The following is a 944,490-nucleotide window of genomic DNA, read 5'->3' as shown; positions in this document are numbered from 1 at the left end:
TTTGCATATTTGCATGTTGTTTTACGGAGAGCTAAATCCTCCCCCCTCTCCCCCTCCCTCCCTCAAAGTAAAATACAGCAAGTGCAATTGTATTTTGGTGTTTTCTTTTTATCTAATATATATTATATATAACAACAATTATATAACAACAAGTAACAAGTATATGTGTACAAGTATATATGTCAGAGATGATTTTTTTAAACAAATAGATCAATTTTCCATAACGGTAAAATGTGTAATTTGTAATAGTGATGGCTCCCTCTACCAAAATAACATTGCACTTGATTTTTTTACCACCAGAGGCAATTTATCGACAGACAATCATACAAGAATTTTTTATGTGTATGACAAGTGTTTCTCTCTTTCAATTCAAAATTTATAAATAAAATAAAATTATAAATTTATAATATATTTTATGTTATACTTTTATGAATACTAATATTTAAGAAAATGGTATTTCCTTGAAAATTTATATAAAATAAAATTATGTAAAATAGAATAATTATTTCAAAATAGTGGTTTTCAGTCTCTTTCAAAAAGAAAAAAAAAGCAAAGCGAAAAAGGTGGTAAAAAAATTGAAAAATATATTTTATTGCATTATTTATTTTATAATAAATAATATATAAACGATATAATAAACATATAGAGAATTTAATATTACTTGTCGACGTGTATGAAATAGCATTTGCGGAATTTTAAAGAGAGTAAATTTACATAATAAACATATTCTCATAATCTTGTGCAAGGAACTGGAAAAACTACAAGGAAAATGATTTGTAACATTCGCATCAGTATAAACTTATACATAACAAGCGCACAAAAATAATATAACGCGTTATACGTACAATTTCTGAAAATCTAAAGTTAAAAACCACTTCTTTACTATACTTGGCGAAATGATTGATAGTCTAGTGTACATAACTTGGTATTTGCAGACAATATATCACTCGCGTTCGCGAAACATACACAGTATAGAATATTTCGTAGATAGTGCAGTTGGCGAGCGAGTAACTCGGGACTGAGATCAGTCATACGTCAGGGAAATGAGGCAAAAAGAGTCGGACAAAAAGGCTTCCAGTATCTGGATATATGATAATGGATATAATCCTTCGATATCTTATCTTTTATGAGTGTTATTCGTTTATGAGCGCTTTTGGATACCGTTCAATTCTCCTCTCGTCCTTTCTTCCACGTCCGCGGCGGCGGCAGCCGAACCCTCCTCGTGGGTGGCATGAACGGGCCCCTTCCCTTATTGGCTCGGTTTTACTACTTTCCCATTTTTCATTAGCACAATCAAACCGGCCGTACGCGGAGAAACAATGGCTTCTTGCCGGTCTTCGACGTGGGCGTTCCTTCGCGGGGAAAAAAGCGTATAGATTATCGACCGATAGAGATGGGCTTGGCCGTTGTGTTTGCCTTCTCGTTCGCTTTTCTCGGACGCGAATTGAAAGAGAAAGAGAGAAAGAGAGAGCGAGTGAGATAAAACAATTTGTAACTTGTCTGTCTTTCTCTCTTTCTCCCTCTCTCTCTCTCTTTCTCTCGGAATGTAGTGAGCGCGAATCGCTTCTGTTGACTGCGAATCCGTAATTGTTTCCTGCTCGGAGGAGGCCAGGTGGAATGACTAACGACCAATTTCCTTCGGCAGGCGAGTCATTCCCCGGTATGATCGATCCGATTATCGCTCGGCGTGTTCGTCCTCGCAATTTCGAGCCGCGTACATCACGGTTCCCTCGGGTCTTCGCAAATCGCTCGTCGTGGCTCGACGACGATTCTCTCATACATTCTTGAAAAAAATGTCCGCGCATAATCGCAGGATTTTATGGAGCTTTTACAAGATTAATCAAGATTTCATATTTCGAACATTTTTTTAACAAGGATTAAAATGGAGCAATGTAACGTATTACGTGGTTTAACTTGCCGAGTGATATCATATTGAGCTCGGGCTATTTTAACACGATATATGAAAGATGAGATGAAAAAGCTATATTATTAAATATCTATCTCTTACTTTACAGAGTCATAAAAATATATCAGATATATTTCTCTCAAATTAAATCTATGTAATACATATGACATATAAGAAAGATTTAAATTATCTTTTAAAAAGTTTTCTACAGGAAATGTCACGAATATCGGGAATATCTAAAACGATATTATATAAATAAATTATATTAAAATACGTTCGTTAATATAGACTTCATACATCGAAAATGTCCAACGATGACGTTTTCTAACAACGTATCTAGGATAACGTGGGAGGCAATCGGGGCGGCTTTAATTATCTCGCGGGCTCCTAACGTGCAATTAATTCCGAATGCGGTTTAGTTTAGCGAACGAAGAGCAAACAATGTATTATCTCCTAGGCCGTCTAAACGTAGATGGTTACCGCGGAATCGAGGAGGGAAGGATGGTTAGGAGGCAATGGGGATAGATTAGGCCACTTTACGCAAATAGCATGGATCCTGCAGATAGCGTATACTTCCCGCACGTACCCTTCTCTTCCACCTCTGCCTCCCCCTTCCCCCGTCCCGTTTACTCGTCTTTCCTCTCGTACCCTTCGAGTTCTCCATCCTATCGCCTCCTCCAACGCGAGGTTAATGCTCTGTGAATTTGTGATTGTCTTTAATGTAAGCTCGCGATTTCAGCGAAAGCATACTTGGCTGTTTTAAAATCGACGATTCGATTTCACGATTTATTCTTAAAGCGCGTAATTCGCGGCATTTACGCGGCGTACGTAAATAGCTCATTATTTATCTTGGTTTCAATCAACAACGTAATTGAAATTTAATCAGACTTCGAGGGAAATAACGCCTCGGTTTTTCTCGCAAATGAATTACTGATAAAAAAAGCATCGAGTGTTGCGCGGAGATTCATGTTTGCGCTTCAAATGCGAAAATAACGAGTTTTTATTTAACCGCAACTTGACCGCTTGTCACGATCATCAAAGTTTATTCGTACGATAGAGAGAATGGAGATCTCTTCGCAAGGTTTTTGTATACGTGGTGAAAATTCGATATGCGAAAATGAGTTGTTTTTTTTTTTCAAATGGAGACACGAACAGAAGAATGCAACCGCGGTGGAAGGAAGCTAGATGTAATTAATTCTGTCAATGTAGTACAAATCAATAGCATATGCATGTATATTGGATACATACTATTGATGTACATGTATTTGTATATTATATGCTGTTATGTATCATATGCAAGCGATACCTATATTATATGTATATATACAATAATAATAATATTGAATATCGAGATTGAAGGTGGCAATTAATATTTAAAAATATATAAATATTAAAATATCTTTTCCTGTGTATAATAATAATCAAAAATTAATATAATCAATATCAATAATTTGAAAAAGTTTGTATATAAAATTTGTTTATAATTAACAAAAGTAAATATCGCTGAAAAATTATAGATATATTTAATTACTTTATAATTATAGACATTTATAATTACAAATAAATTTTTTATGGAAGCTTAAAATTTAAGGTTTTTTAAATAATTATTTTAATAATTCTGAAATGGATATGTATATTATAAAGATGACGTTATTAAACATTACAATTTATAAAGATTTTACGAAATTTTATTTCTATATATAAACTTCCATACAAAATTCATTATTATACAAAATATTGAAATCTTTGAATAACGAATGCAACTTTCTTAGTTTCCATTCTTCAAGCTCATGTTTTATGTAAGCTTATGCCATTATATTTAATCGTTTTGCCTTATTAAATTAAAAGAATATATTCAATATAAATTCTATAGATAAATTGAAAATTTTCAGAATAAGAAAAATTCAATAAATGTGACAAAGAATTGCAGATACAGCGTAATTTGGCAAATATATCTCTGTCTGTGTATATGCATGCGAAATATTAGACTCAAAATACAAAATTGCTAAAAAAATAGGCAAAAATGCATTGATAGATTCAAAAAAAGAATAGAAAGAAGAGAAACATGTCCACTAAACTTACTAAAGAGAGAGAGAGAGAGAGGGAGGGAGAGACTAAGGGAAAAAGAGGGAGAGAGAGAGAGAGACAAAAAGGATGAAAGGAGACGAGAAGAGTAGTTCGCGCGAAGCGAATGACTGTGATTCGTCCAATTATCGGTTGGCACCAAAAGTGCTGGGTCTGGCTCGCCTGCCAAATGGGAAATAGCCGGCGAACTGCAGAGGCAAGCTATAGCCATGGACCTACGGGCTCTGCGCGCAAACTGTGTAGATCCTCTTCCCTCCTCTCTCCCGCCCTCCCCCCGTCCCTTCATCTCTCTCCGATCCTACCTTCGTTATAATATGAACTTCCATGGTACGGAAGCTACCGGACGATGTAAACGGCAATCGCCGAAAGATAATTTCACCCCGTAGGATTCGACGATTTTCTGTCGGGATGACTTGGTGAAAGCTCGTGCGTTCGCAAACGGAAACCCGAAGGAATTGTAAAAATCCAATTGGAATTAGGACGTCGCGCAGCGAGCGCTATCGGTTTCTCAAATTGCGTTTGAATATTCGTGTAACGCGACGGAATAGCGGTTACTAAAAAAAAAAAATCGAGAAGCCATATCGATAATCGATATACGAAGCTAATCAATTTTGGCTGACTCGATATTACCAGTATTATTCATATATTCCAGTACTATTCGGAGCAACGTGAATAGATGATATAGCACATAGCTGGCGTGTCATTCGTAAAAAAAAATCACGCTTCATGAACTGTAGCGATACCAAAATAGAATGGTTAATGTTTTATGTGGATGAGCACTCCCGGTAAAAATTGATCTGACAGTTTTGCCGAGTGAGGGAAGGTAATCGAGGTTTTAATTTCGGACTTAATTATTCATAAGTTAAACCACATACAACCGACGTTTTTCACCTATTTGAAATACATAATTCGGGAAAGCGACGCTTTAAATTTTAAATATTGTCAAGCTGAAACCGCCCGTTTTACCATTTTAATTCTGTATTCATAATATAACGTCATATAACGTGTGTCGTATCGACCTCGTCGCATTAATATTCAACGGGTATCGTAGAAAATACCGCTATGGGTAGAGCGGCGGTTATCGATATAGTGTATTTGCAAAATCGCGAAGCGTCAAATTCTACCGGTCAATCCCTTCGTTCCTTCTTTCGTTTCACGCTCGGCTCACTCTTATCACAATGCGATAATGATTAAGTCTCCCACTTATATCCCTTTACTGGATATTTAAGGCCCATCCGCCACAGATATTATTTATTAGAGGGATGTGGTCATTCTATGGCGTTGTACTCGTCGTGCCGTTTCTTATGGAAGGCCAGCGAGCGTCTGTCAGAGGTCTTCCGTGGCAATCGGCATTGTATCCATCGAATGAGATGTCAACATCGTTCGCATATCACTGTTAAAGAGCGGCAGGTGTGAGGTCTGGATAGCTCAGTGATCTAGAGCAGTTGCCCGGAAAACGAAAGATTCGGATTCGATTCTCGATCCAGCGACTTGCACCTCACATATTTTTCCAGTTCACGAATATTGTTTTATAGCAATTATTCGTTGAGCTGAAAAGTATGTGAATGTTCTCTTCACAGAATGTGCGTCGATGCCGTTGCCACGGATGGATTCTGTTGTTCGTTGACCGAAAGGGCGTATAAACATGTCTGATCTTCTCCCAATGGATTAAACAATAATTTAAGATCGTTGAGAGTGAATTTGATAGCAACATTATTGTTGTCTTCACTTAGCACATTATTAATGCAAATAAACTTGTAAATATGGACAAATATGGAATTTTTTCTGAGCGGCAAATCCTATCCTGCACTTGTGTTGAGGATTTCAATGAATGTCGTATAAAAATAAATGATTCGCACCAACTAAATTCCACTCCACTAGCTGTAAGTGAGAGCAATAATATCCTTGGGCCGAAATTTTGGCTATTAAAAGCATCTATTATATTTTGACGACCTTAATGACGATATTTCCTGTAATTCTAGTAAATATAGCACCTTTTATCGAAGACAGATGTTATAATGTCCAGCAGAGCAATCCATTGCGAAACGATAACAAGTTTATTCTCATTTTTTTGTAAAATTTCTTTAACCGAATTAAGCAAAGTCCTCATTTTAGAACTAAAACGATCCTTTCGAAATACTGATTTTTCAGCAGTAAATAGATTTTCAGTTATTCTCCTATCAATATTTACATCTTCTTTTTCTTCTTTCTTATCGATAATGATTAAGAGATATTAGACAACGCACTCCGAGACTGGTAAATGACGTCATTAACGAGGGCTAAAGTGCTGACGCGTCGAGACTAACCCCAACCTTTGACCCACAATTTACCCCCGTGTCCAGTTCTCTCCACCCTTCGAGATCGATGCGTCGATTTCCGATGTCCCGTACTGCCGTCGTAAAGTTGGATAGAATCTTGCCGAGCATTCTGGGCGGGGTGCGGGGGTCAAAGGGACCTCGATCGCATAATATATCTCCATCTCCTCGGGATAAGTACCCGTTTTATCAACCTCACATATCTCACTCTTCATATCCTATACAAAAACAGTTAATATATCGGGGATGGCAGGACTGCCGTTGTGCCTGACGTTAACGAAAGCGAGAAAGAAGGATAGAAAGAGAGATCGAGAAGGAGAAAATAGAAAAAATTGTATCGAGCGGAAAGTATTTACGAGCTTATGCTAATATTGAGATATCTGGCGTAGCAATATCGGCGATATATTTCAAGCGTAAATCACTCTTCGACGTCGCTCTTCTTTATGCTAATCCATCAATTTAACGCGAGATAAATATATCACAGTTTCATCTTTGAAACATTCTAGATTATTACGATTCGCTCGTCGTATAACACCCGCGTTTTTGTTTTTTTTTTATATCGATTCGTGACTTATTTTGGAACCCAGCGTTACGAATATCTAAGTGAGTGCGACATCACTATTGCATATTCAGAATTGCAGAAATGGAACTATGAGATTAAATGAAATTAAGAATTAAGACACAGATTTGAAGAAGACTCGACATAGTGACTTACAAACGCATACAGCTGCGTTTTCCGTAATAAGCGTATTCATAAGTAAAATCCCTCATAAATAAATCTCTTTGTGTATGTGTGTGTATAATTACGTATTCCGTTACACACGTGAGCGCAACAGGATGAGTTCGTTAGAATTTCATATGCTTCGAAAGATTTCCCGGGATTATGCGCGAATTCGATGTTCGCGAGAGGCGGAGATGTGTTGGTGCCGCCGGATCTCGGCGCCGGGAGCGCGCGGAGGGAAATTACTCTCTGAATTATAAATACCGACAAGGTGGATTAAGGGAAACGGATTATACGGTTGCTACGTAGTCGCGCGATTCTTCACCTTGCGTGATCTTTCATTTCGTTGTCGCGTGGCTGAGCACGATTGTGCTGGATTATCGTCGCGAATGAACGATCCGCGAATATTTTCCGACTCGTTCGCAGATCCAAGTCGTACATAGTTGACACTTTTTTTTTGTACATATACGAAATAGATCTTTGATCGGATGCACACTTTCAAAGGATCATCGCGGAAGAATCTCTTCTCTAGAAAGGCGAGACAAGAAGAATCTTTCGCGCAGAGAGGGAGGGGCTCCTGTATAATTTAACGGGTCCGATATGATCCGCGCGCAGCGCGAAACGTTCGCCGGTCTTGTACAGATACTGGAAATGGTAATTGGTGAGGTAGGTATGCAGATACGCGCCACATGTATTCTGGATAGCGACGGGGGGAAAGGGGAACGGGGGCGGCGCACTAATATACTCACACGTGTTAGCGATCGTGTCCCCAGGATTTGATTGTCCGTGTTGCCTGGAGAATTATCGAGCCCGCTGGATTCCGTTGTGGCATTTGCAAGCGGAAGTGCGCGCGCTACGATTCAGAAACATTGTCGGGCTAGCAGGATGTGCCATGTGTGATTGCTTCCCACAGCTGCCAAGTTACATACGCGTTAACTATAAAAGGAGAGTGTACACACAATTAATATGATGGGCGGTTGCAGTGACGCTATGATTGCAGGGTTGTTATTCGTTATATCTTGCGTCGTTATTTGCGAACAGAAACGGTATTGCGGCAATATTGTGATGATAAAATATTTTGGAATAATTCGAATTGTGATATTTATGTTTGCGCGTTTAATTTTACGGTATAATTTCAAGATAAAAATTCCTCTATACCATGTTTAATTTTTAAAAAATTTACTAATTAATCACTGTAATTTATATTTTATTATACATTTACATATTAATTTACATTTAATTATTAAGTTGCACAAACGTTTAATAAAAGTATAATTATCATTTTAAATTATGCTAGCAAAAAATAGTCGCACGGGATATATTTTTCAAAGTTAGATTTTTTTGATATTTTGATATTCTTATTTCAAATTTGATACATATTGTAGAAGCTAGATAACAAATAAAATGAAATATACATGCATAATTTATTACGTTACTATAATACACATTTAACCGTATAAATATGAAATCAAAAGATAAAGAAGGAGTTTGTTTGCGTAAAACTCGTACATCTGCGAGCAACGTAAATTCATAGCAATTTTCTTAACTGATCAGACAAGCAGTTAGTGAAACGTCGTCGATCATAGCGGCGCCGTTTCTGGCATTAAAGTCCGCTAGCCATATTAGGAGTCGTATTCGGTTTTATAAATGGCGTTCGCGATCGTCCCACGCGACCTGTTTCGCTAGTAAAAATACTTTTAAGGAAATGAAATTGATATAAAAGACGGATTGTAATGGGAGGCACCATAAAACACCCATCCCTCGCTTATATGCGCGATGCAACACGCGCCTCTCGGTGGCCAGAATTGCCGGGCGGGATATCGCTTGTTGCCGTGTCGGACGTGTTCACGATATCACTCTCATAAATGTACATGCATGGAACTTTGTACCCACGAGCAGATTGCGATCTAATACGAAACTTTTCTCGTTAATCTTAAAGGGTAAGTTAATTTTCCGCCTATAAAGCTCGTGCGCGTTTCGTTGATGAGAGAGCACGTTGATATTTATTTACATTGAAACATATTTAGAGGAGAAATTTATAAAATTTTAGAAAATTATTCGAACATGTTCATGTGAGTTTTTTTCTTAGAATTTACTTGAGAAGAATATATTTCGATAATTTAAAACATTTCTTCTCGGATACCCAATTTTTATTCTATTCATTATTCAATAAAAATTATACGCAATAATTGTTATCATATGAGCAATAAACTTTATTATCTTTTGCAAGAAATCCTACACAGATGTCGAAAAGGTTGAAAGATTTTACAAAGGTTCCGATGCGAAAGTACGCAGGACCGATAACGGGGTTGGGAAAGGGAGTCGATTGAAAATATCCTAGACTGTCTTTACGCTTCACTCTTATAGCATCGCCCAAAACGAAGAAATAGACGCATATGGCATCCGTTCGTTGCACATGGCCAGTGGTTGTGTTCGAAGGTATGTGAGTGTCGATCACGTATTTATGAGCTTTCTCTACGCCGTCTGACTTTAAATTAAGTTTTGTACCTCGAGACGCGCTCCGAGTTAATTCTATGACGCATGAATACTTCAACGGTGTGTCCTCATTGGGCGGCTGGCAGAGGTTTAGTCGCAGGGTTCTTTCTCGCCGGCTATGACCGTGGGTAGAATAACGGAAAGGGGAGAGCTCAATTCACCTTTGAATGAGGGCGCGGTATTTTTACGGAATTCGCGATGCATTCTGCACGAACGAAATTAATATCCCTTACCCCAACCGCCTTAAATCAAGAAGATCCTTCAAAATTGATAGAAAACCATAAATATTTCCCTCCGTAAAGATTCTTATGATATATGATTCCATTAAAAAATTCAATTTTTCATTCATAGATTTGGAAATTTTAAATGATATTTGATGTATAGAGAGCCGCGTATAAAGATAGCGCGATATTCATGTTGTCACGAATGTACACATACGACACATGCGAGAGACGAACAAGTTTTAATTAATATAATGACCGGTTTAACTTTATCGCTTGACTGTATCTATCACGCGAATAGATTTTCTCGTCGATTTACTGCACGTGGCATGCGTTCAATTACAGTGATATCGATACTGTCATAATGCCGCTGTATTTGCAATAACATGGCATATAATTTCGGTTTCCGAAATCATCGAATATACAGCACATTCAGCGTTGAATATACAATAGATTCCTTGCGGATGCGATTCTACACGAAGGGAAAGTGAGCTATTGCGATGCTAGCAAGCATGTAATTATTTCGACCAAGTACTTGGAATAATTAATGTAATTTCTACTGTTACTGCGAGCGGATACTTAATGGAATTATAATCATCAATTAATCATTACCATACTAATGCTGCGATCAATAACTACCGGTGGCCGTTCTCGCGTCCGTCGCGCGGTTTCGTTCACGCAAAATTAATCTCCGAAGAGAGCCATCGTTGGAATCGGCGTGATAATACACGCGTTGCCATAAATTGTCAGTGGTTATATAAATCATCGGTTAATGAAAACTCATGGTAAATAATTTCGCGGTCATATCGATTATTAATCCGCGGGAGCAAACGCAGCGCGCGTTCGAAATCGGCCGACGTTGATTTCAATCGCTTCTACAAACACAATCGGGGCTTCGTGTGCCGATCATCGCGCAATCGCGTGGATTTCCTCGTCGACTCTTTTCGAGAACGGAATTATCTTTGCGAGGAACACACGGAATTGAGTGAGTGAATTCGCCGGACAAGGCAATGGCCCCGAGGAGAGCGCGAGATCCGTGCGAGGGTGGCGGATTCTACGAATGATGTATTGAAAGTAACTGCGGCCAATAAAAATCAAGCGCTTTCTCTGGTTCGCGTGATTTGTGGTCGATAAATCAAAGCGACCGCGCTTCTTACGCGTGCCGGAAACGCGCGGAAGCGCACATTCAGGGTGCGCTTCGGGATTCTTATTCTTGACTCGGGCGCAAAGCGTGCGCGAAACTCGCTATTCGCAATATATCGCAATATACAGCTCGTAACACCTCTTTAACTCCCTTTAATTTCATCTCTTTAACTCAAATGTCTGAAATATTCATGTAACATTATATTATTATTCATTTGTACATCTTATTAAACATTTGTATAGTTTCCTCACTATTATAATTATATATTTATGAAATATTAGATTACTATTTTATCAAGGCATGAGTATTTTAGCATCGACTAGAGCTAATTAAATTGATTAATTCAGATATATATTCGTAATACCAAAAAATCAGAAAATTATTCAAATGTGATACACGAATAGGAAGAGCTTCGTTCATCGCTTCTGGCGGAGTATGCGGGGGTGCCCGAGGATCGCGTTCGCGAACTTCGCAATCGAGGTGTCTCGACGACGTCGTCGCGCGGGTCCGTCTGGCAGCGCGCGGCGCGATGAATCATTTGATTACCGGAAAACTTATGATTTCTACTCTCAGCGGAAGGCAATTTACAAGATTGGTGGCCCGGCGCTATAATGCGATAGCGTCGCTACCGCTTCGGGGAAAACGGCGGCTGGGTATATGGCCGAACCTCGTGGACGGGAAAAGAGTGCGGGGGAGAAAAAGAGAGGAAGCTCTCGGGCGCGTGAGAAGGGGTTGAGAGGGACTCGGGGGAGGAGGTGGAGCGACCGGAGGGTGCCTTCCGCGCTCGCTGTTTGTGTTTTTAATTTTCCCGGGCCGTTTTGTATGCAGATATCTAGCGTAATTTATCCCGGGGAGGCGAGGGACAACCGGGAACGGCGTGTGACGGAGGAGTGTACGTGTGGCGAGTAGCTAGTCACGGCCGCCTGTGTCGACGAGGTTTTCACCACTGCAAAGTTGAAAACTTGATGGAATCTTCCATCGCCGCGTCGCCGCGATACAGGAGTAAAGCGTTTTCAGCAGCTCGTCGCGTCCGAATGATCGATGCGGGAAATTTGTATCACGAGTAACAGATAATCCTCCCTTGTTCGAGACTTTTAATCAGTATTTTGTTATCTTCGTAATAACGAAAATAAAAATATACTTGTTTTTGTAAGATAATTACACAATATTTAATGAAAGAAACGATACATCTTATTAAAAATTTAGTCGTTCTTTTCATCTCTAGCAAAGTGTAGCTGAATGTATTAATCTTCTTTGTAATTTTTCAGTAATTTTTTAAACAACAAATTATTTAATTTTGTAGGGTAATTATACTGCTCGCGGTAATAGAATAGTTCTGCTGTCGTCGAGCTTTTTAAAAATTTTTACAAAACGGCGTTAAAGACCTCGAGATAAATATTTATTTAAAATGTCACTTAATTCATCGTCAGTGGAATCTAATCCTTTATTCGAGATTTTTTAATTAATATTTTTATTATTTTCTAACAAGTGTAAAAATATGCTTGTTTTTGTAATAATTATTTCACAAAGGAAAAACATATTTAATAAGAAAAACGATACATCTTATCAAAAATTGAATTAATTTTTTTCTAGCAAAGTGTATTGGATATATTTTAATCTTCTTTACAATTTTTCAATATTTTCTAAACAATAAATTATTTAATTTTGTAGGACAATTATACTGCTCATGATAGAATCGATAATAGAATCTGCTGTCGAGTCTTTTAAAAAATTATTTACAAAATGACGTTAAATCTTCGATATCTACATTATTTAAAATAACATGTTACTTGACTTAATGAAACTTTATCAAGAATGTAAAATATTTTCTCGTCGCAGTGTTTTTTTTTGTGTTTTTGCTGAAAGAAGAATTAGCACAAAATGAACCGATAGATTTGTATACGTCATGTCAGTTAGCAGCTAGAAAATCAGCATCAGAAATAATAAAATAAATCAGTAAAAATCAGACAGGAATTTCAAATAAATTTGTTAATAATCGTCTGATTGAAAGTAATATTAAAACAAGTGACTATTTTTTTGTTTTAAATCAATACTTGTTATTTTTTTTTTCTCTTCATCTCTCCCGACGATAATCATATTTATATCGTTTTGACAATCGACAAACGGATTAAGATCCCATCAAAAGTCATTCCAACTGAGTCACTCCAAAGTCGACGAAATAGCGAAGACGTTTCGTCGATAAAGCTCTCATAAGTCGCTATATAAAGAAACGTTTGTGTGTAGCTCGTGATTTTGGTCACAAATCAACAGCAACGGAGCTGGCGGAATCGATATCCGGTACACAGTTTTGCCGTGCGATACTATAATTCCTTTGTAGAGAGAGAGAGGTTGCGATCGTATTTCTAAGAGGGCAAACTCCTAATACCCACCTACAGACGGAACGAGGACGAGGACGAGCGAGGCGGCTCGGAGTGCTTTTTCTCCAGATTGGCGAAGACACCAGCACGCACCGCTATTGGCCGAAGGCGCTCTCTAGAGCAAGAACTTAATTATCTGCGAAACAATAGCCGGCGAATTATGATTATTACCCTCCGGGATGGTCTTGCGAGCGAACGAGCGGTGCCAGCAACGGGATCGGGCTGGCGCGCTCTATATCCGCGGTGATAAAAGTTGCGAGAGCGTAAATAGAATCTCTCGTTTTTCCGAGGTCCCTTCGTGAGTGGAATCGCTGAGCTGCCGCCGATGAGCCTCTCTCGTCTCTCTCGTCGATTCTTTCCTATCCCGATGCAAGATAAACTACAAAGATATCCCGTTTTAAGCCCAATCTATATTCACTCTCGTTGCTAAAAACGCATTTCCATCTTGGCGGATTTTAAATTATCTTTTACGCTGTCGGGTAAATATATGAAATTTTTAATATCTCGTCGGAACTCGCGAAATTAACATCAGAATTAGCCTAAAAAATCCTAAAGACGAAGAGGAATTGCTGCGAAAAAAATATGTTAAAACATTTCTTGAATATTGATTCTCTTGTATATAGAAAAGCAATGTCAAGATACTTACAGTCAACAAACAATTCGTATCGCGCGATCGAGCGCTGTTTGCCAATCGTGAGGACGACCTCGTCACGATAATAGCGACGAGACGATAATCGATATCGAATCCGGGATCTATCAGCCAACCCAGCTGGATCCAATCCGGAATCAGGGAGCGCCGTATACTCCGTATACTCCGTATGCTCCGTGCGACCTTATCTTAATCGGACGCTGCAGCAACTTTTAACGAGTTCGTCGTAACATCCGCGCGGGATAAGAAGAGACGCGAGACTTGTTTACGAAACCGCGCGGCGTCAGATCCGCGCCGTCGATACGCCATCGTCGATGCAAATGAAATTCTGCGAAATTGCTTCCGAAGAGATTTATCCGATTAAGAGCTTCGCGTCGTGCGTGTGACACGGCACCGGGAACGGCATTCCCGGCTTGATCGCCGACCCGTGATGACGCTGCCTAAGAAATATGATAATGGCAATGACAAGACGGATGGTCCATCGCGATTCCCGCGTTGGTCGTTCCCGCTGATTGGTCTCGCGATCGCTCGAAGCGAATCTTCCGGACGGATCCTCGCGGTTTTTCCTCGTGGCATATCAACGGACCGGCTCGTATTTCATCCCGTTGCTTTGCCTCTGTTTTTCTATCTGTTGACTACGCGGCGCTCCCTCCACCGAGAGTCGAGAAGCGATAATTCTCGGGAGAACTTAGAACTCTCGCGGAAAAAGAACCCTTTCTCGTCGAGAGAGCGAATTGATGAACGGAGGCGATCGACGGACTCTCTCAAATTCCGCTGCGTTTGCGCAAATAGGATTATTTTTGTTTGCGGCGAGGAGTCTGATAGTCGCGTGATCGATGGAATCCCGCGGGATCTTTGCGGAGCACGCCGAGTTTTTAAACGTCGCATCATGAACGAACGTCAAGTCGCGCGAAAAATACATTGTTACACATATCGGCAAAACTTTTGCGCGACTCACATTATTATCTTAAGTTCCTACGAGGCGGGGGGTGGACGGTACATCATCAATTTTATCCGTTAGACAACTTTTCTGACAAGTTGCTGAAGCAAATATCTCATCGTTTATGTTCATCATTCTTCCCGTGTTGTTTAGGCTCATCATTTTTTTTGTTCTCGATAAGAAACTAGCTAAATGTGATCACATAGTACATCTTTACGAGCGTAAAACACGATCCGATGAAAGTAATATATATTTTTCAACTGAAACGTGATATTTCGAAGATATGATATCTTCGTAAATTATGCATAAATTAGATCTCCTATTTTATCCGCTAATATTATTTCTACGAGTACTTTGACAATTGCACGTTTTCATGCACTTAACAGAATCTCGTGCTTTATCGACGTGTGTGCATATCGTATTATTAAAAATTTATCGTCTAGTAGTTTTAACGAGATTGGTCTATCATTGACTAATTGACTCTGGTGGTCTCGAGAGCAGAGAGAACGATAATCGATAATCTAGGCTAAGTTACGGTTAAGCTATCGATGTCGTGAACTCTAAATCAGTCTTATTTCACGATATTCACCTGGAAGTTTCGATCCTGCAGTATATATGAAGAGCTACGCGGTTTGTAGAGATGCTACCTCCTCCCATGTAGCTTCTAAAGTTTCGTACACCACAGGAGGCTGCGAATCGCTGACCCGACGACGTCGTCGCGGGATTTCAATTAATCCCTTGTCCCTTCTTCCCCGCGGAAAGCAATCGTGCTATTCCTTTGGCCTCATTGATCCATCCTTAACCTCCCATTCATTCGCCCCTTTCGCTCCACCCAGTCCCGAGTTACAACTCGGTTATTCGAATCCCTCGCGCGATCTTAATTTGAGCCTTTGAGCCGCCGCCGACCGGCCGGCATCTAATTCAGAAAATTCGACGCGCAAAATTCGCTCAAACGCAACGTAATCATCGTATACGCCTCGATCGAGCGACGCGCAATAAACGCTGTTTTTCCGTAAACCGTTTAAAAGAAGATTTACCCTGCGAAGAGCCATCGTGGGGTTCCCATCGGGAAAGCTTGTAAACGCGCCGCCGTCATCCTCTGACCCTTCCCTCCCCTCTCTCTTACACCAGGTCAAATAATGCACAAGTAAATGGATTATATGTATAAAGGGGAAGGTTTTTTTTATATCGGTCGTTCGACGGTATCAACGGCGTTATTCTCGTGCGATGCACTCCCCCTACCGCTCGTGGATTTTCCCTCTTTCTCTCGCTCTCTTTTCCGCAAAAATACGTCTTCATTTACGCGGCCGTAACTTTTTAATGGTCGCTCGGCGAGTGGTTGTGCGTTATTCGGCCCGGGTTTTAACGGGCTGTACAGGCGCTGCGTTGCGATACCGCGAATGTGCATTTGCGTAACGCATACCGAGTACGAGTACGATATTACTGGCAAATCGAGACTGATAGATGATGCGGCCGGGAATACTTCAAGAGGGATTATCAGCCGATGACATAAGTGCCGTTCGACGATCGGATCGGACAATTATGTTCCTCGTCGATAATGGATATCGTGTAAAGCGGATGTTTCTACTTAGGCGAGTTAGTACGTTCTACAGGATATCTCAATAGTATATTTTTTTCGAAGCATTACACTTAGAAAAATACACACAATTTGAAATATTACGAATTTCTTTATTATTATATATATTCTTAATTTCTAAACCTTAAAAGAATGAGCGAACTCAGAGAGTCTTTTTCCGGTTAATTTTAAGTAAATTTTACTTAATTTGATTCACAGCGTAATAACATGTATAATCTTTATATTTATAGTTTAATTACGTTCTCTATTTAATTCATACCCCTAATAAGCTGTTATTCAAAGGAATGTAAGAAAATTTAGACAGTTATACTTCTTTAAAAGTAGAAACATACTTTTATGCAGCTGTGGTAAATTTAGCACGACAGCTAGATTATACATTCTGTTTTTTCGCAACAAATCGTCGTAAACTTTTTTAACATTAATGAGCGCGATATATCGCGAAAAGCTGAGCGTCGCGCTGCTGGAAAAACGAAATATAGGTACATAAAGACTCGAAATAATTAACATCGCCGTCGAGAGAGAAAAAGCGACAGAGAGCTCGGGTATCGCAAATTGAAATTTGCGTGCGATTGAATTCGCTCGCTCGCGCGCGCGCGCGCGCACATCCAGATCGGATTTTTCATCAATTCGCGACACGTATGTATATCCAACGACCGGTTCTACGATCGATGCCTATTAATACCCGACACTGGTCCGACCTCCTGGTTGCTAGAACGACGTCGAGCATGTTTGGCATCGATTATTGATTTTATCATGCGGCGGTAATGACAAGCGCCGGACAGGCGCGACGCCTTGTTGCGAATGGCCCTGGTAGGTACGCAAACGACCGCGAATGTTCGACGATCCGCGTATAACGGGCACATAATGCGCGCGCCCATTCGACGCGCTCGTCGCATCCATCTTCGACCCGGATTTAGAGGAGCGCGATCCCTCGCCGATAGCTCCGCGTCGTCCTCCGCGATATAAATGACGATTGCGCGTGACCGTCGAATTATGATCGTTTGCGCGTCGAGCGACGCGAATATACGCGCGATAAAACAACGCTCCTCCCACCTATTCCAAGACTGACACGAGCTACGCGGAAGTTAATTAATCGCTCGACGAGAAATTTCCCGACCGACGACGATCCTTTCACGCGAATCATCTAACAACGACGTGAATGTCGCGAGTAGTAGAGAGAGAAAGAGAGAGAGAGAAAGAGAGAGAAAGATAGGCGGGAATAAATAACACGATCGGGACGGGGAGGAGCACGTCATTATATTCATTAGAGCTCGTCCAAGCAGATAAAAGTTACCGGATATAATGGTGCTCCGCGTTATTAATGATCCCCGGTAATCTCTCCGCCTCTTTCCTATCCTTTTCTCTTCCCTCGGCCGCGTAGGTACCTAACGCCCACGACTGAACTTCCTCTCGTACATTCGCAGCCCCGAATTTGTTTGAAACCCCATCCTGCGCCAGCATTAAGGTCCGCTCGATTCATTCGGGCTATTATCCTTAACTACATTCCAGCGGCCACACGAGCCACCGTTTCCCGGGATTGTTTCAACTCTGATATTTCCCAGATATCTCTTCGCAGGACCGAAAAAAAAATAGAATTTACCTCTACATTTATTACATGAGATATGAGCTTATCTATCGCTCTAACTGTTTTAAGATAGATTTTGGCAACAATATATTGCAACTTTAACATTTATTTTTGTATTTTATGACAGTATTATAAAATATAATATTTATAGACATTTAGAGAAAAATTATTCAAGAAAACAAAAAATATCTCATAAATCAAATTTATTTATTAAAACGATTAAAATAATATTATTGCAGATTCCCTTAACATATGCTTTTTGACATATATTATTCGCTACCTTAAAAACATAATTTATAAAAGAAAGACTATCAAATTTTTTTTTCTTTGTCTATATCGTCTTCATGTCACGTTGGTGTCGTTTAATAATTCGTTTCATTTGATATTACTTGGATGACGGCAGGAGAAAGGTAATTTCATTGAATCATAAGTCGTGATAAGATAACACGATGCTAATTAAGAAACATAGCAACGAGCCGCGTATTCTCGATCGTCCCCATTCCGCATCTGCCTCACGTTTCGTATTGCTTCTAGAGAGTTTTGAATATCTTCGTTATTCAGACACTTCGTTCCGGTCCCATCCGGCGACAGCAGTCGAAGACGAATGATTTTCGCCCCTTATATTCCAGGGACGATCGCGCCGTCCGTCGCGTGCACGTCATTAGCATAATCACGCATCTTTGTAAAGTTGGCGAGAATCTCCCAGGTAACGATCGACAGCTGTAGATAAATGGCCCTTCCCGAGATCTCCGTTCGTTCGTTCGTTCGTTTCGAACAGCCTATATATGCCGCTAGCGGCGCCATTGTACCGACGAATGGGCGTCGTAAAGAGTTTAAATGCCGCGTCGAGAAGAGAAACTTTCCCTTAAGACCCTTACGGAATCGTTAACCGCGCGTATTTTAGAGCAGTTGTAAAGACGCGGCGATGGAGAAATGGTTGGCAGAATTGGAATTAACCTTCATTAAGATCGGCGCTTCATCGAACTCATCACCCATAACTTGCCACTTCGGTCCTCAACGTCGACGCTTTAATCTTCCATTCTTCTAATTAACAATGACATTATTGCAGATGGAGATAGTTGTAATATTTTATTTTATTTTTTATTTTGTTGAATGTTGTACTCGAGTAGCAGTCTCCATTATTCATTTGCTGTGGAAAGAATTTTTAGGATATATGGAAGGAAGAAGAGAAACAGTGTATATAAATTTCGCAATGAAATGAAGAGAGAAGAATATTTTTTTAGCATTTTCTCTCACATATTAAATATATTATACATAGAGATAATAATTACAGATTTATAAAATTACTGACTTTAACCGACTAATGGAAAATAAGATATGAAATAAAAAATATAATATATGAAAAGTAAAGTTGTAAAATATGTATAACAAAAAGCTTACGAACTCTTGGTGTAAAAACGCTCGAATAGAATCGAGGACAACTATCGTTTCCAATACTTGGCGCGAACTATGGCGTTGAAATCCGTTTAGAGTTAGAAAACTTCGTCCGCTTTCTCGCTTCGCGATGTCGCCCGGAAGTGCTGGCGCGTTTGGCCGGCAAAAGAACAGAGGCTTTCCGGGAAAACGAATATTTATCCGAATGGATGGACGCGAGCTAGGATCGTAACTACGGAGAGCTGTCCTCCGTAGATAACTCCGAGACTAGGCACCCAGCAGTAGTCGCGAGTACAGACACATTCGTATTACTTAGCTCGGCGATAAACTCACCCCCGAGACCTGTAAACCCCTAACTCCCACCCGATGGCCCAACCTGCATTTTCGCCAGCATTAAACTGCCTGATTTGTCGACTCGAGTACAGACTTCCGGAGTTGGCCCCTATTATCCTCTCGGTCCATCGAGACTCGGGAAGGTGAATCTACACGTACATATACACGTAATGTGATAAATGAGCGATCCTCTTCGATATATAATTCAAACTAAGATAATTTATCTCTTGAACTGTTTAATAAACAAACATTTTTATTTCATCAATTTATCAATCATGGTGAGAAGAATTTCAACTCTCATTCATGAAATATAAAATCGAATATGTCGCGCGGATCGATAATGGAATAAATATTCAAACCCAACGCTCTATCGACTCTTTCATGTTAAAATGATTATGAATCGGCGGATTTAAATTGCGCGTGAAGTGTAGACATTGGAATTATTCACGACACATTCAGCGCGAGCGTATTCGGTTCATTAGCGGTCCTTCGTGAAATGTTGAATGGTCATTACATTGAATAGGTCCCGCGTGTTCGTTTCGTGACTTAATTGGACCAACGGTGAGATCCGCGGACCCTCTTCCGCGGTGTTTCCGAGATCGTTTCCGCGCGCGCGGTCGTTATATTCTCGCGCCATCCCTTTCCTTTTTTTAATAACGAAACCTACGAATGCCCATGACAAAAAACGCGCGCATCGGCGCTGAAAGCGTGCTTCTGAACGTAGGGTCGATGGTCGCTGGACGTTGCAGCGAATTACGAGCCGGTATTTTATCAATTTACGAGAAAAATCCGATTTGCGTCACGCGTGACGTGATGCTGTGCGTCGATAGAGAGAAAGGGAAGGAAAGAGAGAGAGAGAAAGAGAGAGAGAGAGAGAGAGAAAAAGAGAGAGTAGGCGGTGGAGTATGCGGCTAACGAGTGCTCGATTGTAAATAACTGCTGCAGATTGCCAGCCATCGCCGGAATGTTAACCGATCAATGCTGCGTATCTTCCGCGAAAGTGTACACACATATGGGAGATTGTCAAATGCAGGCAAAGGTGAAGAATTCGAAAAAAAAAAACTCATTATTGAGTAAAATTATCGAATAGATCTACTTCTCTTATTATATTTTTCTTGGATTTATTATTTCGATAAAACAACACACATGTATAAAACATATATTTCATATTGATCGAATCCTAATTTAGGCGTCCTTAATGCCCCATTGGACAGCGAATCGCTGCGGTAAACTCACCTTAATTAATAACTACTGTTTGATAGTTGCTGTTTTCCTCTATGTGCTATATTATAATATAAACATGAAATGCTGAACATTAAACGGAGTTATTATGGTAAAGTAGTATCTAATTAATTAATAGAAGAAATTGATCTACGAGGTATGTACTTTATCATAATCTCTTTTAATCTAAAATTACATAAAGTGTAATTTTATTATCTATATATTAATTGAATTTTTGACTTTTATTTATATTACAAATTATCAATTTTAAGAGTTTTAAAACACGTATATAATAAAATATTATTCATTTTTTACTAGAAGAAAGCGCGCCATTCACATATTATTATTATAGTTCCTTTTACATGTAACATATAATCTTAGAAAAAATATATATATACATATATATAATTAAATATATATATATATATATATATATATATAATTATATATGGAATTTAGATATACGTTATATAATAATGCGATTCTAACGGCTCCTTTGATGTTATTAAATTGGTTATTGATATTCTCTCTCTCTCTCTCTCTCTCCTCTATATACATAATTTTATCTGTGATGATATGGTCTATAGGCAAGAAGTATTTGATGTTTTTTGTATCGTACTACGTGTTACTGTTTACGTACCGTGACATGGTGTCATTCGCGCGGCGAGGCTCGAGCGGTTAGGTAGTGGTGTAAGACGCTCCATGTTGCGTCGTATTAGCTCGCAAACAATGATCGTAATAGGTACGAGATAATAAGAACATACTTATTCTCTGCAATTATTACAATTCGATGTTCGATCTTTGCAATTTACAGCGCGCTATTGCTCGCGTCTCATCGTTTGTTATCATTCATGCGGTGAAAGTCGAATTAGTAGGCAACGTAGTCTCGCTTAGTGTATCGTCGTCATTATTTTTCAAAACGTGAAGAAAGAACAATATATTAGTCTCGCTCGATTTATAGATTTGAAATATATTGTACGTTGTTATTTATGATATAGATTTAAAAAACTATTCTAAATTGCGAACATATTTTTGGTTAGTAATAATCTTTTGCCGCGGCAAGAACGCGAAATTATCTGCGCAATTTTCGAGTGCCGCGCGAATGACAGTCTCATATTCTTTTTCCAACGATATAATAAAGTGCGGGAGTGTCGTATAAAGTGTCGCGCGTATTCTGCTAATTATTGCATAACGTAATTTTGATCGTAACAGTGATCGTGAGTGTTGTGAAGAAGCAGCAGTGAACACGAGAGGAGGAGGAGGCCTGGATAGTCATGAGGCGAAACAACTGTAGGGTAAGCAACTTTTAATTTATACATATTTAATATTTTATTTATTATGTGTAAAATTGATTGATTTTTTCTCTGCGATCTATTTTATATCTATGAATATAATATGCATAAACTCTTAATTTAAAAAATTAATGCAAGAGATATTTTTATTCCTATATTTTTTATCTCTAAATATTTGCGTATCATAACTGTTGAAAAATAAAAAGATAAATAAAAAATTTTATTTTAATATATTTTTTAACATAAAACATTTTGACATGAACATTGCCATTTTTGTTTAAAAGAAATCATATTCGCAATATAATTTTATAAATCTGCTATTAAAAGACTAATCAATGATTATCTGTACATATATATATAGAAAAGAAGCACGAACGTTAAATATATCTCGATAAAATCATGCAAGTACATGTAAAATAATGCTTTTAAATAAAAAATTTTACTGTTTATTTTTTATCCATACAACATCATAATTATATATAATTATTAATAATTAATTATACAATAATTACGTTACGGCATACATAAATAATACAGTAAATAAAATATATATAATTTGTCACATATTTAATATTAAATATAATATAACATCATATATGTACAATATAATCTATCTTCTCTCTCTCTTTCTCTCTATCATTAATATTATATATTAATCGCACATCATCCACCGATATCGCTGCCATACATACATCGTCGTATGCGATCTGGATGGCCAGATATCAGTTTTAGATATTGGCTCGATCTTAATAAGAATCGAGGTCACAGGAAAAATATAGTAGATACTGCTGCTATGGACGGACTATGAGATGCTTCATGGCCGCGTAATGTACGAGACGTCCGTTAGGTGAACGCATACACGCACGCAGGATTCCGAGCGATATACGTCGGTTCATTACAGGAACGGTGCGCGCGACGCTAATGTGACATCAATTATGCGCCAATAACATAACAATACATAACACGTCGCATTGCTTGCATAACAATGCACCGTGACCTCCCCTTTCCCTTTCCCGTCTCACCCGCCCGCGGCCTCGGTGCCCTACGATTGGTACCCGTATATCCTTCTATTGTGCATCGTGTACGGCCGATTGCCGCGCGTAATACGCCGTGTAATTCTGTCGTCGCGTTATTACATTAACGTCGGGTCGCCGCGGCGAGTTTTCGACTACGACGGTCCGATCCCGCTCGCTAAATTATACAACGCGCCCGATCGGCAAGGTCGTGCATTATTCCACGTTAAATGCGCCGCTTTTGCACGACCGTTCGAAATAGGCAATTCATCGTTGCATTCGAGGGAACATGAGAGCGAAATTATAGTGCACGAATCACTAAGAAAGATAACGTAATTTTTGTGCCACAGGATAAATTGACAGGCAGACAAACTAGGTATTATTCATACGTGAATAGACGACGAAGTCTGTCTAGGTTATTGTCTTACTAACCTTTTTCGAAAATAGTTATTTTCAGTGCCCTTTTTTAGAAGCGAAAAAAAGCAAACTTCGAGACTGATTGAAAGCTACCATTAAAATGCAATTGTCGATTGCGGCGCGATGCAAGTGTCCCCGATCAATAGGAAATTGTTTTTCCGTGTCTGCTATCGGCCGATCAGTGCGCAGATGATTAAATTAAAATGGTTAATCCGCGATAACGACAATAAAGTGGATGGGTAGCGAGGCATAACATGCACGATTGCGCGATTTTGCGTCATTAATACTATATTTGTTGCTATCGTAGCAAGTAGCATGTTCGTTGAGGAAAACATCGTAATTATTCAGTCTCTCCGAAATTTGCACGAAATTGTCGATATAAATCAGTGTAATATATGTATATCATATTATATGTATATTATATTTATCGCCGATTCTTCGTTATTTGAAATTGTCTATTATATTAATTTTTATACCTTAACAGATATTAAAACATTGATAATATATATTTTTTTTATATTATATTGATAATATATATTTTTTTGTAATACATTGAAAATATATATTTTTTAAAAATATTTTTTTATTTGTTTGGATTATTCTTTTGTTAATAATAAATATGTTACTGTATAAATTTGTGCATGAATTTTTATGGAATATAAAAACAGTATTTTGTTTTAATTCGCTGTAATATTTTTATTGTTATTTTTCATTTTTATTTTATTATTATTTTTCAGATTTCAAAGCTTGGAGACTTATTCGCCGGATGCATAGAGATATAAGGTAAGAAAAGAACTATTTTTCATGTATAAGATATAGGTTTTTTGATCTATTTATCCAGTTTACATCGCATTAATAGCCAATTTATCACATTTTGCACTAAGATTGACAAATTTTCCAATCGTCTTTACAATAAATCGTTGCTTGTTGAGAGTTATCGGGGAATTGTTGTCGGGATCGTTAGTTTAGTTTCCCGCGGATGTGATGCGTCTATGATCCGGTAATGTGCTTGTCGTTGCTGTACGCACGCAGGATCATTCATTATGTAGAGTCTGTCAAATGGCCCCGACCGCGAAGCTGCTAAAAGGACCCCCGGCATAAACGAGGCGCAGGGCGTACTCGTTCCTGTCGAGTTTGCGTTACGTTCGCGTTTGCGGTGGCTCGGCGTTGCGGTCGCGATTCGGTGCCCATTCAGCAGTTCGGTTTCGGTTTGCTTTGGAAATGACCCAAGCACTCCAAATGAAATCTCTCGAACCGGAAAGGCAAACCGTCGCGTCGCTCCCGGATCGGGTCGCGAGCGGCAACGGGCCGCGTATTTTTTCGTGCCGCTCCGATTACGGGATGAAACTAAAATCGAGTATTCTTGCACGGAATTGCGTTCGCAAAATCGCGGCGGAAATTGTTATCGTCGTCGCGCACAAATGGACATCCGTGTCGCACGTTAAGCGTGACGAGAGTTCGGACGAAAACATCTCGCGACGATCGACGGGAAACAAATCTGGCATCGGATCGTTCGCATTTTGTTTGTGATGTGTGTGTGAACCGTTTGTAATCGAGAGATTTGTTGGATCAAATTGAAGCTTAGAATGCAAATATTAATCAATTATATTTTGATATAATGGATGCGAACTTATTTTCATTTTTAATCATTTTTTAGATATTAATATTTTTCTAAGATAAAAAATTATTTCTTCTGAAATACTCGAGGATTGTTCTATTTTTTACACAATTTTTAATATACTTTTGACATGAATATATATATCTGTTCTACATGTCTCGATCAATCTCGGTTTATACCGCGTGTGAGACGAGCGTGTTGCGCGAACGGAAAAGAGCGTCCACTCGAGTAGACCGCAGCTTTCACATAGATGAAGAAATACAGAAGTCGAGCGTATCGAGGAATCGGTGTAGCGTTTAGCTCATGTACACACGAGTGCATAAACGAGCAAGCTCTACAGCGAGCGAAGAATCAAAGTAGATGGCAGGAAAAGAGTGAGCGGATACAGAACCGGCATAGGAAACCATAGGTGTGCAGGGATAGGGGTAAGCGGGGCGAGCGGAGTTGTACTAGAGCGAGGGTTGTTATTGCAGATTGCGAGTGCGGGGGAGGACCGAGTTGCAGCACCGCTCGGAACCGTATCACGGACAGGCCCGCTCTCTTTTCGGCCTTGATGTAGGTCTCTCAATAACGAAAATCTATACGGTTTCATTTGTCTGCCGGGCACGACTTTATTTGCGAATCGTCGAGGAGTCCGGCAAACCGGGGCGCGCAACCCGGGGCGGCGAATTGCGGGCGAGATCGGTAATCGGGACGGACAAAAGTCCGAAAATAAAATTTCGTGCCGCGATAAAAAATTTCCGACTAACCTTGCCGACGTCCGTCGCGCGAGGTCGAAATACCTAGAGTTTTACGATGCGATCCAATCAATAGGATAAAACGGCGCGTATAAATTTTTATTGGTAGAAACTCTCTGTATATTTTCAGCCCCCGTCTACGCATAACGCAGTGCATGAAATATTTTTGTTGCAATAAATTGTTATATACGCCGCAGAGTATATTTCGACAACTGTTATAGAAACACGATAACATTCGTATTAAATACGTGTTCAAATATAAAGTAGAATTTATGTGGAAAAATATGGCTCTTGCCTGAAAAAAAAAAAAAACGATATAAAACATTGTGTGGAATAAAATATTTTTTTGAATGAAATATTTCATAATTCTCGCGTAGTCATAATACTTTTCGCCTGTTTTTCCGGGCATATGCTATAAAATTATTGAATTATTGAATGACTATTTCTCGATGATTTTTTAATGTCCGATAGTCCTTTTTTCGGCGAGAGCGCGTGATCGGGTTAAACGCGCAATCGTGCTACAATCGAATCGTTAGCCCGGCCGTTAATGAACACCAACTGACGTCGCTCGTATTTTATTTAATAGCCGAAATGGCAGGCGCTGCAGGCAGTCGAATTGTGTTTTGTAACAAACAACAATGGGCGAGGCAGAGTTCGAAACGACGCATCGGACGGTAGACTCGTAATGTAGGCTTGGATTATTGGATCCTGTATGTGCACAGTCGCTGTCACGGTATAATATAAAACGCGCCCGCGTCTCTGTAATTAATTGTAAATAATTAACGGGTTACTGTTCGCGGTGACATAATAAATGTCATGATTTTAAAGTGAAACGCGCGCGCGCGAATGCGGTTCGCTCTTTCAAGAAGATTATCCGAATGCTGCTGAAAATATTGTACGTATAAATTGTCAAAGTTCAATACGGCGAATTTTGTCCGAATTTAGTCTACGATATTTCATACGAACGCCGAACAAAATGGGAAGATATTGCGTCGAACGGCATTGGATGTTTAACGGTGATTCTAATTCGGTCCCCCGCGGGAGAGGACAGATATATCGGAGCAAAGAAGCGAAGGGTGTATCGAAGAGTCGGGTAAATCGATAAATTTCGATTCACGTGCCGATACCGCAGTTTCTAAGTATACGGAGCGCACGTGCCGGTATATCGCGTAACGTCGATACGTATATACATACGTACGTAGAGCGTACACACCAAAAACGAGCGTAATCGTGTACATACGCACACGTTAGTTCCCTTTACTGCACTCTATTCGTTTCTATTCGGTGTTTACGGCCGAAAGCATTAACGGAGAAAGAGCGAGAGCGTATAAGCGAGAGAAGGAGAAAGAGATAGAGAGAGAGAAGAGAATCGCATTATTGCAACTTGCCCGACCGAGCCCCGCCGCTACCCCAGCTGCCGCTGCTGTACCAGGGTGTAACAGACCCCTCCGAGCCTGGTTCCAGCCGAACCAATAAGGTCATTTTTCTCTTGTATAATCCAGCCAACCGGCAAACCGGGAATCCCGTTTGCGCCGAGTTAACGCAGAGTTAATAGCCGGCCCATAATGTATCGAAGCCCAGGAATATTAAGGGATTATGGCGGCGCGCACGGTCGCCCCGACAAGTCAGCGAGGCCGAGGGACTTTTCGGCTCGCGTTTCGTCCTACTTTCCGCGTTTTTGCATCGCCGACTTGAAATACTCTCGGGGAAAAACGATAATGGGAAAGCGCCGACGGAAGTGGACGGTCTTGATTACTAATTATAGTATAGCAACTGGAATTGACGATAACGATAGCTTATTTCCACGTGCAAATGAAACGTGCTTTTAGGAGCATTAAAGTCGTGTAAGGATGACAATAGCTTGTTAGAACGTTAATTCTCTTTTATCTGATATATATTTGAGAGCGAAATATTTTAATAATATTGTAGTTATATAATCATTAATTTAAATTTAAAATTATTATTTTATTTTGCAAAAAAGGAATGATACTAAATAAATTCTTAAAATCAAGAGCTATAAAACTCGCTTTATAATTTCGCCAATCGCGATGAATACGTGTTGCGAAATTATTATAAACAAAGTGCGTTTTTATTACACAAGGAGATATATCGTAATAACATTACGTGAAGATCGTCGGTAACGTTTAGAGCACCGGCTATACGGAGGCGGTCTAATCCAGAAGAGAGAAGTGACCCGCTGGGCACTTGCGGTCTGGTAATGTTGTTTTAAGCACGGCACTTACCACAGCGACAAATAATCATTAGGCAGAGTTCAACGGCTCGCTGGAGGCTCGGGGAGCGATGCGGGGAAGGTGGAAGCTCGCGGCCAGTAAATATCTTTCCTACCATTTTCGTCGCCGCTTACAGGTCTCTCATCACCCATACGCGGTTAGCCTATCCGTATCCCTAAGCTAGATTATCCCCATAGAGATCGTTGAAATATATTTCATCTGTGCATTTCAGTTCGGCTATCAAATATATCGGTCAGTCTGTCACAGCTGATAAGTATCACGTACATTCTACGGGTGCTGTATTATTAACCGCAAGGGAGATCGGTATATTGCGCTCTCTATAAAATTATTTCGGAATTCTACTTGGGATACTTACCCGAATCGTTTATTTTGAAAGTAGCATAAGTCAAATTTTGGAAACGATGCGTGTGAGGAAGATATTGGCGACGTACCAATTTTAGATGAACTTCCAAAATTCTTTTTAGCTATTTTTAAAAGCTCATTCTCTCTCATAGCAATCTCTCCGAAAGATAAATGTAATTTTCTCTCTCATTTAATTATCTACAATGAAATTTCACCACTTATTTTTGCATCTATTCTCGCATGCATAATAAAATATCAAATTATCTTCTTTTAAATTAGCACGTTTTTAGAAAACGAAGGCAAATTCAATTAAACGTGACTTTTTGATGGCAGATATTGGAATACGAAAGTTTTCATTGTCAATCACGACCGTGTTCGAAAGCAAACGACCGGATTTGACGGGAACGAAGCGCCGCGTTTGACGACGATGGCCGGAATAAATAATTACGTTTAATCTTCCGGAAGCGCCGTTTTCCCGTTTATAATTCAACGGCTACACGCCCGGAGAATCGCGTCAGCGATTTAGTATCATACGTGTTAACGCCGGCCACCCCACCCCCCCCCGCACCGCCGGTACCGTTCGCTGCTGCATCAGGAGCGAGAGCGGACGTCGGAGAGGAAAAGAGAGAGAGTGAGACAAAGAGAGAAGGAGAAGGAGAGAGAGAGAGAGAGCGGGTTGATGCACGAGGAGCGCGAGTTTTATAAACTGGAATGAATGTGCGCGGGCTCGAATGCAAACTGCGGGCTTGGGCGAGGTCGCGGGGTCAAGGGTTGGAGGTTTATCTTCCCGCAGTTGCGAAGCGATACACCCGCCATTGAAGTTGCAGCGGCATGCGGGCTGGCGGATGGGGTGCATGTGTGTTGCAGCGGGGTGCAACACTCGCGGGGGTGTTACAAGTCGGGATTCGGAGCAGATTACGTCACTCACCACGCGATACGGACTGCCGCGCGCCGCAATAGTTGCATCCGTATGGCGCGATTCTACGGCGGGTTCTACCGGCGCCAAACTCCCCTCGCGCGATATTAATAAACCTAACGGCGCGTACTCCTTTCTCTCGAGGGCTCGGGAAATTTAGGCCGACTCGACGGATCGTGCGGTAATTTCGGTAGCGGGATGCGAGCTCCGCGAGAAACTTATATCCGGAGAACATGGTTTTGAAGCGGGTGGAATCCATTCTTGCGTTCTCTCGTTAATTTGATATTCAGGCGATAATCGTATCGATATGCTTAAAATGGGACGCGGACTTTGATAATGCGAAATCGGGACGCGGGAATGAAAAACTCGGCGTAATTAGAATCACGCGCCTACACTCCTTGCGCACTCGGGAGAAAATTGGCATTTCTTTCCTTTTATTATCCATGCTATTTGGAATTAATGTACGCTACGGGGCGCAATTTACAATTTGCATATTACATGGAATATTATGTGACCGCTGCGACTTTTCAAGGCGCGGCGAGCACGCCTGTGCCTGCAATTATCGAAATAATATGCGGTTCAACAATTTCGTGATCTATACAATGCGCGATATCGCGTTACGCCCTACGCTCGATATAATTACATTGAATTTAATTAAATATACACAGCGCGTGTTTCTTCGTTAGAATAGTGCGCATGCACATCGCACGTTGCGCGATAATAACGATAGCGTAAACGAATATAGAGCCCGTATCGTTAAAATCTATTTACATGGAAACATTTTCAAATGGTATCACAAGAGAATTTCTCGTATATACGATTCGCGATAGTCTTTATCGAATTGTGTTATATTATATAATATAATATCATTTATACGAATATTGCGAGCAAAATAATTTATTGATAAGGTTTTTATTGTCTCGTAATATTTTTTAACATTTTTTACATTCTACATTGTATGAATAAAATATAAAATACAAATAAAATATATAAAATATAAATTTGTTTTAATAAAGAATATAGGATAACATGATTTTAAAATAAAATGGAATATCGCGATGATAAGTCGAGAAAACGTTCGATGTGCGCTCATGTTCTTACCGCTATATCGGTTATTATCGATTTCGTGGCACGTCGATTATCGATGCGCTTTATATTAACACCTCGTAAAGCGTGCGCGGGGCTTAAGAGACGCAACGATCGTCGCTAAACTTCGCAAGGAAATTAAACCGATAGTCGGACGCGGACGCCGGGGCTCATTTGCATCAATTACTGACCCCCGAAGTTTCTTCTACGGCGAATTAGCCGCCGGGGAACGCGTCGAATGCGAGATAAAAGGAAGAAGAGGAGGCGGCGGGACCTATTAAAATAAAGGAGAAAAACAAGTTTCGAGATAGTTGCGTTACGAGCGACGGGGGACGCATAACGATCCGTGCTCGGCGGTCGGCTGAGTTACGTCGCCCGCCGGGAAGTTATGCTCTCTGCTTATCTTCCGAATTCCGCGCTTGTCCTGCAGGACGTATCCCTTGGTGCTCTCAGCCTGGCGCGGATGCGACAAGCGGACTTGGCGAAGCGTCGGCCCTGATAACCCTCAATAGTATCGTGAATTTCGACCGTGGACGATAAAACTGTCTCTTTTTTTCTTCTTTTTTTTAACAATAGTGTTGCAATTTCATTAAAAATATATCAATTAAATAGAATATATTTGTTAAGTCTTATCTGTTGGCAAATATATACAATAGATATAGTTTAATTATTAAAGTCAAACGTTGAAATTTTATTTTAACTCGCTGTTAATCGCACAATTGGTATACTTTATTACCTCAGATTTAAACATAATTCTTTTATATGGTCACACATATATTTGCATATTATTTATGCGTTTTGTCTCGCTCTCTCATTAAATCTGACGTTATTCCGAGAAATGATATGCTTTTACTATTTACTTTTTACTGATAAAAAACGAAATTATGTACAAAAATGAATGCACGATGCGACAAAAAATTAATACGACCGACTGCGATTGTGCTATCGGTCGATTGACAAGAATCATAGCGGATGTCAGATTTCGAGGATTCGAATCAGCGACGATTCACGGTATCATCCCACGCGTCGACGTTTAACGCCGAGTTCATTGATACGATCGACGCGCGCGGGCGAGCGATTAATGAAAGCGGCTGGTACCTATAGTCTGTATAGGTCGAAACGCGTTTGGTGTACGATGGAAATGTGAATCGGTGGAAACGGAAATCGTGAAGAGTGAGTCGCGCGCTTTAGGGGTGCACGAGGGATGCGACGCACTACTATAACATGTCGTGCGAGGACAGGGTGGCAGGGGGAGAGAGGGAAAGAGAAAGAGAGAGAAGAAGAGGAAAAAAAAAACGCGAAACGAGCGGCTGAATTCCGCGCTGCAGCCTCGTCGTCGGTGACCGTAGCCGCGCGGATATTGTTGGACATTCCTCGGGCCGTGCGAATGCGGTCATCTGAATGCCGGGCGCGTAAACCACGCCGAATGGCCCCGCGAGTCTGGGTCGTGCGGAAAGGGTAGGGACCGCGGGGGTGCAGGGCGACGAGCAGGGCGGTTAGGCGCGGGATACGGAGGAACGAACAAGAAGAGAGAGACGGAGAGAGAATGAGAAGATGTGTGCATGTGTGTGCGAGAAAGAGAGAGGGATGGATCGTATTGTGGAAAATCTACCCACTGCTGCCGCAGCTATGCCGCCAAATCGCGTTCGCGCTATTTTAATTAATCGCCGCCGTCCGGGACGCTGATTCGCGCGAACGAGCGAGCGAATAGCGGTTGAATGTTTTTCGACGGGAGCGACGGAGTAGAGGACATCCATCGCGGAAACATTCTCAATGTGTCGGGTAAATTAGTGGAATTTAACTCATTCTTGAACGAATTCCTTTTTTAAAGCAATTAAACAGTCACAGGATGGCTATATTTTTGGAATTTTTTCAAAAAAGAACAATTTTTTTTATTAAATTGAGAAAAAATGTGATATAATACAAAAAATCTGAATAAAATATAATTAAAATACATTGTTTCGCACGTCATCGCGTACTTTATAAAATAATTGTAATTATTAAAAGCCCTAAACATTCGAAGTGAACATTCGTGATATGTCTCCTCTTTTCGTAAAAAACATGGCGCGCAGCAATCGAATCTTTTATGGGCTCATATAAAAGATCTGGATGCGCGATAACTATTTTGGGCTCGGCTGCCGCCTACCTATAATCCAGGCGTTATCCTACAGCGGAGGCACGCCATGTAGACGGATATCGCCAGGACACACGGGACGCTACGTAACGAGACACGTCCGACATTTAACGGATCCAAGATATCCCCGTCGAATGCTTCAATCAGGGTCGACGATGGCGGCGGCTCGGTGACGAGGAGAGCGGGTTGAGGGCTTTATACGTCATTCAGCGGATATACACCGGGGTGTACCGGGTGCCTGCAGCCGCCGGTAGGTTTAATCAAACACAAGCGCAGCCGGTGCGGTGCGCGATGCGGAAGGGTGCGGGTGATCGCACGAGCCGCTATTGAAACTAGCGCCGTCGCCGCCGCCGCCGTAGTCATCATTGTCGGGATTATTTCATTAGCGGCAATTGAAAAATAGCGGGGAAGAAGCGTAAAAAAGCTGCGGTTGCCGTATTATAAAGAGGATTCGTCCAAACGAGTTTCCGTTTCCCCTAAGCTTGCTTGTTCTCGCAATCTTACGCGAATATAACGCTGCGAGAGTGGAACGTCACGCAATGTGACGTTACAGCGATTAATCCTCTGTTCGAATTGATATCAAATATCATTCGAATTGAATTCGAATTAAATTTTTATCATAGATTCCGTAATTTTGTTTTTTAAATAATTAATAATAGATTTTATTTCGTGATATATTTTACATACATATTAAATATTAATATTTAGCTAGTAATATATGAATACACAATCTATTCTTAAGTAAAGTTATTTTTCTTTCAAAGTGCAACATATACTAATTTCTGTGTATTATTGTATTTTAATTACATTTAAATAAGGAATCTTTTTTAAATTCTTGCTCGCTTTTATCGTATATTAAGAAATTAATTGAAAATCTGTGCATGTGTGCGGGAAATCCGTTTTTTTTTTAAATCGATAAATTCTTTACCATTTAACGTTTAGTAAATATTGCACGATTGTGCAATACGTGCAACACAAAAAACCCAAATGGATTTACTAATGTACCAATTTTGATTGCAAGAACCAATTAAATTCCGAACGTGCTTAGTTTCAACAACATGTAATCTGGTCTAGATATATTTTAAAAAAGCACAACACTCACTTTTATTAACCACCATTTTAGCGAACTGCGACAAAATATATGTGTGGTATCGACAATATAAAATTGTTTTGAACGGTTATTTTAGCTTGTATAGATCTGAAAAAAATGGTCCGTTTTCTCGCTTTTTGGCCTTTATATCTATTTTTCAGTCAGAGAGATATAAATAAAACAAATAAATATATAAATTATCGATATCACGTGCAAAATTATTCATAAGCCGCGATCGTTATCGATTCGATTATCAGCAGTTATTATCTCACGCTGATCGGGAGAGTCATAAATTCTTGCCGTAAATATCTCCAGCATGATTTCTCGTCCCTTCACTAGAGTGGGTGTATCAGCTCGATTTCTACGGTATTGGCGATGGGTCTCCAGCTTAATTACGAACCCATGGTTTATGGCACGGAACAGGCGGGTCAACGTTCTTGATGTGTTACGATGCTTCGATAAACGCTTCGACGCTTCAAGTAAGCGCGTTACATGCGAGCCTGATTAATACATGGATTCGTATAATTCTGCCTCTCTTTCTTTCAATTTTTGTAGCAGAATCGTTAAATTCATCGTGCGGAGAGATTTATATAGAAATTTATTTCGTCGTTTTATAAATGTATTTTTGCATTTAGATTATTTCAAATATTTATTATTTGTGAAAGATTTTATCCAAAAATAAGATTCAAATCAATTTTAAGATTGATGTAAATATTTTTATAAAACAAAAATATGAAATTAGCATATTTTCATTCTACAGCTTGTTCATTCTTTTCAATGTTTAATCATTTAATTTTTTTTAAATATATAAAAAACTTTAACTTTTTAAGAATACGACAAGATTTTGTTGAAAATCTAGAAATAAAGTGCGAAATTTTATACAAATCTTTATAGCGGCATTTTTTTTATTTCTGGATTATGCGAAATTTAATGTAGCTTGCAAAGTTTAAGGATTATCGGTATAGTCATAGTTTGAATAATCAAAACGATATGACAGGTCGAAAGATACAGATTTTCGCGGATATGCTTGACGTTTTATCGTGACATAACCACGTGGGCGTGTATGATATCAAGCAGGCGTCTGACACCGTTCGTGATTACTGTCGTAAAAATTTATATGCGTTGCCCATCGGACATCGGCAACGGGTGTACGATACTCGCGTAATAAAGTGAAAACGACCGTCCGAGATTCGCGAAGGAAAATAAATCGGCGGCGGACGAGAGGGCTTCGGAGACGATCGTTCTTTCGTACTTCTCAGTCACCCGTTGAGCCCGCTCGGGGGTAGCGTATATCGCGAAAGTCTTCTGGAAACGATCCCGCAAGTCGTAAACAACCCCAGAGCTCGTCTGGCCTTCCAGATATATGACGTAATATTTTTGTGCGTGACAGATCCCGCGGGCATTTCTACGGTCATCGATCGGGTCTATACGCATCACTCTTGCACGCAACGATTCCTTCGTGTCTCCTCCGAATTCGACCAGAAACGAAGAAAAGATGTTATGTAAAGAACATTATTCAAAATTGATCCAAGAGATATGCTTCAAAGTATATAATTATAGAGAAAAAATTATTTTGCAGATAGATTCTTATGCAATATCTAGGAATGATGATGATTGTTTTTAAAAAAAGTTTCTTTTTATTCTTTTGTTTCTTTCTACTCTTATTGACATTACTATTGAGTCTGTCATGTCAACAATATATGTGAGCTACAAATTAGATAGACAGATTTAATTATATTTTCATCTCGAGAGAAATAGTTAGCACCAAAAAAACACACACTAATCTGAAGAATGTCTGGCCATTGAAGAGTAAACAGGAAACGGCTGCCGTCATGGTATATGTCGGTAACAAGATATTGACACTGGCCGATAATGGTTGTTGGGCTAGCTGACGGGCGCAACTTGGCCGAAAAGCCGAGCGGCGACTTGAGAAAATGGGGTTGAAATTGGTGAGAGAGGCCTCGGCTACCCGTCGGTAGCTCCTTCGAGATACTTTTCCGCTCCAGAAATCGTTCTCATCGATCGGCTCTCGATATCGCAACGTCGATTAACTGGCGACACATTCCCACAAGATTTGAAGATCCAATTGTGTATGTTGCTGCAAACAAAAAAATCGATTGCCTAATCTCAACAAATAGCCATGCAGAACTCAAATACGAATTTGCGAACATTTTACGATAGCTTATATTCGTATAATTTTGGGATTAATAAATTAAAAATTGCACGCAAAATATAAAAATTTATTTTATGAAAATTAAAAATCTCAAATTATTGTACTTTGTAGGCTTTTTAAACATTTTTACGAAAAATAAATGTGACGTGATAAAAATTACGTGTTAAAATTCTCAATTTAAGCTAACTTTAAATTTGAAGAAGATAACAAGATTTACTTCTAATTGATTTTCACGCGCGAATGAAGCTATTTATATTACACATAACGTTGTAAAGTAAGATCGACAATAAAGTCGAAGTCGAAGATAATATAATTGGAAGCTTAACGCGCGAGACAAACGGAGCTTGTTCGATATACGACACTCATATTCGAGAGAAACGTGCTGCACTTCAAGGAACATGATCTTTTCTGGAAATATCGAATAATCCAGGACACATCTGCCGGTTGAGGTGATATCCGTCTTTGTCTCCGCAATGGTTGCTGTGTGATTTATACGCTAGGATATTGGCTCCAAAATGGCGTTACATCTACAGTGATGGATTGGTACGTCTTCTGGTACAATCGTTGCGCGAAATCACGATTTTCAAGTTGTTTCGCTTATTTTTAATATAGCGGGAATTATTTAAAAAACTAGGTCACTTATATACTCTTTATCGACGAACAGCTTTTTAACGAATACATTCGCATATCAGAAAAATTTTTCAAACAATTTCCAAGATGATGAAAGTAGCTCGCAGGATTTACAGTGCTGTCGTGTGATAAAACCAGAATAGCTTGACTCCTTCTCCACTAAGTTCTTGTCGAACGACTAGATAGATTGTCGTCGTGTCCCACTCGAACGAGAACAATATTGATGTGCGATGAGTTCAAGAGGTCCGGAGCAGGCACCGTGGAGCAACTTGCTTGCCGCCGGCAGGACAAGTGTCCTCTCGTTTTTTGAGTGGTGATAAATGTGACCGGGATCGGTGCCGGTGTTAAGATCGATTTCATCAACGGGTTTCCGCCAGTTACATCTTAATGGAAATGTCAGACGGTGAGATCTCAAAACCTGTACGACTGCATCTTCATAGTGTTGCGTTGTCTCGGAAGAGAGGTGGTAAAGCTGATAAATCTATCGTATGTACCATCGTACTAATCGCTCCGTATTATTCATCGCATGAGTTATCGCGATCAAGAAGTTACATTTATCAAGGTGCGCGGTCTTATTGTTATTCCACAGCGTTGTCTCGCGGCTTGTGCAGCTTACACAAATATACGGTGTTACATAGTTGGAGTTTCATACATGTTTCATCTTTAATACATAACTATGCCCCGGGAGAGTGTGGCGCATGCCTCGTCGAGTAGGCCCCGCGCAAAAATAATGCCGTTATGCACCATGCAGCAGCCAGTAACAACGGGTGCACTTTGTGCACGTGGCTGCCAGCGGCGGCGCGAGATATGTCCGGGGTGCACGCTTTTCGTGAGAGCGCCGCATTTGCAAGACGAAACGGTTTCATTTCCTGGAATCCATTTTAGCGCCTCGCCTTCTGACAGGGTATTAGTAGTACATAGCTAACTCAGAACGAGCCGATTATACTCGCGTAAGCACCGGTGTCTCGTTTGTCGTCTTCATACTAGCTGCTATTTTCTCCGCTGGTGATAACCGGTAATGCATCGCGTTGCAATTTCCAATGCATTAATCCTTGATCGACTTGCGCTGCTATGCAGCAATATTCCGCAGTAGCACGGCAATAGTTAGATATAGCTTCAAGTTTCGCTCTTGCTATCAATTATATATTCCTGCTCGCTAACGATTTTTTCAAGATTTTCCACATTTTCGTTAGACATTTTTTTTTGCAAATGATTCTCCTGTTTTAAATAGCGTCTCAACAGTTTCAATAAATATGACTTAAATTAATCCTCAACAGTTTCAATAAATATGATTTAAATTAATCCTGGTTAAAAAGATCTGCCAATTTTTATATGACAAAAACAAAGTTGATATCTCATGTATTTTAATTTTCATATTGTCACACTTATTTTTGAAACGCACAAGAAACTATTTGGCGAGAAGAATCCGAATTTTATCTCAAATCACAATTTGTTTAAAATAGATCGCCAAACCAAAAGTAAATTTATTCTCATTAACACAATGTTTTCTTCACATTATAACGCGAATAACTTTGTAATTATTTCATGCAATATGTCATGAAACAGTTCGTAATAATTTGACAAAGTGAGATCTTTGATAATCTACATGGAATCTGCTGACAATGTACAATGTTTAATTCAAACTCTAAAATTAACATAAATTTGTTTCCCGAAATATACGCCGGATTAACGCCTCGTCGGTTTTTTCCATCGTCAATTTTTCCCTACTGGCGGAAAGATGTGTAATTTTTTTCCCGCAAGCAAAACGTTCGCGGTCGCGGCACCGCCCTGACGCCACGGGACACGCGGCGAGTCCTCATATTTTATGCAGTTCACCGCGAAAGCGACTGGCGCGCGGCTATAAACTGTAATGTATTAGCAGGAAAATGCAAATTGAGCGCAAAACCACGGTTCGAAACAATGCTTTTAGTCGTGGAGGGGGGGATGTCGGTCGGAGAGCCGGCCCATGCACGCGTACGCGATACTGACTACTTCGTAAATTAACATTAACCTATTATAAATAAACGCTAATTCAAATTAATGCTAATGCTGGATCCGCGTTAAAACCGATAGAATTCGATGCGGGCCATTGGTTATTCGTTACAGATCTCTCGCTAAAGTTCACCATACTAGACTCAAGTACCTCCTCTTCCCGATTTCCGATTGTCAAATATTGGAGGCTAGAAAAAGAACCGTTTATTTTGCTACAAATATTTTATTATGAGTGCTTGCTAGTTGGAAAGTTTTGAATAATTTAATCTCTAAAATTGGCAAATAAATGATAAAATTTTATTTATTCTTTAAACTTTCAAATTTTATACGTTATTAAATTAATTTATATTTAATATATATAAAATATTTTTTGATATAAAATTTAAATAATTTTGTTGAATATGCAATAATTGAAAGAAAATCTGTAAAATGAAAATTTTATCAAGAAGATATTAGCTTTAAATTGATAGAATCTGTAGGTAAGGAGACACGTACACATGTTTAGATTATATACTTAAATACATATTAATATATGCATCAAATATAAGGGTAGTATGCGTTCTAAATCTTTTAAATACTTCAATCATTTCAAATTTGAAACTCCCCCCCCCCTCTCTCTCTCTTCCTCCGTATTTCTAATACAAGCGTGTCGTTTTTACATGACAGTTCACTGCAATTACATGCAAGTGATGGGAGTCCACATGAAATTGACGAGAAGGAATTGCGCGCATACGAGACGCGCGGTGGTAAACGGGGGATGAGAGCATGTGATATCGAATTTCGATACTAAGACGATTCGGGTGTCGTCATCGCCGGCAACGTTTTCGTATCTGACACGTTGCCTTGGTTCATTATACGGCGACGCTAACGGCAGGGTGAGAAATGAGGAAAAAGGGAAGGAGAGGGAGAAGAGGGAGAAAGCTGCAAAAGGATATATACGTGAAAGGAGATGAAGATGAGACCGAAGATGAGAAAGAGGGACAAGGATGGCAAAGAAGAGGAGAGGAAGAGAGAGAAAGAGAAAGAGAGAGAGAGAGAGAAAGAGAGAGAGATCGAAGACACAAGATACGTTATCTGAATTCAAAGCAAACGCTATAACAATGTTTCGCTTTTGCTACTGCACAACACAAGGTATCGAGACATACGAACATGCATGCTGTTAGATAGCTGATGATATCAATTTACTGTGATATTAAGAATATCGCTTTAAAAAAAGAATAAGAGAGAACGCGCAACATGTGGCCGTTTTGAATCTAATATTATTTTCGATAATTTTCTCTCTCATTAGATTACACAATTTTATAATGTTTCTTCTGTTTCAATATTTATTACAAAATTTATTTAATAAAATTATATATAGATATGTGATGCTATTGGCGATTGCGACTTTCACAAAAGCCTTGCGTAGCTTGCAAGCTCTTTATGCACGCGGTTAGAGTCGGAAACAAGAAAAAATATAGCGAGATGCGAGAAAAATATAGTTTTCGCTGTAAGTGCATATATTTCCAAATGTCGAAGTGTCTACTCAAGTAAAGATCCCTCGTCGAGTTTTGTCATATTTTCTCCTTTTCCCATTCCCCTCCCTCCATCTACCCGACTCGCGTCCGCATCTTCTGGCGTTAATCCAGTTTCCACTCGTCGTAGCAAACGCAGCCTCGCACCGACACTGTACGCGAACAAGTTTGTCGGTGAAACGGCGCACTATTAAATCCTAACTGCGTTCACGAGAGCGTGCGGGGCGGCAATGCGCAGTGAATGCACACATTGAATAAATTAGAGAGCTGGATAAACACGCGAGGATCAGCATCAACGTCCCGCCCGTTGGAGAATGGTGCACACCACCACCCCGTCTCCTGGCCTCTCCGCAGTAGCCTTCTCGTTTAGTCATCTGCAGCGGCGTGCCGTTTTCGTCATTGTTGCCGGATGAAAGAGGCTAACGCGCGTTTCTCGTCTGCGCTTCCACTCCATCCTCGAATTCAGAAGCGCGTCGTAAACGCGCGCAGAATTGTTCATCCGCGTTCATCCGGACGTTTCTATCTCGCGGAACTCGTCCCGCGTCATTCCGCGCCATTTTTGAGAAAGTAACGGTATTACCCGGTTTACACGGTTCACTCGACGCGTATACACGGTGCATTTAGGCTACAAACACAATGCGCAGCCCCGGAGGGAGTTGGTTGTACATGTATAAACACGACGTGCGCGAAGTACATAGCGCGAGATTTACAATGCATGTGAATCAGGCATTTTGATTAACGACGAAAACAGCGATGCGTCAGTCGGGCGTGCGGGATAATTTCTCAAAGCGATTATCCGCCCGCAGGTCGCGACGCTGTGTCTGATGAGACTGTACCTTACGGCGGTCCATAGTATTTAGACCGTGGCCTAACCCGCTACAGGTCCTGGCACGGAGAGACCGGAGGGACGAGAGGGACGGGGGAGGACGGCGGCGCAATGTAATTAATAGGGAGCACAATGGCTGTCTTGCGGAGACCGGGACGGATGGGGGTGGTTTCGGATGGTGGGCGTCTGTACCGAGGCCGCCAAGTAACGCGCTGGTCGTAATGCGTCCTGACGGATGCCGGTCCTGAGATAGGCGATGTCTCCTTGCGTGGTGGTGACTTCTGGGTCACGATAGAGATTCTTCTCTCCTGCACGTGCTGCGCGACTGTAAAGTCTCGTACACATTAGGGTCTCGATAAAACTACGGGATTGCAATTTTTCATCGGCTTCTTCTCTATCCTCTTCGTCCCGCCACTTCTCTCGCGATCGCGATACGACTTTATCTTCGAGAATTTCTTTTTTCGACAGGAAATGCGGACTTTCTTTCTAGGAAGACCGCACATGCTGAGATCGATAGATCGCTCAAGAATTCGCTAAATTATTTTTCTCGCAATGATTACTCTATAATATTGTTTATGATGAGTTTCAGATTTGAAAAAAAATTACGCGAAAATTAAAAGAAAATTCTAATGTTATTTACATATTTATGTATAGCTATGTAAAATTTATAGAGATCGCAAAGATTTGTATTTATAAATACATGCTCCGATGTAAAGGACTTGCATGTTTCACATTCGTGTCAAATCTTTACATGTCGCATTAGGTTATCGCGTTGCCATGCACTAAACACATAACTCGTGCACGCGACTCGCATCTTTGCTTCTTCGAGACGCGCTTACGGATTCAGGCATCGCGCTTGTTGGCTTATCGGCGCGCCGTGTTTCGGTTCTCAGTACTTATCGCGGTCACCGGTTCTGCGAGCGTTATCTCAACGTGCGGAATTAACCAGGCGGTGCCGATGTAAACCGTTCGTGGCGAAACAGCCACGGATGGCTCGGCTGACGGCCTCCTAATGGTAATTCTAAGCACGGGCCGACCTTCCCGCACGGCAGTTCCTCAAAGTCTCGGGTAGCTATGCCCCCCCGTACCAAGACGAATGTGCGCGATGCGCGCACGAACCCGGTGGTTGTTGCATCCCTCCGCGTCCTCCCCGAAGACTGGCCGCGCCGCGCCAGTGCCAGACGTGAGGGTTGCTGCGGTCTATAACGGCTAAACATGCACGGCTGAGCACGGATAAATGATTCAGAGTTTTGGAAATATGGAAAGTGGAGTGCCTATCTTCTCTTAGGCAGGAACGCGGGGGCAGAGGGTGGAATACAGTGGTTGGAGGCAGGCGCCTGCTTATCGGGGAGTAGGCGTGCGATTGCCAAGAGTGCTCTCTTCCAGGATACGATCCTCGAATACGTTGTGTACACCTCGCCCGACAGTGGTGGTCATTCTCGTGATTTGTCAAGGATCCGCGATACTCGCGCGGCCTCTTTTTTTCTCGTCCAGCTCGAAATCGATCGATGTGCCGCACACGTGAAATATACCACGCTTTACGCGATTCTATAGATATCGCGCGATTCACGGCCGGTCGGATTTATTCTCCCGAATTTGTAATACCGGATCGACATTCGGGTACTGAGTACGGAACTGGAATTGTATGGCCCGCGATGTATCTCGCCATCGTCGCCGAATATAACGAAATTTCGCGACGGACCAACGATTTTGACTAATGGGCAGGAAATTGCCGGGTACTCTTCATAAATCAGACAGTCTAGACTTCGATTATGCGGTTGAAACGTCGAGTGCGAGTCGCTTATTGATCGTGCTCTCGATCACCGAAGTTGTTATCGTGCTATAAACAGCCGGCATAATCGAGACGCGTCGATATGTTCAATCTGCGATTGAAAACACAGCTGCATGCATACGAGACCTAAATATTATTGACGTAAAATATCACTGGAAAATCATTACTGACAAATTATCATATATTATAAGCAGACATATAAGTTATAGATATATTTAAAACTAATAATAATATTATATATATTTAAATTTAATTTGGTTCCGTAAAATATTTATTTCAGTCTGTCACTCTCTAAAGAAGCAAGAATAATTAATAGAAAAAATCACGACGAGCCATTTTCCTTATTACGTTAATTTTGTTTTTCTCTCGGGAGAATAAATTTTCTTTCAATTTATATCATCGTTGCCTGGCTGGCCTGGTTATGACCGACCCAGTTTACTGCCGGAGTATGATATTCCGGCGTTGAGCGCCTTCGGCTCAGTCTGATCCGAAGCTTACCAAACTTACTCATATCACGCTCTCCACATCCAGCCCATATAAACGTATAAACTTATGTATGGGCTTGCACCTATATCGAGTGAGCATTTACCGAATTGTAAGTGTAAAAGTGGGCGTGGAAGCGATCGGAAATTAGGGAACGTGTGGTAAGAGTTTTGAGTGTCGGAATTCCAAAATGTCCGACAACTCGTCGGGCCTTGGAAAGAATTTGAAACTCGCCCGAGCTTTATACGTACATGTCATGCTACGCGTGCATGTGTGGGCGTGCGCGCGCGCGCGTGTATACACACACGTATGAGTCCATATGTATGTAACGTAGGGTAGCGCATAGTGGAAAATCTGTATTCGATATGAGCCGAGAACTGGCGCTTTTATGTATTTTATATATATTATATATTTTATACATCGCGAGTAGAAATATGAAATCTCGAATTATTTAAAAAAAATGGAAATATGATATTTATGCATAGATACAATATCATATATAAGTATTTTTTATTTAATCGATTTTTTTTATATTTCTATACTAGACATGTATCGTTGCTTTTCTCTTTTAATATATGTAGATATTATATATTATAATTGCAGGCCTTCTGTAAGATTAATTTTTTTACAATTTTTTATAAAACAATTGGGCTCTTTTAAAAAGAAATTGTAATTTCATTTGTAAGCTAACACTTTATTAAAAGCTTAGCTATTTGAAATGATTGAATTTATAAAGAGTGACATATATATATATAATAATACAAAAGTATTTACATTTATAACGTTTACATTTACAACGATAGATTGTTAAATATGGCTCGAAAAAGACGTGATAACGTCTGTAGAATAAACGTCCCTATGATTTATTATTCATAATACAATGCATAATTCAGTATACATCCGAAAAACATCGTCGACCCTAGTAGTTAGCCTATGTAGGAGGCGGTCAACAACGTCACGTTTCCATTATGGAAATATCCGGTCTAATCCAATTTCGTTTTTGGTAAACAGTGTCCGATATTTAGTCAATTTTAGTCAAACGTTGTACTCTATATATAATATAACCGCAGTATAAGTAACAAAATTCTGACAGTATTCGTGAAAGCACTTTTATTTCTAATTTGTGTTATTGATACGGAAAATCAATTTATAACCCCGTCAATAGTAGTTACAGAGTATGATACGGTATTTTGCACAATTATCACGTTACGTTAATTTTACTATATACTCTCTAATTAATAGGTTATTGCAAATTTAATCAATCATTGTATTATAAACTAGGCGGCTTCCCAACCGTCTCGTTTATTTTATATATATATATATATATATATATATATATATATATATATATAAGAATGGTTTTCATTACGTACGGCCAAAAACAATGGAAATGCGCGGGTACGCATTTTAATTATAGAAAATTTATATTAATGATTCGTATACCATAATTGGTATATTTCATAATTCGCTGACGGTGCGGTCGGGTGCGGTTTGACCTGATGTGAGAGAACCGCGAATCTCCCTCTTTCTCTCTCCGAAAATCAAAACCGCTCTGCTCGCTCCGCTCGCTGAGTGGTTGCCCTTTTTTCGGCAAAATAACGTTAATTGATTGGTAATCGCTCGCGCATGGGTCGCTACGTCATCGAGAATGCATAAATATTTGTTGTTGGAATAGGGTGGGCAGGAGCGCCGTTAAATGCCGCCGTCATATTGTGGCTGTATGGTTATTAAAGCGTCCGCGAATGCCGCGCGAGTTCGTGGCAGCTTTATTCGAATAATTTTCAAGTGGCCCGCTATATATATATGCATTGGCGGACTCGACCAGTTGCGGCGGAAATTTCAATCCGGATGCGTAAGAGCGGGACGCGTTAAAATGTCGTCGGGCATTTGTAAAAATTGCCGACCGTGTTACGTTATTTTAATTCCTGCCATACGCGAGCGCAATCTGCGTGATGTACGAATAAATTGCGAACGCGCAGTATGAAGTTTTTATTTAATTCAATTTTATGCAGAAAAATACGCGTAATATCACAAATGTATTTTATTCGTGCGCGCGCGCGAATCATGATTTTTCCATATATATATATATATATATATATTTTTTTTTTTCGACAAAACTCTCGTGGCGGAAAAAATCACGCAAAATCACGCGGCCGTAACATCAAATCGGTTTTGGTTCGGTACAAAATGGGGTCTCGGATTTTATAGGCATTCTTGCAACAAAATTGAAAGCATTATTACGCGCGATACACGTGTACGTATCTCCGTGCGAGAGAACGAAACGTTGCATTTGAATTGTCGCGCTGGGGTTGGCTCTGTCAGATTGTTTTTCGAATCGAGTGCCAAGACCTGTAGTCGTTCGTCCAGATCGAGGGCTTCTTTTACCTCCATATTTTTTTCTCAATATTGATTTACCACCGGTAATTCCGTTAAGAGGCCACGAGTCGCCGATTTACGACTCGTCGAATGTTCTAATTCACTTTTCCATCCCCGCCGCGGTATATTCGATCTCTCGCGCGGTGCGTGTTTCGACGATATACATCGCTGTTGTTCGCGAGCGTAGCTGCTGAAGATACACTCATCGTTCTGTGGCGCGCGATCGTTTCCGTCTTTCCACGTCCTGTGTGTACGTACAATGTACGTGTACGTCTGAATGTGGGGGATGGCGAAAGGAGAGCGCCCTGTAATTGATTGACTCTAATCCCAAACTCTCGTGCGCATCGGCAGTTCCGATGTAATGCGACTTTACGACTTTCGCGATACGCCGTCGTTGAACCGGCTTCCAGGTGTTCTTAGAAGCGGAACGTGGCTGATCGCGGAGGGAAGTAAACGCGACGGCGATGAAGGGGACGTATCACGCCGTATTTTAATTAATTATTAAACTTGAAGGAACCGCTCATTCGAGGATCCGGGGTTACTTATTCAAACTTGAACACGTCCGTCGTGTTTATTCCGTTTATTCGACGCATTGAAACGACTCGCGCGGCGTAAACTACCGGCTTTAATAGAAGATGGGATCGACTTGCAAATATCGCAAGTGGCGACAACGTTAACGAGATGAAGATGAGACGACCTTCGCGAAGTGCGGTCAAACTATTTGCGCATGTCTTGACGGCGGTAAAGTTACATTTAAGGAGAGATATAAACGGCCGAATATTACGTTTCACTTTGTAAGTGTGCGCGCACTGCTCGGGGTCAAGTTATATTATAATGATAACGAGAGAGGGGTACCATGATGTACGCGGAAGACTCGGCGGAAGCAGTTTCAGGTCAGATCCTCCTAGAATCTAGAGGAGCCGCGCAAAACATTAAGTTGCACGGTACGTTGAAGATTTCCTACTTAGAGAATTTCTCTCTCTTGGGAATGCGATGTAGCAAATAATCTTGACTAATTCCGTGCTAATTGGTTATTTCTGTCTCGATAAACCAAGCTTCGATTGGAACGATTTGTTGCATGCAGAATCAAAGATGCTTTAAATTTTTCATTTGTGACTTCGGTACATTAAGTATGTATTCTTTTTTCAACATCGGAAAATGCAAACAATAAATCTTTTCCTTTTTGGAAAAAGATTACAGAGGAGATATAACTTTAAAATAAGTATTATAATTATGAAATTAACGAAGATGAATTTTGCATATATTTTTGCGATTATCCCGCATTCAAGAGAATTAATCTCGACACTTTGGATAAATACGGAAGCCAAGAAGAAAGCGACGAAGCGACAAATAATTTTCGGAACATCGCTGGCGGGTAGCATTTGCTGCGTCTGTTTGCTAATGCGCGGCGCTAATCCGGCAAATCCCGTGGCACCCTCGCGCATTAAAGTCGGCCTTAGATGAGCTCCGAGTTGGCGGAGGGGGAGAAAACGAACGCGTGTTTATGCGAGAGCATGATAGTCTCGATGGGAAAGAGATAGAGAGCAAGAAAGAGACGTGGAAAGAAAGAAAAAAGGTGGTGGATGGGACGCGACCAAAGAGCGAAAAGGGTGTTAGACGGAGAAACGATACGGTGCTTGAAGTGGTTGTGCGGTAATACTACTTGGCGATGAGGCTAATATGCATTCGCTCGACCCGACCAAAGTTCACTTAGATCGCATTGCATTGCATTACGCGGTATTACAATGGTACTCCATCTCCTAACGGAACGACTGGAAAAGGAGAAGAAAAAGGAGAGGAAAATGAGAAAAATTGAAATAGAACCTCTGATTATTTAGCACGTCCCTTATTGCCCTTCTACTACATTGTCGGTCATCATATCCTCTGACCTTTACGTTCTCCCGATGCGACCAACCTCGCCCCGTTCCACGAGAAAGGCAAAGGGGTAACGCATGCTTAATAATTTACGTGGCACAAGTGGCCTGGAACTCTCTCTCTCTCTCTCTTTCTCTCTCTCTCTCTCTCTCTCTCTCTCTCTCTCTTTCCCGTGAGTTATGTCATACTTGCCTATGCATTCTCGCACGCGTGGACACTAGACCGTATCTCGATGTACACATATATACACACCCAACACACACACACACACACACACACACACACACACACACACACACACACACACACCTACGAATTGGCGTATTCGGCTGGCCGATACTGGCCGGTGACGTCGTATTCTCATGTGTATATACGTGTGTATGTATGTATGCGTACAAGTTGGAGAGAACTGCCAAGGTAACAACATCCTACGTGCGTGAGTTATTGCACATAGGCTTTCTAGGGCATGCGCGCCTGATATCGCAGGGTTATATTTTTTGGGTGTCTTTCCCGGCGGTAGCTTCTCCACCACCGTCGGGGCACGTCGGGGTTGGTTGGCTGGTATATAAACTGGATATACCATATAATACCGTGACGATGAGAGTAGGCCCGGCGGAGTGTGCCCGGTATAAATCATGCGTGACTTAACTCGCTTTCGGCGTATATCGGGCGGTAAAAAAAAAAAGAACCACGGCTAAGTCCGTAATTCCACTGCTACCGAAAATGTTGCAGACCCTGACGACCCGAGAACGTCAGATATACATACTCCCAATAGGAAGAGAAAGCCGTGATTAATTCCCCGGTGAGAGTACTTTTCTCTGAAAAACGGTTGCGTTCCATCTCCCAGTTCTGGAAACTGTTAGTTCTCTTTCGCGTTGCCCGATTCGGTTGTGTATATCAGTTGTGTGTATCGGTTTGCGTAGAACCAATAAAACGTTCTTTTATCCATACGGTGTCTAGCAATTTCAAGCAGTTCTTTTTATCACTCATTGATTCTTATATCGAGCAATTAATAATTGTTTCTTTACAAAAATGTGACACTGTCGATTTAGAAATCGTTGGAGATTTTAAAATTAAACTGAAGAAAAAAGAAAAATATTATTCATTTATAATTTCGACTTTATTTTAACAAAATTTTAATTTTGAAGAATAGATGTAGAGAATTTAAAACTATGAAATAGAATAGTAATGTAATTCAATTTCTGTTAAAAATTTTTATCGAATTTATTGAAGAAATTGTTAAATATAAAAATTTGTGGTGAGACACCCTATGTAGAAATGCCGATAATACCGCTCGCACTTTTTGTCCTAATCGTAACATTATCTACGGACCATAGCGCACTTTTTGCAGATCACATTTCGCATCTCCGCCGTTCGGTGAGAAATTCGTACACTTTCGGGCAATTTCCTCGCTACTATAAATCAACGTCGTCGAGTTTATCGCGTGTACGTTGAGCGTTGTCGATGTCGAACATTCTTCGCACCTTTCTCGCCATGGTTTCATTATAGCGAAAAATATAAATCAATAAGATTTACAGGCGGAGTCGTTGCATGTTGTATTGAGCGACACGTCATTGATCCCCCAATATTTCGAGATTGACGTTACAGCAAGCTTGTCCCGATGTCAGCGGAATCCCGAAAAGCTTTCCAAACTACGTCAAATTTTTAATGAAAATATAGTGAAAGTTGCGCAGTAGAATTACGTCGCATATTATGAATGTATTGCGTCGATTAAATATTCAAAAATTGAAATGTCGCGAATATAAAAAAGCGATATAAAAAAGCACGCTCATAGGAAAATTGAATTAGCGCATAATTCTATCTATAAAGACTCTTTGAATATTTCTCTATCATTTTTGTATATAAAAACTTAATCTTTTTGAAAGCACATTTATAATAAAAGCTACGTCGAATAATTCCAAATAAAATTTACAACAAATTTATTGTAGTATCTTTACAACAAAATTGCATAAGTTTTTATATGAATTATAAAATCTTTGATATACTTATCGCGTCGTGTGCAGCACGAATCTGTCATTTTCAATACTTGAATTCTACCCTAAGAGGATGAATATTCGCGAGATATTTGTTTCGTTTCGATTCATCCTCGCAACGGCATTTCAACTTGAATGTGCGAGCGAGGTAGCTTTTAAACAGAAACAAAGAGCTACTTCACCGGTCGGTTGAAGCGAGCTTGCGAGCGTAATACTTGGCCAAACCATTGTGCCGATCGCGTTTTTTCCTCCGGGAGATGGGGAACGATGTTTTCTTTCCGCCCCCGAGGAGCTGCATTAACTTCGCTCACCCTCGTTTTCTCCTTAGAGAAGAACAGGGATCGATAAGCGTGAAGCCTGGCACATATGTTCTAACTAAATTTGGAGATACGTGCGCCCGATGTTGCTTCTCATGCGTATACATACAGGTACCGAGTTCCTGGCAACAATGGCAGCGCCCGGTCGTCGCGCAAACCGTGATGTTTAAATGCAGGTATTTTGCATCGCGGATATTCGCATTTATAGATATCAGCTTGGTCGGGCTGGTAGTTGTCGTTTCAACGAGGCTGAATATTGTAACATAGGAAATGAAACGAAAAAGCTTGTCGCATGTGCAACATTCAGAGAGAAAGAAAGAGAGAGAGAGAGAGAAAAACAGAGAGGAGGAGGAAGGGAAAAAGAGAGAGAAAGATATCCAGATAAATAGACCGTCGCGTAACGTCAGCCGAATGTTTTCGAAAGCGCCGATTTTATTGTATACGACGAATATAGAGTCGCGGATCTCGTTTCCGCGTGTAAGGCACTTGCGTGCAGAAATGGAGAGTCACCCACACACACGCGATTCACCATTAAAGAGGCGTGCACATTTGCACGCACTCGTTCAAGTATGCGACGTGCTTACCAGAGAGAGGGTCGACATAGTACGATGCGATTGAGTATCGCACGAGGCGATGACTCAGCTCGCCAACCCCTGCAAGACAGGGGACCATTATACCAGGTACCCTTTTCAGCGCTGCTAAAGCAGCGCCCATAAAAGCGGCGTAACGCCGATTGCTGTGATATATTTTTATCGAACGCGAGGAGAAATAAAAGATTAGGTCATGCAAACGCGATTAACTTTCGTATTTAATTGATCAGCGTACGCGCTGCTACGAGTTAATATATCACCGTATTTTTCTTCCCTTTCATTAATCTGATTTACGATATAATCGTATTAAAAAGCTGGCATATGACCGTTTCATGAAATTATATTATTATGCAGTTGACATTTTTGTAAAAGTGCCTGATTTAAAAGTTTCATGCTTTTTTTTTCAAAAAAGACATTCTATATTTTAGATTGCATAATTTTAATCTCTCTTGCTGACTTTTAAATTATACCGTACAATTGTTATCTTTTTACAGATATCTTTCGTTCCTAATACTCGTGCTCGATAATCGCCGCCTTGGCATGATTCGAAGATCCGTACTGCCAGAATCCAATTTCGATGCGAATCCGGGTGAATGGGGTATCAGAGATTAAGGGCGGTCCGTGAAAATGGATGGTGCACATGCTACGAGGGATGGTGGATAGGCTAATAAGAGGGAGCAAAGACGCCCTCGCTTCGCCCGGCGAGGTCTCGCAGGGGGAAATGCGCCCCCTCGTGCATCGAGATGGGGTGACGTCGTCGCAGGGGCGGCTCGCAGGACAAGAGGGGTAAGGTATATATATTTGTATGTATTTGTGTATGTATGTAATTTCCCCGTGGACGGTGGCGTCAGAGTGTGCGGTGCCGATCGGGCCGAGGGTCGTTCAACCATCAGTGTTGTCTCGTGTCTCGTGCAGCGTGTCGTAGTTCTGTTGTTCTCTCGTGATCGTGAACGTGCTGTACTTGTGATCGTTTTAGTTTAGGATATCGTCTTAGGTAAAACGACCGATCGGTGAACGGTCACGCGGCGGAAGTAGTCTGCGCATCTGTCATCCGGACAGAGATATTCCGCGTGATAAACTGGGTCTTGGAAACTAGAGCAGCTACGTATCCGAAATTAAGAATTAAAGGGGAAGTACTCGAGTCGATTTCGGGCTGCTACGTGCGTGGGAGTCTCTACAAGTCATCGCTCTTGGATACTAAAGTTTACTTGAGATAAAATCACTGTGTTTTCGGCTGATGACGCTCAAATTTGTGGTTCGAGGATAGCAAAAATACTTTACCGTTTTAGATTTAAATAGAGATGTTTGTGTCGTGAAAGTGTAGTATTGTAATCGGCGTGTTTGTGATTACGATAGTATCTTTGTTATTAGATATATTTTTAAACACTTTTGACGTTTAAACAATCAAATATCTTGAATAGAAAAAACATTTCGTTATCATCGTAAGCGATATATTTAACGATATCTAGTGATCTTGATACCGTTTTCATCGGATGATTTCTTGCGCAGCTTTGTGCAACTGGTGCTCGTGCACATGCGCATACGTGAAATTATCTATCCATAAACTCCGATCAGCTGTGAGCAGACGCGTAGATGTCAACGTGCATGAAGGGTATACTTTATATCGCTTCATGGAATAATATTAATAAAACAATTATAGTAAAATAAATGATCGTAAACTTACTTGAGCGATAAATTTATAACAGTGATATCGCTTATTCGATTGTATCGGCTTTTCATTCTACGTGGATATAATATTACGAAATAATCATATATACTGTCACAATTTTGACGAGTTTATCTTTTATTGACTTTTAATTGTGTTCCGCGTTGCAAAATTCATTAATCGTTGTGTGTGTGCGCGTTATTACATTGTACTTTCTTCCATCTACTTTTTCCGCCGTTCCCTATTCTTCTCTCTTTCTTGTTAAATACTTTCTTGTTCGCTCGTCGCATTATTCGCTTTTTATCCTCTTTGTACGGTCGTCCTATCTCGCTTCTTCGTTGTCTTGCTGTTCTTCACTAACGCGCCTCGCTCCATTTTCTGTTCCTACGAAGATTACGCTATCGTGTATTTTTTATCGAGCTTCTGATTAAAACCAGACCATTCTTACCAACCACCCGTTAACTGTTCAGCGTGACCGCCGTTTTCGACGAATTACACTTCCGTTTCACGACAATCTTCTTCCTAGAAGAGTTAACAAGTACCTCCGTGAGGACGATCTTTCCCTTTTTTACTTCCTTCATATGTCAAGTACTCACTGACTCCATCCCAGTCGTGCTTTATGTGCATGGCGATAAGTAATCAGCGAGTTGCATCGTTCGCTCGAGGCCACGTGGTGACCGGTGGCCATCTTTAAAGGTGAAAGGAAAAAAGTGACAAGGGTGGTGTGCGTTGAAAGGCAAATTTCGGTGAAGAAAGTGACCGTGAAACTTAGCTCCGTGAAACCTCAGCTTATTTGAGCTAAGAAATGCTGATACCCGTCTCGACGTCGCCATCATCCAGCAACGGTGAAGGCGCTATCAAGCTCTTTGTCGGACAGATACCGCGTCATCTCGAAGAGGACGCCCTTCGTCCAATGTTTGAGGAATTTGGCAAGATTTACGAATTCACCGTTCTCAAGGATAAGTACACGGGACTACACAAGGGTAAGACGGAAAATATGAAACATTCTAGAATTCTAGAAATTCGTTAAAAAACCCAGTTGGAAAAGAGATTACGCTTCTTTTGAGAATTTATAAAGCGTCCGTCTTGGAATACTGAAGCTACGCGATAAAAATTAAAAGTGACCTTTTCAGAGAAATATCAGAAATATAAAATTCCACGTTGGCAGCGTATTAAAATTTTTTTAATCCGCTTCTCGTACAAACGTTAGAGAGGAAAACTATTACATAACGTCCGCGTTTCTGCGAAATGTCATTTAGCGGTGGCACGACGTCGCGCGCCGACGTTACGAAATTATTTTTACGAAATACCGCAGTCGCCGGCCACTAAATCCAAGCGGCCGGGCGCTCATTAATTTTTCAGCCGCGCAAGGACACGTAGAACTCGTTGCGTCGAGTGAAGCGTAATTCCGGCGGTAACGATGAAGCGAGAGCACGCGCGCGCACGCGTACGAGCACACCCTCGGCGGCTTTCGAAGCGCGACCGGGAGATTAATCAGGATTTATTCTTTTATCCCCCGCGACGTAGTATATGGCGTCCGGGGGACCGCGGTCAGGGTCGCGCGGAGAAGAGAGAGAGAGAGAGGGGGGGGAAGGATGAAGGGATGTGCAGTGAAATGAGGGAAGAGAAGTCAGGGAAGGGATCGTGTGGGTGCGAGAGCGTGCTAAGCCACGGCGAAACAATAAATTTCGCGGGCATTCACGTCGATCGCCGAGAGGATGAGCCGACGTCGACGATCGACGGCCTTTGTTGGCCGACCGTAAGCCAACTCCTCTCCTTCCACCTACCCGGTGCAACACCCTACTGCGCGCCGTTTCCTCTCCCCGTATCCTCTTCTGCCGTCCCCATCCTCCGGCGTGATGCACCAGCCAGACGTCGACGAACCTGATACAATGAGACAGCGCTCGTGGACGCGTTTCGGGCTGCTTCCGCGGCGGAAACTTGCCCCGGAAACGGGGACTTTAACACCGACGTGCCCGATTACCAGTCACAGCCTCTCTTCGACGACGGGCTATCCAACGCCATCATTCGATCCTCGGTGCTCGAATTACGACAGGAACGCGTTACGCGATACCTTGATGCTAGAGGTAGAGAGGTACGACGAGGGGAGGTGATAGGCGAGACGAGGGAGAATGATACGCGAAAAAGAGCAGAAGCCAGAGAGAAAAGCTTTGCCGTCGTCGCGCGGTGCTAAGGGTATGGTTGGGATTTTCGAGGGGTATTTGGAAAAATGAGACAACGCTCCGAGACCGGTTGGATCGTCTTCATGAATTGTGCATCAGTCGGAAAGAGCCGAGCGCCATGCGATACCGCGCGGAAATTCGGTCTCGGCGGTCGCTTCGTTATTCCGGAGCCGATTTTGTAATGGAGAAGTCATGTTATTCGATACTTATCAATAATGGAGGACGCGCGCGATATGGTGGCGAAAATTTCAAACGCGCTAGTTGTCCACGTAGCCGTATAAAGCTTAGCTTGGCTGCGAAAGAGATAGAGAGGAAGAGAGAGAGGGAAAGATAGAAAGCGCGCGGCTGTCGCAGAAAATCCGCGCGGTTAGAAATTCGCCGGCTCTGAAAATAACGGACTTTACCGGGCTCTACGAAGCGCCGACGTTACCCTTCGGCGGTCTCCGTTTATTTAATTTGCAGGAAAAATGGCCGCAATCCGCTCGCCTGACCGTAGCCGGGTATGACGTCGGAGACGGGGGAAGGGCGAAACGTAGGTATTTTACAATAAATATCCGGCCGATAAGCTGCACACAATCCCGGTGCACCATAGGGGGAAGGGTGAAACGCATTTTTATTTTTGTAAGCACGCGGAATTTATGGTTGACGAATGGTCGTTCGAGTTTTTGCCTGGAAATAGCTCGTTAATCTTTCGAATTATCCTCCCTTCCAACTTTGCCGAGTTGCGCGGCTCACAGCGTCCACAACTCAACGATTTTCCATTGTTACAACCGCGAAAATACGTAGGAAAATTCTATATTCTAAACAATATGTATATATATATATATATATATTTTTTTTTTTTTCATAAACTTTCATCAAGCTATTATGCATACTTTTGTTATGTGAATCTAGTTATTTGTATGGTGCTTATATATATATATATATCTGAAAGCAGAGAGACTTTAAGACAGAAACTCTTAAAACAGACAGAAGTTGGATAATTAAGTCTGAGGATTATTATTTTAATTTTGTAATTATAACTTATAAATATTAAAACAATTTATAATTATGTATTGATTTGAAAACATAATAGCTTCGTCATCAAAACGTTTACTTTAATATTTCAATAACACTAATTAATTGTCAGGTTTATACATACTATATATATATATATATATATATATATATATATATATATATATAAGCATATGTATTTTAGAAATTTCGAATACTTTTCTCTCAATTATGCTCTCTTGCTACTTTCCCCTTTTGAGAGAGTTTTTCAAAGCATATCGTTGAACTATTATATCGATCTGACTCGATGAAACAAACGGCGGACGAGGGGAATGATTTTATCAACGTCGAATCGAATGCATTCGCTCGCATTGACGCATGTCCACTAAATCAAGTAATTCCGTGTCTACATACATCATGCACGTCGGACTTAAATCTGTACCGATAGGAATCAACTGCGGTGCAGTCTCAGTAATTTTGGAAATATACCGTTGAAACGTTACAACACGCTTATCGAGATATGTATCATAAAACCCATGAGGTTATTTGTATCATGAGAGATCAGCTGTTAAGCTAATCATACATTCACCCCGAATTAAATTATGAATCGAACGGATAATCTATTAGCGCATAGGTAGGAAACTTCTATATATAAAACTTCTATATTTGCAATACTATTTTTTTATTCACAAATATATTTGACATATATTGAAATACTTTAAATATAAATATGTGAAGTATTTTTATCTCTTTATTCATGTTCTCTAAATTGAAGTTTGATTTCTAACGTACGAATCAAACAGCGTATTTTACGATATTTTCAATAAATGCGATTATCTCGGCGAATTGCAGAAATGGTAGAGCATTATTATATGATACGTAGTTTTTCCTTAACAGCCATCCGAAAGCGGAAAGTTTCTTTTTGTTTCCACTTTTCACGGGACTGTGCTACATCACGAAGATGGGAGAGGACGCGAAGGGAAGACGCGGAGAGAGATGGGCCCGAGTTAGGGAAAGGTAATGCTCGACGGTGACGAGGCTGCAACCGACACGGCAGTCTCGTAGTTTCGAAACAGCTCTCCAATTTTAATGAGACCCGTCTATTTCCCCGCGATTCTGTCTCCGTGTTACGGCTTACCTTTGTGTAATTATATTTTGATTCCCCTAGCTGTGTGTGTGTGTGTGCGCGCGCGCGCGCATCCTGTCTCTTCCCTCGGTTCGCTTCATTCTCTTCCTCTCTTACCGTCCGCGCCTCATCCGGTTGCGGATTCCAACTCCTGCCTCCTAGTTATCAATTTATATGCGTTCTCTCCCCTCTTTCCTGTTGTTTCTCTCGGTGCCATCTCGAATGTACGCGAGCATCAATAAGGAAGTGTTATTTTCATTTAACAGTATCGAGCCATTGTCGAAGACATAGTGACCTACCCCTCGTCTATAGTTACCCTCGTGTGCCTCGTTTTTCTCGCGGCACGTTCGTCTCCGGATTGAATTACGACTCGGATTAAATAAAAAACCGCTCGCGCTCCACCTCCTCGTGGAGGCGGGAATTTAGTTTTGCATCTTCTTTATTCCGATGCTCGCTCCATTGGCATCCGTACTTAATTACTGGGTAGTTACGATACTTCGGTGACTTCTCTCGTCGGTATAAGAGAGGCGTTCCTGCCCCATCTCTGTTCTCTCTTGTCCCACTGCCAGCGTTGCTGTAAGTACTAATGAACGGGCTGAATTATAACTTTGAAGGCGAGTAAGGAAATAATTCAGTTGTTTCGCCACAATCACGGATATTCTAGTAAATTCGATTTATTTCCGATTTCTTAATCGAATTGCGTGTATTTCGTTGGAGAAATCATGACGCTAGATTTTGCCTACAAGACTGGCGATTTCCTCATGATCTATTGAAGCTTTTAAAGAGAAAAGCTGTAACTTTGATCTTGGCTTCAATAATGAAGATCTCGGCGTTACTGGCAATTTCGACGACGGCTGAACAAAACGGTCGCATTTTCTTTCAATTGCGAGCATTTGCCCGTTCACGGAAGAGGATTTAAAGAAGGCACGTTCGATTTGCCGACATACACAAACACACACACACACACACAGAGAAGTGTGTGTACAGTATATATTGATTCGAGTGATAACTACGAGTTTAACTCTCGCGAATGGTTTGCTCGTTTCAGCATATTTAACAGTAGAGAAGTACCAGGAAGGGCTCAGCTGCCGGGGTGGTTGGCACATGGGGACCATGGCACACGCCATTACAATGGCAACCAACCCCACCAGCGACCTTTCCGCAATCTCCCTTCCCTCTTTCTCTCTTTCTCTTTTTCTCTCTCTTTCTCTCTTCCTCATTCTCTTGGCGCGAGGGTTGTCCGTCCATCCGTCCGTCCGTCCGTCCGTCCGTCCGTCCGTCAGTCCGCCTCCCCCGTCGCGTGCACGGACGTATGTTATCCTACTTTTTTGCCGCAGGCTCTCTACATCCGTCTCTCTTTCCGTCCCGTCCGACGGATCGATCGAGAGTGCATGCATCGCACTCTCGCTCATTGGGAATTGACGGGATCATACAACGATGTTAGCGTCCATGATGAAATGTTACACTCGTTTGTCGCGTGTAAATCTGTCAACGTGATATTCTTTGCGTGATCAAACGATCTTTATCGCTATAGGAACTAATGCGCGACATTGCGTGTAGTATAAGCACTAGAGTAGAACAAAATAGAATTTTATTATGATCTACGTCATATGTTTTCAAATAAGAATTTAACGTAGAATGATTAAAATCTTGAAAGTCACTCAAATTTTTGCATGATAATTTTCGCGCGTATATATTCTTATAATAATCTTTATTCTGTGTTTTTTCCGCATTAAATATTATCGAGAAGAACGAAAAATCTAGTGCCCTACCGTTTTATCATCATCTCGCTCTCTTATCTGTATATATCAAGGATTTCACCCCGCGTGGGCGCGCGGGATGAAGAATGCGAAATCCATTGAGAATATAATACGCGAATAGGTTGTTCCGGCGTAAACATCAGGCGAGAGACGGGAGAGACGAGGAGAAAGAGCGAGAAAGCCGAGTGTGCGATAGTAGAATAGGTTACGGGCGAACACTCGCGTAAGAAGGATTTGCACGATAGAAGGGGAAAGACGCTGGGGAAATAAGGTAATACCTGCGGCTTTGTCTCGATCGGGAGCAAGGAGAGTCGCTGTAAAGGAAAATACGAAAAGGGATAAGTAGTGCTGCCTTCTCTCTCTCGCTCGCTCTTCTCCTTCTTTTTTCAACCCCTCTTTCCCTCTTTCTCTCTTTCTTTCTCTCTCTCTCTCTCTCTCTCTCCTTCTCTGGTCTTCCGTTATTACATCGAAAGGAGAGCAGACGGCTATTGCGCTGGTATCAAACTAAAATTACACTCTCGCACGGCACGGGGTGGAGGGGGAGGAAAGGGAAGAAGTTCAGAGCGCTCGTCGAAGCCGCCCGCCGGAAAATTCCGGACCGTCGAACGCGAAGAATGGGAATTCCCATCGAGGCAGCAACGGGAGGTAGGATCTCGAGATGGGAGGCATAACCTGCCGCTGCATTTCTCGCCGTTCGTTGTTCCGCGGAACAACGCGAAATCCTCGCAACGTGATTGCGGGCGGTATCGTCAGGATTCATTCGCCGGGGAACAGGAATTTTTCGGGTTTTATCATTGTTTCGTGTGTATGCGTGTGGAAACTAACACTATCGCGCTATATTAAAAGTCAGTAAATATGGAGAACATTTCTCTATGTGTGTGTGATAGTAATAATACTAATTGATATTTATCTTTTGTTTCCAAATCTCTTTAAACATTGAGGATAAAAAGAGATAAAAATCATTGAAAGATGTAGATGGTAGCTACATCAGCATTGCATAAAATTTGCATACGTAAACTATGACAATGTGTATATATTCAAAAATAATAGAAACGGTATATGGTGATTTTTCAAAAGTTAAAATTCATCTTTTTCTATCAAAAGTTCAACAACTTGTGAGCGTTGTTGTACATACTGCTGCAAATACAATGAAATATACAATTACAAGTTACATAAAATGTTCCGTAATTTAAAATGTTAAAAAATGAAACTTTTTCGCAATTTTTTTATATGTTATGTGAACTAGCGTTGTATGCAAATTAAAATGCTAAATTAAAGTACTGAACTTTTCTGTGTGTGTACCACACGTTTCTTTTAAACACCGAATAATGTTTACTGTATTTAAAAAATTACAATGTTATCGTATTTTTTTTTTTTTTTGCAAAACTAACAAATATTCTTCTCCCGCTGCATGAGCAACAGCTATACCTGCACGAGACTAGACCCTTTAAACGCGGTAACCATTATCTACTGAAATTATTTTGTACGATGCACGCGAGCGGCCGAATTTTCATGCGCAAGTTAAATATTAGCGTCGTCGTTTTAGGTTCGCACACACGAGAGTGATTTATAGCTCAGGACATGAGATAATTGAGACTGTAGAAGGAACGTCAGTGTGCCTTCGCTCGTGGCGAGGCTCCTCTTTTACCTCCTCATCGTCATCTATATTCACTATCCAGTTTAGAGCGTGCTTTTCCCCCCTTCTCCCCCTCCCCTCGTAGTCTAATGTCTTAATCTTTCGTGTGTGAAGAATTGGGCCGGGCCAAATGAAATTTGCATAGTCGTTACCAGCCCGCCTTTACCGAAGGATAGTTCCTTAGATCCGCCCCAAGCTCTTTTGGCTCTCTCGGAAAAGAAGACTGGTACCATGATCCGTTTGATTGCTTAGGATAACATTCGTCTCGTCGCTGATCCGAATCTTCAATGAGGGGAATTTAAAGAGCACATTTTCGTGTATGTCATAAAAGGATACACGTATATAGATATATACGTAAGAATATATATATAATTATACATAATAAATATAATTATAATATATTTTTATCCTAGATATATTTCAATCTTCGATAAATCGTGCTCTTAAAGAGCTTCTACTTTTTAATTTTTTCTTCCTTCTTTATATTTCAAAACTGTAATAAATATTTGTCATTCAATCGAATTGATCGAATTTAAGTTGCGACGAAAATACGTGTCGCTTTACAACAATGGGCGTCGTACTCTACGATTTTCCAAGTAAATAAATTATGCATGTGGCGAGCGCGCCAAACGTTTCTGGCTTTCCAAGTTATATATCCAATACGATAACGCGGATAAAGGATGTCAGGGGTGTCTTCGATCGATCTTTAATAAGCGTTTCGTTTCGCGGATAACGGATTCAAGATATATCTATACGAGGGGAGGCGCGGGGGGTTTCGCATGGTAAAGGAGGATGTAGGAATAACGTAGAACGCGTTGCCTAGGTCGGGAGGTTTAGAAGCTACTACGGAGCCGATAAGGGTTTGCCAGGCATGCCCGTTAACGACTATGTAAATTGACGGGTCTATTTATTCTAACCGTCGGTATCGAAAGCGCGCTAAATGAAGAAATCAGAGGCCGGTAGTACGAACCGTCGCTTCAAGATACGCTCGATCAATTACGTCGATATATTAAATTAAAGTACAATTATTTCTCAATAAGCGTTTGTTTCTCTGCAATTGAAGGAAATCGGATCTTCCGATTTTTGTATATGTTTTGTCTTCCTTCTGTACATTATCTCGTCGCTACATTCCCCGTTTCATCGTTGATCTCGATATCTCACGTTGAACCGAATCGCAAATATAAATTTAGTGCCGACAAAATAGCTTTTTCGATAGGTACTCGATAAGAGAAGAGGAGAGAAGAGAGAGAGAAAGAGAAAGAGAGAATGAGAGAGAAAGAGAGAGAGAGACAGTGTGGGCTATCATAACGTCCTGTCCAACCATTTTATTGCAATGCTAAAGTAGGTATTGATCCGAATCCAGGAGAATCACGAACTAAGGTGCTCGACGACCATCGATCCGTCGTAGGGGGGGAGGACGAGATGAAGGGAGGAAGAGGTGGAGGGTAATCATTTTCCGTGTCCTCCTGCTCCTCCTCCTCTTCCGTCGGTTATCCGAATTGGGTTCGAGGGGGTCTCGTCGGAAAGTTGGGGACTAGGAGAGGACACAAACACCTCCGTTCGGGCAACGAAGAAGAGAAGGGTACAGTAAGGCCTCGGTTGTGAGAAGAGGCGAAGGAGATTGAAGGAGGAAGAAGATAGGGAAAGAGAGACAACATTCCCTCGTCTCTTATATTCTCTCTCTCTCTCTCTTTCTCTCTCTTTTCTGTCTCTTCCTCCCGCTCTTGAACGAGAGGATGCATGAGAGACTGCTCCAGACCGTGGAGAGGAGAGAGGGTGCTGCCTTAGGGTTCATTATTCAGGGCTATTGATTTCCATCCAACTCCTACCATCAGCCCACCCAACGCCACCGGCGACCGTGAGCGAGGGAGAAAGAGGGATTGAGCGATGGAGATAGAACGAGAACGAGATTGACGGGTGGCTGTTCTCTCTCGCGAGCTTCCTATCTCTCCTTCTTTCTTTTCTTTAGACCCTCAACATTTCTGCTTCCAGCATGCTGCATCAATCTACATACTGACTGACATCTGTTTAAACCGAGCTGCTCGACCATGACTAAGCCGCGTCTTATAATACCGATCGTTATTTACGACGTTCGAATTTAATCCGTTTATATTGACATATATATATATTACCTTATAGTATAGTCATAAATCGCTTATCGAAAATGTTTAAAAACACATAGCGAGAATTCAACTTTATACCATAAATATAGATGTCAAAAGAGATACGTATCCCGACGTTCGAAAATAGATTTGTCTTTCCCTCTTTTTCTCTTTCCCTTTCGAAACTGTCTACTTTTGCAAATTCTCGGAGTAGCGTTATCCTTGCCGGTCCTTCATCTAGGATTCGGATTTCTCCGTCGGTTCCTATGGAGTTGACGGAGTTAGGAAGAAACTTCGAAACTTTCCACCCATAACGGCGGTCCGATAGGGCTTCCAAGCTTTCTCTTCGGAATTTCGTGCCTTGGGTTTCCTGTTTGTGGAGGATCAGCTTGAGGATCATGGATAATGCCGCAAGACCAACGGCCAATCGGTTTTATCCCTTTGTTTTCAAATCAGTATGGATAAAATATTGCATCGTCTGATTAACCAAGTTCGTGCTTTATCGTTCCAATGTGATATATGTTATTAAATCTTTTCATTACGTATTTCATTCGTAATATATATGCGGTCATATTAACATCACGACATAACAACACGACATGGAATACATTTGCAATGACTAATTGTTAATTACTAATTGTTAAAGCGGGCATATCAAAAATTATTGTGCAATATATTATACAAATGTATTACACAATTGTGTGCAAATTAATTCAGTATTAATATATAAACTATTTTAATAATTTTATCAAATTGTGATTGGACATATAATTTTTATTATATTATTGAATTTCAAACGTTTTCTTTTTCTATCTATGAATTTTATTTATTCATCATTCAACATATCTTTTTTTCTTTCTCTTATTTTTTGTTTAATTAAAAATATTTTAATAATGTATTAATATATTAATAATAATATAATAAAGATTTGATAGCAAGTTCTTATATAATGGCTCGATGTCTGAGCACATCTCATTTCTATTACTTATGCGCATCAGATATAATTATAAATTCATATAGATTGAAGCACATTTGTGATATTATTATATATTGCATATTTTCTTGCATTTCTCAATTGTGTATTATTTTTTTTATGTTATTTAGTAAACCTTGTTACTTTACAAATAATATAACGTTTATATTATTGCTATGTAATTCTTCACAAGAGAGAATTTTTTTATTAAATAATTCTAGCTTATAGTAAATAATGCATACAAATTTATTAATATATAATTTTTCCCATCGTATCTGTTAGGTAGATTAGCTCTGCAGATCGCTAAACGTATCTGATTCTCATGTTTAGATCAGGTAAGTTTGAGAGTTGTAACGTGTACATGCGTTACAATCAATTACTCGTCACGGGTTCCCGTTTTTCCGTCTCGAAATCGATCCAGTATGCGGAAGCAGCACGGGTTTGCTCTCTTTGACTGTGCCCAACGTGACGTAACGTAAAACCCCATTAGGTGTTAGCTCCTCCGTCGACGGTTAAACCGTTACTCGACTGCCGTTCGTAGGTGGAACGAGTCGAGCCGGTGTGGTATTGGTGGGTGGAATATATATAGGCAAAATTGGTAGAGGGAGAAGGAGAGAGAGGAGAGGAGAGAGAGAACACACCGGCGCGCAGGGTTGTACTGGCACTGTGGGTGCCTATAGGGATTGCAGCGCCGCGGGCGCCGGCGCGAAACGGTCGCTCGCAAGACCACCTCCGCGTGGTGGGCTCGTGACGTCAGCTATTCTCAGTGTGCGGAGAGCGACCGCAGTGTACACCATCTCCACGTTTTGGCAAAGGAGACGGCATCGAGTGCACGAGTTAAATCGCCGTTCGCACGACGCACGACGAACGATCAGCTGGATCACGCAGCGCGTCGTGCCCCCTTCTTCTCTTTCCCCTTTACTCCCTTCGCCCTGTCGTCGCTCACCCCGTTCGTCGCTCCGTAATCCCGGACGGATTACAAACGGATTTTTGTCAGTGGGGAAAGGACGCGTCGTTGTCGCCGTCATTCAGCTTTCGCGAGTTCTCCTTCCCGCGTCCGCTCGTCGCTCCGCTACGCTTCCGAAGTGACGCTGTTTCCTCTCCTTGATGTGTACGACGACGACGACGAGGCGGAGGACGGTCGGTAGTCACGCGGTCGACGCTCTCGCCGGCGGTATCAGCGTTTCGGAGTCGAGTAACACCTAGCACGAGGAGCGTTCACTGCGGGGACGCCGCGGGTGACGAGATTCTCGGAACGACGATCCTCCCCCCCGCGTATCGATGGTGATGTTGCTAACGTTATCGCTCGCGTTGGTGTCGAAACGTAACGAGTACTGATCAGGCGCGACGTTGTTCAATTTCGGATTCAGAACGTGAAGCGAGAGCCAGTGTCGTTTCTTCGGGCGGTTTCTTAGGACATCGAGGTTGCCTTTCCATTGTAGTGTCACGCGAATCAATTCGACGCTTTTCGCCAGTCGGTCCAAGCGATCCTCCGAAGTGCGACTTCATCCGAAGACACGTGGAGTCGAATCGGATCGCTCTTAGCTCACGTGGTCGTCGGATGCGTACCGGCGGCGCTCGTGGTTGCGCCACCCTCGCGCATTTAGACTCGTCGTGGGTGATTACGCGGCAATAGGAGGATTCTCCTCGCGCTCATAAGTAGTACGCGGTATTTATGCTGCCCCCGGGCACGCTCGACGTAATCCGTGCGAACGTCAACTGTACTCGGTGAGTGTTTGTTTGTGAGGACTGGCATCGTTTGTGTCGGACGACCACGAATTCCTGTGAATGAGTCGTTCATGTCGCGAATAGAAGGTGAGGGATGACGAATCTCCATCGCGACTCCGTTGAAGGGGACGACGAGGACTCGTGAAGACGACGACGATTCGCGAGCACGATTGTGACTACGAGACCGAGACACGGCGGCTCACTCGTGGCTTGCGATTCTTCGTAGAACTCCAGGGATCCGCAAGCACGCGGAATCAAGCAGGCAGCGTGGAGCGCTCGGCGATTGTGTGGCCGCGCGCCGCGGATCTTTATCTCTATCAACCAGGTATCGAACATTATTGAGAAAAAGTATTTTTTGCACTTTGATTGATGATTTATTATATCTGCGATATGCGCGCGAAACATATCGTTACTTCGCGCGCGTATCTTTTTTTCATTTCCAAAGTTTATAAAATATTTGAAGCGTTTCTCTTTCAAATTTGAGAGCATTATTCCTGAATTGGGACGAAATTACATTGCGTGTCACTATTTGATAATGAGTTTATTACGTGAATAATATATACTTCGAGTGTTGTGGCAAACTTTTTCTAAATTATTTCGTATATATTTATTACTTTTTCTAAATTATTTCGTATATATTTATTACATTACTTATTTTGTATCGGAAGAATTAATTTTAAATCGCGAATTATTGGATTGAAAACGAGACAATTGAATATTATTTTTTTCTCGAGGACAGCTACTTTGCATCGCTCGTTGTATATCTATTTATGAAGGGCGCGCGAGAGATGGAAATGAAAAGGTATAAGTTATTGCGTAGATACTTGACACGATTTATGCTCCGCGGGCTATCCTCGTTTTAATATCCGCCGACTTGCACGAATTTTACATTTTCTACCTCCACAATTTTACATGACGGCGCGAGCCTCGAAAAAAGATGGCGAAGAACTTCTCGCGGTATGTCGGCCCATTCTTCAGTGACTGCAGCTGCGAGCTTTCGCCGCTTCGCGGGTGCATTCTTGCACCGCCGTGAGAGCATATTCCAAGTATGCTCAATAAGATTCATATCCGGTGACAAAGGGTGTGCTATTTTTCCGTAACATTGCATGCTTTGAGCGTTTTTAAGCGAAACGCCTATTTTTTACCAGTCGGGATATTGTTTATAGCGCTAAAGAAATTTATCGCTAATGGTCTAATATCACAAACAAGTATATACGATACTCGCGCAGAAATGCTCCGTTAATAAAAGTATAAGATTTTGGATATTGGAATTCTGATGGCTCACTTACTAATGACATATCAATGGTGAAGTATTCACGCTGCATAACTCTTTAGCCATCAAATTCGTGCTTTGAAAGAAGAGTAGCTGGCGAGCGAACTGGGAAAAGTTTAAAGGTTACGGTTCTATCAGACTGAACGGCGTGGTAAACTATCATCTTCGGCTTTGAAATGTTATTGGCTGGTTGAGGGATTTTTCAATGAGTTATACGCGCGCTGAAAATTGCAGGATCCAAGGAAGGAAACCGTGATAAAAGTCGATTAAACTTCCACGTTTTTTGTCGCGTCGTGGCACTCCGCGCCCAGTGCCACTTGAGTTTTGGTTTTGGCAGGGTCTGAAGAGTGTTTCCCTATATTTGCAATCGAGACAGGTTATAGCCTGACCCGAATCTTAAGCCAGACCACGGTCACGGGATGCCTCGGCGAACAGGCACGTAGTAACCTACACGCCAGGCTGTGCCAGGAGCGTCTTCCTTCCTTCCTCCTTTTTCCTCCCCGTGTTCGCTATATTTCCCTTCTTTCCCGTGGCCCTCGTCTGAAACTTTGCCTTCGGCCGGTTTGCGCTTCGTTCTATGCTTTCGCAAGGATCCACTCGATATAAAAGTAGTCGAATCTAGGTATTGTATGAGGAAAGTTTCAAACAAGTATGAAATAAATATATCAAGCATAAAAATTCTTCGTTCGCTGAAAAATTGTCTCTCTATTAAAATTTGCTCTCTTTTCCGCCACTCCCATAAAGTATTTCCTCGAAGGAGAAAAAAAAACACTTGATTTAAATGAAACGAAACATTGGATCGAGTTTATACTAACTTTTTCTTCGTTAATTCTGCGAAATAGAAGGAAAACAAGTACAATGTTACAATATTTATTTACGAAATATCAGATACTTTATACAGATAAAAAAATATCATTTAATTTACGTTATCTTTCTGTTTACGTTATTCCCTCGATCAAAGTGGTTAAACGATTTTTTTAACGTATAACGTATCTCGCTGCAATACTTGATGTGGTTTTTGATATTCCGGACGCATTTCGGACGCGATGTTGGTAAAGAGTCGCACTTGTTGGCGTCTAGGGACACAGGGACATTGGACGTGGAACATCGAAGAGCCGGTGGAGAGAAGGTAGTGGTAGTGGAGGGCGAGGATCGCACTCGGAGGGACACTGGAAAGCGAAGCGAGTGCGCGGTGGTCAGCCCGGAGGGTCTCTTGGGAGATTTCTGGACCGCAGTCCTAAATCAGGTTTCATTCCCCCGGCGAGTCTCTGGCACCTCAAACCCTTCTCCTCCCTTTCTCTCTCTCTGTCTCTCTTTCTCTCTCAATTTCATCGAACCTGCCTGCGATATACCGAACAAAGCAAACGAGCGACTCGCTCTACAACTCTTTTTTTTACGCTCGGCAATTTTCTTCTACGTATCGTATAGCGTCGAGGGTGAAAGACGGAAAATAATCTGAACTGAGAAAATACTTAAACGCCACCCGAGATGTGCGATTCGACGACTAGATGATTTTATTGCCTCCACGCAATTTTTTTTAGTGGATTGAGAAGAATATTATTCTCACGAACTACACGTCTTCTGTCGTGATGTTATTTCGCGTGTGAATATGTAAAGTCGAGGGAGACTAATCATCGCTGTAACGGGGAGGATGATCGTTCGACCGGGAGATTTGCACGAGGCATATGCATTATCGCAAACGATATCGCAATGGTCCAGGCGCGGGTTATGCACACCGACGCAGTCACACATATAGACAATTCGTAGACACGTGCGCATAAGATAGCGAGCACACGGATCTCGGATACACAGCACGAACGAAGGGAGATAATTTCTTGTGCAAATAACTTTTTCGGTTATATCGATGACTTTGCGGGAGATAGAGATAATCCTCTTTCCGTGTAAATAATATATATCAATTTTTTAATAACCATTAATTTCACGGAATTGTACTTTCTGCATATTATCCAGCTACAATCAAATGATGACGAATTAATTAAATTTTCTTTTGCACGTGAATATCTCGCCGAAAGACAGAGATAGCAATTACCGAAACTCGCCTAACAACGTCGACGTGTGTCAAACTGTTTCGCGTACGCTCTCACAAAGTGCCGGCATATATATTCGCGAGCACGAGCAGGAATCGGGGACCGCCTTTGTATTATTACGGCCGGAACATTACAGAAAGAGATACTCTCGCGCGCTTTCTACGCGCTCCGTTGCTCTGTATGCAACGCGACGGCGGCGACGACCTATGCCGTTACGCCCATAAACATAGATCAAGCTCAACAATGGCCCGCCGGTAAACGTATTGACATTTTATACTTCCCACCAACGCTGACTGGTTGCCTCTGCGCGGTGTGTTACTCAAACTGCGATACCGGGACAAACTGCAGGATATGCTGTCCTCGCCGCGATTCTACGCACGACGAGATGCTAATGGACGAGAGCGATACGGCGGATAGATTTATGAATGGCTGGCGATCGAAGACGCGTCCGAAATGCCGTTAATTTACGGATCCGCGATCACGGAAGTCGGGATAGGAGATGAATTGAAACTGCAACTTCGAAGTAAGATAACTCAACGCATTACTCCTCCTCGGTTTCTCTCCATTCGATCTTTACATGATAATAACAGATTAAATTTGTCAGGAAATATTTAGAGATGTGAAAATGTACAAATCTTGTGGAACACACTTTTCGTGTGTTGCATCTTTGATATAAATAATAATTTGTATATTTAATAATATATATAATGTATGATTAAACGCGCGTGCTCGATTCACTTGCATATAGGCGTGAAAACTTGTGTAATCAATTGGATATGCCAGGCTATTATCTTGCGTAAATGACGTTAAATCAGATTGATGGGCGATAATCTCCGTGCCTCTCGGCACCAGGGAAGATACCTCGCTGAACGGTTGTTAACCTGATTCTAAACCATATGGCTGATATTGGGTTAATATGGTGAAAGTTCTCGGAGAGAACTTCTCATAGAAGTATGTTACGGGAACAGCTACGTCTGAGCGTATAACGCCGCGTTCTACTTAGGAAGAGCGATATTAAAGTAGATAAGGACAGTGTACAGTCGTACATGACGCGCGTTTCAATGCATCATCTCATTTTTATCATTTTTCTTGTAAACTATTTTTTTATTTATACTATGTTGCTTTCGTAGAACTTTTATCATCGCATACACACACACACACACACACACACACACATATATACATACACGCGTGCGTGTGTTTTGAAATATTTTTTTTAACGATATCTCTTTCTCTCTTTCTTATTTTCTCAGAGATTTGACGTTCTTAAAATAATTGAAATATCATTGTCATCTTTCCTATGGATTAAGTTCGCATACAGAAATGCATATTCATTGTATGAATATCATCTTCTTACGTAACTCGAGATTATCACGCAAATGTTACTTGAATGCCAATATGTCGCAAATGTTAGCGCAAGATTGCGCCATTATAAACTCTTTGAACACGGAAGGAGAGGTAAGAGAAGGGTTAAATATTTATCGTAGTCACGCGCGCCGCATTATTCACGCTAGACTTACGGGCATGGTGTTATTTCTTTGGTAAGCTTAATTTAGAAGTAACAAGATTAACGAATGATTATTTGATCACATTAATCGTGTTATTCACGTGTGTGTTACCTAGTTTTATTTTTTCGCTATATTATGTAGCGTGTTTTTTTTAATGAAAGGGATATTTATTTTTATGCAAAACTTTGAGATATCGCGCTCGTTTGCGGCAGCATTATGAAAAACAAGCAGAGATGGAAAGGCGTTCGAACGAAGGGTGCGAGTCTCTTATCCAGACGCAGACACGAGCGCAAGAGCTCTTACACATCAAAAGCAGTTTATACGATTACATGCATGACGCTTTGAATGCGCCTTAATCAAATAAGCCGTACTATTCTCACCTGCAAGAGAAAATGACGGGGAACACTGAAGATGCTGGTAAATCGACCCGCTTTCAAACGTACCGGCTGAAAAATTTTCTCTCACTCGATCCGACGTGATGCATGTATAACGCGACAGATTACATTGTTCTTTAACGTTAGAGAAAGTACGAAAAATTGCATCTTCCAAAGTATTTGCATTCTATCGTCATTTCCTAAGAAGTGAAAATTTTACATGCCAGTACATTTAGTTTCTCTATAAATATTCAAGGGCGTGTAAAGAAATATTTGTCGCGAAAATATTGCAAATATTTTGATTTATAGTATTTTTTTCTGATATTTTCCTTATCCAAAAATTGTTATAAGCTTGCAATTTTGATATCGAATGGAAATGTTTACGATGCTTATTTCAACGTGATGATAATTGATTACATCGATTAGATGAAAGACTGCGTGAAGACAAGTCAATGTCTTGCATTTTTGCGATAACACATCGCGTGTTATAGCGGAACCGACCGTAAAACTGTGACAACGGCAGGTGACGGAGGAAAGTTTTCTTCACGCCGTGTGGCCCTTCAGCTGTTCACGTCGGATCCGTTTACGCCGGTCGGGGAAAATGTTTTCGAATACCACAAGTTAGAATAGGCTGCCGTCGACGGTGGAAACGGTGCCAAAATCTCAAGAGAAACGCGCCCGTGTTTTCCTCTTTCCCCCTTTCTCCTTGCCTTTGGTTCCACGTATCCACCCTTTCTGGCCGTCTCTCTTTGCCCCCTCCGCTCGGCACGCCTCGCTTTGTTATGTTAATTGTTTCAAACTCGGGGCATCATCGCTACGTTTATTTTCCATTCTCGTCGCCTTCCTTCCTCTCTTCCTTCAGCGCCGCACATACTCGCCGACCTCCGCCAACACAAAGCCTCGTTTTCGTCCTGGTCTATTGAGCCACCCCCTTTGTCGAGCAACATTCTCCATTCGGATATCACTTCTCTCTGATGGTCGTTTAATATCATATTTTATTCCCCGGAGAAATACCGTCCTTTATTACATTTCAACCGCGAGATATATTATAGATTTCACGCATATCGGTTTTACGTAAAATCGTGCGGTTGTGCGAAATAAGATGCGTGAACCCGAAATCTGTTCACGTGTGGTTGCGATGTAGATATCTTATGTACAAGGGAGAAGAAGATCGTATATAACACAATCGTATATAATACATTCCAATCTGATGCATCTCTTTGTTCGACTGTACGCGAACGTGTCTCTCTTTTTCTCGTATTTTTCATTCGTTTCCAGTCACGAGGTCGCTAACTATGATACACCATATATTTTAATACTCACGTTGTGGAATGCGGACAGGAGAATAGTTATTACAGTTTTAATTAAACGAAAATCATATCATTCCATACATACTTGATGGTAGTCTGGTTGCCGTGGGACACGCTGATGCATTCAACGTAGCTGCATAGCGTGGCGCGCAACATCCCCGATGGTTTTCTGTTTCAAATATTGTATGCCGACTATCCTCTGGGAGTGTTCCGCTGCCAACTTTTGTAGCGCCTCGGCTCGAGGTTCGTTGGTAGCATTTTTGTTCTCTGCTTGCATCGAGAATAGTCAATCTAAATGGACACGTACGAAAAGAGCGTTAATTTTATAATAATTATTATTTAATAAATATGAGAATATTGTACATCATTATTCATTGTATCGTATACTAAATAACTAGACTCCAGTTAGAATTTTTATATCATAAAGTTTTATATATATATATATATATATATATATATATATATGTATGGAAAACTTCCCACACACAAATGTTAGAGGAATTTTATATATGTAGGATTCTAAGATATTTTATATACGTAAAATATGTCAGTAAATATAGGTCTTTCATCTTTGAATAGGCATACCTCGATATTATTATGTATAGAAAGGCCCTGGCCGAGGTATGTGGAGTACGAGAGGTATTTACGTTGCGCTACCGTAAATTTAAACGACATCAAAATGAGATTAGAAATACACGAGACCGTTTTCATTTATGCATACCGTTTTTTTCCTTTCGCATGGCTACCGCTTGATTATTTCTTTCTCGATCAGTCGCTGTTTTAAAATGGTATGTGATAAGAGCAAATCATTTTGAAATATTACAATTTGATCGTAGTAACGATATTAAACGAGCTTTAATATTTAAAACTCAGGTATTTAATTTTCTGACATATATTATTGAGATATGAAACTTGGTAAAGTTTAAATAAGGTTTATTTATATGTGAACTTGTTAGATCTAATAGTATTGCAAGCAGACGAAAACAAGATCCGCTTTGCGTTTTCATGTTGTAGTTGCACTTAACTGCTGACCGTTGTTTAGCAAAATACACCAAGCTCAGGTGTGCTCGTTTCTGTTGCTCGTCTCGTTAATTCGAATTCTGGCTTCTTGGACGGAACTGTGTCGTAATTTGAAAGCTTCGTAACAGAGCTTTGCTAAGGTGTAGTGTTCGGTCAGTCGGCATTCCTAGCCTTCTCTCGCAAGGTCATGCTCCGTCTCTCTTTGGCTTCTCTTCCTTCCGCATTCGCTTCCTTCCCTTCCCGTCTCGCTTTCGTTGTAGAAGGGAGATGGACAGAGCAAGTAACTCCTTTGGTCTTTCCCGTAAGGGGTGACCGCAGGATCTCGGCGGGCTATCGACTTGGCTTGGGCTCCGCCTGTATGGGAGAAGGGTAAAGGAAGGCTAGGGGTTTGGCTAGTAGTTTGATGTTGTGTAACGGACGGCCTGGCTAACACCAAAGATGTCAGCACAGCATAATATTATCCTAGATGCCTCGCAGTTCGGAATTTACTCCGAGATACATAAGCCCGTGGTTAGCTAATACCGGCGGTGCCTCGACCTTTACATCCTAGAAGTTGCACGCCCGTATTTATCCCCCCCCTTTCCCCATCCTTCCTAGATGCTCGGCCATCCCTCGCATAATCGATCTCGACGTTAGCAGAGCGAAAACAGCTCGGTGAGACTTTCGTGACCGGTCACGACGTTACGTGTCATATGAGATTTACTGCGTAGAATGTAATATCGATCCTCGCAAACTCGAATGCGGAATTGCCGTTTCGTCGCGGAAGATGTAATGATTGTCCCGTAGATAGATGAGTAGATTAGTAGAGGTGTTAGGATAAAACTGCGAATTATTGGAAAGCGAGAATGCGGGTTTGTTTCGAAGCGACGTGTCGGGCGCAAGGGTGCACAGGACGTATTATCTCACCCGCAGTTCAATAGAATGGACCGAAACAAAGGGGTCCACCAAGCAAAATAATGCCAGCGTTCAGAGGACCAGGAACTAACTGAGAAAAGGGATCTTGGTGCTATTGTGTACGAGCGCGTAAATGTAGATGATGACGCGCGTGTTAGTAAAACGCGTGATTTCGTATGAGAGTGGAAAATGAGGAGGAATACGTGAGGGTAGTACCTACGAAGAGTGGAAATAATGGAGGAAATAAAATAAAGCTTAGAATCGGGATAGGAGGCAATCGGAAGAGGGAAGAAAGACAGAGCGCGAAGGTTGAAACGCAATACTTTTAATCAAGATAAAACGAGAAGCAGAAAAGAGATCAGAAATTAAACGGAAAGAGGCAAAGGCTAGAGCCAGGGAAGGAAAAGCGGGACTTGGCTCCCTCCTTTGAGGTTTTTCTCTTATCGCGAAACTAGACATTATCTTAAGGGGAAAGAGGCGAATAATGGCGCGTTGACTTCTCGTAATTTACCGAATCGCGGATACAACGAGGAGCATGATCCTATCGTCTATCGTACAACACGTGTCGATCGCACGAATTGAATCGTTACTCTCAAACATTACTTACGAATCAAGGTGTGTGGCTGCAAGTGGCGAACACGGTTTACGTGCCGTGGCGCTTTGCTTTCAATTCCACTTTCAAACTTTTCCGCCCACCACACGCCGCTCTCAAACAAATGGTACCGAACTGCCTATTTGTTTCTCGGCACACGACATTCGTGCGGCACGTTTTAATGCGGCAAGATATTCTCGGGCACGCACGCATTCGATTTCATTATCATTGTCAACGCGTATTTACGATATATAAATATATCGCGCACTATTATCGAGTTGTAAATAATGAAGCTTGCGAGCAATGTTTTCGCGTTGCAAATATAATTTTAATTTGTACATTACACTCTTCGTTATTCTTGAAAAGTAAATAATTATGAGAAAAGATTATTTATAAATTTAATTCTTTGTGATGAATTTTGCGCGAAATAAAAATGTAATTTCAATATGATTTAAGTGAAAAGAATGATGATGAGCAGGTATAAAGAAACGGGTAAGCACGAGAAAACGGGATAAAGAACACGTATGGGAGTGTAAAGCCGGACGACGACCCCAGTCAACCCATAAGCTCTTCTCCTCTGTCCCCTCCTAACTCACGTCACTGACATAACCACCCTTGGCTCCGATCAATCTGGCGTCCGCTCTGCCATCGTCGCCTTTGGTTCTCGCTATGTGCTATTCTATGTAGAATCGAAGCAAGTACCCATCGTATATCAATGTGTCTCGAATCTACTACGATGATCAACTGTCAAAATCGGTAATCTGCAAGCGTCGTCTGTCTACGAAATCGATGACGAATAGTTAGGGTCGGTCAAAGATATTGCCAAGGACGTTCATAAACTATCGAGATATACAGATAGATTGTTGCGAGACTGGTGACATCGGTTTAATCACCTTTGGCACTTCATCATTGTAGATAACAAATCAAATCTGTATGTGTATGTGTGTGTGCACGAATAATTAATATAATTTTTTAGTTTAATAATATACATGTTACAATGAAACATGACGTGTTCGAAATTTGAAAGTCTGCACGTCGCTTCTTGAATTTTATTAATCTTCAAATTTAATGAATTTCGAATTTATTTTACGACGAAAATCCTCATAATTTTTTTAACAGTACTTCTCATTTACACACACAGACATAAATTACTTATCAGAAGAATGAATCTATAATCAAAAGCGAATATCGTACATTTTCCACTAGGATTCTCTATCGTCCGCAATTCTTCGAAATCGTTCGTAATGTCTTCGAAGTGCGATCATTCGTTCTCTCTTGGGGAGGGCTTCAGATACTCTATAAAAATTCGTCCGGTCCCGTGAGCTCCGCCACGCGCTGCTCGCTAGCACGATAGCGCGATTTCATACGCGTTTGAAGTTGGTGTGAGGCCAGACCGACATTGGGGAAAGGTTGGCTGGCCAGCCAGCCCGACCTGCCGCAGTTGGCCGTCCGTGAACGGCAGTTCGCTTTTTGGCCAGCACGGCCGGACAGAAACGTTGTTTAGCTTGATTGAACTTTCGCGGTGTCGGGGGGTCGGACTCTCAAAGCAACGCGGCGCAATGCTGTCTGTACTGCCACCTATCTACCTGCATAAACCTCTGACTTCTCTTCCATCATTCACTATGCATCCGTTTTCCTTAGTCTTTTTGTCCCACGCGCATTGTCGAAACTCCTATAGCACCAACTGCGCAATTCTCTTGAAGCGTCCTTGCAGCATTGATTACATCAGTGTTTCCCAACCTTTTTTATGCCGTAAATTTTTCTTTTTGAACGTATTGAAGAATAGTAATATTATATGCAACTTGTTTTCTAAAGTTATATTTTATCAAAAATTATTTTTCTTATACTAATATTTTGTCTTCTCTTTAATTGTTTTCTAAAACAAAATATACTTCTTGTCGTCTGATACAATACATATATGTATACAAGCATATATGTAAACAGATGGCCTACATCCTGATAGAATTATATCATTTTTTTTACACAAAGTATACACATTTTGATTATATTTATTAAACAGAATATTAAAAAAATAGGGTATTTTTTATTAGAATTATTGCGGTATTTTATTTGCGTATTCTTGGATTTAATAAAATTTTGTTATAAAATGAACTTTTTAATCTTTGTTAAATTAGTATTTCTATGACGAGAAATTAAATTTGTATATTTGGCTTAATTAAATATTCATTTATTGTTAATTTGTTGTACAAATCTTGAATTGCTGCACTAATTAGTAGGAAATTGTGATATGATGAGAGTATTAATTTAACATTATGCTCCCATTTCGAAAAATAAATATAGCGAATATATAGTGAATTTAAACAAAATATAAATATACTGGAATTATTTTCAGAAATTTCTGTAAATAAATTAAAGAATATTAAATTTTTATAGATTCATCACAATATGGAATATTATAACGTAACAATGACTTGATATATAATATTGTTGAATTAATTACCGTAGAAATTTTTTAGCATAGAAATTTATGTTGAAATGAATTGAAAAAGTAATTCAAAACGTTGCAATGTCCGTATCGTTAATTTAATGCAATGCAATTAATTGTTTTTTCTTTCAATTTTATTATTAAAATGTTTCCCAACTGTTTATTTGCTCCTAAGAAGCACTTAATGCCGCAATTATAGTTCTTTGCTTAATTTAAAAAGTTTTAAGCTCTTATCTCAAAGATTAATATTAAGTAAAAATTCTAAATACTTTTACTACTTAATATAAATGAACATCCCAAATACCTTTATTATTTAATATTTTGAGAACTTTCTTTTTATATTCCTTCATTTTACAAACTTTAGGATATTCTTTTCAATTTAGAGGGATAAATGAAGCAGAAAATTAATATATATATACATAATAAATTAACACTTAATCATGTCATATATTTGAATTTAACGTTTTGTTGCGAGGATGCTAAATCAACGAATGTCATTTCTTACTTTTGTCTTTTTTTTTTCAATGGAATCTGAAATTGCATCTTCCTAAAATAAAGTCTGGAATTGCAAAAAACTCCTCCGTGAGCACGTAGCATCTACACCACGGCCAGACTTCTCGATCCCTCATACGTGAAGCGCATAACGCGCGATAAGTTCGGGATGAAGTTCACTGAAAGCATCAGAGAGATAGATTCTTCGAAAGGTTGGATATTACTTCCACACTTCACGCATACGAAGTAATCCCTACGCGTGGATGCGGCATATTGAGCGAGCATCGTCTCTCTCTCGTCTCGTTCACACAGAGATCTCATGAAGGAGCTCGCCTCGGTTTGCCAAGAGCGAGGCTATGGTAATCTTTGTCGTTAATACTATTTATCCGGGACCACGCGACCGGCTTGGCCGCGTCCGTCTCTTGGCGGGTGTGCGTAAACGCAAACGGCACAGAGACGTGGCTCGCCGAGATCAACGGCATTCATATTGAACGGGGCGCAGGTTCTGAATATTCATGCCACTGGGTAGGGTGAAACGTCGTCGGCGTTAGGCTGCAAGGTGGAGACGACGGAGGGGTTACAGGCGGACTTAGTCTCCGCCGAATAGAGGACTAAAACGCGCCTTAATGCTTCGGTGAGCAAAACATGTCGCGCGGTTGCTACCCATACGATGCAAAGGATTCGCGTTCTACAACGTCGTATACAGGATGAATGATATAGCGATACGATAATCTTTGGCATTTCCCCGTCCGTCTTAGCCGAGAAGAGAGCGGGATATCGTTTGTATTAATTAATAATTGTTACTTCTGACACTTGTTGGGCATTTTCTCAAGTTCTTGAAAAGGTGATGTACACGCTTTGCGTTTGTTCGAATATTTTTGCGAGAATTTCGATATTAGATATATTATTAATTTTTATAAATAATATTTATTTACTAAAATGTGCTATATTATTTATTTATTTAAAATACGCTATGCTATTTATCTATCTAAAATATGGCATTTTATCCTTTTATGACATTCGACCTTATGCAGACAAGGATGATTAGCTGCTCAAATTTTATTACTCGATCCGAAAGAACGACTGCTGCTAAATATACCTCCCTTTGCGTGCCGTATACGTCATCTTGCACATACAACGTAGTACAGAGGGGCCGAAATTATCTATTGATTTTGAATGGGTGGCCACTATGGCGGATTAGGCTGACCAGCAGGTTGCGGTGATTGAGGCTGTGTCTGGCCTTCTGCCCCGGCCATCCGCCAGCTTTATCATGCGCTCCCGCCATTGGCGCGGAACACGTGTAATCAGCCGCCGATCAGCCAAACATGAGGGCCAAACCGGCCGCATATTATTTTGCGGCCGATCGCGGCTTACGAGTAGACGCGAAAAATTTATTGCCCCCGGGTAGGAAGAATCCGCTGGAAGAGAACAGCGGGCGCGATCAAATATCTCGCAAAACTTCAAGTTTTCCCGGGGTCGAGTTAGATTAAGTTGGAAACATATGGATACTCTATATGGAACTTTGTTACACACGCGAGCACTTTAATCAGGAACTTTATCGAGCGAAACGTGTCTCTCTCTCCGCGAAATTGATCGTGCCAAAAATCTAGTCTGATCGTCGCGATTTGTAAAATATTAATCAATGCAGAAGGAATAGAATACCAAGTAGAAAAATCTATTCATTGCTCCAGCACGATAACGAATGAAATGTGTGAAATTTTAAAATTGAATCGCGCGCAGACGATTTATCGAAAAATAACGTTGTAAATTTATTGAAAAATATATATCGATCTTGTCAATTGTGAAAAAGTGAAATGTCGCGAAACCGTCAAATCGTGAAAACGCGATCGGAAACAATCACAGAATCACAGCGCGCAAAACCGCACGTGAGATAAACGTTTTTGCACCGTGCCAGAGAACTGTTCGCTGATTTATTGGGCAAATTAAAGAACTTTCCAGTCGGCATTCCTAACCCTTCTCGTCCTCGTTCTACAAAGTGGCTCTAATTAAAAGACTATAAAGAGTCAGCCGCCACGTAATAGTGGCGGAAGCTCACGTACGACAGACATGGGGTGGTTGAGCGAGGGAAGGGGGAGAGACAGAGAACGGGGTTTCGAGCGAAGTAGAGGATCTAAAAATGCACGAACGTTCCTTTCATGTCTGACCGTTAGTATAACCGGGCTCGGATGAAGGGTTGTTTAAAGGTAAAGCGGGTGGCGTTGATTCCCGACTCGCGAGTATGATGTAGCGAGGGGCATGGAAAGAACATGGGAACGGGGAGAACAGAGGCGGGAGGAAAATGCTGTGCACACGTTAACTGGCCTCTCCAATTATTTTTACATCGGTTTGCGAGTTACAACTGTATAACGGGATTCTATTGTTAATTTTTGCGGCGTGCGACCGTCACGAGTGTCGAGCAATAGCGGCACGCGAGACATGCCAGCAACTCGAAATGTTTCCTTCCTTTCTAAATATCCCCCTTTCCTCGTAATGTTATTCGCTGCCATACATATAGTTTCAAGATAATTGTATCTTTCGCAACGTAACACGAGCCCTTCACAAGCTTACGAACATAACGGCGTATATCCTTCACGCAGGAAACATGTTAGCGAAGGAAAAGTTTCATGATTTCTAATTCAGTTATTGAAGAATATGGAAAAGTGCTACATCTTGTTGTACGTCAGCGCGAAAACAGATGAAGGCTATCCTTTAAAATATTCATGTATTAATGTAATTTTAAAATTTAGAAAGAATGTTTAAGATAATTTGATCGTAACATACAATATTCGAGATGCACCTAAGAAAAATATTAAATTTATAAATTGTAACTTTATTTACTTAGGAAATCATTATAATAGTCATCTTCATAAAAAAATGATCAGTCTTCCTTGTATTATAATTTTCATGTCTTAAAAAATGAATTGATTTTTTTCGTAGTATAAAATTATTTTATAATGCAAAATGCTATAATCAATTTATTTTAAATATCGCAATTTTTTGACAATGTTAAATATATATTTTACATCAATGCACGAGACTTAATTGATAGTGATCCAAAACTTTTAAACGTGTTTTTAAATTTGTATTAGTTGTAAAATGAAAGAAATCTCTTTTTGAAGAAAACATCAAGATTTTAGTACCTTTATGTTTGCAAAAATTCTTCTTCAGCTTTAAGAATACAAGTATATATCTTTCATGCAAATTCGCATCTAAATATTTTATATTTAGCTTTCAACAAATTTTGTCTTTTAATATTTTTTTTATAAATGACGTATCAAGATATTTGACAATGAAAGATTAATAAGTAGCAAAAAAAGGCAATCGATTACATTTTCACTTCGAGGAAAGATAATTTTAAATTTATCAAAGAATATCCTAGACATGAAAATCTTAGCCCATATAATTCAATTATATATTAATCAATTATAATATATCTAACGTAGATGATGTTGCATGATGACACACAGCGGCGTGATCGAAAATGTCGTTGCACCTTTCTTAGAGGACGTTACGGCGCTTTTAAGGGCAGCGATCCGATGCCTTCCTCTTTAATGAAACGAGCGACAGGCTGCGCGCAGAAGAGGGGGAGGAAGATGTTCTCTCGGTCGCCCATGTCCCGTGGGGTAGGTTGATGCTGCGTATACCTACTATCTCCTTTCGGGAGCGCCAGGGGAGATAGAACGAGACGGAACAGCCACGACGAGAGAGACGGAGACGAGAGCGGAACGAGGCGTGTTGGTTCGAATAAGAGACAGATCTATAGCGAGAGAGCCTCGCCAGGGATGAGGGAGGAAAGCAAGCAAGCAAGCAAGCAAGCACGGGCAAGGAAGCAAGGCAGGCAGGCAGGCAAGGAAGGCAGGCTTGCGAAACGTTACCTATAGCAGTAGGCCGTGGCTGTATTGATCAAGACGAGGCGGGACGGCGGAGCCTCCCTACGCCTCTATTTCCGTTGTTGGCCCTGTTTCTTGCCTCTCCTCGCGCCTAAGAGGAAGGGAGGGAGGGTGGGTTTCGTTCCTTCGATCCCCTGTTCTACTCTGCCCTTCTTTTCTTTGGTACTGACCGCAACCTCCGTGCTTTCAGTGCTGAAGGCGAAACGCCGCCATTACCAACACTGATAGTAGTTGTAGTAGTTGTCTCACGATCAACGTCAACGGTCTTTTAAAATCTATACGTTCTCGGATGCCCATTCAGACTGTGCCTGTGCGGAAGATGGTGCAGCGCCTGGCTCTCTGTTTTTCTCGCCATCGATTTTTCTCGGTTTCATGTATTCATGCCGTGAATAATTTACGCGGATAATTTTGTACCGATTTCTCTCCCCGAGTCGCACCTCTCGTTTGATTGCTTAGGTCCTTGAGTCAAGTTTGATGTTTCCGCATCATTGCGCCGTTTCAGAAGCCTATTATTTATAGATGACCTGTTCAGATAAAGAAGCTTCGGTTCAATGCATCTTCACCGGGCTGGAGTTTTTCAATTTGTCGCATGAAAGAAAAGAGAACAAAATTGATTTTACGAATGATATTTGTAGTATGCCGTATTTTGCAATTTCTTCAAGCAATATCGGTCAATTGTATCAACATGTGACGTATATACATCTAAATAATAAGAAACAATTGCGTATGAAGAAACGCATATAAAGTGAACGAATTCGTGGCCGAGGATTATTTTACGCTCAGTATTCTGTATCGTCATATTTCATTTTTTTCGAGATTTCACAATCGCGTAGGATTCGACTGCGTTTTATTTCTATCGCTTTCATTTAATAAATCTAGCAGAGATGCTGCTTCTAGTAATATTCTACGTGTTTTGCCTCACAATTATAATTCGTGAACATTTTCTCAAAGTAATACATATATTCTGTGTAACGCGAAGATATTGTTCGTAGTCGCTTATACGAACTATGATTAAAATACACGCATTTCTCGCGTTTAGCTAATTCTAGTTACAGTTTAACCGGCTCTGCGGACGGGTACGTATATAGTTTTAACCGGACTCTTCCGTTGGAAATACCAGAAAATTTTATCTCGCTCGATGTCGTGGCAGGTATAAACGGTGAGAGGAGCAAAAGGAAAAAAAAATGCACGGACATCCCGTCCGTGTACCGTCCGGGTGCGAACGAACAAGTTTACGTTTCAGCCGTTGCAGATCGAGTAAATGTAGGGAAAGATGAGGGATTGCGGTTTTCGGGTTGGACCGAACCAGGGGAGGGAGGCAAGAGGGCGAGGAGGAAAGGGGGGGAAACGAGGGAGAACAGGAGGATTTGCATCGCGGGGACGGGGATTCGCGTTCGAGGGAGGCGAGGGAGGAAAAAATTTCGCGCCCACCGCGTGTCCGCCCGTGGGTGCGCGCGCGGTTCCGTATATTTATGCGATACATTACGTATTCGGGTAAATGACACGTGACTTGATTTACCGGCACCGACAACGGCGGAATAAAACGCGCGAGAGCGGATGGCTCCGCGCGATTCCTGAGTAATGCACCCTTCCACCACCTCCCCCGTTCACCCTGTCGCGCGACGTCGACGCACGCACGCACACACGCATGCGCCCGCGTTACGCTATCTGCATTTTAATCGTCTGGTTCCGTTACTAATTAATCATGCCGCGCGACGCCGGTGCGTTCGCGGTGTATTTTTCATCGCGATTTATTTACTCACGAAACACAAATTATGTCGCCTTATGATCTTGCGACCGCTTGCGATTCTCTCTCTCTCGCTTCCTCTCGCCTTGAGGCGCATTGTTTGATTTTTTGCGGAGTTCTTCCAAAAAAAATTCATGCCGGACAGCATGCGCTCCAACCGTATTGATAACTGTTAATTCCTTTATATTTCATAATTCCGTTGCACGTTCACACATCTCTATACGTACGTTCACACGCGCATACACATATATTCGCATGCATTATTTTGCACCGACGATTTTCGTTGGAATAAATGTGCATTTATCGTGATGTATTATGGGCACCTTTTCATTACGAGCAAAATCGTGATGATTACAGGAGATAATTATGACCGACTGAATAAAAATTGCTGTGAAATATTACACATTACACGATAGCACGGACAAAGTACGGCTCTTTTTTAGTTTCACTGAATAACGTGGCAACTGGAGAACATTGTACCTGCATGACCGCAACGTTGATGGGTTACTCTATCAGCTGTCCTGTGTTTTGCGGGAAATGTAATCTGTAATAGAGATAATAATGGCAATTTAGCAGAATGCAATGTTAGTTGCCTATATCACGGAAATTAATGAGTAACAATCGTGATTTTAAACGGTAATTAGATAGGCAAATTGAAACGTAGCGTATACGCTATGTGAAGCATAAATTTTGTATTTTCGTATGCGCGGAAGCGAAACGTTTTACATGCTAGACACAATACGCAATTAATCTACCGCACGACAGTAAAACAATGCATTTAAGGGCTAGAAGATATTTCATCGCCCTTTGTTTCTAGGATTTAGCTGTCTCTTTAACCACACAATTCCGAATATAGTTCAAAAGTGTGGCGCGGTGTCGCGAGATTCTAGTGGCTCACTTTGAATAGCGAACACGGCGCAATGTAACAAACCAGCTTAGAGAATGACGGTGTTTAAACGTCGAAAGTTTCGGCCGGAACACGCACCCAGTTTAATTCCCTCTTGCCTTTCAGACCCTTAAACTCGCGAACCGACCGGCTACGTCTAATTGATGTAGTTTTTATCGACTTACGCACGCCTTAAGCCGTGGCGTTATTCATTCAACGCTTTTCGCCAGTCGGGGGGGGGGGGAGGGAGGAGGGTTGAAAGAAACCGCATCGTTTACCGGCTCCCACGGCGTGCACTTTCGTATCCCCTGTTTTATTCTCGCCTTCTTTGAATGCTTTCTCCTTAACAGAATCAATACGCTAAAGTGACTCGACTAGCGCAAAGAGAAAAATAGCTTCAATTGTTATAGCTTTTTAAATCTCTCACATGCATATGTCATAAGTTTTTATAAATTTGAATTAAAAGAAATATGTATCACATAATGCAAAAATATGCTGTTTATATTTATCATATATGTTATAAATGTGCTGAAGAAAGGATTGAAATATTACATATATATATATAGCGTAAATTTCTGAAGCCTAAACTTGGATTAAATAAATTTTGTTATTGAAAGAATTTTCACAAATTTATCTTGCAAATCAAGACATAATTGTCCAATCATATTAAGCCAGCTACAAATCGAAAAGTTGACAATATTGTTCATGCAGCATATAGAACGAACGTACTTGACGTAGTGAGGTAAGATGAAAGCGGTCGCCAGAGATCTGTTGGACCAAAGCAGAGGCCAGAGATAGCGAGATAGAAGGAACTCCTTAGGAAGAGTAGTCCGCTCCCCCGCGATTCAGACAAATGCACTCCAGTTGTTTTCCTCGTTTCGTTCCGTTTGGTCTTTATCAAATCTTCTCTCCCGTAGTTGGGTCGGGGTTTTCCGCAGTCTAGGAGAAGCGGCCGATAAGGTCCCACCCTCGCCCCCTCCCCCCTCCCCCCTCCCCCCGGTAGTAGCTCCTCACTTGCGCGCGGATCGTACTTGACGAAAAAAGGACGAGAAGACGAGGCGGGAGTCGGGGGAAGCCACGATAAATACTTTCCACCACGTCGCAAAACAGAACGGGAGGGAAGATGGGGGGCAAAGATGACGGCAGTTCGCGAGAATGGAGAGTGAGAGGAAAAAGAGAAAGACAGAGAGATAGAGATTCTTCGCATCTTCGCTCACAGAATCGAAAGTTTCCACTCTGAAGAAAACTCGAGTAGTTTCACCGATCGAGAGGCACTCCACTTGTGTCTTCTCTCTCTCTCTCTCTCTGTCTCTTTCTCTTTTTCTCTATCTCTAGCGACAGAGGGATGCTCTCGTCAGTTAAAATCGAGCTTTTTTTTCAACGCGGTGGAATATTTGATTATATACATCTTGTTTTACTACTGCTGTTTTAATACTATTTTGACGCGTACACTGAGGATGAAATATCGCCGATAGTGCATATAGCATGTCCTTCGATTATTTATGACATAAAATATTGACGCTTCACTATTTTTGATTTGTAAGCAATTCTAAATTAAAAATACGAGTGTTTATTATAGAAAAAGATGTTCTAATATTAATGTTGATTAATAATAATAGGCAATTAAATTGTGTGTGTATTTTCTTGCTTATATAATCCATCTTAATTATAACTTTAATTCCTAGGAATCGGTTTCAACTTTTATATCCACTTTAAACATGAATTATACATACATGCTGCAATGCTTCATACATTAAGGCCACATTAAGGAACGAAAGGGAAGGTTTGTTGATTTACGGATTTTTCGCGACGTGCACATTATTTCATAGCTACACCCTTGCACGAGGGAAACTAGCTACGGCTACGGAGTAAAATGCAGACTGTGGGAAAGGAAAGTAAGAAGAGGAAAGAACCGGGAGAGTAGTTCCTATAGCAGACTGGCGCGAGGATGGAGCTGTCCCAACGGAGGGGGTGTGGAATATCGTCTCGGTCCTAGTCCTCTCTCGCTGCCGCGAGCGCAGCTGCCGTACTTTTAATATTGTTCTACCAGACTTAAAATATGAGACTGCGCCACAACTCCGGCCTCGTTGCAGGCTTCGAGGTCCGTTTCCGTCCTCCGGTCCAATCCTCCTTATGAAGCGGGAGAGACGCCGGTAATCTACTTGCGTAATAGCTTCGAAAAATCTCTCTCCCCTCCATTTTAATTCGCAACTCCGAGAAATACAGCACAGCAATAATCACTAATTACCGGGGAACTTTCTCCGAAAGTCTCCTTATTAAAGAGCGAGCTCCATTTATCTCGAGGAAAACTAACTCGAACGTCGACGCGAATACGGCGCGCGCCTTCTCCTCCTTTTTTGTTACAACGTTACGTCGGACTGATGATAACAGCTATACCTCGTGTTGTTTGTAGCTGTCGCGAATCGGCGCAAAGTATCGCTCTCGATATTGGACGCAAGTGCTGACCGCTGCTCTGCGACCGGATTCGCGAAACTCCCGAGTGTCAACGCTCAAGAGTTTGCTTTCACGTCAATACATATATCAAGGATATTTTTGCAACCGGCCACAATTCTCGGCGTTGGGTCGGGCATTTTTTCCCTGATAAAAAATAGAGAAGCGGGAAAAAAGCGAGCCAGTAGGACGTATTTGTGGCACGCCGAGTGCGCCCGGGCATGAAGTACAACCTGTTTGTTTCGATACGTCCGAACTACCGTTTGTCTTAATTGTTTACCAAATTTGCTTTAGACCGTGGCACCGCTCTGTCACTCGCTTCGATTCCGTTACTCGCTCGTTTCCATGTGTATCGAATGCTTGGCCGTGCCGTCCCGTGCACGCCCGGCTCGCGGATTTGTTTGTTCCGCAAAGTTCCGGCGCATTATACATCAGAGGTGTCTGCCACGGTCGTGCGATTCTGCCGCTGCGAAACTCTTCGTCCGCAACTTTGTAGACGCGATTCCGCGGGTTATATACGCGTGTATATATATGCCGCATCTGCACTTTTCGGCGATCCCTCGCCGAAACGACTATCCGACAAGATGCATCGCCTTTCTTTCCGACCGCTACCGCGCGGATAGTTTCCGTTCTATATTTTATCGGTATTTTGAAATTCTAGAAGCCGTGGCGTTTTCTTTCCGAAATTCGACTCGCATTTCGACTCAACTCGCATTTTGAAATTTTAATGCGCGCCCGACAAGACACACTGCTTGTCCACGTGATTCGTGTAGACGTCCTTGTCTTCATTCCACCTCGAATCGCGTTTTTCGCAGATAATGGAAGCGCAGCTCGATATATCTAGTTTGTTATATTTTCGTATGTTATAGTAGTTTCGATATTTACTCTTCGTATCATACAAAATTTTATTGCGATGTTTAACCCCTGAGGTTTCACTGGAATACATCCTAGGAAACATAACATTGATTTTGCGGTTGTAATATTGCTGAAATCCATACATGCAGTGGGCGACCTGAAATGTACACAGGGAGCTAGCAGAAGGAATTAATACACGATATACGAAATAGGCTATACAAACTTCAGATTGACTGGACATAAAATGTAGTCTGTTGAAATTCCAAAGTTGTAATTCTGAATGATATATGCTCTGAGATTCATTCGTGTGTATATAGAGAGAGATCTTAATATAATAAAATATTACATACCTTTCTCTCTAAATATACAGGTACAATTGGCATATATAGTTACAAAGCAAATAATATAATCAAATTTTGAAGAAATTATTAATTATTTATTGCAGAGTTTTTTAATGTTTTGTAAAATTTGATTTTTATAAATATACACATAATTTAACACAATTAAAGTGTTAAACGACAGAATATATTCAGTCGAATATTCTGTCGTGTAACATTTGAATTCTTTAACGCAGAAAACGTTCGCAACACACACACTTCACACGTTACAATATATACTTCAAACACTCTTGTTAGGAATAAGTGTATATCGTCATCGAATATTAACGCCATATCGAAGGCTCTCGACACGGATGCAACGAAGATCGATGTCGCAGGTTGCTACGCAAACAGGGCCGGCGTTTTGCCTCTGCTACACGACAAGAGGACCGAAAATCCCCCAATAAAACGCGTTCGCGAAATATTCTGTGTCGCGACACAAACGAAATGCAAATGGCTAGGCTATGCGTCGCACAGACGTTTGGCAACACTGTTTGGGTTTCGTTCGAGGGGTGGTTCTGGCAGTTGGTAGGCGAACGTAGGGGGTGTACACAAGACAGATAGAGCCAGGGATGTGGGAATACGAGAGGGAGGGCGAGAGAGAAAGACGAGCCGAGAGAGCAGGACGGATGGAGCGAATGAATAAGGGGATGAGGAAAGAGGGAACGAGCGAAAGAGAGACGAAGGGTGAGTCGGGGAGAAGGGAGACGGACGGAGCGAGATGAGAGACAGGCTACGTTGGGTCGTTGTACCACGTCCCGTCCGTCAACACCTCGCCGCCCTCGGCCGGGCGAAACTATAAAATACACGTGACATCACCTACACTGCTAGCGCTTTTTGGTACAGCGGGCGCGTTATATTCGAGCCGACGACTACTCCCGTCAATGTTCTTCGTCGGACTTTGCATTCGATTCGGCGTTCCCCTCAAATCCGCCATATTCTATAATTGAACGATGATCCATTCACCATGATACATTCACCTCCGCGCGATAACGCTATCCGGCTTATTGCCGGATAACGGATTTACGATGAGTTCCAGATGATTATCTTCCGCCCGGCGCAGTCGGAATTGCCGTCGCTTCGCATTCGCACGTTAATTGAAACGATCTCGGCCCCATTTCCCCGGCTCTGCGTTCAAGCAATTTCCACGGACGCGTTATTTCAGCAAGTAGGACGGAAGTCGCGACGACCTCCAGCTCAAGGAAGTTTCGCCGGCCGACGTCGCCAATTTCGGAGAGTAATTATAAGTTAGACGAGAAGCGAAGAGAGTGGATTCGAAAAAGGAAATTGGTCAAGCGTTCATTGGTCACTTTGTAGTTACTTTAACATCTCGTGATGTTTTTCGCGCGCGCGTTTCACACGTATTTGTGATTTCGCGTCGCGACGCTCGCGTGGTCTTAATTCTGTACGGTCATGGCAGTGGAAGAGTCGACGCACTACAGAGACACGTTCGGAGACCTATAAAATGAGGAGTGCATGCTTTACGACCCATGTAAATCCTGTCTCCATATATTTGTTGTTTAATTTAGATGTTTTCTGCTTCGCGCGCCAGTATATTCTCCATATGACCCATAGTATTTCTCTCGTGCAAACTCGTTGAATGCACATTACTCAAATTAATTTATCCCCCTACGCTATACTTATAGTGTACGGAGAAATTTTAAAATAATTTCAAAATAATTTTTTTCTAATTATTTTGGATTAACAATAATATATTAATTATTTTTTTGTTAAATCTTGAATTACTCGATGTGCTAATCGATTGAAAAATTATAAGCGAGATATCATATAAAGCATGTGATTTTTCTCCGAAACTAAAGCAACCGATATTAAACTGCTGCCAAATGGAAGGAAGTCAGAATTGCGGAAAATGAACGAGTGATAATATATCGATCGGATGTAACGGCACGGTATTGGACATTTGTGATTTCCGCGGAGACCGGTAGACCGGTAGTCTATCGTTGTTGACAAACGAAGGAAGGCTAGGTCGAGACGTCGAATAGGATTTAGACGATCTGAGGATGGAATGGTATAGAGGGTGGGTTTCCCACCGAGGAAATAACGTCGGCAGCCCGCGCCGAATGGCAAACGCTACATAGGAGAGAGCGTGGTAGCACAATCAGGCTTGATGCCAAACAGTTCTAGCCACTCCCAACCGGTTCCACCCGTGGGATTGGTTGGCAATTACAAGATGTGCGATAATCCGCAGACTTGGCAGCGGGCGCCACTTGCGTTAACCCACCAAGATTAACACTTACCTACACGTAACTCTTGGCTCCCGCTTGGCTGCCGCTTGCTTCTGCCTCTCGCTTCTTCGTCACCAGCCACCGTGCTACTTCGCCTCTTATGGATATTAATAACGTATCTTCCTGTACCGCTAAGAGCATTATACCGCCTGTAGGACGAGCAAGAACCAAGTTCTTCAGGCCACAAAGAAACGCTTGTCTACTCTAATTTTCTACGCATCCGGAGCGGCAGCGGAAAACCGGAACAAATTATAAAAGTTTCTGCAACGTCATAGAATGAAGTAATCGCAAATTTTGTCCCATCGGTGTATCATGTTTTTAGAGCATAATATCAATAGGAAAATTATATTCCTGTGATATTTAGCATAGATGCGAAATTGATCGAGTTATTGCAGCTTACATATTTTAATGTGACGTTTAAAATATCGGATCGATTTCGGCCGTTATCAGATTCCATAGCGGAGTTGCAGGCTCCCGTGAAGGTGCTCTGCGTAACTCAACCAGAGGAGAACTACCGGGGGATTAAACTTGCTCTGGCAAAAGTCCCTGAATCTTGCGGACTATGTCGGTCGACCCTCAGCCGCAGAACTTAGATTTATGCCGCGAAACCCTTGGAATTACCGAATCGAGGATTTATTTCTCTTTTTTGCTCCCGCGTTCGCTTTCCTCGTGTTCGCATATCTAGCATATAGGCAAAACGCATCTAATCCCTCGGAGGCAGAAACCTCAGGAAGCGGCACGTAGTGGCTAATACCTCTTTTCCTCTTTTTCTTTAAATTACCGGTAACGCGATGGTAATAATTCTTAACTAAAGTCAAATTCGCGTCGGCTATTGTTGTCTCTCTTGATATACCAAGCCGGAATACAAGAGGTAGCATGCGATTCTACTATTATGTCAGCGTGGAACCAATGAGAGTCATAATCGTTACCGCCATTTCCTGTGGTGTATCGACGATATAGTTAAGAACTTTTAAAGTCTAGAGTCCGATGCAGTTGCTATTTCACGAGACAGATAACTGATTTCTAATTGTGGATTCTCAGTTTCATTTAGCTATCGATTTTCCACATTTCGACCAATGGGAAGGTACTGCGTTATATCGTTATATCGCATTTGGTGACGTTACATTAGTCTCGTAATAGACAGACCGTGGTTAAATGTCTACTCGACCGGAAGTCAGATAGCAGATTGTCACGTATAGCGCTATAAGTCATGATTAATTTCCATTCAAGAAGCGCAAGAAGTTAAATATTTGCATTAACTATATGACTCTGTTGCTTTCTCTTCGAAGAATATCAAATTAAAGAATAATCTAATAATATGTGTTTGCGCACGTGGGTGTATGTGTGCAATAATACGCAATTATTTATTAAGTCTATCTTAGGTGATTTACAATTGGCTGAAGAATTCTATTTATAATATTATTTCCATTGCGTATCCTAATATTAGATGTATATTCTGACATGTATATTTACATGCATTATATGTGTATATTTTAAATCTTTTTAAGTCCTATATTACACGTAAAATTATATAAATAGACTTCTATACACATGAATTATCGTATAGATTTAAAGCCAGAACTTTATATTTTTTCTTTAAATTCTCCCAATCTGTTTATGATTTTTTCCAAAATTTGCTAATTGAACAGTTAGTAATTAATTTATGATTAGTTTGTTCACAAGAAATGCGAGATGAAAATATATTTCAATAAATTCATAATTCATCTTAATGATTTTAATTTGCCTCGTGAAATGTTATTACACTTGGCTGTGATCTAATTATGAATACCTCTCTTTTGTTATTTTTTGAAGCATTAATCTTGGACTTCTAAATTTTATAAATAAATGGATATGAGAATTTAAAAAAAAACAGACAGGAAGAAGACTGATATTTTTTACATTTGCTTCACACATCAGGTGCAATGTTTTACGAACCGTGAAACTGCAGAAAGCGTTTATGCAGATGGTCGCGTCAAACACCTCAAAGATTAGCATGCACGTGAACCATTCGTCGAAGCACGGTTAACAAGGTATACCCGCGACGCGACAACCTCGTATACGGAATTAAATGGTACACTTTAATGGTGCCACGGCGACGCCTGGAAGGCGTTCAGATTCCACTGGTTGGAGGCGCAAAATATCCACGCTCTTTCGCTAAATACTTAGCATTCTCCTCTTTGAATCGCGGAATCGACGTAGAGCAAAGAGGATCGTAGAGAAAACGCGCAGAATCTACGTTGTAGGGAACGTGTCGCGAACCTCCGCAGTCTCTCTACCGTTTTCCCTCTTAATTTATGCACATGCACACCTAATTAAAACGAGGGCAGGAATAGTGTCGCGCACCTGTGTTATCGTAACGACTCGCCGCCAGTTTTCCGTCGTTTTACTAGATCGTGAGTTTGCTCACGGATCTTCGACTATCTTCTGTTATCCTTTTACTCCTTCTCTCTCTTATCTTCGTGTCGCGATAGTTGGAGGACTCCGATGGGAATCTACCGGGCAAATTAAGGACCATCGCGAACGAACGAAGCACGAGATGTTGATTCGCGCCGAAGGATTTTAGCCAAACGTCTCTGCGGATTTGTACTGCACTTTTCTTTTCTTGAAGATACGACTTGTGAAATATTTATTAGCTTACTATTTAAAATCTCATGATTTTTAATTAAATAGTTTTTATCATGTCTTTATTATATAATCTATAATATCTTTTTTGTTATATGTATACTTGAATATATGCTGTTCTAATTAATTAATTCTAAAAAATTGTTTTTCTAAAGTTGAAATTGATATAAGCAATAATAACATTAGATAAAATAATTTTATTAGATTTTTCCTGTGTATTATTGTTAGAGAATAATATTGTGGCTAACTATGTTGATTATTGAGATGTTTGGAACCGATGAACAATTCAACTCTCTGAATTAATCACATATGTATTTCTGTAATAGGATTTGTCGTGTATTGTATCCATATTTCGATAATATGTATCAATTCCGCTGTACGAATAGTTTATATGGCATACAATAATATACATATGTTTGGTATTTCCGTGTTTTGATTACTAATAATGCACAATATAGAAAAAAATAATACTAAATATATTCAAATTATTAGATTACAGCCGATATTCAGTTATTGTTTACGTTTAATGCGCGAATGAACTTCTCGTTTTTTTGAAACCGTTTTTTTTATTTCCTATTTTTTCATGATCTGATGCATAAAATTGAGCTGCATACATATTCTTTCGTTGTGTGGACCAATCGCGAGGATCGCATTCCCGCGGCATCAAAAAAATTATCATTATTCGTGTAGTCACGTCAGAGGGCATCTATTATTATGGAAATGAATTGCCGCCGTGAAAGAAGGAAGAAAGCCCGTCACCCTAACTTCTATCAACAAGGTGGGAAGTCTAACACCGTCGTCGACTAAAAGATAGAGCACGCGCGATGCACTAACGAGATACAGTCATTAGACGTATTTATTTTACGAGCGTAGCGGGGCTTCGGGAGGGTCCTGATGGGCAAAAATTCAATAGACCTCCACGCGATAGAACACGGTTCGCTGGCACTGTTAAACGGTCCTCCACTCACGTAATGCCTCGCCACTTATAACGGGCGAAAGACGAAGGAGCGAAAGAAGGAGATTGGACAGCCAGATATTATATAAGTTTTATAACCGGGCTCGCGCGAACATCCCTTCTATGAACACCCTTCTATCTTGGTATTGTCGGAGGGTGTTGTTGTTTTCGATTTACCGCGAGGCATCCATTATCATTGATAACTGCTTCCGATTTATTTCAAACAGTGGAGAGAGATTTAGAAAATATCATTACATTATATATTATATGAAATAATATTTTTGTAATTACAGATGATTCTGTCCAAATAGAAATACATCTTGTTTGTGGAAATATTATATATATAATTATATTTTAACATTTGAATTTTTTCAACAATATTTTTTATCATTATTAAATTAATCGTATTGAATTTTCAATTTTAAATATCAGGAGAGAATATAAAAGAGATTGCATGAAATGAGGACGAAATAAAGTAGACAAAATACCATTACACATGATCGCACATAAATGTTGTACTTTAATATATCGAGAAACTTTGATATTAGTGGGAACGTTTTGCTGATTGTGTAACTATAAGCGAAATAATATCGTCAACCTCTCGCTCCGCAAACTTTTCGCAAAACGTATTGCTTGAGCGATATATACAATATATATCGTTTCACTTTCCTTTTTCTGTTCGATTTTCCTCGCGTTCCACTTTCGCAGCGGGTGAGCGTGCACGTAACCACAAGCCGGTAATTTGCGAAAGTACGGACGTTTGCTCAGGCGGAGGGACGACTCGCGGAATATAAGAGCGCGGGACTTGTTGCTGGTTTCAAGCGGCAGCCCGGAGTCCCGCAATATACCGGAGGAATTCGATGGTTTATTGGCTTTCCTTGGACGTGGTAGAACAACGGGCGGAAGAAGAGGAAAGAGAAACGGCATCGCGAGCGGAAGAACGACGAAGGAGAAAGAGAAATGAGAAAAAGAGGAAGGACAAATCAAGCAGCGAGAGAGGGAAAGAGAGGAAGAGGAAAGAGAGAGGAGGGAGAGAGAGAGAAGAGCAAAGCAAGAAAATACGAAGGAGCGAGATGAGAAAATACGAAGGAGCGTGGTGACTATAGACCACAGCGTCGGCTTGTTTATGGGAGTGCCGATGCGCACCATCTGCTCAAAAAGACTTGTTGTTCTAAATGTGTACATTTCGCGTGTGCCCCCGGTGTGCATAGACCAATTGGCACGACAAAATCGTCTACCGTAGCTCATTCTATGCTTCTACATTTTAGTAGAGCGCAGGTCATCGCTCTTTCATTTTTCGATAAACGCTAGTCGAGGGGAAACCTTGTCTCGCAACGACGATTAACTTGTCGTCGCGGATATTCCGGGACTATAAATTTTGTTATCACGCACCTATTGCGCGATGAAGATTCGCGTGTTGCGTGTATGATCGTTTGATGAAAAATGATGTTTATTATATCCAAGAATCCAGATTGCGCGATGTAAGCATATTTACGACGGCACTGACGGGTCGGACGTGACATAATTGATATCTCAGAAGCCTTAAATTAAGCGCATTAACTTGATGAGCGACAAAATCTCGCTACTCCGACTCTTTCCTTCGGTATCTCTGGTTCCTCCGCGCGAGGATAGCTGGATCTCGGTCATCGCTGTCATTGTCGTTGTGGTGGTTTCAAGCGCGCGTCATGGTATGAGGAAGTCCATTCGCGTGGGTGAGAGCGGCGGTTGACGACAACCGCTACCGTGCCACCGTAGCACGCTTCTCGGCGTTTACTCTCCGGGGAAACAAAGAAGGCTCGAAACAGCAGACCGGGCCAGAAAGGAGTTTCCAGCGAGTGCCTCATCGCACAATGGCACAGTTAGGGTTACAAGCTTCTTGACGACTTGCCAAGTCGCGTCGTTGACGACGGCGTAGCCTGGACCCTCGCTCCTTTGTCGCCGTCGCCAGCTAGACGTTGCACGACGGTGACGATTGCTCCTGCGAGCGATGCGACGCGGGGCGACGCTGGGCGGTGTCGACGTCGGGGCGTCGTCGTCGCCTTGGATGGCACAAAGCATCTACCGTTGCCTTGCCTCGCCTCGCCTTGCTTCTGCCTGCTTGCCGAGCCAAATCGACCGACGACCGCACGTCGGCGTTTGATCCGTTGGCCGGAATTGAAACGGAGCCAATGAATCTGCCGCGAGCGGGATTGCGATCCGGGAGAAATCAAACTCGGGGGATATATATCGCCTCGTCCGAGGCGTTTATACCTTTTTTTGTCCCTCCGGGGGAAAAGTTTGCTGAGAGCGATGAAAGGGATATATACCTCGTTTGCGCGATGAGGCGGATTTAAGTACCTCTATCTTTCAAGAATGCCATTGATGACTTTTTTCGGTCAGCACTCGTAATTCGCGATCTTGCTCGCATCATATAGTTTTACCCGCTTAATCATATAGTTTTTGTTTGACGGAGTAATCAAAAGAGAAAGAACGAGAAAGACTAGTTCTGTGTAGTAATCCTGGAAACTTTATTATCTTTCGAGATTACTAAGACCATTTTACTGGAGATCTACTTGGATACTAGGAACTACAATATGATGCATTTGACCTTATCGAATTTCCTTAACATACACGTTTCCCTAAAGTGACTCTATTTTTATATTCATCACAATGCTATATGAATCTCTTTCTCACCAACTTTAATCATACAATAACTGATCTCTCTTTACGACGGAAGTATCTTATTCAGAGAGTCGCGTTATCGATGTGCAAAGTCGGCCACCGCATGACTTGAGATTCCGCGACGATATTTCAACCGTGAATTATCGAAATTGCACTTTAAGTCGAATCTGATTCCATGGTAAGCTGAAGCCCAGGCGATTCCGGGAAACGTGTCCGCTTACTTTGTTGAGCTCTCGCGCCGCCGCAAAAAGAGAATCCGAGCGGTTTATACCCTCGCACACACACATATGTTCGCGAAAAAGAGGCTCGGGGAGAACACACAACAGTTGCACAGTTATATTCGTTGTTGCCGCGCGAACATATACGTACACACGTCTACGTGAAGGTACCTTGCGGACAGATGCCGGAATGGAAGTCGAGCTTTGGGAAAGCCGTGCACGTAGCCACGAGGGATAGAGGCGGCCGTAGCCGTAGGTTGGCTTGGCAATGATCGCCACCCGGTGACTGTGCCAACCATTAACGGACACGTGTCTCTATCTGGTCCTTGCGCTAGAATTGCGAGATTTATCGCCCGAAACGACACCGCCGAAGGCTCGAGTGTATTTTTATCACACGTTATCGATCCGCTCGCGTATTAGTTTCTCGTCGATAGACATATATACGACGAAAGTTAATTATCGCCAAACTTGCATACCTGGAACGTTAAGATGTTTTGACTAACGATAAGACACGCTTACAATATGTTCTATGTTTTTCTAAAAAATTGACTTTTTCTTGAACTCTCGAGTTGCAAACGGGTTGAAATTATTCTTAAATCATTAAGCGAAGCTCTTTGAAACTTGAAGTATAACATCTATGTGTTCTCCGGCTCAACTCTGGTACAAGATCCACTGGAGCAGCAGATGATTTTGACAATAAAACTGTCTTATATGCAAAATTTTTCGATATATAGAGATGAAATTTAAAAAAATGCTTTTTCAGATTTTTAAAAAAATTTAGATTTATTGAAAATCGCGAGAGAATCTGTCACTTTACGAAGCGAATGTTTGGCGCCAGATTTGTAATGACAGATACTCGTTTAAATGGCCCAAGTTATTAGCAGCGTGAATTGCCAAGTCTCCGTCAATCACGTATGTTTTTTTTTTTTTTTTTTTCGAATCGCAATCAATATCATCGCTAATATCAGTTTCAAAGAACACAATCGTATCGGCAAACTTATTGTTATCGCGATAACGGTGTTGCCGCAGCGTGGCTCTCGGCTACGCTGGCGGTTTAATGTTATGCGTTCGCAAATAACGGCGCGATTCATTTTAGCAACAGAACCCCGCAGTGGTTTGTCAATGGCTCGATAGCGGCGTCGGCGCTCGGCTGTTCCGGTCATTAAAACTTGATCCATCGAACTATTTGTCCGTCCGTACACGCTGCAATCCCGAAAGTCTCGTTTTTCACGATATCGCCTCCCCGACGTGGTTCTCGTTCACATTTTTTATGCGGCCGCCTATACATCATCGTAACGGTGAAAGCGAAGCGCGACAGATAATTCACGTGAACCCGGACAGCGCTCGTAAAGCTGATAAAAGTGGCAGGATGACTTATTTTAATTGAAACATTCGTAATCATTTCGTGATTGATTTGCGTACGAGATCGACATATGGACCAATATTCGAAACGTTATATGCCGTGATAATATTGATGCAAAGATCTTCTTGTCTTGAGTAGTAGGCTTGATACTGATTTTTAGATTAGGAAGCGTAGAAATTATATCGATTTTTGTATCAATTTAATAATCATGTCTACATTTGGAGAGAGTGGTTAAAATATCTGTTTATAAATAAACTGCACCGCTTGAAAGCTACACCAATATCGGCTAGATAATTAAATAACTTTACGAGATACGGTAGATATTAGTTGAATTAAAATGTATCTCGAAATTGTATTTATCGCTTTTGAGTTCAAGTTTTCGCCATTCTGTCGTCACGGTCTCTCTATGCGGCTTTTCGTCAGCGATACGAGTCGAACATGCTCGATACTATTGTAGCTTTTATTGTCATGCAAAAGTCCGAGCTTATGCTCGATGTGGAGCAATTCGGCAGTCGGTTGGACACAATAGACCTGGACAATCGGCCCGGTACAAAATATGCAAATTCGGCCGACGTCGGGGCCGGTCCGACAAAAACAATAAACGCGAACGATTGCATGTGTTCATACATCGATGGATTCATAAAAATATCCATGCAAACATGGGCGCGGGATAGAGGGACGAGAGAGCGGAGATCGGGCCAAAGAGGAAAGAGAAAATGCCGTGCGGTGTGAGTGGAAGTATTATTTAGTCGCTGTGAAACTGTCCGTCCGTTACATTTTTTACGGATTGACCGCTAATGAATTTATGAGAGATGCTTTTCTTCTACATATATGTACACTGAATAGAACAAATGATAGAGATGCTTTTGTATCGATCTATATATTTTACATGTCAGAACTAAAAAGAATTTTGCAATTTCGTATCTTAATAAACGAACATTCAAATAATGTTCATTTCAAAAGAATGAGTAATTGAACAACATTAATGGACTCTCTTTTACATCTGACCTTTTCAACTCTTGAAAAGTATAATATAAACTTGTTTTCTATTACATTGCTTATAGTTTAATATTTTTTCAGACTCTTCAAATTTTTTTATGTTGCCGAATGATATTTTATTCAAGTTCTTTTTTTTAGAACTACTCGATTCTTGTATTAATGATACGGTTTAATCATTCGTTTTTCTGTGAATTTTAACATGTCGGTATTTTCCTAAATTTTTCTTCCAATCTACTAGAGATTCCATTTGCGGATGAAATAAATTGGTAAAAATCTTCATCCCAACTAATCAATTTACATTGCAATTTAAGAATTTAATGATTAATTAAACACACGGAGATAGATTGACAAATTTAAATCGCAAGATCTTCCCTAATTGACGGTCATCTCAATTCTAGCTTTAATTAAAGTTAATAAATTAAGAGGTATGTTCTGAAATTGAAATGTTGCGAGAAAGAGAGATAATGTTTGATCGAATTTATGCCGAAGAGAAATTTCAATTCTAAATTCTTCACAAAGAATTTAACGCTTCTGATATTACATATATTACATATACTATATATATTTGTGTATCGAGTGAGCGAGATATGCCTCGATAAATCTTGTTAGAAGTATCTGACCATTTGTTCCACCAAGTGCGCCGAACCTATCTCCATCTTATCTACGTCGAAAATCACCATAGCTACAAATCGCGTGACGAGCGAAAAACGTTCGACGAGAACACCCGAGCAAATTCCGAAGATGCAACCTTTCTCGTAGCGACGGGTGAGAATAAAAATGGCGCAGATTGGGAAGCGAATAGAAAGAAGCGAATCGTTGCCGAGTCCCACAGGCCGATTTGACGGGTTCGTTCCCTTGATGCTTCTCGCTCGTCCGCGCCGCCACCCTTTTCCTCTCTTTCTCTTTCCCCATCCTTTCGCCGTTTCGACCATTTGCTATCGTCGCTTGTAAATATGAGCGGTCCTTCATTCGGACAGAGAGCAATAGCCCTAACAACGTCTTCCTGCCACTGCGCCCAGACGTCCGTTCAGCGTGACGGCGGTTTTCCTCCGTTAGGGAAGGTACCGCCATTCCTTTCCTTAAGATGGTAGACTGCGGGAAGAGAGAAGCGGCTGGAGGACGAGAGAAGAAAGGGACGAGACGAGAGAGCCGCGAGGGAGGAAAGTCCCCCGACAATCAACGTCTATGGCGCCGCGCCATCGTTCTTCGCATTTTACGTGGTGCCGTAAAAGATGCTTGTTACGAGCAGCGAACGGACAAAATGACGGATCGTAATAACGTTCTCGTTCAGCCGACGGCGACATTGTAGACCGATATCGCCAAGGTCCGAGACGACGACAGTCATAAACGATCGGGATAACCGAATATGACAAACGAATTTTTGCGAGTCCCCCATCTTGACTCTAGATTATTGTGATCTAAATAAATCACATACGCATATATATAACATATAAGATATATCCTAGATATTCATTTATCAAGTAATATTAATGCACAATAATATTGTGATCTAAATAAATCACATAGGCGTATATATAACATATAAGATATATCCTAGATATTCAAGTAATATTAATCTACAATAATTAATAATGTATGACATATGTTTAGATAGAACTTAAATATATCATCTTTGTCTATAAACTTCAACTAAACTCGTGCGATTAAATTCTTATAATTTTCGCCGTTTAGATACTTTTGACACGCTACAAACATGATTTATTTTCTATCTGTCTTTGCAGTCAGACAAATTGCAGCGTAATAAAGTTTTATGGCACACCTCGGCTGCGTGCATATAGCGGATTCCTTCCACGTTTATATATACGTATACGCGTCTATATAAAAGATACGCGCGTCCGCTGCTTGTGTGCTCGTATAAATTGCCGAGCTCACTTAGCCGGCCAAATTTATTCCAATCCCGTAATCCGCGCCTATTCATATAGATGCAAATCGGAGAAACGTGTGCCAAATTCGTACGCATCCTTCTGGAAATGAGATATCTCGTGGGGGGGAAGGATAGCCTACCGTAGTTCACCGTGCAAGCTATATGCCGAGAATGAATTAATCCTTGCCGGGGAGGGCGGAGAAAGAGGGCCGGCGCGACCTGAGTAGGAACCGGTGTAATACAAACGCATTGTCATGGTCCCACCGGAAGCTAACATTCGGGCTTTCGAACGTATAGCATACCACGCGAGCATTAGGATATGCGACGCACGGGCTCGTTCTGACTATCGTGAATTATTAAATGCCCGAATTAAATGCCCGCGCTAGTCATTAAACTGGCATAAGTCACACTTGCGTTCTAGCGACCGCCGATGAAATATTAAGCCGGAGTTCTACAGCGACGAATATATCACGGGCGACTCTATTATATCCGCGACCGTTTATTCGACCTTCCACATGCTATTTTACACTGTGCAAACGTGTACTGTACTCATGCAATTGTAAAAGCCCAATGAGACTCAATGATCGAAACAATTCATTTAGTTCTCCGGTGTAAAGTAGAGTTATTGTTCTGTTATACTTTATTTGTTGTTTTATATTATGTGCTATAAATACATTATGATGTTATGTGTCATGTGATATTTGTTATATATATACACATTAGTATAGCGTGAGATATTTTCATCATACGTACTGGATTATTTGACGCTACAAATTTCTCAAACGCAATTATCATAAAAAAATCAAAATTATTTTCCTCATTATCTATTTTCAATTGTTTATAAAATTATTATCCTGTCGCGAGCTGCGGAAAACAAAATATTTTATTTTAGTCTCGAAATTAGTCTGACATTTGCATCTGACATCAACGTTGGAAAGACCAACGAGTTGCCTGTAAGGCACATTTCCATCGACACGCGGTAGGCGCAACCCAAGATGTCTGGGGAAATGAAGCTATGCGGGTCGGACCCGTTTCATCTTCCTGCAAATAATTTAATCCCAGCTAAGTACATATTTATGTCTGCACATAGGTAACGCGTAGAGTAGGGTAGGTAGCAGAGGTAGATATATAGGCGAAATACCTGGCTTAAGACTATGTGCTCACCGCTCTATATAGCGGAACGTCGCGTCACACGGCCCGGTGTCATTAAAATTAATAAACGCAATTTGAAAGAGCTTAATTGAAGAGTCTCGACTCAGCGTAGAGCTGTAACAGTTCGAAAATTTTCTTTTGTCGAAAAAATGCTTTCTTATTCAGGAATCATCGAAGATTTTTTCCCCATCTTTTTCATCTCGTTTCTCTTCCCGGTTATTCTATGGCTTCTTTCTTCTTCATCTATAGCGATATACCCAGCAAAGCAGTTGAAATTGGACGTGCATCCAAGACGCTTCTGAATATCTCTGAGAAGCTTTCTCGGAGATTTTCCGGCGCAGTATTTAATTTGGTCGTTGTAAGAAGAAGCAGCGGAGAGAAAGAAAGAGAGAGAGAGAGAGAGAGAGAGGGCGAGGATGAAGGGCAGAAAAAAGGGCGGAAAGGTGAAGAGGAAGGAAAATGGAGGAGATACGAGAGCGGAAAGTGGCAGAAATGGAGAGTAAGATAAAAGTAAAAATAGGAGAGAGAAATCTTACTTGCGATGAAAATGCTTCGGCAAGATAGCCCTTACGGAGACTTAATAACTTTGTAGGTAGACTATATTTTTTTTACGTTTCTTCTCTACTCGTGACTTTCAAAACCCAGATTTAAAGTAAGCGTCGCAGTGCCGTCTGAGAATCGCGTTTTGAATAAAAATTGCCTTCAATGGAGCATTTCACGTTAATACTCCGCTCTGTGAAACGTATTTATAATGAAGAAAACGGAACGAAGGAAGCGAGTAGAAATGCTGCGGAAGGCGAAGGCTAGCGTGGTCTATTAATAATTGCAATAGGGTCAATTAGATGGAACTGCTGTTGAAAGTACCGCCAAGTACTGAATCGAGATTTCAATTCATGGAGAATGCTAATAACCAACTATTAATTGGACGGCCGTATTTTACGTTACTCTTTAATTTTATTCGATTCATTTCTATTGTAATCTGTTTCTATTGATAAATACAATTACAGAAAGGAAACGATCTACAAAATGGCGTTATCACTCGTAGCACTCTTAATAATTCCTTTAACATGATTCAGTGGAATCGTCGATTTGGTTATTGATTGACCGAACTGACCAAGTCTATTTCTATCCAGTATAGGTCAAAAGCGTTTCTCAAAGGCCGACAATCTTTGATCGAGTTCCGCCTTTGATCGGAACAGAGGTTTACCGACGAGAACGATTTCACAGGTCACATGACACTGCGCTGTATAGGTCTGATAGGGAAAACCGTATCAATAGTTACGGTAAAGTTGGGTAAAGTCATGACTTGACTGAAAAATTAAATTGAATTAAAGTAAATAAAGATAAAAAAATTTATATAATAAAAAAATATTTCTCTTCATACAATTATATTTATAATTACGTGAGAGCAATATGTGTACCTATTTGACTTTGGCACAAAAATTACAGTTGGCTTTCTTTAGCAAAAAAGTTTATTCACTGCAAAATGCAGTTTCTTTGCAGCATATTTCTTCAGCACTGCAAGCAATTGTCGTGAAGGTCGATGACGCAGAATACCATGTGAGTGGGTTCTAGTTTCGTTTCACGCGACTACTTCACTTATGCTCGTTGGCTTTATGGACTGAGACTTCGTGGTTGCGGTAAAGCGAGGGTCTTCTTTCTCTTCCTTCTCCCTCGTCTTTGTAAGAGAACTTCAAACCGTTCCAACATTACGAGGCTAACTTTTGCAAAGTGCACGAGGAGAGAATAGAATTAACTCGACGTCTGATAATAGCGCGGTTGCTAATCGCCGGGAAGGCGAACCGGCAAAGACGAAATAGGAACGGATGAATATTCATTCGTATTCAGCGACGCGGAAGTCTGAGCGTGTGGTCTCGTAATATATGCATTCGCGACGTACGTTCCTCGCTTCGAGCAACGATACGATGTAGAATGCCGGTAGGTCCTCCGGCGAAATTGGACGGACGATCGCCTTCTTGGATCAGCAACACCGTCGCTCGCAATCGTCGGCTCAACGAATGCAAACGTAGGATATACATGCAGCGGGGGGTAACTTGCTGTTATCGATATTCAAAAAGCCCGTTTTCGACGCAGGGTGTCCGGTGTGTCGGCGATAAAGGCCGATACTCCGTGGACGAGGCATCAGCCTTCGTTGAGCCGGCGCCACCTAGCTGCGGTTATTTGCATATTTCAATTTCCTCTGCGCAACACCGAGGGGGTGCCGTCGACGTGCGGCTGAAATACATGGACGTGGGTACCCGCACACTACCTTTCTATCTCGCGTCGAGCACGTGTGCGTGCTCCATTGTCTGTGTGCGCGGCAACGGTGTATGTGTCGCGAGGATCCAATGGAGAAAATTCCGTTGTCATGGACAACCATTACCACTCCGGGATATCGCGAATATAAGTACGTACACTTGGAAGCGGAACTCTTTTAAGAATGTATTGCACTTTTACTTTGTACAGAGCTACAACACGGCCGCCCACACACCTTGGAGATGGTGTGTATGTGCGTGAGAAGAGAATATGTACCATCAGTTGGAAACGCTTCTCGTTCCATCGCGGCTATATTACCTGCGTTCCTATTATAAAAGTCATTTCGCAGGACACTCTTCCCTATCCATTGTACTGGCGCATTTCAATTCTCGCCCAAGATGCAAATTCCACCTTCGTAGCCTCCGACAAGCCGCGATCACGACTTCCGCATATAACGAAAGGGTGATATGTGGGTGCGGTCCTTGGGTGAGTCGCCAGCGGATGTTTCGTTTCAATTCATTAGGAGAACCGTAAAATCGTCGTTTCCGGACTGGTTAGAGCAATTTGTTTGGTGCGATACGCGCTCCTTCTTCGGCTCTACGGTCGGAAAACTTTTGTTCTCGTTCTCTATGTCACTTGGGATCTTTTACTTCCCAATTTTCGACAAGCAGTGTCGAGATGATTCAAAGGTTAAAAGAGTTCGTTCTTTAGACATCATCCAATTTAACTTTTCACTATGTTTGTCGCGATTTTAAGCTTGCAAAAGTACAATTTACTTTAAAACAATCTTATATTCTTCAAATTTTAACTTGAAATTTTTTGCTGCATATTATCAACAAGTATTGTTAATTGTTATTAAACTCCACATCATATATTTCCTATCATATAATAATGAATAAGAAGATATAAAATTTCAGTGATCGATATCAACAATAAGTTTGACGTTGTTAGCTTAAAAAAAGCACGTGACACAGAGCGATTATATTCTTCAAGTTTACTCGAATGAACGAAGTGGGTTCGCAGAATCCAACTATCTTCGAATGGTATGGACCGATATATAGGCATTGTGGAGCGTCCGACAGAGTGAAAGAATGAGAGATGAAAACGGTGACTGTCGGAGAGTGAAAGAGAGAGATCTCGTTGTATCGATCGGCGTCATAAAATCCATTTTATGACTTGGACCTTGTCCAGTGACTGGTGTATTAGCCGTCGCATTGCCTCGCAAATAAAACGCTCTTCTACTCTTGAACCCCCTTTAACCATCTCGCCTGGCCCTCGTCGACGTCGGACGATGCCATCAACTCTCGTTTGTATCTCCCTCCCTTTTTCTTTCTCTTTATCTGCATGTCTCTTTTATCTTCTTCTTTCGCGATACACGTCGGTTTATAGACAAAATCTCACGAGTTAGACAGTTTCTTTCATGGTCTCATATCTATCGTAGCTTCACCAGCCTTTTCACGGTCCAGTCATGAGAGAAAAGAATCATTTGATTAAACCTGCGTCCTCTATACGTTTGTCTGACGACGGCGTTTGTTCCCATTCGAATCAGTATAAAACAGTCTGTAACCCAGTTCATCGGATTTGCATGAATGTCATATATTTCTCAGGACGAATAAACTTTGTTAGATCACAGCGAATCCCCTCAACAGTGATCTTTCCATGTGTGATACATGAAACTTTTTTTCTCGCATAAAAAATTATTTCGCTACTACATGTGTATCCGATTCACATACATGTTACGCAAATATTAATAATAATTGCGCTTGCAATAATTAGTATCACTGATAAAAATTTCATATCGTTACATGAAAATTTAACTTTGTAATATTCATGTAGCGTAAATTAAATGTAAAAGGGTAATGCAATATTATGCGATACATATTTAGTTTTCCACGTTATCAAATTTTATATCAAAAAATATTTTACCGCGCTTTATATTTATATCGATTTGGCTTTAATAATTAATTTAACTTAATTTGCATATCATACACGCTTATCGATACTTAATGTTTGGAGACTATGCTGTTTTACACATGGTACATTGTGTTGCAACCTGCATTAATGTAATAACACGAGAAATGACGTGACAATGATCATTTTGTCAAATTGATCTTGCACATCAGCAGGGACCAAACCTCGCGATCGAACATAATTAATTTTGATTGATTTAATTACACATGTGCCCGTAGAGTTAAGCATCTACGGAATATGCTAATTGCATCGCGATGCAATTGTCGTACTTTTGTTACATTTTACGCTTTGTAAAAATGTAACAATACAAAAGGAACAAATCTTTCTTTACTAATTTGCGGATTAGCTTATCTGTATCGTCGTACATTTGCACGGCTCGTACATTTGTATGCATAAAGTTGTATACGACGAAACTTCGTCGTTGCACGCAAGTGACTATGCGCATACCCGATGACAAGCTGTTTCATTATCTTGAATCAGCGAATTGTTCCTACATCACCGATGCGGCGAACGTATAGCTGCTTCATCTGCAATTTGCACGAGGCAATGCCACTCGACGCTTCGCTGTCAAGCTAATCGTAAGCCTTATCATAATTGCAGATGCGGGACCCGCCAGACGCGATGCATAACTGCATCGAGGGCGAGATATGTAGAAGTTGCGGCATAATCGCGTTAATTACTCTATATAGCGAGAATGGAATTTATTTTGAGAAAAGAAAATTTGTCACGACACCGATGCATTCTCCCAATTTTCACGCTTTTGCAATATTTTCGACATATATCTCCTTTATCTCTTCATATATTTCCTTGTTTTACGCTTTTTATATTTTATATTCTAGCGATGTAAAGTTCGGGCGAGAGAGTTTACTGATTGCTCCTGTCTCGAATAAGTTTGCGCCATGACATTATAAATTTCAAAGCAGCGGAGCGATACGATAAGGAGAGCAACGATATATGAGCGCATATATTTTTAGATTTGCTATCTTGTTCGTTGCAACCATGAGCTATGATGATTTATAAGGCGATTTTCACGGGCGATATCTATTATATTTTTTGATTTGGTTAGAATAATAGAATATCAAAGTTGTGCTTATGAGCGCAACTAATGGATCTCTTGTAGCTCATCAAGATTGATTATGTATTCGTCACGACATCATCTACCAACCGTGAAAGATACATGAGATTCTTTTGCCTTTATTTCTCGGCTCTCGTAGAGATGTTCTGGATGATGTAGCTACTAGAAATTTGCACAGCGAATTATTAATTAATATCATTTCCATAGATTTTAACACGCTTTATCTCTTGCAGTGATATTGAAACGCATCAATATTTGAAATTTCAGAACTATAAATATACTCGAATCAAATTATTTATTCGATATAGTCGCATCATTTCGACGCATCGTGCAAATTTAATACAGTAGAAAAAGACGGTACACATGTTGTACACGATAAAATTCTCTTATATTCATCCACGTATATTTCTAAAAGTTTTTATGGGTCATATATAAGACCTGTGCAAGTTTTAACTATGCTACGTCACCAACTATGTTAAATATGCTATGTTACATAAAGTTACAAGGAGGGAAGCTAAATATTAATTTTTTTTATGAAAATAATTACACAACATCTATATTCATTTTGATCAAAACTGAAGTAGAGCACGACAAAATGTGAAGAACATTGAATTCTTTTTCGTATGTACCTATAAAAATCAATATTCCAATAAAAATGTAGATATGTTGCAGGCTTTTTGTAAAATCAGCCTTTCTACGAAAAGGCTCTGTTATAAAGCGCCAAATCTTTGTAAATCGGCTCTTTTACAAAAAGCCTAGGCTTGAGAACTTACAAAGAGAGAGCCTGTGACAGAGATATAAAAGTAAATATTTCAAAAACTGCGAAAAGCTGTAGTTAGACATAAAAGCTCGATTATCCGAGAGTTCTTTGTATTCACAGTAAGATAGAATCCGGGCTGTTCCAATTCAAACTTACGCATCTCAAAAGCGCGATTCGCATAACTAAATGTAAAATCCGTCAAACTTATTCTACTATTTACCGCCTTCTGAACAACTACTTTTTTTTAATTGGAGCATCTTATTTTTCGCGCCGCTCGTTGATTGAATTTAACCGAAAAAAAGACAGAAGAGATTCACGCGAGAAAACGATTGTCCCCGTTCTTGTCGCGCATCGCTGGGAGCTAATTCATCCCCGTGGTAACCCGCGGGGCGTGCGATTTGCCGCCGCGGCGAAGTTTTCTATTCCCGCCGGCTGCGGCCAACAGGAGAGCCGTGTCCCAATGCAATTAAGATAAGCTCGCCCGCGCGATGTTTATAAATATTTTCGGGCATTTTCGAAATATAGCCGGCGGGTTACGAGCGCCGTGGTTCCCGTATCTGAACGTCGGGTATCCGCAGCGTGACCAGCCGCAGGGGCTACAATCCCTCGCGAACTTTCACGTAGAACGACGGTGGCGCGTTCCATTCTCGGCCTTCATCTCGGTCTCTCTCTTTCTCTCTCTCTCTCTCTCTCTCTTTCTGTCCGGGTCGAGCTTTTTACGTGAATTTATCTGCGGGTTAGGTTGGGAAACGCTCTACGTGCGAATGAGACGTACTGCGGTGCCAGAGATAATCGTGCGATCTCTGGACGCGCGTGCGACGTGCCGCATGAAAAATTACAAGTGCGCGTCTGTTACCTCCTCGTTTTCTCATCTGCACGACGTGACTCTTCGCAGAGCGAAACCGCCGCCGCATGCCGCTTCTCGTCATGAAACCACATTATCGAAAGCCTCGCGCGAGATTAAAACGTTCCGGACATTGCGTTGTAAAATAGTAGCCGGAACTTTACAAGTTCGTAGACGCGAGATATTCGTACAAGCAGCGATTATTGTGCAACTTTGAGGATACCCTAATCACTTATCTGTTAATATCGTTAAAGTAATTAAATTATCGGTAAGAATTAAGTGTGCACATTAGATATTAAATTAATTTGCAGGTGCCATATTAAATACGCCGTCATATAATGTAAGAGGGAAATAATTGTGAAAAATTTGCGTGTAAATGAAATCTGCGATTACGAGTATGCGAATATATTTTCCGCGGCTGATCCTGCAAGTTTAATGAATTCTGTAAGTGACAGAGTTACGCTGATAGAGTCGTGTCATAAATACCCGCACAATCCTGGCCCTCACGGTCTGTCCGCGGCTCTTGCGCCGCGCGTGCTTGCTTACATCCATCTCGGCGTGTTGAGATAGTCAAATGATGATCAGATAGGACCGAGAGGCCCTTTGAATAAATCCTCAGACCGATAGGAAGGCGGTCCCAAGGGGTTTGCTCGACAGTGCGATAGCCGATAATGGTCTGGTTCAGGCACCGTCCAATTCTCGGGTTAATTACCATCGTTTTAACCTAGCGCGATATCGACGCCATTTCTTAAACCGAATGTAGTCTCGTACATAATTGATTCTACGAGGACAGATACTTTATTTACCCTTCGATATTTTTACTTTACGCTTCGAGTGGAATGCGAAGTTTTAATTGATGCCTCGTATCGGATATCAATTATTATCCTTAACATGTCTCCTCGCTCTCTCTTTCCTCCTACATTTTCAAACGCAAAATACATATTTAATAAGTCGCAGATGCGATTGCAACAACGACCTTCGCCAAAGTTACAATTGACGCGATAAGAAGTTCTTTGTATAAATTATAAGCTTGGGCACAATTTTACGGTTGCGGAAAAGCAGCATATGAACTTTTGAAGTACGCGACTAATACAGGGCTATTTATATCAGGCCGCGAGATAACGGGCTGATTCTAACGTTGCGCGAGGCTTGCGTGAGCGCGACGTTCGAGGGTGTGGGTGGGTTGTTTCCGTTGCTACATCGATATTACTATCTGACGGAGATGATAGCGTAGTGGACTCGCATAACGTGTTTTGCGAGGCGCGATTAAACGACGTGTGTTTTACGGACGACGGTGTATCGTGCGGAAAAATCGTATTGCGTCGCGGCTGATGGATGAATCTCTCTCCTGCGGGGAGAAATTATTCTTCCGTTGTTGACGAAATCTCTCGCAAGTGGCCGGAATTTCGGTCGACGGTTGACGGTTAGCACGACGACGAGACGAGAGCGGGACAAGTGTCGCGGAACCGCGCGCTACCGAAACGTCACGTTTATTTTCACGCAAACGACACGCGGGCACGCGGCTTCGAGGAAACCTGGTCGATTCGCAACTGCGTAAGATTCGTATATGCGAGTATTTCCGGCGTTTGAGCGCGTTCCTCGCGAGTGAAACAACCGCCCCGGTCCTCGTCGCGCGTCATAAAGCTCGCGGCGTAAAAGTTTCGCGAACGCGTGTATATATGCCGGCAATTACGCAGCGAGAACTTTGCATCGCGTTCTAGCTAATTACGCTAACATATCGACTCGCGTCACGTAACGTAATCGCGGTGCGCCGCGAGTACGGCGAGAGATCGCGTATCCATGATCGACCTTAGCCTCGGCGCGCTCTGCGCCAGTTGATGCGGAAGAGCGGCGTAAAACTTTTATTTCGACGGATCTCAACTTCCTGTACTGTGGAAAAAGCTTTTCGTTTTACTCGCGCGACCGCCGATAAGCCGCCCGCCCGCAAGTACGTCGGCTAATATTCCTCTTAAGCGATTACCTCGCCCGAATTCGCGTGCCTCGCCTCGCCTCGCGTCCGACTCTCGATGCCTTTATGATAAAGGAGTACGTAAGAGAGCACGAGGATGTGCTATATACACACACATACAGATATATGTATACACATATGAGCTGTACATCGTAGTAGCGAACCTTCGTAATTAATCTTCGCGAGATAAGGTTCTGTTTTTCTTCGTTACAGGCTGCGCGTTCCTCACCTACTACAGCCGTGACAGCGCAATCAGCGCCCAGAACGCTCTGCATGAGAAGCGGACCTTGCCAGGGGTGAGTGTTTACAACGTTTATCTATTGCACAAGTTTACTTACCTACTTTTCAGCCAATTGTACTCTACTAATGCCACCTCATTCCGTGTCGTGCTCACTTCACTCCCAAGAAATCTTATCTTAGTCTCGCTTAATAAGCGTTCTCACGTTAGTCCGCCATGCTGCATACACGTGTGGCTTGGACGTAATACTGAGCTCTGCAAAGGGACGATATATTTTTCTTAATCGCCAAGTTTTATCTTGGCTATAGCGTATACGTGACATTTCGAATATATCGTAATCGAAGATACGCGCGTTTGGCATCATCGAATACCTTAATTAGCTGTTGGGATCGATGCTGTGCGCGCGTTCGTTTTGCGATGCCGTTGGAGAGGCTCCAAGCTTGCGGGCGAGATTGCAAAACATCGATTTATTCGGTCTCGATTTTTCTGTATACCTCATGGAGCGACCATCGACTCGGGCGACAGACGCTATAATTTTTAATCGAGAAGTAAAAAGCGCCGGACACGAGCGACAGTAACGGATACTTATCGCCGTTGGGTGCCGTATGCCGTCGTATCTCCGACTAATTTCGGCGATTCGCCGTCCGCGATCCGGGATATTAAAATGGCCCGACGTGACGAGTTAATCTCTTAACGCCGAAAGCCCCTTTAGGAGGGAAAGAGACGCGATATAAAGGGAAGGAGCGCGATCGTTTCATGGAGGTGGCACTGACGCGGCGAGTCCGCGATGTATCATCAGACTTTCCGTGCGGAATCCTCTGCGAAATGCCAGGGCCGGATGTACGCGCATTCTTACGCCTCTTTCCCCTTCGGTGAAATTTTGCATTTCTTTTCTTCGCGTATTTACACTCGCCTTGCAACATAATCGCGAAAGTCGCTTCACGAAGATCACGAAGAAGAGGAGCGAGAGGAATAATTCCGCTCGTCGTAATCGAACTGCACGGATGGCGGATTCCTCCATATTTATGACGAGTAATGTCGTAAATAATGCTGGACGTACTCCCCCATTATTCCCCGCCGTTCGAGTCGCTAACTCGGCACAGCTTACCGTCTCGCGCGATGTTAGAGAGTTATGATATCTTCTTCGGACATCCAGGAGATTTTCGCCGGACATTTATCGCGTTCGTAATACGTGATACTCTCTCTCGGCCCCGATATATTAACACACGCTATTCTCTTTCCCAAGAACGCAGGAATTTCGTAGTTTGTCTTAAAAATATCCTTCGCGATATACGATACACGTACTTTCCAGATCTCCTCGCGTGTTGAAAATCTTTTGAGAGGATAACGGCGGGTTGCGCCGAAACTCTCGAAATTTTTCATCGATTGTGGCCCCGAGCTGCGGCATCGCCGGCACTGTGAATGCTGCTTAACTGCCAGAGCGGTGCCAACATGCCCCTTCCCATTATCTGTGTTACCCCTTAGAAGTCCGTAGCGAGTACTGGCGTTATGTTTCGTTAATCTATCCCCGAAACAACGCTGCTACGATCTTGGCACGGCTGCCAGCGGAAATCGTTTTAAATGTTATGCCGAGGGATGCGTTGCCGGGGGTGCAGGCTGAGTTATGACTTTATGAAGAGGCAGACGCACATACGCGCGCAAACGCCGACATTCTTTTTTTTTTATTTTTTTCGCGTGCACGCGGTTTCCGCGTGTTGGCCGCTTGCGAGATATATCTGAAAAAAATCTGCACGTCCGATTCCCGTGATAAATGCGTCGCGGCAAAACCGCTTCGTCCGAAATTGCGCGGTTTAGTTCACAATCCGACGACAGAAATATATATCGTTCTTGTTGTACGCTAACTTAAAATTCTGATCGAATTTTACAATTTCGTATCACAGTATACGCTTGTCTATTGTCCGTCGATTGAAATGATGATGTGTAACATCATCGAAAAGGAGACCTTTTACAAATTTTGACAGATTTCAATTGATTTTCTTTTCGATATAAAAAAGAAATTGTGCGAATTTGCATACATGTACATTTACTTGACAAAATAAAATAAAAAACTTGGGAGTCGTTTAAAAAATAATGCAGATTTTATGATATTTAGCTGCGTAGCGCGTACGTAAACAGCTGCCTGTAATTCTGTTTGTCGGGCTATCGGCAAGTATTCATCCCTCTATCGTATATACACCTGATAAGATAGAATAATATTTAAACAGATGTTCTCTCTCATTCAAGACTCTACAGTTTTCACCTCGAGAGACAAGATAGAATCCCTCAGTTATCGCTATTTCAAATTCATCGCAAGCTTAATCAGGTGCAGGTCTTAACGTAAAGTTGCATAAAGTTATGCAACGCGCTGAGCTATGTATGCATAGGTATGCGTCCGATTAATTATCATTAAAACATTTCGGCCGAGAATGCGACGATTATGCAAATCTTAATCTGGCGCTTACATTCACCGAGGAGGCGGTTTTACAAGCCGTTCCACGAGCACGTCCGGAGCTTTCCTCGAGACAGCGATTTCATTCATTGGGATGTCTCTAAGTCGGACTTCCCGTAAACGCGCCTAAACGTCAGCTTTAATTATGCGTGTGTGCTATGTATATACGTGTGTGCGTGTGTATACGCGCATTTAGGGAGACCCTAGGTTTACCGATCGGTCCTACCCTGAATCGTAATATCCGAATACACCTGAGGCCATAACTCGGTCGAGCAACGGACCCTTCATAAACACGGATCCCAAAGCCGAGAGCGGTGCTGCTGCGCAAGCAATAACAATGCCGTTGGCCAGCACCGTCTATACTTAGCTCGCGCTCACTGCGGAAGCGATCATTGCACGTGCGCAGGCGTGCCTGTTCACGTGCACGCGAGAAACGACGACAGAAAGTATTCGGGCAGCCCCGCTTCCGGTCGTTTCCGTAATACTTTACGCGCGGCTTGACGTGGCGTGTCAAACTTGTTGCTATACATACGTCCGATGATTCAGATCCCTTCCTTGAACGCTATATTTAATAGGCGCATACACAACGCACGCACATTTTATTTTATTTCAACTTTACGACAGCTCAGCGTCGATACTTTTTAATAAAATATATGGAACGTTGTTGGATATAAAATAAGTATTAAATTACTCGCGGTATGATTGGAATTAAATATTGAAGGGTGGCCAAAATTGTCTCTCGCCGAGAGAGGGAGATGATCGATGTGCCGCAAAACATTGGATAATTTTAAATGGATTTTGCAATAATCTATCTCTGAATTTATATATCCATTTCTTATCTCGTATATATTTTTTTCCCTCGACCTCATTTGTGTACCGCGCTAAATCCGCAGTAATCTTCGAATCTTTTCGCTGCGATTAAAGCCTTCCAGATTTAATTCTTGTTTATTTGCTTTAGCTCGTAAGCCACGCTTGAATCTTCAGCCGTCGTGTTGGTCTAGGCATTCTCAACATTAACAGATCGCCAGATGTTCGCTGGCGAACGACAAGAAAATTCGTATCCAAGTTGATGCTCGTAGAAAGGAATTCAATCCGCTCGTGAATGTTAATCTCAAAAATGTGACGATATTCGCGAGAATAGAAACGACAAACTGTTTGCGAAAGAAAATTGAAATGCGAATAAATTGATACATATATCACAAGATTCGTGTCAAATGAAAATGTAATTTCGAGAATCGCTTCGAGTCGTGGTGCATATACGAATAATAATATTTCGTCTTGCATGTAAACGTTTGGCAACGATCCCCTATGAGAATTGAAAAAATGCATTAAAGCTCAGGCACGCTCGTGTACTTCTCCGACTGCTCGAGGCGTTCGTTTCCCGTGTCGAAATCATGAAAACGAGAGAGAGAGAGAGAGTTTAAGTAGAGAGGACGTCGAGGTGACGCGCGATAAGGAACGCTGAAATTCAGACGGACGAATTGCGGACGTGACAAATTGGCGGGCCGATTTACGACGGTGTAATTGGCGGTGTCGCGCCATGGGGTTTGCAAACCGAAGGAAAGAAACGTGGGCGCGAGGAGGGACCGGGGGTGAAAGAGCGGAGTCGGCGCGAATTTGCATAAGGCGGGCGATACTCGCGCGTGCACAAAGCCCCGACGCGGGGAAAAAGTAGGAAAATGGGCGGTGGGTGCGCTCGTGAACGCGAAGGCCCAAAGAAAAGAAGAACGGAGCTGTCCGAAGCCGAGCATTGTTTGCATTTCCTCGTATAACGAAGTTTTTGCAACTACAACGCGCACCTGCGCCGCTTTTGTATTGAATGACGTTTCGACGATTTCAGTCACTCCGAGCGTCCACTATGCATAATTCACTGCCTGCGAGTGGTACGGCAATAAAAATGGCCGTTTTTCGCGGTCTCATCGTTATCTTGCTTTTTGTCCGGCTGAAGATTATACACTGTTGCGATAATTTTCACGTCTCGTACGCGTACTTTTTATAAGCCGCGTATCTTTCTTGTTTTTAATAATAATTTCGTCTTTCCGGTAAAAGGAGCTTTACATCTCGCTGATAAAATATTAAAAGTAGTCGTTATGTGGTGCCTTTTATATACAATGCAAAGTGTCGTAAGAGCGTTATATAATTATCATACGACGATCGTGTAGCAAGATGACGTCTGAAGCAAGGTCTCCGTCGCCTACCATCAAACAATTACGAGGATCTGGCTGCGCATCGAGGCGACGAGGGTCGTTTTCGCGAGGAAAAGATATCAAGAGGAGAGAAGACGAGTAAAGAAAATAGACGAAGACGGAGGACGCCGAGGAGGGATAGAATAGAAATGGTAGGGGATTGGAAGCCGAGGGGGGAGTCACTCTCGCGAGGAGAGAAGCAAGCCGAGTGGCGACGCCTCAGTGACCGAGCTTACTCTCCCTTGTGCTTTCGTTCGCAAGCGTAGCCTGCCGGAGAGAGATTCTCGTTTTCCCTCGTATTATACACGCAAACATTCACATTTGCAACGTGCATGAACACACACGTACATATATATGCCCGCGTTTCCCTCCGTCTACTTTCTCTGTCCATGTATCGCGCACACAGAGCCGTCCGTTTTCCACCCTCGTGGCCGCCTCGTGGACCTTCCCTTTCGACCTCCACGATACAGCCCTGGGAGCAGTTACACGCGCCCTTCAATTCTTTCTCCTCATTCTTTCGTTCCCTCGCTCTCGCGTTAGATTGTTACATATCCAACGTGTCAGGAAACTCTACTACGTGACGGACGGCTATCTCTCTATTTGCCACGAGGGAAAGCGTTTGAGTGATTCTGTGCGCATTTGACAGACTTTGTGATTCGATATCGATTTATTGAATCAGCGTGATAATTTTGATAAATTTTAAACATACCACGTGTGCATTTTTGTTGATCTGAAACGAGAAACATTGAGAATATTTTAAACAATTTTAAATGAGTATATAATTGCGCGCATATTTTCTACGCATCTAGTTTTATATCTTATATTTTATACGTCTGATATTTTTTACAAGTGTAATTTTACAGATTTTATTCGGAGCGAAACTATACGATGGTGCAGTGATCTTGTGCGATAGCGTTAAGATTGTGATTGCATTAGAAGAGAAAATTTTGTGAGAATTACATACACAGTTTGTAGTAACCGTTTTCTATCCGTCGAGTTTTATCTCTATGTGTGTAATCTGGAATTAGTGCCGCATCATTTGCTATTCAGTTTATACATCGCAACAACATGGTCGACTTCATCGCCTATCCGGAGATCTCCTACTTGTACGATGAATTTATGATGGTACGATAAAACCTTTTTTTCTCGAGTTTATAGATATAAAGAGAAACCAGGGTATATAATTATGTCGTAAAATAACACGTGCTGCATTTAATTATATATATATATATCAGAAATGTTATTATTATTATTATTATTATTAATGATCGAGGAATTACATCAGCCGCTAATTATTCACGTCCCCCTTGTGTAACAGCTGCAAGTCGTTGCCTTCTATGGCTCATTCGGCAACTATTAATCGTACAAGAGCGCGCCAAGTTATTTTAGCTCAAATATATATGAAACTATCAAGCTAATATATTACTAACTATACTAAATAGAGCCGCATGAAGTATTTAGAAATATAGATAGTTCTTCTAATTTTAATCAAGGTAGAAAAGTTTTATTTAAAATCACATATTTTGAATATTTATATCGACTCATATATTGTATGTGGATTAAATTTATTTAACTTTTAATCTACTAAATTAGCAATACGAAAATTAATACATGGTACAAATTAAATAAAGATAGACAACTAAAAGATATTTTATAAATTATTATATAGAGTTTATTATTAATTATTAATTAAAATTAGAGTTTATTATTAATAAACTCTAGTTATATTACCTGCAATTAGTTTTTTGAAATTAATATTTGACAAATTTACATTAAATACACATATTAATTTTTTCTTTTTATTTTATTTCTTATTTGACATCATCAATAGTCGTCGATAAATATAAATTAATAATATACTTTTTTTGCTTTGATTTTTCATCTTTTTTCAAGCTATTCCACTTAAAAAGATTCAACGTAAAATCGATCTGATCGAAAAGATGTATCTCGAGAGAACTAGTCATGCGATAGGAATATCGATGCGGTTTGCAAAGTTTGCGTAAAATCAACGTCTGCCTGTGGAGCGTGCAGACGAGTCTTTTGTTGTTCTTTATTCCCAGTGGGACAGCATTTCGCAATGACTTTGCCAGGTAATTAATCGCTCGTACGACAGCGGCATAAAAGATTCACCTACATCTCCAGAGGAAAGTTACGACGTTCTCCTATCCCGTGCCGCGATAGCGAGCGTGGAACGTGTCGAGGTAGGTAGGTAGGTAGATAGGTGCGGGTAGAAGGGTGAACCCTCACCACGAAGTGGAACTACTTTACGGGAATATCACTTTGATCCGACGCTTAATGAACGATGGACCGAGCTCGGTAAGAGTACCCAGACTGAATTTAATTAGGGCTCTTAACTTGCCTGCTCGAGAGCATGACGGAATCCCGTGCAGGTTCCCGTGCGTGTGACAGAGACGATCGACTGTGTCGCGACGAGAGCGGGGGAGGGGGGAGGTGCGGGGTGGAGAATCGGTAAAAGCTCGGATGGAACGGTGCGTACGCGCGTACGCTCGGGAAGAGAAGGCTTTTTGCTTTGAGAACGACGGCGGAGCAGATCCGTCACGCTGATGACGACGCTCGACGATTCGAGTCGAACCGATTGTCATGCAAATCACGGAACGGAGCGGCCCGTTATTGACTCGCGGCGACCGGCCTCGTCGCTCGCGATTTGCGCTCGCATCCGGAGAACGGGTAGGAGGAGGAGGAGGAGAAGGATAGGGGTAGGAGAAAAGGGAAAACGGAAAACCTTCGCCGCTTTTCCGTCGGAGCAACGAGCGAGCGTAGCGGGTAATTACACTGGGCTGAGCTAGTAATTAGAAGGAGGGAAAGACTATTATGCTACGAACGCGGAGGAAAATTGAAATAGATCGACGCGACGGCAAAGAACCAAGACAGATTTCGATCGAATCGTCCGTGTGATTTTACGAAGCTTTGATTTTATTTACGTAATAAAATAATCCTTCTCGTTGATGGATACCTCCCTCTCTCTCTCTCTCTCTCTTTCGCGACTCTTTTTAATTTTATGAAGAAACAAAGCCAGGTTCAAAGCAAAGTGCGGTGTTTTTAGCCAAGAATTCTCACGCTAATGGGATTTCTATTTTTTATGTTGAAGCAATTATGCGAGCACATGGGAGAATGTTTCGCGCATATCAAATTAATTAGTTCGTTTATTTTAAATGGATGCACATTAGTGCAAATAAACGTGCTACGTTTAGTCTCATGAGCACGAAATGTTCTTTGCTTTTTTCTCTTTTTCCACATATTAAAGATAAAAGAATCCAAACACAAAAATTCTCGCGAAATTAGGTATATCACGAGGCTAACACTCTTTATTTTGTTACATGATTATACAGAGACGTGTACTTATCTTTTTAGCCATTCTTTCTTCCGTTTCTATCGTCGCGATTTCTAATATTGCCGGCGATATCCTCGATGGAGTTTCGAGAGACAGACGCGGAGGAGCGCGAAACGGAAATTGAATGCGTCCCTCCGGCGGAAAAATAATGTCCCACTTTTAGAAGTTTGATCAGACGGAGAGCTCGTTTCATCGCGGGATCGCGAGCGATGCTCGGCCGCGTCGTCGACGGTAGTTCATTTACCGCGGATCGACCATCCCTTGGCGAACGATGTGGCCGTGCGCGATGCAGCGCACATGTACTTGCGTGCGCGCGAGCGTCGGCTCGATCTCCCGTGGAAATTGAGAAAACTTTATTTGCCCCGTCGCGGTCGTGGAAAACATCGAGAAACGTCGGGAGATAGGAATTGCGCGAGCAAACCCCTTACCGTTTGCCGGGGCGAACAAGGACGCGCCCCTCGTGGCCAGTCCCGGTGCCGAACTTATTTCCACGTCGCGATATCAAGTGCCGCCCGAAGGATAGTAAACCGTTCCGCGAAAAGTAAGGAAAAGTCCGACGAAGAGAGCAAGGGGAAATAAAAAGAACGCAAAACCGTGAGTTTCTCGTTACACCTTTATAAGGATTAACTGGAATATGGGATGCTGGATTAAATAAAATTAAATTGAATAGGGGAAAATAGCTATCCTGCGGCTTCTTGCAACGAGAAAAGAAATTGTGTACAATTATTTTTTCATTATTTTAACCGCATTATAATTTATTTTTATCGAAAATTCCCGCGAAATATTGCAATATTGCGGCTGTTCTTTTTTTTCGCGGAACTGCGCGAAGGGAAAAACTTGTATGGTAGGCAGTGTATGTACAGTGTGTTGAATATGGATGTATAGACAGCTACGAAATTCGCGCTGCGAATGCCTAAAAATAGTCGAAGATCGTGCAAACACTCGAGGCACCATTAGCTACCGTTACTATTTCCAGACAGCTGCTCTTTAAACAGCAGAAGTATTGGAAGAAATATCGGCGGGATTTATCAGCCGGTCTAACTTTCTTTGCTCACCGGCGTTACCATATTTCCGACCGATTTCCCCGTCTCTCCATCCATATACCGTCCATTTACTTAAATCATTTCGCGATTGCTTCGTCGGCACGTGTCTAATATAAATATTTACGCCGGCCCAGCCAGGCATGCTGACATCACGTTCATTTTAGGTTTTCCGACAAAGATCGACTCATCCGTTCTCAATTTCTGTCGGCTTACTTGGCTAAAATTACCCTAAGAGAATAAACGTCATCGTATAGATAAAGGTACAATCGCGAACTTACGAATGTATTGTTTGAAATCTTCACGTTGGAAATTCTCTCCGTCTCCTGCTTTCTGTAGATAACAGTGACGTTGGTGCAGCTCTTGATCTCATTTAAAGTACTTCACCTATCTGCCGCGCAGCGCATAGCAACTGTCAGTCGGAACGAGGTCAATATAGCCTTGTAATCGTAACGAGCAGACGAGTCGATATCGAACCAACTTTTTCCGTTATGTAATTTACACGCGGGCTTATCGGATTTTGCATCGGATTTTTCTCGCGCTCGCTCGCGCGCATATAAAAAGCTGCGAGCGGGCGCAGGGGAGGCAGAGTTTGGGCACAAGTGCTGGAAAAATATTCTAGGGCTTTTCCAGCGGGTTTTATCAGCGATAGGTCGGTCCGTTTCTACGTGCGAGGACATGAAAAGAGTGTCTTTTCTCCGCGCGCGCGGTGCGTTCGCAGGTATTGTCAGCGGTATCTCGACTGGACAGCGGGTAGGCTTTGTGTTTCTGCCCCAGTTTCCGCGCAGACCGACAGCACACACAGGTTCGGTAGGTACATTATAGCGAGGGGGAGGCGCAGGGCCGACCCGTAAAACATTTACGCGTTTTCAGCGTGCGTACGTGCTCTCGTACGCGTGTCGTGTTAGGCACGTGTGAGAGGGCATGTCCGCACCTTGAGTTAAAAATACTCGTGTACACATATCGTGCAACGTCGCGTTAACACGCGGTTGTATACGACTGATTTCCCGTCGACGCGGGGCCGCCGCAAACGCTCGCGCGGCGGTTTTGCGCTTTTACGAGATTTTCGGCATCCGCCTCGCGCGCGAGCGCCTCCGCCTCTGCTTCCGCCTCGATCGATCGCCCTGCGCCTATGTTAAACGTTGCGCAAAATATTCTTCTCACAGCTTGAGTTCGGCCATGATACGCTGCGAGACGGAAGAATCATTTAATACCACTGTTGATATGTGTGCGAAATGAAGAAGGGTTTTTTCGGCTTTGGAAAATTGATAAGATTCAATTCAAAAGTCGGAATTTGTAAATGTTTAATGATGAAAGTTTAATCATCAACTGTTATCAGGAAAGAAAAATGTTTCTAATGAATAAAGCGAATGAAATTTTAAATACACAAAAAAATATCCAAGAGAGATTAAGGAAAATATTAAATCGCTGAACTTTTAAACATTTCATAGAAATTAAAAGTAGTTAAAAATATATTTAATTATTTAAAAATAAAATTGTATATAATCTGTAATATAGTTAAGATTTAAATGAGATAAAATTACTTTGATAACACATTGTTATATACGGGTAATTCATGACTAAAACTACTCACTTTTAACGTCTTTTCCCGGTATAATTTCTAGAAATTCGTTCATTTATATCTAACCGATGCAGAAAGCGCTGTCGGTCCAGTCGTTTTGGACACCGAAACTCTAGGGACAGGGAGAGAGAGGGAGAGAGAAAAAGAGAGAGTTCTCTTCAGTCGCATTCAGCCAACATTAACGTCATGCTCAGCAAAGGAGACGGAAGTCAAATGTGAGAAAGAGAGGAAAGATGTGAAAGGGAAAGAAGAAGGAAAGCCCTTTCTATCTCTGGTAGGAAGGCTGAAGTTTGTAACTTCATTCGGATGAAAGGGTCGCGGGGGGCATAATTCTGGTAGAGAGGCTATGACGAGCCAACCAAGTTGGCCACCTTCATGAGACGCCCTCAAAGACTCTTCCGCTAATTTGATGATCCTCCAAAGACCTGGACTGCAATCTGCCGCTCGGCTCGTGCTTCTCTAGACATGGGCCTCGACCGATCTCGCTACGTAGCTTTGGCCGGAGGGAATCGTTTCCGAGGACCTAAGTATCGAGCCTCTTCACCTTTCTCGCTTGTGCACCCTAGCTCCTGTTCTTTATTGCTTGCAGTTAAAAGGGCAACATTGTCCTGACCTATGCATGCCATGATATCACGAGAAATTTGGTAAATTTATATTTCCTCTTGACAAAGATTTGTGAGAAGAAAGATGATCTGTAAAACTTAAGAAAAGAATTAAGAAATGGAAAATAAATTAAATAATTTAGAAATTAAGTATTGCTAAAAAATATGACATTTGAATCACAGATAAATTGCTAATAAATTATTAGTTACAAACAATCGAGAAATAATTATATCAAAACTTTTCGCTATTAAAATTGGCAGAACATCAACTTTCTGCAAATAGTTGAATTCTTTTCTTATTCAACGAAATTATATTGTGCGAAACATTTTGTGGTAATGTACGCTACAAGCTATCTGCACTTTCCAAAGATCCTCTTGTGCAACTCGTATATGGTCTTACACGTATTGAATGTCTCGTGCGAGCTGCTTAATTCCGTGGGCAATTCGTTCGGGTCTCGTACCACGGGGATTACGGGAGATCTGATGAGTTTCCCGAGTAGGGTTTCGACGCGACTCGCCGTAGAAGAGCTGGGAGAACCTTGCAGATCCCAGAGAAGAAAGGGAGGAGTAGCGAGGGCGAAGTAGGCGGCACAGAGGACTGGAAGAGAAGCTGGGTCAGCGTCACCGGAGTGTATAATTGGCTTGATTGTCGGGTTCTAATCTGGTTCTGCTCCTGTCCCCCTTCTTCCTCCCTTGTCGGGGTGGGACGTGTCCAGCCTGCAGCTGCTGGTGGCGCAGAAGGGTCCAGGAAATACGAGCAATGTGGCCCGCTTTTCTGGTCCGTTTCCTTATTTGTAATACGTCCTCTTCTTCGGGTTAACACCGGGTTAATCTACAACATGCCACGCCACCGTCCACTCTACTAATGGATCAAGGAAAGGTCTCTGCGAGGCCACATCTCTCGCACAAAGGAAGCTTGCAGTGGGTCATTATACATGAAAAAATTAGGCAACTAACTAAAAATCCTGGTAACTATCTCAAAGAACGTTATAGCGCTAATGAATTATGACAAGTCATAAAACTGGTTTACCGCATCGCTCGCAATTAGGAGAGACGGAGCATAAACAAAATTTTTCACGATAATGCTGAAAGCAACGTCGCGCGATCCAATTTTATAATTTTATAATTTTTGAGATTCTATCGTGATGGACATTTATGGCTACTTTGTATAAGTATCAAGAATAATGAATACTTATTGAAAAATTTAAAACGTTTCACATGTATCGCTGGGAAATATATTTTTGCTGTATTAAAAATACAAGTTGCAATTATGATCAATATTTTATTTGGAAAATTCGTATATTGTCGTCTAAAGCTTAAAATAGTAATTGATTTTTATTTAAAATATATTATTGTTTAAATATATGATTATCTTTATTTGTTTGTAAATAAATCCCGTTTTTAAGTAGAAATACTGCTGTTGATAAATATTAAATTTTTATCTCAGTCTGACTAGTAACGTTCTTATTTCACTTAAATATATGAGAGAGAGAATTAATTATAAATACTAACTATATATAGAACACAATTCTATTGTTTATGTAAGTTTACAGTATTTGTTTCTATTTCGATTGTACTTAGAATCAACAATCTTAATATTTTTTCTTAATATATGTTTCCGCGATTCCCCAGCATCGTGTAATGTTAAGTTTGCTTTGCGCGAACTTAGATAGTTCTCGCGGATAAGCCTCGGGGAATCAGTTACTACATAAAGCAGAGATTGAAATTGAGGATAATGAAGCAGCATCGATAGCTAAGATAAATAGTGACTAAGATATACCCCGTGGCGTGTTCCTTCTCGCGAGGTGGTTACGCGATAATGAGGAAAGTGGCCAAGAGGTGGTAGAGTTTAAAGCCACGGCTCTGGCGCCGCAGAAGAGGAGATATTTTCGGAGACGGCCGGAAATTGCCTGTCCAATTGAATCGCAAACAATATGAAAATTTGTTCGAGAGTTTTGATTATACAAAGGAAGCTACGCGGAGATGTTGGCGAGAGGATGGGAAGACAAAGAGGATGCGGACACATTTCATGATGGCGGAGCGAGACGGAGAATCTTAGAGGCGCGCAGGGAAACAATGGGCGACTATCAGACTTGCAAAACGGATCGTATTTTTACTTTCAAATTAAATTATTTTCTCCGTTTCTTGTACGATTAATGCTCTTCAAGAGCCAAGCGCTTTTAATCGTCGAGCTCTTTCATTGATATTAGGCCATCAGTCATTACGTTCATCGACGACAAATTATCCTGCTTCCAATGTTCATTTAGTTTACTTCAAGTTTTGTGTTAAACTTTAAAAATTAATTTTTATTACATAATATTAATAAATATATATCATAGGAAATGTTACACGCTAGGTGATTTATTAAAGATAAAATTGATATATCGAAATGAAAGTGATAATAAATGATTGATTAATAAAGTTTGATATCATGAAATATTCACGCGATATTATAGAGATGATCGATAAATTATTTATTACGCATCTAACGGATTATTTATACCATGACATGGATTATTTATGTTGAACAGAACTATATAATTATCGTTGAAATACTATTATATTAATATGTTACTGTAAAATAAAAATGAATGGATATTGCAGTATTTATTCGCATTATAAATATCGCTGTATATAAAAGAATGATACTTTTCATAAAAATTTAAGTTGCAAGCAAGATTGCTTATTATAGAAATAATTGCTAAGTATATCTACGATCTTAGCTTTTCACGCTCTTAAAGAAGATAAATATCTACGTCGAAAGAAGACATACTCTCAGATAAAATCTTACAATTGCAATTTCGTAAATTCTCTTATTTCGCGAGGCGAGATCGGGTGTTGCGTGTAATTCCATTTTGAAGTCGAAAGGTGACGTAATCGCGCGAGTCCGATCGAAATGGCATAAAATCGATGGCACGTTCGAAAGGCGAGAATGACGTGCGAAGATACCGCGCGATACGTACCAGCGCGCGTGGCACAATTCACAGACGCGTATGTATGACGACCGCGTTATTATGGCGTATTGAGAATACGCGGTACATGAAATGTAAAAGGGCTTTCGGAGCATGGCAGGCAGAGTCTGCTGCGCGCCATTGGAAACTGGGTCGCGTATATTTCGAGAATTGTCCCTTATCTCTCTCTTTCTCTCTCTTTCTCTCTCTCTCTCTCTCTCCCTCTCTTTCTCTTTCTCATGACGCGTAACCACGAATTCGTTTCTCTATGAATTTCAATCGAGTCAATCGCGTCGCATCGACGCCCATTGACGCTACTGTTACATACGTACATCGTCGCCGAGTTGACTTTAAATTCCCCCGTCGTCGTCCTCGCGACGATCGACGGCAACGGCTCCTTTGTGAAGCAGATCAGCAAGGAAATGAGAAACGTCGAGAAGAAAGAGAATAGCCGCATTGTTTTTTAAAGAGCCATTGATTTTTAAAGGGGCGACGCGCGAGAGCGCCACGGTAATGCGACGCTTACGAGCAAGTAAGTGCTGGTATTAATATTGAAACTCAAAACGCGCTATCGCACGAGATCCCGCTAAAAGGAAAGCTTTGTACATCAACATACGGTTTTTCCTTTATGTACGCCACCGTCAATATTGCACGCGCTAAACATGAGTTGGTTTTATTTCACTCATAATCTATATATTTCTATATATTCTATATATTATTTAAATAAAACCGTATTCAGACTTTGGATTCTGTCAATAGTAAAATGATTGTTATTCAGTTATCTCTAAAAAACATTCCTGATTTATTATTATTTAAATTAATATTCCCTGCGAGGAAATAAATTTATTTCTTTTAATCTGACACTTTACGTTTCTCTTCTTTTGCTTTCTCCTAATCGTAAATCTGCATTTATTCTATTTTACGTTTAGGAAATGTATAAAAAAGAAGCATTCGAAAAGAGAGAAATTCTATTAATTCGTTTGGAATTATGCGTATAAATGAATCGGAGAGATCGCTCTCGCAACGCGCGATTTTCGAAACGAAATTTTGACAAGCGCGCGAGACTTTTTATCGCATCGAGCCATGTGTGTCGCGATAAAGTGGCGTACATATTAAAAAATCAAAACACCGAGGCACGTTGGAACGACTGTCAAGATGCAAAAAAGCGATACACAAGAGGACCATGGGTTCATCCGGATGCGCGACGCGAATCGATGGCGACAACTTTGCACCCCCGCGTTCGACCATTCGAGTTCCCTCATCCACATGCGAGTTTGCATGCGTGTTCGTGTGGATGCACCCGCTTATACGGACGCCGCTCACGCGTGCTAAACGCGTGCATCGCGCGCATCGCGTGTGAACGTGCGCGTAAACATCCCCGCGAAAAGCCAGCGCGCGAGTCGAGTGCGGCAGGGAGGTGGAGGGAGAAAGATAGAGCGAAACATTTGGAAAGAGACAGAGCTTGAGAGGGAGTGAAATTGAGAGGAGCGGAAGGGTGAAACGAGAGAGAAAGAGGGAGACGACGGAAAAGGGGTAAGGGGTAGAGAAAGGGAAAGAGGCAACATAATGCGCGCGGTATACCACGGCACTTCCGAATTGCTCCTGCAAAATCTCCCCGCGTATTTGCATTCCCCCGCGGCGAGCACAGACAGAAATTAATTGCGTACTTGCGCAGACGACAATGAAACGTCGTTGCGCGGGCGCAGTCCTGTCGGCTATGCCGGAAATCAAAGACGCGCTCGGACAATCGCTTTCGGAAGCGTCGCCGCCAAAATTTCATTTTGCCCAATTCGATTAAACCGTCGAATATATGCGCAACGCCGGGAGCGGGATATGGCCGTTATAAGCCCATGCTTATAACAAAGAGACGAGTTAGGAACGGTTGCATCAGCAACGTCGCGCTTTGCACCCTAACTTTGGTTAAGTAAATTTCCTTTCTCTAACTATATCATAGGTAAAACTATAATTTAGGAAGGAAGAGGAAATATCCTTAAGCCAGGCTCGCTTAATCTAGACTGCTCGTGTAACCGGGGGCTTAGTGCTATAGTTCTACCAATGGTTTCTACTATTACTTCTATAATCTCATCGTCCAAATAGTATAGCGATAGTCCAACGGTAACGAGTAAATAATCCAATCCAACTTACAGATCCAACTTACGGAATTTTACAGAATTTAGCGAACCTTTTTCTCTTCTCTTTTTTTCTCTTATTCATATTTTCGTATTTTACATCTTCATTATTTTCAGTGTTTTATGTTGCATACGAAACATGGAAAGAAACTTTTATCGTATCAGAAATGAAAGAGGATTCATTATGCCACCTTCATTACTTTCGTTCTCATAACGAATGCTGAGTTTCAGCATTTTAATTCCATCATTTGCATTGATAATTAAGAAAATTAATGAAATAAATTTGCCATGTGTAATGAGTTTTGATCGTTAGCCATCCTTTTGCCGCGGACGCTAAAAATTATTGCGAGTGTTGTATTTGCAATAAGATGCCTAACGCGTAATAAGATGACTCGCCGCTACGAAGTGCTGCAGCAAGTCGTTAATATCGTGAATAAGCGTTATCTCGCGCGACACAATGTGACAAATCGTGCCCGGTTTTGCCGTTGTAGTGGCGTCGAATCACAACGACATAATGCGAAGTAGTTCTCGCGTACTGAACGCGCGGCCTCAGCATATTCCGCTTCAACTCCTGACGAAGTTCTCGCTCTTGGGTAATTACTTGTCCTTGCGGAGGAGTTACACACCAGCCGTCAGATGTACAAGCGGCGCTACAATGATTGTTCAATCGGTTTAATCGTGGTCGTACAGTTGCGACCACGTGAATGATTCAAATAAATATGTAAACACATATTATCCTATATTTTCCTCTTTAATTGAAAGACACTATATTCGTGAATTTTTTTTGTAAATGACGAATTTTTAAAATACATTTTAGTATTTATTATGAATAGAATGCTTCTCTCACGATATATTTTAAAGAAAAATATGGAAGCCAACGATTTCGCGAGATAATATTATATATCGCTTGAATTTTCCATGTCGAATCTTTGATTTTAACGCGATATACCAACGACAAATTTCTTACTTGCATTTTATTGCCCCGTCCTCTTCAACGCCGGAATGCCAGACGAGCCAGAGGGTATCCCCTTCGGCGACTTGTTTCGCGTAATTAAATCCAGGCAACCCGACGAGATGTCGGAGCTTGATAAATGAAGTGTTTCGCCAGGATAGGGTAGATCTTCTCTTCGTCAGAGTCGTGGCTGTGGCGAGCGGAGAGGTTGACGAGGCAAGGGGTCATGTGAATATTGCAGGACCTCGCACCTCTCGCCCGTCGTCGGACTCGTCGTCACATTATTCAGCATACATAGTTCTTGCTCCAGAATGCTTTGCGAAACAGGATCCTGGCAAGCATTTCTCCTTTATTGCGATAAAGACTGTCAAGCGGGGAAGCTTGAGATTTAATCCGTCATTATTAATTGGAATCATGATTTTTTCAGGAGAATTCAGAGAATATAAAATAGGGATAAAAATATATCAAATTACTGTGCATCAATTTGTTAAATTTTATCTTGCGATTTTTTTACATTACACGAATTTTTTTTGTTTATTATTTCGTTGAATTGCGAATTGATCCGTCGATATTATGCATATTACAACGCATCCACCACGTGTACGCGTCTCCAGCTAGTTCACGAAGACAAATTTCAGCAGTAAACACGTCTGGATCACTGCCAGCCGTACTTTTTTTTTGGGCAGCTTTATCGCACTTTAGCTTATTCAGCCAACCTCAATTTTCAGAACAGGATTAATGATTCTCTTTATCCGTTATTTCCGCCATAAATAACAATGACGGCGTTAAAACAATGCAGGCGCGTTCTGAAATTATGGTAATTTTTTGCAGCACGTAATTTACACGCCAAAAGGTTAATTAAGTAATATCTCATTAGCGCGAACGCCGTAATGTTTTTCTCACGCAAATAATTCCGGCGGACATTGCAACCCCCATCGCCCGCTCCTCGATCGATATCTCTCCGATCGGTATATTCAGACGCTCGGATACGTAATTCAAAGACCCGCCATATCTCTCGCACGCGGACATATTTCAGTGTCGGTCTTCAACCGTGCGGCCTATAATCCCGAAGGATTTGTCGTACACATGTTTCCGCGCAAACTGTCCTCGAAATGTTCGATATCCCTCGTTCGCTTTCTCCCCGCTACCCCCTCCCCCTTCCTCACCGCTTCTCTCCATCCCTATGTATCCATGATGGTCGGAAGATCAATGTCGCATGTTTGGTTGCAAATGTCGGATGATTTCTGGTTGCACCTGAGGCCGTCCGTGAAGTTTCGCGCTTGTCACGTTGCACCGCGTGTGATGCACAGACCGCCCACACCTGATACAAAATTTCGCCATTTATATATGATCGATATTCGCCTGATAGCCGTGGACAGATTACGCGTTCCGCGATTCGGCCACCGACCCGGTTCGTTCTCCCCCTCCTTCTCTCTTTCTCTCCCTCTTCCTCTCTCTCTCTCTCTTCTACTTCTTTTTTTTTGTACTAAACTCACCGTTATATCGGAAATATCGATCTCGTCTCTTCCGCGGGTGTGTTGGGGCTGCGGGCCTACACGTACGTTGTCGCGTCGCGAATCCAGACGTCACCACATCGCTCTCATCCCACGCCACCTATCCTACCCCGTCCCCCTTCTTTCAGCCAGTCCTCAGGGTTTTTGCGCGTCACCACGAAACGTAATATTTCCACTGGCCGAGTCCTGCCCCGGCTACCAATCTTCACAGAAGCAATAATAGCGCACCGTTCGTCCGACTGTCCATTCGGATCGTCCCCCTCGCTCCGTTATTCCTCACCGTTCATCGACCGTACATCGGTCCATCTCCCCCCTTCGCCTTCGGTCGCCGTGGCCGGGGTCGGTGACGGAGACGAGGAGCCAGGAGGCGAAGGAGGAAGAAGGGCAGGAGCTCCGTCGTTCTCTATTTATCTCCTCCTTTACCCCTCTCGCCTTGTGTTTAGCATCGATATTTGCCTTGACAAAACGGAGTCGCTTTTGCATACCAACGCGAGTGGCAGCAACGCTCGGTGTTTGAACTATAGTAATTTGAGGCAGGCTAATGAAAGTGCTGCGCAAACAGCGTCGCGACGCCTCTCTCCGACGTCAAAAGCCAAAACCTCCGACCATCGGTGGATGTTTCCCGCGCGTGACCCTTTCTATCGTCTCCCTCTTTCGTCCCTCTCTCAGATCGAAACTTTTTTTCGCGGTTCGCTTTAAATGCTTGACCCTTGCGATGAGAAATATCGCATCGTGCGCAGAAAATGTATCGAGCGAGCAATTTATAAATTTTGCTGCGCAGTAGCTCCAAGGCATAGTAACTGCTGCATCTATATGTAACACAAAATTAAGCGTAGGCGATGCATTAAATATACACACATATATGAATCATTTCGGCTTTTCATTATAATACGTATGAGCTAGTCGAGGTATTAATACATTGTTGCCATTATTCGCGGTAGAATGCTTACGTAATGCATAAAACACCATGCCTGATCGGCCATTATGCATTATGTTTCAGTATTATATATAAAATATTTATTTTTTTCTACAAAACACGAATTATTCCTCAGTGATATATATACTGCGATATAAATTCTAATTTTAAACGAGGTAAAGTGTATAATGTAAATTATACGCTAATTAAATGCATTATTAAAAAGACAATATCGCGTGGTGTAATAAACAAAGTGATAAATATGAGTCAGATTTACTAGTAAATAAGGAGTGCATCTATCATTTTCAGAATAGTCTATTGTACAACTCTTGATTGTACATCATTGCGGATATATTTTTTCATTAGCTATTAAAAAAATAATTTCTATTAATTTATATTAAGACGTAATTAGCTTTTTCAACATTTTTGTTTTCGCTCAAAAGAAGATGTGACGAAGCAATTGTTTTAACAGAACATTTCACACACATACACATGAAGATTCGCGAGATATTTCGCGAATTCTATAAGAAATCTTTAGACGGGGTATTGTTTATTGGATGTTCGATTTCGAGACAAGCCGCCGAGAGAACACGCCGTATAAAATAAAGCTGCGCATCTCTCTTCAAGATTTAACCATTGTACACACGATTTGCCTCCTCGGCGTTATGCGAAGCCAGATAATCCGCGGATAGCGTGCTAATGCAAGTTTTGGCATCAACGCAAACACTTCTTCTTCATTTTTGTCGACGCTTCGCGACTTACTTCGCTGGCATATAGCGGATTACGGTGGCATCCGGGTGGGGTGTTTAATCTCGAGGAATATTTTGCGCGCATCCTCCCTCGCTAGCTTTCGTCCGCGTCCTTACTTCGTAACTGTAACCTAATAAGAACGCCGGCAAAGCTCCGCTTTAACTCGTTCGGATCCAAGTCGTTGCGACCGAGTCCGACGCAGCTACAGTTTCCCAGTTGCCGAATGGTAATTTCCTAACCTAATGCTGCTCGCAGTCGCTCAGCTGCGCCGCGTTTCTTTTAAATGAACCGGTAGCGAGGCGAGAGCGAATTTATATCGTTCTCGTCTCCCCTATCTACGTAGATTAAATTGCCGCGTTCTAACGCGCGGCTGTGAAACGATCGTAGCTTCCGAGGCGTTGCGCAGATGCTTATATCGAGATACGTTTGACTTTCGACTCGAAGGTGACCCGGACCGAAGTTTACGGCACTCGAGGGGGCCGAAAATATCTTCGCCTCCGGATAACTCGATAGGGTCTCGTGGTCAAACGCGTGCGTCGGCGCCATGTGGCTTCTGGTTTGCAGAGCGGATATAATGCCGCGATATGAGGCCGGCTTTCACGCTATCTTTTCGTACTCTTGAGTACCAAGACTCCGACTTTGCAGCCGCTTCGTGGATTCCGCCACGATATTTTTGCTACCGCGGTAACTTTTCGCGATCTTAATTTTCAACTTTGACCTCTCGCGTCGTTAGATGAGAAGAAAGTTTCGTAAAAATTTGGAAAACCATCGTGAACACGAAAATCTGATATCTGTGCGGCAACGTAGAATTAATAGTTGTCGATGAGAATCAGCGATGCGTTTTCAACTTTCTTGTTTTTAACAGCGACCCTAGCGTGCGTCACGAGACATGGAAAAACCCTTCATTACATACCAACAATGTAATTATAACACTTTAGTCGTTAAATATCTGTAAGTATCGCACGTTAAGGGTTCGCAACGATAATTATCAATATGTTATTATATGAAAAAAGTGCGAGCGAGTGAAAGTTTCGGATAATTGATCGAGGACGTGATTAGCAATTTTTCTTTCCCTCTCTCTGTTTTAGCTCTATACTCATTGATGTAATTTACGGTCGCGGTGGATATTCCATATTAATTTGTGACAAGCTTTTAAGTCGTTTAAACTTTACGATCTCGCCATAAAGATTAGTTGATAATTATATAGACGGACGAAATAAACCGCTATCGCGCGTTATCTTTCGAAATACTCTTTTTGTGGAGGCCCTGATATCTAGCATCTTGAAAACGGCACCGTGATGGGCGGGCTATCGCGATTTGATTCACCTCGATATATGCCACTAATTAGTTTTTGTTCAAGTTTCGTCGTTTTATCGGTGCTTACGAGTTAAATTACATTTCGATCGTCGTGTTTGATACGTAATTGCTTGCTATTTTACATCTTTACAAGAAAAATAATAAATCAGACAAAAACTATGCTATTGCGAATACTAGTATAAAAAATTTTATTTTTATTTTACCCTCTTAAAGCACTATAATTCTCGTTATACGAGAACGTAAAACGATTCTTAATTTGCACCGTAATGTAATAAACAATACAAGAGGAAATTCTTGCGATCAAAGTGTTGATTCATCATTACTCGTCTCGCGAAACGTAAGCCTCAATGAATTCATGAGCAGCGAATACCAAACATCATTATCGAAATTGGTGGAGATTCTGAAAGTTATGTACGACATTCGTCGAATTCCCGAGCGTTGCGTAAAAGGCGATTCGCCGTGCAGAACGATCGCGGATTAATACATTTGCCGCGGCGGCTGAAATTCGGTCGATTATCAGGAATAACCGGCCGAACCATCGCGTTTCGAGCTCCAGAAATATCAGGAATGCTTTAGCCCGCTCCGCCCGCGCTTCTATCTCATTCCAATCTACCACTTCCATTAGCCGGAAATGTAATGTAGCCATGTACAACTCCGCACGCAGATGTTTCAAAGCGCGTTATATGCCCATATACATAGTACATGCCCGCGTACTCACGATAATTGTGCGTAAAATTTTTTATATCATATCTACAGATATAGATACGCGAACGTAACAATGTCATCGGGTTTACTTTATTCCGCTCGTTTTCGATATACGCGTCAGATATTCCTCTCCGACCTGTCATACTTGAGAAAGCTTTCAACTCCTCGGTATCGAAAAACTAAGGGCCGTGAGCGAAAGTGGCGAGGAAAGCTGATTGTCATTGCGCGATCGTAAACTCCGCTTCAGTCCTGGAACGAAGTAATAAAACTTGCGAGCGAGCAGTTTCGCAGAATGGTCTGAATGACCATGAAACGTGGCGAGAAAGTTACCACATAATTCAAAGAGAGAAGTACGATGCGCTCGAAGATCGTAATTGCTGTTAATTTGCCGCATCGGGAGAAGATGTTTCTGTTTCGCATTAATTCTTTCCGTTAGAGAGCGTCCCTTTCATTTCATCTAATCGTCTAATAATCGAATGATTAATTATTTTCGCGAATGACGCGTCTACATTCATGCTTGATAGAGAAAAATGCGGCATTCGCGAAAGATCGATGAGATTGAATTGCTAAAAATACGATTATGTAGGACTGTGTAACGCGTCTTCCTTCTTACAAATTGATTTCTTCCATCCCGGGTAGCCGTTACAAGTGCATTTTCGCATATATCTGCATACGTAAATTACTTATGCGTGATGTAAGTTCGTAGAATCGTTGTAGTATGGATCGCTTTTACGTTTTATCAGATCGCTGCTGAGTTAATGGAGTTTCCATGATCTTCCGAAAAGCAATGAAAGACGAAGGACTGACGTTGCTGACACGGGTTACGCTTCTTTATCGCCTCTTTATTCGTTTTGACCCAGGGCAAGTGCCTCCAGCGACGTAAGGTTAGACAGGTTCTTGAAAATGATGGATGTCTCCCTTTCTCCTTCTCTCGTTTTGCAGCTCGCAACCGCTCGTCTGTAAGAGAGACCCTCCCCCACTTGGCTATAGCTAGCGCGAATTGATAGTTATTGATAGCACGCTAACCCGACCCTGGTGGGAGTTTGATCGATGTCATGCGCAGTAGCGCGTTCTAATTATGGTCAGGACGCCTGCAATTACGGTGATCATCCTAGACCCTTCGTCCCTCTCCGACGATTATCTGCTAAGTGATGCCGTCGCCAGAGGTTAGGCTTCTCTATTGACAAGGGAATAGAATTGTCTCGCGCGTCATGACTGAGATTCATTCCCGTCTATCTCGAGGTACACGTCATTTGCAATTAACGCGTGTTGTCCTCAGAAGGAACTAATATTAAGATTGATTCGGAAAGTCGTGAGCGACGAGCGCTTTTATCTCGCGCGAGAAGCAGACAGTCCGATGATGGTCGGACAAAGATGACGTCTGCGGGGACGGAACAGTTGCGTAAAGCGACTGACAATTTAGAAATTAATTCGGTATTGATCGACAGGAACGACAGCGAAGACCGGATTAAGCGGAGAGAAGAAGAGAAACGTGGAAACGCGGACGGAAGAAGAATGGCAGTCGCTGCCAGTCGAGATGGGAATAGGACCCGGTAGTGTGTTTGCCGGCCAAATTACATCTGCATAATAGCTACGCGGTGGGTTATCGATCCGTGAGCAGCGTCTCTTCGTCACATCAGCGTCGTGCATCTCGTGCACGCCCGCATGCAACAGAGGCACAGGCACATGCACAAGAATTAAATTTCATCTCGCGGTAGCGCGCCAAAATGGTTTTCGTAGATTAGAGGAACTCGGCTCTCTTCGCTCGGTCGTGCGCGGCGCGGAATCCGCCGACGTAACAATAGATTGGTAAACAGATTTACGTGAACGTAACTGTTAAGTTCTATCGGCACAAAATTGCTAGTCTCGTAACAAAATTGACCGTTGCCGCGCGGAATAAAGGTTTGTCCGTATGTTTTTTCTCTCTCTCTCTCTCTCTCTCTCTCTCTCTTTCTCTTGCTCTCCGCTTCACTCTTTTTTCCATTGCCGTAAACGCGGCAATTTTTTCTGCATATTAGTGTCAGCTTTGTATCGCGGCCAGATACGAGGATTTAAAGCGCGACCGTTGCCGGCGCAAATTAAATCTCGTGCCGCGCGCGCTACGATGTCCCAAAATGATTATCGTCCGCCGGAAGAACATTGCGACATCAAAGGCCGACGAGAGGCCGATTTCTCGTTCGGACCATCCAAAATCACCGCGGAAAATGATGACGGGGCGCGATGGGCGCGCGCTAATCTAATTATATGATCCACCCCCCCTCTCCCGCCTCTCCGTCTCTCTTGTTCGTGACGCTAATAAAGGACGACCTGCTTGCCGATCGTCCATCATGCCGCGATTGTTGTATTCATCGGTGATTAGGCGTGACTCGTCAGCGAAACAACCGTACGGCTAACGACCCGTGCTCGGGCGTCACGTTGGCCCGTCGTCACGCATGCACCTGTATGCATATTACGCGACTATATGCGTATTATGCGGTTCGCCTCAATTTTCCGAGCACCGCGACGTGTATCGCGCGGAACACCGAGCCGGGATGATGGTCCGGTATAATTGTTTCAGTGTAGATATTCGTCCCGCGATTCGAATGTTCACCACGTTCACCGCGGACGACTTGGGACGAACGTTTATGAATCATTTCGCGTACAACCCTGGTGAACGATAGATGCGTTTATGAGTCGCATCACGTATGCCGGATGCCGTCGCGGAACGATTAGGGAGCTTATTTTTGCATTCGCTGGATATTAGCGACGTAATCTCAGAAATTGCTCCTGCGACTCGAAATAAGTGGACGCAATCTTTGTTGCGAATGCGATTCCGGCCTTCTCTCGTTCCTCCCTCCTCCATTTCCTTCGAATTGTTAACGGTAATGATTGTGTACCGTCGAGCGATAATGCAATGCCGTCGCAAAAGTTGGCGTGCACGTAGGATAAAAGTCGCGATTCGCCGAATACGCAGTCGGCAAAAATTCCTATCCTTTGCATAACATGACAAACGGTAAACAAAGCGTAAAACACGCTTCTCCGAGCTGGCAAGAATATACTCTATTTGTCACTGTCCAAGCAGGGAAACTCCACGATCATTCTTCACCGGTTGTCGACGCGAGAGACGAGAGGTGAGAGGTGAGGAGGAGAGATGAGGAGGAGGATGGTGGATGGGTATTGGAAGCCTTCGGTGAGGAGGATCGCGAAATGCGCACCTATAACTGTCGGATAAGACGTTCCGTACAACTCGTCCGACTCGTGATAAACAACTGTTCGTAATTACGCATACACGCGCTCGGTATCCAGCGGCCAGACACGCACGGCAAGGGGGGTGTATCGTTGAATAATACATGCTGCATTAAAGTCGCATTACCTACACGTATGCGCGTGATCGGTACTTACTTGCATGACCCGTGGAATTTTATATTCCAGCGCGTCTTACACGACGTCTAAAGTATCGTCTCATATAACGACGTCTCTCGCTGATTTATCGACTATGGTTTTCTATTGCGCGTAGTAACGTGAAACGTCGTGTTCAAATGTCATGTGATTATTTTTCTACCGCGACCTTAGCAATTCTCACGGGTTCCTTCGTGTAACCGTACGATGAGAGACATTGTGCATCCGGTGCATCGAAACGTTGCATTTGAATCGTCGGATCTCTTTTATCAGTGTTCCCTCATTTGAAATGGTGCTGCGAGACATGACGATGTGTAAGTCGCAGACAAAGGAAACGCTATAATGGGCGAGTTAAGGTGAAGCTCAGCTAACTGGCAACAGGCCTTGATAAAATCTCCATAATGACTGCATTCGGAGTGGAATTACCGTCGCTCCTGTTTCCCCCAGACCGAGAAGTTCGGGCAGCGGAAAGGGAGGGATGTTGATGGGAAGGAGGTGGCGTCTGCTATTACGTAATTATACCGAATTCAGCTTTATACAAAGCGAGTAACGTTGATGCTTTCTTAAGAAAGAACAGGAAGCATGTGCGTTAGACAAGCATCATTTTTAATATTATCTCTCTTTCACAAATTTAATGCATTTTATTTTTAATCGAGTTACATACTATATGCATACTATTAAAATTGTTGTATTAAATAATAATTAATATATTAAGAAGAAAGAGAAAGAGACAAAAGGAAATTAAGTAATCAATGTAAAATTCACCCTTTTGTTGTGTTTGATAATTACGAGATGCCTATCACAGAAACTTTTCAATGTCTCTTGCTCCATCAACCCACGTAGGACGTGTTGTAGTCGGAAAAGCAATCGCGGAGTAATTCGCGATGGATGCGATTAATTTTGCCGAACAATAATAGGCGAGAGCTCGTGTTGCTATCTCGACTGGCGCAGACGATGGCCATTCATGCTAATCCTCGAGCGAAGCGAAGCCGGCAGAGTACTTCGCATGCGAAAGTCCCCGTCCGCCATCTACCTATCTTCCTATCCCCCTACTGTACCTTCACCCACCTCTACCTTTGACTCCTCCACATCAGCCGTTGGAGTCCAATGATGCCAGACTATCGATCCTTACTTTTGGAGGAGGGTAGAGGCTTGAACTCGTATTAGAGCTGTCGAGCATCAAGAGGACGTGTCACTCGTACGATGTTCTCCAAATCTATTGGTGCAAACGAACGACTATTTAGAACGATTTTTGAAAAATTCATAAAGTGAATTTTTACTTTTCTTTATTATGATCATAACGTTCATCATATTTTTTATCGGTTAATAAAATAATTTTTTAAAGTGCCGTAATAAATTCGTTTCGATTATTTATTCTATTATATTTAAAAATATAAATTATTCTGTTAATTATAATTATTCTGTTAATTAATATATGTGCATATACACTAAAATTTATTACTTACATTTCTCGTAAGATTTATTTTAATTAATTCCCATAATTATATTAAAAATATATTTTCTTAAATTTCTTTGAAATTTCTATGTAATTTATATGCCCATTATAATATTTTTCATATAATAGTTAAATAATTTCATGCTCTAAATAATTTAAAATTGTGTGAATATTTTAATGGCTTAAGTTAATCAAATTATCAAATTATAGAGAATTAATTTTTGTTTTAATACATCGAGAAACATAATAATTCTTATATTTAATTAGTTTCAAGAGCAGTATAATTTCACGAGTTAAATTTGATTAATTTTAAAGCTATATATTTTGTTGTTGTGGTATATCTCTTACAAAATTTTAGAATTTTTTTAACCTCCGTTTTCGCACGTCTTAGCATCCGAGAAACGCTCGAATGCTCGTGATCGTTCACACGTTATGAATATCCTCGTCGGACCAATCGCGCGTGCGTTTCCTTCCACGTGCTTTCATGTTTGCCCGCTTCCGTTTCGAAATCTAGCCCATTTTTTACAGGTCGCAGCAAGTCTTCGCTTGTCGAATTTGTAGGATGCAAATAATTTATTAAAAGTAGAAAATTAATAATAAATAAATAAGAAAACATTATCTTTAATAATGCAAGTGACATTTTCATGAACCATCACAGACATTCCTTTGATTATCTCGCGATTAAACTTGAAAATGTGTTGCGAAATATTACGTAGGAGGAAGCGTGGGTTACTCTGTTGGGTATTTTGCGAATGCCTGAATGCGGAAAGGGCAAAGGATAACGTACGAAGTAAGAAGAAGACAGCTGGATGAAAATCAGAATCTGAAGCAGAGAGAGGGTATCGGGGTAGGTTCTTGGCACGGCCTCCCTTTTCGGGGTAAGGGTAAGGGAACAGCCGCCATCCATTACGGGCGGCTCATGACACCTCGAGAGATATATCGACTCACCGCATCCTCGAATTGAATCGAATGCCGCCGGCAAAAACACCAATGAGCAAAATAGAACATTGTGATCGATGCTTCGCCCGCCGAAATTTATCGATGAATGAGTTACAGTGGCGGGGCTTGTATACTGCAGCAGCATTCTCGGCGATTCCGCGCCGATCCATTTTCCCTGCTGGCTACAAAAGTACCGACGATTCACCGACGTTACAGTAAATAGCTGTTTGAGACTGCAGATCGGATTCTCCGCGAATCCGGGGGTGGAATGCGAGCCACGACGGGTAACGTTGAGATCTTTTCCGAGACGTTCGTTTCTCGACGATCTCGTTTCTCGGATACCACTCATTGTAGAGTTTTCCAGACACGTCGCTCGTTGCTCAACGAGAATGAAAAAGGATGTCGCCGAGGAGCGGTTTTTATCGTATGACTCGACGAATCAACGTACAAATCGATGCCGTCGAAATTCTTCCAACGGACGTGGAGGCTTTCGTTTGATACGAAGACTCTATAAGGGTGCGTGTATCTCGTTTCGACTGTTTCGCAACGCGTTTCTCTCCTTTGTGAAAACTTGCGCGCGTCTCGCTCAAGGCGCCGGCTGTCTTGCGGGATGTTTCCGGAAAGCTGGCTGTGTCTTCGTTCCCCCGGTGGTAGATCCGCCGACGTAATATTCGGGATTAGCCGGAAATAACGTACAAACAGAAGTTTCACTTTCAAACAGCGGGGCGTACTCGAGCCAGTCGCGCGATGCGGCGCGGAGCTGTTGTCGGAAAGCCGTATTAGCAGCCTTGCGCGAGTGTAAACATCGCATAAATCCGCCGTGCGCCTACCAACCGCCGTACTGTGCCCCGTCGGGGGAGTAACTGTAAATACCCTTGTACGACTTGGTAGATTACCGCGATGCTATTAACGAAAGAGAGTACCAGGATAATACTTCCGCGCGTTGCTTTATTGCACGCGTAGAGACGCGTACATCTTTCCGTGAAGTGATATATTCTCTCATGCGGACCGTATAATTTCTCCGCAGCTAACCATAAGTACGTATTCGTTATCAGCCTGGCGAAACACCGGATGGCGCGACATCTCATAGCTATCGGAATAATTTATCTGAAATTTTGCTGCGGCGATGCGATAATTTGATCGCGCGAGCAAAATTTCCCAACGGTAAGATACGGCGAGAGGACGATGTACGACCAATAACTCGAATTTCTCCTGATGTACGAGAGACGCCCCGAATAACAATCGACCGCTCTACTATATCCGCGTAATTGAAAATTAAACTGTCTTATCGTCCATCGTCCACTGCCTGTATCCTTTCGTTCATATTCTCTGTAACGCGACTGCCTTTCCGGCCTGCCAAATAACCATTTCCAGAGAGTGAATAGTTAATTTCCTAAAGTTTCAGCACGGCCACCCTGAATGCCGCATTGATTGGTACTCCAATCAGTTAGGGGTGAGCGTCGGCGGATGGGGTAAAGGTCGTTCAGAATAGTCTAGGAGCGAAGGGGAGGGGGGAGACGATAGGGGCGGCAGTATAGGTAAGCAGCGGGGTAGCGGAGGTAGCGAAGGGAATGAAGGATGCAGTCCGCTGCGGCGTCGAACCTTCCGGGGCAACGAGGGATAGGAATGGGGATAGGGACGGAGCAGGGCGAAATTGAGTCTCCTAGAGGTGATTATCATTCGAAGTGGATCAGCCAAAGGTAGTGGCCTCATCCCCTTTGGCTCGGCTCTCGCCTTTTTTCCTACAACGATCGTCTGGCAAGATTGCCTTTATAAAATCCATTTTTAATGGAGTAGCCATAATCGCTATACGACGATGTTGCGATGAAATTGTGCTATAGATGCATTTTACGTCGGGGCGAGAGAGATAACGTATAATACTGCTATACAAAACTGAAAAGTTTCGGCGCGGTTGGCGCCGCTCAAAAGAAGAATGTCCTTATTAAATTCTATTCCTTCTTCGCGTCGTTTATCGTAGAAATTATTGTAATAATTTTCTTCAACTACTTGACGATTAACGTATATTATATACGTGATCGCATGTGCGATATATTTGTAATAAATCGTCCAGTTGTGACATCCAATTTTCGAAGAAACGAGACGAAATCAAGGCGGACGCTTTTTCGCGCGAAAAAAGATGACCTTCATTTGTTGTCCGCTCGCTAAATCTCCTCCGAGACGCCTGAGAAAAAAGCTTCAATGCGGTCCTAAAAGCGCCCGTTCCAATGGAGTAACGTCGACCACGACATTTCTCCGGGTATCTTGACCGATGATCATCGTGACGATTTGGTACCGAGTCTGTTCGAGGACATTTTCGTGGAAAGGGGAGAAGAACGGACAAACGGACGACACGGGAGGGCTCGAAAGAAGCGACGGTTCGTCGAGGTGGCTACCGGAAGAAATGGCTTGAAGAGAAAGATCCATCCGAGGCTTCCCAAGAATGTTAGAGCGATAAACTCCTGTCGGAGCCCGGCGGTATCTCTTGCCGGCAGTACCTGCTGCAGGGATGCGCAGGGCATCGCGCCAAACCAGTTTTAAATGCGCTCTTAAATTTCACCAACTTGCGACGAGCCGTAAACCATCTCGGCGGCTCTACCCGGGTTAGGCTCTTGCTGCTCTTGTCGTATTTGGCTGGGCAAAGTACCCACCAGAATTCCTCCTCCGCGATGGGATCTGCCGGCGGATCCGCCATTCCGTCCTGCGGATTACGCGTATCATCCTAATCCAGATATCCAGATTTGATCTCTTTCCATCTCGCTTCGCTGTCTCTCCGTTAACTCTTTCTCGTCCCCTTTCTTGCTCCATTATTTCTATATAGATTTGTCTTTATAGTTATTTTTTTCTCCCTAGGCTATCTTGTAAAATGTCTTGGCTCGATGAGATCGATGAACGCATTACAAGGATTCCACGTTCGCGTGTTTAGAAACGTGATGCGATTACCGATTCTCGACTGACTTGACGTTACGGTCGCGACGTTAAAATAAAATATTTATGGCGAATCGTTTCGCACGAGGATAAAGAAGGCGATAAACGATGCGACGACTTACGTCATGGAGGCCATTCAATCGCGCGGATTAACTCGTCTCGTCGGCTTCGTCGATGATATGAGGGGAGAAAACGAGAGGAGGGAATAGATTTAACAAGGAGGACAATCCCGATTTATCGCGGCCGTGAAGACCGCCGGTTATGAAGCGACGTAATGAAATCCTCCTCGTGTGTAGATATATATAGGCGTATCATATACGTAGCCAGTCGCGTATGAGAATGCGGTGTACATCTTAATGCCGCAGGCCCATAACAATAACCACCATGAAACGGGCGAGTAGCCTCGGCGGCAATAACACCGTCTGGGTTCTCCGTGCAACACTAGGCAGCAACGTACGCCGGGGCTCTCCTGGATATCTCGAAGCAATTACCGACTAAGAGACTGGGGCCTCGTTAAGGTAATAGTGTCCATTATCTCCGGACATAAGGGAAGAAGTAAACCAGACCCCCCCGAGCCCACCGAGTCCAAGTAATCAACGGCATCTTCCGCGAATCGGTGTGTTTGTGCTGCAGCTGTAATTTCTTCATTATCGAGCCACAAATGTCTCGTGATCATGTGTATATCTTATTATATTTAATAGTAATCTAGTCTGATTAAACTCTCGATTCGTGATATTATTATTAAGTGAAGAAATGTAAATTTTCTCAGTCAATTTCTCAAAATCCTTAAATATCATAATGTCGTAATCACATCGTTACTGACGATTTTATTCGAGGACTTTTCTGAACCGTGACATCCTCATCGTCTGTAGCTTAGGTTCAAATCGTTCACGCATCATCATAATCGCGATTGAACGGAATTCAATGAGGTGGATCAGACTCTAGATTCCGTTAATGGTACGAGCTCCGGTGCCGTTTAGCTTCGGGCGATAGTAATGGGCTTGCATCGTGCTGCGGTTGGAATCAGAGGCGCCATCGAGCACAGATCCTCTCGTCGTCGTGGTCGTCGTCGTCATCCTCGTCGCCGTCGCATTTTACGGTGCAATCAAGCAACTAATGTCGAATAGATTACGCGCGGCATCTGCAAGTAGAGCAGACTGAGAGGCGATAACTAGAGAGGAAAGCGAATCATGATTCGACGAGGGTTATCCCGCGCGTCATCGATTGCCAACGATTATCTTTTATGCGAGGAAGTCTTGATCATATGCCTGCTTGAGAAGGCAAAGGAATCTGGATAGAATAATGGCGCGATCGTTTCATCTTCTCTGGGTAATTCAAATCCCCAAAGCATCGGGTAATTAAATAAGAACCGCGTTACCAGCCACAAGAAGCTGTTAACCACAAATGAAAATCGAATTGTTGCTTCGCGAAGAACGGCACCTATATTCCTTTCAGTAAATAATTTGCAATACAATTATTCTAAATTCTCTCAAAGAAGTTTTATACATTTAATTATAAATAAGAAACCTTGAATTATTTTTTAATAATAATTTCTATTAAAATATTACTTCTTCATAATAATTTCTATTAAAATTTATACATATAATTTTATATTATATGTATATAAACTAGTTAATTTTATTTTTGCGAAAAGAGGAAAAATTCTTAAATTCGTCTATAGCGCTTGTCTAATTTCATTACGTTAAAGCAAGGTTTCTCAGAGAATCATGATTGAAAGATCAAAGCGTGTTACCTTTTGATAACGTGGCATAATATTCTCCTTCTGCATGTTCCGCCGTGCGGAAACAAAAATCGTCCATGACGTCGAAATAGTCTTTAGGGAATCAGATGGCTGAGAAAATTTAGATACGAAGAAGCCGTCGAGGTCACAGCATTCCTCGTTATCGTTAGTTCTACGCTCGTCATGGGAGCATTTCCGTTAGATACGAAAGATGGGAAAGATAGGAAAGGGAGAGACAAGAAACTACAATATGCATTCTTTTGTAGCATTGCATTAGGGGAACCGGAAGTGCTCCGTGAAATCTCTTGGAGCGCGAGCTCGTTATGAAAAAGCTGAGAGCAGATGTCGCCTAATAGAGATATACATGCCCGCGCATGCACACGATGAGCAAGCACGAATCGCTGGAAGAAGTTTGTCGACAACTTGCATTCGATGCACTTGTTAGCGACTGTTCGTGATAGGAGCTGCACGAGGAAAAGATCGGGCCGCGTCTCGAGGGTATGAGAGGAGACAACGCCGGGGAAGAAAAAGAGCAACGAGCGGGGAAGCGAGAACGTGGCACATTTTTCCAAAAGAAATGAACGAGGAGCGAGAAAGAGGACGAAAGAGAAAGAGAGAGAGGGAGAGAGAGAGAGAAAACGTAGGAAGAGAGAATGTGCTTAAGGAGAGGAGAGAATCCGTGTGGGAGGGGGAGAGGGAGAATTTAACGCTTTCTCTTTTTCCTCCGACTTGGTCGGAGAGAGAGACGAAATGCGCCGGATGAAAGACAGAGAGGGAAGAGGAGAGCGAAAAGGAGAGAACGGAAGATGCGAACGAGCGAGCGGGCGAGCACACGAGCAAGGGGTGGCTGTTGCTGTTGCGGCCGCGGCATTACCTCCGCACCATTAACTCGCAAAACTTTCCGCTTGAATCTTGTTCTCGACTCGGCTCGTCTCCTTTCTACCCACCCTAACCGAACCGCCTTCCTTGCACGACCAAAAAGATCCGCGAATCCGTTCCCCTTTCCCACGTTCTCCTATCCACCCATACTTTACAAGTGCTACCAGACCGCTGTCGGACCGCCGCCGAACCGCCGGGCACTCGGTACCGTGTGTATCTGACTCCATTTCGAAGTTATCAACATAAATAGTGGCACTGTAAACGACCGTGGTCGAGCGTGCAGGCGTGGGGATGCTTTATGCTCGCCGCCATTAACGCCACGATACAACCACGCACGTCGATGTTCCCTTTTCTCTCTTCCTCTCCTCCTGTTCCTCTCCTTCTCTCTCTCTCTCTCTCTCTCTCGTTTCCTCTCGTCTTATAGCGATGTTACGCACGCCAACGCGAGTCAGAACCGGCGGACCAGAGACCACGATGCACGCAGCTGGCCGAACTTTTCCAAGTTTTCGAGTGGCGCTTCCTTCGAGACAGGAAGAAATAACGTTTGCCAAAGTACTTTCTACGACGGCTGTGGAAGTCGATTCGCGCTCTAATTTATCGTGTCGCGGATGCACCGCCGCTGGGACCTTTAATAATCGTTAATCAGAACAGACTAACATATTCGTGCTAATATCGTGTCGAAAAGTACTGCTAATCGTTATTTGTTACATACTTGAAGATACAATAAAAAAACATTTTATTGATCTAGTTCTTTTTTAATATCTTTGACTAATTTGCTATGTTTTATTAAATCTGAAAAAATTCTTGTTATAATAATATCATATTATAATAAATATTATATAATTAATATTTTTATTTAAAAGTTTCCATTATTTTATTTGCTTTCATTATTGATTAATTATTGACTAAACTACTCTTAATTATATATGTAGAAAATCAACATTTTGTTTCGATATCCTTTTCAAAACACTGAATAATTGTGCGAATTTTTAAATATCATCATCAGTGCAAAGCCCACCTAGATATATGGCGGAAATAATCAAAGTGGTAGAAGCTAATCCAGCTGTGCGATCGATACGTGCCACTTTCACGGCCAGACAGTCGGCTGGCTCGAAGATCGTCGTCGTGCCTCGAATAATCCAGGATTCTTGGTATTGCCTTGGTTTTCCTTGGGATATGAATCCTGAGCCGTTATTCCTTTGTTCGTCTCTTTTTCTCGTGTATTCGCCTTCTTTTTTTGCTTCCTTCCGCATCTTCCTATCCTCTTTTTCGCCAAATCTCATGTTTGTTCTCTGTTTAGCCTCCTTGCCTCCGCCGATTCGTTCCATTCTTCACCGACGGTGGAAGATAATCCTTTTCCGTAAGATTGTCAGCCAGCTAGAGATTAATCAACCATATGGAGCGTGATTACATTAGTTGGGTCTTATCAGATTTCCTGTAATGGAATTATCGCGATGTCTTTTCGGAGACTTACTCATCGCAGCGACCCTAGAAGTGTTTCATCGCCCAGTTTCGAGCGCGCGTTGTTGTATTCGTCGCACAACTTCTGCCGTATCCGTCGTATGAAAAGGACGGTTTTGCGTTTCGCGATATTACTTCGTCGTCGCGAAAGTGGTATTGCATATTCCGTTTTACGGCGCATAACGGACTCCTCGTACGTCGCATGACGGCCTTGCATTGTGCATTGCACGATCTACCTCTTCCACGCTTTCGTCTTCCAACGAGGGAGATTGATCTACGCCGAAAATGGCACCATTGCATCGCGGTACACTTGATGGAAGGAGCGGAGCGCGACCCCGAGTTTAGGAAAGAAGTTCTTTCTTCGCATCAAGGCAAAACGATGGCGGAACCGCAGAATTGAAAAATAAGTTTACGCCGGACCGTATACGTGTCCTTTCGCCTTTAGGAGTCATCAAGCTTTATTGTGCCTCGTAGTGTCATAAAGTCGGACCCTTGTGTACTTTTGCCTAGCGGAAGGATAAACATTCGGAAGGGAAATTGTATCGCGCGCGATTTCTTTTCTCCATTCCATCGAAACTTGGATACAATGTCTATTCGATCTCGGACAGAATGACGGACGATACGAGCGGAAAGATGAATCCAATCACACCAAGCTCACCGTTTTTATGTTACAATCGAGAAAACAATTCGCTGGGAAGATAACTTTGAAACAAATCTCATTTTCTTTGAATGCAAATTCTATTTAAAAAGATGTAAAGAAGGGAATACTTTCTAAAAAACAATAAAAAAATGCTATACAGTCTGAGTTTTCTCTCTATGAAAAAGCAAGGAGCTTAAGAAAAGCAAAATAAAAGAATAGCAATTTTTGCATTGCTAATTAACGTTAATGAAAATAAACATAGGGGGGTAAACAGCTTTCTCGGTAAATATATACCTACCTAGATTGATGCGCGTCGCTCAGGGAGAACTCTTACGTACTTTGCCGACGATAGCTCGCGCGACGACGAGTAACATGCATGCGAAACGTAGCTATATGTTTGTACTTTGAGTCTGTTGGTCGCTAATACCTCGGGGGATCGCAAACAGGTATCCGGCTTGTCTCGTGTAAGGACGACACAAGGTGTACCGTGTAGTTCCCGGGGCATGACCGTGCGAACTGCGAGGGCACAACGGGAACCGCAACGCGAGCCACGAAGACGAACCTCACTTCACAGGCTGTTCCCCGACTGTTATGCTTTCTCTAATTAATTTACGGATCCACGATGTTGCATCTCTCTCTCTCTCTCTTCGCGTTTGACCGTTCCATCCCTCTCGCGCCCATTTGCTCCCTCGATAATTCAACTTCTCTGTGCGCTCGACGCGCGATGTCGTTTCGTTTTCCGTTGCGCTGCTTCACGCCGCGTCGCAAAACGAAACGGCCGGCCAATTAACAATGCGAACACGACACCGTGGCACCGGTGCGGCGTTCCTCCTCCTCCTCCTTCTCCTCCTCTTCATCTCCCTAAGCCGAATTCGTCCAACGGGGATCTGTTTCGCGTATATTTAAATTCCATTATTTATAATACATGAGCGGCGCGCGAGGAAGAGGGTCGCCCGGCCTCGGCACTTTTTTTTCACCCGCTCTCCCCCCGCCATCCCCCCCCCTCTTCCTCTCACGAGTCCCGAATTAAACAGCCGCGTCGCGGATCTCTGCAGGCGCTGTTTTTTGCCCGGGCTTTCCACTACCAACCCATTACCCCTGGCCCCCGTGCCAACCGAAAATGGCAGGCGGTCGTCGCGGTGTTTTGCCAGGCGAGGCTCCGCGAGACTCACCGTGAAAGTTCCCCGTTTTTCTGCCAGCGGCGTCGACGATTTTCAAGCCAGTCGTACGCGAGCGGAATGCGCGAGCGCTAAAAGGGAGATCGAGAGATTTTTCGTCGAGAGAACACGCAATTACGAGGACGGAACGTCTCTTAGCATAAACGAGAATGAAAAAGTAAGGACGACTCTACATTTCGCGTTTCACAGTTTCACGATTCTTAGGAGGAGAACGTGACGCGCGTCGTTTCCCGTGTTTTACTCTCCGACACCCCGACTGTGAGTAAAACTCGGGATTTACGAGATTTCGCGTAAGAATCGCATAAAGAGAGTCTCCACGCTGTCGTAACTAGAACTCGCCGCTTATCTTCGCTCAGAATATTATCAGTCACCGCTCGTGGAATTGTCGCGAGCGATCGTCCGGATAGCGTACTTATATAACGCTGGACGCAATTACGCAAACATGTAGGGCGAACCCCACGCCCGTAAAGAACGTATCTTTAGTTTTATGCTCGCAATCATAATCATCTCGCAAGAATTATCGCGCGTCGAATAAGTTGAACGCGATATAATGATATAGCGGCGGCTACGACGCAATAGCGTGTGCATGAAAACGAGGATGTATGGAAATAAGGTGACTTTAGCGATGGTATCCGATGCGCCGCGCAAAACTGACCGTCATTACGAGGCCGATTATCGTTGAATTTTTCAAGAGCCTCGAACCGTGCATTATCGAACATCTCTTTTCTCCGAGAACCGTTGAAATGACAATACAGCGATCCGAATAATGAGAAACCGATAATATCACGGTGTATGTCGTGCCATGCCAAGAGATCGTACTAAATTTCTCACGGGGTTACCGTTGCCTGTCCTGTTCGCTATGGCAGTCCTTTATCGCAAGCTCGTCATTTTCGAAGCATCTCGTCGCCCGCCGATATAACTATTCGCCTTTCTTTTTATCGCTTTTATTTTCGACTAGCGTATCTTACGAGCATCACCTGTGTCCTTATGTAAGTATGAGCGAAAGATATAGGCACGGCACTTTCGAAACATCTGTCGCATCTGTTATTTTCCATTTTGGAAAATGATGCGCGAGTGATTTTATTGAAATCAGATCGCCCCGTGATTTCTGCTCGCGATTAACATAATTGATTTATAATAATAGGATAGGAGATTAACATATATATCACTGTAGGTATAATTATCTCGTAATGACATGTTTTAGATCACTCCTTGCGATCGCAAATTATTGTTATCAATACTTAATTATTAAATATTGCAACTAATAATCATGATTAATTCTTTTATGCAATAATGAGAAAATATTTACCTATTTATTTCGCAGAGAATTATGTTTTAATATAAGCCTTTACTTAGAAATACTACAGAAATGCTGCTGACTTCAATTTGAAGTATTTCAGTTACTAAAGAACATTAACTATGAAAGTAGTAAAATCTGAGAATATCGCAACATCGAATGAAGTGACCTCTCCCAAGACGCTTGGGACTCGCTTGAATTCCAGTATGGAGAAGTCCGCCGGGAAATGAGCCTCGACCCGCCCCCACTACTTCCAATTAAAAGTTACGCTGCTGTTGAATCAGAGTTAATGAAGGAAATAGAGAAATTACAGAACGGCCGACCCTGTCCCCCATCCTGGCCCTTCGCCCATCGTATCACGTTTCCGTTCATTGATTTCTTTTTTCTTTCTTCTTTTCGTATACTCTCTCTATACTTTCTCCCTATTTCTTTCGCTTCATCGCGGACGTTCTTTCCCTTTTCGATAAAAAAAATAAAAAACGATAAAGAAAAACAGCTAGAAAGCGTCCGCGCTGCGTCAACACCACACATAACAATCTTCGAAAAATGTCTGCTATCAAATAAACAATGTAGTTTCGCTTTCTATCGAATTCTTTTTTTTTTTCGCAATTAAAGTCCCTCTGTTATCCCGCGAAGAAAAAAAAAACTTTTAATGCCGACTGTACCTTCGCGACTGTCTAACTTCCAGCGCACCAGCTTCACAGGATTTAATAGACCGACGATAAAGCTATTAGTCTTTATTAATTTCTAATTAGAGCGTAAAAGTTTAACGCGCTGAAAGTGCTCTTAAACTTTTCTCTCAACTGTACGTGCTGTCAGTGGTTTAGTATATGGCAGGTCATTCTTTCAAGATTACGCTCATAGCCACGTTAAACGTTAATACATGGAGAAGGATTCTCTAGATTCGCGTATCGGGACAGTGCATTGACGAATTGATGTAGTATTTTCAAAGTAGGGTTTCCTTTCGCGAGAATACGAAAGATAAAAGCGTTGATGGGACTAATCTCAAATATTAGTTCGACTTTTCTGATATTTCTTCGCGGCGCGCACAGACTTTTATTCTCCATCCACGACGGGCTTGACTTCGACCGCTTCCACTTTCAAGGAATACGATTCTTTCCTTCTTTAGATCGTCGAAAGCCTTGGCGATTCTCTATTTATTTAATACAGCTGTGCTATCTGCTAGGATTCGTCCAACCTTATACTCCGTTCTCCGACGAACTTAGGAGATACGGCGGCAGACAACGCCCAAGGGTACGACTAACATCCACACAGAAAGGAAGTCTTTTGTCGTTGCTGCTTTCTTATTTACCCCAGTCCAATTGTACCGGTAGCCGTGCATCAAATAACGCCGCGGATATATCAAGACACTTTGACCTGCCTTTTGACCGACGTCAAAAAACCAAATCTCGTCGTGTCTCGGGTTAAATTTTCACGCTACGTCGGCGCCTGCCGCTTTGTGTTGAGCCGAATCGTTGTTTGACTAGCTCGCAGATACGTATGAATATACAGTAACAGTGAGAGATACCTGCGCGAGCGATGTCTCCCTCGTGGCCGGAGCGGAAGAATTTTCCTGACGATGCTTGTAGACGGCAGACCGTTCGCAGCTCTTGCACGAGATGTGCTGTGATTTTTTGCTTTCCTCCGCAATGCACATCCGTGGGTTGTACTGCGGATAAACTCAAAATACAAAAACGCTACAAATGAGATTTTATTAAATCTATTATACTTCGTGTACACTATCTGCAGAGAGAAAAGCGCATCTGTGTCTTACAGTTTTTATCCTTCCATATAACAATAAAATTTTTTCCTTTATATTCCATTAAATTTCTTTTACGCAATATGATGTAATAAAACATTTATTCTTCCATTTCTCGGAAAAATATCTTTTTGATTTTTTTAATGCCTTTTCATTGTGTGTCTATGATGTATATTTATTATATATAGATATAGTAAATAAATTAATTTCGTTTCTTTAGTTTAATGTATTTGACATAATTAAAAAGATTAATAATGAATGGTATATAGCACATATATGTACGGCAATAATTTTTTTTTTCTAAAAAAAGAGAGAAAGAGAGAGAATGAAAAGATAAATGTATAAAAGATTAAAATTTTACAAATCATGCCAATCTATTTTTTTACAGATTGCACTAAATCCGATTAATATGTTCAATCCGCTTATGTAAGAGCGAGTAATTATTAGAGCTCGCGATTAAATCGATACATCGTTATATAAAATTTTTCGATCTATCTCACGGAAGAATCGAGGCCGTATATAAACCGAACGAATTTCGCGTTTAAAAGATGGAATTTGTAGTGAAGAACTCTCGATACGAGTAATCCAGATGGGAGAGAAGATTGAGGCTCTTCCGCGCGATACGAGCGAGGGCGTTTGTCAGAGAAAGAAAGAAATGGCAACGCGAGGGATACGAAGAGTAAAAGAGGTGAAGGATATTGGTAAACACCGTACACTCTCCTTCGTCTTTCCTTCCCCTTTCGCCGTCTATGCGAAGGATTATTCTATAATCCAAATACTATAAATACCAGACCAGTTCCACGCCATGCTGCAACTCATCCCCCTGGATAAGAGTCTTAAATAAATAGAGCGCGAATGTTGCTCCACGTTGTTTGCTCTGCGCGAAACGGGGGTCTTATCTACGGGATTTTAATACGCTACATGTGTGTAGACACGTGGGAGGAAAAGTATAACGCGAAAGCTTTTGGAATTAATTGTTGCTTTAAGGGAACGAAATTGAGAACGTTAAGTAGAACGAGTAAATGGAACAAAGTACCGCGAGTATAATCGAGAAATCAAGGGAATTTAGAAAATAGTTTTTGGTACGCGGATCTCGTCCCTTCTCTCTCTCTTTCCATAAACCTCGCGTATCGCGGCCAATTTCGATACTGACGAAGACGGTGGTACATCTTCACGTAACTCGATATCAGCCGTCGAATTCGCTTTTCGTTCCGTCCATTATCCGATACCGTTTCGTCGCTGAAGCCGAGTCACATACAAGTGTTTCTTTTCACTGCTTCACGGTAGTATGAGTTTTTCCACCGACGTATATTTCAATTGCGCTTGCCATTTTTTTCATTAATATTATTTTAGCTTACATAAATGTGCATCCGTGAAATATTTTCCGATACGTTTGATTGTTAAAAAGAAACTATTTAAATTCGCGAAACGTTTATAGAAAAAAAAACAATGTGTAAACTTTAATTCATGCCATCTTATTTTTAACTTGTTTCATATTTAAGGAAAAATTTTACTCTTCTTTCTTTATTGCGAGGAGCTCTCTATGTGTTATAATATATGCATACGAGGATACGGTAATTTGGTCTACTTTTACGCTGACATTTTCTACTCTCCCACCTGAGACGCGCGAGTAGCAATTTTATGTCATACGGATACTAAGTAATGTTTATGGGTCAGCGCGCGTGCTGCTGCTATAAACGTATACAACCGTTCCTCCTGACGCGTAGGTTGCCTCGGCCGAAAAAAAAAAAAAACATTCCAGTGGCAGTAAATATCCGTAAAGTATGGTCTCATATTTTGAAAGGCGGAAGAAGCCACCACTCCGGCGCGCTCTCTCGCCCTCTCTCGCCCTCTCTTCCTCGCCCTTGTCTGTTCACCCCTTCTCGCCCTTTTTCCATCCTCGAGAAGCCAGCAACACCCCGGCGTAGAAGCGCAATGCGCTGAGAAAGTAGCCTTTGGCTCTGAACTGGATAATGTAGGTGCCGCCTGTACCCCGCTTGTAATATACTCACAAACCCCAGTCGCTTGTTCGCGGTCTCTACAAAGGCACATCGTATTATTTAAAGCTCTTACCTCCATTCTTTGTCCACGGCATTTCCTATTCCCCGGCGCTGCTCTCCGAGCTTATCGCTAATAATGTATGGCGCCGGCAAACAATGGCCATCAGCGCGCCGCGCTCAGGATCGAATCGGTCACACGGTGCTAGGTGTTCTTGTCCGTGCCAAAAACCTTGCTTCCCCTTTGCGTCCCTCTCCTCTTTCTCTTTCCCCTAACGCTGCGACGACCAAGACTTTGAAACCTCTTGCAACGTACATAGAAGCCGGCAGGAATTGCGATAAATTGCGACATTGGCCGCGCGTGTTGCACCGAGATATCTCGTTCTTGCAAACGTCTATGGATATTTGCGATGCAGCTACGGTCGCCACGATGGGTACGTAGATAGGTAGGTATTGCGCGTTCGATTTTGCCGATCATCCCTGTGTATCAAATAGACTCAGTCCGGGTCACCAACACTGGAGCGAGGCATCCCTGCCAGTATCTGCAAGCGGGCTGTAATTCGCCCAAGCTGCTGAGTACTCTCGATAATTCTGGAACGTGCGATGCATCGAATCTGTATGCGCGCACTAACAGGCATCTCTCTATGCAACTAGATAAACCTAGTTACAAGCTCGGAATCTGCGGCATGCACAAATGCAAGCTGCATTCGACGTGTTGTATTGAATTGGAGTGGCTTTGGCATATGTGATTTTCTTGTAAGATTGTATCGGGGCGAGAGAAAAATCGAAGAAGATCGCTAATAATTTAGATCGATTGCTGACAAACCTCGCGGTTTACAATGTCGCGTATAAGAATATATATTATTTCTGCGCAAACGATTCTTGTACAATATATATCTGCTTGAGCAATTGCGTCCGTCGCGTGTCTGCAATTCCGTTCCCATCGAGCGAAAAGTTCGCCGTAGATATGAAACCTCGTCTGGTTTACCTTGTGCCTGGCTTTGTAAACTGTGGATAGCGCGTGTGTACACATATCATTGAGTGTGACTCGAAATCGAAGCAGCTCCCCTGGACCGCGGACGTGACGTAGCGACGTGACGAATATTTTCCGGACACTTCCGTCCGTTTGTCCGTCTCGTTATTTATTTATTATTAACGCTTATCTCGACAGATTATCCTCAGCTGCGACGCATGTAATTTATCGCCCAATCAATTTTTTTCGACTGGAGATAGTGCGCGCGACCTCGCTGATTGTACGATGCGCGTATGCGATGTTCCTGATAAAAAGCGGAATACCTTCGAAACCCGTTCGCTTTTATTGAGACAGACTGCGTTGCCGCATGCGAGTTTTGAATTTTCGGACGCGCGCTTCCGGACGGGAAAAAAAGACCCCGACGTTCGTTGACGTAACACACGAATGAATTCCAGCGAGCACCAAAAATTCGTGCTCTTGAAGCCGCGCGCGGCCGCCCCGAAAAATAATGGAAACATTTATACGCGCGGAGGAGGGGCAGAGAGAAATGCGCTACAATAATATTTTCTAACTGTAAAAATATACGCGCAAAACTCGCCCTGCGCTACGTGAACAAATATATATTTTTTAGCGCGAGGCATAAAGAGCATCGCGCTGTTGCATCATAATTTTATGGTCGGTTAACGTATATGTATTGTTTCGTCTAATGTTTATTTCGCGACGAGCATACGGATCGGTAAGCTTTTATTTCGTTTGGATTAATGAATAACTATCCGCGTGCTTTAATAAATTCCTCTCGTATATTTAGATTTCGCTTGATTGCGCGACGCTTTTGTGCCATCGTCACATTGTATTATTGGCGATTATATTGCCCGCGCCGACTATCACACAGCAAACGTGAATACGGCGGCATTTGATGCGATTGATACGTGCGAACGATAACTTTTGGCAATAAAATTGTGGCGGCGGTAGGGAACAATCGCGATTCTATTTCCACGTATATTCCATTCTCTTCCGTTTGCCACAGATTCTTATCCTACGTAACACCTGCATATTTTCTCAAACGTGCGTATTTTGCACGCACATAAAAACGTACGCTCGTGTATAAGTGGATGAGAAAGAGCGGTCGAGCATGAACATAACAATTTTTACCAACATTATCGAGGTTAAATATTTGTTTTGTTTATTTCAGCTTTTTTCCATCGCGCCCGAAGTAGTAAAAAAGGAAAATTTCATGTTCGTGGCGTCTCATAAAAAGTTTGACCGTTAGGTACCACGTGACTTTTATGGTCAACCCTCGTGAAACATCGAATCGCCTTATTTTACGAGTCACAGATATCGTATCGTTCACGAAAGCAGCGAGCAGCTCCCCGCGGAGCTTAATATTCATCTTACTTGATGTAGCACTAAAGTAGAATTGTTAGAGCCACTTCGATCTCCGTATTTCGTCCAAACGGACAGCGTATGAGTGATATATGCATTAATACGGCAAATAAATTTTGCATTAGATAATATTGCTCTCTCGGAAAGTATTTTCACATTCGTGTATTCTGTCATTCCGTCGCTCTTCCATCTTAATCAGACGTAATGAATATTCACGCGTCATAGCGCGCGCAGAGTGTGACATATGAAACATAAATATTCTATATTCCATATTGATCATGAAACGAGAGCCTCGAGCAAGACATCTGAGATTTGTGCGAAACTCAGTCATCTCAGGCGTGACGCGAAGAGATTGCGAAGGCGGTAAAACCAAATTCGCCGAAGCCGATGGGATTTCACGGACTTTCTGCCGACGCTATGATAACCGTGTTGGTTACCTTCTGCACCATCTAACGGTACATCCCGGACTCGAGGAACGGCGGGCAGGCGGAGAAAATCCAATTGGCAAATTCCTGAGCGTCACTGGACCGCGAAATGGGGTGGCGGGTGCGGCCGTTGCTACTTCCATCTCTCGGGGTAGCGATTGTGATGATGGTGGTAGTGGTAGCGCGAGATGCGAGAAGGGCTTATAAATTGCATACGATAGCGTTAACCTCCACTATCCACCGCGCCCACGTGTCCAGCCAAGATTGCGCTTCGACCCCTCCAATTGATTTATCTAATATCGTGGTTCGCCCCGTTGAGGAAAGAGGAGAAAATGAGAGAAGCGTCCGGATAGATCGGGGAAGATTTTCTCGACCCTCGCGAATCAATGGGGGAGGATACGCGGTTGCGTGTATACTCGATAAAATAATACGCGTAGGGTACACATTGGATAAGGACATGGATATTAAAAGAGATCGATGCTTATTTCTTATATTACGGCTCGTATATCACCTCGATCTTCTCACGATATACGATACTTTAATGATATCGCGAAAGATAATGAGATCGGAGCTATACTACATCGCCCGCATATCTTTAAATGATACTCGACCGCCCGCGTAGTCTGCGGAAAAACACAAATTTTCACTCGCTTCTACCACGTCGCGTTTTATTTGCAACACGGTAACGGTTCCGGAGCCATTGTATCTTGCCGCGAGATGAAATTTGGCACGCGCTACGAATCCCCCACCTCGGATCAGCTAGGTGTCGACGGATCTGTGTGTTGGTTCCAAAGGAAATATCAAGTGGCAGCAAGATGGCGAAGAGAGAAACAGCCTCGCCGTGGATCGGGCTGGAGAGCTCGTCCGCGCCGGGTCCATCTGGAACGGGCTTAAGAGTAACCTGCCGGACAGATTGGAGTTTCTTGGCCCCTTACCAAGGAAGAAAAACGGAGAGTGGCAGCGGGAGCGTAGCAGTTGCCGCCGCCACTGTCAGCGATGGTGCGGGATGTGCTGGCGTAGAAGATGGCGTGGATAGGAAGAAAGCGTACGAGGCGAAGGAAAAGGAAGGAAGAAAAGACGAGGAAAAGGAGGAGTCGTCTCAGGCGTGTGAGGAAACCGGTAGCACATGGCCCAGTGCCTACGTGCACACCGGTATCGCTTGGCCTTTGCGGCGAACTGGGATCGGCGTATTTACCTACATTGAATCTCTGCCAACCTACAATTACCGGTTACCCATCCTTCCTCGAATCCGTGCCCGGCTCGCTCGGCGATGCCTCTATGCCAGATTCACAAGGTTCGCGTGATGCTAGGTGGATCTGCATAAAGTGTTCATTCGCCGTGGAGCGAGCGCGTGGATTGATGAGAACAATGATGGAACAATCCGTCGATTTCCACCGCTGTTTGCTCGTGAAAATCGATATGCGGCAGCCAATTTTTCAAGGAGAGCGAAATGTAGAAGAGTTGACGAGAGATAGACCCGGATGAAAAAGTGCGCGCGACCGAAAACGCGAACCACTCGATGTAAATTATCGCCAAGAGATAACCGGCAGGGAGTATTAAAACTTTTAATCTCGAAAAGTACGACGAGAAATATCAGTTACTTCGCGTGAAGAAGTGTCCGAGCGTCTCGCTCTCGCTCCCGTGAAAATCTGGCTCGAGGAAGACCGCGCAAATTCCTTCGTCGACGTATCTATCAATACGAACTTTTACGGTCGGAAGAGAGCCGCGCGAGAAATCGGGTCTGCACCGCCGGTGAACGCATTACCTACGCATCATCGATTTCTCCGCACGAACGGGGCGGCGGAATTTCGATGCCTCGTTTTCGGTTTTATCGACGACCCGGTTATTCGACGTGCGAGCGGTCGTGCTTAACAATTCATAAAGTCGTCGTCGCTCGATAGCTGTGCCCGTATCATCCAGCTCCATCTCGTAATGCTAACGCGTTGACCTCGGTCAACCTCCGCTCCACCGGACTCTGCCATCCGGTGATGGCCGCAGTGATGGCGGTGATGGTGGTGGTGACTGCGGTCGCGACGACGTCGTCGCTTGGAGATTGAAACAAATATTTTACGAAGGCTCCGGAGTTACGGCGATAATAATTAAAAGGTGGTCCTAGCGCGCTGTCCTTCCGACCGGTGCTCGTCGACTGTAAAGTCGGGCGCCAGATATTACCGTCCTACCGACGACGACGGCAGTCTCGAGAGGCTTTGATGTCGCGGCCTTCCCTTCGAGTCTAAGCTTCAATTATAGAACGACGACTTCGGAAAAGTTTCAAGTCAGAGCGCGGCCGAGTGAGCTACGACTTAAATAAATATGCTTGAGATTCTGTAACATCCGACAACACAAATGTTTGTAGAAATTTATTATACATCTGGATGATAATTTAATTAACAGATTCCAGCTCGTATTTGTTTGTAATAAGAAAAGATTAAAATGTGTGTGGGCACGAAGGAAAATTGAATACGTTGTACTTTACGTTTGATATATGCATAAGAAAATTTGACGATGAATATAAAGAAATAAAGCATGCGCTAGCGTGTGTTGAGTCTCCTTCTTTGCATCGTATTTTGCATCTAAATTCGTGCGGAATTGGGTTATCCCCTTGAAAATTGATAGAGCTTCACAAACTCATCATGTAGCTAGAAGGATCTGATCTAAATTATAACGAAAATCCGCCGACGGCGGTAGAAGCTTTACTAAGCCGACCATCTACTGTTGACCTGATTCAAAATTTTTTAGTTTTGTTACCACACTTTATGATATTTCAGAAATACAGAGATTTCTTTTAATATTTTATATATGTATACAACTAAAATATGAGACAAAAGTAATAAGATAGTAATTTATAATTGATTGATGTTTAGTTTTTTAACTATTTTAAATTTATTACTATATGTATAAATTAAAGATAAAAGCAACAATTATTAAAATATTATTATCGTACAGCTATCTTGGCGAATAATATATATTTAGTGCATTTAATATATATAATATATATAATATACACATATAAAATATATAATCAATTCTTAATATTATCGCACTTCTTTCCTGTAACTGTAGAGAAAAATAACTCTGCAACTTATACTCACGAGGTAAAATGCTTCAATCACTTCGATGGTGACTATAACATGCGATTGAACGCGTAGCGAGGCGATTCATCGTGCATTTTCCATCGCGCCTTAAACCTTACAGCACGACCTTAAAGTCTCGCTCAAACGACCTCGCAGGCTTACCCAGGACGTATCGTGCTGGTTCCAGTTATCGAGGATCATTTTCAGCCCCCGAGGGGATCAGGCGAGAGCGGGGCTTAAAGCGAAACGAATCGCCGTCGATACACCCCCATACGTGCACGAGAAGCGGAATCCTTTTTGCCCGCGATACATCGGGGATACGATCGCGGCCGGTGGAGTTTCGAAATTGCCGCAGAGACGGATTATTTCCCTTTGTTCCGCGTACGTTTTCGCGCGATAGCGTCGTTATCTCGCGCCGCGGAATAATCAGAGGGTAATACGTACGTGTATTAGCCGCAAATAGCTTCCCTCTCTCTCTCTCTTTTTGCGCGCATTTATCGCGCCGCGCTGTTTCGCCACTAATTCTTTTAGCCGTTCCATTCGCGCTCGTCTGGATATATATTACATCTTCGTTTATTCCCATAAAATGGATTATTTCCTTTACAGACTAAATTCAGCGGGATATACGAAGGGATAAATCTTTCGCGAATTAAAGCAGCAGTCAGAAAACTCGCGCTCGTAGCTTTGTAGGTGCATTTCTCGGGAAACGTTTTATTCAAATCCGCGTCTTTTAGTGTAACAGCTTTATTCGATTTTAAACTGCTTTCGATTGCGAGCTCTTTTTCTTCAGCCATCATATTTCGATGACAATTCTGATAATTCCAATCTTGCGGACATCAATCGAATAATTGATTCGAAAATATGGCGCAATGTTTATGGATTACATAACATAACGTGCATGTACATCACATCGAGGAAATAGACGAAAATGCGCGGGACCAAATATGAAAGAGAGAAATATCTTTTCATTCGGTGCGAATAAATTTGACAGCCTTCTCGCGTCCCTTAGCAGCAGGCATGGTACGGTTTATGTGTGTACGTGCACGTGCACATTGCATGTATTTCGTCGAAAGCCCCGTTTTCAGTCTGGAATACGTTAGTCGCGGAACAGATTGTCGTACTGTCGTGTAGTTGCGCCGCCGACGTACGGAATTGTTCGTATTTGTCAGGAACCGACGACACGGTAGTTGCAGGGGAACTCGTTTCGAATTGAAGCCAGCTTTGCCTTAAAGAACACGAATGGAGCCGCGATTCGTGCGGAATTTTAAATCGTCGGACCACGAGGCAGTGACGAAAAATAGGCAACGCGTAAAAAAAAAAAGAAGAGAGAGAGTTTCTCTCAATATTTTTTTTTACATAAATACGATTATCGATGCAAATAATAATTTTATCCACGTGGCATTTGATACGTCACTTTATTTCTAGCGAAGACGTGTGTTGCACCACGTACGTGCTTGTAGAATCTACTCGTAAAATATCCCGGCGAAGAGAAGTATATACAGAAGTCATTTCCCCGGGGAATCCTGTTTATGATCACTCTCGAGTTATATATGTCGTATAAAGCGTGCCACATACTTTTTCAGCGACACGGTGCGCTATGAGACAGCCAAGACATATGAGGTAGACCTAGGTTGCTCGCGCAATCTATTCAGCTTATAATCGCGCCAAAACGGTCGTACAATTCACCCCTGTGAAAGAAGCGGATAAAATTATATATGCAGGTCTCGGGTTGAAATCTATCTGCGTTTATTAAGTCGTCACCAGTTGCGCGCAAGCTGCGATGAACCCGGTGTGTTCTGAAAATCCGTCACTTTTACGACCGCTGGTGTCTTTTATCGATAAGTAGCTCATATACGAGCATACGTGCCTCCCTTCCGTGCACTATACTTTACCCCGTGGTAATATGAGGATGGGTCCCGGTCGAGCGTTACGCAAAGAGAGAGGAGTCGTTCGTATCCTCGTATCTCTCTGTATGTAGGAGACGTGGATCGCGCTTGTGATTATTTAAACGGTTACGGGCCTTTCGGGCGATATAATTTCTTCAATATTTCAGCTCCCATTGGAGCGGGGCGCCGGCCGCTAAAAGACCACCCCCACCCGCGAAGGTTGGCAGACTTCCACGTCGTCACCGCAAAACTCCTTCATCCGGGAACGGCGCGGCACCAGTGATTTCGAGGAAACCGCGCCATTTCGCATGCATAATACATTCTAATAGCCCCCGGTATCCCTCCCGTCCGGCGTCGAATCAGCCACCGCGACCAAGAAAAGAAGCAACGTAGAACGCGATCATTTCGCTCCCTTGTTCTCTTCCTGCGCGAACGACTTGTCCGCCGTCGAAACCGCTCCAGCCAAACGTCATCATCGAAATGTCCTTGGTCGCCGACTACGTCCTCGATGTTCGCAAAACACTGCTGACGATATACCTCGGATTTCTTCGAACTAGTTCCACGTTGATGCCCGCCTTAATCTATATTGTGCTGACGTCTGCCGAGAGATCGTTCGATCCTCGTGTCGCTGTATTATTCCTTTCAATGCAGAGGAAATCCCGCTCTTTGTGCTCTCTACTGATTACTTTTACTCAACACATTTTCTTATACCGATAAAAATATATAAGTAATATTTTCGCAAATATTTTTTTCGCATACCGCGACCTCCTGGTTTCTTAATCATTTATTTTCTTTTTATTTTTATCATTTTTCTCGCGATAAACTGAACAAGCCGTAAATAGTGGACGGTTTGTCGCTGTCGCGTCTCGAGCTCTGTCGTACTTCAGCCCAAGATCCTTTACACGAGATAGGGCTCTGTGCACATCATTGAGGATTTCCTCCTCAGACGCGCTTTTCGCATAGCCGTGGTTGACACCGGCGTAACGCAAAGAAGAAAAATGTCACGCTTACGATTTGCCGCAAACTACTCTTCCCTAACTTTTGCTCGAGAGAATTTTCATAATTGTTAACTTAAATCTTAAAAATAATGCTTAACGTACCATTAGTAAAACAATTTACATCATAATAATTTTGCATAGTAAATAAAAGAAGACCTTCTTCAACAAAGTCAAATTTCATATCTGATTTTAAGTCTTCGAGACATCCTCGCTGTCGTAGAAGTCTTAGGTTAGTTTACGACCAACTTCTTGGAAGGATCGATCCACTAGTAGCGACAGCGAGAAAATCCCTTCCTTAAACTTTTAATTGCAAAAAGACGGCGCGCAAGAGAACGAATCATTCGTAGGGTCGAGAGAAGCGGCATAACAAGGAAAATCATACTAAAGTTTCTTTCTTCGAGTAGTCAGCTTTAAGCCCTGCTCTTATTATTTGAAATTAAAATCTGCGCAGAGCGCCGGCATAGCCGACCCTTGAAATTCGGTCGGTGCACTGATGAGGAGGTTGGATGAAAGAGGTTACTTGGTCTTCTGGAGCCTTGGTGCTTTTTATTGTAAAAAAAATACAGCTCGAGGAAACCTTCCTGGAACAGCCCTTTTGTGGCACTCGACACCTACTAGAGAAAGAGAGAAAGAGAACAGGAGAGAGAGAGAGAGAGAGTGAAATTCTCTCTTGCCCTCTCTCTCTCTCTTTCTCTTTTTTTGCGATTGTTGCCTCCTGACAAGAGCGAGGGAAAACGTTAGTGTGAGAAAACGTCAATGACGTGGTATTGCACAGGCTTAGGCGGAGGGAAACTTTTTAATTGAACAGTAGGATGCCACGCGCGCTCACGCGCGCGTCTTCCGCAATGTTGAAGCATACCAGCTGGAAAATCAATTGGATATCGGAGATTACGACGTGAGAGCTTTGCTGATTCGACCTCGAGAGACGGAGGAAGAGAGCGAGAAAGAAAGGAAACAGGGGAGAGAGAAAGAAGGAAAGAGAGAGAGAGAGCAGCTTCTCGAGAGCCTTTCAGTTACCTGAAGGCTTCGGTCATTGATCTGCACGTAAGGTACATGGCTGATACCCACTTTATTGACACTACAAACTTCTCCACCTCGGTAGAGAGAACGATGGCCGAATGTCTATATCTTGGACACGCTTCTTTCTCGCACGAACGATGATCGATATTTCCTCGCCTCGACAAACTGCTCGCCGAAATCTGGCGCGAAAAATAATATCAGAAGAAATAATTTTCCTCTCGAGCGAAAAAAGCGGATATCCAGGAATGTCTAAAAAAATAAAACTATTTCAATTAGATTATCTTCGGCTATGATTGAGTACACTGATACATCAAGATCCAGCAAGATTTTAGATCCTTTCTGTTAGAAGAATAATCCGACTTGAATACTCAACTTGATTTAAGGATATTTTATCGTAGATATGTCTTCGATACGTTATCCGTACGCGTCAGTGTCAGGTTATAAGGTGTCTAAAAACATTGCGCATCGTAGTGCTCGGTGGAAGCGACTCAACACGTGCGTCGTCCTCACGAAAGTCCCCGAGGAGACTCGAAAGGATGCGACAACCATCGAGAAACGAAAGAAGCCGAAGGCGAGGACGAGACGGTGGCGGTCGTAGCGCGACTAAGGGCGGAGGGTGCTCCCGCGGGAATCCTCTAAATTTAATATAGAGTCAATTGGAGAGAACCTAATAAAATTGCTACCGCCCGAAGCTACGAGGCGGTCGGGTTTTCGTCCCCGACGGCGTCCCAAACGGCTGAGAAATCGCCGGAGATGCAGCGTTAAACATCGTCGCTGTAAATCGATCGAAAAACACATCATCGGGGGGAAAAAGTTGGATTTTTTTCTGTAAAAAAACCGGCAAGAAACTTTCCGGCGCACGATCGTCGCTTCGAATTTTCTATAAGGGATGAAATTTGCGCCAAAGCATCATGTATAAATATGAAATCGTGATCTAAAAATTGAAGAAATTTATGGATCTCTTACTTAATCGATTCTCATATCGAAGAAATTTCATTTCAGATACTTGTCAGTTGGAAATTTCTCCTCAATTTTTCATTTTACATTTAACTCGTTAGACATACAACATTTGCGAGTCGCATTGAATGTGCATTCGTTTCAAAATAATGTCGCGTCGCGGCGCCCGCCTATCATTAACCCTCATTAATTATTCGATGATACAAGCGCGTTAAATAAATTCGATTCATCTGCGTAACGCGACATGTATTATGCCGAGGTAATATAAACGGTTGTACAAATTGTATTTTCGGAATTCTCTCTCTCTCTCCTTCTCTTTCTTTCCCCAATGGGCAACAGCCACGATTATTATCACTGCCAACGACAGCAGAGCAGAGCAGAGCGGAGCAGAGCGTCGGATTAAAAAGCACATTACATCGCGTTCTCGAATAGACGCATCGCTTGATTTTGTATATACTCGCGACATTCTCGCATAATTATTTCCGTGTAATCATCGTAATGTCGTGCATGACTACATGCAATTATTGCACCGCACGCGGACGCGATGTTAACAAATTTCAATTAGCGTACCCGTCACGACCCACTCGGGAACAATAACATTATGCATTTTAAAAGCTCGGCTATTATTTCGAAAGGGGATTGGACTGCGTCTTGCTCAAAAATCTCGCGCGTTAGCGCCCGCTCATTTACATTCCGTCCATGGCGGATAATGAAACCGGGAGAAAAACCGACGGCGGTTTAACGGGAATCAGCCAGCGAATAATGAAACTGCTTAGTATTCTTAGCGCCAGAGGGGTGGAGATGAAATAATTAAAACGAAACGGAAGATCGAAAGTTATGGAGCCGGGCAAAGGGTGCTTTCTCTTTAAGCGAACTTTACGTCATCCTGTACAGCATGACCCGGAGACCTCCTCTCTCCTCTCTCTCTCTCTCTCTCTCTCTCTCTCTCTCTCTCTCTCTCTCTCTCTCTCTCTCTCTCTCTCTCTCTCTCTCTCTCTTAAAACTTTTTCCAATTACAGATTAAAGTGAAGCTTCCTCCAAAATATGCAAAATATATTTTTTCATATTTTTTTTCTCGCAAAAAGTATATTTGATGTACATGTACAGAATATTTTTAATATCATCTATCTTTTTAGACACTGGTAGAGTCGAAAGTTCGCTGCACCCATTTTTATGAGAGTTATTTTTTTAAATGAAAGCAGTCACCGCCAGAGTTCCATTGAAAATACAAAAGCTTCAGGATAGCCAAATTATTCAAAATTTACAAATAAATACGGTCCATGCAACGCATGAACCACTTTTATTCGTAGAATATTTATATTACGATGGGATTCGCGAGAGAGCGCTTTCACACTGCCTGCAGCTCGTCCAAATGGACGAAAATATTTGCTCGAGATAGCATGGTCTCCCCCAATGATGGCTACGTATTTTATTATATACATACGCATAACGGCTTCTTTTCCCCTAGACCGACACGCGCGCGCAGTTTTCCTCGGCGGATTATTTATTCGGCAGATTTCCGCGCGGCTCGCGTTTCCGGCGAAACCGGAAACCGCCTACGGTAATGCACCCGAGCCGACAAGGCCGCGCGCGCGCGCGCGGGGGCGGGGAAGGGGGAGCTCGTACGAATGAAATAGAGCAAAAAAGGACTGAATAAAACACGAAATAGCAGTTAGCGAAGAAAAATACGTTGCACGGCGTTGGTACGTTGAGTTATTCTCTCTGTCGCGAGTTCAAAGCCTGCCAGAATGCCCGGCAGAACCCTTTGTGTTCGGCATCGAGAGAGTTTTTCCGCAGCGCTCGCGTCCCATATACTTCTACCTTTTTTCACGATCGAGGATTCCTCACTGTCGCGGATAACAAAGTTGGAACCGGGAACACCCGTGGTAGTTACTACTCGTAGCGCGCGCCGCGTTTGTACCGTACGGTATCGCGAAAAGTGCTTTGTGTTCGATACGTATCCAAGTATTATAACGTCTCTCTGGCAAAATACGGATTCCGGCTCCCTCTTTATAGAAGGCAGCTATGGTCATTGAGCAATTCAATTTATTTGCAAATAAAACATCGAGGATATGTATATATATATTCCTCCTATATAAAGGTGAAAATATTTCCTCTTTGTCTATCGATGTGTTTTCGTCGAAAATTTATACAACTAAATTGCAAAGCTTCTATAAAACTTGAATATATTCTTGTCATATACACAAGAATTATTATATTATATAATAATTATTATGTATATTAAAAATGATAATCTAGGATTGCAAACGATGAGTGAGGAGGAGTTTATAACGGAGTTTATAACGGAATTATAACGCGTCGCCTCGTTTTAATATGCGTGCTAATCTCTCGTGTCTTCTTCAGGGATTTTCAACAATGACGAAGATAGCACGCACATGTTCTATCTGGACGCCGGTCTAGCGCATTATGACGCACTGATCGATCAGAGTGCGTGTAGAATAGCCTGCGTGTTTCTCGGTTCGTTCGTTCACGGGGGCGCTTGCATTCTCGACGCATTGCGTGCCCGGCCATACTAATCCGCGCCGTTCCAGCCCCTTCCTCGACGATAAGCAGACCGACGCCTGCATTTCGCATAGAGCGACTTTGTCTATAACTAAAAGTGCCCCGATGTGTCTTATCGTTACGAGACATTACATCATTCCAGATTTCGCGCTATCGAGATTGGTCGCAATTAGTTTCTCATTCTAAACAACAGTAGAGAGTGTATTTTAATTTATCCAGCACGAATTGTGCTCGAAAGTTTCAAGAGATTTTTAATAACCAAATAAGAGACGACGTTATCACGATATCACATATTGCGTGTACTTTGTACTGCGATTAAATGAAATCGATATTTAGTAAACAGAGATGATAAATTCAATTAATTGATGGATCAGCGTATCGTTTAGCGAAAACTGATTTAATAACCGTAAACTCATTAGCGCGAGGAAAAAACGTGACCGTAATGAAAGCAACGCGGATCGGCCCGCACGTAAGTGATCGCGGAATGAATTTAGAACGCATTAGACACGCTATAAATCTGCGCGTTTGTATCTGTATACATTATAGGCACGTATACTTGGTAATCATATGCATGAGGGCCTCTGTGCGCGTGCATGCGGCATAGTCGTTCCGTTTCTAAAGCAACGAGCAACTTTTTCCCAATTATTATTACTCTACGCGATAAGAAGACCTCCATCGACTTGGCTATTAGACTATTATCGTTCCAGATTACGCAGTATTGCGCAGATTATGACTCTAGCTATACGTTGTCTGCGTCCCGTAGGCTTATACAAAAGTATCGCTTATACAGGGTAGTGCGACGATAATCGTTCCGACGAAACGGATAAGGTTCTCAAGAATAGCTTCTTATATTTATGCGCATTTTCCTTTCGGTTCGGGTCAATTAGTTTTTTGAACGAGAACAGAGGGATCTCGCGATTTAATATCGTCCGTAGCGATATTTTCGCTTTTAACGCGAATACACGGTGGTGCAGTAAAATATAAACTGTTCCGCTTTTGTCCGCGACTCGAAACGTGAATTAATGTTCTTTCCATTAGTTTGATCCATTATGCCACACGAGACTGTATGGAGTACACGTTTCTCTCCTTTTTTGGATGAACGCGTCGATATATGGGCGATATAGCCGCGTAAATACACCTCACAAAGAGCTTCAAACCGCATCGCGCGCCGAAAGCGACAAAGGCATTAAAAGAGCCATAAATTCAAATTAGCGGCCGGTTTTACTCAATTTTCGCGAGGACCTGTTACATAACTTTTTGTTAACGGGCCGCGCGCACACCCCGCGCCGCGTCCCCGTCGCCATCCACCCGATGTGTGCAGCGCGCTAACACAACCCCCTCTAGATGCATCGGACCACCCCCCCCCCGGTTTAATTATACATTATAGGCGTCGGCTATACTCTGTTGCCGGCACAAATGCGCGAATAAATATTCATAAATATTCGCGAGCCCGTATCGGGAAAGCATTTCGCTTTCTGCCCGCGCCGTAGGATTATCAAGTTTACGTTAATATTCTGCCTTCTAATCCGAAAATTCAGCGGTTTAGAATTATCCGCGTACGCGATTATCGTGTAGACATAGTATTTTCGGTATCGCAATATCGTCGTGAGCTATGTGATTTACTTATCGAGAGCTAATTGACAAATGGATAACCGGTTTGAGGGTTTAGCGTCACGATATACAATTTAACACCCGAGGGGCATATCGAATCGATTATTGAGGTTTAACCGCAACGAGATTCCTACTTAATACGGTCAAAAATGTTCACAAATTAGAAATGATCGTATCAAGAGCCTCAATACTTTTTCTAATCATATCGATGAAGGTAGGGGCCAATTTTTTATGGATGCAATGTGGCATTTTCGCTGATAAAAATTCACGAACGGACGGAATTCAAGCTACCGGGGGAATCCGCAGCGACGCCGGCGATTAAAGATATCACCGATTCATATCGCCGTTTGAATATGAAAGCAGAGGTTACGGTATTTCTAATTTACGACGTTGCCTTTGCAATGGTAATGCCCGTGTAAATCGCGGGAACACGTACCGGTATCGCGTACCAATTCATCCGGATTGTTTGGGAGCAGGATATAGCTTAAATTCAGGGTTTATGGTTTCTCGTACGTAAATGATCATCCCGAGGACTCCTAGCTCGCTGCTTTCCTTCGTCCTGCACGTACGCGGACTGGCTCTCCGCGAAAACCAAAGGGCGTCATACATTTTTGAATGCACTTACCTGAGTGCTCTTAAGTACCGCGCCAGGTATGCGCGCTGGTTTTATGCCGTATGAAATATGCCAGAGCTAAAATGACATTTCCAATATTCCCGGAGCAATGAAAGCACGCAGCGCCGCGAAAATTTAAACTCAAGAATACCGTCTTTCCCGTAAGAATGTAAAACCGCTTCCTTTTATGAAATATTAAATTATTTTAAACACAATTATTATATACAATTATTAGAGAACTGGAACTAATTTAAATATCGCCCCGGAAATGAAGAATTCAAGATTGAACGTGGATAAATCTTTTTATGACGCGTGTATAGAATTTAATCATTTCTAATATAATTTAAAATATCTTTGAAATATTAATTTCGGACTCGTAAAATAGACCGGCGGAATAAAATTCTTCGCTCGTTTCTCTGCAGTCAAATACAGATTTGAAAGTTAAAGATACATTTAAACATAGAAAACGAGGAATAATTAATGAATCGTACGCAAATCCAGCAGACTTATTCAAAATAATTGCAAAATCTAATTTAGACTTCATGATGATTAATAATAAACGCTTCTTCATTGCTCTTTTCCTCTTTTCGATTAATTATATTTATTCCATTTTGTTTATTCTGTGCAATTGTTACATCGTAGCCGATATTTTGAGGATTTTAGTGCATTTTATAGAAACTCGAGAGATTTATAAACTTTTTTTAAATTTAAAAATTATTTGTACAATTCCTGAGAGATATAACATTTCTTAAATTTACCTATAGAAAAATATTTTTAAATCGCTTGGAGTATAAATAATTCTGTTAGTATACTATATTTGACACATGACAAATTTTCTTCTCGTATCTTCATCCTTTCGAAAGTCTCGAGCGAAAAGTAAGCTATGCAAAACAGAACTTTTAGTATGCGACTCAGCCACAAGCAATATTTCTCACACACACAGTATAGCTTTCAAGTCGTATCTTGTCGCGCGAGTTGATGTTATTGAGGAATAATTTGCAGTTCCGCGTTACACGTCCGTAATTTACCGGCCGTGATGATTGTTACGTAGGCGGTACGTGCTGTTCCGGTATTGTTTACCGTCCGAATTGACGTGTGTGGCACGCAGTTACACCTGTGTGCTGCCGTCAGTTCATAGTAACAGTCTCGTGAACCAGACGACCACGTCGCGTTGTATTGCGTGCTCGCGTGCATTTCATGCACGTATTACTATCGACGCACAACGCGCGAGAAAGGACACAATAAGTATAATTATAATAAAGCCACCAGCCACTACAGAATACAGGGCGACCGCAAAATGCACCTCGTACGAGGTCGCACCGGGAACGAGCCGCACGCACGAGGATACTACGCGTAGCACGCGCGTCGCGTTATAGTAATCAAAGGGCGTGGCAGGAAACTATGTATATCTGAGATTACCATCCATTGTCGATATTACGGTATTGCGTTGGAGATGGTCAGTACAGATTTGTGCATAAATGTGTTGCGAACAGGATACTTATTAACTGCAATACAAGATATTGTTATCGTGATGCAATAGATGAAATAATCTTTGAGAGGAAATGCATCATTGCGAGTAAACAAATTGAGAGAGATATGCAAGATATTTTAATTGCAAATTATTTTATGGTCTATGAATATCGGTGTATCAGTATGGAAATGAATATGAAATAATTTCCTAAGTGCGGAATGCACTTAGGAAAGTTGTACATTTATAAACGATTGCGACTGATGTCATACTTTTAGATTTATTAGGCGAGTTATAAATCTACTATCTCCCACAGAAGCGTTGGTATCCATCATGGCTAGTCAGGCCAAAGAAAACGTCGTTACATTGTAATAAATCCTTGTAAAATAAAAGTGTTCTTTGAACGAGTCATCAATCTTAGTAACGTCAACCTTTAAACAGGCAAACAAATCAAAAGGGCGATATATAGAACTACTTTTATTACTATTCTTATAATATTTTAAAAAAGAATTTGTTAGATATCATGAAGAATAAGTTTTCACATAGAATGCAATGCTTCTCTTTCTCTCTCTCTCTTGAACATTTTCTTTTCTTTCTATATGGAATGCAGAATTCTCATTAAGACCAACCAGTTGCGATGTAAAAAAATTCAGTGCGTTGCTAATAAAATTTGAAAGTGATTTGATAATCAATATTATTAGTTTCTAGTTTAACTTACACGTGAGAGAATAATTTTGTAAAATATATCTAATAACAGAAAAAATAAATAAATATCGAATATATATTTTTTTTAAATAAAATTATATAGTTATAATAATTATAAAATTTTATACAATTACGAATAATTTTATATACATTTAAAAATATAATTTTAATTTTATTGTACTTCTTTTAGTAAAAATTAATTAATAAAAATTTAATTTAATTTAATAAAAATTACTTTTTTTAATAATTGTCTATATAGAAATTATATAGACAATTATTTAAAAAATGGAGATAGAGGCAACCAGCACAAGTACTTTTTGTTCCATGATTCTAAATATATTTTAGAAAGGCTTTATTTGTGATTTTCATGTTATTGACAATAACAATCATTGTAATAAATATTATTTAGTGATATTTCTCATCTGAATGACTTTTTACATTAAATGAAAAGTTCGAAGATTTCTCTCGAGAATCAGCGAGACTCGTTTTCTCTATTGCAGTCGTATTACTAGGTCCCCAGCGCAATATTCCGTTTTGTAACATTCTCGGTCTCTTTCGCTCTTCATTTCCGCCACACCCCGACCTGATTTCCATTTTGTTTTGCTTAATCTTCGACATTATCCTGACATTACTGCAGAAAATAAAGCTTCCTTGCTCTTTCGGTCTCGGGCTTTTGATTAAAAGTTTGCCAATATTACACCATGACGTAACTCGAAACTAAATTTACCTACGTGTCGTAAAAGACGAATAGACGGCGCAGTTGACACCGTCATGGCACATCGTTTAGATGTAGAACTAGCACGACTTACATTTCATTTCGTTTAAGTTTTGTCTATTTCGAATAATACAATTACGTTTTTCAGATTTTATTTTTTTTTTTGGACGGAATAAACTTGTGAAATTTTTAATGAAATTTTATATTAATATATTTTATTTTGTATATATAATTGACTAGAATTCAATTTAAATTTAAAATAATATTACCGTAAAGATATTTGCAAATATATGTGTATATATCTATATATTTTATGAAATATACTCATGCGATTCTTTATCTTTTTTGTTTCAGGTAAGCACGTAAATATCTTGCACGGATCATCTTGTTAGTACCGTTTCGATCCTTACCGCTATAAATTCATGCGAATCAATCATGACTTACATCTATGATCACTATCGCGAATTGTAACAGGCACACTTACAATGCACACGTGACGACATACAATATGTCTTATTTTTTAAACTCGATAGAATAAATTTTTTAAAGTATAATATATATATACACATTGTCTCGAAATAATAGTGCACTAAAATTAATACCACACAAAAAGGAACGAAACAGCACCTAACGACGATTTCAGTATGAAGGGAGAACGCAGCCCTTATCCGTTGGGTTTCACGCGACAACCCAGCCAATCCACCGGCTGCGCCGCCGTTCGTAAAGGTGGGTGCACACGACTATGACAAAGTAAAGTATATTAAGCTCATCGGCATGCAGAGTTCGCTCGGGCTGGCTTAATACGCGAACCGGGGAGCCTGGGTACATCCCCCCTCTCTCTTTCTCTCTCCCTACATCCACCCTTCGTGCCACCTATCTACCTACCTACCTACCTACCTACCTAGCTAGCTAGCAACTCACCAGTCCGCTCACCCACCGATGCCACCGACCTACGGTTCCCTGAAGTATCTGCCGCGGTGTCTGCGGGGTGCGTGCCTCTCGCGCTATTCAGCTTCTCCACCTTCGTCTCCGTTCTCGACCCTCGGAGCCCTTCGGACAGCCCGCCGGCTGCCGTTTCCCTCTCACCGACTCTTCTTCCCTCGTCCTTTTCTCCTCTCGGGGTCTCGCACCCCGAAGCAACCTTCTTTCCGAACCACCGTCCCCCCTCACGGGCCGCACACTTACGGCGAACTACGACGTGCCGCGGGAATACAATAATTCCCATGGGGAGGGAAGGGGAGGGAGCGGCCGTATCTTTTTCCCCGTAACACAACGCCGCGAAAAAGCGACCGTGTCACGCCGTGAATATTAACGAGCCCTGCGGGGGTGCATTGCGGCGATGTATAGAGGGGCGCAGGGTCCACTCGGTTCCACGGTGGAGACTGCAAAGTTTCGATAGAGAAGCGAGGCAGACTACAGCGAATTATTTTTGCGCATTTCTTGTCCGCGGCTGTGTTTCTATTCTAAAATTGATTCATTTCCTGCCCTAATAATAAATTTATTGACGGATAAGAGGAAAATATGAGATAATAAAGTTCTGTTAATGTAATCTTATCTCGTCTTTCATTAGCGTCTTTTGAATGCCTCATTTTTAAGCAGTAAAGATTATAAACGCGATTATAATTTTTTATTAACGCAATCTTATTCCATCTTATTCCATTTGAAACTGGAAAGTTTCGACGGAGAACCGAAACAGATTACAGCGGATTATTTTTGCACATTTCTTATTTGTGGCTATGTGTTTTTATTCTAAAATTGATTTATCCTGTTATAATAATAAATCCATCTACTGATGAATAAGATGAAAATATGTCATAATAAGGCTCTTTATTAATGTAATTTTATTTCATCTTTCGTCAGCGTGTTTCAAGTGCCTCATTTTTGAGGAGTGAAAACACGCAATTATATAATAATCCATTAACGCAATCTCCATTTTAGTCCTTTAGTATTTCCATTTTAGTTTCTTCCTCATTTTTAGTCATAAAGACGCGATTCAGAGCAAACAAATTTCTTGAATAGAAATCCGAGTAAAATTTCGATTTAATAAATCCAGAATTCGATGGCCCAGAAGAACCGGCGAATCGCTCATCGTGCTTGTCGAATCGTTTTTACAGTTTTAATGAGTTGTCCATAGATGCGAATAAAAGACCTCTCGAAACGATTATAAGAAGGTCGAGAGATAATGTTGATCTTGGCAAGGAAGAGATTCAAGGTCAAGGAGTAGACGAGGATAGGGCGTCGAGTGCGACCGAATGGACATGTAGACGCGAATGCTGCTGCACCGTACCGCAAAACATGAAAAATGCGCGTACAATAGCGTCAAGCGTGTCCTATTAATAGGACGCGGACCAAAGTTTTCCTTCTGGATCTTGGCAAGGATCACGAAGACGCGGAATCGCGGCATCGCCGCCGCGCCTATGTGATGTGTTGCCCGTCTATCGGTGAGGTATGTCGGAAGAAAGTTTCGGCTCGCTCTCTTTTCCTCCCTCACGGCTACAGCCGCGGAAGTTTTAAGAGAAATGCGAAAGTTGGATAGAGAATGGATAGGGTCGAGTTATCTATCGATAGCACGAGATATCTCTATCACTCCTTTCCTCCTAACCCTCGCCGACGTTGTCCCCATGGCTGTGTCTCTCTCTCTCTCTCTCTCTCTCTCTCTCTCTGCTCGACGAATCGTGATTGCATAACGACGTGTTCCAGAAGCTGGTTTCACATTCGCGCAACGCGATATGTCTCGCTTTGCATAATGATTTTCATAGGCATAGTATCGCGCGACGGTGAAATAAAAGAGGTGCTCTCGTGCGCGGTTGAATATCGCACTATAGCGATTACGAGACGCGTTATTTTTTAGCGGAAATGCGAAACCCTCATAAAGGCGTAGTGCTTCCATCTTTTTTCTCCCTCTCTCATTCTTGCACGGTTTTGCCGCATTTCCCGAGAGAGCACGGCCTCGATTGCTTTCCTCTTTCCCCGCATCCGTTTTCCCGCACGTCACATCGTTCTTCCCGTCGTAGAAGCTCGACGACGACGAGTTCCTCTTCATAATGTCCTGGACGTCCTCGAGCGCGTAGGCGCCTCCGGCCCGGACGACATTTTCCCTTCACGGCTGCTGTCCGAAATTAATTGCCACTCCATTTTTATCGTCGTCTATTTATCCCGCCAGTTGTCGCCTCGTCCCTTGTCCCTCGACAACCGTCTCATTAATCAAGCCTTCTTCGTTGCCGCGGTGTGACGGTCTTCTGCCTCCCCTTCTTCCTTCGTCGAAAGGATTCGCAGACGAGGCGGAGCGCCTGCAGTGAGCTTGATTGATTATCGTCGCAGAATCGATTGATCCTGCAACGAGTTTGATGAACATTACGAGAAATTTCGTTGAAACGGGAAGAGTCGCAAATATTTCAATCATGTTATTCGAATATGTTAAATTTTATATCCAGTTATCGAAATCACATTACTCACGGGCTAAGCGTGGCCCGAACTGAATTAATCGTGGTCCGAATAAATAATATAGCTCGTTTTAATACATTGTTACAAATTTATGTGCCGCAATGTCGACAATGCGTCCGCAAAATTAACTTCTTGTTAATATCCCCGCGCGTATTTGTAATGCGAATCAAATATTGAATAAATGTTAACGTGTTAATTATCACAATTATCGCGTTTTGCGTTCCTTTCTCCCGCGCAACGCGCATAAAACGCGTGCATTTGTGGAAAATATCTTCTTCCCCCGGTGGTCATCGCGGGAGCGAAGCGCCGTGATTTTACGCACGGGAAATAAAAAGGAAAATTGCAGGGAGACCGAGAACGCGAGTCCTCTCTACGCACGTCCCGGGAGTCGCGCGTATCGTTGCCATTTTCACGACACCATTAAAACTGTAACCTCGTCGCGTCCAGTTCTGGCCGAGCTCCTCTCATAACGCGTTATGATTCCGTCGCCGAGGGCTGACGATGGTTTCCTGGGGTCGCGATGTCTTTGTCCCTGATATTCGCTCCTCGCCCTTGCGCTAGCTTGGCGAGGAAAAACCGATGGTATACAGAGTGATACCGGTGGTAGTGGGTGCCTGTCCAGCGCCGAGGCAGCATAATCACGCGTACGTTTTCCATTACTCCACGTCCGTTTCTTGCCGTGGTCGTGCGACGCGAACTTCGCTTTATGTCGCGTGCATTAATTATAACGTCGCGTTACACGCTCGTGTGGCACGCGCGAAGGAAATTGGCTTTCCAGCGTGCACCGTAAAAAGGAATTATGCCCCCGCTACGTCCGTTAAAAACGTCACCGACGATTACAATGCAACAATATTTTAAACGCACGCGACTATGTGTTAAACGACGTCGCGCGTTATCAAAGGCCTCTTGACGCACTTTTCATAATAAAATTTTCGATAATAAAAATATTTGATATTTGATTTGCATTTCTCGGTTGGGAAATCCGCGCATCGGGAGAATTTCGATGAAAGCGACTAACCAACAAAGGCCGTGACGTTGTCGTTTCCATTTTCTCGCATCCGTATGCTTGAAGCAGGTAGGAGAAAACTGAGACGGAGACTAGTAAGATGGATCCTCGAGACAAAGGACGAAATGGATATGGACAAAGGACGTAATAGGAGAAAACTGTGGTAGAGGACGCCGCGGAAATGCTGCCGCGCGCCATCCTGAGACGCGACTTTGTTGGATTTATGGATTATAAAGAGAAGCAGGACGGCGGAGGTCTGCTTGTGACAACACGACAATGAGAGGACGGGAAAGAAGTGAGCGATAAAGCTGTCGTGGAAATGCATAATTTATACACCAGCCTCGTCCTGCCCCCCTTTCTTCCCGCCGCCGATCCTTCGCCTCACAATAAATAATGCGGTACTTCTCGGAGGGACAGGCTCGCTGGAAAAAGAGTGACAAAAAGATCCCGTGTGTTTGCTGAATGTTGGACGCGCGCGCGAGTACGCTAATTAATTATGATGTGAGGGGAATCTGAGAATCATATTTGCTACGTTAAATAATCGATTCCTGGATGCAAATTACGCCACCGCAGCGCCTTTGCTGCATCTTGTCTCTCATATTATATGGTACGGGTTACATATTATAACATGTGTGTTGCGCAAAACTGACGGCAGTATTACATTTTAAATATGTATAGGCTGCGTATCGTGGGATTAATCTTCTTCATATGACCATGGATGATGTATCACCTATTTGCAGATTACAAGTGCCAAAACTATATGTGTAGTATAAAAATATAAATTACACACATAATGTCAAAATTATGTAGCATTTTATTATATATTCGCGGAGAATTCATTCTTTCCAATTTCTTTAAAGTAAATCAGATAAATGAATATTATTCAGATAAATTAGATCGAGATTGATCTTTAATGTGTATTTTTTTCGAAAGATTGTGAAAATTCCTACGTGTGTATTTTTACAGGCTCGTAAAACCGCGTCAATTCCAGTAAAATGTAAAAAGGATGACGCGACTACCGAAACGTCGATACAAAGCGGCATACATCGTCTCATCGATGTATTCACGGGAAATCCGTAAATCTCGTTCCTCTTACGTTCCCTTTCATGCCGTTTTAGAAAACTCCTTTATCAGGAGGACTGTAAGGTTGCAATTCCTTTCGCTTCCCAGTGGCGTTGTAAAGGATTGCCACTGGCGCGCAAAAGTTAACGAAAGAGAGCGAGCAAGAACGGAAAAGCGTAGGAGGGAGGGGGCCCGGGAAGGAGGACAAGACTCCCCTTTACGACGTACAGAACCCCGAAGAAGTTCCGCGGCCTCTTCCCTCGGGGGGAAACTGAAATTAGGTTTGCAAAGAGGTAAACATCAGTGGGGCTGTACGTTTGCATAAACGGAAGGCGTTGCTCGCATGGGGGGCATGGTGACAAATGCTTGTTGCCGCCGCCGCCGTCGCCGTCGTCGTCGTCGTCGTCGACGTCGTCGTTGTCGTCGTCGCCATCGTCGTCGTTGTCTTCGTCTTCCTCTTCTTACTCGTTCTTCTACTTATCCCTCTTCTTGGTCGTTGGGCGGTACTTCGCGTCGACCATGCTGCAACTTTTGCGAGACGGAGTTTGTTTTTGCACCATTAGGGCCACTTTGTTCGACTGTAGTATAGAGCGACCCACACCCCTCTGCAAATATTTCCGCTCCGACCGTGGACATGAAGAGGAGAACCATCAGCAACGATGGTAGCAGAACGTATGATGCGAATATTATACACACGAGAACGTGTGTCGCTAACTAAGATATAAATCTTGATCTGGAAAAACAGTTGTTAAATTCAGAGTTTGTATCATTTCTTACCTAAAATCTTTGTTCGGAACAGTATCTTTACGACGTTGCGGCAAAAAAGTTACGGTAAGCGAGCGCGCGCTACCTTTGGACATTCGAGGCTAGAAATTAAGAGGACACGTCGACAGCGATGCAAGAAACGCCGGAGGTGAGATTAAAAGTAGGTCTGGCCGTTAGAAAGTTTCTCCCCCGTTGATAAAGTTCCATGGTCAAGCAAGAAAGATAAGATCGAGCAAACAAATAATTAGGTCTCACGAATTAGAGAATAAGAGATCGAGAATGAAGAAGCGCCAGCGTAGAAGATGATGTGTAAAATACATGATATACATATTGTAGAGATAGCCAAGCAAGAAAGATAAGATCGAGCAAACAAATAATTGGGTCCCACGAATTAGAGAGTAAGAGATCGAAGAAGCACGAGTATAGATGGTGTGTAAAATACATGACATACATGTTGAGGAGAAGATGCGATGGATCAAAAGGAAGCGAACGAAAATGATGCCGCAAGGACCACAATGAAAAGGGGGCGGAGCGAAAGAGAAAACGAGAACGGACGTTGATAGAAAGGCATCGCGATGTTCGCTTGCTGTTCGAGAGCTGTTTCGAAGTACACACGCATACGCTCCGGTAACCAAGACGAGAGACCGCGAGTGCGGTAAATGCGCGCGGTAAGCTGCTGCTGTCATTAAAATGTTCCGCAAGATCGACTATGGCTTGGGTCGGCGTGGGCGATGGTAATGCCGTGCTCTTTCTCGCTTCCTCCATTTCTCCGTCTTTATTTTCCTTTCCCTCTGCGTTCTTCGTCCCCTCTTTCCCTCGTCACCCTCCGCGTTTTTCCTCGTTTCTCATTCCTCGTGCGTCCTACCTTCTCGTCATGATCGCGCAAGGAGACGTTGAGAATAAACCGACGGTGGGATGGGATGCGCTTGATGGACACTGCATTGTGCTCCGTAATGATGCGTTCTCCAGCCGGCATAAATCGTATGCGTCGACGACGATATAACGCTCGACATGTTATTGAAATGTGCATTAGAAGGAGAAAATTGAATGCGCTTATGTTGTTCAATTTATCTAAATAACCTTGAAAATAAAATTGTAAAATTGGCGGAATTAGTCCATTGCAAATAATTTTCTACAAAGCTAAATATATTAAATATTTCTTGGGAGGAATAAAGATGAATATTGAAATATATATAGAAATTTTTAGAATTTCCTTTTTTATAAATATCCTTTTTTATTTATTTCATTAAACTGATTTTTTCAAAATGGAGAATATCACAATTTAAAATCTCATATATTTTATTAATCTCTATATTTATACTCGGAATTATTTAGAATGTCCCACTTTATTCCTCGAAATAAACTCTCGCGCATAAAACCTTGGTAGATCATACATATCAAAGCTATATTTGCTAACCGCAAATAAATATTGTGAGTTTTTCTGTTTAACTACGCTCGGACAGATTCTCCTGCTTTAATAGATAATTTGCAATTTTGTCGACAACATCATCCAATATTAATCTCTAAATTACAATAATATTACGGTCATATGCGGAATGATGGACGGAATACATGCGGAAGGCATTTGTTCGTGACTGAATTATTGCCAAGGATGTCGCCCATCGTTCAACAAATATTTTTAGATGCGGCAACGCAGAGGGATACGTGCGGAAACTCGAAACATTTATTTTACAGAATGATTAATGTCTCGGCTCGGGAAACGGGACAGTTGACGCAGTGCGGGGGTGCACTCAGAGACTGCGCTGTTTTACCGTAATTAGGGCCATATTCCTTCAGGCTTTTTGCGAGATCGTTCAGATATAGCTAGTGTCTTGACACGAGCTCTTTATTTCCTTCGAAAACGCACACCTCGAATTATCAGCGCCGACAGTTTCACATCTCCTACTGAACATTTTTCACCAGGTGATTCCATCGTGATAAACGCGCTTATAATTGATTTCGATCTTTGACATTTCGCGATCCTTCATTAAGATTCTGATTTTCACAGCAACGCAATAAAATGTCGGAGCGCGTGATTTCTCTTTACGCTGCAATTCGTCTTTGAATTTAATATTCAGGTGAAATCGTTCACGGCTGGGCAAAGCCACACAGCTGTCTGTATATCCGTACAAACGCCGTGCCATGTTTCACGGCCGAACAGACACCGATATGTTTCTCATTCGAGCGCGAGAGCGCACGCGATGGCATCGCCAGCGAAATGAAGAGATGTCCCGTTAATGTATTCGAATAGCGCGAGGGAAAGAGAGGAGGCAAGGAGAGGGGGGGGGGGAGAGAGAGAGACTGTTGGAAGCCGGGATTTCGACGAGGATAGGACAGGCGCTGAAACACGCGGGTACCGTTCCCCGTGTGTTCGCACAGAAGATTTCAGCACGGACCGCAATATTACCATAAAGCCGCCACCGCGGTTATGCATAAGCATAATTTTTCCGGCGGCCGTTGCGCACGGCTTACGAGCGCCGTGGCGGTCGCCGCGACTCTAATTAGTCATGCGGCTAAACATTGCATAAATTCGCAATAAAGCTACCGCGGAACCACGGGCCGTTTCATCCGGGCCGTCCAAATTATCCGGGATTTCCTTCACGCGCGTTAATGTTCGTTCATCGGGATTGCCGGTAAATGTCGCGAGTTAACACGCGAAGGCGCCTCGGGCGCGCAGTTTCTCCAAAGAAACTCTCGTCTCGCATTCCTTGGCTTATTTCGCATTCACTCTCTGAATTTTTACCGGAAGCGATGAAAAGACAAGTCGCAAGAGTGTCTTTAATATTTCCATTGTTGTAAGAAATTGAATCGCGCGCGGAGATGTCAAGAAAAGCAGGCTGCAACAAGAGAGACGGAGTAATTATAATGGTTAAAAGTTTCAGATCGACGGATTCAAGTGGTTTCGATAAGCGATAAGTCGTACGTCACGTGAGCGTTCGTGCGCGAAAGGAACAATATTTAGACGCGATATTTAAACGATACAATCAGCTTTCCTATAAAGCACTCATTAAAGCTTCGTCCGTCAATGTTTAACTTTTTCTTCAAGTTCATTAGGTCGTCCATTTTTCTTCCGGTTCTTTCTTCCATAGCGTTTTTTGTTCCTCGACCTTATTTTTTTGTATTTATACGACATTTTATGCTTTCGCCTTACTCGCTATGCTTCGTCCACGATCAAGAGAAATATGAGAATAGAGATATGAAAATAAAGGAACAGAAAAGCGGGAAGGGGGTCGAATGTCCAGGACAGCGCTCTTCCAGCACGACAGCTGAGTGTCCTCGGGTTCTCTCGTGTTCTTTGCCATTTCTCGGATCTTCTATCGGGCACTATAGATCTTCGCTAATGGTTACTTTTCGGGACGTCCCTCCTACGATCAATGTGATCTTTGGCCGCAAGAATTCGATCCACTTTAACGACGACGTTGATTAAGTAAACGTAGGTTTTACGCGGATATTTTGTAGGTATATAATCACGACGAAAATATAGAAAGATATATTTTCTTTTTATAAATAAAAAGATTGAAAGCTGTTCGTTGAGAGAAAAAAAAAAGAAATAGCGAAATAGGTTTTAAAAGCGTTCGTTGCCTCTGCAATCGCTTCCTGCTCGGCGCAGAGAATTATTCGGAAACGATAATTGCTCCATTGTATCTCGAAAAGACGATAGCAGCAAACATCGATCGATCGTGATCTAGACAATCACTCAGCATCAGATAGCGAAGCATCAGCATCAGATAGATTCTATCGCGCTTCTAACTGAAGCGTAATCTCCCTCCTCGTCGAACGCTCGTTCATCGTCACAGTTGGTTCGTGCATAGGCCAAGGGAGACGGGATAGAGCTTCTCGTTGCCGCACTGAGGGGATTAAACGGCATTGTCCATGAAACGCCTAGCAGACAAAAGGAAATCGTGTTGAGTCCCTCGGTTCACCGATCAGACGTCGTCGTGTTTCGTTCTTGCTGTCTTTTTACAGATATAGTCTAAAAATCAAATTTTAAATTTTTTAGAAATTACTTTTAGTTACGATTTTTCTTGAAAAAAAATCAGATTATACAATATCCTTGAATAAATTGAATAATTGTCAGAGAATAATTGATATTAATTGGAGAATCAAAGTTATATTATTATTTATTATTTAAATTCATAAAAAAATTTTTTAATCGTCAATATTAAATAATTCCGGTTAATCGGTTTAAGTGACTCCGTACAGTAATACGAGTACGACGTGATTATATTTTATACACGAATTCAGCGCAATCTCGCAGGGTACACCTAAAATCCATTTTGCATAATTAAGCCAAGAATGAGGGTCTTATTATTCCCACACGTACTTATAAAACGGAATAATTCAATATCAAAGTTGCGTCGTCTAAGCGACGATTTCTTCCACGTTTCGCAAGATCTTGACTGAAGACAAGATAAAAATCAGTTAATATTTATTAACGTCCCTTGATAATTTATAGCGCATCTTATGATTCATACCCGTTAATCACGCCGCTTTTCTACGATAGACTGAGAGATTTATTTAATGGCTATTTTTGTATGTAATTGCGATGCAAAAAAGGAGTAAATGAGATTTCGCAATGGATCGATATGTTAATGAACGTAGATTAGAGCCATAAGTTGTTCGAAATTGTGTCGCTAGATATGCGGATAAACGTGCCAAGGTTGGAATGTGTCTCTCTTTAACGGCGTACGTATACAACGTTTCATTGACGATGTACATATTGCCGCCCGTATTGTATTGTTCATACGTACATACATTCCGTGATACCGGAATTCCAATTGACGTTTGATACGCGATCGGCGAACATGCGCGCCACTGTAAAATGAAGTTCGACGCAGCCTCCCTTATCGGTCGCTCTGACGTATCTCCATCCTTCTCTTTCGCCCCCTTTCCTCCTCTTTCCCTTCTGAAACTTTCAATTATTCCAGGCCGAGATTTAATATCGCGCGATAATGTCGCCGCACGGACGAACGTTTACACGTGTGCACGGTAACGATAGCTGCTCTTCTCGAGGGCACATACTTGGGAGCGGGTTATTAAATTTTCACAGGAACGAGAGCAGCCTTAAATATCGATTTCGGCCCCAGTCCCTCTTTCCTCTTCCTCTCTCTCTCCCTCGCTCTTCCTTTTTCTCCGCTTCAAGTTCCCACCCGTCTTCCTCCCGCCCGCTCGTTTAAAGTCTCTCCACAACGCTGTCTCGCCATCGAATAGCCGCCCATCGACCGAACGCAGCATGATTAAACGGAAGACTTGCGAGTACCTTTCTCCCTTCCTCTCCTCTTTCTCTCTCTCTCTCTCCCTCTCTCCCCGCGAGATAGATATCTCACATTTTTTGAAATTCCATCGGTGACTATAAAATTAGTTGGTACGGAAAAGAAAGGAAAGGCTGACGGGCCAGCAGAGACATTAATCTCTTGAGGACTTCGACAGTTGCTCCCGGTTGAAAGAAGGAAAGTCCTCGATCTTCCCTGATACTCGGGCTATTTGTTATCGCCCTGGCACGATCTTTTTCGTTCATTACGGCACGTAGCAGCTACCGATCGAATTCCGAAATTCGGAATGACTACGTCGTTCATCATGTTTCTGTCTCCATGAAGATTAATTCACTTCATTATCGCGTTTGAGATATAATTTATGCGAGAAATTTTTCACGCTACGTGAAACGCGCGCGATAAGAGTAATGCCGCTTATCAAGCTATGTGTATTATATCCCCATGAAAACGTTCCCTTTAATTTGCAAATAATTTCGTAGTTTATTTACTTGTTAATTAAGCGACCGTTGTGCAATTTTGCGTCTTACTCTGGGAATATTTTGCGCCAGACAAACAGCCGGCTTGCGAGCCAAGTGCTTCTTTTTAATTTCGTTGTTTCGTCCCTTTTCACCCGGCTGCGACGACTAGCCGTATCTACTTTTCGCAGCCGCATTGCAGCCCGGCAGAACGCCGGCAAAGTATAATAGCAGAGTCACAGTATGAAAGAAGACAAGTACGCGAGCGTAGAGCGGCAGAGATGTAAGCGCAAAGTAAAGTCGGCTTTTCCTCCTCCCTTTAACGCGAGGGCGTCACAAAGAAACGGGGCCCATACCGGTCCGAGGTCGCTGGAGGGCTAAGTAGATTACGTTAATAAATCCCTATAGCAGCGCACGTCCATTTTCTGCTGGATCCAAAACTGACGCATTCGGAGCGACCATTACGGGCGCCGTGTCTTCCCCGAGGTCGTACGTGCCTTCGACTTTCTTCCTGTCTCGCTTGACACGAAAACGCTTTATGCTCGCCACAATGCGCAAATTTCTGGTTTCTCCTATCTTTCTGGCGAGATCATATATGTATTATGTACGTGATTTTTTATAAATTGATTTGTCACGGATTTGCACGATAGCGTAAGCAGGTTTATGATTTTGCTTTGAAAAATTTATGGCGAAATAATAAACATTATCTTCTTTTTAATATTTATTCGATAGTGTTATTTTATTTAGCCCCACAAAAAGTTAATAAAAGTATCATGCAAATTATTACCGAGATGTTATTTTTAATTATACGTTCATTCTCTCTTTCATTCTTTATATTATAAATATACGAAATTTCTTTTATCTTTTAAATTATCTTTTATATTATTAAATAATTAACAATTATATCCGTTAATAGTAATCATATGTGTATGGTTTAACTTTTTGGTAAATTATTTTTCCAGAATGGATAATACTGCATAATATGGTTTTTGCTTCTCATAATAGGTTAGTTAGGTATTACATAATTATTACATAGTATTCTCGTATGAAAATCTGCTTAGTGCAAAAACATCATGCAGGATTAACCAACTGCCCAAAGCGGGAGCAAGGTCGTTGCATAAATTTACAGAGGCACTCGTGAACGGAGTTTCTCCGTTGCTTTTCCTAAAGCCTTGAGAGTTATTACATGCATTCTCTCTTATGAAACAGGCATCTGAGGTTTAGTTATTAACGCGTACAACTCTTTTCACACCCACTACTTACTATTACATAATTATCTACGTAATTATTTACGAGAAAGTCGAATTTTTAATTACCTATTTTCTAGAGAATTTCTTTTTATCAGGTAAATCGAAAACGGGCACCTCTTTACTATTCCATCTTGTTGTTTGCATTCGGCGATTAAAAATTATTTATGAAACGTTGAAATGTGACATGTTACAAAATAATCATTCGAATAATAATCTTTTTATAACGTCACAAATCACGCATACACGGCGTTGAGCGCAGAAAGAGATTGGATGCACATCGAGAGTGCTTATCGCGTCGGTGCACATCATTCCGCTCGTTATATTCTCGATATGAGCTCGGCTGCTGGCATTTCAATGGTTACATTATTGTCGACTGCCGAGCATCAAAATATACATTGATTCCGTACGTGTCACACAATGGACATCGTGTTCCCGTTAGTCCGCGCTGCTCACAGCCGTCTCTCTACCATTGCCGCGCAATCGACTAACTGTCAATCGATCGAGTTGGATTAAGATAATTTCGTTATCGGGCAGCAGACCAGCCTAGGTGTCCGTCAGACAACGAGACCGGGTTTCCGATGAATCCGGCTGAAGTAAAAATTTTATTCGACGAAGATAAAATTGTAGCGGCGAATATACGGAAAATTATCACGTCCAATTTATTTAAATACTTAAAAACAATCGACAATTAATTTTTCTTTAGCAATCTATTTTTATTCTTTTTCCAAATTCGCGTATTCATTAACGGATCGATGTAATTTGTTTGAAATTTCTATAGAACGGTAAAGGTACGAATAGCTTTCCACGTGTTTCCCATACATTAGAGGAACTTAAATTCCGCTCTTATGCCGCATGGAGGCTCTCATTGTTCCCAGTCGAAGTGCTCCGGCATTATGAATTCCCGATCTCGAGGACGTCCAAAGTTTTATGGCACCTGGCAATAAAGAACGTTAGCATAATCGCGTCGTCGCTAAATTCAGAAATCACGGTCTGGCGAATATTCGGTTTTATCGGTAGCCAAATCAGCACGCGAATAAGAGAGGCCACGACGACGGTTAAAGACGGGCTCGAAGGGAAAGGGGAAGAAAGAGAGAATCGGTCGAAGTCGTCGAACGTTTGCCAGTGCTGCGTCAACGATGCGGAAAGCCCGAAGTGAAATTTGGGTCAGCATCAAGGAAAACGATCGTCAATATTTTTTCTCCGCGCGCAGCGCATCGCTCCGCTCGGATCACTCCTCTGATCCCCTGTTTTCGCCAAGTTGAACGTCGTCTTCCTTATCGAGCCCCGCCGTATGTCCTCGTTAGGGAAGGCAAAGTCGTTTGCCACAGCGAGCGACATAAACCCTCCTCGAGAAGGTCGGAATCGACTACGGCGAAAGTTCCCATCCTTCCGTCTTCCTATCTCCTTTTTTTTTCTAACTCATCTCGCTTCAGTTTTGTACGCAATAAGAAGAGCGCGCAAAACGAAAAATGACATTCTACAAAATGACTTTGGGAAGAATGCATTTGCTACGCGGACTATTGAGCCGACTACTCGGCCTGAAAGCGCGATATCCGCTTTACGCGCTCTCCTTCATCTCCTTCCATCATATTCACTCGCCTCTAGGTGTACATATTTTGCTTCGTGACACTTTCGTTTCCTTCTCGGTTAGTGTCGAAAGAAGTACCACGACTACTTGCCCGCGCTATACACACGTATGGGGCTCACGTATTACGTAAACCGCCTTTCCTGTTTTTCCCAGCGAACGATGATAAATATTCGTTGCCTTTAAACTAGCCCGTCAGCTTTATAATCAAACCTGCCGTTTCGGCTTTCACGCTCGGAAGGCGCGCATATCGTGACACCTAATCGTAATATATCGATCACGCGGTTTAGCCTTTCGTAAAAACGTCAATATCGGCGGCCAGTGTATTGAAGCGGAATTATTGGCATGCGAATATTCCGCGGGCCCTCGCTTATCATTGCGGTATATTCCCGTGAATATCGAAATTCTTTATGCTGCGGGTTTTTACAGCGTCACATATCAGTCGTTCGGATATTTCCCGTTCACTGAATAAACGTTTCGTTCGTATTATGTAAGATTTGTGATACAAAAATAGCTTTAAAAACATAATCTATTAATCGGAATTTTATAATCGCGCCTCATTTTTCGTAGATATTTTTGTATCTAAATAAAAATTAAATATTTTTACAGATATGTATAATGTAACGGTTTCGTATATAATGTCATGTTTTTTTTTATCTTAAAACCGTTAGTTTAAATTGTATTTTACTCGCACACACATGTGTATCCTCATATATTTTGAATCATTTTTTACATGAAAAGGTGCAAGATTCTCGGGTGCACGTGCCGGTCGAGCTTTAATAAAGAGCGATGCGCGACAACCGAAATACATTATTAAGCGGCTCACGATGTGTACAGGGTGCGTCACAGTGAATTTCGTCGTATTAAATGGGACTTTTTTGCCGGCACGTTTGGCAAGCCGAGGCCAACCCTCTGTGTAATAACCGGGGGGGTGCTGTGGCCAAGTCCCACGAGGGCGGTGAATAAGGGCCGCACCGTGGACTGACTTCGTAGTAGTTAGATCGCGCAAACTTTTCGTACCCTACTCGCGTAATTTTCGAAGTTACGTCGTCGGGCTGCCCGCGTAATTTCCACAGTGTATATTATAAGCCGTTCGTGACCCGACCCGCAATGTTTTTTAATTTTTCTTCCTCATACTTGAGGAAGACGAGACTGGCGCTTGCTCGAAATTACGTCATTCTCCTCTAAGCCGTAAACAAAGTTAATGAAGTAATATATTCACCGGATGAAAGCAGAATTGTACCATCTATTTGCGCATCGGGTGACAATGAGAAAATGAAAATCATATATAAAAATACGCTGTACGCTCGCGTCATCAAAATATTTCACAGAGATATAAAAATATCATATGCATTTTCGTCGCGCGCTGATTTATTTCCAAGGATTGAAATATTGCGCGAATCAGAGGTGCGATTCAAGAAATCCAAGCGCGGACGAGATCTTTCACGCCGATCCTTTCTTTCACGTCATTCACTTGCTTCTGTCTGTTTTTTCCCACCGGGAGAGTTCAGCTCGCGCAGCATGCGTCGGAAACGTATCTCGGTTTTCTCGCGTCGCCCTGCTGCACACGGGACCGGAGTCGTAGTTGCGGAGTGCCCCTTTATTTTCATTTTCGTTGCTTCCCCCGTGGCGCTGTTTCTCCCTATATTTATCTAATAGCACCACGGACTACGAGTCGCTCTTCCATTTCCCTACCATCCACCCTTTTGCCGCACTTGCATACAGTCGGCCGCGCGCACTTTGCACCTCCATTATACGGGCAGTTTCCCTCCCCGCTCTGGCGTATCCTCGAAATAATTAAGAGTTCATTAAGCCAAGATTGATTGCTCTGTTTAGAGTCAGCCTGCGCCGCGGCTCAAATTCTCCTCGCTTCTTCTCTTCCTCCTCCTCCTCCTCCTCTTCTCTCTCTTTCTTCTTTCTTTTTCTCTGACAGTTGTATAACGCACGCGAATCCAATGAATAGAAAATCATTGTTTATCAGCTGTAAAGTATTTCTCGCTACTTCTTGCTGGTTCTTATCGTTTGTGTTTCTTTGCGATAATAGTTAATAATTATACATAAATTTTCCAGGAAAAAAAGTTTATATCTACTTATATATAATTGTGTAGATAAATAATTATACCTAATTATATATAATTATGTATCATGAGATATATTTATTATCATTACTTACATACAATTATATCAAAAATATTTATAACTCCATATCGAATTATACAAAAAATCAAGTATAATATTCGGAAAAAATCTAATATAAATTTTTGCATAATTCGATATAAAGTGATAAATATCTTGATATAATAATATGTAAATGGTAATATAAATAAATCTTATTATATATAATTAACTATAAACTTTTTTCCGAGTTCGAATTAATTTTACCGAGGTGAGCAAATATTTGTCAAGATCCTTTACTTGCGCCGCGTTTTGTCACGCATACGATGCCTATTATAATACATTTCAATAAGTTTTACAAATAAATATTCGATGTAAAATTCTCTCAAGAAATAATGATGATCATTTTTCGACAAGAGATGGCCTCGAACATTGCCGTGTCGCCTTGTTATTTATTCGGAAGGGTGATATGTAATGTCGTAAAAACTTAATGGAAAAGAATTTTGAAGATGAAGCAAGGGCCATCGCAGTCAAGTTAGACCCTCTCGTCCATTTCTGCTTTACGGTAAGGAGGTTTGGGACGTCTCGGGGACGCCCTTAACAATACAAATGCTTGTCGTATTCTCAACAGGATCCGCGCAAACGACGTCGCTTGGCATTATGAAAATACCGGTCCCGGCGAAGTGAAGGGGCTCGCTGTTGTCGTTTCGGAGACGCGAATTATATTGGAAATAGTTTCAAGCTGAATCAGGTTTTAAATAACGACTGAGCACTTTATTGCAACTTTCAAAGCAATAGCAAACTTTACTCTGTGATACTTATATATATGTACAATATTTACACAACATAACATATATATACATTGTTGGCTTCTTGTAAAATCTCAATCTTTTTGTTAAGGATTTATTTAAAAGATTTAAATTTTTTTCAAAAAGTGCTGTATTTCTAAAGGATAACGTTTTAAAAAGTTTGGACTTGTAAACAAATTGAATTTATAAAGAATTTTAAATATATAACATGTATGAAAGATTTGAAATATTTAATGCATCTTTCTTGTTAAATTTCTATATCTTTTTTTCTTTTATAATTTAATCCTCTTTCAATACATATATATGCACAAAGAACAAGATATTTAATTAATATTTAAAAGCAGTAAATTATTACTTTGAATGAAATAGATATATCTTCACAAGTTCATGCGCAAGGAAAAAGTTCGAATCGATGTAAGCCGAATTTAATCGGCGAATCGCTAATCTAAGTTACTCGACGCACATCTTCTTACAAGTCACGCGCGCGAATGACTGATTTAAGTATCCAGGCTCTCCTGGGTGGATTTGACAATAAGATCGAAGGAGAGGTTCGAAAGAAGAATAGTTACCTCCGAAGACCGATTCCCATTACGGTTATTACTCGTCGTCCGGAGTAACAAGAACCCGGTAGATTGCCTCAAATCACCGACTGCGATCCGCCTAGCAATCAAGCCACCCCGTTTTTCTCCATCCTGCCCGCGATTCTAGCCTCTGACTATAAGTTACCTTCGGAACTCATTATCGATCGTCGCCCCGTATAACGAACTTTAAATCGATGATTGCACTAACGAGATGTCCAGGTGAGAACTCGCGCCTGCCTAATTCGCGAAACTTACAATTACATTACATCTAGTTTCACAGCTGGAAAGATTTCCCGGATAGAAGTATTTTCTTTTCCGTGCATAATTGTTTAAACTTTGAAATATCTTTGAAGGAATTCTATGAATATATTTTTCCCTTCTCGCGTTGCAATTTGCACAGATTACACTGCATGACGTAACGAAACAAGCATAATAAGAATAATTGAATTGTTGCACACACGTGAAGACGTAAAAAATATCGTGTGAATTCTCGTGATTTTATTTATCGTGACAAACGCAACAATTTCTCTTTACGAAATAAATATCACCGTTATTTTGCCATTTAATTCGCGACAAAACATGTCGATGCAAAGTATTATTTCATGCTGACTCTTTATCGAGATCGTATAAACTGCAAATTAAAAGCCGAGTAAGTAATTTCGAGCAAAGCGCCTCCACGACCAAGCGCTCGCTTTCCTCCTCATCTATACTCTTACAGTTTTCCTTTTTTTGAACTGTGCTTGAAAGCACGAAAAGCGAGCGGCGTATCGTATTTACACAGCCAGCAGCGACTGTGCTGACAGCCAGACGGCCGAGGGAAAGAGCAGCGGCCATTGTGTTCCAGTGGGTCACATATGAAACACTAGTGCCGGTGGGACGAGAACAAACAGCTGTATGCCAACTTACTCGATTAAGGACGATTGAAACGAATCCCTTTTACCTATGGCAGCACTATTTTATTGTAACTCGGCTTTATGTTTCGCGCAGACGTTGCAAATCGACATATCGTTTACGGAGGTTTATGAAGAGAAACGTACCTCGGTTCTACCGAATATATGTATATGTATAAATTGTACTATATAATAAAAAAAATATTCTACCGAGACCTGGTTCGTATTACGTCGGGAAAGTGGAACGATGGTGAAATTAAATCCTATGACGAAGGAAATCGTACGAACGTTGTGGCGATTGAATATCGCGGGACCAGCGGAGGTGACACGTTCCCGAGAGCGAAACATGCCGTGATTGATGGAGTATACGAAATTGGAGCGACTTGATTGCCCATGCAGATCAAAGCGCATCTGCATGTGACGCGTGACGTATATCCAGCTGTAACGTGATCCAGCTCGATAGATTCGGTCTCGGTCCGCGAGTCACGGTAAGTAGAAACAAGGCGGCGCGTGCGATTCGTGTCGCGCACGCGAATTTACGGTATCGCCCCGGCTGTCGATCGCGAGCGCCCCGATCGTGATCCAACGGCGATATATCTTCCGGAGCATGGATTCAATTCGAGCGAATATCACGACGGTCGATGCTCCTGTACAATGCGCACGCTAGACGTACGAGGATGCGACGCGAAGAAAGAACAGACGCGAGACGGCGGAGGAAAGCTTGGAAAAATACGCGGGACCATGGGTTACGGTGATAAATCACCCTCGATCTTACTCGGGAGATCTTTTCAGGTTCTTGTTAGCGAAACGTCGGTCTTCGGGGTATTCCCGGCGAGCGGACGGACGGGGAAAACTGCCTGGGGTTAAGGTCTGGCATAGGTTCCATCGGGCCGACGATAAGATGCAGTTCTTCACACGCAACAAAACACTACAAGATTCAGGTGACGTTATGGGTAATCCTACTTGACTAACATGAGCTAACCGTCTGGCGGTCGGAAGAAAAATTGCGGCTAGGAGTCCTCGCCGTAGGATTTCCGTTTTCTCTGGAAAAAGTAAATTGCGGCCCATGCAGCCTAGCACTCACGATAATTAAAGTGCCGTATTAGGAGCGTCCATCTAGGGATGGGAGGGAGGGGAAAAGCAAACGAAGAATGGGCCAAGCTAAACGGCTCTAATCCCTTTCCCCGATTGTCCTAACAACTTCGGCTCTATTTATTCTCATGAGTTTACTTAAGCCACGATCGAACGAAAATGCGGCGGTTTGGAAAGCAGAGGGGGCAATCGGGTTTAGAGATTCAGCGACCGTATAATACCGATCAGAGGGTAATCGGTCCTGCGAGAAAAAAAAGGGGAAAAAAATGGCCCTCCATCTATCTGCGAGTTCACGGTCCGATAAGTAGCCAATGAAATAAATTATTCGGCGGATACTCGAAGTCGCGCGACAAGAACGACGAAGCACGCCGCGCGATCGCCGATACGCGAAATATATTGTAATTTGCACGCGCGTAATTCTCCCCCTCCCTTCCTCACCCGACTATCGGAGACAGTTAATTGTAATCTTTGGCACATAAACGCCCGGCTCCGTGCCGCGATTCATAATTACTCGGCTTTTACATCGCGCTGGAATTCATATCGCCTGACCTACGTGCCGAGGAAAACTTGCCTTATCGTCCCTCCTCGTATATCGACATCTATATTTTATTCCGGCCCGGTTATTCAAAGTTCTACATTTAACTCGGCGCGCTACGAAACTGCGAGTCTCGCGCGGGTCTCGGACGAGTAACGATTTTCAATAGAGAGGGCTGCAAATACCCTTATATGTGTCGCCGTTGTGGACAGCAGAACTCGATGAATGTGCAGAAAACGCGGTATTGTCGAACGCTCAACGGCCTCGGCCGTTCTCCCTCATCGCGTTCTCCATCGACGATGCTAAATAGAATGGTCTTAGGCGAAACGAAGGCCTGGACGGTCAAGCAACCAGCGAACTTGGAGAGCGGACCAGAAACTTTTCCTACGGAAGCTAAATGGAGGAAGTTATTATTTGGCAGGAATGTCTCGCTTCTCGCGTATATATCGTGTTGTGCTCGGGATAACGAAAGCGTCGACTTGCGTTTCGACGACGCAACAACAGCGTCGACGGCTCGCCCATCTGTGGCATTCTAATGCGCCGTCTTTCGGAACTCGATTCACTGAATTGTGTTATTCAAATTCGCAGTCCTCGACGCTGTTCCCCCGAATGTCTCGCGAAAACGCGCGTCGGAGAAAAGGAGAGATCCGCTAAATTACAACCGATCTCGATGGTTGGCGAGAGCGAGCAGACTCGACGACTGCTCGCATTTTTATCGTTATCGACGATCGCATTAAGGCAACGGAAGATTCGAAGGGCGCCGTAGGAGGAATTAACGCCGGTAGATCGTACGACGAAACTGATGCGCGCGGAATATAATGACATCTTGCAAATTGAGGCGCAGATGTGCGAGAACGAGAGAGATTTAAGGCCTTCGAATTGGCAGAGAGAAAGAGAGAGAGAGAGAAAGAGAGCAATGTGTCATTTGTGCGAAAGTAATGCGTGCGTCCCGGTAAGGCACATGTGCCGGAGAAAGCGAACCGCGAATACGTATGTGGACACCGCGAACGTTTCATTTTCTCGGGATTAAGTAACCGCCACGGCCGTTACATGCATGCGCTCGCCGCTATTAACGATTTAATTAGCGTAAGTTTTCATCTCTAGGATTACGAAGGAGGTGGTGGTGCGCGGATGATACGACTAGGGGAGGTGGAGGAGGGAAGGAAGAGCAAATGGTCAGTGGCGAGAATGGAGGAGGGGTGGGAAGGAAGGAAAGCGCGTACTCGTTTTTCAACAGAGTAGCCGGCTTATTATTGCGTTTTCGCAGGATTACACACCGGACTCGCGGCAATTTGCCGGTCGCGTGTAACGTAACGAGTCGAGAAGTGTGTCATTAATTAAGCAGCGCGCTGTTCGAGAATTCTGAAAGAAACTTTGGGCCGCGGGCTGCAATAGCGTGAAATATAGCGTTGAAGATGGACAAACAGAAAATGTCGTAATTTAATCCCGGCCAAAGTTTTTCTCGGATGGAATATTTGCGCGCCGGAACGTTGCCTCTCGTTTCTACTCGGGAACTGTAATTGGCGTTAATCTCCTTCCCACGTCGGAGTAATGAGCCAGGTTGTTTATACGTGTACTCTTTCGCTCGAACTTTGTTGCACTTTTCTCCAACGAACGTTTATGGGAGCTGTTCAATCGGCAGTTTCCGCGACTCCGGCATCGGGGTGCAGTGCTTCTCATTCCGCTAAGTCATCGCCTTGTTTTGATTTAAGTAGAACTGCTTCCAGTAAGAATGTCACGTCTGGCAGATCCAAATAGACGTGTTCGCGACACCAAACTCGAGTGGATTGGCCGACAGCTAGAGAGACAAGGACAAGGGTAGAAGCGAGAGAAAAAGGGGGGCAAGGGAGGGGGAGACGAGGGGGACCTCGCGCGTTCCGTGTGCTCTCTTCTCAAACTATTTATTCCGGCACAAATCGCATTACCAACTTGAACTGCAAAATTGACTTCGTCCAACTTTTACGGCGCCTCCGCCCTTACGCCCCTTCGACGCCACCCGCACGGTCAGAACTTCGACTTGTACGAGGGTTTACCAAACTCAGTTTAAGAAGAAGAAGAACTGTTTCAGCTATAGAGGGAGAGAGACGTATCTTGCGAGGGACTTTCTCTCCCCCTTCGTCGATATAAAATCGCGCGACGCGAGCTTCCGGCAGAATGGCAGTTTGAAAGTTCGGGCCGTCAGGAATAAGGAACGCTATCGTAATCGTACCTCATCGTATGTTATACTTCTCTCATCAATTCAGGCTTAACCCACGAACCTAAATCTTTACATCGGCTCCTTCGCCCCCGACATTAATTCCTCTTTGCCTACAAATCGTTCTTTTTACCCGCGTCCTAAATATTCGTTCCGCACGAAATTCATTAACGAGTTTCTCACGCGCGATACATTTTTCCTCAAATTCTACTACGTTCAGTGTACAACCTTAATGACGTCCATGCCCCCATTCCTCGGGTAGAGAGCTAGAGCGCTACCAGCGATGAAAAACACTCGTTACGTTGTTTATGAGCCCGCGCTGTTCAATCCACCGTCTATCTGCCGTAGTCGATCTAATTAACCAGATAGATTTGCTCGACTGCAGCGCAAATAACGCGCGTGTCTCTCTCATTTCTCCCCCCGTCTTCTTCTCTTCTCTCTCAAGCAACCTCATTCGATTTTAAGCGCACGAATTTCACGAATAGTCGCGCCTCGAGCGACGCTCGTCCAATTGGAAATCCGGCAGATGTATTTTGCGGTGACGGCACCGCAATTCGTCGGTATCATCGTCGCGGGAACGCGCACAGCTGTGATTAATCAAAACGATAAACTATTCCTTATTAATAAGCCCTAAAGCGGTTCGCGCCCAAAGAGAGTGGGGCTATAACTCTCGACGGAACGGATACCTTCTGGGCTTCGCATTAAAATTGAAATTAGCCACCCATTTGTCTTCCCGTTTGGCTTAATCGTGACTAGCCAGGTGATTTATGGTTTTCACTTCTGCCGGGCAAAGTGTAGTTTCCCTTGCCGGATACGGTGCAACGCGTAATGCAATTCAAACCCGGAAAAAAAGTTTTGGCGGCGAGCGCGATGAAAAGCATGCCGCTTATAGCCATATTGCGTGATCGCGTCATAACAGCTGTTGGAAAATAGTTTTGTTCAACTCGCGCGGAACTCCTTATTACGTTCTAAACGCGCGCGACCGTCTTGTGATATAATGTCATCGCGCGGGGTATCGCCTCGTACCATGATACATCGGCAACCGTTTTATATTTCCACGCCCTCCGTAAACAGTCTACTGCGTTTTAATTGGCATTAACTGCCGTAAACTTAACGGCGCTCGGTCTGCTGCGTATTGATGATGCGAAATTGCAGTTAGCACCCATGCTTTTCTACGGTCGTCATGAATATGCAAGGAGGAGTTCCGAGGTAGCATAACATTGATCGATCGATAATAACCTCCAACAATGACTAATACATCGCGTGTATCGTATATAAATATTCAAGTAGATCGGGATACACATTGAATTCAGTGAATGATTATGTTATGGTAAAATGTAATGCTGCACAAATGCAACGAATGCACAATGCATAATGTGATTAAGAGCGCTGATGCGTCAATTACGAATCTGCGAAGTAAATAACATTTATATATACGAGATGCGAAAGTTTCGCTGTATTGTCTCTCGAAGCACATATAAACTTCGGATATGAAATTTACGGAAAATCTCGTTATATAGATACGCCCGTAATAGCTTTCGCAACGCGTTCGAGGAAATGCAACAAAGGTTCCTGGTTCTATATCAGGTAAACGTGCACTGTTTGCGAATACTTGCTCTAGTTTCCGATCACGTGGCAGTTAATGTGTGCGCTCAACCACATTCCGTATTTCATATTGATGTGCAGAACTTGATACTGATTTGCGTAACAAATCAGTATACAGCAGGTCGTTTAAGTAGATGCGTAACGTATGTATAATAAATTTCATCGTAGTTGTAAATAATATGAATAATCTCAATGCTATTAATATCTTACATCGGAAGTATCAAGGCTAATAGGTGTGTTTACATCTTTTTCATCTTGCTTTTTCATCTTATATCCTTGCGATATAAATTTCCACATTTCTTTTCAAGTAAATCTAATATCGCTGCCATGAGTTATCGAAATATACCTTTTAAATCATATATTTTTAAAGATAAATTTTGTAATACATTTTCATTTTCATCATATATCTATATATATATATATATATATATATATATATATATATATATTTAGGCTCTTATCGCTCGTTTCATAATTATCATGTTGTTAAATACATAGAGCCGTCTTTATCAATTTATATATATATATATATATATATATATGTGTGTGTGTGTGTGTGTGTGTGTGTCTGTGTGTGTAATATTGCATCAGACATACGAAAAAAAATTTAGAGTGTAACTCTTTATATTCCTAAAAACATAAAATTGAAACATTTTCAAATCTTTCAGATATCATATATTTCTATTAATTTTATAAGTTTGTTTCGTATCTCGCATGCATGTGTAAGGAAAGATTCATTTCTTGTAAGAATGCTACATTATTTATGTGATTACGCAAAGAATCAAAGTCTCAAGATTCTTCTTGTCACTTCCTAGTTATTTAACGAAACATGTTACATGGTGTACCGACTGGTATATATTCAGTTCAAGGTAAACTGCACCGCCCGTCACCATAAGTAGCGAAATCGTGACGTGGCAAGGGAGGGGAGGAGAACCGTGCGAACAAGGGGTGGGGGTCTATTATTGTCTATCATTCTCGAACAAGACGATCTACTCTAGAGAATAAGTATGTGTGTTCCACTGTGTAATGTAGTGGTCCCCCGATCGCGCGAATGCAACTGAGGCCTCGAAAGATATGTGAACGGCTAAAAACACGTCGCGAATTAACGGTCAGTCGATCAGTGTCGCGGCCCAGGTCGACAAGCTTTCGGAATCATGGAATTGATTTGGGCACTCGTTCTGTTTCTCGTGCATCCGTCCCAGCCGTCGCACCTCGAAGTGGTTTACCAATGGAAATATCTGGATTGGGTTTGGCCAAATATACTTCTGTCAGGGAAAAACTACACGCTGGGCAATGCCTTCACGCAAGATGTGGATATCGACAGGCAAGGTCGCGTGTTCGTGACGAGTCCGCAATGGTTGGATGGTGTACCAATTAGTTTATCTTTGGTGACTAAGGCGCACGGGCCCGGCGGTCGTTTGCTCGTACCGTATCCCAATTGGACCTGGCACACGCCGTTTAATTGTGAAAGCATTATATCTGTCTACAGAGTGGCGGTAATCTTGCAGCCGATATTTGGCTGGATTTAATCGTAGTAAAAAATGTCTAAATACGAAATGCTTAAATATTCAAAATTTTGTTCATTCGAGATTTTTTTCGCTCTGTAAATTAGGTGTTAAGTTTTATAACAATAAAATTGATGAGACATTGTACATAATCTTTAGATCGACGAATGCAATCGCTTATGGGTGGTCGACACCGGCAGAGTAATGAGTAAAGCAATTTGCCCTACGAAAATATTGATCTTCGATCTTGCCACGGATCAGCTAATCCATAAATACGTGGTGCCGGATGATCAAGTACTGCACGGGAAAGCGGCATTAGTTACGCCAATCGTCGATGTCGGAAAAACGTGTCTCGATACTTATCTCTATGTGGCGGACGTGGATCAAAATGGACTAGTGATTTATGACTTATATTGCGACTATTCCTGGCGAGTAAACAACACGCGTGGTAACGCTTTCGGCCCGGATGAGGATGCTATGAATATTACGATCGCGGGCGAATGGTTTGATTTGACCGACGGTACGCTCGGTATGTCATTGTCACCGTTGGGATATTTTAATCACAGGTATTAATGCTCATTACCATCATTCCGGATAAGACAATTCGTCAATGTTTGATTCGAGGCTTTATCTCCGATCGAAATTTCAATCAATCTGTCGTCGTTTCGGAGATGTACAAGTTTAAATTGTAAATCTATAAATTGTATCTTGTAAAATCCGAAAATCTGCTCTTTGCTTAGCATAACAAGATGTGGAAATCAATTTGACTATTTTTTAGATTAATATAATAATTTTTATTAATTTCTCGTTTGTCAGCGAAAAGAATTTAAAAATTTCCCTTAAAATATCAATCAGGACTTTTTTAATACAGGTATGCTAATTTATAGAATGTCAAGAAAATGCTGTTTGTCACGAATGTTTGTTACTTTCAGATATTTATATTTTAACTCGCTCGCTAGTTACTATCAGAAATACACGGACACGTTTTCATTGACGCGGAGCGAGTTCAGGGAGCCGGTGGTATTTCAATCAAATTACAAGCGCGCGAGCCAAGCGGGCGTGCAGGCAACTTCTCGAAGAGGCGTAATATTTTTCCAATTGGTCCAATTAACTGCCATTGCCTGTTGGGACATCGGGAAACCATTTACTCCGAAGAACGTCGTGATAATAGCACAAGACGAGGAGACTCTGCAGTACGTGAGCGGCATTAAGGTGATCACGAATAGGGCTGGCGAGGAAGAATTGTGGTTCAATACCAACAGGCTTCAGAAGACGATAAACATGAGTCTCAAGCCGACGGAGACAAACTTTCGAATAATTAGAGGCACGGTCGATGATATTATTCGGGGTACAAATTGCGAGCCGTTAGAAGATTACGGCCTTAGAACGCAAATACCAGATCAGACCATTTTTTGGCATCAAATATAACTTGCAATAAGACTATATATCTTTCATTATTTATCCTTTGAAACATTCCTATAGATTTTATCTTCGTATTTACGTATTTATTTGTAACATGTTACACGACGAGAAGCAAAACCGTCGAACGTTGGTGAGACTTGAAAATTTACAAGAAAAACGTCACGTTTATACAGAATTTTTCTGCCGCTCTTCCTTCCATCACGTTTCGCGTCCAGAGACGGATTTGCAGCTAAAAGCGACGGATCGTTTGCGTATCCGCGCACGGTCGAATAGAAGGACGGAGTGGCAGTCGGTCCTGCGACTGACAGCCGGAGCGTGTAGCAATTTAGTTAACCGTTTCATTGCTGCCTTTTGAGATGTAACGATGAGGTCTGTCGGTGACACGAACGCCGCCGCGAATTCCGAATGTTTCGACAGGGTGGCTTGACGCCGTGAGTAAGGGTGGAAGGGTGAGTGTCGTGTTTCGTAGCGGGGGAGGCAGGGAGGAGCGACGAGTTTCTTGCCAGGGCCAAGTTTTACCGAGCTTTTACCGGTGCGCCGCCGATTTCGTCCGGAATAAATGCGCATTCACGGGGAATTGTTCGCGTTACCCCCCCGAGATACCCAATAGGGCGCGCGCAATTCCGGGAAATTCGTGTCACCTACTTCTCTTTCCACGGCGCGATTCGGCGTGTGACTAATGGCGGCATATTCATGGCGCAGCCTCGTCCCTTTTCCGGCGCCCCCGCGACACCATCCGCGATCCTCCCTCTTACGAAGCTCTGGCAGTTAACCTCAGACAACCCCTTCGTCGCGATAATATACGGCTGCCCTTAAATTTTCCTTCCCCTCCGGCGTGCTTGCTTGGCCTATCTCACCACGTGGAGCAAGAGAGCACACGTTCTTCTTTCCGGAATAACTTGGCTAACCCCTGCGATTATTATTGCGAGGTCGAGTCGATTTTTATAGCGATCACGTTGGCACATTTATAATGAGGATATCGTGAGACATATAAAATAAACGTGAGATATTGCGTCTTTAAGCTCCATCCATGCGAAAGCGCACGTGTTCTCTTTGCGACTCGAACGTATCGATCTGTGTTTATTTCTCTGTACCATGTATGAATATCAATCGATTATGCTAAAATAACGTAGCGCATGGGACTCTAGGAGGTGCGCTCTTACAGTAAAGCACATTTTTCGCGAAGCAACGTGGAGCATTTTCTCACGGTCAAAGTCGTTATAACTTAAAGATAGGATGCAGAATTATTTAAAGTAGTTACACATTTCATCGCGAGCGTGTTCGCGGCATAAGAAGGAAATGTCTCGAATCGTTTTTACGAGGGTAGTTTTAAAACGACTTTACGAGAACGAAATAACGGCTCGAAATTTCGAAATAAATTTGCATCACTGTTTTACTGCTTTCGATATACATAACTACTAGCATTTGGCACTGATATTCGCGTGTATACGAGCCTGAGTGACCCAGACAGTGCTTTACGCTCGCCGCCAATGATGTAACATTTCGGAATGCGCCTGTTTTTTTAAGGAAAGGCACGTGTGCTCTGCTTTGGGCGTGCGTTCTCTTTTTATTAATATGAAATTAATACTTGCGAAGTAATTACGCAATATATACCTGATCGATTTTCAAGGAAAAATGATGCAATCTGTATCTTGGTTTTTAAATATCGCATATTATTATATTATTATTATGATAATGCGTTTCTAATATGTAATATGTTCGACATATGTAACGTTGATCGTCGACTTTTAATTATTTTCAAAATTAGACATTCTTTCGAATAATTAATTTATATAAGTATAAGTATTTATATAAGTGTGTGACGAAAAAGTTTAAGTAATTGCGTTATTTCGCCGAGTGCCGATGGTTCGGTGAACGAGCTCTACGCGACATTCGCGAAGCGATGCGTAACGAATGTACGAAACATAAACGAGTGCGTGACGCAACGCGATGTTGGTCTGCAATTCGGCGGAATCATCGCATACTCGGTCGGCCAATGGAACGCTGGGCGAGAATTTCGGGCATCTACCGCGTCTTTATTAAGGCCGGCTCATCTATAATTCACAGGAGCGGCTGACAGTGCCGGACTCACTGGCCGCATAAACACACCGGCGTCTCGCACAGAGGGGAACGCACCGCACCGTGTGTGCCACGCATTGCGGTTGTCAGCCCTAGTCAACGTGTAATTTACTAGCGCATCCCTGCCCTCCTCCCTCGTGCCACGACGCAGATGCAGTCGCCGGTTTCGGTGCAGCGGCTGGACGCGGTGTCGCGGCAGCAGCCAACAGCAGCAGCAGCAACGGCAACAACAACAACAACAAGGTCGGCAACAGTGACCGTCGTTACCGTTCCCGCTGCTATTGCTGCTACTGCGACTAGTTACGATGCAAGTGGATAACGCTGGCGCACCGGCGAGAACCGGCCGCTGACCACTTGGAGCCCAACGACCGCAGGGCGGCTATAAACCAGCGAAGTACACCCTACGTCTACCGAAACGGCCGGAACTTTCGAGCTGTCGCGTCGAGATGATCGTCGGGATTATCTACCGCTCTCGTGCGTAGGCGTTTCTCGCGGAATATCGGGAAACTCTCCGCCTTGTGAATCTTCTCCATCGCTCTCTCGCGCGCCTTTCTAATTTATTTGTATTTCGTATTAAATTCTTCTTATTTTACGTATCGCTGATCATACGCAGTCATTAATATTATATTTTTTTTATGTCTCGTATCTATCACGCTAATACTTTTGGAATTCTTCACGTTTTAACAAGATTTCAAGTGCTATTTTTACTTTAATTATCTCTTATGTCATACAAACATTCTAACAATTTAATAAATATATACATTTCATTTCTTTTTTTTCGATACATTCCGTGCAGCTCTGCTAGCTATGCTATGAAGAAAACCTGTTCTGAGATAAAGCATCATTTAGCTATTTGTCCTGGAGTATACTATTACGCGTATGAGCTATGCTCATTCACTTTCTCTTTCGGAATCTCGTAAGTAGCTCATTTCCTCTTGCCTCACGCACCGTTCGTGTAACACGCTCGGTCGAAATGACATTTGCTCCGAGAACCAGTCTCTTACGTTCGTAACCGTTCGTTATCGTTAGTTCCGCCTGGCGTAGCGCGTTCGCAACGTAAACACACGTATGTAGGCGCGACGTCGTGGGGAGAAAGAGGCTAGAGAGCGCCGAGAGTTTCATGCGAAGGTGCGGCTTTACCTTCTGCCATTCGTTACCTTTGCCACAAATGCACGTGCGTGGCTGTGCGACGTTTACGAGTGCAAATAACGGAACTGGCACGTTCCGTTCTGTTTTTTTCTTCGAGCATTGGCACATCGCGATACGATGTCACGCCTCATTAAATATTACTACGAGAACTAATCATCGTTATCTTTCCATATGATCCGGTCTTTCAGTTCAAGGACGCTTACGTGGATCTTATGTGGAAGTTACTTTCACGACTGGACGCGCTTCTGCTTCGGTCGGAGAGAAGAAAATAGAGTTCGCGTGCAATTAAAATAATTTTCGCCATTTACAAGCGAAAGTGCAACGGACTAGTCAAAGTTCGGAAGAGTTAATTTGTAAAACGGCCCATTCAGTTAAATTACCTCGGATCTTTGTTGTAAAACTTCCTCCCTCTTGAAAATTGCCGGATCATCAAGCGCGTATCACTTGTACATTCACCACCAAAGCGCCGTAATCTCGGCACGATACGGTTTTAGGGCCCCCTTTCCCGACCCCAAGGATTCATGCCCGCGAGTATGAATGCATAAACTAATCCCTACCGTGCTGCTCGCCAATTTTCGTACGTCGATGTATCGTGAGAGGATGGTTGTAGATCGCGGCGGATAATGAATAGCTCGGCTGGAAATATACCGGGTCAGATGCAGGTACCAATGGAAGACAGCCCGATAGCTGCAGCGAGCGCAGCACAGAGCAGGGGAGGAGGTATGGGTGCAATCAGCGCGATGATAACCAGTATTATCGCGTCAACCCATCCCATGCCGTCGATCTCCGCGTCGTAATTCCCGGGGGTTCTATTTGTGACGAGAACAAGCGGCTAGTATGACGGCAATCCAGGGGATGATGTATTCCGTGTTATTTATTTCTAGCGATACCGAAAGCCTAACGATTGGCCGGGATGACAACATAAAAATCAGTTCGGAAAATTCTGGAATGTTTGCGCTTTCAATCAAGCACACGTCCCTCTCGCGTCAATGTTTATTCGCATTTATTTTTCAACCGAATCATTCTCGACGCAGCGTTCTTTTCTAGGAGAAGGTGTCTTAATTTGCAAGTAATTTCCAAGTCAAATCTGCGTCAGTTCTCTCTCTTGCGATTACACCGTGATTACATTCTTACATTTTGCTCTTACGCGCAAGTAAGCTACGTTTGGTTATTTGCTCTTTACTCGCTCGCGTGCATGGAAGATAGAAGCTTCTAGAACTCGCGAGTGAGTTTTCATCGAGAGGAAAACTAAGGAAGACACGACTAACAGCTGGATGGAACTTTCTTCACTGCGTGGCATACAAAGTAAACTTGCTAACGCTGTCCCTCACTCACTAACCCGCTTTTCTCTCGGCGTCTCTATTTCCCTTTCCCCCGCGTCGCGCAATATTTCCGTCCATTTGCATCCACACATACGCCTCACTATGTGCGCGAATTCGTGTTTGCGTTCCTCTATTGCCATCCTATTTATTTCCATACGAATTTTAGAAAACGGGAACAATGATTTTAATAATACCGACGAATACGTGCCACTGTAAAAAGAAATCTTCTCGATTATATGAAATTCAATTTTACCAAAAGAATTGATTTAATATATTAAAAGCCTAGATGTATACGTGTGTAATAAATATTATTCACATTAAATGTATGTGTATTAAATATATATTCTTGTTTTTATTACGATTTTTATTTTTATTCTGTTTTCTTCTCAACGAATACGTTTTATCGTTCGGTGGATTATTATCAGTCAGCTCATGCTGAAGCACGTTGCAACAATATTTAACTTTCATATCACGATAAACAAAGATTTTTATCTTTTGCTTAAATAGTTGGAGATAATCATGATGTTTCACCATCAGCATACTCGAATCTACCTCGCTATTGGATGGTGGAATTTCTCTTGGAATTAAATAAACCTTACGTATCCTTCTTACCGTGATGAGACACGTGCTACGGTTCTCACGAATGAGAGTCTCTTACGTTTCACAGTTTACTCAACATCATTCCTCTCTGTTTTTCGCTTGATTGAATATCGCGAATAATTATTCCTTAATTTACATCAGAAAACGCACTAGTTCCTTAACATGTTCGTATTCAAATTGCATTGCGCAAAGATTGTTAACTTTACTTTACGTCAAGCGACCACTTCTTCCAGCGAGTAAACTGAAAAAGAAACTCTATAGTTGTTTCCTAACAAGAGCCGGATCAAGGATCGGTGTTTTTATCAGTTGCGTGTAAGCGCTACGTATGAAAACTTCCATCCGCTCACGCCCTGTTTCCTGCTACGAAGATGATGGCTAGATGGACGAAAGGGAGCGCGATGGAGGACGCGGAGCGAGGTGGAAGCCGGAGAGGAAGTTGTTGGACCATGTCGACTGCTTCCCAAGCCAGTCGAAGTGGACCTATCGACTCGAAACGAGTGTGCTCGACGTTAAAATCCCGGTCGCTGCTCCCGTTTCTAAGCCTCCCCTCTACTCACCGTCACATCACTCTTTCTCTCTTTCTCTTATTCCGTCAACTTTCTGCCTTTCCTTCGTATGTACAGACGCGCGCGCGCGCTCGTGCTCGTCCGCTCCCTCGTGTTAGTGTAAACGATGCAATGGGGGTAGACACGGTCCAGCAAATCCGAAATCCCCTTTTCCTCGATATAAAGCTTCGTTCCCTTTTTTCGGTTTTGACCCTCCACACGGCGAGACTTCGCGCCGCTTGCTACTCTGTGTGAGCAAAGTATTGGAACCACTGATAAAACCGAGTTGTAACAAACGGAATCGACACTGTCAGGTCAGACTCTCACACGTAAAAACGCGCATCAAGTGTAGAATTTAATTTCAAACTAGTTCTAACTTTAACGTTTGACATCTCGATAATTTTACATGTCTTACAAGAATTGAATTTAATTTTTTCTCGATTTCGATAGTCGAATTTTAAGTCTGATTTTAATGGAGCTTACGTGACTTGTCTCTTCACGAATTTAAATTAGATTTTCTTAAGCACAATCGATACCTTTATATTTCATTAAAATCTGATAATATTCTGTATAAAAGAGAGACTATAAATATATTTATTATAAGATGAAATAATATTTTCTTTCCGATAATTTCGGAAATCATCGCAAATATTTGCTGGGATATGAAATGTCGCGACTGTATCGTATTAATTATCTACAGATATATCATCGTGAGACACATCGCTAATGAATGAGTTATATTTAGACAGCGCTGACAATGAGGAGATAGGGAGGTCATTTCTTCGCAGGGGAGTGACAATATTATTCTGTTTCAGGGTGTGACGGGCGACCGGCTGGCCGGGGGCGCCGCACACCTCCTCCATCTCTTCTTCTTCTTGCCACGACCACAACACACAATGTAACAACAACTACTACTACTACTACCACTACTACTACTACTACTACTACCACTACTAGTGTCGTCTGCGCGAACCACGTTCTCAATGTACTCGATGTGGTACGTCATCATATCCCTACTCGGTGTCTCTCAAGATGTGTCATTAAGTTTTAACGTATCTCACTCTTTTACGTTCTCGTGTCTCACAATTAGTATTTATCTTCTTGATGTTTTGATGGGAGACTCCTGCGAGAGGCCAAGACCTGCCTTCGCCATTAAACGAACGTGGACCCGAGAGTGCTCTGTCTATTGGCAATCGCGTTGAATTTGGTGGAACGTGTTCGAAATGTACGTTTGCGTTATTCAGCAAATTACGCGATTCAAAATTATCCCTTTTAGCGTTGTCTTGACGACGCGCCGTGGCAGAAGCATTCATCGTGCGCACGTACGTATTCACACGTCATTCAACATTGTATACGTTTTGTATATATATATATATATATATATATATATATATTCTACATATACATATATATATATATTTATTTACGTATATATACATATCTATATATATATATATATATATATATATATATATATATATATATGTATATGTACATATTGGTGGATCTTCACTATTCGCTGAATTCCGTTACAATGTGACTTGTGGTTGGTTAAGTTTCGTTGGTTTATCGATGTTCGATGTTGACTGCTATTGTTGGTTGTTAGGTGTTTAGTGGTCATTCTGTGTTGGTGCCACCCCCTACCGACTATTCCTTACTCTCTGTGCTGATGACGAGCACCCTACCCGCACCCTACATTTCCGCAACATGAATTCCTAAACTTGATGTTAGAAGTTACAATATCAAGCTTGCCTGCTGCCATCTTCTCTACAGACGCGAGTGGCCTTCGAATTTATTGATAGATAGGGGATGGTAAGATTTTCAATAAATATCTATTTTCTCAATAAAAGCATGCTGTTAGTAATTATAAGATGGAAAAATATATCATAAATTTGCATGATACAATATAATGCAGTAAAATTTTCAATTTGTGTTAATATCGTTTACGAGATGATGCGTTAAAAGAGAAAGTTTTAAATAAAATATCTTCTCCAAAATCGAGACAAAAGTGGATAAATGTTTCTTTATCATGAAATTTAAACTGATTTAGGAAACAGAGATGTATATCATATCAAACAAGATCTTCAGATATGGAGGAGAAAATCCTTTTAAAAAATCATTTCTTGTCTAACGATGCAAAGCTTAGGAATGATTGGCGTTTGATAAAAAAATAGTACATAATATTATATATTACTTCTCGCGCATGCACATTTCTTCATCTCATCAAACATTTTCTAAATATTGAAGGCCTTGAGCACCGCAGCGACGTTTTATTTTATTCTTTACACGCCAATGCATTTCAATAACAAGTTAGCCTATCTTCTTTAGCCTAGTCATCTGTTAAATAGTAATTTTAGTGCCAGGAATATTTCACGAAATAAACAAATCATCAGCAAGCATGCTGGTGTAACAAGAAAATACATGTAAATGAGTCGATAATTGTATTCGTGTATAAATATCGCACTCTAAATATATTTTACATCTGCAGTGAAATAATTAAGCTGAGAACTCGCTGCACGTTTGGCTCATTTTTTTAATGAGCTTGGAAAACTGTAACAAACACTGTCCGATGGCGGATTTGTGGTTGAAACGTTTGAATTCTTAACAAAGATGTACCGAAAAGCGGGACGTAGCAAAGAGAGACATACTTTTTAAAACAATTACACGAGTAGACAGCATGAAATTGGATGCTTTAACGTGAATGCTAGTCGACATCTCTACGTGACACGTGATGCAATCTTTATAGTAATACCAAAGGTAATATACTAATGATTACAATTATAAATAAAAAGATAACGCGAGATATAAAACCTAAAGTTTCTAAAAATGTTTTGAACACAAGTTGAAAATAAAAAAAATGAGATAAACGATAAAATGCGATATGCGACAAAAATATTTATTGCGTTTCCTCCCCATTTTCTTCGAATTATGCGATCGATCGTAGCAAATTACGTTCCAAACTTCCAATTTCCCTCGGAACTGGCCGCTGGCACTTTATTCTATTTGATAGCGATGGCGAGAGCCGTGGTGAGCAAATGGCTCCTGACAACGACGTATGTGAGAAAGAGACGCAGCTAGCCCGGAAGCATTTATTTGCCGGCGGGAGTTCTTCGTAGTTTTACAATGTGGTCGCGCGACGTTTCCGCAAAGGCAGCTCGATTCCAGACGCGCCCCGATAATATTAAAAAGTAATTGGATTGCGAGCCGAATGATAGTTGTTGCCGATTTGGTCGCGCACCTGTATGACCGAAGGGACAGTGAAATCGGTATCAGAGGGAAAAGGGAGAGGAAGGGAGGGGGAGGAGGGGAAGGGAAACGCGGAAAGGAGGGAGCAGGGATACACGAGCATTCGTAGATCGGAATAATGGACAGTCGTTAAATTTAATTGGCACATAATTATCGGGAATTCAGGCACCAAGCAGATCGCCGCACGCCACCAATCGTCGCAATTCCACTGCTCGGGCTTTAATATCGAGGAAATTCGCAAAGAGGGGGAGAGGAGACACACACACACACACATACACATCCCATTTCGGCGTGGTAGAACAGGCTCGGCGTTTGCGGTTTGTGCCGGCCTAACGAGTCTGGGAATCGACCTGCCCTTCATCCAGGATCGCGCTCTCCAACGGCCGTTTCCTTCCCTTTTATCTCTCTGGTCGCATCAAAACGCTTGCCGCTGCTTTTATTTCTCTCAAAACGTACCAACGCGTCCGCGCGATCCTCTTCGACTTTGAACATTCCCACGACTAGATTGAATCCTCGCAGAATGCAATTTGTCTTGGACGCCTTTCGAGCTGCCACTGCAAGCTCGCCGCTGATGAGAGGCACTTGAATAAAACAATAAAACGTACATGTAAGTGAAATAGCGGTGATGGAAGGACATGCTGCGCACGCGAAATGAACGAAAGAACGAGTCAAGCTAGATAAAAGTCACAAGTTATTCTCAATAACGTGAACAATCGCTTCGAGGAATCATCATCGCGATTTTACTTTGTACGCGTTGGTGGAACCAGGGGAGAGCACTGAACGAGCCGTAATTAAAGGCCGTAAATATACGAGAGATCGCTCGGGCAAATTAATTTACAAATCAATTAGGGGAGTCGCGTTTAGATATCGGTCGATGACATAGAGAGCCGAGAGGCATGTAGTACGCTCGCGCAACACAGAGAGACCGTGCCATGCTGTGGCTCGTAAGAGAGGTAGGATTATACGTTAGCTCGATATACCAATAAATAAGCCCGCCCGATATCATCTTTCATTTCGATAATTATTATTCGACGCAGCGTTAATTAATTAAGGGCTGAGGTCGGCAGGGAGGGAGCCTGCCAGCATCCCCTCCTTCCTCGCTCGTCGGCGTCGCTTCATCCTGCGCGTTTGAAACGGAGGCAGGTAGACGAGCCGCCTCGCACGTGGGGCACAGCCACGATCGCGCCAGGTGATAACTCCTCGAGCTCTCTGGCTAATTACCGGATGAAAGAGCTATCTGGCGACTGTCGTCAAAGCACCGGCGAGAGCACCGGTAAATGCATCCCTCCCGCGTCATTGTGATACTTTACCGCGTTCGCACGGGTTTCGCTCACAGTCGGCCTCCGCCTGCCGCCCTCGTCGCTATATTTCGGGATATCTAATTTTCATTTGGCGTTTTCATCCCCGGCGCCGAGCCCGGCGGTATATATGAATACCGCAAGCAGAGCGAGCGGGCTGCCCGTAGCAAATATTCAACGCGGCAAACGAAATGCTATTCTCCGCCGCCGCTCCGTGTTTAAACGTTAATTACTGTTTCCTTTTCATTTGGCTCGTTAAAAAATGTCGGGGAATTTCGCTCAATCTCATTAAAGAGTTAAGAATTCAAATGACAATAAAGTTAGCTATTTTCGTTTCGAATATTTCTACAGAATTTGACAGACGTGGCTCGTTTAAACGTTAAGCTTGGTTGTTTCGCGAAATTTTACACACGCATTCGAATGCAATTTAAAATGTTTATGTGGAATATTGGAGTAGAAAGATTCGATTTTGTTTCCGACGTGGGATGTACATATGTATTTTCGTGGCGCGTCGGAGCAATTTCCAAAAGTGATGAAATACGTAGAGCGGTACCAATGAGATGAAACATTTGAACGATTCTGAGAAACGGTTCTCTTTGACGTAAATTGTCTGAGACGCTCGGATGAAGCATGCGTGAGTCAAATACCAGGATCACGTAAACCGTGCTATTCGGACGAAAGCCAAGAGAACGAGAGAGATGGAGATAGGAAGAGAGGTCTTGTAATTTATTAATTTAATACTCGACTTTTTGGGTCAGAATCGTATCTGGATGAAAGGCTGCGTTGGCGGTGTTCCCGAGCGATAGGAAAAAAAATATCCCCTTCTTTTTCCTTTTGCCGTTTTGTCATCCCTTCACGCATATCTACACGTAGTGTAGACGCTCGGTGTTCCGTTCAGTGGTGAAAACGACTCGTCGCAAACAAATAAATAAAGACGGCATCCACGGTTAAACGTCTGACGCAGGAGCGCTGCTGAATATTTGATTGTTCTGCAGAGCGTTATGTTGACCGAGTGCCTGGTCATGGGGTCGCTCAGTCGCAGAGGGAACCGCGTTTTCCCCTTAACCCAGTACCAGAAAAGTCCGACGGTGGAGAAAAAGACAGAGAGTTTTATTGCTGTATTGTGGCTGTAGACGTCTTGCGAAGAAGAATTCCGTTTCTCGAGATGTGAACGGAATCCGGCTCTTCTTCCCCTCGTACGAGCGAATATTTCATATTGGAATAAGACGCTCCCACACATACATGCACATAGACATGTACACACATATATGCACACACCTCGTTATTACATTTCGCGCGCTGCGATCTCTTAAATTTCAAGAATCCTGACTCCCACGTCGCATCGCGAATAATTGCGCGTCGTCTCGCTTGATTTCTCGAAATAATGCCGCACATTCGCACGAGAGTGCCTCAAAACGAACGGGACGTTGAGTGGTTGCGCGGTATTGAATCCAGCGATGCAAATAGGCTCGATAACGCGCGTGTCGTTGCAGCGCGCGCGACAGAAATTCAATAGTCGATAGATACCCACGATGGAAAATATCTCCGGTAAGGGCTAGACTTCTAGGTGTGGGATATTGAGTGTATACGAGAAAGAAGAGAGATGAACGCTAAAATAAGAGAGAGGGAGGATATCCTACGTCGAAGGGAGATAAGAGATGCAGAGGAGAACGGCATGTACAACCATGAAGAACGCCCTACGCTACTATTGAATTTAGCCGCACCGTGCCACGGATCCTCTCGTATACTCGTCGGGATTTGATTTACGCATAAAATATTCACCTTGCCCGAGATTTCGTTAGAGCTTCGAAGTTTGGAACTCGGGAACGCGCCGCCACCAGCTGCTGCTCCCGTCGTCGCGCAAACAGCGGTATGCAGCGGCTAGAGGAGGACAGGACGATGTCGGAAACAAGTTCGAAGAGAGAGGCTACAATCCAAGTGTACGTAAGAGAGGGCCTGCGAAAGACAAAGCAACGAAGCGGTAGATAGATATGATACCGGACTGTTGCGGACGAGCCACGGCGGCAAGAGCCCCGGCAGAATCCCTGGGCAGGATACCTGCCAGGAAAACTTTGCAGGATCGAACGAAGAAAAAAAAACTGCTAGGGCCGAGGAAGAGAAGAGCCAAAGAGATTCTGCAGCCAGCGCTTCTCTTGGCTTCCTGCCGCCTCCTCTTACCTTTTCCTTTCTTCTTGCCGCCATCCTCCTCTGTTTTCGTTCTATCACGCTCTCTAGTCTGTTGTGAAATCTAATAAATCGAAAAGTGGAGGGAACGGAAGTTTCACCGGGCGATATTCGGAGGAGACGCGCGAGTCGAAGATAGTGGACCATGAGTCTAGGGCGCTTCTGATAACGAGTTTCACGATGTCGTCGTCGCGAAGAGTCTCTCCCTCTTCCCGCGAACGATCGTCTACGTGCAAACAAATCGACGTGTCTGTCGAGGGCGTTAGGGTATTGGCACGCACAAGTGTGCGTTCCTTCTCTGTTATCCCTCTCAATCTCCTTTCCTCTGGTCCTTGCCTGTATCTTTCGTCTGTATTCTCGCACGCAGACGTTCGCGCTCGAGCTCTTCTCCATCTTCTCGGTGTCCTCGTGTCTCCATTGTGCCGTATCTCCACTTTCACCAGCATTAAGCCCTCCGAGAAATACATTCGGCCGCCTGGCGTGCGATTTCGCTCTGCGGAGTTTCACGATGGAACAACGAGGGGGACGGCTTCTCGGTGATGCTCGGGCAACGACGCGATAGGAAGGGATGCTGTGTATGCCGAGATACTTAGCGCAAGCCGTTACTACTTCGTCGGTACAGTCGATGCACCAAGTCCAACAGGGACTGCAATTCTATGAAAAGCCGTTTCGCGGAGCGCAAAATAATCGGGTAAAAAAAAAGAATGCTCGAGGGTATCGCGGGGAAAAACACCGCGCGAAGCACGCACACAGATTTGCCGAGGACGCGCAGTTTTAATCGCGAAGCGGTACGTTTATGGCAACGGCGCACAAAAATTTCGGGCCGTGTATCATCGTTATAAAAAATGTTGTTCATCGATCCGATTGTTTTACACGTTCGCCGGAGAATCGTGGAAAATGACTGTGTTTTGGCGCATTCGACGTTTACACGCGCGCGCTGGCAAGATAATTGTAAAATATTTCGTTTCAACCGGCCCCGTTATTTTCCCATGGCAAAATTCAATTTTACGTCGTATTATTTCGCTTTATCCGAAAGCTATTGCTCGTTTTTCATATAAAATTCGTATAAAAATATTTTTCACCCGCGGGGCGCTGTTATTTTCATACCGCGTTAACCCGTGGCATCGAACGTATCACGCCTATTGTACGTTATTATTGTTCATTTTTCATTCAAGTTGAAATTCTTGATGGGTCTGCCCTCGCAGTTCGATGCCGCTCGATGACGCTCGTCGACCCGTCGCAAATTTCGTTTTCAGGATCGGCACGCGAAGAGCACGAGGCTCACGAGATACGAGAATCTACAGAGAATCTACAGAGGGAATACGCAATAAAGGATGCCCGAGAAAAATTTAGGAATACTCCGCTCTCGCGGGCCGTTACCTCACGTTAAGCGCCGTGTGCAGACTTCCGGGGCGCTCGTCGATGCGTCTACGAATCTCTTCTTCGCCCCGCGAGCGAGTTTCGCCGGAAGTCTCGAGGATTTATCCGGCCCGCTACGTCTTCCGTCCGAGAACTTATCTACCGCGCGGATGGCGAGAGCGACAAAAGTCCGCGAACCGGGTGTAATATCGATACGATGGCAGGGATCGTTAGCTTGCTCTATTGGTTTCGAAGGACTCACCACTCGAGGCTCTTCTCTATTCCATTTATTCCGCATACATAATATATCGTTTCGCGAACAAGCCCATGTGGTAGCCCATCTCGTTTCCCCCCTAGACCGAGATGGCTATCGGGTAGGTATTCTTATTTTTTCGCTCGATTTAACGGACCGCGAATGGGAAAGCTCTCCCCTCTTTTCGGCGGCCGTGGACTTTTTCCGCTTAAACGCTTTTTCGCGATCATCAATCTCCGCCCGTAACGAAGGATGGAAGAACAATTCTGGTAAGAAGCCGTCCGACGCTTTCTTAATGAAGAACTTTCTTAATAGGAAAACGCTGCCTCGTACATGCGCGATATATTTCGTAAATTATGTAGACATTAAGCTATTGAAAAATTTCGTCATGTTAAAATATATATAATTCGTTAAAATGCATGTAATTTCAAGATTGCAACGATTAATTGTCTTCGATAAGAGATTTATCTATATAAATCATGATTCATTCGTACAAGTTTTGTTTATCACGAACTATTAATTTCATTGAGAGCAGCTGCGATTTTTCTTGTTGTCTTAACTTCCAACTTACTATGAGCGAGCCGTATACCAAGAAATTTATAGGTATATAAATTCAGACTCTTTTCATGGGGAAGTTAGCAGGCACCTCTTGACCGGAAAGACTAGAGCGGAAATGCCGACATTTTTTTCCGGCAACAGCGAGTGTTTTGACAGACGTAATACATGTTACGAAAAAGAGTACGAAAAAGAAAATAAGGGAAATAAAAGAGAAAGAAAAAGAAACAAAAAATGTATTGAATTCTCGAAACACAGTCCCCCTAACGTACTATAATCCGTAATAAATTAAAGTAATAGTTAAATATTACAACCAGAATAAATGTTGAATCTTTTTTTAGACAGACATTTTTTAGACAGACTTTTAAAATAATAATAAAATAATAAATTCACAACGTATTGGGTAAAAGTAGACTATAAATAAAATAGATATCAATTACGTATTAAAATTAATTATTTGCAGCTTGTATATATTTCTATTATTTTAAAGACTTGAAAAGAACATACATTTCTCTTCCTCTCCAAAAACTAGAGAAAGATGGCTTAATTTGAATGAAAACCACGACGGCAAAAACAATGACCGCGCTTTCGAGCGAGTTTCACGTAGAGTATACGTTCCGATAATGCACGCGATGAAATGTAATTCCTGTCGCGGTGATGCTTCGGTTTCGCGGGGATGAAAATCACATTTGGCTTGTTCGTCGTGCGCTCCGTATCGGCGATCGAGGCCACATCGGGTCGCGAAATTTAGGCGGATCGTCGCGAATGGCCAACGCCGTGCCACGCGGATACGGCGCGTAATTACTTTATACGTTTATGGCGGCAACCCTTTCGTCGGAGCCCTTTTGTACGGTGCGCCGCGCTGTGTGATTTATCGCGGTAAACCTACCTACCAACGCCATCGTGCCGTTCGCTCTATCCGCGGCGAGAATTTCCAAAGCTCACGAGGCTCTCGTCCTATAAGCGCTGGATCGTTTACTACGCCCGAATTTGTAACTAATTCAGGCGCTTCCGCTCCTGACGTATATTACCCTTGCCGAGGCGTCCCGACGGACAAGTAAAGCACACTCGTCTTTGCATTCATTAATATACATGCTCCATTCTCGCTTGCTATTTACATATATGAGATTAAATACAAGAAACATTCGTGTAGCGGCCAAAAATGTTAGAGGGACGGTGTCGGACTTCTCGTATCGCGTTGGAATTCGTATCGAATTTACAAAATGAATATTTAGATAGTCTCTAATGAATTCAAGTACAAAAATATGACTTATTACATCATATATTCATATATAAGAGTAATACTACATCGAATAGTAGATTGAATAGTAGATGATATGAAACGGTCATTAATGTATCAATAATTGAGAGGAAAAGAGCTCAGAAATTTCGCTGAAAGTAGACCATATGATAATTGATAGTCTCTATTAATATTCGATATTTGCTCTCGAATATATCGCGATCTTCAAATGAGAGGATCGCGCGATCTCTGATGCTAGAATCGTGTTAATATTTGACGGGCATAATTCGGCTTTACGAGCGGTGTAAATGCGTCGCACGTGCATGCATCGAGAATTATCGGAAATACTAGTAACGCTAACATCGATGGCATTGGCGATTTCGCGAGAGAAGGGGCAAGGGAGGAGGGAGGAAGGGGGAAGAGAGGATTTGCGCGCAGCATCATTTCGGTCATTGTTAGCACCGTTTCGATCGCGTTGATCGTCACAAAATATGGAGGTGCGCGATGCGAACTGATATATCTCAATTGCGCATAATGCTGAGCCAAAATTTGGATTCCCCACTATCGGTTACGTGTAACAGCGACAGTGAATTATCCGGCTTACGTTTTTGGCAAATGAAAAGAATTATGCATGATACTTTGCGCGCACCGTCCTCCGAAAAAAAGAAACGTCACGCGATAATTATCAACCCTACCAGATTTACGTCGAGGTAATTTGAATATCAGGGAGAGTACAACGTAACGTACTATTCATATATTCGGCATTTTTTTTTATTTTCCGAAACTGGGACTTCAGAGGACACCTTAACACGAAACACCTCGCGTTAATGGTGGAAGATGAATATATCTGCATTAGAAAATACGGCATGGCATATTTTTACCATTTTTGCAGTGATTACAAAATATGCGGTTTCTGAATATACGAGAATATATTGGTCGTCTCTTTAATAATAATACATATTTTTTTTAATATGCTGTTTTTCATTAATTTCTCCTTTATGTACACTCGTTCTTCGTAAATTTCACGAAAAAGGAACATTTATAGATTATGCATTATCTATCATTTATCATGCTATTTCAAGAAAAGTCTGTTGAGCACATTTGAGTACTTTTTTACGACGAACTAGCTCTACGGGTTTGCTGATTTGATTTTGAGAACAGTGCCAGAGAGATTATAGCCAACTTCCTTTAATGGATGTCCTTTGAAGTAGGTGGAAATCGTACGAAAAGAAAGGGAAAAGGTTTCTTTTGCTATCGTAATGGGCGGAGAACTTCGAGTTAGAACGACGTCGGGGCTGCTTTAGAAACGAAAAGACACACAGACCGAAAGATTCCACTCTAGAACCTTTGGATGTCCTTTCTCTGTAAGATCCTGAAAAGTTGCGGGAATAGACCTATGCTATTTCTAAATGAAAGTAGATTTTCAATTTTATCTTTCTATCGATTCTATTTGAATCGTTCGTATATCCTCAACGAATGAAGATCAAAAGCTTTGTAAAGATCGTAACCTTTGCTTTCTAAATAATTAAATCTAAACAAGTATTATACGTATACAATTTCCAGCTATCTGCAGTTTAAAATTGTTACCTTTGTTTGAGAAATATATAATGTATGAAATACAAAATGTATGATATAAAATATTATGAATGCCCCGTTTTTAATATATTAATAATAATTATTGAAAAGTATACGATTATAAAAGAGCGAGTCTTTCCAATTTTCATCTTTGTTACTCTGAGATCAATATGAAATTCTTTGTCTTCTGCTAAATATCTCGTTTCGAAGACGCTGAATATCTCCGTTGCTAGATAATTCTGTTTCCCAAGGGAAACCCTCTATAGCATTAGGCTGCCGGTCATACCTTGGCTCGAGGCGCGGAATGGGTTGCGTGGAGATGAGATCTCGGTAGCAGAGAGAAGGAGAGAGAGAGAGAAAGAGAGAGAAAGAAACAGAGAGAGAGAGAGAGAGAGAAACACAAGGATGAAGATAGAAGAGATAAAAGGAGAGAGAGAGAGAGAGGGAAAGAGAGGAAGAGACAGAAGGCAGCGAGAGGAAATTTCGGGGAGATGCGGAGAAGTGGATGGCTACAGACCGGCCATGTAAAGCGGAATGAATCTCGCAGCCGCACGTGGCTTGGCCGCGATCCACGCTATCCCGACCATCGTTCGCGTTCTGCAAGCTTTTTATGTCGGGAATTTAAATTAGATACAACCACTCTCCATCCGCAGCCACTGAAACTCGCGCCGCGCCTACCGAATCACCCCATGGAGGTATTCCTTTATTTTACGGCACTTTATTCGACGGCTTCCACGTATCTCGTCTTCGTATTTAAAGAAAGAATCTGGAAATTTGTGCCGCGAGCGATACAAAAATAGTATTGGTGATTCAACGAGATTTCTCTTCTATAAATACTATAATATAAGTTCTATAATTCTGAAAATTTTCTCCACGTGTGTCATTGCGAGAAAAACAATAACTAATGCTTTGTTTGTCGCGCAAAAATGTTCTGAATGTAATACTTATTATACGTTATTATACGTGTATATCTCTTCTACGTAATGTATCCACTTTCTGTTACTGGCATGAATATCCGCATTGCTGGTATATATCCTATTAGCATAGAAGTGACAACAACGGCTGGATCGATATCCCTGTCAATGGCATAGAATATATGCGAACTACTGGACACTTGCGTATAATACACAGCGAGCAAAGATTTAAAGCGGACGTAATAAAGTAGTTGCACTGTTTGTACACGACAGATTTATTATTCGTATACTGTTGCGAGCTCAACAGTTAGTGCGCTAGATGATGGGACACGTATGTAATTTCGTTGTTCGAAAGAATGCTCCAACGCATTGTAACGACTTGATTTTCTCGATGATAAAATTAAATCATTTCGCTGCGCATCTATGTTGAAATTTCAACTGACGTGATATTACGTGTACAGTCGATTTAGTAGGAATATCAGAAAACTGAGAAGCCGAAGCGAGAGACGAGCAAGTAGGCGCAGTCGACCGTAGTCAGCCGCGAATTTGCACAGTAGCGGACGCCTCTCTCGGTCGGTTCGCTCGGGTTGTCCGTTAGATGACCGTTCAAGTTCCGCACGGTCGATACCGGTCGAATTCAACACGGTGCAAGGTATCGAAGACACCCTGCCTGGGGGTATAGGTTAGACGGAGCCGTGCCAAAATGTGATTGCGGCAACATTGCGTCACCAAGCTCTGGTCCCGAGTATCTTTGGAGGCTCGTCGTCGTTGGAGAGGACCAAGTAGGATTCTCCTCCTTTCGAAAGCGTCGTTAGGGGCCCCTGGCACAAAGCCAATCACATCGACTAGCTACTGTGTATGTTCCATCTATAGCGCAGTGTGCGCGATACCTTTCTCTGCACACTCTCCATAGCATTCGGTCTGATCCAGCCTGGTCTGGCCGGCACGGAAAAGGAGGAGGAATAGGTATTCTCGTTTCTTGTTTGCACCTATCGCGCCCGACTACCCACGCATCCTCCTCCACTCCAACGAACATCAAATGTATCGGGATATAACCGGGATATTATCCAGAATCTGTTCAAATTAATAATAATGTCAAATATATATATATATATATTTTTTTTTTCTGGTTAGAAAAAAAGAGGCAATCTTATTTTTTTCTAAATGTCAAGTTTCTTTCGCAAATGAATTTGATGAATAAATAAATCAAACATATGATGCGACACTAATTGCGTAATAAATTCAACATTCATATATACAAAGTTATTCAATTCTACTTAATGTATTATAAATGATGTACTAGAAATTATTCTACTCTACACGGAGAAAATTTTACAAATTACATGTAAAATAGATTTTCTTTGACAATATTTATTGTAAAGATAGAATATATAACGACATTAAAATTAGTATAAAAATTATAAAAATTATGCATTTCTTTATATATAAAATATTCGAATAATTACGCAAAGTTGCTTTATACAATATAATATTATCGAAAATATTATATGATTTCTCTATGTTCCACGATTACAAAAATTGCATTGTAATTCTTACTATAATATTTTCTTCGTGTATCTATGATATTTGAACATTCCCTCGTGAAGTAAATGTGTCGCAATTTGCGACGTTTGCCACCTGCGATTCAGTTTCGTCGGAGGAAGAGAGGGAAAAGGGAGAAGAGAGAGCAACGGAAGCGCCGAACTCGAACTGTGACGAGTAAAGGGCGAGGGATGGAGTTAGTTAGCATGCTAATTCCGTCGAGGAAACACTTAAATGCATTACACAAGCTGGTAATTACCGACATAATGAACCGTCGCTAATCAACGAAAGAAACGCGTTTTGCAATTAAGGCGTTGCAATCTTGGCTAAACAGAATATTCGAGTGGAAATATGTCAACACGTTTGACAGATCGCGGTAACTTCGCGTTTGATATAACGGGTTCTCGTTCACGTCCTTAACGTCTGCCGGTGAGAAGAGAATTATATCAAAAAGCGATTTCGATCATTGACATTCAATGGACGGACGAGCGCGTGAGATCCGGCGCGCGCGGCCGGAAAAAAGTTTAACGTATTAATTACGGAAAGTTCTACCAGCTTTTCCTGCCTCACAGACCGCATTTTCTCTTCTTTTTCTCCACTATCTCCTTCGTCTTTTTTTCGCCGACGAAGCGTATTGCATTACTTAATGCCGATGCCGGCACGGGCTGCCAGCTTTTAACGAGGTGAAACGTTTGACGCCTCGTAAAAGAAGCGAGCCACCCAGCTTTTTTTCAATTTCCTCGAGAAGCCTCGTGACATTCACGATGGTAAATTGTACCGAACGAGAGAGAAAGAGAGAAGTAGGGAAGATATGCCTCAATAAGTTTAAAAGCTACAAGTTAGATGTTAAACCACAAGTGCGACGAAATGTTGTCACCAACTTGCTTGTATCATTAGCAAATGTTATGTTGCATCAATTTTCGTAAACTTCTATTCCTAATTGCAAGATATGTCTAATTTTTTAGCGGTCTTTACATTTATCTACGCTATTTGATAAAGTTATTTCTTTATCGCTTTGAGCGAATATATATTTTATCAAAATAGGAAATTTTTATAACAAATACACTTAAAAAATATATTTTTTATTCCTGTTTTTTGTTTGTTTTTAAACTCTTTTGAACTCTGTATTCTTCTGTATTTCGAGATTCAGGATCATGTTTAATTAATCGTGTCTGAAAAGTATTGTAGTATCGCGTTAAGTAGAGTGTGTCAATGATTGAGCCGCCAGTCAGTGATCATGACTTTAGTACGATCCGCAGCGTGTTGTGGGGCGAAAGTGCAGGAAATGACGGCAACGGGAGACGTGACTGGCTTACGAGGGGTGGCATTATGCCTAGACGAGCTCGGATCAGCGGTACGGCGCCAATCCCTAACCAATCCCGTCCTACGAAGCACGTATATCGTTATACTCATGCTGTATGCAGCCGAGTCTATCTTCTTTAGACTTATATGCGCACCATTATATTCAAAGCCAGTGAAACTTCTCGCCGTCCTTCGAGGAAAGAAAATCCTTTGGCGCCTTATATAATATAATACGAGAGAGGGAAAAAAATAGTAATTATTTTTTGCTCGAAACATTTCGATTTTCATGCAATTTTCAAATTCCTAAACGATCGCATTTTTCTCAATAAAATTAAATGAAAATGTATACAATTTATATGAAAAATATGGTATGCGTTACATACATGCATTTTTAGTCAACACCTTCGAAAATAATATAAAGTGATTCTGGCAAAGGTGCTAATACGAACCTCCTATGTACATCGTGGTAATCACGTAACTCGTGAGATAAGTTACGTATCTTTCCTGTATAACGGTGCCGCTTGTAATTTGTCGTGAAACGGACATGAGTGCACGGCTAACCTTCGGTATGTGTAAAGACGTCGTTTACATGCAAACAGCGTACGCCCGGTAACTGGCCCCGTAAAGAAGCGACGCAAGATACGCCGTCCAATGGTAATTTCGATCTCGCAGATAGGAAGTTACAGCGCGCAGACTGTAATTACTCCCGCACTGCTCCTCTTACTTTGGCATCGTGTGTGTACGTGCAGGCGGCCGGGTCTTTAACGTACACATCGCGATTTCGCTGATGGTACGCGTACTCGCTAACCGATTCGCACTAGTCGATACAATGATACAAATGATATGAGTGAGATTAAAGAAAAAGTTTCCAATTTTCACTCGATATGAAATACATGAGCGTATCAAAATCTCTCTCGGTATTTAATTCAAATTTTAGCGAGCATAAATTTTAACGCGAAGAGATTGCGATGCAACATTTAGTCGAATGAATGTAGACAGTGATTAGATGTTAAATTAGTAAGTTAACGTGATTTCAAGTACGTTCGCGCGCGCACGTATATAATAATCAGTTTTGCTCCTGCTTGAACTTAAGCCCTCCCGGTTGAAGTCATACTTAACGTTAAGTAATGAATATGCAGGTATAATGCCAAAGCGGATGGAAAGGGCGCGGCCACCATTGAGTTAACGAAACACGGCATAACGGTGTAAAACATAATTATCAGCAAGACGTACGGGGTTGCATTATTCATGGACCGGTTAGCTCGCTTTTAGAACGCCACCGCGTACTGACAAAATTACAGGCTTACGACTCTATTCTGATAAAATAATATGGGGGATGTAGGCCAATAATTAGATTTCCTCGAAATCACTGTTTTTGTATTTAACAGCTTCAAAACTACTTTGTTAGGCGCACAGTTTTGCATGTACTTCATATTTCATTATAATAGAAAATTCTAGTAGCAATATTTCACCGTGCGCCATAAACTATGCGCCAACGATCAATTTACTGAAATCTGATTACGTACAGATTGATGCGCATCGAATAAAAAATTTCGCGATAAAGGGAGGAAGAAGGATATAGAGCGGATGGAAACACAGCTACTTGAACAGCTATGTTTTAGTCAAGATAATTTAGATAGATCGGCACTTTGGAATGTCTACCGCGTTGCACTCCTCATCACGAATGCCTTACATCCGTCGAGCGAAATACATAATTCCGAAACGCAACCTCCCAATTATAATCGAGAAGCTAATTTCCACGGTAACAAGCGAATACAAAGATGGATTCACAGTCCAATATCTTGCGTGCTACGAATCACAAGTAGGATGAACCCTATGTAGCCTGGGAGAACGCAGTGCGGTACGCCGATTCGTGTGTTTTAGAAGATTAGTTGCCGAAGGGAGAAGCGGGAGAAAGAGAGGGAGGGAGGGAGGAAGACGGAAAGGGAGAAAGGGGTGAGAGGCCTAGAGTTGTTCTTGCTGCTAGAGATAATGGGGCCGGGCTGTCAGTCTGTTGGATAACATAATACTTGGACCTGTTTACACTACCTCCGTTCTCGCGTGGCCCCACCCCGTTCTATCTTCTCTTAATTAATATTACAAACGTACGATAGAGAAGGAGAAGACGTATATAACGGAATAAAGAAGGAATCAGTCAAACGAGAAACGAGAACAAGGCTGAACGAGAGAGGAGAGAGAGAGAGGAGAGGAGAGGAGAGGAGAGAGAAGGGGGTGCGAGAGAGAAGGCCCCGAGCATCCTAACCACCTAATGGAGCCTGCGCCATTGAGTTCATACTATTGGTTACATACCGCACTATGTACCTGCGGCACTTTGAAAAGGGTTGGCCTCCTACATTGCGGCATAACGTATGCGCATACTCCATAAAATGTGTCGTATATACTCTCGTTGCGTACACATTGAAAGCTATTAGCGGCGATGATGGCAAAATAATTGTAACGTAACAATGCGGTTTGCATTAATGAATCAAATTAATTTGATTGAGTCTTATGGAGATTGGCATCGAGGTCTGCGCTCGTATTGTATATCATTTGTTGCAGTGAATATAGTTGAAACATGATGTCGAATTGTATACCAATTAATTATTTATTATTTACGCACTAGAATTGCACGATATAATTATTAATTGGTACGGTCAAGTTTAATTAATATGTAATTTTCAACTACGATAGGATGCCCTAAAGTACCTTGCAAATTGCATTATAAACTTAAAAATAAAAAGTATTGCGATAAGTTTATTATTACTTACGGCAATTACTTATTTCTACCTCACTTGCTTGACGTTGTAATCTTTGTAAGATTCAGCGCGCACAAGTCTTCTTGTTTTCGTGCTAAGAGAAGCCTTTTAAAGGAAGATTCCTTAAAGGACGAAGTTGACATCGTTTCATTATGAGCCGTCGTCTGGAATCTCCGATGCGCCTGCCGCCTTCCAGCTCTTACTAGATATCACTTAATCGTCTAACTCTATTGTTCCCTTAACCGCGAACGAGTTCCATTACAGTAGACACATCGTAATCGCTCACGAGGTGCGTCGCGTTCGTAGCACAGATGAGCTGTTAACCGCAGTGCCGGGCCATTGTTCGGTAATGAAGACAGATGACAGGATGTCAGCATGACGCCGAATGAGCCTTATCCCGCGACAAGAAACCGTCATCAGTTTATTAGACGTCGTTCGCGATAAACCTTCATTCTTTGTTTGGCCGTCGTGACGAGCGATCCGCGACATGGCGGATTAATGAACCGGTGTCGCCCTTATAGGGATGGTCACGAAGGCGCCTGATTGCCTGCAAGTCCATTGCACGAAGCAGGTCTTTGTCCTTTGCAAGCTTGCGCGTTATACTCAGATTTGATCTCTCGTTGTTGGAATAAAGAAATTTATCGGAGATGTGATTTGATTTTGTTCTCAACTACATTAATTTATTTTACAAATCGTGTGTGCTAAAAATGCTATGTAAACGTAACTTGCAAAAATCATATACTCTAAATTAATTTCGTAATATTTATTCCATCTCAACGATTGCATTCAAAATTGCCTAGTCTGTTGCACGAGTATTTTTTGTACGAGAATTTTCCTACATTTCAAATAGTTTAGAAATCTATTTGTAAATGTAGTGCATATTTGAAGTCATTTATTTTCAGCCAACATTTCTCTTTAATGCAAGTACAATACTTTAGTGTTAATAACTGTAAATCCGATTTTATGGAAAAAGAAGATTTGCGCACCGAAAAGAAAGAATTGAAAAAAAATATTGGAACTGAATAAAAATAAAATCAGTAGAAAGAAGTGTATATCGATTCCCGATCGTCGATTAAATCTTTAGTAAAAGGGAGCTTAAAAATAGATGTGTAGCGCGCGATAAGGAAAGAAATAAAAATATACAGTGCGAAGATAAGGAAAGATTGTAGATATACGTACAATTTGATCAGAGAGAGGGAAAGAGAGCAGCTGTATAATCTGTCACGTTAATGCGACAGAAAAATTTTCCGTGAAATACATATACCTAGCTACGTACTTCACCTGAAAAGGGTACCATTCGCTCGGCAGTAATGGCCTAGGATTTTGAATGTCGCCAGCACGATAAGGAACGGAAAGGAAGCCATTATCGTGCTACGTGATCTTTGGCGTACGAGCGGAGCGTGCTCCTTAACCGTCGCGCACACCGGGTTCTTATATTTCCGAAATATGCCGTGGACGTGGTCCGGTAAATCCCGGCCCGGGAAAAGTCATGAGAAATTGGCTCCGTCTAAGGTTATTAACGGTATATTCACGGAGAGAGGAAAAAGAGCAGCTTTCTCTTCCGGAGAGAGCTCGTTAAGATTTGTGAATATTGTGTGCGATCGAGATGAGCGACCAATTCGTCCGTGTTATCTCTTATCGGACGACCGATTCGTTCTTCGCATTATTAATTATTATTATCATTGTATCTCTGTAAGAAAGGGAGGAAATCGTTTGTGCATTTTATTATACGTTTGCCCGTGATAAATTTTCCATTTTCAGATAGCCTCGTAGAGGAAGACGGTGATAAAGCTATCTCGTATTCGAGCCGTCCATTATCGCGCCAGCACATTATCGCGCTTTATATTTTCGAGATACAAAGACCGAATGTCCCGTAACGCGGTATCAGAAAGTCGCGCGGGAGAGAAATTATTGGTCTCACGGCCGGACGTTATCGTAATGGCGGAAGCGGACCACCGCTCGTCTAATTATTCCGAGATCTTTTCTATGCCCCCTCCCCTCCCTTCCCTGCCGACGTTAGTTCGCGGGACGCGGGAGACTTGGAAAAGGTAAGTGGGGGTGGTTCCATTCGGCGGAGGTGTCGGCGGAACGCGCGGGGAAACCGGGTACCCGGGGGGGGAGGGGGGGCAAGGGGGCCTCTTTCATACCGAAACGGAGTTGCCCGTTCGCAGCCATTCAACGAACTTGGGCAGTTGACTCTTTATGCGCAAAGTTTCCCGGCATTTCGATTTTATGTTAATTTCAATTCACTACGCCGAACTTGCGAGGGAAAAGAGTGTGTTCATCGATGAGTCGCACGCATACAGCCGCGGGCTTCGGCCAAGTTTATCCACGACCACCGAATAGGAATCAACGAAATATCGCCTTTTCCTCTCCCTCCCTCGCTCCTTCTTCCCACCCTTGCTCCTTCCGCCCAATAGTCCGGATTGTAATTCCCTTTAAACGATTCCCCGCGAGCGTGACTCTCGATTCAATTCTGCCGTGCAGGTGAGCGAACGAGAGAGTATCCTTTAACCCAGATATGCAAGAGTTTCCAATATCCTGTTTGACTTATTTCGTATGCCCGACCGCATTTTTCATCGTTCGCGAAACAATTATCGTAACAGTAATCGATAGAGATGTGTCATCAAAGTTAAAACAGTCCCATATTTCGTGCTATTAGAATTTATCGCATATGCCTGTATCGTTAACTGTTTTAAAAACTACCAATTTTTATGTGCGATGTCGAATCGGTCGATAATTTTTATCGAATGACAACGATTTCATTTCACCGAGGAAAATGAATATCGCGCGAGGTATAAAAAAGATAACGTGGCTAATAAAATAAAGATTTCTCCGTAATGATTAATGGTTGAACAGCATATATATATATATATATTAGATGTATTATTAGATATCCGATTATCGAATAAAGAGACCTGATATATCTTTAAATATAAATACATTTTACGTTTTTAAGCTTAAATATTACGCGATGCTAATCAACGCGAATGACTGCTATATTAAATTAAAAGAACAATCATAAAAACAAACTTGAAAACGCCGTGGTAAATGTGACAGGCTCGCGTGCCGCGCTGAGAAATTAATGAAGCGCCTGCCGTCATTAAAACTCACGGAGAAACGAGTACAAGGCAGAGAGAGTCGGGCGGTTTTAAGTCGGACGTTCGTTCGACTGACGCGTCGCGCGTTCTCTTTCGTCTCTTCGAAAGGGGAACAACGACGAGAAACGAAAGAGAGGAGAATCGGAGGTGGTCGGCCAGGACTGCAAGTCATCGCGGGGTTATTATTTGCTCGTCTTTCGGAAGGCGAGTAGTCGGAGAGAAACCCGAAAGAGACGGGATGAGAGAAAGAGAGAGTGAGGGGGAGAGGGGGAGGAGGGGGTGTATGCAAACAGCTGTGCGTGGCGGGCTTCTCACACCATTCATCCATCCATCCATCCATCCCTCGTAAAACCGAGCGACGCGAGAGAGATCGTTCCAAGGGGTTTGACGGCAGTTGGTGGCAAAGGGGGTGGAGATTGCAGGACGCGCGGGGCACAGCGCAGGGACGGAGAGCGTAGTCGCGGTGCGACAGTGCGACCCTGAACTTGCCGCGAGTCGGTCGATACCCAGGTTCACTGTCCTACCCTCCTGCCCCATCCACCTCCGCCACCTCTATTTCCTCCCCCCCTCCCCCTCCCTCCCTCTTCCTTTCCTCGTCTCTCTTCTGATCCGAGCCGAAGGGGGGCACCATAAAACCCCAAGACGCTTTCCGCGAGGATCCCGTTACACGAGCCCTGGGCTCTTAGCTCGGCGTTAACGAAAAGCGCGACCGAGCGTAAAGAGACACGGCCGCTTCGAGAGTCGCTCTTCGTCGTCGTCGTGTGGCGTAGGTCTAACCCTCGGATCGATACCTTGATATCCTGCCACCCTGTCTCTGTACTTGTCCCTCGACGGTCTCTTGAATATTTTTCTTTCTCTGCCGCGCGCTCATCTTCGCCGGTTTTCACCCCAATTTCACGGGAACGAGATCCACGTTCTTCGCTTACGGCTCTCCCTTTGCCGCGACTTTTTCTCGATTCCGCGACAACCTCGTCAATTCTCTTTCTCTTTTTCTCTCTCTCTCTTCTCCATCTAATCGGTACATATGTCGGTAAATATGTAAACGCGACCATTTTTGTTTCATTAATTTAATTGCAGTGGCATTCATTAAGGAATTATGTGCGCCGGTAACGAGCCGTGCGGCCCGCTCTCGAGAACGCGAGACACGAATGCGAAACTGAGCGCTTTGAGAGGAAAAGAGTGAGGTTTTAATTAAAGGACCCGTAATCGTCGGACAAACTACTAGCGCGGAGAGACAAAGTTTAGTACATGGCGAAGTTCGCGTATCGTGGATGTCGAACAGACTGTCTCGTCGCGTCGGCAGCTACGAAAATTTAATTAATTAAGGAACGCGGCATTCGCGAGCAAGGACTTGTGTCACGTCGTGAGTTTATACCGCGCTTCTCCCGACGCTCTGTATAGCGGCTTTAAACCAGCCGCGCAAAACTGGGTTACCCAAATATTAAACAACGCGATGTGTCGATAAGATTCAACCTCGTGGGCAAATTTATTTTCCGTTTATATAAAGCGAGCGTGCTTCTCACAACTATTCACGCGATTACCACGTTGAAAGACTGATTTTCTCCGCCTCTCGAGCCACTCCAAGTCACGTTGCCGCCGTTATCGTCGTCGTCAACGAGATCCGGTCGATGCCGTTGTCGTCGTCGTCGTCGTCGTCGTCGTCCCTTTGAACCGGGTAAGAACGAAGGGTCAGACGGCTGAATGGCTACGTCATGTGCCCACAACGGAGGCTTGTCGCCTGCCGTAATGCGCCATCCATTGCTTTCCGTAATAGCACCCCGAGGAATTAACGATCACACGTTGCTGAGCTTCTCAGCGTTTGTCCACTACATGTTCGATAACTTCAAACTTAGAGTCGGTTACTGGGCCCCGTGCATATTGTTTAATATTTTTCGATAACAAATCTGTTCCCGCCTCATTTATACTTTTAGTTTTATTTATCGAAGATTTGAATTTTTATGTCTATTACGAAATAAATCATGGAAAAGATTATTGTAATCGAGACGATTATTGTAAAGTAAATTATGCGCAGATGTCTTGAAGAGCTGAAGAAATAAATGAGATGTATGATGCGGCTACAAGAATACGTGTTCCGTTTGCAAAACGCTCATAGTCCCAATTCGAAGTCTATTTCACGGGACGTGAATTATTTCCGAAGTATGCCAAGCCGCAGGCGACATATTTGACGCGAAGTAATATAAAACCATATTCTTCTTTCAAAGTTAAAATATGTAATTTATGCGGTTTCGATGTATGGCCGGTAAAAATAGTTAGAACGTTCCGTGGCCTATTTTGAGAGAGAGAAGAGGAGAGGAGTCGCGCGGCAAACTTTTAGATCCGTTGGTACTCTAGAATCGATGCGATGTTGAGCTTGGACAGGATTTAATAGGTAACTGGGACAAAGTGTTGAAATTAGTGCCCTCGACGCTAAAGCAAACGCTAATTAAAAATTATTCACATTTAATTAAAACATTTTCTCGGATCTTTAATGCTTTCTTGTAACATGCACAGAAACGATTTCATTTCATTTCGCTGAATTAAAACATCATGATCTACTTTACACATACTGATATTACGAAATATTAATTTAAATATATATTAAATCAGTGACCTGATTAGACTGTCTACTTCAATCTTTAAGGAGCTGTCAAGGACAAGGCAAAGTAAAGCTGATAATATCAGCTCCCGAGCGAGATTTTCGAGAGGTGACATCTCGTTTTGCGCTCCGCCATCGCATATTCTGAGGGAAAAATCGCGGGGAATGAATCCAGCACACGAATAGTACGTCTCTGAGTAATTGGACCCGCTTGCATCCCTCTGGGATTCACTTTTTAATCGTGTCAGTCGGCTCTCTTTTCCCTCTTTTTTACCTTCGTTAAATTTTGCCGCTCGCCATGAATATATACTGCAAATAAAAAATTTCAACGATGTAAACGGTGCGCTGCGATAAATGAGAGTATGTATACCAAAGACCTCCGCCTACGAAATATTCTAGTTCATCTTAGGTACTTCTCCGAAAGCTCGGTGAAATCTCGAAAATCAAAAATTTACCTATAAAACTTGCAATACCGAGATTTGACGTCTTTCTGCATGAAGAAGGAGGCATGCATAATACGACCGACCGTAATTGAATGGCAATAATAATCGAACTTAACACACAGAAAGTTTTATATATTCCTCTTTAGCCCTTATACATCGAGCTCTCGTACATTACGCTCTCAAAGTTTTCGATACTATTCATCCCTCTCGCGAGAAGAATGAATATTTTACCGTTTAAGATCGCATTAACGTCACCCATCCATTACGATACCTTTGTAAGCGAAGAAGTATGTATAAAATGTACGCACGCGCGCATATATATACGTACGTATGTATGTATGTATGTGTGTGTGTGTGTATATGTATATAGTTTCGGAGTTCTCTCCATCCTGATTCTTCGTACCAAGATTCTACGTGATGATACACTTTTTTCTCCTTCGCGGCGCACCAACTACTTCCATCGTTTCTATCCGACGCTGTCGGGGCGATAATAAATCTACCGCAAAAGTAATGTGAGACCCGTGTTGCGCTCACCTATATATCGCGTATACCCCATTCAGACGTGTTGCCCTTACAGCGCTTCTGGGGTGGTAATGGCCCCCGCGAGTATGTACACCCACATATCAAGCCCACGTTCGCACATAGAGCCGCGAATTCGCCGAACCTGTAGCCGCTCCTCGCTGATCCGCACGAGGGTCGGCCTCCTAGAGCGAACACTACAGAGTTGATCACTTTTTCTTCGTCTCGGTCAGCGTAAAAGTAAAGGAAAAGCCTTTTCTTCCTTCCCTCTTCTTATTCATAACGAGCCGCATCTTTGACGAAACGCGGATTAGCCATTTCCCACGCACTCATAGTTGGTATTGCAGAGCTAAGGTGACATATAACGATGACTAATAGCCGTTTCCCTCTACCAGCGAGGGCTCATCAACCATGACTGGTGCCAAGTTGAGTGCCAACCGTATAAATGGATGTTGCGCATCGTGTACACGTGTCTGGCGAGACAAGATCGCCACAGCTGGCTACACGGCCACGGTAATTCACGAGCCGACGATGAAACGTATAGCGGTATCGCCAAGTCCGTAATATTCATATCAAATCGTATGAAATATTTGTTCTCGAATCTATTATAACATGAAGTAATATAGTTATTCGCGATTTAGAAATAATTGCTAAAAGATTCATGTAAGAAAATTAATTTATTGCAATCCTGTTTATTAATTTTACAGGGTGTGTAAAATTTGAATAAAGATTGATATAAATAATAATCGAGCAATATATATGATAGCTATAAAATTACCAAAAACAACACAGAATATAATATAGAAATCTAGACATCTCGTACACACAACAACGAAAGAATGGCCGAGAATTAAACGAATTCAATGCGGATGAGCTCTAATGAAAAATGTTCCGGGAACGCTCGGCGTGCCTCACACCCCTATGGATATTAATCGCGAGACGGTGCTTCAATTATACTTCCAATCGCCCCTTTCCCGCGGACGACGATTTCGCGACGATCAGCCCGTGAAATTATTGCACCCCGGCTATATCTATATTCCCCGTTCTTCTCCCGGTATTTGCCGGAACGAGCGGCGGAGAAAAGGCAGAAGGCCGAGAGTGAAAAAATAAAAAAAAAATTGCTACTGGCGCAGGCGGAATATTGTCATTCGTTGAATCCTCTTTTTTTCTCTCTCTCTCTTTCTCTTTAGGCTCTGTAAAACTGGATAAAAATTAACCGATAAAATTAATCCTCAACAACGTAATTTTTGTCGCATGCACTCGAGTAATGTTATAGTGCATAAGTTATAGCATAAAACGGCATTTATTTTCAGACGAGACGCGCGCACCACAATATCCTGCCATTATGTCAAACTATGAATTTCGCATATTTAGCGACATGAATATAAACTTCCTTCGTTTGCCTAAATTGTCGTTTATACACACGATTTATCTCTTTTTAATTTATTTATTTTCAACGTACGTGATAATTTACGATCAACTTTAAGAGATAAATATTATCTCGCGTTCACACGCGTTCGCGTGTATCAAAATTTGAGAGGCCGGATTTAATCCCGGAGATTCCGACGATATACCAAGAGTATATCTCGCGCGCATAAACGTTTCATCGGGTGCACCTGCAAAGTTTTTTGTCCGCATGACATTCTCGTACACCGCGTTCTCCGACGAGCACGACGACACGCCGTGTGACAGCGGGCCGTTTTAAAATGCGGACGAGATAAATCGCGACGGACATTCGAGGCACATACCGCGCGCCCGGTGATTCGCCCGTGGAACTGCCATTCCCTCCCCCGCCGTTTCTCCCCGCGTTTTGCTTGCACCCCTTGCGCTATTGTAATTGTACATACGGTCATGTATATACGCGGGTATACATGTATCCGCGCGCCCGATATATTGCGCGAGCCGGCCGACGTATCAGAAATAATTACATGCAAATTATATGAATAAACATTGGGAATTTTCAGCGAGTTTTCTCCTCCCTCTGGCGATGTACCTACGCTTTTCCGCCGCTCCACCGTATTACCGGCGCGGTGCAATTGAAGGTATACCGGGTAGAAAACCGGCACCCACAGAATACGCGACCGGCACAAAGTGCTCGGAACGGTGTGCGTGCATGGGTGCGTGCGTGGGTGCGTGCGTGGGTGCGTGCGTGCCATATCGGTATACGCGTGCGCTTATAATATCGAAAACTGGGGGGTGCAACGTAAACAATTTATACCAGCGAAGTGCAGCGTTGCGCAAAGCTGTACGCATGTACATATATATGCACATATATATATATATATATATATAATATATATATATATATATATATATATATATATATATACATGCGTCAGTGTCATTTTAATTTGCACACTTGGAATATTTTACCATCGTATTTGCATCCGTATTACAACCGGTGCAATGTAATCTCGTCGATATTTTGCACTGCGTCGCGGAAGCGCGTTCCCTCTCTCTCTTTCTCTCTCTTTATCCGCTTTCCATTTTAATTATTTTCATCCGAAAGTAGATACCGGATTCTTAGGAGAAAGGGTTGGTAACGGCAAATCCGACTTGCGGCTGGCTTCTGGGTCGAAAAGTGGGAAGATGTGGATTTTCCGCGAATATTTGCGTTGTTTATTTCTCGGCTCTGCTTACCGTGAAACGCCGGCGAATAATGGACGCGTGGCATGTGCACGAATTTAACGTTCGGAACAATACGAGAAGCTCGCCGCAATATTTGCGTACTTTATAACAGTTCTGCGACGGGAAAAGCTAGGTAAATACTGATTTCGGCTCTCGAACAAACTTTAGGAAGTCGGAAGCGAGTCATTTGCGGAGACGGAATTTCACAAGAGTTTACGGTAAATTTTTTCTTCTCCGATGAAGTAAGCAACATAGCAATTTATGCAGGAACTTTTGCCCCGCAAGGTTGGAAACCGACTCGTATAAGTTACTTCGGAAAGGCCACGATTAGCAAAGCGTGTAATTAGCGTCCTATTTCTGATGTAAGCAGTATTCCGTGAGAATATCCTCGCTCATACATTCCAGACCATTACAACCAAGAACGCATCAGTTTACATTACACCCAGTAATTTATTCACGCCGGCGCGAGTTGATGAGATCGTTATTCAAAATATCTCAGTCCGTTACCTGCTATTCCTGAAATTTATTCGAGAACACACGATAACGGCGATCTTATTGCAACCTCTAGGCGTTTCACAGCACCCTAATAATTCAGAAGGACTCCCGTCCGCCCCTCCGCAATGCAGTGCGATTCCTCGAATCAATTCGCCTGTACCTGACCCATACACTTTCGACTCAATGGCATTTGCATAATACGAGAGAAAAATATCACGCTGCGAATAACGCGCTCGGTATATGGCCTATTTGCTATCGACGACGATCAAAATAATAAAGCGGGAAATGTTTGCACGAGAGTTTGGGTTTTTGTAGTCTATCCTTGCTCTTCTTATCGTTTCACTCCGATATTCAGACAGAGTGTCTTACGTCGTCTTACACCCACGCATCACGTGCTAGTATCTCCTCTCGGCAGTGTGCGTATATTAATTACATACATACGAATCTCGGCTGAGGGTAACGCGGGGCGAATTAAGCTCGTCGAATAGGAGAATTCGTTAATGCCTCTCGCGTGAGGAAGATCGATTGGATTTACCTTGGTGCCACGCTAACGCAATCTCTTCGCCTCGCCCGCCTCTACCTTTCCGCAGCCCCGCACGCTTTGTTCCCTCTACTCTTGCTCTGGAAACTTCCTCGCACGAATTAACCCGCAGACCGGCTTGCACGCGTGCAGCGAAAACCAGAAGCACATCTTGTCGTAACGAGGCGGAGCGGTTAGGTATAATGCTTGTAACTAGGCTCTCTCGCCCTCTGGCGTGTTTGCGGTGTGACGTCATAAAGTTACGTTCTACGTGAGTCTAGGCTTACCGCTGCGTGTACGCGACCGGGGTGCGGGCTACAACTGCTGCTACTGCTTTCATCAGGGGTGGGTAACGATAAGTCGTAGCAATTGTCCCTTGGATCCCGCGCGTACACCGCCTGACGAGTGACACTAATTACTTTCGCATGCGGTTGTACTTTACCCGATTCACTTCGATTGACACCTATAATGTAACCGTGAATTTCGATTACGATCAAAATATCTATATCTTATTCGAATTTATTACATACAATCTCGAATTTCTCTTTCTTTTAAGAGTTGCAAGAAAAGAAGATGGATAGTTATCGGTTTATTTTGGTGCAGCGCAATTTTGCAATACACGTATTGCATGAAAAATGTCAAATTGAATTCGAGAATGCTCCATGAATCCATTTAATTTCAACTTTTTACCTCGAGTCAGCACGAGAGCAACGCAAATGGATGCAAAGCGCATCGTAGCAAAAACCAAATTAGATTCGACCAGTACGCTGTTCTTAGTAAGAGAGATAGTTGTTTGAGGACAAATAATACTGACTTGTAGCGTGATTTGTGTATATATTATTTCTCTTGTCAAAAAATCAATGAAGATTAAAATGAATTATTATTAATACTCCCACAAGAACCAATAATATTTTTTACCTTTCTTTCCTGTGATCATAAAATACATGATATATTTCGCATATTTTGTATATTATTTTATTTTGATACTCCAAATTTTGATACTCCAAATTTTTAGATAATACAAAACCTATTAAAAAACCAGGCTGTTAAAAATTCTTATTTTACATCTCATAAAGAGTATTTGCTGCATTAAAATAATTATTATTTATAACTTATTCATTGACAGAATTTTATAAAAAATAATAGTCTTTCAGTTATACTCATCGGCCGACAAAGAAAATGATATCAGTATCGAATGCCAGCAAAGTTTGCCAGAATGAGACAGCTGCTTTTCGACTATAAACAACAATCATGAGCGTCTTGACAAACATAATATGGCTTTAATCGCGATATAGAACCCCGCGGGCTTATTTATTGCACGTTCTTTGCCAGCTAGTTTTCCGCCACTTCACAATCTCTACGCAGGCCTTACGTATAGAACTTACGCAATCATTTTTAATATTGCGTAAAGCAAAATAATTGTTAATAATTTTCATTTAATTATTTCGAGACTATGATTAAAAAGACACGATCGTAACATTGTTGAATTTAATCTAAATTTAAAATACCTCTCGTGCAACTATATTTCTTTTATCATTTTCCGATTGCCTCGAAGAAAGTTTTCTACCAATTCCGCTTAATATTCATTGCCACGTGCCCGAGAGTTAAATGATCTGAAAAAAATCGAACAGAGAATTTTTTGAGCAATTTAAACGGGCTATTAATTATACATCGAGCCTACAACTTGGCTCTGCAAATATATCGTCGATTTCGATTTAGCAATTTCGCATTATGTCTAATATTCTTGGAACTGAAAACCTCGAACTTTCTACCTCATAGATCTCGCGGGTAGACTGCATCGACTGTTATAGGAGAAGGGAAAATGAGAAGAAAAGAGAAGGTCACCGTAATCCTTCGACTAGTATAGTCTGGTAGGGCGGATGGCTCCGAGCCCATTGGCGAAGAGCTCGGCATACCACGTGACGTTCCCGCTCTCCTGCCGTTTGTCATTACGGCTGGCCACATTTTATTTATAATAATTGGTTAGAAACAGTTACGCGGTTCTGGCTTAAGGTGGGGAGCGGGCTTGAATTTATGAAGTCAGCGGCGGGGCGGAGGATCTGGACCGAGCCAGGAGATTCTGGGGTGTCTTGGTCTTTTGGAGGCAGTCCAGATGCGGCTACGCTCCCCGACCAACCCCCTCGAATAAGGGTTTGGCTATCTTACCACGAAGAGACAGATCGCGTTGCCTGCCGCCGCGCATAGCCGGAATGATAAACGAGCGCGATGTTGCTGTATAATCATGGCTCCGGGATACCAGTCGGGGACATTCTCCACGTCCGACCTCGTGACATGAAGAGAGGAAGGGTGGTGAGCCACAAATGACGACGAGTTCCTGATTGTCTTAAGTTTAGCTCCGCGTCTGCATCTTGTTGACCAGAAACTTTTACATGTATTCTAAACCGCATGTATGATATATGTTACACGTAAAATTTTGTTGAATCGCCCAAATATTTATCTTGTAAACAAACGCGTCTGATAAAGCTTTGAATGTAACACAAACACAGTCGGCAACGTATGATATATGATGTAGAATAAAATTATCTCGATAGCTTTGACAGCTTACTAGACGGCAAGAGCAGTTACATCGAAGAGCCACCATGATTTCGATTTTCCCGACGAAGTTATTCCTCTCTTCTTCCCTTCCGGCGCACGCATTACCAATGTAAATCCTGGGTTCTCTTCCCTCCCTCTCTCCCTCCTCTCTTTCTCCAACTTTTTGTCGTGCGAATCCTCGCAAATCGGTTTGAATACGTACGGTGTGCAAAGTGCAGAAGCCAAGCCAAGTCTAGACACCTCAGCCGCGGCCATGGCTTTCTGATTCCCCGGCTTTCTCCCCCGTACGCGGCTCCCCATTTTCTCAGCTATCGCTCGTCTTGGTGTAGGGCGAGAACATTCACATAATTTCTCGCGACTTGATGCCAGACCGTTCCTCACCAAGCTCGCCGACGAATTGTAGGCACCCTACGCTACCACCACCACTTTTACTGCACCATCACCATCATCCGCACTACCGACGGCAACGGCCAAGTCTCCGACGTTATTGCTGATCCCGGAGATTTATGGCAGACCTCCTGCACACATGGCGCTTTAATTATGTGTGCTAAAATGAATTGCCGAATATTTTATGCGACAGGAAACTGCCCCCTAGTCTCACCGCCCCCTATGGTCTCTTTACACGTCGAATTTATTGCGCGGTTTATTTATTAAACGAGTAGCGACTCACATTCGCGCGTTATGGATATTTGCGAGGATGAAGAAATTTGTTAAGATGAATTATTTATGATTGCTCCTTTGTATCCTGCGCAATATTATTCCGCAGATGGCTTCCGCAGATAGAGATTTACGAATGACCTTTTGCCATATTCCATGTCGATTCGGCAAGTGTCTCGTATTCGCGGTGGTGCTCGCGTAACAATATTCTCGAGACGAAGAACAATATCTCGGCACGAAGAAATCTCTTCTTTCGTTCTTTGTACGCGTGCGACATAAAACTCGTCATAATTCCAGCCGGGTCTACATCAACGTGATTGAACGCAGGATCCACGATTTCGACGTTTCATCTGACCCGTTTGCAGGTGAGAGGATTGGTTGCGTTCTTCTTAATTCGCAAAAGTCCCGCTATTTAACCCACTTATGCGCGTATATGCGAATCTTCTGGGAATCATGCAGAGTTGAAAAATTACCCAAGGTTCGAGCGCTCGTCGAGCCAAAATTCTCACATCGATTAGTTTTTGCTACAGCGCATCTTACAATGGATGGATTTCCGGAGATTACTAAAACGCATTAAATGTACATGGAATCGCTCCCGCGCAGAGACGCGTCTCAGGAGCCATTAATATTTGGCAGACGAATATATCTCGTTAAAATCATTTATATTCATATAGACGCACACGCCCACGCAGATATCCGAACGGGCATCTCTAATTGGAAAGTTTGAGCAAATCTACCGTATGTGCCTTTTAATACGGGTCCTCATATGGCATATCTTTCGGGACGCATCGGCACCTGGACGCGTCCGTATACCCGGCTATCCGGGGTGTCATCTCTCCGTTTCTCCCGCCACGCGACGACACTAATTGGATGATTCAATACCGCGGAAACGTGATCGGAAACGAGATCGGCCGGCCGTCACGATTCGTTACATGCAATTTTTCTACGCGAGTACCTCGCACCGATAACGAGGGGAAGAACATCGCGGCTACATTCAACGAACGGCGCGATATTTTCGTTGGCTGATAACGTAAAATTATGTATACCCGAAGTGCCTTAGGGTCCTTCTTTTTTAAAGCCTCGGCGGGCTATGTACGACCGACGTTCTCTCGCGGCACGTGAAATAATTATTTCCATGAATAGATACGGATACGCATTCATCCTAATTAGTGATATAAAAAAATTCTTCATCGCGTTTTGTGAGGTTTTTCATTCCGGTCGACGCCTTTCAAGAGAAAGACTCGGCGATAGTGAACGAGAGAAAAAATATGGAATTTACTGGCGCTAATTTGTTACTCGTGAATTCCTACGTGGCCTAATTAGGTTGTCGCGCAAGAGAAATTTGCTCAAATGACTAATTAATATTTATGTGGAACGCTTTATTTAATCTATATTTAATGAAACCTGGCACACATATATATATATATATATATATATATATATATATATATATTTAAGAACAAAACGAAAAATAGAAAAAGAACGACACGCGAAAGGAGGCAACTGCAGGGGTATTAATATACCTTGCTGTCGCCACTACGGCCATGAATATGTAAACCCGCTTTGCGACGATGGGGAGACGCTTCGTACACGGTGCCTAATGTCGTTTCATAGCAAGGTTTGACCTCGAGATAAGCGGCTTATAAGTATCGTTTGAAAATTCTTGCTCGCCTAGAACGATCCGTGTTTTTCACTGCGCTTTGTTTGCGTGGCACGATGATTAATGCTTCGGATTTATGGTTAACGGCTATTGCCGACACCTGTAATATATCTATTTACGCAAATTGCATAAGTCATATATTATCCTTGACGCGATAAAATGTATATTATTAGAGGGTAACGCTGCGTCGATTTCTGTCACGTTATATATTTTCATAAAATATATATACCTTTATGATATGATAAATATAAATATTTCTTGCTAATTTAGAGGAACGCGATTAGTTGTAATAATGTACTCATTAAATCAATATAAATTCAGTTAATTATCAATTGTCATCTAACCAAGCATATTTTTTTCTGTTTCAGGTAAGTCGTCCTGTCAGAAATTGCATTGTGCATGGAAAAGGTAAAAATAGCGACTGGCAATATTCTTACGTATAAAGAAGATACTGATCGCGTTGCAGATATAGATGGCTTCTAGCCAATTCGCAGAGCTGGTATTCTTAAAAGAGTGTCCTTGAGCGATTGACTCTTCTTATATGATATTCAAACGTATTATATTTATTTTCTCTTTCCTCTATATCACAGTGATAGATGCCTCAATTTTATTCTTACCAAAGACTTTGCGTTTTGCTTACACAACCCGTATGGCCCCGTGGTCCTTTGAAACAACTGCATTCGGGGACACGAAGCTCGAGGATACGCGCGCGGTATTCTCTTGAAATATATATTACTAGAAGAACCATATTTCTCTATGTTTTAGAGACTTTTACGTTCAAAACAAACTCAGAAACTACCCGCCAACAAAGCAATAACATTGCCTCAATACTAGTTTTTTTCTTCTTTTAATCATTACGTGGACAAACGACATTTTTAGAACGCTTATGCTTCCTCTTCTAAACTAATATCCAAAATTTAAACTTAATTTCCTCAACGGATATTCTATTTTGCGTTTATAAAGTTGGTGGTAATAATAGCAAGTATGATTGTGACACATTTATTCACCTGTATGAATTGGAGAAAAAGGAGCAAGCGCGTTCAAGTGCATCTGTATAGACTATACGGTATACGAACCGGAAAGAGAAGACGGCAATATCGACGACGGGGACGGAAAAAGGAACGAAATACACATATTACACTCTATGCGAGTGTGTACATGCAAAACGTAAACCTCGCGTTTTATCTCGGCGAAGGTGCGCTCCGGTGTTCTGCGATCGTTAATTTCGCTCGAGGAGAAATACCGAGGTCGTTTCTGCAAAAACCGCGGGCGATCCGGCTTCGGTCGAGCGCCCGTGGAACTTTCTGGCGGAAGGGCAGGAAGGGAAAGGGAGTGATTGGGCCAACGTGGAGAAGCTAGAACGAAAATGCGAGAGGGAAAGAGAGAGAGAGAGAGAGGGAGAGAAAAGGCGAGAGAATGTAGGGAGAAGGAAGAGGGCCTCCCGATGGCTCTGCTAACTTATTTTACACTGAACTCGCCTCTCCATTCGATTCGTTGGGTTACCATCGCCACAAAAGTAACTTCTTTTCTTGACATGGACGTGGAAAGGATATTCATGTGCATCTAATCTCTCGTAAAAAAGAGATATTTTGGTCACACAAGACTTTTAATAATGTATCAATCTCTCTGTAATTAGCACTTTATGTGCTAATTAAATGTAAAATAAAACATAACACATTTTTTCTAATATTTAAAATTATTAATATTATAATTTATTTAAATTAGAAAGACGTGGAATAATAATGGAGCAAGTGCACAGTGTCACGCTTCAAGTAGTTGGCAAAATTCACATATCCATTTAAGTATGCACGTTCAATGTACGCGATATTCATGTTTGATTTCATTTCGCATATCTTGAAGCACCTTTCTCTTCTATCTCTTTCTGCCCTGTCCCCTCGAGCTACTAAACTTTCGTGATAGAAGAAAGACTTCAACTGTGTCTCGTACTCAGTACTTGCATAAAGCTTATACGAGGTGTCTCAGAACTATGATTTTGATGACAAATTTCTTTTACAAACTTGCTATCATGTTTCATGATAAGAATTGTTGAGAAATGCCATTATTTTCTTTAACTTTCTAACGTTCAACATAATGTATCTTGACAGATAAACTTTAAATCAAAACTCTGAGCAAGTGAATTTATTTGAATTTTAATAAGAGAGAATAATAAAGTTTATACTCTTTTTGGTTATCTCTGAGAAATTTATTTTGAAAAAGAGAGAGAGAGAGAGGAAGAAAAACTTTTTATCTTCAGTTTATAACTCAAAAATTATTGGCATATTTATATTTCAATTAAGAGAAAATGGCTCAAAATTTTGAATGAGAAAATCTGCATTAAATTGAAAATCAGGTAATCTTAAATATGTATATATTTGGAATAATATCTATTTAAAATTAACTGTGAAGTTAGATGAAGAGACTGCAACTTTCACAATGTCAATATATCTGGTGTTAGAATTTGGAAGCCATTGCATTTGGTAGAAACTGATAGAGGTGTGTTTACGTGGATAAAGGCAAACTATCAGTTTGCTCATTTAGTTCATCGCTCGAGCTTTAAATTCGCACGTACATCTGTTTCTAAAAAGCGTATCCCGCGACGAGCGCGATGTGCCGCGGTAACGGTAAACGAAGAAACTCCGACAGAACAGCCGGGGCAGCCACGAAATGTTTCCATTCCGAATCGGGAAACAATTTTAATTTACCAACCACTCGCCGCACCGTTCTCTTCCACTCTCCTTTTCTCTCTTTCTCTCTCTTTCTCTTTCTCTCGTTAACTTTTTCCACGCTCATCCTCTTTCGTTTGGTGCGGATGCTTCCCGTTCCCTTGCTCCCCTCTTCCCTCTTCTCCTTCCGTCCTACCCTCCGCCTGTTCATCCCCGCTTGCTCGCGGGTACAGAGAGGCTGGATAGCCATTCGTTGTAACGGCTTTGTTTCATTTAACAGACCGACCGTCGACCGTTTTCCCCTCAGGCCTTGCGAACCGTTTGCACTGGCAGCTCGTTTAAAGCCAGGCTTTATTACTGATTACTGGAAAAATTGATGTCCACCGGCTAATGAACCCAATCTACCGGCGATCCCGTGTACGCGATACCGTTTCTATTCCAGCGAACGGGCAATAATTCGCTCGGTCTGTATGCAAATCGAATATGTCAGCGAGTATGAACGGTTTGGAAAAAGCTTGTAACAGAATTCAGCCGCGATATATCTGGCTGCCCTTTTTTCTTCTTTTTTTTTTTTTAAATTTCACCGCCAGTCTTTGTGCTCGGTCGAAACCAAGTTTTTGTTCGGTGTTTAATCCTCTCGTGCCGTTGCTTCTGCGAGTTCGTTGCGAAACAACGCTATAAAGAGTCGATGCAATTATTAGAACGTTACTGGCACTGAGGGCCTTCAACCGCATGTGAACTTCGCTTTACGTGTACGTAAAAGAATTACTTTGGTAGGCGAGCGGTATCGTAAACAGGCTTCGTTAATGTACGAGACTTAAAGCTCGGCGACAGGCTCGCCACCAAACAACGGCAGTAATGAGAAACTTTTAATTAAAACCTTGGTTGAATACGAGGCAATCGCAAAGCGGAACAATGGGAGAAGAAATACGTTGTTAATGGGAATCTCTTTTTTTATACGATACCGGCTTTGTCTTTGGCAGCATATAGACGCGAAGAGTATCCCGACGATTAAAATTATTTTTGCAACGCAACGCTCGCTAAAGATATAAATTCTCTCATTATCTTTGTTCGCTATTCTATAGCAGTTGAAATAAAACTTCGGCATTACGCGTAAAAAGTGTTACCTTGCTCTTTGTTGGAAGTTTCGATATAGGACAAAGTAAAATTGTAGTAAACAAGGGCAAACAGAGGTTTGGCGTGCGTAATTAATTATAAGAGTTTGTGACGGACGAGTAGGCAGACCAAGAGAATAGTATCGAAACACTCTCCGAGAGTCCCATCGGTTTTGTTGTTCAACGGCCAAAACCACGGGAATAGTTCGAAACCGCATTACATGTTGCAGCGTGTGCATTTCGTTCGGGTGAAAGAGGGCTGTTGTACGTGTCGGCGAGATTGATGAGAAACAAGGTCCTGTAAACGCTAATGAAAAGACACAGCCCATGCAATCCAATTAGCTCTCATAAATGCTTGCTTTTAATTTTTTTCCCCCCCCCGTAAAATGATAAACACGCTACGAATCGAGAATCGCAACCATGATAAATCACAATGATAAATTTATTAAATTCCGCAATGATAAATCTTTGTTATTTTATACGCGAAATAAATTGCTCTCCTTGATCGAATACATTTTTTTCCAAGTTACAAACTTAACTAAATATTTTATTAATAATCCCGTTGTTTCATAATATAATTAATAACCGTAAAAGGAATAAAGGATTTGATAAAAATTATATGTCAATGTTAGATATTTGGTTTAAGTTAATAGATGTCCGTTCATGCCCGTAGTAGAAACATCAAATAGCCGAGTCTTTGCAATATCTATAAAAAAATTGCTACAACTATCTCTTTTATATTTGATTTTATATTAAATTCAGCCATGAAAGGTAGTACGTTTGTACCGAATCGATGAGGGATGAAAGGCGGCGAAATGATCGGACGATCCAGCAGCATCCGAAAGCGCGCGAGGACAGGCACGAATTTACACGAATATAAACTGTTCCCTAATGCATCCTATATTGATTTGATTCAAACTCTCTCCGCGATATCTCTGTATCTCTTTCCCATTGGTTCGCTCATCGAATCGCTCCGGCGACTCGATTCACGGAAGCAGAAAAATCGACGAAGCGAAGATACACGCGCAAATATAACGAATGGAGTTAACCGGGGCAATTCGCGCTCCCGTGCGTGCGTGGAGCGTCGAAAATAATGAAGTCCAGCTTGTATCACCATAGCCGATAATGTGAATATTTCATTGAGCGAAACTCGCGGCGTTGCGATGCGGCGCGATGCGGCGCCGGCGATCTGCAACGCCACGTCGGAAATTGTATCCGGCTTCGTTGAAACGAGAAAGAACGAATTTACCGTAATAAACTCCCGCCAAGCCCGCGCGATTGAATTTCGGTCACGGAACGCCGGAACTTCCGCGCGCGCGGCTAAAATTATTGATGACGTTTCGCGCGGCCGTTTAATGAAGTCTCGCACGCGCGCGGTTTCGCGCGCGAAAAGAAACGGAAAGTAATTCATCAGAATTGAACACGCGAGCCGCGAGATGATACGTATCGTGTAACGTTCCTGTTGATTCTCGTGCTTTCTTATCCCGTCTATTTCCAGTAATGGCCCGATTACGGATGTTACGCTCGAGATTCGCAGTTTCATCGGGTGATCCATAGTAGAACGCGAAAGCTATTTGCTTGTAAGATTATTCGAATCTATACTATTCCTTATGTACAGATCTGCTCGATATCGCGCGGCAAGACCGTCGTATTTTGAGAGGCAAATTCTCGACCTACTCGGAAATGCCGAGCATTCGCCAGAGGACACAAATCAGGGTTGTCTAATAAGGTCGTCGTGGCGCGTAAAGCTTGAGCGATGGAGCTCCTCCGGCAAGACGGAACACTGTAGAATATAAGGATTCGGCCTATCACTCTACTTTTTATCGTGTAAAAAGGATGGTGTAAAGCTGTGCCTCGTAGCATTGGCGTAGATCGTACCTAAGTTTACACTGATGATGCGAATAATATCCCAATAATGCGAATATTTGTTTTTACAACTCGTAAAATATTATCCCCCTTTTTAATCTAATATAATGTATTAAATGTATATCATAAAATAAACAGTTACTGCATTTGCAAATATTAAATATTAAATTACAAATCTGCATTCGTCGGTTCGAAGAGGAAATTTGTTTCAATTGTTCAATTGTTTTAGCGTACGTTATGTCATGTAAAAATTTATATCTCATTGCAAAAATGCCGGATAAACACGGTCAAAGCAAAAATATAACGAAATCAATAATATTTAATAAATCGTTAAAGTTGCGTATGCATTGACCGAGTTAAAATATTTCGATGACTCAGCTCCAAATAAACCAGATCGTAAACTGTGGCGGATTTTTCGTCCGGGTTTCGTCGATCCCTCGCCTTATGCTCCACTGCGTCTGGAGCGATATCGAAAGGTAAGGGCGGATACGGAGCTTGCAGAAGTCAATCCACTTATTGGAATGCCTCGCGTCTCGTTCTCGCACCGTACACACGGCATTCGAGCCTGCTCCGGTTCGATTTGTATTGTTGTCGAGCGCCGTTACGACTACGATGAAACGCCTCGATCGGCGACCGTGCATTAAAGCGCCTTGGCGCGTTAACACCGTAAGCCTGCCTGCACCCAATAACGGTTTATTCTGTCGCATTCCGCGCGCGGCCGTGAAATAAAGTCGGCCGAGGCGTAATCAACTGATTGCGCCCGTGCTAAACTAATCTAAACGTACAAGCAGATCCTATCTTCAATCACGTTACCTGACACGTAACGTAATTTCGTGTCAACAAAGGGCCAATATTGCTATAATAGCGCGTGATTCTAAGCGTAAGTGTTTCCTATCCCGCGATAGCGTGCGAAGAAAATAGAAAATCCATCGATCCATCGATCTTCTTTCCGAACGTTTCTCGCACGTGTACAAATTATTTTATATTTTGCTAGTGGGAAAATAAAATCATGTTAATCGACTACTTGACTAGGTTTTCATTCTCTTAGGAGCGTGAAAATTGAGGAAAATTTAAAATTTCTTAACGCGCCCATATGCGTGCATGTAATGATAATTTAACGCGCGACGGTAATTTTCATAGTCGTAACTGTGTAATAACCGCTGTAAAAAAATTACGACTAACTGGATTAAAGCATCAACGGCAGCGCCGACTCCGGAGCGATCCTCACTGGCGGCGCGGCGCGAGATTAATGCACATGGCCCCGCCGCCGCTTCGTGCTAATCATCGTAAAGTACACACGTCTAGGAAAAGCCGGCTACCAAGGTGCTCTGGCGGCTCTCTTAGATTTCACTTTGTAAGAATTACGAGCTTAATATAGTCTCTCTCTCTCTCTCTCTTCGGCGAGAGAGCACGATGCCGCGCTGCTCGATCCATACCGAATTAAAAAATGGACGCACGAGCTCTTGAAGCGAGAGAGTGACGATAAAAAGTAATGAAAGTAGTAAAAGCTAGAGCAGCCGAAGGAGGGTTGACTTCGTGTAGGTGGCACGGCGCTGAATGCCAGTCGCCAGGAGAAACGGAAAGGATGGGACCCGGGCTGAGAACTCTTTTGAGAGACAGCAAGCCTGGGGCTTGACCAAAAAGATCCAGCATCCTCTTTCTTTTTCCTTCTTTCTCTCTCTCTTTCTCTCTTCTCCTCTATCTTTCCGTTTCCACCACGTTCTATCAACACAAAGACGCCGTAGTCGGTTCTATCTTACCGGTCGTTCCATTTCTGTGGACAACGTAATAACCACTTTCCGACGGCCGAAGGAATTATCCGGAATGACAATTGGACCGCGCGTTACAAACGACGTAGAGAGTTTGCGTTTCTTTCCGAGGGCCAGGTCGTGGAAATACGACGGCCGAATAGAATAAAGTATTTCACGGGCGAAGAATACGCGGCGACGATACGTTTGTCGAATGCAGAAATAAATCCGCTTACCGTTTGATTTGCAGAGTAGCGAAAGTCCATCCCTCTTTCGCCGCTCCTACGTTTATCCCTTTGATCGTGATAAATTTCATTTCGCGTTCTCTCGTTCGGCGACGATATCATCGTAGCTCGAGCCGAAGAAATATGTGTGAGGAATTACGAAAGAGCGCTCGCGCCTCTAATCCTGGTCCGCGGGATCCGATGAGCGACTCTTCGCATGTCATATCAAGCAGTACAACTGAATTATGAAACGTCAATCACGAGCTGGCTGAAACCGAACGGCTGGAAAGAGAAGCGAAGGGATTGAAGAGGGAAGGAGCGAGTCAATCGATACCTAGCCCAGACGGGTGGGGAATAGACAGCCAAGTATTATCGCGGCCAAAAGTTAGGATGTGTATCGACGTTTCCATCTCGTTACAACTCCTTCCTACTTTTGGAAAAAATTGAAAAAGAAGTGGATACAAGAACCAGGGTGTGCGCTCGCTTTTTTCAAATCTTATAAATCTAACGATCTAAGTTAACGACACCCGAGATGATTTGAAGTTTTATCAAATATTGCATTCTCCTGGTGTATAAATTTACCGGAAAAAAAATATATAATCTATGCGTTGAAAATCATACGTGCTTCAGACAGGTGATTTATTAAAAAAAAAAAAAAAAGTAGATACCTTTCATTCGAAACTTTCGTGAAACGTACTGAAAATATTTCTCGAGTGCATATGATTTTCGCGAAATATAGAACGCGTTATAAACGCGCGTAAATTTTTTGACAGATTCGGAGCACAGGGTGCTTTTCGACGATTCTCCGAATATGATTTTTCGCCGTGCTTCAACTGCCAACCGTGTAGTTTTGTAGACGAATAAATGTGCCGCGGTTCACATTGCATTTGTTCCGAAGCTAACAGATACGACGATAGGAAACACGCTACGCAATAAATTACGCTCTGCTCGAGCGTGTGATGTGTAGCGACATTCTTTGTTGGAATGGTAAAAAAATTAACGGGCGGCAGTGCAGTGCGGTAACAAAGTCAGGTGATGTAGCGTTGATTGCGCGCGACCGTGGCGATAAGCTCGCGGCCGCGAGCTCATTGATAATTCCACGCCGTTATACGTAAGTTAGAGGCACCGTCGCTCGTGACCGGAAGTGAAACCGTACAGGGATAGGTGAAATCGGATGGGAGGAGCGAGGGGTTAAGGGTAGGTGGGAAAAGGGTCGTCGGGTTGGCCGTGTTTGGGGCGCGCGAGAGAAAGGAGAGGACTGGCGAAAAAAAAAGGGAGAAAATAACAAAGCGCCGGTTGGTGCATATATTCTCGGTAAAAACTGCCGCGGCAGAAAGCGGATGCGGGGAAACCGGCATGGGGAAGAGTAGGACGATGGTAATCTTCCGGCTGATATTTTATGTGTGTCCTGCGAGAGAGCGAAGTTCCCTACCTCCACCCTCCACTTATCCTCCTCTATCCTATCCCTCTCCGCTTTCGTTCCTCTACGCATCCCCCTATCTCCCTTTATTTGCCTCCACGGGTTCTTCTGGCTTGGGTCCATTGATTACCGCGAAAATCAAGGGAGAAGAAGCAAACGGCAGTTTTTCGCGTGTTCCCTCCTTCCAAAGTGTCATATATAAATAAACTGTCGCAAACAAAAAGTCCTTTCTCGCCGTGCAATTTGACAGATATGAAAAAAATGTCGATAGAAGAAGAGCGCAACACGCTTAACTCGAAGCAATCGTTAGCGTCCAGTTTACGTTGAAACGCTAGAAACGAAATGAATGCTTCCCGAGAAGAACAAGGACGATCGTAACGTTGAGATTCCGCTTGAAATTAGTTATCGCTTTTCATGTTACTCGAGATTGCTACAAATAGCTCGACAATTCCAACGAGAATACTTTTCTCCGAACAACGACGCACACGTACCGGGGGCGCAAAGATATATCGCAGAAATTCGATAATTGTCGGGGAACACGTGGGTCGGGCTCGCGTGTTCGGGCCAACAGCGAAGTTCGCGGCTAATGAATTTACGACGAGGAGCACTCTCGTGGACCACACGGAGGGAATCAATAATGCGGTTAAATATTTCATGGATTTCGCGGAATGCGGCTGCTGGTGTACGGTCACGTCGCACCCATCTGTCGCGATCGGGCCAACTTCAATCGTTAATGGGAACAAACGGGCTCGCCGGGCCATGCGAATGACGTAGCCGTGTTTATGCGAAACCGTGTTGACGGCGCGCAATGTTCGCGCATATACGCAATATTTACAAATTCCTGCCGAAAATCGAACACCGCGATTCGCGAGAGTCGTGTCAAGCCGAGCCTGATGTATGCGCAGATGCTGCAACGTGTAGCTCCAGTACGCGCCGATGTGCTGTGCGATTAGCACACTCGGTTGCTTCAACGGGGCATCGCTCAAATTTCATGGAATTTCGATGCAACGCCGAGCGGTTTAATTAACGTTCTCCCGTATCGACAAAAATGTCAATCGAAATTCTCCGAGATAGATTCGATACGTATCCGTTTCGCACCGTGGACGATAATTACGACGATAAATATTTTAAAAAGGCAACTCTGGTTTTTTACATGCATGTTTCTTACGACCGATTAAATTTTCTTTTCAATCGAACAGCTTTCAATTTCGATCGATCGCTGGCCCAACGGTATTTTACGGTTAATCACGATATTATCAGGAAGTTGCGCACTGATTTCATCAACTCTTTGTTAGGCGATATAATTTCACGAGATCGATATATGGGTTAAATATTCTTTTTTTTTATCCAACATCCAGTGGTGCTTAGGTAGAGAGCACAATGGCGAACGTCGGTGGACTTATCAAGGAGCAACGTGAGTAACGGAGGCGTTTAACGACTGAGGCTAGTTGCATATTCATGCTCAACCTTTCTATCTTCGCGCTGCGCAACCTCCGCCGATAACATCGCGGCTTTTACGCTGGATGGCTGTCTTGCTTTTTTGTCGTTAAAAGCACTTAGCCTGCCCTTCGGTCGCAATTGCGTCTCTTCCGGGCGCTTTTTCGTTCCGTCGGTCGAAACAGCTTGACTCCCATCACGGCATTAAACTCCTTACTTAACTAGCGTATCTTGCAAAGCTCGGCCGCAAACAAAGCTCGGCGGAGCCACAAGTTCTTGGAAGATGACGGTTTAACCGTTGGCTTATGTAAGTCGCTCCACGTTCGTCCTACGTTCAATCATAGGATACAATTTGGATTATGAAGAAAATGGTATAAAAAGGGCGCTCCTCGAAAAGAAAAATAACATGCGGCATCGCACGCGTTTCTCTCGCGGACTACAATCCTCGGACTCGATAACGGTCAATGCAAAGTTTGCAATTTGGCATCGGCGCCCAGAGCGTATTAGCCGTGCGGAGTCGAGAGGCCGGCCGCAATTATTTAGGAGCTTTATCGTAACGCTCTTCTCTCTTTTTTTCCCCCCCACTCGAGACGAGACTAAAAAAGAAAGAAACACGCCGACTGAAACATGGGCCAGATAGGCGGGCACGTCGCGTGCCGACGTACACTGCAGGCTCACCCCTGCTTGTCTGCCCGCTATCCTCACGAAACTCCAAAGATTAACGACGAGAGGTGGCGCAAGACATAATCTATCCGCGCGTAAAAAGCTAATAAAACCTTTTTGCATTCGCCGGCGATATAAATTTACCGGTTCCGCTGTTCTCCGCGCTCGCGATAATGCTCACCCTTATTGTTACCTCCAAGCACGCACAGTTTGTATCGGTATCGCACGACGCGTCGCCGAGACAGAAAGGGAGAAAGAGATTTTAATAATCTGGCGGCAATATTTTGTTCTTGTTCCCCGGCAAGCTCGAAGCTTACGTTCTTCAACGTGCATTGAATCGCACGCTGTTATTCTTACGGTATCGCGTCTGTTGCGCGAGATAAAACGAGTGTTTCAGGAAATGTGATTATTTTAAACGGCCACGCGTATCAATTATTCGATTGTGTTAATTGTATTAAAGGGACACGGAATCTTTCCTTAATACCGCGCGGACTCAGCCCGGTCGTAATAACGGTTAGCTATTAATACGTGCGAGTCTTACAACGCGTACTTGCAACTTTTACGCAAGCTCCCTTACGTGAAAGTTCGGCCTAATGCCACATTTAAAGGGAGCGGGCGTTTTCTGACGCATAACCGCCGACCCCTCTAGGTAGGATCATTATCGCGAGCATAACGGGCTCATTTATATTAGTGCGGCACGTCCGACTGCGGATCAGGGAACGTCGCGACATTGGTGCAACGATAATTGTCGCGACGTGACGGCGCTGTTTCGTTTTATTGCCAGGCTCGGTAACGGTTTATTGAGGATTTACGTGGGGCAATATATCTCGGCGCTGATCCCGCTGTTCGTTCGTGTTTCTTTGCTCCCGCAGGTTTTTTGGCCAAAAGACATTTATTAAGGGTTATCGCGGCGTCACCGTAAAACGGGAACGCGTATTGACAATCGGACAAAGTTCAGAAGTAATCTCCAATAATCCCTTTCAGCGTCCTTTTTGCCGCGGTCGCCTCTTCACCGGAGAAATCGGTCGGAGCGCTAAAATCGTCTATCGGGTTTACGATCGACGGGTTTTCGTGCGGGCGCCCGTCATTGCGCTTCCCTCCCAGCATCGACAGGGAATTAACAGATCGCTTATCTTAAACGTTCCCGTCTTCGCGGTTGCGTCTACCTAATACAGACTCGTATGCTTCTCTCTTACGCTTTTCCCTCCTTTAACCGTACGTGGATGCGTGCGGTTAGGCAGTTAAAGACACTAGCGTAGTGCGGTGGCTTAACGAGACGACAGAGTTCTCGAAAGTGGCATTCCGCAACGTTGCACGTGTCTTCGCGAGGGTCGGATGAGATAAATTGTCTGCGAAAATTTCGCATCCTCTTGACACGTGCAAATAATTTGATGGCACAAATTTCACCCGACACCCATTTTACACAAGCACCATTATTGCTATTCACGTCGCTCGCTGATATAATATGGATGCGCGGCAAATTTCACGAAAATCTACGTATCGTCGCTATCGCGTGTGCACGCACGCGAACGGATCGCGTTAGGAAGGTGTTTCAAGTGCCAACACGAAGCCGGGTTTCTCTCGTCCTCGCATGCGTACGTCTCAAGTTGTATGCGCGTGTATACACATATGTATATGTAACCTGCAGTCGCTTGAAATATTGCTCGTCGTTCCCTACAAGATGTACGACGCGTTATTGTTGAAAGCATCGAAGCGAAAATTTCAGTGTCTGGATATATCTCCGTGTTCGGCCCTACGGATACACCCTCGTCCCTCTTCATTCCGGAATACCGTGACATTCTCGAAACCCCCATCCAACCCGGAAGGTGGGTATAAATGTAAATAGAATGCCTGTACATAGTTTCGCGAAAGGCGGCTTTGCGATGGCGTATCAAAGGCACTCTGCTCTTCGCTTTGGTTTATACGCAATCTTCGCTGTTGAAGAATTTCCCCTTCCTAATGCACCGATTCCACTTATTTTCCTCTCTTCCTCCAAATATTGGAATGTACGTGAAAGAAAAAGCAAAGGATTAATTCTCGAATCTAACGAATCGAAATGTTACACGCGATAATGATTTTTCGGTGATTAACGCAATTTCGTAGGAACGGATCTGCCTGCTTTTATATTTATCAATTTTCCTCTATTTTCCTATCGTTTTTTTTTTCGCGCTGCATATGTGCCCTCGCAATTTGAAATGTTATCTCGCGACGAGCTAAATGTGATAACGTACGTATCGAAAAAAATACTGATTGTGTGCGATAAATCTCATACGTCACTATGAGTGATATTCGAAAAATATCCGATTTCCCAGCTTTATTTATACGATTTAACGAAGCGCGCAGTTAATCGCGATATTTAAAGAAGCCGTTGCCGGGCGTTATCAACGTGCAACGCATCGTTGGAGTACGCGACAGCCCGATGCGCATCACGGCACGAAATATCGGTCAACTCCCGTACCGGAAGTTGGGAAAACTCGATGGAAACGCAATTTCGAGTCTGCCGTGTATAATTACGCGCAGTCGTCGGCACTTCCGCGTTCCGGCTCTCCGGCATTTCGTTCGTTATCGCACGCGTTAGAGCATTCGCCCGTGTTACATTTTAAACTGCATTTCGATGCACCGTCAGGGGAGCGACAGCTACGGGGATGATGGATTTAGTCGGATTGCAACGCGATTCGACGTACTTATTTCTCCAGAGCCCGGTATCCTATAACGCTGGCTAAATCCATTTTGGTATTAGATTTCTTCGTATGCCTTTCATCGTGCCATTGATGGATTAAAGAAGAAGAGGAAGATGAAGGAGCGAGAAGGAGGAGAAGCGGTGAAAGAAGACAGCTTGGAACGTAGCCACGTTGCGACAAGACGCGGACTTAATACTTCGAGGATGGTGTCGTTCCGTCGTACCGGCGCTACCCTACCAGTTAGACTAAACCCGTTGGCTCGAAAAACTTACTTTAACGTCGTAAACCTCATAGGTACTATAGTTGATTAAAGTGATCTCGGAAAATGGATCTTAGTAAACTAATCTCGTTAAATAGAAGCGTTTAACACGCCGTGAGAACGCTAATGCTAGAATAATTATATAAATAACGCTAAAAACTTTAGAAAATTATAAGAATTAAATGACGCTGTAGAGGTTCGTACCGATTGTCAAGATTTGACGCAGCAACGATGCGTAGCGCAGACACACGTTGAAACACTTCCCCGCGCGAACAAGAATTCTTCTATGAATGGGTACCGAATACGAAACGAACGAGATGGTTAAAGCAAGTGCACTCCACGACCAGGCTAAGTGTTCGCTGAAAGAGGTACGAGACGACGAGCGGAAAGTAGGAGTGAGTGTCCGACCCCGGGAGTAGACGCGAAGTTATGACTCTGCGAAACGCCGAGCCGGAACGAAAATTGTGATGAGTGTAGTGTGAAATATTTACACGCGGAGGACAATCCATCACCACCACCTACCTTCACCCTCGACGCGTTTGCCATCGCCAGCCGACGCCGCCGCCACCTCCTCCTTGCGTCTCGGTTCCGCGACTGTGGAAACCTAGTCCAACCTTCCCACTTCACGCCTCCGCAACCTTCACACCTCGTAGAGTAAAGAGAAGTGCTCTTCATTTCTTGGCCTCCTCGTTCATCCCGATGCTTCCTCCCCCTCCTTTCTTCCGTTTCCACGACACAACGGCTCCCTGGCCTTAACAGTGCCCCATCTTCCGCACTGATAACGGTGAACGGCGTCACTACGAGATAATGAATGTCCTTGCTTTTGCTCATCTTCGCGAAACAAGGTCTTGGATGCCAAAGAGACTCTCGGGGCAACCTCAATCGGCTAATTGAAAGCTGCTGCTAAATTGCGCCAAATTGTACCGTGTGCCCTCTGAAAATACGAATAGAAATACTGTTTATTACACATCAAGAAATCTAATCTCAATATCATTATAAATTATTTCCATTTTTATTCGTCAAATATACTGGGACTATAATAATTAGACCAAAGCATTACGTTGTAATACTTTATCGATAAATCCTCGTTTAATCGATACAATGTTATACCGCGAATACCTCGTCATATAAAATGCGCTCGGCAGAATCATTTTTCATCATTGCGCGGATGCCGATGGTGGTACTTAAAATTCCATCGGAAATTGATGATCGCGAAAATGGCGAAGAGCGCTGCAGGGATAACGCACAAATATCATCGTTTATGAGTAACAATATTAATTTTTACGGCCGCTTGAATGGCGAACCGCAAAGTTGCCGGACGCTCTGTTAGCCGGTGTCGAACACGAGGATGGCGCGATCGTTACGATTATGTCTTGCAATTACGATTGTGCGACCAGCGTTTCGATAGAATAATTCGAATTTATATGTAAATTGAATTTAATGGCCGGTGCACAATACAGATAACTCGACGGTAGAGCACTGAGCGGCCGTGCACCGCCTCCTACCCATGATTAACGACGCTGCATGGTAGTAATTTGACATTAGTGTCCGTGATGAAGGATCGAATTCGCGTTTACCATTGTTGCAGTCGATTCCGCGTATCAACTGCTGTATCCATCTATTTGCGTATGACGGCGCGCCATGATTTACATCAATTAGCATTTCAAAAATCAAATAGTACGTGCTGCATGGACGGCATATATAATTCGCGTTACAATAAAGTGAAGAGTATGAGATTATTATTGCTGATCTTCGATTAAAAGTACTCTTTAATTGTGAAAATTTTCAATATATTTTAATTAAAGAATATTATTTCTCTTCGGTTAGAAACGTGCGATATAAAATATATGCTTCTTCTTCGCGATACGCATTTCAATAAACTTGTAATAAAGAGAAGAAAATCTGTTTAATCGAGAAATGCATTGAAAATTCTCATGCACTTAAAGAAATCGAGCAACGTTTTGTAACATTCATCTAATGCATACAGTGTCGAGTTGATAGTAACGATTCGGCCGTTATTCAACGATACATAAGGTTTCCAGTGCAAACAGTCAGACTGCATGTGGTGTGGGAAGGTCTGGTTAATTACTCACCCCCATCCAGTCAGGCAGGGCAGGCAGGCTTCAGTGTGTTCCACCCACTGTTACCCCCAAGCCTTTCCCGTCCGAGCCCTGATGGATCACCCAGCCAGCCCGCCACCCACAGAATGGCCAACAATGGGTTTTTGTTTCTTTTTATTGGGAGTAGGCGGATAGGAAGCCGGTCAGAACACAGTATTTGTCGCTATATAGCTCGTCCCCCCTCACCCAACTGCCCTCACGATTCGATTCGTCCCCTTGTTCTCCGACCATCAAGTTCTTTAACCCGCTGGACCGAAATAGTGGTACACCCGTAGAGAAAGAGAACGATGAACGCCGGGGAAGAGAAGAGAGAGGCAGGCGATAATGGCTTTCACGGAGCTTTACACGAGTTGGGTGCTAGCAGCGCAAACTCGTAACACGCTGATGTGAAACTGTCCTGCCAGGATTTGTATAAGTTTTAAGGCTTCAAAAATATCAATGGAACAATCATTGAGTTGCATTTAAAATTCACACTATTTGTTAATTAATTCTTACATTCTTAAACCCGTTAGCGTAAATATTTTCTTCATAATTATTTAATATACATGCACACACACACACACACACATATATATATATATATATATATATATATATATATATGTAAGATAATTTAAAATAATTTATTATGTAAATGTACATATGATTTTGGAATATCACTTTGTGTGCTGATCTAATTATCTTATTTTACAATTATTACTTTGAAATTTTTAGAAATGTGTGCAGACACAAAACAGAGAAAAAAATTAAAATTTTTGTTTTACATATCATAAAATATTTTTTACGATATATGTAACTTTGTTTTATATATCGTAAAATATTTTTTACGATATATATAATTAAAACTTTTGTTTTATATATATTTATATCGTAAAATATTTTTTACGATATATGACAGATCGTATCGCAATCGTATTCCATAAATGAATACTTGATATTTCAATTGGTACAGAAGAATGATTAAAGCGGCTATTTTGAATTTGAATCGTACGGTTTAAAGTTATGCGGATGACGTCTCTCATTATACCGTAATACGAAAGAGCACGGGGACCAGGAGAATTTCTGAAACTGTTCCCGCAGGAAATCGATATGCTAATGCCGCGCCTTAAGTAATGAGAACCTCCGTAAGGTGGGCCGCCCTTCCAAAAGTGGACGAGCGGTCGCGGAAGGAGGAACGAATGGGTAGAGATCCGACGGAAGACCCGACCAAGGGTGATTAATCTTGGACACGGAGAGCTTAGGTGTTGGAGTTTGGGATACTGTAGTACAGAGTGGAGGTCGTGGTCACCGGCGATTCACCTCGACATTTCCTCGCGCAAAATCTCGGAAACTTTTCACATAGTTTGCGGCAACTCGTCTCTCGATAATCAACAAATAATTGCGTATGCAAATAGTTGTTTATACTAAAATATATAACGAGGAAAGTAACACAATGATATAAAAGATTTGTCGCATATAATTTATTTTCAAATTCCGCGAGACTCGCTTTCTAAATCTGTTTAGTAAATGACTTCGATTTAGAGGAGTTGTAATAGTCGAAACGATTCAACCGATTAACTAAACTCTAAACTTATCGTCCGAGTCCTAATTGAATTTGTCCTCTTGGACCACGTCGCCATGTTGCGGTAATGTTGGCAGTTGTCGACGCCAGCCTCTAAGGTATGCCGAGGGCTTCGCTTATTATAATGGCTACGAAATTTGCATAATGGATACATATGCACGCTCAGAGAGGTCTTCTCGACCTTACCGCTCGCACTCTCGCTCTCTCTCGTAAGAGGGACGGAGAGTTGGCTCCGCCGACTCCGCGAAACATCTTAGTTGTTAGTTGTTGCTCGCTGTACGTGTCCCATGCAAAGTTATGCCCCATTGTGCAAGCTCGCTAAGATCCAGACTCCTATGTTGGAGTACGCGGCAGCGAGGCTGTAACTCTTGCAAAAGAGTACTGATTAACTTATGAAAGTCACGAATGGACCCCGCCCCCTGCCACGAAAAGGCCCTGGATGGGCGCGTTTCGTTCGCTGTTCTTTACAGGCTCCTTACACACACCGTCACGAGCTCGCATCATATTCTTTAGCTGGACGTTTTTGCATCACTTTGCATGTTCAAGGATGCTAAGTTTCCTGTCGTATCTAGTATGCCTCATGCCGCAAAAAAAAAGTATTGCATCGCTCGACGCACGTGACGTATAAAGTCGCTGTATGTGTGTTTTCTATTATAGTTGTTTTTACCATGCTAAACTCTTGTTCCTTTTTTTGCGCGCTATATAACAATTTTCGATTTAAATGCAGTTACGTAAAAGAATACATTATTTGCAAATAGCCTGCGCTAAAAATATGAAAAGGATTATATAAAGATTGCATAACTTTCAATATAATATTTTTCTTATATAATTTCTCATCGTGAATAATATTCCAAATATAACTTTAACTATAACAACGTTGCTATGCGTTAGATGTATTTTTACAAAGCGTTGATAAATCTTTTCGTGTGGGATAGAATCAAAATTGCCTCAGGAAAATTTGAGAAGTACATAAAATATAAGTAATCTTATACGATTGACCTATTTAAGAGACGTCAGATACGACAATTTTGTCTTGAGACGGTGCTATCGATCCTCGAGAACATCCCTCATGGCAAGGCAAGACATCCTTGCATGTATCACCGCGACTCAGACAAAGCTTCGCAATTAACTCTCCGAGCCCCATGCGCCCGCGGCGGTTAAGACGAACTATCGGATGAGGGGCAGCGAGGAGACGGCTCTTGTATCAAATCGCACATTCTCCGTGAGTAATCGCTGTTATTCCTAGACAATTTGCCCCCTCCCCTTGCTACTTTCTCCCTCGTCGACTGTACGTGACACGTTCGCTCGAAGGGTTCTCCGCGAAATTGCCGCTAATTCGTTTGTCTTACTGCGAAAAGTGCTTCGCGCCGACGAACCGTCGTCAGCTGCGCGCACGTTTGGTCGCATAATATTGCCGCGAAACTTCCGTTTTCGAAAGATATTATGGAGCAGACTCTCGTTCGAGCATTATTTGCAGATAATCTTGTAAATATTAGTACACATAACATTCACGATGAAGCATAATATATCGCGCGGTATATTTAAATTTAATATTTTTATTGCATTTCCCTATTAGTTACATAAACTGTGGAATACACAAATGTAATTATGTGCGCGAAAGAAATTATATTTGACTTGAACGAGAACAGTCGTTCCCGATTGCCCTTGTCAGACCGCTGTCATTCTCGCCCACGTGCCTAGCATATATGTGCAAAATTGCAATACTCGTGGATAAATAGCAAGCAGATATGTGAAAAGGGAAAGGTACTGAAAGACCAAGGAAGAAGTGAAACAGAGAGGAAGGCAGGAGGGAGAAGGGGGTCGGAGAACGGGACCGTTATATCAGCGACTCCTAAAGCCGGCAGGCTCTCTGCGCCGTCGGTGCTTTCTGACGCAACATAATGTGACGACTATTGTGCTGAAGTTAGCGGCGGTGGGTTATTCAGTGGCGGCATTTCCATGCAAAGCTTCCCCGGATGAAGCCCAGACAGAGAAGAGTAGCCGCGGGTGCCGCAAACCTTTCTGTATCCTGATCGCCCCCTAACTGCACTTCGCCGTTGGCCCTCCCTACTGTCCTCTCTATGCTCGAGATCCTTCTTCCTTCTTCCACCTGCTCTATATCGTACCCTTTCTCCCATTAACCCTAGCATCGTCCTCCTTTCCTCGTCCTCCCTCTAACGCTCTACGCGCCACGATCTACATTCTACCTCATTGTGCTCCGAGCTTATCCAGGGCCACCCGCGCGATTCTCACATCCTAACGAAAGGCCGTGAAACATTCTCTGCGCCGCATCCCGGACGCGCTCCGCGTCTTACCCCTTCTTTTAACTCACTGTTCGCTCTGATGAAAAGCGCTCAGTTTAGACATCTCGTTGTCTGTCTTTGTTAAAAAAAGTACGAATTTTATTAGCGCTAATTTTTATCTTTGAAGTAGAAATAAATGTGTCATCTATATATAATAACAATACAGTAATAATAATAATAATATAGTAATAATTCACTATATAATAATATAGTATAACATATAATAATATAGTAATAATTCATTCATATAATAATATAGTAATAATTCACTTAATAATTTGCATAAGATTTTACAAGAAAAATAAAAAATAATTACATATAAAGAAGATTTAATAACAGATACTCACAGATATTCACCTTTTTATAAAAAGTTTAAGCTTTTTTTTTAAAAAACCTTATAGGAATTCTGCAATACACGTATATTAAATTTTTCGCGTTTATTAAATTGATTTTATTTCACGCTGATCGATTAAATATGCGAAATTGATCCTCACTTGTGAGAAACGACGCAAGAAAAAGATGACAAGAAAGAATATTTGGAACGCGGGAAATGATTAAACTAAATGCGCGGAAATGTTAATGGGGTGAGCGGCGTGTAATTGAACGCGAGACATGGGAATACCCAGCCATAGCCGCAGCTTTATTTCTTACTCAATGGGCGACGTAGACAGCAATTCCCAGAGAAATACGTTCCACTTTCGCGAAGTCAAGGCCGTTAATGCAAACCACCAAACTGCTAGAACGCTCCTTTCCTGCAGCTTAATCACTTAAGTTCCGCCTTTATCAGCCATGTTTCGACGAACTCCGCGCGAGGTAGTGAAACTTAGATCTCCATATCGGTAAACTGTAGCCCCGCGAATGCATCTTCTCACTGAAAGATATATGTATTTATCCACAGCCGAGAGTGGAGAACAATGAATAAACGTTCTGACCGTCTTTACAACATCACTGCGTTATCAGCGCAACAGATAATGCTATACAGAAACAGATGTCACGAGTAAAACGGAGTTAGTCGGTTTGTTTCTCTTGCGGCTATGAAATCAAATCGCATCGTCACTTATTAATGATAGAGAATAAATTATTACGATAACCTGTGCCTGTAATAAATACATGTGTGTCACTCCTATGTCTGCGAGAGCATTATACATTACAATTATATAATCCATAATGTTCTAATTATACTTTATACGTATTATATAAAATACATCGACTAAATAACAAATAAACATCCGTTGTGCGCATTACAATCGTACTTATGCAACATTTTGTTAATAATCAAACTGGATGATAAGAGAATCATAAAATTTTCGATATCGAGGCACAATGCTCCGAGACTTTGACGAATTTACTATGCCTCGCAAGAAATATTACTTCGCATGATTCTCACTCGGAAATGGCGTTGAATCCTCTGATGCCCGTTGGCACACACATACGTACACGCGAACAATCGTGCATGGGCCGATAAATAATAAAAGCTCGGAGACTTCGGGAAAACGATTTTTCACGTATCTTCGCCCGTATTCGGCGAGTGGGAGAAAGTCGAATAGGGGATTTTCCTTGGGGATACTCCAATATCCTGGAAGAGGAGTACGTATATCCGTACACTGGCGCGCGCGCGCGCCCCTTTCAACCCTCGAATTTTATTAACGTATCGGCGGCAGCTACGGACGTAGCGCAGTGGTGAAACGGACGGGGAAGCGGGCGAGGGAGGAAGAGTGGCGGATTTAGGGGCCTTCGCGCGTCGGAGGGGTACGTGCGGGGGTGCGAGTTGGGAGCGCCTCGCGCCGCATAATGTATAACATCATCTTTTACGATATCTCTTTCCGGGGCGCACCGGGGTATAGGTAATGCACGGTATTGTATTTTGCGATTGCATTTTCAGAGACGTCCGCCTGCGCTTTGAATATAAAGTGGCGGCGGCGCCTGTTTCACGTATAGCAACGCGCACTGTCGCCGCCGGCCCTATCAAATAGGTACAGTACTACTAGCAGCTGCGCCAGTCCGTACGGTAACCGCCCGTTATTATCGCGCTCGGAGTCAGTAGATACTTCTCGGGAGTGCTGCGATCAGAAGGCGCACTTTTGCGACGGCACTTTTGGTGGCAAAATGGAGAACGTCCCGCCTATTTTTGTACATCGATTTTCCATCGCAAAACGATCGTGCTTTCTCGTAATAAGCCGCGTGAAAAGTTATGCGAATATGTAGACTACGATGGATTTTTTTTTCATTTGTTCCAAAATATGACACTAATTGACGAAATGAAATTTAATAATCTTATTTTGTATTTTATACGCTACGTGATAGATTTCGTCGAAATTTGAGCGTTTGAAATTAATTCCACGCGATACGAGTGGAAGCAGAGCTTGTGAGAAATATGACTGCACAATATGCGGTTACAAAGGGAAGAGTACTCGTGAAAGGTTTTCGATTCGCCGATTGATAGCGTACGTCTCTCTGCGGTTATACCGCAAATCCTCTCGTTTCAAGGAACAAGGAGGTAGAGGTAGCCATGGTTCTACTCGCGCAAAAATGGGAATGGTAATAGTTGAAAACGCCGAGGGGTGAGACGGTGCTTAAGAGATAGGGGTAGGAGGCATTTCCGTGATAAATTAATCGTCGATTTCCGACGATTACAATTTGGTATGCTTCCAAATCGCTCGCGCCCTTCTTGCGGGCGGTGAATTTTAGCCGTGTGCATTTTTCATCCGGCGCGTTGCGGCTCTCAAAAAGAGGATATCCATCTTCCCTAGAGGCTGCCGGCCCTCCGCCGTATCCCAACCGTATAACCCAGCTCCGCAACCGTCTTTCTCTACCTTTCTTTCCATCGTCCTCCCCGCGCTTTGCCGCGCGCCCGGCTGCCGAGACTGGCTCGCTTCCAAAAATATTATAAAATTCCCAATTACGTGGCATAGATTGGCGAGGTAAATTGCCTGTGGAGTGCGGCGCGGCGGCGAGACGGCGGTCACTCCCCCTCGTTCTGTACCCCGACATCGCCGCTTACCCTCCTCCTCCTCCTCCTCCTCCACCGTTGCTGTCCGATGCCGGCGACCGAATCGAACTGGATCCTCCGCTCCTCTCCAATCGGTAATCCATTACCGTGACGCGATTGGGTAATTGCAGGTGAGGGGCCTATCTAGAGACGTGTCCTCCGACCGCCGCCTTCGCCCGTTCGGTCCTCTGGCCACCTTCACCCCGTGAACCGGGGTCCCGACCCTTCCCGCCCGGTCGATACTCCCTCTAATTAAACACTGGGGGCACAATGACAAACCTACCTTGTAGCTCGGTTCCGTCGCCGGCGACGGCCGCTATAGCGTTGGTCCGTGGCACGGCGACCCACGCCAGCCCAGGAATCCAGTAATTCGGTTAATCTAAGGTTGGTTGTTGCGAAACGCGACTTCGAATAAATCACTCGTCCCTTGACTGCTGCTAGTCCTTCCAGAACCTCCTTCTCGGTTCGTAGGAGGTGGAATAAACCGACCGAGAACAGTGCAATGTCCTTCCGCTCGCAACACGCTGCCGAGATAAACTTATCTTCATTGTACGTGGACACTTTGATAGTATAACAGATTACTCCTCCAACGCGTTTAAGTTTTATCCAACTTCTCCTATCGTTTTGCCGCATAAATATTATGTTATCGTTCCCTTAATTAAGTTGTACTTTGCGGAGGGTTGGCTTTTAACGTTCCACCATCGTTACGGCGATATTCGCCAACGATTGACACAGCGTTCTGGATAATTTCGTGACTGGGTACGTCATTATAGTGATAAGAGGCAATTTACATTTCTATATTCTCCCTCTTGACGCGATCCATTCGCGGTCACGCCATTTCGTAAACCGCGGCACTGAAATTCTGCCTGATCGTTACTCAGAGCCGATCTGACAGGTATAAAGCGAGAAGCAGAGCGAACAACCTCATCGGTGGTCTAACGTACTCGTAGCCTGTCGCCATTAATGGATAGAGCTTACGTCCGTGATATGCAGTCGTGCAATTAAGTGTCATCCATTTTCCATTCGTGCGTGTTAATCCGTTATGTTAGAATATATCTGTACTTTTTTCGATTCTATCTTCTTTTAGCTCCTATTACTCTGGACGTAGAAAAATTATCGCTGATTCCAGATTATGGTATCGCTTTTTTTTCGAAAACTATTCTAGAATATTTGTCACCAACAGAAGCTCTGACACTACTGAGGTATACCTTTTTTACGGAGGCAAAACTCATAAAAAATCTATATCTGTCATGTTAAATATAATATTGTTTTAGAGCCTGGTTATCAATAAATAGAACGCGTAAAAAAAGAATAACTATATTTTAACGATCGAGCCAACCTCGTCTTTTATTTTATACGAAAACGGCGACTCTATAAAAAAATCAAGCTCATAAAAATTATATTTACGGCGCGTCAACAATTCTTTATCATGTATCTACTCGATCCGTACATTATTTTTTTAAATTATTGAAATTTTATTTATTTCCTTTTTTATCTCATCATCACTGGCAGAATCTCTTTCTCGACCTAACTTAATATTAATGTTTCACTTGTAGAGGTTTAACGAAGCAATCCAGTCCGTATAAATTCAATCTAGTCATCTGTAATATTCCGAGATTTTATCGTAAGCGATAGAGGCTGACTCTATAAGCGATTATACTACTTATTGACGATTTCTAGTTCTCAGTAGACATCACATAAAAAAATATTATTATATAATCATACATCGATGAAATAATTTTTTTAGTACGATTTGTACGTAAAATACGTATCTTGGTCGATCGCAGTTCAATGTTCAAGAAGAATTTAACCTACTCGGGGAAAAAAATAGCATTGGCCAAGACCGAAGGATACTTCGCCTTGGAAGTCAGCGTGCACCTGGTGCGGACCCGCGATATATCCGGCAAAACATAACCTTCAAAGTTCCCGCTGGGCTTTGCCGTGCTCCTGAAGTTGGGCCGTTCGGAGACTCGTAAACACATAGGACGCACCTGGGACCCGATGTCTTTACCGATAATGCGACGCCTATACACGCGGTACTATAACTCACAATTCTAAATATTTAACGCGGCTGCCGGCTCGCCCTTCGGACTCTTTTCCCTTCCGACTACGCGAGTGCGTTCGTTTGCACGTATGTATTCCTTTCCCCCAAGTCAACAGCGGGGTGCATTGAATTATGGACAGACTGATCTTCCGGCGGGTGGGTAGTAAACGCAGTTTTAAATTTCGTCGAGTTTTGTACGCGGGAAAACACATACAATTTAATTAAGGTTACTGAAAAGGTGAATTATGATTTGGTGCATGTAATATAATTAATAAGTAAAATATAATTAATTACATTTGTCTTTTCTAATTATAATTTAAATATGCAAAAGCTTATACTGGAAATAATACTGTTTTATAATGTAAAGTGGATTTAAATTAATAGTCTAATATCACTTAACATTAATAGTTAACTATGACCATTTCTAGAACAGGCATTATAATAAAATTGATTTTCTCTAATAAATACAAAATTAAAAGCTGTTCTTACTTCTTAGTATCTTGAGCATTTTACCTTTTCCAAAAAAAAACTATCAATAAAAAAATGATAAAATATATCAATTTGCTCATTTTCTTCAAAGTGATTTTCACGCTTGCCATAAAAGCTCGCGTTGAATTTCATCAAATCCTCAATGTCGCGTGTCCGGATCTCTGCTCTGCTGTGCGAGAGGCTCGAGGGATTGGACGAACGTCTCTGGAACACATCGCGCTCTCGAGCTAATCGTTATTTTGCGTGGACAGTACGGGTGATCGATGTGAGGTACGGGTCGAGAAGGGTGCGCGACGCGCGGCGGGTGGAATAAGGGCGGCGCTCGACGCGCGAGGGGGGTAAAATCAATGATGGCCTCTTGAAAATTTCACCAGTCAAAACGGCAGAAATAGTCGTCGCTCTGCCCTCGCGCGCCGGTTTAAAGGAGCAATACTGCCGCCGCCGCCACCACCGCATCCCAACCTTCGAGAAGAGCGGGCGTGCTCGAAAATTTATAAATTTCTATAATATATTGACGCGCGGCAGCCTCCTGTAGAGTTCCGGCCAATTTCTGCATATGTGTCTACCCCCATGCCACACGTACACACACGCTCACACGCGCGTGTCGCGCACACGTATGTGTAGGAGCGTGCTACATTCATACAATGTACGGAGTAACAGATAGATTTCAAATATGCAGAGATTGTTCTTCGAAATGGAGTGCAGCTGCGACCCTCGGGGTGTCGCGAATCCGGATAAAAAATGGATGAATAGCGAACGTGGAGAAAGAGCGAGGGATGTATCGGTTTTCGCGCAGCAACATGTGTTAATGTATTCCGTGACGCATCGAGCTCAGGCGCAATGTGGAACAATGTTTTCTCTTCGTAGAATTATGAAGAGATCTGTACGTGTAGTCCATCTATTTTGACATCCGCAATTTCGTCGGATATATTTGATTTCCTCTCTGCCTATTGTATATTTATAGAATCTATTTTTAATGCATACAGTCTTTGAATAATACTTTTAAAAGCTTTCAATCTATTTCATTTTTTAATATTTTTTTAATAAAAATATTATTTAATAACAAAAATATTTCAAAGAGTGAATTACATGCGAATGAAATTGTAGACTACATTCACAGTTATTTTTGAATAGGTTTTGCTTAAACTAAATTTAATTTCACATTTAATTATCAAGATGTTTAATGTTGGAAACTAGAGAACTGCAATAAATAATAAATTTTCACCAAACATAATTCTTTTAAGAATTTCTTTTTATTAAAATACTTCTTTTTATAAAAAAAAAATTTTAAATACTTTTTCCTCAGTAACAATAAAATAAATTATTAATTTCTAATTTCCATCTGGCTCATATTTTATAATAATAATAACGCTAAGTTTTCTCTTTTCTTTTTTAAATAAAAATTGAACCAAGATAGATGAACTTGTATCTTTGTCGTGAGCCGTTTGGAAGATCCGATATAGAGATGTTCATACATCCGGGCCTCGAAACTTTGGCATCGTATATAGCAATCGCAAAGTGGAAAACTTCAAGTCGCATTAGGCGAGTCACCGAGGAGCTTGAGAAAGATAGTGATCGATTTCGTCTTACATCGGAGACTGTCGAGCGTCTCGCGCCGAATTTCAATGTAAGGGAACTCTATAAAACTCGCAAGAAAAGTCGAGTTGTTTGCCTGAAAGCATCTCTAATGACATCCGATAAATCAAAGGCGCCTACAACCTATGTAAACTACGTAGCCTTACAAGATCCTAGCTTATCGCGTGATATATTTTTACAGTTACATTTACCGGAGCGAAACGCACTGTGGAGTCTCGGGTTGCGTGGAATCACAGAAGCATGGACGGTTACCGTCATTCGTTCTTCAACGAAAATTATCGGACCATAGTGAATGTAATCCGTGTAACTATCCCCCAGAGAATGAGAATGAAATCTGCACTTATCGGGGTTCGCTTTGACTGCTCCTGGCAAGATGGAGCAGGATAACGGCTCGGCTGAACCAACGCTAACCGCCATTGGCGTTCCTACACATTTCTGCCCGTCTGTCTATATACGAGCATATATATCGCGTATGTCTATGTATGCGTGTCTGTGTATGTGTGCCTCTGTCGCGAGGGTGAAAGACTGCGAGAAGGGTCAAGCAATGACGATCGCCAGGGGTGCTCCCGTCGCACTTTTCCGATTCATTTTCTCCGCCGATATCTCCCGTCTCCGTTCGTGCTCGTAAACGTGAACGGCCCTTAGGCGTCGGTGTGTCTGTCGTTACCGCGAGCATAACGGGGGACGGGCGGTAACGAGACGAGGAGAGAAAAGGAAAAAGTAGAACGAACGTTATCGCGATCCGGCGATCGACATTTTATGACTGAATCCTAACGCATGTCCAATATGACGAATAATATGGCTCGATGAGTGCTAAAACATTGCGAGTATTATTTGTCTCGTGTTTCAAGATTTATTGAGTCTTTTTTGAAAAGTGTCATGTAAATGGCATAATATGCTAATTAGAGTTTTAATATACATCTATATTTAATATGTCTTTGTCTTAATACGATGTTATGACACTTTAATAAATTTTTGTTAAGAAGCATTTGGATATATTATAATGATATGAAAATTTGTGCAAGAATTAATTCAATAATCTATTAAATTCAATCTATTTAAAAAAATCTCATTCATGATCAAGAATTTTTTCCTGCAAAAAACTCATTATCTTTGCGATTAATGCAGTTTCGCAGACGCTTTAATAGATTCTATTTTATTGTACGAATGATATTTTTATAATTTTGTTCTTTTGCAAGTATTAAAAGTTAGTTTATATATAAACCTGAGGCCTCTTTCAATTTTATTTCTCAATTTTCGCTCAATTACGCTCAAAATTTTTATTCGGTTTTTTTAATGTATTGACACATTTATCGCTCACTAATACGTGAAATTTTTTTCTTTAAAAAAGGGACAGTAAAATTCTTTCTTTCTTTTTCTCTCTCTTTGTTTTTATCCCTTAGAGAAGGGGAAGCGACACGCTGAGAGTAGATATACTATCCAATAGCATTGTTCGCACTTGCTTCAGCTTTCCAGCTCTTTATTTCTTATTTATACTCACGCTCACAGATTGTAACTGCGCAATTACAATGAAAGCGCACTTGTGATAGTGCACTCCGATCGATTCGAGCAGCCGTACAACATTGTGCAACGTACACACCTGTAACTCCTGATACACGTATAGAGAAGTTATAAAAATAACTCTTACAAAACATCGTTATACCGGATAGCCTCGAAATGTAAAATGGGTCGTGGGAAAGGAATCGTGGTCCCTCGCGACTAGCAACGTCGCATCGGCTTTTACTCTCTCGCGTCGTCGCAAAAAAGTGAGGTACATTCCTAATGAGATCCTCTACCGAAAAAGCAGGTCGATTGAATTATTCATTAAAAAGCCTCGCTCGTGTAAATGGGATATAATGGCGGCACGGCTTCCCGATTTAATCGCACCAAGTCGCACAGCGTACGCCAATTCTATCGCACCCTCATAATGTGCTTTCTGGAGTACCTTTTTTCTCCCGCTTTTTTGCCACGTATTGGCCGACATGTATTGTTCTTCCGGAGCTATAATTCTACTTGCTCGACGAAAAACCCTGCATCACGTTGTTATGCGAATCAGCGTGTTGGCTCGCAAAACGATTATACGATCAACCATAAAGATTCCACTCGATGGCAACGTTCCGTACACACGTATGTAACCGCAAATATACGTGTAACATACATTGTTATAAAGTAACGACGAATCCGTATGTGTATCTCGATTCTGCAGACGGAATAAATATTTTACGGCTCGACGTAAAGGTAAACCGTGTTAGTGCCGGAAAAATCGCGTTAGCAATGTGTCGACTGGAAGTTGCAAATTATATTGCATTCTCGTATACATGTATGTGTGTGTGTGCCAGATATTTGATTTTTTCTTTTTATTAAATATTGACGTGAGAGACATTGACAGTTTTAAAACTAATGTGACAAGGTGACATCCGTATATCCGTATTTAATGAGAATGATTCACACAGTATAGTATAAATAGCTTAATGCATGCGTTCTGCTCTAGATCTAGCTAATGATTTCAATGCGGCATCGCAGACGAGTATAGACAGCTTTCGTAATATTCTTGGTACACGTACGCTTACGTATTCTAGTAGTCCCGTCTGTATAGGTGTATCATCTACGTAATATTAGAAACAGCGTCTCTACCCCTTTCCCCAACTTTCCGCGCATTATTCGCCATTTTCATACATCGTCGATCATAAAGACCCATGGTTATTGCAACAGGCTTCGAATGCTCGGCCGTGCGACGGGTTGTAAAACGTTTGAAATGATTCGTAACGGTCATAGGAACGCGGCGGTGTGACCAGAATCCGGTGGAAAGTAATCTCCACGATCGATCGGGGGAAAATCAGAGGCACGTGTCGCCCTCTGTAAGCGACGATGGGTAAATGGGGGCAAGAAGGGGTGCTCAGCTGTGGGGAAGACGTGATGCATGGCCTTGAACCGCGACCGGATATCCTGCGCAGCGTCATCGTCCGTCGACAAAGACGTTGACCTCGAGATATATCTTTTTCAGAACAGTATGCCAAGAGAGGCGCGTTGCATACTCGGTATTCGCAATAATCATTTATCTCGTTTAAATTTTAATTAATACATTTTCCCATTATCTATTTAATCCTTTTTTCAAGATTATTTGTATATATATTCCCCAATGTATATTAAATATCAAATATCATGTGTCAGAAAAAACTCATTAAAAGAAAATATAATTAAAACAGACAGCAAAAATGCACACGTATAAAGTTCCATTTGTTGAAAGGGAGAAAGTTACATTAGCATTGTAAAATTATCTTTTTTTTAATAATAAACTAAATAATATAAATAATATATAGTTATTATTATTTTATTAAATTTACAAAACAAGGCAATTTCAAATGTATATACTATAAAAGAGCATTGTAATAATCTTGTGAATATATGATTCGATTAATTTTTAATAATATTTATAAAACACTGACCTGATTATATTGACATTTTTCATTGAAAAAAAATCATATGCTTATAATTAAGAAAATTATTACTCAAATTATTACTCCAAAAAAAAATTATTATTCAGAAAATAATTACTCATTCAGAGTTATACCAATGTGATATACATTTTTGTTAATTGCATTTGTTCTGCATGGAAATTATATTGAATTCTGAAAAAGCAAGCTACAATTATACGTTTAGTAAGCTCTGAGTTGATGAGCACTGAGCAATAAAAGGTTCCGAGCTTTTCTCAGGGGTGGCGCCACGCGATGCAAACTTCAAAGCTCTCGCTGCAAGCACGATTTCAGCATCAGAGATGCTGCCGTCTACCGGATGTCGGAGTGCGGCTCTCTCCGAATAAGCGCCGGTTAACAATGACCAATATTTCCGGCCACGTCACGAGCGTTACCTTCAGTCGAGTGAATCATATTTCTACACTTGGGGTGCGAAATAATAAAGTTCATCGATACGAATAAATGATTAGTTCATCAATTTTTATCGAGATAATGATGAAACAACATCTGTTATATATGTGATATTTTGATTAATATCATCAATAAAGAAAAATATTATTATAACTGTAAATTACGTTTGTAATTGCGAAATATACGTTTTGATACCTATTATAGCGCTGTATATATAAACAATTACAATTTATACAAATTATCCGATGTATTGATTTTGAGCTGGCATTTAAACGTAACATCTCTCTAATCCTGTCGCTTTTCGACAATGTGTCGCTTTTTAACCGTTCATCGATGGACGAAATATAGCCTTTACAACGTGGGTGGTGAGATTTATTCGCATTTATTCTCCCGTCCGATCGCCTTGATCTTACGCTTCAAAAGACCCCGCTTTGCTCGAGCGGCGAGCGCTTTGCAATTATAAAAAGGTCCGCCCTTCTTTCGTCCCCTTGCCCCTTCTGTCCCACCCTTTCCCCACTTAGTACTTTCGTTTTTTTCCTCCCTTCCTTCCCTTTTTGTCTCTCGTTCTCTGTCTTTCCTTCGCGACGACAAGCATAGAGCGAGCAATTGCTCGAGGATGGAAAACCGTTCGGTGTACGGCGGCGGAAGCGACGGAAGGGACGGTAGGGAATTAAAGGGAGAAAGGGTTGCTGAACTTCTAGCCCCTTTCCTTCTTCGTTATCTGTTTGGGCCGGACGCGCAGGCTTTTTAATTACGCGGCTAACTAATGAGCGAAATTCCTTACTTTCGAATCGCGAGGATGCAAGATGGTATCTGTGCGATTAATTCGGCATACCGAGGATGCAACTGTTCCAAAAGAGGAGCAGGGAGTAATTTGTCTTTTCGCTTCTCCCTTGCTCTTACAATAAAAGGTGGCGACATGAAATATTGGGGACGTTGGGGCGTTTTGGCAGTGGTCTGTTTATTTCTTAAATTATGTGCGTGTACAAATATTATTTCAGAAATATTTTATGTAACTTTAATGATTTCCTTAAAAATTTTTACCTATTCAGTAAACATGAAAAATTTAATGATAAAGAAATAATTATAGCATTCAATCACATTTAGAAAAACACGTCATGTTTCGTGCGACCGAAACAAATAATCTTCTTTTATCGCTTTGTCTTTGTCCGCCCTTCAACAAACCCTCCTCTGAGCATCTAACTGCCGCGTCTCTGAGTAATTGCGATTTAACTGGATGCAGGTAGGGAAAGGATGACCGCAGAACCGAGGACCGCATTAAGTGCAGGAAAGAGTGAAATCGCAATTAATTACGTTCAACCCTTCTCGTTGTCGCCAGTATCCGCCAAAAGGTTGGTCAGAAATGTGCGGAACAGCAGAGAAGTGGCAAGCTGGAAAGTCCAATAGCTTAAATGTTCTTATAAGCTCATCGAATCTTTTGCAAAAGCTGCACGAAGCAAGCTCTTTCCCTTATGTTTTTATTTATTATTTTAGAAAGTCGTAAAAAGTCACGTTCGGAGTACTTTACAACTTCTGAAGATTTTGTGCTAATATTTGATAACAAAATTAAAATAACCAATAAATATAGAGCATATTTGAACGATTTCAGTTGGAGAAATGATATTTATATAAGTATAAAACCAATTAAATTAAAAATTTTCTTTAAGATGATACTTATTTTAGCTATATAATTTAGATAATATTTATCTTGACGAGACATTTTCATCAATTTCTTCTATAAGAAATTCATACGAGAGATAGGTACATTTATGTGTTTGAAAGCCGATAGTAACCATCTCCGTTTGCTCATGATTAATCAGCGCGTGTGAAGTCGTTTTGCCGACAGTGATTGGGTGGTTTACTTTGAAGAACCTTGCCGCAGTTGTCGACGATGAATACGGCGGGTAGCAATTAAAGGGTTAAAAGGTCCGCAAGGACGCCTGCACTGCGCAATATAGCTTGTAGGCGCGGTTCTCTCGCAGGGCCTTCAAAGCATAGAGCGAGGCCAACTTCAATTCCATCGCAATCCGCTTACGGCCCCACGTAGAGCTGGTTTCATTCGTACTACAGAAGTAAAAGGGGATGAAGTACTGCTGCATGGAAAAGCCCTGGAGGATCGTACAATTGGTAGGCCCGCTGGCAGTTCGATCGTGCTCGATGAAGATCCTTCTCCCTTTATCGACCGTTGGACGCGATATTATTCTGTCCATAAGCATGGATTCCGTTTCACTCGCATAGTATTCAAGTAACTCCCTATATACGTTTTAATACCTGTCGTGTTACCTCGACAGACCGGTTACTATACTGCATTAGTTAAAAGTTTCTTGGGTTAAATTCGTTGGAGCGAGCTTTCATCAAGAGTATATTATTTTTCAACAACACGTAAACTCATTTTCGTGACGAGGAATTACTTTGAAATTCAAGTAAAATTTAGGTGCACACGACCCATATAACAGAAAACGCTTTCCAAGTAATCCCGTGTGCCTGTAGCAAGTCACGTATACCCTTATCAACGGCCGTGTGTACCGAAATTTATTAAGCCACCTACGCAAGATCAATTCCAGCAAAGTTGACGCAAATACAAGTTATAAATTATTATTAATAATAAAAATACCAATTTTTTTGGACTACACATATAAACAAGTCCGGAAATTCATTATGCAAAAATATTAATGTCTCTATTTAGAATTATATTTATAAATATATTATGTGAATTAATTGAACAGAATATTGCAAATTACATTGAAAATTAATGAGAATATACGAAAGAATGTGTGCGATGGTTAATTGATTGGTTAAAATATTGCAATTGTTGTCTGTAAATAAACTTAAAATTTATATATAATAATAAGAGTAATTAATGCTAAATCACATCGCCGGGCTTTGCGTTGTATAGAGTAACAAGAACGTTGTGATCCTTAAATAAACACGGCCTGTGTGATGTTATGCACAAGCACATGCAAAAATGATAATATTTGTTACTATATAAGATCCTTTATTTCCCACGAACAGTATTTGAATTAGCTTAAATTTTTAAGCTTTTTTTTAAATTTTTTTATTTAATTAATGTTCAATTAAAAAAAGACAAAAATAAAGAACAGTAAAAAATAAATTCGTTATTCATTCTTTTAAATATAAATTAAATAAATTTTTTTAAATATAATTTTTCTATTTCACAATTTTATTTGAAACATTAACAGAAGATAAGAAACTTGTTGCGGTATCTTTAATCTTTTATCTTATACATGTTATATATAATCTGCTCTGCTAACTTGCAGAAGAAGTTCTTTCTTATTTCGTAAACAACGCGTGTAAAAATATCTCGAGAACTGCGTTTAGGGTCAATCGATTTTTAAAGAGATGCGTTGCAAGATAGTTTTTAAGTATTGAGTGCGGTGCATATATTATAGAATATATGGATGATCGATATACATATTGATGTGTTATCGTTTCTAACGATCATTTCGGTCTCTTCTGTAATCTCGTAGGGTTTCCTGACCATTCCGCGTCCTCCCTTAACCATCCCTTTTTCACCTTCTTCCATCTTCCATCATCCCTCATCGTTCCGTCAATCTCTCTCTCTCTCTCATCTTCTCTCCGTCTCTTTCTCTTCCACCCCATCGTTCCCGCGCTCTCGCGCTCTCTTCATCCCTCACGCTCTCTACCTCCATCCATCTCTTTCCGTTTCTCTACACAGCTTTGAGCGCCACCCCAACGTTTCCATAGCGATAGGTAAATGGAATCCGTAGTGAAGCCGTTGCCATGGGGATTCGCTCCACAGCCTCACCTCGGCTCACCTTACCTCACCTCACCTTGTCGTCGTACTTTAGCCTCTCATCCCGCTTGCTCCTTCGACCTGATCAAAACGCGGCTGAAGGCTAGTAGGCATCTCAGTACCGGGCATGAGCAACGACATACTGCCGTCTTCGTCTTCCGTTTCTTCTTCCAGACAGTTGGACGCCTTTCTAACGATGCAACATACTCATCCGGAAGAAATAACGGTGGAACTTTATTCTGCTGCCGCGACGAACGTTGTTTCTTCCATTGTAAGAAAGGGGGATATAAACAACGCGATGTAAACGCATCGCGCTTCTTTTCGTTGCTACCGCACGTCGAACCTATTATGGTGCTGCCTCATGAAAGAGACATGAACCGATCGTCCGTGGCAGCCCGAATAGAGCGTCGTGTCACGTGTGTTGACACGAGTACATTCGAGCGCGCCGTAGACTCGCGATGTATAACGATTTATGGGATATATTCGAAACGGAAAAATCGTGGAAAAATTTGTTATATAATTTAAAAGTATATGTATATGCGTACAACCGTATATTTTGTAAAATAACAATGTGTCCATGCAAAAGCTGACATGTAATAATTTATTTAAATGATATTTAAAATGAGCTTTAAAATTATATTATATAATGGAGTTTAATTTATAAATTTTAATTGTATTCTGCTTCAAATTATTAAAGTTTGCTGTTAATAATCTAATCTAAAATTATGCTCGTTTGTTGTCAAAGATGACTTATCGATTTAAGAAAAATAAAATTATTAACTTATATTTTCATGTAGAAAAAATTCAACGCTGTTACTTGAACGCATTTGCTTCTAAGGCGTTACGCGGATTTTGCCATTAGCAACGGAACTAATGAGCAGAGATGTACTCTAAGACATGATAACGTTGGCAATTTTTTTCTTAAACCGTAATTACGCCTGTTCTTAATGAGAAAGCTTGCTGGCCCGGAAGTAACAATGAGGGAGAATCTGTTTCTGTACCAGATGTTTATACAAGAAGGTGAAAATCAGGTTCCTACACTCATACCGGCGACGTATTCGTATAGTGCCTAGTTGGGTACGTTGCTGGTACATCATGTCGAAGTTAGACTGCGGGAATTAGTTGTGCGCGGCTCCCTAACGACATGACGTATACCGCAGCCAATTAGGAGTTTGAGTCGATAAATTACGCGTTTCTCGAGATACGATTATACGCCGGTGACAGCGTTAATTGCCAATTCCAGGTCGCGAATCTGTCGCTGTTGTATATTGCGTTAGGAAAGCAACCTAACTGGAATCTTCCAGCGAAACAACGCGATGATCATTTACCGCTTCACGAAAACAAGATGTACGAGAAGCGAATCATTATACTAAATCGTTAAGAAAACTTACTTTAAACCAAATAAGAAGCAAAAGAAGGCTAGAAACCAAAGACGCAGGTAATGGTGCGTGATAGTAATAATATATTATGATAGAAACTTTGTAAAGTTATTTATCTTATTAGAAGCGTAAAATATATATTTAAAATGTACTGTCGACGACGTTTCGACCTTGCTCTGGATCCTTTTCAAAGTCAAGTAGGAAAAACATAATATTATTTAAATATAACTTAATTGGATAATAAAAGAAAGGAGTTTACATTTTAAACATACATTTTTGCGCTTCTTATTGTATGTAAAATAAATAACTTTACAAAGTTTCTATCATAATATATTATTACTATCGCGCACCATTACCTGCGCTTTTGGTTTCTAGCCTCTTTTTGTTTTTTATTTGATTTATATTATTTGAACCATTTTTACGTTTTTATTTTTACTTTTATTTTTACTTTTTACTTTAAACCGTATATGTTATTTATTCTAAACATTATGCATCGCTGAGATATGATTTCATAACGTCTTATTCGATTTTCATCTTACGTGAAATCAATTGGCATGGCTGATGTAAATACGGTTCCATCATATCAGAATGGAAGAAAATTCCATCGACGACACACTTGCACGTAATTTTCGCGAAAGATACGTTGCAAGTACACGGCACTCTGTATAATTTGCAGGCAGTATTCGCTTCAGTGGCGTGCGCGCTCTGTGGTACCCTCAGCAACTTTACTCATTAGCAATAATTTGATTTGGAACTCCATTAACCATTAAACGCTGCCTGAACGACGAAGTGGATACGCGCGCAATTTCATCGTCATTCGCTTGAATAGGTTAAACTTCTTTAATGGACGAAGCTCCTTCTATCATTCATGCACCAATGAGGCCGTTGAGATCGTTTTCTTGGTGTTAACAAAAAGTCCGCAGAACTGGATTTCCCGAGATAATTAACATATTATATGTAATTAATATCTAATAATAGTTGTCGCACGACTTGAAAAGTTATTAATGTCTAATGATTTAATTGGTCAAATATACTGGTAAGCATATTGTTACTTGCGAAGAATAAATAGCACACATATATTTAAAGTAACAAGCTAAATCGGAAATATATTGTATTATTATTATTATATATTATTATATGCTGTATACGTTCTTGAATGTTCAAAGACGATTAAAACTTTACTACATGTATGTCTAATCCCTTGAATTCATTGTGTACTTTATATAAGCAGCTTAGGTTTATTAGCTTAGGTTTATCGTAGAACAATACAATTAATAATCTCTTCGCTTTTTTTTAGAAAATCTATATGAGAGATTGACGCAATTATTGTACACACAATAGTGCGTACTGCGTATTGAAACGAAATACAACAATTTCACTGTACCACGTGCGCGTGGAACGCATCGATATCGTATAGGTAAATGCAATACCGACTCCTTCGTACAGTTCCGATTTCGTGATCGTATCTTGAATTGGGTCAGGCATGCGTGGAAATGGATTATCTATTCGAGCAGAAAATATTTGTCATACAAGCAGCATGTGCGAGGATAGAGAAATTCGCTGCCTAAGCTATCTTTCTTACGCATTTTCTTATTACGTGTTTAATTTAACTTTACGAAAAATGTCTTGCTTGATTCTTTCCACATATTCTTTTATTATTTTTAATCGATACAAATATATATTTTTAATTGTACATTGCATAACAATCGTGAAATATTCTGTTTAGGATTTTCCTAACATTTATATCGTACAGATATTGTAATATTACGATAGAGTAATAATTTTTGACGATTTATGACATCCAAGCGGTAAAATCTAATCGTTGTGTTAATTAATGGGAATGAATTAATTTAAGTCAGTTACATTTTGGTTCGACACAATATGATTGTGCAGTTAAAATGGAACGTTTGACCTGCTCATTAAGACAACTTCTGGGCCGTGAAGTGCCTGAGCAAAGCGCGGAACTTTGATCGTCTTGAAGTAGGGAAGGAAAGAAAGAGAGACAGAGAGAGAGAGAGAGAGAGAGAAAGAGAGAGAGAGCGCGCTCGTAACCACAGCAGCCGAGGACCGAGACGATTACACGGGCTAATCAAAACGATAATGAGATGTCGAGCCATGATTAACATCTCACCTTTACGTCTACCATCTTCTTCCAATACTTAATAAAAGTATCGCGCTCTTTCTTTCTTTAAACGACTTTTATTCTTCCTTGCTACTAACTTTCATCGAGCTCGTGATAATTACTCTCAAAGAAATTTTTTTGCAACAAAATTGTTATATTATATTTCTAGATAGAGAGTAAAGAAAGAGATATGACACATTTATGGATATATTTACGTAATAAGCAATAAGTGATCTTATATTGTATAACTAATTAGTATTATTATGTAAAATTGTCATATTTTTTCTCGTGTATTCTCTGTGTACTATTTTTAATTTTTAATTTTTTTGTTTCAGGTGAGCATTTTTACTACAAGTTTGCGCAAACTTATAATTGCGATTCGATAAACACGCATGCTAATCAAGTTAATGTTATAGTCTTTTGTAAGTATTAATTAAAATCAATTATTAATTAAAAGTTGATAATTTGGGGAACCTTGATGTCAAAGTAATAAACAAATTATTAATTCTGTCTACATAGCATGGAAATATGAATGAGGCATTAACAGAATATGCACAAGCATGTATATATAAGTTATAAAACTAATATATGTAATACTCCAGAAGTTATCTACTACGGTTCATGAATTTTAACGCAAAATCATCTCTATATGAGCATCATTTACATCGTATAACTGATAGACCTTTTAGACATTACATGTTAGGAACACTCTTTATTTAATGAATTTTTATCTTAACAAATTAAAAACACTGAACTCTTCAAATAACGATGATAAAATAATAATTATAACCTAAAAAATTAAAATATTATATAATACATAATACAAAATTTCAAGAGTTTTATTGTTAAATTTTACTTCTATTTTATTTAATTTTATTTTTATATAAACAAAATTAAATTTTTTTATTATAAAGAAATATTATAAAATATTCGAAAATGAAAGAAGTTCTCCTTTCATATATTTTCAAAAACACACATATTATCAATTTACATATTATCAATAATAAAAGATAGAATTATCTATATAATTTTATATTAATTGTATATGTGGTACTGTATAATATTACATATAAAAGATTTTTTTACAATTATTAATTTTTTTAACAAAATTATGCCTTTATTAAATGCGTAATTAATAAGAGTGCTTTAACAATGAGATCCAATCGATATGTATTATAGCAATTCCTTGATACGTAATTCTTTTAATCTTGCACATGAGGATAACTATGCGTGAATTTGCATAAAGCGCATTAAAGCGTTTCTACAGATGGCTCAGCAATAATCACGACGTAATCCTCATAGTTCTATATACACTGCTCACTAGTAATCGATTGATTTCCCTGTGATCGGCTTAAATACTACTCTATGTTAATCGCTCAAGCGAGATGCTGTTGCACGACGAATTGTTACATAAGATCGACATGTTTATCTCCCGTATGTACGTTGCTTTTGTAATTAGGATGTTAATTTACTGCATCTTCATAAGTAATGTAGATATATGCATAAGTATATCTGTGTTTTAACTTTTATCATTAATCCTTTTAGTAGTCATTATATATCATTTCTTATAAATTTCATATTCTTCATGTCCCATACATTAAATTAGATGAATGAGCACCGCAACTATGTACTTTACAATGTGTAGAATTTTTCTACAAACTTCAAGTTATATATGTGATGTATTATGTACGTGTGAACATGTTCGCAATTATAAATTAGCTTTATATTTAGGAAATCATATACATCCGTAAGTATTTTTGATATGAATTCTATAAGTCAATTTAAAAATTAAAAAAGAGAACGTGCTGTGTACATATAATAAAATCTCTAATTCTGTATTTTCAAATATTGCCGTTTTTATTAAAATACTTGGATCGATTTGTGTTGGCGTGTTATTCTATTTTAAATGGCACGTTCTAAAAAGAATCTGCGATATATGCGCATCGCATATGAACGATAAAATTGTACATGTGACATGAGTTGTAGCTCCATTTAAAATGACAAACATTCTGTGTCAAGCAATATGTAAAATACGCCACAATTAAATAGATTTTTATACGAATCGTGTGAAATTGCAGTCCGTAATTCAAGTAGTGTCATAATCTAAGCTTACGCAATCAGAGTTACTATCAGAAGCTATTTATGTGAGATATTGTATTATATGTCCGCGCGCGCGTATCGTTATATCCGCTTGTCGTTGACGACATTTTCTTTTTGACGTGACAGCGAACCGGAAAACTGGTTTTACAATCTCGAAGGGCGACTCAGACGAGATGGGAACCCTTGAATTATCCATTTTGAAATTGTCTGTACGTCAGCCTAGAGGACGTATCGATTACACGGTGTCCGAATTATCTTGAGGGACAAGGATACGGGGGTTGCGCGGGATTTGGATTGGGGTAGACATACCCCACGGCTAGCGTGTCACCACTTTAATTACATCCATCCTGCGCAGCGCCCTCCCTCCCCCCTTCGTTCCCTCGTACCCTGTGGCTCTCGTCAAACCGTTACCGAGCTATTTTCCATGTAACGCAACCTCTCTGAAACGTTCACGTTCCGGTATTTACGTACGCTTATACACTCTACTCTCATATATTTCCTGAAGGGTCAACATTTATTAAAAAAAAAAAAAGAAATGCTTCTCAATATTATCCCCATAGCTTACATTCACCTTTGCGAGCAAGTTTTTAATTGAAGGTTTGTGAACGGAGTAATAAAAAAGCGGCTTTTCAACGAAAAGTTATGAGATATTCGAGAAATCCGTATTTTCATATATCACTGACATATATATTACATTATGGAAAGTAATATGAGATTTTAGAGAAATAATGTGTGTTATACAGTTATATTTTACTTTTAAAATTTTTTGCTATTTTCTCAATCAACGAGTTCAATCTCATCGCAGAATATATAGGCTGCTATTCCATAATCTATAAAAATATACTACCTACGCATATATATGTATATATGAAAGAATGATATTTTTTTGAAAACTGAAACGCTTCTTTCAGAAAAATCAAATATTATATTTTTTAAATAAAAATTAAATTCCGAATTATTTAATTTTTCAACGAAGATTATCGCTCAAACTTATTTAAATTTTGGAACATTTACTCTCCATTTCTGTATAAAATTTCCATTAACGATATATAGTCTTTTTATATTATAAAATACATCTACAATGTAGAAGTTTACGTATCGATTAAGGATAAACCATAATTTTTGTGTGTATTGAATAAAAATAGTTTATCATCTCTATTGCTTATGGCATACATCCTCTTCACCATACTCTTCGCCATCCCCCGTATTATATCCCTTTCGTCACGCTCACGAATAATTCAAGCATTTCGTTACATCCGTGCATGATTGGCCGATTTCGATATTAAATGCGAGCGAGCAAATACTCGTTCCGCAGCCCACTCGACATTCCCATCTCTCTATCGGTCTCCCTTCTTTCTTTTTGCTCATATTGCTCCATCCCGGCCGGACTCGGCTGTTTCATGCTACTCGGCTCTTTCATTCGCGCACCGCTTTCATTTCGCGTATTAATTGGAAACAACTCCAAAATGATACCGGACGCGATGCTTTATGCGCGTAAATATTCCGACTGGAATTTAATATCGACCGTGGTCTTTCCCTGTAAAGTGTAAAAATACTATGATTATCCGCTCGCTCTACAGGATATAGATCCACATCGAATAGGCGCGTAAATACATTTATGCTCGATTCCGATTCAAATTTTTGCTTGTAATTTTTCTAAATTTCAATATATCCTCGAAACTTAATAAATTTTTAATTTCTTTAAACATTGTTTCATCTTTGTGTGTGTGTATGTATAGTAAAACTGTTGTCTATTCAATAATATGAATTATATGATTTTAATTGAATGCATAATATGGATAATATTTTGGCAACATAAAATGATTATAATTAATAAAATAGCTAGCTAATTAAATTTACAATATAGCCATTAAAATTAATATAATTTTTTTCTGACATACAACATAATAATTTATTGATAAGTTCATAAGCTATTAACTTAATCGCAAAGCATATAATTTATATATTTGGAGCAGATTGCTAGTTTGTTAGAGAAATAAACGCATTCCATTCAAACGTAAGACAGACGACAGACGACCGATACGTTAGGTATGCCTTCGAACTTAGTTTCGAATTCGGTACCGGATCGAAGCGGGCATCGAACTGCGGTCTCTCTTCGACGCATCTTCCCTTTGGAGTTGCGAGGCAAGTTAAACACGAAACTACGTTGTTAGAGAAACTTTCCTTGCTAGTTAGCCGCTGCCTTTCTCGGGCTTCTCGCAACCCTTTTGCGTGGCATAATTGAGTGTCACCTAGACATAACAAATGGACCCAACGAGGAGGAGACGGAAAGATGTGTAGGGAAAGATGGGGAACACGACGGTTTCAGTCTTCACTGTCGGAAGCTCGCCCTATGGCACTACCGTCGCATGGGTCAAGTTACTTGTGACTCGCTTCTGATTAATGGATGTACTTGTTTAACATGCTAGAGTCGGGTCGCGTTTGTCCACCAAATGTCCGTGTTAATGTCCACATTCAAACGTTAACCACTGCCATTGGGATACGTTGCCCGTCAAAGTTTAAAATATTTTAAAGGATTATTTTAATTAAACTCAATGAAAACTAGCATGTAACATTATTAGATTTTTTAATCATTTAGATTTTTGTTTTAGTAATCTTTTCCGTGATTATTTTGTCGAAAATTTACTTAAAAATTCAAACCGAACTATTAGATTTTAATCTTATTTGATTTTCTCTTTATTATCATAATAAATAAAATGTGGAAACTCTCTCTGCTTTAAGAGAACGGTGCTGAAAATTGATTACTTAATGTGATTCATTACTAAGACACAATTTTGTAATGATATCTATAGAACAAAAAATGTAGTTTTATTATGTGTAAAATTCGCCATGCGTGGAAAGTTTGCCGTCTAAAATGAGCTCTAAGATTCAGGTCGGCACAATCTTCGCCTGCCTACTTAAATAAACTTCTCAACACTCCGTGAGGCATTCGCGCATGAAAATGTTAATAAGGCAAGTTTTAACGAGGCTCGGAGCGTCTCTGTCTGGCCAGCCAGAATTTTGCGCTTTTGCTTTTCCCATTCATTTTTTTCAGATTTTGGTTAGGTACAATGTGATGTAAGCAATTTTTTTTGTCATAAAAATATTTTGTAAATTTGTATCTAATTTATAATTAAAAATATCTCTGTCGTTAAAATATATTCGTAATTTATCCATCTTTCGCAACGTTTATAATACTAAATAATAATTAGACACAAGAATTGATCGATGATGGAATAAATTTACACGCACACACACATCAGAATTTAATTAATTCCATTACATTATTAACGTTAATGCCACAATTATCATCGAAGTACGTGTAATGATTAGTATTATTCTATAGTTGTTCGTGACTATTATATTTCCCAAACTGAAATCAGCGGATCGGATAGAACAAATCGTTCGCTACTACGAAAGCAGCACAAGCCAATCCTTTTGCCGTTAAAAATTCTTAGATTTCCGAACAGTTGTGTCATGCTCCACCACTTTTATTGGCCCTTCGAGCTAAAGGATGGATATTGCATTATCCGCTCAAACAAACCCCGGACGGCTTCAGTCGGCTAGCTTAAAGGTGAACCGACTCCGGGTTCAGTCAAAGTCGATAATAGTCGCCGCTGAGGTGTGAGCGGTGTGCCGGGTTAGGAAGGTGGAAAAGGTTGAGGACGGAAGGAGGATCTCAGAGGGTGTGATAAAGTCGTTATACAGGCGACACCTGCCCCCCTGCACTCTTCCCTCCCCCTTTGCCCATCCACCTCCCCCTCTCTCCTCCGCAGCTACCATCGCCAGCTCACTCCTCACTCCTCAACCTCTCCTTTAGTCCCTCTTCATCCTCCCTATTACGGGCACAATGTTAAAGGGACTCCCGACGAGATTGAATTTGCTAACGGAAAACGCGAGTGAGTGAAACGTATTTGCTTTTTATCCCTCACTCCATTGAGAAGTCCTGCACCTCCCTCACTCCTCGTCCCTTCCCGCTAACTCTCCCGTTCCCGAAGATCCCCTCACCGATCGACCACCTTCATCTTCCGGCGTCCTCTTTCTCCCTTCCCCTCCCCTTCTGCCCCCCATCGTTCGACCGATGTGACTACCCTTCCGTACCAGGACTCCGGATCAGCTCTCTCTACCACTTTCTTCTTCGCACGTCTCGGCACATTTGTCCAACGTTAAGGAAGTGACTCACCGTCGAAATCCCACGGAGCTGATGTGTCTTGGCACGTTCTGGAAACTGATGTGATGTGAGATTTTTCTGAAGTATTTTCTTCGACGAGGCGATGCCTTTTCCTCTGATCCCCCGACAGACATTAAATTATTAGCTGCTTTATGAGGATTTTAAATGTCGCGACCTTATTTTTGCCATTTCCCTCGTGATAATAAAATTATTGACAATGATAATATTGCACATTTTTTTATATTTTTCTTTAATTATATTAAATATTCTGAAAATCTATAATTTATTTCAATTATCATAAAAATATATATATATATATATATATATATATATAAATATATATATATTATATATTACATATAGTTTTCAACACGCATGTCATTTTTATCATGTCATTGTCATCTGTATCAAGTATTAAAAACATGCTAACGAAATCCATGACTTGTGCTGCATTCATTAGACTTGGTATAACTTATGGCAAAATGTATGTCATATAAAGTGCGACCTTGAGATTCTGCCCGAGCCTCTCTTTCTCTTATTCCTTTACATATTTCCGAAACGTGCTTCTACAACGCGTTATAGAGATTTTCTACAGCGTATTATAACCGCAGCGTATTATAACCGCAAATTTAATTACTTTGTACAGTATATTTAGAGACGTTGAGTAAAATTAATTTATCGTAATTGCATGTTAGCACTACTTGCGAATGATAGCTTGAGATAACTAACGTTGACTCTTGTACTATACAGTTGAACAATAGAAACTTCATTTTACAGAGTGAACGAGATAGAATGATGATTAAAACGTATTTACGTCCTTAGATATTTTGAAAGCTTTTCGCATTATTTTCTTGAGAATAAAATAAAATCATTAATGTAAATTTAATGCTATTTGCATTATTGCATCAATAACAAGAATTTCTAGAATGTTTAGGAATTCTTTCGCTTAAATTAGATGAGAATTTTTAAATGCAAATTCCATTAACATAAACTTGCATTTGATTGGATGTCGTGGTTGCAACGATCGACATAAAAATGACGACATTGAATGCACTTTCGTTCTGTTCCTCCCGCAAGAAGAAGAAGCCAACTCTTCGTCCTTAAGCTGTAGAGAGGGGGGAGGAAGAGAGAGAGAGGAAGCGCGGGAAACCTTTGAAAGCGCAACATGCGAAATCCTGATAGCCCCCTGAGCACAGGATACATATACATATACATATACAGGAAAGGATGGTTAGGGCGGGTGGTAGGCTGCGCGCGCTGGGACCGCATGCGGCAGTCCCTCACTCTCTTCGCGTTCTGATGCGTCAAGTGCATCTCGCTCTCCCTCGACCCTCCGCACCGTTCGTCCAATCCATCCTTTCCCCGCGATGCCTTCCACCACTTCCTTCACCTGGACTCTACCCACCCCTGCTTCCATCCCCTGGTCCTCCCTCTTTCAACCCTTCGCCTATCAGGCGTCGCCAACAGGTCAATAGCGCAAGTAGGTCACGTCTGTAGCCGCCGACGCCGCTGCCGCCACCGACGACGACGACGACGACGACGACGACGACGACGACGACGACGACGACGACAAGGACGACGACGGCGACGACGACGACGATGATGACGACGACGACGACGATAACGGCGACGACGACAACGAATGCACTTTCGCGCTCGGTGCTACTTATCTTTTAGGGGCAAACAAAGGGGAGAGTATGAATGCGCGATCCAAACACGTGCCTCGATCGAATTGAGAGGCCGATCTCTATTCAATCGACACGTGGCTACAATATCTAATTACATGTTATACATTATTTGTTCGAATAATATCGATTATTCGAATAAAATACATGGCGTTGTAATGAACCAATCATTTCTTCTCGTAAATGTGAATTCATGATAACAAACGGATTTCGCCAATTGTATACACGCTCCGCTTTGCAGCGACCCGTGACGAAACGCGACTAATTGGCACGAGGGGAACAAAGCTCGCGCTCCGAAGGGAAAATAGCGATGGAGGAACAAAAGAGAGCGCGGACCAAGGAAACGGTTTCGTCAACCGGACCGAAGTTTTTCGCGAGTAGTGCCCCGTCGTCTCTTTTACCCCGTGGCACGTAGCAAGTCGAAATCGCGTCTGCTCCAACACGGCCACGCTCCGCCCCAGACATGCACTCATTGGCGATGGCCTGCGTCGGCCTAGTACCGCGGCCTATACCAGAACCAGGGTTGGAAAATGCGGGGGTCGTGGGTCGTGCCGGAGTGCGGATTTCTGGCACGATGCCGCGTCGCCGCGCTCGTACAGGCAACAGTTATTCGCCGCTACGTGCTGCGTTACCCTGCTACCGGCTGCGGCTAGGGGTGGAACTAGAAATTCGCGATTCTCTCCTTATCTCTATGTTAGACTTGTTACAAGGGTGAAAGGAAGCGAACGCTTCGATCGCTCGATCATTGAACTTGCCGCAATGCCCATGATACAATTGGACTCGACGTTGCGACTCGAATGACGGACCAAAAGGATGCATGAATATCGCAGTTGATAATTGAAATTTATTTTACTACTCGATTCGTCCTTGTCTATGTTTGAGAAATTTTTTCTTAGTTTTATAAGTTAGTTTATCAACTATTCGTAATAATTTTTTTTAAATACCCCGAGCATGCGAAATTAATGAAATCGCAATAGATCATTTTGTATATTTGCAATTGACGTGCAAATTGATTGATATGAAACAAAAGGGGGAAAATCTATTTATAATTCTGTTCTGTGTCACAAAGACATTAGATAATATTTAACATTAATATGTCATTATCAACGCGCTTTTAAATATGTATGTGATTGCACAATATATTTGTATTATTAATATTTTTAATATATTTGTATTATTAATATATTTTTAAAATAAATTTAAATTACGCGTAAAAATTTGCATTCATTAAGCTTTCATAAAAGCGATTTATTGTCCATTTATCTTCTTAAGCAATTTAAAAACAAAAAAAAATAATATCTTGCTTATAATGCAGAAACGCGTGAGGAATTTTCATGCTTTCGTTATGGATAGTAATATCTTCTTTCGCTGTTTCCAGCGCACGTTTATCGCGTTCGAAACAGTGCCATATTGGAAGAAGAAAATGCCCTGTCTTCGTTCTCATGTAAATCTTTGTTTGCTCGCAGAAGAAGGTATAAAAGGAACCTATTCTATGGTGGGGGTCTCGTCCCTGAAACCTTCTCGTCTGTCTGTAAATTTTACGGCATTCGCTTCCTCTTGAATATTCGTAAAGTTTTCTCCCGCGGACTTACAGATACTTAAATCTTTATTTGTTCCCAAGGGAAAACGGTCTTTCTGCAACATTATCAACAGGGTGGAAATCTATCTCACTGTGTTTTAACGTGACATTAATATTCTAACACATTGTATCATAATTTACGCTTTAGCGTGCAACATGTTGCAGATTGTAATAGAGATGATGTATTAATAATAAGAATCATGTAGATTTGTGCATATATTTATTTATACTTTCGCGATGCAAGATAGAAAAGAAAAATCTAAGTTATTATTTTATTTTTATTTTACGTTGCAAAATCGCTCTCTTTGCTATTATTTCGATAATTTTTCATGTATCGCGCGGAGAAAAGCAATCACGAACAGCAGCCCTGCTATAGCTCTGTGGATGACACGTTGAAACAAAAACGCGTCGGATCTCGAACCAACTCGGGATTACAATGGCGGATACGGTGAAAGAAGCTGAAAGTGTGTTAATTAAAGGCGTCGAGCGCGAAAAGTCCTAGCGCGTTTTTTGGCTCCACGTCACGAACTGTAACTCGGTTCTCGTCACGTTACCCAGGGTTACGCCGCGACGCGGCCGGGCCTCCCCGGCGCACATACACACCCCCGCGTCACATCCATGCGCGATGCACATAATGACAGTGGGTGCGAGTACATATATCGGAGTGAGCGTGTCACGTACGCGGTTCTAGTACATATGTACGTATGTAGCCGCGTATTTACCAGATGCACTGCTCTCGGTCGTACTGCCAGGCAGAATTCCGCTCGGCCCTATTACCTTCGATTTGTCAGCTGGCTGCAGACGATAACGCATTTCCCTGGTTCGTCCTATCTCTCACCCTTTCCCTAGCTGGCTTTATACCACCCGCACGGTCTCCGTTCGTCTCTTTCTCCCGCGTCGCGCCGCGCACCACCTTCTCCTCCCCCTCCTACCTCTTCATTTGCACGGTCACCCTTTCTCTCCCCGATGTCGCTCTCTTTCTCTTTCTCTATCGCATTTACTCTTCTCTTTCTGCGTATGGCCATGTGCGCACTATGCAGCGGAGTAATGGTTTCGTTATTGAATTACCATCAACTGCAAATTTCATTTTATTTTGGGAAAGTGCTGATACACACGCGCGCACGCACGCCACAACCGTGCGCGCCAAGACGAAATGAAATTTGTCAGGCTGTTTGTTGCGCGTGATCGTTCTGTCCGATGTGTAGAAAAATTTTTTTTTCGTTTTCGGGAATTAAAAATCGCGATTGGCGAGAAATAGTTGTTACGCGAAAAATGATGGCGTTGCGATGCATTTTCGAGATTTTATTGCATTCGTCGTGTTTTAAAGGCGTTGTTGGAAACACAGACTTACTAGGCCATTAGCGGAACCTTTAGCGACCGAGTTCACCGTTGACCTTACGCATTACTATTCCATTTTTGCGATTGTCCCGGTTACCCTTGATTAAATTCACGACCACTCGAGAGGCACGGAGTGCGATGCTTTCCAAAGAAAGGATTGGCAGCCACTGAAGCGTTCGTCATGCGACGATCTCGACAAATATAAGAAGCTTTCTCAAAACATTTGATTTGAATAATAAATCCTTATCAGAGGTAGAGGAAGAACCGCGCGCGATCCAATTACCGCAGGGCGATGAATACCTATTTCAGGATAGTCTCTCTCCATCGTTTCCTTTACTTCCCTACTTTCATCTTCTCATCGTTATTATTCTCTTTGCTTTCGCCATCCGACCGCTATCAGCATTTCCTCCCTCTTTCTTCGTTTCTCTGTTCGTACCCAGGCGGCTGTTTCCACAATTTTCCCTCGGGCAATATGTGTCATTTACATTACGCGCTGTATACAAGTGGAGAAATGGCATTCCGTGCGCCTGCACTCAGCGTGCATCAAGCGTCTCTTTCCATAGGCCTTATTTTACCTCCTCTTCTTTAGCGTTTTAGCTGAGTGGAGTATTAAGAACAGAAAGATATTGCGGATCGCGATTTGTACTGGAGAAGCTAGAGATTATATACAATGCACGTTGTGAAAATATATTTACCCACACGCGGACAGTTGCAATTAATTAACAAGTAATAAATGTGAATAGAGAAAACGAAACGATTTTTGAACGATTTTTGAGAATTTTCAGGCTATCGATGCGAAGATTCTTCTCCATTTGTCTTCGAAACATGCATCGTCTCTCCCGGCGCGGCGGAATAATTTGCGTAAAAGCGGGTCATGATTGCGATGCCATATCGTCGGCGGAACATTTCGTGCTCCACGACAAAGTTCTCACGAGACTCGCCGTATACAGCAGCGTCAAGCCTTTCGAGTAGCGTCGTGGTATAAGAGGACTTTACGCGAAGACGCTACTGGAGGGATGGTCCCGAAGTTATCGAAGGGGATGCATTCACGTCTCGTAGAGTCATAGAATGTAATGAATTACTCTTTGCCAAACAATGCCGGTAGGAGCTACCGGAGCAAATAGGATAAACTGATTTACCGCTCATGTAGACGTCGCTATATTGGCGAAGGACCGAGATAGGAAGGATAGAGCGACAAAAAGTATCGCGAAAGAAAAGAGGAAAAATGAGAGACGCAAGCTCTATACATCAGTAATCACACGTAGCTGCATATCATACATATATAGATATATATGTATGTATAAGATACATACATAAGATATATACATATGTACGTATAGTTTATTAAAGTTTGGTTACCTCTTTCGAATCACTCGTCCTTTATCTATTTTCTACATTAGAGAAGACTCGAGTTATGTGACTGTCGAAAGTCGAAACTACTTTCGCGAAAGAGTTCGAGCTCGCCATGCGAGAGCGTCAGTTTCTTTTCTTGGAAGTATGCCCGCTAGCTTTTTTGGACTTTGCAAATCTGCGCGTAAACCGATGGAATCGTTACTCCAAGAGATCTCGAGCGAAGTGATAAAGTGCAGAACGTTCCGTTCTGACGTAGAGACCTTAATGAGAAAATTTTCCGCTAAATTTTCTATTTCTACTAGAGCGAAAAGATCCAGATCGATATACGCAATCGTACGGTTTATAGAGACAAGCATGCTATCTCGATAAAAAGACATTACAGGACAGAGATATATATATGCGCTTCCACATCCTCAGAATCTCTCATGAATCGATTTGCAGCGTTATGACGAGTTCCCGAAAGCGGAGCTTTGTTCATAGAGTGCGTTAGACATCGTTGAAGTACACAACGTGAAAGCTGGGAAAGAGGGTGCAAACCAGGAAGTAAAGGATCGAAGACGGAAAGGAGGAAGAAAGAGAAAGGAGAAAGGGAGACAAAAGAAAGAAGAGCGAAACGGGAGTTCGTAATAAACCTCTCGCGCTAGTTCCCGAAGCGAAGAAGAGTATAATCGAGCAAACTGTCTTATTTTTCCCTTTCGTCTATCTTGAACCTTTTCCGCGTTCAAAGGGCTTTCTGTTACGTGCACGTCGGTACGCGTATTCAACTTTCTTCGGCTATTTATTAACGATTGGATAGCGTCAAAAAGCAACTTAATATTAGTGAAACGAGCGCATTTTACCTCAAGGCAATTCAATGATGAATTTAATTTTTCACGATTAAAGATACGTTCCTCTCTTGTCGTTTTGCGCGCAATTTTATTCGATGAAAACTAAATTTCGCAAAATCACGATTGAAGCAAAATTAATACTTAGATTTACAAGTAAATCAATATTAATACGATAACCTTAATCAATCGAAAGTTATCTGTTTTCGTTCGCACTGTGCAACCTTGACCATTTATTGCGATGTCGAGCGCTATTAAACGGTCGTATCGCCCCCGGAACAGTCTAACACGAATAGTCCGGTGCCGAAGATAAAATCAATATTACGTCGGTCATGAAATACGAGCGTCATGTGATACAGTGAACCCCTTACATGATCTCTATGGTCATATCACCATATCACTACAATGTATTCCTCTAGATGTGCACAATGTTATTGGCCCCTTCAATGTAGCTGCAATATTATCCACGAAATTCCATCGCTTTCAAACTTCTCCTTTGTACCGAATATCGATCTTTAGCTACGATTTTGATAGGAGCCAGGTGTGAAAATCAAAGTGTAATACGCCATACGTAATGTAAAATGCATTAAGATGTTGCGTTATCAGGGCGTCACGGTAGAAATATCGCACCGGCATTAATAATGAATACAGTAAGTTTAAGTGAACAGCGAGCCTTAGCTGGTATGCTAGCTCGTTGAGAGATAATAACACGGATTCAGTAGCGAGGAATATGATGGGAAGACCATTAAATAAAAGCAAGCTAGTGCGGAACGCTGCAAACAAAACGTGAGGAAGAAACTGAGAGAGAGAGAGAAAGAGAAAGAGAGAGAGAAATAGTCTTCCTGACATAAATAACTAGAAACAACAGAGACTGTAATTAAGAGGAATATTTCGCGAGAAGCAAACGGAAACTTGTTAGTGACGCTATAATTATCAATATTCACACGTACTAATCGTAACGACGTACAAATTTCTTACCACTCAAGTTCGCAGCGCTCTCGAAATAAAAATTTCAAATTTGTTTAATATTAAGCAAGTATAGAAATATATATATATATATATATATATATATATATATATATGTGTGTGTATATATATGTAACACATTAAAATAATGATAAAAATGTAATATGTATTTTAAAAAATTGAATATGTGTGTGTTAATATATATATATATCTTTTCTATTATTTCTTTTATATTTGATATTTTCTATAAATCTATAGAATATATACACATATATATATATATATATATATATATATAATTCATTGTCTTTATATAACTTTATATTTGCAGCACAAGTACAAGTATTTTTTTATAAAAGGCAAAGAAAATGATTATGAAATTTTAAAAGTTCTTTTTAAACGCGCATAAATTTCGAGTTAAAGGGAATCCCTTTTAATTCTGACATGATAAAATTTTCTTTTCTATTGTGAAAAATTTTAAGTGTCATAGAATTTACATTTTGGTAAACGCGCAGGAACGGGCGATAAGAATTTTTAATTATTGTATACGCACACAGTAGCGAAAATGTTAGACTAGATAGAGTTTTACTTGGACTTGTCGGCAAATTATTGTTTTTTATCATGAGAAAAAAGTAATATCAAAAAGTATCCCCTAATACTTTTATTCTGACAAAAAACGTGCCAGCGAACGTTAAGAATTTATAATCGTACACGTGCCCACATAAGCAAGCATTTTTAATACTTTTATATGCTTGACGTAAATAAACTTTTTGTCTTTTGGTTAAAAAAATATTTAATTATTTAATTATAATAACAATGTAATATTTAACCCATTTATTCTTAATATTCTTTTTTTTGAAATATTAAAATTTTTAATACAAATTTAATTCAGGTTTTTAGTACAAATATACATGAAATTTATTTATGTTATTTCTGCTTAATGCAGATAAATAATATTGATTATTTTTAATAAATATTTATTTTACTAAAACTGTTTTACTACCTCTATTATACAAATATTTTTTCAATAGAGCAAACTAGAATAAAACTTCTAATTGATACTTTGATTAATACTTTGAAATATTACATTTCCAAAAAATAATTATACATATATTAAATTTTAAGTTTTGAATATATGATACAATGTTAATAAACACATTTTATTGTATTTATTGTATTACTATTACTTTATCCAAGTTATTTTCAATATGATAAACATATATATTTTATTTTTGTTATAAATCATATATTTTATTTTTTAAATTGTATATCTGCTTATGTGGGCTTCTTATGTGTGTACTTTTATAATAAATCAAAAATTAATATAAATAATTAATCCTGAAACTCAGATTTAATTTACAGATTTAATTTACATTTAGGATTAATTATTTATATCGATATATTCTATTTATCTCAGAACAATAGATTTATGAGATAATATATTTATTTATAATATTCTTATTCATAATTTGAAAATTTCATAAATCCATTATTACGAAATTATATAAAAATAAAAAGAAATACTTTCACTCACCGATCTGATGTGCAGCAGCGGAGCTCTATTATGTAACATTAATCTGTAAAATATAAACATATCCAAATTATAAAGCAATTATTTTTTCGAAAAATAATTATCGAGCGAATTAAATTTTGTATTTCTCTAAATAGATATTTCAAATAATCTTAACTCTAAAACAATGTTGTAATATATTTTATATATATCAAGTATTTAAATATATATACGTCCGCATATACATATGTATGTATATACATAATATTAAATATTTTAAGTATTTCAAAATAAAGTTTAGAAAAATTAATGTACATATCCTACTATGCAATAGTGCAAAATTAATTATTACTGTAGGAATAGACGAGTAATTAATCTCAAAAGTAACAAAAGTAAATTAAATTAAATTAAAACAAAAATAAATTTAATCATAAATTGTGTTCATCTCACCGTTGTTTCACCATCGCCCGATGTCTCTTACGCTTCCTCCTCTTCTCTTTGTTGATTCTCTCTCTCTTCAGACACGTTACACTCTCACTAACGCGTAGAGACGTGATTAATTACGATCGCGCACATTAATGGCAAAATTAGCACTCGATATTTTTAAGTATTTATCACAATCATATTTCGCGAAATATATATTACGATGTAACACAGAATGGCAGATATCACTACCCGCTCGTTCGAATCCCGCTGAATGACTGACACGATCATCGAATATAAATAATAATACGTCACACGCCGAGGAATTCGGAGCTGGTTTACGTTCGTCGTTCCCGATGAGACTCGAATATAAATAATGGCGCGTCATACGTCATCGAGTGAGCACAGTAAAGTTACTCCGTTTTAATATCTCATTATTTTTCTAAATCGCAACAAGAATTAGATACATTCTCACTTGACAGAAAAGCAGAATGATTTCACTTCATTCATAGTTATATTCATTTTGACAGTTTTCGCGCGCGAAGTAACGCAGTTAATTACGTTTGTGCGTACTGATCGATAAAACGGTGTTCGCGATACTTTACATTTTTAACATTAATCACACAGGCGACGCGCAATTAAGTACAATAATAGTTGTAATTGGAAAAAAATATCCGTTCAGTAGCTCCCAGTTCTCGTCGCAATTGTATTTAGGTTAATAATGAGGTACAAAACGGAGCGACTCACTCTACCACTTACCCCACCACCTACTCACTCGAGTCTCAGCGCGCGAATGACAACAAGGAGACGAAGCGTAACGGCGTAAAATGTAAACGAACCCGAATTCCTCGACGTACGCGCTATTATTTACATTCAGTCGTCATATTGCCATTCGAGTGAATGGATAGTAGTATGTATCGCTTCGTGTTATATCGTACTTTGTATTTCGTGAAATATTCGCAATAAATATTCAAAAGTATCAAATGTTATCTTTCTGTGTGATTAATGTGAGCGATCATAATTAACCGCGTTTTCGCGCGTGAATATCAGTGTAAGTGCCAGTATAAATCGAAGAAAAATATCAAAGAATGGAGGAAGAAATTTGGGAAGACATCGAGCAATAGCAAAGCAACCTTGAGGTGAGCACAATTTATAATTTAATTTACTTTTGTCGTTTTTGAGATTAATTGCGCGTATCTCCGCGGTAGTGATCGATTTTACACTATCGTGTAATGGAATTGCACTTAAAATATTGTGAATCTTATTTTGAAATATTTAAAATGTTTAATAATAATTAATATATCGCAATATAAATGTATATAAAATGTTTCAATACTGTTTAAAGTTTATAATTATTTAAATTATTTATGAATATTATATATGAAAATTAAAGCTTCATTTATTGTACTTTATAGAAAAATATATTTAAACAAATTTCCTTCGGCATTTATTTTTTTTTATCAAGTATCGATTTAGAGAAATATTTAATTTAATTAGGCATAATAATTATTTTGAAATAATAATTATTTTGGGCACTGCTTTATAATTTGGATATATTTGTATTTTACAGGTCAACGTTAAATGCTACAACTGCCGCTGCCCATCATATCGGTAAGTGAAATGTTTGATTTTATATAATTTTGTGATAATAGGTTCGCAAAAATTTAAATTAAGAATAATAAAAATATTACGTATGAATGTAATATTACATAAATACATTATTCTGAAATGAATGGAATAGGACAGATAATTATAAATATTTAACTCTGAAATACATGTTAATGTTCATTGACTTATATAGTTCGTTACATATATGAGATATGTGCTTAAATATATGCAGGATTTTCTGGAGAGAAAACATGAAAATATAATATTGAACTGCTAATAAGAGTATGATGATACTGTTTCAATAATTTAATATATTGTAATTAATTAAACTTTCAAATTTATTATTTAGAAAAATATTAAAGAGTAAAATAAAGGAGAAAGAAATAAAATAAAATTATATATATATATATATATATATATATATATATAAATTAAAATATTGACATTTTAATATATAGAGCTTTTATCTAAATTTCTTAATAATATTCATATCTCCATTTTTAGATATTGCATGTACACACCCCCCCCCCACACACACACACACATTAAAGGTTTTAATTATGTTAAAAATAATTTTATAACTTAAGTTTATAGTGTAAAACTTTTTAATTTAATTTAATGAAAATTAATGTTTAATTAATTTAATGAAAATTAATGTTTAATTAATTTTTCTTAATGTATTTTCTCTGAGATTTAATCAGCATAGTTGAGAGAAGAATACATTTAAAAATTATTAAATGTTAATATTTTCAATGAAACAATTAGACCTTTTCTAAAGACAGATACAATTTATACCTCAAGTGTAAAATATCAACAATTTTTGCTCGTATATACATATGTAAGTATAAATTTTTAGCAATCTTTCGTTTTGTGTTAGAAATGCAAGTAATAGAGCATTCTTTAAGAGTTTTAATAATAGAGAAAAAATAACTTACTACTCAGAACACGGAATGTCTCCATTTAGTCTGTATTTCTCGCTCGTGTATGTGTATACAGGGAAAATTAAAAATTCTGCAGATCTACCGGGTATTAGCGAATTTTAAATTTCCGCTTCGAGGACGTTTTAAAATTCAACAATATTTTCATAGTAGTTCTCATAATTAGCAATAATATTAGCCACTTGAAGAGCTGAATTCAAAATTACATTGCACATTTACGTGACGATTGATATATAATGCATTGAGAGAACACGGTAACCAATTGCAAGTTTTATATATATATATATATATATATATATATATATATATATATAATTACATTTATCGTATATTGACGTTGTATAGCATGACAATTCACTTAAACTGTTTACAACATTTGAGTCCCCCGGAAATGATATACATATATGCATGCAAATATTCGGCGTGTCCGTGTCGAGCGATCTGCACCAAACTCAGTTTACAAACTACCGCACGACGCCTTTCTGTATGAATTTTCGGACGTGTATTACTTTCGTATCAATCTGTTCTTACGCTCCCGCAAGTGGAGCGTGTTGAGTTTTATGTTTTACGTGAACGGAATGTTGCGCGCGACGGCGCGCGTTCAACAACGGCGTCCGGAATAAAGAGAAAATTTGTAAAATAATACGCATTGCGAACAGTATTGCGCGAGCGAGCTCGAGGATTGAATGAGAAGCCCGCCAAGGGAAACGACGTCAAACAACGAAAACATAAAGAAGGAGGAAAGCAATCCGCATGACTGAAGCCGTAACCATGGCGATACCATGCCTGCAAGGAAATATTGAATCCTTCTCTATTACCTCCTTGCAAAATAGTTTGCGGCGAATGCTTCTAGATGCGTCCTGTCGCGGCTTGTTGCTTCACATACACATCACATGTCGTAGAATATCCGCGCCCGTTTTTCCGGGAAGATCTTGCGAATTTGCTCTTGCTCCGAATGCACCGGTAAGTTGTACAAATCCTGCAGGGCAATATATGGAAATGGCATAATGGCTCAGATTTCACCATATGTGTACGCGATTCAGATTTCCAACCTTTCAGAAGCTTAAATTATTTTTTTCAATTGATATTGGTTATTCATTTAATGTATATATGTATATATTTTTTTTTATTTCAATCCTTTTATTTAATTTTTTTAACGGGAGGAATACTTTATAATACCTTGAATTATGATATATCTCGATATATTAATCTAGACAGAAGTAAGGCCCTTTTTGTCGATGGAAATAGCAGCAATAAAAAATAAATTTCGAGATGAATAAATTTCGATATACAATGGAGCAGTTTAAGCGAATGTTGAAAGCAATGCGTTAAACTCGACTGCTAAATTCCGTTTTACTGAAAACAAAATTGCGTCCGTTTTTCCTACAAATTGCCGATTATAACGATCAAGTATTATTTTTCACGAATGATGGGCTTGGATGTTAAGATCCGCCTCGAAAGCTGCAATAATAAAGTACAGTGTGAGAATTTCAACGCTGATGGTAAAAGCATCGTTGAAAGTCTGTACGCTGAAATGACCGAGCGTTCGCTCTTCCTCTTGTGGACAGTCATAATATTATCTGACACAGCACTGCCTCATTTCCATTTGCATGTTTCATTATCCAGCTCGATGACCCGCAGGCACAAAACCATCCAGTCAGAAAAGTAAAAAGAATCCGCTTTCCCGAGTAATCAAGAGTATCAGAACGCGAGAACCGACAGGAATGTTTTCCTCGTTAATGAGTTTGTTAGACCAATCAACGTGCTTACGTTTATTCGATTCCAACTTTTCAGGCGTATACACAATTTTTGACGAAATCAAAGGAGGCACGTAGCAAAATATCCAATCCCGAACTCGAAACTTGCGCACGTCGCGTGATTTGCACGTCGAAACGCAAATTTCCACACTCGTTAGAGTCGTATGAAAAGTATGACAGGACGTGAAATTTTGGCAACATTTCAGGGCAGCTTGTCTAAAACGATGCATATGAGAACAATGCGTATCGTGGCTTTGACGTGGCGCATAGCCACGGGCGGATATGTAACGTTATGTAATATGCAACAGTTATGTAACGAAACAATTAACAGTCATTTTCCCATTCGTGGATTGCGTTCTACATTCCATAGCGATTATGCCTGCGAATGAACCATAGCCTTTGTAGCCTTATATTTTCTGATATATTTTTTGTTAATCATCGAAATATATATTTGATAAAATGCTTTTTGCACGCAACATCCGGCCTTTTCGAAAACACTCGCTCGTTTACAAAGACGTTATCGGAATTGTCTCGCCCGGTGCGTTCCGTCAACGGTGCATCGATCTAAATTGATAGATTCTATCCTTAAAAATCTCAGAGGTGCTCAGAGACGCGAAAAAGGACGAATGAAAGAGCGGAAACGGATAGAGAGGATTGCGCAACTCTCAATCAGAGGCAGTACCATCTTTTAAATCTGAGGGTTTACCCTGGGAGTAGTTATTGGCTAATCTGCTTCTAACAATGCAACGAGAGCAACAGAAAAAGAGACAGGAGATGATGGGAGACAGTGAACGCGCAAACCCCGCCGTTGAGCACGTCGGAACGACCGTGGGCGGTCGGTTGGATAGCATTATAACCCTCAGGCTATATCCTAAAAGTTATCTGAAAATTTCATTTACGACGAGAGAGTTAATAAATGTAAATATTAGCCGTAGAAGCAGTTTGACGGGAACTACCACTACCGGTGCTGCCGGCTCTAAAACCAACCGAGAGCTGTTCCGCAGCTCCGCGCGGAGAGGTTACACTTTGAGTTCATTAAAGTGCATATCGATCCGCGAACGGCGGCTTGATAAAAAGTGAAAAATCTAATCCCTGCCATTTCAGAACTCTATCATCCTCCGGGATGGAGTCGCCGGCACGGTTAGTCAACGACAGCTAGTCGAACACTTGGGAGCGGAAACATTCTGTAATGACGTGACAAGACGTCGTAAATGATAGAAGTGACATAAATTCATTTTGCGATTTAATTTCATCGTTTCTCGAATTGGGAGGTATGCATTTTCGTGAATAATTCTTCTTTCATATCGATAATCTAAGTATTTTCCACTATGTTGAAATAACAAAGAAAGAACGCAGTTGAGTATAAATTAAATGTAAATACGACGGAAAATGGAGAGCAAATACCGTGCCGCTGTTCCGAAACAACAATGCGGCTTAGAGGATGGGACCTAGGTTGAAAAGGAGAGCAGACGGTGGCGTAAGAGGCCGGAGGGGGTGTGCCGGGCGGGTTGAGTACCTGTCGAGAAATACCCAATAGATAAAATCGATAACGGTAGCTTTCAGCAGGCGTTCTATGAGAGTCCAGAAATTTTAGTCGACCTAGAGCGTACTTTCGTTACTCGGCAAAGTATCGAAGAATTTCCATATTAAATATCGGATGCTGAACAAACATTAATTGAAAGATACCCGGTCGCTTCCGATGGAGATTCGACAAACGCGAGCCCCCGTCTTGCGAAGTATGTAAAACGGTCGATGCAAATATGCGATGCACGTTTTTAAATATATAGCGTTTATGCTTTGCGTAAAAATACTGTCTAAATATTATATACGACGTCTCGCATTCACTGCCAACTACCAGCTTCACAGCAGACCTATTTACGAATTTTTCACGAGTTTATTATTCTTTCCATTTCCTCGCAACAGAATGGACAAATGTGAACCATAACGCGACGCAGCGACGCAACGAATATTTTGCGATGGAATTTTGTCTCGGATATTTTACTATTGAAAGTAAAAAATTAAGAAACTCGATGCGCATCGATAAAATTGACGCAAATGTATGCAGTGTAGTCTGGCAGATTTTTATTTTACATGCGACTTTTCTTTAATGAGAAAATATTTCTCCTCAAAAGAGCGCGGTTTCCATTTTCCGCAGATCAATCGTATACCCCGATTGCTTCGACAACTTATACGACTGTATTTCCCATCGCCGCATCTCGTTTCGCGAACAGTCTTTTTCGCTTCATCTGTTTCACATATACCTTCGATCCGTACACCAATTCCGAGGCTCATCGCCAGCAGTGCACCGGAATTGCCTTTCTTAAACTCTAAACGATTAGACCGACGCGTCAATCCGTGAAATCACCCTCGGTCGTGGATCGCACCCTTCGCAAGATCGCGAGGGCTGTTTGAGAGCTTAGGTAAGGTTGAATTCTGGCATTTCGCATTAGCCTTAGGGAGAACAGCGGATGATATCGCCGAGAAAGGAAGAAAAAAGAGAGAGAGTATCCCGGAGTGAAAATGACCCGTCATTCACAGCTTACGAAAAACTCAATCTCTCTTTGAGGTGCGATCGAATCAAACAAGCGGGTGCTCAAATCTGGTAATGATCGACACTCCTCTCTCCTGGTATTTATATCTATCCATATAAGTCCGTAATGTCGGAAATGCGATCGGTGACATATGATCTACGCTCATGAATGCGAACTGAAATTTCACGTAATTACGATTTTCAAGCGCGACATATCGAGATAGTTGACGCGATAACATGCGAATGCGAATCGGAGGCGTTCGTAAATGATGGATCATTCTTTCCGAAATCTCGTTCTCTCTCACCGGTTGCTGGTTACATGCACGTCCATCCATCATGTCTTCTGTAATGGATATGCATCTTCGTGCGGATAATGAATAACATGTCGAGCGTATGAGTTTTCTCGTCGTGGATGACAAAACAATATTTTGTCATCGGTCAAAGATTATTAATTATGGGGGGATTATTTAATAATAGTTTTAGTTTGTGTGATTAATTTTAAACATTAGCGCTCGCGTACACGGGACAAAGTGAAAAAGTGTTACTCGGAAAATGTTTCATATATCGAAATAGCGTTTGTTAAAGTGCCACATCTTTTTTCGGTAGTTGCACGGCAGGATGGCGCAAGGGTTAATGGCGGCTATCCGGCCGCAAACCTGCGCGATAAACCCTTGCTCGCAATTCTCGCTCAAAGTCGTTACGTCGGCCATACATCATGCGGAACGAGTTTACTTCATGCCGTAATGTCTACGCTGAAATGATTTTATGGCACGATTTATTTTCGGCTAAAACGCACGTTCTCGAAAAATTCAGACTCCATGCAGCGGAGTCAGTCTCTTTTTTCCGTGCAAACGGAGTCGGGCTTAACATTTTACATTTACGAATAAATTTAGCAGCTTAAAATAAAAAAGAAAATTGAATATACCGTGATGCATATATGATGTTCGCGCGTCAACAGATCTGAATTAAAGATGACGTGTTTTAGCGCGATTTCAGATGTACGAAAATACACAAATATTTCCTCGATGTTTGTCATAAAATATTCAATAATTCGATAAATATTCAGTATCGGTATATTGACAATAAACATTGATCGTCTGAAAATATCTTTGGAAGCATTACAACATGGAACGCAGAGATGAATTTAATGTGAAATTTCGTACACGAGGCTTTCCGTTTAGTCGTATACTTTTAAGCCGTAAAGTTTCATGGCGGCCTGCCCGGACTCTCTGCCGGAGGGAGGTAAGAAAGTGTCGTGAGCACTTGGAACGATAGCGTACGAGGCTCTTCGTCGTCGATTCACTCGAAGGTCGAGATTTTAAAGGTCGAAACGACTCGGGATCGCTCGTTCGAGGATCCTTATCTTCGATACGATGAAACGATTCCGGGCGACTGGACAGGCGATCAAGGATCTTGAAGGGGGGACGAGAAAAGGGCGGGAGGGGAGAGGTATCGTAAGAATTCGTGTAGACACGGAGAGTCGGTGAAATTGTACGCCAATGTGTCCCGGCGTTACGATAATGGCGGCAAATACTTTCGCTCACGGACCATTAGTCAAAAATGTTCGGCTTCGTTGTCGCAAGTAGTGAAAAGTAGCGCGGGGCCGCCGGTGTATCCGAACAATGGCGTAGTAACCGTTCCATTCCGAGCGGCTGCAATCACTAGGAATTTGCCTCTGTTCTTTGAAACAACATTCTCCGGATACGCGCGCAATGATCCGTGTTTGCACTTTTTTATCCGTCTACGATTGCATGTGTAGATTCATTCATACAACAATATTTTTGTAACGCGATGACTTTATTTTTTAATATTATTGTTCTTCACGAGAGTCCCCCGATATATATCTCGCATATATTATTCAAATTAATATATAAGTCGGCAAGCAAAGTTTTATTTTATTTTTTATAAGCATACACATATTTAATACCTGAATGGATACAAATTTAGTGTTTTTTTATCCTTGTGTGGAAACACGTGTATTTTTACGCGACGACAACGCTCGATAATGTACGATTACGAGAGAACTACGAATAATGGATGCAGGATCAAGTGCCGGCGAACCTTATGAACTCTCAAAGCGGTACATGGCACGGGGAACGAATGTTTGCAGCCTCCTATACATATGTAGCCGTCCGCAAAAGTTTCCTCGTTTGCCCGGCACTTTGCCGGTGCACACGTACTAATCCGTTACTCGTAATTAGAGTCGGATTGCCAATGGTTTAATCCCTCAATGTCAGTACCCGCTTTGGTAGGAGAAAGAGGGCAGGAAGAGAGAGAGATAGATAGATAGATAGACAGAGAGAGAGATAAAGAGAGAAAGGAAGGAAGATAGCGAACGGAAGTGAGACTAGAAGGGAGAGAGATGACAAGAGGGTGAGATGTGAAGGAGGTTACCGAGGGAGGTAGACCAAAAGGTATACGCGCAGTATGAAGGGAAACTGCCATTGCAACCTCCTTCGTTCCCCGGCCGACACTTTGAGTAATAAGATTAGGAGGCGTCTCTCAGTCCGAGCAGGCGAGATAACGTCATTGCGAACCAAATGGACTGAGATATAGATAAGGGATAATTAGGGGAAAAGAGACAGATGGCGTGGGAGTTGGATGAAGAGAAAATGAGAAGAAGGGTGAACAGGGAAGGGAGAAAGAGAGAGAGAGAGAGAGGGAGAGAGAAAGAAGGAGGAGATAGGCAATGGCCAAATCGAAGTAGTACAAGGATGACGTTGGACATTTATTACTACAGATTCTACAATGAGAGTTTCCTTCGTCCTGCCCACCGCGAAAGTTGGTGAACACTTTGCGCAATCATAGTCAATCTATCGTCGTATTCATGTAACATATATTCAAAATTCCATTTGTCTCAGACAAAATTAATGCAAATATCGCGTCTTCGAACATACTAATTTGAAATCGGAAGTAACTCGTCCTTACTTCCGATACTTTTTTAATTCACATTGCAAGTTACTTAATATCTAAACTTCATTGAAAATCTGACGCAGCATGTTTTAAATACTTAGTCAAAATACATCTTACAACAGACGAGTACTAATAACATTATCTGTATCTATTATCTTGTAAAAGTTAACATAAAGTAATAATGTAATCAGGCACACATAACTTTATAAAGTAGTTTGCAAAACTTTTGATTTAGTTTAGAACTTTTAGGACATGACGCTATACGATGGTATTATAAAATCGATGTACAATCGACGGTATAGTTTGAGCGTCGCATCGGCCTCATCAACGGGCGTCGGCACGCATAGGATATCGCGTCATTAAATCGCATTTGCATATCACTGATCCGGTGAATAGAGGCCCTATCATGGCTCACCGGAGCCAATTAAAATTGACAGCGCTGGCAGCCGGAACTTTCTTCTTTTTTCCCGCATAGTGCGCGTGTTATCGGCGTGCTCCAGCGACCGGGCTTAAATCGGCATCGAAAGTGCGTGGCAAGCCACTCCTCGATATATCGGAGTTTGAGTGGATTGCGCAAAAAAAGGCGTTTCGCCGCAGCTAAAACCCACGGACGATCTACCGCAAACACGGCCGCGTCAGAAACGGAATATAAAGAAAAAGCAAATAATCATGCGTGATGCTGCATATCAACGTGACCACCCCGACGCGTAGCTTTCTTTCGCTTATGTGAAGTCACGCATGACTGACCACGTGTTTCATCTCGTCCGCCATCCGTTTCATCTCGTCCGCCCTTTTCCCCTCGATTAACCGGCGGCGAACGCTTCTGTGCGAACAGAATGACGACGAACGGATCGCGGACGCGCATTAACGTCAATTAATTTCTCCCCGGCGCGAGAAAGCGCGATGAAAGCGTGTCGACTTTCTGGAACGAACGGCTTGCGATCAGTTTTAATACTACTCATTTAAAACTACCCGTTCCGCGCTATCTTTCCACGTCTACGTTCCCGCGTTTCCCGCTGCCTCTTCCTCGGTGCAGTTTGTTCCGTTTCCCTTCCTCCCCCGCGTGTTACTCATGGCTCACTACCTCCAGACAAACATAACGAGGCGCATACCAAACTTCTCTCTCTTGCCTCCTCGCCTCTTTCCCTGCCGTGTCTTTCCTTCGCCAGCAAGGGGGAAGATACATATAAAGTGCAATATCCATATCGAGATATTCCCAATATCGTCGTGAGTATATCGAGTGTAGTACGATGTAGGGTGCCTGTTTGGACGTTGCATGATACGCAAGTTGTGTCGATGTGGTACGAGAACGCGTTATATACCGCCGCGAATATATTCCAAGTTCTGGCTCGTGGGGGAAGCATAGTTTGACAAAAGCAGGAATAAAAGAACGACCCTAAGACTCCGCTAAGCGCGTATTGACTGGATATTGGCATGTGCAAGTAGCTATCTATTCATTCTCTCTCTCTCTCTCTCTCTCTCTCTCTCTCTCTCTCTCTCTCTCTCTCTCTCTCTCTCTCTCCCCCTTTCCTTTTTTTTCTCTCGTGCTATAACGATTTAAATCGACGAAATTATAACGGTTGAATCTGAGAACGAAAGTCGAGTAGTCGAATTAAAGGAATTCTTTAAATGCTCCACACGCTTTTATGTAAAACTGCCGCTGAATCTTAGCGGAACGCGCGAATGACTCTCCTTTTACTTCACTTCGACCCATCGATTAAAGGATAGTCACTGTCGGAGGAACGGCATACTCTTTCGGAGTAACGGATCATTAGCATCTCCTCATTTAATTTAGATTAGCGGGCCAGGGAAGGGTTATAAAAGCCGACGACGATGAGATCCGACCAAACTTCCGCCGGACCCGCTCATCCATGGGGCCGCGGAAAAGAAAACTTGGTTCGCCTAGCACTTTGTTTCGCCAGCGCGCATAATATCATGTAGATGCGCCGTGTCGTTTCACCGCGAAATGGAAATTCGCCCATTTCACGGCGAAAAGTGTTTCGATAGAAATTCACTGGCGTGTGTCGTGTTGGCGGGCGTAACCAGAACCGCGCCAGGACGTCGCGACGCTGTATTAGAATCGCTTCCATGTGTAGCGATAGCGCGCGCCACACGAATCGAATAGAACCGCACGAGATAAGCAAACGTGTCCTCCTATGTACGGAACTGTGGCATCTCTCCCCCCCCCTTCTTCTTTGGAAATGGATCTCCCCGTGGTTTGAAGGATAGTTCGATTTAAAATCAAAGTAGAGAGAGAGAGAGAGAGAGAGAGAGACTCTTCTTTGCAAAGTTGCTTGTCCGGAAAAATCGAGAACGACCGTGTGTGATAACCGTTAATCTCGCATGTATCTCTGTAGTATACACAACATGTGTGTCTGTACATGCGCGCAAAAATCTCGCCGTTGATACACACGGGAGTCAATCACGGGAGAAATTTAATTACGCCGCATTTGACGAAAAGTAGATACGCGCTGTACCTGCCGAATGTTGCGTTACAGCCGACCGGTTCGAGCGGCCGATCAATACGTTTGCGCTTTCCGAAAATCGCCCGTTAAAAGGGTCCGGGAAAAACGGCAGTGACGATTAATTAATACTGAATGTGTCCGGCATCGCAGTATCGAATGTGATTATCATAATGCACCTTAATTCGATGAGCGCCCGGTCCCGAAACGCGCGGGTCGCGCGTAATTGCACAAACATGGAATATCAAAGCCGGTTTACACGGCACATGCGTGCTATGCGTCGCGCATACACGCATCTGTCTCTCTCACATTCGTCTATATACGCGCGCATAAACGGATCAGCGTTCATATATATACACATGTATGTATCGACGTGACGGATGATGTATGTGCGTGTCCGCGATCCGCCGATTGAGGTATTTTCCGCGTATCTCCGAAAAAAACGACCGACGTCCAACCGCAAAACCAGTCGTGGACGCGACCGTCCTCCCATTCTCTTCGTCCGATTGATCGGCATGATCTGTGCCGCGTCATATTTCCGCTTCTTCCAATCTCTTTTTTTTTTTGTCGACTCCCGCCGCGCCGTGTAATTGACAAAGGTATTCGTGTAATTCTGCGAATCAATGAATGCACCGCGCTCCATTACCCTCTTTAATTGTATGTCGCGATTTTCTTCGGCAGACGCTTCTACCCCAGTCTTTTTCGTCCGCAATTAGGATTTATCCTACATTAACGTCGAATTATTCGTATCGGAATCTCACGCAGTTTCGACTCGAAATAAGGTGTAATTTGCAGCAAAAAATGGCGCATTATAATATATAATATAATCAGCCGGGCGAAATTAATATTTTATTGTGCCAAAAATGATGGAAATGACTCGTAACTAGAAACATTTCTCTATATAAAAAATTTGCGCAAAATATGTAAGAAATAATAACAGGCAAATCTGTAAAGTATAAGATAGTGCTACTATCAATAAATTATGTTAAATGTTCCTTTCAATTTTTCTTCTCGTTTGAAACTTTTCATTTTGACGTGCTAAAGAAATGTCAATTGGCTTTTTATCAAAACAAATCCAAAGAAAAAGTGTGAACACTGTATATATAAAACTTATTCGAAATCTTAATCTAGTGAACAAGATCCGTCAACATACAAGATGTAGACGAGAAGATAGAAGTTGATGCCGGGACTGGTGTGTCGTAGCAAGCGGGGCGTGAGATAGAGCCTGGAAATTCGAAATTCTAGCTGGGGACATTCGCGAGGAGAGAAGTTTGCGAAGGAGTTGTTTACGCGGAGCTCCCCTCGTCGGTAACCTTTCGTGGCGTAGAGGCTGGCAAAGCTTCGCCTCGGGGTGCTGTAAAATACCGGTTAAACGTTGTCGCTGCGTTAAAATTCTAAGTTCCGAATTTGCGTACTCGGTGGTTTTCGCGGAAAAACGCAGCATCTCTCTATTTCGTTTGAAAATTTAATATATTCCGCAACAACCCTTCCCTTTCCCCGCTTAGGAAATATGCATTATGATCGTCATCGTTTTCGCTTAATGTTGTACGGTCATGATGTTTGCTCCACTCGATATTCCGCGGTATTTCAGGAAGCGTTCCGGATGCTACTTAATTTTATCATTCGCGTTTATAGTAGACGCAGAAACGGCCTTTAATTATACCCGACCCTCCGGAAAATTAAGAATTCGACGCAATAAATAACCTTTTAATCAGTGGATTCCTCACTATCCACCCTCACCGAAGGGAGAGCGGCGGCTATGGCGCAAATTAGCGACGAGTTTGTAGATGTACGTGCGTATTGTATGTGTGTGTAAGACTGTGTGTGCGTGCGCGCTATCTTTTCGCTATTATCTTAACCCCTTTTCTCTCTCGAATTTATCGCTCCCAGCAATTAATTGAGGGTCGATCTGTGCACGCTATTACCGGTCCAATAGTAGTCGTCAAAAATAACGCGAGCGAATATAAATGATTATAGCGACACAAAAAAATATGACGTTATTCCGATAAAATTCAATATCTCTCTCCGGCGTCGCGTATATTTTAATTTATCTTATCATTACAAAATGTATTGAATAATTTAGTTTGTATCTCGCGAGCTTCTAACATATCTTGAACGTAGATGCTACGTCTTTGTAGCTTGAAGGACAAAGGAAAGGGTTGCCCCTTACACAATAAACGGGGTTCTTTGGAATTGTATTCCCCCCTCATAGTCGTCGTGCATTGTCTCACATCCTTTGCTAAAGAGGCGGGATTGTGTCAGCTCCAGCAGTCTCTACTCTTCCGCACGTCCCTTTGTCCTTCGCTCGTCCTCTTATGCCGCTTTGTACGGATCTGCCATGTGCCTCATAATTTTATCCTCGCGTGTCTTCTTCATTCTCAATTACGAGTACTTCGTTGTCTTTTGTCGATAACTGCGAACTGCGAATATAGCTAGCCACTTTTATTGCGTTTGACGCTGCGGAAACATTTCCGCAGCAATTATATAACTACGACACATTCATATATTTGTAATACATGTTCGAGATAAAATTAATTTAATTGCTTTCTAAATATTCGCAGAAATTAATTTACGATAATTTGATTATTTCATGTTCAGGTTTGTTAGTGATGTTAAAAATTTAATCATACGTTTTATATTTTATGTTAACGATATTAATTATAATATTATATTTATTCAACTAATGGTATCGATCTTGAACGAGTCGAACCTTGATGCTCTAAAAGTGTCTTCGTATAAACGTGTAGATATGTAAATACGGCTAACGCTAAACGAGCATATTCGAGAAAAAAAAACGAATTTTTTTTTCGTTTCCGTCGTTTCGTCCCATCTATGTTTTTCTGGTTTTCGCACAAAGCCAGCATGTTCCATTACGATTCCGATAAATTAATTTACAGCCGCGCGCCGCGCACCTTGCCACCGGTATTGGGTCGTCGTCGTCGACGACGAAAAAGGAGACGACGTCTTATACGTGCCATTTATACTCTTTACGGACAGCTTCAGTCTGCGAGGGGGTTGTAAGATGCATCCCCTCCTTCCATCTCGTCCACCCTTTACCTCAACTTCTACCCCTACTTACCTCACCCATTCTTCCGTGATGCGAGGGGAATTTTAAATCCAGTCCTCCAGCATTGATGAATCCGCTTTACCCGGAAATTGTTCCCATACGTCTCTCCGCGGGCAAGTTTCTCCTACTCCTACGAAATCCACACAAGCAGCAATTCCGTCGTCGAGCCACGAACGACGACGACTGTGCGTTCTGGATCAATCAAATTATTCACCAAAAAATTCCCCACCACGCTCCATCTCACGGGACAAGATATTTTTCGTACTTGAATAGATCGCTCGTCGTTTCGCGGTCGAAGTATTTCTTTCCGAAGGAATTATTGCACGGGCGGATGAAGGTGAAAAACTGGAATTTTCCGGACGATGGTAGCCAGCTGTGTTCATCGTGGCTGCATTTTTCAGAGCTACGTCCAGGTTTCCAGGATAGTCCAAAAGCTTACATTTTGCGACACATGTATGTACGTACTGCGTCGTAAACAACGTAATATAACCGAATCCAAAATGCAAAAAAATATCTTTATTCAGTCGAGGAAGGGTGTTTTGCGAGCAAGAGTTTCCCAATTCTCTTGGCACGGAATGCGAAGAGAAGTACGTCCGCGACGATCACCTGGTTGAGAACGCATCAAACGTGAATAATGTCAGCTGGTCTCGTACGCTTGGTGGAAATGCAACCGGGCTCGAGCGCGGACATTCACAATGGAGGATTATGCCATTGAAGTATTATAATGACGTCGTGCGGTCGCATAATACGTAACATGCGAAGAGGAATTACGCGACGTGGAATGAATAGAGTATAATCGGCGTGCGGGGGAAGGCAAAGGTTAATGGTATTATGCAAATCGTATTACCCGAGACATTGTGAATATTTCACAAAGTAACGGAATACAACAACGAATGTGAATTTTTCCACGGAGTTTAATGGATTCAATGATACTCGTGCATGCATTGTTGTACGACAAAAAAGACCACGACTTTACAATATCCGCGGAGTAAATTGCATTCGGTCGGACGTGATATTAATCTCTCGCGTGCACGTCACCTTAGCGAGTGAAATATAACTTTACACGTCATTGGACAAAAATACGGCAATAATTTAACATCGCGAAGGTATAAAAAAGTTATATCACCTGTCGCCAATGTTTTGATTTATGCACCGTGTACCTCATCATGGTTACGTCGTAGTAATAAATTATTTCCGCATCAAGACGTTATTTATATACTACGATGTTAATCATAACATAGTTGAGGTAATGTAACATTGACGAGGATGAATTGTATTATTTTGCACTATTCTTTACACAGTGTCTAAAGTATCCAGTTTATTTAACACGATGGAATCGGTCGTATGGAGTTTCGCTGATAACTGGAGGTTACCAGGTAGCGCGAGGACACATACCACATGTGTGTGTGTGTGTGTGTCCTGCAACGGCCGTGAGTGAGTGGACTATGTACGGGGCGGACAAAGTTGGCAATTCTTCGGCAAGTTCCAGAGGAAGTCTCCAACAAGCCCTACCTGCTTTCGGAGCAGGCTCCGTCCCCTACCCTTACCCTTCGTACACTGTCTGTTCGTGCTTCGCGTTTTCGCACTGGCCGCGACCACATCAAAGCGACCGTTGGACGAGCTTTGAGCACGATACGCCCGTGCCCTGCCTAGCTTTGTGACACCGCAGCCAATATAGTCGGGCGCCCGTTATTACCGAGCTACCATTCAATATCCTTAATTAAATTCGGAAGCTTATTCACTGCGGTTAATTACGGTTTTGTTCGAGCGCAGACCTGCACGTCGGGCGTCGTTAAACAAGACCTTCCTACTACTGGGACACAAAGCAAAAAGCCCTCGGGAATCAGGTCTAGTTGCCGTTCGAAGACCGTCGGTTATTTGTAATCGAAGCTTTCGTGCCGCGACAGAATGCCAGCCTCGGTCGGTGGTGGCTAACGCGGAAGCGCACTCAATTACGTTCGCCGATAGCTCGTAAGGCATAAAGCGAAGGAAGTTATGGCACTAATTGTAAGCACGGAGTCTGATTAATAGCGCGAGCAATAACGCGGAGAGCGGATTGTTCAGAAATATACGTCTGCGCGTTAATTTCAGCGCACTTTACTCGATCGCGCGTCGAAATCAACTTTTCTAAATAAATTTCTAATGGAAAGCTTTGAGCTTCAAATTTAACAATATTCGTGCAAATTTTCATCTTACTAGCACACATATCTCTTTTGGAAAAATATTTAATAATTTTCCAATAATGAGAAAAATGCAACATTGCGCAAATCATCAAACGTACGAACGTACGAAATTACTTATTGGTTTTAATATTTTGATTTAATATTATAATTCGACGTGGCAGATTGATAACATACACGACAGTCTCCGACAAGGGATACAATAAACAAGTGTTTTAAACTCTATTTACATGCATAGGAATAAAGTGTAGAGAGATGTATAAATAGAAAAGGAAAAGGAGAGAGAAAAATGCATTCTTAAGACGGAATCAAGTTTGGAGTTTTCAAAGACGACCTACGTCGCCATCGTCGCAAACACGGACTATTCTCGAGAAGAGGATTTTCCAGGTGACTTTGTGTGTGACTTGAATGTATACGTGTGCCAGTATTATGACGTGGCCAGATTGCGTACAGAAACTCACAATAATAAGTATAACTTCTCAAGGATGAAGCATGTACACCTACCGGAGCATCACTATAACTGGATTACTTATATAAGATCCTTATATAAGCGACTTAACGTCGCCTATCGCGTGGAGTTATAGAAAGATTATGTCGTCATGTACATATTGAAGAATCGCTTCATGTCGCAGCACGATCGATAATGTCGATGAAAGATTGCTTTCAATCCGTCATATCATCGCAGCCTTGTTCCTCTTCATTCCCATCTCTTCAGAAAATTCCAATTATCTTTATTGTAGGAGTGACAGGAAAGTCCCAGGCTACGTCACATTCTCCTGCAGGATTACCCCGGATGCTTGCTCCTCTCGCTTTGTCTCCGACTCTCGGATCCAACTTCCGTTCTTGAGCTCTTGGCAGGAATATGGAAGGAGGGAAGACAGGAAAGGAAAGGCGAGGCGAGGAGGGAGGAGAGTGTTCGCTGGAGATTCGAAGGTGGAAATGAACTGCCGGCATCAACAACCTTAGTAATGACGCGGCTCCCCTGTCTGAGTCTATCTTCGCTGCGCCGCTCATTCCCGAGCGTCATTCCCAGACAATGGTCGCACTTGAAGCCGCCAGCTCGACGACAAAATGATAGTTTGGACAGCTTGCTAAATGAGATGCTCCATTTCCCGATCCTCCTCAACTTTCCGAAAATCGAAGCGCTCTATTTTTCGTTCACGGCGGGGTGTAACACGCGGTGCTTCGGAACGAATAGACTTTTATCATCAGGTTCAAATTCTCTCGCCGCTCCTTTTTCTCTTCTACGAAAATGCAATCCTCTTGCCTTCGAGCGGAGCATGTATATCGGAGCTATTTATTAACGATTTGTCTCCTCTTTTAGCCGAAGAGGTACTTGGAAAAATTATCTGCTTTTATATATAGCCGACTTTTCACGAGTGTTGAATATTATCTCCGTGTTTGAAATGCGCCGTTTTCGCCGAGCGGATAACGCGTCGTGCTCTTGTGCTAATGGTTCGTGCGCCCAGCGGAAAGTCCAGTTCGCAATCTCTATACTACGCAATCCAGTACCGTCTGATCCAGGCGGGCCGGCTAAACACCTACGAGGACTCGTTATGGTCTCGTACCAAGTTGGCAATTATTCCGTCCCAAGGGGATCCGCGGTATTTCTCGTACCGGATTCGACAAATGCACGGTCTCGCGCAACGAATAAACGGAGGATTATAGTTAATGACGATCCACGGTATTGTACGCCAATGATGAAGGGCCGCGTAAGCGGCTTTCAGGCTCGCGTTCGCGTATGGCGCTATGGCAACGGCTCTCGTTTACTGGCGTGCCTCCTTGACCCCATGGGATAGATCTCAAATATCACCTAATATTAAAACCCACTGCTGCCAGCTCGTAATATTATTTACGTTTTATCAGGAATAAAATGATACGTTGTTAGAAACGAATAACTAATTGTTTGCGATGGATGAATATTAATTAAAAATGGATACAACCGACCGTATGTAATTAATTTTATTCTCTCTGAGTGAGTGTACGATTTTCAAAGTGGCGTATTTACGTCTTGTTTTATTAATGCTCAATTATTTTAATGAAAGCAATATCTTCTTATATGCCAGATAATCTTTTCACATTAGCTTTGATAACAATTGATAATATTGAAAAATTGTTCGCTCAAGGTAAACAATTTGTTGATTAAACGCAGAAGAATACATACCAAACGTATGTAGAATAGATGCCGAAAAATAACGCAAAAGATCTGGTCGATTCGAAAGATCTAATGTAGCAACGGACGTAAAAACGGGGCTGCTTCGAATAGCGGGCATTTACTTAGGCAAATGCCTACTGTCCGGATTAAGTATTTGTTTTAAAAGCTAGAGGGAGTGTTGGAGAGAAGGATGGTGAGAAGCGTGGGTGAATCGTAAGGGTGGCGACCGGGAGGATAGCGGCGGAAAACAATGGGAGGCGAAGAGGGCCGTAAAATCTCTTCCCTCGGCACACGGCGAAAAACCGGAAAATTTAGTGAAATTTACTCCTCACGCGCGCATCAAACGGAAACATTGGATTTCCGGGGGATGCCGGTATACCGTTGCGATATAACACAAATCGTGGTTTACTGCCCACCACTTTATTCGATAATGCAAGAACGATGCGCATCAAATCTGCTATATATGTACAGCGTATTGTTCACATAAGTGCTATTCACATATATTGGGGGGAGCTATGAAATATATCTAATAATAATCGCAGAATCATTGGGCTCTGTTCAATATATTTTCCTATGATTAATATCATGTGCCGATGCACATCGCGAAATTCTCACAAAACAGAGATAGATGTATAATGTAATTGGAAAATTACATCGAGTCTAATGAAACAGATCAATGTAGGGGTAAAAACGTGAAAGTAATACGACCAAAGTTATCTCTCGAACCGAATCGAATTTTGAGAATATTCTCGCCCGAAGCTTTTTTCGTCGTCTCACGGCGAATTGTTACAACTACGTGCAAGAGAGGCACGGGATTGCAAGACAAAGCGCGTTTGTAGCCCGCCGTAATCAAACTAACGTTACTACGCCGGCCGCTTGCAAAATGACCGCCCCGGCTTTCAACGAGATTAAGAATAGTTCGAGTGCCGGGCGTTTCTGAGGCGAGGCCCTCGCCGCCCATTTTCGCATGCGGTGCGTTGCACGCAAGTTATGACTTTACGTTTTATCGACTGTCAAAAACCCGCGGTATAAAGCGGAGACATCCAAGGGACGTCATGAATTGGAATCGAAAAATATCCGTAGAGCTACTCCATTCGCGAATTCATCGTCCGCGTCACGGCGTTATATGATGAGAGTAAAGAAAGAAGATATAGGGATCATTCGATAAAATAGGAACGCGGACGAATCAAAAAGCAGCGTGCGGTTTATGAAAAAAACACGAGGCGGGAATCATATGCCGGTTCTTTATGTGCCCGTTTTTTTTATTTCTTCCTCGGAAAGTAAGCAAAGTTGCGTTATTTACTTATGTGCACTGTTCGTATGATTCGCATAATTTATCCAATCCAAGGAGATGCATTGCGGTCTGATTAAGAATCGGCCGATCACGATATATTTAGGCGAACGAAATCGAATTCGATATATCGAAAGACGACACGTTTAAATTGTTCGTGGAAACTTGTGTGTGCGGGAAAGTTGAGTTTAATCAGTATCCCGGAATGTTCGCGCTTCCCTGAATCGAGCGATAGGGTCATCTCTCCTTTCGCGGCTCTTTTGTAGAGTGATCGACTGCAGAGTCGAAGAAAGCGGAGGACAAGCTCCTGCCGAGTTTCGAAACATCGTCGATTCGCCGAGCCGTACTCGGGTATCACATTGCCAATGAAAATCGTTGTTGCACGAATTCCTTCGTTGCTGGAGTCGATAGTGAAGTCGATAGATTGGAAATCGGAATCGCTGTGTTATGTGATTCGCAAAGGTGTTACTTTCTGCATCATTTTTTTTTATGGCTACTGTTCCGTGAAACTAAAACGCGTACAAAAAGATTATCTTCACTAAAGCGTGGGTTGATTTGTTCTTTCGCGCTTTCTTTATATCTGTAGCACTTTTCTTGAAAATTAGACGCGCAAGCATTTCTCACGGTGGAATTCAATTCTTGTTGCATAATAAATTAAATATAAAAGTAATTTGTAGTAATTGAGAATTTTTCATAAGCATTAATTTCTTAATTATCTACAATCACAGAGCGTTTTATGCCAAGTTTCATCCATGTCGGAAGTTGCACCTATCGACTCCTCGAACATAACTCAGGAGTAGCTTTTATCGCTGAAAGATGCGAGCATACCGAGCGAAGGAATTTGTAAGCACTTTATGAGGCTTCGATGCTCCCTCACTCGCTATTCTCCTCTCTTTCCCCTCGCCCCCTCTTTTGCCCTTAATCTAAAAGCGCTGACAAACCGCGAAACTTTCCCCACCGTGAACAAACACACGAATAAATCGACGCGAGACGATCTCGGATTCTCGGTTTATATTCAAAGTTTTACGGAGGATACCTATCGTCGTCCGACTTCTTTGCTTCTTTTTTTATTTCTAATGCCGCGAGCGACTTTGAACATGTATACGATCGTACTCGCCGTTGCAAGATCGTTACGATTTATAACGACATTCGCTGACCGGAAATCTGTGTCTCCACCTGTGTCATGAGAATCGATGATGGATGAAAAATTAACAGTAATTTACAGAAAAATTGAAGAACTGTCGAATTTAATAGTAATAAAAACAATCTTTTATCAGACGTGAGTCACGAATTCATTTCCTACTGATGATTATCAAGCAACTCGGATTCGATTATCAGAGCAATCAAAATCGAGGCCACATTTTTGTGTAAAAAGTTACCACTCGCAAATTGAACTCGAATTTCTCTCTCTCATGTCAGAGGAAAATTCAAAGTTGCAGTAACCATCGTCGCGCATTGCTCAGACACCGGCAATGAAAGGGCCGGCCTCACTTTCGACCTTTTGCATGTCGTTGTGCGTCGTACGATTCGTACGTACACGTTGAAGGGGCCACGTCGCCGTGGGAATTGCCTCGGTAATTAAATTATCAACGGTCGTGGCCTGTGGTCGGAAATAATTCGGCGCGGCAGCTTTCTGCTGCAATTCGCATATAGTTTCCGCGGATGTCGAGGCCGGTGCCGCGTTTGCCGAAACCTCTCCGGGTGTTCCATCTCCACCTCGTAACGAGAGCGACGACGGGAGAGAGAGAGAGAGAAACAGGGAGAGACAGAGAGAGACGAGAGGAAGGGAGAGAGGCGGCGCGCGATGCGGTCTAACCCTCCGCGCCTGGTTAGGACATATAATAATACGGTCAATTTTGGATCGAGTTTAACCGGACGATTCCTCATATTCTCCGCTCCCCCATCTCTATCCGCGACCTCATCGACAACGCTTCGACCTCCACTCGACCTTTCCCCTCCCCCGCTATGCGCTCCACAGTCGTAATGCTGCATCTACAGGACCGGTTACCAGTTTTGCGAGCCTCGCTTAACCGCCAACAATTTGAGGCTCTGAATAATTCCTGGCGCTCCAATCTAACTACGAACAAATTAGACCGAATTATCCGAGATTTGGTACGTGCTTTCAAACCGTTCTGCCGCCCTCGCATCCCTCATATCGCCCCGCTAACATCAGCGCTAATCCGCCCTCGCGCCACCTGCCTTCAAATTTCTACCTGCGGTATCGTTTCCAAAGCGTATCGCGGCCTCTCTACGCGCGGGCGTATTACGCATATTCGACAAACAGCCTAAACGATGTTAATTTAATCATACGTGCGCGACTTTGACTCGAGTCAGATCCGCTAGCTCGTATTACGCTCGCGAAATACTCCAAAGCAATGTCATCCGCTCGAACTGATTTAACAGTCTCGGGGAGAAATTTGTCTTTGTCACAAAGTTCCTTATCTCAGATTCTAGGAACGCATTTATATCGTGCACTTAATAAGGGAAAATTGTCGGAAAGTATCGTGCTTGCTACAAGCAAGAACAATTCGACAAATTTAATGAACGGAAAAATTAATTATTTCTTTATATCGGCGTGTTATATTCGAGTTACAAGATAATACATCACAAAAATACATCGCGTTTTTTTAAAATAAACTTTTGAAATGTGCGTTAATTTAATTTTACAAGTGGAAAAAGGCGCATGAAACAAACCAGCATATTCTCAGCCTAAAGGCTAAGAATCTCTGTGTGTTGTAAATCTCATCGAGTTGTATTAATATTTCTCCTTACGAAGGTCGAATTGTTGCCGTAAAGTTTGTAGCTCCTGATTTTGGGAATGTAATTTTACTCTTACCAGGAGAGACTATCTCGAAACTTAGCCATCGCCGTTTCGCCCTCGTCTTTCTATTCGCACGCTGTTTCGGCCGGCCGTCGTGAAGCTGATGTCGTGGGTGGATGGTAGAGGCGGGTCGGCCGAGGGTATGGGCAAGTCGTCGGTGATGAATGCCGGTAAACTTCGCACGAAAAGTCGTTTATAAAGCAGTGCTACGCCACGCCACGGATGCTCGCACTTCATAACTTCCGCCTCATACCCCGGGCGCAACGCCCCGACTAACTTAGTAAAGACTTTCTTGAGATTCGGGTGGCGAGATCCATACACGAGCGCGATTCTTGGGAGACTTCTTCTAGGAACGCCCAATTTTTCGATCCAGCACGGACTTAATTTTCAATGGCGTCCCGCTTTCTCATTTCCGACACTGTTTCCCCTTCGCGTCCGCGAGTTTAATACGAATTTTAAACGCGAAATCACTTTTCACTTTTATTTCCGTAAAATTAGCAGCTGATCGAGTAAATTGGAATGGTAAAACGCGCTCAAGATATATCATGCAATATTATTTCAAATATGTGACGTATATTAAAAAAAAAAAAAACCGTTCTCTCTTTCTGAAAAATAAACCGCCTCGACAGCAGATTCTGAACGATCGACGTAACTCGCTTGTAAAATTCTGCATCAAGTTTCCTAAAGTCGGGAATCTTTCGGATCTGTAGGTGTATCGGGAGTATTGGTTAAAAGATGGCTGGAGCCTTGCATACAGCTACACGCGTCCCATCCATCGTTCCGTGAAATTTAACCAGACACGAAATACGTTCCCTCCACGTCGGCGTCCGTCCTCTCTGCATCGGCGCGTTCCTCGAAGACGCACGGCCCTGTAGAGCGCGCCTCTTCGTATTTCTTCCTATCCTCTCTTCTCCCGCCCATCGGGTATAAGTTTCAACGGAGGTCGAGGTCGGCAATACATCATCCCCTTGAGGAGACATAGATTCACGGTGTATGCATAATATTTGCCGAGCCGGCGGGAAAATTAGAAGTAGCGTAAGCCGCTTTTCTTATCAGCTCCGTACTTTACGAGTGGAGATTCCGGGGATGAAATGTTTGAAGGAGCAGTACAGTAGAATCGACCACCACCGCCAGTTTTCTTCAAATCGCCGGCCGTAAGCCGATGCTGCAAGGATATCTTACATTTTCACAACTAACATTTGGATAATTAATCGAGATTAATTTTCGACGTATAGAATGAGACAAACCACAATATTATATCATGCGACAAGGTAATTGTAATCGAACGTGTTTTGTGCCCTGCTACTATAAATTTAGTCATACGTAGAGAGAAAGACCACACAGGGGAGAAATAGATAGATAGAGAAAGAGGGAATATACCATAAATATACATTTCAGAGTAATAAATTATTCTCTTCGCAAACGTGATCGCGACTTAAGACCGGAGTTGGGTATAATTTCAATATTTCCGGCAATAGCGCAGTTATAGAGACCACGGCGGCATTATATGGTATTAACGTCCGAGCGAAGTACGCGGCTACGAATTGAATAATCGAATAACAATAAATTTGCATTTGCGTTGTTGTGGCCGGCGCTGACGCCGCAATGGATGTAGGCAGTTGCCATCGTACGCAGATATCCGACGAGCGGCCGGGACCCCGCCCTTCGGCCACATCATTTCATAATCAGGGCGCAGACCGGCTCCACGCGGCTCTATTTTCCGGCTACAGCCGACTGACGGGCATAATCTGTGTCTGTGGGCGTATTTTGCAAATTCAATCGCACACGTTTCCAACTGTTTATAATATATAAACCGATATAATCTGTCGACTATAAAGCACCGATATACGATTTGTATGGAACATGGCGTTTGTAAATTGTGCGCGAGCCATTTGTACGTTTATCGAATGGAGTGCAGTTACTAATGGTTGCGATAGTTTGATCGGAGAGTGCGGTTTACGGACCGGTTAGGGATTATTTTGCTTAAATTTGCGAGAGCGGACGGGTTTGCGCGCGGCAGCTATATTTCGCAGTCTGAAGGGAAAATTTAGGAAAGGACGTTTGTGAAGAATTGACATCTAATTTCCGTAAATCTTGGAAATCCTTCTTAAGAAAAGAGCAGATAGTTGTGCGTTGATTGAAAAGGAAGATATAGCGGGCTATACAATTTATTCGATAATCAATATCTGTCCTTCGTCGCAACTGACAGTCTACCGGCTTCCGTGAATTAAAACATCGCATATATCCATAAATGTACGTTCTATCTTTCTCGTGGAGAAAAAATGACGAGGAAAAGTAGATAAGTTGTAAGACGTCTCGTATAATATCACGTACAAAGTAAATGACGTTGTATGCGAGCGCAACGCGCACGGTGCGAACACTCTCGCGGCTTAATTACGCCCGCGTTGGTCGGTAAGCGACCTGTGGACAATAAATACCAAGTGGCAGCCGCGTCCCGCGCGCAGTAAATTCAAGCAAGGGGAGAGACCGCCACCCCCCGCTGCCGCCGCCGCCTCGCTGTCGCGTCGTCTTCGCGCACGATACAGCCCCCGTAACACACAATATCATTTTCCCGGCACAGAGTCGGCGACCCTCATTTCTCTCGCGGGCTAGCAGTCCAATTTCACACCGTTGTAAATACGCTTCTCTTATTTTTGACATCGTCTTCAATTCTTCTTACTTTGTCGCCCCGCCGAGCGAATTTCTGCCGCCGCGCTGCCTCGCTCGCGGTCTCGAGCCGGAGCGAGAGCGCGGGTGGATGGCTTCATTTATAATCATTTCCCGGGGCTGTATCTCTCCCTCTTCTTGCGCGCCCGCTTCCTCCGTACCGCTCTCCCGCCCCGTTTTCCGCCCATCCTGATCGTTGGAGGTTTTCTTGGGTGTCCACCCAAGGATCTTATCACCAGCCGTCTTCTTCGGCGTTCATTAGACGCCAATGATATCCTTCCTCGACGATAACGAAAACAACCACTTAATTGCTATATCGGAATATGCGATACGCCCTACTTTAACAAGTACCACCGATGCCCTCGATGATACCAAATATGAAAACTGACTTTTCAGCTACAATTTCTCAACATTATTTTAGCTTATTTCGTCGTCGGTTTATAGATATTTTATCTATTTTTCGGATTTATTGACGTTGATTAAATTATGCACAATATTGGAAAACCGTTTTAATCTAACATATCCGCGGTGACCGTAAAGTGAAAGTCAGTATATAACTAGGAGATATATAAAAGATATATAAAAGATATATAAATCACAATCTAATTTTAATTCTTTCACGAGAATCGCGAGGAAAAAGAATATGCTTCATGAAGTCAAAAATATCGAAAATATTGTGTTCGATTAACACGCTCTAAAAATGTTAAGAATACCGTCTTTCAGCAATGTTAGTAAAGAAGCATCAATCACACGGTTATCGATTCTTTAAGATCGCATGAAGTAATTTCTTAAATAGTACTTTTTCAATGGTTATTATCGCTTTCGTGCAATTTCAGTTGATGCATTCGTACAATAAATCGCAGATCGCAATTCGCTCACAATTTCTACGAGACATGACATTAATCCAATGAGAAACTATGAAAAATAAAAAAGTGGAAGAGGAAGAATCTCGTCCTGCCAATTGAATGTGGAACTGTTCATTGAAATCGTTGCCCGAGGCGAGCGGGTTAATCACTGCCCCGTGACAAGCGAAACGTAATATCGCGAATCAAATTCATAAGAAAGTAGGTCACCTTCCATCATGACAGATCTTCCTTCGTACCCTTTTCACTTTAGATCTTTCTCGTCGGTCCAATCGCCCTTCTTTTGTTCGTTTTTCGTCTTCTTCTTATGCGCGACAAGAAGCGAAATATTTTCTCGGATCGAGTCTTGGAATTTTTTTATAGACGAGGATGATTTTTTATAGAGGAATATATAAATGAACCTATGAAATTCCTCGTAAACCACAAGGCATTAATATTTTTGTCTATAAAAATTAAAAAACGATAGTTTTTTTCAAAATATATCTATTCCCCATTTTCTGTTGTCTGGAGATGAAAATAACTTATTTATAATGCGCACTTATATCGTATAATAAATATAAAATACTATAATTTTATTATATAATAAAAGATATAGAGAACTTTATATATATATTATCTTATTGATGTTATATGTACAAATTAACTGTACGAGTATTAATGAAGCATAATTAGATTCAGCCAGAGAGATGGATTAAAAATAATTGATAAATCATCTGTATAAATAGTTTGATATTATATGATGAATCTGCTTATAATCAATATGATATTAGTTAATATAATTATCTTCGGATGATATATTAATTTTGTTTTAGCGTTCTGATGTCCACTAATTCAATTAAAATAGCTTCCATTCATTGATACGTGACTTAAAGATATGTCACTTTAAACTCAGTAAGCCGTCTCTGAAATTTTAGTAGATCGATGTCGTGAGAAGCCCGGCACTCACTTGGTGTGTCAGAGCACGACACCGTAGCTCCTATTATATACCGTTGGGCGAACACGAGGCGTTGGGGCTTTGCCTAAAGGCGTGATTGGTAATTGATTTTCAGGCTTCAGCACCGTGCTCACTCGTCTCCTGTGTCCGCCCGCAGCTTTCTCCGCCTTTCTCTTATCTACCATCAGAATCCCATGTGACTTAGCGACAAAGCATACACTTCCGAAATGCATGTAGAAATAATAAACGCATACGTATATATTATATATAAATATCTTTTGATGAAACAAATTAAAACAATCTTTAAAAAAACTTCAAAAAATTCGCTTAAGAGAACAATTATATCATAAAATTAGATAATAATATATTTACAAGATGCATGTGTATTAAATTAGCAAGCTATTGATTTATTAATTTATACACAATGTTCAAAAGGAGTTAATCATTATATTAAGATGACAAAATACACGTTAAATGGCATTCACCTCACTCGATGGTGTGGCTATAACAGCCGATAATGCTGCGGTATCTACGGATGGCATTCATATGCCAAGAGCAAGCGTAGCTCTACTGGCGCTTGGTAACACTGCGGTATGCAGTTGATTATGGAGGCTATATGAAGGAGCTCGACGTGGCCTAGCATCTTGAGTACCCCATCCATACTCGGGACAGTACCAACCCTTAGCCTCGAAACCGTGCACGGCATTATATACAAGCACGGTATAGTTAATCCACATGGACGTTCTCAAGGGATGTCGAAGATTCATCTCAAGATGCTCAATATTGCCCAGCCGATCCTACGTCAAGAGATTCGAGCATTCCTCGTTGTACTTCGCGCTATCTTCACTTCAATCATTTCTGTTTATTATCGATTTATCAGCATGCAACTTCTTTTTTCATGTTATATATATATATATATATATATATATATATATATATATATAACGATATATATATATATACCGTATCGTATATATTTGGTAGAAATATTTGTCTAATAGTTTCTAAAATCAAAGTGAAGAAACATTTTCGCGTGCGTAATAAAATAAAAACATTTACTTAGAAATATCATGAGAACGTTACTACAATATTCCAAATTGTACAAATCTCGCTATTGTTACCGTAGCAACGGTACCAGAGCTTCATGCAGCTTCACAAAAGATTTTTCACATTGTATCTGGCACGTCAGTGAGAAACACGATATTTCTGCGTCTCTCGAACAGCTCGCTATCCTTTCTGCTTTTGCATCGTTCGAAGTTTACACAGCCATCTAAACTGATCCGCCTGTGGTCCCAGTGGATCGCCCAGCTAATTCGAAAGTAAGGCGAGGATCAACGGGGTCTCGGGTTGGAGGACGGAAATCTACGCAAGAGTACGACTGATACGAGATTTATCGGATAAATCGGATTTAAGTGCGACGCTATATCCGCTCGCAGACAGATTCTACGAAATCGCTAGCCACAACGCGCGTAACAAGCCGACATGAAAGACGACTATCGTTGTGGAAGTGATCTCTTCGCGCTTCAGAAGGCTTAAAATGAAACGTCAATGCAACTAGACTAATTACGTTAATTGGCATAATACCTTCAATGAGTATTTCCAGATAGCAAAGTGGTGGCGGTCCAACACTGTCGGAATATAACAGAAGCCAGAAATGGAAAAATAATCATGCAATCTTTGTGCTTACTTGCGTAGGAGGAGGTAAAGGAAAGTTTAGAGAGAAACGGGGTTAAGCTGCTTGAAGCGTTTGAATAACACTGGCTTGTTGACGTGCCTCTGATATATTTGCGCACAAAATACGGTACCAACTGACGTATTATAGCCCTTTGGCTAGCACACGTGTGCGCGATTAATCTCGTATCTCTCTGTTTCCAGTTAGACAATCTTACTTTAAACATATTATACATTGCAAGATGATTTCTTCATTTCATTAGACTATGCAAAATATCATAAATATATATATTACATATTCAAATAATACGAATAAAAGTAACACAATGTTTTTTCTTAAATTAATTTGCGATAAAAATTATATAAATGAACGACATCATTAGCGAGATAATCATAATAGCTCTAAAATATTATTTGTACAATAGTGTAGATAGAAATTGCTTTTCCAATTCTATATTTCGTAAGAAGAGAAAAAAATATAATTTCAAAACACATTAAATCGAGAAACATTTGGCAGACGCGGACTCATAAAAATCATATTATTCACTGTCAGAAATATTTTTTTTGCATTTTCCTTTTAATTTTATTAACGTCGAAACTTTGCGAATATCGATGAAAACTCTATAGCTCTAAGTTTGCAATCGACATTACTCAAAGAACTAAAATCATAGATTCCTGACTAACTTCAGGAAGAATTTTATATCGCTTCACATACATACATACTCACATGTTTCACCGAAATGGCGCGCACTAAAAAGAAGAATTTCGATCATTTATCTCGGACATGTACACAGCGACTATTTATTATCCTCACTGTTATTCGATACGCAATGTATTTCTTGCGTACGTGTTTGCTAGAGTCATAACATGTCCAGGCTATGGGGAAAATAGTCATTTGGCATCCCCTCCGTGTTGAAACGAGGGCGCGGAGGGACGACGTGAAAATTTCTTTCGCCCGTGCAAAATAGTGTGCGAAAAAGAGAGAACCGAACTGAAAGATTCGCGTCACACGCTACCATTACCCGTGCGAACCGTGCCGTAGATCGTCGAAGTTTCAAGTTTTAAAATGTGGGCCAGATAAGAGTTGCCTGCAGGGCCCACACCTCCCGATTCGAACTCATGGAAAGTCGCGTATCCACTCCGTACATCGATCCTATCCTCCGCCTTCGCTTTTCTCTCTCTTCTTCTCTTTCCTTCTATCTCCTACGTCTTGTCCTAAAAACTTGTTTCCATTGCGCCTCTCTTTTTCTCCTCGAGACTTTATTCCCCCATGTAAAAACAAATTTGAGATTTATATATATATTGATCATCCTCTTTTACGTGATAAAAGTTGTGTATTTATCAATATTAAATTAGTGGCACGCAAGATTTGTGGTAATATATGAATAATATTTATTAATTACACGTATTTCTTAAAAAAATATTATTTAAATTTAAAAGCCGTTCATTAATTGTGTTAGATATTAAGTATTTCGTGCACGTTAAGCCATCGAGTTTGCAATGCTTTAATTATGCTCTGTATCCTGTAATCCATGCTTAATATCGGACGTCGGAGCGGAGAAGTTTAATAATCATGAAATCTCGTTCAACACCGTGACTGTGTTTTCCTGCTTACCCAGGTATTAAGGCGTAACGTCTTCTGGAAGTAATATTACAGACTGAAAACTTCACGACAGCCTGAAAATTACTTCACGGGAATGTGACTCGAAGGTTACAGCAAATAAAATTGCGTCCTGAGTGAGATGTAATCATTTGCCGACGAATGACGGAAATGAACAAAATCGATATGCGTTATTTAAAACATGGTGAGAGAAAAAGAGAGGGTAACATGAAAATAGGAAGCAAAGAGATCGAAACATCCATGACAATCGTATGTTATCAACAATGTATCTATTTAAAACATTTTTTATGCCGATCGAATCTCGTCTCTCAGATGAAGACGAAAAGATATCCTCGAGAGAATCCTAAGTAGAGATCTAGAATCGCCTTTTGTTTTCTTGCATACACGAGGATCAATCAAATATAATTTTTTGGTAGAGATTTAAATAAGGAACACAAAAGGATAAATAAGGAACACAAAAAACAAAAAGAATTAAAACAAAGAAGACTATCTACTTACTAAAAAAATAGACTTAAGTGTGGAAAACATTTTCATACTTAAAAACTAAACAAAAGGTAATTATAAAAATCGTAGTGTTGCAATTTTCAGAGACGAAAATCCAAATTAAAAAAATAAAACAAGAATCGCATATATTCACGTAACATTATCCCGTTTTCGTAGTTCATATTGGCACGCTTCTTGCCCGCAGATATAGTTGTAAGAACTTGGTATCTAATGTGTATCGCCACTGGTGAAGCTCTCGCCGCAAGCTCCCATAACCGCGGAGAATTTCTCTCTCTCTCTCTCTCTCTCTCTCTCTTTCTCTTTCCTGCTCTCATTCTCCTCTTTCGTTTTCCTCTATCTCTCCTCCTCTTCCGCTCTCCGGCTCCTTTCCGCGCTTTATGGCAATGTTATACCCAGAATCTATAGATCGGCGGGAATATACTCCGGATAATCCTAATTGTTGAGAAACTTTTCAAATACCTCTCGATGTGTGCTTTAGGTTTAAGTACCGCAGGGCTTTCAAACTGGGGCGGAGTTATCCAAGCCTGAGCAAGTACATTGAGAACAAGTCTCACGTTATTAAATCGTGTAAGTTTCGCCAGAGCCTTTACCCGATGCCGACTTCTTATCACGATTTTTCCGGCGCAACGCTGCGGTAAATTTAGACTTTTGTCGATTTTTTGCCGCCACATAGGTATTACCGTAATTAATATGCATTTAACTTTTTTATCACGTTAATTGCGATTTGAATTTACAAATACAGAGCTACGATCGAATGAGAAAAGGAATAAGGACCTTTCACTGCAGACAGCGAGTCGTATAATGAAAGCTTATAATTTATTGACCGTAAAATCTTAACTCATTTATCTCATCTACCTAACATTTTATTAATAGCTGCACTTTACGCTTGCCATTTTAATCATCGTCAAGACAACGATTTCTCCGAATTATATGACCGCTACATGAGTAAAATCTCCCGTCTAAGCATAAAAGATTTCAAAGTTCTTTAGTATCGCGATCCTGATGAGGATAATATTGATAATCGTTTCATTTTGATGATATTACATCTTGTTTTTTACATCAGACAATCAGAGCACATGGTATTTACCTCTAAATATACGCACGGATTCTTTTCTTTTGCTCGGAAACATTCTCACCCCTCGCTTAACAGGTACCTTTGTAAGGGTTCCGATACCCTTCATTTTTCACTACACAAAAGCCTACATGTTACTGCTGATAACCCTTCGGGATGCAACGAACAAGGTAAACAGAAGAACACGCGAGGGCTGGAAAGGACAATGACGAACTGCTGAATAAGTAGCGTGGTTTAAACTCTTCGGTTTCGCTCGCGCGAAACCTTTGATCTCGTTTGTGCACTTTTGAACGCCGTTACGCCCCTTCGCAAACGCTTCATTTCGGCCTGCTTTCTGCGATCCGCCCACGATTGAGACCCATAACTCGCACAATTTCAGCATGTGCTCTCATGAATTTTCATAAAAATTAATTTATCTTGCATCGAAGATGGATAGGAAATCATTTCGATAAACGGAAGATAAGCTCAAGTTGGGTAAATTTTTATTTCGTAACAACAAAAAATTAAATTCTCTGTTTCTCTGTCGTTTTTATTATTGATCATTGATGATTCTTCAATCAAACGTCAGAAAGCTATCTTTTAATGGCCTAACTCTAATGGCCAGGGGTTCATGGCGCGTCTCTCCAGCACGTACATAAATATCGGTGACTGCTCCATTTGCCAAAACGGCACCATCTCTGACTGCGCGGACTCTCAAAAATGCGGGTTGACACGCGACTGTGGAATACCAAGAGAAATACCAGGGAGGCTTAAGCCGAAATAGTCGCGAGCCGCATCACGGATCGCTACGTGCAATAATGCTTTACCCGGAATGTTGACGGCACACGCATAAGCTCGACTAAACGATATAAACTCGGTAGTAAACCTCAAGTGGACCGAAGAGAAACGGAAAGATGCGAGAATAAAAGCGTCGAGTAATTGAAAACGAAGAGGAAGACGGGGAGATGAGAACTGAGACAGCAGAGGGATTGGCGAAAACGGCAGGAAGGAAGGGCTGCGAGAAGAGAACGAGGAGAATGAGGCAGAAGGAAGAAATCGGCATAAGAGCGCAGTAAAATCTATCGAATCAGTTTAACGAGTGTACGAGGGTTATAAATCAGTTGGCGTTGTTGTTTTTTTCGTCGAGCCGGTTGGCGGGCGAGGTGGCACGAGGGTGACAAAGGAGGACAGGGAGGACACAAGGGTGGTATCAGAAGAGCAAGAGGCCATCCGGTAAATCGCAAGGGCGGGCGAGAGGACAGAGGGAGAGAAAGAGAGAGAAGGAAAACGGTTCGCGGCGAGTGACGCAACACAATAAAAGCCGTTGTTGGTGGCGGACGGCAGGGCAGATGCATTTTACGACCCGTAGTGCACCGACCGTGCAATCCACCGTCGGATCTCTCCCTGGTCACCCTCGATCTCCCTCCCCCTCCTCCCCTTCTCCCTTCGTGGACTCACGCCTGGCTACGTGCAGTTGGACGCGCGCCGGGCGCCCGGCGCGTCCGGCGAATTGATTTCAGTTATTTCCCGATCATGTAACTTGTCGAGGCTTTTACATGGACAATTGATTATTATTGCTATTCCGATATCCGGCGCGCGATTCGGCCGGTTTCATCGCGGAGGACCGTAGACTATTCCCCGTCCGATGCTCCTCTTCGCCGCGGACGGGATTTCCGGCATCGCGCCTCTTCCAATTCGGGATCGCCCGCTTCAGATTCGTTCAGACCGCGCGCGGTTAGACAGCTGTTGCTGCGTCATCCCTCGTGCATCTCGCGTCGTATGACATGGTCGGAAATAAATTCCTACAAATTGGCTTGGATAGATAAAGAAGTTTCAACATGGCCGTTTTTCCTTTGTCCGACCGATTCGTCAAATCGGTTTTCGTTCCCGGTTCCACCGCACCTTCGGATTACCGGCGAAATCCCCTTTTCGCGTTGGATTTCTCGGCCATTTGAAGTTTGAAATACCGTATCCGAAATGCTCAGCGACCAATGCTGACGAGCAGGCTTTGACGATGAATATAATGTCACGAGCGTACAAAAGATAGAGGTAGACGGACAGAAATCAGAATCATGATCTCGATTACCGTATGCCTTTCCGAACAGTCGATCGTATTATCGATAAGTAATTTAATTAGCAAAATTGTCGATGATTCAATATCGTATTTATACGTCATCAAAGTTCCGCTTTTTGTCGCTAGAAATGGAGGAAACAATGAGAAAAAACAAGATACGACGGGAATATAGGAACAATGATTTGAGAAAGAAGGAGAGGAAACGTTTTTACTGAATAGCATAAATTTATGGATGAACAATTTTATTTCGTTTCAAAGAAACCACGTGCTCTTGCCTGCCTCGTATACACACGTTCGCCTATATACCGATGCATTTCCACACTTCCATACATTCTGGCGCATCTGCGCCACGAACGACGTGCAAAAGTCACGTGTGCAGGCAGCGTGAATTTATCGACGCACCATAGATATCATGCCGGACGCGGTCCGGGCGTCGTCCGCACGCTCTCTCTTTCCGCTCCATTTCTTCATCAATCCATTCAGTTCCATATCGTTATTCGGTAAAAATATCGATTGGGTTTGTCAAGGATCTTATGAATATTGATACGAATGAATACTGATAAGCATCAAGACGTAGAATATTATGGAAACCAAATATTAGCGAGTAAAAAATTAATAGAATTGGTTAAAGCTATCGCGTACTTTTCATGATATTCAATAACTATTTTTTAAACAAAAGTTTATGTTTTATACTTATTAATTGTCAGATTTATTATTTGTTATGTGTGTATGTGTTATTAAATTTTTCTACATGTAAAAAAAATTATCATACACACACACATACGATGGAACAAACTTTTCATAAAGTTGATTTTGTCACAAAAAAAATTAATTTTTTTCGTAAAAGGCCAAATCTTTCTGAGTCAATTTCTCCTAAAAAGCTTTAGAAACTTTTTACAAAAAGACTAAATTTGCAAAGATACGTTTCACGTCATACGTACAGTGAAAACTATTCATCTACTCCAGTCTGATGCACAAAACGTAATATATTATAATGTGTCACTCGATATAATGGATAGCCCTTTTACTTGCTCATATGCAGATTTCAATGAATAATTAGAATAATTTAAACCATATTTGCAACATGCTTCTCAAATAAAAAAATATATAATCTTTCATAAATTTATGTAAAATATACATGGATAAATTTACATTTTTTAAACAGATGGTATAACGACCAAATAATAAAATAACGCTTTAAATATAAACAGGCGAGATATCAACAAAACACGTCAAAACTATACGCGCAATATGATAGTACCCTTATCACAGTTCTCTTGACGTATCGCAAAATTGCAGAAATCCGCAGACACATATTTTTGCGGAAAGTACAGATAACTAAGCGAAGGAAAGTAGTTGGACAATTTGCAGCACAATCGCTACGGATGTTAAGTTATCCCGATGATCCACGACCGAAAGAAAGATTTACGATATTTCGCACTTTCTGTTGAATACGAAACATCGCAATACCTTTCGGCGGCGGAACGTGAGGGTGTTTGAAAGTACGGTAACTCGTTCCACGAAAGAAGTGAGGAATCCACCTAACGGAGGATACGGGATCGTGTATTTTCTTACCCGACACGTGCGTTCTATCGTGCCCATAGGTCAGAAGACGGTTCGCATTACTCCGGATGATTTATATTATTCGGATGCGACTCGTCGTCGGATATCACGCAATTTCGTCAAACAAAATGGTGAGACATTCTTACTTTACGTCTCTCTCGCTCTCCCCTTCCTTCTCCCCTTTTCTCGTTCTTTTTCGAGGAATGCCACCCCTCGTTATTTTCGCTAGCAGAATCGCAATTTCATCGAGCTAAAACCGGCGCGCAAAACGGTTGCGGTGTTCCAACGTAGGAAGGTTCTGACATTTTGATTATTCGATTTACAACCCTTGCTGGAAATTCAGCGCGCGGCCATGACATAAAAGTAACGTCGGGCGTATGGGGGCACGCGAGGGGTGGTATACGCGAGCGCCAGCAGCTGTAACAGTGGAGAAAAATCAATTTCGGGAAAGCTCGACAGTCCGTTATAGAACTGGTTGACCGTCGCCGTTTTTTTCCAACTTGCGGCGAACGGTGAATAACTTGCCCTGGAATTCAGTTTTGTTACAGTTCCATGCTTTATCGTTAATGTCGTTAAGTCGAAAATGCGTTTTCGCCCCCGCGGAATAAAGATACAAATTTGCCGGACGGTGGCGCATTTACATTCGTAGGGAAATTCGGCGAGTCCACCACTTTGAGATTAGTCACGTATCCCGAGATACGTGTACTCGAAGAGAAAGAAATCCGCATACTATCTTTCGGAACGACGATGCTGTGTAAGTGAAAACTTGGATGCCTGTGGACGTCCGTGTGTCTCGTAAGACACACCTGCGTTCGGTGCAAGTAGGTAACGCGTGTGTAAAAGAAGGTAATACGTATGTAAATGACAAGGGCTACGACGCCTTCGTGAGAGACCTGAATCGTGTAAGTTGCGGAATAGTCGAAGTGTCTCGAATTTTACCTTTCTCGCCGATATTACTGTAAATGCGTGGAAATGTTACATGCGTGCAGCAGATACTCCCTTCTTTGCGTACGCAATGATGTAAACTGCATTGCGCGCACATTGCCATGTTTATTTCTTTATTATACAAACGTGCTGCTCCGTACCTTTCATAAAACAGCTACGTACGGATTATACGTACTAGTCTTTAAATTTTAAAAACGAAATAAAAAGATTATAGTATGCTATTTACGTTATAAAGCATTTCCTCACAAAATTCTTTATCTCGCCCTTAATCGCGCTGCGGCGACTCCTGCGAACACAAGCAACGTGGGAAATTCTCGACATTGTTGCAGCGTGGGTTAAATTATATTAAAAGGCGCGGCGGAAATATCCTTAGTAGATTGCTAATGTAAATTTCAACCTAAATTCTCGCTTGAATTTCATCGCCGGTTTCGTCGACATCATAATGGCGGTTGAAAAATTTTCAACCGTACCCTGTTTCTCTCAAAACTTTCAAGTTGCGGTAACACACGCGCACGGAAAATCACAGACACAAGAGCTCGAATAAACGAATGCACCACACTTGACTCTGTTGCTTTCTACGTTACACTATTTCTGAAATATATATCGGATTGCAAAGGATATATCTGGTATATTTGGCCGGTATGAAAAAAGCTTGGTATCTATCTTTATACTTAAAAATTTACATGCTCCTTTTCATTATTTTATCTTTTGCGTTCTTCATTATTTTCAATTTCTACATTGTTACATATCGTAAATCTATCTACGCGCGTGCAATTTCGGGACAATTGCCTCTACTCTGGGTATCTTCAAACTGTTAATTTCACACGGTGAAATCCTGACGAATGTCAGACCGATCGACTACACCATTACGTGACCAACAGAGGGACGGCCAAAGTGCAGGATGCCGATAGGACAGGGAAAATGCAGGACACCGTGCATCCGGGTAGACCCGTTCATTGGCTTTATTGGTAGTAAAGTCTATACCGAGGAACGACCGTGGAAAGTACCGGCCACCTGGAGCACATCTGGAAACGTAGTTAAACCCCACGTCAAACGCAGACACGTCCGATATTACGCACTACGCACTACTTTCATCTTTTTTCACCCGAAGAAAAAAGTAGAATACTCTTGTAACCGCAAATTTTTTATTTAAATTATTTTTTCATTGCAATTGATGTGTATATCTGTATTCTTTTATAATTTTCAAATCTGTTTTGATTTTAACAATCATCACTTATTATTTGTAGATTGATGAACAAAAATTAATTTGTTACATTTCATGTGTATGTTTTAGATTGTCTTTTTCAAAATATATTTCCTTCTATTATTACACACACACACACATATACATATATATATATATATATATATATATATATATATATATATATAGATAATTGAAGAAATTATAATATAAAAATTAAATATATCTTAAAAAAATAAATTAATGTATCTGATGTGACGATTGAGGAATCTGACGGACAGAAGTAAACCGTCACCAGTTATAAAAACAGAGACAACTCTGTCTCTGATTGAAAGTAACCGGAGGGATAGGAACTCGTTAAAGCGCTTGCATAACGAATGCTTCGAAGAAAGATTGCGACTCGGTAATTAATTCCGAAACTTGATCGAAGATGAGCATAGCTTCGTTTTCCATTATAAAATTCGGTATATAGTATCTCCGGAAATATTAACCAATGTATTTTCAAGACAATTCGATCATGGCAGGCGCTATTACTACTTCTTATTGCGAGCAATATACCAAAAATAGTTTCGATAAATACAACAATAATAATAACGAATAATAACGATGACGCGATTTTGCTTCTAAATGTACGTGTATTGAATAAACCATAAAATTGTAACGAATAACGAGATTCTTTTCCGAATCTATTCGGATAAATTATATAATTTCTTTATTGTAAGTTGCGGGTTGTAAAACCTATATAAATCTGTACCGTTTGTAAATTTTTAAACACTTTCAACAGGATTTATTGATCGTTTGTATTCCCATTCTCTTAGCGAGCAATATTTTCCCAGCGCAGTCATAATGTTTGCAGTGTCGATCGTTGTTTTGAAGTCGGTGGCGTGCACTATCGCGATTCTAAATACAATATTGGACTCCATAAAATAGGTGTAAACTTGTTTGGTCGTTCGTTCGACCAGCCGTTGTTTGAAAGATGTGGCTACACGGGCCCAGACCATGAGGATAAGGTGGTCGCACGGGGCGAAACGAGGAGTGAGTCCACAACCGGATCCTCGAACCGCTGACAGGGGTGAGATTGACCCGTACAGCTTTGCAACACACGAGCTTTATAGGTTGTAAAGTTGTAAATCCTCGCTCAAGCGCCACGTAAAAGGTTCTATCGGATACTGTCGTCATTAGAACAAAACAGTCGAATGTTACTAGAACTCCAAGCGCCCAATCGTATAATTGACGAATTACTCGAAATGAATTGCAAGATAAAGGGAAACTCTATTGGTACAGATAACAAAGAATCTCGAAATCTTTTGTGACACAGAAATCGATATCGAGTGAAAATACACTTACAAAATTACATCAATTACATAAAGAGATCGTTTGTAAAAGAAAGAAAGAAAGGTTTATATTAAGAAAAATTTATATTAAAAATATGATCGCTTAGTTTAATTTTAAAAGCATTGACGCATAAATTCGCTTTAAAATATAATTGTTAATATCGCTTTTATATTTTTCCTACGCGATACGTAACAATAACAATAAAATTCATAAAGAAGTAACAAATAGTAACGTAATAAATATAGCCTAGAAAGAAATAATAAATTCTTAATTCAACATTCTGAATCGTATGACGCAACCAAACTGCAGAATGAAACAAAACTTTAGTTAAACAAATTTTTGATTGATTTACTTGTTTGATTGAATCTTTTTCATTTGTTTGATGAAACAAGTAAAAAAATTTATACATATTGGAAACGTTACGTCCATCGCTATATCCAGCGGCATGAGTGGGACATCCGAGTAATACGTGTTCTATATATAAACAAGAGCGATGGAGGGTAGTAGAAGCCAACCGTGGGTGGATCCCAAGGCTCTTTTCTTATTTTTTTTTTTTTACTATACCTTGGATGGTGAAAATAAAGCTGCCTAGCGCTAGAAGCCAGCGCGAATAAAGGGGAAGGGGCGAAAGGGATGCAGAGAAAACGGAAACGGGACAGGAGGTAGAGACGGGGAAGGAGAGGGGAACGAGAAAGCCGCGGAGAGGCATCGATAAATCAATGGAATATGGTAATGCCGCAATTTCAATAATTTAAATATGTATGAAGGAAAATGGAACAATCTGGAAGGCAGGGATCTGCCGGAGTGTGGTACACTGAATCGCGCCTAATGAGACGCCTCCGGTCCCATGAGAGGGGGTGATTCCGTCTCCTCATCGCGCGTTAGCCCTCCCCCCATCTTTATTTCCAGCTTGTGCGTCTCGCCGAAATAGACAGCATGTCGGAGGAAAGCCGGCGGAGATATCCCGCGCGCGTTCCGGTAAATAAAATAAATTTCTACCGAATATACGACTTGCCGCGAAATGTCGCGGAAAGAGCGTGTCGTGTAGCGCCTCGTTACTTTACGCTATGCTGTCGTCGCGACAGACGGCGACGACCTCGCATCTCTCGACGCAGGCTGCACGAATGCAATGTCTGTGGAAAATGTCTTTCCGGAGGGATATCTTAGTCTCGAATTGGTTTTACCGCCGATGGCGCAGAGACTAGGACAGGAAACGAGAGTCGAAAGAGCAAAGCGCACGTTCGAAGAGGCGCGATCATAAAGAGAAAAAAAGAGCTTATATACGAAAGTTTCAATTCAGATCTACGAAAAGCGTTTCACGAGGGCGCGAATCCTCTGTCAAAACTAAGTACGCGTCTCTGATACTCCTCGGATTTTCATCTCTCTTTCTCTCTCTTCCTCTCTATCTCTCGTACGTTCCGCCTATATACCGCGAACGATGCAATTGGTATCTGTTTGAAAACGATATTGCGAAAATGTATGATCGCGTTATTTTTGACATTTTCGAAGAACGTGTTTTCTCTTTAAAGAGAAACTACTCTTATGCTTCTCGTAATATTTGACACGCAGCAGAGTAAAGCTTATTTCCGATCGCAATAGGAAAACTTTATTCGTATGAAATATATAGTATGAATGAACGATGATAACATGTTTATGCATAAAAATTAAAAAATTGAAAAATAATATTTTTACGCTCTCTGAAATAAGATAATTGCTGGCAACATTCGAAGATAATTGCTTGCGGATACACAGGTGTAGATCCCAAATCAAAATACTACCACCAAAGCATTCTGATCGATTCAATCAGAATGAGTGGTCGTCATCGATGGTGACCGCGAGAAACGGATTTGATTTCCGAAATGGTACAATAGCTTTACAATCAGGTTGCGGTTCTCTAGCCTCGACGTGCGCGTCCACGAAAGCCCTTCGTTTCGTACCGAAGCACACATTGCCTCGTATGGCATCCATAAAAATGATACGTGCGTGAAACGAGTGGATATCGAATTTTATGAAAATTAAAACCGCGGTCGGGATTAAATCGGAGCTCGCGAAAGTGTAAACCTTGAAAAGGAAACTGCGTTGAATGCGATTGTAGCGAAGTAGTTAAAAATAACGGCAGCTGTGTTGCGTAACAGCACTCCATTACGAAGATGTTGATTGTTACAGCGACCCTTTTATTATTTCCGCGAACAAATCTCCATTCTTTGATTCTGGTATTATTGATGAAAATTTATCGAATCGACGTTCCGTAATTATACGATTATTATATGTTGTCCAAATCAGTTTAGTTTTTGATACATACGTATTTATTTTACATTCACATATACAGGCAAGACGGAATTTTTGTATTTTTTTCACACAATTTTAGAGACACCTTTCGAATACTTTCTCGAGAAGTTTTAATCACGGAGAGTACACGGCAAAGAAAAAAATGGGCGGAGAAAATAAATAGCGAACAAGAAAGAAACGAGATATATATAATTCTTGCGTATGCGTGCGTGTATCATACCTGGCATATATGTACGAGATGCAATTGACTCGCAATCGACTCGACCAGTTGCGCGGTCGCGCACGCTTTGTTCCTTCATATAATTATTTACAGGTCACGTATTTAAAAGGACGCTTCGCGTGAGTGTACCGTGTCGTTGAATCGAGGGCGAGACGTACACGAGATACGCCTCTGTCCCGGGTTTCATGAGTTTCCGCCGTGGTTGCGGCTTCGCCTTTAATTGCGAACGTGATTCGTTGCAGCCGGTGAGGTACCAGTTAGCTTTGTTCAAAATGAGAACATTCGAAAGCACTTTTATATCGGAAGATCAGCCATTTTGATGATTAAAGTTTTTTTTAGCTATCATGAATTTTATTTCCTTTTTCATTGAAGTACGGATGTTAATCGAATGATAATCGAAAATGATAATTAAATGTATACAATATCCTAAATCAAATTTATTATTATTAAAAATCCAAGTAAAAATCTAACGCAATTGAAAAATTATAATTGCGCGAGTCGATCGCTTTTTTATTGGTAAAATAAAATCAATATACAAAGTGTAAAATTAATATGCGATGCATATAAATACGAGACAAAAATATACACACATTTTTCTTTCAATTAAGTATTATTTATTGTCGTAGATGACAAACCAAGTTAGCGTAGCGGTATATTAGGACTTCTAAAAGTCGAAGAAAGATATTAACAAATCAAAGATACTTTGCGAGTGAGAAAGATAGTTGTAAGAAAAGGTGAAGCGATTTCTCGATGTACAAACGGGGATCTGGCTTAAATTAACATTCCCAGCAGGATTCTTCCGCGTTCTACGATCTCGCCGACGAATGCGTCATTCTTTTCGACTATCCGAAACTAATTTGAGGGGAAGGGGTTAAGTAATTTAAACGTAGCGTAGAGCAATTAGAAGGGCGCCTCTCCGTGCTGGCGGGTAGTCGGGGGTGATTTAGGGATACGATCTCGAGCGAAGAATAAGAGAGAGAATTAACTATATATAGCGTGCATACCAGGTGTAAGGAAGGAGAAAAGGTGGATGTCGTGAAGCAGGAAAAGAGAGAGTAACAGCGGCTAAGAGGGAGAAACGGAGGAATGGAGGGGAGCCTAGGCACAGGTAACTTCTGGCAAGTTGGCCCGCACCCGCCGAGCAACGAAGGAGAAGAGGGCGCGATGGGTCTGAAATATACGCGAGAGGATGCGGAATTTATGTGTAGCCACACCTGGTTAGTGCTTACATGCGAAATAGTCTCATAAATTTCCATACGCGAGCCGCCAGGGTTTAAATCCTGCTCGTGCCGAAAGCACGAGCTCACAGGAATATTGGTTAACGTATCGGCGCCGAATCCGACTTTCGTCATGTTCGTCGAGATCGATGACGTGTTTAAGGTCGCTTGCAAAAACGAGTCTTGTCGTTAACTCACAAGTAAACGAATTTTTCATTAACAAGCAGGGCAAAAAAGCAGCTTTGCCAAAGATTACTATTTTCTCGATACATTTGAGAAAATTATGTTAATTATGAAGCGAAGAATTTCTTGCGCGGCTCCTTTAATCGATCGATTGGGATTTCCCGCGTGGCAAGTTCCGTGAGTAGTTTTAGCGATGCGCATAAGTAAACATAATTTGGTATAAACTAGTTGGCTTTGGCAGAAGTTTCACGCGAACTGAATGACGTAACTCTCTCTGTACATGGCCACAGGTGCGCTTAACTGCGTAACATTCTGCATGTTTAATTTTTTCTTGCTTTCTTCGTGCGCGCGTGCACAAGCTGCAACTCGGCGGTCTAGTGAACGTGATCTGATCCGCCACGTGACAACCGTATTTACCTTTTATTCGTCACGTAGAATAAACATAGAATTAAAAAAATCGCAAGGACATCCGAAAATATGCAAATTTTCTATTGCGCATTTCATTAAAGCTCCCTTAATTCCTTCAATATTTGTATCTGGCACACTTATGTTTATTGCATAAAACAACATTCATTAATCAATCTACATATATTATATATCGCGAAATGTAAATTAATTTATTATTATATAAAAAAAGATTTATTATTATTGCTATTATTATTATCTTCAATTACGGAAAATCGTGTAGGAGATTTATAAAAGTAAATAAAAAAATAAATCTTTTTAACGAAAGTATTTTTACAGACTTAAAACTATTAGAACAACTTTAAAGATTTATTTAGAGAAACGATTTATATATCCACTTTTCAGACAAGAGAATCAAGAATCTTTTTATGAGTTTTCTCTAATTTAATAGCTCAACTGTAGTTTATTACACGATTAAGCTGAAAGAGATCCATTATCATTGTAAAAAAGACTCGATGAAAACAGTCAGACGCAATGAAACATGCAGCGAGATCCGAGTCCGACGTGAGATCTGTCGATCGCTGTCACGTTACGAGGACGCGTCGACAACAGAAGGACGAAGGACGAAGAAGAGTTGGAGAAGATAGCGTGATTGTGCGGTCAGCAGCAGCGATCAATGCTCTGCATATATGGAACACACGCGCCAAATCCGATAACATCGCGCCCTTTCAATCGACTTCTCATCCGCGAAGACATCCCCTGATTTCAGGAGAAAAAAAATACTAATTTAACAAATCAAATTTAACAAATAAAAAAGTGTCAATTTAAACAATACAGTTACATTGACATTCTACAGACAGTCATTCGCTGATACATGTATATCAATCGCTACGGCGCGGTTGTGCGACAACGTTTCGAATATATCGTAACGTAGTTTTTGTAGGCGTAAGTCAAGATGTAACGAGTCAAAATCCGCACCTAAAACTTTTTGCCGTCGTCCATTCATACGTCAAACACCGAAATTACGTTACTGCTGAGAACAGCCGGACTCGCATATCTATATATGTAGAACCGCAAAACAGTGAAACGACCGACTGGTGCGGCGCGACGGTGTGAGCGGACTCTCAAGCAACGACTCGTTCCACGCGGCAGGGAGGGATCCGCTTTATTGGAGAGTGTTGCTATCGACAGCTTTGCGCCGTTAGGTTGGTAGGTAGGTTGGTAGGTATACTCTTTCCCCCGGTCCTCGCTCCGCTGCATTTTCTCTGTTATCGTTGTCGGAGCTCCGAGCGAAGCCGTCCGGACAATGGCGGATCCCCGTGGCGGACGGCGAGAGAAAGTAAAAATTAACGAGAATTCAAGCTCGGCCGGAGCCATTGAAAAATTGCCCGGTGCCGCGCGCGGGTGTGAGGTAGGGTTTGAGACTTGTTGGCGGGAGTATTTTTTTTCCGCCGACCCTCTACCCACATATCCACCCACGTCCTCCATCTCTCGATCTGCGTCCCCGCGCTCTTATCCGCTTCGCGACCGAGGCACATTTCGCGGCGCGTCGTGCAAACTCCACCGTAAAACACGTAGCCTTTTCTCGCATCTCCGTGCACTTTTTCTCCTGTCTTGACGCTGGCAGCATTGCGATCTTGCTCCATTGCCGAAATTGTAAACACGACTTGGAGATCTCTGCGGAGCAAGAGCGATAATATTCATTTATCTTTAACATAAAGACAAATTTTGTCGCGGTAAAACCCTCGTGGGATTTGAAAATCGACACGACAAGGCGCGCCTTTGAATTTTCGAGGGAAAATGCAGGATGAAAGCGAGTGTAAACGGCGATCGAGGCGCGTTGCAGTTGGCCGCTCGGCTCAAAATTGATTAATGGTTCGCTTCGAAAGGAATGCGCGCGCGTATCATTCGTCATCGATGTTATAGCATGTAGAGTATTCCTGAGATAAGAATCCGATCGAGTGAACTAATGGAACAAAACTGGGAGTTATTGCTAGAGACTAGAGGAAAAACTGCGTTAGAATGATTGATGAAGTGGACGAAGTTAAAATGGAAGTAACTGTCAGAACCTTGAATTCCGCAAAGTTAAAGTGGAAGTTATCGCGGATGATTTTGTTTCGCGTTCACGCTCAGCGCGGAAACTTAAGTGAAATACTTTCCGGAATCTTTCTTGCGAGACCGAGGCCAACAAATTCCCATTAGAAACGTGGTCCGGAGTATCATTATTTTACTGCCGCTTCTCTCTATCGATCGTCGTTATTAGATTTCGCCGCTACTTCCTACCCTTTCTCCACGCACTCACGAAAGATGGTTTCATATTCAACGAAATCCTAGTCAAGAGCATTTATTTCCGATTCGACGAGAATCGAGAAACCGATTCCGGCCGATCGACGGACTGTAAAATATCTCCGGCAAAAAGGCATCAGCGTCTTAAACATTTATCGAACCGAATCTCGCCCGCCGCAGTTCCCCGGCGATATTTCGGGAGATCGCGAGAAAGCGAGGGAATGCAGAACCGCGCCGCATCCGCTCGAGTGCAGAGGAGAGCTCGCCGGTTGATCTTGCATACAATATCTCCTGCCGTTTACTCTTCTTATTATGCCGGCCGATCGATCGTGCCGGCGCGAGTACCCGGGCTCCGAGGAGGGTAAGACGACTCGGCTATACGAGGGTAACGGGTAAGGCGAACGCGCGAGAGAGGGCAAAGAAGGCGTGGGAACGGAGGGGTCGGGAGGGGAAGGCGGTTTGTAGCTCGAAGGGTAAGCCTGTCCGTAGGACTAACGGCACGTCCTCCCGGGGGAATCCGGCGTATCTGCTCCGCGGCACGGGCAAACACGTCGAGGATGAAGGAAGTCTGGCTTCCATTTCGCGCAAGGCGCGCCGCAGCGAAGCGAGGTAAATATTGATACAGATCGAACATCTAATCGCTCCGTCCCGCCCGTTTACCGACATAGCATCCATATACGCAGGACGCGAGCGCGCATACACACGCGCGCACACACATATACATGTGATGCGCGCGAGTGATTCTGCGTGAGCTACTCGTGAAGCGAGGTCATGATTGATGGAACCGAGGAACGGGAACGAGAGATGCGCGTTGCGACAATGCGTTCGTCACGCATTGTCACTCGCGCGATCCCTAAGGACGCGATTGCGTTGAATCTAAGGATAGACGGAGAGAACGCCATGGACAGGATTCGCTCCGTCTTTTGTTATGGCGCGCGGTCGCCGATCAACGAATACAGTTGGCAAATTCGTCCGACAGGAAATTAAAGTCCGATTGTGCAAACTATTAGAGAGAGGGGGGAGAGGGAAGAAAGAGTTTGTAATTATTTGATCAACTTGAAATATACTAAACCGAGTCTCACCTGTATGAATAATTAGATTTTAACTCTTATATATACATATTTTGCATTCCTGAAAAAGGGAGCAAACCAAGAATATGTTGCCGAAAATCAGAAATCATGTCAAAATTCCTGAGATATTAAAATTGTTGTTAAAAGTACACATAGTTATTTCGATATTTGCTTATTTACACAATATTTATTTGCATTTTGCTATTATTATTCCACTGTGAAAGCGGATACCAATGACGTCCATTTATATTCATAATTGGCAAACTCGACAAATATTCGAGGTTGTATTAAAAATATATTTAAAGATTGATTATTAATTTCAATCAACGCGATCGATTTCTGATAACAAATTACATCTAACATAAAATTTCCGTTTATTATTGTTTAATCAATTCCGACAAATGTAATTGCTATGCTTATCGCGTTTAACGATTGAAATTCTGTCATCATGCGATTATCGCGCGTGGGTAAAAGTTTAATCACCGAGCAAGAAAATACTCGACGATGCGTTCACGGTAGGTAGGTTGGTGTAACAATGGACCGCCTTGTCTGCCCGGCGTTCCACTTTTTCCATTCGCCGTATCCTTCTGCTCCGCGAATCTCATAATGCACGCATGATTGGGCAACTTTGTCAGCGAGATTCCACGCGGCGAGCCGGTGGTCGCGCCGTTCGTACGAGCATTGCCCGAAATACTTCACTTCAGGGACTCGGGGGAAATCATGTATGAAGTTCCTCTGTTTCCATTCCCTTTCCACCCGGCCCCTTTCTATCTCTACCTCTCACTCCTCATCCGATTTCTCTTCGCCGGAAATTTCGTTTCATGACATACAATTCGGCCGACCGATGAAAAGGCTGAATAGAATAGGAAGAGCGAACGGAGCGAACAACAATCGAATGAAAACGAACCACAGATGTCAGATAACTGGTAGATCCCTCCTAGAATTTGCTCTTCCTTTCACTTAGCTTGGCGCATCCCTCTTTTAAAGGTTTCATTAATCGTTAATCGATAAAATTTCCCGACGTACATTCGATTAATAATACCGGTGTTAGCATGCAATACGCAGGAATTTCGAAAATTATGCATGACGGAAACTAGCAACGCACAAGAATTTTATTATTTGAGTTTTGTAAGCTGCGGATATTACGTTGATTTTCTTTTTTTCTAACGTTATATTACTGGTAACAAGTCCATTAGCAAAGCTGTTAATGGATGCGCTTTCCAATCTCCGGATAACCGGGACTAAATGCATTTCGTTCGCATTTTTGTTTCTTTGCAAACGTAAAATAAATTCGCGACAACAATGTTTCGAGGAAAAACGACTTGTGCATTTTTAATTTCCTTACAATGTTTAAGAGAGATTTTTACGAAAGTGAGAAGAAAAAAATGTGAAACAAAATACAATTAAAATACAAAATTGGCAAATATACGAAAATAATAAAATAATAAATAATAAAGTCAATATTTTCTTTAAGAATGGAATGTGATGCATGCCAAGTTACATTATCAAAGAAATGTCACATGTTCTGTGTAAGCATTGCGATATAAAGGGACAGGAGTGGAAATATTGAAAGAGATATGCAGCAGTGGAGAGACACGAACCAAGGAAACAACCGGCGATAAATTGTGATTTGCCATCTCACTAGATGCAGCATATTTATAGGCGATCAAAGTAAAAGTTTGCTGTCGAGATATGCACACTTTATAGTCGTCGTCGACGATGCCGCTGTGATATTTACTCCTTTCGAAGATCTTGATGTTCCAGCGCCACAATGAACTCGATACCCACACTTGTCAACAATGATCGGAGCCTCGAAATATCCATTTAGAGTCCATCTTTCATTATTATCGCTAATTCTGCTGCCACCAAGGCACTCACTGATACTATCCATGTCATCATTGATAATTATCCTTAAAATTTTTGTCGATTAAATATTGCTCAACCGTAAGTTTTCAGATAGAATAAGCGTGCGGCTCCTTACACATGAATTTCTGATAAACTCTCCATTTGAAAATCATTTCTGCTTCGGAGTGACACTTGGCGTGAAATCGAAAGTCTGTTTGTATCACGGTTAAGAATTTATCGAGGGGATTACACACACGCGTAATGCGAAGCTGTCGTAAACCATGTGGCTCCAAAACGTGCGGCAAACGTGCGATTTCGGCGAGGTACGCAAGAATGTATCGATCTGACTTGACATACCAGTAGTCGGCCGCGAGACCTCTAAGGACGACACCGTCCTGGCATTTCGCACCTTCTAGAACGTCTTGAAATTCTCTCAAGGCAATTTTGCATCAATTAATTTCATGTTTGACTACATGCATAGCGTGTCACTATAGAGAATTGTTGTTGTAAAAAAGATTACGTAGAACAAATATAGAATATTTTTAGAAAACAAATTTATTGTAAGAAGTAAAAATTTTCACACAATTTTCCATACATTTTTTTTAATATCAATTATGTTCTACAATTTTATGACATCTCAATAAAATGCTGCATAAAATTAAAAATCATTATAATTCTCAAATTTTTTTTTAATTCTACAACTTTTTTTGTAAGCAATGTTTACGCAGAATAAGAATCTGGAATGAGAAATGAATAGCTTTTGTTGAGCTCCGGCAAAGCCGTGGTGTCAAGAGGGGGAAAATTCTCCGGCGCGAGTATTTGCGAATGCAAGTGAAAGGAACATTACGGTGCGTGATTGCCATTTTATTAGACAAAGGACGAGAACTGAACGTAGACTTACTCCTATTAACGTCTCTTTATCACCAGGCATTACATCGGAGGGAAATGAAAAGCCACGCGAACCCTCAAGTGTTCTCTCTCCCTCTCTCTCTTTCTCTTTCTCTCTCTCTTCCTCTCTCTCTCTTTCTCTCTCTCTCTCTCTCTCTCTCTCTTTCCCTCTCTCTTTCTCTCTTTCTGGCAGAGCCTTTTCGTAGACAATCTAAATTGTCATTGCAGATCTTACGACGGCTAGGAACGATTACTTCCCGTCGCACAGTTTGGTAATTGTCGAAAGTGTTCAACTGTTTGTGTAAGCAGATGAATATTTAATAGACTTTTAATGTGAAAGTGAGTAAATACAATAAAATTTTAATGCCGTTTTATTAAAAATAAGTTATTCATAATCTTCATTAACATTGATTGAATAATCACAGCTCGTGTTGAATAAAATTTATTTTGTGCGTAACAATATTTTGTTTCTCTTATTATGCGTTTTGCTCTTACAATGTACAAGTAATGCATTGAAATAAGTATTATATTTAAGTATTTACCAATGGCATTAATATAATATGAGTTGCATTAAAAATTGTTTATTGACACGTGGAACATAAAAACAACACATCAAACAATACACATTATATAATACATATTATATAATTTTATTATATATTAATTGTTGAGAAATTAGAAGAAATCACAATTTTCAAATTCGCACACAAATAATTAGTTAAACAATAATTAATTATAATTTAAGCTATCACAATTTACATATATTCTGCAAAGTCATTATTAATGTGTTATGTTCGCCTCCGACTGTTATTTGTGGATATAAATAAATGAAAAATGCTTTTTTATAATATAAATAATAATTAAAAAATCTATATATTGTTCAAAATATATAACTCCCAGCCTTGTAATGTTATTAAGCTAATATGATATTGATCATGTTATTATTGTGTCAACATAGTCGATTTTTTAATGACCTAAAATTACATACATAACCGACCTCCCTTCCTCAGGAAAATTACAGATATATTATTCAATTATACAATTTTCTTTGTACTTCTTCCCTTATCCATATATACCCACTAAAATATTAATTTTCCTCCCCTAGATAAGTATGTTTCACTAGTAAATAATCCGGGATATTCATATTTCAGTTTACCTAGCAATTTCACAAATTATACGCTCTTGTAATGGCGCGGAAGGATATTTGGAATTTAGTAATGAGTCGCGTACAAAGTACAATTTGTTTTAAATATCTTAGCGCGTGTCTTCTGTTTCATTCATTCATTCAATATTCACTAAAGGTCCTTTAGACCGAGCTTCCGTCCGAGCTTTCCATCTCCGTCTCGATTTGTCCCCAATCCCACGGTATCACGACGTCCATCAGTGATATCAGCGACGGACAAGAAGCAATGGTCTTGCAATGGGTGAGCAATTTAAATATCTCGTCGGGAAAAAAGATTATTATTCGAGGTGAAGTTGACAGCTACATCATATTCCAATATCGAACCGAAGGGGGTCGAGATGCGACGTCGTACTTACGAAGTACTTCGTCGCACCGTATATTCATTCCTCTCTCCATGATGTAGGCTAATATTGATGGCTCTAAGTGAAATACATTAAAGTTTTTGAATTTCATTAGAAGTCCCCCCCCCCGCGCGTAGAGGGCCATACTTTGACGTCGGATGACATTTATGGAGAATCACGCGTCACCGCGAAATCGAATAACAGTACGGGTAGCGCCTCGTCAGATGTGTCAGATGATTATGTTTTCTGTTCATCTGACGCTAATGCGATACATACATGGATCCAATTTGAAGATGTAAATAAATGTAAACAAAGAGTAAGCAACAGATTGCAAACGTACACGTAGGTATATCATTTGTTTTCAAGCGTTCGTTATGAAAAATTTTTGAAATTTATTTCCGCGGATGCGAATACAATCACTTAGAACCATAATTCTTGCATATCTCAATTATCTTTATAGCTCTGTCGCGGATTAAAAATCATAATCAACGCGCACGCGTGTGAAATTGTAACGGTGGCTTCTACGATATCTTGGAGGTGTATTACAAATAGCCACGCAGTGCAGTCACGTACGTCACGCGTCTGGCAAGTAATTTAAAACTTGATAGTGTTATCGTTCGCACCTTACCAGACGATGTTTGACTAGGGAGGGGAGGCTTACGGTTAAGTCTCGGTATGTAATAACACGCATGCACGTTGCCAGCCAAAGTTTGTAACGAGCACGACGTACGTAAAGCTCATATTCCTTTGGCCGTACTTGTTTGCCGCCGTCTGCACCCACCTTTCTCTTCCACTTTCTTCTTTCTCAGCTAGCATACCGTATTGCGAATCGACCTCCACCGACACTTTCGCGTCTCCCATCTCCCATCCTACTCTATTCCTCTCTATTCCTGCGATTGAGGGAGCGGGAGAGGGTGAATACTGCGAGAAAACTTTGGTGGCGTGTTCAACTTGACGCAATATCTGTGCGGGCTCGTATAACGTAAACAACGTGTCAGTACCCACTGCGACACATATATGGGGGTTTCTCCTTAAACTACGTCGCTACATATTCGTGCGAAATATATTTTAAGGAAAGAATGTCAAACTACGCGGCATGATCCGTGAGAAAATTTTTTATAAAAAATTTTTAATAACTTATTTCTCTCTTTCTCTTCCCAATGCTTAAGGCTCATTTGAAAGAGATTGTTTATTTAATACTCGTTATAATGTCAGTTTCTTAGAGAATTTGATTTGAAATATTATAAATACCAAGTTTATAAATATACAAAGTTTGTATATGATTCATGATTTAGTGCAGTATTGTTCATAGTACATTTATTATATGAAAATTGATAGATCTATACAATAAAAAGATTAATAAATAAATTTATTTTTAAAATGCTTTCCATCATAAAATAAAAAAAATGACTAAACTTGACTAAAGCAATTGATTGTCAACTGATTTGAAGATTTGAATAAACGCGAAGGGATAGGGATGCTAGTTTAATGCTGTAGTGGCAGCAAGAGATAGCAAGAGAAATAAGAAGGCTGAAGGGGAACGGGGCTAGAGCGGAAAAGGAGAAAAAGAACGTGTCGCATCTGACAGGTCATTTTCCAGAGCAGAGCACCCTCTCGTCGCGTGCGACTTTGGCGCCCCTCTTCATACCTGCCTGCCTTCATCCCTCTTCGTGCCTGCTTTAAGGATCATGCGGCTATCCTAAACTTCCATCTGCCGATTCTCCGCGCAATCCTCGATATCTCGTTTGCCGAGTTCGAATTCGCAATGACGCGCCTATACAGCCGTACCAATATCTAATTTGATCTCACTCGCGGGACGCCATCCATGCGCATGCGAATGAGTGAACGAGGAGGGAAGGGAAAGAGATAGGGAGCAGATTGTCGAAGTTGTCGATACGTAATTCGTTATGCAATGCACGGTAAAATTTCAATGTTTCACTTTAGGCAAAATCATTGCCAAAAGTCATTGCCAAAAGATTTCTCGAATTTTTACAAGTTTCTCATATGATTTGGCGACTATAATTAATTACAAAATTTATAATTGAGTTAGTTTTCTTAATATTATTAAAATGATGTACAATTTCAAAAAGAAAATTTTACACTGGTGCAATGAATATGATCAAAATATGATCTAGGGACAACGATGAAAGCATTCATTTATTATATTCATTTCACGACGAATAATTTATTTATTTCCGATGATTTGATATTGCATTGTAATGGTCATATGACAGATAATTCGTTGCAAATCACAAATTAAGTAATACAGAATGGAATTTAATTTGATTTTCAATACTTGTTAACATATATGCATGCATGCATACACATATATATATATATATATATATATATATATATATATATACTTAATATATTATAAAATTATTAATATGCATATGAATGCTCACGTCTTAATGAAATATTTTAATATACGTACTAATTTGATTTAAATTAATTTTCTTATGTAAATCATTTTTTTTACTGCAAAGCGTCGATTGATTTATATAAACAATATTTTATTGCGTTTTATTATTCGTAAAAAATGTTTGGGTTTCCACCTGACCTGTAAACCGGGAAAGAATCTAAAATGTGACGTTGATGATATTGAAGAATGAACGAGATTCATCAAACTATATCAGCGGATGATGAAGGTTCGCTCCATTGATTTCCGCTTGACTGCTCATTGATATTCACGCTAATCACGCGACGTTATCGATGCTGATATATTTGCTTTAAGGTTCCGCTTTTTTATTTGGCAAGAAAGTTGCGGAAGATAACTTTGTGAAATATGCGCCCATTAATCATGCATAAGTACTGTAATTTATCGCGTTGGTAATGTAACAAAATATTGTATTTAATTTGTATAATATATCATGTAAGTACGCCGTAAATGAAACATCCATTACGAAGGAAATGCATTTAGCGTAATAGTGATGTTTCAAATTCCATTTGATTTGTATAAACGTCACGGGGGATTAATCAAAGTGTGTAATAGTACAGAGACCGCTTGTAATATGCAGCTTTAAATATGTCGTGTTGGAAAATTGAAAGCGAATATGATGTATTTTCATGTCGTATATATTATCTATTTTTTAACCCTTCGAGTGTGCATCTCCCTAGAGTTTTGCAAAGTGCACACGGGAATACTCAAAGTGATCTTAAGCAATCTTTAGACGGACATAAAGCAAGATTATGCATTTTTTTTTAACAATATACATTTTTAAACAGAAAAGTCCAAATTTTATAATTAAGTACTTACAGTTCAAGAAAAGATTAAAAATGTATTTAAAAAAAATTCGTAAAGTTAAAGTATGAAAAAGTGCGTTATTTTGTAATTATATTTAAAAATTTTTTAATATTCGATATTGAGCCGTGAGCAGTTAGATTTTTTTTATTGATGGTATATAATTTTTAAAAAAATGGGAAAAATAAATGAAAAAAAAATATAATTCAAATTGGTGAGAGTTAAAAACAGCAATATTCAAACTAAATTTAAAGAAAAGATCGATCTACATTAAGGTTGCAACAGATTCGCACAGAATTTCTAGTTTTGAAATATTAAAAAAAAATTTTGGAGTCATAATAACTTGTTGCAAGATTATTATTGTAATGCTTATAACGAATATAAATAAAAAAAATGATTTAAAAAATTCAAAAAAATGTCATGTACAAAGATGTGTATGTTGCTTATGTAATGTCAACAAAATATATTATTTCTATAAGACAATAAGATATGAGTGTTTATGCGCGTGTATACGCGTATTGTACATAGATTTGATCCAGTAATACAGAAAAATGCAAATAGAAATTTATTGATTCGAGCGATATGTACATTTCATAATTTCTTTCTTATCAGCATATCTACCGAATTCGTTTAAATTTAACGACGATTACGCACCAGTGCTTTTTCTACAAAATGGACTTGCGAGATACGTTTCGCGGTACACCGGGTCCCCGTTTCGCTCGAAAAAGCCACAATAGGTGCGTTCAATCGCTTAAGTGCAGGTCGTGGTTTGTCCGCTTGCCTGCAAGTGAAAGGGTGGTATTCAAGTTTTCTTACTACAGCGTATATGTATACGTAGGTACTGGACGTTACATAACTAATGAATTGTACATCAGTGCTTATGTAACTCGCAGGCGTGCAACCAAAGCAAAGAGAGAAAGAGAGAGAGAGAGAGAGAAAATAAAGAGAATGAGAAAACGAGAGAGCAAGAGGAGCAAATACGAATAAGAAAAGAGAGAGGCAAAGAGACTGAAAGCGGAGGGTGAAGCCAGACGAATGCGCTGCATGAATAACATGCATTTATGCAGTGCCGACGCAATATGTAAGGAGTCCTTCTCTCCTTATCCGCGAAGGACCAAGAAAACGCGGTGGTACCTCCATATTTTAGGGGACCCGACAAAGTGCTCGATCCACGCCCCACTTCCTTTCCTCGTAGCCCATGCATTTATGCAATGACGTAATAATTTCGCGCCTACGCCCATGCGACATCACGCTCAATTTCTCGCATTCTCCTCAATCTCCGGTGAACAACGCTTACATTTATCGTTTATTCTCAAATTTTACTTCACGTATCAACGAAGACGTAAAGAAAAGGGATTAATTTATGGGGAAAATAATATTGTGCGAATTATATCTCTTATGATCATTGTATTGAAAAGGTAAATTTAAGCTCGTTATAAAAGACTGTATTTTTACAAAAGTACAAAATATACTGCAGGAAACTGTTTTCGAAAGCCAATTATCTCAGGCAGATATACGGCGGCTATAAACGTAAACGATTATGGACGTGCTTACTGAGACGCGACCAAGTTTCTCCACACCGAGATTCCCGGCTATCACTCCTCCGTGTACCATACTCAACTGCTTAAGTTATGTGTGGCGGTTCCTGCGGTTTCTCTCTGGCCGCTCGCTGGAGTTTACACTAGCAAAGGCGTTCCCCTAAAGGTATCAAGGTGCGATAGCGCGTGCCATGAAACGCTGCCCTTCCGATTGTTCAGCGGACTGATACGGTTATACGAACGTGTCTGCGTATGTACGTGTCTGTAAATTATATTTTCCATCGATCGCGCCGACGGGAATTTACGTTTCATCATATTTTAATTCCCGCATATTCGTTTCAGCGAACTTTAATAAATATCGCACACATTTATAATTAACGCTATCTCCGGACGAAACGTTAACGAATTTTACGTAGCCCGGGGCGCACGAAAATTATAACGATATTTCATTGTACGAAGTGGCCGGTTACATAACGCGGATCCGCGATTTGCTGCCGATTAAATGCCATTTGCCGGGAAAAATGGCATGGGAGAAAAATAGAAGAGAAGCTTCTAGATCGGTAATTTTGCCATCTTAACCACTTTGGGAGCTTTGGTTTCGGGAAGGAGCAAGATTGCGTCGACGCAGAAATCACGCGCAAATCGGAAGAATTTCGCGTTTATCCGATGATAAGCTAATTTTAAAACTTGCCACGCTTTCTATTTCGAAAAATCGGCTACCTGAGTTTGTGGCAAGTACTTCGGAAGAGATGATGAAGCCTTCATTTATCTCTCGATCGACAAACGACGATACGCTAATTCTTTTACTTCATTCCGTTGCTTTATAAACTAGGAAATATATTGCGATATAAAGGAAAAAAAGGAAGCGTATCCTCGCACAACTGCGGAATTGGCTATTAAGAACAATTAAATTTTCGTTGAAAATGCCTTTTAACCCGTTCCGACAAACAAGATTTTATTGACTTTTAATCGTTACAGCGTAAAGATAATTGGCAATATTTTGCGTTAACGTCGGTATTTCGACCGTACCTATCAATATTGCTTTAATCATCGGCGCATTTGTAAAACGAATATGAATAACCCGATCGACGTTAATTATATCTAGTACATCGCTGAAAAGAATAGTTTAAAAAAAATGATTACATTGAAACCAGCTCGCGATGGCCTAACAGATTTGAATTACATTCCGTTTCGCTTCTTTCAGAGATACATTTTATAAACGAATGATGCGAGAAAAAGAGAGAAAGCGAGAGAGAGAGAGCGAATCGGCAGTACTTTATTGAAAATATTCATTTTGAACCCCATAGTCCTATAAGCCAATTAACGGACAAATAATGGAATACGGATAAAATTTCGGCGATTACGAGTATACGTTAAAGTTAAAAATTCTCAGTTTTGCGCGAATACTATGTTTAATTGAGGCTACGTTCGAAATATCTCTGTTATGCGTGCAGCTTTTACTTTGTCGATACAGAGTGTATTATGCCAAATTCATATGGCACAATATACATATACACAGTCAAAGCAATGTAAATGTCCCTGTAAAATATTTACACGTATTTGCGCTGAGTTGCATTGTATATTTAATTTTCTCCTTACTCCTCGCGTTTATTAAAATTGATAATTCCAAATCCTCGCGCAAATATTTATCAAACTTTATATACATCGATGTATTCAATATTAACTCTGCATTAATATCGAAATTCGAGATTTTCATCTAACTAACTGTTAACCGGCAAGCTATAGCGCATAGGTATATTACACGGCTCGTCTTTTTTCAAATAATAATCGCCTGGTAGACCTTTTCGAACGTTGAGAATCTAAATTCTTTGGTCTCCCGCTGGAAATTCCATAGATACAGCAAGCACGGCATAGTGCGTCAAGGCGCGTGATCCTCTTAACTGTAGTTATCGCGTAATCTACGTTCCCAAGTCGCTCTCAATCAGCGCTACGCAGCCTATAATTCAATATATCGAACCCTTATCTGGACGGCCTAAACTCCATCCACCTGCGTGCTCTCTCGCCTTCGTCTCGTATCTTAACCCCCTCCCTCCCTTTGGCCACTCCACACGACATCCAGAGTGTTCCACTAGAATCTCGAGGGAAAAAGAAGGAAACGAGTACCCGGACCTGGTTTTGTCTTTCCACGATTTCATTTTAACGGGACGAAGGTTGGAGCATCGTCGTGAACATCGCGGAAGGGGATGAACGGAGTTACCTTCCATCGGCGCTGCGCCTCTTAGCCCGTAATTGAATAACGTGTCTCGAGGTACGACCGGGATCTGGATATCGCAATATAGCGAGATACGACCTTGGTCCACATCTCAGCGACTTCAATCTTTTCTTCCTAAGGTTTTTTTTTCCTAACAGTGAGACGCTTCCGCTCTCGTTCGATAGGAGATGAAATATTACCCGGCGAATCAGTCTGTACGTCTTTGGCTAGAAAGCTTAATTGATAATTTTTCGTGTCTCCCTCTTCTGTCTCTTCCTTCCTCAAGTAAATCCATCCGATCGTTCGCTCATGTACGCATTCGCGCTGCGCTTTGGAAAGATGACATCCACGCGCGCGGGAAACAAGATGATATACGCGAGTCGAACGTTTAAAATATTCACGATGTTAGTCGGGACATTCTTACTTGTCGCGATAAATAATGCGATGTGATAAAGCGAGTTAGATTAATACCTCCTGCCGAGGTAGCCGAAAAACAAGGGCAGATCGGTGCATCGCAAGTTTTATTCCAGAGAGCGTTCTCCTCCCCACAAAGTAAAGTAATGTCGGCGTGTCTATGCATCTCATAAGCATCCATGCGCGATACACGTGGATGCTTTACGAGCGGAAAAGAAAGTAGACTTAATATATTGACACCATTACCGATATTATTACCAGCGAAAATTGGAAGCGATGTTATCGTTCTTTAATGTCGTACACATCTCGCACACATCTCATTCTCAATTTTGCAAGAACTAATTTATATTGACGATGCTTCCAATATATGTGTAATTAAATCCTGATAACATTTTCTAATAATATTAATATATAATATTAATAATAATATTAATATATACTTATATAATATTAATATATACTTATTAATATTAATATTATTAATAATTTATTAATAATCATATTATTAATATTATTAACAATAATTACTATATATTTAGCGAGCAACTATTTTAAATCAGAATGCATAAAATCGATATGCACGAAGTGTGATAAAATGTAAAATTACCAAGCGTGATATTCTGTCGTCGGATGATCGGATGGTATGACATTTTCTCAAGTATACTTTCTGTAGTTAAGAACAAGTGATCCGTAAAAGCATTTTGGGTAACGCGTAAGCCTGGAAACTTTGCACCGTTTCCAATATGACGTAAAAGGTCTTTCAGAGCATCGTAGCGTCATCACGCCTTTGGCACTTGAGCCGTATAGTAAATTTCAAGTGTCATCGAGGCGATGGCTTGAAGTAAATTCATCGTTTAACTATCCGGTTAGAAATCGTGGAAACTGAAAACACATGCTCGTACATAAGGCGTTCGTAAAAGGAAAAAAAATGTAATACTGTATATCGATTGCAATTAATTTGAAAGAAACTTTAGATGGTAGTACCATGCAATTCAAACTGGGTCAATTTGAATAATAAATTATCAGATCGATCGAAAAAATATGTATTACAACTTTACAACGGTAGAATCGTGCTGTTTTATATTTATACAAATATATAATATAGATCGACATGGCAATCAAAAGCGTTCTAGTAGAAAATAGAACGAATCATACACGAATATTTTCAACGACTCTTATATAAATACGTTTACACACACACACATACATACATAAATTGGATTTCAGATACTTATTCGTGTATCCCGAAATCTTGCTTTTGTACGTAGGGGATCCTACATCCCTAAGAGTAAACTTCTAACTGAACTCGCGAGAAGATCTATATATCCAGAATAGTTGGAGCGGTGGATCGGAGTACGCTGTAAAACCTCTGCCAGATTCAGAAAGATCACGCACGGCGGGGAACGAAGGATAAAAGAAAGCAGGGCCTTAGTTTCGAAAAAGGAACGAAAATAGTGTAAGAGGAGAACGGGCGGAGACACGGGTGGAGGATACTGCAGGCGGTACAGATATTCGTAGGTGTGCGGAGAAACAATCTGGGATATAGTCGGCGCGATACGGAACGTGGCGACGAGTGAGGAACGGCGAGGGGCGAGAGACCGGGTATAGGAATCGGAAACGGGTAAAGAAAGGGGGCGACGGAAAGTATAGTCTAGAAACTTTATCCACTTTGCATGCTGATGGTCACAGATTCGGGAAGACAAAATGGCGCGCGGTAGCAAAGGGTAGAGCGAAAAAGAAGGCGAAACAGGAAAAGAGTGAGGGGGGAAGCGGGGGACCGAGGAGACGAGAGAAAAAGAAGAAGAAAGCGACTGGTGGGCGCGTGGGATCGCGATTCACACAAAATCGATTCCCTTTGTGCCCCTTACCGCCCCGGCACCACCGCGTCACCGCGCGCCACCGACCGCCTCTCTGTATGCCTCCTCTCCAAACTTTGTAGCCAATTTACGAGCGACCAAGTCAGCGCCCTTCGATTTTACGCTAATCCGATGCCAATGTCGTGCCATAGACGAGGCGAACCTCTCCCTTATACCGAGTAGGATACCGAAGGGGATTTCATTTTCCGCGGTCCGTGCCATTCCTTCCTCGGCAAGCAGGTCTGTTTCAAGGTAACTACTTTCCTTCTCTCTTTACCTCCGTACTCGCACTCTCTCTCGTTCCTGTATTTCTTTACACCCTCCCCTTCTTTCGTCCATCCTGCTTGTAGTCCGTTTCTCTCTCTCTCTCCCTCATCCCCTCCCCCTCTCTCTCTCTTTTTCCCCATCCTTTCTTCACCCTACCTCGAGCTTGTCTCTCGTAACTCAGCTCTGACGAGCATCCGCGGTCGTTCGAAGAGGTAATGGGGTTTACCGGGAAGAACCGGCGGTACGTTTCATCCAGTGCGGCCGATCGAGTTACAGAATTAAGTTCAGCCGTACCGGAATAACGACCAGGCCTCTCGTTCCCTCTTCTCTCCGTCGCTTGGCCTGCTCTTCCACTTTCCGCCCAGTTTCGTGGCAGACAGGAAAACGATTCGAAACCACGATAGCGATTTAAAGAAAAATACTCTTGTTCCAGACTCGTTTGCGTGAGCCGCAAAACGCGCGATAAGATTCTACGACCACGCTTGGCAACGAGTGAAAAGTCACCGAGAAACTGGGGCTTCGATCCAAGGGCTAATGTCCCGATAGATTACGAAACGATCGGTACTCCAAGTTCAAGCACGGTATACCGATAAAACGGCGGATCGTTATATCCGGATCGTTCCCGCGCTTCCTGATAAAGTTTCCCTGATAGGAATAAATTTTAATCATTCGTCGGATTCATTGCGCCATCATCGATACGAGGGAACGATTCTCCGCGAATGTCTTATCCGATCGCCCGCTTGTGCTCATAACTGTCCCTTAAACTTGTAAAATTCTTCAATTTTTATACCGCGATTATCACGACGCGCGTGACAATCGATCGCTGATTTATGGCTGCAAGCGAGCGATCGCTCGCAACCTCGCGAGTTTACAACGCCAACAGCTGCACAAAAGCATCTCGTACCATCTCGCGAGACGATCAGCCGCGAATGTCTCAAGTACCAATAACGCAAACATCCTGTCTACCTAAAAATTGAAATTCGAGACGATCGTATAACCGATGGCTTCTCGATGCACATACGTATTTCCAATCGTGCTATATTCGGTAACGAGCTGGATGAAGAAAGGCAAAGACGGAAGGAAAAAGATAGAGATGAAAAACTGGAAGGAACTAGCGGGCAAACGGTTCTTGTTAAAGAGACGAGCTGAAAAGTGTAGAAGCCAAACGCTCGTAAAGAAGATCGAACGAATCGTAAACACGTCCGTTAGAAGGAACAGCGTCATCGTGGCGCAGACAGGTTGAAAATCTCGGAGATATCGGTTATCTCTGCACAAGGCGGAACGGAAATCGGCCTGCCGGTGCTCGATTTCGAAAACCGGCTCGGCGCGATCCGGAAAAATTGAAATTCCTAGGGAGAGAAAAATGCGGGAATATCCGACCGGGCGTGCGAGTCAGCTGTCATTCCCGTGATTGCACGTCCGTCAGTCATCAGGAACGGAATGCGCCATTTTCGCAACGCCCGTTCGACATCTCACGGACACGACGGAAGGGTTCATTAATTTTCGACGATGACGCTACAGTTCTTTCCGCGCCGGCGGGGCTGACACTCGATATCGGAGTATTCGACACGCTATGTATTTGGGAGTCATACTTGCCACGCCGAATTTCGCGTTCGCGAAAAGAATCATTTTCACAAAAACAATGTCATTATGATCGTCATGCTAATAGGGGCTAATAGGTTTTAAAACGGATGACACATCGTCACATTCTTTCCCGCGCGCTCAACTAATGTCATCTTGTGTTATGTCACCGGTAGAAATAGGTATTACTTCCACAAACACGTAAACTCTGACAAAGCGAAGATGGATCGCGTGTATCGCGCGAACGCGTTTTATGCGGATCATAAAATGCATATTCGATGCTGTCTTCGAGTCTGTAAAACTTTGCACCGTGTGAAAACCGAAAGCGATTCAGCTAGGCGAATATTCGCGTCGATTTTCGTCTGGTATTTCGGTATCCGCGATCGGCCTGTATCCGAGAACGAGAGAGATAAAGAGGAAGAGAGAGAGAGGGAGAAAGACAGAAGAGACAGAGTACATCGGAGAGAAGCGATTGTGGCGGTCGTCGCGCCGCACAGTTGTAACCGTGTCGCGCACGAACGAGTCCGGTAGGTTCTAAATGGCGAGGCGGATATATCTGCGTATCGGAGGGGACTACCCCTTTATTGCTTCGCGTATGGAGTCGTAAACAATGCGTCCATATGAAACAATGTTACGGCGTTACCACGAAACTGCGCGAGAATCGCTCGGGTATTTCCCAGCAGCGCGTTTCCATCCTTAAACAACCGCGACACCCGCACCCGGTTCTCTCACCTGTCGAGGAGGCTGTCTACACCCACATGGCATACGTTAGTTTCAGTTACAAAAAACAATGCACGGTGACACGAGGGAAACTGTGAGAAAGGTCGGCTTTCCATCATTCCTTTTTTTTTTTTTACTCCCACGCTCGGGGTTTGCCAAAGTGCACGCTCGCGAGAACGCGAAAATAATTCCGCACCTATGGAAAATACGAGCGTTGAAGCGCGTGAAATGTTTTTAGCTAGACACGCCGGGTGTACGGAACTTAGATTTAAAATTGCTCTCGTTTAATTCTCCGCGTGAAATAATAAATATCAACGAAACGGCACAAACGCCGCGTGACAATTCAATCTTCGTGTCGATCGCGCCAAATATCGCGCATTCGAAAAAAATATTGCCGATAGAAATTACTCCCGGTTGCTTTAGAGAGGTAAAAACAATTCTCATTATATTGTATTGGCCACGTAACACGACGCTTTTCTGCGAATCGCGATCACCGATGAGATGGATTATTTAGTAGTCCTGGAATATAGCTTCCTTCTTTCCGGTACAGTGCACTCTGATCCGTTTCAGACAAACCAGCGCCGGACAATTTGCCTCGATATAATGGTTCTTGCTTACCTGCTCGCATCCGCGTGCTGGATACTCCAAATCGTATCAACTTAATTCATATTCACAGAACGAACTTGAGAGTGGAAAGTCGGGAATCGAGGGAGAGATGGAAACACGGGAAGAGAGAGCGCGGAAGGGTCGAGATGGCTGGATTGTGGCGCGGAGGGAGGGACGAAGGGCGAACGAACATTTGCCCGAGCGCGAGCTGGATTTTAGCCCCGCTTCCGTCTCATTACTCGCTACACTCTGATTGAATTACCTACAATCAACATCAAACATTTTTAAACTCAATTTCATGTACGCGCGCAATCGTGTATTTTCCCGCTTTTTCTGCGTTATGAAACCGCTTTGAGAAGTACGAGGGCTCTATTCCGCGAGGAGCCCGCGAGACGGGTCTGTTTTCGTATTACGCGCAGATGTACACGAGCGAGCACGTCGGCAATCGTTACATCGTAATTGCTTTCTCTGTCTTTCCTTCTCTTTTTCTCTCTCTTTCTCTACAAGAGATATTAGAACAGATATTTTTGCAAACAGACTTTAAAATTAAATTGATATTTCGAACTTAATCGTTTCAATTTAATTTTTATAAACAGGCATTTTTATAAAGAGTCGTTTTATATAAAAAAAATTTTATCGCAATATTCTCAAGACAATTTGACTTCATTCCTTACCCTCCTTACCCGCTTCTTCGAGCGCGTCGATCGAATCGTTGAAAAAGTCCATTGATATAATAAAGATTATAATAAAGAGAAGTCGTGTGTAGTCAGTCTCGCTTTATGTGCGACTAACGCGCAGCCGCATCTTAGAGCTCTTAATTTAATAGACATTTTTACTGCGAGCTTGCTCGAATAATGTTACAATTATGCAACCAATTAGGGTTCCTTTGTAACGTAATTTGTGGACGCGCGAGCCCGACAAGGTATGTCCCCCGCCTATCGTCCCTTAGAGAGAAGGAGGTCACGTGGCATAAACATAATTAGGTCGAGGGTAAGAGAGGCAGGGGGCTCGAGGGGTGGTGGAGGGCGGACTGGAAGCATACCGAGGAATACTCATCTCTGTTGCCATGGGATCCTATTAACGCAGGAAATACTCACTCGACCGAGCAGCGCGAGTGGGAAGTATTCTAATACTTTCGAGATATAATTTCGCCAGCATAAAATGCGAGGAGGATCAAAAGCGATTTCAAAAGAAGCAATTAAATGTTTAATTTATATATGCAACGCAACTGGGGTAAACAGTAATATTTATATTATATTATATTATATTATATTTATATATTTATTTCTCTTTTTCTTTCCTTGCTTACGATTCAAATTATTTATATTTCTCAATTAATCCTGTTCGATATATTTGCAGTAATATAATGATTGATATGCAAGATCATTATATTTAATCGCATTTCATTTACGTATGTAACTACTTTTTCCTAACAATAATCTCGTTAAATCTCATTAAAAATTACAAGAATATAATGTTGATGATATAATCGAGTGTTATCTTTTTAATCGTATTTCCTACTCTACGTATTCATATCTGACATATTAAGAGATGATTCCTAGTTTAATACGAGCACGATTGTTGTAAAGTTATGGAAAATCCCTCATTCGCTTGTATCTCTGGAAGCGTTGATTTCGAATACGCGTGCGGATTCTGTCACAAAGACTGGGTTTCGGAATTAAATTATTGCATGTACGCGGCTTGTTCATTGGAATCCATAATGGCGGAATTGAATCGCTTTCCCGAGAGCGCGATTGATTCGCCGAAACGAAGCACTAATCAAAATTAATTCCCATTATTTCGTTAATGACACCGTGCGTCGCGCTGCTCGTCACGCCTGCAAGCTCGATTTGGCGCGAATTGAAGATAATTAAGAACCTATTTATCTCAAGGGTAAAATTTCAATCTCGAAGAAGAAGAAGAAACCTATTCTGTAACCTTTCTGTTTCTTTGCCGACATAAATTGCTCCGTTTTTCCATTTGCGGAAAGAATTTATTTCGACGAAGAGAATATCGCAATTAACTAGATATCCTCGATATCGTAATGTACTTAAGCACTTTTTTCATTTCGATGACGACATTTGCTGAATAATAAAATAATTTATATGTAAAGCATTTTCTTTTCGTTAATAAAAAGTCATTAGAAACGTAATTTGCTTTGATTTTAAAGCTACTTATTTTCATTGATAATTAACATGTAATTTTGGCGTCGCGGTTATGAAGGATGATAAGTCCATTAATAAGGTATGTCTCCGCACTCTCGTGGATGAAGAGAAGCGTACGTTATCGACATACAGAAATGGTCCGTCGTGTATGCGAATGCATCCAAAGCAATTCATCCACCGTACATGGAAATCTCATTAGTCCCAGATACATATAACGCCACGGTATGCCTAATGGTTGAGTTTGGATCAAGCCATAGGACAGACGCTTTACTCGGAACTTGATCGTGTCGATGTTCATAATGCGTGAGCCGTGATGCGCGCGTTGCGAACGCATAATAACCGTCGTGCCGTACAAAATTGCCGCAATCAATACGCGATCCAGCGATAACTAGCGCGACTGATCATGTAGCTTGTTTCGATTTGATATCTCCAGATCCGGCGCAAAATTGATCCCGAACGAAATTATTCAGTTTTAATCAGCCGCTGATTCCTTTCGGAGAGCTAAAATTAGAGACGGATTTGAATACGCCCTCTCATCGCAGAGATCAAAGTGTTCGCGGAATTTCCTTTATGACCACCGACAGAGAGTCGCATTATCAATAAAGGATGCATATAATAAAATCTTGATTCGTCACGCCCTACCTACCCCCTTTCTTTCAATGATAAGTACTAGCATTGACGGAAAGCACAGTGAAACACGACACACGGAGGCGTGCGTTACGCAACGACGAGGCAAGTAGCGAGCAAGCGGGCGAGTGAACAGGTGAGAGACAGAGCGAGAGAGAGAGAGAGAGAGAGAGAGAGAGGCAGAGACTTCATTATAACCTCATCTTTTCCCAGGGAGTGCATTCGAATTGAAAAACGCGCAGGCTTGTTTTGAGGCATGGTTACCGTGACAACGCACGTATATACACTAACACGCGTATACCGCTCACTTTCCCTCCTCGCGTTTTACCCCTCGTGCCGTCTCTCTCGCTTTTCCTCCCTTTGCGATCCTCTCTCTGTCCCGTTTCCCCCGTCCTCCTCGTTCTCACCCCCGCAGCCTGTATACGCCGTCGGCGTATATCGGACGTAGGCGAAGAGCGCCACTCGCACGGGGAGAGGGAGAACGGGGGTGGGTGGTTGCTCGGCGCACGGGTAGTAGGGGTGAGTGGAGAGAGCGCGGGGTGAAACGCAACGGCGGCAGCGAAACGCGGAGCATCGGCGAAGCAGTCACTATGACAACGGTGACAGGCGAGGTGTTAGTGCGCATCCGTGACCACGCCTACGTCACGACGCCGTGACGTCAGAGCGTCGACGGCAGCGGCGCCAGCCGCCGACGAGGAACGTAGCGCGCGATTCTCGCCGGTACTAGCGAAGGAGAGAGAGGACGGCTGCCGCCTGTTGCTACTTCGCTACACGTCGGGTGAGCACCCTCTCCCCCTTCCCTCCTCGAGCCACTTGGATCCCGCCGTCTCCGTTTCGAGCGCGTCTCGCGGATATAGTCGCGCTCTCTCTCTTGCAACCCCACGCGGTATCCAGCCCCGCGAGCCCCTTCCCGCCCCTCGTTCGCCAGCCTCGTCTCTCTCGCGCCACCGTCCTCTCGCCCTTCCGTTCTCTCGGCGGCGGTGGCGGCGGTCGTACGAAACCCCCGTTCACCATCGCCGCCGCTACCCTACCACCGGGTTCCAGCAACCCCCCTAGAACCCCTCGCTCTCCGTCGAGCGCACCCTCCCGCGCGCGTTACCAGCCAGCAGCGATCCCCACGGCCGAGAGCCGAGACCGACCGAGAGTCGTCGGCTCTCCGCCAGTCAGCCATCCGACTCGCCGCCACGTTACGCCACGCCGCGCGCTGCGTGTGTTTCTCTGCACCGCGTTTTAAGAGCCTGCGAGCGAGAGAAGCCTTATCGCGCGCCCCTCGTACCGTAAATCATCGGCGAGGCGCAATCTCGCGCGGCTTCGAGCGCGCGCGACCCCCTCAGGGTGCCGCCTGTTTAATTGTACACCTCTCTCCGTCGCGGTGACGGACAATACCGTGCGAGAGCCTGCGTAGACAGAGACAGAGAAAGATCGACGACGTGCGGAAAGGGGGGGTGTGACGAAGGTCCGGAAAGAAGGGCCGGCAAATCGCGCTCGACCCTTTGCAGCGCGCGTTATCCGCATCCCGAGAGAGAGATCCCAAACAAGACCCAAGTTCGGGTAGCGGAGGGTGGAATAAGATACGCGCTATACGCGTGTGCGTACGGCACGCGCGCAGGTGCGCGGGCGGCTCATCGGTGACACTTAGGGAAGCAGCCTAACGTTCGCCGCCACCGACACACGTCGCCAGACACCGGCACACGTGTGTCTGTCCGCACAGCGGGGGTGCGACGCGGGACGTTCCGGCGACGCAGCAGCAACACGCTCTAGGCAGCTGGTTCGCAGCATCGCAACGCTCTATTCGGAGAACGGTCTATGGATCATAGGTCAGATCAAAGTATCATATTATCGAATTATGAGATCGCGCACGCCGTCAGGGATTTCACGAGAGGGGTTGCGGGTGATTAGGATGGTGGAGAGAAAGAGTAAGCGTGAGTGTGTGTGTGTGTGTGTAAGAGAGAGAGAGAGAGAGAGAGAGAGTGAAAGAGGGACACGCGACGATCGAATGCGCAGCACACGCACACAGGGCGCGATACGGCCGTGGTCGATTCGAGTCGACAAGTCGGCGAGCGGCGCGTGCTGGTAACCTGTTGCCGCCGCCGTGAACGAGACTCTCGAAGCCGGTAATCGCGCGAGCTTAAGGATATATTATAGCCCAGCTGTCTAACGAAATTGCATCCCCGGTAACGTTAACGAACAAGCGGGGTGCGTTGTAAAGGGATGCACTCGCGAGGACGCAGCGTTTCGACGTTTCGAGGTGCGCCCGGAATTTCGGAGTAAATAGCGAAACGGGAATGCGTCGTTAGGTTAATTGACTCTGCCCGTCAATGGGGACACGTGGGGATCTGCACCAAGCATGGATCAATTCGAGAACACGATAGTCGTGGTAATAGAGAGAGAGAGAGACGGGATGGAGTTGACGTTTGCCTTCTCGAATTTCTTTCCGCCTCGCTTTATAAAGTTTCCTACGAACAAGATGTTTATCGAAAAACTTCTATATTTTAAACTTTTTGTTTATTCATTAGAACATCGATGAAAGTAAGCACTTGTTCTAGTTATTTGCAAAGGATGACATTTCTTCAATTATAAATTTTTAATATACACTCTGCATATAATGCTTGTATAAATCTATAACACGATCTTGCAATATTTATAAGTTGGACATTAATGTCCAGTGTACATTATACATACGCTCATACACACACACACACACACACACACACACATTTACATATGCGCACAGTAATATTCAGGATGATACAAATCGCATCAGGAACAAGCTGATTTATCCATAATAAATCCAACTAATCATTGTGTCATTGCTTAAGATAAAATCAGTTATTAAACCTACTTAAGAAAGCCGATCATTAAACGAGGTCATGAAGAACAAAACGATAGATAGATTACGCGAATATCTAGGTCATTTATCGCAATTCTTGTGCAAATGGAAAATTTACCGTCGCCTTCCAGAATACATTTGCATAGTGTAAAATCCGTTTGTTTAATATCTGTTTTGAATATATTAATAACGAATTTCATGGGGAGACGAGAGAATCTCTCTCGTGCATATTCACGTATCCATTAAATTCTTTGAATACGAGTACCATAGTTTCTGGTGTAAAATTATGTCCTTTCGTTGACAAATTAATGTACGTTGAACATAGTGTTTGAGAAAGTATCATAGTGATGTATTTATAAATTTAATATTTCATTCAACAATAAAAAAAGCATTTTAATTAGGACTTCATTAATTATTTTTTCTTCACATTAAAGAGATTCTCTAAGATATTAAATAAAAAATAAATTCTTATGGAAAGAAACATTAATTTATTTTCAATACAATTTCAAAACTTTGACGGTTGCATAATCATAATTACATCATCATGATTACATTAATGATTATATAATTATCTATAAATATAAAAAATATAGGTTAAAATACCTATTACATATTTACTAGTTAATAAATTGATTTTAAAATTGAACATTTTTACATCTTAAATTCTGTAATAAATGAAAGCAGAAATTTTGATTATTTTCATCACGTATACGAAAAGAATTTTTACATACAAAATTCGATGTAAAATTGGATATTCTCAATGGCAAGTTTGCGCTTGATTTATAATAATGTCAACGACAAATTTATTTTTAAATAAAATTATGTTATTTTAAAAATATATCTGATTCCGGATAATCGCGCTTATCCTTTTCGTGCTCAAACAATCAATATAATGATGCGTATACTCACAGTAAGCATATAGTCAGTGAGCTTCACGTATAGAGGAATTAGATTTCAAAGAGAACTCTTCCCGTATTCGCTATATGCATACATTTTTTGATCGAAAGGTATATTTATTACCAAAGTAAATGCCGCGCTACGCCATTTCCAACAAATAAATTTTTTTCACGCAGATATCACGCACAAAGTAACAAAGAAAGACGACACCATCGGTCCGTGAAACTTTACTCACAGAGATACTGTAATCCACATGTATGGAATATACATACGCGTTTGTCGCGCTATATAAAAGCTCGCTGAACCTTTTTGCAATATTATACAACCTTTAACATTAATCCTGTTATAACAGAACTCGTAAAAAAATTATTTCTTCCTCTCGCGTGAGAGAAGTTCCTTTTTGATTGTAATTATATATCACGAGAGATGTAATGAATTGAATTTTCTTTCTGGCAATACCGCGCGTTGCGATCAGATCCAGTTCCTAGTGAAGACATTTGTCGATAACGTTCCGGTAAATTTATTAAATGCGGTTTAACCCAAGGAGAAAGGGCCTTCGTATAAGTTTTCAGCGAGCGTGTGACATTAGCTTCGAGGGCGGACCGAAGAATGTGGAATGAGGTTGGAAAGTGGGGTACGTGAAGAAGGAACGACGCGCCGCGCGCGATATACGATATATATCTTTGGACGAGGCTACGTGACCGGAATCCCGAGGAGGTTAAAGTTGGATTTGTAACGTATTTTTCGCCGACGTGGAAATACCTATCGACTTGGCGCGTCGCGTGCAACGGCGTCCCGTAATTTCCGTCTTGCGTCCTCCCTCGATTGACGCGGGGGAAGGAAAGATTTACGCTGAAAGAACCTTGGCGGCGGGACGTATACACGTACGCTTTTACGCACGTTAAGGGAGGTTTTGTCGCGCAAAACGCTTTTTAAAATGTATGCGCAAAAATTGCATAATTTTTCCTTGGACTGTTATTTTACACTTCTCCAAGGTATCCTCGACGAGGCGCGCAAACTTGACGCGAGTCCCGTACTGACGTACAAGAGGCTCGTTCCAATTTATATTCTTGCCGAAATTATGTGTCGCATCCACGCAGTGTGCGCGCGCGCACCGATACAGCATCCTTCAAAGTATCGGTGAATTTTCAATTTCCTCGGTTTCCTCGGTCGCCGTCAACTCTTTTTTGATCGCGCATATAAAACTCCCCCGTCCGGTGGAGTTTCAGCTCTCCCGACGCGTTTGTCCCACCGCGGCGTTATACCTTCGAAAGTTTATCCAGCGGTGCATTCTCCCAGCGGTGTTGCATTTGTCGAGATGCAACGCGATTCCGAGCAAGATAAATGAAACTCGCTGTCGTTGTTTCTTTAGTATGGCAGAGAAAGAGGATGAGGAGCATAAAATGCACGCTGAAATATGTTACGCTGACACATACGCGCATACACGTGAAGAACCTTTGCATAAATTGTTTAAAATAAACATTATTTCGATAATCGGAAATTATTTAATTTAACGTTTCGCTGGCCGCGCTCTTTAATAAAAACCGTCCGTTATAATATCTTCATCTATAGATTGGCAATATCTAAAGTAGTTTGGAATTAATATTCAACATTATTATTCTTATAATTGCATATAAATAAATTAATTAAAATTATGCGTAATAATGTATAAAGTACGACTGATGGAGATGAAGATATTGAAAAATTTGAAGAAGCAGCGATAATTTCGAGATGCTAGCTTATGCAAAGAGTATCCTAGTCAAATATAATGCATTACGCGAATGCGTTATGACAGAGAATACAGGAAGCGTGTACGATGGGGCGCCGGAGAGAATGGAATAGACGCTATAGATACTAGAACCAGGCTGAATTATACTCCGTTATGGTTGTGCCTTTATAGGTACTGCTTACCAGAGAGCTCGCAACACTGCGCTCCCCGATACTCAATATATCCGACACGCATATAACATGCACCCTCTAATCGGATAGAGCTTTAATCGAAAGAAGATCTACACTTTGTAGTACATACGCTCCTGATATATACCGATGCGACATATTTTTTTAGAACGCGGTATATTTGCGGGAGGTTGTAAATGCACCAAGTTTCCGACGAGAAACGTTTTACACTTAAAATAGGATTGATTCAGTTTATGCGCTTAGAATCGCAAGTCCGCCTCATCGTCCGCGAATCATATCCGTTACTCCTCCTACTCGCGTTATACGAGATTCTTTTTATTATCAAACTCGCTTCGATACCGCGTCGCTCATAAACATCGCAGAGGAAGATACTGGGCGAGCGTGTTTACGCCTTTATTGCTAATATCGTTGCTCACGCTCGATTGTTTCCCGCGATCTTATCAGTTTGCGAAAGTCTTATCGAAAAAAAGAGAGAGAAAAAAGAGAATCTTCATATATATCGCATTAATATCTCCTAGTTCCTCTTTACAGCCTACGCTCCTTCCGCTCAAAGGTGACTCGAAGATATGAATCTTCATCATTTCAGTGCTCGTCAAAACTTATAAAGTTTTCCGTCATGAAGATGCGAAAGACTAAACCAATCTCATTATTTTGTTACACATATTCCTCCAGATTCTAGACAGTTTTGCAAGAGATAAAATGCGCGAAATAAATATAAAAAGAGTTGAACACAATTATATAAATTATAAGTTTAATGATAAATTTATCTGATATGTTTGGTCAGATTGTTTTCCATTTCTATAATGATCAAGTATAACAAGTGCTGACAATAGCATTGCTTAGTGCATTCTTTTTTAGCTTTTTATTATAACATAAATGAATGCCATTGAATAAACTAACATGTTTCTTTTTATGTTGCAGGTAAGTGTTACACTCATGCATCTCCAACTGTTCAACCTCCGATATGTAAGTTATCAAAGTTATTTGTAGTCACCATCTTTCATTCTGTAACAAGAGGTAATAATCAGGCGACGCGACGGGCAAAGGGGGAGGGCAAATGCAATTCACTTTGTAATAAAAATGGAAATTAACACGAACTACGTGGACGGAAAACAAGGCTAACCTCCTCCGCCAGTAGCTCAGAGGGTAACGCGAAAGCTTGAATAAACAAACTCACCCCCATTACGCTGGTTGCCACCCTCTTTGCCGTCTCCATCAGTCTCAAGGCACGGGCCAAAGGACGTTGTTATGATTGCTAATGGAAAACTATCCAATTCAAAGAACAAAGTGAAGTAACGAGTTACTTTACCACCGCACGAATACACCGACTGGGCTGCGAAACTTTTGGGCGGGGCGGATGGGGAGAAAATAGCACGGTTTGTTAACATTAGCAATGAGAACGGCAAAAGATCGTGAACGAATGAAAGCGGCTTTATTTGCCGCGTATAAATGCATCCTTATCACAATATTGGAAAGGGTGAAATTCTTATGCAACGAATATTGCGAACAAATAGAAAATCAAAAAATTTTCCTGCGCTTATTGCTGTAACCATCTTTCGCTAGTTGAAATAATAATTTAGTGCGATTCGCGTTCTTATAATATTATTTATATTTGTATCCCGTGTAATTTTAAGACCAAGCAATTTCTCTTGCCAACGAATCACTGTGAATGTACGCAATATATTCGTAATATAGTCTGTTCACGAAATTTTCTTCGATAAACGAATTTGACAAATTGCACAAAATGAGCTTATTTATTCAAAAGTTAGACGTTCTCAAATAAACGTGGCGAGACATTTTCGGCGAAAATTAACTGTGATGTTTCTACATCTTATAAATCTGTCTCTCGCGCTCAAGCCAGGACCAGAAAATTACGATTCGTATATACATCGTGATGCATATAAATCTAGAACAGAACGTTCCCAGCATTCGAGATCGCAATGCGCGCCCCGCTGTGCCAAGTACCGTTTGATCTCTCTGAATTTCTCTGGCTCCGGCGAAATTATCCGACAATTAGCAAGACCTTGCTCGTATTCGAATACCTACATCCGCCCACTCCGCCTCCGGCCCCTCGCGGGAGGCCGCGGACTTTTTAAGCTTAAGAGTCCCGGCAAGATTTAAATTTCAAAATTTCAATCTGGCTTGCAAATCTGTCCGCCTCCTTCCGCCCGCGCGAGCGAACGACCGCGCTTCCGCCTTCTCCTAGATGCAGCCAGATTGCGCGAGTCCGACATCAAAAGTCTTTTACGTCGCGCGTGCTCTTTTTTCCTCCCCTTTCTCTCTTGCTCCCCCCGATCTTTCTCTCGGCCCTTTTCTCCCCCCCGACCACGCTCATCTGCTACTCTTGGCGCTCTTGCGTAAAGTCGTCGAATTGAAAATTTCATCGTTGAATGGAAACACGCGTGCACCGCTGGCAAACATCCTCTATCGCTTTTATTGCACGAAAAATGAGGATTAATAGTGATTTTTATCGCGAAACTGTTAAAGATCTTAAAAAAAAAAAAAACAATTTTATGTTAAAATACAAAAATGGAGTAATGTACGTCATACATATATTATAGTCGCTTGATTTATCAACATTTATTTTTAGTATTATTAATGAAGTACTTTGAGTGAAAATCAATTTCAATTTGTAAAATTGACATGTGAAGAATTATTGTGTATATATATAATTGTGATCAATCCTACATTGAGCACAAAGATACAATTATTTTTGAAAAATGTAATGCATCTCAAGAAGAAAAATTAATCACGTCCACGTACATTTGCTTTGTATATTCATAGATATGTGAAGTAAGTTTCACTACACAAATGAAAACATCGATACGATCGCCGTGCCGCATGCCGAGAGATAATTTTGGCTTTCCTCATAAAAATCACGCCCGGTGTGACTTCGTCAGCATAATTACTTTACGGGATATTAAGGTACAGTGAGACACTCGCGTACCTGAAGCGCCAGAAGCGGAGCTTGTCAACCGACGAAGGGCAACGTCGCGTCTCGGGGCGGTGACGCGCGGTCAGGGGCGACGCGATGGCGAGCGCGCCGGCGAAACTTTTAATTTTTCCTCGAAAAACTTTAGCTGCTCGTTACGTCGTCCCGAGTGCATCCCGCGACTGGCGACAAGGCGGGGGCGAAATTAAAATTCATGCGGCGACGCGCCTTTTCTCGGCCGTGGGTCTCGCGGGATGTACGAGGCGTCCTGCGGGGCGAAACGCGCGCGATGAAGGACATCGTCGTACGTCGTCGCGCGAGTACCAGCGGAAAAGAAAGTGGAACGGCTAAGGAAATTCGCGACGAAGCGTGGGGAATTTAGCCAAATTTGCAAATCAGATTCGCCCCCTCGTAGGGCGTGCGTGCGGGCGCTCTTTCGCGTCAATTATCGTATTACCGAATCATCTTTGCTTCACGCACGATTACATTATGCATGGTTACGTCGCGACTTAAATTATGTGGATCGTTAGTTTCAATGTCTTTCGAAAAGAGCGACTTATTTCTTTTTATTATTGAAGTAAATATTTCATCCGTATATTTAATATAGATAGAATTATTCGGCGAATAATTCAGTCAAGATAATTACACGAGTTCTCGCGAAGTTCGGTAAATTTTTCGACGCGCCGCGCGCGGAATAGCGCGTCGCTCCGCGTGATTCCAATAAACGGGCTGAAATTCGCGTTACGATCGCCGGTAATCGGAGTTTCGATTTTGCAGCCCAGTGGGCGCCGTCAGATATTAATACCACTCGAGCCCTTTGTTCCGGCCGATTTTATAGCGAGCGTGCTTGCGCGCTATTCGAAACGGGTCGTTCATATAATTTTTCAGAATGCCAGTCCAGCCCAGCACTCCGTGACAATCGCGCGATCGACACGCGAGCTGACGGGTCCTGATAAAACTTCATTCACAGGCCAACACCGAATTATGATCCGCGAATCAGCGCACCGATTTAAAACGCCCACGCCAACCGCGCCGCGAAGTTTCGCTCCCCGAGGAAATTACATCTTACAAGCTCCGTGGTACGTGCAAGTTACAACGTTTCAATACGGCTCGCATGCCCAAACTTTCGCGTCTCGCGCGCATTCCAGCTTTCACCGGGATAGTTCCTTGTATCGCGATATATCCGGCTCCATGGCGAAATCTCGTGACAATTACGTTAATGGAGCTTCCACGACAAACTCCGCGAATGATTACCACGGCAGGAGAAACGAGATTGTTCGCGCTCGAAGACAGGAGCGGGAAATTGCTGCGCCGTGTTTTCCGCTTTAAATTAAAATCGCTCGTGAACTCGCTCGCGAATGGGACAAATCATCGTCGATTGCGAGATCGCGATTTTATATCCCTTTACCGGTACTGTCCTCTTTCGTATCCTGACACATCTTTCGTCTTCCTTATCCCGCATCATCTCGCGGAAGTTTCCGAAACTGGTGCGTCTGCTTCGGAAAGTTTTAACGAGATCGATTTTACGCCGGGACGAACGACGAAGGTACCAGCGAACGAAGGGATTGTCCTGGGAATGCTGGACGACGTTTTGTTGACAGTGAGCCACGTATTGTTCCTCGAGTCCTCTCTCTCTCCCCCTCTCTATTCTTTTGCCGAATGTGAAGTACTCGAAGCTGCTGCTACGCTTCTTGAAACTTCAATGCTAGGCCGCATTGTAGTTTGGCGAGTATTCCATTTTCGATTTTCTTACGCAACTTCAACTTTCTCGGTATTTATTATTATTTTATCGTATTGAGAGCGTATTCGAAGCGCAATGTTCGATTAAATTCAGCCAGAGCGATGCGAGTAAGGAGCGCTTATTGTATTTCCTCTACAATCTTCCTTCTACCGAAAAACAAAATTTTATTTCTGATATAAATATCGATGTAACGTTCCATGAATAAATGCATAAGTTTCGCATGCGTAAGATTTTTACAAATAACATAAAAATTCGATATGCCACGACACGTAGACGTCCACAGGTTCTGATATAAATTCAAGCAAATTTCATCGCGAATGATACATGTACTCGAAATTATACAATTTTTTTCGCGAATCTTAGCCAAAATTTCCTAATAATTTGCAATTTTCGATTAATACTGCGATTCAAAATTACTACAATTATGTAAATATCGGTGGCGGTCTATATTCCATATCACAGCGTTTCATGCTCGTTTATTTCGTAATATGAGTCGGCGAATAGCACATCGTCACTAACGTAATGAGGGCATGACGGCAGAATATGCAGGTCCATATCGGCTGCATATTAATATCGTATACATGAAAATTATAGATTCCGCATATCTCTCTGCAATCATTCGAAAGTAACGCATAGCTAATTCTTCGCTTTTGTGAAAACTAACAACCTGCTAAATCTAGCACGCATTTGTATTATGACACCCTAGCAACAGTAGTAAATTCATTGTTTGATAACAGAAATGCAATATATGTACAATGGCCCGGTAATATTTACTGCATAGAGAGCTGAATGCGGAATACGTTACATATTATTGATCCACGGTTCCAAGCACGCTTCAAAAATTTTAATTTTAATGTTTTAATGTTTTTTTAATCAACGTGGAGCCAATCCGTTCGTTACCTGAAGTGCCAAAAATACTAAAACGGAGCGTGTTCCTCGTAATAATTACAGGATGTATAAAACAAATTATTTTATGTAATACAATGCATTTTCATGAAAATATTAATCCTGGCATGCTAAAATGCACACTTCCCTTTATACATTTTCCTCTATCATTAATGCGAGTGTAACACTCGGACATCAAGTTTCGCAAAAACGCGGAAAGTAATCTGGCTTAAGTTTCCATTTGTAGCGACATAAAATTCGCGGCATAAAATTAGCTATGCTAAAGAGGTTTACCAGATGGATTATTTGTGTGAAATAAATTTCGCGCATACGGAGTTTGGCGCGCATAGAATCAGCACTTTCGTTAGCCGCGAAGGATGGCTTTTGAAAGGACTGTTCAAGGTATTAAGGCTCACGCACGAAATTGAAAACGTACGCTTCGCGGAGGCGGCCGGGAATGGTGGGAAGGGGACGAAGCGAGAGGGTTGGGAGGCCAACGTGCAAACGGACGGCCAAACCAATTCCACACCCCAACTCAGCGTCAGTCACTGTTTCCAATCCCATTAGCGACATGGTGATTCGTGAATGGGCGCGAAAATGCGAGGCTTTTAATCAACGAGACTCATTATCATCAAGCGTTACGCGATTTTCACCGCGTCGCCCTTGCAAGTTAATGAATAGAATCGATCTGAATGATACTCGCGTACGGCAGTTTGCGTCGTAAGATTAGCAGCGAACCCGCGAGCAATCTGCATTTCTCATATACGAGGAACCGGCGAAAACGGACGTTACTAATGTGTGTCTATTAATCGAGGCGGGGCAGTTAGAAGCTTTTATGTAAGAACTTTCCAGGTGCCGTTTAATTTAATGGCACTTGGAGACTTTGCGCATAAAGCTTTTCATTTATAACACCTTGCACAACGCGCCGAGTCTTAGATATGGTTTTAACACCAAGTTGCATACCATCTGATGGTTCGAACATGTTACTCGCCTATCTTGCGCGCGTCCACCGGAGATTATCCGCGATCTACTTGATAATGGCGCGGATGCTTCTTCCGCAAGGTAAACGATTCGGAATCTGCATTCTGTTTACTCATCCCACGGCGACCCTCGATTCGCTTTTATACCTCTCCGAAGAAACCTTCATACCCGCAATTGCCCGAACGATTCGCATTACTCCCACGGGTATCGTGGTCGGCAAAATACGTCGTTTTGCGGACACTGCATTCCCATCTGGGCTTTTCGATACGCGCCACGAGCACGAATTCGTCCAGACAGCGAAAAAACATTTGGTCCGTTTCGAGAGGGAGAGGGCACGAAGGAGGAGACTAGACGATAATAAAAGAAAGCGAGCAGATGGCGGACGTTGGCGCCGCGCTAAAGTGACGTTATTGTGATACAAATTGAGATATAGAGTGCCAGAGGTGGTTCGGGAGGCGGTGACGAAGAAGGTTGAAGGATCAGCCGAAGCTGTTAGTCTTGATTATCGCGGACAGTCGTCTCGGAACCCTCGCGATGTCGACGCGAATCCGGGGAGAGAAGACGCATGGTGTCCTTCCCAACGTGTAGTCACAGTGTCCTCCGTGCTCATTGGGGGGCTATTAATTTGTACAAATGCCATCCTTTATTAGACACAAGCTCATTAGCTCCGAGGAATGATATGTAACACACCATTACTATATGCGTGCTCGGCATTTTAAAGCAATCTAACCGCATGTAGATATTTAATTTTTTTAAATATATAATTGTTTTCTCTTCTCATTCATATATACACATATGCTCATTTATAAAAGAAGAATATAACATTATGGAATGATTAATTTTTCACTTTTCTATTTAAAAAAAAAAAAATTATCGATTACACTTAATGTCTTTAAACATTAGCGTGCAAATGATACATATGCACATTGGATAAGGTAAATATTATTTACAAAATGAAGGAATAATAGAAGGATTAGCGTTCTCTTTTAATTTCGTTTATTATCATCGACGAAAGCAGGTGCACGCAAAGCTCAGACGACTAAGCTGATTTATATATATATATATATATATATATATATATATATATATATATGTGTGTGTGTGTGTGTACATACGTGTATGTATATATGTATATATTGCGATCAAAGTGGGCGCGTTTTATCGAGATGCTTGAATCCGAATATACCGTAAAGCTTCAGGGCTACTCGGCAGTTTAGCGACGCCGACATAGTACCATCCTCATCACTCTCCGCGACCATCTTGCCTGGCACTTCGGCAAGAGCTTTATTGAAGTCCAGTCAATCTCTGTCGCCCGTAGTTTCCGATCTGAAGCGCACCGTCCGGCCTTTGAACCGGTACACCGATAGAGGAAGCGAGGGTGGACGATCGGCTTTATATATAAACTTGAGAGACAAATGGCGCGAGGTCGTACTATGGCGGTAAAGGCGCAAGTGCTAGGACCAGGTGTAGCGCCGAGTATATACTGTCGGTGAATGGGCCGTCGGTAATTAAAATGTCTCCCTTAGGAAGCTACAGGCTGTAGTGGCTACAGCTGACATTTTCTTCTGGTATATTTATCTATTTATCAGTGTGACATACCGGTCGTTGCGAAGCATAATCGGTCATTGATGTGTAAGAGGCAGTTTAATTACTGGGACGTTATAATTTTGCATTATTAATAAGAGTGGATCGCATTGTAAATATCGCGGAATTTAACGAACGTTACTGTCATTTTTTCAACAATCCAAAACGTTAAATGTCAAAATTTAAAATTCTTTTATTTTATCGAGTGCAATATATACTTTAATATTTCAAATTTTATATATATTTTTTTATTAAATTTTTTACTTTTAAATTCGATATATTTCTGTTTAAAAAATAAATAAATAATATCAAATATTAATAAATAATAATGTTTTTTGTTATTTGCGTTCGATCAATTTGCCGCACATATCTGAGAAATAGATATTTTTTGCACAACAGGAATATACAATCTGTGCATCTTCCAGCCCGAAATCTTCGGCAAATCTTTGACACTTTCAGCCTCGTCTTGTTCCGATGGGCGGTAATGCTCGCTTACTCCTCTCTGGCACTTTTTCGCCCTCGTTCCACTGCTTTCTTTCTCGTTAGTAGTTTCTTCAGATGGAGAAAGCCGCGGGCCATGCGATTCCGAACGACATCGGTGCGCGCAACGCTACCTAAAAGTGCCAAAAACTTTCGGCGAAGAGAAGTTTCTCTAAAAGTCACACGGATCGCGTATTATCTCCCTTTCCTTTTTTTGCCTTTTTATTTTTTTCTTTCAGTTTGCTAACACATAGTGCCGATGACACGCGAGATTGGGCGGAGTAATTTCGGTCGAGTGGTTCAACGTACGGCGGCGGGGCTTCCGTCCTTAAAACTGCGAAAGATAAGTTGCGAGCTGACAGTATATTTTCGCGTGCTCGCGAAAGAATTTTGTCGACCTTTGTCACTCCTGGCAGTAACGTAGAAGGCCAGCGAGGAAAAGAGGACGGATCTTTAGTCTCCGGGGATTATGGACCTTCGTCGATAGTCCTGGACCGAGTTGGATGACGGGGGAGAAGACCGGGATCAAAAGCAGAGTGTATCCTCGACGGAAGAACTCGGGGGAAATCGATCGGTCGAGTTTCGAGTAGTTAATTAAACTTGAAGTTATTAAATCCGCAAGAAGTGTATGATCGGTGATGATTATGCCTCCTCTGGATGTACACATACGTCCATCACGAAATTATTTTCTATTTACTATACCACTACCAACTACACACGCCGCATATACAATTACTTTTATCAAATATTGACGAATGCAACGTAAATAGTAAACATATAATTACGAGTTGGATCAATCGTAAAGCAGGGTGCGGTAATCGAGAGATATGTATATGTATATGAAAGAAAGAGAGAGATAGAGGAAGAAAGAAGAGGGAGAGAGAGAGAGAGACAGAGAAATATAGTATTTAATAATGAATATTACCGGCAGATAATTATATATGGAATATTAGCTTCCAAGGCTAATGCTTTTTATGTAAATCTCTCATTATGTAAATCTCCTTTTTCATCTACCGTCGAACAACGTCTCTGCATCAGAGGACTGTAAAAAAAGAAGGGAAAAAAACATAAGCTGGCGAGACGATTTTATTTGCAGCCAAGGTTGCGGCGCTTTATGCACGAGGCCCTATCGCGAAAGATTCATCGAGACAATCCGCGCACCTGCGTACCTTGGAGCTCCTCTTTCAGACTCGCGTTTGACGTAGGAGGATTTACGATCTTGCGCCCCGGGCCAGATTAGGCAGGCGCTACGCGCAACGGTGGATTTTCCAGGTGCGATTCGACGTGGGAGTTTTTAAAGAAGACGCTTTTAAAACGTCCCCTCCCCGTGTTTCTCTCTGCCGTGCCTCGTACTGCTCGCCTTTCCCGTTCGCAGCGAGCAGTAAAGCCTTGTCGGTGTGTTCGACGCAAAGGAGTGCTACCAAACGCGACAGCAAAAGTTATAGTTTTATCTGGTTCAACGGTGAGCACGCCATGGAAAAAGGTGGTGACGGCAAAGGAAGGAGAAGTATAAAAACGAAAGGGCCATGAAGTTTGCGGGATGTAGGAGCTGGGAAGAGAGAGAGAGAGAGAGAGAGAGAGAGGAGAGAGAAAGAGGAAGGTATTTTTGCCCTTTATGATTGTAGGGAATCTCTCGCGTATTTTACATCGCCTCGTAAACTTCTCTCTTTGCACTGCTCGCGGTCCTTAATAATAGATTTCCACGTATACCGCCACAAAGATACGAACGACCACGGACGGGGCGCGATGGGAAGAGGGGAGGAGACGTGACGCGCGAGGGTTGTTCTTCCTACGCGCGGGATGCGCTTATATCGATGGTTGCGCTTCAGCTGCCGTAACTTCAGTGGCGATTGCTGTCGAGACTGCGCTTCTTCGCAAACGGCAGTAACATCGAAAATTTATTTAACACCTGCCGTATAACGCAACACTGGCTGTATATCGAACGAGAGCCGGGAGTGACGGCGCCTGTTATAGCGCGGTATCGATGATGCAACCGCGACAGAGTGAAAGAAAAGCGGAACGAGAGAGACCTTTTCCCGAAGCTTACGACGATATAACGCTAACATGGCGCTGTACATCCGTAAAACACGCGATCGTAAACGCGCGCAAAGAGCTTCCCTTGTCTGCTTCACGTATGCACGCGCGAACGCGCGTACTCGCGAGCGCACACTAGGTCGGATAAACCGCTGAGTCAAGCTGTTTGACTTGCACATTTCTAGCGTCGCTCTCGCCACCCATCTACGGACGCCGCCGGGGGATATAAACGGGCGCCTAGAGCTGCCTTGAAATTGGACTGCGGAAAATGAATGCGCGCGTGCTCTCTTTCTTGCTCGCTCTTCCTTTCTGTCTTTTTTTTCTCTCTTTTTTTTGCTCCTATTCGCTTATCTTATCTTTCCCTCATAGCTTTCTAAAGTCGACTTGACATTAGCCTTTGACAGCGAGCCGTCTCTCGTCATGTTTGAGACTTTTTGTATATTATCCAACCATAAGACCATGAAAACTGACCGATACAATGACATACCGGAGCGAGGGCAGTAAAGGCTGTAAAGACTGTAACAATATTGACTACTACGAATTTGCATCAATATCAAATATAATATCGAATTACACGGGAATATGTTTTGAATTTTAGGGGGATAGTCCCATTATTTCGATTTAATGTGCGATGATTAGGATTGTTAGAAGAATACATGAGCATTATATTAATTTATAATTAGTATATTATAATAATATATATTAAATAATATATTATTAATATATATTCTGACCATATACTCTTAGTCACAAAACAATAAATTTCCATAATCAAATTGAATATATATTATATATATATATATATATATATATATATATATATATATCGTTTTATTTAATCGTTTTACATCAATATATATTATAAATATCGTTTTATTCTTAGAGACAAATATATTCAATATGACAAAGCTCCTTCATGCATAACTGCTGTTCAAAGTTACAGTTTTGTAAACGACATTTCTGTTGCACTTTACGTGGATAAATACGTAGAAAGAGACATTTATTCGCGATCGATAGCACTCTAGTGACATAAAACAATGCAGCGCGATGCTATCGATAAAATCCCTTTATTTCGTCGAGCGATGCGAAAATTCCGGAACAATGCGCGCCGAAAATCTCGAGCACGGTCACGAAAATCTCCTTCCGAAGTGGACGGAATGGACCGTTGAGAACGACGGCGTGGCGCTGGACGGTAGGAAAGTAATGGGACAGGGAAGTGCCATTGTACGCGCATAAATACAATTCCGGGATTAAAAAAGTAGAGCGAGTCTCTCCCCGTCTCTCCCCTTTCCTCCCCCGAGGACGGGGCGCGATCTCTCTTTCCAGTGACGCGCCCGTGGTGCAACCGCAACGCTCGTAAAGAAGATCCGACCGGCGTGCTACTGTTGCGGATGCTGAGCCGCCGAAGCGTAAAGAGAAACCACTGCCACTGTTAGTCGCCCCGGATTCGCCTACGCCGGGTAAACCCTTCCGTTACATCCGTTGCTGCTTTTTTTCGACCGCCCTTGCGTTTTGCATTTATTTTCCGTTTTTCCCCCTCTCCTTCCCCCCCGCGTGTACTCTCGCGAACTTGGCCGACATCACCTGTAGTGTCGACCTCGAGCAGCTTTGCGCTATTGCAGGACAACGCGGAGTAGATTAGAGCAAAGAAATTAAATTTTGAAGATGGAGGTAAATTGAAATCAATAAAAAATATTCATGTTGTTTGCTATGTTTTATCTGAATGTGGTGAAAAATAACCGCGTCAATTATTTTAACACCTCATAATTTCAAATATCGAAACGCTAATAATAATAATAATATAAATTCAAAATCTGTTCGCGTATAATACAATTTAATTGATTAATGTTTTTATTAGAAAATGCTCAAAATATCTACTGCGCTATTAGTGGCGATATTCAACAGATGACGCAGAAAAAAATTACAACGATTTATATGAAAGAGATATTCTAAATCTGTCCGTGTCACTAATGTCGATGATTAATTATTATCCATCAACATTCTATCAAAGGCCATCTTGCAATATTTTTTATTCGCCGCGATGTCATACGTAATATCATATAAAGCCGAGGCTTGTAAATAGCTAGAGCCGTAAAAGTATCGACTTGGCTCGAAGTAATAAAATCGAGCATAGTTACAATACCTGTTCACGGCGACCACGATTTTTACGGTCGGCGAGCGATCGATAGCTCGGCTCAACTCGGCTCGGTAGATGGATTAGTAAATGACGTTAGGCAATAATGGTAATGGAAGGCAACGTTTAACGGTAGGCTATCGGTGGACGAACCGGAAGTTATCCGACTCATCGCTCGCGGAATAGGCGGAAAAGGGAGTAAGAGAAAGAGAAAAAGAGCGAAAGAGTAAAAGAGAAGAGGGATAGAAGTTATAGATATATATGGTAATTGCGTCTCATGCTGGATCAATCATAGAGCTTCGGAATAGATTGGCAAGAGAATGTCTGCGTGTGCGGACGATCACGACCGATCGATCAGAATCGCCGAGTCGAAGGAGACAAAGCGTGTTGCTAGTGTTAAAGTGTCGGACGTCTGGTAATACCAATTCACTGTCGGTTTTAGGTACTTTCCAGTGTGCGACGTGGCAGATATTGAAAGAGGAAGCACGTAGTATCCCGCGAAATTGGACAGTATTGACAAGTATCCTGAAGGGATAGCAAGTGTACTACACGTATACTTTTACAGTTTACTGAGGAAACTTGCTTCTTACTACATGTATATAAAGCGTTTGTCTTTGAAATCGAGCATTTATATCATATATAATTACCTTATAAAAATCTAATGTTCCATAAAATTAAATTTATATTTAAAAAAAGAAACGAAATAAACAACTTGTGTGGGTTTTTATAATAAATACTGTAACATTTTTTTCTAAGACAAATATTTATTTCAAGATTAGTAAAAGAACAATTATTTTAGAAATTATAAACATATCGATTAAAGCTTTGATCGTACGATTTCATTTACTCGATTCTTTTTCTTTCTTCGTTCTTTTTCAATGCTTTATAATGTGAAAATAACACATTTTTATAATAATACCGAAAATACATTCAAGCATTCATGCATTCGTAATCACGAACCATAATCTCTATTCTTATCGGCAGCATCAATCTGACAATATTGATTCGAGTATGCAGTCGGGCCTTCCGGCTGCCCATTTCGACCTATTGGCAACTGCTCCGGAGCACATTATGTTCTCGATTTATTGAACAGGCTTGCGAATCGGTGAGAGAAAGACAGAATAAGGGAAAGAGAAGAAAGAAAGCTAGATGCAATGTTAGCGCAAGACGGAAAAGGTCGTCGCTTGCGAAGAAAAGAAAGAAAAGGGGAAGACAGTGGACGAACGGTGGCTATCGTATTCTCGGAGAACGAGAACTCGAGCGGCTACAAACACTCTCGTGCGTTTCTCCTCTTGGGGAAAAGCTCCTGGCTACGACTCATTCCCGTGGTCCGTAAAGAGGCTAAGGGAGCACCGGGGCTACGCGGGGACGAGCGCGAGTTAGGAACGTATAAAATGAAGACCAGGTCTGAAATGATAAAACTGAGGATATTTCTAGCTTACGCCGGTATAAAAGGAGAGGTCTTCGCGAGATGGAATGTCCCCGTCTGGCAGAGAGGTTAGATCGAGTCTCTTTCATATATGGACAATATCACCGAAATATGGTCAGTTTTAAGAACCATCGTGCTCGTCCAGAGATTCTTCTCCGTCGTCGTAATGCTTTCTACACTGCGCTCCTATATACAATCTCTTTCTCTTTCCCTCTCTGTCTCTCTCTCTCTCTCTCTCTTTTTCTCTCGCCTTTCCATCGCTTGGGACACCCATCGACGGCTCTTTTGCACGCCCGTTGAACTTTCCGAATTTTATTCCTCGCTAGGGGACGAAGAGAGCGGCAGACCGGGGAGAGCCACTCGCCTTTAATAAAGTTACATGCATTCGTTCCACCTCTATGAATACGTAAACGGCCGGGCGCTTATACTCCGATAGAAATATCCTCTTTAAAAGCGATTCCTTTCAGGATCGCATTTGCAGCGCGCACGGACGCCAAGTGGAAACGCGACGTGGGCATGCCTTAAATCCTGGGATGTGTCCCCGGAAACTACGGAAAGGAGATGGAGAATTATGAATAAGACGCGACGTTTTTATCTTGAAACGAGGTACGATAAAAGTAACCAGTAGATGCGGATACATCGTGTAGGAATTGCCTCCGTCCGAGTACAAGAAAGCGGCATATCTTTTGATTCAGTCGCGACGATTCGTATCGTTTCCTGTCATCCGAGCAGAATCGCGATTGGAGGAAAATCGATTTCGTGATTCTTGATTGGGATCACGGAATCCCTTCATTTCCATAGATGAAGAATGAAAAATTAAGATTATCCGATACATACTGTCCCGCGCTATTGTCAGAAAGCGAATTGCAATTTTGGATCTTTAAAAAAGACGCGCAGTCAGATCTCGTTGTCGCGTTGCTAACATTCGTCTCGCGCATTAATACAATTGAGATTACTCAGTGAGAGAAAAAGAGAGAGAAAGAGAGAGAAAGAGAGGAAAGGAGGAAGCAGAGGATCGTCTTTCGAGCTCTCTGGCACTGTTAATTTAAATTGACTATCGTTCTTGAAATAATGACGGTGTCTTTGTCGCCTTTGCGCCGAGCTTCCTCTCCCTTGTCCTCGCCCTTCCAGCTCGTTGGTGCTTATTTTCGTCCCTCTCGCTTGTCCATCCTGATTCTCGCGTTCTTCCGCTTTGAACGAACGAAGAACGTGAAATTGTACTCCGTCTCCAAATTAACAATTACATTGTTTTAAAAAGCTGCTTGCCGACTTAAGGGCTCTTCCTTCTGCAGTCGTTTCGTCGAATAGCGAAAGCGGGTGGCCAAAGACAGAAGCGAAAGCGACGCTAACATCGCGACGCTCGGGGAAAGGGACATCCCGTTAAAAAACTCTTTCAATTATTTGCCGCACTAACGCACCCAGCGAACTTTTAGTTTTTAATCTGGTAGCCACGACGTGGCTACTGGGAAAATGAAAAAGAGGAAGGCTAGATGGGGTTGCGTGTCCCTGCTCGAGCCTCTGCGAAGCGAACGATGTCCGGGGGTCAAAGAAAATTCCTGGACCTTAAATTGCTTTCGAGACTTTGTACTCTCTTCTCTCTTCTTTCTCTTTCTCTCTGGCCAGCGATGAAAATGCTGATATATGCATCAAAATCTATTCGCGTATCTTCTAAGCTCTACCAAACTTTCATACGCTACTTTATATTGTTATTTCGCGTCATCTTAATTATCCGTTTCTTAATAAAAATATCATTTGTGGAAATGTATGAAGGAATCGGTCGAAGCACACCCTCGCACGAATGAATCGTTTCTCGCCGGGCAATCTCCGCAAAGCGATTTGCGCACGCAACTATTGGTAGACATTATCGTTTAGAGTCCCTTCGCGATTTCGCGCAAATCAAATGGCGGCTCTGGCGCGGGCGTTCGGCTTTTTCTTTGATGCCCTTTCGAGCCTTCGCCATGCTGGAGAGAAGGCAGTCGAGTGAGAGCCTGCAGCCATCCCTTGGCAGGGGTTACCGAGGCGATCGGCGACGTAAGGGGGCGTTCAGAGCGAAGCTATGCGATGCCTCGACGCCTCGTACCTTCGGCCCACACAAAGGTCTCTCTCTCTCTCGCGTTATTGGCAGACCGCTTTACCGCGTCACCCTTCGCCGTCTTCCTCTCTACTTACATACACTCCGACACCGTTCTGGACGTGTTACGTCGAATATTCCATCGTATCGCCGGATCGCAAGATTTTCTTTCGCCCTCCTCTGGTAGACGAAGGAAAGATCCGTCACGTTGCTCGTGAAAGCCGATATCTTCTGTGTAACCTCTGCAAAGTCGGGGCTATTCCGACGTAGCTAGAATTTTGATGGCACACGGAAAAATCAATCGCGCTGTGACTTGGAATTTTGGAAAAATATTACCTCGAAGGGAGAGGTCTGGTAAATATATATTCGTTCGTGGGGTAAGTTCGTTATCTCTTTCTCTCTCTCTGGATTTCTCTCTTCAGATGTATAATATTTTTGAATATATTTGGGATACGCCCTCTCTCCTCCCTCGAAGATACGGTGCGTTCCTATTGATTTCCACTAGATACTAGAGCATAGCTAACCTGGCGTTTCAGCGAGTTCTCTTCTGTTAAAATAATACTCGCCAAGCGGACTGCGAAAAATATCTTCAAAATAGCGCGCGGTACGAACGAAATCCCTTTATTTACCCATGAACGCGAAAATCAACACGTGAGTAAAGTCGGAAACGCACTCGCTCGCACCAAAATACGTATGCGGGCAAAAACGTTTGGCCAGCTTGCCGCAGAATCCTGCCGTATATATGCTCGTGTAAAGCACTGCAATTTGCGCGATTACGTTTTCGGTTTTCCTGTCGCGGGTCATACGAGTTTCTGTCTACATCCGGTATGATGGAATATTACCGAGTGAAACGGCTGAAACTCCGTCACATAAATCAGCTGGACCCAAGGTGATTTATTTATTTGTTAAAAGGAATAGGACTCTGTCGACGGTTCATATGAAGCGAGCTCGCACATATTGCATACGTAAACCTGTGTGAAATTGCTTTAGGAAGAATGCGCATTACAATATACATATACCTCACGGATACAAAATAAAATATTGAAAAAGAACGCGAGCACACACAGTTGTTTCATCATTATCGATAATGTGAAATATGTGAGCTATTTTTGTGCACCGTTGTAATAAATATAATATAAACGATCGTTAAATATATAATAAATATAGTAAACAATTTTTTATAGTAAACAATTTTGTTTGGTTATATATAGAGAAAGAAGCTTAATTAACTTAGGTGTTTTTAACTTCATCGTAAAAGAGATTAACTCAATTTTTACGTAATTGAAAGTATCAGTGCTTTAAACAAGTTTACATTACTTTAAAGAGACTATGTGTGCAGGTATTCATTTATTTAAACGACAAAGCGTTGAAATGTATCAATTATTTGCTTATTGTACAAGGTTTTGTATGTTCGCATGGATGCACGTGTATATTTTCTAAAGTCCGAAGGCTTTTGTACTTGGATAGGTTTAAAAGGAATAGAAGGTCGGTCGTAAAAAAAGCCAGTGCGCCGAAAGAATTAGCTAATTGACGAAACCTCTCAGAAAGAAAGGAGCCGCGAGAGGAAAGCTTTTTCAAGGAAGACAAAGAAGTAGAAAACCAAACTTTCAGTTCTATTGTCCGCTTCGAACAATTTGATCCGTTCTACTATAGGTTGACTTTGTGAAACCTAAGGCAGAGCTTCACAATTACTTACTCGAATTCCACGTGCATCGTAGATATTTGAGATATTTAAAACTTTCTTGCCGCTCTCGTTTAATAAATACCTTACATAACTGTTGTAGCAATCAAATTATCTATTTGGCAACACGTATTTCGAGTTCGTCCATTGTTCGCTCTTTGAGCAATTTTGCGCACTTCACCCTTGACTTTTACAAACGATTACAGTCGCTATATTCCACATTCTCTAGCCTTCATAATCGCAAGCAATTAAGTGTTCTCGACGTGACTAATGTGCCAAGTAAGGCGCTGCCTATCTACATAGTAAATGCTTGCGTCAGATTTTCGATGCTACGTATAAGATTCGCGAAATGAAATTGTGAAAGCTAATGCGTCTGTCTGAATAATATTGCCAGACTCTTATGTCTTGAGATTCTCAGTTCGCGTCTAAATTATTGTCGAAAACTTTTCAAATCTTTTAAATCCTTTAAACGCGAGCAGAGATTGCAGATATTATTTTTAATTTCACGATTACGTAGAAACAGATAGAATTACGACAACTGCGTGTGCAAAAGTGCCAAAAGAACAATTAAAAAGAGAATAATAAAATATATACTCTCTATATATATTTATAAAAAAAATATTTTATTATTTAGATATCAAATATCGCGTTCTCTTCTGTTAAAATGCTCTTGATTTTCAAGAACAATCTTTCTTGCTGGAAATTTTTTAAAATTTCTATCTCGTTATAATAGAATATTGCAAACAATTTATGTGCATTGTATAATTGTATTTTGTTAATATAATACAATATAAAATCACTTGAGCGCTATTGACAACTTATCATTATCGAAACACATCTACAGCCATCAAGCAGGATTTCCTTGTCAATTATTATTATCGTTATTCCGTATGCCAGCGATGCGACGTGGGCGTCGTTGTCGATTCACTGTTACGTCGTTGGATCAAATCCGTCATAACTCCCACATAACGAGATACTTATCGTTAGGGATGCCCTCAAATTGCCACTCATTATTCTGCCGTTATCGCGCTTAGTTGCGACATATAAATGACTTACATCTATATGTAGAATTACATAAAAAAAAAAAACATTTTAAATAATACATTCTCTAATAATATCGCCATAATGTGTAGACTCTTTAAAATTTATTATGATATTATTTCAATTAAATGAAATATAAACATTCATTCATAGGAAATCATTTGAAATTGTGAAAAAATAACACGATATTTTGTCACAATTTATTTCTTATTTTCAATTCCGAATAACTTTAAAAAATTAATGTGAAGACTCGACTAAAATTTCATCGAGAATGTAGATCGATTCTATTTTTTTTAAATTATAATGTTAAAATGTAGATCAAAAATACTGAATGTTACGTATTCAATGCACAAATATATACTTCTTGCAAACGTAATTCTTGATGTATGGTCACTGTGACCGGGATATGGACTGCCGCAGTTTGTGCAAGAGACACGCCTCTGAATGGCGTATAATTAAGTCACAACATCGACGCGGTCCCCTATGGCCCTTGGGAAAGGACGGGCAAGAACAAACATGGCTAAATGAACGCCGCAGTTTCTCTCGTTACGCCCGCTCGGCCTACAAACTTGCCGGCATCTTCCATCTTCGGCATCATTACCAAGGACTTTGTGAACACCCCCCCGACTTTGTCTATTTCTGAAAATGTATCGAGAATGCGCGAATCTATCGATGGTCTCCCGCGTAACCATAATTTTGCTTCGCTACGCGCTCGTCGGAATCTCAATGCCGGTATATGAGTGTCGGGGACGAAATCACTCGAACTTTGGAAATGTACATCTCCTTGCAATTTCGTACCCATTTTATAAGCTTCTTTTCGATAATCGAGACAAGATTGACGCTTGAAAAATTTGCACAATTAAAAATCCGTATCCATAACTTAACTGTCAAAAATAAAAAGTTGCATAATAAAAATGTTTTCTTGTAATTTTCAAATGCAAACACGTGACTTAAAATCCTTTTTGTATCATTCTTTTCAAGCGTTTAATAAAAACTATGTTTGCAGCGCAGATGTACCAATTATTTTAGTCAAGCAATTTACAGCAATGAAGCGGCAACAACAGCCACGCAAACGAGAGCGCGAAATAAGATGAAACGACACGGTGTGGCGATGCATATGTCACGACGCATTTAGTTGCATGCAGCGACAAATCTTGATTGCGCCTTTTCACCAGTGCGGGCTGGACGTGTAGTAATAAGAACCGAACACGACTACGAATTACACACTTGTACGTGAGAGTGAGTTTCACTCTATATGTGTCCATTTCGTTGATTTTCAAAGGGTCAATATAGTTTCCGCGCACGGAATATCGTAATTAAGAGCCGTTGGAAACAGTTCGTCGTCGATGGTAACCTGCTGACTTTTTTACACGAAGCGGAGAGAAATATTGGCTCCATCGCTACCATTGTTTGCGTCACACTTGGCGCGATTTCAATTGGATTAGCTGCAACGTGAAACGCTTGTGTACAGGCTACGTGTTTGCGAAAGCTTTCAGCACGATAACACCTAAATTTTTATTTCTTTATTAGTTTAAGTGGTATAAAACAAACAAGCCGAATATTTTATCGGAAACTATCTATCGGCGATGATACATGTTTTTCTTTTTTTTTTTTCTGATGACTACGCGAGATAATAAAAACGAATCGTCGGAGAATGGACCGTTCAATGATTGCGAATAATACTTCGTGCAAACTCTTCAGTTCGGCAAATTTCGCGAAGAAAGAGACGTCTCTGGAGAAAAAGATGCGAGGCAGATCGATGAATGACTTTTCATTAAGGCTCGATTCATTCCTCATTTTTTTTTCCTTTCTCCTACTCTAGATGGTCACAGATAAATTACTGAATCTTTGGCACTTCTTTCTCGCCCTCGAGTTCTTTTCACGGACAATTTAGCTGCGAGACGCCCTTCGCTCCCGCTGTCGCGGAAACATGCCATCTCTCTCTTTCTCTCTCGTTTTCTCTCTCTTTTCCTTTTCTGTCCGATACAAACTTTTAAATAAGACGCTTCTGGGCGAATTGACTTCCTTCCTACGACGATGTTGCTTTGAGGTACTCGGTGCTTCTGGACGCCCTTTCTCGTCCCATCCCATTCCTTCCTCTTCTTTATTCCGGTCTGTTCTTCAAGGAGACGTCGGCTATCGAATACATGTCATCAACATTTGTCATTGTAGTATCAATTTCCGCCTGCGATTCCAATTACTCGGACTTTTCACCAATATAAAACTCAGTCTTGCGTTTGCGCGGACCCTGATAAAAACTCGAAACGAAATTGAAACGAAATGAATACAACGATTTTATGAAGGAAAGAGTGCTCTCTTTATAATGTGGCTGTTCTTGCGAAATATTTTCAAAAATTTATAATAATATATTTATGTTTATCGCGTCGGCCATTTTCCACGTATCATTATTTACGCTCGCAAACAATTTTATAATTTTAACCGCGGTGTGTATTGTTTCCAGCTTCCGAACTCTGTACATATTTGAATATCATTTCGTACAATTTAATTCTCTTTTTCTGCGATAATTTCTTTCCAAATTGCACATATTTATTATTTTTTTCCATTATCATTTCTTTTACTAATTGCAGAAATATATTCGCAAAAAAATGCACTATACTATTATCTTTCTCCGAGTAACCGATATCTTTAAATATTAATTACAACAAAATTAATTATATAATTAATTTACATAGAGTGCTACGTTTCTGATGCAAGTAGTTACGATTCACGAGATATTGTGACAACAGAAATAAAGCAATAGTAGTCAGAATTTCTAGAGATAACATTAGTAAAAGTTAAAGTCGACTCACAGAGAATGTGACTTGAAAATTACTTGTCTTCCGCTAATTACAGTAGAGTGCTCTCTGCCATCTTTGTGGTTTTAAAGCATGTGCAAACTTTACTCAAAGTACGAGAAGAGCGCATACAATGTATGCAGCATTTGTCGAACTTACTCGTTGAATGTGTACGCATGAAATTTCCATATAAATGACATATAACATATTTTACGTCAGGAATATACATATCGCGCTTTGCTTCCTTCGAACAACATTAAATGAAAATAATTGGTATTTTTTTCGCTATACATGGGAAGCTCGAAATAGTTCAGAAGTACAGAAATGCACATGGATAGATCGATCTCGCTATTTATCCGACAGTTTCGGAATTCGAGTCGAGCCTATGGGACGGCTGAAATGGGATCGCTTTCAAGGCACGGTAGGGGAACACGAAAGTTTGGACGATTTCATGAATCACAAATGAGGGACGAAATGGCATTAAACTCGCGGACTTTCGCACGCACCAGGGAGCGGAGGTACGTAAGGTGGCGCGTCGCACGTCGACAACGTAAAAAGGGATAGGCGTCGCGATATCATCTCACGTAAAAGCACCCCGTTATAGCGTTATCAGCATTTACGGCAGCTGTTTGTCGCTAAATGTGCATTGAAACGAATGTGCCATTACCTTCACGCTAATTCAGCCTTATGTTCTTTGTTCTAGGTAAGTTTGGTAATCGTACTACGGGGAGTACTTTTGGAATCCTTTAGTCTGCTTAGCGTCATGGGGTGAGTTTTTATACGATGTATCGCCAACTCCTTTATACTCACATCCATGGAAATTTCTCTTCATAGTAAACACGCGAAAGCGGTAGATAAGACTACTCGCTCAAAACTTAATTTCGAAGAAACTTTTGGAATATAGATAGTATTGAAATTTGAGTTTCGTCTTGTATCACTTTGCATAAAATCGTGAAACTAGGATGTTATTCCACAATTTCAGTAACTAGGTCAAAATTCAATATAGAGATCATAAAGATGAATTTCTAGAATTCTCAGTCTCAGCGAAGGAGGAACTTTCTTACGAGGAACGTTGTATTTACATATTATATCATTGTATGTAAATCCTTGAGAAGACTAATTATAGTGAGTTTTGTGTCTCATTCAAGTAACCGAAATAACATCGAAAAATAATATCGTAAAATTTTCATGTTCCTTCTTTATACGAATGGCACGAGAATACCTTCCAGATACGTTAAAGAGGCGGTGAAACAACTTTATATGGCTGTTAAAGATCTAAAATAGATAAAAGTATATCCTGTGGTATATCTATAAGAGCCTACGCATGCGAATGTAGGCAACTATTTTCTTTTATGTTCCACATATAAAGATATGCTAGAGTATATGTACATAAACGTACATTAAGAAATTTCACAATTTGTAAAATCTATTAATGCACCGCTTGCTTTTACTATATTTTGCATTGACAATTTCCTTGCTGTATATATATTTTTAAATATAGTAGTTTACAAAAATTATACTGTATAAATTACTTCAATTTTACTTAATGACTCCAACATTTTCGCAGGAATAAATTCTCTATTTTTCTATTCTGAAATTAAATGCTCGAGGCCTATCAAAACAAACGGAAAACAGCAAGGGGATATTTTTATTGGCAGCAAAGCGTCATGTTCGTCCTCCGACGAATAATTTACACGAGAGCCTAAACAAATACTTATCGATACCTAGTATTTTCGTATCGTAGACGATCAAGCGTCCAGCTTTTTAGCTTGGTTTACGTATACCTAGAACTCGCGCGACTTCCGCTCTTCACCGTCACTCGCTTTCCGCGTCTTTATCTTTAGACGCATGTGACCGGCAATCGATGACCGCAGTCGATTGTTCGATGCTTCAACTTTGCTCGATAGCACAATGGATCCATTTAGCCTACGGTTGGCAGTCTACTCGAAATCGTCGTCCTTCCGCGCCCCCGAACCGCAGAAATGTTTGCATTTACCAGAGCTAGGGTTGTGTATGTTCCCGGTGAAAGCTTTTGGGGTTGGTCGAAGTGTCAACTCGGAATGCGTCCATCTATCGTTCGATATACTGCACACGACCATCAGGACGAGGACGAAAACCGGGACACTTTATCTTTGTACATTCAGGAACGGCGGGAAATATCGCGAAAAAAAAGAAAGGAAGAAAAATCGGTCCAACAGAAGGAAAACTCGATCTCTTATGGAGTCTCTCGCGAGCCAATCTTAAAACATAAAACTCGGATCAGATTTCTGAAACACTTAGCTTAGTCGTTTATGTCGTCTTAAAATAATAACCGCCATCAAACCGCTACAATCGTTCAAAATTTATACGACATCTTTTATTACTATATGCACAAATACTTTACGATGCTACGGCGCATATAAATAAAAATAATTATATTGGTTATAAATTTGCCGATAAGAATTAAGCAGTCATAAACATTATTCATAAACTGTAGAAGAAAGAGAATTTATTTATCGCAATTTTTCAATTTTATTACCAGACGCCAGACAGTTTTATATATATATATATATATATATATATATATATATATATATATATATAAAGCATATATATATAAAAGTTATACAGCACTCTTTCGGGACAGCAATAATTAGAATGTATTTTATCCTTTCCAAATCCCGATGTATCCTAGAGGTAGTTAACGCGTCCCGTAAATGCTGTTATTATGTTATCTCAATCCGGCAGGAGAGCGGTATCCATATGCAGGGAACGCGAATCCCTGGTATCGGACGAGTTCAGCTCAAACGGCGAGAAATTCGCGCATTATTTTTCCCGCTCTCATTTTTGTCACGATTTTAACAACCTTCGTTACGGCGGGGGAATTAGTATAATCTGTTGGCCGTCCTAATTAACGCTTAAAGCGCGGCGCCTTTTTTCCTTGCCTTACGGTTTTTCTCTCTTTCCGTCGTTAATTCTTTCACGGGAGACCGTTAATTTTTATCAACCCCTTTCCCGCACCCTGCCTCTGTGGAATTTATACTTTCCACTTTATTCCTAGCGGAGATGTACACGGGTAATAATAACCTGACGGGAATATTTTTTTCGTATAGTTGTGCGATATTGTGCCTTATCGATATAAGTTCGTTAATCGTACATTAATATATTTTTTAATACAAATTTTTCTTCTGTTTTTGTTATCATAGGACTTTTTAATTAATACGTGTTAAATATTAAAGTCTGTATAGCAACAGGTTCTGTCACGCTGTCGTATATTGGAATTGACGCGTGACTTCTTTCGCAAAACTTTCGGGAATATCCACGGTCCGTTCTGTTAACATGATCTCTCTCTCTCTCTCTCTCTCTTCCAATAGGGGAGTCTTATCCCATATACAGCGCAAGACCCAGGGTAGCAAACTGAGAACCGCCGAGATCAATTTGCACGGCGTTGCGCGTGACAGCGCTGCCAGCGAGCCAATTCGCACGGGTACAGTAATTAAACTGCGGTTTAGCGTGACCGGAGCACCTGGCGTTACCAAATTGCAAGTTATGCCGCGTGTCATTCAACGGTGCGAGCACCTGTCAGCACACCCAAGCCGCGCTCGAAACTTTCCAATTCTCTTGAATTTTTTTTTTTTTTCTATTTTTTCCTCAAGTAGCTATATAATTAACAAACGGTGTCATTATGCCATTAACGAAATAGGGAAAAATAAACCTTGTAGAGAAAAATTAACTTTTCAAAACGTGCAGCTGTTCGTCGATTCACTTAACTATAGCGGCGTAAATTAATTATAGTTATCAGATAACTATTGAAACGCGATCGCGAATAAACACGTGTTATTATCGATTTGTTATGGCATCTCTATGAAGAAAACTCAGTTCTGTTCACCGCGTTAAAATATAATCTTTATCGAATAAATTTGTAATTTGTTGGCCGTCGCCGATTAAGAAAAAAACTCTTTAATCTCTTTGTTTCATTTTCCGAATATTCCATTAGATTTCTCTCTCTCTCTCTCTCTCTTATTCTTCGTACCCATCGCCAATTCTATTTTTTTTTGTCTCCACCCTCCGTCATGCCTGGAGGCTTCGGCAGCGCCTTCACGCGTCACTCCGTGGCACGAGGATTTGCGGTTGCCACGACAATTGATTTACACGCAGACACGCGCGCGCTTTACACCGATACACGCGCACCTCCGACACACACACCCAGCCGTGTGTGTGTACGGTAGTATACACAGCAACGTGGCGATGTATCCCAGCATCTCCGGTCCCGGGAATCACCCTCTCCGTCGATCGTATACAATCCGTAATTGTTGTTCCACCCCGTTGCTTTAGCCGAAGATTACAACGCGATCTTTCAGGGAATTGGGATTCCCGGCGGTCGCCGCCGCCACCGCCGTCGCATCCAATGAGAATCGAATCGGACTGTCGTTGTCGCGCCGGAATCCGATTGGACGACAGGAGAGACGAGGAATAATAGATGTGACCAACGCAATGCAATTTGGTAAGCGGCGATTTCGATTCCGAGGAAACTCGGAAAACTGTAATACCTGAAATCCGGCCGTGCCGGATAAACGGTAGTGGTTTCCATAGCGCCCATGTTTCTTCGTGATCCTTTCGAAACGTGAAAACGCGAGAACGCGTCACCGAGAAAATTCGGTAAAGATGAGAGCGCAATCTTTGGTAACGTGTAACATAGACGTATGTCTGTTTGAGATGGATGAGAGATGACAGGATGTTTCACATAATATCGAAGGAAATCGTATCGCGTTACACACACATTTTGACACGAAAGCGCCGAGTAGGAAGACTCACGCGCGTCAAAATACGAAACTTACATAGTCGAGCCGATGGCATTACTATCATTATACTTTGCCACATCTACGTCGAGTATCTATTTCTGGCTGTAATCGATTAATCGAACGAGAGAGACTTAAGTACGGGTCTGGCCGCACCTGGTGCTCGTCCATCACTGGCGGCGGCGCAATGTTCATTTATGTATACACACAATGTAGCCGGCCTCTCGTGAGGAGAAAACTTTCCTTCTTTCAGCGCGCGGGTACCGCGTTCGTTAATAATCGATTATGAAAGATGACGGTTCCTCGTATCGACTCGACGGTGCGCGCACGCTCGCAAACTTATTGTTTTAAAGAAACTTTAAATTTATCGCAAACTCCTCGCCGCGGGCGCGGCCGCGTTGGAAATAATCCCTCATTCATCATCCAAGGCGTAAGGCGTAAGGCACGCGCGCGTCTCGGATGAAGGGGAAAAGGGACGAGACGGGTCAGACAAGGTTGTACGCGCGAAAGGCGCGAGGCCGCAGCTAGGAGCTGAAACTAGGAGCTTCCTTCCGCACAAACACTAAGCCGTGATTAGTTGTTGCGGGAACGAAAGGGTAATCTGTTGTTCCGGGATTTTTATTACTTTGCGCCGAGCTCGGCCACGCTTTTGGTAAATACTGCGCGTTACTTTCTACGTGATAACCAACAACCGTGCCCAAAGTTGCCGTTAACGGATGTTTCCTGCGGGGAAGATAGATACGCGCCCGGCGCGTATTACGGTTCCGAAACTATGCAGCTCGTATAGAGCGCGTTACTCTGATAATAACGTTTTAGCAAAAGGCAAAGAAAGAGAGAGAGAGAGAGAGAAAGAGAGAGGGGCTCATCAACGCGCTTCGCGCCGCGATATCCTGCTGAATTTCTAACGTTTCGACCTCGTCGCCTTCCGACTTACGGGATAACGAAATGGGAAAAGCCGCTTCCTTCGATACGTTTGCCTTGAAATACCGTCTGTTAGCAGTCTCACGTTTTGCGCGTCCGGGAAGTAAATCACGGTAAGTGGGTGAGAAGGATCCTAACAAAGGACTCGGAGCAAGGAGGAGGCATCGGAGGTTATCGTCGCTATATCACGCTTGGGTCGCCCGTGAGATACCTAAGCTGCCCTGGTACGGGAAGTTTATTGCAGGGTGAGCCAATTATAGTCAGCGCGTATCGAGTATTTTCAAGCAAATACATATATATTTCGAGGTCTCGGCGATAGAGTCAATATATGACATCGCGTACATCATTTATTCAGCAGCGAAGAAAGACAAGAGCGGAGTACATTGATTTAGCTCCTATGGCAGCTATGAAAGCTGAATAGATGTTGACACGATTCATGGACTTTATACGCGGTGATTAAATTTATTTAGCATTCAATTATTAAATCTCGTTAAGAGAGGGAATCTCAAATATTTTTAAGCGTTATAATTTTATGAGATAATTTCATCTCTCGCGAATCCTTATACTCACTCTTCCTCGAAGGAAGTTTGTTTCGAAACCTGTCTACTTTTGGGAATTCATCTCTGAACAATTTCGAGCACCCCTAAGGTTTATGCAGCCCCTAACGGCGAAACTCACCCTGAACTCATCCCTCGTACTCGGCAAACGCCACAAGAAGCAGCAATAAACGTCAGGCCTCCGCGGTAATTAAAACTAAAGATCCGTAGCGAAAACGAAAAACAACAGCTGCCGAGAGTGTCGGCGGGACAACGTAAGAAAGAATAACGAAACGATAGACGGTAAGCTGCTGGGAGACGATTGCAAGCGAAATCGGAATTTAGTTCTTTAAGATTGGATTAAGAACGGAAGGTTACGTAATTGAAAGAAATCTATTTGTGGAGCTTTAACGGTTTTGCGTTAACAAATTTATGGCTTAATATCGAGGAACACGTAGAAATCTATTGGAAAACTGGAAATTGTACATAAAAAAAAAAGAGGAGAGAGAAATATTTAACAATACGAGGACATATTATCCGATATATATATATAATTCATATAAGCTATCTATAAGCTTCATACAAGTTAGCTATCGTAACGCGTCTGTAACGTTTTTCTCGTCTCTTGTTTCGCAATCCCGCAAATATGTCGTCGGTGGAAAGTTAGTCTCTCTCACGATCTTTGTTTTAATAAAGGCGCACGAAATGAAAGTGAGTATAAAACTTGGAGAGTTCAGAACTTCGCTCGTTCCCTTTCACAGCGATTTGGTACAAAGAAACGTTAAATTTCTTTTTTTAGCTTCGCTTCAAACCGGTCGCTTTTGCGGATTTTAATGGGCTTCTGGCTTCGGTATCCGTTTTCCTAACGCAGCAATGACGGGAACGGAGGGAGGGGAAGGGGGAGGACCGGGGGGGGGGGAGCAAGAGGAAACCGGGTGAAGGAGAAAAGGGGGAGAAACGGCACGGGATGGAGGCTACGTTAACAACACAAGAGAACCGTGGATCCCTTTGCATTTATATGGAGTAACCTTATGGGGCCGAACAGTCAACTTGGGTCTGCCGTAGCTAAAAGGAAACTTAAGAAACATAAAGTAACTTCGCCTTTCCGCTCTTTCCTTTCTTCCGCGTGTTTCTCTCGTCTGTCAGCGGCTTCTCGTGCTTACCTACCTACGCGGCAACCATTTGCACAAAGCTTTCCGGATTGCATTATGGCACGAGAGGTTGCTTAGTACCGTACGACAACTTTAAAGATGTGCAATTACTCCGTTTCTACCATCGTGTATTACGCAAACATTACTTTCACGCCTAATTCTTTTTAATGATTAATCCTTTAATAAATTTAAAATTGATTTTTTCTTAATTAAAATATTTTTAATATTTTAATTGAAAGACTTATAATTCGAAAGTACAATAAAGAAAGTAAAAGAATATTTAATCCTAAGCATATTATATTTGATTTTTTCGATAAAATTTATCGACAAATGTCATTAAAAAGAAATTTGTAGGAGAATTTTGAGACGCTCCAAATATGAAAGATTATATATCTAATAATCATAAAACAGCTCCAAACGCATTATCCTCGTCATTGTATTCGAACGAAAGAATGTCGTAGTCATGGTAGCAACTTTGTCGAGTTTTGCAGTAGAGAATTCTTGCCGCAGCTTGTAGCCGAAGAGATCGGAAAGTTACGCTGGAAACACTGATGAACATTTAAGTGGAAACTAAAACCATCGAGAGACACGAGACGAGAGGTAGATAGAAAGCGTGCGCGAGGGAAGGGGACGTCGAAGGAGAGTAGGAAACGCCGGTCTCTGGATACAAAATCAAGCCTCGCGCAGAAACATGTGATTCGCCGCCGCTAATCTGCATGCCGAGAGTCGAGAACGTCACGCCATTGAATATTTAAGACGGCCGAAGCGAGAGAGCGCGCTGCGCAGCAGTTTCTGTCGCCGCGAGAGCGTGATGCGTCCTTCACCGCTCCCCGACGAGGGGAGGTTACCCCCGGTACTCGTCCCGGTATCCGGCATAACCCCGTTCTTCGCCTTCGCGAGTAAGAGGCAAGCAAGCCTCGAGACTTCCTGGTTTTCATATGCAAATGTAACCTAACGTAGCGAGACCGTTTGCAACGTCGATGGGATACGCGCGCGCGCAATTGCATCCGCGTGCGATAGTGCACAGATTCCTATCTACGTATGCGCGCACACACGAGCTTTGCACGTCAAGTACCTCGCACCGGGTGGTATTCTGCGACATTACCAGTAAGAGAGAACTCTACCGGCGAGAGAATCGTCAATGACGAAGACTAGTATATATCTCTTATCCCGAAAACTTGAAGATGCAGAAGAGAGGACACAAGAGAGGAGGATTGATCTTTCTCTCGCTCTTATTTTTTTCACGAGGAGGAGATACGCTGTCCTAAATTTTCTCTCCTTCTTCCTCGTGGCGAATGTATTTTTAAGTGGCTTGGTAGGTGGATAGCGGCCTACGCTTTTGCAGGCTCTAATTAATTTCTGATCGTGGGTAGGCACAAAAGATTCTCCGGACTGAAATACCATCGTGAACTTCATTGCTCTTTAATTATTGCCATCTGGAAAAAGAAGCTTAAAAGTTAAAAGAGAACACGAGGGTTCTATAAAGCGAATAGATAACATTCTCTCTGTACGTGTGCCCCATATACCGATTGTTCTTATTCAGACGTTCGATGATGAAAAGCAAAGCTCGTTAAAACGTGAAACGCGAAAAACGCGGCCAAGCGAAGTAAAACCGATACAGATACGGTAGATGGTGCCTATATTAGTCGGGCGCTTGTTGTGACGATATCGATTCTTTCACAATAACGCTGCGTCGTTAATCGGCCGAAATGTCGAGGATTAAAGAACGCGAAAACTGCACAAAGACAAATCACGAGGACAGACATCGCTGCGGCGAAACTGAAAGGACCGGAGAATCGATCGTAACTTTGACGATCTCGCAGTCAATTTCAACACCGATGAAATACCTATTTCCGGAACGGGAAGGAGGAAGGTAAGGGCAAACCGGTACGCGGGGCGTTGTTTTCCGTCGATAAATTCGACGATGGAATCGAACGAGACGATCGTCGTCGTCGTCATCTGCTCTCGATTCGAGGGCTCGCGGCGTGACGATCGCTATCGTAACTCGAACACGATCGTAAAAGCGCTTACGCGACGTTCCGCCCGGATTGAGTGCAGCGTGCTGATGCGGAAGAAGAAGGAAACGAGGGAAATATCGGCTCGAAGAATCTCCCGAGTTCCGTCAGATTTTCGTTAGTTAACCGTATCGCTAGCGCGTTCATAATCGATTCTCGTAATGCTTTGCAGCATCGTCTATGAACGTCGCCGTCTTTAACGGGTGCTCTCGAAATATCGATGCCAAGATGGATGATGCATGAACGCGTCTATTGACGCCACGAAGATCTTCGTTCTGACCGAGGCAAAAGTTCTAAACTGGTCCCCGCACGCCGCTGTATGTTACATACCATGATTAAAAACCGCGTTTCATGAAAGCTGCCGCGTGTACGTTTTATCGGGGAAAATAACGGATGGTCAAACGATCAGGGATTACAGCTGGGAACCGCGGATGGATTGACGCGATACCATGCGCGCGGCGCGATTCGAGCGTGGAATTATACGCGTATCCGAATCTTCTCGTCGTTGCAAAAGCGCGTGCATATATCACGGCTCGTTTTGCATCTATATGCGTATGGCCCCGTTTTCCAGATGTAAAGTTGTTGTGCAACTTTGCCAACTATTCACGGTGATGTTCCTTCCAAATGAAATACGACGTAAATGCTAAAAACTATGTACAACTAGTTCTAAATACAGTATAATTATGTGTACATAGATAATTATGTGTATAATAGATTCTTAGCATTATGTAATTCGCATATACATTGAAATGACGATTTGAAAAAAATTTTTCATCGGGAAAAACAAATTATATAAATGAAAAAGCAGTGCCTCGAATTTAAATATAATTAATCGAAATTAATCGCAGCTATTAAATATTAAAGTATTAAAATTCAAGCGTACAATGCGTTCAATAATATAAATCTATCAAAAAGCATCGATAATTGACATTCTTAAAGACAGAGCGGAAGATTCAAAATCAGAAGGTGAGTCTAAAATCTATAAAGAGAGACGGAAGATTCTAATCTGCGCGTGAAATACCTAAAGGAGAATTTGCTACGGACCAGGAAGATGCCACGGAAAGGAGCATCCTCTGGCGCGAGGATGTTTTACGGAAATTTATTAAATATTTCTAGCGTATTTCATTTAATTATCTCATTCGCGAAACTCACATTCCTCGAAGGACATTCAAGCGACAACCAAGATATTAACGTCTAAAAATGATAAAATAAGTATATATATATTATACATTGTTGTTCCGTTATATATTATACACAGATTCCAAATAATTTACAATATTACGGGCCATTTATATTATTCATTATACACAATTATTTAGAATTAATTTTGTATGTTTTTGCATCAACGTAACGAGATGCGAACATAACAGATTTACATGAAATTATTATAGATATTAATACGGATTGAATTATCATCATCAAAAGCATAAATTAACAAAACGGTGAAATGTCAGAACTGTTAGTTCGATAATAAGTCAAAAGTGTGCGCTACTAATTTGTCAACGATTCGAAAAACGACGAAGGACGTATTGTTTGATTAAAATCGAGATTCTCGGGTCAGTAGATCAGCAATATGAAGGTGGGTCGTTGGGTCGGTATGCCGACGACCTCGCAACGCGCTCCAGGGAACTCTCGCATGTTACCCTAACACACAAGGTCTTCTGCAACGTGTAAAATTAAACCTCTCCTTGAAGCCGGAGCCGGATTTATACGATGGCTAAATATGAGCCGACACCGTCGCCATTCTCGGGCACCGTCACCCTCTTTTCCGTAAGGGCAGCAATGTCGGGTGAGCACCGCTACTTTCGTATGGCGTGCGCGCGAAGGGGATAATTTGTGAACGACGTGAAATTGCCAAGAAATAGGAGACGAGAGACTACTACGGCACACAATCTCCGTCCCCTCGTCCTCTGCATTTGCCTCGGTCGCGATGCCGGAGGTGCGGCGGAAGGAAAGTATTCGGAAAAGCGTTCGCTCGTAGATGCTGTTTGAATGCGCGAACAACATACGGGGAAAAATGAGAACGAGGTATGGAAAGAGAAAAGGATGGGAAAAGGAAATTGAGATAGAGGATACATGACTCGGTAGTAAAGATGCGAGAAGGAGACGGGGATGTACGAAACGCGAGGATGACACGCACGTCACGTCAATGCCGTTTCCTGCCGATTTACATATGATACGTTCCGATTTGTGCCTCGCGCACAAGACGTGTTCGTTACTTCTAGGATACCACGCTCTGAAATGAGTTCCAGGACGATGCGCGAGGCTAGATTCGCCAAGCTAATCCAATTCGCTCCGTCCAATGCGTAATGATATAAGTCGAGGCCGAGAGGCGCAACGATGCGAGGCATGAGACGAGATGCTTATGAATAATTCAGCTCGGGAAGCCCGCATACAACTATCGCCGCAAATAGCGGTGTACTATTTGCCGCCCAATTAGCTTCGGAACATCCTGATCATTGCTTTTCGACTATTCGAGATATTTGTACGCTAATCACGGACGGACACGTCTATATGAGCATTCGCGAAAGGCATACAATCCCGGATACCAAAACTCTGGACTCTCTGATTTATCATCCAATATTTGAGTGGGGAGCTTTTCAATCAAGGCTCGGAGTTTACACAACAGCCCGCGGCTCTGTTCGACTTGATTCAATGGCGTAGCTGAAGCGGCGTGTAGACGGAAGCAGAGACAAACAACCCCCTAACTATCTTTGTCCCTTCTTCCTTTTTCTTCGCTTATTTCGCCCGCGGAACGCACCTTCAATCCGTTCTTCTCTACTGTCCCGAGCTTACGGTTGCTTTTCATCGTTAAGTTGAGTCTTGGAAAAAAAACAAAGCATAATCATTATCTTTTGTCACATGAAATGTGGCACAAAGCTCGGCGGAAAACTTCTTCGTAAAAAGAGAATTCCTCAAAGGAGAATGGAATTCGTGTGATAAATATTTCATGTCGTTCGTCGGAAACCGGTAGGAAAGGGGGGAACGATAAAAATTGTATATCGCGTTCCGGATTTTCTTGAAACTTTCGATATTACCTTCGGCCTTGTTCTCGTTAATGGAACTCGCGGTTTCTAATTCCGAAAATGTACCCGCGGCGCGTTCGTAACGAAATTTCACCAAGAAAATGTAACATGTTGCACGTGTTTAAGAGATGCCGACGATAACTCGTGGCGACGACACTCGGACACTCGGCTGCTTACACCTGCGAAAGGTTGACGCGCAGTGTATCTCATCGCGCATAGGAGAATAAGGAATATGGATGCCAAAATATATGGCGCCGCATGACAGCGTCGCAAAAAATAAGGGGGAATATGATAGTTGTGTAGCCTGCTATTTCAGGCACGAGTTGGGGGCGCAGCGGGGGCTGACGACAACGACGACGACGACGACAACAACGACGAAGAAACAGGCGTGCTCGGGGATGATGGGACAGTCGCAGCCAGAACGATGTCGCGCCGTTGTTCTCCGACGAAACAAAGACAGACAAGACGAGGAGTAAAAGGGACGTAGACAATCGGGATGGGATGGGGGAGGGATGTAAGGGGGAGGGGGATGAAGCGGGCGACAACAAGGGGCTCTCTCGTTTCTGCGTGTGATATATCCGCTGCTATTCTGCAGGATCAGGTCCTTGCGCGCATGTATTCGTAATACGTGCTCTGCAACTACGTCGAATGTCTAAGGATGTATACACGTACGCGCAAATTTCACAAACGAGGTACATGGAATTACGAGACTGTTTGCGCGATAGCTTTCGCCGCGTTCTGCGGATTTATTTTATTTAATCACTATCTAACGATTCTTAGATTAGAGAGAGAGAGAAAGGGAGCGAGAGAGAAAAAGTAAAGCGGTACTCTCGTGATGACTAAATCGAAGGTATTAACGAAGGACAAAGATTTAATCCGCTCGACGTGCCAAAATCGCATAATGTAATTAATAATTGCAACGGATTTACAAATATAAATTTCGAGATAAAAATTTATATACAAATATTATATACAAATGTTTTCCGAAAGAATCGAAAATCGTAGCATTTCTCTAAAAGGAAAGAAAAAAATATAAAAATCTAAGTTTATAGAATATCAAGATTATTTATTAACAAACCGAGAGACATATTTTCGATAGCTCTCGATGGTGATTCGAACTTTGAACTTTTATCAACGAAAATAATCTGTTTGTCTGTTATACGAGCTCGCAGCCCCGTTTTATCGGCTGTACGCTTTCCATTATAATTCTCATTCTGGGATCGAAAAATTTCATTTTACTCCCGTAAATAATGTTTCAGTAATATCGGCGCTCTAGCGTCGACGTCGGACTTGCATTATTATCAATCACAGTGGCAGCACCGAGGGCTGGGGCACAGGTCGCGCATACATATATACACCCACTCACACGTCGTCCGCGCTCTTCTATCGCCGTTCGTCGGCGCGTGAATAAGTAATCAGAGCCTGATGAAAAGTGTCGTCGCCGCGGGAATTTATGGGCATCGGGTGTGCGACCCGGAAGTGTCAACTTTCTAGCGTCACACCGCGGAGGTAGTCAGCGTGGTGTATGATCAAACGCGAAATTTCCGGTAGCGTCCACCGTGAAAAACGTGACTTGACGTGACCGATGACGTTTAACAATGGATTATAAAAACTCCATTAGTCATCTATATGCGCGACAAAAATTCACGACGCTTCTTCTTTTACGACGGTGCTCCACGAATAAACGTCAAGCATTCGTGGAATAGACTGTAATTAAAAAGAAAGGCAGTTATTAAGGGAAGGTGAACGGCGAATGTGAAACGCGCTGCCGACATTATTACGGTATTTGTCCCTGCGGAGAAAGACGCTGCAATCTCCTGTTGCTGCATCTCGTCCGTAACCATTTTGAGATCCTGTCTCACCAAGAAATTAAGAAGCGCCATTAAGGTGCTCGCTGAAACGGACGTTACCTTGCGACGTTACGGAGGCGTGCGTAGGATACCCATCGGTGCCGTAGATTCTTGGCTAAAAAGTACAAAGGTTGACATAGAAATACTCTTAGCCGTGGTAGCTTCAAAGGGAACGAGAGTGACTGGAAGCGGCATCTCGGAGAAAAAAAAATGGAGAAAGAGAGAGAGAATGAATGACTGACTGAGCGAGAGGGAAAAAGAAAGGGGCTAAGATAAAGGGGGGGTTCTTTTAATAACGGTACGAACCGGCGTTACTGGGCCTCGCGAAGCTGGTACTTTCTTAAGGCGGCTGGTAAAGTGCCCTTGGTACAGTGCTGCCGGCAATATCTTCCGATTACGGTTAAGTAAAGACCCAACCTTAACTTTCCACCTAACCGGGGGTATTCGCATTTTCCTCTCGCCCAGAGTCTAGACTCTGCTAAATCCGATAAGACAACCGTGCGCTACAGTCAAAATTGCAATCAAGCAATGACTTTAAATGAGGCCGTGAGGATTGATGCGAGAAGCAATCAACCATGAAAATATAAACAATGAATGAATAATGCTTAAAGTCAGTTAGTAAAGTTGATTAATCCGATAGCTACGTGGCACTCCGATGAATCGCTACGATTCCGTTGGAAATTATTAAAGAAACTCTCAATTATTTAAGCGACGCGAAATCCTAGATTCGCATTTATTTGTCTGAATTAACGCGTTTAATTTACATTGGCTTGAAGTGGTTTAAAGGGGAAAAGATCAATAACGGAGAAACGGAATATATTGAACGGAACATCGCGATAGCATTTCCATGAATCGAATTTCTTTCCATTCGAGATGCTGCCGGGACGTGCAGCATCCGAAAGGAGTAGCGGTAATTTATTCTAATTGGATGAAGTACAGCCATTAATAAGCAATCCACGATGCTATCCCCGAAGGCTGCTCTGGTTGGCGAGAAAACAAGCTATTTTCTTCGTATTCTTTCCAGCACGTAGTTTTTTTTCTCCTTCTTTTTTTTCGCGCACTTTTCTTTCTCGCTCCTTCATCCTCGGTTTTCGCGCTAAGTGAACGGCGGAAAGAAGAAGAGAGGGAGAAACGGGCGCTGGGTAGCGGATCTTAATGGCGCTTATTACTCTCGTCGGAGGCTTTCTGATATATTTCCTCTATTTTTCGTCCGCGGGGAAATCAGGTGCATAATAGTGTATAATTAGTTATATAGTCCCTCTGTAACTTAGCTGGTGTATTATGCACGATCAAAGTGACAGAGTGGCGCATAGTCTGCAAGTGAATACAGCCATACCTCATTAGTCGCGTACGCAGAAAATTGGGATGATATGTCTGGAATTTCCGAGGACAGAGAGCGGCATCTATTAAAGTTTCGGCGTCCCATTAAATTGTATTCCATCGACGCGATGTAATGCAGCGATGGTTCAATATACATTAAACGTTTGAAGCTACATTTCATCATATTCGATTTGTCGGAATGTAGTTGCGCTGAATTTGTCGATGGCGCACATGATGATGAAATACCGTACATCAAAGGAATAAATAACACTGAATGGTTGAAGTGGCGAAACGAATGGTATCGTCCAATAATGTGTATATTTCGCAGAGTTATTTATTTTTTTCGTCCGCTTTTTTACATATCGAAACTCGCGGTCTAAACCAAGTCATGATTTTTATTTATCGTCATTGTTGTCGCGAATAAAATGCGGCTGCAGTTTGTTATTTTGCTCTCGCTCCGCAGAGTATAGGTGTGCTATCGCGACGGCGAAAGAAAAAAAAAAAAGGAGGAAGATATATAGGAGGATTTCGAGACGCGGGTCTCAAGAAGGAGCGAAAATCTGTACGAGGACAAGGGATAATCGCGACTAGACGTTGGAGACCGGGCTGACGCGCGGGATTGGACACGTAATATCATCGTTTTCGGTTATCTGCCGTGAGAGAGAAGATAGAGGCGGTCGTGCGGAGACGACTCAATGGAGGAAAGGGGCATCTTATCGAGAGAGGCTTGCCGGGAGAAACGTGTGGACTGAAGGGGTTCGAAGTTGGTGGGCGAGCAGATTTGCGGGAGCCGAGTTCCCCAAGGGAGTCCCTCAATTGCCTCGTCCCGCAATTATACGTTTGAACGGAGTCACTATCTCCGTTAATGTGCCGGACTCCGAACCTCGTAACCCAAGCAAGCCAACTAGCTGAAGGTATCGCGAGGCGAGAGTCCAATACCGTCACCACTCGCGTTGGCGCCATCGCGAAATATTGTCCGTTACACCCTGACCCGGGGACCAAATGCGTATTTAGTTATGTAACCCCTTTGATCCGGTGCGCTATCTCGATTACTAACGGGTGTACACGCCGCAATTTTCAAGCATTTATCGAGTATCTTGTATGCCGTGTCGTCTGAAAATACGCCGTGGGAAAACACAGCGTTATAATGCCGCATAAACGGAAACGCTTCTTTCGTACAAACCTGTAATATCTCAGATCTAAATGGTAGTTAATAATAACGCTCGCTGTATTATTTCCGATGCGGGAGGCACGCGACGGTACGCTCAATAAATCTCCCGAGCTAAACGGTAGGATGAGAAAATATGAGAATTATAACCGCGTTAAATGATGTTCGATACTAGTTCTTTTTCAGAGATAAAAAATATATCGCGCTATATAATTTAGTTATGCAATCTCTTTAATTTTATATTTTTTTCCATTGGAGTTTTAGCTATGTTTATCTTTACTTTTGAAATTTTAAATATGTTTATCTCAAAGTGTCGCATCTCTAATAAATTTGAAATCTATTTTATTTATTTTCCACAAAAATATCATCGGATAAAAGAAGAAGAGAGATAACAACAAAATGTATTTTTGTATAAATTATTCAAAGATATACAATGTACTCCATGTTGTATGCGATCTTTTTAATTTATCATGTAAAACGTCAAACAAAACACATGTACATACAGAATGAAATTTCTTTTTCCCTCTGTGATTTATAAAAAATTATATTTTACTATAAAACATCTCAAGATTTGAAATCATCTTAATTTATATTGCATTATAAAGTAATTGATTCAGTTGTGTTAATATCAGAAGTCCTGGGGAATGCAATGCTTCCACCAACTTCGGCGCCTATCTCGCAAGTTGGAGCAGAAGTTATACTCAATTTCGCGATGGTTTTCAACGTTATAACGAGCTCTCGTTATATAATAACGAGCAGCTTTCTCGGGCTTCGTTTGTTGGTGCAAGCACTAATACCAGGCATATATATTCATTCACATCGCTACATGGTTATAGCAGGTTAGTAATGGGACTTGCTAGAACATGACGTTTTGCTGATTATTTTGTTTACGACGCAACGAAACGCGTATACATCGTGTATATTACTGTACATAACAGTTGTCAATATTAAATACTTTTCAATATTAAATACGAATATCTACAAGTCTCAATATCCCCAAATGATTTTCTTTGTACAATTCTAGAAATTTAATTTCAAATAGACAATAAAAAAATGGGCATATCGCAGAGTACATTATTTTATATAATTTAAATAATTTATTTTCATGAATATTTTTATACATTAAGTATTAATGTTTCATATTATATTGCTCGCATAATTTGTTTCAAAATATTACTTATTTTCTTTTGCGATACAAGTACAATTAAAATAAAATTCATGATTTAATGAACTAGTGCTGAAACTGTAACAAAATAATTACAATCATCATAACATACATTTAAAATAATAATAATTTTATTCAGAGCCACGTTAGATTATTATTAGATTGAAGATAAAGCTAGCAGAAACGAGTTCAATAATAATGAATACGGCATTATATGATTGAAGGAATATTTATTAATTCATGGAAACACGGTATAGATGCTTGCTGCTCCTCTGCATAATATCAGCTCATGTACGTATCGTAATTCAATTACACCGAAAACCAACTGTTATTTATTTTCAGAGATCGAAACAATATTTTGAAAGGAGAATTAGACATAAAAGTTGCTATTCGATTGCAAATTAAGAAATTCGGTTGAAACGGTTACATAATGCGAATAAAGAGATGCTCGTCAACGTCACCGCCGTGTCCTTTATTTCTCTCCGGTTACGTGAGAAAAGAATGACGGACAGACGGAGAAACAGTGAGACGCAAGTTTAATTATAGAACTGGCACTAAAAACTGCAGGCCAGCAAAAAAGGTGTGTTACCGCACGTGCCCACGATTCGTTCTGACAAACGTGTGAGAGAAGAAAAGAGAGAGAGAGAGAGAGAGAGAGAGAAAAGGGGAGGGAAAAAATGGAACTGGGAGAGAAAGGAAACGCGCGCGCGGGGAAAAGGGACTCTTTTTTAAAGCACTTGCATCTCTGACAGAAGGTACAATTCTACGTAAAGGTTTCGCCGTTTTCATCCCCGGCGCAGGCGTTGCCAAGTGTCAATGCCCCTAATGGCGTTCAGGAAAGCTTTCAATGCTTTTAATTATTTCCATCTTTTTTTTCTTCGGCTCGACTTCAAAGAGTACTCGATCGACCGCCCTCCCCGTGCTCTGGCCCCGCGGTTCTCTTCCTCTCACCGATCCGCCGGTCCATCGACGGCTCGATCCTTCGACTTCGAGTCGAGTCCAGAGATCCGGTCGACCATTTAAAAAGTAAAAAGAGAGGATAGTCCGCGCCCGGCGTTGACGATAATTGGCTGTCGGAATAGCTGCAGCTGATAACTTAATTATGAAATTCCTATCTCATTTCATCGCGAGCGTCTCTCGTGCCTCCGTAAATTCCACGTTGGCGAATGCCGACTGTCGGTTCCCGTATTGGATTGAATCGACGTTGGCCGACGTTGCCTTGAAACAAAACGATTTATAAGTTTCTATGACTGTTATGAAAATGACTGATGAAAACGTAAGGGAATTATATAAAAGAGGCAGTCGAAACGTTAGCTATTCTCTGAATAATGTTACAGCTGTGTATAAGTGTCAAAATTCCGTCATACGTCCACCAGAGTATGATTAACTAGGTCAAATCAGAAGGTTCGTAGGTTCTATGCCATAAGCTAAAATATTTTATTCAAGAAGTTCGCCATCCACTTGCAAATTAGCCTCCTTTAGAACAATGTACGTGCTTATAAGTAACTGTGATAAGCTATCATTATGCAAAACCACTGGCAATTTCTTGTCTGTCCGCACTAGGCGACTGTTTCTGCGTTCTATGAACGAGGAATAAACCGGTATGCTCGTTCGATGAACGAGCGGGCCAATCGTTTCCAAATGTTCCCTCATTGCCGACCATTCCTCGGGCAAGTTTCGCGAAGAAGGTATGTCGACGGGCAAATCCCAGAAGAATCGGCATGAAAGGCAACGCCGACAACCGGCATCGAGAGCCGAGAACGGTGCGCGCGGGCAACCGCTAAACTTAGTTAAAAACTTTGCAGTCAGCTCGGAATTTCAAGCTCGCCTTCTCGGGCACAGCTCGCGCAAGCGAGGCGGAGGTAGAAAGACACGTCGAAATCTAAGGAAGCGAGGCGGCACGATCTTTTTCTTTGGCCTCTTTGGCGAAGAGAGAGCTCGCCCGTTCTACGTGCCGTCGAGAAACTATTTCCGAATTTTCAAGCGATTCCAAAGTCAGTGGCGTGCCGATGCCAGTTCGACGAGATTCTAAGGAGACCCGCAGAATCGGCAGTTACCTTTAGCAGCGTCTCAACCGCAGACGGTGGATGATCGACTGCTACCACTTTGCTGCTCGTCTGGATACTACGTAAAGCGCGTGCCTCGCATAAAGAACGCACGACGACGCGCGTTTGTCGTAAATTATGCAGATAATAAAATTCGCGATACAACGCATAACCGAGTTATTGTTTGAGAATCGCACCGAATATCGTCGCGCTAATAATGTCACGAGACGAACGCCATTTGTTCCAAGTCGCTGTACCGCAATATGCAGTCTCGCGTTTACCGTGGTTTCATTGATAATAAGTTGATTTTTTGTCTTGGATTACGACGCGCTGGATCTCGATGAAACGTACGCGAGAAACGAGGAGAGCGACGACGAATGCTTACAAAACAGAATACGATGTCATAAACGTCCCGTCGTATTTTTATTACGACGAAATGAGAGAAGTGGGGGGGATACGATAACGCGAGATAATACGAGAAAAACAAGAGGAGGTGGTCCCTCCCTCGAAAGGTCTCTAGCGCGAAATCGCGGTTCGTACTTTCGAAAAGGCACCGCTCCTCCTTGACATTATCGTACAGTTGCCATTAATCTCGATCATAAACGATCCGCGATTTCCGCGCCGATGCAACTGCGCCGTAACCGTGCTTTAACGTCGCGAACCGCGCTCTAATCCTCGGGCATAAAACTTGTCGACCGTCGAGCGTCAACGTACCGTTCGCGATTATGTCGCGGTCGTTAGTAAGTCATTTCGCGTCACGGGGATGTCGTCTCCCGAGCGGATTTGAGAAACGACAAAAATGTTTTCGTTGGCTCGGGCAAAAGTCGAGACAGGGGAGAAATAAAAGCGGGGGTGGAAGAGAGAGGGACGAGAAAGAGGAGGAAAAAAAAAGCCGAGCTCGATACACGAACGAGAGCCCGCACACACTCGGCACCGTCGGGGCACCGTAAACGACAGCGATAATAACAGTCGCAGCTTTATCGTCACGTTCCATTAATGGAGGCTGAATCGGAAATATCATCGCCGCGCCGTCGAATCGTTCCACGACGCTCGCAAAATCCGGGACGTGCCCTACGAGCGTTTGAGAGACTCCCGCGTCGGGAAAAATATATGGCATCTTCGATCCTCGGGGCGTTTACAAACAGCCCCTTAAAAATCCTCCTCCCGATTCGTCTCCCTCAGATTCTCCGCCCCTCTATAAAACTCTCGCATACTTTTACTCAATTACGAAGCTGAGGCAACGGCGGAAATTAAATCGCGAAAAGGTCACCGATACGACTCCCCGCTACGTTAATTGTTTCAGTCATAAAGACCATATAACGCACGGACCTATTGTTAGCGCGAAGCGCTTGTAATATACATACCTACGTACGACCGCGTATTAGTATCGTAAAGCTGCTTTTCGATTCCCTTACGGTCATCAAATTCCGTCGCGCAATATCTTTCCGAGCAAACGAATGCATTTCTCCCGATGTAATTAGATCAGATTCCACGGCGCGCGCACCATTCGTCCGAAATTACAACTGACAGTAAGTACGGTATTCCCGGACTTCCTCCGGCCGGGTATTAGAAGATTCGAAAACCAAAGTCGACCGACAGATACCGCCGGGTCTTACCGCGGTACAGCGGATAGCATGGCAGCCGATTGTCTCACTTCCTCCCCGGTAGCCGTGTACCTCCGGTAATATCGCATTATGCCCTCGCGACTAATGGAGATGCTAATTCCGTCTCCGCGCCGGCGGCTTCCTTGAAAGCGGCAAGAAGGTTGATGGTGCGAGAATGGCGTGGCGAGGGGAGAGGCGGGGACGGCGGTGTGGTTCTTCCATCTCCGAGTCACCTCAATCTCCCGCAATCGTGCGGAATATCATGAATGCCGGAGTGTATCTCGATGAATGGCTGCAGTCGGAAGGATGATATTGCCGGTGGGAAGAGGAGGGGGTAAGGGGGGAGGGTGGCAGGAGGAGGGGAAGAATGGGCCATTCAGCAGATTGATTGATTTACTTCCTCGCCACCCTATCGTCGTCATGGCGCGAAACGAAAATGTTACGTTGTATCGTCTCGAATCTTAGCGACTCACTTCCGAAATAAGTGAGCGATCGATTTCTTACGAATGGGGGAAAAATACAAAGATATAGGGAGGATAATTGTCTCTCGATAAGAAAGCATCAAAGGAACTCGCGTGTGTCGCGGCTTCTAAATATTTTATCTTGCTACAGCACGCTCGGCACGTTTCGCAAAATGATTGTGTTTACGTTGACTAAAAAATTGAATTTTTCCCAAAAATATAGGCGAATCGTGTTATTTACAGATCGTGTGACATATTGCGTCGTTGCGCGCACAGCACGTTATTGAACGGCTTCGTTATACCGATCGAAAGTCTGCCGACTAAATTTGATGTGGACTATGCAATCAAATTCAACGTGTAACAAACACGCCTTTTTCCATTAACCTTTTATACAAAGGTTCAAACGTGTCGGCGGCAAAGCTGTGCCCGCTCGGCATGATCATAATCTTTTGACGCTACGTATTTAACAGCGCGCGACAGAGTCAAGTTTTTCTCTGAAAATTGTTACGAAAAAATAACGAAATGTTAGGAAAATAAAATTCCACGCAAACGACACAACTTGCTCGATTAATTTTTTATCTTTAAAAAATTATCACATATCCGCCAAGCTTCTTTCATTTTGCTGTGATTAGCTTGTTCAAGTTTAACAACGCGAGATTAAGCCGTGAGCAAGATTGCGTGGCGTTTGTCCATGTAATATTCAACAAGGTTGAATCTAAGCAAGCATCGCGTGCATTCGCAACACCAACGACCTTAAATGTCCCCCACAATTTTACCTTCCCCCCCCCTCTTCCGCCCCGCTTTTCTCTGTCCACTGCTTCTCGATTGCCGTTTGCCATCCCGCTTTCTCGTCCCCAGCCACCGGTTAAGCCATAACCTTTTCCGCCTGCAGCTCTCCTTCCGCGTGCCCTTCTTCTTCCTGTCTTTATTCCTTCAATCTCGCATTATCCCACAAATAGCTCGCTTATTCGACCATCCCGAAAGTCCAGTTGTCCTCGCTCTTCAGCCAGACGCATTGCGATCGATACTCGTCTTCGTTATCCCTTTTTCTCGCATTCCTTTCGAATCTGCCATCTTTTTACCCCCGCGAATCGACGTATATGTAACTTGAAATTTTTTCTTATACGCTGACTACCTCGCTTGTTTTCGCAGTATATAAAATTCAATCAATCTTTCCTAAATGGTTGAATCTCTCGCGAGGATGATAGCGCGATAAATCAATCATGAAATGCGCTTATTAATTTTCGCATCGCGAGTGATGCTTTTAGCCAATTGAGAACGATCGATAAACACTGACAGTGAGTTTGGGGATTCTTTTCTTCTCGTCTACTTCTTTTCCGTCCTACTGCCTCGAGTCTTCTAGAAAGCATCGAGGATTCAGTGCCTCGCAGTGCCTGTGGCGACGGCACCTTAAATTAATGATCTTGAAAGCCTAAAGCGTCGGTAGACACTCCAGAACAGGAGAATGCACTCAAGGGGTGACCGCTAGCTTCTAAGTCTCTTAGACCACGGGTAGCTCTCGCTAGCCCCGCATAAACCTCCGGCTCCGTCCAAATGTTAGTAAACTAAATATCTTATTAACCCCTTAAGCTGCCACGAGTTAAACCTTGTGTTACGCTTCATAACTTTTCGCGGTGCTTTAACGCCCTTATGGGACTAATTCGATCCACTCCTCTGTGTATATAAGTTAAATGATGGAAAGATGGGTATAACGCGATTAAATGAAAATCGATTTACGGTTGAGCGCGCTTGACTCGAATTCATTTCAGTTAACGTTCATCGACATTTATCCTCATCTCATAAGGGGTAAAAACTTGTGAAATCATCTTCGAATAATTTTATCATAGTTAAGGATTCAGATATGTCAAAAGAAAGAAAAGAAACGGAAATCCGAACATTTTCACGATCTTCTCGTTCTCGTTTGCTTGTGAGCTCAAATTTTCACAATTACTCGAGCGGGAACATTCGAGGCAAGTTGGACCGAAACTTTCGGCCCGCTGCCGCGAAACGACGTGGAATGTACATTAAGCAGCAGTACTTAAAACATAACCGACTATTTCATTAGCGCCTTGTCTCTGTACCGACGCCTTCTCATTCGAGTGAGCACTTAAAACGCGCTCTTTTCTCTCGTCCTCTCTGCTCGACCTTTTCCCTTTTGCCGCTCGGACTTTCGCGTTCTCTTGGCCTCTTCTCCTTGCCATTCCGACTTTCCTTCCGAGTCAGCTCGACAACTCCACCATTCCGCGCATACGTAAACGGCATTGCACTCTAGTTAACTTCACTAAGTACCGGTTTTTCTCTCATCGCCCACGTCAATTCTCAGAAAGAGTTTCCACGCGTGCCTTTTCCTTACATTTTCGCAAATTTTTAATATTTGCTCTACTTTGCGAATGTAAAAATATTTTCTTTTGCTCTCAAGACGCTGTTATCGTACACGAGAATCTACTTAGATAATATGATTTAAAATTTCTAATAAAACATTGATTTTATATACTTATAAAAAAGATGGGATAAACTATCGAATGATAAACGATTGAGTACCATGATTATATAAACCTTTTAAATTAATGATCAATATTCTCTGATATTCAAATGATTCAATCTGATATTCTTACTATAATTAATATCTCGTGTACAGTTTTTAACAAACGATACTTTTCGCAAAATATTACCGGAGAAAGACTAGTGAATCTTAAAATTAATTAACGCGAGTTACTACACGTGGAATCAATCTGAAAAAATCAACACGTTTTCATTAATGTTGTTAAACATAGAAATAAATATTTCTAACCATCTGGCTTCCAGTTTCGCATATATTCAGCACGTTCATTACAAATGTACAGACGTCGTTAATTTGTAATACACGCGTCGAGGGAGGTAAAAACGCGAGCGTCGCTAAAGGACTGCAAAAGTTGTACATTAAACGCGAATAGTGACTGGGTAGGTAGAGTCTTCTCCGCGAGCGGCACAACGCGGACACAATCGATACTTTTTCATTATGACTACCCGAGGCAATTACTCCGCGTCATGGTAAAAGTGAGGTACCTAAATGTAATTAGTTGTCGTCGGCAGGGTGCTTACCTAGATGGTCCGCGCCATTGTATACGTGGTGCAATTACAATTTAATTTTGTTTCCCAGGCCCGTTATAAACGAGTGTGCTTCATGGCCAGCTTCCTGTGTCGAAACGAAACTCGGGCTAACTTTCATCGCGAACCGTTCTAACTAGATGCTTCGCGTTCGTGCCCGGCGCTCGCCCTCTTTCGTCGGTTCCCTTTGATTCACACGCTAATTAATTATATTTCAATAAAGCCCTATGCAATTTTCACATTGCAATATTGCGCTGCCGTTCGCGGTAACGTATCTCACATTACGACATATCTGCCCGCTTCGTTATTTTCAGATTCGTATAACGAATAAAAGGGATACGTAACCTTTCGACGCCCACGCGATACCCGCGCAGACGGTACGCGGTTGAAAAAAGGAGGAGAAAAAGAGGAAAAAACAGGAAAGAATTTAACGAACCGATTAATCCCCGATAGCTCGCGCTCGAGAGTGCAACGACAAAGCGACATTAACGTTTATCGTTATTACCGGCACGGCCGTAAGTCACGGCGAAAGACCGCGGGCACTCTTTTATTGCGAGAAACGAGCGCGGTTTAAAGGTGATACGGAGAAAATGGGCCGGCACGACAGAAGCAGAATAAGAGCGGGGGATGCTGGAGAGGATGGAGAATAAAGTGCGACGAAGGGTGAGAGGGGTGGACGCTGCGCGGAAGGGGTGCAACAGCGCGAGCCGGTAAGATCCAAAGTCTTGAAAAGCCGCGCTAAAATTCTTCTCCGAGAAAAATTGTTTTCCGATATTGGATTCGCATTGGCCGCGCGTGCGACGCGCTTTGCGGCAGTGCATCTGAAATGAGTCGGAGAGAAAACGTGACGCTAAATGTGACGAGGTGAAATGACAGCGGCAACGATGCGAACGGAAATTGTCGCATCGGCCCCGCCCGCCTTTTTTTTTTACACGACAAAAATTGCCTACGATCCCGTTGCACATTGTAATTACTTCCGATACGATTGCACGCGTGATTACTAGGTATAGGCACAGTTTGGAGCACAATTTGCCGCTAGCAATTTAGCGCGTGGCTGGTTTGTTTATCGGCTCTCTGATAACACATTTCGTCGTTACCGAAGTCGCACAATTTCCAATGATTTTCCCGTATCGGGCTACAGTACTAGTTGTCGAGGGACGAACTCGCGTCGAATAAAAATTCATTCTTTCGAATGAAATATTATTTCCTCCCATATGTTCCGTTCCGCTCTATTTTGCCGGCGCATATTAATAAAGTAAACGCGCAAGGGAGACGCGACTCTTACCACTAAAACTAAGAACACGTTGAACTTTTCGAGTGATATTTACACGGGCCACCGGGATGAAGCCAGCTATGAATATTCAGGGCAAACTGCTGCTAAACTAGGCAATGAATGAGTCGGTTAGTCTCGAGCCAAGCTCTCACCGTCGAGCGAGAGAGCAACGAACGGAGGAAACGGGAGAAAGATGAGAGAAAGCTCTAAGCGTGCCATTTGAAATATCCTGCAATGACTATAATACGCTCGAATCTTGTACTCTCGGAAAATTGAAGAGGGATATTCCTTAACCGGATAATTTATAATTATATTCTTGAAATAATTCATGAATTTCAATCTATATATTTTGCTTTTACCTAACTTATATCTTTCTAGAGATATGATACATTGTTGCATTCGTTTATTCTCGCTGTTTAATAATAAAATTTTATGGCGACAATATTTATCGTACTTGTGATTTGTAGACAAAATCTGAATTTATTATTATTCTATATTTTATTAGAACATTGCATAAATTTACACAGATTTATTACAAATAATTTTGCACAGATAATTAACAATTGCAGTTGAACGGAAATGATAATTCTTACAACATATTTTGACTTTTATATCATAGTGATCGCACATAAACAATAAATAAATATCGGCTATACGCTCAACAAAAAGTTATCTAATGTAATATTCCAATATTCTTCAATATTCTTTGCTGTTTGCACATGAAAAATGCAATATGAATATAAATATAAAATATAAATATAAATATAAAACGTGCATGAATTTATAATGATAAGATATCATGGTACCATTACGTTCGACATCGAAAATTTATTCAATTTGGCGTATCGTCAGATAGAGTTGTACACGTGGACTAGTTAAATAACTAACACGATTGGCCGGGTCAAGGAACCGCTTATAAGGCACGTTAAAAGGAAGAGTCGTGGTCGAGTGTGCTCTCGGATAGCCTTAAAGGGGCCAACTGTTGCAATGGACGTGCAAAAAGTCGACTGCGAGCGTGCCGCTGGCTTCCGAGTCTCAGCTCCGCCCAGGCGCTCTCTGCCCAAACAGCGGATGCTTAAACTTCGTCGACAACCTACAATACCCTTCGCCATCCATCTGAGCATATACGTCTTGCATAATTTACACGCAGTCTGCGATGTACACGCGGCGGTGCGCTGGAAAAAGTACGTACCGTGCTACGATACTTCACGTGCGAAATGCATGCATCTCTCCGTTACTTTCTCGCGTTACTTTAATATATAATCATTCGCATTTCGCGTTAGGAAAACTGCTTTCCATATGAATGAAAATTCGCGACTATGTCAGATTGTGAAAAATTTTAGCATGGATGATGTTAATGCAATGCAGATGCATATATATATATATTTATATGTATGTGTGTCGTTATGTGCATTTTTGCAAATAGATTCGCTCGAAATATGTTGAAATATTTAATGCTGGCTCTTTTGTAGAAATGTCACGGCGGATCCCTCCAAAGGAAGGCCAATCAAAAATACGTCTAACGCGAACGCGATTTCGGCAAATGCCGTATTTTTTTATTGGCCTTGCGTCTAGTCGTCCGTTTCAGACTCTCTCTTACAAGTAGCCGAAATATTCCTTATTCCACCGGTAAATCCTACTCTTTACTCGGAACGAGTTTCCGCGGAGATATCATAGTCCCTACTTTCACAGACCCTGCATTTTCCTCCCTATTCCCGCGCTAACAGCAGTGGTTACATTTACGAGCGCCGAGTCGCTTCTTTTTCTCGAGGCTCGAGAAAAACGTTCGTGATGATTTCACTGAGATACCGAGAAGAGAAATTCAAAGAAAGATTCAAAAAGTTTTTTTCCCGACTGCTGATGCAATTATTGTCTTCTCGAAGAAACCACGATTCGCTAAAGTTACAACGTAGATCTCAGGATCTAAAATATAACGATCTCGTCCATGTAAGAATTTCTCTTTGTTCGGACGAGGAACACGATATCGAGATGACCACCAAGCTTTATACTTATTCGACTACGTTTTTAGGAGGAATAATCTCCTTTCCGCATTTCCCGCCCTCTCGCCCTCAAACTCGCTCGCCTCGAGCTGACTAACGCATAGGGGGAATCGCGATCACGTTTGGTGTTGCGGTCACGTTCGCGTATTTCGAAGTACGTGATGTTTGTGAGATGTCCACGATCATTAAGCTTCCAGTTGCGCGCGATCAGCGAGCGTCGAGGAATCGCCGGAAATTTCATTACACGCGCGGAAATACCAAATTTATCGGGCATCGAATATCGCGCTTGAGGTCTTCCCGCGGGATAACAGAAAGCGATTTCGACCGAAAAAAGAAGGTAGTCATTTATCTCCGAGATCGTATCGGAGAATGGGTAGACTCTGACATTATCGAAGCTCCCTTTAATCCCATTAGGATTTACGACTTTTACGGGATCTCATTATGGATGCAACTAATTGCCAGTGGGAATAAAGTCTTCTTTCATGGATCGTATAACTGATTCGAGAGGCCACGAGAGAAGGCATCCACTGAACTTCAGAATTCTTGTTGTCTCAGCTTAAACCTACAGCGAACAGATAATACTACCATAACTCTTCCTCATTTTGCTCTTTTTAAGCTTTAAATAATCGTATACCTGTTACACGCTTCGTTGACAAAAAAGAAACAACAAAGAGTAATCGAGAAGGCAGAACGTGCTCCATGAAAATTCATCTAAAGCCGCGATAAAATTGAAAAGTGCAATTTTAGCAGCATTACACACATACGCACACAAGACACTGTAATACGGTATGTTAAAAGCACACGAAAAATGGTCATGTCCGAATATCGTTTTTCGATATGTAAAATTTGTCGCTCTTTTGCCCGAGGTCTCATTCGCTACGAGCTGGAAACGGGAGTTTAATTTGCGCTTTCTGAGTCGACGACGACATATGCGAGGTCAACGTTGGATGCGCGATACGTACATGCATTCGTAAAAGGGGTTGAGCAATGGTACTCGTGCTCCCTGGCCCGAATCCCGTTTCCCTCTGTGGTATTTCCGCACTCGGATTTCCGGCGCATACAGTAAATTCTTCACTTTGGGAATATGAAATTTCTCGCGTCTATATACGCGCCCATGCACACCCATGTCACGTAGACAGACTCTTGGCTCCTCTTCTCGTACTTGGGGACCTCGACCAAGATACAAGTCGGATAAGACCGACGGAACGATATTTTCCTAGTGGGCACTTTGCCAGAAGCTTGCGGCTAGGGTGAAGATTAGCGCAACCTTGGTAACGACCTTATAAAACACCGAGCTCAGCCGGCGTACGCCGAAAATATTGCCCCGCAAATTGAAAGGTACGGCGGAGGCGTGCTCCAGCTTCTGCTTTCCCGTCCCTCCTCATCCTCTTTCCTGTGAGCCGCTATCTCCCCTTTCTCTCCCCTCGCCCGATACGCGTATTCTCCTAGGAGGAGAACAGATTCGCTCACTAAAGCGCGTCGCGAGAGGAAGTTCTGCTCGAAGATTTCGCTGAATAGTACTACGTTCGCGAACAAAGTCCCCGCAAAGTTTCACGAGGATCAATGAGCGCGACTGTTTTCTCGATCGTACAAGATTAGAGAACAACGTAATAAGTTTATGCGCTCACATATTTAATTCCATTATTCCGAAAGTGAAAGAGAAAAAGGATCGATTCTTGAAGAAATTTATCAAATCAAATATGAATACGAATTCACAGCACAAATATCCATTTCAATCGTCAATCATTACTATTGTATATTATTTGAATAAGAATCACGATCGTCATCGATTTAATCTGCTTAACAGAAAAAAATGAGAAAAATTGAATTGAAAAATGTTGATAATTTTCTGTTACTTTTTTTATAATAATATGAATTGTAATAATATCTTATATAATAATAAGAAAAAGTCAGTTTTAATAGAATTACATTACAAGTTAAAATACGTCGACGACTCCGATATTTCCTAAAATATCTGCGTTTGATTTAAGAGAAAGAAAAACGCTCGACTATTCTAGTAAAAATCGATACACGGAGGCAACTTCATTGCAAATCATCCCTCTACTTTTCACTTTTTGCTGCACGCAAAGTGTTTTGATACGAGCAATTACGAAGGAAAACGATGCGAATGCACTCCTCGAATACGCAAACATACAATTCCTTCGTATCCGGCAAGCGCAACACGTTACATGGGGCCCATTACACGGTGCTCTTTTTTCTCTTCTTTTTTTTTTGTAGAATGAGGTACCGCATTTCTCTCGAGGGAAAGCGAATCGTTGCAGTACCCTTGAAACCATGAAGTATATTCTCCGTACATCCCTCTGCCGTACCTCGCGTAATCGACCCCTCCGAAGCGAGCGTGTGCGGGCCGGCGTAATTATTTCGCAATTTACTACCCCTCGCTGGATGTAGATTTAAAATAGCCCATATTTATTGTACTCGTCGTCGGCGAGACGAGACACCCGAGGGAACCGTAAGCCGCTGCTCGCGTAAACGTACGCGAAACGCCGCTCGTATAATAAGACTCTCTTTAGGATCCTCCGCGTGCAAGGGATAAAAATTGCACGGACTCGCGAGTGCAATATTTTTCATCTCCTCGCCGAAATTGTCTTTGTTATAGGGAACAACTGTTTTCACCCATTTCTGGCGCGTTCGTTTTCTTGTATACGTTTCCCGAGAAAAGAAACGGCGCGTTGCGACAGCTGGCCTGTCGTTTTCGGAGAGTACAAGGGATCCTCCTCTTCCCAACCCCATAATTATCGTCCGAACGGCCGCTTTTTCTTCCGCGCGCGCGCATGCTGGGACTAATGTCGCGACATTAGAGGCAGATAGGGGTGGATAGATAGGTAGGTGGATGGGCTGGACTTGGCTCCGGGTATGCTAGAGACGATTCGGCGTGTGCAATGGCTCGTAACGCCGCGCGCAGCGAGAGGCTGGCGATTCGAAGCCTTGGCCGGCAGCCAAACGCCGCTTTACTTTACTCGACTTTGCACGAGAAGCGCGGGGACCGAGCAAAGTATACACTGGGACAGATATATTGACGTCCTCGAAAAAGTTGTCGCGTCACCGAATATCCCACATAACTACGACTATGCTTATAGCTAAGTTGTTTCTGCCGGGACGCTCTGTCATCTTATGCCGCGGATATCAATCCCATATCCTGTAAAAGAACATCGCTCATGCGTTTTTTTTTGGAAATAAAAATCATATACAGACTCGTTGATATTTTAAAAAATTAATAAAATTAATTACAATATAAATATTATATATAAATATTAACAAGATTTAATACATTTGTTTTTTTAACAAGTTCCATTGCTGCGAACAGGATAAAAAGCATAGATAAGTTTATAAAAATTCTTATTATTCTTGATAAGAGGAGCCTGAGGTGCTTCATATAAGGCAGATTATTCTCAATTAAGTAGCTTGTTCACAATTAAGTGACTGCTTATATATATTATATTGGCGATCGATATGAAAAGTTTTGTTTATTAAGAAGAAATTGAGAAGAAAGGCTACTTAAAATTATCTTTTGCTCTCCTTGATCTACTTAAAAATAAATATCGACCCGAATTTAATGAGAGGAGTGTGTATCGCACTGAACTAAGAGAGGAGGCGGAGAAAACAAGAAAGCGGATGGTGTAATCCTTTAGTTCGACAGTCTCGGAAGCTAGCCACGGACTTTTCTTCCGTATTATATGGTTCTTTTACGAAACGCGCACTCCGTTTCTGCGGATAAGAGAATCAAGCCGGTACCTACAACGGCAGGAGAAAAGGTTAACGGCGCTTTAATTGGCCAGGCGCATCGCCCCGAGTTAGAAAACGGGAACTAATCCAACGTGGACCGAGGCGAGCTTGACCAAGAAAATGCCCCATGGTCACTAACGTCAGGTACAGACGCCGCACCCTCTCTACACCCCGCTTCCGTCCCCCGGTTCCCTCTTTTCCCACTCGTTTTCCTTTCTCCCATTGCTTTCACTGCGATCATCCACATATACAGACACGCTCCAGCGAAATCGTTTCTTCTGCTTTACGGTTTTAATAAATCTCCACGAGGTAATTCGCGGTGGGTCGGGACGGACATTAAACTCACTGCTTCTGCGAGTTTCGCTCGTTCGATTCACTCCCCGTGCCCAGGGATCTCACTCGATACGACCCGGTATGATCCGGTAAAAATTAATGGCAGAGATGAAAGATTACGGGATACACGTACGGGTATAATAAATAAATAAATAAATAAATATAAAATAAGGGAGATTGATTTGAAAAACTTTTCACAAAAGTTATTAATATTAATTTTAGCACTCTTAATCAATACTCGACACGATAAATATGGCTAGAGAAAAAGATAATATAAATTATAATAAACTCGAAAGTTTAATCGAAAGTTAATAAAATAACTTTATGTCGCTAGTCAGATAATCACAAGGATCGTTGAAAAAAATGTAGTCGACCAAACTAGCCAGAAATTTGTTTATTAATACGACGTTTCGACCATATGGTTGTGGTCCTTATCAAGTATATACGATGCAATAATAATCAGGAGACAGGCATAGACGATAATCTTGCAAAACTGCACAAGTCACATTAACAAAAAAAAAAAAACGTTATTTAACTAGATTATCTAGTTAAATAACGTTTTTTGTTAATGTGACTTGTGCAGTTTTGCAAGATTATCGTCTATGCCTGTCTCCTGATTATTATTGCATCGTATATACTTGATAAGGACCACAACCATATGGTCGAAACGTCGTATTAATAAACAAATTTCTGGCTAGTTTTGTCGACTACATTTTTTTCAACGATCCTTTTAATCGAAAGCGTCGAATTTTATAATGTTTTGTGACATATACCATATTTTGTAACATATCCATTTTGCTAAGCCCAACGCGTATATAAGACGGGCTTTTGGCAAAATGCGCGGGATTAGCGTCAATCTCCTAAAGCGCGTTCGTGCTGGCGTGACATATTTTCGGCTTTGAATTTTCGCTTTCCTCATGAATGACGCGCGCTTTAATCATTGGCCGATCGCGGCGAGCAATCTTCGTGGATCGCGGGTTGTTTGTCAAGCGAAATTCTCGTCACAGAACGCTCGTATGCGTTTCACCTACCTTCACCTACACTTCCCCGGCTATCTTAACTCTCGCCACCGAAGAAAACCGCTACGTTGCGGTAATGTTTATCGAACATGATTTCGGCGGGTTCGCGGGGATTAAGCATGAGCTGGATTGCTTTAATGAACCCGAGCGTGTCAACCCAACGGGCGAATTTGCCGTGCGGTACCGCGGCAAAGGCACCGGCGTTGACGGAAAATGAAAATTTAATCTGCGGATCGATCCCGTCTGTAGCGCTTTGCGTAGCAATATGTCCACCGGACGTTAATTCATAGTGACTTTTACTGGCACCGTGTCATTAAAGTGCACACGTGGCATCACGTATATAATACTCTGTTTCATTCAATAATGACCTTATTCTTTTTCATTTCAGGTGAGTCATATGTCACGAAGCTACTTCATATTTATGGTACCTGAAAGCGGTGAGTAAGAGCAACTCCAAAATAGCACTGATGTAGTTGCCAGGGGCTCTTTCTTGCCGGGAAGAAAAAGAATTTACATGTCACGCTCGCTTTGTAATTCATGATGATCGTAGCGATCTTTAAAGATCGAATGAAAGTAGGAATTTAGATGTTTAAGTTTCGAACTTAATAAGCTAATAAACTGTCTTGCGAACTACATATATATCGCATTATGAGGACAAACTCTTTCCGAGATACGGCAAAAGTTTGAAAGTTAGTAAACGCCGCGTAACTTACGATATTTTTCATTCTGTTTACGGCAGTGGAGTTGTCAGGCATAATGGCGTAATCGTTTGTCAAAGTCGAACGGAGGTCTCTTCGCTCTTTCGCGAAACATAAATCCCGTGATTTACAAAAGTGACACATAATACGGTAGGAGGAAATGGCGATTTATGCATAATCCGGAACGCAATTTTCTGTGCATCAACGAAAAACTTATCCCGCTGCTACGCTTCCTCTCTCCTTTCCTCTCCGTCTTCAAGAGAACGAATGCGAGGAGAATACGGCGCTCTCATCTCAAAGAAAGGATACAATCGTGATTTTAACATAGTCCACGAGAGGCAACATAATAAAAGTCTTATTCCAGCGGAATAAGAATCCCTGCTCGTATCTTATTGCATTCGACGATATTTCATCATGGCGACTCGGGACACGGCGTCGTGGGGCGTACGACAAATAAATGCGAATTATTCTGATACCGGATGGGACCTTTCGCTACGCCGAGGGGTAAAGCGGAGATGGTAACATAGATGGGAGCGTAGCGAGTGAAAACGTAGGTCGACTCGAGAACGAACAACTGACTGCGAGGGATGGTTCGTAGCCCCAGGGTACGCTCGCAAAACGGAGGAGGTAGAGCGTGGAGGGCCACGATGGGAGGTAGGGCGCAAGACGATAACTCGATCGGACATCCCGAGGCGGACGATGCGATGCAATAGTTTGTATCCGGCGAAGGGTGAGCCACCTCCAATCTTGGCCACGAAGCGCCGCCGCTTAAACAGCCACGACAGAAGCCATTACTTACTACTCCCTCGTAGCCTGTGGCGCTCCGGAAGAAGAGCACCTACTCGAATTATTTTCACGGATTCGACGCTTTGATCGCACCCGGCGTCTTTGTTTAGAGTAAGCGTACGATCGAGAGACAATAAAATTAGCAACTTTTTTATAAAATAATGTCTCGTCGTAATAAAAGCAATCAAATGCTCATCCATTACTGTCATTTTACTGCCTAATGGCAACGAATCGATCGCAAACCGACGTAGCATAGGCCCCGTTGGGGGATGTTCGACATCAGTGGCTGCGAAGAGGCGCGGGGGAAAGACATGGACATTTAACATTCAACGCGTATGATTAGGCAGTCTGGCGGCGCATAGCGAATACGCTCTTCTATCGGGAGGGCGGGTGGAAACTTCAGAATGAATTATGTAAGGCAAAGTACTTCATTCGTCTTGCTCTTGTTATTTGGTGGGTGTAGTTAAACTCAGCGTATTACTGCGTTTGAAATATCGCTCGTAATTTTTAAAGCAAACGTGCCGCCGACTTGTACCCTATTTCCCATTCCTGTCGCCGGTTGTTATTCCGTTATTTCTGTTTGGAGCATATCCACGTCATTGTCGGTAAAAAGTCAGATCCTGAACGGAGAGAAATTTCAAAGGAACATACATTCGTCATCAATTTCTTAACGCCACCGAGAAATGACCACGGAATACTGCGTTTTTGCATAACTGGAAGCGGATTTATATCACCGCGCGTAAATAGCGGTCATAACTGTCGGGACTTTCTGTATTACAATATTTAAAGACGCATTTGAATTTGTGATTCGCTTGAATAACGTATTAAAGTCCGGCAAATTTCTACCAGGGTTACTCTTATGCGTCAAAGTCTTAAGTAGTTAAAACCACCAAGAAATTGAAATCTGAGCGCTTTCACCTACTTATCTTCTTGTCCCTGTATACGCTGCAGATGCTGTCAAAGCAGAGATTTAAATATGTATGTTCGAATGCGAATTTATAATATATGTAAGAGGGGCCGATGATCGATAGCTGTACGATGCACGACAGACCGTTTGTGTCGGTTTATGATAAAACGTTTACGAGAAGATAACCATAAGAGGAAGACACGCTGAAGAAGCGAAAGCAGCGGAGCAGCATCACGAACAAAGGGGGAAGGATTTGTCGCCAAGGATAGAGCTGAATGTCCGGTATAAGCGAACCGATGTAAGCCGCTCACGCGGCAAACATTACGCAAACTCACGAAACTCTCAGTCTTGACTGGACCGTATCTAGAAATTTGCTCGGTGAATACACGGCGGATATATGTGGTACACAACAGGTAACTGCATGTTGCACCCCCGTGCATCCTTGGATAACTCTATTCGGGAGCTCCGCCCTGAGAGACCTCCGACCTGTCTTAAACCACGGCAAAGCGGATGTATTTCCAACGAAAGACGACGCAGCGCGCAAAGCCGCTGTGAGATACTGCGAGGTACCGAACGGTAACCGCTCAACCGTGAGCTCGGATGACTATGGGCTTTCGCATCGGTTTCACACTAAATAAGGAACCTGCTGCTGTTGCTGCACCGACCAATATGTGGTACGTTTGGCAGGATGCTGAAGATAAAAGATACGGAAGTATCGCGATATACGCGTAACGCGCATATTAACGTCATGTAACGGTACGTTTACATAATCTTGAAACGCGAAGAGAACGCGAAACTAGAAAAATATTATAGTAGTGTGCGCGATACCGTTTCTCTTTCCGTTTGCAAATTTGAAATATTCCTGCTCGGTTACAAGCGTTGCAAGAAACGTAATAAAGAATTCTTTAAACTAGAATTTTAGATCTAGAGGAACCTCGAAATTGGCGCGTCCGGTTCTCTCTTGCGGAACCGCGTTCTATCCCGGGCACGACTTGGCGCGCTTGAAAGTCGGCATCGGGTCACGAGATATTCCGTTTACATCAGCCTAAAAGGTTTCGCCCGGCGGAATAATTAGGAAAGCCGCGACGAAGATTTAGGTAGACATCTAGGTGCCGGTGTGAGACGGCGTCGGCGTCGGCGTCGGTTTAAAGCGCGACGGCGGCGGACGACGCGTCACGGGAACGTCGAGACGCTGCAAACGCCGGTTAATCGTCTTGGTTATACGGCCGGCATACCCGGACGGTAGAAAGCGCGGATTTAATTAAAACTAGTAGCCCACGGCGAACATATTTTCCGAGAGAGGATACGCCCCCCTCGTACTCGTTACACAGGCAGAGAGAACTTGGTGGGCGTTTCGGTTCCGGCATTCCGTGCACCTAACGCCGCCGGCCTTTTTCCGCCAGGAGATGAGAAAATGTACAAAGTGCGTCCGAATTCAAAACACGAAATACGATGAATGGAATCATTGCGGCGCGGCGCGGCGCGGCGCGATGCGGCGGACGAGCGAATTTTTGACACACTTGGGCGTCGCGTCGCGACGCGAATTATTATATCCATTATTTAGAGTCGCACGTATCGTGCATTGTTATCGAAAAATCATGCGCTCGATACGCGCGATAGACGCTTCTGTAATTCGATGCTCAATTCATCATACAATTCGCCGTTATGGGCGCATAATTGTTATAAAATATATAATATCGCGACTATACATAGTGATAATTAGAATCAGCCTGAACGCTCGCAATTCAGATAATAATGCTATTGATTGAGAAGAACCATTACGCTTGTATATCGCGTGTAGTTATTAATGTACAATAAATACACGCGGGTACAAGCGCCTACGTGTATTAATTAATTCCCGCGTAATCGCAAATGTACACGCTTATTCAATTTACAAAACCTATACACCTCTATTGATCCGGTTGCGCGAAACCGACGTGCATTCTTCCTCGTCCATCGTGCCGTTCCGATTCAACGCTATCGCGCGCGATTGGATGGACTGCCCCGACAAAATTTCGCACAAAGCGCCGATATTCCTCGCCATTAAGTGGACGACAATTAAATAGACGAGAGATCGCTTGCGTTTCGATGGAGCAATTCGAGCCGGCCATTTTAACGGACAAACCTTGGCGTATCTCTCTCTCTCTCTCTCTTTCCCTCTTTTTGCGAGAGCGAATTAGCAGATATACATCCCGACGACCTTCGACGCGTAAACGTTTTACGGCCGTTACGTTGAAATGGATGCACGCCCAATCAAGAAGCGGCAGCGGCACAATTCGAGTTGCGCGTAAACAGTCGTTTACAACGTAAAACCTTCGCCCAGAGGCTGCTATCGCCCCGGTGGAGGTTCACCGGAGTTGGACGGAGTACATCGCGCGAAGCGAGCACGTTTGGGACGCGCTGATACGTCCAACCGCTGTGAAACGCGAACATAAAAGTGGGATCTACCCTGCACCGACGTCACTCGTGCCGGCACGTAACGCATGAAATCGCCGGAAAGGAGCGATATAAACGCGCCGTTTATCGCTTCGTTTTGCAAGGCGCGGATGACGCGCACCGAGAAACGCGGTTTTCGCACGAGCGTCGTGTACAAACGATGAGTAACAATCGCAGTAACAATCATACGATACACACAAGTGGCAATAGTGAAGATATATGCGATCGCGATTATAGGTCCGACCCGACAATTCGGCTCCGATGGCGATGCATCCGTTGGCCCATGGAGATCGTTCGTCGCTTTTATGCACGTTTTACGTATGTTTGCGACGGATTAAGCAGACGGTTAACGGTTTACGACCTCCCGAATCGGATCCTCGTTCAATCTGGTAAATAATTTACAGGTCGATTCAAGTGAGACGGAGATTAAAGAGGTTTTAGCGTTCGAATGTAAATGAAATCCATCGTGATGGTCGAGGCATGATGTAAGCGCGGATGCTAAGCTGTGAACCGCGAGAATGCTAAAAAGCGCGAAGAAACTTTGAAAATTTAAAAGCTTTATCGAGACGCAGTAGCTGTGGACAAAAATGTAAAAAGAAAAGTTTTATCCGATTAAAATCTGAAACAATAACTTTATAATTTCTTTTTTATGATAACGTGTGCGAATTTCATGTATGATTCTTCTTTGATTATTTTCCTTGTTATCGCGTAATAATATCATTTTAATCTCAATTTAAACAGCCATTTTTTACGTTCTCTTTAAATTTTATTACAATTACTCCAACGTAACTAAACAATATTTACGCCAGAAAAATTTAACCGAAAAAAAGATATTAAAATCATTTTTATAAACGCTTTTAAAATTGATACATCGCAAATAACGAGATTTCATGCTGTTGCTTCGCAAATATGAATTACAGATATCGTTTTATCCCTCCATAATAAAATTGCAATTTCGGTTATAGCATATCGTATATATTATGACGTTTTAGTAACATTTTCCCAAAAGGAGCAGTAGGAAAATTATTTATTTACATATATTCAAAAGTCAGAAGGGATGATACGGAAGGGAGAAAAGTCAGATGGGAATGATAAATTCTGGAGCATCCTGTACAAACTTTGTATATTTAAATTCGAACGTATCTAGCTCCCGCGCGACAACGGGAGTTCTCTGGTATACACGGTGATTTTTTTTCCGCCGAATGTTTTTGCGCGATATTCTCTCGCGATACGATTAAAATCACTCCCTTTGTACGAGCGTGCGCTCTTATACAAATCGAAATGCGCACACCAACGCGAGTCGCCGCGTGTATACAAGTCCGCGACTCTAATGCCGGGTAGCGCGACGTATTTTCATGACGAGACCGGGTGCCGCCTCCGGTACTTTTCGTCCCGACAGATCAATTTCCATCGCGATATTCCCGCGCCTGCCTTTCGACGAAGACCCGCAGGTCGGACAATCGAAAACCTGGCCCGGGGGTGTACGCGGATTTCTCGTTTCACGGCGCCGCCTACGCCATCGGCGACGCCGACGTGTTTTCGGTGTCCCCGCGGACGTCGGCACGTCTGTTTGTCCACTTCGGTCTCCACGGCCTCCGAGATAGCCGATCCCAGACCCCCCCTTTCCCTCGACTATCCGAAGCCGCCCCGCACGATCGTGTGTACGAATACGTTGCACACACGCGTAAGCGAGACCAATATACGTACATGTATGCATATATGTATATTGTGTGTACATATGTACATCTCTATCTATATGCGCGTAGATAGGTATACGCCTCCGTGCCGTGAGAGACCGTCCCTCCGGTGTCAGTTGCGCGTGTTTGCTATGCTCGCCCAGGCATGTTTCCAACTAAACTAACCTCGCCACGCCTCGTCGCATCGACGACAATGCTGTGCTGCGGCAAAACGCGCCACCCCGAATCGAGTTGTTCCTCGAGACCTGGGAAGCGCGTCTACGACGATGCGGTCGATTCCGCCGTTTATTGGGGAAAATGAGAAAATTCGTGTCCGTCACTCGCCGAGAGAAGAAACGTTAAAGACGGATAATCTGCGAACAATATAGCCGATGCAATTTCTTCAATGATTATAAATGTAAAGGCACCGGCTCGATGAATTGTGTGTTTCAAAGTACGGCATGTATAGCTGAAGGAGAAATCTCAGAAGTCGTTGCGGTCGGGAGTCCTCTACTGAAGACAACGAGCGGTAACTTGGGCGATCTCCCAACCGACGACGGGGTTAACCGAGCGTCGCTCAGCAGCCTTCGAGCTTGCTTTTACATTTGCATTCGACCGTCCGTCCGGTCGGTCCTTTGCCCGTGCTTAATTCGAGCAGAAAGTAGTCGAGCGAGCCGTAGTGTACAGGGACTCATAATTTCTGCTCGACGGCACCTTCAAAGACGTGGAGAAACGTAATAACGTGGGGTAACGGAAAAGAGAGAAAGAGAGAGAGAAAGAGAAGCATGCTGAAGAAAGGGCCACCGAGAGAAAGAGGGAAATTAGGATCAGAGCGAGACAGCGGCAGATACGGAGAAATGGTTGAAATCGTGACCAAACCGCTGCTTTGATATACTTTATATAAGTCCTTGCTCGAGAGGAAGGAGAGATCCGGACCACTTTGATTACCAGATGATATACTGAAGGTCCACGAAATGGCGATTCGCTCGACCGTGAAGTCTTCCATGAAGAGTCTTGTGCATCAATGTATGCACGTTTCATTTGAAAAAGAATGTCGAGATGCAACTTATATTTTAATTAATGTTATATTTACTGGAACTGAAATTAATAATTCGCCGAGTATTTTTTAATATTTTTAACGCTTGATCGACGATAGTATTCGAACATCTCTATTGCATAGCTCACTGCAAATTGCAGTGTCTTTTCGTTAACGGAAAATCTTTTCTTTAACGGACTTTTTGTCGATACCGAGATTTCGTGTAACGTCTAACGTTTAAAATTCTTAAGGAAACACTTCCTTCCTGCCTTTGAAATGACGAGGCAAACTATAATTTCCTTATTTGAACGTTATATAAAGCCAAGATAGAGCGCGGAATTCCAATATCGACAACGAACAATATCCGCGCGAGCTCCGGTGCCGGAGGAGGAAACGAGAAGGATAGAGAGAAGCGAGAATACAGCGAAGAGAGCTCAATAACTGGGATGAATAATATCGAAGACATCGTAACTATATATATTATATATACTGGACGCGTGGGTCTGTATTTTTGTACAGGATATTATCTATTATCAAATCGTCATTAAATATAATCTCGGATGAGTCTGCCGCTTAATAGCGTCAAATGAAATTTCGCAGCTGCTTATACATTTTATAAATCAACAGCTCGGTTCACCCGGTGTATTTAATAGGTCAAATGTCAATTTTCATGGAGTAGAAATCTAGGTCTAAATCTAGAATCTAGATTAAACGCAAAGGGATTTAGGCCAGAAATTTCATTTTACGAGCAACATCAAGATTTGTTGAAACGTCATTATTTTGCAATAAAATTTTTGGTCACGAATAATTATTATAAAAAATATTTCTTTCATTTCTATCTTTAATTGATATCTGCTTGTCAATATTATTTACATCTGGTATAAATAACGAGACGTTTATAGTATGATTATAGTATACAAGAAGTTTTCAGACATTATTAAATGCGACTACTAATCGTGAAACATTGCAAAGTTTGCCGAAAAGTCCGAAAGGAAACACTGGATTCTACTTGAGATGTTATCGAGTATTCACGACGCGATTTCGCAGATGACGATACGCCATGAATCCACGGTTGATCGTCCGTCGAACTCCGGTTCGTCGGTTAATTTTTCAAATTATTCGGAATAAACCTGTAACTGTGCTCGAAGTAGAAACCCCAGAGTGATAGCCGTAGCTCCGCAGTGATTGTCGATGCAAATACGCGCGCTCTCTCTCTCTCTCGTTCTCTCTCTTCGCATCCGTCCCCTCCTTGATTCTCCTCCTTCTCGCTCTCTTTCGGTCGAGCCACGGTCTGATTCCGCTTGGGGAGGAAGAGAGAAGAGATAGAGCTTTCTGCGGCCTGCACCCAACCCCCCATGAATAATGCAGGCTCGATGTAATTGATCGCCCAATCGGAATGGCCTTTTATTTACTTTCCTCCGTTCCTAACCGTCCGTCCGTTCCTTCGCTCCCTCGAAAGTTATTTGACATCGCTTACGAGCGTGGAATGCGTTTCGCTCTTTCCTCCCCTTATCCTCCCCCCTTTCTCTTCCCCCGCGATCGCCGCGTCGCACGTCTGTCTTCCGCCATCGTCGATGTCGATGTCGCTGCTACGCGATGATGACGTTAAACGCCACCGATATCGTGCCACGTTTCTGGACGTCCGAGATAGATAGATAGATAGATAGATAGAGATAGATAGATAGAGAGAGAGAGAGAGAGATTTGAGAGGTAATGTTACGAGAAACTTACATGACAGCAATCACGACGCAATCTCGCAAACGCGCTTGTTCTATAGTCGCTTCGAATCTCGACACGCGGCTGTACGCGCGCGGTAAATGTGTCCTCGTCCCGAAATAACTACGGCACGTAGCTAAACGTGGAACATAGTCATTTGTATGCCTTTACCCTGTAACTTCGCGATAACTATCACTGCATCCTGTAACATCATGTACATGCTCCGTTCCACTTTGTGAAGATTTGCGGATTCCGGCTGATTCTCTCACGACTGTTCGTGTCGCTCAATCGCGCGTATCGTGTATGATTGATTTCGTATAGTCAGTGAGGTGTCAAAATAAATCAATCGTAAAGGGCAGTCAACCCCTTCCTCCTCCCTCGTCCCGCCTTGGGAAATATCTTCCCGATTCGGGCGGAATTGACGCGATCGAATATCGGCGATGCCTTTGGCGTTGCCAGAAACTTTGACGCTCACGTATTCGCCAGCGCCTAGCTATTGCTTTCCCTTGTCCTTTTCCCTTCGCTTCACGCGAACTTCGTTGCCGAGGAAGATCGCGACAAGAGCAAAGGGAAAGACCGCCGCATACGGTATAACCCGAAATCCCGTCGGGGTTTGGGCGAGCCGATCCAGTTCGGTGATAGAACGAAGGTACACGAATCAGATAGGAAAATGTGTGAGTAAAGACGAGACGAGGGAAAAGCGGAGAAACTGTCGCCTATCAAAGAGAGACGGAGATAGAGCGGAAACGGAGAAAACAGACTGAAAAGGGGGAAAGAGAGAGAGAGAGTCACTGTAAACGCAGGTCATTTCGAATCCCGGGCAAGCCGTTCTCCAGCCCGGAAAGTTTCTTTCCGTCCTCGAGTGCTATAACTCGACAAATTCAATCTAATGCCGGCTCGAGCCGAATCCCGTTTTATCGAAATTTCAGACAACATAATTTTCGGCGGTTCGCGAGGAGAAGGGAACGGGACGGGGGATGAAGGGGTGGTCGAAGAGAAGCCGGCGCGGGCAGACGAGCGAGCTGCAGGCGGTAGACAGGCAAGGTGGCAGAGCAGGCAGGGCGCATAGGTCGATGTAGGTTGGCAGGAGAGGAGGGTGGTTGTGAAGGGTGGCAGCAGCCGCTTCCACAGAGATAATGCAGTTATTTCATGCCCGGGCACCGGTAATTGGCTGCACGTTCGCGGCGGAGGCGGCACACCGGCTCTTCGTCCGCTCTTCGGTCGCGGGACATTACGATGTTGCCCGGGCCAATTTCTCAGTCACGAAGTTAATGGCTACTTCTGACGAGAATTATCCGCTTTTTCCATGCTCTTCCGACCTCGCTACAGCCGCTGAAAAACTCGATAATGCACCACGTCGTCGATCGGCGTCGCGGTGCGATTTCGCCGATGTTCGGGTTCTTTGCTTTAGAGTTTGATGTTGTGATTGATAAAAATTTCGCGAATAAGCTCTCGGTCTTTCGTGCAACAACGTTTTCCAACTTTATCGTTCTAGCCTCCCCATCGCGTTTACTTAACTTTTGAATTCGTGAAAATCATTTACAGTGTTAATAAAGTTTCTGCTTAAACGCGTTGATTATGGAGTTAGCCGAATAGGGCTTGCGTAAATTTAGCGGCAAATGCGTTTCATCTCGGATTAGCCCTTTCCAACCTTCCTCAAATTTTCACATTCATAGCTTCCATTTAAGTAACTTTGTGCTAACTACTACAACTACAAAACCGGTTTGTCGCGTCCCTCTCTTTATAGTAAACACTTGTCCAATAATTATATACACATCATATTAATAGTAACACGGAAAGGAATATAATTATTATCAAAATAATATACAGTTTACAATACACACACACAATATATTAATCATATATGGATAACAAATCAATTTTGTTATAAAAAATGCATGAGATAAAATTCCGTTTCTCTTCTATTAATGTTGTATATTTCAACATCTCCTCTATTTATTTCGGTAATTAAAAGATATTTAGAACAATGTAGAAAAGATTGTGTATGTGTGTGTGTGCAAATGTACGAGAGCGAGTGTTAACGATGTTAAGCGATGACATTTGTTTTTGTACACTTGAATTGTGGCGAAATACCTTTCAACGCGCCGCTTTATTTGCGGTGTTATATCGCTTGATATATGCGCGCCGTGAGAACAGCGGCAAAATTTATGGGCGACGTGCGCTTTCCGAATGGCAGTACGTCGACACGGGACGAAGTTGGCCTCTTTTCGCGGAGCCGTCAATGTTCCGAGCCACCCCTTAGCGATTGTCTCGTCCGAGAGGCCATTACCTCGGATAACAAATGCTAAGTGTTTCCTACGCTATCCGGGATACTCTGAGAAAATTGAAGCAAAGTAACATTACACGTTCTCAATATGCGACTCAACTGATAGTATATGCATGTGTTTATACGAAGAGGAAATAAAAGCGCATATCGTACGGTCCAAGTCTTTTTATATTTCTTAGAAATTTTAGTTCGAGACGAGACTCGTATATAAATAAAAGGAAACTAAGTTATAGGAACATATTTACACATTTTAGAAACTTTGATAAAATTTGGTAAAAATAAAACATAGTAAATCATTAAACATTAATATTCAACGGCATTTTTCTTTTCTTTTCGGCCACCAAAATATTGTCTCGAGTCAGAAACGCGAGTATCCAGCGTCACAATTTTTATTTTCCGCTACGTAATATTTATTTTGGATTCTATTTTTATTTTCGAAATATAGTCTACTTTTTGTTCGTTTTTCTTTCTGTATGTTGTACTATTTTATCGAAAAAAGAAACTCTTCTTTCCTATTCTTTTCGCTTTGACCTCTTCCTATCGAGTGCACAATATTCTCCACATAATATGGCTTTAGTGTCTCGTGCTTTTACTGTTCGCTCGCTGGGCTGATAATGGAGAGTGACAGATCCTTTGATGATGTCTATGAAAAGAAAGGTGCAAGAGACGCGTGCGAGAATAGTACTTTGGTAACTTTCCAGCTGTCGACGACGACAGCGACAATGCTCTCGACAAAGAGAGAAAAAGCCAGTTATAATAGAGAACCTTCCCCTTCATGACACTTTTCCTTGGAAAACTATCTTAGAATCACTGCATGTGACAAAACGTTTTGTCTTTAAACACTTGACTTTGCAAAATATGAGTGAGAATGCAACGGGTTAAGTATTTATTCAAATATCCTGTCATCTAAATATAAATGCCGTATAATTAAATTAATTTTGTATAAAAAATGTTTTAAATACCCCGAATCTCATTTCCATTTATTACAATGTTAATAAAACATATGTTAATAATGCATATATGCATATCACAATGCACGTAGTATGTTTGTTTGCTTTTTAATTAGCTATTCAACATTTAATAAGATTACGAAAACAACAGAGATATTATCTTGTATTTCCATACCGAAACCCCAAGCACGTACAAATATCATTCGCGGCGGAGAGATGCGGCCAATCCCTGACGGTATGACGTTCGATCTTGGTGAGAGCAAGAAAGATACGAACAAAGCGACACAGACACCGACGACAGACGACGGGGTCGACTTCTGAAGGCCGTGCAAAACGCTTCGAGCATCGAGACGTCGCTTTCTCACGGCATGCAGTTGTACGTAGAAGCATCCGACCTAAAACCATCCCTAGATACACGTACGCTTAAGTAATTTAATTAGAGCAACTCCAGTCTGGAGACGTGACTCCGTCTCTTTGGTCTGGGCCAAGCTCCTCGTGAAAGAGAGAGAGAGAGAGAGAGAGAGAGAGAGAGAGAGAGAGAGAGAGAGAGAGAGAGAGAGAGAGAGAGAGCGAGAGAGAATAAAGCGGGAGGGCGATATGATGGATAGAGAGGACCACGCCAAGTTGGAGGATGAGTAGAGAGTAGGATAAGTGTAAGGAACGAGGAGAGACGACCGAGAGATGCGGATATACGTGCCGAACACGCGTATGAGTGTAGGTGAGAGAAGAGAGGAGCAGGTTCCTGGTAGGAACATTGCGCGGGCGTCACGATAGCATTGCTCTCGGTTCGTGACCTCGTAGTTTCCCCAAAGGCTCGACGACACAACCGCGTCACCCCCTTGCGGCCTGTACGTCGCGACGAACGTGGAATACGTTAAAAGAATGATGAAGAGATCATATTATGCTCGTGCAGTGAATCGACGCGTCCGCGCGATCCCGCATTCGCGGTGTGTCGTTGCGGCGGAACAAAAATATGCGAGATAAGATATTAATATCGTTCGATAAAGTCGAGATTATATTTCGGGATCAGCCTACATTATTATAATCCGCTTGCAACATCTTGCCGTCCCTCGTGGCGAGATATAGTCGCGTCAAGCGCATCTGATCAGATTCAAAATAGCGTGTAATATTTTATCCGTTCCGTGGATATTATTTTACGAGATGCATGAAAAAAAACATGCAATTGACCTTTCATGAATAAACGGCACGGCACCGATTTTAAGTTTCATCGCGCGCGAGCATTAATTGAAAGTCAATATTAGTAGGGGCGAGCGAGCGGCCGCGCTTTCGTTGCGCAACGTTGGCGCAGTGTTATAACAGAGCGGTCTGATTACCTAAATGTCGTCACCTCGTCATTAGCCGCCGCGCCCGTGCGCTGAATATAGACGCGGTGACATAAATCGAATCGCGCGCGGGACCGAATTGCGCGAAAGTGAATCTCGTACCGCCAAACCTCGGTCACGAATCGAATTACCCCGACAAATCATGATTTAACAGAGCTTGCAGATCTATTCCTTGTACGTGGAATGGAAGGTTCAACGCCGCCGCACGATCGGTACGACCCTTCTTCTTAGGTCCTCCTACGTGGAAGGTCGTGCCCGGCATTTCCCACGGCACGTGACCGCACTCTTCCCAACGCGAAACGTGGAAAATGGATCCGTCCTCCCCCTTTCTCTCCTTTTCCCTGTTACGGCCGTAACTGTTTAATATTGCATTAAGCTCGCCGTACTCTTTGGCACTTCCGTGCCGTCACTAAGGAGGGACCACCCGCGAAGAAGGACGATTTAGTCGAAGACCAATTTCGCTCAGGGCGGCGGAAAGCGTATTCAACGATTTTCGAATTTCAAACCAATCCCCTCCTCCTCTACCGGTCTCTCCTCTTTTACGTAACTCCACGAAAGTTCGGGTCAATAAACGTCCAATAAAAGCGGGCGCGATTTGAAATAACGGTTATATACTTTCTCGACGATTTTACGAGTCCGACATTGCGCTACGTTCCTACGGTCGTATCCGCTACTTTATACGATGGACGGGATTCATGAGGCACCCGAATGTATACCGACGCGCGATACTAGCCCTTTTTTTCCTTTCCCCCCCGGTTTCAGCAGCTCGCAACGACGCGATCCATTTTTCTCCGCGAATAGACAAACGCATCTTAGATAACTGGGTGGCAAAGCATATAACGCGCGCGTTGCTCGCTGGCATTGCCGGATGATAAATACAATCTCGTGCGCAGTAAACTCGGGCTGCTTTATCGGCAGCCATTTAGACAATGAAGATAGTATTTTTCTCGCGGTTTTATGCTGTATATCACAACCCCCCGCACGACAAACGGCGGTGCAGCTTGCGCCGAGATACCGGCACGCTACCAATAACCGAGATCTGCCGAGGAAAAAAGGCGAGTGTGTATGTGTGTGTGTGTGTATGGAGGGAGGGTTGCGCCGAAAGAGAAACCGAGAGGACGCGAGGACGTGAGTGAAAGAAGCTGCGGATTTATTTTAGCGGCGCGAGAAAGAAACGCTGATTATAACGACTCGGTTACTTATAACATCATCGCAACATTCCCTCTCGCCTATCATTCTCTGAATTAAAATCCGCGAATACGTTCAAATTGGAGCGATTTGTCGCCGCTCGTCCACAATCTACAAATCGTCGCGCGTTGTCGCCTCGCCAAAAACAACCGCGCTTCATTAATCCAGATCTCTCCCCCGGGACCGCTGTCAACCATCGAACGATGAATTACCAAAATCGCGCCCCCGGACAAGTTGTAATTCTGTAAACTAGGAACGTCATAGGAGTCTCATGAAAACGCATTTGGTTACATTGGTATGGCGATCTAACGAATGCGACAAAGGGAATTTGCGACACAATTTCCGCGATTGTTACAACCGCGCGTCCATCAATTGAAGTCTACGATGCCGACAATCGATCGCGTCGATATACCACGAGCGCGCTTGCGGTGGCGGCGAGAATATCAGAGTGCCGCCCGATATGCAAGTGATACCGCGCCCGGCCCCCAATAATAATCATCTCGTAATATTTATTGTCACACGGTACATCCCACCACCGATCGATACCCTGACTTATTGTCCTGGAGCGCTTCCAAGCCGGTTGACAGATGTTATAATGCCGCCGAGACCTCAACCGTGATTCCAATTTCGGCCAATACGCGGTGCCAATAATTCTCGAGGCGATACTTAATATTGCTTCGGGGAAGAACAAAAGGGATATATACATTTTTCACTACCGTCATATAATTCATCATTTTTGCATAAAGCTGTGTAACGGCAAATGTGCTTTCGTGCAATCTTCCAGCAACGTCGAACGTATCTCTATCGAATAAATGTGACGGTACTTTCAAATTATTAATGTTATATTAACAACGCATTATATTTCGTAATATCAACTTTACGTCGGCCTCAAACGAAAGACTTGAAAAGTTTATATTTTATCGCCGATAAAAAGAAAAATATTTATATCGCGCCAAAATCTAACATCAGACGTTGACATCCGCCTCTGACGAATAAACCGAAACACCGAGCCGTCATCTGGTCGTGTCGTGCTAAGCTCGAAATTAAGCCGCGACGCTTTTATTGCATCATTAAGGTCGGCCTACAATTTTCTCTCATGGAACTTGATGTTATTTATCGCCGGTCGTTTCGAGGGTTCACGCTGCACCCTTTTTTATTGGTTAATCAAGCGGGTCCTCGCGAATATTTTCAATAAAATTCATGTCATTAACGTCGAGAAAAGAAACGTTGCGAGTGAACCCTCCTTTTCTCTTATTACAAGCCTCAATTTTCATTCCCGCCGTCGCTTGGATGGCACCAATTATAAGACAGAAAAAATAGATGAAGGAACGTTGTTCTCGGTGTTACGACTTGTCGTAAGCTGAGTTTTACAACTTTATGCTACGTGTTCGTCTCGAGTCGAGTTCCAATTCGTTGTCCCTCGTTCTCGGAGGACCTTTTCCCTCCTCCTCCTCCAGAAACGTCCGGACGTTGACGAGATTGGCTATAAATTTATTTGCTGTTTTAAACGTGATATTGTTTTATTGCTGGATAAAACGAACGGGCAATCTTATGGTTCGTCCGGTTCATGTTACTTGTCCGAGTTATGTGTCTTGTGTTATCGAGAAGAGATGTATTCTTATATAAAGTCGCGAAAAAAAGGAACAAAATTCGACGCGATAAAAAAGAAACAATCGTTACCGATTAACTAATGTAAGTAGAATGGCGAGTCTATCCGTTGAAATTTTCGTTTTTGAAGATATCGCAAACTGTATATACGGAGAATGTGACTTTCGGAATGAAACGGAATCCTCTTTTCTACCTCTGGGCACGCACGCGTTGTCTCTTTCGATACGCTCGATGTCGGTATATCGGCTTAGTCCCTACCTGGCTGGCGCCAAAACGACCCCTACCCCCATCGGCAAGGGCGCCGCGAACTTTATAATTGCGTTATTGTTTAGAAGTTTGGATTTTATCGAACTTGTCGAACTAGCGTCGTAGTTGATTACCGGCGCTGCGAGTAACCGCCTCCATTAGAGGCGTTTCCCACATCAGGGCGCTTTCTGTGTAAGCAGACTTTTCATCAAACTTAATTATCGTTGACTCGTCGGCAGACTGATCAGCACCGCTTCGCTCGGAGAGAGAACGAGGCTAATAGGAATTAAACAAAATTAAATTAACCTTCGCGTTACATATATACGCCGATGACGCTGGCGGCGGTCCATGCCGCACGAAACGATGATTATTAATGTTTCGCTCTCTCAGTCACGCGTATATTACATTGTTAATCAAATAAAACAACCAATGCAGAGGCGTATGGAAATTCACAAAGGAGACTACATTCTATAATATTTAATAAATGTAATATAACAATATATGATGCGCATACGTTCCAAAGTTATTAGTTTCATTGTCACGTTATATGCGCGTCGCTTTGATCACATTATATACATATATAACGGACAATATATATTAGATAAAATTACGTCAAAAACTTTATCACAGAGCTATCCGATATTTAATATGACACATCATAACAAATTTCCTATGGCGTTTGTGGAAATTTCATATATTAGCTGCAATTATGAGATATTAAAGCGACATTCGTATAAAATACATGGAGGAGCTCTTCGCTGTAGTATAATATATTTTATATTTCACATCGCAATTTCTGCATTGTAACCGCGTTACTAAAAATTAATTAATGACAGATGGCTGGCGTGCGAATCGTTGTTGTCACGTGCGATTTCCAAAAATCGTTCCTGTCATACGTAGTTTAATGCACGCCGACACTCGTCGGCGTTATCAACGATTGACAGATTAAAACTTAATTGAATATCGATTCGAGAAATTGCGTCGAACTAAGCGTTATCGTTTCGAAAAGCGCGCTCGTCCGCGTACCCGTCATCTGCCGCTCTTAGTTTTATCGTCGATGAATGAAACTTTGTTAATTAGGAGCAAACCGTTGGTAATGCCAGTAACTAATTGGCACCTAGGGCATAAGCCGGACGTGAAGCAGTCGCTCGGGCTAAACTCTAGCAGATTGTTACTGAAGCGAACAAACCTCCGTGTATCGGGGAGTGAACACGCTTGATCATGCACGGTTTTGAGCTTCTTGAAACTTTGCAAGCTATCGTCGCTAATTAAATGTTAGCCGAGTTTTGCGCAAATTTTTCAGCAAAAACGAATAGTGCTTACACGTGATGTATCTATATTTATAAGCATATTACGTTTATATCGTAATACACATCCATTATAATAAATATCGTTATACTAAAATCCAACTAAAATTCCATCGTTAAATCTCTTCGTAGATTATACAATACAAATGTGTACACGATAACAGCGTTTGCATTGAGTCGTGCATTTAAATGAATTTATTTTATTAATTACACGGAGAATCGCGGAATTTTGTTCATGCAACGTGTTGTGGGAAGCAACGATAGAACGCATGCAATGGCGAACGTATTAACGTAGAAGTCATAAAAAAAACAATGCGGTAAAAAGGTAAACTTAGCGGACCAAAGGGGATATTTTAACGGTGCCATAAATCCCCGCGGTCATCTTCCGCCTCGCAGCTCCGGATAAGCGTTCCTGTAAAACACGAATGAGGTAAGCTTCGCACATTCTGTACAAATTAACCTTTTAAGACATTTGCTCTTCCGCTTCGCGCGCCGCAACGCAAATCCCCAGATCTTTCATTCAAGATCTCTCCTAAATCCTCCACGTACAACGATCCCGATCATCGTGCGATAAACTCCCATCGTACAGCGTTATCGCGTCGCTCACAGTTGTATAATATCTCGTGGCGCAGTTCGTAGCAAATTCCATTAAACGTTGCACGTGTGTTTTCCGAATTAATCGCTCGGAGTAGATATAACCCGCTTGAACGATATAACCCAGCAGCGACGCTAACATTTCAATTATACGTTCTCCGCACACTTGGCCCGATCAATCGGGTTTAAATTCGCCGATAATCCGCTGCCGAGGTGCGCTGTTATGGCTCCTAGGTGAGGTCGGCAGAATTGAAATTAAGCCGATACGAAGTCCGCGTTATCAAGATTTAAACAAATCCACGGCTCAAGTGACTGATCGCTCGCAACAGGTGGGACATGTTCTCTCTAGGCAGGTGGAGCACCGCCGTCAGGCTGAGCCAGAAGCTTTGGCTTGGGTTAGCGTGCCAAGAACCCGCCCCCTTTCGGGCAGCAACCTCAAACTCCTCGTCGAGCAAGCCGATATTGTAATTGCCGGTGCTACCCAAGTGGCCTAAGATTGATGAGGTGGAAGGCAAGTTAGTCGGAGCGTGGCAAATGCGAGCTGGCTGTGATCCCGAAACCAGAAAGCGTATTTCGCGTCTCCGCCTAAACCGTTTGTCATCCGGCCTGGCACTTAGGGGCCTCGTAATTTCCTTCCTGCCCTTCCCACCCTTCCCGCCACGCCGGAGGCTTTTTCCCGTCGAATACTTTCCGCCGTTCGGAAAAACCGCTGACAAATCACTATTAGCTGTTGCGAGTACGCTCAATGAGATTGCGTACTGCCAACTGTGCGTACCGATTTCTCGGTGAGGACGATAAAGCGGTAAAGGGCGACCTCGCTTTTAACGTTACGTAGGTAGATACGGCTTATCTCGATGCAGCCGAGCTTGCCCGCGTCGATTTGTGCCCCTCTTTACGTTTCTCTATCTTTCTGGAACGCGACTAGAGCGCATTCGAAACGTCGCCCCGACACACCGCTGATGCTATCGACTGATGGAGACACGATTCTCCATTCTCCGCGATAATATCCGTCCGCCTCTTAAACGGATCGCGCACACTCGACCGGATACGGAAAATTTGCAGCGCGCTCTTTCCTTGAGTAATACTCAAAGTTCAACGAGCGAGCGCGCAATCTGCTCTTTACCGCGGCCTCAAAGATTCTCTCGGACCGAGAGGCGCGAGGAATGCCATTCCGAAGTGCATTATTAAGAGCTATAAGGAAATTTCTCGCCCAACAACGGGAAAGAGGGAGCAAAGACGCGACGCGAAACTTGGTCGGTTTCGCAATTCCACAAAATCGTCCTCGATCTAACAAACAACTCTTTCCTCCCGCTTTCCTTACGCTTCTCTCGCTTCCTAGCTACCCGTTCCGCTCTTTCTCTTCCCGTTCCCGCGTCTCTTTGCCCTCGCGCCCGTTTCTCTCGCTCGTTATCTTCCACGCTCGATTGGACGGAGCGTTTATTGTTTCAAGCGAGAGAGCGCCCCCGAACGAAATGTTTTCCCGGTCGTCTCGCGCGTCGTCTGGCCGCTTAAGTACAAACAATCCTCGGAGAGTCCCGCGGTCCGAAGTTAGGTATACGACTAGCGAGGCAGGAAGTGATTTGGAGAGTCGCCAGGGAGCATCTAGGCCGCACTGAATCATTCCACCCTTTCCAGCTCGCTCCCCCTCTTCGCGCATACGCGTCCTCTCCCCCGGGAAACGTCGCGAAACTGCGATAAAGAAGTTGCAAATCACCGGAGAGATGGTCGCGCCCGTTCGTTTCCGTCGTTTCGCCAGTCCGGCCGAACTTGTGCGATGATTTCTTTCGTCAGGATCGTCGTAGCGACCAACGGACCTACCTCCCTCTCTTTGCCCTCTCTTTGCTCGATGCCCCGAATTTACTCCCCTCCGTGAATTACGTACCGTCGCGGTGAGAACGCGAATCTCCGGCATGGGATGGACGATAGTCACCGATGAGAAAAGGTTGGTTTGTTTCTTGAAGAAAATTAAGTTTCGAAAACTAGACTGTGTTGTTTCGCGCGCAATGTTTGGCGTGTCTAACAATAAGATGTTGGTCGTGTACGAGACGTACCGCTGACCGGAGACGTAAACCGATCGTTCCTCATCGTAATTTAATGTTCCAGTAGCACGCGATCGCAGTCAAGAAATTTGTCTGTACATAATCGTAACATTTTCCCGCGATCGAAAAACAGCAGCTCGCACGAACCCGTCCGAGAAGGAGAAAGGAAAACGAGGGGCAACAAAGGTTGCTTCCGAGAGTTAAAAGTTAAAACGGCGACAGGAGGAATCCACGTTAGAGCCGCCGAGGAAGAAGGCGACAAAGGAATAGCCGGCAATCGTAAACAAACTTTCAGGTTTATCGAGCGAGGCATTGTTGGCTAGAGGCGCTGCAAATATTTGATAGCTGCTGCTCCTTCCACGAAACAGAAGCAGAAGAGTTGCACGGGAAGAACGCGGCATCTCACCGTCGTTCTCCGCCCCTTTCAACTTTGCTGTTGCCATCCCCGGCATCCCCGTATCCCGGATGGCTTCGTCATTTTCCATTTCCAGTCCCCGACTGCCAGGATAACTCGTCCTCGACGTTGCATCGTTGCCCGTTTAACGTTGCCCTCCTTCTATTTCGACAACAACAACGACATCATCGAGCGCCGTTATCCAACAACTGTCATGAAAATAGTCGTTTCGTGCAACCCCGAGTCTCTGATAAAGATTTGCTTGAAAAAATGTTATCATTTATTGGTCGCGCAACGTCGCACTACACTATCGCGTTCTCGCATACGCCACTATTTGTATCTTTGAGGGAAGGAAACTTTAGGTAAAGAGAGACCGCTTTTCATGAACTATTTTCATTCGGTAAAACTTGGCCGGTCTTCCGAGATTGTCGTTCCGGGCCATTCCGGGGGAAGCGGTTCGCTTATATCACTGCCAGTAAAAAGCACATCCACTCTGGTGTTAGATATGTAGCTATTTGAATAATTTCAAGCGGTTCCGGTATCCTGCGTTTTTTCTTTTAAAAATGAGTGTAACACGTAATGTATTCATAGAGCAACGTTCAAACAAAATGTTCCGTGCCGAGTTACATGTAGAACATGAATAATTCTTTCCGGGATAAAATAGGAATAATTACATAAATTTTATAAAAATATATTATGTAAAAATTAATATGTATATCATTGCTATATCAATTACGAATTCACGGTATGATAAAACGTACTAACAAAGTTTAGATAAAAAAATAAGTTACATTCTCGCGTATATATAAATGCAAGGATTACAAGAATTATTTTTATTATTAATTAATTAATAATTTTTTTGTTCTTACGTATAAATTATAATATAGATAAATTTCATGTCCTTTGTTTTTAATAACATTATTCAATTTTTGTAATCTTACTTTTACATGTTCTTGAATATCTATCTTGTTGCATTTGATCCGAACGAAAAGTTCAGAGTAAAAAAAGTTGCGTGAAACTAGTTGATAGCAATGTTAGCGGTTCAATTTATAATTAATCGAGTTCTTCAATCAGTTTCATTCCGTTTAAACAATTCGACCAAACACCGAATAATTCCGTCCCGGCATCAAACGTCGAAATACGGAATAATGAGAAACATTTATTATAACAATACCTTCGCAGTTAATATTCTGTTCAATTATCGCGATAATAAAATGCTATCTAATTAATTTCCTTCAAAATGTACGCATGCACCAAAACGATATAAAATAAAAAAAATTATCCCGTATTTTAGGGAACGAATGCGAAGACGGTTGCCAGCGCGCTATATACAGTTAATTTTACGTTCGTACAGAGATTGCATAGAGAAGGAAGAGGGAAAGAAGAGAAAGAGGAGACAGGATGTGAATGGAGAAAGGAAGGGAGAGGGGGCACGGTAAAGCCAGACAAAAAATAGAGAGAAAAATGTATATGGAGGGAGAAGTGCAAACGAGTAGGAATTTTCAGCGAGCGAAAGTCTCTTCGAAAACGCGCACGGTCCCTGCAGGCCGTTTTCAGCGTCGGGTTAATTATACCACCCCGCGTGAGAAGCGGGAAGAGCGTAAAAAAAAGAGGACTGGCCGGGCAGCACACATTAAACGTGAATTAAACGTCGAGATTTCCGTTTCTCCGCAGTAGTCAAGGGATGACGACGGTGGTCCAGCTCGGCATTTTCTCTTTTTTTCCTGTTTTTTCTATTTTTTTCTTATCTCTTTTTTTAATTTTCCAGGTGTCTGAGAAGCTTGACTTTAGTTGCGCGCCAGTGTTCATTCGATTTTACAATCTTCGCGGGAAAAAAAATCGCGAGAAAGATGTCGAAGTTTCTAGTGGAAATGCGATAATCTATGGCGTTATAATTTTTATCGAGTTAAACTCGTTGAAAGACTGTAATTAAAGAGAACGACGATAAGATGGTCGACGCGAAATTACCTCCTTATCTCGCTGTAACGTTATCTCTTCTGTGAAAACAGTAAAAGTATAAAGAATATTTTATATGCGCTTTTAACGATGATACTTACAGCCTGCTGACGGCACGCGCAACAAAGGGGAGCTAATCGCGGAAAATGTTTGATCTCACATCTCACGATTAGCTTGTGAATTAATGCTCCTTTGAGAGTTCGTCTTGCTCCGAACCCACGTAGTAACCCCGACCGGGATACAAGGAAACCTTGCTACCGTCACGGACTGACGAACCGAATTGAAGAGAGCGAGAGCGGTAACGAAAGGAAAAGCAGGGGGAGGAGGGGGAATGATGGTAGGATAACGTTTAATTTTAATTGAGGTTCTCTCCGAGAATCCTTAGAAAGAACCCTCTCCTCTCGGGATCAAGAACTCGATTACTAGTGCGTCGCTTACGCAATAATTTGCCCATTCACATTTACATGTATCATCAATATGTAATTTCAGTTAGCTATTATTTGCTATGCATTTAGTCGTATTAATCGAATGTGTCATAACATTACATTTAGCACATAATTTAATGTTGTATTATGATTTCATCGCGACAGTCTACAGATTTCCGCAAATCATTTTATATATGTATATATAATTTCGTTACATTAACTTATCGATAGAAAACGTTCGTTGCAAAACAAGAATGCTCGTGGAAAAATGATTTGTTTCGCACTCTCTAACTATTGATAATATCAGAAGATAATTTCTGCATTGAAGACATAAAAGAGAGAGAGATAGATTTAGGTTGCAAAATACAACAGAAACAATCGCACGTAATCCTTACTTTCCAGACAACGTAAGTGCCACCTGATATCGAGGAGATGGGCGGATCTTGGAGGAAAATGGAGCACGGCAAGAAGAACGAGGGGATAAAATAATTGAGGCAACGATGAAACAAGGCCTCCCTAGCTCGACTGCCTTTTGCCTTCGTTCAATCAAAATTGCCGTCTTAAAGGAAAAACGAGAATGGGAAACTCGAAACCATGCATCTGATAATGAGGAATCTTTCATTGTTCGACGTTACTGTTCGACTCCTCGTTTAAATGGGGTCTGTCAAAAGAGATGAGCAAAAAAAGAAAGAAATCAAAGAATACATACAAATGAAGAAATTAAATTGATGGAATAATTCGATGAAATTATTATATAACGTAACCGTTATATTGTTAAATAATCTCAAAATTACATCAAAAGATTACACTTACATTTAAAATTACATGTTTTTTAATTAACATTCTCTATCGTTAAAAAATGCACGTTTCCATCAATTACTCGACTACAGTGGCTCATCTTTTCTCGCAACCATCTTCCTCATAGGTTTCTATAAATCGTGCTCATCAATATTAATATTCACGCGGTTGAACAATTAGAAACAAATGTGCGAGCGAGACACGCGGGCGCGATAAACCCTTTGTGGCGAGAGGGAGAAAAAGAGACGGAGCACCGCGCGAAAGAAACGCTCCTCCTACGGATCGATTTTACCCTCTTCAATCACACGACCGCGAGTGTATCTCGTCATCTGCCGTAAAACGGGGGACAGCAGGAAAGCTTCGCACGCTGCCGGTACAATCAATCTTTGTCCTGCGAATCAGGCGTGCCCTCGCGAGACCGTTCATCATCGCCGGTCGAACGATCACGGGGGCTCGCACGCACGGTATAAAGGAAAAGACCGCGGGTCCGGAACACTTTTGCCGACGTAAAACGGAAAGCGGGAGGTCAACCGTGCGCGTACGTCAGCGCGCGAGAGGCAAACAGGAACATACCCTGACCGACGTCGAGTTCCGACTTTCCAAACGACGTTGTGTACACAGACGTTAAATTCCACGTAGCGCACATACAGGTGTAGGGTACGTCGCCGCTTATACATCCCCCGGTCGCGCGGGTTTGCGCACGTAACGTTTCGTAATGAGTCTAACCTCCGAGGGACGTAAAAAGGAAGGAACTGACGCGCGCGTTACTTTTTGCTCGCCCCCGCAAGAAACGCGCGCCTCTGTGCTGGAAGGTATATCTCCGTATGCGTACGTCTGGGTACGTGTAAAGCGGGGATACCGACAGAGAATTACACACGCGCAGCAGTGTGCACCGTAGTAGAAAGCGGTAAGTGCGGTCTGTGATTTCGCAGCGAGTAAATACGCCATCGTGCCGAAAGAAAGAACGCGAAAGAAAGTATGGCTTTTTTGCGGCTGGTCCGACCTTTTATCTCTCTCTCTTTGAATGCAACGGCGAATTTGTTTAACGTTAGGTAACATTAGTTATTTTCCAAAAGCGAACTTGATTCAAAATTCTCTCCTATTTGCCATTCCTTTCCTATCCTTTATAATTTAAAAATCTTTTCAACGTCTCTCTAAATGCTTCTTTAAAAATCCTTCCGAGGGCGAAAACGAACACTGCGTTAATGTCATGTTAAAACAAATTAAAAGAAAAGAAAGACACAAAACGTAACGAAAGTAACGTAAGTGAGACACTTTCGAGTTTTCGACAGGGATTCTAGATCCAAGGGAGAGATTCGGTCCCGAAAATATACAAATTGTGTCTGAAACCGGAAGAGAGAAGGCAGAGATGGGAATGGTAGATAGGAATAGCGGGGCGGACGGAAAAAGTGGAGTGGTATCGGCGGGTATTCTCGAAATTTCGACGAAAGCGAATTCTCGCGCTTTCACTGTAATTTCCTCGCCACCGCCGCACGTGAAAATCGCATCAAGCAGACAGGGGAGGGCGCCGCCGTATCGCCTCGCTTTCCGCCGTTCCGCGAATCCGAACTAATATATTTCCGAAGCAACTCGATTGCATCGAGCCGGAGAAAGATAGACAGATAGAGAGAATTAGAGTACGAGAGAGGATGAGGTGAGGAGAGGTACGGCGGGGACGCATTGTGCCTAGGGCAATGGTACCGAATGGAGCTGGTACCGCGAAGGGATGGTGGGACCATCCAGCTATCCCGCCTCGCATCCCTACGTCTCATCCTATTTGTTTCTGCTTCCCGTATACGATGCACCCTCCAGCGCTGAAAGAAGAGAGAGAGAGAGAGAGAGAGAGAGAGAGAGAGAGAGGGAGAATTGGAGAGGAAGAGCACGAGGAAGAGAAGGAAACGGGGAGAGAGAGAGAGAGAGAAGTACAGGAGGAGAGATGGTTTGTCAATATTCATTATGTTTGCGCTGAAAAAGAAGGGAAGAGGGGGGTGGGAAGGAGGAAGAGGAGGAGGAAAACAGAGAGAAAAAAATGGAAGCGAAACGAGAGACGGTGGGAATACACGCGTGGAAAGCGCGCGCGGCACGCAAGAATTTACAGCCACGAGCGCGTGTAAAGGACCGGCAAAAAAGAAAATGGAAAAAAATGTGCCGCCGAACCAATGTAGTCGGCCAACTGAATTAATACCCGCGGAAGGCTTTTTTGTCGCTTCCATATTCTCGGACGCGATTTCGCTGGAATGCCCGCGTCCGCGCGCGAGAATCGCTTTCCCGTATCAAAGCGCGACTAATCAACCAAGTATGCCGGGATTTCTCGCGCGATGAATGCCGCGCAATTTTTCATTATATTTAATACGAGCGCGTGCGTATTCGTTCTCCGCGTTTATTCCTAGCGACGAACAATGGCAAACGCGAAACGCGATTCGCGATATTCGCTCGCGCGGAATCCGCGAGAGCGACGGTGACGGCGAAACTTTGCATTTCGACATCCGCGAGCGGAATTTCGCTCAAGTTTTGACTCGCAGCCGCCCCGGATTAATGGCGGCCCCCTTTGTTACAATTAGCGCGAGGCACGCGACGCTTGTGTATTAAGGGAAATAGCTGTCCGACGAATATTTGACGCCCCGTTGCACCTGTCGCATCGTCCACCGGAGCGCAGCACGCGCGGCACGCTACAAGCGTAATTTAATTTGATATTCCCCTTTGTTAATTTGATAGTCGGCGGGGGCGACGAACACGGAGGGAGCAGGGAGGAGAGAACGCGGACAAGGGCGGAGGGGGACGAATGGAATGGGAGAAAAATACTTCAGATTCTCGACTATATCAGCGCCAGGCAGCGCCGTGTCACGCGACCCCTCGACCGGTCGCATCGAAACGTATCGTCGTGTCGCACGTAGCATTCCCGCTCCGACCACTGCGATGTGACTGTTTGCCGCACATCGTGCACGCCGCGTCGACTTTGGAATACTGACACCTCGCTGACGTTGCTCCGCGACTAATACAATCGCAATTTGCGCGATACGATAGCCCGTCTTTGTAATCGAGCGCGATATTACGTAGCATCGCTGAGATTATTGAATTAAACGAGATGAAAAACGAGCTCTTAGCATCACGTGTTATTTTGCTTATTTTTGCTAACGGAAAAATTATTTTTTTTTTCGTGCTACACGCATCTCCTCCTTATATTCTAATTTTTATCCGATTCAGAGCTCATTTTTCTATCGTGACGCAAATGCGAGCCGGCACAATTGTCGTTTCCGAAATTTCTACATTCTCGCGAAATGCGAGATACGAACTCGGACGCATGGAGAGGAACGTGTAATTTAACGTCGCACTTGAGGACGAGAGTTTCGGAATAGCCCGGATCTCTCAGCGGGTATAGTCGATGATAGGAACCTTTATGCGGAACAGCAGGGCATCATAGATCCAGCCGTGCGAAAGGATCCAAGAGGTGACGGGCGCACAGTCAGTGTGTGGTCATAACGAAGCTGTCGACATGATGGATGAGGAGGAGGACGGGCGCGACGATGGTTCCTGAAGGGAGGATGAGGAAGAGAGGCACCGGCCTATCGTCCGGCACGATACAAGGGATGCTATCGCTATCGGACCCGCACACCCTGTCTGTCATCAGCACGCCTCACCACCTCAAACACACTCTGGCCACCCGCTGCACGCATGATGGAATATGCAGTATTATATAATTATCCCTGCAGATACTATCTTGACCGGCGCAACGCGTAATTAGAAACTGTCGAGCGACCAGGAGCCCAAAATCCTGTTGCATTTACCTGGCGCATAACGAAAAATCGATTATCGAAAGAATCGTGTATTGCTTAGCACTCACACGAATCTAAATTCCCTTTATTTTCTACTATTAAATTTATTTTTAATCCAATAGATTAGATTAGTTTGCAACGAAATGTTTTACATCAAATATTTCTAAAATAATATCACCATTATTTTCTTTCAATAAATTCCTAATTCTTTTATCAAATTTGCAATCGAGTTTTTTCTTAGCAAAGATTGAACGAATCATTTTTCTTTAACAAAAAATATCTTTACAATTATAATAAACGCCCCGAGCAATCTTTATTGTGAAATATTACGTAAAAGTAATTTTCCTTATACTTTCGTTTTTTGTCGTCTCCGATAGATATGAAGGGAGCGCGCGAAGCACGAAATGAGAAATGAAAAGACCTAACGAATGTATCTTGGGTCGGCGCACATTTTCTTAAAGAACGACACGTGAAGCCCTCGGTGAATCGTGTCTCCTCGCCCTCGAAAGAATTTTTTCTACCAAAGTCGCACCCCTCTTAACCCCGTGCTCTCACGATGCGCAAGAGGCGTAGGGACCAAGAACCCCGGAGGCGTCGATCGCATACCAATGTCCACGGGAATTTATTGTACGTTTCGGGAAAAAGGAGATGGGCCTTGAGCGAAAGTACAAAGGGGAACGTAGCTGCGCGCGGATCGACGATGAAGGATGGGTGTGAATATGTATCCGGCATAGAAAATACCTGAGAAGAGTTTTACTCTTCTAAATTTCAACTTTTTATTTCTTTTACTACGCGGTTATATTCGTGAATCCGTCTATTGAGCAAAAATTGCGATCAATTCTCGCAAACAGAAATTGAAAAACTAGAGGGCGAATAATTCCCGAAAAATTAGTGCATCTATCATCTTTCTTCGTGACAATCGGCATTTTGATGCATATAAGAATTTTTATAGATAAACTGCTGATAAACTTCCGACATTGAACTTGATAATCAATTTGACACACCGATATATTACATTTTATTTTAAAATAAATTTTTCGAATAGATAATAAAAGTCATTTTGTAGACTCGTCATTATTGCGGTGTTAAGTGGAAATTTACGAAAGGTCCTGAAAGCGGGTATTCGCATCCGGGACTGTACCTAGACTTCAATAGATCAGCGGAGGCGAGGATTGTCGCCGTCGTCGTCGTCGTCGACGGCGGGATTTTGGTATTCGACGGGTGCGCGACGTTCACTTTTCGTTCTCGAGCGGCGCGCTCCAGCTCCTCCCCCGCGAACAGGAATGACACGAAGAATCGTCTTATTCGAGCGAGAGAACACGACGACGAGGAAACTTCTTCTCACGCGTTCCCGAGCGACAATAAGGGTCTTTGCCGGCTCCAGCATCAGTTTCTATTTAGTTACGCTCTCTCTGCAAAGGCGTGTCGAGGTAAGAGTAACCGGGGGAGGAAGAAAGAAGGGGAGGAATCGTGAAGGAGAGAGAGACTCGAGAGAGGCGCGACGCGAGATGCCTCGCAAAAGTTTCCCCAAGGAAAGCTGTTCGCCTCTAACAATTTCAAAGGGGGAACATCCTTCCTGAGAAATGATTGCACTAAACTTCGACGTCTTAGGTGGAAATAATTACAGCCGCGCAGACACCGGGCTGTTCCGCCATATTGATCGATGGGAAGGGGATAGGACCCATCCGACACGATAACGCCGTCAAATGTAAGATCTCTATTAATCTGATTTCCTGGAACGCAACGCCGGGAAACGTAAAGCGATACGCTGTCTCGGTATGCTCGAAAACTTTGGATAGGTAGGAAATCGAATTCGCCGCTCGAAGAGATAATTGCGTTTCCAAAATTGTAATGTAACGTGGCACTTAACGCATTGTTACGAATTTGTCAAACTTATATTAGCAATTTTCCCGTAAGAGAAGAAGAGAGCGACAATGAATCAAGTATCGTATGCTATTTAAGGTACGTTATTATTTCGTCGTGCATTTCCACGATCGCTCGTAATTGCACGAATTACGACGCTCGTCGATGTGTTTCTCTTTCTCTTTCTTCTTCCATTCCATTACCATTTTTCTCGTTGTGCACTTTCATTATTCCGGCTGTCTTTCTCAGCACGCTAAACATGTCCTACAAGCATTTTACGATCGGCACAGTGCATACACGCCAAGACCCGCCCAGTATTCCCCTACTATTTTCTTAACACGAACACGGCAAATAGATATGCGAGCGTGTGGTTTACGTGCATCCATAAAAGTAACACCACGTTATCGAGACACGATGTATGCGCTATTCTCTCGTCATGGGACCCTTAACTAGTACCAAAATATCGCGGTAAAATGCGCCGCGCCTGCAACCAATAATTCATCGTTTACATGAAATTTTTATGCGAGCCGAAATGTAAGCGAAAGAGGGATCGTCATCGACATGGATCGCAGTCAGTCGACGCCAATCGCTTCGATATCAGCTTATCAATGTCACTCTTTCTTCCGATCGCTTTTATCAGACTAATTTCACGTATATACGTATGTCAATTCAATCATTATGATTTATAATTTTTCATTTCCAGATCCCGCATTCAATCCTGTTTATATTCGTTCTTTACGTTCTTTGCGTAATGATTAGATAGAGAGAGAGATTTATGTCGGACTAGTATATGAAATAAAAATCTCACATAACCAGCGCGTACCGCATACCATCCGCGCCTCGGCGGATCTTCATCACTAGATTTTAATTAAAGTTACTATCAAGTTGCACAGATATCGCGTTTGATTGGCAAGTTTTAATTTGCCATCGAACTCCCGTAACGGTAACGCGGTACCGATCTCTAAAACCCGCCTCTCGTCCCCCTTCCTCCCTCGCGCTCGTTGCCGGCCTGCGTTGCCTGCGTCGTTCACCCTCACCCAGCTCTCGTCCGCCCGACCGTTTCTCATTCCACTCGTCAATTTAATCAATGTACGCAAATTACAGCGGTTGCCGAACCGTGAGTAACCAACGCGAACGCGATTACAACGTGCGATCTCGTTCGTACGCTAAGCACCGAGCGAGAGGGTGGCCGAGCGGTCCGTTGATGATGGCGAAACTGGATGGCGAAACTCTGGGCGGCGTTCGTGAACGGGAAGTGTCAGTGGTGCGTCGCAAGTGGTAACAAGCGCCGTATATCGGCCGCAAGATCGGTACTCTGTGACTTGATCCTGAATCGGCACCTGCGTCGCCTAGCGTTCCCGGGGTGGGTCAGCTGGGATGAGTCCCCTGTTATACGCGTGTTTACAATGGCTCAGCCGCTCATGCGATTCATATCCCTAGTCGTGTCTCTGTTCCTCCTTCTCTTATTCCGCCTCCTCTGATTCCTACCGTCAAACATGTGTGCACGCACACACACAGCTTTCTCGCCTACGCAATATATATATAAGTGTGTGTGTGTGTGTGTGTGTGTGTGTGTGTGTGTGTGTGTGTGTGTGTGTGTGTGTATGTATATATATATATATATATAAATATATTTCTCCCCATATATATAGTTACCCGCCATTTTACTTGCCTCGTCTTCCAGCAGGAATCTAGTTTGGCTCTGATCTGGCGAAAGTAATTAAGCCTACCTCGTGAGCCTAAGCCTAATTAATGTGTACCGACGTATACCGTCAGAGAGACCGTCCAGAGCCAGCAGTTTACGCTCGATAATACTTGCATTGGAGTTGCCAGTTTGACAGAAATCAAAGGAAGTAAATATCATTTGAAGGGAATTGGCGATTATATTACAGCTCAATGCATTCCTCGACGAATTCGATGTCCCATCGAACGTAATTATTACTTCAATTTCTCGCAAAGAGAGTATTATTACAGTCGTAAGTCTTCTGCTCTTTGCAATCTCATAATAATATTATAATAAATACAAGAAATACAAAAAAAAAAGATTAAAATTAGTTCGCGTAACAATATTATAAAAGTATATTAGACTCTCTTTTGTAGCATGAAAACTTTCTTGATTTTCCTTGTTTATATGATAATGAATAAATATAAATAAAACATCCACAACAAAAGAGCGAAGATAATATTTCACTGATATTAATATTTAGCTGGATGCAATTCAAATCGTCGAAACAAAAACAATAGTATGCGGTCGATTCGCACTGATGAGTGTCTTTCGCAACGGGATAAAAGCCGTTTCACGGCAGACAGTTCCTTTCTGATAAAAGATACAAAGAGACTCGTAGAGAGAGAGACAAAGAGAGAGAGAGAGAGAGAGAGAATTAGAGAACCGAAAGAGAAAGAGCGCGGAGGCCGAAGACGAAGGGAAGTAGATCGTGATCGAGGTTAATAATAGAGGCTTCTTGAGCGTGTACACAATAGAAGACACTCTGTCTGCATTTGATCCCCGTAACGAGCCGTGCGGCAAGCCGTGAGAAAATGTACGGAGAAGAGCGAAGAGAAGCCGAGCGACGACAGTAACGGCGTCTCCAAGGTGACGATTCTTCCACGTACATATACATGCATATACACGCACACAAACATATCTACAGAGAGAGAGAGACCCGACGTACCGACATTAATTATGATATTTAATCCCATGGGCACACCGGACAACGTCCATTGTTCGGTCAGCGTGAGAACAGGTGCAGTCTGTGACACGTCAGCATCATTCGTCTCTTTCTCTTTTTTTCTTCTCTTTCTTTCAACTCGCTCGACCGTAAGTTCGCATTCTCTCATCAGCGCAAACTTTACAACTCACCCTTCTATTTTTACATTCTTATAGCGATTATGTATTACCTCGCGTATCGCCAAAACGACATTCGCGCGGTGGATATTATTCCTCCGACGAAAAAAAAAGTCGCCTCGGAAACTCATCCTCCAAGGATTGACTCCGCGCGATTGCAAACGCCCTACATCGTCAGTCAAAGGAGCTCCGACCGAGCGCGAATAATTTCTCTCGCTTGTCCGAAGACTCGGCAAACTTCTGTCGGAAGGAAGCTTCTATCGAAGGAATCTCTTCGACGAGGAATATTTTGCAGAATATATATTACTCGCGCGGCCTTTGAAGTATATCTGCCTCGTGTACCTCATCAAAGAATGCGTCTTACGTTGGCGAGTAGCGCGTGTGCATCAATCGCAAGTTTTATCGATAAAAGACGAAATATACACGTGTCTTACTCAATCGCAATAATATCGTGGATATTGCTTGATTCGACGAGCACTTTGCGAAATATTAACTGTCATAGGATAATCTTCGACAGTATATTTTCCTTATGTATCCTTCGTATGATTAATAAGTAGTAATGATCGATTTTAGTCAGACGCGCCCGATATTCGAGATGAGAATACTAGCTTCTAATAATCCGCGCATTCAAGTTTAAAATCGAGTAAATATATACCCCGAATGATATACTGAGATTCTTTTTTTCTTCCAAAAGATAACACGAAACCGATTGGAACAGTCATTCCGAAAATGTCGCATCGTGTTGTTTCCGATTGAATCCGATTCCAGCGGATTTTCTCTTCGCTTTTCGAACGAGATCGCGAGATATTCGTTCACGTGTGAAAAAGAACGTGGAATATCGATTAAGAAGTCATTCGGGAGCTGCATCGTAATGATCGGGTCCAGTCAGAGACGGCGGAAACTGTATTCCTGGCCAACACGAAGAGGCGAACTGCCTGACGGAACTGCCGCAACAGGACTGCATCCAATCGCTGGCTAAATGTCCGCAATTCCGGACGCCATTAGACGGCTTATTATTTCGTTTTCCCGGGACGGTATCGCGGCACTAGCTCCATTCTGAGGAGGAAGAAAGGGGACCGTTATCCGGATACACGGCGCCTGAGATCTGGACGGCATTGTATCTGCGCAAGCGAAAAGAATGTAATCGAAAGCAACTGCAGCCAACCAGGCAGCCAACCAGCGAGCCGTTTGAAGAAAGAAAATCGCTTCCGAGGCATTCCACCAACGTGGCCTAAAGACAGAGGCGCAAATAGCGGAAATAAAATTCCCTAGAAAAGAGTAATTATATTGTAGCGTGAGGTAACGATCGGTTCTTTTATCCAGCTATATTACGGCCCGTCAGGGATGCCTTTCTCTCTGCACATTTCCGTTGCTATATCTTTTATAACAATAGCAAGTGGCTAATTTGTCTTCCCGTTATTTCTGACCATCATTAGATTTGTACTCTGGAATAAATTGCGCGGAATAATTCGGTCCGTTGGCGAGGGGGGGGACGGGGGAGGGAGGGAGCGAGCTCTTATATCCTAATTTACGCGGCGTTCCTCGCGCGCCGTCGCGAGTTAAGCCAGAACCATCGGTAACGCCGAAGAATTCCTTTCCTCGCAATGCTACCTGTCATCCCCACCCGTGTTTTTATTACACTATTACCATCGGGCCGCGTCCAACCGTAAAATATGCTTTGTACGACGCGTGATAAACGGTGCCAGGAGAAAGCGAGAGAAAGAGAGAGAGAGAGAGAGAGAGAGAGAGAGAATGCAGACGTGTGGGTCGTCGTCGTCCGCACGGACAGGGGATAGGAAGGCTCTCTTGCCAGCTACGGGGATGAGAAACCTACCTACCTACCTACCTACGTATCTAACTACCTATGGTGGTGCCTTGGTTGCGAGGTCGCGACCACAATCTCTATAATGGACTCGCTAAAGTGTATCCGGAATCTAGGTTCTGCTAGGAAACGGGATGGAGAATGGAGGGGAACAGACCCTTTCTCCGTTCGTAGCTACGGACGCTGCATTATAATCGCGCTCCCCCCATTACCCTCTCCCTCTTCTCCCTAACCATGCTCTTCGCACCACCTTCCCGGTTGCATTTTATTCACAATGTACCCGCATACGAGCCTGTACAATCGCGAATAAGGCGATAAGATGCCCCGCGTATAAATCCTACGCGTATATACGTAGTTAAACACATGCATGAGGTCCTCTCAGTTGCATTGCTTCTAACGTTACAAGAGTTTTAAAGTGGCTTTAAGGCGAGAGATACGATCATTTATTTTTGCATCCATGAACGCACAATCGCGATTGAGGAAAATTTCAGCTAAATTTCGATGCATTTAGAATGAAACTTAAGAATATAAGGCGCGAGAACAAATTGTGTTTGAAGATGAAAAATGAAAAAATGATATTTTAAGTATTAATTTGTACGAAATTAATTTGCAATTAAACTTTATTATCGCGAAATATTTTAATTGCGGAAATGTCAAAAGAGATACGTTTTATTTTACGCAATTTCCAACAAGTCAAAACAAGACTCTGGAAAGAAAGTCTCCGTCGCAAGAACGACATTTTTTACTTTGCAGCCAGCAATGTCGATACCTCCTTCTTGCTATGTATACGTGTATCAGCTTCTCCATTATTCCGCTGTCGATCCCTGACAAGATAGATGGTGCCTTGATATAAGTGCAGCACTACCGCGTCCTTCTAGTTGGTTCGTCCGTATAGAAATATGGTTGCTAAGTGATCGATAAGTGTACGAACCATGATGCCCGACTATACGTTATGTTTTCGCTAACGTCTATTCTTGTTTTCATTTTTCTTACCTTTCTCCGATAATAACATCTATGTTCTCGGCAAAGCATCTCCGGTGCGTTACAGATATAGGTATATGTACAGATTAAGAGTAAGTTAAATGTACCTATCATGTTATGACTAAATCGTGCGGTCTGCAAAAGCGGATATATGGTTTAAAACAAATTGCTCTTATATCGTATTTTACTCAATAATACAATACAGATTACACATATCCGAATAAAGTGAAAAATGTGACGATTGATAAGGAAACAGCATTTTCTCATTTATATTATTATATAGAAATTTTGTGAAATTTATCGTCCGTACTGTTTTCCTAGGAACTATGGTCGAATATCAGCCACCAAGACAATGTCTTGAACCCAATGTCGGTTGTCTTCGTCTTTTGTTATTCTCCGATCGCATAGACAAATTCAATTTCCCGAAGTTTCGAACTAGCAAGAAGCATTCGTCACTGCGAATATAAATTCGACCAAGTTTTTTTCATGTCACTGCACAATGACCTCATCGGAGCGTCGCGTGACGCGTCTGGTAAAGTTTGGAATAAAGAAGACGATAGGCGGGAAAAGAGCGAAAAGGCAGACGCAAGGCAAGAAGTAGATTGATTCCTAGCCCTGTCCCCCGAAGACAATTTGTACTCGACCTCGTACTCCACGATCGTCTCTTTCATTCGCTCGTGAGCGGGAAGTAAAGCCCGGGCTCTTTTTTTTTTTTTCATCTGGGGCTGTGCGCCGCCGCTCTCGTCCTCGCCGCGGATCCGTCGCTCGCTCTGTCTCGTACGAAAGTCGGGTACGAAGCGACGTGGAATCGCGGGATGAGACGGAATCAACGGGGAGAGACGTTTTAGACCTCCCTCTTTCCTCCCCCGTGAATCTACGAGACGGCACATCGCGAGACTTACCCTCCGACACCGCGGTCATTAATCACTCGACGGTCTCGTGTAGCAGCGTCACCGTGGCTCTGGAAACGGTGGCTTCTTCATCCCGATCTGGATGATCAAACCCGCGATCGAGACAGAAGAAGAGAAATGCGAGCGCGCAATCTGCCTAAGTGATCCCCGGGCCGGCTTTTCCAATAAATGCTGTTGCATTTGTCGCAATAATTTGGTATGTAAATAGTGCATCTTCTCGCTTACAAGTGGCGTACAAGATTTTCTCCTACTCTTTTACATGAGCGCGGTACACGTGTCGGAGGGTATATATTTCTCTAAATATATCTTTGAATTTTTAAATAATGAAAATAATGAACGGAATTGCAAATATTGCAGCCTGCAATAATGTACGATCAAAGCGTGATTCAATCGATATTTCAAAAACCTCAAATCTCTCCGTGAAGATCGAACTGCGCCGTACAATTGCGGAAATAGTGTTATAAAACCGATCGTAAGGTTTGAAACTTTAAAAATGTAGTAAAGCAAGAAACTCGGGGAAGGAAAGGCATGGTTAAATCCTTCGCGTTAACGATATCGCGTTTTAAAGCACGGTAAATCGAACTGCCGTCGTTCTGACAGCCGCCGCAACTCCAGAACGTTTCTACTTGGCGATAACATCGAGAGTACTACATCGAGAAAAAGACGGAGAGCTGCAGTTGTCAAACTTGCATTCTGAGTCTTTCTGTCCTAACAAAAGAAAGATGAAAAGCTCAAATCAGGAATTCAGATGGATGAAAAAGATTTCCATCAATTGACATCTACTATTATTCTTAACATATTTTTGTAGCGACTACGGCAAAAAAATCACCGAACATATATCAGCAAGTTTTGCAACAATGAGCTTCAAGACGACAATTCGCACAATATCCGTATTTTTAACGCGACACGATTTTAACTGAACGAACGATACGAATAAAACGCGAGAGATATCGACTGGCGATGATAAAGGAAAGAAAGGAGCTTCCGTCGGTCGGAACAGGCCATTACTTGAAACTTGCTCCGCCCTCGAGAGCACAAAGTCGTCGACGAACATAGCGCATCCTTCCGTATAAGAGAGGGGGGGACCGTCTTCCAGCTCCGGCGGATTAATTAAGTCTCTTCTAACGGTGTAGACTTCGCTGTCGACTTTTCTCATCGTCGTACTTTCCCATCCTCTTTGCGAATCCGTTTCTCGATCCCGCTTCTTTCCGTGCACGCATCGATGATTTTCCTTTTTTTTTCTTTCTCCGACCCCGTTAATTCTCCATTTAGCCGCTCTAATACTCGGACCCTTCAATTTCGCGCCACCGCCTTTCGAGCATTTAATATTTAACTCGAGCGCGAAAGGAGAGCGACGAAGTTTTCCGGCTTCAGGTTCGTCCGGCTATAACGGATGAAGCAGGAAGCGCGGCACCGCCGCGGACTGCTCTATATGCCGTACGTCACTTCCTAACGTCGTCTTTAACGAGTCGACAAGTACCTCCACCGCGTCACCTCTCGCGCTCCGCCGGTTCTCAGGCCGGTAGGCACACTTTGCATTCCAAGGAGCACCTTTCCTTCCCTCCACTATCCCCTTCGCCCACCTCTTTCGATGAGAGGCCCGAGCATCGTCGAGCAGTCGAATGACGTCAGAGAATTTGGAGGATCGATTTTAGATTCCGACTCCTTTCACGCGGATCCCGTAGCGAGCGAGGGCGTGTTCCTCTGTCCATTCGTAAAATTGTGCGATATTATCTGGCCTACTGGGGAGGTAATTTGACAAAGATTATAATTGACTGTATAATCTTGTAGCATGAAGATTGATAATCAGTAACTTGTTGAGCGATGTGATTTTCAAAATTCTAGATACTTTATATATATTCGCGAACACCCATGTTTTAAAATAAGATTATATACATGTATTTATATTCGAATAATGGAACATCTCAAATTAAAACCCCTCACATATATATTCATTTTTTAGAGATAAAATATTTTTGATTCTGCATATACATTATTATAATATTTTTATAATAGTGTTTTTTCTTATAATATTCTACAACTAATATTTTTAACAGAACCCATATATATCGAATTTGCCAAATAACATTTTTTCGAGTCTATGATCAAGAAATTTTGCAAAGTGAGTGTATTCGAAGAACAAGTTGATGAAAATAATCAGATGCGTTTAAGGAAATGGCAAACTCGCTTATTGCTCATCCCGGAAAGAAGTCGACCGTAAGCATCCCGAGCGAACCAGTTTCATTTTCGCTTCCGCGCGTAAAAATCCGCCACTCTTTTCTCGCCCTCGTTTTCTTTCTCTCTTTCTTTCTCTCCTTCCTTTTGTCTTCTTCATTTTTTCGATCCCTTCACAACGTTTCGGTCCTCGACAGCTCGCGGGAAAGCTTTACGAGAATCAGACGAAGAAAGTCGACGAATTCGCGACCCTCGAGTCTTAACAGACGTGCTTTCATTAACGCCTCGATGGCCTGCGAGATCGCGTCGCGCTCTCTTCAAAGGGTGTCGAGAAGAAAACATTTCGTTGCGAATCAACGCCCAGAAATTAAACACGCTGCGTCGCCGTTTACGCGATCAACAAACAACATTTTGTCGAAAGACAACGCTTTTCAACGGGATGTTGTTTCATGCCTCATTGAACGATGTAAAATTAATCGGTTTCCTCGCGTAAACCCGCTCGCCTACGAAGAGCGGCACGATTTTGTCGTGAGAGACGACCGAGAGACGTAACAAAATTGAAAATCCTCTAACCGTGAAGGATAAATCTGAACGCAACGGGTATAACCGCCATCGTCGCTAACGAAAATAAATATTCGTCGGGGACGTCGGTGCCTGAGGTAAGAGGATCACCGACACTTTGTAATAATGATTCGCGCGAAATCGACGTAATCCCTTATGTAATATCCCAGCTGTCGCGACCAAAGTGTTAAAATTCCTGCATCCCAGCCAACGTACCCAGCCAGCCGTAGCCCGACGCCGGAAACTTCATACATTTTCCATGGTCCGCTGATTCCCCGGATTCATCAACGCGCATTATCGCGCTGATGGCGGCTACTTCCACTCCATCTCTGTACATCGCGTTCCCCTCCGTCTCCTAGCACCGGGTGTCTTTGTCCTCATATTTCCAAATCCGATGTTGCGGGAAGAAAAAATGGCAAAAACATCGGACGGTGTTTTATTTCGCGAATAATATCGGAGGCAGTGCAACAACGACGAAATATCCGAATAATCTTAATTTAAGCACCTACTAAACATTTCCGCGTGGAAATTCAAAGTTTGTTTTATTCTTATCTGCTTTTTTATAAATAAATTACTAAATTAATAAATAATTTTATCAAGAGCATTATTTTTACTACGTCAGCTAATAAATAATTCGCCATTAATCGTCGAGCAAGTATTTGAAATTAAAATTTCGACGAGAGAGAAAGTTTAATTTTCAATGCAAAAATATACTTTGCGTCAATCTTGCATTTGCATTCTCGGGAGCGGGGATCGTTTTTATATGTCAAAATTTGAATTTATCGAAATTATATCAGTTTTAATCACTTATTATTATTCACTAGTTGGCGAAATTTTATAATGATCTCGTAATGGTAATAAAGTTCTGGTCGAGCCAGACCGATCGCGTCGTCGTTTTCCCAACGGAAGAGTGCTACACTCAATTAAACTTGCTCGAAATCAAGGCTGGGACCAGCCGGCCGCACTGGCATCAGTGCGATGGCACATCTCATTCGTAAATTCGCTTTTTGCGCGCGGCGTGACGCGAATAATTTTCCAGCGACCCTTTGCACCGTCCGTCTCTTTCCCCTTCGCGCCCTCTCGGCACGGATCGATATTTGTAATTCATCATTTGTATGCAGCGCGATAGAGGGCAGCCGACGCGGAGACCACCGCTGATGCGTCTGCTTCAAGGAGAAATAATCCTTCGATGTCCTCCGAATAGTCTACGGGGAAGAGAAAGACAGAGAGAGAGAGAGAGAGAGAGAGGGAGAGAAAGAAAAAAAAAGACGACGCAACGAACAAAAATTTCCGTTTCATCATAGGTCGCAAGAGATGCGCCACGATTTTGTCTTTGCTCGGCAAAAAAAACTTAATTTAATTAGCCATTCACATCGAGACAATGCGGCGAACACGGGGAACATCTACGCGGTACCGAGGGGCGAATTAAATTAACGCGCACAGGAGGGATGATATCCGAGCGCCGGACGTTATTCGAGGGAAATGCATTCGCGCGTTCTCCGGACTCCTCGAATGTTGGCTATTGACGTTGTATCTACCCATGTATTACGTAACATTTCACGCGCTAACGGATAACGCGTATTTACATGTTAATATTTTAACAACTCGAAACTGCTCGCGTGCGACTACGGCAAACAAACGAATCTTGCGAGAGAAATTGTGTATTTTATATCGGCGACGCGCAATGTTCGTCGTAGCTTGCGCCATCGCTGTCGCACGATACGCAAATACAGATCTTGAGAGGCGCGTTCATTTCAATCGACGAGTTACGCTCGTCCGCGCGAATAGCGAATACGTTATCCACCGGGGGGGCCATCGCTATCGCGATGAGAAGCGACTTCGCGCTCAATGTGGCTCGACGAAGAAATTTCCCCTGGCGCGACGCGACGTCTAAATCGAGACATCGTCGCGGACACGACACGGACACACGTGTACAGGCCGTTTCTCCTTTCGGCGTCTCGAGAGCTGAACACTCTCGTCGCTCAATTTGTATGTTAATTCGTGAGTGTTTGTCGGGCAGCGGTCCGCTTAATAATGTCATGTTTATTCAGCGATGATATCGCTGTGGGCGCCGTGGCGCGCGACACACTCGCAATCGGTGTCACTGCCTACTCTCGCCACCCCTCGCGTGCGCATACGAGGAGGGGAGGTGTGAAAAAAGTCAGCCCCTATAATTATATCTCTTTTTTACCCTCACGCAACACAGCCGAGCGGTTTTACACAAAAATCGCCGCTGGTCCTCATTTGCATAAATACGGCACTGTCGCTCGTACGTACATACGAGCGGAGGGAATAAAAAGTCACGCACGAAAAGTAAGAATAATGGCCGCGCCGCCGCGGATCTAAAGCGAGACACGGCAATATGACAAAACACGAGAATGATATTTATTTAATTGCCGGACGTTATACGAGCTCGTTGGACGCATTAGCGACCGTAAGTCGCCAATGCAGTCGACCGAAGCGTGAATTCTGCCGTGTGACAGTGGTCGCAATCGGCATGGTTTCATTTCGCGACTTCATCAATTTTTATTAGACTCGCGCGAACCCGCGGCCAACGTTCGTTTGTACCCGCAAATGTAAAAAAGCAAACGAACGAGCGTCCGAAACGCGATCAAATGGACATTCATACAGAGCGATAATTGCTACGAAATGAGAAAACATAGTCTATATTTATTGCCGCGTAGTCTATATTTATCGTCGCGTACGAGCGAGGATGCCTTAGGATGGGAGACCGGCGTCGAAGCCGAGAATTCGACCTTCGTAGCGTTCAACCTACCGTCCTCGAATCGATAACGTTGATGATGAGCGGAAAATCGTAGCCGAGGGCCTCCGTTCCGACACAACAGGAGCGGATGGAGCGCTCGTTCCCGGGAGCCGCATCGCGGCTCGCTTCCCGCAAACAATCCAGCGGGCGTCCGACCAATCCCAAAGCATTCCGATCCCTTTTTTTTATGCCCGAGCGTAAACCCGCCTGATCTAGAGCGTAACCAATGAACTCTATCCGGCGCATCACTCCTACCAATCTACTCCCCCGCGGCTATCAAAGCAGGATTCTCCTCTCCCTCGCAACCGGCGGCGCTCGCTCTCGCGTGTATACCGTGCGAGAGGAGAGGGTGGTAGGTACTCGAGCGAGTAGAATTACCCGACGGGCGCGTCGGGCTTCTGGTACCGCAGGCTTCATCCATTCGTCCCTCTCGGTCTCCGCGCTTTTCCTCCCCCCCCCCCCCGTCCCTCGTTCCTCTCGTCTCGCTCTTCCGCCCTTTCGATCTGATGGGGACAGCCGCCGAATACGAAGCGCTGAATGTCCGCGAAACACTTTTGTGCGCGAGCGACCACCCGTAAAAATGCGAAAAACAAGACACTATCGTATATCGGACTGGCAATTTTGCGACTCGACGCGACTCGACTCGACGCGACGCGACGCGACGCGACGCGACGCCTCGTCTCGTCGTCCCGTTATCCGGTCCGTGCAACAATTATCTTCGTCCGATGGGACCGAAGTTACTTCCGTCGCTCGGAACTCCGTACGACGGTAATTATGGCAATCCTCGCGCACGCGAGGGACTAGCGCGGTAAATAATAGAGAAATATATTTATTATGTAGACGCTACGAGAGCGCGTGGCCGTATTCCTGACGATTCTGGAAGAATAAAGGAAGGGAATTGAATCATCGATCGACACTCAATAATGTATATGTCCACGATTGACATTAACGAACAAAAAATCGTCGCTCCTTAAGGCGACGATCGGCCATGAAGATGGGTCGGTGACGTCCCATCTCGATGTAACGAGCTTTTCCCCGACTCGCCCCGGGGTGAATCAGCAATCTTTCGAAAAGTATCGTCGATCCTTGACACTCTCGTTGATTCTCCCTGCGTAGGGAATCGGCGACCATCCGTTACTTTTATCGTAACGGACCTCTCCCAACGGAGTTCATTAAGTTCGTTATGTTCGCTACGCTCGTTAATATAGCACGTGGCGCTGTGGGTCGAACGAAAATTCTCAGCGCCTTTAATTAGTGCCGGCAATAAGTAATTTCACAACAGCACGAAGCGCGTAATAAGCAACTACGTTACGGCGCATCGCAGCCACCGGCGAATATGTGTTGTCGTAAAATACACGACGTTATTCGTCATTACAAGTTTGTAGAATGCATCGAGTTAATTAGCGAGGACTTTGTCGCCCGCTCGTTGCCTCTTCTATGAATCTTCGAGCCCGCGATGCGGAAACATGAAAGGACGAACAGCGGGATAGCCGAGGATAGATGACTAAGGACACTTTGTCCCGAAGTTTCGTCGCTCATTCGGTAATTCGCTGTTCCTGCTTATTCCCTCCTTCTCTCCCTCTCTCCTCTCTCATTATAAAATCAAGCCGAAATGTTATATATATATATATTCATTAACTTTTACTAATTTTATTTTTCACACCGCAGGGACTTGGTTCCATCGTCGGGCGACCTCGTTCGTTCAGTTGGCAGCGGTTTATGTCGGTGGACCGTATTATAAAGCTCTTCATTACGCTAACTCGAGCCGGATCTCCGTAAGGAGAGATAGGTACCCATTCGTCCCTTTTTATCCTCTTCTTTCATCCGCGCTTTCGTCGTCGTCACCTAAAAGGAAACGAGCTCGAGCTCCGCGGCTCAAGGCGAGAAATCCTTGATTAGTTCGCTCGGCCCGGCCTCCCTCCTTCCTGCCACCTTTCTCTTCTCGCAAGAGATACGATCTTCTCGCGAATTTCTGAAGTATCATGTTTCCTTTCGTCTCGTTTCCCCCGTGAGACTCGATCCTTTGATTCTCCGAGAGCCTTTCAGCACCAACTTCTGCGAAAGCTCACTACGTACGATGACACGACGGTTGTATATATGGCGGTTTAATTACATTCCACACCCATCGAAACGGAAAATGTTCGTATCTTTAAAAATATCCAGGACGCGAGTCGCGATTGCGCATTATCGTACCAATTTGTATCCGATGATGTCGCGCCTACTTGTTACAAAGACCAACCACGTTTCGGATGATTAGCAATTCGCAAATTGTTTTCTACTTTTCGTCGACGTGCGACAGGAATGCCCCTACTTATTCGCACTCTCAAACTATAAAATTGTAAAATATAATACATTTTAATACGTTGCTCTCCTTCCGCTCTCCTTGCCTCGAAATCGCGAATTCCTTCTTTCGATTCCTTTCGACTCTCTCGATATTATTGAACACATACAAAGGTCCTCCGCATATTTCTTTCTTTGTCGGCACAGCATAGCCGCCGCGTCTCGCACATAAGTTCGACGTTTGTGTTCCGAGCAGCTCGCCGCCGACCTAGTCGCGGGACTGCCGCAGTTGATTTCAATCCACCGTTTCTCCCCCGTTCCCGTCGCTCCTAGAAGTCGCTCGAGCTACCAACCCTTATTCCTCTCCGAGGGAGATTTCAATGGAAAGTTATAGGAAATTCACGGTGGCGGCGACAAGAGCCGTCGGTGTCGGTGAGAGTCAAACTGGTAACGTCTGCGGACCATTGTCGAACGCGCCTAGCTGCCGACAGTCGAATACCGACACTCGACACTGGCAGACGACGACGACGACGACGACGACGACGACAACGTATTATACGATCCAACTGGAGGATTGAGAGACGAGATGGTGGAGGATGCGGGGGTTGTGCCAGCCGAGAACCATAATCCAAGATTAGAATCCGCTACCAACTACCTGCCTGTCTGAACGCGAGAATGTAACGAGCGTAATCGCAATTTGATATCGACACACATTTCTACTAATATTTTTATTATTCGAAATGCCAACTGGTTCTTGTTAATTCTTGTCATAATTGTCAGAATATATAATTCTTTTATTTCTTATTATAATAATTATTCTTTCAAAATATATGTAATATAAAAAATTTTTTCTAAATTAATTGCTTTTATATATTTAGTTATTTAAAATTGAAAGTAAACTTTTACACGCTTTAAAATTTCTTTACCTTCTTGCTCTAAATATTCGAAATGCGACTAATAAGTATACAACATCAAAGTAAAACTATGGCTCGTTAATCTCACTCTTCAAGAATTTCGGTTTAACGTCGTGGAACTTATTTCCTCCATAAAACAGCGCATTGTGAAATTAATGAAAATTCATTCTTCGCCAATAATTATGTTTCTGCGAGCGCTCGGAGCATGAACCAGCGCGGTGGCGGAAACCGATCAACGATCGAGGAAGAGACGGCGGGGGTGCTGAGCCATAAGGATATGCAATCAAGCCCAAAGTAAGCGAGTTAATTTACGTGGAGTGTGCACTCTCGCCACGAAACTTGCTCCGTGCACGGCGCTGGCAGAGATACTCCGCCGTTGGAGAAGTTGTAGCATCGAGATGTTACCGCGTTCACGAGAAAGCGAACACGAGAGAAACTGAGAATGAGAGAGAGAGAGAGAGAAAGAGAGAGAGATTTTGCCGAAGGTGGTGGGCATGCGGAGGGACGTAAGAGGCAGACCGCTCACCCTCTGTCATCTTTCCCTTACTGCGGTGTACTTTCGCCGTTGGTTCTCTCCAGGCAAGGCGACAGCGAGTACCAACCAAGATGCCACGAAACTCTACGCTTCACCTTATCCCATTCCCTGCCTACTCCGTACCCTCTCGAACTATCGCAGTAACTAGCAGTGCCTGTAATAGCGTCGCGCTTCCATCGTAAAGTGACGTCTTTCGAAACCCAATTCAGAAACCCAGTCGCTTCTAATGGGGCTCCGATATTACGAGAGTGGTGCCGCACACTGATTCGAGCACCGAAATCACCGGGGTGGTACTCCCTCGCCACGCGCGCACTGTATAAGTCTCGCTAGAAATTCGGATCGACGACCCACGAAGAGATCGACCCTTACGGAGAGAATCTGCGACTGAGTTATTACGCTTTTATTCGTGCCATTCATCCATAGGCAATCTAGATGTCTCGTCTGGATTCGCAATCATGTCCTTTCTTCGTGTTTCATGGAATAAGTTTGACAATATGTATTGCTAAAAATCAAACGACTGAATATATTGCGCGACATGTATCTCTGATTTTTCGTATAATATTTAAGCTTTGATGTTTCAAACTTCAAACGAAGAAACTACAATTATAGACTGATTAAAATTCCAGCTACACATATATAAAATACTCTTTTTCTAACTTTTACATTGTAAGATAATATCGAGCTATGAATTTGTAATATACATGTACAGGGAGTTTAATATACATGTACAGCCGCTAACATCCCTCTTTTATCTATGAAGAGTTAATGAGCCTTATAGATTGTATGCTCCTAAGATTGTATGTACTTTTACGCGATTGAATTATTAACGCACAAACTCCCGGGGAGGAGTTGGTGGACTCATTAATTTTTAGAGGCCACTGCGGCGCAAGTGCACGAAGCGGTAATGTAAGAACGAATCGAGAGCAAGGGATGTTTTGCGCCCGATTGCATTTACCACGTAGCAACAACCGTGTAACGAAGAGCCAGGAGCAGGCACGAATGGAAGTCGGTATTCCGTGTGCTTAGCACTTGTTCTCGAGTGGCTCGCAATACGCAGGAACTCCATCTCGCCGGCTCTCCATCTCGAAATGCGCGCTACACCCTATAATACATCGACCGGTCCCGCCATCAACTGCAACACCATGGTGCAAACATCCGACCGCGCGACGCTAAACAATAAACTATTTCCCTCGTATACTCGACTAGCTACAGCCATGTTTATCTGGAGCGCGCAGTCTCTTCATTATCCGCCGACGTTCTCGCATCGAAGTTCCGAATGTTTCGAAGGGATTGGAAGACGTAGAACGGTGTCCTTCGCAATTGTGTTAGGATCGACGTAGACAGAACGTTTCGAAAACTATATTCTAATGGCAAAAGTTTGTACAGCGTTCTTTTCTGCTACTTTCTTCAGCACGGAAGTTTATGATGTTATTTCAGTTCTTTAAGAATAGCGATCGATATTAATATAATGACAAAATTAAATGTCATTTCATTTTTTATAAGAAAAATTAGTTATTTTCTAAAAGTATTATTAAATGTTTTCTTTGTTTGTTTCAGGTAAGTTGGCAAGATAACTAAAATTCATGTCAAGAGGAATCCAAATAGGATACCGTATAATAGAAATTCATCCTGTCGAGGTTTGAAACTATTTTTTTACATTAGAATGCATTTTTATTTGTTTATATATTATAATGCATCCATCTGCTATTTATTTATATCAATTCAATTGTTTAATATCCTTTTGGATCTTGAAAAAATATTGAAAAATATAATGATTTAGCAAATAGAAAAAATAGAAAAAATCCACACTTTAAATAATAATCAAAGTGCAAAAGATTTGCATAGTTCTATGGACTTTACTGCAACAAAATTTTTTTTATCTAGAGATCAACATTTTTTCATGTAGCTACATCCAATTAAAGCATTCTCCTCCCGTAGGTTTTGGTTAGTAACCGGGGACACATTGCATTTAGCCAAGTTCATTAATTACGAAGCCGTGCAGGAATTTCGCGCACGTTTCCGGAATACGTTCCGTGACTCGGCGACCGCTTAATCCATTATCCTAAGGACAAATTTGTTTTCCCGATACAAATACAGATACTGCCGACGAGAAAGTAAAATATGCGGATGGAAAGTTTCCACTGGCAACAACACGCAGAATGACTCGTTGATTAATGAATAGCCCATTGAAAATTTCTAGATAATCGCGATGACAATTATTCCTCGTGCAGTTAATATTCTGGCAATTTATCAAAATAATCTAATTAATGCAATTAAATATCTAATCTAATTAATTGACAGTTGTTTCAGCAGTTTTTTTGTAAAGATTTATTTTTCATTATCGCTCGTGGTTCACGAAAGATTAAACAGTAACTTTGTATTCGTACGCTGATCCTCGGAAACTTCCTGGAAAATCATGACCGTAATTTTCCTCCAAAATTGCTACGTTTATACAACCGTACGCAGACTCGCTTTGGGGAAGCATCGCGAGATTGAACGCGGAAAACAGCTTACGCAACGCGGTCGCGAACGCGACGACGCGCAACGGAAAGTCATTATCGCGGGCTTCGGAATATGGGGTATGATTATTAAGTGAGAACCGCCTCGCGGAGAGAGACGATTACGCGGTCTCCGCGATAATGGCCGCTTGAATGGGCTTCATTAAGATCCGCGGCCTGTGTCTTACCGTGGTGTGTATTCGTACGAGACGCACACACGTCTCTTAATACATATGTACATATATTCGCGCACACGCGAAATGGAAACTTTCGTACCGCCAGCTCGCGTAGATGACGACGACGACGGAAGCAGTGGCTTCTATAAATGTTTAAATGTCTCGGCCCTGGGCTGCGCAGGCAGGTAGCTTGTACCAGCTGCGGGCTTCGACGGTAACGAGATTACCGCGTCAGCGCGAACGAGCAGCCAACCTTTTCAGGGTGTAGGTGATGACGATACAACGGCGCCGTGTACAACGATTGGTTTAATAGGGAGAGATATGCGGCATCACGCGAGAATCGATAAAAGCCGAATTTTCGGGGGTGAATTCGATTAATTATACTAAATAGCACTATATTGGATTATAATTCGACCTACTATAGCTATAACTAAATTTGAAAAATTGCAAGTTATTATAAAATATGTTATTAATATCTATAAATCCAATTAATCAAGTAAAAATAAAAATAATGGCGATAAAAGTGCAATAAATATTCGTATTCTTTAAATTCAAAAATAACGTATTTTTTTAAATATAATTTGTGTCAATGACCGAGGAAAGACTTTACGTAAAGTGAATTTTGTTTTTAAAAAGTGACAAATAATTATAATAATAAATTAGTACGTACCGTAGATCAATAATCATTTTGCATACGAAGAAACGTATTAATGAAAGGATACTTAAATCTACACGTCATTTAAAGAGGCGACGAGAGACAGTATATTATATGCGGATAAGCGTTTTAGTCCAAAGTGGTTAATGGTGACGATATATAACCAGTGTAGGATCGAAACGCTGGAGAATAGGCAGGAACGGAGCAATTGCATACAGAACTAACTCCACTCCACGGAGGCCGCTTTAACGGCGCATCACTTATGTATCGCGCGGCCTCCGACTTACAAAGCGATCCCCTGAGATTTGCAGTAGCAGTAGCAGCAGCTGCCGCTGCCACCGCTGCCGCTTTTAGCTGCAGCACCGGAAGAACAACCTGTCCCGAGTTATCGTCGCTACGTGTGGCTTTTACCTATGGTGCACCTGTTGAGCGGTATTTTAATGATACTTTGTCAGAACATCGTTATTTAACATTCATGTCTCAGAGGTTCGATTTCCCGCTCATGTATATGAAATTTCACAGACATCCATAAAATCGGCAGTTTATTTGCGCAACCGAGATAGAATCTTTTAAAGAGTACAATAATGTATGGCTAAACTAACTTGAAGTGTGTGATATATTTAAAACACATATTGAATATCGAGATCTTTTTGCTAGTAAATGAACACATAAATGAACACATTTTTATTACAAGGAAAAATTGAAACAATATAAAACTCAAATCCGATGTAGTCTCGATAATTGGGAAAGGGTATTTTTGAATATTTTTTTGCATTAAAAAAAGTGATGCACGGTACCCTCCCTCTGTACAGTTTCAAATCGTTTGTGCTAATCAATGATATATGAAATTTTTACATTTTCCTTTATTAATTTTCCATCAACTACGAATTATCAGCCGTGTTTTAATAATTTTGAAATTATTGTATAATATATAGTTGATAATTCATGATGTTGGAAAATTAATAAAGAAAGAAAATATAAAAATTTCGTATTGGTTAACACTGGAGACGCATACGATTTGAAACGTTTGAATAAAACAAAGAAGAGACTTACGTAATGCGTGAAAAGGATTTTAACTGCGCACAGAAGATACATGACTCTCTAGCGCAGAGGATATTCAGAAATATATCCTTTCCCAATTATCGAGACCGCGTCGGATTTGGCTTTTCAGACCAGACTTGGCCAAATTGGGACGTGACATCGAACCGCGTGGACCGATTAACTAAACGAAATTCTCTCGACAAAACCGATCGGAGAAGAGCGGCTCTCATTGGTTTATAATAAATTGAAGGGCGTTTCGACGTGTCCAACTCTATCCGTGCGCGTGACGTCACAATCAATGCAACCGATTTTCTTTTTCCTTTTTCAACAACGAAACGTCGATTCTTTCCTCTCGCACAGGTGACTTCATTGTTACCGATGAACGATCGTACTCATATCCATTCTACGCTCAAGTATACTTCTGTCACAATCACCGTGAATTTTAAAATGTCGATGTAAAGTGCATCGATTTATCGTTTTCGCTAATAATACGAGGGCATTTGAGAGCTTATTATTCATCGCCATTATTATTCATCGATTCGTGAACTCATGACTCGCGTATGGCAAACCGCGGGAACGTAACGTTGCGGCGTAATATATTCACATAATGTTTGGATAAATGTTTACTCGGCCGCGAAAGAGTTTTTGTTCGGCAAAGCAGCGCTCGAAGCGCTAATAGCGCAAATACCACCGCGTATTTCTATACGTTCTACGCGTAACGCTACAAAACCTTAACAATGTCAGACAAAATGTCTGTCGTATTTTCATAGATACTGCTCCGAGCGGCGAGCTCATCGAGCGCAATTTCCGAATTGAGTCCAAGCTCGATGGAAGCAAGACGAGCGAACGATGCAGGTTTGGCAGAGAAGCAAATTCTAACTCTGTAGATGACGGTTCAGAAAGTTTAACTAGAGCTATAGCTATCAACGCGTTCGTCTAAAAATCTGTAACGCTATCAGAGAATACTCTGCGAGATATAAACGGGTCGCGAAAAAAGAAAGAGCGTACGTGTTTTCAAAATTCGCCCGAGGAACAATGGCTAAGTATGAATTTCTCGAAGAAAAGCTCGTAATAAAAATGCTCTAATTATAACGTCATATGTAGAAATTCGAAATAATTAAAGATATTTTTATACCAATTTTTTTACCGTAATTATGTAACGAATTAGTAATAGTATGTATATGAGTAGTTGCATTCTTTTCAATTATTTTGATCTATTACATGACGTTAGAGTGCGAGGTCTTCATACTATACTATAGATGCTGCCTGAAACCGCAATCGCGTTTGTTCACGTTCGATATACATTGCGGGCGTATTGCGGTTGTCTTTCATAAAGTGCAGCACGCAATATCCTCGGCGCTCTCTAATTCTGCGATACAATTTAAAAAATTAAAATTAAATTCTGAAATTTAATTAAATTCTCGCATTTATATTTTCACGGAAATTTCTATAATAATTCGAATGGACAATTATTGTATAAGTTTAAGTAAATACAAATCTAGTTATTTCACAAACATTAATAATTGCAAGATTCATCTTGTTGAAATTGTTGCAAGAAAAGATGATGCGCGACAGCCAGCGATAGAAGAAAGAGAGAAAGAAAAAGAGCACCTTATTTTACCTCGAGGATGAACTACGATATGAAACAGGTTAGCATCCCATAAAGTAGACGTGCCAGAGACACGGAAGCAATTTTACCATGCCCTTGTAGAATTCATATACCCACCTGCGGACATATAAAAGCGAGATGGGTGAAGCGAAACTTTCGAATAGCGCATCCGTATAAAAGAAAAGCAGCATGATTGAACTGTAATGATGGTACTTTCGAGGTGCACGCGGCAGGATGGAAGAAGAGAAAAGAACGTGGCCTCGAAATAAAATTTTAGAAAAATAACAAAAGAGTAAACGTTGCCAAAGAAAAGCGAAGGTGTAGCTTTCATATCTTCTTCGTAAAATTGCGCGAAAATATACCAAATATCCGCGCGCACGCAATATTTAGTCACGAAAATCATGTCAATAATGATCGTTTCGCGTCAAAGAAGTTTTAATAATTCTCGATGTGAAAGAGAGGAAGAGAGAGAGGGAAAAACGTACGTGTTGTTTATGTACGAAAAGAGAAAAATAAATTTTCTCAGAGCAGCAAGGTGGACGTAGTGACGTTTACGAAGCGGAGTTTATTTGGTAAAGAAAATCTACCTTGCATTTCCTCGCCTGCCACGGAGACATTTGCGAAGCGCGCGACCTTTTCTTTGGTCTTTGCGAGACGGAAACGGTCTGGCGTGTGTGCCGGAAATGCACGTCGTAAACGTATACGGCCTGCACAAGGGAAAGACGCGTGTACGCCTGACTGTTTGTGGCACTTCCTACCTATTCCCTCTTTGAGCAAGGAGGGTCGTTATGAAATAAGGCCATCATCTTCCTTTCTTTTTCCCTTTCGGAGAAGTCTTGGCGCGCACACGTGCGCAAATGTTCGCATACCGAGCTCTTTTCTCTCTCATGCCAGTCGGGCCGCCTCTACTTACCAGCACTTAGAAGGTGTTCACCGACTACGCTTAATACCCATGTGCCTGCTAAAACCCTCCGCTTCCTTTCGGAGACGGATCTTGAGAGCCGAGGTCGCTCGATGCTCCCATTCCTTGGAAGAAATTCGATTTAGCAATCCGTCTCTCGGTACCGTCGTCTCTTACGATGTCGACATTTTGCAATTTTGTTGCCTTTTCCTTTGCGCACCAAGGACGGAAAGGACACTGCGATAACGATCGCGAGCTACGCCGCCGCGAAAGCACTCTACAAAGTTCAGCATGAAAGCCGCGCGCGAGGCGTCGGCGACTTCTAAAATTGTTCGATCGGACATTCCTCTGATGAAACAGCGGATTCGTCTCTTTGTAGACGCCTTCGTGCTCGCCCGCCGCTCGCGCTCGCTTCCGACAGCTTTAATCGAGGAACTCACCCCGTTATTCCGCTAAAGCGCTTTTTAAGTTGCCAATCTTCCGTAGCAACCTGTAGCTCGAGGGTGAGCGCCGGCTGGCGTGTCTACTGCACTTCGGGGTAGTGAGTACCCCTCGAGTCTCCTCGCAACACGCAACACTCAACTTAATGAGAAGAGAGACCTAACCCACACTTCTAACCTCAAGCCACTTGGAAACGACCCGAGCATCATCAGTATTCGATGTTACTTCGGTCCGAAGCAACTAAGACATGCGCCACCCGCAGCCGCTATTTTGCACGTGCAAATGAACACGCATATTGAATTAGTTGAGATTAAATCGCGAGATAAAATCATACACTCGCGGCACAAACTGATAAAATTCGTATTTTAAATCGCACATGAATACGTTTAATCCGAGATTAAATCTTCCATAATTAAATCCTATGTTAATGACTTTGCATTAAAACTTATTGGTGTTTATATCGCGTAAACCGATGCGATATCGGAATATGCATTGTTATCGCAAATGAAGATTTTTCAAGCAATAAATGGTTTACAGCGATTACATCCGATAATTTGGAAGCTTTCCAAGAGATTGCAAAGCCGAAGTAATACGCAAACGCGCTGACAAACTCCGTCCGTATCGCAGAATGCATTTATGGACATTTCGCATAATACGATGCATGCGAGAGCGCTACAGTATTGATTAGTAATTACAGCACGTAGAATCAGGACGTAACTTGGATAGGCGCGAATTGCCGGTTGGTATATGGACCACTTGTTGGCGTCGCGCCATCGTGCTTCGAATTCAAGACCAGGTAACGACGAGAGCAACTCGCACGATGTAGAATCGTTGTCGGGATCTTCGAGTACACCGACCGTAAAAAGCTGCGAACGGGATCTCGATTAAATAAGATATCGCGAAGAGACTAGGCGACAATGTTGTGTTTTATATCGCTGGCGAATCTTACAGAATCCTACAGAGAATGTCTATTCTACTACAAATATTCGTATCTGAACAATTTTATTATAAGTTCTCGATATGTTCGATTCAATATTCTATAAATTTCTTGTGTTCACGGTACATCGAATTCTAAGATATTCTACCTTTCTCTCTCATTGCTCTTTGATCCGTGATATTTATTTTGTGTATATTGTATGTATATGTGTGTATTTAATCCATTTTTGTAATTTTATTTAATAAATGAAAGATTAATATTTTTTCTCGTTATATGTTATACAAAATGATATTATTATTTTGTATACCGTTCTATTTTTCTAAATTTTATTTCGCGTACATGTATTAAAATTCTAAATAATGATAAATTATGAATATATTGACATAGCGAATGTGGATATCTGATTCGAGGAAATCAGCTTCTCCGATATTCATACAAGGGCGTACTGTATGACATGCGAAATGCCGCAACTGAAAATGACGACTCATTCTGTCGCGCGGAAGCAATTTATCAAGACTTGTTGGCATCGTTCAAGGTGCGTCCGGAAAGGAATAGAGGGTCCTTGCGAAGAAACACTCTACGAATGCAACAGGCGATATGAAACTAACTATGTATTTATGTACGTAGGCCTACAGCATCGCATACATATAAAATGTAAGCTTGCGCGTCTGTACACGTTACAGATTCAAAGCTCTTTCGTGCTCTCTGTTTCTTTCTCCCTTTCTCTTTCTCTCTTCTTCTCTTGCTCTCATTTTCTCTCACTCTATGCTGGTCGACCTCGCTCTGGTAGCATGGTAGCAACTGGTGGTTGCACCGGCATGTCGTGCCAGCGACACCACTTGCATCGTTTCGTTCCGTTTGTTCTCAAATAGAGAGAAAATCCAAGAGGATAAGCGCACGGCCTTGGCTACGATCCAAGGCCGCTCTTGTCGAATTCTATGGCTATCACCACCCATGCGGTATAAGGCATCGTTATTCATATCGTGATTGGACCGATTCATACCGCCAAGCAAGTCAAATTTAAAAGAAGCTACAACTATTATTATAATTTAAAAAATGAGATGCAACATTCGAGGAACAATTTAGAGATTGTCGTAAACAAAAATAAAATATCAACGACATTGAAATATACATAAACACGCTGATGAATAAACGCACATTTATCTTCAACATGTATGAAACGACACGTATATGAACAAATACGAATGATTGAAAGACATTGAAAGATACGATAGTAATAATTTTTCCGTTTCCTTGGCGCAGAGTTGCGAATGAAGATAATTCCGACCATATATCGTAAATAGGGGAAGAGACCACGAGTGCTGCGCCACCTCTTATCCTCGAAAAGGTTTCCTATACACATGCATAAATGATGTGGATTCTCGAAAAGGCCACCCGTGGTCTACAGCCACCGGTTTCGCTACCGTGCGGCCTTCTGTTCGGCCCTCGGCCCGACTCAGGGCCGCATCAATAATGCACCGGCTAAGAACACTAAACATCCACGATCTGCCATTAGTATTCCCGGAGGATCCCAAATGGTGTATCAGTGTCCCGCGGACCCTATTGCTCTCCTACTCCGGCTCTCGATTTCGGTCCCGCAGTACAATGTATTTTAATAATGCCCTTCAGTTGCGCCTCTCCCGACCCGTAAATACGTTTCTCTTGTAGTTTCGTAGCATTTATCATGTATCTGAAGGGCGGACGCAAAGTTATAACAAGCAGGAGACTCCTTTTATTCCTTTATGATATACATATATACGATATAATGATTTTCGTTATCCGTGAAATATGAGAATAATAAGCCGCGCAATGTGCCTCGTTAGATGAAGATGCACATACGTGAAAGGCGTACATGTGATGGTGGAATATGTAATTATATCGCGCGTAGTCGCTTGCGCGAGAGATTCGAGAGGCACGGAAAACGCTTTCGCGAAGCGCTTCGTAAGGACTCGGTAAACAAGTTTCCTCGGCACGTTTCTGCAGGGATCTTTATTTAACGAACGGATTAAGCAACAGCGTAAACAGCGGCGCATCGCTCTGTCCTTGCCGCTTACTTCCGCTAGTCGCGGATACTCTCTTTGCTTACCTTTTCACTTTCTTACTATTCGTTGCGCCATGCGCCGCGTTTGCATTATCTCAACGCAATATTTTTACGTGACTCGATAAAATTTACAATAACGAGAAATTTAATAGGTAAAAGTACGTAATTAACGGCGGCTTCTTTAATAACCGCAAACGTATAGTCACACGAACATATTTATTCCCTACAACTAAATATTACGCTCATATTTTTATTCCTTCAACGGTGATGTCGCATCGCGGGATAGCGGGATTTCATCAGAAATTTTTTCCCGTACCCGTTTGCTAAAAGAATAAAACTTGGCAACGAGGGCATTTTTACCAGAGAGTATTGCACATATTTCGCCAGAGAGAAGACGGAATTTTGTAACTGCTGTCACGAAACGTACCTGATATACTTTCTGTGAAACGCGGCGAACTTTCTCGCTGTTCTCCCAGTTGGCGCTACATGAAACAGCAATGGGAATTTTACTCTGGACAGCGGTCGACGACAAATCGTATGTCCGCCAGACAAATGGAAAAATGCGACTTTCGATATTGTCGTAGAACAGTGGCGATTCAACTTGGCTGAAATTGAATCGCGACGAGAAAATGCAATAGGAAATGCAATCGAGAGTGGCAAATGACTCGCTTAATTTTCAACCGCTAAGATCAAAAGTCTTCACGAACTTGACCCACTTTTGTCAAACATGAGATAACGATTTATACCAATGTCACGTTCTCCGTTCATCTTCTACCATAATCTCCCGGCTGTTTCGCAAGAGAATCTCGTTCGATTCTCTAAAAGTTATTAATGCTAGTATTATATCTTGATCGAATGATATTTTATTTAAAAAAAAAAGAAAAAAAAACGCAACATAACCAGGGATAAATTGATCATTAGGAGATCGTTTTTCTATTGGAAAAAATGGCAAATCATTTACGTAACGCGATGACAACGAGAAAAAGCGAGGGAGGATACAAGGGTCTAGGAGAGCAATTACTCACGTCCGATTGAATTATTTACCGATCGATAATCGGAATACTACGACGCAGCCGGTGCCCGCAAAGAAGGGCACCCTAGAAAGTTGCCGATGCCGGATTATTAAATTCCTTAAGAACCCATTGCGAATACCTAGTCGGGAATCGATACATTCACTGAATATCTCAGACACGAAGAACGCCCCCTGGCCATCTAGGACGGATGCGACGGAAGGCAATCGGTTGCGACCGACGAAGTACACCTTTTTCTTTTTCGAGAACGCACACGAGCACGACGTTTCGCCAGGCGTTCCCCGGCGTTGATACTTTAATTTAATAATTCTCGACGAGTTTGCGAGAGACCGTTTTTTCGCAAAATGTATTTAAAATATACTCTGAAAATTAACGCGAAAAATATCATTGGCAATCGCGCGAGCGGGATTAACAAACGGCATCGAAAACACGGCGGACAAATTTATTCCACGCGACATTATTCCGCATGTAACGGAGCATATCGAGGCAGTCACTGTACTGTATAATTAAATCTGCATCGTTAATAAATGTACAGATGGACGGTCAAATACGTATGTGGCAGCAACAATGTTCCGTTAATTCGCGGACGGTTATACATGCGACTTGAAAAGGTCGCGCGCTCGCCAATAATTTCGCCTTATTACACCAAGAGACGTTCTAGCTGCGAATATCCAAATACGCCGCGTACGATCGGATCGACGGGTTTCTCAAAGTCACGCCCAAGGCGATCCGCAATATAGCGTGCGGACTCTCTTTGCACTTTCGCACAGTGAATATCCGTTCCATTGTCGTCGAGAGCGAAGCTTTGATCGAAAACACCCGAGGGTGAGTCAAGGCGTTCGAGAAGCCTCTTCCGTGATAGTGCGAGTGGTAGAAAATACAGCGCCTCGAGCTGGCAATATTGTACGGAATGACGTAATCAACGTTCCTGGGGGTTCTCGAATATTTAAACAGAAATTTAATGAAGTCAGTCTTGCGGCGTATTTTTCTGTATCTCGTTGCTACGATGTGATGCACGTTCGCAATAATTCACCACGTAATTACTTTCATTTTATTTCTCTTTCGCATAAATACGGGAGAGAAGGGCGAAGCCCGCGAAGGAGTTCTTAATAAAACAACGTAACGCGAGTGCTTAATTTCCCCACTGGCGTTCCATTATTCCAACATATCGTCGCGCGTGAAATGCCGACCTCTCGCAAACGCGCCTCGCGCTTTTTAACGATGCGAATGTAGAAGTAAACAGGTTATCATCGCGAAAGCAAAATCTCCGGGGAGGCGACAGCTTCTCGAGAAAGTTGGTATATTTTCAACGCGCGCGGTCTCCTCCTCTACCGGCGAGAAATATTGCTACTCCGCTTCCAGATATTCTCGAGCTTATTATTTCGCGCGTCTACCGAGACGCGAAACAAGATACCCAAAATTGGATGAGAGAAGGCATCGGATAAACACGAGGATTCGCTCAACATCGCCCACCGTCATCGTCGTTCGATTGCTCTCGCCACCGCCGTCGTCATCCTTCATTAACGTTGGAGAGATTTAAAATGCTAAATTGCCGATAACCGTGTCAACGATATTTATATTGCACTCGGCCATCTTCGTTCGAAATTGTCCCAAATTCGCTTCAACGACTCGTCGAATACTTGCGGCCTTGAGTTTTATTTCAAGTAGCGATGTCGCCGTAAAGATAAAATCGTCGTAAGATAAAGCGAAATCAATCCCTGACATTTTTCCCAATTTCAAGAGAATAAAAGACAAAAGTTTCCAAACATAAAAAATTCAAAGTTCTTGTCGTGTGTCCTAAATCTTTCATTTCTAAAAATCGTAACAGATTTCAGAAAAGAAAAATCATATTGTAAAAATTACATGTTATATATAGTTAAGAAATATAACTTTTAACAAAAAGTCTTCTCACCCAAGATATAAAGGCGGCAGAATTAAAGCGACCAAGTATTTCGATATCGTGTCAGAGACTTTGACTTCATCCAATATGTTCCAAGAGAAAGAGAGAGGTAGAGGGAGAGAGAAAGAGTAAAGAGAAAAGTTTTGACGTCGTAGTCGGCAAATCAAATGGCCGTGGGTGAAAAGGCGCCGGAAAGGAGAGATCGGTGTAACGAACTTCGCTAACGGGATTAACAGCCTAAATCCTTTCCCCGGTGCTCCCTTAGCGCGTCTAGGTAGTCGTAGGGTTAAAGGTTTAATTACACGGCTTTATCCTCTAAACTCAACGATTCGCAGATGGATCGATGAGGGTTCACTCGCGACGACCGTGATATGAATTTAATAAATGTCACATTATAAAAAATATATATCCCACGCACATTTACGAAAACATATTTGATACCATCTGGGATATTATCTCAACATAATCGTATATATTTCGCATGCTACAAGTAGAATGCAAAAGAAAACAGGGACCACGCGAAATGAAAGTCACAGGTCACACAAACTCGAATCTCTGTGTGGGAGTAACATTCTGGTCGTGACAAACCATGTCGTAAAGCCAGCTAACTCAGTTTGCCTCGCTACACGAAGCTTGTGGGAGGGCTCGATGGTGGGCAGCGCGTACGGTATAAGGTACACCCTTGATTGTGGTATTCATGCGCGATTAACTCGGCCGAAACTCAAACTACCCTCGGATTTGACGGCGGAGGTGGTTCGTCGTATAGATGGCTGCGAGCCGAGAAGCTGGTTAGCGGTCGAAGAGTATCGCCAAGTTCAACGCCGATAATGGAATCGGGTCTGCTCGCGACCGGCTGGTTTTCGGCTCGAGACGAGAGTAAGAGGCCGCCGGCAAAGGCGAGCGTTGTACGCGCGCGCGCGCGCGATATGTTCCATTAAAACTTAAAATTAATTCCGGTCCAACGACGATGACGGTGGCTACGATGAGAGGAGCGGCGCGTCAACGCCGGTTTCAGCTACATATATCCAATCCAACTACACAAATTCCCTCTAAAACTCGCCGCTCTCTCGGAAACCCCGTCGACGACGCGTGCTGCCGCAACCGCCGTTGCCGTCTATACCGTACGTAAGAGGGATGTAACAATGCAATTACGCGTCGCATAAGCCGACGACGAAATTACGCTTTAATCCGCGCGGCGGACGCGGGTGGATGCTTCGCTCACGGTCGAAACAGCCCTTCGGTTTCGCCCCCTTTGCATTCGCGACGCGACCGTTTTCTTCCGTCCGCCCGTTCGCCGCCTCCCCACATCCCCCGTTCTCCCGTTATCCAGGAATTTCGCGAACCAGTCGCCGTGGCGTACAATCGTACCCGACCGCTGTGATATCGTAACGAAGCTAATTCATCGTCGTTACAACATTGTCGGCCGTCGACGGCTTCGCCCCGGGGTGCCGCGCGCCAAAGGACCGTGTTCCGCGTGCCGGTATCGTTCGTCAAAGGAAAAAAAAACGACACGCTGAAACTAGTTATAGGCGAGTATGCGCTGTCGAAGCCGCGACAGACGAAAATCGTTCGAGATTCGTGAATGCAACTCGCAAAATTGATGCCCGAGCTTATCGAGCAATGCTTGGAAAAGATTGCGCATACGTGTCCTAATGTAAATCATGGAATATGATATTGATGTTAATATGTACATATAACAGTAGGTTGAATATACATCAAACACATCGTTATATATTCTCCAACGATAATTTATAATGAACAGAAAAGCGTTAGGATGCAACGACCGGCAAATTAAACTTCTATATAATCAGTAAACAAAATTTAATAATGTTAGCATCAACCATCATACAAGCTTCGTCAGCATATAATATTGAATCTGTTTAATTCTCTTATAGATATTTTATTTTAATATGAAGAAACACACATACAAACATTTAGAATCTATTATTTATCCAAATATGTTGCGAATGCGATTAATATATTTCCACTGACAAAATAATAATCGAATGAATATTGTTAAACCGAAAACGAAAAGAAATTCCAAATATCAACTGTTTGATTGTGAGCGAACACGTTTTTGAAAAGTTTTATGTGTGCATCTCACTTTGATGATATTGTTCAGCATCCAACCAATCTCCCGTAATTAAACAGTTATAATGAATTCGGCAGCAATACAGCCAATATGTAACAAACGCGGCCTCTCTCAAAGAGGTGGCTATTGTATGATCGAAAAATATCGTGCAATATATATCAAAATTGTTATATATATATGAGCTTGGTTTTTAACGAGAATTCAGCGAGTGACAAAAATAAATTTATTAAATAAAATTCTAAAAGAAACTATATATATATATATATATATATATATTTCTTCCCTATATATATTTCTTCCCTCTTTTCCAAACAGCATAGACATAATTTGCATATCTTTGTAAACCGAAAAGCGTGATTGGGTAGATATACATCTTATTCGATAAAATAAATGTTCAATCGTTACCAATTATCTCGTAAAATCAAGATAATATTATTACGATAATATTATTTTCGATATTATTACACATCTCTATTACAATTAATTTCAGTACAGATATCGTCGATTATAGTCTTTTATGTATTCAGCAATTTTCAATATATCGATGATACAAACAATCCGAAAGATAATTTCGACCGCAATTAGTCAGGCAACAATTCTTTTATCACATCGAGGGATAATTGACGTAAACCACGATAGAAATAATAATCGGTAATAAATATATAAATGGTTCGTGTTCATGCACACACACTGACACATGTCCGATCAGGCGAATTTACACGATTCATCCTTGATAATTGTCTCGAACAAATCACGAAAAATGAATACCTCGAATAAATATCTTTTTATGTATATATATATTGGAATATCAGAAATATAATATAAGGCAAAATATCAGAAATATAATCAAGAAATATAGTCAGGAATAGATAATATAATCAGGAACAAACTTTAGCCTTTAAACTTGTGACATCCTAATGAATTCAAAAAACGCTATCATTATTTCGACTATTAATTATAGATAAATAATAAATGGAACATGATGAAATTTTTCAATCAAGAATCATATCTCTTTGGTATATCACATTAAAATTTTTTATGTAATTTGTTTTATTTGTACTCGTCTAGCTACGACGACGCAAGCTTAAATTCCATTATATACGCAAGTATCGAAGTAAACGTAATTTTAAAAAGAAAGAATTTAATTAACGTATAATTATATTAATTAGTTTATTGGAATTTACCTTTTACAAGGCGTTGCATCACTTTGTTCTACAAATATAAAATTATTTAAGAGTGCAATCTTAAAATCTTTGCGTTTACGATAACGTTCACCAACATGGGAATGCACATTATCTTTCTTATATACATACATTGAAACGATATGTACAATATTCCAATTAGCATTTGATGGATTTACACTAATGGAATGTGCTTCGTTAATTTCATCCTCGCTAAACGCGCGCGGCAGCTCTGCGTTTGAAGTAAAAGAAAATACTTAACGAATACATTTCTTGGAGGCCCTCGTCTTTACCGGTTACTCTTCTCGTAAACTGCGAAACAAGCTCTAATGCCTCGTTCCGTTGCATCACGGTACGCGATCTCAACTTTTAATATATTTTTCATTAATTTATTTCCCCGCTGCTCGTTATTACAATTCAGGCGCTGTAGGTTCAGCGTAATGGAAAAATGTCCCCCGGTTCGCAGCAGGGTGGTACCTGCCGACGTAATTGCAGCCGTCCCGCATTAACGAAGTCTCCCCAAGTTGGCACAATTAAAACATAATAGTAGCGCTTCTTTCCTGCCGTACCGAATACCGACTACCAGTACCGCTGTATCCGAGATCGTAATTGAACGATCCAACTAATCCTAGTTAAGACAAAAATTCATTTGGAGGCGATTATCTAATATTTACGAAGTTTCATTATGTGCGGCTGCGATTATGTGATTATAATTACAATTTTTATAATTTTATGCTTCAGTATTATTAACACACTGTGCATATGCATTTTAAAGACCTTCAAAAAAATTTAATGCATCTGCTATTGAACATCGAGGGAAAATATGTTATATAATCGAAATAAATAACGCCAATCCATTGTTTAAATTCTATTTGAACTCTGTTCGACTCCGTTAATCTTTTTTATGCATATATATATATATATGCATAAAATACAACAAAATACATGACAAGCATACATAGCCTGCGAAATATACTTCATGTTGGATCGTTTTTTGTAAACTACTATACGTGTAATTTAAGCTTCTTTCTCTTTCTCTCCCTTTACACACACACACACACACACGCACGCACGCACGCACACACACACACACACACCACACCACACGCGCGCGCGCGCGTGTATAATCCGAGTTTATTTCGATAAAAATTTTCGATGACGAAATTTTAATCAAAATATTTCGCGTATGTTTCATACGCTTATTATTTTACGTCCTGACAGGGAGAACAATTTTTTGATCGGAAGATCGACAGTCTGATTAAAATTTAATATTTGGTACAGAGAATCAATACATATCGCGTTTCCCGTATCTGTTCGCTACGCTACAGTGTACGAAAAACGTGGGCATTGAATTTAATGTGCATGCATATGAATCATTTAACGGATGCGTGATAATTAAATTTTGCGGAGCGATCTTGAAATGTATGCACGCATTTAATTCCATTGGAAATCTGACGCACGCGTCGATTAGCCTAAAAAATTTATGGAGTCACGCATGTAATTACAATTGCAAAGTAGAGTCTGTGTTTTACAATTTCCGATAACCGATACCTTGTCTGTTTCGCAGAGCAATCAAAAATTAGTGAATTTTTAGTCGTTTTAGATACCAAAAATCAAATTGAGAAGAACATTGTCTCTTTTTCGTGCCGAGATCTCGATGCTTTTCAAGTTGATAATTAAAATTTAAATTTTTACTCGGAATTTAGCTCGGAAATTACAGATACTAAAATTTTATTCCTCATTAAATTTCAAATGGCCAATACTTTAATATAATTTTAATTCACGCTAGTCGCAAAGATACTTAAAGTTGGATATTAAAAAGTTGCGAAACAAGACAACATCCAATCGAATATTCATGTAATTGTAAAAAAGTTAAATCTCGCATTAAAGAATTTATCACAAGGATTTTTTCAAATATTATATATATATGTACATGTGTATATAGATGTATGTATATGTATGAAACCATATCGGACGAGTATTGTTCTAGAGACAGAAACTTTCAAGTTTGAACAATTAAGACGATAACGTAGACATAGCGGCTTCCCATTGCGTTTCGGTCCTCTTCGACGTTCCGTAACGATACCTTGGGGCAAAGTTACTGTCACTTCAAGCCGTTTATGGGTTAATCCCGCAATTCGCCATTTGAACCGTAAAGGCATAAAGCTTTCTTGTCTCGAAGCGAGGGACCGTCTTTCCAATTCCAATGGCGTAAATACAACGCGCACTATACAAATTACGCATCATCTTCAAAACGTAATCAGTACTGCTGATTTCACGGTATATCAAAATTAAATTGACAAAACCCGAAAAGATAAATATTCAATCGACGATATGCTATTGGAATAAATAAATTAGCACAATGTGGATAAAATTATAGATTAATGTGAAAAGAAAGAAACCGATAAAAGATAGATAAATTTAAATGAATGTGCTTTCTTGTGCCTTCCATTTAAGTGACACAAGTCGACAATTGGACGGCCACTTTAACTCCGATTATAGAATAATCAATAATAAAATTTCCAACACGATACGACTATCGTATATAATACAAAAGAAATATTCTTGCTAATCATGCATTTCATAAATAATCAGTAAAGAATATAATCAAAATTTAATCTAAATGACCATAGAAATTGACTTGCGTCATTAAATTGGAAGACATCCATTTACGCTTGAAATTATGATCTTGTCGCATGTATTTTATTAATGGTCTCTACTTTTTCGTACGTTTTTAATATTGCGTATAATAAAAATTATATCGTCCATGACCTCTGACATAACGTACTCGTCTCTTGTCGAACGGTGCTCGCGTGCGAGATATTGTATGTCAAAAGAGACACGCTCTATCACGCGATCGAGCACGTTGATTCACGTGTTCAACACTCGTCAGGCCGAGCACTCGAACTCCTTGTTAAAACTTTGCCATCGCCTCTTTCCTTCTCTCCCCCTGCTCTGCCCACCCGTCGTCTCTCAGGTCGATAATCGTCGAGCACCGATCACGGTGAGCGAGATATATAAATGTCCTTCTTTATCGGGCTCTCGAAATCCCCAACAGTTCCCGTCGTGTCTCGCGATACTTTCCGCCGCGCTTCTCCCTCCCGCTTCTTTCCTTTCTTTCGTTCCCGTCCAAAACTTAATACCCTCGAGTCTGAAAGGCTTAATCTCTCCGCTATTACTCGTTCTTTTCCCTCGTCATCCATTAAAGCGAGCCGGGACGGTTCCCGACGGTTCGGACGGACGTTCGAGAGGAGGCTGATACCTCGGAATCGATGGAACTAATATATCCGCGGAATCAGTCTCTGTACGCGTGTGCGTCAGCGTCGACGGTAGCCACCGGGCGGAATAAAGCTTTCGCTTCCGAGGAAAGAGAAGGAGAGACGAGATAGCAAGGAAGAAGTGAAACGGAAGACGAAGATAGAGATATTAAGGAATCGAATCGCCTGGCTTCGCCGGCGGATGGAGGTCGCGTACTTTGGAGGTATCGCCTCCGCCGCGTTCCGGCTATCGCTCATGGCACGCCTCGCTGAGCGAGACTAACCCTCCCCCGCACCCCCACGGCGAAGAACACCGTCGACATATTGGACGGGTAGCGGCGGCAACCTCCGAAGGCCGAAAGCTTGCCGCGGGGCTTCCGTGTTGCGGTCATCCATCACGTCGTCATTACGGCGTTATGTTCGATCGGCGCTCGGTGTTTCGAGCTTCACGCCTGATCGGCGCGTGGAAAGCCCGTCTTTCTTCTCCGCCTTCGCGTGCTTTTTCTTCGCCGCAAATGTACCACGTGGAGCTGTGCACTGGCTTAGTAATGATCCTTCGAAACTAAATTGCAAGCCGACGAATTAACACGAAACGAGCTCCGACTCCTTCTTGCATCTTTCAACGTCCCACCCGCCGCCGCGTTACTTTGTGCCGCGAATAAAATCCATTCGTTAAAAGTATGGAAACTCGCAACCATTTGCGTCTGGTCGGTGTACGTGTATCGAGTAGACACAACTATCAATTCGAGAACTGTGGAAAGACCGAGTTGCACGTGACGTCTCCCGCGAATTTCTCTCACGGAGAGTCATAGTTGAATCGCGTCGACAGAATGTGCCAATCTCGACGCGCTCCCATGGGCGACGGCGCGTCGCGTCGCGTCGCGGCGCCTTTCATTTAAAACATAACGCAAACGCTCGCCGGACAGTCTGCGCGAATGCGAGGGAGCCCGGCATTACTCCCCCTCGTCTTACTCTCGCGACTGTTGAAACTGTTGTAAGAGAGAAGTATTATTATCCGGGGAAATCTGGCGGCGTCCCCTCGAGATGTCAGATCGGTCACGTTCGGATGGAAACGCGACGAAAGTTTCTCCACCCCCGTCGTGACCTCTCGAGGAGCTGACCGAGAGCGGAGGACGGAGAGTCGCAGAGAGAAGGAGGAAGGGGGAGAGTCCACGTACCTGCTTTGCATCAATCGTGAGACGGACAAGAAAAGAGTTTCACGGAGAGATGAAAGATGACGAGAGTATCCGGACAGAAGCGACGTCGACGGAGGATTATCTCCGCGAGCGTCTTCGAGGAAAAGGTCGAAGGTTGGTAGGATGGACGGACGGGGGAGGCGATCGATAAGGTTATTTTCAAAACGTTCATTATTAGCGCGCAGTGATAGTAATACCGTCGACGCAACGAAGCAGAACTTTATAAACGCGATATACGATGTATATCATGTGCCGGAGAGTAATGAAGAGAATCCATACTCCGCGCACCCCCGGGCTTTGTTTCTTAATCCGAAGATAAAACAGGGACACGACTGCGTGCGCGAGTGAAATGGAGCGAACATCAAGATAAAGTAGCTCGTATTTCCTTAGAGTAAGAAGGATCGAATGCGCTATAAAATCCGGCCGGAGTCGGAAGCACGGAGACGAAGCGTTTCTCCATCTTTGAGAAACATTGCGAGGGTTACTGCGACGAGACCGAAGCATTTCAGCTGGCCGGACCAAGATTTAAATAAATTTTATCCTATTTTTTCTCGGAGGCGCGCCGGTGCTTTTCAGAAGAGAGCGGACGAAAAAAACGGAGGAAACTTCATTTGACGTCATTTCCAACGTAAATACGAAATACTGAGAATATTACCGAAACGAGACATAAATTTCATTGAAACCGTGCGGCAAAATTTATACGAGTTAGAAATTTAGGGCGCTCGTTTTCAAAGTATCATGCAAGAGTGATCGAGTAATAATAGCATACACGATAACCGTATACAGAAATCCCAAAAGAACAGATTTATCGTACGTTATATCGTGGCAGACTATCAGGATACCGGATGAAATATGCAAAGGGGGAAAATCAACGCGGATTGTAAAAAAAAAAAAGAGGAATTATAAAGAGGAGCTAAATCTTTGAAGTTTTTCCTAATCAAAATACACATATCTATGGAACGGAGAAAATAAAGGCAATTTATCACAGATTAGCATCGTGACAAAAAAAAAGAACAAAAATGTTTAAGCCACCAAATAATAATGGATGCAACGCGCGAGTCCGCGCCATATATGCGCGCGAGCAGCGTAACGTCACGGAGAAGCACGCGCGGAATACGTGACTTATGGTAATTAATACAAACAATCGGCGTCGTTTGCCGGTGCGCCTAACGGCACGTGCCCGCGCGGCTTGCGTATTATTCACGCGACGACGGATACGAGTATCGGATACGCCAATCGCGGAGCCATTGGTATCAAAGCCGGGGCGTGAACGCGCGGTTTAATAAAGTTTAGGTCCCGCGCGGTCCGCGCGAAACGTCAACCAGATTCGTTACGTCGCGCACGTCGAACGTGCTCTCTCTCTCTCTCACTTTTCCCCTCGTAGACAGCAATGGAAAATCAAAACCGGGGGATGCGAGCGAGGGAGCAGACGGGGGAAACAACGTTGCTGCTCTCGCACGGGCGAGCGAATATCGTGCCGTCTTTGTAGCCTTCCTTTGTTCTCGCATTAAGCTGCTGGGAATACTCGGCGCGCGCAGAGCAATGAGGGAAAACAAGGGCGGCAAACCGAGCGTTCAGCTATAAAAAATAAACATCGCGAGATGTAAAGAGGAAGATGGGGCTGGCGGAAGGAAAGGGCGCGGTATGGTGTTGCGGCCTCGATCGCGAATATGCGTTATCAAACATTTATTCGGGAACGTTGAAAGGTCAGGCTTGCGCTTCCGCTGACGCGCATATTGCGTATGCATCTCTAGCGAGGAATTATTGAAGAACGCACAATTCCATCGAAAAATATGCCATACGATATTCGACGCAGCATCCTCTCCCATCTGTATGATATAAAAGTAATAAAAAAAAATGTACAACATAAATGACAATTTATATATATATATATATATATATATATATATATATATGTACTATAACAGAAATGTACAATATATTAAGAAAATTACATGGATTGCGGAATAACACGGAATATTCTTTATGCATTCGCGATTCAGTGACATGTCACTGCAATTATGGTCGGCCGTTCGCTCTTTCCGTCCGCATTGACCATCCGGCTGCGCGACTTCCGGCGAGGCCAGGTGAACGAAAGCTTGTTTCTATTTTTACGCGCCATACATATCGGCTTCATACGCATTGTCGCTTCGAGCAGCACGGAATATTGAGCATCACCCTCTCTCTGTGCTTCATCCGTATTTCGCTTTTGATGGAACGTATGTCGCGCGTCGACGGTAGCGATGAGAAAACACATGCAGTTTTGCGTGCGCTACTTTCGAGATGTTTACGATATTCTATGATGGAAGACTACGTTGGATCGAGCTAATTTAACATTGTCTAGCAATGTAATAGTAATATATTACGCCTTCTTCGTGTGTATACGCGCCGCAAGTTCTTTAACTCCGACTACTCGCTTCTCGCCTGACATTATTCCATCTAAATGTATACAGGAACGAGTTGATGCAAATATACATCTAGCGCGCGGCAAATGTATGTCGGAATACAATCGCATTGAAATCTTGCATCAGACAAGATTCTAAGGTGTTTACGTGCGAGTGCATGAGCTACCGCTATAATGATACTGCCAGTTATGTAAGAGTAATGCGATTAATAAGCACGGATGGATTATACGATGCGATACTACCCGAGCGTCGACCGTTAATCATTGTAACGAGACCGCGTTTCCAGAATTAATTATCAGAATTCTAGTTTCTCGATACAGCTTCGCTTCTAAGGATATACGACGATTACGATAACGTGAAAAATAATGAAAATTTTTCATATCTTGTTATGTTATTTGTTTATTGATATCTATAAATTTCGAATCATGATATTATTATTAAATTGCATTTGTTGTGTCAATATTTTAAAATTCAACAAACAGTTTATAATAATAATCAATATGGTATTTATCTAGATTATAGATATAATCACAAATAAAATATGTATAAATGTATATAATAAATCTTGTTTGTTGAAATTCATGAATAAATAATGGTTTATTTTAGAAACTGTAGCATTATTTTATATAAATGCGGGGACACACAAAATCGTTGACATAAATTAACGATTTACATAATAAACATTTCAACGAAATTAATTCCGTTGTTTGGGAGCTCAGTTATGTATGAAAAAACTCACGCTAAGCTACTTGTTCGATGAGTAGCGCGATAGATGTAAATGAAGTTATGTAAAGACTTATTCGCGCGCGCGTTCGTCGAATACGCGTTTGCGGTTGATGACGTCACGTCTCGTATGAGGATAACGGTATGCCGGGATCCCGAAGAGGAATGTCGGATGTGCTGCGGTCAGTAGTCACGTCCGCCCTTAATATTACACCCTTAAGTCTACGGGCCTCACGCTCACAATTAAGAGCGCTCTCGGCTAAGTCGGAATCGTCTCACGTGCTGGGTTTCCAAGAGAAAATCTCCTCCGAACTCGTCTGTGAGAAAAGGGATGGGATTACTGACGGTCGCACTAATATAAATCGATCTCCGTCGCCAAAGGATACGCTCTGTAATTAATGATATTATCGATTTTGCTCGTAAAATTGCCATTTACGATGAAGTATGAATGATTAATTAGTGTTCGATATTCCGTGAAATTGTATTATAATACGATTAAATCGTTAAATTATTTATTAAAGGGGGAGTTGGCGTAAAATTAGAGAGAATCGTACATTAATAATAAACGCTAACGCCGCGAATAAAGATGCGCGCGGAGATACTTCGATTAAATGCAGCATCAATATTCTTACGTATTCGATGTATCGAGTATCATTTTATCGTACAGGCATCCTTTATAAATAAAAAAAAATCATATTATTCTTTCGTGTTTTTTTCCCCTTTGAAAACGGACATTGTCCAATCTACAATGCGAAAACTATCGCGTTCTACGTCAACAACGTGTGTGTAATTTCGCGAGAATTTAGCCCGGGCGCTATTTTACGGGCTTGAGACACTCATTTTATTAAATCCCGCATCGTTTAGTATACCCGGCCGTTCAATTAATTCCTATACAGAGAGGACAACAAACGGCGTACGCATGTTGCGCGCGCGCTGGTTCGCTAATAAAATCTGAATTTACGATCTTGCACATCACGCGCCGAGTTATCTGGTTTTCCGAACCACTACGACACAAAATGATGTGTCCCGGCATTGTACCGTAGCGTTAAGCGCAACGCGAAAGCGCGATAATTGTTTCCAAATGACAACGGCGGATTCCCAAACGAATATCGGTTTTGAATATCGATGGATATATAGCTTCTCTCTTTCTCTCTCTTTTCTATGTATATATATATGTGTGTGTGTGTGTGTGTGCGCGTGCATCATCGATGAAAATTACGCGAACATATTGCATTTGTTTGTCCGCAAAAGATACTAAATAAATCCTGCACTTAGAAAATTAACCACAGGAAATTAATCGTCGATTAGACATTTGTTACAGTCGAATTACACGTCACATCGATCTTCGATAATTACTTTAAATGCCACATTTGTAATGTCGTAATTGAATTAAATTATAATTTCAATAGGAACGTTTCATAAAATATACAAGATGCTCTCTCAAATTGTATCTTCGATTTAATAATACTGGAATTTAAAATCATTGATGTGAAAAATGAACGTATTTATCGTCAAACTTTAATGCTCAAGTCGCATTAATAATTTGAAATCAAATGAGATATAAAAGAGAGTTTGAGAGATTAAAATCGAACCTCTTGGTCGACGGAAGAAAAATATAGATTGCCGTATTTTGTAGCTTGTAGTATTGCCGATTGCCAGTGGATCATCTTAGATATCGCACACTGGATATCGTACAACGTGTGGCGTGTGCGAGAAAACTAGTCGTGGATTTGCTGAAGCCACGTATTCCGGCCGGAGATAGCCGGCGGACGTGGCGGGGAGGAGGCAACCAAGTCCTCAGCGGCGTTATCATAACTAACGGCTTCATCTGCATAATTATCCGAGGAAAGTACGTTACTTAGCCGTCTACGGCAGGCAGCGCTCTCGCTACAGAGCACCTAGACGCCTGGATTCCGGGATACTGTCGGTACCGTTTCGAACCCAGGACGAGAGCCTGTCTCCTCGGGAATGAAACCAATTACTCGGTGACCCCCTCGGGCCAGTACGTTTCCAGGGCGAAAGAGAAAGAGAGATTGACAGAGGCGCAGAGGAAGAGAAATTGCGCAGCAACGCGAGAGGAAAGGATGAGACGCGAAGGAACGTAGCTATGAAAGGGACTGCGCGAGTGTGGGCGATTCAAAGTAGAATGAACGTAAAATTTACGAGAACGCTGCAAGTGGCTGAAAGAGAATGAAAATTATCGATTACTTAAACTAATGTATATTAATCTGCTATATAATTTAATATACCGACACTCGTGTGTATCATCGTATCTAATAAAGTAATCAGAGGAGAAAGGTGAAAAACGCCTGAAACTGAAAATATCTAATCGTTACAAATGATAGCTATATGTATATATATATATATATATATATATATATATATATATATATATGCCAAGGTGAATCTTTTAATCCTTATAACTTCCTTAAATCCTCGAAATGTCTGGCTTTCAGTAAGTTGCAAACTCGACGACTTCTGAATATCGCGATCGGCGAAATCACGGTGAAACGAAAGACGGAGAGAAAAATAGAAGAAACGACGAGCGAGGTATCAAACCATGATAATTGACCCTCTTTTGCTCTGTTCCGGTTCTTGCACGCTGATACAGCCAGCCCGCACTCGAATGTTTTCGGATCGATGTTATCCGGCAGTTCCGAATGAAGGTTGGAGGAAGGTCGAGGTTCTCCCCCATGCGAATTGTGCTCGTTTCCATCCCCCTTTACTCGTTCCTATATTCCTCGCCTCCAGGGGTGGAAATGGGAAACCCTCGAAATATCTGGGCGCGTATCTACCCGCGCGTGTCAGGTGGAAAGAGACAAGATTCGGCAAATATAAAAGACAGAAGAGAGACGGAAGAGGGACGAGCAAAGGGTGAGAGAAAAAGAGAGGAAAAGTTCTTCCCGAAAACAGTTCCTTCGCCGGCGCGATTTCGAAAAGCGACTGCTGAAGGAGCGGGACGACGGCTTAAAGACAGGGCGGAGGAAAACCGACCTGCCTACAGAGATTATTAGAGTCGTTATTTTTCTGGAAAACGTCGCCTATCCTCTCTCCCTCTCTCTCTCGGAGATCATAATAGCGAACTGCTACAATTTTCTCGAACGACGAGAACGCTTCGATATCGTTAGATCACGGGCGACAACCCTTTAAGCCGATCGTAATTCTGCTGATCATCATTTCGTTCTAAGGTATGGACCTCTTTTTCATAATGTAATCTGACTAATGTAATGTACGGACGCTATCGCGGCGGATCGAGAAAGAACCAACAGTCGGGAGTGTACTTTTGATATTCGTGCGGCGTATTATATAATCGGCGCATTAAACGCTTGTAAAAAGAGGCGGCAAATATACACGGCGGGACGGATATAAGTATAATTTAACGATAGTATCTGTACGTGCGTGGGGAAACGTAAGAGCGCCACGGCGCGACACGCAGAGCGAATACAGTGCAAGGGAAAGGAGGCTGAGAGAAAAAGAAAGAGAGAGAGAGAGAAAAAAAATGGATGGTGGCATCGCGAAGAACGTTCGGTGCTTAGGAAAATGGCCGAGGGAGGGAAAGCGAGAAAAGAGAGCCGGAGGAAAAAGCGCGCCTGTTCGCGAGCGATAAGCCAGCCCATAGAACTGCCTTCTGCCGTTCTCAACTGCCTTCAGCTTTCCCCCGTCTAGGACGAAGACCTTCGGGATAGCTTCTCTCTTTCTCTCTCTCTCTCTCTCTCTGCCCCAGAATCCTTTACGATTCTCAATGTGGCAACTGCCCTAGATCCACCAATCCCGACCCGATCGCACGGGACTTTAATATGAATTGCCTCCTGATGACGACGTGTCCTCGTGGGAGGACGGCACGTCGATATTTAGGATTATCGGTCTGTCGCCGACGACGCTTGTATGACGTCTGGTCGATCACGGAAATACGCGTTGTCCTCGCACGACGGAAGAAACGGTCTGATTGTCGACAAGAGAAATTGATCCTTCCGCAAGTGTGTTTCAGCGACATCGCTGTCCTTCCTGCGTGCATGTAGAGATTGCGCGAAATATTGTGAGTTTTACAGCGTTGCTTATGGAAATCTCGCTACGAAATAACGCCGCTTTATTGCATTTCGCGTGCAAGCAGAATTTTCATTTCCTTTCGTCTAATACGCGCAAAAGTTCTATTTATGCATAAGTCGCGCGGCGACCTGTGCCTACATTTACATTTATATGCTTCCATCAAACGCGCTTGAATGTTATAGCGGTAACAACTTTCGCAAGGACTTCCCAAGTTGTGCATATCGGCGAGCCGTTCGCCGTCTATGTGTGTGTGTGTTGCAGCGTTAAGAGCAAGCATACCGAAGATACACCACCGCACCACCCCGCGAATGATACGTTGTTGCCGTGGACTACACTCGTAAAGAGAGACTGCTGTCGCTGACTCGACCGGATTAGAAATGGTAACTAAGCCGTGAAATTGCTAAACAAACGGGATTCGAGAAACGGGAACGAGTCGCCATCGAAGTTACGATGCACCGGTTGAACCTTATCACGCCAGGTCAAACGTATCGTGTTATCATATTCACCAAGTTTCAACCTGTACCATGTAACATCGGAAAAACGTCAAGGCAAATTTATTTTATCATTCATTTGTATCCATAAGCTCCGTGATAAATGGTTATCGAAAATTTTTAGTCGAACTTATCAAAGTAACTTTTTTCGCTCTTTCTTTTAAAAAAATACACTCTTCCTTTAAACGATAATCTTCATGAAACGTATTTTTCAATAATTAATTTGATACTTATTATTACACGAAATGAACGTTAATGCAGTTTTTTTAGATAAAAAAATGAAACATTTGCTCGGTATCGATTTGTTCTTTCAGTTCAAAGAAATTCGTTTTTTTACATTTTTCTTTGAAATCGGTTCGCGGAGATTTGACGTTCATGACACATCGCATTGGTTTTCCAAGGTGCCAGTACGTTCAATCCGCGAAAAATCTTGGAAATATTTTGAAGCGTCTCGCGAGGTGCCGAGAGATCGTGTCGACGGGCGTTTGGCGGGTTTGCCAGTTTACGATCGCGACGTCAGACGATACAACGTTCCCTTCATCCCTTGGTGCGCTCCGCGCCTCGACGATACACCTCACGAGGCATCCCTTATGCGCCATCGATATTTATGGGGCTATCTACATATTGCCAAACATATTGAGCCTCGGCAAATGGCCGCAGGCACGCGCGAAACTCCTGAATATTCAAGCAGGTAACGAAGCAAAGTTCGTTTGCGTTAGCGCCCGCTCCAGGCACTGATACACCTCCGGGTCATCAAGCAGTGCCTTATTACCTGATTGCATATTGAGCAGAGATGGAATTATCTTACAGCATACAGTTACGTGTACGCATTGGCACGCTAGGACCGATTTGCGATCAAGAATTGCGCGCGAAGACAATCTGAATAATTTCCGCCTATTTCTTAAGAGTCTTATTAACTATTTGAAAGTGCAAATGCTTCTGAAAATAAAGACGCGTCTAGTTAACTTATATTTCGCGACATCATGCATTTATTTTTGAAAAGTATACCTTTTTTTCGAATTTTCTTTATTCGCGATAAATGTTGATGAGTTTCGAAGCAACGTTTTATTTCACTTAAACGATTTATATCTCCGCAAAATAAATTCAAGATGATTCGGAAATAACGCCAATCGACAACGTAGTCCATCTATATTCCATATAAAATCCGCTCGTTTTAGTCGGTGTAAAGCGGAAGAAAGGCCGCGTTTATCATTTCTGACTCGAGTCGAAAACTATATCGACGAGACGAACCCACTTTCCTAGATTAATCTAAGATAAATGTCGCCACACCGGAGGAAATGGCACGGACAATTTTACAGTACAAAACAAAACGAAGGCACGACGATGAAATGGATCGTTAAAAATCGCCGTCTATCTTTGGTCTGTATTTTGCGCCTTTTTTTCATTTCCGTCCGCTCAACTGTGCGTTGTAATTTCTTGTAAATGAACTGAAAAGAAGGGCAAGCACAGCGTAATTTGAAGATACGGTTTAATGGGTACGCAACCGTCATAACGTACGCTTAAGATGACATCGACTAAGACGAGATAGGTGTATCTTAGAAAAAAAAACGAAAAAAAAAAGAGAAAGCTGGAGATATGAAAGAATAAATCATTCACGAGACCCGCGGAATATACGAAGAAAAATCTAATAACGCAGGGAAAAATACTGGAAATGGGCACCATGGGGAAGGATTAATTTACTTTTCCTATAAATGCCCGGAAGCACGCAAATAAAACGGCTTGAATGTCACGCGCGCGAGCACGTACAGAGGGATTATTAATAATGACGACGAACACAGATGCACTTCCCGTCGCGGAAAATGCATCCAACCAATGCATCGCTTCGCTCCCGAAACACATGCACGTAGCGAGAAACAAAGAACATTTCGAGTCGAAAGTTCTCTGCGCTGCGGTGTCTGCTCCTTTTGCGTTCGTGCTCCCATGACGCCGACAACGATCACGAGAACGGTCAGGACGACGAAGACAACAATGGCGGCAAGCGACGGGAAAGACGACCACCGTCACCGCCGACAAGACGACGGACGAGGGAAGTTTGGGGGAAAGTCGCCGCGACACCTCGCGCGCGAAAATATTGCCGGGTATCCATCTTGGACCCTCATCAAGCGGGGTCTCCGAGGGGTCTGCTCGTCGTTACGGCCTGTCACGTTGGGTCACTCAAGGGTCAACGGCACCCGGAGGAGTTCTCTAGCGAGCTCGTCGGTCATCCGTCGAGCGAGTTATGGCGCCGCTCGCAGCCGGTCGTTGTTTTGGCAATTCACCTTTAATATGTCTCCGGACGCCGCCATTATCGTCCGGTGCCTTTGCAAATTGCACACGTACCAGCTTGCGCGTATGGTTATATAAACCGCCACGGACAATCGTTGTCACGGTTAAATATAGCCGCAGCTTGCGTCACGTTACGCAACAGTGATCCTCCTGTGCGTGCGTTGCTGTTGTTATTAAGGGATGGCTATATTAGCCAACCAATACCGTCTCGGTTTGTAGAATCATGACGTAACTACAATTTAACTAGGTTATTATCGCGATGGGAATCGATTCCGCATGAAAGAATCTAAGGGAGATCTTCGAATAGTATCCCGATATACTCTCTTGATTTATTTCGCCCCTTGATGTAACTTAAAAGAAATTCAGTACACGGCGGTAGCGATATTATTTAATGTGAAAGTTGAATTTATTCACGCAAACTCGAAAAGAAAGTTGCCGCGCGAATACACAGCGACCGAAACTTGCTGAATGGCGCGTCTCGTTGCGATCTTCGCTCTCTCAGTAAATCAAAGTAAGACTCGGGCTCGACTTGTTTACCGACAATTTCATGCCTTATCGAATTTTGCATCGCGCAAAACAAACAGCGCAGCATCCACAAATGTGAACTTCCTGGCCGCATCGCGTCGCGCGTTCCGCGATATAAACCGATATCCCGAAACGTTATTCGCTCTTTCGCTCTTCAGCGAAAAAGCGCGAAATAAGCGCGACATGAATTTGCATTAATACCATGTATATAGGCACTTTCGGGGAGAAGCGATCGAAGCTCGTCCCCGAAATGCTTCCCGTTTGACTGCACAGAAAAAAATTGAGGCAGAGTGGCCAGAGGAGCGCAGCGACGAGCGGGAGAGAGAGAAAGAGAGAGAAGGGGGGAAAAGGGGGGATGAAGCACGGCGGCGGCGGCGGAGAGAAGAAAAATATAGCGTACCGCCAACCTCGATCACTCGACTCTCCGCCGCGCTCCGGCATTAAAAGCTTTCGCTGATTTTACGCTTTGATTTCGCCCGGGTGATCGAGGGGCTACCCGCGCGCGCTGTACAACACGTACACTTTGACAGAAAGTTCAACCGCGCTCGCCGACCTCGATTCTCCGGCGTCAACGTCCCGGTCAAGCTCTCCCGAAGAACTTCGCGAAAGCGCCCTTCTACCATCGTCCTTCCGTCCCTCACCCTCCGTGTTAGAAAGCAACCTGCCTCGACCCTTCGCCGTACCGCTCTCTCGGCCTCTTCAGCATTGGCGCGTCACCCCGCGGTCCCTCCATATCTCACCCCCCCCGCCCCTCTCCCTCTCCCTCTCCCTCTCTGTCGCGGTCCTCGACACACTCACCCCTGCCGTCCGCGGACCAATGTGTTTTCGAGCGAGCCGTCGCCCGTCCGCTCACAAAGTGGACGAATCGATATATCGCAGCACGCAGCGCGCACTGCGCTACGGCAAAGTGGATTTCGATAACCTCGTGACGCTCTATTGCATTTTTATTCAGTTTCACGGGCATTAAGCGGCAACCTGATTACGGCGGCGCGGGCGCGTGGTGGATGGAACGGCAAAGTGACTCGGAAGAGAAAAAAAGGGACGTTATAGAGGAACGCGGGTATGAGGACGCGGGTATGAGGACGCGGCTATGAAAACAGAGTAAGAGGGAGAGAGAGCCGGATTACGAGCGCACCTTCCTTTTCCCCTCCCTCCCACAATTTTGTAAGAGAACGAACGCGTAGTCGTAATAATTATGCCCCATTATATCCCTTTCAGTCTCGCGTTCCGCGTTAAGTTTTATGCTTCGGCCGAATTTCGCGCGATTAACATCGTCAATGCGTTACATAACTAATCGTCCGAGGGAGGATGCGTTAATCCGCCGATAAAATTTGCATCGATCTGACGCGAATCGCGCGCGCTGCACTTGGATTACGCGAGCATCGAGAGCGTAGAGTTAATAGTTAAAATCCGCGCGTATTAAACGTAATTAACGCACGACGCTGTTGCAGAATGGTTAAAGGGCTGCCAGGAAGGCCAACTTCGACGTAACTCGCGCGCCACCAGGGCAAGTAACCGTCGCCGTTACTTGACGATAAAGTTCGAGCTACGATAACCGCCGTGGAATTTGGCGGTATCTAAACCGACCAGAACTAACGCGACGCGACGACGAGGTCGACGCGTCGTTGCGGATCGCAGTTTTCCTTCGGAAATTCCGCGAATCTATTACACCCACGGGTATTATCGCCTTGGGGTGTAATCCCAACGTCGTAACGATCGACGATAGTTATCGCGACGTAAACAAAAGGACGCGTTGGCGTCGGGTTCTTACACGCCGATACACGGCACGTAGACTGTAGGAGCAACGGAGGAAAGGTGATGTGCCGATAGAAAGAACAAGAGGCGGATGAGAGAGGAAGCTCGTACAAGCACATCGGACGGTATATATAGATATATGTATATACGCGTGGGGATCGTAAGAGGGGGCGGCAATAGCATAAGAGAGACTAGGTAGCGCGAAGAGTAGATGAGGAGGCAAGAGAGGTAAATATTACATAAGATAGTGCGTCTCTCCCTTTTCTCTCGTGCCATCGAGACCGAGGATGTGTCCCTCCAGTCGATATCAGTTGCCCTCGATACGTACCTACCTCCGGCCCCCGCGTCACCCCTTTAACGCGTCCTCCGGAGTCCTCCTATACAAGGCCTATCATCCCTCGGCTATCGTCCCCGGTCTCTTTTCACCGCTATCGCGAAACGGCCGAGATATTTCGTCTACCGAGCGGGAGAAGAGACTCGACCGGAGGCACTCTAATTTGTCCCCCGCGAATTAAAGCGACAGCTTGCGAAATATTGTCTCTCGCACTTGAAACTCGGCTTTTCGAGCTCGCGAAATTAGATGCAACGCGCGAGACCTTAATTTCGCAGCCCGGGGGATGCGGAGCGAGAGAGAAGAAGCCGAGCGCATTACGACCATGGGCAGACACAAAGCGCGAAATATGCTTACAAAAGAATCTGCTCGCGTCGGAAGACGCATCTACCCGGCGAAATAGGAAGCTAAAAGCTCGCGGACATTACATCGCGAAAGACGTATATCCCTCTGTATAACGCAGTCCTTTTCTACCACCGTCGAGGCGCGGATCGCGCGTATTTCTTCTCTTCGAACCTTAACTTTTTCAATTTATCACTTGGCATTTCTGATACATATAACTTGATAACGTGTTATAATTATATCGGCACATCCATGACGTGAATATGCAATACGGTCGACTTTATATGAACACTCGCAAAGTCGGCGAGTAACTGTAATCTACTTATGCTAGCTCATGCATGAAGTTAATATACAAGGTTGTTGGCTTTGTACTTAGTCTGTGAACCTGTACACGCATAAAGGGATTAATTTCAAAGTCTACGCGCATTACAAACGTTTATATCGCATGTTCGTATAGCTACGTAATGAATATGTTTTTTTTTATAAATATTATGATATACTATCTGCGTAAACACGGTAACAATGATGCTACCGTATGGTTTCTTTATTCATAAGCAAATTGATATTGTATACGATGCTGTGACATTATTGTGCATCTTTTTCGCAACATGTCGTGGTGTTAAAAATATAATTACGTAATTAATTTAATGATAAACCTATCCCATTATGACATTAAGAATATTAAAAATTGTTCTCACAAACATAAATTTCAAGTTGTATACGTATTGTATGTAAGTACAGTTTCACATATTTTACATATAAAAGTTCAGCGCTCTGACCTTTGAGCGAACAAAGAAGACATTTTATACTCACATGTCTCTCTCCGCTTACAATATTAAAATACTACGACAGCGGTTAGAACGCAAAAGACTCGTGCATATCCTCTCATATGGGTGAAGAAAAAACTAGTATACTTTACTTGGCACCAGAAAGACTAAGGATGTGTCAAACTATATATCGAACTTCTTTTCCTTTCATATTCAATTTAATATGAGATGTTTTCATTCAGAGATATACCGCTATAGTGTGCTAAAACGTTTTTGATTATTTATAAAAATATTCTTTTCATTATTTTTCTTTGCTTTTTTACTCTGTTGTATTATTTCTTGATCTATGTTTAATACCATAGCTCAATAGGGATATTATTCTAAAAGAAGCATATTTAATAAAATACCTATTTCTTCTACAATTTCCTTCCTTTCTTTTATCTCTTCGCTTTTTTCCATCCCTAACGAATTTCCCTCATTTCCGGATTTCTCTATATAAAATATTTCCATCGCGGATCTGCCACGCGGCTAGGCCCCAGCGTTAATTTGTCGTTACCTCACAGTCAGGCGTTTGTCAGTGACAGCCGGACACAAGGGTGGTATTGTCGAGGTCGCGTGGCCAAGGGTTCGCGTAGCCGAGGGTGGCCGAGGACAACGAAGGCTAACGTGTACTGTCTTTCTCGTTGGCGGGGGTTGAAAAAGGGGAATGTCGGCGGGCTGGTGAGTCCGATAGTGACGCGGATGGGATCGTGCGTGCGAGGGGAGTTTTTGAACTTGGTGGTCAGCGTACTGGAACCCCGAGAAGGAAAAAGGAAAGAGCTACGGATGGTGTCGCCGACGATGATACAGTCGACGACGACGATTGCGATCGCGAGTAGTGGTAGCCAAGAAATGGTGCGATAGTGGTGGTGGCGGAGATGGTGGTGGTACCGATGGTGGCGGGTATACGCCTTGCGCCGTTCCCGCGCTGAATTATTGAGACACACCAGATCGATGTCACAAAAGGAAAACGGCTGTGCGGCTTGAAATGACGGGCTTTCGCGTCGCTCATACATTATGCACGCGGCCGTTTCTGCCCTGTGGCCTGCGCGGATGTATTCGTGCGCTAACGTACAAAAAAAAAAAGAGGAAAATACCCTCCCTCGTCCGCGTTAGCCACCGTGTCGGGAGTCGTGGTGCCTTTTGCATTTCTCGTGCGATTATGTCGCGCTTATTGCTTGTAAAGTGAAAAAAAAACGAGACACGCGGCGCGCAGAGGTCAGGACCTCCGTCGTAGCAAGGTCTCCGTCTTCGTTTTGTTCGCGTCGCATTCCCGAGTGTACAGACGAGATAATACAACTGTGTGGATGAGCTATTTTATAATGTAGTGATTATTTCTCGCTGTTATTGTACTTTATTACGCAATGATCCAAAGCTTATTAGAGTTTATAAGGAAAATCGTTGAAACGGTCGTTAGCAGCGTATATTACGTTGGAAATAATCCAATTAACTATCATTCCCAGAACTTTTCATTATCTTATGAAACAGATATTAAAAGATTTTTCCTTTTACAAAATAATGGCTTCATAAAGCTATATTTTTCTTTATTGTAAAAATTGAATTCTATCTCCAGTTTTGATTAAAAGTATAATATAATTTTGATAAATTATATTCACAATTAAATATATTCACAAAATTTTAATATGTCATTGTAAATTGTATATTACATTATATTACAATATATTATATTACATTATAATAACATACTGAGCGACAAAGTCACTCATAAAATAAATAGGAAAACGCTGTATATTTTATAATTTATAAAGAGACTAATTATCTTTATTTATACCGTGTTAGATCTCATTATTTTTGGCCAAGGCTAGAGGTTACTGCGAAAGCAAACGAAAGCAATTACAAACACAATATGACCAAAACATGATTAATTTATGGATTAGGAGAAAAATTTGGAAATTATCGATTTTTCATTTAACTCGTTGAACTGTAAGACATAATAAACCATAAACGCCAGTGCGCACCATTAGCAGGGGTAATATGTTGCGCAATTTATATACATGAATGTACCCGATCGATTGGCCTCGTTTGTCACTTCGATGAAAACAACAGAAGAATCTAGTTAGAATAAATCGTTGATGCAAATTTTCGTGTAGCATATGTTATAATTTTTGGATAAATATTCTTTTAACTAACATCCATACGATTAGCTTAAACATCTTGATTTAAATACGTAGTTTTCGCTGTTATTAATCATTATTATCAGCAATAATTATTATCAATTATTACTATTAATAATTAATCAATAGAATACGATCACTAATTTTATTTGAGTATATATACTCCCTATCAATATCTACAATCGAATATTATTATTAAGATGATAAATAATGAAAGTAAAAGCTTATAAAGATCAGATTATAAAATTGTCTATTGCATAGAACCTTTCATAGGATGACACTGACGTCATTGAGAGAGAGAGAGAGAAAGAGAGACAGAGAATCGATAGTAGCTATTACTCTTCGTAAACTCTGGAACGTGGTAAACAAAGCCTACGCCTTCCAATTTAACGCACACTATTACTTTATCTATAATTTTCTTAACTGTGTAGAGTGTGGACAAAGCAATATCGCGTAATGTTGTTTTATCCATCCGATCAATATCCGCCTGTGAAATGAAGAAGAATGAAAAGACAAATATTAACTATGCGTTCGGACGTTATTTCACGAAATAGATAAACAGAACCTTATATTTATATTTATACATGTATAGCACATATATATATCTCATATCGAATAAATCTCTCCTTTCTATATATGTAATCGGGAATTTTACGAACTTAACAATAGACAAGTAACTAAATATTGTTCAATTCAATTGATTTAATATAACGCAGAGATTAAAAAATGAGAGCGTAATGCAATATACGAAAAGATTTTCAACATTGAAAATTATATCACAACGAACAATTTTGAAAGTGTAAAGAAGCAATATCTCGTTCAATGTCGCAAATTTCCGTTTAATGCAATTCTCTCAGTCTTTGTGTGGTTACGTTACCAAGTCTTTCTCGAGCTTAAAAATTGAAAGAGCAACGAGGAATGAAAGTGGGATAATACAAAAGTGGAAGTGATAGTAGAAAAGCGTGTGCCGCGAAGTTGTCGGGGGGGAGAACGAAGTAGGGCGCGGAGGGTCGAGGCGAAACGAAACGGTTCTTTGTCCTCCCCTCGCAGCAAGAAGCAGTTACATAATTCCATTATTTATAGCCAATATCCAGTAGAGACAGGGGGATAGGACGAGAAGAACGAAGCTGCGGCTTAGCCTAATTAATTTACGAAGTATCCGCGTCCGATCGTTTCTCTGAAGGAAATAGAATTTCTGAAAATCTCGTACGTCGTCTGCGGCATAGCCTCGCACTCGTAAAAACACGTATAAACCCTTTCCGGTTGTAACGAAAATTAATGTGAAATATACCGAACGAGAGATCTGTGCACTTATGCACTTATGCTCTTTTTTACTTGTTCATGAAAATAAATGTAAGAAAGATGAACATCAGAGATCGAACATCGATATGAGTCGAGGTCATTGTACTTCGCACAGTCAGCCTGACTTTTAATACACCTGGCCTGCTCTCCCCTTCATCCTTTCGAACCACCCCTCGTCGCAATTGTATGCTATCTAGTAATTTTCCTCCTTCCCCTATATTGAAACGCGGCATCATGACTGCACGCGTTTTTTCCGTACAATGAAATCAATTGCTGTAATAATCGTTTTATCTTGTGAATTATCGATAAACTTCTATGATTATTCCCATTAAATAATTTCATCATTTCATATAATTTTTCATCTAATGTATTAATCAAAATTTTATTTTAATAAATATTGGCTTCTTTACGCTCATAGGCCAATAATTTTATGAATCATTATATAAATACATTATATAAATTTGCATGTACAACTATATTTTCTCATATTTTTGTCGTTACTGTGGAGAGAGAGAGAGAGAGAGATCAACATCCATATTGCTTAAAAATTATTATTAGCTTAAATTAGCTCGATATTCATAAAGTTATTATTAATTAATATTTGTTATAATACTAGTAACTTCATTTAAGGACAAAAAATTGTTTCAAATTTAATATCAATAAACAAGTTTCAAGATGCAATCAAAATCATACATGTGTTCATCTATACTTTTTATCTCTCCGAGAAATAACGCAGATGGCACGATTCTTTTTCTTTTTCTTTTTTGTTCTCTCTTTGTCTCTTTCTCTGGCTATCAAAATAACTAGCTGATTGCGTGTGCCTGCTCGAGCATAAGAGCTCAAGCGCAACGCTGATGCCATCGGTAACCCTCCTAAAACTCGGTCGCTTTTTCATTTCTTACGCAAGACCGATCAATCATGAAACAATCTACTTTTGTATAATCCTTCTTGATTATACAAAGGTCGAAAGTATTTGCATGCGCATTTAACTCGCTAGAAGCTGTTTTTCTGTTACATAATAGCAACGAAACTATAAAAAGCCGTTATTAAACCGATAAATCCGAAGCTTACTCTGCGATTAGATAGATCAAAAAGCGAGAACGAAAATATCGTGACAAAAAATAATATAAAGTAGAACGCAAACGAGGCTTCTCCACAACAAACGAAAGGAAAAATCATTTGGCAAAGAAGGAGAATAAAAATCGGCAAGTAAAGAGGAAAGGTAATATGTAGAATGTTGAAGAGTCACGGAGCGAGAAAAGGTTTTCGTAAAGGGAATATGGGTTGCGAGTTAGAAAGGGTCGCTAATCGCGGACTTGGATACCGGCCTTTTCCGCGGGTTGCCATGGGGAGGATTGCCCTGGCGTCCATCCGATCGCATCTCTCCACCCTGGCCCGTACCTTCTTTATAAACGTATATCGCGTATGAATAATATCATCGATCCGAACATACGTATCGCGATGATATCGCTCGTGATCAGATTTCATCGTATTCTCGAGAGAGCCTTGTTTCAACCTCCGCGATATCAATATTACCCTTGAGGACATTAAAATCTACTTGCATCGCATTCGTATCTTCGCATTATTATCTTTTATTACTATTTTGTGTAATATATAATTGTTTCGCGACGAAATCACGCCCGCGCTAAAGACGAACAACACGTGTCAGTCATCGGAGAATTTTTAAAAATATTGCATCAGACCCGTTATCTGTCCAAGATGTGCATATGACGTGAGGACTATCAAAAGAGATATGGAAATAGGATGGAGAGCTGAAGTCGTCGCGCCACGTATGAATTTGACGGAAGATGAGTGGACGTCTCGTCGTAAATAGTCAAGGATCATCCGTAAATTATGGAAGATCGATCGACTTCGAATTGCCGTCATCAGATGACGTAATGGATCGCGTGCGATTACGTCACGAGATTTCACTGAATTAATGCGAAAATATGCACGGCATCTATGAATATTGATTATGCTAACGAATAAAGTGAATATTAGATTACGAAAACAAGATCTACATCGACATAAGCGATCATTTCTTTTATCGTTATCTTTTCTAGTTATCTTTTCTATCTATTTTTTTATGTCATGTAAACATTTCTTAATTAAGGAAGAAGGAATGATAGTTTTCAATTGCAGACACACATTTGCAAATATCCAAAAAGTTATCTGTCTAAATCACTCGTAGCTGTTCCTAACTAAAATTTCTATTAAGATGGCACACGAACATATTTAGATATGAAGAAGTCGATATCTCTGCGAATATGTAACACGTCTATCGAAAGTTCATTTGTCTTGCGTGGAGCACATCACGAATTCATGGAATCAATCTTGCCACAATAGCAGACGTAAAAGTGATCGCGAAGCATTGCGCGGATGCAGGAATGTCGGAACAGGCGAATCAAACGGTGAAACTTTTTTTTTTTCTCGCGCTTCACGGCCCACGAACTTTTCGCCATTTTCGCACGAGATTGATCGCGTAATCCATAACATCCGGGCTCCCGCACTTTCCATATCGACGTTCGAGTTTCGAAGTCTTTCCCAGACCTCATCGTCCTGAGGCAAAGTTCGCCGAAGTCATCAAAAAGCAACGCGGCCTGGTTCGTTGGAGTTTTCCTTACGAACTTTCACTTGCTTCCTTTCCTCGCGCGTCCATCTTCACCCTTCGCCGCTAGGTAAATACTTCGGCCTAGTCAGCAGCTCTGCGGAGCACGCTGCGTCTTGCAGACTCTTGCTTTACCCTCTTAGTAACTCACAGGCGCGATTTAACTTTTTCAACGATGAATATGATGTAATTTCAAATTAGATATAATGCAATTCCGACGAGAAAAATTACGTAATAATATTATACGTAATGATATCTGATTATTAATCCAATAAATTTAATGTAGATTGAAACAATTGAAAGTTACATAGATATTTTAATTAATTTTTATTATAAATAAAGACAGGATTTATTTTTTAACTACACTTAACTTTCTTGATATGTATATAAAGATGATGATGATATAAATATCATGCAAAATAATGATAATTAATCAAAATTGATGAAATATGATAAATTATAGTATTCTCATAATTAGATATTTGACTAAACAATCTAATAGTATATAACAGTAGCAAAAGCTCTCGTTCTCTGATTGGTGCAACGTATATTTCAATAATACTGACACTAAAAATAAGAATGAAACACAGTCTCCGTAAAGTAGATCGCGCATTAAACGGCCGACCGATGACCGCTCTCGTCTATTACCGCTCGCTTACCTACTACGGCGAATAATTCGAGAGAGACAGATCTTTCGCACGATATACCCCGCTACGACCGTACTTCGTTAAAGCCAAGCCCGTAGCCGACGATCATTCGTCGTCGCATCTCGTCCCCGCAGAAGCAGAAGCGGTCGAGCCACTATCCAAATCCGCCATTATCGGAACTCTTGCCGCCTCGGTAGGTACCTACTCGTGAAATCGTTGATGGTGAAAGAAGAAAAAGGTAGATAAAAAGAGGAGAAAGGAAAACACACACGTGAAGGGAAAGGATAGAGACGGAAAAAGAGAGAGAGAGAGAGAGAGAGAGAGAGAGAGAGAGAGAGAGAGACAGAGAGAGAGAGACGATCGACAGATGGGAAAGAAAGACAGATATAGAAACGGCCGTAACGTCGGAAGAGCCAGCAGCAATTTCCGGTGGCTTTTGTGCGCCCTTTAAAAACGCGAACTGCGGATGATGCCAGTAGAAAGTAGGGAAGAGGGGAGGGATATGACGAGAGAGGGCTCGGCAGAGAGTTTCGCGAATGTACGTACGAGTGGTCCTTCTGGACCAACAAATCCCCGGAACGAAAGGAGGAAGCAAAGTCGAGAGGTTAACTGCGTCCTTTCGCGTTCTTCCTCTTTATTCGCGTGCTTTATTTTGCCTCCTTTCGAGCGATGTGTTCGGATCCGAAATGCATCTCCTTACGCTTAAGCACTCGGCAGCAAGATAAATTTTCGCATGAATAGCGGAATTAAGCCGGATCTCTCATACGTCGCTTACAGACATTTCATCCGGCTCCATCAAGCGGTGATTCTCCCTTCGCGAGAGATAATGTTTGATGGTGACCTAATTTCATCGCGTGAGGAACGCACCGCACAATATTCGCGAATATCGCGAATACGATTGCGAATTGTAATTTTGTTATTCGTATTTTTGTTTCTAATATAATTCGTTGTGTTCGAGACACGAATAAAATACAAGATACGATATCGTATATTCATTACATTAATAGATATTGCCTCATCTTATCTCGTGAAATAAAAAAAAAACCTAAGTCCCGGAGAACATTTCCGATTGCGGCTTCGACCTAAAATAGATCTCCGCCTACTGCCTTTCCAAGGATGCGAAAAACGTAAGCGTATACGCACACATACACTCATCCTTTTCAGAATAGAATCCCGGTCCTTAGTCCCAGCTTCTCTCCTCCCGCGTGTCCTGGTTTTCTTTTCTTTTTTTCCTTCAGGGACTACAAGCACGGGGGATCCTAAAAACGCACGCGCGCTCGTTTGATTGGCCGAATGTTATAGAGTTTCGCCGATATAGAAGGATAGAAAAGGATGCCGAGAAAAAGACTACGATACCACGAGGGCCAAGAGAGATCGACGAGGAAATGCGTAAAGCAGAAGAGAGATGAAGAGATAGGCAGAATGAAAGAGAGAGAAGCGTATATCGGCTGCTTCGAGGGTGCGTGGGCTTTCTCGCAAAGGGTGCGTAGCGTTCGGAGAGGGGGACGCACGTACGGGATAAGAGGGAGACTTACGAAGGGTAGCAGGGAGGCGAAAGAGGGGAGCGGGGACAGACGAGGACAGAGGTGGAGGAGGTGGAGGAGGAGGTGGAGGAGGAGGAGGAGAAAGGGGATAGTGGTCGAGAGGGTGGGTAGTGGGGGATGAAAGGGAGAAAACTAGAGGGTGCGTGTAGGCCTGGGGAATCAGTCGCGGGCGAGCTGCGTTCGGGGTTTTATCTATAGCTCTTGTCCTCTCTATCCCTTTCGCTCTTGTTGTCGCGCTCACTCGTGCTTCTCTCTCTCTCTCCGCACGCACACGCGTGATCGAATCCCATAGATACTCGCGTATCCACGTATCAGCGAGACGTGATATCCAAGGCAATCGCTTGCGCTCAATGGAAAGAAAGAGGAGAAGAGATAAAGGACGAGAGAAAACTTAGACATCTTCTAAGCTAGAACTTATTCGGTGTGTCAAATTGCTACATGATAACGCGATCCATCGCGATACTGATCCGGATCTCTCACGTGACGCGAGACACAACGTGTGCTGCATCAACAATTTCGCGCAAATTATTCGTTACGCGTTGTGACAACTCGTGACGCGCGTCGACTTACGGTCGACCTTATTGTGCGTTCGCGAAGGGAGTACAAGTTTCGTTGGAAAAGTTCGCGGGTCGTGTTCCCGCCAGTACCACGATCATCCACTTTCGATTGTTCACCAATGGTTCATATCCTGGAAGTGGTATCGTCGCGTCGGAACGACCTGCAAATGGTGAGTGCGCTTGCGCGAAATAGTTTTAAATTTCTCCAACCACACTACTGCTCCTCTCTCCTAACGGGGGAGGAAGGCGTCTCTGGCGCACGTGTCATTCGAACGAAGACGCGAAACATACATATGAAACATTCGTCACGTCATACATCACGAAGAAAACGCCCGCCGTCTTCCGAATCGATCGATCGACGCGGATCACGAGATGGAATTAGGCCCCGCGGATTTCTTCTCGAGCCCTCGTGCGGTCGCTCGTGATGCGCGCATCGGGATTCAAGTCACGTAGCCGCTTTCGACGTACACGACTCGACGTATGCGGAAATGCTGCACGGCGAGATCGTAAAAGCGAGACGTCCTCCTCTCCCGAGAAGAGGAACGACGTCGTGGAAGACGTCGTCTTGACGGGCACGCGTGAAAATGCATATGATTCCCGCGAGTTTACGACCGGCTGTCGATTTCCATGGATTCCATCCTCTCGCTCCCCGCGCCTTCCCTTTTTCTCGTTGGTGCCTTATCGCGGCCCTTTCGCGTCGTAAAAGAGATCCACCCTGGTATGTTTACGCGTGACTATTTCTGACAGCCTGCGCGCGCAGACGTGGATGTAACGGACGCGTATCTACCCATATGTCGCGCAGCAGCTTCTGCATGCGTAACGTTTACAATAACACCCTCGTCGCGCCAGTTCCCCTGCGGTTCTCCTCTTCGCCGTCCCTTTGCATACGTTAGCGGTAACACGCGAGCACGACATACGCGCAAATCGCGCGCCCGCGCGCACGCACGAAGATACAAGAGCAGCTGTTTCGATGCCGCGGGCGTGTCTGCGTTTGGTCATTCAGCGGTTGAGGGAGAAATTGCCACGCGTTTAAGTCTAATTAATCGCGGCAACTTTTTATTTTATTAGCAGGAAGTTATCTTAAATATTACGACAAACGTTCTTTTAAATAATATCGATCCTCTTTAAGCTTTAGAGGAATGAATTAAATAAATTCGTTGATACGTGAAATATATTCCGCGTGCATTAATTATTGTATATTATAAAAAAAAGCAATGGTTTACACGAGATTCGTTTCGACTATCGTGCGCGAATGAAGCTGGGATCGCCTGTCAGGAAAGTGATTCGTCAGTCAATACGGAATATTTCAAGTTTCGGCGTTTCGTTTATTCGCGATCGGGGATTTCATCATTTCTCGCGTACATCGCGTACATTTGTGTGCACGGACGCGAGAACATTACGCGATTGTATCGGAAACTCCGTTGCGCGTCGAGGCACGTGACGAGTTCTCACGAGACGCCCGGGCTGGCTGTTTACGCGGAGACATGCATCAATTAATGCGACAGCACACGTGAATGTGCCGACGCATAACGCCGTTGGTAATGCGGCCTGCCACATGGCCGCACAGCGCATCAATCCTAAATCCGGATGCTGGCCCATCTCCGATAATAAACCGTCTCGTACGCGCCAACGGATGACGAATACGGACACCCGGTCCAGTGTCCGCATACGTTTTACACGCGATTAAAATTTCTGATAGCGCACGAATGAGACAATCGGACGGTGAGCGAAAGAATTCTCATCGGATTTGCCGATTTAATCCGTTACTCACGGTAAATGTTACAGCACTTGGATTTAATTCGGGCAAATGTGTTCATCGATCTCGAGAAAATTGGAATTTCGTTGAGATTCAACATCGAAACGTAATCTAGAGCAGCGACTCGGGCGTTCGTTGAGAGATTCCGTCGTGTTCATTGTTAGTCTCTGCGCAAAATTCGTGGCTCTTTTTGATCTTCTCTTCTCCGACTTGCAATTTCCATAGAAGATCTTGATGGTTTTTTTTAATAGCGTTTTTTTGTCGCTACACTCGCTCAAATACGTCGGTTTCTTACGCACGACGGGGGTATTTTACCGAAACAGATCATGTAGAAGCAATGAAGATTTCGATGTTGTTACGACTGTAACCCGCCAAATGGGTGGCGATCGAAGCTCGAAATGGCGGTACGTGACAACGGAACCGCGTCAAAGAGCGCTGTAAACCGTCGAGGCAATCACATCCCGCCTCGCGATTTTCCGAACGTTTGTCGAGCCGACTGCCACATCCAACGCCCGGGCTCGCTACCGCAGAGCCGTGAAATAGAGAGGCATATAACGTTTGACATTTAATGCGCGCCGAAGCATTGGCTTAGATTACAATCGACGAACAGCGATTGGCCCCGAAGAGGAGGGGCGCGAAAGCTCACTCGACTCGAATGCTCTTTCGATTGAGGGGGTAGAAGGGGGTTATAGTAGTCGACGCTCAAATATTTGTAGAGCGTTAGGGAAAAAAACTGATGGAGCCGAATAAAAAAAAAAGAAAAAAAGAGAAATTGAATAGGCGGGAAAGCGAATGCTTTATACTTCGTACAGGTACGGTCGTGTACAAAAATGCGCCCACCGAACCCGTACATCAGAGTATGGTTACGAAACGGGCAAAAAGCGCAAATTCCCGTTTCGAGAGAATAGGTTGCTTTGCCGCATCGTATCGTAACCCAGCAACACGCAGTAAAGAGATATAGGATAGCGATACGGCAATCGTTCGATTTTTCTACTTGCGCGTCTGAATTTTAGCGCGATGTCCCGGAAAAACACACACCGACACGACTATCGTGGAATTGGTTTTCTAAACTCGCGTTTTTATTTAGCGAACACGGCACAAACGCGATCATCCGCGCTCAAAGTCCAAAATGAAAATGTTACATGTATTCCTGTTAGAGTCCAAAAATTCTGCGTTCTTTTAAAACCTATTTATGTGTAAAGATATCGGCACATGCACAAAATTGTACAGGTAAAAAGTGTGATCAAAATATTTTTATGCTTCCCTTCAAAAATCGAATATAAAAATGAACAGAATGTTATTCAAATGCAATTTAAATATATAGCATAATAAAAGTATCAGTCTTAAATTATTTTTCATTGCAAAGATCTTCAAAGTTTTTTTTTGTTATTTTCCTTAAATTTATCATTTTTGCAAAATATATTTATAAACTATTTGTAAAAAGATAGACTTTTGCTTTATATAACGAGTTATATTTTTCAATTTATAATTATTATTAATTTTATATATTATTTGTCATGGTGTGTGTCTGTCAAGAATTCCGAGCGCAGAAGATATCTTGATAATCTTTCATTAAAGTTTAATTATTATTCTTACAATATATGATCTCTTATTCGACTTTAAATCATTTCAATTTAAATCTCAAGATCTATGATAATAATAGACACGTATATATGTGTTTTTTAGAGAGCTATTTTCACTAAGCTTATCTATTTCAATTCTGTTGCTGATAGATGATCATATTCGCGTTAGTTGGAACGTATGACCCGCGTACGTTCATCACCTTTATATGGCACAACGTTCAATCACGCGGCACTCTGCTCCTGACAATAAAACACGGATTCTATTTATAATCACGAAACTGGCGAATCGGCAGGTGCTGAGGACGCAGGTGCGCATTTATTCGATTCTGCAGTGAATCGCAATCTGTGGATTTGAATTGCGAGTTATCACTCGGCCGGAGACACATTGTTTAACCGCGTCAAAAAATGACGCGGATAACGCGTTAAGCGCGCGCGATACTGCCAACAAATTCGTTCGGGATTTGGATGAAACACAGTACAAGTCGAACAATGGGATGGCGGCTCTCGCGATCGGTCGATTCAAAGAAATGCACGGGCTCTTTCAAAGGGCCACCAATGCACAAACGGAACGTCAAAATATCAATTATCGAAGCGGCGGAATTAATTACGGGTTGCAATTAATTTGCCAATTAGATCTCGACTGGGATCCATTTAGATGTAATCTGCTTGCTGGCAGCTCATCCTCTTTCCGCGTTCCCTTCACTTTGGCATCTCCCACGCAGCATCCGATGCGAATACACAGAGAGCTGGCATTCGCTCCGAAGCAGTCGACAAATTAGCCGTATTAACGGATACGACCGCGAACGCAGATTTCGCACAGTTTAGCATGCAGTTCTCCGCTTGATACCCATGCGAAGGATTATTCAAGTTAACTCGAGCCAGACACTCGCGAGCGCACCCGTAGCAATTAGAATAACTGAATTATGTAACGAAAATGTCGAGAGAGAGAGAGAGAGAGAGAGAGAGAGAGAGAGAGAGAGAGAGAGAGAGAGAGAGAGAGAGAGAGAGAGAGAGAGAGAGAGAGAGCGCTTGTAGCCGCTTAACCACATCTTCAGCCCGCTTTGACGTCTTCGTGTTCGGTTGATGCAATCATCCGCAATAATATGCGAACGACCAGTTGCGAATTTCAAAATTTATACAATGATAGGCACTTTTCTCCAAAAATTAAAATATCTAAATACTTCAGATTGGGCTTGATGATTAGCGATACTAAAGCATCATTTTTGTTCGAGAAAAAGGATAAAACTTATAGATAAATTTCTCGCGCGAGAGAGATTCGCGAAAATCTATGACCCGTTATATGATCACAATTGGTATTAACTTGCCCAAGGGTAATCAAGTAATGAATACATCGCCGGTAAAGACCATACGTATATAAATCATGCCGGCGGAGAGGATACCGGGACTACAGGGCGAGCCCTTATCTCCAATCAGTACATTGATTGCACGCAGGCGGGTCAAATACCGGCAGCGCCACTCGGCAGCTCGGCAGCCTGGCACGATAGCTTATTCAATTTCCGAAACGGCATTCACCATTCAATTCGGCGGTTATCAGCCTGTGCCCATCCTCTATCTGGATTTTGCCTAGCTTTCTAGAAAGCTTTGCGCGTGTAGTCATCTAGAAGAAGCGGCTCGGTTTATCAACGGATATAAATTGAGATATCAATCAAGATTCTCGGTCCCCTCGTGCGAATTCTCGAGTCCCTCGATCGCGATCGATTATGCGTAAACGTCAAATCGGAATTTTGGGCATCATTCGATCGTACATAAAGCGATCCCGCAAAGATGTTAGAAAGAAAATACTGTAAACTAGAAAGGTGCATCTCTCCGTGTCTCGCTGGTTTTAATAACGCAAAGTTCTACCGCGAACACAATGCGGCATTAACATTCGGCGCATTTGCCACGCGCGTGGCTATCATTCAACATCTACCGTTAGCGAGCACTTTCTCGCAGTGTACATAGATAATCGAGCTTAATTAATTGCTCGTGATGCGCGCTCGGGCTCAGCAAACACATTTACTTATTACCATCCATCTTGAGCGCTACCTCTCAAGGGGATCGATTTTCCAAGTGCACGCGGCTGATGACACAAATTGCCAAAGGGTCGACGCTCGATCGTAATGCGATCGTTAAATAGAGGCGCGGCTTTTTCTCCGTCTCTCTCTACATCTCATTCTTTCTCCTTCTTTCTTCTTTCGACGAAAGCATAATGACGTTTCACTGAAAACGTACTTAATTATCCAGCTTCCTTCAGCGTCCCAAAAAGTATCAAAGTTAATCGCGAACCCAAAACGACTTTTATGCATGAGCTAGTCTGAAACTATCTACCTTCGTCCATCCGTTTTGCATATAATGCGTGCGGCACGTGCAATGTTCCTCTCTGCGCGTGTTAACTTTAATCTAAAATTCCTTTACGAGAGATAACGCGCGTCAACGTATTCAACAAGCGTCGCTGCCAATTAGTACGCAGAAAGCGTCAACTTTCAATTTTAATAACTCTCGCAACGTCCATCCCGTCCCCCCTCGTATTTGACATTTTGATGAACATGTAGAATTTATTTTTTAATAATGTAATACACGTTTCAAAATAACTAAATTAACGTATATATCGAAAATACGACTGGCCTGCGATACCGTGCTCACTACTAATTGACATGGTCCCGCCGCTTTAATTGACTAACTACGATTACCGGACGTAACAACTTGGTTGCGCGATAGTTAATAGTCGGCCGTGTTAATCGCTACGTCCGACCACCGAAGCACGGTCTGTCTGAGCGGAAATCTCATTCACCTGTGATCGTTATTGACTGGTACAGATCCCTCGGGTCGTAAGTGACATTTACACGATGCATTCAGCGTTAAACTCGTCCGGAGAGACAAGGCGGAGAAACGGAGCGTCGTATCTCAGTTCCGGTATCTATACGGAAGCCGGCTACCCCTGACAACAGAGCAACAACAAACGCCTAATGGCCAGTTCTCGACTCAAAGTTTAATTTCCTGACCAGCGGACAGTGCTTAAAGTGACCTTCCCTCTCTCTCTCTCTCTTTAACTCGATCTTCGTCTCCCTCTTCCTCTCTTTCCTCCCTCGCTATCTTGCTTGTCGCGACCGTTTTCTCTCCTTCCGTCCCTCGCGCATGCCGGTCTCGGGAATCGCGACCGGATGTACAGCCGCCGCTATGAAATATTAAAGAGTTAATGGCGACCCTCCACATGGAATCGCGAGTAATTACCGCCTGGCAGTCGCATATCGTCGGATTAATCGATAGTGTGGAGTTTGATCCCTCGAGACGCTGTTAATTGCTTCTATGTTCGAGAGACGTGCAATCTCTCGCGTTTTTCCGTTCCTTCGTGACACGAACGCGATGACGCGTTGAAAATTTTCCTTCTACACCGCGATGTGTATAGACACTGCGATGATACGATTGTGCTATATCGATCTCGAAGAAGAGAACTCCATGAACCCGGAACATCCATGCTCGCTTACGTATTGATGTATATACATCTCGTGTGATGTCTGCGTGATCGTGGCACTGACCCCGACCGTAACGTCATTCCTCTTTATACCCGACATGCATACGCGTAGAAAAAGTTTCGGAATTGTCGATGGATTGCATTTACCCACCGTACATGTGCATCTTTCCCTCGTGATTCTTATGAAAGCGTACGTAATAAAAAAAAAGAAAAAAGTCAGACAGATAATCGCAATCGAAATGAGTCAGGCAGATAATCGCAATTGTATCCTATTGTATATATACATTCACGTTAAAAATCAGATCAGTTTATATATCTTGTCACGTATCATTTTTTTCTTTTTTGCATTCTGATTAATTATATCTGCAAAATTATATGTCTATTCGTTCTATTATAAAATGTATATAAATTATAAAAAAATATATTGATATGCTGTATATTATAAGTGTTCTTTTTTGTTCTTTACTTAAACTATCTATTTTACTGTATGTATATCATCTTTTAATATCATTACCGTAAATATACGAATTATAAATATTCAAAGATGCAATCGTATCACCGACAAACTGTCTGGTAGTCCTCTCTTTGTGGCTAGTGATTTCTCGGAAGAAAATTGGTTAGAGAGAAAGGACATGCAAGGCCAGCAGTAGGATAATGCTACTGTTGGAAACGTCATTCGCGCCAACGGTGACATGGTGGAAGTGAAGGAAAGAGAATGGGCGCATTGTGACGAAGAGTTCAAAACCGTGAGTGAGGTCGATGCAAGAAAGCAGAGTGCGAGGGCAACAGGATGGAAGCTAGGATCGAAGTACGGTCCTGTGTCCCCCGCGTCATGAATCATGCATCCTCATCCCCCAGGAGCGAACTGGAACGCGCTGCGGCGGTGCGACCCGTCCGAGAAATAAACAATGTTATTTGTTCGTTGGGATCCCGACCCATCCACAGCGGTCCAAAGGACCTCTACTAGGACTGTGGCGGAAGGACGAGTGGAGAGTCCCGTGCTTTCGTAACCCACAATCCTGGGATGAGAGCCGTCCAAGCCTCTCTCCTCTTTACTTCGTCCTTCCTCGAGCGAGCGTCTGTCACTCGTTCCATCTCCGTTTTCTCCTGCGCGTTCTACTCGCGAGCCCACGCGTACTGCGACAGCCAGGACTGTCAACGGCAGAGGAAACTCTCGCAACCACTGATGGTGTTTGAACGGGACCGAAGTGACACGAAGGACGAACGCATACATGTCGGACAAATAATACGATACTTCCGCTTTCTCGGCAAACTGTATATTTTTGTCCCCCGCACTAGTTTTAGCGTTCGTCCTCACTTTCGTTCTTCACACCTCATACTTTACTTTCGTTCTGTCAGAGTAAAAGCAGAAAAAATAGAAAGTATATAACTAAATGTAAATATAAGAAATATCGAAGAATTCTATCGTAACATCGACTAATATGTCGCGTCTTCATTTCTGTTTCAGATGAACCGTCCTATTCAAGTGAAGCCAGCGGACAGTGAAAACCGCGGAGGTGAGAACAAGCAATCGATCCAATATATGTCTCGAAATTGGAAAATTATATCGCTAATCGTATTATAATGAAGAAAATTTTCATATTAAAAAATTCTATATTTCATTAAATTTAACTAAGCAATTACTGAAAATAATCGTAACACTTCAAAGCAATTTCAATTTTTCTTCAAAGCTATTTCAATTTTTTTACTATCTACAATATTTCCATTTCTACACCATATAAGCAAAAAGACTCGCGACACTAAAAAATCGAAACTGCACTTTTAGCATTTAAACAATTCATGAATAATAAATTAAATTATTATGCAAACAAACAGAGATTTGATCTATAATGAATCAACTAGAAATTAATTTTATTCTATTCTGTAAACAAATCGTTTATCTGGTAACTATGAAGAAAATAATTTTATTCTGCGCAATATGTACTCGATGCCTTTAACAACATTTTATATCAATCGCATACAAACGTGTACCATGTAATAAACTACAGATAATTCGCTGTAATACTGACTCGCGATAACACGTTCGTCGTATAAAATTCATGCTCGTGCCGGTGGCGCGATAGACTCTACGATAATAAAAAATGTACCATCCATCGAGTCGTGCTGATATTCATCGGCTCATTCGTTCTCTCTTTCTTCTTCTCTCTCTTTCTCTCTCGCTCTCTTCAGAGAGAATTGTCGCGCGCGACTCTTCGCGCTCACATATCTTTTCCGTACACACTATCCCCCTTTGCCGGAGACCAATTTTATTAATTACGTGAAATTTTACAGCTGGCGATGGTACGCGGCCGTCATGTTGACATTCGCTTATCGCCACGGTAGCCGCGGGTCATAAATTTCGCGTCACGGTAGAATAACGGGGTCCGCATATGTATGACGAGACTTTAGATAATCGAGAGACAAATTGTCGATCGACTATCGTTTTTAATGAGTCGCTTGTGTATCGTGCGCGCGCGCGGGCGTGTGTGCCACCTACGCACTCGCTTCGTATATTCCCCCCCGCTTGTGTGACAGTGAACGCGTTGTAATCCCGTCGATCTATCCCATTTCGTCGGTGTTATTATTTGAAAAAAAAACACGCTCTCTCTCCAAACGATGCGACGCGAACGTTATAAAATTATATCTCTTGCAAAAATCTGACGCTTTTTCCGTCTTTCGCTCGCTCGTTCGCTCATTCGCTCGATTCGACCCGATGCGTTAATTTCTATAAAGCACCTCGGCAAATATCGGCTTGTACCATCGGAGCCACGATTTAATTAAAAATATGGTATTTATCTTTGGAGGTGGGTCGTAACCGATCGATACCGTTCCATCCGTTCTACGAGCCGCCATCGTCGAAGCTGCCGGCGTCGCTTCCGATGTAAATAGCAGTAGAGCTCGTCCGGGAATTCCCGAAGGCTAAGAGCCGTTGGGGCCCCCTTCGTTACCATTCGCAAAGTCCTCGCCACATCGGGGACAGCGTTCCCGGCGAGCCGGCAACTACTCCGAAGTCCTTTGGATAGTCCTTCGTTTCGACGAAGGTGACCAGGACTCTGGAGTAAGGAGTGTCCTGAGATAAAGGAAGAGAATGGAGGAAGGGGTACACACATCTAGGAGCGGACAAGAGAGATAAGGAAAGAAAGAGAATGAGAGAGATAGCGAGAGACATACATAGAAACGGGAAGGAAGAGATCGAGGGAGATGCGAAGAGCAGCGTTAGACCGGGATGCGCGGAAGAAGGTACCTACGTGGTACGAGGGCGGCAGAGGGGAGCAGATGAGGGGGATCGTAATTCATATGCTAATCTGGAGGAGATGCCATTGTAATCTCCGGTCGCCTGCCTCCGTGTGGCCCCACAAAGCCTCGGCTTGACGCGGATGCAGGAGTGATCCTGAGCGAGGTGCCGCTGCCGCTTCTGCGGCGCAATATATATCTATGTAGACGCTGTATCCACGTACTCGCAGAGTTCAATCAGGGGGTTACTGAACTTCGGCAACATCGTCGTCGAGCCTCCATCCTCATCGACATCGTCGTATCTATCCTCCGCCACGTACGGTCGTTGCGTACAAGATAGTTTCCACTTTATCTCGCGTCTCTCTCTCTCTCTCCCTCTCTTTTTCTCTCTCTCTCTCTCTCTGGCCCCCCTTTAGTCTACATAGACCTACCTTAACAACTACCTTAACAACTATCCCGACGCGATCTTTATGATCCTTCGCAACTGTTGACATGACCCTCGTCGGGTTATTCAGCGTGAAACAGATGTTAATGACATCATGTAATTCGTTGGGATAACGCTCAGATTATGGCCAATGTTAAGTCGTGTAATTACAAGTCCGATATTGTACGTAATCTACTTTAAGATGTCAAACCCGACACTTATCATTCGAGAAACGTGGATATTTATCGGAGTAAATTATTTTGTAGACAGTAAATCATTATATTTTACTAATCTCGCATATCTCGCGATTTCATTAATAATATTATAATTTTATTATTATTAATTAATAATATCATAATTAATATGTGCAGTATAATCATCTAAGTCACTGCTGAATATCTTTGTACGAGTAATTTTATTTTAAAATCCATGTTTATATAAATTCTTTCTCGTTCACGCGCATAAATAGATTTTAAAAATTTAAATTCAATTTAAAAATAAATATGCAATAGCTTGAGCATTAAGTAGCTACAAGTAGATCGGACATGCCATAATAATTATTTTGTCGATTTTAATTATTATATGAAAATTATCGTGTTTTTAGCCAGAAAAAAATCGATTTTCCTTGAAATATGTCTCTATGAAAGAGTGGGAACAAAGAAAGGAACACGCGCTCCATCACTTAGTATGCATAAAATAGCAATTCAAGATAGCGGTGCCTATAACCACTCCTCACTTTCAGCCATCGAGAACGGTTTCATTGTTTCATTTCAAGGCACTCGTTTCAAGGCCTTTTTTCGCGTTAATGACTAGCCTTTACGCTTGCATTTCGCAGTCCCTGTGCGGTTTAATTACATCATTTTATAGATTCCTTCTACAACGACTAGCAGACAGGCGATGGCTCGGCAAAGTAACATCCTATTAGTGGTACAAAAGATAAATCAGGCTTTAATTGCGAGACGTTGCAGCGCTAAAACGCTCGGAAATGGCGTCCGCAACTTGTTTCATAGTATCGCTTCCTCGTATCGCTTCAAGACTTATACAGATATCGTAAAATATTTGTACAATAAATTAGTCTGGTAAATCAATAAAAACAATCTAAAGAATACTTTAAACCGAATTTCACTCTATTTCGAATTTTCTAACGTTTATACATTTATATATCTGTTATAAACCATTTTCCACGATATTCGGCTCAATCTTACATTTGCAAACGTAACAAGAACTACGCATTTATCCTTTCCGATTCTTATCGCGGTAGAGTATCATCCGAAATACGTTCACTTCGAACGAAAGCTAGTTTCAGCCAGAAGCTCTCACCAGAAGCTAGTTGTACAGAGATCCGAATGAAACCCCTTCTCGAAACATTTTTCACGCACGTCGATGGCAAGACCTCGCGCACGCGATAGTAGCATCGAAGCAGCCGGAATTAAGTTTACAACGAGAACAGATTTGAGAAATGCGTATCTCGCGCGGAAGTTGGCCTGCCGACTCAGGGGTGGCCAAAGTTTCTACGACTGGATAAGGGTGGGTGCCATACCGGAGCTAGTTGAGCAAGTAGATAAGTTTCGATCCCTTGGCGAGCCATCTTTCTCCCACCGCCATCACTCGACCTGCTACTACCTCTTCTTCGTCGTAGATAAACGTATCCCGGAATATCGGGTTGGGAGGCCCACGGAGCCGTCTTCTTCTCGCGTAGCTGCCAAGTTCGGCTCCGCTAACGTGACGTGGACTGGTCCCGTCTTAAATCCATCCGAGAGAAATCCTGGATTATAAGAATCCGTCTCTGTATTTCTTCTTACCGAGTAGAACGACGGATGATGGTACCGACGTCGTAGAAGCAAGCGCGAAGTTACTCGCTGGATTTGTAACTGCAGTTTCATTTTATGAAGCGTCGGATTATTCGCGAAGTTACTTTAGTTTGCGCGGAATACGACGGAGAAACATGAAAATTACAAATGCACTTGTAAAACAACTTGTTTAATGTAATATTTACTTGGAGAGAAATTCTGTAGAAGAGGATTTATTTTTTAATGTCGCCTTTAATTTAATGTTATTGATTGAATTTAATTATGTAATTAAGTTTCTTTTCAATTTTCAATATTATAGATTTCTCTTTCTCATTTTCGAAGTCCTATTATAGTTTGATAGACATCATATTCAATATCGAAAACTTTTTAATATTTATAAAATATCGCTTCATGTCGCTAGTCAGATAATCCAAGGATCGTTGAAAAAAATGTAGTCGACCAAACTAGCCAGAAATTTTGTTTATTAATACGACGTTTCGACCATATGGTTGTGGTCCTTATCAAGTATATACGATGTAATAATAATCAGAAGACAGGCATAGACGCTAATCTTGCAAAACTGCACAAGTCACATTAACAAAAAACGTATTTTTTGTTAGTGTGACTTGTGCAGTTTTGCAAGATTATCGTCTATGCCTGTCTCCTGATTATTATTACATCGTATATACTTGATAAGGACCACAACCATATGGTCGAAACGTCGTATTAATAAACAAAATTTCTGGCTAGTTTGGTCGACTACATTTTTTTCAACGATCCTTGAAAACTTTTTATTTTAGAATTAGAATTTTAATTAGCTTTCTTTTTAATTATTTCTCTTAAAAATTTAATCCCAATTTTAATATTTTGAAAAATATATTAGCAACAAATTACGAAAAAAATCATTCTTTTAAATACGTATCAATTTATTGTTTAAACTTGCGACGTGCATATCGACATGCAATATAATTCAACAATAATTCAACAAAATTTTCATTCGATAGATTCACAGCTACCTAGAAGATTATATTCGTTATCATTAATAAAACGAATGCGGTTTACGAATGTCATCTACGTCGCGTCGTGTCCAACAAAACGCTCGCTTTGTTCTCTCATCGTCCAGCGGGAAGATAATTTCCCGAGAGTTAATTCCTCTTTCGCTTCCGCTCGGAAAGTTGAAGGAAAGAGAACACGAAGGGCGCGTTAACACTTAACTCCGGCGACAAAGGTCCAATTCTTGGTCCCCACGGTATCCCGACGCGACAATAGGAGCGAACTCCCAGCGAAAAGTACCCGGGGCTAAGGACAGACGAGATATTCCCCGACGAGGAAAGCGGTGAGGCGCTGATACGCCGAAGGGAACCAAGGCGAGTGTTAGGCGGGGGGCGAGGATTGCCAAGAGGGAGGGACAGGGAGGAAGAATCTGCGGAAAGCGGGGATGCAACGAGGCTGCAAGTCAGGCGAGAATCTAATTTCCCGAGACAAATCCTTAAATGTGCCTCAGAGCCCGACTATAAGGCGCGAGTCGAGGCATCTCTCGGAATGAGCTCGCGTCTAGCATCCGCGACAACGACCTTTAACTCGACTCGCCAATTTTGCGTCTCCAGAACCTCCTCTCCTCTCCTCGCGAAACGCGTCATTAAGCTCATTCACGCGGGAAATGCGGTGGATCGAAAACGGAGCGTCGCTGGGAGCGTAGTCGCGATCTAGTAAGCGGAAAAACATAAACTCCATCTGAATATCTTTCGCTCGAATGTCATGTTTATCTGATGCGTTATAAAGTTGTCGTCTCTTACAATTTAATTTGCCGACGATAAAGACGATCGAATGAACACCTACCCAAAGCAATGTGAAATAGATTCGGCTTCATCGATCATCGAGTTTTGCGAGAAATTTGTCAATTAATTAAAATTAACATATTGAATTGTTTGTGGAAATAATCTGAATTTTATCATCTCGAATAGCATAATTCAAGTTCCGCATCTTATTACTGATGTTATTGATGTTTCGCGATAGTTTAATTCCTGCGATTATTATTGCAATTATTAAACTGATTGCATTATGTCACGATTTAGTATTATATGTGGAAATTAGATAATTACAATACCTAATTATATTATTGCAATTAAACTCAAAAATATTCAAGCGTGATATTTAACAATAATGAAATAGAATATCCATCCTAATGAGATTTAATCAAATTATATAAATATAATACGTAAAATATATATCATTCGATAATAACAATACATTATAAAATGAATTGGCAATCTCTGCAGGAAAAACGTTTCCAAGCATCGATTCTCTTGCAAATAATTTTCTTATTTTAGTGAATTATCATAAATTCTTGTTTATAATCTGATAGGTTGTATCGTAATCATCACTCGGAAGATCCATTCAAAGAAATGTCCTGTACCGTACGCGAAAGAAACACACATCGATATGATCCCCAGTTGGGCGAGTCTAAGATCGAATTGAATCTTGCGAGGATTCTTATAGACGACGAATAGTGTATTTTGAGTCCAATGCCATTTCTTTGTTTCTGTTCTGTATTCCAGAGTGCATGATGGACGACGGGAGCGCCAGTGCCATCTTCTGGAAGTAGGAGGCACCGGTGGCGGCCGCTGAAGGTAACTTCGACTTCCAGGAGATAGCTAGCTTCCTTCCAGTACCTCTATTCTTCTTCTCCGCAAATCGGCAGAAAGAGAACTTCCTCCCCCCTTCGATGAAAAGAGATGAAAACAGAATAAATAAGGAAAAAGAAACGGGTCCATTTATACCAAAAGCCCGCTCCTCCCGATCACGCCTGATCACCGCTGATTCAGCCAGCACAGCTCGCCGCAAAGTCCATTTTGCTGCTTGCTAGTGTTTCAATTACCAAACTCCAGCATTCCCTCAGAACCACTATCCCTTAGCCCGACTAGTGCGGTCGATATACATATCCATTTTTTTTAGGAGGAGGCTAAATTTGCACAAAGTGCACGTCCGAATGTGTGTGCTCGTCCAAATTCTCTCGCAAAACGTTTCGAATTGGCTCGAAGTTTTCGACACACACGCGCGATTCATTAGGACTCCTGTATACTGATCATACGCTCAGAATGTAGGAACCGAATGCCCGTGAATCTCTTAATTGGCTCGAACAATTGGCTCCAAAAAGATTGGCTCGTACAACCTCGAAACTGTCAAAAATCTCTTCGCAAAATTCTTGAAATACTCCGAGTTGAAAATTCAATCGTGATGATTCGCTCCTCCGAAACGCGTTTATCTGTGCCGTGAGAATGATTGCTAATGGGCTCCTCTAAATCAGTCTTGCCCTACCCCTGCTCATCCGTTTCTCATCCGGCACGATACGCATCGTTTTACGCATACAGAAGGTATTATAGACAGTGTTGTGCGTACCCACGTGCGTGACTGAAACCTGTAGCCGTAAACCTGTCGTTCGTGTTTTTTTGCTCTGTTTATTGCGCACCGCCGTTACATCACACTATAGAAGCTTCGTTAAGACGAGGCGTGCGTGGGGTGGACGCTCTTGGAATTCTGCAGATTGGCATCTCTCTCGAAAGATGCAGAATACATGAGAGAATCGCGATCTTAGAGCGTCGACCGATCGTACAACAGCAAACGACCCCTTTGCTCTAAAGTGCCGAATATATTGTACGTTTCTAAATCCAAAGTTCCATCGTCTTATTTCCCGAAACCCCGCCCCGTCTGACTTAATATTTATATTCGTGTCGACGACCATCTTGATTATACATATGTTTTATATACATATATATATATATATATATATATATATATATTATATAACATATGTATGATTATATAATAGTGGCTCGTTCGTTGGATGTGTTGTCTCGTTCGTTATCGATGTGTTTTTATCATCTCTGTACATATTTTCTGATTATGATGTGAGCTACATTTATCTTATTGTATTACTTAGATTTGATTCTATATATGACAATTTATGATATATATATCCCCCCATTTTTCTTGACAATTACACACAAATAAATACCCTTTTACCTGCTATATTTAACCGTTCCTAGTTCATTCGAATCCATTTTTCCGTATTTATCCTACTGATTGTGAATCTCGCACAGCCGTAATCATGTTTTCGATATTACGTGGGGATACACATACATATACACGCTAAGACACACCCAATGCAGATATTTCTAAATAAATCTATGCTAATAGTCTATTAAAATTTAATTTGTAACGTAATTAATTTGTGTAATTACTTTACTAGGATAAATATAACTTCTATATTAAAAATACTTTTGGAAGAAAAATTATTAAGAAAAAAAAATCTTTTATCAAATAATTGTAAATACGCTGCATCTATCGAAAAATTGAGGGATTACACGAAAAATTCTTAATCGAAATTAAATATCATAAGCTATACAATTTAATTGTATTTTAAGCTGAAAAAAGATCTCACGTGATTTTTATCCATTATTTCTCGATTCAATTTTCAGCACAAAACTTAGAAATAGCTGCAAAATATAGTATAAGTATTCATTGTTAAACTTTATGTGACGGTGATCCATTTCGAGAATATATATTACACTGCCTGTTCGTGAGACAACTAGAGAGAGATTTAGCGAAATCAGATTTGTGTCTAAGATAATCAGGAGAACATTCGACGCGGATCACCGTCGGGAATATCAGCCAGATTTGGATCGCTTAATATCCCACCTGATTTTATCGCGCGATCCTGTTTCTCATTCGTTTTTTTTCGGCTTTGATATAGGTCGTAGATCAACATTGATTAGATTATTTTTCTCTCTGTTACATTATGATTTCCGTTTCCATTCCCTTTGAAATATTGTTTCCGCTGTTACATATGTATGTTACATTGTTATCGGTTATGATAATTGTTTCCGTTGTTGTTCTCGGTTACTTCTGTCGCACAGAAAAAAAAGACATAGATATAACTCGTACATGCATCACCCATACACACATACACTTGCGCGGTTCCCAGTGCTGTTTAGATGTATACATTGACGTAATGACGGGTGTAACTGTGCGCGTCTCGAAGATACCATACGCGTGCACATACAATATGTTACGTTTTTATATACATATACATATGTTCATATATACATATATATGTACATATAACGATATATATATATATATATATATATATATATATGTACATACCCTAACCTCCTTCCCTTTAGGATGGTGGATGCTGGTGTAACCGTGTAATTTTGTCGTTCTCGGTGTTAGCCGCAAGATCTTCTCTTTAACGCCTATATACGCTTGGCCTGCGCACAGAACTAACTAACGCTGTTGTTTCTTTTTTTTCTCTGTTCCCTCTATTTCACAACGCGCCGTCATCGAACTGCAGACAGAAAGCTGTTCGTTGGTATGCTAAGCAAGCAACAAACTGAAGACGATGTCCGACAGTTATTCACTGCCTTCGGCACAATAGAGGAGTGTACCATTCTCCGTGGACCCGACGGAAGCAGCAGAGGTGAGTATTAATTCGCAGCTTTTTTATATTAATATTTTAATAATTTAATTATATTATTGCACGACAGTAATCATATATATAGACATAATAAATAAATTAGATAAACTTTGTGGATAAACTTTGAGCTCTCTCTTCTTTGATATAAATAATATCGAAATATATGATTTTTTTAAACATCATATATCATCATATATCATCTTTTTATTTTAATTTCGTATTCGTTGACATTTGGAAAGAAAATTAGATAATAGATAATAAAAAATGCGTGACGATCGTAAATATTGCGACTAACAATTCGTTATGTCATAAAAAATTAAAAGATCGCTGAGATAAAGGAATTTAAAAATAGCGTGCTTCAGAGTCTCTAAGGGATTAAGAACGAAAACCATATCCTCTCTAGAGCTAAGTGTACCGTAACGTGGTGCACGTATATTTTTATGTCGTGGGATAAAAGCATAGGCGCATTGTCCATAAAAATACGGGCATCTGTGCAATTTTTAGCCGCAGGGCGGGATATTCGCGTCCCTCTTTATTGCACAATCGTTTTACGTCTTCGCAACGCATTACTTTTTCCACTCGATTTTCGTGCAGTTTTAATCCAAGAAAAATCAAGCTGCGAATAAAACAATCTAACGCAAAATCTTGCAACTTCAACTTCTCGTGAACGCGTAGAAGCGAATTTTATAGTACAGAAATGTACGGGTACTTACTGAATTTTTGAATGATTCCTTAATGTTCAACTTTAAATCGCAGCAAAAATTGGTTAAAATAAGGTTAATTTGCATTAAATAAGAAATCGAGATTAAGTTTTAAAAGCTTTTATATCTTTATCGTAAAAAAATTGCTATTGCTATCTTGATATTTTACTGTAGAAAAATCAATTTTAAGATAGTTTAAGGAAATAAGAAATAGCGCAATCTGAGAGAGACGCGTATATTTTGTACGTCAGTATTTGAGAAAGCCGCGAAATTCATAATCCGCATAATCTTTGAGCATTTTCATCGAACGATTAAGCGAGCAAAGGGACTTCTCCGGGGCACCTAGTTTCCAAAGAAGGTGGAGACGCACGGACTTCGCAAAATTAATCACGAGATGAAGCAGCAAAAGAGAAGGAGAGCGGTTATCTCAAAGAAAAGAAAGCAATTGCCCCGGCCTGGGGCATTACGAGACGGAAAAAAAAGAGATGGAAGCTCGCCGCTCATCTCAACCTTCGGCGATGATGCACGATTAAGCCCAGGCGGAAGGATATAATCGCGACGGCATTTGAATATCCGCTCGCGCTGTAAACAGCGCGGAAAGATAGGTGGATAGGGGTGGCGAGGGATGGATGTAATTCGAGCGAGGATAACTGGTGGAATGGCGGACGAAAAGTGGCTACGGAGCAGTAGTCGGACGAGGCGGCGAGAGCAATAATTTCCGCTGGACGAGACGGCGAAATTTAAATATTTTTATTCAAGAGTGAAGACCTCGCGATGCAAGCAACGAGGAGGTAGCAACGAGCTACGAAGGAAGCGATCGAAGAAAATGGAAAAGCAAGACGTACCAGCGAAAAGGCAGAAAAGAAGGGCGAGAGAAAAGCAGAGGAAAGAGCGAGAGGACGGAAAAGATAGGACAAACCGAAGGACCGGGAGAAATAAGGAAACGGGAGGGCGCGGGTAGGCAGGCGCGAATGTAATTAAATTCCACTTTAAAGTGAAACTCACTTTCAGCAGTTAATAAGATTTTGATTCGCAGTCGGTGACGTAACGCAGCGCGTTCATCGTCTTTGGCAGGTAGGCGCTGTTCGTTCGCGATGATGAAGGTAGTACAGGGAGGGCGGGAGAGGGGGGGGGAGAGCGGCGCCAAGGGTGGCAGTCGCGGAAGGGGAGGCGGCGGAGAGAAGGAACGGAAGTAGTACGCGAGAGAAGAGCTTTACAATGTGCGAAGTCTGTGTTCCTTTGCTTCTAGCAAAGACCAAACCTTTCCCCGCCTTTCCCCGCCTTTCCCGGCCTTCCCCGTCGCGTTGAAGCTCGAGGTTCTTTGTCGAAAGCCCCAGGACGACGATGTTGCGCCAGCTTTCCGAGCTCTTTAATTAAAATTACGCGAGCGCTCGCAGTACGACAGTTTCCAACCGGTAGTCGGTTTATCACGTGGAATGCATTCGCGATTACTCGCCGAGAATCTCAGGTATGTCGCTCCGACGATTACAATATCTTTGACGAAATGAAGCACGCGAGGTCTGAAATGCAATCTCGAGCTTAATCTCCGCCTCGCGAAGTTGACCTTTCGACGTGGGGCACAGTCGATCGAGGACGACCATCGCGAGATTACCGCACATGCGGTTGTTTCCACTTCTCCGAACGAGAGAGCGTTCCAATTCCATCCCCGCACTGGCGCTTAGAGCGCGAATCTTCCACGAGGTAATCCCACCGCAGCCCCGACCGCGACATTCGTCCTTGGACGTTGGTATCAGAACGAAGTTATCCGGCGGGGATGGATGTGCCTGCCGCAGGAAGAGCCTGATCGCTTATTCCGCCGCGGCACATCCCACGGCCCCGGTCTCATCCCGGCAGAAACTTTCCCAACACGCTTCATCACCGCTCGCCGAGCCTCGGTCGAGTTTCATAACTAGCTAATCCGACCCGTAATAGAGAGATCAGGAAGAGCTCCGCAGAACGCGGCCGTATATATACACCTATATATATGTATTATATATATATATATATATATATATATATATATATATATATATACAATATCGCCATGTTGTTGCGAATTTACCACCGACGCGGCACCGAAATTACAGCGGGGAGGATATCATTTCGCTAACTCTTATTCTGGCATCATCCGTCAGTAAAGTACAGGGATCAGTCATGTGTCGGGAGTGTTAACGTACGCGGCAAGAATATCCTGTCGACTCGCGTCAATTTCGTCGTCCATGCGACTCCCCGATGAGTTACGACGCTTAAAAGTTATCGACGAACCCCTCGTTTTTGTCCCCGCTACTCTCGACTTAACTTTTCTTATCATATGTTACCATCTAAGAAAGATTTTTCGGTAATGACGAGCTTAAGAAAGAAAAGCGAATCGTTATCAAAGAGACGCAATATCGGTCATCATTGTCAAAACGACGTATCGCATCGTCTCTCTTTCTCTCTCTCTTATCCATAGTCTTCTCTTAAAACCTCCGTTCTGCCTCCGTGCCGTCTCCCAGGGGAGAGAGGAGAACGACGTCGGAGCTCTTCGTCCAATTATTTTTCCCTCGCTTCGAAACATTTCAACGCCACTTCAACGAACGAACTCGTTCTATTCTCGTTGCCGCGCAACCCTCCGCTCGGAACCACGTCACTTCTTCCCCGGGTTCTCTCTCTCGTCCCCTGTCAGCATTGCACCCCCCCCGGCCTCCTCCTGACTCGCTGGGTGCGCGATCCCAACTTGGGGCAACCCCTCGACACGGACGACGAGTTCGCATTATTTCAATTGCGCGAACGGCAATAATTCACCGCGCGCTAAGAAGATTATAAAATGTTTATGAATAATGGAACGAAGTATTATTCGGGCCCTTTTATCGCACAGGCGTGGGAGTGGTGCGCTCGTCGAGAGTTAGCGCCTTCGCGGAGGTACCTTCTTCGACCGAGTAGCGAACCGAGCCACGTGTATCTTGTCTGTATACGCTACGATTGCGCAACCGGGTGCCGTGAGCGCGATACGATTATTCAAACCGGAGAAACAATTCCGTGCATTAAGTCGTAATAACATTGCGCCGGTATTCCCGATCCTCTTTTGTCGCTGGCACTCGCGAAACGCGGTATGCGGTACTAGAAGACCCGGCCGCGCTAACTATCGGATAGCATTATGTAACATTTAACCCCCTCAGGCAAAGAGAGACGAGTACAATAGATCATGAGTTTGCGAGTTACTGCGCGAACAATGCAATTACCAGAAACATTATATCGTGCGCTTCAGGATCTTACCTTAAGGGATGCGCGCGGATGCTAATTTATTCGGTTTTAACACCAAAGTGCATATTAATATAACATCTGTCATGTTATTGCAAACTTGAAGCTTTCGATGCGCCGCAACAAACGTATTCAATTACAAGTTTTGCACGGGTAAATGAATTTGATGATTTTGATCGACTAGAGTAAAACGGGTAAAATTTCGAAAATCGATAGATCGTCAAATTCTTGGCGTCCATATATTCTCGAAAAAATGATACATTAGTGTTTTCGTTAAGCGCGAGTAGGAAAGTGCATTTTATTAAACGTAAACGAGTTTAAAAGCAGCTCTTTGATTGTTTTCTCAGCACGTTACGTCAGTGCGTTTAATCGTCAGTCAGCACCCTTTAAATTGTCATTTCGATTCGCCGGTTATGTAACGCCAGCAGCGCGGCTGCATCACCAACTCACGTACTCGCGCGAAATCATTTCCGATCATTTTCGATGGAGCCTCGTTTTTGACTGCGCGACGTAAAGAGATTGCAATGGCCGCGTTAACAATATTGCTGACGGGAAATATGACGAATCAATAATTTCCTCAGCCTAGCATTTTATGATGGGGCATTAAACGAGCGATGGTTATCGACGATTAATCGTTCGCCTGTCACTTGCACCGGCGCGTCCGCGCTCGGTATGTATCGTACCTTAATACGCACGCGGACAATTTGCGACCTTTATCTTCGACACGCGCACACGGGGAAAACGCGTACCTCCACCATTATTACAGGCACGGCATATTACGTACACTATCGCGGATTATGTTGGGAAAAATACTATTATTACTGGAATACGCTCTCATTATCGCCAAGCTATAAACTTGTCCGTTCTCATTATCCTCCAGGACCGTGGAGTTATCAAGCGTAAATCCATTAATGATTCCACTTATCGCGATGCAAATTGTAAAGTACAAACATGGCGCTTCCCTATCATAATTTCAATGAGATAAGCTGTCAACGGAGCGAATATTAAATTTCGCGCGTAAAAAAAGAATCGAAAATAGCTAATTATATACGTTTCTGAGATTCGATATCGAGATGACCGATATCCTATCGTATTTATAACGGAAACCACCTGCTTCTTTATATATACATCGCCGCCACTTCCTAGCGCCAACACCATCAGCGTTATACTCGTGAAGGAGAGTGCTCTCGGGTAGAAGCTCTCAATATGTCCGACCTAATCCTCTCCCGGAGGACCCGGCGTCCCCTCTCGCGCTTTACTTTGCAATACGTACAAACATTTCGAGCCCAGCTGCGCCACGGGATTTAGAAGCTGAGCGATTAATAAATGCTCCGTACGACGAGCTGGCACCAGGACTCCCCGACAGCCACTCGACGAGGAGGCTACCCGTGATTTACCGTCCGGACTCGCGTGTCTGCATCCAAGCCCCTACCGCTTCGTCTGGATTTTCGGTGATTTCGCGGCATCGTTATGATTTAGTGCCATGCCCCGCTTGAAACATCGGCGACGATCAGTCTTCCTCTTTCAACGTTCGTAAACTTGGGCAACGTAAGATGTCGAAGCGATTGACGGATAAATAAGTCATGTTATGAAAATTACAGCTTGCGTCACGGTTGTGCTCTTTATCTCGCTATTTTTCGTTACTTTAATAAATTTTACATCTGCATTAGACGTATTATTTTACGCTTGTGATTTTTGTATTTTTATAAATATTGATAACGTATTTCGGATTCGAGGAAATGGCATAAAATTTGTAAATTCACTTACTGCTTTATCCATCATTGAAACGTGTATTTTTAACATGTGTATTACTCCCTTTAATATTATTTTATCCGTTAAAAAATATCTTTCGATCGATTATACATATCTCTATAACAAGGAAGCAGTTGTTTTCAGTAAATTTTTCAATATTTCATTTTAAAAATAAAACGTAAAGAGATTTAAAAAAACGGACATTTACAACCGCAATATCGATATTATAGATAGTATTTTGAAGAATTATTTTGATTTACTGGATATGCATGTTCGAAATAAACAGCGTCGCAATCAATCATCGTCGTCTGAGAAGAGGTAAATCCGCACGCCGACTGTATGATATATTTAATACATTGGGAGTTTCGACATTCGACTCTGACCTCGGCAGCGCGCCAAAATCTCGCGTACGAACATTGGGAGTGAATCGGGAATGGTGGGAGCGATGATATAAATAACGACTCGCGTGACTGATAGATTTATTTAAGTCGCGCGTTATATCACGGACTTTTCATTGAGGGATCGTCAAACTAGATCTCGCACCCCCTGGTCACGCGAGGCGTGCGAAGCGCGATAAAGATCCGAACCACGTCAGCCGAACCGCTCCCTTCGGTTGCACCCCCCGCTTTGTCAAATCCAACAAGAGCAAGATTAAACGGATCCTTCGGAAAATATATAAGCAATGCTATAGGATATCTCTTCGAGTATATATGCTATTACATCGATAAAACTAAATTTACTCTCTCATTAATATCGAGAAAGCTTTTAGAACGACATGGAAATCATCCCTTAAAATAATATATAATAAATTTTAAATTACAATCAGTATTTTTAAAAACATTCAATTTATAAGGTTTATAGAAAATTAAATTTTTCTGAATAAATGCTACAATATTTATATATTTAACTATAAATATATGTCATTAAAAATTCAAGAGAACGATTTTTCTTCGATATGACTAATTATGTTTGCTTAAAGAGACTAAAAAGATAGTAAAGTCCCCTGGTTACACGAATTATGCGATTTCCGAGCTATTTCGCTTGCGACTTTCTTGTCGCTCGATCGCCCTGATACGACACATTCTATTATAAGATTATAAGCAATGCCAGGAAGGAATGTATCTTTGTTGATGTCGCCTGAAGTAGCATTAGGCGCCATTGTGCGCATCGAGATTTATCGTCTTTATATTAATGCGATTACTGTCCCGCTTCTCACGGAAAGCCACAGAAGCTTACACTGGACATCGTAACATCCTCGCGGTCGCCTCGCGCGCAGCTCCTTACTCACCCGACATCGCGTCAATATCCTGCGGTATTACACGTAGTGGGAGCCTTCTTCGTCAATATCCGCGAGCTTTTCACTCGACGTGGCTCGCAGAAATGACAGGGGGAGGAAAGGCGTGAGAGAGGATACCTTGGTCCCCTTCTGTTAGCCTCCATACGACGGCTTTTGCCCGTCAACCGTAAATACACCATATTGCCCATAAACCTTCGCATTCGTGCATTACCCATCCCGATTCGTCCCTCCAGCAGCAACAGCAGCTCATCGCTGTATTATCGAATAACCGGTGGTGGGCGGCTTAACAGGTCGCTCTAAAGCAGCATGTCCTTCTTCTCTCTCATTCCCTGCGCGATTTCGAAATTATTTTTGAAAACTGCTCGCGGGTCCGCGGCTCGACTATTTATCTGTCATAAATTTCTCGATTTACGATGATCCGGACATCGGTGCCCATTCGTCGATGATTACAAAAGGTCATACGTCTATTATATAGATTTGCAACGATAATATATTGAACAGATATTGCGCCGCGAAATAATCCCGCCGCAAGTTATCGTTGCATGTTTATGGGATTTCCATCAAATTTACGACGTTGTATATCGGATGTACAAGTCGTTCGACGCGTTCGAAAATGAGTTCGATTCGAATATTTTTAAGATTTCTACTGCTCGGCAACGACATTCTTCATTATTGATTTGTTGTAAAATATATCAATGTGTTAACGGGCAGAATATGATGATTCATCGTGTTATAAATTTATACGAGGTAAATAATATTAACATACAAAGATTTAATCGTAAATAACAGTTATAATTGTATCGTAAAATACGAGATGGTGAGAGCAAATTGTGACATAATTCTAATGACAGAGGTAAAGACGGTCTTAACGTTAAATCTCTTTTAAAATCGGTATAACAGTATTATTAATAATAATAACTGCCATATTCCACGAGAGTCTGGGAAGCCATTAAGGAGAAAACGACATTTTCGTGGCTTTACAGACCGTATTACAAGATCACGTGTCGTAAAACAACGTTGGAAATTTAATAATCCATTACTGACCTCGTCTCCCTCGTGATTATCGACATTGCGTCAAATACGGCCATGCTTGTAATCGTAATCGCGAGTTTTGTAAAACGAATCTCTACGTTTATATTCATTGACACCGTTTACTTTTATCACAATATCGATAATGCGCCGACACGTAATTACAATCGGCGTTGTCGGTAATGCTACTGCTGCTGCTGCTGTTGTTATAGTTATTGCTATGCTGTCAAACGCGATGGTTTGTCGTACGAAGCAAAAATACCGAAAGAGTCTCGCATCCGATTCTACCTTTTTCTATTTTTCATTTCTTTTATCCGATCTCACCCACCGCGCGATTTGTGACTTCTCGTTTGTACATAACTGCGTTGCAGTCTTTTCGACGATCCGCGACACAGCAATATCATAGCTTGTATTCTGTCGCCTGAACATTTTATGTCGTTCGATTCTTTCGATTTACGATCGTTCTTACGTTAACACCTTTTGCCGGATAAGTAAAAAAATAAAATTAATTTTCCCACTGGCGACATGTATGTATACGTGTATAAAAGATTTTAATTATTTTTAGATAGGGAACAATTAGGATTGATTAACATTTGACAATATCGAGAAATTTCGAGATATAAGATTTCTCTCGTATTGTTCGAGATATGATATCAGGTGCAAATTCTAAAAATATGCGTTATCGGATATCCTTAATCTTTCCTTATTTAGCAGTCCACTTGACTATCGACTGCAATCAACTAATGTATTTGTCAAAGCGATTGATTAGAAACATTCCTAACAACGTTCTGCCGAAATCACACAATACATGATTATAGGATAGTCTTTTTCCTAACGACCTCAGGCGCATCTCGCATTTTTACGCGATCCGTAGCGATTCTATAATCGCGTCGTAGAGACCCTTTTTCAAGATTTTTACAAGAGCCTCTTTTCTGCGAAAGAAGAGAGAGGTAGGGAGAGAGAAGGTTGGGAATTCATAACGCGACACACGCACGCATATGGCACTAGAAATTTAATAATCCATCTCGTATCCTTCGCGTGTCGCAAAACGTGACCGTCGGTGGATGGCATATACAACGACCACACGTCGTAATCGTAACGAGGAATTTTACAGAACGCTCCTCTCTCTTTCTCTCGCACCCTCCACCGACCGGTTTACGTCGCCGTCTCCCTCGTTCCTATCCCCCTCCCGCTCGCTTCCCGCGCGCTCCAAAGCACCCTCCCATTGCGGCCGATGCGCGCCCGATCTACCAACCCTCGCTGTAATGCAGTATGAAACTCGTAACGACGAGTCAGCCTATGTTTCTCACGTAATGGAAATACCGCTGCTTATCCGCGCGTTAAACGATTCAACTACGGCTGGGTACATTACGTGCATCATTACGCTCATGGCGGCGGGGATATACGGGCGAAAGGGGGGGAAGGCTCTTCTTTTTTCCCTTTCTTTTTTCGTTTGCCGCCACCGACGCGTTCGCGTTATTATCGACAGGTGAAGAGGCGATAGATGAAGGACCTCTCGTAGGCCCGACGGAAACGATCTTTGTAATGGCTTATAACCGTCGTTATCCCGGGATTATCGTCTTGCTCGACATCTAGGATTAACGATCGTACCAGATGACGCGTGAAGTAGCACGTTGCCAATGTGGTGTGATTCGATACGACGGATAATCAAACGGGATTCGTACGCCTTGCACGTGTCAGTATTAATTTTGTATCGGGAAATTAGGTCGCAGTATGTATAAAAAAATTTAATCAAGAGTTCATATTTATTTATCGCGTTCCCTATTCTTCATAAGCAAACTTCCATAAAAAGTACACCTAAATGCATATAATAAAGTTAAATTATAAAAATCATCTTCAATGAAAGATAAGTAAAAAAGATACGAGGAGGGAGGGAGGGTGGTGCGGTTATATAAATAATATAAACGCATATTTTTATGTTTTCAATTACATCATGTCACGTAGTTAATTAACAGTTAAAAGTGCAATTATTTAAAATCCTTTTATTCCAGTACATACTATTAGCGTACGAGATTCACGTTGTACCGCAGATAAAAAGAAAAGTATCTCGCGCAATCTGCAAAATCGTTACGACTCAACGGCACTAACACTTTTATCGGCTCGCGTGAAAAAGGGCATTACAACCATTTCGACGTTGCACAATTTTTTTACACTCCTCCAGCGTGTACAGTCGAATCACACAACCGTTGGCGGTTTCGCCGATCACCAATCAGCTATTACCGACACAACAAATCTCGCGTATCGCTCGCGCACGCACACGCGTATAAGCAGGCGTATTGAAACAAACGCCATCGCGCGTAGAGAAAAGCCGAGTCGTCCGGATGATCAAACAGACGGAATTACTACGTACAAATCGTAGGACGCGGATGATTGGATTACTGCGCGTTTGGAAGAGGGTGATGGCGGCGAGAGAGAGAGAGAGAGAGAGAAAGAGAGGCACGGTCGAACGGGAGTAAGGGGTTGAAATGGTAACGTACAGGTAACGCCGATTGCCGGTTGTAGCTGAAATCGTGCACGCGTGTACGTATGACGCATGTGCGTGCGTGCGCGCGCACGTGTTACGCTACGTCGCGTAGTGCGTTTCGTAAATGCACGTTAATCCGCCTACCGAGTACATTTGCGGCAGCGGCGGCGGTCCCCGCCCCCATCGAACCATCGAATTTTCGTTTCCTCCGCCAAGATTCTCTATGTATACGCGTGTATATGTTTGCCATTCCAACGAGAAAGCGCGCGTACATTGTATATTTGCCTGTGATGCACACATACACGCACACAGGCGCACGCACGTGTGCGTCGCTTGTATGTGCGTATCGACCGACGCGTCGCGACGGCGGAGCCTTGGAGCGATTTTAACTTTTACGTTGAGAGAGAGAAAACTTTACGTTGTGTTTACGGTGGCCGTCGACGAACCGAAGGGCGGGTCGCGCGTAAAGTAAATTTATTATCGCGGACGTGCGCGAGGTTCTACGTCAAGAAAACACACCATACGAAGAGCGTCCCGAAAGTAGCTGCGCTACTTTCGGTTTCGTTGTCCATGCGAAATCGGTCGAATTAGCATTCGCGTGCATTCGTCCCTCGTGTCACGGAGAATGAGGGGGGCCGACGAGAGAGATACGTATCTCGGTGCTGCGTGTGCGATCGCACGTGTGACGCGTGGCCGCGTGCACATGCGCTCGCATGCATTTCACATACGATAAAGCTCGATCCCGTAATCCCCCGAGGCTCGCAATAATTATAAAACTACAGGCGACAGTAGGCCGAGGAACCCTCGGATCGAGCCAGCTCTGAAATCGCTGCCCCCAGACGTTCGCGATTCATCCCCCTTTTTTTAAAGCCATTTTTCGCGCGCTCTTCTTATTTTTCCATTTATATAATGCGTTTTCTACACGAAGCAGTTTAAAATCTAATTTCTCAAATAACTCGATACTCTTCAATTGCGGCATTTGTGCAGCTTTCAGAATTATTAATTTCATCGGGTAAAATTCTTTTTTCAATTATACCTGATAAAAACTAACTTACTTTCATAATTAAAAAAAACTCAACTGCACAAACCGAGTGGAGCGATTAATTTCCCGTTTGGTAGTATTTGATGTTTCCTCTCTATTTACACGCAAAAATACGTGCTTCCGATTACTCGATTCACGTTCTTCGATTCGAGTCAACAATGATCTTTAATCGCGCATCGCGAATACGACGAGCCAACGTCGATGGGTACCGAATGTTTGCTCGAAAAAGCAAAGAATAAATCGAGGGGCGAATTTGCCAGCGTGCTTCGAAAATAGAGAGACTGCGGCTCTGATAAAATATATCCCGCTTACGCAAATATCATCGACGCGTGTATATATTGACGTCGTCGATCCGAAAATGAAATTGATACGCGACAAGGTGAGCGACGCGACGCGAAACTGATACTCGGGCATTCTTTTCGTAACCTTATCTATCAATCGGAGGGAACATTAAAGCTCGGCATCGGCGTCGTAAAGCCGAGAACGCTCCTTTTTTTTCGCGTTTAACGGCGGGCAACCATCGGAACGGAACGCGCGCCGTGATTCTATTAGGCTGCCCGCGCTTTACGCGCTTCCCAGCTCGCGCGTTCGGAAATTGTGTTTTTAATTCTCTCCGATAAATCAGCCGTGGCTAAACAAGTATTAACATTCTCGCGCGGCTGGCAGCGAGACCGCGACGAGACCGCGACGACCAGCCCGCGGTTTGTGGTGGATGCGGTTAGTAGCGCAGCGCAAAAAAAAAGGGGAGAGAAAGAGAGACCGCAAATATACGAAAAAAAAGAACAGAAAGGGGTAACGATGATCGGCGGATGGAGAAAGAACGGATCAAAATCGAAAAAATCCTATAATACGATTAATGGACATTAAATTGAAACGTTCCTTTGGTGCGTTTTCGTGTCGTCTGCTCGAAAAAACGTTTTTCCCGGTTTCTCTGCCTTTTCTGTCATTCCATCTCTTGTCACTACATACCTGAACAATGTAACAAAGGCATGCCAAAGGGAGAAATCGTATTCACCGCCTACTCTGCAAGAGGGGCAAGTCGAAACGTTGCGCGTCGACAAATTTGATTTGTCTGTCGGAGGGTGGGACGATATTATTTCGGGCTAAAGCGTGAGCGAAGTGCCTCGAGGGTTGCGATGAAAGATCAATATTCCAAATCTGGGTAATCATACTATCATAGTAATCACAGATCGAAATTGCAGTTTAAATGCGCGCAAAAACAGAATATATTCTTTGTAACAATTATTACGATACAGGATTGCGCGAATATAATGCGATACGATTCCTGACTTTTGATGAAACTTCAATATTTACCGACGATGATTACATTCTATATTGTAGCAAATTCTATTTTGTCTTCAAGTTTCTCTCGTGTGGCCAAGTTCAAATATTGGACACAGTGTATATTTAATAAATACACAGTGTACATTTAATAGATGCATTAAAATAATTTGTGCCACAGGAGTGACTTTTGCACGATTCATAAATGTAAATCGATATCTTAAAAAACTATTTCATGAATCATATTTGAGATTGAAAGTTTCGTTTCACATCAAGATATTCGCTATTAACGTTTTTTATGCAAAATAAATATTTATTAAGAATTTTTATTTTTTTAAGTGTACTAAAATTTTGATTTAAAAATTGAGATGAACATAGAGATAATTATATTGGCATAATAATTTTCCAATTTTACGCCTCGTACATTAATCGATGCAATAAAATCGGGGAAGAAGGAGAGCAAATAAATGAAAATCGATGAATAAATTATTTAAGATGTAGCCGTATGGAAAAATTTACAAAGTTATAATTCTTGCATTATAATGAGATAATATATTTTAATTTTGTACGCGCTATAGCGCCGCGTTTCAATTTGAATATTTCTATATGAAAATTTTTAATTATTTTATAAAATCACCCTATCCCTAATTATAGTAATAATTGATTGAGATTTTATAGATTGCTAATCTATCAAAATGTGACAAATCCCATTTTCATTTTTACATCCAATATATGCGATTCTCGTATGATTTGCGTAACCGAAATGTGTGTCGAGCGGTGTCACGCGACAACAGTATAGGGCATTTCTAGCGGTGTCGGTTGACAGTGTGTATGCCACCGAGAGATTTATCGTTTATTGAAATTGTCCCGGGATGGAGTGTGGCGCTATCACGGTTATTTCGCATTATGGGACGACAGGATCCCGCGGCATCGCCCGGGAGGAGGAATAGGTGCCATCGGCGACGGAGACGGTCCACTACGTGACACGTTCACGAATCGCGACATTAATACTAAACGCTCCTTTATTTTCTTTTACGCCTCACTCTCCTCGATTCCGACCGCGACGTCGCCCGCGAATTTTAACGAGACCCTCCCGGCGACTCCCCGTGAAAATTCTCGCCACCCTTCTACGGCTCTTCACACCCTCCTCCTCCCTCCTCTCTTGCCTGTTCCCGATCTCATACGCTCTTACGGTTCACGCTCGGGTTTCCGCGCACGATTTACGCCGCGGAGCCGCCGCTTGCAGCGGCGGAGAATTTTATGACGACTTCGTGCAGTCTCTATATTCGAGATCCCTCCAATACGCGCCACCCTCGAATTGATCACGTTTTTGGACGGTATATATACGCGCGAGAACGGCTACATATACCGCCGTCGTCGGAGAATATTGAGAGGGGCGGACAATCCGACCTTCGGGCGACTGCCCGTTAAAGCCCGATGCCGGGTCAGTGATTTCAAGGCGCGCGACATGGAACGCATCTCGCCGTGCGATGGGAACGAACGCGAGATCTCGTTCGTTCGCTCGGTTTCGGCGGAAAATCCTTTTATCGTCCAAATTTTTTCGGCAATATCGATTCAACGATAACGAAAATGAAAAGTCAGGAATTTCGACTGATTATAAAGTTTCTGCTCAATTACAATATTTTTGTGCCATAGAGAATTTTTCATTTAATATAACTTTAAAAAAAGATACGGTATAAATTGCACATTATTTGTTCACGATGCTCAATATCGACAGCGTCAATATTATTTCTTTATGGTGTAATATTTTTAACAGTCTAATAATGAATATTTTCTAAAAGAGTTTCTTTACATTTTACGTATTTTTAAACCTTGAAGCTAAAATCTGTAACAAATTTGGATAAATATTATTACAATTCAATTTTATTTCGATTCAGGAAAGTAACTCGACTGTTATATATGAACTTTTATATTGCAAATGTACGGATCAGCGAAACTTAAAATAAAGCATGCCTAATCTACTAGACATGTCGGAAATAGAAGATCGCTATTTTTCGAGGTCAATGACACGTTTTCCACTGATGGGACTTTGGGCACGAGGACGAAGGGCCGCCGAAAGAAAAATCAATGTAGTGAATGAGCTTCAAACATAGCTGCCTGCCGCACTATTCGCGTTGGGGTGACTAGCGTTAGGGTGAATTCTGTGCCACGTAAGCATATACCGGGTGGCTCGAAAATTATAACGAAAATAATGATTCTATATATTTGCCTATTAAAATATCGTTTGCAATATTTTTAGGTTGCAATAATTTCTAAACAATAACAAATGTAATCGTACCCGAAAAACCTTCAAACAAAACATAAAGTTTCCAATTTAAATCTCTCGATTATATATACATTCTTTGTACAGCTATCAAGATTTTTATGGATGTTCAAGTACGAGTTTTGATTAATATCTCGTTGATTTTATTGACGCTGCAGATATTTACAGATAATAGCACAATTCAATAATTTTTACCCGCAAATTAATCCACGTGGCAGAGGTTTAAAAAGTAATTTATATCGATCGCAATACCCACCGTAAGTATACCACTGTATAACGATTTGCCACGGCCATGCTCGCTATTAACCTGACGGTCTTTTGTGTTTCAACTTGTCTCGAGCAATGTTCTCGAGCGTAAATAATAACGCGAAAAGAAAGGTTGTCGCACCTAACGCTTTTAGATGCGCGAAAGTACGGGCGGAATTCGTTGCATCGGTGGCCACAGAAATTGTTTCGCGGTATACCAAGGACGCATATGTTTTCGCGAGCACGAACATATTGCATTAGCAGCTGTCGGCGACGTGAAGAAAATGAGTAGCTGAGAAAGAAACGAGCTAGCGAGATTGCGGCGGTTAGCCGGCGAGATTTTAGCGAAACCGCCCAACTTTTTATTTTCACATGTTTTTCCTACAGTTTTCAACTACGCTACGATGAGATATCATAAACGGTATTATTTGTATTCTACATCAACTCTGACGCTTTCGCATCTCATATGAATTTATTTTTAGTTATCTCTATTATACAGTTTTTAATAAGATGAGCAAAATATCAATCTATAGTTTATATATAGATGCCGCAAATCTCTTTATTCATTATCTATAAACTGAGGAAAGTGAGGATATGTAACCTTTAACCTTTAAAGTCTACGTTAAAGTTTAATAAACTTTAATATTTCATTAAAATAGTACGTGAAATGTCACATACTCAGCCTTATGAAAAAATTTTGTTCTTTACAGACTAACAATAAGAATTTTCTCGCGATATTGTCATTCAAAAATTAATGAAAGGAGATGAAACACTGACGTTGCAGACTTCATTAACTTTATTATACACTTGATGATAAACGCGCATATATATAGCCTACTAAGATTATAATTAAATATAATCGTCAAAGGCAAAATTCTTATACGCTACGTCAGGATTTTCATAAAATTTCGAAAATGAGAACACATCGACGGTGAAAGCTTGCTGTAAATGCGTGTTCAATCTTACTTTAACAGTACTGCGGTGTTGCAGGTATTGTTCCTTTGTCGACAACGTCAGCTACATCGTTAACGAATCAATAAGACCGGACCTTATTGTCGGGCGGAATAAAGCACGCCGGGATGCGCATGTTACCGACGCGTTCATCTGTGGGAACGTCACGTGCTACGTTCCACAAGAGCGAAATGTGTCAACGTCCGGCTATGTGTCGCGGCCGATGACAATCGCACTGGATTATACGCGACGAAAAACTATTTTGGCCGTGTCGTTCCTCGGTTTCAGCGCGCCAGCGTGATTTCGCTGATATACGCACGTTAAGGGAAAAGGATACAAGAGCGAGCGAAAAACGTTGATAACGATTACAAAATCCCGCGGTTCGCGTCAGCATCTCTTTATACATCCGAAATTTTTCTATACATTACATGACCGATAATATTGGATTAAAATGTGTATATTTGAAATTCTTTAAAACACATTTTATGCAGTATGCAGCAGAGAGATTAATATACGGTATTAAAACTGTTTTATACATTTTCTACTTGCGTTTTATCGTTAGAAAAAATTAAAATAGTAATTAGTCGTATGAAAGTTTTTCTCATTATTTTTATCAGTCAAACGAACCTCAATTCGTACACTGAAAGTTTGCGTACGTGTGTACAAATCCGTATACTCAATCAAATACGCACCACGTTTCGCAAGATTTAACGAATAGGAAACGGTTAAATTGATGCTCCGTCTCTCCAAGGAGGGATCGCACAAAAGAACGTCAATATTTTTGAAAAGTGGACCTTAAAACGCGGAGACGAACTCGTCTCTTCCCCCGCGCTGCTCCCCTTTGGATGTATTTACAAAAGAGGCGAGCCAACGAGTGGAAGGGAAAAGAAAACCACCGTCTTTTCCACATCCGTTTGTGAGGGCTACGCGACGAGGGAAGAATGGCGACCCTCATTCCGTTGTTTCCAGCTCTAAATGGCAGTTCGCCAAGTGTGCTAACACCCTCTCGTGCACATGCAGGAACAACCCTGGCTCTCGCTACCCTTTCGCGACACGCACGCCAGGTCCCATTGAACACGGCCGCGCTGCACACGCGAATCTGCACACAATGCGCGCAAACACTTTGCATTCGTAAACATGCGTAAACAACGACGGCGGTTTCGCACCTACGTACAAGCCTCGCTAAAAAGTATGCGTCGTGATTCCGATACACCACGCCGAAAGCAAAGAAGATGGCACGCAATCTCCATTTTAATCGCTTTCCAATGAGTTTACAGCCTAAATCTACATCGTAAATTTTCTGCGAGCAGTTTTAGTCTCACGACGATGTTTCATTTCGACTCGGCGAAATTCGTGCGCTCATTTAATTAAACCGAATAAATGTGCTCGCGCAACTGTTGAAATTAACGATTGACGGTCAATAAAATTGTCTTCCAACGCGGGCTCTAATGAAATTAAAGCACTTTGACAAAATATATACAATCATATTCCGTTGCAATATATCAAGAAAAATGGTCGTAAATTATTTCAGTTACTGATTTAACAATTCTCGAAAAATGTTATATAATTATTTATAAATCTTCAAACCTGTACATGTAATATAAATTTTTATTTGTAATTTATGTCGAGTAAGATGATAACATTATATAATTATATATAATGCTATAAGCGCTATTTTTTCAACGACTTCAAGAAGATGGAAAGTCGACTCTATCGACATCGGTGTAAAAATTCATGATACGCTAAGTATAATTTCTCGCAGCCTTCGTCATTAGCTACATGCAGCTTCGGGTCGGAAATGGCAGCTAAATGGTATCTCTAGGGGGCTAAGACGTAATTCGGTTTTTAATTGGTTTTTGCGCGAAGAGGATTTCGCTCAGGGCGTTATGAAGTTTCGCGAGCGGACGACGGTTTCCAAGTTCGCGCGATATCTAAAGTCTGGCACCTTCTTTTTAACTCGCGATATTTCTAGACATGATCAACCGGATTAAAGAACTCCATCGAAGGCATTATTAAAGGTTAGGTCCTCTACCGACAGTGGAAAGAATTATTTCTCTCTGCCACGACAATCGATTAAAACTTCAAGCTTATTAAGATCGCATTAAACTTTTAACCGACTCATCTCGCCAAGGAGGAATATCCCCTCGCTGATACGTATTTATCCAAATATCTATCAATGTTGAATTTACAAATCGAGAGGGAAGCGCATCTGAACGTTAATTAAAATCTCATCAGTAGTTATGGACTGAATGTTTTACGACAAAAATTGTGTGAGATGCAAAAGAAATTTTTTGCGACGCAAAGTCCGTTTTGATAGAAAGTTTAAATCTTGGTTTAAACGTATTTAATATCGAGCAGCATTAATTGTGTTAAAGTTAAGAAAATAAATTAGATCGCATTCTCTTGTTTATCTTAAACGATAATTTACATCTTGAATGAATATTTAACTAGTCATAGACACGTGTGTGTAATATTAATGTAGAAATGTACGTAAAAATAAATAAATTTTCCACTGCTAGATATTTTTATCGCATGTAAGTAATGTGTCTTGTCACTTATAATAGTGTTTCCTTGGTCACCTGAATAGTAAACGAACAATTCTGCCCTTGTCGACCATTCAGCACTATAAAGGGTGTGCTTAAATATTGATTCGACGGGCAATTATGAGTGGTTTTTCACCAGTCTCCGCGAGCGTACCCTTCGGCCTTGTTTCCCAGGATCGCTTAATTACGGGATGTTTGCGTTTCTCAAAATTAAACTCCTGCTGGGGTGGTCGAGATAGCGCATCGTGGCAGCCCTCAGGGTAGTCTAAACAAATTTGCGTGAAACGAGAGAGCGCGGGTCAATACCGATCGTGATTTTCCGCTGGTTCGATACAACGATGTTAAGCTCACACACGTCGTTCAATAAAGACGAATTTACTACCTCATTCTAACTTAACTTTAATTCATTCTGTTACGTTAGGGTGCTTGGAGATATCCCTTAAATCGCTGTAAAAATTTAGGAAAATCGTCTAGCCAACGTGCACGATTGCAGAAACGCTTTTATCGATACACGAAATATTTACAAATTTGTCGAGATCGATTTGAGTATAAATAAAAATAGAAATTTATAAACCGAAAAAAGAAATAAACTTTTTGTTTTAGATAAAGTTTCATAAAAATATATCTCTCGTATACACAGAACGATTTTAATACGCCAATGTTATTGTGCGCGAGAAATTCGCCATCGATCTCGCTTCGTCGCCGTCGTGTTACTTCTGTAACAAAGTAGCGAGGTGACAATTCCCCGCGTTTTCGCAATTACGGAAGTCGTTTAATAGCCCAGTTTCCAACAGTCTGGAAATTCGTTTCCGCTCGCGACGAAAGGAGTAGTCTCAAAGGAGGAAGTTATTGTCGGCGCGCTCGAGGGGTGCGGTTGAGAAACTTAACTTCCCATAGCGTATATCATAGGAAGTGAAAAGGACAGGGCGAGCGAAGAAGAAACAGGACGGGGAAGTATGAGACGAGTTCTTCGACGATCCCCCGCGGTTTATTTTCGCGGCGGTAAATTAACGGCTCGTGGCTAGACCGCCCTCGGGACCATTTCGCAAGTAGTAACGGCACCCGGTGACTCTACACCGAAATTAGAGAGATGAAACACTTGAGCAAAACGTATATAGCAAGCCAGCATTTTTCTCCGTCGATTTCAATTAAAAATCTATTATCGTACCTACGAACGAAAGCGCGAGATGTGCACCTTGTCAACATTATATTACAAATGTAAAATTCCATTTTCATTTTGCTTATTTTTCCGAGGCTACAAAAATACTCCTTGAAGAAGAAAGTTAAAGTAGAATTTCGTGTTTAATTAGCGCGCGAGTTGTATTACGGTTTTTTGCCGAAAAACTGAATTTTCTCGAAAATTTAAACGCGGAATATAATTTGTTTAATAGCGACTTTCGCTCGCGAGATTGTTACGAACCGCGGGCGACTCGGTTTCCGCAGGTATTACGTTGGTAACGCGACGTCCGCATCGGTATCTCAAAATTTCGCGCATTTTCCACGGCGGCGACGTACAAGCCGCAAAAGGCAGACGAAACTAGCGGTTGAAAATGTAAGATATTGCGAAAATGGACGATGACAAGGTACGTGCTTCGGTATCAAGCGACTCTACGGGACTGCTTCCGCGAAGTTTAATTAAATAACGAGGTGACGTCGCTGGCGGGGGGGAGAGTGGAAGGAGGAAGAAAGGGGACCGGCAGAGACAGCTAGAAACATAGAAGCGGGCGGTAAGAAAACCCGCGGACTTGGAAAGTGGAATGGACTGGGCCGAGGTGCCAAGTTGCTAGGTGACTTTGCTAGTTATTTAATTAGTCCAGAGATTCTCTCTTATACTCGACCGCCCACCCGCTCTCCGTCGTCAATCTCCCCTCCCTCGGCTCTTTTTCTTTCCTGATGTTCTTCCGCAGTCTGTCTCCGAAAGACTCCGCTGACTTTTATCACGTAATGAGTTCTCTTTTAACTACCGATCCGTGTACGACACGACTTTGTCCGAGTAATGCTATTGTTATCCAGATTTTCCACACACGGAAATCTACTTTTACGTAGTCGTTATCGTCGATATCCAGTTAAGTAATACGTCGTAAAATAAAGTATCATCAAGTTGATTTTCTGACGACAATTGGGAACAAAAGCAGAAACGGCCATTTTCGATAACGACGTTCGGTTTGCCCTCATCCGTAGAAAACGTCCTCCCCCCCATTCCCAACTAACCCTCCCCCGCATTCGATCCTAAATACGCGTAGAAGCGCCACGAGAAAGAGAGATCTGGGAACGCGAGGAAGGGCGGCGTCCTCCGATGAGGAAAACGAATAGATTCCCCATGGGAAGTCGCCAACCTTTTCCTATACCTCTGCCTCGCCTCTCCGCCCTCGTTCCTACCCAAGTTGCTACCGGAAAGGCAGCGGGAGCTTACGAGGGCTTAACTCGGTGACAGGATGATTGCTGGTATTATCGGAATTACCCCAGGGCGAATTGCGCCGCACGCCGTAACGAACTCGCAATATCGCGAAAATCGTGCGTTAACCCCTTCACCGGTAGTCCCTCCTAAGTCCCTTAAGGCCGCGGAATCGAGGATTCTAACGGTCATGTCGATACTACATACGGTCGTGTCGATACTAACGACAAAGCAGAAACCTCCCGCGGAATATTGAAAACTGAATACTGAGATGATCTCGAGAGAGATAAATGCGTGCCTTAAATAATCTTTCGATTCTCGATTCAAATATATCATAAACAAGGGTAAAAAATTGCACGCAATCATCGAGCTATCACGAATTCGCCATCTTTCAATCGCGTATCTTATTCTCTCCCTCATAAATAAGAGAAAAAATCTGCTCTCGAATTATATAAAACATTTCTAATTTCCCCATCATTCCTTAATTAAGTGCAATAATAAACCGGTAATAATCCTATAATAATCGCGGCTGCAATTATCGACATTTTACCGCAATTGCGTCATTCGCGAGAGAGTATCGAGGAGATTAAAATTTATATCATGTATAAAAGGAGTCTTGCGCGGATATAACCACGACGTTATATGCATATTTACCTTTTATAGAAGAGCACGTTATCGGGAACTCCACACTGCGCTTCCCCCTTTTTTCCCGGGCGCATTTTCGCCAAAGCGCGACGCGGAGGGGAATTGTTTATTTAACGGCGAAGTAGGGATTATCGAACACTGAAAGCGCATCCCTTCGCATGTTTCTGCCATAACTAAAAATTTGCATGGGTAAATGTTCGCTCTCGAGAGACGTCCGTCGAGCGAAACGGAAGTGCCGTACGTGCCCGGAATTTTCTCGCGAATACTGCAGATCTCTTTGCATGACGCGTGCACGTTTATTTGTATTTCCTTTACATTGTCTTAAGAAATTCCGAAAGACATCTGGCGCAGGTGGGAAAGAAACGACTCGCGCGGCGGATACCAGATGCGATGATGCCGGGAGAAAACTCGGGCAAAATCCAACGTAATCGCTGACCAACGCGGTTCTTATATCGAGGCTCGATATAGCGCAACGTGCTCGCTCGCATCACGAAAATATACTCGAACACGTAAGCCGTACTCGATTTACCCGTCTAAATAAAATTTTTTCGCCATCGAGCACAATCTTTCAACAATATCTCTATAAATATATTTCTCTTATGGGAGAGAGATAAAATTAATACTTTTATTTTTATAAAATCCACATTTCACGTTATTACGCAATCGCAAAATTTCACGTTATCTGTTTTCAATTAATTGTAAAATTGTTAAGTTAAAATAAAAAAATAAAAAAAACTACAATTATTTAAACGCATGATAATTGAATTCGGAAAAAAACGATCGAAATGTGTGGGAGATCGGCGGCTAGACGCAGATACGGTGAGAGAGGAAAAAGCTGCGACAAAATCCAACGTAAATGCAACACTGCTGATCAAAGCGGGACACGATTTCCGTAACCGGCCGTGCAACAATGCGCGCCGCGTTGCATAAATAAAGCCGCGCACGCTCAACGTGATCAATATTGGATGTGATGAAAGTAAACCGGTAAAGCGTCCGTGCGGGGCGCGCTCGACCCTCGTCAACGCGCGCGACCGTCTGTGTAATTTAATGCCGGGTAAATACGCGCCGAGAGCGAGAGAGAGTAGTTTTGCACTATAATCTAGATGAATCCAGCGCGCGCGCGAAGAGGCCGACGACGGCTCCGGTGCCGCCGGGTTACATAGGCCTCGTCAATTACCAAACGCTCGTAAAGAGCGTCGCTCAACCACTAGACAAGCGTTTCTCTCGCGCTCTCGGGACTTTACATCTCTACTTAATAAGAACGCGGAGAATGATGAGGATAAAACGATGAGAAATCTCGCGCGAGAGACACGAGGCGTGATAAGATCTTGCGCTCTTATTTCTAATCAACCATGTCAGATATCTCAGGTGTCTCCGAATTTGAACGCGCGAACGGAGGAATACGTTAAATCTATATTATGCAAATACTTGACTTTACTTTGTGCGGCCATCAAATTTATATTATATTAATTTCTGCTCGCTTATCTCGAATCTTCCTTCAAACGTGTTCTGCAAGTGTTGTAAATTTTGTCGATATTCGATAATCGATATTGTTTGTAAACACGACGCGCTTAGGATACATAAGTATACATTCTTTAGTGCGATTGTTGAATAATCAAAACTAGCGATCGATACTATTGAATGGTCAATAATTATGACTACTTATAAATAGTATATATAATCAAAGAAAATTATAACAATACTTTATTCACTGATTGAAATAATTTTTCAAAATCTGAAATTTGTAATTATTATCATTTATTCGATAACTGGAATTTTTTAATTATTATTATAATTGCCTTCAAAGAAATCAGTGAATAAAATATGTAAATGAATGAGTTCACTCACCATTAATCCGTCGTCGTTGCGTGCATTATTCGTGGTCACTGCTCTACCTCCTGTCAGAAACCTCCATGTCCTCGTTGCGCTGCTCCGAATTCTTCTCACACACACACACACACACACAAGAATATAAAATTCTTCTCCAACAATGTTCCTCGTTTTATACACACTCGCGCACTGCATATTAGTTTACTTGCGTCTCGTAAAATTCACTTTGAAAATCCACCATTTCAATATTCACCGTAAAGAATATAGATAGGTTACTTTGACGCAATCGCGTAAATAAAGAGACGTATCGAGACGATTGTCTTTAACACAACACGCACTTTCGCTTCTCTCGTTCGCGCGTAAAGATCAGACACTTTCGGCGAACAAAAGACGCGAGAAACACGAAAATTCACGCAACTACTGCGACTAACGTAACAAAAATGAGACGGGTACGAAGATTCGTCCATCTTGAAGGGGAACACTCGGCGACATTCGGAGCACTTCAGGCATTGTGACGTCACGAATCATGTTACGTCCCGCGTATTGTATTTTTGAAATATTTCCCCGTGTCACAAATGATTAGACTTCAAGTGGTCACTAACTGTTGCTTGTAATTTACTTGCGTTCCGCGAAATTCAAGCTTTAGAAATCCACCACGCGCGATAAACGGACAGATTAGGTTACTCCGACGTGATCGCGATCGCGTGAATTAAGAGATACATCGATATCGTCTTTAACACGGCACGCACTTTCACTTCTCTCGTTCGCGCGTAAAGATTAGACACTTTCGGCGAGCAAAAAGACGCGAGAAACACGAAAATTCACGCAACTACTGCGACTAACGTAACAAAAATGAGACGGTTACGAAGATTTCTCCATCTTGAAGGGGAACACTCGGCGAATGTCACGGAGAATTTCAGGCACTGTGACGTCACGAATCATGTTACGTCTCGCGTATTATATTGTTGAAATATTTCACTGTGTCACAAATTTCACTGTGATCAGACTTGAAGTGGTCACTAACTGTTGCTTGTAATTTACTTGCGTTCCGCGAAATTCAAGCTTTAGAAATTCACCATACGCGATAAACGGACAGGTTAGATTACTTCGACGTGATCGCGATCGCGTAAATTAAGAGATACATCGATATCGTCTTTAACACGGCACGCACTTTCACTTCTCTCGTTCGCGCGTAAAGATTAGACACTTTCGGCGAGCAAAAAGACGCGAGAAACACGAAAATTCACGCAACTACTGCGACTAACGTAACAAAAATGAGACGGTTACGAAGATTTCTCCATCTTGAAGGGGAACACTCGGCGAATGTCACGGAGAATTTCAGGCACTGTGACGTCACGAATCATGTTACGTCTCGCGTATTATATTGTTGAAATATTTCACTGTGTCACAAATTTCACTGTGATCAGACTTGAAGTGGTCACTAACTGTTGCTTGTAATTTACTTGCGCTCCGTGAAATTCAAGCTTTAGAAATTCACCATACGCGATAAACGGACAGGTTAGATTACTTCGACGTGATCGCGATCGCGTAAATTAAGAGATACATCGATATCGTCTTTAACACGGCACGTACTTTCGCTTCTCTCGTTCACGCGTAAAGATCAGACACTTTCGGCGAGCAAAAAGACGCGAGAAACACGAAAATTCACGCAACTACTGCGACTAACGTAACAATAATGAGACGGTTACGAAGATTCGTCCATCTTGAAGGGGGACACTCGGCGACACTCGAAGCACTTCAGGCACTGTGACGTCACGAATCATGTTACGTCCCGCGTATCATATTTTTGAAATATTTCACTGTATCACAAATGATTAGATTTCAAGTTGTCACTAACTGTTGCTTGTATTTTACTTGCGTTCCGCGAAATTCAAGCTTTAGAAATTCACCATACGCGATAAACGGACAGGTTAGATTACTTCGACGTGATCGCGATCGCGTAAATTAAGAGATACATCGATATCGTCTTTAACACGGCACGCACTTTCGCTTCTCTCATTCACGCGTAAAGATCAGACACTTTCGGCGAGTAAAAAGACGCGAGAAACACGAAAATTCACGCGGCTTCGGCGACTGACGTAGTAATAATGAGACGGTTTCGAAGACTGAGGAGAGGGGGAACGCTCAGCGAGCGTGCGACGTATTGGGCATTATGACGTCACGGGTCATGTCCGCGTACATTAATGCCAGAACAACGACGCGATTCACATCTCCATACATCGGAAAGCCACGTACATGGCTGCGCAGAACACACTACGTAGCGTGTATATGTGATCTCCTGACTGTGTGCGTGTGAGCCGCGTCTTTGGTCTGACATCACCGCCCGCGTATTATATTTTTGAAATATTTCACCGTGCCATAAATTTCACTATAATCAGACTTCAAGATGGTTACTAACTGTTGCTTCTCGAGTCCTTTGTATATACATGGAAAATTCTCGGTAAGAGAAAGTTTACGAGATATTATTCGTTGTGTTATAACATCGAAATATTCGACAAGTTTGTTTGAATCGTCTTATGATAAACTAATTTATTTGCGTTCCGCGAAATTCAAGCTTTAGAAATCCACTACACGCGGTAGGTTAGATTATTTCGATGCCTTATTCGTGATCGCGTATATTAAGAGATATACCGAGACGTTTGTCTTTGATATATGGCACACATTTTAGCTACTCTCGTTCGCGTGTGAAAATTCGATACTTTCGGTAATGAAAAAAAGTGCGAAAAACACGAAAATTCGTCCAACCGCTACGACTAACGTGAAACGACTACGGAAGAAAAACGGCGGGGGAATGTTTCGATGTAATCTTTTCTTCGCGAGACATAAACAATGACACAAAAACGAAGTAAGAGAGGAGGAGAAAAAAGCAATATATTCAATCACTTCAATAGATAATATGATTTATTTATAGATGAATGAAAAATATGAGTAAGAACTCGGAATACACACACACACACACACAAAAGACACGCACCGACAATAGACGGTAGGGTGGGGGGGCCACATTCCTCGACGCCTCGACAAGGTTCCCCCGCGATAATATAAACAATAACGCAAGTCGAGGAGATAGAAACGGTACGAGTTTTTCGAGCAATATTTTCTATTACTTGTGTCGTGATCTCCAAACGCGACGGACGAATACGAACCATTTATGAACGTAACGCGAATAAAAGTGAATAAAAGTGTTAAAGTGAATAAAAATTTGGGAAATACATACATGTATACACATGTGAAATACAACGCATTTCCAGGCATCATTATCGTCAGATTACGTCTCGTGTGCTATAATTGAGATGATCATTTTTACCATGGCTTCACGGTGGTCTACCATGGTGGTCGCAAACTTGTTTTTCTCCTTTGTATACACATAGAAACTTTCGGTAAGTTTTTCAGGATATTATATTTATTATGTATAATGTAAAATATTCGAGAGGCTGTCGCTTAAGCCGTCTTAAAATAAACTTGTATTTCATCTCGTATGCGATTAGTATAAACAAGTTTTCACTAATCAAAATGTTATTTCAATATGTACTATTAATTAATATTATTAACTAGTATGATGAATTAATTAATATACTTTTTAAACCATTAACTATCTTGACACGATGATTTTAAAAACAATATAGAGAGAGTAATCGAAATTATTTTTATAAACGTTTTATGATAAATTCGTATTTTTATTTCATACATGATGAATACAAGTAATTCTTTGCTAACTACATGCTATTTTTAGTACGAAAAATCCATGAAAAAATTAATATATTAAACCAGTATTAGAAATAATTAATATATAATACATAAATTTTATATTTCTTATACTTTTAATGTTATGATTATTTTTACACATTTAATATTATTATGATATATTTATAATTTTAATATTTTATATAATTTTATATTTTATAATATCCATTTTTCAAAAAATGAAATGTCGTTACGATAAGGATTTTTAAAAAATATACAACAACAGAGAAGGAAATAATCTAAATCATATATCGCGATCTCTCTTAGTAATTTGAAGGTTGAAGAAATCATATTTTTCTCCGAATTCTTGTTAAAAGAGAGACGGCTAATTTTATGCGCGGCTCGGCTGACTGAGTCGCGACATTTCTCGAATGTAGGACGAGGGACTTTCCGGTCGAAAATTTATCTCCCCGTAATAACACTGTGGCAACTACGCTTTCCGGGTGTGTCACGCCCGGTAACGTTCGTGTACGTGCCCGTGTCTCTTTGTCTTCCGCCTTCTTTCTCCGCGCTCCCGCTCTTCGCGCATCCCTCCGGGAACGCGGTCGTGTCCGCATTATAATGGCATTACGTGTCCTCACATTACACTTGCTGTCCCGGCTCGTAATACACATTTCTCCCCACGTTCCGTCCCCAAGCCGAGTCTTATTTTTTTCTCCTCGAATACGTCCGTCCCGGATGTATCCTACATCGTGATTCGGTGGTTTGTGCAGTATTTACAGACCCTCGGACGAGGGTATCGCGAATATACCGTCGAAAAATTGAGTTAGAGATAACGCAATCGAATAAAATGTCAACTACCATGATAGCGGCTGTCTGACAAAATTCCATGAAATTACAATATCGTATATTAACCCATTTTTTATATATTTCAATGAAATATTAAAATAATATTCCTGAATTCAAAATTCGATATTTAAATTTTTTTTCCTTTTAGAAATGTCAACTACAGTTTTTCGTGTTTGATATTAATAATCATATTGATATTAAGCGATTAAAATATAGAGTAATCAAAAGTATACTGCTATACTTTTGCAAAGTTTATATTGCAATCAATCAATCGATCAATTCATATATTATTAATTTTACATGCTGCATAAGACAATCAATGAAAATTATTTCATTTTTTTATTATCTAGAATATACAAGTATTTTTTTATATATTTTTTTATCTCCTTTTCTATCTACTGTGATATGTCTAAATATTTATTACTTTTTCCGTATCTATGACGGACATCTTGTCCCTCTGGTTCGTTTTGTCCACGCAATCTCAATCCCATCTCGCGAATATAAAAAGGACCGACGCACAAGGGTGTTTAGTAACTTTGTCAGCGTTTTTAATACTCGTCCTTTTTTGTTCCGATTCTCACACGTCCGATTGGACGAAGGTAGACAGTTTGTTTCAGCTTACTCTTATACCTAGAACCCAATAGATATCGTCCACTTTGTGAAACCTGCAACCGTAGCAATTACGCGAATTCGTGCTCCATTTCCCGAATTTAGTGGCTTCGTTAATTAAATAAATCCGTCTGTTCCTGCTCTCGATGGTAGTTTACATGATCCATAATTAATACAGGCAATAGAATCGCCGGATTGTTTTATGAAATTTGCGATAGAAATATCGTTTCGATAATTTCTCTCATAGTAATATGTAAATAATAATTCATCCTCGAAATCGTTGATGGATATAATGAAAAGTATATATTTATGTGTAATATATTCTTTCCGATTCTAAATTATTTATAAAGAAATAAAATCTTTATTAACATTTAGCCTTGAGACTTTTGCTGTAAAATTATTAGATATCTGAAGTTAGAATGAATAGTCAATTGCCGTTTATCTAAAAAGAATGCAAAGAATGTATTTCCTTGAGTATTATGCGAATAGAATGGATCCAAATGCGCGTCATAAAGTAATTTATATACGAGAACACCAACGAGTTTGCGCTCGATATCAAATCCCACCTGACCTATTCCACGTAGTCGCACCCTAACAGACATTTCGCAAAGTCGTTAATAACTTTTTTTTTTAGCACGTTCTTTCTTCCAATGCTCCATGCCATTAGCGAAATAGTCAGAACTCCACCCATTCGCTACATATTAACGAGAGTATTCCTCTGTATTCCTTCTCACCCACAATACGAATCTATCCAGTTTTCAAAGGATTATTTTTCTCTCTCGTATATATCCTTAAGCTATAATTTCGTTTTTCATTCATAAAAACATGTCATTTTTTATTGTTTTTTCTTTTCCCAAAATTTTAAAGGAGATTGATTCATTATAAATTGAATCTATATTATTAATAAACACCATTACGTTCCTGCTTCTCTTTCTCATTTTCAGTATTAATATATATTTAACTGTCATAAATAATTATTATGTTAATAATAAATTAGCAATTTCTGTATCTGAATTTTCTTCACTCGTATTAATCCGATAATTGTTGACATATAAAGCATACAATGCTGTTGATCGACAATTATTTCATATTAGCTTTTATGTCGGTAAAATTAAAATAGTTACAAAATATTTAATATCATCTTTTTACGTTATCCTCAATATATGTATTTTCTAACAAAGAAACAAGACATGTGGGATATATAATTATTATTTTTCACATCTGAGGCGGCGACAAAAATTCACAATCGCCTGCTTTTATTACTTATGCGAGAAAGAAATTAAATTTCGAGTACAGTAAGCCCCCATGTGCGCTGTTCATCTTCAGCTGTTGCAAAAACAGATGTTCACTAGCGACTTACAACCAAGTCACAAAGGTTGACAGACGATGCGCGTATATCGACGGGTCTATATTCAAATCGCCCTCTTTCACCAGCCGCGGTAACAGATGTTCGTCGCCCATCGATCACGACGATTCTATTTTTGAACTGACACTTCTTTCGGAACGTCACGCTTTGATAAAAGATCTATCGATCGGCGACATAGCGCTTTCGTAACGTAGCGAAATATTTATTTTCTAATGAGGCATTCTAACATCATAGCAAACTCTCGAATTAAAGAGTTCGACATTTTTTTCGTACCAAGTTCGCGGCTTGATTTAATTATCAACTGTTGATTAATGAAACGTGCAACTTTCGCCAAGTTTTACTCGCGAAAACGAGTATAAGAAGATCGATCGCTAAATGCGCTACACCTCACCTTACCTTGACTCGCTATCGAACAGTAGCTCGGCAAATGAGTTAACATACTTGCACCATAAAGCCACGAATCGTTTATAATAAAAGCGAAGTTAATGGCACGACACAGTCGCAACGCTAAAGAATAATTGAATAAGCCATTATAAAGAGGGGGAAGGGGGGAAGGAATGAATAGAAGCTTGCCTTTCTCGGTTCGCTCGACATTATCACCGACGTGCGTGATAAATATTTTATTTTTACCACGCTGTTCTCTCGAATTTTTTTTAAGCGATCGTTTATATGTCAAGCATCGTAGGATATTTCATCGATAAGAAGGACTTTGCGCGCGCGCTGATGATTTTAATATTTGCGCTATTCCATCATCGAGATGGAGTACTTTGGCATCTTTATAGTTGGAATTGCATGATAGTCTTAACAGGATCGAATTACTTCGAGCGCAACGTCCTGAGTGAACAAACTCACGACGACGTCTGAACGGTTCAGGGCACTGATACGTGCACACGAGCTCGTGCGAGTAGTCGTGGTATCACCTGCGCTGAAGTATAATAGTAGTAGTAGTCGCTCGACGATGGCGATGGCCGTGGGATAAACTTAGGCATGTTTGCCGAGCAATCAAATATATGAGTGGAAAGTCTCGCGGACGCTATCGATCGGTCGGAAGCCATCGTGATGGTAGAGCACGAGCGACGGCTGGAATTGAAGGAAGAAGGATTCGGGACGAAATGGTCAGGGGAGAGTCAGGGGAAGACCACGAAACTTTACTCGTTCGTCGTGGACGGAGGGCTGTCGATTCGACGAACGGTCTGTCCACTGTTTGTTGTTGAACGCTATTCGTATGAGGAAGACGGAAGAAGAGCGGCAAACACACAGTCTTTGAGCCGACAGAGAGGAGCCTTCAGGATCGTCGTAGCTATTGTATAATATATTAAGCATTTTCAGATATCTGCTAGGCGTTCTTATTTTTCATAAGCTCAGATAAATTATTTTATAATTTTATTTATATTGGAAATTACGACCTCGGCTGTACCTTTTTATGATTATTAATTATAAGGTATTTTCGAGTTTTCTTAGAATTTTTTAATATCTTCGAGAACAACGACCGTGTATATATTGTATATTACTTTTTTATAATTTAATCTATGCTTACATTTCTCATAAACGAGAAAGGAAAAACAAGTTTTAGAATATTTTATATAATAGAAAAAAATTATTTTTATACAATTACATTTTATTAAATGTTTTGAAATATTATGTGTATTCTTGATTCGCATACTAGTGAAAAACATGATTATTGTCGGGACATATTGATCCCCTTGTATACGGATACATACGTGCATGATATCAACCGAGTATAGCAAAGTTTCGTGAAATTCGAGTCCTTTATTTTCGTGCAAGTTTGCGTCCCACCGATGCGAGAAACGCTGAAGAAAAATCTCAAGTGCGCATCGTTTTCGAGAGCTCCGTAAGAAGAGAAAGACGGGGGAGAAACGCTTTGGAAGCTCGGGCGAATTCTTACGTTGGCCGTATACGTCTTTAGGATCTGCAGGATTGTACATTTCGTCCGATATGGTCCTTCAGAAATTTCGCTCGAAATTTTCCTATCGCGAATTTCCTCGCACAATGATCGCGAACATTTTGCAGATTAATACGATAAAAGCGAAATAATATCGAGTTTGCTAATCGAATTAATCAATTACGTCTGCCTGTAAACGATTGTGCGAATTATATATATTCGTATGCACGCATTAGTAGAGATCTCGATCCTGGTTAAATATTCGAGTTTTCGAGATTCAAAGGCCTGATTAATGTAGCGGCATGAGGTTGACATGGCGACATTATGATCGCTACAATGGACGCCAGGTGTTTCAGACAGGAAGGGCTAGAGAGGCAAGGAATATAATGCCGTCAAGCAACGCCACTTAATGAGCTGCCGGGAACAAAGCGGGGAGAACCGCTTTGTCATTTTTTCCGTGCTCCAATTACTTAGCGTTTAGAACAGTTGTATGTAATTATCTTTTCTTTATTTCACTTCATCTAATACAGCCTAGTTGATATATTCTTCCACAAAAAATAGCATAATTAAATAATATAGCTACATAATTTTCGCTTTATTAAGCATCACACATTCGCACTAACATTCGCGTAATAATATCCCCGTATAATATGTCATAAAAAGTTTTTGAAACCTAGTATATTGATCGGAAGCCTAAAATTGTCCGCCTGTTCCAATTTTCTTGTATCATGTCATCCAAGCAAGCAAGGGACGGGAGTTCGAAACTGGATGTCGAGACGAGGGCTGCTGAGATCAGAGGAAGGTCCAGAGTTTAGGCAAGGGACGAGGGGTACGTTATCGCGTCGTACTTCAGCAGGTAGGGGGGAAAGGGGTGGGCGCGCCCTCTTTTCGCCCTAATTCCCTTCAATCCTGATTCGTCCCATCTCCCAGAAGCATATCGCAATCGAGTTTCGTTGATTTTTCAAGAGGCACCCGCTCGACAGAAATTGGCGAGTATATTGAGCGATATTCGATCCTCGAAAAGGTTAATTTCATTTTTAAAAGCGCTGCCGCGCGTTACGAAATTCCCGGCCAGTTAAACCTGCAGTGTGTTTCAACTGGCTGTGACTGTAACACGATTACGTTAAATTTGATTACAGTTTCCATTGATTGATATTTTACGAGGTGAAAAACTCGAGACGCCGATTGAAAAAACTCGCGATCTATCTATAAAATTCATTGCGTTCCCCGAAAAAAGGAAAAAAAAAACTAAAACAACACGATATAAAATGTCGTTTGGATATTGCCCTACGATCCCGATCTCTCGCAGAGGCGAGAAATTTCTCCAAGCTTCTTCTTGCGGTGCAACATTGCAAAGTTTATTTTCGAACAAGTCCTTTTCAATAGACCAGATATGACGATCCGGTGGATTATCCCGCTTATACGACGCGCGCGCAAAAGATGACAACGATTGTCGAGTATCATTCCCTGGCGACGATACAAATAGTTATTGCACGAAACCGCGCACCGTCGTCTCGGATTACGAAGCGCTTGTCCGCACGCGGTAAACATCTTTTATTAAAGTGCACGTTGCGCTCCGCTGGCGCGTCAATTTTTCAAAGAGCCCCCGAGCTCTTTGTCTTCGCCGCGTCTCCATCTAACTACCGGCGATGAGCGCACGTGGCAGGCGCTGGGAGAGCGATTAATCGTTCCATCATCGTCACGGGGACGGCCTCGCTCTGCGACAATAGCGGAAACGGAACTCCTTTCGCTCGTGGATCTTTTCTCTCTCTCTCTCTTTTCCCTCTTGCAAAGATAAAACGGATAAAGGTATTTTTGTTTCCTTCCGGAGTATTTTTGTTTCCTTCCGGATCCAGAGTATGCCACAGAAATTTTCATGACGTAGAAAGGAAAGCTAGCCATCGTTGCTCACGATGGTTAATGAATACTGAACTACAATTTCTGTTTAATGTCTCACTTCACGATAGTTTTCATTTGTGTCGCATATTTTAGCATTGTCTCGTGTAGAGTGTATATATTTTTCAGTGCGCGAAGATTTATTTCGCCAAAATCAAAAAGATTATTGTAAACTAGTTGAAAGTATTGTATTATACTTTTTAAGAAGGAAAGACTATATTTTAAATGCTTATAAAATATGATAATACATTGTGTGTGAAATTTACAATTTATTTTTTTATCGAGTTTTAATAATTCTCTCTTCTCTTTGTTTCAGGCTGTGCATTCGTAAAACTCTCGTCGCACCAAGAAGCACTGGCGGCGATAAACTCTCTACACGGTAGCCAAACTATGCCGGTGAGTATCCACCGCATAATATTACAACGAGCATCGATCGATCTTCTCTCTTCGATCGAGGCTCGTTATTTTTTTTTATCTTCCGATCCACCTCCTCAGCCGATGACCGCCAGTTATCGTGTTCACGGACGCCGGTGCGTATTTACGCTCGGAAAATGTCACGTACGTGATATTAACGGAAAGGAGGGTAAATATTCATAGAAGCGCTACACTTGACGGAAGAGAGGAAGGGGTGCGGGGGTTGATATGAATATCGAGGATAGAGATGCGCGCAACCATGGCCGGACAGTAGATGACCGTCTTCCGTTAACGGAAGGAGGGGAAGGCGGTTGGAGATCGGGCCGGGTAGCCGTAGCAATGGCTGTCGTGCCTGCAAACACCCCGGTAATGATTGGCCAAACAGAAATCTGCATAACACTTGGAGAAGCGCGGTTCGCCTCCTTCTCCGCAACCCTCGGAGAGAGCGTCCCTAGGTCTCCGTCAAACCGCCGAACTTTCTCGGCTTAGGGTCGGACCAGGAATTCCCAGTTGTAATTGAATTGTCAGTGAGTTCCGTCCAGGATTCCACCTGCTGATTGGCGAAACTTTGCAAAGCCGCTTGCCGGACCCCCGATCGTCCTTGTCGGCGTTATTGCCTATCGACCGCCGCTGACATTGACGCGCCTAAGGGAGTTTGCATCTCAGACAATTATTAGACCTATAATGTACAATTGAGATCGCGGAGATTTATGTGGAACTATTGCTCTTGTGCGTATGATTTTATAAGTCTCTCTAAATTAATCGTTTTACCGCTCATAGATTACTTATAAAAAGAAAAAAGTAGTTAAATATTAGAAAGTTTAATATGCAAATATTTATGAGCCAAAGATAAAAATAAAAATAATAAGCATTGATATATGAATAAAATATTAATGATACAAATTTCTGATAATCTATATCCGTATATTCATGTGTTTTGCTAACACATTGTCTTCAAGAGCGTGATACATGAAACATGAAACGCGAGACTGTTACATAACTTTTTATGTTATTAGAGCTACTAGAGAAGAGTAATAGGATCCATCATACTTCATGTTCTTGTACGTTGTACGAGATCATTAGGAAGGGAAGATGGCGTCACTTTTGATATTCGACAAGGGATTCGCGGTTCACGTCGTACACGTTAAAGGCGCGTACGTGCACGACCATTGTGCGCTGGGCGAAATCGTGGGGGGTGGAAGCGCGGCTTGGTTACGTGAATATTACTCGTTACAACGCCCTAATCTAATAGTCGAATACCGGCGGAAGATGGAGCAGGGGTGGAGAGGGGGTGACTTCAGGACCGCGACTATTTGCCCACGAAAGAGGTACTGACAGCGCACGCGGGCCGTAATATGCAGATTGCTTAATTATCGCGACGAATTATGCAAATCTCGACGCCGATGTTACGAGATTTCACGGCGCGCAGCGGTGGTCGAGGGGATGGGAAGCGAGAAGGCGAAAGCGGCAGCGAGTGTCGGGGTTAACGCTTTCGCCGAAATGCCGACCTTCGACCCTGAATTATTCGACCCAGAAGAGATACGAAAGGCACGTGGTAGCGTTCTACGCGGGCGGCTTAATTATTGCGGCGAATTATGTAGATCTCGACGTTATGAAATTTTGCGCGCTGCGGAGAAGAGAAGCGACGAGAAAGAAAGAGGACCGTTTGTGTCAAACAATTTAATGCCAGCGAATCATATGAGCGTGACTTTTACGTGCAGAGTACAAATAACCGCATTTCTTCTTTCATTTTGATCATAAAAAAATAACGTGATTCCATATCTTTTAGTTTATCTAACAATGTGTTTTTTGACAATTATGTATTTTTATATCGCCATCAGTTGAAAATAAGGCAATAACAGGCAGCGGATAAAAAATTCATCCTTTCTGTTTGGCCAATCGATATAAATCTTTCGTAGAAAACAATCGTTATCGCGAAGGACACGATGTTATGGAGCCCCTAATTCGGCTTGACTATGTTCGTTCCAGTTTTCTCTGACCTGGCGCAAGATCACAACCCCTTCCAATTTTCCCCTGTCCTATCTATTCGCTCACACACTTAGAGAAGCGTCGATCTATATAAGCGTGTATGTGTGCGCGCATAAAAATATCGAATATACGTACGATCGTACACGTATGTCATCTCGCGTGTGTACCTCTGCTTTCAACCACTCGAACACGTCGACACTCTCGGTCACGAAACTGCATTATATATATATATATATATATATATATATATATATATATATATATATATACGAACGCAACATCTCGGCTCATACCTACGAAATGAGATATTGATTTGCAATCTGATACCGTAATACGCGACGACGCGCTGTCGGCCTGCAGACGACATACTGGCTCGTGGTAGAAGCGTGAAATCGTAACACCTTATGAAATCCACATGATGCAGATATACAATATGGACAATTTCTTTTTTTTATTTAATGACAAATGCATGCGTTAACATCGATTCTTTTTTTCTCAATTATTTTTTACGCAAGTCGCTTTATTCGCAGTGATAAATAAAATTTTAAAACTCAATAAAAAATATAAATTTAATAGCGATGTAAATTAGAAACCTGTGCATATATATTTAACAAGATTTTACAACATTATGCTCTTATGTCATTTTGAAAATTATATGTTTCGTATATCTGTCACACGAGAACATAATTGTATTAACAAGCATTATAAACATAATTTATTTTCTAATATTAAATAAATAAGATTATTTCATCATCAAAATATTATTGCAATGTAAATATGGAATTTAAACGCACTGATAAATTATACGTTTCGCATTGAAAACGCGATATTTTTAATAGATACGTCGTATGTAGTCGCAAGATTAATATTACAGCATTTTTGCTGATACTGCAAAAACATTATCATAAAATTTCTACACTATAAGCGTATTTTATTTCGTTTTCACGAGTGGTTTTAATGCGATTTATGTTTCTCGGATCGACGTATTTACGCATCGCGCGACAAGCAATATTTCTTCGAGCGCTCAATATTTTAGCCGATTTTACAATCCGTCATTCGGCGAGATTACACACGAAAAAATTTTAATTTCTAACAATACCGAGATGTCTGTATATACCGACCAGTACAAACATTTTTTACCGATTTCACGGCCCGTATAATGTGGTTTACACTTTTCGCAGCGATGTTCCCATGCTTTTCCTAGCGAACAATATTTTTCCAGCAGCTCAATGTATTCGCGGATTCCGCCATTCTCTTCTCGTCGCTTCAAACTCAATTTTTTTTTAAACGCTTTAACAGAAGAATAACTTTATCCTCCTTCTCTTTCCGCTTATCAGAAAACATGTAAACCAATTCACGGTATCAACTACAAGTTAGTCGGAGTGTCGAATACTTTATAAAATATTATAAAAATTTCCGTCGACCTCTAATAATGTTATTACAAACTGTGACTCTGTCATGCGAAATGTGCTGAGATAACACGATTTTGTTCTCTTTTGTAAAAAATTAAATACTTGAACTCGCGATGATAATCTACCACGCTTGTCCGGATACGCGCGTCAATCTTGCATCAACTGCACGAGAGTATTTCGAGCTCCGAATTTTTTGCTCCGCTTTTTTGTTTGATCTCATCGATCCACAGCCTGTTTACACGTCTCGAATCATAGGCGCGTTCGTGCATCACGCAACGGGCAATATTTTTTCAAGGGCTCAATATTTTCGTGCGCCGCTTCTCTTTCTCTTTCTACTTCGCTCTTTTTCTTTCTTTTATCGTGTATATGTCAACGCAGTGGCATGCGACCGAGCCAGGCCTCATGTAGTTATGCTTTCCGAAGCGTGTGACATTTCTTGTCACGCCTCGCAAACCCTCCAACGTCGCGCTCCTCGCGCAGCGAAATCTCCCCCTCGCATACATATATCTCTTGGAAATGTCTCGTAATAAAAGCAAAAACCACGTGAAGTGTTTCGTCGCGCCGCGTCAAAACGAGTCGTGGAATGATGTCCCCTTGGTCCTATTTGCGTAACTTTGGCATACCGTCGATTGTTGCCATCTTCTCCCGGTGAGATGTCTATGCACGACAGTTTACTCGTTATGAAAGTTTAAAGAAATGCAAAGTAGCTAACTTTAGTGATATATTAGTGTAGACGTAATAAAAATAAGAATTTTTATACATACTTATTAAATTTATTAGACAAAGATTAATTAATTATCACATCATTATACATTACCGTCATTATACATTTTGATAATAGATACACAATCTTCGGTTGAATTTTGCAAAATTAATCAGAATTCATGCGACATTTAACTGCTAAATTGGATTTCGAGAGAAGACAGGAAATTTATCATACAGAGTCTCGCAGAAGTGATAAGATACAATGGCCAATTGAAGTTATTCAAACTTTAGCGAGAACAGTTAGTCGGATGCCTACAAGCGATTCGCAGGATGTGCGCGCTTCTCGATCGGAACGAGGAAACTTGAGCGATGGAATTCGATACTTGTTGAGTGAGTTTTTGAATGAACATTGACGCGAGTGATTAGGCACGCAAACTTTAAAACTTAAGTCGAGAAATCCGCGGATTTGGACGCAACGCGGATGTAACGAGGTCTCCATCTCCGACCGGATGTTGCCTTTCTGGTCGAGAGCAGTATACACGCGCGCGCGCACGGAAAGTGGATGGAAGGAAATTGTCTCTGCATTAACGGAGGCTCGGAAACTGCTCCCAACATTTAATTAAAGACATTCCCTGAGTAATTCTCTCGGCGGCCTCGTAATTGCATTGCTTTTATCTCCAGTACAACTGTTACTTGTTTGGCGGGTCTTTCGTGTGTATCGGGAGTCAGAATGACTGCGGAGTCCGAATCTTCACAAAGAAAGAGAAAGATAGAGCGAGAGGGGGAGGGAAAGAATGGACGACCGTGGAAAAGAAGCGCGATCGACCATGAGAGCACGAGAACCCATCAGCAAGATCCCGTCCTTACTGCGGGATTCGAAGCGATTATTCGTACGATAAGGCTCTTGTCGTGATTCCTCATTGTGCGCCGACTCTCCCTCCGTTACAAGGTGGTATCGTCGAATCGATACGAACGTATCCAGCACGGAGAGCGCCGCATTTGTGATAGAGACATCTCGTCAACAAAGCGATGCGATGTTAACGTTAATAATTGATTTCCGTGTACATTCAAGAGTGCAAATTTCAGCGAATTTCGACGACGTTTGTACTACGTCTTCATTACAATATTAATAGAACGAATTTAATTTGATAAAACGATTTAGAAATACAATATATAAATACATAGATACATGTTTATTCTATATCCTAGGAAAATAAAAATTTAATATAAGATATATATATATATATATATATATATATATATATTGAACTAAATAAAAAGAGAGAGATAAAGATAGAATAACGAGAATAAATAGTAAGAGGAGAAAATTTAGAAGAGTTAAGACGAGAATCGCGAAGATTAAACAGCTGATTGGAACAATGGAAAGTTATAATTGCTTAAAACATTAGTGACATTATTATAGCGCACAAAAAATACTTATAGAATATATTACTAATGATTCGCATAATACATTATGGGATTATTCCCATTTATAATTAAAACATTTTTTTCTCTTGTATCTTTTTCTATTATCTTGTTTCTCTTCTTGTTTTACTGTTTTGACCTTTTGCGAACGTACTCGAAATCTTTTAACGTTATCAATTTGATGCTCTTTTACGATTTTCCAATTACCTATTTTCCCATCGGCATTTAAAAGCATCGCGTGAGCGGTTTGTAATTTGAAATACATCGACGCGAATTGGATCGCCCGCTTCTGTATTCCGGTTCGACAGAGAATCACACGAGAGGACGAGGAGCAATCGGCGTTCCGGCCGGTCTTGCGGTTCCAGTTGTATCTATTGAAATTACCATCTAGCGGATTGGCAAGTGTGATGGTGCGGCTAACGGAGAGCCTCCAATCAGCAGGTAATTGCTTCATTCCGTTGGCAAGGCCTGTCCAATATTGTGGCCCTCTGAGCTAAGCTTCGACGCCGAAGCGCCGCTTCAAGTACCTGGGTAGAGATACCGTCAACTTTTATCTCGAAGCTCTCGATCGATCTTCGACCGCCGGTATCTTCGGTTAATGAGAAGCGACGAGACGCCAGCGAAGTGCGGATATGAAAAAGCATCGACTACGCGTCTCTGAAAACGACGAGCTTAAATTCAACCAGACAACGACATACGCGCGGATGAAACATCAAACGCGACGGGCGACCCACGTTCGCATCGGCTCATGAAATCATAATGGAAAAAGGCGCGCGCGCTTTAATATCGACATTTTTAAAGGGGCAACCTTAACGGGGGCGACACGTAGGACAGACATAACGAGCAAGGGGAAACGGCGGCGGCTTCAAACGTTCTCCGCATGATACCTTCGGCTCTCGGGAGGACGGCTTTTCCTTTTCGCGTGCAGTTCAGAACGTTGGATCGGAATTAATGAACCGTAATCCCCCAATAATGAGGCTTCGGCTTCACTGGCTCCGATACGACCTCGCCTTCCCCCGCGCGGCCCCGACCGCGCTACGACTCGCTCCAGACTCTCCTCCATGCCGCACACGTGCGCGACAATGTACATATGTGCTCGCGTAAATGTCACACACACCTTATGGACATGTACACCTGCGTGGCGCGCAAGACCTCGAAGCTCGAGAGTGTCGACGCAAATTATCTTCCCGGGGAGCACGCGTCGATGCCGCTCATCGCGCGTAATCAGCGCGGCTCGACGATTTTTCTCGCACGAAAGAGCGTAACGCGTACGCCAATTAGCACGCACCGCTGCAAATACTGCAAAATTCGACTTTCCAATTTTTTTTTTTTTTTACGTCAACGTTGACCTCGAACTCGTTAATATTTAGAGCGTGCAATGTATTCGGTAAACATGGAGTATCGCGACTAGCTCGGAAGTTTCTCATTTGCTACAAAGATGTTCGTAATTGCAACGGTATAACTTGCAACAAGAGTGTTTCGACAAATTATCTGGAAAAAGAAAAAAATTTGCAGACTCTCGACACGACGGTCGTTGTTTGAAACGAGTCTAAGTGACTTCATTTTTGCGAAAGTTCGAATTTAGAACTTTCTCATGTACAGCAAAATTTTAACTGAAAGAAAACAGATTTGAAATACATGAAAAAAGAAAAATTTCGCTACTTTGTTATTATATCTTCTCGATTTTTATTTTTTTACTGTCATATATACGTAACCAACTATTGTTGAGCAACAAAACAATTTCAGGATTTGTATAATATATGTATATATATTTGAATATAAAGGGATATTCTAAAATACTTTTGAGATTTAAATAATGTAAAAGTGTAATATATATACCTTGGTTAATTGAAAAATTTTAGAGACAAATTAGAGACACATTGCAATAATGAAAATAAATAGTCCTTTAAGAAATGTAAAAGTATCGTACACACGATACTTTATAGTTTTGTTTCTTCGCAGAGCTTTAAAGAGTAACGCACAAACGTATATAGCTGAGAGGCAAAAAAGGAGGTATATCGCGCGCAAAACTCTCGATATTAGTTACAGTAACGCGGAAAGTTACATCCGCCCCCGGAAACTTTTATGCTTTTGTAAACCGCACCTGGTCGCTGGTTTTCTCGCGACGCTCGCGGTTATACGCGCGTTTGACCCCGTTCGAGGCCCGGCCTCAAACGAAACTTTTAATAACCACGGTACTCGTGTAGCGCGAGCCCTTCAGCGTTCGAACATGCCAAATACAACGGTGTCTGCTGCAGCATTGCCGAAGGTGGTATCACGAATGAAAAGTCAAAGAGAGATGATTTTTACGAAATAATTTTTCAAGTCCCCGACCTTGCACTGTAAATTATCGACACGAAAGCTCGTTACGACATTGCACTCGAGCTTCAAGGTATATTTCCTAATCGCGAAACGTGAATAATATTTTCAAAAAATTACCGAGTTATCCTGGCTCTCCTAAAAATATCAGAAACAATGGTTCGCTCGTATTACGCACTTGAGTAGCTACTCATACCTACGTGATTTCGTTTGTCGCGCGAATATCCATTCGAATGTTCCGAACGAAATAAAGGTGACGTAGGGGAAAAAAAAATAAAAATAATAAAAGCAAAATTTGGCGCGGCGAAACGAGCGAGTGTTTCTGACAGCGTCGATTGCCGTCGATGTAAAATCGCCCCCTCATTCGGGGGCGAGCATTTAACGCGCCTGAAGCGTATATGTCGCATGGCATACGCATTATCGCGAGAGTGTCGGAACGGGTTGTGCGGATATATGCTGAAAATGTTTCATCGGGATTGTCTTTGAAGGCAGCAAGGAAGCTTCTCGATCGATTTAATAGGAACGAGACGGGATGTATCACAAGGTGACGTTCTGTGAAAATCTGTCGGGCGGATATATCGCGTTACCGGTCTGAATCTGACGGTGTCCTTGTCGTTTAAATTAAAAGCAATTGCACCAGCTAGCGTATGTGGTTCGTTGAATAACGGCCTCGAGCCTTTTGTGGAGAATTCCCGCGAGGTGAAGACGATCGATTATCGATATACGCTCCAGTTGTTGTCAATGCATAACAATCATGCTGTAGATCGAACTTGTCGTTACGGTTTTATTGATAAATTAATAAACTTTAACATCTGCGGAAAGAATTTCGCTTAAAGTAATATGCACTTTTATGCCCTCCTATTTTATGCGATTAAAATCAATTATTTCTTAAAAATCCTACTTTAATATATATGTATTTGATATTGATATATCGATAAATTTTGAAAAATTATACTTTTGTATATACTATATATTTATTATTTTATTTGACTGAAAATGTGATAATTTTTATCAAATAAAAGAGAATTAATTCAATTAACATATTGTTACTAAAGTTTAATAACGATTAATCATTTTTCTTTTATGACATGAACATCGATTATTCCAATAATTTTCAAGAAATAAACGCGCCTATTATACATAGATCCCTGTGACATATTTTTAACATGTACATGTATGACTGTATGAGATTCATTTCTCATTGTGTAACAATTTCTGCCTGCGACGCGAAACTTTTGCGTGGAAAAGGAAGAGTCGTCCATCACGATAGTATCGATTTAATGTCAGTATATGAATCAGGACGGAATCAGTTAGTAAATGTCGCATCGATAGAAGTTATGAAACTCGGTATCATAAAATACTAATATCATAAAAATTTTGAATTAATCAGAAAAAATTATGGAATACATTTACATGAATATTTTTTACTTGATATATATCCTTCCCTTGCGAGCATTTTAGACCTTCTAAGGAAGGATGAGAAGAAGTCTTAACGCAAGCGAGCGTAAAAAGAGGAGAGGAAAGAGGCGCACGCAAGAGAAGCACGATGAAGTGCGCCATGCGAAGTCGCGTGACCAAAGCTAAAAGTCTAGTTACGCAAGTTGTAATATTACAACTGTTATATAAACTTTCAGAAACGCTCGCTCAGCCAGCATTTGCATTGATGACGTGAATATAATGTATCACCGGGAGCTCGCGCGCGAAAGCCGAGCTTTTCTCCGCAGCCACAATGGCCACTGACCACCTGTTGCCTTTCCATTTATATTTTAGACGCCGTGAGAACGTCATCGCCTTACATATTCTTGCGAGCATCTTAAAAAAGGAAAAATCTTTTTCGTGAGAAAAGATTGCGAATCACTTCTTTGTCGTACATTTTATACCTATGCTCTTTCATCCAGCGAGCATTATATGAATGATTATTTTGCTTTATATTTGATATTATTTGCTTTAAACATATTGCTTTTTCTTATTTTCGAGGAAATATTACAATTATGATGATATTTAATTTTAATAACATAAAAGAATATTAATCGACAGTAAAATATATAGAAGAATTCAGCTCCCAATGTTTTAATTAGAACTCGACAATTTCGATGAGTGAAAAATTTACATGAGAAATTGTTTTAATGAATTTAATTTTTTCCATGCTTTTCGCATAATTAGACGCTACTGTGAAATACCGGCAATGTATAAATCCTCAATTATTCATTCACCCATAAAAGTCTGATTAAAAATAATTTTTCCACACGTTACTCATATGTGCTATAAATAATAGCTCGTTACGGAGATCGTTAAAATGTACGCGTAGCACCTGGCACGTCGTAAAATTACGACGAACCATAAAAATTCCAACGTTATGAACGTGAAATTATGAATATTGCATTATCTGTTGCAGGGTGCGTCATCCAGCATAGTGGTAAAATTCGCAGACACTGATAAAGAGAGACAACTAAGACGCATGCAGCAAATGGCCGGGAACATGAGCCTCCTTAACCCCTTCGTCTTCAATCAGTTCGGCGCTTACAGCGCTTACGCTCAGGTGGGTCGTGTTACCGTTAATGGCTCTCGCGTTACCGCATTACCGCCTTGTTGTCCTCGTTACCGCGACTCACAATCTGCGATGGCTCGTCCCTCGTTACTCTCGGAAATGATCGGCCGAAACACGATGCCATCGCATTAACGCCAGCATGCAAAGAGAGAGGTCTGCCGCAATCACGTTTCGTGATTTAATTTTTCACGGACTTGACCGGGTTGCAAGATGAAAGAAAATGTCGTTTCATAAAAATTGTTATATTTATAATATTTAACGATATATTTCAAAATGATCGAAGAGCATGTCTTTTAGATACGATTTCTAAAAATTTTATAATAAAAAAGATAACATTGATAATTTTTAGATAATTATTCACACATCAAGATCATAAATTTTCGATATTCGATTATCGATTCTTGATGTAATCCTGTTTGCTAATATAATAATAGAAAAATACGAGAAGATTTTTTTAATAAAAATCCTTTCTTTGTAGCAACAAGCGGCGCTCATGGCAGCCGCGACCGCACAGGGAACGTACATCAATCCAATGACTGCATTGGCCGCTGGACAATTGCCGCATGCATTGAATGGCATGCCAAACCCTGTAGTTCCGCCAACTTCTGGTAAGCTTATAATTGATTGAAAAAAAATTAGAATGATATGTTGTGGGTGTCGCAATGGAAGAACTCATTTACTTTCTAATTTCCGAAATATTTTTTGAAATTAAAATATTTGATCAAATATTGTCTATGAAATTTTCGATAGAAACATTCATAATCAAGAATACTGATGAAATAGGATAATAAATAGGATAATAAATTGCATTCTTCTTTCGCGAATATCTGCATATATATAATACTTTTATTATTTATTATTCTTTTATATATTTTATATAAAAGCATTATATAATATTTGCATTTAATTGAAAAGTTGTTATATTTTAAATCTATTCGCAGTTTAATTAATTCAAAATATTACGTGCTATAGATAAAGAACGTCTATTATACAATATATGTATCAATAACCATTTACGAAGACCACGTGAAAAATATTCAATTTTTTAATCCCTATTAAAGTCAATGTCGAGTTATCTGATTAATCAACTAATTGTATCAATCCATTAAAAAATTTATCAAAAACGCACTTGAGGGCACACGAATTATCAATCATCAATCATCATGCTGTCCGATTTTAATGACAAAAACATCTTTCGGTCGTTATTTCTCCTCAATCTGTTGCCTGTAATTTCCCTGAACTTTCGCGATATACACATACAGACGAAGCAAACATTCGGTACAACCTTATAATCGACTCGTAAATCAATACAATATTTTCATCAAACGTGACTCGAGCGAGAAATATTGGCGGTACCGCGAAACTTTATGGAAAGCTCGTTGTAGAAGAGGAGGAAATGCCTCTTCCTTGCCCTCACACTTCCCTTTCCTCTTTCTTCATCCGTCTTTCTCATTTGCGCCCTTCACATGGCAATACAAGAAACAACGGAGAGGTCGAAGTCGCTGTAGAGACATAAAATAAGCGGGGAAATCGGCTCCGTTATATGTCGAGTCTCGTCAAGCGGAAGGTAATACCGTTTGATAGGGAAATAATATTTTATTTCTCCGCCAATCTCCCCCGCCCTCGCTCCCGCGACCCACCCCGTCGCGTCCATCCGCTTTACTCCGTACCAAAGATTACCGAAGCAGCGAGCTTTTATTTCCGACGGAACGATACCGCAACCACAAACGGCATGTATACAGGGTGGCACTTGCAGGTGGATCTATTGGAGAAACGTTTTGTGACTCCAACGATAATTGCATTTCAAAGTATTCTGTGAAAGAAAAATTCAACGATTCATTGATGACATAGAAATTAAAGCAAAATTATTTTTAGTTATAAATAAATATTTTAAAGTCAATTTTTCTATAAAATATAATTTTTTTATAAACAATATGATTCGAACATGATTAGTTTACATTATATTAGATTTTTGTCTACTTTGTATCATGCCACATTCAATGAGAACTCTTCATTTCGCGCGCAATGTATCAATATACTTTGAGGTAACCATGTTTTCACTGCCGCTGTAAAAATCTCGCCCGTGTAAAGAAACCGCTCGATTACCCATCGCGAATCGACAATGCCGGAACGTATATCGCGCAGTCACGGGAGTTTAAGTTTACGACGTATCGTCATACCGATGTACGTAGCAAGGATGCGCACAGCGTAATCTCCGGGTGTTATCGAGGCATCGAGATTCTTCTTCCCCGTCTTCCACCTTTCGTAGCCACATAGATCCGATTCGGATATGCATTAAATTGCCGGCATTTATCTTTACCTGACAGGCAATCGCATTGTTTGGAAAAGCTTTTAGAGTTTCTTCGGGAATCATTCTTTTAATTTCAAAAAATTGCATTTTGATTATATCATAAGTACATATATTATTGTTATCATGTGCCCTTGAGTGCATATTTTCCATAATTGCACATTAACTCGATAGAAATAACACATATATTGCACAAACATAATTATATCTCTTTATCAATGCCGCGAGTAATATTGACGTGATACCAAACGTTGGTCATCGGCGCGATCAATGCGTCATTAACACGAGCAAGGCTTTGATCGCTGATCCGAGTCACATCATTGACAGGGGACAAACTATTACCTATAAACATGACCTTTTCATATAAACGTTGTAATATATCAAAAACAAGCATACAGTTGCAGTAGTATAATATGCGATCGTATGTTACGCGAAAGTTGCGCGAAGTGCAACACAGGATCACAGAGAGAAAGAGAAAAAAAGAGAGAGATAGAGAAAAATGCGACATTAAACACACAGCCCTTTGACCGAACCGATATTAACTCGATACAAGGCTCTGGTCTACGGATCAAATCAACAACCCGACGATCCGTAGTTCGTCCGACCCCTCAAACGCGAGGCATACGGATCATTTCCCGGGACGAATATTTGTCGTAATTACAACTGACGCAGAAAGAGAGAAAAACAGTGCGGGACAAAAAATAGCAAAAAAGGGAAAAGGATAAAAATTGCATCCCCCGGTTCCGATGCCTCGCGCATAGAGGACGATCGAGGTCGGTGTTGAAAGAGCAAGAGGGTAATCGGTGTGTACTGATCAGGTTTGCTCGTAGGTACCGGCACAGGGCAACCGGTTAACGGGGCGATACCATCGTTACCGTCGCCGACGATGCCCAATTTTAACATGGCTGCTCAAACGCCGAACGGCCAGCCAGCAGGCTCGGATCCAGGTGTCTACACCAACGGAATACCGCAGACTTATGCGGGACGTGAGTATCAACTCAGGCGCAGCGTGCCGCCCCTGCGCAATGCCCGGCCAATCGACGACGGACTTTATTATTCCGCGGGGATGTAAATAACTTTGCGCAGGCCAAGTACAACGCCGAGTACGCCTGGTACTCGTACTTTTCCGTGCTTCCTCGCCAAGGAAGCACCGCTACATTCGTAGGCGTTTATTTGCCAGGAAGCGCTGAAATTATGATGATATGAGATTCATACGTGAAAGATGCAGTTTCTCAGATGTCTGCTAAACGCGAGATTTTGTAAGAGAAACGTAGAACTTTTTCTTCCAGTAATGTGAACAAAATTAAAATTGCAATAGATAAGTGAGTAAATGTTAATTTAACTAAGATCTCGTTTATATACATACAAATTCGATGTTTTAAAGACTTCTCCAATTGAATCTCTGATTTTGGCAATTTTAAAAAATACAAGTACAATCCGAATGTTGGTCAAGTTGAATCGTACAATGCTAACGAATCATTAAACTGTCGTATAAATCGTACTTTGCGAACAATAAATTTTACACATAGTAGGTGATATATGATTATTCTTATAGTCAAGCTTCCATTAATCTTTGGCCTTTATCGCTCCATTCGAATAGTCATTACTATACTCGAATATAGTCGGTGGAAATATCGATTGGCCTACTGGGTATTGCGACAGGGGCCTCTAGGCTAGGCCCTCTCCCCGATAAGAGCTGAGCTTACTGAAGTGTAGATGCCCTCCATCTGTCCATTCCAGCGCAGGGGCTGCCCAACGGGGAGGCGGCACTTCAGCATGCCGCCGCGTATCCTGGAATGCAGGCTTATGCTGGAGTGGCCGGTAAGTGTTTCTCCAGCTTCAATTTTTATCTCCACGGCTTGTCAAGGTGCTGTCTACCCTGTTCCCCGTGCAATGACTGTAGCGCGTTTCGCCCATCCAGCTCCATCCAAACGGACTCGCGGATATTATCGACGTAAAATAGATAGACGGACATATTTATTCGTAGAATTTTTTATTCCGCGAATCAAATAAATAATTTCAACGTGAATGATGCGAACGTCAATTATATCTATATCATAGTATCGTTATTATATAATACGGACGGATCTATAATTGTAATGACAGCTCGTAACGATATTTCTTTTCTTCGTAAACTTATTTAATTCAGGAACGCGCATACTCTTGTTAAAGTCACTTTGAAAGTTTCATAAGCGTTTTGCATTATCGCCAAGTGAACAGTACGGTTCATCGGTGCTAACACGCGACTAGATGACATTTTGCGTCCTCATCTCACCCGGATGTTGCCTATCGCGATCTTGAGCGGGTCGAGAAACGCGCATGTTTTCGACGAAAAGGGAGGAGGATCATCTGTACGTAAAGGGAAAATGCATCGGAACGTTTACGTGCTTTTATTCGGGCGCCGTCGAAGCACTTACCTGCGAAAAACTCAATTTCGCTGATCGCGTTGCTGGTTGTTTGCATGCAACTATGGCCGCATGCGTATACACACCATACATACACGTCATACATGATCGTGTACGCGTCAACGTTTCGTTCTATAATGCTTCTGCTGTGGTGCTACGATGTACTTTGATGTCCTTCTAAATGTACTTCGTGTACATATTATATTGTAGTTTTACACGTTACACGTCCTCTCGTGCATGCATCCCCCTCATCAACATCAGCGGCGAAATATCCGCCATCGACCGTCGACGTTGCGCTGCAACGTCAAAGTGCAGCGCATCGGCGCAAATTATGATCCAATAATGTTCGGCAAAATGGATGATCTCGTTTCACGGATAATCAGCGTCTCGATGGACCTATACTTGTATTACATTCCAATCACCGTCCGTAATGAGAACACGTTTAACGAATTCCGCGTTCGCGTCAATGCGTTAACACGTGGTCTAATGCCAGTCGATCGGGCGCTACTGATCGAATCTGAAAAAAAAAAAATGCAATCGGGAATGAAGAATGAAAAACGGAAGCGAAAGAGATACTACTTATTCTTGCCCCGTGTCTGATTAATAATTCCCTCTTTGCGTCTCTCAACGCGTTTTTTACCGTATCGGCGGAAATTCAACAAATTCGAGTCATAACAAACGCAGCCGCGTATGCGCGGTCGTATTTACCGAGGACTCAAAAGCGGTATATTTTTTTCTATGTATTTTCGGCCAGTGTACACACGCGCCATCGAGATCAGCGAGTGGAAAAAAAGCAATCCCGAATAACGGTGTACCTCTATCTGAGCGTGACGCGGCCGACGTATGATGGCGTATTTATTTCATACGCCAAACGTTGATCCATCGCGCACCGAGGGGGAGAGGGGCCGTTGGGTAACGTCAATCGGAATATATTAAAGCGATGTTTGCACGGAAATAATTAATTCCGGGGCGAAAATTTGCCTCTGCCGATCTGAGAGCGTGGCTCGCGCGCACACGCTCCACCTATCCGTCACAAACAGGTATCAATCACGAGCGTTTTAAATATTTATCAAGCTATAATTAATAACGACGTACTTGCTTTCTGCCTCGTCACGTGTAGCGAACGATATAATACTGGTTCGCACGCGCGTTTATAGCGAGATCCGAATTTACAGATTAACCAATTGTCATCAAACGTGCAGAGATCGCATCGCGAATTAAAATATATCGGGCACTTCTGTTTAATGCGAAATATTTTGCAGATACTCGTTGATCAGATGTAATATTAATATTTATTCATTCTACGCGTGCGTTTCCTCCCTTCAACAACAGACACGGTAAAATAGCATTGTAACAAAATCGATCGAGCTTTCGTATTCAATTTGTTACGTTAGAATTTCACGTTATTTTATTATTATTTAGAATCTAATTATTGCATTAATCTCACCGAGCGATTCTTGACATATCGGCATCAATTATTAATCAAGAAAATATGCGTAATCAAATCTCGTTTTTAATGCCATCTTGTATATTGATTCATTGTAATCTGATATTAAGCAAATGCTATTACGATAATGTCTCTCCAATTTCAGAGCTTTATTCCGTAGAGTCGTATATCCTTTTCGCGAGATCTTCCGTTTTAACGTTTGTAGATTGGGATGCTTTTCTCTTAATTGTTGGAATATTTAGTTTCGCATAAATTGCAACGGGATACTCTGTATAGCTTTGCAGACTTTTACTGCATCATTGCGCTAAGATAGCGTTCCGTATCCCGTTTTAATGAGGCGCGTCGTTTCGAGTCGAATCGGCTTTGAAGAGATATCGAGTGTCGGCTAATGTCGCACCGGATGCAACGCTGCGTTTTCGCAGGCCGTGATGGTTCGGAGCACAAAAGTATCGTGTTGAAAGTCGCGCGGAACACGGTGAGAACGTTGAGAGACGAATATCCTTGTCGGTGAAAACGCCGTGATGAATGTCACCTGAAATCGCTTGTACGACCGTTCGCATCAACGAATCGTTCCTCGCTCGTTTTTAAGCCGCCGGGATAAACACAGGCCACTCTAGAACAGAAGCGTTTCTGCGTTATTATTATTATTATTATTATTTCGCGTTAACAATGAGATTACGCGGAGTATCCTAGGAATAATAATTCTCCAGGGAAAATTTTGAGATGGACCTCACACTCTCTCATTACTTTTTCATATTAGAAATACTCATTTTGATAAACGTAGACTTAAAATTGTTGAACGAATAAAGTTTACCCGAATTAAGTAAATGTTATTTTGTGTATGTATGTGTGCGTCCAGAGAGCTTAGTTCTCTCGAAAAGCTTGCCATTCCAAAGCGATCACAGAATCTTTGTCATTAATGTTGAGATTGTAATAAAACCTGCATACTTCGAATATATTGCATCTTATGATTCGCAGAGAGAAATATTCTCTCTCTTGCGTTCTTCACATTTCATATTCTTCTAACATTGCGATATTCTGACCCTTCCCCCGTCTCGCACCGAGTCTTCGGCAAATCGCAAGAATGAATGGTCGCGTCCGGTTACGTACTTCTGACACTTCTGAAACGCACGGTCATAAATTACGCCGTTGTAATCTGTCTAGCAATAGCAATGCAATTTCTGTTGACGTTTATTGGACTCTGTTCGGCTTTTATTACTGTCATCGTCCATTATGTATGCGCTATCGCTGCATTGAATTACGACGCCTACATTCGTTCGGGGGTTGTTGCCGGTTTCGACCTGTCGCCGGCTCTTACTGTCGACGACGGTTGACTGCGGATCGCAATGCTAGGGAAACGAAAAAAAAAAAGAAAAAGAGAGAGAGAGATATATGTATACATATATTAAGAATGGAATACAGAGATAGGCAGTGAGCACGCACAAATCTAGATGTGGACAGATCATGATGTACTTGTTATTTGTTATTGTCGCAGCTTACCCCGCCGTCTACGGCCAGTTTCCTCAGGCTATTCCTCAGCCGATGACCGCGGTGGCGCCCACGCAGAGGGAAGGTAAGTACAACACGCTCATCAACGTCTAACTGTTGACTGTAAACACGAACGACTGTAGACCCGAGATTTGTAGACCCACCGTCCCGTACACATGTCCAGACACGAATTATCCCTCGTCGGCGCCCAACGAGGTGCAAGACAGAGTTTCGACTTCTCTCGCCGCCGCCCATCGCACAGCAGTCCGTACCGTTAATTCCATACTTCGCAAATAAAGCGACATCGCGCCGCGAGGCTCGATTATGCGGAAGCAGAAGCGATGAGCGGGAGCTATTCGCGAAAATCAATTCAGAGCGTGTTTCGCTTCGTTTCACCTCTCGCGTTCTTCTTTTCTGATTTAATTTTAATATCGCAGTGTGTCAGACGTTTATTAAAAAAAATATCCCGCGTTGCCTCGTATTTTTCAAATATCAGATGAACACCGTCAGTTTATTTTTTTTTGTAGAAAGAAGTTGATTGCTTTAGAAACAAACAAGTCAATTCGATAGTTTCGATAATTTGTCTCTGATCGCGCAAAGTTGCACAAAAATGCGATTAATTAGAAGTCACCGGCTTGAATAAAAAAAAACAAAAAAACGCGATCGGTCAAAGAGACAGCACGAGTCTCGCTTAGTACATATATCAAAGAGAGCTAGTCATTTATTACGCTACATTTTGCGGAAAAGTACCGAGAAGAAAGGATCCAAAGACTGGGAAAAAGTCGACCGGGAGAAGACCTGGGTTAGAAGAGGGCTGAGCGAGCCAACGCCTAATTGCAATTAACAACTCGCCATTATTAGAATATACGACGCCTTGCAATGAGATAATGCAAATAAAACGAAAGTTTTAATTACTTTGCCGCTACGCCCGCCGGCGATCCGTTGTTACATCGCAGGATAATGGAAAGTTTACCGCGACACGGCTACCCCGCCTCCGTTTTATCCGGCCTCAAACCCTCTGGCTCCCTTCCCTCCGTCCGCTCCATCCCGGCCGTTCCCTTCTCGTCCCCGTCCTCTCTCGCTTCTCTTATCCTTTACCATTCTCGTTCCACCTGATCTTTTCGTCTCATCGATGCGTCGTGACGTTTTCCCATGCGCCGCGATTAAATCGTAAGCGGTACACACGATTCTTAAATACGAGAGATCTCTAATCGAATTTTCCAATTCACGGCGAGGAACTTTGCCTATTGATTAATTTCGCGTCTCTCTGGTTCTCGAATCGACGAAAATTAATAATAAATTCATTTTCTGGACGGATATAAGCTTGATAACATGAAATTTTCTATAATATTAATTATATAAGTGATTAGTTTCTTATCATAGAATAAAATCTATATTAAATGCCATTCTGTATTAATTGCCAAAGAATTATGTTACAGCTGATTTATGAATCGCGCGTAATTTAAATAATCTGATCGAAATGGCAAATTGTATCTCGTGCAATTTTTTTTTCTTTTCGTATGTAAGTATAAAATACTCTGTCAGAAACACAAATAGTTCCCAAAGTTTGAACGAGAGAGCAACGCATATCATATTGCTGACTTCCTGAAAACTTCTCTGTGCTAGACACAAGTTTTGTAAAAATAAAGAAAACGTGTAAAGAGACACTCTATCTTTTGGAGAAACTTATGTTAGATGTCAAAGTCGTTAGGCGTGCCGCAATATCGGACGGAACCCAGGGGAGCCGAAGGGGAATCGACGTTATTGTCATCATTGCATGACAGTGGTATCGATCTATTATTGACTGTCGCTTCGCGAGTTTACCCTTACTCCGTGTTACTTTAAGCTCCTTGATCGTTGTTCTGGGTGTTCTACGTCTTACACGATGTTCTCGGTGTTCGTATATACATTTCTTCTCTCTAACCATGACTGTGCCACGATATATTTTTTTTTAACGTTGTACGGATAGCTCTCTCCTTCCTTCCTTTTTCTTTATTCTTTACGTCAGCGTATCTCGGATGTTCGTCGTTTAATTCGGTGTTTCGCCGTTGCACTCGATGTCAGTGGCTGTTCTCGGTGTTGCGCTGTCGACCGATGTTGGTTGTTGCTTCGCTACGAGACGGTAATACGTTCATTGCGAGACTTTGCGAGATCGTCTGTACCAGAAATCCGACACAAATCCGTTTTGCGATCGGCAACACCGTCATTTGCGGAACTGAAGATATCATTATAGAACGTCATTTTATCGCACAAGTAAAGTAAATTTAATTTTGTCAAAAAAGAGCTTACAAAAACTCATACAAGATACCGTAATAATTATCGTTTTAGATCGAAAGATTATATGTCCACATACAAATTCCGCATGTATTTACAGAGATAATTGTACACTCATAGCGATGTAACATTTTAAATATATGCATTTAAATTATTTATTGTCACGAAAGCACATTTGACGAAGATTTCTTTATGTAAAAAAGGCGATTGTATGAATTTAGGTATCTCAATGTTTCGCGTAATATCCCGCTATTACTTTTCAATAGAAGTAGACGCGCAAGATAGTCATTCCCATTAAATTCGCGTGCACGTACCGCGTGTGTGCCAATTAGAGAGGCGAAAACCAATTTCAGGATCAACGATCGCGCGCTCGACACGACGACGGGCTTTAATTTATGGCTCGTTCTTCGTGATTTCGTCGTCCACCGCAATTCCCCTTCGTGCTCTCCCTAGTCGGAACCGGAAACCCGTCGACACTCGTGCTAATTTGGGTTTCGCGTGACAGCCACGATCGAGTTATTACCGGGACGGAGTCGTTTCGCGTAAGAGAGGGGGAGGAGTTTGTCACTCTTTGCGTAAACTGCAGGACAGGTTTGCGATTTCTCGAGACTCTAACAAGTACACAACAAACATAATTTATAATTGACAAGAAAGTTTGTATTAAATTGGTAATTTACTTGGGAAATATTATTCTTTCATATCAAACTGGGCGCTACGAAGAACTTTCAAATCGCGAATCGTATCGCTTCGCAAATTTCATCGTTAGTACGAATGGCACGATATATTTATCTCGGAAAAGTTTTATTCTTTCGGGATCTTAGGATCAAATTTTGTGACTGCAACTTTGCAAGCGATTGTAATTTCCTGTTTTCGACAACTGCGATTTTAAACTTTTTACTCTCGAACGATCGACGAAAATCATCTCCGGATCGGATGAAAATATTCTCGTAAAACCACTGTAAAATTTGACGTTTGTGTCGCATTGGTTCTTAAACTTGTCGGGATTCGCGATGATAATTTTATCGATTGGTAAACGCGTGTTCAACGAACCACGTAAGATTATCGTTGATCATCGACATATCGGAAGTCGTAATCGAGCTCACAAAATGAACAATTATATAATACCGTGATTCGACCAGGATATTTTAATGGCTTCCCGGAGGAAACCTCCCGCGAAAGATCTTTTGGAGAAAGGTGAACAGGTCGCGATGAGTAGCATCCTAAAAGTTGAGTGGCAACCATCTCATTACTTAAATGCGTCCGTTAGTCGAAGAGAAGCTTTGGGCAAGAGAGCAGAAGTTTCCACGGTCATAATCGCCGCTAATTGACGTCGGAGTTATAAAGTTCAGTGAAATTAGCTAAATCCTTATTTGGACTGCCATGTTCGAGTAGTCTTCCCTCTCTTCGTTTCTATTCTCGGAATTTTCTCTTCTCTTAAATTAAACCTCGATGTGTCTTTGGTATTTTAACACCGGAAGTCGAAAGAAAGACTTACTCGAGTAATTATAAATTATCATGACGAGATAATGGAATGACACATGTAAAAAATCTAATTAAGAATGACATATATGAAAGTACAAAATGTAACGTAATTTTAAAGCTCAGATCTTGATATAAGCTCTCAGGATTAATTCATACATCGGTTAATGTTAATGTTAATATTGGACTTCATTTATAATTAAATGACATAATTTGGTAAAGAAGAGAGACGAGTTTCCGCGCAGGGTGACGGCACAGTTGGATCACTTAGAATGCTCATATAGAGGAGATAAAGCGATGGATTATCGTGTCTGGCGAAAATACGGGAGTATCGCACCATCGTAATCAGTGGCATCACTATCATCGTCACCATGTCCATATCCATTCACTCATTTCAGTATCCATCACCTCATCCATCGTCATTGTATTGTAAATCCTAGTGTGTGTTGTGTGTGTATATTTGAAAGTATAAATACTCAACGTTATTTGAATCGCGATTTCCATCAATAATAGTCACGAGTGAAATAATTCTCGTGACTTTTTTTTAATCATTCGTTCTCAATTCTTGGTCATTTTCACATCATTTTCTATCATTCACTCGCAGTAAACTTATCGACTCATGTTCATGTCATTTCGCGTCATTTGCGTGAGACAAAATCATATTACGTCATCATCATTTCGCACTCGGACGAACGGGAGAGAAATCGTCAAGAGTCGCAGATTCATCTTCATTCATCAGAAAAAGAGACTCCAGATGAACAAAAATAATCAGAGAGAAAAAAAGCAGCACCCGCTAGCGATCTCTCTGACGGGTTGAAGCTCTCGTATCGCGCAGAATCATTTATATTTGCGAAGAACAGAACTCATCCAGAACTAACATTCTAACTTGAGTATTATACTTCAAGTTTAGATGTTTAGATGTGCTCTGATTTATATGGTAGGATGCTCTATCTCAGGACCCGAGGGCTGCAACCTGTTCATCTACCACCTGCCCCAGGAGTTCGGTGACGGCGAGCTCATGCAGATGTTCCTCCCGTTTGGCAACGTCATCTCCTCCAAAGTCTTCATCGACCGGGCGACCAACCAGAGTAAATGCTTCGGTAAGTGTGCGGCGGCACTGCGAACAAATTTCAGAGCTATTACATACATCCGCTCCGCCTGATGTGTGATCGATACTTAACAGCCTCTACGCAAGGTAGGACGGAAGGATGCCAACGTTTGTTTGGTGAAACAATGATGTGCATAATGGATATATATATACAATTTTATACGCAAAATCTTAATATATCTTGCTATCTTTATTGTGTGATTTTAATTATGATGGAAATCACAGCAAACAATAATATTAAAATACTTGTATATATATGTATATATTTTTTTCTTACAAAAATAGTGTAAAGCATTTTTACTTTGTGAAACATGATTATGTAAAAATATGATCACGTCACAGCTGTGCACGCGATACGTCTGTGATTATTATTATGACTTTCAATCAGTCACATATGCTACAGTGCTCTAAATGACTCTACACGTTTCCAATCAGTGGTGGATTAATCATGGAAATTTAATTCGTCCGTATTAACGGACAGACCAGGCAGACTGAATATGAATGCCGTTTCAATGGAATCAGAATCAAACCGCGCAGTTCTTTTTGGGGGACCATACACAGAGAGGACCGAAACAGAGAATGTGGATAAAAGCCGCTGGCGTTCCTTTGATTAATCGTATCCGAGAGTATGAGGATACGGATAATTGGACGATTCCATTCGTGTCCACTCCTTGGTCTACGTCCCATACGTCCACGCGCGCGAATTCATATATCCGCCGTGTATTTGTCTTTTTTCTGTTTCAGAGTCTCGTCATTCGTGTAAAAAGAAGATAGGCTCGCAACAACGTGTCATTATATCCGCATTTGATATTATTCATTCTTTTTTCATCCTGTCGTGCGTATAATTATGGTCGCGATGGGAAAATATGCAAGTTTGCGTCACTTTGAGACTGCCTACCTCGATCAATTCAGAGCTATTTGACAGTTTTTCTTTGTCGTTGAATAATTTGTTATATAGTTATAATCAACGCGATTGGGGAAAAATTTTCTCGCATGTGGGTTGTAAAAATATATCGTGCGATATAAAAACTCGGATACAGCTTGGCGACAAACTTCCGTGGAACGAAAGGTTAAAATAATCAGAGTGTCCCCCGATCCTGAAGTAAAAGTAATTTGCGGCGTAGAGTGAATCGTGGATGGACGGAAGATGAAGGGCCTGGTCAGGCGGTTTAGACCGCCATGAAGGCGAAACTGAAATGAGATCGACGCTAATGGTCAAAATTGGCTTAAACTAAGAAACTCGTGATCTTTCGGGAACATTTCCACCGAGAGAGGCTTCGTTACCTTTTCGATATAACTAGAATAATATCCAGTGAGCGAAAACTTACTTTTCACAAAAAATCTGATTCATCTAGATTCCCTAAATAATTAAATAATTATAACAACAATTATGTTTAAGAGAATTATATGAATGTGTGTGTATATATATAAGCATATGCAGAAATATATTGTACATAACTGGATATAATTGCAACGAAATAATATTGGGACAGATATTATTATATTTATTTATTTATTACACGCAATTTATTAAAGAGGAAGTTGCTGCCATCCATTCAACATATTTATGTTAATTTTATTATTGCTATTATAGATAAATATTTGGCAATTTCTTTATTGTAACTGTGAATATTAACAAATGAAGATTGTATCTTTTATATAAAGATTTTTTAAGGAATGGAAAAACCTATTATTCATGCTGCAGGATTCAATGTTCGGTATTTTCAGGTTTCGTGTCGTTCGATAATCCAGCGAGCGCGCAGACAGCAATTCAGGCGATGAACGGCTTCCAAATAGGGATGAAACGATTAAAAGTCCAATTAAAGAGGCCCAAGGACGCCAGCCGGCCATACTAACCCACGTCCTAGCCTAGAAAATCTGGACGGGTCGCGCCCTACGTTATAACTTACAGAGTAAGTTTCCTTTATCGCGAAAAGATACGTATATATCATATATTTCTTTTTTTATTTGTAATTACAATATTATTAATTTTAAAATAATAACATCGATGTTATATTGTTGTTTCTAAAAAAATAAACTTTAAACAATAACACTATTAATTCATAAACATGATAAATCAACACACATTACAATTTATTACATGCAAATTTCATAAATTACATAATATATTGTCACTCTGAATTACAGATGTCGTACGAGAACGTGAACTCGATGGATGCTCGACGATCAGGAGTGATGAGTTTGAATCACCGTTACAAAGCGCTCTCCACCGTAACAACTTAGTATACTAGCTAGTTAATTTATTAGAGGGTAAAAGATTTAGAGGTCAGTAGGACAACAACGGCTTCAACGATGTTGAAGTTGGCGCGACGGCGGCGAAGAAGAGGCTGAAGCGAAAGCGATGAAGGATGTTCTGCGCTGAACCCAGTCCGAGAAAGAGAGAAAGAGAAAGGAGAAGACGAGAAGAGGAGGACGAGGCACACTGAGACAACATTTCCCGGATGCTCGGATAACCGGAACGCTTCGTCGTTAGACAACATTGGCTTTCCCGTTTCTCCCTTTCATCAGCTCCCATTCCAAATCTGCATGTTTCTTTTGGGTCCTCCGCGAGTTTAGCCTCTGTCTCCTACTGCCAGGTGAGAGATTACGTTCGAGCTCGAGGGCGCGACTGCGAATAAAGCGTGCAGCGGAACATTTCGAGGATCCGATCATCCTTCCAGAGAGACGTGCCGGAAACACCGGAAGTCCAGGCCGAGCTCGTCGTCCCGATATGGCGACGCACCGTATTACACTTAAACGCACGACGTCGTGTAGCGACGATCAAAATCGACGACATCAAAACCGACAATAGCTATCGCGAAATATCCCGTCGAAAAACGCCTGTAGGACTCTCGTCGTGTTCGTTGCCAGTTCGATGATAAGCGAACGTACGCGTTGTCCGCGCGCTTGCGAAAAAGGAAAATCAGAACCGAACCATACGCCCGGTCTGATCGATATCCTCAATAAGGATCCGATCGTACCGGATCCAATCGCGTACGTCAGCTAAAGGGAACAGCTCAGCGATCACCAACACGAGAGCCTAACAAATCTTTTGTACCGCACGAAGCGAACAATGTAGTCATCGCGATGAAGATCCCACGCGGCGTCATCCCCGACGACGACGGCGGGACAGATAATAATCCCCGCGTGAGACTGACGAAAGTAAAATAAAACGCAGGCTCGTCCCGAAGGCGCGGACGAGATCGATATCTCTCTCCCAAAAAGACAAATGTCAATCATATGCTATACAGGGTGCTCGTCTGACGATACGCGTTTGAACACTTTGAAAAAAAAGAAAAAGACAAAAAAAATGAAAAAAGCAGAGAATCAAGCGGTGAACATGGGCTCAGCGCCGGTCCGACATCCCCGCCAGATATCGGTTCTCCTTAACATTTAAGATTTATTAACATGTATGGCGCGCTATAGATTTTATATACTGCAGGTAGAGAAAAGAAAGAGAGAAAGAGAGAGAGAAAGAGAGAGAAAGAGAGAGAGAGAGAGAAAGAGAGAGTGAAGACAAGTTCGTGCACGCCGTGTCGTGTCATATCGAGGCAGATGAGTCTTGCCTTTGAAATTGCGCGCATTTGCACGGCGTTCTCGTTCTTCTTGACTAATAGCACTTATTACTACTATAGTTACGGTGATTATCATTATAATTATCGCTAAGTAAGTGATGCGCGAGTTTCCGGCCGAAAGTATAATCTATTCCGTTATATGGTTCGTGCGCGCGAACATCGAGAGAGAAGTCGCGTGCGGGCGCGATCGCGATCTGCCCGCTTGTCCCACGATCGATTTCGCGATTTGGTCCGATCTACAAGATCGATGATCGACGGGTTGGCTTCGCCCGAACGGTAAGCATCGCCCAAGAAATGTCAGGCAGGCTGTGATTGTCCAGACGATGTTGCCAATGACGGTCCTCTTTATGTTTCGACGTTGTTCTGACAGCATAATATAATAATTGTATAATGATGCTAATTCTCTTCTGTTATCGTGTAGAAGTGAGAGAAAATGGGGGGGAAAAAGGAATAGAGATAAAAGAGCGAAACCAAAGAGAGCAAACAATATAATATATAGTTATATTGCGTAAAATGCAATATCTGTCCTAAAAACGCTTATCATCTCTGCGATATTAGAAAAGAAATAAACTAGAGGAGTAATTTTTTTTTTTTACGTTCGACTCTCTGTTTTATAAGTTTAAAAAATTGAGTTAAGAACGAATTGCAAGCTAATTTACCGTGCAATGATTTTAATAATCGGATTTACGTTTCACTCTCTCGATATTATGGCCGGGACTTTTAATGGCGATGCCAAGAATGCTGAACATATTTTTCGGAAGGAAAGGACCGCTGCCGGGTGGCAGGCTCGGTACGCCTATCGATCAATCGTGCGTGTTCATACGGAATTCCTGTGACTGAAATAGACAAAACTTTTTTTGAACATTTCGCGTGCGATGCCCGATCGGATACGCAGAGCGTCTCGGGCGATTTATACGCGAAAGAAAGAGGGATGGAGGGGGAAGGGGGTGGAAGAAATGGGGGATGAAACAGACCGAATATATAAAATACGCGTAGGATAGGCGATAGGTAGACGAGCGATGGAGCGGAGAGGATAACTCTGATCTAGCGGAAATAATCAACCAAAGTACCAACACAACTGACATATATATATATATATATATACATATATAAATATATAAATATGAATTATTGAGAAAAGAGGAAGTATATATATAAATATTATAAATATAAAATATATATATAATATATATATATGCGTACGCACATACACACACATGTACGTAACGCGTGTACGTGCGTATATACGTATCGATTGAAAGGAATTAGAAACTTAGTAAATTATTCTAGTTTTAGCTAAATCAACGTCTGATAAATTCTTACGCGGAGACATATATACGGAGGCGGACGGGAAAAGGGTGGATTTAGTGAGACGCGAAATTGCTTGACGCGTCGCGCTGCCACGATTATTTTACGTTTATATATTGCATTATACACAAACATATATATATAAATATTGTACCTACGTTTTTGGAGGAGCAGAAATTTTCTCGTTTTACAATCCGCTCCGCGAATTTGTTGCTCGTCCGGACGTGCGACGCACGCAGTACGCATGTTCACGCGGCACACGTGCGCAATTAACGGACACCCAGTATACGTGGCTTGCGCACGTGCGCGTGTGTAATCGCGCGTGCACACGTGTGTGCGTACGAAGCTAATTATACGACGAAGAGAGGAGCGCTTGAAAAAAGAACTTTGCCGGTTACCGACGAATATGACGATATATAATATTAATATATATATATATATATATATATATATATATATATATTAATATTATATATCATATACATATATATAACGATAAACCAAATAACTCTAAAATAACAAAGATAAAGAAATAATATAACACACACGATAACGATTATTTATGGTACATATACATAACTTATACGATAACTACGCGATAACGTAAACATACGCATATATTCTTGTCATTTTTAGAAGGTTAAATTTATATAATATACATATATAAGGAAAAAAGGGGGAAGCTATTAACGACGTCGGACGTAGTTGTCTCAACGACAGGAGACTCGCGGATATTTATAGGATGTGCGAAAGTTCATCGTGATATTATCAGCAAGATTGTAGATAAATCTTTGCCGCGTTGTACACAACTCGTGCACGGATGCAAAGTAAAAATGAACAGCTACGGTCTTAATTAGTCATTCATAAATCCCTCTGTCAAACTCGTAAGATAAAATTCTTAAAAAAATATAATGTGGCACAATAAAATTATTTTATTTTGTTCCGTAAAAAAATTAGAAAATTTTTTATTTTACTAGAAAATAATTTTTTTTTCGTGAAATCTAACATCCTCGCCAACATCCTTGTCAATTCGATCAACGGAAAATCGCCGTTCTCTGTGAAAGCCGCATACGTGCACGTACGGAAGTGCAAGTCCTCCGTGTACAAACGCGCGTGTAAACATAATTAGAAATCACGATCGTGTCGATTCGTGCCTAACTATCTTTACACGCTCGCAGGATGTATCCATTATAGGATGTATGTGTCACGGAGAATGGGATCCTCCTCTCCGCGAACGGACATTTCGCTTCTCACCGATGATCGTCGGAGTTCTCTGGCATACATGCACGAGTGTAATGCAAGTGCGTCAAATACAATTACGAGATGAATGGATCGGAATGGATTAGACGCTCCTCTACGATTCTCCTTGTCCGCGGATAGGTACGTCGATCCGCGTAGATTGAGTCTGACGGTTTCCATCCCTCCGGGTGATTTCCGTAATCAGGCGAGAGCAGCGCAGGCTCGCCCTTAAACAGCGAACTTGCCACGTTTTCTTTCAACTGTGGATCGCGTTTATTCTACGGTTACATCATCAAGAGACGGCGCGGAAATTGAGCGATGGATCGTAAGGAAAATCTTTGCCACGTCTCATGGCAGCGGGATCCGGGGACGACAGAGTACATTCTCTTTTGCGCGATCGATTTTCGATACGGCGAGGATATCCGATTCTATCGGATGCTCTTTACTACGCGAATGTCTCGCACGAGCTGTAGATCGCGAATGGTTCGATTCTCCCGTGGAATTATTCGCACGCGTCCTTCGCTCTCGTGGGACGTGCAAATTTTAGAGAATGAGAGATGGAGAAAGAGATGAGGAATGAGATTACCCTCGAGCGACAAAACTCGACAAAGTCCACTTGAAAGAAATCGCAGAACGATACGACGCGGAGCGGACGCCCGAAGATAGAAATTGAGATAAAAAGTAGTGCCAGATCGCTAACATGAATACGTATAGATACACACATCCATACACATATGTACTATATATGCGCGCATCGCGCGATTCTCTCTCTCACATGACGTACAACATACACACACATATATACATACATATATATAATACACATATATACATATGTATGTACATATACGTCTTCACATACCATTGCTAGCGACATTTCTTAAGACATACACATGCATATACATGTACACACTAGAAGACACTTATACCGGAAAGATGCTTCTATGCAAGCACCAATTGATAATATCACTACGATCTAAGCTTTTTAAAATCTAACAATATATTAATAGTGAATATCAAGGAACACAACTTACCATGATAAATACCATAATAGATAACGCGATAGATACATATATATATATATATATATATATATATATACATATATATATATATATATACATATGTATATATATATAATATACATATATAAATATATAAATACGAATATAACGACGATTGTAAACAAACCAAAAAAATACAACTATTTTATCCAAACAAAGTTTTTGCTACAACCGAAGTAGTGTGCATCTTGCTATGAAGTAAGTGAGACTTAAGGGGGTTAAATAAAAAGATATTCTTAGCTCTAAGAAGAAATAATAATATGATAATATACAGTAATCTGTGAGAATCAGCTTTGAATTTATTTTTACATGACACGTGATTGTACTGCTGAGACGAATTCGATGTTCGCAATTAATGTTCCGAATTCTAGGAAGCGACGTGCTCGCGCAAAATCCCAAGCATTAGAATACATCGCGTTACGAGAATCGAATTCGTGACTTTGTATCGAGTCGCTGGATCTATCTTATGACGTGAGGATTCATTTGCATTTACTAAATAAAGATTATCGATCATATGATTGCCAAATGAAATTGATATTTCAGACAATTTATACATTTATGTGAATGCAAATGATTCACGCGGTTTTCACGAGCAAATCTCAGACTTAAAATGGAGAGAGACATGATAAAGTATAAGAAGAAAATATGAAAAATAAATAATAACTTTTTATTATAATATGTTCAATAAAATAGTTGCAAGATCAATCAATTAGAAAACAAGTACAGAAACAATTTGTATAAAGGCGAATGAAAGGTTCAACTCTTCCTGTAAATCAAATTCTTACAGTAGCATAAACAAATTTGTGTTCTACGTGAATGATCTGAATTTCGTCCTTATTTCTTTCACTTATTTACGTATATAGTTTATCATGTCTCGATTCTTAAAAATTCTGAAATTGTCGCGAATTCGATTGATTGACGCGCGTTGTTACCAAATCACAAACGTCCGTCGATCTCGGATGGTGTTCCACGAACGGACGATAAGCGCACGGATCCGTATTCATATGTGCTATTTCCTAATTAAATTGTGCAGACATTTTCTTGCCAAAGCAACGGAAAGGTCGCGCGGAGTCGACGTTCGCGGTTTCGCCCCCCGGCCGTTACGTATGCGCGAGAAGACACGATAAGGGAAGACGAAAACTCCATGCTCTTTCTAAGTTCGAGAGAAGGAAACGACAGCCGCCAGCAGCACCCACCACCATACTCAGACACAAGTAACAGCCAAAGAAACCTATCAACCCTCACAACACCGCTACGCCGCGTTGTTACCAAGTCCCAATTAGACTTAGAACGTAAATTGGAATCAAGTCACGCGCGCCGCGACGCGATCCGTGATAGCCGTGGTGTCGGTGATACTAGGAAACAGGGTATGTTTTTTGCAATTATTTGCATAACTTGTAAAAAAAAGTGAATTTAACGAGAAATAAATACATCTTCACGTACATACATGACACACACACACACACATACATATACAACAAGCACGCACACGTATACATAGATTTACGCAACATACATCGCGAAAAGTAATCGTACACGCGCGCCAATCTACAAAAGAACCACACTACAAGTCGTGCACGTAAAATAGAGACACGCGACGAGCGAGGCTGATACACTTGACTAAGGCCGCTATTAATCGTATTACTTCTTACATATATGAGTAAACTAAATTAAATTAAATAATGTGTGTGTCGTCGTAGACTTTAAGCACGACCGTTAAAGACCCGTCTCGGATTCGGGAGTGGAATTTCATCGTCACGGTTTAGAAACGGAGCCGGTTTTTAGCGAGCCCTCCCCTTCGCGTATTGCTGACGGAGTTTTTGGTTTCTCGCGAGAGGCAAACACGTTTGATCCTCGCAGGCCTGAAATGCATTCGTTGCGAGCCGCGAGGCGCGATATCAAAACCGGTAATAAGCATGAGCACAACCACGCTCGTTCTTCCTTTCCTGTCCCGCGTCACTCTCTCTTCTCGCCGTCCGCCCCTCCCGTCTATCTCGCTTCGACGTCGCGATCGCTTCCTTGTCATCCCCGGTGCGCGCGTACCCCCAATTTAAAGGAAGAACGCGAACCAGGGTGCAGACGAGTCGCGACGACACATCGCGGCTAGGTACGCATAACACGTCGTTCGACACGAACCATCAGAACTATCGATGTCAATTTCTTCAGGTTAAGCTTACACGTTACGCGCGACGACAGCGACTAATATTCCTCTGATCATTCTGATTTTCTATCGGCTTTATTTTTATTTTTTTTTAAAACGAAATTTGCACGCGCAATTTAGAGCCGGCCGTCGAGTTTTCTTCGCCGTGTCGTCGCGAAATCGCGCACACGAGAGATTCGTGTCATATCATCCCGTGCTTCTCTCTACCCGGCCATACTTTGATCGACCACCCGGGACCAATCGTTCCTTCTCATCCCAAAGAACAATGCGTTTCCTAGTTATACCGTGCGACACGCGAGAGATCAGTTTAGGCATGAGTTATGCAATCCGAATTAACAGCGAAGTATTTCCTCTCGAAGGCACGGTTTTCTTCCTCATTCTCTCGCGCTTTTCCCTCCCATTTTGGAAGAAAAAAAAAAAAAAAAAAAACATGAGCCCATCTTGGACCAACGACACGCGAGATGATGAGCGCGCGGGAGAGAACGGGGTTTTTCTGCGTCGCGGTTACGATGCGAGTGAAGGACTTTAATAACGGGAAGGCAAATCTATATATCCTAGAATATATATACATATATACTAGAAACTCCACGTATAACGAGCTTAACGTAGTGCGCTGAAATTCTGTATAGCACAAGGTTTTCAATTTCCAAAGAATCTTTTCTTTCATATGGCAAAGCGAATAGGATACGCTCGTGTCTGCGTTCGTTAAACGATCGCGTGTCCTTTTTCGCAACAGCAAATGGGAGACAATTTATAGTAATATATGGTACGTTTATTGAAAAAAACGAAACTGATGACTTTGAGCTCTTTTCACTCCTCGCGTTTGCAGAATGATTGGAAGTTATCTTTTCTTATCTTTCTTCTATAAATTTCGATCTGCTCTTTTCAAAGCGTATGCATATTTGGTTCAAAGCTTGCTTCTGTAACGTTTCTGTAATGATACTGGATGCATATAAATGCATACATGTTGTTCATTGTTATATTTCTTATAGAAAATTATTTCCATAATTCTATTTCGATAAATTTAACAAAATTGAAATCATACATGAGAGAAGGCAGGATTAGATTCTTTGATTATATTTATTTGCAAAATCGATAATAGGATCTCAAAAAATCTTATTTTTCTAAAGATAATATTTAAGACAAAATTTTTCTACGCGTTTAGCATATTATGCAAGCCTTTATTTTCAAACTTGATTTATTCTTGCGTCTGAGTTGAATCTGACAATGAATTAAATATTCACGTGAGTTTGGCAGCATCGCGACTAAAATATTATCGATACTTTGCAGACGCGCGATAAGTTAACGACGTCCTAAAGTACGCGAGTGTTAGAGTAGAATATAACACACAATACAAGACGTCGATTCGTGGCGTCGAGATTGAATAAGATTATTCTATTCCTTTCTCATAAATGAATAAGATCTTTATTCTATTCCTTTCTCATAATGAGGACGCGAGGAGACAAAATATCCATGAATTAATCAAGACCTTTCACCTGCGATGAAATATATTATTTTAATTTTTAACAAAACTTTTTATAAAACGAACGAGGATACGTAACAATATGCAAAAGTCAAATCAGTTTCGCCAATTAAAGTATGATGACTAAAGTATGATGTTCCACAATTCTAGTCAACAAGATAAGATTGATTTTAAATCTCGTTTAATAGTCTATATAGACTGAACGATCTTGATGGCTAAATGATCTTTCGAAATGCCATAGTCAGGACCACGTCACGAATCGATCGCAGCAAACCGTTTGTAGATCTTACGTTAGAAGATATATAGAAACGCATCGAGAAGAGAAGAAACTACGGATGTTAAGCGAGGTACGCGTAACTAATTGTAAGAACGCAAGTAGGGCTTGTGGTACGTAGCTTTCACGAGACGCTGGATAGCGGTTTGAGAAAAAATTCGCGTATAGCATAGTTTTATATAGCGAGCCATCTTAAACATATAAGAGAATGAAGATATACATATAATTATGGTTATGATATTATGATTATCGCTAATGCGTATTTATTAAGAGTAAACGCACTATGTATAATCACCTGTACTGGGGACAGAATTTACACATGTCACACAAGTCACAACGCTAAAAGCGTCATTCTAGAAATACATATACATTGTATGCATATATAAATATATATATATATATATATATATATATATGTATATATATATATATATTTGCATACAAATAGCATTTTCGAATACAGTATGTGCTAAGTCGAAAGAATTTGGTAAAAAAGCCGAGTATGAAAGGGCGACAGAACGATATAATGCGAAAACATAGAGAAGGAAAGCAAGTAAGTGCGTATGTATGCGAACGAATGCGTGTTTCAGAATAAACGATGTGGAAAATATGACAGTGAGCTAGGAACATAACATTAAAAAGTTACTCTTGCAGACAGAACATATTTTAAATAATTAATCGCCAAAAGACAAGTTTTTAACTCTAATCTCGTAGCGCATAAGATCAAGATAGTTTAACATATATATTATACATACTATAATATATATATATACATATATATATAAATAATATGATTGAAAGTCGACTCTAAAATTAAATTTATATCGAGAGCACGCGGGAGGGCATAGAAAGTTCTTGTCGACGGTCACGCGGATGATAAAGTACGACACAAGATACTCGAGTTACGACTTAGGATCTTAGAAGAGGAAAGCAAACACGGGGAACGCGAAAGGAGTCGAGGAAGCCTCGAGTCGTCGTCGCGCTCGAAAGCCGGCTTGTCCCGGAAAATTGCCGTCGATCGATATAAAGCCCACGAGATTCGGAGATTAATTCGTCTCGTCTTAATTCTAAAATCTTTGTGCAATTTCGTAGCGCGCCACGTCCGCATTTTCGTTGCGTACGCACGCAGAGCAGCTACCGGAGGTCCGGTGAACGTGGACGGATCTCGATTAAGAAAATTTGATTGTGAGATTATCTCGAAAAATGTACTTATATATTTATCAGTATACTTATTTATCATAGTTTTCACAAATTCAAATCAAAACCGAAACCAGAAGGTCAAATTCGCCGAGAAGAGTGCGATCGAGATACTGATGTATATCGCTTACCTCCACCGGACGTCCATTGCAAATAATATGCATTATCGGAGGATATATAATAGATAAAAATAGAATCGGCAACACACTGTGGGAGAAGTTGCGTATCATGAAAAAAACTTAGAGTCTCGAGATTTCTCGGAGAAGGCACATTTTTTGCGCACTTGACTTGATTGCGAATAACGATAGGAGTAACGTTTAGTTGTTGGGAACGCTCAGTGTTCCTGAAATTATGCCAATGACACTTAGCACGCGAGAGTAGAACGCTTCGAATTTCTATTCATCATTAATGACTCGCGAGATTGACGGCGGCTTGCTAGCCAGCGCGCGAGCGACTTACAATTAGTTCCGCTCTTCGTTCGAGGTCTCGTTTCGATTAGCGTGAGGATGAAAACAATTGTGCCAACGTTAATATTCTTCCAAATTTTTCGCCGCTCCAAACACAGCGTCGTGTGCGCGAACAGCGAAATAACATCGTCCCGTTGATCGATATTCTTCGAAGCATTGAAATAAACTCGAGCGTTCTCATATATTTTCCCTCTCGACATGATATGACCATTCGTTCGTGTCACTACATAACTTACGATCGATTTCCTTTCTAATTCCTTTCTGTTTAATTACGCCGAAATGATATATCACACACGCATGTGCGGGATAAAATCACGACCTCAATTTAATCGTAATCGGAATTTTTCTTTGCTGATTCAAGAAACAAGATTGAAAATAAAGCCGGACTGGGATTGTGGAAATTATAATGCATCACTTCGGCGCTTGCTCAGAGTGCAACAGTTGGCTAACAAGTGGCTCTTTCGCACGAGATGCCAGTGTGATAACGTGTGAACGGCTGACGAAATAAAGTGCAGCATATTTTTGCGACACTCTGGTCAAAATTTCCTAATTGGCGGATTACATTGTTCCTCCTCCGAAAATGGCAATCGGTAGTTGTGATAGATCGCGGAAAAATCATGCATTGATGTTGATCAGCGCTAATTAAATTAATTAAATAAATCTTAATTTGTCGGTGATAATTGTGGTACAAATGATAATATAATTTACAAGAGGATGATGAAGTTGATGTAAAATAATCACAAATTATACTTTACAAACGCAGTCTTTTAAATTTCAAAAACCTTGATATAAACAACGATGAATCACGTGGAAAAAAATTTGGCATATCCAAAAAATCGAAAAATCAATGCAAATTTGCGAGACGCATTATCCTTTTTAGAATTTCGCTTTTAATGTCTCATTGCGATCTCGGGCGGCGCTGGTCGGAGGAGCATTTCGGTGATTCCAATGCCCGCACATGATACGCGCATTCTCCACTCGTTAAAAGAATCCCCACGATCGATGCTAATGCATGCTATAACGCTGTGATCCCATGATTTTACGCATCTCTATCCTCAAAAGCTGTTCTCGAAAAATGCCGTATTACTGTCGCGCGATTTACGTACTCTATCGAGTTCCAAAGATGTCTCTAGTCGAGTCGAACGTTTAGTGAAAACCCGTACTTATTGTTAGTACAGTGATTATTTGTCGCGATTATTTTATTTGTCTGATTATATTTACACCGATCGTACTTATTTATACAACGGCTTATAGTTTCTCGCATTTCTCGTAATGATGCGCTTTTGCTGTTTACTTGAGAGATGTTATATATACTGTTGCGAATATTATACTTGTTAAATAACTCTCCGTAAATAAGCGAACCAACGACAGTTGCCCGTTGCTGAAGAACGGAATCGTTTCAGGCCCAGATTGTACCGTCCACTGACGAGAGTAGTATTTCTCGAATATCGCTAATCACCTCCAGAAAATGGTTTATTCATCTACGTGCACATTCTCCTTTGAAAGTAGAAAGAGTATCAAAAATATTCCAATTTTATAATTAAATTAAAATTGGGATTTTTGAGAAAATTCCAATTTTTTGATACTTTTTCTACTTTCATAAATCCGATAAATATATTAAGTAGATATATTAAATTAAGATTTTTCAAATCTAATCTTTTTAAATTTTATCACTAAATTTCGATTACGTTAGTTGTAATATTTTATTTCTTTCAGATTATTTTTTATTTCCGATATATATTCTTGGTTACATTGATTAAATATTACATGTTAAAATAATTGTCGATCTTTCTATAATTCAAAAAGTGAAATTATCAGTATCTTTTTTAGATATATGCAGATTAAATTGTGCTGCTAAACTTCGTTTACGTTAGTTAATATTGTATTTTATACTTTTCAGATTATTTATCATTTCCAATATTCTCGGTCACATTGACGGATGAACCGTTTTTAGGACGAACAGACAAAACGCGAGCATAATGTAAAACGATTCCTTGCACGCGTTCATCGTTGTCGATGGGTCACGCCGCCGCGCTCGATAACGATCGGCCCGGCAATTGTCGTTCATTAGGAGACGATATAAGTCTAATTATATGAAATCACGACGGTGCGCGCATCACGCGCATCGCGAGACTGATTTTAACGCTCGCTTTTGCAGACATTTCGGAAACAGTGCAATTATGACTTAATAAAAGTCTACGGATCTAGTCAGATTGGGGAAAGGGGGGAGGGGAAGAAAAAGCGCGCGGAATTTTTAATGATCTCTAGTCAGGACACGTCGTTTCTGAGTTCGTTTGGAAAAAACGATCAATTGTATTGGACATGATATAAACACACCCGCGCGCGAGCAAATCTTTGAAAATAATTGCTACACATATACATATATATACATACATACATATATATATATATATATATGTATATGTATATATGTATTAATATATACATATAGTTTAGGTGTCCTTACGAAAGTGCAAAGATTAATATATCGTGCGGCGGTCGATGTGAAAAATGCGTATATCGGTGCTTTATCACTACATGAAAGAAAAAAAAATCGATACATATACGAGTGCGATTCATTATTGTATAACGTTCCTTTCCGTTCTTCACCGTTGCTGTGCTTAAACAGCGGAAAAACAGCGTCCGCAAATCGCTAGTTACTACTTGCTACGCACCCTCTTCGAAGACGGCGTGTCCGATCGATCGTGTCGGGCATGACGTTTCATTTGCGTTCTCGGACTTGTGTGGATTTGTTTTCGACCGCCGTAGATTACTCTGAGGACGATCCGACTGCATCCCGTACTCGAGGCTAAAACTGTAGAATTTTTTAACTGTACTTGCGACTATAACCCTAACCTGTATATTTTTACATATTGAATATAGGGTGGCGAAATTTGCGTGAAGGCCGACGCGCGATCGAGAAAGGCGCGGATGAGAATCGAAATATATAAAGAAGAAAAAGAGGAGAGGCACACGCGCGCGCGAGAATATAACATAAAGACGAATATACACGCATAATTAAAACTTAATAAAAGTACGCGCGTAACTCATACATACACGCTCATTTACACATGTACACACATACTTGAGCGCGACATGACAAGTATTCTCGAGCCTTGAGGGAGAAAGATATTATATACAGGTCGTAAGAGATGAAATCAGTTTTATTGTTGATTTCGGCGTGGCATACAATAAAATTTTGTAATCGGCGGTTCCGGGTTCGCACTTTCGCCCCCGGAGCCCGAGAGAACGTTGCGTAGTATAATCAAACACCGATATATAATGTGAGTTTTTCCCCGACCAGATCGGGCGACTCTCGGGGCGATCAGGATCACCGAGAGTGATTAGTGACGATGAAATGCTTGAGCGACAAACGCTTTTTTCTTCGGATCAGTAAAATCGAATCTGTGAAGAGAGGATTGGAGGGTGGAGAGAGCAAACCAAGAAATCCTCCGTCGGTGATCCTGAGAATGCCCCGTGATGCTCGCCGCAACGCGTCGGAGGAAGATATCTGTACATAGAGGAAATGCAACATAGCACAGGGTGTACGTACATGCCGGTGCACACGTAATGTCCTATATAGCGGAAATACTAACTATGATAGTGCATGAAAATAATAAGACGTTCGCAGCAGGCGCGGCGATTGATAGTGGAAGAGCTTCGCCCCTTTTCCCCTTCACGATGAATCTCGCCCTCGCAAGTATTATCCTCGAAACGAAAGAGACCGTCGCTCCATATTAATTGACGATTTACGATCGCTATGCTCGCACTTTTCATGACGAAACGGAACAAAGGCGTTAAGCGGCGTGAAAGATAGAGATAGAGAAAGAGAGAGAGAGAAAATGGAAAAAAATGATGAGATTGTATTTTTGGGTTTATTCCCAAATTAGATTCAAATTGGATTTTTTTAATTTTTATTGTTTAAGAGTGATTCTTGCTGATAACAATGCAGGGCATGTGCATTAATAGTTTAACTGACTACTTAGTTGGAGTATTTTTATTCTATTTTTTGTTCCATTGTTTTAATGTTTTTTCGACAAATATAAAGATACGCTATATTTATAAGTTTTATATGTACAATTATAGATTAATTTTCTATTTCGATAATATATTCTGCTATAAAACGATAGGTTTACAAAAGAAACTTCTTGCTTAATTTTAATTATGAAGGAACATTACAATAATTATATTTATTACAAAACAGTATTAACATTTATAGTTCGATAATGCGTTATAAGCAAAAGTGCAAAATTTATGGATTGAATTCCGATGAGATGGTTGATTTATTACTATATTATTAAGATTATTATTATTGTTTCATTATAATTGCGTATTATTATTATCACTATTATACTAGTGCAACTGTCGTTATTACTTCTATTACTGATATTACCAGTACCAAATAACGATTATTGTAATTATTTATTCGTGATAATTGAAGGATACTGGATCTTAAACATAAAACTTAGTGAAACTTTATAAATCTGTGCATAGATTGTGGTGGGAAGAAAAAGCGATAATTTATTTGTAAAACATAACGAATTCGATCTGATTGCGAGCGTATGTCAAGAGAACAAATGATCGATGCCACGTAGATGAAAAATAATCGGTAGTGCGAGATGCGACAGAGCATTTATTAGCATATCAGCGTGTTGAGCTTAGAGAGGCGCGCGGAACAATAAGACCACGCGTGATAATAATATTACAAATAGTACGTGTATGCGTTTAGAGAGTAAAAACGAGAGAAGCATTTTGAGTGAACGTGTGATGGCTCGCGAATGTTTCAGACAAGCGAGAAATGTTGTATCAAACGTTCCTTCGTCGGTTGCGATGCTATCGACGCTGTTGAATTACATATATCGATGATCGTTACAATAGTATGCGTGCAATTACATTAGCTTGATCTGTAATAAAAAAGAGAACGATATACTATCGTTACTAGAGACTACTTACGCTAATGCAAACTATTAATGTCGGGTCAACAATATGTCGTCTAATGCAATTTGCGCATAAAATTAGCACGGAAACGAGCCTAGAGAATAATTAAACGCAAGAATACACGAATATCACACGCGACAGCATGTAAAGTGAATTAACGGAGGAATTTGCATATAGAAAACATATTGTTGCATCAACGATTCATGTGCATCACTGCAGTGTCGGTAGCATCGAACGACCCATGGCGTCTACGCGGATAGTATCGCGCACGCAAATATGTGAAAACAAAGTGTACTTGCGTAATGAGGAGCGAAAGGAACGCTTTGTGCGAAAGGACCGAAGTCTCCGAAACTTCACTGAGGCTTTTATCGGCAGAATTTTTCGTCGCGCGAGCGACACGATAAGAGTCGTGACGAACGTCACGAAGCATGTATACTGCAAAGTTGCAACGCGTATTATTCGCGAATTCGATGAACGTCGAGAAATTCCGCCGACGCGTGTAAAAAAATAAATAGTTATTTATAAAAGTCACTCTAATATCGAGGGCGAGAGAGGAGGGGTGAGGGATGATAGCGCGAGGGGCGCGACGCAGGGGCGGGAATAGTGCGCGAACGGAAGATATGCCATTTTGAATTATTATTTTCATAAGGAACGTGTAATATAAAATATAATATATAATATATCAATATAGACGAATTAACAGCATCATCGAGACTTATGATCGCGACAGTGATGATGGTTAATATTATTATTATTGCTATTATTATGGTTATTGATTATGATTATTATGGAATGACGATGATTATTATATAACGGGGAGGAGAAGAAGCTAATGCAGTATATATATATTTATATATATAAATATATATATAAATAAATAAAAGTAATTACACTTAACACTTACGTTAGGAAGCTAGATACATACATTTGATGCAAGCGAGAAAATGAAGTAACCCATGCGTTCGACGATAAGTCTAAGTGACATGAATTAACGTCGTACATTTCTATATCAAGATAAATCACGGGGACGTATATAAAGGACTAGCATTTTTTAGCGAACGTCGTGGATACGCGCATCTCGTCAAAAATTACGCGATACGAAATGGTCAAGTATCTACGAGAAACGCTTAAATACTTGATCGAGTTACCTATGTAAATCTTTCCCTATATTTAAAGACACGTAAGTTGTTGTATTACTTCGTACTGTGTTAGATTTCGCGTTTCATTTTTCCCTCGCGGATATATTTTTCGTGACGATATCGAACCAAGGCAAATTTTCTCGAAGTAATATCATGTCGTGTCAAACTTGACCAGTATCGACGAAAGGACGAAAAAGAGACGTTTCCCGACGTTCGTGCATTTTCGCGCCACGGACGTGTTCCCGTATTCGAACGTAAATTTGATGATTTGTTCCTCCGTTCGTTTTTTGTCTTACATGAACGCCGAGCCGAAAGTTCTCTGTACGACGTACCTTATCCCACTTGAAGCTCGCATACAGATTACATAACTAGCTATTACGGACATGGCCATTAGCAGAGAAGTGTACCATTCAGATAGTTTATCATTAATGAAACGGTAATCATCATAGGTATATATTAACGACATTATTTATATTATTACGCATATTATATATAAATTATTGATAACAGATACTAATCCCCCCTAGGGTGAAATATTACAAGGGGGGAAGGGATGGGAAAGGGGGAGGGGGGAAAACTACGAAAGGGTCGTGCCCACGTGGGCGCGACGGCGGCGGTGCGTCATTTTTTTCGGAATGACGTCACCGACACGAGAGTGAAAAAAAAAGATAATGAATAAACCGCCAATTACTTTAACTTCGACAGTACTATTATTTGTATATGCCGAACGATTATGCCGTTTTCAGCGCAACATATTTTGGCAATTCTCTTTGGTGGTATGGTTCACATGGTAGCGATCGCGTTACGGTGAGAGAGAGACAGAGCGAGAGCGAGAGAGAGAAAGAGAGAGAGAGCGAAAGAGAGAGAGAAAGCGAGAAAGAGAGCGAAAGACGATGGAGAAACCGGAGAGAGGGAGAGAAAGAGGAATAAAAGAATAAAACAAACGAACAAAATAAAAATCAGAAGTTTCTATACTTTTTACGGAGATTGTTATAGTCTAAGCGCACACTGATCAAGGCATTCGTCGCTCGGCAAAAAAAGCATAATACAATTATTAATATAAAATTTATAACAGAAATAAAATAAATGAAGTTAATAAATATGTACACTGTATAATAAACATTATTTCCTATTAATAATTCATGTCTCTTTATTCAATCAACTGTCACATATATCACAAATGAATATTAATATGTAATTTTATTATATAATTTTATTTTATATACATTGCATGTAAAATATATAAATTTCTTCTATATATACATATATATATATATATATATATATATATATATATATATAATATTAAACTCTTGAAGGTCGCCAGTAAATAAAATACAAGAAGTTATTAAAAACGATCACACTGGCAAATTTTATAGTGAATCACGACGTTTCGATCATGGTTTTGGTCCTTTTCGAGTGAACTACAAAAAATTATTTCCAGTATTACACAAAAAATAAATTACATTGATTTTGAAATAAAAAATGAGCGGCAAGTTAAATACATACAATAATTTAGTTAACTATTCTATCGTGAGAAATAAGGAAATCACTTCGTCAAGATTGTCATGTCAACCATCTCCATCAACACACAGAGAAAGACTAGACAACCTTTATTAGTCTATCATAAATATTGTTTAAATTTTCAGTGTTCTTTTGTAAGTTGATCGTGTTGTCAAACATTTTTATAAAAAACATTTCGGCGATTTCTCTCTTTCTCACGTATTTCTCATTATGTAAAATAACTGGTAATGACCAATCGAAGTCATGATTAAATTCAACTTTATGTTTACTGATAACAGAAAAATTACTTTCGTGCACTTTTATGTTGTTGCGATATTCTTTTACACGAGTGCTTACATGTCTTTTTGTTTGGCCAATATATGACTTGTTACAATTTTTGCAGTCTAATTTATAATTTAATCATGACTTCGATTGATCATTACCAGTTATTTTACATAATGAGAAACACGTGAGAAAGAGAGAAATCGCCGAAATGTTTTTTATAAAAAAGTTTGACAACACGATCAACTTACAAAAGGACACTGAAAATTTAAACAATATTTATGATAGACTAATAAAGGTTGTCTAGTCTTTCTCTGTGTGTTGATGGAGATGGTTGACATGACTTCCGTCCTGTTATTAGTAGGCAGCCTGTCTTTACCACGTTTAATTAATGCGTTGAGTTTTTTTAGGCACATTGTAGACGACATTAAGACCTACATTTTTAAAAACGCGATCAATTTCACTACTCAAGCCTTCCACAATCGGCAAGGAGATGTACGAGGATGTAACTGCATTGTCGGATTCATTGTCCATATTTGCGTTATCACGGTGTTTTAAAAAATATAATCTTTTTTGTACATAGCGGTTAATAATATGATTTGGAAAGCAATTGTTGGAAAGAATCTGCTTAACGATGTCAATATTTTTGGAATGAAATCGAGTGTCTGCCAATAAAATGGCGTGGTCAACAAGATTGTAAATGGTGTTCATTTTATATTGGAACGGATGTTTAGAATAAAAATTAGTATATCTATTGGAACAGGTGGGTTTCCTGTACCAATCAGTCAAAAGACGACCATCCGATCGGATAACAATCGTGTCAAGAAAACTGATACAAGAATCAGACTCGGTTTCATGCGTAAATGCTAAGCTTTGATGGTAATTATTAAAGGTCGATTTTATTTATATATATATATGTTTTTTCTTTATATACATTTTGCAATTATAAAACTCTAATTTAACATAAAACTTTAATTATATTTCTTTATATTAATAAACGGTAAGTACATATCTTTTTAATACACGAATGTAACGAATTGATTGTATACATTATTGATATTTTCATCTTTTCCAACTATCAGTAATACAAGGCGCTTGCTGACGAGTGATATTCTTAATATAATCTTACAGAATACAAGATTAAAGATAATTTTTCCTTATATATTTGTATATTTTTGGTACGAAAAAGTTATATATTTCCTACGTAAACATAGAATTATGTAGATATTCCAAGTCTTTCTCTCTCTCTACCGCCCGCTTCTTCTCTTTTCTGTACATTTCATATTCTTCATCGTCTGTCGGCAATTCGTATCGGCAGAGTGGACACGAATTAGTCTGAAAGTATACATAGTTTTAACATAAAATATATGCACAACAAACATTTATACATATATTAAATTTGTTTAATTTTTATTTAATTCTTTTATTTATTTAACTTTAATGTAATTGAAAATTGTTTCTTACATATTAACTATTCATATATTATAAAACTGATCATACTTTTTCTAACCAGGGCAAAATACACTCTTGATGAAACACATGATGACAGGGCATCGATTTCGCTTTATCGTTCACCTCGAATTCTTTCAAGCAAACTGGACACTGTTTAGTCTCACTGGGTTCAATCTTAATTTCTGGCAAAGTTTCCACTGCATTTTTTGACGCTGGCGGTGGAAGTTTTGCGTCCTCTCCAAGTAATTCCCACATGCCATAATCTCGTAAGAACCGTGCCATTTGAATGAGATGATTCGGCGCCTCTCCGTCATCTAAAGGCGTCCAACCCATTTCCTCAAAATAATCAGACATATCGTCGAAATTACAATAGAAGCTGTTTTGTACGTGAAACTATAAATTCGTGTTCACACTTTTAGTAATAAATAATAATTTTTTTTATCTTTGATGTTTACAATCTTCACTTTGCGGATATGTTCGTATTATTGTTCAATTAACACACATTATGCGCAACAATCTGTCAAAAACCTCAAGTCATACTGATTGTGAGAAGTAGTCACAGTTTGGAGCAGAGATCACGAGCATGTTAGAAAGACGTCATTCAACCAAACCAGTTCAGAACGGAAATTACTGCAACTACATTGAACTTTAGTCAATACTAAGGTAAGCATAAATTCATATTAGTTTTATATTTTAACTTTAGATGTTATAATTTACAGAAGTTTCATTTAAAATAAATCTTAAAATGAAAAAAAGAATATATTTCTAATTATTAGAAAGAAAAAACATTTTTTGTCATTTTTGTGTGGCACCCGTTATAACCATAGTCTGATAAAGCAACTTTTCAAAGTAAAACTTTTTTGAGTCTTACTCTACAAACACTGTTGATATGTATTGAAACTCTATTGAAATTCTGAAAATTTAATGTTTATTTTCAATTTGATATATTATTCAATAAAGTTAATTCGAAACTGGCTACATGTTAAGCTTAATCTGTGAGATATTAATGCAAAAGTTAGTTAATATCAATATTTTTACATTTATATTAATTTATATAAATCAAAATTAATTTAATTAAGTTAATGTTTGCAGATATTAACTATACTTTTTTTATTAAAGTTATAACACGGCTTATGATATTTAGGTTTATGACATATTTCAAAACTTTTTACACCATTCAATGAAGTATGATTATAATCTTCGTTATGAAGATAATCATGGATTCTACTTTATCTGCTTTATCTTTATATGTATATCCAGCAACATGCTCGAGCAATCATTAGAACCTATGTGGACGTCTGTGAATTGACATCTTTTTATTGCGTCGCGCGAGAGAACACTTTTCATAAAGTATTTTGTTATGGGTGTCTGATTTTCACATACATATTGAGCAACGTATTATGGTAAGAATTTTATATTTTATTAAAAATTAATATGTATAAATTTCATAACTTAACACCAAATTTTCAACAATTATCTGCCAAAATTATTGTACGAAATAAAAATATAATACTGATTATTATGTCAAATATCGAAGTTATATTTTAATTTATAAACGTCATATTTATAATTTAATTTCCTATATTAATCATATTAATTAAATTATATTATATAATATAATATTATATAAAAGAAATAAGTTATATAAAGTAAGATAAGGAAGATAAGATATGCGATTTTTAATACATATAACGTTTAACTTTTAATTGTAACTTTTAATTTTAATTGAAGCACGACATTTATTGCACAGGAAAATCAGGTTTCAATGATGTGGTGCATAAAAAAGTTTATCTTTGTATGGTTGCTATGCTTCCGTTCATTGATAATGTCAAGTGATATTAAGAGTGAACAAACTTGTCATTTGTCAAATACTTTAATTGAAGAAATAGACTCCTATGCGCCGATAGTACAAAGAATAATTAATGAGACAATCCAAGGTTCCTTCAAAGGAAATACGTGGCAAGATTTGGCAATTTTTGTTGATAAATTTGGCCCAAGATTCACTGGTACGCAAGTGCTCGAGGATGCTATTGATTATGTGCTCAACAAATCTATTAGCTTCGGTTTAGAAAATGTACATGGTGAACCGGTTACTGTACCACGTTGGGTCAGGTACAAAATTATCAAATAATTTAAATTTAAATTATAAATTATAAATTATTATTCAATGTATTAATTTTTTGATAATTATTTACTTATACCGCCTCCCGATTTCAATAATTCTCACATGTTATCAAGATCATCACTTTGAGTACTAATGTTGTGAAGATTTTAGTCGGCGAACATTGTTTATTAAAAAATTATAAACAAAATATGTCTAATGAATAATATATAATTTTATGATATCGTATATAAACTTTGTGTTCATATATAAACTTTGTGTTCGTTTGTTTACCTTTCTTATATTGAAATCAGATAGTGGAACAATGATAGGCTTCTATGTTTTTGATATTTCTTATGACTTTGAAAATATTTAAGAAAAGGTGAGTTACTACAAGACAGATTGTTGTACAGTTAACCTGAAGTTCTACGAGTTTCTCGCTTTAACAACAAAATATAATGAGTTATTACACTATTTGTGCGCGAAAAATGTTACATTTGTAACTTTCTATGTAAAGTGTATTCGGCATTACAAACACGGGTTGGATTAGATTATATTTTCTGAAAGTGAAACTCCTACAGGGGGATGATCCACGCATGTATTTTCCAAGATGAAGTAAAGTTCGCTTAATTTTGACCTCCATTAAAAGTAAATGTTTATATCTTTTTAATAAACAATGACCGCCGAATAAACCTTCACAATATTAGTCAGAGCGATGATCTTGATAACATATGTGAGAATTTATTGAAATCGGGAGGTGATCCGTATAAGTAAATAATTACCATCTCATAATAATATAAAAGAAAAATATAGTCATTATAATACATTTTCAGGGGTTCAGAATCTGCGACTTTATTGCAACCAAGACACAAAGATTTGGCGTTATTAGGACTAGGTTACAGTGTTGGTACTCCAGAAGAAGGTATAACTGCTAATGCTGTGGTGGTGAATAGTTTTAAAGAACTTAAAAAAAGGGCGAAAGAGGTAAATTGAATAAATAAAAAGAGACGATACATATACGTATTTTTATATATATGTGCGATTGTAATACAATGAATTTCGATTATATCAGATTCCAGGGAAAATTGTTGTATACAATGAAAAATTCATCTCGTATGGGGAAACTGTGGAATATAGAAGCTCGGGTGCTACGAGAGCCGCTGAATTGGGAGCTATGGCTGTCTTGATTCGATCGGTGACACCATTTTCATTGTATACTCCGCATACTGGTATGATGAGCTACGGAGAGAACGTTACTAAAATCCCAGCTGCTTGCATAACTATCGAAGACGCAACTCTTTTACAAAGAATGTCAGATCGAGGTAATGGAAAAACTTGTTTTAATTTCAAACAGAGACAATCTATATAATAACAATAGCTTATGTATAAATTAATATTTTTAAATTTTTATCTAGGTGAAACAATAGTAATAAATCTGAAAATGCAAGCGAGAAGATATCCTGATACACAATCACGTAACGTTATAGCTGATATCACCGGTTCTAGCATTCCTGAAAAAACAGTTGTCGTTTCTGGACATATAGATAGTTGGGATGTTGGACAAGGTGCAATGGACGATGGAGCCGGCAGTTTTGTATCTTGGAATGCTTTAAAATTATTAAAGCATCTGGGCATTCGGGCGCGAAGAACGATAAGGTGATTCGAAATACAGAAAATATAGTATATGATTAAATATATATATATATATATATATATATATATATATATAAAATATACATATAAGGTAAAACGCATTAAATGGAAAAAATTAATATTTCTACAATTAGATAATATATCAAAAATGTTATTAAATAAAATTGAAATATTTTAGAAAATATATCTTTCGAATATATTTATTCTTTTCTATGCATTTTCTGACAAAGAAAAACTTGTCACATCAAATTTTTTTTTAAGTAAAAGTATATTTTTAGTATGCATATATATTCAAATGATTACAACGTATGCGTATTACTATATGTAGTTCATTCAATGCTAATCAAAGTCACAAACAGAGAAATTGTAATTGTATTCCTGACCTCAAAATCTGTTTGACTTTATATTATATAAGAAAAGAATATATATTTGAAAAATATGTGTTCTCTCTAAAACATTATAATTTTGTCTAATTACATTTTCTACATTTCATCAATATCTTTAAACATGTCCATATTTTACCCATTTTCTATATAATATTATAAAAATCAGTGGTAAAATCCGTTATACTGTCTATTTTAAGGATAAATATTTTGTTATATAAGTATTTTGCTTTTTACATAAATTTTGTCATCAATTATTTATATATTATGCAGAATGATAATGTGGACTTCCGAAGAACTTGGCATTATCGGAGCTAATTATTATATACAGAATCACACGCTGGAAAATAAAAATTTGCAATTCGTGATGGAATCCGACACAGGCACATTCATTCCTCAAGGCCTCAAATTCAGTGGAAACAAACTAGTTGAATGTATACTTCAAAGAATAATGCTGTCAGTTTTCCCATAAATTTTTATAATATTTTTATTTCCGCCCGATTTCTTGCAATCCAAGTTTTTGATTTGGATAAATCTAATAATTCTTCGCTCATTTTTAAAGTATTATTCGAAGTTTTTAAAGTTCACCAATTTTTAAAAATAATAAGATTATTGTTTTATATAAAAAACATTATTTACAATGAACCATGTACATAAAATCTTTTAATCGTTTCTTAGATTGTTGGCTCCATTGGGTAACATGAAATTGGATAGTCCCTGCGATGGACCTGATATAGAATCCTGGATAAATGCTGGAATACCAGGCGGTAGTCTATGGACGCGAGACGAAAAGTACTTCTACTATCATCATACGAATGCAGACACCATGTTAGCGGAAAATCCAAAAGCTCTGGATATGAATACAGCCATATTTGCAGCAGTATCATTCGTTTTAGCAGATATCAGCGTTGATCTACCTCACAATTATACTTCTGAAAATGTCTTTATAAAATCACCTTGACGTGTATGTATGATTACGATCGTACATGTTTATGACTGTTTTATTTCAAATATACCTATATATACAATTGTATAATACAAATAATTAGGGCGTACTCTATAATGTTAATAATTTAAAATCTTTAAAAGCGCGAAAATACAAATAAGCTTTTCCGAATCATTTTTTCTCTGCGTTTAAAGAATTTATTAAAAGATTATCGATTCAAAATTTATTGCATATCAATTTATTATATATCTCTCTACTTCCTATAATACAAAAATTCTATAATTAATAGAGCATATATATATTCTACAAAATTTTACTTTGGTTTAAGCTTGGGGATATACATATATATACTTTACGTGTGGAACTCACGATAGAGCAAAAATGATATTTATATCAAACATTTTTATGTCAAATAACAACAGGACACATACCTCCAATTAGTTATAAAAGAAATAAGGGGTAAGAAATGATAAATTAACTGTATAGTATTTTACATATTAATTCCGATATTTAGATACGTCTCATTTTTCAAATTATCCCTATTTCTTCAAATTTCTTGATATTCGTTGATTTTTTTAAATTATCAGTCTCAATCAAAAAATTCTATGATTTATATTAATGTATCCTCGTCCTGATTTGGAAAGACCATCAATAAGGAATGTTGAGAAGTCGTTCTTTGACTTGAAGTTAGCAGAGCAGTTTTTTCGCCTCCACTGCCATTCATCGAACAATCCGGGGAGCTGCCATCGAAAGCCATATAATTAGTGGTTGTACTACTTGTGGATGGCATATCGTTGAGATCCGGGGATGCTAAAGGTGGCGCCGATCGAGCATTAGTACCGTCCAATGACATGAGTTGCATGCTGTACGACTCACGGTATCCGGAAGTGCTGGACGTGTCTTCGTCCCAGGAAACGTCCGATACCTGAGGATGTAGATGATGATGATAATAGTGACAATGATGATGCTGGTGAGTCGTTCCGTGAAATTGCTGCTGGTCCGCCGACACGTTGGTACTTTTGTCTCCATCCGATTTGCGAGCAGATAGACTTCGTCTGGAACGAATAGATGAAGAATCGGATGGAATATTAGATAACGGCTGATCCACTGCTGATGCTGATGATGTTTGCACGAGCGATGTCGGCGGACTCGTCACTTGCTCGACAAGAGTTAGATCCTGCTGTTCGGATTTCGTCTGAGTCATCTGAAAAATAATATTACGTATAAAAATAATTTGCGAAAGTAGACTTAAAGTTGAATAGATTATAAATAAATAAATTATTAAATTGTAAAATAAGCAGTTTACTTGGAAAGTTAATAGATGATTCGTAACATAACGATGTATTGATACGAAGATAACACACATGCACTAAATATGTTTTTATTTAATGAGTAATTTTATTCTAATCTTAAATATAAAAAATACATAAAGTTTGTCACCTCAATGTGACTCTTTCGACTTTTTCTTAAGCGGAAGGTCTTCTTGCTTTGTCCCATAGAACGTTGTAAGCGAGGCCTGTCGGTATGGAATTCGCCAGAACCGTCTTCGATCAGACTGCTCGGACTTAGTTGGCTCGTCACTGTCTCTCCTAGCGAGATAGTCGACGATCATGTCGCGTCTACCGTCTTATTCACAGATTCTACTCTACGCTCCATCTAGTCATGCTCCTCTTTTAAAGTGTATATTCACAATTTTAAATTGTTTTCGAAGCGCGCAGGATATTACATATTATACTCGCGACCTCTGTGCTCGACGAAACATGTGTAATACTACATCTAAAATCTTCCTCATAAAATTATATACAGAAATATATGCTACTTTTGAATTCGAACATTCTCAAACACATGACGATAAAATTTCTAAAATTCATAATTATAAAGTGCATCTTTGTTGAACAATTTAAAAATTGTTTCATTATTATTCTAAAACAAAACATTTGCATTTTGATATTTAGCGAATATAATCCATATTTTTATGAAGTTGAAATATTTTCATGCTCATAAATGTACGACTAAAAATCAGATATATACTGATCATAAATTATTACTGTGTACAAAATGTTTTATGAAGACTGATATTGTGATGGTAGAGACATCTCCTGCATATATAATATAATGATGCCGCATGTGAATGGCATATTAAAGATTGAGGCATATTAATATTCCTACAGAAAGAATGTATGTTTATTACATGCATGCAAGATTGTATTTGTGAACAAAACACATGAAACAAGTTTTTTTAACTCTTCATGTAAAGAAAGCAACATGTGAGAGAACAATGCAAGACAGAAGATATTAATTATACAATAACATATAAATAAGTGTTACGCCCATTAAATTTGATAAACAGATATTTATACAGAAAGAATCGTGTAAAAAGCATCTTGCAAATTCATTCAGAATTGATACAATTGAAAAAAAAATACGAACAAAGTACTTATAATATAATGTTTAAATATTTTTATTAGATCATTCTGGCAATATAGTATAACAAGTTTTTATTTTTAAAGGAAGATGTTAAACATTTTTAAGCTATAAAAGTGTAAGCATTTTGCGTAAATAAATAACAGTATTTTGCTACTATATTTTAATGGATATAATTCAAAATATAATTTAAAGCGTGTAATCTGATTTATTGTTTTTCTGTAATAAAGTGTAGCATAAGATGTTTATAAGATTTCATAAAGATATTTATATAGTATATTTCATGCAGTAGCTTTTTTAACAAAATTTGAACATCTAAACTACAAATCAGTTTCTATTTATTTTAATTTCTATGTATTTCTAATTATCAATATTTTGATTTGTCTAATATCTCAATCAAAAATAATTGCTGTATATGCAAATATACAAAATATGCAAATATACAAAATAATTGATTAATGCAAATAAGATAAGTGTAAAAGATAAAAAAAATATTTTCTACAATCTTGCATTTTCCGCATAAATTTCTGTCCAAAATCATCTGTACAAGAATACAGTAATGATAGTAGCGAAAAGTAGATTATGCAATTGTCAGTATTATTATTACGAAAAATAGGTGAATTTAAAAGAATGAATAGAAATATATTCTGTAAAACTATACATTTTGAAATTATATCTTCAAAGACAAATATTTAATCGAAACACTTTTTAGTTCTTAAAATTGAAGATTAAAGATTTCAAGTTACAGAAAAAAATTTTTATAAGTTTATTTAATTCACCTGTTTTTTGCAATGATACAATTAAATACCATACCATGTCGGAAGGGGAAAATAGGGTCTTCAGAAGGACATGATAATAAGAATATCGTGTATAGCTAAGCAGGGATTGAGGGATTTACCTGATGAGTTTCTAAACTCTACGGAAGAGACAAAGCGCAGCTTTGGCGCCTTTTGATGAGGTAAGATAGGATGAAGCTTAACATGGTTACGTTCATCACTAGTAGAAGATGGTTGGAATCTATCTGAAACATGCCACATCGAACGTCTAATATGAGGGGAAGGATAACAAGTAAGACAGACCACACCACGATATAGTAATCACGTTGATATGTTGCTCACGATCGTACATTGCGTCGATGTTGCACATTTTTTGAGCCAGAATATCGGAAACATCGATTAATTGTGATGTAAATATGCGATGAAGTGTCATGTACCTGTAGTCTTATTGGTTTTGTCATTTTATATTCAAAAATGATATCCTAAAGTTATAATTAGAAGCTCATGGAGAAATCATTTATGAAATTCTGCAATTTTGTATATTTTTTGATATATGTACTTTAAAATATATTGTACATAAATCTGAAAATGAGTTTATATATGTATATCCATATCTTATAATAGATAAAATTTTGTTTGGTAGAAAAATGACTGCAATAATGAGAACTCCAATGAGACGAAATATTATGTACAGGTATTAATGTATGCACGACACACACAATAGTTATATAAAATTTTTTCTAAATATCTGTACGATGTTGCTTCGACCTAAAAAATATATTGAGTATTTGTGTACATCATGTTATAAGATTGCAGAAAAAGCGATAGCAAGACAAAGAATTTTTAGTTGAAGAATTTTGATGACATCCACATCAATCAATCAATTAAGATCAACGTATTAAATGTATCTTCGAGTTACGAAGACTGCTGAAATTGAGTGTGTTGATACGAAATTGTAGAAACTGATAGATGTTGTTATGCTAACTGTAAAAACAATCAGCAGACAGTTAGTTTCGTGCTCTCGAGTAAAGAAGAAAGCGATAGAACATCGAAGCAACTACGTAGTAGAGAATTGCTACGCAACGATCAATAGGGTACCAACTGTTGGACATTACCATTGTCTAAATACTGCTATATAAGTTCCTTATGATTCTGCATATAAGACGTGATAGAGACGATAATAAATATCAGTGTTCTAAGAAAAAACACCGCGAAATGAGATTGCATACACTTTTTGAAAGATTATACATATTATTTTTATTATTTAATTATTTTAAGATTATTATTTTTATTTCTCAGTCATTTTTCTCAATGCACTTTCTTTTCTTTTTGACTTATCCTATTTATTGTTCAATAAATTATATGTTCTTATAAATGATTATTTTATCAATCTCATTTTACGGTAATAGGTTTAGGAAATAACAAGAAGTGGACGAAGACCGTGGTAGGCGACGGAAGAAATAGGAAGAGCGATCGAGATATGATTAAAAATTACGAAAAAGTGTTAAGCGTGAGAGGGACACACACCAGCAGGTATATATATATATATATTTATATATCATAGATCGTGTTATAGAATTGATTGAGTTGTAGAATCGGTCCGCTTACCTCCGTTCCCTAGCTAGCAATGGAAGCAACGTAATGATCAATGTGTCAATCATACGACCGGCGAGAGAGACGCAAACGACTCTTATGCCTTTAAAACACATGACGCCTTAAATGATATATGTAACTAATAGAGGAATTTTTTTTTCATATGGGAAAGAGGACGACATAATCGTCCGTCGACGAGAAGGAATTCTTGTTCGCAAATGAAAATGCTAAACTCTTCAAGTTGCAAGCCTCGCTGTAAAGGAGAATGAAAGTGAAGACGATGCAAACTGCGCGAGAAACTACGAGTACTAAAAGAAGAGAGCAACCGTTGTCACTGAGAGAGATTGTTGGCAGTGATCTATAGACAATGGCTCGATCCAACTGTGGTAACAGTCAGCTGATTTCGTACTGCATGTACGACACGTAATGAAACGTATGCGAGAGGCTTGCAGTCGCATCGATCGTAATCGACAGTTCGGGATCCTTTTTAAAGGATTCATCGAAAGAAATGGAATACCTGTTGTCGTTGACGATGGCTGCTGTTCGACGCAGGTGTCTCCGGTAATCGTGTCGCTCGTTTCTCGCAAAGTGGAAGATCCTGCGCTCGATATAGATCCTGCAATTGAGAAATGTACTATCGACGGTATTGCAATTTCGGAGTAAAATAGCGCTGGAATACGTGCTTGTATAATAATGCGTGATATTTATCAACGTAGTCGAATGTTTAAATCTGACCTAATTAAATTCTTATCAATATTGATACAACATATATTGATACAACATTTGGAATATTGTAATAGTTGATCTTTAGGACACGAAAAATAAAGAAATAGTATAATACCGCCAATGCGAGTACCGCTCGGCACTCCTGTTACTTGACTAGACTGCATTGTTTTAACAGTACTACCCAAGTTGGAATGAGGCTGCAATTGAGAAGCTGTGGAATGAGATATCGGAGTCTCGGAAGGTGTACGATTTATGTGAGCTCTAGATCCTAGGTCTCCGGTCAGAAGATCCATGAGAGACGGCCTCTGAGTACGCGGTTGACCTTCGATTATTGGATGCATATCCACTACGCTTCTCTTAGGCTCCGGCTGCATTTCATCTGCATATTAAAATTACAAAATAATTGATTAAAAATCTTGGATTAAATTATTCATAATTTATATAAATGGCACAGGTATTTTTGTTTATGATATAAAATAATGGGACATTTAGCTAGTAAGTGCACTTTAAACAATAAAGTAATACTTTTTTATGTATTAAATTAATTTTTTTGTTTACAATAACACAATAGATTTATTAAAAAAAAGCTCAAATATGTAAACATTAAATCATAATCGTTAAATTATTTTATATTGCTAAATTACTAACCGAATCTTCGATCTTCAATTTCCTCTTTCAGATTCTTCAATTCGTGAATAAGATCCATCAGCAGCGCTCCCCGAGATTTTGGTACAGTGATGCTGCCGTTGATTTTCTCCCGAATGATGGTATGCATATTTCGCTCATGCTCGGATATCGGCGCCTGTCCGATCTTATAAATGATAAACGGTAGCATCTGGATGTACAAGGGGGTACGATGCGTTACCACGAATTCTATGAAATTCCAAAGATATATGGAAGCTTCGTTACGCTTGTTCAAAAGACGCATTGTGCGTAGAATTTTCGGCCATTCCGTTCTCAGCTCAGTTTCGAAACATATCGTCATTATTTTAAGCGCTGAAAATAAACAGATGGGGCATCAAATATGTATTGTTTACGACAGTAAGGAATATATAATTCACATAACAGTAATTTTAAACAAAAACCATATAAAAATTTTTTCCTTTCTCAATTTTTTCTTTTCTTTTAAATTATTTCTTTGATATAAATTTTACCTAGAAACGCTACTTGATATAGCGTTAACGATATTTTTGTCAAAGTTTTCGGATCTCTCGCGGCAAATGTTAGACTACCGGTCCTTATATCCGTCGATGGTTTTTGCACTGTCAACGGTACTGCTTTTACGCTCGGCGGCCAAAGAGTGTTCAATATAGCCGTTAAAGCAAAACTGATGTCCGATTGTAGCAGTTTCGGTACATCTAGAAACAGTGAGTAACGCAAGATGATGCAAATAATTTTATAAAGTAACTTTTTTGAATATTATGAATAATGCATTTTTACCTTTTCTTCCAGTTCCAATGCGCAAAAATAATGGTATCAACAAATTCAACAACGTGTTCTCGGTTCGTGTCTGAGTGGCGAACATGCTCTGACCACCGAGAACATTTTCCAACGAATATCCCTCGCCGTATGATATCACGTGCAATGCAATCAGACGTAACACCGTCGAGCAAAAATGCTGAGGCGGTATCTTGCTCATTACAGCAGCCGCGGAAGCCGAAGTTACGTCCTCAGGTGGAGTATCTCCAACAATCAAGGCCTAAAAAATTGACGACGATTAATTAAAATTAAAAATTCGATTAAATTGAAATAGATAAACAAATTTCTGGAAGAAATTCTTTATAAAGGAAATGTTTACCTGACAAGTATTCAATAGGGTCTTCAGATATTGGAAGTGCGCGATGTACGGGCATTTTGACAGGGTTTCGTAAACTCCTTTCAAAAGATTACTAGCGGCAACCCAATTAGTATTCCTCCTGATCGAAGCTTTCTTATGTATTTTACCAAAAATCTTATCCAATCTCCTGAGAATGAGTGTTAACGCCGGCCTCATGTCATCGGTCGCCCATTCGGTCGAAGGAAGAATATCATTCATATATCTACGGAGACCACGACAAGCCATAGTGACGGGATCATATGGAGAGATCTTCAAAAGACTGTGAGCGATATCCGCTAGCCGCTGTATAAAAAAAGATGCGTTACTTGCAATCGCAATTATTAAATCCTCATGTGAACACGTTATCTTGTTATAATATATCATTATAAAAACTTTTCATTAAATATGAAAAATATTTCATATTTTAAAACATTCATTTTTTCTTGCGACGAATGAAAAATTAGTTGCAAGAAAATTCGTTTCTTTATATTGGTAACTTATTAATTTATTAAAAAGTTAATTATCTCAATTATTTATTAAATTTATTGTTTAGCAGTAAATTAAGTATATTGCACATTGTTACTAGAACTAGGATAAATTTACCACGTGGCATTTTGAATCCAATAGCTCGATATTCTTTCCGTCCTGAGATTTTTTGTTGAGTTCTACCAGACGAATGGAACAACGAGCCACGAAATCGCCAACCATATTTAATAAAGTATTGCGAGGTCTCCTAAATTCGTTTTTGTGAAAATTTTCAGCATCTTCATTGTCTCGATCGTAAAAATCTCGAACTTTCGAGTGTTCTATGTATTTGGTCGTGCGAAGAGTGTCGTCTTCGAAATCGAAACCCGGTGAATACGGGCCTTTGCCATAATTTTTCTGACTGGAACCTTTATGTTCGGGACTCGATTTCTGCGGACCATTGTAATACCTGCAACAATTAATGAAATGTTAACTGCACATGAAGACAAAAAGAGAAAAAACAATTATAACAAGCAAACTATGATAAATTCAATACGTATAATTTCATACGCACTTTGTTAGCGCTTCGGAATTATTAACTAATGTCTTCACTGCAATAGCTAATTGATTTATTATTTCCTTTTCCGTCTTGCCATCTTTGTTATATGTAGGTAATTGTATCTGCTGAACGTAGCATGGCAATATTGCTTCTAATATTATCTGTATAAGATGCAATGATTTTATCAAGTATGTGTTATATATTGATAGAATAAATTAACGATATAAATTAGCAACATTATATGAAATATATCTTACCAACATTTGTTGACCTCTGAGAGCGTCAGGCGCGTAAGCTATCACCATCACGCAAAGAGATATACAATCGAGCACATTGACCATTTCGTTTTCATCGTGATAACAGAAATCTATCGCTTTCAAAGGCTTCTCTTCTTTCACCAATTCTCCTATATTAAGCGGATCCGGCGATGGAGTTTCCAAACTCAATAATAAATTAAACAGACACGTAGAAGGAACCTTAACAAATTAGACATTATTGTTTTTAAGAGACATTTGTATGTGTGTATTTTTTTGTTGATCAATGAAAAAAGCAAACCTTGTGAGCCTCGCCGTGAACGCTCATCTCATTCGTGTCCAATATATTGGATACGCTGCCAAACATTTGAAGAATAAAAGGCTTACGATTCATGAGATAAAATTGTTTGACCGCGTATTCGACAGTAGTTGTTACGAGTTTGTTCGTCTGATGCGTCGAATATAATTGCAATAAAGTCGGCATAATTAGCAGGTAACCGTTGGTCGAGAAGATATTCTTGAAATTGTGCGCTGCGTTTATATAAGTTGCCACAACGTAACGTAGAATGCATGAATCCTCGCTGTGAAGAATCAGGGCACCATTTAGAACGTTCAGAAAGAGATGGATATCGCCAGAATACGCAAAATTGCCGGCCATGGCCTCAAACATACGCGCGATCAATCTAACCCACATAAACTTATGCATTACATCCAGTCCGAGAAGTTCCTGAAATTGCGAAAGAGAATTTTACATTAATGAAATTATTTTATAAAATGCAATGCACGTGACGATTTTAATTGAAATTAAATATTTAAATACGTACTCTTCCAATCTCGCCACCTTTGTACAGGTCCAAATCCGCTTCTAGTGCTTTTCGTGGGAACGATGGTAGTTTCATGAGTTCTTCGTGAAGAAACACAACTCTCTGCACCACCATATCGACATTCTTCAAGATTGCCCAAGTTAATAGCACTTTTCCTATCTCCACGAACTTGTGCATTAATTCCTGTTTTTGTAACGCGTTAAACGCGTCTTCCGGTTTCATATGAACAAGTTCGATTTGTGGGAATTGAGACCTCTTGAAGAAATAATAGTCTCTAACATATGACGATGGATTATGTATTTGATCTGGAATTTAACATAGGGCGTATAACATAATAGAATTATTATTGCGTAGTAAGAATAAATTAAGAAACTAACGCGTCTTGTAATCAACGAGAAAATATTCATGATGTTTCGATTCTTCGATGCCGAAAAAGTCCAAGGACTCTCGAAGTATCTGACAAAATTGCGTGTCCTCTTGGACCGGAAATTGCGAGGGTATTTCTCCGGAATCGGGATCCTGTGAACCATGAACAATGATTTTTTTTGCCGATGGAACATTTGCCGTAAGCAAGATTGACGCATCGCACTGCTCCTTACGCAGAATCTGCTTTAGATCTTTAAACATAATGCCGTGTACACTGTGTACCACCTGATATCAGAAAATCATTGTCAACAATCTCTTATTGATAAAAAAAAATTTGATAAAGACATTTAGCTTACCATCCACAGAATAGACAGTGCAGTTCCAATTAACTTTTGACCCTCCTCGTGCGGAGTACGCACATAAAACATGACGTATCCAATGATATAATTGTACAGTGCGAATGCAGCTTGCTGCGGTAGCTTCGGTACAAATCTAATAAGATGTCTTAAAATCTTGAACATTAACTCTTGCTTTTCTCTCGTCAGACGTTCCAGTACATATCGAAGGAACAAAGCACTGTCTTCTACCAAGCAACTCCAGATCACCTGATATATAATATAAATTTTAATAATATGTTAAATAATAAGTTTATTTTAAATTAATATTTTATTTTAATATTTTTTAAATAATAAGTGTTTTTAAATAATATGTGTGTGATTGTAGGTTATAAATTTTATTCATTATACTTGATATGCCACTTCATATACGGCATTCCCATCATCGGATACTGCTGGATCATCTAGAAGATTGATAATTTGAACAATCGCTGAACATAACGATGAGGGAAACAACGAGAGAGCCGATTGACCGTGATGCGACGTATTCCTCGGGACTGTCTCACCTGCATCCTCATCTCCCACGGTTCCTGTAACGAAAGAAACATCACTAATATTGAATATTTAATATTAAATATAATAATATTGATACATTCTGACAAGAGTACGTACCTTCGTCATGATCATCTCCTACTGGGCTGGGTTCATAAGCAGCCTGGACGGTAATCGGTATCGTTGTTATTAGAAAGTTCTCTCTTTCTTCCCGTTTTTTATCATCTTGCGCCTGAAGAGCTTTCTTGATCAATTCGGTCTGCTGCTTCTTTCTCGTCTTCGTCGCCGTCACTAAAGATCTCTAAAACAAGAAGCAATCCATTAATTTTAAAGCATATGAAATCGTTGACGATAATTACTTACGTGACGTTCTTGATTGATAGTGACTTCCTCCACCTTGGTTTTCACTTGTGGCATCCATGGCGGATCGACCACCGGTAAGGATTCTATTCCAATCTTTGGCGACGGCAGAGTGAATTCTATTCCTGGCGGAGGCACTTTGAAAGTTAGATGAGCCGCCTCTTCCATCCGTGGCCACACTTGATATCGTAATTTCCACAAAACTTGAAACCGCAAAATAGCATTGATGCGTACACTGCTGTTACTGTGTTGCAGACCTTTGTGCATTAGATCGCTGGCTTGATTCGGTGCTCGTACGGCTGATATTATAAAAAGTGCCGCGGCTGATGCGGCTACTTCTTGATTAGATTCCAATAAGAGTTCCCATGCGACAGGTAATACTTCCACAAACAGATCTTCCGTCATAACGACAGCTCCTTTTACCAAAGTAGCCAAAGGCGAATGAAAAGCATCTTTCACTTGAGTCTTTACATATTTTAAAATCGGCGGTGGTTCTTTATCTTCTTCAACATCATCATTCGTATTCTTTTTTGAAGATTCCTTGCCTCTTTCAGAGTCTTGCTCTGCGAGATCTTTTGAAGAATCCCGTTGAGTTGATCGACCAGATTGAGATCCATCTAGATTTTTTTCTATTCTGAATAAATATTAAATAAGTTATTAAATTAGAATATGAAATATAATTTTAAAAGCCATAGTTATTTACACTAGTTTTTTCATTCTCAGTTTTTAATATTTAAAATATTTAATTAATTTGCAATATCTTAGAACGTGAATATTTATTTTATTAATAAATATATTTTAATAAAAGTTTAAATTACTTGTACTTGCGCCCCAGGCTGTCTTTTCTTCGGACAGGCGACACCTGTGTACTGGTTTGTTCGGATATCTTGCGACTACGTTTGTCTTTTTTGCCATCTTCTTTCTTATCAGTGTCGACATCCAATAAACCAGTTCCGTTCAAAATGCCAAATTTTTCACCATAAATCTTTCTCACGGATTTTATTAACCTGCTGCTAGCACGCATTTGTCGCCGATGGCAAAAGGGATGGCAGAAATTCTGGTGAGAACAATAGAAATTGAAGGAATTGGCGAGCTGCACGAGTACCTTCATCCAGGGGAAATTCTTATTGGTCTCGTCAGTTTCATTGCTATCACTCGGGCTCTCTGGTGGTTGATCATCGCTGAGAATACCCGGTGATTCCTCGCCGCTAACTTCGCCGGCAGCACCGGGTTCGGATGTATCACTTCTATCGGAAAGCGAGCTCACTTTCCTCTTAGATTGAATCGAATCTGCACGTTTTACTGTGTCTATAAATGAAAAGTTATTAATTAATATCATTAATTAAATATACATGATTGTCGATATGATCAATAACTGAAAAATAAATTAATAATTAAAATTTTCTAACAATATTACGTAGCTTACGCTCTAAACATTTGTTTGTAATATATTTATAATTCAATTTTTAACAGAGATTTAATAATATTTTATTATTCTCTTTATTTTTGTTAAAATTTCACTTACACGCCTCGCATTCTGTATCTTTGCCTTCTTTAGTATTGCGACGAAGTTTAAGGCTCCTTTTCTTAAACGAACCAGTTCCCGCAGTACTACGACGAAGGAGGAATGGTCTACTTTGAGGTGTTGGCATCCTTTTCGCTTTTTCCTTTTCAATGTTTTGGGTTTCTTCCCCTTGAATCGTAACCGTCGATTTGCTGCTACCCTCGGACTCATTATCAGGTTCGTACAAAACAAAACTAATTTTACGCTCCGCTATAAAATTAATTTATATTTATGTAGTTTATAATTGATTTTAAAACGAAATGTATTAGATGTAGTGCTTGTAATTAATTTTATATATGTATACATACACATAAATTTTTTCTCTATACTAACCGATTCCTTCACGATTAATAACTTCACCGGCTATAGATTGAAGACTTTGCGCAGATGCTTGTGAATGGCCCATAGATGATAAAGCCACACTCCAACGTCGATTTGCCTCTCGACTATACATTCTTTCCCAAGGTGGGGGACGTTCCTTTGTTAGCAATTTACTTGACTTTGGTAATGTTTGATAAGTCTCTCTTAAGAATGCTGTCACTTCCAGGAGCAAAATGCAAGCAACGTGACGCAATGCGAAGGGGCATTGGGATCCATAACTGTTTATACTCGCTAAAAATTTATTAAATTTTTATTGTATTTCGTTTTAGACTGCCCAAATAATTTTGTAATAACTTTGTAAAAGAATATTACCTTCATCGAGAAAATCTTCCTCTTCATCTTCCAAGATTAAATCTCTCTGTTTGCTTTCATCAGATACTATATTGATTATCTGTTCCATGTTTTGTTTATCTTCAGCTAAGAATTCTTCCAAACGTGCTCCTATAGCCTATTTTAATCACGAATTTACATTTTACTCTATCAAAAATTATTTTAATGGAAGAAAATGCAATGGAAAGTACCTCTGCCCATTGATAAAATAATTTTCCCGCAGTGCGTTGTAATACATGAACGCGCCTAAGCGTAGTGGAAGCGTTTCGATTATTTATCGGCACAGATGGTCGAAACATGGGAAAGTTGTGCTTCATCCACGTTGGCCAGTGGCCTTTGTTGCATTGGTGCACTAAGTGTGCACATTCCAGTATCAAACAAGCGCGAGATACTACTGGAGCATATGGCTGTAATATCACATATCAGTAAATATTTCGCATTTTATCATTTTACATAAATAAAATAATTTATAAAATCAGCAAAATAATCATTACAAGATCCAAAAGCGATGCCATTAGATGAGGATCAGGAACGGAGCCTGGTTGGCACGTCTCTAGTAGAAAGGAAAATCGTAACATTCCATTGAATACCGCAGAACAAGGTACTAATCTTCTTTCCTTCAAAACAACGAACTCGGATTCTCTGCAAGCCTCGCCGAGCTCCATTGAATTTCTTCGACTAAAGTCTAATTAAAAAGATATAGACATGTATAAAAAATGGTTAATTAACCATTATTTAATTTGAAATTTTTCGACGCTATAAAATTTACATACAATAATAATATATAAAATATATGAATAATATATATTAAATAAAACGGGAAAGTATAAATCTTACAGCTTCCAGGCGTCTCTTCCATGCTTTCTTTTTTCTTGCTTTTTCCGAAACCGATTTTATTCAGCTGATCCTCCATTCGACGTTTCGCCTTTAAAAATGTTAAGCCGACCCTGAAAAGAATTGCGCATATGATATAATATTTTATTTCCTCGAAATAATATAATATTTTTTATAGGCGCAGCAAGTAAAGGCGTCTTTAAATAAACCGTCTTACCCGCGACTGGTGCGTGATGTGCTGCGATAAGGACCGTAATGGAAACTGGGCTGCCTAACAAAGCTGCCGTCTGTGGGTGATTCGCTACTTTCATGGCTATCGGTAGAATCAGTCCGACTGTACTCCTTCCGGAACCAATTGACTGAAAAAACCGATCGGAGAACGATTCGCTATAACGACTTACAGTATGTTGTAAATGATACGTGCAATTTCTGCCGCTACTGCTCACCGATACCACCTATCTGAAATCGAGTCGATTTCCGCATTTTTCCAGGCCCAAGAAAAGATTCGCCGATACATAAATTACGTTCGCTCTGTCGAGGCGTTAACACGTGATGCTTCTTACGCAGATTACCCAATGGGCTTTGACTGGCTTTCACGCTTTCCTCACTCAATTCCGTTTCAAGGAGACTCTGCAAATTTGATCCCGCCTACCCCCAGATCTCTTTTTAATATTATGTAAAATAATGGAATACTATAATTTTATGCAATTATTGTATTTACAGCACAAGTGGACGATGTGCTTCTCTTCTTGAAGAGAAACTTTCGCGATCCTCTGTCATCAACAGTGTAACACGTGTCTCCTCCAATATCAGGGTGTTCCTCTAAATCTGATTGATGAATGTGTCTGTGAAATTTAATAGAAATGTGTAAAAAATCGTGAGATTTTTTTTTAAATGACAACTGTTTATTTTTTAATAAGTTATAATAAGTAAGTTTAACAAGTAATTTAATAAGTTATAAACAAAATTCTCTCAATTATTCAAACATTATTGATTTTAAAATTACTAACAAAATTTTGGCAATCATTATTATTTACATGGAGATACACTATTCCATTTTTAAAAAGATTATTTAAACATATGATTATTATAAATATATACTAGAAGTTTTAAAAAAATAACGAATAAAATTAAACACAAAAAATAGTGATAAGTTTTAATATTTTCAAGAGTATTTTTCATTCTTGCGAGTGTTCTTAAGATTAAAATATTTAGCATGCTCATCTAAAACCGAACCTTATAACACGTGTCGTTTGCACGTTGCTGTTACATCGTTTATTTGGTCGATCCGCAGAATCCAGAATGCCGCTGAGGGCAACACGTCGAAAAATACCACCGTGCGCTTCCTTGATATACGTCATCAACTGTCGCACGTCGCAGTAGAGACCGATATTCTCCTGCGTCTTCAGGTGCTTCATAGAATCAACGAGGCGTGTGACCAAAACCTTGAAGACGTAGGTCATAATTTGCCCTTCGATACCACGAGCTCCGTAACTACCGACGTTGTAAGACGGTGCGACGCCGGCCGTCGCGACGACGCTTCCGCCCGAAGTACCTGAAGTACCAACTCCGGCCCCACTGCCACCGGAACCAATCATCCCGGCGCCGAAATTCGTCGCGTATCCACTTTGACAAACTACATCGGGCGACTTGCTCGATATTCGTTTTTGATCTGAAACAAAGATTAACATGAGCGAAAATAAGCTTGCATTAACAGAAACCTATTATTTTTGGAAAAAATAATGAAAATTCCTTAATATATCTTTGAAATTAACACATATATTTAATATTTACTCACTGAGTGGCGATAATAGTGAACTTGGATCAACGCAGTACCCAACATACGCATGAAAGAAGTCCAAGATTTCCGTCAGCGGTTGTTCGCGTATCATCGTTCTTAAAAATCGCGAAAATTGACGGGAACTCGCGCGATGCAATTTAGTTAGGATGGTTTGACCCTGAGAGCGACAAATATCGGCCTGAGGACCACGCACTCCGTCCAAGCAACCGTGTGGACAGCCCAAGTGTTTTAATACTCTAATCACGCAATTCATAAGAAGATTATGTGCAGTCGGCTTGCCTTTCCCATCATGTCTAGATTCCTGTTGATTTAATACCATTGGCGAATCCTGTTTCTTTCCTGTTTCCGATTTGTTATCGATTCCTGTACCAGATCCTTTAAAAATAAAATTGTTCAGCAATGAAAGCTTAGCATGGATCTTTTTCATTCTTGTTATAAAATATATAATAATAGTTGAACAATTTAGTTTTCTACATTCTAATAAAAGAATGCGAAACAAATTATTTAAACATGCAAAGTAGGAAGCAGTTGTTGCTGTATAAAAATATTGCATTTTAAATAATAATTATTTAAATAGTAATTATTTGAATAGTCTTTTATTGCCTGCGTTACTGCTGGTGGCTTCCTCCCGAAGACAATGCTTCATCACTCCCATGTCCATTAAAAGTTCCATTAAATTTAACATAATCTCGCAGACTCGTGGCGTACAAGAGACATTATCTCGCAGCGCAACGGAGTGTATCGCCTAAACAATAAAATGTGTGACCGAGAAGACAAAATAAAAAAATGTATTATAATTTAATATTATGTACTTTCAAGACGACTTGAAGATCAATATCGCCTTCTTTAGTAATGTAACATGCGGAACCTGGCGCTTCTGGCATCTCGTCGCTCATATAAGTGATGTTAGAATCTGTCTGAGATCTCGTAAGACTGGGTTTCCTTTCGGAGCATAAACGTCCTCCTTGAACACTGATGAGATCCAACTGACTATCAATGGATCCCTGAAAGAATAATAATCAGAAACTCAATAAATCAGATAATCGTCGCTATATTAATCTCAAAAGATTAGAATTATTACTCTCTCAGAGAATTTCTTTTAATAATGCTATTTCTCTTAAATTAAATAAAAAAATTATTGGAAACTATTAAAAAATACTAGACTAAAAGAAGAATAGAAAAAATTAAATATATCTTTATAATATTCCATAATACATTTATAATTTTGCTTTCCAGAAAATCACAGATTTTTTACCTGTCGCTTCATGTAATCTGGAGATGGGGTTGGCGTGTGCTCCGTGACGGTAATGATAGGATTTGGAGCGGTGTAGGATTGACTATAGAAACGACTCTGTTTTCTTTCAATGCGAGTATCACCGATGTACCTAGAAAATAGCATAGGTCAAAAGTTCAATTCGAAGAGAGTGCTTTTAAATATCCTCATGCCACTTGCCAATGTGAGCCCTATATAGTCAAGCACTACGCTCTCATCTCTATGATCTTGATCTACGATCGTGCGCCTGTCATTCCGTCGACACATGCACGATGATTTTTAATTGCTTTTCATATCAACGTTGCCCAATACATCGAAGATTAAACTGATTTAGATTGAAAAATAATATATAGATTTTTATAGATAAAAGCTCATGTTTGTAGTAAAAAATAAAATAAACGACAGTTTAAAAAACAGTTTTTATTATATACAGGGTGGATTAATTAATTAAATATTTATATATATCGAATAAAAAAGCGAGTCGGAACGCAATCAGTCGAATAGTGAATTAAATATTTATATATACCAAACGAAAAGATGAATCGGAATGCATTCGTTCGATTAATTCGTTAAATATTTATATATATAAATATATATATATATATATATAAATATTAATATTATATATATAATTATATATATAATTATAATAATATTATATATAATATAATATTATATTATATATAATTATATATAATATTATATATATAATTATATATATAAATATTTAATTAATTAATCGTACGATTGCATTCCGATTCATCTTTTCGTTCGGTATATATAAGAATTTAATCAATTAATCGAACGATTACATTCGGCTTGCCATTTTACTCGCCGCGTTACAGTGAATATCGCGCGAGAGAGGCAGGCAACATGCGCAGTGTCTTGCACGACCGTCCGCGCGCAGACGAAAGACGGCCAATTTATATCTCGACTTCCGGACGCGATAGCGATTTCGTTCTTTTTGCATAAAATTCTACACCATTTCGCAGCACTACCGTTTTAATCTCGTCCCGATCGCCCGAGGAGCGGCTGACTTACAGTGAATATCCGAAATCTGTTTCTCATTCCTAAGTGTAATATTTACGAGTATATACAAGGTATCCGTCAATTTTCGACCTTAACGAAATAAAGAAGTAAATTGGCTCAAATTAAGAAGGAATGACCTGTATTGTTTTGGGATTGTCGCAATAATTAACGAAATATTAAATAAAGAAGATCGATCAATCTGTGTGAGTAGAAGCGCGCGGCGACGAGAGTCGTCCACTGTAATCCGATACTACGTGCTCGGCGAAGCGTTGGGCGGGTCGCTTTCCGAGACATGATGATGGTTTGCGATATATCGCTATACCGCGCTGAAAAATGACCCGTCCTTTTAGTGGCGAAAAAATGATGCGCTATCATTTCCACACCACCTTGCGGTAGATAGCATGGTGCGCTTTTTTTATAGTGGTTTCCCCCATAGGCCTATTCTACTCTCAATTTGAAAATTATTCAAAATGCCATTACTATACGCTGAATATATCGTAAATGTAAAAAATTAATGGTGACAGTACCTTTACAAAAATTGATCCGTGGTTGAAAATCCCTCGATAAAATATATTGCACACGTTGATAATGTTATGATAATAAAATGCTTCAAGAATCCTTTCTTTATCTCGTACACGAAGGCTCACTGCTGGATCGGATATCCCGATATTATGCACGACACTCAGTTTCACATAATTATTGCACAACACGTAAAATTGTACGGCCACTTGGTTTTCGTGCACGCCCGAGAAATGATTCCATGTAAATTGCGGCCGCACGATAAGTATTTTCTCCCGCTAATCCGTATGCCACAATCATATCCGTATATTCCTGCAGAGTACACTTCATTTTCTTTGTTAATTTACTACGCAAACACAAGATTTTTATTAAAACGTCTTAGCTTTCGCACGTTGTTACCAGACTGCATACGTCAGCAGCACGCAACTACAGCTGACAGCTGAGCGGACATGTGAGTGTAATCGCACGTGTGAGTTTGACGTCCGGGCATATGTCCACTCAGCTGTCAGCTGTAGTTGCGTGCTGCTGGCGTACGCAGTCTGGTAACAGCGTGCGAGAGCTAAGATGTTTTAATAAAAATCTTGTGTTTGCGTAATAAATTAACAGAGAAAATGAAGTATACTCTGCAGGAATATACGAATATAATTGTGGCATACGGACTAGCAGGAGAAAATACTTATCGTGCGGCCGCAATTTACATGGAATCATTTCTCGGGCGTGCACGAAAACCAAGTGGCCGTACAATTTTACGTGTAATAATTATGTGAAACTGGGTGTCGTGCATAATATCGGGATATCCGGTCCAGCAGTGCGCCTTCGTGTACGAGATGAAGAAAGGATTCTTGAAGCATTTTATCATCGTATCATTATCAACGTGTGCAATACATTTTATCGAGGAATTTTCAACCACGGATCAATTTTTGTAAAGGTACTGTCACCATAAATTTTTTACATTTACGATATATTCAGCGTATAGTAATGGCATTTTGAATAATTTTCAAATTGAGAGTGGAATAGGCCTATGGGGGAAACCACTATAAAAAAAGCGCACCATGCTATCTACCGCAAGGTGGTGTGGAAATGATAGCGCATCATTTTCTCGCCACTAAAAGGACAGGTCATTTTTCGGCGCGGTATTGCGATATATCGCAAACCACCATCATGTCTCGGAGAGCGACCCGCCTACCGCTTCGCCGCGCTCGTAGTATCGGATTACAGTGGGACGACTCTCGTCACCGCGCGCTTCTACGGATATTCACTGTAAGTCAGCCGCTCCTCGGGCGATCGGGACGAGATTTAAACGATAGTGCCGCGAAATGGTGTAGAATTTTATGCAAAAAGAACGAAATCGCTATCGCGTCCGGAAGTCGAGATATAAATTGGCCGTTTTTCGTCTGTGCGCGGACGGTCGAAATCGTGCACGACGCCGCGCATGTTGCCTGCCTCTCTCGCGCGATATTCACTGTAACGCGGCGAATAAAGTGGCAAGCCGAATGCAATCGTTCGATAATTGATTAAATACTTATATATATCGAACGAAAAGATGAATCGGAATGCAATCGTTCGATTAATTAATTAAATATTTATATATATCGAATAAAAAAGCGAGTCGGAATGCAATCAGTCGAATAGTAAATTAAAAATCTGTACATAAAAAATACATTAATCTTTATAAAAACAACATATTATAAATAACAAATTGTAATTGAAAAGCCAAAAAAGGGCAACGTTATTTCATTTTTTATTTATCTCATTATACAACATGCATAAATATATGAAACACGACGATATTTCTACAATGTACGGTTTTTCATTTATATATTTAATGGAACTATATATATATATATATATATATATATATATATATATATACTGGAATATAAAAAGCAATAAATTACTGAAGCAATACAAAGGGGCGTATTTAAATTCGATTGTGAATTTTAATTAGTGCATGATATAATTGAGTATAGTGTATCATATACATAAGTGTCATAAAATAATAAAATAAAAATAAGAGTATTATCAATAAAGAAATTGTCAATTTTGTAAGTTTGATAAATAATTTCTTTCTGTCATTATTTATTATTTAAATTCTGCTTTTATTCAATGATGTATAGAGTATATTAATATAAATATTAGAAAATTACACATTTTCCGCATTATATATAAATTGTTAAGAAAATATTGTGCTGTTCACAGGACAATTTTATGTACAATGGAATTAACAGAATATTAATCACAATCAAATGGTATATTATCAAAAGCAGAAGCAATCGTTAAAAAATTATTGTCAACTAAGTTTATTATTGAAACATGAAACGGATTAGTAATGTGCCTTATATGTCTTCGTGAATTCTTGCCGACGTGCCGATGTGACTGAATTTCGGTGTGTATTTAAAGGGTAAATGTGCGCCCTACCGAAAGCAGGAAACTTGTAAAAGAAGCATGTGAACCGAGCTGCAGTACGGAACTTCCTCCGAGTGACGTTGATGACTTACCCTCCCGCGGTCAGCTCGTTAATCAAGCAGCTGAGCACGAGTTCGGGGTGAAAAGGCGAACGAGAGAGAGAAAAGAGACACACACAGAGAAACACCATTACGCATAAGTTTTACGATAGAATTATCGATATTTAAGCGTTGGATTAATTGTCGAAAAAATCTGAGCCACATTTTCGGACCACATATTGAATCAATTGTTAATTATCCAGCTTTCAATAACTATTTTCACTATTCAATAACTAAATTGCTGTAATTAAGATTCAATATTGTTTTAACAAATTTTAACAAATATGTATTAATTTTTTAAAATTTGTGTAAATTTGCTGTAAATTAAAGAAAATTATAAATCGATAGATTCATACATTATTCATACAATTTATATGGTCGAAAACATGGTTCAAGTAATCAATGTTGGATGCAATAATAATAGTGTGTTGTTATAGAGAATAATTATAAATTATAAAAAATAATTATAAGTTATAAAAAAGAATATTATTTTAAGAAATTCAGAATTTAATTTAAAATTCTTAATTTTTCTTTTAATATAAAAAATATAAATATGACTAGAAATTTAGAAATGAAAATCGAATCCAAATTATTGTAATTAAAACATTAAAAAAATTAAGAATATTGTATAAAATTATCTAATAAAATATCCAATAAAATATTCATAATTATACATTATCCAATATTGATTATCGTCAATACCCGCAAAAAATTCTTGCTCTAAAGAAATGTTTGTCTTTTATTACATACAGCCTAAGCACAACTACGTCCCTTCTGGCTATAAATGTTATTACGATATAAATATTTAATTACGATATAGATATAATTATAGCTTCTTAAAAACTAGAAATAAATGTTTGCTACAAAAAAAATATTTGCACGTAAATATGCGTCATATATTCGTTTCCCAAGTTTGCTGAATTAAAATCAAACAAAATTATAAGAATTTATCAGTTATAATAAATTACAAAATTACGAATATTTCTGTAAGTGAAACAAATGATGAAAAGACGCATATTTATGTACGAATGAAAGAGATTGAAAGTTAAAGCAAGAAAAATCATATAAGTATATCTTCGCTGCTTCCTTTTGAATAAAGCAAATAACGCTTACCTTAAACTCGGCATACTCTTCCCTTTAATTAGATTTGTAGGATGTTTCATGTAGTCGACGTCCTTCGCCTCGAAAATCTTTGAACTAGTCGAGGCTTGTCTTGTCAGATGATCGTCTCCAGTATCAAGGCTTCTGTGACATTCCTAAGAACGAATGTTGCAAGTAGATATATGTATATATGTAATTATTAGTTAAATATCTTTTAGTTTAACTGCACACAAATTTCTCACAAATTAAATTAGAAATAATACAACTCACAAATACATAGCAGTTCTTTCAATCTAACTGTAATTTATATATTATAATTTATATATCTAATAATAATTTCTCTTTCTATCTTTCTATTATTACTTTTATTAAGCATTTAAAGCTTTACCTGCTCGAACAACATCTTGGGCTCTTCTTGGCCAATCTTCTCAAGTGCCTTCTCTGACTTTGATAGCAATTTTGTTTCTACGAAAGCTTTGAGATCGGCCATCTTCATGCGCTTTTTCGTCTTCTCGCTGGCGCGTCTTGTATGGCTTGATTCGCTCTCGTGACCTTTGCGTGTGGGATACGGAGAATCTGAAAATGTGTCCAAGTCTATACAGAGAAAGAAGAAGTGTCTCGAGATAGACATAGGAGGTCGGCATGAACTTATACCCGTTAGAAGAGTGGTATCACGTGTATCGGGCACTTCTATAAAATCTTTTAATACATCCTTCTTTTTACTTTCAGGGCTCTGATAAATCGATACTTCAATTTTCGGTATGGGCAAGGAGTTGCTGCGGCGACGCGGCATTTGCTGTACTGAGGTCTCCTCATTGATCCTTCGTAATCTGTAATATATTTCAATATAAGACAATACATTTATTTAGATGACTATAATATCATGTTTTTACACAAAATGTCTTTAAAAATATTAATATTTTAATATATTTTAATATATATAGTATATACACACAACTAACCGATAATATAAGAACTGAAGAGCCCAGAAGATACCCTCTTCCTGCCATTGAGATACGAATAAACACCTCAAAGTAGCTACGTCTAGGAAGGTTGCAGCTCGGACGTCCGAATCGACGGCTGCAGAACCGGTAGCGTGTTCCGTTGCAAGTTGTCGTTGAATCGAGAAACTTTCACGTGTTTTCGAGGTTCCTTGCGCTTCTTTTTCCGTCTTTAAAATTTTCTCTTCCTTTTCCTTCTCCGTATCTCTATAATAAAAATGCTTTTTAATAAAGCAATACCAACAAAATATCAAAATATTTTGTCTAAATAAAAGTAAAAGAGATTGAAAAGACAAACATTTGTTAAGCTATAAATGAATTTCTTTTAATAATTTTAATTTTAATTAAATAATTAAATAAAATTTATATAGACAAAATAAGATTGTATGTATAAAATTTAGCCAACCCGATTTTCACAGTTTTTCCATGGTATTGTTTGCACGTGTCTAATCCAGAAATTGCCGTGACCTGCTCTATCGTCAACGTAGATTTCGAGGAGCTAGTCGTCCTGCCCATCGCGACGTGAAAGATGCTGGCCTCACCCTGCGGTAGCCACAAAAATATTACTTGTTCTGCGCTTAGTTTCGAAATATTACCTCGCGTAACTCACTGCGAATATGGTGGAAACTTCTTTTACCCCATCAAGCATTCTCTCCGATTCACTCAAAGATGGTAATCTGAATATTACCTAGTGCATAAAAAATACGTTATTTAATAATTAAGTAACGATTAGGATTCGTCAATTAAGATCTCTTCCTTACCACATGCTCGTCCTCCGCACCGGAGCTTTCTTCAGGAATCGTCTCTGGGAAAACTGTGTCTTTTGGCGATGACAACCAAGTACTTTGTTGCTATTATTATTTATACAAACTTACTTTCTGTTTTATATAATCAAGCAATTTTGCTAAAATATTTAATTTATTTGATATTTAACTTACATCATCGTCAATTACTTTCGAAGATGGCGGGGCGCTTTGATCCGAAAACGATTGATTGGGTGGACTTTCGACATCTGAGCAAGCGAAAAAACAAGATGATAAAATAAAGAAGAAGAAAATGCTATTATATATAACAAATAATTATATATAATATCATTAAATGTATAATAAATAGTTCAATATAATGTTATACAAATATACTACTAAACTATACATAATACTATAAAAATATATACAACAGGTTTTGTGTATTACTTCCAAAGGGAACTTACTTCCTCCGACAAAAACGTCATCGGACAACAAGTGATGTTTGGCGGATTTAAAAGACTGACTCCAATAAATACGTGACTTGGCACGGCAATGTGCCGTAAAGCAAGTTGCCTCTGGATGTCGGCATTCGTACATGGCGGACCATATTTTTAGACCGTTTTCTAATCGCAAATTCGTCTTAAAGTCAATGTCTTTTAAATGGTTAAACAGAGGCGCAAACAGGTAAACAAAGAGCTGAATAGAAAGAAGAGAATAATCATTTTCACAATTTATATATTCAGATTGTATAAAACTGAAAAATTCAAATAATTTACCGTCATAGTGGGTATTGGAAATAAATAAAAAAAGGGATTTGACGGATCCATGTCATTCTCGGAACATTCCTCAGCAGAATCTAAGAGTATCCAGTGGAGAATATAAAGAAGAGTCGTTTCCATCGTGCCGAGGCTCTGAAAATCCTTCCTAAAAAATTAATGACGACTTCTATCGCATGAAAATTCAACCTGAGAATACTGAGATATTCAGTATAACTTACTTATTATGCAAAAGACTGGCCGTAGCATGGAGAACGTAAGGAAGAGCGGCTTGAATCAAACGCCAACGTGGTACGTTGCCCAATATCTGGCTTAACGAAGGCGTGAGGTCATTGTGAAGATTTTGTACTAAAACCCTCTCAAGACACTATATAAAAAAAGAAAGAAATATTTCAGAAAAAATTTCATTTAATAACTAATCTCTTCTTGTTGTTGACATAATAATATGAATTATTATATTTTCATATATTTTATACAAAATTTTATACAAAATTTATGTATACTGACCGTGCATGCTTCCTTCATTTCCTATGTGCGTTTTGGGAATTAATAAACAGTATTAATTTTCAGAAAATGGTATTAGAATTACAAGAAACGAGAAAAAGACAAAATAAGATTTACAAGATAAATGAATTAAAATAGCAAATTTTTACAACAGGCTACGAGCAAAGCTACATACAATATTATTATATTTAATAAATAATAAATTATTTTATTTAATAACATAGATTGTATACGTGTAAATATTCAATCATATAACAAAGTGCATTTGTGTGTATTAAAAATTATTATATACAATATTTTTATAGAATCTAAGAATATATATTAATTATATCGAGAATTAATATTAAAGTTAAAAAATATTTTATTAAAAACATTAATAATTTAAACATCTGATTACATTATTTCATTCCAAATTGTGCTGGAAAATTAATTTGGTACATTTATAGATTTCATTGGATCACAAGAGGAGAAGAAATATAGGAGATATAAGGATGACAAGACCACGGAATCTATCGAAATGATCAAAGCAGGTTTGCGTGCAAGCTTGCAGGCAGGTCTTGAACGGGCGAGCCAACTTACATGATGGCCTGGCGCATGTTGACAGAACTGCAGGTGACACGTGGAGGCGGCCGCGTGGAGAGGACATTTATGTTAGTGCAAGAGAAGCAGGTATTGCATAACATAAGATTAATAAAACGAAATAATTGTATACATTGTGTTAAAACCTGAGATATTGCTTTTATATGAAATCTTTTAGAATTAGGAATCGATATAAAAACTTTCAGGGTTTAATGCAAGGTATATCGGAGTAAAAGTATATACGGGATAGCAAGAAAACGGATATTCAATATCAAAAGTATATTCTACAAAATATTATCTCAACTTAAGGGGATAAATTAAAAAAATATTATTTATAATTTTTTAATCCTGAGATCCTCCAGGGTTTATTGTCTGCAAACAGCTTTGTACGTACACCATATAAAAATATAGTTATAATTAAATAAATAATAAAATTGTAAGTGACAATTTATTTCACATAATTCTGTTCTTGAAGCAATAATACGCATTTGTAACGATTGTAATAAAACATCGTTATCCAAGACAAATCTAATAATTAAGAACAGGTTTACATTAATAACACTTGGACATATGAAGCGGGTTCTGAACAAGAAGCACAACTTTGGCAAAGACGATCACGAAAGCGGAAACCGGTAAGAAGAAAAGTTCTTCCGTAAGATAAAAATATGTATTTCCATAATTTAAATCGGCATCTCGGGATCTATATCAGAAATACGCGGTTATTATCATGAAAATACGATCGAAAATATTTAATTTAATCGATTATTTTGATAAATCTTGTTCTCAATATTGAATGCATTAGGCATTTTTATATTTTAAACTTACGATTTAAGTCTAAGAGATATCTAGAAGATTATTGATTGAATTGTTACCGTACAAGATGCTTCATGAAGTTTTCCTAGCTTAGCTCGAATAAATGGCCTAAAAAAATAATAAAGTAAATAAGATATCTGTTTGCAGATAAAGAATGCTAGATGCTTATTTATGATTGAATATGTCATTATATATTTTTAAAAATAATAAAAGATTGTAATCAACTGACCTTATATGTCGCCAAAGGAACATCTGAACCGGGATAGGCAAAGGGTGCTCCTGAATGCCTCCATCCAAGGATCGTCGTTTATCCATGCTTGTTTTAGCTAGCACTAAAATATCACATATAAAGAAGTTGAGTAGTTTGATTTAAAGAATGCAAATAAACAGGATATGTTTTGATTAATAGTGCTGCCATCGCTGCCACGTGTCTCACCTCACAAAACACGATCCTGCCGCCTTTCACTGTCAAACTCCTACGTCGTGCGCACACCCTCGTACGGAGTCAATAGCACTCCATAAGCCAATGGATCAATTCCCAATCGGGGAATGTCGAAAACGCAAGAATCGGGAACTAAAATAAAAATGATCCTATCTTCACGCGAAAGAGATTCACATACTTTGCCCAATTTCAAAAGGAAACTCCTTTCGCGAGAAGACGAATCGTTGCACAATATTATTCAACTGCTAGATGTTCTCTGGATGCAGCCGGGCATGATGTCGTCAAAGAGTAAAGCCGCGCGAGAAAATATCACGTGTTCCACTCGACCTAGTAACACACTTCTGTCATTCCCTTCAGATGGAGGTATACGATGCACCCTGGCACCGGGATAGCGTGTGACTGAGGAGAGAGAGACGTGTTCTACGCGCCTTCGTCCTCGAGGATGGTGAATGCGCGTGCGACTCTCGGAAAATCTAATGCGCCGGTCGTTTCATCGATCAGCCCAGGAATCTGCTGCTGGACCACCCCTGCGAGAGTCGACCCACCCTGTCGCGGACGCGAGGCGCCATGCCACCGTCCTTACCAACCTATTTACTCACCTAGCCATTTTGCTCGAGTGGCACCTGATATTAACAATGGGCGAGGCCATTTTGAAGTATGATTAGCGAAGTATGTGATGCACCCTTCCTCGTTTCGAGCCAAGCTCGTAAGATGATAAATAATCGAGATACAAGTATTTATTTTTTTTATGATAAGACTTTTATGATAACACATATTCCATAGGATAAATGTTGTGATTATAATCATTTAAAATATGAATAACATATACATGAGAGAGTAAAGAAAATAAAAATTACAAAAAGATAGATATTTAAATAAAATTGATACGCGTGCAAAAGCAATACGTATTAGGGATGACATAATTAACGTTAGTCTACTTAGAAATCGTTTTTGCTCGTTATACTTTCGTTAGCATTTTTATGTGTCAAGATGCTTTTCAGCTGGCTTTTTGTTAAAAAAAGTCTCAATATCCTTCAACGTCATATCCAACTCGAACACGATTTCTCGCGTATACGTCGTTACTTTGCTTGCCTCTAAAATATTTTCAGGATTTAAAGGGCTGATTTCTATACAAACTTCCGTATTATCGTCCGTATCGATTATTCTTCTCCCTTCCTCGTTGATTGTTTTACATATATCGCGCCATAATTCTTTTTGACCAGGATGAAGAATTTCGACTAACTTTCGGAAACTATCCCAGTCCATATTTTCGCTATTCTCGAGAATTTTGCGGTAAATTGTTGAAATATTTGTTACTGTGTGCTTGTTATTACCAACGATACCTTTTAACGATCCATCCTTATAAATAATGTGCCGCGTGACTTTTCTCATAAAATTGTCTGAAAGTCTTCTTGTTTTCCCAAACTTGTCAGAAGAAGTGGAGATAGCTGTATTTTCATAAGGAATCTTAACAGAATCTTTGGAATTATTTAAATCTTGATTATATGTATTTATAAAGCTTTCTTGTCTTTTACATAAATAATTCTCATCTTCCAGTAATTCGGATAATTTGGCTGAAATACAATCATTCACGCAATTATTTGTTATCTCATTAGAATGAACGAAACTGGCATCCACGGATTTAGAATGCAATTTTTCATTGTTTAACGTGTCGGTCATTAAATATTTTTCCTGATAAGAGTCTTTAGCGGAATCGGATGATACTATTTTTTGGATTAAATGATAAATCTTTTTTCGTATTTTCGGTGATAACTGAGCAAAAATATCTGAATCATGTGCTTGTATTTTTCGCATTGATTTTTTGTCATTATTTGAACGTCTGTCATTTGCAATTTGAGCTCTGACATGTCGAGCAATATCCAGAGAAGCTCTTGACGAAACTAATTTGCGACCTCGGGAAATATCTCCATCTATGTCATTTATCTTGTATTTTCTGTCTAGAGATTCTATCCATTCGTGTATTAAATTCTCAGCGGATGACGAGCTGAAAGTCGTAGTATCACTTTCTCTTCCTTGTTCTAATAAATCTTCGAGAGAATCTTTTTCAATATAATTGTTATCCGTGTTTTTTATCTTCTCTCTTATATTAGAACATGGCAATCTATTCATGAAAAAGTCAACGTTCTTCCTGTTATCGTTCAATCTTGACATCGGTAAATAATGATTTTCATCCAAAGTTATTTCAGGCAAATGTCCCGTTTTGTCGAATAACCAGAATCCTGAATCGCGTTGAGGATAATCGTCTCGACTGCTGTACAAAATGGTACTTTGTCCATTTTTTGCGTTTTCTAGATGAGTGCAATGTTTTTCTCGCAATTTTGAAAAAAGTTCATCCTTTTGCTTATCTAATATCGTAAATTGATCACGTACCAAATATTTCATAGTATCAATAACCGAATAAATATCATCATGTTTCTCGAAGAGTCGCTGCGAACCGTGGATCTCATGCGCAGTCTTAGAACGCATATCTCCCACCAGCACATCATCGATTTGCGATTTACGTTCATACGAAATCTTTTTTACGATTTGTTCTTTGTCAATATCAGCATAGGTTTTCATCGTAGAAGACTCACATCTATTCAGATTATTGTTTCGCATAATACTATTATAATCATATTTCTTATCCCTTTTAGCTGTTTCAAAATCAGTAAATAATCTTTTAATGGTGTTATTATTAAGAGATTTATGTTTAATCTTGATATTAACGTCGGTTTCTGTATCGGAAATATTATTAACTTCATTTGGATTTCCAATACAATCTCTCATTGCTAAAGCGCGCTTTTTAATTGGCAATAATTCAGTTCCGTTTAATTGGTCTTTATATATATCTCGATAGTCTATTTTAGAGCCATCAACAGATATTCTTGATGGCGTATTCTTCTTTAAATCTGGAAGATTTATTGAAATCTTTAATTCCTTCTTATTCTGATCATAATTAATACAATCACGCTCAACAGTTGTAATCTCGGCATCTCTTGTTCTGGTTTTTGTGTTATTTTCTTTAAGCTCTTTGGTAGCAGGATACAATTCTGGAATATAACTTATTACTCCGCAACATTCGCATTTATAGAAGGAAGAATCCTTTAAGAGAAGATCCTTTAACCTTTCATCATTTCGCTGGGCTAATAAACATTGCAATATTCGCGAAATTTCATTATAGTAGTTATTAGTCAACGAAGAGACTTTAACATCAGAGTTTGTAATGAAGTCAAGAATCTTATGAACTGCTCCTAGCTCGATGCAAGGCGCTCTTGATGCATTATTTATATCTGGACATATTTGAGAACACGTATTTTCTTTACTTATTTTTTTATTTATTTGCTCGTGCAATTTTTTCTTATTTTCATATAATGCACAACTCAGTCGTTTATTTGATTGATGCGAAGGATGCGAAATATCATGATTCAGTTTCTGATAGCTAGAAGATAATGACGTAATTTTCGATTTTTTAGTGTTTCTATATCCATTCTCGATTTCTTCTTTACTTTCATTGAACGAAAGATCTTGTTTACTTTCTTGCTCGCTTATAGTACTTAAAGTTCTCGGTGAAAGTACTATTGTGTCACTTGAAAATGTAGTTTGGGGTGGAACTATTGTTACTTCCCATAAATTATCATGATCCATATTTTAGGTGATACATTCGACAAAATTCTCGATGATGCATCCTTTTTTATATTAATTTCTGAGAAAAAATTGAATTTGTTATATTAATAGAATTTTCAGGAGAATTACATTTCTTATATATTATTAAATATGTTATTATGTGAAGTTCTTTTAACAAGTGATTTAAATTACCGATTACGTTTCATACTTATTCAACACTTTTATAAAATAGACTGAACAATGATACATTATCATCGATTTATATCGCCCCTCAAATTTATATCATTAACATTCAATTATGCTATGAGAGAGATGTATCCTTATTAAAATTATATACAATTACAATATGCACATGTAGGTTATAAATAAAGTTTGATAAAATCAACATGAAATTTATCATTTAAATGTTTTCTCTTAAAAAGACATGTGAAGTCGATTACTCGAATATCTTGAAGTTCACTATTGCCTCCTTTCCGATGCTGATTGCTGATTGGCTGTTGTGTTTGTAGCAGTGACGGTGGCTGTGGTGAATGATGTATAATTAATAATAGAGATATAATATTAATAACGGAGAGAGAAAAAAAGAGAGAGAAAGAAAGAAAATAGATTATAATATATTTATTTTTTCAGAAAAATAACAGTTACAAAAATAATGTTATTATTTATACAATAAATAAGGTATGATCTCGGAGAAAATATAAAAACTATCTACATATTGCAAGTATTACAATTGTATATAATTGATATCTACGCTCATGGAAATGTAAAAAAAGTGACTATCTAGAGTTCCGTCAAAGATTTCGCGTGGAAGAGGTTTCCTTTGTGAGAATGCCTCAGATCATGGCAGAAACGTTTGCGAGAGGGCTGCTAGATAAGATAATGGTAGACGTTCTGGACGTTATAGATCGCGATGCAGAGGACGGTAAGGTGAAAGCATTTGTATGTCTGTTGATGAAATGGCGTGTTGAATAGCGACATTGTTATCATCTGTATATAGATGTTCGATAAACGTCATTCTATGATGCTGTTTTAGAGTAACACAGTTTTCCAAATACTCATATATCTCGTAAAGATAATTGCAAATGAATATGTATAATTATTCGTAATAGAGATACAAATAATATACTCTTAAATAAATGTCACTAGGAAAATCCTGGGAGCAGCACGTTGATGAGGAAATAAACGATGCCCAATCGGAATTTGTACACAGATCGCAAGCATTCGAACATACACACGTAAATTATAGTAAGGCTGAAGAAATAGAATTGATCGCCAAGATAGTCCGCGATTTGCGCGATATACAAATCGGAGATTCGCGTTACGTGCTACCACCTTCACTGTTGGCATTGGAGAAACAGGTAATTGGATTAGCTACACATAAGGAAATCACGTCTCGAAATGTTATTCAGTCATAATCAGTCATGGTGATTATAGCCATTTAATTTTTACTCACGTTAATATTGCATAGATATATAAAAAAGTATCAAAATTATTTATAAGTCAAGCGGTCCAAAATGATAGAAATGTTTCTTACATTGCTTATTAAAGTTCTTTATTTATTTTATTGTATTAATTTTTGCAAAATTTATAATCAAATCAAATTATAGCAATTATCAAAATTCATTAAAAAGATATTGGAATATTATTAAGAGGTATTATATATTTATATCGCTGCAGTTTTCAAAAGGAAATTTAATACAATCAGTTTTATATTTTGCATTTATTTCATCTGAAATGGTTCTAAGTGAATATTCGCACTTGTAGAACTCATGCGAAAGATCTTGCATGTACAATCATGGTTTACTCTAGTGCCGTTTCTGCACTGCATTAATTCCACGCGCGTGTAATTATTCTCTGCACGTGTCACGATAAGAAAGTTTACTCACGAGACACGCATCTATTCTTGCTTGTACAGATGAAATGCGGCGCGTGCAACGTCGACGGTGTGTCGCTCACGAACGCGACAGCTGACGTCGCCGAAACTCGGCATACAATTCAAGGTCAAGGTGATACGCATCAGATTATACACGCGATTCTTGAGCCACCGATTGAGCCGGCGGAATTGACAAAAGCGATCCGGAAGGAGGAGGAAACGGTTAATGAAGCGGCCACCGTAACCATCGGTTTGTTACATCAGCTGATCGAAGAGTTGGAGAACAAAACAGTTTTAGTTTGCTCCAAAAATGACACTTCGATTAATAAAGAACGCATCGCCAATTGGGAAGAGAAGGAGGAGCAATTCATTAGAACCATCGAGGACAATGTTGACAATAAACAAAAAATTACGATGGAGACTCTTCCAGGGAGTGAATCGGTTGGTCGTTTTCGCGTCATCGAGCTGAAACACAAAGATCATGAAGAACTAAGATCTCACTCGAGTCAGCATGTAGCATCTATCTCAAGAGATATTGATCTCGATGAAATTCAGCTTGAGAAATGCGGATCTAACTCGATGTCGTCATTAAAGCCGTCACACGACGACACCGCCATGGAGCAGATTCTAGCTATCGAAGACGTGGAGAAGAGAAAGACATTTGGTGAATCGACTAAGAAGAAGAAGAGGAAAGGTTTAGGCAGCAGATTGAGAAAACTCTTCCGCGCCGTTTTCGGTCGTCAGAAGAATTGATGCAGATGTCCGGAAGGAATGTTACTTCGTGATCTACGTTAAATACACGACGACGATTTCCTTTCGTAGAACGGCCTTTTAAATGCGTGCTTCTGACAGGGAATCATATTGTTCGTTCATGAATCTAACGAATAAAAATAACTTTATAGTCACCAATTAATCTTCACTTTGATATCCATTACAACTTAAATGCGACGCATGAATCTGAAGATTCTGCACATTCCTAGATGTTAACCGCCCAAACATTATACGAACGCATAAAATTCTGTAAAATATAATCTAAAATAAAACATAAAATAATGAAACTTAAATACAAAATATAACATCCAATAATTTTATATTGTATATCACATTCTTGCGGTAACTTAAATGATTTAGCGGAGAACGAGAGGGAACACGATAACGCTGCCTAGAACCTGATGTGGCATCTAAGGCTGAGTGTATTTTCGCCTGACGTGTTCACCGGACGCTGCAAATCTGGCAACCCTGATATAAGAACGTCGTCGTCGATGTTGAAACCCCATTTATCGCACCAGGAAGAGGTACTAGCTTCTCGTCGCTTCTCAAACTGTTTTTGGACCGCAGCGTTGCCAGATCCCGCGTCAATCCGGTCCAAAACTCTTCTCTGAGACCTGGATCTCGTGATTATAGTGTGTCTTCTAATCATAGCGCCATCTGCAGAAATAAAATAAGTAAATTTAGTAAGACCCACTTCCACCTTCCACTCCTGGTTCAAACTTCGTCCGGTCAACATCCACTAGCACCAGACAATCGACAATGGTAAGTATCAATAAGTTCGCAGCTTTTCCTATTTGAAAAAAATCTCCTTGACAGCTTCTTCGTGATTCCATATTTTGTATTTTTTCAATAACTCTAACAGTTCTTTCAAATTATCTCTTGTTATTTACTTTCAATTTTTTAATAATAATGAATTTAATAACCTTTTAATTTAAATTTAATAAACTGTAATTAAATTCATATTACAAATTAAAAATAAATATTAAATTATTATACTATAAAATATTTCAATGTATTAAAAATAATTCTCTTTTATTTCAGGCAGATCTCAGCGGCAGGGATGTCGAAAGTGAGTAAAGTGACCTCCAAATATTATCTTCTTTTCTCTAATTTCATCGGGATTAATTAACAAAAATAAATTTATCTATTTATACCATAATCGATGGAAATACAAGTGACTTCTTAATTAAAAAATTTTCATAATTTTATAATTTTTATGCGTGATGTTACCTAAAAAAATGATAGAGATCAAACAAAAAATCTAAAACTTCTATTGCTTAAAATTTGTGTCAAAATATCATCTTTAATCTCGTTAATAAAATGATAAAGTTTTGTTAAAGACACAATTTAAGTAGTTTCATAAAATACAATTAATAACATATACTAAATATACATTATGTGGGCTTTAAATAGTGCACATTTTAAAAAGATCAGTTCGTGAATAAAATTATTTTTAATAAGTATTATTATTAATTTTTTATTTTTTTATTCAAATTATTTAATAAGATATTCAGGGAATAAAAAAAATAGTATTGACTACAAAATTATTTTTCTTCATTCTTTGACAACACCGAAGAATTTTAATATTTTACAAGAAATTATTATTAGCAATTTATAAAGAGAATTATGCTATCTAGCTTCTATTTCAAGATGTTGAAAAGAGGATTTAAAATTTTTTCACATTCAAAATTATTGCATTTTTCATATTCATTTTTTTTTTACATTGGAGCATGTATTCTAATTAATCAAATTAAAATAATAGAGAATTTGTTCACTATATTCTATTTTCAATTCACATGTCATTTTTGAAATTACGTAACGGCTCATCGGGTAGGAGGACGCAATCATTCCGTAGCGCGTCAAAAATAGGTTGGTAGGCTGCTCTTATATGGTTCGGCGGGGGTAATTTGACCCACTGCTTCCACCAGCGAATTCTTCAATTGTCGAATTGGTGGGGATTGCCGTCTGTCTCTCAAAATAGAATAATATTTTTGAACTAGGTACGCACGCGGTGCACTCCATGTCAGTTGGTATTAACCCAGATTTCGCGTTTTGCATATTTAAATAATAGATCAAATATTGATTGTAGCAAGAAATATCATACAGATGTTTTACGATCATGATCTTGTTGTCGTTATGTCTTATCAACGAACCCATTACCAAAGATTTGCTATATTTAGAAAATATGTAAAAAATTAATCTCTGTCTAAAAGGGGCAGAATTCGCCTTCTCCATTTATGACGACGATGGCAGCAACGTCATCGACGCAGTTAACCTTGGCAACGTCCTTCGCGCATTGAACTTGAACCCCACGAATGCAACCATCGAGAAACTGGGCGGCACGAAGAAGAAGGGCGAGAAGAAATTGAAACTAGATGAATTCCTGCCCATCTTTAGCCAGTGCAAAAAAGACAAAGATCAGGGTTGCTACGAAGACTTCCTTGAGTGTTTGAAACTGTACGACAAACAGGAAAACGGAACAATGCTCGGCGCGGAATTGTCTCATACACTTTTGTCGCTTGGTATGTGAGAAATTCACTCTCTTCATAGACTATTTAAAATTCAAGAAAAGAAAGACAGTTACAATTATAATTGGTTATATTATAACAAATCTTTTATTTTTATACATATAAAACCTAAATCTTATACCTACATTTCATATAAAACCCTATAATAAAGATTTTTGGAAATAGGTAAATTATTCAAGCACATTTCAAGCAGTATACACATAAATATACACACATCTTTTAAGATAAAATAGTCTGTGTTTTATTGTATATTAAAAATAAGAAATGAGAAGGCAAATTTAATCTAAATTATCGCAGGTGAGCGTCTCAGTGATACAGAATGCGATGAAGTATTAAAGGACTGCATGGATACTGAGGACGACGACGGTTTCATCCCTTATGCCCGTAAGTATCACAGATTATTCTAAGTCGGAAATGCATCCCTTAAAACAACGGAGATTGTTAAACCACCTGCATCCGTGAGTTATATTAAGACAACACGCTAGTTTGACGAAAAAATATTGAAACTCCCCTATCTATTTTGTAAGATCCCTAAGTCCGATTTGTTATTAGAATTAGAAACCACCCCCGTATATAAAAAGTACAGTTGAAAAACCTTTCGATTCGTGATATGACCCTCCCTGAAATAACTTTCGACAATGTGTAGAGATGCCCTCGGAGATTCGACTTCTTCCCTCCCTATCATTTGACTCTTCCACGTTTTTGTGTTTCACAGCCTTCTTGAAGAAGATGATGGTACCGTTGTAAATGGTGAAGGTGTTATCGAGACAAAAATTATCCATCGTGAGTACATCCTGTAGAAATCCATATTTATCAGTTAGCTTCTTGTTCGTCCATTTCTCTCTGTTTTTTTGTCTCTCTCTGTCCATGTCTATTAACATTATTCCGTTCGCCTTTTCTCGTTTAACACATTCCAGAATTTATAGGACGCAACGTTGCAGCTCAACAGGGATGCTGAAATCGATAACCCGCTTTTCGCGCGGAAGGCTTGCTCGCGCATGGGGTCGATCACCTGACGAGATCATTGAAGCAAAAATTACATAGAATAAAATGAATCGAGATATTCCTATAAAAAAATAGAAAGTAATATATAATATATTGACAATAAAATTTTATATTGAATTTTTAAATAAGATTTTCAACTTTTTATTCATTTGAATTTCGTTATTCTCAATCATCTTTACAAAAATATAATTATCTATAAATTATTATCATTGTTTTTTATATACTTTTATACATATACTTTTACATATATATACTTTTATGTTACAAAAATAACGTTTAATCTTTTTCTTGAATTTTTTTACCCTAAATATTGTCTGCAAATTATTAATGCTTATTATTATCTACGTGTCTATCGCTTCTACGTCTATCGCTTTGCTATTGAAAAAAATGGCAGTACAAAGTAAGCATTGACTGCCGACTAAATATTGTGCGCATTTACGGTTTCGCAGACTAATTTTCGATCTTTACTTTTAAATGTATGTTCGTCTCTATGAAAAATATGCTTAATTATGTGTCGAAATATATGTGATTTTGATCTGCGCAAAGATATGCTCTAACTCAATTCTGTTTTATTCGCAGCGTTTCTTCGTAAACTATGTGAGAGGGCGGCGGCAGACAATGAGTAATAGGATGACCGCCATCAACATTTATCCACATCAATGAAGGACTCACTTGCATAATATTCGTTCGTCGCATTTGCCACACCATTCATCTCCCATCCCATGATTATACATCGCACGATAACGCGAAGATCCCAATTTGACAATTTACACGTAAAGCAATATATGATCCTGAAATTAGCATCGTCGAGATAGACATTTTATTAAAAGGGAAACAAAACAAAGCAGGAAAAATCCACGTAAACATGAAGTACAACGAAAACAATATTTCATCTCGAATGCATGCAGCATCGTTTTATTCGATTTGATTTCATACATTTTTTTGCGATACAAACGTTTATTTAAATTCACAGTCAGCAAAATATCTTAATATGGCAACATTATGTACAAAGTCGAATAAAACGGTCAATGTTAATTTACTTCTTACTAGTGCTATAATAAATTTTTCCTCTCCAACTGTCAAAGAGGATTAAAAATCGCCCATTGTGCATTATTATTTCGAAACAAATATCCTATTTACAATATCTATTCTTTGAAATATTATATATACCATCTCTTTTTTAATATAATATTTATATATTTTAAAAATTTGCACATATTGTAAGATCTAAAATATTTATTATAAGATTATAAAATGAAAAGTCTTCAGGTTAACATAAAAAGATTTTTAATAATATTGCTGTTACATGTAACTATTTTTGTCTGACATTTTCTTAATCTACATAAGCGATCGCGTGGGAAACATAGACGATAAAATATGTCACTATCGAAATCTATTTAAAAATTACAATAGGATATTGAATCACGTTTCTTCTATATTGTACATACGGTGTATAATAATCCTTTTTACAGATTTTTTAATCATATACAACATTATTCTTCAATATAATTGATATGATGAAATTTATATTATATAAAATTGATATTATATTGATATTATATAGAATCTTACTCTATCAAAATTATTTTTAAAATAATTATAAATTATATTGCTCTAGATATATAATTTAAATATTTAAATATCCTCTTAAGCTTTACGAGATAAAATTGAAATTGATAAAATGATTTCCACGCAAAACTATGAGTTTTACATAACTTGGATAACAAATTTACATAAAAAATCGGAAAAATAATTTTATACATATATGATAATTCACAGATTATATAAAGTGTTGAGTTCAAGACACAATCTATACCGATTAAAAATCTAAAACTAAAAAAAGCCGCTGATCCAGCCTCTCGTGGCGCACGCAACTCTCAGCATCTCGAATGAACGTCAGAGCCGTTCGATCGATAAATCGCACGCTGCCGCCAAGCGCGGATTTCAATCGCGCACGATCTCTCTCGTCATCTTCGTCACCTATCTGATGATACAGCGCGTTTGTCGTGGGTGGACGGATACGACGCGTTGCTTCGTACGCGCTCGGCAGACTTCGCTTACAGGGACAGAGCCAGGCGTGGGGCCTCCGTACGGTCCCGGCGAGCCGGTGGCGGTGGCGGTCGGATCAGTCGGTTCAAACGCGTCGTAAGCGCCGCGTGCGTTTCGAGCCTCTCGCAGCGTGATACATCGTTGTCGCACAACTCGTTCCTCGCGTATTTCTTTTATCACGTACGCGTGTACATCGAACGGACTGGTTACGTTCGCCGACGTAACGCGCGGACGCGCGACGCGGGCTTACACGCGGCAAAGTGCGGCGAAAAAAAAGATAAAAGGAGACAAGTCCCTCCGACAAGTGTGAGACACTCTAACGACCACCGCCTAGATCGTCGAGGATGACGGATGTCCAGGTGAACCCGGGCGGCAGGCTGCAACATAATGACGCGCAGCAAACAGGTTGGTATCCCCCAGACTCTCCTCCGTGTCACTTTCGCGCGGCGACGCGATTTATTTTCACGATCGACAACCTTGAGGTCATAGTGGTCCACGGACGCCGCTGATCGGGGCAGTGCGCGCGCGTTCCGCCATTTTGACCCGCGTAGAGATGAGATTTAATCTCGCGAAAAAATTGCGCATTGTGTCGCACGCAGTTGATGTTCTCACGCGATTATTATAAAATGAGGTGCGCATCGACGGAACAAGACGCTCTCCTAGTTCATCAAGCTATCCATCTGGGCGGGATCATGAAAAACGCACGGATATTTCGATATCAAGGAGATTCAATCATTAATAATGATTTCATGTCACCTTTTCTTTCGGAGTTTACATACATTGAAACATAATTAAACGTTGTTTTATTAAATTTTATTCTTGGTAAAAGCTAAAGTTATTGGAAAAAGAAATTCATATAATCTATTACTACCGAATTCTTTTTTCATTTTTTAGAAATATTTGTAAATAGGAAGAACAGGTTTTTCTCATATACAATAGTAATTGCCTTACGCTATTTGCAACAGAAATTAAACTGAATCTTTTAGAAAATAGCTGACATATATCAAACATTTTCTGTTTATTTGCTGAGAACTTCTTGCGTTTACTTTTATATCAGTTGAGATTATAGGCTATAATTACTTGGATTTTTTTGCACTGCAATATGCATACACATCACAATGAACTGCGTTTATAAGATTACATCAGTATAATCTGCGAATTTATGTCACGGACAGAACTTGCAATTCAAAGTGACGTACACATTCTAATTTTTCTGATTTTTAAAACCAAAATCTCGCGGATATAAAATATTTATTTTACTTACATTATTTTATTATTGCATATATTATTGCATAATACAATTTTTATTTTTATATAAAAAATAAAAAATACTGCGATACAATGATAAATTCATTCTATGAAGAAAAATATGTTTCACGTTGCTGTTCACTTTGTTACATTAAAAACGATGTATGCTGAAATTGAATTCTGTGACTTACCAAATGGCAACAAGCACTTCCATTCATCGTTGACAAACAGACGTGCAGCGTCTGGCGAAAATGATGTATATCAATGAATGAGAGGTATTTTTGTAAACAGCAATACACGCGCGTGCATATAAAAAGCATACAAAATCAGCTGCAAGAAATTTACATCTATTAATTTATAAACAGAAATTCGTAATAATATTATATATATTGAAATTTAGCTGATTTTATTGTAAAGAGAATAAAAAAGAGAAAATAAATTTTTATTGATAAGTAATAAGATGAAATATATAATAGAGATATAAGCTTGCTGTACACTTAACATTTTATTTGAGAATCACATATATATCACATATATATTATGTATAATATATAAATACATAAACAACATTAAATACTTTTTCAATTGTGCTTACGTCAAAATTAAATTATATTGAATTATATCGAATTAATTGCAATAAAGATTATTAAATTATATTAATTATATAAATTATATAAAAATAAATTATATATTTATATCAATAATATAAATTCTATTAATTATATTAATTATATTCAATTAATGGAATTATAACATGATTGAAAAAGAAGAAGCTATTGTGTTTACGAATCACATGTAAAATGTATAATATTACGAAATATATTATGGAATATCTGCACGCTTGTCGGCATTAATTATAGAGAGATCCGAATGGATCTATATGAGAACCAACATGAAGTATCGTTACGACGTTTGCATAGATTCATGAGAACGATTGTATGATGGCCTCAATGGCGAGGGCATTATACTTGGAACGATGAGAAAATCTAGAGTTATATGAGATTGGAAATCTTCTATTAACCGCTATTGTTAATCGTGCTTTCCATTATATGATTATACACAATTAATGCCTTCTATGTGTCGACGCAATCAAATACGCAATATGAAAATCATCGCATGTACAACCGCAAGAGAAAGTGTATATTCGGTTTCGTTTATTACCGTCGACGTAGAAAAGTTTGACAGCAGCCTCGTTTGTATCTATTGCCGTACCTGGCACCGGTGTACCCGACGAACTTTTCTCCGCTATTATCTAAAACGTCGCGGCTGACATTTGTACCGTTTTCAGTACTAGCGATCGTTAAAGGTGAAAAAGAACTGCTCCAAAAATTTAATCATTACACGCATCACTCGCAATATTTTAAAATTTAAATGCTCTTTACACATCAAGGAAGTAACTAGGCCTCGCGATGGTCAAGCGGTCTAATGATGCTCGTTTCCGCAATTTACTAAATAAATCAGAACCAACCTACGTTAAATAGGCCCTCAAGGTCTTAACGATGAGTAACGATCACGTGAGTTCTTTCCGTACGTCGCCCGCGAATCTTTATTCGAGGATGCCGGTATCTTTTATCGCGACGCAAACATTATAATACTTACGTGTAAAAAACTTGTAACGTATCGTCGAATTTCAGCACGGAAAACGAGCATCTTTCTTCCTTCCTTCGCGACAAACGGAGCAGAAGAAACGGCGCATGAGAAAAACTTTATCGGTTAATTAAAAAATTAATGAGCGGCAATGAGTTAACGATGTCTCGTGGGTGTGTAACTGTCGGAATTGCCAAGACTCGTCTCCGATGACGGTTACGGGGCTCTTAATTTAATGACCGTCATGGCATTCTCAAAAGGAACGATGCTTCAGACAGGCCAGGCATCCGCTATTTGTTCGCCACTTCCGGATATGGTCAGATTCAGAGGGGATTTCGCAGTTGTTCCAATTACAACGCAGATGAAACCCAAGGGCGTTTTATTAAACCGGCACATTTCAGGTTTTCCAAAATAGAGCATCTACATTTATTTTCCCGAGAAATATTACGCTATCTATAAAAAAATAGAATATACACATCATGTTTTATTATGTATATAAACTTAATATGTATTTAAATTATTTTATTAAGAATATCTCAATCGTTATATGATTAAAAAAATTAATTTAGAGGATTAAATCATAATAATATTATAAAGAAATAATCTTTATTGCAATCTTAATTTGCGCGACAAGCGCCAATCTAATGATGATATCAATACTTCGTATTGCTTATTCGGTTTCTTTGTCACTAATCGTTACACTTGGAAATTAATGGCTCGTAACCAGGCGACACGAATGCGTGGAGTTAACGCGCGAGTACTTAGCGCAGTTACGTGAATACTTAACATTAGGTGAGACCAAAGTTCCACTCGTTATCCATGTCACGTTTTGGGTCCTAATATTAATCATTATAACATGAAATACGTCATATATTTATGTGGACTCTAAGGCGCTTTATATTCTCTTTTTTGAGATAAAAGACTCTATAATTTTCATTCAATCAAGTCCAATCATATCAAATCATATATAAGATTTTATTATTTAATTTGAATGCTTTCCTAAAACAGTTGAATCATTTGCTTTGCTCAGCAAACTGTCAAAGTGCGGAAATAGAGTACCTGTTGCAAAAATACGATGAAATCTGACCATGATTCAACATCAGTTAATTTCACACGAACTCTGATAACATTCTATAATGCCCGATGGGAGCGCAATGCATGCGAGGGTAATCTTCGATGCACGCGTTTCGAGCACGCTATTACAATTATCCTATACAATTATACGGCCTCGATGAGGAACAGGATGAAAAAGTTGAGCAAACTCGCATAGATTATGCCTCACTCCGCGCAGTATCGACCAAACTCACCGCGAAACATCGCAACGACCTGCCGCAAATTACGAAACACCGACATGCCAACGTCGGTCTTATTAGTGGAGTCATTTTTGTTTTATTGGCCGTCCTCCGCATGTAAAGTTGAGCGACCGATTAGACGCTGCCTTCTGTCGCGAAGAAAACATTTTCGAATACCGTTAGATAGATGCATGATTGATTTCATCTAACGTCATTGATATCATCGTCAAATTAACATTCGTTGATATACAACAATAAAAATTATTTCTTCACAATGATCTAATTCTTTAAATTAATTTTGTACGACTGTAGATTGACATATATTTCTAATAATAATAACCTAAATAATCTAAATGATCGAGTTTACACAATAAAAGATGTATACATTTTATTTTTATATGTTTAATATTTTCACGAATTGTACGTACTCTATTTTAAATTAGATTTATTCATCAGTAATTGTAGGGACATAGGGCCTACTTTACAACGGAGCCCCATCGACTAAGCGTCATATGAGAACTCGGCCACTCAAGCGATGCTCCAGTTAATGATGTCAATATCTGGCTACAATAATCTACATACACATGTCACTTAGCGCAGAGTTACAAAATTTTATTTATGCGTGTTTTACGAGAAATTATTGAAAAAACTAATGTTGGATATCTCTTTAACTTTTTCTCATTTAAATTGTAGATTAAAAATCAGAAAATGTTTTGAAAGCGTTAATATTTATTTATATGTATATATTTATATTTATATTTATATTTACATAATCTACTTGAGATATATCTTATATATCAAATACAAAATTGCAATCTGAAAGGAAGCTATTTGCGGCAGATAATTTATTTGTATTGGAAAAGATTAGAAAATGATTGATATACTCATTAATTTACTCCAATGGCTAATAGCTATGGTTTATTAATAAATGTACAATAATCGATACTATAAACTAATTCGATGTGTTACATTTTTACGTCAAGGATGTGCAAGCAAATATACCTGTTTACCTGCATAAATGCGTGAAACGCACGCGGCGATAACAGTTCAAGCGTTCACGGTAACGATTACGTCAGCTTTAAAATTATATCTCGCGACATAATCGCCGGAACAGTTCGAGCATGCAATAGATAGAATATCTCGTAATGCACGCCAACCAATCTGTCAATGAGCGCAAGGTAGTTTGTTTATTTCGAGAAAAATTATAACTATCTTCGCCAGACTAATGTTTATCAGGGACACCGAATAACGCACGCACCTATAAAAATAATATTCCCTATATAATCCACCTACATGTTTGTCTAAGAAAACAAATAATATCACGTATTGATTTTATAGCTAATTAATCCATACTAAACAATCCATAAAAGTGCACTATAGTTATAAATCATTTAATTAGAAAAAAATTATAAAAAATAGAAAAGTAAAATTAATAATAAAATAAGAATTTTTTATCTACTTGATAATACAGAAATTCTATATTATAGATATTATCTATGATTATCTATAGACACAAAGTAGAATATAATGTAGTGACAGTAATATCGCAACAAGTAGACGTGATATCATTTAGATTAACTTTAGTCATAGTAATCGATGATGTCATATCTTGTATATAAATATTATGTAAATGACTGAAGCCGCGACATTATTTAATTATATATTTGAGTTTCATTGAGGTTCTTATTTAATATTTATAATGTTAATGTCGATAAGAAACAAAGAAATATAAGAGACAATCGCACTGCACATTTATGCGAAATTCGTATGTTTGTAAGAAATATGTGTTTATTTCATATGAAATATACACGCGCATATATTATCAAACAGGTTCTGTTGAAAATACTCTCAAGTACTCTTGACTCTTAAGTCGGCGACATAATCAGCTATCATCTGTAAAAAATAAACATTCAAACAGATTCAAAAACTGAAATATATAGTTTATAGAATTCTATTGTTAAAAAGATATTATACATATTACACACATGACTTTTATTTATTTATTTTAAATATATTGCAATGCTTATATTAACCTAATTTTTTAAAATAATGTATAAATATCTTTAATATACATAAATATCTTAAATAATATTTATTCATCATATCTTACGATTAGATGCTAAAAATATAATTCATTTGTTTTTTTTTTGCGGATAATATGCATTTTAGGACACTAACAAAGAATAAGCTTATCTTCCTCACGAATGAACCTTTGCAAACTTCTAGCAAGCGTAGGAAGGCAAACTTTTCTTGCATTGAAAGTGCAGTATGTTGGCGTCAATATACCCTAACGCACGTTGAGGGTAAACCAGGAAAGGGAGCTCGTAGTCATACAAAGGCTGGGTAAAGGACGAGGGTGAGAGAACCCTAGGAGGGGTTTGTGCCGGAGTAGTAGACGCGTGAATCGATAATAAAACGGTGCGGTGACGCGCAGCATCCGTGCTACGACGGAACCAGTTTGTGTCGAACGTTTAAGGCTTTGCAATCTATTGTGCCCTTTTCGAGAACAAAGACACACGAAGAACTTTAATCAATATTTGTGTGAAATTTGTCGGTATAAAGGATGATAAAATTATTTAAATTGAAAAATAAATTAAAAATTATTTACACTTATAACACGAAACCACTCTCATGTTATCACATAAGAGTTGCAAAAAATAAGATAATAAAATACAAATGCAACATTTAAAGCTGATAACGTCCTTACAATTTCTTGCGATATATTCACTTACAGTGCACATGAAAAATCTTCGTGATCGTCGTAAATATGTGTTAAAGCAAAAAAGAATTACATTTCGATTAGATATCATGTAATGCGCAAAACTAAGCTAATTGTTCTCTGTCATTGTTAAACGACTCGACGTCGTTCATAATGCGCTTAATGAGACGAGTCACAGTAGATCGACAGTGATCGCCTTTAATTTGCTCGAAACGATCGGTGGGGCACATCCGCCCGTGGCAATCGTCATTATTATTCTGTGTCTCGAGATATCGAGGCGTGACCGATTGTCTGCGTAGGATTGTCATTGCACGATATCGCCTTACCGATAATTTTACAAGCGACTAATGGACCAGATCGTCGTCCCGATCGCGTAATTGTTCATGCCTTATTGGAGTAATCGGCTATCGCGATATCGGCTATTTAGTGTGTGAAAAAACTCTCGACTTAATTAATGATTATTGCTATCCTTGATCGATGTACGTTTTTGCACACAATTTATTAAACGTATGACGAAGAAAATTACAAGGCAGCTATTTTTATTTAACTTTCTTCAGGAAATATTTCTATTTATATCTCGTGAATGATGTCATATCAAACAAAAACACTGAAGTAGATTATTTGAGAAATTATACATATTAATTATATGTTATGTAATAACAAATACTAAATATCAAGTATATTTTATAAATTATGCCATTATCTGAAGGATCAAAACAATAATTTCAAATTTCTTGCAAGTTAAATGTTAATACACTTTATCCATGCAATGTAATTAGACAAGAAACGTTTGTGCAACTCGTGCGAAGAATTTAAATGTGGATAAAAAAAGAAAAAGAGAGAGAAAAAGAAAGAGGAAAAGTGCGTGCGTGAGTGCGTGCATGTCTGCGTGATTGCATGACTGCGTCTTCACGTAATACCGCCGAATTAAACGGCTTTAAACAAGTACCTATCGGTCTACCGATCCATGCTCTAAGAATAGCAACGTGTCACCTTTTCGTTATCCGCTAACTAATTTCAACATATATGCGTATGTGTATGTGTACAATATAAATATAGTATCGTGTTTACCAATCACATGATCCATCTAATCATTATTTCTACTACGATTTGTCCAAAAATACTTTTGTAAAAAATTGTGCTAAATGTTTAAAAAAGTTATGACATTTAACCAGATGCAGATAAATCACAAAATTTTTTAGATATATAAGGATTTCTAAAATATATACTGGGTATATGTCTTTTTTTCAATCGCATTTTTTTTATAAATTAAACAATATTTAATATTGAATCATTATAAGTTAATTTAGTAATATTAATAAAACGGAACTAATCAAATACACGCGTATATTAAGACTTCAAGATTTTAAAAGATACAGCTAAAGAAAACATCAACATAATTGAATTCAGTTTGTAATTATATTATCATTTATATTATTTATTCAGATAATATCAACTTTGCATGTTAAAAGTTTTCGTACGAAAAGCAACTTCTACAGCCAAATTTTTCAAGAACGATTATATATAAAATTACCATGTGTCACCAGAATATAAAAAGATTGCGGGCACAGAAACTATCGTTCTAGATATTTATGGAAATGATCTTTTTAGTGATTCTGGTCACAGAAAAAACTCATTTAATTTATTATTTAATAGGATGAAAAAAAATTATAGCATCATCGAAAGAAAGAGATCTACGTAAAATAACACATAAAATAATTGAATCATGATACAACTGTATAAAATGCTAAAATATTAGAGGAACTAGTTTTTTCTATCACACAAATCGCGAGAACGTCTAGAGATTACGCAATATTCATGTTTGTTGGTCCGTCGAGGGAAGCCCAAGCACGGAAATATCAATTTTGCAGTCCGCCCTGGCTTACCATATAATAAATATCAATGACGAGCTTTGTGTGGCCATGTTGCACTTACAGGGGTAAGAGATAGGCGAGACTATCGATTCTCATCGATATAAGAAGCTGTTCGTTTGTACGCTTCAAGAGGGGACCTTGTAGGGCTTCCGTCGGGGTAGATTAGCGTACTTTGAGTGAACACAAAGCTGCTCGGAACTCTTATGCACGAAAGAAGAAAACTATTTTCTTTCTCCAGTCTCATCTTTTGAAACAAGTTATGCTTCACAACGAGTAAATTTTAGTGAAATTATATATAAGAAATATTGCGAAAAACTATATATATATATATAATTTTGCAACATTTCTTATATATAATAAATATGAAATTCTTATATATATTATAAAAACTAGAACATTTATTATAAAAACTAGAACAAGATAAATAAAAATAAACAATTTCTTGTTACATAAAAACACATAATTATACAAATTATTATTTACGAAACTTGTAGCGAATATTTTTTATAAAATAATGCACATTTCTTTAAAATCAAAGTACATGTATGTATATATATATATAAAATTTATATGCATGATGCAAAATTACATATTAACAAGCTTATAAAAATATTATATATTTTATATTATGGCACATTTTTAAATATAATAATTAAAAATAAAGTAGTTTGTATATCTATTTCTTAAAAATTTATGTATCTACAAATAAAAATTATTCAACAAGTCTATTAATGTTCCAGGTAATTAATGATGCAGGTATCAAGCGCGAAAATTCATGATAAACCAAAAGCTTTACACTCTGTCGGTATCATGCCACCTGCTTTGCTCAACAGATACGTTTTAAACGTTTGAGCTTGTAAACTGAGCTTTCCTACCGAAGAATAGCTAGAAATTTCATTATTGATAGTCTCGCTCCACCAACGGTATGCTAATATAGTTATACCATATGTGGATTTCATGTGGTTATTCATCCAAAAATCAATAATTTCCGCAAGAGAAATTGCAAAATTAATTTCATATACTATATGAATATTAATGATCAAACTTTTCCACACGGTAAGCTGTCATTTAGAAAATAAATTTCTACCTGAATTTTACACATATAACATGTGTTACGTAGCTTACATAAGTTAGATCCTTATCAAGCACATATTAAGTTTTAAATTTCTTATATTTACATATTTGTATACAGAAAAATATATAATTTACTTGAAATGACAAATAAAAATGGATACAAAATATCAGACTTTATAGCTATTAAATAGTCGTACCGTTTATTTCAATAATACATTATTATATTCTGTAATTGACAGAACTTCGTTTCATTTTATATTTGTTTGCATTCGTGCTATTATTAATTGCAAACGATCGATCCTGTATGACAAGATGGTGTGAACCAACAGTGGAAATTCCATGCGATCGTTCATTTTGACGACGCTAACTATCATGCAAGAGTTAAATCGCAGTATAACAAAACTTTTGTTCCTTGGTCGTACATCAATATATATTTATATATATTTTGTAAAATCGACGTTTATAATGAATCTGTGCCTGTATATACAGGTATATACATACCTAAAATATATTCGCATACAGGTATATACATACCTAAAATATATTCGCATTGAAAATTAATATTCTATCATAAAATTAGAATGTATAAAATCCCTTTGACCCATAAATATTATTTTATTTTTAAAAGTTCATATTAACAAAGCATTTTTTGAAGCTTCATTTGTTAATGTTGTTTGTAAAAGTCACATGCATTGCTCATGAACATGTGGAATATACACATGATGGAGAAATTATATGAATATGCAAATTCCCTGTGTTGTGTCACGAGGTCACTATAACCATATATATGTTACAACTATATGCATTGTGTGGATAAACGATTTTCTTCCTACTAACATTTCTCTGTCGTGCACTCGGCATCGATTTCCTAACCGCGACATTAAACATCACGCTAATTTTGCACGGCGTTTAACAACTGTCAAATTCTACACTCGCGCGTTTCGGCGATTTTACTTTACTGACGAGGTCAATTCGTAATAGTGCGATTTATTTTTTATGTTTTCCCTTCACGTTACCGTCAAACGTCAGTTCGACGAATCCCAAAGAATAATCTGAAAAATTCTTCTTCCAGGTAAGGGCAACAAGGTGAAACCTATACAGTCCTTCGAGATGTACGTCAGAATACGAGCCAGCACCGAAGCAAAAAATCTCGTCTCGTTTTTCTCCCTCGAGAAAAACAGATAAACGCATCTCGGCGGAGAGAGGAAGCGCCTCCGATCGATCTCTCGTCACGTTTCCGCCGACGAGATGCGGCGACTCCGAGACGCGGAGTCTGCTCGCCGATAGCATCGTGGCTGAGGCATCCACATCGAGGGTTAGGAGGCCGAATGAATGGCCGGACTGTTTTCAAAGCGGAGAAAAGTTCGGCATGCGAGCGAATACCGACCTGTCGTGCGATAATGCTAAGACAGTAATAAGAGGTAATACAACGCGATGAAAAATCGAATCAAAGAAGCAGCGAATATCCAGAGATTTCAAGTACCCTTAATCGTTGATGATCAAAGAGTCTCTACCGCGTCACAATCGACTTTCAAGCTAGCTACGCTGTAATGCACATGCATTTTAATGTCACTTTCGAGAAACTGCGAAGATGAAATAACTCTTTAATAATAAACTCGAAGCTCTCTCTCCAATTTTATTCAAACTGAATAAATTTATATTACATTGAAATATTCTTGTGTCCTTGCCAAAAATCTTATATTCAGATGAGAAACTTTTTCGATAAAATTAACACAAAGTTAAATTTTGAAACGATATATGCAAATTTATGAATATGCCACAGACGCTTCCAATATTTGAGAATAAAAATGTCATGTTATTGAACAATATTATGTAAACTATGAATCTTTTTTTAAATCAATTTATGAAAAAATATTTCAAGTTTTCCTTTAAGTAAGTTACTATTTGAAGAATACATGATTACTTATTTTCCGATGCAATAATTTAATATTTAAATTAAACGATATATTATTTCTGCCAAAACTTTATTATCAACGATATTGCAAATACTGAGATTGTTTATTAAAATGTCAGGGGAAGAGATGCGTGAATTCTCGAATTTTCTCTATCTATGTATGAGCTCCTCCCATCTCGACGAATATACGAAAACGACCATACCCGGCACATTAAGGTAATAACACCGGGAATTGAAGTGGCTAGTATATGAGGGTGTGTCTCACACGAATTGACCTCGCCGGCAAGTATTACTAACTGACAGGAGATAAACGTAACATTCACCGAGCCCTGCTTCGGTGTAAAAAAAGCTCAGCGATAAAATTGAGAGTTCGAGATGTATTTACTCGTATATGCATTCTCCAGAGACGCTCTGAAGAATAACAAATGTTTCTCACAATGACAATGTATAATTCTTTAATACTTAATATTGCGAGAAACGTTATTAAGTCAAGAGAGAGGCAAATAGCTTAGTAAATGACTGTGACTGTTACTTATTTGTAATTTTCTTTCTTGTAACCACGCGACCAGCGCAACATCGATGTTGGATCGCATCCTAATCGTTAGAAAATTTGGCACGTTTGCCTTATGGAATACAAATCTTCGCAAGAAGCGACGTGCAGTCCGCGGTGAATGTCCTCTGCAGAAACACGTATAATTAAGCCTGGCAAGACTCTCTAAGATTGGCAATGTTCCGAAAAACTCTACGCAATACGTTGCAGTGCGATAGTTTAACACGCATACGAAACCGTATCAGATGAAGACATGTGTAAAAATTTTAAATAAGACTTAAGTCCTTGCGTCTACGCAACGGAAGTCGATACGCGCGAGAGAAATCTTTCCAAGATGTTGTACGTGTGGAAGCTCTTGCGTGCCATTCTCCTGGAGATGCACCAGTCCTGCGCATACGAGTCTCTCGAGGGTGTTATTTTAGAAAACTGCGTAGAAAACCCGATAGCGCGCGCAAGAACGTACATAATTTATCGATAGATTGTCTCTCCGGCTTGATACAATATATATATATATATATATATATATATATATATATATATATATATATGTGGTAGACAAGAGAGAGCATCGTCGAATAGTAGTGCGCAGGGTAAGGTTGCGTCCCCGACTGGGCGTTGGAGCGCAGGAGCAGAGACACGGCAGGACAAACGGACGGCAACGGCCCGTAGAACGTGCCGACCAAGGGACGTACCTTGCTGAAGACGGTCCTACGCGAGTATCGCGCGAGCTTAGTGACTCACGAGCCGACGTAGATCGAGGTGGCTAGGGCGAGTTCAGCGGCACCCAGGTAAGCCGACTATTCTCCCCTCGTCGGGACCAGGCCGCGACGACATCGACGAATCTAGAAATATCGTAGAATCTACCGTAGAACTGTCCTCCGCACGCCTCTCTTTTCTCCGGGTCCGGTCACATTTGGTATATTCTACTCGCGCGTCTGGAGGATCGTCAACGACGTTTCGGTAAAACTCCGTTTTGTCTCTTTCACGAGTCTCCCCTTTTCCTAAATGGAACTCTCTGAATTCGGATGTTTAATTTGCATACGAAACTAGCATTCAATCTGCCAAAAATATAATCGGTTTTTGATTGGTCTTTGGTTTAATTAGAAAATTTATCGAGGATTCGAAAGCGAATTGGGTGATGTGTTAAATACCGCGTGTAACTTTGCGATTTACATTCGTAGACAAGACAGATAACTTTTTGCCTGCGAAAATTTTGATTGATTTGTGGATGTTTGAAAAAGAAAAATATAAAATGTATTAAAAATGACGTAAATATATTAAATGACCTAAATGTACGAGTGTCTCCTCGTCTTCAGCAATACTAGCCGCTGTCGCACAGCCATCATTCGATCATCATAGTAATTACTGATACCATCGATTTGTCATCGAACGAAAGAACATGGCTTCTTGCAATGTAGTCTTTGCTGTTCAGTAAATTGTTCCTAATCAACCACTTTATATGCGAATTCAAATTAATAGTTCAATCACCCATCGTAATCTTCGTAGACATGCTACGCACGTAGAACATTACGCATTATGTAACTACAAGTAATTACACGTACGATAGATGCTGTTATCGCAAGAAACATTGATTGACATATTAAAAGGCACTATTCCACTTTTATGATTACTATAATTATATTATATCGTTATACAAAAACATATCAGAATCAGATTTTTTAAATCAAAACATAAAAATTTCCATGAGATGTTGGTGTACACAATCAATATATTCGCGTTTTTTTATTATACTTGTCACTTAATTAAGTATTCAAAAACATAGCAATTGCCGTGGAAACACGATAACTTTAACGACGGAAGTTTCTAGAAAATAAGGAGAGGTTGTATGTATATGTATATGTATATATATATATATATATATATATATATATATATATATATATATAAAAGAGTAGAGTGGTGATGAAAGACGATAATAATTCAACGAGTATTTTTGATGAACTCATTTACTTTCATACATCCATCTGCAACAATAGCTAACGTAATAATGCTTTATAATACATACGATACAATATTTGTAAATAATGATAAATATAATAGTTAAAAATAAAAAATAATCAATAATTATATATTTAATAATGAAAAATAAACATAAATATAACGTAATAAATATTTTGATTATAAAATAATTCATTTTTGTATCGAGAAATGAAAACGCAAAACGAAAGTTTAGTAAGATATTGATAAATGCAAATAAACAAAATAATTCGCTCAATAAAAGCGTTCTAAATTATTATGGAGAGGCATCACCGAAGCGCTGTACCAGGTGTGCCTACGAACGGAATTTCCTTCGAAAATCAATTTCGATCATCGATTATCGACTAGTACCAGTCTGTCTGTTGGCACTCGAACTTTTCAATCCATCGTTTCTTTCGTGACTTAGTCGACACGCACGCGTATCATCATTATTGCCACCTCAAGATCGTTAGTCTCACGGCCGTTTTCATTCTTTGTTTTTCTTTGATCGTGGAATGAATTATAATTACACCTTTTTGAGTCAGAAACAAGATCTCTCTCTTCAAAGACGATTAGTTATATCAGACATCTTGATCGGTCGCGTTTTATTAATGCATTTATTCTATCTTCACTTTAGCGCTGTCACTATGTTCACCAGTTTATCGTTTATCAATACCTGAATAAAACGATATCTCAAATACGACATATGGGCGTGTTGATTTCTGCCAGAATTGATCAACTTTAAACTTTAATGCGCGATGCGCGTGCTTCTATCCGCTACGTGAAATTCAGTGGCGAAACGTTTGCCGAGTAAATGGGTTAACATCCAGGAAGTGTTGCTACGTTATCGATAAACCGACACACGTGACAATCGCACATTGCTACCTGTCGCAGGTGATTCGAAGATGTTGCTTTGCGATAAATACATTTCGCTCGCGACAAACTATACCTATGGTGCATTACCGTCCTTGCCATTATCGCCGTTATCCCCGATGTCTTTTTGTTCTCCGGTATCGTTTGTTAAAATTAGTTAACGCATGCAATGAATTTCAGCTTTGATGCTTCCACACGAATAGGATAACAACTTGATATGATTTTTTACATTATTTTTTTACATGATTTTTTTACATTGAAGACATACACGTTAACTAGATCCAATAATACTAATTCCATAATGCATAATATGTTGCAACGGACATAAAGTATGATTAACTGAGCCGTCCGCATCCCCCAAGAGGGATGACTCAGTAAAATGTGAAAAATGTGAACAGAGCATGTAATTTATTATACAATGTGTCATATTTTTGTGTCGTCATTTTATCTAAGCATGATCCACAAATTATCTTTTTCGCGTCCATATAAATTGATTTCGCAATGAACGCTATTTATAGAACATCGATAAACATTAGATAATAATAATGCGATAACGAATGAGTACTTTTTCTCATTAATAGCAATTAGAACAATAAGTTTCGATGATATATCGTGCGAAAGTATGTAAATTTAAAGGAAATGATGCGAGCGCCAAGTTCCCTTTTTATCACCGCGCGAGGAAGCCTCGCGGTGGAAAACTGCATCGTTACTTGCCATTCGATGACCTGAATGTAGGTCCCTCAGAATACATGCATTGCGTGAGTCTGGTATCGATCGCGTGTAATCGACAAAAAATCTTAAAATTAGCGCATGCATGTCTCGCGCGCGAAACGTCCTCCTTCGCGAGAAAAAAAAAGAGGACGACACGTCGTTACAAATGAATTGTTTCGTGCATCTTGCGGTTAACCGAAGCCATTTCTTTCGTATTTTAATCAAACGGAGTAAACTTCTCGACAAGTTTCATGAAACTTTGTTGCTGTTTGCGTTGATATGTGCGTGTTAAATAGTAAGAAGAAATTAATATTATTTGCAATTATTAGTGTTATTAATCATTGATTTTAATATCTTTAAAAATTCATTATATATTTGATCAAAAATAAATAAATTGGAATTTATTTCATATATTAATATAAATTAATATAAAATAAATTTATAAAATAATATTTCATAAGACTCCCCCTAATTAACAATAATGTTATTTTCTATATTCAAATGATATACTTTGATCTCAATTTTTAATTATCTCCTACAGCCTCATATATATCACCGAGATGAGTGATATGTCACCGATTAATTTAACGACTAATTGCGCAACTTGTAGCAACGCATTAAATGCAATCTTTTGCCTTTGATAGAATTCTATTTTCCTCAACTTTTTGGTGTTAATAGGAAAACTATCTCGTGTTGCCTCGATATCGCATCCACAATCGCTTCTTTAATTAAAATCCGGTCGAAATTACGCCCTTCCTTTTAAAATCGAGGCCGACTTGGTCATTCGAGTGTCGCATCGACGAGTTCTCTTCGCAGGGGGTCCTCTCATTTAAACGCGTCAGCTTAGCCATATTATACATGACGCATCTTTCCATCTACACACGTGAATGATGGAGTCGAACACGCTCACCGGGTCGGATCAATAACTCCAGGAATGAACACTTGTCGGTTACGCGCGCGAGGCAGCTTGTTTCTGGTCTAATGTCGGAAACGAAAGCGGAAATCGGTCCGTCATGTTTAGAAATTCCACTCATTGTCAAACGTTTTCTCGTGATACTTTTCGCACAATCTGCAAACCTAGGGAAAGGAACACTCGCGTTTGTCTCAAGAGACAATTCGAATTTCACTCTTATCTGCAATAAAAGAATAAACACTGTACAAAACTTTAAATGACAACTTTAAGAATTCAATATACCTTTAATTTTGAGTGCTCAATTTCATTAAAGTTTGAATTATATTTTATGCAATAGTGAAATATATGAAAAACACATTAAAACAAAAGATATTGAAAGTTTTCCGATAATTTGCTTCTAGATTTGAAATTTTTAAGATTTATTTGCGATAATTCGAGACTGTCAGTCATAAAGTAAGATACACAATCTAACAGAACCAATTTGGTTTCGCTAGTGCAATTATTTCTAACGGTCTAATATTACTTTGGCCACATGTTCATCGTGATAGAGTTCGCGCGAAATTCCCACCATGCAGAGATTCCTATCCGAAGACAAGATATAATGTAAAACGAAGATAGGAAAATATGTATTGTAAATTGCGATATATATTTTCTAAGAATTTTCGTAGTCTTTAAAAGAATGAAACAAAACCATAAATATGTATATTAATAAAGGGTGATATGATGAAAATGATTAAAATGTCTGGAGGTTGTGTCAAGGTTGAGAATCGTGCTTAAAAATCAATCAAGTATATACGTTATAAATTTGCTTTTTTTATTTAAATTTATATGATATCATCGGGCCACTTAGATCATTATACTTTATGCGTGCAAAATGTTATTTTAGGGCTTATTTTATATCTCCGACTTAATTACTCGCAGCCGGTGACGTGACTGACCGCGAGTAATTCGAATCACTCTCTAACAAGTCGCATGCCATAAATTGAAAGTGAAATTCAGAGTCACATTTTGCGAAAGCTTTTATCTCAGTTAATAAATTATCCCGTTATTTTAAAAAATAATTTTGTATTTTACTCAGAATTTATTTACAAAAATATATATTATTATATATAAACGGTTTATACATTTTGCTTATTATTATATTACTTATTATATTATTTAATTTTTTTTTCATCATATTATTTTGTTTAAATAAATTTATAAGAAATATATTTTCCATACATAAATAAATAATTGCTTATATATGTAAAAAAATTCTTATTTATGCAAATTGCATTTTTTTACGATAAATAAAGTCGCAATAACAACATTCCACGTGTTTATGCAAAGTTGACGAAACTCGAGGAAAATCAATGTCATGTCCAAATGCAAATTCAAGACTAATATTGTACAATAATGTCATAGCATTATGATTAATGGACGATCAGATTAAATTCTATTCAATATTCTAAAAGGATGAATAGGATCGATGCGTTTTCGATCCGATAATTGAAAGAAATAATTGTTAGACCCGTTTAAGGAACGTTTCTTCCTCGGTGATCGTAGAATAAGGACTTTTCGTTTCATGATAATTCTGCGACGTTATTTCTCAAGGTGAATCTGAAGTCAGCAATCTACAGAAATACGATCTGTTTCGCTATTCGACACTATTATGACCGTTCGCGTGTCTTTCCCCGTTTATATTCAATTCTAAGCCACTTTTGCCCCATCCACTCCTTAAAGTTAGCATAACAAGCTTTATGATCGTACGCAGATAACCACGATGCATCATACAACCCAAACATTCGAAGACTTATTAGCAAAAGTCAACGTCCGAAAGATTTTTATTCGGATTTTATTTTCCCTTCTAATATGTCTGATAAAATTTAGGAAAAACATATTTTTTTTATATTCTTTGCTGTCACATTATTACTGTAATTTTGGGCGTAACTGTGACTTTTATTATTATTGTAATTTTGAATTTTTAAATAAATTAAGTTGATGTAAGTTTTGGCCAGTTTCGTATATTTCGTAAATTTTTAACAAATCTTAAAAACCGAAAGCGAATGAAATATTTTCTTTCCCATTTTAAATAAATCTTGCATTTTCATATGTTCACCGTTCGATATATAATTTATTATTTTAATATATATCTGATAATATTAAAATTGAACGACCTAATTAAAGTCATACTCTAATTAAATGCACCTATCTATCTATTCACTAGTAGAGTATTCGCTTGTAAAACACCGTTTGTAATTGCTATCGGTTTGATTACTGTAATCTCGTCGTCAACACACGTAATATTTGTTCGACACGTAGAGCGCGTGGTAATTTATAATTGAAGGTTACTGTCATTGCATGCATTGTAGGGTATTAAAAAGTAAGCACAAATAGAGAACTGTCGAGTATATCGCATTTCGACTATGAATTATTCGTAGCACTTGAACGTCCAGAGTTTTCTCGGTATTCTTATATTATGATACATACATGTACATGCCATATATCTATATATATATATATATATATATATATATATATATATGTTTACATGTATGTATGGAAAGAGAAATATTATACCTGATACATTCAAGGAATTCTCCTGGAATAATAAATTGATAAAATCTAAATAGCATGTGCTAACAGAGATATTTAGGTACAGAGTAAAATAACAGAGATATTTTTTTTATTATTATTTTATATTAATAAATAATTAATTTTTTTTATTAAATATCAAACATCTTGCACAAATATTTAAATACAATACATTATTATATAAAATAATATAATCTATTTATTTCCAGATTTTAATTTACTTATAGCTCAATAAAAATGTTTTTTTTGGGCAGTCAAAAAATAAAATTTCATTATAAACGCGAAATTATTATTACATTATGACATGAAATTTTATCTTGAGAATACTTTCCTCTAGTCCATTACTTTTTGATGTATAATATATTTTCTTGTAGCACATGTTCGATTTTTTTATCGCGCGTAAAGTGTCTCCAGTAATATATACAAGGCACACAAAAAGGGTAGTTCTCGTTATCACGTTATCTGACACGCTGCGACATTCATTCACTACGTAGCGATGCATTGATGTCGATCACTTAGTTTGTGCGTGCAGACGCACCTTTATAAAGAGCTGTTGCTCACATGTTTACGCAACAGGTTTACGGGGAACCATATTAAGGCGAATCAAGGTATATTCCATAAGAATACAAGGGATAAAGAATGGACTCGCAAGAAACCGCGAACAATATGGCCGAATCTACTTCGGGCCATGTAAATATGGTAAGCGAAGGACAAGATATTATATATAAATAAATCGAATGTGTTCAAAATAATCATTATCAATGGAACAATTTGCCACTACGATGATAAACGCGTAGCCTAGATTATATTTTTATTACATTCTCTACATCTCTCATCTATCGATGCACAACGTTTAATTATAAATCGCTCAATCACATCACGGTGAATAAAATTGCAACTTGTCTGAGAGGATAACGAGAAGTTTGCCTGCAAACGTAACGTGCTCTATGTAGAGCGTCGCTCAAAGCGATAGTCATTCGTGGTTTGATCCCATAACGAAGAGCTAAAAGTAAAACGGTGGCAGGCACGGTAGAAACGGCACGGCGAGACGTCACCAACCCGCATTTTATCAAAAGATCGATAAACTCAGGGCCACTATTACGAATTTCGACTGCCGTCAGTGTCTCTCTAGTGTCTCTCTCTCTAATGTCTCTCTCTTTTGCGCGATTTCTACATTGTTATCATTGTACAAAATACGATGTTATCGTCGTGAGGATTAGCTCGCAACACGAAATGTCTCATGTTATAAATTAACTAAATTGAATTGAAAATACAATGATGACGGCAAACAATGTCTAACATTCAGATGCGTTATGCAAAATGACGCCGAAAAAGTCAACGGTAGATCCGCGGTAGATCGTAGATTAACGGCTGGAATAACACAAGGAATTAAGCAAATGTCTGTAGACAATGCGGCTTGCAATTTGAGTCGTAGCACGACGAAAAGATTGATGGGTCTAAGGTCAGGGTTAATTCTGTCGATTGTAATTTACTACGTTGCGCCAATAATCTTCGGTTTCATTTCTTCATGTGGTATATAATACTCGCGCAAGACTAGAAATAATATTAAATTATAATGCGAAATAATATTAAATTATATTGCGAGCATATTCTCAATGTCAAAAAACAACGCGGTACGGCATTCAAATATACATAATATCCCAAGTTAAAGTAGTACGACTTATTCATAAATCTGTCTAACGAAGAAAAGATAAGATTATCAATGCGTGAAACACAGGTAGAGAACCAAGAATAATCGCACTCATAAATTCACTCGTCCTAGCTACTTCAAGGTAACAAATCTGTGAGTTCGAATTGAGATGTTAAAAATACATGTTCTTATTGTTTGTTTATTGTAATGAAAATGTGATTATTAGCATATTAATGCTCATGTCGAGCACCGAAAATTTGTATTTCATCGAAATTATACCGATCTCAATATCCGCGTTCAAATCAAATTATGAAGCGACTGTTATTAGAAATTGTTACCATCGAAAAAAAAGTGTGAAAATCATATATTACATTAAAATTGCATTCATGAATATTAAATACTCAATATCTGTTTTTGAACAAAATAGATATGGATTTTCTACGATTGTAATTTTAGAATCAAAAACGAATTTTACTGACTTAAGATATAGTGCGAACGCATTCTATCTCTACAGATTCATCGGTTTTTTTATAAAATTGATTTATCATAACAAATCACCGCCAAGCACATGATCTTGTGCAAGTATACGCGACACAAGCTATTCTTCCGCAGGTGAAGCCAAACGTTCTTTCACCACCGCAAGGCTTTCAGGCGAGACCGCAAGGTCTGCCACCATCTCCCAGAAATTCGATAAATAATGGTCCCGTAGGCGTTCCTCGACCGGGACAACCACTGCGCCGATTGGATAGTCGTTCTTCCTTAGGTCCGTCGCCGGCCTCAGGTCAATTTGTGCAGCTTAGACCTTACGGTCCGCCGAGACCACCAGGGAGCTCCTTCCCTCTAAGATCACCGCAACCCGGTCAACTGCCTCCACAGAATCCGCTGCATCCCTCAAATCAGCGTTTCATCTATTCCCCGGGGATTCGCGGTCCTCCCCCGCAAGGAGGTCAACGACCACCCTTCGTCGGTAACCAGCAGGTGTATCAACAACAGCAGCAGCAGCAGCGAGGCAACAACGATCCGCGATTTCAACGACCTGATATCGCGCCCGAAAACGGGCCGCGGCGACCTAGTCAAGAATCCGTTTTCCCCAGACAATTACTGAGAAATGACTCATCATTGAGCTTGCAGCAGCGACAGCATCTTTCGTCAAACGAGGAGATCAAGCAGCCGACACGACCGCGTATTGTCATCGAAAAGATGGCGGATATAAATGAGACCAGCGACGTTGATAAACCAGAGGGCTATCTACAAAGGAAGAAATCCGACGTCCGTGAAAACGGCGAAAATGACGACGATGACGATGTCGTGATGGATAATGAGAAATTATCGCAACACCCTCGGGATAGCATTCCTGAGGGACTGGTGAACGGCTCCAAGTCGCCCTTAACCCCGAAAAAACCCATGAATCGACCAGGAACAGCCACTATCGAAAATCCGAGTAAATATCTTGATAAAGCATCGAAAGAGTTTTCTGAGGATATGTCGTCGGTTATTTTTCAAAGCAGACCTTCCTCCGCAGTAAATGATGATAAAGAAGAAAGGAAAGACGAAAAATTCTCCAGCAGACCGCCATCAATTAAAGAGATTGATATCCTCGAGAACTTGACGGAAGATTTTGCGAGAGATGAAGCAAGTTTATTGCTCGCCGACGATTCAATGAATAATAAAATATCTAGACCCCCGAGCGCTACGTCGACGTTCGAACTGATTGAAGAAATTCCAAAACCAAGCAGTCCGTATAACGATATCATATTTGAAAACGTCGAGCAGAGCTTGAAGACTTCCTCGAAATCTTCAGATAATTCGCGTTCTGTTACGCCATCTTATCTGGATACGCCTCAAAACGCTGAACAGGCAGTATCGAGGACTTCATCCAGGATCTCGGATAAATCACGTTCCAGCACCCCGGCGCACCTGGACGCGCCCGAAAACACGGAACAGAATAAAACTCCCGATAAGTCGCGTTCCAACACTCCGGCCGAATTGGAGCCGCATGGAAACGCGGATCAGGAATCGAAAACGCCGATCAAGACGCCGGATAAGTCACGCGCGAATACACCAGCCAGATCGGAGTCGCTTGGAGACGCAGAACAGGAATCGAAAACGCCGATCAAGACGCCGGATAAGTCGCGCGCGAGTACACCAGCCAAATCAGAGCTACTTGGAAATGCGGAACAAGAATTAAAAACGCCGATCAAGACGCCGGATAAATCGCGCGCGAGTACTCCAGCCAAATCAGAGCTACTTGGAAATGCGGAACAAGAATTAAAAACGCCGATCAAGACACCGGATAAATCGCGCGCGAATACTCCAGCCAAATCGGAGCTACTTGGAAATGCGGAACAAGAATTAAAAACGCCGATCAAGACACCGGATAAATCGCGCGCGAGTACTCCAGCCGAATCGGAGCCGCCTGTACACGCGGAACAGAAATCAAAAACACCGATCAAGACACCGGATAAGTCGCGCGCGAATACTCCAGCTGGATTAGAACCGTCTGAAAACACAGAACAAGAAATGACAACGCCAGTCAAAACGCCGGATAAGTCGCGCGCGAGTACTCCAGTCGTCCAGCTGGCACCGTCTCCAAATCCGGAGAAAGAACCGCATCTAACCCCAACAAAGACGCCTGACAAGTCGCGTTCGAGCACGCCAGCCGGAATAGAATCGAGTGGCGGCGAAGTTTCCGTCGAGAATTCACATGGCGACAAATCTGGCGAAAATACTTTACAAGTGAAAGAGTCCGGCAAACCGGCCTCCTTGTTGAGTTCGCCTAACTCAGCGAGCGACAAGGACGGCAAGTCATTAAAATCCCCGAAATCCCCGAAATCACCGAAATCATCTACGATACCGGAGAGCCAAGGTAAATTGTCGATGCCGGAATCAGCGACATCCCCGCCAAGATCACCTGGAGGTGTGAAGGGCTTCGATAACGGGGAACAACGATCGTTATCTTCGGGTGGTAGCCCTCGATTGAAATCTCCGAAATCACCTGCAAAACAGACAGAGAGTGAGAAAAAGAAGAAAACATCCTTCGTCGAAACTACTAAGAAATCGGTAGAAATAGCGGACACGACACCGATTCTGACAGCAACATCCCCATCAAAGCCTACTGCTCCACGTCCGCAAACACCGACAAAACCGGATGACGAAAAAAAGCCTACAAAGAAAAAAGGTTTTTGCGTTTACGAAATGAATAAGACGAAACATGAATACCAAATACTAATTCGTTTTATGAACATTAATTTGTTCGATTTATTTGTATCTGCTCAAAAAAAATTCAGACTTACTACTTCCATGATTTTTAATTAAATTTGATATTAAAATATATAATATTTAGAGAGAGATCTCACTATAAAATAAATTTTACAATAAAAAGCTATATTTTTATATTTCTATTATATACATGTTTGAAGAAATTAATTTATAAAAACTTTAATTACTATAATTCTATATTCGAGGTTATCGAGATTTTGCTTCGGTGCGATACAGCTCTGACGTATGCATGCCTCTAATTAATTATTACCAAGTAGTAATATATTATTTTTCTTTCCACAGCGATCCAAAATGGCAGCGAATCACAAACTAATGCGGTAAATATTTTACGTTACTGGCAATTTCTGTCTTCTTCTCCACTTCTTATATATTATACCGCATGTCAAAAGTATTATTTTTTTCGCGAAAATTTTAAAAATTATTGCAAATAGGCGTCGACTACAAATGGAGTAGCAGAATCGCCAACTAAAAGGTCTAAAGAAAGCGACAAGAGATCAACCGCTGGATCACCTACGAAATCACCTAGCAAATCTGCTAAATCACTACCGCGAACTCCCGACACGCCTTCGTCGACTGCCCAGGAGAAAAAGAGTAAGTACTTTTTGTTTCATTAATTTAAAAGAAACGAACTGACCTATATCTCACGTGAGCAAAATCTTATTCTACCGTCAACACAGTAAAACACGTTTGATTAATATTCTAACAATTCCGACATATATAGTCCTGGTTTTATATAAATATAATCGCATCTCTTTTACACCGCTGAGAAATTGGACTGAGAATGCCATAGAAAGAATTAGAGTAAGGACAATATTTAAAGTCACATTATTTCATTGACGTAACATCTGTTCCAATAATCGTGCATCTTCTAATCGTGCAGAAGTACCAATGAACAAAGTTCAAGTTGGCGCTGCACCCTCTCCGAATCTGAAGACTGTGCGATCGAAAATTGGCTCTCTGGACAACGCGAGTTATAAACCGGGCGGCGGCAAAGTGAAGATAGAGAACAGAAAGCTGGACTTTAGCAAAGCACAACCGAAGATCGCCGCGAAAAATGATAAATACACACCTAGCGGTGGCGACAAAAAGGTTGATTCCTTTCATTATTAAAATAAATTAATCATCCCATAAAGTGTTTCACCCATATATTAATAATAATAAAGGTCTCACTCATATTAACAATAATATACTTTCGCATTTTTTAGAACTTCTTAGTTTTTTCTTGATATAAATTTGATAGTTTAATATTAAAAATACATTAAGAAGATATTGACTATAACTATCAAATTTTTTCAATCATAGATCTCCCAAGTGAAACTTCAATGGACTGCTAAATCCAAAGTGGGCTCCTTAGAAAACGCAACTTACAAGCCAGGCGGTGGCGACAAGAAGATTGAGACGGTAAAACTCGATTTCAAGGAAAAGGCGAAACCTAAAGTTGGATCCAAAGAAAATACGAAACATGTTCCTGGTGGTGGTGCTGTTAAGGTGAGAGATTTCTAGTCGAGAAATCGATTACGTATTTGCAATCTATAGTTTAAAAACCAATGTTTACTGCAACCAGTTATATAACTAAATTGATTATTAGTTTTCCTATTTTTTTCTGATGCATTTTTATGTAAGGAATCATTTAATGAGATTTATTTAATCGAGATTCCGAGTTAAAAATATAAAGCATTGTTGTTTTTAATTTTGATGCTTTAATTAATAATATTAGCATGTAATCACTTTTTGCATCATATCTAAAAATGATTAACTTTAAAAATAATCATTAGCAACTTTACGCATGCAATTATACGTATGCGTTTACATTTACATTTTTATTAATATTTTATCGTTAGTATATATTTTATAATTATCTGGACGAGGGAGTAACACAGCTGCTATTTATTATTATAGATCATTGTATTTAAACATATTATATTTACACAAATATTACTTCTTCATTAATTGCAGGCTTCATTGAAATAGAATTCATTACAAATGCAATGCTCGCTTCGTTCATTATGTCACAAAAGCATCTAAGATAATTATTCAATATTAGTTATTATCTCTAAATTTCATTGAATGTATTGCATGCGGAATGCTAGCGTACAACGAAGTATAAAATAGTAATTATAAAATTAGTAATTTTAAATTCAAAAACTTATGATTCAACAAGGGAATAATTCATACTTTGACGATTTTAAAACAAAGTTAATAAGTTTCCAGTTTGGATGATTCTTGTGTGTGATTCACACACAACTTGAAATTTAATTTAACTTTACTTTACAAGCATCCAAGTTTTTAAACAAAGAATAGTACACGATTGGTCAACTCTTAACTTTTAAAGTTCGGATTGAAAAATATTGCCATTGAAAGCTGCAAAAATCGAATGTGCTAATTCGTATGCATGTGACATCTCTTGTCATTATTAACAAGTCATTGTTATTTTTCGGTGTTCAGTCCGCATCTCCACCTAAGACACCGCAGGAAACGAAGAACGACGTAAGTACATTATACACAACTAACGAAATAACATTAGTACGAATTATGCATATCATATGTGTATCTCTTTTTCTATCTTTTTCTTCATATTCTTTACGTTTTTATTCGTTTGGTTTGGCCTTCGTCTGATCGTAACATCTTGAGAGGCCAAAAATTAATTTCTTGTATTTAATTTCTTGTATTTCATCGAAATCGTGGAGGTAAAATTAATACGCGTCAAAAAAACAAATACGATTGAATAAAAATATCTAATTGCATACATTGTATATATCGCATCATTAATCTGTTGTGGAAATCGCTATTTATAATCAGTGGGATAGATCGCGGCCAGTTTACGTCCACGATTTACGAGATACGAAAATGTGCTTATCATCACTTTGCAATCGGTAAAGTTCTATCTATATCGCCGGATATAGACGTAAGTAAAATGTACACATTAGATGAGAAATTTAAGCATGTTTCTGCATGTTTCCAAATTTATATTTAGACTCTCTGTCCAGTTCAATATTATTATATTTCCTGTTATATACGTATATTGCTCTTTTAATCCGTTCTTAATTACATTGTGCCAACGAATGTACCATAAGTAAACAAGAAATATATTCCATCTGCTCGTTCAACTATGTGAAAAGAAAAATGGAAGAAATTTTTTATTTTTCAGCTTTTTTTATTTCCATCTTCCACTAATCGCTTTTTAAATAGGATTTTATCAACGGATGAATAATATCGGTTGTCGTACCTTCTTTCAGATCCCGACGCAAAAAATAGAAATCAAGGCCGAAAGTAAAATTGGTTCACTGGACAATGTGAAGCATAAGCCGGGCGGTGGCGAAAAGAAAATTTTCAACGACAGAGACTATCTTCGACAAACGAGTTCCAACGTGGAAAGCCTGGACGGCAGCGGATCTCAGGTATGTTTGCAACATAAATATAAAAAGTCTTGAGAATAATTTTGTCATCAAATTCTTTCCGATTTTTACACGCGTTGTGGATTTTACACTTGTTTTTTTTTTCATAATTTTATACAATACATTTTATACAATAGAATACATCATGATAATGAAAATTTCTAGTTTAAGATGCTATTACTTCTCGAGATTTTTCGCATATAACATTTTTGCACCACGTGCTTAAACACGCGTTGCATGCGTCTTTGCAATACAGCACACAATATCATTGACCTACACCTAAATAATATGTCAAAAAATAAATATATATAAACAATATTCGCGAAATACATAGAGTTTATAAAATATTAAAAGATATTTAGATATGTTAAGAATTTATGAATTCATTATTAATTCATTCTTCATAGTTACAAAGTTTATCTTATGCGAAAAGATAATGTCGTCCATTGATTAGCTGATTTTTGCATCCGTTCTTACAGGAATACAAATGTGTGACACTTTTTCAATGCCTCTCTTTCTCTTATTTTGGAGAAACTGTTCTGTTTTTGAAATTATTTAAACTATTTCTACTGGTTGTTACCTTCGCAAAAGTGCGCCTATCGTAAAATTATATAATCGTACATCATAATGCAAATTATCCGCGTTGCAAAATTGAGTAAGATTAATCGTAATACAAATATCTGTTAGTTAAATTTCTAAATTTTATTTTTAACAAGACAGAAAAGAAAAGATTGTGCAGAACCAGTTAATAATTAACGATTAAAATTAATTAATATCGAAAAATGAATCCGAAATCGACAAGTGCGCACCAATCAGGATAAGCCTCATGAAATAAAATGGCATAAATTGTTAAAACATTATCTGATCGAATTATTGGAATAATGTTTAATGACAATATTGGCGGGATTTATCTACGAAGGGATTAAAAGAGGGATATTTATCTAGTCAATTTACTCAGTTCGCAAAGATGCTGCAGGCTTAATCCTGATGTCTTGTGCCCGCAGAGCCCCGTGCCCTCCGGCGCGATCACCAACTCCGGCAAGAATGGCCTGCCAGCCTCGGACGAGAACCTGAACCAGGAATGCTAGGTCACGAAAAGTCGGCCGATAGACCCGCTTTAACTATATCATTTGCATACGATTAATCACGTTTACCTTCAATCCAACCCCCTTTAGAGGACGAACGAGCGCGGTCCTCGCACGCGCCTGATCGAGAGCGATGTTGAGACAGACGGGCGCACGAAACTCCGCGGAAAAAACGGAGCTTTGCGATCGATATCTCTCGTCCCCGCGCGCGAATGACGGAAATTTTTCGCGACGGACGAACTTAATCAACGAACGAAGCAATATACGTTATCGCATTGATTTGTTGTTAAGTCGAGCGCGAATTCCGAGTGTGCATCTTATTCTGCATTTGCAGCAACTTTTAATTATCTTAAAAAAAAAAAGAACAAATGGGATAGATCATGATAAAAAAACATTCTATAAAAAATACGCATAATACAAATCTACGTAATATATCTACATACACATAATAATGTCTTATTACGTAAATCATAAAGCGCGCAAGAGAAGTGAAAAATGACTGAGAATTTCTATTAATATACAGCAGTAAAAAAAAAAACAATTTTCACGCGCTGTGCAAAGTCTTTATTTTTTTAAGTAATGGAATAATTTTTTTATCGAGTGTTATATTCTTGTCACATGACTCCTTTTTACGATTTAATTATTGATATGACATCTCTTTTATGTACCCCTATATAAATATGAGTAATTTGCAAATTATCGATTTTTGATACGCATTTGTGTCATAAAAAATAATATTACGATGCATCACGATTTATCATCATCGCGCATATCAAGCTGCAATGATACATTCATAATCTATTACAATGAATCACGCATAGTACGGTATAATTGCTTAAGAAGTTAAATCGATAATACGCGATAAGAATAACGAATGTATCGACGAGCCAAACTATATAAACGAATTCAAATTTTTCATATTTAATTTTGCGGAAAATGCGAGTATAATCGTATCATCTTGAATTTTTATTTAATTTACAGTATCAAGCTGTATTTAATATATAGAGGGTGTAATATTGATTTTATTCTCATTTAATTCTCTAGCCTCTTAATTATTTCTTTACGTAGATAAAAGATAAAAGTACAACAATCCATAATCCGTGCGTCATCGTAACGTAGGAAAAGTACCATCGTGCACGTCCTCTCAAGGGAAGTAGACGTTTTAGATAAAAAAAAAGAATAAAAAGCGCATATTAATTTTCACGTGATCTTGACAACCAACGCGCCTCGGTATCGCGTATTATATCGTCGCATTTCATCGTCATGGAGCGACATTGGGATAATTAAATTGCGAACAACGGTAGTTACCAATTCGCGCAAGATATAATTTCGCTTGACGTGGTCTGATGATTTCTGAAGAGACGAGAGACTACAACGCAGACAGCAATATCGATCGGCGCAGAATGGATCATTAGACAGCCAACGTTGCACCAATGATTGATTAATCGGTAGATAACTCTGTAGCTTTTCCGCTCTATCTATATACGACTGCGATTACGATATAGAGGGGGATCGCGAAATCGCTGCATCGCGGAGCTTCTCACGCAGAGTCATCAAGTTAATCATAATTAATTCGGTGCAATGTGGCCGGAAGCGAATAAGTTAAGAGTTTCGGACGAAAGGAAAAGTGCCAGAAGAGAGAAAGAGAGAGAGAGAGCCGCGTTTAACACGAGGGTGAATCGCGACGAATCCTCGCGAGACATCCGTCTAAATAAACGGGGCTGATTACAGATTGCGCTTATAGAAAGACGATAGGATATACGAAATATTCGTGTAAACCTTATTGTAGATACGTAATCGATACATATGCTATCCCGTTACATCCTACGAGTATATAACGTATTATTTGATGCGTAAGCATCTGGAAGGCTAATGGTGAGGGTACGTCGACGAAGAGGAGAGATCGATGATGGAAAACGCCCGAGTCGCGCTAGACCACGCCAAAAATAAAAATCTCTCACTTACGTCACTGCTACCTTAGGTACCTCGTACAATTCACATGTTGCTAGAGACAGGGAAAGAGAGAAAGAGAGATATGTATAACACATTATTTACACTATATTGCTTCCACATGAATTATTAAGAGATATTTTAATTCAATTAACATATTGTGCGACACTTCACGAAGACATAATGATAATTAACGTTAGATTAATTGTCGTGTAATTGTCACAAGTTACCACTTCGTACGAACGCAATAGTGTAACAATTATCCAGCGTATCCTGGACTATGATTGCTGAAGAGGTATTATAATAATATTTTTGTTTTTAAATTTACATTTTCGTTATTTATTTCAACACTTCCGCCGAACATTCTCCTCCGATTTTCTTGCTGAAGAAACGGTTGCGTCCCCACTTATCTTTATAAAGATGTATGTAGAACGCAATTAGCTGCATTATCTAAATGTCTATTGCCAAATATAAAACGTACACTACAAAAAAAATACGTATAATCGTCTTCACGCGATGGGTAACATCCAGGAGTAAGATTTTTGTCCATATTTTATTAAAAAAGTTCCATCAAAGTTGTCGATATAAATTCTTTAATTTGTAATGTCCCACAACAAAGATTCTTAAGAAAAATAAATTAATTAAAACTGACTAACATGAACATTTACAACACCATTTATGAAATTAAAATCTTTATTTTTAGAATTAAATTTAATTCTTTTTGATAATTGAAATGATATGGAAAGATAAAGGAATATAATCTTCTAATGAGGTCTGTTAATATTTCTTTTCTCATATTTCATTTAGGACACAATAAGCTCAAATTTAATTACCATTTCAAAAATTAGAAATTCAACTTTGCAGAACCTGTCAGTTCTTTCAAAATTAATTACTTCATGCAAGAGAGATTTACGAAGATCACGAAGATTTCACATCGATATAGACACGATCCTAAAACTAATCCTTGCTGCAGTTTGGCACGAACGGTACCAGCAAACACGAATAGTCCCTCGATCCTTCCTTACCAATGTCTACTTAGACGTATTTTAGAAAACTTACCACTTTAAAAGGATAATACGCACAGCGTGTGCCTTACCCTCACAATTCACCTCCAAGGTCTGCAAAAGCATCGCCATCACTCACCGCCTGCCAGTCAAGAGGTCAGTCTGCACACACTATGTAATTTTTGGTAACGAGAGGGATGCATCTAGTATTACAATTCACTGAATAATCAATATACATTACTAGATACATCCAAGTATATTATGCATCGTGTTTTTTATTCATCGAATATTTAAAAATAAATTATCGTCGATTCCAGGCTCAGACTCCGGTGAATGACCGCCACTTTCCAGACGATTCGAAGATCGGCGACAACGAGATACTCCAGCCTCAACCGCCACCCTCTACGCCGACCAAAGCACGTGGCGTCACATCACCCTCGTCCATCGTGACACCCCGAGCCGTTAGGAGCGGTTTGGCCAAATCTCCGGAATCCACAACGCCCAGAAGACAACACGCACAAGAGACGGAGGGTCTAACCCTCACGAACGGACGAGCATCCACAACACCCTCGCCGGATGCGACGAATGACAGAAATACACCGAAGGGTCGCTCACCGAGATCGCCGAGTTCCCCGCGTCCACCCAGCAGCTTGCGCGTTAAATCCGCTGATGATAAATCATCCCCCGGCACTCCTAGGAAAACATCCCCCGGCACACCTAACAAAACGTCTCCCGGTACACCGAGAAAAACTCCGTCTCCTAGAGAGTTGCGTCTTCCGAAACTCACACCTTCGCCGATACCACAAGAAAATACAAATCCAGCAGTCCCCGAAACTCAGTCGAAAATTACTTTACCCAAACTGGTTGAACCATCTTCGAAAGCTGCTCGAATGGCGTATTAGAATCATCGAGTCAAAAATATGACGGGCTTTCTAACACTTAGCACAAGATACCTCAGACAACTTGCATTTTCTTTCTGCTGCTTTATTCGATTAATTTGAAATTTCGATTTCCTTATCAAAAATCTAATACTTCTATCACAAATTTTTTTAAAGTTTAAATATTTCTTCATATTAGATTAGATATTTTTTTGTTTACAGTTCAGGAATTTTTTATATATCGTAAATGAAGCCTATGTGTTGACACTTTGATATTTTTTTCTATTTTTCTAAAGAAAAATATTTGAAATAAACTCGTATATAAAAGAAAGAATGCGAGGATACTTGGAGCATCTTGTACATTTTATGAGAGTAAATGCAAAAAGTAATAATTTAGAACAACTAACAGTAGAAAATCAGTAAAAAATCATACTTGCTAGAGTAGATGTCTTCTTTTTATTGATGAATATAATCCTAATATATGTAAGTAAGAAAGTAAATTTTTCTAAAAGTAAAATTAAATCTAAACGTAAATTTAAAAGTAAATCTTTCGTAGAAATAATCTCTAATCAATAAATAGATTTGAAAGTAAACTGATAATTCGAACCAAAACAGAATAAGGACTTGTTCTTCTTTACAAGTCTTATATTTTCCCAACGAAATCGTTATATTTCCAACTCTGTATCTTCCTCAGAAAGATTAACTTTAATCGATGTCGGAAATAAAAGTGCCGTCCAAAATAAATATATTAAATAAATATATTACTAAGCTTTAGTAAATTATTAACGCGATATTATTTTTATATCACAAATATTTCTAATATCCTTTTTTTATTTTATTCGTGATAAATCAATAAGTAAATAATTTTTTAAAATAGTTTTTAATTATAAATTTATAAATTTTTTTATAAAATATCTTTAACAATTTGTTTATGAATCAATGATTTTTATTAACATCGCGCGCAACTTTCAAAAATATATATATAGAAGTAACAAAAATATATTATAATGTCTAAAAAGTATAATTTAAAAATATGCGCATATATATTAAGTAACGAGTGGGAAATTAAAGGAAAATATGGAAAAAAGCGTGAAAAAAATTGCAAATTATAATACACATGTGATTTATAGAGAAGTAAATATATATATGTATAGACTATATTGTTTCATATATAATTGAACACACTTGCAGTACAAAATTATCTCCTTGCAAAATTATTTTGCGTTTACTCGAGTTTAATATAAAAACCTATGTAAATACAGTATGTCAATCGGCCATAAACCTATGTCAGTTTTTCTTTGGCAATGGAGGTGGAACTAATTTAACTCCATAAAAATAAGGATGACTCAATCCTTTTCTTGCCGTTATCCTTTGATTAGGATCGTATGTCAGCATTTTCTACAAACATAAAAAAAAACATACATGCGTACAAATTCTAACGCGCTTCCGCGAAGTAAATGCTAGCTTCTCTTTTATCCTTACTGAAATTAAATCTTTGGCGTTGTCGTTGAAAGTAGGTAAAACGTCGCCTAAATTACTGGCCTCCCATCTCGGAAATCTGGATGTGTAATCTGGAAGCTGTGTCACACCTGGCCAGATTGTTTCGTCTGGTGTACCGAGCATGCGAAATATCCTAAACAACTGATCTATCTCGGAATCACCGGGAAATAGAGCTCTCCTAGTTGCCTATAAAGATCGTATTGTTTCGTAAAATCCACGATTATATATGCGATGCAACGAGTTTTCGCGCAATTTTCACGTACCATTTCGGCGAATATGCAACCAAGACTCCATACATCCAGCGCGCAGGTATACAATTTGGTTCCTAAAAGCACTTCCGGTGCTCGATACCAAAGCGTGACTACCTCGTGCGTATAAGTACGCACGGGAACGCCTATCATTCTTGCTAATCCAAAGTCAGCCAATTTTATATGACCTTCTCGATCTATCAATAGATTCTGCGGTTTTAAATCTCTATGCAATATACAACGAAGGTGACAAAAGGAAATTGCTTTTAATAGTTGGTAGAGATAACTCTGTAACACAATGCAAAACCAGCTCTTAAAATGTACACGTACTATTAGCCTCAAATTCGAAAAGTATATCCGAGCCTATACCTTGACGAGCGCGGGTTCTAAGCCTCCTTTAACGGAGTCTAGCAACTTTTTGAGATCTTGCTGCAGAAATTCAAAAACGAGGTACAAGTGGTTATCACCGTCTACGACATCGAACAATTGTATGATGTTTGGATGTGCGAGGTCTTTCAATAACGATATCTCTCGTATAGCGGTAGACGGGACGCCTTCTCTTTCCCTGATTTAAAGCAACACTTTAATTAAGTAAAAATGTACATGACTATACCTGATCAATATGCTAAAAAAAATATAGTTTTCTTTTGTTTTTGTCTTTTAACGATATCGATATTTCTCACTCGAATTATTTACTCACAAATTGCTTATAAACATTTAAACACAATATTTAGAACATCAAAGTAGCATTGGTGTGGAAAAAAACATATATCGTATAATAACATAATATAAAAGCAATTCTGTTAATTTCTGTTTTCCTTCCCAAAAAAATTGTTATCTCTAATGAGATTGCAAGAAATATATACATGTTCTTATCCCGAAAATAATTATAATAAGAAAAACGTGTCTTATTAAATTATTATAAAATTACATAGTGTATTAAATAAAAAATACCAAATCAAAAACCAGGCGAGCATAGCATAATGGGACAAGCTGAATAATGTGGTGCTACGAAAATTAGTGTAACGTGGCCCCCGCAGATTCAGCTGACCCCAATATGCAGGTTGTTAGCAGTGTGTTAGCAGTGTGCACAAGCAAAAAGCCCAGCTGATATTGCAGTTCTGCAAACTGATAATTTTCGACATATATACGCAAAGGCCGAAATTAATTTTGTAATATCAATTTAATTTATCAGTATTTATGGCTTATCGGAAAATTGACTATTATTAAAATTTATAGGGATACATTATTAAAAATTTTAAATTATGCTATCGAAATATACTTATGGGTTTACCTAAGTTAGAAATAATTAACATTACAACCATCTTATATATACATGTACACCCAAAAAGATACAATGGTATAAATTTTTCAAAATTTGACGAAGAAACTTCTTGTTAAAATCCTGTTAAAATAATTTTCAAATATTTTTATGCTTACAATCCTCGAGATTGATTTTATATACAACTTATATACAAGTTAAGAATGTAAATGAATAATTTATTAAAATGTTATCAAGCATCAAAGACAGCAGATATTAATAGTAGTTATGGAAATTACATTCTGCACTAGATTAATGAAAGCTCTTAATAATCAAATGCTATATGAGTCTGGATATAAATAAATTATTATAAATTATTATAAAAAGAAGAAAACATGTGCTTTCCTCTAACAGGCAAGTACAATAAATTAATAGTTAAATTAAAAAAAAAGTTAGTTACTTTTCATTAAAAGAACAAGAGGAAAAAGTACCTTGTGTACATGTGATTTTCCTCTTCTAATATATATGTTATACAATCAATGAAAAGAGGATCATTAAGGATATAATGTAACAAATTTTTTGAAAAATTTGACAATCAAACAATTTCCCATTGTGATACTATATATATACATGTTCCTTCAAAAAAATTCTGTTAAATTCCTAACAATTAGTAACAAGATTTTGTAACAAAAAAATTATTAAAAATTCCAAAGAGATGCGTCACATGTTCTCCTGAAGAAACACGTGTCACGGAATTTTATTCTTATCAAAATTAAAATTCATGATTCACTCTAACATGTTTAGAAACATATAATGACATCCTAATGAGATGGAGGAAGCGGGATAGATGTGTACAAAGGGACATACGTTTCTAGTCGAATCTTCTTGAGCGCCACCAGCTTCCCGGTGAGCTTGTCCTTGGCCTTGTAGACAACTCCGTACGTTCCCTCCCCTATCTTCTCGATCTTCACGAAGTTGTCCATAACCTCACCGTTGCCGCGCTCGTCCTTGTCGCGAGCTCGTGGACGCCGCTCCTCTCCGGCCAGGGCGCCTTCCCTTACCAATTCCGTCGTCGACGCCGTCGTTGATGCGCGTCTGTTCTCTCAGATGGATGCACGTAATCCCCAGGACGATCGACCTCGACCCACCTCGTCGATGAAACTGTTTTATCGCGCTTGTTTATCAACACGGCGAGGCACGTACTACGCACGATCCTAACGCGGTGTGGCCATTTTTATTTTTTAGGAGGGATGGAGAGAAAAGAATCGATAGCATGAATCGATGGACGTTGAGCGCTCGAGATCGATGGTCGTTAACCCGCGTTAAATAATCGACAGCGCAACCGGGTGAATGAACTCCGTCACGAATATGTATATTTTTATACACCTTGAGATATAAGTAATTTTCATTAATTGCGAAAAATTAATCGTAAAGAAATTTAAATGTATATATATATTTTTTTTCATAAATTTTCGACGAAGCTTCAGATTGTGCATCGAGAGAAAAATATTTTCATGCAACATCGAATAAACATACATCTAGAGATTGAGATGCTTTATTTATTTATCACAATCACTATACGTGGAAACATCTAATTGACCCTATTACTTAGCCTACTTGATATTTTGTATATTTTGTATATTTTACTAGTGCCTAAATGCAATATATATTTTTGTTTATTACAATGAAAATTTTTTTTAACTTTGTATGTGCTTAATATATTTGAAACTATTTGTCTTCCATTGAAATATACCGCATGAATATCGAAAGCTACGCGAATACATAAGATTCGATTTATTTCAAATTTTAAGTAGTTATCTTAAATTTCCACGTATATATTTCTAAAAGGATGTATATATGGGATCAAGACATTTTTTATATAAGGAGATAAGTCGAGTATAATTCGAATATGATTTCCATTCTTCAACATGTACATACATGTTCCATCACATCTTTAAGATTGTCGATATTTGAATCCTTCCACACGTATCAGATTTTGATTTCAAAAAATGCATTACACATAGATAATATAATTAAGTTTCTAACATGTGTTATTTCTGTTACACAGAAGTGCGAATCATTCTCATATGTGATTTTCATCGGATTTCTCTCGATTATTCTTAGTTATATGTTTCTTAAATTTAAGTCTAATTACGAAATATTATACATGTAACGATATATTATATATGTAATGTGATTATGATACGATATTTAAATAAAAATATGTATATAGGAATTATGCTACCGTGTATATATCTCGCGTGTACAACACGAGCCCTATTCCGTACATATAAAATATATGCACGTTTCTACCGAAGGTGGGCAGAGGCGCGTAAGAATTGGAATGTTTGCGAAATTTTATTTTTACGCTCGTCGGAAGATACATCCACAAATAACTTTCTACAATTCGTGAGACATAACTGGCACTCTGACAAATTTGAGCAGACTCAAACATTCATTAAAAAAATGATATATTAAAAAACTCGTCGAAATAATACTTCTTAAATATTAAAAGAATTTTCTAACGTGCGTCATGTTAAATACTTTATCGTTCAATAAAATATTTTTATTGAACTAATAAAATATTTTTATATTGTTCAATAACGAATTTTATAAAATCTGTTTATATTTAATTATATTCTTAAAATATTTGATTCAATTATATTCTTAAAATTTTGAGTAAACGTAACAACACATAGCAACGATTTCAATTCGCTATTGAACAGCGATGATTATTATTTTAATAGCCTCTCGGAAAGACATTCACGAGAACAAAACTACAGATTCATCCCATCTCACGTAATGGAGTTGGATAGAAAATATGCTATATTTTCTAATGTCTAGAATGGGCACGATGTAAACGTACATTATTTTCATGCATATTAGATTCATCTTCCTCATAAAGATATATATATGTTACGATTTTATTATTATGCAAATTGTCCGAAAAAACCTGGAAGGATATTATTTGTAAAAAAGACATTTTTCGTAATAAATATTACTTTTCGATATGATGATTTAAATATGTTCATTTATAATCACGAAAGCTTAAAAGTTTTAGATTAAGAATTCTGCAAGAAAGCGAGATAATTATAGTTCATCAATAACTTCCCAGGTCGTTTAGGACATCTGATATTTAGCTTATATTATGCATAAGCTTTATTAAAATGCACAGAGTAGCATTTAATCTCAAGCATTTAATCTCAAGCAAAGCACTTATACTGAATATTTTTGGTGGATGAAACTTGAAATATATGACAGGTCTCTTATACTATGATAGTATTTTACTAAATAATAATCTATTGATACATATGTATATTTGATATATCTTAAGTATTTTAATTTTACAACATATTTTCGACAATATATATATGTATAAAAAAAGAGCATATAAGAAATAAGAACGATTTCCAAAGATTTGGAACACTTGCCAAAAATAAGTCAAGTTTCATCCAAATTAGATATGATATTTGTAAGAGTATAATTACAATTTGTTCTAATTATTTGAATTAAAACTTTTCAATATAACAAAAGATATTGCACACATTAGGCTATCAAAAATTTGAAATATAAAAAATAATCTCTTCAGACATAAAAATATTATAAAGTTATCTAAGTGTGTACTCAAAGAAGATATGACAAAATTTTTTTGTTCGGAAGATATAAATTTCTAAATGTTATCGAATAGTTACGTATATAATGTAATGTGATGTATTCTTATATATATATATGTGTGTATAAGAGAGAAAAATACGATTGATACGATTATATGATGTTATATCATCTACTGTTTCCATGATTACTTACACTTTTCCATAAAAAAATATTAAAAAAAAATTAATTTGCATATTTTCTTACAGCATTTTTATTTCAATCCATATATTTTTTTAATTTTATATATTATGTATTCCCAATTTTTTTTTGTTTTAAACTAGCATAATTATAGTATGCTAGATTTTCATCACCAACTTCCATCTTATCAAAGAGTTATTGAGAACAATGCAACGAAATTTAATAGAAATATACTTACATAATGTTTTCTGTTTGTAAACTACAAGGCGCATTGAGGCTTATGAGTTCTAATTGTATGACTAGAGCACACATTCTGTTATTATTTGTCTAACTCATTCTAAAATCTATGATTGCCCAGTCGAAAAATCAGCTATTATTTCTGTTGAGCATTATACATGTCTATATAATCATCTCAGTATTAAAAAATAAAATTTAAATTTTAGCTCTTGAAAAATATATTGCATATAAACGGGCAATCAAAATAAAATTAATCTTATATATTTGTCTTTTTTATACCCGATAAAAGTAATATGAAATAATATGAATAAAAAAAAGATTAAAGAAAGATTGAAATTTTTTTCAAATGTATCATCGAATCAATATAAATAATTATGCCGCGGAAAAATAGCTCTTGCAGCTTTTTCCTGTGGATCTAATTGATTACGGTAATGTCTTGCCAAGAAAGCTGCAATCACCTGAAAATGTTTAAATTCATAAAATCCAAACAAAATCTGCGAAAAATGTAATAGAAAAAAATATACAAAATTTATCAAGATCCCTCTTATTTTTCATATTATATATATGTAATTTAAAGATTTTTTAGAATATTATGAATGTATGAATATTAGCACATATGAATATTTGATCAATAAAATTACAAAAAACATTAAACATTAAACAAAAAAAACCACAACCAACATTATGAAACCACCCACCATCTGTTAGGAGGATCATATGAAGTGACAGAGGACATGGCGATGGTGTTAGACTAGAGGAAAGCACTAGGATTAGCTCGTGGATCTTTCTGGTTCCTGTATCTCACGGTCAACCATACACCAACAAACTGTAATTGGGCACACATGTTACATAAACAAAAAGACACCTTTTGACTATAACCAAAGTAATTAAAGCACTTATATTTAAATTTCCAAATGTTGAATAATTTTATGTAAAATATGTTCTGCACAATAGTATTTATAATATAATATATCCATGCATATATATATATATATATATATATATATATATATATAATGTGCGAGATTTATGTACATGAAAGATAAAGTGACATTATTTGTAAAATCTTACCTCCGTAAAGCTAAAGAATAATCCTATGCTACCACACAATTTGAACGCATAGTCAATGGTAGATTGCAGTTTATGCATACATGTTGGACAAGGTGGACAAGGCATTAAACTGGTATCAATTGATTGACAGCAAACCTTCTGTAAAAGATTAGAATGATTAAATTATTAAATAAATATTACTTTTATTTTGAACAAAGGTATTTTTACTTACCTCATCGCAAGGTACAGCTGGATCTTCACTAGTACCATTAAATCCGCAACAATTAAAAGTGGTTTGAACTTTTCTCTTCAAATCATATTCAACATGTGTCCAGCCCTAGAAATAATTATTAAATTTTAGATCTTTATTTCTTTAGAATAATATGATTGCAATACTTTTTAAATACAAAAATTACTTGTTCTGCAAGTTGTTCTTGCTGTTTAGTGTTGACAGCAAGACAAGCACAGGCGATGCTAAATTGAATGAGGAATAAAAGAAATAATATAAGCATGTACTATAAACTATAATTAAGGAATTATATATTTATTTCTTTTATTGAGAGAGAGAGAGAGAGAGAGAGAGAGAGAGAGAGAGAGAGAGAAAAGAAATAGAGAATATACTATTCAATATTGTTACTCAATAAAAATTTATATAAAATATATTAGATGTAATTAAAAATAATATATATGTTAAACAAATATCTTCTTTTACAAATATTAGATATATGATAATGATTTCAGAATATGATAATGTCACAGGTACAAAGATAAATCAAGTGATATTAAAATATGATAATGTCACAGGTACGAAGATAAATCATGTCAGAGATCAATGTTTGTTTTATGAATCTAACTGATATCAAATTACAAATTGATAAGGATACAAAGAACAATAAAACCTGATGATGTTTAACAGCGCCAATCAGACCCAGAATAGAAATAAGAAACAGGATCACTCCGCATGCCAAAATACCACCAATAATAGGAAGGTTTGTAACTAAGGCAGATGCTCTTCCATATACAGCAACTCCTATTAGTATAAAGGCAACAACCTGTAAGAGAAAAGAATCATTAGTCATAGAATTTTATTATTAAACCTAAAGAATAATACAAAAGTGATCCATTAGTTGATATTATAATATTAATATTATATAGCATTTATTTATTAGATGATAAATGCTATACAATCTTAAACTAACACATTAGACTTATATATAATTTGAATACTAATTTTCAGCCAGAGATTATCATTTAAAATAATTATTTATGTGTATCAATATAACAGTAAAGAAATCCATAGTTCCACGAATACTGCGACATTCGTACAATATAATTCTTAATTACAATAATAATCCTTTTTAATTATCAGATAATCAATGATAAGAAATGCACGATGTAAACATTAATATAATAATTAAACGAATTTTCTCTCTCTTTGTACCAATAGAGATCATAGAGATCACAGATTATATGAGTTAATATAGTAATCTACAGAGACACGAAGAATCTCTTTAATCGGTCAATGTGCCCTTAAAATTAGTCGATGAATTATGCAACGCATAAACGTCCTTCCTGTAAATAATATAATGTCAAAATGAGGGTCGATCGAATGAACGAGAGCAGGAAGAGGAGCATGAGAGTACTCAAAGCGAAAGATGTGCTACTTACGATGTAGAGAATGTTGAGTGCTGTCAGCGCATTTTTGGAGCACGTAAAACCGCCGCACATCTTCGGTTGCGCCCGTTCCTCGATGTCCTCGTCGAAGCCCTGCAGCCGCGGTCGACTCGCGTCGCGGGCGATTTCCAGCGAGAGACTCTCGGAGCTCTCGTCGCCGAGCTTTACACGAAGAGACGACTGTGCTACGCTCGATTACAATTCACAAAATTTCGCACTTCACAGTCTTAATCCTGCAACGAAACCCCCACGATGGCAGACAAGTCGCGACTGCCCGAACCAGCGCGATGGCGACGATCGATGCGCTCGATAGATTTGCGACTATCACGCGCGAAACACAAACGTCAGTAAGTACGCGCGGCATGTTCGGGAAAGCCAGCGAATTCAAATCGATACATAATATCGATTAATTTCCATTTCGAAGACATGGAAGTGATTTTTGCATCTATCCGTGATAATAAAATCGTCTCGGTAAAACTTGTAATTTGCTAAAATCATGCTGATTTCAAGCTTTAATATTGGTGCCAACCGAGAAAACGCTTACACACTGTATGTACAATGTGCGATAGCAATAAGTAAATTTGAACTTTGATATATCTTGAGAATTTTTATTTCTACAAAGAAATAAAAAATTGAATTAAATTTCTCTTATCTATAGTTCAATTTTAGCAACATATTTATATTGCCGTTTAATTTTCTGCAAAACAAATGTAATGAAGAAAATGAGAAAATATCTTTTGTCTTGTTTTGTGTCTCATCGAAGAGATACAATCTCTCTGATGAAATATTCGCATTTATTTCTCACGAAATTTCATCAGAGACAAATGTTTACATTGTAAATATGTTACATCAAAACTCGAGTGATTTAACGTTAACAAAGGAACAGAGACAACACATAAATATTTTCTATATTGGAACGTAGTTCCAAGTCATGCAGCTATTGAAATATTTTATATTTTGTTCGAAAATGTTAACTTAATTCATTTGATTAACATAATGACATTAAAGCATTTATGTGTATATATATAGTCATTTTTTAAAACAAATTTATATACTTTAAATTTATACAAATTAAGGATATTATTTAGGAAATTATAACAATTATTGACTAGTTTTTGATAAATATATGATTTTTTAATTTTATTTATTAGTTAATTTTAATAATTATTAGTGATAATTAAAATTAACGCTCTTTTTAAATAATTATGAATATCAGTTAATATCGTGTATTTTTAGCATATCACGAAATTAAAATATAAACGGTGTAAAAAAAATTCGAATATATAAAATTATATTTCATTTATTATATTATTTCATTTTCATATTATTATTTTTATATTTAATTATTTTATTATTTAATTTACATTATTTAATTTACAAATATATTCTCGGATGACATAATTATTTTATGTAAAAATCTCTAAAATATTATTTATCAATTAGAAAATTTTTACGTTTGACAATACCTAAATTGCGACAACACAAAATGTGCGATGCACTACAAGCTAATTATAACCAATACCAAATTATAAATGATAAATATTTTCGCAAAAATTTGTGATACGCTACGTTTGCAAAAGGATTTACATAATGTGTACATAACGTGAACAAGATTTCGAGATGATATATCGTCTATGGAGATGTACGTCGTGTACATATTTCATTTAGAGATAGCTAAGAGGAAAAAAAAGTTTACAAACATCAATGTTAGGTATGAAAGTACATTACCAATAATTTATTTACGTAGAAATTTTATAATGTTTTTTGTACATCATTAAATTGTCCTGTATTCAATATATCAAATAAGTTAGTCAGCATGAGTTTTTGAATTATCAAAAAAGAATTATCATTTATAATGACTTTAATGATAATACAAATTACAAGATTTACAACAATTTATTTGGGGAAAAGAAAATAAAAATCTATAAAAAAGTAGAAAAGTGATTAAAATATTTTTATCAAAAAATGATAATTGCATATTTTGACAATGCTACTTTATAAATTCAATGCTTGTTGTTAATGTTTTTATTATTATATTTTATAATAATTTATTATCATTTATACATAAATTGTCGAGAGAGATACTTAATTTTTTGTTTATACAAATTACAACATTTTAGTAAATGTATATTGGATGCGCAAGACGCATTTGTGATAAATTATTATGGTTTTGAGACACGAGATAATGATTAATATCTGATTTAAGTGATTAATAGAAAATATTACAAATATCAGTCATTGTTATGAAAGCAAATTGTTAATACTTCATTTAAATATTTTTTTTATTATTTTATTTTGCACATCATTATAAATCTCTTATTATTATAAAAAAGTATTACAGAATACACTTATTGTCGATGTAATCTACATTTTTTTTACAATGTACTTTTTTAATAACAAATGATAGATACTAGAGATAGATGCTAGAGATGAGTTACTAGAGAGTTTCATTTATAATGACATAAATAAATGACAATAGAAATCACACGAGTTTATTATACTCGTGTACAATTTATTTGAGGAAAATAAACAAGTATAAAAAATAAACAAGTATAAAAAAAGGGAAAAGTGATTAAAATGTAGCAAATATAAAAATTATCTGGCACTTCGACAATTCGACTTTGTAAATCTAATGTGAGATATTTAATATTTTTATAACTTGTAATACACAAATCGTTATCAAGAGATACTTTAATTTTTGTTTACATAAATAATGACAAGTTATGCATTACAAAAAAAAATTCTTGCGCTTTTATATGTTCCTATTGTTGTTTTACTACTACGATTATTGACAACAATCCTAAAGAGATTATTTATATCACAGTTACGATAGTAATATGATTAACTACTACTATCAAAATGTATAATATTATTGCGTGTTTGTTATTGTTAATCTTGACTTGTAATAAAAAGCTGTTTATGAATAACTCTATATATATTCATTTTTGTCTTTAATTAACATAAGATATTAATCCTATTACATTATGTAGCAGGAAACAAAGGAGCTAATCCTATTCCACGATTCTATAAACTTTCATTCACGATTATTAACGCAATTAATATGAAACATTTCAATATATTTAATTTTTTCAAATATAATACTAAATTAGGAGAATTATTTTATTAACATAATAATAAAAGAGTGAAAAAAATACTTCATAAATCTATTATTAAAGTAATATACATATAAATGTTTTTTTTTATAAATTATGTTATCTTATAAATTTTTTAAGTATATAAAAAGAACAATAATATAAAACATATATTTAGAAAATAGAAAAATATGTTGTGATGATTTCTGATGATTTCTATTATTGATATTTAATTATCTCAATTAATTTAAGTTATATTTATTATTATATTTGAAAAATTAAATACATTGAAACATTTTATATTACAATTGCATTAATAATTGTGGATGTGTATTAAGTAATAAAGCAAATAATATATCGCAATATTTATTAAGATAAATATATAATATTTATTATACTGTGTTATTTCAAAATATATATATTTCTTTATTTAAAATTGCCTTTATTATGTCTTTTTATTAATTAGAATAACGTTGTTTTTGTTTCCAAACAATCAAATGCATAATAATATTTCCAGTAGTATATATTAAAAAATAATTCAGCATTATTCTCGGTTCTTATCTTTTCTGCAGAACTTAATAATGATAGGTAAATACTCTCATAAAAGTGAGGACACCGATAGATTCGCCATGAATTGCTGATAACGAAAGCACTGATAAAGTAACATATAAAATCTACGGCGTCATACATACGCTTCACTGTAGCTGAAATGTGGGTCCATTAAAATTCGAGCGCCGTTAGATTAGTGGGCATTCGTCGTCTTCCCTGGTAGCATTTCCTATGTTCCATCACTATTTCTGTAAGTTTAATATCAACTTAAAATTTAATAGACTTTTTAATATCAAACGCTTAAAACACAAATAAATTTAATTTTTAATTTGTAAATTTTATCCTAATAATAAGCGTGATATTATATTTATTTGAACGGCGAATTCTGGATTTCGGTCTATATCAATTTTTATTTTTATTTTTTAATAGTATATACATAATGTTTCATAATATTTAATTATAATATAATCACATCTAAATTTTCCTGATAAACTGATTCTTATTTCAGTCAGTGTAATAAGAAGAAATAAAAGATGGAGCAATTCCGTAATCGCTGGTGTCAGTATTTAGCAGCAATTACAGGTAAATAAAATTTAAACTGTTTTTAAATTTGTGAAAAATAATATAATGATAATAGAGTAAAATAATATAAAATTGTATTGAAATAAAATTATATAAGATTTTAAAGTATAATTATACAAACGATTCTTTACGGGATACGTCTGAAGTTGTGATACTCAGAATGGTTTCACATGCAAAAATGAATTGAAAACGTAGAATAAAATTTTGTCACACAACATTATGTTCTCGAGATTGTTTTCGAAATTGTTTTCGAAATTAAAAAATTAATATAGATTTTCTTAACCTTGAATAATCTATCACAATCTTGTATTAAATCGGTAAATCTGTATATCAAATCGAAATTATTGATAAATTAATAAAAAAATAACAATAGAACAAACATAATCTAAAATAATTTTAGTTACTAAAAAACAAATTATTTGAAAATATCAAAAGATTATTATTATTTATTCAATAGAATGTTGTATCCTTATATATATATTTTAACTAATATCAAAATAAATTCCTTAATAATATAAAAATTATTTCGTTATATACATTAAAAAACTATTTGTTATATATATGTTGATTATTTTTCTAATATATAATACATAATGTATATGTTATATTAATTTTCCAACTTTCAAAATTAGTTTTCTCGAAAAAGGTGCTCCGCAAAAATTTTATTCCACAATTTCGACTTCTTTTTTCATAAGAAATCTCTTCGCAAATCGTATTATGATTTTGAATAATCTTTATATATAAAGAGATTTACAATTTAAATAAATAAATTTACATATATTTAGAAGTTACCAAAAGAATTCGAATATTAAATAAACATTTATTAAATTAGAACTGATATCTTAAACGCTATTTATGTTCGTAGACAAAAATAGTTTTTAGTTTATAATACTATCTATATACATACTCTTAAAACTTATATTTATATTTTTATAAGTAAAAATAATTTATTAGTTGTTTATCTCTTCTCGAAGATTAATTAATCTCTCCTTCTATGGATTTTTCGATTGATTCAGAATCTCTTTTCATATATAAAATATGATATATATTATATACGGAAATCAAATAAAATAACATAAGAATAGCATTCACATTAATTCGATTTTATCACAGCTACCATGTCGATGGCTACTGCCGGATCTCATATAGGCTGGACGTCACCATCTTTACCAATGCTGAAATCTAACTCCTCTCATATTCGGATAACATCCGACGATGCCTCTTGGATCGCCTCATTCTATCTTTTGGGCACCGTACCCGGATGCATTTTAGCAGCTTTCATTGTCGACTGGCTGGGTCGAAAGATGAGTTTACTGATAGCTGGTGTACCTCTCTTTGTCGGATTTATCATGATAATAATAGCATGGAATCCCTATATTCTCTATGCTTCTCGCTTTATTAGCGGTATCGGTCAGGGCGTAGTATATGTTGTTTGCCCGATGTATATCGGCGAGATAGCCGATAAGGAAATCAGAGGTGCTCTTGGTTCTCTTATCAAGCTAATGGTGACTTTCGGAGAATTGTATGCCCATGCAATAGGTCCCTTCATGTCTTATCAAAATCTTGCTTATATCTGCCTATTGCTGCCACTAATGTTCTTCCTTACCTTTTCCTCGATGCCCGAATCGCCATATTTTCTGCTAATGAGAAATCGCCAGGACGATGCGATGACGATTCTGAAGCGCCTAAAGCGCCGCGTTTCCGAAGACCAACTGGAGATAGATCTGCAAGAGATGCAGAAAACAGTCATTCGCGATCTCAGAGATCGCGGTCATCTTGGAGATTTATTCAATACACCTGGGAACCGGCGTGCCATCATTATCAGTTTTGGCCTGCAATTGATTCTCCAGTGCAGTGGTATCGCCGCAATCGAGTCATATACTCAGGAGATCCTCGAAGAAGGTGACGGAGCTCTGCCTGCTAGTATCACGGTCATTTTGCTCAGCTTGTTTCAATTGATCGCCGGTGTCGGAGCAACGATTCTGGTTGATAAACTTGGTAGACGCCCGTTGCTTTTGAGTACCACTTTTCTAGCTGGAATCACATTGAGCATTGCCGGCATTTTTTATTTTCTCAAATTTGTATATAAAGTGAACATGACCGGATACGGTTGGATACTTCATTCATCCGTGATATTTTACGAGCTGATTATCGCTTTGGGCCTGAATCCGCTACCATATATGATGCTGGGCGAGTTATTCTCGACTAACATAAAAGGCGCTGCTGTATCATCGACTAATGTAATGTCCTCGTTGCTGGCCTTTGCCGTGTCCAAATTATACCAGGTGATCTCCGATTATTATGGAGTGTACACGACCTTCGGCTGTTTCGCCTGTAGCTGCTTCGCCGGCTTAATTTTCATCATGCTAATCGTACCCGAGACCAAAGGCAAGTCGCTGTTGGAGATCCAAGAAGAGCTTCATTGCAAGAACAAGAAGAAAACAGAAAGAAAATCACAAAACAGGAAAAGGAACGAGCAAATTCAAATAAGTACGATAATTTAAACGGATAGATGGAAATAAGGATGTTTATGAAAATTTACGCATGCTAATTTTTGAACAATAGAAATAAGCAACGTACGTTCTCCGGATTATGGGACATTCGACAAAAAGTCTCGAGGCGGCCGATCGTCCTTCCGGTTACGATGGTTACGTCCGGGTCGATTATAAAAGCGAACGAGCAATATTTCCAACAATTATTGGTAAGATTAATTGCAATTATTTGAATACGTAATTGGACTCTCTTTAAAAAGATATGAATGAAAACGGCGCGTTATTATTTATAAAAAATGGACATTATTGTTTGCAAAAGTCAGAGAGCGACCCCTGTCAAAGTCGGCTTTTATACAAAAAAATTCAAAAGAAACATTTGAAAATCTTTACGTTTACTTTCAAAGTTTCTTGTATTTTAATTACAATTTTGTAATTTTTCTTTCCATATTTTATCGCCTGATATAAAACTAAGAGACCCATTGTCAGCTACATAAAATTAGAATTAAAGTTTAAACTATATTCGGAGGAAGGATACCTCAGATAAAAATTAGCTTGTAAGAGTTTAATATTTAAGAAAGGGCCCTTATATTCCATTAAAGGAGACGTTTCAACTGAAGTAATGAGATCGCCGAAAGAGCATTTCCCGATCATCATGTGATATATTATGATTAAAGAGAAATACTAACGCGTAATAATAATAAATCTGTTTGTGTGAATTATATATTTAAATTTTAAATTTTAAATTTGTGAATTTAGAGTTTAAATTTTAAATGTACAAATTAACGCTTCTCATTTATACAAACGTACATTTTTTAATTAAAAAATATCTTAGTTCAAATATTTTAATTCAAAAACGTGTTAAATTACATAAAATTTCTCAAAAGAATAATGATAAAAGAATAATATCATTCTTTGTTCAATATTAACAACATATTCGATTGATCATTTTAAGTACACAAATTGAGTATGTTTGGCAAACGCAACAATTGTTTGAAAGCATAACAATTGCCCCTATGATTGATGTATAATTTTAATTCTATCAAAGCAGATCTATATGCTTTCTGTTTACTTAACTGTAACGTTTGCTCTGAACATTTTCTTACATTTACTTACAACAATTGTATAACTAACAGTTCAATTATTGCATTGATTTTCAATTGAAATATTGTGGATATTCGGCAAATGTCTCGATCGGCGAAAGAATCTCGGCTAAATAATGCGAATTTATAATTTATCCGATGGTTTCTCTGAAGAACCGTTTCAGAAGAATCGCTTTTTTGAGATCCATTGTATGATCCAATGTGCGTTTTAGCTAGGCCCGCAAGCATGATAGAGCAATCTTGCATGACCATCTTTTATTCCCTTTTAGGCAGGGTTAAACTGAAACTTAAGACTGCTAGTTTTTAATTAATATCGTAAAGTATATTATTTTTATTCATCTTTTGATGAATATGTGGGCGAGCTCCGAACAGGCAAGAAATTCTCACAAAGGCAGAAAAGCGTTTTGCTTTAATTCTGCAAATCATTTTTTATGATAAGAAATTCAGTGAGTAGAACTGTCGTCTGATAATTGATAAATCCGGTTTTGATTCACTCTCGTAGATTAAAATTACATTTTTTTGAGAGTAGGATTTATAATATCTCCACAAAAATTCACTAAAACAAACAAATAGAAAATTTCTAAACAATAAAAAGTTCCTAATTACGATATTATTATATATTTAGAAACATATTTTTTATTCTTTTAAGACAAAGTTAAGCTGAAACCTAAAATAACAATGAGCAGCAAACCCAAATAAGTACAAAAGTTTAATTCGATGAGAAAAAAGTAGAATTATATATGCGAGAGCATAATCATTTAAAAATTCGTGCACGATAATTTTAATAATGAAAAATAATTAATATTCATTGAAAAATTATCAAAAGCGCAAATGATCTAACATAAAAAGAACTTAAAATGCTTGCGCAATAAATAATATTTTTCTTTTCTTTGAATTGTTTTTTAAAGATTCAATAGTATAATTCAATATTTCTTTTCTCAATTTTCAATTTTCAATACAAAGACATATATGAGAGTGACATATCGGTGAACGAATCCGGAGTCTATCGATTATCAATCGACCACTTCAGAGCTCATGTATTGGTCTGATTATTGATTTATAATTCTGTTTTAGATAAGATAAAACATATGCGTTATAAAAATAGCGCTTCGGCGTAGAATATAACTGGCCCGTTATTAGAGTTAAAGAAAAATATACTCACGCGTTTTTTCATGCGTGTTAGAAACTGACCGGAAATATCCGGTGCGTGCTTTCGTGCGTAAGTGGTCGCCGATAATAAATGGACCGAGACGCGAAGAATCCAAATTAGTTTCATAATCGGGTTAATGGCTCCCTCTTCCCACTAAAAGGAGGGATTTATTTTTGCCCCCGGTGACGCGATCCACCTGTTACATAGACCAAAGAATAGCTATGTTTGACGATTAAACAGTCGAAAGTGAATGAACAGAGCATTTACAATCGCTCGTAAAAGTTATCGAAAAATTCGTCGATCACATTCGCTTTATTACGATTATGCGAAGCACGTTGTTCTTAATATCTTATAATTTCTTATAATATCTTAACTCTCGAGTGTGTCAAGTATGTTCACGCTATTGCATGACTCTCTACACGTCCCTTTCAGGCAGGGTTTAAAGACTAATCGAATGCGATTTGAACTTCAGATTTCTACAATGTAGAAGTTTGTAACATACGTTGACAATAAATGAAGTTACATTATTTAATTCACAATTATATCAAATGTGAATTTTCTTCCTCGCATTTCCACTTCTTTTCCTCTCTTCCTATCTCCATAACATTTTACGATTTCTATAGTTTCAAACGTTTTTAGGAGGCGACGAGATCGGTCAAAGGTCAATAAACAAGTCGCCACGAACCGGACAACTAGTATGTATATTTTTGCATTATAATAACCCCGTTATACATAAACGCTTTATTACAATATAGAAACATAAATTTTTTTTATAATGTCTCATCCATTTTAACATCTCACAACGTTTCTTGCTATGATACACATCTTGTATGGTCGAAATTATTATATTACTACTATAATCCCTGGCATAAAATCTTGTCAACGTGCCCAGAATGCGGCCACTCGCGTGAATCTTTTCCCTCAAATAAAACACGCATCCCTAGCATACGAGAGCGACAAGATAAAACTTGCATGCAGCTTTTTATTTCGCTTATTCGAAATTATGCACATCGTTTAATTTTACTGAAAAAAACCCATGAGAAAATAAACGGAAATTGAATTTTGTTATATTTAAATATTATCATAAACATAAATTATGTTTCAAAAAATTTTTTTTAAAATAAATCATTTCTTAAATCGATTTATCTCTTTCGACACAATTTTAATGATTATATTATATTAAATTACTTAATTGAATTTCGAAGATAAACTTTAGAGTTAAAATTTTTTTGTATTTGATCTTTTATGCCTTATTTATTTTATAGTAAAAACGTTTTAGTGTTAATCATATTATATCGTCAATGTGTATTGCTATAAAATAAAAAGATGATATCAAAGACAATATGACAAGAACAAGAGCTATTTTGCTTGATAGTTCTGTGCGATCGAAGATCGGAGAATAATCTACTTATTCCTGAGTTGAGCTTGTCGTTCTCGTAACGAGCTATGTTTTCTTGATGAAGATGCTCGTTCTTCTCTCTCATAAAAACGCACACACAAGCGATCATACTCACACCGGCACTATAATTGTCGAAGAAAATCTAAAATATGTATTGTAACATACACGCACATGTTTGGCACATATTTCTCATATCTGGAGCTTACATTTTTTCAATACAATGTAATCTAAAAAAAAGAGCGTTTCGTTATATAATGCCAAATCCGCGTGATTGTATATTCTTGATGGTTTTATAATATCGTGAGAAATAAAAAACGCAATTAGCGTGTGTGTGTGTGTGTGTGTGTGTGTGTGTGTGTGTGTGTGTGCACATATATGTACATATATATGTAGATGTACATATGTAGATGTATATTTTATTCTCTCCCTGTATTTATGCTCTTACAAAGCTTTTAATGTCACTATGTGCTCAACACTCGTCGATTCGCCCTCGTGAAATCTCTTCAGGACTATCAGGCAGCCAGAAGAGCGCGCGGTCACTTTATTTATTAGCTATTTATTAGCTCGTTTTTTAAATTTGAATTTCTCGCGTTAGGCCAAGCGATGTCCAAGCAATTTTTAAGCAAAAAAGAAGAGGATTCGTCTTGAGAGAAAGACATAGCGGGAAAAAAAAACGTACGTTATATTTCAACATTTTTCTACAAATGTTCCTAAAAATTACTAACTACAGATAGAAAAGGGAAATATTCTCATAGAAAAGGATTTTCTACTTGTAGTGAATTATTGCGTTTCTTTCGTCGCCAGATCGATTGGCGACTGAAAACTATAGCCGAAATATTTTAGCGAGAGATCTACGGCCGTGAGAATTGCTTTAAGATTACGTTAACAAACTTATCAGCGAAATCGGCTGCGTTTCCATAAGGTAACGATCTCCAATGCCGATAATCTTAATTAGAAAAAAGGCCCTCGCGATATTTGCGCGAAAGACTGATTATCGTTAAACTTCTAACTTATGTGTTCTTAAGCGATACATATCGCGAGAGATCGGCGATTACGTTTGCCGATTGATTGTGCGACGCAGACATACTTATTAAAAACCAATCGTTTTCCTTCTTCGACGATAAGCAATCGTCAATTAGATCCATGTCATTGATCTTGTCGTTCATAGATAAGTAGGTGAAGCAAAGGGATATCAAATGCAATCAGAGAAATATAGTTTTTAGTAAAACATAATTCTCAGGACGGTTACTTTTAGAATAAACAGCGAAACGGAGCGACACAGACGCGTTAATTAATTCGGCACCGAGGAGAGAAATTGACGAATCGAGAAGAGATTGGTCTTTGGAAAGAGACGAAGAAATTTCTTCTTGTCGATCCTGATCTGAAATGCCCGATCGCATAATGTTTCATAGATAATGTTTGTATATCTTAAATTCGTATACGTATAGTATAGTCTGATGATAACAAGTAGTCATAAAAATTCTAATTTGCCTCGTTTTTAAGCGTCCGTTATTCTACGTAATTTTATGTCACGAAAACGACATTAGAGACTAATCACTATATGTTTGTACGCGCGACAATATTTATAGACACGCATCGTACGTTATCTTGGATAAAAAAGATATTTCTGGAGCAACGCTTGTAAACTCGCAGAGATTCCAACTCAAAAACAATGCTCTAATTGTAAAATTAGTTGTATCACACTCATTCAAATTTGATGTAGAGAGAAAAGTATAGAGAAAAAAGCTACACATATAAAATAACAAATGCTGCATTCGCGTTTCAATGCGCTTCGCGCGTTTCGGAAATGTAATAAATGTCATAGTTTCAATGAAAAATAATATTCGTATATCGGCCTGAACGATACAATTTTATCGTATCGAGCGTCACGCGAGAAAAGCTTTTCTAAACGAATGCGATTTTCGTGAACTTTTATTTCTTCTGATCTTAAACGACATCAAAGTTTGACATTGTCGTACCACAGGGAGCTATTGTTGTGGAACGTGTCGGTTATATTTCTCAGCGTAAGTCAGATTGTATCGGTTAAACATAAACGGTGTCTATACACTACGTTATAGTTTATTTCATCCATATATCAATGCTACTCTTTCAGTGTCATGAAATGTCATCTGTTTTAGCGATCTCGATATCAGATTTGATCTGATATATCAAATTAAAATAATTTCAATCGCAAATGTAACGGAATGAATTTTATAATATAAAAAATTCATATCTCTTTAGCTGTAAATAGCGATAATCTCTCTTATAAAAATTAATTAATTAATAAATGTAATACATTTAATAACATACTTTTTTCTTACATACAGAATTAAATAAAAGTGTGCGTCGCAGCGCGTATCGCACTATTGAAATTATGTACATTGCTTAATCGCAAAGTGCAGGATTCAAAAGTTCAGCAGGCATTTTCTATGCTCGTGAAAAGAGATTTCAAAATACACGTATCGGAAAAAGTTCTCGCTATATCGCCAATACGCGAAAAGCTTTCGATAAAACTTTAAGCAATTAGTCACAAAGCAAAATTGAAAATTGCATCGAGAGTAGCAAAGTGAAACGAATAAAAATAGTTTGGCCGTTTCGTGCAAAGCATAAACTATTTTGTATGTACTTTTATACATACAACAATGCACATACATACGATCACGTAAACACGCACACATTCGCACACTTTAATAACTGATCGTGCGCTCCGTTTCTCTTTTCTTCTCCCCTTCTTGTATCGCGCGCGATCTCGACGAATGTCTTCTATAATTTATCTTACAAATTGACAACAACAATTCGGCCCTTATCTGGACTATCCTCTCGACGTGTAACTACAAACGGTAACGTTAATAACAAACGTTCTTTTATATACAGCTATCTACATGCGCGAGAACATCATAAACGTCATCGGCGTTAAGAAATCGGCAGCTGAGAAACCTCCCAGATTCTCGAGTTCTCCAGTATCTCTTCTCGTGTCCTAGAAGACGTATAAAAAAGCACAAAAGGAACTATACTCTACGTTGCGTTTTTGTCCTGCGACACGATTTCTCGCGAATCCGTGACGTATGAAGCCCGTATTCGCGTGTTGATGACGCAGATCGATACTCACGTGTACCCGATTCGGGCCACGTACATCCATTCGAAGCGTATAGAAGGGAGGTTTCATGTGCACGTCGATTCTTTCGCCGACGGACGAACGATCAGATGCTACGTTTACGGCACCACATTTGCTTACGAGTCACTTTTCTAATCGTTCCTTCGTTGTTGGCATTCGGTGCGCGACTTGTCGTCGTGTTGAATTTTGCAAACTACGCGAACTAGCTTTCGTCAAATATTGAGGTCTTAAAGAATTATGATCGTTTCAACGCAGATCAGGCACTCCGCGGAACATGTCATGACATTTAATGCGCACGATATTATTACGATCTTGATAATAAATATGTACACCAAACAATTATCAGATAATATGCGATTACTGCGGTTTTGTTGGAAATTTCCAATTTCAATTGTGTTTTGAAATATATTCATCAGATAAAAATGTAACTGCCAAGTAAGTTAATTTGGTGCCAAACTTTACCAATAATTTAGATTGAACGCTGGTCTGGTACTTCTGATCGGAGTGAGCTCTTATTGGCGAAACCTTCTGGAATCGAGGGCACATAGTCTGCATTGATACGATATACGGTGTATATATATATATGTAAATATATACACTCATACCATTTCTAAATGCGGCAACAATACAATCAACAGTACAATATAGTATGTCGAATATCGCGATCAGATTTTTCGCGAATTCTTTGCAACAACCTTACCGCCACATCGTATACAAAGACGCGTATTTGAAGCGTCGTATTAAATGCGATACACCTAATCAGCGCGCCATCGATCCGATGAGATTTGCTGAAGAGATGAATACGCCAAAACTGTCAATCTTTCTCACCATTGGTCTTGACATTTCTCTCCTGAATCGCTCGAATGTCTTCCTAAAACGAAACGACGTCGACGTTGAGCCTCAACGATGTTGACTGTCGTCGTGAAGTTATGATCTCGCGGGATGAAGACATCGTGGCTGAAGGGAATCGAGAGCGACATACAAGCAATGCGGCAACTTCCGCTTTCATCACCCCTTTCATCGCTTTAGGGCGGCGCCGTAACGTTCTCAGGCACGGAAATGTCCCTGTTCAGGGAGTTTAGCAGTTCCTCGTTCTCTTTCCGTACTGAAACAATAATAGCGTTGGTAAGTAAAGCGCGAAACTTGGAAATATATGTATCTTTACACAAGAGTATAATACAACATCACTATCGCACGCGCCCGTTTTCGAAATGGAGCGAACAAAATGTAGATTTATATTACTTTCTTTTCGTGTCGAGATAGATTTTCTTAACTTTGACGATGCGGCTGACTTTACCGCTCATAAATAAAGAACAGCGGAGATTTAAATTATTCCTATCAAGCGTAATCGTTCGATAAGAAACATCATAAAAGTCATAAAAGTTAAATCGACGACGTTTAAAATAGTTAAAAAGAAACGTCACTAAACTTGATGACGATGAACAAAGAAAATTATAATTTATGATTATATAAAATAGTTTCAGAAATTTAACGGACGTATGTTCCATGTGATTTAGAGTTAGTTTTCAAAAGCTTTCAAAAATCATGATTTACGTTGCGCTGTGCTCGGCCAGTTCCTTTGAGCCTGTCACAGGACTCAGGAAGGTGCTGTGCGTCAAGGTGATCACCACCGCTAATATCGAGGCTGTCAGAAGGAAGATAAAGATTCCCAAAAGGATTATGGCGATTCGTCGATGACGCCTCGTCTGTTCAAGTTGATGAGCGTCCTCTATTATTTTCCGCATCTGCTTAACGTCCGTCTTTGTGGGACGAATGGAATCCTTTCGTGGAGTAGCGGTACTTGCCCTCCGTGGCCTGGTTTTCTTGCTAACACTGGCTCTCCTATCATCCCCTGAAGTTTCACGTCGTCGTCGCGTATTAATGTTAAAGCGCTTTTTCTCACGCCCACAGCAATTGATCGATAGAAACGATAATCGCTTTTGGATGCTTCTCAAGGCTAAATGCGATATATCTCATGTATCTTTAATGCATTCGAGCAATGACGTCACAAAATCAACAGCGAACAGATCAGCTTAATACGATTATATTTTAAAGTCGCAAAAAGATATTTTAGTACGGTAAAATGCAGAACAATGTCAATGTGTTACGATATTCATTCGAGACTAATTATTTGTGATTAGTAGAGAAAAATAGAAGATTCTTTTTCATTTATTTATACGTTCCAATTATCTCCTACCTAAGGGAGTCGGTCTGCTGCAGCTGTTCGCCCTCGAACGATTCGACTGCGTGCTAGAGCGTCTGCTAGACCGCTGATCGACATCTAAATTGCATCTGGAGCGTCTCGGGGTGCTCGACTGAGAGTACACCAGATTAGAAGAAGGCGATCTCTCGCCGGAATTCAAGGGATAAAGGGTGGAACGATCATCTAGATGGAAACCCAAACTGTCGGGCGGATACAGACTGGAACGATGACCCATCCGCGGAGCATCCGGTTCGATAGACAAGACGTAAACATCCTCAGCGCGAAATTCCGGCGACAAATCCTGGCCGGTAGCTGTTGCGAAATCGTCTACGTAGAGAATTATTCTTTCGCGCGACACGGCGCTCGGTCGTCGATTTCGATCGCCTCGATGATTAATGTCCATGGCGGCTGAATTAATGGTCTCGAGAACGCGTCGAAAAGTCCAGACTATTTTTCATCATTATATAGTTTTAATATGAATTGTTTTTACATTTATCTGACGTTGCAGTTTACCGTGAAGGACGAGTTTTTTCCATGGAAATTATAATTTTAACACTTACAAAATATCTACGACCGATTTGCACTTTATCGTATTATCAATGATGCGTATCGCATCTTCAAGGGTCGTGTGATCCATCACCTTGTCGCTATAAAATCGAGGATTCGCTGTTGCAATGCGCAGTTATCGATTCCAAGAATAATTATTTCTAGGCTCGAATAATGTAAATCGGCCTCGAATAAAATTTTTATCGTATCTTCGCTGTTGGCGGGAAAAGATTTTTATGGAGAGTAGGTGATAAATAACTGTAAGGCTATTTATATCGTGTCGTAAAGGGTGATTAAAGTAGATCTATCGCGGTTTTCACGGGTTTACCATCGATAGGATGGAGCACTCTCTTGTGTGCGCTTTCGCGTTTAATCGCGACCACGACACCGCAACGAGCTCAAAGAGGCCACGTCGTCTTCCATGAACGTCAGCAACGTACGAATATTCTTGCAAGAACGCCATAAGTGCTTCTCATGCATGAGAAATTTATAGAATGCCTCATGTTATATTCGCCGCTAAAAAAGAAAATTAGTCAATCTTACCTAGAATTTTACTGAAAAGATTTTACGTAAAATATATAAAAATCTCTAAAAAGATCGATATGTACGTCTATTATTTGTACATAAATTTATCTGTGATTTAAAATAATTTATTCTTTTAAATATTTAAAATATTCTTATAAAACAATTTACCTAAAAAATAAACCTTGTCTTATAAAAACTGGTAATATTCATTATAAATACTGAAATTTTCGATCAAATTCTCGATGTATTGGAATCGTTTACAACCGTTGCATAAATCTAATAATAATGATTCGAAAACGTCGAAATAAATATGAAAATTTTTAGTAAATTAATTAAATTGCGCTATAATGCAGGTGATGAGAATAATATACTTGGCCTTGATTCTCAAGGACTTTGAACTTGAAGAGATACGCTGTTATTATTAATTATCCTTGACATAATGTTACGTTATGCAGGTGTTTTATTATAATAAACTCTTCAGAAAGGCAAATATTAATGCAATGGGTACTGCGTTAATCCTTTATAACTGGTTATCACTCGGATCAAAATATACCAACTTCTCAAATGATGAAACCGAGTCACGAATCAGAAAAAACGAGCCATTAAAAATGGCCTTATTCCCTCACGGTTAGATATAATAATGTCGCCGAAAATTTTTATTTCCCTCACTGCTTATTTTTACGTTTCGAGAATATGAGAATTGATGAGAAATTATCCCAGGTTTACGATAGCGAGTAATGGCGTAAACATTGCGGAACATCTTGAGGAACGGTGTGTGATCGGTAAGATGAAAACACAAAAATTCGAAGAGAGGAAGAAGGACAGCTAAAAACGTCGTCGATACGCGTGGTGGACGTCACCCTTGAGTTTATTGCGACGTGTATTTTTAGCGATCGGGGGATCTAGCCGGCCGCCGATCCGTTTCTCCTGTCTCCTTACCCCGCGGCCGAAATCCGTCGACACGTACGCAAATCCCTCGTACGCGCACACATTCTCACGCGTTCATACCGATAAATATACTCGGCCAAATATTTAGAGAACTTCGCCACCCACGGCGGCGGCTGAGATTACTTCGATATCGTCATCGGCCCGTAAAACGCCCGAAGATGGTGATCAATCGCTCGTTTCTCGACAAAGTCTCAACCCGATGTGAATTTGATAGACCATCAATGGCTGGTTACGCAAGATAGTTGATTTTTCTCTTTCCTTCGTGAGAAAAACGAAATTTATCTCGGACAAACCGTCGAGCAAGTGAATTATCCGCGTTCGATGAAGTGTTCTTAAGCGCGGATATCGCGGCTTCAATTTACCGCGTTCGATAACCCGCGATTATGGATTGGGAAATTGGCATCCAAAAACGGAAATTAGGTGTAATGGTATCGATAGATACCTTTTGTTGCGCGCGACAAGCTTCCCATGTTGATTGACTGCATAATCGGATAAAAGTCCCGCGTTCCATAAGGTCGATTGATAAAGATTTATCGGCGCATCCGACTACCATAAAATTTCTGCGATATGCGATAAATTATACGCTCGTTCGCGAGCCCGTAAACGCGCCATTTCACTTTATTCATCGTATCTGACCGGACCTTTTTCATGTCATGTGTCGGCAATGCGGTCGTAACGCAACCGCGAACATTTCACAGATCGTTCGAAATTTGCCCTGGCATTCCGCGTGTGCTGAATTCCCATTTGCGATCTATATTTTCCTCGCGCAACGCCTGACATCGATAATCGATGATGCTCTCGTTCCGGTTACCGATGTTAGCATATCTCGACGGCATGAAGGACGTAATAACAGCCAGGATGTCGGGAAAGCACGAAGAAACGAGTGACGGGTGTAACAGGTGACACAAGCGTTCGCAAGCTGTCGCCGGAACTGCGGATGCTACGCATTCGCGTAGTTATCTTTCATTAATATTCCAACTACATTTTTGTACATCTATCGATGTCAATTTACACGGATTATATTGGACAGAATATTTTACAGATTCATCAAAAAGCTTAAAATATAACATTGTATATTTGTAAATATATATTTGTATATAATAAAATAAAATATAATAAATATTTCATTCAAAATCTGTATACAATATTCTCTTACTTTTCAAGTGATCAAAATATAATGAAGCTTTCAAAATATATGAAGCTGCTGTCGAGAAATATAAATGTGCGGTTGGAAAATTAGAGCAGATTTAATGATAAATTTACAGTCGGTTTCTTCTTAAATTAAATTGATATAAATTTGATAAATATCCTCACTTTCTATATTAATATAAAGCAAATATACCTTTTAAAATTATAAGATCAATTTAATTAGTTTAATTTACGTTATTCGGTTAGTGATGACGATTATTAATTAAACTTGACTTTTAATTGCTGAAATCGTGCCAATCTTTCTTAGGTGATTTTAATGATAAAAAAATGTTGGATCAATGCAGAAAGAAGATGAATTGTCGATTAATTTCATGGTCACTCGGAATGCAGCCAAGAATCGTATATACGCAATAAGTTCTAATATCTTTGATTAATTAACGTACAATTTAGCTTATGAAATTAACGAATGAGATTGGCAAGTAACCTAGAGAAATCTATAATATAATTTAATTATAATCTTAATGCAATGTTAAAAAAAATTTCTTCAAATTTATTAATGTTAAAATCTATATTAAAGACACATTTCTTTCAATTTTTGAAATTGTATGTCTATCAACTGTAAGTATGATTTATTAATGTCCGTAATAATACACAATACAATAAGATATTTTTAGATATATGTTTATATTTTTTAAGATTATTTATTAATCCCGAGAAAAGAGAAAGAGAGAAAAGAGATACAGATACGATATCCGTTTCAGGCATAATCCTCCAATTCTTTGGATTCCTACAATTTTCAAATGAGAAACACATGAATAATCCACGCGCGCATGCGAGCTCAGCTGGCTTTCTACCATGGTGCAATAACTGGGGACTAATATTTGGAGCTCGCGAACTAGAGCGAGAGTACTCCGAAAGAAGTGATTTCTGTCCGAATAAATGGACTCGCGTATATTCATAAAAAAATTGCTGCGAGAAAAATGCTTTTAAAACGTTGGATATTAAGTGAAGTGCACAAAATGTTAAGTTTCCTGACCTATATATTAATAATCATAATTGTTACAGCATTAATTCATTACCTAGAATATTTTTCTAATGACTGAAATTATATTTCAAAATTAGTACGAAAATAAGCATTGTACTTTTTAATCTTTTTACGAACAAAAATAGCAGCAAATGTAAAATGATTTTGCTCAGTCTTATTTTTATATTATGTGTTATTGTTCACGTGTAAAACAAGAATCTTATATTAAAAAGAAACATTTATTTTTAATTAGATTAGATATTGATATAAAATGTGTACGTTTTTCTGCTTCATAAAGAGCGATCAGCAAAACAACTGGAGGCTTCAATGTTAACTAACGATTTTCTTACGTCCTATCAAAAGAGGTAGCACTGTAAAAGCACAAATATAATTCTGTGCGAGAAATATATTATTAAAATAAACGTAAATATAGGAAAATGTGCGGTTCGCGAATCTCGAATCAAGAGTGTCTGAATAAACTAACCATAGCAGTAAAGTGATGGATTTACGACAGCGAGATACCCGTCGTTGGAAATGAAACTGCCCTCTCACTCGCAGCATCAACTCACGCTTACGCGCGATTGAATGGAGATGAGAGTACAAGATATCAAGTTTAGCTGTGCAAAAGCATTGAGAACGGAACAAGGATGGAAAACGGTGTGACGACTGTATGTACGTGTACGGACGTCAGCATTTCCTTTCCTGGGAAGCAGAAGGGATAAGTCTAAAATTATCAGGTTTAAATACGTTTACATCGTTAAAATCAAGAAAACAAGATCCGTAGATTAAAGCGAGAAAAGTAAAGTAAAGCGAAGCTTCAAAATTTAACAATTGTAATTTTATGGAAATGTAATCTTTTTCTTAAATAAATATTATTAAAGATAAACATTAGAAATCTATGTCTTATTTTTTATTAAATTTAATTTAAATTTATTACCTTCACTTAATATATTTTTTGTCTGAGTTTTTTGTCTGAGCAAATGAAAATTTATTATTATTATTTTTCTGTTCCTCTATTAAAAATTTATGATGCACTACCAATTACTGTTTACTTTATTGACCAGTTACGAAAAACACTCTCCAATTTAATTTCGGCACGGGTCTTGACTTCTCGAAATTAGTCGAGAATGCAATTCCGTAGGAGTAATCGTTTCACCGTCACTTTAGTAACGATCGAAAATCACGATTACTATTGACGCTAATGTGCAATTCCATTACCAATAAAATTCTCCGGCAGTGTTTTACGATTATTAGCCTTCTATCTTTAGAGAAGGCGATAAAGACAAATGAGAATTACTATTCACAATTCTTTCATCGGAATCGTGATGAAAAAAAAAACGAAAATTACGTATTTTGTTACTTCTTACAATAAATTTGGCAAATTGCTTTTCCTTTCAGTTACATGTTATGAAGCAAAAGTATATCAGTTTTATGATGATATATCTTTACCTCACAGTTTACGAACACTTCGAATACAAGCAGTGCATGTACATAACAAGGCAATGAGTTGTCGAGTTGTCACGTTCCAATTTGCCGCATAGATCGATCATAAACTGGCAAAGTATAAAGTAGCGTTGTCACCGAAACTTCGTTCGCTTAATGGATTATCTATATAACAGCCGTTGATATTGGCGCAAACTGCCAAGAGATATCGTTAATTCTCTTTTTCCCTTTTCAATAATAAACGAATGGAAAAGTAAAAAGAACCAATTGGCTCTTGAGAAATGTTTTATTCCGTTTCGTCGGTCTGATATCAAAATATACGGAATGTATAAAATAAGATCTCCTAATAGGTGTATATGTAATATGTGTGTGTATATACGTGGAAAATTCTATTTTACAAACAGAAAATTATATTACTTGTCGACATCGGTGTCGTAAAGTAACACACATATGTAAATCGCATTATTCTAATGGTGCCGCTGCGGCATATAAGACTCAGCTAGTTTCTTGTAAATGAAATTTTTATATACCGGATATATCTCTTGGCGCAACATTTTAAAAAATTCCAACGTTTGCTGGCGAGCGTTAGAACACGAAAGCTTTTAAATTACGATGATAGCATTTACGACGCAACATTTTCAATTCACGGTAACAGGAACAAAATTAAATTCTAAAATGTCTTCATAGATCTACTTTGTAAGGAGAAAAATGCACGTTTAAAAAAATGACACAGATTTACTTCAAAGATTTTACTCCGTGAATTGTAATGCATTCGCACCTGCGAAGTCCATAAGTAAAATTGAGAAGTGCAATATATAAAAGTCCAACTTGATTTCGTGAAGTAATATAATAATGTGAGCCCGCATACACACACATACATATATAATACTCCCGCATTGAATTTCACTCTTCAAAATGCAAAATAGATTATCCTATATTACGATATAACGAGAGAATCGTTAAATTAGAACTCAGATTTTGACGCGAAATAAAATTCTATTATCCGCGAAATAAGAATTATATATTTTTAAATCAGAACTAAATTGCAATAATTTACTTTTTCTTAATTTTCTGAAACTTCATAGAATAAATGTGACAAAATAAATAACTTGCATAGAAATTTATAAAACCAGCACAAAAAAAAATAAAATATATACGTATAAGTATAAAAATTGCAATTTAAAATAATTCCGCGATTATCCTGAATATTCATGAAATAATTGCCGAAACACAAATAGTCAGCGTTTCAGAAACAATAATGATGTTAATTTCATAATACGCTAAACACATTTCGCGTTTACGACAATCTGCGACACGCAAATGTCACCTGATTATGCGAGACGACGTAGCGGCATGAATTGATGCAACCCAGAATTATGCAAATACCGGACACGTATAATTCGTACAGCAGATGTCATCCCCTAACTGTACAAGATCGATACACACTTTACGATATTGCCGAGATACACGAGCATAATGGCTAGCAATATATTACTCACATTATGAGTCTGTGAAATAGGCTCTATTTAAAATTCTTACACGCCGCGGCTGGTTTTGCCATTTCACCTTTTCCCCTCCGTGTCTGTGAAATAAAAAATTCACGTACTTTGCAGTGCAATTTTACACGAGGACTTGAAATGCAGCGTTAGCATTTTAGAGTCACAACATCACTGGTTGGCCTTAACATATGCACACAAGAGAGAGAGAGAGAGAGAAATTATAAAAAAATAAATAAATAAATAAAATATTTTATGCTACAAAATAACTTTTTAGTGAACTTTTGGTTAAAAAGCGACGAATTTCTGTCGAGTTTCAAATTTAGGAATCGCATAAAGTTGAATTATGAGCTTCAATTCGAGCATTCACTCAAAGGTTACAATTACTCATTGGAAATAATTAAAGATCGCCAATTGATTGATCATTCGATCCAATACGTGCGAAATAATCGTTGTTGACATGGAAATAATCGTAATGAATCGACTGCGGCAATTGTGGGTGTAAGCAAATGTCAGTAATGACGATCCGATCTATATTTGTACTCTTTAATGACGTGAAACGTCAAAATCGAACGGTGATGAAAATCAACCGCGTATTTGGGCCTGACCTAATTTCACTATGAGTGTAATACGATATAAACGCGATGTTATAAAGTGCCAAAATGAGACACCTCCTGTGCAATTCGGGCGCAGGAAGCGTCTTGCAAATTTAAGATCGATACGATGTATACTCGGTAATTTTGCCGTAAAGAGGTCACAACTATAGGCATCGGAAAAAGTCATTTTTCGCTGAGACTTTTCCTGAGATCCGAGAACATCGGAGAATGAGTTTGCTTCAATTGAATTAATCATCTTCTTGTCTTAATTCATTTTCTTTTTCTTTCGACAAAATAAATTATGTATATAAAATTGTCTAAGAAAGAAATCGCACAGTAAATATGAAATATACATTAAATTCAAAATAAATGTATAGGACACTTTAAAAGAATTAAGTAGAGTCTCAGATATTTTTAAATTTATGTAGGCTAGATAAAATTAGCTAATATATTAAATTTGCCTCTTATAAGGAATGCTAACTTTATAATTCTACTTAACTTGAAACACGATACAACGATAAAAAGCTATATTGGTAATTGAAAGTAATTACATATACCGATGTTGACACGAAAGATCGATATTGTGGAAGGTCGCATCTGATGCAAATCGATATGGCAGCAATTTTGCAAACAAATTCTATACTCAGGCACAAAATAGCATCTTGTACATACATCTGAACTATTAAAACTAGATGGTTAACAAATAATCAGAGTTACACATTCACTCACAATTATATATAAACGACATATACGCAATTTTAAAATTAAGATTTATCAGAAACTTATGATTCCAATGTAAGTATGATACACAATTGACTTCATAATTTGTCCAATATAATTATAGGTTTATAGAGGCAAATTCTGAAATTGTTTAAAATTTTTTTAAATCAAATTTTAAGGCAAAATATATAATGTACAAATTCACACGATTCAATTTTCACAAAGCTTTGCTCGGAGCGTCGAAAAATTAAACTCGCACATGATTATCGTCTATCGCGTTTTATTTCTGGAAATTTATTAGCTTCAGGCCAAGTTAAATATTATCAAACATTTGCATCGCGAATAATCATCAGACGAGAGATTAACAATTTCATCTTCTTAGATCAATAATACCGCAACCTTTCCACAATCTGCCGCAAGCGATGACATATGCTTCCGTGAATCTCTCGACAGAATATCGTCTAACCATATAAGTTCGAGTATCGACTCTGACTTGTTGATTTCGCGCGTGTTGGTGTATTTATACAACGTCATTCACACTTTGACGTATTCTATTGGAAACGGATATCGCTGACGGCTAACAAACTAAATTTTAATACATTTAGTTAGGATCAAAGTAAACAATATTGAACCTCAATATTATACAACGAGTAATCATACTTGAAAATCATAATACTGTAGTAATAAATTTTTCTGATATTAAAGACAAATATTGTCCAGAGAAAAATTCAATTTCAAATATTCTATTTTGATAATCTATTTTGATAGTGATAATTTTTACTAATTTCAATAGGATACATTCCTTTTACTCGCATAATAAATGGATTAACCGACCGTTAACGATATTTAAAATCTCGAAGCGTTAAAATCACGACCTGAAATCGCTTTCCTCGCCAGCGATTTTGCGAAAGCGCGGTTTTATTTTTGCCTTACTCCTTTCGAGCACAGATGTCCAGGAAATTGTTTCCCCTCGAGGAGAAATGAGAGTTAACTCCAATAGTCTTGCTCCAACAATCTCACATCGCGAAATGCGGGCATCGGAAATGTGGAAGCTCGCTAAAACTTTAATTCTATTTCTCGCATAGCGCTTCCGATCGGAAGGTCACCGACGAACGCGGAACTGAAATTGCCGCAGGATAACATTCTGATCCTCGATACGCGATCGACGACGACACGAGGGAAGAAAACAGCGTCGCTACACTACTTGCACACTTTCCGAAAGTGAGCTTTTCTCCGAGTCGACGAGTGCGGGTTTTAAGGTGGCTCAACTGCGGAAATCCGACGGCTGACTGGAGGATTCGCAGACGCGCGTCTTTAATTTAGAGACGCCGAGCGCCCTCGACCTCGCACGCTGCATGCGACTGGGTTGTGCCAGTGAAACGAAGGCGAAATGTATAAGTGTTCGTGCATATACGTGCACATTTTGCGGCACTTTACAACGTGTATCCGAGACAGTGATGGTTCACTAACAGATATAGCACTTGGAAGTGTCGTCGGTCGTCACCGCGGGTAATTCTGCCGACTAATTGGCGAAAACCTCTACGTACTCTCTCTCCGCATCTCGGTTTGGAGAACCAGCTCAGTGTAGAGAAAACGTGATTTCGTGACCACTAGGAAGGAATCGTTAACCACGAAATTGTTAACGACGATGATCAAACCATTATCGTATTAGAACCGGTCTAGCAATTACCATAGCCCGAAATCTTTGTATCCCTTCACATAATTGAGATACCAGTTTAATTAGAATATCAGATCAGCAATATTCTATGCACTAAATTACATTTCGATGCTTTGATAGAAAATTTGACTTCTCAAAATACATAAATAACAAAATATAACTCTTTAAAATAATTGGTAGATCACTTCTTTAATTAATTGCTTCAATTTCTACAGAAATCGTCCAAGAGAATCTCTAATTAATTTGAGAATATATATATATATATATATATATATATATATATATATCTATATATAGAATTTCGAAGTCGTATTGAATGAATACAGAATTTAATTGATAATGAGAAATCGTTTACAAATTTAATAGAAGAAAGAAAATAGTTTTAATGGAGATTTTTAGTGGAAGATTATAAGAGAATTAATCAAATCTTTGAGTTTATGAAAACTTGGCAATGAAGTTAATTGGATCTGCTCAAGCGACAATATCGTTTCCTGGGATTGCATAAGGACGTATTAAATCATTAATGCCTTGCGACTTCATCCGGAGGTTACCACCCTCGAGACCGTCTTGCATATTTTAACGAAGGTAATCCATGATTTTCTCCCGCGTTTTCAAACGTATAAATCCGTATTATTATTTAGCTACTATTTTCGTACGCATCGAGTCAATCTTTAGGTAGCTCTCCGCCCGTTAAAAACCCGTATCGCGGGTAATAAATCCCGCACTTTATCGCGTTCTAATAAAATCACCGGCCATAAAGTAAATGCGTTTATCGAGCATGCGAAACGCTCTGTCTTTCAAGAATCTTTTTCACAAATTTAGCTGAAAAATGGCAACGTCACTAGTAAAAGATATAAAATTAAAAAAATATATTTTTGTGTAACATATTTTTTTAATCTCGCCAAACGAAGCAACGAATATACCGATTGATTAAAAACAAAAGTGTTGATTATTGCGATCGACTTACCCATGTCGTCGATTATAGGAGCCATCCGCAGCGTTACACCGACCAAGAGCAGGGACATGGCGAGTAGAAGACAAGCGGTCAACATGATCGTCCATCGTGCACGAGGAGGCAGTTCCTCGGGATCGACAAGCTCCTCATCCGGATGGAAATCCGGAACGACGGAATCGATCTTGCGCCGTTTACGTTTGCGCTTTCTTCGTGGTCGGTGATACCTTCCCTGAGGCTCGTTTACCTTCTCCGGACCGCTCAAGGTTTCTTCCTCCTCCAGCTCATCGGCTACGTTCAACGCTACATAGTCGTCATCGTCGTAATGAATTTTTCTGGAAAAGACAAAAGTAAAGAGATAAATATTTTTTTATTATTCGCTCGAATGAAAATTCATTTCGAAGTTCCAAGTGAGTAAAAATTGGCTTGAAAACAAAATCCATCATATAGGTAATACCAAACTATTGTTTTCACAACGGGCTACTGTTATAGCTTATCAAATCGTTACTTGATCAGTACCGTTTCGGATATGAAATACGTCAATAATCCAATTGTGCATCTGGCGTTTAATTTAACTTGAATAATAACATTTTATTTATACATTTTATTTATACATTTCTCATACATCTTCTTTAAAATCAAAAATAGATTTTTTTTATGTTTTTAAGTTTCAACTTGTATTTAATAATAAAAAACAAGTGGAAATATCTGAATTAGAAGTTATATTAAAACACTCGAATGTTTTTAAGAAAGAGATTGTTTAAGTAAAAATCGAATTCTGTCTCATTTTAAGTTGTCCATTACCGAGATTATATTTTGCATGAAATGTTTCAAGCTGTCCATGATCGTTAATTAAAATCTACATACGCTTTGTGAGCATTGTGAGCCGAACGATGAAACAATATCGCTAGCACATTTCTAGACATCGATTTTCTAAACATTAATTGTGAAGACTCGAAGAAAGGCGAGCAACGAACGAGTATTGAACATAATAGTACCTGCATTGTTCGCGAGAAACGCGAGAAGTTGCTGTTTACGCGAATGATGGTGACTGAAAGGTGGATCCAATGTTATGTACTTCCGCATGCTATTTTTATATCGACTTTTAAAATTAGAAACCCAAAGTTATTTCATTTTCGATCGATGCAAAAGCTGAACAACATGATAGAAGCATAAACTCACAAAAAAATGATCCTAATTCCACAAATCGAAGAGACTAAATAGTTAAAAATAATTAAAGATAGTAATTTATACTTTCGCGTATGATTACTTTGATCATTATTCGAAGCTCTAAAGTTGGAATTTGAAATTAAAAAGTTTTAATTAGACATAATATTTTAAAATACTAAAATTTTCATGTATGAATAAATTTTTGAAATTGAACATGGAAACTATTCAACAAAAGATTAAAAACAGTCTCGATAATAATAAAAGATAAAAATAAAAATAGTGTATGATAAGATTACGTAGAATTTCACTGACATAAATTTTAAAAAAATTTGGAGCATTAAACAAGACGCGTTATAAGTTAGTGCGACATGTTTACAGTAAAATTTTGCAACTTTTGGTCAACTCTTACACATTTAAACTCAATAACGTGAAAAGCGGGCCAGTAATTTGATATACGTTTACAACAGTCAACGAGAAGTAGACCCCGATATCGAGCTGAACGAAGGAACAATCGTTGCACTATCTACGTCACACATACGAAGGCCGTGTGTCACGTGCTCTCTGAGTATAATTTTAGAAAACGCTGCTAGAATAGGACGGAAAAGTGGAAAAACGATAACCGAGGTGTCGTGCCGGGCATTGTACAGGACTCGAATTCGAGCTAGTGATAACAACCGGCGTGAAGTCGGACAATGGCCAATACATCTGTTCGCGTTGACTATGGTTTGCACATCCTGTCGCCTTTGTTAAGAAAAATTATATTTTTTGGACTATAAATATACGATTTTGCAATTATTTGTTAAAGTTAATTTCTGTATATGTTATAAAAATATATTTATTTAAAACACATTTGCAACAGCTATCGGAAAACGCAAAAAACTTGTAGACAGAAGCTTCGACTTACCGCGACAGCATATTCGATTAAAAGAAGACGATAAAGAGAAATTAAATCAATATACCAGTAGATTTAGCTGTATCGAAACAAACCATATCAAGTAGTAAATGTCGACGTTGAATCAATCGCTCAGAGCAACTATTCCGTCATCAACACAAAGTCTTTTAATTAAATTGTCTGTACAACACATATCAAACAGTTATTTGATAACTGTCGAGATACTTTTTTCGACGCTTCTTTATGTATATCTAGGATATTCTGATCATTTTTAATCGAAAGATAATATTATTTTGGATTTATAAAGCAACGTTACAAAGTTCAAAAATGAAAAAGTATCTTATTTTTGATATTTTTTCAATTCTTGCACTTTCAATAAATTACTCTGTTATATTTTAATCTCTATATTATTATGATATACGATTAATTAAATATCTTTTATCCGCATGCAAAACAAAATAAATTTTAAAAATTTTTCAATATTGCATTAATCAATGAGGGAATTATAAAAAGCTTCTTTTTATCACGTTACACCGTGATGTTAAAACCGAATATCTTCGTTATATAATTCCAAAAGTTGTTTTAAATCCAAAAAAAAGGAAAAAGAAGAGCACCCAGGAGGATGACGCGGTAACATGATGACGCCTCCTTGTGATCGCTACTCGCCATCGACTAATTCCCGATCGGCCGCAGTTTCATTACACGCTTCAACGGTGCTCGTCCTTTGTCGCCCAGGTGATTCAGTCGCCAAACCGTGTTTGCCGAGAACAGCATATGACGAAGATGCACAACCACGCATTGCGCTGACCCAGTTCCATTATGTTGTGCTGTGCTTACACCAAAACCATCTCTCTCTCTTTCTCTTTCCCACCCTCCCTCCTTCTCTCTTTCTCTCTCTCTCTCTCTCTCTCTTTAGTAGTTGACCGATCGAATATAGTGAATATGGAAAGACTAGATACGAGATAATACTCGGTGACCCTATAAAGGACAAGATAGCATACGAAAGTTTGTCAACATAAGAAGTTTATTCCTGAGGCGCGCATGAAAACCGAGATCATAAATGAGAAAATTATATCAGGTGATATATAGAAAGATTTCCTGGAACACTTTAAATTTCTATAAAAGAAAAAGAGAGAAAGAAAATAATGCAATTTCAATGGGACTTGAAGTCGGTTTGCTCTCAGCAACGACGTTTGTCGCAACGTTCTAATTTTCAACGTTGAGAAAATAACTTGGTTTCATAATAGTTTCATCGAATATTATTCTTTCTTCTCTACAAAATCCATATAAAAGTTCTTCTCATTGTTAGCGCGACTTTTAAAAGTGTATTGAACGTAAAAAAAAAAATACTCACAATTGAGCTGCGCTTTGGGTAAAGTAGCAGGCACTTCGGTGCAGCCGTGGGTATTCGCAGGAGTCACCGAGGACTTCCTTGGCCCTTTCGAAGTTTATTAGGGCCACATCTTGGTCGCCGTCAATACCGAGCAGCTCGAAGCGCGAATCGAGGCCGGTGTGAACGTCTTGGACAACGCCTTGAAGAACATTTGGGCTCCTCGAATGCCTGCGCTTCTTTCGAGGACTTCTAGGACTTTCGGAACCTCTTCTCCGTCCCTTTCCTAGCAAATAAACAAAGTACAATTAGCAAGTATCATTTAGCTTTATTCAATATTTAACAATGCAGAAATATTTCTGTCATTTTTATGTATTGAGAAAAAAAAATACTAATAAATTTTGCTGCAATTTTATTGTGGAATTTAAGTGTAAACAATTTTGAAATTAACTCAAATTTTATTTAGAAGATTATAAAATAAATCGTAATTGATTTTATATAAATAAATAATTCTAAATTATTTAGAAATATTAAAAATTTTTTCCTTTCATTGAAAATACTCATAAGTTTGCGGTAAGTCGAAAAGGATTATTTTAATATTTATCGGATTAATATGCTGGAATAATAATTTTTGACTTACCGTTAGATAACTTGTGTTGAGAATGATCCATCATGTTGTTGAGATAATCGCTCTCGCAGGGCGCGGAGTCGTGACGTTTACGACGATGGCGGTGATGCTGCTGATGATGCTGGCCTTTCTTCTTATTGTGCTGCTGTTGCTGCTGCTGCGAATGATGCTGATGATGATGATGAGAATGATGATGGTGGGGGTGGTTCAATGAAGAGGAGGCCGTCGAGGTCGAGGTCAATCTAGGTCGACGCGGACTGGCGGGTGCGCTACCGGAACGTCGGCTGAGCGTCGACGATGCCTTCATCGCTTCCACCTTCGTTTCCACCAGGGCAGCGAGAACGGCCTCGAGACGAGCCACTTCCATGCCGCCGCTGCCGCCATCGTCCGTCGACACCGCCTTGTCGGCGACGTCGGAAGTCGACGGCGTCACCGTCACCGTCATCTCTTCACCTGCCCTCGCCGCCTTCGTCACATTACTCTCATCGGCAGCTATCGTGCCGCTGCCGCGATCGGTTGTGACGCGGGAACGATCGGCCCGCTGCCGAAACGATCACAAACCGTCGGCCTTCCGTTTCTCCGCGATGGCGTTCCTGTTGTCCGCTGTTGACAACTCCTGCAGGAAGCGCGACAACATCAAGCCGGCTGCTTGAACCACCGCCGGACCGGAAAAGAGAGAGAGAGAATTTTCCGCAGATTCTATTGCGGCTATTATCGTCGCGACGTCGCTGTGTCGTTAACCGTACCGTTCATTAATCTTCCGCAGGATTTCCTGCTAACGATCTTCTTCCCTCGTAACAGCAACAGTTACAAGCCGCATGAAAGCTGGTCATCGATGTCCTTTGCCAATTCGTCCGCATTAGCAGTCGATGCTTTTTCACCAATGGCTACTACGGAAATACCTCTATTCTGTATATTTTTTCACCGATCCAAGTGCTATTTTATGTTTTTGCGAGCAGAAGAAATTTCTCTCTAGATTTTTCTCAAGTGTCAAATAGAATACGCAATTCATATATAAGCGTCTTGATATTTAAATAAGTATTATATACAAGTACTTGCCGGCAGTATCTGACTCGATCTTGTTTACTTACTGCTAAATGCTTATTAACGATTGGCAAGTGAGGTAAAATACGATAATTCTTTATTTATTTCAATTTGGGCAACTGCTTCTCCGTGGATCCGAAATCACAACGTTAAAGATTCCCACAAATGTAATTGTACGCTCAATTATAGCCCGCTCGGGCATTACTTTGTCAGGAAGGAATCTGGATTCGTTCTGTCTTCCGTGAACCAATCGGTGTTCGGTGGACCGTTCTTGACTGCAACGGTCAGCTTCGCGATGCGAATCTTATTATTAGCCGGATTATCGCTCCATTGTCGATGATGGCCCAGCATTATCTGATAGCAAATATCAGATGATTCGCCGTGCTCGACGAAACGGATGATTTTCCGCGGTTGCCGTAAATATCTTCCAGCGGTTTGGCCAGCGCTCGCGTTTCCATCATACGCGAATTTCACAACTATCTGCTTTACGAGATGATTAATTGAATTCACTGTACTTTATACAGATGTACGCCCTATCACACAAAAGCACTTGTAACTCGATATTGCTTGTCGGTGTTACTTTACGGTAGTCGCTTAGTGTCTCATCAGAATCTCTATCACAATGCTATCGTAACTTCCTCCAATGGATACAGTTAATGTAGCGGAAAATAGCTCTAGATCGTTTCTAATTAATTCCAGAATCAATTGCCCGAGTATCTCGAGGGACTTGCAAAAAAGCTCAAAGTCCTTTAAACGTTCAAGAGCACTCTATTCAATGACGCGCCACTTCTCGTAAAAATTCAGTGTATCGCATCTTTTGTAAATACGAAATCGCGTTCGTAATGCGGTTACCGAGATGCGGTCAGGTCGATCGGATCGATCTATGTCGTCAAGATGTCGGGTAGAATGGCGACGATGATGGATCGACCTGTCTTGGAGCGTGTATTTTCGAAACAAAATCAGAATTACGTTGCTCGCTTCTATTCGAGCGATTTCGCTCGACCCTTTCCGACTATCCGCGTAGCTAATGACCCCATTCTGCCGTGCGACGCAATGCGAAGGACGGTCGAAATATCCAGCCATGACAGGCTACAATGATACGAGCCATGAGAAAATTAAATAATTGTTTCAATTAATGGAGATTAAAAATATTTGTCGAAAAATTCTTGACTTTCGAAATCTGCCAATAACACGATATCCAAGGAATAATCATCTATTGTTAAATCGAGGATTTTTTATTCCAATGTTGTCAAATATTGAAATTGTCAGATTCCAAAATGTCGAAAATTATCAAGGATTATACTGATATCGTCATAAATTTTTACATCTCGTAATACACACATTTACAATTTTTTGAATACCTTAAATATATTGCAATTGTTTTAATTTTTCTAAATAATGTTGAAGAAAATTCAAGGAATATCCTCAACAAATGATAAATAATTGAATTTCATTTTATCAATTTATCTCGACAAATGGCAGCGATAATTATTAAATGATCCACTATATATCGTAAGTTTAGAAGATGCTACACGTGCACATGTTAAAATAAACATAAAAAATCTTTGTTGTCACAGCAATTAATTAAAATATAACATAAATTACAATATATGATATTTGAAATGTTTCAACAAAGAATGTAAATATAACGTTATAAACATTAAAAATAACGTGTGAGATTCATATATTTCCAATTTTATTAAAATTGGAAAAATATTTTATAGACAATCCTTTGGTGTCTTAAAAGAAATCACCGTATCTACTGAATTTAAATAGGATAACAAATCATTTTCTCGTTCGTGAAACGCGATAAAGAGATAGAATAAATAAAGAGTAGCTCGATTACGAGCGTCATTGCTCTAGCCTCGATTGCTCTAACGTCAGAGCATCTACATATATAACTCGGTCGGCTAGCGCATTCGATACATCAATACGCTTTGGCAGCCGATTGACCATAAAATTCACTTGATACTGTGTATGGCAGGAATACTGGCCACGAATAGAAGACCGTCCCGCGCTTTGAGTCAGCCAATGATTCTGTGATTTTATCCGTATCGCGGGTTAGACTGTCGAGATGTCGAGCACGACCCAGTACGGGCTTCAAGCTACCTCGCAGCTATCTTCGAACATTGTCCTAATTTATTCACCGTGACACAAAGCGTCCAATTTTCTTACGTTGCTCTTAATTCTTCGAACGATTTTTTTGCGGATCCCAAATACAATGGACGAGCTTTTTTCGTGTTTCTCCAGGGAGTAAGACGGAAATGAAGTTATCTCGAAGATGCACATGGTAAGCATTTCATGAGTAAGCAGAAGCGTCGAAACAAAGCGTACACTAGGGGGTGGCTAAACATAGATAAAGATAGAGAGAAGAGAGAGTAAGAAAGATAATGCAAAATAAAAAAGGAGATGCTTTTAACAAATATCGCAAGCACAAATTGTACTTTTTTTTTTTTATTTTACAAAATAATTTCTGAGTATATTTACCTTTAAGAGATAAGCAAATTAGAAATCAAAATAGAGTAAACGAAGAGATGGCAAGCAAAGGGTGACACAACGCGAGCATCACGAACGCGAGTCTACTTGATCTTTAAAAAAATCTTTTTTTATTTTAAATAGGTAAATTTCAAACAAAAAGGAGAGAAAAACAAAGATAAATATATGCAACGTACAAAAAGAGAAATAGACTAAGATAGATTATAACAAATCTCTCTCGGGTATCACGCGAACTGAAACTACTTGTTGTCACATACGCACGCACATATGCGGACACTACTTGACGCTCCGCGTTAATTCCGTTCATGTACTACTCACTATTCGCGCACCCTCCTGCACTCATTTAGCTTGGCAACCCTACATAATTCCACATCTCGCAGAGATGCTGATCGGAAGGTCCGGCTAGGTCTCCTACGCCCAGTACGAGAGATCGTGACGCTTTCGAGCACCTCTCGAGACGAGGGTTGATTGAGCGATTAGCGTGCCACGCGGGATTACGTCACGCTAATCCCACGTTGCTGGCTGCCACTGTGTTCGGCAACGCTCTCGGCATGCCGCTGTCCCGCGTAATGCACTCTCTACAGATATACACACGCACACGCATATACGACGCGGTAGCGCGCAACCCCAACGATGGGATATCGCGTGCGCGGTCGTGTTAGCGATCGCCCGAGTACTGGGGAAGCGTCGCGGACAGGGTTGGCGGCGGGCAGGTAGCCGTTCTGGCAGGGTTGCTTTCAGCCCTACCCCTTCCTGCCGACGCCGCCACCACCATTTCCAGCACCACCGACGTCGGCGCCGTCGTCACACCGAGGGACGAACGACTCTTCTCCCTCCTCCTCAACCGAAGCTGGGACCCCTCTAAGGATGCCAACGAACCGAGATGTTTATCTTTCAAATTTATGATTTCTTCGTTTTATTCGGCACGCGAGTGTGCCAGTTTCAGCGTCTTTGAAATGTAAATCTTCGCGTAAGTTAGCCCGATGAGGGACATATCGCACGCAATATTCCATAAGTAGCAAAGTTTCTCCAGATTAAAACTAATCAAAGCTAGATTAACAAAAATAAGATCTACAAAGAATTGATGACCTTAACAAAATAAACTCTTGAATATTAAAAATGTGCGAAATGCGAAAAAATAATAATAAATAATAAAAAATATCAATTTAATGTTAATTTTAAAGTAATTATAATTATGAGCTGTTGTTATTAGCTTAATATATTATTAATTTAGTATATGCGTGCGTGTGTACACGTTTTGCTCTTTTTATGAATGCATCTAAAATGATTGGTCTTTAATAACTATTGAAATGATGAATGATGTTGGCGAATGGCGAGTTATAGTTATAGGCGAGTTATAGTTATAGGCGAGTTAATTTTAACAGACTGTTAAAATTATCTGTGCAAAACTGTCCGTTCCATAATCTTTCCAGGAAAAAGCCAACGTTACAGATTCTGTGTTAAACCTGGGTTTATATCGAGGTATAAATCATTTTATTGCTTGTGCTGCAACCGCGCAGTTACGGGTTACGTTATAAAGATAGATAGTGATACTCGCTATACAAGAACGACACATGAACGTAAAATCTCACGTTTTAATCGCGTACCGTATTACAAAGCATTTCTGCCATTATTTTACATCGCGATTGAACGAATCTCGATATCGAGTCTCGGAGAAAATAAAGAAATGACTTTCATTATCCAGACGAGAAACTAAAACTCTTTCATGCCTTTTTCTCAAAATGTAAGGGCAAATTGTGACTCTCGTTTCTAAGCAGTAAAACACCTTTGTCAGTTTGATTAGGCGATCTTGAGAGACGTCTTTGGAATGACCTCGCCTTTATTAAATCGCCTTTGGGACAATCTCTTTTACAGATTTCTTGTCGCCGGAATTATTCGCTTTAGAAGATTTCCAGTTCAGCCCTTCTTCATGCGTGAAATTTCACTTGCCTTACATTTCACTGCACTTTACGCAAAAGTGGAAAACTGAAATCCAGTAGCAATAGAGGTGCAATATGGCTCCCTCGGTGCTATTTCGCGTCATGAAATAAGCGAATAAAAATTTAGCGATTGAATTTATGACTAGCGGGAACGAAATCGTCGAAATAAATTTAATCGATCGACCTGTAGCTCGGTAAGGACGCCCCGACAAAATTCCCTTCCATTAGCAAAGCCTTTATATATATTCGTTCTCCCCTCAGGCATACTTTCGCATCGCCTCCGCAAGACGATTAGCACGTATACTATTATCTGAAAACATAGCGAAGAATTTTAGTGGAATTAGAGATATTCCAAGGACGATGTACGTTGCATACGAAAATGAAAACGTACGTGCGTAGATTAAAAAATAAAATCTTTTCGAAATAAAATTATTTTAATAAATTAATGTTAATACTCTCCTTGTATAATGTTTTTTTAATTATTCATAGAGTAAATGCAATACATAATTTTTTATATCATTAAACCTTATAAATTTCTCATATATATATATATACATATATATATATATATATATATATATACATATATATATATATATACATATATATATATATATATATATATATATACCTGTGTATGTGTATGTTTGTAATTTATTGTTTAAATTTAAACAATAAATGTATCTTATTGTAAATATAGAAATTTATTTTTGTTTGCGCATGAAATATGATATGAAGGAAAAAATAAAATCTAATAAAAAATAAAAAAAAATATATATATCTAATTATTTATATCTTTCTACTTCTGTTTAATATTTTTCTACTTCTATTTAATATGCTTATATAACTTGAATTAGTATTAGTATTCACTGATGCTTAAAAACATATATGTTTGTAGATATCGCAAGAATAACTTTATCTGTTCCGCACGAATGAATCGACGGAAAACTTTTTCTTTTCTTCTTCAAGAAGATATAAAGGGGGAACTCGATTATTGAATTGGCGTTATATCGGTCAAAAGCTATTATCAGAAATATATGACTAATTTACTCAAGTTAAATAATAAAAGCTCAAGCATATTACATTTATGTAAATGATTAAAAATAGAAATCTTTTTACTTTAAATGATTAAGACGTAATACGGTAAACGTTGAAAATTGTTTACCATATAATGCTAAATTGTAATTTCGCATATTATTCAGGGACAGATCATTAATTATCAGTTTGGGTCGGCCCCTCTTCATTCTGAATGACGACCTCAAATTCTTCCGAGGTATCTTCCTATAAAATATAAATTCAAAGAACACAGTTTAAATTTGTGTACATTTAATTTAATTTTACATCATTTGGAATAAAAAGTAATGATAATTAGACTTTTTGTCTATGTTTAATTTCAATAAGTTATTTTAATTTTTCCAGTTTTTTAAAAATTCATTAATTATAACAATATGTTACAGGGGTGAGACTCGAAAGTTTTATTTCTTTTAGCTCTCAGCTTAACGGGAAGACAATTCAGCCTACGCACCAGCTGAGAGTAGGGCAGAAATCAATTTCTGTCCTTCTTGTAGGGCGTGGTTTTGATGGGTCCTGAGAGCCATCTTATCGTGCGAAAAGTTTCAACGACAAATCACATTTGGGGATCTTACAGAACGAAATTCGATATACGTTACAATGATAAAGTACGTCGTTTATTCCGATCTCTATCATTGCGAATATAAAATTTTATGTAGGGTCGAGAAAGAAATCAAGAAAAAACGTACCTCTTTAACATACCTTTGTCGCATGAGATAATCATGACGCTGTTTCTCAGGGAAGGACATTGGCGGTACGGGCCACGGAAACGTCAAATCTCCCTTGCCGTTATTCAATTTAAAAAAAAACGAAGTCGCTATTACGAAGGGTAACGTCAAGACTGAAGATAGTTGCGTCTAAAATATAATACGTTGAATATGTGGAAAGTATTATAAATCAACAAAGAAAAGGAAGGCTTTAATTACGTTTATAAATATTGATTCTAAGGAATACTGCACAAGCGAAGTAAAAATGATTCCCATGACAGCGGCAGCGGCCGTTTGACCATTCAGCACGAACAAATTTCCTCCTAAAGCACTTCCGGTCAATACATTATTATATCCCCAGATTCCGTTGTAAACTTTATCATGATCTACTCCGAGTTGCAAACCTAATAGAAAATTGAAATTTGTGATAATAATAATTTATATTCCTAGACTTTTATGTCTGATTGCCTGTATTAACGCTGGAAAGTTTCATATATTCATTATACCTTATTAATAAACAGTAAACAAAATTAATGATTCCCTCATATCTTCTCTCTTTTTTTCTTTTCCGTTCTCTTTTTTTTGCACATATTTTTGTATAAAAAATTTATGTAAATACCTTTCTCTTTTTTTGCACATATTTTTGTATAAAAAAATTATGTAAATACCTTCCTCTTTTTTTGCACATATTTTTGTATAAAAAAATTATGTAAATACATTCCTCTTTTTTTGCACATATTTTTGTATAAAAAACATTATATAAATACCTGCTAAAGTTCCACAGAAAGCGCCAAAAAAAGAAAACACGGTTGATGTTGGCGAATACATTAACATTGCCAAGTATATGACAGCTCCAAGGATCTCGTTATTGATGCCATACACTTGCGCCGAGGAAACGACGCAACCTCGAAATACCTAAAATATATTTGAAGCATAAGCAAATAGATTGATATCTTCATTTATATATTTTTTGTATTGCATTTTCTCGATAAAGAAGCAAAAATATTCATTTCATTTTGTTTTTATTACAGTAATTTCGAGTAGCTGTAGAAGAAATTCCTGTGCACAATAAATATCAATATCGCTATGCGATATTCAATAAAATGAAATTTAATAGGCTCTTGTACTCAGTAGCTGTATGTATATCAATTATATATAAAATTCGATATAGCGAAATTGCAAAATGCAATTGCAATGTAACGAATTAAATTTGAAAATTTATTGAAATGCTTAGAAATAAAATTTCGCTATACTATATCGTACTTGTATACGAAAAAGATTCTAAATTAACAATAAAGCTAATAAGGTCCTCTTGTATTTTTTAAGAGATCCGCGAGATACTAATATATGCTCGAAATCAAAGTTACAATGTTACAAAAAGTGGAGCACGAATAAATTCTACCATTCCCCAGTTGACATAATCGTTGCTCTCCGCGTAGAAACCGGTGCTGTTCATCGTCGTCATCGTTGTCTCACTTGTTGCATTGTGCTGAAAACAATGGCAAAGTCTTGCACAATAACTCGATGCACATGATGCAGAAATGCACGAGGTGATCTCTCGACAAGTCTAGAGAGGGTTCAAACTATTTTATGATGAAATATATGTCTCGTGGAAAGAAGTAATTTATATTCTGCCTCGCGCATATCGACCTAGGTCATAAATTTTTCTGTAACACGGCGAGAAAAAACTTTTCTCGTAAAAAAAGACGGTGTTGTTCCGCGCAGCTGCGATTTTCACAAATTTTACTGCTTACGATCAAGCATTATTTGCATGAATCGCGAAGTTTACTTACGGTGTATGAGAGAGTACGGTTAATTCTTTTCCGTTATCGCAAGAATACACAACGTAGCGCAAAGATAATGGCACTTTTCGTTCTCGTCATAAAACTTAATTTACATATACCCATAGCTACACACCCAAACGAGTCATATTTTCAAATATGCTACTGTTGTAGCGCTGTTTCTAGAAAAGAACAGTCTGTGAAAAAAAGAAATGTGACGAGAACTCTCCCAATATTTAACGGAAACAAACAACCGACGAGTAGTTAGAGTGAAATAAATCCAAGCCGAGGAGGTAAGTTATCGCCGACAGAGTTGTTCGGGTCAGAATTTGATCAATACGGGGAAAAGCCATGCTCCAACCCACGGTGGATAGTATTTTCCCTTGTGAAGGCACGTCAAATATGTATGGTCTGAATATTGGAGGTTGATTCTTTTCGAGCGAGTTTTATTCCACAAGCGCCGAGAAACATCCCTATTCTCATCAAATTTACCCTTTAAATCGAGAGTAAATTAACTTATATACCTTTAAAATTGATCACTCATTTGCTGTCATTTCAAATGAGTATATCAATTGTCAAATAAAATGCCTTTCGTGTATTGTTTTGTAAATTTTTATAATAATTGTGTTATTATTAAAGGATAAATAATTTCATTATATTAATTTTATAAGATAAAACTATCGTAGTATTTTTACTAATAGATTGTAAAATCATAAAATTCCAATTTCTTATAATATGTTATTTCAATTTTGTCATTTTATGATATTATAATTCTATATAATTATATGTAGAAATATACTCCAAATCGTATGAGTAATATAAATATAAAATATAAAATTAATTTACCTTTTCAAGCATTGGTTCCATAGATTTAGTCAACTCATTCGCACCATTTTGTGTTGAAAGGGCGAAAATCAACACGATCTCCACTAGATTAAATGGCCACGTCATGCATGCGAATGTATCGCTTCTCAAAGACCGCGTCAGATAAACACTAGAAAATATTAACTAGAATCTGTTGAAATTTGCTAACGTTATTATCCAACTGTACTGAATGACGTGAGAATGAATTGCGGCTAACTCTGCAGTAATCTACCATCGCGAACTTCCTATTCCAAATATCTTACTTCTGAATATCGCAGAATCATGAAATTTGGTTACTCTACACGTTTCTCCAACTTTGAGTTGTTTAAATTCGTATTGTCCATAACGTTAAGTTCATAACATTCTAGCTTGAGGCATTATTATCACGATGTAACTACAATGTAATATCATTATATTATACAATTCACTATTCTCTTTGATGATGCAACAAATATTATACGAAGCGTTTGAATTAATTCGCGTATATGTTAGCTTAATTATAAGTGTCAATTATCTCGCGTCAAGATATTATTTGTAAATGAATAATTAATTACTTTACATATAGAGAAATATTTTATGCGACATCTGTATTAAATCATAACTACATTTATCTGAATATTATTCCCGGAAACGTATTTACCATTATTCACGTCCATGTATATTTCGAGTTAAATTAATTATATAATTTACGTCTACTACAATAACGATAAATAAACAATATTATTATCTATTAAAATATTTTCAAAATACTCTATAAAGAAACATGAGATGCCGGAATATACCTGAGTATCGTCCCCAGGAACACAAGCAGGAAGCTGAAGGCATCGAAGGCTCCGTAAATCTGCGGTATCAGAACATATGATACCGAGCCGACCAGCACGGGATTGTATACGCTTAATCCGTTTTCTACGATATTCCGAGGTTCTCGTATGACCTGCAAGAGAATGAAGGAGACTGAATAAAATGTATCGCGAAGCGTGGATTCGCAGCAAGGATATTCCAACATTGGAATCCTCTTTGCTGCCAGACGATGCCGCATTGCAGTGATTTTTTTTCCGTGTGCACACGCAAAGGGTCCATTAGATCCGAAAGAGATGTAAAAGAAATAATGATGAGCATTACGTGATGTGCATCGTCACGTATGAATAGTTACGGTTGAGACGAGCGTCCGTCTCGGCAGCGCAATGCGGCAGAAAATGTGTAACACATTTTGTCTTTTTGACAAAAACGCGCACCGCCTGACACTATTGCGACTAATAATTAATAAAACATACCACGGACAGTAGGAGGCCAAGGACGGCGGCGGCTACGGACAACGCCAATGTACCTGGATCTACTGTAGCCCAGGTAACTATTATCAGTAGTCCGCCGAGGGGATTGTTCACAAAAACGACCTGCAACGTTAATCAAATCAATCGACATTAATTAAAAATACATGCGGCAATTTCGACGATGATACACAGCGTACAAAAAAATAATTAGATTTTATTACTCTAGCAAATTCTCTTTATCAAATGGATGCAGATCACTTTCGAGATATTTTTATAAGATAATTAAATGAAATAATTAAATATTTAATTCAAAGTATTTTTTTATCTTTTAATGATTTTTTTTTTATCTTTTAATGATTTTTTTTATCTTTCTGATTATATAACAAATAATTATATTATTGATATTGTTGCTAATAACCGATTGTTTTTTTATACATTTATCTTATAAAATTATCGTGATTGCAATACATTAAATATCATGATATAAATCTACATATTCTTTTTCGTTATCATTTCTCTCTTTCTCTCTTAAAAATATTTATAGAAATTAGAAAATTATAAAAATTATGATATAATACTGGATATTATATTAAATTTATTACTCACCTGTCCAAATCCGCGCAGCAAGGCTTCAAATAATTGCATCGTATACCAAATTGGTCCCTGCTTTTGCGCAAAGAATTTCTTCAAAATCGCAAAGTCGCCTACGCACGATACCCATGTTTTTTCCTGCCGAATTGATTTTATATATATTGATCTTATTTTTCTCACATAATATTTTACATTCTTATATGTGTAGATAACAATTTTTTCTACAACACAGATTTTTGCAGGATATAAAATCTTTTTAAGAAATTATTTATTAGAGGATAGAAGATTATACGCCGTGACAATATTTTTTTCTGCAAAATTTTCATTTTAAATTTATTGCAAAAATCTATGACAAGAAAAATGCAATTTACTAGAAAACATATAATTTTTAAACTTCGATAAGTTTTCAGTTGAAAAATTATTCCACTTTTGTTTTTCAAAAAAATTGTAAATAAATTATGAATCATATAAATATATTCAGAATATATTTATACGATTCATAATTTATTTATAATTTCTAAATATATATTTAAAATTATATTTGCGATAGAGATAATATTTTGATATATAATATCGATAATATTTTATAAATACTCTTCTTAAGATAAGATAAAATCACATCACTAAGCATAACTATAAATCATGCGAAAAGTGTGAACACTTTTCGCACACAAATATAATGTATTAAATTTTAAATAACACTCACTTGTCGCAATTCTACTGTTGAATTCTTCGCGGACATGATGTAACGTAAATAATATTAAAATTATATAACAAAGTGATCTACTTAATTGTTGCACAAAATATCGTTCAACATATACAGTTAACACATTTGCAATATATTTTGTATAACATTTAAATAACATTAAAAGTGCATATTGTATTCACATCGCATTAAACTGCAAACATTGATAAAAATATACATAATAAAAATGGCAAGTTCTGCTAATCGCACATATGATTATAATCAATCTTATATGTTATCAATAATAATCTGTTGTAACTCTTTATAATAATCTCTATTGTAACTTTTCAATATTTAATTTTCCCAAATTATTAATCGTATGACACAAGATTTTCAAAATTATATTAATACAATGAAAATTTCAGCAAAATATGAATATAATTTTATGTAAATCTTTTTGTAATAAAATTGCATAAAATAATGTTTAATATATAAGAGTGCGCACGTTTATTATATTTATAATCTTTATGCTTGAGAAAACTAAACACTTATAAACATTTATATAACATTTCTCTTGGTATCTATTACTGGTTGAAACGACGTCCGAGATAATACTGAAGCTACTATGTAGTTTAACGTTCTATCTAGAACAGATGGTTTCATTTTATGATGCATGCATAAAAAGTTAGAACAATTTACATCACGATAATTAACACATTATTAACACAGAAATAGAAATAGACTGTTCATTTATATTTGTCCATGTAAATTGTGACTAAAATATATTGCGTTGTATATATTCAATATTTCCGTTTTCAATCTTTGCACTTTAATAAAAATATTAAAAAAAGTGTTTGAAAAAATCTACTTTTTATCATTTAAAATACTTTTTACATCATATACTGCATGATTAGAATGATTTATTCATTCATTTTGCACACAATACAATAATAAATATGAACAAACAATAGCAAATAAGTTGTAGATGTTGATGTATTTAAGCAAATTAAAATAAAATGCTTATGATTATATAGGGATATATATATGTTATATAGGGATATATATTTTTATTATGTTGTTGCAATAGTTGAGATTAAAATTATTCTATAAAACTTATAATACAGAATTCAAAAATGTATTTATATATTGGTATATGGAAATAAAAAAAAATTTTGAAATTTTTCCTGCCAGAAGGGAGAAAGGAAATCAAAGGAGTAAATTATTCCTCTTCAAGGGCACGCGTTTTATTATAATATGTCAATATAATATATGTGCAAAATTATATATCCATGACATAATTGGGATGTACAACAAGTAAAGGATCTTCTTCTTCATCTTCTTTATCTTTATCTCTCAAATCGGTCATTGTTAGAGGTATTATAATTTGATCCTGAAAGTGAATTCGCGCCATGCAATAAATGATTATATATAAATTCCAAAAATATATCACACAATTATATAATATATAAAAATATTAATACATACATGGTATGTCAATCTATCAATAATCTTCTCAATGAAGTTTTTCCGTTCTAACAACTCTCCTTCCGAATTTAATTGATCTTGTATTTGATCAAGATACCATGCAACTAATTCGGATTTCCGTATACCGCCTTTATTATCATCTATTAGAAAATATTGTTCTAATTTAATACATAGACACGATAATAAAAATTTATTGCCATTATTAATATCACTAATATACCTTCGCTTTCCGCACGATTCTCCTCACTTCTCATATGGAGCACTAACATATTTGACAGATTTTTATACTCTTCAAAGGACATTGTTAATTTCTTCTTCGGTGGTTCGTTAGATGCTAGATAAATCAAATAAACGTATAATGTATAATGTCAATAAATGCATTATATGCATAATATACAGATAAAAAAAAGAAAATGCACATACGTGTCTGAGGTGGTGCATCATCATTATTATCTAATGCATTAAGCGCTGCCATGAGCGGTGGTGGCTCATCAATATCCATTCCCAAGTTTGCATCATCACCTTCCTCAAGGTCTACATCAGGCTGTTCCACTGTAATTATACTCTTCTGTAACAATCGTTTCGCTTCTCTGATATGCTTCACTGTCACTTCATCCACGCATTCTAATTTCGCCAATGCTTCAGATAATCTAATCATGCTTTCTAATTGTCTTACAGTGACTCTCCACTTGCCACTTCCACTACCTGTTCTCTGTCTAAGAGCAGTATAACTTTCTACTAAAAGCTCGGCAGCTTCCTAAAATATAAAAATTAAATTTTTTAGTCAAGTCAATTTATCAAATTATCAAAGTATCCGAAAGAATAGTTTAACATCTTACCCGACTTAAAACGGGTTTGAAATGCTTAGCAAAATTAATATATCTAATAATCTCTTCTTGCTTATAAATCATTTGCAGATCATTTAAATTATCACAATGTAAATCTATGATTCTTTTGGCGATAGCATTGTCAACAATTTCGTTACATTCGTCCAGTACAACAAAAAACAAATCAAATCTCGACATGATAGGTGCGGTCAATTGGACATTTTGCTGCAATGATTTTCTCCTGTCATATCGTCCGCCGATGGGATTTGCCGCTGCTAATATAGATGTTCGAGCATTTAAAGTTGCTCTTACACCGGCCTATAAAAACATACATAATCCAATAATAGGTAGTATGTGTGTGTGTTGAATTATATTTTATAAATACCTTAGCTATTGAAATTGTTTGCTGTTCCATAGCTTCATGAATCGCAACCTGATCTTTTGGGTCCATTTTATCAAATTCATCGATGCAGCAAATGCCATGATCTGCGAGCATCAATGCTCCGGCTTCTATAACGAAGTCTGAGGATTCTTCATCTCGCACAACTGCAGCTGTTAAACCAGCCGCGCTCGAGGCCTTTCCAGATGTGTAAATCGCCCTAGGCGAAATGTCGGATACACATTTAAGGAATTGCGACTTTGCGGTGCTGGGATCACCGACAATACACACATTAATATCTCCTCTTAGCGATGTACCCTCCTCTGTAGTTTTCGGTACACCACCGAAAAACATCAATGTAATTCCCTTCTTAATTTCATCATTGCCATGTATTGCAGGAAACAAACTAGAAATTAAATTCTCGTATAGATTTTTGTCGCGACTCATCTCATAAATGCGATTCCATTCCGCTTCTGACATTTGTTCCTTCATCAATTGTGGTGAGATTTCTTCCATTGCCATATCCGTACCTCCAAACTGTTGAAATTTAAAATTAATTAAATAAATATTTGTCTTTTCTAAGAATCTATTTTTTAAGTGTATTTATAGATTCTTCTTACCCTTGAACTCGTAGCGGTAATACTGCAAGCGAGAAATGCTGTTTTATATGTTAATTCTCTCACACCAAGTGTCTTAAGACCACTTACACCCTCTCTTTGATCATTATTTCTGTTTTTTGGCCCAATTTCTGTCTTTGATAGAGATAATGCTCCCACATCTGGCACTACTATAAGAGTCCCTGTAAAATCGTATCTGTAAAATTTAGAGAATGCATTTATAACTTTGATATATTCTCATATGAAATATTAAACATTATTTTCATCAAATCTACCTGTCACCAGCTTGCACCAGCTCAACTGTCTCTGCTCTCAAAATGACTTCAACAGAGCGAGGTATAGAGCCTCTAGGAAGCTCAGCTTGTGTTTCTTGTATCCTAACTTTTTGAAAATCAATAAACACTGAATTATCCATGTCTAATAGAAAACGTCGTCTATTATTACATACTGGATTAGTACAGATTGTTGGATTTGTGAACTAAAAACAATAAATCATTTAGACAAACTTAATCCATCATGCTTTGTATAATAATGTATAAATTTAAATCCTTTAATACCTTAAACTGCTGCTCTACATTCTTGATATAAGCATTACAATCCATACACATAAATGTACCAAGAACTAACTCTGGATGAACTGGATGTGTTCGTACCACCTGTCCAGATATACGTGCCAAAGTACCCAATTTTGATGTGTTTAATTCTCTTAAATTATGTCTAGTCGTTACATCCACAAAACTAACATAACATTCCTTATCTTTCTGTAACTCTCCTACGTCTTTGACAAAGTTACAAACTGCTTGACATAAAAATGGATATACTCTAAAACATAAAATTACCTCATTAATAATTAAAAGAATAATTATTTTCACATATTAATCAAAACTAACATTTATACTTATAAAATATATAAAAATATTTTGTTTTAAATGCTATTATTTTGCATAATATTATTAATTTAGTATATTAATATACATAAATATAACATTAATACATTGATATATTAAAATTGACAAAGATAGATTATAATACCTGAAATATTCTTCCATTATGGTCATAGCTAGGACTTGATTATATGAGTCTATATCTTCAAGAGACACCTCCAATGTACATCGCTCTGGACTGACAAGTTCTTTAGCTGGTTCCAGATATTTAACAACCTCATCTTCCTTGAATCTATAATAATAATATAATTACTATTATTACAATATATCTTAAATTCGATTAGATTTTAATGATATTAATTTCTCTGTTAAATTTGAAGAAATTAAATCAAATTGAACTTTTCTTGAAGTTTCTCTACATAAGATGCTGAAGATCAAGATATATTACTTACTCCTCCAGGAAATCTTGAAACAATTTTTGACACTTAATCCCGACCTCATCCTGTACACGTACTTGACCAGCTTGTGTAACATCCATTTTTTCGATTAATTACAAGAAGGCCACTATGTATGAGGATAGAAAAGCTTGTAACATATTAAACAATGTCGATGAAAATTTGGCGGGAAGAGAAACTTTGGACATGTTTCTAAGAATCTGACGTTTCCATCGTGACGCTCAGGCATCTCGTCACTCGTCAGGCTTGTATAAAACGCTGGGTGTTGCTATTGGTTGAAATTGATTACATGTTGGAAATATGCAACACTTAAATTCCCTAGATTTTAAATGACCGATCAACAAAAATACTATTGCTATACCGACAGTCGATGAAAGAAGCTATCGTAGTTCTTGAACTTGTCGTCCCATTTTCGAGACCGCCGAGAAATAAAGATGCGACTGTAACATTGTGCACTCTGGTGAAAGCATGTAAACTAAAAATGATATTGAGCCAAATCGCCATTTGGATGATTCATTATCCTCATTCATTAAACAATAGTTTGAAAATAACGTGTACATAATTCATATTTGTATAATTATTTTTTCACTTACTTCAACACGCGATTATTACATATTATAACATATTATTACATATTACTTACTTCAACACGCGATTATTACATATTATATTATAACAAATACATACCTTAAAATTTTTTTATTTTTACGTTCGAAAAACTTTTAAACATTTAAATATCATTAAAAATTTTCACATCTTAAAGATATAGCTCTGTATTCCCATTATTTTTTCCTTCTGCATAAAATTTACTTCTCAAAATGATAAAAAATATTTCCTAAAGTCTAAACCGCACATTCGGTGAGAGTGCATTTGCAATTCGCATGACAGGAAAAAAAATTCTGACAGCATAAAACCAAACAAAAGAAATTTAAATGAAGCAGAAGTTACTCATTATGCAGAATTCGTTTCGCAAACGTCTCTTCGAGACAAAAGGAAAGTTCTTGATAACACCTCGCATTTCGTGAATAACGCGTAACGGTCTTGACATAGAAAAGGAAGGGGAAGAAAGTGTGGAAATCTTCACAGAAAGGACAGAGATGCTCTACGCATTTCCTGGCCGAGACAAGATTTAGCTCTTAAGCGGACGCGACAACACGTCGTATAAATGGCGCGCGAAATGCGTGCCACCGTTTTAGTCGTTTCTGTGGAATAGAAGGAGGATGATTGCCGTCAACAAGATCAGCATTGTCTATCTGGTAATGAGATCTTCCACGCATTAAAGCGGAGCAAATGAATAATAATCAAAAATTAATTTAAAAAATAATATTGAGTTATGTGTTTTACGATAAAGTACATTTTCATAGGATATCTCGATTAAAAGGTGTCAAGTTTTCATCAATTATCGCGATTTGTTGTATTAGACGCGTTAACAACACAGTTTTCTCTCTAGTTCTTCAGAGATAAAAATTTCAAAATTGGTCCGATGATCTCGAGCTATCGGCCGTGAGCTTGATCGTCGACTGGTACATTTTAGCTCAGGGTGCTTGGGTGCAATGACCCTGGTCCTAAAATGAATCTGGCATTGTGCCGCTACTCTAAGCGGCGATCCATATGGAATGGCATGGCGGGAATGCGTTTCCGAAAGACAGATGAGCACGCTAACAGACATTGTCTAAATGTAGGTGACACGCGTTTGCTTGACGAGTGCCATACTGGCGGCCAAGACATCCTCGGATCCGACGAATGTGTCGCGTCCGTGGCATAGTTATTTGTTGGCTACGACCACACTGTTCCCGAAACATCCGAATCATCAATATGACGATGGTTCGATCGGTGCTGATGTAGAAAAGTTTGTATCCTCCGGAGAACATCCAATAGGAATCCAGTCCGCGATTTCGACCTTAAATAATCGCAGGCAAAAGTCGCAGGTGGGACCTCAAAGGTATTCAAATTTGTCATTTTTCTTTCAATTATGTGAAAGTTTTTGCGTTGAAAATAATATATTTATAGACATTCGTAATTAACACATTGGCGCCGGATGACGCGTCTTTCAGATATTTTATTAGAATCCGGGTGACGCATCATATGTGCGTCTTTAGAATTGTCACACTCCTGTCTTAAAGTAAATGGATAAAATGATATAAATGATTCAATTTCTTTGAGATATATCATAATAAGAATAAAAATAATAGAATATGTTTGCAATTTCTTGTTTTATTTTACAATTGTCGACACTGGAATGTTAGAACGATAACATACGAATTCGACGTTTAAGCTTTGCATTATAATGTAGGCAAACACAACAAATAACATTGGCCTCTAAAGACGCCCCGGTGCCAATGTGTTAATATGTTAATATGGAAATTTTTTAATTTTTTTCATTCAGCTTTATCAATATTTTTTGATTAATTGGTCATTGATTGATTAGTCCTAGCAAAAACTATCTATGTCAAATTTTTCTAATGCTTGATAATAAATTTCTCGATTAATGAATTTTAAAATAAAATATATATTATCGCAAGTATAATTAAAAATATTGAAATTTTTATTAAATTAATAAATTTTTCGGTAGATCTCGAGATATTTTGTAGAAAGATAAGATTTTAAAACACGCCGACTATTCAATATACATTCCGGGAAAAACTTGCGGCACCTCTCTCGCTAGGAAGATATTGCATATATTATATCACTTCTTTCTCGACAAGATTCCCCACGGAAATTCACCAAGATGACTTTTTGGCAAAAGTGCCGAATGCATCGCCGTCGCCTCTGCTGACGTCGACGACGACGATGACGACGTTATCGGAATCTGGAGACATCCGGGAATATCAGCGTCATGCACCTCGACGATTCGCACATCTGGATATCGAAGCGCCCGACAGATACTTGACGGACGAGCCGGATGACGATAAACTACCGTATCGCGAGAAAGCCGAGTTGTCGACGTATTATCGTCGCGACCCACAAGACATAACGGCGGCCATCAAGACCTTAGATCGCTTCCTAAGCCGTACTCTGAACGACGATAGTTATAACAGCAAGTTACATCCACCACTCAATCCCGTTTTAGCCCTCATCCTGTCTCGGTACGGGCGTTACGTGCCCGGAACGCGAAACCCTCGCGTATACGCGTACATGGCGGTGAACAATATTCACAACAACTTGCCGTTCGGCAGGTACAAATACGAGCACGACGAGGAGCCGATTTACGCGAGATAGCGATTGTATCTGATATTGTAAAATCATGAATAAAAATAGCATAAATATATATGAATAATGAAATAAAATTGCAATTGTTAATTGAAACTTGCGATTCTTAGAACCGATATGAGTATGTGATAAATATGTATAATATATGTACGTATAATGTATGTATAATGTATGTACGTATATGAAGATATATAGATGGGTGTAATATTTTTTACATGCGTGCGTATCCTCATAAAAATTTTGAAATTGCTTAACGAGAATTTCTCACAGCTTATGTATGTTCATATAGGTCGAGTATTAAATGTTAAAAAATTATTTCATATTAAAATTACAATCATGTTTAATTAAAAATTACCGATTCTATTTCAATATAATTACGTCCAATTAAAAATAATCCTTGATTTTATTTCAATCTGTACAAATTAATACTCATTTCATCTTTTGCAAAAAAAATATATTTAAACATAACTGTAATTGCATTGAATTAATCACATCGAGTTGTATTGAATGAAAATGAATGTGTAGAGGAAAAATTTAATACAATTAATACAACAATTTCGAATACTCGTGCCTCCTAAGCGTAGGACAGCGTTCGCACAAGCGTTTGTTTGTCTCGATCATTTGTTTGTCTGACCGTGGTATTCGAGCGTATATAAATATTTCTCGCACCTAAATATATGTCCCCGTCCATGTTGTATAATTTGTTTTGTAGTCATTCACAGACAAGACATAACGACGCCTATCAGGGCCCCCAGTCGCTTCCTGCGCGGGACCCTGAACAACCATAGCAGAGCACTCTCTCCGCAGTGCAAACTGCGTCCATCGGTCAATCTGGTATTAAATCGTTGCTGACCGTGCCTTACACGAGTGGTACATGTGTACGTTATACGTATGCGTACGTTACATGCTCGTATCTGTTTGCTCGCAATCGAAAGAATCGATAGAGAGAGAATCAAAGTGAAAATGTGATCAAATTTGAGCGATTTTAAGCGATGCCACGTTGAATAGAATTGCGAAATATTAGCAAGTTAGACTTGTCTTCTTCACGCGACGGTTACACTGTAATTAACAAAATGAATCTTAAAAGCGCTATTAATAGTATCCTTAACTCATTGTCGAGATGGTTGACAGTTAGACGGTTAATCGATATCTCACCGAATTTATCCTTGAACCTACTCACAATCGGATTTTACAGCGAGTTAATTGGAGTAGTTGGAGAGAGAATCTCCGCTCGAGAAACTCCGATTAAGCAGTAAACTACTCTCATTACGCCTTTCTGTCTCCTCGTCAGCCTCAGTAGGTGCTCCTTGCGCGGCTTCATTTATCCAAACCGCGAATTGCGATCGTATTTCTCGGAAATAGACACGCAATTATAAAACAATTATCGACAATTATTTCTAATTTGTCACGTAGTGTGAAGAGACAATCATAAAACCAACTTGTACAGCGAATTGCAAAAGTAATATTTTTACATGTATTCAAGATACATTCGTAACATCGTATAGATTTCAGTTTATGCGACAAATTTTGCATTTATTCTTGGCGGGCACGATTATATGCAAACTCGCGGAAACACATGTCGCGGTTAATGTTCTAAATCTAGCGTATATATAAATATTCAAATATATACGCACAGATATATAAACATCTATCCGTTTTCACAAGATTATCCCATGAATAAATTGTGAATTAGAACGTGAACGTATATAATATATGACACACAAATATATGTTGTGACGGATGTATACGAATCTCTATTTGCATCGGTGAATTTTAATCAATAAATATACATACATATATAAATAAATATATACACACATGCATCGCCATCCCATATACATATGTTTTTATTATTTGCATTGCTGATAAAGGCAATAAATTCGGATGTGTGGAAACGCGGAAATCGCTCGACTAGCGTTATGAAAATAAACGTTCAACGGAATCACGAAGCGTTACAAAAGAATTTGTGTTCGGAAAGAGGTAAGGGAAAGATATATCGCAAACTTGGCGGCCACATATAGTCGTTCTATCTCGTCGACGGAAGCGACGTTCGCCGCCAGATCATAAAACGGAAACCGGGTTCTTAAGAGACGCTTGATTGCTTCTCGTCCGCCGGGAAAGCAGATTGTCGGAAAATTGTGTTTTCAGTAACGGCTCGCCATAAATCTCTTCGAGATTTACGGAAGCAAGATCGGCGGGCCTTAATAACTTTGGCAGATACCTTATATACACGACCATTCGAGATTAACCGGTAGCCGCCGAAACCTTTTGATTCTCTTCGAGAGTAGCCTGCATCCGTATTGGATTATCCGTCCGTTATCGATTCAATAAGCCCCTCGCGAAGGAGACTAGGCGAGGTCGTTGAACCTTGAAAAGAAGTATCATTACGAGAATAGTCATTGCGTGCTCTTTGAAAGCAAGTTCTGGTTACAAATCCGTATTTTTATACGAACAAGATCGAGATTCAGTTTCGTGGCAAAGTGGTCTCGTTGCGAATGTCTCTACATTATTTAAATCACACGTCGACGATGAATATTTAATACCGAAAGTCGCAACAACAGAGAACGGCAGATGCGCGGAAGTACGCGTGGAATTGTAAACGAGAGGCCTCGTCACGCGCGTTTGCCTCGGGTTGAATTTCTCGCATCTCTTTCCTTTAATAGTCAGAACGATATCTGAGAGTAGAATAGATAAAGCGGCTCATTCATCATTCCAAGCGGGAGACGTGCAAATTTCCTCGCGTTTCTTTTCCTCTCTCTTCCCTCTAATTCCCGCGCTCTTCTTCAGACACTCTTCACGTTAGAGCAGCTATACGAGCCCCAACTTCAGGGTTCAAATCAAACCGTGATGAAAAAAGGCGACGGTACGGCAGCAAGAATAAAATATGAGAAATACGTTTCCTCGAGGCATACGATTCATTTTGCCGATCCTTTCTGCCTTAGCGCGGTTGAAAAAGAAAACGAAAGGAAGTCGTAAAAAAAACAAACAAAAAGGCACGTGGTATTAACTCGTCACGTTGAATTTTCTTTTCCATATCTGAAACTTTCTTTTCATATCCATCTAATTCCCAGCAATATGATATAAATTAACGTCATGTAATTATATGTATATGTTTTTTATGTAATATTATTATATTCTCAATCGTATATTATAATAAAACGTGTAACATACATAAAATGCAATAATAATAATACCGCATAATAAATTCTTTGACGTGGAAGAGAGAAAATATATACTTTTTTATCATAAATTAATCATAAAATATTTCACCACGTCGCATTTTATGATCGAATCTCAAGCTTTTCCCTATTTCACGATGCGAGCAACGATACTTTAATGATAGTCTTCTGTGTTCCGAGCATCACCGCCGTTGTTGACGCCTTATCAAATTCTCGTACGAAGCTCCGGAGAATCGTGGAATGACGGAGCACAAAGCGTCGGACGAGATACATCGTATCGGTCGCGGTGTGCTCCGCGCATCCATACGCACTCACCAATCTATACGTGTACACATTCTGCTGCCAATATCGATCAACTCTCCGCATCGACTTACCCTTCTCCCTCTATCTCACTCTCTGCCACTATCGGGAAAATGGTGTGTGACCATTGAAATTTCGATCAAACAGCTCTGATAAATCGGTGGCTTTTCAAAGTCCGATAGGACCAACTGTCCTCCGATTTGTCTCCGAGTTGTGCAACATTTCGTTCTAGGCTCTCCCGATCGTATCGTCACGGATTTCTGTGCACGAATGTAGTTACATGCGTCCATCACAGCCAGTTTAGGATTTTCTCCGTCACCGCAATCGCAAAGAGCCATGGACAAAGAAGGCCTATAAAGAAAATTAATTACTGCTTAAACTTTTGCATAAAATTATTCTTCTGTTTCTCTTCTCACGCATGTACAGAAATCTTATAATATACAGGGTATTTTAAAACCATTATCATTCTTTTCAAGTTTCTCAATCAATAATTATTTTTTTCTTTAGCAATACTTCAATTAGATATAATTTTTCTATATAAAATAATTTCTAATATTATATATTAATATTTTGTATTGAGATATTAAAATTTATAACAAAAATTATAATTAAAACAGAAATTATAATATATTTAATATTTTATATTTATATTTTATATTTATATTTAATATTATATATTAATATTTTGTATTGAGATATTAAAATTTATAAAACAGACAAATTAAATTTTCTACATATAACATATGGCAAATCTAATATTTTAATTTAAAAGATATGATTATAAAAATAATGCTAAACATTTTAAAATAAACATTCTCTAATAAAAATTGTCAATTTAAAGTATCATTAAAAAGTTCTTTTTGATCAAAAACTTATATTTATAAAAGATAATGGAAGTTTTAAAATATCTTCTATAAAAGATAAGATTATACATATATTATAAATATATTCGACTTAATTTAGAGATTTCTATTTATTGCTTGTATATTCGAAAATAATCATTGTCTGTAATTATAAATATTTTTATTAAAAAATTTTTATCTTTAAATTGACATAAACAATAAAAATGGCAATAGTTTGTAAGTTTAATAGTTCTGAGATGTCTTTATATAAATTATATCAAGTCTCGCAAGCAACTCCAAGAGATCACTCTTGATATGCATTCATCTCTATCAGGCCTCATCGAGGAACTGCAGTAGCTGATAAATGCACGAGAAACAAAGAGTGACTTGTTCAGCGATTTTTGGACATCGATCAAACCTCGCATAGATATTTGTTCGACAGATTGTGTCGGCTTATTCGACGCATCGACGTGTAGCTAATCGGTGCAGCGGAAATAACAGATCTATGTAAACGGGGAGACGGTGTCCATTTCCTGTTGAAAAAAAATGACTGCAAAGTTCGTTCTTTTTTCCACAGACTATTTATATTTACCGATATTGCAATTGTCTTTCAAAATCAAACTGAAGAGTTTAAAATATGTCAAAAATAAAGCTGCGTAAAACAATGTCTGATTAGGGTATTGATACATGAAATTATTTCATTATTATTAAATCAAATTGATTTCTAATTCCTGATTTGTAATATACTCAAGTAATTATTATATTGAAAAAATAATAATATTATACTAGATTATGTTCCTTTTAATTTTCTATTTAAAATTAGTGTTTAATTCAATTCGCTTAAAAGTTTATATTATGAAACTATTCAATATGACGTGCACATTAATATTGCAATCACTTTTGAAAATATTATATTATATTATGCATTATATATAGTAATACATAATAAAGTTGTATTAAAATTATATTAAATGTGTATCCAGAAATAAATTTCCTCTGAAAATTATGATTAATGTAATATATATGACATGTATATACATGTGATTTGCATAAATATAACGATATACATGCACATAAAATAAATAGTAAATATATAGAAATTATAGCATTAGACAGAAATATTTTTATAGAATTTTCTCATAATCGAATTGCGATCGAATTCAATGATCAATGAATTTAATTGTAAGTGTAATCGATCAAATTGCTTGCTCTTTATGTTCGCGACAAGTTGAAAATAATTGCGTTGCGATCATATTTATGCGCGCGGTTGCGCGCTTTATTCCAAAATGCGAATCTTTCTTTCAATGTGCAAAATAGCTATGAGAGAGAGAGAAAGAGAGAGAGAGGGAGAGAAAAGAGGAGAAGGCAGGAAATAAACTCGAGATTCCATACGTGACGCAGCCGAGTAGCCACTCGGTTTTAGCGCGGACACTCATGCACGCCGACTCAATTGCGAGGGTGGTGAAAACTACTCGCCGGGAGTTTGCGCGAGGGTAGGTGTTCGGGATATGCTGGCAGCGGTGAAGAGGACTGTCGGTTTCATCCGCAGTTGCGGTTACGACAACCGAGTCGTGGTTCAAGCGAAAAAAGATGAGAGAGAGAGAGAGGGAGAAAGAGAGGGATGGAGAGCACAGAGACGTAAAGACACGCACCCTTTCAGTAATTGCCACCGTGTTTATAATTGTTGCGCTCTCTCCTCCTTCGCTCTTTTGAGATACGACTCTCGGGGTTAGCTCCTTCTTTTCGTCGTCTTTCGCCACTCTGCCGAATCTCTTTTAGCGACGTGTTCAGCGCGAGATATGGAGCGAGACGAAAAATTAGTCCGCGACTTTAGTAAGCGATGGTCCATGTACCTACGTTTCTCTAAGGGGTGGTTTAACACCAACGAAAAAGTCCTGCGAAGAAGAAGCGCGCACCTGCACTTTATTTCTTGTAGTATTTCGTACCTTTCAAGACGATGCACGCTCTCTCTTACATCTTTACGAGGTGAACGTATCATGAAAATTAATGTCGGTGGTAGTGTTTGCGATTTATTTATTGTATCTATTTCTTACTTTCAACTGTTATATATTTACTACCGATGCTACCAATATGAATGATTTAAAACCTAAAATTATCAAAATACTTTGCAAGATTTTTAATGGCTTGATAAATTAAAAAAAAAATAAAGAATGTTATCAATAATCTACATATATAAAAAAAGTATATATATATATATATATATATATATATATATATTATAATATAAAAGAAATATTCTGTCCAATCGTAATATTAATAAAGTTTTATTTATTTAATAAATGTTATTTGAAGATTCATAAGATCGTAGTCATTATCGTAAGGAAATATCAAGATCAATAAAAATGATAAATAAATAAAGATTAAATAATTCAACACAAAAAGAACTGTAGAAATAGGTAAACATTTCATAGCTCTCTCGGATCGTCTGAATTAACGGCATTCGGTGGAATTTGCGACGCGCACTACGCAAATTTATCTGTCTCGACGCGCACGCCGCAGTGAGTTACATCAAGATTTATAACGGCGTCGTGTCGGGGGACCTTCGAAGACGTCGGACGTCGACATTTATTTATTCGGCGAGGCTGCGCGAAAGGGCGACGACGCCGATGTCGACGCCGCCACTCACTTCGAGTTTCCTGTTCCGTCGCGATTCGATCACATCGGCCCACGTCGGAACCGGCCGCAAGAACCACTTATATTCGTGTTTATTACATCGAGATGTGACGTCATATCCTGAGGGAAGGAGGACGGAATAACCTCATCATCGTATCCCACAGATGCGGCGGCGGCGGTAGTTCCCCCCTTTGAATAGAGTCGAATGGATCCGCGCATCGGTTCTCTTCCTCTCTCCGTCTTCCGCCGCTTCCTCATCCCGCCATCATCCCCCTCTCTCTCTCTTCCTCTCTATGCCACCCGCAAAGCTCTATCCTCCGCTTTATGCGCGGCTTCGAGAATTTGCTCGGAAAGCCTCGATACCGACTACCTTTGACTCGAGGAGCACCGAGGAGAAGAGCACGGCGTGCTCGAAAAGCGGGGGTCGAAGGGTAAAAGCCCGATGTCGCGCCGAACGAAAAATGCCAGACTGACTTCCGTCAGGGAAATGTACAGGAAGGAACACAGAAGGCGGGACCGCAGATGGCGAGCTACGAATTCGTCGCGCTCGATTCGCACTTTGCATAAGAACGACCGGTGCACCTCCTCACCTTAGTTTTCTCTCGCTTGCCTCCCCGCTTCTATGTCATAACTTTTTCCACTTTTTATTCTGCCCGGACTGAAATGTTTTTCTCGAAACGCCCGATAACTTCCACCGTGTTGCGATTCGGTAAGAGAAGAACGTTGTTCAAGTATGTGTGACACATTATACAAGATACATCTGATAATCTCTTTGAATTCGCACAAGAATAGCACGTATATATTTTGCATTCAAAAAGGATTATACGTGTTTATTTCAAATATTATCCAATATATTCTGCTAAAGATTAGTGAATAATTATAAATAAATTTTATATCCTGTAAATTTCTCATGAGATGACAAAAATATAATGATAATTTATTACATTTTAGCACAAAAATGTTCCGCTCCTTTCTTTCGAGATCCTTCGTAAAACGCTAAATCTAATCTAAACTTCCCTTAAATTCAGAAACTCGAGAGATTATGTGTCGATCAATATCTTGCCACGGCATAGAGAGGCTCTCACGGTTAAATCTTAAAGACGACTTCTTTATAGGATACAGCGGGCGTGAAACGACGCATCGTGCAGTTTCGATAATCTTTCGCTTCACCGATCTCGATGCGATTCCGCCTTCTTCTTTCAGATGTAAATGCATTTCCATTGCCAGAAGGGAATGACGCGGACTCGTGAAAAGGAAAATAGTAAAGTCGCTCTATCATCATTCCACGTCACGACGTGCGGCTACTTGCTGTATGTATTCACCTAGAGTTGCCTATCGTAAAACGATCGTCTGTGGTTATATCCAAGTGTATGTGTGCAAGGATCAGCAGGGACAGTCGCGAACAAGCCAAGAGTCTCCCTAAAATAAAGTTCTCCGCGCATGCAAGCGGTTCACTAAACTGATAATTAGATAATCTCCCGGTGTCTGGGGAGCATAAAGATCTCTCGCACATATGAGGATCTTGGTAGACCGCTCATTCTCAAATTAGACGACCATTTACGACCGCCCGGGCGAGAATCCCGCAAAAGGATCTAAGGGTAAAGCCCGGCTAAATCATGGTCTTCATTTCACTTCCGGAGTAACCAACTTGCGCACTTGTGTAATGGCTTCTCATATAACAGCCTCACCAGACCTGCAAACATTGCGCCATAGGGACTTAGTATAATTTTCGCCTAAGACGCGGCTAGGTGTAAAGCTATCTGAAGCACACGTTGGCGGTCATAGCGTATTCGCATAATAGTGGCTGTAATAACAATAGTTGAATGAGATTGTTGCATGAAACAGATTTGAAGAAACTGAAACTTAACTTTGACACAATGTTACGCAAATTGTGCAAAGCCTCCTTTGATATCCTCTCTCTCTTTCATAAGCATGAAAAATTTTAGATTAAAAGACAAAAGTTTCATTATCTACGAACATGTAAAATTTAGGACGATGGAAGATATCGAGCTATTTTGTTTTCAAAAATTCTCGATTTTGGAAGCAAAAACGATGGATCTTTGTTCGATGTCGTGATGCTGGATTACAGTTGGTTTCCGTTTGCTCGTTTACGTCGCTTTTAATATAGTTCTTCGTCTCTCCCTTTAGTTTCCGCCAAAGTATCGCAGTTACTTTCACGGCCAATTACTATACTTCCTATGGGACCGAGGGAGAGATTTTAACTTCCATCACCGAGATTCACCCCCGAGACCGTCATCGTTCCCGCCCGGTATTCGACTCCTGGACTCCCGACGACGATAATGCTATTTAACGTACTATATACCGGCGCGAGTGCAAAGTGTCGTACCATTACTGAGCGCGGCGGACGCGCCGCTCCATTAAGCAACATAGGTTCCGCGTTCACGTGTACGGCGCGTCGGAATAGACAGAAGCGAAGTCGACGGGGGTTTACGGGGCGGGGGGTCGCGGGGAATATACCGGGACTGGTTGGCGGCTACGGCAACATTTGGCGAACTACGCCTTTAATTAAACCGAAAGAGCGACATGTATTGTCATTCCACGCGTGGGTGGCGACGGCGGTGGCGTTGCACTGTATTGTATTGCGCACAAGCCGCGTGTCGACCAGTTATACCAGTTATATACCTCGAGAGCGAACGTGCTCTCGCGCGGAAATTCGCGCCCATTCCGTTTCATTCGCGCGCGAGACACGACCCGCGTTGCCGCGGAAAATCGGACAAAACCGACGGACGTAACGAGATCTTCCGCTCGGATTGCAAGCGGCGAAGACGAGACGCCTGTCGTCCGTCACCGCGTATATCGCTCCGTTTCCTTCGTCCTCGCTCTTTCTCCATTTTCTCTCGACCGTAACATCCGCTTCCTCTATCGCGCGTCGAATCCCTTTCGTCTCGAATCCGCGGCCTTGGTGTCGCTCTGCGCTATTAATTGACAGTCGGTTTAATCGCTGCTTAATTACTTTGCAACTAGATAGAGGCGTCTAATTATCAGTCTCCCGTCCTGTCGTATCCTTCGTATCATTTTGATGAGGTGGTGATGCCTCGCTGCAAGAGTTAAGTATAGTTCGCCGTCCGTTGGTACATGTGCTTCTTGCTACGGACGTGAAATTAACGCCGCGACAGTAATTTAACGCAGATAAGAGTACAAGAGGCTAACACGCTCGTGATACGACGTGATGTGATGTGATGTGCGTCTGCAGTAGACGCTACGCCAGATTCCAGTAGAAGGATTAAGCACAAAGAAGCTGGTTTTAAAAGTTCAAACGTTAATATCTTAACATTTTGATCGCAACAAATTGGATTCTTCTTTGCTGGAAAAACTTTCTTGAATTTTCAAATTTTGCAAATCGCGTCTTAGAAATTTCGTTGAAATTTATTTTCAAAGATATTAAAAAAATTAAAAAGTTATATATAGATTTTTTAAAGAGGAAATTTTAATACACAAAAGAAAAAGGCAATTTTTTTAAATTCGTTAAACTTCGTGTCACTCAAATTAAAACAAAGTAAAATGAAAATTACAGGTTTTACAGGTCACGCAGTTGCACACAGTCTGTAGATTTGTGATCATTTCATCTTTATACACGTTGACACGAAAATAAAAATCTAGCGTAACTAAATGCAACGAGATTGCATTTTTCGGGAGAATGATTGCTTCTGCAAATAACATCTCTCGCTCTTCCAGATCCTCTTTTTCTGCATTATATGCGCGCGAAGCAGCGCGCGCGGACATCCGGTTCCAGCGATATCATCGATATTAGCGAGGCGGTGCGAGAGACATCATCAGCTGCAACGGCCCGTGTCAATCGTCACGTGTGACTAGCCGCGAGACTCATTTCCGTGCACAAATGGCAATGAAAATTGAGCTGGCAGAAATTACACGGATATTACACACCGATGCGAAGCTAAACAGCGGGGGACTCGACCGTCCTCGCGAATCTCGAAAATGTGATTTCTATGAACGACCGAGTTTACGAAGAAATTATGTGGGGGAAACTCGTTTCTGGACCCGACCCGTTGAGTCGGCATTTTCCCTCGCTTCCTCTCGCTCCTCTCTAAGACGGTTGGCTCTCGTCATTAGGACTTTACAACCTCGACGTGAACTCTCAGAGGGGGCAGGCTCAGGTCGGCCGAAACGTGCCGGGAATCGCAACTTTTTCTCGACATCTGTTGGGTGGAGACGAAGGGATGCGCGCACGAATTTAAAGCGTCCATACTTTTGCGAGTAAACTCGGGATGTGAGATATATATATATATATATATATCGTTCTCGCGCTAAACGAGTAAACGAAATCGTGCCGGGCGAATAAATTTCCGAGGCTCTAATCACGTTGCTGTTCAAACGCGCGTACAAATGAGCGAATTACCATCCGCCAGATTACTACTTGGAAACTTTTCTTTCCAACACACGTTTAACTCGACGGTTTTGCAACCAATCGGATTTTACACGGATAATCACGGATTTTACTACCGGCGAGGCTTTAAGTGCGGAACAAGCGTACATTCGCATCTCGGCGAACAACTTAGTCGTTCTCGATCAATTATGTCCGGATTTTGATAATATAATTATCCCAGAGAAACTCGAGAAACATAATATAACAAATTACATCTCCCGGCAAATCGCATCTCTCGCACGAGAGAACAGTTTGCTTTCGATATCGCGAAATTAAATGCAAAGTTAGAGAGATGTCGAGAAAAAGCGAGTCATCTGGCAATGACCAATCACGGCGCGATTTGATTATGCTAATGCGATTATGCTATCGCGACGCGGTTATCCCGCCGTCCGCTCACAATTTCGCAAGATCGGAGTAATCTTCGTCGTGAACTTTTTAACAGCGCGATCGATTATTCGCGAGAGATGGACCCACCAACGTAACGATTTCATAATACAATTTAATCGCATCCTGGGAGCGATTCGTCGTCTTTCGTTCTTTAAGTCCTTATACCGTTGAATTCTTTCCGTTGGCTTTCTCGCTAAAAAATAGTTCGCCGTCGATAGAACGAATTTCCTTTATCCCGGCTCGCGCTCGACAATAGAAAGGATGCTCCGCCCGTCGTAATTTTCGCTCGAGAGGTCGCACTTTAGGATTTTAGCGCCTAGATTAAATGGAGTCCCACGATGAGAGATATTATAAATTCTGAATTTTTGTACGTATGCGTTCTCATTACGCGTGCCTATTAAAAATTCCAGGAAATTGTTTATTAATCCTTTTGACGCGCGCCACGCTCTTACTCAGCGCTTTTAATCTCCATTTTAATAAAGAAAGTAGTAATTAACGTTGCCCGAGTCCACGGCGCTTGATAGTTTCTGCAAGTCGCAATAAAACGAACAAAATTCGCGGCAATTGTACAAGACACATATGAGAGGAGATCATAGTCGTAAAAGAGTAATTTGCGCAAAATATAAAGTAGGATGTAAAGACTATGTGTCGACTCGATTAAAGCATTTCTCCCTGTATATTAATAACTTCACGTTCTTTCTTACAGCCATGCGTAAAATTATTTCAAACATGAAAACTTATTTCTTGCAGAAAAGTTTGTGACTCATAAATTTAGTTTCAATCTTTTTTTTTTTTAATTATCTATATTTCTCTATGTGTTTTTATATGTTTCCTTACATATAATATATTCCGTTTTATTGAAATAAATAAATACTCTTTAATTCGTTTAAATATTCAATCTCGCACTCGTATAAAAAAAAATAAAACACACATCGTAATTTATTTGAACGTGATGAGTGTAAAGTGGACATGAAGCATCCTCTCCATCCCTTGCTAATCTCCGTTATGAAAAATGGCATCCTATTACGGGGATTAATGCTAGCCGCGGATTCGAGGCTCGAATGGAAATTGAATTCTCGATAGCCTCGATAGATATCATGCGACGAAGCCGTCTAAATCTGTCCGCTGTTTGTACATTATGCACGTTTATACGAGAATACGTGGTCCGACGCGATCCATTTGAGATATTTTCCCCGCGCCACATTCGCGACTCGGTCGCATATATTTTTCCGATCTGTTTATACTTGAAATGGTTGCTCTTTGTTGAGAATGAAAATATACACTATTAATGTCGCAAGAGAGTTTTGCGGGGAATTAAAGCCGCGGGTACGTCGCATTCGCGGGAGAGGATGCATAAACGGTAGAAATGCAAATATTTAAAAAGCGAGACGGAAGATGCTCGTCATACATACGGTACGCGTAAACTTTGACGGCGATATCTAAGATACCCGAGACAGCATCGCAATATTTTATCATTGTCAATATTGAATGATATATGTGTTTGCCTATCAATGAAATGGATTTGCTTTTCACTTTTGCGGCGGGAGACTCAATTACAGAAAAAAACGGTGGCTTTGTCGAACTTTTATTCCTATTTTCAACCTCAATATTCTCACGGTTTATAGGTTCTAGAATTTCGATAGGCTGTATTTATATAGAAATATAGCTCTTAATTTGCGCGCACACATATCTCAAATAAGCAATATAAACGAAGAATTACGAAGAATTTTCCATTTAGAAAATTTAAAAGCGAAATTTTCAAAATCATAGATTGAATCGAAAATATTTAACTGCTCGAAGGTAACAAAGTAAATGTTGGATTAAAAATTAAAGTCAAGGGAAAAATTTCGACTCTGTGTCGTCTTTACATGTAACGCGAATAACGCAAGCTCCATCCTTCCTATTTACGCGTAAAGTACCGTAGGTCATTTCGCGAATGTGCGTCCGCAATAAATTGCAATAAATTCCTCCTCGCGCGACCGCGAGTGTCGTAAATCGTTGGAATCGTAGCTCAGATCATTACCGCGCCGACAGTAATCGATCGCGCGGACGGCAAACTCTTGATTCCGCTCGTTCGCAAAGATAGTATTTCTCGCGTTTCGCGAAACTAGGTCAAACGATACTACTGCTGTTCGCGCGATTTGTATTTTCGAGGGAGACAAAGCCGCGGGTCGTAATCTCCGTTTACATTTCCGCGTTTTTACAGTGCGACTCGAGTTCGTAAACACTGAATGCGTGAATATTTGCAGTCGTAAAAAAAATGTTCTCATTTATTCGACGCCGACATTATTAAAATTTTGCACCAGCTCTCCTTATACTTATAATTGCAGGTATATAATGTAGAAACACGGGCACACCGCAAACATGTTAATAGAGTTGGTGAATTTATTATTATCCTATGCAAATTGCAAAACTGGCTAATTGCAATAAAATTCACATGTACACGAAACGAAATAAATTTTCCACCGTCGTTATATATTATTTTACGGCCGATAATTAATAGTTAAGTCAAATTTCTACGATAGTTTTCTTATAAGACTAACTATAATTTAATAATTTAACTTATATCTTACGCGGCCGTAATTTAACTCAACTCTAACTTTGCACAATATATGTAGTAGAACAAACTGAAACTTATTAACGTTGCTCCGAGATACCAAAGATGTGGTCGATGTATGCGTAGTCTGCCTGTAAGCCTGTCACAATTTCGTGTGAACTATCTTCCCTAACGTTTTGCATTTACGACAGCTTTTGTTAAAACTAAAGTAACGCGTTTCTTGCTGGGAGCGAGGTGTTTCTCGTATTTCGAGACGAAGAAATTCCGATTCACACGTTATTTGCGGAATCCTGTTGATGATCTTGTTACCGCGCTTATGGCATAGATGCCACACCGAAGTGTCGCGTAAAATCCGCTCGGTGAATACAGTGCAATTTAAATGTACTCACACTCTCCGACTTTGCTCCGTTAATCCTTTGTTGCTTTCTAACATAATCTGCCCTAGTCATTCTGCCTGTGAAATATCTTCACAGTTAACCTGATTTTTGACCCACGCAATCGTCGGATATTTTTAAATCAACACAAAACTTTAGAAAACATCGTTATTAAAAAGAAAAGATAAGATTTCTTATACAGATGATTATTTAGATAGAGATGAAATTTACGGGAGCATATCTATCTAGCGAGCAACATAATTCTCACTGAATGAAATCTGTATAAAAATTGCCAACCGTTCCGGCTTTCTTACCCAGCGTTAATCGCGCGTATCAAGTTCCGCATTAGTTGCCAATTTACGTTGACAAAAGGTGAGATTGTTGTGCAACGATGAAGAAAAAATTCCTGGTGGCGTGCAAGATATTGAATAACATACGTGCTATTACCTGGGGGACTTGTAACTCGACACGACCAGTAAACGTCGTCGGCCAACACTCGCGACAACGTACGTGATCCCGCATGTAACCATAGGTCTCATTGATCGGCCACTAACCGATGTTCGACATTACGGTGTATAATCGACAAGCGGCTTCGCCAACGAATGCGCTCCGTTTCGCGTGCAAACCCGAGTTGACATTTTACCTCTATTTTCAATCTCAATGTTCTCGCATTTGTTATAGGGTCTAGAGAGACTTTCGACAAGTTAACTCGTATGAGAATTAAACTCCTTTGTACTTTAAATGGACAGTAAACGTTTCTCGCTTCAAAAGAGAAGGCTTCGATAAAATTATAAATTAAATTATGTTATAAAAAGAGAGTAATCTCGTTACTTAAAATAAATGTTGAAATGAAAACTGATCAAAGGAGGAAAACATTTCGAGACAGTTGAAAAGAACATACGATATTTTTGATACTTTGAAGAAATAAATCAATTCTCGAGAATACTTGAATACTATTATTCTTATTATACTATGTGTCATGGGATTTCTTTAATCGTCCAAAATTGTGTGAGGAATGATAAATGTGAATATTCATCGTACTCGCGTCTTACGCGCGATTATGCTTTCTGTACCGCATATTACATTACACTTATTAATCTTCAAAAGTACTGGTTTATAAGGAACTTATTTTGGAGAGTACGACTCGTTAAAATAAGAAGAAAATAAGAGGAAAAAAAAGAAATTTGTACGCAAGAGAGTGTTAGCATATGCCGTGTTAAAGCGAAAGTTACCGAGTCGGAAATTATCATTTCTGAGTCATATAATATTACAATGTAAAGGAAAAGACGCCTCATAGAGTCAGAGACCTCGCTAAACCTTATCTGCATATATTACTGTGCTTCAGTGATGTTGCATACATCCTCGCAAGGTTCCATTTGCATAACAATAGATAGCAGGAATACTGGTTGAGTTGTAAAATATGATGTTATTATGTTATGTATTTTTAACGATGAACTAAAAGTCAAATTATTAAATGTGATTCCTGCCTAAATATCGACACATCATCTTTTCTATAACATGTATCGCGAAATGACCTATACTTTCACATTCGAGAGCCGTTCGCAGCATCACGCGAAGCGCGCATTAAAGCCACTCGGAACAATCGCATTATTGTCGAGCATTACATGTCGGGAATTCGAGACCTCCATGTCGAGATCTTTTAAACTCATGCTTCCGCCTCCGTTTCTCTGCTCGGTTATTCTACGGTCAAGTACTCGGGAGGAAGAGAATCAGAAAGACAGATTTATTGCGTTACTCTCGAAAGAATCGTCTCGAACAGGAAAGAATATATAATAGAAGAGTATAAATATATATCAAAGTTATAAAATATACTAAAATATACGAGATAAAAGAGAGAGAAGGAGAGTCGAGAGCTAGTATAAATGTGCATTCTCAATAAAAAAAGAAATAAACTCTAAAAAATAGAAATTCCAAATTACATTAGCTAAAATATTCTCGTATACAGAAAAAAATAGAAGTGAAACATTCCATGATATATTTAATGTTGAACGATATTTGCGTTTCAGTATTTATTTTATTTATCAAAGAATATCGCTGAAAAAATCGTCAAATCGTAAAAATCATAAAAGTTGACGAGATTATAATGAAATCACGTCAATCTACGTAATTATTGCACGTTGTATTTTTCAGTAAATTTTAAAAGTACCCGATAAATATAATTAATAGAGCAAACAAAGTATTTCTGGTCATAGTAAGATAAAGTTCTTCTCGAGTCGAAATTTGTCTTCTATTTTTGATCTCAATTTTCAATAAAACATCCATTTTCATACTTTATAAGCAGAGCTCTTTGAGGAATTATTTATAATTTACAGATCTGTCAAAAGTTCCTCTTTTGAATCTGGAAATAGAAAACTCCGTTCGTTTTGCTACCTATTTGAGATGCAAAGTAAAAGCCCCCTCTCTCTCAATCCCTATACAAATTAAATCTATTACGTCCTCTAGAATCCATAAACGTGAGAAAATTGAAGTTGAAAATAGAAATGAAATTTCGACGCGGATCGATTCTTTCTCGATTACGATGCGAGAGTCGTTCGTCGTACACGTTGTTCTCGCGGCCCTCGCGTACATGTCCACGTGTGTAATGGGGCTTAAACCAATTCCGCCTTGCTCTCGCACAAAGTACTCGGGCCGGAGCCGTCTGTGCCACCCACTTAAAGCGTCGCGCGGCCGTCCGATGCACAGCGGCGAACGATCGCCGCGGCAATTCCCGGCTAATGGCACTGCGGCGACGTGGAAAGGCGATGCATCGTGCACAACATACGTATGTACGTACGTGTAACATGCCGGAAGGACATACCGATATAAAGTCGTCTTCAAAGCGCTGCCATATGGCACCCAATTCGCACCGGAATCGATAACGCGCGGATACGGTACAAGCAATAACTAGTCTCCCTCTCTCTCTCTCTCTCTCTCGCTTTCTCTCTCTATCCACTTATCTATCTTTTCCTGTCTCTTGTTTTAATTTGGTTCTAATAAATCGGCACCGTTCCCCTTCCTTCTCGTCTTTGATGTTTTCATATTGACCAACATGATCACATGATGTAACGCGCTTTTATTTCAAAGTGGCAAAAATACTTTGAGTAATTTATCTCGAATTGGAAGGGAGATGATCAGTTTGATTGCTAGTAAATTTTATCCGTAAAAAGTTGTTCGATTGTTGGTAAATTATAGTAGTAAATTTCATCTCTAGGAGCTTTTTACTGGAGTTGGATCGAAGTCGATGTAAACTTTTGTGAAATCTTGCGCGAAGAAATACATAATTCGTCGGGAAAAATGGTCAACAAAGAAGTGTGAAAACAGTAGTAACATTCCTCACGGATCTCGAGTAGAACGGTATGAAACATTTTCAAAAGAAAACATTTACATATGAAGTAATGTATATTTAATAGAAAAGAGAGATTTCCAACTTTTCATTTATCTCCAAATCTTACTAAACGCAAAGACATCGTTATTTTATACAAATATCTAATTTTGAATACGAATATTCAGACAATTTAATACGCGCTGGGTGAATAATAACAATTGAGAGAGAAGGATTGAGAGCCGATATGTGTTATATTGTTAATTCCAGCGTTAATAATCTTGTAGCAATAATTGGTATGACAAATTGCGGTAATGGATGAATCGCGCAGATTGAAATATACGTCAAATTGACCTATTTGTCGCTGCGCGCGACAATTTGCGGGAGAGCATTAATCGCGCGTCGACGATATCCTTGTGTAAGTGTAAGCTATACGGTCTCTACGACGGTCAGAATCTTGCGAGGCGACGTGAATGGACGTACGCGACTACGAAAATGCGTTTTCTAAATCCCCCGTGAAATATGACGTTCAAACATATACGTGCTCTTCGTATTTTCTCCTTTGCAGAATATTTTTAAGTCATTCTTTCCCGTATATGTCAGACACGTGACAGTAACGTAGAGAATGTAGATTCCTTATATCGAATGACGCAATATTTAAAATGACGCGGCTCGTAAATTATTTCACATTGGTAGCAGAATCAGGAGATATGTCTCCTTCCCTCTATGTATAAATATACCTTTCTAAATTTCTCGAGCTTTTTCCGTGTATTTAAACAGGACATCTCGTAAAATCTCTCTCATTACATTTAATAATATATTCATTCATCATGGAATTGAAACTATTATATATTCACTGCTCGTTATTTATCTCGTCGCTAATTTATTCTCTCCTCTGTTGATTATCCATTTAACAAGTCCGATAACTTGGCTCGCAATTAATCCTATCTAAAATTCTTATCTCTAAGGTCTCATTTAAAATTCTATCGTTCGTCCTCTCGTGACTACGTCGACGTCTGCATAGACCGTTTATTAGACGATTTAACCCCGTCGTCGAGTAGGTGGTGCACAGGCGTAGCGACTAACAGGCGGAATAACGGCCGGTCGCACTCGTCAGCGGAAAACACAGATCCCGCGATTGTGATAACGCGCGGCGAAGGACGATGACGTTACAGCGCGGTGTCTAATAGAGCTTGACTAAATCACGCAAGCTTCTATTTCTGACATGCACGAGACGCGACAAATTATACGCACCGCCTAACGCGAAAGTCATAACTTTTCACTCTACTTCGTACGACACATCAGAAGCGATATGATTTGAGAGGCCCAACAGAGATCTGTGTAATCGAAATACATAAACGCGCTTATATATTATAATTTACATTTACATTTGAATAGACTTTTTTCAATAGAAAATCTTTGAAAAAAATTCTTAAAACTTTTCCAAGACAAACTTAATAATTAAATATTATTGCAAAGAGAAAAGGAGAGAGCTTATCCATTATTGAAATTAAGAATGGATCAGAGATTTCTTCTCTTTATCGAGTGATAAAATCCGATTGATTTTCATTGCTCTCTTTTCTCGAGAGAACAACGATAAATGGATGATATCTCGATTATTATCGTAGCGAATACGAGAGCGACACTTGATTATTGTTTCGACACCAGACGCAAACTCGTGTCTTTCTCGCCGCGTGACGGATCAGGGTGTAATATTATCGTTCGAAAGGCGATATCTCGCAGATGTTTACGAGAGTGGCTTCGTCAAGCAGGCTTGGATGCTTGACCCAAATCGACGAGCGCTTTGAGTTGCCCACGAGTCGACTATTGGAGTACGTCGACAGACTCCACGTTCGAATGGCCGGCTGTTTATTTCACTTGCCCTCTTTTTCGCGAACGTCCGAGACGTTCTCGATGCGATAAATTCCGGAGCGCGGGCAATAGAAAGCTCGCATTGTACCAGGATGCCCGTTCGACCAATCGCGCAAATTTCCAGCGGTAGATAATGGAGTCTGAGAGGTAAAAAGAATGGCGGTTGTTCGACAGTCGAGGAATGAATAGTTCTCGAGCTGTCAGCGATTGAAAATTACGACTGGGCGAGTAAAACCTTAATGGTGAAGACTCTACGGAATGAATGGAATCTTAATCTCAAAGATTTTAACTGCGAATAAAAAATTTTGCATAGAAGAAACTAGAAAGGATTGCAAAAGGGAGATTTATTATACGCTATGGCAAATAGGAGTAATTTAAAAAATATAGGTTTCGCGTATTAAAGTCGGAAATATAATAATTTCTTACTCTTCTCCCGCGCGTGCGCTAAGGGAAAATTAAATCTCAAGTTTCTCGAAGAATCTAAATGTGAATTACGCTGTCTGGAACACCTTTGTAGAGAAAACAACTGGAGCGGGACAATTACGACTTTAGCGAATTGGAGGGAGAAAAGTACCTAATTATCGTAAATTGCTTCGTGGTATCCGTTTTCTGACCCGTAACGGTAAGTTTTGATAATAAAACGCGCTCTCTCTTCCTCTCTATCTCTCGAGAAAGAAAATTATAATATTAATTTTCATAAAATCTCCGCGGAATATCTAATGATAAAAAACATCTATCATTTTGATGACGGGCTATTTGACGACTAGAAGAGTAGCACATGTACAAGAGCTCGATAATCCATGGCATAGAATGAAGAAATGAAGCATTCGAGACGTGCCGATGGTAATCTCCTTAATTTCGTAACCGCCGTCAGCTGTTTCTAAGATTGCCTCTCGAATCGAGAGAGAGAGAGAGAGAGAAATAGCGAGGATCGACGATTTCGTCGAAATATCTTAGAATGCCAATGGCGTACGCTATTTATTTTGTCGTTGTCGATTACGATCGGTGCCGCCAATATATTCGTCACAATCAAAGAAGCGAAACTATCCACTTGAATGAGTGAAAAAAATCACGAAACTAAATTACATGGTCGATGACGTGGAAAAGGGAATAATTTCCATATATACATAGCAAATTGCGATACGTCGTTTTTGTATCCGACAACGTGGGCCTTCGCCATCTGCGAAGAAATCGCTGCGACTCGCTGCGTCTCGAGGGTGGAGTTTCCGTCGAGAGGGATACTCTTCGTCTCGTTCCGCCGCATTCAACTTTAAAGCCGTTTTTCTCGAAAACTCGATTCCGCCGAGTACGCCATTGGTATTCCAAGGGGGGCTATCCGGTTATCCTCGTCCCTCCGGCCTTTATCCGGGAAGCGTCCGGTATCTCTCTCTCTCTTTTTCTCTCTTCTCTCTTTCTGTCTCTCTCTCTCTTTCTGTCTCTCTCTATCGTCAATCCGAGTTCGGAAGTACCAAGTCGCCGCCGCACACGCTCCTTGTCCGGCCAATAACGATGACGAGACCCCTCGTTGCGCCTCTTCATCCGCGACCGGTCGTACGGAGAGGGAAGTATCCACTTGTCTTGTCACCCCAGCATTAGCCGCGTCGCCCGCCGCTATCGTTCGCACGAAAATAAACAATCGCGCTGTTCGAGTCGCGCCGGAGCTGTGAGATACGAGAGAATCTTCCTTCCATCTCCTCTCTTTCTCTCTCTCTCATACCTTCTTTCTTTATTGCTTTATTGTTTACTTTGTTGTTGAATATGTTCATATGTACAGTGTCCTCCTCTATATAATTGAAGTTAAATAAAAGAATATTATTCCTGTGTTAAATACAAAATATATCAAGAGAGACGTCCAAACGATAAATTTTAAATGCTATATATAGTTTTACTGATGTATATGCAGATAAATATCTTGTAGAATAAATTATTCCTTTAATTTTATATCGATCGAGACTCGGGTAATATATTAAAGAGCGAGAGTATATTGAAACTACGGGGAGGTACTGTGTAAATCCTCGTGTGCCATGATTTCCGGAGGGTTATTTAATAAATGATCTTTCTCTCTATTCGTTTTCGGTCGAAAACTCTTTCCCTTCGTTTTGCCACCTCTCAATACGACGTCTGCCATCGACAGGATTATACTATCTGGTGCTGACTCGCGGAAACTCGGCTATCAAATACGAAATTGCATTTACTCTCGGGCACGGTACCGCGTCGTCAGACCAGCAATCGCGCATCGTCCGCGATGTCGACGTGACGATCGACGCTGTCGTAAAATTAAATGAAGCGATCGAAATACCGTTTTCCCTCCTTTGTACTCCCCTCGTCTCAACCGCAGTGTACCGTGCGTAAGTTTCGTCGCCAACTATTTCCCCAACGGCTGAGAAACGAGTAAAAACTAATGAAAAAAACCAGACCTCATCGTAAAACGCGCACTCGGTATAAAAACGTTCAACACTCACGATGTTGTAAAGTGACAGCTGTAAACGACCGTATTAGATACAGGAGAAGACATTTCGAAATAACGCCGCTATCTTCATCAATGATTTTCGAGGAAAATATTTGTGTTTCGGCAATCGTGACTTTGTAAATTCGGATTTTGATATTAAATATACGATATAAAATATTAATATAAGATATTAATATACGACATATTATCATATTTTGAGCATAAGTAAACGTAAAGTTATATAGAGTAGAAGGATAAATTTTTCGACGATAATGAGAATGCGAGATGTAATAGTCAACGAGAACAAGAGGGATGCAAGCTGGGAAAAGTTATGGTATAAAACGGCGAGTCGGAAATCGTCGCGATTCTAACGGGAAATTAATACATCGCGCTCGCAGTTCGTATTTCTCGTGCGCACGGCACCGTTATGAATATAAAGCTAGCGAGAGGAATCCAACGACGACACGAACGTCGGCGACGAGGACGAGTTTCGGCGAGTGCGTCAGAGCTATACGGTGTAACGAACGAGTCTTTCCTCCCGAGCGGAATACAAACTGCGCATTGACTCCATCCCGCCGTCCCCTTGCCACCCCTAACTCTCCCGTCCCCAACCCCGCCCCCATCCCTCTTCCCCCTCGGCACGTGCAGACACATTCGCGGGGGCTGGATTCGGATTCGCCCCCCCGAAATGAGAGTCCGCATCAGCGCAAACGTGTCCGCCGATATATGTACATCCAAGTCCCTTCGTCCCGCGCCCCTCTCGATCATCCCCCGCGTCGCCCTCACCCTCTAGCCCCCCCGCGAGAGGCACGTTCCCTCTCGCGAAGCGAGAGCGAGCGAGCGCGCGGAAGCGCGCGGACAGGTCGTCACCGACTGCGCCTGCTTCCTGGCGGGAGAATAAACGCGCGCGACATAATACGCCGCCTCGTACACCACGCATACCCGCACCCCAACGCGATGACCAACGGGCCGTGAAGAGGGCATCGGCCGCGATGATTTTTTAATCGCGCGGCACATGCTGGTTACCCCACGAAAAGCGAGAGCGGCTCTCAGCCGTTTTTATCGCGTCACTCGCTCTCCGGTGTTCCTGGCTCTTGAGTTCATTAAGTCGAGTTAATTTTTGTACATTGAGAATGGACCATGACGGTCCATATTTTATCATATTCGTTTGAACCAGTTGTACATTTATTAAAAGGTTTACGTTTATTCAACCTTTGGAAAATACAAGTGGACGAATATATAAAATGGATATGTGTAATGATGTACGTGTATATATTTATTTAGCGATGGAATCGCGCGCATTCTCGCACGTGGCGCGATAAATGAGAAAATATTTATCTCTCGCCGTATCTTTTTCTCCATTTCTATTGTACAAGCGCGATGCAATTCCAATCTCCGTTGTGTAATCCAGTGCGGACTTTAGAATCGAAGAGACGGAAGAACCAAAAAATATCCGCGTGACAGCGGCAAAAAGCGAGAGATAAGAAAGCAGAAAGCAAGAGCGGAAAAGCAAGAGATGGGAATTAATGGGAGAGCGTCGGGGAATTCCATGTTCGCGCTGGCTGTTTCTCGTCGAAGAGCCATGTACGAGACGTTTCGGAAATCCAGAGATTAGTGCTACGAGCGGTAAGAGGATAACTCTTGAAGCAATTTGTCCGTACTTAAGACTCGCTGTCTTTGGTCGGTCGCCGCGAGATAAAGGAAGGAAGATGGTAGCATTAAACGTAAGCAAGTGCAACGACAGCGGCGGCATAAGAAATATATCGGAATCGGGCAGAATGTTTTCATTCCCGCGGAATGATGTACCGATCGTGCCGCATCCGATGTCTGGGAAAATAAGAAACGAGTCGTCGGCTCGAAGGGTCCCCGAGTGAATTCGGGACGACGAGATAGGAGATTGGAATGCGACGCGTGCGGTGCATCGAAACGCTACAGCAACTTCCGCGGTGCTTTCTCTTCGTCTTCGTTCGAGGCCTGCGTTACGATCGTAAAGGATGCTCGTTCTAACGAAAACTTGTTCCCACACGACGATCGTATCAATTAACAGGACTGACTCTGTAGATTGGAATCTCTTTTGCCGATTTAAAAAGAATTTGTTTAATATTTCCAATTTTTTAATATTAATACTCTTTATTTTTGATTGATTTTTTATTAAAGAGAATTCTTTTCATATTTAGCACGGCTAACATTTAATAAATTTTAGAGTCATTGTCGAATTAAATAAATATTTCTTCTCTCTGGAATTTTCATATATTTTTTGAAAATATAATAGTTTCCCCGCACGATATCTATTACTTTGTTTTTCTATATTCTTTACTCTGTTATTTATCTAATATTTCAACTAAAAAATATATATATATTTCTCTTGAAAAATTATGTTTCTCTCCGACTCGCACAAATATTTGTTACATATTCTTTTTCTTTGGAATGTTGCGCCGCTATGGAATTTTATTTTTAATTTAGGCGCACATATATTGAATTAATAAGCGGAAGCGGACAATCGTACGAGACATCCTACATACACACACAGAGTGGCGACCATACGACGTACGCCTAACATCCATCAATAATGATTACCGCAGATATTCGTACAACAGCGGAATCGCTCGTTCCTATCGCATCGATTCGTCTCTTGCGATCATTTCCTCGCACACGCCGTCCGGCCGGCATTCGATTCGATTTAGCGAGCGTGCACGGAACGAGCGCGCTCCAGGATGTAGTCTATAATCGCTTCCTCTGCCTAGCCAGCCGATTGGGTAGGCCGAGGGGTCGCTCTCGTTGTACGTATCCGCCGCGCGTGCACACAACGACAGGGACACGATCGATTCCGCCGATCAATGTTCCCTAATACAGAGTGTTTGGTAATTGCCGGATAGCGCTGGCGCAACCTCAGACGGAACAAACATCCGACGGATAATCTTGGATAGCTGCCCAGATTTCAAGGTATTCGTTAATACCGCCGTTATCGGGTGTTGTAGAGAGATATGAAGGCACGCTTCAGAGATTCGAGCAGATTGAGATAAACCGTACGGAGGAACAACGTTACCGCGAAATTTAGAATGATAGGGCGTACACCTGGACCCTATTTCGGAGTAAAATAAAAATATACGCAAGTCGAAGTATAAACCTCCTTAAGTATAAAATATACGTCTGCCAGAGGCTTTGCGTGTGTGAGACTATCGTGCTCGTGCCTCGCATGAATAACATCAACATTTCGCTGTATCATAGATTTATGCGCTTGAATTAAATGACCGCCTGAGGTCTTATGTTAGAAGGATACGCGAGGACTTTGTACAAGGAGGCTCTCGTGTTTGCGAATTAAATGAATGAAATCTATTCATGTCCGAGGAACTTATACGATAGACCCGAAATGTAAAAGGTGGACGTGATTTCATACTATCCTAGCTCAAGGCATCACGCTTCCTATGGGACCGCCGTTAATTAATAGTTATTAAGGGATGAGAATTTAGAAAGGATATTGTCGCAAAGCATGACGAAGCAATCGTCCAACAATAGACACGCTTAAAATCGAATGGAAAATAATACCGTCAATAAAATAGAACGAGAAGATGAAAAATATTTCGTTATTGGGTCTATGGAAATCAACATATTCCGAATTGTATATTTTAACTCATCTCTAAAATTTAATTATGTAATTGACATAATTTTAATTTTCCAAATTGTGAGCTGAACGAGATGAAAAGCAAACGTTATTAGTAATGCCAGCAAATTAAAAAAATTTTCCAATTTATGTTAAAACAAGATAAATATGTATATAATATTATAAACTGAATATATTATAATAAAATAAATATGTTGTAATAAAATAAATTGAAAAAATGAAAGAGGAAGATATGTCAACTCTGCTCTGTCAATATTTGTGACCCTCCAACATTCAAAGATTGTCAATATCAATTTCAAAATATCCATTACTCTTAGTCAGTTTAATTTCGTCCTTTGTCAAACGTTTCGAGTTGCATGAGAAATGAAACTAAAGATAAGATCACTGAATAAAAATGTTAACGTGTCTATCGCTTATGAAATTAAATTAAGATTTAATTATATGATACATAGAGGCGAATTTAATTTCTTGTAGTGAGAATGCCGTCTTAATAGGAATTTTATCGCGTTAATTTGTGTGTCTGCTTTATTTTATTTTAGATTTAAAAGATTCTATATATATACAAAGAGAATAAAAATGTTGTGATTCTCTCTCTCTCTTTCTTTTGATAAAACTAGCGAGGTAAACCAACGGGTCGAGACCCTGTTCCTTATTTAGAACTTGTACGATCGAAGTTGAAACTACACAGAGACTATAAGCTGTTGTATACATTTCTAATTCATCACGTCGTTTCATGCCGAGATAAAACGAATGACAGAAAAAGATAAACTGACAATATTTCTACCGAATTATTCAACACGGTTATTGGATACGGTTACGAGTTTGTATTCCGAATAGTAGAATGTGCAGAAAAGACCTTTATTTCCTATTTTTATTTAACAATTCTAAATATTAATGGGATATTGATTTTAATATATTCTTATATTAGTCCACGAATTGAATAACTCTATTAGTAGAAAATTTCTCGATCTATATTTTTGCTTGTAATTTTATAAAAGATTTCAACGCTGCGAGACATTAAATTTTTCCGAATCGAAATTTTGCTTCTATTTTTTATCTTAATTTTCTTACATTTATAGAGAATATTCGGGAAAATCTCTCGATAAGTTTAATTTATATAGGATTTTATAGAATTAGTTTTTTATATAGGAATTGAATTATATAAGAATTAAATCCTACTTTGTGTTGTGCACTTTAAATGGACAGGAAGTAGTTTCCTGTTTAGAGATTTACAAGAGAAGCTTTCGACAGAATTATAGGTTAAATAGTTTTAGAAAAGAATGATCCGATTACTGAAAGTGTCAGAGTAGATGTTAGATTGAAAATTGAGGTCAAAAATTGGAGAAAAATTTCGATTCGAGTTATGACGCAGTAAGTCTTTTTAAAACATAAATACATCGGGATATTTTTAATCTAGAAAAGTTTATATATATATATTTATTTCTCTCTCTCTTTTCCTCTTCCTCTCTCTTTCTCTTCCACGTTCGCGAATACGCAATATTTCCAGTTGATTTTCTGAACAAACAGTAGGAAGCAAAATTTACTTGCAATCATTAACGTTTTAATTTTACCTTTGAATTGAAATTCTTTAAAACGTTCATTAAAACGCGAGAGGGTAATGCTTTTAACGAGTATATACGGAAGAACAAAAAAAATGCATTCCGGAAAAAACATTTTTAACTGAAACTATGTACGTGTAGACATACAAAAAAACTCTGTATACATACCGTTGTTTTTGTTTATTCAATAGTAAATCGCTTATTAGCGAACAAACGCGTATTTTAGAAACTTTTCAAAAATACACTACCTCTGTGTTATTGTTCGCTGTTACGATTTTTATTCTAACGAAAACATTTCCGAGGTCGTCATTGACTTACAATCTTTAAGAAATAAAAATATTAATAATAGCGAACACTAACAAAGAGATCGTGTACTTTGGAAAAGTTTTTAAAATGCGCGTTATATTCGATAATAAAAACTTGTTGGTGAAAATGTTAACTCGTATTCCTTCCCGCGCTATTTACACGAAAACTCGATATAAGAGAGAGAGAGAGAGAGAGAGAGCAAAATTTTACGAGAATATCATATGGCCTGAATAATACGCGGGCAATAAAAGACAGCCGCGACATTCATCGATGAAATATCAGCATTCGCAGCCTCGGCAGCGGCCAGGACGAAAAACAATCTCCCCGATGTTAAAGCCGTTTACGCGCGTACGAAAGCGGAATACTCCGAGCTTGTAATCCGAGTGGATAATGGACATCGAGCGCGGAAAAAAGAGAGAGAGAGAGAGAAAAGGAAGAGAAAAAAAGAGATCCATACCTTGTCTCTCTCGCTGCCGAATCCCATCCGCGGAGGGTGATGGCGATGGTGGTAGATAGAGGTGGCGAGCGGCGCAGCCAAGAGAATGAAACGCGGGGAGGTGAATCAGTGCGAATGGAAGTGGCCGTTAGGTCGACCGATCGCGTCCTACACGCGCGCACCATCCGACGTGCCGGTGGTGGAATAGTCGCTTGGCGCGACGCGGCGCGGCGCGGCGCGCGGCGACGCGGCGGCGCGAAGATTGCCGAGTATCGCCGAGCGCGGCCGAAGCGACGAACCCTCTGTCCTCGCGGCGTAGCGTCGCCCCACCACATCCAGTCGTACCGCGAGTGTCGCTCCGTGCGTTACGTATGTGCGTAGTCCCGTGCGTAGTCCCGTGCGTTTCTCCCTCGTAACGACGACGCGTGAGACGAGGGCCGGGAATACGAAAACACGTTCGTTTGTTCGTTTGTATCGCGGGGCGCTCGTCGGCGTCTCGTTCTCTCGCTTCCTGTCTCTCTCTCTTTTTTCTTGTCTCTGAAGTTTGTCCCTCGTCGAAGCTTTCCTCGGGAAGCGTCGCCGGACAAGTTTGGCGCCGTCGGTGGACGGCGGCGCGTTTTCCCTCCGTTCGACTTGTACCGCGAAGAAAGGAAAGAGCGACGGCAAGCTAGGGGAGCGTATGTCGCGTTCGTGTTTCACGAAGTGTGCAAAGTGCGCGAGTCGACGAAAAGGCGAGAGCGCGACGACACCGGCAACGATCGTACCGTACTGAACGTTGCCGCTGAAGCGCGTGTCAGTTTCAAGTCGGGACAGGTTCAGGCTCCTCGATCCGAGATCGTGTCGTTGCACGTCGCGAGTAGTCGAAATCGAAGGCATCGAGGTCCCGTGCGATTTATATCCGTCGACTTTTAACGGACTGGTGACTGGCCGCGAGGATCGCGGAAACGCGCGAGCGGCAAACGGAAGCAAGTGGGGGAGGGGGCGCGATAACGGGGCGAGCGGTCGCGCGAACATGCATTCCAGATGGACGATGACGTCGCGACGTCTGTAACGGTCTCGCCGCCGTCAGGTATCTCTTATTGTTGTTATTATCATTATTATTGTTATTGTCACCGTATTATCACATCCTTCATCTACGCGAATTCGCCGCCGCGCGGGTTATGACGCGCCGCGCCGCTTAGGGACGCTTCTCAAGCGCGTACCTAGGGAGATTCGCGAGTGCGTGTGCGTGCGTGCGTGCGTGTGTGCGCGCGCGACAACGACGATGAAGACCGACCCATCGGCCGAATCCTGGTCGTCGGTCCCAGGCAAAGGATCGTCGTCCTGTCTGGAGGCGTCGATGCCGCGAAAGTTTCGCGATGAGGCCCGACGCGCGGGGACCGCGGGCCTCAATTGGGCGATGTGTGCCCTCTGCCTGGCCAGCCTCACCATGTCCGGCGTGCTCTTGTACCGCGAGCTTGGTCTCGAGTCCAGGATCGCGAGTCTGGAGGCACACTGCCTGCGCGTCGAGGAGTCATCGTCGCCGGTGGACGTCTTAGTGCAGAGGCTCAGGTCGGAGGTGCAGGAGCAGCTGCGACAGACGCAACAAATCGCCCCAGCTGAGGTCTTCAGGCCCAAGCGCGAGGTCTCCGATGCGCGATGCAACTGTCCCGCAGGTAAGTGATTCTCGTTTTGAAAGTCATTCGTCGACAACGCGCGTCTCGTCCTTGCTTACACTTTACTGGCTCCGAGATGTATCGTTGACGATTGCGTGCATGAATTTGGTAAAATATTTCGATTATTTCTTTATAAAAATAATTATGGAAGCTTGTAGATGAAGAAAAAATTTCAGTCGTTGTGTTGTAAATTATTACAAAGTTACATAATAATAAATATAATCAATGGAAATTATTGATTTTAGTATTCTTAATCTATATTATTTTTGACGAAAATAATTACAAATATAGTTATCGAATTCCATTTGCCGTAATACTATATATAGCATAATATTATCAAAAAAGGTAACATAATTTCTGAATTATACGTCGCTTAATTATGAATTATTGGAACACATACTGTGAAATAATTAAAATTTTGATATATATTCATATTAAAAAATGTATCATTTTTATAATTTTTTTTTCACTAAAATAGTAATAAATGTTTATAATTTGAATTTTGATATCATAATCCAAACTGTGAGAATCATAATTTCATTCGGAATGTGAAAACGCTCGGTGATAGTTAAATATATGAATCGATATGTCAGTAAAGTGCTAATCTCCAAGGACGGGTCGTGCTTTACATAGGTAATTTACAGCGATTCCAAAATTGTAGCAACATCTGGCCTTTGTCGTTTTAGTAAATTTAAACCTGGAACGAATTCTTTTTTATGACACTATCCATGTGTTTTAGAAATCGTCCCGTAAAGGAAATAAGCGATAAAAATTTTTCGTGTAACCATAAGTTTGGGTTTTCCTGCGAAAATCTCAGATAGTAAAACCCGAGTTCCCGGTTCATTTCCAGTAAAACGGCTTTCTCATAATAACCTTGCAAAGAGATTGTAAAGATAAATCGAAGAGAGAAAGCGTAGGCCATAAATGCTTTTTCTATCAATTCAGGACGATTTAAACGTGATAGGATTTTTGAATATAATAATAAGTGCAGTCAAACTTTAATATTCGTTCAAAAAACAAATTTAATTTGCTACGAAATTTTCGCGTTGATTTTCGGGAGAAATACAATAGTTTTAAAGTTATGAAAAAAAACAATACATTCCGAATCAAGTCGAAATTGTCTAATTGTCAATTTACTGCAAATCTTTTGCAATTAGCGAATTGTGAAAAATAATTCGACCTTCTAATATAATCATGTGTACATTTACATTTTTATTACAATGGCAGACTCGTAATTTCATTTTGCCAATTCGACGTCGCGTCTAATATCGCTTGCGTACAAAGCACGTTGCGCTAGTTTCCGTCGCACATCTTTTGTTGGAAACTCTATTCTCCAAGTGATTTTCCGCAAACTCCATGGTTTGCCTGCATTTCTCTTTCTCTCTCTCCCAACTTTTATTTATGACAAAACAAAGTTAGCAAAAAAAAAAAACGAAACGCAAAAGCGTCAGAAAAAATTGCGAATCGCGAAGAATCGCGGTACGAAAAATGCGCTTCAAAGAGTTCGCGGCGACTGAATCTCGTTTCTGGATGTGACGGTTTCGGATTAAGCGTCTCTCTCATTCCGATCGCGCGGGTACCGAGCAAATGTCATCGTGCACTTTGAATGGAATACGAGAGGCGCTCCTTCTCTTGTCGGAGCTCTTATCTCGCCCGTCAACATTCCATCCGCGTGAGAGCCGAAGATCGCGACATAGAGATGCATCTTGTGATGGTCGTTGATCGACTAATACGAGCCGGGAGAGATCGTTTGCGTGTCGACTTGGTGAAATCGACTTGGTGGCTTTGTGCACTCTTCCTGTCATTAAGACAGATGCGCGATTGCTTCATTGCAACTTTCATCGAGTCTTGGCGGCCCGATAGTTGTTACAGTAATTGCGCTGTGTACTCGCGTCACGATAATACCACATACGTGTCGGTTAAATACAAGAGAGCGTTGTGACGATGAAAAAGTGTAGTGGAAATATCTCCGTATTTATTTTGCTCCGCATATGTTTGTATCCTGTTGTTTATTTTATTATAAGCGTCTGCATTTTTCGACGATTGATATTTACGCGTATTCCAGATATTTGATGGCAACGAATTAATGCGCGAATAAATATCGAGATAAAAAAGCTTTGCGTATCATTATGAAAATATATTTTTCACTCTTCAAGCGCCATATACGTATTTTTTACGAAATACTTAACAACAATCGAAAAAAGAAAATAATGAATATACGCGAAGATACATATATTCCGAAATTTCACGCAGATATCCGAACGATATTCGTTTTACAACGAATGGGCGAGAAAATTCCTACGCTATAAAGCCGGAAAACTGCAACTATCGCCAAACTATCGAACTCGCAGCGGATTTATGAGCAATAAACGCAGTCTTTGATGATGCGCTTATATGGAATAAATGCTATAGCTTTTATGATGGCCGATGATGCAATCCGCTCTCCTTGCGAAACCGAAGCGATTTTCAAAAAAACGCGAAAATATCGACCTCCATCTCGATCCTTTCACACAACCGCGCACGAAAAAGCGGTAGGTAGCTCGCTAATTGCAATAATTACTCCATTGTCGGACACTACCGGAGTCCGAGGTGGAAACTATTTTCCGGCAAAGTACGGTCGGGACGGAAACGGAAGCGCGTATACGAGGGAAGCGCCGCACCGGCCGGATTAATTCCGAGCCTCGCTCCTGTACCCTGTAGTCCGCTATCTCGTCGACTCTTTCCTCTTTTTTTTTCTTTTTCTTTTTTGTTCTCTCGGTAGCCGTACCTTTTCCTTATCGCGCATCCTCGGCACGACAGGCAACAAAGGAAGGGAGGGAGAGGGAGAGAGAGAGAGAGAAAGCCGAACTCTGTTACCGTTGACTCTCGCGACGGCGTCCCGAAATTGAGACGTGCGAGCTGACGCACCGGCATCATAAATCTTTGCCCTCCCTAGCGTAGCTGGGCGAGGGCGAGGGCGGCCGTATCTATCGCGTCCCTCGCACTCGTCAGTCCCTCTCCCCCTTTCTGGTCCCGGTCGACTCTGTCTACGTGGAAGTTGTACGGGTAGAGTTGCCGCTTCCACTATCGCGAATATCCATGCGCGCCGCGCGAAGCGGGCGAAATCATCGAACTTGGTGGGGGAGGAGGCGAGGAGCTTCGGGGAAATAAAATTTTCTCGGAAACGAAGATTTTTATTTATGATTTTGATATCTTATTCGCGCGAAATGCAAGAAATTCCAACGCGTCGTGATTCGCGTAACATTACCAGAAAACGCAAACTTTTTATTATTGGAAATTTTCTTGGCGCGAAATGCAATATAGATCGCGTAAAATATCCCGCGCGTGGAATTCCGCATGAAATTTTATATTATTGAAATTTCATCGTGCTTTACGATCGAACGATATTGCTAAAACATCGCGATCGGAAAATTGGAAAGTATATCGTAGAGCGAGACAAGTACATCGTTAACTATCCTTAGCGAGTTTCAATTTTATATAACAGAAGTAATAGCTGGTAAAATACGAAGTTTCGCCATCGGGGTTTTTCGGAGCACACTTATCGTCGATTCCACTTGGCCGTTGTTGCCCACTTATGTACTATACCACTCGCGGAGCGAACGCCGTAATGCGATTGGCCGTGTGACAAACGATGCGTGGTCGGACCATCGCGATCGAATCGTCAGAACGATTGGGTCAAGGGAGGGAAAAGGGGAGGAAGAAACGTATCTCTTTGAAAAGGATACGTCGGTAAGAAACGACACGGTCCCGAACGAGACGCCGCATACTTCTCTCGTTATATCCGAGCGTTTTTCCACGCCTCGGGGAAATCGATGAACGTTCGAGGACTTCTCGTTTCTCTCTGTCTCTCTCTCTTGACGCGATGATACGCATAGCCGGGGAGATCTGCCGTTAATTCGCGCCATTTGAAATCGAATCGAAAGCTATTCCGCAGATAGATTACCTTCGTATGCAGTTCGTACGCTCGAAAGAACGTTGAATAGGAGAGAATAGAATCGTTAGAGCGAACACGCCGCGCTTTGTCCAGCTCGACACAGTAATGGAGCAATCATGTTGCATCTTGGAGAGAATTTTCATTTCTGAATTCGTCACGGAAGAGAGGAATATTATTTATAAATCAGGGAAGAGAGAAATATTATTTATAAATCAGGGTCAATGCATAAAACTTCCTTTCCGTTAAGAATCGATACGGCTCGTTAAACGCATGTATGATGCACGAAAGACCGGAGGGAGAGGTAGAATTTGTTGCGTGGGTGCAATAATCTTTTTGAAAATAAAACACAAGGGATACCACTCTATATGAAAATATTAAATACTGAATTGAACGTATATATTGTTGACGAAATTGGACACGAATTTTTACTCGGTTTGTAGTTATTTTTATTTTTGACATTAAATTTAATCCTTGATATTTTTTTCGGTAACCGACCGTTTTACCAAAATTTTATAAAAATAATCTACATGAATTAATTCAAGAAAAAGAGCGGGAGAAAAATTTTATGAAAAATAATGAAGAAATTGTCAATATTTTATCGTTAAAAGAAATTCAGCTTACAAACCGAACCTTAGACAATGTTCTCGACCTTTAAAATATCATCAATATGTTCGCATATATAGACAAAAGCAGACATATCTGGAACATCGGAATTTCCCGTAACATATACGTTGCATAATCGATGCGCGATGTCGTACGTCGCGTAACGTGTCACGGTCGAAGTGGAGCGAGGAGATCTACGGGGGTTGCACGTAGAAAGATCAAGGTCGATTAGCCGATCGCTCGTTCTCGGATGTCCCGAGAAATTGATGGTCGCTCGCAAACTACGTCGATGAACCGCCTACTCCAGCTCATACATGCACTTCTAGTCTCTCTGTCCCTCTCTCTCTCTCTTTCTATCTCTCTCCCTCTCCCTCTCTTCACTTTCAACGAAATTACCATCTACCTCGGTAGATGCACGGGAAGGAGGAGGATGATGCATTGTCCTAGCAGCATACAGGTAGCGTACACCAGCCAGCCACCAGGAATATGGACGTTTTCCTGCAGCTCTCTCTCTTTCTCTCTCTTATCCTAATAGAAATTAAACTTGCAGTATCTCGCTGACCGAAGATCTTCGGACCGTTTATCATAGAAAACGCGACGTGAAATTATGTTTCCCTCAGGAAGGAGGAGGCGAAGCGCGAGTTAAACTCCATTGTATCTCTTACGAAGATAAAACGACGTAAAGTTGTACATTCGTCCGGTATAAATAAGGCAAATATCCGGCATATAATTACGCAAAAAGGGCACGGTATTACAGTGATAAACGATGGAATTCGCGCCAATTTCCTCCGACCGATATAAATTATTACCCCTCGATGAAGTTGGAGTCGATTTTTCCTCGACAAGAATGCCAACGCAATTTATAGTTGTTTGAAGCGATCGGCAAATTAAACTTCTTTCGGAAAAGAATAGATAGCGCAAACTTTTATCCTTCGGTTACATTGAAGGGAACTTGATTCTCGTAGAATCTTTATTTGCGGCTTAATTAGGAAGGCTTTTAACGTTGTAAACTCGTTAAATCAGATAGCTGTCGGGAAAAATTCCATTGCAAATTACTCAAAGCGTCCTTCCGCAGGAAGAGAGCAATGTCGATAATCCCGCACGATATCCCGTATTTCACGTAAATGCGTCCGTGAGGAAACGTATAGCAGCCGGATAGTCGAAGAAGCGTATCTCATCCTGCATACGACACAGAATAAATACGGTGTCTCGCATACAGATCGCCGCGACGATAAAGATACTGCAGTGGTCGAGAGGCGGGGGTCGACATTGGAAAAATTGATCAACTTTAGCAAGTTCCATCGCGAAGCGACAGAGACATTTCCTTCCGGCTGGATGCGGACAAGCGACACATTGCGCGCGTTCGCTTAGAGCCAAATTACCGACTACTACTCCGAAAATACTTCGCGGTAAGGATGGGGGCGATGTCACTATATATGTACATACACCTACCTACGTGGTTAGAGGAAGATATAAGGGAGTAAGGTTACGTAATGTGCGTCTTCTCCGGAAAACTTTTAACATGTTATATTTCGCCGTAGGGTTTATAATACATGCTGCTCGTCGGAAATATCTTGCTCTTTCGCAAAGTTTCTCCAGAAACATGATCGATTATTAAAGAGAACGCTAACAAAGAAATTTTACCAACTACTCCTGAAAATATATTTGAATTCATATAGTTTGATGCACGCGTAATTTTGTAGAATATTTTAATACTGAGAGAGAGAGAGAGAATCAAGATAATGATCATTATATTCGTAATTAATTTTGCAATTATATTCGTTTCTGTAATTTTGAAATGTTATATTTTTTACATTTTTAATGTGAAATACATTTGTCAGTCTTTTTCTACTTGGATTAAATATAAATTTAATATAATTACAAAACAAAAAAAATTATAGAAGACACGAATGCGTCATATTAGTTTTTCCATCAGAATAAGAAGCAATTTATAATTAAATACTACGTCTGCGACTTTTTGATTTTGTATTTGTTTTTTTTACATGCATTTTTTGGGAATCTTTTCCACCTTTCTTTTTATGTCCCTGCAGAAATCATTCATTTATTAATTTTCTTTATTTATTCAGCAAAGTTGCACGATGAGCTCTAAGAGGGAATAATCTTACATTTTATGCATGACTCGATTCTCGAGTGAACTTTGCAAATTGCGAACTTGTCCCTGGTTTACACGAGGAGATTATCGTATCGCAATCGAATTACCGTCACCTTTAATCCACAATGAGTTTGGGCAACGCTGCTGAGGCAAGGTGCGACACGTCGCGGCGGAAACCCCTCTGTCCTTCCCTCCTCTCTCTCTCCCTCCCCTCCCACCCCTTATCGACGAAACTGCAACAAATTGAATTCCGCGTTCGGCAACGCGAGAGAGCGGTATGTATGTTGGCTCGCGAAAGTTGGCGCGACATGACGCGGCGGAGGGCCGGGTTGGTGCGATTTACGATTGGCGCCGCACGTGTGACAGAGCCAGCTGGAAGTTTATATCGGCAAGAACCGCGCCATCCGACAAAACTTATTACCACCGCCCGTCACGCGCCCGGAAACTGTCCTTGTTTCCGTCGTACGTTGCTTTTACCGGCATATTTGCGTCCTTCCTGCCCCTTTTTTTCCCGCCTTCGTTCCCGAAACACGTTCGAAGGTTGCGATCGATTCGCAAGCGGGGCGTGTCTCTCCGGCGAGCTTTGCCACGACATCGATAGATTCGAGTCTCCGTTAAATATTTGGACAATGAGATAGAGAGAGAGAGAGAGAGAGAGAGAGAGAGAGAGAGAGAGAGAGAGAGAGGGAGGGAAAAGGCTCTTCTTTGAGGTCCTGGGAGGAAGCTTGAAACCGAATTGAGGACGAGAAGCTTGGAACATGTGAAATACCGAAATTAAAGATCTTTACTGTGATCGGATAGAAACGCGATGGTATAGGGATTCAATCAATTGTTCGGATTCTTCAAGTGAGAGAGCGATTGATGGTAAATAAGAGAAGAAAGAATGAATCTATTGCACACTTTTATAGTTTTAATTTCTTGAGAAGCTTTAGATAATAACATTTTATTCTTTATTTAATTTCAAATATACTTTATTAACAGAAAGTATTTTGAGATTTACCAAGATATGAGATTTAAAAGTTGCCGTCACTGAAAAATTTATTATTAATATAATAAATAATTTGCGAATAATTAATCAATAGCTTGACTATAAAAGTTTCTTTTCAAAATCTAAAGAGAAAGAAAAGAGAATCGGGTTATTATTACTTACTTTTTCTAAGATATTTTTATTTATATCTTATTAGAAGTTGCGCTGAAAAAATTGATATGGCAGAAAAAAATATGGCAATTGAACGGTAGATATATCGAATTGCACGTCGGTTTGAGAATATGCTTTTGTCATTGGCATATACAGATGGATGGGCTTTTACCGAATTAACAGTACCGATAAATCCTAGCGTGCACGAGAGATAAATAACGCTTTGGATCGCACGACGCGACGAGCGAATTCCGGCTGTAACGGAATTCGTCTCCGAGCGATTGGTACTATCGCTTCCCGTATCGACAACTCTGGTTAACAGATGGCCTCCGATTAACCCAGCCTCGGTTAACTAATGACACCCATTGGAAACGGGCTCCTGTTCCTCTCCTCTCCCCCCCCCCCCCCATCCTTACTACCACTTTTAGTCTCGCCGGGATTTTACGTCAGGTTTTCGCGGGCGCACGAGTCGGCGAAAGAAATGATACACGTGCGCGTCATGAATTTTATGATTGCAATTAATTTTAATATCGCCGAATCTCGCGCGCATAGCCCCTCGTTTCACAGGCACGCAAAAATTCTGCTCGTTTCATTTTGTACAATTATTTCAAATGCGCAATGGTCTATCGTCCTCGTTTAAAACACTATTAAAGTATCGATATAAAATGCATGACTGAAACTGGGTCGAAATAAAGCGAAAAATTTGATATTACCGTAGCCTCTCTCTTTTTCCTCCTTTCTATTTCCAACAGTTGGAAATGCGTTGCAAAATCAGAAAAGACATGTATAATTTACTTGTTTTGTATGCAACGGGGTCTAAAATATATGAGCATACTTTATGCCGTATTTGTACCTATTTGCGTGTATATGTATGAAACATTTATGTATTAAATCTGGATAATATTTAACTGATAAATGTTGAACGTGAAAGAATAAACATTACATTTTATTTTTTTTTTATTCTTGCTTCGTCAAATTAATATTGCAAAAGTTTGTGCTACAAGTGTGATTCTATATAATTATTATTCTTAAATTTTTTAATTGCAGAGTCGATTTTATATCGTTTGAAGTCTCCTAAAACGGTAAATACTAATGACATTTTTCACAATTACATGCGAAGTAAAACATGCAGTTTTTTTACTAGCTTGCATTTATTTATTTCTTTTAATAGCACGACTTTCTTCAATTACAAGTTTACGAAGCATTTAAAAACTTTGTAGAGGAGGGAATTAAACTTTAACTTTGATCGATTACTTGAGGAATCAGAGGTGCACAAAGTAAAATGTCTTTAACTATTCACGCGAGCTAAATCTAGACTAACCCATCTTACTCTGGCAATACAATCTTTATGATGAGAGATGGGATCATTAATTCTTCAATTTCGTGTCATATGCATAATATTAAATAATAAAAATAATATCATATTCGCATATGTATTTATATCAGTATATTAATTATTTCAAACATATCAAATATAGAATTTTATAATTATTAGCTACATTTTTACTTTTTATTTTTTCTAGTAATTATTTATGAAAATATTTTCTTTTGCATATGCCGTGAATACGTTGCATTATCGTTAGAAGATAAATAACGAATTCTAAACTTACGAAAACATGCGATTATCTAAATGCTAGATGTAGTATGTTTTACATAATTAAATGTAAATGGCATGCGCATTACAATGTACGAGTTATAACGTTACTCGCATATATTGTACGATATATTTACCTATAAGAGCAAATTATATTTAAAAACCATACGATGTTAATATCATGTTTAATGTCACATCTCGATAATAACTTGACTCTCTGCGCTTGCGTCCTTTCGGTGCACAATTCTACGTAAGAATAAAGGTTGTGATAATGATAATTAAAGGTTAATACAGACTCCTCTCCTATCGCTTTAGATAGGGAACTCCTCATCGTATCGACGACCTCGGTTAACCCGTTTACCATTGGCTAACTTTCAGACTATTCTATTCGTGCTTCTGCTCTTTCGGCTTAAACCGGGGTTAAGTCGAATCTGCACTCGGTCGAAGCGCTTCTTGGCTGGGTTAGTTTGAGGTCGACCGTCCTTCGTCGGGATACATTTACTGTGATTCCATTCGTGCGTTACAGAGGTGGAACTCCTCACGTTCTGAAGGGAAACGGATTGCAAAGGGAACGGCAAGATGCGCAACGATTGGAATTGACGCGAGGGAAGAAGAAGCTGCGACGTAGTTACAGGGAATGGATTACAGAAGCGAAGGATTAGTAGTATATACCTTGGATCGAATTTTCAAAATCGTTGGAAACTGGAATGAAAACCATCTGACAATTACGCGGGTTTTAATACATTTTTTTATATTTTTACATTCTTACTACACGTCTGTAAAATCCAGAATTAGATTACATTTATATATTTTTATTGAAGTGTGATTCTTTAAATCATTCTATTTTCGATGTTATATCGTTTCATAATATTTATATATCTCGAACTTGAAACTTTTCGAAAAGAAATCGATTTATATTCCAATTGCCGATACTTTTGCGATCCGTTCTGTATAAATGAGAACGCCTGTCGTGAAAGGGAAAAGACGGAGGGATAGTAAGAAGGGGGAGAGAGAGAGTGACTGGGAGGAAACACTCGACTCGGAAGTCGTTGAATTTGCATGAATCGTGGCCGGTTGTTACGTTTCAATGCTCGCTTGCCTTCCGCTCGTTTAAATATCGTTTAATTAGTCGAAACGACTGAGGGGCGGCGGTATCCGCGTGCAAAACGCGAATGGTCCATCAACGATACGAGGAGTTGTACATGGCTGCGGGGAAGGAAATATCTCTAACGACAATTATGTAACTTGAGTCGCGCGATCGACAGAATTGATGCGTACTAACGAGATCCGACTCGTTTTCTGCATTCTAGATGAGAGAAGAAAAGTGAAACATAATGAACCCGGCAATATTTAGTTTGCAACATTTCATACGTGTTATATGCTACGTGATTCTATTATTTGATTTATTTTTAAGATATTTGAATATATCAAGGAATGAGAAAAAATTCATTAAAAATATATTTTAATGAAATTATTGTAAATATGAAGCATGATGTAAACATAATCTACGACGATTAATTTTTTACGACTTTTCATTTATTTATGCAAATGGAATCGAAACAGAAAAGATTAATACTCCAGCGACAAATATAAAAATCTGATAGTATTTGACATTTCCATTAAATGAGATAATGTATTTCACGTTTCGTACCTCTTTATTATTGAAATATTGCATACCAACTAAAATAATTCTGACATAAACTAGAAACTACATACATCAATTCGTTCACGAGAAATAGATTTATTTGCTGTTTAATACGTATTAATAATTAATAATATAATTAAGCCGCATTATGCGAGCTTGAAATGCGAATGACGCGAAATAAACGGCCTGATAACGAAGCAAAACGAGAATTCGCCGCGATATAAACGACATTTCGTCGTGATTCGGCAACTCATTTACTCCATGAATTTATTCTCTTTATATGCGCTTTAACTCGCCGCCGAGCACGCTTGTGCGAAATCGAGCGAAAATAAATCAGTACACGCATCGCGGCGTAAAATAAGAATATCCGGTTGTGCGGTGAATTTTTAAACCGAGAGATAGAAAATGAAGAGACATAATTACGAAGTAATTACGATAACGCGATAACGCTGGCTAAGCATTATTTTTCAAGTACGGGGGCGGAGTATCGGCTTGACGGTCAAAGGATAAACATGGGAGAGAGCAGTGACGTTTCACTACGACGTCTGCGTGGCGCATTAGCATGCATCGCGCGAATATAACATAATTAGAGATGAATCGCACGCGAATTTCAGCGAGCAGCGCGAGCGATCACGCCGGTGATGTTTCTGATTCGACCTGACACCACGCGAAACGTACATGTGTGGAATGTACAGAGAGAAATTTTGATTCAGAAACTTGTTACTCGTGTGATATTAAGTGATATTAGATGAATCGAATAGATATAGATACCTCTAGGTGTGGAGCTTTGGTGAACTTACAAATTTAAAAGTACCTTGTGGAGAAAGTATCTCACGTTATAAAAATATATAAAAGTAGAAAGGTGATTTATCTTTTTTTTTCTATTAATAGAATATTTCTATTTTATTCGAAAATTAATATGAATTTTCGGACGGCACATTTAATGCACGTATTCAAGAGAAATTCACGCGACGTTTCTGTTTCGAATCATCATTACAATTGCTTTTCGAAATGTGTGAACGCGCGCGCACAATATGTAGGAGGCGCATTGAAATTCGGAAGTCAATCATGCAAAGTACATAATGATAACGACTTGGAGCAAACCAATCCGCGGTGAAAATCAGTCTATCGCCACGGAAGCAATCAATAAGGTAATGAATCGCGCATGCTGCACTTGGCGACGCGATAGCCGATGCCCTTTCACGAAAGCGATAATGACGCTTCGATGATATTTGCTAGGCACTCCCGTTAATTGCGACGCGATATCGATCGCGCCTAAAATACAATAGTATTCTAGAACGATTACCACTTTGCGAATTTTCTGACTCCCTCGAGTGCAGAGGACATATTTTTCATTTTAATAAAACATCGAGACAAAGGTGACATTTGTATTATAATCGATTAAATGAGAGACAAAGAATTACATTTTAAGCAGATTTTGGGATGACAAAATTTTATTTTTTATTTCAAGAAAAATTTGCTTGAAAATAAATTTTATTTCGCGTTAATTAATTGCAAGATGTTTAATTTAAAAAAAAATAAGAAAAAAAAGATCTCTTGCATTAAATAAAAATTGATATCAAAAATTATAATTAATTTTAATTAAAATTCATGACAGTCTCTGGATACTCATTTGATAGACGCGATATGACACCGACGCGTTGTTTTGCGGTTTATAAAATCGCTAGAACGCACGTATGTAGATTGTTACGCATGGAAGTCAAATTATGGTTTAACCAGCGCGGTCGCTTTCATGCGCGCCGTTTGTCGTTAATTCCGCTGCAATTAGTTTATTTATGATAGTCGCATGTGAAAGCGAGGCATAATCGTCCGAGTTACTCGCGTGTTGCCTCGACACCGGTGAATGCGTCACTGCCAATTGAGATCTTCCTCTGATCTTACTCAAGTCAATGCAAGTTTTAAGTCCGAAGTACAGTGCAATATATACATGTACATACACACAGTATCCCACAGTTACTAGTCTCTTATTTACACATTCTTTGAATCCAATTTGAGGAAAATGTAGGATAATTGTAGAAAAATTAGTCTCTAGGGTCTCGGGTTAGAAGTTATTAAAATACTTGAACCCTTGGAAGAAAATAACGTTGAATTTGAATTGATCGAAAGACAAGATTCTGTTATCCGAGAGATATTATCGGTGCTTCAGCGAAACAATTTGAGAAATGTTCGGCAGGAGAGATCCTTGGCCCTCCTATCCCAAAACAATCATTATTCTTCGCGTCCGAGAATCGTACGATTCAGCATCGCGAAACCCGAGATGCTCTCGGAGCGTCTCGATTCCGCGACGACGAATCCGAGAGCTCAGCAAATTTCAGCGGCGCGAATTATTATCGAGGTCGGGGAGACAAATGTTTCCTTCGGGCCGCGTTTCCTCGGTCGGGCGATATCTAGACAGGCTATCTTTCCACTGTCTCGGGTAACGCAACCCCGAAGGCATAACAGTTTCCTCCACGGCGCGATAACGACGAGACGAGAGGAGATGAGACGAGAGGTGACGGGGAGGAGGCGCGGGTCCCGAGTACAGACGATGTTGCGCGCGCTGACAGGACCTAGCGGTGCAATAGACCGTCCGTGCAATCGCGCACTATTCATCGATCATCAGGGACGGCGGATCGTTTCTATGGCTACGGCGCAATCGATCGATCGGCCGTTCGACGTGCGGCTATTATATGCACGCATCGAATCCGCGCGCCAACTGTTCCTTGGAATTCGTCGATTAGGCTCGATCTATGCCGAACATTATTTAACACACGGAGAATGTAGGTTAACGTGTAAAGTATGGAAAAATAGAAATGCATTTTCGAAAAATGAAAAAAAATATATAAATCTCGCAATGACGATTTTTCCGGACAGCTGGTCCGGACGTTCTTCATATTTTTACTTATTTAGATATCCTGAGATCTCCATTAATTAAAAGTTTCATCGAGTGTTTAATTAATGTTCAATATTATTAATTAATGTTCGATATTAAAATTATATTAATTACTTCCCTCGCGAGAAATAATTATAATGAAATTGAAATCTAGTCGAGTGAAATATTAAATGAATAAGATTTTATTTTAAAAGAGCGGGTAACACGGCTTTCACGAGAGGGATGAATCTATCCTAAATTTGGTTATAAAATGCATGCATGTGCAAGAGGATTGTAATAAATCTGAGATACTTTGCATATCGCTTACATGTATAACTTATGTGACTGATAAAATGTGGGATAATACCGCCTAGTATAATGATATAGCTAGTAGAGCGTTCCGTTATGTAAGTTGTACTTGAAACAATTTGACTCTTGCGGCTTACGGTAATATATGGCATACGTAATTAGAAATGAAGCGTAATTATGAGTGTTTACCGAGGCGCATACCGCAGGACTTTATAGCGAACGAAATAATAGTCTCATTGTGCTCGATCGCGTGGAAAGGCAGTCCGATCGTTACTCGATAGCCGGCTTCGTGAGCCATTATGATAATTCGAGACCTCAAATAACGATTAGATAGACATCTCGGCGAACCGTAATCAATTAATTTGCGTCCCGCAAAAAGTCGCTGAAAGCAAATAACGTGTCGCGGCGCATTTCATCATAGCTTCACGCAAAACCGTGATTTGGTTCGCGGCCATTGCTCGCGTGACTCGCACGGTTCGGCCCAAGTGTCTTACTGTATGAACGCTAACATCGTGTAATTTGAAACTTTAAACTCGCAATTTACCGATAAGCGTTACGAGTGGCGAGCTCAATTAATTTGCATATTGTAAAAATCAACTGACCGACGACAAGCTACAAATCGAGTCATTTCGATCGGATCGCGTGCGTGTTTGAGGTAATATCAACGAAATCCGGAGACTACAAAAATTTACGGTCAAGAGAAGAATTCTAATTAATTAGAATTCTAATTAATTCATACTAATTATTTTGAAGATTACGAGTTGCAAACTCCAAATCTATTTGTTTCATGTGTTCATGCTGATAAATAAAATCCACCTAATCCCGAATTGCGCGTAAAGAGAGAGAGAGAGAGAATCCCCTACATAATTCAAATTAATCTGTAAAAGTGCCGAGAACTTATTGTTAATTCGAAGTTGATGTACGAAAACTTTCCTCGCTGGCGCAGCGCGCGATTAAATAATAATAATACGTTCACGAATATATTTCGAATATATACATCTCGCGTATACATTTCGCGTCGGTGGCGAGATACGTTGACGCGAATAAAAATCAAGGCGAACCCAAAGCGCGACTGGTATTATTTCATCGGGATTCCTCCCGCGGTGATTGTTGGACTCGCGATCATTGTTCGGGACTCGCCTTCTCTTGCTCGCAGCTGCAGCTCGCGAAATGCATACCTCGATATGGAGAGGGATGAGCGGCTACCACATCGGCATGCTGCCCGCACACAGACGCGCGCTTAGGTATGACGCGCATGTTGTATATCCCGGCTATTGTGCATTAATACACGTCGCGATTCTCGGCGGCACAATTTCGAACGTATCGCGCGCATAATTTCAATATCCAGAATCAACGAACAGTCCTGTCAAAAACGAATTGCGTTATTTCAAATCTTTCTGCAATTTATTCGAAAATACTGTAAATTTTTATCTTTAAATCGTACAATTTATTTTTTTAAAATTCTTATAATATACCATATTATATATTTTTCATTTTTATAATATACCAAAAAGATAGAGAAATGCGTAACGAGAATTAAAAATGTATCTTATATAATGTATGTAAATTAACGAATTATCTAACTTGGCGAAAGAGCTGTGATATTAACAACGGGATGCGCATATTTATACACGTATTATCTAGACTGTGTTAGTTTTATATTAACTCGAGCGTCGACCTGCAAAAGAACAAAGCGACAGCAATATTCTACCCTCATGGCTTGGAGTTAATGGCAAAGTAATCCTACGCGACACACCCTTATTTTAAACACACCCTTTCTTCGAGGGGTCTTAACCCTTTGGGGCATAATGCTCTGTTTTATGGCAGCTTATTTTCAGTTACATTCGTTCGGTTCTCTATTTTGCTTGATAAAAATACTGACATTTTTAAGAAAGAGATACGGTAAAGAGATATTTAATTTGTTGAACATTAGTTATATTAAATAACAGAATAATTGAGCAAACTGAATTAATTATGCTAGTTTGTATAGTTATGATAATTAATTTCTATCCGTAAATATGAGATATTTAGTTACAAAATTGTTTATTATACATATATCTATACGTACATCTCTTAATATAATATTAATCTCAGGACAAATTAAAAATTCGGTCTGCAAAAAACATAAAATTTACAAGCAAAGATACACAAGTAACATACACATATATAACTTACAAAGTTATAAAGTAATCTATAAACAGAGGAAAAATATATGATATAATTATAGAGCAATTAATAAATTATGTGTATACAATAAAAGATATAAATCATAATTGCATATTTCGCTTTAAAGCCCCGTGTAAATCCTGCTGGGAGCAAGAATTATGCTCATACGAGATAAACCTGCACGAGATAATCTCGGAATTAGACAACCGCACTTAATATTACATGTACGATATGAATACGCGGACTTATGATCATGAACCAAAGCGAACTTGCTACGGCGTTTAAAACAAGATGTTCCATAACGTGCGCCTTATCTTGGCCGATATCCCATCGTCTATGTAACCCCTATTCCCGATTTAGCCGCGCGTATCCCCGGTCGACAGTGTCGACTCGACACTCGCCCGACAGGTATTCGAGCGCATCTGTGCGCACACATGTGCTGTCGCATGTGTACAGCATCGCCGAGCGGTTAACGTCGCGACACAGACCGGTATATTATATACATACATATATGTATATGTATCGCACGTCGAATAAATTTATAAACATGATGACTCATCGTCGGGCGCGCGGACGCGCGAATAATGCTACCTGAGCACGGCGTCGCGTCGCGTCGCGTCGACGCCTACGCATCGCATGTTCGCCGACATATCACGATACATCGTACATTTACGCGAACACCAACGGCAAATTTGCATGACCAGATTCGACGGACCAAGGCTCGTTTGCGCGATCGCTGACGAGGCCGGTGAATCGAAGTCGGTGGCGAGAATGTTTGCGAAAATGCGTTGCGCGATAATCCGTTCGTCAATAAGATTGAAAATGTTAGATACGGAGCACGGATAAAGAAGATTTACAATCGCATGCGCCAAGTCGATGTGCGTATTTCGCTTTGCTCGCGCAAAGTGAAATTAAATTGTTTAATATTAATTAAAATTATTTATTAATAGAAATTAATATTTCATTAATGTAAAGCTATACAGATTTCTTGTAAGAAAATTAAATATATTTTCATGAAAATATGTTTATTAAATTCAGAGATATTTATAATGAGGATTAAATTCAGAGATATTTATAATGAGGATAAAATAAGCGACCAATTTTCTTTGCGTATCTTTTCAAGTACGAGGCAGATTCTTTTGATCAGCGTCTTTAAAAATGTTCAATATTCCAAGGATTAACAATAAGAATATGATTTTAATGACGCACGCGTGTGATAGACTTACGACGATAATTAATCGAAAGTATCGTACGCGTTAATTTGCAATTTAACGCAGAAATTGAGAGACGCGACGTCGATGACGTGTAATTCCAAGCCGCGCGCGGTCGCGTTATTTTTTTTAATAACGAGCGAAATGTCAAATCGTGCGGAATTAACTAGCGCCGACGAAACTTGCGCGAACGATAATAGAAACATATTTCCCGTCGATCAGCCGGAGCTCGCGCGACGTAAATCGTTGGTGAAATTCGGACGCGCTTGTCACGTGCGCGTGGCGGTCGCGTTATAATAGTGTAATATGTAGTAAATGCCGGACGCGCGGCTCTCTGAAAGCGACGAACAGGTTCCGATATCAGGGGTCAGCGAATATTTTCGCATTAACAACCAAAATATCAGTCCGGGAGGCGCGTTTTGGCGCTCGTTTTTCGACGATATCAATAATATTATCCGCCCATCGGCGCAGCCCGGTCCGGGATATCGGAAAATGCAGATACAACGCGAATATCATTGAGTTCGCGATCGCATATTTAGATTTGCATATACACTTCGCGACGATTTCCGTCAAACGAAGAGAAAGAGAGAAGGAGAGGAGTAGAAAGCGGAATTTGCCGCGAGCTGTTTAATGGGAGGGCAGGAGCGATTATCGTCGTCGCTTTCGCCCCGATTCCGTGGACTTCGAGGCGATTAATCGACGAGGGCTGCGAAACGGTAGTTGCCGAGCACGCGGTGGTGCTGAGGGCACTAAAACTATTCCCGACCACGCGCTACGAAGGGATAATTCACTTTGCGGCAACCTAGCGGTCCGCGAGTGCTTATATCCGGGAAAATAGCCGGCGATGCGATTTCTCTCGTGTCCGGCAGCGAAAACTCGGTCGTCACATTCCGGAAACGTGTCGGCCAATCCGCAGATTGTATAAACCGCTATCGCCTCGTCTTATTGTGCATTTAAAACGCGCGTGACTCGTTAAATGCAAATTTATAAAATTCGGACGAAAGAACGCTAAGATTGCGCTATACTAAAAATTGGGAGAAGAAAGGATAAGTTGTCACATCGCTTGATAAATCGATGATAAAAATGGGGAATGTCTCGAAAGAGCTTTTTAGAAGAGAATATTGTTATTGCATTAAAAAAAGAGAGAGAGAAGAGTAAGGTTTTCCTCTAAAATATTACAATTTTCGTCACATGTATGTTTTATTGCGACAAAGGTTTTCTTTATTACTTAAAAGCTCGTTTGAATTTACAGCGCATAAACTTTTCATGGCGCGATTAAAAGATGATGGTTGAATATTTTCGCAGTTAAAGATGCACGAGTATAATAACACTTTTCGATTTGAACGTGAGAGGAAGTCGCGCGCTTCGTGACAAAACTACGACGTGACGGCGAATATGTAAAGCGGTCGAAGGTGTCGAAATGAACGGTAAGAGAAACAAAGACCCACGGAGAGAAAGGGAGACGGGAATCGAGGGTGGGGCCTCGTGGAAGCGAAAGAGAAGGCGTCACGTGTAGGAGCGCATCGATCCTGGCGTCGCGAAGCCGGTATACGACCTTCTTTAACGAGCTCTCATTATCGCTAAATTATCGTACAAGAGGAGATTTGACGTCATAATAGGCAGCAATGAATCCATTGACTGCGCCGACCAACTAATGACGGGGCCTCGCTATTCATCGACAATCGACAACGAGCGCTGGGCTCGTTTCGCGCCCTCGGCTTTGTCTTTCGATTCTCACCGCGCGTTTAACGCTAAACACGCTCTTGTATGGCTCTCATCTCACGTTCATCTCGCTCGCGAACGCGAGCCTCGTGCCGGACAATTCGCAATAGGCATCAAAGAACGCGCGATAGCGATTAGCGCCTGCTATTAACGTCGAATGATGAGATATCTCGAAATTTTTTTCCTATTCTCAATCTCAATTTGCACAACATTTACCTCGAACAATCAGATTACTTTCTTTCTCTCTCGAAACTATTCAATCAATATAGGAGAAACTGTTGGTTTACTGCCTATTTGAGATTCAAAGTACAGTAATTCCTATATAAATTAAACTTATCGAGAAATCTATAGTCGATCCCTCTAGAATCCATAAACGATGGAATTTTCCACGAAAATTGAGATTGAAAACTGGAGCACAATTTCGACTTGAAACAGTCCTTTATAAATCGCGCGATTAATTTCTCGTCAACTAAGCTAAGCAAATATCAACTGCGATCGTCGGCTTTTGATTCATCCAATCGAACATTTATATGCGCGATACTATCTGATTCTCGCGTCACGTTTCATTGAACGTGATCTTTACGCTAAACGGATAAAATTAGCGGTTGAACGGCTACATTTACTAACAAATGCGACGAAAGTGAGAACATACAGGCGTTTGGTTAACTTAATCGCACATTTAACGCTAGATGTGCGCTTCATTAACCGATTCTTGTCACGTCGAGCGCGTTCGCGTGCGATCAAATTATATCGTGATATCAAATGGACCGTGAAACAGAAGGACGCGAGAATTTCGTTTTTTAAAGACTCTCTCTTCAATCTGTCGGCATACAATTTTATTCCGTCAAAGTTCAAAAGCTGTCGTGACAAACGATCGAGGATCTACCGTGAAACGTGTTCGCACGCATTCGTGCGTGCACGTGCTTCTGGTCGTGTCTCTGGTCATCGTATCAGACGTCGTCCAACACGACGTTGTCCTTCATCGCGCCGATTTAACACTCGATGAGCACACGAACTTAACGCGCGGTAATCGATCGTAGCTTGTTACGACGTCATGTCGCGGGAAATACTCAATGAGACGAGCACGCTCGTCAGCTTCTCTGGGAACGATCGTACAATCTTCGGGTAATGAGCGATTTAATAATACATATGAAGCCGTAGCAGGTTTATATTTCGTCCAATAAAATTATACAATCAATAAATCATATTGCATAAATTACTGTGAGAATAGAACCGAAGCAATGCGTTGAATAATGAAATTTAAGTAGCGTGAGATTATAAAGCGCAATTGCTCAAATTATGACGATCAATTATTTTTAAGCTTGGAAAATGTATTCATGAAATGCGAAGAGAGGAGAAGCGATATATGTTAATCGCAATATCTACGTCAGGAATGATAAGTTACGATAATCATTCAAATAACAACGCGCTCGTAATATCTGCAAAAAATCCCGCAGGTCTTAAAATATATTTATAATAAGCATTAATTATTTTTATGATACAACTGAATAAAGAGAAAAAGTGTTAACTGTAGAATAACAAAATCACACATTCCTCGGCAAGTTTCTCAAGTTACTCTTATCTCGTTAAAGCATCGTAGACGATAATTTGAAGCTTGCGAAAGCCCTTCTTGATACGCGAAGCCATTTAACGGATAATTTATGAAACTGGGATAGGCGGGGATCACTCCTCTCACGCTCTCCAACGGCGCTTACGAGTTATGAATTCCGAGAGTTCGCTTAACTCCCGATATCGCGGACACGCCGTCGAGTTCTTTATAGGGATATTCGACTCCGATAGCGCGGATCTCTCGTAAAAGATGCACCGCGCGCACGCGATACATATTGCATTCGAGAGCGCGCTTACGCTCACGGCTTTGCACATCTCTCGTAAATCTCTCCCGTTCGCTATTTATCGAGATTTATTCACCCAAACATTCGGGGCATCGCCACCCGCGATATGATCCACGTACCGAAACGGAATTTTCATCGGCCTTTCCCCGTTATGGATTCTTGTCTACACCGAGGCTATAAGCTAAACGTACGCGTTTCGCAAAGCGAATTATCGACAACCAATGAAACACGTCTCATGAATAGATTATCTACATTGATATGGTTTTGTTTTTCCGAACAGACGATTTCCCGAATTATTATCGAGTAGAGCGAACCGGGTCAATAATCTCGAATCTTACAGAATAGAAACGATATTGTAAATTCAAGTGATTTAATAAATTAACGAGGAATTTCTAATTCCTTGCGAAGAGCAAAATTACAAACAAGTATATTAGGGGAAAAAGATTGATGAAAAAGGAGCCACGATGAAAAGGGAATATAGGGGGATATATCCCGTTCCCTTTTAAATTGTAAAAAAATTCCGTTTGGGAAGTATTAATATGCATAATCCGCGTGTTTCTCCTCTCCTCGCGTTATCTCGCGTATTCCCCGTGCGAAGCAAAGGGAGAAGCTTCATTGCCGCTTCAATTCGCGCGGCGGGCGAGCAAATGGGAAAATAAAACCGGCTCTTTATTCCATCTACGTGCTACATTCAACATCTCGATGGATGTTAAACCGAGTTGGCCGATCGCCGCTTCGAGCATTCTGCAACGACGGAATTCTCGTGCTCGGAGCTCGCTTCCAGCTACGAGCGAATAACGAGCAACGAGCTGCAACTTGACTCGCTTCTACCTCGTCCTCCACCCTCGTCCTCGTCCTCATCCACCTTGCGCTGCAACTAATGTATGTAACGTCAGGTCCATCGTTATACTTGCCAGGGATCATTAGGGTGAGAAGAAGGCGAGAAGTTTGTACAACTTACGGCAAATTTACACGGTTTATTATTGGCAACTGCATGCTGAATAAATTGTTGCTACGTGCGGAATGAGGGGGAATCATGTAAATGATGTTTCCGCAAAAGTAATTATTCAGAGAAGTTGTATTCTGCTTCTACGCTTGATTAAATATGCATAGTAAAGTAGCGTTCTTTCTCTCATTGACCGGGAACTATTTTTGCTAAATAGGAACTCGATTTGATATTCTCTTTTCGACTCTTTTTAATATTCGATTTTATAAATATCTATATAAATATAATATTTATATAAAAATTTGAATAAAAACGTGAATAAAAACGTTTTCGATAAAAGTACGTCGAGTTTCGAATTTAACGAAGAAGAAAGATTTTCTTTATCTATCGAGGAGCTTAATTTATCTACATTTTTACTCTCTCGCTTTTTTATGAAGGAAAAATTTATATATCCGGTCAGTCTATTTTCAATGGACTTGACTAATGTAAGATGTTCGTGTACAGCGGATCGATATAAATCCGACTTTATCGCGACAGGCCGTCGCGTTTCCAAGGATGTTCCAATTAAAACTGCAAAAACTCGTATCCACCTCGACTATCCCAACTAGTTGAAAAATATAACAGAGATCTGTATATGACAGATGGTACTTGGTCGAAGTACGAGAAGTACGTCGAGACACCATCGCACTTTCGTTCGCTTTACGTCTCCGTCATGTTTCATATCTCCGGTATACGTGCCAGGGATGATGGATAGGTACGCACGCGATTAGCAATACCTGTCGCCTTCTCGAACAAGAACATCCTTAATTAGACAGAACCAGGTCGCCAAACAGATATATCTAACATGAATCGAGATAGTCGCGCTGATACTCGGATGTTTTCTTAGGCTAAGTTACAAGTTTCGAATTATGTACATCGCAATTTTGACAGATGATATAGCGGTTGGATTTTATCGCGTTTTAGTTAATTTAATTTATAACAGTTAACATTTATTACTCTAAATTAGAACCAAAGTGTGTTTGTGCGCGCGCGAGTAAAACTAGATTCAGGAAACGGATCTTGTAGGAAGAGAATACATCTTGTAGGAAGTCCGATCGTGTTTAGGATTAAGTGTTACTCGATTCCGTCCATCGGAAAGTTCTACCGCGGAGAGTGGCTCTCGGAGAGCGAAACTTTCAAGTTACCTCTCCCTTTAAGAATCTGTATTCGTCCGAGTTTTATTATCGAGATACGCGCGTTTCCTTGGAGAATAAAACTTTCCAATATAGGTTCCCATCAAGTCATTCTCAATTTTAGATGGCCACCGGAGAATTTTATTATCGCGTGTGCGCGCGAGAATCGTTTTCGGGGGATAAAACTCTCAATTGAACTCTCTCATTAATAGCTACAACTCAAGTTTTTACTATCGCGAATCGTCGTCGAATGATAAAAACTCTCGAATGTGGAACTCGCCTCTATCTTACGATCTTCCTTTTGTTGTAAAACGAAGAATAAAAGTTTTAAGGGACTATCGTCACATTACGTGAGTTTACGTCTTATCACGTCGTATTACATTTTGTATGCGTTCCGATAGAAAAATATGGAAATAATCAAACGGAGATACAAATAAGAGAGTGATCCCTTTATTAATATAATTAATCATCAATATAATAACGTAAAATATGTAATGTATATCTCGATCTTCACGCGTAGGTAAACAGACATGCGTCAAGTTTCTTTTTTTTTTTTTCGACGAACATATTTCAATGCGGTCTGTTGAACTGACTAAATTTGACTCGGCCATCCAGTGGACCACCGGATGAGCCTCCTCTACACCTGACTACACGATTCCAACTAAATATACTAACGCGACGTTTATTTGCATTCCACTTTCTCCGGCGAGCAGCGGATTTTTTTTTCCCTCGCCGCGACAGTCGAGTGAATTTGAAACCCACGCTTTCTCCGCTCGCGTAATTCGCCGGTTTGCGCGCCCTTCCGTCTTTGTCGGCGGGATTTAATTTAAACGAATTCCGGCGAATCACGAAGGTCGACGTTTGCAACGCGGTATATTGCCATTCCTGAGCGGCACGTCGGGGAGCACGATCAAACGTACGAAACGTGCTCTCGGGCGCGCCCGGCTTATCTGCGATTTTGCTGCGGATGGCAATCTGCTGCGTTCTCTTTCTCTCTCTCTTTTTCTTTCTTTCTCGGTGTTGCCTAAAAGATAAACGTCGCCCTATGAAGGTCGCCAAAGGAGAAGAAAGAGGAAAATGGAGGACAGGAAGGTTGCGAAGCGAAAAGGAGGACGGAATACCAAGGATTCTTATCGAATCTTCACGGACACAATTTACCGGTTTAATTAGAAAAAGCTCAGCGTACATTAGAACGTTCGACTGCGAGTGTTTTATATTTTCAGGGAAATCTCGAAGTATGATATTGTAGCGGAATTAATAATATTTAAAAAGATGGAATTTGTCTACACTTTATTGAAATGATTGGCGAGATTTAAATAGGTACATAAAGAAATAAAGAAGTGAATTTAACGAATGGGACTTGAAATCGTTTTTTCGAGAAGCGACGCAAATCCATCTCTTTCTCACAATTTACATTTATTTCTCGTGAAAAGAGAGCGGAATTTAAAAGGTATTTTTACCTTCAAGCTCGAGAATCGAAGAGATGTTGGATTTGACCGCCACAATGTTAAGGTTAATGGCAAACTCGCACAATCAATTAAGTGACACGCTTGCCAAGAGGTAAGAGCGCGCGTCTCTTTTCGCGTCGTATTTTCTCTTCTCACACCATCGCGTAAGCGTGACATGAACGCGCGCACACGACGGCGATGTGGAGCACGTGCTTAAAGCCGAGACTTTTTTTCGACGATGCGGCAGCATCTGTCAGCGCACGGTATCCGTAGAAATAAAATAAACCTGCTACTGCTTTTCGAGAAGGAAAGGGAAAGGGAAGAGGACTGTTGAGAAGAACGGATGAAAAGAGGAATGGGAAATACATGATGAAAGTACAGGAAGGAAGGAAGGAAAGGAGGAAGGAAGAGCGACAGAGAGAGAGAAAGGAATAGAGGAATAGGAAAAGCGCGACAGAATCGAGGATACGTCATTCCCTTTCTCCTCTCTCGACCTACCCTTGGGATTCTCATCGACCCTGCAACCCACTATCCTCCCCTCGAGATACGAGAACGCGCCGAGATTTCCACCGTAAAAGACGCGTGATATACGATGCTGCGCGGCCGTTTTGCTCGTTCGAATGCGAACGGACGCCGTCACGCGAACAAAACGATCCGCGAAAGAGTATAATTCAGTCGACTATAAGCCGCGCGCCTAAAATTTCCGCTCGGCTGGCCGACCATGGACATTTTTAACCTTTAAGCGGCGTGAAATATTTCGGGACGGGATAAAGAATGTAATGTTTGTGGACTATGAACTCTGCGAGCTTTGCGTACGTTGTGATAATAGACTTGATGTTGCGCGCGTTTTTACGATGAATATTTTTCGAAATTAAATCTGGTCGCTTATAAAAATTTTAGTGTAATTATGCGCAGAAGTAATTACACGAAAAAGTAATTATACGAAAAAGTCAAGATACATTTATAACATTTTTTTGCGACTTTTCAAATTGCTTTATCCTCTGTTGAAATTCACTGAAAGTTGTAAATCACGTTAATCCCAAATTTATGTAAATTTAAAGATACATATCACTAACCGTAATTGCGCATATCGATATTAATCATCATCATCATCAATGCTCGTTTACAGAGAATACTACAGAGAATAATATTCATGTTATCAACATATGTACTAAAATTCATGTCGAAATCATAGAAATTTGAAAATTATGGATATTTGAAATGCTATAGTTTGAATTTGTCAATATTTTCTCTCTACATAAATGGTACAGTACATAATATAGTTTTATAATTTTTAAATTATTTGCTAATTGAAAAATAAAGATTAAATATAAAAATTATTTAGTGCCAAAATATGAGATAATTATAGAATTAGTAAAAATCAATTGTGTACAGTTTAATCGATCAAGAATTAAAGACTTTGTATCGATAGATTCATTTGTTACTGAATCATATACGTTTTACAATGAGCGATATATTGTAAAAAATCAGTCCTAGTCGTACATATTTTGTTTCTCTACCCTGTCATAAATAACTTTAATATAACAAGCCACTTTAATATCTGAGTAGATTTTATAGTCACTAAAAAGGAAATCCGAGTATTATTCATCTTTCGTTTGTAATTATTTTTATATTTTTATAAAGTGACAAGCAAATACAAAGCAAGCTTAGTGATCTGTTCACTCTTTAGATCAAGATAGATAGTCTACCGTATTTAAATTACAAATTCTTATATATGTATCTTCAAAAGTAATTGGTAACTACATATTTATAAAGCAATTTGCAGGCGATAATTTTGAAAAATTATCTTGTGCTCATTTTATATTATATATATAATAATAATAATACCTTCGCGTTTTCTTCAAAGAGTTTGCAAGAGTTTTTAAAAATTTTTTTATCATGTTAATATAACCTCGATAAAGTAAGAAAATGTTTCCTAAAAAGAAATATAAAATTGATAATGCAATACCTCTCTTCCTCTCTCTTGAAACTTGATCAATCAATGTCACCCTGTGTAGTAAACAATATTAAGATAATATATTACAAGGAACGTTTCTTTTTAGTGTTTACAAAAAGATCTCGAGTCAGATTTTATCTAATTTTGAAGTATTTTGACGCATTTATTTTCTTTTAACATTTTTTTTTATTAATGCGATATAACTAAATTACTTTAACATATAATAATATTTGTGTAGAAATATTTAAATTTCTTTAAAAAATGGGAGACTTATATTTCTTATACTAAATATCAAATATTAATTTTTTCGCTTTCAAATTTCAGGATTGACATTTGTATCAATCTGTGAAACTCGTCATGTTCGAAAAATGTCCTCCCATGTTTTGACAATTTCCTTCGCATTTTTCCAAATATCCCGAGGTAGATTTGTTGTACATGCGCACGAAACGTTAAAGTATTCGTCGTCATACGTACGTGTGTACAGGTACATCGACGCAAGAGATAAGGCTCGCGAGCGAGATCATTCGCTCTGGCTTAAGCTCCCAGGCTTAAGTTCGCCTTCGCCTAGGACGGGTTATATTGCCAGTACTTTATTTCGGAGGACCTTCGTTCTCGGCGTTATCGCGCCGGGATCCAGCTTGACTATCGATCGCGCCCACCAAGACTTCTTGCTTCGTCCTGCCTTCTTCCTGCCTTCGCCAGGTCTTTCCTCGCGCGCGCAATCCTTTCTGCGATGTGTATATACCCTCGCATGCGCACATATACACGTATATACACGTATATTCACTCACATGCACGCGAATGTACTCGGGGGATCGGATTAAGCGAATCAGGGTTTGGCGGATTGAATTTAATATGGTGATTATGTCCGATGAAAATGTACGCGCTTCGTCTTTGCTCGGGGAAAATCACGAGGAATTCAATTTGCACTAGTAACGTTGCTAGCCGGAAACAACAAATTTTCAAAATTAGCGTTTAATTCTTTGTATAACGTAATTTGAGAAAATGGAAAAAAATGTCGCATAATCTTGTTTTGAAATACTCTAATTTACATTCCATAGCTATATTACATTTTACAACAAAAAAGAATATAAAAATTTACTACATTAAGTAAATATAATTGAGTTGTTTAATATACATATAAAAAAATTAATATTATCAGAGAATATATGTATACCGGAAAAAGAATCATGAAAGTTACTTTCCTTTGCTTAATTTATATTCTTGATATATTTATCCAGAAATATTTAGATACGTATAAGAAGATTTAGATACGTATATGAATATAGATAGTAATCAAGTTATATCAGCAAGATTCTATTTATGAAATAATTAGAGATACTCTTATTTACTTAATTAGTCTTAGCTAATTGACCATTTAGATTTTTCACGACGTTTATCTGTTTTCTATCTCTACAACTTGAGCACATACATGAAGTGTATTCCTTAATATGCTTGACTATCATAGATGATTAAGCGGTGGCGATTTATGTCGGTGTTTCATGGTTTTTAACGGATCGTACTACGGCACCAATTAAAGCGCCTCGATAAATCACCAAGAGATATAATTCTACAGGCATTAGAGATATATTACCGCATCGTTACATCGTATTAAGTGAGGCCGTTATGTTTCTGCTAATTACATTCGTAATAACACTTCTTATATATTTATATTTATTTGATTTAACTTTTATTAAAAAATATGATAGAATATATACTTATAAATATTATTATAAAAGTCAATAAAAATTTGTTATGTCTCAAAATATCATAAGAAAAATATAAAAAATATGTAGCTAATATTAAAATCATTTATAATAATTGTAGATATTGAAAGGAGATTTTTGAAATTAGTGGAACAAAAAAAATTCATGTTTACTTACATCGATATTTTTTTATAATTTAATTTTGGTTGAGCGTAAAATCGAGTCTGGCAGTGCCATATGTATAATGCATGTAAGATCGTTCTTTGAGTAGAAATGGGGGTCAACAAATTGGCCTCATTTCGCCGGTGAGGATCATCAGCATTCGCGGCAGCCTTTTTACCAAAACTTATCCGCTTTAAGAAGTTCTCCGTTTCTCCAGCAACGCGCGCGCACACACTGGCTTCGCAAACCGGCCCTTCCTTCGTTAAGGCTCGTCGAGCGTGCTCCTCGAGGCTTTGCCATCGTTCGCCTCGAATCGTAAACGTAATTTAACTTGCGTCGCGTCTCGAAGTACCAAAGAGAGAGAGAGAAAGAAGGCAAGAGTGGCGAAAGAAGCCAAAGAGAAAGAGAGAGAGAGAGAGAGAGAGAGGGAAAATTCTTCCGGCCGTATCTCGCGAGAACTTTGCCTCGAGAACCTGGGTACTATCGGGTAAAGATACCTACGCAACTACCTGTTGTGCATAATTTACGTGCCCCGTCGTCCGACGGGCGACTTAACGACGCGATTCCATGTTAAACTCCACCAAAATCAGCTTACTCGCTTCTCGCGCGACGAGAATCGATTGTCGCGGCTCCACCGCAAGTATCTCAATCGACCTTCCTTTCCACTTCTCGCCTCGACGCGTAATCGTCTTGATCGCGAACAATCAACGATCCTCGAATCACACCAGCGCGCATTTGAGTATCACACTTGAACGCCCACATCAATATTTTTCATCTCATTACACAAGAATTTATCGGAAATCTTGTTGGACAACTTACAGATCGACGCGTTAAAATGTTTTTATGTATCATTTCTGAAAGAGCTTGTTTTTAAATGTTTGACACATTTCAATTCGATCTTTAAAATAATATCTTTTAAAAAGGATGTCCAATGTCGAGCATATTTATTTGCGAAAATTAACTAATTATTATAATTTTTTTTTTAAATTAAATAGATGTATCAGAAGCTGCTTTAAAAATCCACGGTTTAGCTTGCAGAAATTAGTAATATCTCTTATTAGATAAAATCTCTATTAAACCTTTTTAATTTTACTCTCAAAATCACTCTAAATCCCTTAGGAAATCCTTTAGAGCTCTCAAGAAAATTAAATAAGAAGATTGCTACTATCTAGAACAATTCACGGTGGTAAAAAAAAAATAAAATAAAAAGAATTGTTTTTACTTATACGATTAATATCTCGTCACACAAAACACTTTCGCTAAATATTATTTTACACGCGTAAAATAAAAAATTTTAAGAATTGTTGCCGACGAGAGCTCGAGTTGGGGGATAAATTGCAGCGACATCTCAAAGACTTTAAATCGCGATTATCTCACTCGATTCTTCCATTCCATTAAGAGACGCCGAAGAGATGTGGTGCTCGATCTTTGCATCGGATTCGAATAATCGGTAAAGGACAATCGAGTAATTGAAAGATTTCAAGGATATATATATGTATATATATATATATATGTGGACGTATATATAAGTTGATCCCTCGGGGAACACTATGCGGTTAACTTACTTCGGCGCTCATGGATATCTTGGCAGCATCCGTCCGGATGTACGGCGATCAACGCGCGTCCTTTCCCAACACGAGCGGACAGAACTACGACGCTCTGCGGAACCCAATCTGCTAAACTTGGCCGAACTCGATTTCGTCGGGTCGGGCGAAGCGCACGTTACAGAATCGAGCGACTTGACACGCGGACCGACGAAACTTCGTCTCCATTTTCAGCCCGATATCGTGTTATCGACGGCACATCCGTGCAACGGAGGGTGCATATGTCGATTTCCGTGTACGTCGTACATACGCGATGCTTAATCTTCCTTTTTTTTTGTCCCTGGCATATACTTTTTATTTAAATAGCTTTTAAAGCAAGACGACTCAAAAAATGAGAAATATTATTTTCTAAAGTTTTTATTTATTTATATAATGGGACATGTAATATTCGCCATTGCTACTTTTCATTTGGTTTTTTAAAATATCGCAAAACGTAAATTGCGCGCATTTAACTCTGTTTACATAAATATTATGAAGCTTTCTATTCCCTCTTTTAACTCGAAATTATCAAAATTCGCAGTTGACTCCTTTTACATAAAAATTATTGACTTAATTACAGTTTTGCATATCCGCTATTCATTTCTGTGGATAAAATCCTGTGTTTAACATTCGCGTCATCAAAAATGTTTGAACCTAAATTTTCTGCGATTGACATTTACCGAATAAATATTTTAACATACAGTAAAAGAAGAGATGGAAAGAGATGTTTGTGAATTATGCGAAATATTTGTTAATAGCATCTATATAAAATATCCTTTTTTTAATAAAATGCGGGACAAACTTGAAATTGCCTGCATTAAATCTTTCTACCATCAATATTTAAAAGCGGAAACGTGTCTCGTCGAATCTAAAATGTGTCGCAGAATCCAATGACTTTATAGATATTTGATAGATTTTTTCAACGAAATATACTCCCTTTAAAATCACGAAGACACTGTACGTTTGGTGATGCTGGAGGTGAAAATTGAACCTAAATTTTCTACGATTGACATTTACCGACTAAATATTTTAACATATGATAAAAGAAGAGATGAAAATGATATGTTTGTGTCGAATTATGCGAAACATTTGTTAGTAGCATCTATATAAGATATCCTTTTTTTAATCAAATGGAACAAACTTGAAATTGCCTGCGGAAACGTGTCTCGCCGAATCTAAAAAGTGTCACAGAGTCCAATGACTTTATAGAGATTTGATAGATTTTTTCAACGAAATATACTCCCTTTACAATCACGAAGATACTGTACGTTCGGTGGTGCTGGAGGGTGAAATTTGATGAAATTCGATTTGATGAACCCCCCACAGTAGAACATCACGACGTTTCGGCGCGGGCGGCCGTCCGAGGTTGCCCTGAATTGAAGTTCAATTGGAGATTGACCCCTCCGGCGCGATACTTCTGTAATTACATTTCGCATTCCACGGCGTTACGAGCGACTCAACGAGCGCCAAACAAGCGCGACAACGTTCTCTCGGTCGTCGGGACCGGTTCCATTCTCGGTTAGCCCGCGAGCGTTCGCGTCACGCAACACGCGCGCTGCGTTCAATTAAAACGGCAAATGTATAATAAACATTGGCGATAATACTCCCGTATCGTGTATTCACTCGGCTGTGCATTTCGGCCGAAAATGAAGCCAACGTCAAGCGTAAATAAAGTTATGTTTATAAATATATTTTACGCGCGCGCATTATCAATCTAAAAAAATATTGACTCGGAAAAATGTTACATGCACAAGCACACGCATGCACGAAATTAAATTTCAGCTTGAAGCGTAGTTAGGTTTGCGGTCAGTTTACCGCAACCACCTTTTTCGAGATGATTAAACAAAACCACAAAATAGCTGGCGGGATGATATGTGTTGATTACCTGTGACATGCGTGGAACTTTTATTTATCTTTATATTTATATACGTACTTTTAGTTGGGTTTTATTAACATCCATATTTTACAAATTTTATATTTGCGTGACATTTGCAAATTACTTTGCGATTTACTTTATGTGTCCTGCATTCGACATTATCAAGTACTACTTTCTCTTGATTAAAAAGGAGTAATATAATTTCATAAATCTTAATCTGAAGAATTTACAATAAAATGACTTGCTTCAATTAATTTTTTTTATTAATATCGCGGATCTTGCACGCTTCTTATTTCATTTTATTTTATTTATCACTTCGTTAACAATTATATAATATTGTAACGATAAATTGAACATGTGGCAAATCAAACGTATTAGAAACAAAATTTGCACTAATTAATCTAATTAATTTAAATATAGCAAGAAAGAAGAAAAAACTCTTCATCACTTATGGCGCATTCGAGAGATCTATCAATGTGATAATGTGCGTGGGCGACTGGCTTTCTCTTAAGATTGGGCGCGGTTTCCTCAAGTCGAGATATTGAAAGAGACGTGATGTATTTGAATTTATTTGTCCCGTTATGCTATCGACGATCACAATTATCCTCGTAAATTCCGAAAGTTTATTGTCGAAAAGATGTGCGAAATAAAATTTATTTTTCTTAAATATAAAAATTCAATTATCGAAAAATATAGAAATTGTTCAGACTATAATTATTTTCTTTTGACATAGTTGATATTTATCGAAATTTATAACGGATCATCGAAGGGCTCTTTAATAAAACCTTAAATACGTTTAAGAGAACCTTAAATACTTTTTATCTGCTTCGAAAAAAATGAGTTATTCATAGGTTATATACAGAGTGTCGGATTTCTGTTAGGCCTAATAGTAACTTGATGTCCTTAGAAAGGGTGCGTCGTTAGCACAGAGGATGGCGCCTAATTTTCGAGGCTTGGTTAGGCCCCACCCGCGTGTCATCTTGAAACGGGTCCGTGCCTAATGAGACAAGATGGCAGTCGCTCCCTCTTTCATCTCTTTCAACAAAGTTTACTTGTATAAAAGACAAACTATGAAGGAAGTATAAGAGCGATTGAGAATGAACAGCTAAGCAAAGGTAGAGACATAGAAAGAGGAGGGATAAAGGAAAGGGGACAAAAAACTGTAGTATGAAGGAACCGAGGTAGCCGCTGGCAGGTTCGAGAGGTCGAAGGGTAATAGCAGGTAGAAACGAGTCGAGTACAAAGAAAGGAGGGAAAAATATATTCTCTAGATACTCTCGAGTTAACAAGTTGTAAGTCTCTTATGCCATATAATGAGACATGAAAATTATGAAGAAAATATTTGCACAACAAACACAATTACTTATATACATTATTACAATAATAATATCCTTTATTTAAGTATAGAAAAGAGAGATCTCTGTAAAGCTCTGTAAGAGAGTGCGGAACAAATCAGAATACTAACAAAAGAGTAACTAAGCATTCAGTCTAATGTAAGTCAAGATTTTCTTGTAAATTTACAGCGTCATATTTCGTGCAATATTATATTTTATTTTATTTTAAATATAGAAAAAATATATAGGAGAGGAGAGAAGAGAGAAGAAAATTAATTACTTTTAAGCTTTATAAATCAGAAATCATACATATGTCATATTTGATAAATAATGCAAAATTTCTTTTTATTGAAAATTAAAACATAATTTTCTCAATAAAAGCATCAATTTCAATTTTTTTATAAACAATAAAATATTTTTGTTAATTTTTAATTTATTTAAATCTAATTATCTCTATTTTTAACATTTCATAAATACAGATATAATAAATAACAAATTCTACATAAAATATAAACGAAAATAACGGATGCGTAAATGAAATAAAGGAAGATAAAAATGTATAATAGGAATACCTTGAATGCTTCTCGCGCAGCTGATTCGGCGCGGATGAGTCGAGGAGGCCTCATAGCGTTTTATCGGATACCCGATAAGGATATTCGCGCGGGGGCGAGAAGTACTTTGACTGCGGCTCGTGGAAATCAGATCTTTATCGCGGGGTGCAGCGCGAATTCGCAACGGACGGGGGGAGACTTTGGCGGCGAGGCATTTCATCGATGAGCGGCGGCGCGATGATAAGATCTCTGGTTAAGTGATTTTTCATTTCGACGGAGAAATCCTACCGGGTCCTTCCGTCGAGTTCGCGGTCAGAATTCGTTCCGATCGAGATACCGATCGTCGGGCTCGCGAGACTTCATTGAGGGAGAAGAGGGGAGAGGAAAAAAAGAGCGGAATGCTTCGCATGGCATGCGAGACACTCGCATCGATCCGACTGTCGAACGATCGACGCGAAAAACGATCTTCCCCTCTTATCTCGCCATTTATCGGCCAATTCGCCGATAATGTTAATGCGCGCGTTTTTAACCCGCCCGTTAGTAGTCTCTCTTCGGAGAATGGATAGTGTTATTAGTTGGATCAGCGAACGATCCAGTTTGGATAATTGCCAGGGCTATATGTCACCGATACCGTTTCGTTCTTCTCGCGAAATAGTCTTTTCTCGGATGCGATCACCGAAAATCAGTTCCATTGGGAATGGGGAATATTCCGAGAGTATTTTTCTCGGTGAATATTGTAAGGACGTTTTGAGAGAGATATTCGTACCGAATATTTTAGATATTTCTACCGTTCCATAGAACCGAATTGCAACGAAAATTCCCCGTTCAATAGGATATACGCAAATTGGGAAAATGCTAACAAATTTAATTTCTTCAATTGAAACTCCTAACATTCACTTTTACACTAGTATATCTTAAATATACATTGTTTATTTTTTTTTTCGTAATTAGTTTCCGAGCACTTAACTTTTATGTAGCTGTAACTTTTATCGTTATAAATGAATAAATTAATACTATTTTTCTTTTCAACGCGATATTCTTAGGAAAATATCCTCAGGACATACCGAGATTATTTTCGTTCCCAAACTAAATTCCTTTCATCACCATGTTGAACCATCATCTCCGCTGAAAGCGGGTCCATTGCTCTTAATAGCGTTGGGAAAACACTTTCGGAGCATCGCGCGTGCACCGCTCGTTCGGATGGACCGCGACGATTACCTGGGATTTCGAAACGGGCTTTCACACCGCCCTGTCGAAGATAGAGAGATTATGGAAGCGCGCGGTAAACGAGAGCCGAGAGAGCGGATAATGTTTAGGGATCAAATCCCTCCCGAAAGCTATAATAAATTAGCGTCCCGTGTGGTGGTGGAGAAGGTACTATCGACCCGCGGTCGGGAGATATCTAGGCACCCATGTAACTATCGCACACATGTAACTATCGAGCGAGGAGAGCCCCGTGTGTGTTCCGTGTGTGCGCGACGATCGAGATATCGTGCGAAGCATGGAATTACCAGCGGAACCGATAACAGCGAATTAAATCTCGGGGTATTATAATGGCGGGTTACCGGGAGTAACTTCCTCTTTTACGGACAAACCCGGTGTAACGCGAGCTCGGCGAGGACAAAAGATAAAAGCGAAATCTTAATTCTAAAAAAAGCGGATTTTCATATCGTAGTTAGGCGGATTCATGACGCTTCTTATCGAGGTAATTTTTTCCCGTGAATAATACAGCTTCGCACTTTATTATCCGTTATGGAGGACTTTTAACAAATAAAGTGTAATAGATATTTTAAATGTAATAGATATTTTATATGATTATCTAGTCGTTTTTTTTGTCATTTTGAAAATTGTGATCGCGAAATATAATTAGGAAAAAATCTTGTAATAATATTTGACAGATTTGAAAATTCCAAAAAATATTTTTATATTTAATCGCATCGTATTCTCTTTCTTCTTTAAAACAATGTGTAATAAGAGAAAACTCGTTGAAGATGAAATTGACGGCAATTAAAAAATGCGTTCTCGTATTCTTCGTGCGCTAACACTCGAGTCATATAGCTTCATTAAATAAACATGATGCGGGTGGGATTAATAACTACATAATTTATCGATCACAACCGCGCTTTATGCATACATTCGCGGTCAATAATTAAATCGATCTCGTTACGAGCGACAGGGCCGTTTAATTCCGACTACACGACCTGGCGCGAAGGAAAATAAAAAAGTCTGTCCTCTCGAGAAGGACAAAACGCGAGATCGGCGAGAGAGAGAGAGAGAGAAAGCGTCGAGACCCCGTTACACACACCAGTCGGTGCTCTTTTCTTCTTTTTTTTTCTTTCTTTTTTTTTACCGAGTCGTGCCGGGAACGTGCGAAAGGCAGATTTTAAGGTGGGCCCTTTCGGCGGTGCGACCACGGGGCGACGAAATTATACGGTACGCGGGCCGATCCTCCGCGTAATACCACGTTATTACGTCGAGATTATTATTATAGACTGCCTATTAGCCGCTTAATCCGATCGAACGCTTTGTAACGCGCTCTAGGCCGTGTTCCTGCTTAATGCGACGATTCGAAGCCGCGGCGATACATACAGGGCGTTTGGTAATTGGCGGTACACACACAACGGTTAATACCGGCACCGCTTGGACGGGGCGGATAGGTTAAGCCGATCTATGCAGGCAATAGATTGCCTCGCATAAACAGTTGTGCATTTCAGTTATCTGCAGTTTAAGTTGTTGCGCGCGAAGCTCGTTATAACTGCATATTTCTGAATGCAATACCGCCTGTTTCGACGATAAGTAATTTAAACTAGATGGGACGTATGCTATGATTAAGCACAAGTGAGATCGCGATCAGCGGTATTTGCATTATTTACAGGATTAATTCACTAATCGCATATACGTATGTTTGTATTTTCGACGATGAATAAGATAAACTGCATACATCTAATTAGGACTATGTAATCTAACATTTACGACACGCGTTGCACGTAACATGGTTTGCCCGATCGATTCCACTTAGCGATCATCGGCGATCAATTGCATCGCGATCGGACGCACGTGCCTCGATCGAGGTAGCTCGGCTTTTCTTGATGCGGAATCAAATACGGAATTCGAAGGTGTGGTCCGCGCAGATTTAAATAATTGCTTTCTACATCCGGCGTACAACAAAGGACGTTAATTCCGTCCTTTCATCGAAAAGCGCCGGATGGGAAGCGATCCGTTATTAATTCGGACTAAATTAAATTGTGCTTTTTATGCAAGTCGATACTTGGCGTAAGAAAGAATAATTAAGATAATAAGAGAGAATCAAATCCGAATTCAGTTAAATTATAATGTAAAGATAAAGAGATTAACTTGAATTGAGAGAATGTAATTTAGCAATTTCTTTTTTCCTAGTGAGACAATAATTTATAGAATGCGAAAGAAAAAGGGAATGCGGTACGGAATGTAATGTGAAATATCGACGGGAAGTGTTGAGAGTAATTTATGCTCTAAAACACTGAGGCGATTTGTTTGATGCCGCGGAATATTTAACGACACCCACGCTGCAGCTTGTAGTTGGGAAAAGACGATACCTAAAGAATGTTTCCCCCTTGAAGACGTTTATCATTCTCTATTGATCGCGCCATACTCGATAATAGCTTTCATTTCTTTTTATGCTGTGATCAAATCACACGTTGTATTTCTCTGCGATTACCAGCATTCGAGAAATTTTTCAAGATGTAATCAAAATTTTATTTATTTTATTTATTATGCTTTATTGTAATAATTTGTCTCTCTTTCTTTCTCTTTCTCTCTCACGTATCGAATTTTATTGATATCCTCGGGATATTCCCATAGGGAGTGTTAATTACCGACGATCTGTCAGTGCTTATCATCGATATGGATGGAATCTATTGATTACATTACAATTCAAGCATGCACTCTCGTACCACATAAACATATCCAATGTGCATTCTGCGATGCATTTATACCTCAGAAATACAATACGAGGTTGATGAACCTTTATGTGAATGGATTCAACTAGATTTCACGTATCCCTATAAGCTATCTTCAAACTTTTTAATATTAAATCGGTTGTTTATATATTTTTATATGTATCGATGAAAATAATTATGTTTCATTTTGTGAGACAAATAAACTATGCTGAAAGTAAAAGTATACGATATTCAAGAAAATTTAATAAAATATGCTAAAAATAAAAGTACACGATATTCAAGAAAATTTAATAAAATAGTGTTAGATCTTACACATATATCTTTTTCATAAAATGTTACAATTCGTACGTTTATCATCGAGAATTAAATTGAATGATAAACGCGATGAATAAATAAAGTGTAACCAGAGGATATTCGGTGAATGATGTTTTTTATGGAAATAACGAAGACACAGTTATGATTTACTTGAAAAAAAGTCTCGCGAGAATGATTCTGCGACGAATATGCAAGTCGTAGGGAGCGTCGAGACGCGGATAAAGGGCAAAAATACGAGCGCCGTAAGAAATACGGCACCAAGTAGTGAACGATGTTCGTCTCGAGGAACATAAAGCTACAGGAACCATAGAGTGCGAATAAAAGGGGACGAAAATATGTCGGGAAATCCGAGACGATTTACCGGGAACCGACTTGAGACGAGGTATGGCGATTTTCACCAGCTTGAGAAACTGCCGTTTCACGTCGCCTCGAGAGCGAACGAAAGTATTATAGCTACCAGAAATCATCGTGATGATTTACGCTCTTGCGTATCGGACAGAAATATTTTATAACTCAAAAGGCGAAGGCACACGCTGCCAACTATTCAAACACAATAGGACATTTATAAATATCTAGATATAACAATTCAAAGATAATATTGTACTTATTTTAACGTAATTAAAATCTATTTAAATTCTCTACAATTGTTCTATAATTTGAGAGGAAATTCTATTTATAATTTTTATGTGTCGTATAAATATAAAAAATACATATATTCGAAAATAAAATAAATATACATATATATCAAGTTACATTAGCGAATGTGTTATGTAAAATAAATTATACATACAATTCTATTTTGAATTTGTTACGAATTTATAAATCGTTTAAAGCAAATTTGATATATGATCCCCTGAAATTAAAAAAGAAACAACTGTCAGAAGATATTTTTTATATATTTAAAAGATATATCTAAAAAAGATGTGCGACAAGACCAGCTTCAAAAGAGAAGAAATCAAAATACTCATAAATTGTATAAATCTATTGCTTGAAAGATTTTGGATAATTGTCATTTTACGGTCTGTTTTTTCTTTTAGCTTGAAACAATTTACACGGTCGTAAAACGGCGATTGAATGCTCTTTCGAAAATTTACAAGATTCACGATAAGACATAATCGTATTCTGTCGGAGTAACGTCAGTCGGATGCTGATTCAGAAGTTGACGTAGAATTACAAAAGAAATCGTCCCCTCGACAGTTCTAACCGCTTTGTAAAATCGATCGTACCATCTGGCTCTTGGCAATGTAAGAACTATTCTCATGCAAAGTGACTCATGACGTCGCAATTTCAGGAGATATTTGATGCCATCGCTACCATCGGCTGTCGCGGAGATCGCGTCTCGGCTTCTTCCGTTCTTGCCGCTCCTTTCCTCGTTTCTTGCGTCTCCGCCACTCGACGACGTCGCCGACGAGAGGGATTCGGTGCCGCGGCTCTCCGTAAGTAGGCGGGATGCTGCAGGTCGAAGACCCATCGTCGTTCCCATCTCCGACGGCGAATGTTCCCTGTCGATGTCGTGCTTCATTGCCAGTCTCAACAGCCCTCGACGGTATACGTTACCGTCCTCGCGTACATTTATACGATCGTGTATGCGCGAAGAACGATACTCTACACTTAATCTCGCGGCGATCGCGTCGGCCAGTGCTTAAGGAAGCGAAGATCGAGTTACTCTCGTGCCCGAGGCGCAAGGGGCGTCGATGCCGCGCTCGCTTCCTCTCTCGCGTAATGTGCGCCGACAGAGTAAACACTATCTAGGAAGAAGCGTTTAAAAGAGATATGTCGTACTTGCTTTTATTTCGAATATATCATCCGCGCACTTCAGCCGTGTTCCGACAGACGAGTAGATGAGTTCCAACTTCTCCATAACAAACATTTAAGAAAACGTCTTCATAAAATGAAGCGCTACGTTACGAAATATAAATCAACGCGAGGAAGGAAGACGAAAAGATACTTCTGTCAAAGTGTACGAGCAATTTTAATTACCGTAGAATAATTTGAGAAATATTTTCATCGCAGATTTCCAAAATGGAGCCGGATTGAACGCCGCATTTCTCGTTCATTTATCCCTGTGGTTAATCCGAAAACATAATGCAGCGTAGCAGACGCGTAGAACCAAACCGATTTGATCCGCCTTGATACGGTCCACCGCGCAACCTCAATTTTCGTGGGTCACGCCGGATGCCTTTCGGGAGAAGCACGGGGATTACTCAGGATGCCTATTACGAATAGCGGCCCATAGTCTGTCGCTCCTATCAGAGACAGATAGCGCGAGCATTATTCCTGAAATAGGTTTCGGCGACGTGGGCGCGCCGCGTACATACGCCTATATATACACCTGAACGACGATAGAAACAGAGAAGCACCGCCAGCCGTGCGATTTACGAGCGTCGAGCTCGTATGGCGATTCAAAGCAGCAGCCGGGTCCTAACGGGGCTTGCGAATTTGCATCTTGTCGGGATACAGCGAGGGCTACAATGATGGGCCCCTTGAGCGATTCGAAACTTACGTTTATTGTAGGGGAATGTGCCCGAGTACTCGTCCAATCGCAGCTCTTTCGTCTTTTGTGTAGGAAACCAAGTCGTGAATATTCATTTAATCGATTTAAATCAGTTAATTATTATTTAAATCAGTCAACTATTATTTAACAGTTAATTATTATTTTTGTACCTCTTTAAAATTTAATCCCCGTGGCTTACGCGCGTTGATATCGTATTCATTACGACGTAGCGTAGTTAAAAAAGTGAGTTTTATTACGAAAGATAATTTGTTTCAGCCAGCACTGTTTTTATTTTAACACGTTTATAATTGTGATAAAATATTTAATAACTACTTTGAATAATTTCCTTGCGGTATTTTCTTGAAACGCGCTATGCAAGTCCGTTAGAAAAACGTAATCAGTCTTCCTTAAACGACCACTTGTATACATGTCGCGTAGCGAGTAGGAAAAATGCCGAAACTTCCCTCATCTCCCGAGGCAATTTTGACTGAGTTATGACGTTATAAAGTTTGCTTATCATTCATAAATTTACGACTAAGCGCATCGGAATGTACAATGGACAACAAACGTAAAACTGGGACAGTTTTTATATACGAATAATGTATCTGTTTCATATTTTTTCACCGTATCTATGTCACACTTCATCCGTATATATTTGTTTCGTTTACGCTGTAAAAGAACTTTGATTGGAATAACTTTCTCGTACACAATAACATTCCAGACAATAGAATTAGCAACTTGATTAAATTTTTTCGTTTCGCTTACTTACAGCTCGTGAAAATACACATAAAAGAAGTTTTTAATCCATCTTTCGTAATCTCTCGCATCTCTATGATGCTGAACAAGTCGTTGATTTTTTTTTATTTGCAAAAAAATATTTCTGAATAATCGCTGTGTTTTACGAAAAGATTTGTTCTCCTTTGTACTCTCTTTTTAAATTAATGCTTCGCGCAATTTAATAAAAATTTAATAATACGAAATTCTCTCTTACTAATGTAATATCGCATCATCGCATCATTCTTGGCAAAAATACCGGAGAATATTGTACATTTACAGATACATACACATACACCACGATCCATGCGTGGGAAAAAGTATCCGCGACTGTAAATCAGACAACGATGGCGTCTCATGGCATTCTAATCTATTCGAGACGGTAGACACAGAGCTATGCCTCTATATACGTAATCCGGGAACCGTGGTTTGGCTATTTATAGAAAGGAAAAAATGGCCCGTGTCGATATATCGATTCATACCAACCTCCGTCTTGAGCTCTCGTCGTTTCACCCGACGAACACTTTTAGTCGCTTCGTCGTCCGCGTGTGCTGCCGCTGAATTTCAATAACGGGGAAGCTATCCGATATGTAGGGAAATTTACTTATGTCGCACGACACTCCGCATACTCTTCGAATGTGCGTCACTCTCGATTCTCGAGTTCGCTGAGATGTTTCCTCGCGATTCCAACGCGATTTACAGGATAAAAGCCATTCTCCTCTCTTCATTCGATTTTATGGTTTGCAACAACTGAATAAAATTAAATATACGAGTATATATCTGACTATAAATTAAATATACCATATGCATTCTGACGAGTAGATGGATCAAAAATGTTTAAAGCAACGATATGAAAAGAAAAATATTAAATTTAAAAAATTTTAATTCGTAATATTCCATCTCTTTAATGAACCGACTGCGTAGCAGCGCGATTTCTGCGGGCTAATTTTTTTTTTCAGCGCGACGCATATCACGAAGATGGGGGAAACAGACATTTAACGCACGGCTCATTCAACTTTACGATAGACGATAAGTCTCGCGTAATTAAAATAAAAATGCCACGTGACGCGATACAGAAAAGTTTCAACTCAGTAACTGCCGTCGCGTCGGGCTTTTTTTTCTTTTTTTTTTGTTTTATTCGCGATGAGGCGAAAAATGTGTCTCGCCGCTGCGTTATCTCGGTACAAGGGGACACTTTGTTAGCGTTAACTACTACTGCTACTTTCTCGCGCACTTTCCGCGGGACGGATAATTAAAATGAAAATTTTATAGCGAGTGTATCTTTTAATATGTCTCTGGCGGATATTCGGAAAGAATAGCTATGTACGCGAACTCATAATTTTCGCGTGAAAATAGAAATTTACGTTTTAATAGAATTTCTTTCTTAATCCGTTCTGTATAACTTATAGCCCGTCAAGAGCGTAAGAGACACTGCATAGTTTGCTTTTTCTCTCTCTGTCGCAACACCTATGTAAGGCGAGAAATTTCAAGAAAGCTTTTCCGGTATGTCGAATCCCTTTTACATAGAATCTCCTTCTTGGAAGTCGATATTATAGAGCATTCCTTGCTGCATACTCGTGCTTTACCGGTGCTTCGTGTTCCGTGATGTGCACTATATATACAATGGTCTGTGTAATGAAAATTAGTATTCTCCATGCTCCTACCGCTAAAGGACTATTACTAACAGATTAGCAGACACTCGATAATTAGACTTATCTATGACGGATTTCATTAACGCCGATTAATTTCCACCTTAATTTATCTTATATATTTTTCGTTTTTTTTCTTTGCTTTTGGTTCGGAAATGAGATAGATATAAGAAATAATTTGAAGAAGAAGGCTAAAGTAAGGCCATTTTAAATGATTTATAATTTGTGACAAAACTCAAGATATTCATATATAAAAAATATACAATAATATCATATAAAATATACAAAATTAGAAAATTAGAATAGATATATATTCTAATTATGTTTATTTTAATTTTGTATATTTCAATTTTTCATATGTGTTTTCTTTATTACATAATATGTACTATTACATAATATGTAATAGAATTCTGTCACGAAAAATTATAGATTATTTAAAATAATTTTAAGATTAAAATTTTAAAATTATAAACTGATATCGCAAAATTATTTCAGGATAATATATTTTTAATAAAATACGTGCATATCTTAAAGTAAAGAAAGATTCTATATATAAATAAATTAACATAACATCACACATTATTAATGTAAATAATATCTTGAATCTCTGACGAGAGATATAGATAAAATATTATATAAAATCTTATATCAGGATTTTATACAGTGGGCGCGTTCAGCAGAGAAAATCGCTTAGTAGCAATTGATCGCGATTGATTTCAGACACAGCAGTCGAACGTTACAAGAATATGATACAACAGTTTTCTCGCTGAACGCAGCCAGTGCATTTCAATTTTATTGTTCGGACCCGTTCATTCAGACACGGGATATTACCCCGTATCAGTTGACGTGTGCAATCAGTTCAATAATACGTCTCCCGCGCAATCTTGTCGTACTACGCCGGGATAAAAGGCGCTAGGAGGGGAGAATCGAAGAAGGTCGGAATCCACGGCGGCGTGAACCCGCCGCGCGAACCAGAAGGAAGGTCGAAGGCTCGCGACCGGCACGGCAGGAAATTGGTTTCGTTTGTGAAATTCCTCGAGCGGAAAGTACCCTTCGGGTTCCCCGTCCTTCGTCATCTCTCTCGTCGACTCGAGTCTTGGATCTGCCCTCTACCCTATTCTACCCTGTCCCGTCCGGATCGGAACTTATCGCGGATGGCCCAGGAGTTTACAACGAAGGTATTATTCGCGCGTACCTGACCCTTACTTTATACAGCTCGTCCGCCTATTTGACCGATAGTTATATACCGATTAAACTATCCTTAAGAACCTTTCCGAGACCCTTTAAATTCTCCCTTTAACCTTGGATAAAAATGACGTCGGAAACGAAATCGTGACAAAACGTTCGTTTAGCGAATCCGTTATTTAAATCTCGAATGGGCAAAAATAGACATAATGATAAAATTCAATTTCCCGTAACAGGAAATTAGTTTCCAACTTTTTTAATTACTAAAATAAGAATGATATTCTTCTCGGTGTGTTACGCAAATTGATTAAAAATTAATATCGAACCTGTCATGCGTTTGTGTCTACGCTATCGATAATGAGAGTCTAGACGTAATGCGTTTAGCGATTTAACGAGGACCGGTGAATTTTTCGTGGACGGTCAATTAGCGAAAACGGTACCGACCGCGCTGATTGCGCGTGCGGGAAAATTACTCGTTGACGAAGGGCCATTCGCGAATTACATGTTGAATAATTCGGTTTTTAGAAAGAGCCAGCCCCGGGCACCGACGAGATTTGTCGTGCGCGCTGAACTTTTGTAATCTACATCCGCGACACAAAAGGGAAGGAGGGGGTGGTTGTGGAATCGAGCAGACGCGATTATAATTTTGATCATCTTTACGAGTTCGCGTAAAAATTCCCGGGAATCAATATTCTTTTCTATCAACGTGACTGCGTTCACGTGACGTTATACCTGATTATAAATGCTCTGCGCTCGATCTAAAACCGTAAAACGTGACACGCGACGTAATCCAACAAATCTTCGCGCTCGTACTCGCTCTCATATCGCATCCGCGATCGCGTTACAGCAGTTATACGATACTATTTGCCGGTAATACACCCGTAATGCTGTGCCTCTCGACGAGATAAGCGCGGAGAATTTGTTGCCGGCGAATCACGTGCGCTAACATAAGGCACCATAGTAGACCCATTATGTGCTTTGGAATAATAAGCCTCTAAGCGCACGCGTTAAGCTAAGCCAACGTTCTGCGAACGCGAAGGAAATAGCGAGGTCCCTGTAATGCAAATGTCAATACGCGTATATTCGCGATCCTGGAAGCGGCGCGTTGGAAGCGCATTTTGGCTCTTCGCGCGTTTCCTTTTAATAATGAACCTTGCAACGGGAGTGGCTTACCCGATGAATCGGAATAGACGACGTCGAGCTCGCGAAATAATTAAAGACCTCTTCGAGGTAAAGGTGTCGCGAGAATGCGCGATTAATGTCGACTTAGATATAGCACGTTGACGATGTTAATCTAGTTAAAATATCGATCTGGGAAATTGACGCTGCCCGTTTCCGCCACACTCCGACGCCCGGGACCGTAGCATAATAAATCGGGGAAGCTGGATCAGTCCCCGTGCACCGACTCAATGACCGACTTCCGGTTCCGTGGAACGATCCGTCGACGCTCAGTGATCGAATTCGCTTCGTTACCGAACGCGTATCGTCATGCGCTGCTGATTCTCGTGTCATCGAGATTCATCAAATGGATAACGGACGTCGCCGGACAATCATTCGTTTCACGATTGATCGAATTGTTACCGTCAGTCGTGTCAACTGATCAATTTTCGCAATCAAACTTTCTTTTTTTTTTTTTTTTGAGGCTTCAATAAACGTCACATCTTACAGCCTCTATTGTCGATATCGTGATGATGTAATTCAAGGGGAATATACAAATTTTGGAAATGTAATTTCTTCCCACGTTATTATAATCACCCTGCTTTAGCTCTCTAAATTACTACAAAGTGCTTTCGCTATTCACGTCTACCATATCGAGAATAACTTTGCAATTATCCTCTCTCTAAAAATAAAAACTTCGAGTCGCTTTACGCCGACGCACTCGTATCTCCTTCCTTATTTCACTCAGTCGCGATCGAATCGAGTCGAGTCGTCACCCACGCGTGTCCAGCATCCTCGATTGTCGCGTACATTTATCCGAACATAAACCCGACCGTCGAGAATATCCATCGAGAAGAAACGATTTCGAAGCCTTTTCGACGCTGAGAGGCGGGCGAAAAAAAAATGAAAGGAACAAACGCGTGGCAGAAGTCGAGGAGACCCGGGGGAGAAATCGGGCTCTTCCTCGGTTCGGTCGCGCGACGTATTATCGGCGATCGTACGTAGGCGCTCAAACGATCGATTATCGTGTTTCCTCCTCCGAGTCGCCGGATCGAAACGATGGGAAACGAGCCTGGAAATGATTTTACTTAGAATGAATTGCGGGGGGCGAATCGTTACGGTAATGGCCGGCTTCGCCGCGGCCTCTCGGAGAGCCATTACGTTAATTACGCACGACGACGTTATTGCTGCGCGACTTTTCATCCCGCGTAAAATTCGTCTCTATCCCTCCCGCGAATGGGAATTGTCGGCAGATTACGATGACGTTTGCAGATCGTGTCTACGACGAAGATTACGCTTCGCTGATTTAAACGCTTGAATTAAGTTCGACTCTGGTGAGCATTCCAGGTAACAATTGGACCGTGATAAACGCGCGTCAATTAATATTCAGATAATGGCCCGTGCATGCACGTTTCATTTGTTTTTAAATAGCTACACGTTCTTGTTATTTATTATTCGGTAAATAACAAATAATAAATACGATGCCTCCAACAGCCTGTACCGGATTCCGTTGCAATAATAGCGCGTATTATTTGCTCATATCGCGTTACATGCAATTATTGAAACTGTTCTCACGAAAAGTTTTTATTTTTTATTATGATTCCACAATATCTATTCATATCGCTCTCATTTATTTTCCTGTCAATTACACAGAGAGCTCGCCACAAGTCCGAGATCGCTTATCTTATGTGTTTGAAATGACAGGAAATGACACAAAGAAAAGGAGTTCGAGTCTGAAAAGAATATTATATAAGCGTGAGAGGTTTCCTTTACATAAAAATATCTTATTTTATTTTTCTTTAAAATTTAGAAAAATATATTCATAAAATAAATCCAGAGACAGTGTAAAATTAAACGAACGCTTTTAAATCAGCATTTAATAAGATGGGAGTGATAGAGACAAGTGTCCATCGCTTCGCGTACATCGACTAGAAATAATTCAACGTGTTAAGCAACCGTAATCGACAACGGGAATCGCGTCCGCGGGCATATCGAGGCATTAGAATGACACGTTTATCTACGTTATCCGCGCGATTACACCCCCGATGGAAATGCAACGCAGTCTCGCGTTCCGCCGAAATTCTGGATTATTTAAGACCGCGCGTCCGGGTCTTTTCAAGCGCGGTCGCTTCCGGAAAATTAACCCTGGACGGCCGATCAGTCCACGTTACATTAAAGTATGAATGCGCAGCCCGTTTACAAGGGATGTCCGCTTTATGCGCGTTTCATGCGATACTGACGTTCTTTACGCTTATAGTACCTTCTCCTAGTACGGCGTACTCCTTAATGTTGTCGCCGCTGTCCTTGTCGTCGTCGTCGTCGTCGTCGTCGTCGTTGTTTCCGGTGCATCCTGCAGGTACATGCCGCAGAAACTTGCAGGCGGCGCATGCAAATGTTCGGATTCCCGTTGTCGTGTCGTCGCGACAACCGCAACCCCTCTCCTCAAGATGTTGCTCGTACTACTGAGAAAAGGAGCGCGATCGCGTTCCACGGATATTAAGGAAACTTTTTACGGAAGGGAGTTGCGGAACGACGTTTACACGCGACGACTCTCCGACTTTTATGAACGTAAACCTGATATTGTGCTTCCGTGATTTCCGCGAAGCGCTATATATTACAGCGCATCGAGTTGCAAATTTTATCCCGGGAATAGGATACTATTTAATTTCGTTTGGAATGCCTGAGATAATAAATCATGCTTCTTTTACTTCTTGTAAAATTAAGTTAACATTTTAAGAAAAATAAATACATCGTGAACACGAATTTATGCGAATTTCGTGTTGTAGAATTTTATTTCATATATTAATCTCTGCTGTTTAATATACTTAATCGGATAAAACAACAAAGTGTTTTTCTGATTTCAAAAATAATAGATTTTCCTAGATAACAGAATTCTTTCTAAATAACAAGGTAAATGTTGTCAAAGATATTTTACATCTAAAACTAAAAGAAATGTTATGAGAAAAAATGTAGGGACGATCGGGAAAAGTGTGGGCTGATAAAGGTAAAACGACCCAACTGAAAATAAACCGGTTGCACGATGGCGGGCTAATTGCGTTGCGGGAGATTAATCGCATGTTGGAAAACACCTGGTTCTTTTGCTTTTGCCAATGAATATCCCTCGACAAAGCTTCGACAATTACAACACGTCATGCCGATCGGCTCGGTATGTTCCCTAACGTTAAGCGGCTTAAGGAAATTGTGTACACGTCGCCGATTCCTCCGCATTGCGCATTGTTCTTCGGAAAGTTTAGCCGGGAGATGCTACACGTCGACAGCTATAACGTCGCTATTTCCTTTTTGCGTTTGCCCGAAGCGCTTCCGCGGTTTTCTTTTAAATCCGCGACGGCGGCGACCTTTAAAGCTCTCTCAGAATAGCTAACGTAACGAAAATAAATGGAGCACGTTGAGTTAATTATGTCGGGGATTAGTTGTTTCTGGGTCCTCTCTCTCGCGAGGATCGAACAGCTGTTGGCGCGTTAACTCTTTGCCACTCGACACTTGCCGCTCTTTGAGATCGACCTAAGTGGACTAATTAGTCTCTCGCATCCGATATGCGAAAGAAAATATTTATAATTAATTCTTTAAAAAAATTACCAGGAAGAATAATAACTTGTCGAGGAAAGATAATTTTACAGTAGAGAGAGAAATAACAAGTACATAATTCGCGTTGAAAATAAATTTATTTTTCTTTAAATATTATATTCTCTATAATATTGGAATGGATATTTATGGTTCCATGTAAAACGAGCATGTTCAAACTGCATATATCAAAGATTCGCTCGAATGTCATTCGTTCGCAGCTATTTTTCGGAGCACGAGCGCGACTTGTCATTTTAACGGATGAGATTAAACATCGTCGTATGCAAGATGGATATTACGTTCGCGAATTGTATCCGGGCGCATACAAATGTTCGAATTCGTTATATATTGCCGTGAAATGCGCAATGGTCGATAGTTGTAAGGCGTTACACGTCGAGAGGTTTCCGTTTATGCGCTCGGAGGATTTACCGCGATCGCGGAAATTCATCCTGCATACGTTCGCGGCAGGAACACCGGCAGGAATAACTGGACGTCCTTCGTATAAAACAAGGCTGTATTTCAAAGCTGAAACGTGCTCTTTTCTGAAATTTTTCTTCGACGAAAATTATGTGACAATATTCTGAATCATAAGAATAATTTATATAGCATCCTAACGTAAAGTCTATATAATAAATCAATCAAATAAAATTTTATAACTTAACTAGTTTATATTACTAAAATATTAATGTACAAATACATTTGAAGATCTTTTTATAGAGATAAAAGAAATAAAACATTTTAAAAGGAGAATTCAACAATGATAAAAAAATATTGAAACTATAAGAGCACAATTTGATATAATATTTTCTTAAATGCTGACGCAAAAATAAAACTGCATTGAAAATCGGTGGCGAAGTCAAGAATAATGGGAAAAAAAAAAAAACGAAGCGGTATTAAAATGAGCAATTACGATAAACATGAAAATAGATGGGTAACTTAATAAACCGGGATATATCTTTCATTCTTTAAATCCGTCCATCAGATGTATCCATTCATTCTAACATAACTCTATAATAGCAAGCATAATATCACCGCATGTATCGCTAGAATCTTTTCTTAGTAATCAGCCAATCAAAGTTTAAAGTTTCTTCATTATCTTCATTGATCTTGCATACTTTTCCTTTTATATGTAAGCAGAAATTATATACATTTCTACTTACATTCCGTTGCTTTAATAACTAATAATTATGTCTTCAGGTTTAAAAATCTAGCGTGCGGCAAATGCTCGTTTGTATTTTCTCCGCTTTACGGTGCATATGTTTTGCGAGTTTTCGTGAGGTATGCTATAACTGGACGTATGCCAAAATATCCCGTCGACAACGAGTCGTCCTCCGTTGAGTTGACGGACGTTATATCCAGGCGACTACTCGCTAGCTATTATTCACGACCACCCGCAACTAGCAAACACGAAAGCACGTACCTGTCGCTCGGAGACGAGTTTTGGACCTGTCACCGTAACTTATTGTTTTCGCCGACAAGGAAAACCAATTCTCTCTTCAATTGTAAGCTTGTTAGAATAATTGCGATACATTACGGCATTCGGCAAATGTCTGTTGAAATATTCTAGACGAAATACCGAGTATAAACAGAGAAAGAATGATATATTTATCTCGCTCTCGAAATATTTCCAATAAGAAATCTATTTTATTTAAGGGTCTCGAATAATTGTCATATCGGGAGATCGTTAGTCGACGAGGTTTGACAACCCTTCCTGCCACGCAATCGCATCATCTCGCGTATTCGGGGGAGGAGGGGGAAATGTATTGCCTGGCGATAGCGGTAGCGAAGCTTTATTCGGAGTCCGTCGTACATCGATGCTACGGCAAAGTCATCCGCTTACACGGCGATATTGTATTTACTCGCGAAACTAACTGCAAACTAGAGCTCGCGCGAGAAACTTCGTTAGAGGTAGGTAGCACGTGCTGCTGCAGCAGCAGCCGCGAAGCCGCGATACCGCGAGTGGGCGGACGGGCGCGGAAACTCTACCGCTCGCTCGCGGAAACATCGCCGCCGCTCGTCTCCGTCGGATAATTAAAACTTTCCGCGCGAGTGTAATTCCACGAACGACGCGCAGCGGTTGTTCCGCAGCTTCCTTATCGCGCGGGCCGGCCATTTAGCAGCGAGACCTGGAACTGCGCTCTTGTTACTCTCGTACGCTCGTATCTGTCTTTTCCAAGCATTTTCAAGCGATGATTTTCAAGAGCTTGTAAAAAGCGAAACATTTAACGCCGGTCGTTAAAGGGAAGAAAATCGAGTTTCCTCCCGTTTTTTCCCCCTCGTTCTTCCTCTTTCGCGCTTGATTAAAATTAGTCATTATTCGTATGTATTTATCCTTTTCTTCGTCGCGCGCGCGCAATTTTACGTTTATTCCTGTAATTTCGCAAAGTTTAGAATAACACCCTGTGAATGATAATTAGGAGCAATTGTACGTTTAAAAGTAATCAACAGGACGCGAAATCCCGACCGACTTTCCCTCGATAAGCATCCTTAGTTTCGCTTCGCGCCTCTCGTCGGGATTATTATTTCCTTCTCCTCGTGTCCGCCGTTATCTGTCTGTTCGCGACCTATTAAATCCCTCCCCCGCGGGAACAAACTCTCTTCTCTCGAAGGGGATAAGTAACGGGCGCGTGAATTAATTACGCGCGCGTTACTTGCATATCGACGACCGATGCGCGACGCAGCCCTGGCTTGTTACACAGGAGAACCATCTCGGAAGCGGCCGACGAGACGCGACGAAAATTTATTTACCTAATTAAGAAGCCTTCTCTACAGACTCTACACCGTCGCGACGAGACCCCGTCGGGCATGTCGGGCGGTCGGTTACAGCTTCCGTGGATTAATTCGGGGGGAAAACGAGGCCCCGTAGGCGATACTTCGTTAAACGCAAAGCATTTCGGAGTAAAAAGGGGGAAGAAACGAGAGCCAAGAGATAAAGCAAGGCGACGAGGGGCGAGAAGGAGAGGATCGGTTCGTGTTTCCTCATCCGGCAACCATATCGCTAATGCTATGATAGATCAGTAACGATCGATCTTACACGATCCCAAGAAAAATCGGATAGTCTATAATCTTGTGCATTCGCGCAAACGATGGCGTCGAAAAACCATCACCGTCAGCCAGCCATTTGCATGGGAATACATCGCGACGACGGTTTTATATTATCGCAATCACGATTCTCGCCCGGTATCCGTTTCCGCGCGCAGTAAACGCTGGAAGCCGTGTCGGCTGCTTCATTATTTGGGTACGAGCGCATCGCCATCTTCTTTTTTTTTTCTCTTTTTTTCTTTTATTCGTTCGGCGTAATTTCCGCCGTCGCGGCTATAAGTCTCGTCCGTACATACGTGCAAAAATGCGGCAGGATACGGAAGTATCCGGGTACGTTGGACAGCGCGCAATACATCTCGCACAGGATCGCTTTTGCAATTCGCGGTATCAAAACCGTGCGCGAACCGCGGCTCGAGATAATTTCCGTTGTTTATGCGTTTATTATGCGCGCGTATTTACATGCATTTATTATTTTTTTTTCTGCGAGTAACGCATCTTGAGCCATTTATCTCCGGAAATAAACTTCAATTTTGTTAAAATCTTGTTAAAATGATTAACACATTAATTTGTACTTGTAACGGTTATGTGAGGCTGGCTCCGACACCATCATTTGATTTGTGCTATTTTCATAGTAAACCCACATGGTTATATTTGATCGAAATGAGAATTAATTGGACGGGAAAACTAATATTGTTTCAGAGCGTCAATTTAGTTAGCATAATTTGCACTCTGCTCTGTATTTGTGTATTTAATTCTTTCCCAGTAAGTAAAGCTCTATCTTTCTCTCTCTTTCTCGGTATATATATGATACAAAATAAAAATTAATTTAAATAACAAAATTGATATTATTATTTTAGAGCTAATTTTAATACTTGGCTTATACAATATATTGTTTTCGAAAAAAAAAAATTTATGACAGTACTCGAGATTCGAACAAAATTAATTAAACAAGAAAACCAATATATCGTTACTCCGATTTTAATGCTGGTTTACCTCGCTCGGCAATCCAGTGGAAGTTACCTAACGCAATTATCGGGTTTCCCGATATCACACATGCAACTTTCGAAAATATAAACCCCCTCAAAATTTGCGCGCGTCGGGAAATATCGCCGATCGACACCGCATTTGAGCGCAATATCGGCGATTTAGGAAAGGAAGAAAGAGGAGATCGGCAATTTTTACGTTCGCGAACAGAGCACATGCCGCGATGCGATTTAATAGTTCGTGTGATCGATCAAATATAATCGAAAACTCACATACGGATATTTTCCGCACGACTTGACTCGTCGCGTCCATGTCGCGTTTGCGATGTCGTACATGTACGCGTATCACGACTCGCGTTACAATCAGTTTGGTTCGTGACGAGAACTGTCGAAAGCTCGTGGACCGAGTGGTCGATCAATTGTTATCGAATGTACATAATTACAGTGGTCGTTCGATCGTTATTTTCTCGAAAACTTTAACGTAGAGCGAGACGACGTAAAATCAAGGATGATGCATGTAAATGAAAGAACCAAATAAATTATGGAGAAAAATGCACATCATATGAAACTGGTTTACAAATCCATAAATTCAGTATTTTTTTAACAGTACAACTTTCCCCCTTTCATACATCAATAGATTTGTGCTATCCATGTATGATATCGTTTTAAATCGTTGGAAAAGCAAGAAATGTTATTATTCATTTAAACACAAGAGTAAGTTTATAACTGATTTTCATAATAATAGGATGATATTCATGATATGAAATTTAAATATTGTCTTCTCTTTTCAATATATATGTATATATATATATTCCAAATACGTGGCAAAATTAATATTTAATATAATATAAACATGAGCGAAACGATTAACGATAATGATCCTTAATTTTCGTTTTATCTGTCGCAGAGAGAAATACCGGATTAAATTTTATTATAAATCCGACTTGTGCGTTTGCAGTAACCGGTTCATTTGTATCGCGCAATATTCTCCACTGGCAAACCCTGAAAGCCCACGCGTGCAATGACCAACAGACGCGTTATCAAGTGTAGAGGAACAGCATCATCGTCCCGCGGGAAAAAGAGAGAGGATGAGTTACACGGGAGATGCACGACGGTGGTTTCTTTGCATATTTATAGGAGAAAGAGCGATAGAGAAAAAGAGAGAAAGGGAGAAAGAGCGGATGCTGTGCCGGTGGCGCTTATCTGCGGAATTTATTGCACGGTTTCCGACGATGTTACAGGGGTTTAAACCGGCACTGTTTGACATTAAGTGACTTTACGGGATTTCAATGTAGCTCGTGTGTAAGAACAACTTACGATGGAGGCAGATATCGCGATGATTCCAAAAGGTACGACACGGGACGAGCTCGTAACGCAGAATCGAGATAATCCGACCTAGAATTACGAGCGCGACAACGCTCTCGCTAATCCTACTTGTCCCGATCCTGATGAATATATCATATTCTTTGCGATACATCTCGGATTCAATTGATTTCTTCCATTCTTGTCGACCGTATTTATCGTAATCCGCAAAATTATGCCTGCAATGCAATTCTCGCGAGAAATAAGAACGGGTAGCTTGAACGGTCGCATTCCACCAGCTATAAAATATATCGCAGCTAATATAAATGATGAATTATCGTGTCCCGTGCAAGTCCCGCGATTTTATCTCAACGCGAATATTATTAAGAATTGAATTTCAAGGATTAATGACAAAATTGCGATAAAAATAATGACATCGTCCCCATTAAATTTTTGCAAAGAAAATGTCGATTTTGCAATAATGAACAATTTATCATTCAAACTTTATTCGAAATTCTTGTGATAAAAAATACTGCGAGAATGATAGCGACAAGCGCTGGTTATTATTATCATCATTACGCTACAAAGGCATTTTTTTCTCACTCTTTCTATTAACGTGGTACGAGAGCTGTCGGAAATTACTCTTATCCTGGCAACGTCTTTTTCCAAGCAGAAGCCATTTTTCCCAGCTTGAGAGAAACGATTACTTAATAAAAATCGTAGATAAATGGAGACGGAAACAGTTTAGATGGACCGAAGATGGCGAACGAACAAGCAAAGATAAATCGATTGCCTTTTTTCCTCTTATTCGCGAATGTAGAAATCTTTTACCGCGTCTTTCCTACGTGGAGGATTAATTAGCACTCCGCGTTGGCTTCGCGACGGAAACGCAAACTTCTCCAGTTTCTCGCGTCATTATTCTCGTTGTCTCGCGACACAGACGCAATATACGACGCGTTTCCTAAACTCCCACATTTCTCTCCATCATACCGCCCTCGAGCTTTCCGGGTGTTCCAAACATCTCGGATTTCTGTTTCGCTGCCGCCTGAATTATGGACGCCTCGTGTCTATCCGTCTGTCTCTCGGGGCGCTCGCCGCTTCCTTCGAGGGATATATATTAGCATCTTTTATTAGGTGCCGGCGGCGCAGGCAGCGTGTCAAACAAATCTGCTCGCGCTCAACGGTCATTCGTTATACACGCCTATATGTGTACAAGCGGCGTTTTATTTTATCGGTCTGCTCCGCGAGAACACTCGGTTGGCGCCGCGGGGAAGCGCCGGCCACATTCGCTCGTTCCTTTCTTTCGCTCAGGAGTCCGACGACGCTCGTAAAATCCCGAAATACGCGTTACCAAGTCGACTTGACGCTTCACGACCGCGCGACACCGCAAATGTCACCTTCGCGCTGCTCGAATAGCGTCGCGTTAAACCGAGTCCGGATCGACGCGAACGCGTACGGACAAAGGAATATCAGCAGACGGGCGTAACACGAGGAAATGGCGTTTTCGAGAAGCAAGTTTGATCGCTCCGAGAGCAATTAATGATGTCGCAAACTCTGTCTTGAGTTAGCAGAGTTATTAGAGATACTTGAATTATTAAATTTAATAATGAAATACTTGGAGCAAGCGTTTGATTGATTAATCAAGGGATCTGATACTGAAAGGCAAAGTAGCTTCGAATGGGATGTACTTTATATCAAGATGTCTTTTATTTATATCGTTCTCGGAGCGATCAAGCCTGCTTCACGCTAAAAGATAAAGAAAGAGTAGCAATTGAAATAATGTTCATTATTATTCAAATTCTCTCTCATTTAAAAAGTAATATACACGTTTAGATAAATTGAGTACGAACGATTACGAACGAGCGCATTGCGCTTGATATACCGACGAGAGATTCGCGAATTATCAGAGTTTAAACTGTCCAAAGATTGCGATCGATATTGCGATTGAAATTGGAGGGATATCGAAGATATACAAATTCGATTATTCATAACGATGAACAAGATTGAATATATTATACGATAATCATTCATCATCGACGTATTCGTGACGATGTAGAGATTGCAGAAAATTTATACAAAATGTGAAATTATAATATTTTATTAATTATAATGAAGTGTTGCGAATCGAGAACGGAAAATCCACTTCATTAAACTGAAATATGTGCATGTAAATACAAGATTTATTTAACGTTTGTAAATATACCAAGAAACATTCTCGGACATTTATTTATGCTCGCTTCGCTTAGTCTTAATCCGGCTTTAACCGTTCTCTCGCGAATTGTCGGAGTTGATGGAATGTCCTAGAATTATCACGGTTGAAACAATGGAGAGATCGAAGGTATACGTTTGGCCATTTGTAGCGATGTAGAATTGCAAGTGTGTTGTGATAACCGTTCGCGCTCGATTGACGCCTACGTGACGATGTAGAGCATAAAGGATTTGCGCCAGTTTATGTGAAATGATAAAATCCTGTTAATATGAAGCGATTAATGGTTCGATGAATCGGGGACGACAGAATTCAAATTCTTCTCATATTTAAAGTTTATTCAGACAAGAGAGATGGAACAAGCGATTGATTCCATGGCCTGGAAAACTAATCCTACGAAAACATATTATGATACAAAACGAATTACTTGCACGCGTTATTAGATTTATATTGCATTTTTATTTGATTTTCTTCGCAGTTATTAACATAAGCTTGGGCGAGAGCAGGGAAGCGTGCGATGCAAAATAGCGTGATGGTTTCTTATAATGTACGCGTAGCGTTAATTATATTTAGCGAACACAACATTAAACTCGCGCTTGCGTTTCTAAAACCCCGAGCGAGTTATATGCGATATATTTTCTCCTTCTTTATCCGCTTTATATTACTCTCTCGGTGGAACGAAATTTTCTCGGCGAGAAATACCGGCAAGTAGTATAACTAAACGAATGCGGCAACGATAAAAACATATATATATACAGACACGCGCGTCTACCAGCTTTTATTTCGGCGGTGGATCCCGGATCTTTAGAGGCGCGGTTTTAAAAGTGCACGCCATGCGCCTCGGGAGGTTAAAATGAGATTAAACGCGGTCGATGCGCGTCGCTCTTGGCGAAAGTGCGGCCGCTACGGACGTCGTATTGCAGACCAGACACTAGGCGTGTAGCTTCGTAGGTCGGCCACGTAGTAAAGCCCGTGCAACAACGAGAGCACTTACTCGTTTCCGAGACGAGACGAGTTGAAATTCTACCATCGTCGATGCTTCTACACCCACGTTCGTACTCGCCCGACTCGCGCACTCGGCCAGAGCCGCCGGCGAATTCGCGTCCTGTAAGTCGAAAATAATTCCTCGCACTAGTAATGAAACTCTGCTAAATATCAGGACTGAGGAAAAGATGTAGATTATTACATCGCAACGTATATATATATATATATATATATATATATATATATATATATATATATATATATCCTATAATTTGAATGAAAAGGAAAATTGTAAGATTATTATTTGTCGCGAAACTCCGAGCTTTTGCTGCCAGGTCCGCGTGCACGTTTGTCTGGCGAAAATCTCTCCGTTTCTCGGGCCGAGGTTGGAAGTCGGGACGTACGCAAAGTCGAGAGCGAGCGTAAGCGAGCGTAAGCACATCAAAGACGGCGTCTTATTAAAGAAGGAAAGAAAGGAAAAAAACTGGAGGGCGAGAGTAAATCGTTCTTTTTCTCGCGGAACTCTATGCGCATTCTATGTGTGCACTCTCAAGTGAATTATACGCGTTGTCGGACGGAACGCGGTGCGTTTCCTCCGAGAACGTCGCTTTTCATCTTGCCGAAAGATATGGTCGATAAGAGCACGCGTACGTTTCTTAGCGTAATATGTAATACAATGCGATGCAGGGTGAAAACTTTGATGAAACTTTGTTAATTTTATGCGAGGTATACGTGTAAAATATAATCGCGGTTAGATCCCTCTCTTATTTTATTGCAAGAACGCAATGCTGATTCAAAGTTGCTCTTTTCGAGAAAAATGAAGTTTCCTCCGTTTGGCACGTGCAGCTACTGCGTAAATATTCTCATATCATTTCTCAGATATTTTTAAAGGAATGTTATTTCTACCACGCATCGGCATTTTATTTTCGAACATTGATACGAATCTGCATATTGTATATTTTCCCGACGAAATCGAACAAACGTATACATCAAAAACTCTCGGTTAACTATTCATTACATATACATCTCACGGTCGCAAAAAATTTGCAACGTTAATTTGCGGCATTATTTTTAGCGTTTTAAAAAGCGAAAGAATTAATGTAGCAAAGAGATTTAAATAAAATTCCATCCGAAACTCGCACATTACCGGGGAGGAATTAACGTGTGAAACGTCGCTCGCTCATTCCATTACTTTAATGACGGTGTTTAGAGCGGCTTCAATAAAGACACAGGAAGGCACATCATTTCACCCCCATCCCCGCCTCCCTCCCTGCCTTATTTAACTTCGCCTTTGCGCGCCGTTCGCGCGCGCCGCCGTAATCTGCATATTTTCTATTAAATCAGCCGCCACGTCGCAGCAACTTTATTACTCCCCGTAGTTTGTCCCTTGTATTTCGTACTGTTTAAAGCGCGTTCAAACTTGGCGACTCGTTCCATCGTTGGTACACGGGGGAAGCTCGCTCGTTGCTCGTTCAAGGACATAATAAATTGCATCCATCTATAGCGTGTATCGTCTCTTCGTCTTCCGTCATCTCCATTCGCGTCGCGCCGCGTCCTCCTCCGCCTCCTCCGCCTACTTTTCGTCCTTGGAAACATGCTCGTGTTATATCGTGTAACGGCGCTGATTAAGATGTCGATCTTGTACCATCGTAATAACGAACGGAAATAGAAGCGTCAAGCGGAATACGGATAATAAAATTCGTGAGCTGCGCTTTCGCTCCTTCACGAGATAAATGTTTGATAAATAAATGCGAATGTTTATCTCGTCTTAATTAATCGACGCGATGTAATTATCAATACAATTGTATAATTTAAAAGCGAGGAAATGAAGATAATTTTTCGTTTATAACAAATACAATAATTTTCATGCGAATAAGTTTCTTTCTTGCAGACATCTGTATTATTCTCAGAAACTTTGATTGTTCATCAACTCATCCTGCAAAATGCCAATTAAGTTTAGCGTCATTAGGAAAAAGCGATATTTTACCGAGTGCTAAAGTACCAAGTTGCCCTACGCGACTTTGCCATTCGCGATTCGTAATCCGAACAATCTAATAAATGATGCGACGCGTGCTGCCTTTCACCAAATAACCGCGAACTAATTTCTGCCAGTCCGTCGAGAAAATCGCATCTGGCTTTTTCGGAGTTAATGGCTATCTCAAGTGTCGGAAGGGGATGAACTTTCTTCACGAAGGGTGCGAGATGGCTTCCCGCAAGAAGATAAACGGTCGCCAACCGTAGATCGGAAAGAAAACGCGTGTTTGGATTCTGACACCCAAAGCGAAGAGCTTCGAGAGATCTTTTATGGTATGATATTAGAGTTCTGAGAAAAATGCTGACTCTCCATCGAAACTTTATTAATAATCGTTACTAATATATATGTTTTTATATATCTTCTTCTCTTCGTAGTATGTCATCATATCTGACAGGAACAAGATTTTTTTTCAATTGATATAAAAAAATTGAATATTATATTTGGAAAAAGGAAAGATTGATCGTCGAATATATATGCGTGCAACGCTTGGAAAGATTTTCAGATATGACACGATATCTATTCAAATTTACTTTGTTTTTCTAGACATTTTATTTAATTTCCGGAAAAATCACCGATGTAAATATTTCAACATGAATTTAATAGAAACGTTAATTTCTCTAGTTTATCCTATCTAGTTTATCCTCCCGTTTAAAATAGATGCTGTATCATATAACTGATATGATTCGCTTTAATATCATATAACTAATATGATTCTCCTCTACGACTAATTGCGGTATATCTTTACAGAGCTCTCCGGAGAGCATCGCGCTTCAGACGACAGAAATTCCGTTAATTGCTTATGTAGACAGTTTGGATACCCGGCACAGAGACCTCCACGATCGTTTGCGGAGAACGCAATGCTTTCCGAAGGTAGCGCGTAAAGGAGAAAGGGAGAGAAAGAGAGAGAGAGAGACGCGTGCGCGAACAATTTTGTCGGAGATCGCAACGAACGCAGACTCCGGGATGTCTTCCGCAAACAGCGTTTTCCACGTTTCGAAGCAGGAAAACCGTAGTGGAGACCGAGGTTAGCGCGGGAGCGCGGAAAGAAAAACACCGGAAAAAAGAACAAGGGTGAACGAGTGAGCGAGCGAGCGAGCAAGCGAGCTGCTCACCCAGGGGAATGCGGAATGCGAGTAACATGGTTTACGATAAAAGCTGTGGCAGCACACGGTACAAAAGTAAGAATATAAATGATATATACAACGAAGCGCGGAGATCACATTGTATGCGCGATAGCGTTTGCGAGATGGGCGTGTGGGAAATTTACAGCGGTGCAAAACGATAACGAGGGGAGGTGCGACGGTGTAACGCGCACACACATACGAATGTTATTATTTATTCTCCATTATTCCCAATTTATCATTGTCGTTTAATCTCATTATTCTGGTTTCGTTATTTGTCGACGCGCTGCCGGACAGATGTTCGTAATTTCAGCTGCTCGGCGCGGTAAATAAGCCGCTTTTTGATATTGAACCTGAAATTAAGCGGTTTTACGATGCTCTCGTCGCTTTAATATGAATCTTTAAGTTTAATCGATTCTTTGCCTCTTTCGAAATCCCAGCTATTATTAATAAATGAAAAAAGTCCACGCGATTAGGCATATGACTGCTAATTGCTACGATGAACGATCGAGATAATCGAGAAGAGCTCTTTGCCTTTTTTTTCATTTTGTGTCGAAAGATTTCTCACACATTTTACCTTGTACACAATATTTTTCTATCTTAGTATCTTCTAAGTGGGCCAAAGTAATGATGAAACATAATGTCTCATCGAAATTCAAATCGCCTCGGCGTGCACCGTCTTTATCTAGGCTAATTCTAATTAACTTCTCACCATATATCCAGATTAACTTAAACTCCAAGTAACCTGTAGTCATGAAGAATTTAAGCCGTCCTCGAACTGCTTCTATCTGCAGCAGTCCAAATTTGTACCTTAAGCCCTCGCTTAAAGAGTAGTTTTAGAGACGACGATGATTTTGCTTAAAAATGCGAGTGTAAAATATTCGCAGAAGATAAGTACGACAGAGTTAAATTTTAAAGGAGAAGAAAATCGCGCTTGATCCCGGAAAGGGATAGAACAAGTAAAAACAGATGGTCGACTCATAAATATCTTCTTATGCTCGTGAAATTAATCAGTCGACGAAATCTGGGATGAAGCCATAAAACAAGAGCAATGCGAGTCTTGCCATTCCGGAACGCCTTAAAAACAACATCCTTGTTCTTCCGCACGCATGAATAAACGATCGGAGTATCGCCTCTTATACACGTCGTGGAGAGCTTTACTCGCGCGCGACTTAAATTTAGAGCGTGGAATGTTCCATGTGGTTAAAGACGGTGTCACGTGTTATACGTTTAGTTGGACTTAATGTTGCGTGAAGATCTGGAGATGAGAAAAGGGCTTAATGCTTACGCTCCATGTAGATTAATACTTATCCTCTTTTTTTTTAGACACAACCAAGCGGAAAATATCTTCTTACGAATGAATTATCTGGAAAGTGATATAAATCAAATTTTAAAGCGTGAGACGAATTTAGGTAATACATGTAAAGAGAAAGATAGAATGACGATCATTTTATCAATATTCTCTATAAATCCTGTTTCTCTATAAATCTGTTTACCAATCTGTTTTAAGATAAGCGGATTATGCGTGAGAGAGAACGAAAAATAATATTAATTATAATATTTTGTCCCATTGATTGAATATCCAGCAACCATGTAATGTAATTAATCCGTGATAGGTTTGATAAAATCATTTATTCCACTATATATAATTTAAATGCGATAATAAGCAAGTAAGAACACAATATATGCTTATATAAAAGAATATGCTGCAATTATATTTTATGATAGCAGAAAGAGAGAGAAAGAGAGAGAGAGAGAGAGACAAGAGCGGTTATTTGTGTCAGGGGAAGCCGATATTAAAATAATAATCGAACTCCGAGAGAGACTGCAGCAAATTTGAAATAATGACAACTTCCTGTAGCGACATAAATTATTATGGAGCGAAAATTTCGTAAAAATATTCGCACACAACAACGTACGAAATTGCATCGAATACAACTTTCTGTGGTTATAATTTAACTTACCTTTATGTAGTATAGTATATTAGAGGGAATTTTTTTTTCATAATTGAAGGTAAAATAGTAATTGTAAAAGCCTTAAAGTAATGTAACGAATTGTGTTTAAGATGTTATTAATTCTTCGTGAAAAGTTCTATGCGACAAAATTTGCATTTTTTCTGAGTTCGGAATATTAATAGAAGCATCTGACTGAGCGCTGAACGAGTAATAAGATTTCGCGAGAAAATCGCATTAAAGAGGACGAGAAATATAAAATCGCATGCAAAGTTAACATTTTAATAAAAAAATTGTAATCACAGTGATAAAAGTAACTCTTTTGCGAATATACACAACGTTTCGTTTTTATTATATCAAGTCCACGAATATTTTGATAGTCACTTCGAAAGTCGATTTATAAGACGATTAAAATTTCAGAAACTAAATTTGAGACTTAAATAGCGAATTAAAATCTACTTAAAATAAAAAATCGAAATTTTGCTATTTATATATTCTTGAAATCTGAATCGCTAAGATGATTTAATTGAAATTCGTTACAAAATATATTATTAAAATTTGCACAATGAGAATTAATATACGGATACGAGAGTCTGTAGAAACAGAAGGTACGAAAATAAGAGAAACATAAAGGTAGACTACGACATCGAGACGTACTTCACTCCGTCATGAACAGCCTCCGGCTTATTTGTAGTATAATCTCGCGACAAAAAACTGGTATCCGCCGGTGTCGCAATCAAGTTTGCAGGTAAAATAAATGCATCGCATACGCGTAGCCGTCACGAATATCCTCACATTCTATCAGGGATACTATAATTGCTCTATTATGTTCGCGCGTTCGTCAAACTTGCACGAATAATCGCTACTGCATTTTACATGTGTTTGCAGTTTTGAGTGGAATGCACTCGACTAGTGTATATTTTGTTTCTATCTATATCTAGATACTTTAAATGTGTGAAATCGGCAAAATTGAACAAAGTTAGTGATTTTATATACTAGAATTGCACAATAATTGTATATAAAATTGCATATAAAATTGTATATTATAATTGTACATGTACAATAATTATTCAACACGAACGATGTCCAATCCGTTCTGTCAAATCTCTGAAATTTCCGCGCGTACATTGTGATAGAATATAAATATTTTCTGGTTTTACCATAAAAAATTCCGTGTCTAAAAAGAATATTTTTCAATGGAACGGTGTAAGCCGGTGCTTCGGAAACATGTTGCCGCATGTTTGAATTTCAAAATAGGACAAGAACGTTGTACTCGCGCGATTTAATGTTAATCCCATGTCATGAGCACGTGACTTTATGGTAGCATCGTATATATTTGAATTTTTTGGCTTTTTCAATTTGATGATTTAAATCAACTTGGGAGTAAATAAAGAAAATGTTACATGTGTAAAAATACATCGATAATCGTCTCGGTGCCAATCTTCTTTTATCATATCTTGGAAAAGAAATTGCCGTCCGAAATAGAAATATGCGACCGAGATAGAAATATTTTTATAACGATTTTATTAATAAATCTTGTTATTAAGAGAATGTTGAAGAGATTAAATTTTGCTCTCTTCGTTTCCAAAAGAAATGTCCGACCATTCTGATCAATACTAATAGAGTAAGTGTCCCAGATTTACCGCCACTCTTTTCAACTGCGGATTTCTTTTGATCAATCTCTCGAGTAGGATTTTTTTTAACGAGGATTCGAACCACACATATTCCATATTTTTGATATTTTTGTACGTCCATGTCTTGATATTTGAGCCGAGAAAATAATAAATTAAATTACATATTTTTATTAATTTTAATATATTAAATTTTATTACGCATCATTTTACTGCTTCTTCTCCTTTTTATAATTAAATTACATACGATGTGTGTAGTCATATTTGTATTTTAATTCGGGAAAAGAATTTTGTCGATTTAAATGCATGTGCTTATTTCATGCGGCAAAATAAACAATATTTTTTTCGATTAAATAAGTACATTGAAGTGTACCAATATAGATTTCCCACCGGTCCTAATCGAATCGTATGGACACGCATATATATGTATATGTATATACACTAGAACCACACGGATTTACCAGCGAAATACAGCAATCGACGCGCGATTCGGCAATTCACGTACTCGTCGAGACGATTAAACCTACAAATCGAGAAGCGACAGAGACGTAATTGCTTTTCGTTGTGGGATCGATGCTGCATATTTGTCCAGCCTAATTAGGTTTTCCAAATGCGCACGCGATTTGCGGACACGACGTTCTGTTATCCATTGATATTTACTCAAAGTTCAATCAAATAAGTTAAAACAGGGATAATGTGTCGGAGAAAATTCTCGGATAATATTCGCTTCATAAATTAATGTCAATTTATCGTACAAAAAACGTTAGAAAAGTTGGAGAGATTACATATTAAAAGATAAGCGCGCAAAGAGAGAATTTATTAGCATTTAACATTCTTTAAATATCTCGGAGACCTTTTTTAGATATAGATATTTCAATTTTCTTCAAGAAAGCTGTTGACACAGTTTCTCCGATGAATCTTTCCGAGTGTTTCAGCTCATAACTTTTACACACACACGCCTTTATTATCTATTAAAATAAAATGACTAAACATGAATATATAAAGTCGTATAAATATATTTAATCTTTCTTTAGCAGAGGAAAGGACTAAGAAGAAAGAACGGTAAACAGTCGAAAAAGATTATTAAAACCTTGCTGTCGCGACGGGAAGGCAACAAAAATATTAAAAACTCCATGTATCTGTAATTATATACTTCGGAGCGATAAAGTAGGTTTGCGCGACAAAGAAACAGCAGAGCCAACAAAAATATTAAAGACCTCGTCTCTCGCAAACGATCTCGATGGAAGAGAAAAGTAAAGAGAATATTGAAAAAAAGAAACCTCGCGGGTTTTCCGTTCCGACAAAACGCGCAAGAAAATTGAGCAATTACTAGGCAAACACGATCAATCCGATCCGATTTATCGCGGTACGACGACTCTTATTTAAGAGGTGCTTAATTTACTAACATATCAATATATATGTCAAATGTCAATCGATGTCTGCATCGCTTCTGGTAAAAAAAAATGTATTTCCGCAAATATAAACCGACGGAAGTCAATCTATATAATTAATACACGTTACATAAACATATGTATTTTATAAGATTGTCGTGTATGTGTGTAAAATATAATTAGATATTATTGAAAAATGAAAAAGCATGTACGTTTAGAAGCAAACATCTATAATTCCATGTCGCATGGGACTGCTTTACGTGCTACTAGACTCCACGTAATAAACGCAAAATGTGTGTCTCTTATTTTCTAATTTCCTAATCACGGCGTAATAACCGTGATCGTATCAATCCTTTTATGCGTGACACCTGCGACAAAGTTGTCGACGTCCTCCTGACAACTTCTCCGCCTTTCGCTCCATCAAACAAGACAAGGCAGATGCATGGATTAGAGATTGATAGGATGGTATTTCCGACAATAATTCGCATTCCGAAATTCGATATTTACGTTGTACATGTGTCTATGGGAAATGTCAGATGTGATTTGTCTTTGTAGTACATTTGTCCATTATCCGAATCGATTTTCAGTAATGTACTCGAATCGTGTATTCCTACAGTCGCATTTCGCTTTAGCGGCGTACGTAATCATTTTCCAGACGAATGACTCGTTATTGAACCATCGCGAATAATTGAGCAAAAACGGTGCGGCGTTCTCCATTCCGCCCACAAGATGATTACGTCGCGTCGGAAATGCCGCTTTTGCGCCTACATACGTGTGTCGAGTTGAACCGCACATACCACAACAGGGTATCCCACTTCTCTCGTCGCTCTTTCACTAGGCACGCGATAGCTACCACTTCACAAGCGCGTCACGACTCATTGATAGCCGTCGAGATTTCATGTTTCGCCATGTTCTCGTGACTATAATTAGTGAGATATTTGCACGAAGAGACTTAAGGCTAAATAAACCATCATCGATTTCGCGGTATACGTTTGTTTTAATCTAATACTGCAATAGAGAGGAAACATCTAACTTGGTCACATACCTCTATATTTGAATATTTATATCTTTCTTTTATAAATTTGTTTATCAGATTTATTGGAGCAGATGTTTGATCAGAATCTGCTGGAGCTCGAATCCAATCGGATTTTCGTTAATTATGAAACGAGTCCAGCATTTTCGCGATATGCGGTTTTTGATACATATGTATTTATATACGTCAAATTATGACGAAAATAAATTCTATCCGAGTTTCTACGATTAGAAGAAGTTGTAATAATTTCTAATAAAAGTCGAAAGAGCTCGTCTCAGGAACTTTCTTGATATTTTACAAATACCCACATATTTCTTGAATGAGGTAACTCGTTAAGTACTTAAAACACTTAATTTGTATGCAATTTAACCGTTGGAGCCAGCAATCGGCGAGCTTTTACGGTCTAATGAGGTAAAGTTGGCCGCGAACGTTCATCATGACTTAATACTTAATATTCTCTATGTATCTTTTAAAACCGACATCATATGCATATGTTCGAGTACATACTCGAGTGCGGGACGATGTGGCAGGCGGCCAAAAGCGCGCCGACAGAATATATACCTTTAACGTGGCGAATATATTTTTTAACGCTCTCTCTGCGCGGTGTCTCCTCTCATGCATGTGTTTTTCTCTTCCTCCTCTTTCTTCTCCTTCTTCTTCCTCTTATACTCGGGCGACCGTGACGAGTTCACCGCAGCGACATACGTTGCCGGAGGCAGAGGTCTGAGAGAGACGATGTTCTCTTCTCTAAGAAGTTGCACGTTTGTGCTCGCGTATCTTTGAGCGTTTCACCGTGTTTACCGTGGATAGTACATCTCTACCGTGGAGACGGTTGGTAAATATGTAAATTCGGGGTTTCTTCTTTATTTCTCTCGGGGAACCACGCGCTTCTTTCTTTCTCTCTCTCTCTCGATTAAAATTTTCAAATATATCCCGAATCGAGGTCTACAGCATTAATCCTTTTACTGCCAGCTGCGTCTGACAATTTATCTTTTCGATGATTCCTCGAGCTTTTGACAATTGATATGAAATCTTTTCGAAAAAGTATTGAGTAAGAATTCTTGTTGAAGATTTCTTGAAACGTATAAGAGTGAAACGCGGGTTGGAAATATATCGTGTGAAGAAATATTTACATCTTATATTGCAAGGCAATCTGCAAATTATTTAAATTGCGAGTAGGAATTATATTTTTCTATCGCTCGTATCTTCAATGTTAGACTTGCGTCACTTAAACTAGACACAATATTCATAATGTCTCATAGTTTGCAGAGTTACATTCGCTTTAGAACACGTCGCAAGCTGGTTAAAATGCTTATTAACTAGTACTATATTAATTCACTTTTTGTTGTTTACGATAATTGTGAGGAGGAGATAAAGTGGAAAGGAAGCGAAAGAGGAAGGGACGATATTTATTACGGACTTTAAGTCTCGACTAAATCTCTCGGGAGCCAACCGGGCTAAATAAATATGCGTTATTTGTACGGATATTTCCCAGTGTGCTCTTTCTTTACAAAGAATTTCTCTAAAAAGATGGAAAAAAACTTTAGCACACAAATATTTATATATAAAATACAAATACTTCTATATTTTAAGATTATACGCTAGATAAACTAAAATATCCAACATATTAATCAACATACTTTTTTTAAGTAATAAAATTTTTTTTATTAAATCGTAAAAGGTTTCCTAAAAAATCTCATCAATTTACTCGGAAAAAAACATTCTCATTTTCTATTCGTAATTCATGATGCAAAGCAGATTACGTAACGTTCAAGTTAGCGATGGTAAGAATGATGAAAGAGTCGTGTGTCTGTCTTTATCCGAATTTCGGTTGTGCTGGAGAGAACGTCGAATCTGAACCATGTAAATTAGCCTTTATCTGCTGTCACATCGCAGACGGGCGGTCCACGCGGATGCTCTTTCTCGCGTTGCTCTCAAACCCTCCCATCTTTCGACCACTCCGCTTAATAAACGCATCCACCTAGCCGCTCGTTCGCTGGAACTCGAGACCAGGCACAACTCAGACGCATAAATAGCGACTTCTCTCCCCCGTCTCTCCTCTATATATCCCTCTATGCATGCCTTTTCTCTCCTGCCCGAGACATCCTTTTACCACGTCGTCTTTCACCCCTTTCGCGTCTCATCCACGAAATGGTTCCGTGTATCCGTAACTTCGCACCTCGTGCCTCCCTCCTGTTACGCTGCCTAAGCCATTTCTCGTTGTCGCGCTCATAGTTGACATTGCCAGTGCAAACTGCTTCCACGAAGGCGCCCGTTTCTGCGACGAGTGACTGTTCTGGAAAACGGCAAACGTTGACACTGAGAGAAGCACGTACGACTGAATCGTGCAAATTACAATATAAGAATGAAATTATACGAAACGATGATTATATTATAAATTTTCAGAGAACTGACGTCAACTGGCTTCGTTATCGTAACGAAATATGATGATTTGCTTATCATTAGTCGGAATAATTCCTATTAATGCATATGTTTATTTATATAATCTTATTACTTTAAATATATTAAAATTCTTTTTATAATTAAATATTTTAACAAATATACTATGTATATTGCAATTATTGACTAGTTTGCAATAATTATAAATCAAATAATGTATTGAAATCAATAATATATTGAGGTACGAAAATAAAATTTTTGTGGAATTAATAACTGAGAATATAATCACACGATATAATGTTGAGATATCAAAAAAGATGGATAAGAGAAATGTGAGATGGAGATAATCCAGCGGAGAGATTGTCCGCAAGCCTTCTATATGTGGCACAGTATTACTGCGTACAATGCATTTTACAAAATTGAAAGAGTCTCTGACGAAGAGGAAGTGAATGTGAATGGAATTTCACTATATTGAATGTTCTATGGTATATGAAGCGGATTTAACAGGCTAACTGAAAAGAGACAGTGAAACATTAGTGAGATTAAGATTCTTCTCCGGGATTTATAGCGATGTACCATTCTTTTTCCTAAAAAAAAATGTCAGAGAATTATGTTTTATAACAAATATAACCAATATATTGTTGTCTAATGTTTCTCTTAATATTTTATCATTTCTCAAAATATTGTTTCATAATCAGAGAATTGTTTTTCAAAAACGGGATTAGTTAAATTATTCATAGTTAGAACTTTGCATTTTCGCGCGAAATTCACATCTTATTTTGTGAGAAAATAATTATAAACACATTCATACATATAAAACGAAATTATTTCATGATTATATATATTTCTGAAATATAGGTGAAACAAATATGCCACTTTATGACAAATGAATGAAATGATAAATTTGCATAATTTTCAAATCCGATAGTCACATTCTCTTTTGACAAGGCACGAATTATCTTCATCATTTATCGCGACGCATTAAGCGAAAGACAAAGACGCAAAAACAAAAACCATGACGTAATACGAGCAAGCAATGTGACAATCAACGTATTTAGCTTTGTATATTGAAATTTAGTGTTCCAATTCCATTAAGTGTTCCAATTAGTATTTCATGAATCTTGCAACGATCGCGGTAGCAACTCGAGAGATCGTATTTTATAATATTACATAAGCTGTGTGTATTTTATCTAATCTCTCGTATTACACAATACAACACAAACAAAATTTATTAGTAAAAGAAGCAAAATATTAAAAAAGTTGTATTGTAATTTTTTTAATTGACGTCATTAAAACACGTGTATTTACATTTTTGTTACATTAACAAGGTATGCAGTTGTCATTAAATGGAGCAAGGAAAATTATATTGAACGACACTACCTAGATTTTTATCGTTTGATCACTCAAGGAGAGAATTCGCGTACGGCCAAGTAACTGAAACCCTCGCGATCGTATCGATCTTGACAACACGGGCCTGATGTTCGATATCGTAGGAGGCGATCAACGTAAAAGAGCGAGCGATCACGATCGCGTTCGCTCTCCTTGGGGCGGACACGCGTGTAATCGGAAATCCCACCGGCACGGAATCCACGGGATAACGAGTTCATTGTCGTCGACGACGTAAATCTCGCGTGAAAAGAACATACGATAAAGCACCGCCCACATGGTCGAATACGTACATGGCTCCAGTGATGGGACTGATGTTCTCTCGTGAGTGTCATCAAGGAATGTCGTACGATATCGTACATTAAATAAAATCCCAGATTGAATGCAAAACAGAGAGTTTCTCTCTTTCTTTCTCCCCCTCTTCTCTCTCTCTCAATTTTAAATTAATATTCTTAGGATGAAGAAATATTTATGTTTCTTGTTCATTCCTAGAATTAATTTTATTTAATATAGAATTTTTATGGATTATTAAAAGAAAATAAAAAAAACTATTCAGAAATATATATATAAAATTAAATTATTTTATATTGTAAATAATAAATGAATAAACATATTAATAAAACAATATTAATAAATAATAGTGATAATAAATTTTATAAATTGATTTTAATTTTGCGAGTAGATGTCAGCTCGAATATTATTATGGGTAGGCGCCTACGTGATTCCATTAACCAGTGTTTCAGAAAAAGAAATCGGAGGCATGAAGGGCGGATCTGGATACGGGCATCTAGGGTTCGGAAGAGAGTCGTGCGAACGCAGAGAAGGGCTCGAAAATACGTTTCCCTCGCTGGAAGTTATTCTCTGTATAAAGGAGAAGATTTCTATAGAGAGAATTGTGAAGGTAGTTGGAATGTAATTGGGTCCAACTGTTACGCCAACAAGACTGATTGGCGGAGCAATTTTCGACAGTTTGGCTATTAATAATAATGGCGCCTTTGAGTAAGTTTAACAATCTCGAACGGAGATGCAAGATTCGAAAACTTGTCTCTGGCTTAAGATCGTACACAATCTCGAGAAAGTTTAGAAGTAAAAAATAATCAAAAGCAAAAAAGAGATAGGAGAGAGAAGCGACTTTTCTTATAATTAAGTAATATATACGTAAAAAAAAAGTCAATAAGAGGATTTTAAATTAAAATATTCTGTGATCCAATATAATTCTCAAGTCTGTATAAAACCATGCAAATTATAAAAAATAATTAAAACGTTAGAAAAAAAAAACATTAATAAGATGAAAATATTTATATTTATTATAATTATATTTAGATGCGATCAACTAGAAATTCTAAGCAGAGTTTTTAAAATAGAACTCACGCGAAGGAATGTAATCAAACGATTCGAGTTTCACGTCGATATCTTTTCCCTCGGCCAGACACAAGTTCGGGCGAATTACATCGATATGATAGCTTGATTCTTCGAAGAGAACCACAAGTATCGTCGTGCAAGCGAGAGAGAGAGAGAGAGAGAGAAATAGAGCAGTCTCCGGTTTCGGATGGCCCATCGAGAATGAAAGCGAAGCGTAGCGAAACAATTCAAAGAAGAGAAACGGATAATAAGACTCGAGGTGGACAATTCTTCATTGTGTAGATCGCCGCGTGCGGTCCTCCCGCTCTCCGAAACGTGGACCTCCCGTTGCGCGCCGCAGAACGCATTCTGCGGCTCTAGCAGCCGGAGCAGAAGGCCCGAAATCCGTATCTCGGATTATAAGTTATGGTTTATGAGCTCTACGTGGCAGAGAAGGATCCGGTCCTGCGCGGAGATTGCGCTTCCGCTCGCGTTTCCTCTACTCGTTCTTCACGCGGCTCTTATCGCGCTCTCAGATCTTAAGACCCTGCAATTTCTACGACGAACGTTGTTAACTTCCATAAATTAGGATCTTAGGAAGAATATAATAATCGTATCAACGTCATTTACGATAAGCTTCGTGTGTGTTTAATGATTATAAATGCCACGAATTTTTTTCATTATTTATAATAATTCGTGGCATTTAAGTTCGATAATTATTTTTGTTCATAATGATTTATTTAATTAAACGATCTCAGTCAGAACTGAATCGTGTAAGTGTGCCTTTATCGCAGTGCTAAGTTACTGCTTGTATTTTTTCGCGTTCCTGTCGCGTCTGATGCCGAATAATACATCAGCAATTTTACGACGCTATGCAAAAACGGGTCCACCGGTTTATGGACCGGTATATGTCTGTGTTTCGATTTTATATCTCATTTCACGATCGTATATCTCGAAACGTTATTACGGACTGAACGATATTGACGCGATCATAATTGTGCGGGCTCCATGATTTTATCATCCTCTAAGTCATTGTGTGTTTTTGCTATAAAGTGAATCAAAATAATCACGCTCTTTTTCACTTGATCAATAACGGTTATTGTCAATTCTAAAAAGACAAAAATTAATATTAAATATTAAAAATTAAACGCAATATGTTTTTAATATATCCTTTAATATATCCTTTATCTAAATTTACAACTCTTCAATTTTTATACGAGATAAAACTGCATATCGTGCATTTGAATCAACGCTATTTTCGTACTCATGAATCCAATATCAGAAAACACAGATCCGTTTGCGAGATAGATATAGTGATGAATATGTTATCAATTAACGAGTTTGTTACGATCGTGTCTCTAGTAATACGAGAATGTCAAGCATAAACAGACAGCTCGCTTGATATAGCTTTTTATCACGTGTCACAAACATTTTGTACACAATATGGTTAGCTTTTAAATCGCATTCATAGAGATACGCATACATTTTTGCATACGTGTTGATTATCCACCAAGTTAACGGATGCATATCGTTAATATTAGAATTTATTAGAGAATATTGGAGAAATGTAGAATTTTTTTATTTGATATCTTACTAATCATATCTTAAAGTCTGATGCCTGCTTTGAAAATGTTAGCTTCCTTGAAATTCCGTTTTTCTGGCGGAAAACGGTTATGTTATCTTCCTTGAAATTCCGTTTTTCTTGAAAGTCGGTGTTGGCTCACCTTCGTACCAGTAGATGCAGGCAAGAGAGACTGGAGTAAAACCAGTTGTATTTACGACTAGGAAAGTAAAGGCGGTAGGCACTCGGATTTTATCTCGCGCCGGATTTCCTGAAATCCTATTTTGCACCACGGTACTATTATCTAGCGATTACGACGAGAAAGCTTTCGACCATTTATGTTGCAAATATCGTCGCCGCGATAGGCCCATTAACAGTTTTATCGTAGTTTGGATACGCGATCGTAGCGCGTTGAACAACCGATCCTTTGCTCCTCCGCTATCTGTTGCAATAGGCTTTAACCATCTCACGATTTCTAGGAGATATATTCGCTTTATCGTTATTAATTTCTCGAACATACGTATCATGATTTTCATAGTTTAATATGAATATTCAGTCTCGTATGAAATGGAGATACGAATTATTCCATATTAGATTAAGAATGAATCAAGCATCATTCAAAGTAAAAATGTTCAAAAGAGCAAAGATAAAAATTTTCCATTTTTCTCTTTGTAATAAAATACAAACAAATTCTTCTGCATAGAAAAAATTTAAAAATCTTTTAAAATACAAGAGATTTAAAAATATAGATTTTTCTTAAATATAGATTAATTTAGGTATAGATTAATAATAAATATAGATAAATTATAAAATATAGATAAATTTAAATATGAATTTTTCTTATTTTTTCCTCTTGTTTTCTTTTCGTCGAAAATATTAGACATTGCGCACTGCTACGACATTGAGAGCCGTTTATTTGTTGTTACGAACTATATTTATATATATTCCTCTTGGATGCACCTCCTTTGAATTTGTCTTCTGCAAAGTTAATGAAGATCCGCGTAAGCCGCAAGTGTGATAAAGCGAGTGCTCGCAATGTTCAGTAGCGAAATTGCCGACACGATCGCGATGAGTCCCGCGGAGCAGCGGGGGTAGGGGGAGGTGGGGGGACGGTATGCCCTGGTTTTCTCATGCCCAAGGGTCTTCGTCGTGACACGGTGGTATTCATCGTCAGCGGACGAGTATGATTTAGAGGGAAGGCCGCGGAACTACCGCTGCGCCTGCAGGGGCCGCCTGGGCCCCCGAGAACCTCCCTCGGAGATTTCTCCCTGAGGTAAAATCCTGTCTTACGGACGTAAAGAAGTACGCCGCGTTGATTACGACGCAGTTAACGTTATAAAGCTCGACTTTATATCGTGGGAGGGAGACAGAGAAGCGGCTGCTTGATTACTATATTTTTTCCGGCATGTGAGTTTTTAACTCTAATCAGATTATCAGGTAGATATGAGAGGAGGACAATAGTTTCTAAAATTGTCAAAAAAAATAAAACTGAAGAAAACTACTAGAAGATTTATATTAGATCTTTTTTTTTAATTATTGCTATATATGTAGTAATATTCTACAGTCTTCCTTTTAAATTTTTTACTAGATTAGGTATGAAGATAATTGCTTGAGCATATGTAAACCCGTGCTCTTTACTGAAGAAATGAAATCTGAATATAACATACGGATGTAAATCTTTATGCAAGACTTTATTTTATCGAAGCAGTTTCCGAGGTTGCTTACATCTATTTTAGATTTCAAAGGCACGAGACATAAAACATCTTATATCGTACTTCAATGTACTGAAACGATTCATCCTTTTCCGAACGTCAAAGTTAGTTTTACTGTCAATAAGTTCGTTTATCGAGCCCTTAAAGACTAAATGGTAATGCATAATAACAAATGTCTCCGTCTAGCTATCAATCTGAAAATTTCCAATGCAGAACGCGACGCGGAGACGACATACTGGGAAAATTGGCGGGACGCAGGAATTATTCGCGAGAGACGGTAGATCGGCGCGCAGGCACAGGATCGAGGGTAGGATGTATCGGGGAGTATACCGATTATGTATCTCAATCATGGGAAACTACCGGGGCGGGAATCGGAGCTCGGCGGCCTGGTATAACCGTACTGCCCTGCGGCCGCGACATGTGAGGTCCCTGTGCTCTCTCTTCCTTCCTCCCTCTCTATCCCTGTCTATCTCTATCTCTCTCTACTCGCCTGTCGACCTGCCTGCCTGCCTGCCTTTCCGTTTGTCGTGCCTGCTCTCTCCCATGCCGTTGGCAGAGTCTCTCAACTATCTCTCGGAAGCTTGGAGAGCTCCGGTTACGTGTGCCTTGATTGGCGTCTTCGAGGCTCTAAATATAAAAACGATGAGAATAATCTTCGCACGTGGCTAGAGATAAAATAATGGTCGATTATATCTTTCAACGAGATGCATATATGAACCTAGCAATTATCATAAAACTGTTTCAAGCGATAAGCTCTCGCTTTAATAGATACAGTGAAATCTCCGTAGATGTTGATTATTCGTTATATTATCGGAAAGTATTCCGCGAAGGGAACTTTAAAGTTGCTTTCTTTTTTAAGCGGGAAGCAATGCATATATATCGTAGCTGCGATAAAAGCTGCTCGCGTTAACTCCACCTTGCAGATTAATTCGAACGCCGTAAAGCAAACTCGTTTCTCTGGAAACGATGTCATTCCACGTAAATTTCCCTCTTTTATATTTACGTCGGCAAACTTGTAAGAGAGCGCGTTTATTGACGGAGCGTCGATGACTATAACAACAGCGGTAATGACTGCGCCCTTTTAGCGTGCTTCCTACCCCATTGTAGCAACCTTTTCCTCGTTCAATCAGCGACTGTTCGCAGATGCAGACGTGAGTTATACGCAGCCCACGCGCCTCGCTTGATAAATGCATGTTTGGAGAGTTGTTTTTCGATGAGCGAAAAAAAGAGAGAGGCAGCCTAGGATCGCGTAATGGATTTTACGATCCATTTTTTTTTCCTATTGCGCTTCTATCGCGCCAAAGAAAAAATAGCAATATAGCGAAAATATTGCGTATAAATCTAGCATATTTGGATGTTACAATGCCAAGCGATGGGACGTCGAATTTTGCAACTCGCCATCAATGTCGAGCTCTTTCTCTCTCTCTCTCTCTCTCTCTCTCTGTCTCGTTTTCTGTATTGCCGGGAGATAAACCCCTTCTCCCCTCCTTGTGTTGCGAAACCGAGGAACTACTCGATTACGAAGGCGATATTTCCTGTTCGAAAGCAGATAGTGGAAACTAACTCCCGCTTGGTCGCATTAAAGCTTGTCGACTATAGCTTGATATAATCGCGGAAGTGCATCGGAGGAGAGACTGAAATGCACCAGTGCAACAAAGCTTTTATCTCCTCCCGATTTCTCTGTTAAATATTTGGGCAAAGTGATCGATTCAGTTTGATTTAAAATCGCCCCGAGCTAAAATCGAGCGATTGCGTATATTTTGACATTGTCTTTATTTTATTCGCAGCATTTATGATGCTCTTATATGCATTATAATTGAATCCGAATTGAGAATCATACGAGCAATTTTTTATTCTAGATGTATTAAATTTTTTATCTATTACGTCAATAATTTTTGAGGAAGAAAATATCTTTTGTACAAAACTTTCTATAAATTTTTATATTTACTTTTAAAAAAATGTGCAAGAAAGGAGCAATCCTTTTGAAGTCCGTATCAAAGTATATTTTCGATATAAAAGTCGAATATCTCGCGCGAGAAAAACATTTTCATAAACTCCGGCTTAAGCCGAATCCGATTTATCTTTATCATCTTATTCTTGATCGTCTTATATCGGAAGCATCACCTTATGTGCATTGTAAATATTATACGGAAAAACACGTGGAACAACAAATTAGTCGGATAAATCGATAATTCTCGCTTAGTTACTTTGACGAGTATATAATGCGTTGGTGGATCGAACGAAAGATGGGCCCGAGTGCAGCCGATGTTGATTTTGATCGAGCGCGTTCGGCAAGAAACGGCATCGGGCGAACAGAGAACGGGACGGAAAGGGTAATTATTTTCTTTGGCTATCGACGGCTCTTCGCCGGCTTCCGTTAAATACACCCACGGGAGTCCCCGGGCGCGGTTCGGCAAATACGGTCGCGGCGAGTAATTGCTTTTTAACAACCCGCGTCCGACAAAGGCAATTAACTCCGCGGAAACGTGCACGGTCTGTCAGTGTTTCAAAAGACGGGCTTCGTAAAAGTCGCGGTCGAAATACGCGCGTGTAACGACCACCGTCTGACAGAGATGCACCGCGTCGGCGAAAAGTTTGGAAAAAAGGAGAAGGATAAACGTCACCGCGTAGCAGCAACGTAGTTCCGCGAAAATAAATTTCACCGAGTATGCGACTGAAGGTTCACTGGGATATACGAAACGAGTTCTTTTTACAGCGCGATAGAGAAGAGCGAGAAAGTCGTTTGGGATGTGTTGTGAGATTTTGTGAAATATCTTCTGTTTTTGTTTCGTTAAACATTACATTTTTGTCGAATGATACGAAGGCGCAGCGCTCTTTCAGTTACACGCACGAAAGTTTCAATTGTCACGATAGCTGTCATGTACACAGAATGTATCGGCTTTTTCGGTCGAAATTGAAGCCGATAAATTCGTTTGGCTTTTTTTTTGCACGCGTTATCCAAGCGTGTCTGGTGCTCGTATCAATCGATGAACCGCTACGCATCGAATCTAAATGACCTGAAAACAAACTGTCATAAGTCAGTATTTTTATTATATATTCGCACATTTATTTATGTAATTTATTCCTTTTTTATCGTATTGGACATTGATGTGAAACATATTTTTCTGAATATATCAGCAAATTTTCGAAATAGAAAAATTTTATCAATCATGTCGAAATTTCAATGTTAATATTTAGATATTACGTGATATCATTTTTTTAATGATTAAGTTCTTTAGCGTTAACTAATTTTAAAACATTTTCATAAATTTAAATGCGCACAGTAAAATCGCAATTTTAATTTAATAAATTGAAATTGCGATTTTACTGTGCACATTTGTCTGTTAGAAATGAATGAAAAAGATGAATGAAATAATCCAAGATTGGAAACGCTAGGAATGACGTGATTAATCAATTCCAGCGAGCCGTCGTTACTTTTTGAATTATGACCTCGGTTATTACGCGTTAGTCGAAGAAGAAAAAAATGGAGCTAATCAGCGTCAGCTGATCCGCTGATGCCTAGTGGGTCTTCGCGTTGCTCCATGGACCGTAGGAGATTGAGTTCGATTTCTTTTCTCGTCGAACGCTCGCGGTGAAAAGGTCGCTGCGCGCGTTTTTCACGAGTGCCTAGGTAAAAAAGGGAGGATCCTGAAGGAAAATCCTGCGGAAAATGCTCGTCAAAAAACGCGTACCGACCTTTACCTTTACGATCGCGATCATTTTCCAGCCGCGTGACTCTATTTTACGAAACGAGCGTGTCGTTAACGCATCGCGCATGTATACACGACCCTCCATTCCTCCCTCCTTGGAATCCTGCCAAAGCGTCGCGTTAATCTCGTTCTTATTCGCGCGAGGGATTTCAACGAGGGTTGACAATGTCAGAAAGTGCAAGAGAAAGAGAGAGAGTGTGTGTGTTTCTACATTACGGACGAAGATTCCCGCGGGAACGAGAGATGAAAGTTTCCCAGTTTCGTGCGTCGCCCGTTCCAAAGTATTTCAGTCGTGTCTAGACTACGCGCGGTTATTTCTCGCACCTCTCGCTTCTCTTCTCTTTGTCATTCTCTGTCTCGCATCGCGATCTCATTTGTGTACATTCGTGCGAATCATCCGGCAAAAAGATGAAGATGCACCGAATTACTGTGCAGTTGAGCCTTTATGTCGGAATCGCACGTATGCGAACTACTTCGAGACGAAATGCATAAACGCGAACGATATACATTCTATAGCTCGACTGGAGTAGGAAATGTTTCGTGTACTGCAACTAAAATTTAAAAATATATAAAAAAATGTTGCGTTTATTATATAATACGGTAAATTGAATTTTTAACAAAAAAAAGATATTGAGAAGAACTAATTTCCGAGTTGTTAGTTATATCTCGTTTCTCTATTCAAATCAGTTTAGATTTGATCCGAGTATCTAATAATCTTTATTATAATTAAAAATGACGTTTATAACGATAAATACATCAATTTTATTTGATTTGCTTTAACGAGAGCTTTGGAACAAATAACTATTTATTACGAAATTAGTTTCTAACATTAAATATTTAGTAATTAAATACGTGACATAAATTACGATAATAAATAAGTTTAAATTGAAAATAAAATTTCATTAAACATTGTACGTTTAACTTTGCGAAAAATCAATAATTTAACTTTAATTCTCGAGCGACGAACATTTTAGATTACTTTTTATTTCCAATCATTTTATTTTTTTTTTTTTAATTTCGCTCTCTTTTTTTCTTCCCGTTATGAATTCACCCAACACCGTAATCTGTTCGGGATGACGGCCACGTCGCGGCCCGCGAAGCTCGTTTCGGTCTTTTCTTGCCGAGCCGCAAGCGATCGGTAATGCCCGTCGGCGCAAACTTTCCTCGTTATACTCCGGTATTCGCGACAAGTACAAGTACTCGGACAAGCGAGGCGAAGGTATCCGTCATCTGCGCGGTTTGATGAGAACCGCGAAGAGGCGAAAACTCACCGCGCCCAGAGAATAGCGGGGGGGGGGGGTGAGCCTCTCCTCTTTTTATCTCGATGCCGATCAACAACGATCGATCGCTCCGCTGTCGACTTCTTCTTCGTCCTGTTCGCGCCTGCCTCCGCTTTTTCTTCGCCCTTCGATACCGAAGCATTACCGAACTCGGTTCGTCGTTTCTTATCGCGCCGCAGGACCTGGGCACCGCGTTACGATGCAAAAAGCAAATTCTCAAGTTTAAGGGTGAGAGAGGGTGACACGTGAATTTTTAGAAATTTGTTTTAAGTTGGATTTTCATTATTATACATGAATGACATATTTTCTTATCTGTCACATCAAAGTATATCCGTCAGTAAATTGAATGATTTGTAAACCTTCATCTATCGGAAATGTCACATAAAAACGTTGCTTATATTCATAATATATATCGTTGATGAATTCGTATATGTGTACAGCATCTTTCACGAGTTTACTCTCGTGCAAATCCGTGTCGGATTAAAAAGCATCACGCATTACGCACGCCTCTCTCGCTTATATAATTTGATAGAACTGTCTGCCGGATATCCAGTAGCCGTCCAGCCCGTCCGCGTTTCACTCGCCGGGTAATCCTCGAAAGGACCGTGCTTCTCGACGTGTGGCCGGATTATTCCATCTGCCTTCTCTGACTTTTTGTTTGGAGATAGAAATACAAAACCGGTGTGTTCTCGAGATACGGAGACATACACGTTCGCCAGCTGCCGCCAAGGAATACGCGCGATCGGCACGTACGTCGTTATTTCTACACACTTCGCGGATTATGGTCGGGGTGTAACCGTCAGGGTGGATTATCCGGAATTGTTGCGGTTCGCTACGGGCGATCGTACTGACAGTTTCGTGTCTATTAAATGGAATGTACTCGAGTCTCCCCCTCTCGAGAGACTCGGGTTCCGGCGAATTTTTGCGGCCAAACACAATCGTAAACCTTAATCATACTTCATTAACAAGGAATAAAAATAAACAAAACCTTATTAATCATATTACTCGGTTTAATAATAAATTGGTTATTCATTTATTCGGTCGTTCATTCATATTTATATCGTTGCGAGAAGAGCGTTTACTTGTGGGTGAGATTTTAAAATTGTTTTATGATAAAGTTAAAACAAAGTCTCTTTCCCATTTTCACAATCTTTTGAAATTCAGCTTTAAATATCTTCGTAACTCTCGTTAAAATCTTACTAAAGTACGATCTCTTTTAAATTGAATAATTAACACAAGTCTTGTCTGTTAATTAAATTGAAATTTGTTACGTATTCACGTTTCTGAAGTACATGTAATATTCATCACAGTCGATTGTCATAATTTTGTCAATCCATTACATTGATAATTAAATATTTGTTATGTTACAGATCAGAGTATTATATTGAAAGAGTTCGTAGAGTTTCGCAAAGCTTGTAAAAATAAAATGTAAATGACTATACAAATAAAAACTGTTAGAATTATATATTTGTTTACATAAGTTTGCCGATATTTCTGATGAAAAAACTCTCGCTTTTTTCGCGCAACTTTTTTTTCTCGCGTAGCTTGGCACGTTATTGCCCCAAGCTTTCCAATTGCAAAAGTTAGCATCCACTACGATACGATGCGCTTCGCACCCGCGGGCGGCTCCAGTTCGCGGCTTCCCTCTCCGGAGGATATGACGTCATCCCCTACGCGCTGCTCGCCGACGGCGATAAATGGAAAATAAAAGGAGAGTCGTTCTCGTCGCGCCCTTGTCCGAGCGGCCAGCAGCCCCGGGAATAAATCACGATCGAATTGTTCTTCGAGAGAGAGGACGAGGGGGATGAGAGAGGGATCCCCGACCGTGAACGTCATGTAGGTCCCTGCCGGAAATTAGAATAACGCGAGAGAGACGAGAGACGAGTTGCAGCGGCCTTCTGCCTCGAGCGAACTGTTCGTATTATCGTGGAAATGCATATCCAACTGCATTTGTTATCACTCGTAACATTTCTCAACTCGATCACTGAAAAAATACGCAATTCTTTTCTTACCGGAAGTATAAGATACTTTTAATGAATCGCAGAATATCAATAAGGCAGAAAATAATAGCGTTTCAAAAGTATACAAGAGATACGATAAGTTTTATTTAAATATTTTGTTTGTTGTTTTAATTTAAAATATATGCGTATAATTTTTTTGCATATTTTAGAATAATTTGTAATTTGGCGTAAAAATTTTGGTTGTACATTTTTTCAAATTTGTAGACTCTACAAATGTTTTGTGCAGGAGCTGCTAGTTTGATTTTGGAGTGATTTGTCGTCAACCAAAAATATGTTTCATATTTTTTAGATATAAAATAGCATACGGGTACCATTTTTTATAAAATGATATTATTCAACCATGATGGATCGCAAACATTGGAACGGAGAACGTTGTACAATGCATGTATTTCCATTCGCGTTGCACTCTCGTCGAAATCCGGGGTCGAGCCTGGATTTTCGTTTTTCCAAAGTAATGAAGCCGAAAAGAGGATACGCACACACGTGTATGCTCGCGATACGTAACGGCCGCTGTCACCAAAGCCACGTCAAATAGAACGAAAAAACATCAAATGTCAAATAAAAAAATTAGTCGCCGTTACGTGCATGCCGTGAGGCTGGCCGATCGGGTTTTCGCTCCCATGCTACACATTGGTTCCCCTCGATTTCGAGAAATACCACTGACGGACGAGAACGACGACGTAATTTCATTTCGCGTCAAATCTATCGGTCCTTTCGCCCATTCACTTCGACCCGCCGGCGTTCGCGCGCTACGGGGTGGTCCATCGTTACCGGATGCCCTTTCATCATCACGCAACCGCGGGAATAAAGTTAAGATAATGATAGATTTGCGCTCGAACGTCGAGATGTGTACGTCGATTACGAAACCATTTAATGTTGAAAATCAAAACGTTAAATCACAGCGCGTTAAATCACAAGAATGTGGAAAGGTCAAAAGAAATAAAAAAAAAAACACACACGAGATCGGATAGATAAGATGCAGATTAGAAATGAAGGGGAGAGAAATAGAAAGTTGCGAGCCTTTTATGACTACATAAAAGCGTCGTAACAGTTTCCCTAAGATTCCAGGTTTGAAACTGTTTTTAAACGTGCAGATAAATGTCGAATAGAATCGGAATACTCCGTATAACCATTGTCAAAGTTTATTTGTGGGCACAGTCCCGAAAACTCATTTCCACTATGGTGGTAACGCTTCGTTAGCGTTAACGCATGAACTCTATAGGGTGTCCATTTGGCGATAGTCTTTTATTCTCTATGGGACGTAGGATAAAAAGATTCTTCTTGTTTCAACTTGTGCCGGAAACTTCAAATAGACATTCCTATTTCGCCGAAAACGGCTGTTTCAACTAAATGATTTTATGTAAAGAAACGATACGTATACTTTTACATCAAATTGAACATTAGAAATTACACTTAATTATCAATTTAAAATATGTCAAATATTTTTTAATATTATCCGATATTATAATAACGAGCGATTATAACATCTCGCTTGGATCAAACAATTTATCTAATGTTGTTTAAACAAGTAATTTTTTTATAACGTGCACGTTGTAAAATAAGGAGGTGAAATAGCTATTCGTATATTTTTTCTCGCTAAAATTATGCTCATTTTCCTCTCGCTGAGAGAGTTGAGGGTACTTTAGGTATATATAACATGCTCTCTTCATAGTTTTGTTGCTTGTGTTTTTCAGGTCCACCCGGTGAGCCAGGTCCACCCGGAAAGAGGGGCAAGAGAGGAAAGAAGGGCGATCCTGGGGAACCCGGTGCACCGGTGAGTATCCCCCGTACCGATACTTGGGTACATAGCGCGGCATGTCATCGTATACATATATACTATTCTATATATACTGTCCCAGTAGAGAGTAATACATGGCACGTGCAGTTGTGTGTGCGTGTGTACGAGTGTGTGTATGAGTGGGGACGAGTGTGTTTATTAGGGAGCGTAGCAGCTCCACGCATGAAGTGGTATATATAGTTAACGGTACGCGTTATATTCTCTCTTACCCTTCTGCTGTCTCCGAACTCCGAGACCGATGAACGAGTACACGTGGTGGTGACTGACGTAAACATGTGCGTTTTCGCGAGATTCGTGCACGCACGCGACTAAGAACATTTCGAAGGCGCACGTCGAGTAAAGAAGCGCGAAAGTTCGAGGTACGAAATTTAAAGAGTGATTCGCGAATATTATACGCGAGACATTAACGCGGTCGTAAATTTCATTCTACTTCGAAAGAACTCTATTCTCTTCACGTCCTATAAAAAGCAAAAGTTTCTTAGATGTTGCTTCTCTCTACGGCTATATCTTCAATCGGAAGTTTCGGAAAATATAGTGTAACCGCGTTAGATCAAAGATAAAACTCGTATATAAATTTAAAATTAACGAGCTTGTTCGTCATAAGTTAGCTGGTTTTTCTTATTAGTTGTCTCTCTAAAAAAAGAAATATCGATGTCGGATAATTAAAATGTGAAGTAATAAGTATCATTTTACACAAGTAAAAAAAGAATATTAATTTCACTTTAAATACGCCAACTTTTATATATATAAACGCCACAGAATAAAAGTTTAATTAGTAACAAGGTTACACATTTTCATATATATATAAACATTTTATTTTTATAATATTCTTTTTGATCTACATAATTTCATATTTTTATTTCTTCTACGAAACTCTTCATACAATATGTAATTAAATTTCGCAAAATAAAACATGTACAATATACATAAATATGAACGAGGGCCGAGAAGCATTAGTTGTCGAATTTAATCGTCAAAAATTTATATCCTATCCGTGATGAGCGGATCCTTTGCTGGATGTGCTGGCGTCGTGGGTGTTCCATGATCGCGCGCCGGATTTCCCTCGCGATTGGCGATCAAGCGAGCGCATCGTCGCGTAATCAAAGATCAGATCGGCGGAACACCGGCGGAATAGAACGGATAGGTAGGTAGGGATGGAATCGGCGCGCTCGTGTGCGTGCGCGCGCGTGCTTATACGCCCGTGGAATATCTAATTGGCCGGAATAATTATTGGCGACGGGGCGATATTGTACACGTGTGTGTATGTGCGTGCGCGGGTCCGTATTCCCTGGGACCCCCCGGTATATATACATACTATACACGCGACGGAACCGATAATATCGCAGGCACGATCGGCCGGTCCGCGAAATAATCGCTTTTGCATGCGCGCGAGAGAATACCCCCTCCCCCTCTGAGTAATGCCTCTCCTCCCCCACATCCCCACCTCTCGTGTAAACGAGTTTTTAATTTTTTATACCCCTTCTTACAGGGTGTGGCCGGGACGCCGGGCAAGAACGGTTTTCCGGTATATTATTTTTTATTTTCTTTCCACACACTCCTTTTCGCTTCTTTCTCTCTCTGTCTCTCTCTCTCTCTCTCTTTCTTTCTCTGTGTATATCTATCTGTCTGTTTGTCTGTTTGTCTTGTCCTCGTGCTTTCTTTTATTTTTCTGCTCCCTCTCTTTCTGTCTCTTTCTCGCTGTCACCTTCTTGAACACCACGACTCTCATCACACCGTATCGAATATAACAGCCATTAAGTGCTATTAATACGTATCATGCAGCCGCTGATGTGCGATTCTTGCTCGTTTGACCTGCTTCTTTATCCGCGAGCTGTCTCTTGACCTGGATCCTCTTCGGGCTCTCGATACAGCTATCCATTTAGATTTTTTTTTGTACCGTATATCAGCATGATCCATACGCGCGATCGAAGATCCGTGAACTCGGATTCTGATATTTTCATTTCTATATACGATTCATCGCGCATCGCTTCGATGACTGAGGGTGCAACTGTATATCGAAGAGATAGATTAATTGCATTCTCCGCTTCGTTGCAAGCATCGTCGTTTTAATTGATGGCAATCTTGAGAGTCGCCCATTTCTGACTTACAAAGTTATCATATCGATGCAACTGTAATTGTCGAGTAGAATCTCGTATATATTAACGACCTATTTACAAACATTAATATCTGGAATATTTCTTTACAAGGAAATACAAAAGAAAGAGATTTGTTTGTCGATACAATTGTAATTATATTACGTAGAAAAAAAAATTAATGTTTTCGCAACTTGTATTTGCAAGAAATTTATCCCTCATAATTTTGCATTTACGATTCGCATACAATCTGATTAATTAATGAAAAATGCCATCTCTCTTTTTATTTAAATTCATGCAATTAAAAATTTTACTTCCAAATTTATATTCATGTAATAAAATTTTCACACATTCAAATTTAAATTGGATATGCAACGCATAAAATAACTGGCATTTAATTGTCAAACGTGATCAATAATATGATGTTGAAAGAAATTCGCATAACGATGACAACGAATCTCGTCATATTGGGGATATGACCTGGCATCAAATATGAAAGAGTTGCCCTATCAGAATCGAAGCTGTGCGACGTTAAAAATTTACGTGTGCTGAATAAAGTTTCTATTAATGGTGTGTTTCGTCGCGACATTTTCGCGTCGCGTCGCCGTAAATGTATGTTACTACTTATCGGCAAAAATCATGCACTTTAAGTCGTGCCTGGAAGCATAACGATTCATCATGATTCTGGTTTGTCGCGCTCGCCCATGTTTATTACATATTACATACACAAGGAATGAAATTTTCAAGGGCGCGCTCAGCCCGCACGCAATTTTTCACTTTTCTTCGTTCGTCGTTTACGGACGCGTGAAAGCGACGACTGGCACTGACCGGCGGTGTTCTTTCAGGGACCCATCGGCTTGGACGGACCCAAAGGTGACCCGGTAAGTTCTCGTATAAATTACATTTTAATTTCGTCGCGAAATGTATGTTACAAGCGTGCGAAATTAATTGTGTCAAAGCGCGAAACGGGATATTGTTTTCACCACACGCGATATTTTCAATGTAATTTAATAAAATAAGAATTATAAACACGCTCCAGGATTTAATCATAATATACCTCGTACGGTGAAAAATCTGTTCTATCCCACAAAATTTATCCTTGTACAATAATAACAATGTCCTTTTATTTAATACGTATAAAAACATATAAAATTTCATGAATCAACACGAGACTCGACATTACTGTGGCTACACTAAGAGTATTGTAGCAGTAATGTCGAGACTCGTATTGATTTATGAAATTTTATACGTTTTTATACGTATTTAATGAAATGAAATTTACACGGGTAGAAACAAGAGTTAAAAATTGTAAAACAGTCAGCTCGCGATAAATGTGAGATATGCATATCTTTTAAATTTTTCATTTCACTGGAACTGTGTCGATACCGCGGCTGATCATGTTTTATTCGGCACGGTTACAGAATTAAACGTGTTATCTAAATATTTTGCCCTAATTACGTAAATATGAAAAGAGGTCGCGTAAGACATTTCGGAAATATTCGTCTACCATATTTTCAGATATGACGTCGGGAATTTATTTAAAACGTACCTTTATGCAGCTCCAGATTAATTAAACGGGTATATTTCTAAAATACAATCATGCGCATGACATAAGTTTAATCTCGAAAAAATGATGAACGCAACGAAATCAAACGTTCGAAATGACAGATGTAAAGATAATAAAACAAGAGAGCGAGAATTTTGATATCGAGTTTCCGTCAGATACAGCTGTTCCGAAAAGAGAAACTCTCTTTCCGGTCTACTTCGCATTATATTTCAGTCGAAATCAGAGTAAGATATTTAGTCGGTATATCAAGATATACGATCAATGCTCGATTTATGATTACACACGTTCAATATGAAAATCGAAACACGTTTACGTGTTTGTTAATTGACTCGTTCTGCTCTACCACTTTTTCTCTCGTCCCCTTTGTTCGCTTGCTGTTTCTGACATATGTTCAACGAATTAGCCATAAAAATGCAGGATGATCAATCATACGAGCGATACACTTGGACGATACCCGAGGGTTCGCTGCTATCAAACGATTTTTGATGTGCGCAGCTCAAGTGCGAATGAAAATATATGGAAATTTAAAATCACATAAAACATTCGATGCAGATGTTTTCGCTCATTTATATCGGATGCCTTCGAAAAAACAACTAATTGAGAGTTATTATTGTTATTATTATTATTATTCTGTCGATAATAAATGAAAACTGATCAAACACAATATTTTTCTTTTATTGTTTTGATATTTACAGTATACATTGGTCGGAAATGTGGAACGCATTAAATTTGCAATATATATTGACTTGCGGTCTTGCAGACAAATGTCGACACTTTTGTGACTTTAGAAAAGTTTTTTAATTTAAGAAAGTATTGGATTTTTTATTGGAAAAAATAACTATATAGAATTAATCTTAAATCTATGAATATATATATTTATGTAGCGAAAAGAGAGAGTTGCGTTGTAAAATATATTATATTTATAAAAATTACATCATTATTAATATTACATTATTATTGCAATCATTATAGAATTAATAAATTATGACTAATCAAGAATTATTCAATTTTTTGCGATAAGCTAATTTTCACAAAGTTAAAATTTATCAAAAAATTTAATGTACAAATTTAATTATCTGTATCTTTTTAACTTGTGAACAGTCAATAATTGTAGACATGTCATGATTTATTAAGAGACAACTGCGTACATACTCTTGATCGTGGTTTATAGTAACGTTGGTCGAATAGAATCGGAAGATGAATCGGATTTTAAATTGAAGATTTGCTCGCTCACTTGCGCCCACTTACTCTATTAATTCTACCGTTCGCCGGAAAGCGGTTAGTCTCGTCTGCGCTCGATCGCTATATTTTCTACGGGATACGATCTTTTAACTCCAGTCCGATTTATCGTTCGAAACTATTCATCAACTGGCCTGCTATTACGTACTACCTTCCTCTCGCGCTAAACGGGCTGCCGTGAGTCGTAAATCGTGTAGGAGATGTACAAAGTCACATGTATACCGGCCTCCTCTTCGCCGCCATCATCGTCATTGTCATCTCGTTTCGCTTATCATCCATAAATGTGTAATAGTGTCATACATAGGTAATGACGGAATGTCATTTCCTTGAATGCGTGGATGAGCAGGATGCGAATATTGGAACCGACGCGAGCGCGAATTGACTCTTCCGCATTCCTTTATCATTCTTATTACTAGTCTAGTCATTGAACATGCAAGCCGAATGGCGAATCTATGTATTCGCAAATATATAGGAAAATTATTTTCGTGAAAATACACATTGGATTCAATTATTGGGATTCAAATTTTGTACAGCTTACGATCTCTATCCTGACATATATACAAGATTGCGCGATGGAAATGTCGCATATGCGTGCTTCTTGATTATGTAAGATTCTCGTGACATGCAAAATCTTTTCACATGACAAGCCCTTGCGTTGGTGGCCCTTTGTGGCCGCCTAGTTTACCTTATCGTGTAGTAGTCTCTACACAACACACATATACACACATGTTCGTACGGTTAATGCACAGGATGTCGCGGAATTTCTGCCATTTCCCTTAACTACAAGCACTATGTAATTAATTAAAAGAGTCGACGACACGATAATAAGGGCTTTTCAGATGCGAGCAACTAGATAATAAAGTATCATTTCTTACTTAGTCTCGCAAATGGACCATAATATAATATAATTATAAGTACTTTGTACTAAGAAAAAAGTTGTGCGAGAGAGAGGGCGAGAGAAAGAGATAAAAATCTAATAAAATTTCCTTCAAAAAACAATCGACCTCGAAATCGATTGAGAGAATTCACAAATGAAAGGTGCGATAGTAGTTCAGGGACACCCTGTGTATATTCAGGTACCGACAGACCAGGGAGAGAATATACATGAGGATGTATTGTGTGGTAGGGGTACGTTGACGTGGCTGGTCTCGGTGGCGGTAAGGTACAAACGACAAAGTAAACAGATAGCGAGAGACCGTACCCAAGAGAGGAAGGGAACGAGAACGCGCCGATGGAAAAAAGAGGAGGAAAAAAGGAAGAGAAAGAGAGAGAAAGAGAGAAAGGAGGAAGGAGCAATAAGTGCATTGCAAATATCGCCGGATATTTATTCTGTCGATGGCCGGGAAAAGAAAAGAGAGCCAAACGCGCGCGATCGACTCCTTCCTCCCTCTCTCCTTCTCTCTCTCTTTCTCTCTCGGGCTCCTCTCTTTGCCCGGTCGGCGTTTTCTTTAACGAGTGTGGCAAACGAGTGTGTACACAGTCGCCGGCGACCAATACAGGATCGCACACAGGACGGGGTATTTCCCGAGATTCGAATAACGAATCTCGGCGTTTATATCGGATTCCGTGCAAATAGTCGCGGCGCAGGTTACAGCAAGTAGCGCCGCAATTTGCCTCGGAATCGCGAAGTTTGCTCTGTGTTCCGGCGGTGAGATTTCGCGCAAACACACGGTTTACCTTCTTTGAAATTTACATTTACTATACGCGCGCGTTATCTCCTGCCCTGAGCCCTAACGAAATATTTAACGCTGAATCGCGTAATCGAAAGCGCTACAATTTTGCGAAATGGAGTTTTAACGCGAGTCTCTTCATCAAGATGCATTGTGAGGAGACTCCATATGCATGGTAAAAATATAGTTGTTGTGCATTGATACAGCGAGGAAAAGTAAATCTAAATAAACCGGCTTTATAGTAGAATAGAAATGAATCGGCTTTTTACAGCTGGGACTTCTCTCTCGCATACTTCATACAATAACTGTGGATTAAATCTGATTAAGTTTGAATTAAATATGATTGTGAGTCCTCCAGTACAATATTTCGTATTCTAATTGTAAGAGAAATGCGCGACACGAATTTAAACTCAATGTTTTTGTAATTATATTGCTTTTAATGTATCTAACAATTTTATTTGTTTCGAGTATACAAAATAACGAAAGATTGCTTTTTGATATATTCGTGCAAATCATGTTGCAATTTTTTTTTATGTGTCGAATTTACTTTGATAATGATACTCTTAAGTAGTCATAATAATCTTACGCGAAATTAAAGAGCAAAAATTAAGGATTAATTGCGTATATTATAATTAAAATGAATAATCGATGAAAGTGTGAAAACTCACATGCGCGTCAAATTTCCGTAGATTAATATAAAAGAACATTTTAATAAACGAAATTATTCGGAAAATCTCATTTGCTTTAATAGCAAAATCTGCAGAATCTTCCGTTACGGACGATTCTACGCTATCTCTGAGGACGGAACGATTGCAGCAAAATTCTTGATTAAAACTGAAAGTGTCTGTAATTCCATACACAAAGATAAATCATCAAAAGAAAATCTCAGCATACCGTTACGGCATTTAATTGAGGGAAATGAGATGGTAAAATTTTCTCAAAATAATTGCGAGAAGGACTAATTTTTAAAAAATTTCAAGAGTAAAATCTCTCGATATTTTTTTTCAAATTAATTTCGACGTTAAAGTCGAGAAATGTTTGACGGCGATATAGTTCCGGATATAACGGAAAGGATGTTTCTGCTGAAAGCATGCTCATTCCGTTTATCGCGTTATTACTCCATGTAATACACAGTGTCTCTTTTGTTCGCAGGGTCGACCCGGTGACAAAGGGCAGAAGGGTGAGCTGGGCAGCCCCGGATTCGACGTCTTGTCCGCAGTAAAGGTATCTAAGCTACGCTATCTGAGAGGAATAAAGCAATATATCCGTCAGCGCACTCGTAACGCGAAAATGCGTGCCGCGCTCTCTCTCTTTCTCTCTCTTATATCTCGCCCTGCACCTCCTGCACCGTTGCCGTCCCTCAGAGAGCAATCTTGTAAAGCTCCGTGTGTACTACGAGCGTGTATACGGCGCGGTCGACGCGCAGAGGCGAGAAGAATATGGGATAAATTCTGAAGGACGGCGGGAGAAGGAGTGCGGAGCGATATTTTCATCGCGCGTAAAGCTGCAAATCCCATTTTACGTGATAAAAGTGCACTCGAACGAAAACGTTATTAACGCCTTCTCGATCGCGTCGTCAAAGGACCGACGATTAATCGAATAAATTACACGGATTTCGTGATTTCAGCCCGAAGAATTTCAAATATCGAGAGCGAAGAAATTAATGTCGCGGCACGGATCGTTCCCCTCAGAGCGATCGGGGAACTAAACGAGGACTCTTTATACAAGTCTTCGGGGAAATCATATAACCGAAGCTTCCAGATGGCTTCTGATTCGCCTCCATTTATTCATGATAATCAAATCTTGGTTTCGCGTGCGCGACAGCAAAACTTGTATAAGACTGTCAAACTATCCGAAGGATAGTTCATCATTTCGCACATCTCTAATTTTATTTAACGTGGTTTCTTTTTTTTTTTCGAGATCGAGAGAGGACGAAGCCTCGTTCCGCTCGAGCGCACTTGCGATCGCGCGCGATTTCTTTCCCACAATCGGGACGACGAGGGAGCACTTGCTCCTGTCACCTCGTCGTAGGCTCGAGAACCTGGCCAAGTCAGCTTCGTCCTGGAAGTCGAGCGACGTCGGCGAATTCCATTGAGAGGCGCCGACGCGTGTACGACGCGTCCGCCCGTGCACATGCATATGCATACGCTGTCCAGAGCGAAACCACCGGTGAGGTTCTCGATCCGGCGCAACAAGCGCACGCGGTATATCGATCGGTGCGTTTGCCGCGCTCCGACGAGCACGTTATGCGCGGAATCTGTGTGCGATAAAATTTACGACGATCGACGAACGAAATTCATCTAATTATCTATCCGTCGATACACTTATGATGACGATAAATTTTCTCTAATACCATAAGCAAATTATTATTCACATTTTTCTGAGAAAAAATTAATTTTGAATTCATCAAAGCAATTAAATATACAATTAAAAACAATAAATATAAGTTTTCGAAATTACTGATATTAAAACGGTAATTATTCACACTGTTTTTAAAATTATATAATCAGCTGTTGCACACGCGACTTTTCGACACTCGTCCGCTGTTCGGGCAGCGTGAAACGAACGAGCGATCGTTGAAACGCATCCATCAAACACGAAATGGCGAGATTGCCTTGGCCGACTCGGCGAAAAAAAAAGACGCGTCCATCTGCTACGCGCGCACAGATTCCGCCTGTCGGAAAACGAATTTCACGCAATCTGTTCCGCGTTTGTCCGTCGACGCATCGACCGCCGGCCAACAACGCAGCCAATGACATCGTGGTATACGAGAGAATAAATAAATAAACTTTGCCTTTTTCACCTACGGGTCAATGCACAGGGATTGGGGTTAAAGAGGTCGGTGACGACGCTCCGCGGCGGGACGCTCGGCTACGCGGAAATCGTCGCCCTCAAGGTAAACCGGCCTCCTCCTCCTCGGAAGACGCGACACGCTTCTCGGTGTCGCGATCCGGACGGACGTTTTCCACTCTCCTTCCTCCCTCGAACGCCCCCGCTATTTCTCTCCCCGTCTCATCTTATCATCATCGTCACAGTATTGTCGTCGTTGCTTCTTCTCTTCTTCTTTTCACCCCTCCCTCGCTGTCCACCCTCTCTCTCCCCTTGTTACCGTCTCTATCTGTCAGTTTTGTGCTCCGCGTGAAGGAATCCGCGCGTCGTCGCATACATCCCGGATGCGCGACAGGTCGGATCTCGTCCCAATCGTTCTCTAGCTAGTCGTTGCCTCGTACGGTGCTTTCGGTGTAGCGTTCTCTCGTTGGTTTATACAAAATAAAGCGCGCCGCCGATGCTCGATCGTCGAATCGGGCTCGCTTTCTTTACTAGCGATCGATTGATTTCTCGATTCTGATTTAATACGGTCTCGAATCGTATCGAGACGTATATAGGGTAAGTAAGAATAAGCGCATGTATAATCGAGATTGATAAATCGATAAACGTTTGATACATGATGGAATAATAAAAGAATCGCTCCGAATGATCGATGCCATCGGCGGCGCGCTTTCTCACTTTGGTTTTTGGTTGGTAATGGTGTTTACTTTAAGTTACAGTATTTAGGTATATCTCTGGGCATGCCTTGGATTCGGAAGAGATACGCAGAATACGAGAACTCGTCCCTTCCCTTCTATTCTGCCCCTTAAAAAAAAAAAGAAAAAGTTCTCACAGACCCTTGACACGCTTCCTGCCCGAAACAAGACCACACGTCTCTCCCCTCACACTCCCCTCCCATGTTTTTGTCTTGTAGCGATTTGGTTTTTTACCCGTAGTGTTGACCTACTTTTAGGATCTTCAGGAGAAAGGGGTTAATATCTCAGCGCAGAACATCATACCACTGAAAGTAAGTGCGCCTGCTCTTCTGGAGCTTCCTATTCCTTTGCCCTTTATCGTCGGTTCCTCGAGGAATGGTGCTCGGTTTGAATTTTGCTTTTAGTTCAGCGATAAACTTTTAGAGCATAAATGTAATCTCTCTCAAAGGTATATATCAATATACAATATTATTATTTAATAATTTGTAATTATACGGGTTGAGTTTAATGAAAATATTCATTATTTTTTCACAAAATTCTTGAATTTCTTGAATTATATCGATGTTTAAATTGTTAGAAAAACACAATGCAAAAATGCATCTGAATTCTTTTGTAACTGTATCTCTTATTTATCGATATTTTTGAAGAGGGGCTCTCTTACGCACTTTAAATCATCCTGTAAAAGTAGAAAATGCACCATTGAAACGAGTTCTCGCGTTCGCACGCAAAGAAGTCGCAAAAGTTTCTACACCTCGGGAGAATCCCCGGGGTGATTTAATTCCCCCTTTCTCCGAGATTGCGAACTTAGTTCTTGGCCGCCACCGCGACAAGCGCGCAGGCGGTCGGGAACATTTATTTATCGGTCGGGTAATCGGGCCGAGAGCACGTCGTCCGTGTTGTAACCACGGAATTTTATCGCTGTACGTATTTCGTACGAAAGCCTGTCGACACGAGCCCCGAACCGAGCACCCTTCGTCCGTTGGAAAGAACGAACGAGGCGCGAGCACGGCGGAAGGAAACTGCTCCAAGCTGCAGTAACGTGAAAAACTCGAAAAACACACAAAGATCGTGTCGAATCCCCCGTGCTCGCGCGATATCGACATCCGCGATATTCTCCAGACTCTTGCAACACACTCTTTTACTTTACGGTTCGATACCTCCGTTCTTTTGCCATCTTCCTCTCACTTTTTCTCTCTCTTTTTTTTCTCTCTGTCTCCCTCTCTTTATTGGGGTCGTGTACAAGTTATCGTGCAGCCCGTATACCATCTCAGGCAATCGATCGTGATGCAGAAAATGTAAAAGAAGACCGAAAAGCCGCGGGAGAGAGAAGAATCGCGTGTTGCCGGTCTCGCAGTATCCACTTCTCGGGCGAATGCAAATCCTCTCGCGAAAAGCAAACACGGCCTCTCTAGGTTGCTACTACTGCTTGTCGGTGTCGAAATTCATATTTCTCGAAAGATCGGAGATGCAACGGTAGTTGGAGTGCCAGTAGCATGATATCCTATATTGTTTTCGGAGTAAGATGGAACCGGTTCCCTCTCGCGTCTCATACATCCGCTCCGCGCTTTGGCTAACATAAGTACGACGACTTTCGAGTCCCGTTTGGATTTCATTCACAGAGTATCGTCTCGTCGCTTGATTTTATTAAATGTTGAATGCTGAAAATTTTTAGAATTACAATTTCGCGACATAGAAATTTCAGATTCAGATATCTGGAGAAATTTGCAAGTTGGATCTTGCGAGATATAAAAGAGGCGAATAAAATTAAACTTTGCTATAGAAAGTGATAAAATTTAATTTTATTATAAAAAGATATTTTTTCAATTCACAATTTCTAATTTTATATTCATCTCATATTTCAATTATTACTGCGTATTTAAAATTTTGTCCAGATATTTGTAATAAATTTTCGCGATACAATGGTACAATGATTCATTTTTAAGATGATAGAATAAAAAGAAAAATATATAGCGACAATGACAAAATTTAGGCTCAAATCTTAATGCTTGTATTGCGGTAGAATGTTTAAAACTTTTAAGATACGTTTTCAAATAAATCTTCGGGGCATTTGAATTTTGCATTCGACGCACACGCGAAGCGTCAATATTTAAAAACGTACGTCACCGAGGAATACGAAATCCGCGAACGTCGCTACAAGAGGAAATTTTGCGCGGGAAGCGCGGATTACGTGGTCGCGTAGCTGCGAAAAAATCCCGGCGGGAGAAATAATGAAAAAAAAAAAAGAAAGAGATTCGCAACGCTCGCCATCGACCGCTGGGATGCATACGTAAGGCGCGAATAAAAAATGCACGACCCCGTCCCGCATGCGAGAACGCACGCGTCTCTACGCACCGGCGCGTGTGCGTACGTGCGTGCGTTGCATGGTACCGCATACTTTGAAGCATCTGCAGTCTATCCTGTCATTGTGGCATTTAGTGCGATGTGTGTAAAATAAATGCCCCCTGCACGTGGATGTGTGTGCGCGGGGCGATTTATGTGCGTTGTAGATGTTGTAGACTCGCCTGTGATCGTATCGCAATCGCATGATCGCACGATAACGGTGTATTGATGTAGCTGTCGGGAATGAATGAGTAACTGCTGAGACTCTCCGATGGGCGCCGGTCAAACAAAAACATCCGAGCATTTGATGTATAATCGCGAGATAATTCGCGCGATAGTTATTCTCGCGTCAGATTATGTCGGGGACGGGAATCGAAAAAAATATTGCGTTTTATTACAAGAGATAATATGAGCGTTGATTGTAGAAATAAAGATCGGTATTTTTGAGAGAGCAAAGATTTATTTTAAAAAATGTACAGCTAAAAAAAATATTAATCTCTATTGTTTTAATATAATATGTATTTTACACGAGAGAGAGTATACGCATTGAGTGTGGCTTTGGTGGATATTAATGCAATATGTTTACATGAAAATACGCGAGTACCTACCACAGTGGCAGCGATAATGCATAAGGGTGACGAAAGTAATGAGCGGTCATGAATTACGATAGCATAGCCCCGGAACACCGGAGGGTTGGCCATAATGAGCTAAATTTCCTTTCTCTATTCACATTGCAGCTAGAGTTACGATCGAGGAGTCGATAATGAGACGCTGGCCGCACTTAATTATCCTGTTAGAGAATCCTATTACATCCAAATATTCGTAGGATAAGGGCGAGAAGTTTGTCATTTTTATATGCTTTTCTTCTGTCCGTTTCTTTTGCGGGAAATTTCGCAGAAATAAAATTAAACGACATATCCTACACCGATTTAATCAGCCACATCGATCGGAAATAATTTATTTATTAAAAAATTGAGGAAAAACATTTTATTATTTAAATAAATCTTTCTCTTTAAAAAAATATATTAACGTATCGTCTATAAATTCACGTAAAAATTCCTTCAAATTTCCAATAAAATAAAACAATGAAAAATTTACTCATTTTGAAATATGATAAAGTCCTCATATTTGTGCTCTCTCTTGTATGAATATTCATATTTATTTAATTACTTTTGGTGCAATCAAGCCCCGTTTCGGCATATGCGGGAGAGAAATTAAAAAGTATAGGCCGTTGCTGTATAGGCCAAAGTTATCTTTTTTTTTTTCGCTTTTAATAACGGAATATACGCTGCTTCCCACGCAAAATGTGCCCGCGACGATCGCGTACATCTCCGGAAACGCGTCTCGGCGGGCTATTCCGGCTGAGTTTTCATCCGAGAGGCACCTGCGCCCTCGGAATGTACGTGTATACGTGTATACGTGTCTGGCACATGCATGCCGCGTGTCGTAGACCTCCGTGCATCGCTCGTACATTTCTGTCCATCTGTCTGCGTGTGTGTACATGTATGCGTGCGCGTGTGCACGCATAAGTCTCGCTGTACGCGCCGAACGACGATCCATCGTTATTTAGCCTGGCCACCCAGCCTCGGGATGCGTCGCGATTTCACGCAGCACGTGCGTGTAATGCACGAGTATTCGAATGTACGAATCGCGTACGACGCATCATATTATCGTCTTTCGAGCGCACGTAAACACGTGTCTTCCGCGTTTATGCGTACGGGGTTGCTCGCCGCGCCGATGTCCCGCGGTCGTGACAGAAATTAATTGCTCGCGCACATGTGTATATATGCATGCAGGCTATCTCATCGCCACCGGAAAATGTTATTTCAATGGCGGACCTTCGATGAGCGCGCATTCATCTCCCCGAATGCGTTTGATGAAGGGTCTAATTAATATTTGACCGAAGCGTGCATAGTATTCTATATAACTGACAGCAATATTTCTCGTTCCGTCATATCGCTCGATTCAAGTACGATTATTGAAAAGAGTTTTCGCGCGGAATTAATAATTTTTGGCGGGATTTTAATATCATAGAATGATATTAAAATCCCGATAATATGATAGAAATATGAAAATTTAGTGACTTTATTGTTGAGATATTTAATTCGCGGAAAATTGCAAAATGTTTACATCATATGTTAATTTTCGTCTTCATTGACGAGGAATCTTCTCCGTGTTAAATCATTTTCAATAGTAATGAAACAAAGATTAATTAAACGTGCTTTCAAAAAGACCCTTACACACACTTATAAAATAATTGAAATTAGAAAAATAATTTAAAATCAATTTTTTTCGTTACGTCGTTAAAAATTACTTTAGTCGGAAAATAAATGCCAGGAACTGCTGAAGAAAGATAAAATATTTCGAAATTAAATTTGAACCTGTTTTATGTCGTAATTCTACCTTGGATCTGACAATGAACATCGTTCTTTAATGGCTCCTGGTCGCGCATCGAAGAGTTATCTACGTTACGTCGAAAACGAGCGCGTAAAAGTGTCCATAGACGATAGGAGCGATCCTAAAAGCTATCACGAAAGTATTCCTCTATGGGATCCCGTTACCTCGACCATCTCAGGGCGTCTCCTTACGAGGGAGCTAATGAAAAATTCTCTCGCGCTACCGAAAACTCTTCATCCGTCTTATTACAGCGTCGAAGTAGCTCCGGGTCGAGGTAATACGACGCGGTTAAAAAAAAATTTATTCTCTCCAGGGTCGTTATTGTTACTCGCTAGATCGAGGAAACATAAATCCGCGCGAAGCAACCCCGTACTCTACGCGTACACCGAGATCTCTTTCGTTTCCATGCACTGTTTTCTCGCGAGTTTTTCCTTTTTCCTGCGTCCACCAGTCCACATACCTCTCTATCTCTATCTCTCTCTGGCACTCTAACTTTGTTTGCCTCTTTCTCTACCTCTGAGTCTATCTATCTTTCGTTTTCTCTCGTTCTTTTATGTACTTCTTTTCGCTGTTCCGCTGCCCTCACACGCTCACCCAAGAGACCGTACACCACGGCTCTTCTTCTTCTTGTTCTTCTCTGTGCCTCCTTTCTTCTCTTTCTCTCTCTCTCTCTCTCCTCGTCGATCCCTCGTCAGTCCGTGGCACAAACCGACGAGTACCGAGAGACACTCTTGTGTCGAGGGCTCTCGCCGGAGAGAAAAGCCGTAACGACGTAACGCTCTTGGGACGTAACAGGGAGAGCCGGGTGAACCCGGACCGCCGGGACCACCTGGTCCGCCAGGAGCCGAGGGTCTTCCCGGACACGAGGGCAGACAAGGGATTCCGGGCGACGTCGGCGCGCCGGGAGAAAAGGGCCCGCCCGGGCCAATCGGGCCTGTTGGTCCGCCGGGCACGCCAGGACTTGTAGGTCCTAAGGTGAGTCCGAGAGATTAATTTGCGCGACCGGTTACACATCCGCTGAATCCGATTACGCATCCGGTCATCCTCGTCTCTCGAGGTGTCGGATGTCGCTCTTTTCTCAGAGTCGAGAACTTTTCTCGGTCTTCCTCTTCGTGGTCTGGCAGGTGCACCATCACGTAAAGGATGAAAGTTGCATTTTTTTTTATGGAGACTTGATAAAAGATCTACTTGGGAAATTCTTCTAATATTATTTTTATAATATATATATAGTTTTTTAATATATTCTAATGTTTTTAAAAATACTAATATTTAATTTTTGAACAATTACATTAGATTTGTAGATCTTTTTCTTGCATTCTTCTTGTGTAATTTCGAAATATATATATAAAAAAAATAGAAATGATGAGAGACAGAATTGAAATTGCAACATGAGAATATAAATAGTGGAAAAGTGATAAAATTGCTATAAATAAAAAAAACAATGTTGTCTCTTGTTAATATTAATTAAAAATATTTGTGGCCATTAAAATTTCAAAAAAGAAATATAAAAGGCAAGAAAAAAATGTTCAAGAAAAAATAATATTTTAAAAGTGATATGTTTCCATGCAAACATATCATGTTGTAAACATGCTATGTTTGCAAGATAAACATAAATAAATTTTATTTTCGAAAATACGTTACATCATATCGTTGAAGAATTAATTGAACCTATTACCACTTTGTTGATAACTTATCCATGAATAATACGGAATTTGAGCATAACTTTATTTACTCTTGGAATTATAAAACACATTTTCACATATGACCGCGGGCTTGCATGTTTCGACGTATCAAACGTGCAATACTCGTGTTCAAAATTCCACAGGGAGTGATTTAATATTACGGATACATCAACGCAAGATAATCATGTTATCGTGAAATTATGTAATCATTACGTGCCGCGCGCTTTCAAGTACGCGGTTTGAAACAAATCCGACTAATCTCGCGGGATTTTGAATTTTCTTCAAATTTCAACAGCGTTTTCAATTTAGTTTAATAGCGCGGGATGAATCTTTCAATCAGTTGACACAAAAGCAAAAAAAGAGAATGCATTGTTTTATCCCTTATCCGTATTTTTCGGATAGAAATGTTTCACTCCATTCAAATAAATTTATATGTATGTGTATACATATACGTGTGTGTGTGTGTGTGTGTGTGTGTGTGTGTGTGTATGTGTGTGTGTGTATTTATGTATGTATGTGCGTGAGTATTCATAGAAATTGAAAAGGGCACAGAGCTATACCGGATATTGTGCACTTAATATTGCACCTTTCAAAAGGTTAGGTAACCGATAATTATTAATGAAGTACAACAGAGCGATTATAGAACAATAGAGTATTAATTACGTCCGGCGCATTGTTAATTTAATTCAACTATAATTAATTACATTCAAAAGCATGTTCCTGCATATTAATTAGCGACGCTTGATACTGCTACGATAAAGGATACTATCAAACGGGATGCATCTAGGACAGTGTTTTTTAAATTAACTCATTAGTCGAGAAAATAACGAAGAAAAAGAAATATGAGACATTTTATTTTCAGAAAATAATTATCGTCTTATAAAACGTATATAAAAATGCAAATTATACAATATTATGTATTATATAAATAAGTGTATACGAATCATCGAAAGTTTATGTTCAATAGGGTGACAAGGGTGATAAAGGCGATCGAGGCTACACGACGACCTTGAAGGGTGACCAGTTCGCAAGTCCAGTATTCGAGGGCCCACCTGGTCCACCAGGACCGCCTGGTAAGCATACAAATGAGATAATCTGCATACAAGATAAATGATTAAATACCTCACGTTGATTGTATCTCCGTCCGGAATGCGAAAGCAGCGCAAAATTTTTACGCGAATCTTCCCTATAAATTATTTGTTTCGTCAAACATTTATTCTATCCAAGTATCATATAGCCCTTTAGTGTTTAATTGGAAAATCGTAAGGGTCCTATATTATTTTTGCATTATTATTTGAATGTTTTATTTTCTCTGCGTTTGTAATTTCAAAAAACGTGTGATACATATTTTATTAAAATTGTACACGGTTTATTTTCTCATTATCCAAGCTGCTGTTATAATTTCGATGCGCAACACAGTCAAATTCATTGTGAATATTTTTTACGATTCTCTCATGAATAGATGTTTTTCGCTATTGAAGGCGCGATTTAAAATCCCATCGAGAAATCATTAATATTGTGATCGGGCGAGAGAATCAAACAATTATATACGCGGCTCATTCGGGTCGGAGCGCAAATGTCATTCATTTGTGAATCGATTATCTCTTCTCGAGCGGACGCGTGGCCTCGGGCGAAGAAAATGCGGAAATGTTTGACGAGGAAATCTTGGCTTGAATGATCGTGCAATTCCTCGACGAGGATCGAGAGGCGATCGGTTGTACCTATGGTGGGCGTATCTACACGTGTAGCGCGCCTCGCCGTAGTAATATATGCGGCCGTGAGCAAATCTTTCTTTACCATTCGCGAACATCTTGCTTTTTTTCTCTCCGTCTCTCTACGCTACTCGTCCCGAACGCGAGGACATTAACCCTTTTGGAGTTGAGCGTCCTCGAGAGGCATTGTCCAAAAAACTACGCAACGTCTACATCTCGCGAAGTACGATAGAGTCGCGTCGAAAGTGGATAGATACAAGAGAATATCGGAAAGATAAATTTCTCTCTGCGGAAAGAATTGTCAACATGACTCTTGTTCAATTATTATATATGCAAAGTGATAATTATAATTTAGTTTAGTATCAAACTTATATATATCTCGGAAATGAAGACGAATTTACAAATTGAATTTTTTACGAATTTGAAAGTATTTTTTAATTAGATCAAATTAACTGTAAATTTCATAAATTCATAACGTCTTTTATAATATTAAAAGACTACAATCGGTGTTTCCATGAAACATTCGCCACAAAAAAGTCTCGTAGTCGAGAATCTGTAACCTGCAGCGGGAGTTTCTCTCTCATGACAATTCTTAGACATTCTGTGTGTATAAAAGATTCAATCCCTCGCTCTCTCTTGCTTAAAGTTACAAGACAAGAGACACGTGTGCACCATCTCTCGTGAATAGCTCAAGAGGTAATAAATGCGCAGCCCTGAGGTATTCGCGAACGGAAGCTGAAGGATATCTCGTCGCGAAAAACGCGCGCGGGACTCTAGGACTTAAAAAATTCCGACCCTCCAATATCTCACGACCCGGTCGTTCGTCAACGTTCGCACGCCCCCGCCGTCCCGCGCTCGCGGCGGCGAGAAAATGATTTACGATCGTGGACGTATTCAGAAATCCGATCTCCTCCCTCGCTCGTAAACGGCCGTTTACCGCGCGCTGTGTTGACCATGACGTCGGATATTGGCAAAAGCGTCGCGAATATTAGTTATTGCTTCGTGACATCATTGATCCGAGAGAAACTTATAATCGAATGGGACTCGTCAACATTATAGAACATGGAGAAATGTTTGAACATACTCTCCTTGCGACATTTTTTAATAGTTTAAAGAGATTAGAGAGAGTTAAAGTATAGATTGAAAAAATTTATAGCATATACTATACATTTCTCTAAAGTTTTTTTTCAAAGATAGATTTGTGGGCAAGTGTCAGGTGAGGCGTTGAACGCGGAAAATAATTAGATACTATTTTTAAAAGAAACCAAACTAAATTTTTAATTTAATTGAGGATGAATTAAAGATGAAGATTCCAAAAGAGGAATTTAGTAAAAAGATCGCGAGGGTTTAAAATTCTTCTCTTTCCGATTTTAGATACAGACTGTTTGAATTCTAGATGAGGGGCTTTACGTCGATTCGTTTTCCCCATGCGAGAAATATAATCCAGTATCGATAAAATAGTTCCGATATCTCATGCATGGAGACAAGCGTAACGAGAATGTTGCGAGTCCGCGCGACGCGTTCGACAGAACGAAATTACGTGAACACTAATCCGTCTTTATACCATTGTACGACGACAAGCAAGGAAACTAAGGACGGTAACACCGTTTCCGAGCATTATACATGCGCACCTGACAGAATTAATTTACCCACATATACACGAATCCGTCTCGCAATTTCACAGCACGGATTGCGACGCAATGTAGACACCCGGAAACGCTACTGTCGATATTGTACAGTGTCGTATTCTAGAATCAGCGTGTTTTGTCTAGAATATTTACTCTATTCATTTATGCGACACTCAAATCCCGACTTGTGTATGTACGCGCGTGAAATTTCCTACACTTGCAAAATTTGTCATTTTATAACATAAATAACGTGTGTATAAAAAGACGCGTATAAAAAGGTTTGAAATATAGATGAAATATAGTAATATTTTTTCACTAACATGGTATATTGTCTCTTTCTAAATTGAAATATATTTATCATTGTGAAGATGTATAAATCAAAATTTTTAAACTTGTTATCAGATAGAAGCTTGTATCATGAGATTATAACAAATTCTAAAAGATTATAACACAATATTAAATTATAAAAATTAGTCGTGACAAATGTCATTTATCATTAACTAAAGGAAATATTATGCAGGTATAGAAGATTGTTTGCCTTTATTCCGATAATACAGTATCTCGTTCTGATATCATTTTAGCTGTCAATTCCATCCGTTGATTGGAATCAAAAACGCGATAAATTATAATTTAATTAGTAGCGATATCGCGATGATTGATGACACGCTACAAGAGAAAATCCATATGATGCTCGACAAATTATAATTTTAATCTTTAGCTGTTCAGTCCTGATTGACTTATTACACTGAACATATTCCAAAAGTTTGTAATAATTACGTTTACTTACTTTCGATGTCGCATTTACATTTTATCGCTTTAGCCAACCACGTATAATTATTCTTCGTAAAGTTTCCCTCGCGTAATACCGTCAAAAAAATGGCCGCAGCGTTACGTTCTCTCGGTGTCGACGCGTCCGTAAATACGCTTCCGTAAAGATCGATCACGCGATCCGTCAAACGGCACTTAACTCGCGGAATGACAGTCGACCCCGGAAATTTCGCGCGGCTCGTTCGCGTGCGTGCGTGCGAGCGAACGAACCAAGTTGTTGGTATGCATCATGTCTCATCTTATGCACGGCACGCAGGGCCCCAGGGCGAGAAAGGAGAATTGGGCCCGACGGGACCGCCCGGTCTGCCCGGCGAGAAGGGTGCTCGGGGAAAGCCAGGGAAGAGGGTAAGCTTCAGCAAGGTCCTCCGACCGCCACCGATCGTCGACCAAAGCAACTCCATACGACCATCCATCCATTCACCCGACCAATCCCGTTATCCTGATTGAATCCGAACGCGCAGGAGAAGCGGAAAGAAATTAAAAAAAAAAAAAAGAAAAGAAAAGAAAAGATGATTTCTCGTTCAATCTGTTCCTCGATATCCTGTACCCCCCTTGACCCCCGTTATCCCATTGCCTCCTGCCTCCCGCACGCTGTGTGCATGCTTTGCATGAGGGAAAAATGTGTGGATATACGTATATACATATATCGGGCATTCTCGTCCACGTGGACGTTGATAACCGCATGTCTCTTGGATGTTACTATCTCTTTTATGAGCGTAGCATGATGTAATCGTAGCTTTCTTCCGTGTGGAATATAGTCTGTTTTTGTATCGTGTCACATATGCTTTTCCAGTACATATAATATACACGGGTTTATAGCCAGCGACGTTCCCGAGTTTCCGACGCGGTCCCTGATTTGAAATTGCTGATTATATCGCCCTTATCCGCGTTTTAATTAGAGGAGCGCTTCTCGTGTCGTTCAACGTTTACATTTCCATTTTATCACATTTCGTTTTTATTTGCTCATAATATTTCAATTTTTGAGAATATTAATCAATCTAAATTTAAAGAATGTTAATCGAGAATTAAATTCCTATTTTTGTACACTGTAGCGATATGAAGGAGATAAATGTTACTTTGTAACATCAATTATATATTAGGAAAAAAATAAATTTCAAGTTAAAATTACGCTCGATTTTCCTGAAAATTTCAATCATCAATCTTTTATTTTCTTCTTATCGATTAAATAACTCTCTCCGCAGTTCCAAAGAATAATGCCGTAATTCTCTCTTCTGCGTGAAAATGTTCTTTTTATCTCTTTTCTTTTTATCGCCTTCTTGGTTCCTTTTGTCCTACTTTCGAGCATCGCTGACGTCTCGCGCTTTCCCACGGAATATTAGATTTTGTAATCCCAAGATCTCTTTCTCCCTCTCTCTTAGTCGCGAAAACGAGCGACTGTCGCTATAAAACGCATCAACCCCGCGCGTGCATGACACTCCTCACGCAGTCACGCGAGAATGAGCACGTATATATCACGCCGTCACACTTGCATCATCGAATAAGCTGCAGCTGAACAGCATCATCACCGGGATGGTTACGGGCCGAGGAAAGTTCCTCCGTCGTAAAGCGATTTGTAATTTCACTTTTCGAGCATGTTTACTGATTTCCTGTCGAAATTTCAATGACATAAGGGCAATAAAAAAGAATTAATATTAAGATTCATATCTTTTATTAAAATTTGAAAAAAAAACATGAATATCGTGCTATAAATAAATCCTTTAACCCCTTATTTGATTACTGAATTCAAAGAAGAAAAACAATTTCATTGAAAAAGCAATGGTTTTTAAAATGCAGTCACATGCGCCTATACATTTAAACTTTGTAGAATCAAATAAAATTGATAAACAAAATTGAATTCAGAAAAACATAAAATATCAAATTCGGAATTGATGAATCGCTTCAAAAATATTGGTTGCGAAATATATTTTATATATGGATGTGTATTATTTATATTCAAAACATTGTTCCGCAGCTGTTACTTTTGTTGCCATTTAATTCGTGAAATCGCATATATTTTCATACACATATTCGATATTTTTTCACGCTTTTGTCGGAACTTTCCTCGCGTTCTCGTATCCGTTTACGAAATTGCATACGTACCTCGAGCGATTGTCGGGACTCTCTCGTTTTTCGTCTCGTAAAATACAAAAAAAAAAGATAAAGAATAACAGCAAAGAGAGAACAATAAAAAAATGAAATAACAGGCAGGAAAAAGAAAAGAAAAAGTAGAAAAAAAAAACGTTGGTGGCAGCAAATAACACGTACGAATATTATGGTACCCGAGGCTTCTCCTCGGTTTCCCATTTACCCCTTAACATTCTCTCGTTGTATTTTTTTTTTACCCTTAATCCAACACGCGCGAGACGTCGAGACGTTGAGATCGTCTCCGCGCTCGCACGCAGCATCACCGGCAACCGGGGCTCGCGAATCGCAGGCTGTGTGAACCCTGGTTGGCAAGCGAGCAAGCAGAGGGTGGTGGGCTTAAGCGCTCTCTCCTTCCGGCCGAATTACACACGCCTACGCGCCTAACATCCGTAAACTACTGCTTGGCGTGCGACTATACTACTCTTTCGGGTCCATCGTAAGTATACTCGTAGTTCTGCCGAGTGATTGTAACTCTCTAGGCGGCTAATTGCAAACGGTGACCGCACGTGCGTATCTTTAGACATTCGTAGATCAACGTTAAATCATGATATTAATTGATTTCATACGTTGAATTAAGATATATCGATTAATTTATAATTAATTAATTGGAAATTTGAACACTGTATAATTTTAATTATACATATACATGGGCTATGTGCGAAATACTTTGTTATAGTTAGCTTGTTAATTGACTCCATATTGACGATACATGTAATTTTCTACACGCTCGTGGTTGGCCCGTAAATTAATGAGACATGTCAGCCTGATTTTGCTGGTCACCAGCGACCACCGTGGCATTTAACGTGTTCAAAATTGTTGAGTGAAACGTGATTTTAGAATATAATTTGATCGATGAAATTATATATACATATATAAATATTACAAACATTAATTTCTTAAGATTTATGTTCTTCAAGGTAAAATGTGTAATTGTTCTAATTTAGTTTTAGTGAGGCAAAAATTTAATATTTTTGAAAATGTTATTTAATATAAATAAAAAATGAAATAGTTTGCCATAAAGATGACAAAAAGATGTAATTTTATACTGCTTCTGCTTTTTACGACTCTCATTTTTGTCATACATCTGTCAGTATTTTATATATTAAAATTTTAGAACATGAAAAGAGAAAGAATTACTTATATTTCTAAATTAAATGAAAAAGCTATGGGTTTATTTGAAAGAAGAAATTTTCCACATCAAATAAATTAGACTTGTACATGAAGTACGATTCTCTATCAAACGATTCTTTTTCCTTCTGAAATTTTATCTGGTACCGATATCAATTTTCAAATATGCTCATGTGATGGTTATTTAATATGCAATTAAAGTATAGCGTTTCTTATGTAACGCAAAGTTCGCTTGCTAATTTCATGCATTTGCGAGCGAAAAAGAGTATTTCATTCTATAAAATTATTAAATTCTACATAAAATCATATATTTTATTTTTGCGGATTTACATTGAGCCGTTCTTTTTGCAACGAAATGCTGGTACATGGTCGGAGGATACTTTTGATGGCGAAATTTATGTGTAACATTAAAGACGTGACTGCCTAATGAGTAAAAAATGAATATTTCCGTGAATTTCGCATCTTTTGAAAAAAATTATACCAATATGTAGAAATTAAATTAAAATCCAGTCCGGAGATATATGAATTATAGTAAACTTTACTGCATTAAAAATAAAAAAAATATATTTTATAAAAATAAAAAATTATTTTTCTTAAAGAGAATTCTTTAAAAATAAATGCACTTTTCCATTGTTAAGACATTTTGAGATATCTTTAAAGCCTTCCAACGAAAACTTGTATTTATAATGAACGGAATTAAACGCGAAATCAACACAATCTTGTAACGCGACAGCGTCAATTGCAAATGCAGTAAGTTTCGCGCGCTGAGAATTACCCTTTCGAGCAACTTTGCCGGTCGAACCGCGACGTTAAACTTGCGGATATGCATGTTGGTCCGTGATACTTACCTTCGATTCATCGAACCGTAAAATTCGCCATTCGACCACGAAGCAAACTCGCTCGCAACTTCATCCCTCCGCTCCATTTGCCTCTCTAACGAGACACGGATTTGGATTTGGATGCGCTGCGTGCGTCCCGATTGCAAAGCCGCGGCCAAGTGTACACTTAACAACAGTCAACGTATATACAGGGTGTTTCTAAAACCAAAAATAATTTAAAGACGGATAATTGGTGATGTCGATTTTTTTCCAATATGAAAATTTCTATAAAATCTTTATAAAATAAATCTTTAACTTATTTAACTTATTATTTAATTTTAAAACGAGTTTATCAACGAACTGAATATTAATTTAAAATTTTCTTGATAAAATATAACGTTAAAAATTTGAAAAAAATTGATTGATGATTTTATCCAATATTCTTACTAAAACAATTATATTATAAATTTGTCAAGGCATCTCTAAAATATATCTTTGGTTGATTATATTTGTTGCAACCCCTTTTTGGAGTGATATCGATCGCTTTTGACAGTATATATGTATGTATATGTGTGTACAGTTAGTTAGTAGCGATCCTCGGCGTGTAGTGTACGTAGCTTGTGTAACTAATTTGTGTTTATGTAGCGAGTAACAACATCCCCACTACTTCTCCCCCGTGTGTTGGTTCGATTCACTAATCACTAATAACCACTACTACTCCTCGGCTTGTTGTTGTGTTGAGGCTCTCGCAACCTTATCAACCGACGATCGCAAGCGCCTGCAGCCTATCGCGTAAGTATTCCAAATCTGTCAAAGTATGTAGCTTATTCTGTCGCGATCATGATGTCTCTATCTACGCTCGTCTGTACGCGCAATTAATTTTTATCTATTTTTATATAATACTTTTTTTCTGTTTGTATATCTTATCCCTCGTTCGCCTCCTCTCTTTCTCTCTCGTATAATCTTTCTCGTGTTTTTTTATTACTACAGCATTAAATTCTATAATTATTATCTAAATTTAAATAAAGAGCTCTATATTAGATTTTAATATTTATTTTTGTTTTTAATCATATTTCAAATTATTTAAATTATGTCCTGTAATGTTTCAAAATTGAAGATCTTTACTGCCGTCTAAAATTGCCAATACGTAGTATTTGTCGAAAATTTATAGGATCATTTTGCGAACAAAAAAGAATCCTATTAATCTAATATGATCGATTCTACAGGTTATGTATTCTACAGGTAATTATAGGAAGAGATATAAATCAGATACTATCACGAAGCGCAAGGGAGAAAGAGAGATACTAGTAGCTCCCAATTTTCTACTAAATTTGAACCCACTAACGAATCCTTCCTAGTCGCATGAGTATTAGTAATCATTGTCTACGTCACAAAGTAAACACTGATATTTGTTTAAATCACAAGTGCGTTTAATTGTGTAATATAAAATAGCGTGTGTATAAAAAATTGTGTATAAAAAAATTGCTGGACGATTTTGGTTCTCAAAATATCGAGCGAAAAATTATGCAAACTCGAGATTATTTTGATGCGTGTACAAAAAATGATTAAATTTAATCGATATGCAGAGCCAAAATCGACCGACATCACCGACGTAGATCTCAAAGCACCATCCCTTCCTCCTCTCCTTCCTCTCTAAAAGAAGACAGATTAACGCTTCATTGTAGAAGCAAAACAAAATTGACAGAGCACATGGAGGACCTGGTTGGATCTGACCTTGCAGTGTCATTGTAGGGTTTCAAGGGTGAGAGCGGTGTGACATTGGCGAGGGGTGTTCTCGGCCTTCCGGGTCCGAAGGGTGAGCCCGGCGAAAGGGGCAGCAAGGGAGACGCGGGTTTATCAGGTAGATAATACCGCCCTATCGCGGCGGAAAATCGACGGGATAAACGGAGAATAAGCGCCGAGAAAAACGATCGCGTCCGCCCTCTCACTTCGTGGCCAGGACGCGGACTCTTCGTGGGTCCTTCCCACGAAGATTCGCCGTTCCTCGTCCTTCGTACCTTCGGCCGCGCCTCTTCGCTCCGCGCACCCGTGCGTGAAAAAGATTATAAAGATTTGTAACTTTCTCTACAACGATGGTTAGCAGCACAATAGCCACTTTTATTTCGCTCCCGGTGATTAATGCTGCTAAACGGTTTTTAAATCACTAAAATGTTTTTCTTCTTTTTTGTTCAATTATAAGTATCTATTTTTCAAAAATTTATAATCAGCATATCGAAAATTTGTTCTAGAAAAATAAATCCCCGCGAATTTTTCTTGTATAATTCGTTTTGCTCGAACTTCCATCAATTGCCGTTAAACTAATGACATCGCATTTTCATCTACTAATGTCTATATAATTGTTTGTAAAAGAAGGATTTTACGTGTGTGATTCACATATTAGAAAATTCTACTTTTTCATCTGATTATACGAACATGCAAGAAATGATGCAGGTGCAATGGATACGCGGGTGTAAGATCAATTCGAAGTTTCCTGTCCAACTTTTGAAGATTTAATGGCAAAACGATTCGAAAAGTTCTCTCGAAACTTGAAAACGAGCTAGCGCGTTGGCTCTCGAAAAAAAAAAAAAGAATTTGTGGCAGTCCTCCCCCAATCTCTTTCGAATTCTAACACTTCAATTTCGTCTTCCGGGAAAAATTTTAATCAAAAGTTAATAACTTCGATTTATGTAGTATTAATTCGTTGATATTGGATTGAATGGAATTTAATTAAACGTTTGTTTTCTAAAAAGGTCATCGCACGCGAAATTTATTGTTTCATTGTTATATCAATATTATTGTGTTATTATTTACTGACAAATATTAAAAGATAATCGATACGATTTTTAATAAATGAAAATAGATTTTTAATGAATGAAAATTCACAATGTCAATTAAAGTATCGGCAAAGTGTACATATACAAAAGTTATTAATTTATTGACACTTTATTGACTTTAAAAGCGATATACAAATTAAGTATGAGATTACTTTATCAATATATACAAAAAAACATCGCTGATCAATCACATTTTTATCTCGAGGTATAAATGATAAACTCAATACTCATATTTAGAATTATTTTGCATTCATTGCTGAAAGTATTTAAGAAGAGAAAACTCGTGTATATTTAAAGATCCTCGATACTTGGATCGACAATAAACATCGAGTGTCTCTCGGGGAAAGTCATTCTTTCGAGGCGGAATAAACACGCCGGAGGTATTCCCGGCACGGAGAATCACTCGGGGCGAAATGAGAAGTCGAGAAGTGAAGAAACGATGGAAGAGGAAGGCGAAGTGGCCGGATAAAGAGAGAAAAGGGGAGGCTTTCTTACCGCGCGCACGCGTTTACGGAATTGCGAGAATCACATCGATCGCGCGCGCGAGCGCAAATTAATCTAACTTCGGCGAGCGAACAACTGGCATCTCATGGTCGGCAAATTCGCTTTTCAGGGCCCAAGGGAGAGGCGGGACAGCAGGGCTTGCCGGGGCTCAACGGAACCGACGGCGATCCCGGTATTCAAGGACCCCCAGGATTACCGGTAAGTAGGACGCAAATGAGAAATGTTCTCCCCAAAATCTTCTCTCTCCCACGGTCTTCCCGACGTAATATTCAGTAGACATTACACGCCACGTGTTTCACAAAGGTGGCGAAAATTTAATATCCCTTTCCTTATTCGACTGTGCATAACGTTATTAGCTTATTTTATGTTATACATATTATATACGTATATTGAATTAAGAAGAGTGAGCAAGAAATTTGATAAGAAAATTAAATTTATATAGCATACATTACATATTATTTATTTGCTATATTTTTTGATGCACAGACATTTCTCATGCGTTATATTTTTTATAAAAATTATATATTAAATTATGTATACACATTGTGTTTGAAATTTATTTAAAATGCAAGCACATTGAGAATCTTCCCGGAGAATTAAGAGATAGTAAATCTGTAATATTTTACGTATGCGTCGCGCTCGTCTGTCTCTCTCCAGGGAATATCCGGACCCAAAGGTGAAAAGGGTGATTATGGCGACATCGGTCCTCCAGGTCTTATGGGACCTCCGGGTCTACCCGGTCCGCCGGTACGTAAATTGCCTGTAACGTCACGCTTCAACACGATTTCTTTTATCGTATATATTCTGTCTTATGCGATTTTTGCCTGTTGACAGGGCTATCCTGGGATGAAGGGCGAAAAGGGAGAGAAAGGCGAATCGGTGAGTACATTTGTCAATGTTGCGTTTATCAAATCGCATCACATCCGCTACAAATTTTGACATTAAAAATATAATACAAATATCAGTTTTTTGAATAAAGAATTATATAAAAAAAAGAATAATATAAGAGATTAAAAATTTATGTGAAAATAAATAAAAGAATTTACAACATTTTATTATTTTTATATAATTTTCAACTACGTTTCCGTGTTTTTCATATTCAATATCATCATACATATTGTATCGCAGAAAATATGATCTTATCGAAGCAAAACTAATCTTGTTCAAAATTCAATAAATTTCTTAGCAATACCTATTATCAAAAAAACATGCCAATACATCTTTTATTGTTGATCGTTCACGATAAACGCAGCTATTGAAAACGCTCTATCTTCTCGATATTATCGTATTTTCGTCACAATAACATTCGCGATAAACACGAAACTGCGATTCCGACATGTGTTAAGCAGAATCTGACGATAGAATAAATTTTCTTTTCATGGCGGGACATCGGCCTTCCACCCATAGAAGTACAAAAAGCTTAGGCGAAGACAGGTACGTGACAGTTTATGTCCAAGATATTTTCGTATCCTTTCGTCTTTGATCGTACGACGAAAATGGTCGATCGATTGAGAAAGGATGCTCGAAAAAACTTATGTTTAATACATCAAATAACGTGTAACGTGATATTAACGCACGTGTAAATATGTCAAACGCACGTTTGTTCGCAGGGAGATGGCACGTTTGAGATGAATGCCGGGGAAGTGGTAAGTTATCTCACGAATAATCTTACGAATTATATTCGCCAGTTGATGTTATATGCACGATATGGAAATGTATCCCATCCTTTTAAAGAAATATCGTGAACAATATCGCTTCGCTGCCGTGTTCGAGCGGCTTTTAAATTTTCGGCCGCGTCGCTATTGCGGCATCGACTTTATACCCTGCTATGGCCACGTTTTATGGAGTTATGTAACCCTTTGCGGCGATTTATGGAGATTATAAAGCAATTTCCCTGAAGCGCTATAAAAATTGTTGAGCAAAATCCGTTTGTATTTTCCGCTTTTACGGTACGTTTATCGAAATTGGTATTTTTAAAAAACAATGAAAACAAAATTGTCTCGTTTATCGGGATCAACATTTTTAAGAAACAAGTTTTATATAATAATAATTATAGAAAATTTTATACGCGAAGATTGTAGAATTCAAAGTTAAATAAATATTTGCATTCTTCGCTGTAAATTAAGCAAAATCGATTACGAACTTTTTAATTTGTGGCATTTTGTCGATGTATAGATAATGGGTCCACCTGGACCTCCAGGACCCGCTGGTACTCCCGGACTGCAGGGTCCACCCGGCATCAAGGGTGACAGAGGACACGACGGCGCCAAGGGCGATTCTGTCAGTAACTATTATCTATCTGTTGATCGCGCAAATGTCACACATAGAACGTAAAAAGCAATTACGCGTTCGCGTTGATTACCCGACCGAAAATAAACAAGTTCTCTCTTTTTCCGGATTGTAAACATCGTATAACAAAATTGATCTGTTTGCGCGTCGCTATTTTATGCACAAAAACGTTGCAAAAACTTTTTAAGTACATATGTTTGTCATACTATTATTGAATCTAAAAAATGTAACCACTACAGCAAGTTCGGTTATGATCGCAATGATAAATACTTTTTTTTCAATTAGTTTATCTCATGTGCTGTAATAAACAATAAAAAATTACAGTACATGAAATAACGGGAGAAAATGCATTCTTCTTGATATTTTTATTTTCTGATATGCCTTTTATCAAATATATGAGATTAAAAGGAGTAAATAATTAATTAAACGAGATATATATTTTACATAATCGCGAGATAAGCCAAGGAAAGAACGAGCGAAGAGCGCTAGTAATTATTCGAGCGCCCTTCGCGAGCAAGATCGCGTTAGCGATGTGACTCCCGAGGCGTGAAGTTATTCGCGTCGGTGATCTTTGTGAGATGACCTTTTTGCGTGCGCGACACACCATCGCGATGCGAGTAAACCCGTTCTCACGCGTCACCCTTTTCTTTTTTCACGTTGCAGGGAGAGAAGGGTGCCAAAGGAGATCCTGGTCCGATGGGACTACCCGTACGTATTTTCTCTCCAGATTACACACGCACGCACACACGCACACATACGCGTAGCCTTAAGCACGCTCTATAAACGCGGATGCAGGAAGACGGACGGGACGCGAATATCCGCCGGATATTCCCCGAAAGAGAGTCCTGTATCCTACAATTCTGCGTTTTCGCTTTTTCCGTAAAATTCACGATCTGAAAATTCTAACGTACATAACGTTCTTATCCCTTTCAGCCCGTTTTAAGTATCTTTACTGCCATATTTTTATGATACATATATATTTCGAATAATAAAAATATATATAAAATTTTAAATATATAATATATAAAAAAAATAAATTTAAATATAAAATATCTTTTATACATACATATCTTTGCAAGACAAATTGGGGGCTGAAAGGGACTATGGAGTATTGTGGCACGTGGTATAATTAACTTGAATTGGACTTTATCGCCAGAACAAAGTAGGTACACGAGAAAGAAAGACGGGAAGAGGTGCGTGCGCACATGTACGAAGGTATACACAATTTCTCTGCATGATAAAACCGATACAATACAAATACAAGCATAGAGGTGCATATCGTCCTTTGAGCGGTAGCCAAGCCGCGCGCGCTTGCGAGCCGCCAACTTGCGTGCGGTATCGCCAAATCGTGCCAAATCGAGACACGCTGACAGGCGTTCTGTCTATCTACTTTCAGGGCCCCATGGGACTGAGGGGAGAGTCCGGAAAGCCCGGGGATTCCGGGAAACCTGGCGCCATGGTAAGAACGCGGACCTCCCGCTCCTAACGCCATCGTTACTTGGCGTTGCCGCCGCGGAATTCGCTGATAATAAGCCGATAAGTGCGTTTATATTATCGCGCGCGACAGTCACAACGTAGCCTGGCCGGCCGCCTCTCGATCGCCTCTCGAGAGAGCACTTGCGTGCGTGTTGCGTGTACATACATATATACAGCAAGGACTGAAGAAGAGGGAACGTGTGACGGTCATCATCACGTTGAGAGTGGCGATTCGAGAGGAGACGAGCGGACGAGCGTAAACATCGCGCGCGACTATTATCGACATGTTTAGATCGTCTAGAATGCGCGATGTCCCGGAGTCATCTGCTGAACCCCGCGGATCGGATTTTGCCATCCTCCCCCGTTAGACGGATTTCGAATACCGTCGATTGATCTCCCGCCAGGCCACTGATCACTGCTGTTAAATTCAATGTTAAGGTGTCTTTAACGTTAGACTCGATATTCTCCGGAATTGAGACTCGAGGATCTCCGGTCGCAGCCTCCGAATGCCGAGGTCGCGCGTTTTCTTCTTCGGCATCGGAAAGCGAATATGTATATACGATATATATCGTTGTACTTCAAAGAGAAGCGTACATGTTCTCTGTCCGCTCCGAAGGAATATCCGCTTCGACGTTGAGGAACGTGGTCTTCAACATTGATGTCTACGCGCGACTTCGTCGTCGCTTCGCTTGAGAACGAAGCGCAGAGGCTGAATATAAATCTCCTCTAGCTTGCGATCGTAAATTTCCACAGTGTTTACAGGCGCGAAGTGTAAATTCGTCGAGCGATTCGCGATTTAAATCGCGCCTATGTCTTACGACGATGAAGACTACAGGAATGCGGAAGGAACGTCTTCCAGTATGTTAAAATTTCGTCGAGATTTATCGTAAGTGAGAATCGCGCCAATTGGATTGCTATACAGGATGTTCGATGATTTCTCAAAAATATTTTAGGATAGACACATTTTCTGCGATCAATTTGGAGAGGACCTTTAATATAATAGAGAATATTTCTTCCGAATTTTAAATCGTATACACATACACAGACATCTTGAAGTGACATAGTCTCGATTCCGACATAGTCTCTTTTCTAAAATATCATTCTGTAAATCTGACACATCCTGTATATCTGATGCCGCGCATAGCACAGAGCCGCTTATTTTACAAAAGGCTGCTAATAAATCAGATTTGATAAAATAATGGGAATTTAACGATTAATTCTTAAGGGCGAAAAGATGCCGCGTATCTATTTTAATGACATATTCGAAATACTTTCAAAATAAATTGCTCGCTCTCGGTCTGCGCGTCACTTGCGCACGATCGCATGATTGCGTATCACACCACCATCCGTCCTCTTAATTTACTCTACATATCGGCGAATAGTCAGCCGATTGCGCCGACCGAGAACTGATTCTCGATCATAAGCGCAAGTATACTCAGAGAATTTGGTAGGTCTAAGAAAGAGATAAACTTTGCCATCCCGCTAAATTTTGTATCCTCGGCGTGATATGAAAAGACACATACGGATTCCATTCTCTTCTGAATGAGTCATTAGCGTAAGAAGGACTCCTTTATCTTATCGAATAAAACGTAAAGCCAACGCTTTAATTACCGCACTATTTATAATAATAAAGTAGGATATATGATGTCATTTCATTACGAATCATGCGTATATCATACGAAATATTTTTCGGTAATTATGCGATATTTTATTCTTGAATCCTATTCTAGAAATTTGCATAGATTTGCATAAAACTTTAGGAGTGTCCTTTTTGCAGTTGAAATTTGTTCAGAATAAAGTATGTTTTTCGAATAAAAAGAGATTAAATTAAAAGCTAAGTGTGTGAAGGCGTAATTGCTGATCAGGATACGTGTATCGAAAGTTAAAAGTTTAATTTTCGTCCAAATTAACTTGGGAAAGCCTTGAGAAACAATTTTCAGCCTGTCCCTTTGTCTGGCAAAATCCACTTTTCCGTTGTGCCTCTCCTGAGAATAATTCAGTCGGCTTGTACTTAACGAAAGCTCGCTCTCGCAGCATCGCCGGCGCCTAATAATAACCCAGCCATTTATCATGATTCCTCTTCGTTCTACATTTCTTCGTAGTATTCCAGTCGCATTTCACGAACCATCAAGAATTCCGTACGGGAACGTTACGTCGGGAGAATTCCGTAAGACATATTAATAGGAAAAAAAATAGAAGAAGGAATAAAATTAAGATTCCTGATCAAAAAAGAAAAAAAAAACATACCGCACTGCTATCGTATTAAATTATGACATCGAAAGCGAGAAATCAGACGTAATATTTTCTTGCGGTATAAATCACGTAAATAGAAATAAAATTACATGAATATATCGCAATGAAAACTCGTGGTTACTCGCTGACATCGGCGTGATTTCATCAGGAGCAATCTCGGTAACGTTTCCGATCCTCTGCTGCGCGACTAATTGTCAGTAAAAAAGAAAAACACGCATTATTTTGATAATTAAATTCACTGAAAGCGGCTTTTCTCTTGCGCAGAACAGCTAGATGCGTTTTAAATCATTGCTCAACGCTTGCATAAAGCTTGCATAAAGAAGCGGCAGCGGCAGCGGCCAAACGAGAGAGGAAGAAAGAGAGAGAGAGAGAAAATGAAAAGAAAGCTTAGCGTATACGCCCACTTATATTCGGTAAGACCTTTTATGAGAGTCGTGGGAAACGTTGGTGATATTGCGCACGAACATCGGTTGCGAGGAAATTTCGCGTTCGCCGAACAGTAGTAGAATCGTTTCCATGGCTGGCCGCTGCGAATAACAAGTAGGAGAAAATACCCGTCTCTGTCTCTCTCTTTCTTTCTCACGCCGTCTGCTTTCTCGGCTTTTCCGCCACTATCCCGTCGGGTGCGCTAAAATGCAGTATCGATAGTTTGCGATATTCTCCCGCGGAACTTTGATAGAGCCGTGAGAAACACGAACATGTGACGTTTCTAATCAATAGAAAAGTCGACGTGACATTCTTGTCGGTGATAAATTACGCGTCGACCAAATGTTCATACGATGCGTCTACGATAGCCGTTAATTTTGGCGAGCGTTCCTCGGCGATAAGGTTAAACGAAAATCTCATGCTAACAAGCTTCTCAAAAGTATTTTGCACATGCTAGAAAATCTGGAAGAATCTCGATATCGTGAAATACATGTAAGATGTGATTACTGATAGAGGTAATTACTTGGCCTATAATAAGGAGGATTTTATCCGAAGTACAACGAGATGTTGATAGCGAAGCATCTTCAGAGATGATGTCAGTATCAGATCTCAGTAGAAAAGGTACTATTTCTTGTGGAGGATAGGCGAGTCGTACAAGTGATTGCACAGAAATTGATTCGGATATAAGTCGGAAAAAAATCTTCCTTCCGGTTTTTTAAAATTCTTGTATAAAAAAGATAAATTCGAAAATTATCTTCTTTAAATGGAATTTCCAGGCGTTGTTAATAACTAATTTTTCATCAAAAAAAATTCACCTAACAAAAATACTGTTGTATTTGTATCAAATTTCATTTCACGCGTCTATCCTCGACGTTTGAAAATACGGAGCAGAAATAATCACGAGAATGTACAGTGTAGAATAACGATGTATAACGGTATTCGGCGAGCCGTCAGAATCGATGTATCGTCTATTACGGATTACGAGCGATGCTAACACACCTCTAACTCTTATGTACACTTGAAAACAATAAATATAATCTAAGAGGAGGTATAACTAGACGGGAGAGTGCGAATGAAGCTGCGTCGATGACAAGTCTATTTGATGACGATGACTCTCCTATGCGTGTAAAGTGTATAACGGTCCCATCAAACACACATGCATACACAAACGCACATCATATATGTATACAAACGCTCATACACGTATACTCTCGAAACATACATACATACACGAAGGAACGTATGCGTGAGAAACGCGTGGAGAAAACGCAGTCGCGTTTTGATGCGTAAACAAATCGATGATATGTATATAAATATACGGGGTGTTTGTCTCGAGCCTGTCGACAAAAGTTTCTTCATTGGCGCTAGAACCCACTTATATATTTTTTTCCATTTTTTATTAAATATTATTTTTTCTTTTAACGAATATTTTTCTTTTTCTCGATATTGATAAAGTAATCGAAGACGAATCGATACGGAAACATCTGTAATTATCAATCTTACGAAACAATGAAGAGATCTACAGTCTTCTCTTAATGCCCCGATTCGATAGTTTTCGCCGAAATTTAAATGAAACGAGGTATTTACGGATAAAAGTATCCATTCGTTTCAGCGCAATTCGAGTAGATTTCGAAAGTTTTGTCGACGAAACTCGGGAACGCCTCGTATACCTATTTGTATGTGTATGTCTGTAAATGTTAAGTACAAGTAAGAAGTCCATATGTACACGTAACTGCGTGTCGTATGCAGGTATATACACACAGGCAGTCATCTGTCATGTATTGAAAGCAAGCCTCTTTGCAAATTCATTGACAAATTTAAAGTCGAGTCCTTTTTTCCTGACAAATATTTAAATTTAAAAAAATGAGTTTCTTGACATTAAAGAGTTTTCTCCGATTGACTTTAAAATTGTATAAATAGCAACAACTAATTTTTCCAATAATTTGAAATGAGTTTTACTTAAATGAAAATGTAATTTAAACTTTACTTGTCAAATATTTGATCAAATTTTCGCCGAGCAAAGGTTGACTACGAAAGTTCGCGGAAGGATCCATAGCAGGGGAGATGTTCGGTAATCATAAGACGACACTCTGTGTGCATATATTATATATGTAGTATATATACACATACAATACACACAAACAATAAATCCAGACACGTGTGTCTGCGTGCGTTAATTGTTAAGGCGGCGCTCTCCTCTCTTAAGCCGATCAACCTAAGGCGATCTAATTGAATGCGTATGTGAATACTGACTCTAACATCAGTTTTGTTTTACATTGTCCCGATTAATAAACAGAATGTGCATGTGCCTGTGTCCTTTGCTTCTAAAACTGCCTACCGGAAAAATTAATGCTTTCTCTCTTTTTCTCTCTTTTTTTTACACACATACACATATATATATATATAAAATAATCCAATAACATAATTATCTCGCTTCTTTGCATTGTGCTACGACTGTTTGCGACCCAAATGGATAAATCAATTCCGCTCATCTTCTTCTATCTCTTTGTATTTGCATCTGTCGCAAGTTGCAAGTTGAAAATAGAAAGATTTAAAGATAAAGAAAACTTAAATTAACACGTGTTAATTTGCTGCGACCACGACGGTGGCTTTATAATCGGCGGATCGTTCAGGCCGACGATTAATCTTGCTACCTTAGAGTTAAGATTCTAAAAAGGAAAAAGGATAAAAAGACGCCAAAAGCGTCGACGCTTCGTTACGAAGTACGCTAGTTTTTTTTTTCTCTCTGAACTTTGCTCAAGCTCCTGCTCTATACCTTCCACGAAGCCGTCCGCCCTCGATTGTCAGTATGCCTCGGTCTCGGGGATTAATTTTGATAATATGAAAAGGGAAGGGTGAAGATAATCTCGCGACGGGTTCAAGATGAGTTTTGGAGTTGAAACGAGCGACGAGCGGAACGCGAAGCTAAACGAATCTAATTCATTATCACGCCAGGCTAAGTTTTATTCGCGAAAGAAGAAGAATGTTTGCACATCGTTTTTAAGCAGCTGAAAATGTTCTCTCTATTTAGAAATGATAGAAATTTACTCAAATTACACTTCAAATATTTACAGAGGATCGGATATTCGTCGTAACGGGAGGAGAGCATAGAGAATCCAATAGAGGGCAATTTCATTACAATGAAAATCGATCGAATATCCCCGGCCAATATCTGTACCGACACATCAAGCGCGACTATAACTTAATTTGGAAAATCCGAGAGTTCTCGAAACTTGGCCGCGCACAGAGAAGAGTTGCGGAGGTATAACGCCGATCGACAGAGCTGCGGCTGTATTTATATAGCGAAACAGTGTGGCGTTGTGCAAATATTCTTTCACGTCCGACTCGCGTTTCCGCGCGTCCCGATCGATCGGCGCGACGAGAATCGACGAGGATCCTGAAACTCGAGGGCGGTGTTAAAAAAAGAGCGTTTCTAATAATAAAGATGCCCTCCTTCCCCTTTACAAGATGTAGTTTTAAATCGCTGTCGACAATATTACACGCTCGATATTATCAATGGGCTTTGCCGTGTATCTGACGAGGTTTCCTCTACCTTTCAGGGACCACCAGGATTAGACGGCATGAAGGTGAGCGATCCACGGGGATGACCCCGTTTTCACTATAGATTACTTCTCCTTTTTTCGAACGCGCTCTATTTCTAGTCTCGCTATCTCGTTCGCGATACGATCGGACCGAAATTAAATCGAGCAGAGAAGCGCGCGCGTTCTTCTTCTACTATTCTATTGACGTACGCGTAGAGCGAATCAAGTGTCAAGCGCACGTCAAGTTTCTTCGTACTTTCAGGGTGCGCAGGGCGAGCCAGGAACGAAGGGCGAAAGGGGAGATCCGGGATTGCCTGTAAGTCCTACGCTTCATCAAGTATTTATCCGCCATCGAATCCGATCCGTCTAACGCGCAATATCGTCCGTGCCGCTCATGTTTATCGAGCACGGCCGGGGTTTGCCCGAGTATTATCCCGAGGCAATCTTGTCCTTCATCAAAAAGTAGTTTTCCGATTTAACAATTGGATCGTACAAGACGCTCCACATACTTGTTTTTTTCTCTCTTTTTTTTTTTTTTTAGTAGAACATTTTTTTTGTTTTAAATCTAAAGTCGATTTCTCCAGCGACGAGTTTCTCACTAAAAATAAATGAGCGTCAAATAAAAATTTCGATCTAGAGTCGCACGTATAACGCAAATTCGTGAATTGGTTTCCGTCTTTCCGCGATTCAATTGAATTTCAATACCGCAATCCGTCGATCGTGATCTTTCAATCTGTATTTTCCATCGCTCGAGATTCCCGAGGTCGCCCGCTCGGAATCGAGTCATGTCTGAGGAACGCGTCAAGTCAATCCGCTGACTCGATTATATCTCGAGAGAGAGAGACACGCTAACGAGTCGATCTGTGTTTGTCCCCAGGGTACCGATGGGATTCCCGGCGCGGAGGTACAGTTGGCTTTCGATTATCGCTCGTCCTCCGGCGCGACTGCGACACAATCTGACACGGTCTGACCAGCCCGGGGTAACGACGACACATTCCGCCTGATCTACCCCGGGGACTGTCTCGGAAAAAAAGAAAATAATCAAAAAAGAGAATCTCCTCCCTTTCACTCCCTCCGTCCGATTTCAAAGAGAATGGAGCCAGCGTCTTGCGCCTTTCTCCCTCTTTCGTTCGAAATCCATTCTCGCAAATTCTTTTTTTTTTTTGCTTTCTTTTTCTTGCGCGTATCGCGCTCGATTAATTGTACTCGCGCGAGAAGTCCTTGTGGCATGCTTGAATTTTTAGTACTCGACCATCTTGACCGTTTCTTATGGGAATTGTGCTTCTTAATCTTTGTTTCGGTAAGATTTTTACATGATTAATTATACATCATTGAATATGTTATGTATAATAGTATGTTACACTAATGTTTGATATTTTGTAAAGAACATTATCAATTGTTTTACGGCACCATTTTACGGCGGTGGCGTAAAATAATTGATAGTGTTCTTTGCAAAATGTCAAAAAAATAATATTAGATGTAGCTGACGGATTTAAGATCGATGTAAAAAATTGTCATAATTTCTTCGATATATATATAATCGATATAGAGAGGGCTTGATCGTCCGATCAAAATTTACGACCGAATTATAACGGAGGGGGAAACGCGCAACTCCCTCGTGCTTCTCTCTGGAGTGTCCGGAAGGATGCTCGAGCAGTGCTCATGTGACCGCTCGATGCGTATTGATATGAGAGCATATAAATGATTCTCTCTCTCTCTTTCTCTCTCTCTCTCTCATTCGTATATATTCTTGAATGCATGGAAAGGTATTTGAAGGAGGACAATCTTTCACGTTGAATGCACAATATTTCGCGAACACGTTATTTTTTATTTAAACTTTAAAAGAATTCTCGTTCTTTTTTGCCTCCTTTTAAAGGTAGAAAAGTCTAAAATAACTAAATTAAAAGCATGCGTATTCCCTTGTGATAATGTGATTAATATCACAGTGAATATTTTAATATAAACGGCAGACAGAAGGTATTAATGTGTCTAAAAAAAGCTATTAATATTTCATTAACATCCTTCTTTCAAGTCATAATTTCAAGGTCTTGTCAATATAATTAAACCTAATTTTGCTAATAAAACTAACAATATCTCCTAATTGCTCAAAAGATTGCTATTATAGTTCAAAATGGAGCGATTTATTTATCTCTCTCTCATATCGCTGCTATTTATTGACATCGGATATTCTCGGTTTATTGACGTTTCTCGTATCTCTCATCGGAGGCAAGAGCAATAACCAAGTGATCTACTCGAAATACCATGCTCGTGGTTTTGGCCCGTGAATCGATAGCCATCTCCTTCCCTTCACGACTCGATAGTCGATGGTGAAGCCGCCGCCTGAAACGACATACACGCGACATCGTGGTCACAACGCGGCACCCTCTCTCGAGCATCCTTCCATTGAAAAGATTTTCTGGAACGACCGTCTCGCGCGCGTAAAAAAAAAAGAAAAGAAAATTAACGCGGCCAAAGCAACTTAAAATTCCTTTTTTGTGACCGTGTTCACCAATTCCAGGGACCGAAGGGAGAGAAAGGTGCCAAAGGCGAATCTGTGAGTATTGACTTAATTCGACGTATTCACGTTTCTCCAAAGCCATCAGTATCAGAGAGCCGATCCACGTTATATATACATATACTACCGTCCTTCTCACGGGGGGATGCGAAAGCGATCGGGCGTGATTAGATCGTCCCGTATGCTTTACGAGGGATTGTTTGTCCAACGATAACCGACAGACCGTAAGAGAGAGAGAGAGAGAGAGAGCAAGTAGTCGGATACACAGTTCGCTTCCTAACGGATATATAATCATACGTTCTGGCGAGTTAGTGGAGGAAGCTCTTACACCGGATCGAGAGGTCGATAGTCGATTGGTTTACCTTTATTACGGTAAAATCAGCAAGATGTCGGATTAACAACCTAGAAATGAAATTAATTAGATTTCGTTAGCGATTCCGATTTTTGCTCTTAGATTAAACGCGGGGAATTGATATGAGAGCATATTTTAACCGCGCATAAATTTTCGGAGCGATCAAATCAAAGCAGCCCTTTCGCATCCTCGCGCGTATCTTTTATTCACGACTATCGCTGCAAGCACGTCGGAGATACTGCCGTATCGTCGTCGTCATCGTTTACGACGAGGAGACTGCGAGATCACGCAGTGTTGCAAGGTCATGGTGATGTAGCGAAGGAAGCTCTCTCGTTGTAGGAAACACGGGGAGAACATCCTCACACGCGTACACACACGCCTACTCCTATCAAGTTCCACGCGGTTCCTCGCGAGACTAACACACTTTGCGCGTACATACGAATTTGTATATGCTGCCACCACCGTTCCCTGAAAGCGCTTGATGACGAGAGACGCGAATAATATTAGAGGAGACATTAGTGCTCGAGAAACGAAGCGCCAACGAGAGCGCTGTCGCGTCGGAAATCGATGAACGTCAATGACAGAAGAGATTCGGTTTGTCCCGAGCGATCGATTTGACACGAGGTGTCCATCAAGGTGGACGAAAAAGCCTAATTATCAATTTAAAGTCCAGCTAATTTATACGGCGACCCGCGACACGCTCTCCTCCGCACTTCGTACTCGTCGAGGTATTGTGCACCGATCTCACCAGTATTAGTATAATTGCATAATCCAACAATATTATGTGCCTGGCCTTATTTGCACGTCGCGAATTTGCATCGGGCGTTTCGCGCTGTCAGATAGATGATGAATTTCGCGTGTGCGCGCAGGGGCCGCCGGGTAAACGCGGCAGGAAGGGCGACAAAGGCAACAAGGGGGATCAGGGTGTTCCAGGATTGGACGCGCCATGTCCGTTGGGACAGGATGGACTTCCCTTACCGGGCTGCGGCTGGAGACCACCGAAGGTAACCGATAGCTTTATTTTGAGGTTTGTGGGCGAGATAAATTCGAGAGAATGACAAATTTTATATCTCCCGAATTAATTGAAGTAGAAATTAACAAAAGTGGGTACAAAAGCTTCTCTACTATCGCTATAGCTTGTCTCAATGGGTTATAAAATATAGTTTGATAACAATGACAACTGTGTTTTCACATAAATTTTCATTAATACAGATAATCATCAATTATGTTTTAGAAAGCTTTTGTGGATGCGTATTAAAATTAATAGACTTTCTATGTGAATTTTGTGAAATTGTTAGCACGTGTTGTATTAGTTACTATTTTATTAGTTACTAGGGGATACTAACGACACAATCGTATATGCAAACTAATAATCTAATAATTAAACTCGCAATATCGAGAGAAATAAAAGGGATAATTCTGTATGGGGTACGCTTGGATTCTCTCCTGTGTATGCTTAGCAGGATATTACGAGCACGTCCACGCCAGCGATCGAGGGTCCTGAACCCGCGGAGACGGATTACGAGGAGCCGGAGGACGAATACGAGGAGTACACGGACCCGAATGGGAACCTAGCTGAGCAATAATGCTCGTTTTTGTGCGCTGCCCTAATCACTACCGACAACCATCACCAACACCAATACCATCACTACGACCGCCACCCTCATCACTCGTCTCACCCCGTTCTCCCAAACTAACGTGGTCCTGGTAATTTTGAATCCCGTAGTAATACTAACGCACGATATGTGTCATTGACAGCTCGATCTCATGTAGAGTCTTGCTTGCATTCACCGCACGTTTCTGATATGCATCGTATATATTGGCTGCAATCTCCGAGACAAAATATTGCCTTATACATATTTAATGCTTACAAGCAGAATTCATCAAATAGAGTTGTCAGAACTTTTTATACAGATCTATCCTTTTACATATGTATATACAATATATATCGCATATTCTATTTGCTGTATTAGCACACATATGAAGTCTTGCACTCATCTTTAGAATAAAAATGATGTTTCAGATTTCTAATTTTAAAGTATACAAATTCATGTACATTTATTCGTGGAATACCAATTTTTATTTTTATATTGATATAAAATTACAATAGAAGAGATTTTTCTATGAAAAAAAAATTAAATAAAAATATCATACAAGCATGAAAATATATATTTTTCAAGTTTATCGCTTATCATCTGCACTCATCACTCGTTTGCCCGTTTCTTTCGTTCGCGTATCGACTTGTCTCTAAACTAGCCAACTAGAAATTTCACAAAGAAATTTCACGAAATGACATCTAATCTAATGCAGCTTCTGTTTTATATCAATTGGACGCATCGAGATTCCAGACTTGCTTGCAAATGTAATTTCATTCATGAGATGGTCAATAATCAAGCCTTTACTTTTGTTTTGCAGCCAAGGAGCAACATTCTGCGCCAATGGCTGGAAGAGGAGGAGGAGGAGGAGGAGGAGCAGGTGCACGAGCGGCAGTGATGTTGCAAGGACAATAGCGCATTTTTTTCATAAGGACTTCTGTATATCCTCCTGTTCCCGCCTCCGTCTCGTTACGGCGACCGCGTTAAAAAAAAAGAAATATATATATTATATATATACACCAAAATAATCATCTTGCCATCGAGTGTTGTAAATATGTGTACTTACAAGTGTCTAGCGTCCGCAGTGCGTGTACATAATTAGAGCTTGCTGCGAATCTACGTATCCCGTTCGTACGGATTGACGTCGTCGGGATTCATACGGTTTATTTGTCTAGAAACGTCACACACACACACGATGGTCGATCCGCGCGATCGATACTTCCGGTTTCAAGTGCGCAGCTCGCTCGCCCGCGCGAGAAGACGGGATAAATTCGATCCCGGTACGGAGAGATATTGGAGTAAGCGGACAAAGGTAATCCCGGAAAATTAAAGTGAAGTGCGCGAAGGACATTTCGTGGTCGAGCATGATGGTGCGATGGTTCGGGAGGCAACGCATTCGCTTACCTCCGACCCGACGTCTCCATGCGAACGAAATGAATTCAACGGGCCGAAGGATATTCACCGCGGATTTGAGCGAGCGATTTGACGAAGAAGGATAAAGGAGTTGCAATGCGCCGAAGAATTAGCTCCTAGTCGCGGCCTGAAGCAATGTTTCGAAAGTTTTTTTATTCTCCTTATATATCCTATCGTATATGTACAGATATCCTTGAGAGTCTCTTATAAAATTTATGCGTTCTTCAACATTTTTGCGCTTTTAATCAGGTCGCCTCTTATAGCTAATTTTCAGCGAGAAGACGTACGCTAATCCGTACCTGTGAAAAGAAACGATCTTCGCCGTAACTGAACCATAAACTCGCGAAGAGAGAGACACTTTTTGATACGATTAGTTGATTAGCGGCGCGCCAAATCCGCGTTATTCCCGTCTAGATTATATAGACTCGTACTACGCTAGTTGCGCAAAGAGAGAAAAGTACGATTGTATACACTTTGGCGATACTTGCGAGGTATCGTGAAATAAATCAGTAGATAAAGTGTAGATATATCTTTCTCAATGTCAGAAATATCAGTCTGCCGTGTCGAGCTCTGTTCTTTCCTTTTATCTCTCTCTTTCGAGCGTTTGTAGTCCATTCCCGACACGCAAATATTTTCCGTGCGTCAAAACGATGTCGTTCGTAAAAAAGAAAAAGAAAAAAAAACGAAGAAAAAAGAGGGCCGAAGTATACCCTGTTGCAATATCGACGGTCAGACAGACGTGTGCCGATTTACCTTCGACACATTGATCTTCCGTTCAAACAGCGTGAAATACAAACATTATTCGCGTTTCCTTTTGAAGAAATGTGTATTTAGTTTATACAAGCGTTATTAAATTTCTCAGAATTGGCAGATTTTTCCGTTAGAAATATCTTCTTTATAGTTACACAATTTAATCTAATCTAACGTGTTTGATTATACTTCAAAGTTTTCCAGGATCTTTTCTTTAGATGACAGATAACAAATAAGATAATTGTTTCAAAAATAGTTCTGAGAGGATTACCTTCGATTCGATGTAACGTGGAAAGTAACCTGAGACATTCTTTATCGTAGCGGCGTTTATTATGTACCATTTCGCTGTCACAATTTAAGCAGTTTGTACCTCTTGAAATACGATTGCACCTCATCCTTGGGGTAGGGTTTCGTCACCAAACACGTCGCGATGTTCTCGGGCTGTTCTATCCACAGCTTGTGTTGAATGTCGTTCTCCTTCAATTTCGAACACAGCCTCTCCAGATCGGCTTCATCAGCGGCCTATTTATTACAATGATTAATGTTTAATCATTTTCGAAGAGTGATTTATTTCGACGTATTTAAATGCGCGAGTTAGCATCTCATAACGATCAAGAAACTACTTTAATCGAGCGATTAAATGATGATGATTTAGAATAATTTCCTTGCATGCATTATATAACGCGTCGTATTGAACGGATCTCGATTAACGGCCGGAGTTCGCTGAATGTTCATACTTACTTCGAGGACGACCTTGTGCATATTGTCTAAATCGGCGAGGTACGTCTGCGTGTGGGCGTCATCGTAAAAGAGATGTATAACGGCGGTGCATGCGTGACACGCCTGGGCGACGACGGCGCCCAATGGCCACTTCATCGTCCTTGAAAGATCTCCCCGCACCACCACGTACTGAACTATCCCGGACATTCTGAAAAAGATCGTTTACCTAGAGTCATCTCAAATATAAGCGGAGTTCGTAAAAAAGAAAAAAAAATTGAAAATGAGGGAGGGGAAAAGGGGGATTCCGGGACCTCCCGTTTCGACGAGATCACCCCATTTGTCTAATGCTTAAGGTGGCCCATACAGGTTTCGATTAATTAGTAAGTGCCAAAAAGTATAATATTCGTACAGATAAGGATATACCGCATACACACACACACGTACACGTACACGCGCACACATACATACACTTGCATACGGATACTTCCGCGTATTATTTATGTATATCAAAATTGTATTATTATTGCCCGCAAATCGCGGATAGAAACGCGTTCGCTATAAGCGTCCCTTCGATGTTGCGGCATACGCAAGATGTATTATTTATACAAATTGTTGTTATTAAAGATAAATAACGCAGAAATAATTAGCACGTACGACACATGGTTTATGACAAACGACGTGTTTATTCATTCCTAATCCCCAAGACTCGCATCTATTAATTTATTTACTGATAGTTTATTTTTTTTGTGTAAAGTAATAATTATAATGTACCTTATCGAAATATATTAATAAAAACGCGGAAAAAAGACAAGATATTTTGACAATTTAACATAAAACATTTATCAATGTATATTTACGATATATATTGACAAGTGTTTATGTTATATATACATGTATTTGAACAGTATAACAATTTAAATACGTTTTATCTGAAATAAAATAAATTCTCAGTGATTCAAATTTACCTGTTTTCTTCTAGTGACAACTTTTCGAATAATTATGATTCCGAATCATCACATCCGTTTGTCGACAGGTTAACTTTCGTTCCTGAAACAAATAAATATAATATTTAATTTTAAAATGTCATGAGATTTTGACGGATGATAGAATAAATAAATTGTAATAAACCTGATACGTGCAATCCAGTGTACTTGATTAAATGCAAAGTAAAAGTTTCGAATTATTCGCGCAGATATATCAAAAAATACTTCGTCCGCCCGTTCGCCTGATAAACATCAGAATGGCCACCCTTTAAAAAACATATTTCTCTAGCTTCGAGGAAGCTAGGGTTTTTATCATTCTTAAATTTCTACCAACACAAGAAATGATCGTTGTCAAAATTTCCTAGAGACCAACCTCTAGATTGACGTAACGCTAATTGACAATCAGCTGACAGATGTCGCGACGGTCTCGATGCCGCTCGACTTCGTCTACTAGTATATATGTAGCGGTCGATATTAAAAGGGGATTTCGCCACGAAAACCGGTCGCCGGCTGCTTCCCATTGCTTTCCCAGTCATTGTGTCTCTCGCCCACCGTGAACCACGATCTTCCGAGGAAGTTAACAGAGGTAATTCCAATTCGCCCGTTTCCCAAACGTCCGCTGCTCTTTCCAGTATATATAATTTGCGGTCTCGCGATTATATTTGCACTCTCATAAATAAATGGCGCGCCGGGAAGATCGCTCTGCTCTAGATACACAACATTTTTTTTGCCACGACGAAATATCCGAAACTGGCGGCGCAACCTTTATCAGATGACGCTCTCGACGATCCTTTGTACGTAGCAACGTACAAAGGATCGTAGAGACGAATTTCACAAGTCGGAAGTTTCGTTTTCGCGAACTTTCGCGAACAACGCAATTTCACGATTCCCTTTGCCCTATTTCGCAAGAATGGAGGTCGACGCGAAAGATAGATAGAAAGAGAGAGAGAAAGAGAGAGAGAAGCAGAGAATTCGAGAACGTGCATCGCGTATTATATTCGATGAATGTAACGAATCTTTAGTCGTGCGCTTTATATTAATCGAGTTTAAGAAATCGTTGCGTAAGATCACATCTTTGCACATAATAATACGGAAATAATAACAGAAATAGCAATTCTTTCTGCGACGAAATAGATGTCAGAAAAAATACATAAATAAATTTATACGTAATATGTATTGCACTTTATACATATTTTATAAAATATTTGAAATGAAGGCTGGAAGGAAATTAGCAATATTATATATAGCATAACTTTTCTGTTTAACATTTAGCACAGATATATTTTATTTAATCCAATCGTTACATATGTAAATAAATCTTTCTTTTTTCGAGGAAATCTCTTTCTGAAAATTTGTATTAATATAATTATTATTATATTAATATTTTTTTTCTATTAAATATATTTATACGAAATAATTACAAAAAATGAGATACATAGAATTGATCCAGAAATTATTATGCACCAAACTTTTTCGAAATGTAATTTCGCGTTCAATTATCATTGCGCGAATCAACGTAATGTGATGGCTCGTTTAACACACTGTAAGTTATTAGTCATTTACACACATCGCGTATGTATTTATGCAAGCAATATCAGTCTTCGAGCTTGAGTTACGAGCAAAAATTACGAGCAAATTAACCACATTGTATCTCTGGTGGATGCACACACAGATAGTCTTTGAAAATATTCGTTGTTTGATTGATTTATAATCTGACAGGGACATAAATTATCTGTCGTAAACATATACAGAATTCAAAATCATCTATTTCGTTAAATTAAATACGTTATTAGTTACATAATGTTTACCAAAATATTAATCTTTGTAAGTTTCGCAATTTTGTTCTCATTTTCTTGTCACGTATAAGTCATAATGTCTTGTCGCAGTTTGAACTGCTCAAAGTCTTGAAAAAATTCTTTACAAATATTTACATATATTTCTTGACATTATAACAAGTGGTCATGTATAACAAAAATTAAAAAATAAATTAACATTTTTATTGATTGTGGCTTTCGGAATATTCTATTGTTAAAAAAATATGTGGCCTTTAAGAATTGATAAAAGTTAAACGTCATTATTTCTTTTTTAAAGTAAAAAAGGAGGAATGGGACAGCACTTATTTCACACTAAATGCCACTATTACGAGCTTGGAATAGAGCCGTCTTTAACAAAGGAAACGGTGTTGCGTTTAAACGCAAGGTCGTTTGCAAAATTACCTCTATGCGACTTCTCGATACGGGCAAAAGTTTTCCTCATAGAGGATTCCTTTGTATCTAGCGCTCCCCTTTTCTTTCAACATCTTTTTTCATTTCAAACACATTTTGATCTTTATAGTTCTTTTGACCGTTGCATAATCTGAAGCCCCACCTGGCATTCTGGATTTTCTTTCTTCTCTTTATTCATTCTGATTCTTTTGTGAGAGAAATCAAATTCAATTTTCAATTCAATTATTAATAAAATTTAAATTATTTAAGTATTCTCGAAATTTAAATTACCAAGCTCTATTTATTTTTAATACTAATTATGCAAAATAGAACGTAAATTTTAATTAAAATTAGCGCATTAAATTTGCTAAAAATATATCGTTGATTGTGAGTATATTGATAGGTGAAATACGAGTATTAAAGTAAAGTATGTTTGCAATTCCTAAAGTCCACTTTAGATGATATGACTCTTCATTGAAATTAGTTTTCGTAAATTCGATAACATTTTATTCACTTCAAATATTCACAAATACATCATTCTCTCTGATATTTTCGTGCGTCACTAAATTTTTTCGCTCGAATTATTATGTATGTTCCATTCGTCCAATGTCATGATTGATATTTCACATTTATTGATTCGTCATCAAGATAACGGAGGACATATTGTATGCTGTAGACTATAATATATGTGTGACGAACACATCAAATACAATATACATCAAATACGCGCGAAAATACATGCACATAAGTTATCGCTGAATAAATGTTTAGGCGATTCTTGGTCGAATGCTTATTATTGTGTGCAAACCTACTCGTGCTAAATACTGATATATTTAACACTGCTGATTATGAACTGTCAATTTATATTTTTTATTGACAGAGGGAGAACGTATTTCCACTATAGTTTTCGCAGGAAAACTTATGCTACAAAAATTAAATATTCCATGTTCAAGATTGCTTCACAGAAACTACAAAGACTACAAAGATGTTATTCATATTCAAATTTCGTAGCTCCAATATCTCATCGCATTTATATTATCGCATGAAAAACATATGTAGATATACAGATTCATGAAACTTAGATTATTTTATTTAATAATTTACTTTATTTTATTATTTATTTAATGTATTTAATAATTTATTTAATAATTTAATTTTTCTAATAATTAATGATTTTTGAAAATATATAGATTTATTATAATTGAATATTATATATATCATAAAATTCGTATATGTAAAATGTAAAATTTATCTGTATTTTTTTTAATTGTAGCAAAATAAACAGCAGCAACCATGCCTCAGATACAGAAACCAGCGCCTTTTTTCTCCAGTACCGCCGTTGTAAATGGACAATTCAAGGATATTAAGCTTTCCGACTACAAGGGCAAATATGTAGTGCTCTTTTTCTACCCGTTGGACTTGTAAGTATTATACATTACGATTGTACTTTTGTATGTATATAAGAGAATTATATATAATTCTTGACTGCTACACAAGAAGTTTTATTGTATTACGTGCTTAATGTGTTAATTATTTAAACTAAGTACATACATTTAATTTTTAGCTGAAACATTTTTAAAACAAAGAAATGCATTTTGCATTGTGAAAGATTTACATTTATAAATACAAATATTTATTTTAAAACTGCTTCTATTATAGCTATCATAAATATTAAAAAAATGAATATGCTATATATTTATTCCAACTAATTGATACAGAGATTTTTAATAAATAAAGCATCATTCAATGTATGTGAATTCTAAAAAAAATTGCAAGAAATAAGATTTTAAAAGCACACTAACTAATCTTAACGATTTCGTATAGATAAGAGATAGTTACACAGAATCAAATCGACTATCGTGAGCTATAATTGACGATATCATTTGATCGCAGCACTTTCGTATGTCCGACTGAGATCATTGCTTTCTCCGACCGCGTGAAAGAGTTCAATGATATCAACTGTGAGGTGATCGCCGCATCCACCGATTCTCACTTCAGTCATCTCGCGTGGGTGAATACACCCCGCAAACAGGGTGGTCTCGGTGAAATGAACATCCCTCTGTTGGCGGACAAGAGTAGCAAAATTGCTCGCGATTACGGTGTACTTGACGAAGATACGGGAATTCCCTTCCGTGGCCTTTTCATCATCGATGATAAGCAGAATTTGCGTCAAGTCACCATCAACGATTTGCCTGTCGGAAGGTAAAGCTCTTGCTCAATTATTAACATTAATAAATCTACAAAAGTTTACTTGTGTCGCAATAATATTGCATAATATAGGCTCTCAAGAAAAATTTAGAATTCAAGCAAGTTTTGTATTTTCATTTAATGTGTTAAAAAGAATTAAACTAATTTATTTAATAGTACCGCGATTTTTGATGATTGAATAAATCTTTGTACCGAATTTGATACTAGCAATAATCTTATCGCGTTTTTTAATTTTAGATCCGTGGACGAAACTCTACGGTTGGTTCAAGCGTTCCAATACACTGATAAGCATGGCGAGGTATGCCCAGCTGGTTGGAAGCCCGGCAAGAAAGCCATGAAGCCCGATGTTGTTGGCTCAAAGGAATACTTCAAGGATCAATAAAATATCAATGGACAATAAAATATCACAATATTTCTTCATACATCTTGTTAAATATACTTATGTGTGTGCGTTTTATACACTTTCATCGCGTAATTTTGTAATTTGACGCGTCTACATTTCCGTTTTTACTTAGCATAGCTAAGCATACATTATCAAAATAGCACACATTAAAAATATTCATTCTTAGTTTAATAAATGGGTTTATTTTCTACATGTTTTAAAAATATTTCACCATTTCACATAGTATTACTCATCATTATCTGATGAATGTGCAAGAATGCACAGCGATACAACTGTGATAATGAATATTGATGCACAGCGATACAACTGTGATAATGAATATTGATGCAATTAGAAAACATTTGACAATGAGCTTAACAAAAATTTCATATGTCGAATGATCAAAACGATCTTGAATTTGTCCAGAGTTCACATCAGAAATGCTATCTTATTTTTAATGTGTTAGTTATAATTATCATTATTTCTTTTTTTTCTATCTTTATTATAATTAATATTTTAGTTTGAAGATTCTTGTGAATAAATAAATTGGTAAATAATACGGCTCTATGTATTTAACAATATGATCATTAAGAAACGAGCAATAAGAGTCTACAAAACGCGGATGGCAATGCATAAATTTATTTCCGAACATTAATTGTTCGCGATTATTTTTTTTTTTTTTTTACTTATACATATACATATTCTTGTGAATGTTTCTTGAGCAAGCAAATTGCAAGACATTTTTTGTTTTTAATATTAATAACCTATTTTCCGGTAAATTATCTGCTCATTTGTGATAAAATTATCACTATTTTTCCACGTGATATGAGTGACGACTGCGAAACTGCAATAGCTGAAACAGGTAAGGAATGAAATAGAATAAAAAAAAAAAAAAAAAAATATATATATATATATATATATATATATATATATATATACATACATAAAACATTAGAATTATCTCACTATTATCATAATAAATATATCTTGTTACATTAATATGACATAATTAATGTCAATATTAATTTCATATAATCTTAGAGGCAACGTTTTTTTAATTTATACAAATACATGTAGACAGAATTATGCAATTTAATAATTTTAATATATAGGATGGGGTGTTTGGCATTACTTTGTCGTTGCGTTATGCGGCTTAGTATCATTCGCAGAAGCAAACACTTCTCTGACTGTGCCGATCATAGCACCGTTAATAGAGTGTGATCTAAAGCTTAATAGAGATCAAGCCGTCATGCCCGTAGCTATCTCTAGTTTCGGTATACATTTCTAGCATAAAATATTAAAACATTAAACATCAAATTATCAATTAAATTAAATTGTTGTGTTAAATTTTATATTCTTATGTATTTACAATTTACAAAATGTAAGAGATATATCTATGCAGAATTTATTTCAAAGATATTCACAAATATACATTAAAGCATATATTAATTTGTTGTAGTAATTTAATCTAGCGTTTACTTATTGCGTAGGTATGGCAGTAGGTGCTTTCTTGTTTGGATCTATATCGGATACTGTCGGTCGTAAAAAATCAATTTCAATTACCATGGGCATCGTGTTTTGCGCCTCGACTGCCCTGTCTTTCGCGCAAACTAATTTTTTCATATACTTATCAGTATTCGTGTTGGGACTAGCGTAAGTTTCTATCCTATATAAAACGATCGATATAATCTGATAAAATACGAGATCGATAAAATTGCGAAGCATTTATGGAATATTTTTTTTTCTACTTTTTATTACACCTAATATTGTTTCATATTTATCATCTTTTATTCTTTAGAAGAAATAATTCTTAAATATTTTATTAAGAAAAGGTATTGCTTCTTTTTTTTTGCAATTATTATGTTGAAAAGCGAAGATACTAATACTTGAAAAAGCGAAGATACTACGAAGACAATGTGCAAAGATATAAATTACATGTTCATTGTTACATGACATTGAAACTGCGCATTTATTTGATTTACGTGTGGGTAGTAATAATTACGTCATGTTCATTCAACATGTTCATAGAGTTGCTGGTAACAATATCGTCCTCAGAGTCTACTTGATCGAATGCCTACCAATGAGAAAGAGAGGAACTTGCTTAGCCATAATCGATATGTTCTGGGTAGTCGGCTACCTATCAGCTTTAGGTAATGAATATTTGTATATATATTTTGTGTCTGAACTTATAAAAGAAAATCCTTCATTTTTTATTAAATATTTTGAATTTTTTAATATAAAAAAATTCTTTAATTTTTTAATCAAAATTTAAAAAATGTCAGATTCATAATATACTTTTCATATTTTTCTTTAATGCCTTTATAAAAATGACTCTTATTTTATTTTGCAATTTTAAAAGTACTTAAAAAATAAAATCGCAAATAGTTTTACATTTAATTTAAAACAGAGATTTCACGTATAAGCCAATTAATATAAAAACAATCAATTGATCTATGTTTCTAATTTTCAATTAGAGTTCGCAGATTTTAATCTAATGTGTGTGCAAAAACTTGATAAAAATCGACGCTAAAAAAAATACATAATAAATTTTTGATTTTCTTTTACAAAAACTGATATTTATATTTATTTGATGAACAATCTGAGAAGGCATCTCTTGGTCCTTGATGCCATCCGTTATACGCATGCTAAGCAAGCAATTCCGAACGAGTTCCTGGCGAGTCCTCGCCGCTCTCTGCGGTATGCCGAGCCTGCTGATCGCTTGCGCCTCGAGTCTCCTACCGCTGAGTCCTCGACACTTGCTATACCGTCGACGCCCGATACAAGCGCTCGGGGTGCTCCGACAGATGTACGCCATCAATAATTCGAAACACGCCGATACCTATCCGGTACGGTGATCCAACGCGACTCCGTCGAGGAAATCTTGTTCTTTCCTTGCCCGTTCAAATCTTCATTTGCTACCTATGCTATTCTGAAAGAATCTTAATAAAAAATATTAGAAAGTATGTTTTATTTCGAAAATATGTTTGAAAAAAATATATGTTTCGCTTCGCGTGAAAAGATATTTAAAGAACGCATGGATTGCAAATATGAGGTAAAACTTGATGATCCGAAATTAATCATCATAGGCCGGTATTCATAGTCTGTTCTTATATTTAAGATTGCCTTAAGTCTGATCTTAAGTCGTCTTAAGACTCTGCTCAGCCAATGGAATTGGCCGTATAACATTTTCAAATCTTACTTAAGATGATCTTAAATACAAGAACGGATTATGAATACCGGCCAGTAGTCTTGGAAAAATAATATTTACAGCTAATTTAAAATTTTAATTTAAATTTTATAGCTAATTTTAAATTTAGATCAGGGACCTGGAAGGTTGTGTGCGTCCAGACGACGAAGCCGAAGAGGACAGTATTTCACAGTATTTTACGAAAACCTGGGAACACATTTACAGAATACACAAGCCTCCGTATAAGTGCGTGACATTGTGCGGGATGTTAGCGTGTCTTCTACATTTTCCCGGGTAATAAAGGAAGTTTTCCTCCGTAAGCCTTCCAATACATTTCATATCATTCCAACTATTGTTCTCGCGTGATTGCGAGGAGAATCACGAGGACGATATTTAAGATTCGCTTGGCTCGCTCTGTGGAATACGCACGTGCTCCAGGAAATGGAAAGGGACCATGTCGTGAGTGGAAATGATACGTGTAACGTCCATGTCCAGAACGTGGCATTAGGTTTTTTGCGAAGCTGCGACGAAGTGAACGAGACTCGTTTCGGGCTGCTGTTGCTAGTATCACTAGGCTACATGTTGGGAGAAATGTTGCTCGTTATTGGAATTGATGCCATTGGCAGAAAACCGTATTTAAGTGAGTACCTCAGCACAACCGTACCATCTCCTCATTCATTACGAAATCGTTAAGTGTTTTAAAAAGAAAACTCTACATCCTTGATTTCAAACATTTTTTTAACTCTTTACACATTTTCTAGGATATTAAATTTAATTTATGATTCTAAACTTTTTAAAAATTAATGCTGCTGTATTTATAAAAGGATTTTGATTATTTTTATAGTATCTTCGGGACTGGTGGGTAGCCTGATATCGCTCATACTCATTTTCCGGCTGTACCACATAATTCCTGTAATTCTGTCGTCGATTTTCCTGGCCACTTACGCTATCGGACGCACAACGACGTGCGTTTTGCTGCTGGAGAATTATCCCACCGCTCTGAGGTAGATCGTATAAAACGGAGCAGCCAACATCCGGCTAATCTTAGATCATCAGACGCATTTTCGTAAATCAAGTATTTGCGAACGCAACGTAAACTTGTAGTTTCCGACGTTGGTATTTCAGAGGCACGATGATGGGTTTGACGAGAGTACTTCCACATTTGGTGCTCTTCGCGACGCAACACTTTTTAAAGACAACTTGCCTGCTAAGTATAATCGTCGCATCTGTTATCTTAATAAGTACGAAAAAAAAAACAATTATTATATTTGTTTGATTAATCATCGCTAAATGTTAAATATTTTATAGGTGCGGCCGCGATAATGCTACCAGTGCCAGATTTAACCAGATTACCAATGAAGGAGTAGATCAAACTTCCGGAGACGTATCTGACGATTTATTTCCACGCGATTGTATTTTCCACGAATAAAATTTTATTTTAAGCGCGCATTTTCTTTTCCTAAAGATCGTTAATTTAATACTCAGTCGTATTGTGTGCAGATGGAAAAAAATTTAGCATCCTATCACTTTTGTGATAAGTTCTAAGATTTATTCTTCTGCGATTGCAAGATTTCTGCATCGAAATATCGTAAAAAGTAGCATGACGAGGCTTTATGATCGGTAGCGTCATTCCGCGACGCTTATAAATAAGGGCCGAACGGACGCGTCTTCCCGCCGCCTTTCCGTCTATTTTCGAGACGGGAACAGGAAGAAAGCTCGACGCGGACGAGCTAACAGTCGCGCATGCCCGACTCTCGCCTCGACGGCGTCGCGACGCGCCTCTGCATCTCGTACGTATACTCTCTATATTCATGCACACATACACGTGGACACTAACGGCGAATGCTCGTCACCGAAAATAATCGCGCACTATCGCCGAAGTCTCGAAACGCGCGGCGCCCGACGAGCTTTTCTCGTTTTCGTCGCGAAGAAGCGACCTCGCGAGGTCACACGAACTGATCCACGTCGCCTTCATTCGAGAGCCAAATTTCGTGAAGACAGATCGATCGAGATCATAACGAGGAGAAAAATTCTTGTACTGCGATCTCAAACGGCGATCAAATGTAAAAATAAATTAAAGTCGTTTTCGTGAATATATAATTGTGATCGACTTGGAGAAGTGTTCTGTCGAAAGAAAGATTTCTTCTAGTAACGTTGATGCACGTGAATGAATGTGGTGAAAAGTAGTAGATTTTAAACTTGCATTGAAAGAAAGATATAATCTGTGACTGAATAAATTCTTATTTAGTGAAAGTTAAAAGGGAAATAATTGAGATACGTCATTTTCTCATTCATATCTGAATAAAACGAGATGAAAGAAAGTTGAGTGGATGCATAACAAAGGAATTGTGTTCTTCTAAAGCGAAGAAAGTTCTGATTTTTATGAATGAGCACTTAAACAGCTGATTTAATGCAGCAAATCTTACGATAGTGATCTGAAAATGAATACGAATGAATGAATAAATAATGAAAAAAGTAATGGAGCATCAATAAAAACTAATAAAAGCAATTATGGAAAATTTTTATTGTCTCGCAAATATATATGAAGCGGAGGATTAAAATTCCTTTGTACGCTCTATTCTGGTTCTTGCAGCAAGAAGTGCATCAGAGAAACGCATTTGAAACGCGCATTCCTTTCCATAATATTTATACGATCGAATGTTGATGAAACGAAGCAACACTTTGCACGCATCATCAATTAGATTGCATTTGCATCTACCGAAGCATCTACAAACAAATCTGACAAGGAGCCATTATTATCATCAAACACAGATCTCCAGATTACTCTTCGAGTAAACTGAAGTAAACGAAAACAGCACTAGTAGCAAGAAGAATATGCAGTGTAAAATACTTTTCTCTTATTCAAAAACAATGATACATGATTGAATACATGATTCGATGAAAAAAGTCTTTGATCATATTTAACAAGATAAACAAATTTCAATATAAGAATTTCTTTTACAGTTTCCTTTTTATCTTGTTTCAACAATAAATATATAAAAATAGGAAAACTTAAGGAAAATATAAAATTATAGAAAACCTGGTGCAAGTCAAATTATACGAATTTTTTATAAATATCCCAACCGTATTATAGTGTTTCTTCAACACTTTTTCAAATGCACGTTGAAGATGGCAGCGTCATTAAATATCCATAATTGTCATGCGTTGAGAGAAAATTAGCTCTTACGTTCCATCAGGTGCAAGTATCTAAATCTCATATCTTTTCATCCAGAATATCCAATGGCGGAAGACAATGCTCGATCGACCGAGGAATCCGGCGCTCTCGAAATCGAGAGGAAGCTTGACAAGCCGAGCCGACCACGAGATCAAAGAGGAGCTGCCAAGATCAAGGACAAGCCCGAGGATGCTCGACTTCCGACCCCGCCCCCGGATCCGCAGTGTCTGCCGATCGCGCGGGATCGCACGTCTCGCGGTCCCGAGGAGGAAGAAGAGGATCTCGCGACTTATCTCAGCGAGCTCGGCGCGTCTCCGTTCGAGGGCCACTCGTTCGACTACGATACCACGCCGAATTCGACGACCTCGGCTATGGGTGGCGAAGGGGTCCCCTACGCCGAGGAGGCATTCGAGCACCTGGACCGCCTGTGCGCGCTGACGGAACAGATCCTGGAGCTGCGCGATCGCAGCTCCAAGTTCTTCCGGCGCGTGCGAGGTCTGGAGCGCGTCAAGGTGCAGAGAAACGCCGATCGGCGACTGGAAGTTGCATTGGCGAACGACGAGGAGGAGCTGCTCCGCGATTTCACCGACGAAGACACCGGTTTCGCAGAGTCGCTGTTGGATGCGATGCTGTCGAATTGTCGGGATGCCGCGTTGACGCCGAAACGAGGCGAGCGTTTGAACGTGCGATCGCCCTCGAGGCAACGAAGCCGATCGCTGGCCGAGCAGAATCTCGCCTCGAACCTGATCGAACGGGTGGCCGAGACGGCGGATAAACGAGATATATTCGCGAGAAATGCCGGTCGAAACGCGGGTCGAAACAGCGGCCCGAAAATAAGCAAATGGACCAGAGTGAAGGCGGCCTTCAAATGGGAGCGAGCGTGCACCAATGATCTCGCGGATATCGCGGAATCGAGCACGTCGGCAACAGCATTGTCCACACCGACGACGAAGTATCTGAGGATCCCGGATGCGATCACTACCGGAAACTGGAGCACCGGACCGTCGCTCTCACCCTGTACCAGCGAAGTCTCCGGCCCGTCCACGCCGATCGGTAGAGTATCATCTGCATCGTCGTCCAACGAGGAGGTGTTTGATGGTGAGAAAATATTTCTTCATTTTTATAATACCTCCTATTGCATATTTTACATTTATTAATTTAATGAAAATTTTCCTCAAGATCCAAATTTTAATGCAAAATAAATTACGCAGTTTAATCAGAATTTAAGATAATTGCAAATTGAACTCTAGGATTGTGAAATTAATAATTTTGGGTAAATCTTAATTTTTCTGATTTTATGAATATGAATCTGTTTGAATCTGCTGTGAATAATTAAATGAATTAAAATTTGATATATTGTAATAATACATATACTCTTTTTCATATAAAATATGATTACTCATGTGTCTGTAACAAAGAGGTACACTTCGATTATTACATATTTTTCTAGATTCGCGCAAAAATATTATAAACTCTCCGGACCGACATTTGCCACTAGTGAAAGATGATAAAAAGAAGGATGATCCAGATCGACCCGCTCGATCATTTGACCGCGACACTCCCATAACAGAGAGTGTCTGTTCCATAGAATCTCCGAATGAGGTAACATCTGTTTTATAGCGGGAGGCGGGAAAGCGAGCTTGGGTGATTTAAACATATTTTCTCCGTAAAAAAAATGTATAGACTTTATTCTACGTTTTCAATCAATTTTGCTGCGGCGGTTCACGTTATAAGAGCAGCATCGATAAGAACCCTCCGCGAAATTCCTTTCTCGCAACATACGTATATACAAGTGCCGACTTAAAAATATCCACGGCAACGCGTGCGTGCCACGTACGGCCGCGCCCGTTGAATTTCTTTGATCAACGCATCGCGAACGTATCCATTAACGGACGTTGTCCCATTCTGAAACACGAGTCTTTTTGGGTTTTTTTTTTATCGTTTAAAATTGCGATACCGAGTTGTCTCGTTATTATTAATTATTTCAGTCTCTTTAAACGAGAACAAAAAATCATTCTAATATAATTAAAAGAAAATGTGTGCGTTATAATATAATATATTCTATTCCCTCTCCTTTCATGTCATGAAAATTTCTTTCTTTTAGCATATATTATTACATGCATTTAAAACAATAATTATTTATTATTATAATAATTGTGAATTTCGCTTATTATTATATAAAATAAATTCTCTCGCTTATTCTTAATAATAGGTAAATCGCAATAAACCGCTGATTCGTATTATATCGGATGCGGATGCAACGATGCACGCTGTGAATGGAAAAGATCCGGAAATATCGTCGAAGAGACCGACGCCGACACTGACGATCACGATACCATCGAACGAGGAGGAAATCAGGAGCTTATCCTCTCCGGAATCGATATCTCCTCTTCCCTCGAGCACGCAAGATTCCGGTGGAAGTTCACCGCAACATCCCAAGATGCGCCAGGATGCATCGAGTCCGAGGGAATTTAAACGACAGGTTGGACAAGTGGCATGTGGCATGTCTCTCTAATATTCGAATCTATCGAACAACAATATATTTAAAATTATTATTATTAGTTATTATCATTTTTTAATATAAGACAGATCACGTTTGGGGAAAGTTAATTTTATGAGACAGGTCACGTTTGGGGAAAGTTAATTTTATGTCAATGTTCATTAAAATTAAAGTCAAGTTTCTTTTTTTATCTTTAATGTCTTTTAAGATTCATCGCGAAACTTGAATGAGACACGCCGTATTTTATCTACGAAGAATGCACTGTAAATAAAACAGGGAATTCTAAATTCCTCAAAGATGCTTTCTCTTGCCAAATGATTACATCGCACAAACTTCGCTTCGTGCATATACAATAACGTTGGGTTCCAGCATTCGACGATCGAGGAAGCGGTAACGCATGCGCCAAAGATACAGCGACAAGATTCGAAATGGAACAAGGTCAGACGTGCTTTTCTGACAAATGCCACCTTCAGCGTTCCACCGAGCCCAGTTAGAGTGGTTGCGGCGCAATCATTCACGAATGACGGTGAGAGTTTTATGTAAATCTTTCTAAAATAACATCGTGTAAACAAATATATATTTTGTAAACTTCATAAAAGAAAATATACTAATGCGAAAAGATTTCCTACAACGCAAGAAAGCTTATTATACATCAATCGCAGAAAAATATGTGCATTATTACACTATATTCGTTCTATTTTGATCAAGAACCAGTAAAAGTTTCGCATCTTTATGGGAATTCGGGATCCTAATTTTAATAAATTTATTACATCATTAAACACTCTTAAACTCATAAATCTTGATCGTATAAACCTCTGTAGAATACTTCAAATAAAATACTATTTGAAGGCATACGAAGATGAATAAGACAGTTGGCTGTTACATGCAACTCTTACATATCTATTTTTAACGTAGAGATAAACATGAGACTGAGGGAAAAATTTTTGACTTATTTCAATCTTAAAATCCTTTGCTATTTTTTTCTCTTACATCTTTCAATTCTCACGATTATATTTCTGGAGTTTCTTCAACAGCGCATTTACGAGTTTTTTTATTGCCCATATCGTTTTCGCTACTTGCTCGATTTTTTCAGCTGAAGGATGCATCTCTCCAGATATTTTATCAATTCGCTCACTTTCTTATGGTTCATTTCGATCGCTTCCTGTGCCGTCATTTCGTGTGCCTTCATGACTGTCTCTTGAAGTTTTGTGATTTCTTTGAGCTTGAGACGTACTTCCTCGTTCGTTTGATCGAACATCTTTGTCGCTTGATCCAACTGTTTCTTTGCGCATTCCGTGAGATTAGAAGGAACATTGTGCTTACGACACGCGATCAATTTCCTCTGTGCACATTCGACACATCTAGTCACATCACTTCGCAGATTCTTCAGCTTGTATGTTATGTTTTTCGTATTTGCAACGATCGCTCGTTCCAGAGCGTCGAAAGATCGTTTTATCTCGTCGTTGAGTAGCAATATCTCCTTTCGCATCCAGCTGCCATACGAGACGTCCAATCTGATCAGTTCGTCGAGTTTTCCCGAAGTTGCCCTGAATAGCTTTTCCATTTGAATCGCATGAGCGGCATTGCTGCTCTTCAAACTACTTTCCACATTGCTCGTGATTGATCGCGATTCGTCCTCCACGAATTTCACTAAATTCTCGATACGAAGTTTTAAGGATTGTCGCGCCTTTAAATAATCATCGCTGGCTGTTGTTGCATCGCACTAAAATTTATTATTGCGCTTATTATATCGAAATGAAAAAAAAAGAAAAATGAACTGTATAAATATTTCGAGCTAATTTTTAAAAAAGAGATTCTACTTTTACTAATTACTTTAATTAACTTTAATAATATCTGCTAATATCCACAATCTATCCACAATCTCTCAAGTATCGGTTAAGTTTTGATAATTTAAAATATCGATTAAATTTTTTCAACGAATAATAAGATATAAATCATTAAGCATTTTGTGCATAGTGCGATATCATATTAATGAAAATGATATAGTTAAATGTTCAATATGTATTTATATAATTTTGTCGAGAAATTTAAAAACGTCTAACAAAAGAAAATGTAAATTAAACAACTCGCGTTTTACTTTTTCAGATTTAGGCTTGGAGAATAACTTTTTACAATATAATTGTGCAAACGATGGTTTAGGACATTGCTTAAGCTTCTTCTGATATACGGGAGTTAGATGAATTTTGCTTCCCGACCAATTAGTAAACTTGCTATCTTTTGATATTTTTTTATTGAAGCGAAAAGCGGAGAATGAATTTTTCGCGATATTGTTTACAATTTGACGACCTACTTGAAAATTTTGCGGCAACATGCCGAATGAAACTTATATATGTCATATGTTGTTTATTAAAATATAAGATTCTTGAAATAAAAAATCAACAAACAAAAGACATATCGAAATATCGCATTTCGAGTCGATAAAATAACTTCGAGCAAAAATTAAGCACATACATTCCAAAATCAACAAAGGAGACACAAATCGTGATCGCCCCGATTTTTGTCTCACAATCAGAGTTTCATATCGAGATATTCATAAATACGTAATTCATGAGCTTGTCTTTATTTTTAAATTTCAAAACTTAAGAAACGCAACTAACATCCTTGAAAATTCACATCCAATGTTCCTTTAACTCTTTCGCATGCTCCTTATTTCGTGCCTCTTGTTGCCGATTAAATATTTTTATTATAAACGCAGATACACGCCGAGCTCGCAGCTGTAGCGAAAGCGTCGAGGATCTCGGTAAAACCATTACAGGTATCAGCAGCAACTACAACAACAACAACAACAATAACCACTGTCGGGAACGAGAGACGCGCAAGGATTATCAAGCATTGCGGGAGAAGTTCGGTGCCGAGTTCCACCGGAAGCTGGTCGAGTGGGAGCGCCTGAAAAGCGCACGAAACGCTCGTGATGGTCTCCCGTTGAACGAGGAACGACTGGCGCCGGAGTTCCGGAAGAAGCTACAGGACTGGAAGCGGACGAAGAAGGGCCGACGATCCGGTGCGGTCATCGAGCAGCAACGTGTCAGTCGTCGACGGCTGACTGACTGGCAGCTCTGGCGTTCCTCCTCATCGAAAGCCGAGCTCAGGTGTTACAATGTACGTTGATCTCACCAGCAATTATGTCACGTGAAATGAGTACCTTGAGATCTAATGAAAGAGAGGGCTGCTGTAAAAAAAGGACCTCCTGTGTTCAAAAGATATTAAATTTATTTTTTATATTTATTATAATTATATTTTTATATTTATTATAATTATTATATATTTATTTTTTATTTTTTAAATATAAAAATATTAATATTTTTGTCACAATTATAATTGTTTTTAATACAAGATTTTTTACATGATAGAAAAATCAGAATTCAATCGGTTCGCGCGGAAGCTGCGCGAGTATCGGTAGCGCAGGGAGCTTTGGCAGTGATGGAAAACAACATCTCTGCGAGGACTTTATTAAGCGGATGGAAGCGTGGAGGAGGATGAGCGAAGCCGCATGTCGAATCAACGAGAGACCGAAATCGCCGATGAATCGCGTCACATCCGATGTCATTGATGAAACGGAGTTTCTCGCTTTAGAAAAGCTGCTGTTACTATTTGGACAAAGGATCGGCAAGGAACGTCGCGAGAGCGACGCGAGACAACTGAATGATTGCTTTGACGGCGATTTAAGGTACAGAAATTCAAATCGTGTTAACAAGTTTGGATATTTTTCTAATGCAATATTTTTGTTAAATATAAAAAATAATAAAAGCCAATAATGTGCGCGCCAACTGTAAATAATTATTCATTGATTAAGATAATTTTTCATTGATTAAAGATTCATGGCTATGTCTCGAGGCGTAAACTGTGGCAACGAAGTGTTAATTCGTACATCCGTCGGATCTTATCGTTTCGAAGGCATATCCCGAGAATTCACAAGGAAATTATACGATTGGGAGAAGCATCGCGGAATATCACCCAGATCCTCCACGTTTCGTCTGTTGGGACCAGGTTATACGCCATTCACGCAAGATTTGAACGAAGCTACGTTGACAGAATCATCGAATACGACGGGTAAGATTAAATAATTTCTCGAGAAGCTTGATATTTTCTAAAACAGAATAATATTATTATTACTATATAATTAAACAATTTCACAAATCGTAGGAAAGAATCGTGCATTCCACTGGACCCTAAAAAGATCCAAGTCTGACGGCAGTGTCTTCGAAGGCAGTGTTCGCGACGAATCGTTCGCAGTGCGTCGATCCACGAGCCTCCAATCTTTGATCTCTACGGACAAGCTCGAAGATGATACTCGAATGAACACTTTGCCAGTTTCTAGTAAACATACTATTTTAATCATTTTTTTTAAATTCAACAATTTTGCATGTCGCAGTTTTAGTTTTAAATATGATCTATATATCTCTAGCTATTTTCTTACTTGATTTTATAATATATTTTATCTATTTATTCACGTTTTATCAAAATTATGATTACTATTTATTGCCAGATAATTCTCTATCAACGCTATTGATATAAATATTAATATAAATATAATGTTTGTTACAGATAACTCGCAGGGAATCAAGGATCCCTCGGAAGACATGACAGTGGAAGATTCCGAACCGGAGGCGATGATTGTCGACATCGAGGACGTTATCGAGGAGACCGCCAGTCCTTTGACTGGAGTACAACCTCATCAAACGCCAGTATACTCTGTTGCGGCCAGTGAAACCACTAGTATCGCCGTTCCTCTTGGTACAGTTACATCCAGCCACGAGCCATCACCGGTATTTTTGGTCGAAGCCGAGGATGATAAGAATTGCAAGCCATGGAACAACAGAAAGTGGATTAATCCAGAAGCTCGCTCGAGCGAGAATAGTCCGAGTCCGGAACGCTGTTCGCTATCCGAGGATTGTTCTCGCAAGAGAACGACACTTTTGGACGAAGATAAACCGAACTGGGAGTCATTGTGTGAGGAAGGCAACAAGGAGATTCAAGGATCCACAGGCTGTACCGAGGAAACATGTTGTTCGATCTTAGATTCTGTAAAATTCGATCAATCAGTTGGGTGGACTGAAGATACTTGCGACGAGTCACGCGATGAGGGGGCGAATAAGTAAATCGAATTATTTCTTCAAAAAATTATCTTTTTTTTATGATAGCGTAAAATTGATGATTTTACGACATTTTTTCAGAGACTCGATTACATTCGAATTTCCTCTTACTCCGATTTACAAGAGCAAAAATGACACCAAGAAACAAGAGCCTTCTTTTGGTAAGACATTCATCAAAATTACATCGATTTTTTTTAGATATTAGATTAAATATTTAATTGCCAAAATAATCTCTTATTTTCTAAGTTTTTCATCTTGTAAATCGTAAGTTATTTTATTTTTCGCTGTCTTTCAGAAAATGACAACCTTGAATCTGCATACTTTGCGAATAATTTCGAAACTGTGTCACCGATACGAAATGAGGAAGAATTAATGGTACATTTAGATAATTTAATTTTGCTTTAACATATTGATTTTGCACGTTGCTTTATTTATTTAGTTCTAATATTTTTTAAATCATAAACGTATCATGAAGAAAGAAACAAATTGTTTATAAAAAAATACTTAGCAGAATTTGTCAAAATTTGCGAGATGCTCGAATCATTATGTTGAAGCTCAAGCTTTTTGGAAAAGTAAGTTTTATCATAGCGCAATTGAAATTAGCATCCTGTCGGTACAACCAGGACTCGTCGCGTACGTGGACCAAGGAGATGAACGAGACGAGAAAGATTGAGGACCTTGCAAACGAGTCATCGAATAAGGGACAAACGAGCGACACAGAGGATCTTCGAGATGACAAACACACTCAAGAGGCTAAAAGAGAAAAAATAATTCTCAGCACAGATTTTTGCACTTATCAGTTGGCAACAACAATATCATCTTCAGATCGCCACGATTCCATGGAAGCTTTATCGAAATTGTCAAATTCAAACTTAGGTAAGACGTGTGTATTTTTTATTCTTTTCTAATCTTATATTTTTATTATCTACTCGTTTTATATTTTTATTTTCCTGCATAAACATCTCATTATAATAATTCTTTCTGACAGATAATAACAAAGATACGTCGAAATCCTGCGATCTTAATATTAAAAACGATTTTAAAAACGATATTACTTCAGCGTATTATGAGAATTGCAGTTCTCCCGAGCTGCAAAACGATGTTGATCGACATTATGAAATTCTCACATTTAAAACAGACACCTGCAGTGATACGATGAACAATCACTTGTACGAACCGGTTGATTGTCACGAACAAGTATGCGGTTCCTCTTATGATAATGGAAATAATTGTATAAGAGAAAATCTTTTGTCATCAAAGTTGACAGCAATGGAAAGATCTAATCTTTCGGAAACTCCGAAAAATCTCTTGACCAATACGATTCAAACTGTACCGATAACTGTCTCTAGAAATAGCGAAGCACGCTGTTTAGAAAAAATTCTGATCAACGAGGAGACATTGAACAAAATAATCGTTCCCACGGCGAGCACGGAGGACGGAATAAAAAGTACAGAGAGAACCCGAAATCGTTTCGCAAGCGTAGATCGTCCGGATGAAGTCGTCGGGAATCGATCGAGCGATTGCAATCTGTCTACGAGGATCACGACTCGGAACAGTCAGATTGATTGTAACAAGAAGGACGGTTCTTCTTCCAAAAACGTTTTTATCAAAACAAAACGCATGATATTCGGTCCGTTTCGCCGCTCAGAGGACCGGGTATCTTCAAGAAAGGAGAGCGATGGCTCTATCGATGGTCGACTTCGACGTTCATCCAAATCTAAAAGCAAGTCGAGATCGGCATCGCCCAAACTATGTCGACAGGACGCTTTATTGCGCGTATCGTTGTCCTTACCGTGGCCTCTACGCTCCACCTTGAAAGACAGCGAGACCCCTCTTGAATCTAAAAAGAGCTTAGGAAGCAAAACGGAAGATGTAAAAACAATAGAGCAAAAAAATCCGCCCTGCGAAAAGAATAGTATGAATAATAAAAAATTCAATGACCGACTAACTGAGGAAAAGTTGCTATCATCAATTGATGTAAATCGGGAAAAGATTCATCACTCGGACGCAAAGTTTGTGACCGCGCCGATAAATATATGTTCATTCGGGGCGACTTCTACACGACTTTCTGAAGGACCAGATCCATCAAGAATAACATCGATCAAACAGAACCAGTGCAATCAAACGCAGAAAGATGAAAAACACGGGTCAGATGTCAGGTGTAATCAAGTGAACTTTGAAGGAAAGCAGAACGAAGAAAGATTCAGTCGAAATCAAGACGAAAGGATACAAGAAGAGATCGAATTTGGCCAAAGACAGGATGAAGTAAGTCAAAGGGATGAGAATCATATGAAATGTGACGCGGTATCATCCGACTTGATGCACAAGCTTAGAATACTTTCGGATGCTGCGGCGAGAAGAGAAGGTCGAGCGACAGAATCTCTCATAATCAGCGATCCAGAATCGCGCTCCTCTAGGATACGTCGCGCCAAGGAAAGCTTCCTGTCGCGTCGAGGCGGTCCTTTCTGTCGCTCCATGATGGAGTCGACGGAAGCTGCGAATCCTTGGAAACGTTCAACGATGATAGCCACTCAGATGTCGACCGAAACGTCGAAGGCGAATGAGATTACAATGATTACTGCGAAGTCCAAAGAGACAGAAAACGTTGGAAATCGAGCGGAAATGGTGTCATTGACCGCGCAAGACGAAATCATTTCTTTAAGCGAGGATAAAGTCGATGCATGTCAGAAAAATCTCGCGATCGATGATGTCCGATCGGAATCGCTGGTAAAATCAGCGAGTGCTGGTATGATTAACATAGATCCCAATACATTCGGCCGGCTAGTTACGACCGATCGGGGATGCGAGTCCTTGCCGAGGACGATCGCAAAGCGTCGCGACTCTTCGGGGCCGCTGGCGAAGATTGTCAGCAAGCTGAGGCTGTCACGATTGATTCGCGCCAAAAACGTCGATAGTGGCGGCATGAGTACGATCTCAACCTTGTGCAGGCAGAGTTTGTTAATTAATATGCGTGGTGACCCCGAGAATCGACGAAGCAACGAATGGGAGTCTGAGAAGGATTCGTCTACGAAAGATAAAGATAAGGATGATGATTATTCAGGTGAATCTTCTTAATATACATATAAATAAAATTTTACTCAACATATTATTTAATATTTCAAGTGTATCTGATAATTTTTTAAATTCTTTTCTTAAATTTATTTCGATCTTGCTACGAAAAGTAATCTTGAGTAATAGATCAGCTTTACTTTCTTTTCTTTCTTTCTTTTCCGATTAGGTATTGATGTTTCAATTAATTTCATTAACAAAAATCTAAAGGCGCTAATAATAAATACATAAGCAATTGAATGTAAATGATTTCTCACAAGCTATTTCCAGACTTGTTAATAGATAAAGATATGATTTTTATATTCATAACACAATTTATTATGACAAAGCTACGTGAAATTGAAATAAAAAACAAATTTAGAAAAAATCGATGCAGTTTGATAACATCCTGTCAGTCCATGTAAATGCGAATCTCGCGCAGGATTTGAGAAACTCGAGTAGATTCGTGCCTTTGGAAGAAACGCGACTTGGAGATGGATTACGCTAAGTCGCTTTCTTTCATTTTTAACAATACTCGCGCAAACAGCGTGTCCCCGCGCGCAACGAATGGCAAACACAATGACGGACGGGTCCAGCCGGTGTTTGATTAAACGAGATTAATGTCCCCGGGGCGATCTCGAGTGGCGAAGGGAGAGCGTGCGCGTGTCGCGAGCGCGTGCCTCCCCGAAGTCGCCAGGACTCGATTCTCTCCCTCATCCCTTTCGCGATCCCACGTGCGTTCCGCCCTGGTTCCGACCGAAAGACCTTTCCACGTGGAACGGAGCGAGGATCGTCGAACCGTCGCTCGATCGCATTTAAGCGGATTTCAATCGGCCTCGAAACGATCGTGCAAACAAACCGTCAAGCGGCGTCAGCGACTTGCTCTCGCATTGTGTATAGCGCAACGTCGATTGACGATGAAAGTGCCATGGGAAGGATGTTGATTTCCGACGAAAGGATATCCCTCGGGATACCGAGGGACGCAAACTCGCGTTTATGTTCCGTCGAGCTTCAATTTCCCTCTATGCGTATCCGATAAATGTAATATGTTCATTTTTTTTCGACTATATATTGCGACTAAAATATTGATATCAACATCCTTATGCCAAACTACGAATGCGCAAATTTTCCAATTTTGCATTAATTGAATTTTCTTATTTAATTTTAGGCATGATGTTAATGTAATATAATGCAAATATTATACATAGCGGTTCAATAATCCGAAGAAATTACAAGAATAAAACAAAAACCCTTTTTCGGGGCAAATTAAACTTTCAAATTGCAATAACTTCGAGCCATAAAATTGTACTTCGTAATTTTAGCATAACGATATTTACGATAATATAAAAATATATACATATATTATGAAAACAATATTAAATAAAGATTTTTAAGATTTCTTTTTAGACGATTTATAATTTGCAACAGAATTCAATTTATAATTTCATATATATCGCCTAATATAAAAATACATTTGAAACAATAAAACACATATCAAATATATATAAAAAATGCAGATATATAAAAACATTAAATTATAAATAGTTTCTCATCTTAATTTTGATCGCGAAGTTGAATTAAATATATTTTCTAAAGTGAATTTAATATAAGAATTCGTAAAATAATTCTGCTACTAGATAAATGAATATTTATATTATACATTAATGTTTAAAAAGGAAAAAGAGTATATTCGCTGTCAAAATATTTTTTTAATGATAATCGGACAGTATTTCGTCCGCATAGTTTCCTTCAACATTTAGAGAGGATCGAAGACATTAAGAAAACCGCAACATATCGTATCTTTTAGGGCGATACTGAGTACATGACTATACAAGCATGTTGGGAAAAACGTTCGCAGGTACAGGATCCTTCGCCGATTTACGATTTGAGACGCGCGAGACGCGCAGGATCATCGACGCGGCACAATGGGCGGTCGTGTTGCTCGTTGCCTTCTCCAGGATCGAGCTGTCCGTCTACCTGCGTCTATAATCCGGAAGCGTTCGCGGGAGCACGCATGCAGACGCGTCGAGAAGATATTAATGTCGTGGGACCGCGATCATCGTATACGAAACATCGTTCCGGATCTCTTTTCCATTCTTCCTAGACAATGCCCGCGATCGACTTCCGTCAGACCACCTGGATCGAACTATACGACTATGCGATAATATTTCGAAATTTTTTTTTTATGTATGCACTATATCGAGATTGAACAATGAAGAATTAACGTTTCAATTCCGATATGTTGATTAATTTTTTTTTGACATATGTAAAAATTTCGAGCGAATCGTGTACTTATAGAACAATTTTTGCCTGCGATTAAAAATATTTTTTGCCTCAGAACAAGCTCTCGAGAACGAGTTGCATCGAATGCATTGTACAGCACGACTCGAATTTGAACGAGCGAAGGTACATTAATCACGCGAGCGAAAAGCGACTGATTTATGATCGCGGTCCGAGTAATTCCGAGTTGCAATGAGTGCATAAGTACGCACATACGCTGTTTGTCTTCCCCCATGGCTGAATTTCGACTTGCCACGTGTGTTTAGATGCTTCTCCAATGAAATATCGATTAAAAATATTCATACAATTATCTAATTTTATAAAATAAAAAATTGTAAAGGTCATTAAATGAAATAATTTAGAAATAATTTAGAATTATATGGAAATTTGTGTGAATGATATGTTTAGATTTATTTCGATTTTTAAATTGAAACTCTTAGAATTAGATGTTAGAAATATTATTGTGAGAGATGTAAATTAAAATTATTTTTTAAGAGTATTCTCTGATGTCTTCAATTGTGTCGGAGTACAATATTTTTTCTAGTTTCTTGCAAAAAATAAAAAAAAACTTAATACCCTTCTTCTCTCTAAAGTTTCAATTAAAATGAAGTGCCAATAACTTAAGAAGCCGTTCCGCTGTCCGAATCTTAACACGATGAAACGCGTATTTCCGCCGTCGCTACCCTCCGATTCCGGTGTGCGCATCCTCCCGTTCATAAATTACCATTCAGTCCGTTCCCAGCTTTGCCTGTGTAGAAGAGGAGTAAGGGGATAAGGACGACTACGACGACGACGACGAGAAAGTACAGGTGCTGCGGACGCGGGTTGTTGAATGCGCGGCCACCACCGACAAATTTCGACCAGCCGATCGCGGTTATCGCTCGATCCGGTCGCGAGATTGCATTATCCCGATGCTTTATAATGCGTTACGTTACTCGACCCCCTTCATCCTCGTCGATCCCGAGCGATGCGGTAGCATCGGGGACCGAAATATTCGGCTGCGTCCGCGCGCGTTAGACCGTTTCTCAAATAAAGCAATCTCCAAGATCAGAGACAACAACACGGCGGCATTTATTCTTTTATCTCTCCCCTTCCCGCGAAAGTAGCCACTGCAGCGCAGCCGGACTCCTCTTTGTCAGAAACGGAGCCTGCTGACAGAGCGAAGGTGGTTAGTCGACTCGGCAGAATTAATCGTCTCGAAAAATATTTACGTTCTTTCGTCCAAAAGGGCCCCATGTCCCTCCCCTACAACGATCCTCGGATCTCTTGGTATTCCTCTTCCACTATGTGAAGACTTTCGCGATTAGATCCAGCCGCGCGGATCTCAGATCGGTACTTCGCGACGACCACTTACGGTAGTTTGATCTTATCCTGGTGTCGAGGGCAAAGAAAAGTTAAGTGTCGCCACGCGACACACACGTAAGACACATGTTGGAGTAGAACCAGTTTTCTATAGATTAATTGATAATATTTCTGTATCATTAGACCATAAAGTAATTAATTACCTTTTGAAATTTAGCTTATGACTAGACATTATTAGTTATTTTTTTTAATTATTAGTTATTATTAGTTATTTTTTTAGTTTACTAACTGTCTATGCGTTTTCATTCCTCACATCAATTGTTAGCGTTTTAAATTTTGCGACCGTTATTATTGTACATAATGTCTATTTGTTTCCTATCGTGCTTGTCTTTGTTTAATCGCGCTCTGTTATTATTATTTTAAATTTTAATTTTGTTTATTTTCTAACGACTTCTTGAACATTGAAAAGAATCTTGAAAAGATCGAAACATACGTATGTACTTTTATATCTAAATGATTATTAATATATTATGTTTCTTACGTAGAGTCTTTTATTATTTTTTACGCTCTAACATCTTGCGCCACGGTCTTTTAGCCTTTCTTTTTTATTTTCATATAACATTCATAAAAAAAGAAAAAAATAAACATTTTCATAAAGAAATGTTATTTTCACATGATATTCGTTCGAAGTTGTATTAAAAATTTTTTAAATTTTTCAAATTAATTCTACAGAAATATATTATTAAAATAATTGCTAAATGAAATCTTTAATTAGCAGTCATCAAAGAGATTGGACAAAAATACATAAGATGCAAAAGGAAGGAAGAAAGGAAAGAGTCATCGCCGAAGGAAAGAAGTCTGGAGGTTCTTCTCAAATTGCGATGAAACCGGGCACCGCTGCGTCGCGCGGGTTTCGTATAACGAATGGACCACCGATGGCGGTGCTGCTCGTCTTTTTCTCTCTCGTTTCTTCAATGGATATTCATTCATCCATCCATCGACTCCGACTAACAAATTCTTATTTTAAGGAGTTGCGTGCACGCATGAAAAGTGGGCTGACAATCGCGACATTTAATAAATATATACGATGACGAAATGATAATAAAAGATTGGATTTAAAAAAAAAAAAGATATTAAAATTCGTCAAAATTATCGTCGCAATAATTTTGGAAAGAAAAATAGAATATTTTAATAATAATTTGTAGAAGCTTAATATCGCTAGTCGAATTTTCAAAGGTTAAATGAAATTGTGTAGTCGACCAAACTAGCCAGAAATATAATTTATTCAATACGACGTTTCGACCATATGGTTGTGGTCCTTATCAAGTATACAAAAATTAGCCGAAGTAGTAGTAATCAGAGTGTCGGCATAGATAATAATCTTGTGCAAGCACATGTCACATTTGCAAAACTTTATTTAGAAAATTCAATTTTAAGAACAATGAGTCCGTGTGGGACCTCGTCAGAGACTGTCTCTGACTTGTTCTTAAAATTGAATTTTCTAAATAAAGTTTTGCAAATGTGACATGTGCTTGCACAAGATTATTATCTATGCCGACACTCTGATTACTACTACTTCGGCTAATTTTTGTATACTTGATAAGGACCACAACCATATGGTCGAAACGTCGTATTGAATAAATTATATTTCTGACTAGTTTGGTCGACTACACAATTTCATTTAACCTTATTTTAATAATAGATAATATGAAATTAGTTATAGATATTTAGAAATTTCGAGATATGATATATCACGGATGAGATAAGCTGTGGCAGGTTACTGTAAAATAATTTTATTCTGTAAAAAAGAATACATCGCATTTCAGTCTCGCAAATAATACGTAACTAATTGTCGTATCAAAAATAAATTATAGTATGCACAATTTAGCGAGCAATATGATACAGCGCTTAAGATTAACTAACTCTCATAACGGGCTATAATACAAAATTTACAAGATTTATTTACATACGTATAATATCGTTAATACTCTATACGAGATCACGTGTCGGCAATATTATATTATCCAGTATATTCGTGCAGTTTCATGAATATAATAATGGTTGTAGATAAATATCAAAAATAGTGTGAAACATGTGGAGAGCATCGGCAAACGATATTAACAAAAATAATTTCAAGAAAACAACGGCAGCAATATATGCACGTCATTTCACGTTATTATTTATTAATGAAATAATTACTAACTTTAGAGAAAAGAAGAGAAAAAGATTTTAATTTCTTACCAATTATCTTTCAGTATTACAAATATAGATAATTTTATTTTGCAAGGCACATGCAATGATATTAGCATTTCATTAGAATAATCATTCTTTAAATCCAAATTATAGACTCGATCTATTGTTTTTCAGCTTTCTGATCAAGTAGTCTTCATAAGTAAAGCTTGCAATGTCAATATTCGTAGTGTTTTACGTCCAGTTATGTCAATACAACTAATATAGTAATGTTGAAGAACTCGCGAATCTCGTATTCTCATTCAAGCGACTTTCTTTTACCTTAAGATTAAGCGAATTTAGTGGCTTCCGACATCGAAAGCGAAACGAATTCTCTTCACTGCAGCAGGTCATAAAGCGCAGTAATGTAGGATTGAGCCATCTGTAACGTCTCGTACTTAGATAACTGTCTATCATTGCCCAGAGACGGCAGATAAGCGCGCAGTCTGTCGAAGGCCTTGTTCAGATTTTGCATCCGTCTCCTCTCGCGCGCGTTGGCGGCCAGCCTGCGTTTTCGGACGATGGTGGAATTGACGTACTTGCCCCGTCTGCGAACCGCATCGCCGGAAGTGACATTCGCGTTCTCCGGATGATCCACGCCGTCCTCGCTGATCTCCGCGTCCTCCTCGCTATCACCGTCCATTATTCTGTCGGATAAACAGCCGCTAGAGTTGCTGATGACACTGCCGTGACAGGACTGCGTCTTATCAGTATCCAAGATGATCGTCTCCTCGGCGTCATCTCGCTCGCCGTCCAGATTGATTATATCCTCGGTCACGAGATGGTCCATCGCGTTGACGCGCAGTCGCTTGTGTCCGACGTTGCTCAACCCGATCATCGACGAGGTCTTCTTCATCACGCTTCTTTTATCTTTACTAATCGAACCCAGCAACCGATACGTCGATGGCGCGCTGTTGATCTCTGGTTCCGACGAGATCGACAACGTCGTGGCCGGACTGACAGATCGCAGGCTGGCGGTGGGACTTGGCGTGTGCCAACCGTCACTGCAGTTGCTGCTGTCATAGACGAGGCTCTGGGGTACGGCGAGGGTGCTTACGGGTGGCAGGCCGATCTTGCTCGTCTTGGGGTAATTCGGCAGGTCCAGATAAGTGCAGGCTGCGAGCGACTCGTCCTCACGCGGCGGGAACATGTATCCGTAACGAAACATCTCCTGCAGTTCCATAGCAGGATCTCCACGAAACAACGCGTACACGCGCTACGAATGCACGCGTGTGAAGGCGACTCTCTTTCTAGTCGCGCTCGAAGATCCTTTCACTGAAACCGCACTTGATAACCGCGATCGAAAGTCTCTCCTCCTCTTCCGCAGTTCCTCAGAGATCGTTCCCTTACTCGGACCAAGTTGAGTCGGACGAGATATCGCGATCGGCTACACGAGATCGGCAATGATGGGTGAATACGAATCGACGCGCGATATCGAACCAAGACGAGCCACAGGGTGGTTCTGAAGTCGGGTGAAACGGCATCGGGATATTTATGCGTTTGCGGAGCGAGGCACCCTCGCGTAGCACGTGCCGCATCGCCAATCAACGTCGAGCACAGTTCCCCACTTCGAGACGAAGGAACCCGGGGCCCCGGAACCGGCCAAGTCGAGGTACGCGAGCGGGGGCCGCAACAGGTGGCCCGGCGCCTCCGTTGTACACGTACGATCTCACATGGAACCGCGTAACCATTAAAGTCATAGTGTATTAAAAAAATTAAAAGCATTAGAATGAATATTAAGCGAATGAATCGATCGTTTATAATCGAGAATTCACACGAAACTGATGGATATATTAATTAGGTCGCAAGTCAGATCTTACTGTTTACTGCTGAAGATCTGATTTTTCTCATGCAAAATAATATATTTTTGTGTATTTTTTACGCGGATTTTTACATGTATGGGGGAACGCAAGTGCAATTTAATGAAAACGATAATGATGATGAAGGTTCCTTCTTCTTGCAATAATGTTCGCTACCTGCTGTCGAAGCTGCTACTTCGTTCTTTAGTCTGTATATGTTCTTACGCTTCCCCAAACACAACACCGGAAAATCGCCGTTAATATGTGCACGCGCGCATGAGGGAGAGTTTGCACCTCGTAACCATACAACGGATGCGCGTGCGAGTTTTGGTCTACGAGCGCACAGGTGGAAAGTATTATATAATTAGTAATTGGATCACTTTGTGTACTTTGTGAATTACATATATGTATACATATATGTAACATATTTTAGGAACTTATTAAAATGCAAACGTTATATAAATGATATTTTCGATGAAAATGATTGCAAATAATATAATACTAACAATAAGATTTAACAATATAAACATTTTAAATATCATAAAGTTATCCACATTAACTAAATCATCAAAGCAAAAACATTAAATTTTAATATTACAATTTTCTGTCACTAATATTGCATAAATCTGATTTGTTACTTTTGTATGTTTACATTGGAAAATGTGATTTTTTTACGAATTAACACATATTTAATTCTTAAATATTTTTCTAAACAAAAAAAGCCAGTTAAACATAATATAAGAGTAATATGTATTCGGACATTCGCCCAAAAAACTTTGTTAAAACTTTAGAATGCATCTTTTGATGCATTTAGAGATTCATTAAGAATTAACAGATCAGGCTGGTTTTGGTCATACTTGGATCGTATCTGCACAAAAGGGTGCAAATACTTTAAGGGCGTAAGGTCCAGTTACATCTTTACTCGCTCAATTAGCGAAAACAGGTAGGATAAAATTTGCGGTGACCGCGACACACGGTGGTCCGTGGCAACCCGATCTCTGTCATTCCCCTGTCGTTTCAAGCGCGCCTGTCGTCTTGGATTTCGGAGATCGTCTCACAGTCGCCCAAAAATTCTTCCTAAGAATAATCCCTTCTACTTAAAAATCTTCCGTATCTACGACGAGAACTTACGTACAAAGTGCGCGGAAATCGATGTGCGATTTCGTCTCGCGCGTTTCGAACTATTGTTATAATCTCAGAGAATCCCAGATAGACAGATAGGTAAATGCATTTATTAACAATCTAAGGCAAATTCTTTAAAAATATACAAGAAATAGATTTTGTTCGAAGTAAATAATGATAATTAATAAAGATGAATTGCAAAAAAAATTTATTTCAAGAGAAATAGCAGTAGCTAATAACTATCAAGATGAGAGAAAAGTGTGCACATTTAGAATAAAAATAACGAGTTAATAACAAGTAAATAACAAGTAAAAAAGCGATAAAAAAACTAGAAAGAGAATATGATGATAAAAGGCCAGAGAATGCAATAGAAGAAACAGAAAGTGTAATGGAAAATTAGCAAAATATCGATGTAATTGACGTATTTAGTAAGAATGAATATCACTTGAAATTTTTTTTCCTCGCATTATGTAGGTCCCAGGTGTTACAAGGGATTTTTCTTCAGTTTCCAATATCCCGCGCGATATTCTCTCACTTTTTTTCCGTTCATCAGGCGCAATTTAAAAATTGATCGCTTTCATCTATTATCATCTCGTTCCACGGATGGAATTGTGGCGGAACCAATAATTAGGACGGCGAAACGTAAGTCTGGCCTACCTGCCTCTGCCCTTGCCCTATCCACCTATACCTTTTACCTTTTTACCTGCCCGTCGGTGTTGCACGCTCAACCCACTCATTCTGTTGCGTCTGGACTTCTTGACTTGCCAGAAACTCGCCGACGCAATCAGAACGGACGGAAGATAACGCATTTATCAAGAAATAGCTTTTCTGAAGAACTGAAATTACATGGCTTACAATTTCCTGATATAAATGTGATAAACTGAAATACAGAGTCATTACAATAAAAAATTGTTTCGCATAATCTCTAAATATAAAATGCATTGAAAAATTATAATTATAATTATGCATACGGTAATGAGAAAGAAAAAAAATATAATATTTAAAAACGAAGTAAAATATGATGTAATTTATTTACGAATCACAGAAGATAAGAAGAGCTACTAGACAAGCAGCATCAGATCAAGAAGAATCTAAAATGAGAATTACATGAATCATTCCACGTGGCAAAGAAGAGAGAAACGATATAGAGGAGAGAGAAGAATAATGAAGGCAAAGAAAGAGAGAGAGAAACTGCACGCGGTCTGATGCAGGGTGGATCCGCCAGGGTGGGATACGCCCTGGGCGTGAGTCGAGTAATTAAATACAAAGTGAACTCATTTGTGGAGCTCGGTGGCAAATAACATGTTACCCGGCAACTAGCGGTAATTTATGAGGGCGCCGTATGACGGTGCGATCCCACCGCCCGCCCTCCACGAAGATTTCCTATCCCGCGTTGCGTATCCTTCCGAGCCCTTTACGGGCAGTCCGATGAATATGCATTCGCAGATAGAGACGTGAGCTTTCGCGGACTGGACTGGAATTTTTTCGAGGCTGGGATAGTTATATTCGGATAAACGCCACATTTCTATTCCACCCTCTTCTTCACGACGACCTCTCCTCCGCCATCGCGGGAACCGACTGACCTTCCCTTCGCTGCGATCTCACGTCGTTTCATCAATAATTCATTGAATCCAACGTGCTCTGATAGATATGTTCTCCATTAGATCGAAAAGCGAGCAATTAACCCAAAATCATTATTGTTGCCTTCCGAGAACGGATGGTCGTCCTTCATAACTTTTAACTCATTCACTGGATCAAATTTTCATTGTTAGATATTTACTGAAAATTCTATGAGTGTAATGTTAAAAGGGTGGAAGTAACTTAAATACATATTGAATTCTGCAAACTTTTTTTCAGAAATTAGAAAAATATGTATGATATATGTGATATTATCTTTTAATATTTATTTATTAAATACTTAAGAAAATCGTTGGAAAAATTATAGCAATAACTTTTTGATATACAAAAGATATAGATACAAAATCAAGATTTATAAAATCTTGAAAAACCTATAACTATTAATTATATCGTAGAAAAATATTATTCCAGATTGATCAATAAATTGACATACATCTCGTGCTGTCCTAATAAATAATTTCTTGCGTTCCTAGTATACGTATGTTTTTTTTTAATTAATGAACTACCGTGGTATCTGCTGATGGGTGGCAGGGTGTCGTTCACCACGAGCTGCCTGCCCCTCGGCCCTGCTCTCGTGTCTGCAGAGCCAGACAGACAGAACGAACTCGTAGAGGCTTGTTAAGCGAGTGCGTGCCACGCTGATTCCGGGAATACAATTACCGCATTATACGGTTCCGCTTTTCAGATTCCTCGTTTTGTCCCAATGAAAGAACTGCTACCATACCACCAATATTGGTTTCGTCATGTTGTTGCGCCCGATGATCTTAAGCATGAAACGCGCGCTCCACTATTCTGTTAAGCGCGTGAAACGTTCCTCAAACAAGGCCCCTTAGCCGTAACGAAGACACGAAACGAGACGATTCCTCGCAGAACATTCTGCCCACAGTGATTTCTTCGTCTCGAAATACCAATCTATCCAATCAAGGTCTTAAAGATCATAACACACATAGTCTTCATATCGTCAATTGAATCAACCACTCATCAATAATAATATTATCCACTTTAGATAATTCCCATCATTTTATAAAAATTTGGAAAATGTTGCTGCTCATTAAGAATTAATTAAAAACTTCCCATTGTTCTCATATTAAATAAATAAAACAAATTTAATTTAAATAAATATAAAAAATACTACTTTGAGATTCTTCCACATTTTTCTCTGCGTTTGAAAAGAAATGGAATGACTTTACGATTTCGTATATGCGCATTTATCCAAAATTGTAAAGTCGACTTCCCGAGAGATCGATTTCCCAGAGCTGACGACAGCAATCAACTCTAAGCTCATGTTTTCGGTGGTTGACCGCGATGGAAAAGTGTAGCAACATCACCGCGGGGGTGGTCCCGCTTCTCCCTCGTTTGCGACTTTATGTTTTTCCCTGAAACCTAGGGGTCAATTAGCGATTATGTCGGAAATGGCATATCGAGGTATGCGCAAATCACTAGGCGGCATGCTCGATCACGGCGCGATCAGACGCATCATAAACCATTGGGAAAATGATCCTCGAGGGATAAAATGAAGTTATTGTCCCATAATTGTCCATCCAGTCCGGAAGAAACCACTGTCCGAAATTCTCAATGATCGTCATTATCCTTGATCATCCAACATGGGGATCGTTTAACAATATCCATCCAATTTCTAATAATTTTTTTGTCGCAATATATATACAATGTCCTCCGTTAAATGTTAAATTCCTCGATATAGATTTTTTAATCGTATTTAATTATATAATCTTGAAAATTTGTCGGTTTGATTTACAAATCCAATAAAAACATAGATTTATTTTTATATTTTAAAAAATTATTAAAAAAACCTACATGCCAGAAAAATTATGAGTTTCCTATTTGCGTACAAAAAATTTCTATGTATACATAAGAATAAATGAATAAAAATTCTTATATCAAAGATAAATAATCTTTTAATATGATATTAAGAAGTATTCATTTATTTATTTAATTACATATATTAAAACACACTTATTTCATATTATCTTGAAATGTCAGTGTTTTTAAATGTGAGATCGATTTACATTTCATATGCAAAAGACGAGTTCATGATAAGAGTCATCTTCCCTAAGGTAATAATCACATATGTTAGATACGTATGATTAAAGGAAAACTCACGTATGCCGACAATGGAAAAGGGGATGGATACGAAGGAGAGCAGAAGATGAGAAAATAAAAGATGCAATAAGGGAAAATGATATTCTTCTCGGCCGTTACGAATGATATAGAAGCCGGAAAGAAAGCGGGGTCACTTGCAATCGCCACCCTGATCACCCTTACATTTTTTAACATTCATGAAACGCATGCTGGCGTTGTTAATCGGGCGTAATATATATGTATTGTAATATGGTAACGATCGGCGCGTCGGGGCGGCCCGCCGCAGGAAGGTAGTCGTAATTAACTTAAGCCTAATAGAGCGTTTAGTGGAGGCTGCTTTGGGGTAGGTCCGACGCATTAGCATAAATCATAGAGGCAAATTCCCGGCCCGTAGGCGAGCGCTAGTTTATCATGGTTTAGAAATGAAGGGGTTACCCGACTGCTATATGTCGCTGGTGATTATGATGGCGGATGATTTGAGTTTTCCGACGAATTTTCCGCCGTAATCAAAGCGCACAAGAAATTTTCCGGACATCACATCATTGATATCTAAAGTTAAATCAATCGCGTCAAATATAAAAATCTAAAAAAAATATCAATTATATATAAACAAATTTTTAAATGTAATAACATTACTTAAAGATATTGATATAGCTTCATTACGTATCATTAAAATCTAATGAAATAATAAGATTTGAAATTTTATATTAAATTTATTACATATTTTTAAATTAAATTTATATGTAATTTTAATTAGATCTTCGAGTATCTCAAATTGATTATTTAAATTTTATTTTACGAATATTTAAATTTTTTATCTCACTCTCTCTTTAACGAGTGGATAGATTTAGCTATACGGATGTGTGTGTGTTCGACTATTTGGCCAGATAAAAATTTAGGATCAACGAATGCGAACGACATAATAGAAATGCAATAGCGCGGTAATAAGGCGTGCCAAAAGTACCATACGGTCCATGCCTGCAGCGATTCCTGCGCATCGCAATAAGCGAGAAAAAAATGCGTTATCCCTATTTTGTGCATACATGGTGCTCCGATTGTGAGAACGCAAAGTTCGGGCGGAGGGAGACAGGATGCGCCACTGCTTAATATTCAAATATAAAAATTGAATATATAGTTACCGTTGATTGTTCCGCGGAACCTGTATGCCAAGTTTAATGCGCGCTAGTCGACCTGTGTGGTCCCGCATACAAAGATAGCTCGTTCTTCCCGGATCGAAGTTTCGCGGACGGTACATTTTATCCTCGGATGCAATTACTTGCCAGTCGCGATATTAGTATTACACAGGATATAAAAGATTCGAGAGAGGGGCCAACTTGTTCTTAATTTTTCCGAAGGCATAAGTATGAATATAAAATTTGAAAAAATCATGATTTTTTAACATTTTGGTTTATCGATATCCCGAAAGAAAAACATCGGCTTTCCGAGGTTCAATCGAATCTCTTACCTGTTCGATTACCTGCAGCGTAAATTAGATTCGATTGCGCGGTCCAGATGAAATTTCGACCCGGATCGTTCATCTAGATCGATCCGTCTGGAAACGGGCGATAACCGTTGTCGGAAGGGTTTTCAACCCTTGGCTACATTGAACACTTCGAGGGCCGCGCGATCCTAGAATCCCTACCGCAGAGGTTTACAGTATTAGTCGAGACCCATAAAAATGCCTAATTTTGAAATTAACGTTGCCATATCGAACGAAACGCCCTGGTTTCCAGACTTCGGGAAAAAGTTTCGACTAATTCAATTGGGGCGCGATCACAAAGTCGTGGGCGGGATATTTTTCCCACGCGTCCGATCTTCCTTCCAATATTAGATGCCTAGTATGTGTGTGTGAATATTGATCGAGATTCTCTTATTTTCTATTATGAGAAAAACACTTTACAATATCAAGCACAAAAAGAACAAATGTTAAAGGAGATAATTAATTTCCGCGAACAATGTTATTACAAGAGACGTAGTTTCTATAAATGTCCTCTCACGTGTAGTCCTGAAAAGATATATTATTTTACGCGACCATAAAAAATAAACAAAGCGATGCAGTTATTCACTGGTTGACTGGTTATTCATCGGTATGTCCATCCTACTGAAGTAAATTACCGATACCGTGACGAGCTTGTTTGCGTGGGGACGTCCTTTGTAATAAGGAGCAAATTCGTGACATGATTTACACGTCTCGCAGCCGATTCACGCGCGCGCGCGCGCGAGGGAAGGAATTTGACGTAAACGTTTCGCTCGCCAGTAACATTCCTGATTAACGTCAATGACGGGATAAATGGCTAAACGTTTTAACCTGTCGGTCGGCCGCGTCATACAATGACGGCCGCAGGCGCGGCAACGATTTTTTCGACGAACCGCGCCGATGCAATTCGGTCGCCATAGAAATGCTAACGCAGCTTAGAACTATCAAAGGCCGCCGCTCCTTTGCCACAATGATCCGGACAATGTCGGACGATGCGGCTATTGTGTATATGCCTCGCGTGCCATGCTTTCGCGACTCTTGCTCTCGCTCTTGCGGACTCGTGAATGTTACAAAATTAGTACGAGAAACTTGATTCCCGAAGAAATCCCGGCCACGCTGCTGTCGCCCGACGAAAACAAGGAGAGGGAAGATAAGTATATTCTGCCATTTCAGGTTCTCTATGTGTGAATCTACCGATCGCCGAAGGTCGTCTCGCGAAGACACATCGGTGACCAGACATAAAAAGAAAAGAAAGAACGATTCATTTTCGCATCACATAACTTGCCTTTACTTTTATTTTATCAAATTCTCCGTGCAAAACAAATTAATAAATATTATGTAATTATAAATTAAATTATAGATTAAATTAGATATTAATTACAGATTAGCTACTATTAAGCTACTATTGTGAACGTGGATTTATCGATGATGATACTTTCTTCTCAGACATTAAATTGTGAAATCTGTGCTTCTATAAGAAAAAAATATGATCTCTTTTTTTGAGGGGAACAGGGGATGTCGGATGAATAGAACAGCAAGATAAAAAAATCGAGCGACACACGAAAAAAAATGAAACATGAAATGTTCATTCTATGGCGATCTAAGAGCACAATATAAATCGATGACGCAAACATGATTCCGGACACGCTCGTCGCCGTTATGAATGCAAATGAGCAATTTCGGGACTTAACACTTTCACGGATTCAGCCATCTACGAGCGTGATGCGATGTGTAAGAGATAAGCATAATCCCATCTCGGAATCATTCCGGCGCCGCATACCGTGACTGACTGAATGATTCTTAACAACGACCGGTTGTTCGAATCAAATTATCGCCCGGGGATGACACGCACGCCGCGAAAATCGATAATCCATAATCTGGTAGCGCGAAGATCGAAACGTCTGCACGAAAATCGCCGAAATATTTCCTGCACGAATCGCGACGACGAACCGAAACCTACCTGGTAGGTATGTATACGATATGCACATTGTCCGCATTTCCATAATTGCATAGTGATCACCGGGTCGTTTAGTCAGACGCAAGGACGCGACTTAATATCGCTCCTCCCGCCAAAACCATTGAAAAGATTATTTAATATAGTAATTTGCGCCTGTACCAAGAGCATAAACTGTAAAATAACATTGCATCGAGCAAGTCTTCCCCTAAAAAGGGATCATCTAGTACTAGGAGAAAATCCGACATTACGAAATAATAATTAAAATTGCAAATATATTTTCTTCAAAATCTTTAAATCTCTGCCTATCTCCGCAAGATCAAGTTATCTCCTTTGTATCATAAATCCTCCGGTAAAATAAAAAATATATCAAATATAACAACTGCGCACTACGTACAACCCTTGTTTTCCTGATTCCACCACATTCTCATTCCATCCGCACATCTCGCCGCATCATTAACTCAGGGACTTTACACATTCTGCGTAATTCTCCGGAGTTAGGACGCACGCATGCTTTGTTGCACAAGAAAGTTCCGCGACGAACGTAACCGAAGTCGAGGGCGATTAGGCGAGAAAGAGAGAGAGGGAGACTGGCAAGACGAGGGAGTTTTGTGTCTTTAAGCACGAAGCAGCCTCACCTCGCGTGTTCGTTAAGCGTGACGGTGCCGGCGGCGGTGATGATGGTGATGGCGGTGATGGTGGTAGTGCTGGCGGTGGCGACGGCGATCTCCAGGCAACGATCGGAAGCGACTTAAGGGCGGGGAATCGGAATCGAGGACTAGCAGCACGCGCCAGCCACACGCCTCGAGTCCTCCCGGAGCCCTCTCCTTCTTGCGAGCCCACGGACGCGTACACCTGGGACAGTTGGCAAGCGGGAGACAAGAGGGCCCCGGGATCGTCTACTAGAACGAGCTTCTTCTCTTCGGGGAATCGACGAATCGACGGCACCGCGCGCGATACCGACGCGATACTCGTGTCGCTCGTTACGAAGGGTCGAAATCGACGGCGGTCGGATATCAGTTCCTTTCAATTCCTCTTTTTTTCTTTAGATACTTTCGTCTTTTTTTTTCTTTTTTATATCTCCATATAACAAATCGCGTCGTCATCTATTAGCCTAATATGTGCTCTCAAAAATTTAATTATATTATATTATTTTAAATAATTGTAATTATAATTATAATAAATATAATTAAGAAAATGAATAGACACATAGAGACAAACGAACATAACGTTTCCTGTTAATGTATCGAAATAACATACTTGAAATGATATGCTTCATAATCTCGATTCCATTTCATACAATAAAAACTGAGTGAAATAAAAACTCACTGTCTCAAAACGCCTGAGACAGTGAGAATGACTGATGTAACATCTTCTATTTTACACAGAGAAGCATCGAGATAATCTCCCTCGAGAGCGGATCCCTATACGTCACGTGCGCGCGGCTGCGTCCGCACATATGTAAAAATGCTTAATAGCGGAAACGGAGACGCGCGCGCTAAAGTTTGGAAGGTTACCTGATTTCTTTTGGACGGTAGTTTGGCGGGCGGGTAGATTAAACCCTTGAAGAGAAAGAAAGAGAGAGAGAGAGAAGGAACGGGTGCGGAGAAGCCTTCTGCTCGCCGTATGCTCTCCATATGGCCCTGTCGTCCTCCCTCGACGGAGGAGCCAACCCGCGCAGGATCGGGCGCGCGTCTCACCCCCTCCCATATATATTGTATATATGCTGGCTTTACCTTAATTCTCACTACCCTCGGAGACGGGTCTCGCGATACCTATGCACCCGTTCTTTAGAGAAATCGTGCCGAATCATGACGCCGGAAATGGTCTTGCGACGACAGTCGGAGCTGAGATGAAGGGAGGTAAGCTCCCTTATATCGCTGTCTGATGAAGACCAAGAATTTTGCAGCTGACTGCTACATTCTCAGAGATATTACAGCAAAATATATTACAAAACGTGCAATTTCCATTGAATTAATTTTTTGAGAAGCTACAGTTTTTCGTATCTATTCATAAAAATATTTATTTAATATATTCGTGAGAGAATTAATTTTAATCATTTTTCTCGAAATTGCATCGAGGACCGACTTTTCTCTCGCGCAGGTGGAAAGATGTCTTGTTTTGCATGGAAGAAGCGGAAACGCGAAATTGTTACAGCGACTCCTTCATCTTCCGCACGTTCTACGCTCTTATTGCATTATCTGAAATTGGACGGATGGACAGGTCGTGAAATTTATGAGAGCGGCCCAATTTAGGGGATCGAGATTGCACGCTGGATAAACGTGCGAATTAATGATTACTGGTAAAACCAACAAACGCCTTACGAGCGATCCGGAGGCGCCGCCGCCCCCGATATCTCCGGATGTGGGCGGCGACGACGGTCTTCGATGGCCCGTTTCTCTCTCGATAGCTCGACCGGACGTTTTATCGCGTGGTCCTCGTGAGAACCTGTCCGAGAGATTTCCGTAAAATTTGAAACGTCGGTCTTATTTAAGAGTATCACTGTGCATCTGCATTTCGGCATTATTTCCTTTTATTTTTACACAGATATAAAAAAATAAGCGTTAAAAACAATTTAAAAATCAATGAAAATTTGTTTATGTAAAATATAATTAGATAAATAAAATTTGTCTATAAAAAATAATAAAGTTTAAAAATTAAAAAAAAATTCAAGTTGCTAATTTGTTACATCTCGGTATTATATTTTTAATTTATTTATAATATTTAAACAATAAGAAAAATAATTAAAAGAAAAAGCCGCAAAAATGATTCCAATTTATGACATATATCGAAGGTTCGCAGCTTTCCTAGGATCAGGGAAGACTTCTGGTGGAAAGCAACGTGATAAAACTCTTGTCAGATCATGTTTTGTTTCTCGAG

General features: G+C 40.1%; 22 protein-coding genes and 1 long non-coding RNA gene across 59 annotated transcripts; 12 read left to right on the top strand and 11 right to left on the bottom strand.

The window, feature by feature from the left end:
* Positions 1-52,901: 52,901 nt before the first annotated feature.
* LOC105253826 (CUGBP Elav-like family member 4) lies at positions 52,902-587,331 on the top strand. 8 transcript variants are annotated; one of them, XM_011262131.1, is made up of 14 exons: positions 63,666-64,940; positions 109,968-110,050; positions 204,537-204,718; positions 517,203-517,251; positions 526,539-526,664; positions 561,027-561,106; positions 571,370-571,513; positions 572,001-572,130; positions 574,649-574,816; positions 575,547-575,651; positions 579,178-579,255; positions 583,865-584,023; positions 585,760-585,944; positions 586,180-587,331. In XM_011262131.1, exons 4-13 carry the CDS (start codon positions 517,203-517,205, stop codon positions 585,885-585,887), a joined length of 1,167 nt encoding a protein of 388 aa, XP_011260433.1. In that variant the 5' UTR covers positions 63,666-64,940; positions 109,968-110,050; positions 204,537-204,718; the 3' UTR covers positions 585,888-585,944; positions 586,180-587,331. The 8 variants fall into 8 exon arrangements, with proteins under 8 accessions (XP_025268503.1, XP_025268504.1, XP_011260433.1 ...); XM_025412718.1 differs by lacking the exons at positions 63,666-64,940; positions 204,537-204,718 and adding an exon at positions 52,902-53,094 and having other exon boundaries at positions 574,661-574,816; XM_025412719.1 differs by lacking the exons at positions 63,666-64,940; positions 204,537-204,718 and adding an exon at positions 52,902-53,094 and having other exon boundaries at positions 575,571-575,651.
* LOC105253824 (major royal jelly protein 1) lies at positions 196,039-198,047 on the top strand. Its single transcript, XM_011262124.3, has 3 exons — positions 196,039-196,595; positions 196,764-197,170; positions 197,537-198,047. Exons 1-3 carry the CDS (start codon positions 196,254-196,256, stop codon positions 198,030-198,032), a joined length of 1,245 nt encoding a protein of 414 aa, XP_011260426.1. The 5' UTR covers positions 196,039-196,253; the 3' UTR covers positions 198,033-198,047.
* LOC105253825 lies at positions 251,709-291,759 on the bottom strand. Its single transcript, XR_889405.3, has 3 exons — positions 291,435-291,759; positions 291,009-291,051; positions 251,709-252,130 (listed from the first exon to the last, which is right to left on the bottom strand). It is a non-coding gene; the product is annotated as an uncharacterized LOC105253825 (long non-coding RNA).
* Positions 587,332-605,658: 18,327 nt separating the features above from the next.
* On the bottom strand, positions 605,659-606,665 carry LOC105253823 (E3 ubiquitin-protein ligase RNF181). The gene is made up of 2 exons (XM_011262123.3): positions 606,162-606,665; positions 605,659-605,996 (listed from the first exon to the last, which is right to left on the bottom strand). Exons 1-2 carry the CDS (start codon positions 606,465-606,467, stop codon positions 605,862-605,864), a joined length of 441 nt encoding a protein of 146 aa, XP_011260425.1. The 5' UTR covers positions 606,468-606,665; the 3' UTR covers positions 605,659-605,861.
* Positions 606,666-607,386: 721 nt separating this feature from the next.
* LOC105253821 (carboxypeptidase Q) lies at positions 607,387-611,370 on the top strand. Its single transcript, XM_011262122.3, has 7 exons — positions 607,387-607,516; positions 607,864-608,225; positions 609,048-609,198; positions 609,287-609,536; positions 609,630-609,870; positions 610,524-610,706; positions 610,929-611,370. Exons 1-7 carry the CDS (start codon positions 607,514-607,516, stop codon positions 611,209-611,211), a joined length of 1,473 nt encoding a protein of 490 aa, XP_011260424.1. The 5' UTR covers positions 607,387-607,513; the 3' UTR covers positions 611,212-611,370.
* Positions 611,371-611,508: 138 nt separating this feature from the next.
* On the bottom strand, positions 611,509-638,957 carry LOC105253820 (protein unc-80 homolog). Its single transcript, XM_011262121.3, has 51 exons — positions 638,438-638,957; positions 638,231-638,333; positions 638,061-638,109; positions 637,189-637,215; positions 636,613-636,633; positions 636,327-636,472; positions 636,106-636,253; positions 635,794-636,025; positions 635,522-635,595; positions 635,345-635,434; positions 635,194-635,271; positions 634,990-635,126; positions 634,545-634,790; positions 634,237-634,412; positions 633,971-634,158; positions 633,595-633,737; positions 632,476-632,505; positions 628,412-628,541; positions 627,969-628,160; positions 627,760-627,901; positions 627,154-627,531; positions 626,592-627,027; positions 626,077-626,200; positions 625,802-626,003; positions 625,573-625,714; positions 625,359-625,468; positions 625,016-625,206; positions 624,713-624,928; positions 624,504-624,639; positions 624,144-624,422; positions 623,772-624,020; positions 623,065-623,554; positions 622,250-622,880; positions 622,007-622,187; positions 621,746-621,924; positions 621,356-621,604; positions 621,011-621,284; positions 620,634-620,938; positions 620,111-620,536; positions 619,813-620,031; positions 619,571-619,716; positions 619,135-619,465; positions 618,514-618,834; positions 618,156-618,414; positions 617,870-618,073; positions 617,364-617,711; positions 616,831-617,094; positions 616,507-616,605; positions 614,519-614,641; positions 612,637-612,785; positions 611,509-612,400 (listed from the first exon to the last, which is right to left on the bottom strand). The coding sequence occupies exons 2-51, from the start codon at positions 638,314-638,316 to the stop codon at positions 611,807-611,809; spliced, it is 10,590 nt and encodes a 3,529-aa protein (XP_011260423.2). The 5' UTR covers positions 638,317-638,333; positions 638,438-638,957; the 3' UTR covers positions 611,509-611,806.
* A 3,867-nt stretch (positions 638,958-642,824) lies between these two features.
* LOC105253819 lies at positions 642,825-644,944 on the top strand. Its single transcript, XM_020028270.2, has 3 exons — positions 642,825-642,989; positions 643,214-643,425; positions 643,983-644,944. The coding sequence occupies exons 1-3, from the start codon at positions 642,896-642,898 to the stop codon at positions 644,691-644,693; spliced, it is 1,017 nt and encodes a 338-aa protein (XP_019883829.2). The 5' UTR covers positions 642,825-642,895; the 3' UTR covers positions 644,694-644,944.
* A 323-nt stretch (positions 644,945-645,267) lies between these two features.
* On the top strand, positions 645,268-649,345 carry LOC105253818 (myosin light chain alkali). 2 transcript variants are annotated; one of them, XM_011262118.3, is made up of 6 exons: positions 645,268-645,473; positions 645,753-645,780; positions 646,925-647,233; positions 647,537-647,623; positions 647,955-648,022; positions 648,824-649,345. In XM_011262118.3, exons 1-5 carry the CDS (start codon positions 645,471-645,473, stop codon positions 647,984-647,986), a joined length of 459 nt encoding a protein of 152 aa, XP_011260420.1. In that variant the 5' UTR covers positions 645,268-645,470; the 3' UTR covers positions 647,987-648,022; positions 648,824-649,345. The 2 variants fall into 2 exon arrangements, with proteins under 2 accessions (XP_011260420.1, XP_011260419.1); XM_011262117.3 differs by lacking the exon at positions 647,955-648,022.
* Positions 649,346-650,215: 870 nt separating this feature from the next.
* Positions 650,216-683,008, top strand: LOC105253815 (serine/arginine repetitive matrix protein 2). Of its 5 annotated transcripts, none has more exons than XM_020028274.2 (9): positions 650,216-650,698; positions 671,864-674,429; positions 674,813-674,847; positions 674,962-675,121; positions 675,411-675,619; positions 675,833-676,018; positions 676,976-677,017; positions 677,767-677,928; positions 682,282-683,007. In XM_020028274.2, exons 1-9 carry the CDS (start codon positions 650,681-650,683, stop codon positions 682,864-682,866), a joined length of 3,963 nt encoding a protein of 1,320 aa, XP_019883833.2. In that variant the 5' UTR covers positions 650,216-650,680; the 3' UTR covers positions 682,867-683,007. The 5 variants fall into 5 exon arrangements, with proteins under 5 accessions (XP_019883833.2, XP_019883832.2, XP_019883834.2 ...); XM_020028273.2 differs by lacking the exon at positions 650,216-650,698 and adding an exon at positions 670,177-670,299; XM_011262111.2 differs by lacking the exons at positions 650,216-650,698; positions 682,282-683,007 and adding exons at positions 670,211-670,299; positions 678,930-680,460.
* A 981-nt stretch (positions 683,009-683,989) lies between these two features.
* Positions 683,990-687,092, bottom strand: LOC105253817 (cyclin-dependent kinase 2). Its single transcript, XM_011262116.3, has 5 exons — positions 686,719-687,092; positions 684,960-685,155; positions 684,606-684,878; positions 684,325-684,528; positions 683,990-684,240 (listed from the first exon to the last, which is right to left on the bottom strand). Exons 1-5 carry the CDS (start codon positions 686,832-686,834, stop codon positions 684,130-684,132), a joined length of 900 nt encoding a protein of 299 aa, XP_011260418.1. The 5' UTR covers positions 686,835-687,092; the 3' UTR covers positions 683,990-684,129.
* A 3,046-nt stretch (positions 687,093-690,138) lies between these two features.
* Positions 690,139-693,102, bottom strand: LOC105253814 (tetraspanin-13). 2 transcript variants are annotated; one of them, XM_011262110.3, is made up of 7 exons: positions 692,599-693,096; positions 691,815-691,982; positions 691,347-691,445; positions 691,163-691,267; positions 690,952-691,089; positions 690,579-690,706; positions 690,158-690,338 (listed from the first exon to the last, which is right to left on the bottom strand). In XM_011262110.3, the coding sequence occupies exons 1-6, from the start codon at positions 692,656-692,658 to the stop codon at positions 690,632-690,634; spliced, it is 645 nt and encodes a 214-aa protein (XP_011260412.1). In that variant the 5' UTR covers positions 692,659-693,096; the 3' UTR covers positions 690,158-690,338; positions 690,579-690,631. The 2 variants fall into 2 exon arrangements, with proteins under 2 accessions (XP_011260411.1, XP_011260412.1); XM_011262109.3 differs by lacking the exon at positions 690,579-690,706 and having other exon boundaries at positions 690,139-690,338; positions 692,599-693,102.
* Positions 693,103-696,378: 3,276 nt separating this feature from the next.
* LOC105253813 (facilitated trehalose transporter Tret1) lies at positions 696,379-702,651 on the top strand. Of its 2 annotated transcripts, XM_011262108.3 has the most exons (5): positions 696,379-696,495; positions 696,754-696,827; positions 697,941-699,317; positions 699,393-699,528; positions 702,209-702,651. In XM_011262108.3, the coding sequence occupies exons 2-4, from the start codon at positions 696,779-696,781 to the stop codon at positions 699,494-699,496; spliced, it is 1,530 nt and encodes a 509-aa protein (XP_011260410.1). In that variant the 5' UTR covers positions 696,379-696,495; positions 696,754-696,778; the 3' UTR covers positions 699,497-699,528; positions 702,209-702,651. The 2 variants fall into 2 exon arrangements, with proteins under 2 accessions (XP_011260410.1, XP_011260409.1); XM_011262107.3 differs by lacking the exon at positions 702,209-702,651 and having other exon boundaries at positions 699,393-700,028.
* A 2,621-nt stretch (positions 702,652-705,272) lies between these two features.
* LOC105253812 (autophagy-related protein 13) lies at positions 705,273-727,625 on the bottom strand. 5 transcript variants are annotated; one of them, XM_011262101.3, is made up of 5 exons: positions 727,242-727,625; positions 723,396-725,359; positions 722,780-723,041; positions 719,379-719,698; positions 705,273-707,188 (listed from the first exon to the last, which is right to left on the bottom strand). In XM_011262101.3, exons 2-5 carry the CDS (start codon positions 723,826-723,828, stop codon positions 707,109-707,111), a joined length of 1,095 nt encoding a protein of 364 aa, XP_011260403.1. In that variant the 5' UTR covers positions 723,829-725,359; positions 727,242-727,625; the 3' UTR covers positions 705,273-707,108. The 5 variants fall into 5 exon arrangements, with proteins under 5 accessions (XP_011260403.1, XP_025268473.1, XP_025268472.1 ...); XM_025412688.1 differs by having other exon boundaries at positions 723,396-725,101; XM_025412687.1 differs by having other exon boundaries at positions 727,285-727,625.
* A 1,441-nt stretch (positions 727,626-729,066) lies between these two features.
* On the bottom strand, positions 729,067-736,142 carry LOC105253811 (urea transporter 2). Of its 3 annotated transcripts, XM_020028286.2 has the most exons (11): positions 735,855-736,142; positions 735,164-735,286; positions 734,561-734,680; positions 734,069-734,220; positions 733,269-733,416; positions 732,044-732,130; positions 731,409-731,556; positions 730,861-731,045; positions 730,637-730,791; positions 730,029-730,144; positions 729,067-729,173 (listed from the first exon to the last, which is right to left on the bottom strand). In XM_020028286.2, exons 1-11 carry the CDS (start codon positions 735,888-735,890, stop codon positions 729,121-729,123), a joined length of 1,323 nt encoding a protein of 440 aa, XP_019883845.2. In that variant the 5' UTR covers positions 735,891-736,142; the 3' UTR covers positions 729,067-729,120. The 3 variants fall into 3 exon arrangements, with proteins under 3 accessions (XP_019883845.2, XP_011260402.1, XP_025268495.1); XM_011262100.3 differs by lacking the exon at positions 729,067-729,173 and having other exon boundaries at positions 729,669-730,144; positions 730,624-730,791; XM_025412710.1 differs by lacking the exons at positions 729,067-729,173; positions 730,029-730,144 and adding an exon at positions 730,327-730,504.
* A 902-nt stretch (positions 736,143-737,044) lies between these two features.
* LOC105253810 (DNA replication licensing factor Mcm6) lies at positions 737,045-740,709 on the bottom strand. Its single transcript, XM_011262099.3, has 11 exons — positions 740,478-740,709; positions 740,174-740,317; positions 739,699-739,963; positions 739,417-739,619; positions 739,145-739,337; positions 738,531-739,061; positions 738,158-738,463; positions 737,742-738,075; positions 737,539-737,652; positions 737,319-737,458; positions 737,045-737,223 (listed from the first exon to the last, which is right to left on the bottom strand). Exons 1-11 carry the CDS (start codon positions 740,561-740,563, stop codon positions 737,113-737,115), a joined length of 2,427 nt encoding a protein of 808 aa, XP_011260401.1. The 5' UTR covers positions 740,564-740,709; the 3' UTR covers positions 737,045-737,112.
* Positions 740,710-741,640: 931 nt separating this feature from the next.
* On the top strand, positions 741,641-743,812 carry LOC105253809. The gene is made up of 3 exons (XM_011262098.3): positions 741,641-741,736; positions 742,163-742,422; positions 743,186-743,812. The coding sequence occupies exons 1-3, from the start codon at positions 741,701-741,703 to the stop codon at positions 743,697-743,699; spliced, it is 810 nt and encodes a 269-aa protein (XP_011260400.1). The 5' UTR covers positions 741,641-741,700; the 3' UTR covers positions 743,700-743,812.
* A 3,097-nt stretch (positions 743,813-746,909) lies between these two features.
* LOC105253808 lies at positions 746,910-772,161 on the bottom strand. The gene is made up of 2 exons (XM_011262097.3): positions 771,956-772,161; positions 746,910-747,520 (listed from the first exon to the last, which is right to left on the bottom strand). The coding sequence occupies exons 1-2, from the start codon at positions 772,117-772,119 to the stop codon at positions 747,259-747,261; spliced, it is 426 nt and encodes a 141-aa protein (XP_011260399.1). The 5' UTR covers positions 772,120-772,161; the 3' UTR covers positions 746,910-747,258.
* A 47-nt stretch (positions 772,162-772,208) lies between these two features.
* Positions 772,209-901,961, top strand: LOC105253805 (collagen alpha chain CG42342). 14 transcript variants are annotated; one of them, XM_011262086.3, is made up of 25 exons: positions 772,216-773,589; positions 857,365-857,444; positions 858,958-858,993; positions 860,407-860,442; positions 865,190-865,261; positions 866,847-866,933; positions 873,094-873,273; positions 874,948-875,053; positions 878,405-878,493; positions 883,992-884,100; positions 885,687-885,775; positions 886,235-886,324; positions 886,412-886,456; positions 886,985-887,011; positions 887,188-887,223; positions 887,753-887,857; positions 888,530-888,574; positions 889,263-889,325; positions 895,582-895,608; positions 895,826-895,879; positions 896,441-896,467; positions 898,082-898,117; positions 899,300-899,434; positions 899,894-900,137; positions 900,846-901,961. In XM_011262086.3, the coding sequence occupies exons 1-24, from the start codon at positions 773,199-773,201 to the stop codon at positions 900,014-900,016; spliced, it is 2,088 nt and encodes a 695-aa protein (XP_011260388.2). In that variant the 5' UTR covers positions 772,216-773,198; the 3' UTR covers positions 900,017-900,137; positions 900,846-901,961. The 14 variants fall into 14 exon arrangements, with proteins under 14 accessions (XP_025268500.1, XP_011260392.2, XP_025268499.1 ...); XM_011262085.3 differs by having other exon boundaries at positions 899,891-900,131; XM_011262084.3 differs by having other exon boundaries at positions 899,891-900,137.
* On the bottom strand, positions 901,923-904,164 carry LOC105253807 (putative peptidyl-tRNA hydrolase PTRHD1). 2 transcript variants are annotated; one of them, XM_011262094.3, is made up of 4 exons: positions 904,037-904,164; positions 903,874-903,955; positions 902,930-903,116; positions 901,923-902,710 (listed from the first exon to the last, which is right to left on the bottom strand). In XM_011262094.3, the coding sequence occupies exons 3-4, from the start codon at positions 903,113-903,115 to the stop codon at positions 902,537-902,539; spliced, it is 360 nt and encodes a 119-aa protein (XP_011260396.1). In that variant the 5' UTR covers position 903,116; positions 903,874-903,955; positions 904,037-904,164; the 3' UTR covers positions 901,923-902,536. The 2 variants fall into 2 exon arrangements, with proteins under 2 accessions (XP_011260396.1, XP_025268502.1); XM_025412717.1 differs by having other exon boundaries at positions 904,048-904,154.
* A 136-nt stretch (positions 904,165-904,300) lies between these two features.
* LOC105253804 (peroxiredoxin 1) lies at positions 904,301-908,896 on the top strand. The gene is made up of 4 exons (XM_011262083.3): positions 904,301-904,477; positions 907,369-907,516; positions 907,989-908,297; positions 908,541-908,896. Exons 2-4 carry the CDS (start codon positions 907,389-907,391, stop codon positions 908,683-908,685), a joined length of 582 nt encoding a protein of 193 aa, XP_011260385.1. The 5' UTR covers positions 904,301-904,477; positions 907,369-907,388; the 3' UTR covers positions 908,686-908,896.
* A 1,315-nt stretch (positions 908,897-910,211) lies between these two features.
* Positions 910,212-913,321, top strand: LOC112639288 (synaptic vesicle 2-related protein-like). The gene is made up of 8 exons (XM_025412703.1): positions 910,212-910,338; positions 910,714-910,835; positions 911,293-911,536; positions 912,008-912,166; positions 912,271-912,512; positions 912,717-912,876; positions 912,998-913,113; positions 913,181-913,321. Exons 1-8 carry the CDS (start codon positions 910,250-910,252, stop codon positions 913,237-913,239), a joined length of 1,191 nt encoding a protein of 396 aa, XP_025268488.1. The 5' UTR covers positions 910,212-910,249; the 3' UTR covers positions 913,240-913,321.
* A 288-nt stretch (positions 913,322-913,609) lies between these two features.
* Positions 913,610-926,985, top strand: LOC105253802. Of its 3 annotated transcripts, none has more exons than XM_011262079.3 (14): positions 913,610-913,662; positions 915,105-916,145; positions 916,498-916,649; positions 917,260-917,529; positions 917,917-918,073; positions 920,264-920,667; positions 920,919-921,235; positions 921,383-921,618; positions 921,712-921,885; positions 922,114-922,663; positions 922,743-922,822; positions 922,957-923,036; positions 923,285-923,537; positions 923,650-926,985. In XM_011262079.3, exons 2-14 carry the CDS (start codon positions 915,113-915,115, stop codon positions 925,734-925,736), a joined length of 5,793 nt encoding a protein of 1,930 aa, XP_011260381.1. In that variant the 5' UTR covers positions 913,610-913,662; positions 915,105-915,112; the 3' UTR covers positions 925,737-926,985. The 3 variants fall into 3 exon arrangements, with proteins under 3 accessions (XP_011260381.1, XP_025268477.1, XP_025268476.1); XM_025412692.1 differs by lacking the exon at positions 913,610-913,662 and adding an exon at positions 913,719-913,935; XM_025412691.1 differs by lacking the exon at positions 913,610-913,662 and adding an exon at positions 914,372-914,714.
* Positions 926,986-931,525: 4,540 nt separating this feature from the next.
* LOC105253800 (protein atonal) lies at positions 931,526-933,708 on the bottom strand. The gene has a single exon (XM_011262077.3). The coding sequence runs from the start codon at positions 932,701-932,703 to the stop codon at positions 931,858-931,860; it is 846 nt and encodes a 281-aa protein (XP_011260379.1). The 5' UTR covers positions 932,704-933,708; the 3' UTR covers positions 931,526-931,857.
* Positions 933,709-944,490: the final 10,782 nt, after the last annotated feature.

The sequence above is a fragment of the Camponotus floridanus genome, unplaced genomic scaffold, assembly GCF_003227725.1.
Source record: "Camponotus floridanus strain SB8 unplaced genomic scaffold, Cflo_v7.5 scaffold55, whole genome shotgun sequence".
NCBI classification, from domain to species: Eukaryota; Metazoa; Arthropoda; class Insecta; order Hymenoptera; family Formicidae; genus Camponotus; species Camponotus floridanus.
The sequence above is the reverse complement of the archived record's forward strand: the minus strand, read 5'-3'. Positions and strand labels throughout refer to the sequence as shown.

Bases quoted from the DNA above. Each gene is read 5' to 3' on its own strand.
- LOC105253826 (XM_025412718.1), top strand. From the start codon at position 52,917: ATGCTGATACCCGTCTCGACGTCGCCATCATCCAGCAACGGTGAAGGC. The intron at 526,665-561,026 runs GTGAGTATTAAT...TCTTTGTTTCAG, and splicing joins ACCCGACGGAAGCAGCAGAG to GCTGTGCATTCGTAAAACTC. The intron at 575,652-579,177 runs GTAAGTGTTTCT...TTATTGTCGCAG, and splicing joins GGCTTATGCTGGAGTGGCCG to CTTACCCCGCCGTCTACGGC.
- LOC105253824 (XM_011262124.3), top strand. From the start codon at position 196,254: ATGGAATTGATTTGGGCACTCGTTCTGTTTCTCGTGCATCCGTCCCAG. The intron at 196,596-196,763 runs GTAATCTTGCAG...CATAATCTTTAG, and splicing joins TATCTGTCTACAGAGTGGCG to ATCGACGAATGCAATCGCTT. The intron at 197,171-197,536 runs GTATTAATGCTC...TGTTACTTTCAG, and splicing joins TTGGGATATTTTAATCACAG to ATATTTATATTTTAACTCGC.
- LOC105253823 (XM_011262123.3), bottom strand. From the start codon at position 606,467: ATGTCTGATTATTTTGAGGAAATGGGTTGGACGCCTTTAGATGACGGA. The intron at 605,997-606,161 runs GTATGATCAGTT...GTATACTTTCAG, and splicing joins TTTTGCCCTGGTTAGAAAAA to ACTAATTCGTGTCCACTCTG.
- LOC105253821 (XM_011262122.3), top strand. The intron at 608,226-609,047 runs GTACAAAATTAT...ATACATTTTCAG, and splicing joins ACTGTACCACGTTGGGTCAG to GGGTTCAGAATCTGCGACTT. The intron at 609,537-609,629 runs GTAATGGAAAAA...ATTTTTATCTAG, and splicing joins ACAAAGAATGTCAGATCGAG to GTGAAACAATAGTAATAAAT.
- LOC105253820 (XM_011262121.3), bottom strand. From the start codon at position 638,316: ATGGATAAACGACGATCCTTGGATGGAGGCATTCAGGAGCACCCTTTG. The intron at 627,532-627,759 runs GCAATAAAAGAC...TTATTTTTAAAG, and splicing joins AGCCACCAGCAGTAACGCAG to GATCTGGTACAGGAATCGAT. The intron at 618,415-618,513 runs GTAAACATTTCC...TCAATTTTTTAG, and splicing joins CCCTATTGAATACTTGTCAG to GCCTTGATTGTTGGAGATAC.
- LOC105253819 (XM_020028270.2), top strand. From the start codon at position 642,896: ATGCCTCAGATCATGGCAGAAACGTTTGCGAGAGGGCTGCTAGATAAG. The intron at 642,990-643,213 runs GTAAGGTGAAAG...AAATGTCACTAG, and splicing joins AGATCGCGATGCAGAGGACG to GAAAATCCTGGGAGCAGCAC. The intron at 643,426-643,982 runs GTAATTGGATTA...TTGCTTGTACAG, and splicing joins TGTTGGCATTGGAGAAACAG to ATGAAATGCGGCGCGTGCAA.
- LOC105253818 (XM_011262117.3), top strand. The intron at 645,781-646,924 runs GTGAGTAAAGTG...TCTGTCTAAAAG, and splicing joins CAGCGGCAGGGATGTCGAAA to GGGCAGAATTCGCCTTCTCC. The intron at 647,234-647,536 runs GTATGTGAGAAA...AAATTATCGCAG, and splicing joins TCATACACTTTTGTCGCTTG to GTGAGCGTCTCAGTGATACA.
- LOC105253815 (XM_020028273.2), top strand. From the start codon at position 670,240: ATGGACTCGCAAGAAACCGCGAACAATATGGCCGAATCTACTTCGGGC. The intron at 677,018-677,766 runs GTAAGTACATTA...ACCTTCTTTCAG, and splicing joins CGCAGGAAACGAAGAACGAC to ATCCCGACGCAAAAAATAGA. The intron at 677,929-682,281 runs GTATGTTTGCAA...CGTCGATTCCAG, and splicing joins TGGACGGCAGCGGATCTCAG to GCTCAGACTCCGGTGAATGA.
- LOC105253817 (XM_011262116.3), bottom strand. From the start codon at position 686,834: ATGGACAACTTCGTGAAGATCGAGAAGATAGGGGAGGGAACGTACGGA. The intron at 685,156-686,718 runs GTATGTCCCTTT...GCTTTAAATCAG, and splicing joins AAGAAGATTCGACTAGAAAC to GGAAAGAGAAGGCGTCCCGT. The intron at 684,879-684,959 runs GTATAGGCTCGG...ATTGTGTTACAG, and splicing joins TAGAACCCGCGCTCGTCAAG to AGTTATCTCTACCAACTATT.
- LOC105253814 (XM_011262109.3), bottom strand. From the start codon at position 692,658: ATGTGCGGCGGTTTTACGTGCTCCAAAAATGCGCTGACAGCACTCAAC. The intron at 691,983-692,598 runs GTAAGTAGCACA...TTTCTCTTACAG, and splicing joins CACTCAACATTCTCTACATC to GTTGTTGCCTTTATACTAAT. The intron at 691,090-691,162 runs GTAAGTAAAAAT...AATCTTTTACAG, and splicing joins CAGCTGTACCTTGCGATGAG to AAGGTTTGCTGTCAATCAAT.
- LOC105253813 (XM_011262108.3), top strand. From the start codon at position 696,779: ATGGAGCAATTCCGTAATCGCTGGTGTCAGTATTTAGCAGCAATTACA. The intron at 696,828-697,940 runs GTAAATAAAATT...ATTTTATCACAG, and splicing joins GTATTTAGCAGCAATTACAG to CTACCATGTCGATGGCTACT. The intron at 699,318-699,392 runs GTACGATAATTT...TTTGAACAATAG, and splicing joins GAACGAGCAAATTCAAATAA to AAATAAGCAACGTACGTTCT.
- LOC105253812 (XM_011262101.3), bottom strand. From the start codon at position 723,828: ATGACGGTGACGGTGACGCCGTCGACTTCCGACGTCGCCGACAAGGCG. The intron at 719,699-722,779 runs GTGAGTATTTTT...TGTCTTTTCCAG, and splicing joins ACCCAAAGCGCAGCTCAATT to AAAAATTCATTACGACGATG. The intron at 707,189-719,378 runs GTAAGTCGATCG...TTATTGTTTCAG, and splicing joins TCCTATAATCGACGACATGG to TACGGAAAGAGAACGAGGAA.
- LOC105253811 (XM_020028286.2), bottom strand. From the start codon at position 735,890: ATGTCCGCGAAGAATTCAACAGTAGAATTGCGACAA. The intron at 733,417-734,068 runs GTATATTCCGGC...AATATTTTCTAG, and splicing joins TTCCTGGGGACGATACTCAG to TGTTTATCTGACGCGGTCTT. The intron at 730,145-730,636 runs GTATGTTAAAGA...TATATTTTATAG, and splicing joins GATTATCTCATGCGACAAAG to GAAGATACCTCGGAAGAATT.
- LOC105253810 (XM_011262099.3), bottom strand. From the start codon at position 740,563: ATGGATGTTACACAAGCTGGTCAAGTACGTGTACAGGATGAGGTCGGG. The intron at 740,318-740,477 runs GTAAGTAATATA...TTATTATTATAG, and splicing joins TTTCAAGATTTCCTGGAGGA to ATTCAAGGAAGATGAGGTTG. The intron at 738,464-738,530 runs GTATTTATAAAA...ATGTTTTTATAG, and splicing joins AAACAATTTCAATAGCTAAG to GCCGGTGTAAGAGCAACTTT.
- LOC105253809 (XM_011262098.3), top strand. From the start codon at position 741,701: ATGATTGCCGTCAACAAGATCAGCATTGTCTATCTG. The intron at 741,737-742,162 runs GTAATGAGATCT...GTCTAAATGTAG, and splicing joins AGATCAGCATTGTCTATCTG to GTGACACGCGTTTGCTTGAC. The intron at 742,423-743,185 runs GTATTCAAATTT...TTTCTCGACAAG, and splicing joins TCGCAGGTGGGACCTCAAAG to ATTCCCCACGGAAATTCACC.
- LOC105253808 (XM_011262097.3), bottom strand. From the start codon at position 772,119: ATGGTGCGCGCGTGTAGGACGCGATCGGTCGACCTAACGGCCACTTCC. The intron at 747,521-771,955 runs GTATGGATCTCT...TTTTCTTTATAG, and splicing joins TCGGCAGCGAGAGAGACAAG to GCCTTCTTTGTCCATGGCTC.
- LOC105253805 (XM_011262085.3), top strand. From the start codon at position 773,199: ATGAAGACCGACCCATCGGCCGAATCCTGGTCGTCGGTCCCAGGCAAA. The intron at 773,590-857,364 runs GTAAGTGATTCT...TGTGTTTTTCAG, and splicing joins GCGATGCAACTGTCCCGCAG to GTCCACCCGGTGAGCCAGGT. The intron at 895,880-896,440 runs GTAAGTCCTACG...GTTTGTCCCCAG, and splicing joins GGGGAGATCCGGGATTGCCT to GGTACCGATGGGATTCCCGG.
- LOC105253807 (XM_011262094.3), bottom strand. From the start codon at position 903,115: ATGTCCGGGATAGTTCAGTACGTGGTGGTGCGGGGAGATCTTTCAAGG. The intron at 902,711-902,929 runs GTAAGTATGAAC...TGTAATAAATAG, and splicing joins TGCACAAGGTCGTCCTCGAA to GCCGCTGATGAAGCCGATCT.
- LOC105253804 (XM_011262083.3), top strand. From the start codon at position 907,389: ATGCCTCAGATACAGAAACCAGCGCCTTTTTTCTCCAGTACCGCCGTT. The intron at 907,517-907,988 runs GTAAGTATTATA...ATTTGATCGCAG, and splicing joins TTTTTCTACCCGTTGGACTT to CACTTTCGTATGTCCGACTG. The intron at 908,298-908,540 runs GTAAAGCTCTTG...TTTTAATTTTAG, and splicing joins AACGATTTGCCTGTCGGAAG to ATCCGTGGACGAAACTCTAC.
- LOC112639288 (XM_025412703.1), top strand. From the start codon at position 910,250: ATGGGCATCGTGTTTTGCGCCTCGACTGCCCTGTCTTTCGCGCAAACT. The intron at 912,167-912,270 runs GTAATAAAGGAA...ACGATATTTAAG, and splicing joins TGTCTTCTACATTTTCCCGG to ATTCGCTTGGCTCGCTCTGT. The intron at 912,877-912,997 runs GTAGATCGTATA...TTGGTATTTCAG, and splicing joins AATTATCCCACCGCTCTGAG to AGGCACGATGATGGGTTTGA.
- LOC105253802 (XM_011262079.3), top strand. From the start codon at position 915,113: ATGGCGGAAGACAATGCTCGATCGACCGAGGAATCCGGCGCTCTCGAA. The intron at 921,619-921,711 runs GTAAGATTAAAT...CACAAATCGTAG, and splicing joins AGAATCATCGAATACGACGG to GAAAGAATCGTGCATTCCAC. The intron at 921,886-922,113 runs GTAAACATACTA...TGTTTGTTACAG, and splicing joins GAACACTTTGCCAGTTTCTA to ATAACTCGCAGGGAATCAAG.
- LOC105253800 (XM_011262077.3), bottom strand. From the start codon at position 932,703: ATGGAACTGCAGGAGATGTTTCGTTACGGATACATGTTCCCGCCGCGT.